This window comes from Rhineura floridana, chromosome 21, assembly GCF_030035675.1.
Source record: "Rhineura floridana isolate rRhiFlo1 chromosome 21, rRhiFlo1.hap2, whole genome shotgun sequence".
NCBI lineage: Eukaryota > Metazoa > Chordata > Lepidosauria > Squamata > Rhineuridae > Rhineura > Rhineura floridana.
Genome location: NC_084500.1, coordinates 11,777,155 through 12,930,587, shown reverse-complemented (window position 1 = coordinate 12,930,587; position 1,153,433 = coordinate 11,777,155). Strand labels below are relative to the sequence as shown.

General features: G+C 44.4%; 7 protein-coding genes, 2 long non-coding RNA genes and 1 pseudogene across 55 annotated transcripts; 6 read left to right on the top strand and 4 right to left on the bottom strand.

Moving 5' to 3' along the window:
- Positions 1-64,170: 64,170 nt before the first annotated feature.
- Positions 64,171-92,447, bottom strand: HEATR6 (HEAT repeat containing 6). Its single transcript, XM_061605037.1, has 20 exons — positions 92,188-92,447; positions 90,635-90,742; positions 89,233-89,373; positions 88,347-88,462; positions 88,143-88,257; positions 86,908-87,009; positions 85,574-85,711; positions 83,620-83,900; positions 82,885-83,062; positions 81,963-82,169; positions 80,798-80,897; positions 78,388-78,743; positions 77,914-78,036; positions 77,084-77,170; positions 76,054-76,188; positions 74,419-74,541; positions 71,647-71,771; positions 70,072-70,168; positions 67,742-67,946; positions 64,171-66,365 (listed from the first exon to the last, which is right to left on the bottom strand). The coding sequence occupies exons 1-20, from the start codon at positions 92,416-92,418 to the stop codon at positions 65,812-65,814; spliced, it is 3,522 nt and encodes a 1,173-aa protein (XP_061461021.1). The 5' UTR covers positions 92,419-92,447; the 3' UTR covers positions 64,171-65,811.
- Positions 92,448-97,584: 5,137 nt separating this feature from the next.
- On the bottom strand, positions 97,585-97,703 carry LOC133374521 (5S ribosomal RNA; annotated as a pseudogene).
- Positions 97,704-112,271: 14,568 nt separating this feature from the next.
- Positions 112,272-125,475, bottom strand: DYNLL2 (dynein light chain LC8-type 2). The gene is made up of 3 exons (XM_061604789.1): positions 125,187-125,475; positions 115,740-115,878; positions 112,272-112,782 (listed from the first exon to the last, which is right to left on the bottom strand). The coding sequence occupies exons 2-3, from the start codon at positions 115,869-115,871 to the stop codon at positions 112,645-112,647; spliced, it is 270 nt and encodes an 89-aa protein (XP_061460773.1). The 5' UTR covers positions 115,872-115,878; positions 125,187-125,475; the 3' UTR covers positions 112,272-112,644.
- A 71,469-nt stretch (positions 125,476-196,944) lies between these two features.
- On the top strand, positions 196,945-209,791 carry SRSF1 (serine and arginine rich splicing factor 1). 4 transcript variants are annotated; one of them, XR_009759841.1, is made up of 5 exons: positions 197,025-197,551; positions 201,837-202,021; positions 202,557-202,729; positions 203,001-204,883; positions 208,472-209,791. XR_009759841.1 is itself a non-coding variant. In XM_061604873.1 (4 exons), the coding sequence occupies exons 1-4, from the start codon at positions 197,358-197,360 to the stop codon at positions 203,645-203,647; spliced, it is 591 nt and encodes a 196-aa protein (XP_061460857.1). In that variant the 5' UTR covers positions 196,945-197,357; the 3' UTR covers positions 203,648-205,048. The 4 variants fall into 4 exon arrangements, 1 of the variants encoding a protein (XP_061460857.1); XR_009759840.1 differs by having other exon boundaries at positions 203,001-205,400; XR_009759842.1 differs by lacking the exon at positions 208,472-209,791 and having other exon boundaries at positions 203,001-203,728; positions 204,546-205,048.
- A 28,177-nt stretch (positions 209,792-237,968) lies between these two features.
- Positions 237,969-266,175, top strand: VEZF1 (vascular endothelial zinc finger 1). 3 transcript variants are annotated; one of them, XM_061604850.1, is made up of 9 exons: positions 237,969-238,204; positions 250,199-250,896; positions 251,531-251,594; positions 254,303-254,486; positions 256,246-256,287; positions 258,447-258,587; positions 262,127-262,165; positions 263,078-263,122; positions 263,760-266,175. In XM_061604850.1, the coding sequence occupies exons 1-9, from the start codon at positions 238,172-238,174 to the stop codon at positions 264,185-264,187; spliced, it is 1,674 nt and encodes a 557-aa protein (XP_061460834.1). In that variant the 5' UTR covers positions 237,969-238,171; the 3' UTR covers positions 264,188-266,175. The 3 variants fall into 3 exon arrangements, with proteins under 3 accessions (XP_061460834.1, XP_061460833.1, XP_061460835.1); XM_061604849.1 differs by having other exon boundaries at positions 250,199-250,917; XM_061604851.1 differs by lacking the exon at positions 263,078-263,122 and having other exon boundaries at positions 250,199-250,917.
- LOC133374225 (uncharacterized) lies at positions 241,818-244,986 on the top strand. Its single transcript, XR_009759839.1, has 3 exons — positions 241,818-242,950; positions 244,108-244,249; positions 244,908-244,986. It is a non-coding gene; the product is annotated as an uncharacterized LOC133374225 (long non-coding RNA).
- Positions 266,176-279,774: 13,599 nt separating the features above from the next.
- On the top strand, positions 279,775-360,787 carry CUEDC1 (CUE domain containing 1). Of its 10 annotated transcripts, none has more exons than XR_009759855.1 (14): positions 280,004-280,194; positions 305,376-305,491; positions 324,887-324,995; positions 332,731-333,369; positions 338,271-338,398; positions 340,915-341,041; positions 343,011-343,194; positions 343,880-343,963; positions 347,161-347,250; positions 348,183-348,276; positions 350,869-350,927; positions 351,925-351,988; positions 354,988-355,065; positions 359,762-360,786. XR_009759855.1 is itself a non-coding variant. In XM_061604988.1 (13 exons), the coding sequence occupies exons 4-13, from the start codon at positions 333,079-333,081 to the stop codon at positions 354,992-354,994; spliced, it is 1,128 nt and encodes a 375-aa protein (XP_061460972.1). In that variant the 5' UTR covers positions 279,775-279,976; positions 305,376-305,491; positions 324,887-324,995; positions 332,731-333,078; the 3' UTR covers positions 354,995-360,787. The 10 variants fall into 10 exon arrangements, 8 of the variants coding, with proteins under 8 accessions (XP_061460972.1, XP_061460973.1, XP_061460977.1 ...); XR_009759854.1 differs by having other exon boundaries at positions 280,005-280,194; positions 354,988-359,900; positions 360,239-360,787; XM_061604988.1 differs by lacking the exon at positions 280,004-280,194 and adding an exon at positions 279,775-279,976 and having other exon boundaries at positions 354,988-360,787.
- A 12,467-nt stretch (positions 360,788-373,254) lies between these two features.
- Positions 373,255-380,143, top strand: MRPS23 (mitochondrial ribosomal protein S23). Of its 2 annotated transcripts, none has more exons than XM_061605032.1 (5): positions 373,255-373,395; positions 375,899-376,075; positions 377,943-378,020; positions 378,118-378,241; positions 379,711-380,143. In XM_061605032.1, exons 1-5 carry the CDS (start codon positions 373,352-373,354, stop codon positions 379,861-379,863), a joined length of 576 nt encoding a protein of 191 aa, XP_061461016.1. In that variant the 5' UTR covers positions 373,255-373,351; the 3' UTR covers positions 379,864-380,143. The 2 variants fall into 2 exon arrangements, with proteins under 2 accessions (XP_061461016.1, XP_061461014.1); XM_061605030.1 differs by lacking the exon at positions 373,255-373,395 and adding an exon at positions 373,728-373,835.
- An 8,786-nt stretch (positions 380,144-388,929) lies between these two features.
- On the top strand, positions 388,930-553,967 carry LOC133374382 (uncharacterized). 2 transcript variants are annotated; one of them, XR_009759880.1, is made up of 3 exons: positions 388,930-389,111; positions 549,529-549,604; positions 553,751-553,967. It is a non-coding gene; the product is annotated as an uncharacterized LOC133374382 (long non-coding RNA). The 2 variants fall into 2 exon arrangements; XR_009759879.1 differs by lacking the exon at positions 388,930-389,111 and adding an exon at positions 502,334-502,485.
- Positions 549,845-1,150,549, bottom strand: MSI2 (musashi RNA binding protein 2). Of its 31 annotated transcripts, XM_061605200.1 has the most exons (20): positions 1,150,492-1,150,549; positions 1,117,032-1,117,163; positions 1,084,809-1,084,888; positions 1,080,771-1,080,834; positions 1,080,287-1,080,327; positions 1,079,677-1,079,758; positions 1,078,920-1,079,004; positions 1,074,588-1,074,629; positions 922,249-922,341; positions 794,036-794,084; positions 688,626-688,708; positions 662,888-663,002; positions 647,288-647,362; positions 618,479-618,517; positions 609,696-609,719; positions 607,553-607,672; positions 580,322-580,498; positions 562,040-562,248; positions 559,490-559,567; positions 549,845-555,222 (listed from the first exon to the last, which is right to left on the bottom strand). In XM_061605200.1, exons 4-19 carry the CDS (start codon positions 1,080,830-1,080,832, stop codon positions 559,526-559,528), a joined length of 1,338 nt encoding a protein of 445 aa, XP_061461184.1. In that variant the 5' UTR covers positions 1,080,833-1,080,834; positions 1,084,809-1,084,888; positions 1,117,032-1,117,163; positions 1,150,492-1,150,549; the 3' UTR covers positions 549,845-555,222; positions 559,490-559,525. The 31 variants fall into 31 exon arrangements, 29 of the variants coding, with proteins under 29 accessions (XP_061461184.1, XP_061461185.1, XP_061461186.1 ...); XM_061605201.1 differs by lacking the exons at positions 1,117,032-1,117,163; positions 1,150,492-1,150,549 and adding an exon at positions 1,092,392-1,092,406; XM_061605202.1 differs by lacking the exons at positions 1,084,809-1,084,888; positions 1,117,032-1,117,163; positions 1,150,492-1,150,549 and adding an exon at positions 1,081,319-1,081,337.
- Positions 1,150,550-1,153,433: the final 2,884 nt, after the last annotated feature.

Sequence of the window (1,153,433 nt, the reverse complement as noted above, 5' to 3'; positions counted from 1 at the left end):
GCTAATATCCCCATTCCTTGATATCACACTGGCCGCTATTCAGAATTTCTTTACTAAAGAGCACACACTATTTTATAGTGTTATTTCCATGAATTGAGACTATTAAATACATTCTAACTGGGGACAAAACAGTTTAAAAATTAATGATCTGTGTATTAAATAAAATTAAACTTAAATGCTTCAACTGTCACCTCAGACCAAATGTCAACGCCCCCCAATGAACCCAAACGCCCCCTAAAGTTTGTAGTCACACCGACGCCCCCCTGAAAGGCTGTAACGCCCCCCAGGGGGGTGCTACCGCCCACATTGGGAATCGCTGATCTAGCTCAATGTTGTCTGGCAGTTGAGACTGGTGGCTCCATGGCAGCAGGGCAGTACATACGCTCTGAGTTTTAGTCTGAACTTTCAAGAAACTGCCCAAGGTGCCGAACCTATTTTGGGATTAGGTTTCAGCATCTTGGACAGATCATTGAAAATTCAGACTAAAACCCGGAGTGGATTCACTGCCCCACTGACACTGGAGCCACCAGCCTCCACTGTTAACTGGTAGCAGTTCTCCAGGATCTCTCCCAGCCCTACCTGAAGATGCCGGGGATCTGAGGACCTTCTGCATGCAAAGGAGTTCTGGATTTTCTGCTGTCTGAGAAAACAGGAAACACAAGCACAGGAGGAAAATGACTGGGTGACAATGTCATGTGGGTGCCTTGTAAAAAGTGAGTGAACAATGTAAGGCAATCTATATAAAACGTTGAAACCATTTCCCTGATTGTGAATTTCCAGTATCTCCAGGTAGGGCTGGGAATGTGCCCTGTCTGAAACCCAGGAGAGCTGCTGCCAATCAGTGTAGACAATACTGAACTAGATAGACCAATGTGTCTAACTCAGGGTAGAAACACGTTTAGTGTTGTGCGTCTCCACCTTTGTTTTCCGAAAACAGGGGCACACGACGCTAGTCAAACTCTGCCCCTTTTTACTCCAAAACATGGTATGTCAGCACAAGTGCATTTTTAAAAAATTCAGCTTCAGACAGATTTCACAACTGATTGGTAGATCAACCCAATGCCCCTCCAGGTGTGGCCAATGGAAACACTTTGCTGTAGGCTCAGGAAGAGACAGTGATTGGCCCAACACTTTGCTGTGGGTGGTCCTGAAAGGTCTGAAGTCAGCAGTGGGGAGGGGAGATCTGTCCAGCCAAGGGCAGAGATGCTTCGAAATGCAACCAGAAAAACCGTTCTCATTGCTTTTTAAGCCACTAGTGTGCCCACAGCCTCATTGTAAGGCAGTTTCCCATCTTCCTGTTTAATCCAGATCTTCAGACCCTTGACGATTTGAATCAATTTTTAGGTGAACGACCATTAATATATTTTGACAATAATGCACATGGTCATTTATAGGGGGAGTTCCCCATAAAACCATTAAGTCCAGAGTCTGGAATTACCCATCCGCAACCACTGGGTATAGTAAAAAGGCTGTGTACTGCGCTTGTAGCACAAAAAACATGGTTATTTTCTCAATCCAGGATCATTCATGCTCATTCTCAAAATGCTGCTTTTAATACAGATTGGTTCTAGGTCCTGCCATGGATCCTGCCAGTGGTGACTGAGATTTTGGTGTACTCCCACCCACAACATCACTGGGTTGATGTGGAAAGGATACACTACCCCCCATATTGCCAGGACCGCCTCCCATCTGTTTTAATATTTCAAATGGAAACGCTGTGGTGCAGCAGAATCAATCTGCAATCAGCTTTTACTTTCAGGATGAAACCAATTTCTCAAGAAGCACTTTCTAGGTGCAAAAAAAATATGCAATAGATCTGAACTGTGCATGGACTACGTAGAAACAACAAGTCCTCTTCTCTAGGGACTCTAGAATGAAATGTCATGTGTACATAGGCTCACTCCAGAATTCCTGCTTCCCTGTACCCCTTGCAAGTAAGGTTCTCAATGGGGATCAGCTCCTTCAAAAAAATATACAAGGGTGTTTCTTTGGGGGGGGGATTCATTCTGAACTCAAAAGAGCAATTCAAAAGCTCACACTAGTTTCCATCTAGGGTGCTTCCAACCTGTCGCTATTTTCAGGTGAGATTCAATCCCATACCAACAAACTGAGATCGTGCAATTATAGTTGATGGAGGGGGGGAGGTCTTTCGCAATGAACCCACTTCCCCCCCAAGATCGGACTTTTTTGCGATGAACAAAGTGACGGGGAGCATGCTCTGGAAAATGGGGGATAGCGTTTGCTTTGACGCAACGTCGTCTAGCCTCCCCACAAACAAATCAGGACAAACGCCCATTAAACAGGTCATCTGCAAGGAAAGAAAGAAAACAAGGGTTCTCTTTCACAATTTTTTTTTGAATGCCTCAGTGCGTCCAACAAGCTGCATTCTGACCTCTTGGCTGTGGGTGAGAGGTGTTTTTTCACAAACAGGGCCATTAAAACATCCACAGAATTCTCAATCCTTTGGCTACGGATAACGTTCCATCCCCTCAGCCTCTCCAACCTGTGAGAGTACGAACACACACACGAGTGATGTCTTGTAAGCCAACTCCTTTACCTGTGTTCCATCTCCACCTTTACTAAATATGACTTGTATTTGATCCCTGGCCTTTTAGCTGATGGGGAAGCTGTGGTTTTTTGAATTGTTTGGTTTAAAAAGAAAGAAAGAAAGAAACCGGCATGAAAGAAGTCGCTTGCTTGCTTATTTATTTATTTGCCTCTGGGCTCAGCCAACAGGCATTGCTGGGAGTCATTTCCACTTGCATTAAGGACGTCCTAGTCCTAATATTTACCGTCTGAATTGCTGGAGTAGGTGCTGGCTGGTGGGCATCCAGGGAACAAGCTGTCCCTTTGCGAAGGCAGGAAGGGAGCTGGCACTGAGGACCTTTTCTTGGGCAAGGTCTTCAAGAGGCGGCTGGACAGCCACCTCTCCGGGATGCTTTAAGTTGGATTCCTGCATTGAGTAGGGGGTTGGACTCGATGGCCTTAGAGGGCCCTTCCAACTGTGTTATTCTATGATTCTATGACAAGGGGTGGGTGGGGAGTAGGGATGGGTGAGAATTTCGATACAGTTCGCATTCTAAGCAGAATTTATCAAATTCGCACTTTCGGAATCAGTATGAGACCTGAAACACAGCCATCAATCAAAATTCGCATTGATAAGAATTTTGTGAAGCAGTTCGCCAACTAAACAATATTTACAAAAATGCATATATGAGGGGCAAGTGTGCATAAAAGTGAATATATGAGTGAAAATAACAGGCAAAAATGCATTAGATAACGAGAAGTGGCTTGGAAAAAATGTGTACCTTTGTTAAAACTGCGTACAAAAATGTGTTTATTAGGAGAAATCTGCACTAAAACGTTGGAGAATTTTCATGAGGATTTTTTTTAAAAAAAAATGCAAATTGATGCAGAAATGGGGAGAACTGAATTTAACATTGGAAGAATGAGAAACTGAGAGAACCAGAACAGGCAGATCTTTCCATCCCTAGTGAGGAGTTAAGACTGCAATCTTCTAACCAGTGTCAGCTAATGGCTCCGTATCAGTGGGGCAGTGGAATCTGCTCTGGGGTTTTGTCCAACTATTCAAAGAGCTGTCCACCTTGGACAGCCCCTTGAAAGTTCGGACTAAAACCCGGAATGGATTCCACTGACCCACTGACATGGAACCACCAGCCACCCCTTCTTTTATCTGTTATTTTTAGCATTACTGATTTTGAGTTGTATGCCATCTCATCCCTGGAACAAGCACCATGTGGTTGAGAGGCCTCGCTTCTGAGCTTTTGTTGCAACGTACTTTCTCCTCAAAAGCAGGAACCTAGGAAGCTGCCTTTGGTCCATCTAGTTCAGTGCTGTTTACACTGACTGGCAGCAGCTCTCCAGGGCTTCAAGGAAAGAGAGCCTCTCCCAGCCCTACCTGAAGATGCCGGGGAGTGAACCTGGGACCTTCTGCTCTACCTGCTGACCTAGGCCTTTTGACCTGAAAATAGATTGAAATCTGGCTCTGAATACAGGGCTGAATTAGATAGTAAGATAGGAAGCTGCCTTATACCAAGTTAGCTACATTGGTCTGTCAGGTTCAGTATTGTCTACACTGACTGGCAGCAGCTCTCCAGGGTCTCAGACAGAGGATACTCCCAGCCCTACCTGGAGATGCTGGGAACTGAATCTGGGCGTTCTGCATGCAAAGCAGATGCTCTGCCACTAGCAACAGTCTTTCCCCTGCGCTAAGCATCTTTTTTGCACTGGTGCTCCAACCGTGGTAGTGCCACGTTGATGTTGTCCAGAGCAAAAGTTCATGGATAAGTTCTTATAACACTTTCATTGTTAGGTTTTCTACCCACTGGTAGCTTGAAGACTGCAATGTATGCATTGTAATATATTGGAATTTTTCTTACTTTCTCCCTCACCCCCAAACCTGGAAAATAAGTTCATCATCATCACAGTTTATTTGTATGCCACCTTTCCATAGGAATCTATGCTCAAGGCGGCTCACACCATGAAAAACAGTTACATAATTCAATCAGTTGCAAAACAAAATTCAAATAGTCAAACAGTAAGTTAAAGAAAACATCTCATTAAGAAATATATAATAATAAGTTCAGGGTTGAAGTTGGGTCTGTAACATGCAATGTGGAACTGTGTTACAAATCTATGTTCCCAGTGTCATTACGATATCTTGTCGTTCAACACAGATATTGGCCTGGTTCGCACATAAACCTAAGCCATGGTTTATCTGAATGTCTGAATCTAGCCCAGCAGACTAACCATGGCTTGTTGTAAGAACATAAGAAGAGCCTGCTGGATCCTATCTAGTCCAGCATCCTGTTCTCATAGTAGCCAGCCAGATGCCCCGATGGGATGTCCATAAGCAGGACGTGAACACAAGAGCGCTCTCCCATCCAGTGCTTTCCAGCAACTGGTATTAATCAGAAGCATACTGCTTCTGGACATGAAGGTTGAACATAGCCATCATGGTTAGTAGCCACAGATAGCCTTCTCCTCCATGAATTGATCTAATCCTCTTTCAAGCCATTCAGGTTTGTGGCCATCACAGCCTCTTGTGGGAGCGAATTCCATAGTTTAACTACGTGCTGTGTGAAGAAGTACTTACTTTTGTCTGTCCTGAATCTTCCCACATTCAGCTTCATTGGATGTCCGTGAGTTCTGGTGTTATGAGAGAGGGAGAAAAAACATTCCTGTATCCACTTTCTCCATGCCGTGCCTAATTTTAAACACTTCTATCATGTTACTTCTTATTCATCTTTTATCTAAATGAAAAAGCCCCAAATGCAGCAGCCTTTCTTCACAGGGCGTTGCTCCATCCCCTTGATCATCCTGGTTGCTCTTTTCTGAACATTTATTCTGGGAAGGTTTTCTGGCAAGAATTTGTGCTGTGAAACCATGGTTTGTTGCTGGTTCACAAACTGTGACTTGTTGGTTTGGTGTTATGTTAGTAGCCTCACTTAACCATTGTTTGTTTGGCCACCCCACCCCAGGCTCTGGTCAAGCATCAAAGGCAAAAGAGCAGCTGGGAACCAAACCATGCATGCAGATGGTTTCTGGGATTGTTTTATTCTGTTTTTAGCTCTTGGGTTTGCCTTGCTTTTGTTTTGCTTATTGGTTGCTTTACAATCGTTTTATATGTTGTGTGAATCAATTTTATTCACACTTTCAGACACTTTTGAGGAAGAGCAGTGGGGAATTTTTTAAAATAAATAAATAAAAAGAGAGGGGGGAAAGCTCTGCTGTGCACTTACTATACCACATTATAAAAGCATTCATTCACGTCACGTTCCAAACAAAAAGGAATTTTTTAGCATCACTCATTTAAAAAAATCATCTGCTGGGATTTCCTATAAAGTCTCTCAACTGTTACCTTAAAATGCTGGGCCATTTTTAATAAGCCTGATCTTTAACGTCAGTCCTCTTGCTTGGGCACATTTTCACAGCATACACACCCATCATACCAAGGGCTGTGGGAAGCGCTGCAACAATCTATTCTTCCGGAGACGCAGTGTAACGTCTTCCAAATGCGCCTTTCAAGTTGCAGGTGTAGAACAAATTCTTAAGTGATCAAAGATTCCCAGTGCCTCCTTCATCGCCCACAGGTTGTGCTTTTCTTTTGGCAGAGGTAAAACTGGTGGAGGCTGGTCTTTTAGGGCACTGTTCTGCAACCGTGGCTCCCCGGATGTTGTTGGACTACAACTCCCATCATCACCAAACAGCATGTTCAATGGTCAGGAATGATGAGAGTTGTAGTCCATCGATGTCTGGGGACCCAAGGTTGAAGAACAATGTATTAGGGCACATGGAGCACCGCCCCACCAATCTCAGTCTGCTCAGCCAGCCCCCACCTGCCTACCTTCTTACTTGCAACCAGTCCAAGGGGCGGCACTGTCTGCCACTTTCCTCCATCTCCAGTGTTGCCCTTGTAGAACGCTGCAGGGATGAGGGTGAGGACAAAACTAGAATGACTCCACATCTGGTAGTCAGAGGTAGGGATGGGTGACTCTGTCAGTTTTGGTTTCTCTCTCTTTCTCATTTTTCCAGGATTCTTACGTTCACCTCTCCACATTTCCACATCAGTTTGTGAATTTTTTTAAAGTCCTCCTGAAAATTCATCGGCATTTGAATGCAAATTTCTCCTAATGTACACATTTTTCTATGCAATTTTGCCTAATATACCCTTTTTTGCAGAGCCATTTCCCCCAATTTAATGCATTTTTGTATGTTCTTATCACTAATATATGCATGTATATGCACACACTACCCTAGTATATGCACTTTTGTACACATTATGTGGCTGCACTGTAAAATTCAAAGAAGTGTGAATTTTGAAGAATGGCTATGTTTTAGCTCCAGAGTTGTTTCGGAAAAGGCGAATTAGGTAGCTTTGCCTTTAAATGCAAACTGAATCAAATTTCTTCCCCATCCCTACTCAGAGGTACAGTGCTCCTGAACATGGCGATTCCATTTCTGCTGCTAACTATCTCTAGACCAATCCTCCACAAGTTGGCCTAGTCCAGGGGTTCTCAAACGGTGGTCTGTGGACCACCAGTGTGCCACGAGCTTCATTTGGGTGGTCTACAATGTGTCTCTGAAGAACAACGGGCCCAGCACATTAACTATTTATATTGATTTTAATTGTATTTGCATTGCTTCTTTTCGTGGACTATTTGCTAGTATGTTTTATCGTTTTCAATGGAATTCAAATTGTAACACAATAACACGCAACATAAGGAGGACAAGAAGCGATAAAAATTCAATTAAAAATGATACCGTATCTGTCTGGGGGGTGACTGGTTGGCAGAGGCTAATGAAGAGTCTGTTGTGATTATTTCCTTCTTTCCTTCTTCAAGCTCCTTCCTCTCCTGCTTTTCCCTTCCCTTCCTCCATGGTGCACATGCTTCGAAACATTTGGGCAGAGCTTGGAAAAGTTACTTTTTTTGAACTACAACTCCCATCAGTCCAACCCAGTGGCCATGCTGGCTGGGGGCTGATGGGAATTGTAGTTCAAAAAAAGTAACTTTTCCAAGCTCTGCATTTGGGGAAAAGTTTCAGAGCTGAGCTCTTTCTTTTTTATCTCTCTCTCTCTGTGGTTTCTAGTCCGCACCCAATTTTGTGGGGGGGGGTAGGGATGCAAGTGAGCTTATGGGCTCCACCTACCCAACTCTACCCCCCTTTTTTCTTTTCTTTTTTTGCCATGTCAACAGACAAGGCAAAAAAGAAGAAGAAGCTATAGTGCAGCAACATAGCCAAGTTTCCTGGGTTGGCAGGGACAGGGTTGTGGGGAGAAATAAAGGGCTTGTCCATACAACTGTATAATCTGCAGTGTTATAGCTTTGTATCCTCATTAATTCACCGTCGTCCTTATGATGTTGCAAGCTGGTACAGATTTTCGCAGTCACAAATACCACCAAAAAGCTAATACGCTGTCCTAAACTGATAACCAATCGCATTAACGTCTGTGCACTTGGACACAATGCTGCAGACTTTCCTGCAGTAAGCAGTCCATGGGCGTTCCTCTGTCATATGCCAAGCCCCCTGTCTCCTTCCCACACTATCGCACCTCCAAAAACCTGAACTGGCATGAGAATTAAAAGAAAATATATATTTCTGCGCTCTTCTGAAAAACGTGTGAAAAGCAAACGACCGTTATGGACCAATCACTGAAAAGGGGTGGGTTAGGGGAGCGGCCAACCCTAAAGAAATTTAGACCAAAAATTTTTTTTTTCACAAATATGGATGCTTGATAATCGGGTTTTCCCAATAATCCGACCACAAAAAGGACATGTGTGGATCTCAACGTCACCAACCGAATATGGAAAACGTGGATTTTGTGGTTAGGTATAGATGGGCCCAAAGAGAATTTACAAAAAGCAGAGAACACTGCTGGCCTTAAAAAGAAAAAAAAAGGAGAGGAAAAGAAAAGGAAATTAATGTTTAACCGGTAGTATAGTGGCAAATGCAGAAGTGCAGGGTCCCTTCATGATAGTTGCAGCCATGCCCCTTCCTCCCCCCCCTTGTTTTTTGCTGCTGGGTTGAGAATGAGATCCTTGTTATTGTCTTTTTCCACAGGAAGATATCTCTAGGAGCAAATAAGCATGAAAGGGGAGAGTGTTAGCTACTGAGAAGAGTCTTCTCAGTGGCTGACTCACCTTCTTTCGTTCTGATTGGCTCCAATCAACAGGAAAGGGCAAGCATGTTGGAAGACTCTTCTCAGTGGCTAACACACTCCCCTTTTGTGTTGATTGGCTTATAGGATGCTACAGACATAGGGACCCTGCTGGGACTCTGCTCCCAAAAAAAGTAAGGAGTCTAAGACCCCTCCGAGTTCCCAGACAACTACACCACTGCATTTAATTAAGGAAATACGCAAACTCTGTAGGTCATGGGATGGTGACTGTGGATTTTTCTGATTCCAAATAAAAATGGAGTGAAAAACAAACCAAATTCACACAGCATCTAGCATACCGCATTACAATTGCTACAACCGGCAGGGGAAAAAATCATTACAGCTGCAATCCATTACACACTTACTTGGGAGTAGGGATGGGTGAGAATTTCGATTCAGTTCGCATTTCAAGCAGAATTTATCAAATTCGCCCTTTCCGAAACAATATGAGAACCAAAACACAACCATCCTTTGAAATTTGCATTTATTAGAATTTTGGGATGTTGTTCACCAACTAAACAATATTTATAAAATGCATTTATTAGGGGAAACTGAATATATGAGTAAAACTAACATGCAAAAAGGCATAATGTGAGTAAAAATGAGTAAAAATATGAGTAAAAATAACATGCAAAAAGGCATAATGTGATGAGATATGGCTTGCATTGTCAAAACTGCCTACAAAACTGTTTATTTGGAGAAATTCACACTAATATGGTGGAAAATTTTCATGAGGATTTTTGCTGCCGAAATGTGGAGAACTGAATTTAACGTTAGAAAAGTGAGAAACTGAGAGAACCGAAATAGACAGATCTTTCCATCCATACCTGGGAGTCCCATTGAACCCAATGGAGCTTAATTCTGAGTAGATGTATTGGGATGCAGCCTTAGTGATCCTTCAAGATCCTCAGCAATTTTCATGTGGTCAATGCGGAGCAAATGGAGTCTAGATGAGCGATGAAGCAAGATAGGAGACGGCTTGAGCGGAGTTGGAGACGAACTCCTGACGAATGCAATTATGCGCTGGTTTGTGCTTCTACCAAGCGGTATGTAGGAGCGGTGAGGGCGGCGAAGAAACAACATTTCGCCGCCACTATTAAGTCATCTCTCTCCCGCCCAGCGGAGCTTTTTAGAGTTGTCTGAGGGCTACTCCATCCTGGCCCACAGGACATGGCAGATACATCGGTAGCCCGCTGTAATGAGTTTGCTGAGCACTTCCAGCATAAGATCTTATGCATTCGTCGGGACCTAGATTCCCATTTTATGACAGTCAGTCCTAATGAGGTGTCTGGAGCACAGTCTAGTCATGTTTTGTTGGATGAGTTTGAGTCGGTTCAGTTTGAGGACGTGGACAAGGTGCTTGGACAGGTACGTGCAACCACTTCGGTACTTGATCCTTGCCCTCCTGGCTTATAAAAACTAGCAAGGATGGAACAGCTGGCTGGGCCAAGGAAGTGATAAATGCCTCTTTACGAGAGGGAGTGGTCCCTGGCTGTCTGAAAGAAGCGGCGGTGAAACCACTCCTGAAAAAACCTTCCTTGGACCCAGAGGACTTTAACAACTATAGACCAGTGGCAAATGTTCCATTCTTGGGCAAGGTCTTGGAACGAGTGGTTGCTGACCAGCTCCAGGCGCTATTGGATGAAACCGATTATCTAGATCCGTTTCAGACCTGGTTTTGGCACTGAGACGGCCTTGGTCGCCCTGTGTGATGACCTTTGTCGGGAGAGAGACAGAGGGAGTGTAACTCTGTTGATTCTCCTTGATCTCTCAGCGGCTCTTGATACCATCGACCATGGTATCCTTCTGGAGAGACTTGCGGAGTTGGGTGTTGGAGGCACTGCTTGGCAGTGGTTCCGCTCCTACTTGGCAGGCCGTCTCCAGAAGATAGTGCTTGGGGAACATTGCTCGACCCCGTGGGTTCTCCAATATGGGGTCCCGCAGGGTTCGGTCTTGTCTCCCATGCTTTTTAATATCTATATGAAGCCATTGGGTGCGGTCATCCGGAGTTTTGGAGTGTGTTGTCTTCCGTACGCTGATGACACGCAGCTCTACTTCTCCTTTTCATCTTCTTCAGGTGACGCGGTCGATGTGCTGAACCGTTGTCTGGACGCGACAATGGACTGGATGAGAACTAACAAACTGAGACTTAATCCTGATAAGACTGAGATGCTGCTGGTGGATGGTTTCTCTGGTCAGATGGTGGATACATACCCTGTCCTGGACAGGGTTACACTCCCCCTAAAGGATCAGGTTCGTAGTTTGGGAGTCGTTTTAGACTCTTCCCTATCACTTGAGGCCCATGTAGCCTCGGTGGCACGGAATGCGTTCTACCAACTTCGGTTGGTAGCCCAGCTACGTCCCTATCTGAGTAAGGAGGACCTTACATCAGTGGTTCATGCTCTGGTAACCTCACGTTTGGACTACTGCAACGCGCTCTACGTAGGGCTACCTCTGAAGACGGTTCGGAAGCTACAGCTAGTGCAAAATACGGCGGCCAGACTGCTAACAAGAACTAAGCAGTCTGAGCATATAACACCTGTTCTGGCTCGCTTGCACAGGCTTCCAATGTGCTACCGGGCCAGATTCAAAGTGTTGGTACTAACCTATAAAGCCTTATACGGCGCGGGACCACGATACCTGCAGGAACGCCTCTCCCATTATGAACCGGCTCGTACACTATGGTCTACTACGAAGGCCCTCCTCCGGGTCCCGACCCATAGGGAGGCCCGGAGGGTAGTAACAAGATCTAGGGCCTTCTCAGTGGTGGCCCCCGAATTGTGGAATAGTCTCCCCGAGGAGGTACGCCTGGCGCCGACACTATTATCTTTTCGGCGCCAGGTTAAAACCTTTCTCTTCTCTGAGGCATTTGAATCTAAGTTATTTATGTAAATGTTGTAATTTTTATTTTAGATGATGTACTTTATATTTGTTATATTGATCTTGTAATTTTATTATTGTATATGTTTCTATGTTTGCCGCCCAGAGAGCTGTTTGCTAGTCGGGCGGGATATAAGCTGAATAAAATAAATAAATAAATAAATAATAGTTCAACATGAGCAGCCACTGGACACATCCACATCTTGCAGCAATGATTTTTTTCAGTTAACGTTATGCTCTGGGGGGAAAATGAGTCCTTTTCACCACCATCAGCCTTGCTCTGTGATCTGTTGCAACTTCTAGAATTATAAAGGAGGGGCCTGCTTCATAAAAGCAGGAGGGAGGCACATCTAGGGAAAAAATAGCTTTTTGGCTGCCCCAATAATTGATGTCTTTCAAGCACTTTGCAAACAAATCCTGGATTTTCTTTGTCCAGGTGGTAAACAGCAGCCACTTTGAAGTTTCCCTCCTCTCTTTTGGAAAGCAAAGAGGAAGAAAAACACCTTCAGACTCAGCTGTCAGTTTCCCCAAAGTTTATTTTAAAAGACATCAACAGGCATGAATCCGAAGCCTATAACAATATATCTGTATTTGCTGAGTAAAACTGCTGCAGGAATTGATTAATATTGGAACACACGAAGCTGCCCATTACCCAGTCAGAGAACACTGATCCATCTAGCTTTATAATGTCCGCACTGACTGGTAGCAGCTCTCCAGGGTTTCAGGCAGGTGTCTTCTCCAAGCTCTACCGGGAGATGCCAGAGACTGAACCTGGGACCATAGGCATGCAAGACAAGAGGCTCTGCCACTGAGCTACGGCTTTCCCCCAAACTTGGGTGCAAATTAATAACTGAAGGAGGTGCAACAGGACAGATGTTACCTATAGCCAGCCGCCCTCAACCTTCTTTCAAACAAATAAATACAGCGACGCGTGTAAATATTAAGGACCCCTTCAGACTGGAAGAGTTTTTTGCAGGTGTATTCTGCAATGTGTCATTGACACAATAATACTGCAGTAGCAGTGGGTTTACACTGGACTGTCCGCACAGCCATTCCGCTTTATTGGCTGTTCCGCGATGCTTCCCCAAACGTTACAACATTATCGCTGTCTGGAGAGCAGTTATATGCAATCTTGCTTTCACTGCTGTTTGCATCTGCAAACATTTTGACGGCAGACATACTACTTTGTTTCCAATCACTGCACGTTCCCGGGCTGCCTGCTGAAATCCTGTAACTTTCCATACCACAAATGTTGTTGTTTCATCCCGCTTTTGTTGGGCTCTACCCTCCACATAGCGATAACGTGGTAGCACTAAGGAAGCATCATGGAACAAGTAATGAAGTGGACAGGTCCACTATAAAATCATCACTAATGTACTCTTATCGCTTGAGTGACATGTTGCAGAATGCACCTTAGTCAGCAATAGACCAATCCTCCAGATGTTCATCTCACATTTCCTTGGGCCTCAGGTTTGGTGGCTGGAGACAGCATTGCCTCAAGAGCCAGTGCGTAAGGGAAATGCGTCTTCGACAACACTGCCCTCCCAAAACCTCTTCTTTCTGGCTTGATACTTGCACAAAACACATGTACTTTGGACAGAGGTCCTGCTCCATTGAGCACTCATCCAATGGCTTTTTTGGTTAATATTTAAGAAGGAATCCAAGGAAAAGGTAAAGCGGTTGAAAAGATGCTTCTGGCTTTTCTTGGAGAACAAACTCTTAAGTTTTCATTCTATTTTTGTTTTAATTTTTCATCCTCAAAATTCTTTCTCCTTAAGAAAACCCCCAAACATTACATTGCAGTATACCTGTAGCTCGAATAGTTGCAATGTTCAGACACGACAGTGGATGGTCTGTGATCAGATCTTCTGCTCCTTTTCAAAGAGTTTAGTAATAGTCACAGAGCCCCAAATCTGATCATCCCTCCAGCTATTATTAGCCTGGGCAAGGGAAAAAGCATAAGTCACCTTTAGTAGAAGAAACATATCCACGGCTACTCAACATAACAAGGGAGACTGGCAACAAAATGTTGCCAAGTGGAGTACTCTTGTTCACTATGCTTGCCCGCCAGCCAGCCATGCCCTCCTTCACAATACTCCATTCCATTACCCCCCCGCCAGCCCATTTCATGCTTCACATACAACATTGCCAGCATTCTATGGCTAGTGAGCTCGGTTATTCCTCATTGACCTGTTTTGGAGAAGGGCCACAGGTCAGTGGCAGAGAGTCCAAAGTCCCCGGTTCAGTCCCTGGCTTCTGCAGGTAGGGGTGGGGAAAGACTCCTGTCTGAAAACCTGGAGACGGTTAGGGTTTTACTTGATATACGGCAGCTTCCTGTGTTCCTGCATTGGAGGAGAAAGCACACCCTGAGACAGTCTGAAAAGTGAGGCTTCTCAGCCGTTGAGCTTTTGCTAGGGATGAGATGATGTACAAATCAACAGTAGTGCAGTGGCAAGTTCAGAAGTGCAGGGTCCCTTCATGATAGTCAAAGCCACAATCCCTTTTTTTGCTGCTGGGTTGAGAATGAGATTTTTGCCTTCTCCCACAACAACCCTAGGAGCCAATCAGCATGAAAGGGGAGAGCGTTAGCTACTGAGAAGAGTCCTCTCAGTGACTGGCTCACCTTTTCACTCCAATTGGCTCCAATCAGCAGGAAAGGACGATTAAACTTAATAACATAAGAACATAAGAAGAGCCTGCTGGATCAGGCCAGTGGCCCATCTAGTCCAGCATCCTGTTCTCACAGTGGCCAACCAGGTGCCTGGGGGAAGCCTGCAAGCAGGACCCGAGTGCAAGAACACTCTCCCCTCCTGAGGCTTCCGGCAACTGGTTTTCAGAAGCATGCTGCCTCTGACTAGGGTGGCAGAGCACAGCCATCACGGCTAGTAGCCATTGATAGCCCTGTCCTCCATGAATTTGTCTAATCTTCTTTTAAAGCCATCCAAGCCGGTGGCCATTATTGCATCTTGTGGGAGCAAATTCCATAGTTTAACTATGCTCTGAGTAAAGAAGTATTTCCTTTTGTCTGTCCTGAATCTTCCAACATTCAGCTTCTTTGAATGTCCACGAGTTCTAGTATTATGAGGAAGAACTTTTCTCTATCCACTTTCTCAATGCCATGCATAATTTTATACACTTCTATCATGTCTCCTCTGACCCGCCTTCTCTCTAAACTGAAAAGCCCCAAATGCTGCAACCTTTCCTCGTAAGGGAGTCGCTCCATCCCCTTGATCATTCTGGTTGCCCTCTTCTGAACCTTTTCCAACTCTAGAATATCCTTTTTGAGATGAGGCGACCAGAACTGTACACAGTATTCCAAATGCGGCCGCACCATAGATTTATACAACGGCATTATGATATCAGCTGTTTTATTTTCAATACCTTTCCTAATTATCGCTAGCATGGAATTTGCCTTTTTCACAGCTGCCGCACACTGGGTCGACATTTTCATCATGCTGTCCACTACAACCCCGAGGTCTCTCTCCTGGTCTGTCACCGCCAGTTCAGACCCCATGAGCATATATGTGAAATTCAGATTTTTTGCTCCAATATGCATAATTTTACACTTGTTTATATTGAATTGCATTTGCCATTTTTCTGCCCATTCACTCAGTTTGGAGAGGTCTTTTTGGAGCTCTTCGCAATCCCTTTTTGTTTTAACAACCCTGAACAATTTAGTGTCGTCAGCAAACTTGGCCACTTCACTGCTCACTCCTAATTCTAGGTCATTAATGAACAAGTTGAAAAGTACAGGTCCCAATACCGATCCTTGAGGGACTCCACTTTCTACAGCCCTCCATTGGGAGAACTGTCCGTTTATTCCTACTCTCTGCTTTCTGCTTCTTAACCAATTCCTTATCCACAAGAGGACCTCTCTTCTTATTCCATGACTGCTAAGCTTCCTCAGAAGTCTTTGGTGAGGTACCTTGTCGAAAGCTTTTTGAAAGTCTAAGTACACTATGTCCACTGGATCACCTCTATCTATATGCTTGTTGACACTCTCAAAGAATTCTAATAGGTTACTGAGACAGGACTTTCCCTTGCAGAAGCCATGCTGGCTCTGCTTCAGCAAGGCTTGTTCTTCTATGTGCTTAGTTAATCTAGCTTTAATAATACTTTCTACCAGTTTTCCAGGGACAGAGGTTAAGCTAACTGGCCTGTAATTTCCGGGATCCCCTCTGGATCCCTTTGTGAAGATTGGCGTTACATTTGCCACTTTCCAGTCCTCAGGCACGGAGGAGGACCCGAGGGACAAGTTACATATTTTAGTTAGCAGATCAGCAATTTCACATCTGAGTTCTTTGAGAACTCTCGGGTGGATGCCATCCGGGCCCGGTGATTTGTCAGTCCATTAAGCCTAGAACTTATTATTATTATTTATTATTATTTATTAAATTTATATACCGCCCGACTAGCGATAGCTCTCTGGGCGGTGAACATAAAATAGTATAAAAATACAATGAATAACAAAATAATATTAAAATACAATCAACAATACAATAAACATTATTAAAATTAGATCAATGTAACTTAAAATGCTTCAGAGAATAGGAAGGTTTTGACCTGGCGCCGGAAGGAAAGCAGAGTCGGCGCCAGGCGTACTTCCTCAGGGAGACTGTTCCATAGTTCGGGGGCCACCACTGAGAAGGCCCTAGATCTTGTCATCACCCTCCGGGCCTCCCTGTGAGTTGGAACCCGGAGGAGGGCCTTCGTAGCAGAACGTAGTGCACGGGCCGGTTCATATCGGAAGAGGCGTTCCGCAAGGTATCGTGGTCCCGCACCGTATAAGGCTTTATAGGTTAATACCAACACTTTGAATCTAGCCCGGAAACATATTGGCAACCAGTGCAAGCTGGCCAGAACAGGTGTTATATGCTCGGACCGCTTGGTCCTTGTCAGCAATTTGGCCGCCGCATTTTGCACTAGTTGTAGCTTCCGAACTGTCTTCAAAGGTAGCCCTACGTAAAGCGCATTACAGTAATCCAAACATGAGGTTACCAGAGCATGTACCACTGATGTAAGGTCCTCTTTACTCAAATAGGGACGTAGCTGGGCTACCAACCGAAGTTGGTAAAACGCATTCCTAACCACCGAGGCTACTTGAGCCTCAAGTGAGAGGGAAGAGTCTAAAAAGACTCCCAGACTACGAACCCGGTCCTTTAGGGGGAGTGTAACCCCGTCCAGGACAGGGTATATATCCACCATCCGATCAGAGAACCCGTCCACCAACAGCATCTCAGTCTTGTCTGGATTGAGCTTCAGTTTGTTAACTCTCATCCAGTCCATTGTCGAGGCCAGGCAACGGTTCAGCAAATCGACAGCCTCACCTGAAGAAGATGAAAAGGAGAAGTAGAGCTGCGTGTCATCAGCATACTGATGACAACGCACTCCAAAACTCCTGATGACCTCTCCCAACGGCTTCATGTAGATATTAAAAAGCAGGGGGGACAAAACTGACCCCTGCGGGACCCCATATTGGAGAGCCCGCGGTGTCGAGCAATGTTCCCCAAGCACTACCTTCTGGAGACGACCCGCCAAGTAGGAGCGGAACCACTGCCAAGCAGTACCTCCAACTCCCAACTCCGCGAGCCTCTCCAGAAGGATACCATGGTCGATGGTATCAAAAGCCGCTGAGAGATCAAGGAGAATCAACAGAGTTACACTCCCTCTGTCTCTTTCCCGACATAGGTCATCGTACAGGGCGACCAAGGCTGTCTCAGTGCCAAAACCGGGCCTAAAACCCGATTGAAATGGATCTAGATAATCAGTTTCATCCAATAGCGCCTGGAGCTGGCCAGCAACCACCCGTTCCAAGACCTTGCCCAGGAATGGAACATTCGCCACTGGCCTGTAGCTGTTAAAATTGTCTGGGTCCAAGGAAGGCTTTTTCAGGAGTGGTCTCACCACTGCCTCTTTCAGACAGCCCGGGACCACTCCCTCTCGTAAAGAGGCATTTATCACTTCCTTGGCCCAGCTACCTGTTCCATTCCTGCTAGTTTTTATCAGCCAGGAGGGGCAAGGATCCAGTACCGAAGTGGTTGCACGTACCTGTCCAAGCACCTTGTCCACGTCCTCGAGTTGAACCAACTGAAGCTCATCCAACAAAACAGGACAAGACTGTGCTCCGGACACCTCGCTAGGATCTACTGCTATAACTTGAGAGTCTAGGTCCCGGCGGATACATGAGATCTTATTCTGGAAGTGATCGGCAAACTGATTACAGCGGGCCTCCGATGATTCCACCCTGTCCGGAGGATTTGAATGGAGAAGCCCCCGGACAACTCGAAAGAGCTCCGCTGGGCGGCAAAGAGATGATTTAATAGTGGCAGCAAAATGATGTTTTTTAGCTGCCTTCACTGCTCCTACATAGAGCTTAGTCGAAGCACTAACCAGCGCATAATTGTATCCGTCGGGAGTTCGTCTCCATTTCCGCTCAAGCCTCCTCCTATCTTGCTTCATCGCTCTCAGCTCCGGAGTATACCATGGAGCTGTATGAGCTCTACACAGGAGAGGGCGTGCAGGAGCGATCGTGTTTACAGCCCGGGTCATCTCCGTATTCCACAGAGCGACCAGGGCTTCAGCAGGAGCGCCAGTCCTATCAGCCGGAAAATCCCCCAGAGCCCTTTGAAAACCTTCAGGATCCATTAGTCTCCGGGGGCGGACCATTTTAATAAGTCCCCCACCCTTGCAGAGGGAAGAGGTTACTGAAAGTCTAAACTTCAGCAAGCAGTGGTCTGTCCATGACAAAGGGAGTGTTGTAAAACTCCCCACATCCAGATCACTTTCCCCATGCTCAGTAGCAAAAACAAGGTCTAGAGTGTGCCCCGATACATGTGTTGGACCACTAACATATTGAGACAGCCCCATGGCTGTCATGGAAGCCATGAAGTCCTGAGCCGCGCCAGACAAAATGGTCTCGGCATGAATGTTGAAATCCCCCAGTACTATTAGTCTGGGGGACCTCAACAATATATCCGAGACCACTTCCGCCAGCTCAGTTAGGGAAGCCATTGGGCAGCAAGGTGGGCGGTACACCAAAAGGATTCCCAGCCTGTCCCTCTGGCCCAACACAAGGTGTAAACACTCCAGGCCAGTAACTGAATGAACATGGTGCTTGGTGAGTGAGATGGAACTCTTATAGACAACAGCAACCCCACCTCCCCGACCCTCAGATCTACCATGATGCTGGACCAGGTACCCCGGTGGGCAGAGCTGAGAGAGACCAACTCCTCCCTGCTCACCCACCCAGGTCTCGGTTATACATGCCAGATCGGCTGCCTCATCCACAATCAAATCGTGGACGAGGGAGGTTTTATTATATACCGATCTGGCATTTAATAACAGCAACTGGAGATCTGAGAGTTGGCTGATAGGACTACCAACGACCTTGCGGGTGTGGGAAGGACCGGAACAAGGCACAGCCACAACATGTCTGGACCGCGTTCCCCTTACCTGGCACGTCCTTCTCACAGCGCCATACCTTCCTTTGCCCGTCACTACGGCAATTGGGGCCCCCTCAAGTCTCCCCGCCTGATGGATAAAACTCTCTCTGAAGCACATAATACAACTAAAATATACAACAATTAAACGTATAAAAACAGCTATATATACAGCCATATATACAGCATATAAACAAACATACATTCATATAATCAGGCACCCATTCATCTCAAATTGCATCAACACACCAACAAAAAGTAAAGAAAAAGAAAAAGAAAGGAGCAGCACAGCAGCAGCAGCCTCTCCTTCCCTTGGGGCGATGCTTTCTTTCTCCTGCAGGGCCTGGGTCTCCCAGGCCACCTCAGCCAGCCGGCTTATGTATCCCTCCAAAGAGGGACGGGTGGTAAGAATCAGTCCTGGCTGGCTGGGTACCTGGGGCCTGGTCCTGCCAGGCAGAAGTCCCTCTGGGAAGGGTGGTGGAGGTGGTGGTCCCGCAGGAGCAGCAGCACAGCAGCAGCAGCCTCTCCTTCCCTTGGGGCGATGCTTTCTTCCTCCTGCAGGGCCTGCGTCTTCCTCTCTCGTTACCACTATTTGTCTCAGTTCCTCAGAATCCCTTCCTGTAAATGTTAGTTCAGGTTCAGGGATCTGCCCTATATCTTCCACTGTGAAGACAGATGCAAAGAATTCATTTAGCTTCTCTGCAATCTCCTTATCGTTCTTTAGTACACCTTTGACTCCCTTATCATCCAAGGGTCCAGTTGCCTCCCTAGATGGTCTCCTGCTTTGAATGTATTTATAGAATTTTTTGTTGTTGGTTTTTATGTTCTTAGCAATGTGCTCCTCAAATTCTTTTTTTAGCATCCCTTATTGTCTTCTTGCATTTCTTTTGCCAGAGTTTGTGTTCCTTTTTATTTTCTTCATTTGGACAAGACTTCCATTTTCTGAAGGAAGACTTTTTGCCTCTAAGAGCTTCCTTGACTTTGCTCGTTAACCATGCTGGCATCTTCTTGGCCCTGGCGGTACCTTTTCTGATCTGCAGTATGCACTCCAGTTGAGCTTCTAATAGAGTGTTTTTAAACAACTTCCAAGCATTTTCAAGTGATGTGACCCTCTGGACTTTGTTTTTCAGCTTTCTTTTTACCAATCCCCTCATTTTTGTGAATTTTCCTCTTTTGAAGTCAAATGTGACCGTGTTGGATTTTCTTGGCAATTGGCCATTGACATGAATGTTTAATTTAATAGCACTGTGGTCACTGCTCCCAATCGGTTCAACAACACTTACATCTCGCACCAGGTCCCGGTCCCCACTGAGGATTAAGTCCAGGGTTGCCGTCCCTCTGGTCGGTTCCATGACCAACTGATCTAGGGAATAGTCATTTAGAATATCTAGAAACTTTGCTTCTTTGTCATGACTGGAACACATATGCGACCAGTCTATGTCCGGGTAGTTGAAGTCACCCATTACTACCACATTCCCTAGTTTGGATGCTTCCTCAATTTCATATCTCATCTCAAGGTCTCCCTGAGCATTTTGATCAGGGGGACGATAGATCGTTCCCAGTATTAAGTCCCTCCTGGGGCATGGTATCACCACCCACAACGATTCTGTGGAGGAGTCTGCCTCTTTTGGGGTTTCGAGCTTGCTGGATTCAATGCCTTCTTTCACGTATAGAGCGACTCCGCCACCAACACGTCCTTCCCTGTCCTTCCGATATAGTTTATATCCAGGGATAACCGTATCCCACTGGTTTTCTCCATTCCACCAGGTCTCCGTTATGCTCACTAGATCAATGCTCTCCTCTAAGACCAAGCACTCCAGTTCTCCCATCTTGTACATAATTGTACAACCTGAATTTGCCTATATGTGATTGAATCCCACCCAAAATAGCAACAGTACAGAAGTTTAATTTCCAGATTCTGTGGAGGACTTGTTAGAAGACTCTTCTCAGTGGCTGATGCACTCCCCTTTCGTGCCGATTGGCTAGTAGGATGCTGGAGGAACAGGGACCCTGCTCCCAAACAAGTAAGGGGGTCTAAGCCTCTCCGACACCCTTGAAGACTATATCCCGCAAATGAATAATAATAAAAATAGCAGATAAAAGACAGGATCAGGCCAAAGGGGGCCCATCTAGTCCAGCATCCTGGTCTCACGGGGCTCAACTGGATGCCTCTTCTGTGAAGCCCACGGGCAGGACCTGAGCGCAAGAGCACTCTCCTCTCCCATGGTTTCGAGCGACTGGTATTCAGAAGCATGGTGTCTCCTCCAGGAAAAGCAGAAAGGAACATAAAGTGGTGTGGCACCACCCTCACCTGGTGCATTATGGATTTTTGAGGGGATATTTACTGAGAAATTTTGTGGGTCCCATAGGAGGTACTACCGGGCACAGTGGCAGCCGCAAGCATCATGTTCACGATCCCTGCTTCACATAATTACCACTAGTGCCTTTTTTTGGGGACTGTATTCATTGGTATGGAGCACCAGCACAACTTTTTTGGCTGGCACCCGCTGCACTTTTACCAAGATATGAGTACTGGCTAGGGCCGGAGGAGAAATTCGATTCAGTTTGCGTTTAAAGCCGAATATATCAAATGTGCACATTCTGAAACAATATGTGAACCGAAACACAGCCATCCTTCGAAATTCACACTTACCCAAATTTTATTCTTCAACCAAGCAATGCTTACAAAAATGCATATATTGGGGGGGAAAGGAAAAGGTAAAGGTGTCCCTGCACTTGTAGCGCGAGTCGTTTCCGACTCTTAGGGTGACGTCTTGCGACGTTTACTAGGCAGACCATATATATGGGGTGGGATTGCCAGTTCCGTCCCCGGCCTTTCTTTACCCCCCAGCATATGCCGGGTACTCATTTTACCGACCACAGATGGATGGAAGGCTGAGTGGACCTCGACCCCTTTTACCGGAGATTTGACTTCCTCCTTCCGTTGGAATCGAATTCCAGCCGTGAGCAGAGCTTCGGCTGTGTTACCGCCGCAAAATGAATATACTGGTGAAAATGCCATACAAAAATGCATAGTATTAGAATAAACTGCTTCCAAAAATGTGTACGTTAGTCAAAACTGCGTACAAGAATGTATTTATCAGGAGACATTTGCACTAAATGCTAAAGAATATTCATGAGGATTATATTTAATCGCAAATTGCTGCAGAAAAGTGGAGAACCAAATTCAAGATTAGAAAAAGGAGGAACTTAAGAGAACCAAAATTAACGGATCATTCCATCCCGAGTATTGGCACCTCATTTTACGGGGTGGGGGTGGGGAGGAACTAATCACCATCCAGTGCCATACACCTGGAAGCAGAACATAAAGAAGGTGGGCTCCTACTGCGAGGAAGGGCGGGATATACATTTAATAAATAAATAAATAAATATCTCTGGAAATGTGTACCCTATCCCCTAATGTCTCTTTTCCCAGACCCTTTCATTTCCCCCCCTATCTCCTGAACACCAGATGAGTTGGTGATAGGTGTGTAACTCTTTCCTCACCGGCAAGGGTGTAGTCATCCAGGGTCTTGGGCTGTGTGTGTCTTAGACCCCTTACTTTTTTAGGAGCAGGGTCCCTATGTCTCCAGCATCCTATGAGCCAATCAGTATGAAAGGGGAGTGTGTTAGCCACTAAGATGAATCTTCTAACATGATTCCTTGTCCTTTCCTGCTGTTCGGAGCCAATCAGAGTGAAAGGAGGTGAATCAGTCACTGAGAAGACTCTTCTCAATAGCTAACACTCTCCCCTTTGATGCTTATTGGCTGCTAGGAATGTCTCTTGTTGTGGCAGAAGGCATTAATAAGGATCTCATTCTCAACCCAGTAGCAAAAAAGAGGCGGTGATGGTTGCAGCTCTCATGAAGGGGCCCTGCACTTCTGGATTTGCCACTACACTCCAGTTCACCGCTTTGTTTTACCCCTCGGAATTGGCAGCCCAAACTGCCACAGTGTTCCATGTCTGTGTTTTCAAGTGTAATTACACGTCAGATCTCTGCCCAGGCAATTCTGACCAAGAAAATGGCAGACAGGGAAGGGGTTAAGCAGATAGGGAAGCACTCTCTCCCATTATCACTCTCCCATTCAAAACCATACCACCTGAAGTTATTTTTCATTTAAAATCAGAGGTGGGGCAGAACCCGTCATCATGAGGACACACCCTGCACGTAGGCGGATAACGTGGGTGGCTTTTGCCCCTGACCCCCCATGAAAGGCTGTTCCTGGCTTCAACTGTTGAGATAACCTGCAGAGTCAGGAACCAGCTCCGCAGTGCCAGCCTTCATTTCAAAACACAGGAAATGAGTAATGGCATAGCTGCTGGGAGCAGAATCAAGATGCGGTGACCTTCAGACCCCGAAAGGGCCCATTTCGACAGGTTGAATAAATTGAGCTTGGCAGAAGCAGGCGATACTGAAAGGTTCTGTTGGAGGCGGGGGTGGAAAAGGCCACATTCGAACCAGACGCCCTTCGAGAGGGCAGTTCAGAACAGACAACAAACACCCTGACTTGTGAGCTGACCAAGGCGAGCTTCGGGCCTGAAACAAGACGTGCGGAAACCTTGTAACGCAGCTTGAAAGCCAGCCGCACACCTCAGACTGAAGCCCCTCGGACTCGCACGCAGTGGCGTGTCTCTCACCTGTAAACCTTGGAGAGCCGCTGCCAGTCAGCGTTCTCTAAGCTTAGCCTCCTTCCTGACATGCTAATTCTCTATGTGCAAGGATTGATTTGTTTGCTTATGTCCGTGTGTCCTCTTTGCAGAGCAGGGGAAAGCACTTGGACAGCTTTGAAAGACGATTAGGCAAATTCATGGAGAAGACCGCTATCGATGGCTACTACTAGCCACGACGGCTACGTTTTCCCTCCACTGTTGGAGGCAGTATGCCACTGATTACCTTTGATACTGCTTGCAACACAAATCAAGAAAGGAATTTGAAAAGGGGGGACCTGGAGTGGGGAACTCCCCACCCCCCACTTGGGCCCTTACGGCCTCACTCATTGACCTTAAGCCACACCAGTTCACGGGATGATGGGGCATGTTTGGAACACCGTTAAAGTATGGGGGGGATTATATTTCTTTGTACAGTGAAAAAAGCGGGAAAGAGAAAAATCAATTCATTTGAAATGTGGTGTTGGAGGAGAGCGTTGCAGGTACCATGGACCACGGAAAAGACAAATAAAGCAGGTATGGGAAGCCTTTGGCCCTCCAGATGTTGCTTAATGACAACTCCCATCACCATTGGCCATGCCTGTTGGGGCTTATGGGAGTTGCTGTTCAGCAACATCTGGAGGGTCACAGGTTCCCCACCCTGCCATAAGTTAATGGCAATGCAATACATCTACCAATCACCATGATCCCGCTTGCAAATGCTCCAAGGCCTGGTTGGAAAGACAGCGAAGGTTCCAACTTGGCCTTTTAATTTGCATGTATTTAACATGGCACTTCATTTAACTTCAAAGTTGATAATGAGGACACTGAACTTTTCAAGGATTATCAATACCTCAGCACAGTCAATAACCGAAATGGAGACAATAGTCAAGAAATCAGAAGAAGGCTAGGACTGGGGAGGGCAGCTATGAGAGAACTAGAAAAGGTCCTCAAATGCAAAGATGTATCACTGAAGTCAGGATCATTCAGACCATGGTATTCCCAATCTCTATGAATGGATGTGAAAGTTGGGCACTGAAAAAAGCGGATAAGAGAAAAATCAACTCATTTTAAATGTGGTGTTGTAGGAGAGCATTGCAGGTACCATGGACCACAAAAAAGACAAATAATTGGGTGTTAGAACAAATTAAACCAGAACTTTCAGTAGAAGCTAAAATGATGAAACTGAGGTTATACTACTTTGGACACATCATGAGAAGACCTGATTCACTAGGAAAGACAATAATGCTGGGAAAAACAGAAAGGAGTAGAAAAAGAGGAAGGCCAAACAAGAGATGGATTGATTGCATCAAGGAAGCCACAGACTTGACAAGATCTGAACAGGGTGGTTTATAACAGATGCTATTGGAGGTCGTTGATTGATTTATAGGGCCGCCATAAGTCAAAAGGCACATAACAACAACAATATATGAGGGGACAGGGAACAACATCAGGTGAAAGGGCCGTGGCTCAGTGGCAGAGCATCAGCTTTGCATGCAGAAGGGTCCCACGTTCAATCCCCAACGGCATCTTCTGCCTGAAACCCTGGGGAGCCACCGTCAGTCTGCACAGACAGCACAAAGCTAGACAGACCAATGGGCTGACTCAATGTAAGGCGGCTTCTTAAGTTCCTACCGGGTGGTTGCAAGGCAATAACTCCCCACATGAGGAGTGGCCGCTAGGCAACTGCTCTGAAGTGCGACTCCCCATCACAAAATACCTACTATGATTGCTGGCCTGGAGCATTTCAACCTAAGCAGCTCCGAGAAGCAGTAGTGGCCACGGAGCCTCCCCCCACCCTTGTTGTAAGTAGTGGACCATGAAGCGCAATGCTTAGAGAAACAAATAGGAGAGGTTTCTCCCCCCCCCCCACAGGCAAGTCTCCTAGCTCCAACTCTACGCTGGAGGACTCAGCAGACAGTACAGGCCTCCAATTCAGGCTGATGGCCACAGGGCGGAGAGTTTTCAGAGGCAGGAAACAAAGCCTGCGCTTGCAGTGCAGGCGCACAGCATTGAAAGGGCAGGATGTTCGCTTTTGCCTTGCCAACTGCGTGTGTTCCATCTGCTGGCCCAGTGTGATGGACCCCAATTTGGCATGCCTAGTAACCACTCCCTGTATTTTGGGTCTTGATCCTGTTTAGGAATCAGTCGATCCATCAGTCTTGTAGACTAGGCTCCTGTTAATACGATGTCCATCATGCAAATTCCGATTACGATTATTCCAAATGTGGCCATTTTAGTTTCTTTCCATGTCTCATTTTTCCAGTCTTAAGTTCAAGTCTCCACATTTCCACATCAGTCTGCAATTTTCTTTTCAAAGTCCTCATGAAAATTCTTCAGCATTTTAAAGCAACTTTCACCTAATACACACATTTTTGCATGCAATTTTGACTAATATAAACATTTTTGCAAAAAAAATTCCCCATACGCAATGCATTTCATACGTTCTTTTCACTAATCTGTGCCTTTAGATGCATACTTTATCTTAGTGTATGCATTTGTGCATTAGTGCTTTAGTATAGAGACAAATTCAGAAGTGCTGGGTCCCTTCATGAGCCATGCCCCTCCCCCCTTCTTTGCTGCTGGACTGAAAATGAGATCCTTGTTAATGTCTGCTCACACAGCAACATGCCCTAGGAGCCAACCAGTATGAAAGGGAAGAGTGTTGGCTACTGAAAGGAGTCTTCTCAGTGGCTGACTCATCTCCTTTCACTCTGATTGGCTCCAAACAGCAGGAAAGGACAAGGAAGTACATTAGAAGACTCTTCTCAGTGGCTAACACACTCCCCTTTCATGCTGACTGGGCTGTAGGATGCTGGAGACATAAGACACTCCCCAAAGACCCTGGATAACTACACCCCTACATTTGGGTACATGTTATGAGGCTGGAGAACTCCATTTCAAAATAAAGATCAGTGAGAAGTTTGGAGTATGGCTGTGTTTCAGGGTGAAAGGAGTAAGTTTATCTCTCATTCCTGTTGGATGGTTTTGGGATGAGAGGCACATTGTGCACCCTCAGGTAGTTTGGGATGCTGTTAAAACGTGCATGCACCCACACATATACCCATGTTCATCCATATTCAACATCTTTTCCCACAAGACATAAAGCTGCGGCCCTTGATCCAGCAAGTGACCCTTCCTAAAGGCAAAATTGGTTGTTTGGAGTCCTAATTTGATTGTCTTCTCTTTCCCAAGAAGGCCTTGGGTTGCCTAGTGGGGGAGGCACAGTCAAAACTGCCCGCTTTCTCAAGCACGGTTCCTACTGGACGGTGCGTCAACCTTTTTTTTTTTCGGCAGAGAGAACTCAATCTGGGGGAGAGCGTCGGCGGAGGCAGTCTCCCAGAACCCAACAGGTGCAGAATAATCTCGAGTCGTCAACTGGTGGGGTGGGGGAGCTGCAGGGTGACTTCGGCTCCTAGGCTGAAGCCTAAGGCTTCGAAACTCTGACAGGGGTCTCTAGGAAGCCCGGCTGTTCAAAATAAAGATTTTTTAAAAAAATTGAAACACACATACACAAGAAAAGTAGAATGAAAGAGAAGAAGGGCAGAGCAATAAATAAATATATTTTTTTAAAAAATCAAAGAAAATTGGCCGAGCCAATGGCCCGTGACAGAGCCGGCCTCAGCGATGGTAGTGTGTGACTTTGATTCTCCTATCATGAGCCTCCTGAATTAAAAATGCAGGCAATTACTTGCATGGCTTCCCTCCGATGAGGGCTAGGCCCGGGCCTCATTAATGCAAGAGCACAGAGGAAAGTCGTTAGGCCTTGTGAAATGGAATGTTTCTCTGAGAACAGTTCCGCTTGAGGGGGGGATTTAAAAAAAGAGAGAGAGAGAGAGAAAGTCCAGAAAAGAAAGAGGGGTGGTGAGAGCGAAAAAAAGTTAAATTTCACACGTTTCTGAGCAGAGCAAGAGTGACAGAGTCAGCCAGTCACGCAGGGGGCCTAGATGATACCGTCACTTGCTAAAGCCTGGGCCAGGCCAGGCCGAAGCAACGGACAACCAAAAGTTAAAATGGTACGCCTCTTCCTAGACTGCTCCCACCTTGCCCAGCCAAAGGCAGTTTGACTCACGCTTAGGAAAATATGATTTCTCTTAAGCTGTTAACTGGATCTCGCCAGAGCGCAAAGGAACAGCCGCCCACGGGACCGTCATAGGCTGACCACCTCGTATCACTGAGCTGGAAGGTCAATGCCGTTCCTGGTGGTAAGTTTCACACCTGTTCCCATGTCCGACAAACGCATTGTGGCTGCAAAGCAAGGGGTCATTAAACACACCCATTTATAATATTTAAATGAAAAGACAGATAGAATTTGTTTATTTCAGCATTTCACCAAATCATATGAGCTTCCTAAATCAGGAGTTCCCAGACTATGGTCTGTGGACCACCAGTGGTCCACGAGCTTCATTCAGGTGGTCCGCAGCATAACCATGTTAAACATTCATACTGGTTTTTATTTCTTATTTTATTTCATTATTATTTTGTTGTATTACAATTTGAATTCTATGGAGTGCAAATTGTAATACGATAAAATACAATGTAAGAAACAAAAGAGGCAATAATATACAACTAGAAATCGTGCAGCATCATGGCAAAACTGTTACAGCCGATGGGAAAATCATTAAGTGGTCCGCCAAGGCCATCAGCAATTTTCAAGTGGTCCGTAGGGAACCACCGTCCTAAATGAAGGACCCTGGCTCACTAGTAGAGCGTGCCCTTTGTATGCAGAAGGTCCCGGGTTCAATCTCCGGCATCTCCAGGTGCAGCTGAGAAAGACTCCCTGCCAGAAACCCTGGAGAGCTACTGCCAGTCAGTGTGAGCAATACTGAGCTAGATGGACCATTGGTCTGACTCTGTGTAAAGCAGGTTCCTATGTTGGCTTAACAAAGGAGCAGTGACGAAGACCCTAAACATAGGTCTGGATGATAACAGTGAGGGTTTTTGTTTTTCTTGTAAGCCACCTTGAGGGCCTTTTGGCCATAAGGTGGGGTATAAACAAACTATAACAACAACAACAACAACAACTCTGGGTTTCAGAAATACTCCCCAGGACAGGTGATGTAGCCAGGGCTGTTGGGAGGCATGCATACTGAAGTTTACAGCCCAGCAATAGCTAGGCCATATTTTGCAATCTCCTGGAGAAGAGAAGACTGAGGGGAGATATGATAACATTCTTCAAGTACATGAAAGGTTGTCACATAGAGGAGGGCTGGGATCTCTTCTTGATCATCCCAGAGTGCAGGACACGGAATAATGGGCTCAAGTTGCAGAAAGCCACATTTCGACTAGACATCAGGAAAAACTTCCTAACTGTTAGAGCCATACGACAATGGAACCAATGACCTAGAGAGATAGTGGGCTCTCCGACACTGGGGGCATGCAAGAGGCAGTGGGACAGCCATCTGTCGGGAATGCTTTGATTTGGATTCCTGCATTGAGCAGGGGGTTGGACTTGATGGCCTTATAGGCCCCTTCCAACTCTACTATTCTATGATTCTATGCTTCCTCAGCATTCAGTGCTAACTAAGCATGCTCAGTCCACCTTGTGCTGTTTGAAGGGAATCTGCCCCCCCCCATATTTTTTTCTATTTCTAAGAATATGAGAAGAGCCCTGCTGGATCAGGCCAGTGGCCCGGCCCATCTGGCCCAGCATCCTGTTCTCACAGTGGCCAACCAGATGCTCCAATGGGAAGCCTACAAGCAGGGCCTGAGTCGTAAGAGCACTTTCCCTTCCTGCAGTCTCCCACAACTGGTATCTGGACGCATTCTGCCTCCACCTATGGAAGCAGAGCATAGCCATTATGGCTACTAGCCACTGATAATAACCTTGTCACGAATTAGTATTTTAAAGCCATCCAAGTTGGTGGCCATCCTTGCCTCTTGTGGGTGCACAATCCATAGTTTAAGTATGCACTGTGTGAAGGACTTTCTTTTGTCTGGCCAGAGTCTTCCAATGTTCGGCTTCATTGGATGTCCCTGAGTTCTAGTATTATTGGGGGGGGGGACTTCTACAAACCTTGAGGGTGCTATTAGTATATTTGATAATTACATTTTTAACATGCCTTCCAAGTGCTCAGGGTGGCATACACACACACATACACTCGGAGTCTTGTGGCACATTTAAGACTAACAGATTTATGGCGGCATAAGCTTCTGTGGCTAAAGATTCCACTGGTGTCCACAAAATTGTATGAGGATTTAATGGGGAATTAGGACATCTGTGGTCCTCCATGTGCTGTTGAACCACAACTCTCATAATCTCTGACCACTGGCCAGGTCTGATAGGAGTTGGGGGGCAAGCCATCAACAACTGGAGGGCCGCAGGTTCCCCATTCCTGTTTAGATTCAAAAGAGGACAGGGTGCTTGTACCTTTAACAATTGTATAGACAAAGGAATTTCAGCAGGTATAACTTGTCATGCAACCACACACACAACATATGCCTCTTCAGCCTATTTTTATCCTCCCAACAACCCTGTGAGGTAGGTTAGGCTACAAACGGGTGATCGGCTCAGAGACATCTAGAGATGGTTGAAAGTGGATTTTTACTAGGAAGAGGTTCCTGGTGGTACAAGCTATTCGACAGTGGAACAGACTGTCTCGGAAGGTGGTGGACACGGAAAGAGGCTTTTAAGCAGAGGCTGGATGGCCACTTATCAGGGATGTTGTAAAAGCAGATTTCCTGCATTGGGGGTTAGACTAGATGACCTTTGAGGCACTTTCCAACTCTTTGATTCTACCGTGTAAGGCACCATACACCTGGACATAGCATGCAGTGATTTTATCCAACTTTCTCCTGCAGTGCTAGAGTAACAGCAGCAGACTCTATTGACTGCATATGCACCATACATTTAAAGCATGTTTACAGCACATGACCTCACCCAAAGAATCCTGGGAACTGTAGGTTATTAAGGGTGCTGGGAAATGTAGCTCTGTTATGCGTAAACTACAGATCCCAGGATTCGGGGGGGCAAACGCCATGTGCTTTAAATGTATGGTGTTTACACAGCCACAAACCTCACTATTTGTGCCTGTTTTTTCCTTTTTCTCACAGCCACTTTTTTTTCCAGAGGCAGAGCCAACTAGCAACTCCCAGACCGAAGCTGGCTTCTGTATCATTTTTTGGGGAGCTCAATATATATATCTTTGAACCACCGCCGGGAGGACAAGGGAGTCAGATTCATCCCAGAAACACATTCACTCGTAACTGCCTCCTCCGCATTGGCAAGTGAGGCTCTTCTGACATCCCATCAATCAAGCCAGCTCAGAAATAGGCTAGGAGAGAAAATACCACCAAACAGGTTGGAAAGGTGGGGCGGCGGGGGGAAGATCAGAAGGGATGGTGCACTTGGAGGTTCGCTTAGCGCTATGCTTAATGATTGTCTGATCACAGGGGATCTTCAGAGAAAACGAATGGAGGCCTCCGCACTAGTTTCCTTTTAACCAATGGAGGCTGGTCCATAAGGGTACATGAGGGGCTGCCCCACCAAACTCAGTCTACCTCCAGCCAGCCCTAGGGTTGCCAGGTCAGAAGCATCCCCAAACCTGAGATTTCAGGGCAAGGGCTCTAGTGATGTCAGGGGGGTGGGCCTAAGTGATGTCACAGGGGCAGGCCCTAGTGAAGCATGATGCATTAAGCATCAATCACAGTTGCTTGGAGAGTACAATTAAAAAAAATAAATCTGATTGGAAATTAAGCTAGACATCTTAGCTAAAAGATGGAGCCTGGGTAGGGAACATTTAATCTAGTTTACTTGCTTTTGGCAAGAAGGGTTTAAGTGCCTTCAGGCCAGGCCAGTCACCAGAAGGCCATTGTAGGAAGAAATGAGCCTAGTGTTGTGGAGGTGTTAGATGGGAGCATTTGGGAGTAAAGATGGATGCTCCTGAAAGCTGCAATTCTAAAAACACTTACCAAGGGACTAAGCCCCACAGAACTCAACAGGACTTACTTCTGAGTAGATATAGTTTGGATTTGCTGTTGGTAAAGCTTGACTAGGGATCTTGACTAGGGTTGGCTGTCCGCTGCCTGGAATGCCCTTTCTGTACCTTTAAACATGGCTGCTCCAAACTTCTTTACAGAATTGACCCTTCACTTCAGAAAGCGGTTTGAGAAAAGAGTAAGAGTAAGACGATTCTCTACCCTTTCTGTCTACCCTGTGGGCTGCTATAAACTCACTTTGACAGCCAACCCAATTCCAGTGAATAATAATTGACAGAGAGAAAACACACATGGTTTGGTCTACCTTCACAGGCAGCAGCTTGGGAACAACAACTGCAGCCACACTTCCAAATATGTGAATTCTCTTTTACCACTATTGGGCAAAAAACAAACTGCCATACAACCAACAAGGTGCATCATCAATGGGTTTTAGGGGGTTGAGCTGAGCACATTCAACCGCTGCTGTTGCTTCTATGGATGTAAATGTTAAAGGTAAATGAAATGCAAACAGAAAAGCAAAAACAAAAGGCAGTGATGCTTTCCTAAACGCAGTACCATACCAACCACAATAAGATTCCTAGGAGTAAGGCAGACAACTCAGCATCCCACAACCAGTCAGGATTCGTAACTGAAAACCAAAACTAAAAAAATCCCAGCAGCCAGTCAGTTAATGCAGAATGATGCGGCACAATTGCTGACATGAGTGAGATCCTATCAGCACATAATACCTCTGCTCTGAAATCTGCACTGGTTGTCGATTTGCTACCTAGCCAAGCTGTGCTTTCCATGTTATGGGTGCCACATAGTGCTTGTTCCGCTCTTGTAAGAAATCAGTCCTGTAAAGTGGCAGCACCTACGCTTTGGAACTCCCTGCCTACTGACATTAGGTAGACGCCTCTTTTCAGCACCTGCTAAAATCATTTTTGTTTAGGCAAGCCTATCCAGGCATGTAGAAACTATTGTGTTTTTAAATCTGTTTTTAACTAATTGTTGGTTTTATTATTTTGAATGTTTTTAAATACCAGTCTTTAACTGTTTTTGCCAATATTTATTGTTTTAATTCTTTCTGTAAACCGCTTTGAGATTTTTTACAATAAAGTGGCATATAAATGTTGTAAATAAAACACATAAATAAAATTTAGAGTCACTGTGGCCCTTGAGTCTCTTCCCACTTTTAGGAACAAAGGAATCTGCCTTATACTGAATCAGGCCATTTGGTACCACATAGCTCAGTACTGATTACATGGACTAGCATTGGCTCTCCAGGATTTCAGGCAATAGTCTTTTCCAGAAATTGAATTCTGGATCTTTGCATGTAAAGCATATGCCCTACCAATGAGCTACAACCCTTACCGTGTTTAAAAAGGTATTTTTTAAAATTGTTCTTTTCAGTTCACTCTTGAATGCACATCATACCTAGGGCAGATCCACACCGTTCATTTAAAGCACATTCAACACGCACACAGAATCATGGGAACTGTAGTTTGTTAAGGGTAGTGAGAACTATAACTGTGAGGGGGAAACGACACTTCCCAAGATGCTTTAGGGGAAGTCATGTGCTTTAAACGCGAGATGGATGTGCTTTAAATGTATTGTGTGGATCTACTTAATAAATTTTGCCTGCATGTAAATTGTTTTAATTAATTTTTCAAACAGAAATGAGCTATAAAGTGTAGTGTGTGACCATGGGCTACTCACCAACTCTCAGCCTATCTGCCCCTCAAGATGAAAACAATGGAGAACCATGACCACCCCAAGGAAGAAGGGCACACTTAAAATGTAGAAGAAGTATTGTACAACCACAGTGTGAAATCAGATACTTATTGGGACACAGTATGAAGAAATATTTATATTAAGCATGGCTATCAAATATGTTTATTATTTACACAACCTGTAAAGATATTTATAGTGCAATTCTATATTTGTTTACTCAGAAGCAAGTCCCAATGTATTCAATAGGGCTTACTCAACCAGGGAAGTGTCCAGAGAACTGCAGCCTCAAGTGATAAGGAACTTGTTCTTTTAACAAGCCTTTTAAAGTTGAGACCTTATCCCAGTTTGTGTCTGTCGAAATTGCTTTTTAATATGTTTTTAAACCTTTTCTTTTTTTAAAAAAAAATATGTTTTAAAATCTTTTAAAAATGTTTTTAAAGATGTTTTAATATATTTCAAAGTCTGCTTTTATTATTTTTAATTTTTAAAGTGTTTTTAGTGCTTTCGTTTGCTGCCCTGGGCTCCTACTGGTAGGAAGGGCGGGATATAAATAAATAATACATAAATAATACATAAATAAACTTCATTCACCCAACCCAAAATTCAGAATCATGCCACTTTAAGCTGTTTTGCAACTGTTTATACTTGTTCTATGGTTATTGGATTTTAATGGGGATTTATTTCTTATTGTGAGCTGCCTTGGTTTCCAATCACAAACCCTACCTCACAGGGTTGTTAGAAGACTACACACACACACACACACACACACACACACACACACACAGAGAGGTATAAAAATACACCCCATATAATAATTTATTGTCAAACCAGTTGGTCATTGCAGAACATTAAAACAAAATCAGTATTAGTTTCCTACATAATAAAAGCTGTGATACCTAAGAGAGCCCTGCCTAATTGCTTTAAAAATAGGATTGGAGGGAGAAAGATTTACAGCACAAACACAATTCTTTGCTATGTTCACTCAAAAGTCCCATTAATTTACAGCACAATCCTAACCATGTCTATTCAAAAGTAAATCCTATTGAATTCAATGGGGTTTACTCCAGGTACTTGGGATTAGGATTGCTTTACTCCCAGAAAAGAAAGTATTGGATTAAATACTTTCATATTGCAAAGGTTTTCAAAGAACTGACCTCTTCAACAGTCCAGGGTGTGACTTTTGCATACAAGAGAGAAAAAAAACTGAAAGCCATATACTTACTTATTCAAACTGAAAATCTCATAACCACCATTTTCTGATGTTGCAATGAGGTCTAGGCCTGCCAGGGTCAACAAATCACAAGCCTGGCTTCACTTATTGGCTACGATCCTGAAAGGGCGGGGTTAGAGTTATGAGCTGCTATAACAGATCTGTTAAACAGATTTAACAGTCGTGAGGGGGTGGCTGACATTTTGGTGTATATCACAGGAACCAGACCACCTAGAAGCTTAATTTTTTAAAAAAACTGAAGCTGAGAATCCGGAGATTAAGGTGAGTCATCCGGAGTCCCAGAGGGAACCCCCAAAAGCCGGAGTATCCGGCTGAAAACTGGACACCTGGTAACCCTGGCCAGCCCCCACCTGCCTGCCTTCATACTTACAACCAGTCTGAAGGGTGGGCACTGGCTGCCAGCTTCCTCCTCCGCCTAAGTCTCAGAGTTGCCCCTTGTAGAACTCAACAGGGAGGACAAAACTAGGTTTATGTGGCTCCACGTCATTAGACACCCTAATCCAGGGATTCCCAAACTTTTTTGCCCCATGGACTACCATGAGAGCTGGACAGGGGGAGTGTGTCCCTGTTGGTTCTACTGGACCTCTCAGTGGCTTTTGATACCATCGACCATGGTATCCTTCTGAGCCACCTTGCCGGGATGGGACTTGGGGGCACTGTGTTGCGGTGGCTCGGCTCCTTCCTGGAGGGACGAACCCAGAAGGTGGTGCTGGGGGATTCCTGTTTGACTCCTTGGCCGTTGATGTATGGGGTCCCTTAGGGCTCAGTTTTGTCCCCCATGTTATTTAACATCTACATGAAACCGCTGGGTGAGGTTGTCCGGGGGTTTGGCGTTCGGTGTCATCAGTATGCGGATGACACCCAACTCTATTTCTCCTTTCCACCTAAAGCCAAGGAAGCTGTCCTGGTCCTGAACCGGTGCCTGGCATCAGTAATGGACTGGATGAGGGCGAACAAATTGAAATTAAATCCAGACAAGACAGAGGTGCTCCTGGTTAGTCGAAAGGCAAATCAGGGAATAGGGATTCAGCCTGTGCTGGATGGGGTTACACTCCCCCTGAAGACGCAGGTTCGCAGTTTGGGTGTGCTGCTGGACTCAGCTTTGAACTTGGAGGCCCAGGTCTCTGCAGTGGCCAGGAGTGCTTTTGCCCAGCTAAGACTGGTGTGCCAGCTGCGCCCGTTCCTGGAGACGCCTGATTTGACTACAGTGATGCATGCCTTAGTTACATCCTGTTTAGATTACTGTAACGCGCTCTGTGTGGGGCTGCCTTTGAAGACTGTTCGGAAACATAAACTGGTACAAAGAGCTGCAGCCAGAGTGCTAACTGGGGCTGGTTACAGGGACCATACAACCCCCTTGTTACAACAGCTCCACTGGCTGCCAGTTTGCTTCTGGTCACAATTCAAAGTGCTGGTTTTGACCTATAAAGCTCTATACGGCCTAGGTCCAGGCTATTTGTCAGACTGTATCTCCCCATATGAGCCTGCCCGGGCATTGAGATCCTCAGGAGAGGCCCTGCTCTCAGTCCCAACACCTTCGCAAGCGCGATTGGTGGGGACGCGAGATAGGGCCTTCTCGGTGGCTGCCCCCAGGTTCTGGAACTCTCTTCCTAGGGAAGCACGAATGGCTCCTTCCTTGCTATCCTTCCATCGGCAGGCAAAGACTTTTTTATTCTGACAGGCTTTTGGACTAGAAGATGTTTAAGATAGGGCCTCATAAGGTCTGTTGTATTGTTCTATGGTCCTATTCTTAATGTTTTAAATTGTCTTAGTATCTTAAGTGTATGTTTCATGGTTTTAATGTCACGAATAGTTTAATTCTATTTTAATTGTATATTTTTGTACGTTTTTTTACCTATGTGTAGTTTTTATTTGTAAGCTGCCCTGAGTTCCAGTTTTGGAAAACAGGCAGGGTAGAAATAAAGATTTATTATTATTATTATTATTATTATTATTATTATTATTACTACTACTACCACCTGAAAATTGCTGAGGGTCTTGGTGGATCACTTAATGATTTTTTTCCCTGCCTGTTGTAGCAATCACCTGTTCTGGATGCTGCAATTTAAGAAGGATGCAGACAAACTGGAACGGGTTCAGAGGAGGGCAACGAGTATGATCAGGGGACTGGAAACAAAGCCTTATGAGGAGAGACTGAAGGAACTGGGCACGTTTGGCCTTGAGAAAAGACAGAGGGGAGATAGGATAGCACTCTTCAGGTCTTTGAAAGGTTGTCATACAGAGGAGGGCCAGGATCTCTTCTCGATCGTCCCAGAGTGCAGGACATGGAAAAATGGGCTCAAGTTACAGGAAGCCAGATTTCGAATGAGCATCAGGAAAAAAATCCTAACTGTTAGAGCGGTACTCCCATGGAACCAATCACTGAGGGAGGTGGTGGGCTCTCCAACACTGGAGGCCTTCAAGAGACAGCTGGACAGCCACCTGCCAGGGATACTTTAAGATGCATTGAGCAAGGGATTGGACTCGATGGCCTTATAGGCCCCTTCCAACTCGATGATTCTACAATTCTATGAATTGTAATGTGCCGTGCTAGATGCTGTATGATTTTTTTACTGGATTTTTTATTCCTGCGTTTACTAATTAGATTGTATTTTACAGTATTACCATTTGCATCCTAAAGACGTCAGACTATAATACCATAAAAAGCAACATAAGAAACAAAAGAAGCAATAAAGATACAACCAAAAATCAATATGAATATTTAAGATGGACATGCCATGGACCACCTGAAGGAAGCTCACAGACCAGCGGTGGCCCAGAGACTACAGTTTGGGAACCCCTGCTGTAATCCCAAGCCATTTGGACCAATTAATTGATAAAATGTTGCAACCGGAGATTACACAAACACTCACTATATTATAACAGGAAGTAACTATTCAATAAAACAAGGAAAACTCTTGCTTGTCCCTTTCTTTTAATTTCGCTGGCAAATGGGTGCACTGCCCTCCCAAAGCTGTGCTCTCCCCCCCCCCAGATTTTTTAAAAATTGACTTTTTAATTTATGACATGACAGGCAATGACAGCCTCTATTTAAAGAATGACAGCCTATTTTAAGAACAGGAGCAATTTAAGAATAGGACCCTCTGAAAAATTCAGTGAATAAGGCATGGTGACTGCACAACAAAAACCACTTCTGGAAGAGCCCCCAAAACTCTGCTCACTCAAGATTTTCCCTGACTTGAGGGTGGATTTTCCATTATTTATTTATTTAATTAATTAATTTCATTTATAAACCGCCCATAGCCAATGGCTCCCTGGGCGGTGTACAACATACATTATAATACAATAAGTCAGCACAAATCACAAAATAGAGAATACAGATACATAATAACACAAACAATATTTAAGATAACTAAAGCATTAAGACTGCTTTTTAATATCTACATGAAGCCGTTGGGAGAGATCATCAGGAGTTTTGGAGTGCGTTGTCATCAGAATGCTGATGACACGCAGCTCTACTTCTCCTTTTCATCTTCTTCAGGTGAGGCTGTCGATTTGCTGAACCGTTGCCTGGCCGCGACAATGGACTGGATGAGAGTTAACAAACTGAAGCTCAATCCAGACAAGACTGAGATGCTGTTGGTGGACGGGTTCTCTGATCGGATGGTGGATATATACCCTGTCCTGGACGGGGTTACACTCCCCCTAAAGGACCAGGTTCGTAGTCTGGGAGTCTTTTTAGACTCTTCCCTCTCACTTGAGGCTCAAGTAGCCTCGGTGGTTAGGAATGCGTTTTACCAACTTCGGTTGGTAGCCCAGCTACGTCCCTATTTGAGTAAAGAGGACCTTACATCAGTGGTACATGCTCTGGTAACCTCACGTTTGGATTACTGTAATGCGCTTTACGTAGGGCTACATTTGAAGACAGTTCGGAAGCTACAACTAGTGCAAAATGCGGCGGCCAGATTGCTGACAAGGACCAAGCGGTCCGAGCATATAACACCTGTTCTGGCCAGCTTGTACTGGTTGCCAATATGTTTCCGGGCTAGATTCAAAGTGTTGGTATTAACCTATAAAGCCTTATACGGTGCGGCACCACGATACCTTGCGGAACGCCTCTTCCGATATGAACCGGCCCGTGCACTACGTTCTGCTACGAAGGCCCTCCTCCGGGTTCCAACTCACAGGGAAGCCCGGAGGATGATGACAAGATCTAGGGCCTTCTCAGTGGTGGCCCCCGAACTATGGAACAGTCTCCCCGAGGAAGTACGCCTGGCGCCGACTCTGCTCTCCTTCCGGCGCCAGGTCAAAACCTTCCTATTCTCTGAAGCATTTTAAGTTACACTGATTTACTTTTAAAAATGTTTATTGTATTGGATTGTTGATTGTATTTTAGTATTATTTTGTTATTCATTGTATTTTTATGCTATTTTATGTTCACCGCCCAGAGAGCTATTGCTAGTCGGGCGGTATATAAATTTAATAAATAAATAAATAAAATTAAAATACATAACAGTATATTAAAATGTATTAAAATGCATTTAAAATGCCTGGGAGAATTGGAAGGTTTTAGCCTGGCGCCGAAAGGATAACAACGTAGGCGCCAGGCGTACCTCCTCGGGGAGACTGTTCCACAATTATCACAACCATCCTATAATTACTTAAGTGATCCTGGGGAAAAACAGCCTGAATGACCCTTGAAGAGTTAAATATTAGAACTTTGCATTGTGGGCTAGAGTTAGACTCTACCACTGGGACTTTCCTTTCCTTTGCTTTTTAGTTTCAGTTTCAGTTGTGTTCTCCACCCAGCCAGCAATAAAGGAGCATGTTTGTTTGCCTGTAGTAAGAAAGAGTTTACTTATTCTGCAGTTATTATAATGAGTAGAGCAGGATTGGGTGCTTATTGCTAAAGGGTGACATAAAGAGATAACTTAAAGTGATCTGAAAAAATGCCTACCCTGAGTTACTCTTTTAAAGCACTCACTATACTCAGAATAATAGTAGCAATTTTTTCTTATTTTCCTTGAGTACTTGATGGCAGAGGATGAAAATAGCCCTAGAGAAATAGGCTATAACTCAGGCCTAAATTCTGATTTTCCCAATATGTGCAGCTTAGCACGATGCCTTTTCAGGGTTTCTGGACAGAAAAATCAACCCAGCAACCAATAAAAAAGAAATCCAATTGCTTTCCACAGTTAAACTTCCAATTGCTTAGTTAGTCTTTTATATGCCAGTTAAAAAAATTCCCTTGATTGTCCAACAGAAAGGAAAATCTAAAGGTCAGGAACAAGTCTAGAAGGAGGGACTCACAGGGAGGTGTTAACAAACAAGTTTGTTTTTCAGGTGGAATCTAAAATTGACTGAAGAGACACACTTACTGTTCTGCCAGGTTCAGCGCATCTCCATCTCTCTTTCCTGAAAACGGGCACACGATGCTAGTCAAACCCTGCCTCTTTTTTCTCTAAAATCTGGTGGGATCAGCTTAGGTGCAGGTTTTTGTTTTAATTTGCTTCAGACAGATTTCATAACTGATCAGCAAAGCAACCTGTTGCTCCTTTAGATATGGCCAATGGAACCGCTTTGCTGTAGGCGACTTGTGTGCTCACAGCCTGCGATAGCTAGCAGCATCAAAGCCAAGCTCAGGAACTCACTGTCATTACTACAGTAGTTCAGTTCATGAAGAATCAGAACACAGGGACAGACCAGGGGTGAAAGGGGACTGCAGCTATTGGCAAAGTCAACCTTTCGCATCTGGTCTTCCTGGTGCTCTCTCAAAAAAGAGTAAGACAATTTAACAGATTGAACGTCATTAGTGTAAGTTAACACACACTCTGGATGGAGGAGGAGGAGGAGTGAGGGAGAAGGTCACTGCCTTTCCCTTCCTCTGGCCTGGCCATCACGTCCTTTCCACCAGTGAGTGGGGTGGGGGATTGGCTGGTGCTATGTGGCTCTCACCCCTCAAAAACCCCACCTAACAAGGACGGCTGGCTATAGGGCTGCTGGGGTGAGCTAGAAATCGACCATTCAGGAGAGGGGACAGAGCCATGGTTCAGTGATAGGGCAACTGCTTTGCATGCAGAAGGCCCAGGTTCAATCCCCAGCATCTCCAGCTAGGGCTGGGAGAAACTCGTTGTCTGAAATCCTGGACAGCTGCTGCCAGTCGGTGTAGACAGTACTGAGCTAGATGGACCAATGGGCTGACTCAGTATAAGGCAGCTTCCTGTGCGCTATATTCCTAAGGCAGCTGTCTCCAGAACAGGTCCAAAGACTTCCAGTTTGAGCTTAGGGAGCTCCTCCCAGCAGGTCTTAAGAAGTGAACATTCCAAGACAGAAATTGGGACATGCTGCCACCTAGTGTTTACATGGAGTCACCACAGGAGATATTTTCTCATTTTAACCTAGTATACGGATGGGGACCCTTTGGTGGCCTTCTGTTGCTGGGCATCAGCCCCAGCATGGCCAATGGTCAGGGATGATGGGAGCTGGAGTCTAGCAACATCTGGAAGGCCACCAAAGGTCATCCCTGATCTGGTGTTTTTCACGTTTTTAAAACAAGGGGGACCTGCAACGCAACACTGCAACGTGGAATGCTCCCATTCATTATTATTATTATTACGACAACTACTACTACATTTATATCCCACCTTTCCTCCAAAGAGCTCAAAGTGGTGCACAAACTCCCCCTCCTGATTTTATCACAAAAACCCTGTGAAGTAGGTTAGGCTGAGAGACAGCGACTGGCTAAAGGTCACCAGGTAGATTTCATGGCCGAGCGGGGATGTGAACCCCAGCCTCCCAGATCCAAGTCCAACACTCTAACCACTACACCACACTGGATGCCAGCCAGTCATGCCCTCATACTGTTTTCCAGGATACTCCTCCCCAATTTTTCCTCCCTCCCGCCCTCCCCCTATAGTCCATCAGCATTCTGTGACCACTGAGAATCCTCAGCCATCATTGGCTGGTTTGGAGGGGGGCTGTCCCTCTTTTTGTTTTTCTTAAATATTTGTTCCTACTTCTGCACGACATGATGTTCCCCTGAATATAAAGTTAGTCACTCTGAAAATAAGTTTGCTATTAGTAGATGAGGCGGATGGATCATGATTATTATACTCAGCACTGACACTATTAATGTCAAGTGTCCAAATGCATATTTTTTCCCAGTAATCATTATGCCAATCCTGTAAGATAGCCCAGTAAGATTGTCCCTATATTTTTGGGTGGGATGGGGGACGGGGGGCAGCTGATGAGGAGGCAATAGTGGCTTGCCTAAGCCAAGGGTTCCTTCAGCTTTTGTTGGGACTAAAACTCCCATCATCCCTGTCCATTCATTCATTCATTCATTCATTCATTTATTGTCTATCCTGCCCTTCCTCGCAGGACGGGCAGAGGGTGGCAAACAGACAATAAAACACAAAAAAAATCTATAAAACATACTAAAAACAAACCATCTTTTTTTACAAAATCCTTAAAAACAAACCATCTTTAAAAACATCTTTAAAAGAGGATCAGACAGATTCATGATGGATAAGGCTATCAGGGGCTACTAGCCATGATGGCTATGATCTCTCCATTTCGGTTCTCTCAGTTTCTCATTTTTCCAATCTCAAATTCAGTTCTCCAGATTTCTGCAGCAACTTATACTTTTAAAACGAATAAAATCCTGATGAAAATTCTCCAGCATTTTAGTATGAATTTCTCCTAATAAACACATTTTTGTAGACAGTTTTGACTAACGTACACATTGTTGCAAGCAATTTCTCATCACACAAGGAGCTTTTGTATGTTATTTTCACTCATATATTAATTTTTATGCACGCTTTCCCCTAACATACGCATTTTTCTAAACATTGTTTAGTTGGTGAACTGCACTGCAAAATTCAAATAAGTGTGAATTTCAAAGGATGGCTATGTTTCGATTCTCTTATTGTTTTGGCAAGTGCAAATTTGATGGATTTGGCTTGAAATGCAAACTGTAATTTCTCACCCATTCCCCAGTTGTAACAGAACGCCACCTATCCCATTGATACTGGCATCTGCACTCACCAATATTGATTGATTGATTGTACTTATATACCACCCCATAGCCAAAGCTCTCTGGGCGGTTTACAGTTTATATTGGCTTGTTTGGGTGGTAAAATTTCAAGAAAGGGCAGCTGAGATAATTTCCTTCACCCTGTTAAAAGCAGGGTCTTGCTCAGGTTCCCCACAACCAGGCTATATCTTTTTTCAGTAACTCATTCAAAGTCTTTAATACTGTAGATACATTTGGCAAATTTACCATCCCTACTATGCACCTAGGTTCTGCAACATTGTTAGGTGGTTCCAGGTTTCTAATAGCTTGTACCTTGTCTGGATTTAGACTTACTTCACCCTTGCTTATTATCTGTTCCAAGAATTCAGTTTGATGAAGGTGGAAACTGCATTTGCCTTTATTAACCTTGAACCCTGCCCTGCTAATTTTACTCAGGACTTCTTTAGGGGTTTTGTCATGTTCCTGATGCATTGATCCAAATATTAGATCATCATCCATAAAGACTATGTACTTGTCAATGTCCTTTAGAAGCTTGGTCGTTTTCCTTTGGAAGATCTCAGAAACACTAGTGATCCAAAGGGTAATCTTTTGAAGCAGAATCTTCCAAACAGTGTTATGAACGTCGTCAGGTTGGCACTCCATTCTGTTAGAGGAATTTGCCAGAATCCACTAAATGCATCTAATTTAGAGAAGAAATCTGTGCCTGCTATCTTTGGGAGAAAATCCTCAAGAGCAGGGAGGATGAACTTTTCATTAACCACTGCTTTGTTCAGTCTTTGTAAATTAAATCCACACAGATTCTGATCTGTCTGTTCTTTTTAATCACAGGCACCATAAGGTGCACACCATGCGGTTGGTTCCATAATTTTCTCTATTACACCTGCTTCTCTTTAACTCAGATTCTACTTCGTGGAGGAACCAGTATTCTACATGATAAATGTACACTATATGGTTTAGCATTAGCTTTTAAAATAATATCAACAGAATCTCCATTTAGGAGTCCAAGATCTCCAAACACTCCCTGAATATGATCTGTTTTCCTTCCTAGGCCCATCTTGGCATCTATGCTGTAGCTGAGGAGATTATCCACCTTTGGATCTGTAATCACAAACACATCAAGATGGAAGCTGTTGCCCTTATATAATGTTTCTGCCGAGAATTGTCCTAAACAGGTCAAGGGACCTCCAGGGCTGTTTTAATGTGATGCCAGCAAGTTTCAATTTAGGAGTTGGATTAAGGAGAAAATAGGTTCCTTCTGATTTTATTATCACATCTGTGCCTGAATCAATTTTAAAGTCTATGGGCATGCCACCAGTCTTTAATTTTACTTGCCATACTGGGTCTACATCCTCACAAGCAATAGATCCTAGAAAAAGTGGATCTGGATTAACATGTGTTACTTCTCTTACTGTCTTTGTGTGGCAAACTGTGGCAAAGTGTCCTAGTTCCTTATAAATGCGGCATTAGGCACCTTTGGCTGGACAGCCCCCGCCCTTGGGCTGTGATTTCTCCCACATCTTGTACATCTAAACTGTGAAAAGCCTGGATTTGTCTGGGGCTTATTCTGAGCTGCTTGTGAGAGTTTCCTAGCAGTGCCTTTTGTGGGTGGGTGGATTTTTCCTGTTAGGATTCTGTTTACTGGAGACCTCCCCTGGATTGCTTTCAAGTGGTTTCTGCTCCCTATTCTGATTTTTGACCCTTTCAGAATGCCTTGCCATTTCATTGCAGTGTGGAGGGTTAAATCTGTTTGCGTTCACAGTCTCTGAGGGTCCATTGTCCAGGACACCTATCATCGCTCTATCTCTGATTGGCTCTCCCTTTTTGTCTCCAAAATCACAGTTTTCTGCCATTTTCTCATACAAAGGATTCCACTGACTCGGACCAGGGCTTTCAGCGTTCTGGTGGAAACAGGCCCTCTCATAAACTACATTATGTTTGGGAATAAAACGCTCATCACATTTGACCAGTACCATTCCATAATCATCCCTATGATTCTTCTCAGTAAAGGTGAAGGATCTGAAGATATGATCAGGTTCCTTTCCCATAAATGAGAGAACCCCAAACTTCTCCAGTCTCCTTGTGGAGCTTTGTTGCAAACGTGGAAAACAAGCCAATCTTTCTTTCCAATCTGGCCATTCTGAAGGTCTCTTGAAGTTGAAGCTTTCTGGGGCCGAATGAAAACTGTGCCATGGCAAGCAATTCTTGTAAGGTTGAAGGCATACACTTCTGATAACCATTGTCAGGTTATTTCAGAAAGAGATAACCAGGCCTCCCATTGGATGCCGAACAGAACAACTTTATTGCTAGAACAGTCTAGAAGAGCAGCCTAGCTGACTGCCCAAGATTGGACACAGCGCCACTACATGTGCCTAGGGTAGCACATCAGTTAACTCAACATCACACTCTGCAACACCTCCATGGAAGCCATTTGCCATGCTGGCTGGGGCTGATGGGAGTTTTTATTTATTTGTTTATTGTTGTTGTTGTTATGTGCCTTCAAGACAATTACGACTTATGGCGACCCTATGAATCAGTGACCTTCAAGAGCATCTGTCACGAAATTAAATTTATTTGTAGTTTTTCTTCACCAAAGTGAACTCAAAGCGACTTAACAATCAATGAAAAGATTTAAACCAATCTAAAAAAAAACTTTTAAAAAACCTGTTGCAGTGTGAAATTAGTTTTTGTGTAGTTGAGCATATGGGGTTTAATAATGAGGTAGGAAGTTTCCAAAAAAGAAATTGACGAGAAAAAGAAATGGAAAATGAAGACAAATACTGATTCCCTTCAAATCTTCATAACCTTATACCACTAGTCAGTGCTTTTTTGGTAAAATAAAAAATAAGGAATGAGGTGCCGGTACTTGTATCTTGATAAAAGTGCCATGGGTGCCAGTTCAAAATAGCTGGCACTGGGAGCAAACAAAGAGGTGCTGGTATTCCATACTGGTGAGCAAGGATATAGTCGTGCAGGGTCTCAGGGGGTCTTAGACCCTTTACTTTTTTTGGAGTAGGGTCCCAGCAGGGTCCCTACATCTCCAGCAGCCTATGAGACAATCAGCATGAAAGGGGAGTGTGTTAGGCACTGAGAAGAGTCTTCAAACATGCTTCCTTGACCTTTCCTGTTGACTGGAGACAGTCAGAGTGAAAGGAGGTGAGTCAGCCAGTGAGCAGACTCCTAGGGATGTCTATTGTAGGAGAAGGCATTAACAAGGATCTCATTCCCAACTCAGCATCAAAAAAAGGGGAGGGGTGTGGCTGTGACTGTGACTAACATGAGGGGACCCTGCACTTCTGAATTTGCCACTACACTATTGCTGGTGAGTACTGTCACTAAAAGAAACAACCCCGCCAATGGACTAATTACTTGACAGTTTGGGGACAGGCAGTGTGCTGGCTGCTTGTGCCGTAGGGAAAAAAAGCTCAGAATAAACCCTGCAAGACATATAGAAGGCAGTGGAACAGCCCACTGCCTAAAAGAGAGTACAACATCAAAAGCCCTCCAACGACATCTGGAAAGCACCAGATTACCCAGCCTTTTTTGAAGGCATTTTCTCTCTCTTTCGCTGCTGCACTACTTTTATACTTACATTGTTGTTGTTATGTGCCTTCAAGTCGATTACGACTTATGGCGACCCTCTGAATCAGCGGCCTCCAAGAGCATCTGTCATGAACCACCCTGTTCAGATCTTGTAAGTTCCGGTCTGTGGCTTCCTTGATGGAATCAATCCATCTCTTGTTTGGCCTTCCTCTTTTTCTACTCCCTTCTTTCCTAGTGAATCACGTCTTCTCATTATGTGTTCAAAGTATGATAACCTCAGTTTCATCATTTTAGCTTCTAATGAGAGTTCTGGTTTAATTTGTTCTAACACCCAATTATTTGTCTTTTTTGCAGTCCATGGTATGTGCAAAGCTCTCCTCCAACACCACATTTCAAATGAGTTTATTTTTCTCTTATCCACTTTTTTCCCTGCCCAACTTTCACATCCATACATAGAGATCGGGAATACCATGGTCTGAATGATCCTGACTTTAGTGATACATCTTGGCATTTGAGGACCTTTTCTAGTTCTCTCATAGCTGCCCTCCCCAGTCCTAGCCTTCTTCTGATTTCTTGACGATTGTCTCCATTTTGGTTAATGACTGTGCCAAGGTATTGATAATCCTTGACAAGCTCAATGTCCTCATGGTCATCTTCAAAGTTACATAAATCTTCTGTTGTCATTACTTTAGTCTTCTTGATGTTCAGCTGTAGTCCTGCTTTTGTGCTTTCCTTTTTATTTTTCATCAGCATTTGTTTCCAATCATTACCGGTTTCTGCTAGTATTATGGTATTGTCTCCATATCTTAAATTATTGATATTTCTCCCTCCAATTTTCACACCTCCTTCATGTTGGTCCAATCCCGCTTTCCGTATGATATGTTCTGCATATAGATTAAACAAACAGGGTGATGAAATACACCCCTGTCTCACACCCTTTCCGATTGGGAACCAATCAGTTTTTCCATATTCTGTCCCTACAGTAGCCTCTTGTGCAGAGTATAGGTTGCACAGCAGATGCTTTGGCACCCCCACATCATATATATTTTAAAATGGAAGTGAGCTTTCAAAAATGTAATCTCCCTACCTGCCCCTGAAGTGCAACAGCCCATTACATTCAGGCCTCTACCACAGGGTTGGGAAACATTGGTGGGCCACCAGCGTTTGCTGGACTCCAACTCCCATCGGCCCCAGACAGCATTTTTTGCCAGCCTAGGAAGCATTTCTTAAACCCTGATTGGCTTCTAGCCATGATTCCTGATTGTCTAGGCCAGGGTTGGCTAAACAGTGGTTTTCCAATTGTTGTTGGACTCCAACTCCCAATTGTTGTTGGACTCCAACTCCCATCAGTCCCAACCAACATGGTCAATGGTCAGGGAAAATGGGAGCTGCAGCCCAGCAACATCTGGAAGGCCACAGGTTCCTCAGCTCTGCTCTACCATCTCATTCTACCTCATCTGAAATTGTGGCAAATCTTAGCAGCAGCTGAGTAGGAATTTGCAACATCTTTGCAGTTTGGGAAAGGACTGCAACTCAGTGGCAGAGCACCTGCTTTGCATGCAGAAGGTCCCAGGTTCAATCTCCAGCATCTCCAGGTAGGGCTGGGAAAGACCTGAAATCTGGGAGAGTTGCTGCCAGTTAGTGTAGACAGTAATGGGCTAGATGGACCAATGGTCTGACTCTGGGTAAGGCAGCTTCCTATGTGAACTGGTTACTTGCCCTTATCTAAATTGGAACTCCAGATTAGATAATACTATTAAATCCTTGTTTTATCTGTCTAAGCCAGCTTCCCTCCACCCACCCCTGGCTCAGACAGGTAATGGAGCAGGGTGTCGCTCACCCAAGCCGCCACTCCCTTGATAAAAAGCTGCAATCAGGAGCTGGCATAACTTCAAAAGCAGGCCCAGTCGGAGCACCACAGCAGCTTAGATGGGAGATGGCGGGTGTTTGATGTCCTCTTGAGAGGTTGGTCAGATCTGGGCTGAAGCCCAGATTGTGGAGGGTGTTTGTGGTTTTCTTTTTGTAACCAGAAACACCCACGCTGGCTCACACATTCTTAGCTGAAATGCAATTAAATCCTCCTAGGAACAATTGTGTGTGTGTGTGTGTGTGTGTGTGAGTGTGTGTGTGTGTGTGAGAGAGAGAGAGAGAGAGAGAGAGAGCGCACTAGGGACAGAAGAATCTGGTAATTTCCATTTCTCTAAGTTTCTCATTATTCCAATCTTAAAGACTATTCTCCACATTTCTGCAGCAATTTGATTTTTTTTTATAAACATGGAAATCCATCAGCATTTTAATGCAAATTCCTCCTGATAAATGCAGTTTTGGCTAAAGTACATTTTTTGTGAAGCAATTTCCCCTAATATAATGCATTTTGTATGTTATTTTCAGAAATACAATCATCCGCACACCCACTTTCCCAATATATGTGTAGTTTTGTAAACACTGGTTGGAGAACTGTGTCACAAAATTCAATTAAGTGCAAATGTCAAAGGATGGTTGTGTTTCTGTTCTCATATTGTTTCAGAATGGGCAAATTTGACAGGTTGGTCTTTAAAGGTGCACTGAATTTAGCTTCTCTTTCATCCCACATCAGCACAGCCTCCTTCCCCATCCGATCTTAAAAACCTACACGCATAAGAGTTACCTTGCAATTAAATCAAGTAAACAGCAACATGATCAAGTGCAGATATTGTTGCATATTTAAGATTCAGTGTGGGGAACCTTTGGCCCTCCAGATGTTGCTGAACGACAACTCCCATCATCCCTGGCCATTAGCCTTGTTTGCTGAGGTTGATGGGAGTTGTAGTTCAGCAACATTTGGAGGGCCCAAACATGCCGACTCCTACATTAGATGAAGTAGACTCTAGTCCTCAAAAGAGCATATGCCTTCATAAATGTAAGTCTTCAAGGCACCACAAGACTCTTTACTGTTTTGCTGTCAGTGGCTGACACAGCTCACTTGGTACTGAGCCCGCAGGCTAACACAACAAAGCACACTCAGTCGTTGAATACAGCTGGCAGAGGAGGGGGACAGAATAAAAAACAGAGATATGGCACCATGGCAAGCACTCCGAGAAACTCAAGCATTGAAAACACACCAGTGGAAGGGTCATCCAGACAGCTGTCAGGCAGTAAAGCCAGAATGGGGAACATCTGTGGCCCACCAGATGTGGCTGGCCTCCAGCTCCCATTAGCCTCGGCTAGCATGGCCAGTGGTCAGGGATGATGGGAGATGGAGCCCAACTACATATGAAGGGCCACAGGTTAACCTCCCCAGCGGTAAAGAGATCCAGTGGGAGGGAATGGCCAAAAGGAGAAAGGATATAGGCTTAGCATGTAATTTGGGGCTTGGGAAGGACAGGGACACGAGTGCAAGACCTTCCAGAGCCACCATGAGATTACAAGAAGAATTGTTTGTGTGTGTGTGTGTATTGCAGCTGAGTGCAGAAATAACTAGTCATAAAATCATAGGGTCATCAAATAGTCAAGTTGGAAGGGGCCTATAAAGCCATCAAGTCCAACCCCCCGCTCAATGCAGGAATCCAAATCAAAGTACTCCCGACAGATGGCTGTCCAGCTGCCTCTTGAAGGCCTCCAGTGTCGGAGAGCCCACTACCTCTCTAGGTCGTTGGTTCCGTTGTCATATGGCTCTAACAGTTAGGAAGTTAGTCTGCGCTCAGTAGTTGAAAAAATAAAGAAACCTAGGGTTTAGTACTACAAAGTCATACATGCTGAAGCAGCCATGCAGCTTCCACTCAGGGAGCCATTACTAACTGAGAACAAAGACAGGAACAGAAGGGAGGAAGGGGAGGAGCAAAGTCCACAAAAACAACAAACATCTTAAGAGGAATCAGAAGAGGGAAGAATAGATTGCCTTTGTCTGTTCCCCCCCACACACACACACTGGTTCAGATTACTTGTAACATGTATTGGTGCTTTACTCCCACCAAGAATAAAGCCATGTCTAGAGGGAGCAGGAGGAAGGCAATGGTAAACCACCTCTGAATACCGCTTACCATGACAACCTTATTCATAGGGTTGCCATAAGTCGGAATCGACTTGAAGGCAGTCCACACACCACAGAGGGAGCAGGACAACTCATGGTGATAGATGTTTAATACTGGAAAGGAGACACAGCTCACGTGTAGAGCACTTGGCTTACACTCAGAAGGTCCCAGGATCAATACCCATTTAAAAGTTTCTGACTAACAGTTCTGGGGTAACCAAACTAGGGAAAAGGCCAGGGGCTGATTCCTTAGACAGCCACTGCCAATCAAAACAGCCAACGCACAGCTAAATGGACCTAAATGGTCTGCCGTAATACAAGATGGTTTCATATAGACTGGTGACTTAGCTACTGTGGTATTGAGGCAGGGCAGGGACACAGAAGTGAGCCAAGATCAGAAAAAGTGGCAATGCCTCCTCACACACAGGGCAAAGGGTCAACATTTCCCGTGATGATGTAAAAGAGGTAGCCCAGCCTACTTTCCGAAGTGTTTCCTATTGCTGGACAAGGAAGGAGATAATGTCCAATGTCTAAAAGCCAAACACTAAAAAAGTTTGAGTTCCAGGGGAGGATTTGGGAGGACATCACATTCTTTACGTGAAACAGAGAGATAAGTGTCACATCCACACCATATGTTTAAAGCACATAGCTTCTTCCAAAGAATCCTGGAAACTGTAGCCTGTAAAGGGTGCTGCCAATTGTAGCTCTGTGAGTGACAAACTACAGTTCCCGGGATTCTTCGGAGTAAACCAAGTGCTTTAAATGTATGGCGTGGATGTGAGCTGAGAAAGAGAGAGACAAAAGAAGTACCTTGGGAAAAACGTAGAGCTTTGGTTTGTCAAAAGAACTAAGTAAGTATCACCAATGTCAAGCGATATGGGTAAGTGCTACAACATAATCCCATTCATCCTTACAAGACAGAAGTTAAATCCTATCCCAAGCAAGCTAACACACTCAGAAGGAAGCCAGAAAAAACAAAGACTGAAGGAGGCTGCCTAGAGTATCTCTGAATGATTCACTGGTCTGGCTCCACCTCCTTCCAATCAAACTCTGTGGGGTTTTAAGAGATTGGCTGAGAGTTGTATCCAATGGTGGGTTTGCATTAACGGGAAGTGCTTCCACTCCTGCAGGGAAAGGACACTTGATTTTCACCAATCACTCCTCACTCGGCCAGCTGCCTGTACCACATCCCATATTGTTCCAGAGGGTTCCCAAACCTCAGGAGGAGTTTTTGGGATGGCACGCAGGCCCGGTATAGGTAGGAAGGATCCACAAACATCAGGATTCCACACTTGCACAAGTGGAAGTGTTTTCTGTTGATGCAAAGCTACTGCTCGGTGCAAGTCTGCATCTTGAGATTTGGGGAATAATTCAATCTCCCTTGGTTTAGAGATGTGGTAGAATTAACCAGCCTGAAAAGGAAGCTGTCTGATCTGTCCCTCCATAAGTCACTGTTCTGAACAATCCAATTAGGATGCACATCCAAAATAAAGAGGTGGAAACATGATAGAGGTGTACAAAATAAAATCACACCTGGTGTGGAGACATTTCATTGATTGATGTGATTTGTTAGTCACTTGTTACCCAAAGGTCTCCAAGTAACTTACAACACTGTTAAAAACACAAATAAATATATCATACTGTGGTGTAGCAGTTAAGAGTGTTGGACCAGGACCTGGAAGACCAGGGTTCAAATCCCCATTCAACCATGAAGTTTGCTGGGTGACCTTGGGCCAGTCACTGCCTCTCAGCCTTACCTTATAGGGTTGTTGTGAGAATAACATGGAGAGGGAGGAGAACCATTTATACCACCTTGACCTCCTTGGAGAAAAGGTGGGATATAAATGTAATATAATAATTATTTTAATTTATAACAACAAAAAGCAACACCCCCCCTAACCGCCACAGGAAGCTTGGACAGCACATCAATAACAAAGAGTATCATCTTAAGTCTGTCAAAAGCTGCAAAAACATCAATGAAGGTGCCAGGCAGACCCCACTGAGGAGCACATTCCACAGATAGGGAGCCACAACTAAAAAGGCCCTCTTTCTCGGAGGGGCAATCTGGAAAAGGGCCTCAGGCAAAGTAGAGATCTCATAATTCTAAGATATGGCGCCATCCAATAATGAAGCTAAATGATGGAAGATTCAGGACAGACCCAAAGGAAGTACTCCTTCACACAGCACATTTGCTAGCCAACCACAAAGTGGCCACCAACTTAGGCTGCAAATGGAGATGAGACAAATTCTAATGGAGAATGAGGCCATCAGTGACTACTAGCGATGAAGGCTCCATAGAACCTCCAGGTTCAGAAGTAGTCTATGTCCAATACTGGCCATTAGGGAACAACATGGGAGAGGGCTATTGTGCTCATTTCCTGCATGTGGCATCTGGATGACCACTCTGAGAAGCAGGAGAATGCTAGACTAGACAGGCCTCTCGCCTGACCCAGCAGGGGTCTTCTAATGTTCTTACATGTAAGTGAGTGTGTGTGTCCAGTGGGGGTGGATAACTCTTACACACTTTCAACATGAATATTTTGTTCAAGTAGCGGAGTGAAGCGTGCCTCCTGATTTCAATTCAGAGAAAAGTATGTTCCTATTTAGGAAACCCCAATTTGATCAAAAGGTGAAGAAAATGGTTGCACATATAGATATGGACGCTCTGCCAGCTGTCTGCATGATAGAAGCCTTTCCCCGCCTTCCTGCTGGCCCACACTGAGCACCCCTGAAGATGACAGATTGGATAAAGTCAGTTTACAATCATTCTATCTGCTTGCTCAGGTCAACAAAAGGAAGCAAGTTATATTGCGAAGGCTTAACTAATCTTGTAAATACGTGATCCCAAGTAAGTACCTTCAGCTCATTGTTTCTGGGTCACCCGGTTTGAAGATTGCTACCATGATGACCCATGGGGTTCTGCAATCTGCCTCTTATAAAGATGTCCCTTCCTGAATTATTCCCAGAGGCTCATCTTGTCCGAGATCCTGTTTCTCACAGTGACCCAACAAGGGCCGGCACTAGCTCGCTACGGGCCCTCGGGCACTAGCCCGCCGTGGGCCTACACCTCCCCTCTGTGTCTGTGTTAACATGTGTGCGCCATGTAAACTTGCACTTAAACACGCCCAGCTGTGCCACCCAACACACCTGGCGAAGCAACCGGGTATATTTAAACACCCAGTGGCTGTGTGGATGTGCAGGGGTGCTGTTGGCTTGAAGAGTGAAACTCCTGCTCCGCAATCTGCACAACTATCCGGTCATGGCCCGCAACCTGATATTGGTGGGGATTGCGGAGCAGGGGCTCCACCCTCCCAGCTGCAGGGGCCCTTGGCCAGCCTCAGGGCCCTTGGCCAGCGCCCAACCTGGCCCTCTGTTGGTGCCGGGCCTGGGCCCACCTAAGTATTTCTTTATTACATTGATATCCCACCTTTCCTCCAAGGAGCTCAAAGTGGTGTACAAACATGGTTCTCCTCCCTTCCCATTTTACCCTCACAATAACCCTGTGAGATAGGTTAGGCTGAGAGATAGCAACTGGTCCAAAGTCACCCAGTGAGCTTCATGGCTGAGTGGGGAACAAACCCTGGTCTCACAGGTCACAGTAGGCCAACACTTGAACCATTAGATGCTGTTGAGAAGCCCACAAGCTGGCCATGAAGGGAACAGCCCTCTCCCTTTGGTTCACCAGCAACCATTGTTCAGAAACTTGTTGCCTCTGATTTTGGGAGGTCTTCATGGATGATCAATAGCCACAGTGGCTACAGTCTACCTCCCACTCTTACAGGTAGAATGCTTTTGAATACCTGTTGCTGGAAAGCACAGGAGGGGAGTTGCTGTTGCACTAAGATCCTACTTACAGGCTTCCTGTAGGGGCTGTAGTGGTTGCTGTGAGAACAGGATGCTGGACTAGATGGGCCTTCAACCTGATCCAGCAGGGCTCTTCTTATGAGGTATAATGCATATAGGAATCATGACTAGTACTCACGGATGGATCTCTTCTCCATGAATTTATCATATCACAAAACCATCTAAGCTACTAGTCCTCACCACATCCTGTAGCAGCAAATTCTAGAAATTAGTGACGTGCTATGTATTTAAATGAACATAAGAAGAGCTCTGCTGGATCAGGCCAATGGCCCAGCTAGTCCAGCCAGATGCCCCACTGGAAAGCCCACAAGCAGGACCTATACGCAACAGCACTCTCCCCACCTGCAATTCCCAGCAACTGATATTCAGAAGCATGCTGCCTCTGACCATGGAGAAAGAGCACAGCTGTTGTGGCTAGTAGCCTTCTCCTCTATGAGTTTGTCTAGACCTCGTTTAAAGCCACCTCGCGAGAGCAAATGGCATAGATTTAACTGTGCACTGTGGGAAGACTTTTCTTTTGTCTGTCCTGAATTTTCCAGCATTCAGCTTTGTTTGCATGCAACACAACCCAAATGTGCTGATTCCTGAAGAGAAAGTCGCGCGCACACACTTTGCTTCTCCCTTGGCTTTTAAGCTCGGCGTCACGGCTAAGCCAAACTTTGGCTGAGCGTGGCATTCAAAACCAGGGATCATGGTTAAGGTCTCTCCTCCTTAACCACAACCGGTAGCCAAAGTTTGATCTCCGGTTACGGTTTATGATTTAAGGAAGAGAGACCTTAACCACCCTCCCGGGCTCGAATGACGTGCTAAGGCAAATCTTGGCTCTGTTGCCATCTTGTACTACTGAGATAAAAAGGAGTAAAGTATGTAAACGCCTCTCTAGAAGCCAGCACATGCTGGGCTTCTCAGCATGCCCTGCCCTCGTTGCGCTGTTTTCAGGAGGTGGGGTTTGCTCCCCTAGAATTTCTAAAAACAGTTACAGATAAAAGCAGTCTTCCATCCAGTGACCTCTGGGTTGCCAGAAACAATCTCCCTTCAGCCTTCAGATGCCTGGCGAAACAGGAATGTTTTTAAATTCCTCCTGAAAGTCAGTGGTGAGGGAGACAGACGCACCTCACTGAGAAGGGCATTCCACAAAAATGAGGAGTCAACACTGAAAAGGCCTCATCACAGGTCACCACCAAGGACAGCCGCCAGTGATGGCACCACCGCCACAGCCTCACCTGCCAATCATATGGCCCAAGGTCTGCCAGAGAACAGCTGGTTAGCTGGAACCCTGAACAGGAGCACTCCTGTTGGGTGATGAGAATACATTGCCACAGTTTGGGGCAGACTCCACTTGTTTCATTGATTTGAAAGTGGCTGCAGATTTTAAAGGAACGTAAGAAGCCATCTTATAGCAAGTCAGATCATTTGTCCACCTTGTTCATCCCCGGGTAAAAGCACAACAGAGGAGAGGCCCTTGAAAACTGGAATACAGGAAGCGGCCTTATAGAGTCAGACCACTGAATTGTCTAGCTCAAACTTATCAGCACAGTTTTAAAGTTGGAGAAGGATTAAACAAAGGCAACAGATGATCATGCCGTTTGGAGCATGTTTATAATGTACGTTCAGAATCATTGTGCTTCATGCCATTGTTCATGTCAGGTGACATCACTGACCGGTGAGCCTGACCCTGTTCTCACACTCTTTATTTTTAATCTTTATCTTTTTGTCTTTTTACTATCACGCCCCTATATATGTCTGTATATATATGCATATTGTATTTTATGTATTTCAATTGTACTTTATGTATTTCAGCTTACTGTAACGTCTTGTGTTTTTATGGTGTATGATTTTATTATGCACGTGTGCAACTTTTTTGTAAGCCCCCCCTGAGTGCCCTATCGTAGGGTAGAAGGGCAGGATAGAAATATTTTTAAATAAATAAATAAATGTCAGCCGCCTTTTTTAAACTTTGGGACAGTGATTAACATTGACATGTAAAACAGAACAGGAAAAAGAGCTGCTCATTGAGTGTCTAATTCTCAAGTCTATCCAGGTGAGCTTGGGGCTGCGGAGGGGGCGTGTTACTGTACTTGTTCTCTGCTGATAGGTATTGGATTGTCGTGGATTGTATGCTCATTGTGTTACCTGCTTGCACTGGATATCAGCGATGAGCCCATACAGAGCATATGGAAAACAAAGATCATGAACACAGACCGGCAGGGGCTCTCCAGGGTTCCGGGAGGAGACACTCTCAGCCCTACCTCGAGATACCGGGGATTGAACCTGGGACCTTCTGCATGCAAAGCAGGTGCTCAGTCACCAAGCTACAGTCCTTCCCCAATTCCCCAAACGGCTTCGTTTCCGATCAGTGTATATCCCGTGGCTTCCTACTGAAATCTTGCAACTTTTCATGCCAGAAACATTCCAGGGTGGTGGTGGTGCCCACTTTTGCTGTGCTTTGGTGCAAGCATGCCCCTCTAGACCAGCCTTTCCCAACCAGTGTGCCTCCAGATGTTGTTGGACCACAACTCCCATAAGCCTCAGCCAGCACTGCCAATGGTCAGGAAGATGGGAGTTGTGATCCAACAACATCTGGAGGCACACTGGTTGGGAAAGACTGCTCTAGACAGCAACAAAACAATAATATTGAAGAAGCATTGCAGGACCACTAAGAAAGCAGAATGACGTGTGGACAGTCCAGTACAAACCCACCACTAATTCACTATGATCACAGAATACACCCACAAAAATAAACACCAGTCTGGAGGGACTTTCCAAGAGGCTCCTGGCACCTTAGAGGAACACATTCATGATCGTATCATGAGCTTCTGCAGACTACCAAACCAATTCATCTATAGCCCACCAAGTTAGGGCCCTTCCACAGCTTGTTGAAGGATCTCTCACAGACATAGGAAGCCTCCATTTGAAATGGCCACCTCCTGACAAGAGGAGCCCTCCACTCCCACCGTCAAGCAAGCAAGCAAGCAAGAGGGAAGACAATTAAAGCCAACAGTCAGTCAAGGATGAAAGTACAGAGAACTTTCCACATGCTGAGCTCAGCGGATTCCCAGCGGTGCCCCGTGCAGCTCGGACTTTGGACTTCCCCCCCCCCCAAAAAAAATTCTCCATGGCCAATGACAACTCTGCAGTGCCAAAAAAGAAAGAAAAAGCTGTGTACCAGAGTTTGCTCGACCCAAGATTAACTCTGTGTTTGTTTGTAGCTCTGCAAGTTTGACAACAAACCCTTTAAAATTGGGGATTATTATTTTTTTATCTGTCAAAGGGTCACTTGTAGGATTTCCAGGATGTTGAAGGATCTTTATCATTGGGGGGAGGGGGTAGAAGAAGAGAAGGAATAGGGAATGAATAGATTCCTGCGTGCCTCCCTCTTATCCTATTATTGCTATCTTTTCCCAAAGCCATGCTGGGGTCACTTAAGCGCCACCCAGGACTTGGTGGATGGCTATTAGAGGGAACCAAAATACCATCCTAATCTAAATTCTCACAGGTGATGAGACTCTCTGAAGGCTGCTTGGAACATTTAGGATAAACAAGGCTTCCTTGGATTAACCCACATTGGGCGGCACGCAAAGTCCAGCTCCTTCCTCAGGGTCTACAACTTAATTTTTTTAAAAAGGAGAAATGTTTCTTAGAGGTGCTGGAAAGACAGCTTGTCGTTATACTAGCCCAACGCATTTCATCTTGAATGAGCTTGAATTATTCAGGGGCTCATGTGCAAAAATGGAACACCGCATAGGAAGCAGCCTTCTACTGAGTCAGCCCCATTGGCCTATCTAGATCAGTACTGTCAACACTGACTGGCAGCAACTCTCCAGGGTTTCAGGCAGGAGCTTCTCCCTGCCTTACTTGGGGACTGAACCGGGGACCTTCTGCAAGCATGGCAAATGTTCTTCCCACTGAGCCACGCTTTCACTTTCTGAACCACATGCAATCTTAGGCTGCATGAACAGAAGCACTTGTTTTTTATCAACCCTAGGACTTTGGATGCCTTCAGAGTGTCACTTTTTTGCAAGAGATTCAAGCACATCTACTTTGCACGCAGAAGGTTTCAGGTTCAATCCCCGGCATCTCCAAGTAGGGCTGGGTAAGATCCCTGCCTGAAAGCCTGGAGAGTTGCTACCAGCCAGTGTAGACAGTACTGAGCCAAGGCGCCTTGTTATCCATGTTATGCTCGGTTGAGGCGGTTTAAGTGGACTGAAGCATTCCATCATCCTAGGGCAGGTGCGGGTAACCCGCCCCCCTCCAGATGTTGCTGCACTACAACTCCCATCATCCCTGGCCATCCTTGCTGGAGGTATTTAAGCAAACGCGATGACCATCCACCGGAGACGCTGCATTTGCAGGTTCCTGCTCTGAGTATGGGTGTGAACTAGATGACCTCCAACGACTCTTCTATTAAAGGCACCTAGCGGTGCAAAGCCATGCCATTTCACACACTGCGGTGAGATGTTCTGAACACTATCGAACCTAGACTGCAAGGCAACTGTGCTTAACTACTTTTCACTTTTCTTTTGGTAAAAGCAGAACCGAGGCAGCTGCCTTCTATTAGGTCAGGCATTTTAAATGTTGTTGTATGTTGTATGTTCTAAATGTTTTTTAGATTGTTTTAAGTTGTTTTTAAAGGTTTGACATATGTTTTTATTTTATTTTAAATTATACCCTTTTAATATTTTGGTGTTTGGCACCATGGGCTCCCTTTTGCCCTTAAGATCAGAGCACAAATTTAGTATTTATTTATTAAATGTACAGCCACCCTTCCTCCCAAAAGGAGCCCAGAGCAGCAAACAAAAACACTAAAAGCACTTTAAAACAACTTATAAACAAAAGACTTTAAAACAAAACATCTTTAAAAACTTCTTTAAAAAACAACTTTTAAAACATCTGAAAAAGCAGTTCCACCCGAGACGTACATTGGGATAAGGTCTCAACTTGAAAAGCTTGTTGAAAGAGGAAGGTCTTTAATAGGCGCCGAAAAGATAACAGAGATGGCGCCTGTCTAATATTTAAGGGGAGGGAATTACAAAGGGGAGGTGCCACCACACTAAACATCCGCTTCCAGTGGACCTCCTGATAAGATGGTAACTGCAGGAGGCCCTCACCTGCAGAGCACAGTGATCGACTGAGTATATAAGGGGTAAGATGATCTTTCAGGTATCCTGGTCCCAAGCGGCATCAGGGTTTGTACACCAAAACTAGAACCTTTTATTTATTAATAAATTTCCAAGTTCACCTCGGCCGGGAAATGGGGAACCCCAGGCCAGGGGCCAAAAGTGCCCCCCAAACCTTTCTAGCTGGCCCATCAGGCTTTCCGCAGGTCACACACCCCACCCCTCTCCCCCGGCCACACCCCTCCCTGGCCTTGCTCCACACCCTCCTTGAGTGGTTTTGCCTGTCTAGAAGGTCTGCTTGAATGGTGATTAATGCCTCTTGCTTACCAGGTGGAGAGGTGGATGTAGAAACCCAAGGCAGGATGCAGCCCACTAACAAATCCATTTCCCCACCCATTTTGCCTCTGGCCCCCATAAGGTTGTTCAGGTGGAAATGCGGCCCTCAGGTTGAAAAAGGTACCCCACCTCTTCCAATCTAGGGCAGGATTGTCTCCTCTGACTTGCAGCAACTCTCTCCCGGGTCTCAAACAGAGGTCTTATCCCCTAACCTCTTCCCCAAACCCTGCCCCTGTCAGGGCTTGATCCTGGACCCATCTGCAAGCAAGGCTTACACTCTGCCACTGAGCTACTAACTAAAGCTACTAAACAGAGGTTAAGAGAGCACACGGTTTTTACAAGGCAACCTGGGAACGGAAATCAAAGTTTAGCAAACTTTTAAAAATAGCCACCTTAACCCTTCAAACTGTGAAAGGCATCCTAGTCGGGAAAAGTCAAGAAAAGAACAATCTCTCCCCTTTTCTGATCAGAAAATGGCACGCTGACCTCTATGGGTCACGTAGCTGTAAAAGTGGGTTGTATAACTTGAAGCTGCAACTTGAGCTTTGGACTTCTGATTGCTTGAGGCTTCGTAGGGGGGGCGGGCATGCCCTTTTCTTGAGCAGGACAAGAGGACAGAAGTTCTGCTCTGTGGCCAGTTTCAACTTTTGCCTTCAAAAGCTTTTGCAGAAGAGCCTCCGATATCTAAGCCGAAAGATCACTACCTGCCAAAGGGCACTCTCGGTTCACACCAGGGGTGGCACCACAAGAATATATCGGAGGGAGTCACAGAAGGGGCACAATGCACATTTTTTTTAGTGGAATGTGCTCTTGTCCCACCTTTGAGAGTTCAGAAAAAAAGAAAGTAGGGTGCGTTTCACGTTCCCACTTCCATCCTTAACATAAGAGAGGGTGGAGATGGCAAATCTGTGGGCCTGGAAATGAATGACTTCTGACCACAGGTGAAGACACACATTTCGTTGCTTTGTACCCCCCGCCCCCCAAAAAAGTCCACACACATAGAAAGCTGGCATGTCAGGGTAAAGACATGGCTAGAGCCCTTTTCCTGGAATCTCATTTCATGTCTGTGGATCTCCACCTGCAGTCTGAAACTGCACAGACACAGATTTGTGAGAACTAGGCCTAAGTCAAGGGTGGGGAACTGTTTTCAGCCTGAAGGCAACTTTCCCTGCTCGGCAGCCTTTTGGACTGCCTCTGCCAGTCAGAGTGAACAACATGGAGCTAGATGGTATAAGGCCGCTTCCTAGGTTCCTATTTAATTCGGTCCTTGATCCAGAGGCATGGGGACTAGAATCTAACTACTGCTAGAATAAAACTCCCATCTCCGATCTTTGGGGTTGAGGCTGGGGCTGATGGGAGAGTCCAGTAAGTTCCCTGTCCTTTGTTTAGAAGATGCCCTTTTGCAATGCAGAAGAGTGCCTCACGGGCAGGTTTCTATGCGGATTCTCCCAAATGTAGAAGATTCAAAAGCCACTGCTCTACCCAACAAATAAAAACCTAGCTTAAAGCCTCCACACTGAGCTTCCAAAGAAGCCAAACAGCTGTTTGGATGTCCCACGTCATTTTCTAGGCAACAATAAATCATTCTTCCAGCAGGTAAGCTAAGCGGCTCACCTTGAAACAATTCACAGGAAATGCAGTGTAAAAAAGGCCTGGCTTGCAAACAGCACAAGGCAAGCAGCTCAATAAAAGCAGGCAAGAAAGAAACAACACCTCCGCATTGTAAAAGGCTGCTAAAGCCCATTCCCACTGGGAAAAAAGAGGGGGAGACCGCTGGGCATCCGCCATCCGTGCAACACAGCTTAAAAATCTACTTGAGAATTCCGCTTTTACACTTGCGTTTGGAAATGCAAACAAGCTGCTAGTCCTGAAGACTGCTGGAGCCAAGTCTGAGAAACAGTGCATCGTGTGAAGGTTTGGTACTCAGAAGGGCCCTTTGGAATTCCTCTGCTGGACGGGGCTTTCCTCCTGAATTGCTCTCGGCCTTGCACGGCAATTGCCTTTCCTACGCTTACCTTCATCTGGCACCAGCACAACAGCACGGAGAAGGCCGGGTAGGAAAGGATCCGCAGTGCACACATGGATGTGGCTACAACAAAAACCAGAACTCCAGGGTGGGTTTTTCAAAAAGTAGAAATAAACCCTGCCTGTAATTTTTGTTAGACTTCCCAAAAGAATCTCTCCCAATATAGGATCGTATCTTTGCCAGTATATCTCAGGGCATGACCCATTCTGGCTGGGGTTGACTACAGCTGTAGTGGGAAACGTTTAGACTCCAGAGAGTACCTGGTTGGCAAAGGCTGTAATGGATCAACAGCAGAAGCAAAGTGTCCGTTGCCTTCGGCTAGCAGACAAAGCGCTTCCTTGAAGAAGCAGGGTGAGCCCAGCAAAGCAGTGGCTAAACATGCTTATAAACAGAAGCATATTCCAAAGCAAAGTTGTCACCACAGTGAACACGAGGAGCTGCCTTATACGGAATCAGATCACTGGGTCTATCTAGTTCAGTATTGTCCGCACTGACTGGCAGCAGCTCTCTGTGGTTTCAGGCAGGAGTTCTCTCCCAGCCATACCTGGAGATGCTGCCAGGGATGGAACTTGGGCTCTTTTGCTCTACCGCTGAGCTACGGCCACTAGCTCAAACCACTGCACACAAGAGACTGACAAAAACATATTTTACAGGTATGCTTCCAAAAAGGGCTGGCCTGGCCAGCCACAATAAAATCCCATTTCAAAAAAGGCTCGGAAGATTCTTAAGGGCCATACAAACTGTCCCCCCAAACAATAACTTTTTCAGCAGAGGTGAACATGCCATGCATGCATAACTATAAACAGAAGCCGGCATGCTAACTTGGCAACACTTTTTCAAGTTAGGAGATAGAGCAGTGGCTCCCAACCTTTATGAGTATGGGACCCTCTTTTTAAGCTGAAACAATTATGCGCCCCCCCATGCTAATTGTAATTTTAGCCTCTGTTAATTGAAAAAACGGTGCACAGTAAAATCACATCTCCAAATATTCCTTGCCATAAAAGCTCCCTGCAGACAGGGAGGTGTTGCTTTCTTTTCTTAATGCAAAGTTTCAGTCGAGTTGGTATCCCCCTCCCCTCCACACAGTCTGAAGATATACAGTCCTGCCTCCCAATACCAATGGATACAGTGTTGGACTAAGATCCAGGTTCAAATCCCCACCTAGCCACGAAGCCCACTGGGTGACCTTAGGCCAGACACTGTCTCTCAGCCTGACCTATCTCACAGGGTTGGTGAAAAATGGAAAGGGGGGGGGAGAAACCATGTGTATCACCTTGAGCAACTTGGAGGAAAGGTGGGATAAAAATGCACTAATATTAAATAAATAAATATATTTCAGCTGTAGTATGTGGACCCCAGCCTCAGCCAACCAGCTGAGCTATAATAATAATGATAACAATAAAGCAGCAGCAATGTAGTAGTGATGGGGATGCTAGATTGTGAAGACAAAAGGGACTGAGGAGAGGGGTTAGTGCTTTTAGGCCTTGGGATGGTCATCAGGGGTGATGACTTAAGTCAGTGTGCACTTGGGGAATGAGAGTGGAGCAGAAGACTGATCAGCACGCACACATAGACACACCTGCCCCTCCTGCAAGCGTCTGCAGGTGTGCATGAATTTGGGCATGTGGGAGGGGGAAAGCCCTCAACTGCGACAGCATCTTGCAGAGAGAGATGGGGGGCAGAGTGTAGGTGGAAGAAAGGGGGACACTGGCACATGCACACAGCCTCAGAGATGGGGGGAGAGCAAGTCCTGAGCTTCCTCACTGCTCCTTGGCTCCGTCTGAGCCGAAGGCGAGATCTGGGCAGCCTCGCAAATAAGAATAATTTTTAAAAGGAGGTAGCAGCAAAGCAGGAGCCAAGAAAGGCAGGCAGGCTGGCTGCAAGGAAGGGGGAAAGCAGCCTTTCCTTGCAGCCTTGCTTCTTTTGCTTCATGAAAAGCTCACTCCTAAGTAAGGGCGTCATCAGAAGCAGCACCACGAGGAGATGGGGGTCGGCGATAGTAAACCCCTCTTCTTCCTGGTAGCTCCACCCTCAGCCTCCTTTGGCATCTGCCACGTGTTTTATAGGCAGTTATCTGCCCTTGGCGTGCCTGAAAGACGCCCTGGCGCTTCTGCAAAAGACCTTTCCTCTCATTCGGAGCAAAGGGGAGGTGTCGTCTGCTGCGGCAGTGGGGGGCAGACAGTGTTCAGGGAGTGAAGACTTGTTTTAAAAAAATAAACAAATAATTTATTTCTTTACTGCTTGCGGGCCCCTCTGGATTACTTCACGTCATGCCCCCCAAGTGGGGAACTACTGAGAAAGAGCAAGTGAGGCAATTTAGAGAAACCAGAATTGTTAAAAAAAAAAAAAGTTGTGTGTCATACAATTTTCCTTCTGGCTTAGATGTTGGGAATTGTGGGGTGGGGACGTTGCATTGTTAGGCTGTTTACCTGGACCTATCTGCTCTACTCCCAGAACAAGCAGCAGGGGTTAATCAATACAGACACTATTAGATAACAAATAATTCATTCTGGCAAAATGGAAATCACACAAGGTCCCCTTAAGGGCAAATCTGCAATATATAAATTATGGTAGTTCTAAACGATAAAGAAGAGGAAGAAAGCTTAAAATGGATGTATTTTGGCTCAGTTCAAAGATCACACACCCAACCACGGCTTGTGCCAATCTTAGTTTAGAACACAAACTATAGCCAGAGCATTGAAAACATTCAACAGACAAGCAATAGTTTCTGTTTCACAAGTTTACTTCAAATCCATAGTCCTGGAGGAGAAGAGCCAGCAGTAATTTTGTTAATTCATTCCAAACCATAGTTAAGCTTCAAATCAAATCTTTATTGTTACGGTCAATGACCAGCATAAAATATAGACATAAAACTCTCATTTGAGATTATCCTAATATACAGAAGAATAAAATGCAATAAAATGGGGTTAAGAAATACAAGATAAACTGACCCTAGCCATTTTGTAACCCTTTTTCCCCCCCTTTGGAATTTTATAATTGCATGTTTTAATAGTTAAGCTTCTCTAAACCATGATTTGGTGTGATGACTGAACAGAGTCATAATTTATCCATCCCAATTGCTAGAAAATTCTGAAAGTGGAACACTTTCCCTACAATTCCTTAGCACCAAGCAGGGCTGTGGAGTCGGAGTCGGAAGCAATTTTGGGTGGAGTCAGAGTCAGTAGAAATGTACTGACTCCGGCTTCAAAATAAATTTTGATTGACAATTTTTTAAAAATATAAATTCAAAATGTCAAAGAAGCTTCCCATGAAGTCAGCTGTAGTTGAGCATTTCACCATAACTCAAGATGGAAAACATTTTGTGTGTCAGTGCGTGACACAGGACCCAGATGAAGACAAATGCTGTGATGCCAAGATCAGCGCATATTCAGGCAGCGATAAAAATGCTCCTATGAGAGCTTCCAATTTAAAAAGACATTTACAGCCCTTTCCAGGGCTGTGGAGTTGGATGCAATTTTGGGTGGAGTCGGAGTCAGACAGTAGAAAAATAGAGGAGTCGGAGTCGAAGGTTTGGCGTAGCGACTCCACAGCCCTGACACCAAGAACACAAACATCTGTCTTATGATAAGATTCAAATAGTGAGGAAATTGATGGGGGTGCGATGGAACTGACGGCTCCCCAACTAGCCTCAGTCTATTTCTCACTGTGACAAGCAGGAATGTCGACCTGGAAATGGGTCAAGCCACGTCCATGACACGATGGGAGTTAGAGGAGGGCCCCCTTTCACACACTTTCTTAATCCTCAGATTGGGAGAGGAGGGATTATTTTGTTCATTCACTTCTTTATATGAATGTATTTATTAAATTTATTAATTGCCCTGCATCCCAGGCACTGTAAGTGTCAATTTAAAAATCACAAACATCCAATAAATTAAGATAACTGCATCAACATATGAGGGAAGGAAAAAAGTAAGGCTATAAATAACAATCATTTATTTAAGCAGGGGACCCATTTATTTTTCATTGGAACTGAGTGGTGACTTATTAGAGAATCTTACTTACCAGGCACTTTATTTGATTTGAATCTGCGTTGAGCATTTAATTTCCCTTTGTATTGGTCGTATTGGAAACTTAATTTTTTTCTTCTCTCTGTTTTATTAACGCCTATATCTCGCACTATTGTGTACCCCACTTGGGAAAGAGTTCTTTGTAACCTGAAAGTCTGCCTGTGATATGTTTAAAAAAATCACTTGCTGGAGCACGGAAAAGGACTTGACCTTACTCGCCCCATACTGCTGCTGTTGCTGCTTCCAAGGGGCCCAAACAGCAAGGACTAAGTCCTCCATGGGAAGGCTTAAGGCAATTTAATGCTGCCAATGGCCAACTGCTTTTCGGGACACCCTCCGATACGCCCTCTGCTTATGCCACCTCCCTTAAGCTTCTGTAAGTCCTGCAGCACCATGGTGGGTTTTCAAGATGTCTTCAAGATAAGCTACTGTCCCTCTTTTCATCGGGCACCCTTCTGACAGCTCTTCAACACTCCGCACATGTTCAACAGCCCTTTCCAAGCTTCTGTCTCTTTCGGAAAAATTCTCACCTATCCCTACTTCCTCATCCGCAACTCCCGATTTCAAATACTGCAACATGTAGGCCCCAATTACTTCCCCATGTTCGGCCACTGCCTTCCTGACGGCCAGCAGGTCCGCCTCGTCCACCAGACTCAGCAGATGAAGCAGAGCATGGCAGAGCTGTGTCCGTAGGCTGGCACTGTATTTAAACTCCAGAAAGTCTTCCGCCTCCTCGCTCTTCCGCAAGGCGACCACCAAGGCGCTCCATATCTGGGAGAACTGCTCGGGCGTCCCGTAGCACTTCCTTTCGGCCGGCACGGAAAGGGCTGCAGCCGATTTGATACGGACTTTGAAGTTCTTGCAGGACTTGACCACAGAGGAAAGGGCACTATAGGCTTGGCCAGTCCAAGCGGCTTCTCCTAAAAAGAATTCAAACCAAAAAACAAATAAAGGTCAGGAGTCAGGAAATTGGTTTCTGAGATTCCACAGGCATAATCTGTCAAATATCTAAAACAGCCACTGACAGGTGGATAGTTTGGGAGCTCGTCCACACTCTGCTCTCTTTGCTTAGAGCACAGGATTGCTGCAACACAGGTCTAGCTATTGTTGCTAGATAAATGATAGTTGCACGGGCTGCCCATCAGTGACTGGGCCACGTTCAGGGAGCTGCTGGGAATAAAGCCCTGAACAACTTGGGACCAGGCCACCTGAAAGTTTGCCTGCCCCTGTATAGACCTGCAAGATCACTCAGATCACCTGGGGAAATTCAACTTGTGGCACCTCGCCCTACAGCATATCATTGTGCAATGACCTGAAAATGGGCATTTTCTGCTGTTGCCCCTGTACTGTGGACTGCCCTCCCCTCTGCCACACATGAAGCAGCAACCATCAGTTGCTTCAGACGTCATGTGGAGACTCCTCTTTTTGATCAGGCTTTCCCCTGACCCAGAAGATTGGATCCCAATTTGGGTGTATAAATCCCCTGAATCTGTTTGCTTTTATAGGGTTTATATTTTAAAGTTATGTTTTTGTGTTAATGGATGATGTTTTTATAGTGTACACTGCTTAATTTTTTAGAATATTTAGAATTGGGTGTTAGAACAAATTAAACCAGAACTATCACTAGAAGCTAAAATGATGAAACTGAGGTTATAATACTTTGGACATATCATGAGAAGACCTGATTCACTAGAGAAGACAATAATGCTGGGAAAAACAGAAGGGAGTAGAAAAAGAGGAAGGCCAAACAAGAGATGGATTGATTCCATAAAGGAAGCCACAGACCTGAACTTACAAGATCTGAACAGGGTGGTTTATGCTGTTGGAGGTCACTGATTCACAGGGACACCATAAGTCGTAATCGACTTGAAGGCACGTAACAACAGAATATTAAGCCATTTAAAAGTGCTTTTAAATAAAACAGAAGATAAACAAATGGGAGTCCAGAAGCAGTATGCCATGGAGTGCAAGCTGTTGGGTGGGAACAATGGGGAGGGGTTCCTTTTAGAAATATTGTGTCCATGCCCGGCCAATAAGCTTCCTGGAGGCATCCAACTGTCCACTCTGGAAACAAGACGGACCCTCAGCATGATCCAACAGGGCGCTTCTCGTGTCCTTACACCATACTGCCGATGCTCAGCAAACACTCTGACCAGGTGCCTTGAAGAGATGGGGATTTTGATGTACACTCGAGGGGCACACTATCCTTTGCCTCATGTTCGCACACTTGCTTGGAATCAAGCGATGCAGGAGTCAAACGAGGCACAAAAACAGCAAACTGTTATTTTGCACTCACCCAGCAGCAAGGCAGGATTTTTAAAGACGTTCCCGAGTGCGTAACAGGCATTCCAGCGGACTTTCATAGTTGTTTCACTCTGCACTGTAGAGATCAAGGCGTGTACAGACTCCTCAATGGGTTGGCTGAACCTGGGATTTGCAATGTGGGAGGGCTGCAAAAAGTGAAGGAGGTTTCCTAGGGCACGGACAGCGTTGCTTTTCACCTGGAAAAGAGAGGTTTTGAAATTCCAGCATATACAGGGAAAGTGCTGTTGTCATTGCCTTCAATGATTTGCCTAGGCTGTTAAGATCAGCCTTGTTCTCTGTGCCATTGTGTTGGGCCTTTAGATGACTGAGCACAAGAGATGGGGCCTTCTTGGTGGTGGCGCTGCTGCAGCTCTGGAATACCCATCCTCCAAAGATCTATCAGGCTACCTCTGTGGCTTCTTTTCACTGTGATCTGAAAATGGGTTTTCCCACCCAACAGGCTTTAACGTTTAACTTTTTACTGCTGCTTATAGTTTACAAACTGCTATTTTTTAGTTCATTTGGAATCGTGTTTTTAATGTGTCTTGCTTTCTTATATGCATTTGTCTCTCACATTGCAAAGCCACAATGAACGCCTAGGAGTTGGAGTACAAATAACAAGTTACACCCTGATCTAGTGTGTCAAGTTGGTTTGGAAGACAGCTTGCTTCCATGTTTCTTAGAAAAGAGAAAGGCAGCTGGAAAAAATTCTGGATGCGTTCAGATGTCACAGGAAGCCACAAAGTAGCATTTTATTATTGTTTAGCCATTATGTGCATGCAGCCCTAGCACTCCTACTTCCCTCCTAGTAGAGCAGGAAAACAAGCCATGAGTGGCTGGCTTAGCATTGCAACCAAACCAGCGTGTGTGGTTTCTTCCTCCCAAATGAGCCACTATCTGAAGCCAAGGTTTGTCCTCTGCTTCCCAGAGGGAAGCTCTGGGGTTCAAACAAACTACTCTTCGCGGCTTCCCATTATGTCTGAACATGGCAGTATCTCAAGTTCATGTAAAGCAGGTGTAAGGAAACGTTGGCCCTCTAGATGTTGCTGAACTGCAACTCCCATCCCCAGAAATCATGGCCAATGATGATGGGAGTTGCAGGCATTGCTGAACTACAAGACCAGAGGTTCCCCACCCCTTGTCTCAAGGGAGCAATAGGGTCATCAATACCAGGTTGCTCCTGCAACCCCCTCATCATAGCCTGTTTTGTTTTATTCTCCTCTCACACACACACGTTCCAAAATTCTATACAACTGTGTCCTACACTGGCCACCATAAAACCTTATTCAAGAAGTCTCTGTTAGGCTACAGACCCATTGCACAGAAATCTGTGCTCTGTCCATTGAGATTTCGTGGCTAGAATATCAGACTTAAGGTTGGGAAGACCCAGGCTCAAATCGCAATTTAGCCCCAAAACTTATGGGAACAGCCACTTTGAATCCAACCTACCCATAGCGTTATTGAGACTATATAAGAGGATTTTTTTTAAAAATAGCCGTGTTTGATTGCTGCAACAAAATAAGACTTATAGCACCTTAAAGACTAACACATTTTATTAAAGTATGTTTTCATGAACTACAGTCCAGTTTACCTCTGACTCACCAAAATCTCTTAAACATCTGGATGCATCTGACAAAGCGACTCTTAACTCACAAAAGCTTATGCCACAAATAAATTTGTTTTTAAGGTGCCACAAGACTTGCGAGAAAAGATGGAAAACAGAGAAACCACAAAACCTGCCCCCTTGTGGCACGATGTCATGTGCAGAAGACAAAGAAGTGCAGCAACAAGGCGCAAATTCCCCTGAAAAGGGCCAACCTGGGGCTTACCTACACAGTGGTTGCTTGCTCTCAGTCTGGCACTGTAAAATCCAAGCTAGAGATGGGATTCTACCACGCAGCCTGTTTCCAAGCCAGCCCTGCACTCCATCTAGATGGAATGACAACTGCAGGTCCGCTTTCCATGCAAACGTCTCACTGCACCAACAAGCCAGACCACCTGTAACTCTGACATCACTCTCCTCTACAGATACGGTCAATCTAACTCACCCCTTTTCTGGTGGTTAAGTGGATACTCCAGGGTGTCTATATAACTTCCCAAGTTTTGGCCACCAACTCTGGAATTCTCAGCACTCCCAGTATTTCAAAGCATGTCCAAATTGTAAAGCAACCAAGTTGCATGCTTTAACTTGGATTCCTGCCTTGAGCAGGGGGATGGCCTTGGCCTTATAAGACCCTTCCAACTCTACTATTCTATACTACAAGAGTTATACAAAAGCATACAGCATCACCAAACACACACAGGGATCTTCTATATACATACCTTGTCTTTGTCCTTTGATGCATCAGTTGCCAACTGCAGCATTTTCAGAAGCAGTAGGTCTGAGAATTCATCCTGGAAACTCTGCCCCATTAACTCCCTGCTTCCCCAAAACAAGGGGGGGGGATCAGAAGCGGGGAAGGGGGGAATCAGAATTAGCTCAACTATGGCAAGATATATACAGGTGAGTGTTCACCTGAGTAAAAGACAACACTCAAAACCATTTTAAGTTAGCAGAAAGCATCTTTGGATTGGGCACTTCGAATTGTGGGAGGGGAATCAATGCTTACATCCTCTTCCATATCAAAAACCTCTCCATGTGCAGAAAGCTAGCATGTCTGGGATAAGGCTAAGCTACAACACTTCTCCAAACACTAGCTTTCCAAATGTAAGGAACTCTTTGGCAGGCAAGTCAGGGGTGAGGAACGCCACACATGCAGTCTGAAGCAGCGGAGCGCAGGATGGGCTGGGTATTCAGGAGTATCCAGGCATTAAGGAAGAAGCAGTCAAGGCCCATTGGAAGAAATCCTCCCTTTTCAATTGTACATCTGCTTGGAAAAGGGAAGGGGCTGGCTGGGAGAGTTGGCAGGAGCTCCATACAAGGGCTTAGCTCATGTTGGGCGTCATTTCAACTCTAAGTGTCCCCATTACTGCTTGCAACATGCTTAAATGTCAAGGGTCTATATTATGTTTTTTTTCTTATGCTTACGTTTTAAAATACGTTGCAAGTCTTTTAGAGACATTTTGCTGTAACAAGCGTTCATTAAAAAATACAAATCCACAATTCTTTGTTTTCAGTGAAAGGATAAAGAGGCAGTGACCCAATTTATTACGCATGCCTCAACTTCACGATTTTAAAAAAATGTATTGGATTTTGAAATGCAGACATTTATTCGACAGAAGCTTATGACCATAAACTTTAGTTCAGGTTTTATTTAGAAGTGAGGGACTGAACTGGGGGGGAGGGGGGGAGAGAAAGAAAAAAAGAGATACAACATTTCTTTAATGTAAGGCATCTCTTAATAGCCCTCCTATATGCTTCTACTTAGTTCCTTTTCAAAACGTTTAAAAAATGATAGCTGATGAGCTGAAATGCAGTCCCAAAATTCAAATTCCTTGTGAACATACTCCTCCCCCCGCAAAAAAACCTCACACACACAAAGCATCTCACGAAACAAAAGACTGGTATTAAAGACTAGGCTGTTTTGCTAAAGGCAGGTAGTCGACGTTTCAATGCCACTGGGCCAAGAGTATATGAATGTGACTGTGTAGTAAGATCCACTCATCTCTGGGTCCGACCACTAAAGGCAAGGCAGGCAACGCCCTGAGAGGACAGGGCCTTGACTGTGGTGGCACCACAGCTTTAGAACTCTCCCCCAAGGGATGTTGTCTCTTCGTGGAGCCAAGGAAAATATTCTTGCTTTCCCAAACATCTTTTAAAAAAAACTTTAATTTTATGTGATCGAGTTGCTGTTTTGCTAGTTGTTATTAACTTATTATTGGTCTATTTTTTAATTGGAACTTGTGTTGAAGATGTCAAAAACAATACAAAACAAAGCAAAAAACGTTGCTACCTACATGTTGATGATCAGAGTGTCCGTCAGGTTGCCCAAGGACCAGGCTGCTTTGGCACGGACGTTTGGAGAACGGTCACAGAGGGAATTCAGGATCGCATTGGCTGTGTCGGCAACAAACATCACATCCTAAGGACAGATACTGGTTGTTACTATTTTTTCGTGTTGATTTCACACTCTTCACCAAAACCCATTCATCTGGCCGATTTTATACATCGCAAGGGATTTGGTGGCAGTGACTATTTGGACGTTGTTGGACTAAAACCCTCATAAGCTCCAGCCAGCATGCTAATTAATCATCAGGGATTACGGGAGCTGCAGTAGTCCACCAACACCTGGGAATCCAGAGCTTAGGAAGGCTGATCTAGTCCAGCATTCTCTCTCCAACAGCAGCCAGTGAGATTTCAGGAAGCCTGCAAAGGCAGAAAGGCACCGTTCCTCCTCTGTTTATCTTCAGCACTGGGAAGGTAAACTGCTTCTGGATATGGGAGTTCTATTTAGCCATCCTGACATAGCCACTGATGGATGCACCTGCTACAAAAATTGTCTTAGTCTGGTCACCTGTGTTCCACCAGGCTCCTCGTTGGCCTTCCTCTACACAGAACCAACACTGTATTACATTTTACCCAAGACGCCCCATCATCTTGATTGACCACTAATTACCGACGGGTTGCAGGAGGCGCCCAAATTTCACTGGTCTCCTGACACTGCTCCAAGGGCCTCTGAGTACATTTTCATCTAATTGGCGCTCTAGCTACTTAGAATCAAGTGCAATTACTCCAAACTGCTAATCTTATCCTTGCACTAATCAAACCCTATCATTAAATTAATTGCTTCTCTGTACTCCCTGGTGACCTCGCCACTCTAATCTGCTCTTCAGTGTCACGCACCATTTATCTTTTTCTTGCCGTTGCTAATTTTCCTTTTTGAGAAAAGATTTTAGCTTCAGGCATTAGGGTGTACAGCTTAGCAGTGTTCTTTTACAGAGCACTGCGCTTACTAAAGAACGGAGCAAGCTGCCTTGAACTGAGTCAGACTCAATAGTCCATTTAGCTCAGCACTGTCTACACTGACTGGCAGCGGCTCTCCAGGATTTCAGACAGGGAGCTACTCCCAGCCCTACTAAAGATGCTGGGGATTGAACCTGGGACCTTCTGCATGCAAGGTAGATGCTCTGCCACTGAGCTACGACCCTGAGCTCACTTGCAATCACAGATTTGAGGTTTGAACAGAAATATTGATCTCAAGCTGGGCTTAAGAGAATCCCCAAAGGCAGCCAAATAGGTTGCAATATATGGGAGGCATTCAAAATCTCCAGCTCCCACCCACTGGAGAAGATGGGTATTTATCCACGGCTCAATTAGGGTGATGTCTAACTAGAAGCCCCAGAAACTCGCTTCAGTCCTACACTGAAGGTGGTTAAGATTTAAAAGGTCCAAGATTTGAAAAGGCTGAAGACATTGCTGCCAAAGTGACAGAATTTGTACTTCTGTGTGATGGAAGACAGAAAACAGAGAAAGTTTTGAGAGCCTTGGGACTCCATTTCTTATACAAGTCAGAAAATCGGCATGGACATTAATGCCCATGTAACTTTTTCACTGCATTAAGAACCACAAAATGTTACAAAATTGGCAGTAGCAGGGGTGACAGATTTATAATTAGTGTACATGTATTTTGTATGTGCTGCTATTTAAAAGACGCACGGTGGATAGTTGTGTATGCTCATAGTTGAAAAGTGAAAAACTACTAACTTACGATATGATTTAAGATCTACACTGGTCAATTGTGCAGCAAAGTATGAGGCTGGAACAACGGCACGTGGCTCCATGAGCTATACTGCTATAATTTGGTTGATAAGATGCCTTAGAATTTATGGGTGGAAGGCAGGTATAAATAAGAAGAGGTCTGAGGGATGAGACCAAATATCCATCCAGGCCAGTTTCCTGCTTCCCACAGCAGCTAACCAGGTGCCTCCAATAAGCCGACCATGCCAGAAAATGAAGGAAATAAATCCTCTTCTCTTGATGCCAACCAGGAAGTAGCATTTAGTGGCTTACTGCCTTCCAAGACAGGGGTCTACATCATCTTCCTTGCTAACAGCCTTTGGATAACCCTCTTCTGCTGCATGAATTTGCCTAATCCCTTTTATAGCCATCAAAACCATCACCACATCTTGTGGCAGTGAATTCCTGGAAGGATAAGGCTATCAGCGGCTACTAGCCCACAATGGCTGTGTTCTAGAGACACTATGCCTCTGAACAACAGTTGCTGGGAACTATAGGAGGGGAGAGTTGCTGCTTCATTCACGTCCTGCTTGTGAGCTTCCCATTAGGGCATCTAGCTGCCCACTGCAAGAATAGGGTACCAGACTTGCGATTGTTGATGCTGAGATGTATTGCTGTTTGCTGTCAGCCACTTTGGGCACAATTTTTGTGGAAAGGCGACTTACAGGTAAGATGATGATGGACTAGACGAGGCTTTGGCCTGATTTAGCTACAGGGCTCTTCTTATGTTCCATACATTTTTATTTGCATGCTGTGCAAACCACCACTTTTCTTGTCTGTTTTGGATTTTGCTGGGTGACCCCAAGTTTAAGAGCCTAGCAACCTATGTTTCTGTGGTTTCCTCTCCATCAAAAAAGCAGGATATGATTTTTTTTTACCCAATTAGTAACTTTCGCAAGCTTGTTTACAAGGGTTACAACGACCCAACAAGAAACGGGAAGAGACAGAGGGCAAAAACAAAAAAGAAGAAAGGAGACAGAGCAAGGGATGACCTGCTGGAGACACGGGAAGACAACGTAGACCCCAAGTGCACGGGCGGCGGCAGCTTTCACCAGCGGATTCTCGCTGTGGTTGAGCCCAAGAAGAATCGTGATGCAGAGGATTTGTCTGTCGTCCTGCTTGTCAGCAAAATGAGAGAAGTCATCTGTCAAACGTTGTTCAGCCAAACTCGTTTTGTTAAAAAGATTTCAACCCAGTGTTAAAATAGTTTTAAGTTAAAACCACCAGAAAAACACGGACGCCGAAAGGGGTGAAGGTACTGCCTAGAGATTTCAAACAATGTCACAGCGAGCCTCCCTTAGAGTGACAGGATCTAGCATTACTCACTATACTAAACAGCGATGGGGGAGTGGGGGAGAAGAAGCCAGCAGCTACAAGCTGTCCTGGCCAGCAATTACAGCTTCTGGATCATTGCAATCCAACAGGATATGGATCAACAGGCAGGACCAAAGAGAGCCATAGTTTGCCATGATGCCTGAATTAAGCCGTCAGACAGGAAAGGCATCACGGTAAACCACACTTACGGAAGCTTAACTGTGGGTCAGTGCGATATACCGTGGCTTGCAAACAGGTGGCAAATCAGAATGAGGAACTTTAGCTTGAAGTGGTTTTGCAAACCCATGGTTTGTACCAATCAGGGTTTGGGACGATGTCCACACTGACAACAGCGATGGCCACTGCTATGCCTCTAAAGAGTGCTGCTCTATGCGGAGGTGCATGAATTTATGCAGTCGAGTACTGAGAAGATGTGGGGAGGAGGAGACATACAAGGAGCTCTGAACTGTTAATTGCCAGTTGCTGGTTTGGAAGCTCAAAACACGCTTGGCATGAAGCCTGAACCAAGCTGGCATGCAGGGATCGGGGCAAAAGTCAGATCGCTAGGCAAATACAGCCTGCCATGCATTACAAATCTTCTCAGCTGCCCCCACCACCACGAGGGATCCAGTCAAAGCGCCAACAATGAGAGATTAGAGCCCAGAACTCAGAGGGCTGCATCCCACCAGGGAAACAGCAGAAGTGGCAGGAAAGAAGACTGAGGGCACCAACATGCCAGGATATGATTGTCCAAATTCCCCCATTACCTTTTATCTGGACTAATCACAAACAAGCAGGTCAAGAGGAGATGCAAGTGTAAAACATTTGGGTTTCAATTGTAATGTTAAGGTTCTACTTTTGCTTTGAGGAAGAAAAATAGATTGTGGGGAGGCAACACAGAGTGCAAATTCTACTATAATTACAACCCATGCTCTTCCTCCAAGAGGCACAGGGTGGCGTGCAAAGGCCAGGGGCCAAATGAGTGGCTTCGGCCAGATAGGCGGCCTAAAAATTAAATTATTATTATTATTATTAAATAACTCTCTGTCTGGCCCCTGGGATCTCTCTGCAGGCCACACCCCTCACTGTCCTTGATTAACACCCTCATTGAGCGTTTTTGCCAAGCTGGAATCTGTATGTGGACCCTGATAACACTTCTTTCAACCCTGGATGGAGGGATGTGCGAGTGTGTGTAGAAACTAGCCTACTGTACCAAGGTAAAGTTTACATGCATTGCTCCACCCGCTTTTTGCCTCTGGCCCAATCTTTCATTCCCAATGAAAGAGTAAGACATAACTTAGTAACGTGCTTACTGGCAAACCACTGAAAGCTTCTGGTAAAATGGAAGACAGAGCATTGCAAGTGCTAGTCTGAAGTGTTGGATGTTGGGAGTTTTGGAGTGCACCCGGTAAGGGTCCATTCAGCATCCTGGTCCAGAATGTTACAACCTACAAGAAGGGCAAGAGACTTGTTGCAGTAATACTCATCACAGAATCATCAAGATGGAAGAGATCACCTAGTTCAGTGGTTCCCAAACTTCTTCCCCCACAGACCATTAGAAAAACAATCAATCCCTCTTCCCAGGGAACTCTGGGAATTGTAGCTCTGTGGGGGGAATAGACATATCCTAACAACTCTCAGCACTCTTAATAAACTACAGATCTCAAGATTCTTTGGAGGAGCAACTATGACTGTTTAAAGTGATATACATATTAAATATTAGACAGGGACCATCTCTATTATCTTTTCGGTACACACTGAAGACCTTCCTCTTTCAACAAGCCTTTTAAGTACAGACCTCATCCCAGTCTGCATCTGCGTTGGAACTGCTTTTTAAGATGTCTTTAAAGCTTTTTTTAAAAAGATGTTTAAGATGTTTTATTTTAACATGTTTTATTTTGCTTTTAAGATATTTTAAAGTGCTTTTAGTGTTTTTGTTTGCAGCCCTGGGCTCCTTCTATGAGAAAAGGTGGGATTTAAATTTAATAAATAAATGTATAGTGTAGATAGGGCCCACATTAAGTAAAAAAGTTATAAAAAACAGTGAGTAGTACACATAAAAAAGTCCTAGACATGCCTTCTGGAGCAGCAGAGAACAGGTCTGTTCCATCTGTCTGTTCCACCCAATATATGAAGACAAACATCACATCTCTCCTGTTTCGTCTCTAGGTTAAGCATACCTAGTTCTCTTTTTTCAAGCATTCCTCACGGGACTTGGCTTCCAGATTCCTTGCCATCCATTTATTGCTTAACAAGGGGCCTGCATTCAGACAGGATTTCAAGAAAAGGGGCTTGGAAAATGGACACTACCACATGCACACACACACATATATATACACATACCAGGTCGACAGGCACCCGCTGATCTGGAGCAACAGCCTGATCTGGCTTGCGTTGCTGGATTATACCTACACCAAGCTCATCCAGCAGCTGACAAAAAAAGAAAAATGAACAAGCCGAAATCAATTCACAAGCGTATGAGACATCATGAGGAAGCAGATCATTTTTTTACTGATCCGTTCTCTCTTTACCCCAGTTTGTCACAACAGAAATATATCTGTAGTGTGCTTTAATTGTTGTTTTTAAAGTTACACTGTAAGCTGCTTTTTGCTTACTGCAGGGCACCCCACCTATGTAACCCCTCCCCAGGATGGCTTGCCTGGCACCCACACTGTTATAAATGCCAGATGAAGGCCGTTTTGCTTCTCCCAGGCCTCTTAATTACAATGAGCAGAGTTAGCTCATGCTTTTAAAGGCTTGCACCAAGGAATTCCCCCTGCTGGTTTTTTGTGTTTTAGCTGCTGCACTTATGCTGGGTTTTTTTTTTTTTTTTGGCTGTTTCTGTCATTATTGTATTTTTGGCACTGTTTACATGTTGGGTTTGTTTTTAAATGGGTTTGTAAACTGCCCAAAGAGCTGTGCTACAGACAGTATATGGATGGTATTCAATGCTAGTCCTACTCAAAGCAGACTCATTGACTTTAATAGACATGACTAACTTGTGTTCTTCCATTTCAATGGGTCTGCTCCAAAGAGGACTCAGTTGAATACAACCATATGAAGGTTACAAATAAAATAAACGTAGCCTAAAATGTTCCCCCAACCCCACAAAGTCTAAACACGTTATTTTTATGATATACACCATGCATTGCACAAACTCTGAAAGCTCTTACTTTTGCCCCATGGAGTTGGATAGACAGATCTGTTTCCTCCATGCATTTACAAGCCACTTCGCCAAGCTCCAGCAAGTAGCTTTGGGAGAGTGAGAAATACCCCTTGACAAGTAATGCTAAGACCTGTAATAGATAAGATTGGGGAAGAGGGGAGAGAGAGAAAAGTGTTTTTAAGTGTTTCCAGAATGCTTTTCTTTCTTTCTTGTTGCTCGGTTATTTTCGCTGATATGTTTGGCGTCCCAGGCTCCTTTGGGACGAAGGGTGGGATAGAAGTTCTCCAGAGGTGGGGAACTTTCAGCCCATGGGCAAAATTTGGCCTGTAAGGCTATTTTTCCCAAACCACGCTCACCCATCAGCTGACGTAACCTATGACATCATCTGATGGGCAGCAAGACAGGGTGAAATCCTGCGTTGATTGCATGCACCTCTTCCCAGCAGGAAGGGGCTTGCATGGAACCCTCTGCTAAAACATACCTGTAAGGACTCTAGCCGAATTGGAGATGGCTCATATATGCTAGCAGTAGCCTGGCAGCCAGCGTCGCTATCGGAGCAGCAGTCTTCCCTGGGCAGCACAACCAGAGAGATGCAGAGATGAAGGAGCCAGCAGGGCTCTGCTGGTACATTCTCCACAGGAAGGGGTGGCTCCCCTTGGGCTTCTTTGCGCCATCCTGATGCACTAGAACACACACCTAGACGTGGTGCAGCAGATCCACCACCGCTGAGCCCTAAAGAGCTGGGCTGACGCAGAAGGAGGTGAACCTCTGGCAAAGGAGCTTGAGCTGATACGATGGCTCCTAGCAGCGTGAGGCTTAACACGCGAACGTTAACATCTAGTAGGAAGAACACAGAACACCCGTGAAGGAGCTACGGTCAAGCCCAAGGTCAGCCTGTTGCACACCACCGCCTGCGTAAGAAACTTGTGTAACAAGTATAACAGCATAAGACAGCTGGTCTAGCACAGTGGGGAGGAGAGCCTGGCTGGGAGTCCAGAGTCTGTGAGTTCAAATCCCCGCTCATGTCTCCTGGGTGTCAAGGGCCAGCTAAAGATCACCCCCACAGGGAGTGGCTCAGGGATGATGTGCCCTCCCACCTGTGCAACCGTGGGCCAGCTGCAGAGTCCCAAGGAGCCCAGTTGCCCCCCAGCCAGGGCTGTAAGTCGGTATGTTAAACCTTCAACTCCGACTCCTCTATTTTTCTACTGTTCGACTCCTTCATAAATGGCAAATGTATATTAATGTATTAATATTAATAAATTACTATTACTATTAAAATATTAATTTTATTTTGAAGTCGGAGTCAGTACATTTCTACCGACTCCGACTCCACCCAAAATTGCTTCCGACTCAGGACTCCACGACTCCGACTCCACAGCCCTGCCCGCAGCTGGCAGTTGCGGACAAGGAAGGGGCTGGCTTGTGCAGCTGCGGCAAGCTGAGCAGGCCCTAGCCAGCTGGGGAGGACTAGCCTCAGAGGGAGGCAATGGTAAACCCCTCTGAATCCCGCTTACAATGAAATCCCTATTCGTAGGGTCGCCATTAGTCGGGTTCGACTTGAAGGCAGCCCGTTTCCATTTTCAATGCACTGACCCTGACGGCTATGTTTCACCTCCAATGTTGGAGGCAGTAGGTTTCCGAATGCCGGTTGCCAGACACCGCAGGAGGGGAGAGGTGCTGTTTGCACTCAGGTCCTCCTTGCGGGCTTCTTGCTGGGGCCTCTGGTTGGCCCGGGAGAAGAGGATGCTGGACTAAGTAGGCCGCTGGACTGATCCAGCAGCCAGGCTCTCCTTATATTCTTAAAAGGGCCTTATAGAGGCAAAACATCTGGCAGCAACTGGCTGAGCTGCCCTAAAGCCACCGAGGGGCAGAGCAAGGAGAAGAAATCCCCCCGCCTTGCCGACAGCCACTGGCCAAGCTGCTGCAATTCTGGAGAAAGCACAGGGAAGGAAAACCACAAGCAAGTGCTTGCAAAGGCAGTTTCCCAAGAAGGGAAGCGGAGTAGAGAAAAGGAAGACCGGAAAGATGGAGGGGAAGAGCCGAAGGAAACCTGGCAGAACAGCCAGAAGTCGCACAGGGGAAGAAGGCAGGTGTTTATACGTTGGGGCCCCACCTGCACTATACATTTCAAGCAGCATCATACCCCTTTAAACATCCATAGCTTCTCTCCCAAAGAATCCTGGGAACTGTAGTTTGTAAAGGGTCCTGAGAGTTGTTAGGAGACTCCCTATTCCTCTCACAGAGCTGCAATTCCCCGAGTGCTTTAAAAATCAATCCCTCTTCCCAGGGAAGTCTGGGAATTGTAGCTCTGGGAAGGGAATGGGGGCCTCCTAACAGCAACCTTCACAAACTACCCTTCCCGGCAGAAGCCACGACTGTTTGAAATGGTATAAGAGTGTTTAAAGTATATAGTGCAGATAGGGCTTGGGTTGAAATGGCCAGCCAAGATACTTGGCTATAGGTCATGCAAGTCTGAGTTACTTTGTTCAAAATTCACCATTTGCTTAAATTAGGAGACATCTTCTATGGAGATTGCTAAAAAAACAAGAACATTGCTACCTTACATGTGTTGTTTACTGTGATGTTATGGCAAGTTTTTAAATGCAGAGATCAGCAATGAGAAGCCCCAGGGTCAAGCCTGCCCCCTTGCAGAGTACTAGGCAGCCCCCTCTTGCCAACCTAAATGTGTGTGGAGCTACCCTAGTTTGCTGAGCAAAAGTTTTTGATGCTGTCCTCTGGTGCTTCCCACAGCAAATGCAATGTGCAGTGTTGGGTTTCATGCCATAATGTGGCAGTTTCTCAAAACAAAATGTGAGAAATTAGGTGAAAATTAGCTGGAAAATTGCAGCACAAATACACACATACACAGGAGAACTCAAAACTCGTCATACCTTTGTGTCTAATGTATGGCTTTATCTGGTGCCATACTCTAGTCAGCAGTCCAGGCTTTAAACGGCTGTATGGTGCATTCAATACCAGATTGGCAAGGCACTGCCGACATGCAAGGGAAAAAAATCAGAAGGTGTTTAGCTCCTCTTAGCAAAGCCACAAAGCTGGACATGCAACTCTCTTATATATACCATTGATGTTTCTTGCATTGCAGAATATACAGAGGGATTGTCCTCAGCAAGGACTAGTAGTACAAATAGAATTTGCTTTGTATGAGTCCTTATTTCTGATATTAGTCCTTATTTCCAATAGGCACTTTGCTAAATGCATTCTGCTGATCTCATGAGGGAGAAAACACACACAATTCCACCCCAAAACACTGTTGGTTTTGTAACAATGGTGTCAGCTGCCACTAGCTGAATTCCTTTTAAAAGATTCATTTCAATCGATTAATTCTGCTGCCCATTCATTCCACTTGTACTTTCCAATGTATTGTCTTTACACTTTCTCCTCCTTTCTTCCTCCCCCCCTTCTGTGACCAATTTATTTCCATTTCATCTTTCCAAATTTTCTATGCCCCTCCCTTTACTTGTATCATACTCTATGACCTTTTAAGAGTGGGCATTAGATATTTTACTGTATGCCACAGAGCTGCTCGTTGATTTTTTTTATATCCAGTCCTTCCTCCAAGGGCTCAGGACGGCACACAATCCTCTTCCCATTTTATCTTCATGTGTTTTTGAAGTCGGGTAGAGAGAGAGAGAGAGGGAGAGAGGGAGAGGGAGAGAGAGAGGGGGGGGGGAGGGAGGGAGGGAGAGAGAGGGGGGGGAGAGAGAGAGAGAGAGAGAGGGAGAGAGAGAGAGAGAGGGAGAGAGGGAGAGAGGGAGAGAGGGAGAGAGAGAGAGAGAGGGAGAGAGAGAGAGAGAGAGAGAGAGAGAGAGAGAGAGAGAGAGAGAGAGAGAGAGAGAGAGAGGAGGGAGGGAGGGAGAGAGAGAGAGAGAGAGAGAGAGAGAGAGAGAGAGAGAGAGAAATTGGCCTAAGGTCACTCAGAGAACTCCATGGCTGATATATGAACCCGAGTCCAACACTGTAACCAAGGGATGGGAAATTTGTAGCAAACTAGTAACGATGGCAACATAAAAGGAATTTCTCCAGACAAAAGCTTACCTTGATTATCTGGGTGAGTGTTTGGGAAGAGGATTCAGCCACCAGGGCCAGCAGCAGACAGCGATGGAGCTCTCGGATGCTGCACGCAATGGTAACCGAGAAGGGCGTGAACGCTCTCTTGTGATCGTGCGCGTCTTCGGCAATGGAAAGGAACTGCTTGGAGCCTTCCAAGATGGCAGAAAGAACTTGAAGAGCACAGGCCCGTGTCTGAAACAGAAAGAGGTTTTTCTTTTATGGGGAAGGGTCATAGCACAGACTCTGCAAGCAGACAGCTCCAGGTTTGATCCCTGCCATGCCTAGTCTGGAGGATTAGGGAGGGGACAATGGGAAAACCCTCTGCCTTGAGACCCTGGAAAGCCACAGCCAGCCAGAAGCAGACAATACTGGGCTACACCGACAAACAGTTTGGCTTGGTATAAGGCAGCTTCTTACAAATAAGAAAACTTCTTATATACCACTTAATTGCCAAAAAGGCTTCTAAGCAGTATAGAAGTATAAATTCCACACAATGATTCAAATACACAACAAAAGAATCCCATCCATGTATTAAAAGCCATAATCAAAATACACAACAACACAAGCTGTATGAATGAAACCAGTTAAGAAAACCCCATTAAAACTATTAGATCAGGAAGTCCAAGTTCAGGGGAATGCTTGCCTGAACAGGTGTGTCTCCAAGAGCGGGCAGAATGCCAATACTGATGGGGGGCCTCTTGCATTTCCACAGGGAGGCCATTCCGCAGCACTGGGGGCCATCAATGAAAAAGCCCTGCTCTGTGCTACCACGAAGCAAAGGCCCTACCACCAGAGCACATCCAAACAGGTATTAAAGGGATAACAGACTGGCACTCTGACAACAACCACTGTGCTCAACCAAGGTTTAAATAATGAGAGTTCTCACCACGAGCAGTGAATCTCTTACCTTCGGAGAAGGATCTTTTAAAGCAATAGTCATCAAGGACACCGACTGCGGGCTTCCTATTCCTGGCACATCAGGAACAAATGCTGACCAGTAACCGTAAAGGATTTTCTTCTCCATCGATTTCACAGTGGAAAGGAAGCAAGTTAAAGCCCCCTGGCGAACTTTAGCTTGGAAGGACCTTGCACAAAACGAGAGGAGGATTATTACATAGCAGCACTGGCCAAATAATGGATTTAACACCTTGGATGAAAACATTTGTGTTGCCACCTTGGCACATTGAAAAAAACTTGGAAAAATCCAGTTCAATCTGGCAACCACTTCTAGAAATGTATGCCACATTAATACCTTGCACGACTATCCAAAAGGCATCAGGGACTCTCTCTCTTCTCTTCCTATACATGTTTAAAAAGGGGGGTTGAGGGTAGGGAGGATGAAGCTACAGGTGAAATTAAAGGAAGTTTTACAGGGCAGTACACAACTAAGTAATTGTATGAGCAGAATGACTTCCACTTGCACAATGGGACTTCCCCCTCCACGCTGTCCCCAAATCTGGGAGAGAAGAGGACAAATCCTTGCACTGACAGAACACTTGCCTTACAGAGAATACACTGTACAGTTTTCACTTTTAAAGATCTACCTCTATGCATAAAACTAATGCCAGATACAACTCAAGAAATGTGGAAGATTAAACGAGCAGCGTGCAGATGAATAGGCTTGGGCTTTCTTTGTCATCACCTCGTTTTACTCTGCATTCCACCTTCAGCATCAGAATACTCTGAGTCACTGCTGCCGATTCTCTTCCAGCCAAGAGCGTGCGGAGGTAGATGGTCCTTCACAAATGACCTGTGTGAATCGCTGGAAGTCCGATTCCAGGCGTCCGAATTAGGATCTTGCTGCACATCTCCACGCAACGTCTGTTTCTCTACTTCGCCCCCTCCATCACCTTCTTGGGATCCTTTTAGTTCTTCTCCAAGCATCCCCTTCTTCGGCTTTCCTTTGGGCTTTTTTCTCCTGCTCTAATTTTTTTTTTAGAGGGGTGGAGGGAGAAGATAAATTCTCAAAGTTTATACACATGCAGGCTTGTTAAATCACTTTTTTAAGCAATCCTACAGTTGTGCTTTTAAACGTTGAAATAGAAGTAATTTACATCAGCAGTTACAGTTCTACATCAGCGCAACCTAACCTTTTTTGGCACAATCTGAGTCCCTCCTAATTTATAAGCCCTAAACAGCTTGATTCCTGAATGCCCAAGAAAGCTTCTTGCTAACAATGCCATTCATATACAAAATGTGATCACTTGTGAGGTATGTAAATAGTGCTTTCTCTGAGTGCTCGAAGTGCTTAAGAATGCTTAATACTTTTGTTCATTAATCCTGACAACCCTGCAAGGTAGGCTGGCAGCATTATCTCCATGCATTTTAAAAAAAATAGAATGCAGTCTCCAGCAGCCACCACATATATTTAAGTCCAGCAACAATCTGCCATGCAGAGTCTGTTCTCAGAGGCAGACAGAATTTGCAAGAAATAGCTGGCTACCAAAGTCAGTCTAAATCTGTTAACCACTACCCCTAATTACAGATGAGGGACTGTCACCAAGAGAAAGTGTTTTGGCAGAGCTCAACCTGAGCAGTCATAACTGAGGTGCCAAGTGAATCAGGGACCTCTAGCCCACAGCTTATGCTGTTAGACATCTATACCAGGGCTGTGGAGTCGGTATGCCAGACCTTTGACTCCAACTCCTCTATTTTTCTACTGTCCGGCTCCGACTCCTTCATAAATGGCAAATGTATACTAACTAGTAATAACAAATTTACTGTAGTAAAATGGTAGCACAAGGCATTTCATCACCACCACGTGAATAGCTTGGAAAAGTTACCTTTTTGAACAACTTCCACGAGCCCAATCCCTGGGGCTGATGGGAGTTGTAGTTCAAAAAAGTAACTTTTCCAGGCTCTGGATTCACGTGGTGGTGGTGATGAAATGCCTTGTGCTACCATTTCACTACAGTAAATTTATTATTACTAGTTAATATACAGTTGCCATTTATGAAGGAGTCGGAATCGGTACATTTCTACCGACTCCGACTCCACCCAAAATTGCTCCCAACTCTGACTCCACGACTTTGACTCCGACTCCACAGCCCTGATCTATACACTCTGTTTACAAGAAAGGTTGCTGCAAGCAAGCCAAAGTTTTCTTAAAAAGTAAAAGCCAGTCTCTTCTCACTTCCTTCAAATCCCTCCTCAGGACCCACCTTTTCTGCGGAACCTTTGTCCTAACTTCCTAATTTCCAGGCCCTACTGTATCTCAATCTGCAGCTAAAGTTCAGCATCTGTGCTGAAACAATTGCATATTCCATCCCTGTTTATCTGCCTCCTCTTTCCTTGTGCTCTGTAATGCAACATGCATGCCAATGGTGCCAATGATTCTAGAGAAGCATACAAACCAGAGGGGTTCAGGGCATGAAGTCTCACTATTAATTTTTCCCCATTATAGTCAGTCCGTTAACCCTTCCCATCAGCAGTTGCACTGTGCTCTTGCCCAAGGATTCCATGTTCTTAAAACATGCCAAGGCAAAGTCCAGCAAGTATATGCAAAATGTGCGTCCACACAAAATGGCACAAGAATAGTTTGAACTATTCTTAAATGCAAGATATACACCAATGAAAGATCAACACAACACGCTTACCCCAGACTGCTTAACATTGCTCAGGTCTGATTTCTCCTGTTTGACCAGCGACCTGCTGTCATATTGAGGAAGCAATGCTGGGTATAGGATGGCTGGCATTTCTATGTTCAGTCCGGGAAGCCCATGGAACATGCACTTCTAAAAATCACCAGCCACACACACATCAGAGTTATATTATTTGGAAACATCAAGGCAATATTCAGTAGGTCCCATCTTTTCAGTGGCCCTAGAAAACAGCTCCTCCTTCAAGGAAAATTTTAGGCATCTCCAAATTCTTAATTCTCTTGCTAAACATTCCAAGATTCATTCAGGCTCCCCTTACCATACATTTGAAACCATCATCTTTGTTACTCTAGAATTCCTTGCTATGGTTTTTAAAGCATCTCAACCAAAACTATCCATACCAACTCACTAATGCACACATAGGCCAAGTTGGAACATCAAAATAAACCATGGTTTATCATAATGGGAATAATATGAAATTCCACCAGGTCTCACACGCTCCCTCCCTCTCCACCTCTAGCACAACCATAAAGAGATCATAAGCTCTTGCTTCCATTTTAGATTAGCTGTAGTTTGGTTGAACCTTAGACTGTGGCTAATATTAACTATCATTTATTAAAATAAGTTGGATTCTTAACCCATGGTTTTAAATTAGCTTATTTCAAACAATCACAGATTTAGCACAGATTGCTGGTTCAAATGACACAATCCATAGTTTAAAAAACTGAAGTGAAAGTTTCCAAATTCTTCTGTGCAGCTGCACTAGAGGAGACAGGGGAGCATTCAAGTCCAGAGAGAGACTAGGCTCATTTCTGTCCCAATAAACCAGACTTCCCCAATTTGGTACGAGCCAGGTGATGTTGGACTAAAACTCCCAATACTCCCCCCAACCTACTGGCCATGCTGGCTGGGGCTGATGGGAACTATAGTCTAACACATCTGGACAGCACCCACATCTGGGAAGTCCTGCTCACTATGGTTTATTGCAGGAGTGGGGAACCATGGGCCCTCCAGATGCTGCTGAACTACAACTCCCATCAGCCCCAGCAAGCATGAACAATCGCCAGAGACGATGGGAGTTGTACTGGAGGGCCAAAGGTTCCCCATACCAGATTTATCATGACGGCCAAACTCAGGCATAGAACTCTAGTTCTACAAAGTGAAGGTGTTTCAAAAGCAGGCTGCAAGGAGGGAGGAGGGGGTACAGGAAGTTAAAAGGCACACTATTGCAAAGACAAGTCTTCCCAGTGCAGTTGATGGGTACCATCACAGCCAGAAAGTCTGACTTCCTCCATGAGAGAAGGCTAGGACTTCTGATTTAAATAAGTCACCTTTAACACAGCAAGAAGGGAACCAAGCTGATCGGTCTGTGTCAACTTCATCTTTCCACCATTTAAGAGTGACTGGATACCTTTCATGGCATTCTGTAACAACTGGAGAAAAAACACCAACCAAGTTAGCTACTTGGCCTATCAACTTGGCATTCTCTGAAGTCACAACACTGTAGCACATGATATAATTAGCATTAAGCACTTAAGCGTTTAAATTCCATACGCAAAGTTTTCCCAAAACGAACAGAAGTCAGGAGGGTTCTACAATATCACACCCAACTCTAGTCACAAGCTCAGCATGTGGTTTGGGCCAAATAAGAATCTTTGACTTATGAAAGAGCACTGCACATTAAATCAACTTCAAAATGTTATCAGATTGTTCCAACAGCAAGATCTGTGACATTAAAACATATGAAGAGCTGGCCTGCTAATTACAAGTTCCAAGCAAACTCCTAGGAGGGGGAAATATAACCCAGCTGCAGGCCACATGCTTTCCACTGTGGTCCCAGTTTCAACCACTTGCTGTTCCAGTTAAGGGATTTCCTGTACAACGGGCAAGGAAAAGACCTCTCTCTCAGAGACCCTGGAGCACCTTGCTCAAAACACAATGGCAAGAAAGGTAGGCATGCTCTTTCTTCCTTCAGTTGACTGCTATTTAAAGCAGGCACAGCGAACCCTTTTCATAGAAGCACAGGATGCCGTATACCAAGGCAGACCGCTGGTCCATCTAGCTCAGTAACGTCTACACTGACTGGTAGTGGCTCTCCAGGGTTTCAAACCAAGGTCCCTCCCACACTACCTGGAACGCCGAAAACTGAACCTGAGTCCTTCTGCATGCAAAGCAGCTGCTCAACTGCCAAGCTACTCTAGCCCTTCTCATCATGGCTAACCTTCTGGGGGCTGCATGCCAGAGGTGGGTGGGGCCAAAACAAAAATTGGGCATGGAGGGCCAGATGTGAGGCATGTACACAACACAGCACACAGCACACCCCTGCACACATGTAGACTCTCACCCTGCCCTGCTCTCAAGCAATTAGGCTTTGGGGGGGGGAAGCATTTTATTCAGTTGTGGGAAGAGCCTCATTACCGAAGGCCACCTTTCCATTTACAAACGAGAAAAGCATCTCTGCCGAGCTGCCTTGAGGAAATCTTTACTCGCCACAAGTGATCAGGGAAGTTCCTGCCTACAAGCCTGTCTCAGTCCTCATCCCCGAAAGGGCCACCCTTATACTTACCATGCAAAAGGTGATGTCATCCACCCAAGAACCTTTAGGAGACTGTAACACGCTGAGGAAAGTCTGAAAGCAGAGCTCTCTGTAAGGCTCCTCCAGATATGGTTGCCCAGGTATGCTTAAACACAAGCAGTTAAACCCAAATTAAGGTAGGAAAGAAAATCCATCGCAGAAAAAAAGTCACCACCACAGTAGCTGCATCCATACCTGAGGCAGATGTTTGCCATGCCAAGCACTGCAGCCCTCTTGAGCTCAGCGTCAGTCTGAGCTGGACTGCTGAGTTGTACCAGAAGTCCATTTCCCCCCAGCAAAGCCGGGAGATACTAAAAAATTATAACAGAGTTTTTTAAACAAATTAAGTTAAATACATTTTTAACAATCAAATTGGCTAATTATCTCATTGTTTCATAAAGCCTAACAGTGTTTCTACAAAACTAATATCCAGGTGCATGCAAGATAAATACATAATAGTGCTGGGGGGGCAGCGTGGCATCCTCAGACATCCCTCTTAGCGACAGCTAAGGCCCCTGCCATTCCCAATTCAATCCAGGTGGGGGCCGGGTTCACCAGTGTGTTCCCTGTGGGGAACACACTAGCGAAGCAGACCCCTCCCCACCATCCCTATGGGTCAACTTTGACAGGTGGGTGGGACTGCCCACCTATCCATCACCTCAGTGGTGGCTGATGCCCATCGGGCCTGGTGGGGCAGAAGGCAGGGAGCCCGACAGTAGGTGGCGCCAGAGCCAACTAATTCTGGTTTTGTCCCAACCATCCTCCCCGCTGAGTTCTACAAAGGCAACACTGAGACTAAGGAGGAGGAGGAAGAAACTGACAGACAGCGCTAACTCCTCGGCTGGCTGTAAGCAAGAAGATAAACAGGGGGGGGGCTGGCTGAGGGCAGGTCGAGCTTGATAGGGTAGTGTCCCACTTGCCCTAATGGGCCAGCCTTCATGGAGTCACCCAACGTCATCATAAAGCCAGACAACTGACAGGTAAGTGCCCACATGTCAAAAGCTGGCCAGCAGGGTAGAGGGGTGTGAGATAAAGATCCGACTCATGGGACAAAAAGGTTCCCCACCTGTTCTAAACCCACCTTTTGGCACTTGGATCCATTGTTGTAGACGGAAGCTGCCAAGGCCTGCAGAATTTCAACATGTGTCCAAGTGCTGCACTGTTTCAGCGCAGAGATAAAATAAGGCAGAAGGTATTTCAGACTCTCCTCATCAACTATAACCTTTAATTGTAGAAAGAAATAGGATTAAGAAAAAGATGTCCACAGAGTCTCATCACTGGGGAAGACAGTGCAACAGTTCCCTGGGCAAACACCGACACAATCAGCGCCGCTTCACTAACCATCATTTCCTAATCAAATGTGCATTCACATTTATGGACTATAGAGCAAAATACGGGCATGCTAGCTGCCCAGTCCAAGTATACATGCAGAGAGAGAGAAAAGTCTGCTACGCCTACAAGGTATATGTGGTTTTTGCAAGTGTAACATATGCACTTTTTCTTATAATGTATGAGGGTAGCCACAGCGGGAAGGGTTTGTGTCTGAGGAAGTTGATGGACTTGTATCAAATCAACACTGTGGAAAACCAGTGCTGCTCCGGAGACAACTAATGTTTTGAAAACCACTTTGAGCTTGTTCATTTCTCTACCGCGAAGAGGTACTTGGAAACACAGAACATAAGGAGAGCTCTGCTGGATCAGGCCAAAGGCCCATCTAGTCCAGCAGTTCAGACCCCATTAGCATATATACGAAGTTAGGATTTTCTCCTCAATGTGCATCACTCTATACTTGCTTACGAAACTATCTCATACCAGATCAGATTACTTGCCTATTTAGCCCAATACTTTCTGTTCTGACTGGCTGCTCTCGAGGAAGACTTTCCCAACACCCGTTCATGATCCTTTTAACCACATATGCTAGAGACTGAACCTACAACCTTTTGCGGGCAAAGCATTTGCTCTACCACTGAATTATGGCCCCATGCCACTTCAGAGAACTCGAAATTTTGCAAGAGCGACAGTAGCAGCCATTCAGCTCTGTAGTCCCCGAGACAGGCAAGCAAAAGTATGTGGAAAGATTAGGCAGGCGCCGTCTTTTCGGTGCCTTTTGAAGACTTTCCTCTTTCAACAAGCCTTTAAAGTTGAGACCTATCCCAGTCTGCGTCTGTGTCAGAATTGCTTTTTAATATGTTTTTTTTAATATGTTTTTAACCCTTTTAAAAAATGTTTTTAAAGCTTTTTTAATGTTTTTAATGTTGTTTTGTTTTAATGTATTTTAAGGTCTGCTTTATGATGTTTTAAAGTGTTTTTAGCGTTTCTGTTTGCCGCCTTAGGCTCCTGCTGGGAGGAAGGCCGGGATATAAATCATATAATTAATTAATTAATCAATTAATTAATTAATATTGTGCAAACACACACGCACAAACTTACAGCCTCAATCTAAATGCTGGATCAGAAAGGAGATAGAAAAAATATTTTCTTACCGGGAATCGGTTAAGCAATTGATGAATTAGCTGGCAAACTTTATTGACAAGATGCTCTTGATTAAGGGGAACTAGTTTACAAGCTTGGACGAGTATTTCACAAACATCCTACCAAGTAAAAAGAAAAAAAAAAAGAGAGTGGTTAAAGGATGCAGAACACATAGTCCTTGTGATGTGATCTTAAAGACCCAGTGCCATTTGGCCTAGGGAATTGCCTCAAAGCATTTCAGGTCAGGTTTCCCCGTGTCTTGCCACTCTCTCCCATCCTTCCCTTCTCTCATATTATATCTCCTCATGCTTTTCACTCACGATCTACTTATACATCACACAGTCTTAGGGGCTGTGGAAAAATCCCTCACCAGTTTGATCTTCCCACTGTTGGTGCAGGCTGCTTGACGCAGCCTCACAGAAGAGTATGGTGGGAGAATTTAAATGGCAGGAAGCTTCCAGGGCTGGGTTGCTGCCACCATAAGGCTGAGGCAGGTACCCAAGGACATCAAACGCTGCTCCCATCCCGTTTATTCATATAGGATTGTCAACGTACATCGTCCTTTCACATCAAATGGAAGATCATGTCCCTTCCCTGTTGTAGAAATAGGAACGAAGGGGACAACAGAAGGAGGGAATTTTACATCCCCCAATTTCCCACCCCTCACCCCTTCTCACCGCTGCCTGCCCACCCCAGTCTTTTCTCCCCACACAATCTTGGCCCTTACTTCCTATGCTGCTCTCACTTTATTTATTTTGAGACATTACCCAGCTTTTCTTCAAGGAGCTCTAGACACTGTACACGTTTCTTAACACACACACCCCATATACACACACTGTCTTTTTATCCTCACAACAACCCCGTGAGGTAAATTAGGCTGAGAGGCAGCATGGGTAGCCCAAGCTCACCCAGTGAGCTTCTTGGCAGGGTGAGGATTTATTATTTATTTGTTACATTTCTAGCTCACTTTTCCTCCCATGGAGCTCAAGGCAGCATACATGCGTCACACACACCATTTTACCTTGACAACCTTGCAAGGTAGACTAGGATAAGAGAGCAAGCGACTAGCCCACGATCAACCACCCAGTATGTGTCATGGCTCAGCGAGGATTTGAACCCAAATCTCCCCAGTTTTAAACTCTAACCTTTGTATCACACTGCTTCTCACTTCCTCCTTCCTTCTCCTTTTTCCACACTGCTTGGGAATCTCCCAACTCTCACATTTCTACTGCATTCGGGAGAATTCTTCCCCCTCTCCTCCATATTCCACGCCTGACATACACACATTTTATCCTCACAATAACCCTGCGAGGTAGGCTAAGTTGAGGTTGCAAATATCCCAAGATAAGTCACCCAGCGAGCTTCATGGCTCAGAGGGGATTTGAACCCAGGTATCCGAGGTCCTAGCAGTCCAACACTCTGACCACTACACGACACCGCCTGTCACTTCCTCCCTTCTTTCCCAAACTACTCAAGAATCTCCCGGCTCCCGCATTTCTACACACTCGTCCCTCCCACCATCTCTACACACACTCTTCCTTCTTTCACTCCTTGGCCTGCTGACCTCGGGCCTCGTGCCCCCGGGCGCCGCTCCCCCAGGGCCGCAGGTCTCGGAGATGAGCTGATCGAAGAGCAGGTGGAGCTCGGTGCGGCGCCCGCTCTCGCCTCCAGGGACCTGGCTGGCGTCGGGCCTGTGCCGTAGAGCGCTAAGCCGGGCGAGGTACCGCTGCAAAAAAGGTTCGGATTCGAGCGGTGGAATTTCTTCTCTTCTAACCGTTAAGGCCTCAGCCGCCATTTTACCAGCTCGGCTGCCCGTCGCCCTGGCAACGGGACCGCGCGGCCGGAAGTTCCGCTAAAGAATTGAACGCCGCCATTAGCCATGCTTGAGTCGCTGAGGGTGGCCGCTCTAGGTTTCAGCATCTCTGTGATAAAAAAACCCCTCCCGCTCTACTATTGGAAGTTGCTTTCAATTGTCTTCTCTTGGCAAGCGCTGGACCTCCTCCTAGAGCGCCCCCTAGGCTAGGTTCATATCTAGCTAGCTGTTGAGAGGTTCTGTCAATAAAACACATTTGAAGCACATGGCTACCCCCAACGGATCGTGGGAACTGTAGTTTGTTAAGGTTGCTGGGAATTGTAGCTGGGGAGTAAACTACAGTTCCCAGAGTTGTTTAGGGAAGGCAGATGCTTTAAATGTATGGCGTGGCTGTGACCATAGTAACACTTGTGCATAAATATATATAAATATCTCAGAGATATTAAATTCTTATAGCAAAATATTTTGCGTTCACCTTTTGTCAACTGCTGTGCTGTGAGGCTCTGTTACAGCCTTTCCCATCCAGTGTGCCTCCAGATGTTGTTGGACCACAACTCCCATCAGCCTCAGCCAGCTTTGCCAATGGTCAGGAAAGATGGGAATTGTGGTCCAACAACATCTGGAGGCACACTGGTTGGGAAAGGCTGCTCTATTACAATCAAGAGGAATACAGTATACATTTTGTTAAATAAATAAATAATCCAAAGCAACCTTTCCCAAAGAGCTGCTTGATGCTTTAAAAATCATGGATTGTAATCCAGCATTGGTCATCCTCAGTGTAGAACCACTGAAATTATTTATTTATTATTATTTATTTATTACATTTATATACCACCTTTCTTCCAAGGAGCTCAAAGTGGTGTACGTGGTTCTCTCCTCTCCATTTTATCCTCACAACAACCCTGTGAGGTAGGTTAGGCTGAGAGACAGTGACTGGCCCAAGGTCATCCAGTGAGCTTCATGGCTGAGTGGGGACAGGAACCCTGCGACTCCCAGGTCATAGTCCGACACTCTAACCATTACACCACACTGACTAACATTGATCCATTAATTTCAATGGGTCTATTCTGAACAGAACTTAGTTGGATATGACCCCATCTATATAAAGGCTAACAGAGATATTACATTCTTATACATGTTCACGGAAGCCACACAGCTTCACAGAGAAGGGGGTGGGATTTTTAAAGCATCGGACAGCACTTCAGACAAGTTTGTTCTTGATCGTGGCAGGATGCAGTTAATCACTATAACATATTTATTACAGTGACTGTAATGGGTGTCTGGCGACCATTGGATCCAGTGGGGCGGAAGGCAGGGAGACCAACAGTAGGTGGCGCCAGAGCCACTGACAGGCAGAGCCATCTCGTTCTAGTTTTGTCCCATCTTCCTCCTCCCTGCTGAATTCTACAACAGGTAACACCAAGACTGTAAGTATGTACACAGTAGCAGCTTAAAACTCAGGGAGGTTATTTCCCCCCTCTGCGTTTCCAGATGCATTTGTACATTGCTGTACACATCAGAAACGGGGCGGGGATGTCTCTCCTGACACACCTTGAAAATGGAAATGGACTGCCTTCAAGTCGATTCCGACTTATGGCGACCCTTTGAATAGCGTTTTCATGGTAAGCAGTATTCAGAGGTGGCTTACCATTGCCTTCCTCTGAGGCTGAGAGGCAGTGGCTGGCCCAAGGTCACCCAGTGAGCTTCATGGCTGTGTGGGGATTCAAACCCTGGTCTCCCAGGTTGTAGTCCAACATCTTAACCGCTACACCACACTGGCTCTCTTACACACATTACCTATGTACTACATGCCCACAGTTTCACTGTTGCCTTTGTAGAACTCAGGAGGGAGGAGGATGGGGGCAAAACTAGATTCAGGTGGCTCTGCCTGTCATTGGCTCTGGCGCCAGCTACTGCTGGCATCTGTGACCTCCGCCCCATCTGTCCCAATGGGCACCAGCCACCACTGATTCAGCCTATAAGCAAGCCCAAGCACTTGCAACAGCTACATATTGTTCGCTGGGGTTGATGAAAGTTGTAGCTCAAAACATCTGGAGGGCACCTGGTTGGCAAAGGCTAATGTAGAGGCTCAAACATATGATAACCGTCAATCCTTCTTTCAAGCGCCTCAATCTGCATAACACATTATATGCATTTAATAGCCTCGAAATTTGGAACATAAGCTTCCATTTTTGGGGGGGAGGGGGGAATGCTGTGAATTTCAAATTAACCACCCCATTTCATCCACTGTCCTTCTGCTTAGCCTTCAATTATTCTCTGCTACATTAAATATTTTGTTATTCCACTATTGCCCCTTAAATTGTCTCCCCGCCCTTTCCCCCCCGTTCCTTGTGTTTACCTCCACCCCTTACACTCCACATTAGGCACCAGTCAATGAGTGTGCCGCTAGAGAAAGCAAAATGCTGGGTATATAAAATGGATTTGCAACCATCTATTTGCCTAAAAGCTGCAATTTTGCCTTCACAATGCGGTATTACTGATCATTCTCTTTTGCATAATGTGCAGCCTCTCAATGTTATGCTACAGCTGCGTGAGCTTTAAATACAGTGGCCACGATCCTGCCAAACTGAAGTCCTTTCCTCACACAGAGACGCCACACATACATCCCTTTGACTCCAAGGAAAGGCTTGCACTCAGGTTTGAGTCTCTTCCTCTGAAATCAGTAGAGATTAGAAAGTGCTCCCCATTGGCTGGATTGGCTCCCTGCTTTCAAAAACAGTGACAGAAATGCCATCTAGCCCCTTTCATTCTGTTTATGATGATTATTATTCAAAATTTGACAAAGAAAAAAGAAAAACAGGAAAACCGAAAGTGAACGAGAGGAGGGGAAAAAAATATAATCTCCCGTGAAGGATACAATAACCATCAATACTTTTTATTTAAATCAGTGGTTCTTAACCTTTTTTGGGTCACAGACCCCTTTGAGAATCTGATGAATGAACCCCAATAAATAATTAAATAAATGTAATTAAATGTATTGCATTAGAAATTTATTTTATTTTGCGCGGGTTACAGAAGCCCAACTGACCTCAACCAGAAGTCGGGCATTAAGTGTTGCCAGTTAAATACTCTTCTAGCAGAGGTTTGGCAGCCATCCTCACTTGTGACTTTGAGGTGTCTCTCGAAGACTTTTTTGTGCTAACAGGCCTCTGCAGCTATTTAGAATGACTCTCTTTTTTGCACAGTGTTTTGTATTGCTTTTGCATGTTTTGATGTTGCTGTTCATCACCCTAAGTTTTGCAAGAGGGCGGTATAGAAATACCTTTATAAATAAATAAAAATAAAATCAGAAATATGATCAAACGTAGCAAGGGCAGTGGTGTTCTTAAAAAAAAGAAAAGGTGTGCTCCTGATTTATCCAGAAGGTGTCACTAATCCACTACAGTACTCTTCCTGTCTTCACTGTCACTTTCAGGTGACTGGATGCAAAAGAGAGCAGGTCTCATGCACCTTTAATAGTTGTACAGGAGAGGGAATTTCAGCAGCAGTGGCTCCATGCAGGTGGGGTAGTAGAATCTGCTCCAGGTTTTAATCCAAACTTTCAAGGAGCTCTTTGAAAGTTCGGACTAAAACCCAGAGTAAATTCCACTGCCCCACTGACATGGAGCCTGTTCAGCAGCATGGCAAGCAACCACTGCTGAAATTTCCTCTTCAACACGCCCAATTAAAAATACAGTAAGAGCCCTGATGGATCAGGCCACGGGTCCATCTAGTCCAGCATCCTGTTCTCACAGTGGCCAACCAGATGCCCCAATGGGAAGCTGCAAGCAGGACCTGTGTGCAAGAGCAACTCTCCCCATTTGCGATTCCCAGCAACTGGTATTCCAAGGCAACAGTGGAGGCAGTACCTAGCCATTGTGGCTAGCAGCGAATTGATAGCCTTTGTTTGCCTGTGTTGTTTACTTGAAAAAAGTAAAACTACACTCTGCTTCTTCAGAGGTATTTACCCTGATTCAAATTAGCTTTTGCTGTTCTTGCAAAAGTATCCATATGTTATTCTTCCTAATCTTTCCCTTGGTGTGTAGCTTGAGTACATTCAACATTTTATTCTACAATCAGTGGAGACTGAGTACTTGTTTTTTTCTGCATAGCCCATGCACAATCTAGATCTATCGCATACTTTTGTCCCAGAAAAATGACTTATTGAGAAACTGGTTTCATTCCAAAATGAAAAGCCCATTGCAGATTAATTCTGCATTACCCCACAGTTTGTCCCCTTGAAAACAGATTAAAACAGATATAGGCAGTCCAGGCAGTGGGGAGAGTGGTGTATTTTGGGCATGTGCTAAGATTGCAATCACCATTTCTTTCTTCATTAACCTGGGGGCATGTGCAGAGAGGAAAAGGCGTAGATACACCAGTCAAGGGGAGGGTTTTCAACTGCAAATCAAGTAACCACACACTCCATTATGGACGGCAGGATCTAGAATCAATCTAGATTGAAAGCAGCATGTTGAAGATGAGCAGAAATGATTCTGGACTGAGAAAAACAACACTTTCGTGCTACAAGTGAGTTCGTGTGTGAGCACCCTGTGTTCTGCTATGCAGAGGGGATGCAGGTCCCGAGGTGCTACTTTGGCCAGGAAGGCAGGAAATATGCAAACAAAGTAAAATAACTTAATATGCCACTTTCAAAGGAAAGGAGCTCTCCAGGGCAAGGAAGGCTTCTTGCTGCAGGGGTACCTCAATCGCACGACGGAGGCCTTGCTCATGAATGTACACCTCTAGGCCCCGTTGCACAGCAAAACAATAACCGAAAAGGTAATTGCCAATTTAAAACGCAAGGCTCCCACACAAGCACGAAGGCTGTGATTTACTACATTGAGTCACACTGCTGGGAAATCGTGCAAAAGGCTTTGTTGAATAAACAGTCCCTTTTCCTACTCATTCATAAGTTACCTGCCCTAATGCGAAGATTCGGGGGGGGGGGTTGCGTGGTCGTAGTATAGAGCAGTGTTTCTCAACCTCTGGGTCAAGAAACCCATGCAAGTGCGGGCTTTATTTTGTTTGTTATATGCCTTCAAGCTGATTACAACTTATGGCGACCCTATGAATCTTTTGTTGATATATTCATTGGGTGTTCATGGTAAGAGGTATTCAGAGGTGAGTTACCATTGCCTTCCTCTAAGCCTACGGCACCCGGTATTCCCAGGCGGTCTCCCATCCAAGTACTAACCAGGCCTGACCCTGCTTAGCTTCCAAGATCAGACGAGATCGGGCGAGTTCAGGGTAGTATGGCCATGCGGGGTCTATACATAAACGCAAAATAATTATTGCTTTGAATCCTTAACTATTTTAAATTTTAAATTGTGTTTTAAATTGTTTTTAAAAGATGTGTTTTTAAAATTTGTATATTTGTTTTTAGTTACTGTAAACCGCCCAGAGAGCATCGGCTATGGGGCGGTATATAAGTACAATAAATAAATAAATAAATAAACCGGTATGATTAACTTGGTAATTGCTATAAATATTTCAACAAATCCCACATTAATAGGGGCATTAGGTAAATTTTTGCTTGGATGCTTCATGTAATGGTTTTAAAATACGCAAACTTGCATGAAACTGATGGCTGCCAAAGACCTAAAATTCATGTGACAATAAATCAGGGGTCGCCAACCTTGTTGGACTGGAGGGCACATTTCAAATTTTGAGAGACTGCTGGGGGCACCAGTCACACAATGGCTGCCATGGGCGGGGGGCGTGTCATAGCACAAAATTAGAGAATAGTCATGGTGAAGCTTTTCCCCTAATTGTATTTTCATACTAGAAAAGTCTTGGTCTGTTGAATTTCTGCCTGCCATACAGCTGTTAAAATCACAGGAACCCTGTTTTTTCCCTTAATGCCGATCCTAAACCAAACCCCAGGCTGCCGTCCTGTACCCACTTACCTGGAAGTAAGCCCCATTAGACACAAAATGACTTACTTATGAATAGACGTGTATACCAATAGCTCCTGCAAAACAGGAAACATGCCTAAGCCTCTTTGCAAAGTTTTCACATTTGCCTTTTCAGGGGAGGGGGGATTCTTTAACATTCATTCACACTTATTATGTAGTAGTATTTACGGAAAATAACTTCTAGGCACAACCTGATCTCGGGCAAACCCAGCACAGGAAAGATGCCTCCTGGTTGCTAGGGGAAAAGGAAGGGCAAAATACAGAGATTCCAAGGACTACAAAATGAGTCAGAAATAGAAAAAAGTGCATTAAAGAGGATTGCCTGGTGTCCAAACAACTCACATATGAATCACAGCTCTGACTTCCCTCATTGGCCAATAACACTGACAGGCAGGAGCAGCCAGGCTGGCTAATTTCTCAGAAATCGCTTAGAAGGGTACCTGCACATTTTGCTCCACAACGTACCTTCTAGGAGGGATAGAGACTTACTTAAAAAAAAAAAAAGCTCCGAGTCTGGGAGCCCTGCTTGGGACACCAATGAAGGCCTTCAAGAGCAACTGGGCGCCCACAGGTGATGGGTTGGCAACCCCTGCAATGAATTGAAAGGTCACCATACCAAGTAAATTTGGGGGTTGCCATACCAGAAAGGGTGGGAACCGCTACTATAGAGCAAATCCTTTGCAGGGGAAACATCCCAGGTTTAATCTCTGACATCTTTAGTTAAAAGGATCCGGTTGCAGAGGATATGGGGGGGAAACTGGTGTAAGACAGATTCCTGTAACATGAAAACAGCGATGGGGCAAACTGAAGGAAGTGGTGATTGTGCTCTTGGTGCATGCCCACCTACAATGTCATTGGGCAGGTATGGCTACCCCCCCCCCATTATCCGGACTACCTGTATCTCTTTCCTTGTTCTTCAAATGGACACACTGCAGGGCAATGCAGAATAAATCTGCAATCAACTTTTATTTTCAGAATGAAACCAGTTTCTCAAGGAGCGCTTTTCAGGGAGAAGAAACGTGCAACAGAGCTAGAATGTGTATGGACTATGTAGAAAAAACAAGTACTCAGTCTCCATTGATTCTAGAATACAATGTTGTGCCGCTGCCTCTCAGTCTATGCTACCTCACAGGGTTGTTGTTGAGGGGATCACTTTTCTCCAGCAGCTGAGCTGGATGGCTCCTTCATGGTACCCACCATTTTGTTTTTTCCAGAATTTTATTTCCCCAGAAAATAAATGGATATTCCAGAAATTAAAAATGGGGGAGGGGGAAATCTCACCTGCTATATATTGATGGTGTCAGGTACACCTTTGTGGGGAGGGAATTCCACAACCTAGGAGCTGCCACACAGAATGCCCTCTCCCGGGCCACCATCACCCAAAACCTCTGAGGGCCGGGGTACTATCAAAAAGATTCCCCTCTGCTGATCTCAACACCCGAGAGGGTTTGTAAGGAACGAGGCAGTCTTTCAGATATTTAATCAGCATTTTGGGCTTTCTGATTCTTCCATCTCTCTGGTTGGCCTTGTATTTTCACTGCTAGAAATCCTCAGCAAATAGTATAATGATCTCCAGTTACTAAGGGTGGCTTTTTTGAGAAAGAGAGAGAGAGAGAGAGAGAGAGAGAGAGAGAGAGAGAGAGAGAGAGTCTCAGATTTTGCAATTGCAGGGTAAGGATTGCTCACATCATGCAAATGCCTCTGGTTCTGTGGCGGACTTCAAAGGGCCTATTTGTCATTAAAAACCACACCATTCAAAGGAAAACATGTGCAAATCAGAGCACAGCAGTTGTCCGGGAGGCAAAATAGGTCTCTCTCTCTCTCTCCCCCCATTACTCGATAAAATTTTCATTCATTTTAACAATGCCTCCCAGGCCTTGTTGGCAAAGCATGTCACCGTTGCTATTAATGAAGGGATATCTTGGAGCCAGGATGGGGTGGGGCAGGCAGAGATGGATCATGATCACAACAAAGTGCTTGTGTGGCTGCATTAGTGAAGATCGTGGGAGGCAGTGGGGCGGAGGGAGGAGCAATGCTTCCTGGGATCGAATTCAAAACTGGAGAGCCACTACCAGTGACTCAGTGCAGGCCAGGGTAGGCATTGTGGGGCTGTCCAGATGTTGCTGGACTACCACTCCCATCATCCCTGACCATTGGCCATGCATTCATCATCTGAGGCCCTTCTTCATGTGCCCCCTCCACAGAAGGCTTGGAGGGTGGCAACATGAGAACAGGCCTTTTCAGTGGTGGCCCCCCTGCTGTGAAATGCTCTCCCCAGGGAGGCACGCCTGATGCCTTCTCTGTCCATCTTTAGGCACCAGGCAAAGACCTTCCTCTTCCCTCAGGCCTTTGTTATTCAGCTGTTTTAGTCTTTTTTCTTTGGGTTTTAAATGTTGTATATTGTATGTTTTTAACATGTGTTATAAGTCACCTAGCGACCACTGTGTATGAGGCAACTAACTAACTAACTAACTAACTAACTAACTAACTAACTAACTAGATAGATAGATAGATAGATAGATAGATAGATAGATAGATAGATAGATAGATAGATAGATAGATAGATAGATAGATAGATAGATAGATAGATAGATAGATAGATAGATAGATAGATAGATAGACAGACAGATAAGAGGGACTGACAGGCTTTGAAGTCCAATGAAATCTGGTGGGCACTGTGTTGGCTACCCCTGGGGTAGACAATACTGAGTCACTGCCAGTCAGAGTAGGTAAGAATGGGATGGAAGGATAAATCTTCTTGCCTGGTATAAGGCAGCTTCCTATGTTGCTATGTAGCTCAGTGGCAGAGCACCTGCCTTGCATGGAGAAGGTCCCAGGTTCAGTCCATCGCATCTCCGAGCAAGGCTGGGAGAGACTCCGTTCCTGAAACCCTGGACAGCCACTACCAGTCAGGGTAGGCAATACTGGGCCAGATGGACCAATGGGTCTGACTCTGTATAAGGCAGCTTCCTATGTCCTATGCAAGCTTCCTTGCAGATTATGGGGAGCATTTTGCCCTCCAGATGTTGCTAAACGTCAACTCTCATGGCTATGCTTGGTGGCACTGATGGGAGTTGTAGTTTGCAACAACTGGAGGGCCAACATTTCCCCATCCCTGCTCTATGCCTATGTTAGAGCATATGGCTCTCTTCCCTCCCCTCTCCCTTTGTATCCTCACAACCACCCTGTGATGTAGGTTAGCTGAACCTTAGTGACTGGCCCAAGGTCACCCAGTGAGCTTCACGGCTGAATGCTGATTTGAACCTGGATCTCCCTGCTCCTATACCGACACACTAACCCAGAACTGGGAAACCGCCTGTCCGTGTGACAGTTTTGGCCCCCTAGGCAGTCCAAGTTGGCCTGTGAGGCCATTTCCCCCAAACATGTCCACCCGCCTATCAGCTGACATCACCCCTTGAGACATCATCTGATGGGCAGGAGAGCAGGGTTAAATCCTGCATTGGGGTAAAATCCCAGCAGGGAACAGCAGCATACAGCCAAAGCGGCAGGAATTTGCATGGGGAAAAAATGAAGGAAAAAAACCCTTCCTTTTATCAGCACCTTGGAAAGTGCTTTGCAGTCCTGACTTTGGGACTTCAAAACAGCTGGCCCCTGACGTCCTTGTGACTGACAAATTCTCCTGTCAAGTTGGACCCACAAGGCTAATCTTGATCAGGATGTGGCCTGTGGAGCCAAAAATGGTTGTCCACCCTGTTCTCACCATTACACCAAATTGTTACATAGACATTAGTCTCTCAGCCCCAACAAGAAGGCTTTCATAGCCCTACCTGTTAAGGAGAGCCAATGATGAGCCTGGATGGGTGGGGCCAGTCTAGGGCCCGAAAACATTTCACTGTCCAAGAAAAGGGTCCAGCATGTAGTTCTGGTGCCTCCACATTGCTAGCCAATTAAATGGAAGCACTTGGTTACAAGGTTACCTGCCTTTTTTTGGAATCTCCTGGGTGGGAGCTATGGGCCCTGTTATGAGGAGCTCCTGCCGGACGAAATTGACCCCAGCACCACTGACTTCCAGATTTCTCTCCGATCATTTTCTAGGGATGGGTGAATTTGTCCATTTCACTTTGTCATCATTTTTCATTTTTCTAGTCATAGGGTTGTAGCCAACTGAGTCCAACTTAGAGTAGACCCATTTACATTAGCAGACCTATGTTAGCCATCCCCATTCATTTTGATGGGTCTACTTTGAGTCTGATTAACGTCAAATACAACTCTCTAGTAATTGTCCACATTTCCACAACAATCTGTGGTTTCATCATGAAGATTAATCAACCCTTGAGTAGGAAGGTCTCCTAATATATACGTTTGCATGCATTTTTCCTCAATATACACATTTTTGCAAAGCAATTTCCCCAAATGTAATGCATTTTTTAATGTTATTTTCAGTTTATACATGCATTTATATGCACACTTTAGTATGTGCATTTAGTACACATTCCTTGGCTAGAGAACTGCACTGCAAAATTCAGAGGTGTGAATTATGAAAGTTGGCTGTATTTCCATCCACAGGGTGTTGTTGTTTTTTAAAGCCCTAATTAACTAGGTTCACTTTTAAATGCAAACTTAATCTAATTTCTCCCCCAAACCACAACATTTTCTGTGTCAAGGCAGCAAGTTACTGGAGATCCACATTGGAAGCAGACCCAACGCACATTTAAAGTACATGATTTCTCCCAAAGACTCCTGGCAACTGTGCTTTTCCCCTCACAGAGGGAAAAACCAGCTGTACTTTTAATAACCTACAGTTCCCATGATTCTTTGGGGGAAGTCATGTGCTCTAAATGCGCATTGGATGTGCTGTAAATATATGGTGTGGACCTCCTTGGGTCCCTTGCAGTGTGAGGTCTCATTCTGCCTGAAGGCCTCATTGCACCACACACAGAAAGGAGAACGATCAGCAAGCCAAAAATAAAATGGAAATAAATGTTACTTAGTTGCCATGGTACAGGTGATCATGACCAGCTTGAAATGTTTACTCTCCCAGCAGAGCAGCCTAGATGACTAATTTAGAGTCTTTATGGGATGCTTAAGGGCAGGTGTAGGCAACATGGTGTCCTCCGAATGTTGTTGGACTACAACTCCCAACAGGCCTGTCTGTTAGCCATGCTGGTTGGGGCTGATGGGAGTTGTAGTTCAACAGCATCTGGGAAGTTAAACCTCTCACCTCTGCTAATTTATCCAAGGAACTAGCTGAAGATTGTGAGCTATGCACACGGTTTCCGTATGGCTCCAAAACACCGCTTCAAATACCCTGCAAGAAACAGGAGACAACTAAATTTGCTTTTTCTAACCTGCAAACCAGCAGGCGACACAAAGTTGTGATATTCCCCCCCATAAACATACACGCAACACACACACACACACGAAATCTAAGCAATTTAGCTTCAGATCTCTGGCACCCAACTGGATAAAGAACCCTCACCGTTTTTCACTCTCCGCACATACTAAAAAATCTGAAATAATCATGGCAATTAGAGATAATTACAGTTATTTTGAAATAGGAATTTGAGTTGGATTCCGACTCAGCATCAAAGAGATGGAGGGCAAAGGGAGAAGGAGGAAGAAACCCTAGGGGAGTAGCCCCCATTTATCATGCAAACTGCTCACTCCTTTCTTTGATGATTTGCCAAATCTTCCTAGGATTGTCTGTATAAATTACTGGATGCGAGACAATCGCATCAGAAGCTGGTTGCCTGCTGTTGCTTAGCATAGCATACGGGTTTATTCTGGAGGAAAGGAAAAAAAACCAGGCAGAACCGAGACAGTCAGCTTGGATAAAAAATGCAGAGTCACAGAATGGTGCCTGCCGCCTGCCCTCACAGCTGCACACACCTTGCATTAATGTGTTATTTACTAATGGGGGGGGAGAGAAGCAAGAGATTTAACATATGCTTGCTTTACACTAAAGCAATAGGAAGGGCTGCGTGCTCAGTGTACACACACACAATATGTCGCACCAAGATCTAGATCTGCACTGCAATTAATGAGTGCCACGGTGTGTTTGTTATATGCCTTCAAGTCAGTTACGACTTACGGCAACCCAGTGAATCAGCGACCTTGTCTCGGGAGAGGAGGGGAGTGATCTGAAAATTGGGGGTACATCCATCACCCCCTTGTCATGGTCAGATCACTACTTGGTGAGGGTGGACTTGTTGGTGCCACAAACCCTCCGTGGGGGTGGAGGACCCATTAGGATGGTCCGCCCCAGATGTCTGATGGATCCAGATGGATCCCTGAATGTGCTTGGGGATTCTTTGGAGCATGCACACGGGCACTCGGTTGAGACACTGGTGGAGGGGTGGAATGCTGCACTCACCAGGGCATTAGACCGGGTGGCTCCGAAACGCCGTTTTCCCCTGAATAGAGCTCAGACAGCACCGTGGTATACTCCATGGTTGCAAACTCTGAGGTGGGAGGTGAGACGGCTAGAGCGCCTGTGGCAGAAATCTCGCTCTGACGACGATCGGACACGGGTTAGAGCGGCTGCAGCAGCCCACCATGTGGCGATATTGCATCTGCACAGTGCTGTCCCAGGAGGCTGTTCCAAGTGGTCCGGAGCCTGGTCAGTCCAGTTGCCCCAGAACCGATGGAACATGCTAAGGCCTCCTGTGATGAGTTTGCAAAGCACTTTACGGAGAAAATTGATTGTATTAAGAGTGCTATTCCGTGTGCTGTGGACACAGTGAGCGAGCCAGAGGCGGCCAGTGGTGCTCTGGTGGTGTGGGATTGATTCCAGCTTCTTCATTCTGATGAAGTGGACAAGGTGCTTTCAACCTTAAAGCCAGCCACTTACTTACTCGACCCTTGCCCGTCGTGGCTCATTATGAGCTGCAAGGACAGACTGGGCGAGGGGATCAAGATGGTGGTAAATATGTCTCTGGAAGAGGGAGTAATGCCATCAGCTCTCAAGGAGGCAGTAATAAAACCAGTTCTAAAGAAGCCCTCCTTGGATCCCCAAGATCTGAACAAGTTTTGCCCAGTCTCAAATTTGCCATTCCTGGAAAGGCGGTTGAGCGGGTGGTGGCGAAGCAGTTGCAAGTGCATTTGGAGGAAGCGGATTATCTGGATCCATTTCAATCAGGCTTCAGGCCTGGACATGGGACTGAAATGGCCTTGGTCGCCTGGGTGGATGATATGAGGAGGGCGTTGGATAGGGGCGAATGCACCTTCCTTGTCCTCCTGGATCTCTCAGCAGCTTTTGACACCGTTGACCACGGTATCCTTCTGGACCGCCTGAAGAGGTTAGGCATACGGGGCACTGTATTGCAGTGGTTCCGTTCCTTCCTCTCTGGTAGGTACCAGAGAGTGGCATTGGGGGATGAGGTTTCGGATCCTTGCCCTCTCACTTGTGGGGTGCCACAGGGCTCCATCCTTTCCCCAATGCTGTTCAACATCTATATAAAGCCGCTGGGGGCTATCATCAGAAGATTTGGGCTGCAGTGTCACCAGTATGCGGATGACACGCAGCTCTGTCTCTCATTCGAATCTTCACTGAGGTTGGCTGTAGAAACCCTGTCCAAGTGCCTGGAGTCGGTGAGTGGCTGGATAGGAAGGAATAAGCTGAAGCTGAACCCTGACAGAACCGAGGTACTGTTTGTGGGAGACAAGGGAAGGTTGGGGGATGTTGACCTGGTGCTCAATGGGGTACAACTGCCCCTGAAAGACCAGGTCCGCAGCCTGGGGGTCATTCTTCACTCCCAGCTGTCCATGGAGGCTCAGGTCTCGGCTGTGAGCCAGGCGGCGCTGTATCAACTCCATCTGATACAGAGGCTGCGCCCCTACCTTCCCAACCATCTGCTCCCATCTGTGGTACACGCCCTGGTCTCCTCTCGCCTAGACTACTGTAATGCACTCTACGTGGGGTTACCCTTGAAAACGGTCCGGAAGCTGCAACTGGGGCAGAATGCGGCGGCTCGCCTGATTAAAGGCAGCCGCCGGCGAGATCACATCACTCCAGGGCTGAAGGAGTTGCACTGGTTACCGGTTGTTTTTCGGGCCTAATTCAAGGTGTTGGTTTAAAACCCTATACGGTTTCGGCCCAGTCTATCTGAAGGAGCGCCTCCAACATCACCAGGGATGCCGCTCAACAAGATCAGCCTCAAAAGGCCTTCTCTCTATCCCACCAGTTAAAACAGCTAGACTGGTGAGAACTAGGGAGAGGGCTTTTTCAATTGTGGCCCACACTTTCTGGAATTCCCTCCCAAATGATCTCTGCCGTGCCCCCTCTATGATGAGCTTCTGCCGGGCCTTGAAGACCTGGCTCTTCAGGCAGGCTTTTGGGGTGGGTTAGGTTTTATTATTATTGTTGAGATTTTAATGTTTTAATGTATTTGTATGTTTTTATTTTGTACGTCGCCCAGAGTGGCTGGACAGCCAGCCAGATGGGCAACTAATAAATTTAATAAATAAAATAAATAAAATAAATAAATGTGTGGTAAACCACCCTGTTCAGATCTTGTAAGTTAGGTCTGTGGCTTCCTTTATGGAGTCAAACCATCTCTTGTTTGGCCTTCCTCTTTTTCTACTCCCTTCTGTTTTTCCCAGCATTATGGTCTTTTCTAGTGAATCATGTCTCCTCATTATGTGTCCAAAGTATGATAACCTCAGTTTTATCATTTTGGCTTCTAGTGATAGTTGTGGTTTAATTTGTTCTAACACCCAATTATTTGTCTTTTTCGCAGTCCATGGTATCCGCAAAGCTCTCCTCCAACACCACATTTCAAAGGAGTTGATTTTTCTCTTATCTGCTTTTTTCACTGTCCAACTTTCACATCCATACATAGAGATCAGGAATACCATGGTCTGAATGATCTTAACTTTAGTATTCAGTGATACATCTTGGCATTTGATGACCTTCTGTAGTTCTCTCATAGCTGCCCTCCCCAGTCCTAGCCTTCTTCTGATTTCTTGACTATTGTCTCCATTTCGGTTATTGACTGTGCCGAGGTATTGGTAATCCTTGACAAGTTCAATGTCCTCATTATCAACTTTGAAGTTACATGAAGTGCCATGTTAAATGCATGCAAATTAAAAGGCCAAGTTGGAACCTGTGCTGTCTTTCCAACCAGTCCTTGGAGCATTCACAAGCGGGATCATGGTGATTGGTAGATTTATTGCATTGCCATTAACTTATGGCAGGGTGGGGAACCTGTGACCCTCCAGATGTTGCTGAACAGCAACTCCCATAAGCCCCAACAGGCATGGCCAATGGCCAATGGTGATGGGAGTTGTCATTCAGCAGCATCTGGAGGGCCAAAGGGTCCCCATACCTGTTTTAAAGCATGGGTGGGTAACCTGTGACCTTCCAGATGTTGCTGAACTCCCATCAGCCCCTGCTACTGGAGCCAGTGGTCAGGGATGATGGGAACTGTAGTTCAACTAGATCTGGAGGTCCACAGGTTCCTCACCCTGCCCTAGCGATGGGGAACATCTGTGGCCTTCTAGATGTTGTTGGACTCCATCTCCCATCACCCTCAGCCAGCAGGGTCAGTAGTCAGGGATGATGGGAACTGTACTCCAACAATGTCTGGAGGGCCACTCGAGTTCAACACTCTTAAATGTCATTGCAGGGACCAGGCTGGCATCAGTAACTCCGATGCGAGCCAAAAATGACTCCTTGTGCGAGAACTCCTCCAGGCAGCCTTTCTATTCCACTTTCACCATGGTTTGTGTCCACGATGCTATCGGGGCAGTCATATGTGATCCCCGTTTCTATTGTTTGCCCTGGAATAAGTTTTGTAGCAGCCACATTGTCTTATTTCCAATCAGTGCATGGCCAGTGACTTCCTGCTGAAATCCCATCACTTTTTACACCACACGTTTTCTGGTTTATTCCTGTGTCACTTTTGTGGTGCCCTCTGGGCAGCTATAATGTGGTAGCCTTGGGGGTGCGTTGCAGAACAAATGGAAGCAGAATAAATCCACAACTAGCGCACTACGATTGCCTTAAGAACACGTTGCAGAACATACCCACAATTAAACACCCGTCTGGAGGGGCCCTGAGTGAGCCTCATCTGGTGTTTTCTTAAAGGATTGTGTCTTATGTAATGTTAGCGCTGGGAATCTTTTCAGCTCTTTGTGGTTTCGATTTTGTGCGTGTGTGGTTTCATAACCTCCATTATTCAGCTAGGGCATTGTTTTGGCCTATATAATTATACCTTGATTATCCTGGATGTGTCTTAAGAGGCTCTAGTCCAGAATTATTTGCCGTTTTAACTGTCTATACATTTGATCAAGGACATTGCAGGCAGTTGGGTTCATCGGTGTAAGATTTTTTTCACAGTCCTTTTTAAAAAGAAGCAATTTTACATGCAGTGTTGGCTGCGTTCACATTTAAAGCACTTTTGGGGGCGGGGAGAATCCTGGAAACTGTCATTTATCCCTCACAGAGCTACCACTCCCAGCACCCTTAACGAACAACCGTTCCCAGGATTCCTTGGGGGAAGCCATTTGCTTTAAATGTACCAGCCAAAAATGTGTATGCTGCACTGATGTCATTTAGACAGTGATGGGTTGCATTCTCTCCTTTATTTTGCACCTTGTTACATTTGCTCATTGTACTATTCATTTATTTTATTTGAAGGAAAGCATCCAGTTACCAATTTAATTTTGCACTGGTTGAGACAATGCCCCAAGCAAGGCTTCCAAAGAGTTGATTCGGCAGCAGAGAAGCTTCACTAGCCTCCTTTTTTGGTGAAAAACCATAGCTCAAACAGAGATGCTTTGAACGCAGAAGATGCCTGGTTCAGACCCTCACATCTCTAGTATAAAAGGATCACGAAGCACAGGATTGGGAAACCTTTAGCACTGTTTTTTTTTGCTGTAACTACAACTCCCATCAGCCCCAGCAAGTATGGGCAATGGCTAGGGATGATGGGAGTTGTAGTTCAGCAACACCTGGAGGGCTAAAGTCTTCCCACACCTAACATAGTAGATGATGGGTGGGGGAAAAAAACCCTCCTCTGCCCAAGATCCTGGAAAGCCACTGCCACAGTCAACATCAGGCTAACTGATTAGATATTCCAACCTGGTAGTGAATGGCGGGCTTCCTGTGCTGCTGAGAGGCTAGCTTTCTACATGCAGGGAATCTTAATTTATATTGAGAATTCAACCATGTAAGCTCCCTTCTCCCCTGCAGTCTGAAGCAGTAGAGCTCAGACAGATTAACCGCAAAGAGGCAGAGGGCCATCTCATCAGGGAGCCAAGTGTGTCCATCTTGTGCCTGCTATCCGTGCTGCACTTCTGCATCCAATTCTCTTTCTCACAATTAGTAGCAAGCTTTCTGATTCAGCTAAAGTCTAACAGTTTAACTTACAAAGGTTTTATTTTAATTAGAGTGTTGTACGAGAAAGGTTCATTTAATAATTCTTTGTTAAGGCCTTTGGCTACACACTATAAACTTATTCGATTCAGCTAAAGTATTGGGAAAAGACTGTAGCTCAATGGTAGAGCATCTGCCTTGCATGCAGAAGGTCCCAAGTTCAACCCCCAGTATCTCCAGGCATGGCTGGGAGAGACTCCTGTCTGAAACGCCTGGAGAGCCCAGCCCTGGGCTAGATAAATTTTAAAGCTACAATTCCCAGCACCCTCAGCCAACTACAGTTCCCCCAATTCTTTGGGGGGGGCGTGAACAAGCTTCCAATATATGACGTGTATGCAGCCTGTATATGTCTCTTTTGCAGGCATGAAACCACCCCATAATCCCTTGCACTCAAGGCTCTTGACCCCACTCCCAAGCACGAAAAAAATAACCAAACCGGACACTGTTCTTAAATGTGTCAATTCCTTGGTTTTGTTCTTTAATGTTTTTGAAAAATAAAACGGCTTTATTTTGAGCAACCACCATTTGGAAACGAATTTTTCTTTTCCCGCTCCATGAAATGGGAACATACTCGCAGTGAAGACTCATGCACAGAAAGAAGAGAGGGAAATAAGCATCCTTCTTTGTGGAGAGCAGAGTTCTCCACACACATGAACAGTGAAGCACCCCCGTTTAATCCCTGTTCCTCCCCCCCCATAAGATGGGAGACATCCACCAACATCAAATACAACAACTGCAGCGGGGGTTGTAGGTGGAGGGAGAGAGTTACAATTCTGTATGAAGCTTTTAGGCATACTTTGGATTTTTGCACAGAAACAAGAATGCTGGTTCTTCAGAAACAGACAGTTCATATAGTCTAACCTTTCCCCAACTTTTGGGTCCCCAGGTGTTGTTGTTGGACTACAACTCCCATCAACCCCAGCCAGTATAGCCAACGGATAGGGATGATGGGAACTGTAGTCCAGCAACATCTGAGGGCCCAACAGTGAGTTAAGGCTGGTCTAGTGTATTCATGGCATGCTTCCTTTCCCACCAAATCAAAGAAATACAAAAGCACAGATAAACACTGATGTCTTTACGATCTGAGCTCTGGAGTCAGTTCTATCCCTCCCCCAACGGCCTGTCTCCTTACTTCTCATCCCGTAGGACTTTTTGGAAGGACCACTTTTTCCTCTCTCCCCCCCCCCCGGCACCCAATTTGCAGGCTCTCAATTGCAAAAAGCAACCAGATGTTTTGCTAAAACCATCACTGCCATTCAAGGAATGTCCCGGGGGGGGGGGAATGGGGGGAGAGGGGGAAGTAACAGGACATCGTTGCACTAGAACAGGTTCAGAGGAGGGCAATGAGGATGATCAGGGGACTGGAGACCAAGCCCCACAAGGAAAGAACTGGGTATGTCTAGCCTTGAGAAAAGAAGACCGAGGGGAGATATGATAGCACTGGTCAAGTACTTGAAAGGTTGTCACACAGAGGAGGGCCAGCATCTCTTCTTGATTGTCCCAGAGTGCAGGACAAGGAATAATGGGCTCAAGTTGCAGGAAGCCAGATTTTGACTAAACATCAGAAAAAACTTCCTAACTGTTAGAGCGGTACGACATTGGAACCAGTTATCCAAGAAGGTAGGGGGGCTCTCCAACACCGGCGGCAGCTGGACAGCCACCTGTCAGGTATGCTTTAAATTGGATTCCTGCACTGAGTCCAACTGAGTTGGACTTGATGGCCTCATAAGCCTCTTCCAAATCTACTATATGATAGAACCGAAGTCACACAATCTGCTTCTGAAGCCCCACCTAAACATGCTGAGAAGAGACAGGGGACACATAAAGCTCTTGGGCATCTGCCTCTAGAGGTCATCAATCCTCAAACCTGGTGCCCCCCCCCAAGATGGGTTGGACCGCAACTCCCATCAGCCCCAGCAGCATACAGCTGGGATCGATGGTAGCCCAACCCATTTGGAAGGCATCAGGTTGGAGGCCGGCAGACCCGCAGGCAATTGTCTCTGGTAAATAAAAAGAGTCTGACTACAAACAGCACCATGAAGCCACTGATTTTCAACAGGACCTTCCCACGTAACAGGTGACTGGAAGCGAGCTGTCAATAAGGCAACGTTGACTCAAACAGGGATGCGAAGAGGCCTGATTACAATTAGCTTGCATCATGCGTACACGTGCCAGGACCATCTGCCCAGACAAGACTCCAGCACAGAGGGGCAAAGCGGCTCCTTTTGAAGATTTATTGGGGGTGGTGGGGAGGTGGAGGCAGGTTGCAAGAAGGTCTTTGGGACCAGGATTAACTCATTTGAGAAATGCAACAATGTGATGCTTTAATTCTATTTTCAACCTGAATGCCAGCTTTGTTCCCCATTTGCAGTGGGATAATGGGCATTTTGGAGAGAGAGTTTAGGACCAAGACAAGATTTCATACAGGGGACCTTCTAACCACCCTGCTCTTTTATAGCAAAGGAGGACAGTATAGTCTTTGGGACCAGAAGTCTGGCAAGAGTTTTGTTTTAAAAAGAATTGGGTGCCTCATTTCAAGAAAGATTCGGTGAAGGAGTTTAAAAACCAAAGGATTGCTGTTGTGGAATTTTAGATATTACTTTTATTTCAATTCTCCTTCCCACTTAAAGGCCATTGCTGAAGCTTTTTTTTTTTTTAATACAGTTCTCCTAGTGCAAAAGGACAAAAAAAATTAATAAGCAGAAACCAAAAACAAGGAACAAGGAATAAAGGAACAAGACACTGCCTTTCTTCCCCCAGGCAACAAAGAAAACAAAACAGAATTGTAGGTGTTTTTACTGCAACATATACACATTAAATATAGTATACAGTCCCATGCAGCGGTGCAACCATGGTTTAAGGAATCCTGGGCCCCCGCCTTCAGTGCACTACAGTCCGTATTCCTCGCTTGCCGCCGCCATCATCCCATCCCCCCCGCCGTCTGCCCGCCTCCTAGCCCGACTTGAAGAGGAGAATTGCAACCTGGCCCAAGTAGAAATAGATGAAATGCTTCGTCTCGTGCGTTACGTAGCTGCCAAAATTCCTGCCTACGATGCAGTGCCAAGTGGGGTTGTATTTCTTGTCAAATTCCTGAAGCGGGAGGTTGGGGGGGGAGGGAAATGAGAGTTATTGAAATAAAACAGCATCAAAAGGAGACAGAGCACTTTGTTTTTACAGAGTTCCATTCAGACAGGTCTCCATCCCAAGGAGATTGCAATCTAATTGCGTGCAATGGGAGACACAAGGCAGGGGTGAATGTGGGAAAAGGCCACCCAAATTCAGAACTGCAGGGTCCCTTCATGTTAGTCATAGCCATGCCCCTCCCCATTTTTTGCTGAAGGGTTGAGAATGAGATCCTTGTTAATGACTTCTCCCACAACAGACATCCCTAGGAGCCAATTAGCATGAAAGGGGAAAGTGTTAACTACTGAGAAGACTCTTCTCAGTGGCTGACTCATCTTCTTTCACTCTCATTAGCTCCAATCAGCAATGAAGGTCAAGGAAGCAGTGGCTAAGACACTCCCCTTTCATGCTGATTGGCTCACAGGATGCTGGAGACACAGGGACCCATCTCCCAAAAAAGTAAAGGGTATAAGACACACACACCCAGACCCTGTACGACTACAACCCTGCCACCCACACAAACAGACACACCTCCCACCCACCCACCGGGCCATGTGGTGTTTTCTCCCCTCCCATTGAAACGTAGCACCATCATCCACCCAACTTTATAACAGCTGCCCAGAGGGAGGTCAGCACTGCAGAGTCAGGCTAGCAAGAAGCCCTCAGCCACTGCCTGACCTGGCCAGCTGCTGGCACCAGTCTTGTGTTCATACACCCCTACTTCTAGGCAATCCCCTCATCATTCCTTAAGCAGGGGTAGCTGGCTGCAGTTGTTGCTGTGGGATCAAATGCAGTTCTGGAGTCTGGCATATTTCAGGGCTGGCTCAAAGGCATTTTGACAGCCCAAACCACTATATAAAAAAGTTGCATCCCATAATCCTTTGCAATTTTGCAAAGAATGCTGGGGGTGCGGCAGCATCCATTACATACAGCTCAGGTTACACATGGTTTTGTCAGTATCTCCCAAAAATACTTGAGAATCAGTGATGATTTCAAGAGTAGAGGCATAAACAGTTCTGGACACTGCACTTTAAGAAGGATGCAGACAAACTGGAATAGGTTCAGAGAAGGGCAACAAGGACAATCGGGACTGGAAACAAAGCCCTATGAGGAGAGACTGATAGAACTGGGCATGTTTGCCTTTCAGAAGAGAAGACTATAGGGCAATACGATAGCGCTCTTCAAGTATTTGAAAGGTTGCCACACAGAAGAGGGCCAGGATCTCTTTTCAATCATCCCAGAGTGCAGGACATGGAATAACAGGCTCAAAGTTACAGGAAGCCAGATTTCAGCTGAACATCAGGAAAAACCTCCTAACTGTTACAGCAGTTCAACAATGGAACCAACAACCTAGGGAGGTGGTGGGCTCTCGAACAATGGAGACATTCAAGATGCCACTGGAGGAACGTCAGGTACGCTTTAAGTTGATTCCTGCACGGAGCAGGAATTTGGACTTGATGGCCTTATAAGGCCCCTTCCGACTCTACTATGCTATGATTAAAAAATGCGTTATACTCAAGTGTATTGTGCAAACAGAGCCTTGATCTCCATGGGGGGGTAGGAGCTTGGGCACCCACGCCTTGCAAAAATGAACAAACAAGCATCCATGTATGGGAACAAAGAAGGGGATGACTGTAGCTCAGTGGCTATAGCATCTGTTTTACATGCAAAAGTTCCCAGGTTCATCCATTGGCATCTCCAGCTGGGCTGGAAGAGACCACTGTCTAGAACTCTGGAGAGCACCTGCCAGTCAGTGCAGACAATAATGAACTAAATGGACCAATTATCTGACTGTATAAGGCAGCTTTCTATGTTTCCAGGTAAACAAGGGCAGAGAGCCAATGAGTAATGGGCCGCTCTTTAGGCTATGATAGTGCACTGCAATATTTTATTTTCTATCAATATTTTCTATCATTTCATGTAAACCACTTAGGAGATGTTGTTAAGGAAAATATAATTCTCGTCAAATGATAAACACGTTAACTTTTTTGTAAGACCCCAAGAGCTTGTCCGCTGGATCAGGCTGAAGGCCTATCTAGTCCAGCAACCTGTTCTCACAGTGGCCAGTCAGTTGCCTCAATGGGAAGCCCCAAAGGAGGACCCGATCGCAAGAGCACTCGTCTCTCCTGCAGGTCCCACCAACGGGTATTTAGAGGGCTGTGGCCTCCGAAGCTGGAGTCAGAACTTAACTATCATGGCTGGTAACATTAGCAGAGTCCACATAAGAACACAGGAGCAGCCCTGCTGGATCAAGCCAGTGGCCCGTCTAGTCCAGGATCCTGTTCTCATGCAGTAGCTAACTAGATGCCCCAATGGGACGCCCAAAAGCAGGACCTGAGTGCAACAGCTGTCTCCCCACTTATGATTTGTTTTTAATTGTTGTAAACTGCTCAGACAGCTTCAGCTATGGGGTGGTATATAAATGCAATAAATAAGTAAGTTCTTTGGATAGTGTTTTCCAGCAGGAAGGCAGCCTAGCGAGACTTGAAATAAATGAAAATGGGATCATACGCATCCATTCAGGATAGCTCGTGATAGGACGTGAATGAATAAAACTGGACTATTTTAATCAATTCAACACTCTACTATACAATATATTAAACATCCTTCAATTTAAGGTGTGCAGAATAATGGGTGATCAACGGCATAAGCAGCTCCATGGTCCATAATAGGTTCAGAGGCACCAGTTGCCAGGGTGGATGCAGGGAGCGAAGAGCAAAGGAGGGTTGCATGCCCCGGCTGCTTCCCAGAACCACTGTGGGACAATGGGACGCTGGACCGGGCACACAAGCAGAGAGGAGCAGCAAAGGAGGGCTGACGTTTCCCAGAAGCATCTAGCTCGCCACCACAAAATATGTGATTAGACAAAGCCCTGGTCCGACCCATTTCCCCTGCTCCCTGAGCTTTGAGACAGCCCCCCATACCTTTTTGATGTATGCCGCAATGTCCTTCTCAATGTTGTACTTCTCCATGGCCTGCGTGGCACAATCTACAGCATCCTGCTGCATGTCCTCGGACATGTCCGCATTCTTGATCACCGCCTTTCGGTCAGACATGATGGCCCTGCGGGGAGGGAGCAGAGATGAAAGGCCAAGTCACAGAGGAAACCCTGCCGCGGGCCCACTTCCAAGAGCGCACACGCACAACACCCCCCGCCACCAAGCTTGCCATTCAGCCATCGTGCCGTCAACACCCTGGGCTGTACAGCTCTAGCTGTTCCAGAAGAGAGCAGGAAATCAAGCTATTACACAGCTAGCAGATTTTATTTCTTTTTTTTGCCACAGTCCTATGAATGTTTGTGGATGTATATCAAGCCCAGAAGCCACTACTGCCAAACACACAGGCAGCCTTCCCTACAGCAGTGGCTAGGGCCCATTTGGGCCTAGCAGGGCAAAAGGCAGGCAGCCCAAACAGTAAGGGGTGCCACAGCCACTGACAGGCAAGAGCCAACTATTTCTGGTGTCTCCTTGCCAAGTTCTGCAAGGGCAACACTAAGACTTATTATTAATTGGATTTATATTCCACCCTTCCCTCCAAAGGAGCCCAGGGTAGCAAACATATCAACAAAATCAACTGAACAAGAAGAAAAAGAAAAGCATTATTTCACTAGTGATCTTCAGGTCACTAGGAAAAGTCCCTTTCAGCCATCCATGATGAAGCTGACAGTCAGTGTCACCCCTTGGACTAGTTTTACAAAAGCAAGGGGGGGGCTGGCTGAAGGCCGAGAACATTGGTGTAGCAGAGTCCCATTCTAGTGGACCAGCCTCCACTGCTTCTCCACCCACTTAAAAAAAACAAGCCTCCAAATGTTACTAGTCCACAAGAAAAGTACACACTACTTTGTAAGGCAGTATGCCAAACGGTGCACCGCTTTTAGTTTAAGAAGATCTTTTAAAGTGTTTTGCATTGCTTTAAATGTGCCGTTTTGTTTACTGTATTTGTGATTTTTGATAATACTGTGAACGACTCAGAGGCTTCTTTTGAAGTATGCAGCGGTATACAAATGAAATAAATAAATGAACTCCCCTCCATTTTATTCAGTCCAAACAGACAAAACAGTGTAACCAAGCCGGCCGCCATCTGTGACTGGGACCAGATCAGCATTCACATGTTCTGGAATTGCCAGACCTGCAATATTTCCGCCCAGGAGGAAAGGACCGCAGCTCAGCAATTCAGCACCTGCTTTGCATGCAGAAGCTCCCAGGTTCAATCCCCAATGGGATCTCCAGGTAGGGCTGGGAATGTCCTCTGCCTGAAACCCTGGAGAGCTGCTGCCAGTCAGTGTAGATGGTAGCAATCGACATGGGCCTAACTCCTCCTAAGGTAGCTTCCTAGGGTCCTAAGAGGCTTTTGGATAGGCCTAGACTTAGGTCCAGTTTATATGGCCAGCATAAGTCAAGTTGTAAAGATGTCCCCGGACTGCACCGTTTCAAGGCGCAGGCAAGGGTTGGCATGTCTGACAGCTGCCCTCTGGAGGAGAAGCAGCAATGCCCTTCATTCCGGTGCACCCAGAGAACTAGCATGATAAGGGCACGGTTTTGCAGGGTAGAAGCAAAAGGAAGACCAGAACGCAACATCCCAAAGTAGCAACCAGAGGTGGTCAGGTGCCAGGGCTCGAACCTGGGACCTTCTGCATGCAAAGTGCTCTACTGCTGAAGTTAACAGCCATGACTAATTTAGGTTCACCAAATTCAATTGGTCTTCTGTGAGTAGGAGTTAGTTGACTACAACCCCTGAAGTGCAAGAGTCCAGCAAAAGCCCATCGCTTATGAACTTCTGCATCTTTGAACCAGCTTAAATACTAAGGCCCCCATCTGCACTGTAATTTTAAAGCAGTATGATACCACTGTACACCATCATGGCTTCCCCTAAGGAAGCCTGGGAACTGTAACTTGTTCAGGGTGCCAAGTGTTAGGAGATCACGATATAAAGAGCAGCTTAACTATCAATCCCCAAAGTACATTTAGCCACTCCTTTACCTACTGGCAATTATTAATATTTTCATTTATGAATTGCCTCCTGTGAAGCATCTCACAGCAACTTCACGATACAATGAAAAAACAATTTCATATAGAACAGTTAAAACAAAACAATTTAAAATCCAATACAACTCCCAACTGGGGTTAAAAAAAAAACACTCCACTTAGAAGGCTTGTTGAACGAGGAAAATCTTCAACAGGTGCCGCAACGACAACAGAGACAGCACCCTTCTCATACATGATGGGAGGGCGTTCCAAAGGACACACAATAAACGCCTGTTCCCCATATCATATGGAATGTAGCTCCTGATACGATGGTATCTGCAGGATGCCCTCTCCTGCAGAGCAAAGTGACCCACTGTGTATTATTTCTTTGGTACCCTGTTCTTCTGCCAAAAAAGGCTCCTGGAGTGGCTTACATAGGATCAATGAAAACAAGACAGTTCCTTGCCTGCTGGCTTACAATCAAGAAAACATGACACACAAGGAAAAAGGGGCAGGGAGGGAAGAGGAAAAAAAAGCAAACTCAGGTAGCTATTCTTAAATAGTAGTTCTTATAATGACTAGTGGTCATAGAAACAGTTCAGGGGCAGAAGGTGCCCGATGGAGCCGGTCTTTCAGTCGAGTTGATGGAGTGAGCCTGCATCTCATCTCTCTCACTGAGGCAGCCTGGTGGAATGGGTGTGTATAAGGGGTCAGATAATCTTTTAGGTATTCTGGTTGCAAGCCGTATAGGGCTCCGTGCACCTGAACTACCACCTGGAACTTAGCTTGGTATTGTTCTGAACACAGCTTATGCCGGGTGCAGGGAACCTTTGGCCCTCCAGACGTTGCTGGACGACAACGCTCACTGCAAGCACAGCCAATGGCCAGGGCTGATCGTTCGGCAACATCTGGAAGGCAAATTGCCCCCCACACCTCACTTACACCTTCAAAGCTCTCGCCCCTTCCACCCATATTTCTGTCCTCTTACATTTGCAGCAACGCCTTGTAGTGACCCTCACTCATCCAGCGCCACCGCTACCTGCAAGTATCCTCAGACCTCCTGCTCCTTCAAATGGCTCCACCCTTTCTCCTTCGCTGTCCATTTATGCCTGCAACGGCCTCACAACACACCTGCACAATGTCACCTCTTCCTTTCCCATCTCCTCCATCAAAACCCACTTTCTCCATTGGCACAATCCTCTGGGCTCCCAATACTTGCCGTAACAGAGCCTTATGCACATGTAACTGAAAACGTAGGAAGTCGACTTATGCCAAGTCAGACCACTGTTCCTTGTAGCTCAGTACTGACTACCCTGACTGGCAGCAGCTCTCCAGAGTTTTAAGAAGGAGTCTCTTCCTGCCCTACCTGGAGATGCCGGGGATTGAACCTGGGACCTTCTGCATACAAAGCTGGCGCTCTATCGCTGAGCTAAAAATAAATCTCGTAAAAATAAATCAAGATTCCAGTCCTCATGGTTCTGAGTAAAGGAGTAATTTACATAGGAAGTTGCCTTTACTGAGTCAGAGTGTTGTCCAATCTAGCTCAATATCACCTACTTTTACTGGCAACAGCTATCTAGGGTTCCAGACAGGGGCTTCTCCTTGCCCTTCATTGAGTTGCCAGGGTCTGATCCTGGGACCTTTTGCCTAGATGCTCTACCACTGAACCTTAGCCCTTCCACTGACTGACCTCACCTCCATTTCCTTCTAGATTAGTAAGCTCCTCAGGACAGAGACCTCTCATTTGGTTCTTTGCAAAGCACATACAACAGAAACAGCACGGCATAAACAGGACCTATCATCTCCCCCTCCTCCCCACATCCAAGGGCTGAAGACCAGCATTTGTGTGCAGGGCTCCACCATCAAGTTGCCAAAAGCTGTAATTCCAAAGGCTTTTCATGCCCACACTCATTCATGCCACTGCCACCTACTTAAATAGCTGGGTCATACATGAGCTTGTTCTTAAATGGCAGTTTAAGGGCATCACTAGCCATTTACCCACAGACTTTCACAGCGGGGGCAGACTTCCCTACTCAGCTGCCTTAACCACAAATGCTGCTGAACCACAAAAGATTTGATTCACGGATGCCGTTGCTCCAAGGAAGCCATGAGGTCAGTTTCTCTCTAGGCATGTTCATGTTACAAATACAAAAAAAAAAAAAAGATTTTTAAGGCTGCTTTACCACATCACACACCTCCCAAATGGCAACCTTTAGGAATTTTAGAGATCACCTAACGGTAAATTCATGGTATGTTCATAATTAAGTCCCAGGAGCTGAGAGTAAGTTAGAAACCATAACTGTTAAGCCAGGCATATGAAATAAGTTACTAGTCCACATGATGTATATATGCCTGTCTGCCTGCCCATAGCATATTAGATCATTTGTAACACACCACATGCTGGTCACAATAGCTTCTGTGCCTTCTCACCCGCAACCACTTCTCCTCAGCATGGGCAAGCAGATAATACTGTCAATGGCTGCTAGCCACAATGACTATGTTCTACCTTTGCTATACCAGTTGCAGGCCTGCTTTCGGGCTTCCCACAGGCATCCGTTTGGTCACTGTGAAACCAGGATGTTGGCCCAGATGGGCCACTGACCTGACCCAAAAGGGCTCCTCTGCTGTTCTTATAATATTTCAAGCACGTGCTAAACAGCTTTCCAACTAGGCTTAAGTTCATAGCGCACTAGGAGATCCCCGGCAGCTCTGGGAAAGCTAGGGCATGAAAACTAACTTGCTTTTTGCAGCATGGGGCAGGCCCCTCCGGCACACATGCAAGCAAGGATCAAGCCCCAAAGTTTACTCAGCAGCCGCCACCCCAATTTCCCCACACGGTAGAAATTAAGCTGACTTCCTCCTCCCCACAGACCCTATCCTTCCGGAATGGATTTAAGCCCTCCCAGCCCCCTAAAGCATTAATGAGCGCCCCCAAAGGAATCCCAAACACTGCTGCAGAGTGCAAGGCATGCTGGAGTTAACAACACCCCTAATCCTAAACGTTTTTAATTGTGACTGCATTGTGGAATGTTTTTAAGTGTTCCTAGAACGCTTTTCTCTCTTTCTTGGTGCTCGGTTGTTTTCGTTGATGTGTTTGACGTCCCAGGCTCCTTTGGGACGAAGGGCGGGATATAAATTCAATGAATAATCCTTCCCAGAACTACGGTTCATGTGAATCTCTTGAGGAGGAAGCCTCCAGCTTGCACACATCCTTGAACGCCCTTTGAGTGCCTGGATGGAGAGGGGTGCGTGAGCATGTGAAGAAACCAGTTTATGAAGCAAAGGGAACATTCGCATTCGGTGCTCTGTCCACTTTTCCGTCTGGCACTGGCGCACGGCTCCCAGAAAGGAATGCGGCCCTCGGTCTGCCAGAGGCTCCCTACCCTTGCTCCAGAAGGAAGCCATTAACAGTCAAATCCAGTTTTGGAAGGGGCCGTAGCTCAGTGGTAGAGCACCCGTTTTGCAGGCAGAAGGTCCCAGCTTCAAACCCTTCAATTAAAAGAACCAGGCAGGAGGTGATGGGGAATGGACCGCTGCTGCCAGTCAGAGCAGGCAATACTGATAGATATAACAGCAGTCTAACCTGCTATACAACAGCTTCCAGTACAGTATTCTCAGCAGATATGGCTGGGTATTAAGTCAACCATGATGAACGTACCAAATAAGAAGGGAAAATGGGCAAAGTATGGCTGGGTTAGCTAAGCTGGCGGCATGGATATAAATTGACACACACCCCACCCCCAAAACTCTATTGAAGAGTCACTGCGCAATCTATCAAGGGGTGGGCGAGAAGGGAATCTATTTTAGTCAGCTGCTCATCCAGCCTCTTACACCACCATCCCACTTGAGTTTGCTTTCACCTCCTCCCTCCCCATTCCTTTTCCTCACGTTCCGTGTCTTTTCAGACTGCGAGCCTGAAGACAGGGACCATCTTAACACCTGATTTCTGTAAGCCACTCCGAGAGCCCTGCTGGGTACAAGGCAGGATATGAATGCCAAAAACAAATATTCAAAAGGAGAGGGGGTTGTTTTGTTTGGAAGTTGCACTGAAGGAGCAGCTTTGTTACATAATAGCCCATGGCCAAGAAGGTTACAATTATCCAAACCTTCACCTCTGCCACCACTATCCCGCCACAGTTCAAAGACAATCCTTTGCATTCCTCTACATTAAAAACAAACATTATTGCCATTAGAGAGCTGCTACATTCCCTGGAAATGCAACAAAAGGAGAACTCGCACTAAGCTTCCCATCACCACTTCACAGGAAAAAAACCCTTGGAAGGGTCTCCAAGGGTCGCTATAACCCTAAACCAAGTGTGGGTAATCATCGACCCTCTAGATCAGCCTTTCCCAACCAGCGCGCCTCCAGATGTTGTTGAACCACAACTCCCATCTTCCTGACCATTGGCAATGCTGACTGAGGCTGATGAGAGTTGTGGTCCAACAACATCTGGAGGCACACTGGTTGGGAAAGGCTGCTCTAGATGCTACTGAACTACAACTCCCATCATCCCTGGCCATTGGACCATGCCTACTGGAGCTGATGGGAGTTGTAGTTCAGCAACATCTGGAAGACTCAAACGTTCCCCACACTATGGTTTCAGACGGGAGATCCTCCCAGCCCTAACCGGGAGATACCCAGGACCTTTTGCACACCAAGCTGGTGCTCTACTCACTGAGCTACACCCCCCTCCCCTAAAAGCTATGCCTGTGGGAAAGTTAAAGCACTGTCCTTGGGGATCGTTCTTGCGGTAAAGCCAGGGATGTCTCCAAAACAGGCCGAAGGGCCAAATTCTCTAACCGGCCAATGTCCTGAGGTCACACAGCTTCCATCCATGCTCTGTTCCACTTGAACTCAACACCAAACTTATCAGTCCCACAGCTACGATGCACTAAAAACAAGAGAGGTATTCACCGTTTCCTTCTCAGCCTGGCAGCCTGCCCCTCTGTAAAATATTTACGGCGCAAATAGAAAGAAATGCACAAAAGAAAAGATCTTATATTGGGCCACGTGCGCAGAGGGCCTTGCTGCTGGCTGCAACGGCATGTGGCTCAGGACCCCAGGTAGGGCTGGGAATATTGCCTGGCCTGAAACCCTGCTGCCAGTCAGTGCTGTCAATCCCAAGGCAGATGGTCTGACTCGGCCAGCAGCTTCTCACATTTTGTGCAACGTCCAGTCCCTCTGCCCTTAATGGCTGTCATCAGTTTCAGAGCCAGGAAAATAATTCAATCATTTGTGTGGCATATGGCTGGGGGGGGGGGAGAGAGAGAGAAGGGGCGGGGCCTTGGGCTTCACTGACACCTCTCCCGTCAAAGAAAAGCTCTGCCACCTCCAGCAGACCTGGCCCTCCCCTCACTGAGAATGCAACAGGGTGGGCAGAGCCACTGTCGCCTGCTGCCCCCTCTTCCAGAACTTACAAGGCATCTCTCTGCACACGCCTTCCCGTTGTCTCCATGCTCAGCTAGTCCCAACAGCCACAAGCTAGACAGTAAGTGGCAGACTGCAAACCTGGATCAGGGGAGGGACGCAGCTCAGTGGCAGAGCATCTACTTTGCATGCAGAAGGTCCAATGTCCGGCATCTCCAGATAGGGCTAGGGGGTGGGGAGGGCAACCCACCTGAAACCCTAATCGAGCCACTGCCAGTCAGTGTTAATGATACTGAGCTAGATGGCCCAACTCGTGAACCCAGATACAAAAGAAAAGGTTTATGCGCAGCTTTCACCTACCCAGCCAACACACACACACGCAAATATACCATAAAAGGCTTGTTTAGAACAGCCATTTAAAAACCGGTCCATTTTACACTTGCTGAAAGAGGGCTAATTGCCACCTCTCAGCCTACCCTACCTCAAAGGGTTGGTGTGCAAAGATAAAATGGGGGAGTGGAGGGAGGGGAAGAACCATATATGCCACCTTGAGGTCATCGGGAGGAAAAGCGGAATGGAAAACATAATAAATAAACGAACCGCCCCTTGAACAAGGATCGCTTTCCTCAGAAGGGCATTCTTCCTTACTACAGGGCTATTGCAACTTCTTCAGCAGTGGGGTGTTTCCCTTTGAGTCAGCCATGGGGGGGGCATAGAACGGCTTGTAGAGTAAGGCAACACACACAGAGCGGATTGGATCCTGCCCGAAAGCAGCTCCACCTGCAGGTCTAAAGGTGGCAACAGCCTTGCCGGCTAGAAACAGGCCTTGGCAATAGCCAAATAAAAAGGACACCCTTCGTAGTCCTTACTCTAGAAGGATCCATGCTCAACCTCATGATCAATTTCCTCCCAGGGAAATCACTGGATCGCACAAAGGCAAGGTGAACGGGCAGCGCCAACAGGACCCAGGCAGTTCTGCTGCAACACTCCGCTCCCAGGAAGGACTATCAAAAGCAGATTTTTTTAAAAGGTTCCTCTCCCATTCTGCACAGAGCAGAGGCAACCTCAGGGACTACCCTTCCTAGATCTGAACCTGCCCTTTGGAAGAGTTTCTTTTATTACTAGTGTGTGTGGGGGTATAATTCTCCAACTCCTTGCTGGAAGGGAATCCCTAACTAAGGACCAGCAATTTCCTCTTTTAAAAAGGAGGCATCCTATAAAGAATCTCTAGCCCAATTTCAGGCTTGACCTTGTTGGGGGGGGTGAGAGGACGAGTAGAAATATGTAATAGATCTGAATTGCTATTAAGGGGGTAGGGGAAGAGAAGAATAGAGGACTAGCCCCTTATTTCCAAATGAAACCTTCAAGAGTAGCTGAATGTCTGTAAACAGGGCAACCCCCCCCAACACACACACACACACAAGTACTGCAGAGGTAAGCAAGGAAGCCAAGTGGATGGGCACAGTTCACAAACACCATTTCTTTCGGGGGGGGGGTTAACACAAAGAGGTGGAACCACAGATCCCCTCCTACCAAGTCTGGAAGGAAGAAAAAATATATAGATTCTACGTTTAGTAACAACCAGAACCACCCCCACCCCTTTTTAGGGGAAAAATCATCCTGGCTTGCAACCCTATACACACGCTTACCTGTAGATTAAGAAGTCTCAAGTGAACCCAACGGGCCTTTCCGTACGCAAGGAAGGAGCTTACTTCCGAGTAGACATGCAGGAGATCGCGCAGGGGGCAAAAGGCAAGGGGCGTGGACATGCATATAGATATGGGGAAGAAAAGAGGGGCCACCAGCCTCTCATCACCGTCACTTCCAATGGTCAAAATTCCTCGCTGATCGCCCAACTATTTGAGCATCCTCCACCCTCCCCAAAAAACCAACTCCCCTCCGCCAACCCGGCAGAAACTCAACCAGCTCGAAGGCAATCCTGCAGATCGGTGCAATGCAACCAAAAGAACAATGATACCCATGAAGAATAAGAATGCACCAATCTGCAAAAAAAAAGCACACCCAACCCGGCCACTTACCTTCACAGTGTTAGGCACAGCCTTCGATATTTATTATGGGGGGGAGAGAAAACAATGCGGGGCGCGCTCTTATTCCCCCCGTTTATCCCTTCCTCCGCCGGTGGCAAGCCCACGTCGCTGAAGCGTCCCTGGCCCCCAGTGCCCGGGCTACGTTCGCGTCCTGGCGCGGCGCAGAGAGCGGGCGATGCTGCTTCGGCGGCGCTCGCTTCTTCCTCGGCGTAGCAATAGCAATAGTAGTAGTAGCAGGAGCAGCAGCGCCGGCGCCCTCCGCTCTTTCCCCCCAGCGAGCCTCCTCTGGCGGGCTGCCCCGTCCCCCCCTCGGCTGAAATAGGCGCCCCTCCCCTTGCAGCAGCTCGACCGCGCCGCGCCTCCATTGGCTGCCGCAGCGCCTCGGCCCACGGCGGCGGAGCGTTCTCCCCTCGCTGTTCTCGGCCTACATCTTGTTTCATCCCATAATGCCACGAGGAAATTGCAGAAGCAATTTTTGTTGGGGGGGGAGAAAGAGAGAGAATTGGGGTGGGGCTGGAGTGGCGTGGCTTGCTTTTTTTTTGTTTGCCAATGAATGAGCAGAGGGGAAAAGGGGGAATTAATTTTCCTCCTACAAACGTGCGTTAGGATGGGCGTTTGTCCTTTCCCTCTGGTCCTTGGACAGCTGCATCACCGCCAGGCAGAATTGCAACAGGTGTAGCTTTTAGTTCCCATCATCGCCGCATCGGCTCCAGGCCTGGGGGCGGGGAAGCGTCACCTGTTGCATTGCTGCCTTTGCGGATTTGTGGCAAGAGCCCTGGAAAGAAGAAAGGGGGGGAGATAAGATAACATAAAAGGGAGGGTAGGAAGGAGCAGCCTGATATCTTTAGGGCTAGAGAGGCTACAATCCGATATCTACTTACATGGGAGGAAGCCCAATTGCAAGTGGGGCTTACTTCCAAGTAGACAGGTACAGGATTGCACTGGCTGGATGTTATTTGCAGTAAATAATATTGTGTGAAAAGGAGGGCTTGTTTGGAGCAAAAAATAAGAAGAAATGTATTCCCTACACACTGTATTTGTACAGTTCTGTCTGAAACAGATTTTTAAAGAAAGGCCAGCATCTTTTGACTCCACTATGAAAATATCAGGATGCAAACTATTAATAAATGTTTGTTTTTGAAAAGTTAAGATAGGTTGATTTTTGCCACCCACCCACCCCCAATGTAATGAACTGAGGTTGGGGAACCTTTTTCAACCTGTCCCGGGGGCCACATTCCCTCACGGGAAGGTTGTGAGGGCCACATGCCCGTGAGAGGCAGGGCCAGAAGCAAAAACGAGTAAAACCATAGCCAGGATCCTGAGCTTTGTACGGTAGGCTGTTTCTGCCACACAACAGTCTCTCTTTCACTCACACAAGGAGAATGCTGAGCAGCACCAGTGAGGGTCAGTATGGTTGGAAGAGAGGGGGCGTGGCCTTGGCAGGGGGCACAGCCTAGGGAGCAGGGTGTGGTGGTGCAGGATCTTACGGGGTCTTAGACCCCTTACATTTTTGGGAGCAGGGTTCCAGCGTCTCCATCATCCTATGAGCCAATCAGTGTGAAAGGGGAACATGTTAGCCACTAAGAAGAATCTTCTAATGTGCTTCCTTGTCCTTTGCTGCTGATTGGAGCCAATCAGAGTGGAAAGAGGTGAGTCAGCTGAGAGGACTCTCTTCAGTAGCTAATACTCTCCCCTTTCATGCTTATTGGCTCCTGGGGACATCTGTTGTTGTGGGAGAAGGTATTAACAGGGATCTCATTCTCAACCCAGCCTCAAAAAAGGGATTGTGGCTTTGACTATCATGAAGGGACCCTGCACTTCTGAATTTGCCACTACGCTACTGCTAGAGGGGGTCCCAAGGGCCAAAGAAAGAGCCTCACAAGGCCACATGCATCCTCCAGGCCGGAGGTTCCCCACCCCCGGTCTACAGAGATCGGGAAACAGAGGGACAAATTAGTTGCCCTGTCTGCTGAGGATCAGAAACATGTTCAAGCCCCCATCGTTAAACATTGGGGGGGGGAATACTTTCTGTATGAACATTTCGTTGCTGCATAATAGTCACAGCCACACCAAACAGTTAAACGCATGGCTTCCCCCAAAGAATCCTGGGAACTGTAGTTTGTTAAGGGTGCTGGGGCTTGTAGCTCTGTGAGGGTTAAACTACAGTTCCCAGGATTTGAGCGGGGGTGGGGGGGAGTCGTGTGTTTTAAATGTGCAGCGTGGATGTAACCAATGTTGCTTAGGTTCCAAGCCCATGAAGATTTGTAGTGCAGAAAGGTACAAAGAGGGGAGAGTTTTGCAAGGTGCCGCTTCTCCCAGTACATGACAACACTGAGTTGACAAGAAAAGGGGAGGTGCCAAGAACAGGACACCCTCTGAAACACCCCCCCCTAGCAATGGAAGAAACGAAACTGAAGAGCACAACCGAAGCGTGTCTTCTCAGAAGCCCCATTGCGCTCCAGTGGGGCTTACTCTTGGGGACTGCAGTCCAAGGAGGCTGTAAGGCAGGGGTGGCCAACCTGTGGCCCACCAGCTGTCATTGGACTACATCCCTCGCTGCTGGCTGTGCTTGCTAGTGCTGATGGGAACTGGGGGCTGCAGCGCAGTGGTAGAGCCTCTGCCTGAAACCCTGGAGAGCGGCTGCCAGTCAGTGTAGACAGTACTGAGCTAGATGGACCAATGGTCTAGCTTGGTACATGGCCACTTCCTGTGCCCCCAGCCATCCCTGCTGGATCCCCGTCCGGAGAGGTCCAAGACTGTGTTCTCTCACGCAAGCGCCAGTGCTATTATTAAAAGAGGGCCCAGGAGAAATGAAAGAGGATACGAAAGAAGACAAAACGTTAAATTTACTACACAACATCTCTATAAATATATTTACGCAACACCTGAGCTTCACTGACTCGCTCATTAACAAAGGTGTCAGAATTGCTAAGGTGCTTCCCCAACACACAGGAGAGCACATGCCATCTAATTCATCATATTCTTTCGCGGGGGGGGGGCAGAGGCTGAAGAAGGAATGAAACAAGATGTGAAGGCACAATTGGGATGGAAGGTTGGGCTGCAGAACCCCTTTCACTACGAGAGAGAGAGCAGAATTTATAATGAACACTTCTTTATCTTGGACAAGCCATGCGTGCATGCAGTGTGGGCCTGAGTCATTTTGCCACCTGAGGCAGAGCAACAAATGATCCTCCCCAACCTCTAAGTCATGAGGAATGGTCACAATGGGGAAACATTGCAGAACAGCTAATAAACGGAATGATGTGCAGATGGTCCAGTGTGAATGCATCAGTAACGCACCTTTATGGTTGGGTCAGTGACGTGTTGCAGGATACGCCCACCTCCCCCTGCCAAAAAAAACACAAAAACCCAGGTTAGGAGGGGCCCTCTGTCTTCTGGGCAAAGTGGGTTTCCTGCACAAGAGCTCCAAATCAGCGTTAATTGTGCAACCTGAATTTGCTGGTACGTGATCAAATCCCACCTGAAAACAGCGACAGTCTGGACATCCCCACTATGCTAAGCATAAAAGAGCTGGAATTGCCTGTCAGTCATTGAAAAGGACATTTGAATGCCAAACCCCCTCCACGGCCTTTGGTTCCAGTTATCAATTATTATTTTAATTTAGTTCGACAGATTATATACCACTTAATCACAATTGCTTCTAAGCAGTGCACAATCAGCTTCACAAATACAACAGAGATTTGTTGTTGTTACATGCCTTCAAGTCAATTTCGACTTATGGCGACCCTATGAATCAGCGACCTCCAAGAGCATCTGTTATAAACCACTCTGTTCAGATCTTGTAAGTTCAGGTCTGTGGCTTCCTTTATGGAGTCAATCCATCTTTTGTTTGGCCTTCCTCTTTTTCTACTCCCTTCTGTTTTCCCCAGCATTACTGTCTTTTCTAGTGAGTCGTGTCTTCTCATTATGTGTCCAAACATAACATAATGAGGTGTCCAAAGTATGATAACTTCAGTTTCATCATTTTAGCTTCAAGTTATAGTTCTCATTTAATTTGTTCTAACACCCACTTATTTGTCTTTTTTGCAGTCCATGATATCCGCAAAGCTCTCCTCCAACACCACATTTCAAATGAATTGATTTTTCTCTTATCCGCTTTTTTCACTGTCCAACTCTCACATCTATACATAGAGATCAGGAATACCATGGTCTGAATGATCCTGACTTCAGTGATACATCTTTGCATTTGAGGAACTTTTCTACTTCTCTCATAGCTACCCTCCACAGTCCTAGTCTTCTTCTGATTTCTTGACTATTGTCTCCACAACAACAGAGATAAAACCAGCTAAGAACCAACTATAAAAATCAGATATGACTAAATGCCTGCTGAAGTGAAAAGGTCTTCACTAGGCACCGCAGGTTCGACAGAGAGGGGGCCCATCCGATCTTAGCTACTATACTGAATGCACAACTCCCGGTGGATACAAGTCATGAATATCCAAGTCATGGGTGACCACATACAGTGACTTCCCCAAAGACCTCAGGGTCCGAGCAGGGATATAAGGAGTCAGGTGGTCCTTAAGGTATCCTGGACTCAAGTTGTTAAGTGTCTTGTAAATTAATACAGGAGCCTTGAACCTGGCTTGGTAGCATATAAACAGCCAGTGCAAGCTTTTGAGCACTGGAGTTATGGGCTGGCGACAGTCTGTTCCCATCAACCATCTAACGCAGTGGTCCCCAAATTTTGTTTTCCCCATGGACCACTTGAAAATTTCTGATGGACCACTTAATTATTTTTTCTCCCTTTTGTAGCAATGGTCATGCGCTGTGCTAGATGCCGTATGACTTTTTAACGTTGCATTTCTATTGCCTCTTTTATTTCTTATATTATATTGCATTCATAGGATGCAAATTGTCATACAGTAGAACACAAAACGAGAAATACAAGAAGCAATAAAGGTACAATTACAAATCAAGGTGAATATTTCATGCGAACGTGCCACGGACTGCCTGAACGAAGCTCATGGACCACTAGTGGTCCATGGGCCACAGTTCGGGAACCTCTGGCCTAAGCACAGCATGTTGCACCAGCTGGAGTTTCTGAACCAGGCCGAAGGGTAGACCCACACAGGGCGCATAGCAATAATCATGTCCTGAGGTTACCAATGCATGAATTGCTGTGGCCAGGTTATCCCTGCCCAGGAATGGCCGTAGTTGGCGCCCCAGACACAGCTGTGAGGCACTTCTTTATATTCCCTAGAGAAGAGAGAAGCTCCTCCTTCAAACGCATCAGGCAAATGGCCAATTAAAGAATCCTTCATTTGTGCCTGTACCTCTCTCTCTTTGCCAGGCGACCCAATGCAAAGGAGTCACTTTTCCGGCTCCTCTGTCTGAAACGTCGTTCACAGACGAACAGATCAGCAGGGAAGTCTCACTTTTCAGATCCTATTCTGAGCTTCAGGAGAGTGAGTCAGTTGCCAGTGAAGTCCCTGTGTGTCCAGATTGTCCATCAGTTTAATTGGCCGTCTGGAAGGTGTTTCGTCCAGAACTGCGGGCAAGCCCATACTTTCTTTTTAACTTAACTCACTGCCGGTATTATTCTCTGTGTGACGGATTATTGGAGAGCTGGATCAGCTGCTATGCAGAGTAACCCACAGAGCAGGAATGATCAGAGACAGCATGCTTCTGAAGTCCAGTTGCTGGGAACTGCGGGAGGGGAGAGTGCTCTTGCACTTAGTTTCTGCTTGCGGGTTTCCTGTCAGGGCATCTGGTTGGCCACTATGAGAACAGGAGGCTGGACTTGATGGGCCTTTGGCCTGACCCAGTAGGGCTTCTTCAGTCCTTATGGGATCCCGAGCACATTCGACGGGACAATTACCTAAGATTTCCATGTTGTGTTCCTAAGAATTTTGAGGGTTTGGGAATTTAAAAAAAAATGAAATGCAAGTGCAATGGGCCGCAGTAAGAAGTACCTGAAGCAAATTAAACAGCTGATATTCCTGAAGACGATACGCTTCTAGGGGAAAGAGAAATACAGATGAGACTCCAAACGGTCTACTGTTTCAGTGCTCCGAATAAACTATCCAGCTGAGTATTTTTCCAGCACCTAATAAAATATGAATCAATAAATACTTAAAAGCCAAATAAAGGAAATAAAAACTTGATCAAAAAACGGCCAATGGCCCATCTAGCCCAGCATCCTGTTCTCACTGCGGCAAACTAGATGCCCCAATGGGAATCCCGCAAGCAGGACTGGAGTGCAAGATCACTTTCCCCTCCTGCAGTTTCCAGCAACTGGTATTAGGAAACGTAACATCTCCAGCTATGGAGGCAAAGCACAGCTATCAGGGGTAGTAGACATTGATAGCCTTATCCTCCATGAATTTGTCTAATCCTCTTTTAAAGCCCAGAGTTGGTGGCCATCACTGCCTCTTGTGGGAGCAAATCCCAGAGTTGAACTATGCGCTGCTGCATGAAGAAATATGTTCCTTTGTCTGCCTTGAATCTTCCAACATTCAGCTTCATTGGATGGCACCTGGAAGACTAGGGTTCAAATCCCCACTCAGCCACAAAGCTTGCTGGGTGACCTTGGCCCAGTCACCATCTCTTAGCCTAACCTACCTCGAAGGGTTGCTGCGAGGATAAAATGAAAGGAGGAAAGAGAACCCTGTACACCACCTTGAGTTCCTTGGAGGAAAGGTGGGATATAAATGTAATAAATAAATAATAGTCCTACGAGACAGGGAGAAAAATTTGCTCTGTCTGTTGACTGTCAGGCTTATGCAGGCAATTAAGAAGATGTCTTTTTGCAATAGTTGACCTTTGTTTTTATTGTATTTTTAATGTTGTTATTGTAGGGTGGTGGTTGTTTTTTAAAACTTGTAAACCGCTTTGATGTTTTTCACGAAATAGTGGTATACCAGTATATAAATAAATAAATTCAGTCAAGTTTTTATTTCTCTCTAACAACGTTTAGAAGATTCAACATATACACCACATCCCAAATTCAGATCATGCAATATCTCTTTGGTGGTGGCAAGTCCAATGGCAGCTGGTGGCTGCATCTCAGTGGGGCAGTGGAATCCACTCCAAGTTTTAGTCTAAACAGCTTCCCTGACATGGACCCATCAGTCACCACTGGGCAAATCTCTTTACATCCAGGTATGGCTGATTCAGTTGGCAAATAGGTCTTCCTTTCTCTTTTGTCTTTTTGACACCTGTGGTTTATATTGACACAATACACAACAGGATCAAATGTCAGACTGTATCCTGTCATTTCCCCTGATGCTATCCAGGAGTGCCTCCCAACATCTTTTGATATTCAAAAAGAGAAAAAAGAAAAATGGTGCACTATCTGCTCTTGTTGTTACATGCCTTCAAGTCAATTTCGACTTATGGCGACCCTATGAATCAGCGACCTCCAAGAGCATCTGTCCTGAACCACCCTGTTCAGATCTTGTAAGTTCAGGTCTGTGGCTTCCTTTACAGAATCAATCCATCTCTTGTTTGGCCTTCCTCTTTTTCTACTCCCTTCTGTTTTCCCCCAGCATTATTGCCTTTTCTAGTGAACCATGTCTTCTCATGATGTGTCCAAAGTAGGATAACCTCATTTTAGCTTCTAGTGATAGTTCTGGTCTAATTTGTTCTAACACCCAGTTATTTGTCTTTTTCGTGGTCCATGGTATCTGCAAAGCTCTCCCCCAACACCACATTTCAAATGAGTTGATTTTTCTCTTATCTGCTTTTTTCACTGACCAACTTTCACATCTATACTTGAAAAGGGAAAAGGACTGCCTTCAAGTCGATCCCAACTTATGGCAACCCTATGAATAGGGATTTCATGGTAAGCGGTATTCAGAGGGGGTTTACCATTGCCTCCTTCTGAGGCTAGTCCTCCCCAGCTGGCTAGGGCCTGGTCAGCTTGCCGCAGCTGCACAAGCCAGCCCCTTCCTTGTCCGCAACTGCCAGCTGGAGGGCAACTGGGCTCCTTGGGACTATGCAGCTTGCCCACGGCTGCACAGGGGGCAGGGCACGTAACCCCTGAGCAGAGCTTGGAAAAGTTACTTTTTTGAACTACAACTCCCATCAGCCCAATCCAGTGGCTATGCTGGCTGGGGCTGATGGGAGTTGTAGTTCAAAAAAGTAACTTTTCCAAGCTCTGTCCCTGAGCCACTCCCTGTGGGGGTGATCTTTAGCTGGCCTTTGACACCCAGGAGACATGAGCGGGGATTTGAACTCGCAGACTCTGGACTCCCAGCCCAGCTCTCCTCCCCACTGTGCTATACCAGCTGTCCTCACATTCATACCTAGAGATCGGGAATACCATGGTCTGAATGATCCTGACTTTAGTGATATATCTTTGCATTTGAGGACCTTTTCTAGTTCACTTGTAGCTGCCCTCCCCAGTCCTAGCCTTCTTCTGATTTCTTGACGATTGTCTCCATTTTGGTTAATGACTGTGCCAAGGTATTGATAATCCTTGACAAGTTCAATGTCCTTGTTGTCAACTTTAAAGTTACATAAATCTTCTGTTGTCATTAGTCTTCTTGACGTTCAGCTGTAGTCCTGCTTTTGTGCTTTCCTCTTTAACTTTCATCAGCATTCGTTTCAAATCATTACTGGTTTCTGCTAGTAGTATGGTATCATCTGCATATCTTAGGCGGACCTTCAGGCCCGGGAGCCAAATGTGGCCCACAGGCCTCTCTATCTGGCCCTTGGAACTCTCTACAGGTGACACACCCTCTTTCCATAGCCCTCCCTGGCCTTGTTTCACACCCAATATATTTCGCTGGAATGCATCCCTGAACTGTGATAATGCTTTTTGTTTGTTTGGATAGGAAGTGGGATGCAGATCAGGTGTGGGAAAACCTTTGGCTCTCCAGATGTTGCTGAACCCTACCAGTTCAGTCTGCTGCAAAGTGATCTCAAGCAGTGTGTGTGGAGGGAAAGATTCACAAGGTGGTTCAAAGGTCTGCCATTGGAAACCTTATGCCTGACAACAGATGATCTGGTTGTATACTAATGTGTGAACAACCAATGCCCTGGTGTATGCACCACACAGGCTTCCAGAAGACAAAGGAAGGCAAGGAGCAGTGGAAAAAGTCAGAAGCTGAGCGCAGCTTCAAATTTCTAAATGAGTCTGAGTTTTCAGATCATTCCTTGTGTCTCATCCAAAGCTTGTTGTAAAATCCTTACTGTATGGTACTAACTTTACTTCTCCCTTGACTTGCTTAAATATATATACTTATATACCAACAAGAGAGCCAGTGTGGTGTAGTGGTTAAGGTGCTGGACTACGACCTGGGAGACCAGAGTTCGAATCCCCACACAGCCAGGCCAGTCACTGTCTCTCAGCCTCATGAAAACCCTATTCATAGGATCGCCATAAGTCAGAATTGACTTGAAGGCAGTACATTTACATATTTATATACTAACATTCTTGGGGATCATCTTAAAAACTGGTTAAATCAAATTTGGGGTTCATTTTTTTCTCCCCTCCTGAACTCTTTAGCGGTTTACATGGTAAATATCTGAAAACCCATTACAGATTAACTGCCAGCTATCCTGGGCTGGAAAGCTAAAACTTTTGCAAATTAAATCAACATTATGATGAAGGAACCTCTTCAAGAGTAGGCTTACTTCATGCAGATTATGCTTGCATGCCAGTATTAAAGGAACTGACATGTCTTGCATTCCCTCCGTCTAAAACAAACTGCTGTTGATTTCCTTATTAGCTGAATTTCTTCTGCTTTTTTGATAAACATGAAGCCATCTACTTTCCCCGTTCATCCAATTTTGTGTGTGTGTGTTTGTGCGTGTGCTATAAAGATGCTACAGAGAACAGACATGGGTGAGTGTGGCCTTACGGAAAATTAAACATTTCTTCTGCCAACCTGGATGGGAATGTCTGATAAACTGTGGCATGCCTTTAAAGCGTCAGTCTCCAGGGCAGTGCTAATTCTGTTTACAGTTGCATTAGCACCAGGGAATTCACAACACCATATCCTTCTGAATATGATCAGGAAAAATAAATTCTTGCCCGGGATTATAGGTGCCCATAGCCGTTGGATCATTAGCCATACGGAACAAATACCCACAAATACGGTTCCGGCCCAGTTTATCTAAAGGAACGCCTCCAGCATCACCAGTTATGCCGCCCGACAAGATCAGCCACACAAGACCTTCTCTCGGTCCCATCAGTCAAAACAGCTAGGCTGGTGCGGACCAGAGAGAGGGCCTTCTCGGTCGTGGCCCCCGCCCTCTGGAATTCCCTCCCTTTCGATCTTCGCCATGCCCCCTCCCTGACAGGTTTCCGCTGGGCCTTGAAGACCTGGCTGTTCAGGCAGGCCTATGGGATTTCTGGGATGGGTTAGCTTTTAATGCTGTTTAGTTTAATTATTGAATGTGGTTTTCTGGTTTTATATTGTATTTTATTGTGTCAGTGTACGTCGCCTAGAGTGACCGTTAATTCGGCCAGATAGGCGACTCATAAATAAAATTTTATTATTATTATTACTGCTCTTTTCCTCCTGACAAAGGCATCTCAAATGAAATACATATCTTGGAAGGAAGGCAAGAGTGACATTGGAAACCCCACAAGATATGTAGTGATCAATGAGATCTACAAACGTTGCACAGAGCCCAGCCAAAAACATAAAAACCCCTGCATTGAACAGAGGGTCCAGCTAGATGACCTCCAATATCCCTTCCAACTCTAACATCCTGTGATTCTATTATTTCAGCAGGAGAGTTGCGCAGTCCTGTATCGTTGGCTAGATCATGCACTCTCTTTAAACACACACACACATGAATGTCTTACATGGGGGTGAGGGGTGAGGAACAGAGCTGGAGTTTATCTAAACACATAAACAAATCAATGGCATCAGCACTGAGCTGCTCTGGCTGCTGTATTCTACAAGAGCTGTGTGCAAATGGACTCTCAAAATTCTTCACCCCATTTGCAGCAGGGGGCGTTTCTCTAGGGAGAGGAGAGCTTCTCCAACAGTTTCTTCACAGTTCCACCATTAGCAGTGGCAGTAACATAGCATCTATCGCTGCCCCCCCCCCCGACTGACTCTGTGCATGCAGGGGATTCAATCACACATGGGCAAGTTCAGGTTGCTCAATTCAAGTTGATAGGAAGATCCTGTGCCGCAAGTGATGAGAACATGCGCCTGAAAGTGTGGGAGAACACTTGCTTGAGGCAATGGCGGCCCCATCTGCACGATACATTTAAAGCAGTCTCATACTACTTTAAACAGTCATGGCTTCCCTCCCCGCCCAAAGAATCCTGGGAACTGTAGCTTGGTAAGGAGAGTTATCAGGAGACCCCTATTCCCCTCCCAGAGCTGCAATTCCCAGAGTTCCTTGGGAAAAGGAATTATTTAAATCATTCTGGGAATTGTAGCCTAAGCAGCAACCTGTTCTTTCAGCAAGACTCCAATTCACATCTAAGAGGCCACAACTTTTTTATTTTCACAAACGAAAGGCCTCTCCAGTTGTCCTTTTTATTTGTACATGGATGATGATTTACACTCATGGCACTATTTGGGGCAGTTATACACAATCCCACTTTCAACGCTGTGCCTGCAAACGTTTCAGGGCAGACAGACTGTTTCTATTATTATTATTATTATTATTATTATTATTATTAAATATCCTACCCTTCCTCCCAGTAGGAGACCAATTATTTCCAATCACTGCATGTCCCGTAGCTTCCTGCTGAAATCCTGTAATTTTTATACCACAAATGTTTTTTTCAGGGGGGGTTGTCCCACTTCTGTTGTGCTATAGGGCATGAGTGCCCCTACAGACAGCAATAATGCAACCGAATTGGGGAAGCATTGCAGAACAACTAATCACGCAGAATGATGTGTGGACGGTCCACAATAAATCCGCCACTAATGCGCTATTGTTGCCTCAATAGCATGTTGCAGAATATACCCACCAAAAAATCGACCAGTCTGGAGAGATCTCAAAACACTCAACAGGTTAGAAATTCCATTTAGAGCTACCCAGAAGCGTTCGCACTCTGTGTTGATTCCATCTCTCTTAATAAAAGCATTGTTTCTCCAACCATCTCTCTCACACACGCATACACGTTTTGCTTCTGGGCTTATGAGTGTTCAGTCTTCAGAGGCAACAGGAATGCTGTTAAGGGGAGTAACTTTGTGAGTCCTTGAGTTCAGTCCTCGACAGAGTGCAGCTAGTGAAATTTGGCACAACAATAAAGAGGGTGGGGGCCAAAAAAGAAAAGAAAAACCTACCCACTTTGCCGTATGAGCACAAAAGCCATCTTTTTCAAGGACTGTCTGGAACACCAGTGATTGCCATCAGCTTTGCAGTCTGATCTTCAGCCACTTCATGTGTTGACATTATGATGCCTATGCAATCTGGAAGAAGCACAGAACAGAGAGATGATTCTCTGTTTCCTTATCAAGAGGGCCTGCGCCAGGGCTTTGGGGCTCTTGGCAGAATGCCATCCAAGGCTCCCCTCTTACCTGGGCATCTGCATGTTGCAATTGCAGCCCATCACCTGTATTTCTTCAGCCCATCAGCTGGAGATGCATTATGGGTAAAAAAAAAGGTGATAGCCATATTTTTTTGTGGAAGCCACCATTGTTTTTAATTGTACCCACAGTGCATCAGATTCAGACAGGGGTGTAGCTATCCAGGGTCTCAGGGGGTCTTACACCCATTACTTTTTTGGGAACAGGGTCCCAGCAGGGTCCCTGTGTCTCCAGCATCCTGTGAGTCAATCAGCATGAAAGGGGAGTGTCTTAGCCACTGAGAAAAATCTTCTAACATGCTTCCTTGACCTCTCCTGATGATTGGAGCCAATCAGAGTAAAAGAAGAGTGAGTCAGCCACTGAGAAGACTCTTCTCAGTAGCTAACACTCTCCCCTTTCATGCTTATTGGCTCCTAAGGATGTGTAATGTGGGAGAAAGCATTAATAAGGATCTCATTCTCAACCCGGCAACAACAAGGGGGAGGGGGCGTGTGTGATGCGTCCTTCCCTGGCTCTCCCTGTCAGGTTCCTACCTGCGCGTGGTTACTGCCTGTCTCTAGGCACCACCAGGGACTCCACCAGTCCGGACCGCACTCTCTTATGGTTTACCTATCCGCTCTAGCACAGATCTCAACAGATCCCCCTGCTAGGCAACCACCAGTAACGTCCCAATACTAGTATTCCCAGAGACTCTGAATACTGGTATTGTTATTCTCTTCACCGCTGCCACCATTTGTTACAGTTCCCCTTCAGCCTTGGTCATTACCTTACCCTCCCTTCTGGTCTGTGAAACCCCAGCCAAGGATCAGGCCTTTGGTAAACCAAATTAAGTATTTATTACAGATAACAAAGCTAACAAGATTAACAGGATTTCTTCTTAAGGCACATAAGCATATGGTTTTACTCAATACTAATCCAAACTCCACCTCCCTTCTTCTTCACTCTCTCCTGACAAACAACTCTCTCAAACCCCACCAAGCAATCCACTCTTTCTCTTCTCCCCCAGATTCCACTCTCACTCTTCCTTTTATACATGCAGCCATTTTAAACACTCAGCCAATCATCTCGCATTCTACTGCCCATTCACTCCACTTACCATGTATCTTCTAAAACAACAACACTTACCATATATACATTAATATAGGAACATCACAGCGTGGCTATGACTAACATGAAGGGATCCTGTACTTCTGAATTTGCCATTATACTACTGGATTCATAACTTCCGGAGTATTGCTTTTTGGGAAAATAAAAATGCTGGCTGTAATCGCAAGAGCTGAGGGCCCTTGAGCAGGGGGCCCGGGCAACACAAGTGGGGTCTGTGACCCTGGGCCTGTTTATAAAGGTGAATGTTGGACAATATGGAAAAAGGCAGAACTCTTGGGTCGTTTGAAAGCAGTGCAGGCTGGTCCATTAGGGCGAATAGAGCTCTGCCCCATCAACTTTTGCCTGCCCTTAGCCTGCCCCGTCCTTCCTCTCTTCTTGCTTACATCCAGTCCACGGGGGTTGGCATTAGACATCAGCTTCCTCCTCCTTCTCAGTGTTGCCCTTCTAGAACTCATTGGGAGGAAGATGGAGACAAAACTGGAATTAGTTGGCTCCACCTGTCATTGGCTCTGGCTTCACCTACTGTTGGTCTCTCTGCCTTCCGCACCGCCAGTCCCAATGGGCACCAGTCACCAACTGTTTGAAAGAAGCCCAAAAAGCCTTCTTGCTATGGTGCAGAATCACCTATTAGAGCCCAGGGAATAAACAGCAAGACCTTAGCCAGAAAATATGGAGTAAAGGTTTTTTTGGTGGCGACCGGATCATTGCAAAAACAGCAAGAACATAAATACAGGCAGACTGGTGAGTTTAATTGCATTAATGAAATAAAAATGCACAACAGAAATCAAATGAATATTTATGAACACGTTGGGATCCTATTGCGCTGCAGCCAACTCAGAAGGGACAGGAAGGGGGGAGGCATGAGTTTCAGGCACCTCCGCAGCCAGAAGAAGCAGAGTTGGGGATTGTTGTGTCTGAGCAGGATCGTGCGGGAGGGGGGCAGCCTGCTCTCCAGCCAGTTCCCACGAGTAACGCCCTTTCCGAGGAGCCGAGCGCACCGCCCCCAGTTGATGCAGAGGACTTGTGGGGGGAAGCTTCAGAGACAGTGCCAGCTCCTCCTTTACCAAGCAGTTCCCAGGAGGATTCCAGTGTGGCACCGTCCCATGACCTCGAGCCTGTTGCTCGGGAGCAGGTGTCTTCAGATGAGCTGTTGGATGCGCGTCCCGTCTCCTCGTTCCCGTCACCGCGAGAAACGGACAGGGCAAAGACAGGAATTATGAAGGAGTCAGAGATTACGTTCAGAAAATTTCCTATATAAGCCTGCCGCTCCCAGTGGGGGGTCGTTGAGTCAACTTCCTTCACACGCTGCAGAGCATGTCTAGAGTATAGTTAGGGACTTTAGTGAGTTAGTGTAGGGTTTCCTATGAAGCATAATGCCTTTGATGTATCCATTACTCTAATAAAACGAGATTTACTTGCACACACACTCCAGCCTCATTCTTTCGGCTCTGAACGGGACAGATCCCCCTGAGTTCAATGGGGCTTACTTCCAGGGGAGAGTGCATAAGAACTGAAGCCTTCACTTTGTAATTTTTTTAAAGAGCCTAGAGTTTGTCAGTTACCATGGGGCCTTTGCACTGATTGGCTAGAAGAGCCTTCCAACCCGGTGCCCTCCAAATGTTTTGTACTACAACTCCAATCAGCTCCAGCCAGTGTGCTGGGCATATGGAGGGCACCCGATTGGTAAAGGCTTGTGGAGACTCTCCACTGTCCTCTTCAACCCTTCCAGGATTTCAAGCGTGGGAATGTAATGCAAGACACAACTGAGCTGCATCTCAAAATACCCAGTCTTATAAATTAAATAAATGAATAGGCAGGGAAGGGATAGGATCAAAGTGCCACAGGGTCAGAAAAAATGACCCTTTAGAGCGGTGAGTGGTTGAACCACACTCTCATCAGTATTCTTCCTAACTACAACCAAAACTTTCAGTCAAAGAGAGATGCTTTTTTTTTTTTTTTGGAAGAGGACAACCAGAGGAGTTTGAAGCTGTGTTAGAAACACCCGGAGAGAGGAAAGGAGGCTGACAAAGTGAACATCTGATGGCAGGCATCTTTGCTGGTCCTGTCTGGAGATGTCAGGGCTTGAACCTGGGAGCATGCAAAACAGATGCTCTGCCATGGATCTATGCCCCTGTAAGACGCTTTAAGGCACCTGAATGCAAAAATGCAACTATATTATTATTATTATTATTATTATTATTATTATTATTATTAGGTGCTCAGAGACACGTTACCAAATTCTTCCAAGCTACAGAGGAAGTGGATTGGACTGTGAAAGACCAACCCAAATTGTGTTTGCATTTTGACCAATTTGTAGGGCAGTACAATATCTCAGAGAGGAGGTCAGGCTTCCTGCACCCCTGGTGCATTCACTATAGCTGCCCAATTTCCCTGCTTTTAAAAGTTTGATAGAAATATCTGTTGGCTATAGGTACGTTCTTAAACCGCAAGGTTTTTTGCCTATTAGTGAATTATTATTATTACTTCAGCTGCTTGGTTGTACGCAGAGAGAAGGGAAGTGAAAGAATAGCACAGTATATTCTCTCCATCTCTTCCTCCATATTTTCAATTCATACTTTAAGAGTAAAGTGAGGATTCTCCAGTCTGTTAGTGACTGCCTGTTCAATTAATGTGGAGTTCAAAGATGTGAAAGAAAGCACCTTGTTTTGCATTTCAGTGCCATCAATTAGCTCCTTTTTAAATCTAAAAGGTGAAGATATGGGAAACTCCATGCAGCCTGGCAAAGGCTTGCAAGGGCTAAGGGTTTACACCAGACATATGAGGTTCAGAGAGCTGGTGACGGTGGAGCTTAGCTCGCTGCTGGATAACGTGATTTATTTTCTGGGAAGTTATGCGACATCACATCAATTGTCGCCCACATTTCCCAGTGCATTTTCCTATTTAATTTTCCCCTCAATTTTCCAAATGGTCACAACAAAACATAGCTTTCACAACGTAACAAATTTATAGTCAATACAATCAGAATTAAAACAAAACCCGTAAGAATTTGTAAGCCTATGTCATTTTCATTCCCCTTTTAAAGTACTGTATATAAAGAATAAGGATATATTTTGTCTTGAATCTTGTTGTTCCAAAACATGATATATAAAGACCACCATTCTGCGTCTGTGTTAGAATTGCTTTTAATATGTCTTTTAATATCTTTAACCCTTTTTTTAAAAGATGTTTTTAAAGTTTTTTTTAATGTTTTTAACGTTGTTTTGTTTTAATGTATTTTAAGGTCTTTTTATGATGTTTTAGAGTGTTTTTAGTGTTTCTGTTTACTGCCCTGGGCTCCTGCTGGAAGGAAGGAAGGGGTATAAATAAAATAATAAATAAATAAATAAATAAATTTTACAAATCTATTTACTTGTCCGTTTCCCCCCCTTCTATAACTTTCCTTAGCACAAAAAGTCCCAGGGTGGGGGCGTGGGTTGAAATCCAAGCCTCACTGCAAAGGAAGATCACAGCCAATCCAAGCCAGAGTTGAAGTCAGTACTCATAAGCTGGTTGCTGGTGACTTCAAGCCCTTGATTGGAAACTCCAGAGTACAGCTGATCCCAGCGGAGTTTGAAGTCACCGCCAACCCGCCGATTGGAGCTCCCAGGTCGAACCAATCCCAATGGGCCTTGCATATGGCACCACATTTAAAAGGCGTGGCTTGGGGAAAATGGCCTCGTGGGTCAAATCAGAACCATGCCTAATGAGGCATGTGGGGCAGAGGTTCCCCACTGCTGATCTAACACCTCGCTACCACTCTCTGTCCCCTAGCATCTGCCACCTGAAGCAGCCACCTCACATTGCCAGCTGAGTCACTCAAACTAGCAAAAACGTGTGTGGATCAAACAGATGGACAAAGAGGATGCTTCTCTTCTTCCTCCCTGCCATGAACAACTTGCTGCTCATCTCAGTGACGGCAGTCAGTTTCAACAGCTCCAGTCCATGGTGGGCCCCAGCTGATGCGTGGGCCCTGGCATATGCCCAACTCTGCTGGCCACTGACACCATTCCTGCCTATTCAAAGGAAAACTTCCTTTTTGTCCTTGTGCGCATATGTTGAAATGCCCTCCAGTGAACTAGCAGAAAGCCTTTCTGGTAGATTCATCTGGAAGAGAGTGCGTCTCCTTTTCAACAAGCCCTTCAACTTACTCCTGTAAGCAATCTTATTTTCTTGGCTGCCATATATAAAACAGAGAGCAGGCAATAATAGCTGGGTTGTGTGAGCAAAGTGGATGGCACTTAGCGCTGAAGAAGTTGCTTCCCCCTAAGGGTGCATTTGCACTAGTTTGTTCCCAGAGACTGCTTAATACACTTAGAGACAGTGCAGTGTATTTGTGCATAGAGTATTCAAACTTGCACTGAAGGGAAGATAACTGGGTGATGTTGGGCTCATCACAATCTCTCAGACTGACCTTCTTTGCAGAGTTGTTCCGAGGGTACTGGGATAAGATTCCATGCACGCCAGGAGTGGGCAACATTTTTGTCCGCTATTTTCATTCATATATGCCTTTTAATGCCCATGTTGCATTTGTGTACACATCTCTTGGCTGGAGAAGTTCATTGCAAAATCCAGAGAACTGCAAATTTCAAAGGATGGCAGTGTTTCCGTTCGCACAGTGTTTTGGAAAGTGCAATTTCAGTAGAGAGTACTCTTGCATTCAAGTACTGCTTGCAGGCTTCCTTTGGGCAACTGGTTGGCCACTGTGAGAACAGGATGCTAGACTAGACGGGCTGATCCAGCATGCTCTTCTTACATTCTTAACACACACCATTTTTCAATCAAGATTTTATTTGATTTATTTTACTTTATATATTTATAATGATATTTTATGAAATGAAATGAATCCTTATTGCTCAGAGCCATAGGCTACCACAATTAAACACATGTAAAAGGAAAATACATATTAAAATACAAGTCATATTTCAAGAAAGCACAGTTCAACAACATACAGTAAAAGAAGAGCAATACATTTCAAATAAAATCTCCTCTCCTGAGCGAAAGATACCCTCACCCACCCCATCTCTTCATGTATAAATACTACAATCACAATAGCGCTGGGGCACATCCCACTCACTACACAAGGTGTTTTTGGTATCTAACTCTTACTTTTTTATGAGGTTCTTATATCTACCTCCAGCCACAGCCTGAATCGAAATGGTGGCTGCAAAGAGTCTGCCTTTGCGGGAGCCGTTGGAATTCATGTCAGGGCTGCAGAGGAAGACTCTGACCCTTGCTTCCCAGTGATGCATTTCCAACAAAAATCATCCAGGAACTGACGGTCTTGAGAGTGTGTGTGCCACATCGCTTCCTGAGCTCCTAAGCTACCCCAGTGCCCTCAGGTGCAATGGAGGATATTGTCCCCATCAGAGTAAGGTCACATCTACACCATGCATTTGAAGCACATGGTTTCCTGAAAAGAATCCTGGGAACTGTAGTTTATACCACACAGAGCTACAATTCCCAGCACCTATTATTATTATTATGCTATCTTCTCCTTTGCTGCAGGCAGAAGGTACAGGGGGAATTGTCTTTAAGACCATACCTTGAGGAAACAGATAAGTCTCCACCTCCCTGGATGCCACAATCTTGATCCTGATCCTCACACACACACACACCACCGTTGCTATTTGAACCAAAAACAGAATATAACTAAACAGAATGAAGTATTTCTGAGTAAATATACATAGAGATGCGCTGTGAGTCCCAGGTAAGCTCACACAGGGATAGGCTGCTTGCTTTAGCTCGGTTTTGGTTCTCCTCAACAGGATGGCTAAATAATAAGTAAGAACTGTTTCTAAATACTTTCTTTTCTGTGGTTCCCCTGCAACTTTTGTTTTGCATACCAAAAATAAAAGAACCTTCCAATATTAAATAACTCTTGAGTCTTATTAATATGTATCCAGGTCACATGCTTTGTGTGATAGAAAGAGACTTGTAGTGTGCTCTCTCATGCCAGAGCGATAAATAAAAAGCATCCAGCTCTGATGGGTCTGGAATGCAGGCATGCTCAGATCTGGTAAGAGAGGGGAGTAACTCTCGGAGAAGCATACTGCAACGACAGCAGCAAGGACTGGTGGGAGAAGCTCGTTCAGATAAGATGTAGTTCCTGGTGACGCTTTGGAGAAAATGAGGAGCAGCTGTGGCATTCCAGGCAACCCACATGGTAACTGTCTGGATAATGATCAGCAACTACATGGGCCTGTCTAGGACAGATCATGGGGGTGAAGGGCCAAGCCTTAACTGTTGCCCACACACGGGTGGCTAACCTTCAGGCTTTTAGTGCTAGTGAGGAAATATACAGAGTGCTTCTGAAGACTGAAAGCGCCAGACTGTCATTGAGCAGAAACAGCTGAGCCGCAACAAAATGTTGCAGCATGGAGTGATGCCTGTTCAGGATTCTGGTCACTCCATTCTCTCCTTTTCTATTTCACATACACACACCCTGCAACAGTCAGCCAGCATTCCATGCCCACTGAACGTGCTCAGACCCCATTGCCTGCTTTACAGCTTTCCTGTGCTTCTGAAAACCGTGGGCTTCATAGGAACATGCTTTATACCAGGTTAGACCATCGACCCATCTAGCTCAGTACCGTCTACACTGACTGGCAGCGGCTCTCCATGTCCTGGCTCAACCCCTCGAAATCAGACTCAGGATCACTGATGTGCTGTTCTCCATTGTTTTTAACTTTACTCTAGAGTGGTACATAGTTCAGGTTACAGATTACACAGGTCTCTAGGTCTCTACATGGCACGGCTACTCAAGCCAAGATGATGTCTCAACAATGTGACACGCCCCCCCCCCCAGGACCACATGAATAGACTTCCAGCGGGCTCACTACTTGCGTGGGAACTGGGCCAACAAACGGGCAGCCTTGCGGACGGATGGGTGAGCGGGCTCAGTCTGCTCACACCTGTGCAGCTCCTGGTGCATCCTTGGCAATGGGAGGAGAAGCCTTGACCAGTCCTTCTCCAGTCTTCTCCTCCTCCGGCCGCAACTCTGACTCCTCCCACCCTCAGGACAGAGCAGGGGGCATCTCTGGAGACAGAGCAGGGTCAGAAGGCACAGCGATAGGAAACTCGCCATTGGCCGCCATCTCATCTAGCGCAGGCGGCACCTCAGGGGCAGGGCTTTCACTGGCCAGACTAGTGAAGTTTCAGCCCTCTCTCATTGACAACCACTGGGCCCCTCACCCAGATCCCAGTCCTCCTCCTCTCCACTTTGCCAGGAGTGCTCAACAGAGCACATGACATGCCATGGTTTTCAGGCAGGAGTCTCCCGCAGCCCTACCTGGAGATGCCAGGGATTGAACTCGAGACCTCCTGCATGCAAAACAGAGGCTCTGCCACTGAGCTATGGCCCTTCCCCAAAGCTTGTTGATACCTCAGTCTTGTGGATGGGGGGAGCTGTTTTGGTGACATAAGTAGCGGCAACCACAGCCCAAAGATCACAAAGAGAGGGACTGATCCTCACCAGCTGAACTCCTTCAGGAATGAGCAAACCGTGCCAGTTTTAAACTCTCCACGTTTCCACATCCGTTTGCAGTAGTGCAATGGCAAATTCAGAAAGGCAGGGTCCCTTCATGATAGTCATAGCCACACACCCTCCCCCATTTTTGCTGCTGGGCTGAGAATGAGATCATTCTTAATGCCTTCTCCCACAACAACAGATGTCCCTAGGAGCCAATAAGCATGAAAAGGGAGAGTGTTAATTACTGAGAAGAGTCTTCTTGGTGGCTGACTAATTTCCTTTCATTCTGACTGGCTCCAATCAGCAGGTAAGAATAAGGAAGCATGTTAGAAGACTCTTCTAAGTGGCTAACACAATCCCCCTTCATGTTGACTGGCTCATAGGATGCTGGAGATACAGGGACCCTGTTGAGACCCTGCTCCCAAAGAAATAGGGGGTTAAGACCCCTCCAGACCCCAGAAGACTACACACCTGTCTGTTTGTGATTTTTCTTTAAAAGTCCTCATGAAGATTCATCAGCATTGTAGTGGGAATGTCTAATGTACACTCTTGCGTGCAATTTTGCCTTATACATTTTTGCAGAGCCATTTTCCCATATAAAATGCTGCATTTTTGTATGTTATTTTCATTCATATATGAACTTTTACGAACACTTTTTGTATGTATTATTTGGCCAGGAAACAGCACTGCACAATTCAGAGAAGTGCAAATTTCAAAGGATGGCTGGGTTTTGGTTCTCATGTGGTTTTGGGAAGTGCAAATTAGGTAGTTTTGCCTTTAAATGCAAACCAAATTGAATTTCTCCCCCAGTCCCTGATTACCTGTGCCTGCAAGGGAAGAAGACCATCACCGCCCAGGGAGGAAGAGCCATCTGCCTGCTTGTGCTGTTGCTGCTTGGCCAACTTCTCTGCTCTCTCCTTCTTGGGCTCCTGCTCTGCATGTAGGCACCTTGCAGGACCAGGCTCCAGGTACTCAGCCAGCTGTGCCTGATACTGTTCCACCTGTCCCTTCTCTGGAGGGGATATATAAGCCGGCTGGCTGAGGGGGCTTGGGAGATCCAGTGCCTGCAAGGGAAGAGGACCATCACCGCCCAGGGAGGGAGAGCCATCTGCCTGCTTTGCTGCTGCTTGGCCAACATCTCTGCTCTCTCCTTCTTGGGCTCCTGCTCTGCACGTGGGCACCTTGCAGGACCAGGCCCCAGGTGGCGCTTTTCCCGGGAAGAAGAACGGTTTGAGAGCTGTGTTGGTGCGCATGGAGCACGGGACTGTGGTTGTTGTGTAGACCTGAATGGAATGAGTGGATGTTTGTATGACTGTATGTTGTGAGTGTGTGTGTATTTTTATTTTATTTTATTTTATTATGTGCCTGGGTGGGAGGATAGGGTATTGGGAGGGGGGACCAGAGGGGGCCCCTGTTAGCGTAGTGACGGGTAATGGGAGGTATGGCGTTGTGAGGAGGACATGCCGGTTGAGGGGAACTCGGCCCAGACAATTGGTGGCTGTACCGTGTTCCGGTCCTCCCCACATCCACAGGATTGCTGGTAGTTCTATCAGCCAACTCTCGGATCTCCAGTTGCTGCTTCTTAATGCCAGATCGGTAAATAATAAAGCTTCCCTCATCCATGATTTAATTGTGGATGAGGCGGCCGATCTGGCGTTTATTACTGAGACATGGGTGAGGGATCTGGGAGGCATTAATCTCTCCCAGCTGTGCCCACCTGGGTACTCGGTTCAGCATCTGGGTAGATCCGAGGGTCGGGGAGGGGGAATCGCTGTGGTCTATAGAAGTTCCATCCCTCTCATTAGGCACCCTATCCAGGTAGCTAATGGTCTGGAGTGTCTCCATATTACGTTGGGTCAGCGAGACAGACTGGGAATACTGTTGGTGTACCGTCCACCCTGCTGCCCAACAGCCTCCCTAACTGAGCTGACGGAGGTGGTCTCGGGTTTGGTGTTGCGATCCCCCAAATTTATGGTATTGGGGGATCTCAACATTCATGCCGAGACCGCTTTGTCTGGGGCGGCTCAGGACTTCATGGCCTCCATGACAGCCATGGGGCTGTCTCAATTTGTTACTGGCCCTACGCATATTTCGGGGCACACTCTAGACTTAATTTTTGCTACTGGAGCAGGGGATGGTGATCTGGGAGTGAGGGATTTTACATCTATTCCTCTGTCATGGACAGATCATCGCCTATTTAGGTGTAGGCTCACAATGTTTTCTCCCCTCTGCAAGGATGGAGGACCAATTAAGATGGTCCGCCCCCGGAGACTAATGAATCCTGAAGGTTTTCAGAAGGCTCTGGGGAGTTTTCCGGCTGATAAAACTGACGCTCCTGTCGAAACCCTGGTCAATCTGTGGAATACGGAAATGACCCGGGCAGTTGACACGATCGCCCCGGTGCGCCCTCTCCTCTGCAGAGCTCAATTGGCTCCGCGGTTTACCCCGGAGCTAGGAGTGATGAAGCAAGAAAGGAGACGGCTTGAGTGCAAATGGAGACGAACTCCCGACGGCTGTGGTCTTGCACTTGTGAAGATCTCTACCAAGCTCTATGTGAAGGCGGTGAGGGCAGCGAAGAAGCAGTACTTTGCTGCCTCCATTCAGTCATCTTCTAACCGCCCAGCGGAACTTTATAAGGTTGTTCGGGGACTTTTACACTCTGGTCCTCAGAACGCAATAATACCATCAATAGCCCGCTGTAATGAGTTTGCGAGACACTTCCAAGATAAGATCACAAACATCCACCGGGACCTTGACTCCAATATTGTAGCAGTTGAGCCTAATGAGGTGTCCGGAGCACAGTCCTGTCCTGTTTTATTGGATGAATTTCAGTTGGTTCAGCTCGAGGACGTGGACAAGGTGCTTGGACAGGTGCGGGCGACCACTTCTGCTCTGGATCCTTGCCCCTCATGGCTAATAAAAGCTAGCAGGAACGGAACAGCCGGATGGGCCAAGGAGGTGATCAATGCCTCTTTACGAGAGGGAGTGGTACCACCCTGCCTGAAACAGGCGGTGGTGAGACCGCTCCTAAAGAAACCCTCCTTGGACCCTGAAAATCTTGACAACTATAGACCGGTAGCAAATGTTCCGTTCCTGGGCAAGGTTTTAGAGCGTGTGGTCGCTCACCAGCTCCAGGCTCTCTTGGATGAAACTGATTATCTGGATCCATGTCAATCGGGCTTTCGGCCGGGGTTTGGTACAGAAACAGCCTTGGTCGCCCTGTATGATGACCTCTGTCGGGAGAAAGACAGAGGGAGTGTAACTCTGTTGGTTCTCCTTGATCTCTCAGCGGCTTTTGATACCATCGACCATGGTATCCTTCTGGGGCGACTTGCGGACTTGGGAGTTGGAGGCACTGCTTGGCAGTGGCTGTGCTCCTACCTCAAGAATCGTCTCCAGAAGGTGGTGCTTGGGGAGCATTACTTGAGTCCCTGGGTACTCCAATATGGGGTCCCACAGGGTTCAGTTCTGTCCCCCATGCTCTTTAATATCTATATGAAGCCGCTGGGCGAGGTCATTAGGAGATTTGGAGTGCGTTTCCAGCAATATGCTGATGATACGCAGCTCTACTTCTCCTTTTCATCTTCTTCAGGTGAGGCTGTTAATGTACTAAACCACTGCCTGGCCGCGATAATGGACTGGATGAGAGCTAATAAACTGAGACTCAATCCTGACAAGACTGAGATGCTGTTGGTGTGGGGGCTCTCTGCCCAGATGGTTGATGTCCGACCTACCCTAGATGGGGTTACACTCCCCCTAAAGGAGCAGGTCCGTAGTTTGGGGGTCTTATTAGATCCGCTCCTGTCACTGGAGGCTCAAGTAGCCTCGGTGGCACGGAATGCGTTCTACCAGCTTCGGCTGGTAGCCCAACTACGACCCTATCTGGATAAGGAGAACCTTGCCACAGTTATCCATGCTCTGGTAACCTCTAGATTGGACTACTGTAATGCACTCTATGTAGGGTTACCTCTGAAGACGGTTCGGAAACTTCAGCTGGTGCAGAATGCTGCGGCCAGAGTTCTTACTGGGACAAAAAAAATTGATCATATAACACCTGTCCTGGCCCAGCTGCACTGGCTACCAATATGTTTTCGGGCCAGATTCAAAGTGTTGGTTCTTACCTATAAAGCCCTTAACGGCATCGGACCGCAATACCTGGCGGAACGCCTCTTCCGCTATGTACCTACCCGGTCGCTGCGCTCGACGTCGAAGGCCCTTCTCCGTGTCCCAACGCATAGGGAGGCACGGAGAACGATAACTAGAGCTAGGGCCTTCTCAGTGGTGGCCCCCGAACTATGGAACGCCCTCCCTGATGAGATACGCCTGGCGCCTTCTTTGTTATCTTTTCGGCGCCAGGTAAAGACCTACCTCTTCGCCCAGGCATTTTAAAAATTTAAAAATTTGAATTTAAAATTGAAATTTTTTAATTATGTTTTATTGTGTATTGTATTTACATCCACTTGTATTTTAACCTGTTTTATTATGCTGTACACCGCCCTGGGAGCTTATTGCTATAGGGCGGTCTAAAAATGTAATAAAATAAAAATAAAAAAATAAAATACCTTTGGCGAAGGCGCAGGAGCCCTATCAGAAGAAAACATGGCAACCCTTCTTCATTCTGACCCATCACTGGTTTCACAATAATATTTTCCTGACAATTTCCCTCTCATGCAGCATTCCCCCCCGCCCCCACACCCTAACAAATGTCACCCACTTCCTATTCCCCAACAGCTTACAGATGTTAAAAGAATGAATTATGGGATGGAGCCGCTCCAGCAGAGCAATTACAGGAAGCCTTATTAACTCAGCAGGAGTTGTCTCAGAACTTTGACGGTAATTTATGACAAGTGACTCCCTCACAACATAAACACGTCCAACAATCTTAAGGAAAAGGGACTGAGAAAAAATAACAATATTGCATTGGCTGGCTTTTGTCTCCGTCAAAATTTCAAAGCAACCTTCCATTTGAAATTAAGCAGCTTACTGTGAGTAGAATCCTAGAACAGTAGAGTTGGAAGGGGCCTATAAGGTCATCAAGTCCAACCCCGGCTCAATGCAGGAATCCAACTTAAAGCATCCCCGATAGGGATATGTGGTGCCCAGCCGGCATCCTCCCCCTTTGCTTTGCACCGTCCCAGGAGTCAATTCCCACCCCAGGGAAATTGATCCTGGCAAAATATCCTTCTCTGCCAAGGTTGTGCACGCTCACAACAACCTGACAGGGTAGACACCGCCACCACCCCTTGCTGGTTAGCCACTCTGAGCCCAGGGGAAGCTCAGAGCCCAGAACTTGCCAAGAGCTCTAAGGGCAAGAGCCAAGGAAACACTCCTTGCCCAGAACCTCAGGCAAAACACCCCAACTTACACTGTAGCTGTGGTCAATGGTTAGGACTGGTTTAGAACTGACCTTCTCATGGAATGAACACACACTGGTAACAGTTAGGAAGTTTTTCCTGATGTTCAGCAGAAATCTGGCTTCGTGTAACTTGAGCCCATTACTCTGTGTCCTGGGGAGGGGTTGCAGCTCCCCACCCCATCCTCTGCTTTGGAAGCCATATAAGAAGTCGCTGCTGGAGAGGGACGGTGAGGAACACCATGGGAAGGGGGTGTCTAGGACCAAAGTGAAGCCATCAAACTCCCTTCTTAGTTTTGCTAGCGCCGGGAAGCGTCATGTTGCCTGCCAAGAGATGCAATGTTGTGACGCTTATAGTATTGAAAGGGGTGAGGGTTTCTTTGTTCTGTTTGCTGTCCTGTTGCTGTCTTGTACTTGTTATTGTGAAATTGTTCTTGCAGTTGTTGATTGTGAGATGCGTTGCTATCCTCTGCGTTGTAAGCCACTTTGAGCACATGTTTGCGTGTGGAGAAACAGCATACAAACAAAATTATGATGATGATAAAGGTCACATCCGCATCATACATTCAACGCACATTTAAAGTGCATAGTGTTGCATTCAAAGTAGTGCTAAGTAGCCCCTTGGGCCAGCAGAACAACTTCCGTTTGTGCAACAGTGCTCTTCTTCCCCCTCCTCCCTCTGTGCACCCCCTAAATCTGTTCTGGGGGTTCCTCCAACACTCCAGAGCATATCTGGGGAGGGGGGTATGCATGGGGTAGGAGGGGGATAGTCCCATTGTGCAAGCAGAAATCGTTCCACTTGCACAATTTTTTAGTTGAATTCCATTCATGGCTTTCCACCAAAGAATCCTGGGAACTGTAGTTTACCACCACACAGAGCTATAATTCCCAGCACCCTTAACAAACCACAGGTTCCAGGATTCTTTGGGGGAGGCCATTTGCTTTAAATGTGCATTAAATGTTATTTAACTGTGGAGGTGGCCATACATAGATTTCCTTCCCACTAACCCAAAAGGGTTAGGATGGATGAGTACTAATTCTATCTTTGTAACACCAGTTGTTTCTGCATGTAAGGCCCATTAGCGCTGCTGAGGCATCGCTTTTCTTAGCAGTCAGCCAACATTTCTGATAGAAGCAGAATTTCTTTGAGCAGACTTTCTGGAATTTCCAGTCAGCTGCACGTGAACTTCTGAAAAGTGATTCCACACAATAATTCAATACTATGTGCTTGTCCTCATAGGTAAGATGCCTCTGTGATGTTAACTTAGAAGAAAGTCCCATTCAGCAAAGCTCCCCTGCAACTTTAATCAGAAGCTTATTCTTTCCCAAAGGACCCAAGTTCAGTCCCTAGTGAAAAGAATGTTGGTTGCCCCTTGTCATTTTATCCCCACAATAACCCGGTGAGGTAAGCTAGGTTGAGATCGGCCCAAGATTACCCAGTGAGTTTTGTGACTAAGTGGGGATTTTTCAACCTGGCATAATCCAACATTCTGACCACCATTCATACTGTCTGTTCCTAAGGCAGATTCCCATGACAAGAATATGTCATAGCTTTAAGTTGTGGCTCCGTTTGTAGATTGCTCTTGCCAGTGAGGTCTGCCTGGTACCATCATTAACATCCTTTTAGCACCAGGTGAAAAACTCCTATCTTGTCCTAGGCATTGGACAGAGTACAATTATTTTGTCGTTCAATAATTACATGTTTTGCTGCTGAGGTTTTTGCTTCTGTTTTTGGGGTCTGTTTATAGCTTACTAGAGGCCTTGTTCCCAGCACTGTTCAGGAATTCTAAGAAATCAAGAAGAAAAATTTTGCTATTTTGAAATCAGTGGTTAAAACCTGTGCACTTTTGAAAGGTTCATTTCGCCATCCTGATTCAAAATGGCATCCAACTGTATCCAACCAATAGGCAAAAACCTGCTCCTTGTTTTTAGGAACCATCAGGCAAAATTTGGTTACAGTATCTTAAGAGGGGCCCAAATGCTTTATGCTCTTAAAAGTTTATAAGTTGCATGGAGACGCCTTATAAGGAGAGTACCTGTTATGCGGCATCCATGTGCATTTTATATACATATATAAAAATTCCCAGAAAAAATGACTTGAGAACGGTGGCATTCCATCCATCTCAGTTCTACTCAGCATAAACCCACTGAAATTACTGGACTCAAGTCAGCCATGCCCATTAAGTTCAATGGGTCTACTCTGAGGATGACTAACAATGGATATCCCCCTCCCATAGTTCTTTGCGGAATTTGACATTGGGTGAGTTCTACTCAGAGTAGATCCATTGAACCCGAGTTAGCCATGCCCAAGTTCAATGGGTCTACTCTCTGAGTATGACTAAGGCTGGATGCAACCCAATGTTTTTGCTCCGTCACCAGACCTGCCAGAACAATGCAGCAAAATGTTGCACAGACTGAGAACATCTCAGCAAAGCAAATCTCAGTATCCTTCTCAACCCAGAGCAGGAAAAACAGGCATGGCGAGTGGGTAAGCAACAGAGCTACAGTCTAAAACCAGCCCCTGAGGCAATATCTGGAAACTTTTGGGTTTCTGTGCTGTGCTCGGCCACTCCCTGAGAACACTGTGGGAAAGGGCTGCATTATAATCAATGCACAGCCTCCTTCATAGATAGAGTTCTCATTTGTCAGTGAGTAATTTCATTATGAAGCGGGGGTAATGGTGCAACCAGCCTTTTGTGAGAAGGAGATTCATAAAATTGGAACCCATTAGATGGGTGTTGTGAGCCAGTCCTCCAATAAAAGGATGACCAGGCGCCCTCCAGACTGGTGGGTACTCTTCGGGCAGGCGTGTTGTGCAACATGTCATTGACGCAATAAAGGGCATTAGTGGCAGATTTATAGTGGACCATCCACACACTGTTCCGCTTTGTTAACTGTTCTGCAATGCTTCCGCTATGTTACCAGATTATTGCTATCTGGAGGGGCAACCCTTGCATTATGCACAAAAAAAGCAGGACAAAGACAGTTAAAATCCCGGAACACTTGTGGCATGAAAAGTTAGAGAATTTCAGCCAGAAGCCCTGGGGTATGCACTGATCAGAAACAAAGGAGGATGTCCACCCCAAACAATAAAAAGGGTGTCTGGCAAAGCCCTATGTCCAGTTTTTAATTGAGCATTCATTCCAATTTATTTACCAGACAATTATGCAACGATAAGCATTCATCCCAATTCGCTTCCGCATCTTCCCATTCACCATTCATCCATCCCACACCTTTCAGTGCATTTCCTTGTCGCTTTCCAACCAGACATGCTATTCTCCAAGATACTCAATTCCGTTTGCCCTACCCCCAGTTTTCCATCCTCTCAACGGACACTCAGGGTTCAGTGGCCAGTGAGCATGCTCAGTCCTCGTTCGGCTGCTGGGGGAGGCAGTGGAGGTTGGTCCTTTGGGGCCAGTGGGGCGCTGCCCCACCAACCTCAGTCTGCCCCAACCTGCCTGCCTTCTTACTTACAACCAGTTCCGGGGATGGCACTATCTGTCAGCTTCCTCCTCCTTAGTCTCAGTGAGGAGGATGTGGGCAAAACTAGAATAACTTGGCTCCGCCTGTTATTGGCTCTGGCTCCGCCTACTGTTGGGGCTCCCTGCCCTCCGCCCCACCAGTCCCAATGGGAACCAACCACAACTTTGGGGTTCTCCCAGGGCATGGTGATACTACACTCTTGTTTTCAGGTGACCTTGTTTTGGCTGCAATCCCTTTAGCACTCAGCAGCTGAGTTCACTATTAGAGGGAATTATTACAAAGGCACCAGCATTCTCTACTGCTCTCTCCCCTGCAGCTGTTTTCCAGGATCTCAGGCAATGCTTTCCCAACATCAGCTACTTGCTCCTTGTAAGAGGAGATGCCAAGGGCTGAACCTTAGACCTTCTGCATTACAAACAGGGTTGGGGGAGAAATTAAATTTAGTTCACATTTAAAGGCAAACCTACCTAATTTGCACTTTCCAAAGTAATATGTGAACTGAAACACAGCCAACACTTCTCCAAATTTGGCAATGCATTTTTCCAGCCAAGTAAAGCATACAAAAAGTCACAATTAATTTATTTATGGCATTTAGGCACAATTTTTTGTGAAATTTATTTTTATTTAGTAAAGCATGAATAACACATCATGTAGATAATTTTTTTAAAAAAACTTCACATGTCCAGTTTGAGACACAGCAATAAATTCCATTGATAACGTACTGAGATTAAACACCAGGCTGTTTACTTATATTCTAAGCCTTATGTTTCAAAGCATTATAAACCAATAGTTTTTTTCTGGTATCAACTTTAAGCTTGTACAGTATTAAATAAAATTATGTCACCTTAATGTAAAATGGTTGCATCTCTATTTTTTTCTTTAACTCTAATGTAATGAGTTAGTCCAGCCATTACAGCAAATTCCGTCAAATTTTTCTGCCCATTATTTTATTGTTGGAGTACAAAAAGCCTTAAATTAGGGTAAAGTTGTAGATAAAAATGCATACATTAGTGAAAATAACATACAAAAATGCATTATTTTTGAGAAAATGGCTTTGCAAAAATGTGTATATTACACAAAATTGCATACATATCGGGAGAAATTTGCTGATGAAAAATAAAAGCCCTCAACATTAGAAGAGTGGATTTTAAAGGTCTGGGATGCGGTTTATGTAGTGAAATTAACCAGTATGGTAAGGGTAAGAGAGGGCAGGCGATTAAACAACATTTTCATTGAAAAATGGAGCATGTATATGTCATGTATTGGTGCAACAAAATTCAAGAAAATGTAGTATCACATAGATTCTTGGGTCCACTGTAAATGGAGAAAGAATGTATTTCATACTGTTAAGTTCCATTGTATACTTCTGATATCTAACAGGAATCATTTTAAAAAATAAAGGAAAGTAAATCACAAACAGATGAGGAAATGTTAACTGAACTTAAAACTTAACTGAAAAATGAGAAACAGAGAAGAACCAGAACTGACAGATTCCCTCATCCCTAATTGCAAAGCATGCGCTACAGCAGGGGTTCCCAAGCTGTGGTCTGCGGACTGCCAGTGGCCCATGAGCTTCATTCAGCTGGCCGTGGCATGGCAGCAGATTTGTAGCCAACGACAGGAAACGGCACATACATCGCATTAAAGATTCAGATTGATTTTTAATTATATTTCCCACTGCTTCTTTTCATTCTTATATTCCATTTCATTGTATTATTTATTTATTGTACTTATATACCGCCCCAATTACAATTTGAATTCTAAGGAATAAAATAAAGGAGTAAGGAATATAAAGAATAAAAGCAGCAAGAAGAACACAATTAAACAAGCAAACATGTAGCCCAGTACATTACAATTACTACAACAGGCAGAAAATTGGCTAAGTGGTCCACTAAGACCCTTAGCAATTTTCAAGTAGTCCATGGGGAGGGGGCAGTTTGAGAACCGTTGAGTTATAGTACCGAGCTATGGCCATCCCTTAGGACCACAGCAGCACCTCTTGAAAATGAACCTGAGATGTCACTGCTGGACTCTCATTTCCAGGAGAGTGTAGGCAGCTACAGGGCCTGTCTGCTTACGCCAACCTCCAAATGACCTTGCTACGTGATGAGTGCTAGGAGTTAGAAACACACAGGGTGTGATGAGGGACGGTGGGGTGGGGGGAGAGACATTAAATTCTGTTGGCATTTAAAGGTGAATCTATCGTTGTTGTTATGTGCCTTAAAGTCAATTGCAACTGACGGTGACCCTATGAATCAGCCACCTCCAAGAGCATCTGTCGTGAACCACCCTGTTCAGATCTTGTAAGTTCTGGTCTGTGGCTTCCTTTATGGAATCAATCGTACTGATAGGCAATACTGGAGGCCTTCAAGAGGCAGCTGGACAGCCATCTGTCGGGAATGCTTTGATTTGGATTCCTGCGCTGAGCAGGGGGTTGGACTTGATGGCCTTATAGGCCCCTTCCAACTCTACTGTTCTGTGATTCTATGATCAAATTCGCACTTTCCAAAATGACAAGTGAACTGAAACACAGGTAACCTTTGAAATTCAGACTTACCCGAATTTTGTGGTGCAGTTCTCCAGCCAAATGTAGGAACATGGGAAGCTGCCTTACACTAAGTCACGCCAGTGGTCCATCTAGTCCAGTACTGCCTACACTGACTGGCAGCAGTTCTCCAGGGTTTCAAGCAGGAATCTGTCCTGGAAATGCTGGGGATTGAACTTGGGAGCTTCTGCATCCAAGGCAGATGTTCTACCACTGAGCTACAGCCTGTTTACAAAAATTATTATTATTATTATTATTATTATTATTATGTCACTTTTTTCATATGTGATCCAAAACAACTGACATTAAAACCAGTTAAAACAAATGCAATCAATAAAACCCCAAAAATACATCTATACACTAACAGCAGCTAAAAACAGAAACAAATACATCAATAAAAACCTAAACAAACACATCACTACAAATAAAGGACAGGCCTTCAGGTCCCATCCCACTGAAAGAGGCCACTGATAGCTGAGACTCCACACATTAAGAGCCAAAAGCCCTGGGTAAGGAGAATAGTCTTTGTCTGGTGCCCAAAAATAGATAAATATGGTGCTAGGTGTGCCTCCCTGGAGACAGCATTCCGAAAATGCGTATGTCAGGGGAAAGTGTGCATAAAAATGAATATATTCGTGAAAATAACATGCAAAAATGCATTAGATTAGGGGAAACTGCAAAAAAATGTGTGCATTGATCAAAACTGCATACAAAAATGTGTTTATTAGGAGAAATTTGCGCTAAAATGCTGATCAAATCTCATTAGCTTTTTTTTTTTAATAAAATTAGTAAATTTCTGTAGAAAAGTGGGGAACTGAATTTAAGACTGGAAAAATGAAAAACCATGAGAACCGAAACGGAGAGATCCTTGCATGTCTAGGTGTGATGGGATGGTGGCAGCTTCAAAGCTTTGGTGAACTATATGTGATAACTTGGGGCGTGCCGAGCTCCCCCATGCCCCACCTCATCAGCAGGATCACACTCCTTTGGATCTTGAGGCACGTTCACACTGTGGAGCCACCAGAAACAAACAGTTGGCAATTCATCCATAAAAGATGTCAACCTGGTCAGCTGAATAATAACTCAATTGCAGGCATCTTGGTATCAAGTCATAAAAACCAGGCTTGGGAAAAAAAATCTGAGCCCTTTTGCATCTTGAACAAAAGCATAGGGGTGTAGTCAGCTACAGAGCCAGCATGGTGTAGTGGTTAGAGTGTTGGACTGGGACCCGGAAGGCCAGGGTTCAAATCCCCAGTCGGGCATGAAGCTCAGGTGACTTTGGGTGACTGTCTCTCAGCCTAACCTACCTCACAGGATTGTTGTGAGAATGAAATCAGGAGAGGGAGAACCAAGGTTTGTTTGCTATCCTGGAGGAAAAATTAAAATGCAAGAATAAAATAATGAAATATAAAATAACTTAGTCCTGCTCAGAGTAGACCCACTGAAACGAATGAACCTAAGTTGGTCATGTCTATTAACTTCAGTGGGTCTATTTTGAGTAGGACTAGCATTGAATATTTGTGGACAGAGCTAAACTGGGACACCAGGGTTCAAATCCCCGCTCAACCAGGCAGTTCAATGGGCAAAGCTGGGCTAGCTAGGATCTCACAGCCTGATCTACCCCACAGGGGGGTTGTGTGGATAAACTCCCATTAACTCCACCTTGGAGGAAGAGCAGGGCACACAGACTAATGAACTAACAGTCTACTTCCAAGGCTTGCTTCATGCATGCTGCCACATGCCTCAGTGCTTACTCCTAGTACACATGCATAGTAGGAGTCCCAGGTGGAAATTCCTTTCTCCAGGTTTTTTAAAACACACACACATTCTTTTCATTGCACACTGTCAGGGATGGGCCATGAGTAGCAGTCAGAGGGGAGCCAGAAATCAGGAGCTGTGGGATGAAACCAGTAGCAAGGACTGAAGGGCAAGCCAGGAGGCAGGATCCAGGAGCTAGCCACAAGCTAGAAGCCAGAACTGAAGGGCAAGCCAGGAGGCAGGATCCACTCCAGCAACAACAATCGGCATTCACTGTTGTTGTTGCTTCCAGTCTGCAAATGATGCGTAACTGAAATGAATGAGCTGGAAGAATGTAATGACGACATAATTTATCTAGTTAATTATGCAAGTTATGTACTTACAGTGGACAGTGAGACGAGTAATGTCACTTTTTTGGCAGAAGACAAACTGCCGTGGAACAGAAACAGCGCTGTGTGTGAAAAATACAGGGCAGAACGGGAAACGATGCCTCCTTACATCCCTACTCATCCCTTTGCTCAAGAGGCTGCAATTCCAGCCATGCAAAAGTGAGAGGTTTCTACACACAAACACCTTCATCAAAGCAAGCAGGAGACATTGTTCAAAGACATATTGCAGCCACGCAAAAGCGCTCATGAAGGTGTTGAGAAGGGCCAAATAATGGTATGGCTTGGGCAGAGTCCCAAGGGCTGGACAGAAAGGTCTGGCTCTGAAGGGCTACATTTGGCCTACCTACTCCTGGTCTACAAAAAACAGTGGAATGTTTGGGAATGTCCTTCAGCTAACATCAAGTGTGGGGAACCTCCTGTGGTTCTCCAGAAGTTGCTGAGCTACAACTCCCATCATCTCTGCCCATTAGCCATGCTTGTTGATGCTGATGGGAGTTGTAGTTCCGCAACATCTGGAGGGCCAACACTTCCCCACATCTGAGCTTCAATATCTCCTGAGAAGTCTCCCTGTCGGAATCCCTTCCCACGGCTTCGCTCCGCCTTGACTTGTGGAACCTGACTCAGAATAGGGTGGCGATGTTGCTTGGGGCTGATTGATGGTTTAAACATCTCTCATCTGCTTAATGAGGAGCTTGTGTGCGAAGGCAGGCTCCAACTGTTACAAACAAGCCCTGCAATTAAAAAATAAATAAAAAGAAGTTGTCCACTTTGCTGTTCTCCTTAGTCTAAAGCAGAGCTGAGAACCTTTTCCAGCCCTTTTTCACCCTTCCTTGGTAGCCTTCCGAGGGCTTCATGCTCACAGTGGACAGGGCCGGAGGCAAAAAGCAGGCGGAGCAATGGCTTTGACCCTTATCTTTGTAGATGAAGCTACATTTCAGCTACATAAAAGCAGGGATGTAGTTGTCCAGGGTCTTGTGGGGTCTTAGACCCCTTACCTTTTCAGGAGCAGGGTCTCAGCGGAGTCCCTATGCAGCGGTGTAGTCATGCAGGGCCTCAGGGGGTCTTATACCCTTTACTTTTTTGGGAACAGGGTCCCTATGTCTCCAGTATCCTGTGAGCCAATCAGCGTGAAAGGGGAGTGTGTTAGCCACTGAGAAGAGTCTTCTAGCATGCTTCCTTGCCCTTTCCTGCAGATTGGAGCCAGAGTGAAAGGAGGCGAGTCAAACACTGAGAAGACTCTTCTCAGTAGTTAACACTCTCCTCTTTTATGCTTATTGATTCCTAGGCATTATCAAGGATCTCATTCTCAACCCCTAGCAAAAAACAACAACGGGGAGAGGACATGGCTGTGATTAACATAAAGGGAGCCTGCACTTCTGGATTTGCCACTACAGTACTGCATAAAAGTCAGAGCTTCCTCTGACACACATACACATATCCAGGCAAACAAGCCATTCGCACCATTCAAGGACCCATTCCAGCCAGGCAAAAGCACTCAAGGAAGGTGTGCCCTGGGCAGAGCCCTGAGGGCCAGACAGAAGTGTCTGGAGGGCCACATCCAGCCCCTGCGTTCCCCAACCCCTGGTCTACAGTGTTGTGCTGATGGTGGATGCGATTACTGACACTCAAATGAGCATCTCTCTGTTCTCCCTAGATACCAGATCCAGAGCCGCCGCCTCCTCTCCTGGAGCTGCTTTGTTCCTGTTTCCAAACTGGCAGGTCTTTGCAGCTGCTACTAGCAACACCTCGCAGGGGATGGAAGCAACAGCAAGCAAAAAAACAAAATGGGGAAAAAAACCAAAACATATGAGACGCTGGTTCACGCCAGCAGTAGGGAGGGCCGGCATGGGAGTTTGTTGTGGCAAGTGGGATCGCCTGTGCTTTCACTGACAAATTGGGGGACTGAATCTCCAGCTCAAGATGAAAATGTGTCAGGCTCTTGATGGAGGTGCTTGGCGGAAACACTGGGCTGGACAGAGAACGCTGTCTATTTGGGACAGCTTCACTGTTTTAAAATTGCTTGCAAAACACCTCCTTGTCCCCTTCGAGGAACTATTCCTCCTGCGACTGTGGGCGTTGAGAAGACAATTAAATATTAGACAGGCGCCATCTCTGTTATCTTTTCAGTGCCTATTGAAGACCTTCCTCTTTCAACAAGCCTTTTAAGTTGAGACCTTATCCTCTTCTGCATCTTTACTGGAATTGTTTTAAAGATGTTTTTAAATCTTTTTTTAAAAAAAACACAATATGTTTTTAACTTTTTTTTAAAAGATGTTTTGAAAGCTTTTTAAAAAATGTTTTTAAAGATGTTTTGTTTTAATGTACTTTAAAGTCTCTTTTTATGATGTTTTAAAGTGGTTTTAGTGCTCTTGTTTGCCGCCCTGGGCTCCTGCTGGAGGAAGGGCGGGGTATAAATCAAATAAATAAATTAACAGGACATCTCTGCCTCTGCAAGAGAAACAAGAAGACCAGGCATGGCCTCACCAGATCAAGCACTGGTTTTCAACCTAGAACGCGGTTAGAGAACCTCAGGCCCAGAGGCCAAATGCGGCCCTTCCGGCCACCCTATCTGGCCCTCGAAACCCTCCCTAGACCACACCCCTCCCTGACCCTGCTTTGCACCCTCTTTTTAACCTAGCTGGGATGCATCCTTGATTTTTGATAAATGTCGCTTGCTTGCGTGGAAAGAAGATAGAGAGGAGCGGGCAAGCGTGTTCGGAAACTAGCCTATCTGTGCAAAGGTCAATTTTATATCCATTGATCCACCCCCTTTTCCCTCTGGCCCTGCCCTCCTCTGGCAAGTGGCCCTCAGAAGGTTGCTCAGGGGGGAACGCAGCCCTCGGGTTGAAAAAGGTTCCCTGCCACCCCTGATGTAAACTGTGGTGTCAACAACTAAGCTGTGGTCTCTCCCCCTTACCCCACATATAATGCGTGTGCATGAACATAGGAAGCCATTTTAACCAAATCAGACCATTTGCTCATCTAGGCCGGTATAACACTACGGAGGTGGTCCATTAGGGCAAATGGGGCAAATTAGGGAACTAGGGCATCTGGGTGCCCCACCAACCTTAGTCTGTCCTTAGCCAGCCCCCACTTGCCTATCTTCTTAATTTCAACAGGTCCAAGGGATGGCACTCACTGCCAGCTTCCTCTTCCTAGGATTAGTGGGCTCTGCTCTCTCATTGGCTCCGGCTGCACCTGATTGGGCTCCCTGCCTTCCGCCCCACCTGTCACGAGCCCTGTGGAGAACTCTTGCAGGGGTTGGGGGAATGATGCCATGGGAGATCTCAGTAGCCTGCTGAGCGACAGCCCTGCTCCTGAGGTGCAGGCTGCTGCAGACAAGGCGGAGTTGACAATCGACAACCCGCCCAACCTGCCTCCTGACCTGACCCACCTCCTGCTGTAGATGTGTCTGAGGAACAGGAGGGCTTGGGGGCGCAGCCCAGGAGTGAACTGGCTGAGGTGTCTCCACCACCATTGCCAAGGACGGCATGGAAAGACTGAGCCCGCTCTCCAGCTCACTTGTAGGGGTGCCCAGTTCCATGCCCAGTCTCTGCACGAGAGACAGTTTCTGTGCAAGTAGCGTGCCCACCCCGATCCTACTTAAGGGGTCCTTCGGTGCGTGCCAAATTGTTGCGACAACCTCTTCTCTCGAGGAGCCATGCCGTAATGCCTTGTAGAGACCTGTGTGGCCTGTGGTGTGATCTATGTACCACTCGCAGGTTAACTTTCACATTAAAGGTAACAGAGATCCCGGGTCTGATTCCAAACGGGGTAGCCAGGACACCACCAGTCCCAAATGGGCACCAGCCACCAGAACCAGTATTACCTGCTTGTCAGGGCTGGTCTTCACTGGTCTGAAGTGAGTCAGGACCAAAGAGCAGTCTTAATGGAAAACACAGCAGAACAAGCCAGGAATAAGTCAAAAAAAGCAGTCAAGGTCAGAAACACAAGACATGGTAGCGGTAGTCCTTGCTGCTCAAGCACCACCCAGACAGGAAGCCCTCTTATTCTTCTTCCTGCCCAGGAGTCAATGGCCAGCCTGGGTCCAGAAGGTTCTTTCCCAAGAGGCTGGAGTTATGTAGCTTACCACTTGGGGGCAGAAGTCAGGAATTCCTGTCATTGGTAGCAGTTCTCCAAGGCATCTAGGAGTGCTACCTGATCACATTTAAACTGGGGGGTGAACCAGTCCCGCAGACAAGGGAGTCATACTGTCATGTTCTGGTCTAATGCCGGATCCTGTAGGACAGTGCCAGGAGTTACAGGACCACGAACAACTCCAAATGAGCAACTTGCTCCAACCAAGGCTGAGAGCAAACTGAGCCCTTTTAAGCCTTTGGCCCCAGAGTAAATCTCCCAAGACTCTGTCCCCTTGTGGGTCGCTTCTGATTCTTAAAAGGCCAACACTCTGGCCAGAAGACGGGCACTCCTCCTACTTTCCATAGCCTCCCTCCTGGTATGCTTCCTGCACTACTGGGCCAGTGACATACGCCAGGAGGCCTTTGGCTCCTCGGGCTCAGGGGAAGGTGCCCCTGAGGGTCCTGGCTGTAGCTCTTGGGGTATGGGAGGTTCTTCTGCTGGGTAGGTTGAGTGGTCTTCTGGTCCCTAGCAGTAGGCTCAGAGCCCGGAACCTGGCCTGGCTCATTGTCCAGCTCCTTAGCTGGAGACCTTGCAGCTTCCGACGCTCAGTCCTGATAGCTCTTGGAGTGTGGGATCGTAACACCTTTATTGTTCTGAGCTGCCCCAAGAGTTATATTCTGTTTTACTTATTGTACTTCTATTTCTGCTGAAAGGTGGCCTATCAAACAATCAATCAGTCAATCAATCAATCAATCAATCAAATGCCTAGCAAAAAGGAAGAAAACAATTATATTATTACTATTACTATTGGTGTTGTTATTTAGTTTTTTTTCAAAAAGAAAACCCAAAGTGACTTACATTAAAAACCAATCTAAAAACAAGAATAAAAGCAGCCTGAAATACTAATGAAATACATAAAAACAAGATCCATTTTCTCCTCACCTGACTAAAAACAAATAGAAAATTAAACTCCAAAGGCCTGGGTGAATAAAAATGTTTTTACCTAGTGCCTAAAAGCAGGCAATGATGGCGGCAGGCGTGCCATCAATATATTCAAAATATTAAAAAAGGTAGGATAAATAATTAAGCATATTAATCCACCTTTTTTTGGGACAGAAATTTGGATAGCTTCATTATAGAATGGGGGGAACCTTTTTCTCAGTCAAGAGCATCATTCTCTCAAGGGTAACCTGTTCATGGCAGAAAACCAGGGTGGGCAGGGTCAGAGCCAGTGGTGGGTGGGGCCAATGTCAGTAATGGGCGGGGCCAACACCAAAAGTCTCCCTCCCTCTCTCTCTCTCTCTTGCTGCCACCCCCCTGTCTCTCTTTGCCATCCACTTCTCCATTTATTTCTCCTTCTTGCTACCAGCATTCCCTTAGGCTGAAGGCTGCATGAACTTGCGCTGTGGCCCTGAGGACACAGGTTCCCCACCCCTGTTATTCAGAAGGCATTTTTGGTGGTCGTGAAAAAAATGGAAATGTCCTGCCTTCACGTCGATTCTGACTTATGGCGACCTTATGAATAGGGTTTTCATGAGGCTGAGAGGCAGTGACTGGCCCAAGGTCACCCAGTGAGCTTCATGGCTGTGTGTGGATTCAAACCCTGGTCTCTCAGGTCGTAGGTCAACACCTTAACCACTACACCACACTCTCTCTGGTGTCTCGGGGTTTGTCCAGAGAGCAGCTCCCCCAGAGTTCAGTATTATGCAAAAGGAGAGGCCGGTGTGGGGGGGGAGGACACCAGAAGAAAGATGTACCAAACTGCGTGAGAGTTTTGCGCAATGATTGTTCTTTCAGCTTGTGCCAAAACTGCTATTGTACCCATGTGGCTTGTGGCTGTTAAGTATGCTGAATCAGCTTGCCTGACACTCCAAAAGCACTCCATCTGGAAGCAGCTCTGTACAGCGAGAGAAGACTGCGCTGTCTCCGGAGCGAAAGGGAACCCAAAGAATGATTTTGGTTTTTTGCATGGCTTAGAAGGGGTAGGGGTCGGAGAGAAATTCTACTTAGTTCACATTTAAAGGTGAACCTACCAAATTCACCCTTTCCGAAACGGAACTGAACATAGTCATCCTTTGAAATTCGCACTCTCCAAATTTTGCAATAGAGTTCTATTGTGTACACAAGTCATTAGTACAAGATGCTGTACACTTGGGTAAAGTTTGCACATACATGCATACATTTGTGAAAATAACATACAAAAATGCATGATACTGGGGGAAATTGTTTTGCAAAAATGTGCCTGTTTGGCAAAAATTGCATACAAAATGTGCATTAACAGGAGAAATTTGCAGTAAAATGGTGATGAATTTTCATGAAATTTTGAAAAACAATAATCACAGACTAAGGTATAAATGTGGAGAACTGAACTTAAGATTGGAAAGCTGAGAAACGGAGAGAAACTGGACATTTGCCCATCCCTCGGAAGAGGCAGTAGGGCCACACCTCTGGGGCAGAGGGAACAAGGGCTCCTGGGAAGGAGAAATGGTATGGAAAGATATTAAGGAGCTTCCTTTATGTTGAATGGGAAAATGTAAAAAAAACAACCCCGTTTAAAACAGGAAAATCAGTTGAAAGCCCTCAGGTCCTGTGCATGTTAATGCATGCAGTCATTTTGAACATGAAAGTAGAATTGATAGATTAATAGAGCAGGCCATGTACACAAGTCCTAGACAAAAGAAGCTGTACCTCCCAAAATTCTCCCTTCCTATTCAAAATTCTACTACTCAGCTGCTTGATTGGCCGCAGGTTCAGAACAGCCACACAAACAAAAAAGCATTTCTTCACACAATGTAATTACTAGCTGGTGGAATTTGCCAACCATGAAAAATGGTAGGCAGAAGGAAGAAATTCAATTCAGTTCTCACTTAAAGCTGAATAACAACAACAATAATAAAAATAGTGATCCCAGATATAGATGACATGCTAAGCCAAACCTTGGCTGAGCTGCTGTGCCGCGCCAACCTATAAAGGCCTTGATAGGAACAAAGTGACTGTGATCTCCTCCTCAGGCGCCGGCATATTGGTCCGAAGCCATAATTTGGCTCAATGTGATATGCAAATGCAGCCATTGTATAGATCTGGTTGCAGTCACTCACATCTGCACCCTTTCTTGCAGAATGACAACAGATGGCTGAATCTGTCCATTTTGATTTCTCTGTTTCTCATTTTTCCAATCTTAAGTACAGTCCTCCACATTTTCACATCAGTGTGGATTTCTCCTAATATACACAAGAGACCTTCCTCCAAAAACAGGTCCAGAATGGACGCAGTCTGGGAAAAATCTCTACTTAAAAGTCTTGTTGAAAGATAACCATATGGGATTTTTCCAAGACTGCATCCATATTGGAACCGCTTTTGGGTGTTCTCTTTTTTTCCCTTGTGGGTTTCCCTTCCAGGCTCCTTCAAAAGAAAGAGGGGGATATAAATTTAATAAGTAATAATAATAATTTGCCATTCTGCCAAATATACACACTTTTCCAGTGCAAATTTCCCTAGGATAATGCATTTTTGTTATTTCACAAATATACGTATTGTTATGATCACTTTACCCTAGCGTATTTTTTGTGTGTGTGTGCCCATTACTGGGCCGGAGGACTGCACTGCAGATTTGGAGGTATGTGACATTCGAAGGCCAGCTGTGTTTCAGTTCGCATATTGTTTCAGAAAGATTCGTCTTTAATTGCGAACAGAATTGAATTTCTCCCTCGTCTCTAACAGGGACACAAGCCACAAAGGACAGATAGGTCGTGGTGGGGAACACATTCTGAATCCAGCCAGAAAGCCATTTCAATAAATCAGCTTCTTCTTTAGGCTTGGCTTAATCCTTTGCTGCAGATAAGTTAGCACATGCACTGGTCTAGGCAAAACTGATTTATTTATTAAAAGTTAGTTGGATTCCTCCCACCTCTTGCCACATAAACAGAGGCGCTATTCAGTCAATGCTCGAACTGAATGCCATATGCTGATGCTATTGTCAGGGTGCTGACTATCATGTTGCCCAGTGTTTTGTTTTGTTTTTCCTGCTGACAATTAAGCTATAGGAGTCAAGCAAAAAAGACCAAGCAGCCCTTAACAAGAAGTAGTGGGAGGCACCCAATATGCTATTTTCATGCCGCTGATGTCCAGCTCTGTGTTTGTGCTTGCGGGGGTAGACGCAAGACTTAAAAAGCGAGGTGGTGTCACAACCCACCTAGGAAGCTGCCTTATACTGAGTCAGACCATTGGCCCATCTAGCTCAGTATTGTCTGCGCTGATTGGCAGCGGCTTTCCAGGGTTTCAGACCAGGGCTGCGTACACATCAGACATTTAAAGCACATGACTTCCCTCAAAGAATCCTGGGAACTGTAGTTTACTTATCACAGAGCTACAATTCCCAGCACCCTTAAAAAAAATTACAGTTCCCAGGATTATTTGGGGGTGGTCCTGTGCTTTAAATGTATGGGGTGTGGAGACACCAGGGGTTGATCCTGGGACTTTTTGTGTTCAGTGCAGATGCTCTGCCACTGAGCCCTTCCCCTTAATCCAGGCCCCATTTCCATCATATATTTAAAGCACTATTAATCCACTTTAAACAGTCGTAGGAACTGTAGTTTGTTAAGGATGCTGAGAGTTGTTTAGAGACCCCTATTCCCCTCAGAGCTACAATTCCCGAGTTCCCAGGGAAGGAGGGCTGATTGTTAAACCACCTGGGAACTGTAGCTCTGTGAGGGGAATGGGGGTCTCCAAACAATTCTCAGCATCCTTAACAAACTACAGTTCCCAGGATTCATTGGGGGAAGCCACGACTATTGAAGTGTTTATTACAGCGTTTCAAATGCATAGTGTGGATGTGGCCAAAGTTGGTTTTTTTAAAGAATATTTTTATTTAGGTTTGCAAAACATAACAGAAGAGAACAGAACAGAAACACAGTTAAACCCCTTCCCTCCTTTCTCCCCTAGAATGGGTACAGAGTGGCCGTTTGATCAATTACATCACCCCAGAGCTGTTCCTGAGTTGACGGATGATGCATACAGGTTATGAAAGTGTACTGGCCAAAGTTCTTCTTAAATATTAATGTATTATGTGCAAGCCTGGATGTGCCAGTCAAAATTCCAGCAGCTATATTCTGTACTATTTGAGACTTTCAATTCATTGTCAGTTGCAAACTCAAGGTTAACACATTACATTAAACCAGCCAGCACCAGAAACACCATTGGTTGGAGCAAAAGGTGGAAGTAAGGGGGGGAAGGGGGAGGGAGAGGGAGGGAGAGAGAGAGAGCAGTTCAAGGATACGATGAGGGGGAAACACAACCAAATCTTGTGTTTCTAATTCAGTTATACAATTTCTCAAAATAGCTGGCCCCTTCAGTGGAGACTGCTGGTTCCAGTGTCAGAGGGGCAGTGAATCCGTTCCAGGTTTTAGTCTGAACTTTAAAGGAGCTGTCCAAGGTGCTGACAAAAACCCGAAACAGATTTGTGCCCCCACTGACATCAGAGCCACCAGCCTCCACTGGGCTCCTTGCTCTTCAGCATCCAAAATTGGGTTTATCCTACAAAAGGTACTGCAGTCTCTCACTCCAGTCCATCATCTGATGCTTATTAAGTTCATACAGTAGTTAAACCAGGCGCTTCACATTTAAGCATGTGCTATCCGTAGCTGCAGCCAACTCTGGGCCAGAACAGAGAAGGAAAACACATCCACTTAGGAAACCGGTGTAGGGTGGATGATTTTTCCAGGACATTGGCTCCACCTGATCATTCCCGGATGTTACTAAATCTACGAAAGAGGACTTATCAACTTTCAATTCTCTGCTTAATCAATTTACTTTGCTTTCTATAGCCACCTTTCCCGCTATTTATGATAGCCAGACTGTGAGTGCCCTTGCACAAGAAAACAAAACTACACACAAGAGGAAGGTATAAGCAAGCATGGAGGAACTCCAAGGTTTGCAGAAGCAGAAACAAACCTTGGTGGGGACCTGAACAGAACTTGGAAAAGTTACTTTTTTGAACTACAACTCCCATCAGCCCCAGCCAGCATGACCACTGGATTGGGCTGATGGGAGTTGTAGTTCAAAAAAGTAACTTTTCCAAGCTCTGGACCTGAAATAGTCCAATGAGAACTGAGCATACTCAGTGGCTACAGAATGCTGACTCTTGACGGGGGAGGAACCAGATTTGTGGATGGAATGGAGGCCAAGGCCACCACCAGCTTGCAGTGGGCCTTTGGGCACCTGACTACAGGGGCCCTCAGCAGCGACGGCAGCACAGCCACCACCCCTGAGGACTTAAATAGGCCCAGCCACGTCAGTGGATTAGCACACTGCGTGCACACACTTGCCATCGCCCAAGGTGGTGTGAAGTGTTGATGCCCCTGCTGCCATTTTGGGTGATGGCAAGCATGTGCACACAGTGTGCTGATGTGGCACTGCAGCGCTGCAGGGGTTGCCTGGCAGGGGGGCTGCCACTCCGCGATCTGCTCCAACATTGAGTTGTGGGGCACAGCCTCCGTGACTTGATGCTAGCACGGATCGCAGAGCAGGAGCTACACCTGCCAAGCCCCAGCAGCAGGGGCCCCTCTGGCTCCCTCTAGGCACCGGGCCTAAATGGAGCAGGTGGAATCCTGAACAGCAGCACTTCACGCTGCAACATTCTGTTATTATTATTGTTGCTTTTATGTTATTCTTTGTCTGAGGCATAATTTTCCTAATAATCTTCTTTTCACTCTCTCTTTCTCAAAGTGAAAATGCTAATCAATATGAACATTTTTAAAACACTAGCACGGCTGGCGGTTGTGGTAGGGAAGCTCATAATATATATATATATATATATATATAATGAGCCTGATTCCAGGCAACTGGTCATTTATTAGCAAGCCAAATTCATGATCCACTCACATAGTCATTAAATATGCTCCAATTGTCCCTTTTACTAGGGACAACTGCTATATTCTTGTACCTGTCATGGGTAAATTACTACCCCTAGTTTTGCCTTTAGGGGGGATGCAGGCGGTGGTTCTCTGACAGTTCAATCTCAGAGTGGATGAGTGAATGCATTTGATCACTAGTGTGCACACATGCAAATGCATGCACACAAACGCTTAGGGTGCCATACAGTGCACAGTATGTTTTTTTGCACACTGCAGTGTGGCTGAGGTTATATTTTGAACTTTTGATGATACATGCCAGGAAACGCTGGATCTATGCGCAGCTCCCCCATGTGGCGAATCTTTGAGCTTCAGGTGACATTCTCAGTGAAATACCTTCAGGTTCACTCACCCAGGCTAGCCACTGGATTCTCTTGGACAGGAAGAAGTAGGTAAGAGGTCTCCCTAAGCTGAGGTGTGCTCCTTTATTCTTTGGGACTTATTGGACCTGATGGCTTGCTTTGCTCGTGGGAAGTCCTGACTGTGCTCTGGCAGGCTTGCGCCTTCATCCAACCTCAGGTGTGGGGAACCTTTGGCCCTCCAGAGGCTGCTGAATGACTATTACTTCCAACTTCCCTGGCCAATGGCTGGGGCTGATGGGAGTTGTAGTTCAGCAAACTCTGGAGGGCCAAAGGTTCTCGATGTTGCCTCTAATTGCCATTTGATCAGTTAAGAGTTTTAGTAAATTATCAGCATTCAGCTTAGCGTAGCTTGCTCTGTGCAGCGTGGGTGTGATTTTACCAGAGAGAGCTCTGAATCACTGAGACTTGGACTTGGTTTCAAAATAAGAAAAGACTCCTTTATTAATAGAAATAAATACTGGATAAAAAGGTGCTGTTTCTATCTAGCTAACTAAGCTGGAAGCTGCAGTGAGCATGCTTGGACATTGTTCCCCATACTAGAGGAGAGGAGACAAAGAGAACATGGCTCCTTCTCCTCCGGTGGTCAGAAGAGAAGAGAGAAACAGGAAGGTGAGCCAGAGGTGAGAACAGCTCCCAGAGATATATCAGTTTACATGGAACGAAGACAGACAGAAGAGGTGAGTACAGGTCAGTGACAGTCTAGCCAGCTAGGAGGACTATCTCTCTGTTTCTCTCTCTCCAAATAGGAGTTGCTCTTGTCACACTTCTAACACCCCACACCTGAGGTAGAAGGTGATAAGGAAGGACTCTCTTTTTGCCTGAGATCAGACAGATCTTGGCTGAGTGGACAAACAGCCTGGCCTGTTATAAGGCAGCTTCCTAGGGGTGTCAGTCCAGAAACACCGAGGGATCACATCGCATCTTCCCTCACCAACCAGCTGCCGAGGCTTCAGCAGACACAGGAGCACTATGTATCATGGGGTATCACAGGATTGGCTCTCAAGACTCATGGGAACAGGAGCATTGTGGTCCACAAAGCAGGGGTGGGGAGCCTGTGCTTTCCCCCCCCCAGTTGATAGCACCCTTCAAAGACTTGAAAGCTTGTCACACAGAGGAGGGCCAGGATCTCTTCTGGATCATCCCAGAGTGCAGGATATGGAATAACGGGCTCAACATTACAGAAAGCCAGATTTCGTCTGAACAAGAGGAAAAACTTCCTGTTAGAGTGGTACAACAATGGAACCAATTACTTAGGGATGTGGTGGGCTCTCCAACACTGGAGGCATTAAAGAGACAGCTGGACAGCCACCTGTCAGGAATGCTTTAATTTGGATTCCTGCATTGAGCATTGTCATACCGCTTGGTTTGGAAGTTTTCCCTGATGTTCAGTTGAAATCTGGCTTCCTGTCACTTAAGCCCATTATTCCATGTCCTGTACTCTGGGACAACCGAGAAGAGATCCTAGCCCTCCTCTGTGTGGCAACCTTTCAATTACTTGCAAAGTGCTATCCTATTTCCCCTCAGCCTTCTCTTCTCAAGGCTAAACATGCCCAGTTCTTTCATCTGGAGGGCCATAAATGTTCCTCATCCTACCCCATTCTACCAAATTCTTCCCCATTCTACCAAATATTCAAATGATGCAAACCAAACCAGGCACACAGTTGTTAACTACCTTTCGTTGCTAGCTTCATCTTTTTCTTCATTTCTTTGGCATCTCATTTGTCTGATGTTTTGAAATAACCCTGGTTAAGAATTCCTTTTTTCCTTCCTGCTCACAATCATTCAAACAGTAATTCTTGGCATTCATTGTAGTTCTTATTCTGGAACTGTGGAATATATAAGCAGGTTTTGAAATGGCTCCCTACATGGAAGACAACTTGTAAAACTGCGGAGCGTTCTCTGCTGCCCTCTAGAGTGGAGTTCCTGTGCCACACAGCTATAATAAGAAGCACTGAAAGAATAAATAATAGATGTAGTATGATTCAGAATCAAAAGGCTGGAAAGGCTCCAAGCTTCTGTGGGCCTTTGGGCAAGAGGTTTGCTTCCAAAGAGAAACTATGTACAAGTGAGAAGATGTACTTCAAAGGAAGATTCTATGCTTTGCAAGCAGAAGGTCCTAGGTTCAATCCTTGATAGGGATGGAAAGATCTGTCAATTTCGGTTCTCTCAGTTTCTCACTTTTATAATGTTTAAATTCAGTTCTCTACATTTTTGCAGCAATTTACAATTTTTTTAAAATCCTCATGAAAATTCTCCACAATTTTAGTGCAAATTTCTCCAAATAAACACATTTTTGTAGGCAGTTTTGACAAGTACACATTTTTGCAAGCCATTTCTCATCACGTTATGCCTTTTTGCATGTTATTTTTACTCATATATTCATTTTTATGCATACTCTCCCCTCATATATGCATTTTTGTACATATTGTTTAGTTGGCGAACTGCATCCCAAAATTCTAATAAATGTGAATTTCGAAGGATGGCTGTGTTTCAGTTCTCATATTGTTTCAGAAAGTGCAAATTTGATAAATTCTCCTTGAAATGCGAACAGATTAGAAATTCTCACCCATCCCTAATCCTTGGCATCTTTAGCATTATTTTATACAGTTCTACCATGTCTCCTCTTTCTCTAAACTAAAAAGCCTCAAATGTTGCAACCTTTCCTCACAGGGGATTTGCTTGATCATAAGAATAGACCTGTTGGACCAGGCCAAAGGCCCATCTAAACCGCCCAGAGAGCTTTGGCTATGGGGCGGTATATAAATGTAATAATAAATAAATAAATAAATAAATCTAGTCCAGCATCCTGTTCTCACAGTGGCCAACCAGATACCCCCATGGGAAGCTTGCAAGTAGGACCTGAGTGCAAAGAGCATTCTCCCTCTTCTGCAGTTTCCAGCAATTGGTACTTAGAAGCATACTGCCTCTGCTGTGGAGACTGACACAAACATGTTGGGGGGGAGGGGCAGAGCAAATGTCAGCTGCCCAAGGATGCCACATGTTGACACCGGGCTCTGATAACATTGAACATGTGAGTTCAAAACATGCCATTGCAGTGCTCATTCTCATGTGGATAAATTCATGAAAGGAAAATTATATATATATTCATATATGTATATATCGTTAGCAACTACGATATCCTGGTGCAGAGACACACCGTTGTGCTGGTTCCAGTGCAACTCCACCTCTTTTCTGAAAACAGGAGTGCACAACGTTACTCAAACCCAACCCCATTTTACTGTAAAGCCTGGTGGGTCAGCTCGAGTGCATTTTTTTAAAATTCAGCTTCAGGCAGATTTCACAAATGATTGGTAACCCGTTTGCTTTTCTGCAGGCTCAGGCACTGATTGGCCCAACACTTTGCTGTGGGCTGTAAGGGTCTGAAGTCAGCAGTGGGGAAGGGAGGTGTGGCTGGCCAAGAGCAGAGTCGCTTCAAAACACAGCCAGAAAAACCATTCTGGCTGCTTTTGAAGTGACTCGTGTGCCCACAGCTTCTGATTCATTTGGCTGGCCATTGTGTGAAACCAGCATGCTGGGCTTGGTGGCATGATCTGGCTGAGGTCTGAGGTTCTTATTTTCTTCTACTCCTTGCAGCCCTTGGTGTACCTTCCCTGCTGCTCTTTTGTGCATCCAGACAACAGTGGAGAGGACAGAATAAAAGTGAACACCAGTGATGCAGCCTTCTATGGCGAGGATTCTCCTCCCAGGATGCAACTGAGGCTCCATTATGGAACAGGGCTACCTTCACGCCACTGGGCACTTCCACACACACACACACAGAGAGAGAGAGAGAGAGAGAGAGAGAGAGAGAGAGAGAGAGAGAGAGAGAGAGAGAGAGAGAGCTTCAAGTTGAGATGGGGAGACATTCAGTTTTGTTTGCATTAAAAGGTGAACCTACCCTAATTCACACTTTCCAAAAGAATGAGTAAACTGAAATGCAGCCATCCTTCAAAATTGGCACTTTTCTGAATTTTTCAGGGCAGTTCTCCAGCCAATGAATGTGGAAAAGAATGCATATACTAGGGTAAAGTTTGCATACAAATGCATATATTAGTAACAAAAACCAGCTTGTATGCACTTTTACTTGGAGCAGACCCACAGAAATTCAGTTGGTCATGTCCATTAATTTCAGTGGGTCTGCTCAGAGTATGACTAACACTGTGACTGGATACAACCCAACATGAAACAAATTGCACTATATTAGGAGGAACTGCTTTGCAAAAATGTTAATATTAGGCAAAATTACACACAAAAATGTTAATGTTAGGAGAAATTTGTACTAGAATGGTGATAAACTTTCATGAGGATTTTTGAAAAATAAATTCACAGATTGCTGCAGAAATGTGGAGAGCTGAATTTAAGGCTGGAAAAATGAAAAACAGAAATCAAAATTGACAGATTTGTGTGTTCCTAGTCAAGAGCCCTTAAAAATGGAATGTTGCCAACACTCCTTTTATCCCTCATAATCCATTTTACCATCTGGGATGCTGCATTACTCATAAGGAGATCATAAGCCCATGTATGGGAGTAACTGTGTAGGACAGATACATTGTGGCTATGTGATCCCTGATTGGGAGACTGTGTAGCCATCAAGGGCTCCCTCTTTTCTTTTTTTATACTGATGAGAAGGACAGCAAACAGGAGTTGAAGAGGTGAGGTTTTAAGCTGTTGGATCTTAACACATTCTGGATTTCCCAAAACTCCCTATTCCGTGCCAAACATTTTGTGTAGAAAAATTCAGCACACAGCCCTGCATACCAGCACAGTGTGGTAGTAGCCCACTGCACAGATGATGCCTTACCATGTGCAATTTTAAGCAGCAGCCACATGGTGGCTCCATCATGATGGCGCACCAGCCCTATGAAAAGACAAGAAAGAACAAGGCAAGGTTAGGTTTATTTCTTTATTATATTTATACCCTGCTTTTCATCATAGAAACCCAAGGCGGCTTACATATGGTTCCCAGGCAATCTCCCATCCAGGCACTGACCAGATCTGACCCTGCTTAGCTTCAGCAGAGAGCAGGCCTCATGTGCCTCCAGACCATAGCCTAGGTTCAAGGAAGAACAAGCAAACAATTAATATGAATTGAAAAAGAAAAGAAAGTTTTGGTGGAAATCAAAGAGAGAGCCAGCTGAGCAGCACCCAGGACAAAGTGACATCATGAATGACAGAGAATCAGGATCCTTACAAGACTACTAAATAAACTTGGCTGCATCTCTTTAGAGAGAGCCTAAGTTCTTAAAGGATTGCTGCTGTTCAAAAGCTAGGTACTAAAAAAAAGAGAGAAAACCTTACTAAATGACCTTGGGCAGGAATGGAGAACCTTTTCCAGCCTGAGAGCCACATTCCCCCATGGACAATCTTCTGGGGGCCACACTGCAGTGGTAAGTGGGGCCAGAGACAAAAGTGGGTGGAGCAGTGGATGCGACACTTACTTTTCTATAGGAGGCTACATTTCAACTGCACAAAAGTCAGAGGGTTCTATACACACACACACTCACTCACTCTCTCCCATCTCCATCCAGGCCAGCAAGAAAGCATTATTACAGTTCAGGGACACACCTCCGCCTGGCAAAAGCATTTGAAGAGGGTACAGGTGATGGAGTGTGGTCTGGGGTCAGGGGTGTGCTCTGGAGAGAGTCCCAAAGGCTAGACAGGGAGGACTGGAGGGCAAACTGGAAAAATGGAGGCTGTGGGCGCTAACTGCTATGGTACAGAACCTACGGTTTATTTAAAACAGAGGGGAGGAACCTGCAGCCCAGGAGCCAAATGTGGCCCTCAAGGCCACTCTTTGTGGCCCTTGGAACTTTTCCTGGCCACACCCTTCTCCCCAGGCCACATCTGCCACTGGCCCTCCTCTGCACCCTCCTTGAGTGTTTTTGCGTGGCTGGAATGTGTCCTTCAACTCTGGTCATGCCTCTCACTTGCCAGGATGGAGGGTAGAGAGAGAAGTGTGATGCCCCTGTATTTTTATGACTGTAAATATGGTAAGTGCAGGTTTATTAAGGTATATATGGTAAGTGGATTGAGTTAGGGGGGAGTACATGGGTTAGAATGCTGGAGAATACTGTATGATGATTGGCTGAGCGTTTGAGTGGCTGGAGGTATAAATGAGAGGATGACAGTTGGTTCTGGGTTCTGTTTTGTGGGGGAGTTGTTGGCGAGTATGGATTGGAGTTGGTTGTGGGTTGGATTATATTTGGCTGGTATTTAGGCAGAATACATATGACTGGAAACATAAAGAGTGACACTATATGAAACCATACGCTTGTTAAACATTCCTAAAGTAATCTTGTTATTTCCTAGTGTTATCAAATAAATACTTTTATTGGTTTACCAAAAGCCTGATCCTTGGCTGGGGATACACAGACCAGAAGGGAGGGCAGGGTAATTACCAAGGCTGGAGGGAAACTGTATATCTAATGGTGGCAGCGGTGAAGGAAGAAAGTGTAACATCGTCAAGTATCCAGAGCAACCCAGGATTGTATGCTTTATAGACAAAGATACAGGGGGGTTGTGGACAGCAAGGGCACCCAGACACAAAGTAACAAGCCATAGGGAGACTAAGGCAAAGTCTCTAGCAGCATTGTTTACAGGGAGTGACTGGTGGTGCTGCCTAGCAATGGGATCTTGTGAGATCTGTGCTAGGGTGAGCTAAAGAAAAATAAAAACTATGTTTCTCCCTGCTGGTAGCCACAGGTGGGAGCCTGACAGGTGGTGCCAGGGGTGGAACATTACAAAGGGCCCTTTTAATTTTGTGATTATGTATTTACACGGTTATGTGTTATGTATTTATACAGCTGATATTTACAGGTGAAATTTACATTTGTTGCTCCACCCATTTTTGCCTCTGGCCCTACCTACCACTGGTGTGTGGCCCTTGGAAAGTTGCCCAGAAGGGAATGTGGCCCTTGAGCAAAACGTTTCTTCACCCAATTCAGACTATGCATCTCCCGGGCTCATCCATTCTCCCTGTCCTTTCAGTGGAGAAGGTGGAATCCCCCAGTCATATGACTCAGAGGATCTGGGGGGAAATTGGCTTCAGGGGATGCCCTTCTCTCTTTTAGGGCCTAGGATGAAGGGAAATACTGGAACAGACTAGGCCCCTTCACTGTAGAGGCTTTGATTATCGGAGGCAGGGCTAGCCACAGACTGAGCTACAACTCTATTTACAATGCAAGTCATATCCACCCCATACATTTAAAACACATGGCTCCCCCAAAGAATCCTGGGAATTGCATGTTACCCCTTTACAGAGCTACGATTCACAGCACCCTTAGAAAACTACAGGTCCAAGGGTTAAGAACATAAGAACATAAGAAGAGCCTGCTGGATCAGGCCAGTGGCCCATCTAGTCCAGCATCCTGTTCTCACAGTGGCCTACCAGGTGCCTGGGGGAAGCCCGCAAGCAGGACCCGAGTGCAAGAACACTCTCCCCTCCTGAGGCTTCCGGCATCTGGTTTTCAGAAGCATGCTGCCTCTGACTAGGGTGGCAGAGCACAGCCATCATGGCTAGTAGCCATTGATAACCCTGTCCTCCATGAATTTGTCTAATCTTCTTTTAAAGCCATCCAAGCTGGTGGCCATTACTGCATCTTGTGGAAGCAAATTCCATAGTTTAACTATGCGCTGAGTAAAGAAGTACTTCCTTTTGTCTGTCCTGAATCTTCCAACATTCAGCTTCTTTGAATGTCCACGAGTTCTAGTATTATGAGAGAGGGAGAAGAACTTTTCTCTATCCACTTTCTCAATGCCATGCATAATTTTATACACTTCTATCATGTCTCCTCTGACCCGCCTTTTCTCTAAACTAAAAAGTCCCAAATGCTGCAACCTTTCCTCGTAAGGGAGTCGCTCCATCCCCTTGTTCTTTGGGGGAAGCCATATGCTTACTATGTGCTTTAAATGTATGATGTGGATGTGGCCTTAGTCTAGGTTTGCTTCTTACTAAAGCAACATGTGAGACTCAGCTTCACATGGAACTATCCAGGGCACTTCCTGCTTTGCTTGACTTTGCCTTCATGGATTTTGGCCTCTGCTTGGCTTTGCCTTACTGGAAACTGATCTCTGATCCAGTGCCTTATCTGAACCTTGCTGATGTTGCCTTACTGGGACTTGCCCTTGCTTGCTTGGCTTTGCCTTATTTGTTTGGACTCTACCTTATCTGAACCTAGCTGATATTGCCTTGCCGGAACTTGCCCTTGCTTGACTTTGCCTGGCTTCCCTTGTTGGAAAGCTAAATTCGCACCTAGCGCAAATGCATCCTGCTTGAGCAAGCACCCCATCTGTCTGAGGCCGCCACCTGGAGCAGCATATAAACCTGACTTTGTTTTTGCAAACACATCTGCGTTGCAAGCATGGAATCATAGGTTGATGTTACATAACATTGCACACTGACGAAGAGATGGAAGGACGTTCATTAAATTGTTGAAAGGGAATTTTGCACCAGGAAAACAGTGGTATTGCCACAATCCTAATTACCACCAACAGTCAGCATGCTGGCTTTTTCTCCTCCCCATTTTCCTTTTGCATGGTTAAAAGGGCACCATTTCCCCATAGCCCTGAGCCCTTCAGCACAACATCAATAAGTTCAATCATTCTTTCAACTGTGTTTTGAATCGTCCTGCTAACTAGGCCATCCTGTTGCAGTTCCTTGGTGTCCAAATCTTTTAATCTGAATTTAATAACAAACAGCTCCTGGCCTATGGTGTATGGTGCTGTGAAATCTCCTCATAGGAATTGTTTCTTGCTCTCTGTTATTCCAGAGTAGTGGGAGCACTTTCTGCAGATTCAGTTCCTTTGTGAGGAAACATAATTGGAATTTTTAAAGGTGTTTTGTAATCTCTTCATTTACAAATATACATCTTGTGCAAGGAGCAAGGAGGAGTCAGAATCTAGGCAGGTAGTGTCTTTAAAGCAAGGATTTTTTAATATGCAGTTGGATTCAAAATGTGGAGTTGGAATTTTTGTGTGTGTGTAGTTGGAAAGCTGATAATGTGCAGTTTGAATAATGGGGGTGGGGTGGGGAATTAAGGCACGTGACATGTGTTTTTTAAGAACTTAAATGACAAGCAATGCCAGGCTACATAAATTAGAGACTGAGCTCTGTTTCCATACAAACTGCCCAAACCATATTTATTATTTATTTATTAGATTTACATCCCACCCTTCCTCCCTGTAGGAGCCAAGGGTGGCATATGAAAACATATGAAAACCTTCTCTTCATCACCTTCATCTCTGGGCAGGTAATGTTTTGTGGCATCCTTGTGAATATACCCTTAAAGTACTCCTTTCCTGTTAAGTTACTGAGCTAAGGCAGATTCATTAATGAATCGTCACTGTTTAATAGGTAAGAACTACTTATTTCTCTAGAATAAAGCTAGTGCAAAACACGGCGGCCAGATTGATAACGAGGACCAAGCGGTCTGAACACATAATACCTGTTCTGGCTCACTTGCACTGGCTACCAATACGCTTCCGGGCCAGATTCAAAGTGTTGGTTTTAACCTATAAAGCCTTATACGGCACGGGACCACAATACCTGCTGGATCGCCTCTCCCGATACAAATCTGCCCATACACTGCATTCTACATCGAAGGCCCTCCTCCGAGTTTCGACTCACAGAGAGGCTCGGAGGGTGGTAACAAGAACTAGGGCCTTCTCAGTGGTGGCCCCCGAACTGTGGAATAGTCTTCCCGATGAGGTGCGCTTGGCGCCAACATTGCTATCTTTTCGGCGCCAAGTTAAAACCTTCCTCTTTTCTTTTTTTTTTTTACAATAATTTTTATTCAAATTTTCATAAAAGATACAAAACAAAATCATAAAACATTCATAGACAAAAAACAAAACAAAACAAAAATGATTAAACAAAAAAATAAAATGTTGACTTCCCATTTGTCGCAGATCAAATCAGTTATAGGTCTACAATATATAACAATCCTGTCTCTTAAATTATATTATAAAATCACTTTCCTCCAGTAGTTATCTTAATTAATCATCAAATCTCATAAACATTACTTTATTCTTTCCACAAAAAGTCAAAGAGAGGTTTCAATTCTTTAAGAAATATATCTATCAATTTTTCTCCAAATAAACATGTCGATTAATCCATCTCGTTAATAATAATAATAATCTTATTGTCATAACCATAGTCCAAATAAACATATCGATTAATCCATCTCATCAAAATCTGTTAGGTCCAATAATTTCAATAGCCATTATTCCATTATCCCTATTAATTCCATCTTCCATCTTCAATAGTCCTGTTAAGTCCAGTAATTTCAGTGTCCAATCTTCCATTATCAGTATTCCATAATAATCTTGCTGTCGTAGCCATAGTCATATAATAAGAGTCTGATGGGAATTTATCCCAAATATTTTCTTGCCATCAATTCTGAATAAGTTGCTGAAATATTGTTGTAAAGTCATATCTCTGTTCTTCTTTTTTGCAAAATGCACTGGCTCATCTCTTGAGAGTTTTTCCATTGTCACATGGCTGCTGTTAATTCCATAGATTTTCTCTATATCAAGCTCCATCACGTCATTCCAGTCCAGAAGATTATCCAAGCCATTGATAACTTTATCTCTAATATCTTCATTAATTTCTTCAGAGATAACGTTAAATTCCAAACAGTAGATTTTATTTCTAATATCCATAAACTCCAGATCTTTTTCCAATTCCACATTTGTTCCAATCTCCAGGGCTTGTATCTTCCCTTTATTTTTTCTTTTCTCATCTCTGATCTCCTTCTCCTCTCTCACAGGATCCCCTATTTCTTTAAGCTCCTGCGTCATTTTGCTCAGTTCAATTTTCAACTCCTTACTGCCCTGTCGCAGGGTTTGTTTCGTTATCTCAATCTCATCCATTATTTTCTGAAACATAATTACTTCCAGATTCTCAGCCACTTTCTTGATTGCCATTTTTTAAAACCACGAAAACAAAGCAAAACAAAAATAAAGAAGAACCACTTCTTATTTCAGCAACAATTGGGTTAATATTCCAGGCTTGATGACATCACAGTATAAACAGAGCAGCCTGCCTTATCTCTCTATGTTCAAGAATACAAAACAAATTTAGTTCCCAGCATCAAAACAGTTAGCGGCGTCGTGAAGAAGCAGATTCGTCAAAATAAAATAGACCAAAAAGAGAATAGTCCCAGACAATATAATGTTCCTCGGAATAGAAATCCCTCTTCTGTGTATATCTTTAGAATGCACTTCCAGGACAGCTTTTTGCAATAGAAACAGAGATAAGCTGTTAATTTCGTGAATAACAGAGAAGAGTTATAACTCACCCAGAAGCTCTTTAAAGCTGATTAAATTGACAAATCTCTTTTTGCTGCAACAATTTAAACCAAGTAAAAAAAATAATAGAAAGAAGGGTGCTTGCCTGTTAGTCTGTTTTCTCTTTGAAGAAAAGATAAACGTATCGCATTAAACAGATAGAGCTTGTTCGGAAGTCCGTCCGGCATTGCTGGCTGGACCTTTTCTCATAAATTAATGAAATCCAGTCCTCCCAACAAAAACAGGCTTTTGAGGTTGATCTCTACGTTTCTCCCTGCCTGGGAGAAATTTCATCAGTCAAAATAAAAATGTTCTGACTGATTTATATCTGAATAAGCTTCTTTTGAGGCGGGAGCCCGTCTCAAAAGCAGGCACAAGCGAAGTCACCCTTCCCGGAAGTCAAAACCTTCCTCTTTTCTATGGCATTTTAATCTAACTTTAAATTTGTTTTAAGTCTGCTGTAACTGATTTTAGATTTCTTATTCTTTTATATGTTCTGTTGTATCATATTATGGAATTTTATTGTATATATTTGTATTCTTTGTTGTACACCGCCCAGAGAGCTATGCTAGTGGGGCGGTATAAAAATCTAACAAATAAATAAATAAATAAATAGAAAAATTTCCACTGATACAGGGCATAAGCAAGGAGCAAAGCATGCTAAGTGTTTGTTTGTTCAGCTTTTTCTTTTCTTTTTTTTAGTGTGGGATGCCTGATGGGGCATTTGTGCAGCTGGAAAACCTGCTTTAAAAAACAACACCTGCTCTAAAGCAGTATCAGTTCCTGAAAAATAACAGCATGGATTCCCCCCCCTTCCATGGTTGCTTCTTGCTAGCCAACTGCAAAATTTCAGACCTCTCTTTTGCTTGGACACTCAAACTATTTCCTTCACCACCAACCCTGGACAGGTGGAGTGTGTACAGTGGCTAGTAGCCACCAGCAATCAAAAACCATTAAGCAATAATTTACACAGCCCCTCACATTCCCCTGAGGAAGACACAGAGGAGGAGGAAATACAGGCTGCTCCACTCATGGACTGACCCTCAGAACATCCCCTTGGGCCCTCCTGCCTGGCCTGAGGACATAGTTTTCTTGCATTGGCCAGACTTGGAAGAGTAAGCCCTCAGTAACATCCCCACCATTTACACAGCATAGAAGTCAGCCCTGCAGAATCTGACAAGAGACCTTTAAGTTAGCGCATCCAGCTTCTCAAGGAGATGGGAACCAAATGCAGTAGTATAGGCCTTGCTAGCTTACATAAGGCCTCAGATAGCCCCAGCTCTTGGCTAAGACAACATACTTCAAAGCTCAGCAAGCTATGGCCCATTGGGAGCTGTCCAGGGTCCTGGCCTGTTAGAGACTTGCCTTGATTTTGCATGACCTGGCTCATCCTGGACTATGAGAGAGCCAAATGTCTCATTACCTTAAAAAGGATTCACATTACAACCTGCTTGGTCCTCCCCTTCAGTGCTAACACAGGTCTCTTTCTCTCACTGAGTAAGGGCAGCTGCTGGTAATGGAATCTGCTCAATGGGAAAGGGGGCATTTGGCTCACTCTGTAGTGTACCAAGTAGTGATTCTCAAAAGACAGCTCCCAGATTTCAGCACCTTACCTCCTGTAACACATTGCTCAGTGTTAACTTGACAACTGCTAAACACTGCCCCACCTGGTAAGTGGCATACTTGCAGCTTTTCAAGGAAGAACCTTCCAATCCTCGCCTGGCTCCACCCACTAGGCTGGTCCCTGGATCCTCCAGGGCAGGAAGGAGTATATAAGGACTTCCTTTTCCAGCTCAGCCTTGTTTGAGCAATAAGTTCTGCATGAGTTCTAGTTTGTCTTGCATTTTTGGTCTTGCACTCTAATTTGTCCTCTGATTCTAATTGCTCTGCCATCTTGACACTTAGCACTTTCTCCAACTCTGCCACCTGGTTACCCTCAGATTGTGATTGCACTTGGGTCTTGACTGCTGACTCTTTCCAGACTGATACCCATGGCCTAGAACAACTGGCACAACCACAGACCTGGCAGACTGTGCCCTGGGCTTTGAGGGTGACACCTAGGCTACAGTAGCAGCCCTCACCTAGATGGATATTCAATCAGTTGACCCCAAGGTCCAATTTCTATCCACCTGGCCTTATAAAATAGCCCTTGCTACAGAACCTACTTCTCAGAGTGATTTGCCTCACCAGATAAGACTGGTGAAGTGCCTGCTTCCTTCTCTTTGCAAGCTGCCTGTCTTGGACTATCTTCAGCCTCCACCCTTCCTGTCATGGGGAACGGCCACAGCTCAGTGGTAGAAGCATCTGCTTTGCATGCGGAAGGTCCCAAGTTCAGCCCCCGCTATTTCCAGGTAAGGTAGGGAGAGAACACTGCCTGAAACCCTGGAGAACCACTGCCACTCAGTGTAGACAATACTGAGCTAAATGCACCAGTGGTCTGGCTCAGCATAAGGTTGTTTTCCATCTTACCTGGCCCTGGCCCTACAGACCACTCAGGGCCGGCACCAGACTGTAGAAGGCCCTTGGGCACCAGACTGCAGTGGGCCCTCGGCCGTGGCGGCATAGCACACTAGCATGCTAATGCAGCAACTTGGGAAATGGCTTGGACGGGCCTATTTTAAGCCCATGCCAGTGGGGGGAAGGGTGTTGCCTGGGAGGGTGGCTCCCACTCTGCGATCCATGCCAGCATTGTGTTGCGGGGTGCATGGTCCATGACCCGATGTTGGCATGGATCATGGAGTGGGACCTACATCTATCCACCCCCAGCAGCAGGGGCCCCTCTCAGCCACAGGGGCCCTTGGCCAGTGCTGCCCTCTGGCACTGGGCCTGAGACCACTGGTTGTTGACTCTGCAGTTTGCCTTCTCACTTTTGGCTCCTTGGGACTGATGATGAGTACTCCCTGCACACCCTGAAACATGACTTCTTGGGGTCCTGACACTGCTGGCCCTGACAAAATCTAGTGAATGAAAAGTTTACTCAGAAAGCAGGATTTTGATGAGGACAAAAAGCCAGGATGTTCTTCAAGAGCATTGAAGAGAAGCTATCTTCAAGAGCATCTGCAAAAATATTTCTAGTTGGAGGTCAAGGTCTATGAATTGCTACTATAGGACAGCCTTTCTCTCTTGAGATATAGAACAGAAGGATCATTTGCTTCGTACCAATACAACGTGCATGATTGGTGGCACTGATTTCAGCTTGCCAGCTTGCTTTGATTTCCTCAACACTGTTCACTTGCAGGATTCATCAAACACAGATGGCTCAATGCTATTCTGAAATGGAAGCTCTTCAAGGAGTTTTAAATACTAGCTGGCAGCCTTGCTTCTCTGCTAATTTCTGGGTATCAGGGATGGGATGGGGGGGGGAAGGGTTTATAGTGAGCAAAGGGGAAAGTTCATAGTCAGGACCCAAAAGCAAGGACAAAACAAGAGGCAGAAGCCAGGAGAAAACCAGAAGCGTGGGCTAAACTTAAAAGGACAAAGCAGGACTGAAGGGCAGCCAAGAATATAGGAACATATTGGCACTCAGGAAGACACTGGGTTGTACCCAAGTATACTTGTTCTGCTGGCAAAATGTTTTGCACCAACAGAGTGTTGTTGCACAAGAGAATATCTAAGCACATTGCTGGTAACTTTGTTGCAAAACAGATTTTGCACAATCTGTTGTGCAACGAGTTTCCGCTAGCACAACTGTTGTGTTGGATTCCTCTGTTGCACTACATTAAAATGCAGCTGTCCCCTAGCACAAAAGCCCTTGCGCTAGTGCACAGAGAGCCATATCCAACTAACAACTCCCATCAGTGCAAGGATTTATGCTTGCTCAGCAGAACTTCCCCCCATCTCCTACCCCCACTCTCCCTCAATCTCACCTCTGGAAGGTTGAGGAAACCTCTAAAACAGTCAGGGGACAGAGGCGGGATGTTCCCTTGTGCAATCATAAATTCTCGTGCTGATGAGACATGTTATTTAGTGCTACACGCGATACAACCCAGAGAACATTGGATCTTACCATTGTTGCTCAAGAAAGGCTTAACTGGAACAGGAAGCCATCTTATACTCCTTCCACCCATCAGCCTGCCTGTCTAGGATTTAAGGACCCCCTTCATCCATATGAACCTGCCTGGATTTTAAGATCAGCATCAGACCAACTCTCTGGTTCTTCATTAGCTATGAAAGGTGCCTTCAGACTGTCACTATTTTGCAGGAAGGATGCAAGCATGTACCAGAAATTTGGATTCAAGTAATTGAAGTGGATTAAAGTACTCTGATGTCCTAGCAAAGCAGGATGAATGCTCAAATAAACAGGTTTTCTGGAAGAGCTTGAAGTTGCACATGACCATGGGAAGTTGCCTTTATACTGAATCAGAGCATTGGTCCATCTAGCTTAGTACTGTCTACACTAATTGGCAGCAGCTCTTCACAGTTTCAGGCAGGGAGCCTTTCCTAGACCTGTTAGTTTGGTTCCTATTGGTGTTTGCTAGGCCTGCATATGGCAGTCTTGGTAAGTGAATGCACAGAATAGAGCAGCCATGATGAATCAAGGTGGAAGACACTTTGACCCTGTCTATGCCATTTCTGAAAGCTGCTTGGATTTCTGAAAGCATTGTCACTGCTGCCAGCCAGAAGAATGTACATCACACAGCTGAAGACATAACAAAAGTGAAAGCATATTTTTGCAGACCAAAACTGGGTCAAATGTGATGCATGGAAAATTACTGATACAAGAGTCTCAGTTGCTCCTCGTTGTCCCCCTCCCAGATGGATTATGGTAATTCAGAGTCTACATATTATGGGGGTCCACACACACTCACTGAAATTAATGTAAATTTATTGGATAGTTCCAACCTCCTCATCCAGTTTGCTGATTGCTATAAAAGATATATTCAAATTTTGGGTTAGTTCTTCTTGGGGTGGGGGAATTGCCTTTGGATTATTTTTTCTTCTTTCTTGCTGCTCTCTGCTCTACCCTGCTTCCGCATGCTTTGCTCAGCTGAAGGCTTCAGGCCTATCCACTCACAGGAAACAACAACTTTCTTTAATATTCTAGGAAACATAGAATTAAAATACACAAGTAGACTGGAGGGAGTTAGTGGGAAATGTTTGCTTTGTCAGTGCTACCTTTAATTGGAATTTTAATGTTACTGATTCATATTTTTAGTCATGTAGTTCATCTTATCATTAACCAATAGTTGGCTTATGCACACATAGTACTTTAAACTACCGTATATTCCGGCGTATAAGACGACTGGGCGTATAAGACGACCCCCAACTTTTCCAGTTAAAATATAGAGTTTGGGATATACTCGCCGTATGACTACCCCTGCTTATGACATGCATGTACTTAGCAGGAAAACTGTCACTTATAAACTTATAAATATTAATATTTGGATTGTCCAGTTGTTTTGTTTTTGTGCCTAGGAATTACCACCAAAAACTGGGGAAAGATGTGAGAAATCTTTTTTTTTAAAGCAACATTAAATGCCTAGACTCTAGTTTCCAACACTATGGAGTATTTATTGATTGATTAAGAGAATTTATATCCTGCCCTTTTGCTGTTAAAAACAGAGCTCAGCACAGCTTACAAATATAGTAAAAACAATAAAAATACACAATCAGAGAAAAACAAGCCAAAATGTTAGGAAAAGGAGTCTTTCACACCACATGCTCAGTTCTAAATACTGTTGCAGCAAGTTTTACAAGTTCCTCCAGTATTCCACTGGTGCAGGCACTCAGACATTCAAAGTACTGTATGTTTCTTAGGTTTTATAAAAGCAGAGCTTTGCTTAACTCAAAATTTCTTCTCCCTTTCATAACCACATCTACACAGGTTCCACCTCCATACTCAAAATGAAACTGAGCCTGGAAGTGTACAACAACCCCACACATACCTTGCTAATTCGATTATCAATAATAATAATAATAAACTTTAATTTATAGGCCGCCTATCTGGCCAATGGCCACTCTAGGCGGCTTACAGTAAAATATGATAAAATACAATAAATAAGATATAGTCAATACATTACATACAAGTTCAGTATAATAAATTATCAGCATTTCAATACAAGGCTAATTTACCCTAGAAGTCTCAGAGGTTGTAAAGACCTGGTTAAAGAGCCAAGTCTTCAGGCCCCGGCGAAATATTTCTAGGGAAGGGGCATGTCGAAGATCTATTGGGAGGGAGTTCCAGATCGAGGGGGCCGCCACAGAGAAAGCTCTCTCCCGAGTCTTCACCAACCTAGCCACTTTAGTTGGCGGGACTGAGAGCAGGTCCTGTGTGGCAGATCTCGTAGGGCGGCACAATTTATGACGGTGGAGGCGCTCCGTCAGATATACTGGGCCCAAACCGTATAGGGCTTTAAAGGTTAATACCAACACCTTGAATTGAGCCCGGAAAATAACTGGAAGCCAGTGGAGATTGTAAAGCATTGGAGTAATATGATCGTATTGGCGGCTATTCATGAGTAAACGAGCCGCCGTATTTTGTACCAGCTGTATTTCCGGACTGTTTTCAAGGGTAGCCCCACGTAGAGCGCATTGCAGTAGTCTAAACGAGAGGTGACCAGAGCGTGCACTACAAGTGGGAGCTGGTGAACAGGAAGATAGGGTTGCAGCCTTCGAACGAGACGCAGTTGACCCCAAGCTGCTCGGCACACCGATGAAACTTGGGCCTCCATAGACAGCTCGGAATCAAGAATCACCCCAAGACTGCGGACCTGATTTTTCAGGGGCAATTGTACCCCATTAAATATCAGGTCGATGTCTCCCAATCTTCCCTTGTCTCCCACGAGCAGTACTTCAGTTTTATCAGGATTCAGCTTTAGCCTGTTTCTTCCCATCCATCCACTCACAGATTCCAGGCACTTGGACATGGTTTCCACAGCCGACTCTGGTGAGGACTTAAATGAGAGGTAGAGCTGAGTGTCATCCGCATATTGGTGACACTGCAGCCCAAACCTCCTGATGATGGTTCCCAGCGGTTTTACATAAATGTTAAATAGCATGGGAGAAAGGATAGAACCCTGTGGCACACCGCAATTGAGGGGCCAAGGGTCTGAAACCTCATCTCCCAATGCTACTTGCTGTTGTCTACCGGAGAGAAAGGAACGGAACCAGTGTAATACTGTGCCTCCTATTCCTAATCCCTCCAGACGATCCAGCAAGATACCGTGGTCGACAGTATCGAAAGCCGCTGAGAGATCCAGGAGGACAAGAAATGTGAGTTCTCCCCTATCATGCCCTCCTCATATCATCCACCAGAGCGACCAAGGCTGTTTCTGTTCCACGTCCAGTCCTGAAGCCTGATTGGTATGGATCTAGATAATCCGTTTCATCCAAATGCGCTGACAACTGATTGGCCACCACTCGCTCAATGACCTTGCCCAGAAATGGTAAATTTGAAATTGGGCGAAAGTTGTTTAAATCTTGGGGATCCAAGGAGGACTTTTTCAGAATTGGTCTTATAACTGCCTTCTTGAGGGCTAATGGCAATACACCCTCATTCAAGGATGCATTTACCACCGCCTTGATCCCATCGCCCAATTTCTCTTTACAGCTCATCAAGAGCCATGACGGGCAAGGATCAAAGAGACAGGTGGTAGGTTTCACAGTTGACAGTACCTTGTCCACATCCTCAGAAGGAAGAGGCCGAAACCGATCCCATTGGATCACATTATGACTGGTCAACTCCGGTCCACTATCTGCATTCAAGGTATGCGGAATCGAGCTTCTTAGATGCCAGGATGTCTGTCTTATCGACTACCCTCCTGCTCCCCCCCCCCCCACACACCGGGCATCATGAAAGACCCAGTCCTGGGCTCAGAAAGAAAATAAATATCTGGTCCTCTTCAAAGTATTGATAAGCCTCTTGTTTTAATTGAAATAATAATTATAAATTCTTGTTCTTATCACTAATGGGAGTTAATTATCTTGCATATGCTGCTGTTGCTTCTATGGCTGTAACGGAGTGAGGTTAAAGATAAGTGAAATGCAAATAGGAAAAAAAACACAGAAGGCAGTAACACTTTCCTAAATGTAATACCATACCAACCACAACAAGATTCCTATAAGGCAAAAAACTAAGCATCTCACAACCAGTCAGGATTCCTAACCAAAAACCAAAAATATGATAAATGAAGAAATATTTATATAAGCATAACTATCAAATATATTTATTATTTACACAAACTGTAAAGATATTTATAGTGCAATCCTAAATTTATTTATTCAGAAGCAAGTCCCAGCGTATTCAATGGGGCTTACTCAAACAGGGACAGAAATGCAACCTCAAGTGATAAGCAACTTCATTCACACAACCCAAAATTCCGAATCATGCCACTTTACACTGTTTTGCAACTGTTTATACTTGTTTTTATGGTTATTGGATTTTAAATGGCTTTATTTCTTGTTGTGAGCTGCCTTGGTTTCCAACCCTACCTCACAGGGGTGTTGGAAAGACTCCATACACACACGCACACACTGCAGATGTATAAATACATACAGCCCATATAATAGTTTATTGTCAAACCAATTGGTCATTGCAGAAAAATCAGTATTAGTTTTTTAAAAATCAGTATTAGTTTCCTACAGAATAAAAACTGCAATACCTAAGTAAGCCCTGCCTACTTGCTTTAAAATAGGACTGGGGGGGCAGAAAGAGAACACAAACACAATTCTTTTTTACATTCACTCCAGTCCCATTGATTTTCAGCACATTCATAATCATGTCTACTCAAAAGTAATTCCTACTGAATTCAATAGGATTTACTCTGGATTAGCACTGTTTTTACCCCCAAAAGCAACTATTGGGAAGGTTTTCAAAACACTGCCCAGGATCTGACTCCTACACACAACCGGGGCAAAAACTGAAATGTATATACCTACCCAATTTATGAGATTTTCAGATAAACAGGAGGGGAAACCACCATTTTCTGGCCTCGCAATGAGGTTTTGCAGACACTGCCACCAAACAAACACTTCACTGATTGGCTAAAATCCTGAACGGGCGGGGTTAAAGCTACGAAGTGCTATACAGTAGTTTAAAAAAAGATTTAACTGGGGGGGGTGCCTGACATTTTTATATATATCTCGAGAACCGCACCACCTAGAAACTTAATTTTTTTTAAAATGAAAGCTGAGAATCCGGGCCACCTAAGGGGCTAGCCGGGCGCCGGGTGGCATGCTTAGAATCCGGGTAAAACCCAGCTATCCAGGCAATATGGTAACCCTAATAAGACGACACCCGGCATATAAGACGACCCCCGACTTTGGAGAAGATTTTCCAGGGTTAAAAAGTCGTCTTATACGCGGAATATACGGTACTGTCTAAATTGTTTAATATAACTTTGTCTGGCGCGGATCAGGACTTCATGGCTTCCATGACAGCCATGGGGCTGTCTCAATATGTTAGTGGTCCAACACATGTATTGGGGCACACTCTAGACCATGTTTTTGCTACTGAGCATGGGGAAAGTGATCTGGATGTGGGGAGTTTTACAACACTCCCTTTGTCATGGACAGACCACTGCTTGCTGAAGTTTAGACTTTCAGTAACCTCTTCCCTCTGCAAGGTTGGGGGACCTATTAAAATGGTCCGCCCCCGGAGACTAATGGATCCTGAAGGTTTTCAAAGGGCTCTGGGGGATTTTCCGGCTGATAGGACTGGCGCTCCTGCTGAAGCCCTAGTCGCTCTGTGGAATACGGAGATGACCCGGGCTGTAAACACGATCGCTCCTGCACGCCCTCTCCTGTGTAGAGCTCATACAGCTCCATGGTATACTCCGGAGCTGAGAGCGATGAAGCAAGATAGGAGGAGGCTTGAGCGGAAATGGAGACGAACTCCCGACGGATACAATTATGTGCCGGTTAGTGCTTCGACTAAGCTCTATGTAGGAGCAGTGAAGGCAGCTAAAAAACATCATTTTGCTGCCACTATTAAATCATCTCTTTGCCGCCCAGCGGAGCTCTTTCGAGTTGTCCGGGGGCTTCTCCATTCAAACCCTCCGGACACGGTGGAATCATTGGAGGCCCGCTGTAATCAGTTTGCCGATCACTTCCAGAATAAGATCTCATGTATCCGCCAGGACCTAGACTCTCAAGTTATAGCAGTAGATCCTAGTGAGATGTCCGGAGCACAGTCTTGTCCTGTTTTGTTGGATGAGCTTCAGTTGGTTCAACTCGAGGACGTGGACAAGGTGCTTGGACAGGTACGTGCAACCACTTCGGTACTGGATCCTTCTATGTGAAGGCGGTGAGGGCAGCGAAGAAGCAGTACTTTGCTGCCTCCATTCAGTCATCTTCTAACCGCCCAGCGGAACTTTATAAGGTTGTTCGGGGACTTTTACACTCTGGTCCTCAGAACGCAATAATACCATCAATAGCCCGCTGTAATGAGTTTGCGAGACACTTCCAAGATAAGATCACAAACATCCGCCGGGACCTTGACTCCAATATTGTAGCAGTTGAGCCTAATGAGGTGTCCGGAGCACAGTCTTGTCCTGTTTTGTTGGATGAGCTTCAGTTGGTTCAACTCGAGGACGTGGACAAGGTGCTTGGACAGGTATGTGCAACCACTTCGGTACTGGATCCTTGCCCCTCCTGGCTGATAAAAACTAGTAGGAATGGAACAGGTAGCTGGGCCAAGGAAGTGATAAATGCCTCTTTACGAGAGGGAGTGGTCCCGGGCTGTCTGAAAGAGGCAGTGGTGAGACCACTCCTGAAAAAGCCTTCCTTGGACCCAGACAATTTTAACAGCTACAGGCCAGTGGCGAATGTTCCATTCCTGGGCAAGGTCTTGGAACGGGTGGTTGCTGGCCAGCTCCAGGCGCTATTGGATGAAACCGATTATCTAGATCAATTTCAATTGGGTTTTAGGCCCAGTTTTGGCACTGAGACAGCCTTGGTCGCCCTGTACGATGACCTATGTCGGGAAAGAGACAGAGGGAGTGTAGCTCTGTTGATTCTCCTTGATCTCTCAGCGGCTTTTGATACCATCGACCATGGTATCCTTCTGGAGAGGCTCGCGGAGTTGGGAGTTGGAGGTACTGCTTGGCAGTGGTTCCGCTCCTACTTGGCGGGTCGTCTCCGGAAGGTAGTGCTTGGGGAACATTGCTCGACACCGCGGGCTCTCCAATATGGGGTCCCGCAGGGGTCAGTTTTGTCCCCCCTGCTTTTTAATATCTACATGAAGCCGTTGGGAGAGGTCATCAGGAGTTTTGGAGTGCGTTGTCATCAGTATGCTGATGACACGCAGCTCTACTTCTCCTTTTCATCTTCTTCAGGTGAGGCTGTCGATTTGCTGAACCGTTGCCTGGCCGCGACAATGGACTGGATGAGAGTTAACAAACTGAAGCTCAATCCAGACAAGACTGAGATGCTGTTGGTGGACGGGTTCTCTGATTGGATGGTGGATATATACCCTGTCCTGGACGGGGTTACACTCCCCCTAAAGGACCGGGTTCGTAGTCTGGGAGTCTTTTTAGACTCTTCCCTCTCACTTGAGGCTCAAGTAGCCTCGGTGGTTAGGAATGCGTTTTACCAACTTCGGTTGGTAGCCCAGCTACGTCCCTATTTGAGTAAAGAGGACCTTACATCAGTGGTACATGCTCTGGTAACCTCACGTTTGGATTACTGTAATGCGCTTTACGTAGGGCTACCTTTGAAGACAGTCTGGAAGCTACAACTAGTGCAAAATGCGGCGGCCAGATTGCTGACAAGGACCAAGCGGTCCGAGCATATAACACCTGTTCTGGCCAGCTTGCACTGGTTGCCAATATGTTTCCGGGCTAGATTCAAAGTGTTGGTATTAACCTATAAAGCTTTATACGGTGCGGGACCACGATACTTTGTGGAACGCCTCTTCCGATATGAACCGGCCCGTGCACTACGTTCTGCTACGAAGGCCCTCCTCCGGGTTCCAACTCACAGGGAGGCCCGGAGGGTGATGACAAGATCTAGGGCCTTCTCAGTGGTGGCCCCCGAACTATGGAACAGTCTCCCCGAGGAAGTACGCCTGGCGCCGACTCTGCTCTCCTTCCGGCGCCAGGTCAAAACCTTCCTATTCTCTGAAGCATTTTAAGTTACACTGATTTACTTTTAAAAATGTTTATTGTATTGGATTGTTGATTGTATTTTAGTATTATTTTGTTATTCATTGTATTTTTATGCTATTTTATGTTCACTGCCCAGAGAGCTATTGCTAGTCGGGCGGTATATAAATTTAATAAATAATAATAATAATAATATGTTATCATTCATATAAAACCATTAAGCTTTGCAAAAATATATCTTAGTTCTTTAAGATATTGTTTAAATTACTTTCATATTATCTTTGTTTTTAAGTTCCATTCTATCAGTTCCATAATACTGAAATATTTTTATTACATTTCTGAGCTTTGTATAATAAATCTGTGTATTTGTTTCAGTTAGTTTTGAGTCTGTGGTTTTTGTTTTGCTCCCTATTCAACTGAGTTGCTACATAGCAAACTGAGCCAGGATCCAGTGCAGGTTGACACATAAGCTGGAATTTGGCATGGTGTGCATGGACCTTGATTAGATCTCCTGACTAACAAGTCCTACCTGGAGATGCTGGTCACTGAGCCTGGAACCTTTTACATGCAAAGCAGATGCTCTGCCACTGAGCTGGTCGTTCCCCTAGGACTGGAAAATAGAAGTGACACACATTTGGCCTCTGCCATTGACCAGGGAACAAAAGGACCATCGGGAGGTTGCACCTGCTGCATTAGGACAAAGGGAAGGCAAGCCTCATCACATCCATAGGTCTGGATCCATTGCAGGGAGTTTTGCTCCTATTCTCCCCACTTCCAGTTGTCCTGTGACTGGAGATCAGAAGATGGTTTATCCATCAACCAGAAGACCAATGGCTGCTAGGCTGTGTGTGCATGAGTTGAGTTTTGTAGTATTATTTGCTCCTTGCAAGTCACCTTGAGAATAATTTGATTTAAGGGCAGGGTATAGATGTTCAAAATAATAAGGAAGTATTCCCTTTGGTGGGTACTAGGGATAGTGTTGTATCAGTGGTGAGTAGCACCAGTTGCTGAATTTTCTCCCTGTAGAGGTCCAACAAGCTTCCCTCCCTTACGAGACGGTGTTTGAAAATCTCCACTGTCTGAGGCAATATGTCTCTGAATACTAGCTGCTGGGAATCACAGTTGGAGGGAGCGCTGCTGCATTCAGATCCTGTTTGCAGGCTTCTATAGGCACTATGAGAACAGAATGTTCTGCTAGATGGGCCTTTGACCTGATCCACTAAAGCTGGATCTTAAAACATTTTTATTCTGGAAGATGCTTTATGATTGATTGTGAGGTTTTTACTGTGTGCTGCTGCTTTTGAACGCTGTATTCATTCCAGAGGGGAAATATATAATAATTTCTCTCCAGCCAGAACATTATTTTGGGCAATGACTTCATTTGCACCTGATAATGCTCTCCGGTTTACACTTTGCTGTTGTTTACTATGTCATGATAAATTGTGTGGATGTAATTTTTTTTAATGCCATGTGTTTGTGGCGCTTATCTGTTTTTTAATATTGTATTTCATTGTTGTATAGGTTTCTTTTAATGGAAGCAGCGTGGGACAATTAGTTTGAACTTATAAATTAAAAGGAATAAATAGTATACATTTGATACATGTATACTGATGTTATGTAAATTAAATAATAATATACCCTAGGGCACAAAACAGACCAAAGTTAAATGTCCTATGGCAAGTGGGTATTAATTAATTATTTAACTTTACTATTACATTTATATCCTACCTTTCTTCCAAGGGGTTCAAGGTGGCATAGATGATTCTCCTCATCCGCCTTTTTATGCTCACAAGGTAGGTTAGACAGAGATATTGTGACTGGTCCACAACTCCCATGATCCCTGACCATTGGCTATGTTGGCTGTAGGTGATGGGAGCCCCATAACATCTGGAAGGGCAGCAGGCTGGGGGAGGTTGAAAGCCTGCAGTTTACCACAAAATCCCTGCAGTGTGAGGGAACTAGTCAATCCAAACACGAGTTTTTAGTCATTCACACGTTACATTTGTGGTGTACAATTTCAAAATCCAGGGGTATATTTAGAAAGAGGAAGGAAAGTAATATGTCCACTGTCCCTCAGTTTTAAATCTACAATTTATCCTTCTATGCCTATTTTTTTAAGTCAGGAGCTACGCTGGGGCGGGTTTCGTTTTGTCTTCGCTCTTCTCCAGCCCTGAAGCCTATTGGACAAACGCTTGAACCGCTGTGCATTGTGGGAATATTCCTCTCCTTGGCGCCAAGGCTTTCTTGCGCGTGATGCATTGTGGGAGACCATTCCCTCCTCCTTCTCTTGTGCCGGATCTTCTTCATGTGGACTTTTAGCGGGTTCGTGCCGCTCGAGGGCTAACGGAAGTGCCCTAGAGCCTCTTTGAACCCGTCGTGATTCTTCCCACTCCTCTCCCCCCATACGTACATGGCGGTCTCTACCTCTTCTGCTAATCTTTCTTCATTGTTTCCCCTCACAGTGAAAAAAAACTGGGACTACATTCTAATCCAGTTTCTGCGCGAGCGAGGACGGCGCATGCGCCTTTTGAAGGCGGAGGTGGCAACTAAACTTTTCGAGCTCCTCGCCAATCCACCACCCATCTGAGATGTGACGTCAGACGGCGCGCGAGGGATGCTTGCGCAGGGCAGATCCTTGCGCAGGGCAGGTAGGGCCGCGTGAGACGGGCGCCATTTTGTGGCAGCTGTAGGAGTAAAGAGGAGGTGCTGCTTGCTGCCGTTTCCACCTTCCTTGCCGCGCCTCTCACGCCTTTTTCTTCTCTCTCCTTTTTTTAAAAATAAACATTTCCATTTCTTTTAATTATTTTCTCCTTCCCTTCCTCCCGAGCTCCTTCCCTTTTTTTGGTGGTGGTTGCTGTTTGTTTTTTCTCACGCGCTCCGACCACCCAACCGCAGCCATTGCCGACCTCGCCATGTCTGGAGGCGGCGTGATCCGCGGCCCGGCCGGGAACAACGACTGCCGCATCTACGTGGGCAACCTGCCGCCGGACATCCGCACCAAGGACATCGAGGACGTCTTCTACAAGTACGGCGCCATCCGGGACATCGACCTCAAGAACCGCCGCGGGGGGCCGCCGTTCGCCTTCGTCGAGTTCGAGGACCCCAGGTGAGCGGGCGGGCTGGGAAGGGCGCGGGGGACCCGGCTGCAAGCAGGGCCCCTAAGTTAGAAACGTTGTGTCGTCTCCAGCTAATTTCTACTCGCAGTCGGCCAACTGAAAGCAACGGGCCCTAAGCTAAGCGCGGTCCCGTTCATTTCAGCGAGTTGTGTCCCGTTAAAGCGTACTCAGGGTGGACCCATTGAAGTCAGCGGGTCGCTAAATTCCCTATCTCTCATTGGCTTCGCCCGTGGGTTGGATCCAGCTAAACCTACTCAAGAGTAGGCGCAGTGGAATTAAAAGAACCTAAGTTAGCCGTCTCATTAATTTCAGTGGGTTGGAGCCAGCAACGCCCTACTCGGAGTAGACCCGTTGAAAAGTTCCCCGTCTCCTGTTGATTTCAGTGGGTTGGATCCACTTAAGCCCTACTCAGGATAGACCCGTTGGAGTAAAAATAATTTAAGTTAGTCACATGTACTAACTTCAGTGGGTCTTCTTTGAGTAGGACTAGCACTGACTGTCACCCAGTGGGTCTAACTCTGAGTAGGGGTACCGCTGGGGCAACTCACAAGTTAGAAACGTTGGGTTGTCAGCTCGGAGTAGACCTGTTGAAATCGAGAGACTTAAGTTAGTTGGGTCCATTAATTTTAGTGTGCTTGAGTTAGAAGCAAACCAAAATTAGAAATGTTGGGGCTGTGACATAAAAATTAAGCATTCTAGTGCAAATTTCACCTCTTAACATACACATTTTTCTCTGCAGTTTTGCCTCGTACATGCGTTTTTGCAAAACCATTTACCCTAATACAAATCATTTTTTGAAGTTCAGTTGATATCCAGCCAAGGTCTACTAGAAGTAGACCTATTACTAGCGGACCTAAGTTAGCCTTGTCCATTAATTTCAATGGGTCTGATTCTGAGTAGGGCTAACATCAGATACAAGCCCATAGATAGAAACGTTGGGTTGTATCAAGTGAAGTTTTACACAAGGTAGATACATTGAAATCAACAGACCTAAGTCCATGTCTCTGTTTTGTAAGGCTGCACCCTGTTTTGCATGTTTGTATCTTTGAATTTCTGTTTTATTTGTTTTTATGTGTGTTTTTATACTGCTCTTTTATTGGATTTAGGTTGTGTTTTTATTTCATTCATTCATTCATTCATTCTATTTCTATGCCGCCTTTTGGCCGAAGGCCCTCAAGGCGGCTCACAAAAAAATAAAATAAACACAAATACAAAATACACATCAGAAAAGAATACAGTGCACAGAAATTCAAACAACAAAACATTAACATTGTTTAAAAAACAAGGTTCTTTACAGGCCTGGAGATAATCTGTCCTTAAGATGTAGCACTGCCACTCCAGGAATTTTAGTCCTCAAACATTGAGCAGCTGTTGTAAAGGATTTGCTCACTAACACCATCTGATTCTTGCCCGAAATCATCGTCCGTAGACTTGAAGTAGAACTTGTAGTTGGGCCGGTTGATTTAATGTTTTGAATGATATATTTGTTTTTAGACTATAAACTACTTAGGAAATTTGTGACATACGCAACTTATAAATGCTTTTAAATAAATAAACAAGTTAATTGTGTATTATTTTCAATGGATCTACCCTGAATAAAACTTAGTTGGGATACAACTCAGGGGGTCTTGAGTATACTTAATATTGGGCACAACCTGGTACTTCGTTGTGCTTGCATAAAGAGTAGAGTCCTAAATCACATCTCGTCAAAAGTACTACTGAATTCAGTGGGGCCTATACCCAGATAAGTGGGGTTAGACCTTATATGTTGTGTGTATTTTTGCCCCACCTTTAAGTGCAACTGGTGTCATGGTGGTTTACAAATCCAAAGGTTCTTACCTGTTTTCCTCTTTTGTCCTCACAACAACCCTGCAGTGTAGATTAGGCAAAGAGAAAAAGAGACTGGCCTGAAGACTACAAGGGTTTGAGGAGACTGGGGGAGGAGGGATTAATAGCAAGCAGACATGTAGTTAGAAGTATAATCTATTTAAGATTTTTTTCCTTTTCTATCCTGCCCTTCAGTTCAAGTGTTTTTAGGGTGGCTAACAAATTCAAAGTTTCTCCCACATGCCCTTTTTATTCTCACAGCAACTCTGTTTGATAAAGAGAGCGTGAGTAGCCAAGGCCACTTGGTGAACTTCATGGGTTGAGGGGCCATGAACCATTTTTTCACAGCAGCCCTGCAAGGGGTTAGAGATAGTGACTGGCTCTCAAGATCCTTCGGCTAGTCACAAGGTCTCAGGTTGACCTACCTCTCAGGGTGTTTGTAAAGAGGAAATGGTTTGTATCCCTATACAACCCTATGAAGCTCCCTGGGTGCTGCCTCAGTCTGGCCTGCCTCACAGGGTTGTGAGCATAAAGCAGGAGGCAGAGAATTGTACACACTGTGTTAAGATTCTTGCAGCTAAAGGAGGAATTAAAACTTGGCAATATGCAGCCCAAATAAAGCTTAACTATGCATTCACAGGATTTGATACTTATTTTTATTGTCACTTCAGGAAAGGGAGGTGGGTTACAGATACTAAATGAAACAAAAATTGAAAGATCAGATCCCATGAATGCTTGCTTTAAAGTATGTTCTCCTAAGTCGGTTATCTTTAAGACTTTCTGCCCCAGGATTCGTGTTGAACTTCCAAGCTTTTAGTGGATGTTGTGTTTTGCTTTGCCCCTTCCCCCCCCTGATGTTAAATAACAATTTTTAAAAAAAGACTTAGAAAAGATTTTATGAGTTTACATCAAATACCATCACAATTATCTCGATTGCTAGCCACCTTGAAGCTTCTGCTGAAATGCAGGGTAGATTTTTACAACAAAATAAAGTTAACTACAATGTAATGTGGGGAGCCTGGAAAATCCCTGAGAGTGATACAAGCCCTGGGTCATGGCCTAGGCAGACAGCACATTGTACATCTCTTAAGATTCAGGAGCATAATTACACAGCATTTACCCCTACGTGGAATCCCATAACCCAAACCATTCTTAACAAACACCAAACAAAGCCATACAGCATAGTCGTTTATGTAAAGTTACTTAGAAAAGTCACTGAGATCTGATCTCTACATTGTCCAGAGGGCAGTGGAAAATTTTGGACTGCAGTATTTTATACTACATCTTGAGCTATCATTTTTTAGTGCTCTCCCACATAAAAAGCTTCATCCATGTAGTAAACCTGAAGTTTAGAGTAACTACCTTCCTGAGATGCTACATTACTATATGCAGTTACTATAAACCGGCCACCCTGAAGTCTAAAGTGATAACAGCTTGGAATTATTTCAGATTATTCTGCATATGTAGGACTGTTGAGTTCAGTTCTCTTGTAAATGTTACCTAGGGTTGCAGACCTTAAAAAGTTCTTTTCATGCCTTTTGTACTGTTCTGCCTTTTAAAAGAACAAGCATGTGCATATAAATTATATGGCAATTAAGTAATTCTAAGTGTAAATGTAGCAGACAGTGACTGGTATCCAGCTAAATCATTGTGTGCATGGAATGGCCTCCGTGAGTGCCGCAGAACTTCACTTCCCTCTTTGCCCCTTGCAAGGTTCCCCAAACTGCTGTGGGGGGTTCCCAACCCTCCAGAGCAGATTTGGTGGCCATGGAGGGGAAGTTCTGTGGTGCTCATGGAGGTAGTTTCATGCGCATAGTGAGTTAGTTGGATAGAACCCGATAGTTTCACTTTGTAACTTTGTTACTGACTTAAAGGAAGTATTTGTTTTATATACAGATAGCATCCTTTTAAGTCATTAACAAGATTTTAGTTCCTATGCTTTTCTCTTGGTCTGATTCTCTGATGCAATTATAAAAGGCTCGTGCAATGCATAAATTCAAGTACTTCCTTTATTTTGATTTCACCCAGCCTTCTCTCTAGCTTTTTATATACTGCATGCATCTAGCCAGGGATCCCTTGTACAAGTTGCCTCCTCTTTCCACCTATGTTTTCTCCCCCTTCCATCACCCCCCCAATAACCTGTGGGTCAAATTCCATGCTTGACTTGGTAGAGTTGTATTACTTGTTTCCTAGCCTGCAAATCTAGTGCTGCACCATCCCAACAATTGCGCTTAGGTGAGAAGGTCTATCAGTCAAGATAGTGTTGTTTTCCCCTTCTAAGCACAGTTTCTATGGGATAGTGAGCTGTAGGTAAAATAGGTGTACTTCTAGTGCTATTGACGTAAGTCGAGGGGCACTGCCATGCTGCCTGGAAGCAAAAGGTATGTGCTGCCAGTTTTTGGGAGCCTTTGATCTGCCTCAGTGTGGTTCTTTTTTTTATTCTTCCAGGGATGCAGAGGATGCAGTCTATGGACGGGATGGATATGATTACGATGGGTACCGTCTGCGGGTGGAGTTTCCTCGAAGTGGCCGGGGCACTGGCAGGGGAGGAGGAGGCGGTGGAGGTGGTGGGGCCCCAAGGGGCAGATATGGACCCCCATCCCGGCGATCAGAGTATAGAGTGATGGTATCAGGTATGTTACTTTTGCACTTGAGATAAACAACTTTGTTTGTTCAGTTACAGCTTAAATGATTACTTGATCATCTTGGAAGAACATAGAATTGTTGGGGGGGTATGTGCATCTGTTGTATGTAAGCTGGATCAAGTGTATTCATGCCTGCAACTTTGGGCAGGTGTCTCTTGTGAGTACTCAGAATTTAGCATCCTACAAGGCTTAGCTTTCTCTTTTTAAAAAGTGTTTTGGTGTCTTAAAAATTCAAAAGGAGGTTTGCAATGGGTAGGTGGGGCCTTCTACTGCCTTTTTTTACCACGATAAGTCTTTACTCCAAGAATTCTAAAACGTCTGAAATCAAGATGTATGTAAAACTATATATGCATGTGCTTAATAATTTGTTGCAAACATCATGCTGCAGAATTTGTATATCTGCTTGCGACCCTCCCCTCCATATACGCTCGGTATCATGTTGAGTAGGTGAAGTTCTGGAAGGCATCCGTCTCTGCTTAGTAGCATTTTACTGGAAATAACTTGCAACCTGTCTCTTGTTCAGGATTACCTCCCAGTGGAAGCTGGCAGGATTTAAAGGATCACATGCGTGAAGCAGGTGATGTATGTTATGCTGATGTTTACCGAGATGGAACTGGTGTCGTGGAGTTTGTACGGAAAGAAGACATGACCTATGCAGTGCGAAAACTGGATAACACTAAGTTTAGATCTCATGAGGTAGGTTTTTCCTCTTAATGTTTTGACCAGAATTGGATGCACAGGGTTACAATTGGATACAATAGGATTAAAGGTAAGGAGGCGCAATCTCTGTTTGCAGCATTAACAAATGCAGAAAACTAGTTGGGTCATCCCATGTTAAGATAGCGTGTAGGGAGATGTGATGCGACTCCTCTAGGTTCTTGTAAAAAGATCTTCAATCTGTCAGCATGCCTGCAAAAACAGCTCAAAAGCGTAGACCTTTCAATCGAAAGTTGTGTCTATTTGATAGGGAGAAACTGCCTACATCCGTGTTAAAGTTGATGGCCCAAGAAGTCCAAGTTATGGAAGATCTCGCTCTCGCAGCCGTAGTCGTAGCAGAAGCCGTAGCCGAAGCAACAGCAGAAGTCGCAGTTACTCCCCGAGAAGAAGCAGAGGATCTCCACGCTACTCTCCCCGTCACAGCAGATCACGTTCCCGTACATAAATGATCTTTAATGGTGCTCCTTTTTGTAGAAAACCCCTCCATGTTGTATGAGTTTTCCTTTACTCAGTACAGTCTTTCTTTTTTTAAAAAAAAAATTCAAGCTGTTTTACTCAAAATTGGCTAAAGTGTTGAATTGCATTCATGTATAATAGCCCTAGTGAGTATTTGCTCCTTAAACATCAACATTCCCTCACATCTTTGATAAATTGTATTTTAACATGTCCTAGGCAGGGTTCTCTCTAGTTAGTCAGTTTGCTGCCCATATTCTTTTCCAATATGGTATTGCTGTATAAAATGTCTTTGTTAAGCTGTGGTTTCTACAAGCTGGGGATGCTGGGAATATTTGGGGTTTAACTTGTCTCTTCTGGGGGAGCTTACATTTTTATCTTGCCTTTTCGTGTGTCTTTCTGTAGACATATCTGAAGAGATGGATTAAGAATGCTTTGGATTAAAGGATTTTGGAGCACATGTCAATCATTTTAGGATTGTCAAAAGGAGGATTGAGGAGGATCAGATCAATAATGGAGGCAATGGTATGACTCCAAGTGCTATTGTCACAGATTAAATTGGCAGTATTGACCTTATACTGAAACTGTCTGAGTATGCAACACCTGTTCTCCATTGTTCCAGACAAGTTTTAGTTAGTCTTAGTCTTCTAACTTCCATGATGCAATCATGGCTAAATGTACCCATGTAACTCCTCCAGTCTCTGGGGGCGGGAGGTGTACTGAGTGACTGCAATGTATCAGTTGATTACAGGTGCTAAGGATTAGTGCACTTGTAAAATGCAGGTTGTTTCAAACCTGTAAGTATAATCTCAATACTGCTAAAATCTGCATGTCCTCTGTGTGACTGATATAGCATTGCTGTTTCATCTTAAAGTAACAGAATGAAAGTTATAGGAGGGGGGTTTAAAATGGGGGTGATTCCTTTTAAGTCCACCTCTTCCCCTTCAGAATTGACTCACATTAGTTAAGTTTGTTGCCTTCCAGACAGTACAATAATGAGCTTTTAGTTTAGATATGCAGCAGGGTAGATAGCTTTAGCAGTGAGTTTTTGCAACTTTCATAAATACTTTTTTCAACCACCAAACCTGTAAAGCGCCATAGAGGAATTGATATGTTGCATTTTCAGTTACCCTGTGTAAATACTAGAATGTTTCCTCCAAATAATTAACATTGTTAAAATCTGAGCTTCACAATTCAAAAGCTTGTTTTGGGGAATTGATAGTTATCGATGCCCATCTTTATTATTCAGTGGCAGACATAACTTATCATTCTCCAGAATCCTATTTTTCATTACGGTCTCTAACTTTTTGCCTCCTCTTTTTTGGTTTTGCTGGTTATAAAGGTTTGGATTGGAGAGGGCTCACTGGATCCCAATCCTTGGAGCTGGATCATTGGATTCAAATCATAATGTGGATAGGATAGGGAGGATCAATTGCAAGGATTCATGGAGCGGGATCAGATTACCAGGAACATAGGAGTGGATTCCTGCCCCAACCAAACCGCACTCGTGTGGATTTTTATTCAACTCAATTGGCTATTCCAAAGATTTTTCCTATTTTTGACGATTGGAGCCCTTAAGATGCACGATGGAGTTTTCATTTTTTGGTAAAAGGAGCAAAGCAAGGACCTGGAGAGGTACGCTGGAGCATTCTCCTTGGAAGGATTCAGCACGAGTAGATGGTAAATGTTAAAGGGGAAAAGGGGGGTTTGTTTAAAAACGTTAAACCAATAAGTCATTTATCTAAATTTAAAAGACAAAAAAAAATTGGAGTCTTAAGATTAAGTAGGTTTTCAATTGGCTATTGCCTTTTTTCTTTTGACAAAATAAAATTTTATAAAAAAGTGCATGGTGGTTCTGTTGTATTAAATAATGCCCTCTTACATTGTCTTGTACCATGATGAATTCAGCTTTTAAGCTCCTCTGTCTTTGGCCTGAGAACTGAAGTAAGACTGACTGGGCCCAAATGGGTACTCCATGGCCCTTTCATTTGCATTGGATCACTCAGTAGCCCTGTGGGAACAGTGTGGTGAGCCATGAAGAGGGTTGAGATTGGCCCCTCTTGGAAGTTGAGCATCCTGGACCCTGCACGGTCATGCATCTGGAGTTCACAGCAAAATACTCTGCTCTATAGTGTGATGTAAAGCAGTGTTCAAGGGCTCTCACAACTATTGGTGAGTGCAGATTGTGGATAACAAGGTAAGAGCATCGGACTTCTGTATGGAGCAAGACTAGTTGATCAAGCCAATGCTTTAGGATCATGTAAATAGTCCTTGAAATGTGAACTGCCTGTGGGTAACCCATTGTTCCATTGCCTAACATTGAAATCTGAAAGACTGCACATGTGGATTAAAAGTTAATCACATGAGAGGAGGATCCTGAAAGATAATGGCAATCTTTGCCAAGGCCACCCCAATGAACCCTGGCCTCCCAGGTCTAACACTGTCTACACTGGTGCTTAGAACAGTAGGAGATCTAGCCTATCCCTGAGCAAACCAGAGACTTGATCTTGCAGGCCTATGGCCCTGCCCCTCAAAAGTACTGTGAGCCACACTTTACTGACCATTAAGCCAGTCTGGCACCAGGTATCGTGGGCTGCTCCACGCCATGTTAGACAGCACATCTCACCACTGAAATGTCTTGCCTGCGGGTAAGGTGGTAAGATGATAATATTCCCCACCCACATGAACGGACGCTGGGGTATTGCAAGCTGGCAGCTATAAAAGTTGGACAGCTAGTTGATACGAGTAGAAGAGAGATTGTGTATGCAGTTATGTTAACCACACGATCTCATGTTTCTGCTAACGCAGAAGTAATGAGAATGTGCTTATGGCTGTCCAGTACTTAATGAGTCAGCTGCTATAAAGCTGTGTGCTTTAACATAAATTAGCTGCAAACTAAGGAAAATGGCAAAGTCTCCCACCTAATAGGCTACATTGTGATAAAAAGGATGTTTAAGATAGAACAAGCTCCAGCGGAGTTCTGAGGGTACAAGCAAGTTCTTTGGCCATCCATCATATGCCGTTTCCTCTCAGCCAGCATATCCTAGGGGCCATGGAGGAACAGTGGCTCCTTTGTGTGGCCCTTCACTTTTTTATTGTGTAGTCCATTGGGTGAGGTTTTGGGTTTTGAAAGGATCGGTCCAGATCTCTCAGCCATGAAGTTCACTGGCTTATCTCTAGCCAGTCAGTATCCCCTAAACTTTTTTACAGGAGTGGTGGGGAGGGAGTGTGCCCGCCCCACTTGCCATCCTTAGGTTGCTGCCTTTACTCTGATGCTGGAAAGGCCCTATTAAAAGTTGAGGTGTTAACCATTTGAAATGCATCACAACTGCTTGAAGTTGCAGGCTTTTAAAATGTCTCCTGGTAAAGGCCCTTCCTACCATTTACTCGCTAATGTGGAGCACTGAGCTTCAGAAATGTAAACTAAAAATACTCTGACTGCTGCTTAACGAGGCTTCATGCCTTAGCGAGGTAAATAAGATTCTAACAATAAAGATCTGTGCTTGTTAAATAACAGCTAAAGCAGTGCAAGCAAGGTAACAGTGCCTTACATGTGATGAAAAGGCCAAATATCCATAGTAGGAAAGAAATGTCAGGCCTGTAGTTAACTTGTGATTTGCTTTCGTATAATAAAACACCTGGGTCTTCGCTTGAGGCTAAAGATTGTCAGCCTCATAAGGTTTCCGGTGCTGGATGAAACACCCTAGAGTGTGACACCTGCTGCATAATAATGGAAATTACAGCCTTCAATAATTGGCCTGTGATCAAGTTACTTGGTGGAAAACAAAGTAATATCTACTGTGGTGGAGAAAAGCCTCCCTGGCTTCTCTGAGCCATTACTAGATCTACTTGTCATTATTCATTACTAGAGAAACACTCCCTACACTTTTTCCTCAAAGTGCTACTTTGAAGCCAAAAAAAAAAGTTAATGCTACTTAACATATTTACAGTTGGGATTGGCAGTTGAAGGCCTCATGGCCTCTAAAGGACAGGATCTGTGGCCTCCCTCCTGTGGTTTGTTGGACTACAACTCCCTGGATGGGGCTGATGAGAACTGGACTCCATCAGATGGAGGGCACCATGTTGGCCCTTTCTGGTTTAGGCAATACAACTGTGCTCACTTGATTGTTTAAACTAGCCAACTGGGATATGCATTTCCTAACTAAATAGAGCATGTGTTTTGAGTAGGAGGGTAAACTTCCCTGGATCCAACATCCACTCCAGAAACTTGTTTTGCAGCAGGGGCCCAGTTGTCGGCAGCAATAATTGGTTGGTAGCCATGAGAGCGTTTTTATTTACATAGAATAGAAAGCAGGGGTGCCCTTTGGTTGTGTCCAGCACTGCTTTTCCTACTTGTGCAACAGGCTTCCACAACAGAGCTTTCCCTTCCATCTCAGTCTGTTTACATCCTCAAAATCTACTCTGGAGGACTCTCCAGAGCAAAAGTGCTTTTTCGGTGGTCCTGGCTCATGCAATACAATTCAAAAAGTTAATAGACTCTTGCCTTAATGTATGTGAAGCTCTACAGGCCTTTGCAGTATCTTGCAGAAACTGTTGGCAGTATATCTGTAGTCTGACAAAAGTTTGGCTGCAGCAGTGCAATGTGATTGGTGCTGGGGAGGGGAATGGATCATTTGGTTGCTTTAGCTTGGAGGGACAGAGTGCGGTAACATTGCAGTGGAGAGGTTTTAACAGGCTTGTAAATAAATCCATTAAACCGGCTGTTGGTGGACTGCAACTCCTATCACCCCTCAGCGTTGCCCATGCAGTCTGTGACTGATGGAAGCTGTAGTCCAACAACTAGAAGGCTACAGGTTCCCCACCCCTGCATGAAACTTTAACATCTACAGTTGGGCAATACTTTACTAGGACTGGCAAAAAGTGACAAGCTTTCAAGTTCTCCAGGACTCTTCATCAGGCAGGTGCTTAGCATCTTGTCTGGAGAACTGAAAAGCTTCATTTTCTTGGGTCCTGATAAATGTATAACCCAACTGGTAGAGAGTTTTTTATGGGCCAATGTGGCTACCTATTTTTAAGGACAATTAAACATTAGTGTGTAATTGGCATTTTTGAGTTAAATTATGTGCACTAGAGCTAAATAGACTGCTGGAATGCACACTTTTTTAAAAAAGTATTGCTTATTGGTAATCTGTTGTGACGGTCTCCCACTTACTGCTCAGAATACTTAGAAAAATAAATCAGTAAAACCAGGAAATAAAACATGAACTCTCTGGCTGCAATTAGTTTGCATATCATTTCTGTTAACAGATGACTGAGGCATGCAGACTTGGACCCCTGCTGGTGGATGATTTGCACTTGGAGCCAGGAGAGGATTCCTTGAGGCTTGCCTGTCCAAAAGACAACCCTTTTCTCCTTGAATGTTTTCATGCCCTTGCAGAACAGTTCAGCCGTGCAAAGGAGAGGAGGCTACCCGTTTTTTGTTTGCTGGATCACAGCCTGGCAAGCTTTAGTGTAATAGAATGTCTTCACCATCACTACCATTGCATTTCCAAGAGACCACATTCACCAAGCGGGGGGGAGAGAGTATTTAGGGATTGCCGCGATTGAGGACTGTTGACTCCTGCTGGATGCAAGATTCCTCTCAAAATGGGATGGGCGTGGATTGGCCTTGTTCTGCTTCCCAGTAATTATTAATCAAATGTAGTCAACGTTAACATTTTTCTGGAGACCTCAAGTTGTTAACTGCTACCAGTGTTTTTGCACAAGGCCTTTTTTTTTGTTCAGGAGCTAGCTGGATCGCCAGTGGGCAAGTGCAGTAACTATAGAGACAACTCAAGATCCCTGAGCGCCCAGGCACTGCAGTATACACAGACCCAACTAAGTACAACCTTGTGTTCATTAAACATATGCATCCTAACACACACACACACACACACCTTTGTCATAGTCTCTATCCTCAAAATAACAAACCAAAGGAAGCGGTCCCATAATAAAGCACATACACAGTTCAAACCGCAAACAACATAGTGTGATGTAATTGCCGAAAACTAAGCGATACTTTAGGAGAGTCAAGCTTGGCTGCCATCCATCATAATAGTTTCTGAAGAAGATGGGAATGGAAATGCATTCTGGAGTTTTCATCAATTAGTTAACTACTGTTTTATTGAACTGATACACACCTGGGCAGTTTATTCCTGTTTGTGTACAGATTTTATGTTGGTGGTTTAACTTTTAGTGAGTTTTGGATTGTTCTGTGTTTATTCATTCCTATTGATATACAGGCCTGTTGCTGTTTACTGTATACAATTGCATCACATCATGTTATATTTGTGGTTTGATCTGTATGTGTACTTTATCAACTTGTTATTTCAGTCATCTATTGGTCTGTGACTTGGTCATTCTGCTCATACTTTTTCTGTCCTCTGCAGTTTGAGCAAGAGAAGGAGAGCTAAGCACATTACTGCTCTTACTGAAAACACATACTTGGTCTGAATTCACACACATAATGTGGCCGATGTAGGGCTTGAATACAAGATTTTGAAAATCCAAGTCCAGTTTTTGTTTTTCTGTGCCACTTGGAAATTGTGTGATTTAAAAACTGATAAAACTTGAATTTATTTCCATGACTATTATACTTGTGGGTCTATTCATTTCCTTTAGAGCTCTGGGTCCTGAAGCCTAGAAATGTATGGTTTTAACATAAGTTTTTAAAGAGTCTCATAAAGGTTGGTAGGAAGCACCAGAATTCCAGGGCATCATGACAAAAACAAGGACCAAATGCCTCCTCTTCTTCCCCCAACTGTGTTCATAACATTTCTGAAATCAGTCCATTGAAAATTGCATGTGCTTAGCATTAAGCAAAAATGTTTTTGAATCGCTACAGCATTTCACAGACTTGGAAAAGTGGTGTTCTAAAACAGCTCTTCATGAGCTGTGCTGTCTGCCTAGTGAGGTTGAAGTTCACATTCCAATTGTATCACTTCACCCTTTGGGCAGTTTTTCGCTTTTTGCAAGCCATGGCTCTTTGCAAAGTTGAGCAATGGCTTCATTCCAGCGGCTCGGATGTGTTTACTGGGTTGACGCACACATGCACTGGGTTCTAGGCCAGTTTAATAGCTGGACTAGAAATTGAAAGTTGCAAGATGGGACACTTTAAGGCTGAAAAGTTGTAACTCTTGCACCCTTGAATTCTGTCGCCAAGATCCAGAGAACACAGCCAGTTCCTTGTACCCCAAGCAAACTTCATTTCTTAACGCCTCTTGAATGGTGCATGTTGAAACCACTTTTAGAATGGAGAGAGGTGTTTTTAAGGGTGGGGGAGGGGGACAGGAGATGTATCAAAGTAAAAAAGTATGCTAGACTTGTACAGATTTCTCAAAACCAATAGTACCTACTTTCTCTGGAAAGGTTTTGGTTCCCATTCCTTGGGATGAGCCAAATCCAAGAGTGCCAGTCAATTGAAGGGCTGTTTCTCTGACCCTCAGGCTCTCAGCAGTTCTGGAGCTTCCCTAGGGATGGACAGATCCATCTACTTGCAGTCTGTCACTTGCATGTTTGCTTAAAATGCTTTTGATACTTTTTTTTTTGCTGAGGGCTGTGTTGCAACATTTGTTTAAGGTGTTTATATACAGCTCGGTCATTAGCATTTCTAAGCACTGTACATAAAAATAAACCATATAGAGAATAAAACAAACCATAAAACTGAATGTTGAGAGAAGTTTATTAATGCTCCCCTATGTTTAACACAAAAAATCATTTGCAAATGGAGCATTTTCCAAATGTGCCTGCTCTGCTGTGAACCTTTCTTGATGTGCTAGCTTTTTCACTTGCAGGGAAGTTTTAGGGGAGGGAGTATTTGAAAAGTCAGTTCCTGCCTGTGTCTACAGACAAGGTAAGGTCTCCTACAGGAGCAGAGCAGAACTATCTCCTATTGCCATGGTCTTAGGCCTCTGTAACTTGATGTAGGGGCTGGTTTTGTGGGTTATCTTGAACATCAGCCAGAAGGTAAGAGCCTGCAATAGGCTGTATTGCTGTCTGTTGGGGGTCAGAGAAAGCCACTCCTCCACTCCCTTGGGGGCATGACATCCCCAGATAATTTCCAGCACACCCAAACACACCCAGCAGGTTCAGTACTGATGCTTCCCCTGAGCTCCCCTTTAGCCAGCAATCTTCGCATCAGGGGGCTGGGTCTGCCATTTAAATTTCCTACAAAGATCCTCCAGGGCACTGTGGGAATTGTAAAAAAATTGCTCCATTGGATTGCTGTTCACACTGCAAGATAAGCCCAGGGGATGCACTGATTTGGCAGGGTGGACGCTTGGTTGTCAGCCCTTTCGAACTTTGAGCAAACTGCGTGTACATATACCAATATGTCTATACATTTTGTGTGGATTTTAGCAGTAAACTGCCTATGGTTCTTCGCTGAAAAGCAGAGGATAAATAATATATGTGACTATTTGCTCATATTCTTCCTCTTTCCTACTATGTGCTGCCTGCAGCGTTGGAGGCAGTATGCTGCTCAATACCAGTTGCTGGGAACCGCAGGAGGGGAGAGTGCTCTTGCGCTGAGGTCCTCCTTGCGGCCTTCCCAGAAGAGGCTTCTGGTTGGCCTCTGTGAGAAGACAGTGCTGGAGTAGATGGGCCACTGGCCTGATCCACCAAGCAGGCTCTTGGTTTCTTACTCTGCAGTGAAAATTTTAATAGTAATCTCTCCCGGGCAGTGATCTGCCTGTGTCTGAGAATCATTCTGGCACCATCTGTGTAAATATTTTGTTTATATCCCACCCTTCCTCCCAGCAGGAGCCCAGGGCAGCAAACAAAAACACTAAAAACACTAAAAACACTAAAACATACATATATGCTATGAATTAAAGTTGCTGCCCTTTAGACTGAAGCCTAGGTTTTTAAACAGGCTAGTTATTGCCCATATTCCTTCCCCTGCCATTGTCCTTTCATAAGTCACTCTATTTAGACTTCCAAATTTCCAAACAGCCTCAATTCTTCTTTTAGAGCGTCCTACGCGTTGTGCTTGCTGCTGACGCTGGTAGCTCCTTTTGAGCTTTGCTTGGGGGCTTCGTTTTTTCTTCCCAAGAACCCTTCGGGCATTTGCAAAGCACGCAGATCAGAAGGCCATCATGTTTTGGACTGAGATGGGCTGCCACCCCTGCCTAACTGGCGAGGGCGTGCTCAGTGCACTGTGAAAAGCACTGCCAGTGGGTGGCAAGAAATAAACATTGAAAGCCCATGACTTCAGTGTATCTGTAGGGGTCGCAGCTGGTGGCATCTCTGAACGAAGGGACTGTTCTCACCTTGCTTCCAACCAGCTTCCACGAGAGGCAGGGAATTCTGAATCCCCCCCCTCTGTGGCATGGGTGATTGGATCACTGAGTTGCGCCTTTTTGGAGAGACACAGCAGACTACGTGGCCATCTGCCAGGACTCCAGGCTAGCTGGAATATAAACATTTAAACCAAGTTTATATTGAAAATCCAAAACAGAGGGAGAGCTGAGAAGCACACCCATACGTGTAAAAAGGCAGGTCTAACAACTCGCCCCACTAAAAGAGGCCACAAATACCTAACGCCCTCCAGAGCAGCAGTTCTTTTGCCATGGGCCACTTGACAATCGCTGAATGTCTTGGCAGACTACTTGAGCATTTCTCTGCCTCTTGTAATAAATTGTAGTGCCCGGTGCCTAAAAGCAGTGATGGTGCCAGACGTGTCTTCCCTGGGGAGAGCGTTCCACAATGGGGCGGCCACCAGTGCAAGGGCCCATTATCAGGTCAACACTCTCTGTACCTGCCTTAGAAGGGGGCACACCATGACAGGCTTGAGATCACCAACGCAGGCTCCCGTTCGGTTCATTTGGGGGAGAGGCGATCCTTTAGGCATTGGGGTCCTGAGCCATGTAAATATTTCAATATCAAATCACTTTGAACTGAGCCCGGAAACGAATTGGTAGGCATTGCAGTTGTTCCTGAATTGGTTTCATATACTCAGACCATCGTGACCCAGTCAGCAATCTGAATTCTGCACCATCTCCAGTTTCCAAAACGTCTACAAAGGCAGCCCCACATATAATGCATTGCAGTAATCTAGCTTAGACGTTACCAGAACATAAGACAAGAGAAGTTAGACTGTCCCTGTCTAGATAAGGGCCACCACTTGAAGATGATGGAAGGCACTCTGCACCACGGAGGCCGCTTGAGCCTCAAGCAACAGGAATGGATCCAGAAGGGCCCCCCAGGCTATGTACCTGCTCCTTTGCCTGTTAGGAACATAACTACCTAATCCAGAACTGACTGGCAGTGGCTGTCTGGCATCTCATGGAGGGCCATTTCTCATCCGGTGCTACACTCTCCTTAAGCCGAGATCTCTGGGACCTCTCTGCAAAGCATATGCTTTGCCATTGACCTCCTCATAGCTGCGTCTGGAGGCCAGTTTGCAGGGATGTAAGCTGAAGACAGGGAGTAGGACAGGTGTTTTGGAACACCTTATCCTTTAAAAATCAGACGCCCCCAGCCCCTCTTTGAGGCCCCGTCTACACTATACATTTAAAGCACAGCCAGTGTTATTTAGTGGTTAGAGTGTCAGACCACAAACTAGGAGACCAGGGTTCAAGTCCCCACTCGGCCATGAAGCTCACTGGGTGGTCTTGGGCCAGTCACTGTCTCTCAGACTAACCCACCTCACAGGGTTGTTGTGAGGATAAAATCGAAAGGGGGAGTACGGTGTTTGTACGCCTCCTTGAGCTCCTTGGAGGGAAGGTGGGATATAAATGTATTGATAGATTTTTTAAAATACCCAAACAGTTGTGGCTTCAGTGCAAAGCATGAAGGGGGAGAGTTGTTAGGAGAATCCCAGAGTTACAATTCCCATAGTGGCTTATTGATCAATTACTTCTCCCAGGGATCTCTAAGAAATGTAGCTCTGTGAAGGGAACAGGTCTCCTAACAATTCCCAGCACCCATTCCAAACTACAATTCCCAGAATTCTTGGGGAGGACCATGGCTGTTTAAAGTGGTATAATATTTATATTTAAATATATACTGCAGATGGGGGCACTTGATTAGGGCAGATATGCAACTGTCACTTCTAGTCTGGCTTTAAATTTAAAGCAGTTTTATTTAATACCAAACTTACAAAAAGAAGTGTCTGATTGTTTTACTAGAGGTTTTTTTTTCTTGACTGTGTGTGTGTGTGTGTGTGTGTGTGTTCAAGTCAATTACGGCAACCTCCAATAGCATCTGTTGTAAGCCACCCTGTTCAGATCTTGTAAGATCAGGTCTGTGGCTTCCTTTATGGAATCAAGCCATCTCTTGTTTAGTCTTCCTCTTTTTCTACTCCCTTCTGTTTTTCCCAGCATTATTGTCTTTTCTAGTGAATTGTGTCTTCTCATGATGTGTCCAAAGTATGATAACCTCAGTTTCATCATTTTAGCTTCTAGTGATAGTTCTGATTTAATTTGTTCTAAGACCCAATTATTTGTCTTTTTCGCAGTCCATGGTATCCGCAAAGCTCTCCTCCAACACCACATTTCAAATGACTAGATGCATGCAATAAAATTTTGTGCAGAAATAAAGCTGCCTGTTCCAGGTTTATTTCTGCAAAATCTTCAACTGAGATTGTTGGCAGGAAAATAGGAAGCAGCAGTTTCCTCGAGTTGCTGTAGCGATGGTGGGCCAAGCATGTGCCTAATTAAGACATTGGTCACATATATCATCTTCCTATTGGCAAAGCAAGTTGGGCTGCAATCCTGTTTCTACATACCTGGGAGCAAGCCCCACTGAACCTAATGGAACTTACTTCTGAGTAGACATATACAGCATGGCGTTGATGGGGAGGATTTTTTTTTTACATAACTGTGGCTTGGAAGTGCCATCTAGTGGGAGAAACCGGTAATGCAGTTGGGGTTCTCAACCTACAATCAGATGCCTGGTACCATTTCTTTGACTGCTTTGATGCAATTAAAGCACAGGTTAATAAGGTGAACACAGCTCAGAGATAACATTTTCTAAATTATGCAAGTCGTTTGCGAACTTAACTTAGAAATCCAAGGTGAAGGGGCACTGTGTTTGTTTGGTTTTTAAACTATATTCTCCAGAGCTTGGAAAAGTTACTTTTTTGAACTACAACTCCCATCAGCCCAATCCAGTGGCCATGCTTCTAGTTCAAAAAAGTAACTTTTGCAAGCTCCGATATTCTCAGGGATGCCAACATTCTTAGGAAACTTCCCCAGTGTTCAACACTGGAGAGCAAACTTCACTGACAGAACATCCTCGTTCCAACAGCGGCCATTCAGATGGCCCTGGGAAGCCCACAAGCCAGGGGTGATGCCAACAGCTGCACCCCAGCAACACCTCACTGTCTACTAGCACTCTAGTGGACCACTCTTGGGAACATAACTACGGCGCTCAGTCAATTCAAAGAGAGTTACAGGAAAGCCCAGCAGACCGAGCCAGCAGGCTCTGTGAAATAAGTGTGGCCTCTGTAAGATGTCCCAGAATCCTCTGCGAATGTTTATTATTGCATTTATATCCTTTCCTTCAAGGTGGCATACATGATTCCCCTTCCCTGTTTCATCCTCACAGCAACCCTGTGAGGTAGTTTAGGCTGAGACACAGTGACTGGCCCAAGGTCACCCAGTGAGCATAATAGCTGAGCAGGGATTTGAACCCTTGTCTCCCAGGTCCCAGTCCAACACTCTAAACACCACACCATGCACATTTCCTCAAGGGCGAAAGTTAGAAAACCACAAAAGGGGTGTGCAATGCTACCGCCACAGGAAACATGTGCAACTGCTACATAGAATGAAGGCTGTGTACACAGCACACATTTAATGCACATGGCTTCCCCCAAAGGATCCCCGGAACTGCAGTTTGTTAAGGGTGCTGGGAACTGTAGTTCTGTGAGGGGCAAACTACAGTTCTCAGGATTCTCTGGGGGCAGCCAGGCAGATTAAATGTATGATGTATATGCATGCAGTCTACAAGGAAGCAAACCTATTCAGCTCCATGAGACTTACTTATGAGTAAACAAGCTTAGGATGGTTGTGTAAGTGTCTTACTTGCTAGGGAGAGAGCATCTGAAATATATAAATCAGGTGTGGGGAGCCTTTGGCCCTGCAGATGTTGCTGAACTACAACTCCCATCAGTTCCGGCAAGCATGGCCAATGGCCAGGGATGATGGGAGTTATAGCTCAGCAAGATCTGCAGGGCCACAAGTTCCCTGCATCTGATATAAACCACGCATGGACAATTATGAAAGGATGGGATGCCAAGTTTTATGCACACACTTGCAGAATTGTCAGTTTTGAAGGAAATTCCATGTTATGTATTTATTTATTTCCCTTATGTCCTGTCTTTCTCTCCAAGAAGCTCAAGGCAGTGTACAAGGTTCCATCACCACCCCTCTCACAGATAAGGCTGCAAGAAACTGACAGGTCACCCAGGCCACATTCACACTGTGTATTTATTCCACGATTATTCCACTTTAAACCATAATTGCTTCCCCCAAAGAATCCTGGGAAGTGTAGTTGGTGAAGGGCTCTAAGAGTTGTTAGGAGGCCTCCTTTTCCCCTCATAGAGCTACAATTGGCAGATTGTAACCATCAGTCCCTCTTCCCAGAAAACTATGGGAACTTCTGTAAGGGGAACAAGAGGTCTCCTAACAGTTCTCAGCATCCTTCACAAACTATTCTTCCCAGGATTTTTTTGGGGAAGCCATGACTGTTTAAAGTGCAATAATGGTGGGATACATATTTTATTTATTATTTGATTTATATCCCACCCTTCCTCCGAGCAGGAGCCCAGGGCAGTAAATATATGGTCTGAATGTGAGTTTCAAGGCTGAAGTGGGGATTTGAACCCAGATCTCCCAGTCTGCTCTTCTGCTCTTTTGTATGTTCCTTTGATGGCATTAGTAACCTACAATTCTAGAAGTGGGGCCTGCAAAAGAATATTGCAGTGTGGAGTATTTTTGATCAGGGGTCAAGCCAGTCAGGCCCTCTTCTAGGATACTCCATTGTACGTACACTCTAATTATCTTTTTCACACACCCCCCAACAGACACTCAGCGTTCTTTGACCACTGGAAATGCTCAGTTGTCACTGGGCTGGTTTTGAGGAATGTTGCCCTATTTATTTCTTCCCCTAAATATTTCTGCCTTCTGCAAATCATGACAGTATTGTTACATGTTTTCCATAAAACACTCCCCCATGCAGTAAGAAATCAGAGGGGGTAGAATTACTGCTTTAAAAAAAATAGAGATAACTGGAGTCGGGCTGTTTTTGTAATAGTAGCTTAATGTACAGATATACAAGCTGAGCTTATTGGAAGCAAATATATTCCTACATGCAGGTAGCACGGCTGGTAGTCCTGCTCTGAGTAGCTCACAGCTGTGGACATGTTTCCCTCTCCCCTTCATCTTCACAACACCCCTGTGAGTAGGGTTGCCAGGTTCTTGGCCTGAGACTGATCCTGTATCTTTAGGAGGAGAGAAAGTCAGCCAAGTGCAGGTGTTCTTGCAACTCTGTAATGAGAAAAACCACAAGGTGGAATTCTCCTTTCCCGCTGCACAACTTTCAAAAATACAGAAGACTGTGACGCCCTTCCCTGGCTCTCCCTCTCAGGTTCCTACCTGCTCGTGGCTACTGCCTGTCACTAGGCACCACCAGGGACTCCACCAGTCCGGACTGTCCTTTTTTATGGTTTCTCTCTCCGCTCTAGCACAGACCTCACCAGATCCCTCTGCTAGGCAGCACCACCAGTCACGTTCTACAACCAATGTTCCCAGAGACCTTGCCTGAGTCTCTCTATCCGGTTACATTCGTGACTGCGTGCCTATGCTGTTCCCAACCCCCTTGTATCAATGCAGATAACTCATAACTCGGGGTTGCTCTGGATACTTATAATGTTATCTTCTCCTCTTCACCGCTGCCACCATTTGTTACTGTTTCCCTTCAGCCTTGGTTATTACCTTACCCTCCCTTCTGGTCTGTGAAACCCCAGCCAAGGATCAGGCCTTCGGTAAACCAAAATAGTATTTATTAAATAACATTAATAACAAGATAACTTTGATAATGATCTACAAGCTTATGGTTTCATCTATTACTGTGATATTTGACTTATTACTAATCCGAACTCCACCTCCCTCTTTCTCCACACTCTCCTGACATACATCAACTCACACCCACCTCCAAACTCCACCAAAACAACCCACTCACGTCCACCCAGATTCAACTGTCATCCTTCCATTTATACTCTCAGCCATCCAAACACTCAGCCAATCATCCAGCATTCTACTGCTCATTTACTCCCCCCTCCTCTTTCATTCCACTTACCATGTATCTTCTATACAAACAGCACTTACCATATATACATTAATACAGGAACATCACAAAGACCTCTTGGTTGCCAGGCCCGGCCTCCAAGAGGTCTTCTGTATCTTTAAAAGTTGTGGAGTGGAGAGGGAAAATTCCACCTTGTGGTTTTTCCCATTACAGAGTTGCAAGAACACCTGCACTTGGCTGACCTTCTCTTCTCCTAAAGATGCAGGATCAGCCTCAGGCCATGGACCTGGCAACCCTACCTGTGAGGAAGGTTAAATTGAGAGATAGCCACTGGCCCGTTTTGGACTACATCTCCCAACAGCCGCAGCACATGAGGTTTTTATTTGAAAAATAAACCCCTATACCATGTATATAGTAGGCTGCCTTACAACTGTGGAAGCTTGTTATAATACGTCTCACTGTACCGCGGCTTTGGATATACCATGGGCATGGTGACGTCCCCTGAGTAAAATACTGCATACAGTACAGCGGTTTTCATTATAATGCGGAAGCCCTATAACAAGGGTGCATCCTTGTCCCCTGCATTATTACAAGCTTTCGCTGTACTGAATGTAACCATTGGTCCATCTAGCTCAGTATTGTCTATATCGCCCACTGGGGTTTCGGACAAGGAGCCTCTACCATTCCCACCTGCAGGTGCCGGGGATTGAACCTAGAACCTTGTGCATGCAAAGCTGATACTCTGCCACTGAGCTACAGCCCTTAGGCGCCTTCCTATGGCCCACAGATGAGGCCTTCGACAGCAGCGAGCCTTGTGTGTGCCAACTACCATTTATTTGCTTGTGTCCAATGAAAGAGGCTGGAGATTGAAAAAGGCTGTTTGATAGACTGCCTGAAGAGTCTTTCATGCTCTCCCCACCCCCGGTTCATAGTTTGGGGCAGCGTGCAACTGCACAGGCAGCCCCCATTGTCTGGCAGCTGCTGTTGCTGCTGCTGCAAGAAGGGTTTCTTGTTACCAGCGGAATTTTAGCCATCCCTTCTAAGCTTCGCCTGGCCTTTTGATGTGCCTGTGAATCTCGGCCTTTGTCCTCTTTGACTCCTGGGGCCCTCCTTCTCATAATAAATATTTCCTTGCCTTCCCATTATACTTTCGGAGATTCTTGTTGCAGAGAAGCAAAAATGAACTGGTGTGGCCTGTTTGGTCTCCGTCCTTATTTCTTGCACATGTGCACCCATACACATTGCGCGGCCGTACATAAACACAGAAGTAGCTGTACCATGAGACCATGCAAATCCAGTTTTTAAACCCCATCAAGGTTGGCAGGTGACAGATCTGTAGCAGGAGACAGGCATATCTGATCTACGGGGCACAATCATGTAAATATAACACATTATTTTGTTTTATGATACATATAATAAAATAATGTGTTACATCTACATGATTGTATGTATACGTTTGTGCATGTATATATATACTGATTTTCCTTACATTTTGATAAATTATAGGTCAACTTGTTTTTAACTTCACATTTTACAGGTATTTTTAAAATATTAATATTTTATAAGGTGTAATGCAAACCTCTTAGAGTTCTTTGATTAATAAGGGGTATATATATTCTTTATTTACTTAATTTGATGATTTAGTGGTATATAAATCCCACTGTCCCTGCTAGATATGAGTATAGAATTCTTCATAGCAGGAATAGACCAAGTATTTCTATGTAGTATTTCTATCTACATTTGCTGAATCTTGAAAAGAAAAGAAAAAGAAATGGCAAAAAATAACTCCAGTTATTAATTTGTACAATATTTTCTTTCTTTCTTTTTGTTGGATGGAACTATGTGCAATACTGCAATACTCAGAGCTTGGAAAAGTGACTTTTTTGAACTACAACTCCCATCAGCCCCAGCCAGCATGGCCACTGGATTGGGCTGATGGGAGTTGTAGTTCAAAAAAAGCAACTTTTCCAAGTTCTGGCAATACTACATTTGTGATGCACGTTTTGCAATGGGAAAGAGCTATAGCTCAGTGGCAGAGCATCTGCCTTGCATGCAGAAGGTCCCTAGCCCAATCCTGGTGTCTCCATGGAGGGCTGGGAGAGACTTCCTGTCTGAAACCCTGAAGAGCTGCTGCCAGTCAGAGTACACAACACTAAGCTTGATGGGCCAATGGACTGACTCTGTACAAGGCAGCTTCCTATGTTCCCAAGATCAGGACCAAGCACTGATGCAGCTAGGTCTTGACCTCAGAGCCAAAGTCCAGGGCCCCACATCCCAAGGGGCCACCCAAAAATCAGCAAGTGATGGGGCTATCAGCAACCTGACCCAGTGTCAGCACTTGAGCCAGTATGATGCTGGTTGCCATGGCAACCTTTCTTCTTAAAGCCCTTTTTATAGGCAGGGGACAGGCACGTACCTGGGCAGGTACACGGTTACAGATGCTCATTTTATAATTTTTTACTTTACAGATCTACTTTTTATGTTTGCTTACAGCTAGGGTTGCTAGGCTTTCACCTGGAGATTCCAGTTTTTTTGAATACTTTTGATGAGTCACCCCAATCTCCAGACTCTCAGCTTTTTATTATTGTTATTATTAAGTTCCTAGGTGGTCTGATTCAAGAGATATACACCAAAATGTCAGCTGCCACACACACACCCCAGCAACTTCTGTTAAATGAGCTAATAGCTGGCTGCTTACATCCCAACCCTTTCAGGTTTTTAGCCAATAAGTGAAATCAGGGTTGTGACTGACAAGGGATTTGTTGACCGCCAGGCAACAGCTAGAACCTGTTGCAAGTCCTGAAAATAACTTCCTTTTCCTGCTTATTTGCACTTCATGAGTTGAATAAGTTTACAGCTTTCAGCAGCACCAAGAGCGCCTTTTTGTGTGTGTGTGCAGTGCACGATTATCGAGCAGAAGATCTAGAACAAGATCACAGCAGGATCTTGGTAGGCATGCACAGTAAACAATTTCAGTTATGATTATAATAAAAGTGTACATGCAGTTTTTTAATTACTTGCAAAAATAGCATACATTTTATCTTTCAAATATTTTTGAACAGAATTTTTAAAAGTGTACATAGACCTTACAGTGTCGTACTTTACAATGTTATACTTTTCTAATCTGAAGGAGTCAAACAAGTTTAAATTTTCCTGGGTTGGTGAAGAGGGCAGTTTGTCTAATTCATAGCCTGTTTTGTAAACCTTACCAATATGAAGATTTAATCCTGTACAGTGCTCACTTTTCTGTGAGTAAAGTTGCAATGCTAATCCCACATACCTGGGAGTAAACCCCATGTAATTAAATAGGACTTACTTTTGAGTAGATATGGTTAGTATTGTGCTGTAAATCAATGGGACTTGAGTGAACATAGCAAAGGATTGTGTTGTAAATCTTTATTTCCCCCTCCAATCTTATTTTTAAAGCAATTAGGCAGGGCTTACTTAGGTGTCACTGCTTTTATCTGGTAGGTAACTAATACTGATTTTTTTTTAAATGTTCTGCAATTACCAACTTGTTTTGACAACAAACTATTATATGATATATATGCATGTTTACATGTCCAGTGTGTGTGTATATGGAGTCTTTCCAACAACCCTGTGAGGTAGGGTTGCCAACTAGAAAGCAAGGCAGCTCACCACAAGAAATAAATCAATTTAAAATCCAACAACCATAAAAACTATTATTTAAAAAAGTTACAAAACAGCTTAAAGTGGCATGATTCTGAATTTTGGGTTGGGTGAGCGAAGTTCCTTATTACTTGAGGTTGCAGTCCTGTACACACTTCCCTGTTTGAGTAAGCCCCACTGAATACATTGGGACTTGTTTTTTAGCAAGCATGCATAAGATTGCACTATAAATATCTTTACAGGTTGTGTAAATAATAAACACCTTTGACAGTCATGCTTATATAAATGTTTCTTCATACTATGTCTCTATAAGTATCTGATTTCACACTATGATTGTACATTATTATTTCCTCTACATTGTTAGTGTGCCCTTCTTCCTTGGGGGGGGTCATGGTCCCCCTCTGCTGTTTTCACTCTGAGGGGTAAATTAGGTGGAGAGGTGGTGAGTAGCCCACTCAGTAAACTATGTAGCTAATTTCCATTTTTTAAAAATAATTGAAATGATTTACATGCAGGCAAAGTTTATGAAATAGATCCACACAATACTTTTAAAGCACATCCAACTCGCATTTAAAGCACATGACTTCCTCCAAAGAGTCCTGGGAAGTGTCATTTGTGAAGGGTGCTGAGAGCTGCTAGGAGGCTCCTGTTCTGCTAGGAGACTTCTTACAGAGCTACTTTTGTGAGAGTGGTTTACCAGTCAGTCCCTATTCCCAAGGAACTCTGGGAATAGTAACTCTGGAAGGGGAAGAGGGGTCTCCTTGCAGCTCTCAGCACCCTTCACAAACTACACTTCCCAGGATTCTTTTGGGAAAGGCATACATGATTAAAATGGAATAACTGTGGAATAAATGTTTGGTGCGGATGTGGTCACAGACTTGCATGACCTGGACAAAGATCTCTCTTGCCAATTTAAAATAACAATTAGTGCTAAACTTTGAAACAAAATTGAATTTGTCCTTCCCCCACACCTCCTAGCTGCAATGCTGGCAGTGCTTTCCCCAAAAGATCAAAGTTTCACACAGATTAATTGGGGATGTGGTGGGCGGATGGAAACATTAACTGGAGGTGCGAGACTGTTTATGGGAAGACAGAAACAAGGTGAGGTGTTTGTGTGATTTATGACTCAGCAACCAAGGACTTCCCAAGCATGCCTCCGCACTTTCTCCTAGGATGACTCAGCACAAAACACCAGTTTCATAAGCCAAGTTGTTAGCATTTATTTAAAGAGGATGTTGAGGAACAGTGCTTTGTTGTCAGACAAGTCAAGGCTTATTTAAGTTATATTCTGCTTGCTCCTTTCCTATGGGCACATTTACGTTATAGACTCGGAGCCAATCTGGAAGAGATAGCCTTCCTGCCATTAGCAATTGCATGGATGACTTTTTAAAAAAGTAATGCCTCCTCTAGATAACATGTTCATTGCGCATGCGTCCTGATTTGCTTACACAGAGGTTAGAGTGTATCCAGTCTTTATTGAACATACATTCTGATTTGTTTGTGGAGCGGTGATACAGTCTTTGGCCTGCATTCATTCTGATTTGCTTGCGGGATGTTGACACATATATCATTCATCAACGTTCATAATTCGTTCATCTCACACTTTTCAATGCATTTTCCCATAATTTTTCTGATTAATCTAGAGGCCAGCTGTATGCCTGTTGGCAATGGAGAGTTTGTCTTCTGAGATGTCTTCTTGGATAGTATAGGATATTTTCTAGCTTGGTCACCTTATCCTGACCCTGTCTGTTTTTTTCCAAAATGGCCGCAAATCTACAAAGTGGCCGATATGCTTCCTTGCTTCATAAATCATATTTTCCCCCCAGAAACTGTTTATTTTAGGAAGACAATTATTATCATGAACTTTGTTCCTAAGAACATGTTGAACAATTTCATTCCTAACGCTTATTGGCCAAAACTCAACAGTGTAGAAGGAAAATGCAATTTTATGAATAGTGTCAAATTTGCCCCTAGTTCCTAGAGTCAGAAATAAAATTTTATTATTATTATTATTATTATTATTATTATTATTATTATTATTATTATTATTATTATTATCAAAGGAAGTAAAATGTTGCTGAAGGAGAAGCCACTTTATTTGTTACTGAATACAGTTATTACCACAACATACATTAGGCCTAAACCTAATGTAAATGGAAATGTAGATTGTGATGGCTATTGTTATTTAACTCTTGTAAATAGTGTTTTGTAAATCGTATTGCTTTATTGTTTTATTGATGTATTATTATATTGTATTTTGATATTTGTGTCTTCTGTAAGCCGCCTTGAGGGCCTTGGGCCGAAAGGTGGGATATTATTATTATTATTATTATTATTATTATTATTATTATTAACACCAGTTACGTGGATTTTGGCAAACATCGCCACACCCACAAATGCAAAATCTGGACCAAAAAATTATGTTAGCACGACATTTGCAAACAGTGGCTGCTGCACATATCTTGCATGTGCAAGGAATCAGGAAAGTTTTAGGAAGATATGGATAGGAGTCAACCATTCACCTTCTTCCTTTGTGAAGCCCTGCAAGCCTCGCTATCTGGTCCTTGAGGCTTTCTAAAGGCTACACTCTCTTTGAGTGTTTTTTGCTTGTGTGGAATATATTTTGGAACTCTGATGATGCCTCTTGTTTGTATGGATGGAAGACAGAGGGGGAGGCGTGTGAGTCTGTCTCAAAACTAATCTGCTGTATGAAGGTAAAATATGCTGTACTCAGTATTGCCTTTGGTCCTGCCCGTCACTGGAATGTAGTCCTTGGAAGGGTATCCAGAAGGGAATGTGGCCTTTGAGCTGCAGAAAGTTGGGTCTTCAAGACTGCAGCCTAAGACTGCAATGACATAGACACTTTATTGGGATTAATCCCCATTGAATTTGCGATAAACTGCCGGTGGGATTGCTACCAGGAAACTGCCTATGGAATTGCAGCTTGGGGCTACAGTCCTCTGCACCAGGTGTGGGAAAACTTTGGATCTCCAGCTGCTGCTGAACCATAACTCCCATCAACTCAGCAAGCCAGGCCAATGGAAAAGGATGATGGGAGCTGTAGTTCAGCAACATCTGGAGGGCCAAAGTTTCCCCACAGCTGCTGTACACAGATGCATACATGCATTGCATGAGTCCAATGGGACTTCTGAGGTGACATGCCTAGGATTGTGCTGTTAAGACTCTGACCCTAAAACATGCCTGAAACTCAGGGATGGGGAATCTGTGCTCCTCCAGACTAGGAATGGCAAAAAAAGAAAATAAAAAGAAAATAAAAAATAAAAATATTCAGTTTGCATTTAAAGCTGAATCTATCAAATCTGCACTTTCCACTATGAGAACCAAAAACACTATAAACCTTTGAAATTCGCGTTTATCAAAATTTTGCAATGCAGTTCTCCACCCAAATAACTTTTACAGAAATTCATACATTAGGAGAAAGTGTTCATAAAAATGAATATTAGTGAAAATAACATACAAAAACACATTATCTTAGGATAAATTGCTTGCAAAAATGTGTACATTGGACAAAATCACATACAAAAATGTGTTTATTGGATAAATTTGTGCTAAAAATGCTGATGAATTTTCAAGAGAATTAAAAAAATGGCAAATAGCTGCAGCAATGAGGAGAACTGAGTTTAAGGTTGGGAAAATGAGAAACTGAGAGAACTGAAATGGTCAGATCTTTCCATTCCTACTCCAGATATCGTGAGATTAAAATTCCCATCAATCCTGGCCATTGACCTGACAAGAATTGGATTCCAACAACATCTGGACAGCAACAGGTTCTCCATCCATATATATAATCTGTGTGGGTTTGTAAAAGAGAGTACCAACACATTTTTAAATTTCCTTTTTAAATCAAACTTGAACATCTGTGTCTAATCAACGGCCTGGTTTCTTCCCCCTGCTGCTGATGTGGCTTTTAACACGTCTCGATTTCTGAATTTCATCCAGGTGGTGTTACGGAATTTTATTTTGTTTTTGCGGCTGGCCTCCTTTCTCGCCTGCGTTTCCCGGGTATTTGTTTTTAACTACTAGCTGAAGCAAGCATGAAAAGAAGTTTAGGAACAGCAGGGTACCCAACTGGCCCAACAAATACACACACGCACCATATGTAGGCCAGAAAGGTGAATTCAACTATGAAATGAGACAGGGTGTGTAGGTGGAAATGCCGAGAGATCCTCTGCAGGGATCAATAGCCACCAACTTCCCACCCTTTGGAGTTGTGGCTGTGTAACCTTCAGTGTCAGCTCATTGTAGCTGCAATCAGTTCCTCCCTTTTATTTTCAGTGAAAGTAGCACAGCCCTGGTGGAATTGCAAGCAAGGAGCTTCAGTTTAATGGTGCATCTCTTTCTTAAAGTAGCAACATCAGCATCTTTCCTTCTTTTATTTTTTTTTCCCCTGGGGGGTATGGGAATGTGGATCTGAATGTGGGCCTGTTCTGGGGTGGGGGGGACAGAAGAAAGGAAGGCACAGTCTCAGTCGACAGGCAGGAATATATGTCAGTCTCCTCCTGTTTTTTTGTGTTCTTTTTTCGGCTCTGCAGTGCAATTTCAACGTGGATTTTGCAGCTTTTGTTTGAGACTCTGCTTTCCCCCTCCCTCCCTCAGAACTGAAGCTGGTACACTGCGGTCATAGGAAAGATGGTATTGGCGAATACAGATTTGGCTCGATGGAGGGGAAACCTTTCGAGAAGAGTTGCTGAAAGGCATCCACGGTGCAACAGAAAGAAGCAAATGAAGAATGGCAAGCTTTGCAGATGAGTTGCTTGTTGCTGCTGCCTGAAGAAGGACCGGAGCTCAGTGGCAGAGCAGCAGGTCCAAGGTTCGATCCCTGGCATCTCCAGGAAGGGTTAGGAAAGACCGTCCTGTATGGCACCCTCCAGAGCCACTGCCAGTAAGGGCGGAAAATCCTGAGCTTGATGGACTGATGGTCTGACTCAGTATCAAGCAACTTTCTAAGACAGCTCCCAAAGGCAAAATTAGATGGATTTGATGGTTAGGATTGCCACTTTTTTATTCCCTCTGCTCCTATGTCTTTAACAGTGGTGTGACTTGCACAATGTTAGCAGGCAAAGCTTTTCCTAGCATGGGATCTATATTGTTGTTGTGACATTCATTAATAATGTATTATTATTATTTATTAAATTTCTATCCCACCCTGCCTCCCAAAGGGAGACAAGGTGATGTGAGAAATCTTTGCCTGCTTAATTTCTGCATGCCACTTTTGTGTTCAAGACTCAGGAGCAGAAAAGAAGAGAGGTGGCAACCCTAGACATTCCTTAAAGCATTCATGATTCCTATAGAGTTAAATATGAATCTATTTCCTCCACCACCCCACATGCAGGACTTCACCATGGAATATATGTAGAATTAAGGTTGCCATGGTTTTTTTTCTTGCTCTGCTTCCCATGCCTTTCTTTTGCAATAAACAAACAAAAAATTGTTGCCTTATATATTTATTTATGCCAGAATGTTAAGGTGATTTTGAATAAAAACAGCCAATATACATCAATAAGAAGTAACAGGTTATATCCAATGGACCAGTTATATTCAGAGCAGAGCCCATTAAATTAGTAGATCTTGAATATTTATTTATTTATTAGATTTATATCCTGCCCTTTCTCCCAGTAGGAGCCCAGGGCCTGAGCAACACCTTAAGTTGAGATTTTAAGCAGAACTTGGAAAAGTTACTTTTTTGAACTACAACTCCCATCAGCCCCAGCCAGCATGGCCACTGGATTGGGCTGATGGGAGTTATAAGTTAAAAAAAGTAACTTTTCCAAGCTCTGGTTTTAAGGATCCATTTTGAATAGGACTAACATTGGATACAAGCCAATAAATATAAAAACACACACAGGCCACAACAAGCCAAACCACTCAAAAAACCCAAAGCTACCACAGTAGCAATCCAAGCCTTCTGAAATATTTTCACTTCCAATCTTCTATTTCACAATAGATACTCCAGTATGCAATAAGAGAGCCAGTTCCCCCTGCTCCCTGTTCAAACTGGGCTCCTTGACCCATCCATATGTTCTGTGTAGATTGTTGGTAAGTTTATCCGTTTTTTGCCGTTTCCAGCAAGTCAATCCCTGGCTCCAGGTGTGGAGACCCTTTGGGCCCTCCAGATGTTGCTGAATGATAACTTCCATCAGCCCCGGCAAGCATAGCCAATAGCTGGGGATGATGAGAGTTGTCCTTCAGCAACATCTGAAGGGCCAAAGGTTCCCCACATCTGCTCTAGAAGTTTGGCAATCTCTTCCTCAATATAAAAATGGTAAAGGTGTCCCCGCACTTGTAGTGTGAGTCGTTTCTGACTCTTAGGGTGACATCTTGTGACATTTACTAGGCAGACCGTATATATGGGGTGGGATTCCCAGTTCTGTCCCTGGCCTTTCTTTACCCCCCAGCATATGCCAGGTACTAATTTTACCGAGCACGAATGGATCAAAGGCTGAGTGGACCTCGACCCCTTTTACCGGAGATTCAACTTCCTCCTTTTGTTGGAATCGAACTCCTGCCGTGAGCAGAACTTTGGCTGCATTACCACCGCTTACCACTATGTGCCTGAGCTATATTATAGCATCATAGTTAACAGATGCATTTCTCTTTCAACTCCTGTTAGCTATCTCCCCCCTGCCCAGTAATTGCTCCTAATTTGTAACAGAATATTGGAACCTGCAATAGTAAATATCTGTCTTTCAGGAGCACAAAGACAGGCGTAACTGTCAGGCTGCAATCACACTTGCTTGGGACTAAGTGCCATTGAACTCAGTGAGAGTTTCTTCTGAGTAAACATGCACAGGGGTAGAGCAGGAAGAGTTCAGCTTGAATTAGTCTGGCTGATTCCTCCTCTCTGTCTTTAATTGCTTCCTGGCAGATGGAAATAATCAGCATTACAGTTTGTGTGTGTGTGTAGTTTCACCTACTATATGTGTTTCTAAGAGCTCACTGACAAAGGGTTGCCAACCGGCCAGCAAAAAGTGGCCTGGCCTGACCTGCTCCTGTGCCTTTAACAGAGATTTGACTTGCAGCGATCAGCAGAAGCTTTTTTGGGGGGTGTAGCTTATCACCTGTTAATTAACTGCTGATTGAACTGCAATTAAAGAAGCAGCTACATTTAAAAGCTAGCAATCATATGTTAAAGCCAGGGGGAAAAAAAAGTTTGGCAGTCAGTCACAAACGAAGCAAACATAACAGTGAGCCAGTTGCTGGCACTCCATTAGAGATTAAAGCTGTTGGCCTTAATAAGTTCCTGGGGCTAGGAAATTCTACCGCCAGAAAATACAGGTAGAAGCCTAGAGGATCAGAGTTCAGATGCCTGTTGGGTCATGACTAGGGATGGATGAGAATTTTGATTCAGTTCACATTTCAAGCAGAATCCATCAAATTTGCAATTTCCAAAACAATATGAGAACCGAAACACAGCCATCCTTCCAAATTTGCATTTATTAGGATTTTGGGATGCAGTTTGCCAACTAAATAACATGTACAAAAATGCATATAGTAGGAGAAAGTGTGCATAAAAAAGGAATACATGAGTGAAAATAACATGCAAAAAGGGATTAAATAATGATAAATGGCTTGCAAAAATGTACTTTTGTCAAAACTGCCTACAAAAATGTGTTTATTTGGAGAAAGTTGCACTAAAATAGTGGAGAATTTTCATGAGGATTTAAAAAAAATATTGCAGATCACTGTAGAAATGTAGAGAACTGAATTTAACATTGGAAAAATGAGAAACTGAGAGAACCACAACAGACAGATTTTTCCATGCCTAGTCATGACCCCTTTAAGGAAAACTCCAGGAAAGCCAAGCAAGAAACCTATCACAGCTGGGGGGGGGAGGAGTCAGGTAGCTGGTGCCCGCCCGTTCCTGTTGCAAGGTATAAAGCCAATCCATGCTTTTCCTGGAGCTGTTTGTCATGTTGGAGGTTTAAACTAAGGATGTGCAGGGTGCTTGGTGTTTGTTGTTATGTGTCTTCAAGTTGATCACGACTTATGGTGACCCCATGAATCAACGATCTCCAAGAGCATCTGCCATGAACCACCCTGCTCATACCTTGTAAGTTCAGGTCTGTGGCTTCCTTTATGGAATCAATCCATCTCTTGTTTGGTCTTCCTCTTTTTCTACTCCCTTCTTCTCCCCCCAGTATTATTGTCTTTTCTAGTGAATCATGTCTTCTTAGTATGTGTCCAAAGTATGATAACCTCAGTTTCATCATTTTAGCTTCTAGTGATAGTTTAATTTGTTCTAACACCCAATTATTTATCTTTTTTTACAGTCCATGGTATGCACAAAGCTCTCCTCCAACACCACATTCCAAATGGGTTTATTTTTCTCTTATCCGTTTTTTTCAGTGCCCAACTTTCACATCCATTCATAGAGATTGGGAATACCATGGTCTGAATGATCCTGACTTTAGTGTTCAGTGATGCATCTTTGCATTTGAGGATCTTTTCTAGTTCTCTCATAGCTGTCCTCCCCAGTCGTAGCCTTCTTCTAATTTCTTGACTATTGTCTCCATTTTGGTTAATGACTGTGCCGAGGTATTGATAATCCTTCACAAGTTCAATGTCCTCGTCTGCTTGGTGTACTGATGACTTATTCTCCAGCTGTAAACTGTAATGTGAAGAGTTAGGACAAGTGTCTTAATTTCTGTATGTTTTTTAAAAAAAGAGATAAGGTTACCTAAACATTGGTGTTAAGCCAATCTTGAGTGTGATCTGTATAAATCGGGGACTGGGAATGTTTTATGTTTTGTTTCTTCAATTTTTGCCTCACTTTTTCTTCAAGGAATTCAAGGTGGCATACATGGTTCTTCCCTCCCCATTTGATCTTCACAACAACCCTGTGAAGTAGGTTAGACAAAGAGGCAGTAACTGGTCACCCAGTTACCTTCATGGCTGAGAGGGGATTTGAACCATAGCCTCCCAGGTCATAGTCCAACACTGTAATGTTACACCGCACTGGTCCTCTAAGTATTGTTGGACTACAACTTTTTTCAGCCCCTACCAGCATAGCTAATGTCAGGGATTATGGGAGTCTTATGTCATGCAGAATGAGTTACTCTATAGCTGCAAGCTCTCATAGCTAAATGGAGCTTCCAGGTTCAGGGACAGTATACCATAAGGTGGAGGCAAGCAATTAGAAGAGGTGTGTGGCTTTTACATCCTGTTTGTGGGCTTCCTGAAAGGATCTGGTTAGCCACTGTGGGAAATGGGACCGTTGGTCTTATCCAGTAGGGCTCTTAAGTTTAAAGTACATTATACATGTATATATTGGAGCAAGAAGGGTTGCTTTTGGTCTGTTCTGCTAGTTGTGGGAAGGAGCAATAACTATGCATTGACTGCTTTGGTTTCTGAGGTTTTCTTGATCATTCAACAGGTTTATTAACCTAGCTTTCCCGCCTATTAGGGGCTTAAAAATAAGCCTTTAAGAATATAGAAGTTTGTTGACTTCAGGGGCGGGTGGTGCCCATTGGGACTGGTGGAGCGGAAGGCAAGGAGCCCAACAGTAGATGGAAATGGAGCCAATGACAGGCGGAGCCAACTGATTATAGTTTTGTCCCCATCCTCCTCCCTGCTGGGGGAGAGACAGCGCTAAGAAGGAGGAAGCTGGCAGGCAGTGCCACCCCTGGACTGGTTGTTAGTAAGAAGGCAGGCAGGTGGAGGCTGGCCAGGGGTAGACTGAAGTTGATGGGCACTGCCCCTAACGGACCAGCCTCCACTGACTGAACTTCATTTCTGTGTTTGTGCCATCTCATTGTGGAATGGTGTAATACACATCATGTAGCTTCCAGATAGGGATAGGTGACTGGACGGCTTTTGTCGCTGCAACAAACAATGCAGGAGGCTGCTTTGTTGCTTGGGTAGAGTGGGTGAAACTTATCTATCCAGCTGTTACTGAGGGGACTGAGTGTGTTATTCCAAAGCTTGTGAACTTGCTTGGGAGTTAAGGTTCTTTTTTTGGGGGGGGGACAAGCAAGGACATCTTCAAACAAATGGCTTTTATTGTTTGGTCCACAAATGACTCATATAATCGGTGTAGGATGAGGCAAAGCTGCTGATTTTTGTTGTGGGCTAGTAACTTTGGCGGGCTTGTTTGCAAGGCTGTGTTATTTCGCTCTTTCATATGGGCCCGTGGGGTGTCCTTCTACAACGTAGGCAATCGGAGGGGCAGAGGTAGTGGCTGCATCGTCCTCCAGATGTTATTGGACTTCCCACTCCCATCAGCCCCAGGCAGATAGCCAATAGGTAGGGATGATGGAAGCTGTAGTCCCCATGCCTAACGTGGGTCTCTGTGTCATTAATTCTTCCTGATTTTAAAGGTTTGGCATAGACGAACCCCCCTTTTGGCACTGGACAAAGATGGCGACGTGTTTTTCTCAATGTTTTTTCAAGATGTTTTTAAGATGTTTTGTTTTTCATATGTTTCAAAAGTCTTTTGTTTTCAAGATGCTTTAAAGTGCTTTTAATGTTTTTGTTTGCCGCCCTGGGCTCCTTTGGGGAGGAAGCGTGGGATATAAAATAAATAAATGCACTTTTTAAACCGTGGGCATCCAGCAATGGTGGCAAGTGAGCATGCACAACTGTTTTATAGTGTGCATTTTAAAAACCTAGGAGACTGAGAAGCATTAGCCTAAAGAGTAGGGCTGTCGTATTTTGTCAAGCCGTTTATCAGTTAAATGCTACATGATAAATTTATAAGCCCCCCATGCCCTGCTTAATAGTCCAGCAGACTTAAAAACAACAACACACACCTAGCAATCCTCTGTTCATCATTTCTTCAAATAAGGAACTTGTGTGGTAAGCAGTGGATGCTGGTCCACTCCGCTAACCTCAGTCTGCCCTTAGCCAGGCCCTATCTGCTTGCCTCCTCACTTACAAGTCCAGGCGGTGGTGCTGACTCCTCCCCCGTCTCAAGGTTTGTTGTAGGACTCAGCGAGGAGGCAAAATTAACATTAGTTGGCTCTGGCTCTGCCCGTCATTGACTCTGTTGGACTCCCTGCTTTCTACCTTCCCAGTCCCAACTGGCACCAGCCACTGCTGATGGTGAAAGTCAAAATGGGGCCACTGAGAAGGGAGAAGGATGTGTGGCAACCAGGGGTGTAGTTGTCTAGGATCTCAGAGGGTCTTAGACCCTTTACTTTTTGGTGAGCAGGGTCTCGCCAGGGTCCCTGTGCCTCCAGCATCCCATGAGCCAAGTAGCATGAAAGGGGAGTGTGTTAGCCACTGAGAAGCATCTTCTCGCATGCTTCTTTGTCCTTTCCTGCTGATTGGAGCCAATTAGAGTGAAAGGAGGTGAGCCAGCCACTGAGAAGACTCTCTTCAGTAGCTAACACTCTCCTTTCATGCTGATTGACTCCTAGGGATGTCTGTTGTTGTGGGAGAAGGCATGCACGAGGATCTCATTCTCAACCCAGTAGGAAAAAGAAAGGGTAGTGGCGGCTTTGATTAGCATGAAGGGACCCTACAGTTCTGAATTTGCCACTACACTACTGGTGGCAGCATGCTCAGGGGATCTTGACATTTGTATTGGGGAGAACCTAAGCGGGCAAAAAACAGCCCAATGAGGACTGAGTGAGCTTGGTAGCCACAGAATATGCAGGAAAAAAAGGAACCGGGGAAAGGGGGTGGGAGTAGAATGCTCTACTATGGCCAGCTAGAAATCTGAAGAGGAACACACTGTTTAGAAGGGAGGGTACACTGCAACATTTTGTTGCCGGTCCAACTTTCTTCCAGTATAGGTATTTACAAAAACGGGGGGTGGCAGGCACCATTTTAGACAGGCGGGAGGAAGTCTTCTCCATTGTTGCACGGGAGGGAATTGCACATTCAGGGTCTTGTGTGTTGTGTGACCCACTTGTGGATCTGAAACCAAGAGTGTAGTGGCAAATTCAAAGTGTGGGGTCCCTTCATGATAGCCACAGCCACGCCCCCTTCTTTTGCTGCTGGGTTGAGAATGAGGTCCTCCTTCTTCGACACCTTCTCCCACAATAACAGATGTCCCAAGGAGCCAATTGGCATGAAAGGGGAGAGTGTTAGTTACTGGAAAAAGTATTCTCCGTGGCTGACTCGCCATCTTTCATTCTCCAATCAGCAGGAAAGGACAAGGAAGCATGTTAGAAGACTCTTTTCAGTAGCTAACACACAGCCCTTTTCTGCTGATTGGCTCATATGATGCTGGAGACATAGGGACCCTGCTGGAACCTTGCTCCCAAGAAAGTATGGGATCTAAGACCTCCCCTGAGAGCCTGGATGACTACACCCATCTAAAACAATCAGATGTTGCTGGACTCCTAATTCCCATGCTTTCCGACTGTTGGCCTTGCTGATTGCGACTGATGGGGCCTGGAGTCTGGCAACATCTGGAGAGCCCCAGGCTCCCCATACGTAATCCAAAATAGGAGTTAGCAACTATTCACTTGCCAGTTTATGCAGATCCAGTAACTGGATAGCCAACAGATTCATAAATGCTGAGACTCAATGAGATACCAGTCACACGAACAAAGGAGTGGTGAAAACCTGGGCCAGTTTGCTACCCTCCTAGGCGGAAATTGCCACCCTGGGCTCCTGCTGGGAGGAAGGGCGGGAAATCAGTCAATCAATCGGAAAGGAGAAGGGTGTAGTGCTCCAGACAGATTCTGCATAGAAAAAGGGCTAGGCTGTTGTGAATAGGGATGGGAGAATAAACCAGGCACAAGACCCAGTGTCCTTCCAGATGTTGGGCTCCAGCCAGCATGGCCGATGGTCAGGAATAGTGGGAGTTGTGGTCCTCCAGATGTTGTCTGAATACAGGTTCTCCATCTCTGGGGAAAAGGAGCTGTGAATATAGAAAGCTGCCTTAGACTATTGGTCCATCTAGCTCAGTAATGTCTACACTGACTGGCAGCAGCTCTCCAGGGTTTCAGGCAGGGGATCTCTCTCACCCTACGTGGAGATTATGGGCGCTGAACTTGGGGCCTTCTGCACGCAAAGCAGGTGCTCTACCGCTGAGCTCTGGCCCCACAACATAATGCTTTTACACACAGGAACCTAGAAAGCTGCCTTATGCTGAGTCAGACCACTGGTCCATCTAGCTCAGTACTGTCTGCGCTGACTGGCAGTGGCTGTCCAGGGGTTTCAGACAGGTGACATTCCCCAGCCCTAGTTGGAGATGTCGGATATTGAACCTGGGACCTTCTGCATGCAAAACAGATGCTGTACCACTGAGCCACGGCCAGCTTCTCTGTGGATGTGAATGTTTTTATCCACTAATGTAGTGCAGAGGCTAAAATGCCTAGCTATGAATTGGGAAGTAATCCTCCACTTGAATGTTGCCTCCACTGTGAAATCCTATGGTATGCCTCAGATTCCCCCATCTGCAATATCGAGTTAACAATGCTGGCCTCCCTTGCAGGGTTGCTGTAGGGATTATCATGCGATAATGTGAAATACTTTGAAGCCGTCCAAAAGTGCTATATGAAATGCTCAGCGTTTTGAATCATCCTAATATTAAAACAGGTGGACCCAGAGCCACTTGCTGGATGTAAATGAGACTGCAGGCAGCTGGAGGCTGGCTAAGGGCAACTGAGGCTGGTTTGGCAGTGCCCCACTTGCCCAAACGGAGCAGCTTCTACTGACTGGCTGATATGAAGGGCTTGCTTTGAGTGGATTCAGTGGCTTCCGCTGTGGGGCAAATCTGTATCTTTCAACCACACAGTGAAATCCAGTATTATATCTGTTTCCTGTATTTCTGGGCTATTACAAAGAGATGTAGGCCTTTCTCAGGAGAACAGGCAACTTGCACTTAACTTTCAAGTGGGTTTTGATTGACTGAACCAAGGTTTCCCGGCGAGGGGGATGAATATGCATAGTAGGGTTGCCAGGTATTCTAGAATGCCCCAGTGGCATTGCTTTTTACCACTTTGTATACTCAATAAAGTACTGTGGATACTGTGGCAGAACCTTTCACAGGCAACAGCCTTGATCCTATGTATGGCTGGAGAATAGGTGCAGATATGAGTAGAGAACTGATCAAATTCGGAAAGCAAAAACTATAGGAATACAACAAAATCCTTTGGTTGAGGTAATGGAATTCATATGCTGGATGCTATATATCAGTGATCCTCAAACTTCCCCCCCCCATAGGCCACCTGAAAATTGCTGAAGGTGTTAGTGGACCACTTAATTATATTTCTGCCTGTTGTATCAATTGCAGTGCACTGTGCTAGGTGCTATCTGATTTTTAATTGTATTTTTAGAGACATCCTGCGGATCACCTGGATGAAGCTTGCGGACCACTGGTGGTCCATGGACCAGTTTGGGAACCCCTGTTATTTAAGACAATTAACAGTTAAAAAACAAAACAATATGCAGTTGCTTATTAATAACTGGGTGCCATAAATCTCGAGTTGTTTTCTAAATGTGGCATAATCCTAAACATCTTTACTTGGTAGTCATTTGCATTAACGTTACTCGGATTTACTTCCAAGTTCAGTTAGGATTGGATTGCAGCCTTCCATTGCAATCCTATGCAAGTTTGGGAGTATGCTTTTAATGGTTGTTTCTGTTTTTTTGCTGAAGAGAAGGCAGGATATACGTATCTTGAAAAATAAATTGGACTTGCTTTGGAGTAAACACACACAGGATTCTGCTGTTGATCTGGCAAACTGGTATTTCAGATTTGAATAAGGAATCGCCACATTATGAAAGAAATATGTACCAGCTAGCTTTAAGTGTTACTGGGTTAGCTGAGGTTTAAGCCCAAGTGCTTTATACTGCAATCCTATGCTTATTCAGAAGTCACACAAATGTTTTAAGTGGAGTTTACTCCCACGTAAATCATTTTAGGATTGTACAGCCTTCAATACTGAAAATGGCATTTATCCTTGTGCAGGGCTGTTACGTTTAGAATTTTAGGATGATTCCTGGCTTGGAGTGGAATAAAGTTACAATGCGCCTCTTATTATTTGTGGATTTTGTCAGTGGCTTTAAAATGTTTCGTTGTCACAGTTCTGCTTACTGCCTTAACTGTGGTTTTTAAAGTTGGCCTGTAAGTCTGTTAAATAAAATAAATCAGATTGTGGGTGGGTTTTTTTTTGTAGGTCTTTCACTTCGGGAAGATTTCTCCCTATTAAACAATTGCTATATAAGTGCAGGTCTCTCAGAGAAATCTTCCCAAAGACGTATCTCTCTCTCTGTAACAGATTTTGTGCATTAAATACTTTGCAGGGAGAAGGGAATTCCTTCCCCAGATGCTATTTTTGACAGGAATCCCCCCTCCCTCTTTTCACCCTCACAGGATACTCTCTATTTTTGAAAAGTGAGGCGTGGGTGGATGGGGAGAGAGAGGGCGGTGAGGACAGCCGCGGTGACCAGCCCCGGCCTTCACCCTCTACCCTCTCTCTCCTCCATCTTCTCAGAGCTTAAAAAAGGCTCGAGCGCTTCTCCCCCCCTCCGTCTCCCTCCCCTCCGTTCAGCAGCCTGAGGAGAGCGGGCCGTCCCATTCCGCGCCTCCGCGGGGGCGTCCCTCTAGCTCCCCTCGCCGCCACCCCTTCCCCTCGGCTCCCCTTTTCCTCTTCCCTCCCCTCTCCGCCCCTCAGCCTTCCGCGGGGTGTCAAGCCAGCGGAGGAGGGGCTCGCGCTCCTTCCAGCCTCCCTCCTTTCCCTGCCTCCCCACCGAACCCCCCCTCTGTGAGGCGGTGGTACGGCCCGGGGGTTAGCGGAAGCGCGGCCGCTGTGGCGCTGCCATGTTGAGGAGCCTCCGCCTCCTCCCTCCTCCGTCGCCGCCGCAGCCGCAGCCCCAGCCGCCGCCGCCGCCGCTTGTGCTTTGTTGTCGGCTCCATGTAGTTGGGGGCCCGCGGGAGGGAGGGAGGGAGGAGGAGGGGAGGGGGGCGGGCGGGGGAGAAACTGAGAGAGAGGCAGGAAGAGCGAGCGAGCGAGCGGGCGCTGTGAGGAGACGCTAAAAGACCAGGCCGCCGGGCCTGAGGGGAGAGAGAGAGAGACAGACACCATTTGTATCTGTATAGAAGACACTATTTTTATTTAATTTTTTTCTCTCAATATAACCCTCCATATTCTCGGCCGCCGCTTCCAAGCCATGGAGGCCAATTGGACCGCGTTCCTCTTTCAGGTGAGAGGGAGGGACGGGGGGGAGGAGGAGGGGGGTTAAAAAAAAACCGGCCAGACCTTGATTTCTTTCTACCCACCGACCCACCCCCCTTTTGAAAAACATACAACCGAGGTTGTCCCCGCCTCTGCGCCCCCCCTCCGCGCGCTGGGTTTTCTCCCCCCCCAAAAAAAGCACAACACTTAACCCACCCCGCTAGGCCCTTGGCTCGCTCTTGTCAGGCGGAGCGGCGGCGGCCCCCCTCCCAGTAGCAAAAAAAGAGGGGGTGGAATAGCGGGAGGGAGGAGAGAAGGAGAATGTAACTGGCCTCGCGCGCGCTCTTTCTCTCTCTACAGCGCTGTGGGAGGCCGGCTATAGCGCGGTCACTCTCCCTCCTCTGCTCTTTTCCTCTCTTTTCTTCTCTTCGCTAACCGGTTCCACCCCCTACCCCCAGGAAACAGCCGCTTGCATCCCGAAGCAGCAGCCTTCCCTCCCGCAAAAAAATAACACACCACCCCACGCTTAAAAAAGTATTTTGTGTAGCTGGGTTTCCTCCCTCCTTTACCTTCTATAGCTGGGTTTTTCTTCTGAAAATCGGAGGAAATCGTGATCTTTTATTATTATTTTTTTGGAAGGATGGGAGTTGGGGTTCCCTCCCCCCCCCCTTTCTTTTTGCAGTTCAGGTTGGTCAAATGTCTGGGGCTACTTTTTTAAAAAAAAATTGAACAAACTGTTCTGGATATATCTGTATATTCTACACTTTTTGATTCATCTGTGTTGCTTTTTGGATCTTGTGCTCAAATATTGGTGGTCACTTCTTAAAGAGAAGAAATATGTTGCACTTCTTGACTTGGCTGTGTTTTTCTTTCTCACCCACCCAAGTTTTTTTTCTGCTGCTGCATTTTTTAAAATGCTGCCTCCGTTCTTTTTAATGTTCTAATTATTTACGATTTTAATTAATCTCTCCATTTCTGGAGACTGCTTGCACATCCCTCTCCCCACCGCCACATTTTCTGCTGCTGCATTCTTTTGAGGTCCCCCCAAGTTCTTTAGGACTCTTAACTAATCTGTCTCCCTCCTCCAGGAGATCCTCTACACTCTTCTGTGCTCCTTCCCTTGCCACCACATTTTCTGCTGCATTCTTTATTAAAACCTCTCTCCAGTTATTTAGGACTTTTAACGAATTGCCTACTATGAGAGTCTGTATGCTCTACTTTTCCCCCCAACTTTTTTGCATTTTTGCCTCTCCCACCCAGTGTTTAATTGGGAATCTCGCATTATTTTTCTCCTCTCCCCTGCACTGCAAAATGAGATTTTCTGCACACTTCACTCACTTCAATCTCCTCTCCATCTTGTGTTCTCGAGCTGCTTATTTCTCTCCCTCCAATACTGCTGCTGCTGTATTCCCTCCCTGTTTTGTTTGAGACTCCTTAAGTATCCCTCCCATGCCCCCCCCATTCTCTGCACATTTTACTCTCCAATCTGGTAATGTTTGGTCTGAATTGTTTCTCCTGCTCCCAAATACTTCTGCCTTTTATTAAATATTAGTGTCTCTGACCCCTAGCTGCATTTCTCTTGCTTGCCTTTGTGTTTTCTTTGGTGTTTTAATTGCAGTTATTGCCTGTCGTTACTACCATAATCTGCACTCTCCCTTTAGTCTTTAAAGTGCCATAGGATCTTGTGTGTGGGTGTTCAGTAACTAACAGGGCTACCCTGGAATTTCATACTTTCTAAGTTGCTGCAACTTTGGCTGCCCTTCTCCTGGCATGTTACTCTTGACTGTTCTATTTTTTTCAAACATCTTATTGGTGTTGTCTGTTTTACTGATTTTTCATTTTCCTTCTTGCAAATGACTGACTCCCCCCTTGTTTTTGCATATAGAATTCTGCTTTTCTCCCCTTCTTTCCTCTCTTCTGTTGTCTTCAATTTTTGAACTGTACCACTCATTTTATTTCCTAAACAATTATACTCTTCCACCTTTCATAAGTTTGTTCTCCCATTTTCACCTCATTTTGCTTGTCCTTATATTTTTTCTCCTTATTTGTTGCCCTCCTAAGATGACTTTGTATTTTCTTTCTGTTCCCTTTGTTTTCTTTCTTTCTCAGTTCATACCATGACCTTCTTTTAGCATATTTTTTCTGCATTTATCACTTTCTCCAGTTAACTCTGTTTCCTATCCCTTCTTTGTAATGATGTGTATTCGCATGCTTCATTTCCTCTTCTCATTCTCCAAAAAATTTGTCACTTTCTCTCCTCAGTGCTCTTTTGTTCTGCTCTCCTACTTAAAACTACTATTCTCTTCTCCCATTTTTCTATTTTCTCTCTGCTACTCTGTCACATAAAAGCTTTCTACTCCCTGCTCCCCCTCCGGGGGCTTTTACCACTTTTCTGTTAGGAAAGTAGCCCTCTGTCTTTTGATTTCTTTTTTGTAACCGGTTTTTTGCTTGGAAATTAAATCAGCTTGAAGAAGTCTTAAGGACAGATGATATTTTAATTTTGATGTCCCACCTTCTTTATTGGGCTATAGGTCAGGAATCCCCTTACTTGCATGAAAAAGTGGCCTGCTTTGAGGAGAGAGCATGTTAACATAGTTGGAATTTGTTGACTTAACAAGAAAATGTTGGAACAAACCATCTGTGGGTGGTGGTGGGGAGAATATATTCAGGTTCCTAACCAATTTACTAGTCTGGAGCTTGATTTCAAAAAATACTTGCCCAAGAGAATTTTTCCAGGGATTGCTCTCAACAAATCAGACCCTGAGTGAGTAACAACCATGTATTCTCTTAAGCAGCTCCCTGTGCTAAACCCATTTGAAAAACAAAAGTCCCATTAAGAGCTATTTTTTTAAAAGATGCTAGAATATAATGTAAAAAATGATGCCATATAGCTTGCAACTTGAGTCACTTGGAAGCATTAATCTTCTGTAAGGAATGCAGCATGCTAGGCTACTTCCTAAATCTACAATCCAAGAGAGAACCTAAATTACAAACTATCCCCCCCTTTTTTTTTTAGCTTGGAAAAAGTAAACTAATTGCAATACCTCTTCTCCTCCCTCTTTCTTGAAGGTAAAATAATCCTCTCTGCAAATTACAAGCCTGCGACATTTGCCTGTTGAGCCTTCTGTTCTCTTTAAAATACAAAGCATGATTCCAGTTTGAAAACATGAAGCGAAGGAATAAATCTGAGGCCAATGCACTGCAGTCTTTCTCTTCTAAAGGAAAATAGTCACCCAAGTAAAAAGATGAGTCACTCTCTTAGGTGCCCAGTCTCTGGAAGCAGGCTTTAAAAAACCTCTTGAAAACAAAATCTGTTTGAGCCAGTGATAATTAATAGAGTTCTTGTGTGACTTTTATCTTTATATACAAGGAATAAAATGTTTTACCATAGGCAGATTCCAGCAATTATATGTCTGCAATCCACTCAAGGGTTTAATTATTTTCCCTGTTTTGAGATTTGAACATTGTTACATTTCTTAGTGAAGTATGGGCTAGAGGTCATTTTTCCTTCTCCTTGTCCACCTCTACTCCCTCGATATCTTTTCTTAATAGCCATTTGAAGGAAAGATTATTGTGAAAATAGACTTTAGGACTTTAATGGCTGACTCACAGTTATGTTTCTACTTCACATGGCTTTAGTCAAAAATTTTTTTACTAAAGAAATGTATACAGTATTTCAGCAAGGGAGTAAAAATTAATCTCTTGAATCAAACCTCATAAAAAGATATGAACGGCTATTTGTATGCAGGATGGATTTTTGCCACCTCTTCAAGGTTATTGATCTCTTTCTTGTGTTGAAAAGTGTCTTGCTCTGAAGCAAAGTGGAGCTTTTAAGCCTGAGTAACTTGTCTACACACCTGAGCTGATGTATATGTTAAAACAGATATTTTTTTTGCCCTGAAAGTGCACATTGCATGTTTAATATTAGGAAAAAGATAATCCATGTAATAGCACAACCAAGGTATGATTCACTTATGCTAATTGGTTGCTCTGACATCAAGGCTTCAGTGCAAAAAAATCTTTGCCTCTGGCAATGGAAGTTCACAGTGCCAAATCCTTCCACCCTGGGTCATGAAACTGTGTTCTCTTTTTATCACAGAAATCACAGTGATAGAAAGGAAACCCAGAGCTATCGATTTGAATGCCAGGCTATACAAAACCAGCCTGCAAGTGAATGAAAATGACTTAACAAAATATAGTCAGATGCTGTTTCATTCTTCATGTCCTCATTTATCTCCTGATCCCTTTTTAGAAGGCTTTAATGCAAGGGATCAGTGGGAATCCCAGTAACATTGCTTATGGCAGAAAGTGACACTTATTTAGCAATTTTAGCAAACTAACAAGTCAAGGTGCCTGGGTCTTAATGTACATATCTTTGTGCAAATTACTTTTACAGCAGAAAGCTTCATAAATACATAGAGTTCGACATTCTAATAGCTGTGTTGGTTTTGTGTTGACAAGAATGAACCTAACCTCCCCAAGGCTTGCACACTCCCCTCTTCTTTGGGGTGTGTGTGTGTGTGTGCGCGTGTGCAAGAGATAGGAAGCGTCCATTTCAATTTCAGATTAACCACAGTTCAGTGTATTGTCCGAACCCTAAACTGTGGTTAATCTTTCCTGTGATTAGAGAAAAATGCCAGCTGCTTAACTATGTTTTGAAGTTAGATTGTTCCACATAATTTTAAGTTTTTCCAGATTTCAGATAACATGGCAAGTTGCAGTTAATAAAAAAAGGAAGCAAAAGTTTACAAATGTCTTCTCACAGTTGTACCAGGTATGTGTGTGCAAGGCCAGGGGGAGGCCAGGCTTGTTCTCATGATGCTAAATTATGGTTTCATTGGGTCCAAACCAGCCCGAAGTATATCATAACCTCACAAAGTTTAATGGCTCTCTTAGGCTTAAAAAGACTTAAAAGTCTGGCTTGATTGAATCTTGTCTGAAGAATTTATGTGCTGTTTTGATCTGTCCTTAAAATTGTGATTTTAGGTTAGGGGCCTTGAGCCAAATCTTTTTCTTCCATTATTTTCTTTGGCAGCTAAGTTACCAGCGTAGGTGGAAGAAGGGCATGGAAACTGATGTAGGTGTGCTAATTATCGATAGGCTATTTTGAAGGGAGGTGGTTGTGGTTGTGACCCTCTGGTGATAACTGCTAGCAGGCTGCTTTCTTTTAGGTTATCTGTGCATTACATTAAAATAGGTAAAAGCTCTATATGAAGACACTACATAGTGTCTACAAGATACATTAATGTAAATACTTTTGTGTAGAGGCTACTGGGAAATACTTATACTGTAAAAGGGTTGAAGGCTGCCTAAGTTGGCTTTCTAGTATTGCATCTTTGGCTGCATTTGTTTTCTTGGCCACAAAGAGCGATCAGTTTTAGGGAAAGGACACTATTCTTAAAGGCATATTAGTTGAAATCCTGATGGAAAGTGAAGCTATGTGTTGGGTTCATGGTCTGATAATTTAGCCTTCCATCCCTGCTATAAAATTACATGTGGGTTTGAAATGCAGGCTATGCTTACAGACTCTAGTCTGGGGCAAAAAAGGTTCTGTACAACAAGTACAAAATTGGGCACTTGGCAAAGTACCTATTATAGGAAAGTACCTCCCACTCTGCGAAAGACAAAACAGATACATTAATCCTTCTCTCCCATCTCCAGTGAGCAATTGGTTTAGTGGTGGTGGGAATAATGTTTCAGCTGATTTTTGGTCTTTGTAAGACATGGGATGTCTGGTAGAAGGGTGCAGAGGGAAGCTGAAGAACTTGAACAGTCATGTTTTTGCTTTTGGAGGGATGCTTTACTGATAGTGAATTAGTGCTTATACTATTCATGCTTTGCTGATTTTATTGTTGAATTGTTGCTGGGTGGATTTTGTTAGTTTATTGAATTTTAATATTTTAATTTGGTTTATTATTTTATGTCATCTAGAGAAATGTTTTTATTAGGTGACAAATAAAAGTTAAAACAAGCGTGATAGCAACAGCCAACTTCATAATAATGGTGGGTTGAACTGTCCTGAGCCCACCTTTTCAACTAAGAATCCAGTGAAGAGCTCTGCAAGGGCGGAAAGGTATTTGCTTCCATTCTTGCTGAAACTGGCAGAAGAGCTACTTAATTTTCAAACCTGTTAGTTAATATGTGCAGATGGAGTAGAGGATGGCAGAAAGATGGGGTGGGAAGCTGAAGAAGTTGTGCACTCACATTGTCAGTTCTTGTGCTTTTCTTGGTGAGGTTAAACAGTAATGGGGCTTTGGAGGTGGAGCAATATTATGTGGGTCCAGGGCCGGCACCAAAGGTCGGCCAGGTGGGGCCCTGGCTGAGGGCCCTGTGGCCCACAGGGGCCCCTGAAGGGCCCCTTGTTAGGGTGGGGGAGTAGTGCTCCCCTTCTGCGATCCATGGCAGGGAGCTGCCTTCCTGCTCACCCGCCCCCATCGCCCTCTTGCTTGCCTGCCCCCCATCCCCCTGCCCACTTGGTAGGTAGGTGGGGCGTGCATGTGTGCCAGGGCCCAGGGCAGGCTGGTGCCAGCCCTGTGTGGGTTACCAGTTGGCCATTCCTTGTAAGATGTGGGCTAGTTGGCTTAAGTCAGACTATCCAAGTGAAAATACTTGGTTGAAATTGTGTGGCTTATAAGAGGGTTGCGTGCTGCAAACTGGGTCTGGGTTACAAAGAACTGTGTTACTAGTTTCATGAGCTCTGTGTGTGTTTATACTTTGTTTTCTTCTGACAGAAGCCTTCCACGCTGCCTGACAAACTGCTTTCGAAACAGGTGCTTCAGAACCAGACTGTGCTGTGCAGAGAGCCCAGTTTTCACAAGGCTAGTGCAAGCCCAATCTGGCCTGGATTTACTTACTCAGCCTATACCTTGCAAGCTATTTCCAGTAGCAGACATTTGTGAAATGCCTCGTTTTCCATTCATGTATTTGATATAATGATTGCTGTCTCTAGACAGGAATTGTAGAAAGAGGAATGAGACTTGATTGTAACTAGTAGCAATGTACACAGTGCTTCTTTCAAAACATGGCTGTTTAAAAGGGCTTCATTAAGGCCTATTGATGTCTTCAAATTAAGAACCATTTCACTCGGGAATCTCTAGATTCTGATTCAGACTAAAAGCAGCCCATGTGATTAATTTTGCTTAAACCCAAGTATAGGAAAGCATATACAGTGAAGCACATATAACTTGTAAGGAAATGAGCCTAAAATGTTTGGTATTTTTTCCCCATATAGACAGAATTTAATTCAGCTGTATTGGTAACAATTAATTTCGCCAGATGAAGAGAGCCTATAGGGTCTGATGCCAGTGGGAGGGGGAGTGCAGGCATGTTGTTCCTCGCTGAGAAATAACATCGTGTGTACAGTTGCATTTCTCCCCAGTCATTCGGGGTCATCTTGTACTGTGGCATGTTTAAAGGAGTTTGTGCTTGAATCCTCTGTCCTGGCCCATAAGGTTAGGTCTGTTAATCATTTTAAAGACTTTTTGTTAATTGAAAAGCTTACTACTGCTTTGAGTTATTGAGGTTGCCAAATCTTGCATAGTTCCCCTAATATGCCCCCCAAATATTTTCAAGTTCTTAAGCAGTATCATGCTATACTTAGGCAACCATGTACATGGGATCTGTTTTGTTTTTGTGCTGGGCAAGTGAATTTCAAAACTAGGGTGCAGCCAGCATCTGTTCTCACCTGTCCCTTGCTTTATTGCCCTGTCTGATACAGTGCCCTGAAATAGAGCCACACGCTCCTCAATCTCAGGATAACATGTAGCTGAAAAGTTGCTCATCTCAAAATACTCCACTTGTTCCCTTGTGACCTCATCTTATTTTTTTAATATTGCAAGTTGAAAAATCCCAACCAATTGTCATGCCCTCTCCTACCTTTGCTCAATGGCATCCTCCTCTATAAGAGTATATAGTGATCTGGTTCAACTATATTATTCCCCTTGTCTTGAGCCAAGCTTGTTTTCTTCTCCATTGCATGCAGGTGATATGGCCTCCAGGCCTTAGGCTCATTATGGCTTCAGAAGTAAAGTCCCTTGAGTTATCCCCAGATCCTCCATATTTGCTGATTTAAAATCTTTTCCCCAAGGAGTTGCTGACAGAATAAGAAGTATGTATCTTACTTTCACCTGTCTTCAGCCTGGAATGCCTTAGTCATTGTGTCACTAAATATACATATATATGTCAGAAGGTGTGAGTTCCAAAATACATGTTCTATATGTTTAGTTCCAGTATGGGCAAGCTATTACAAGTACTTGATTGAATTGACCGCCACCTTGCCTGGCTAGCTGTAAGCTGGCTGATGGGTGGCTTTCAAGAGCAGCCTTCCTGCGGACTGGCTGGTGTTGACAGTTGTGTTATTCCCTTGTAATATATCCACAATCTAATAGAGCAGACTGGGCATTATAATTATATTTGTAACTTGTAGTTAACCAAATAGGCTGTCATTAAGATAGGGATCATGCAATATGTTGAGCAGCATGGCATACACCCAGTCATTAGCTGCAAGAATTGCACCCCTCGGGAATTAAAAAAAAAGCTTTGCTAGAACATGCACCTCGCTACGTTTGTCTGATGAGTGAGCGCCTGTATTTAGAAAGCAAGTGGCTTGTCTTCCATTTGGGGAAATTGCTGTGGGTGAGATTATATAATTCTGGTGGCCATTGCCTCACTTCTTATGTTGCTATTGTGTTTGTAGTAGAGAATAATAGCCTTCTTAAAAAAAAGGTGGAGAGCTCAGTGGTTTAGTTTTCGAGGTGATGTGGATATTTAAGTTGGCGAACAGGCTGCTTTGAAGAACCCATTTGTGAATGCTCCCACTTGTGAAAACAGGCATATGGTGCAGTGGTATTCAGACTTCATAGAGGTTTCTCAGTTGGAGGACCAGTAAATAGTAAACAAGTTTCCCTGAAAGATACTTGTCCCCTCTTACTGATATTCCCCCTGTAAGGTGCAGCCTCGGAGGATCATTGGATAGAGATGGACAGAAGGTAGACTGGTAGATTTGTGAGTGATTTGAAGTAGATCGCCAAAGATTTCTGACTCTTGATTTTTCAACAATGGCAACAAAATACCCCCCCCCTTATATTGCTGAAATGAAGAAAGCTTGGAGTGGAGGGGATTTTTATGAGGAAGGAGTATGAGCTATGTTCAATTCTAGTATTAAGAACAATTTTTTGGGCTTAGAATTACAAAATTAAAAAAACAGGTTTAGAATAAAAAATAGGTTTAGAATTAAAAAAATTAATTAAAAGCTTATGTCTTCTGCACTTGCCTCCAGTTGGAGTATTTTGGGATTTTAGTAATAAATAAATAAATGGTCCCACATGTCTGAAGTCTCTCCACCTGTGTTTTAGGTGTGTGCTTGTTTCATGCATGGTAAGTAATGGTCTGATTGGCCTGTTCAGGGATAATAAAACAAGGTGCTGCCTTATGGCCCAGTTCTGTCTGCTCTGACTCGCAGCTGGTTTCCAGAGTTTTGGCAAATGTCTTTCCCAGTTCCAGCTCCCCAAGATCTTTTAACTGGTGATGCCAGGGATTGAACCTGAGACCTGAAACACAAAGCATGTGCTCTGCCACTCACTTGGTCTCCTTTCTGTGTGGATCCATGCAAATTGCACTTGAGAACATGCTTCAGAGTTTTGTGCAACCCATAGCCATTTTTCAGCAGTTAAGTCAAATGGAAAAGTTCCTCTGAAGCTAGGTTGCATGGAAAACCAGTTTGCTAATACATTCTTGTGTACAGTTGGCCTGTGTGACTACATACAGGGCTCAGCTTTCTCTTGCAAGGTGCTGCATATTTTTACCATCAGAAATGTTAATTTAGTCCTTTCAAGTCAGTCTGATGTTAACGGGTACTGCAAGTAGAAAACACCTGCTGGGAATGAAAGGGTTGGTATTAACTTCCTCTCCTATGGGGAAGGCTCCGGTGCTTCAGATGTTACATGGACAAATACTCCACTTTTCAGGCAAGATTGGCTCCTAAGTGGCTTACAGTTAAAATCCATACAAAATCCACTCCTAGTTGATAGTGTACAAAGATGTGGCTTTGGGCTGAACACAAGTACAGAGGACATTTGTATAAGTAAAAGATGAAGAGGGCCAAACATTCCTTATTCTTGGCCTGTTGGCCAGCTGACCAACATTCTGATCCCAGTAGCTACTGTGTGAGTGGCTTTCTAAATGCAACATGTGCTAGGAGTTTGGTACAAAGATGTTTTGAAAGAATTTGAGATTTTGGCATTCACAATATTTTGGCAAATGTTCCATTAGTTAATCTAAAGTATGAGATTAATGTACACTACAGTATACAGTACACAACTTTGTCTCTAAGCTGCAAAATATACAGTAGCACTAGAGAATTGGAGAGAAGTACAGGCCTAACTGTAGCTGGGTTTGCAGGCCCGGTAACTATCCATGGTTTATCTTCTAGCTTTCCACCAAACCAGGGAGTTTGATGCTGATAGCTATTTAAAGAGGATACAGTAAACTAGGCAACCAGTACTTAAACCACAGTCTTCCTTCATTAGCCCAGGGGTGGGAAACCTGTGGTTGCTGGCCTAATCAGGCCTACCAGGCCATTGTGTCCAAGCCACACCCACCTGCCAATCACCTGACATCATATATATGAGCAGATAAAAAGGCAGCAGAAGGGGCTTCTAAAGAACTGCCAGTCAGATGGTCGTTGCCACACCAGAAACCCCAAATGCAGTGCTTCTGAAGTTCTGCTGATTGGCAGGGTGTCATAGGTGCTGCATAACTGATTTCTGAAGCAGTAACTATCAGCTGATTGGTAGGACTTCAAAGCACAGCACAGGGCTCTTTGCAAGCCCCTTACAAAGAGCCCTGCGTGGTGCTTTGAAGTCACCAAATGTGGAAATGGACTGCCTTCAAGTCGATCCCGACTTATGGCTACTCTATGAATAGGGTTTTCATGGTAAGCAGCATTCAGAAGTGGTTTACCATTGCCTCCCTCTGAAGCTAGTCCTCCCCAGCTGGCTAGGGCCTGCTCAGCTTGCCACAACTGCACAAGCCCGCCCCTTCTTAACTATTTGCTCATCATCTGTGCTTCAGAGTGTTGCAGCACCTGATGTCATTGTGGTGTCAGGTGATTGATAGATGGAGAGTCCTGCCCACCTATCAGATTTGGTGCATGAGTAGATGAGACAAGGATCTGGTCTGCTGGCTGGATCCAGTTCTCCACTTCCCATTAGCAAGTTTCCAGTTCTTCAAATCAGTGTAAAGAAGACTTTCTGAACAACTTTCTTCACCTCCTTCCTAAAAATAGGTAAGAATGAGTTCTGGCGGGCCTTCTGGGGGAGGTAATTTGATAAAAAGTGCAACAAACTGCTGGCTGGTTATACATGAGAACAATTTTCATTTGTTAAAACATGTTTCTTACTCTGAACAATGAAAAAATCTGACAGTACATTGACTGAAGACTTGAAAATGAAACAACTTTAGGCAGGTCTTAGGTAAAACTTTGATGCCTTACGAAATGGCTAGTCTCTTGCTGGCTACTATTTATGTTGCTCAGTCTCCATAGCTTGCACTTGTTTCTGCCTCCCTAATACTTGGGTTTTTTTGGGGGGAAGCAGGAATAGTGTGGGGGGAGGGAATTAAAAACGTGAATATTGGTGGTAATAGAATAACTTGGCAAAGTAAAATATGTACAAATTTGCTTTCAGTATTCTTAGTGTGCATCTTGAATCTTTTAGTGTGTGTTGTGTATGCACGCATAGTCCTACACATTAAATTCTATTTGAATATTAGGAGCTAGCTGCCTCTCCTTTCGAGTGAAGGAAAGCACCTCTATATCAAAATAAACCCTATTTGAGTAGGTCATTTTTTTGGTAAACTGTTTTGAGGTTTTGTTAACAATCAAGTGGTATATAAATTTTGCTAAATAAAATTAAAATGTGTCAAATCTGCATCTCTATTCTCAGCAGATTTCTGAGCAGTCTCCCCTTATCAAAGCTAAATAGTACATTTGTGAGTTATGAAATGTGAATGTTTTTGTTTATAGGCACATGAAGCATCGCATCACCAACAGCAAGCAGCGCAGAACAGTTTGCTTCCTCTCCTAAGCTCTGCCGTTGAGCCCCCTGACCAGAAACCAATTTTACCCTTACCGATAACACAAAAACCTCAGCCCCCACCAGAAACGCTAAAAGATACCATTGTCGGGATTAAAAAGGAGAAACCGAAAACTTCCTTTGTGTGCACGTACTGCAGCAAGGCCTTCAGGGACAGCTACCATTTGAGGCGTCATGAGTCCTGCCACACAGGGATAAAGTTAGTGTCACGGCCAAAGAAAGCTCCTGCCACGATGGTGCCCCTAATCTCGACCATCGCAGGTGACAACAACCGGTCAACGCTGGTTTCGACCATTGCAGGTATCCTGTCGACTGTCACTACGTCTTCCTCCGCCACCAACCCAAGCAGCAGTGCTGGTGCCACAGCCATGCCAGTGACGCAGACTGCAAAGAAGCCTAGCAAGCCTGTCAAAAAGAATCATGCCTGTGAGATGTGTGGCAAGGCCTTCCGTGACGTCTACCACCTCAACCGGCACAAGCTGTCCCACTCGGACGAGAAACCTTTTGAGTGCCCAATTTGCAACCAGCGTTTCAAAAGGAAGGACCGTATGACCTATCATGTGAGGTCTCATGAGGGTGGCATCACCAAACCTTACACCTGTGGTGTTTGTGGAAAAGGCTTTTCGAGGTACCATGTAGAAAATCCCAGGCGAGCTCAAGTATTGGATTTTCATTCCGTGTTCGCGTGGGGGGTGGGGGTGGGAAGGGGCTGTGAAGAGAGTGAGTGTGGGAGGCTGGGCCGGGGGGGGGGGATGACCCACCCTTCTTAGAAGGTGGGTCTCTAATTCTGAACCTAAAGCAGTTTTGCATGTGATGGGAGGTACTGCCTGTGGTCTTAAACCAGACATTAATTTATTGTTAGTCTGCATTGGACCTTGCATGAGCAGGCTCTGGACAGAGATCTTAAAAACTCCACTTTTATGGGGAGCGGGGAAAAGTGCTTATTTAGTCTCTTGTTGTATTTGCATGATCTGCAGTTCTAAGTAAATGGCTAGTAGATCTTCTGTCTCTTTAAAAAAATAATATCAGTGGGAATGTTAGGGAAAACTTTAAATTTTCAGGGCAGACCTGCAGATAGTCACTGGTAAGCTTGAACTATATGGCATCTTTGAGGGGTTTAGTAAGGATGATGCTTTTAGTTTGGGAAGTGTGGGATTATATTTGGGTGGTTAATTGAAGGATGTTGGGTTTTATGGATGATCAGTACTGTGTTATGTGTAACAATGTGTTCTCTGTGTCCCTACTTTTTTCTTTCTATGCAGGCCTGATCACTTAAGTTGTCATGTCAAACATGTTCATTCCACAGAGAGGCCCTTCAAATGCCAAGTAAGGATTTTGGTGATCTATAGAGCTTATAACTTGTTGAGCTGTTAGCTGTCAGCAAAAGTGCGTCACGCTAGAGTTTGGATTCAGAAATCATAAGGATTCCTTGAATTGAAACTGTCAGGGCCTGAGAACCAAATTGGGTCCCTTTCTGGCTTCTTGGAATCTCCCATATAGACTGCATCAGTAGGGCCTCGTCTTGCTTAAAGAAGTCTTGGACCTTATCTCTATGAGGCCGCATTGGCCAAGTGTCAAAACAGCCCAGAAGACTTTTATAGGGTAAGAACATAAGAATAGCCTGCTGCATCAGGCCAGTGGCCTGCCTAATCCAAGCATCCTGTTCTCCCAGTGACCAGCCATGGGAAAAGCATGAGGGGCAGAGAAGCTCCCTCTTCCAGTAGCAACTTCCTTGAGCAGGGCTCTCTTCAGATTTTTTGCTGGCCTTGGTAGCCAGCCAGAAGATGTTCAGAGAGGCAGGGTCAAGCCACTGCCATTATACTGTGCTTTGTATGCACTTGGCATGGTGCTGAAGGGCACTGTGAGGTCAAGGAGGATCTCTCCCCACTGCTTCAAGCTCCAGAGGAGAACATGGGTCAATAAACTTGCCAGAGCAGGGATACTTACTGTCACAAGAGAATCTGTGGAACCTTGTTCGTGAGGTTACTGTGCATGGGTTGCAACCATTCTAGTGTTCTACAAACACATATGTGGGTGTGGGATTATAACTGTCAGTGTAAGCTGCTTAGATATCTTTTGTTCTTTGAAATACGAATGCTGTTAATACATAAATTAATACATAAGTTAATAAGTGAATAAAATGTATAGCTATGTGCATTTTCATTAAGTGGAGGTACATGCATAAGACATTCTGTTGGATAGCATGAATATATTTTTCCTCTGTGTTTGAGCAAGATTATATATATGAATTACTTGAGCGTCTCATTTTGCTATCTTAAACTGCCTAACTTCACTCTTTACCTACATCTCTAGGAGAATAGAAAACGTTTTCCGCTGTTAGACCATATCTAGTCTTAGTTCAGTAAGCATATTGTCAGGCATTTCTGGCAAATGCTGTATTCAGCAAACAAATTATGGCCTCGGTGCTGAAGACCGGTTCTTGTGATAAAAGCTAAAGTTAGGATATAAAGACAGACTTTCAAGGCAAATACATGTTTGCAAGTAAAAATATCCTACAGGTGACTGATTAAGGAAGCTTTTGTAAACTGAAAAAGAGTTGCGCTCTTTTTTCCACATCAAGGTTGTCAGTGTGCCATAAATGACAACCTGTATGCATGCGTAGGCAGGCTAGCACTTCTTTTTGTGTGGCCTAATAACTTGTCAACTAATTTATGAGGCTGAACTTAAAGGCAAGCACAAAATAACTTGGGTGCTTGAACAGTTGACTCTGTTCTTCTGTTTAGTTTTATCTATGCATGACTGAGCTTGTTCCCAGTGACTCAACTATGGCCTGCTAGTGCTTTGAATTAAAAGGAATGACTCTTCATTCTTTGTGTTCATTTTTTTGTCTGATTTTTATTTAACTAAATATAAATGAGCAATAGAAAAATCTTTGATCAAGAGTGTTAGCAGGAAACTATAAGAGACCACCTGTGTGTGTGTTTTCCTAGCATATATAGCCCTTTGTCAACAAAAGTTCCACTTTTGTCCTTATCTCTATGATAGGAGAGTGCCGTTTTACATTTGAATAATGGATCCATCAATTTGAAGGTTGGAAGAAGAGTTAAGGCTCCCTGTTCATATTATTTCAGAATATGTAAAAATGGTCTTTATCTGCTGTATTGTCATACTGCATGACTAATTCTGGTTTATCCAGCTGCAAATGTGTACTTCAGGAAAACAAAGGGGGAATGATGACTAGGCATGTTAGGCCTGGTAGAGGTGGTAAAATGGTTCACATACCACTTTGCATAGTTGAGTGCTGTTCCACACACATTCTGTGCAGATGGAAATCTAGCATATCAGAGAGAAGGATTCTAGCCCACATTGCAAAATATATTTTTGCATGCAGGAAGATTCAATCACAATATTCTCTCCTGGTGTACTCCATTCCCCCGCAGTCTAAAGTTGTACAGCCTAAAAACATGTATACCATTTTACTTTCCATTTGAACAAATTAGGTGTTGGATCCCTTTTACAAATCTTCTAATTAATGTGACTACTGTGGGGGAAGCAGCCATACATACTAGCTGGGTTACAAATCAAGTAGGTTAACTGTGTGCACTTATAGGGAGCAATACTGGTATGTTTTAATTGAGAACGTATGCACCTGCTGGATGAGGCAAGTGGTCCATCTAGTCCATCCTGTTTTCACAGTGGCCAACCAGATACCCCAATGGGAACCCGGCAACCAGGACATAAGCACAAGAGCACCCTCCCCTCCTGCAGTTTCCAGCAACTGGCATTCAATGGCATATTGCCTCCAACTGTGGAGCCAGAGCATAGCCATTGTAGCTGGTAGCCATTGACAGCTTTATTCTCCATGAATTTGTCTAATCTTTTAAAGCCATTGGAGCTGGTGGGCCATCACTGCCTCCTGTAGGAATGCACAAGTCAGAAGGGTTTGGAACAAAACCCCATTAAGTTCCTTCTTTGGCATGTGAGGTTTAAGAACTTATGCATTGGCAACTTAATAATAATATACGAAATATTTAAAACTATCTGCCTTAAACCTTCTGGTTCCTTCTGTGTAGACCTGCACAGCAGCCTTTGCCACCAAAGACAGGCTGCGGACACATGTGGTGCGCCATGAAGGGAAGGTGTCGTGTAACATCTGTGGTAAACTTCTGAGCGCAGCATACATTACCAGCCACTTAAAGACTCATGGGCAAAGCCAAAGTATCAACTGTAATACCTGTAAGCAAGGCATCAATAAAAGTAGGTGGACCCATTTTTTTTAACAAAGCCTTTCAGTGTTGTCTTTACCATCAGAAGTATGTAGTTATCATGTGTGGCATGTTTAAAGTGTAAAAGACACGATGCAGCTTTCATAATAAATAGCATAGACTTGCAACCAAGACTTGTAAGGATAAGAATTTCTGTATCAGTCTGGAGGTTTTTACTGATTTTTGTTTTCTTACCACGACGACCGATCTGAAACTTTGCCAGGCTCTGAGTGCAGGATGCAGGGCCTTAATCCAAAGCCCTTTTGAAGTTGGTGGAAGGCATCCCATTGATTTCAGCAAGCTTTGAATTACTGCTTCAGTGTTCTTGGCTTGCTGGAGCTGATGACTAAACAAATAAAAAAATGCACTTACGCACTTTTTGGGGGGCAGTGAAGATAAATCTTGAGTTGTTGCCGCTGAAATGCCTGGTCAGTTTAGAAGGTGCAGATAATGAGGAAGCTCCCCCGCCAAATGTATATTTAAGGCTGGGATGTTCAGTGGGTCCTAAAGGAGTGAAGTGCCCAGCGGCTTACTTCAGCCCCCCTTTGAAGGATCTCCATAGCACTTACAAAAAGCCTTTTGAACTTTTCTCCATGTACTCCATGTAGAATCCTGAAAGCACATAACTAGCTATGGGAGGCAAAATAGAAATTTCTTGGCTCTAATTGTTCACTGTAGAGCAATTTTCAATAGTTTTGTCAAAATCTGCAAAACCCAAGCAGTAAATTTATAAATAGCTATAACCTATGGCGAGCAAAGATCATCCCTTAATGAGCAGACAGGTGTTTTTATTAGTGTTCTCTAGATCAATTACGAGATTTGACCTATATACATAGCAGAGTGAGATAGTAGTAGAGCTCTGAAGTGGTAGAATGGATTGGACCACCTCCGGCTGCAGGTGAAGGGCACCCTTCTTCAATGCTTGTGTGATTAAAAATAGCCACCCTTCAAGAAGAAAATGAACACAGCAAGGAGCAGACTGCGGTAGATCTATCTCCCTGATGTCCTGTGGGATGGGGCTATTTGCAGAGAAATTTTTATTTGGGAGTGCAAAAAAAGCAATCTTCCACCCTTCTAAATGTGGTAAGCCCAGTCTATCACTTCATTCTTTTGCAAGTGTAGATGAGACATTAATATTTATTTATTAGACTTATATCCCACCCAGTAGGAGCCCAGTAATAATACATGTGGGCTAGTTTTATTAGTGTGGAGATCTAAGCACTAATAAGCCTACAGAATAAGTGAGCTTCCTAGTGAAGTGAAGGAAAATATGTGTGTTGTTGCCCAGTCTTCTCAAATACTAAGAGAATGGGAGTCTGTATGTTGTGTTTTCAGAGGTCTGAGAGAAGGGTTTCAGCATTGCCCTTCTTCATAATTCCTGCCCTGCCCCAGGACCTTCAAATGGGTTGCTTCAGAATATATATTTATTGTACCATTGCAACAACCCAGTGAGGATAGATTAGCCTGAAATAGCTAGTGGTCAGCTTCATGGCTTGGTAGGGTCTTGAGCCAAAGTTTCCTATCTCTGGACTGTAGTCTCTACCCACTGCACAGGCTCTGTTGCTCTGCGCCTGTGTAACAACCCTCCTTTGCCTATGTATCTCCCATTATTTTCCTTTCTCTGTCAGTCGCTCACCCCTCCCCGTATTGTGTGTAAAAAAAAAAAAGTATTCTAGCTTTTTCAGTGGAGATAAATGGTGTGTTGTGTAAATTATGCAAAGTTGCTTCATCTGCATTCCTCTTAATTGCAGAATTTGGGTTTTTCAAGCAAGAAAATCTACAACTCCCTGCTTGTGAGTAGTAATGGTCTAAAATTGATGTCTTTAGCATATTAGACTGGAAATGTTTGCAAGAATTGATAGCTTGTCCTTAGTAAGATACTAAGTTTTCCATTAAGTGATAATGGCCTGCTTTGCATGAAATGGTATGCCACAGTTAAACTATGGCTTACTAGAGATGAGCAACCACTGCTCAAATCATGCCTGCCCTCCTTCCCTTTGTCATGCCAGGAGGACACAAATCAAGTGCCAGCTTACCGATGGGTGCATACAGCACCCATGGTTTGTTACTCTCCAGACAAGTCACAAAAACAAGCCAAAAAAGTTGTTGCTTTTTCTTGTTTGCTTGGAGAGAAACAAACCATGGTTGCTGATGTGCATGTAACGCTAAATGGGTGCTTGATTTGTTCCCTTCTGGACTGGCAAAAGAGGGGGCAGGTAATATTGGAGCAGCATGCACTAGCACACTTGCTCATTTCCAGTATGCTGTAGTTGTTTAACTCTTGCTTGCTGTTACGTGCAAACCAGGCCACTGAGTACAAGCCATGATGGCAGAAGCTTCCAGTTTCCCCCCTATAAATCATTCCATGTAGCTTTTCCCACCTCTGCTCTAAACTATCTTGCAGTGCAGTTAGGCCACCTTCACTTGGATTTCCCACATAAGTGAGACGTAGGCCTGATGCACTTTATACTAGAAATGTGGGGACTCAACACAACAGAATGCGCATACATCTAGAAAGAGGTTTCTGCACATAGACAGGTAGCAGACAGAAGGTTAGGTTAGAAACCTTGTTCCTCACATTCTAGTTTTCTGTGTGAGAAGTGTTTTTTTTTCCTTTGGAGGAATATGTACCTTTAGTGTGAAGTGTTAGAGCGCAACTATAGATTAACAACTTTGGTGAGAACAAAGTTCTGGTTATGCCTTAAACTGTTAAGACAGCGTGTGTGTGCCTGCTAGTAAACAGTACACCACGCTAGTCCAAGGTTTCTGAAGAACCAAACCCTACCTTCTAATACTCTTTAGTTACCCATAGGTATTCTTAGGGTAGGAGACTAATGGATTTTTCACTGATTGCTTTGTTAGTAGAGTCTGATTCTAAATGTTTGCATGAACTGTTGCTTAATAAATCAAGATTAATGCAGTAGTTCTCAAACATTTAGAACAGAACTCACTTCTGAGCTTGCTTTTTATTGTGCGGCATGAATTTGTGTCCACAATATGTGGTGGTGTAGAGAGTGGGTTGAATTGTCAGCCTTCATGTTCCAGCATCCTGTGAGGATATGTGGATTGGAGAAAGTAGATGTTAAACATTGCTTTAGCAGGAACTTACTCTCTTGCCTGGCAGAAGTGCTGCTGTTGGCACTGACCCTCAAGGGCATGGACTTGGACTGTTCTTCCATAGGTGCTCCTTGTAGAGTTCCCACTCAGGGTCTTGTGGGAGACAAGAAACCCCAAGCAGCTGTATTCCAACAGCAAAAACTCACTCTCAGACCAGTGTGTGGGGATGCAACCTGACGCTACCCTCCATTATTTCAAAAACCTAAGCATCGATAGACTCGATAAACCTAGGAGGGAAAGGGTGTGATATTTTACATGCCTTTTATATACAACAGGAATGGAGAACCTTTCTAGCCTGGTGGACCAGATTGTTATCTGCCCCACCCCTCACAGGCCACATTTGACAGATGGGAGGTGCTTCCCAGCAATCGCCTCACATCCCAATGGCATCAGGTGACCATTTTGCCCACCAGGGTCTTCAGAAGCCGTTTCAAAGCGCTGTTTTGCAGAGCCCTGGGGCTTTGTCAGCACAGCAGATTGGCAGTACCTGTAAACGCTTTTGGCTGAGCCCTACCTGCTGTCATAGGATGTCAGGTGTAAGGCTGGTGGGTGTGGGTTGGCCAAAAAGGCCTTGTGGCTGAATGGGAACTGGAGGGTCAAATTAGATCCACAGGTTCTCCATCCCTGACATACTGCATTTGAAATGCTATTCCAACACACATAACCCCTTTAGTTCAAAATCCTGATAATTTTGGGAAAATGCTAATACAAAACCCAATTTCCCAAAGAGTCACCAACCTTGCATTTCAGCTTCAGCAAATTCTTCATTTTGGTGAGGGGGAAACTCTTTAATTTCCATCTGTATATATGTCTCTTTTTAAAATATTTGGAATAGCATGCATGAATGAAGAGAGCAACAACCAGAAGCAGCAGCAACAGCAGCAGCAGCAGCCACACCAGCATGTCACAAACTGGCCTGGAAAACAGGTAGAGACCCTGAGATTATGGGAAGAAGCTGTTAAAGCAAGGAAGAAAGGTAAAAATCTATGGCCTTGGAAAACTTTGAATGGGTGCTCTTGCTCATGTAAATGTGACTTGTATTCTGGGCAAGGAACATGGAGTAAATTCACGCTGATATATGTGTAATGGCAGCAGCAGTCAATCTGCCATTTCCAGTCAGACTCACCATACATCTTTACTTCTTAATCACCACAAGCAATTGCCCAATTATGAGAGCCAGGCTGGGAGGCGTTAGTCCTATTATGTGTTAGCAAGTTGCCTGTCGGCGTGGTCTGCTGCTTAAGCCAAAAGTGTGAGTTCTTGCTGCAGTGTTGAAAGTTGGAGAATTCTAACAGAGGATTCTCAGCAACTTTGGAAAGCCATGGAAGTTAAACTAGTATAAAACTGCAGTGTAGCTATCTAAGATGGCTAGAAGCCTTTGACCACCTCGGTTTCTTGATCTGGTCTCCAATCCTATCCCACTTGCCTTTTACTCCCCCCATGTCTTGCAGTTGTACGAAGTGGACTTGACATTTTATTAACTTTTTTTGCAGCTTGCTTGTGTGCTTAGTTAGAAAACAACAAAAGGTGGAATGTCTGCCTCTTGCCAGGATGACTGCTAGCCCTGTTGTAGTCTGAAGCTGTCCACTTAGCCCTTTGAAGGTCGCTAGGTCTTAACTCTTATATAGAGTTAAAAGCACACAAGTAAGCCAAGGAGATGTTGGCTAGCTCTGTTGGAAGATAATGATATAACTCATCTCATAAAAGTCCAACTTACTCATTCTTCCCATCTCTTCTACCTGGTACCCACTCTGTTCTAGATATTAATAGTATAAGAAGTACACACTTCTTTCTATCCTGTTCCTTGTGGCTGGTTCCATACAAGGAAGCTGCAATTTTATTATTGCAGCTACTTTTGCAAAGGGAGAGCCAGTATGGTGTAGTGGTTAGTGTTGGATTGGGACCTAGAAGACCAGGGTTCAAATCCCCACTCGGCCATAAAGCTCACTGGGTGATCTTGGGCCAGTCACTGTCTCACAGCCTAACCTACCTCAGAGAGTTGTTGTGAGGATAAAATTGGGAGGGGGAGAACCATGTTTGTATGCCACCTTGGGGTCCTTGGAGGAAAGATGGAATATGAAAGAAATAAAGGTATCTAATGCAGTGAAAATCAGTGCCAGATCAATTTTTTTCTTTGTTAAAATGAGGGTAATAGTGGCCTGGCTTGCATATATATAAAAAGTTATGGTTTATTAAACCATGATTTCTTGGATTGTCTGATCCCTGCCCAGCATAGTTCGTTTACTGCCAACAAGCTGTAATCTGAACCCATAGTTTATTGGCTTTCAAAGCTTGGTTTGTTTTGATTGTGACATGGCATTAGGTGCAAACCCAGTACCCTGCTTTAAGCCTACCACAGAAGCTTGCCAAGCTACAGAGACATAAGGCAAGATTTGCTAGAAAACAAAACAAACTCTGGAGAAACAAGCCATGGTATGTTAGATTGTCTGTGGAACAACTTGTGGTTTGTTAAACCATAGTTCAGTGTTTTGTGCGAATCAGGCCAGTATTATACGTATATTTTGTCAAATGAATGGAATCTACAGAACAGCCCTTAGTTTTGTGGTCCATTTTGATACTTTGTTGATCAATGTACTTCATTAAAGAAAATTATTGTAGTAGAAGTCTTGTGGATAATGATCATGCGGTGGGTTCTAGTTTTTATTAGGTTTCATGAGTGTATTGTTTGGGATGTTTGTGTTGTACACCAAGGAAATCCTGAAGTTAGAGCAAACTATCCAGGTGTTCTGAGATCCTCAGGGGGAAGAATGTGCCAGTAGAAGCATCAGGCACACTCTAGATTCTGCCTGTGCTTCCTTTTGATTTCTCTGAAAAAGCTGAGATGTCTTGGGACACTAAATCCTGCATGAGATAACTGCATGAATCCCACTCTTTCTTGGGTAACCCTATAGCAATATTTAATACATCCACAGATTTATAATCCTCCTGCTCTTCCTCCAAGAGCAGCATATATGGTTTTGCCCAAATGTGACTTACCCAAAGATAATCTACTCAGCTGTATGGCTGAGTGGGGATTAGGATTCCCTAATCCAAATCCAGGTTGCTTTAAGTACTATCCTGGCATATTGTAAATGCACAGAGTCCTTAGATCCCAGAGTTTCCCTTCTTCCCAAATAAGGATGTGTTGTGATAAATCCCAGTTCTTCAGTAGCTGATTTGACATCGTTTAGGCCCAACACACCTCTTCTGCTTTCCCTTCTCTTGGTGCTTGTGGCAGCTGCTGGCCTCTCAGTCCCTCATCGCCTTGTTTTATTATGAAACTGCGCATGCACACAGTGGTTTCCAGAGGTCCTGCAGAGGGGGATGACTGGTCTTAGAGTTGTAGTTAGGTGAGGACCTGTGGAATGCTGAACTTGCCAGAGGGTGCAAAGACCGAGCAGGGTGAGGAGTTCCCACAGCCTGGGAAGAGGGAAAGATCTGGTGCCTAAGTGAAAGCTGTGCCTGCAATCCGACGAGTGGCTGGCCTTCTTGAACAAGAAGCAAAAGGTGTTAGATGTCCCTCAAGGAAATTTTAACCTTCAGCGGACACTGTTGAAGAGGGAGTTCTCCCACATGCTATAGATCAAACATCTATGTACCTCTAAAGTGCAAGAAGAAGAGACATCAAGAAAAGAAACTATAGTCAAAGGATTTTGCTTGCTAACTGGAAGAAAAGTGGAGAAAGCTTGCATGAGGAGAACAGTCGGAGGGTGAGTGGGAAGTGCAGAGTACATTCACTTGCGCAAGGGGCACAGGTTGCACTCCACTGAGACATGGGACCCACTGGCTCTGCTGCAGAAACACCAGGCACAGTGGCAAAGCAGAGGAAGATCTGAGTTCAGGTCTTGGCTGGCAGGATGCTCATCCCAGGATGCCAGGAAGCTCAGATGCCCTACTTTCGTTTGCATCCGGTCCAGGAATCTCTTTTGCCTCGGGTGCTCCTTAACTCAACCCCTCCTTTCCCCTTGTGATGCAAGTCAGAGTGGTGCACACTGGATTCCTGGCATCTGTTTCAACAGTTACTGCACAGGAGCAATATTGTGCATGCACAGTATCCTAAGGAACGTGATGGTCAAGACTGGGGCACTGGCAGCTTCCATATGCAGTAGGTGGCAGACCAGGACACAATGAGAGGTTGTAGGTCTGTGGAAAATGCCATGCTTTGTAAGTAGCAGGTGTGATTCAGTCCCTAGCATCTTCAGTTTAAAAAAAACCTAACAAGATTGCTGAGCTCAGAAAGACTCTTTCCCTGAAGCCTTGTCGCTACTAGTCAGAGTAGGTAATATTGGGATAGATGAACAGCTGGTGGTCTTACATTATAAGATCTGATCTGTTCCACAGTTTGAGAGCCTATGTTGCCGGGGAACACTTGGGACTTGGCTTGACCTGCCAGTTTTATGCCTGTCTGCAAATACAGCCAGTTTGGTTTTTTGAGAGAGAGTAGGGAAAACTAGAGAAATGTCATTGAATGGCTTAATTGCAACACCTTTCCTCCACCTCCAATTTTGATTGCAGAAAGTCAACAGACTCTGAGGCCAACTTCAGTCAAGCAAGGTAGGGTCAGATACATTTATATAGCTTGTATGGTAAGACCCTGGCTCTCTTAAAGACTCCCCCTTTGAAATGTTGGCATAACAGCATTACAGTTCCACATATGTGGGTTATAAGATGGCAGCCTCCAGACTATGAGAAATAACACAAGCTGCTTGTCACTGAAAACCAAAAACAAAACATGGCATCCTGGGGAGTTGTATACAGGCTAGAACACAGTCTACCCATCTACCTTTTGACCCTGCCGTGCTGTGAAGTCTTCTCTTAGTCCCTCCTCTCCAGATGTGCAGTATGAGGCACAACTTTGCTTGTCTGTTGTACAACAGAGCAATGGCATGGCACAGCCAAGACCTAATGCGAGTTCTGCCTGAAAGGAATTCTGGTTATATGGTTTGATGCACTTGCAAGTGTACAAACAGCTTTATGCCTTGGCTTCATGCCTGAAGTGTGCCTAGGTTTCCAAGAGCTGCTAGCCATTTGTTTTCATGCCATAACTGTGGTGATGTTAGTCCATCTGCTTTCTCCCCCCCCCCTTTGTGTGCAGGAGAGTATACTTTGGCTAGCCAGCAGGTGGTGCTCATTTATCAGAGGGATCTAACTCTACCATGTCCTCTTCCTGCTGTTTCTCCCCCATGCTGTTAGCCCCGAGGTCCTTTTGGTGTATGGTGTAAGCCTAACCCTTTCTCAAATCTTAAAAGAAATGCTGGTGTGTAGCTTTTAGCCAACCTGAAAGCTGAGTGACCAATGGGGTTTGATGCACACATCTTATGGACTGGGGTGTTTTAATAATTTAGTAAGAAACTATACTTACTAAATTATTCCACCATTTCTGATTTAAATTGATCTTAAGCAGGTAAATAGTGAAACCAGCTTTATGTATTGGTCCCTAATAATGACTTTTTAAAACCTTCACAGAATGTCAGTACAACTTTGAGAAGGCTATAGAGTACGTACCATTCGGTATGTACACTCTCCTCTACTTATAATGTTCCTCATGAGAGGATTTTCTGCTAATACTGTGCTGTTTTTATGAACAAATCCCCCTTTTATATTAAAAAAAGCTTTCCAGGAAATGTCTTAAATTCAGATGAATTGCATGATTGAAGTTACTGTAGGCTGTAGAATTATAGTATTTCATGACCGTATTACTGAGTAGATGCTGTTTGAGGGGACTTGCTGTTGTAGAGAGAATGAGAATATTTAGCTTGACTTTTTTAAAAAAAAAAATCTAATGGTTTTGCCAGGTTTCCAGGAAACCTGAGAATAGATGCAGGTTGATGGTTAATTTATTGGCCTGGAATCCCTCTATAGCCATTGGCTGAGCTGCTGTGATATGATCAAAACATTCTCACTGCTCAGGAGTAAACTGTCAGCAAAGAGGGCCTAGAGACAGAAGGGGCCATGTATTGTGGTGGGAAGGGATGCATAGAGATGGAGGGCTGGCTTTGCAAGAGTGCAGGTAGGAACCCACAAAAATTTGCAGTAAGGTTTGTTCTAAGTACTGTCGTGCCAGTGGTTCAAAGTCTTCTCTGGGTGTCTTTGATTTTTATTCTCAAACACAACATTTGGTCTCTCTTTATATCTCTTTGTTTTTTAGAAGCTGCTAACCTGTGCCAAACATCCACTGCTGCCACTACGCCTGTGACTCTTTCTACTCCCTTCAATATAACCTCCTCAGTGGCGTCTGGGACTATCACCAACCCAGTCACAGTGGCTGCTGCAATGAACATGAGGAGCCCAGTCAATGTATCGAGCGCAGTTAACATCTCCAGCCCGATGAGCCTAGGCCACCCTGTTACTATTACCAGTCCATTGTCTATGACGTCTCCGTTAACACTCACCACACCTGTTAATTTACCAACTTCAGTAACTGCTCCAGTGAACATAGCACATCCGGTCACTATAACCTCACCCATGAACCTCCCGACGCCAATGACGTTAGCTGGTCCATTAAATATAGCGATGAGGCCAGTGGAGAGCATGCCTTTCCTTCCACAGGCATTGCCAACCTCTCCCCCATGGTAAACAAACAAACAAAAACTCACAACAGTATTAAAAAGGAACGAAAAGGAAGTCCTTACCAGCAATTACCTTTTTGTTTTGTTTGTTCTAATTAACGGCGGTGATGAAACCAGACTAATTCAGCTGGGGCAAAAAAAATCATGCACCGTTTTTATTTTAAACCCAATTATAGAATTTCTGTTTAGTTGGCTGGCTGTTTATCTATATTATTGGGCCATGTTGTTTCCTTCAACCTGGCCATGTTGTTGGAAGAGGAGCTGATAAGAGTTCAATCCAGTCTGTGTTTTTTTGTAAAACATCAGCATTGCTGATAGCCCTGGAAATTACGAATGAAGAAACGGTTTTAATCTAATGAAGAAACAGTTTTAATCCAAACACTAGAAGGCTCAAAGTAAGGCCCTTTTTAATTATCATAGGGTGGAGATGGATCACTTTAACTTGCCAGTTCTGTGTCCCTCCGGTTCAGAAAGTAGTCTAGTAGTGTTGTTTTTTTAACTAAATGCATTACGTGGTCCTATTTCTTTTCTTTTTTAAAAAAAATGCATTTTGAGTAATTATGCATTTTACCTTTTGGGAATATGATAATTTCAGGCCAAATTCCCTATGGGAAAAGTGATACCAGCTCTGATATGCAAAGCATATGGTAACTTATCATTCTACCTTCAACATATAAATAACAATGGGGATTGTGACCTGATATTTGGAGATGTAAATACTACGTGACATATTACCCTAAGGGAAATATAACATCATAGTCAACATATTAAAAAGGAAAAAAACTTTAATGTTTGGCAAGGAATAGCCATGGCTGGTGAAGAGGATTTGAAACCTTTGTGAACATGGTCTCTGGTCAAAACCCAGTTGGGACTCTTTCTGAAGAGCAAACAGTGGGCTTTGGAACAATTGCTTTAAGCCAGAAGACTGGAGGTGCTGGGGTATGACATACGCATGCCCCCATTCTCTCAGTCGGAACCTGCTGATGTGACAAGGAAAGCAGATGTTGTTCACTAGAAGTTTTTTGTCTTATATTATAAAACGGTATACAGTTTTTATTCTAACCACTAACTAGTTAGGATACCCCTTCAGGACAAGCCAAGAGTGCATCTTGTTTTCTGTTTTTGTTTTTTAAAAAAATTCTTCCCTCTTCCTTAATCAAGTGTTGTGCAGATCTTTTCAACTTTGTAAATATTTGCAGGACCCCCCCCCATCATTTTTACTTTTAGTTAATTGTGCTAACCCATAGTTATCAATTTGCGGGGGGTTCACCGTAACTGTCTGACCTATCCAGCGAAGGAGAAATACCCCTCTCCCCATGGTCATTTTTTTACAAAAAAAATATATACAGATACACATTCTTTATTTCTTTCAACTTTTTAAAATCTGTACATAAAAAGTTGGATGGAAATTGTAGGGAAAAGGTTACTGTTTTAGGCTATCATGTCAACAGTCACTTTTTTTCATCTTTTTTTTTTTAAGACCTACCCTATAAGAAAGATGTAAAAGCCAGAAATCAGAAGAGCAGAGAGGTGGCTTTTGTTTAGAATGAGGGTGATGACAAAAGTAGCTATCAATATTTTGATTTTTAATGGGATGCCGGCAAGCCTGAGAGGGTTAAGTCCACTGTTTTTGTGTTAATATCCATCGTGTCAGTGTAAAAGCAACATACTCCGTACTTTTGAGGCAAATGTCTGGCATCAGAAGGAGGATGCCCAGATTATGTGAAAACGGTTCTAGGGGCTTGGACTACATAGTAAAAAAAATGGGGGGAAATAATAGAATTTAGTGTAAAATAATTTTATAAATGACCTTTTGTACCTTAGGACATCAAATTGTACAACTTTTGTATATATAAAAGCTTAGAAACTTCCTGTGTAGCAAAAAGAACACATTCCTACACTTTTAATGTATATGTTTGTTATAATGTCATGTAAACATATGCCCCATGTTTGTGCCTTTTAATTAGTTTGTCTCAATAAACAGAAATGTAGAGACCTTGTCGTTATGTGTGCATTACCGGATAATAATTGTTTACATCCTTTTTTGCCAAGATCAGGCGCCTGAAGTAACTTTCAACAATCGCCATCATTACCATTGCCATTGCTACTACTATTATTACTACCTGCCTTTCCCTAAGCAGGGAGGGTGCTATTGCACTCAGATCCTGCTTGCAGGCTTCGTATTGAGGCATCTGCTCGGCTGCTGTCAGAACAGGATGCTGGACTAGATGCCTTTGGCCTGATTCAGAAAGCTCTTTTTATGTTCTTATGTCTCAGGGAGGGTCACAGCCATGTATAATACATTATTAAAAATAGTTTAAAAGAAATTGCAATCCATTACAAAGGTACAGCATCTTAGGGCTACCTAATGGTGCCTAGCAGTCTGGTGAAAATGCTTATGAAAATGCTTTCAAAGTTCTACTCCAGGTACATCCATTGAAATTAATGGACCTCGGTTGGTAATGTCCATTAACTTCAATGGGGCTACTCTGAGTAGGACTGACATTGGATACAACTCAAAAAAGGCAGAATGTAACTATTGGCTTGGATCCTTCAAAGATGCCCTTCCACTAGGGAGAAGGCCTTTCCCTTCATTGAAGGGAACTGTTTTCTACTTAGCAGAGTAATGTAAAGCTTTGCACAAGCTCTTTTCATGAACATTCCTCCCAAACTTCCTTTGCAACAACCTGTGTTACTCCTTATTCAGTTTTTCTCCTAATGCTATATAATCCCCAATATGTAATGGCTCTGCATGGGGGAGGTAAGTTGTGCAAGAGCTAGCAGAGGACGAGTTCATGCCACAATGCAAATATGTTTTCTCCTTCCACTCAACTGTCGTTTGCATCCAAGCCATTGATTTGATATGGCCAGTTTGAAAAGGTATTAGTCAGAAAGTCACAGTTGCTTGAACAGTTCATATTTGTAAAAGAAAATGGGTCCAGCATTGGAGACCAGTCACGTGTAGGTGTTGCTGGTGGAGGGTGTTAGCAAGAGCCTATGATACTGATTGGAGGTAATTAATGAACATGTAGAAGCTCATCTCATGGCATATAGGGCCCAACGAGGTAGATGTCTTTGACTTAATGAATTATGCATGAAATGCAGCAGTGTAGTGTTCCTCCAAACGTAACAATTTGCACCACTTAGGTATCCAATATAGTTTTTGTGAGTGTAACTAATAATGCCCACTGCCTGTATCTTACAAGCTCAACAGCAGTTACTTGCGTAGCCTCTGGGTTGGCAATACTGTTGTCTCTTTGTGTTGGATAGTGTCTGATAGTTCTTGCTTCTGAGGTAATAGAATTGCCCCCACCCTCGGGCATTTTGGGTGGAGGCAAGTTCACTTGCCATGTAGAGGTCCAGCATCTGGATGACTGCGTGGCTACATCAAACTTGCTGCTATGATGACCTCAGACTTTCCAAATAAGTCCCAAGTTCGCTAGGCTGTGATCTCTTTCCTGACAGGCCACTTATACTTGTTTGGGGCACATAGATGACAGAAAATGACATGATCCTCACAGAAGCTGGTCACCTTGGGGGGCAATCCTTGTTTTCTGTTGCTCTAGATAGAATGAATGGAAATTGCAAGCTGGACAGAACTGGAGCCAGTGTGCTGTCATGTGAGAGCTCTTTTCAGATGTCTGAACTGATACTTTGGAGAGAGTGTTCCCCTCAGTTGCTTCAATTTAAGCTCCCCCATCTTTAAGGGACTATGATACCACTTTAAACAGGCATGAAATCATGGGAGCTGTAGTTTGTTAAGGGTGCTGAGAATGGTTAGGAGACCCCTCACAGGGCTACAATTCCTAGCACTCTTAAAAATAAAAAATAAAAATAGTTTCCAGGATTCTTGGGGAGTGGAGCCATGATGGTTAAAGTAGCAGAAGAATGCTTTAAAGGTATGGTGTGGATGTGACCCTGCTTTGGGTGGCGGTGGTGTGTGTGTGGGGGAACACTTCCAAACACTTCTCTCTGGTCTTGTCCTGATTTAGCCTGCCTGTGGTTTTGGTGAAATTTAGGGGTGGAGGTAGTCTCTCAGTTAAGCTGGACCGAGGCCATTTTGGGGTTTCTAGTTGATGGCTATCGCCTTGAATTTAACCTAGGAAGCTCATCTTTATATTTGAAATCACATGCATCTTCCACGTCTATAGGTGCAATTGAAATACCTGTTGCTTGGTTAGTAAATTTAATTTTTTAGTACTATTTACTGATAATTTTAAGTTTATACAAGAAAATGAGGGAAAGTATTTTGTGTCAAAACTGGATGCAATCTGCTGTCATGGAGACTACGATTAGCCAGCCTGGGTAGTTGAGTGCCAACACTTAAAATGAGGTCGTTGAAACAGGAGTCTGCAGGCTCAGGTGAATCCCGTGAAATGCAAACATACAAAATAATGAGAAAAGGCAGCATGTTCAGTGGCTTCCAGGAGTTATAGTTGGAAAAGAATACAATAGAAAATGAGGAAGATTGGGGCGGGTGGGCGGAGAGAGATAGAATACATTGGCCTGCTCTGAGGCGTTGACAGCGAAGGTGGGGAGCCTTTTTTGCTCAGAAGGCCAGATCTATATCTTCCCTCCACCATTGCTCTGTGGGCCAGCTTTGACAGGTGGGTGGGGCCACCACCTGTCAATCATCTGATATCATGATACCAGACAATAGGTGGGTGATCCCTCCCTGGTTCAAAGTTGGCCCACAGGATACAATGGGGGTGATGGTGGCTCTCTCCATCAGCATGTTCCCAAGAGGGAACATACTGCCAAAACAGCACCTGGCAGAATGGACCTCCCTGCTCACCATCTGATGAGCGGACACCAGTCCTGCTCCCTACAGAGGTCTGCTTTGCCAGAAGGCTTCCCACAGGGAACGCCCTGGCCATCAGCACCCAGCAAGATCCACCCCTGCCCATCAACAGGCATCACCCAGTGATATCAGCTGATTGACAGGTGGGCGTGGTTTGGGATAAATGCCCTTGTGGGCCAAACTGAGCCCCTGTCGGGCCAAGAGTGGCTTGTGGCCCAGAGGATCCCCTGCTTTATAGTTTATAATCTCAAATAGGGGGAGGCTGGCTGGCAATCTGAACAGGAATGCTTCTGTTACAGGCTGGGGGTGCACTGCAGCATTTTATTTCAGGCCCTGCTCATCTGATCCAAAACTCTTTTGTTAATAATCCTGTTGATAACTGCCTTTTCCCATTCTCTATTTTGCATGTTAAGTTCTGTTGGCTATCTGTTTTACTACTGTTATATCAAGCTTCCTGCTTACTCTGTGACCTGTGGTTTAAAACAAGACTGGGTGATCAATATTTTAAGCAATAATTTACTCGTTCTTCAGAGCCAGTTTGAGATGATGCAAGTCATTGGTACTTAACTAATAGAAAGGTAGGTTCCTTTTCTGCCTGATTGTAAAAGTGCATTTTGCCCTTCCTTTTGGAGTAAAAAGGGTTGAAAGCTGGGCAAAACTGAAAAAGGCAGAATTTGAAATATTCTGTATGTCAGAGGGAAAGTAACGTCTACACAAATCCAAAAGGATGGGTGACTGGATCAGTGAAAACATTTTTAAGTAATTAAAGTGGATCGCAAGCTAACTATGATTCATATGAATAACAGTGAAAAAAACACCAAAGGAAGTATGTTTTGGGAGTTTGACAGTCATATCCTAAAGGTTAGTAATAGTTATTTATTTTAGTTCCAGACCTTAGTTGCATTTTCCAGTTACTAAAGCTTTGTTAATTAATCCTGGAGATAGTATAACCGCTACTGCAGACACTTGGCTTTTCTTTGGACAGTTTTGTTTGTCTAACAGTGTAATGCTCTGAATACATATCCAGAAGTATGAGTCACTGTAGCATGGTGTTTAACATGTATTTAGGGTTGCAGCCTTATTGGAGTTTGTTGAATTGACTGCCAGCCATACCAGCGTGGCCACTTACACATCAACAGATGCTCCACCTCAATCACTGAGATCTGAGACCTTTAGTAAAGATCAAGCCTTTAGGGTGGCAGGCCCTGCCCTTTGGAACTCCCCACCAGTAGAGACTCACCAGGAATCATACCTCTCTCCTTTTAAAAACAGCGTTTTTCAAATAGGCCTTGGGAACGTGACATTTTCTCACCAACCAGTTTTTATGAATATCTTGTTTTTAGCTGATGTTATTGTAATATTGTGTTTTTCCTGCTGTATGCCGCCTTGTTACATTTCCTATGAAAGTGCGGTTTATAAATATTTAAATAAATACATGGAAATGCATCACACCCATAAAAAGAGGGCAAGAAGAAGTATTTATCTAAAAGATCGCAAATTCTAATTTAAATGTGTGAATGCAAACTTTGGATAATGATCATGTAAGTAGGAATAGAATACATCTCCACACGACTGGGGTAGACTGTGTTGATTTTGCCTTGAGGTATGAGCTGTTGGTGGGGCATCTTCGAGGCCCCTCCAGGTCTGTTTTCTGATGGTTATCTATCTTTTAAGACAGCCTGTCAAATAGAATATTGTTCTCCTGTAAAATAGGGCACTAAGCCATACAAATGTATCCCACTAATTAACAGGATAGGGTGCATCTCCATACCAAAAGAGGGCCTTTTCTTTGGAATTTGCCTGATGCCCTCATAGTTATCATTTAGATGTGGGGTGGGGTGGAAATGGACTGCCTTCAAGTCCATTCCAACTTATGGTGACCCTTTGAATAGGGTTTTCATGGTAAGCGGTATTCAGAGGTGGTTTACCACCGTCTTCCCCTGAGGTTGAGAGGCAGTGACTGGCCCAAGGTCACCCAGTGAGCTTCATGGCTGTGTGGGGATTTGAACCCTGGTTTCCCAGGTCATAATCCAACACACTAGCCACTAAACTACACTACAGAGAGCTTCAGCTATGGGGCAGTATACAATTGTAATAAATAAATAAATACACTCATAAAGCTTTTGTTGCTGTAACTTGTGGTCTTGGGTTTTTCAGAAGTCCTGGAAGAAGCATCTGGCTAGAACACTCAACAGAAGCACTTCATGCTGCAACAACGTCTTGCCACAAATTACACTAGTGGATCTACCAAATATTTATTTACTTTAAAACTGTATATATTGCCCTTTGTCAGAAGACCACGGGGTGGTTTACAAGATGGACCATAACAAGATGTCAATCCATAGCATAAAATCCATACAATACAAATTCAAACAGGTATAGAGATGCAATTCATAATAATCAGCAATACATAACAATAAATACATAAAACAACATAATTAACATATTGGATGGTATTACATGCTGGACCCATTTAAATTAACCTAAATTAGGATGCAATCCGTGTCTACTCAGAAGCAAGCTCCTGGGTTCAGTGGGGCTTACTCCCAGGTAAGTGTGTATTGGATTGCAGCCTAAAATCATGTTCATTAACTTCAATGGGCCTACTCTGAGTTTTGTAACACAAGTTCTTGCCTCTCTAGCTAACAAAGGTTGGAAGTGTTTGGATGCACCCTCAGTTTGATGGGGCTTGCATGGGAAAGAGTAGATAGAAAATGGAAACTTTAAGCTTCCTAGACTGTCTTTCTGACCTAACTTGTGCTGCTTCCCTTCAAGGGTGTAAACTGATTGTTTGACCTCCTTTCCTGCTCCTGTCTTCTTCTTCTTTGTCCCACCTTAGGGGAGGAGAAATCTTTCCTATGTCTCTCTCCCCTTCACAGGTAAAAGAACAAGCATGCATGGCTCTTTGCATCTCCACCTTTAGCTAGCTAGAACTAGAATCTCTCCTGTCCATGATGCATTTCTTGTAATAAATGCAATCTTTCTTGTTTTCCTAAACCCAAAGTCTCAGTGTGATTATAAACAGGGCCAAGTGTGCTCCTTCAGCTGGGATCCTGTTACAGTTCAGCTTCTGCCAAGCCTTCAATCCTAAATGCTAAATGAGATCAGCAGCAAGATATCTAAAGTATAGAAACAGTAGACAAGTTCATACACTTCTCTCTGCACAAAACTAGCTTTTAATCCCCCCCAACAGCAATATCCTGCGTATTCCACGCAATATTTCAGCAAACTAGATGCTTGTGTAGGAGAATTTTCCAGTGGCTTGTGCCCCAAACCTAGATGCCTTCTGCAAGTTGCTGCAAAATATTTGGCGTTGGACAGGGAGATAACTGTCTAGCATTTTCAAATGCAAATAGAGTTGTTGAGAGTGCATCTTCCCTGGAGTGATTTCCAATTTAATCAGAGTTCCTCTACAGGAAAAACTGGTAAATCTATTTCCCCCCCGGGGTGATGCTTAAACCAATATTTGCTTTTCTTTTTTGTATTGTCTGTACCTGTTCATTCCACGGAGAACTAGTAATGCGATGCATTATACAAGGAGCTGCTTTTGAAGTCAGTTTGGAAACTGCAGCTAATGAAGAACTCAGCAGCCAGATTGTTGACGAAGGTTGGAGGTCTGATATAACTCCGATCCTGGTCTGACTGCACTGGCTGCCAGTTAGTTCCCAGGCTCAATTCGAAATGCTGGTTTTGACCTATAAAGCTGTATGTGGCTAAGGACCCCAATACCTTAGGGACCATCTCTCCCCACATGAATCTACCTGGACCTTGCATTCATCATCTGAGGCCCTTCTCTGTGTGGCCTGTCCAGGAGAGATATGGGTGGCAACACGAGACAGGGCCTTTTCAGTGGTGGCTCCCCAACTGTGGAATGCTCTCCCCAGAGAGGTCCACCTGGCACCATCTCTGTCAATCTCTAGGCACCACATGAAGAAGTTTTTATTCACTCAGGCATCTTGCTCTTAATTATTGCTCAGTTTTTTGTTGGGTGGAATCAGATGTGTCCTTTTTACGTTATTATTAGGTGAGCACCTTTATTAATAATCTGATGTATTTTAAATGTTGTATTAGATGCTTTTAAAAATGGTAAGTTGCTTTGAGAAAACTTTTTGTAGTAAACAACATATAAATATAATTTTTTTGGGTTGCATGCAAGATTATGATTTATTATGTTATTTTAGGTTATACTAATGTTTAAGATTTAAAAAATGTTTTGTATTGTCTTAAATGTGTAATTTGGTTTTTATGATGTTTAATGTTAAATGTTAAGATGTTAACATTTATGATTGTTTCTTTAAAATGTTTTGCATTGTTCAAAATGTAATTTTGTTTGGGTTTTTTTTACAACATTGTAAACAGCTTCTTTTCAAGTATGAAGTGATATACAAATTAATTAAATAATAAGTTTTATTCAGGGCAGACTCACTGAAATTAATGTTTGGAAGGGCCATAGCTTAGTCATAGAGCATCTACCTTGCATGCAGGAGGTTCCGAATTCAATCCCTGGCATCTTCAGGTAGAGCTGGTAGAAAGTCCTGCATGAATGAAACCCTGGAGAGCTGAATACTGAACTAGATGGGCCAATGATCTGATTCAGTGTAAGGCAGCTTCCTGTGTCCCTCTGAGTTTCTCATGCCTATTATTCTCAATAGGTCTACTCTGAGTAGGTAGCATTTTATACAACCTATATACAACTCGTTTGAAATGTGGTGTTGGAGGAGAGCTTTGCACATACCATGGACTGCGAAAAAGACAAATAATTGGGTGTTAGAACAAATTAAACCAGAACTGTCACTAGAAGCTAAAATGATGAAACTGAGGTTATCCTACTTTGGACACATCATGAGAAGACCTGATTCACTAGAAAAGACAATAATGCTGGGAAAAATGGAAGGGAGTAGAAAAAGAGGAAGGCCAAACAAGAGATGGATTGATTCCATAAAGGAAGCCACAGACCTGAACTTACAAGATCTGAACAGGGTGGTTCATGACAGATGCTCTTGGAGGTCGCTGATTCATGGGGTCGCCATAAGTCGTAGTCGACTTGAAGGCACATAACAACAATTTCAATTTCTTATCCGCCCTTTGCCGTAAGGTCCCGGAGTGAGTGACAGCAATTTAAAAATACAATATTAAAGTCAGTTTAAAACTTTAATGACTTCAACTAGCCCACACATTTCTGATTTCAGTTGGTTCTCATGTGTTAACAAAATTGAACTCAGTGAGACTTACTTCTAGGACCCTGAAAATCAAAACACCCTGAAAATCCAGTGACTTTTGGACAACCTCAGTTTTTAAAAAACACACACGGAAGGATAGTGGTTGAATCCTTAATCCCATGCCAAATGCTTTTTTCTCAAGAACAGGAGGGAAGGGAACACTTAATTAGGGAGTGTGGCTTTTGATCTAGATATCAAACTGGGTTAGCCACTAAAAAAAAAGTGAGCCTAGGATAAACTAAACAGGGTTCTCTTCCCCAAAACAATTCAAATTGCAAAGCTCTTCTGGGAGGAAACAGAGGGTTAACGCACGTTGTTAAATAATAGTAACTGAAGTCTTTTTGGCTGAAGAGATGGCACTCTACTTATAGATGCTACCCTGCCAAGTGTGCTAAAAATATCAGCACAGGTGACACAATAGGGCTCTGCCTGTCTAGGACAGGGGCTGCCTTGTGATCGAGGCCTGACTAATGAATCCCCAATTTACCTTATATGGGGCCAGACCATTGATGTTTCAAGCTTTATAAGTCAGCTTCCTATGTCCCTGAAATGGTACCTGCCAGGTGTGATTTTTTTTGGGGGGGGGAGGAGGAGGTGAACCGTAGCTTTGCGGTAGTAAAGTAGCTGTCTTGCATGCAGAAGACTCGCCATCTAAAGCCCTGGAGAACCAGTCAGTGTTGCTGGTAGGCAGGTGTTTCAGGCTGGCTAGATGTACTGCCATTCTATCAGGGATTGCATTGTGGTTTTGTTGTTGTTGTCAACGTTGGTGTCAAATGTGTGGGGAACCTCAGGGCCGGTAGATAAATGTGGCCCTTTAGGCCTTTCCTTCTGGCCCTTGGAACTGTCTCCAGGCCACACACCCTCCACTAGCCACATCCTCTCTGCCAGGCCACGCCCCTCAGCAGCCTTGCGGCACACCTTGGAATGTTGCTGCCTAGGCCGAGATGCATCTTTGAACTCTGAAAATGCCTCTTGCTTGCTTGGATGGAGATGGGTGTGTGAGCGTCACTGTGGAAACGGGCCTACTGTACAAAAGTAAACATTTGCATCCATTGCTTTGCTTACTTTTGTCTCTGGCCCTGCCTACCACTGGCATGCGGCCCTCAGTAAGTTGCCCGGAAAGCAAAGTGGCCCTTCGGATGAAAAAGGTTTCCTGGCCCTGGTGTGGAAAAGGAGCTTTCAAATCCAAGGTAACAACGATAATAATATCCTGGGAGCTTATCAGTGAATTGTCATTTCCTCAGGAATTTATTCCAAAAGCTTGGTATAGGAATATAGTATGTGCATCCTATACAGTAGGGCCCTGCTTTTCGGCGGCCCACTTTTTGGTGTTCTGCTAATATGGCGGCTTTCAATTAGAGTAAGGACCCACTCATATGGCGCTTGTTCCGCTTTTATGGCGTTTGTCGGGCGCCACTTTATTGATGGAGTTGGTTTCGCTTTTCAGTGGGGGTCTGGAACGTAACCCGCCGTATGAGTGGGGCCCTACTGTACTTTCAATATCTCCCCCCTCCCCGGCTGACAAGAGCTGGTCCAGTCTCTGGGTGGAATTCTGAGATGGTGGGTAGCCTCCCTGCTTATTATAAGGGGTGGGAAGGGCCGTAGCTCAGTGGTAGAGCATCTGCTTCGCATGCAGAAGTTCCCAAGGTTAATCCTCGGCATCTCCAGGTAGGACTGGGAATGTCCCCTGCCTGAAATCCCAGAGAGCTGCTGCCAGTCAGAGTAGACAACATCGAGGCTAGATGGACCAAAGGCCTGACTCATTACAAGCCAGTTTCCTAACAGAATTGTTATCTTGGGGGAATCTCAGTATTTTAATCTCCTACTTGTTAAAAAAAAATAGAAAATGAGTTCTCAGGGTGTTTTTTTTAATTTTAAAAGACTATACACAAACCGCATTACTACAGCAGAGTCCAAAACACTTCAGACTTGTAAAATTTCATTTCATTTCAATATATTCCTCTTCCAGGCATTTTAACAGCATTTGAATAACATGTTTTTAACTTGCTTATCGGTTTTAATGGTTTAAATTTGTATGCTTGTTTTTAATGTTCTTAATTGTTGTAAACGGCCCAGAGAGGTTTGGCTACGGGGCGGTATATTAAATATTTATTTATTTATTTATTTATTGGGGTCACTTAATACAGATGTGGAAGGAATCACACATTGATCTATAATGTGTTGGGTCAGGTACCTTATACCATGTGTGTTTGTGTGTCTGTGTGACAGAGAATTACCTTCTTGGGTTATAATAATAATAATAATATATTTAATTTATGTGTCGCCTATCTGGCCTATGGCCACTCTAGGCGACGTACATGTAAACAGTTGAACACAATACAATAAAACATAATGATACAATAATACAACAGCAAAAGCAAAACTAGACAAGTTCCAACCCGTCTTATCTCTTTGCACAAGGGGGGGGGAAGAATTAAGGGTGTGGGCAAACACCACCACCCCCGCCAAATTTGGGTTAAGAATTAAACGATCTGTGTACATACCATACATTTAAAGCACATTTCACTTCCCGCAAAGAATCCTGGGAACTGTACTTTGTTAAATCACCAGGTCCAAATGGGATCCACCTGAGAGGTCTCCGTCATGGCCCCGTCAGAGGACTCCTCAGATGAGGACGACTCAGGAGTAACAGCAGCAGACCCAGGAGCAGCAGGAGACACGGAGGAGCCTCCAGCTCCTTCTGCCCCTCAGCTGCAGAGCACCCCAGGGACAGCAGAGGCCCTGCAGCCAGACACAGACAGTGAACAGGATACTCCCCCCTCACCTGCAGAACGTAGACAGCAGAAGGTCAGGCAGAAGAGAGGCAGGCCTGTCTCCTTAAGGCCCAAACGCTGAGGGCTCACACCTGCTGTCCATCCTGCTCTTTATAAGGCACACCTTGGCTGCAACTTGTTGCTGACTGCAACGTCAGGCGTGGCTTTGTGTAGACCTAGTTTCCCTGCAGCATCTCTTTGACTGACCTCCTTGGCAATTGATCCCGGACCTCCACTGACCTCGCTTCTGGACTTCTGACTCGGCAAGTACGCTTCGGATAGGCCTGGCAGATTTACAACCCGACTGCTGGCTAAGGACTTTCCTTCCCTGCCAAAGACCCAGGCATTTCCAGCCCCCCCCCAGACACTGCTGATGCAGTGTAGAGCTGACAGTCTCAAAGAACTAAAATGTGAGATTGCTGATCTTCTAACAAAAATATGTAACTTGTCCCTCAGGCCCACCTCCATACCTGAGGACTGGAAAGTGGCCAATGTTAACGCCAATCTTTAAAAAGGGATCCGGGGGATCCCTGAAATTCCAGGCCAGTTAGCTTAACGTCTGTCTTGGGAAAACTGGTAGAAAGTATTATTAAAGTCAAATTAGCCAAGCATGGCTTCTGCAAGGGAAAGTCCTGTCTCACTTAAAATTCTTTGAGAGCGTCAACAAGCATATAGATGGAGGTGGACCAGTGGGCATAGTGTGCCTAGACTTTCAAAAAGTTTTGGTCAAGGTACCTCACCAAAGACTTCTGTGTAAGCTTAGCAGTCATGGAATAAGAGGAAAGGTCCTCTTGTGGATCAGTAATTGGTTAAGAAGCAGAAAGCAGAGAGTAGGAATAAACGGACAGTTCTCCCAATGGAGGGCTGTAGAAAGTGGAGTCCCTCAAGGATCGGTATTGGGATTTGTGCTTTTCAACTTGTTCATAAATGATCTAGAGTTAGGAGTGAGCCATGAGGTGACCAATTTGCTGATGATACTAAATTGTTCAGGGTTATTAATACAAAAAGGACCTCTCCAAACTGAGTGAATGGGCAGTAAAATGGCAATTAAATTCAATGTAAACAAGTGTAAAGTTATGCATATTGGAGCAAAAAAGTTAATTTCACATATACGCTCGTGGGGTCTGAGGAACAAGACCTTGGGGTTGTAGTGGATAGCTCGATGAAGATGTCCACCCAGTGTGCGCAACTGTGAAAAGGCAAATTCCATGCTAGGGATCATTAGGAAAGGTACTGAGAGTAAAACTGCTGATATCATAATGCCATTGTACAAATCTATGGTGCGGCCGCATTTGGAATACTGTGTACAGTTCTGGTCATCCCACCTCAAAAAGGATACTGTAGAGTTGGAAAAGGTTCAGAAAAGCATTGAGCAGGGGGTTGGACTTGATGGCATTATAGGTCCCTTCCAACTCTACTATTCTATGAAAGGTCAACCAAAATAATCAAGGGGATGGAATGACTCCCCTGTAAGGACAGGTTGCATCATTTGGGGCTTTTAAGTTTAGAGAAAAGGCGAGTCAGAAGTGACATGATGGAAGTGTACAAAATTATGCATGGCACAGAGAAAGTGGATAGAGAAAAGTTTTTCTCCCTCTCTCATAACACTAGAATTTGTGGACATTCAGCAAAGCTGAATGTTGGAAGATTGAAGACAGACAAAAAAAAGGACTTTTTCACACAGTGTACAGTTAGGCTGTGGAATTTGCTCCCACAGGAGGCAGTGCTGGCCACCAACTTTGAGGGCCTAAAAGAGGATTAGACCAATTCATCAAGGGTAAGGCTATCAGTGGCTACTAGCCATGATGGCTGTGCTTTGTAGAGCTGTTTGCACTCAGGTCCTGCTTGACCCACAGGCAATTGACTGGCCACTGTGAGAACAGGATGCTGCACTAGATGAGCCACTGGTCCGATCCAGCAGGCTGTTCTTATGTTAAGGGTGCTGGGAATTATCACTTTGTGAGGGGTAAACTCTGGTGTAGTCTTCTGGGGTCACTAGGGGTCATAGACCCTTGCTTTTTTTGGGAGCAGGGTGCAGTTAAGGTCCCTATGTACAAACCAATCAGCATGGAAGGGGAGTGTGTTAGCCACTGAACAGAGTCTTCTCACTTGGCAAACAACATGCTTCCTTGTCCTTTCCTTTCATGCTGACTGGAGCCAATCAGTCCCTGAGAAGACTCTTCTGAGTAGCTAACAGATGCCTCCACTTTCATGCTGATTGGCTCCCAGGGTAAATGAGACGTCACCTTCATGGCAAAGTACTCTGGTCTCCCAAATCCTAGTCCCACACCTGGCTTCATTTCAGAATTCTTAAAATCAAAACTTTCCTGGTGAAGTTTAGGCCCCTGAGAGAGAGATTTGGGGGAAGGGAAGCTTAGATGCTCAGCAGTTTTATCCTGGTTCTATAACTGCAATTTCACAAGAGGTGGTGAATCTTGGGGACCTGTCAGTGCAGGGGCGTGGTGTGATCATGAAGTTGCCACTACACTACTGGCGTAATTCCCAGGATTCTTTGGTAGGGAAATATGCTTTAAATGATGCGGAATCCACGAAGCCCTAGCCCAGGCTGGGAGCTAGCCCAGCTCCTTTGTACGTCCCTCCTCTTTCTCTCTTCTCCCCCCCCTTCTCTACATACTCCGGTCCCCCTTTCCTCCTAAATCCGTGCCTCTTGCAGGCCGGTGGCCATCCCTACGACGAGGGGCTGCTGCTGCTGGTGTTTGCAACACAGCCGCATTTCAAGCAACCGGCCGCTAGGGTGGGAGGGAAGAGTGTGGGGAGGAAGAGAGCTTTGCCTGCCCTTACGTTTCCCTCCTGTGTTTGGAAGGGATCAGTGATCCGGGAGGGCGAGCGTTCAAGCCCGCAGCCACTGCCATTAATAATAACAACAATAATAAAAACAAATAAATTAACATTAAAGGACCGCCTTTTCCAGTCACCGATCTACCCCCGGCCTGCCTCTCAGGACTCGGCTCCGGAGGAGGAAAAACTGCGAGGGAACCAACGTAGGTAGATCGCGGGTGGTGGGGGCATAGGGGAGGGGTCGGCGGCAGCAGCAAGAGGAGGAGGCGGTGGCTCCTTGCGACGCCCAGCGCGTTTTTACCAGTCAAGTCTTCTGCCAGCCGAGCCGAGCTATATCCTCCCCTCCCTCCACCAGCAGCCCGCCTGGCTGGTCCGGAGCATGCCGCGCGTCTGCCCGCCGAGCTCGCCTGCCCCGGCGCGGGTAAGCCTTTGGAGCGTCGGGCAGGGCTGGGGTGAGGGCGGGGAGCCTCTTGGAACGTTGAGGGACGGGATTGTTGCTACTTCGGCGGAACTGCCGGTTCCCTTTGATGGGCGCCGAACGTTCCATCGACCTCCGGGAAGGGGGGGAAGGAGGCAGGGAAGGAAAATCGCCCGTCTGCCACCCACCGGCCGCCGCCAGCCCGGATTCCGACGCTCGTTGCAGCTGATCTTTTTCCTCTACCCCATTTCCCCTCCCCTCCAGAGCGGCCTGTTTAAGCCTCTGCCTCTTCCCTCCGTCCCCCGTTGCTCCTCGGGCCCTGTCTATTTTAGCAGGCGCCTTCTCGGCTTTGCTGGCTGTCTGCCCTCCTAGAAGGACCTGGGACGGGAGATCCCCGTTCCCTTCACTTTCTTCTCTTCCAAGGGATCATTTCTTCTCCCGCAGTCCCCATTCCAAATAAAAGAGAGGGGTGTGTGGTTTGGGGGGCGCAGATAGAGCGTCTAGTCCAGTTTTCAGGGTGTGTGTGTGTTGTGTGTGTATGCCTTTCAGGCATATCAGCTGTGATTTGGGAGGAGAGATTGGCTAGCAAGCATGGCTGATGTTAGGAGCGAATGAAGGAAGAGGGTTTTTTTTGGAGGGGGGTCGGTCTGTTTCTTTTTTGACACCTGCCTTTCCAAGTTTACTTGATTCTGTTTGCGGGTGGTGTGTGTGCTTTGGATAGGGTTGGGACCAACAGAATGTTCTCCCCGCCCTGGATTATTTAGGAGAGCGGTATAGAAATTGCCCCTAGAATTTTATTCATTCTCTCTCCCTCCCTTAGGCTGCAATCCAAGCCAGGCGGAAGCGCCGTTGGGTTCAGTGGGACTTCCTCCCACGCAAGTGTGTATTGGATTGCAGCTTTGCTCTTCTCCCAGCTCCTGGCCCAAACCCAATTTCCCATCCCCATTTCACACACGTTTGCAGGGGTCCACTTTTTGCTCCCAAATTTGTTTCAAGCTCAGAATAATAGTAATCATAATAGTGATGTTGATGTTTGTTTATTTATTTATTTGCCTCTTAATTGCAAAAGTGGGTTCTAAGCGCTTTACAAGTATAAAACTAATTACAAATACACACACACTGTTACACATAGCTAACAATACACAGTAAAACAGTTATAAGCACCTGCATTTAAAATGTGCAATAAACCAAGCCCATTCACGCAGGGCAACAATTCAGAATCCAAACAGCAATTAAAACAATGAGATATAGTGATGGTAAGAAGTGTTTGCATTGTGCCTGAGTGTTCAGGTGCATCCTTACAACTTCCCTGTTGGGTATGCCTGTATTATTATCTGCATATAGCAGGTGGGATAACCAAGCCTGGGAGATAATGGCATTTTTAAGGCCACATGGTTCTCAGGAGAAAGGAGAAATGAACTGATTTGACTCTGGCTAATAGCCACTATGTAGTGCCAGTGCTTACTTTAAAAAAAAGAGAGAAAATGAGTTTTGAAAGCCACCTTGGCAGGATTTATATCCTGAAAGGCAAGATAGAAATAACTGCAATAAATAAATTTCAACGAATGCCAAAGGGACGTAGTTTTGGTGTGTTTGTTCGTTCCTTACTTTATTTTTATCGTTGCTGTTGTTTTAATTTATTACCCGCCCTTCACCCTAAGGTCTCAGGGCGGCTTCCAGCAATTTAAAATAACAATATTTTGAATGCACCTATGTGGTTCCATTTCTGAAATCTGTCTCTGCCTTGTTATAGATGCATTGCTGAAGAAGGAGAGGGTAAATCTTGTTCGTTTGTTTGTTACAACCTGGGCCATAGGCCATTGCATATACAATAGGGAAGGTCTCTTAGGAAGGGGGTGGATTTCTTAAGAAAGTACAGAACTCCTCTACCTTTGTGGCAGCCAAAGCCCAGACGAGTGTTTTCTCAAAGGCTGGAATGACAATAAAACAAATAGAAATCTTGCCATTTGGGATCCACCAGACTCCATTGAGCTCTTGGGCTAAAGTTGGAAGCCACTGGACGTTCAACAACAGTTAATGCTAATCAAAAAACAAAGATGTAACTTAAGCTTCTTAAAACCGATGCCGTATATATCGGACCTCACAATTCCGAAATATCGGAAGGCATTTACTAGAATGCGATTTAATGTCCTACCCTCATCGTTGTTAGATGGAAGATGTCTAGTCAGAGGCAGCATGCTTCTGAAAACCAGTTGCCGGAAGCCTCAGGAGGGGAGAGTGTTCTTGCACTCGGGTCCTGCTTGCGGGCTTCCCCCAGGCACCTGGTTGGCCACTGTGAGAACAGGATGCTGGACTAGATGGGCCACTGGCCTGATCCAGCAGGCTCTTCTTATGTTCTTATGTTCTTAAGATATAATAATACCCCCTGTCAGGAGCGTCTCTGCCCATGTGGATCCGGAGAAATTGAGACGAATGCACACGTTTTATTCCGCTGTCCATTCTATCACTCCCAAAGATCATATATAATTCTTCCTCTCATAGACTCCAGATCGCCCAGATCAGAAGCCCTTTGGCTAAATTACCTATTAGACGATCACTTACCTGAACGCACTTGGGCTGTGGCCAAGTATTCCTTAGCTGTAATAAATCAAAGAAAAGATATTCAAAATAAATCTGTCTAGTTTTAAATTTTATAAGATTTTAAAAGAATAATGATTTTATGATAAAGATATTAATAGTTAATTAAATGTGCTTGTCGTGTTATTAAGAACAATAAGTTTGCTCGAAGAAACTTACCTTTTATAAGATCATCCAATTTTATTTTAATTTTGTTAATAATTACTGCTGATAAATGATACATGTATATTCATTTATATTGTATTATGTTAGTTTAAATATATTTTGCTATGATTGGTCTTGGGACCGTAATAAAGGATGATGATGATGCCACTGGACTGTCAAGTTGGTTTGCGAGTTCCTGGACGGTACTGTTATGATTTAAAAGATGGTCTGAATCACTCTCTGCCAATCAGACTTTTGCACCCCAGCTGAGCATTGATGCTGTTGTCTGGCAGATAAAATGGCACATGCAGTTAGCAATACTAGCATTTGATAGACTGAGATGATGTTGCCTGTTATTCATATGCTGACAAAGCTTCCTGTGATGGTTTTGTTTTTATGGTATGATATGAAGTAAACCTTTGGGTAACAAGTGACTAATAAGAACATAAGAACATAAGAAGAGCCTGTTGGATCAGGCCAGTGGCCCATCTAGTCCAGCATCCTGTTCTCACAGTGGCCAACCAGGTGCCTGGGGGAAGCCCGCAAGCAGGACCCGAGTGCAAGAACACTCTCCCCTCCTGAGGCTTCCGGCAACTGGTTTTCAGAAGCATGCTGCCTCTGACTAGGGTGGCAGAGCACAGCCATCACGGCTAGTAGCCATTGATAGCCCTGTCCTCCATGAATTGGTCTAATCTTCTTTTAAAGCCATCCAAGCTGGTGGCCATTACTGCATCTTGTGGGAGCAAATTCCATAGTTTAACTATGCGCTGAGTAAAGAAGTACTTCCTTTTGTCTGTCCTGAATCTTCCAACATTCAGCTTCTTTGAATGTCCACAAGTTCTGGTATTATGAGAGAGGGAGAACAATAAAAATAATAGCAGTGCATGGGAACTAAATGCAGGAATTGCATTTCCGGGAGAAGGGTGAGACCTTGTTTCCGAGAAGAATGTTCCTTCTCTTCGCTTTTTGATAGGTTCAAATGTTGCCTGGGAGTTTTCATTGTAACTGTTGTCACAGTGTTTTATGCTATTGACTTGTTGGTTGTTGCTGATGAGATGCCCATCAAAGGATGTTTGCAATATTCTTGGAGTTTTCAAACGTGCAAGTAACGCCAGTGGCAGAGATGGGTAGATCGGTCCATTGGCTGCTGAAGTCAGAATGCTCCTCAGCTTGGCCCTGAGAGAGCCATTTCCTTATTCCTGCTCTTTGTGGAATAGGGCAGACCCGTGGGTCTGATGCCCTCAACTTCTTCTGTTTGGGCTGGTGAAGCATTTAGAAAGAGCAAGTTGATAGGCTCACTTGTGGATATCTGAAACATATTCTTCTCCTCCTCCTCCTCCTCCTCCTCTTGATCCCGGTGCAGAAAATGTGTTTCTATGTTCCTTTTCACTCCCAGTGAAAGTCGTGGAATGAATTTGTGGCAGAGGCTGGATTCAGTTTTGGGACTCCTAGATTTGAAGTTCAGCTGGCTTCATGCTGTTGTGTTAAGTAAAATGTTAAAACCAGCAGTTTGTTTTGGATGGTTTGAGGGCTGAAATGGTGTTGAAGAGCCAATGGAGGCTGGTCCATAAGGGCAAATGGTGTGTTGCCCCACCAACCTCAGCCTGCTCTCAGTCAACCCCTGCTTGCCTGCTTTCTTACTTACAGCTAGTCTTGCCCTTGTAGAACCAGCAGGGAGGTGGACAGAGAGAAAACCAGTTAGCTGGCCGTGCCTGCCATTGGCTCTGGCTCACCTGCTATTTGGGCTCCCTGTCTTCCGCCCTACCGGTCCCAAATGGACACCACCAGCCACCAATGGGAAGAGGCATGGGCAGAACTTCCTGTTAGATGGAAAGAAGGATTCTGTCCCCACAGAGAATCCCCACAGAAGCCTTTCTGTTGGTTTATAATTTCTGCCTCCAGATTCTTGAGACTGTGTTTCCAAGCACCTGTACATTTGGGGGGTGGGCAGGGGGACTGGAAAATATCTTACAAAACAATGAGATGGCACTGATTTCATTTACAGAACATATTAACCCCCCTAGCTATCATAAAACACTGTTAGAGTAGAACAGAGGCAGCTAGCAAAAGGGGGAAAAAAACCTGCACACGTTTAGAGCATAGTTTAACAGCCATAAGGTCTAGCAGCTTGTTAAGTTCTTTTTTCAAAAATGAAAGCTATAGCCATCATTTCTGGCCCTGGCCAAACATCACCGTCCACCTAGGGCTTCTCCGACAGAGGGCGCAAGGAATCAAAATCTTTCAGTAAGTGTTCTCTTTTCACTCACTGCTCTTCAGTATGGGCCAAAATTGTCCATCCTGCCAATGCATGATAAAAAGTTCTGTTCAGTTTGAACATTTGCACCCTGCTGCATGTAATGAAATTGGTTCTAAGGAAGAGAAGAGATTCTTACCAAGGTTTAAAAACAGACTTTTCCAGTTTGGTCCCATCCAGATGAAGCTGGACTACAAGTCCCATCAACCCTGACCATTGGCTATGCTGGCTGGGCTGGAAGGAGTTTTAGTGTAATATCATCTGGAGGCACATGGATGGTTTAAAGACCTGTTTTTGGATAAACTTCAAGTTAAATTGCCAAATTAAATTTCCAAAAAGCAGCATGTTTTAAGACCCTTTGTTGTGGTTACTTTGAAAAACCCCATAATTATCATGATACAATCGGTTAGAACACGCAGCAGGTTAGAACACACACCTATTTTTTATTTTTGCCTTTTGGCAAGCATAGAGGCCCATTTAATAGTTTATAGCAGTAGCTGATTTGTGTGACTCGGGCTGTGATCCTGTGTATGTTTTCCTGAGAACAGGCCCCAACACTGAACGCGGGGAGACTTCACTTCTAAGTGAACATGCCTAGAATTGGGTTCTAGCTCTGAAGCACCACCTGTGAGCTGGCCTGAGATACAGGTGCTACAGAGGTGTGGTATGGAAGCCAGGTAGCATGATAGATGGATGGACTATGTCTCTGGATTTGATTCCTGTATCCTCAGTGTCTCATAGCATGTCAAACTTAATTTGGAAACTGTTGCTGACAGCCTGGATCACAGATGTCTGTTTTCCAAAATGATGTGGTTTGCTTTCCTTTGTTAATAAGAAATATACATTCTTTGGGCTGACAGCACTCTCTGCTTTGGACTAACGTCTGCAAATGTTTCCAACTCAGAAATTCTCTTTACATTAAAGGTGAAGAGAAGTATTTTTTGCAGGTACAAAGGGCATTTAATACTGCAGTAAAAGAGCATCTAACACTGCAGTAATATATAAATTTGAAGATCGCTTATGGCAGCCCTCCAGATGTGTTGATGAAGGCTGACCTAAGGGGTGTGTGTGTTTATGTGCAGCAGAAAACTACCTCCATTCCACTTCCTGAATCTTATCCGCCTCCTCAGATTTTGTTTTCCTTTTGGTCACTTTAATCTTGGGTGCTACAAAGTTTTTAGACTGCTGTACCATTGGCTGTTAAAAGAATCAAGATGAACTTTGCAAGAACTGAACTGCTGGATCTATCCATAGAACACCTTGCAAGAGCTTATCTGCTTGTTGAGTGAATTACAGAGGAGACCTACATTTTAATCTTTGCAAGCATGCACATTTTAAATCTTAAACTCCGGGTACAACAAGGTGAGGATGCAAAGAAAAGGGCTAACAGTTCCATCTGTTCAACGGAGCTTTGACACTGAGGCTGTAATCCTATGCACACCTTCCTGAGAGTGCTATGTGTGACAGTGGGACGTACTTCTAAGTAGACATGCATAACATTGTGCACTGTGCGTTTCTTAGGCTGAAACCCTGTGTTTAAATCACTTTGGAAACAGGAAGTTTCAAAAACAGATTGTGGTACGAGATGAAAGGTGAATCCACTGTTCTAAATGGGAGTCAGAGTCAGAAAGTCCACTGGGTACATCAGTGTCACACTCCATATTTTGATAGTGACTGTCTGTGTGTTAAATGTCAAATGGCTGGGCTAAATGCTACCCAGGGAAGGAATGAGATACGTGTGTTACATATCAAAGGTATTGCTGTCTCATAATTCGGGACAACTTATCATAAAATCATAGAACTGTCGAGTTGGAAGGAGCCTATTAGGCCATCGAGTCCAACCCCCTGCTCAATGCAGGAAGCCAAATTAAAGCATCCCTGACAGGTGGCTGTCCAGCTGTCTCTTGAAGGCCTCCAGTGATGGAGAGCCCGCCACCTCCCTAGGTCATTGGTTCCATTGTTGTAACGCTCTAACAGTTAGGAAGTTTTCCCTGATGTTCAGTTGAAATCTGGCTTCCTGTCACTTGAGCCTATTATTCCGTGTCCTGCACTCTGGGACGATCGAGAAGAGATCCTGGTCCTCCCCTGTGTGGCAACCTTTCAAGTACTGGAAGAGTGCTATCCTATCTACCCTCAGTCTTCTCTTCTCCGGGCTAAACATGCCCAGTTCCTTCAGTCTCTCCTCATAGGGCTTTGTTTCCAGTCCTGATCATCCCCGTTGCCCTTCTGCCTCTTGAGGGTTCTCTTTCAGGAAGTGGATTCCCACCCACCCCCTCCGGCTCCTCTGTCCCTCTCATCTGCTGCCAATAATTTCACACCAAAAGCCCTCCAACCCCTTACCAAGAAAAGTCAAATTAATCTGTCCTTGGCACAACCTATTCCTGCACCAAATATTATTGCTTTAAACCAGCCTTTCCCAACCAGTGTGCCTCCAGATGTTGTTGGACCACAATTCCCATCTTTCCTGACCATTGGCAATGCTGGCTGAGGCTGATTGGAGTTGTGGACCAACAACATCTGGAGGCACACTGGTTGGGAAAGGCTGCTTTAAACATTCGAGGCTGGTCCATCAGGGCGAAGGAGTCACTGCCCCACCAACCTCAGTTTTCCCTCAGCCAGACCCCATCTGCCTGCTTTCTTACTGAGAATTAGTATCTGTGTGTGTGTGTGTGTGTGTGTGTTTGTGTGTGTGTGTGAGGGAGAGGGAGAGGGAGGGAGAAGAGGGGCACTGGTCGGCAACTTTCTCCTCCTCAATCTCAGTGTTGCCCTTACAGAACTCAGCAGGGAAGAGGATGGGGGCAGGATAGTCATAATAACAATTATTATAATATAATTATAATATATTATTATAATATAACAATTGTATCCCTTCCTTTCCTCCTTTACTGGCTGACCTGTGGGAGAATCACTATTTGGAAAAGGCCCCGCAAGTAGGAATGATTGGGCAAACCACATGATAAATCCAGATCCATCAAAAGGTTATAAATATATTCTCAGGAGTAGATAGGTCATTATATTATGCTTTGTTACAACCGCAAACTGTGCATGTAGTGATAAAAGTGACTCGTATATTGTATGTATATTGACCACTGAAGAAGACCCATTTAGGGTAGAAACGCATTTGGCCCACTAAGTATTTGTTTGTTGCATTTGGTTTGTCACAAAATTATTGGCTACATTAGTTGGCATTACGATATATTCCATATATATGTCAATAACATTTGAGTTTTTAAGATATTTGATCTTATTTATTTGCATTCTCCCTGTATCGTTATATATACATAAGCATTAATTGTTTGAGATTAAAGTTGGATATTTTCATTTATTTTATTAACTTTGATTTTTTTTTTGTATCCCTGGATACTCAAACCCAATTCTGTATTGCTATATATTTCTGTAGGCTGGGTTTATTCTTCCTTGTTCTTTCATCTCTGTGAGTGGGAATTTGAACCTTTGCCACTATGCCGCATTGGCGCTCCGCTTGTCATTGGCCCTGGCTCCACTTACTGTTGGGCTCCCTGCCTTCTGCCCCACCAGTCCCAATGTTGTGAGCATCTTTTCTCCCCCCCCCCCATTCCCGTAGAGGGGTGTGTGTGTGTACATTGTGTGGCAAAATACTTTTCTCACACTCCCAATCAGACCAGCATTCTTCAGGAAGACAGAAGCTGCCAAACTTGTTCTAGGAATCTCTGGACTGAACGTTCCAGAGATAACACGTGTGTGTGTGTTTAACAGGCTGGCTTGTAATGTGGTGATATAGGGATGGTAGCCAAAATAATCTGATCTTGGCGGTGGTAGCCAGGGACTCCAAGCCAGCAACCTCATGGCCTGTGTGAGGCTGGGGTCTAGCTCCATCAACTATTTGGGACTGGATATTATAATTATTACCTTTTCTCCAAGGAGCTCACGGTGGTATACATGGTTCTTTCCCTCCTTTTAATCCCAACAATCCTGATGTGGAAATGTGGAGAACGGAACTTTTTAAGACTGGAAAAATGAGATACTGAAATGGACAGATTCACCCATGCCTAGGTTAGGCTGAATGAGGATCAACCCAGTGTCAACTAATGGGTTTCATGGCCAGATGTTCTGGACTACAACTCCCATTATCCTTTGTTGTCTGATAGGAGTTGGAGGCCAACAGCCTCTGGAGAGTCGCCATTCAGAGCTCAGAGGTGATTATCTCAGCACATCTGATTACATAAGCAAAGTCTGTGCACAGTAATGGGCTTGGAGCATCGTTGGGGCAGAGGACTGAGGTAGCTGATTGTTGGTTGGTACTTTCCTCATCTTTTTGTTTTAAAACCAGGCAGGGTGAAATACTAAGACAAAGATACAGCTGACAAGATTCAGTGAAAAAACCAATTTAGGGAGCAATTTGGATTGCATGGGAAATGTGTTTTTATCCTCTCTGCAGCTCATGAAGCTGAGCAAACACAGACGCAGTAATTTCTCCAAGGCCACATCTGTGTGCCTTCTAGAAATGCTGCTCTTGAGTATTTGCAGTCTTTTCCGCTGAACACCTTTTGCGGCCTGATCCTTATTGCAATGGCCTGGGAACTAATGTCCTAAATCCAAAATAAATTAAAAGGTGTTCCTTCATTTACCACAACACAATCACTTCCTCCTCTTGCCTCTAAACCCTGGACTGACTATTAGTTTCCTGGCTTGGGTTGGAGGGAGTTGTTATACTCTTGTTCTTTCACCATCTCAAATCTCTCTTGCAAGATTTTTAATTTAAAACCCAATTAGCGGAGCACGCAGTTGGAAAGTGGCTGCTTTCATTGTTGATGCCTGCGGAAGGTGTTTTGCAGTGGGCCTTTTTGTATCAGGAACGGATTTGGGAGTGGTGACCATGTTTCTGAGTCTTCTAAACAATGATTGGTTTGGCTGCCAGGCTGTCACAGAGGGACCGAGCAATCAGAAGGCTTCTATTGGTTGTGGTGCTCACATCCTGAAAGAAGGGGTGGGACAAGTTGAACGGGATAGGGAACCTGTGGCTCTCCAGATGTTGCTAGACTCCAACTCCCATCACCTCTGACCACTGGCCATGCTGGCTAGGGGGCTACCATCTGGAGGGCCACAGGTAGCCCATCCCTGGCCTAAGGAACTGTAGTGGCCCTGGGTGTCCTCTGGAAAAGCCATCCTCCTTTCCTTAACCTGGGCTTCACTAGGTAGGCCAAATTAAATGGCTTTGTAGTTGTGCCCCAACTTTAGCCCACTGAATTGCTAGCTGTTGAATTACCAGATTTGTAGGACTGTTTAAACATTTTAGAAGGACAGAGATACTTGGGGTTCCAACCTATGCAGCTCTTTCAGTCATAGGGACAGAGTAAGCTGCTTTATATTGAGTCAGACCATTGCTCCATCCAACTCAGTATAGTCTACACTGACTGGCAGGGGCTGTCCAGGTTTTCTGGCAAGGGATATTCCCAGCCCTGCCTGGAGATGCTGGGGATTGAACCTGGGGCGTTCTGCATGCAAAACAGATGCTCTGCCACTGAGCTGCGTGGATGATCATCTGCCTGTTGTGTGGATTTCTGGCTGTACCTCAGATGTGATAGAGCACCTGCTTTGCACGCAGAAGGTCCCAGGTTCAATCACCAGCATCTCCAGGCAGGGCTGAGAGAGACTCCTGCCTTGAAACCCTGGAGAGCTGCCAGTCAGTGTTGACAGTACTGAGCTAGATGGAGCAATGGGTCTGACTCGGTATAAGGCAGTTTCCTCTGTTATTGACCTAGACTGGGGGAAGCACCATCACATCCTTCGCTTCAGGCAGCGAAATATCTCGCACTGGCCCTGATAACCAGCTGGTTCTTTGGCTGCTTGCGTTTCTCAAAATGTCAAGGCAGGCGGGCTTTGTTTGCTTTAAAGATATTTTGTTATTAAAATGTTTCTAAAGATGGTGTTAGTGTTTTATCACTTGTTTGCTGCCCTGGGCTCCCTTTGGGAAGAAGGGTGGGATATAAATTTAATAATAATAATAGGCTCGGCTCAGCAGAAATATATTATTGTGCTAGAATCCCCATTTACAAAGGCTTTGTATTCCTTTTAGGAAGATGGTGGAGCTGGCTGGGCTGCACATTTTTGAAAAATTCAAGCCAGTTCCTTGCTGTGAGGTATCTCTCTGGCAGGTGGGAGGAAAGCAGGAAATAGGAATGATATTCAACCGAAAATAATATTTCTCTGGGTGCTTTTGCAATGGCCCCACAGTTAATTAGGTTGTGTGTGTGTGAGTCACTCTCAATTCATCCTTTAATTAGGATAGGTTGCCAGCTCTCTGTGTGTGTTGGAGTTGTTGTAGTGTAATGATTTAACTGCAGCTGTTCCTGGAACTGTGTTTTTAATCTGTGGGTTTTTTTCGCATTGTATGTTTAATGTAGTTCTCATTTTTGTAAGCCCCACTGGATACTTATTTGTAGAAGAGCAGGGTGGTGATGATGATGATTATACAGCGGAAGCTAGTTATAAACCCTCTCACTGTACCGTGATTTCTGATATACCGCTTGTATGACCATGTCCCCCAAAGAAAATATCTCTGGCTGTAACCTTTTCATTATAATGTGGAACCCCTATAAGGCTGGTGCATCCTTTGTCTTCTGACCCCTGTGTTAGAATGAGCTTCCACTGAATAGCCAAGAGACTGAACTACAGTAGGGCCCCACTCATACGGCAGGTTGGGTTCCAGATCCCCGTGGAAAAGCGAAAACCTCTGAAAAGCGGATCAGCTGTAGTGCGGGGGTCTGGAACCTAACCCTCTGATTACGCCAGAAGAGGAGATCAGCTGTAGCGCGCTATAGCTGATCTTCCCCTCCTCCAGCTTGATCAGCTCCAGCGCAGGAGTCTGATCGTGCCAGAAGAGGAGGGGATCAGCTGTAGCGCTCTACAGCTGATCTTCCCCTCCTCTGGTGAGATCAGCTGGAGCGCGGGGAGCTCCAGCCCCTCCTCCAGCTGATCGCCCCACTGGTGCTGTATTAACAGGGCACTGAGAAGCGGGGTCTACTGTACAAGTCAGGGGATCCCCAGTTTGAATTTTGCCCCTACATGAATTTTCTAGGTGAACATAAGAGTCTAGCAGGGTTGGTTATATGCTCTTTGGAGGTCCTAGGTTCAAATAACTTTATTTACTTGCTTGAAAAAAAATGTACTGCCTTCAAGTCAATTCCGACTTATGGCAACCCTATGAATAGGGTTTTCACGAGGCTGAGAGGCAGTGACTGGCCCAGGTCACCCAGTGAGCTTCATGGCTATGTGGAGATTCGAACCCTGGTCCCCCAGGTCATAGTCCAACACCTTAACCACTACTTATTTGCTTACTGTGTTCATATCCCACCTTTCTTCCAATGAGCTCAAGGTGATATATATGGTTCCCTTCCCTCCCCATTTTATCCTCACAACAACCCTGTGTGGTAGGTTAGTCTGAGAGACGGGTGACTGTCCCAAGGCCACCCAGTGAGCTTCATGGCTGAGCAGAGATTTGACCACCCAGATCCTAGTCTAACCGCTACACTCTACTATTCAAGCATGTACTGAAATACGTGGTAAGGATGCACATGGTTCTGAAATTCAAAAGGTCATCCGGAATGGTGCATTTTACCTTTTAAAGTGGCTGCTGTCTTTTCCTGTTTGCTGGGATCATTATCCAAGAGCTTTCTGCTGATGCTCTGCCTTTGGAGACTTGGCAGATGGGTGATTGAAGGGGGTGGCGGAGAGAGACGGAGTGGTGGCACCCTGATGAGGGAATGCTCTCCCCAGGAAGGCCTGCCTGGCACCTACATTGATGTCATTTTAGCCCTATTCTGGGGAACCTGCAGTCCTGCAGATGTTGGTGAACTACCGTTTCCATCTGCCCCAGCCAGTATTGGCAATGATCGGGGTAAGAGGACTTGCAGTCCTGCTACGGATTCTCCACCCATGACTTAGCCATACGCCAGCGGTGCGGAACCTCTGGTTCATGGACCAATCTTAGTCTTCCAGGGAGTCCAGTTGGCCCACAAGGCTATTTTACCCTAACCACACCTAACTCCCCATCAGCTGACATCACTTGTGATGCCATCTGATCTGCAGGCCTTCTCAAGTAGCATTTATCCTTTTTAAAGAAGTTGAAGGGAGAGTTGTTGCTGTGCATCCTTGAGTTTTTAATCTGCTGTTCTGCTGCAACTTCGTTGTTGTTGTTTTCCTTTTTTTTTTGTCCTTGTATTTTTCTTGCTAACAAGGGTGCAAATGTTGAAAGGGCAATTTCAGCCGTGGTGCTTGGCACCGCTCTCTCTGCCTTGCACCATAGAAATGGTTTGCTGCTTTGGCTTGATCTATGCCCGTGCTGTGGAATTTGTTTCATGTAAAACAGGCCTGCCTTATTTTCCCAGCTGCAAGCTCCAGCATGCAGCCGTTGCAAACAACACACTTGGCGTGCCTTAGTTGAAGGCAAACTGGACTGCCTTTTGAGTGCAGAGGGTTTGCTCGGTCTAGCCTTTGCCAGTGTGCAGATGCAGACTTTTTCAGTGGTGTGTGTGCACATACACACACACACCCCCACTCTGACCCAAGTGGAACTTTTCTTTTATTCAACAAAATTTACATACTGCTTGATTGTAAAAAAACAAACACAACCTAAGTGATTTACACAAAACTTTAGCATTATCAATAAAAATAGTTACAAACAAGTAATTAAAAACATTTTTTAAAAAGCTATCAAAATAGCCGTGCGCTAGAAAGAGATTAAAATGCATCAACATGTATGTGTCTGGCTAAGCCTTGCCTAAAGAGAAATGTTTCAAGCAGGTGCCACAAATAATACAGCAAAGGTGCCTGCAGCTGCTAAGAATGGCTGAATACTTTCTCAGGCTCTGATAGGCTCCCGTCCTGGTCTTCTGATTGGCTAGAAGCTACACATGCATTTTCTAGGTCAGGGATAGGGAACCTGTGGCTTTCCAGATGTTGCTGAACTGCAACTCTCATCCCAAGCAGCATGGGCATTGCTTAGGGATTATGGGAGTTGTAGTCCAGCTATAGCTGGAGGGCCACCGATTCCTCCGTCCCTGGTTCAAATTCCTCTCTGTCCTAAATCAGGTCTACCCCAGTCCTAAATATTTAGGCTGCCTTTGACTTCTGCTTTCCATCTTTCTCTCTGATGAGCTAGTTTTCTCTCCTTCTCCATACCCACCATCCAGATTCCCTGTGCATAGAAAATGAGCATGTTTCTGTGCATAGGGAAACACCAAGAGAACAACAATTTAATATCATGAAGGCGCTTGGTAAAAAAAGCTGATGAACACAGAGCAGCCATTCCTTGAGTGGAAGTACTCTTTCTGGCTGACCTATCTCCCCAGAGTTTGGGAAGGCCGGAAGGCTGGAACTTGACATTCTGGCTTTGTTCTTCTTTCAGTGGCAGCGCTTCTGCTTTGCCAGTAGAAGGTCCCAGATTCAATATTGAACTAGATGGGCTAACGGTCTGAATCAGTGTAAGGCAGTTTTCTGTGTTTCTATTTAAAGCAGCCCTTAATTCAGAACCATGAGGACTGGAATCTTGCTTTATGTGTCAAGGAAGAGCTGCAGCTCAGTGTGTAGAGAACCTGCTTTGCATGCAGAAGGTCCCAGCAGGGCTGGAACAGAGACCCTGGTCTGAAATCCTGTAGAGCTGCTGCCAGTCAGTGTAGCCAATACTGAGGTAGACAGACAGGGGTGTAGTTGTGCAGGGTCTGGGGGGTGGGTCTTAGACCCTTTACTTTTTAGGGGAGCAGGGTCCTAGCAGGGTCCCTATGTCTCCAGCAGCCTATAAGCCAATCAGTATGAAAGGAGAGTGTGTTAGCCACTGAGAAGAGTCTCCTAAAATGCTTCCTTGTCCTTTCCTGCTGATTGGAGCCAATCAGGGTGAAAGGAGGTGAGTCAAACACTGAGAAGACTCAGTGTTAACACTCTCCTCTTTCATGCTTATTGGTACCTAGGCATTAGCAAGGATCTCATTCTCAACCGCACAGCAAAAAAAGTAGAGAGGAGGCATAGCTGCACTTCTGAATTTGCCACTACACTACTGCAGATGGACCAAGAGCCTGACCCAGTATAAACCAGCTTCCTGGCTACTATAATCTTTCTTGAGATCTAGGTTCCCCAACTGTGACCCACAAGCTTCATTCAGGTGGTCCGTGGCATCTCCGTATTAAATATCCCTATTGTTTTTTAATTGTATTTTATTGCTTCTTTCATTTCTTATCTTGTGTTTTATGGTGTTACAGTTTGAGTTCTGTGGATTATGAATTGTAATACAAGAAAAATACAGTGAAAAATCATGCAGCTTCGAGCACACTGCGTTACAATCACTGTAAGAGGCAAGACCCTCAGCAGTTTTCAAGTGGCTCGGGGGGGGGGAAATTTGGGAACCCTTGGTTGAGACAGTTGCTCAGATCAAATCCTTTATTTGCATTAGCCACAAGCCATTGCAACTGGAATATACAAAAACAATACAAAGCAGATATATAACTTAATCAAATTATCCTACTAAAATGCTAGCATTTTATGTAGGATGCCGGCGGATAGAATTGATATATCCAAAACCCATCATTGTGAGAGAAATGGACGATTAAAACTATCAACAACAAAAAACCTGTATCAGATTAAAACTCAAGGTACCATTGTACATCTTGTTCTAATTGTTACGTATCTTCAAGTCGATTACGACTTATGGCGACCCTATGAATCAGTGACCTCCAATAGCATCTGTTATAAACCACTCTGTTCAGATCTTGTAAGTTCAGGTCTGTGGCTTCCTTTAAGGAATCAATCCATCTCTTGTTTGGTCTTCCTCTTTTTCTACTCCCTTCTGTTTTCCCCAGCATTATTGTCTTTTCTAGTGAATCATATCTTCTCATTATGTGTCCAAAGTATGATAACTTTAGTTTCATCATTTTAGCTCAAGTTATAGTTCTGGTTTAATTTGTTCTAACACCCAATTATTTGTCTTTTTCGCAGTCCATGGTATCTGCAAAGCTCTCCTCCAACACCAAATTTCAAATGAGTTGATTTTTCTCTTATCCGCCTTTTTCACTGTCCAACTTTCACATCCATACATAGAAATCGGGAATACCATGGTCTGAATGATCCTGACTTTAGTGATACATCTTTGCATTTGAGGACCTTTTCTAGTTCTCTCATAGCTGCCCTCCCCAGTTGTAGCCGTCTTCCGATTTCTTGACTATTGTCTCCATTTTAGTTAATGAGTATGCCGAGGTATTGATAATCCTTGACAAGTTCAGTGTCCTCATTGTCAACTTTAAAGTTACATAAATCTTCTGTTGTCATTACTTTAAGTCTTCTTGAGTTGTTCTAATAGCACCTGCCAAAAACTTCGCAGACATTTCTGTCACCCTCTGCTCTTGGCCTGCAAGGAGAAAAACCACACAGAAGTTAGTTGAACGCCCTGGGAAAGATGACAGCAGCGGGGTCGTCAGCTCACTTCTCAAATCTCTATAGAAAGAGCGGAACAGCATTACATGGGCTACTGTTTCAACACTACCATCTCTGCATGGGCATACACGATTTTGCAGTGGGATTCTTACAAGACACCCTTCTAATATAGCTGGCCATAGTATATTCAATCTTGCTCTAGTAAAAGCTCTTCTATATTTAAAGATTATTAGATTTTTGTAAATAGGGTGCCGGTGAGTTAAGATAACTAAGCGGGAAGCTGTATATACCATGGGCGGAATTTTCTTATAGCAGCCAAACTGCTTCGCTGTTCAATGTCGTAGAGGCACTGTTTAATTAGAACTCTTGTGTTACTAGCCCCTGAGGTTAGTAATTGCAGAGAAAGTTGCTCCTTTACCCCTCCCCGCTTTTTTGTAACATAAAAATTCCTCCCACCCCTCATGACAATAGAGTCTGCTTGACCCACTGGCTCAGCCTGTCCCTCCCTCCCCCCTTCAGTTTCTAAGCTGCCTCCCTTTCTAGCGCTGGACCAGCTGCTGTGGAGGATGACTAGATAATTCATGGCAGCAGCTGCTATCATGAAAATCCTGGGCAACCAGAGATCACTGCTTGCACAATCCCATTCGGTGGTAACCTTGTCAGCTGCGGTCCTGCGGGGACGGCCTTTGCGCTTGTGTGACAGCACTGCTCTCCTATAGCACTGCTGTTGCCAGACAGCTTGTTGCTTTCTTTGGTACATACCTCAGATGGGCCAGGCAGGCATTGAGCCAAAATTGCATCTCAGTTGTTTCCCTTCTGCCTTGCCTCAGGCAGCCAGCATGCCAGGGATCAGCCAGCAGTAAAATCTGGTCTGTCTTTTAAGCACAATCCAGGTTACTAAAGCAATTCTTAAAAGGCTGGTATTGCCTTTGTAGAAAGCCACCGGCTCCCAGCAGTGCTTAGAGATAAAGGCCACATCTGCACCACACATTTAAAGCACTATGATGCCACTTTAGTGGTCATTGCTTCCCCCAAAGAATGCTGGGAACTTGTTAAGGGTGCTGAGAGTTGTTAGGCGGGACACACACACCCCGTTTCCCCTGTCACAGAGCTAGAGTTCCCAGAATTCCCTGGGAAGAGGGATTGATTGTTAAACCACTATAGGAAATGTAGCTCTGTGAGGGGAATTGTTGTTATATGCCTTCAAGTTGATTATGACTTACAGCAACCCTATGGATCAATGACCTTCAAGAGCATCTGTTATAAACCACCCTGTTCAGATCTTGTAAGTTCAGGTCTGTGGTTTCCTTTATGGAATCAATCCATATGGAATAGGGGTTGCTTAATGTTTTGAGACGGTTCCTGCTTGGCAACGTGCAAATGGAAAATTAAAAACTGGTGACTGTCTTGGCCTTCGATGAAACCTCATGATGCTTCATCACTGCACACTGACAAATACGCAGGATGCTTTTGGAAATGGGGAAAGAATGAGTCTTAAGAATGTGGCGTTTGTCTGGCAACCGAGGAAGGCAAACAGGATGTACAGTACTAGGAGACCAAAAGGGCGTTATCTTTGGATTTGTCATCCACATTCAGCTCCTGGGTTTGGGGTGGCTACCACTATCCCCCACCACCATCACTTCACAGATACTAAATCTAGCATTTCTGAACATTCAATATACTACTATTATTGAGATATGCAGCATTGTGTGTGTTTTAAACTATTGCTCACAATTTCTCAAAGCTAGCTGTTTCACATCTTGCCAGACTGTTCGAACACAAAGAGCCTTTCTGGATCGGACCAAAGGCCCATCTAGTCCAGCATCCTGTTTTCACAATGGCCAACCGGACGCCCCAGTGGGAAGCCCACAAACAGAACTTGAGTGCAAGAGCAACTCTCCTCACTTGCAGTCCCTGCTATTTAAGGTATTTAAATTGGTATTTAGAAGCATACTGCCTTGGACAGTGGAAGGGGAACATAGCCATCATGGCAGGTAGCCACTGATAGCCTTCCTTTCCATGAACTTGACTAATGCTCTTTTAAAGCCATCCAAGTTGGTGGCCATCACTTCCTCTTGTGGGAGCAAATTCCATCGTTTAACTATGCCCCGTATGAGGAAGCTATTTCTTTTGTCTGTCCTGAATGTTCTTTTGCTTGTCCCACAGACTGCAACATTTATTTTATTTCTATCTGGTATTTATCTGCTGCCTTTCAAGGCAAGTCCCTACCCAGGTAGCCTACACGCATGAGTAAATCCCCAAAAGTACACCTATCTATTAGAAAGTGATATCTTTCTAATGGCCAAACTAAAACAGCAATCTGAAACACTCTAGGGGTCAGCATAGCAGATCGGATAAAGCTATTTGAAACAGACAGTTTAAATCGGCCTTCCTCAACTGGGTGACCTCTAGAAGTTGCTGAACTCTACCTCCCACCTTTCCTGACTGTTGGCCATGCTGGCTGGGGCTGATGAGAGCTGAGTCCAACAACATCTAGAGGGCACCAGACTGAGGAATGCTGGTTTCAGCAATTAAAGTCCCCAGCCCAGCATGTGAATTAAAAGCAGACTGAAACAGTTTTTTTCAAGCCTACTTAAAAGGTGGTAAAGAAAGAGCCAGAGGTATATATCCTTTGGAAGGAAGTTCCACAAATAAGCATGGGTTTATTTTGCTCTAAAACAGGTGTGAGGAACCTCTGGTCTGCCAGACGTTGCTGAACTACAACTCCCATCAGCCCCAGCAAGCATGGCCAAAAACCAGGGATGATGGGAGTTGTGGTTCAGCAACATCAGGAGAGCCACAGGTTCCCCACACCTATTCTAGCTGCTAGCTGTTCAATGCGTTGTCAGGGATGGGGAACCTTTTCCAGCGCAAGGGCCGCGTTCACTCGTCAGCAACTGTCCAGGGGCTGCAGGCCAATGGTGAGAGTGGCCAGAGGCAAAATGTAGGTGGAGCAATGGATGTGACTCTTACCTTACCTACACACAGAGAGAGCCATGCACATCTGTCTCTCTGTTCTCCATCCGTGTAAGCAAGGGGCATTATCACCATTCAAGGACACATTTCAGCCTGGCAAAAGCACCGGAGAAGGGTACAGAACAATCCTGATGAGAGTGGCATGGCCTAGGAAGAGTCTTGAGGGACGGACACAGTGACCTGGAGGGCTGTGTTTGGCTCCCCTCTCCTGCATTAAGCAAAGGGATCTGGCGGCATTCTGTTTCATCACAGCAGTCTCCTAGCAGCTGTCTGTTTCCCTGGTTTGAGAATCAGGTCTTCTCTGATGTTGAGACGGCTGTTGAGACCAGATGCAGCTGCTGAAGCTGGAGAAGCAGTAGTTTGTGACTCCTGGTTCCACCCTTTTGGTGTCTGCCGTGGACTTGATTAGGCGCAAGGTAGTAGAGCCCAGTGTGATCAGAGGAGGTAAGTCCATAGTCAGCTGTACAATCCATGACATGATCCTTACATTCTGTCTGCTGCAAACATGTCCAATCATCTTGGGAGTGAGGAGAAGCAGTTCTATAACGTCTGTGCATGCCTTTTTACTCGTTATTTTGCACTCTGGGATGTTGCCTGTCTTAGAGATGGGGGGGGTAGGTGGAAGATGCTAGACCCGGTATGGGGAGCTTTTGGCCTTCTAGACGTTGCTGATCTACAACTCCCATCATTCACTTTGAATCCCAGATTCAAAGTGTTGGTTCTTACCTATAAAGCCCTTAACGGCATCGGACCGCAATACCTGGTGGAACGCCTCTCCCGCTATGTACCTACCCGCTCGACGTCGAAGGCCCTTCTCCGTGTTCCAACGCATAGGGAGGCACGGAGAACGATAACTAGAGCTAGGGCCTTCTCAGTGGTGGCCCCCGAACTATGGAACGCCCTCCCTGATGAGATACGCCTGGCGCCTTCTTTGTTATCTTTTCGGCGCCAGGTAAAGACCTACCTCTTCGCCCAGGTATTTTAAAAATTTTAAAATTTGAATTTAAAATTGAAATTTTTTAATTATGTTTTATTGTGTGTTGTATTTACATCCACTTGTATTTTAACCTGTTTTATTATGCTGTACACCGCCCTGGGAGCTTATTGCTATAGGGCGATCTAAAAATGTAATAAAATAAAATAAAATAAAATAAATCATCCCTGACTATTGGCCAGACTTGTTGTGGCTGATGGGAATTGTAGTTCAGGGCCAAAGGTTCCCCATACCTAGACTAAACTGTGCTTAGGGATGGGTGAATAGCAATTTTGCTTTCTCTCCGATTCTTGTTTTTCCAGTCTTAAGTTCAGTTCCCCACATTTCCATATCAGTTTGTGTGTTGGTTTTTTTAAGAACTCACGAAAATTAATCAGCATTTTCGTGTGGGTTTCTCTTAATCTATACGTTTTTGTAAGCAATTTTGCCTAATGTACACATTTTTTGCAAAGCAGTTTTCCTTAAGATAATGCATTTTTGTCTGGTTTTTTTTTCAAAATTCATGCATTTTTAAGGACACTTTACCCCAGTATTTTCATTTTTGTACACATTACTTGGCTGGAGAATGGCACTGCAAAATTTGGAGGAGTGCACATTTTGAAGGATAGCTGCATTTCAGTTCTCATATAGTTTCAGAATTAGGTAGGTTTGCCTTTAAATGTGAACTGAAACACATTTCTCCTCCATCCTTAAAACTGCTGCTGCTGCTACTACTAGCAATAAGAACACTTCAAGAACAAGTGAAATCTGCAACAAAAAGTTGCAGTGTGGAGTGCTTCTGAACACTGTTCTAGCTACTCTGTTCTCCCCTTCTGGTTTCCTGTTCTCCCTAAAAAATGCTCAGTCAGCATGCTTTGCCCACTACTAAGCTGTTTTTTTTGAGGTGTGTGTGTGTCTTTGGAGCTTTTTCCTAAAGTTTTTTTTGTACTTCTGCAAACACCCTTGGGGTTCCCCTGAGCCTGCTGACACCTGGTGTTTGGATGAGTGCTGTTTTGGCTATGAAAAGATTGGCACTCACAGCCGGAGCATTGGAAATAGAGGGAAGGATGTTGTTGCAGTTGGTGTGAACTGTTGAATCTAGACTTTTGGGATGGCGGGTTCAAATGAATACCTATAGCGATCTGTTGTGTTTGATCCCAAAATACAATCAATCATTCTTTAAAAAAATAAAAATGAAAAACCCAAGCATGTCGATGTCATACAATCATTCTGATGATGCTTTTATTGGGCAGCATCCACCTTTTGTATAATTCATGCTCTTGTTAACCTCCCAGCACTATTAAAGTTTAGCATGCAATTCATCTTGGTTGTTGGTGGAAAAAAACTATCATTGCTTGATAAAAAAAAACCTGTAGTTGGCATTTTTCACTCTCTGATGCCCTTTGCTGTGGCACCTGATAAATTTTTGGCCAAGCCCTTTTTTTAAAAAAAAGCAAGCATAGAAGGGAGATCTTGTTTTAGGCATCAAGTCTCAGCTTGTGTCCATCATGGATGGCTGAATATTGCCATTTTGGTTTTTCTCATTTTTCCACATCAGTTTGCAATTTTTTAAAAAAGTCCTCATGAAAAGTTTTTAGCATTCTACTACAAATTTCTCCCAATACACACATTTTTGTGTGCGCTTTTGCCTAAAATACTCATTTTTGCAAAGCAGTTTCCCATAACGTAATCGATGTTTACATGTTATTTTCACTAATTACGCATTTTTATGAGCCCTTTAGTATATGCATTTTTGTATATGCTACTTGGCCAGACAATTGCATTGCCAGATTCAGGGAAGTGTGCAAGTTAAGTAGGTTCACCTTTAAATGCAATCTGTATCTAATTTCTCCCTCGTGCATAGTGCCCTTTGGGACTGGTGGGGCGGAAGGCAGGGAGCCCAAACAGCAGGTGGAGCCAGTGCCAATGAGAGGCGGAGCCAGCTAAGTCTAGTCCCTATCCTCCACCCTGCTGAATTCTACAAGGGCTTGTAAGTACAAAGTCAGGCAGGTAGGGGCTGACTGACAGCAGACTGAAGTTGGTGGGGCAACACCTCATTTGCGCTTATGGGCCAGCCTCCACTGCCAGGCATATCCCTTCTGTCATCTTCAGAGCTTTAATTCAAGCAAGTTACAGTGCTGCCCCTTTAATTAATGGTTCCTTTGCAGACAGCTGGTATGATTCTGCCCCTTTTAACTCCCTTCTGCCTCTCATTTGCATAGGGCTTAGTCAGTGACCTAGCATTCTTCCTCTGAGAAATGAAGGGATTCCTACTTCCCCTTATGGCATGTGTGGCACTCTAGGTAAGAAGATCTCTTTTTATTGACTTGATTTATTTGGTCAGTAAAAGAGTAGGATGTAGGCTTTTGAGTTACACAAAGCTCTTTATCAGGTGGCATTCTGTAGAACATCAGCAGCTTGCATGCTCCCTTTAGTAACCCACATTACTTTGCTTTAGAGATCTCCTTTAAAAAAATTGTGTGTCGTGTTCTGTGGGACAAAAGGAACAATGACTATCTGTCCCACATAGCAAAAATTACTGCTGGATAATGAAATATCTTAATGGTGTTATAGGATGTTCAGTAGAATAACATTCCCTTCTGTATTCTGGAAATGTCTAATTCTGGAAAATTCTTACTCTGCATTTCCAAATGCAAATCATTATTTATTTTATTTATTTATTTTGTTACATTTATATACCGCCCATAGCAAGTAGCTCTCAGGGCGGTAAACAGAATAGGATAAAATACATACATCATAATAATAAAATCACAAAACATATAAGACACAATGAAAACAAAATACAATTAAACAAAATCTAAGATGATAAAAAGGATTAGTATTACAAGATTAAAAAGATAAAAAGATTAAAATGATTAAAATGCCTGGGAGCATAAGAAGGTCTTTACCTGGCGCCGGAAAGATAATAATGTAGGCACCAGGTGTACCTCTTCGGGGAGGCTATTCCACAACTCGGGGGCAAATGTGGGCTGCATCATTTGCATAGTTTTATTCTGAGCCATATATTTGCATTCTTGCAGAATTCTGACATTGGGGGGATGTCAATCCATGATAGAAGATCTGGAGCAGGGAAGAGCTGGGGCTGTTTATTTTAAACCTGTTTGACTGCTTGAAGTCAGTGGATCCTATCAGTTTATTATTATTGTTGTTGTTGCTGCTGCTGCTATTATTGTTATTATTTACTACATTTGTATCCCTCTTTTCCTCAAGGAGCTCAAGGTGGCGTGCATATTTCTCCTCCCTCTCCTTTTTATCCTCACAACAACCCTGTGAGGTAGGTTAGGCTGAGAGACAGCAACTGGCCCCAGGTCACCCAGTTATCTTCATGGCTGACTGGGGATTCAGACCCTGGTCTCCTAGGTCCTAGTCCAACACTCTAACCACAACACCACACTGGCTGTTGCCAGTTTATGTGTGTTATTCAATCCTTTCTTGATGCCTCTGGACAGCCTTTGAAGTCATACAGTGCTCTACAGTGGCTGGGTGCGAGGGAACACTCTCCAACATTTCAGTTTTATTTACCCATTCTTCTATTGGGAGTCATAAAAAGAGCCCTGCGGATCAGGTGAAAGGCCCACCTCGTCCAGCATCCTGTTCTCCTGGTGGCCAGCCAGATGCCCCAAAGGGAAACCCACAAGCAGGACCTGAGTGTGACGCCACTCTCTTTGCCTGCAATTCAGAGGCCTGCCACCTTCAGCCTAGTTGCTTGAACTTGTGTTATACTGACCTATGCCAAGCATGCAGTTTTAAGGTGCTGGGGAGGCATTTCTCAGAACTAGAGTTCCCCATGGTCAAGGTTCGCCACCTTGGTAGCATTACATCCACAGTGACCTTGGCTGTCTGGGCTTCGAGGGGGTTAGCATAGGCTAAAATACCAGCCTTCCTGAACATTCCATCAGCTGACTCTGAGAGCCAATCCCAGGCCACCATGGCTACCATGGATACTGCAGCTATTTTTACACCAGGGATGGGAAACCTTTTTCAGCATGAGGGCCACTTTCCTTTCTGGGCAGTCTTCTGAGGGCCGCACGCCATGTGGTGGGTGGTCCCAGAGGCAAAAGTGGGTGGAGCAATGAATGCAGATTTTACCTTTGTACATTTGGCTAGTTTCTGCACGCTCACACCCTCTCGATATGCTCCATCTAGACGAGCAAAAGCCATCTTCGGGGTTCAGGGCTGTGTTCTAACCAGGCAAAAACACTTGGGGTGTGACACAGGGTCAGTGGGGTGTGTGGTTTGAGGAGGACTCTGATGGCCAGATTTGACCCCTGGCTCTCAGTTTCCCCATCCCTGCATATCAGGCAATGAGGAAAAAGGCAGAATCACCTTTCATCCTATAGGATATGGTTGAGTACGACATGTCCTTAGGATCCTTGGACTTGATGATCTTGAAGACCCCATTCAGGGTCCTGTTGTGTGATCCAAAGCTCATTTAGGAATTGGCCCTTTAGTGTTGTGACACCTACCCGTTGGAATTCCTCCCTGTTAAATATTAGACAGTGGGTGCCGTCTCTGCTGGGTTTTTTTGGTGCCTATTGCAGACCTCCTTCCCTCATGGCTTTTGAGTAGAGATCTTTCCCAGTCTGCATCTGTATTGGAATTGTTTTTAAGATGTTTGGTTTTTGTTGTTTTATCGCTTGTTGTTTGCTGCCCTGGCCTTCTTTGGAAGACAGGGTGGAATATAAATTTAATAAACGGGGGGGGAAAGTATGCGGCAGTGATTCCCATTGAGCTTAGGGGGACACTGTTTCCTAATAAGTGATTTTTTAAAAAATTAGGTCTGCAGCCTGAAATGCACCCCCCTTTCTTCTCTTTCAGTACTGTTATCTCTGAAGAACGGGCCTTCACACCAGCTTGAATAGAAAGCAACCTGCAAGCAGGCATCTTTCCAAGTGGATTCCTAAGGGATGCCAGCCAGCCAGCGCTAATTGAAGGTAATTGCCTCATCAATATTTATAATCCCTATTCTCTTCCCCCCCCCTCCAGTCCCAAACATTGAAATGATGATCTGGTTATGCCAACAAACCAGTATGGGCTTTGGGGCTTTGAGCCTAGCGGCATCATTGCTACCTATTGGTTTCTGAACAATGCAGAGCACTTGATGCTGCTTATAGAAAATAAACAAAAACAGCAACTCAGCAAAGTCCCAGCAGTCTCCAGGTTTGTGATTTAGTTGTTGGGGAGACCTGGCTAGCTCTCATTTTGGCCTAAACATGGGCAATTCACCATCAGCTGTCCTGTAGGAATGATTCTAGGACCACATCTGCACCATCCATTTAAAGCACCATGATACCACTTTCAGTTATGGCTTCCCCAAAGAATCCTGGGAACTGGAGACCTTCCCCCCCCCTTTTCACCTATACATTTCTGGTTTTGTAGAACTACTGTCTCCCCCCCCCCAATTATGAATTGGGCATGTTATGATTGCTGGGCATGAGTTTCGTGGCTGTTTTTTAAAAATAGAGTTTTGATTGTTTGTGGTTGATACTGTAGATTTATTTCTCCAAGAAATTTCTCCAAGAAGGTGAAGATAGCAAACCTGCTTCTCCTTCGCCTTATTTTGTCTTCATAACAACCCTATGAGGTAGGTGAGGCTGAGAGACTGTGAATGGCCCAAGGTTGCCCAGTGAGCTTCATGAGTTGAGTGGGAATTTGAACCTGGGTCTCCTGCCTTATGTAATATGTAACCCACCTTAGAAGAGCATCACTCAGCATGTAAATGTTTTAAAATGGCATTCAGTGCTAGTCCTACTTAGCGTGGACCCACTGAAGTTAATAGACATGACAAATTTAGGTTCATTAATTTCAGTGGGTCTACTCTGAGTAGGATTTAGTTGAATATAACTTGTAGATGTAGTTAAATAGAGGTACATTAAATAATTAGGAGCTCCAGCCCAGCTCTGCTATGACACAACTCCTGCTTCCCTTAGATACATGCCTGTGACTTGGCATAAGGTGTAGGGATGGTGTTGGCCGGTGCCGGTTGGAAAGCATTGTGTCAACCTAACAGGCCGGTATTTATTCAAGTTCATTCTTTGTCTGCTAGCTGCTGCTTTTACCGATTTGTTTCCCCCCTCTCAAATAATATTAATATTGATACTTTAAAGGAAATGTTTTGAAAGGGAATATCAATAAATGAAAGAAAATACCAATAAAATTACTGTTCTTCGTATCAATATTTTAGAGGTGGATTTTTTTAAAAAAAATTTTTTTTGAAAACAGCCACAGACATTTGCTGCGTAAAAATCCGATCCCCAACAATAAAGAATAAGTAAGTTAATGGAAAATTTGGTACCAAATGCAAATGGGGCGGAATTCTAGCACATCCCTGTAAGGTAGCATCCTGTTACCTGGTTGTGTCTTTACCGGCGTTCATGTTGCCTGTCTCCCTGCAACTTCCTCCTGCCAGCCAGGATGAGGCCCTCCAACATCATAGTGAGATTGCTGATGGGGCAGCTGGCCAAGTGGGCGCAGTTGGACGGGATGCTCCAGCATTAGCTAGCAGCTGTTGCATGGGCCGAAAAAAGAGATGGGCGCACCCATTAAACAACAATAGTTGAAGGTGATGAAACTTGACCTGGAGCGCAAGACTATGATACACTCTGGCTTCCTGTAATATCTCAACACTGGTGTGTTTGTCAGAAAGAAATGATCAGTGGGAGGTTACTGGCTGTCCTATGCCTAGAGAAACAGGGTGTTTAGTTCCCTCTCTCTTTTTGTTTTATTTGAATTAATTTAAGCTGCATACTCTCAGCCTTGATGATCAGTGTGGTGGGGTAAGGAGGGGAAGACAGGAGATTTGGAGCTTGTTAGAACATGGGACTTGACTCTATAAAACCAGCTTAATTTTCCAGTCGGCTTTGCCAGGGCAAATTGACGGTCTGCTGAGGAAGGGAAACGGATCCTTTCCTCCTCTCACACAGCTGCATGCTTCCAAAAGACGGATCTGTAGCTGTTGCAGTGGCTTGGTATTTTGGCTGTCTCGGGGGGGGGGTTGATGTATTGAATAAACCCTGTCTCTTTTAAGAGTGGTCCCCTTAGGAGTCGTTTCTGTTTTCAAGATAGCAGGACGATCGTTTATTACATATGCCTTTTTTGAAGACCTGATTCACTCTTGTCAGAGCTGACCTAGGCTATACATTTAAGGCAGTATCACACCAGTTGAAACAGTCATGGCTTCTCTCCCAAAGGAAACTGGGAACTGTAGTTTGTTAATGGTGTGGAGAGTTGTTAGAAGACTCCTGTTACTCTCACAGAGCTACAATTCCCACAGTGGTTTAACCATCAGTCCCTCTTCCCAGGGAACCTTGAAAACCTCCCAGACCTGTCTGTTGTGTCTAAATGTGATCTAAGTCTCAATCATGACTTAAAAAAACAACCTGCTATGACTTGGAAGATGTGATATGTTAATGTGTGAAGTTCCTTTCCCTTGCTCATAGGTAATCGCAGCTACCCTCTGGGATTTGTGGGGCATGATTTCAGGGGGGAGAGTGTGGCTTCAACACGGACCTGAGTCCTGGCAACCAACTTTTACTGTGCTTTGCCATCTATCAAAAGAGGAGTGGTGCTAGAATCATGTTGTCAGGCGCAGGGCTGTGGAGTTGGAGTCGTGGAGTTGGAGTCGGAAGCAATTTTGAGTGGAGTCAGAGTCGGTAGAAATGTACCGACTCTGACTCCGGCTTCAAAATAAATTTTGATTGACAATTTTTTTAAAATATAAATTCAGAATGTCAAAGAAGCTTCCCATGAAGTCAGCTGTAGTTGAGCATTTCACCATAACTCAAGATGGAAAACATTTCGTGTGTCACTGTATCACACAGGACCCAGATGAAGACAAATGCTGTGATGCCAAGATCAGCGCATATTCAGGCAGCGATAAAAATGCTCCTATGAGCTCCTACAGATCCTCCGTGGCGCAGAGTGGTAAGCAGCGGTAACGCAGCCGAAGCTCTGCTCACGGCCGGAGTTCGATTCCAACGGAAGAAGGAAGTCGAATCTCCTGTAAAAGGGGTCGAGGTCCACTCAGCCTTCCATCCATCCGTGGTTGGTAAAATGAGTACCCGGCATATGCTGGGGGGTAAAGAAAGGCCGGGGAAGGAACTGGCAAACCCACCCCATATACACGGTCTGCCTTGTAAATGTCGCAAGACGTCACCCTAAGAGTTGGAAACGACTCGCACTATAAGTGCGGGGACACCTTTACCTTTTATGAGAGCTTCCAATTTAAAAAGACATTTACAGCCCTTTCCAGGGCTGTGGAGTTGGAAGCAATTTTGGGTGGAATCGGAGTCGGACAGTAGAAAAATAGTCGGAGTCGAAGGTTTGACGTACCGACTCCATAGCCCTGGTCAGGCGATAGGCAACCTCAGGCCCAGGGGCCAAATGCAGCCCTCCAGGCCTCTCCAGTGGCCCGAAGACTCCCCAAGCCACACCCCTACTTTGCACCCTCCTTGAATATTTTTGCCTAGCTATACTGTGTCCTTAACTCTGAAAAGGCTTCTTGTTTGCTTGGATGAAGGACAGAGAAGGGTGTGTGTGAGTGTATGTGTCTAGAAACAAGTTCTGCTGTACAAAGGTGCAGATTCACAATGGTTGCTCTGCCCATTTTTGCCTCTTGTCCTGGCCACTGCTGGCTTGTGGCCCCGGAAGATTGCCTAGAAGTGACTAGGCCATTCTGATGCTGTCAGCTGATAATCGGAAGGTGTAATTCTACCATTGTGGATAGCGGGTTTGTCACCAGCTGTTCAGCAGTTCTGGAAACAGCCCCACTGGAATGTGAAATGTCTATCCATGGTGGGCTTAATCCAATTAACATCTGTACTGATTTTATTTAATGCATGTATATCCTGCCTCAAGACCCGTGGCTTCAGTTGCAGCTCATAGCCCCAAAACCAAAACATGTTTAAACATCCAAACAGGCCGATAAAGTACGGATGTATTTGCTGCCCCATCCACGGATGGCAAAAGTGGGGAGGGTCGTCAGTTTTTCTGAGGGGGATTTGACAAAAAGATTCCTGGGTAGGGGCTAACTATTTGTGTTAGTGGGTTCTCTTAGTTTAGTTTTTACACTGGTGCAGCAGAGCTTTCCTGGATGCCTGCTGGCCATCTCCCTGTTTCTCAAATTCCCTTGGAATGTTACCACATACTGCCATAGTGTTGACCTGAGGGGGCTTTTTTGAGGGGGGAGGGAGAAACGACGGCCCTAATGTGGCTGCCATATTTTTTCCTCTGAAACCATTTTTCAAAGCAGCACTACCTCAGAGTCAGTGTGGTGAAGTGGTTAGAGTGCTGGACTATGATCCGGGAGACCAGGGTTCAAATCTCCACTCGTAGAATGGCCATGGACCCCTCACTGCCTCTCAGCCTAACTTACCTCACAGGGTTGTTGTGAGGCTAAAATGGAGAAGGGGAGAACTATGTATGCCACTCTGAGCTCCTTGGAGGAAAGACAGGATATAAATACAATAATAAATGAAATAAATAAGTGACAGAGACAAAGTGAGTGGCCCACCTCAGGCACCTTTCAGAGTCCCCTTAAAAGACAGCAATTTGTCAAATCATCTTGGCTTGTATCTAACGAAGTCTGTCTCAGGGTAGACATGCTAAAAGGAATGGACCTAAGTTAGCCATGTCCATTAATTTCAATTGGGGCTACTCTGAGCAGGACAAACATTTGATGCAACCCACTGGAGGCTTGTCTATTGGGGTCTGTTGGCCCCACCAACCTCTTTCTGCCCTCAGCCAGCCCCCAACTGCCTGCCCTCCTGTTTACAACCAGTCTGAGGGGTTGTGCTGCCTTTCATTTTCCTCCTCCTTAGCCTCAATATGGCCCTTTTAAAGCTCAATACGGAGGAGGATGGGGGCAAAATTAGTGTTTGTTGGCTCTGCTTCTCACTGGCTGACGCTTCATTGACAGTTGGGCTCCCTGCCTCCTGCCCTATCTGTCTCCATGGGCACCAGCCACCGCTGCTACAACCCATCGCTTATTTTGCCTTTAGCGCTGTGGAGGGTGCCATTTTGGATTCTTTGCCTTAGGCACCAAAATGACATAGGACCATTTCTGGCTCCACCCCCAACCCGCAATGCTTTCTTTCAGCTTCTCCCCTGGATAAGTCCAGGAGCTGCTGGCTTCAGCTGGTAGCAATACAGAGTGAATATTGTTTATTATTACTATTAGCCAGCAAATGTAAGACCTAAATGTCCTGCCTCACCACAAGTGGGTCCAGTCGTCTGAATTAAGCAGTCGCAGCTTTCTGTGTGCGTAATGAACAGCTTTAAATCTTTCCCTCAGACCTTAATGGGCACAACCCTGTCCTGCTTAAATAATTTACAGTGCCCATAAGTGAGAGGCTTTCTTTCTCCCTCCCCTGCTCTTTTCAAATGGCGCCCATTTTGTTTCCATAGAAACCCACGCAGTCTTTCTGCTTTTGCCTCGCCTCTGGCAAATCAATGGAGAGTTTCTTTCCCTTTTCCTACACCCCCCCTCCTGCTTTGTAAGGCCTTCCACGGAGGCCTTGGAAGGGGAGGGAGAGATATCAAAGGCACCGTATCCTTTTGCGCTCTGTGGGATAACTTTTCTGGTGTATAGCTGGGGCGTCTGAGCAGCGAATGATCCCCTGCCATGATTAAGTAGCGCCAGCTTTGGTTGCACATTATCATATACCCCACCCGCCCTAGTACTTCTGGTGAACTGCTGTCAGCTGAGAAGAAGCAAAAATGCATAGATCCTTGAAGGACCCTGAGGTACAGGCACAACGGGGTAGGCAAGCTCCTCTCTACAGTGTATATGGATGGCACTGTATAAAGCTGGGTGTGTTGCTTTTCTGATTTGTGAGAAATTCCAGAGTCAGAGCTATAGGGTCCCGTTTCCTCGGTACGAAAGCACTCTGTGATGATTTATTGTATCCTTAGGGAGCATAGGAAGAGTTGGTCCATTGAACCATCTGGCTTGTTATTGTCTCCTGTGCATCTCTCTAGGGTTTCAGACAGGAGCCTTTCCCAATTCCCACAAGGGATTGAACCGGGGACCTTTTGCATGCAAAGCATGTGCGCTGCTACTGAGTTGTGCTGGCCTGATTGGAAGCCAGCAGGCGCCTTAAAATAGGCAGGAAAACAATTGTTTCTGCATCATTGGATTTCTCAGAGAGCAACAGTGTGCCCCCATCCCCACACGCTCAGCAGCTCAGGCTGCTTCTGGCTCAGTTAAACTCGCGGGTCTTCTCCAGGTTCAAAACTGTATCAAGAAGCATTGCAGACCCTTCCTTGTAAATGCTCTGGCTGGGTGTCTCATTCCAAAGGCAAGGGGGAGAAATTCCTTGGCCATCGAGGAACATGAGGGTGCTTCTGTTAGGTCTCTGCCCACTTGTTAGTTTAGCAGGGAAAGCTATAAAGCAAAAGGTCCATTCACAATAAGATACCTACCCTCAGAACAACGTGAAAGCAAGAGCCTCCCATTCTAACCCTTCTCATCTTGTTGTTTTGCTGTGCAAGTCGATGGGAAGCCCAGGAAACTCCCTAACGTTTCTCCAGGCTTGAGAAGAGCTTGAAGTGGAAGTTTAGTGTGAACCAGTACAGGATAGTGGTTAGAGCGTTGGAGAAGAGGTGGAGAGACCCAGGTTCAAATGCCCATTCAGCCATGGAGTTCAGAGGGTAATCTTGGGCCAGTTGCCACCTCTCAGCCTAACCTACCTCACAGGGTTGTTTTGAAGAGCAAATGGGAGAGAACCGTGTAGGCTGCCTTGAAACTCCTTGGACAATATAAATGTAATAATTAAAAATGAGGAATCGCCCTTCTCACTTGGTGAGCACAAAGTTTGGCTGGCAAGCTTTTTGCCTCAGGCAGGCAAATGTTTCAGGGCAGCCCTCGGGATGCTTCTTCTAAGATATTTACTACATTTTATTTATTTATCTGTTTACTTCATTTGCATCTCACTTTTCCTCCCAGGAGCTCAAGGTAGTGGGCATGATTCTTCCCACCGCTTCCACATCTTCTCTCAACAACTCTATTAGGTAGGTTAGGCTGAGAGACAGGATTTGAGCCCAGTGTTTGACTGAGTGGGGATTTGAACCTTGGTCTCCCAGGTCCTAGTCCAACAACTCTTAACCAGAACCCCACACCGGCGTTTCAGGAAATTATTAGCTCCCAAAGTGGCTTGCCTGGCTTGAAAATGGAAATGGACTGCTTTCAAGTTGATCCCGACTTATGGCGACCCTATGAAGAGGGTTTTCATGGTAAGCGGTATTCAGAGTGGGTTTACCATTGCCTCCCTCTGAAGCTGAGAGGCAGTGACTGGCCCAAGGTCACCCAGTGAGCTTCATGGCTGTGTGGGGATTCGAACCCTGGTCTCCCAGGTCGTAGTCCAACACCGTAACCACTACACCACTCTGGCTTAACCAACCAAAAATGCAAGACTCGTAATGGAAAGGAAATGTAAGGAAAAGGCAGCAGAAAGGGAGATTGATTTTTATATATAAAAATCCAAAAATGCCCATTCTCTACCATATCTAACCAGTCCAAGAAGCAACCCAAAGGACTTTATTTTGGAGGCAGTTCCATTTTCCCCCTCAGTTTTCAGTTGTGGCTGCCGAACTATGGAATGGTCTTCCTGATGAGGTGCGCCTGGCGCCGACGCTGCTATCTTTTTGGCGCCAGGTGAAAACCTTTTTATACTCCCAGGCATTTTTATACTCCCAGGCATTAATTTTAGCATTATTTTGTATTTTGACGTTGTTTGCTTCTTGTATTGTTTGTCTGTTTTTGGTTTTTGATTCATTGTACTTATTGTATTTATATATTGTACTTGTTTTTATTTTATGTACACCGCCCAGAGAGCCTTCGGGCTTAGGGCGGTATATAAATTAAATTAAATAAATAAATAAAATAAATCCCTGTTTGTGGTGGAGGTGCTTCCAATTGTGCCGGACTGAGCAGAGCAGAGAGCAGAGTTCTGCTCTGGGTGTGATGGCAGTGGTGCCTTGAGCTCTACCCGGAAGGTAAGCGGAATATGATCCTTCGATCCTTTCGTTCTTTGAGGAATTTTAAGTGTGAGCAGGATATTGGCCATATACCCCCTGAACTGTGGATGCAATCTCACCTGTTTTATTGGATGATTTTTCTCCCCATGAGTATTTTAATGGTCTTTTTGGACAAAGGGGGAAAAATGCCTTGCATAAGTAATGATTCATATTTATCCTGCTTTTCAGACTATCGTCTCCCAAAGTGACTCCCATCGATGATGATTATAAAAAGAGACACAGGCTTAAAACTAAAAAAATGAATAGGGTTTTCATGGTAAGCATTATTCAGAGGTGGTTTACCATTGCCTCCCTCTGGGGCTAGTCCTCCCCAGCTGGCTAGGGCCTGCTCAGCTTGCCACAGCTGCACAAGCCAGCCCTTTCCTTGTCCGCAACTGCCTGCTGGGGGGCAACTGGGCTCCTTGGGACTATGCATAGAGAGGCGTTTTACCCAGTATGAGTCAGGCTGATCTCCCTTTGCTTGCTTGAATAGGAATGGCTGGTGCTTGTTCCTTTGGATGATGGATGGGGACAGAAAGTCCCCCTTTCTCCTTCTTTCTGCAGTCCCAAGCCAGGCAAGTGTTCTTTCCGTGTAGGAGCTGAGGTGATCCCTATAGGTGCTGCTCCTTCTTTGGACGCAGGGGGAGCAGCCTGCTAGTGGGCTGTGCAGTCCCAGGTAGACATGAGTGCACATGTCAATTTCAGGATCTCTGTTTCTAATTTTTCCAATCTTTTATTGGTTCTCCCCATTGCTGCAACATTCTAAAGGTTTTTTTAATCCTAACAAAAATTTGTCAGCGTTGGAGTGCAAATTTCTCCTAATAAACTCATTCTTGTATGCTGTTTGGCTGAGCTACACATTTTTGCAAGCAATTTCCCCTGATACAATGCATTCTTGCGTGCTCTTTTCACTGAGATATGCATTTTTGTACACATGGGTTGGAGAACTGGATTGCAAGGTTCAGGGAAGTGCGAATTTCAAAGGATGGCTGTGTTTTGGTTCACCTGTTGAGGTTCGAGAAGTATGAATTAAAAGTTTCTCATTAAAATGGAGACAGAATTGAATTTCTCCCCCATCCCTTTGAACCTATTTTGTAGGTTCTTGTAATAAAATAATTTGCCATGTTGCAAAAAAGCAGCCATTGCCCTATGAATAGGGTACAGATGTTTAATCATTCAGGGAGCTTTCAATTAATCAGTCAGATGAACTGTTTGCCTTTTGTAAATTGCGTTTAAATATATATATCAGCCTCTGTATGTTTCTTTTCCCCCTTCAGTATCCTGTGACTAACACATTACTGTTCCATACTGAACGTTAAGCTTCCTATAGTTCTAAATTAAGCCTATATTAATGAGAAAAGTGGAGGGACTTAATTGAAAAACGCTGTGGCTTGAGGCCTGCTCTCCATATTTGCGTGGCAAAGTAATCTGACCTCAGGAGGTTGACATTCCTGAAATAGCTGAGGGAATTCAAACATGAAATGAAATTTCCAGGGAGGGAGGACAACAGGAACAAGCTGAAACTCTAACCCTCATAGGATTGGAAGATAATTTAAAAAAAAACAGACATTTTACGTTATCGCTCGGGATAGAAGGAACTGTCAGTTTTGTTCCCTCAGTTTCTTCTTTTTTCCAATCTTAAATTCAGTTCTCTACATTTCTGCAGCAATTTGGGATTTTTTTTTTAAACTCATGAAAATTCTTCAGAGTTTTAGTGTGAATTTCTCCTGATAAACACATTTTTTGTATGCAGGTTTGACTAAGGTACATTTTTTTTGCAGGCAATTTCTTCTCAAATACACATTTTTGTCAGCTTGCTTTGGTTGGAGAACTGCTTTGCAAAATTTGGAGGTGTGCAAGTTTTGAAGGATGGGGACGGTTGTGTTTTGGTTCTCCTATTGTTTGGGAAAGCGCGAATTTGATAGATTCAGCTGTCCATGTAACTGAATTGAGTTTTTCCCCCATCCTTCATTATGGCTTGAGAGATGAGCAAATGAGGTGGCACAACAGAGACTCAACCAGTGGGGAGCTTACAAGATTACTATATTCTCCAGTAACGGAAAGAGACAGCTTCAAACCCCTGACCAGCTGTGAAGATAGCTGGGTGCCCTTAGGAACAGTTGCTATCTCTTGGTTTAGCCTACCTCACAGGGTTGTTGTGAGGATACCGTTTGCAGGGAGAGGGGTCTGTTGCACTTAGGCGCCACCAATGGCCAGGAGGAGGTGCTGCATCTTCCTTATGCGGCCACTGTCAGGTGACCCAAAGGGCCAATGGGGCTATACACAAAGCCTCGAGGCTCAGGGCTAGCTCCTCAGTCTGAGCCATTGCCCACTTGGTCAAGCTCTTCTCTCACTGTCTGGTACCTTCTTGCCAGTGTTGCTGTCTGCTTGGCCAGTGCCGGCCTGGATTTGCCTCCCCCGGTTCCTTCTGCATGGCAACACCCAGCCTTCTTCTGGCAGCCTGACTTGAAAGCAGCTGGGCCTCCAGGCTGCTTTCAGCCGTGGCACAGCTTGAGAATCTCCGCTTTCATTCAAAACATGAAACAAGCTGCCAGCCCTTGTGGTTAAGTAGAGAACTCAACTGGCACTTCAGCTTATTTGCTGAAGGCTCCAGGCCCAAAGGGAGATTGAGAACGGGGCTTATTGATTGTGCTGATTTCTTCCCCGCTTTTTAGTGCACATTCTCACAAGGCAGCTTAGAATAAAACTGTTGCAAGGTTCATGAAAGAAGTGTATAGAATTATGCATGGCATAATCCACATCTTCTATTTTTCTACCCCGTCTGCCCAGCTATTTTCACGATCCAACCATTGGCCCCGTCCCTCTTTTTAAAAAATCTTTTAGCATTCATTTATACCTTCCTTTATAAGCAAAAACAAAAACAAGTCCTCAGTGTGGCTCCATTAATCTCTTTCTTGAACTAGAGGGCTGGGAAACTAATCAGTATGTGTGTAGTGGGATTGATTAACAAATCATTAGCAAAGGATTTTGTGCCAAATATTAGAGCAGTGTTCTTCAACCTTGGGTCCCCAGATGTTGTTGGACTACAACTCCCATCAACCCCAGCAAGCTTAGCTAATGGCCAAGGTTGATGGGAGTTGTAGTCCAATATCTGGGAACCCAAGGTTTTCATTTGTCAAGGTTGAAGAACAGAGGCTAGGAAGAGGACCCACAACAGAAGAATGGGAAAATGAAGTTTGGCCAACACACTGCCTTAGCCAGATGTCTTAACTGCATTGATGAACCGCCTTTCTCCCAAAATACTCATGGTGGGTTTTTTGGGTTTAGAATAAGAGCTTTTGATTTAAGAGGAGCAGCAAGGCTTCCACTCCTTTGCTTAATGTAGCTTCATAATGATCAGGTGGCATGGGGAGGAGGCAAAATGGCGGTCTGTGCCAGCTGATCCAATGGAGGGGGCCTCACTGTCTCACCAACCCCTCTTATACAGCCAGGAAAAACAGCTAGTGATAGAGAAGAGTTATAGCTGGGCTAGAGGAGGTAACACTGGAATGATGTTAATGGAAATTAGCAATCGGATTATGGAAATGTGGAACACAATGATCTGTAAACATAGATCACATATATGATCTATTATCATTTGATGCTTCATGTAGATTTTTTTTTTAAAGAAGCATGATGTCGTTTAAAAACCTAACAACTACTCCAGTGGCCTGCAATGCTCTCTAGAACAGTATTTAGGTACACTGTATGTTTATTTCTTTAACTGCCCAGCAGGTGGCACCACTATATTCCTTAACTCTGCTTTTAAAGCACACACTAGTTTCTCAGGGTTGTAGCCAACTAAATTTTACTCAGAGTAGACCCATTGAAATTATGTACCTAAGTTAGTCCTACCCTTCGGTTTCAGTGGCTCTACTCTGAGTTGGACTAACATTGGATATAACCCTCATTACAGGAGGAGAGGAGTGGCCCTTAAGCAAAATGTATTGAATTCTTGTCGCTTCTGGTCTTGGTTGTGTTTTGTAAATCTGCTGAGTTTGTTTGTTATTTATTAAATTTATATCCTGCCTTTCCTCCCAAAAGAGCCCAAGATGGGAAACAATATGCAATAAAACAATAAAAACATCTTAAAAACAATTCCAGTATAGATCCATGGCATTAAAGCACCTTTTCACATTTTTGCCTGCCTTTCAGAGGGAAAGCAAACTCTTTGTAGAAGTTTATAGGCTGTAAGGTTCACAAATTCTGGCTGGCTTGGTGGCCAGGCAACATTTCTGGTTGCCATCCATTCTGCACCTCCCTTGGTTCAGGGATAGGACAAGGGTAGTGGTGACAGCCACAAATTTCAGTTGATTACCGAGACGTTTTGCTGTTTGAGAATTCAAAGAAAAGCCCCCCTCCCGGGATCACTTCTCTGTGTCTTGGGGTAGGCACTTGCCAGCATAAAAGATGAGATCGCCACTGGCGAGTGCGTCTGTGGTCTCTTGTGCTAGGGTTATTGAGGATTTCCAAAATGTCTTTGCATTGGCGTAGCTTGAGCGGAACACGTGGGAGGCTTTATTGGCCCGATGAAAACTTGTATGAGTGCCAAAAGATGTGAATGAGCGATTACACGGCTGTGTGTGGGAAAAGCATGTGTTTGAAGGGGCCAGTAAGAGGTATTCATGGACAAATTGCAGAAGGGCACAATATGGTTTTGATCCATTTTGAAAAACGGGAGCTGGTGCCTGCTAGGTTTTTTAGGGCCATCTGTGTAATGATGAGGACGATCATTGTCTAGGAACTGTTCTGTATTATCTGGGGGGTGGGGGGTGGAGGGAACGACATGGAAATGGTGAACACCTAAAGATTTCCAGCAGGAGGCGGGGTAGGGGGTTTAATCTTGAAATAACGTCTGGCGATCAACCAGGTTGCTATGCTTTCAGGGTAGGAAAAGGCAACAGGAGCTGACAGCTGTGTTACAGCTGCAATACTGCTCAGATTGGCCTCCGTGCTCAGAGACAGCATACTTCTGAGCACCAGATGCGAGGGCAAGCAACGAGACGTATCTGGGTGGCTCCTGTTGCAAAATAGAAATCCTGGACTGGATGGGACCTTTGGGCCAGAGAGAGCCTGTAAAACAGAGGTAGGGATCTCCGGGGCTGAATGTGGCCCTCCAGGCCTCTCTGTCTGGCCCTTGGAGCTCTCACCAGGCCTCACCCCTCACTAACCCTGAGTGTTTTTTGCCTGGCTGGAGTGTGCCTCCTACTTGCCTGATGTGTGTAGAAAGTTGCCCACTGTAGAAAGGTACCATTTACGTTCCTTGCTTTGCCCATTTCCCCCTCTGGCCCTGCATGCCACTGGCAGGTGGCCCTGGATGGTTTTCCAGAAGGGAAAGTGGCCCTTGGGCTGAAATAGGTTGCCCAGCCCAGGTATCAAACTTGCTGCTAGTTGGTGCTGAACTAAGATGAACCGCCCTCCAGTCAATATATTAATTAGGAAAAGAACGGGAGGTGCTGCCTGCATTGCATTCTGTCACCTAGGTTGATGTTCTTTGACCTTGGGTCCCCAGATGTTGCTGGACTTCAACTCCCATCATCCCTTGCCAGTTTAGCCAATGGTTGAGGTGATGGGAGTTTTAGTCCAAAAGACTAAAGTAATGACAGCAGAAGATTTATGTAACTTTAAAGTTGACAATGAGGACATTGAACTTGTCAAGGATTATCAATACCTTGGCACAGTCATTAATCAAAGTGGAGACAATAGTCAAGAAATCAGAAGAAGGCTACGACTGGGGAGGACAGCTATGAGAAAACTAGAAAAGGTCCTCAAATGCAAAGAGGTTAGGACTGGGGAGAGCAGCTATGAGAGAACTAGAAAAGGTCCTCAAATGCAAAGATGTATCACTGAACACTGAAGTCAGGATCATTCAGACCATGGTATTCCCAATCTCTATGTATGGATGTGAACGTTGGACAGTGGAAAAAGCGGATAAGAGAAAAATCAACTCATTTGAAATGTGGTGTTGGAGGAGAGCTTTGCTCATACCATGGACTGCAAAAAAGACAAATAATTGGGTGTTAGAACAAATTAAACCAGAACTATAACTTGAGCTAAAATGATGAAACTGAGGTTATCATACTTTGGACACATAATGAGAAGATAGGATTCACTAGAAAAGACAATGATGCTGGGAAAAACAGAAGGGAGTAGAAAAAGAGGAAGGCCAAACAAGAGATGGATTGATTCCATAAAGGAAGCCACAGACCTGAACTTACAAGATCTGAACAGGGTGGTTCAGGACAGATGCTCTTGGAGGTCGCTGATTCATAGGGTCGCCATAAGTCGTAATCGACTTGAAGGCACATCACCACCACCACCACAACATCTGGGAATCCAAGGTTCTTTGCTTCCACTTTCATCTTCCCTACTCAGTGGCATCCCAAGTCTGTGCCAGCTCCAGCCCAGTTCCCTGTTGTCAGGGATCCTTCTTTGTCGGTTGGCCCCTTGCAGTCTTCAGTCCCCTTGAAGCAGGAAGGAATGCATAACTGGCCTGCAGGCCTTCTGGTTTAAGCTGCCTAGTGCCTGGCAGAGCACTAAAGGGCCACTGATCAGGCGGAGTGCATGGTTTGCATACATGGCACCCCACGTTCAATCCCCAGTGATTCCAGTTAGAGGAGCTTGGGTAGTAGAACTGGGAAAGGGTCCTTGCCTAAGACCCCAGAGAGCCGTTGCCAGCTACAGCAGACTTCAGAACATGAAGCTGCCGTAGGACGACTTGTATCCAGTGCAGTGCTAAGTAAATCGTGCCATTAACACAAGGATTTATGCTGGTGCAGTGGAACTCTCTCTGTTTGTACTCCCCCCGTGTCCCCTAAATCTGTTCTAGGGGTTCCCCCAACTCTGTGGAGCAGATTTGGACAGGGTGCCCATGGGGGGAGGAGGGGGGAGTGCTGGCGCACAAACGTAAATCCTCGCACTAAGGGAATGAGTGCAGTGGATACCGCCCTCTGAGACGGACGATTGGCCCATCTCTTGTAGAGATATTGGGGATTGAACCCCGGACTGTCTGCGGGCAAGCCAGATGTTCTGCCACTGAGCTACAACCAAGGCTAGATGGAACAAGGGCCTGACTCTGTCTAAAGTAGCCTGGAAACATTCAGATGGGATTTCTCTCTCCCCAAAGCTTTTTCTTTCTTTGGCTACATCCACACCAGACATTTAAAGCACTACTCTACCACTTTAAACAGTCATGGCTTCCCCAAAAGAATCCTGGGAACTGTGCGGAGACAGTTAGGAGACCTTTGTTCTCATCACAAAACTGGAATTCCCAGAGTTCCCTGGGAAGAGGGTCCGATTATTAAACTACTATAGGAATCATAGCTGTGTGAGGGGAAGAGGGGTCTCTTAATGTTTGGGGACAGTTCCTGCTTGGTAATGTGCAAACAAAAAATTAAAAACTGGCCTTGGCCTTCGAAGAAATCCCATGGTGCTTCATCACCACCCACTGACAAATACGCAGAAGTCTTTTGGAAATGGTCAGCTCTCAGCACCCATCACAAACTACAGTTCTCAGGATTCTTTCGGGGAAACCATGACTGCTGAAAGTGGCATGGCACTGCTTTAAATGTAGACTGCAGCTGTGGCCTTTCTTTTTTCATTCTAAATTGTAGCGGAGAGGCTGAACCCCTCTCTTTTGAGTTAAGACGTCCTTCTGATACCGCCAGGAAGATGCGTCTCTTCCCAGAGGCATGTAAAATGCGAATAGTGCCAAGGAAAGGTGTTCGTGTGAATGAGCACTCAGTGGGATGCAGAAGAAATAGTGGAGGATTGGTTGGCTCCTTGGTGAGCCTGTAATAACCCGCTCCTTGGCACCTTGGAGATGTTCACTTAATTGAATTCAATCTGCCGTCGGATTAATGTCCCTTTGCTGGCTTGTTAATGAGGCTGGTACTAAAGCTTTCTTGGCTTCTTCCCCAGTTTGCAACGGCAAAGCTCTGGAGATTGACATGGAAATGTTCAATTTGCCTGGACTTTTCCTGGCAATCCAATCAGAAGGCAAAACGTTCACCAGGCGGAAAAACATTGAGTCTGTAGAGAGGCAGCCATCTTGAAACAACAAAGAGTTGTTTTTTTAAAAGGGCCCCTCCAGACATCTTTTTTTTGGTGTGCATTCATGATGATTTGTGCTCATGATGGTATCAGGGTGGTTATACACCATCCCGCTTTCAATCCCGCCTGCAAAAGTTTCAGGGCAGACCTGCTGCTTGATTTCCAATTGGTGCATGTCCCATAATTTCCTGTAGAAATGCTGTAACTTGTTGTGCCACAAGAGAGCCAGTGTGGCGTAGTGGTTAGTGTTCGACTACGACCTGGGAGACCAGGGTTCGAATCCCCACGCAGCCATGAAGCTCACTGGGTGACCTTGGGCCAGTCACTGCCTCTCAGCCTAATAGGAAGGCAATGGTAAAACCCCCTCTGAATACTGCTTACCATGAAAACCCTCTTCATAGGGTCGCCATAAGTCGGGATCGACTTGAAGGCAGTCCATTTCCATTTTTTTGTGCCACAAATGCTATGGTGTTGCCTGATCCCTGAGCCAGGAGGATTCTGTTGTAGAGCATCCTGGCTGGAACTTCCTGTGGTTCCTTTTTTCTGGTCAAAAGGTCCTTGTGCTTAACCTACAAGGCTCCCCCATTTAAGCCCTACTGAGAGGAACGTCCCTATGGATTCTGCCCCATGGGGCAGGTCTGTCTGTGCAGTAGAGATGTGCTAGAATTCTGCCCAAAATTCAGATTTGGTCCTGAATTTTCCATTAATTTGTTAATTCTCAATGGCTGAGGATTGGATTTTAATGTAGCAAATTTCCATGGCTATTTTTTAAAACACGCTTTAAAAAAAAATCTGCCTTTAAAACATTGATTGTAAGAATGATAATTTATTGATGTTTCCTTTTAAAATATTGATATTTCCTTCAAAATATTAATATTTTAAAAGTAAATATCGATATTTCCTTCAAAATACTGATATTTCCTTCAAAAATATTAGTATTCATACTGATATTTTTTCCAAGCGGAAAAAACCACAGATCAGTAAAAGCAGTGGCCAGCGGCTACAGAACAAACTCGAATTGATGCCAGCCTGTTAGATCGATGGAATGTTTTTGAATTGGCACCAGCCAATGGATCCCATCTCTACTGTGCAGCCTTTAACAGCACCCGGAATCTTGATAGCTGAGTCATCGTGAGGTAATACCAACTGTCCCAACAACTTGGGAATCCTCCTGGTTAGTGCATAGGGAAGCAGCAAGGCAATTGTGGTGGCTGCTCATGTTGTCCCCTAGGCTCGCAGAGTGCAGAATCCTGGTGTGTATTTTCCGTTAGGAGCGTGTGAGCGGGGAGGGAAGGCTTGCTGTGGTTTACAGGGCTCCAGCAAACCCTGCGATCTGCGGATTGCGTTTCTGCAGAGCTATCTTCCATTGCATTCCACGTTTCTGGCGGCATCATAAAGCTACTGCATTATTTTAACCTTAAGACGTGCTGTTGTTTCAGACAGGGCGTCTTTCCTTGTTTTATCTAGAAGTGCCAGGGATTGAACCTGGGACTGTCTGCATGCAAAACAGATGCTCTATGGTTGAGCTGTGGCTAGAGATGTGAAGGCCTGGGGGAAAACCGGAAAAAATGGTGAAAAATATTTCTCCCCTGTTCTTTTCTGAATTTTTCTTCTCCTCCCCCCTACAATCCCCCCCCTGAAAAAACTTTTCTGTTTTTTTTTTGCCAGGCCTTCACAGCTCTAGTTACGGCCCTTTCCCAAACAAACAAAAATAATGTCATGGTTTGGCTGTTAGTTACTGTTAATTTAACTAGGCTTAACTGTTCCCAAATCTTATAGAGTTTGAGGGAACCTCAAAGGTCATTTAGTGCAACCCCCTATCCGAGCAAAATAACTACTACTATAGCATCTCTAGGTGGCCATTCAGCCTTTGCTTCAAAATCACCCTCAAAGAAGAGTTCACCATCCAAAGCAGTTCCACTGTCAAACAGTTCGTAGTTTGGGAGTCGTTTTAGACTCTTCCCTCTCACTTGAGGCTCATGTAGCCTCGGTGGCACGGAATGCGTTCTACCAACTTTGGTTGGTAGCCCAACTACGAACTAGCCCTATTTGAGTAAGGAGGACCTCACATCAGTGGTACATGCTCTGGTAACCTCGCGTTTGGACTACTGCAACGCGCTCTACGTAGGGCTACCTTTGAAGACAGTTCGGAAGCTTCAGCTAGTGCAAAATGCGGTGGCCAGATTGCTAACAAGGACCAAGCGGTCCGAGCATATAACACCTGTTCTGGTTTGCCTGCACTGGCTTCCAATATGCTTCCGGGCCAGATTCAAAGTGTTGGTATTAACCTATAAAGCCTTATACGGAGCGGGACCACGATACCTGTTGGATCGCCTCTCCCGATATGAACCCGCCCGTACACTACGGTCTACTACGAAGGCCCTCCTCCGGGTTCCGACTCATAGGGAGGCCCGGAGGGTGGCGACAAGATCTAGGGCCTTCTCAGTGGTGGCCCCCGAACTGTGGAATAGTCTCCCTGAGGAGGTGCGCTTGGCGCCGACATTATTATCTTTCCGGTGCCAAGTTAAAACCTTCCTCTTCTCCGAGGCATTTTAATTTAAGTTAATTTAATTTTAATTTTAAATGTGTTGTAATCTGATTTTAGATTTTGTACTTTTTATATGCTCTGTTGTATTACTGTGTAATTTTATCGTATTTTTTGTTGTTCACCGCCCAGAGAGCTATTGCTAGTTGGGCGGTATATAAGTTTAATAAATAATAAATAAACTTCCTCACACTATGAATTATTTTCTCATGTTTTACCTAAATCCTTGCCCGTGCCATTTCAACGTCGAGTCAGGTTGTCATTGAGCTGTTCCACGTTTCTTTGCCTTCCACTTTACCTTCTAGAACTCCATTAGTAACGTTCTAGTTCCTGCCAACGCATAACAAAACGTGGTCCCTTTTATTTCCTAAGCATAATAGGTCTGACATAATTGGGAGGGCATATTACTGGACCCAATCATTGTGCTTGGAATACCTTACTATTCACGTTGTTCACCGGTCTCTGGACTGTAAGCGTTGTCCTGCAACACCTCACAGAAGATGCTCATTACATGTGGTAGTACCTAAATGCAGGGTAGGTTTCCCGCAATGTAAAATAGCAAACGTGCCGTGAATTTCCACTGAAAGGTGGCAGAAAAGCTTTGCCTAAAATGCCAACCCTTGTTTTGTATTTTTGACAATTCACTCTCCCTACAAAGCGCCCTCCCTTTCAATAGTCTAAGGAACGACAGAGCGCTAATGCCAGCATTTTTTTACAGGTTGCTATGGTTTTTTCCTCTCCGTCTGAACAGGTGATGAAAGAATCTTCCTCTCTTTCTTGGAATCACTGGAGGATGGGATGGTAACGTGGGCCTGTGAATTGTCCCGGTAAGACCTCTGTGTATTCAAAACAGTTCAGCTGAAAGTATAAGCTTTTTCTCTCTACAAATATGGGGAATTTGGGGTATATTGGGAAAGGGCCATAGTTCAGTGGGTAGAGCATTTGCCTTGCATGCAGAAGGTCCCAGATTCAATCTCCAGGTAGGGCTGGGAGAGAACCATAACTGAAAGCCTGGAGAGCCGCTGCCAGTCCGTGTCGACAGTACTGAGCTAGATGGTCTGCCTTGGTATAAAGCAGCTTCCTGTGATCCTATACATAGTTTCCTAAATGGAGCGAAAGATTACTGTACCTTTTGGTTGTAAGAAAAAAGCTGTGTTAATATTATATGAATAAAATAATGCAGATAAATAGTTAATAACTATTCATTAACTTGTATTGGCATATGTTCTGTTCCCACTCCTTCAATGCCAAGTTCTCTTTTAATTTATTGTACTACTGGTCTCCAACTTTCCAGTCTTTCTTTATAATTTCCATTTTTGCTAACGTTATTGTCAGTTTGACAATTGCCATATGTTCCCATAAGTTTCTAACTAATTCTTTCTTTCTTGAGTTCCAGCTGCTATTCCATGTTTTTGCAAACCTGATCTTTGCTACTGTTAGAATATACAGTACTTGAATATGACAATTTATTGTAGATCAGGTGTGGGGAACCTTTGACTCTCCAGATGTTGCTGAACTACAACTCCCATCAACCCCAGCAAGCACACATAGCCAATGGCCAGGGTTGTTGAGGGTTGCAGGTTCAGCAACATCTGAAGGTTCCCTGCACTTGACTCAGAGTGCTTGTATTATTCAACAAGCACAGTAGTGTAGTCTCAGTTCATATATTTCATTTAAGATTGAAATTACCATATTCTAAAACCCCTTACTTGCTGAAGGTAAAGGTTTTCAAGCCTTGTTCCCTAAAACCCCAGGGCTTGAATGCATCAATGGTGCTGGGCAAAATGTTTCAATTAGAGAAATCTACCTTTCCTAGAATCGTAAGAAGACAAGATGAGCCCTGCGGGATCAGACCAAAGATCCATCTAGTCCAGCACCAGTTCCCCTGTTTTGGAGAAGAGTCATAGCTGAGTGTAGGGCAACTTCTTTGCATGCAAACTGTTCCAGGTTCAGTCCCCTGCATCTCCATGTAAGGTTGGGAAAGGCTGCCTGCCTGCAGCCCTGGAGCACCCTGCTAGACACTGTAGACAAAACCGAGCTAGATCGACCAGCAGTCTGACTTAGTATAAGGCAGTTGCCTCTCTTTCCACGGTGCCCCACAAAATGCTTCCACGGAACCCTCAAGGAGGACACGAAGGCTGCAGAATTCAGTTGCAAGAACTCTGCCTGGTATGGGCCGGTGGAGCATATTACTCTGATTCTTAAAAGAATTTACAATGGCTGCCCATTTGCTTCCAGTGCTGGTGCTTCCCTTTAAAGAATGGATGGGGAACCTGCGGACCTCCAGATGTTGCTGGACTCCAGCTCCCATCACCCCTGACCCCACTGGCCAGGCTCGCTGGGGCTGATGGGAGCTGGAGTCCAGCAACATCTGGAGGTCCGCAGGTTCCCCATTCCTGCTTTGAAGCCCTAAACAACTTGGGACCCAGATACCTGAAGGAGTACCTCCTCCCATAGGAATGCCTTCCTCCATGTCCAACTGTTTGCTAAAGGGGTAACAGTTGTATAGAGGGCAGGGCCTTTTCTGTGGTGGTGCCCTGACTTTGGAGTACCCTCACTAGAGAGGGCCGACTGGTGTGGGCATTACAGTGCTTCCCGTACCAGAGTAAGATTTTCTTGTTTGCTGAGGCATGTTAAAGGTAGTTTCCATTTGTCTTCAGTTTGTTTGTTTTTTGTTGCTTTTAGCTGTTGCCTTTTAGTTGTTTTATGATGGGTTATGTTTTGCTTCAAGTATATTTTGTTGTTGATCACTGCCCCAGGGTCTGTTTGGCTGAAGGGCAGTTTAGAACAATTTAAAATAAACTCATAAATAGAAAAGGCAAGAGACCTCTCCTGCTGTAGCTCCCCCAAAATGGAAATTAAAGTTAGAGTGCCTCTGTACATGAAGGTTCCATTTAGCCATCGTACCCAGTAGCGGTCTATAGACATTTTCTTCATGAATTTGTCTATTCCCATTTTAAATTTGGCAAAGCCACCACATCCTATGGCAGCAAACTCTATAAATTAAATATGTGGAGGAACGCTTATTTTTGTCTGTCCTAAAGCTACTGCGTGCCAACCTTTTGTGTAACCTCAAGTTCTAGTGAAGTAGAAAAGGGAGAAGCAGAACATAATACTCTCCCTCCTGTTTTGAAGCCATACATGATTTCATAAACCTCTCATCCTCCCCCTTCAGTCGGCTCTTTTCCTTGAATAAACAGCCCTAAACCAGCCTTTGCCAACCTGGTGCCCTCCAGTCAGTGCTGGTGGGAGTCATGCAAAGCATCTGTAGGGCACCAGGTTGGCAAAGCCTGCCCTAAATGCTTTGGCCTTTCCTCATTGGGACGGTCTTCCCATCCTATGATAGTTTTGGTGGCATCTTAGCTCTGGGTTCAATGGCTAGTCAAGAAACTAGGGTGAAGGGCCGTAGCTCAGTAGTTGGAACACCTTGCGCTGCATGTAGAAGGTCCCAAGTTCAGTCCCTGGCATCTCCTGGAAGAGACTCCCGTCTGAAGTCCTGGAGTATAGACAGCTTGATGGACCAACGATCTCCCTCAGTATAAAGCAGCTTCCTCTGTTCCAAAACTGAAGAAACAGATGACAGGACATCTTCACACAGCAGATAGTTAAGTGACGGAAATCCCTCCCAGAGGAGGCCCCCAACTTGGAGGACTTTAAAAGGGGATGAGAACAAATTCATGGGGGAAAAGTCTATCAGTGGCTACTCGCCACGATGGCTGTGCTCTGCCTCCACATTCAGAGGCAGTATGTTTCTGAATACCAGTGCTGGAAACTGCAGGGGAGCCGTGAGTGCTTTTGTGCTCAGGTCCTGCGTGCGGGTTTCCAACGGCCGCCTGGTTGGCTGCTGGGAGAGCAGGATACTGCACTATTGGCCTGATCCAGCAGGGGTCTTCTCATGTTCTTATATTGAGCTAAGGCCCTTCCTCTGATTCATCCTGCATTCATCCTGGTTCTCAGAGCTCCATGTGAGAGCAATTGCTTTGCGCATGCAGAAGCTCCCAGGCTCAGTCCTCAGCATCTCTCGCTAAAATGATCAGGTAGCAGTTGTTGAGAAAGACCTCTGTCCAAGACTCTGGAGAGCTGCTGCCAGTCAGAGCAGACAGTACTGGGCAAGATGAATACAAATGCTCTGACCTGGCATAAGGCCATTTCCATGTTCCAAGTCTGGTCAGGTCAGAGGATTTAAAGGGCTTCTTCCTGAAATCCCATTGCCCCTGATGTCACCTGACAATCACTGACTTAGCAAGCTGCAAGCCAGCTACATGGGTGGCACCCGAGGACAGTGAATCGTAGGCAAGTGGCTCCCTCTTCTGGTGAAATGCCATGGTGGCACGAAGAGTACATAAGAACATAACAGCAACCCTGCTGGATGAGGCCAGTGGCCCACCTAGTCCAGCATCCTGTTCACGCAGTGGCCAATCAGAGGCCCATGGGAGGCCCGTAAGCAGGACCTGAGCGCAAGAGCACTCTCCCCTCCAGTTGTTTCCAGCAACTGGTACTCAGAAGCATACTGTCTCCAACAGTAGAGGTAGAACATAGCTATCATGTCTAGTAGCTGCTGGAAGCCTTCTCCATGAATTTGTCTAATAGTCTTTTCCAGCCATCCAAGTTGGTGGCCATCATTGCCTCCTGTGAGAACCAATTCCATAGTTTAACTGCACTGTGTGAAGACGTCCTTTCTTTTGTCAGTCCCGAATCTTCCAACATTCAGCTTAAGTAGATGTCCATGAGTTATGAGAGAGGCAGAAGAACTCTTCTCTATCCACTTTCTCCACACCATGCATTAGTTTATCCACCTTGGTCATGTTCCCTCTTACGTGGGTTTTCTCTAAACTGAAAAAAGCCCCCAATGCTGCATCCTTTCCTCACAGGGGAGTTGCTCCAGCCTCTTGATAATTTGGGCTGCCCTTTTCTGAACCTTTTCCAGCTCTGCAGTATTCTTTTTGAGGTGAGGCTGTGCTTGGCTTTTTATGGGTCTGCCAGAGTCCCCTTTTTTGTGCCAAGGCATGTACCTGGGCCACCATTGCTTGAGATGCAATGGTGACTGGTGCCCGTGGGGACTAGTAGGGTGGAAGGCAGAGAGACCAGCAGTAGAGGAGCCAGAGCCAATGACAGGCAGAGTCGAGTTATTCCAGGGCAGACTGAGGTGGTAGAGCAGTGTCCCATTTGCCCGAATGACCCAGCCTCCACTGCCAATATAGAAGAGTTTGAAGCACAAACCTTGTACTAGAACAGAAGAATATGTGAAGCGAAGAGGCGGGGAGGATCCCTGAAGAGCAGAGGATGCTGCCACACAGCCATTGCTCCGTGGCAAATATCCCCGCTTACTTCACGTCTCCCATTAGGTTTCTAAGAATAACCCAGAGTGTTTAAAAGGCTGCAGTTTTATCGCTAACATGAATTGGCAAGCGCAAGAACAGAACGTCTATGCATAATACAAGTGTGTGATCAGAGACGAGTTAACGCATGGGTAAACTTTGTGGCTGATTGCTTTGCCTAATGGTGTTAGATCTGCCTGTGTTCTTGTCTTGCTAAGAGGTTCTAATGACATTTCTTTTCCTATGTGTTTTTTTTAAATTAAGTTTAAATATGGTTCTATTATCTCATTGGGTTTTGAAATCTTCCGCCTGCCACTTAATGGAAATTAGTTAATACGATGGGCCCCCAAATTCATTCCTGGTGTAATTTCATCCATCAGCGGAGTCTGTACCAGAAATAAGTGGTACTTTCTTTTCAAAAGGCAACGCTAATCATAGAATTTGTGGTTCTTTTTACTTTCTTACAGATTTTAGGTATTAAACCCCCCCACTATGGGTTGTATCCAGCGTTGTGACTCATGGGGTTGTATCCAACTAAGTTCTCAGAGTAGAGACACTGAGATTAATGGACCTATGTGAGGCATATCCATTAATTTCAGTGGGTCTAACTAAGGCTAAGGTCCCATCTGCACTATACGTTTAAAGCAGCACCATTCCACTTTAAACAGGCAGACCTTTTCCCAAAAAATCTTGGGAAGTATAGTTTGTGCAGGGTACTGAGGGTTGTGAGGAGACCCTTATTCCCCTCACAGAGCTGCAATTCCCAGAATGGCTTCACAATCAATCCCTCTTCCCAGGGAACTCTGGGAATTGTATCTCTGGGAGGGGAATAGGGGTCACCGTTTTTCAACTCATCTTTTTGTGTTTCTTTCCATTTATTTTTAATCTACTTTCTATATTGTTTGTTTTTACCAGCAAAATAAACATAACCAACATGTCCATAGATATGCTTAAGGAGTCATTTAACTTTCTTGCTATACAGCTGAGCAGAATGATTTTTTTTTTAATTTAAAAAAGGAGAAGTGTGTTTATGGTGCCGTCATCCTTTTTGATATCTTTGCTTTTGATGCTGTAAAAATCCATTTCATGGTTGCTGGTTTTTTAATCACATTTATATTCAGGGTTGCCAACCCCTAATTTCAAAAGTAATGGCCCCCTTGGACAAGCCAGGCAACAAAGCCAACACGAAACCTCCTTCTCCCATAATACTAGACTTCGGGATTATCCAATGAAGCAATGCTGGCTATGCTCTGCCTCCACGTCGGAGGCAGTATGTTTCTGAATACCAGTTTTCTACTCCCTTCTGTTTTTCCCAGCATTATTGCCTTTTCTAGTGAATCATGTCTTCTCATGATGCGTCCAAGTATGATAACCTCAGTTTCATCATTTTAGCTTCTAGTGACAGTTCTGGTTTAATTTGTTCTAACACCCAATTATTTGTCTTTTTCGCAGTCCATGGTATGCGCAAAGCTCTCCTCCAGCACCACATTTCAAAGGAGTTGATTTTTCTCTCATCCGCTTTTTTCACTGTCCAACTTTCACATCCATACATAGAGATTGGGAATACCATGGTCTGAATGATCCTGACTTTAGCGTTCAGTGATACATCTTTGCATTTGAGGACCTTTTCTAGTTCTCTCATAGCTGCCCTCCCCAGTCCTAGCCTTCTTCTGATTTCTTGACTATTGTCTCCATTTTGGTTAATGACTGTGCTAAGGTATTGGTAATCCTTGACAAATTCAATGTCCTTGTTGTCAACTTTAAAGTTATACATAAATCTTCTGTTGTCATTACTTTAGTATTCTTGACGTTCAGCTGTAGTCCTGCTTTTGTACTTTCCTCTTTAACTTTCATCAGCATTTGTTTCAATTATTGCTAGTTTCTGCCAGCAGTATGGTATCGTCTGCATATCATAAATTCTTGATATTTCTCCCTCCAATTTTCACACCTTCTTCATCTTGGTCCAAACCCACTTTCCATATGATATGTTCTGCATATAGATTAGGGTGATGAAATACACCTCTGTCTCACACCATTTCCAATTGGGAACCAGTTGGTTTCTCCATATTCTGTCCTTATACCATCTTGTCCACAGTATAGATTGTGCATCAGGACAATCAGATGCGGTGGCACCCCCATTTCTTTAAAGCATTCCATAGTTTTTCATGATCTACACAATCAAAGGCTTTGCTGTAATCTGTAATGCACAGGGTGATTTTCTTCTGAAATTCCTTGGTCTGTTCCATTATCCAATGGATGTTTGCAATATGATCTCTGGTACCTCTTCCCTTTCTAAATCCAGATTGGACATCTGGCATTTCTCACTCTGTATATGGTAAGTGCCTTTGTTGTAAAATCTTGAGCATTACTGTACTTGCATGAGATATTAAGGCAATCGTTCGATCATTACTGCATTCCCTGGGATCCCCTTTCTTTGGAATTGGGATATATATTGAATGCTTCCAGTCTGTGGGCCGTTGAGTTGAGCTATATATTATGAACATATGCTCTACCTCCACTGTTGGAGACAGCATGCTTCTGAATACCAGTTGCTGGAAACCGCAGGAGGAGAGAGCATTCTTGCGCTCAAGTCCTGCTTGTGGGCTTTCTATAGACATCTGGTTGGCCACTGTGAGAACAGGAGGCTGGACTAGATCCAGCAGGGCACTTTTTATGTTCCTATGATTCAGGGCAGGCAGAAGAAGTTATTTCTTCACACAGCTCATAGTTGTGGAGTTCGCTTTCACAGGAGGCGGTAATGACCACCAGTTTGGATGGCTTTATAAGGGGGTTAGACAAATTCCTAGAGGATACGGCTATCAATGGCTACCCGCCACAATGGTTATGTTCCCACTCCGCCATCGGAGACAGCATCCCTCTGAATAGAACTTGCTGGGAATCACAGGTGGGGAGAGGTGCTCTTGCACCTGCTTGCGGGCTTCTCAAGGACATCTATTTGGCCAATGTGTGAACAGGATGCTCGACTAGAAGGGCCACTGACCTGATCAACAGGGCTCTTCTTATGTTCTTAAATTACCTGGATTGATTTACCAGACATGAAACTCATTGGGGACAAGGCTCTCAGATTTGCTTAGAGGATTTCCACCCCCAAACTCGGTTCAAATTCTGACAAACTTCACAAAGTTTTTTCAGGGGATGCGAGGGTGAGGGAAGCTTTTTAAATCTTCTATCTCTGTGGTTACATTTCTTACACCTTTTTTTTAATGTTTGTGTTTTCTTTCAGTCAAACATGCTTCTGAGACTTTGGACACCGTCATCTTTGTGAGGGCATTTCCCTGGACTGCCTCCTGTGGTAGATTCACCCTGGGTGGAAACTTTCCAGGCATATTCAGCTTTGTCACGCTTTGGCATTTCCGATGTCCCTCCATTTTGTTGTGGATTACCGGCCAGGGGTGCTGCGTGATGGCGACGTAACTTCTTGACGACAAGACTGGAAGGTGGATTGTGTACCTCACCTTTTCTTCCTCCTGGCCTGGGGGATTTGTACAGTTAGTCAATTTTCTTTCCTTTTTTCTACCTCAAAAGCTGGTTTGAGTTAAGTCTAAACATTTTCCAAAAACACTTATCAAAAATGACAAGTCTGTTCCGACGGAGCAGCAGCAATGGCAGCTCGAGGAACAGTTCCTCTGCCCAGGAACTCAACAACAGCCGCCCTGCCAGGCAAGTCCGGCGGCTGGAGTTTAACCAGGCGATGGAGGATTTCAAGACAATGTTCCCCAACATGGATTACGACATCATTGAATGTGTTTTGAGAGCAAACAACGGCGCAGTGGATGCCACCATTGACCAGTTGTTGCAGATGAACTTAGACGGCAGTGGGTATGATGACAGCTCGGATTCAGATGACAGTATTCCTCCTGAGGTAAACTTATTCCTCCTGAGGTAAACTCCTGAGGTAATCTTCACCATGTTGCGGGATGGGCTGGCTCCAGCTATGATTATGCCATCCACCACACCGCACCCTCTCGTGGACTCCTCCTTATGCTAGCAGGCCATGCACTGCATGAGCTTACGCAGGATGGTGGTGCTTCTCCAGTCAGTGCTGGGTGACAACCATTTTAATTGCCCATAATACCCCCAGTGTAGCATCACTCTGGGGCATTGTGGGAAATTAAAATGGCAGTTGCCGGGGAGGGGGGGAATCAAAGAAGGGTGTCAAGGCTGGTGTGGGTATGTCTTAAGAACTTCTCAAAGATGTGTGGTGACACCAGGCCTGGGTGGTTGCTAGCTACTGTTGCAGAGATTACTTGTTTTTCTTGTGTGGAAAAATTAAGCCAGAAGGAATTCTTTTTTCTTTGTGTAAGGGGCCAAAATCTGGATTTAGGATGCTCAACTACATATAGTGGAGGATGTTCCATTAGGGCAAATAGGACATTGCCCCACCAGTCTGTCCTCAGCCAGCCCCCACCCACCTGCCTCCTTAGTTAGAATGAGTTGGCCCTGGCTGTCAGCTTCCTCTTTCTCAGTCTCAGTGTTGCCCCTTGTACAACTCAGCAGGGAGGAGGTTGGGGACAAAACTGGAATGAATTGGCTCTGCCTATCGTGGTTGTGGTAGCAGGTGTCATTGGCTCTGCCTCCACCTACTGTTGGCGTCCTGCCTTATGCCCGGCCAGTCCCAACGGACACCAGTCACCATGTAGTGACATTTGTGTGTGTGTGGCAGTTCACGTATCATTCGTCCATGCTGAGCAGCAAGGATGAGTGCGAGTCAACCCCCCGATAGTCCATTGTGAGGCAGGGCTGGAAATGGTTCCACATTGTTAGATGTCAGCACTTAATTTCTAGGCATCAGCCTTGCTGAACTTGCATTTAAAAAAAAATTATATAACTATGACTATTGAATGACAGCTCAGTGGTGAAACACATCATTTGCAGGCAGCTGAAGGTCCCAGATCAATCCCAGGTGAACAGATCTTGTATACCAGGATATCTCCCTCGGACCTTGGAAAGATGCTGCCAATCAGAATAGACTGTACATATAAAGCAGGTTTGTCTGAACTGGGGCTTGATTACTCAGTCTCACACCTCACCTTCCTGCCTTTTATACCCCAAACCAAAGAAGTAACCACCATTTTAGACAGCAGGAGTTCTGCCTCTGTGTCACCTGTGGTGGTTAGTGCCTGGCTGGGACAACCACACCCAACACCACCTTCTGTATTGTGGTATTGTGGCTGGGCTCTGAGCTCCTATGGCAGGTATGGGGAACCTTTCTCCCTCCAGAAGTTGCTGAACTACCACTCCCATCAGCCCCAGCAAGCCTGGACAGTGGCCAGGGATGATGGGAGTGGTAGTTCAGCAACATCTGATGGGCCCAAAGTTTTCTCGAAGCTTTCCTATGGAAATGGGCAATGGTTGTGGTACCTCTAAAGCAGGGATGGAGAACCTTTGGCCCTACAGATGTTGCTGAATGACAATAATGATCATTCCTGGCCATTGGCCATGCTGGCTGGGGCTGATGGGAGTTGTCGCTCAGCAACATCTGAAGGGCCAAAGGTTCCCCACTCTTGCTTGGAAGCAAGAGATGTGGCAGGATCACAATCTGAAAACATCAACCCAGAACCTTGAACTAGGCTAGTTGGGAGGGACCCGTCGCTTAAGCAAGTTGCAGAAGCCTTCTGAAGGCTGGCTAGCCTAGTCCTGCTGTTGGCCCTGCCCCCTTCATAGTAGAGCACCTGCTCTGCATGCAGAAGGCTCCAGGTTCTGCCCCTGGGAGAGCCCGCCGTCTGAAGCCCTGGAAAGCCTCTGCCAGTCAGCGTAGACCAGGGGTGGGGAACCTTTGGCTGTCCAGATGTTGCTGAATGACAACGCCCATCATCCCTGACCATTGGCTATGCTTGCTTAGGGCTGATGGGAGTCGTTCAGCAACATCTGGAGGGTTAAAGGTTCCTCATCACTTGCTCTGCCTGGTAACACATACAGTTCAGGTTATGTAAATGTCAGTTGCTTTTTCTGAAAAAAAGAACTGATGACTATTGGATGATGATTATTTTTTTTATGCTAATGCTGTCAGTTTATGAAAGTCAGTTTTCTTGATTTACCAGTGTTCTTGTCTGTAAGTAGCATAGGGTACAGTCTTGCTTGTGTTTTTTTTAAAGGAGGTCAGTGGGTTTTGATTAACTAACGCTCATTACGTGCTTTGAACACTACTTAAGGCTCTGATGTGGTTTTAAGCTGTTGGGCGCAAGATGAATTCCCTCCCTACAGAAGTGCACCTGGCACCTTCACTGCGTTGTTTCCATCATGTGCCGATGACGCACCTCTTTACCCTGGCCTGCCTTCTGCCTGTAAATTGTTTTAAAATGTTTTTCGTATTGAATTTTAAATTTTTGTAAAATGCCCCAGGACCTGATGGTGAAGGGCAGGTAATCATCATCATCATCATCATCTTAAGCAGACATACATTTTAAGAGACGTTTAAGGGTCACTACTGTCTCCGCCTCATTAAAGAATAAATAAATAAATATTTTATTTATGTATTTATTTCATGAGGCGGAGACAGTAGTGACCTTTATATGTCTCTTAAAAATGTATGTTTTCCTAAGTTTTCCTGGACTCTGACTCTTAATTTTTAATTCTGTGTTTTGCACACTGCTCAGTTTCACCTGTGATCTGTTTTTTACCTAGCTTTTAGGCAATTGTGTTAAATGTGACCGTTTTGCACTTTGATTGTTTTTATATAAACCGCATGGAAGTTTTTAATACATATAGCAGTATATGTTTTAAATAAATAATAAACAAACTAGTGCCCTTCCCTGAAGCTTTGGACTACAACTCCCATCAGCCCTGAGTGGCACAGAAGGATTCTATGCGTGCTTACAGTTTTGGGCTTTTCTGTTAACGAACGAGGAGCACAAGAGTACGTGGCATTAAAGGATCGCTTTCCCCCTCCACCCCCTTACGTTGACCTTAAAAATGGTGAAAGAAAAACCCAGGTGGAAAAGCTTTCCAATGCAAAAAAGAAAAGGAAAATACAGAGAGGTCTCTCTCTCTCTCTCTCTCTCTCTCTCTGTGTGTGTGTGTGTGTGTGTGTGAGAGAGAGAGAGAGAGAGAGAGGGGGGGGGGACGATGACAACAGAAGCGGCCATGGTGAGATTAAGCTAAAGGCCTTGCATACTTTGAAAGCAGCTCTGACAAGGGCAGGCTGTCTGTTTTGCTTGGTTAAAAGGACAACTGCAAGCTGGTTTCATGTTGCATGCCTGTCACCAACGATTTATGGCTTTGCAAACATCCTGGCTACATGATAGCGCAAGTCCCCAGGCTCCAACACCACTGGGATCCAGTGGGGAGGGCACCCGTATTTTATTGTTTGCACTAGCAGTGGGAATTATAGCGGGTGGCATCCCGTCTTGGGGTGACTTAAGGCCAAATTGCTGGTCAGAGGACTCGCAGTTGATCAAGGGGCCTACTCAGCGTGGGACCCTTCCAAGCTGAATTCAGCCCACTGGCTGGGCATGGTGAGGCCTACCAAGGGCGATGTCACCCTAATTGCGGTGTCTGTTCAGGTTTGCAAAAACAGGGGAGCTTGTTAAGCACCTGGCAGGCCACGAAACGTGGCCAGTGGGATGCGTTTCGCTGGGTGACATCCTAAGCTGTGCAGCCTCCTGGCATCTTCAGGGTAAGGGGCATCTCCAGCTGATGAAGAGAGACACTCCTGTCTGAAATCCTGAAGAGCTGCTGCCAGCCATTTGTAGACTCGGGGTGGGGAAGAATTTGAATTCTATTGGAATTTGAATTGCAATGCAGCAAAATACAATATCTAAGAAATAAAAGAGAGGCGATGAAAATACAGTTAAAAAAACCCATGCTGCAACTAGCGCAGCTGATTACAATGGCTACAACAGGCAGAAAAATCATTAAGTGGGCTGCCTAGACCCTCAGCAATTTTTGAGTGGTTTAGGGGAATAAAAGTTTGGGAACCACTGTCTTACAGAAGCACCAGTGGGTTTTTTAAACAACAAAAAAAAGTTAAAAGCTGGCTCCCTTTAGTAGAAGTGAGGAAGCCACAACCATGAGTCCTCAGTAGGGATTTATTTAGTTATTATATGTATATCCCACCTTTCTTCCAAGGAGCTCAAGGTGGCATGCAAACATGGTGCTCCCTCTCCCCTTTTTAGCCTCACAACAACCCTGTGAGGTAGGTTAAGCTGAGAGGCAGTGACTGGCCCAAGGGCACCCAGTGAGCTTCATGGCTAAGCAGGGATTTGAACCCTGGTCTCCCAGGTCCCTGTCTGACACTCTAACCGCTACACCACAGTGGATGTCGGAGAGTTTCTTCGGAAACAGAAATGAGAGTGGAAACTGCCACAATGTGCATGTTCGTCTGAGGTGAGGAACAGAAATCCCGCCAGTGAACATGAGTGGTATTTGCTAATTACTCGTGCTTGTTTTGGCCATAGCTGATAGTGAGACAAATAATGTAGGTTTTAGCAGAAGCCAAATTATACCAAAATGGAAACAGCCCTGATTGCACTGAACACAGGCTGGGATGGAAATCCCTGCCTCCTTACATCCCTTGTCCTCAGTATTTCTGCATTTGTTGGATCTCTGTAATGTGTGAAGCAATTCTAAATTAATTGTAATTCCTTCTACGTCTTATCTTTTGTATTACTGTGTTTTAACTATTTTGCCGTTTTATTGATAGTATATATATTTTATTTTAATGTGTCTATGACTGCATAACAATAAACTAATTCCAAATTCTGTCTGCGTCTTCCCCCCAACCTCTCTCTCTCTCTCTCACACACACACACACACTTGATTCAGGTCTTGGAACGGACTCTAGAACCAGACAGTTCAGATGAAGAGCCACCTCCAGTTTACTCTCCCCCCTCCTACGATATGCACGTGTTTGACAGACAGTATCCTCAGGCTCCCCCGACACCCCCCCCCAGGTAAGCAGCGACTCTTACTGGGAGTTCACAAAGCTCCAATGCTTTTGTCTAGCTTAATTATTATTTGCGCAAGGTGCCTGCCTGGGACACAGAGTACATGAGCTGCCCATATGTTACTAGGTCAGGTTCAAGATGCTTGTATTCATTGACAAGGCACTTCACAACCTGGGTGCAGGATATCTTTAGGACCACCTCATCTTTTACATCCCTACCCGATCACCAAGATCTTTGGGAGAGTGTTTGTTGCTGGTCCTCAACTACTAGAAGCTGTGCATTCAATGTTGTCGGCCTGTTGCTTTCCCGAGGGGAGGAAAATCTTGCAGTGCGAGGACTCTGTGTGTGTGTGTGTGTAACAGTAAGTGTAGGAGAGCAGGGTTGGCTATTAGGAATTTCCTCTCCAGCTGGAATTCACAGGCCCTTTGAAGCCACTGCCCATCTCCAGGTCAAAACAAGCTCCTAGCACCCTAACAGAATCTCTGCATGTAGGGGCTCTCCTGCGCTGTGTGGAGGCAGCTGCCGTTTGTATCTAGGGGTGATGGAGAAATCCGAGGAAAAGGAAAAAAGAGGCAGAAATTGCTGTAGTTTGTGTGTTTGTGGTCAGGAACTGAAATCAGTCAAGCAAACGCAATGGGTATTTGTTCACACCATTGTTGCTTTTAAGTACACACACAATATGTAATGAATAACCTTTTTTTACACGTCGCTGTGACATTTCCTCCACATTGAAATGAATGAATCTTACACTAAAAAAGCAAGCAGTGAGACAAATAATGTAGTATTTGGCAGAAACTGAACTGCAGAGGAACAGGAACATCTCTCATTGTGATGAAAACACAGTTGGAACAGAAACCACAGCTTTCTTACATCCTGAGATCTGGGACGTTGTGAGGGGGAGGGGGGAAGCATGGAAGCGGCACAATTTTCGGATGCAAACAGCGGGGATGAGGTGCAAGTCCCAATTCGAGGAGGGATGAGCTCAAAGAGCAAGTCTTGCTTCAAATTAGGATCTCTCCACTGATTTGACTGGGGGTGTTGCATTGTAGAGCCCCCGTCCCTGCTTCAAATGCTCATCCCTTACCTTAGTTCTTTAAAATCAGGTTTTCCTCTCTGGAATGCAAGTCCTAATGAAGACACCGACCTGCGTATGCATTCGTCATTTCCTCTTCATAAATCCCCACTGACTTTTATGCTCTGCTGAAGGAGCCAGGAAGGCAAATTCCCAGGTTTGAGACACTTGGGTTATTAGCAGCTCCAAGCCAAGATCTGAAATATGCCAGCCCCTGGATCCTTGCACTCTTTCCTCATTTCCCTCGCCCCCTCTCTCCTCCTTTGGCTTTGAGCCCTTTTCCATGAGGCCTCCCTTGCGTGTGCCAATTAAGGGAATCTAGGCTGCTTTCTTCTGTCTCTTAAAATCCTGGCAGAGAAGAGAGCTCAGCTCTTGGTGGGTGTTCTTGGCTGCCGGTCTCTGCCTTCAAGTTCCTTGGGATTCTTTTCCTCTCTTGTGTGGAGATTCTCCTTCCACAAAGAACCAGGCTCCCCAGGACTGGTGGTGCCACCCACCTGCCCCTGGGTGCATTCTGCAACATGCCATTGACACAAGAATAGCCAGTGGAGGCCAGCCCATTAGGGCCAATGGGGCGCTGCCCACAAATCTCAGCCTGCACTCACTTGCCTACCTCCTTACTTGCAACCAGTCTAGGGAGTAGCACTTGCTGTCACCTTCCTCCTCTGTAGACTCACTGTTGCCCTTATGGAACTCAGTGAGGAGGAAGACAAAACTAGAATTAGTTGTCTCCCTGTCCTTGGCTCTGCCTCCACGTATTCTTAGCTCCTCTGCCTACCAGGCCCAATGGGCACCCACCTCTGCTGATAATAGTCCACTAGTGGTGGATTTATTCTGGACCGCCCGCACGTCATTCCGCTTTAGCTGTTGTGTAGCACTTCCCCAACGTTGTTGCGTTATTGCCATCTGGAGGGGCACTCTCCTGCCGGAGCGCAACAGAGGTGGGACAACGCCTCACCCAGGACGTTTGCTGTTTAAAAGTTAACAGGCTTTCAGCAGGAAGTTACGGACCGTGCCCTAATGGGGTGGTTAAAAAAACAGCTTGCAATCCCTCCAGACATCCTTTTTACTGCACATTCATGAGGATTTGTGCTCATGACAGTACTGGGACAGTTATATTTGATTTCTGCCCTGATTGAGAGTACAAATATTTCAAATAAATAAGCAAAACTGCTGATATTGAAGAACAACATTTGAAAGTTCCTTAGACTTAGATATTTCAGTAAGGTGCCTTGCAGATGTTGTTAGACTCCAGCTCCCATTGGCCCTAGCCAGGGCAGCCAGTGGTCAGGGATGATGGGAGTTGTGGTCCATCATCTCTGGAGGGCACCACATTCACTACCCCTGATTTAAGCTAACATAAAAGCATCCCTTCCTTTTCCGGGACTAAAAATGCCTACCTGATTTTAAAGCTTCACCTTAAACTGCCTTCCCCCCCCCCTTGGTCCCACAGGAACGATATTCAGAATTCTAGCGGCTCACAGGCACAAAGACGGTACAGGAATTGGAATCCACCATTGCTGGGCAACCTTCCCGATGACTTCCTTCGCATCTTACCCCAGCAAATGGAAAAGGTGCAGGTGAGAGAAGTTGACGTTTTGTGTGCTGGCTATGCGTTTAAGTATTGACAAACCCTTGGCCTTTCAGGGCATTAGTGGTTTGGGGTTTTTGTTGTCGTTGTTGTTGATTTTATTGTTGTTGATTTTGAAATACACTTCTGCTGTTCTCAATTTGTTTGTAGGCCCTAATAGGTCAGGGGCCACCCCCAACCCATAGAAAGGCTTCCAGGTAATTCTTCTTCACTGATCTCAGCAGCTAGGAATTTTTGCTGCTTCCTACAGACCTCCTTCAATTCTCTCCCCTTCTGCCTTTATCCTGCCTTGCTTCACCCTTGTCCCACCAGGCGCCGGGCCAGACAGTGTCATGCCGCTTGTCCCAGGGGTTCATCTTTTTGCCTTTTTGGGTTAGGACTATGCTAGACATCCAGATCCAGTGGCAGATGCCACTCTTAAAATGTAGGTTCCCACCAAACACCTAAAAATCATAAGCGGAGGAGAGAATCGTATGATTTGGAGGAGAGATGTAGTGGAAGAGGGAATTGTTGAGTTGTGGCCCCATGCCAGATCCCACTGAGAAAGTGAGCAAGGCTACAGAGGCAAAGCAGAGTCGAAGGTTGCAGGATCACAGAGAGTTCTGAGTGAGCTACTTGCTTCAATGGAAGGTTGCAGATGGAGGCCTTTTCAGCCTCTGATTCCAGACTCCATCCAGTCTCCTGTCTCCCCTGTAGAAAGCATCAGAGCCTTAAAGGGACAACCCTCTGGCTTGAAGACAGACACTCCTCCTCCGTACCACAGCCTTCCTACTGGTGTGCTCCCTGCGCCGCTAGACTGAGGATGTGTAGCAGGAGGCATCTGGTTCTTCCAGCTCCTGGGAAGGTACCCATGAGGGTCTTACAGGCCCTGGTGGTCTGGGAGGTTCCTCTGGGGGGCTCCTGTCCAACAGCCTCAGCTGCAGTGGTCTCCTTATCTTCAGCCCTGAATCTGACCTGGCTCTCCATCTGGTGCCCCTGTACCCTCTGACTCTGTGTCTGGATCACTACTGGATTCAGGGATCACGGTACCAATGGTGTTTTACCCTGTTTCCTGCATTCCTCTCCCCCAGCTTATTTTCCCCACCTGGAAGAAAATCACCTGGGGTGAGAAGAGTGCAGGGGAGAAATGGTGGCTGGTTGTGGGGAAAAGTTAAAACACTCCTTCCCTTTCCATGACACCTTCCCCACCAAATCACATACTCCCAGTCCTCTTTTTAGAGTTGGTGAAGAGCTACGTTTGTCCACTGAACAACTAGTTTGGTTCTTACACAGATGGAAAAATTAAGCACATCCTTGGGGTCTTGTGGGTTTGAATCCTCAGAGAGACATTATTGTTTTTTTTGTGTGTATGTGTGTACCTCTTTTTTTTAAAAAAAAGTTTGAATGCTGCAAATACGTGTTTGCAAATCATATAATTGCATTCATCAGGGGCCTGTGCTTGACTGAGGGCACCCCCAGACTGATGGTTTATTGCGGGTATATTCTGTTGCATGTTATTGACATAATCATTAGCGCATTAGTGGTGGATTTGTTCTACTTCAGTTTGTTCGGTGATGCTTCTTTGAGGCTACCACATTATTAGTGTCCGGAGGGGCTTATATAGTGTAGCAGAAGCTGGACAAAAATAAAATGGAACATTTGTGGCATAAAAAGTGATGGGATTCCAGCAGAAAGTTATGGGATGTGCACTGATTGGAAGTGAAGCAATGTGACCGCCCCAAAACATTTGCAGGCACAAACAGTATTGAAAGGGGGATCGTGTGCGACTGCCCTGATACCATCATGAGTACCAACCGTCATGAATACAGAATAAAAAGGGTGTCTGGAGGGGCTCTGGGGCTCTGCTGAGTGTTACAATGGCAGATCTTCCTGGGTTTGCTGCCCTGAAACAAGTGAAGCTGCTCCTGTCGAAAGTACCTAAATATTTCCTCTCTCTTTATAACAAACACCTTCTCTAGAGTTCGCAAAGCTGCCCTCAAAAAACACCAAGCCCGGGAAACCAGAGGGCCCAAGGGGTGTTGGACCAGGAGAGGAAGTGGAAGCAGTATTTGGAGGATGAGCGGATTGCGCTTTTCCTGCAGAACGAGGAGTTCATGAAGGAGCTACAGAGGAACCGGGATTTCCTCCTTGCCCTTGAAAGAGGTAACAAGGGGGTGCTATTTTTCTTTTTTGCTCCTCTTAGAGAGAGGAATTTCTCCTTTTATTTGGGAGAGCTGTTTAGAAGGGTAACTAATGTAACAAAACCACCAGTGGTGGCTGGGGGCTCCATGTCAGTGGGGCAGTGGAATCCACTCCGGGTTTTAGTCCAAACTTTCAAGGAGCTGTCCAAGCACAGTTTGGACTAAAGCCCAACGCTCTGCAGTTTAGGAACCCTTTTTTAAAATATGTTTTTAAAGCTTTTTTTCTTTAAAAATTTTTTTTAACGTCGTTTTGTTTTAATGTATTTTAAGGTCTGTTTTTATGATGTTTTAAAGTGTTTTTAGCACTTCTGTTTGCCTCCCTGGGCTTCTGCTGGGAGGAAGGGCGGTATATAGATAGAATAAATAAATAAACATCGGGAGCTGCCTTCTACGAGGTCAGAATCTCTGGCCTCCAGACCTAGCTGCGCCCACTAGGCTTCCCCATTCAGCCAAGCCTCAATCGTCTGCCCTGCACCTCATGCCATGTAGAAAGATGGGGCTGGGCCAAAAGATGGATTGTAGGCACTGCCATTTAGCTGGTCGGCAGCACCAGGCCACAGCAGCGACAAGTGCCAAATCCTGACCATTGGGCCAGTTGTTTGTGGGACTCGTAAATGTCCTTTCTTTTTCTTTTTACCGCCATCTAGATCGATTGAAGTACGAGTCAAAGAAATCTAAGATGAACAGCGTTGCCCTCGCTAATGATGTCACTTTCACCTCTGTAATATCAGGTATGTCGTGTAACTTTGCTTCTCTCCTTTAGCCAACTCCAGGGAGGCATTGCTCTCTGTTTTTGTTCCTTTTGTTCTGTTTCAAGGGCCGTAGCTCAGTGACAGAGCATCTGCTTTGCGTGCAGAAAGTCCCCGGTGATCCCTGGCATCTCCAGGTAGGGCTAGGAGAGACTCCTGCCTGAAACCTTGAAGAGCCGCTGGTAGTCCGTGTAGGATACGCAGAGCTAGATGACAGTATCGTGACACTTTAAACAGTCATAGAATAGTAGAGTTGGGAGGGGCCTATAACACCATCGAGTCCATCCCCCTGCTCAGTGCAGGAATCCAAATTAAAACATACCCCAAAGAATCCTGGGAACTGTCGTGGGTTCGGGGTGCTGAGAGCTGTTAGGAGACCCCCGTTCCCCTTTGTGGCCAGGTAGGAATTTGGATCTGGGTCTCCCCAGACCTAGTCTGACACTTCAATGGCTAAGCTGTGCTGGCACTATAGTAGGTCTTGGGACATTTGGAGGAGATGGTTGGTGTGGAGCCGTCCGCAGCCTCTGGCGTGTGCTTTCAATCCCTGTCCTGTACATTTGCAAGGCAATGTTCATAAATAGAAGCCCCCTTTTGCTTTTGATTGCTGGATCAGGGCTTAGACGATCTTCCCTGCTGCATCTGGTCCAAATCCGCCCCCCCTTTTCTGTACTCATGTGGAATGGATTTGTTGTTGTTATATGCCTTCAAGTCGATTATGACTTATGGCGACCCTATGACCTCCAGTAGCATCTGTTATAAACCACCCAGTTCAGATCTTATAAGTTCAGGTCTGTGGCCTCCTTTATGGAGTCAATCCATCTTTTGTTTGGCCTTCCTCTTTTTCTACTCCCTTCTGTTTTCCCCAGTATTATTGTCTTTTCTAGTGAATCATGTCTTCTCATGATGTGTCCAAAGTAGGATAACCTCAGTTTCATCATTTTAGCTTCTAGTGACAACCTGATCCAGTCCCCAGTCATAATAAAGGCAGAATCCTCCTTCCTTTTAGCCTTTGAACACAGGGAGATATCGCCTCGCTGGCAGATCAAGCAAATAACCCTGCTTAGCCTTAGCTACGAAGCTGAGCGGCAGCCTCAGAGGAGGGCATTAGGGCTGCTGTCTGTCGATGTCACATTAAAACCACAGAAGAGGCTGGGCCAAATGGAAGGTTTGCTGAGGGGCTGTTTTGACTCAGGGTGTTAACCGTGCAATGGATGCTTTGCTGTAGGCAGTGGTGGCTGGTCCATTTGGGCAAAAGGGGCACTGCCCCACCAGCTTCGGTCTGCTCTCAGCCAGCCCCCACCAGCCTGCCTTTGTATTTACAACCAGCATGGGAGGGGGTGGCCCTGCCTGTCGGCTTCCTCTTCCTTAATCTCAGCGTTGCCCCTTGTAGAACTCAGCAGGGAAGAGGACAGGGACAAAACTAGAATTCCTGGGCTCAGCCTGCCATTAGCTCTGGCTCCACCTATGGAGTTTGGGCTCCCTCCATTCCGCCCCACCAGTCCCGATAGGCACCAGCCACTACTGGCTGCAGTGCATGTTGAAAGCACTGGGAAGTAACTCAGGCTGTGTAAGATGCTTGGGGAGCGCTGGATGCATCCCACCCTCAGATCCACTCAAGAGCCAAGTTTGGTGCTAGATGCAGAAGGTAGAGTTCTGCAACTCTTTCCCTTTAGGTTTTTCTTTTAAAGCAAGTTCCTAATCCTCAAAGCTGCAAAAGTTGCACCGCCTGATGTGGAGATAAATGGGCAAGGATAATTTTGTCCCTCATGCTATCAGAATATGGGCTCATCCAGCGAAACTAATTGGCAATTGATTCAGGACAGACAAAAAGAAAAGTGCTTGGTGGATGTATATGAATGCACATGATTTAGATGTTTATGTAATAAACATAAATAATATATGATACTTGTGTAACTGTAATAACATTCTTGTATTTTCCTTATACCTTAAGTCAGTTTAACAATGGTGGCTGGCAGTAGTGCAGCGGCAAATTCGGAAGTGCAGGGTCCCTTCATGAGTCGCTTGCTTACTCTCCGTCATCATCTCACACTTCTTCCTGCGTGTGCCTTCTGCCACAACAGCAGACGTCCCTTGAAGCCAATCAGCATGAAAGGGGAGCAAGTTAGCTACTGAGAAGAGTCTTCTCAGCAGCTGACTCACCTTGTTTCACTCTGATTGGCTCCAATCAGCAGGAAACAACAAGGAAGTATGTCAGAAGACTCTTGTCAGTGGCAAACACACTCCCCTTTCACAATGATTAGCTCATAGGATGCTGGAGATATAGGGACCCTGCAGGGGAACCCTGCTCCCAAAAAAGTAAAGGGTCTAAGACACCGTGAGACCCTGGATGACTGCACCTCTGGGGGCTGGGAGGGTGGAAGGTAGGGAGGCCAACAGTTGGCAGAGCCGGAGCCAGTGACAGGCTGAAGGCAAGGCCAATGATAGGTGGAGCCATAGCCAATGACGGGCAGAGCCAACTACTTCTAGTTTTGTCTCCATCCTCCTCCCTGATGAGTTCTAGAAGGGCAACATTGAGACAAAGGAGGGGGAAGCTGACATCCAGCACCACCCCCTTGACAGGATGTAAATATGAAGGGAAGAAGAAGGGGGCTAGCTTAGGGCAGACAAAAGTTGATGGCATAGAGCCCCAATTCACCAGCCTCCACTGTAGTTTAATTTCATTCATTCATTCATTCATTCATTCATTCAATCATAACACAAATTTTGCATTTTCTTTATACAGTCTTACCTTAAGTCAATTTTTCCCAGTAATCTGATCTTTTTTAAAAGGATAATTTTAACCTTGGTGGGCTTTTTTAAACTCTTATTTTGAATTGTGGATGAGACCACCCCAGAGTGGGTGAGCTCTGTTGAATTCCCAGTGGTCTGGCATCTGGACTCCAGGGCTATCTGCACCATGCTAAAGATTCATCTCTGGGCAGGTCCATGCCGTACATTTAAAGCACATGTCTTCCCCTGAAGAATCATGGGAACTGTAGTTTGTTAAGGGAGCTGAGAAGTTGTAACCCTGTTCTGGAAAAATCAGTCACAGTTTCCAGAATTCTCTGGGAGAAGTCATGTGCTTTAAATGTGTGTTGGGTGTGCTTTAAACATGCATTGTGGATCTGCCCTCTGTTTCCTCGGCTCCTTGTTAATCGCTGGTTTGTTCTGCCTTCCAGATGATGTAGCTCGCTCCTTAACTGGCGTGGCCAGTGGTGCTGTCTCCGAAGATGCCTTATTCAGGGACAAATTAAAACACATGGGAAAATGTGAGTTGTGTCATGGTGGATGGCAGGATTGAATCTGGAGCTGTGGTGGGTTTCTTCCCAGCTGCCAAGTTTCCCCCCACCCCGTGTGAATGTATGGATGAACACTGCACTAGACCCCTTAATTATTTTGGTGCTGATGATACAGAACTCTTAATGTCTGCCTGCTACTGGTTGTTTTTTTGGGGGGGGAGGGGAGCATGGAGTGCATTTGATCCTTGTAGTATGCTATGTGGGTAAGGAGCTTTTGCCAGCACAGAAGTGTGACCAGGTTAGGCTATATCGCAGGTGTGGGGAACCTCTGGCCCTCCAGATGTTGCTGAACAACAACTCCCATCATCCCCACCCATTGGCCATGCTTGCTAGGGCTGATGGGAGTTATAGCACCTCTCTACCCTGGCCTTTGACACTCGCGATGTGTGTTTTCAGGACCCAATCTATCCCAGTGACTATAATTTGTTTTTACTATGTTTAATATAAATTTTAAATTGTTGTAACCCACCCTGGGACCTTCTGGTGGAGGGTGGGTAATAAAATAATCTGTATTATAATTATCATTGCTGTTATTTCAGCAGCAGCTGGAGGGCCAAAGATTCTCCACACCTGGGCTATCGGATCTGTTTCCCTCGCTCTCCGTGCTTGGCCCTAGGGTGGATTGGAGATATATGCCTTTTCCAGGGGCTCTTCCCCACTCTTCTTATTCTGTAGTTAGGAATGTGTATGCTTCTGCAAAGTGCAGAAGGCTGGGTGCAGAATCCAGCGTCCTGAGAAGACCACCGTTTAAGCAAGTTTCTAGTCCTTAAAGGCTAACCCTAATTTCAAAAGCCAGAGTGAGCAGGATTTTCAGTTCTCCTTGATATAACAATCCTTGGAAATAAGACATAGATGTGTCCTCCTTTTCCTTAAAAACACCCCTGTTTCCCTCCCCCTTTCAGCTACACGCAAGAAACTCTTTGAACTTGCCAAGGCTTTCTCAGAGAAGACCAAAATGAGGAAGTCGAAAAGAAAACAGCTGTTGAAGCATCAGGTGTATCCTTCGATGTGAGGCCTTGTTACTGACCCTGGACAGTGCATAATGCCCTGCTGTTGGTCTCCCAACCTGGAGAGGGTTGCTCAGGTGGCTCTCTTAATGGTTTATCAGCCAAGCAATATTTTGCTGAAACACAGCTGGCTTTCCATACCAGCCCAAGGCCAGCCAGTGAGTTTCGGGTTTGAGCAGGGAGTTGAACTTCAGGGCCCTTTTCTCCTTCCTCAGTACACTAGCCCCTTGCTTGAGCCACTTCACTTGTTGACGTCCACTGTGCTGTGTTGACCTTCAGGACCTCAGCTGATGTCTTTAGTAAGGCATGTAATAGACAGACATTTACTATACTCTTTGTTTGCTTTACTCCTCCTCCTCCTCAGTTGTTGATTATGTGGTTGGTGCCCTCTGGGACTGGCAAGGCGGGAGGCGGGGAGACCAACAGCAGGTGGAACAAGAGCCAATGATAGACGGAGCCAGCTAATTCTTACTTTGTGCCTAAACTCCTTCCTGCTGAGGACTGCTAGGGCACCACTGAGACTAAGGAGGAGGAGGCTGACAGCCAGGACCAGCCCTGGATTGGTTGTAAGAAGGTAGGCACGTGGGAGTCGGCTGAGTTGGATGGGGCAGTGCCCCATTGCCCTAATGGACCAGCTTCCATTGAGTATTTCAAGTGGGACCTGAAACTACACATTGCCACGTGGAGTGCTCCTGTTTGGAATGCAAACCGACTACGCTCTTTTCCAGGATACTCCATTCAGGAGGCAGTGATGGCCCACCAACACGGCTGGCTTTAAAAGAGAATTAGACAAATTCATGAAGGCTATCAGTGGCTACTAGCGATGGTGGTTATGCTCTATGTCCGCTGTTGGATGCAGTAAGCCTCTGAATGCCAGTTGCTGGGAATCAAAAGTGAGAAAGAGTTGCTGTTGTGCTCAGGTCCTCCTTGCGGGCTTCCCACAGGCATCTGGTTGGCCTGGACTAGATGGGCTACTGGCCTGATCCAGCAGCACTTATGTTCTTATTCCATTTCCCTTCCTACCTAGTTTTCCATCCTCACCTCCTACAACAAAAAAAAACAGTCTATATTTCATAGCACACTCAGTCCTCATTGGAATGTTTTTGGGGTCCATTCCCCCCCAATAAGGTTTTTGTACTAATGCAAACCTTGAGGTTCCCACAGTCCAGCCGATACCTTCCTCTTGTGCATGAATGGTACTATTTTGGATTCATAAGGACTGGCACTCAAAGATCCCCATTAGTATACATGATTTTAAATTTAATTTTTGCTGGAGGTAGGCTGGGATCTCTCCGTAGATCTCCAAGTAATTGGCAGTAGATCAGCAAGAGTTTCTTGCTACCAATTGCTTTAACCGCAACAACTACCACAAGTTTTTCTTTTTTTCTTAAATAGGGCTTGAAGTGGGGGTAGGGATGTCAGAGATTTCTGATGAAAGCAGAAGCAGCAGAAATTGCTGATGTTCACTTATTCTTCCACTGTCTGGCATGGAAATCAATCCAGCTATTATAATCTGTGTTTCCTGCTGATACTGCTTTCAGTCTGCAAATGAAACATAACTCCACAGTCACTTAAGGACGCACTGTTAAAGACCTCACCTTGGAAGACAATCTTACTCAGCCACGAGTGATCGCCAATGAATGAATAACTAATTACATCCCCCCCCCCAATTTGCACTGGAATGGATGGGATGGAATAACATCATGACAACATAATTTATGTAAGTTATGCGATCAAATAAATAAGTTACGTAATTTTCCCAGAGCAGACAGCGAGACGAATAACATAGTTTTGGGTGGGAAACGAACTTCAGTGGAATGGAAATAGCGCTGCATGCTATGAACATGGAGCAGAACAGAAAATGATGCCTTCTTACATAGGTGGGAGGTACCAGGAATTGATTTTTGTGCACAATGGGACTATGAGTTTAGTTCTGGGACTACATTCCTGGGCTGTGCATATGCTCAGAGGCACCCTGGTACATAATTCTAAGTCTGTGCCCACCTCTGTGAGCTGCTGTTTTGCACCTGACTCTGGTAGATGGACCTCAGCACTTAGGGTTGATGCACTTAATAACTAGCTGCCTCATACCCAAATAACTAGCAATGTTTCTTGGGAATTCTGAGAAGCGCAAAAACAAACAAAAAGTGCAGTTTTGAAATCAGTGGTGCGAAATCAGTGCACTTTTGAGAGATTCAGTCTGCCTTCTGGATTCAAAATGGCATTCAGCTGTATCCAAATGTAGACAAAAACGATCATGCAAGATTTTATTATGACATCAAGAGGTGTCCAAATTCATCGAGATCAAACAACTTTTCAAAATATATAGTAGATGATGATATGCTGTGACTTGCAAATCCTTCCCTGAATCCCAGATTCATGGGGCCCAGCTAGGTTTGCAGATCACTAGGGGAAAGGCACTCTGCACCTAAACAAAAGAACCCTTGATTTGGCGTGACATCTCCCAGGGTTGAGCTATGGCCACTAAAATCAAAGTTCTGGAGTTCAGCTGAGGTGGGGCCTGACTTAGATTATGCCCTCAACACACCATCAATTTCCTTCTCCTTAACTGCAAGCCCAGAATGGGAACAGCAGCTTCGACAGCTAATCTTCTTGACGACGTTGAAGGACATTCATGCGGTAAGATGATAGTCCTGTTTCCAACATGATCACTACCTTCTGAGTTGGCCCCAGCTACTCCCAATGTACTGACTGCTTGCGATCCCAGCTCATAAGCCTACTGCTTTTGCTGCTTGGGCTCCAGTCTTTTCTTGTTTTACTGATTAAAACCTTTTCTTCATTCACTAAAAAGTGTCCTTGATTAATCCAGTCAGCACTAAAACAGCAACACCCAAGCAAAGTGTTTTCGGTTCAGTTTCTTAGAAAAACCACCGGTGGTAGGTGCCACCTTGGAAGTGGCATTCCTGGGCCCGGAGGTATATAAAATTATGAATGGTGTGGAATTGTGGATAGGGAGAAGTGTTTCTCCTTTTCTCATAATCCTAGAACTCAGGACCATACAACGAAGCTGAATGTTGAAAGATTCAGGCCAGGTGAAAGGAAGTACTTCTTCATACAATGCATAGTTAAACAGTGAAATTTGCTTCCACAAGATGTGATGGCTACTAACATGGACGACTTTAAAAAAATTAGACACATTTGTGGAGCATAAGGCTATCAGTGGCTACTAGCCACAATGGCTGTGTTCATCCGCTATTGTCGGAGCCAGTATGCCTCTAAATACCAGGTGCTGGGAATCGCAGGAGAGGACAGTTGTCCTTGTGCTCAGGTCCTGCTTGGGGGCTTCCCACTGGGACATCTGGTTGGCCATTGTGAGAACAAAATGCTGGACTGGATGAGGCTTTGGCTATACCACGATGATGCTATCAGATCCAGACAAAGCCACGAGCACATAAGTTACAATGGCCGGTCCTTTATTGACGAAGAATTCTGCATAACTCAAAAACATGGCATACCTCCACCAATGGAGGCTGGTCTAATTGGAAGGCCACCACCCCATTGATAGTGCCCTCTCTCATGGTGTGGGGCCCATGTGACAACAGCTCCACATAACTGCTGAGTGGGTGGTTTTGTGGCCACAGGTTTCGGTATTCACCTGTCTGACTCTGCCTTTCAGATGAAGACAGCCAAGCAAGAAGACGACAATTGCACGCGGAAGAGGAAGCATCGAAAGAAGCACAGTAAGGTGAAGAGTATTTTGAGGTTGGGGTTAGAGCTGTCGCTCAGTGGTTAGAGCATCTGCTTTGCATGCAGAAGGTCCCGGGTTCAGTCCCCAGGCACCCCTGGCAGGGCTGGGAAGGATTCCCTGTTGGAAACTCCGGACAGCTACTGCCAGTCAGTGTGAACAGTACTGAGCCAGATGGACCGTTGGCTTGACTCGGTGTAAGGCAGTTTCCTATATTCCTCTTCAAGGATTTTCCTTGCCCATGCAGTATTTTTGCCTTGAGTTCAGTATTGGATGTTTCATTTAAAAAAGAAAACCACAGGTATTTTGAGTGAGTAGGGTTTTTCTTTTTAACTGACCCTACCCACGTGATCCGCTAATATCTCCCACCTGATGTTATAGTTTAGTTTACTCTTTATAGTTTGCTTTTCTCTTGGAACAATAACCAAAGGAGCTTACAATACAAATGGAGTATACCACAGGAAAACAAATATGTCAATTTGAACAAGAATTAACATGCATTAAAAAAAGGCATCAGAACTGAAGCTCAGGCCAAAAAAGTCATAAAAAACAGTAGGTCACTAAACAGCTAGCTCGAACAAAAAGGCCTTAAGCCACCGTCGAAATAGGGAACCTGGCAAATATTCACTCAAGGGAGTTCCACAGTTGTGGCACAACCACCAGGAAGGCCCTGTGTTTTTGCCTCCAAATCTCAAAGGGTTACACTCCCTCTGAAGACGCAGGTTTGCAGTTTGGGTGTGCTCCTGGACTCAGCTTTAAATTTGGAGGCCCAGGTTTCTGCGGTGGCCAGGAGTGCTTTTGCACAATTAAGATTAGTGCGCCAACTGCGCCTGTTCCTTGAGCCGTCTGATCTGGCCACGGTGACACATGCCTTAGTTACATCCCGTTTAGATTACTGTAACGTGCTCTACATGGGGCTGCCTCTGAAGACTGTTCGGAAACTTCCGTTGGTGCAACGTGCTGCAGCCAGAATGTTAACTGGGGCTGGTTACAGGGACCATACGACTCCCCTGTTACAAAAGCTCCACTGGTTGCCACTCTGTTTCCGGACACAATTCAAAGTGCTGGTGATGACCTATAAAGCCCTATACGGCTTAGGTCCAGGCTATCTGTCAGACCGTATCTCCCTATATGAGCCTGCCCGGGCCCTGAGATCCTCAGGAGAGGCCCTTCTCTCAATACCTACGTCCTCACAAGCACAACTAGTGGGGACGCGAGATAGGGCCTTTTCGGTGGCTGCCCCGAGGCTTTGGAATTCCCTTCCTAGGGAGGCAAGAATGGCCCCCTCCTTGCAGTCCTTCCGTCGGCAAGCAAAGACTTTTTTATTCCAACAAGCCTTTGGAACTAAAGGTTGTTAAGGACAGGGCTTGAAGGGTGCCGCATTGCTATTAATTGTATTATTTTAAACTGAGTTTGAATTATTTTAACTGTGTGTATGAATGGTTTTAATACTGTAAATAGTTGAATTCTGTTTTAATCTAGGCTTTTGTATGTTTTTAATTATATGTGTGCTTTTATCTGGAAGCCGCCGTGAGTTTCAGTTTTGGAAAAAGGGCGGGGTAAAAATAATTATAATAAATAAATAAATAATAATAGTAAAAGGCCAGGCAGGCTCGTGTGGGGAACAGGTTGTCATTGCCTTCGATTTTAGCCTTTGTTTGTTTCATTTATATCCCACCTTTCCTTCGAGAAGCTCAAGTTGATGTACCTGGTTCTCCCCTCCCATTTGATTCTTACAAGAACCCTGCACTGTAGGTTAGGCAGAGAGGCAGTGACTGGCCCCAAGGCCACCCAGTGAGCTTCATGGCCAAATGGGGATTTGAATCCTGGTCTTTCCAGGTCCTGCTCCAACATTCTAACCACTATACCGCGCTGTCTCTTATGCCGTAGCTGTTAAGAGAAGAGGGACTGGGCGCTTCAAGGACAAACCAGGCTGTATGTGCCTTTCAGTCTGGATGCCTTGCCTCTCCTTCTCCTTTGCTCTTGATCTGTGCCTAGTCTCATCTCCATTGATCATGTCATCCAGCTGCGATGAGGGTAAAACAGGTGAATAGTCAACGCTGTGTGTACTTCTTGCTAAAGAAAATTAAAATGCTCAGATTTGGGAGGCCCACCTGCTGGGGTGCGGACCTCAGCAGGTGCCCAGTGATGTAGATAACTGATGCTGGCCCTGGGCCCCTTTTTCAGCATAAGACAGCTTTAAAATATACCTTTGGTCAGAGCTAAAAAAACCAACCAAACAAGACTGGTTTCAATTCCAGTTTTTGGATGACTGAACATCCTGCATAAAACAGGCAAGGCTCAGTTTTCCTAAAGGCCCCTCCAGGTGTCCTTTTTATTGCGCATTCATGATGGCTTGTGCTCGTTAGGCTATCTGTGCAGTCACATGCAATCCCGCTTTCAAAACCGTTCGCAAAGGTTTTGGGGAGCTCTTTTATTTCCATGTCCTATAACTTTGTACTGAAATCCCATAACTTTTTACACCGCAGATGTTCTGGGTTTTTTTTGTCCTGCTTTTGTTGCACTATACAGCCCCTCTGGACAGCAGTAATGTGGTAGCATCGCAGAACAAGAGAACGCAGAATAAATCCACCACTAATGCACAATGATTGTGTCTAGAACATGTTACAGAATACACCTGCGATAAAAGCACCCGTCTGGAGGGGGCCCCCAGCCAAGGATTTCCCATCTGTGGTCTGTGGATCACAAATGGTCTGTTCAGGTGGTCCGTGGCATGCCCACATTAAGGGTTCGTAATGATTTTTAACTGTATTTTTATTGCTTCTTTTACAATACATAAGAAATAAGACGCAATAAAAATGCAATTAAAAATCATACAGCACCTAGCGCAGTGCGTTACAATTGCCACAAAGAGCAGAAAAACCATTAAGTGGTCCACCAAGATCCTCAGCAGTTTTCAAGTGGTCCATGGGGGAAAAAAGGTTTGGGAACCACTGCTCTAAGCACTGACACCCACTCTCCTTTTTCTTCTAGATCCTGAGCTGGCAATTTCCCCCCCCCAAAAAAGACAAATAAGGGTCAGAATTTGAAGATGGCTGAGAAGAAGAATGGGTACGTGCTTCGGCCCTGCCCTGAAGTGGTTGGAATGCTCCCTAAAGTCTAAGCATTTCATAATGCCAGGCACGTGGTCTTTTCTTATCAGGGGGTTTGAAAACAATTACAGGTGTGTGTGTAGGGGTTCCATCTCCAATCTGAAGAATCCAGCCCAAAAAGAGGAAAGAAAGAGCGATAAAAATTTAAGTGCTGGCCTGAATTTTTGTTTTCTACGTCAAAATATTTTCAGCGGGAGAATGAATTTCCAGATTTTTAAGGATGGGTCGTGGACCTTTCTCTTTCTTTCTTACACCTTGCTGTTCAGATGGATGAATGGAAGGGAGGGGAGTGACATTGCCTTTCAAAAGTGGTTTCCGGCATAGTGCTGTTATCTCTTTAACTAATGGATGACCTTTCTCCAGGTACAGGATGGCCTCAAAAGTTCTGTTGTAATGTTGATTATTATCATTATATAATTCTTGCTGCTAATAGAAAATAAGCTCAAATCAAAATATCTGATTGTCCATAGTCAGGATATTATGAACTTCTCATCCAGAATACAAGAGTTTCTGCCAATTTCTACTGCAACCAGAAACGCCTCATGATGGATTAATCCCCTGCGACGGCCTTCGATTATTATTTTTGTTTTTAAGTGGACTCTAAATCAGTGCCCTCCCAACTAGAAACTGCTTTCTCTTTATTGCTCCAGTGTGGTCCCTGTTCCAACTATGTGTTCCTTGTATTGCTGAAAAATGGAAAATAGGAATATTGGTGTAACGGATTATATTCTATCCCTTGGTGTGTCTGTGAATAAGGTCCCCTTTATGTGATTGGTGCGAGAACCCTGCCCCGTGGCCTTGTCACTTGTCGCTGAGGTAATGTTTGAAAGCTTGGACCCTGGTGATAATTGAGCAGGAAGGAAGCCTGCAACTGGTCCTGCCCGCATTGGGCCGGGCTTTCAAATATTACCTCAGTATTGTATGATAAAACCATGAGCGAAGGGACCCTTCACCGTAGGGTCCTGCAGGGACAAAAGGGGGCTGCCTTTGGATCCTCTGATATAGTGGTGTCCATTGGGGCTGGCGGGGCGGATGTCAGGGAGCCCAACAGTAGGTGGCGCCAGAGCCAATGGCAGGAACAGCCAACTAGTTCTGGATTTGTCCCCCCTCCCCCTCCCTGCTGATGTACAAAGGCAACCCTGAGTCAGAGAAGGAGGAAGATGACAGGCAGTACCACCCTGTGGATTGGATGTAAGTAGGAAGGCAGGCTGGTGGGGGCTCCCTGAGGGCAGGCTGAAGTTGCCCTAATGGACCAGTTCCATGGTCTGACTCTGCATCTGGCCTGTGCCATTCAAAAGTGACATTGACAATACAGATCTTTAAGACCTGGCTCTTTAAAAAAAAAAGTGGCTCTCAAAAGTGTTATCAGGAGCAGAGCTCCTTTGGGGAGTCCGTTGCTTTTAATCACACATGGCGAGAGCTCAACAAGGCTTTAGCAAGCGGCGGGGAGTTGGGAAGAAACCAAAAAACCCTGAATGAAGGTTTGTCTCTTCGCCAGGTCGGCCAAAGTGACGTCAGTGTGCCTGTGACAAAAACTTCAGCCTCTTGGACTCAGCAGGGCTGTTTTGTACGAGATCCAAGTTTCCAGGCCATTTTGGAGAATTACATGTGTGTGTTGGAGGGGACGATACCGCTTAAAAGAAAAACAAACCCAAACACGAGAGGCCGCCAGACAGTAACTCCTCCCTTTTTTGGAGGGGTCAATAAGGGGGAGGCAGAGACACACAGATCCTCCGGATAGGACCCACCAGCCACCCCTCCCTCACCCACCGCCCTGGTTGAGAGTGAGTGTCTACTAGTTGCCAAGGAGAAAGCTGGAGGGTGGCCATTGGAAATAAACAGCCAGAGAAGTAGAAAAGCCTTCAAACCTCCTCCCCCTCTCTTAGTTCCTAGCTGAATAACCAACTGGCTGTTCCTCCTGTCCCATGTATAGCTGTTCTCTCTCTCTCTTTCTCTGAATGCTTGGAAGGGACTCAAGTTCTGGAATAGGTTCTGCTGCTTTGAACATTCCAGTGTTTCGTGGCCGCTTGGCTGCCTTAACTTTTTAAACTTTCCATGATTCTTTTCCCCAAGAGGTGCAAAGAGAAGCCCAGGATTAAACCCCGCTGCCTTAGGCCTGCAGAGCGATAGCACGGCAGCAGAGGCTGCCCCTTTAGGGCGGATGGAGCAGTGCCCCACCAACCTCAGTCTGCCCTTAGCCAGCCCCCACCTGCCTGCTGTAACGAAGAATTGGACTAAGAGGTGGCAAAGTCCTGTCAGCCTCCTCCTTCATGTCGGCGTCATCCCTGCTAGAACTTACCAGAGAGGAGGACACAGACAAAACTGGAATTAACTGGCTCTGCCCGTGATTGGCTCTGGCTGCACCTGCTGTTTGGGTGCCCTGTCTTCCGCCCTACCAGTCCCCATGGGCACTAGCTGCAATAGCAGCGTGGTTATGGAAAGGCGCTTAGTAGAGAAGGGGCAGCTTTGTGGGAATTGTGAAGGGGATGAGGGCCTGCCAAGGGCAACTGTCCTTCCTCAGGATGCAATGCGTGCTGTATCTTTACTCCTCTAGCATTCAGTGCTTCAGAAACGGATGCGGGCAGCCCACCCTGAGAAATGAGGAAATAGGCCCTCCTGCTTTGAGGGAAATGACTAAGGGAGAGGAAAACAAAATAAGTTGTAGCCGCAGTTGGTGGTGTAGGGTTGCTGCAGTTTCCCCCCCATCAGACTTTCTGTGCCTTTAACATTCTAGCTGGCAACTCCTTGGGGAGGGCCGTAGCTCAGTGGCAGAGCTTCTGCTTTGCATGCAGAAGGTCCCAAGTTCAAGCCCGGCATCTCCAGGTAGGGCTGGGAAAGAAAGACTCCCTGCCTGACACCCGAAAGAGCCGCTGCCAGTCAGTGTTGACAACTCTGAGCTAGATGGACCAATGGTCCGACTTGGTGTAAAGCAGGTTCCTGTGATCCTAGTTTTGCAGGATGGCTATTTGCAAGTGGAATGGAGGGGTAGGGTGGGCCAGGGTCCCATATACTGCGACCCCAAAATGGGCTGACGCAAAGTCTCATGGCCGTAACTCCCTACAGATGCCCTTTTTGACTCTGGGTTGGCTATTAGAGGCAGGTGATGCGTCTCAGGCAGGAGCGGGGATCCGGCCTGTGGGCTTCTGGTTGCTGATCCTCACTAACCTCTTCCAGCCTGTTCCTCCAGCTCTTGCTTCATTGCCAGCTTTGCGGCTCCATCCGGCCTTCCTCAGCTCCACCCGCAGTCCCTTGAGGAGCCACGTTTTGAGCTGTTCCTTCTGCCACTGTCACTTCCTTGGCTTTTCATCCTCCCTTGTTTTGCTTTATTTTTTACCTTTCAAAACGAGTGAGGGACCTCAGGCCTGGGGGCTGCATGCAGCCCTTAAATCCTCTCGGTCTGGCCCTTTGGGACTGTCCCTGGGCCACCCCCCTCCCTAGCCTTGCTTTCCACCCTCTTTGACTTGTATTTTCCTGGCTGGAATGTGTCCTCGAACTCTGGCGATGCGTCTTGCTTGCCCTGGGCGGAGGAGAGGGGGGTGTAAATGTGTGTAGGAACTCCCTCCCATTCGATCTTCGCCATGCCCCTTCCCTGGATACATTCCGCCGGGCCTTAAAAACTTGGCTCTTTGGACAGGCCTTTAGGATTTCCGGGGAGGGCTAACTTTTTTGGGATACTTATTATCTATTGATTGCCCTAACTGATCTCATGCTGCTGTGATTAATGACTTCATTGTATTTTATCTACATTGTATTGTATTTTACTGAATTTTAGTTTGTACGTCGCCTAGAGTGGCTTCGGCCAGATAGGCGACACAAAAATTAAATTTTATTATTATTATTATTATTATTACTGTACAAAGGCAACATTTGCGCTCATGGCTTCACCCGCTATTTGCATGCAAGCCCAGGAAAGTTGCCCAGGAGGGAATGCGGCCCTCAGATTAAAAGCAAGCCTCACCCCTGTTTTAAAGTAAATGCCGGATGCCCCTTGCTGTGATTAATTGGTCATTTCAGCAAACAAATGGGAATCTGGGTACATTTGTTCAGCTTGCATGAGTCCCTGAAAACCGAAGGAATCCACACAGATGTTTAGAGGCTGGAAAAGGAATTACTCAGAGACCCCTCCTGGCTGTTTCAGTACTGCAGCCTTCAAGGGTACATCCACAGTATTTGGGTTGTAGTTCCGTGTAGCACTCCGTGAACGTTCTGTCAGCGCAAGGATTTTTGCTTGTGCAATTGAACGTTCTGCCCCTAACTCTGTTCTAGGGGTTCCCCCAACTCTCCAGAGCCAATTTGGGGAGGGTGCAGGTCATGTGCGGGGTGGGAGGGGATCCTACTGTACAAACAAATCCTTCTGCTGATGGGGTGCATTAGTTGAATACCGCTTTGTCTCTTATCTCCTCGCCAACTGACCTGTTTGTTGAGACTTCATCCTGATTTGCTTTCATAAATATATAGTTATAGGATGGGGGGGGGGAAGGCTGGTCTGAGTGATGTCTTTGGCTCCCCTCCAGGCCTGTAATTCTGTAACTGTAAGGTTGGGATCTGTAATGGAAAGAACCTTTAATCCCATTAATCGTTCGTTCACCCCACACTTTTCAGTGCATTTCCCCATCAGTGTCCTAACTGCAAAAAGTCTCTTTCGTTTTTTAAAGTGGATTTTCTGCGCCTGGATAACGGAGCGCTTTAATCCAACCTTGATTGCACGAACCCACGTCTCTGGTCAAAGCTTGGATCCGATCCTCCTGCAAATTCTTGACAGTCTGGAGGCAAATCCGAGGCCTGCATACTTCTGTAAGTGAGAGGAAGAAGGTGGGCAGTGGACCGGTCCGCGGGTGGAGTGGGGGCAGGGGTAAGCATAGCCAAATCCTCCTTTGCAGCTAGCAGAGAGGTCCCCTTAAGTGGTTTCCCAGATTGGTGTGGCGACGGCGGTAAGGGAGTTGTGCCAAGCTTCCCATCTGGTTGGCCACTGTTGAGAGCAGGAGGTTGGACTAGATGGGCCATTGGCCTGATCCAGCAGGACTCTTGACTTTCTCATATTTCCTAGGAGTTCCTTAGAAGGAGAGGAGCTGTTGTTACCGAGAGAAGCTCCCGTACAGATAAAAGCACATTTCTTTTTCAATGTCCAACAGAACTGATTTGAACCTGGATCTCTTGGTTCTTCAGGTAGCAACATCACTGGCCTTTAAGCCTTGCTGAAGCTGCTTCATCCTGCTAGGAATCTCGCCGATGTGAGAGACAGAATTCCTTGCTGTCCCTTTTATAACAGCCTGCCCGCAAGGCCAGGTAGATGAAAAGTCATTGCTAAGTTTGGAAAGTGTTTGTGGACAGGCCCCAAAACAGATGTTTTGTATTCATGCAGCTGGGCCGATCCCATTCAGACATATGGACCAACTTGAGCCCCCAGGGCATATCCCAGAAGAACAGGGGAGAAGGTATCATTTTTTCAAATCTAGTGTAAATGCATTTCAGGGGCCTCCATGCAGAGTTCCAAAACTAAGCTCTTTCTCCTACAAAACGATATACAATCTCCAATAATGTTTGTATTGCTTTCTCTAAAAAAGAACAAGTTTTTTTTAACAAAAGAAACAAACCAACAACAACAAAAAAAGAGACTTCTGTGACGTTTGAGTGTGTTTCTATTTTAGAATTTATTTCCTTACATGTTTTTTTCTTAAAGATGTTTAATAGTAATTCACATAATAAAGTCATGTTGTACTCTCGTAAAGCTTGTGCTTGGTGATTCGCCACGGTGGTTTGTTTATTTCTGTGATTTTGTATTTATTTATTAGTAGCTTTTTCCCATAAAGGTGAACTCGGAGCAACTTGCAAACGCTAAAAAACAAGGGTGACAGTAACCCAAAATGCTCACTAATAATATATGCAAAAGTGCAGATCCAAGTCAGCCTCACCCCACTAAAAAAACAGGGAGAAATTTCCCTGGGGGAATAAAAATGCTTGTTGACTGGTGCCTACAAATTGATAGCAATAGGGCCAGGTGTGCCTCCCTGGGGAGAACATTACACAAGCAGGGAGTCACTGCAGAGGAAGCCTGGTCTCGCATTGCCGCTTTCTGCACCCTCCTCAGAGGAGGCACATGAAGAAGGGCCTCAGAAGAGGAACACAGGGGCCGGGGTGGTTCATGTGGGGAGAGGCGGTCCTTGAGGTATTGGGGTCCTGAGATTTATTGTTGTGCCACGAATATGAGTCTGTCGCTTGGCAGATGGCAGCCTGCATTGCCCTCAGATATTCTAGAGGGGCCAACGGTGGATTTGCAGCTGAATGCTTTGCTTGAAACTAGTTGAATGCTGGATCAATCTGCCATAACACACACAAGAAGAGTCTTGCAGCCCATTAAAGACTAGTGGATTGGTTTGCTGCAGAAACTTTCGAGGACTAGATCCCTCTTTGTCAAATATATGAAGGCTTGGCAGAACCAAAAGGGCAGGGGGCATAAAATCCAGTGAGCTACAATATGTAACATTTCTATGTACGGCTCAACCGTGTAGGAGACGAGCGCAGTGATCATTCACAACAGCATTAATTGGCAATGACACAATCTTACTAGCTTTGCTAAATTAAATTTAACACCTGTTGTGTGGGAGAGAACCTTGGCCTCAATCAACAGAATCAAACTTTCTGATAACATTTCAGTTTGGCAGTTTCACACTGGAATCTCCCTTTGTTGCTGAAGGAATGACAAAGCACATGAGATGATTTAGCACATGGGACATTATGTACCACCTATGTGCATAGGAGTTTTAAGCTGTTTTTAATAATGTATTTTCTATTGCCTGCCCTCAGACCCTCTGGTGAAGGACAGATACTGATGATGTGCTCTGGCCAAGAAGAAAGTGGTGGTTTAGGGTGCTTCAGGATGGGGTTTTTTTTGGCAATGGTGCCGCACATCCCCACAATTTATTTATTTATTGCAGTGTTGTGATGTCCATACTTTTTTTTTACATTTAATCCAGGTTTTCATTTACCATGGAAAATCTGGTAAGTAAAAAATAACCCTAATACATCTGCAGTCACTGCTGGTATGGAAGCTCATTCATCTATTTTAGTGTGCGGTGCACTGTATTTGAATTGTATATTGTTTGGGGATTTTTTTTATTTCTTGTGTTGCTTTTTTTGAGTTTTGCTTGGTATATTGTTTTGATTTTTCATTTTGTATTGTGATCTTTATCTTGTATATGTTTTTGAGATTTTTTTCTTTTTTGTAAGTCGCTTTGAGTGTCATTCTGGAAAAAATTACTTATTATTATTGTTATACAGTCTCTGAGGATGTAACTTTGGTGCCTGTTTGTCCAATTAAAATGGATTCTTTTCAACTTGTTGGCCTGCTCCACGAGCTAGAGGGAGCCCCAGCTGATGAAGCGTCAAGGCCCCAGCTGACAAAGCGTCAAGGCCCCAGCTGACAAAGCGTCAAGGCCCCAGCTGACAAAGCGTCAAGGCGAGTTAAGCAGCAGAGCGAGTTCGGCAGCAGGGCGAGGAGGCCAGGGCCCCCCACTCTGCCCTTCTGTTCCCTGACCTCAACTAAACCACAGTCTCCAACCTATTGACGTAATAAACCTCAAACAAAACTATGCAGGTAAGAAGCCAGCAGGCATGTGGGGGCTTTCCAGTGTTTTGCACAGCCTGCAGCATGTACGACTATCTGCCTGTTGGACAGCAGTCGTGGGTGTGCTCTCGGTGCAATGAGCTCCTGGCTCTCCGGGAACGACTTCATTTCCTTGAGGCCAAGGTGGCAGACCTGCAAAAGCTGAGAGAGGCAGAGAGGTGTGTGGAGGAGGCCTTCAGGGACGTTATAGCTGTGTCCCACTCCAGCGATGATAGCTCTCCTGCTATCATGGAGAACGATGGTCTCAGGGAAGGAGAGCATCCAGCTGAGGAAGAGGGAAACGATCCCTTAGAAGGGACCCATTCCTTGGGGGATGAGCAGCTATCCTCTCGTGCCGAGGATATATCTCCAGGGGGTGGAGGGATCCTTGTAGTGGGTGATTCGATCATTAGGAACATAGACAGTGGGGTGTGTGATGGGCGTGTAGACCGCAAGGTGTTTTGCCTGCCTGGTGTGAAGGTTGCGGATATCGCCCGTCGTTTAGATAGTTTGGTAGACAGTGCTGGGGAGGAGTCAGTGGTCGTGGTGCACGTTGGCACCAACGACATGGGGAAATGCAGCCGTGAGGTCCTGGAAGCAAAATTTAGGTTGCTAGGTAGGATGCTGAAAGCCAGGACCTCCAAGGTGGCTTTCTCTGAAATGCTAGCGGTTCCACGCGCGGGACCAGCCAGACAGGCCCAGCTTTGCAGTCTCAATGTGTGGATGAGACGATGGTGTCAGGTGGAAGGGTTTAGATTTGTTAGGCACTGGGGAACATTTTGGGACAAGCCGGGCCTGTACAAAAGGGACGGGCTCCACTTGAACCAGAATGGAACCAGACTGCTGGCACTTAAAATTAAAAAGGTAGCAGAGCAGCTTTTAAACTGACTGAGGGGGGAAACCCGACAGGAGCTGAGAAAGGTCCGGTTCGGAATAAACCTCCCCCCTGGGATAAAAACCAAAGAAATGATGAAATTTTAAAAGGGGTAGGCCTAGAAGTAGGCATTGTGAGAGCAGGGGCACAGGATATAAATTCAGAAGAGCAAAATTACCACAGGCCAAACCACAAGTGCCAAAGACACTTGAAGAGAGACACTGCTTACAAGTGCCTGTACGCTAATGGTAGGAGCCTGCGAACCAAGATGGGAGAACTGGAGTGCTTGGTCTTAGAGGAGAGCATTGATATAGTGAGCATAACGGAGACCTGGTGGAATGGAGAAAACCAGTGGGATACGGTTATCCCTGGATATAAACTATATCGGAAGGACAGGGAAGGACGTATTGGTGGCGGAGTCGCTCTATACGTGAAAGAAGGCATTGAATCCAGCAAGCTCGAAACCCCCAAAGAGGCAGACTCCTCCACAGAATCGTTGTGGGTGGTGATACCATGCCCCAGGAGGGACTTAATACTGGGAACGATCTATCGTCCCCCTGATCAAAATGCTCAGGGAGACCTTGAGATGAGATATGAAATTGAGGAAGCATCCAAACTAGGGAATGTGGTAGTAATGGGTGACTTCAACTACCCGGACATAGACTGGCCGCATATGTGTTCCAGTCATGACAAAGAAGCAAAGTTTCTAGATATTCTAAATGACTATTCCCTAGACCAGTTGGTCATGGAACCAACCAGAGGGAGGGCAACCCTGGACTTAATCCTCAGTGGGGACCGGGACCTGGTGCGAGATGTAAGTGTTGTTGAACCGATTGGGAGCACTGACCACAGTGCTATTAAATTAAACATACATGTAACTGGCCAATTGCCACGAAAATCCAACACGGTCACATTTGACTTCAAAAGAGGAAACTTCACAAAAATGAGGGGATTGGTCAAAAGAAAGCTGAAAAACAAAGTCCAGAGGGTCACATCACTCGAAAATGCTTGGAAGTTGTTTAAAAACACTATATTAGAAGTTCAACTGGAGTGCATACCGCAGATCAGAAAAGGTACCGCCAGGGCCAAGAAGATGCCAGCATGGTTAACGAGCAAAGTCAAGGAAGCTCTTAGAGGCAAAAAGTCTTCCTTCAGAAAATGGAAGTCTTGTCCGAATGAAGAAAATAAAAAAGAACACAAACTCTGGCAAAAGAAATGCAAGAAGACAATAAGGGATGCTAAAAAAGAATTTGAGGAGCACATTGCTAAGAACATAAAAACCAACAACAAAAAATTCTATAAATACATTCAAAGCAGGAGAAAATCTAGGGAGGCGATTGGACCCTTGGATGATAAGGGAGTCAAAGGCGTACTAAAGAACAATAAGGAGATTGCAGAGAAGCTATATGAATTCTTTGCATCTGTCTTCACAGTGGAAGATATAGGGCAGATCCCTGAACCTGAACTAACATTTGCAGGAAGGGATTCTGAGGAACTGAGACAAATAGTGGTAACGAGAGAGGAAGTTCTAAGTTTAATGGACAATATAAAAACTGACAAATCACCGGGCCCGGATGGCATCCACCCGAGAGTTCTCAAAGATCTCAAATGTGAAATTGCTGATCTGCTAACTAAAATATGTAACTTGTCCCTCGGTTCCTCCTCTGTGCCTGAGGACTGGAAAGTGGCAAATGTAACGCCAATCTTCAAAAAGGGATCCAGAGGGGATCCCGGAAATTACAGGCCAGTTAGCTTAACTTCTGCCCCTGGAAAACTGGTAGAAAGTATGATTAAAGCTAGATTAACTAAGCATATAGAAGAACAAGCCTTGCTGAAGCAGAGCCAGCATGGCTTCTGCAAGGGAAAGTCCTCAGTAACCTATTAGAATTCTTTGAGAGTGTCAACAAGCATATAGATAGAGGTGATCCAGTGGACATAGTGTACTTAGACTTTCAAAAAGCGTTTGACAAGGTACCTCACCAAAGACTTCTGAGGAAGCTTAGCAGTCATGGAATAAGAGGAGAGGTCCTCTTGTGGATAAGGAATTGGTTAAGAAGCAGAAAGCAGAGAGTAGGAATAAACGGCCAGTTCTCCCAGTGGAGGGCTGTAGAAAGTGGAGTCCCTCAAGGATCGGTATTGGGACCTGTACTTTTCAACTTGTTCATTAATGACCTAGAATTAGGAGTGAGCAGTGAAGTGGCCAAGTTTGCTGACGACACTAAATTGTTCAGGGTTGTTAAAACAAAAAGGGATTGTGAAGAGCTCCAAAAAGATCTCTCCAAACTGAGTGAATGGGCGGAAAAATGGCAAATGCAATTCAATATAAACAAGTGTAAAATTATGCATATTGGAGCAAAAAATCTTAATTTCACATATACGCTTATGGGGTCTGAACTGGCAGCGACCGACCAGGAGAGAGACCTCGGGGTTGTAGTGGACAGCACGATGAAAATGTCAACCCAGTGTGCGGCAGCTGTGAAAAAGGCAAATTCCATGCTAGCGATAATTAGGAAAGGTATTGAAAATAAAACAGCCGATATCATAATGCCGTTGTATAAATCTATTGTGCGGCCACATTTGGAATACTGTGTACAGTTCTGGTCGCCTCATCTCAAAAAGGATATGATAGAGTTGGAAAAGGTTCAGAAGAGGGCAACCAGAATGATCAAGGGGATGGAGCGACTCCCTTACGAGGAAAGGTTGCAGCATTTGGGGCTTTTTAGTTTAGAGAAAAGGCGGGTCAGAGGAGACATGATAGAAGTGTATAAAATTATGCATGGCATTGAGAAAGTGGATAGAGAAAAGTTCTTCTCCCTCTCTCATAATACTAGAACTCGTGGACATTCAAAGAAGCTGAATGTTGGAAGATTCAGGACAGACAAAAGGAAGTACTTCTTTACTCAGCGCATAGTTAAACTATGGAATTTGCTCCCACAAGATGCAATAATGGCCACCAGCTTGGACGGCTTTAAAAGAAGATTAGACAAATTCATGGAGGACAGGGCTATCAATGGCTACTAGCCGTGATGGCTGTGCTCTGCCACCCTAGTCAGAGGCAGCATGCTTCTGAAAACCAGTTGCCGGAAGCCTCAGGAGGGGAGAGTATTCTTGCACTCGGGTCCTGCTTGCGGGCTTCCCCCAGGCACCTGGTTGGCCACTGTGAGAACAGGATGCTGTACTAGATGGGCCACTGGCCTGATCCAGCAGGCTCTTCTTATGTTCTTATGTTACCTGAGGATGTGGACAAGATCCTTGGAGCGGCGTGTGCCACCACGTGTGTACTGGACCCTTGCCCTTCCTGGCTCATTAGAAGTACCAGAGGGGGACTGGTCGATTGGGTCAGGGGAGTAGTTAATGCCTCTCTACAACAAGGCAGAATTCCATCATGCTTAAAGGAGGCAGTTATAAGACCACTGCTGAAAAAGCCCTCTCTGGATCCCTCTTTACTAGGTAACAGGGGGAATGTGTCTCTGCTGGTTCTACTGGACCTCTCAGTGGCTTTCGATACCATCAATCATGGTATTCTTCTGGGCGGCCTTGCCGAGATGGGACTTGGGGGCACTGTGTTACAGTGGCACCAATGCTTCCTGGAGGACTGAACCCAGAAGGTGGTACTGGGGGACTCCTGCTCGACCCCTTGGCCATTGACCTATGGGGTCCCTCAGGGTTCCGTTTTGTCCCCCATGTTATTCAACATCTACATGAAACCGCTGGGAGAGGTTGTCCGGGGTTTTGGGGTTCGGTGCCATCAGTATGCTGATGACACTCAACTCTATTTCTCTTTTCCACCTGAAGCCAAGGAAGCCGTACAGGTCCTAAACCAGTGTCTGGCATCAGTGATGGACTGGATGAGGGCAAACAAGTTGAGATTAAATCCTGACAAAACAGAGGTATTCCTGGTCAGTCGGAGGGCAGATCAGGGAATAGGGATTCAACCGGTGCTGGATGGGGTCGCACTCCCCCTGAAGTCTCAGGTTCGCAGTTTGGGTGTACTCCTGGACTCAGCTTTGAATTTGGAGGCCCAGATTGCTGCTGTATCCAGGAGCGCATTTGCCCAATTAAAACTGGTGCGCCAGCTGCGCCCGTTCCTGGAGCTACCTGATCTGACTAGGGTGATGCATGCCTTGGTTACATCCCGCTTAGACTACTGTAACGCGCTCTACGTGGGGCTGCCTTTGAAGACTGTTTGGAAACTTAAATTGGTACAAAGAGCTGCAGCCAGAGTGCTAACCGGGGCTGGTTACAGGGACCATACAACTCCCCTGTTACAACAGCTCCACTGGCTGCCAATTTGTTTCCGGTCACAATTCAAAGTGCTGGTTTTGACCTACAAAGCCCTATACGGCTCAGGTCCAGACTATTTGACAGATCGTATCTCCCTACATGAACCTGTCTGGGATTTGAGATCTTCAGGTGAGGCCCTTCTTGTGTTCCCCACACCTTCGCAAGCACATATGACGCGGACACGAGATAGGGCCTTTTCGGTGGCCGCCCCTAGGCTGTGGAACTCCCTTCCGAGTGATGTGCGATCAGCTCCCTCCTTGCCGTCTTTCCGGCGACAAGTAAAGACTTTTATTTCAATGGGCATTTGGGATAGAGAACGACCAGGATTAAGTGTCATAGGTTTGGTTATTATATGATTTTATTATTTTAAATTGTCCGCTGTTTTTAACCTATATTTTACGGTTTTAATTTTTCTCATAGTTTAATTCTTTTTTTAATAATATACTCTGTATGTTTTAATGGTGTTGTTTTTAGTTGTAAGCCGCTCTGAGTCCTATTGGAAAAAGGGCGCGGTAGAAATAAAGTTTATTATTGTTATTGTTGTTGTTATTATTAATAATAATGATAATATAATAATAATAATAATAATTGTGTGTGGAGGAGCAGTTTGCCATGTGCGAGGTGACATTTCAATGGTGGTCTCACCACACCCTTCCTTCTGTTCGCTGCTTACCTGAGCACAACATAGTTGCCGTTATGTTTCCAGTAACCTTCACAGTCCTAAAGGAAATTGCTTCACTGCTTGCCACACGCCTGGTTCAGAGAAGACATTCTCTCAAGATCTCCACAAATTGCACTACATACCTTGGCTATTTTCTTTCTTTTTTTTAAAAAAAGTAATCTGGAGGTCTTGCCCAACACTTTTTTTATCACTCTTGTGCAAGACTTTGGTATTAAAAATAATTTAATAATTTGCCCATTATGAAGCACAATTACTGTCTGGATAAGGCTGAGAACATTTGCTGTTGCACACTTCCTGGGGATCTTTTGTTTTTTTGAAAGCTATGTGAACACATGAAGAAATAGCTGTAGCCATGATTCCCAATCTACAATCATCAGCAGCATCTAGAATTCCTAGGTGCTGTATCAAAATTATAGAAGCCCAAAACAGACCTTGCCCTTAAAAGTAGTGACGTAATTGGGAGGAAAAGAGTTTTATTGTGCAGTCTGAAGTGAGTCTGAAGGCCCACTGTGCTCATTACACCCTTGGTTGAAATCCTAACACATTTGCCAGAGCAAGGATGTGGATTGCTGCACGACAACGTCTATCATTTCTGACCGTTGGCCATGCCAGCTGGGGCTAATGTGTGTTAGAATGTTTTAAATTGTGACTGTGTTTTAAAATGTTTTTAACTGTATTTAGGATGTTTTCCTTTTTGTTGTTAAATTGTTTTGTTGATGTGTTTACCGCCCTGGATTCCTCTGGAAGGAAAGGCAGGATATAAATTCAAATAACTATTATCAGTCAACAACATCTGGAAAGGCTCCAGGCTCCCCATCCCTGGCCATTGAACACAGTGGGATTTACTCCTGAGAAAACATGCTTAAGATTGCACTGTAAAAGAATGTATAGAATGAGCCCTCCTCCATTCCTAAGGGTGGGTTGAAGAGGGATTCAGGCATCCTTTTTAGATTCAGAATGAGGTCTTTGCATTGGCTCATCTGTAATTAGAACAGTAGGGATCTCTAAATCTAGCAAATCGGTATTTTTAGGCTGTCTCTCATCTATAATTCCTGGAAATATTGAAGGTATGAGAAGACTGTTTGCTTGTTCCAGTAACCTTGGTGTAGGTGTTTCAGCACATTAATCACAGGGGATGGTGGTTATGTGGGTGAATACAAGAAGCATACTGTGAAATGTTACATCTGGTGACATCTGGTGGACACATCTAGCAAGCTCTGTTAACCTTCAGGGAAATATGGGAAAACACACAGAGAGACAGACAGAGTGAGCTAAGCCTCACGGTTTCCCAGGTTGCATACAAACATATGATTTGAGTAGTCAAGTCACTACTGAAGCATACTTCCTGTGCTGGGTTCAGATGAAATATTTTCTCACCAGGACCAGGCTTGGGAAAACCAATTTTGCAAATTTGCAGCAGAAACCAGCTTTGCACAGCACTGATTGGCTGGAACCTGTAATGTTACAAATCCACCACCTGCTCCTCATTCCTGGTGTGGTTTTGCAACACTTTCAAAAGCAATCTCCTGCTTTAATTACAAAAACAAAAATGTGCACCAAAACCTAAAGGAACAAATTAATAAAGTGTCAAACATGGACTGGAGAGATCCACTGTTCAGTTCCCCACTCAGGCTGAGTACACACCATATGTTCAGGAGCGTTAGCCCCTTAGGGAAGCCTCTGCCACCATCTTGGTTGATAGCAGGCATGACTGGGCCCTTGGGCACCAGCCCAGTCCAACCCCCCATACAGGCAGTGCAGGGCTAATAAGGCCGCCCACGCATCCCACCTAACTCTCCTGTCCCTGTTAATGACATGTGCACTGTGCACGCGTGCCTGTCATCAGCCAAGATGGCTTCGGGCATTAGCCCCTTAGGGAAGCCTCTGCCACCATCTTGGTTGGTAGCAGGCATGTGCATGTTGGGTGTGTGTGAGGGCTTATTGAAGCCCACACTGACTCTACTGGGGGCCCCTGGGAGCTCCCTCTCCACTATCCATGGCAAGGTCGGGAGCCAACACTGCCACAGATCGTGGAATAGGAGCACTTACCCTCGGCCAGGGCCCAACGTGGCTGCCCTCAAAGAATCCTGGGAACTGTAGTTTGTTAAGAATCTTCAAAGAATACCCGGCCCTGCATATTTTGAAAGCACATGGCTTCCCTCAAAGAATCCTGGGGACTGTAGTTTGTTAAGGGCGCTGGGAACTGTAGATTTGTGAAGATTAAACTACAGCTGCTGGGATTCTTTGGAGGAAGCTATGTGCTTTCAATGTATAGTGTGTGCATGCAGCCTAAGTCATAAAAGCTGTGTCATTCTGGGCATTTGCTATCCTTCTGCCTAACCTACCTCATAGGGTTGTTGTGAGGATAAAATTGGGGGACTATGAACTCCTTGGAGGAAGAGTGGGATAATTAATAAGATCCAAAATAAAACTTGGCTAGAGCCCCTGCTGTGCTAGCCTTCTGGTGGTATGTGGAGACCTTCCTCTTCAGACAGGCTTTCATCCTGTTGAGGTAATTTGCTTGTGTGGCTGATTTTTAGTCTCTTAGCTGCTGCTTTTTAACCTGTTATTGTGATATCTGTTTATTTTCAAAGACATAAGCTAAGTAAGGAGCCAAGCAGGTAGTGTGAAGCCCATGAAAGCGGCATCAGTCCTCCAAAGCATGGTAAGGGAAACATCTGGCCTGGAGGCCAAATGTAGACCCCTGGGCCCCTCTCTTTGGCCCTTGGACGGCAGAAAGGGGTGTGTGTTGGAACTGGCCTACCCTACACATTTATGACTGATGCTCTGCTCACTCTTGCCTCTGGCCCTGCCCACTACTGTCATGTGGCCCTTAGGAGGTTGCCCAGAAGGCAATGTGGCCCTCCGGATGCAAAAAGATTCCCCACCCCTCCTCTGAAGTGAGCATGACCCAGAAGTGAGAGGCTGACATCTGGAGAAAGTTTCAATAGTGCTTTTCAGTATGAGTTTCAAAGTGGTATACGATATAACAGCTGGTTGCAATGGTCAAAAATCCAAAGTGTCGTAACATATCTTTCAACAATGAAACTGCACTGCAATGAACAGCAACAAGGGCTCTTCCCAGCCCACGGTCTCTCACTAGCCTTGCTCCATGCCCTCCTCGTGTGTCCTTGAATTGTGATGATGCCTCTTGCTTCCCTGGACAGAGAGAGGTGTGTAGAAACCACTGACTTTTGTGTGGCTGAAATGTAGCCTACTGTACAAAGTTAAGATCCATTGCCTTTGGCCCCAGCCCCCACTGGCATACGGCCCACGAGGGAATGCGGCTCCCAGGCTGAAAAGGTTTCCCTACCCCTAAAGCAATCAGCAGGTCTTGGGAGGTCCCCCTTTGCCCCCAGCTGCAAAACTCCCATCTTCCTTCCTCATTGCCTATGTTGCAGTTGTGAAACTCCTCCCCCGCCCTCCAGTGTTCAGCTCAAGCAGTTGGGGTGTATCCAGACGCTTGTAACGACCAGCCAGCCAAAGCCAGCAATGTTCACTTATGCGTTTTTAAAGCAGTTTGATCCCCCCCTCTAGAAAAAAGTGTTCAACAAGAAGCCAAGAGGGGGAAAAGCTACCTCATTTCTTGACATCAGTAACAATGTCTTCCTGTGACAAGATAATTGCCACAAAGTGCACATCTATTTATGTTCTTCTGGGGGAAACAAAGCTGACAGAAGCCTAATGGAGCCTTTCAGGTTAGGGAAGCCATCTGGACTCTCCGGCTTGGCCATATGGTCTGAGCTTAAGGACTTTAATTTGTGTTAAGTTGCAAGGCATCCAGAGCGTCTGTCCTCGCCTACTCAGATGCATTTCCTTCCTAACGGGAAGAGTTAGGATTTGCCAGGATCGCTGGTCTCTCTCATTTTTGTGCTTTGGAAATAAGTAACTGGAGTACACTGTAGGGCCCTATAGAACCTATTCAGATGCCCCTCTTCTGCCCCCAAAGGGTGAAATGTACAAGAGGAAGAGATGTGCATCTGTATAGACTGTGTACACACCATACATTTAAAACACATTATTGTCCCCCAAAGAATTCTGGGAACTGTAGCTTACTCTTCACAGAGCTACAATTCCCAGCCCCCTTAACAAACTACAGTTCCCAGGATTCTTGGGGGACAGTCATGTGCTTTCAATGTATGGTGTGTACACGTTAAAATCTCTCCTTCTGCCTGTTCATCTACATGTACATCTCATTGCATTGTATTTTAACTTTTGTATTGTAATCATAATATGCATTTCCTAGGCATGTGTACAAAGGGAGAAAGGAAGCAGGATCGTGGAGATAGTTTGTTCATATATTCCCCTGAACTTGAACTTCCTGATCTAACTCTTTTAATTGCTGGGTTTGTTTTATTGTAAACTTTAATTATGGATGGATTTTGTAATTGATTTAATACTTGCAAACTACTTTGGAGTCATGAATGTATATACATTAAATAAATAAATAAATAAGATAACCAGACCAAAACACGAAGATAAAACAGGCTGTCTAGTGCAATGGGTTTAGGAGCCTCAGAAGGAAAACCTCCCCCCCACCCCATCTGCAGTGGAAAAATGGACTATGCTGTAGCCAGGAAATGCCTTCCTCAGCCAGCTACCGCTCTTCCATCGATTGCTTCTGCCTGTCCTCGCTAATCCATACTTTTTCTGTTTCCGCGTGCAACTGTTATCGCTTGGCTACGACTCGCTCGTGTCTAGCAGTCATCTCGCGAGGCTTCGTGCTTTCACTTCCTGATGCTGCGGTTGCTAGGGCCTGCGGAGGGTTGCTAAGAGAGGCCTAGTTTAGGCTCGAAGGCGCTATGGCGGGGAGTAGGTTGGAGAAGTTGGGCAGCGTCTTCAGCCGGTGAGTTCTCCGTTTCGTGATTTGGGGCGTGGGTCATGAGGAGGGGCTGTCGCGATTGCAGACGGGGACGAGGGAAAATGTAATGAAGGGAAGGGTGTGGATGTCTTGACGAAACGTTGGTTTCTGGGTTTGATGCGAGGTGCGATATGAGAACATAAAAATAACCCTCCTGGTTTTAAAGTAAAGGAAAGGTCTCTCTGGCTCAGAAGTGGAGAATCTGTGGCTCTCCAGATGATGCTGGACTCCCCATCATCCCTGGCTGATGGCAATGCTGGCCGGGGCTGATGGGAGTTGGAGTTCCAACAGCAGCTGAAGAGCCACAGCTGTTCCTCACTCCTGATCTAGTCCAAAATCCTGGTCTCCACAGTGCCCAGCCTCATGCTTCCAGGAAGCCCACAAGCAGAGAACGAACGCAGCAACTGTGTCCTCTCAGCCAACAGGTATTCTAAGGTAGACTGCCCCTGCACCATGGAGGTTCTGTTCCAAATTATCATAGCTAATGAGGATGACAGGATCAGGTCACATGACTCACTAGTCTAGGGACTTGCATCCCACAGTGGCCGAATAGAGCCCTCTGGGATACCCACTAACAAGGGGAAGGGCCGCAGCTCAGTAGAGTACCTGCCTTGAATGCAGAAGGTCCCAATTCAATCCCCACCATTTCCAGGCAGGGCTGGGAGAGACTCCTGCCTGAAAACCTGGAGAGCTCCTGCCAGTCAGTGTTGACAATATTGGCAGTGTTGCCACCCTAGGCTCCTTTTAGGAGGAAGATCGGTACAAAAATTTAATTAATTAATAATTCTGCGCTTGCTGGACCAATGGTCTGACTCAGTATAAGAGGGCTCCCTGACTCAGTATAAGGCAGGAAAGTAACAATGCCCCTCTGTAACTTGCTCTCCAGCAGCTGGTATTTAGAGTTGTAGTGCCTCTGTACATGGAGGTTTTATCACCATCCCCTTCATGAATTTGTCAAATCTCTCTTTAGTTGCCATCACTGCATATTCAAATTATTTATAGCCTGCTGTCTAACTATTATTATTTATATTCTGCCATTCAGTCTATTCTGTTTCTGGGATGGCTTGCACAGTTTTAACGAAACAGCAAAATATAAAAGTAAAATAAGACCAATAATTCTAAAACCATAAAAGATCTAACAGCATAACAGTTCTGTTTGGAAATCAGGAATGTCCCAGGGGCTCTGGCCTTCCACTTCTCACTTCCCTCATCCATATAACTTAACTTCCCTCCCTGTGCCCATCTATGGTTTGCACAAACTATAGTTCAGGGATGGGGTACCTGTGACCCCCAGGAAAAACTGGGCACCACTGACATACAGAGGGCCGCCAGTTCTCCATCCTTGCTGTAGTTTGAAACTTTACATCTGCATTGATGCTAACGATGGTTAAGACTAATCAGGTGGCCCCAAACCATGGCTTAACCATAATTTGTGCCAATGCAGACATATCCCTTTAACGCAGGGGTGGGGAACCCGTGGCCCTCCAGAGCTTTTTGGTCTCTGACTCCCATCATCCTTGGCCGTGCTTCCTGGGGCTGATGGGAGCTGTGGGAGGCCAGCAACGACTAGAGGGCCACAGGTCCCACTTCCTGCATGAAGCTTTGATAAAGCAAACCATAGAGGGGAGAAATTCTGCCTAGGGATCAAAGAAGGTAAGGAGCAGCGCACAGGCCTAGGGCATTGCCATGTCACCTCCACACTAGAGAGAGCAAATAGTATGAGAGAGGAATTGAGGGGCTGTGATCCAGTCAATGCAAGCCTCCAACTGCTCTCTTGGTTTTTCTTCTTGCGTAGCAGTTTACCCTGCCTGTTGCATGTTGGTGAGGCGGGAGATCAAAATGAAAAACAGAACTGTGTGTGTGTGCCAAAAGGCATTCACTTGGACATGTCAAACGTGCAGAAAGCAAATAGTTTGTGCTTGGTGTAATTAGCACAAATAGGTATCATTCCCAGCAGAAACGCCCCCCCCGGTGTTTTCAGAAAAGGGCTTCTCTCTGCCCCAATTAGACTGATTTTTTCTCTCCATCCTCTGACTTCTCTGTAGGCAGAGGGGATGAGAAGAAGTTCAGGACGAGATTGCCATCTTATGTGGCGACTCTTTGTTTGGGAGATCGTTTTTTTAGAGGCGAGATGGGCAACCTCTGACCGTAGGCCTCATTTCATGGGGGTGGTAAGCAGGGTAGGAAGAGGGGCGGCACACCCACCTTTGGCTTTACCTCTACCCGCTGCCGGTGCCCCCCCCCAACAGATTACTTCCAAGTAAATACAGACCTTCATGGGGGGGAAAAAGAGCGCTCATCCTCTGTTTTAGTGGATATCCTAACTTTATTTTTGGCTGACATTGGGTATTTATTTATTTATTTAAAATATTTCTATCCCACCCTTCTACCCTGTAATAGGGCACTCAGGGCGGCTTACAAAAATAAAATCAAACACGTACATAATAAAATGGTAAAAAATAAAATCACTTTTTGACTCCCTTCCCAGCACACGGAACCTGCTGCGGTCTGGGGTGATGTCTGAAGCCAAGAAACCAATCTGGTATGACGTTTATGTCGCTTTCCCTCCGCTGAGGGAGCCTCTTTATCGGGAGCTTCGTCCGCAATATGGCAAGGTTGAAGAAGCGGTTCCCCCCATCCTGTACCAGGAGGATGAGATCAGAGCGTGAGTTTATTTATTTATAGAATTTAGATCCTGCCCTTCCTCCCAAAGGGAATCCCTCCCCTGCCCCCCTCATAATATTAGTACTTTGGGGGCTGGGGGTGGCAATCACCCAATGGGCAGTAGTTTCAGGACAATCAAAAGGAAGCCCTTCTTTATACCAACCCATAGGAATCTCTTGCCTTGAGATGTGGCAATGGCAGCTGTAAAAAGGGTCTTGAACGAATCCTTGTTGGCGGGGAGTTTTATCAGCGGCTGTTAACAATGGCAATCCCCATTCCAAGGCACTATGCTGCTAGGAACAGAGGAAGCTGCCTTATACAGACCCTTGCTCCACCAGTATTTTCTACACTGGCTGGCAGCGGCTCTCCGGGGTTTCTGGCAGAAGGTTCTCTTAGCTCTACCTGGAGATGTCTACCTCTACCTGCAACCTTCTGCATGCAAAGCGAATGCTTTTCCCACTGAGCTACAGCCCTTGCCCCTGAATACTAGTTACTGTGGAGGAGCCATGGGGGAGCCCTTCAGGCTCTGTTTCGGGCTTTCCTGAGGCATCTGATTGCCCGGAATGCTGGGCTAGATGGCCCTTTGTTCTGCTCCAACCGGTATATTCTTGGGCAGATCTCCTCAGTCAAGTATGTGCTTTGGTTCCCAGCAGTTAAAGACCTGGAGGTGGCTTCAGTTTGCCTGGGCAAAATAGGCCAGCCTCTTAGCAAAGGGGATTGTTTGCCAGATTGTATTGTAGCTGCTTGGTTAAATTGATAGTTTTGGAGAAAAGAAGAGGTACTGTAATTAAAATGGATCGGAAGGGACCGTAGCTCAGTGGCAGAGCACCTGCTTTGCATGCAGATGGTGCCAAGTCCAACCCCTGTCAATTTCCCAGGTAAAGGAATTGGGGATTGCGTGGGCTGAAAGGCCTTTACCAGAGACCCAGGAAAGCGGCTGCCACTTTGGAGGAGACATGATGGAGAAATTGTCTGACTTACTGTATGGTAGTTTCCTGAGTTCCCAAAAATTGGAATGCGAGGAGCAGTAAAAGACAGCTCTTCTCTCGCTGATTTTCCCACTGCCACCTTTTAATTCTGAGGAAATCACTGGTTGCTTGCCTGCCCAGTTATGTTAGGAAATGGTTAGGAGGGCCAGCATCTCAAAAACATTTGGCCCTTATGGATGAGCTTGAGGTCTTGAGTAAATGCCTGGCATGTAAACAGAAATGCCCTCGGGAATTTCAAGTATCCCTTGGAATATAAATATGTTGTCTGGTTGCTTGTTATCTTGAGCCTGAGCCTGCACTCTGGAAATGAAAACAGATTTGTTTAGACCTTCATCCCAAATGCTTGGACTAGCCAGCAATACTTTTCCTTGCGTAAACCATGTTCATGCTGCAGATTTATATACACACCTGCACAGTTCATCTAGATCTGTGTCACCAAAAGCCAGCCAGCCAGCCAGCCAGCCAGCCAAAAGGTTGTCCCGTACTGGCCAAAAAATAACCATTGGTTGGCCTGCAGGCGAGACAGTTTCATAACTTGAGAATGCTTTCTGTGGACACACATAGGACTGGGGATTCTAATCTGAGGTAGCCATGGTGGAAATTGAAGTGGGGGTGGGCGAGTCTTTATTTTTAGTAGATCTGCAATAGTATTAGCTCTGGCTCCACCCACTGCCTGTATTTAAGACCCTGTACAATGTGGCGTTTGACAGAGGAAGTGTGCATGATTGACTACAACCCTACTAGTTCAGATCCTGAAGTGGGGGGGGGAAAACCCAAGAAACTGTCTTGGTCTCCATGTTAGTGGTTCTAAATACATACTGACGATATTGTCTTCATACAGATCGGTCCCAAACTGAAATTTCTTATGTTGTTGATTAGGAAATTTTACAAAGCTTACGGAAACGGCCCAAGACCCCTTGAACTGTCCAGACTAAACTTTAAATCCCCCTGCCAAAGGTAAGTTTGACACGAGGGTTCTAATGGAGGGGGAGGAGATGTTGATTTCCACCTCTTGATGCTGTGTTCGGCTGCTCACGGCTGTCTTGGTTGTCAGGTTTGTTGAAAAATGCATGGCACTGCAAAAGCAGGGAGAAATGGATGGCGACAAACTGTTTGAAGAAACAGGGAAAGCGCTCTTGGCCGACGGACTTGTCTTACGCAGAAAAGGAGCCGAGAGTGTAAGTATTATAAAGAGTTGCTCTGTAGCAGGGGTGGGGAACCTCAGGCCCGGGGCCCAAATGTGGCCCTCCAGGCCTTTCTATCTGGCCCTTGGAATTCTTGCCAGGCCACTCCTCCTCTCCCCAAGCCACAACATAGTGCTTTTGGATATGAGATTGCAAAGTGGTATACAGTATAACCGTTGATTGTAACAATCAAAACCATAAAATACCAACAATTACACCACAGTGCAATAAACAGCAGCAAGATCTGTGATGCTCTTTTTGCTGAAGGTGCTAACCCTTGCCCATCACAAGATTTATTTATGAAGATTATTTGTATACCGTTCTTTGCACAGGGTGGTTTACAATAAACACAAGTTGATAAGAACACGTAACATCCATACAAATAACACAGTCCATTAAAAAAATCACAACAAAAAACTGAATGACAATTGCTGATAGCATCAGTCGGGTCTCTCTCCCAAATTCCCTTTGAAAAAGATGCATCTTGACCAACCACCTAAAGCTCTAACGAGATGAGGCCAGATGCACCTCAGTAGGGAGAGAGTTCCATGTGCGAAGAGCTGCCATCGGAAAGGCCCTTCCCTGGGTCTTTTCAAGCATGCTTTAACCTCACACCATATACCTCAGGCTCTGTAGGGACAGCCAGGAGGCCTGATCTGCTGATATTCGGTAAATAACTGCATGTGTCCTTAAAGAAAGAAAGAAAGAAATGGCGCACTAGTAGGATTGCGCTCAGCCAGGCACGCTTCCTCTACCTTCCTTCCCACCCACCATCAACCTTCATGAGTAAGTCCTGCGATTGGACAGAGGCACCCATAAGTTTACAGAGATGGCACCTGTGGCACAGTTGTTATCCAAGGGGGCTGTGTACCCCAGAGGAGACCCTTTGGGGGATAGGGTGGAGTAGGGCCTGATGCCCCAGAGTTTCACTCTTAAGTTGGCCTGTGTATGTACGGCCAAACTAGATAAGGCCCCACTCAAAAACACAGCAGTTGTTTGAAGGGCTTTAAAAAAGTAAATGGAAGATGTGTGTGTGTTTGGGGGTGGGGGGAGGCTGATCTGGATCAGGACCCTGGTAGGGAGAGGTCAACCTCTTGTCCCCTGCTGCGTTCCTAGTCCAGATCTTCCATTGGTACAAATAGGAGCTTTTCCTTCCAGTGCAAATAGGACCCAATATGGATCAGGACCACAGCAGAAGACAAAGGGTTAAAAAAGGGTCCTGATCTGGACTGGGTTCCCACATGGTGTCCTTCTAAAAATGCTGTCCTTGCATTGGCTAACTGGGTGAATGGCATCTTGTCTAGTTTGGTCCTAATCTGCCTGCCTGTAGGGGCGTGGGAGAGAATTGCTTGAGTGACCTCTGGCGCTTCAGCAACCGTAGTTAAGGGACTAGAGCTGCCAGCTTCGGCTTCGACAGTCCCAACCTCAGTTTTACTGCCTCTGTGTTGTTCATCTGCTTGCAGGCAGCCCAGCAGGCTTCTCTGGAAGTCAGACGCAAGGATCCGGTGTTAGAAAAGCGACTCCAAAGTGTGCTGCAGGAGATGCAGGACAACATGCAGGAGGAGCAGAAGCCTGGACCCCCAGAAGCACCAGAGAAAGGCCCGTCACCATCCTAAAGGGCTATGCATTTTTCAGCCTTCCTTGGAAGCCAGAGTTATGTGCCACTGAGTGTCTGGCCAGGGGCACACGACTAGCCAGACGGAGAAACTCTTGCCAAACCATTCTGGTTGGCAGTTTTCCGTTCACCTCATGTTTCTCTATGTTATAAGCATAACAATAACTTAGTCTAATTGTGACTTGCTTTGGAATGGGGGTGGCAGTGACAGGGGGCAATCCTGCATGCAGGAGTGCCTGACTAAAATGATGGGTTTCATAATTAAAAAACCTCCTTCAGAAGTGTGTCTTGCTATGGATGTTCCAGTTTTCAGTTATGCAGGAGGTGAACCGCTTGTGGAGTGGTCTGATCGCTGAGACTGCAATCCTGTACACTTACTAGGGTGTGAGTCCCATTGGACTTTTGAGTAGGTAGGATTGCATTATGAATAGAGGTCAATCTGAGGGTTGTTTGCATCCTGTGCTTCTTTTCGATTTCTCTCTCTCTCTCTCTCATAAAGAGAGCGCAATTATGACATCTAATATAGGCAAAACTGATGGTTCTATATGGGCAGAGTGATACAGTGGAGGACCCCCAGTCTAAATCCCCACTTAGTAGGTGACCTTAAGCCATTTGCAATCTCTTGGGGCTAGCCTGTTGTGAGGATGAAGTATAGCAAACCCAAGAGCGCAGGACATGGAATAATGGGCTCAAGTCGCAGGAAGCCACATTAAGGCTGAACATCAGGAAAAACTTCCTAACTGTTAGAGCCGTACGACAACGGAACCCATGACCTAGGGAGGTGGTGGGCTCTCCAAAACTGGAGGCCTTCAAGAGGCAGCTGGACAGCCACCTGTCGGGTATGCTTTAAGTTGGATTCCTGCATTGAGCCGGGGTTGGACTTGATAGCCTTGTAGGCCTCTTCCAACTCTATGATTCTATGACAATAACTTGTAATTCTGGCTGAACTGGCAGCACTCAGCAGATGTAATTTGGCGCTGAGATGGGGAACATCAGAAGATCCCTGCAGCTAGATCAGGCCAAAGGCCTATCTAAACCCACACCCTGTTCTCACAGTGGCCAACCAAATGCATCTCTGGCAGGGATTCTTAACCTGTGGTCCATGGATCCCTAGGGGGTGCGTCATTCCATTTCCAATGCAATAAAATAAATTGTATTTAATGTATGGGGGTCCATAGCTTTCATCAGATTCTAAAAAGGGACCGCAACCCAAAAAAGGTTTAAGGACCACTGCCCTGTGGGAAGCTTGCAAGCAGGACCTGAGCACAACAGCAACTCTCCCCACCTGTGCTTCCCGGCAACTGGTACTGAGAGGCACACTGCCTTTGGCAGTGGATATAGAACATAGCCATTGTGGCTAGTAGCCACTGAGAGCCTTCTCTGTGGATTTGTCTGATCCACAGGACCAAATAATTGCTGGAGGTTTCCATGGGAGGCCAGTCCTGTTTCTCTGTCCTTGTAGCCTGTGGCTCAGACTGACATCTTTATGCCTCAAGCACACCTAACTAAATTAAGGCTGTAATCCTCTGCATGCTTACCTGGGAGTCAGCCCCATTTGGACCTATGGGGGCCTCAACTCTCCCTTTCCATTTTAAGACTGGGGGCTTGTACTGTCTTTTCCCCCTGCTTCTGTGTTTTCGCTTAACCATCCAGCCTGATGAGGGCTTCTATGAAACTCAAAACAACTTTCTTCATTTCTTTGACTTGTTAGTTGGTTCTGATCAAGGAATTGCCCAGTTGTGGATTATGGGGGAAGGGGAACGTTTTAACTAATCGGCCAACCTGCCCAACTTGTCAGCAAAGATATAACAAATGATGGCACCTCCCTGCTGTCTTTTTAAACCTGATTGCTAAACGGTAAATGTTTGCTGTGCCTCAGGGAAATATGTTGACGTAGCAAACCTTCGGTGAAAGGGGATCTTGTGGAGCAGCTACTGTGAGTCATCTTGATTTGTACATGGTACCCAGATGGTGGAATTTGGAAAATGCTTGCTGTCCTCATCTCTTTCTCCAGTGTTTGGACTATTGGGAATGCTGCTAACTCAACTCTTGTTCCAACATCAAAAGTGACTTGAAGGAAGAGTCCCAAGGTAGTCGGCTCGTTCAAGATTGGACCTGTCGCCTTGGCTGCCGGTTTGATGATTGCGGTTTGGCTTGACACGGTGCCACCTCTCTCTCCCTCGACAGAAGCCGCAGCCGCTGGGCCTGCTGGCGGAAGGGAGAGAGAGGCTTGATGGTGTTCTGTGCAGCTAGTAATGTGGTCCAATTAACTGGGAAGATTTGAAATGCCTAAGTGAGCACTGAATGAGCTGGCAGAGGTCAGGCCTTGCTGCTGATGAGGGAGGTTTGTTGGCTCTTCTGTGTCAACAGAGATGGGAAAACAGTTGCTTATTTTTTTCTTCTCCTTTAATTTTAAAGGCAGCTTTCAGAATTAGAAATAGCTTTTTGGAATCCAAGCGCCTTGTTGGCTGACCTCATTCCCAAAGAACACATTAGTGGAATAGTAGCCAGCAGGCAACCTCAGTCTCTCAATTTCCTCCAGCTGGCAGGGAAGAGGGGGGGCAGTCTTTGGGGGTTCACCTTTTTTGAATACACCATGTGACTTGCAAGCATCTCACTTTAAGAAAGAAACAGCTTGGAAGGAAACTCCATGTGTCTAATCCTGCCTGTCTGTTGGGTGAGTCCTTTGTACTCGGGGGCTCTGTCATTCTGGGTGACCTTACAGGAGCTGCAGTATTTTTTAATTAAAAGGCTGTAAGGAAAACCCCCCAAGGAGACCTATTTACTTATTTATCAAGCATTTCCCTTCCAGCTGTTAGCAAAAGGTCACCAGCTTCAGCTGATGCTTTAGGAGCATGTGTGCTTTTTGAAATTCCTTCCCCTCCTTTTTTTTTTTTTTTAACTTAGATGAAAAAGATGCTCGATCAGTCACTCTTAACCTTGGGTGTGTATTTTTTAAAAAATGTGTAACATTCCCTGCCAATAACGGATGTTGACTTTTAGGACGCTGCGTTTGCTGAACATGCAGGGACAGAGGTGGGGGGAGTGTGGGTGGTGTTGGTTTCCGCAATATTTGCGGTTAGCGATTATGGCCAATAATGAGATATTGATTGGTTTGCAAATGTCACTGCTAGAAGGACAGGAGCAGCGGAAACTGGCGGTGCTGGTTTTGCGTCTGTCCACTTGGTGGTGCTGTAGGGTTTTCTTGATAGTCTGATTTCTCTGTTTTATTTACCTATCTTTACAGGTAGCAATATCCTTCTTTCCCCCAGAACTACACAGCCCCCATGCTAGTTTTCTTAAAAGTTCTTCCTTTTAGAACCCTACAGTTTTTAAAGATCCTGAAGTACATCCCTGTATTGTTAAATCCTGCCTTTTTAACATGCATATTTGAGATGACTGACATAAAATCAAATACAGTAAAAGTCTTGCACCTACCTAGGTGCCTTTATGGCTTATATATGCAATATATATTGTTGCCAGAGGTGAGAAATGTGAGTTGCCCGCCTTCTGTCGCTTCCCAGGAATGTAGAACCCACCCCAGGTCTTCTGCACTGACACTATTGGAATGAATGTGCTAGCATTCTGCAGCACAGGTTTTCTTGGTTCAACCGCACAGGTCCCGTTTTGTTGACTAAAGTTTGATACACATCCTAGTGATCTTGTTCTCTACGTGGTTGGAGTGCTTCCATGTTTAAAAGCAAACACGCATAGGGCTGTAGTTCAGTGGCAGAGCTCCTGTTTTGCAAGCAGAAGGTCCCAGGTTCAATTCCCAGCATCTCTAGGTATGGCTGGGAAAAGACTCCTGCCTGGAATCCTGGACAGCTACTACTGGCCTGTGTAGGCAATACTGAGCTAGATGGACTGTGTTGGCCTGAGTCAATGTAAGGCAGCTTCCTGTATTCCTAGAAGCTCTGCTGTCCTGATTTAGTTTGGCTCTGAACTTCAGGAACTGGAGGTGGCGGAGGCAAGAAGAGCACAGTTCAAGCCGCTGTGGTTAGGGTGTTGCACTAAGACTCAAGAGTTCAAGATCCCAAACCCTACTCATAGCCCACTTGGGTGGACCTTGGGGCCTGTCAACGGAGTGGGGAGAGCCAGGGGACTCTGCCTTGACCTCCTTAGAGGAAAGGCAGGATATAAGGGTGTTAAATAATAACTGAAAATCTGTTCATGACTTTAGGACAGGGGTGTGGAACCTTTTTTTAGCCTAAGGGCCACGTTCCCTTCTGGACAGACTTCTGAGGGCCGCAAGCTGGGGTGGGCGGGGCCAGAGGCAAAAAGCGGGCAGAGTGATGAGTACACATTTTTGTGTTTGTATAGTAGGCCAAAGAGCCAGTGTGGTATAGTGGTTAAGGTGCTGGACTACGACCTGGGAGACCAGGGTTCGAATCCCCACACAGCCATGAAGCTCACTGGGTGGCCCTGGGCCAGTCACTGCCTCTCAGCCTCAGAGGAAGGCAATGGTGAACCACCTCTGAATACCGCTTACTATGAAAACCTGGTTCATAGGGTCACTGTAAGTCGGAATTGACTTGAAGGCAGTCCATTTCCATTTTTTTCATTGTTGGCCAGCTTTTGCATAGACGTGCACTCCCCTCTCTGCCCTCCATCCGGAGGTATTATCAAGGACACATTTCAGCCAGGCAAAAACAGCCAAGGAGGGCGTGAAGAGGGCCAGTAGGAAGCATGGCTCGAAAGGAGGTGTGGCCTGGAGAAAGCCCCGCGGGCCACGTAGAGAGTCTTGGAGGGTTGCATTTGGCTGGCCATGGGGAGACCACCTGAGAATAGGGATGGGTGAGAATGTCAATTCAGCATTCGAGCAGAATTGATCAAATTTGCAATTTCCGAAGCAATATGAGCCGAAACACAGCCAACTTTCAAAATTCGCATTTATTAGAATTTTGGGAGGCAGTTCGCCAACTAAACAACATTTACAAAAATGCATATATCAGGGGAAAGTGTGCCTAAAAATGAATACATGTGTGAAAATAACAGGCAAAAAGGCACAAAGTGTTGAGAAATGGCTTGCAAAAATGTGTCCCTTTGTCAAAACTGCCTACAAACGTGTTTATTTGGAGACATTTGCACTAAAATGGTGGTGAATTTTCATGAGGATTTAAAAAAAAAAAATCTGCAGATTGCTGCAGAAATGTAGAGGACTGAATTTATGAGCGATCTGAACCAGACAGCTCTTTCCATCCCTACCTGAGAATAATTCATTCTGCGGCTTTTGGGCCTGCCCAGCCTGTCATGTGCATCTGCCGCCTAGTACGGAATCCAGTGTTGTGCAAGACACTGCAACTCTCTTTATTCAAGCTGAATACTGTGCACAGCAGCAAACAAGCAGAAGTGCTTGGCCATGGTCTAGACCAGCCTTCGCCAACCTTGTGCCCTTCAGATATTTTGGACTACAACTGGTCATGCTGGCTGGGGCTGAAGGGAGTTGTAGTCTAAAACCTCGGAAGGTTGGCCTACGTCAAGCCCAGGGAACTTGTGGCCCTCCTGCTGTTGCTGGATTCCAGTTCCCATTGTCCCCGACTGTTAGGCTGACTGGTGATGGGAGTCTAACAACATCTGGAGGGTTACAGATGTTCCTTATCCCCATGTATGTGTTGGTGCATACAGGGGTCCATCCCCCCAGCTTCGTGTGCTGAGGTGGTTGTGCGAGAAGCAGCTTTTATGATGCTTCACATTGTAAATTCTGGCCTGCCGTTACATTGGATAATGAGATCCTTCATCGGAAAAACCATTTAAGTAAAAACAACAGGCCCTCTCTTGGGATCTGTAATGGGAAGGGAGCTTAATATACTATGTAATGAGAGGGTCTATCTTAATCTTGCACGAAAGGAGCTGAAATCTCTGTGTATGTGTGTGTGTGTGTGTGTGTGTGAATTCACTTAAAATTTCCAATTGAATGCTCATGGCGTTATGGAGGCAAGGAAAAGGTCTGCCTCATTTGGGGCATAAAGGAAGCTTTCCATCCAGGAAGGCGACTATAGTTAATGAGCAAAGCTGGGCTTTGTCTGTGTTCTGCACCCCATTATGTGAGCACCCAGTTGACCTTCGTGGGCTGAATTGCTGGCGATCTCCTTCCTGAAAGCTAACCAAAAGGGATAGAGATCACATGCCCCACGCCGGGCTTCTGGCAAACTTCATCAGAACACGTTGTGAGGCAGCGGAGCTAACAGTCAGTGCCAAGAGGTCAGCTTCTTGTTTCCACCCCAGGCCTTGAGGCACAATGGAGCTTTCAAATAACATCCTCTCATTTTAACACTTGAGATCAGGAATGAACTCTGTCGCTTCCCTTCCGCTGCCTCCCCAAATGACATTTGGTTGATCCTGTCTCCCAAATTTCTGATTGCTGAGGCACACTTCACTCAACAGATTTAACTGCTTTCAGATGGGGCTTTCTTGCCATGTTTCTGTGTGTTGCTGAACTGGTTATGCCTCCTGAGCAGAAACCAGAGCAGTGACAAGCTGGGAAACAGTGGGCAGTCTCCTCTGAAAACAGTTAATACTATTGTGCCTCTACAAGGGGGACAGTTCAGTTATTAAACTGCTGAGACAAAGCAGAATTAGTTGTCAATGCTGAGATGAAGCAGAATTGTCACAGGAGGGAGCCTAAGTCAGAGCAGTGAGTCATACAGAGATGCGACAGGCAGTCTTCTGAGACCGGGCAATTTTGTTTTGTTTTTGCATGGAAACTAATGGATCATTTAATCCTGAACAGCACAATCTACACATAAGAGGAAAAGTATCAGCAGGCTTTGGAAAACTCCCCCCTCCCATTTTTCAACTCCCCAGGAGCTGAGGTATCTGCACAACATCCCATTAATGACTAAGTGGCCACAGACTGCTGACTTGGGGGAGAAACAGAAAAATGAGAGGGGAATGGGACAGAATGGAGTATTCTAGAAGATGACATGGTTGCCTGGGATCCTGAATAGGAACAGTCAACACTGCAACATTTTGTTGTAGGTTGTCATCCCTGATACAGAAATACACCACATCCCCCTGTGGTGAGGCTGATTAAGAAGAAGCCACAGCAATGAGTCACACAGAGATGCACTGGGAAACCTCCTCCATGAGTTGATGGATTGGGCTCATTGAAGCCTTTAATTATTTTAGTAATTTCCTGCAACACGTTCTCTCTCCTGTTGCATAGTATGTATGCTCTCTCTCTCTCATCAACTAATTCTGTTAGGAGTTGGGTCACAATTTAAAATATTTGATGTGAGACTGAATTTGAGGCTAACAGAAGCTCTAATTAAAGAGAGGGGAAGATGTTCTATAGGCTTCTGTTTTATTGTGAAAAGATTTCTGGCCGTGTTCTTCAACAGCTTTAACAGCCACCAGATATTTGTCTGGGGTAAGTTACCTAATAGGTCATTAGGGGATACAGACATTAATTGGAATAATTTACACTTTTCTCCTCTAGGAGACCATGGCATTTAGTAAAATAGTACATTTGTGTGTGCGCATGCCTGTTTAGTCAATTAAAAATCTTGCTTGCTTAAAAAGCCTCTGATTAATCAAGAAAGCACCAGTTTTTTCAAATAATTGTTTTTGTAAGTACTTATAAATCCATAGGTGGCAGGTGCCTTCTAAAAAGGGACATTCCTGCTTTTCTACTCACACAGGAGGAACCATCTCTCCTGAGAATGTGTGCAGTTTTAATAGTTTAGAACATACAATTAAATCAGCTAAGTGCTCTTGAATTGAGCAACAGTGTGTGTGTATATATACATAAATGTATGTGTGTGTGTATAAAACAGGCCTGCAACGAACCTGATGTGGAGTACTCTCTGCCAAACATTTACCATAGCCCCTGATGAAGGCCTGCAGATAACAGGCTGAAACGTGTTGGGTTTTATCTACAATAAAAGTTCCTATTTTCCAGCATCTTGTTCTTTGACCCCTTTTTTGATTTCTCTTTTGGATGCTAGCCACCCTCTGCTTATTGTACTCTCTGCCAGCCAATCCCTCTTCCAAATATTCCATTCTATTCCCCTCTGTCTTTCCCAGTCCCAGTCCCAGTCCCCATTCTGTGCTTGGTTGCCATTGGCCTGTGTTGGGATCCCCCCCCCCCAATTTTTTAAATATTTCTTCAAACCTCAGGGCTTCTTCAGGCCTGCTGCTACCAATTGATGTGGAGTTGTTTTAGCTACAGGGATCCACACTTCGTATGTTGGACTTGAGTGGGAAGGCCTGAATTCAAATCCTCAACATCCCCAGAGTTTACTCTCAACTTAATCTACCCAATAGGGTTGTTATGAGGCTAAAAGGCGGCGGCAGGGGGGGGGGCTTGGATGAAGATCAAAATAAAACTCTGATAAATACATTTTTAAAAATAGGGAGTGTTCCCCACACGTTCCCCACATTAAGAGTATGGGATTCCAGAGCAGAGGATGGTATTTACTGTGCACACCCCATACATTGAAAGCACATGACTTCCCCCAAATAATCCTGTGAACTGTACTATGTTAAGGGTGCTGGGAAGCGTCCCTCTTGAAGGGTAAACTACAGTTCCCAGGATGCTTGTGGAGGATGTGCTATATATGTAGGGTCTGCATGTAGCCAGAAAGATGTTAGCTCAGGGGTCATCAACTGTTTGGGGCCAGTGGACAGATTTGGTCATAAAATGGCTTTTTATCACCGTGTGACAGCACAAAATGGCTGCTGAAGGGGCTTCACGCATAGAGGGGTGCATCCAATTTTTCTGAACCCCCAACCCCACCAAACCTATAGTCTCTCCTCTGTTCCCGATACTCCTGTTCAATGAAATTACTCTTATTTATAGACTCCCTGGGATTATTTCTGTTCCTCTCCTGTGCTGGCCAGTCACCTCTGGATAGCAGAGCCAATCACATTCATCTCTAGGTCCCAAGAGTAAAAAATAAAAATGAAACAACAAACTAAAAACCCTTCCAGTAGGGGTCTGGTTTAGTGTGGGGTGCTTGGCCCTTTTAATCCTCCATTTCATCCCACTTTACCCCTGTCGTTATACACTAGCCAATCACAGGTCCTTTAGCATACGTTGAAAATAGCATAGGGTTTGGGTGGGCTTATGGAGCTCCACCCTCACCAATCAAATGCAAGCATTTGCAATCTGGGCCTGTTGCTCTTCTCCCAGGTTGTGCTGATTCTTCCCTCCTGTTTTATGTTTTGTTCTGATTTTGGGCGGGAGACCAACTGAAGCGCCCGGAAGCATGGCCCTTTCTTCAGGCAGCCAGCAGCATCTACCACTCGGTGAGTTCCTCCTGGTGTTTTATGTTATTATTTAAAGGAATGGCAGTGGTAGATTCAGAGCGTGAAGTAATTAGTTACAAAAAAAAGAATGACTTGCAATTTATTACTTTTTGGAGGAATGAGTGGGTAATTTCTATACATTTTGACCGTAATATGAGTAATTTTATTACTTTTTAGGAGTTTGTAATGTCTCCAGCATTACCTTTGGGTGTTATGGGGTGGGGGGTACTAGGGGAAGTCTTCTGCTCCTCTGATTCACGGATGAAAATCATGTGCCTCAAACTGGGCTTCTAGGCCGCGTCGCTCTTGTGCTCTGGGGGTGGGAGGTGGAGAGTGAGATGGGGGTGGAGTGGAGAAACCAATTGCTTAAAAAAATGGACGGTGGTGGAGTGGAGGGAGAAAGGAGCCGGCGGGCGAGGATGTGGATGAAGGAGGAGAAGGAGGCAGCAGCAGAATGGAGATGAAGAACTGTGGAGGTGAGAGACCACGTGTGTGTGTGTTAATACTGTGTTTGCACGTGGAGTGCGAAGTGGCTACCTTGCAGTGTTTCAACTTTTTTGCACCCCAGGGGAAAATGTTTACTTGGGGGGGTGCCTTAGTTGGTGGCAGGGCGGGTCTGGGGAGTGGCTGAGTGAGAGGGATGACGCTTGCTGGCTGGGTGTGTGTATGTGTGTGGGGGGGTGCACTTGATATGATGCACGAAGATCTGAGCGGCGGCCTCTGCCTCCCTCCCTGCCTCCTTTATCAGCGGAGAGTCCACTGCTATCTTATGGATGAAAAGAATTATTCTGGTACCTCTGTATGTGTGTGTTTATTTTTAATGTTGTTTTAGGCTACTTAGGTGTGCAACAGCCAAGGCCAGCGCCTTGTAGGCACTCAGGGTTTTTTAAAAAAAAGTAATTTAACTGTAATTGTAGTGATTACTGTTGAGGAACAGTAAAACAATCGGTTCCTTTCAATTGTAATGGTAATTTTTTTTCTTTTTGGGGCCATGTAACAATAATTGTAATTTATTCCTTTTTAAAAGTGATATTCCAAGCTCTGGATAGACTATCCCGACGGGGAGAAATCCCTTTCCAAATTGCTTTTCTTGTACAGAACTGCTCTGATGTTACAATCCCAAGTTGAAGAAGTGGGAGTGTTGGAATGGGGACCTTTTGGCTCTCCAGACATTGTTGAACTACAACTCCCATCAGCCCCAGCAAGCATGGCCAATGGGCAGGGATGGTCAGAGTTGTTGTTTCCCATATATGGCGTAAGAGCCAGGGTAGTGTAGTGGTTAGAGTGGCAGCCTAGGACCTGGTAGACCAGGGTTCAAATCCCCACTCAGCTATGAAGCTGACTGGGTGACCATGGTGCCTGTCACTGTCTCTCAGCCTGATTTACCTCAGGGTTGTTGTGAGGATAAAATGAGAAGAACGATAACCATGTATACCACCTTGAGCTCCTTGGAGGAAAGACTGGATGTAAATGCAATAAAATAAATAGCATCAAGTAAAACAATGGCATTAATGTATTCTTTTATAAGCATCAATGGTGATGCAATGTCGTAGCTCTTTTACCTGCCAAAGAATGTTGCCAAGAAGTTGCAAGTTCTGATACTTTTTTTGGAGGAAGGTTAACCTGATTTTGCTCTACCATTCCTCCCTGCTCCTCCCCATGTGCAGTGGTCTGTAAACTATGGCTGCAGATGCACCATACCTTTAAAACACATTCCTCTCCCTCCCCTCAAAAAGAATATGGGAACTGTGGTTTGTTAAGGGTGATGGGAATTGTGAGAAGGAAACTACAGTTCCCAGGTTTCTTTTTTCTAGGGGAGGGGAGAATGTGCTTTGAATGTGCTTTAAAAATATGGTGTGTATGCAGCCTATGTATTTATGTGATTGTTCTTGTCAGTGGCACTGGTGGCTCCCATGTCAGTAGGGCAGTGGACAGCTCCTTGAAAGTTTGTACGAAAACTTGGAGTGGATTCCACTGCCCCACTGGCATGGAAGCCACCAGCCACCACTGATGCTTATGATAATGCTCTTGAATGCATAGAGCTAGTATTGTGTTTGGGTTTTGTTTATATACAAGGTGAAAGGCACCTTGGCTCTGCTGACCCTTGGCTGCCTGCATGCCCCACCGGGTCCAGTGGACACTGTCCGCCACTGTGGACACTGTCCGCCACTGTGGACAGGGGAACTCATCTTTGCTGCATGTGGTTTCTTAGCAAAGTTTAGATTGTTCGTAGAGACTCAAAAAGGACTCTTCACCATTCAGCACTAGGCCAAGAGGAACCATCTCAAAACTTCCAGGCAAATAGACAAGTAATGAGGAAGATGACCAACTTCGCAGTGAGATGCCAGTTGCTGTTCTATACCACTTAAATTCAGAAAGATTTGCTTAGCTAAGAGACCTAGCCTTCTTGGAGGAGGAGGAGGAGGAGGAGGAGGAGGCCTTGGATAGGTTTTCGCACCCTTTGAACTGGTTATGCAGCCATCAATTCAACAGCTGTTGGGCAAACTGCCAAGTGGATGCCTGGTCATTTTGCATTTGTATGCTGGCAAAGTGCATGCAACAGTTGAAAGAGTGAGAGAGAGTGCTCTCTGAGGACTCTGATTGTGGAATGTAGTTTCTCCAAGAGTTTTCTTTCCGTACCTGTGGAGAATGAAAGAATTGTTCATTCCGATAGATGGTAATTGTCTTTAAAAAAATAGTGCACACATAGCACATGCACACTAATTCCTACACACAGCTTATGTGGGCAGTTTGTTTAATGTAGGTGTGGGGAACCTGTAGCCCTCTGGAGATTGTTGGACTACAGCTCCCATCACCTTTGACTATTGGCCATGCTGATCAGGGCTGATGGGAGATGGAGTCCAGCAGCATCTAGAGCGTATCGGGTTCCCCATTCCTGGCCCTGATCCAGGCCTCCAGCACATGCGGTGCATCCTCTAAAAATAGTCTCTGCAAATTTAATCAATTCTTCAAATAAGAGTAATGCAATGGATCATCTGTTTGTTTGTTTATTTTTATTGCATGTGTATTTCAATGCACCAGAAGCTGCTGATTGGGCTCACGTGCACATAATGTGTTGTATTCAACTAAGTTCTACTCAGAGTACCCCCATTAAAATGAATGGACCTTGGTCATGTTACACTTTACGTCACCCCATTGCCTGCTTTTTAATAAATTGTGTTGAGGTGCCTTTTAAAAACAGATGTGCTGCTGTCATATGTTGTTTGGTCCCAAGGGTTGGAAGATGGTTTGTAGCCAATGCTAGTCTTACTCAGAGTAGACCTACTGGAGTGTGTGTGGGAAGAACCTCAACCCCTCTCCCTCCCTGCATTTCCTCCTCCCAAACTGGTTTGCCCCAGTCATTTTCTTCCCATTGTGGGTAATGTCTGGGCTGGTGTTGGGAACTCACCTTACAGAAAGGTCAGCCAGAGGTCTCCTACCTTTGGGGTCTCTGGGTGCATTTGCAAAAAGGAAAAAACTGTCGTAGGCACCCTCCCCACAACCCAGCACAACCTCTTTTGTTGGCTGTAGCTCATGCAGAAGGCCCCAGGTTCAATCTCTGGCATATCCAGGTATGACTGGTACCGAATGCCTGTCTGAATTGTAAATTCATTGGACTACAACTCCCATAATCCCCAGCCAGTTGGGCGTTGTAGTCAAACAACATCTGGGGACCCAAGTCTGAAGAAAACTGTCTTGGAAGGACATCTGTATTTTCAGTAACAATATTTATATACCACCCAAAATATCAAAGATGGTGTTAATATAGTTAATCAGTGGTGGCTTTGGCGCATTGGAATTGGTGGGGCGGAAGGCACGGAGCCCAACAGCAGGTGGAGCCAGAGCCAATGAGAGGCAGAGCCAAGTCATTCTAGCTTTGTCCTTGTCCTTCTCTCTGCTGTTGTTCAAGGGCAACACAGACTGAAGAGGAAGAAGCCCACAACCAGTGCCACCCTCTGAAGGCAGGCAGGAGAGGGCTGTCTGAGGTCAGCCTGAGGTTGGTGGGGCAGATCCCCAGTTGCCCTTATAGACCAGTCTCCAATATACTTAATATAGCAGTTATATTTCCCATCATCCCTGGCAATAGATGGAGCCTTGAAAACTTTTTTTAAAAATTCAGGCAGTGTTGTAATTTTCTTTCATTTAAGGATGTTGTGTCTTACTCTGGGTCAAACGGTAGCTCATTAAAACGACGGTGACAGAAGTGTGGAATGTTGAGAGATATTCATTTTGTTGTTATTTTTATTATTTTTTTAAAAAAAAGGCTTCCCTAATGGAGTTTGGTGGCTCACAAACGTTTAGCACAGGGCTGGCTTCAACTCTCGCAAGCTGTACCTTAGTGCACGCTGAGCTGTATGTTAAACACTGGGGTAGGTTTGTGGGTTTTTTTGAAAAACAGTCTCTTCAGGTAAAACTTCCTCAGTCGGGGGAAACGGGGAGGGGACAAGCAGGAGCACAACTCTGTGTGGATTCTCCCCCCCCCCCACTTTTGTGCCCACGCCATGTTGGAACAAACATTTGGGAGGTGATCTGCAGGAGTTTCTTGGTTTGCCTTGTCCCCCCTGTGCTGCTGCCGCTACGCATACTGCTAGCTCATTCTGCTGTGCGCTAATGCTATTATCCTCCCGAAATTAAATATCAGGCCCAAACCTATAATGTTTCACAGGGTGGGAATTGGGGTTATATATTCCTGGGTAGAAGCTACCTTCTATTTCAGTCATAGCATTTAATTATGATTGGTATGTTAGTGCCCACCAGAGCATAACAAATTGTCATTATGTTATTCTGCTGAGTCTAATTTAATTGGCAAGTTGTCACAAAAGCAATTATCTGTCATTTATTTTGTTGCCATAACCACATCTTGGAGAGCACCTGCGGTCTGTGATGAGGAAAAAAAAGACTCCCCAGTCCCCCCCCAGCCTGGATTCCTTCCATTTTCTCCAACATAAAAGACGTGGTTTCCTCTCTGCCGTTTTTCATTTTGGGTTTAAAACTTTGCTTCTTGTACCAGAAGATGGAGAACCTTTGCAGCACAAAGGGAATAGTGTTGAAGGAAAACAGGAAATTGGGGAATGACCTAGTGGTGGGGGAAATGGCCTCCAACAACAATCTGATCAATCAGCATCCTATACCTCTCCCTTCCTTCCCATTCGCTTTGCGGTTTTATTTACTGAAAATGAATATCGCCTGCCTTTCTACTTTATGCCCATGGAACCTCCCAAAGATAAAGCAAGTGACAACAATTTAAAGTGCCTCTCTGCACAACAGCTCTAAAAATGCAATGGCCACAATGATTCAAAGAGCCATTCATAGCGTGTGCACTCTGGGACTCTTTCTTCCGACCACCCAGAGCTTTTCCCAAGGGCTGGCGTGGTACAGAGAGGGGCAGCTAGAGACATCTACAGAAGTGCTTCCCGTTTGACACGGGGTTTCTGGATCCCAGCGCTAACACTAACCTATCAAAAACCAGCAAAAGCCAAGCAAAACTCAGTTTTACATTTATCCTTCCACTTTGTACATTGTGATCCACAATTGGTTTGCAATGTGTTTGGAAGCTGGAAGCAGAAAGACTGAGAGAGAAGGAAGGGGGAGAGGAGGAGGTATCTACCTGATGTCATGGGTGGGGAACCTGTGGCCCTTCAGATGTTGCTGGACTCCAATTCCTATCAGCCCCAGCCAACATGGTCAGGGGTCAGGCATGATGGGAATTGTAGTCCAGTAACATCTGGAGAGCCATAGTTTGCCCACCTCTCTATATACATTTTTGTACATGTTGTTTGGTTAGAGAACTGCATCACAAAATTTGGAGAAGGACACATTTTGAAGGATAGCTATGTTTCAGTTTCCATATTGGTTTCAGAAGTGCAAATTAGGTAGCTTGTCATTACAATGCAAACAAAATTGAATTGACCTGGCCACAGGGGGTAGCCTCAGGGTATCCTTGAAAGGTGGCCAGCACCAGGCTACCTGGACCACTCATTCTCCAAGCATCAAAGCCCTGGAAAAAGAGCTATTGGGGTGTCTCATGACTTACTAACAGGGGAGATTCTATCATGGACTGATATCATGAGCAATACCAACTCCTTTTCTTCAAGTTCAGCTCTGCCGTTCTTGGTACCAGGATCCTTCCCAGGGATAGTTGCTGCAGCCTAAGGACTTGGACAAAGTACTTGGCCAGATTTATAATAATAATAAAAAATAATAAAATTTTATTTGTTAGTCGCCCATCTGTCTGACTTAACAGACACTCTGGGCGACTTACACAATATAAAACACAATTTAAAACATATTCATACAACAGTAAACCACCTGTTAGTAATAGCCTAACCCACCCCAGAAATCCCATAGGCCTGCCTGAATAACAAGGTCTTTAAGGCTCGGCGAAAAGCCATCAGGGAGGACGCATGTCGAAGGTCAAAAGGAAGCAAGTTCCAGAGGGTGGGGGCCACGACCGAGAAGGCCCTCTCTCTGGTCCGCACCAGCCTAGCTGTTTTCACTGGTGGGACCGAGAGAAGGTCTTGTGAGGCCGAACTTGTTTGGCGGCATATTTGGTGATACTGGAGGCATTCCTTCAGACAACCTGGGCCGAAACCGTTTAGGGATTTAAAGGTTAATACCAACACCTTGAATTGGGCCCGGTATACAACTGGCAACCAGTTGTGTACCGGTTGTGCAACTACTTGTGTCTTAGACGCTTGCTCCTCATGGCTGATAAAATCTAATAAATAATATCAGCGAGAGACACCAGGGGATCAGTCCAAGACTGCCATACTTGATCAGTCCATGGTTCATAGGCTACATAGGGGAAATAAGCACAAACATCAAGCCCGAACTGAGGACAGACAAGTAAAATGCAGCTACTCATGATTTATTAACCTTTGATACAGGATCATCTCCCAACTCTACTTGCCCTTACTGGGCAGTGCAGTTACAGCTTCCAGCTCCCATCAGCCCCAGCCAGCATGGTCAATGGTCAGGGATGATGGGAACTGTAATCCAACCTCTGAAGGATACCACATTGCCTATCCTTGCCCTAGACATTTTTTCTGAAGGCTGGGATCAAGCTATTTTAAATAAATAAATATAGAAATGTATTTCAATGTCACCCAACTAATCTGTTAAAAGGTGATTTAATTGACTGAACATTAAAAAGAACTGCTAAAAAAACTGGTGATAAAGAACATAAAAAACGGCAGCATCAGTGGAGGCACCACACATCCTCTGAGAGCCAAACTGGAGGTGGTAGAAGCAGCCATGTTTGTTCATGCTCCCGCCCTGTTCACATAAAAAGCAAATGTTGGGGTAGTAGCTCATTCTTACATCAAATGGTACATTTCCCTGCCTTAAATGTTTCACTGTGCCATGGATATTTCTCTCAGTCATGATCCAGTATCAGAAGTGAGCCAGTCTGTGGATAAAAGTTTCTGAATCCACAGAGTGTGAAGAAATAAAGTTGGGGAATAAAACCCATCACCTGTGGGTGCCATTTGATGAAAATGTATCCACCCTTATTTATTTTATTATTTGATTTATATCCCGCCCTTCCTCCCAGTAGGAGCCCGGGGTGGCAAACAAAGGCACTAAAAACACTTTAAAACATCATTAAAAACAGACTTTAAAACATATTAAAACAAAACATCTTTAAAAAGATGTTAAAGTAAAAGATCTTTAAAAACGTCTTTTTTAAAAAAAGCTTTAAAAACATTAAAAAGCAATTCCAACACAGATGCAGACTGGGATAAAGTCTCTACTAAGGTCTCTAAAGAGGAAGGTCTTCAGTAGGCACCAAAAAGATGACAGAGATGGTGCCTGTCTAATATTTAAGGGGAGGGAGCTTGAAATAGTCGGTGCCACTACACTAAAGGTCTGCTTCCTGTGTTGTATGGAATAGACCTCCTAATAAGGTGGTACCTGCAGGAGGCCTTAACCTGCAGAGCGCAGTGATCGACTGGGTATATAAGGGATAAGACAGTCTTTCGGGTATCGTGGTCCCAAGCTGTAAAGGGCTTTGTAGACCAAAACTAGAGCCTTGAACTTAGCCCTGTAGCTAATAGGTAGCCAGTGCAATGTTTTCAGCAGTGGGGTGACATGTTGGCCTTCACACCGTTCTTCATATTGAACAGGGTAGACTTGTGAACAAACATGGCTGCCACCATGCTGTCAAGCTCAGAACAGCTGAGGAAAACACAATGGCTTTCGCAGAATGTTCAGTGTTATTGCTGAGGTAATACTTGAGTGGGGTAGACTGTTTGTTTGTCCACATAACATGGCTGCTGCCGTCATGTCAAGCTTAGATTAAAATGTCGGAGGAAAACATAACGACTTTAGTAGCACATTTAAAATTACCACTGCTGAAGTAACCTTTAACAGGCTTTGGGTGGGTATATGGGGTTGAACTGGGGAAAGAGTCGCCATACACAGAGCTCCTCTCTGCCCTCAGCCTTTTCCCTGTGGAAAAGATGGTTGAGGTTCGCTGACAGAATGTTTTGTGCGAGCAATTTGGAAGAGAAAGGGGGATCTCAGCCCTGATTGTAATGGCTTGGATGGAAATTAAAGCTGATCTCCAAGCTCTTCAGAAGAGCTCCCATCTTCCCGATGGGCTCTGATTCTGCATTACTGAAAGGGCTTGGTGGTTATGCTGTGCAAATGAGAAATAATTCCACCAAAGCCAGAATGGCTGCTTTTTTTTTTCCTGTGGACCTTGCTCCTAGCATAGTTAAATAAATGTGCAGCGGTGCCTCTTTCCAGCCTACATGACAGATTACTGAAGCCTTAATTGCTTCCTCCCACCTCCACGTTTGGGCAAATTATCCAGTGCTTGTGTGGCCAGCCCAAGAGATGGCCAGAAATGACCCCAGGGAAGTCTGTAAATCAGAAGTGATGCATTGAATAGGGTAGAACATAGCCAGTGTGGCTAGTAGCCATTATAGCCTTATCCACCATGATTCTGTCTACTTGTGGGAGTGAATTCCACAGAGTCCTTTCTTTTGTCTGTCCCAAATCTTCCAACATTCGGCTTCATTGGATGTCCCTGAATTTTAGTGTTATGAGAAAAGGAGGAAAAACATTTCTCTGTCCACTTTCTGTATGAGAAAAGTCAGCAACCTTTTTGGACCAATGGGCACATTGAATTTTGAGAGAGTTCTGAGGGTGCCTATTGTGATATGGCTGGCATGCGGGGCCATGGCATAACACAAAATTAGATAAAGTATCATCATTGGTGCTTCTTCCCGCCTCTTCTGTCCTGGACAACCTCATGTTCACTATGTATTTATTTATATCCTGCTGTTCCTCCCAGAAAGAGCCCAGGGTGACAGACAAAAAAACACTAAAAGCACTTTAAAACATGTAAAAAACAACAGATTTTAAAACATATTAAAACAAAACATCTTTAAAAACATTTAAGAAAAAACAACTTTAAAAAACAATTCCAGCACAGACGCAGACTGGGATAAGGTTTGTTGAAAGAGGAAGGACTTCAGCAGGCAACAAAAAGATAACGGAGATGGTGTCTGTCTAATATTTAAGGGGAGGGAATTCCAAATGGTAGGTGCCACAACGCTAAGGCCACATCCACACCAGGCATTTATTCCACTATTATTCCACTTTAAACAGCCATGGCTTCCCCCAGAGAATCCTAGGAAGTGTAGTTTTTGTAGGATGCTGAGAGTTAGTAGACTCATATTCCTCCAACAGAGCAACAATTCCCAGAGTGGTTTAACAGTCAACCCCTCTTCCCAGAGAATTCTGGGAACTGAAGGTCTGTGAGGGGACAACTCTCAGCACCTTTCATAAACTACACTTCCCAGGATTCTTTGGGGGTAGCCATTACTGTTTAAAGTGGATGTCTTGTGTGGATGTGGCCTAAAGGTCTGCTTACTATGGGAAGTCAGCTATGTCCTGCTGGTCCTGTTTGTGGAGATTCAGCTGCCAAAGGTACAAGAACCCTGCTTTCCCCAATGCCAACCATAAACCAAAACCTACACTGCCATCCTGTACCCACTCTACTTACTCATTGGCTAAAAACACTGACAGGCTGGAGTAGCCAGGCTTGTTCATTTCACAGAAATCACTTAGAATGGTACCTGCACATTTTGCTTCATAACCTTCTTTCTAGAAAGCCTAGAAACATACTTTCTTAAAAAATTAAAGCTCAGAGTCTGAGGCCCCTGCTTGTGGCACCAGTGAAGGTTGGAGACCCCCACTCTGACCTTGCATTCCAAAATAAATCATCATCCCCTTTTGGGGGTCATGTGAGGTATCTTCTGTCTGCAGCCGATTTCATTGAAACATCACTCCCTGGATTCCAAAAAAGTTAAATGTTGGGAGTGCTATGCCGTTTGTGTTTTGAAAGGCAAAGAAATAAGCTGTTTCGACAGCTTATTGGGGGCTTGCCTCTTCAGCTTCCTGAAGTGGTAATGATACAGTGCTTCAAAATGTAACGGGAATTCTGGGAGATTTTGAACAGATTACCAAATTGTTTCCTTGCACTGACTAGCCTTGTTTTGATTTTTGCATATATGCAAAAAATGTCTTGTTTTGATTACAGCCTGTGTTCTTATTCCTAAACCTTTCAATTCTCTAGCTTCTCTTTGCATTACTTTGCATTATTAAGGATTCTAACTTCAATAAATGTTGTACAAAGACATTTAGAATAACATCACACCTTTCCAACCTCCTTCCAATTATTAAAGAAATCGTGATAAGTAGTGGTTGGCTTTGCGTTGGGTGTGTGTGAGAGGGTAAAAAATCCCTAGCCTTCCACCTTCTTTTTTTCTCATTACTTCAAATTTGATTATTTTCTAAACCAAGGAAATTGCCTAAGACCACGATTTATTCATCAGACACGCATCGAGGTGATGTGATTCTGAATCACAAGCCAGGCAGGGGCACCAAATCAGTATAATTCATTCTTCTCCTTCAGACACCAGCCCTCCTGCTGTAAAATCTGCACAGTGCTATCCCTGCAGAGAAGCTTAATTGTTTCACCTGGGGGGGGGGGGGAAGGAAGAGCTATTTTCCTGTCCCTTTTTATGCAGGAACGCTCACTTTCAGATGATCATGTGCTCCTCTGACTGCCTTTATTAGTTAGCCCAAACTCTCTGAGTCTAGTCTATTTGCATTGCAGTTTTAAAATATTAGGAAGTTAGCTTCTACTAGTCTCACTCATTCACATGTCTTTTTTTACCGTGCATTCATGATGATTTGTGTATCGGGGCGGTTATATGCAACCCCACTTTCAATACTGTTTTGTGCCTGCCAAAGTTTCAAGGCAGACATACTGCTTTGTTTCCGATAGGCCAATGTCACATTGCTTCTGGCTAAAATCCTGCAGCTTTTCATACCACAAATGTTCTGGGGAAACAGTTTGTCCTGCTTTTATTGTGCTATAGTGCAAGAATGCCCCTCTAGATGGCAATAATGCGGTAACATTGGGAAAGCATCACAGAACGAATCGAGCAGAATGATGTGTGCATGGTCCAGTATACACACACAAAACAACCCACCAGTCTGGAAGGGCCCAGTATTACTGTAGTGGTTTCTACATAGGGTTCCCTTTAAATACAGTTTGGAAACTTCAAGTAAGTACAAAATGCAGCCTTCACAATGTGAGTAGTGGACGGATAGCCTGCTCACAAATGTCATCATAATTGCCTGTACGCTATGTACCAGAAGCAAACTCATTCTCTGAGTGTGGATCCTTAAGTAACCAAAACAGCAGCATCCTCCACACGCAAGAGGGAGATAGCAGCAGAAGCTCTCTGTCTCTGTCTCTGTCTGTCTGTCTGTCTCTCTCTCTCTCTCTCGAAAAACAATCTGAACAGCCCAATGAAGACTGAGCATGCTCACTGGCAGCTGAAGGCTGACTGAGTGTTAGGATGCGGACTAATTGGGGATGTGGGTAGAGAAGGGAAATGGATCTTAAGAAGGACGGAAAAACATGAGAGCCAGTGTGGCGTAGTGGTTAGTGTGTTGGACTACGACCTGGGAGACCGGGGTTCGAATCCCCACACAGCCATGAAGCTCACTGGGTGACCTTGGGCCAGTCACTGCCTCTCAGCCTCAGAGGAAGGCAATGGTAAACCCCCTCTGAATACCGCTTACCCTGAAAACCCTGTTGATAGGGGAGCAGCCTGAGGGCTGAGGTAGGTACGTTGGTCTTACATGTTCCAGCTAGGGATGGGACAGAAGCTGTAGTGTAGCCAGACAATTTTCTTTGGGTGGGCAGAGACAAAAATGGGGGGGGGGGCAGAAGGGTTGGGGCATCGGTCTCTACAAAAGATTTTTTTGGGGGGGAGTTTTCTTAGGTAATGACAAAAATAAACCCCAATTTATGTATTTTAATAAGGATGATTTGTGATATTTACAAAAAAAAAATCAAATTAAAATACATTTTCCACATGCAAAATAGTTATGTAAACTAAACAGTGACTAGGAAGTAAATGTATATTCTGCAGGTCATCCTACTATAATGATCTGAACTGTTAATAAAGTCTAATGTGCAGTGATTTCTCTGCAAGCTTTCAGAGGACCTGTTCACTTGAAATTCCTTTAAATACGTTACTTTCAAAAGCTACGATTACTAAATGTGCTGCCTGAAGACAGCAGAAGAAGCCAATGTAGCTTCACAAAAAGCTTAGAGATGAACTGAAAGCAAAAAAGGACACATACAGGAAGTGGAAGGAAGGCCAGACCACAAAGGAAGAATCCAGACCGGTAGCACAGCATCGCAGGGATGGTGTCAGGAAGGCTAAAACTGAGAATGAGCTTAGCAAGAGATGCCAAAAGCAACAAAAAAGCATTTTTCAGGTTCATCCATAATAGACAGAGAAAATAAATGGCTGTACAGTTACTCAGTAACAATGGCAAAATGATACCACACGACAAAGAAAAGGCAGAAGTGCTCAATTCCTACTTTGGGTCAGTCTTCTCCCAAAAGAGGGTCTATGACCCTCCTGGGAAATGTGAAGTTGAAGGGGCAGGATTGGAGCTTGAGATTGATAGACAAATGGTCAAGGAATACCTAATCACTTTGAACAAATTCAAATCTGCAGGCCCAATGAACTGCATCCTAGAGCATAGAAGGAACTGGCTAAAGAACTCTTGGAACCACTGTCCATTACCTTTGTGAAATCGTGGAGGATGGGTGAAGTGATGGATGACTGGAGGAGGCTAATGTTGTTCCTGTCTTCAAAAAGGGCAAAAAGGAGGAACCTGGGAACTACAGACCAGTCAGCCTGACATCAATCCCTGGGAAATTCTGGAGTGGATTATAAAGTGGTCAGTCTGTAAGCACTTTGAAAATAATGATAATAACCTTATCTCATTTTTTGGTCAGGTAACCTCCTCGATGGACTGTGGGAATGCTGCAAACATAATATATCTTGACTTCAGCAATGCTTTTAACAAAGAGCCTCATGATATTCTGATTAGCAAGCTATCTAAATGTGGGCTGGATGGAACAACTTTCATGTGGAACCACAGTTGGCTACAGAATTGTACTCGGAAAGAGTGGTTATTAATGGTTCCTTCTCAAACTGGAGGGTGGTACCACAGGGCTTGGTCCTGGGCCCAGTGCTGTTCAATGTTTTTATTAATGACTTAGATGAGGAGGTGCAGGGAATGCTTATCAAATTTGCAGATGATACAAAATTGGTTTGGGATAGCTAATTACTTGGAGGGCAGAAACAAAACTGAGATTGATCTTGATAGGCTAGAGCATTGGGCTGAAAACAACAGAATGAAAGTTAACAGGGATAAGTGCAAAGTTCTACACCTAGGAAAAAGAAACCAAATGCACAGTTATAAGATGGGGGATACCTGGCTCAGCAATACTACATGTGAGAAGGATCTTGGAATTGTTCTTGATCACAAGCTGAATGTGAGCCAACAGTGCGATGTGGCTTCAAAAAAATCAAATGCTATTTTTGGCTGCATTAACAGAAGTATAGTTTCCAAATCGTGTGAAGTACCCGTGCCCTCTATTCAGCACTGGTTAGGCTTCATCTTGAGTAGTCCGTCCAGTTCTGGACACCACACTTTAAGAAGGATGTGCACAAGAAGGTTCAGAGGAAGGCTATGAGGATAATCAGGGGACTGGAAACAAAGCCCTGTGAGGAGAGACAGAAAGAACTGAGCATGTTTAGCCTTGAGAAGAGAAGACTGAGGGGAGATATGATAGCATTCTTCAAGTCCTTGAAAGGTTGCCACACAGAGGAGGGCCAGGATCTCTTTTCGATTGTCCCAAAATACAGGTCATAGAATAATGGGCTCAAGTGACAGGAAGCCAGATTTCGACTGAGCATCAGGAAAAACTTCCTAACTGTTAGAGCAGTATGACAATGGGACCTAGGGAGGTGGTGGGCTCTCCAACACTGGAGGCATTCAAGAGGCAGCTGGAGAGCTATCTGTCAGGTATGCTTTAATTTGGATTCCTGCATTGAGCAGGGGGCTGGACTCGATGGCCTTATAGGCCCCTCCCAACTCTGCTATTCTGATTCTGTAAAGTTTGTTTTTCTCTGAACAACTGAACACCTGTATGGTCCCTACACATGTGTCAAAGTTGAGAATGACTTTTCACACATAGCTGCAGGTGAGTCCTGCAGCATACAAAGTGTACATGTGTGGAGAGGCTTCCTTGTACAGGTTCAATGCTTTAGTAAGCTCGTGAACTGTGAGTTCATTTCTCCTGAGGCAGCTGCTTCCCGGAACTAACCACCCTGGTCTCCTTTGCCACACCAGGAAAGCAATTAAGAGAAGTTTCACTTTAAAAATTAAACTAATACCTATAAATATCACTTTTCACAAGGAAATGCTTAACAGCATGTCACATAGGAACTATACATCTCTCTGAACTACAGGTGCTAGAATCAACTGTGCAAGCACACAATCTCTGTTCTGCAGAAAGGCCCTGGGCCAGCCAGCTAACACTGCTTCTGATGGCTTTACAAACAAATCTCCCACACCCTATTTTGGTAGTACATAAGTTTGCATGAGAAAAGTGAAATAAGGTGCATGATTATTTTTCAACCTTTTTAACAAAGTAAGGATGAAATGCCTCCCCAGACACTCACACACAATATTCCAGCTGCCCAATATCTGGGCTAAGTTAGTAAGGTCTCATTAGGCTTCCTGGGCTGGCGCTCACTCACCTCTGTGCTTCTTCTCAGGTCCTGCCCTGGGCTAGGCTAGGCTGCTGCACAGTCTAGTCCCAAAAGCCTAGGCACACCCACCAGATGCACTAACAACACCCACAACCTCCAGTGGCTGCCTGAGCACTACAGGGGAGGAGGAGATGCTCTGCAGTGCATCACAACATTGTCCTTTCCTGCCTTTTCTTCCTCCAGTTGCAAACTCTTAGGTTTTCCAATGCCCTCCTGCATCCATTAAGACTTGTGTTCACTTCATTCACACTTTTAACTCCTGTATTTACAGTGTTTGCATTCCCTTGGTAACTTTGCCCTGCCCCTCTCTTTGGATGCCTAAACTGCATTTCTAAAAGCTCAAGTGAAGTTTTAAGTTACTGCAATTGTAGAAATTTGGGGCCTGAAGGGAAATTGTGTTTGTGGGGGCCAGAATTATCATTTGGGGGGCAATGCCCTCATTTGCCCCCTCCATTGCTACTACACACCTGGAGAGAAGTTGATTCAGTTCAAATTTAAAGCCAAATCCATAAAATTCACAATTTGCAAAGCAATATGAGAATCAAAACACAGCCATCCTTCGAAATTCGCACATATCCAAATTTTGTGATGCAGTCCTCCAACCAAATAGTGTTTACAAAAATGCATGTATTCAGGAAAAGCGTGCATAAAATTGATATATTAGTGAAAATACATTATAGTAGAAGAAAGTGCTTGCAAAAATGTGTATATTATTCAAAACTGATACAAAAATGTATTTATTGGGATATAAAATGCTAGGGAATTCTCATGAGGATTTTTAAAAAAAATCATAGTATTTCAGGGACAAGGGCTAGGGGATGGGAGCTGTTCCTGGTTAAATAACAACAAAAAGGAATGTATGGAACACTTAGGTGGGTAAATAATAAAGGTGGGAAAGAAATTCAGTTTTGTTTGCGGTTAATTGTGAGCCTACCTAACTTGCACTTCTCTAAATAATGTGCAAACTGAAACACAGCTATGTTTCAAAATGCACCATTCTCCAAATTTTGCTATGTAGTTCTCCAGGAAAACTGCATTGCAACTATGTACATTAGGGGAAAGTGCATAAAAATGTATGCATTCATGAAAATAACATACAAAAATGCATTTTATTAGGGGAAATGGCTTGCAAAAAACCTTAGGGGAAAATACAAAAATAGGATAAGTGCTAATGAATTTTCACAAGAATTTTCTTTTTTATAGAAAAAATGCAGAATGCTGAACAATAGCAGCCATGAGAAATACAAGAGAGGGTGTGGAGGGGGCGAGAGGCAGGAGTGCAAGGCAGGCAGGCAGGTTGATCATAGGGAAGAGCTTTTCCCATGTCCTGTAATTTGCCTTGACAGGTCGATTCTATTGTTGCTGAGATGGAAAAAAAAAGATTATGAGAGACGCATTTGCTGCTGTTGCGATCATCTCCCTCTGCTCCCCATCCCCAGATTAGTCTTCTGTTTAATGTGATAAATAATAAAACAAAGAAATAAATCACAGAACGTAGCTCATCACAGAGTCAGCTCTGTGGGAATCCTGCCCTAACTTGGATAATATTGTCAATCACGCACAAGTATACTAAATATATATTTTCACATACAGTTTACAGCAGCCTGGATTGACTGGACTGCAGAGCAGAGCAATTGTAATCAGATTCCTTCTAAGCTTAGATACAATCACTTAACTTCAGTTGTGGTCATAGTTACAATCAAAATGGTTTCAAGTGGCAAGATGATGGATTCTAAGCCATGACTGTGATAGGGAGCGGCACGTAGGTCTAGGCTGCCTTCCATCTAGGAAAAGATGGAAGGACCACAGGGAAAATGCAGGGTGACAATGACTGGATGATCACAGTGCGTGGATACCCCAAGCTCCTTCAGATGCGGGAAGGGCTGTAGCTCATTGGTGGAGCATCTGTCTTGCATGCAGAAGGTCCTAAGCTCAATCCTTGGAATCTCCAGGCTTCTGGACGGCCACTGCCAGCTGATGCAGACCGTATTGAGCTAGGTGGACCAATGGCCTAAGGCAGTATGAGGCATCCTCCTGTGTTCCTATGACTTGTTTATTCAGCACTAGCAGCCTTGTACCTGGTGTTGCTTGGGAATTCTAAGAAACAAAACAAGAGGGGGCTGTTTTGAAATCAGTGGATAAAATTCATGCAGTTTTGAAAGATTCAGTCCACCATCTTGATTCAAAATAGCATCCAATTGTATCCAAACATAGACAAAAACCTGCTTCTTGATCTCAGGAGCCATTGTACAAAAATGTCTTAAGAGGTATCCAAATGTATACAAACAGCTTTCCAAATACCAACAAACAACTTTTTGAAATACATACTAGATTCATCCTGATTTGCTTGCATAAAGCTTATATGATGGTTAGACCATGTCTGGTCTTTACTGAGCCTTTGCTCTGAATTGTTTGTTTATTTGTTTATTACATTTATATACCGCCCCATAGCCGAAGCTCTCTGGGCGGTTACAGCTTTCTTGTTGTTGTTTATGGGGCAGTTATATGAAAGTTCGTCCTGCATTCATCCAGATTAGCTTGCGGAGTGTTGATACGTCTTCCCGTTAATCATTCGTTCATCCCACACTGTTTCAATGCATTTTCCTGTCGTTTTCCAAACTGAAAAAAGTCAGCTGTTTTTATTTAAAAAGTGGCCAGTTATGCCAAGGCAACAGAGCACTTTAATCCACTTTAAATATACAAACCTAAAGTTCTGGTTGTTGGAAGTGATGGGATGCAACTCAACTTGCTGGTGGGTTTGCATAGAGTTAAAGTAGAGAGAGAGGAACCCCCAAGCTTCCTAGACTGCCTTTCTGACCTAACCTGTGCTTCAGGTTCTAGACCAGTACTCTTAGGGTCATTTACCTCATTTCCTGACTCCTTTTTTCTTAGTCCCACCTTTCCTTTGTCTCTTTCTCTGCTGGGATCAAAGGAGCAAGCATGGATTCTTGCATCTCCAACTTAGTTGGAACTAGGAACTCTTGTCTATCCAAATAAGTATTTCCTATAAGAAAGTAAGCATTCTCATTTTCTGTAACTAAAGTCTCAGAGTGACTGAAACCAAAGGGAAGGCTACTCACACAGCATTCAGTATACAGCCACCTTCCAAGCTGTGTGTACTAACTCTGCTGAGTTAATCCAGAACTGGTGCGTCGCTGAGTCCCTCCTGCAAAATACTGATAGCAGGGAGGCAGCCCTCGTAAAATGTGAGTGAACAAAGCATGGGAATTCCATACCAATGCCTAGTGTGGAAGCACAAATGTTGGAAGATAAAGTCGGGAATGCAGCCTCTAAAATATTGATATTCAGAATGATAATTGTATCTGTTTCCTTTCAAGTTATTGATAAGAATATCTGTATTTTTTCTGAGAAAAAAAATGGATTGGTAAAAGCAGCGACTAGCAGCCAAAGGATGAACTTGAATCAATACTAGCCTGTTAGGTCAATGGAATGCTTTTGAAGCGGCACTGGCCAACATATCGCTTCCCTAGCAGTGACATCATGTTGGGTTCTCCATGAAAACTGTGTGAAGAAGTTATCTCTAAGCTAGCAAAAATGTCTAGTGTGGAAGCAGCCTTTAAAATAAACAAAAAGAAAGAAACCACTTTCCTTTGTAGCAGATGAAAGCTGAAAACTAGCTAGTACAGAACATTCTCTCTCACGCTCCCTCCGGCCTTCTTGAAAAAGGATTACAGGTGTCCTGGGATAAGGTTCAGCAAGGATGACATGAGCTAATGTTGCTGTAACCAAGGCTCTTGTTAGACAATGGATTCTTTCTCCATTTCTCTGTTTGCAGCGTCCTCTGGATGACTCAGTCCCTAGTCATCTAGGGCTTTGGGGAAGCTGAGCATCTGACACTGGGTGTGATGGGAAATGGCCCGATGGGAAGAAGCTGGATCCGAGGTTTTGAGTCCTGTCAAATAATCAGAGGTGAAATGTACTTGAGATAGACAATGAAGTAGGTATATTTCAAAAGTAAACAAAGGTTAAGGTTTTATTTTAAAAATGTATACCCTGCATTTTATTTGCGCCTCAAAGTGGCTTATAAAGAAAAAAAATAAAACATAACAACATACAAAATTTAAAACATAGATGAAAACATCAGAAAATAAGAACATTAAAGCAGGATTCATGGTGCAAAGGCCTGAAATGAAACTGACATTTTGCAGGGATGGTGTCTTTCTGGTTTCTTCCAGGAGGGAGATCTAAGAGAATCTAGGAACCTGCCTTCTGCTGAGTCAGACCATTGGTCCATGTAGCTCAGCGTTGTCTACACAGACTGGCAGCAGGTTCCCAGGACTTCAGAAAGGATTCCTCCCAGCACTACCTAGAGACACTGGAGACAGAACCAGGCACCTTTATCATGCCAAACAGATGCTCTACCTCTCAGCTATGACTTTTCCGTTCTTGTGCCCATTTATGCTGAAGGCACGATTCCTTGTTTTAATTTGAGTTGTGCTTTTGTATCCAACATTGGTCATACTCAGAGGGGGACTGTTGAAATTAAGGAAGATGACTAACATAGGTCTATTCATTTCAGTAAGACTACTCTGAGTAGCACTTAGTTGTATGCAACCACATGTAGTACACACTGGGAGCTGGTGCAGAATGATTAAGAAATTAAAATTGAAATATACAATGAAGCTGGCACATTTTGAAAACAACCTTAAACAAGTAAAAACATAGTTTAAGGGATTTTATATATGTGTGTACTGTTTTTGAAACCTGTTAAAATGTTTAATTTAAATATATATAAATTATATATATATATTTAAATTAAATGTTTTTAACAGGGTTTGAAAACAGTACAACGAAGGTGACTGCCTGTTATCAATGAATAGGTCTTAAAAGATCAATTTCTCACAAGTGTGGAATGGACATCGTTACCAGGCAAACTGTTCTTTGCAGGATTGGCTACACCAGGGCTACACCAGGGCCATTGCCATTGGACAGCTCCTATCATCCTTAGCTATTGGCCATGCTCAGTGGCCACATAATGCTGATTGACTGTTGGGGGATGGGGGATGGAATGGAGTATCCTGAGCAGAAGTGTTCCACGCTGCAACATTTAGTTGCAGGTCCCACTTTCCTTTCGTAAAAGCTATCTAAATTATTGGCCATCTTGTATTAATAAATCCTACAAGTTTAATGTATGTGTTGGTTGAAGAAGTATTTCCTTTGTCAGTCCTGAATCAACTACCAAACAGCTTTATTAGGTGATCCCGAATTTAGGTATTACGGGAGACTGAGAAAAAGAAAAAATATTCTTGATTCTCTGTATACCATCCATAAGTGTGAGGGGGGAATCAAGATCCCATTTGTTCATTGCTAGGGATGTCAGAGAATTCTGATGGGAGTAGAAATTGGCAATGTTCCCTTATTTGTCCCATGTCCAGAATGGAAATCAATCCAGTGAATACAGTTGGTATTCGCTGTTATGGTGTTCAGTTCGCAAACAATATATAGTGATATGTAATTGATAGCTGTTCCCCCCCCCCCAGTTTGCATTGTGTTTCCTGTACATTAAAATAAGTGGTGTGGATGTAATAGTTTGCCACAGTGGACAGCAAGACAAATAATGCAGTTTTGGCGAGAAGATGAACTGCAGCAGAACAGAAACAGTGCAGTGGACACGGGGTGGAACAGAAATCGATGGCTTCTTACATCCCTGTCTGTGGCACTTCTTTTTAGCACATTTTAACCTCTGATTCACTCTGTTAAAATGTGTTAAGAAATGGGAGGGTGAGTTGAATTGAGTTGGTATCCCAAAGCAAACAGATCGTGTATGAACAGCCTCGCTGAAAAAAGAACTGTGAAGAATGGAAGGGCCAAAAGTTGAGAGCTCACAGTACAAATCTGAAGCAAAACAAAAACATTTTTTGGCTTCAGAGCAATTATTAATCAAGCTGGGAGATAATGGGTGCTTTAAAAAAACCAAAATTGGCATGTAATATTGTGATTTTCTTAGAGACATGAAAGGTCACTCACTGTTTTAAAACAAATTTTCGTCATAAAAATCATTCTACTTAAAAGTAGGTGCTATGCCTCTATGTGTGGGCTCTGGCTAGGGTTGTATCAGCACAGCTCAGAAGCCTATTGAGCAAGTGACTCACCTTCAGGCAATGCTTGAATAATTGGGAGGTTTGCATTGTAGTACTGGGGAAAAGCTGAGGCAAAAGACAATGTGGAAGGGAGATGCAATACCTCTCATCAATTTCCCAGGCCTCCTCTGACCATGATATCATACCAACAATTTTTCTGCACCCTTTGGTATGATGGATCTTGTTCACTCCCTAGGGAAGGGGCTTAGCTGAGTGGCAGAGCATCTGCTTTGGATGCAGAAGGTCCCAGCTTCAGTCCCCGGCATCTCCATACAGATGGAGAACTCTTGTCTGAAACCCTTGAGACCTTCTGACAGTCAGTGTGTAGACCAGGGACCCCCACCTGTTTTGGGCATGGGGCACTACAAAATAGCCATTTCACAGAATAAAAAACGGCAATGTTCAGAACCCCCAACCTCCAAACAGGTAAAGCATCCACCACCTCCACCCTAAAAACCCAAATACAAGAGATGAAAAGAAGGAGAAAACACTCCCTCAAAGAACAGGCACACCCCACAGCCAAACAACCAAGCCCCTTCATTTAAGAAATGAATGTAAAAGAAATGGCAGGGAAGGGAGCCTTGGCGGGTGCCACAGATCTGAGGATGCAACGATGCCACAGCCACCACATTCAGGACCCTCAAAACTGAGCTAGATGAACTAGTGGTCTAACTGGGGAAGGGTTGTGGTTCAGCAGTAGGGCAGTCCCAGGTTCAACCACAGGTAGGGCTGGGGAAAAGGCCCCTGCCTGATGGATGGAGTGAAAGGCAAAGCCGGGATCTATCAGGACCTGAGAGCAGAAAGATGGCACGGACGCCAGAGCTGTCAAGCCATGGCTGGTATCCATCCATGGTCTATTTAGCTCAGTATTGCCTACACTGACTGGCAGGGGCTGTCAAGGGTTTCAGCCAGGGAGTCTCTCCCAGCCCTGCCTAGAGATGCCAGGGATTGAACCCAGGACCTTCTCCATGCAAAGCAGTTGCTCTACCGCTGAGCTATACTTATTTCTCGTTCTCAGGGAAGAGGGAAAATCTATACAACTGGCTATTAGCAGTTCCTCTAGGGCAGCTGTAGCCAATGTGGTGCCCTCCAGGTGTTGTTAGATTCAGCTTTCATCAGCCCCAACCAGCATAGCCAATGGTCGGGGTGATGGAGTTTCTGTTCATTTGTTTCAGCTTTTTATATACCATTTGACACTGAAGTTTCTAAGTGGTGCACAACAGGATTATCAAAAACATACAGGGGACAAAAGCAATTAAAATTAACCATGAACTCACAAAGCTTACTTAAAAAAAACATCCTGAAATTAAAAGGTCTTTGGTAAGCACCTGAAGTTCATCTGGGAGGGGCCTGTCTAATCTCAGCGGTGAGAGAGTCTCACAGAATTGGGCCTGCAATACTGAATGCCCGGTTCTTGGTGACTATGGAGCTGTGTATCTGAGTCGTGGGGGACTAGCATAGAGAGTACCCTGAAGATCTCAGAGATTGGGCAGGGATAGAAGGAATCAGGCAGTCCTTCAGGTATCTTGGACTCAAACTGTGAAGGGCCTTGTAAATCTTGAACTTGGCCTGGTAACATATGAGCAGCCAGTGCAAGCTTTTCAGCACTGTCGTTATGAGCTGGTAGTAGTCTGTCCCGACCAACAGTCTAGCTGCAGCATTTTGCACAAGCTGGAGCTTCCAGACCAAGCTCAAGGGTAGTCTCACACAGAGCACATTGCAATAATCGAGTCTTGAGGTTACCAATGCATGAATTACTGTAGCCAGGCTGTCTCCTTCCAAGAATAGCTGTAGGTGGGTATACCAGCTGTGGCTGGTAAAGAGGCAGTCCTGGTCACACCTGAGCCTCGAGTGGCAGAGATGGACCCAAGAGCACTATGAACCTGTTCTTTCAGAGGGAGTGCAACCCCATCCAAAACAGGCAACTGGCCAATGTCCTGGAGACGTTGTCCAGCAACATCTGGAGAGCACCGCATGGGGTACCCCTGCTCTAAGACCTTTGCACATTGTCTGTTTCCCCACCTCGAACAGAGAGCACATTTCTTGTGTGTATGTGTTGCATGGGTTATCTAATAAATCAACTCCTTTAGCCATATTTTGAGCCAGTGTGGTGTAGTGGTTAAGGCGTTGGACTAGGACCTGGGAGACCAGGGTTTGAATCCCCACATAGCCATGAAGCTCACTGGGTGACCTTGGGCCAGTCACTGCCTCTTAGCCTCATGAAAACCCTATTCGTAGGGTCAATTCATAGGGAATTGACTTGAAGGCAGTACATTTACATTTAGCCGTATTTCAGAATGTGTACCAGCAGAGGGTGCTATGCTCACAATTTTAGCAGGTCAGAGAAACTAGAGGAATAGTAAATATGCTTGGTGTTCAGGGGATGGTGATACGAAAATGTAAATAACAAGACAACTTTATTCTACCACAGTTTTTTTAATATTATTGTTATTAATATTTTCTTGCTCCCAAGCCAGCTGCCTTGGATTGTGATGATATTGGGAATGACAGCTAAGATTTCTTTTTTCCACCCGGCATGACAGAAGCTTATTTCAAATTTCTGTAATCCTTAGACAGGGAAGGTGTCCTTCTGTTGTTGACCTCTGCTTGAAGGCTCAAGGAGAAAAACATAAGTGTCGGCCAAATCTAGGGAGGGCTAGGCAACATGGCAGGCCTTAAGAGAGAGAATGCCACATTTCTGGAGGCTTCAAGTCCCAAAGCAATCAAGAAGATGCCATTTTGTGCCATTTTGTTTCTTGTTTGTAACTTCAAGTGCTGGAGCTAAAAGCCCCAGGGCAGAATGAGGCCAAGTCCAGGCAAAAATGAAAAGCAAATCTGTGAAGAGACAAGTTGTGGGCAGTTGCTAAGTAACCTCCACATGTGTGTCTACACCACATGTGTGTCTACTGCCGTTTGCATCATCCCTGGCAACTGGTCATGCTGTTTGGGGCTGATGGGAGTTAGAGTTCAACAACACTGGAGGGTCACAGGTTCTCCACCCTGCCCATCCCAGCTCCCTTATACAGAAATGCACATCACCCTTATTTTATTTAGTTTATTTATTTATTATTTAATTTGTATCCCGCCCTTCCTCCCAGCAGGAGCCCAGGGTGGCAAACGAAGCGCTAAAAATACTTTAAAACATCATAAAAACAGATCTTTAAATACATTAAAACAAAACAGTGTTAAAAAAACAACTTTAAGAAAGGGTTAAAACATTATTAAAAACATATTAAGCAATTCTAACACAGACACAGACTGAGATAGATCTCAACCTAAAAGGCTTGTTGAAAGAGGAAAGTCTTCAAAAGGCGCCGAAAGATAGCAGAGATGGCGCCTGCCTAGTATTCAAAGGGAATATTATCCTACCCACCCTTATCCTACCCACAGTGTCCATTCCAGGTTTTGGCGAGATGTCCTATGTGCGTGCGTGTGAGCGAGAGAGTGTGAGAGTGAGTGAGTGAGTGATGTCCCCTGACTGAGTAGGCCACACCACCACCTCCTTACCACTGCCATCTCTACCTATTTGCTTGCTATCTCCTTCTGGGCCCAATATGCTCTCAGTTTCCCAGAGGGAGCGTTGAAGGCAAACAGAGGGTGTTGCACCATCCCCTACCTCTTGTGTGGTGACACCGTGAAAGTGCCAGACTAGGACCTGGGAGGACAGAGTTCAAATCCCCAGTTGGCCTTGAAGCAAACGCTGTGACCTTGGGGGGGGGGCACTGTCTCTCAGACTCACCTACCTCACAGGGGAAGTTGTGAGGAAAAATTGGGAAGGGGAGGAGGAATAGATAGAGAGATGGTTGCATGCTTGGAGCAGGCAGGTGAACAGGCAGCGACTGACAGCAAGGAACATGAACTGCTTTAGGGCCAAGGAACTTCAGGGGTCAGCAGAGCCCCTTCCTCAACAAGGGTTGTGGTCCTTGGCAAGTGCCCCATGATGCTGATGGTCCCGGATCCCGGCCTGGCGTATCCAGCTGTGAAGTTGGCAGGGCGAAGGGAAGGAGATGGCTGGCCGTTCTTGCATAAGCACACAATACTTAAAGACTCCCTTTCTGTGACTGAGTTCAGGTGCTAACTCATTTGTTGTCCTGTGGTGATGCACTCTCTCTCCCCTCCCTCACCCCGGCACCAAGGGCAGATTGGCCAGAAAAGGAAAACAGAAGGGACAATTGATCCAGGGGGCGATAGCGTCGCTTCGCACAGCATCCTGGAACTGTTCAAGGGCAAACTCCTAGGGAAGAGATGTTCTATTAATCATCTCTCAAATGATCATTTAATGCAAAATGAGAAACTATCTTTCTGTGTCATGGGTGGCATCTTACCGTCCTAACCGCAGTGACAGGGGATGTAGGTGGAATGAAGGTAGAGCGTCTCTTGCTAGGCTGAAGTACAGTGAGAATCAAAACTACCTGACTGTAAACAAAGAGAAAGGGAGCGAGTGAAGAACTTCACAGTTCCACACTAGCTTGACTCCAAATGTGAGAGACTCTCCAGGAGGCAAATGTCTTTGTAATAGAGGATGTTTGCAGGTGGCTGGCAATGGAACGGTGCTGAGTCTGTGTCAGGAGGGCTACGTACTTTGAAGGAGAAGGTGAAATATATAGCATTATGCAGGGTGTTTTGCTGGTGTCTTGTCAAAAAAGAAAAAAGATACAGAAGCATGCTTTTCTGTGTGTTTTCCACTACTGTTCTCTTAGCAACAATGTTTAGGTGAGGTAGCAAAGATTCTGTATGCAAACTGTTGTTGTTGTTGTTATAATGCTAGTGAAGTAAGGAAGATTGTGTATGTAAATTAGTTTCATTTATGTATTTATTTATTTTACATTCTGCCCTTCCTCCTGAAGGAGCCCAGTGTGGCAAACACATCAGCAAAGCAGTTTAACAACAAAAAGAAAAGCATTCTAAAACAGTTATAAACACTTCAAAAACGTAGAGTTTAAAATATTATCATCATCATCACCCATCCTTACCCTAAGGTCACAGGGTGGGTCACAACCAATTAAAAGGCAACATTAAAAACAGTTTAAAGCAAATTACAATCACAAGTACAGGATAGGTCCTAGGTGTCAAAGACTAGGGTAAAAAGATACATCTTCAACATAGGATGAAAACTATTTTGTGAAGGTGCCAGGCGCACCTCCCTCTGTGGGGAGGGAGTTCCACAATGTAGGGGCTACCACAAAAAATGCCCTCTTCTGGGCCATCAGCCCCGAATTTCTGAGGGTCGTGGAACTACCAAGGGGGCTACCTCTGCTGATCTTAAGACCTAAGAACATCTGTAGGGAAGGAGCTGGTCTATCAGATATGCACAAATATGCAAGTCTGTGGATTCAGGGAAGCCATATCAATGCATATATTACCAAAAATAACCTACAAAAGCTCATTACATTAGATGAAATTGCTTTGCAAAAATGTATATACTGGGAGAAATCCACACTAAAATGCTGATAAATTTTCACGAGGGCTTTTTAAAACAGAAAATTCGCAAACTGATGTGGATATATAGGGAACTGAACTTCAGATGAAAAACAGAGAAACCAAAATTCATGGATTCACCCATCCCTAGTTACTGGCCTGGAGAAGAGAAGACTTGAGGGGAGATATTATTGCACTCTTCAAGTACTTGAAAGGTTGCCACACAGAGGAGGGCCAGGATCTTTTTTTGATCGTCCCAGAGTGCAGGACACGGAATAATGGGCTCAAGTTGCAGGAAGCCAGTTTTCAACTGAACATCAGGAAAAACTTCCTAACTATTAGAGTGATATGAGAATGGAACCAATGACCTAGGGAGATGGTGGGCTCTCCAACACTGGAAGCCTTCAAGAGGCAGCTGGACAGCCACCTGTCAGGGATACTTTAAGTTGGATTCCTGCATGCAGCCTTTCCCAACTAGTGGGACACTAGATGTTGTTGGACCACAACTCCCATCATCCTCAGCCAGGAAAGATGGGAATTGTGGTCCAAAAACATCTGGAGGCACACTGGTTGGGAAATGCTGGTCTAACCTCTCGACTGGACATGGTCTAACCTCTGTGTAAGCTTTGTGTGAGCAAATCAGGATGAATGCTGAATAATTAGGTCATCTGACTCTGGAGGACCCCTTAGCAAATCTCTTCCATCTTTTCCAAGAGGGGTATTTAGACAGTGTGCAGTGATGTATCGGACCAGTGAACATAACACTACTCACTACACCTTTAATACTGCATTTTTTTGGCTGATGACATCTTATCACCATTTTTATTTATTGTTTACCCAGTGTTTTAATTAGCTCTAAAATATTTCCAGCTTTATTTTTTTTAAATTAAAATATTCACACAATGGTGTTTAAATGACAGAGTGCTGCTGTGCTAATTTTAAGAAGCCACTATATCCCCTGCACCTTTTCCAGTTGCCATTTTAACAAAGTGCATATTTCCCATCTCGTCCTGATTTGCTTTACAACACTTTGTCCTGTTTAAGAATATTTTCACCCCTCTGGAAAGTAATTGGGAAATAGCACTTAAAATAATAAGTGCTTTTATTGCACATTAAATAATTGATTACATATTAATGTTCCAAAAAAATGCTTGCTCTTTTGAATTGGAATTTATCCTTCCCTCTCCATTATATGGGGGTTCAGGTGACCCCCTCCCAATTAAAATAATGTGTGAGGAAGGTTGCAGGGTTGTGCAGACTAACCTTACCAGCCCCCCTCCAACATGTTCTGAACATGCCAGAAAGGGGCTCTACATGGAAGCTAATGTATTCACACAGAGCTCCTCCATGTGAGGGGGATCCTGGCCCAGTCAGGATCCACCTCGTGTAAGATGCACATTGATGGAACATACATTCCCTTCTGACATGCTCCAAATCTTCAGGCAGTGCCACAACCTCCCTCACATGAAGGAGGGTCACCAGAACCCCACCACCCCTATTGTCACACCCACTGGGTTGGATGGAACATAGCAGGATGTACATACAGAAATGGCACAATACCTCCAGAAGTGTGGAAAGATAAGTGCAATTCTGCAGAAGATGCACCTTTTTACCCTGGCCTTTGCCACTTGAGATATACAGTGTGGAGGCTGGGCAAATGGGGCACTGCCCTTTCAGCCTCAGTCTGCTCTCAGCCAGGCTCGACCTGCCTGCCTGCCTTCTTTGTTACATCTGGTACAGGAGATGTAACCAGCTTCCTCCTCCTCAGTTTCATTGTTGCCTTTATTAAACTCAACAGGGAGGAGAATGGAGAGAAAACTTGAATTAGTGGGCTCTGTCTGTCATTGGCTCTTCCCCCACTTACTGTTTGAGGTCCTTGCCTTCAGCCCTCAATGGGCACCATATAATTTAGGACCCACTCTAGATGTGATTGTAATTTGTTTTAAGCTGCTTTTAATGTATTTTACATTGTTGTGAACTGCCCTGGGACCTTGTGGTGAAGGGTGGGTGGTAACAATAATAATAGTCTTCGTCTCCTCCTTCTCCTCCTCCTCCTTCTCCTACTCCTACATCTGGGCCATATTTTGGCTCCCTGGGTGCTACTTTTGGACCCCCCTATTGGTAATGAAAGAGCAAAAGGAGGGTGTGAAGGAATAACTGACATCTGTTGATGGAGCACATTTTGGAAGATGGGAGCTTACTAGGGTGGGAATGAGCCCTATGAGGAGAGACTGGAAGAACCGGGCATGTTTAGCCTGGAGAAAAGAAGACTGAGGGGAGATATGACAGCACTCTTCAATTACATGAAAGGTGGTCACATAGAGGAGGACTGGGATCTCTTCTCGATCGTCCCAGAGTGCAGGACACGGAATAATGGGCTCAAGTAGGAGGAAGCCAGATTTTGATTGGACATCAAGAAAAACGTCCTAACTGTTAGAGCCATACGACAATGGAACCGATGACCTAGAGAGGACCTTTAGTGTGGTGGCACCTACCCTGTGGAATTCCCTCCCCTTAAATATTAGGCAGGTGCCATCTCTGTTATCTTTTCGGTGCCTTTTGAAGACTTTCCTCTTCCAACAAGCCTTTTAAGTTGAGACCTATCCCAGTCTGCATCTGTGTTAGAATTGCTTTTAATATATCTTTTAATATCTTTAACCCTTTTTTAAAAAGATAGTTTAAAAGTTTTTTTTTATGTTTTTAATGTTGTTTTGTTTTAATGTATTTTAAGGTCTTTTTATGATGTTTTAAAGTGTTTTTAGTGTTTCTGTTTGCCGCCCTGGGCTCCTGCTGGAAGGGAGGGCGGGGTATAAATAAAATAATAAATAAAATAATAAATAGTGGGCTCTCTGACACTGGAGGCCTTCAAGAGGCAGCTGGACAGCCATCTATTGGGAGTGCTTTGATTTGGATTCCTTCATTGAGCAGGGGGCTGGACTTGATGGCCTTATAGGCCCCTTCCAATGCTACTATCCCATGATTCTATGAATGGAGCTCAGTGGCATGTAGTGAAGGCAGAGGATGGTGATCAAGCTCCACTCTCTGATCCGCAAGGCTTTCCCTCCCCAAACTCAAAGGGCCCTGGAAAGTCCAGGGATTATACTTGAGACCTTCTGCACGCAGAGCATGTGCTCTACCATCAAGCTGTGGCACCTCCAAAGTCAGGGACATGAGAACCTTCCTGGGACCTTCAATGCTGCCTGCAGAGCGGGTGCTCTACCACTGAGCTTTTGCCCCTCCATAAAGACATTGGGATGCTGCTGCCAGTCAGAGTAGTCCATTCGGGGTTTGGCCTCACATGGCTTCATGGATCCATCCGCAGGCAGCAAAAATAACTCTTATCCTTGAAGCACAGAGTTGCTGGACTTTAGGCAACGCGCTCAGAGGCCACGACGAATCTTCCGCTTGGAAGTTTTTGCCTTCGCCTTGAACGCCTTGAACGCTGTCCTATCAAAATAATCTGTGGATTACCACCAGTTGAGTTTATCAGCAGCAGAGATAGTGTAGGTGTTTTTCCGGTGGTACAGCGGGAAGAGGAGATAAGGGGAAGGAGGAGAGCAGGCGGAAAACTTGATGGAGTGACTAAGATAAATTTAGTGTGCTACGGGAAATCGAAATGGGAAATAAAGATCTCCAAGAACAGAAATATTTCAAAAGACAGAGAACTTGGGCACAGGCCTGAGCCGTTCCAAGCCCCGATTTCCCCAACAAGCTGATCCTTAAATCAATCTATCAACCTAGCCAGACAGAATATTATAAAGCTAACAGAATGGAAGAAAAATTGAAATGGAAGCAAGGCATTCTATGAAAATGACAGAATCCCAGAAATCTCCATTATAATTAAGAAAAGATTTTCACCTTTGCCTGTCATTCACGCACCACATAGTTAAACGATGGAATTCACACCCTCAGGAGGCAGTGATGGGAGCCAGCTCGGATGGCTTTAAGAGAGGAACAGACAAGTTCATGGAGGAGAAGGCTGTCACTGGCTACTAGCCATGATGGCTGCGTTCACCTCCACTGTCGGAGGCAGTATGCTTCTGGATGCCAGTTTCTAGAAACTGCAGGAAGGGAGAGTGCTGCTGCATTCAGGACCCGCTTGCAGGCTTCCCATAGGCATGTGGCTTCCCATAGGCATGTGGCTGAGAACAGGACACTTGACTAGATGGGCCATTAGCCTCTTCTTATGTGCTTATGTTCCTGTTTCTCCACATCTGCTGCACCCTCCTCTAAGCATATCAATATTGTTAGCATCACCCCACTTTCTTTGAGCAGTAAGAAGTTCCAAGGGTGCAGCAGCACTTTCCTAGGGTTGGTTTCCTTTGGAAAGAGGTCACTGAAGGCTTATTGCCATTTTGTAATATTTCTGTCTGTTTGCAAATATACAGCTTGAGCATAGGTGGAGGCACAGCAGGAGAAGCCAATGTGGTGCCCTGCAGATGACGATGGACTGCAACTGCCATCAAGCCCCAGCCAGCATGGGCAAAGGTCAGGGATGATGGGAGTTGTAGCTCAGCAACATCTGGAGGACACCATGCTGGCTACATCTGGCTTAAACACTCACAACAGACAGCCGACATCCATAACTCCCACATCAGATTGCTCACAAAGTCCAAACTTTGCACTTTCCGTCTTCATCTCTTCCTCAAGCTTCAGTTTGCCCCCTTTGTTTCATTTGACAACACTTGCGATTGCCCAGTTATGGAACATCTGGTTTGCATGCAGAAGGTCCCTGGTTCAATCCCTGGTATCTGAACATAGGGCTGGGAGTGTGCCCTGTCTGAAACCTTGGAGAGTCACTGTAGACAACTCTGAGCTAGATGAAGCAACTGTCTCTCAATGCAAGGCAGCTACTGAAGTTCCAATGTTGTTGGCATCAAAATGTCAGCATCAGACTGTTAGTATCAAAGTTTCCCCATTTAATCCAGATTTACCCTTTCCACCCAAAACCCAATAAAAGACAAACTGTTGCCGACTGTTGTCTGCAGTATCTGAATGCCTTGTTTGCAATATTAAGCCCTGATCCGGAAACACCCTAAGGCTGTCATCTTAGACACACTTCCTTTCGCGTAAATCCTATTAGTTGGGATTCAAAGAGCTAATTTTTCCCCAGCTGTATCCCCCTTTTCTAGTAGAACGTATCATAAAATGCGCTGAAAGCAATTTTCCAGGTCCCTCTGAGGGAGGCTTGGAGGGTGGTGATAATGGACAGGGCCTTGTCAGTTGTGGCTCCCCATCTGTGGAATGAGCTCCCCACTGAGGTTTGCCTGGTGCCTTTGCAGACATCATTTTGGTGCCATTTTCCCCACAGGCCTTTGATGGACTGAGTTCATTCTGTTTTATTGTTAGTGTGCTTCCAAAGCTTCCTGTGGCTGATATGGGGAGGGTATAATAATAATAATAATAATAATAATAATAATGCCAAAAGCACTTTGTTATGAAGTTGCCTTTGGTCTCATAGACTTAATTGGGGGTGGAATCCTAGCTATTGAATGTAGTGGGACTTACTTCCAAGTAAATAGGCATAGGATTTGGACATTCTCAGAATTCACCTTAAGAAGTATGAATACCAGGTGCTGGGGAGGAGGGCAGGCAGCGAGGGAGGACTGTTGTCTTTACACCCTGCTTGTAAGCTGTGTAGAGGCATCTGATTGGCCACTTTCTGAAACAATATGAGAACCGAAACACAGCCATGCGTTGCGATGCAGTTCACCAACCAGTGTTTACAAAAATGAATATATTTCGGGAAAGTGTGCATCGAAATATATGAGTGAAAATAACATGCAAAAATGCATCATATGATGGGAAATGGTTTGCAAAAATGTGTACATGAGTCAAAACTCCCTACAAAAATGTGCTTATTGGGAGAGATGCACACTAAAACGCTGGAGAATTTTCATGAGGATTATTTAAAATAAAAATGCAAATTGCTGCAGAAATGTGGAGAAATGAAGTTAAGATTGGAAAAATGAGAACATGAGAGAACCGAATCCGTCTGATCTTTTCATCCCTAGTTCTTAGGAAGGATACCAACAGCCATTAATCATGATAGCCTGGATTGAAATCCCCATGTACGGAGGCAGCGTACCTGGTGAATACCAGTTGTGGAGCAGCTAGCAGTGTGGAAGGGCTTGTTGCACTTGTGCCGTGCTTACGGCTGACCATCCACTGTTGGAAGCAGAATGCTAGACTAAGATCCTTGGTCTGGTCTGGCAAAACACTTCATTTGTTGTACCTTAACTGTGCAGAGAATCAAACGGATACTGTCTTGCTTTGCATATTTCATACACACTGACTGGCCATGGGGATTGTAGTACAAAGGAGAAGAAAGTAAAATGGTAAAGAAGATAAAAGGTAGATCACGCAAGACTGAGCTCAGACGACTTTTGGCTTTAGAGAATTGAAATTTCAGAGCAGTTTCAACCTGTTATAACGATGGTACGACTCTGGCTGGAGGGCATAGGATTATGTGTGCGTGCGTGTGTACCACGTTTGTATAATTTCCATCAACAAAGCATTAACGAGGTTGGACAAGGCAGGATATATTCCTAAGAGCCATCTGCTGCTGAATAGATCAGCTTGAGTTTCACACTGTGCTAATTGTGACGACGTTTGCAAACTCTCCGTCAGAGCCTGCTTTTCATTGTTTAAAATGTCCTCTCGTAATATCCCATTTCTCCGCAACATAGCCTTAAAGCATCGTTCATCACTGGACTTTTCAGTCAGTGATATTCTAGATCAGGTATAGCCAATGTGATGCCCTCCAGGTGCTTGTTGGATTGTGGCTCTCATCAGCTCCAGCCAGCATGGCCCATGGTTAAGGATGATGGAAGTTGTAATCCAACAACATCTGGAGGGCGCCATGTTGGCTACCCCTGTCCTAGATTTGAGTTCTTGATCTTAAAAGGAGGGAATGACCAGAACGGAGAGCTAGAAAACCTCTTAGAATGCCTCACACCATGACAAGCTATTGGACCATCTAGCCAGTGGCGGCTGGTGGCTGCATGTCAGTGGAGCCCCCTCTGATCCGGAGCAGATTCCACTGCCCCACTGACATGGAGCCACCAGTTGCCACTGCATCTAACTCGGTATTGTTGGCTCTGACTGGCAGCAGCTTTACAGGGTCTCAAGCAAAGTACAGTCATCCCCATCAAATGCTGCCTGATCCTTAAACGAGAGATGTTGGAATTGATCCTGGAATTGATTTCTAGATGCAAAGCATGTGCTCTGCCACTGATCTATGGCCCCTAGCTTCCCTTAGCCTTTTACAGACTGAGGATGCTTTACACATGAAAGAAATAGTGAGCATACCATTTGTGTTCACTGTGGCTCAGTAGCAGAGCCACCTTACCCAAGGGACAGGAATGTGGTCCAACAACTCCTGGGGACCCAAGGTTGGGGAACGCTGGGCTAAAGCAAGTCTGGGGAACCTTTGGCCCTCCAGAGGTTGCTGATCTACAATTCCCATCATTCCAGGCCATTGGCCATGCTTTCTGGGCTGACGGGAGTTCTAGGTCCAGCAACATTGGGAGGGCAAAAGGTTCCCCACATCTCAGCTAAATGGTCAAATAGCCTGACCCAGTATAAAGTAGCTTCCTATGTTCCTAGAGATGATGGCTATGTTCTACCTTCACCGTCGGAGGCCAGCCGCTGGGAATCATAAGTTGGGAGAGAGCTGTTGTGGTCAGATCCTCCTTGCTTCCCATGAGTATCTGGCTGGCTACTGGGAGAACAGGATGCTGAACTAGATGGGCCACTGGCCTGATTCAGCAGGGCTTTTGTTTGGTTCTTAAGACCCATATTTTTATTTTATTTATTAACTGCATGGATCATGCACGTACACTTGTCAGGGAGCTGATGTTTCCTCTGGCTTCCTGCACCACATCTTCGTAGTGAGAGAAGATGAAAAGGAGAAGAAAAGCCAAGTATTTTCTCTCTCTCACACGTTATCAGGAGGATTGCAGGCTCTTGCAGTATACACCTGCTAATTTCGTTCATACGTGAAGCAGCTCTTAAGGCAAGAGATGAATGAGATTTCAATCTGAGAGCTGAAGGCAGTCGAGAAAGATGGCTAGCTGCTTGCGCTGAGCACCCATTCATCCCAGTGTTGGAGTCTGGTAAACAAGTTTTTCAGAATCGGATTATCACTGCCAGTCCATGTTTTTGGTAGATGCTTCCATACCCTGTAGACAAAATATTATGGCTTAGTGAAAGAAGTGATTCATGTGGTAGATGTTAATAACACTCAGACTTTTTACACAGCAGGGTTTTTTTTAATTGTTCATAGTGTTTCACTTACAACAGGTTCTCAGACCTTTCTCCCCCTCCCAAGGCATGGCCCACTTGAGATGGTTGAAAATTACTGAGGTCCCACCAGTTACAAAATGGTAGACCCAGTTAAAAATGGCGACAGATGCAGAGTTTGGCATAATCAGCTAACTGTTACCGACAACTCTTTTTAGTGATATCTAATCCATCTTTCGGAAATTGCTGAATATTTGGCCACAGTGTTTCCCTTGTAGCAAGAAGTTCCATAGCTCAGCTTTCTTCAAGTTAAGTACAGATATTTGCTCTGGAGGTATTGTGGCCCAGCCTCTCCATTTTTGGCAGAATTTACTGATCCAGAGTCAGGCATGAAGTTCACGGCCTTCCCCTATTCTTTCTCCCCAGCATCTGGAACTCAGTGGTATACTGCTTCTGCATATGGAGGTTCCATTTAGCTATCATAGTTAATACATGCTTAATACACCTATCCTTCATTGACTTTTCTGATTTAATTTCTAGCAGCCAGCACTACATGTTGTGGCAGTAAATTTGACAAGTGTGAAGCACTTCCTGTTGGCTGTCCTGAACCTTAATGTACTATAAATAGTTTATAGTTCACACTACAAATCAAGCAAATTTTTGAGCTTCTGCCACACAGCTGTATAAAAACTGGAAAAAAAATGCCCCTAGCAAGCTTGGAGTCTAAATAAGTTATTGGAAAGTGGATGCTATTAAGCACTGCCTTGTGGGGTTTTTTTTCCTGCTTGCTTCCATCACGTTGGAGGCAATCTTGGCTCTAGCCTGTCGGAAGATTGCCTTGTCCGTTCCAATGATCTTTAACTGCCCTTTTTCATGGCAAAAATCACAAACGCTTTTCTCTTTGTCCGGTTGCATTTCTGGTCGCTTCCCATTTCTTTGCTTTCCAATCCCAGGACTCTGGGCCAGTCACATCCCATCAGGATTTTTCTACATTTTGCCATCTCCCCGCCCTCTTTTTTATTTTTGGTTGCCATCTGCTTTTGCAATGACTTCAACCTCTAGAAGTTTTGTCACAATGATAACCAAAAGTTATTGGGGGAATTTGGGGGTGCTACTGATGTTTTGGGGCTTACTGCTGTGTGCATATGGAGGTTTTTACTTGCCAGAGACGTATCGGTAATCCAAGATTCTGTAAATGGAACAAGGGCAGTATTTGGATATCCTGCTCTTATTGTCTCTTGCCACCCATTCCCGTCTCCAGTTCATCCCAGATTTCCCGGAGATATATATGACCATTTTGTGTGTGTGTGTGTGTTCCTTCGGCTGAACCTTGGGCTCCTCCAGACGACCTGTTTAATCACCGTTCGTCCTTATTTGCTTGCACAAAGCTTATGCGGTGGTTAGACTGTGTCTGGTCTTCATTGGGCATTTGCTCTTATTTGTTTACGGGGCGGTTTAATGGCAACAAGCATCCTTCCTGATTTGCTTGCTCAGTTAGTTCTTCCTGTTAACTATTGGCTCCTCTCATGCTTTTCACTGTCACTTTCCTAACTGTAAAACGCAATTTTTTAAAAAAATGAATTTGTTGTGCCAGGGTTACAGCACTTTAATTGCACAAACCTAAATGTCCAGTTAGAGATGTGAAGGCCCAGAAAAAACTGGAAAAAAACATGAAAAACCAGTGTTCTCCCCCCATTAAAAAAATGGGGGGCAAACCCTTTCCCCAAAAAATTTCTCCATTTTTTCAACAAGTCTTCACATCTCTATTTCCAGCATATGCTTGAATCCCTCCTGCAAAATAGTGACAGTCTGGACAAGGCACCCCTAACCTAAGGCTCCCTTTCCTTGACTATGTACCTGCTGCATAAGCAGAAAGTGAGGAACAGCCTAGTCCTGTCAGTTTGGGAGGAATCGGTTGCTTTTTCAGGTGGCTATCTACGTGCCCAGTGAAACACCTAATTTACAGCGCTCTTCATTTTATTTGATAAGCCCAGAGGTTGGCCCTCCCCGCTGTAGGCTTCCAATGCTCTTTGCGGCCTTACTGAAGCAATCTATTTTGCCTTTTTCTCTCTCGCTCTTCCTCCCTCCCTCCCCAAGCCCACTCTCTGTGTGCATACAGCAGCTAAATAAAAAAAGCATGTAATAGAGATAGTTGGATTGTCAGGTTTCATAAAGTAGCCCGGGAATCTACAAAGCAGCCTTCCTTTGCCAGCCTCGCTCTTTCTCCCGTAACTGAACTAACAAGATGTCTCAAGGATATTCCGGTTAAGTGGTTGCAACGTGAGCAATCAGCAAGAGGGAGGGTTGGGTTGCCAGGGGGTGGGGGTTGTGGCGTGCTTTTCTCAAGGGAGAGGAGACTCTGGGGTTTGTGCAATTTGGCATCAGGTGAGGCTTTGCAGCCTCAGTGGAGCAGGCGGACGGAGCACCAAGGTGGAAATGAAGGGGATCCTTGGCATCACTTAAATTTGGAACTCTTATTTACTTTCTTTCTTTACATTTACCACATTGGAGGAGGGTCTAGGTCACCTTGGGGATATTTCAGACCCTGTTTCTGCATTCTCAGCTTTCATTGAGAAGGAGGGAAATGTAAGGGCTCCTCCAGATGACCTTTTATTTGCTTGCACGAAGTTTACACAGTGGTTAGATTATATCTAGTCTTTATTGAGCATTTCTTCTGATTTGCTTGTGGGATGTTTATACGTCTTCCCATTACTCATTTGTTCATCCCACACTTTTCAATACGTTTCCCTGTCACTTTCCTAACTGTAAAACCCCACTTTTTAAAAGGTGCATTTCATGTGGAAGGCCCTGGTGACAGAGCTCTTTAATCCACTTTAATAGCGCAAACCTAACGTTCTGGTGTGCATGTGAATCTCCTACAAAATACTGAGAGTCTAGAGGTGATGTAAGCCTCTGTGCTTCTTAGAAGGGAAAGCATGCAGGCAGAATTATACCCAATGACTGGAAATGGAGGAGACATTTGATTCAGTTAGCATTTAAAGTTGAATAAATCAAATTTGCACTTTTCGTAATCATTTGAGAACTGGAACACAGTCATCCTTTGAAATTCACACTTACCCGAATTTTGCAATGCAATTTTCCAACCAAACTGTGTTCACAAAAATGCACATATTAGGAGAAAGTGTGCATAAAAATAAATATATTATTGAAAATAACGTACCAAAATGCATTGTATTAGGAGAAATTGCCTGCAAAAATGTGTACATTAGTCAAAACTGCACACAAAAAGAATTTTCACGAGGATTAAAAAAAATTTGCAAATTGCTGCATAAATGTGGAGAACTGAATTTAAGATTGGAAAAATGAGAAATTGAGAGGACCAAAAGTGACGGATCCTTCCATCCCTACCAGTGATTCGTTAAGAAGCAGGCCAGTTAAATAATCTTACACATTTTAGTCTGCCTGCATTTATATTCTGGATATTCTGCAACAATACCCCCCACCGCTTGGCACTAAATAATGTTAATGTTAATAATTATTAATAACAACAGCAGCAACAACAACCATTGCCCGCCCTTTACCAATGGGTCCCAGGGCGGGTTACAAAATCTAAAATACAATATTAAAAAGAATTAAAACATATTTAAGGCACAAGAATAGGGTGGGCTCTGAAAACATACATCTCAGGAACAGAAGGCCAGAGTAAAGAGGTGAACCTTTAGCATTCTCCGAAAACTGTACAGTGAAGGTGCCAGGTACACCTCTGTAAGGAGGGAATTCCACAACTTAGGGGCCGCCACAGACAAGGCTCTATCCTGGGTCACCATTCCTCAAACTTCTGAGGTGGGTGGAACTACCAAGAAGGCCCCCTCTGCTGATCTTAACACCAAAGAGGGTTTGTAGGGAAAGGAGATGGTCTCTGAGATATTTGGGGCCTAAGTCATTTAAGGCTTTAGTGTGAACACCTTACATTGACCCTGGAAACGAACTGGCAACCAGTGCAGCTGTTTTAGAGCAAGGGTTATACGAGATCTAAAGGGAACCCCAGCCAGTAATCTAGCCACTTCATTTTGGACCAGTTGAAGTTTCCAAGTCATCTCCAAGTCAGCCCCACTTGTCCTCAACCTTTCCTCCTAGGGTAGCAAATCAGGGTTTATTCCATTCCCCACCCCACATATGAATGGTTAAGCTGAGAATGAGTAACTAACCTAGCGTGTCAGTGAATTTTAAGTTGAGACCTATCCCAGTCTGTGTCTATGTTAGAATTGCTTTTAATATGTCTTTTAATATGTTTAACCCTTTTTAAAAAAAAGATGTTTTTAAATGTTTTTTTAAATGTTTTTAACGTTGTTTTGTTTTAATGTATTTTAAGGTCTTTTCATGATGTTTTAAAGTGTTTTTAGTGTTTCTGTTTGCCGCCCTGGGCTCCTGCTGGAAGGAAGGGCGGGGTATAAATAAAATAATATAAAAAATGTAAATGTACTGCCTTCAAGTCGATTCTGACTTATGGCAACCCTGTGAATAGGGTTTTCATGAGGCTGAGAGGCAGTGACTGGCCCAAGGTCACCCAGTGAGCTTCATGGCTATATGGGGATTTGAACCCTGGTCTCCCAGGCCATAGTCCAACACCTTAACCACTACACCACACTGGCTCTCTAAAATAAATAAATAAATAAATAAATAAATAAATTTCATTGCTGTGCAAGGATTTAAACTCCAAAATAGTTCATTTTCTCAGTAGATCCTTACAAAACCTCTGCAGAGTTGATCATTATTTTTATCAGAGTAGCCCTGCAGGACTGGATCAAAGGTGCATCCAGTTCACCACCTCTTCCTAAAGTGGCCAGTCAGATGCCACTGGGAAGCCCACCAGCAGGGCATGAAGGCACTAGCCCTCTCTCAGTGTTGGCTGCCAGCAACTGGCATTTCAATGGCATACTGCTTCTGAACCTTGGGGTTTCCATTTAGCCAATGAGAGATCCATCCTCTGATCCCCTTTTAAAGCTCTCTCATTCACACCATACATTTTTGCCACTATTATTTTATTTATTTATTCTATTTCTGTGCTCCTTTTCAACACAAACGTGCCCAAAGTGGCTCACAACACAAAAGAAAAAATGCCTATCAATATAACATGACAATAACAGTCTGACTATTCAAACACAATGTAACAATCCAAACAAAGAATTCATTTTGATAACCTAAACATTATAACATTTAAAATACACTATAAAATACACTGTCAGACATGCAAATTCCACTTTATTCCACTTTGGTGTCCCCCAAGGAATTCTGGGAAGTGTAGTTTGTGAAGGGCCTCTTCCCCTCACAGAGCTACAGTTCCCAGAGAGGTTTAATCAATATGTTTATTGCTTATTTCTAGGGCTGGTGCCAGGCATGACTGGGCCCTTGGGCACCTGTGATGCCTGCCCCCCTGCCCCATCTACCTCTCTGTTGGTCCTTAGGAAGGATGCCCTGCGTGCTGTGCACATATGGCTACCATCAACAAATATGGCAGTGGGGACTTTCCTAAGTGGCTCATGCCCCTGCCTCCATCTTGGTTGATGGCACACATGCACATTATGCTATGCGCATACACACCTGCCATCAACCAAGATGGCAGTAGGCGCATTAGCCCCTTAGAGAAGCTTCCATCACCATCTTGGTTGATGGCAGGTATGCAAGCACAGCATGCACAGCATTCATGGCAACAGGAAAGGTAAGTGGGGTTTGCGGACGGGTGTTACAGGCCTACGCAGTCTGTATGGGGGGGGCTGGGAGTTGCCTCTTTGTGATCTGTGGCAGGGTTGGGAGTTGCTGCTGCGGATTGCAGAATGGGAGTGCTACCCTCCTACACTCAGGAGGAGCCCTTCAGGGGCCCCTCTGGGCTGTATGGGCTCTCAGCCAGGGCTCAACCTGGCTGCCCTCTGGCACCAGCCCTGCTTCATCTGAAGACCATTGCAGGACAGAACCGAATATGAAACATTAAGACATTAAAAGTATTTCATACAATGTCAAAAATCACAATGAAGATTAATAAACAAAATATGACTAGCCTTAAAATAAATGGAGCTTTACTTTTAAAACAGGTAAACATTGCTATAACAGGAAATAAAATAAAATTCAACATTTAATATCATGTCAGAGAGCATTTTATGCACTCATATCTGCAAATCTCTATGACACTTTACAGAAATGAAATCTAAGAAATTTTCCCTGCATCTAGCAGCCCTCATCACAACAGCAGCGACCCTCCGGATCACATACTGATTTGTTGTTTGTAACAGCCGAGTTTCTCTTTCACACCTCAATATTTCATTTTCTTTAGGAAAGGCTGCAAGTAGAATGGTTTAACAGTCAATCTCTCTTCCCAGAGAACTCTGGAAATTGTAGTTCTTTGTGGGGAATACAGGGTCACCTAACAACTCTCAGCACCCTTCACAAACTACACTTCCCAGGATTCTTTGGGGGAAGCTATGACTGTTTAAAGTGGAATAATAGCAGAATAAATGTATGCTGTGAATGTGCCCTAAGGCCCGATCTGCACTATACATTAAAAGCAGTATCTTGCCACTTTAAAGAATAATGGTCTTCCTCACAAAGAATCCCAGGAACTGTAGTTTGTGAAGTGTGCTGAGAGTTGTTAGGAGACCCCATTCTCACTGAGCTACAATTCCTAGAGTTCCCTAGGAAGATGGATTGGTTGTTAAACCACTCTGGGGCCTGAGACAGTGACCGTTATCACATTTTGTGTCAGTGAATTCCATAAACCAGTTATGCGCTGCATGAAGAAATGCTTCTTTTATGTGTCCTGAATGTAATGCTCATCAGTTTCACTGGATGGCCCTGAGATAGAGTGGGATCGCTATCAACTTTCTCCACTGCATGCATAAATTCTATAATGAATGGGATCTCTGAGTGAGGATCCTGATGTTGCTAAAACAGAACCAACCACGTAAAAGAGGAAGGTATCGTCAGGTTTGGGGAGACCCCAGGGTTGCAGAAGTAAAATCTTTAGGGAGGAAAAGTTTAAAGACTAAACTAAACTAAAACATTTCAATGAGTATGGGAGCAAATCTTTAGGGGTGGAACCGAAAGGGGGGGCAATAGAAAAACATCCTAATAAGCATGCTCAGAGGCCCCAGAATGCTGACTGACTCTTGCAGGGAGGGAAATGGAAAACCCAGGTGCAGGAATGGAATGGAGCATCCTGGAAGAGGGCATGGCTGGCTGGAATGCTGAACAGAAGTATTCAACACCGCAACATTTTGTGGCATATCCTACCTGTATCCCTGTATATCAGATAGACCTGCTGAGACTGAGAGCAGGTTGGTTTAACACCACGTAGCAAATGTTACTGATGCTGATGTTTTAAATAGGCTATTAACCACCTTGAGTGGGTTTTTTTTTAAAAGGACAGGCAGGGCATAAAATATATGGAATAAATAATCTAATAATACTGAGTTCATGGCAGAGACAAATTTGTGGGTACTCCCTGGTCCACAGCATGTAAGAGTGTGCCAAATTACTCTCTGGTTGTCCTGTTTAAAAGCACAGTGAGGACACTTTTTGCTACTGAAAGACAAAAGTCACGGGCAGCCATTAGTGGCCTTCATCTACCACAGAGATGCATCAACTGAGATGAATATCCCTTTACACTTTTTTGCTCCACTGGAGGGGGATAGAACAAAACAGAAGAAGAAGAAAATTGAGGGAAAACATCGATATTCTCCATCTCCTAAAACCCGGCAAGTTGCCTTTTGACACTCCATCTTCACAAAGCCTCTGCTCTCTGAAGATTAATTGATGTAGACCACTCGGCCTGTTTCTAAATCCCCTTTGAGCCACCATTTAAAAACCTCCTCTTTTTTTAAAATAAAGTCGCCAAGGCTCTTTCCCCCATCCTTTAAAAAAAGAAACAGATTCTCAAATGATTGTCCGGCTTGACAAATTGGATTCTGAAAGCTGATTCTTGAAAGAAAAGGCCGCAGGTTTGACAAGACAAGAAACAGCTCATCCTCTGAGGCAGGAGGATAAATAAATTTTGAAAAAAGAAAGAAAAGAAATCCCATTCTTCCACTCTTGTGCTACTCAATGGGACTTCCCCCACCACATCGTTTCTCACTGATAAGATTATCTTCTCTATGATAGGCGGCAGAGCAGGACAATGGAGACCTAAAGCAAGCTGTAGGTTTGATAGCCTCCTGATTAATAGAACTGTCCAATGAGGACCTCAGCATCTGGGAAGAATGATTAATGATATTTTATGTGACCTTAGACCCCTCCCTCTTCCCCAGGAAACATTGGGAAGAGGCGGGCGATAGTAGATGGTAAATTCTCTCGGTCTGACAACTGAGATTTGTGCCTGGCCTCCTTTTGTGTGTCAGAAATGGCACACTGGTAGGATGCAGTCCTTTTTCTGCAAAAATCAATACCTTCTTTGCCAATCCCTTTACCGAGATCTGCACTTGGTCATACTTGTTCAAAAAAGGCGGACTTTTTCAATAAAGAGATACACTTCTCCAACCCACCCCCGTCCCCTGTGTGCGAAACACATCAACGCCAGGCTCTCAAATTCACTTGCCATCATCTGGGACAGGACCACCTCACAAGCATCCACAAAGTTAAGGAGAAGTCAGATGCAACATGTAGAAAGCAGCAGGGCTCACCTGGAAGAGCCCTAACTGCATTTAGTCCAAACAGACCCATTCCTTTCTGAGATCAAGCTCTGAAAACAACAGCTGTGCAGCTTTGCAGTAAAAGCTAGCTGTGCAAAGCGCTGGGTGCTATCGCCAAATTCTCCAAGCAATTCTGCTCTTTGATTTGATTTATGCTTCTTTTCCAACAACCAGTCCCTTCTTGCTTGCTTTGAAATACTTACATATCACTTTACTATTTTAAAACTCCTTAGCTGAGCTAGCTTGCTCAGATTAACAAGTATAAGGAAGACGTAAATAACACTCAGGGCCGTGAACATCTGCTTTGCATGAAGAAGGCCTGAGGTTTGAATGCCTGGCATCTCCAGGTAGAGCTGGGAGAGAACACAGTCTGAATCCATGCAGAGCTACTGCCAGTCTGTGTAGGCAATACTGAGCTAGATGGATTAATGGTCTGGCTCAGTATAAGTCAGCATCCTATGTTCCTATGTGTCCCATCTTCCTATCAATAATATATCTGTGTCAGCATAATATCAAAAGCACAATATAGCATCAATGCAAAAACAATTCAAACATTGTTGAATGAAAACAACAACACCATAATTCACAAAACCAACAGTAATGCAAACAATTCTGATTTTAAAAGCCTAAGAACCACTGATTAGATCAGTGATTCCCAAACCATTTTTCCCTTGGACCAACTGAAAATTGCAGATGGTCTTGGCAAACCACTTAATCTTTATTTTTTGACTGTTGTAGCAATTTTAATGCACGGTACTTGATGCTGAATAATTTTTAATTGCATTTTATTGCTTCTTTCGTTTCTTATATTGCATTTTATTGTGTTGCAGTTTGCCTTCTATAGTATTCAAATTGTAATACAATAAAATACAGTTGAAAATCAATATTAATATTTAATGCAGACATGCCGCAGACCACCTGAAAGTTAGCTGCAGTTAAACCTCATTGAAATCAATGGAACTTTGTCATTAGTAAATTTGCACACTGATTTCAGTAGGAATAAGTGTTACTTACTCAAATCTGGATCCAACCCAATGAATCAGCAGTGTAATAATACAAATAGTCTAAATGCAATACCACAAAATGTAAAGTGCAAATCTGTGTAAATATAGAGGAGGAAAACTAAGATATGAGGACATACCTAGAACCGACCCCTTAATTGGCAAGTCTTCTCTCCCAGATAGTCTGAAACAATAGTCTGATGTTTCAGCTGCCGTGTTGCACAAGAAAAATCTTCTGCCCTCATTCTACTGAAGCGTCACGCAAAGGCTAATGCCATCTAGACAGAGGTGGGCAGACTTCAAGCCTCAGAGCTCAACTTTGTTTTTCCTTTCAACCCCTACATCCACCAGGTAGAGCCAGGCACATAATTTATTTATTAATTTATTTCAACAGTGTATATGCCGCTAAAATTACAGTCATCTCTAACTGGTGCACAAGGCCTGCTTGCACTATATATTTAAAGCAGTATCATGCCACTTTAGTCATGGTTTCCCTCAAAGAATCCTGGAAGTGTAGTTTGTTAAGGGTGATGAGAGTTGTTAGGAAACTCTACTGACAAAACTACAATGCCCCTGAAAGAGCTACAGTTCCCAAAGTTCCCTGAGAAGAGGGAGTGATTAACCACTCTGGGAAAGTTTGTTTCCTTTTCTCAATAAAGAGAATTTTCCATGGTGGTTGTAGCCAGTATGGAGAACAAGTCTTATGAGGAAAGGTTGAAGGAACTTGGCATGTTCAGTCTGGTGAAGAGAAGGCTGAGGGGTGACATGATTGCACTCTAAGTACCTGAAGGGCTGTCACATAGAGGAGGGTACAGATTTGTTCTCTGCTGCCTCAGAGGGTAGGACTAGGTCTAATTGTTTTAAGTTGCAGGAGCGTAGATTCAGATTGGACATTAGAAGGAACTTCTTGACAGTAAGGGCAGTTTGGCAATGGAACCGACTGCCTCGGGAGGTGGTGGGATCCCCTTCGCTGGATGTCTTCAAGCAGAGGCTGGACAGCTATCTGTGGGAGATGCTCTAGCTGTGGATTTCCTGCTATGAGCAGGGGGTTGGACTCGATGGCCTACAAGGCCCCTTCCAGCTCTATGATTCTATGAGTTGCAGAACCATTAAGCCATTTTAAACATACATATGTGCACGAGTGTGCGTGTGTGCACCCCCCCAAACCATACTCTGATTTTGGTTTTTGCATCCAAAGCTTCACTGAGGAAGATGCTGATACAGATCTTCTAATGCAGAAGATGCTTGTGAACTTGCTGTGACTTTTTCCTTTGCTTTTTTCTCTTTTGAATTGCAAATAGCACTTCAGGTTTGGGAATGAGTCATTTGCTGGCTTGTTAGGCAACGTAATAGAAGGCAAGGTTGAAGGAACTACAAGGAGGTTTCACTGCTCTTGCTGATCTCCAGGAGTTTACTGGGCTGTTCTGTAGAGCTGGCTCTGCAGAAGCCCTTCATCCCTGTAGAGGAGGAGCAGTCCATTTCTGTGCTGGGCAGCGTGATGAGGGACTTCTCTCCTGCCTAGGGACAAAGGGCTGGCAACCTTGAGTGGTGCTGTAGTGGTATATTCTGACAGGTAGAAGCTCTTCATTGCAACATCCATAGCCATGTCCCCAAGGAGAACCCCAAAATGCAGCGGTGTTGGTCCATTATTATTGTATACATAGAAGGAGGGAACACAGTATTTATTTATATGCTGTTTGTTTGTTACATTTATACCCTGCCTTTCTTTCACTATGGAACCCAAGGCGGCATACATGTGGTTCCCAGGCAGTCACCCATTCCGGCAGTGACCGGACCCAGACCTGCCTAGCTTCAGCAAGGTGGTGGCCTCACATGCCTTCAGACCATAGCCTGGGACCAGTACATAGCATAATAACCAGTTTATTTGGAATTCACTCCTACAAGAGACAGTGATGGCACCAACTTGGATGGCTTTGAAAGAGGATTAGACAAATTAATGGAGGATAAGGCTAGCAATGGCTACCAGCCACAATGGCTGTGCTCTACTTCCACTGTTGGAGGCACTATGCCTCTGAATGCCTTTGCTAGGAATGACGGATGAGGAGACTGTTGCGCTCAGGCCCTGCTTCTGGGCTTCCGATAGGCATCTAGTTGGCCACTGTGAGAACAGGATGCTGGACCAGATGGGCCACTGGCCTGATCTCCTTGGGTTTCTCTTACCCTTTGCTGCGGCTCTGCCCTTAGGACTTACTTAAGCAGGTGCCTCCCAAGACTCTAGTGCTGAGTCAACTCTCCCCTCAGGCCGCAGAGACAGCTTAGGTAGAATAGCTAGGGAAAGTAGCGAACCAGGGTAGACAGGTTTATGAAGCACACCACTTTGGATGTGACCACCACATTAATAAAGTGAGAAACAGAATGCCCTTCGTTTGGTTACTTCATCTCGGGGTTGGACACAGAGGCAGAGAAGGATGGAGGGTTTAGACAATGTACTCAAGCAAGGGATGAGTTGCTTAGACTGAGGAGTAATCTTTGAGGCTTTATAGGGCCTGCTGGGCTAGGATTGGCCCTTGGAATCAGCTGACAGAATGTTCTGTCAGGCTGATACTGCAGCCTAGATGGCGCCCTTGTTGTATAGACCTCAGTCTGCCAGGGCTGAAGTGATTATTTATTACATTTATATCCCATCTTTCCTCCAAGGAGCCTGTGACGATCCCACCTTTGGCTCCACCTGTCAGGTTCCCACTTGCTTGTGGCTACCGCCTTTCAGTAGGCACCACCTCAGGACACCACCAGTCAGGATCGTCGTTTTTATTTTTTCTCACTCCGCTCTAGCACAGATCTCTCAAGATCCCACTGCTAGGCAGCACCACCAGCCACTCCCTGTAAACAATACTGCTAGAGACTTCACCTTAGTCTCCGTATGGCTTGTTACATTGTGTGTGGGTGCCCTTGCTGTCCACAACCCCCCTGTATCTTTGTCTATAAAGCATGCAATCCTGGGTTGCTCTGGATACTTGACGATGTTACACTTTCTTCCTTCACCGCTGCCACCATTAGATACAGTTTCCCTGCAGCCTTGGTAACTACCCTGCCCTCCCTTCTGGTCTGTATATCCCCAGCCAAGGATCAGGCTTTTGGTAAACCAATAAAAGTATTTATTTGATAACACTAGGAAATAACAAGATTACTTTAGGAATGTTTAACAAGTGTACGGTTTCCTGTAGTGTCACTCTTATGTTTCCAGTTATATATATTCTGTCCAAATATCAGCCTAATAGAATCCAAACCTCCCTCAGAACTCTGTCAACTCAATCCCAACTGCCTCCCACTTCAACTCCTTTCCAGTCACTCTCCTCTCAACTTCCCCCCAACCAACCTCCCATTTATCCCTTCAGCCATTCAAATACTCAGCCAATCAACATCCAACATTCTCCCGCATTCTAGCCCATGTACTCCTCCCTCTTATTCAATTCACTTGCCATATATCCCTATATAAACCTGCACTTACCATATTTACACTTTTTAACATATAAGGACATCACAGAGCCCAAGGTGGTGTACATGGTTTCTCCCTATGTTATCCTCACAACAGCCCTATGAGGTAGGTTAGGCTGGGAGGCAGTGACTGCCCCAAGGTCATCCAGTGAGCTTCATGGCTGAGTGGGGTTCCAAAGCCCGGACTCCCAGGTCCAATGCCCTAATCACTATATGGCACTCCTGGGAGCCAGACTGCCCCAATATGAGACCCCCACCCCACCCCCTATGCCTTACAGCTCCTCAGTCCGGACACTGTCTTCTGTCAGTGCTTCTTTCCTCTTTCCCCAGCCTTGGATGATCTCAACCTTCCACTTTGCAAACAGCCTGGAGGTATTAACAGAATCATATTTTTAAATAAAGCATTGCGTAAGTAAGATATTGTTTCACTGAAACCAGTCCTTTGTTACTAGCCACTCTGAGAATCTAAATGTGAACTAACTCCCACAGGTCCATGCATTTCTAGATTCCTCACACCCCCTTATTCTTCTCCTTAAGGATTTATGTGGTATCACGATGAATCACTTGTCTAGAATACAACATCCCTCTCACAGATTACTGCTGTCAGCAGATGAACACGGTCACTCAGAAAATCTATTTATGAAACTCTAATGCCATCCCCAGATGCTGCTTGTGGTCACAAGCACTGCATGAAAAAACCAAATGAAAACATTGCATTTTAAAAAACAGGTTTTGCTTCAAATTTGCTCGGACAAACTGCTCAGAGATGTATTAATTAGGGGAGTTGAGGGTTGTTGTTTTTTTAAATCCTAGCATGATACAAGCAGATGCTTTTGGTTCCCATTTAGCGATACAGTCTGAGGAGCCAGCAGTACCCAGTTTGCTGTCATGGTTAAAACTCCTGCAATCCTAGTCCCTGTGATATTGACAAGGAGAGATGCTTGTTTCTCTGAAGGTCACCTGGCTGTTCCCAAACAGCTGTTCAGCTTTGCATGACCTCAGAAATGTTCTGAAATAAGAGGTCTCACTCCTGATTTGCACATAACCGGAGGCTTCTTCAACTTGATGTCTGGTAATGAAGCCTTTGTTGGCTCTGCTGTGCTGTATGGAAGAACACTGAGTTGACCATATGGCTGGGGAATATTGGAAGCTACAATCGTGACGCAGTGCTAATTAACTGGTATCTTTATCTGCCCTGTCTGCGTTATTTTAAACCATGAAAGCCCTTTAATTTTTTTAAAATATTAAGCTCTTATTAAATTGCCACTGCAAACACAATCGGTGACAAAACTAACCCTAATGAAAACACAACCAAAGATCACGTACCCTCCTGTCTGCTCTCTTCTCAGTTTTGTGTAGTCAGCAAGCAAACCCACCGTGGCTTAAAAGTCAAAAGAACTGCCAAGATTGCTTGGCATGGCTGTTTCTTCTGTTCGGGTGTTGGTTTTTCGACGGTAATCTGGCTGGTTCAACAGGAAAGGGAGCAATCGCACTTTGAAGGCCTACAAGGCACATGTATATGAAGTTTATAGCTAGCCAGTGGGAAACAATCCAAGATTTGTCCTTGAATCTCTGCTATAACTCTTTGTGGAATATAGGGATGGGGTTCGCTGCCTAGTTCCAATCTGTTTGTATTCTGATAGTCTGTCGTTTGATCCTGATCCGCCCTGCTTTTGTTCCCACTCTCTTTGGCACTTGCCAATTCGATCAGCTGTTTGTTGGTTTGCGAAAAAAATTGCGCAATTTTTTATGTGAATGCCTATGTAAATGATCACAGTGTTTCATGTGGTTTATTTTTTCCTATTTATCACACCTACACACTGTTATGAATGCATCAACTTAGAGGAAATTATGAAGATAATTACTTAAAATGTGGGGGGAATTTTGAAAAAAAAAATCTGTCCCGATTACAGCTGCAGCCAGCCGCAAGAAATCAGTGCTAGTCCGAAAAGATAGTGGACTGTTGAATTCAGTCGGAACCCAGTACTAAGTCTGATTTAGCAGATATTCTCCCCCATCCCTAGTGGAATATAGCAATAATGGAGAAAACTGCCCATAAAATGAAACTGGCTCAAGATCAAGGATCACCCACTTCTTTTTATGCAATTTGGCACTCCTTTATTGACTACACTGTGAATCTGGATTTTACTGCAATTCCAGCTTGGCATATCTGGCAACCCAGCTGATTGTAATTTCTGCTTTAGATTGGTTTTGTTCTTTGTGGAAGTCAATCTATCTCTCTGTACATGCTGTCTGAGGTTGTTACACATGCTCATGTTTTTGGTTTCTCTGTTTGGTTTGTTTGTTTTTGATGTTTTTATTATTCTGCATGGAAAATCAGGGTAAATGGCTGATAAGAGCAAATGCAACAAAATGTTATTTAAAAAAGGCACAAATATATGAAGATTCAGAGTAGCATTTTAGTCTCACAACAGCACTGTTGAAAGTGTAGTGTGATGGTTATAGCCACAGACAATGGAGTAGAGACACACTTGCGGTTGTGCTGGCTTCAGCGCGTCTCTACCTCCATTTACTGAATCCAGGGACACACGGTATTAGTAACACTCTGCCACCTTTTACTCCACAACTCCAGAAGTTGCAGCTCAAGTGCATTTTACCTTGAAGTCAGCTTCCCACAGATTTCAAAACTGATTCAACCCCGTTGCCGTGCCAGGTGAGTCTAATGAAAACGCTTTGCTTTAGGCTCAGCAGTGATTGGCACACTCAAACACAGTGATTGGCCCAACACTTTGCTGTGGGCGGTCCTAATCAGCAGTGAGGAAGGGAAATGTGTCCAGCCATGGGCAAATATGTTTGAAACCGCGGCCAGACAAAATGGTCCCACTGCTTTTGAAACCACTAGTGTGCATGTAGCCAAAGACCGTAAAGCTAAAATCCCTGAATGGTTTTGGGGATGGGCACTATCCCCAACCTACCTGTGAGGATTAAGAAAACATAGCAAGAGAGCCATATACACCACCCTGAACTCCTTGTAGGAAGGGTAGGATTAAAATGTATTTGTAGCCCTTGGAGATCCAAGCGGAATGCTCTCCAATTTGAGAGATGCATTCCAAGATTGCAATTCACAAAGAGATTTAGTGGGTGTGTCTTGAGCTGTGAAACCAGGCCTCTGCCACATAAGGATGGGGGACAGGAATTTGATTCAGTTTGCAGTTAAAGCCAAATCTATTGAGTGCACAGTTTACGAAACAATAGGAGAACCAAAACACAGTCATCCTTCAAAATGTGCACTGATCCAAATTTTGTGATGCAGTTCTCCAACCAATGTTTACAAAGAATGAATATACTATTGAAAAATGCATTATATTAGGAAAGAATATGTACATTTGGCAAACGATGCACAAAAATGTGTTTATAAGGAGAAATTTGCACTAAAATGCTGATGAATTTCCATGAAGATTAAAAAAAATCACAAATTGCTGCAGAAATGTGGAGAACTGAATTTAAGATTGGAAAAATGGGAAACTGAGAGGACCAAAATAGATGGATCTTTCCATCCCTTGTTGTTGTTGCTATGTCCCTTCAAGTCAATGACGGCTTATGGCGACCCTTTGAATCAGCAACCTCCAATAACATCTGACATGAACCACCCTGTTCAGATCTTGTAAGTTTAGGCCTGTGGCTTCCTTTATGGAATCAATCCATCTCTTGTTTGGCCTTCCTCAGGAATACCATGGTCTGAATGATCCTGATTTTAGTGTTCAGTGATGCATCTTTGCATTTGAGGTTCTTTCATAGCTGCTCTCCCCAGTCCTAGCCACCTTCTGCTTTCTTGACTATTGTCTCCATTTTGTTTAATGACTGCCAAGGTATTGATAATCCTTGACAAGTTCAATGTCCTTGTTATCAACTCCAAAGTTACATAAATCTTCTGTTGTCATTACTTTAGTCTTCTTGACGTTCAGCCGTACTTCTTTTGTGCTTTCCTCTTTAACTTTCATCAGCATTCATTTCAATCATCACTGGTTTCTGCTAGTAGTATGGTATCATCTGCATATCTTAAATTTTTGATATTTCTCCCTCCAATTTTCACACTTCCTTCATCTTGGTCCAATCCTGCTTTTTGTATGATATGTTCTGCATATAGATTAAACAAATGGGATGATAAAATATAACCGTCTCACACCCTTTCTGATTGGGAACCAATCGGTTTCTTCATATTCTGCCCTTATAGTATCCTCTTGTCCAGAGTATAGGTTCTGCATCAGAACAATCAGAACAATGGCATCCCCATTTCTTTTAAAACATTCCATAGTTTTTCATGATCTACACAATCGAAGGCTTTGCTGTAATCTATAAAGCACAGGGTGATTTCCTTCTGAAATTCCTTGGTCCATTCTATTATCCAACATACTTTTGCGACATGATCTCTGGTGCCTCTTCCCTTTCTAAATGCAGCTTGGACATCTGGCATTTCTCGCTCCATATATGGTAAGAGCCTTTGTTGTAGAATCTTGAGCATTACTTTAGTTGTGTGGGATATTAAGGCAATAGTTTAATAATTACTGCATTCCCCAGCGTCCTCTTTCTTTGTAATTGGGATGTATATGAAACGCTTCCAGTCTGTGGGCCATTGTTTAGTTTTCCATATTTGTTGACAAAATTTTGTCAAAATTTGGACAGATTCAGTCAGCTTGTAGCAACTCTGTTCCTGGTGATTTGTTTCTTCCACGTATTTTAAGAGCAGCTTTCACCTCACATTCTAAAATTTCTGGTTCTTCATCATACGGCTCCTCCATGAATGAATCTGCCATCCTCACATCTCTTTTATAGAGTTCTTCAGTGTATTGCTTCCATCTTCCTTTTATTTCATCTCGGTCAGTCAGTGTGTTCCCCGGTTGATTACTCTTGGTTTAAATTTCCCTTTCATTTCTCTAATCTTTTGGAATAGGGCTCTTGTTCTACCCTTTTTGTTGTCCTCTTCTATTTCTATACCATAACTATTGTAATAGTTCTCTTTGTCCCTACATACTAGTCGCTGTATTGTTGCGTTTAGGGTTCTGACCGTGTTTCTATCTCCTTTTGCTTTTGCTTTCCTTCTCTCTTTAGCTATTTTAAGAGTTTCTTCAGTCATCCATTGAGGTCTTTCTCTCTCCGTCCCTTAGTGCCAAGTAATCCTGAAAACATGGCTGTTTGGTTTTTTTGTTGGTTTTTTTTGTTTTTTGTATCAAAGACCACATAATTCACTCTTGACAACCTGATAGGAGGGCCGTTGGCTTCTGTTGAGCTACAAGGCAGTTCAACATGATGTTCCTTGGTATAACATTGTAGGCACTCCGGGCTAAGAAAAGGGTTATATAAAAAACCTCCAGTTCTGTTCTATTATCTGCTGTCATTATGATGTCAAGACCGTTGGCTTCCAGAAGTGCCTGACATAGAGAAGGGGATGGCAAATCAGAATGGAAAGTTTTGGCACAATCATGTCTCTTTTGCCTCCTCCTTCTTCCCCCTGGTGCAAATCAGGGCTAGCTGTGAGCTCATCAGAATGAACTCCACTGGGAAGAATCCAGCTCTGAAGTGTCTGTGTACTCAAGTCTAAGTTCGCCTCTCGGCAGTGCTCCCTATCTGTGCTGCCCATACTTTGTGGCCTCCCCATTCCAGCCTTCCTTACATCTTCCCCTGGAGTGATTTCCAGTTGTGCCTAACTCAGCTGCAGACGTACAGGGGGTAAAAGGCACAAAAATGAGAATGGGCGTCATATACAGCTGGGTGGGGAACCTCAGGCCCTGGGTTGAATGCAGCCCTATATTGGGCCCGCAGAACTAGTGGCAGCCGATGCCCACTGGGAATGGTGGGGCGGAAATCTGAGAGGCCAACAGTAGGTGGAGCCAGAGCCAATGACAGGCAGAGCCCTGGCATTCTCATTTCATTCCCATCCTCCTCCCTGGTAGGTTGTGCAAGGGCAGGTCTGAGACCACATACGCACTAGACATTTATTCCACTTTAAACAGTCAAGGCTTCCCCCCCAAGAATCCTGGAAAATGCAGTTTGTGAAGAGTGCTGAGAGTTGTTAGGAGACCTTTATTCCTCTCACAGAGCTCCAGTTCCCAGAATTCTCTTCTTCTTGTGGCAGAGTACTAGACATTGCGATTTTGTGGATCAAACAATTTGCTAGTCTTCAGTCCGTTGTGCGGTGAGGGGGGGGCGAGGGTTCCCAGGTTTGTAGTATTAACTTTCCAGCTACCTAGGTAGCCTGAAGAGATCCATTTAGTTTGGCCTGGAGTTTAGGCTCACGATGGAAAAGTATTCCAGCAATAGGGTTCCGATTGTGAAATTCAGCACTGTCTCTAGTGTATGTGTGTGTGTGTTCCATTTTTTCCCATTGGGGGGAACTGGAAAAAAAACCCAGGTCCCCCCCACCCCCCGAAATTTTCCATTTTTCCCCTGGGCCTTCATATCTCTAACCAAAGTACATTGTGCTTCTTAAATCAGAAGTGGTTGGGCATAGGACATTTGAGCATGGACAATCCTGCAATCCTGTGAAGCAGCGACACGTTTGTTACGCATAATATTCCATTGGCTTTCTGCATATGCTCGTGCACCCAACATGCATATGACCTACAGCTTTGCACCAGTGGCCCTTTGCACCAGTGGCCACCCAACTCTACTATTATATGATTCTATGATTAAAACTAGCACACACAAGGAGCAATAGGACTGCTTTGTTGTATTTCTGGTTTCTTTGTTGCCCTTATGCTTTATTTCTTTGGGGTTGTGCTACTTGGAGTAGATCCATTGAAATTAATGGACCTAAGTTAGTCATGCCTATTAACTTCAATGGGTCGACTTTGAGTTGACTTTAGCATTGAATACCACCCGTGGCCTCCAAATAAAATTAGTTGATAGCTTTGCAAAAAAGGTAAAATAAGAGCACCCACAATTTTCAAATGTGACCAGTAATGTAGTGGCAAATTCAGAAGTGCTGCGCCCCTTTATGTTAATCACAGCTGCGTCCCTCCCTCCTTTTTTGCTGTGGGATTGAGAATGAGATCCTTGTTAATGTCTTCTTCCACAACAACAGACATTCCTAGGAGCCAATAAGCACGAAAAATGAGAGTGTTGGCTACTGAGAAGAGTCTTCTCACTAGCTGATGCACCTCCTTTCACTCTGATTGGCTCCAATCAGCAGGAATGAACAAGGAAGAAAGTGAGAAGACTCTTCTCAGTGGCTAACACACTTCCCTTTCATGCTTGCTGGCTTGTAGGATGCTGGAGACATAGGAACCCTGCTGTGACCCTGCTTCCAAAACAGTAAGAGACCCAGAGACCCTGGATGTCTACATCCCTGAATGTGACTATGGCTCCCACAAGGACATCTTCCTCATATTAATTAATAGGGGTGTCTTTCTTCCTGACTGATAAATACCAATCTTTAAACTTGTAATTCTTGGGGGGGTGTTACTGATCCAGTGACCCCTCCTGAGATTTCTCCCACCCTTCAAAGGCTGTTTCATGATTAGCACTGTGAAGACTACTCTGTGCTATCAAATGAGAGAGGTGTGTGTTTGTGTGTGTACAAGGAGGTGTGTGTATGGGTGTGTGTGTGTGTGAGAAAGACTATAGGGGTTGAGCTGGAGGCATAAAGGCAAATGCCAGTTTGAGAATCTGAAAGAAAACTAGGCCAGGAGGGAAATGCAGGCAATTCTTTCCAAAAGGGATGCTACAAGTGGCTTTGATATGGATATGTTCACTACCTTGAAGAGACACGGCTCCAGAGGAACTCTTTATCAGTGTCAAATTATGACAAATGACATTGGAGGGAAAGTCATAGGGGCCACTGAACATTGTCGCTGCAGAAACACCTTTGAAATTACACAGGTTTTTTTCCCCCAAACTGCGCTGTGCCTTGAGGGGATACTTCCCCTCCTTCATTCTTCTTCTTCTCCGACCCCATTTCAGTATTAATTAATCAGAAGGAATAAAGGGTTGTCTTCTGTTCTGTTCATATTTTCTCCTCCTCCTCCTTTTTTAAGCTGAAAGGAAATGGGGGTTGGGAGGGGAAGAAATGCAAAAATGGAGCACTCAGGGAAGATAACGCCAGCCGGCTCCTTGGGCGCGTACAGAAAGACGTTATTTGCCTCTCTTGACAAGACAAATTGCAAAATTTGTGACCTGCTGTCTCGTCTGGCAGGATGGGCTTGGCAAATGCAGAAATGTAAAATAAGCAGCAATTATGGGAAGACAATAAGAGTCAGAAGAATTTCTTTTTTGTTTCTTTCTCTTTTGGCAGCAGTTTATGTGAAGTAACCTTAGCTCAGGGCGCCTCCAGATTGTCATGGTTTTGCAGGAGGGGTTCAAGCCCATATCGGAAGTTTAGGTTTGCACATTTAAAGTGGATTCAAGGGCTCTGTCACCCTAGCCCTGTAAAACCACTTTAAAAAAAGAATTGGACTTTTTGCCATTTGGAAGTTGACAGGGCAAATGCATGGAAAAGTGTGGCATGGACGAATGACTAATGGGGAGGAGGTATAAACATCCCACAAGGACACCAGGATGAATGCAGGATGAGTTTTTAGGATTTTGGGGGTCGGGAGTGGGGACATTCAAAAACAGTGCAATAAAGACTGAGCATACTTAGTGGTCATGGAATGCCAAGTGACTGTTTTGAAACAGAAAACCAGGGGTAGGGGGAATGAAATGGAGTATCTGGGAAAAGGGAATGGCCAGCTCAAACTCTGAAACAAGAGTTCCACACTGCAATATTTTGTTGCAGTGGGTCCTGCTTGTTATATCTTCTAAAGAGGGATGGGGCTGTTTTTCTGTTGAGGGCTGCATTCTTCCTGGGTAATCTTTTGGGGGCTGCATGCCAGTGGTGGGCACGGCCAGAGCCAAATGTGGGTGATGCCATCCCTTTCTCCCCCTTTCCCTCTCCTTCTCTCTCTCTTGACACCTCCTCTGCCCCCCCTTCAAGTAAATGAACTGGACTTGGATCCCACATTAGAGAGGATTCTGAGTAGGGACGGGTGAATCTGTCAGTTTTGGTTTCTTTCTGTTTCTCATTTTCTCACTCTGCAGTTCAGTTCTCTACACTTCCACATTAGTTTTTGATATTTTTTTAAATGTCCTCACGAAAATTGATTTGCATTTTAGTGCAAATTTATACATTTTTATGTGCAAATGTATGCAATTTTCCAAAGCAATTTCCCCTAATATAATGCTTTTCGAATGCTTGTGTCACATACATGCATTTATATGCACACTTTGGCCTAGTATATGCATTTTTGTAGACATTCCTTGACCACAGAACTGTGTTGCAAAAATTCAGAGAAGTGCAAATTTCAACGGATAACTATTTCTATTTCTGTGTTGTTTACAAAGTGTGAATTGGCTAAGTCCACCTTTAAATGTGAACTGAATCAAATCCCCCCATGCCTAATTCTGAGGGCACGTTTAGGGTTATAGAAGTCCTGTGGCAGGCACTCAGCATCTCCTCAGGAGACACCACTCTGGACAACGTTCTCGGTATCTGGTAAGTTTGGAAACCACCCATCTACAGTATACCAAGAAAAATCTCTTAATGTCTTCTCTCTAGTCTGTTTTTTAATGTTTTCTAACAGCTCCCTTGAATCCGTGTCTATATAAAGGTTGAATTACACGGTTCTTTGACTCTTTACTAGAAATTGCTCTGTATTACCTTCTCTATATAATCTGTTTCATTCCCCCCCCTGCCAGTATTCTGCCATATCTCAGAAAGGAATATCTATAACTGTCAAGAAGCACAATTTTTCCCCCTATCAGGAGACCGTGGTGTCGCTGGCTCCTAATAAAGTTGCCCTCTCTTCAGCTATGGGGCAGTAATCTGAAATCAAAGCATCACCAAAAGTGAGGTTGGAGGGATGTCTTCTGCATAGGTTTTCTTAAGACACACATACACACAAACACGAGTTGGAAATGAGATGGAATAGAGACTGAAGATGGTTTATCAACTTGTTATATTTCTGATTTGACCTTCTGCCTTCATCTCCGATAGAATTCCTGCTCGTTCAGTATGAAAGGTTTCCAGCTGAATTTGCACGGCTCCTCTGTTCACAAGATCACACTGTTCTTACCTGGTGTAATTCACCTGGAAGAAGTACCACCCTGTTTGCTCTCCTCCTAAGCAACAATTAAGATTTTCAGCCACACTCTATCTACATCAGCCAGAAGATAGATTAGGTGGGATCTTCTGATCTGCTAATAGTTCTCTGGGTGATTTGTAGTAGATCACCAAAGGTTTCTGACTCTCAGTAGTTTAACAGCAGGAAGTAAGGCCACATCAGCCCCATACATTTAGGCTCACATCATACGTTTATTGCATTACTGCTGTACTTTAACCAGTCATGGTTTTCCCCAAAGAATCCTGGGAAGTATAGTTTGTGAAGGATGCTGAGAGGAGACCCCAATTCTCCTCACAGAGCTACAATTCCCAGTATGGTTTAACAGTCAACCCCTCTTCCCAGAGGCCACTGGGAATTGTAACTCTGTGAGGGGATTAGGGGGCTCCTAATCGCTCTCAGCATCCTTCACAAACTAGGGGAAGCCATGACTGTTTAAAGTGGAATAATAGTGAGTAAATGTATGGTGTGAATGTGGCCTTAAAACGCTAGTTTAATAGTTACAGCTTTCCCCCAGGAATCCTGGGAACTGTAGTTTGTTAAGGAGCACCTAGGAGACCCTCTGTTCCTTTCACAGAGCTACAGTTCCCAGAGTTCTCTGGGAAGAAGGATTGATTGTTAAACTACTCTGGAGAATTGTAGCTCTGTGAGGGGAAAAGAGGGTCTCTTAACAACTCTTAGCACCCTTAACAAACTACAGGTCCCAGGATTCTTTGGGGGAAGCCATAACTGTTCAAGTGGTATTAATAGTGCTTTAAATGTATAGCATGTGGCCCAACAATTGCCAGTAAAAATTGGCATGCTCCATGCACTGATTTATGGCCGGCAGGCTGCCAGGTTTTTACTTCTGAGCCTCTCCAGGACAGGGGAAACAGACCCTTGAAGCCGTGTCTCCCCAGTCTAAAATTCCACCCTCCCTACACCACACAGAGAAACAATCCATGCCCAACACAGTGAGCAAGTATGTACGTTATTTTACCGCTTGGCGTTACGGCAAGGCGCGAGTCCTGATCTCACTTTCCCCTTAGTGTGCAGAACGATCAGTCAAAACAGAATTCAGTGGACAGAACAGGAACATAATTGCTCAGACTCATGGATACAATCATCTGTGGGGTGGGGACATTTCTGTTTTATGGCACTGATGTCACTAGGATGCTATATTTAGGGACTTTATGTACTTTACCAGAAAGAAATGAAACAATCCCCGTCCCTCAGCAAAACTTTATTTAGAAGCATTTAGTCACACTCTTGGTTTCAAAATACTGTATGCTGATGACTCCAAAACCTATTTTATTTTATTATTTATTTAAATCACCACCACCCCACTCTTCAGCCAAAAAGGCTCCCAGAGTGAAAGCTTACATGAGATAAATAACAAATGTCTATCTCTGCTCAAAGGTTTACAGTCCAAAAGGGCATAGCACAAAAGGAAAAGAGGATGTGGAGGAAAGAGGAAGGGAAAAGCAAACTCAGACTCCCAATTCTTCAAGGTCTGATAATGACAAGGTGGGATGAAAACAGTTCAGGGAGAGGAGGAGAAGCCAGTGGAAAGGCCCCACTTCCCACCTCTGTCTCTCTCTCTTGCAGCCTACAGGGGTGGTAGACACTCTGTTACGAGAGATCTTCAGGCAGAGGCTGGATAATCATCCACTGGGGATGCTCTTGCTGTCATTGCTCCTCTGATATAAGCCTTTGGCTCTGCTGCTCTGTACTACACCAGACCATTAGTCTACCTGGCCTGCATTGCCTACTCCAAGGCCTCAGGTTTCATTTATTCATTCATTAGATTTAGAAGGCCTCAGGTTGCTCCTTGTGGGGAAGCCACCAGGTTTATAGGAGGGTAAAGACTTCCCTCCTGATCGCATGACTCTGCCCGCTGAGACGGTCCATTGGCTCTCTTCAAGGGCTCTTAAGGCTTCCTGTTCAGGATCTAGGCAAAAAAACACACAAGCAAGTTAACATGGTGACAATTTCTTCCTGCCAGGGGCATTGCTCAGACACTCATATGGTTAACCAAAGATGGGCCCAGAGACTGAATGTGGCCCTCTATCTGGCCCTCTCCCCAGCCAGGCCACTTTCCCCCAAAGCACACTGGCCCTGATCTGTGCCCTCCTTGAGTGTTTTTGCCTGGCTGGATTGTGCCCTTGAGCCATAGCAATGCCTCTTGCTGGATGAAGAGAGGTATGTGAGGGTCAAGACACCTCTGACTTTTACAGGGCTGGGATGTAGCCTAATGTAGAGAGGTTTGCGTCACAGCCATTGCTCCCCGCACATTTGCCCTTGGGCCCCTCCCATTGCAGGCATGTGGCCCCCATAAGGTTGCCTACAAGGGAATGTGGCCCTTGGGACAAAACGGTTCCCTGCTCCTGTGGTAGAGCATATGGAAGCAGAGCGTGGCTCAACACCCCTATCTGAAACCTGCAGAGCTGCCGCCGCCATTCATGGTTGACGATACTGAACTAGATGGACCAGTGGTCTGATTTGGTATAAGGCAGCTTCCTAGATTCCAGTCTGGGTTCTGTGATCCGTTTGGGCTAATTGGGGCACAAAGTAACATGCTTCATGGGCCACCTGTTGCCAAAAGGCTGAACAGCAAACTGAGGGGGGGGCAGAGAGAGAGAGACTCATTTTCTTCTGGGAAGCCTCCTGAGGGCCACATGCCAGTGGTGGTGGGCGGGGCCAGAGGCAAAAGTGGGCGGAGCAATGAATATAAATTTGACCTTTGGACAGTAGGCTGGTTTCTACACACGCCTCCCCTCTAGCCTCTATCCAGACAAGCAGGAGGTATTATCAAGGACACATTTTAGCCAGGCAACACAATCCTCAGCGTGTGTAAGAGGTTATGGCCTGGAGAGGTGACCCGAGGGTAGGAATGGGGAAGAGATTTGACTCAGTTTGCCTTTACAGGTGAACATGCCTAATTCACCCTTTCTGAAACAATTTGCAAACTGAAACACTGCCACCCTTTGAAATTCATCGTTCTCCGAATTTTGCAAAGCAGTTCTCCGGCAAAGTAATGGGTTAAAAAATGTATATAGTGAAGTAAAGTGTGCGTAAAGATGCAGATATTAGTGAAAGTAGCATGCACAGATGCATTGTATTAGGCCAGCCTTTCCCAACTAGTGGGCCACCAGATGTTGTTGGACCACAACTCCCATCAGCCTCAGCCAGCATTGCCAATGGTCAGGAAAGATGGGAATTGTGGTCCAACAACATCTGGTGGCCCACTAGTTGGGAAAAGCTGTATTAGGCTCTACAATTAAGTGTGTATATTTGGCAAATTTGCATGAAAATGTGCATATTTGGAGAAATTTGCACTAAAACGCTGAAGAATTTTCATGAGGACTAAAAACTTGCAAACTGATGCAGAGACCTGAACTTAAGAATGCAAAAAGGAGAAACTAAAGAGAAACCAAAATTGACAGATTCACCCATCCCTGAGTAAACATGTTTGATCCTGTTTTATAAATGTTGGATGACCATTAATATTATCCGAGAACATGAAAAGAAAAAGAATGTCACAGTGAGCATAGAATTATAAACTCTGTTGTAATGCTTCAATGTGCTGGAAAAGAAGGGGCCCCAGACTAGCTATACTTGAGGTAACCCACAGTCTCTGTCAGGGGTTCCCAAACTGTGGTCCATGGACCACCAGTGGCCTGCAAACTTCGTGCAGGTAGTTTGCGGGATGGATTCTTGGTCAAAGATGGGAAACGGTGCGTCCATCACTTTGAATATTCATATTGATTTTTAATTGAGGGCTGGCTGAGGGCCAGACAGAGTAGCTTGGAGAACCACAATCCACCCCCCTGGGCTGATGTTCCCTACCCCTGGATGACAGTGCTCTCTTCCCAGGATCCTGACATTGCTGTGTCAGACACACACATTAAAAAAAAAGTTCTCACTTTCTGAAAATGCCAAGGATTGACTCTTGCAGAGAAGGGAGCTGTGGGGATTATAGCCTTTTCAGGCAGAAGCAAAAACTCCACATTATGATCTCCCACCAACAAGGCAGAAGAATTGCTTAGCGCAATACACAGGGGTATTAGGAGGACTAATGGAATGAAATGAAAGCAAAAGAGCATTTTGGCTTATGTAGTCTTGTGGAATTCGTGGTGGGAAGGAGAATTAGGCTGCCAAGTGGCCTCCTCAGAAGAACCATGGAAGAATACAACCCAATGATCTTTTCAGCAGACATATCAGAACAGCAAGCCTGTTGCAATAGTTTCATTCTTGCGGAGAAGTAGGAAGAGTAGAAATTGAAACCAACACAATTAACATACCAACAACTTGTAAGAAAAACCCTTCATGCTACACAAAACCACAACACTAGAAAAAGGCTCCTCTCTAAATGTGATAATTTGAGGACGTACTGTTTGCCAAAGTCAAGTTATTGTTTGCAGTTTTACTTAACCTGGCATATGTCATGGGAACAATTCTGTCATTTGCTTATTTCACTCTGAGGTCATAATCTCACAGCTGAAAGCCACTTACCACCCACAATCAGCCTAGGAGGATTTCAGGAGGAGTCATGGGGATTGTGGATCCTGGAGAGCTTCATTCTTCCTGTCTATGAACTGCCTTTAAGACCTAGATGGAAACCTCAGGAAATGTTGAGCTTGTTGGGAAGGAGGCAGGAACGCCGGCTCAAGAAGGCCCTTCAGAGTCTCCTCTGTCTGGCCAAGCAGTCTTGACCAGCCCTACTCAAAGCACGGCATGCCTCCTTTCCACCTTGACTTCTGCCATCCATAGCCAGCATGCCGTGGATTTGGGGAAGCTGCATCAGGAACTGAAGAACATCCAGGAGGACACGAAAAGCTTCCAGAACAAAGTCGCAGGCATCTTGTTGCAGCTGGAGAGCACTCTTGGCTACTTGACGGAGGTGGTGACCAGACTTGAAACCAGGACCCGGGTTGTAGAACAGAAGCTGAGGGACGAAGAGAACAGAGGCACGGCACGGAACAAAGTCCTTGCCTTCCTCCTGCCCAGGGAGAATGAGCTCCGCAAAAAGTGTGTGGTTCTAGAACAGATGTTTTTCAAGAAGCATACCTGGCTGGAAGGAATGGTCCGAAAATGGGCTAAGGAATGGAGAAGCCCAGCTGGGTTGCAACTCACAATGAGAGAGAGAGAGAACAGAAATGTTGCCCCCTAAACTCCTGAGTTCTGGAGACCAAACTTTAAGAGGGGCTTTATGAAGGAGAGGGAAAAGAGAGGGGCAAAATGATGAAAAATAATCATAATAAAACATAGAGACTGGCATCCTAGACTGGCATTGTAACACGCTGGAGTAATCCTGTTAGTTTGGGGGCTAATTAACCAGTTATCCATTTCCTAATTTATTTGTTTTTTTAAAGGCACAAGGAGAGATTCCAACTCAGGCAAGAAGTAGCTTATTTAGTTTAAGCAGTTATATACACCTTTTTAGGTATATAGCCTCTCGAAGTGTTTTACTAATTGTTTAGGGAAGGGGGGAAAGGAATGAAACATTATTTTATAAACATTAATGTGGTATAACAGCATAGGATTGCAGCACACCAAACATCCTGAAAAGCTGGATGAATAAAATTCTTCACCTGGTGCCAGAGATAACAGAGATGGCACCAGGCAAGCTTCCCTGGGGAGAGAATTGCAGAGGCAGGGTGCCTATCCCAGCTGACTCCTGTTAATTTGGGGATTCAATCAGTGTTGGTGCTTACCCGGCCAATTCCCAGCCAATGCATCGCTGTTAATTGGGTTCTCTAATCACATTTGCTCATTAGCAACCCAGTGGGATAAAGACTAAAGCATGGGCACATCCACACCACACATTTAAAGCACATGGCATCTCCCAAAGAATCCCAGAAACTGCAGCTTGTTAAGGGTGCTGGGAATTGTTGCTCTGTGAGGAGTAAACTATAGTTACCAGTAGGGACAGAGGAGCAATCTGATTCAGTTCAGATTCAAAGGCAAATCTATCAAATTAGCACTGTCTGAAATAATATGAGAACCAAAACATAGCCATCTTTTGAAATTTGCACTTATCCAAATTATGCAATGCGGTTCTCCAACCAACCAATTTTTTTACAAAGATACATTTATTAAGGGAAAATGTGTTTAAATTAATGAAAATAACATACAAAATGCATTATATTTGGGGAAATTCCTTGCCAAAAAAGTGGACATTAATTAAAACTGCATGCAAAAATCTATTTATTTGGAAAAATTCACACTAAAATGTTGATGAACTTCTATGAAGATTTTAAAAAATTGCAAATTGCTGCAGAAATTTAGAGAACTGAATTAAGATTGGAAAAATGAGAAATGGAAATAACCAAAATTGACAGATCTTTCTATCCCTAGTTACCAGGAGTTTTGAGGGAACTATGTGCTTTAAATGTATAGGGTGGATATAACGCATTACCAGTTATAAAAGCCTACAGGCTCAAGAGTGTAAACTGAAACACATCAATTGGTTTACAGGTGTACAGTTCTTCATTTACGGCATATATAATCATATCTCCATATGGAAGCAAATGGCATTGTGAATTTTGGAGAAAACAAAGCACCTTTAAAGCAATGTAACATAATACTTGGAGAAAATATAGTTTAAAATGGCATAAGAATAGGATTATAATTGTATTAGCCAATCAATCGATCAATCAATCAATCAATCAATCAATCACTGTTTGTTATTTCCTATTCTAATTGAAGATTTAGCCTTCCTCCAGTCTGTCTAGCTGTGACACAGAATTTCTAAGTTCAGTAGCATCATAGTGTTTTGGAATAGAGTTCATAGTTACCCACCCAGGGCTGTGAGCCAGGATCTTGCAACCTTCAGCTGGGTGAAATTATGTGAAACAGATATAGAGAGATAGCAGGTAGAGGGGGAGAAAAAGATTCTTTGGATACTATTTACATTGATCAGCAGTTGGACTAGTAGGATAGAATTTCCCATCTTTTATGTACATTTCATTACTTACGTAGGGAAACAAGACATAGACTAGTGGTTCCCAACTCCCACCCCCCTGACCACTTGAAAATTGCAAGGGTCTTTGCATACCACTTCATGATTTTTCTGCCTCTTGTAGCAATTGTAGTTCCATAGAATACAAATTGTAATAGAATAAAATGCAATATAAGAAATAAAAGCAGCAATACAAATACAATTAAAAATCAATATGAATAGTCATTGTGATGGGAGTGCCATTTCCCATCTTCAACCACAAATCCACAGAGACCTGAATGAAGTTTGCAGGACACTGGTGGTCCACAGACCACAGTTTGGGAACCTCTGACAGAGACTGTGGATTACCACAAGTATGGCTGGTCTGGGACCCCTGCTTTTCTAACACATTCCTTTGAAACATTCCAACAACGTATATAATTCTATGCTCATTGTGACACTCTTTTTTCTTTTCATGTTCTCGGATTATATTAATGATTGTACAACATTTATAAAACAGAACCAGACGTATTTACTCAGGGATAGCTGTCAGTTTAGGTTTCTCTTAGTTTCTCATTTTTGCAATCTTAAGTTCATTTCTCCATCATTTTGTGATTGTTTTACACAAAATGAAAACTCATAAGCATTTTAGTGCAAATTTCTCCCAACAGACCTGTTTTTGTATGCAGTGTGCCTACTATACACATTTTTGCAAACCAATTTCCTGTACTGTAGGATACTTTTGTATGTTATTTTCATTAATGTATGCATTCTTATAGACCCTTTGTCCTATAATATGCATTTTTGTACACATTCCTAACTTGGTTGGAGAACTGCATTGCACATTTTGGGGAAGTGCAAATTTTGAAGGACAACAGACAAACTGGAACGGGTTCAGAGGAGTGCAACAAAGATGATCAGGGGACTGGAAACAAAGCCCTATGAGGAGAGACTGAAAGAACTGGGCATGTTTAGCCTGGAGAAGGGAAGACTGAGGGGAGATATGATAGCACTCTTCAAGTACATGAAAGGTTGTCACATAGAGGAGGGCCGAGATCTCTTCTTGATCGTCCCAGAGTGAGGGACATGGGATAATGTGCTCAAGTTGCAGGAAGCCAGATTTCAGCTGAACATCAGGAAAAACTTCCTAATTGTTAGAGCCATACGACAATGGAACCAATGACCTAGAGATATTTTGCTGATACTATTAAGTCATCACTCTCCCGCCCAGCGGAGCTCTTTAAAATTGTGCGAGGGCTTTTACATTCTGGCCCTCGGGATATTATAGATTCATCTGTAGCCCGCTGTGATGAGTTTGCCGAGCACTTCCAAGATAAGATCGCATGCATTCGCCGGGACTTAGACTCCAATATTATAGCAGTTGGACCTAATGAAGTATCCAGATCACGGTCTTGTCCTCATTTATTGGATGAGTTGCAGCTTGAGGATGTTGACAGGATCCTTGGACTGGTGCGGGCGACCACGTCTGTACTGGATCCTTGCCCCTCTTGGCTGGTGAAAGCTGGCAGGACCGGAATCGCCGGCTGGGCCAAGGAGGTAATAAATGCCTCTTTAAGAGAGGGAGTGGTCCCTGACTGCCTAAAAGAGGCGGTGGTGAGACCACTCCTGAAGAAACCCTCCTTGGACCCAGACAACTTGAACAACTATAGACCTGTGGCGAATGTTCCGTTCCTGGGCAAGATCCTGGAGCGGGTGGTTGCCGGCCAGCTCCAGGGGCTCATGGATGACACTGATTATCTTGATCCATTTCAATCCGGTTTTAGGCCCGGTTTTGGCACTGAAACAGCCTTGGTCGCCCTGTATGATGACCTCTGTCGGGAGAGGGACAGGGGGAGTGTGACTCTGTTGATTCTCCTTGATCTCTCAGCTGCTTTTGATACCATCGACCATGGTATCCTTCTGGGAAGACTCACGGAGTTGGGAGTTGGGGGTACTGCTTGGCAGTGGCTCCGCTCCTACTTGGTGGGTCGTCACCAGAAGAAGGTAGTGCTTGGGGAACATTGCTCGACACCCTGGACTCTCCATTGTGGAGTCCCGCAGGGATCAGTACTGTCCCCCAAGCTTTTTAACATCTACATGCAGCCGCTGGGTGTGGTCATCAGGAGTTTTGGGGTGCGTTGTCATCAGTACGCTGATGACACGCAACTCTATTTCTCCTTTTCATCCTCTTCAGGTGAGGCTGTTAACGTGCTAAACCGTTGCCTGGCCGCGATAATGGACTGGATGGGGGCTAACAAACTGAAGCTCAATCCTGACAAGACCGAGATGCTGTTGGTGAGTGCCTTCACTGCCCAGATGGAGGATGTTCATCCTGTTCTTGATGGGGTTACACTCCCCTTGAAGGAACAGGTTCGTAGCTTGGGAGTTCTTTTCGATCCTTCCTTGTCTCTCGAGACCCAGGTGGCCTCGGTGGCACGGAATGCTTTCTACCATCTTCGACTGGTAGCCCAGCTACGTCCCTATCTGGACAGTGACGACCTCGCCTCAGTTGTTCACGCTCTGGTAACTTCTAGGCTGGACTACTGCAATGCGCTCTACGTTGGGCTGCCCTTGAAGATAGTTTGGAAACTACAGCTAGTCCAGAATGCAGCGGCCAGATTACTGACGCGGACCAGAAGGTCTGCTCATATAACACCTGTTCTGGCTCGTCTGCACTGGCTTCCTATTTGTTTCCGGGCTAAATTCAAAGTGCTGGTTTTGACCTATAAAGCCCTACACGGCATGGGACTGCAATACCTGGTGGAACGCCTCTCCCAATATGAACCTACCCGTACACTGCGCTCAACATCTAAGGCCCTCCTCCGGGTGCCATCCCATCGAGAAGCCCGGAGGGTTGTGACTAGAACTAGGGCCTTTTCAGTAGTGGCCCCCAAACTGTGGAATAGTCTCTCCGATGAGGTACGCCTGGCACCGATGCTGCTATCCTTTCGGCGCCAGGTGAAAACCTTTTTATACTCCCAGGCATTTTAAAGTGTATTTTAAATTATTATTTATTTATTTATTTATTTATTTCATTTTTAAACCGCCCATAGCGAATAGCTCTCTGGGCGGTGAACAAAACAAGATTAAAATACAATATTACAATAAAATTACAATAAAATCAGCAACAAGTTAAACGAAAAAAAAATTAAATGAAACACATTGAACATTAAAATGCCTGGGAGTATAGCCAGGTCTTAACCTGGTGCCTAAAAGAAAGTACCGAAGGCGCCAGGCGTATCTCCACAAGTAGGCTGTTCGGGGGCCACTACAGAAAAGGCCCTAGATCTAATAACAATCCTCCGGGCATCCTGATGAGTTGGTACCCGGAGGAGGGCCTTGGATATTGAACGATAAATTGTATTTTATAGTGTATTTTATCAGTATTTTCATTATTGTTGTATTTTGATGTTGTTGGTTCTTTGTTATTGTTTGTTTTGATCTTTGATTTTGTTATACTTATTGTATTTATATATTGTGCTTGTTTTATCTTTTATGTACACCGCCCAGAGAGCCTTTTTGGCTTAGGGCGGTATATAAATAAAATAAATAAATAAATAGTGGGCTCTCTGACACTGGAGGCATTCAAGAGGCAGCTGGACAGCCATCTGTCGGGAATGCTTTGATTTGGATTCCTGCACTGCACAGGGGGTTGGACTCTACTATTCTGTGATTCTACCTCCACTGTCGGAGGCGATGTGCCTCTGAATACCAGTGGCTGGAAATTGCAACTATGGGGAGTGTTGTTGTGTTCAGGCCTTGCTTGAGGGCTTCCCTTCAGTATCTGGCCATAGTGTGAACAGGATGCTGGACTGGATGGGTGTTTGGCCTGCTCCAGCAGGTCTCTTCTTATGTTCTTATAAATAGCATCATCCGGGGGGGGGTATTATTGGGATTGCAGCAGGTGGGGAAGAGGATTTAACCCTTTTCTCTCTGCTGCAGTCCTGAGGATATTCTATCCTGTGAAGGTGCTATTTACATTAGGAGGACACACACACCCCTTTGGTGCCAGAAAAAGCAGTTTCTGGGGCTTATGCAAAGCTAATATTTATATAACATTGGTAGCTGTAAATAATTGATAACAATAACTTAGAATTTACTTTTGCTGTTTCTTAAGAGTTAATTAACTCAGCTTTAATGAGGACATTGAACTTGTCAGTGATTATCAGTACCTTGGCACCGTCATTAACCAAAATGGAGACAATAGTCAAGAAATCAGAAGAAGGCTAGGACTGGGGAGGGTAGTATGATAGAACTAGAAAAGCTCCTTAAATGCAAAGATGTATCACTGAAAATTAAAGTCAGGATTTCTGATTTCCATGTATGGATGTGAAAGTTGGACAGTGAAAAAAGTGGATAAGAGAAAAATCAACTCATTTGAAATGTGGTGTTGGTGGAGAGCTTTGCACATACAGTGGACTGCAAAAAAGACAAATAATTGGGTGTTAGAACAAATTAAACCAGAACTATCACTAGAAGCTAAAATGATGAAACTGAGGTTATCATACTTTGGACACGTAATGAGAAGACAAAATTCACTAGAAAAGACCATAATGCTGGGAAAAACAGAAAGGAGTAGAAAAAGTGGAAGGCCAAACAAGAGATGGATTGATTCCATAAAGGAAGCCACAGACCTGAACTTACAAGATCTGAACAGGGTGGTTCATGACAGATGCTCTTGGAGGTCACTGATTCATAGGGTCACCATAAGTCGTGATCGACTTGAAGACACATAACAACAAAACTCAGCTTTTGTGTGTGTGCTATTTGCATAAATTTCTCTTTGTTCTGTTGAATTAATGTTTTAAATGTGTGATCAAAGTTTGACCATTTTTAATTACTGGTTAATTTAACCGTGTTTGCTGTTATTCAACTAGCCGAATGAGCAGCTTGTGCATTTGATGGCCCAGCACAGCTTTGAACTTTGCTGTCTGACATTCAGACCTAAAATACTATAGCCCCCAAGTCTCTGAACCTCTAGCCCTCCTTCTCTCACCTAATTCACATAAGAGCCCTAAATAGAGCCTCAGTGTTGTAGGAAGCCTCTAGGTGACTGTAAAAGCTATTGGTTCTGACAGCTGCTGTGGTCTCTTGCAGGAGAGCCCATCTGCAGCTCTTTCTCAGTGCCACTGACCACATGCCAGCTTGCTCAACATCCTTAGGGCAGTGTCCAGTTTCTTTTTGCAGTAGCAAAAAAGATCAAGAGGGTGAGCCTTGGCTCTTGGGCGGAAACACTGAGAAAAGGCTAGAAGGAGATCCTCCTCCAGGCGACTGTAACAGCACTTGGAATTTCCTTCCTACCATACAGAAGCTCTATTTGGGTCTGTTGTGTGAACCAGGTCACAAAGGAAAGGAATTCTCACAACTGACTACTACTACAGTCAACTGGAGCCTGCAAAACAGATGTACTAGCGTGCAAATTTATAAAGCTCCCTTCCTTGATCCCCTTGAATCAATTTTAGCTCACTACAGATGAATAGCCCAGCCATTCTTATTTCCAGTGGCATGTGATCTAACTTCCCCGGCTTAACAGCATCTCTCTGAATGTAATGTGGGTATGCTAAACATACCGTACTAAGGCTCCTCTCGGGCTTATCAATATTTAATATGGAATTTACAAAGATTGACTCCGGGATGCATTTAAAATTGGAGCATTAGCTGCAGGTGGCCATTTCTGAAACACAGCCAAAGCAGTTTGATTATTTAGTGAGGTGGCATTTTGTAAATTTTAAGTCTTATGCAGGGCTATGGGGCCTTCCACAGCGAGTGCACATTCCTAAATGTGTTGACTTTTCCATTGTTTGTGTGTTGTTTGTTCTGGTATAAAGCCAGGATGGATGATTAATTTTTTATCTGACATGTACGATTAGCCTTCCTGAACTCCTTTGCAGTTGTTTTGTTTTCTTTTAAACTGGCTGACGGGCAGAGTAGTGTCCGTGTCAGGTAAGGAGGTGGATGCGGCTTGTGTGGAAAGGGTTGGGGAAAGATTCCAGATTTATTGGCAAGTGTTGTATTGTGGTTCTCAAAGCGTGAGGTGGGCCTCTTTTAGGAGAAACAGGGAAAAGTTGCTGGGGAAGGTAGGAACAGAGTTGACTGCAGGTTAGGAATGGGCGAGACCCTCGATTCAGTGCACATTTCAAACCAAATGTATCAAATTTGCACTTTCTGAAACAATATGAGAACTGAAACTCAGCCATCCTTCAAAATTCGCACTCATTTGAATTTTGCAATGCAGTTCGCCAACCAAACAATGTTTACAAAAATGCTTATTTTAGGGGAAAGTGTATATAAAAAGGAATATATGAGTGAAAATAATGTACAAAATGCATTATATGATGAGAAATTGCTTGCAAAAATGTGTACATCAGTAAAAACTACCTACTGTGTTTATTAGGAGAAATTCACACTAAAATGCTGGAGAATTTTCATGAGGATTTTTTTAAAGTTGCAAACTGCTGTAGAAATGTGGAGAACTGAATTTAAAATGGGAAAAATTAGGAACAAAGAGAACCCAAGCTGACAGACGTTTCCATCCCTACTCCAGGGCTGATGGGGCCTCACCAAGATGGGCTGCCTTCTCCATTGGTCCTTCTGTGACCACCATTTAATATTTCTCACAGCACCCTGGAGCCCCTGACATGCCAGCACCGAGTGACACTGCATCAGATGCTCTAAAGCAGTTGTGGGGAACCCTCGGCTCTCCAGATGTTGCTGAACCACAACTCACATCATCCCTGCCCATTGTCATGCTTGCTAGGGCTGATGGGAGTTGGGAGTTCAGCAACATCTGAAGGGCCAAAAGTTCACCACACCTGCTGTAAGGAATTTTGGGAAATATAAAATTATGGGTGGCTCCCAGATCCAGCTGCCCACTATGAGGAACCCATGCCTATGTGAGCAGTAGGCTGTGATGGGGTACTCTAGTGGCTGCCTGAGCACGCTGGGTGCTGCCAATAGTCCTGGGTGCAAGACTCTTAGGAGAGGATTTTCACTGTCGCTTTGCTCTGCTTTACATTCCACTCTTCCTGAACTCTGACTTAACTAGGAGAATTTTGAAGACGGTTGGCCAGAGTCAAATTTTGCAAATGTATACGTGATGCATATTGGAGGAACTTGGAACAGTTTATTCCACAGTGAGGCAGGGAGCCCAAACAGTAAGTGGATCTAGAGCCTATTACAGGTGGAGACAACTCATTCTAATTTTGTCCCCATCCTCCTCCCACCTGAGTTCTACAAAGGCATCTCTGAGACTGAGGAGGAGGAAGCTGATGGCCAGGGCGGCCCACCTCGATTGTTTGCAAGTGGGAACATAGGCATGTGGGAGGCTGGCTAAGGGCAGACTGATGTTGATAGGGTGGTGTCCCTAACGGACTAGCCTCTACGGCCGTGAAAGATCCCTGTCTGGGACCTGAAGTTCTGCACCGCCAGTCGGATATTACAGAGCAAGACAGACTAGTGGTCTTCTGACTCAGCTTAAAGGCAGCTGTGAAAGAGTTGCTGGAATTTGTAGGGGAGATGTAGCTCCTCCACTGGAGTATCTGGTTTTGCGTGCGGAAGGTCCTGGGTCCAGTCCCTGATATCTTAAGTTAAAAGGATCAGGTGGCAAGTGATAGGACACCGTTCTTCAACCTTTGGTCCCCAGATGTTGTTGGACTCCAACTCCCATCATCCCCAGACAGCATGGTCAGTGGTCAGGGATGATGGGAGTTGTCATTTGTCAACATCTGGGGGGGGGATACAAGCTTGAAGAACGCTGTTCAGATAGGAAAGGCCCAAGGATGCCGTGGAGGGGGGGAGGGGCCATCCACCAGAGGATCAGGGTAATTGATAGCCTCTTCTTGCTGTGGGAAGCAAATGAGGTGATGATACTGAGGCTTTAATCGTTGTTTGTTATAGATTAGCATGGAGGAAGTCAGAGAATGGGAGTCAGATAATTCAGTGACTGAGTATTTCTTTTCACCAAAAATCCTAGTTCATGCTAGCAGTTTTAACACTTCTTAGCAGGATGATTTGCATTTCTAATTAAGAGTTTAAGTTTACATTTCAGCTGGCTAAAGATCTTTTGTTAAAGCTCAAGATGTTTTATAGGATGAACCTAGCTGGTTGGATAGAAGCACTCCTGATTTCAGTGGAGCTTAATCCCAGGTAACTTTGCATAGGATTGCAGTCATGCTGAACCTAATTAAAAGGGTATTATGGTATGCATTGCTGCTCTTTGGTGTGGCTAACGGAGCTGTCATGATGAGGTCTTTATCAGCTGCTGCCTGTCTAAAACCCTGGAGAGCTGCTGCCAGTCAGAGTAGACAATATTGAGCTAGATGGACACATAGTCTGACACAGTTGTTTGTATGCATGTAAAACATTTATGTAGCACTGTCAAGATTTCCTGGCTGGTTTATAATGAAGGCAGCATCCTATGCTTCAGCTATAATATGTTGCTAAGAACATGTAGAATAAGCCCAATTCAGGTCTACCTGCGACATTCTGGTAAACCATGGCTTATCGGGCCATGAATGAGAGTTGTATGTCCACATGCTCCCTTTTCTCATATGCCTTCTTAATTCAATACTTCCAGGGTTTCTTAAAATACATTATGTGTAAACCTGGAAACTGTAACTACAATCCTGTCTTGCAACCAGGATTGAACTGGCATACAATCATGCTTTCTAGCTGGAACTTGAACCACAGTTTCTTGGTTCAGAATCAGATATCATGAGAATGGGAAGAAACCCTGGAAGTATTGAATTAAGGTGTGCAAGAAAAGAGTGTGGGCACAACAGTCATTCTTGGTCCAATAAAACAGGGCTGTGGAACTTGTGCATGTCTAGATGACAACTGCCACTATCCATGATCATTGGCCATGCTGGCTGGGTTTGATGGGAGTTGGAGTCCAACAATATTTGTAGGGCCGCAGGTTTTCCCACTCCTGTAACAAGCCATGGTTTATTGAACTGAGATAATTGTGTCTGACCTTGGCCCTAGAATTGAAAGCAGAAATAAGGAAATATAGTTTTGTGGGGTTTTATTTTTTGCTTCCTTTCTTGCTTCTACTCTAGCATCCCTTTCTGTTCTGGCCACCATGCTGCCAGGTTTCCCCAGTTATAAGGACTCAGCCTAAAATTAAAAACTGGGGTGTTTCAGGTTTTGAAGAGGCATTGTGAGTGCCTCGGAGGCTGCCTGCGGGCTGCGTGTTGCCCATCACAACTCTTAACAGATCCATCATTTTGTATAATTCCATTTTCTTTGTTCCGATTGATTGGTCTTGGAGTGCATTGATCGGCCTTGAGCTCTGTAGCAGACTAATTTGGGTTAATGTTGATTATAAGAGGAGCTGATGGCTGGCTGTCGGGGGGGGGGGCTGGCTCCTGTGGCCGTGCAAAACTCTGCTTGTGGTTACGTTGAAGGAAAAGTTGTGTTAGTGAGCGTAGTTTTTAAAAAAATGGCAAGCCCATCCGTTCCTGTCATTTGTATTGCTCCAAATAAACCAATAAATACTGACTCAAATTTCCCTTGACTACTGCATTTCTTTCAGGTGAGGAAATTATCTTATTTTCCCAAGTTTAAATATAATTATGCCACTAAGCTATTCTTTCCTCTTTAGTGTAATTATACAGATTAAAGGCTACTCATTTCCTGTACAGAGAGAGAGCACAACATATGGCAACAATGGAGCTTTTCATAAATTATATGTACTTTTTCTCCCCCCAAATATATTGAAAGCCAGGCTGAAACAAACTGCCTATAATGGAGAACAAGCAGTCTTCCCTCACAAGAAAACAAAGCAAACTCATCTCATGACAGGTGTAATTTTGACAGAAACCTGCTTCATGAATATGGAATGCCAATTAGATGTTTTATTTAAAACTCGGATGCCCTTAGGGGGAAATCCCAGCCCCCGCTTAATTTATTTTCCTAAACATAACCAGGTTCAGCGTGACAGTATATTTGAATGATTTGCCTGCCCTGCTTGGAGGGGTGTCTGGACCACAAATGCTGTCAGGTCAGGTGAGACCTGAGTGCAGAGGCAACAGTTCTTGCAAAAAGATTCCTCCAGGGACACCCCACGCCAAAAACAAGAAGCCTGCAGTGTGGGGTGCAACAGCTTGTGTTGGCCTTGCCACATGGGCGACTGAACTGCTCATAAGAATGTAAGCAGAGCCCTGCTGGATCAGGCCAGTGGCCCATCTAGTGAGGGATGGAAAGATCTGTCTGGTTTTGGCCCTCTCGGTTTCGCATTTTTATAATCTTAAATTTGGTTCTTCTCATTTCTGCACCTATTTGCCGCTTTGTTTTTTAATCCTCATGAAAATTCTTCGGCATTTTAGTGTGACTTTCTCCTAATAAATACATTTTGGATGCAGTTTGGCCTGATGTACAGATTTTTGCAGGCAATTTTTCCTAATATGATGAATTTTTTGGTATGATATTTTCATTTTCTGCACACTGTCCCCTAATATATGCATTTTTGTAAACATTGTTCGGTTGGAGAACTGCAGTGCCAAATTCAGAGGAGCGCGAATTTTGAAGGTTCTCGTTTTGTTTTGGAAAGTGTGAATTTGATAAATTTGGCTTTCAATGCAAACCGAATTTGTTTCCCTTCCCTGTGTCTAGCCCAGCATCCTGTTCTCACGGTGGCCAGCAGGGTGTCCCAGTGGGAAGCCCACAGGCAAGACCTGAGTGCAAGAGCACTCTTCCCCACCTGGGATTCCCAGCAACTGGGATTCAGAAGCATACTCTCTCCGACAGTAGAGGTAGGATGGTGTCCCGTTCAGAGCGGGATCCACGAGACTGAGACACAAATCTTGTTTTATTAAAGTAATGGATACATCAAAAGCAGTGCGCTTCATAAGAATCTCTATGCTAGCTCACTAGAATTCCCTAACTACACTCTAGTCATGCCCTGCAGCGTGTGAAAAAAGTTGACTCAGCAGCTTAAACTGGAAAGCTGCAGTCTATTGCAATCTCTGACTCCTGCACACATCCGACCTCTGTCCTGTCCGCTTCTCGCGGCGGCGCGAGCGGGGTGACGGGGGTGTGCCTCCAGCGGCTCATCCGAAAGAGCAGGCTCCTTAGTAACAGGCTCTAAGTCAGGGGGTGGAGACGCACTTGGAGGCTCCCTTGAGCCGCTCAGTGACGAGGGAGTTAACGCACGCTCAGAGGCAACCTCCGACTGCTCCTCTGATCTGTCTGGGGGTGGCGCGCTCTCTTCTCCAGATATCGCACCATCCGTGGGAAATGGCCCGACTCCAATCTCACTCTCCCAGCCAACGTCTTGTTGAGACTCTACCACTCTTGTGTCTTCCGCGCCTCCTGACAGCTGGGGAGTCTGAAGCTCATGTCTTCCCTCTCCCGCAAGCCCTCTTGGGTGAGCAGAGGCTCAACACATGGAACCATCAGACGTGGGCCTTAGGTTTAAAAGTGTGAGAACCCCTGGACTAGATGACCTTTAAGGTCACTTCAACTCTAGGATTCTAAGAAGCTGGATCCTCCCCACCCCAAACCCCTCTTTTGATAACACTGAATTGGTTTCTTATCTTTATTTGATAATCTCTCTCTCCCTCTCTCTCTTTCTCTGTGCGTATCGCATTAAGCCTAACCTCTACTTCCATACATCAGTGTCGCTACCAATTGACCAAGCAATTCAGCCTTTTAAACTACCTCCTTCCCCACGGTGATGGGCATCTGCTACAAGCCCAGGAAGCATTTTGTGGGAGTGGCCTCTTTCAAGGGGAGTAATTTCTATGCCTACGAAAACCATTCCTTCCAATAATTTGACCGTGCAGATTGGGGCAAAGTGCAGTCTGAGCCGTGCTCAGCACCAACCAATGTCAGAAGTGTTCTGGATGGGTGAAGAGAACATGCTGTCTTCTCATCATAACGGGGACTGGGGTAATGTCAAGAGGTATTAAATAAACTAGGCTAGGGTTTGCTTTTCCAAAGAGCCTCTCTCGTGGGACACATCTGTCTGCAGCACAACAGGCTAACCTCTCCATTCTGACATGCTTTTTTTGGCAAGTGCTGCTTATGCTACAAGCTCAATGGTTTTGGCAGGTCTAGAAAAGAGAGTCAAGTACATAAGCTTGCCTACTGCTAACCCCCCCCCCAAACGCCCTGTATATTTCTCTTTTTTTAGAGCCATGGAGGGGATGGACTAGCCCTTTTCCTTTTTTGCAGATGCCGTAGCAAAACACCCTCCCCAGGCCTCATAATGGCCAGTGTGCTGAGGTGCAGCTGCCTCCCCAGCAGCAGCATCACTGGCGCACTGAGACAGGGGAGTTGCACCAGTGAAAGTGCTCGGTTGGATCTGCACTGGCCCAGCCTTGCCCCAGCCCCTGGTCAGGTACGCTGCAGCCATGCCAGAATTGGGAGGGTGGTTCCACCCCTCCACACCAGCCGCTATTGAACCCTGCTCTCTCTGCCTGGTAGACATACCCGAAGAGGCATAGGCTTCTGTGCATTTTCCAGGAACATAGTTGTCCCGGTCAACCCTGTTGGATTTATTTATTTATTTATTACATTTGTATTCCACCCCATAGTCGAAGCTCTCTAGGCAGTTTATTACAATTAAAACATTAAAAACAAATATACAAATTTAAAAACACATTTTTAAAAAACAATTTAAAAACACATGCAAAAAGGCCTGGGAGAAGAGTAAAGTCTTAACCTGGCACCGAAAATATAACAGTGTTGGCGCCAGGCGCACCTCGTCATAAAAGTCATTCCATAATTTGGGGGCTACCACTGAGAAGGCCCTCTCCCTTGTTGCCAGACTCCCAGCTTCTCCCGGAGGAGGGCCTTGGATGTGGAGAGTAGTGTACGGGTGGGTTCATATTGGGAGAGGCGTTCCATTAGGTATTGTGGTCCTAAGCAGTGTAAGGCTTTATAGGTTAAACCAGCACCTTGAATTGAGCTCAGAAACATACAGGCAGCCAATGCAAGCGGGCCAGAATCGGTTTTATCTGTTTGAACCGTCTGGTCCCTGTCACTGGTGTTTTTTTCTCCATTATGTTTCATGTGAAGTCTCAGCTTAGTGTCATGTCTCCATCGGATGAGTCCTTGGAGGCGGGCAAGGAGGAGTGGCGTGCCACAGCAGACCCAGCAGAGGGAACCAACAGAATCCTGAAAGATACAGCTCCAGACTTCCTGCTGCTAGAAAATGTTCAGGACACGCTGGAGCCCCCCAGTCAGACTCGGGGAGTGAACAAGAGGCTTCTGTGTCCCTTGCAGAGCAAAGACTCCAGCAAGTAACGGAGCAACGCAGGAGTTCTGGCCATGTAAGCGCCTGGGAGCCGGAGGATTTATTGCAATCACCTGCACCAAGGACTGGAGTTTAAAAGGCAGGGAGAGGCCTCTTGCCTCTGCTGGAAGCAACGGAAGACACTAGCGTTGGACCTTCAGCAGCCTCGCCTGTGACCTGGACCTTTTCAAGTGTTTTGGATCCTGGACTGCCTCGCTGGACTATTTTGAGTCCTTGACTGCCTAACCACACTTTGCTTGCTGAACCCAATTGGTATTGTTGCTCAGAACAAACCCCCAGATCTTCCCTCCCTTTCCCTCATTATCCCCAAGCCTCAGCAGATTTACAACCCAGCCACTGCCTGGCCAGCTGCCGTCTAATTGTTTTACTGCACGCACATCAATCACCACTGTGCAGCAGCCGGCAGAGACCAACACTTGGAGCATTTCATAGATCACCTTACAGGTTACACAGAACTCTGCATCTCTACACAGCATAACTAGGCATGATTACTCAAGCTAAGACAAGCAATTAGACAAGCCCCTTGAAACCGTTTAAATAGGCTCGGGGTGGGCGTTCTATTTGCGTGGGGAAGGTTTCTCTGAATGGGACTGGGCTAACAATCTGGTATTGATCCCCAAGATTTAAACAACTTTCGCCCAGTCTCCAATTTACCGTTCTTGGGCAAGGTAATTGAGCGTGTGGTGGCAAAGCAGCTATAGACACACTTGGAGGAAGCAGATTATTTAGATCCTTTCCAGTCGGGCTTCAGGACTGGGCACGGAACTGAAACAGCCTTGGTCGCTCTGGTGGATGATATGAGGAGGGCGTTGGATAGGGGAGAACATACCTTCCTCGTTCTCCTGGACCTCTCAGCGGCTTTCGATACCGTCGACCACGGTATCCTGTTGAGTCGCCTGGAGGGACTGGGAATAGGAGGCACTGTTTTACAGTGGTTCCGTTCCTATCTCTCCGGTAGATATCAACGGGTAGTGTTGGGGGATGAGATTTCAGACCCTTGGCCCCTCAACTGTGGTGTGCCACAGGGTTCTATCCTCTCTCCCATGCTATTTAACATTTATATGAAACCGCTGGGAGCCATCATCAGGAGTTTTGGGCTGCAGTGTCACCAATATGCGGATGACACGCAGCTCTATCTCTCATTTAAATCTTCACCAGAGTTGGCTGTGGATACCTTGTCCAAGTGCCTGGAGTCCGTAAGTGGATGGATGGGAGAGAACAGGCTGAAGCTGAACCCCGATAAGACTGAGGTATTACTAGTAGGGGACAAGGGAAGGTTGGGTGATTTTGACCTGATACTTAATGGGGTGAGTTTGCCCCTGAAGGACCAGGTCCGCAGTCTCGGGGTCATCTTGGACTCCCAGCTGTCTATGGAGGCTCAGGTTTCTGCAGTGAGCCGGGCAGCTTGGTACCAACTTCATCTAGTACAGAGGCTGCGACCCTATCTTCCCATACATCTGCTCCCACGAGTGATACATGCCCTGATCTCCTCTCGATTAGACTACTGTAATGCGCTCTACGTGGGGTTACCCTTGAAGACGGTCCGGAAACTCCAGCTGGTACAAAACGCGGCGGCACGCTTAATAAAGTAGACCCGCCGCCGCGATCATATCACCCCAGTGTTGATTGAATTACACTGGTTGCCAGTTGTATACCGGGCCCAATTCAAGGTGTTGGTTTTAACCTTTAAAACTCTATACGGTTCCGGCCCAGTTTATCTGAAGGAGCGCCTCCAGTATCACCAAATATGCCGCCAAACAAGATCAGCCTCACAGGACCTTCTCTCGGTCCCACCGACTAAGACAGCTAGGTTGGTGCGGACCAGGGAGAGGGCCTTTTCGATCGTGGCCCCCACCCTCTGGAACTTACTTCCCTTTGACCTTCGGCATGCCCCCTCCCTACTGACTTTTCGCCGAGCCTTGAAGACCTGGCTCTTCAGGCAGGCCTATGGGATCTCTGGGGTGGGTTAGGTTTTACATATTAATGTAAGATGGTCTTCAGATGAGATGTTATGATATTAATAATGTGATGATTATGTATATGAGTAGATTGTATTTTATATTGTATTTTATATTGTAAGTCGCCCAGAGTGTCCGTTCAGTCGGACAGATGGGCGTCTGCTAAATAAAATTTTATTATTATTATTATTATTATTATTCCTACGAACAGGCTTAAAAGCTGGTGCTATCTGTAAATTGGTATAAATGAGCAGAGATCGTCAACGGTCTGAGATACGTGTGTGCTAGTGTGTGCGTGTACCTAAGTGGCAGGCTTTTACCCTCCATTAGGATCACTGAGACTTAAGACTTAGTAAAATAAGAAAAGCTACTTTCTTTATAGAAATACGGAGTAGATAGTAAAGGCATATCTAGTTCTAACTAACTAACTTAGTTGGAGGTACAACACTCAGACACGGGAGCTGCCCTCATGGCTCAGGAGAGAGCGCAAAGACAAAGGTGTCTCCTCTGTCTCGCACAGTCGAAGAAGAGAAGAAGGGAAGGGCGGAAGGAGGAGGGGCAGATAAGCTTCCCTAAGCATACCAGTCTGCGATGGAAGGAAATCCATCAGAGCATCACAGGCAAAGGTAGTCAAGCCCAGCCATCTGGAGGACCCCAACTCTATCTCCCTTCTGGAACATAAGCAAAAGAGCAAAGCAGGAGTTGCTCTTGCCCCACTTCCAGCAGTGAGCACCTCTGCATCTGTCTGCCTGTCCTTGGCGTGGGAGTACTTCATCCTCCTTAGACACCGCCTCTGGTTGAGTTTCTGACACCTCCTTAAGAGGAGGCATGAACGGTGGCAGCTTGGGCAACAAGAGAGGGCTGAGGGGAGGAAAAGGGACTGGCTCATTGTTTCTTCAGTTGTAGTGGGAACGACGGTGGAGCTCTTCCTGTCAAAAGTGCTGAAGCCTTCTCCCATTTCAGACCCCTCCTGCTGCAACCCACTGGGCTCCTCCCCAGAATCCCAGACTTTCTCCTCCTCCTCTTGATCACTCCAGGAACGCTCCGTGGGGCCCATGACAAGATTGCACATTTCATTCCAGAGCTCGTATGGTATAGTGATGAGCTCTCCAATATTAGGACTGGTTCAACTCTTTACACAGCCTAGAAGCTCACTGGGTGACGTTGAGATAATTCTTTCTCAGCTTGATCTACCTTGCAGAGGTGTCATGAGGATCAAATGGTTGGTGGGGACAGAAGATGGACTGGAACTCACTGGGTGACCTTGAGACCATCCTTCTTTATCAGCTGGACCTATCTTGCAGGGGTATTGTTAGGATCAACTCCATGCTTCCAAGACTGTCTTTCTGACCTAACTAACCTGTGCTGACCTTTCTTCAGGAGCTAGACTGATACTCTTTGGATTGCTGACCTCATTTCCTGCTCCTCTGTTCTTCAGAGAGGAGACATTGTTCCTTTGTCTCTCCTGCAGAAGTGAAAGAACAAGCATGGCTCTTTGCATCTCCAGCTTTAGTTAGCTAGAACTAGGATCTTTTCTATCCAGTATGTGTTATCTACAATAAATGTAAGCTTTCTTGATTTCCTAAACCCAGAGTCTCAGTGTGATTATATCCAGGATAAAGTGTGCTCTTTGAGCCAGTGTGGCATAGTGGTTAGAGTGTTGAACTACAACCTGGGAGACCAGGGTTCAAATCCCCATATAGCCATGAAGCTCACTGAGTGACCTTGGGCCAGTCGCTGCCTCTCAGCCTCAGAGGAAGGCAATGGTAAACCCCCTCTGAATACCACTTGCCATGAAATCCCTATTCACAGAGTCACCATAAATCGAGATCGACTTGAAGGCAGTCTATAAGATAAGATTCAAACCAGGATTCATATATAGTACAGCTCTGATATCGCTGCTTTTCTGCTGTACTGCTAACATTATGCACCCCTCTCACGTTCCTTGGAGCAAGGGTGGGATAAAAATGTAATTAATAAATATTCTCTAGTCTCCTCTGGCAGTCTGGAACATATCTGCTAGAATCCTTCAGGGTGGGACCAAGTGCTTCCTCTCATCCTTAGTGGGAAAATAGAAGTTGTGATCTGTTAACGTAAGTCAATCTGGTCATGTATAGTTTATACTTAAAACATGAACAGGCCCTATATAAGGTTAAGGTCTGAACTGCTGATTGCTGAAGCAACAGCCCTCATGCCCACTCCCTGACTTGGGGGAAATTGACACAGATGCCTAGTCTCCTGGCCCCCTGGATCAAGGCCATCTCAGGCAGAAACCTTTGTGCAAGTAAGCCCTAATAGCATCTACAAAGTGGATGCTTGTATCTTACCTTCTCTTTCCGTTTATCCCTTCCAGACGTTATTCTCAGATGCTGCAGTTTATGATGGGTTGGGAATATTCTTAGATACCTTCGCTTGGTGGCATCCTTTGGTTTATGTGGTCCAATTTGTATGGAAGTGGTGTGAAGTTTAGAAATTGGTAGAGATCCAAGCCTGGCTCTGTCCTGCTAGGGGGGTGCTCCTCTCCAGCAGTTGTGAATTTGGAGAATGGTAAATGCTGCAAAGGAACAATCTTGAACTTGTGTTAGGAGGTGTGAGAACCAGTGTTGGCTGCCCGATGTGATGAACCACTGAACTGCCGCCACCTTAAGGAAGAACCTTCCAGACTGTCCTGGGTCCTGTCCCAAGACACAATAACAGAGGTTATTTACTTGAAAGTAAGAGAGAAAGTTTTATTCCAGCAAGCAACACTATAATAATAATAATAATAATAATAATAATAATAATAATAATAATAATAAATGATGATAATGATGATGTATATCCTGGCCTTCCTCCCGGTAGGAGCCCAAGGCAGCAAACAAAAACGCTAAAATCACTCTAAAACATCTTAAAAACAGACTTTAAGATATATTTAAACAAAAAATATTTAAAAACGTGTTAAAACAAAACATCTTTAGAAACATCTTTAAAAAAAAGCTTTAAAAACATCTTAAAAAGCAATTCCAGCACAGATCCAGTCTGGAATAAGATCTCTCCTTAAAAAGCTTGTTGAAAGAGGAAGGTCTTCAGTAGGCACTGAAAAGACAAAAGAGATGGCGCCTGTCTAATATTTAAGTGGGCTGAATTCCACAGGCTAAGTGCCGCCACACTAAAGGTCTGTTTCCTATGTTGTGCGGAACAGTCCTCCTGATAAGATGGCATCTGCAGGAGGCCCTCACCTGCAGAGAGCAGTAATTGACTGGGTAGATAAAGGATAAGATGGTCTTTCAGGTATCCTGGCCCCAAGCTGTATACACCAAAACCAAGTTCAGTAGCAGACACAGGATACAGGGAACCCAGTACAAAAGTTCTAGAACTGGGCCACGAGTTCAGGATTAGACAGAAGCAACAAAGATGTCCTGACTAGTTGTCATGCCCCTTCCACCAAGCTTTCAGGGGCCAGTTGGGGTGCGCTTACTCACAAGACTGTCTCCTGTTACGGGAATGTGTGCTTACAGACACGCACTTCTCTGAGGCTGGTGCATCTGTTCCCATTGATGTAGGCGCCATCTTGTTCTCAGAGATGGGACTGTGTCCTGTCTCCTGGGCTTCAGGTCCGCTCCTGTCTCCTGCATAGCCACCCCCTCTCAGCTGATCAGATTTCTCCCCACTTCCCAATGAGGCTTTCCGGTCCGCATGAGGGGCAAAGGGGAGAGCTGGCAAGTCTGCTTCTTCTTCTCTAACAACTGGAGTCAAAGGGGTAGAACCTCTGCCCTCCATCCCAGATTGCCATGACTCAACCGCATCCTCTCTTTCCTCCTCCTCTCCCTCTGAGAAAGTCTGAGACTGCCACTGCAGGCCAGACCTTGATGGAACCATGGGGCTCATGACGCAGGCTGATTTTGCCCACCCAGGCTGACCACCGGATCTTTCTGAGGAGGAAAGAGCATAAAGGCCTTCTTTTCCGGGCTGATGCCTGCTTGAGCAACAAGGTCTTCCTGATCTTTGGGGTGCTCCTTGGTCCTCCTGACTCCTAGCGTTATTTATTTTTGAAAGCATTTATATACTGCTTAATAGTTCAAGAATCTTTAAATGGTGTTCAAAAATCTAAAAAATCTTCCGTCCTGCTGATGATTAGCTGGTCCATAGGGGCAAAAGGGGCTGCCTTGGGCACCTTTGGGAGGAAAGGAAGGATATAAATTGAATTAATAATAATAGAAAGTGACATTGCCTCACCAATAACTTCCGCCACTCTGTATAACCCTTCACTCTCTGCTCTGTCTGACTTCCTACTTGGAGTCTGCATCACTGTAGCTTGGCTACAATCCTATGCATTTTACTGAGAAGCAAATCCCACGGTTTTCAGAGGTGCTTACTTTCATGTGCGTGTGCCTAGGATTGCAGGCAGGATGCCCCGCCAGCCCCATTGGTCTCCAGGCGGCACTAATCCTGCATCCTCGCTCATCAGTGATGGCTGATGGCTCCATGTCAGTGGAACAGTAGAATCTGCTGTAGGTTTAAGTCTGAACTTTCAAGGAGTTTGGACTAAAACTGGAGGTGGATTCCACTGCCCCACTGATGTGGAGCCACCAGCCACCATGGTTGCTCATCTTTCTGGCTTGACTTGGTCTCTGGTCCCTTCTCCTGCGTGCACACACATTTCATCCGAAGATAAAATGCTTTATAAATCCTAGTGGTACGTAATACTGATTTCTTCTTGTTAAACATCCCCCAGGCTCCTGTGGGATGCTCTTGGAAACGAGATACAGCAATCTTGGCGAGATTATTCTTCCGCGCTTAAAACGTTAAGCAAAGAGAAATGTTCCGTGCAACACTGTATATAAAGAGAGCCAGGATTAGATTTCGATTTGCTCCCTGTGTGATGAAGTGCCTACCCTGTTTTTTTGTCTTTAAAATCGGATTTCCCACAGATCCCCCTGCGAGATAGCAGGATATCTGATGAAAGCACCAGAAGGGTTTGTTGTGACAAACGTAGCGGAATGTACAGACCAGATGCAGAACCTGGCTTCCTTTCCCAACTTCCATGCTGGCCCTAGACTTAGTGGTGCCCTGGGCAAATAGCGTGTTTGGTGCCTCCCTACGTTTGTTCCATCTTTTCACATACCACCTTTTCCTATGATTACATTTGTTGCTCATTTCACGATTTTGATGTACAATTTGCATGCATAATTTATCCCTGTCATATAAGGTGATAAATTCACACACATGGATACGATCACAGTGGCTTGCATGCATACGCTGTACCCGCTCTATTTTTTCTGATGGAGGGGGCGCTTCCAGTCTGTTGTTATTTTGTGGGTGGGATTCAGGTTGCGCAATTAAAAGTGGGCTTGGAGTAGCACATCTGTGCTAGTTGGGGCAGATGGGAGTTGCCAGGCACCAGGTTGGCAATGGGTGGCTTACAGTATCCTCAAGGGGGGCATGGCTAGCTGGCTGGAGCCCTGAACAGGAGGCAGGCCCGACTTTTAATGATGATATATCTTATTGATTTGTTTTATGCCTGCTTGTTTTATGCACCATCTTATAAGAAAAGTATTTATTTAAATAGAAAGAATACACCTAAAAATGTGGATGTGTCCAGTGTTTGCTTGCAGTCACCTGTGTCATACAGATTCATGGTTGGGGATGTGGTTGGCTGGCTCTGGTAGACTTGAGTTTGCCCTGCACAATCGCATGTGTAAAATGATCTTGAGACTGCAATCCTATCCTCACCTGGAAACAGGGAGAACTCAGGCAAAAACAGAAATGGGAGCAGAAATTGCCAGTGTTCACTTATTCGTCCTATGTCCAGAACATGATGTTTTCTCTCTTGTTGTTGCTTTCAGTCCGCAAGTTATGCTAATTAATTATGTTCTCCCCCCCAACACATTTGCATTGTGTTTCCTTTGCATGAATGGGGTGGAACAATGTAATGACAATGTCATTTACATTGTTTATTAATTTGTAAATATTATTAATTTAGAGCAGAATCCAACTTGTATTTATACTGGGCTGGGGGAAGTTGGACGTGGCGGACCCCTGGCTGAGCTGGCAGGCTCCCGGTGCTGCTCTGTCAGCAGAAGCTCAGCTGGGGTTTGTCAGGGAAGCCCAGCCTGGTGGGTGGAGAGCCAGTGGAAGGCCTGAAAATGGTGTGTTTTGGGGGCATGGTGGAGGAGGAACCAGGGGGACTTTCGCAACATCCTCACATTTGAAGGCTCCCATGGGTCCTGATTCAAGTAAAATTTTCTAGCCTTTTTCTGTGCAAATGCACCAATTATTGAGGAAGAATCTAGCTTCTGTGCAGTGTCACCGTTGATATTAAGCACGGTGAGACCATTCAGGCCCTCTTGTCCCACAGATGAATGGTGATAGTTCCTTACTTGCTTTAATACATTGAAGGTGTATTCACCTGAAGCCACTGACGCAGGGAATCACACAAAATATGCAGTGCAATTGTGATATTAGGAAACGCCCCCGAGAGCCCATTTATGTCTATTAAGAAATCTCATCTCTTATTTGCTTAAATGTGCAACTGTGATCTGAGTGTTCATGTGTCACATTGGGGTCCGATGCACATAAAAACAAGTTGCAAAACTACTGAAATGCCAAAAAATTATGTGTCTAAATTGGTTAGGCAATGGGCTTACTCCAAGTAGGACTAACATTGGATGCAATCCTCTTTTCCCCCCAATTCTGTTTGTAAGTCATCTAGGCTGTAATCATAACCCCACTTACCTGGTAATAAGCCCCTTTGATCGATTGATAGTACATTTATATCCCACCTTTCCTGAAGGAGCTCAGAGTGGCATCCATAGTTCTCCCCTTCCCAATTTTATCCTCACAACAGCCCTGTGAAGTAGGGTAAGCTGAGAGACAGGGACTGGCCCAAGGTCACCCACTGAACTTTGTTGCCAAATGGGGATTTGAACCCTGGTCTCCCACTACACCACACTGGCTCTCAATTCAGTAGGACTTACTTCTGAGTAGACATGGTTAGGATTGCAGTTCTAGAGTGTATTTCTTTATTAGGTGAGTAATAATAGGGGTGCATAATATATATAGTGTTTTTATTACATTACCTTTTCTGATCCTTCAAGAATAGCATGGCTTAAAAATATAAATAAACCAAATATTAGAGGGTTGGTGTCTTCTACAATTATTCTGCCATCGGGGGCATGTCTTAAGCATTGCTCTGGAGTGCTATCAATTTCAGCAGATGCATTGCTTCTACAAACCCCCAGAGAATTGCATTTCTGTGCCTTATGCATATTTCCTGTTGATGCTTTTTTTTAAAGCCCCCCCCTCCAAAAAAAATCCCAGCAACAACCCCTTTCCAACACCACTGGAGACCTTTTCTCAAAAACCTGAACACTTCATAGTTGAGTGGCTAATTTGGATAATATCCTTCGCCGGTAGAAACTTGCTCCGCTCCCCTGCCGCCTTTCCGTGCGGCGTTACTTTCACTCCGATAAATGTGCTTGCAGCTGCGTGTGGCGGGGAAAGGCATTGATCTACTGTGGCCGGTTACTTTAATCCGAGGTATTGCATTCCCCCCGTGGAGATTTCCCCCCAAGGCTGCCTCCATTACCCACTCCTGACAGCTGAATGTGACAGCTTGAATTACCTCGGCAGCACGATCGAAATGGCGACTCTCTCTCTCTCTCTCTCTTGCCCGTTGCCCAGCCGCCACCCCCCGCGCGCACCCCCAGTTTGTCTCGTTTCTAATTAAGCAGTAATGTCTCCTGTCTGGATTGCTAAATGTCCAGGGCCGGAGACAGAGCCTGCGAGGAAACGTTAGCAACAGAAACAAGCGGAATAAGTTCCTTTTGCCTAACCTTCCTTCCCTCTCTCTCTCTCCAAACCTGGCGGTATTATTGATCTCCAGGACACAGAGGCCTGTGAAAGAGTCAAACCTGCCCCCGGGGCACCGCTCGCTGGCTTCCATCGGAGTGTACACCTTATCTCTCTCACATGCGCATACAAAAGCGGGGAGAAGAAATGTGCTATTTGGTCACATTCTCCACTGGCCCCGCTATGCTCAAAGAGTGCGCCTGACATTTTGACCTCACAGGCACATAAGAGAGCTGCCTTCTGCTGCACCAGGCCCTTGGCCCATCCAATTCCTGTATTGCTTACGGCAGCCTTCCCCAAGCTGGTGCCCTCCAGACATTTTGGACTACACCCTGCATTGGCCCCAGCATCGTACGGCCCTAACTGGTTGGGGTTGTAATCCAAAACATTGGCAAAGACTGGTCCCGCACTGACTGGCAGCAGTTCTCCAGGATTTTCAGCATGGGCCTCTTTTCCAGCCCTTCTTAGAGACTGAGCTAACCTTCTGAGCGCAAAAGGAGGCACTCTGCCATTGAGCAATGGTCCCTCTCTGAAAATGCTGCCAACTCTTTACCTGGGAATCTAGGATGCTGCTGCCTCATTCTTCTGAGCCAGATCATTAGTCTGTGGAGCTCAGTACTGTCCACACTGGCTGGCAGCGGCTCCCTAGCACTTCAAGCGGGATCTTTCCCACCCTACCTGAAAATGCAGAGGACTGAACCTGAAACTCGTTGCATGCAAAACAGGTGCTCTACCCCACTGATCCACAGCCCTTCCCCTTGGTTATTAAGGAAGCTACATGCTTTGGGGAAGGACTCCAGCCCAAACAGAGAGATCTTTCTGCACCCTCTTCTTTCTTTCTCTTTCTTTGAGTGTGTCTCTTTGTGTAGGTTGTAAACCACAGTGCTCCGACGTAGTTTCTGGCCTCTGCAAATGAAAGAGAGCACTAGATGCATGTGTGTGAAGTCATACAGAGCTTGTGGTTGGAAAAGAGGTGGGAGATAGTTGTTGCTTTTATTTTCTGATTGCTGCAAGCAGTTTGAAAGAGAGATTTGCTAGTTGTAGTTCGTTCCCTTCTCGGCGTTTTGCCTCTGGTTTGACAGGTTTTTATGTTCAAAGAATCCTGATGAACCTGCTTGATCAGATGGGTCAGTGGAATAAAAGACATAGCACTAAGTACAGTACACTTTAGGTCTGGGGGCTCCGGATGGATCAGCATAAATCGTTCCCAAATCCTTTAAATCTGCTCTGGAGCAATCCAGAGAATCGATTCCCAGCACACTCCTTCTGATTCGGAGACCTTTGCCATCTTTTTTCCGATGCTCTCTTTTCCAATACTCCTTGAAGGCATGGGTAGCTAGGGCTCTCCAGATTAGGGATGGAGGAGAAATTCAATTCAGTTCACATTTAAACCCAAATTTATCAAATCCACACTTTCTGAAACAACATGAGAACCAAAACACAGCCATCCTTCAAAATTTGCACATCTGAATTTTGCGATGCAGTTCTCCAACTAAGCAGTGTTTGCAAAAATGCATATATTGGGGGAAAGTGTGCATAAAAATGAATAAACTAGTGAAAATATACAAAAATGCATTATGTTAGGAGAAACTGCTTGCAAAAATGTGTACATTACACAAAACTGCATACAAAAATGGGTTTAGTACAGGAGTGTAGGAATCTGGGGTCTCAGGGGATCTTGGACCCCTTACTCTTTTGGGAGTAGGGTCCCAGCAGGATCCCTATCTCTCCAGCATCCTACGAACCACACAGCATGAAAGGAGAGTGTGTTAGCCACTGGGAAGAGTCATCCAATATGCTTTCTTGTCCTTTCCTGCTGATTGGAGCCAATCGGAGTGAAAGGAGGTGATTTCGCTACTGAGAAGACTCTTCTTAGTAGCAAACACTCTTCTCTTTCATGCTTTTTGACTCCTAGGGATGTCTGTTGTTGTTATAGAAGGCATTAACAAGGATCTCAATCCTAACCCAGCAGCAAAAGGGGGGGAGGGGCTGTGGCTGTAACTATCATGGAGGGACCCTGCACTTCTGAATTTGCCTCTACACTACTGGTTTAGTAGAAGAAATTCTCACCAAAATGCTTGAGAATTTTCATGAGGATTTTTAAAAAAGAAATATGAACATCGCTGCAGAAATGTGAAGAACCGAATTTAAGACTGGAAAAAATGAGAAACTGTGAGAACCAAAACTGATGGATCCTTCCATGCTTGCTGCGGATGTTGCTGGACTCCAGCTCCCAGCTAGCATGGCCAATGGTCAGAGCTGAAAGAAGTTGGAGTCCAACACCATCTAGAGGGCCACAGGTTAGCCACCATTGCTCTAAGGGCCAAACTAGTTATCCCCTCAGGAGACCCAATGAGGGACTATTATTAATTGTTATTTTGTATTTATATATTTCTGTTCATAAAAGAATGCAGAACAGCTTATGAAAATCCACAACAGATTTCCTGGTGTGTCTAGTTTAGTCCTAAGAAGGGCTTGCACAGATGATGATAGGGATGTCAGAGATTTCTGACGAAAACACGAACGGGAGCAGAAATTGCCGATGTTTGCTTATTCGTCCCATGTCCAGGTGATCCAGCAAATACAGTTGGTGTTCAATGTTGTTGCTTTCTGTGCACAAACAATATGTAACTTATTACACCCCCCATGTGCATTTTCTTTGCATTGAAATGAATTGGGTGGAATAATGTAATGTATTTAATTAATTACATAAATTGCATAATATTGCCACTGGTGGACAGCAAGATGAATGTAGTTTTTGGCGAAAGACTAACTGCAGTGGAACAGAAACATTGCTGCATGTGACAAAAATAGGGCGTAATGGAAAACGATGCCTTCTGGCATCCCTAGATGATGGTGATTATCTTTATATCCCACTTTTCTTCCAAGGAACTCAAGGCACTGGCTACAAGCACTCATGAAAATTTATCAGCATTTTAGTGGGAATTTCTGCTAATATACCCATTTATTATGGAATTGCCTAACACACACACTGAGGCAAAGAAGTTTTCCCGAACACAATGTATGTTTGTATGTTATTTCCACGAATGTATGCATTTTTACGCACCCTTGACCCTGGCATGTGCATTTCTGTATACATTGCTTGGCTTGCAAACTGCACGGCAAAATGCAGAAAAGTGCCAATTTTGAAGGTTGATTGTGTTTCAGCTTGCATATTGTTTGGGAAGTGTGAATTAGCTAAGCTTGCGCTTAAATGCGAACTGAATTGAATTTGTCCCCTGTGCCTACTTGGATGCACTCTATGCCTGTAGGCAGGACTGTGGAGTCGGAGTCGGGAGCAATTTTGGGTGGAGTCGGTAGCAATGTTCTGACTCCGACTCCTTCATAAATGGCAAATGTATATTAACTAGTAATAACAATTTTACTGTAGTAAAATGGTAGCACAAGGCATTTCATCGCCACCACGTGAATCCAGAGCTTGGAAAAGTTACTTTTTTGAACTACAACTCCCACGAGCCCAATCCCTGTTGTAGTTTAAAAAAGTAACTTTTCCAAGCTCTGGATTCACATGGTGGCGATGAAATGCCTTGTGCTACCATTTTACTACGGTAAAATTGTTATTACTAGTTAATATACATTTGCCATTTACGAAGGAGTCGGAGTCGAAAGTCTGGCGTACCGACTCCACAGGCCTGCCTGTAGGACCTGCTCAGATGGCTCAATGTGCAGCCAGCAGGTATCATGGTGTGCTTAACTGGGGATGGGTCTGACACATGTGCACAGGCTGGAAGTGACACTGAATGAATGGCCAGCCTCCAGCTTCTCTGCCATGCACCTTTGTATATTGGCGCACTGACACGTTATTTCGCTGTCCCGTTGTTCTAATGAATGTCATTCGCAAACCTGCCAAATCTGAGGTGGCTTCTGAATGTCATTTATAAGCCAAGGAGAGGGGGGGGGGAAATCCGGGCATTTTCTGCTTTGATCCTTTTAGTTCAGATCTCCTGAGTAGCTGTCAACACCATTTTCTCCTGTATTTCCCTCCTGCCTTTTGTATAATCCTTGCTGTCTTCCATGTGGTCAGCCTCTGGTTGTTCAAAATGCATTTTTAATAGTATTAAGGGGGGGAGGAAATAAACCCCCAACAACGCTAAAGAAATTGAATGCTGTTGGTAAGCATTGAGAAGAGAAGATGGTTTTTAATCTCACTTACAATGTTGCTTATGCACAGTAATGAGATTGCAAATAACAGCGGCATGCACTGTTATGTATCACAGCAAATTCCGCTCTGTGCTTTCCCTCTGCAAATAGTCTTGGGGGGTGGCGAGGAGCTGGCTGCCAGGGTGTGTTTGTGAGTGAGTGAGGTTGTTTTTGTGGCTTTATTTTGCAAACAAAAGAAATTGAGCATGTAGGTCAAGACTGTACGTCTTTGGGTTGGATAGCGCAAGGCAACCAAATGATCAGGCCTAATTGTGAATATATTTCCTGTTCCTCTCCTGGTCATGCTCCTTCTTCCTCTGTTTCTTCTCTTTGATGTTTGCTGCAGTTATATTTGGGTATCTTTCAAAGATCGGACAAAAGCTTGTCTGCACACAGGAAGCCCCCCCAACCTCAGTTTGTCTTGTGGTTTCAAAATCGGCCACAAGAGATCCCCAAGTGTTAGCCGGTCATCTGCTGCTGTTAGCCTTAGGGCTACAAAGCCAGCTGAAAATAAGAAGCCCTCTTGAGCTGCAGAGGACATTGCAAGGTTAAATTAGATTCCTTCCTCCTAAAAAAAGGTTGCATTATCTTTCCTTTTGGTTCAGCTGTACAATGTGCACAGTCACAAACAGCAGGCTGCATCTGAAATGCAAAGTGTGTTAACTGTGTTAGGTGAGGTTTTCTCAGGAGGTAGTGGCTGGATAGTTGGATTAGGGCCTGGGAGACCAGGATTCAAATCCCCACTTGGCCGTGAAGCTCATTGGGTGGCCTTGGGCCGTCCACTGTCTCTCAGGGTAACCTTCCTCACAGGGTTGTTGTGAATGGGGAGAGAGAGAGATGCCACCTCAAGGTCCTTGGAGGAAAGATGTGATACAAAGGTAATAATAAACAAATAATACTTGATTCTCGTGTGAAAAATCCTTCAGTCCTTCCTGTCCTTACTCAGGGCTTGTGGATGCTAACTAGTCCCCAAAGCTGCGAGGGACTGTATAGTTCAGTGGTTAAGTGGATGCTTTGCATGCAGAAGGTCCAAGGTTCAATCCCTTGCACCTCCAGTTGTTTTTTTAAAACTAAGCCATGGAGAAGACCTCTCTGAATGAGACCCTGGAGAGCTGCTGCCGGTCAGAGTAGGCAGTACTGGACTATTATTTATTTATTTATTTATACATGCATACATACCCCGCCTTTTGGCCCAAGGCCCTCAAGGTGGCTTACAAAAGACACAAATATCAAAATACAATATAAGAATACATCAGTAAAACAATAAATCAAGACAATAAAGCAATACGATTTACAAAACACAATTTACAAGAGTTAAATAACAATAACCATCACAATCTACATTTCCAACTTAACACTTGCAGCGCTAAAATGGGCCCCAAGGTACTGTCTAAAAGCACGTAAGTCCATCAGTCCACTAACTAGCTGGAACTAAGCAGGCCTGGGTATGTCAGGCCTGGATGGATATCTGCAAAGAAACCTCACGTACGCTGCCTGGAGTCCCATGATGGAAGAAGGCTTGGTGCCTACAGGAGGCGCTTCCCGGTAGCTAACTCGCTCCTTGAAGCGGCTCAGGAAGGCAAAAGTTAGATTAGTCCTGGAGGAACACGCAGGCAAGGCTCCTGAAGAAACAGACCTGCTGCTGTTGCTGTTGCCGCCACCGCCTCCTCCTTCACCAAGCTGGCGCAGCCGCCGCCGCCGCCGCCACCGGCCCGCCTGCGTGCTTGAGGCCGAACCGAGGCCGCTGTGGGACCGGCATGAGGAAAGGGTGTGCTGCGCAGGGCAGAGCTTTACCCTGCAGTATGTCCAGGTGAAGATGGGCTATATGGGCAAATAGCCTGACCCTGGTATAAGGCAGCTTCCTCTGCTTCTGGTGTACTGCTATGCCCTGATTATGGGAGATAATATTAGCTTGTCATAACTATTAGCTTCACAGACTAAACTTGATCAGGTGATCCAGAGAGCCAATACACTGGCCTTATATAACAGCTGCTTGAAGCTTGGCATCCCAGTCTGACCGGCTTGTTGGATTGCAGGGATGGGCAACCTTTTTCAGCCCAAGGGCTGCATCCCTTCTGAGTAATGTTCCAAGGGCCGCCTACTAGTGCTGGGCGGCGCCTGAGGCAGAAGCGGACAGAGCAATTCATGTAAATTTTGCCTTTACATTCCTCTCTGTCCTCCATCCAGACAAGGAAGAGTAGAAATACATTTATTATTATTATTATTATTATTATTATTATTACTACTACTACTACTACTTGCTACTTGCTGCTACTACTACTACTACTACTTGCTACTTGCTACTTGCTGCTACTACTACTACTACTACTACTACTACTACTACTTGCTACTTGCTGCTACTACTACTACTACTACTACTACTTGCTACTTGCTGCTACTACTACTACTACTTGCTACTTGCTGCTACTACTACTACTACTACTACTACTACTACTACTTGCTGCTACTACTACTACTACTACTACTACTACTTGCTCTTCACCACAAAGTCCCAGGGCGGGTTACAGCAATTTAAAATAATCCTTAAAAACAATTTAAAGATGGCTTTAAGCATTCTAGCTGGGCAAAAACACTTAGGGGCGCAAAGCAGGGCTGGTGAGGGTGTGGCCATCCTGATGGCCAGATAGAGAGGGCTGGAGGGCCACATTCAGCCCCTAGCCCTGAAGTTCCACACCCCAAAGTTGCTTTGCCTATTCTTCTGCCTTCCAGTCTGCCAGCCTGTAGATCAGGCCTGCACGGTTTACATCACCTACTTCTGGCCCCTGTGACTGTTCTTTCTGGAAATGGACTTGTCCCTGTCCTGGACGGCATCTCTGGCACCTGATTCTGACAACCATTACTACTGCAGACCCTTGCCCTAAAACAAGCGTGGAGAGAAGACACTGGCCCCTCCAGATGTTGCAGACCTGCATCTCCCTTCATCTCTGCCCATTGGCCATGCTTGCTGGTGTTGATGGGAGTTGTAGTGCTGCAATATCTGGAGGGCCAAAGGCTCACCAGATCTACCCCAAGACCTGGGACTTTGTTGGCTGGGTTCTTGTGGGCCTTGCATTGCTGCTGGGTTGCAAAACATTTTGCCCTGTATTGAATGTTGACAATTTCCTTAGGTGGGCCAGGAAAGTCATGCTCAGCATTGCAAGGACTTGAGTCTCTGGGAGGTGGGAAGGAGCTGCTGTTGTCCCGTAGGCTCTTTGGGGTCAAAACAATATCAAAAAGACTTTCTGTCAGCTGCTTCTCTAATGCATTGGGCCTTCTTTTCCTTCCGTTGTTCGACCTTCAGGCGACAGACTGTAACTAAATATCAACAGGGGACACAGAGGCCTGTTCTGGATAGAACTCTTTCAGACAGAAAACAGTTACAGCTTTGGTGACCAAGTGACGACAGCATGGATGGGCTTTAATGGGCTTCATGCACTGTGGTTGGACCCCGATGGACTTCGAGGTTCTTGTTGTCAGGGGTGGGAAAGCACATATTTTAAAACATCTGGGCCAAAGGTTGAAGAGAGAGAAAACAGCAACCACAAAATTTACCACCAGAACCTGGATGACTGGTGCAAAAATGAAGCTCACCTGTGGGGGCTCAGCTCTACAAACGGTGCATCATGTCTCTACACAGCAGGGGTGGAGAGCCGCTTTCTTTCTTTCTTTCTTTCTTTCTTTCTTCTTTCTTTCTTTCTTTCTTTCTTTCTTTCTTTCTTTCTTTCTTTCTTTCTTTCTTTCTTTCTTTCTTTCTTTCTTTCTTTCTTTCTTAAATTTATATTCCGCCCTGAAGGAGCCCAGGGCAACAAAGAAGTGATAAAACAAAAACAAAACCCCTTAAAAACAATTGCATTACAAATTCAGACTGGGATAAAACTCTCTACGTAAAAAGATTGTTGAAAGAGGAACATAAGAACATAAGAAGAGCCTGCTGGATCAGGCCAGTGGCCCATCTAGTCCAGCATCCTGTTCTCACAGTGGCCAACCAGGTGCCTGGGGGAAGCCCGCAAGCAGGACCCGAGTGCAAGAACACTCTCCCCTCCTGAGGCTTCCGGCAACTGGTTTTCAGAAGCATGCTGCCTCTGACTAGGGTGGCACAGCACAGCCATCACGGCTAGTAGCCATTGATAGCCCTGTCTTCCATGAGTTTGTCTAATCTTCTTTTAAAGCCATCCAAGCTGGTGGCCATTACTGCATCTTGTGGGAGCAAATTCCATAGTTTAACTATGCGCTGAGTAAAGAAGTACTTCCTTTTGTCTGTCCTGAATCTTCCAACATTCAGCTTCTTTGAATGTCCACGAGTTCTAGTATTATGAGAGAGGGAGAAGAACTTTTCTCTATCCACTTTCTCAATGCCATGCATAATTTTATACATTTCTATCATGTCTCCTCTGACCCGCCTTTTCTCTAAACTAAAAAGCCCCAAATGCTGCAACCTTTCCTCGTAAGGGAGTCTCTCCATCCCCTTGATCATTCTGGTTGCCCTCTTCTGAACCTTTTCCAACTCTATAATATCCTTTTTGAGATGAGGCGACCAGAACTGTACACAGTATTCCAAATGCGGCCGCACAATAGATTTATACAACGGCATTATGATATCGGCTGTTTTATTTTCAATACCTTTCCTAATTATCGCTAGCATGGAATTTGCCTTTTTCACAGCTACCGCACACTGGGTCGACATTTTCATCGTGCTGTCCACTACAACCCCGAGGTCTCTCTCCTGGTCGGTCACCGCCAGTTCAGACCCCATGAGCGTATATGTGAAATTCAGATTTTTTGCTCCAATATGCATAATTTTACACTTGTTTATATTGAATTGCATTTGCCATTTTTCCGCCCATTCACTCAGTTTGGAGAGGTCTTTTTGGAGCTCTTCGCAATCCCTTTTTGTTTTAACAACCCTGAACAATTTAGTCTCATCAGCAAACTTGGCCACTTCACTGCTCACTCCTAATTCTAGGTCATTAATGAACAAGTTGAAAAGTACAGGTCCCAATACCGATCCTTGAGGGACTCCACTTTTTACAGCCCTCCATTGGGAGAACTGGCCGTTTATTCCTACTCTCTGCTTTCTGCTTCTTAACCAATTCCTTATCCACAAGAGGACCTCTCCTCTTATTCCATGACTGCTAAGCTTCCTCAGAAGTCTTTGGTGAGGTACCTTGTCAAACGCTTTTTGAAAGTCTAAGTACACTATGTCCACTGGATCACCTCTATCTATATGCTTGTTGACACTCTCAAAGAATTCTAATAGGTTACTGAGACAGGACTTTCCCTTGCAGAAGCCATGCTTGCTCTGCTTCAGCAAGGCTTGTTCTTCTATGTGCTTAGTTAATTTATTATTTATTTATTTCATTTCATTTATAAACCGCGCATAGCTAATAGCTCTCTGGGCAGTGTACAACAGAGTTAAAATACAATGTTACAATAAAATCAATAACAAGTATCAGCAAAATTTAAGCTAAAACATTAAACAAAAACATTAAAATGCCTGGGAGCATAGCCAGGTCTTAACCTGGCGCCTAAAGGAAAGTACTGTAGGCGCCAGGTGGATCTCTTCAGGTAGGCTGTTCCACAATCGGGGGCCACTACAGAAAAGGCCCTAGATCTAGTAACAATCCTCCGGGCATCTAGATGGGTTGGTACCCGGAGGAGGGCCTTAGATACTGAATGAAGCGCATGGGTAGGTTCATGGCGGGAGAGGCGTTCCACAAGATATTGCGGTCCCACGCCGTGTAAGGCTTTATAGGTCAACACCAGCACCTTGAATCTGGCTCGGAAACAAATAGGTAGCCAGTGCAAATGGGCCAGGACAGGTGTTATATGCGCGGACCGATCGGTCCTCATCAACAACCTGGCTGCCGCGTTTTGCACTAGCTGAAGTTTCCGGACTGTCTTCAAGGGCAGCCCTACGTAGAGCGCATTACAGTAATCCAATCTAGAAGTTACCAGAGCATGAACAACTGAGGCGAGATCATCACTGTCCAGATAAGAGCGTAGTTGGGCTACTAAACGAAGATGGTAAAACGCATTCCGTGCCACCGAGGCTACTTGAGCCTCAAGCGACAAGGAAGGGTCAAAAAGGACCCCCAAACTACGAACCTGTTCCTTCAAGGGGAACAATAATAATACTTTAATAATACTTTCTACCAGTTTTCCAGGGACAGAAGTTAAGCTAACTGGCCTGTAATTTCCGGGATCCCCTCTGGATCCCTTTTTGAAGATTGGCGTTACATTTGCCACTTTCCAGTCCTCAGGCACGGAGGAGGACCCGAGGGACAAGTTACATATTTTAGTTAGCAGATCAGCAATTTCACATCTGAGTTCTTTGAGAACTCTTGGGTGGATGCCATCCGGGCCTGGTGATTTGTCAGTTTTTATATTGTCCATTAAGCCTAGAACTTCCTCTCTCGTTACCACTATTTGTCTCAGTTACTCAGAATCCCTTCCTGCAAATGTTAGTTCAGGTTCAGGGATCTGCCCTATATCTTCCACTGTGAAGACAGATGCAAAGAATTCATTTAGCTTCTCTGCAATCTCATCGTTCTTTAGTACAACTTTGACTCCCTTATCATCCAAGGGTCCAATCGCCTTCCTAGATGGTCTCCTGCTTTGAATGTATTTATAGAATTTTTTGTTGTTGGTTTTTATGTTCTTAGCAATGTGCTCCTCAAATTCTTTTTTAGCATCCCTTATTGTCTTCTTGCATTTCTTTTGCCAGAGTTTGTGTTCCTTTTTATTTTCTTCATTTGGACAAGACTTCCATTTTCTGAAGGAAGACTTTTTGCCTCTAAGAGCTTCCTTGACTTTGTTCGTTAACCATGCTGGCATCTTCTTGGCCCTGGCAGTACCTTTTCTGATCTGCGGTATGCACTCCAGTTGAACTTCTAATATAGTGTTTTTAAACAACTTCCAAGCATTTTCGAGTGATGTGACCCTCTGGACTTTGTTTTTCAGCTTTCTCTTTACCAATCCCCTCATTTTTGTGAAGTTTCCTCTTTGGAAGTCAAATGTGACCGTGTTGGATTTTCTTGGCAATTGGCCATTGACATGTATGTTCAATTTAATAGCACTGTGGTCAGTGCTCCCAATCGGTTCAACAACACTTACATCTCGCACCAGGTCCTGGTCCCCACTGAGGATTAAGTCCAGGGTTGCCGTCCCTCTGGTCGGTTCCATGACCAACTGGTCTAGGGAATAGTCATTTAGAATATCTAGAAACTTTGCTTCTTTGTCATGACTGGAACACATATGCGGCCAGTCTATGTCCGGGTAGTTGAAGTCACCCATTACTACCACATTTCCTAGTTTGGATGCTTCCTCAATTTCATATCTCATCTCAAGGTCTCCCTGAGCATTTTGATCAGGGGGACGATAGATCGTTCCCAGTATTAAGTCCCTCTTGGGGCATGGTATCACCACCCACAACGATTCTGTGGAGGAGTCTGCCTCTTTGGGGGTTTCGAGCTTGCTGGATTCAATGCCTTCTTTCATGTATAGAGCGACTCCGCCACCAATACGTCCTTCCCTGTCCTTCCGATATAGTTTATATCCAGGGATAACCGTATCCCACTGGTTTTCTCCATTCCACCAGGTCTCCGTTATGCTCACTAGATCAATGCTCTCCTCTAAGACCAAGCACTCCAGTTCTCCCATCTTGGTTCGGAGGCTGCTAGCATTAGCATACAGGCACTTGTAAGCAGTGTCTCTCTTCAAGTGTCTTTGGCACTTGTGGTTTGGCCTGTGGTAATTTTGCTCTTCTGAATTTATATCCTGTGCCCCTGCTCTCACAATGCCTACTTCTAGGCCTACCCCTTTTAAAATTTCATCATTTCTTTGGTTTTTATCCCAGGGGGGAGGTTTATTCCGAACCGGACCTTCCTCAGCTCCTGTCGGGTTTCCCCCCTCAGTCAGTTTAAAAGCTGCTCTGCTACCTTTTTAATTTTAAGTGCCAGCAGTCTGGTTCCATTCTGGTTCAAGTGGAGCCCGTCCCTTTTGTACAGGCCCGGCTTGTCCCAAAATGTTCCCCAGTGCCTAACAAATCCAAACCCTTCCACCCGACACCATCGTCTCATCCACGCATTGAGACTGCAAAGCTGGGCCTGTCTGGCTGGTCCTGCGCATGGAACCGGTAGCATTTCAGAGAAAGCCACCTTGGAGGTCCTGGCTTTCAGCATCCTACCTAGCAACCTAAATTTTGCTTCCAGGACCTCACAGCTGCATTTCCCCATGTCGTTGGTGCCAACGTGCACCACGACCACTGACTCCTCCCCAGCACTGTCTACCAAACTATCTAAACGACGGGCGATATCCGCAACCTTCGCACCAGGCAGGCAAAACACCTTGCGGTCTACACGCCCATCACACAGCCCACTGTCTATGTTCCTAATGATCGAATCACCCACTACAAGGATCCCTCCACCCCCTGGAGATATATCCTCGGCATGAGAGGATAGCTGCTCATCCCCCAAGGAATGGGTCCCTTCTAAGGGATCGTTTCCCTGTTCCTCAGCTGGATGCTCTCCTTCCCCGAGACCATCGTTCTCCATGATAGCAGGATACATACAGGGAGAGAGTCAGCTCAGTCCTTGCTAAAAAGGGCAGCTTTAGCCTTCCTGAAACACAACCACAAGCTCTGTTTCCCTAGGTTAAAGAAAGGTCAGGCTGTTCTGGGTGGGAAATCAACAAACAAAAAAGACTTGCCTGGAAGTAGCAGCCCCTTGCTTAGATTAAAAGCAGCCAAAAGCTTAAACAGCCCCGCCCCTCGCTCAGGAAGGAAGCCTGCCTTCCTGCCTTCAAAGGAAGGAAGCCTGAGATAATCCTAAAGAGTTAAGCCCCAGCTGACAAAGCGTCAAGGCGAGTTAAGCAGCAGAGCGAGTTCGGCAGCAGGGCGAGGAGGCCAGGGCCCCCCACTCTGCCCGTCTGTTCCATAACTTCAACTAAACTGCAGTCTCCAACCCATTGACGTAATAAACCTTAAACAAAACTATGCAGGTAAGAAGCCAGCAGGGGTGTGGGGGCTTTCCAGTGTTTTGCACTGCCTGCAGCATGTACGACTATCTGCCTGTTGGACAGCAGTCAATGAGCTCCTGGCTCTCCGGGAACGACTTCATTTCCTTGAGGCCAAGGTGGTGGACCTGGAAAAGCTGAGAGAGGCAGAGAGGTGTGTGGAGGAGGCCTTCAGGGACGTTATAGCTGTGTCCCACTCCAACGATGATAGGAAGGTCTTTAGTAGGTGCTGAGAAGACAACAGAGACAGCGCCTTAGTGGGAGAGAATTCCAAATGGTAGGTGCCACCACACTAAAGGCCTAATTCATAGACTGTGCAGAACAGACCTCCTGACAAGATCTCTCTCTCTCTTTCTCTCTCCCTCTCTCCCCCCTCCCCCTCCCCCTCCCTCCCTCTCTTGTGTGTATGAACAGACCAGTGGATTAGTTTTGCCATAGTTGTTAGAAATGGCCATAAAGCCACCTCAAGTGGTAAAGTTTGAGTGGTGAAAGTAAGAGTGTTTGAGCAATTTGATATTTGAGAATCTGGTATGAACTAACCTGATCTGCACCTCTTTCGATCAGCCTTCACCAACCTGGGGCTGTCCAGCTGTTTTGGACTACAACTCTCATCGGCTGGCTACTGTTAATGGTCCTGCCTTGGTCTGGGAGCCGTCGTATATCAGGGCAATCCAGAAATGCGGGGTCTTCAGGAGAAGTGCAGCGAGGTTGCCTAAGAGTTGGCATGGTCCAATAGCAGGGTTGTCGTGAGGCAAAGCTGAAGTCAAACCCTGTGGAGCTGTCCAAAGCTAGACATGATCCCAGTAGCAAGGTTTTAGCGGGGTCAGTAGCACGTGATCCGCTAGGGGAGGAAGCAGGAACTAGAAGCTGTTCTGCACAGAACCACAGGCCTGTGTTGGTCCAGCAATTAACAGTCTTCTACTGAGAGCTTATGTAGTATGGGAATGGGCTCAGTAGTGGAGCATCAGGGCCCCAAGTCCAATCCATGGCATCTTCAGGTAGGCCTGGGAGAGACTCCTGCCTGAAACCCTGGACTATTTATTTTGATAGCTAATTTGCAACTGACCTGTGCTGGCAACACCCATCTTCTTATGATATCTGCATGTCTGGGATCCTGCATAACACAAAGATGTAATTCTGAAGGGGGTGAGGGGACTTAATGTTTGTCTGCAAAGCTGTGTAACATCATGTGGATTCATAAAACTATGTCCCAACCAAAATAGTGCTTCATGCTGTAACACAGGGGCCATCAGGGTGGCACCAGGGTGCCCAACAGCACCTCCTATGGTTTTGATAAATATCCCTTTAAAAATCCATAATGCAAGAGAGGCTGTTTGCTCTTCTTGCTCGGTTCCTGTTTTACACTGGCTTAAGGCAGATCCGCACAATATATTTAAAGCACATCCAACACACCCTTAGAGCACATGACTTCCCCCAAAGAATCATAGGAAGAGTAGTTTGTTAAGGTTGCTGGGAATTTCTAGTTCTGTGAGGGGGAGACCACAGTTCCCAGGATTCTTTGGGGGAGGTTGTGTGATTTAAATGTGCATTGGGGAGGTTATGGCAGGTTATTCAGATCCTTAAGAAGGGCTGCTTCCATTCAGAGCAGACAATACATGGGCAAATAATCTGATCTGATGATGAAGCAGTGTCCCATGTGGACAAGCCCCACCCTTATGAGGCAACAGTGACCAACAGAATGTTGGGGCAGCCAATCAAGAGCTCATGTTAACAGAAATGTCACAGTGGTGGCAGTTGGAAATAACTGTTGGGCTGAAAAAGTGGTGCCAGGCAAGGAGGGTGACACTAGAGTCAGCACAGCTCAGACAAACAGTGTACAAGCGGAAAATGGCGAAAGAAAACAGGAATGTGGGAAAAGGGGAAGATGATAGTTGAAGGGGAATCAGAAATGAAGAGAACAAAGGTGAGCAGATCTGTCGAAACTTAGGCAAGAGATGGCAAAAGCTAAGCAAACAAGTCACTACGATAGTAGGTTTCTAAACACAGCATTGAGGGAAGGCTTCGTGGCAAGTTCAGACATGGAGCCGAATCGCAGATTGCACTAACCTTAGTTTAGAACCCAGACCATGGTTTTGAGTTTCCAAACATTCAGACAGCACATGGTTTGGAACAGCGTTTCTGCTTTTCTCATCTGCCTAGCAGTGGCTTCTGAAGGCAGAGAAAGGGGTGCTAACTATGGTTTGTCAGTTCAGACCTACTGCTAAACTCTACCTCACTTCAAACCATGTTTTTGGATTCTGGTTTGCTGGCCACTTGCAAAGCATAGTTAAAGCTTCCGCAACCATAGTTTGGTGTGATCTGAATTGTGTCATGTCAGAGTGACTAAGCTAGAGACACATGATCATACAGGCTTCAAGCTGCTGAAGAAAATCTGTCTCCTGCCTGAATAAAGTCACATCTGCACTATACATTTCAAGCACTATGGTACCAGTTTAAACAATCGTGGCTTCCCCTAAAGAATCATGGGAACTGTAGTTTGTTAAGGGTGCTGAGAACTGGTAGGAGACCCCTGTTCCCCTTGCAGAGCTATAATCCCCAGAGTTCCCTGGAAAGAGCAATTGATTGTTAAATCACTATGAATTTTAGTTCTGTGAGGGGAAATCGAGATTTCCTAACAACTCTCAGCACCCTAACAAACGACTTTTCCCAGGATGCTTTCGGGGAAGCCATAACTGGTATAAGATTGTTTTAAATGACGGTTGTGGATATGAGCTCAATCTTTACAGGTCCTCAGCAAGGAGGTTTTAGAAGGGCCAAGAAGAGAAGGGCAGAAACCACCAGAGTGGTGGTGATGGGGAAAAGAGCCAGGAATAAATGTGAAGGCTGAGAGAGAAAAACCTCAGCAAAAGCAGCAATGGAATTTAGGCAACAGATGGCTGGCAAAGATGGATGCCGACTCCTTGGTGTGACCCACTATATATTGTGGAATGGTTTCACAATGTCCCTAAACTTTTGAAGTGGGAAAGAAGGATTGTGTGGTAGATTGCTGCCTCAGCGGTTACTGTGGCAAAGAGCTGAATCGGGAAGTAGGCCTGGCAATGACTAATGAGGGAAGAGAAGGTATATAAATGATGCGTTTTGGGTTCTTTTTTATTTTACATCACCGTGTCTTGGGCGGTAACTGCCTCTGTTTTCTGCGCACTCTTTATCTACTGGAGGAAAGTCACTTGGCCGAAATATCTGATGGGCTTAGTCATTCAGTCTGGATTGATGCCCTATTGGCTGCAATCCATATTGTGGTTGTAGAGAATTGGGGTCTGGGATCCTCCATTTCAGAACGTTCTGTGCAGGATGAGGGAAATTTTGATTGGGGTCAGTCCAAACGTAAGCCACATTTGCACCTTACATTTAAAGCAGTCTTATACCACTTTGAACAGACATGGCTTCCCCTAAGAATCTTGGGAATTGTAGTTTGTTAAGGATGATTACGACTTATGGCGACCCTATGAATCAGCTACCTCCAATACCATCTGTTATAAACAGGGCTGTGGAGTCGGTACGCCAAACTCCGACTCCTCTATTTTTCTACTGTCCGACTCCACCCAAAATTGCTTCCGACTCCACAGCCCTGGAAAGGGCTGTGAATGTCTTTTTAAATTGGAAGCTTTCATAGGAGCATTTTTATCGCTGCCTGAATATGCGCTGATCTTGGCATCACAGCATTTGTCTTCATCTGGGTCCTGTGTCATACACTGACACACAATCACTTTCCGTGCCTGGTACTTGCCGGGCAAAGGGGCGAGTTTGAGGCCACAGCCAAAGCTCAGGCTGCCATCAAGAGGGTGTGTGTGTGCACGCAGCACCGGTGCGACACGCAGAAAGGAGGCGGGGTGGCTGAAGGCCATTTAAGGCCACTCCACCAGCCTCCCGCCCTCCTTTGAATTTTGGCGGCGAGGCTTTTTGGTGCGGCAAGGCCTGCAGCGCGGTGAGGCCTTCCAGCGCCGGCAACTGCTGCGAGGCTCCCGGCTTGGCAGCCTTGAGGCCTTCTGACTGCAGGAGGCCTGGCGGCGGCGAGGCCTTCTGAGAGCGTGTGTGGCGCCTTCAGCACACATGGAGCTTTCCCTGGCCTTTCCTTAGGCCAGGCCTTTGCGTGCAGCGGCGGCGATCCCTCATCTTCTTGGGAGAGGCGCAGTAGCAGCGGCTGCGAGGCGCAGCGGCGAGGCACGGCAGCGACCCTGGGAGTGGCACAGCACGCACTCAGGCCAGGACATTTAAATTTGTTTTTGTGAGCTCTTGCTGGGGGGGGGGAGGCTAGCGCTAAGGGACGGTCAAGCTGGCCTCAGGCCCCCACCGCAGAATAGTAGCACAGGTAAAGCTGGGGTGATGGTAACATAGGTAAAGCCTGGGTGGTAGCTGCACAGGTAAAGCCTGGGCGGTAGCAGCGCAGGTAAAGCCTGGGTGGTAGCTGCACAGGTAAAGCCTGGGCGGTAGCAGCGCAGGTAAAGCCTGGGCGGTAGCTGCACAGGTAAAGCCTGGGTGGTAGCTGCGCAGGTAAAGCCTGGGCTGTAGCTGCACAGGTAAAGCCTGGGCGGTAGCTGCGCAGGTAAAGCCTGGGCGGTACTAGCGCAGGTAAAGCCTGGGCGGTAGCTGCGCAGGTAAAGCCTGGGCGGTAGCTGCGCAGGTAAAGCCTGCGTGGTAGCAGCGCAGGTAAAGCCTGGGCGGTAGTAGCGCAGGTAAAGCCTGGGCGGTAGCTGCACAGGTAAAGCCTGGGTGGTAGTAGCGCAGGTAAAGCCTGGGCGGTAGTAGCGCAGGTAAAGCCTGCGTGGTAGCAGCGCAGGTAAAGCCTGGGCGGTAGCTGCACAGGTAAAGCCTGGGCGGTAGCTGCGCAGGTAAAGCCTGGGCTGTAGCTGCACAGGTAAAGCCTGGGCGGTAGCTGCGCAGGTAAAGCCTGGGCGGTACTAGCGCAGGTAAAGCCTGGGCGGTAGCTGCGCAGGTAAAGCCTGGGCGGTAGCTGCACAGGTAAAGCCTGGGTGGTAGCTGCGCGGGTAAAGCCTGGGCGGTAGCTGCACGGGTAAAGCCTGGGCGGTAGCTGCACGGGTAAAGCCTGGGCGGTAGCTGCGCAGGTAAAGCCTGGGCGGTACTAGCACAGGTAAAGCCTGGGCGGTAGCTGCGCAGGTAAAGCCTGGGCCGTAGCTGCATGGGTAAAGCCTGGGCGGTAGCTGCACGGGTAAAGCCTGGGCGGTAGCTGCGCAGGTAAAGCCTGGGCGGTACTAGCGCAGGTAAAGCCTGGGCGGTAGCTGCGCAGGTAAAGCCTGGGCCGTAGCTGCATGGGTAAAGCCTGGGCGGTAGCTGCACGGGTAAAGCCTGGGCGGTAGCTGCGCAGGTAAAGCCTGGGCGGTAGCTGCGCAGGTAAAGCCTGGGCGGTAGTAGCGCAGGTAAAGCCTGGGCGGTAGCTGCATGGGTAAAGCCTGCGTGGTAGCAGCGCAGGTAAAGCCTGGGCCGTAGGAGCGCAGGTACAGCCGGGTGGTGTGTGTGTTTTTGGTGCACTGAGTGGGGCAGCTACATGAAGGGGAATTTTATCCTACCTAAATGTCCCTTGTGTATGTCTCAAGGATGTACCTGTACAAGGATGTACCTTGTACCAGCTTGCAGATGCCTCAACAGTGGGACAGAGCCAACGCACTTCATGTGCTGTTATTGCTAGGATTATTTTACCATTTACAGGGATCTCGGACCCTGGAGATGGAGGATTGTAGCTCAGTAACAGATCGCTTGCTTTGCATGCAGAGGGTTCCCAGGTTCAGCCCTCAGTGCCTCCAGTTAGGGCCAGGAGATACTTCTATTGGGGTCCCCTTTCCCATTACAGAAAGTGAAATAGGAATAGACTCCTCTTCTTGATACTGAAGTGTATTTTTAGTTTAAATTAAATGTTACTTTTCATTTACCAATTACCCAGAGAGGTAATGGGCTATTGGACAGCCATCTGTGGGGATGTTTTTATTAAGGGATGTACTGAGAAGGCCATTCCTCTTCCACACTGTTTTTGCAAAGCAGGAAAGTTCAGAGAGGGGCAAAATTTGCCTGCACTCCCGCACCCTCCTGCTGCCCGTGGCCGCTACTTGTTTTTGCAGAATACCCTAAAGATGCTCTGTCATAACGTAGCGGCCATTTGGATGGGAGCAATGCTATGTAATTACAAAGAGCAGAGGCTTTTTGAGGAGGGCGGATGGCAGCTGGAGATAGAAAGGAGGCTGCAGGAGCCAGTAGGGATCCCAGTTAATGCTGCAACCTCACCTCCAAAAATACCTCAACTCCAAAAATGCAAAGGGAACTCATCCCCTCTTTTTCACTGAAGCTTCTCCTCCCCAAATACGTTCTTCAAAACCCAGGTAAAAATATACGAACCTTTCCATCAGTTAAGTCCCATACACCTCAGTCCTAAAACCCATTTAATCTGCGATATTCTGAGTAACCATACATAGGATTCTGCTGTATGTGTGCAATCACATGCACCCTCCAGTGGGAAGAGGTAACGATATACTCAGGGGGATTTTCTCATAAGTAAGTATGCATAGAATTGGTCCAATTCATATTTTTCTGAGTAAATTATTTAAACATAATGGAATTCTTTTCAGCAATCATGTGCAGGCTGCACATTTGCTTGCATCTTCTCTTTAGCTAGTTTACAAACTGGTCTGTGGATAAGGTGGCCACCTTTTTTACAGGCCAGTAGTCCTGTGCTTTTAAGAGTCATTTCATCTGCAGACATTAGAAGATGACATTGCTCAACTCCATGCCATCTAATAATTGCTGAATACGAACCTGCAATTAAAGGCACAACAACAGGCTGGAAGGATATGTGGGGCCAGGGCCCCTCAAAGGAGTGGGAAGCAGCCCCCAGCAGAGGCTGCTCAAGAAAAGTGTCCCTTCCCAGCTAAGCTCGAGGTGCTATGGACCTTGCTTGCAGACTGCCCAGTTATGAGGAGACTTGTTTTATTAGGCAGGTTTTTCTTCATTATGCATTTTTTCCAGATCCTATACTGTGGCCCCTGGCTTGCCCTTATGGCCAGCAAACTTAAATCAGTCTTAGGTATAGACGCACTGGTCCAGAGGAGAATTGATAAAGACATACAGTTGGGCAGGGTTATTGGCCCCTTCCCATCATCCCCTACCTCTGCTCTCACAATGCCCCCCCCATATAGTGCCCAAAGTGGCAGTGGGCGAAGTCTACCTGATTCACCATCCATCATACAAGTGGGGTCAGTCAGTGATGGCTTCATACCAGATAGTCTATGCACAGTGCACTACACTTCATTCAATATAGTGCGCTCCTGTGGCAGAGATGCCTTATGGGCAAGTGTGGCAGCTAATCTGCCGGCATTGCCAGCTGTTACACACGGTGGATTTTGAGCTGCTGAGTTTTGCCTTTTAGGTCAACTATGCAGCAGAGCATTACCTATGGGCTGCTATATTCTTGCATGGAGCACTTCAGCCTCTTCTTGGAAGGGACAGCCAGGAGACGAGAGGCCTCAGAAGCGGTGGGGCACTATTTTCATGATTTACAGTTCTCGGGTAGGGCAGACTTTGGGTGCATGTTAGCACCTGATGGCACAGTTTATAGTGTAGCTATGAACTGGGGGGTTCTTTTGGCAGCTGGGAAAATGGAGGATCCTGCCCCAGTGTTCACCTTCCAGGGTATTAAGATTGACTTTTGGACCCAGGGCTGCAGGCTACCCTGGAAAAGCTTGAACTGTCGCAGATCAAGATCCTGGAGTTTTCAGGGGCTGGGGAAGGTGTTTGCTTTCTGCCCTTCAGGTGTTGGGGGCCTTCTGCGGTGGGGTTTATGGTGCCATAACAGGGATTTCACAGCCTTACCACAGGTTCAGGGTTTTGGCTGCCTTATGCGCCAACCTGCGGTGTGGCCCCCTCCTTTCCTGCGGCGCGTCAATGGTGTTTCAGTTAGAGGAAGGACTGACTCTGCTAGTCCCATACCACATACTGGGAGATGGGGGAGGGGAGTCAGAGATGGCCATATGCCTATCTGCTGCCCCAGCATGCTCACCAGCTATCAGAGGGCAGGAGGGGATTCCTGGGAGTTAGGGGCTGGCAGGGGCTATGCAAAGTGTGGCCTATTCCTATGAATCACATCCTGGAATTCATCACGGATGGTAGGAGTAAAGCTTGTCTGTCAGTGTGTCGCTAGGGAGGCTGGCAGGGGGCCTTTGGGACCATTCAGACAGCTTGGGATATGTCATGCGCTGGCCAGCTGGCCCATGCACACCCCCATACCCCTTATCCTCATCATCCGTGTTCACCTGACCCGCCAGGGATTGTTGATCAGGGAGGTGCCCTGTGACCATCATGCTTCAAAGCTCAGCAGTTGCATGCAGCGGCCCTCGCACTGAATTTTGGAGCCTTCCGGATGGGGGGCGGGGGTGTTTGGGTCCAGGTCAGACTTCCCTACGAGCCATCCTGTGGTCCGAAGTTTGTTTCCAGGCAGACCAGGGGTACAAGAGTCACTCCATTATTTTATCCTGCCCCATGAGGGCGTCATAGTGTTTTTGGCCTGAAGCTACAGGCCTAGTGCCTGATATTCAGGGGGAGGGATCTTCCCTCATAAAGTTTCAGTCTAGTGTCGCAGTGCCTGGGAGCAGACCCATGTGGGTTTTGGGGACATGCTTCTCCGGAATTGGGGTTCCCTACCCGGCAGCGGAATTGCCTACCTGGGACGGTCTATTTGGTTTTGTATATGCAGGTGCAGGCCGTCAGGAGGTGGAAGTAGGGGGCGCATGAATACATTCACCCCTGGGGCAAGTCTGAAGGTCTGGGACCCAACTGTTCACGATTGTTTCTGTTTTTGGCAGGTTGCTGGACGGGGATGGAGCAGATGCGCAGCCTACTCTGCAGCCATGGCATGATCTTATAGGCTGGCCTTGGGGCTGCAAACGCACATTGGTTCACAGCTGGGCCTCTGATGGTGGGCCACGGTTTGGTGGCTGGGTCGACAGAGTATGCGCTGGGATGGTCTCCTACCCATGTTCTTCCAGCAGGGTTCAGGGTGGAAGGTTCTGCAGGTGGTGGTCATTCCCCTGGGTGGGAATGACCTTGGTTACTGAAGGGCAAGGCCCTCAGTGGCAGGCATGTGAGGACATGCAGTTGAGGCCACGATAGCCTCTGGTCGTCTGCTGTGGTTGGACATGGAGGGTAAGGCCTTCAGTGGCAGGCATGTGAGGACATGCAGTTGAGGCCACGGTAGCCTCTGGTTGTCTGCTGTGGTCAGACAGGGAGGGCAAGGCCCTCAGTGGCAGGCATGTGAGGACATGCAGTTGAGGCCACGGTAGCCTCAGGTCGTCTGCTGTGGTCAGACAGGGAGGGCAAGGCCCTCAGTGGCAGGCATGTGAGGACATGCAGTTGAGGCCACGATAGCCTCTGGTCGTCTGCTGTGGTTGGACATGGAGGGCAAGGCCTTCAGTGGCAGGCATGTGAGGACATGCAGTTGAGGCCACGGTAGCCTCTGGTCGTCTGCTGTGGTTGGACATGGAGGGCAAGGCCTTCAGTGGCAGGCATGTGAGGACATGCAGTTGAGGCCACGGTAGCCTCTGGTTGTCTGCTGTGGTCAGACAGGGAGGGCAAGGCCCTCAGTGGCAGGCATGTGAGGACATGCAGTTGAGGCCACGGTAGCCTCAGGTCGTCTGCTGTGGTCAGACAGGGAGGGCAAGGCCCTCAGTGGCAGGCATGTGAGGACATGCAGTTGAGGCCACGGTAGCCTCAGGTCGTCTGCTGTGGTCAGACAGGGAGGGCAAGGCCCTCAGTGGCAGGCATGTGAGGACATGCAGTTGAGGCCACGGTAGCCTCAGGTCGTCTGCTGTGGTCAGACATGGAGGGCAAGGCCCTCAGTGGCAGGCATGTGAGGACATACAGTTGAGGCCATGGTAGCCCCAGGTCGTCTGCTGTGGTCAGACATGGAGGGCAAGGCCCTCAGTGGCAGGCATGTGCGGACATGCAGTTGGTGAGGCAATGATGGCATCTTCCTTATGGACCTGCAGAGGGGTCTGCACGAGGTTCTTATTGGATGTGGGGTAAAGGGAGACTAAGCAGAGGCTTGTCCCCCTTTTGTGGCAAAGAAGTGTGGGAAAAGGTTAAAAGGGAAAGGGCAGCTAGGTGACACCTTTAGGCACCTTTGGGGGTGATAGGCGGTTCGGAGGCCTGCAGCTCAGGGCAAACGTGCCTCATCCGCTCGGAGTTTCAGGGCTCCGGGGGGTGGTGATGCGGGTTGGACCCCCTACACATCTTCAGGGTGTGGCCTGAACCGGGGTCTGGCACAGGGCAGCCCCGGGCTCAGGCAAGGTTTGGTCGCCCTATGGCTGCAAGCAGGCTTTCCCTGGATCATCAGAATGCTCCCGCACTTGATTTCCCCTCTGCAGGTTCATTATTCTAATTGATTCTGTTTAATAAAGTGGCCCATGATTTAACCCAATGGATGGTGTTTGTGTTTTATTTCGGCAATAGGCCGCAAAATGTTTTCCATCTTGAGTTATGGTGAAATGCTCAACTACAGCTGACTTCATGGGAAGCTTCTTTGACATTTTGAATTTATATTTTAAAAAATTTGTCAATCAAAATTTATTTTGAAGTCGGAGTCGGTACATTTCTACCGACTCCGACTCCACCCAAAATTGCGTCCGACTCCACAGCCCTGGTTATAAACCATCCTGTTCAGATCTTGTAAGTTCAGGTCTGTGGTTTTCTTTATGGAATCAATCCATCTCTTGTTTGGTCTTCCTCTTTTTCTACTCCCTTCTGTTTTTCCCCAGTATTATTGTTTCTTCTAGTGAATCCTGTCTTCTCATTATGCCAGTTAAAACAAATAAATCCTAAAAACGCATCTATACATTAAAACCAGTTAAAGACAAACATAACCACCACCAACAAAAATGCATCAGTACAAAATAAAGGACAGGCCCACTAAAAGAGGCCACCAGTAGCTAAGGTCCCATAGGGCCAACAGTCTGGGTAAAGAGGAAAGGCTTTGCTTGGTGCCCAGAAATAAAGATAGCACCAGGTGTGTCTCCCTGGGGAGATCATTCCACAAGCAGGGGGACACCACTGGAAAGGCCTGTTCTCATGTTGCCACCCTTCAAATCTTCCCTGGAGGGGGCACACAAAGAAGGGCCTCAGATGACAACTGCAGGGTCTGGGTCAGCTGCAATTTCCAAACTGTCTTCAAAGGCAGCCCCACGTATAATACATTGCAGTAGTCAAACCTAGAGGTTACCAGAGTGTAGTTGGTTACCAGAGTGTAGTTGGGGCCTCAGCTACACAGAGTGGAGACTTCACTCTCCAACTTGTTTCTAGCAGTCTTCTCAAATCAGCCAATGAACTCTTTTCAACTCCTAGCCAATATCACTATGACCAGGGCCCCCTCCACAGAAGACACATAAGCACCAGCGTGTGATATATTAGTATTTTACTAGGGCAGCTGGTCTCCCACAAGTGGCAGTTTTGCCTCCCCTTCAACCCCCCTTTTGTCAGGCCTCATGCACAACATGCATTTTAAAGCATTTACTACTTGAAATAGTCATGGCTTCCCCAAAAGCATCTGGGAACTGTAGTTTGTTAAGGGTGATGAAAGTTGTTAGGAGAACCCCTATCCCCCCCCTCACGGAGCTATAATTTCTAGAATGGTTTAACAACTCCTCTTCCCAGGGAAGTCTGGGAACTGTAGCTCTGTGAGGGGAAGAGGGGGTCTCCTAACAGCTCTCAGCACCCTTAACAAACTACAGTTCCCAGGGTTGGGGGAACCATGGCTATTTAAAGCGGTATCAGAGTGCTTTAAAAGTATGGTGCGGATGTGGCCTCAGTGGAGCCAACTAGGCAGTAGAATTTTACATGGAGGAGCGCAGCACATTAAATTAGGAGAGGAGGTTGGGTGGGCCAATCACAGTGCAGGCTGTGAGCATGGGCAGTGTTGCAAGTTCTCACAACAAGCCGGGCAGCCATTTTGTTGCAGTAGAGTTTGGCTGCAGGGCTGATGTTGCCTCTTGCTTGCTTAGTTTTTGAGAACTATCCACATCAGAGAGAGTGGGGGAGAGAGAGACTGTGTGTGGGCTGTGGTGTGAGATCCCGCAGATAGGGTGAGTATCCTCATGACTTTAAAAAAAAGTTACTTGATTTGAGCGAGGGGAAATTGTGGCCTAGGTGGTAGGACGGGCTCATGCCTTGCAATGGGGTTTTCCTCTCTTTGGATGGGGCAGAGGAAGGCAGGAGAATTGTGACTGTTCACCCCCACCCCCCTTCCTTCCTTGGGAAGCTAGGCTTATGTTATTTAAAGGGGGGACTTTGCATGTGGGGGTGGGTGGGCAGAAGTGCCATTTCCGGTTGTGAAAAAAGGAGATTATATTTTAAAGTGCAATCCTTACCATTTCTTCTCAGAAGTAAGCCCTATTGAATTCAGTGGGGCTTGCTCCTGGGTTAGTGAGGTTGGGATTCCAGCCTTTGTTGTGAAGACTTGCTGGATGGGAGCTGTGAAAATCAGGGCTGGATTTTTTTAAATAGAGGGAGCCTGTGTTTAGGCTAAAACACTGTCATCCCTTCCTCTTCTCCTCCCTCCTTCCTTTCTCACAACCTTGGATGTCTACTTGAAGAGTATTGTGTGCCTCTTGAAGAATATAAATGTAAGTTTAATCTTTAAAAAGAATTGTGCTAGGACTGACTAGGGTTAGTCAGCTGTAATGAAAACATTGCATTTTACACATGCTCAGGGGCTCTCTTACTGCATTAAATCCCACCTTTGTTTCAAGGGGCTTTTGGGTAGTTCCTTATAGCAACAACACCAACACATTGAACAGGGATTAGAACCCAGCCCCTCTCTTCCATAATGACCCTCAAAACGTAACTTATCACATTAGTATGTTGTCCTTCCCACAAAGGAATGTGGGGTAACAGTACAGGAAGCTCTCTTATCTTATCCTCACAACAACCCTTTGAGGTAGATTAGGCTGAGGCACAATGACGCACAAAAACCTCACACTGAAACGATTTAAGATTAACAGTGCAACCCTAAACAATCTACAGCGATGTAATCCCATTGGGTTCAGTGGTACTTCCTGCCATGTAAATTGATATAGGATTTGGATATCCTTTTTTTGTGGCCTTGGTGTTGCATTTTAGAGTGTAAGCTATTCAGGGCAGGGACCTCTCATGTTGTGCAACGCTGTACATGTCTTCTCAGAAGTTAATACCCCTGAATTCAGGGAGAGTTACTTCCATTTAAGTGGGGCTAGGATCCTGTAGTCTGCAAAATTTTACAATAAATAATATGACATGATGCAGTCATCATTTAAGCACTTTTACAAACCACATTTTTCAGTGAGAAAGTATATGCTTAATTCCACTGAAACCAGTGAGCCTTCAAAACAGAGGTAGCTAACTTGTGGCCCTCCAGCAGTTGCTGAACTACAACTCCCATAATTCCTGTGCAGTGATCATCCTGGCTGGGACTCATGAGAGTGACAGCTTGTCCATGCCTCCCCAACTTCCTTGCCCTGCTGGGTCCAGGGGCCACCAACCACCGATGCTAGGAAGAGCCAGTTCTCTAGGCTCTGAATAGAGGTGTACGTGTGTGTGTGTAGAAACTAGCCTGCTGTACAAAGGTAATGATCTGCCCACTTTTAGCTCTGGCCCTTCCCACCACTGGCATGTGGCCCCCAGAAGCTTGTCCAGAAGGGAATGCGGCCTTTGGCCTGAAAAAGCTTCCCCACGCCTGCTTTATGATGGTGGTTCCCAAACTTCCCCCCCAGAGACCACTTGAATATTGCTGAGGGTTTTGGCGGACCACTTTTCTGCCTGTTTTAACAATTGTAATGAGCTATGCTAGACATTACGATTTTTAATTGAATCAAGATGAAACGTCTTAGTTCTAGCCTTCCATTAACTTTGCTGAAAATTGTCTCCACTTCTTTCAAGTGCCTCCGCCTCCATCATTTCCGGTTGACCCCGCCCACTTTCCAGGCAGACCACCAGTGTTAAGAATGACAGAGGAGCTCTTTTCCCTGGCTCTCACAGCCACTGCTCCTACTGTTCTTCACAGACATACTGCGGGCCACCTGCATAAAGGACATCTGCGAGCCATAGTTTGAGAACCCCTGCTCTGGGAGAAAGCAGGCTTCAGTGTGTCCCCCCTGATGGCTGCAGATCAGCGCCTCTTCAGAAAATAGCTTGGTTGCCCTGAGCATAACTGTATAACCTTGCCATACGATAAGTAAAATTGTTTGCTGAAAGAATTGTTCACTTCTTCCTGTTCATGTATGTGTAGAGGCCGTTGCCTGACTTCAGTGAGATGCTAGGAAAGCCAGACTTCGAAGAGTCCCTTATCTGATTGCAGGGCCCTCTCGTGCGTCAGAGCGCTTGGTTTTATAATTGTGGCTCACTTGTTAATCTTTTCAGAGCCAATATCTGCAAGGTGCTGCAAATAAGCAGTATTTCGCGTTAATTGAAGGTCAAGTGTCTCTGTGGAATATGTGAAGATTGTAGATGGATCAGTGATGGGCTCTTGAAGCCATCTAGATAGCTCAGGAGCATTAATAGTTCCTCTTCCTCCCTCCCTGGAAAATACAAAACACTTCACAGCGTCTCTTTTGATGTATCCCTTGTGTTTTATTACAATAATCCCTCCCTCCACCTCCACAAAAAAGCCCTCCAGAATTTCTCATGCCGTATTTACTTTACCTGGGCCTAAATTTAACTCGCTTAAGAAATACTTAAGCCAGTCTTTTCCAACTTTGTGCCCGCCAAGTGTTTTGTACTTTGACTCCCCAAAGGCATGCTGCTGGGGCTGACAGGAATGTTAGTACAAAGCATCTGGACGGTACCAGGTTGGGAAAGGCTGGCTTAAGTCAATTCAAACCAGTGGGTTTAAGCATGCCTAACAATGTTGGATTTAGTCCTTGTAGTGGATTTGTGGGAGTTCCCCTGGGAATTACTCTAGTGACAGCCCTGCAAGAATTAATTACATTATTATTAATAATAGGGGCTTGTATCCAATGCTAGCTCAACTCAGAGTAGATATGGTGAAATTACAGAAATCGATTTTTTCCAGTACTCTTGAATAGAACTAGCATTAGATACAATCCAGGATTCTTACACAGAACTGTATTTGAGGATTCTTTCCTCATGGTCTGTGTGCCACACACTTTCTTCAGCCTGCATTTGAAAACTACTGACAATTCCTAGCAAGTACTTAAATTTCAAAATCAAGGGGAATAAAGCCATAGGTCCAGTTTGCACATCATAGTAAACCACAGCTTGCTATTATCACAGAGATAGCTCATGTTTTGGTCCTCCCTTAGCCTGAGCTGGAGCAACAAACCATGATCCCTGGCTTGGCATTACATCCAAACTAACTACAATCCCAGTGTGGACATAATGCTGAGCGAGAAACCATAGTTTGTTGTTCCTGAGCATGCTACACAAGGACCAAAGTGGAATCCATCTGTGTGTTCACTTGAATTGGAACAAAATTCTTAAAATCACACTGCATGTGTTAATTGGCTTATCAAAGTCAGGACATCTGGGTTGTCAACTCTGTGTGTGTGAACAATCTCCCTTGTGCATAATGTAATTATCACTATCTGTACCTTTCTGCATTTCCTTTCCTTTTGACCTCACTGTTTTATGATCCCCCACCCACCCACCATGCATGCACCTGCAACTCAGGATTACACACCATACATCTGATGGACTTCAATCCACAAAAGCTTATGTAATAAATGTGCTAGTATTTAGGTACCTCAAAAATCTTGTCATTTTCCCATTAACTACAGTTTACCATGGCATGGAAACATAGCCATTGTGGTGTAGTAGTTGGAGTGTCAGATCAGGACTGGGAAGATCCAGGTTCAAGTCACGGTTCAGTCATGGAGCTCATTAGGTGACCTTGGACCAGTCACTCCTCAGCTTAATCTGCTAATGCTCTTAAAGGCTGGCAGGTGCAAGGCAAGCCCATACAAATCAGGACCCTAGACAGTTCCCAGTAAGCTTTGCTGGATGTTGTCTTAGCAAAAGTTTAGAGCAGATGTGGGGAACCTATGGCCCTCCAGATGTTGCTGGACTGCAACTCCCATCAGCCCAGCAAAGCATTCAGTAACATCTGGAGGGCCAAAGGTTCCTTACACCTAATTTAGAGTCAGCCACCCCTCTTCTTGCAGAGCTTGTTTGCACTATTTAAAGGTCCTGTAGCCTGTTCTCCAGTCACATGCTCTTGCATGGTGGTGGAATGGGAGAGGCTGCAGGGAAATCCTTCTTCTTGGACTCTGAGGATAGTGGTGTCGAAGGAGGTGCTTAGGGCTGCTCCTTGAGTAGGGTGACTGATGTGTCATATGAATTGGAGTTGTCCTCAGGGCAACATGGGGTCCTGAGGCAGGGGACATGACAGAGTCCACCTTACAGGGTTGTTGTGAGGCTAAAATTAGGGAGGGGGAGGAGAAAGCAATGTATACCACCCTGGAGCAGTTGGAGGGTGAAGTATTAAAGGGTATGTTTATAGTTTTAATGCAGGCGGTTTCTGCTCCTAAATGTTGTGTGCTGCCTTGTTGTATCAGATTAAACCATGATGCAGTTAAAAAGATGGATGCCACCTACATACTAGATGCTCAAACACTGTCAACTAATAAGTGTTCAAATGGCAGGTAGATGGCTCAACCCTGCTAGTGATGTCACAGGCACTGTCCAATTTATGCCCTTGATACATGTGCCACTGGATTTCAGATGGTGCTCACAACTGTACTGGATGTGCTGGCTGGCTCTGACAGGACTCAGGAAGTTGGGGTGAGGCAGGAGAGGTTATGAATATGTATTGATGGGGGTGTCTTGGACAAATTTAATGTGCTTGATTGCAGCAAGATCTGGTGCACATGGTGGCTTTGGGAGAATTGCTTTCTTTTAGGGACAAAATCTTGTCATTTGAATGTTTCATGTTACCTTAAGGAAAGATGTCTGAACACTCTCATGCTCTCACCCCCCATGTGGTGTGTGTGTATATATATAGTATCTGTATATGGGATTTTCATCCTATTCTTCAAAGAGACTTCCCCAGGATGGCCCTTTCTTACACAAATGTTTATCTCCCACCATGTCTAGTTCAAGACAATTTGCAAAACAAAAATATACAAAGATTACATACAATAATAAAACCCAGCAATTAGAAGCTTTAAAACATCACAATAAGAAGTGTCATATAAAACATAATGAAAAGCCAGATTTTTAAAAAGAGCTAAAAAAAGACATTGCGTATCATTTATATGAAAGTCTATTAATAAATAGCTATGGTAGGCAAGCAATAAAATCCCACATCACCTTCCTGAATAGGAAAGTCTTAATGCAGCAGCAGAAGGCCCACAAGGAAGGCACAAGATGGATCTTCCTAGCTAGAGAGTTCCACAGTCTGGGTGTGGCAGCAACAGAGATGGACCCCTCTCCCTTATCTGAACCAAATGTGGGTTTGGAACCAACAAGGCGGCCTCTGTTGATGATCTCGATAAGATTAGATGAGGGGAGGTGATCTGTCGGGTAGATGAGTAACAGCTGTACTTTTCTTACCCATGTACCACCATCCCCACCCCACAAATTAACTTCTGACAATGGAAAGGCCATATGTTTATAAAGGAAGCTAGTTCAATCCACAGCTAGACCCCATCTCCTGCATGCCCCCAGCAGTCCTTGAACAGGAGAGAGTGTCATCCCATTAATTCCAAGTTGCAAAAATACTGGTGATGGTTGCAAAGCTGGACTCTGTGCGAAATGTTTTTGGGGACGCAAAACGCAATGGGGCCAGCTCAGACGTGAAGAGGATTATTTGTGTGAAGTGGTCTTGCTGTTCTTTTTGTACTGCGAAAATGCCAGCAACCGTAACGTGATTATCGAGGAATATGATGCACTGAAGGAAAAGTGAGAGAGAAGGGAAAAGGTGGTGGAGAGAAATGCCACTTAAGTCGCAAAGTGCTTTTCAGCCTGAACAATCCAAATGAAAAAATAATTGCACTCCCATTTTTTCTTCTTCTTCAGCCTTTCTTATCAACGACTTTATCACTTTTTTGGTTTTATTTTACACATTATTTAGACTTTCTTGTAATCCCCCGCTATTTTACCGTTGACACCTCCTTAATACCTTGTCTAACGCCTCTGACACTTCTCGTGCATGCTTGTGCCCTCCTATAATAGAGCTTTGGAAAAGGGGGAAAGAGTCTGAGGGGGGTAGGGGGTGGCTAGGGGGAGAAAAGCACAGGGGAATGATTTGCTGCTCAGGCTGTGTGAATAATATAAAGATTGAGAAGAGAGAGTGGTGTTGGTGAACTCTTCCTTGTCCGGGTGAACTTTGCCGTCTCGGGCAATGTCCATTTGTGGTTCAGCTGCCGCCTGTAAGTTTGAAGATTAGGAAGAAGCGGGAGAGGATTTATTATGTGCAAGAAACTGCTCACTATATGGAACCAAACCAGATTCATCCCACTGTCACAGGCGTGCACTGCCCATCACCATCCTCTGCCCCATTGGCAGGGTTCTCCCTTTTCTCAGTCCCTGTCAGCCTTGGCGGGTTTTGAATGCCAAGTATATTGTGTTTCCTCCACAAATCATTTCTTCCTGTTTTTCCAATGGCTTTGCAGCTCCCGGTTTTTCCCAAAGCCAAGATGTGCTTCCGTCTCGACTTCATATGTTGCAAAGAACACACCGTGCTAGCTGTCTGAGACCTAGGCTTCCTCTGATGGTGTCCTCTCCTTATGTTCCTATAAGAGGAACGTTTAGGGCTTGTTTCTCACAGTGACTATCCAGATGGGAGCCCATAAGCAGGGCATGAAGGCAACAGCCAGCTTCTGAACATGGAGGATCCATGTAGCCCTTCTGGCTAAGGTGGTGGTGGGGAGGAGAGGGCTGTTGTGCTGAGGCCGTGTGGGTCCCCCAGGGGGCCTCTGGTTGGCAAGAACAGGATGCTGCACTAGATGGCCCACTGGCCTGATCCAGCAGGGCTGCCCTTATGACTTCATACCCTTCCCTATGAAGCTGAATGGCTGAGGATTCAGGATGGCCAAGAGAAAGTTCTTCACATAGTGCGTAGTTGAACTGTGGAATTTGCTATCTCAGCATGTGGTGATGGCTACTAGCTTGAATTCCTTGAAGGGGAATTGGACAAATTCATGGAGGATACAGTTGTCAATAGTCACAATCACAATGTTTTGCCTCAGTATCGGAGGCAGTGTGCTTCTGAATCCGAGTTGCTTGGATCATAAGTGGGAGAGTGCTGCTGTTGTGCTCATGGGCTTGCTTTCGTGCTTCTCAGAGGCATCTGGTGGGCTGCTGTGAGAACAGGGTGTTGGATTGGATGAGCCAGCAGGGCTCTTCTGAGGTTCTTATATCCATTAAGATGACCTCATCCAGTGGCGTTGGCTGTGGGGAGTGCCCCAAGCCCCATCTGTAAGCATCTGTGCTTATGTGTTGCCCTGCTCACTTAGAGTCACTCAGGAGACATTTTGTGGCAGTTCAGAAATTGTCTGTTTTCATCTACAAAGCCACACACCTAGATACCTGATTGCATCAGAAGATATTTGCAAACCTCTAATTCACAGCCTCCCTCCGTTGCCTCCATTCCTCTGAAGTTGGCTTTGGGGAAAACATTCTCTCTGTGTGTTCTCTCTCTGTGTGTGTGTGTGTGTCTCTCTCTCTCTGTGTGTGTGATTAAAGCAATCTACCCATATAACGCTACAGGGTGAGGTATTGCTTGGCCTTGTAAGTGACACAGGCCTTCCTGCTGTATATACCTGGATCTAATTTCCCATTAAATAAACTATATCCCTAAAGTGGGGCTCGGTGGCGGCTTTATTGTAAGTATACTACATGCTAATTCAAGCAAATAAATTTGCCCTGACTGAGGAGCAGAAGCGATTAATAAACGCTGAAGATCACTTGGCTGCCCCGATGAGTTTCTTCAAGATAGTGGAGTATATTTGGGGAAAGCATTTAGATGAGGGCTCCCCCCTTTTTTTAATAGGCTTTAATTATTAGTGACACTGCGCAAACGGCTTCGTACGACTGGAATACCAACTACTTAACTTGCTGACCTTATTATTCAAATAAACACTTTTTATTATAGCAGTGTGGCTCGTTCGTCAACACATCAAACCAGCTGCCACAGCAGTGGATTTCAATGTCCCCGCTGCGTCAGCAGAGAGCATACGGACTTCATTAAGAATCAAATGGCGGCCTTAAAAGCATCCCTGCCCCCGACTTTAGCTTTAATTTAAGCGCTATTGTGTGTTGCTGTATGCTCTTAAAGGGGCCTAAACAGCCCTTGCCTTCCTGTCAAGAAGGGCATGTCTGCATTTCCTTCTTTAGCATCTTAGTGGTAGCGCAAGAGCCTGCCCCTCTCTCCCAATGCAGGAATGGTGTGATTTGGCCAAGGTCCACAATGACAGCGCTCTGCAGCGCGCACAGATCTGGCGAACCTGACAATTCCTTCTTGCGTGGACCGGCTGTTGCCTTTTCATTGCCCAGTGCAGAGGTGGGGCATCTTTTTCAGCCTGAGGGCCACAGTCCCTTGTGGCAACCTTCCAGGGGGGTTGCATGCCACTTGTGGGTGGGGCCAAAGGCAAAAACGAGCAGGCAACAGATGTGACTCTTAACTTTGTATAATAGGCTACAATCCAGTCCATCGAAACCAGGGGCTTTGCAACACATATAATAAATAATAATAATAATAAATTTAATTTCTGTGTCGCCTATCTGGCCAACGGCCACTCTAGGCGACGTACAAGTAGGCAATTAAAACACAATGCAAAAAATACAATAATACAATATAAACAATGCAGCAGCGAGAACAATACTAATACAGGGTACGAGGCATTCCAATCATAGCGATTAACCCTCCCCGGAAATCCCAAAGGCCTGTTGAAAGAGCCAGGTCTTTAAGGCTTTACGGAATACATTTAGGGAAGAGGCGTGCCGGAGATCTTGTGGGAGGCATGATCACAGTTCCAGGACACAAAGCACTTGGGGTGGTGATGGTGAGGCCAGATGGGCCTTGAAGACCCCCTAGGGAAGTTGGTCCAGCCCCCTGTAATTTTGGTTGCCCTTTTTTCTACGCCTTTTCAGATTCAGCATTATTATTATTGAAATGTGGCAACCACCTGCTTTCGGTACCTTTCAGTAGAAGATATAAATGATTAGTAATAATAATTATTTTTCGGAAGCCTGGAGAGAGGCATTTTTCCCCAAAGAGGTTTGAAAAAGGGGTCGCTGTTTGTAATTGCATAAATAATCATCCCACTTTTGCTTGTGGTCAAACAGGTCTGCCCCTCTTTTTTATTGTTTCAAACACCTTTCAATCACATTTGATCACAGGTGGGACTTTAGGACAAAAACAGCATATTTATTTTTGATTTTATTGACAGCATTTGTATGCTGCTCCTTAACATAAAATTCTCTGAGCAACTTATAATAAATAAAAAAAGCAATTTAAATACAAAATAAAACCATAAAATCAAAAATAACATGGAATGCAACACTAAACCAAAGACACAGACACAGTTAAAATACAGATTTAAAAACTGAGAAGCCCAGACTGCATCAGTTATTTAAAAGGCATGGGTGAACAGAAGGGTCTTCACCTGGACCCCAAAAGGCCGCAAAGTTGGGCCGTGGTGAAAAGAAGTAAAGGTGCCCATCCTGGGAAGCAAAGCCTCTTTCAGATGGCTTTCACTTGTCTTTGTCTGCCCTTGGCTAGTCTGTCTCTTTCCCCTCAGCATCTGGTTGGCTGCTGCTTTATCCTGTAGCCAGAAGGCAAATGTCTCCAAGATGGTACCGGTCATAATTGTTGGGCGCAGACTTCCAAGCACAGATGCTGAAATTCCTTTTAAATGTTAGCATTGCCAGATCTCAGGGGACTGACCTAAAGTTTCAGGCTTTTAGCTTCTTCCTTCTTGAGGTCTTCAGCAGAAGGACTAAAATGTCAGGGTCAGGGGACAGGAGCCAGGATTCTGGGCTATTTTCTGCTTGGCTTGAGGGATCTTTTTGCCATGAACAGATCAGCTACTTTTCAGTCCGTGTCAGTTTCGCTTGTGTTCATCCATCCATGCATCCCATTTCTGCATTAATTTTAAAAATCCAAATGGAAGTTTGTATTTTAATATATATTTTGCTACAGCATTACTTTGGGAGAAAGGGCAGGGATATAAATTTAATAATGAATAAATAAATAAACAAACATGGCATTTAAATGCATATTTTAGCTCATTTCTAAACATATTTTACGCTAATATATGCTTATACATTTTTACACATTTTGATGGAACTGAGAACTGTCTTGCAAAATTTGTAGAAGTGTAAAATCTTGTTCTGGTCCATTTATTACGGAAGAGCAAATGTATGAACTCGCGTTTTCTCAGTTTAATCAGGCTCCACCTTTAGCCATTGGGCACACCCTAATCCCCACTGCGGTGCCATAAAGCTCCGCCCTGTTTGCAGCAAGTTTCAAGAAAGAACGCTTTCAATCTGGGGGTCTGAAACTCTGGATAGAGACACACTTACTGTTCTGCTGGTTCCAGTGCATCTCCACCTCTCTTTTCTGAAAACGGGGGCACAAGATGCTAGTCAAACCTTGCCCCTTTTTACTGTAAAACCTGGTGGGAGTAGCTTGAGTGCGTTTTTTTAAAAAATTAAGTTTTAAACAGACTTCGCAACTGATTGGCAGATCATTCTGTTCCCCCTCCAGGTGTGACCAATGGAAATGCTTTGCTGTAGGTGACTAGTGTGCTCAGGGCCTCTGACTCTTTTAATGCTGCACTTGGATCGTATGCAGGAATCTTCAACCCCTTTCTTGTCTTGAGCTTTGGCTTGGATCAAAGGTGGTTTCTCCTTCTCTGTCTAGTATAATCCTCTTCTCCCTCCCTCCCACTTTTTTTTTTAAAGTAATACCTTACAGGAGAACATGCAAAAAAATAAAATAAAATAAAAATCCACCGTTAAATTTCTGCCTCTGCTGAAGCAGTGAATCAAATCAATTCTCCCTTTCTTCTTTTTGATTCCCTGAGCTTTTACATTTTCAACCCTGTCACAGAAGAACGGGGCTGGAGAAGCAATCCCTTTTGTATTCCTATTGACTCAATTATTTTGCCTCTTGATTTTCTATGAATCAGAGCAGAATGGCAGGCTGATTGCTAATGGGCCACGTATTGTTAAAAGCTATGTGTTTTGAAGGCGCTAAGTAGAATATCTTTTTTTTTCTCTTTTTAAAAAAGAACTAGGGCTGCATTGGGGTTTTATTTTGATTGATACAAACCATAGCGGACAAGGAAGGATATGCAAGATGAGCTTTTAACCATTGACTGGGAGAAATAGATGCGTCTGTGTCGTAAGCTGGTCTTGCAATGAAAGGTCATGCTTTATCATTTCCTGTTGGTGTGCTACATCGCTGGCCATACTTTTTCTTTGACCCACTTGTACTAATAGACTCGGTCATGTGATACCCAGAAGAGCCAATGAGATTAATCTCCTGTGTGCTTTGATCGATAGAGGCCTGGCACAAGGCACTCTGTTGATGCTGCATTTATACAGTGTCATTGAGGATCAGTATTGACAGTTGAATAGGGTTCTCAGCATCACAGAGCGAGCTGCTTGTCACAGTTTTTTTTTTATAACTCAAACAGCTGCTCCTTGGACAAAGGAACCTGGCTTTAGCATCATTTGAATGTTAAAATACAGGAATGCTATCCTCCAGTCTTTCTAAATGCTGCTTTGGTGGGAAGTTACCTTGTTCTGATTGGGTGCCTTGCAGGGTGCAAGTTGTGATGGCGTGCGCAACAGAAGATCATGGACCACTTGCAACTCCCAAAGCACCTTGTCTAAGCTGTGAACTCTGGCTAAGTAAAACAAAACAAAAGAAAACACCTCATTTTTTTCTGAAATACTCTGTATGTTTCTAGTCCTTATAGTAGCAGAGCTGATCTTGAAAATGTGATGGTAAAACTATAAAACATGGAAAGTAAAGAGAACCATACAGAGGGTTGTATCCTACTCAGAGTAGACCCATTGAAATTGGTGAGCATGGCTAACGTAGGTTCATTAACTTCAATGGGTGTACTTTGCGTAGAATTAAAATGGGATATAATGGGCCCAGAATTACTGGAATGTTCTCTGACTGATGAGTCTTCTGGTTGTAGCTTGCTGGCTAGGAGTGCTTAATTCCTTAAAAAAAGAGGAGGCACTGGGATTTTCATCTAAGTGGGAGATATGCAATCACTCCTGTAAGCCTTTCTTTTGAATTCTGTGGGGAATGGGAAAGCCCTCTGCTTATGCTCAGATGCCCTCTGTATTTTTATTACTGAACTGTTATTTCTGCTCAAGAGCTCTGTGCTCTGACTAACTGTGGGCTAATCATTTATTGCTGTGCCTTGGTGTTCCTCAGCTATACGCATTTTTGTACATGTCATTTGGTTGGAGAACAACATCTTAAAATTCAGAGAAGCATGAATTTCAAAGGACAGCTGTGTCAGAAAGAGCAAATTAAATAGGTTGGCATAAAAATCTGAATTGAACTGAATTTGTCCCCCATTCCTTGTGTCCTGCTCTGGAAGCTGTATTTTGCACTAGCTTCAGCTTCTGATCCAGGTGCAAGGGTAACCCCATTATCATCATATTATAGTAGTCTACTTGTGAGGTTACCAGTTAATTGCAAGCTGCATAGCTATTGCATAAGTGGCTCAGAGGGGGAAGTGCCCCCTAAAAAGTAGTTCACCCTCTGCTCCCATTGGACTCTGGACTCCTAAGATTACCTGCAGGAAAATCAGTTTTCATGTACAAAATATAACTGAAATATAAACTGGACATTAAAACATTAAGGCTGAAATCCTAAGCATCAGAATCAATGTTTTCTTTCTGAAGAGGGAGAATGTCAAAGTAAAACATATTGCTGTTTCTGTTCAGAAATCTAATGTTGGACAAAGCCCCCCCCCCCAAGTGCACTTGGACTCCTCTGCCCCACACTCCGGACCACTATTTTTTTTTGTAGTACTGTTGCTGGGTTGTTGGTGAAACCTAAAAGGAGAAGGGGGCAGGCAGTAGCTGGCCCAGGCTGGTTATTATGATATATATCTGTCAATTAATGAGAATATTTTGCATCACGTGATGCTGCCAGGCGGTGTTTTTGCACAGTGTGGCACCCATAGCTGATTGCGATTGTATGTTGTTCTGGTTATTAATACACAGGGCAAAATTGATAGGATCCAGTCTGTATCGGTTAGCCTCAGCTTTGAGTGTCCATTCTGTCTGCCACACTGACATTTTAGTGGCTTTTTGTCAGCATAAATCAGGGCCTCATCGTTATTTTGACATCACCTTTCGAGGATTACAGACTCAATGGAGGCAGTGCATAAATCTCTCCGGTCATCGCTGTGGGATGTTATAAACCTCGGCAGTAATATATTTTCCTGCATAAGCCACATGTGGGCTCCTGGCTGTCCTGCCGGCGTAGGCAAAGGACGTTATCATTCAAACAGAGCTGGAAGGGAGAGTAGCAATAGGAGGGGCCGTGTCTCAGTGGTAGAGCATTTGCCTTGCGTGCAGAAGGTCCCAGGTTCAGCCCCCAGCATCTCCAGGCAGGGCTAGGAGTAAGGATGGGGGTTGATTAAGTTTGCATTTAAAGGCTAATCTATCAAATCCACACTTTCCGAAACAATATGAGAACGGAAACGCAGCCATTCTTTGAAATTTATGCTGATCTGAATTTTGTGATGCAGTCCTCCCAAGCAAAGCAAAAAATGTTTACCAAAAAATACATATACGAGGGGGAAGTATTAGTCAAATATATTAATTTTGACTAATATATCAACTAGTCAAAATAACATACAAAAATGTATAATTATAGGGGAAATTGCTTGCAAAAATGTGTACCTTAGTCAAAACTGCACACACAAATGTGTCTATTAGGAGAACACACTAAAACGCTGTCAAATTTTCATGAGGATTTAAAAAAACACCATGAATTGCTGCAGGAATGTGGAGAACTGAATTTATGGATTGGAAGATTGAGAAACTGTGATAGCCAAAAGTGACAGATCTTCCATCCTTAGTTGGGAGAGACGCTAGTCTGAAAACCTGGAGAGCTGCTGCCAGTCAGTGTAGACTATGTTGAGCTAGATGGTCCAGTGGTCTGACGATATTAGGCAGCTTCCTATGTTCCACTAGCTTAGATGTTTTTAAGAATAAACCAGTAAGCCTATCAAACACTATTAGTTACGTAAGCCGAATGGAGCCTCCATCTTTAGAGACAGCATGCCTCTGAATACCAGATGCTGAGGTGGGCTGTTGCCTGCATGCCCTGCTGCTGGCATCACCTCTGGCTCTCTCACACACTATTGCTACCCAGATAATAGAGAAGAGACTGAAGGCTGCAAAAACAGAGACTAGATTGTGGGCCGTAAAAGCTGGCCTCAGCCTAATCTGTGCCTAGCTGTGCTCTGAGCTTTTCAAGAGCAGAACAGGAGAGGCTGGTCTGTTAGGGCAGATTGGGCACTGCCCCATGGGCCTCAGTCTGCCCTCAGCCAGTCCCCATCTGCATACCTTCCTGCTTATATCCAGTCCAGGAGGTTGGTCCTGTCTGTCAGCTTCCTCCTCTTTGGTCTCCGCATTGCCCTTACGGGACTCAGCAGGGAGGAGGAGGAGGAGGATGGGGACAGAACTAGAGTCAGTTGTCTCCACCTGTCATTGGCTCTGGCTCCACCTACTCTTTGGGCTCCCTGCCTTCCGCCCTACCAGTCCCAGTGGGCACTGTCCACATTATAATAAAAGGTTGCAGCATCTTTCTCCCTCCTATCCAGCCTGGTCAGTTCCTAGATGGAGAAAAAAGCAGCCTTTGCCGTGGCTAGCTTGCAGAGACTACCAGGGCAGTCTTGGACCAAGGAGATATCAAAGTGCATGGCACTTTGCCATGGCATGAGAGTCCAGGTCCCTGCCCCGAGAAGCTTACAATTTAAAATTCAACACAGGGGGAAAAATGGAGTGGAGAGAAATAGAAGTGGGGGAGTTTAAAAGTGGGGGAAACATAAGATAGTTTACAGGCTTAGATGCAGAAGGGCAGCCTTCCCTAACCTGGTGCCTTCTGAATGTTTTGGACCATGTCTCCATCAGCCCCACAGTCAGCCAAAACCTCTGGAGGGCATCAGGCCATGGGATGCAGGAGCCCTTGGGAAGGAAGGGCCTGTGTCAAAGGGCAGTTCCAGACATAAGGGACAGGAAAGAAGGAGGGGTGTCGGAGGCAGGAGGAGATGTACCTGTAGGCTAGGGATGGGTGAGAAGTTCGATTCCGCTCGCATTTCCAGCCGAATCTATCAAAGGTGCACTTTCCAAAACAATGCGAGAAGTGGAACGCAGCCATCCTTTGAAATTCACACTTCTTCTAATTTTGCAGTGCAGTTTGCCAATCAGACTATGATTTGAAAAGTGCATGTTAGGAGAAAGTGTGCATAAAAATGAAAATATGAATGAAAGTAACAAGAACCTGCTTGCAAAAATGTGTACATCAGTCAAATGTGCCTACAATAATGTGTTTATTAGGAGAAATTCACACTAAAATGCTGGAGAATTTTCATGAGGAATTTTTAAAAAATCACAAATTGCTGCAGATATGTGGAGAACTGAATTTAAGACTGGGAAAATGAGAAACTGAGAGAAATGAAATTGACAGATCTTTTGGTCTCTACTGTAGACTAAGCCTACAGTGTGTGTGTGGGGGGGGGGGCTGGAATACTAATGGCTCCATTAAAATGTGAGGGAGCTCTTCAGTGCACCCCTCTGTCCAAGCCTGGCCCTGTGCTATGGGTGTGGCAGTTGTAGACCTATGTTTTGTCTTTTTAAAATGCCAAACTCAGCAGCCTTGCAACACATCTGAAGTGTAAGTAAAACAGAAAATGCCTTTGAAAGATCTTTGGGATTCATTTTCGGTACCCGGTGGCACGTTGAGGTCCTGAGGTCAGGGTTAGCATTCCCATCTCCTTTTCCTGGAAATGTCCTGCCTTGATTCAGCTGTGAGGGGCACATCCTCATTTGAGTCACCATTTTTCTTGACAAATACACAGAAGCAGTGATCATGAAAGGATCTGGTCCTTGGTTCAGGGGTTTAGTTTGCTAGTTTTCCTCTTCATCTCTCTTTGAAAGGCCAAAGAGGTGAAATCTTTGGCCCCCTCTAAAATATTTTCTACTGTCCTTCTCTGAAAGCTTCTAAAGGTGGTCCAGCTTCTCTTCTGCAGTGTCTTTTGGGGAGGTGTGTCCCAGCCAGTGCTGTCTGCTCATACTTTTAACTTTTACATTATTTTACATCTTTGCAGACTCACTGCAAAGTAAGCACAGGGATCCCAATGGCTTTTGCAAAGAGCAATTGCTCTGTAATCCTCATCCTGTCGGCACGGGTATTTTCCCAGTGGAGAAAAAAATATATAACTTCAGAACTGGCCACTGTGGCTGCAACCCTAAGACCAGGTGGGAGGGTGTTTGTGTGTTCAAAACCCACATGTGGTTCAACCACCAAATCCTATGCCCTGCGCGGCTTGAACTGTCCATTTCCAAGTATTATATATTTTTAAAAAAAACTTTTTGAAATAGAGCTTTGGAGCATGTCAGGGAACTAGGGAACTTTGGTTCCTTCAGATCGATCCCCCCCTTCAAGTTCCTGGTCCTCCTGTGGCTTGCCCCCCAAACTGCTCCAACATGCCTCCTTGTGGGTTGTATCAATATTGACACTCTGGCATTGGATCTTCCTTCCTGATACTGGAGAAGGGCCGTAGCTCAGTGACAGAGCACCTGCTTTGCATGCAGAAGGTCCTAGGTTCGCTCCTTGGCATCTCCAGATAGGACTGGGAGAGACTTCTGTCTGAAATTCTGGAGAGCCGCTGTCAGCTGGTGTGGACAGTTCCGGGGTAGATGAATCAATATAAGGCAGCTTTCAGTGCATCTATGAGGAAAATGGACTGCCTTCAAGTGGATCCTGCTTTATGGCGACCCTATGACTAGGGATTTCATGGTCAGCGGTATTCAGAGGGGGTTTACCATTGCCTCCCTGTGAGGCTAGTCCTCCCCAGCTGGCTAGGGCCTGCTCAGCTTGCCGCAGCTGCACAAGCCAGCCCCTTCCTTGTCGGCAACTGCCAGCTGGGGGGCATCTGGGCTCCTTGGGACTACACACAGGTGGCAGGGCACGTAACCCCTGAGCCACTCACTGTGGGGGTGATCTTTAGCTGGCCCTTGACACCCAGGAGACACGAGTGGGGATTTGAACTCACAGACTCTGGACTCTCAGCCAGGCTCTCCTCCCTACTTTGCTGATTGTTCCTGTGGTTCCTGAGAGGCCCTCCTAGCAGCTATCGGATTACCCCCTGTAAGGGATTATCTTTCGTCTACTTGAAAAACAAAACAGTTTTGCTGAGGCAAAGAAATTGATCTTTGGACAGGAAAAATAAAACACTGTTTCTAAAATGCTGCTTGTACCTAAAAGCGGCATTAGCGCAAACGACATGGGGTGTCTGTCCTGCACCTGGCTCGGAGGCCATGTGAGGGAGGGTGCCCAGCAAACTGTTTTGCCAGGCCTCATTTACGGCTTTACAGTCATTTGGATCCTTGGTGCCACAAAGGTGGCGGTGTGGCCAGGAGGCATATCAGGAGCCTCGTCGAGCCGACAGTTTGGGGAAGGATTTGATCTCTTTTGAGCAGCCAGCGGAAGGCCGCTGCCAGGGAAATGGGACAAGTCGCCAGCCCCAGGGGTCACCTGATTGAATCCCTAAGCCAGGTTAAGTACCTCCCAAATCGCGTGAGCACTTAGCGAAGGCCAGCCTAGACATCCTAATTAGCTTTGAGCGCAGAGCCAAATGGAAGACCACGGGCGAGTTTAGCCTCTGTCAAAACAGGCGCCAATGCATTAACTTAAAGAGAGAGGGAGAGAACAAAAATGGTCTCATTTGATCCAGTTTGCAAACTATAGACATCCTTTCTCTTCTCCCCCCCCTCCCAGTCTGTAAATTACAGTATAAGAGAGAGCTGCACTTCTGTCTCCGTTTTCCATCTGGGGAGCTGCCTTCTGTAGTGTCCTTGCAGGGCTGGTTATTAAATAGTTCTTGAGGAGGAGAAGGAAGAGAGTCTCTAAACCTGGTCATGTTTTCTCTCTCACTGTGGTGAGCTTGAGTTAAGTATGAGCAGGGGATTATCTTCTGAAGAGCAAAACTGCTATAGTTTTATCATTACAGCAAGTCCCCTTCACCCTCCCTCCCACTATAGGTAAGAATGTTTTGGGAGTGGGGTACACTGGGAGGGACCTCTTCTTTCCCTCTTATTCAGACCGAGAGTGTGCATAAGTTGATGTAATGGGAACTGGATATTCTTAGGGCTCAAGTCAATCTATCATGATGACATGCTCTGCAGGGGGAAAGAGCATACGAGGGAATCAAATGTTGAGTGGCACAATTTTTCTCCTTTAGGGATCCACTAGGTATTTTTTTTAATTAGCACAGTAATTATGGCTTAATTCCAAAACTTGAAAACTCTCTGCATTTATAACAGTTGCAGAATTTCCAGGATGCTTCTCCCCTGCCCCTTTCCCACTTTTGCCCTATAATTTGGACTAAAACCTGGATCGAATTCCACTGCCCCACTGACATGGAGCCACCAGCCACTACTGCACCTAACCATGGTTACATGTTATGCCTGGACAGAACTGTGGTTGTGTGAACTGTGGTTTAGGGAAACAAGTCAGAATCATTAACCACACTTTGAAGTTTGTTTACCTAAATTTACCTAAACCAGGTGTTGGAAACCTGTGTCCCTCCATATGTTGTTAGACTTAACTTCCATCGGTTGCAGCCAGTATGGCCAGTGTTCAAAGATGATGGGAATTGTAGACCAGCAATATCTGGAGGGCCACAGGGCTCCCCACCCCTATCCTAGGCTAAACCATAGTTAACACTAACCACATTCTCAGCTCTAAACTATAGTTAACATTTTAACCACAGTTTTTGGTTCAGGCATAGCGTACAACCATCTTTGCTACTGACTTTCAGGCATCTCTAGAAGGCCTTTGTATTCTGACAGGCCTATAAGGTTGTTTACATTTGCTCAATTAGTCGGTGAATATTTTGTATGGTGTTGTTGTACATGTACAGACTGTTGTCTGCCACCTTGATATTTTATGAGTTGGTGGTATATAAATATTTTCATAAACAAACAAACCATGGTGAATTGAAAATGGACATTAACACTTCTGATCCCTTCCTCTTGACCTCACAACAAAAAAGGAGAGGTCAGGAGGAAGCACACAATCCTGAGGCTCATTAAACCATAGTTTAGCATTACGTGCAAACCAGGCCTGTATACCACATCAGCTATTGAATGAGCCCTTGCCTTGCTGATTATAAAGAGGGCAGTAAGCTGCATAGTAAAGACTGCCATCCATGAAAAAAGGATAGCTGGGTTGCAATTTCTATACACTCATCAGTTGTTGCAGGTTTGTCTTCGACAGTTCTGCTAGCTCAGATTTCCATGCAGAAGCCGATACATGTTTTTTCTTTTAAAAAACTGATTATTAAAAATGCTTGCACGATCTGCATCTGAAGCATATTCCTCATATTCCTATCCCACCAACTCTCCTTGAAATCGTATCAGCTGTAACTTTCTCTTGTTAGTGTGTATGAAAGCCACCAACTTCTCCTACGGTTCTCACAATCATTCTGATACTTTCTAGTCCTCATGGTTGTGATGATGTGATTGAAAGCATACAATGGCCCTTATCCATGTGATCTTTATTTCTCCAAGTCAAGGTTGGGGTGATTGCATGGAGTGGACCCAGAAATGAAATAGGTGTGCTGGGAGGGTGCTCTTTCTTCTCCCACCGTATGTAGCAGGGCTGTGGAGTCGGAGTCGTGGAGTCGGAGTTGGAGTCGGAAGCAGTTCTGGGTGGAGTCGGAGTCGGAATCGGTAGAAATGTACCAACGCCAACTTCAAAATAAAATTAATATTTTGGTATTAATTTTAATTTTAATATTAATATTAATAAATTAATATTAATAAATTAATATACATTTGCCATTTATGAAAGAGTCGGAGTTGAAGGTTTGATGTACTGATTCCACAGCCCTAGTATGTAGACTCTGTACACTCTAGTCCAGGGCATGGGGAATATCTGTAGTCCTCCATAATATTGCTGGACTCCAACTCCCATCAGCCCCAGCCAACGTGGCCAATGGTCAGAGGTGTTGGGAGTTATAGTTTGGCAACACTGGGAGGACCACAAGTTTTCCATCTCTGATGTAAGGGCTTTCTTTTCTCCTGAGGGGACACAAATGGTCCTCTTGACTATAGACAGGACCAGTTTTGGTAGGGTGGTCTCCAATGATTCAATATTTGGATCGGCCTAGATGGCAACTAAGTTGTACTCAGAGTAGACTCACTGAAATGGATAGGCCTAACTTAGTCATGTCCATTAATATGTATGGGTCTGCTCTGAGTAGGAGCAACATTGGACACAGCTCAATGTATATTCTGACAATGGCTTTAAATCCACTTAGATTGTACCATGGCCATCTGAGTTTGTTAGCTAATCTGTTTTTGTTTAAGATGTGTTATGTTGTTTTGCTAAAATGCAAATCAGGTCAATGTTATATTGTAGAAAAACTAAAGGACCAATCAGAAATGTATTTTTTAAAATGTCTTGTGTTTTTATTTGATGCTCATTTTTTAAAAAAATTATTAGGGTGAGACCAGAAAGGGGTGGACCGATGGAAGACGAGGGTTTTTCATTCTCTTGCTGTTTTCTTAAATTCCAAGGGACTCAACGAGCCAAAAATCTTCAGAGGTGAGGGAATAAACATGGCCCCACTTCTTTTCCCCTCCTATTCTAACTGGGGAAAGTGTGTTCCTGTGTTGTGTGAGCCAGGTGCTGCCTCCTCCTTCCCTCTGTGGCAAGGAAGGCCCATTTCCAAGGCAAGCTAAGTCCCAAGATGGTGTTCATTGTCCTCTCAATGGCAGGGAAGAAACCTCCCCCCCCCCATGTGTCATGGTAAAAGCCAGCTATTCTTCACTCTCCTGCACTTCTGGTCTCGCGAGTGGGGCACTGAAGAGGCACAAGCCGAACGGCAAGATGATTTTTCTCCATGTGGAACAAGCCCCCTCCACTCACATTTCTGGGGGAGGCATATCCCTGTGCTGCAAGCCACGTGACAAAATGGCTTCTCCTCTCCCTTTTGTGGCAAGGAACATAGCAGTCTCGGTTTAAAATTGCAGGCAGACTTCCTTTCCCTTCCCTGACCTGAGCAGGGAAGGAGCAGGCCAAGAAGGCCATTGGTTGGCTGGACTCGCTCACTTCAGAAGCAGCCTCAAAATGGCATCCGGGAGCAACCCATGGAAGGCCAGGTAGCAGGGCACGAGGTGTCAGTAGTTCCCTAAAAGGGTTCCACAAGGCCTCTCCTGGTTACTGCCTTTTTGTTTTACCTCAATGTCGTTGCTGGAAGAGTGGTATAACAAAATGCTGTGGTACAACAACAAAAAATATGATAAACAGTGAGGCCTTCCTGGTGTTAAGCAGGCTTTTTATTTCAAATCCGTTCGAATGCGTTATTATGATTCCATTTATATTTATTTAATTTATACTAATTCTTTAGCCAAACTTCTTAAATGGGTCTTGTATTCTGTGTTTTTGTTTTTGGAACTGTTACCTGCCCTAATGTCCATCCGAGTTAGAAACTGAAATGAATGAACACATTAATAATAATCATTTAGGCAGCAGGCAAAATCTTTTCTATGCTTTCAAGACTTTAAGCCTTTTTTGTCATTTTCATCCTATACTGTTCTATTCTTTTGTTGTTGTTGTTGTTGTATTATTATTAGTAGTAGTAGTCTATTCCTTGTATTTTAAACTGCTCTGTGATTATTTTTTATGAATAATGGTATATAAACCACCATGGTGGTGGTAGTCTTTTGTGCTATCCTTCAGTATTATTATCCAGGTATTAACAGATTTGGGAGGTGGGTGGTTCTGAGCCTGGGAAATAATGGCTTGCTGAAGGCCACCTCATTGACTTTATGGTTGCAGCTAGAGACAGATCATATTTAGACGTTTTGTTAAACCGTGATTGAGAGTTACAAGGATGAACTTTGTTTCCTCCTGGGCTTGCACTCTCCCTCCCTCCTCCTCTGCTATGTCTGTTAGGAGTAGATTGGAAGCTTTCACTACTGCTTTTAAATTAACAGACGTTTTGGTTAACTATGGTTAGTGGAAACAAGCCACATTCATAAACTATGGTTTGAACTTGGCTTGTTTCCACTAACCATAGTTGAGATTAAACACAGTTTATCCAGCTTTGGCTGACATGGCAATGTGTGGTTAATCAAAAGCAGTAGCAAAAGTTTTTAAACCCCCATTTAATATAGTGCAACAGTAGGCCTTTCAACAAGTTCACTTGAGTGTGTGGTAGGTGGGGGAGGGGGAGCAGAAGTGCAAAAACACAACATCCCCAACTGTGCATGGAGAACCTGTGTGGTGCATCTAGTCTCTGCTCAGCTGAATGCCAGAGGAGGGGGGCTCAGGGATAACGGGTGCAATCCCATGACCCCCTCCACGCATTCAGTCTCAGCATGACTGCTGTCTGAATAAGACTAAGGGGACATGAGAAATAGGGAGTGAAATCTCTCAAATCACCATTTAAAAAGCGAGATTTGGGCTGCTAGCTTATAGTTCGACCTCCAAGCCACCAAACCTCGCAGCTTCTTAGTTACCTTGATCTGGTTTGGTGAGGAGTTACTCCTGCACTGGGGCTGGCCCCACGTGTGCCAAGCGGAAGCCACATGGAAGCCAATGAGTCTTTGTTCTAGCCTGTCTGGCTGAACCATTTGGCATGTTGATTTCGACTAAATTTGATTGCATACACTGGTACAGGAGGGCTCTTTAGGTGTTGCTCACTGCTGTGTTTTAAATTGGAGGACAAGAAAAGATTGAATGCTTGTCTGAAATCAAGGCACTGAGGTGCCCCAAAGTGACTGCTGAGATAATGACCCCAAATTAGCCAGATACTATACACACAAACACTAAAACTTCCTACATTATGGGGAAATTGGGAGGGAGGTGAGGGACTTGGAGGGAGAAGCAGCTTATTATACCCTCAGCATTAATGAACATTTCTCTTGTGGCAAGAAGCACAGAGCAGTCTGGCTTCCTGGTATATCTCTAAAGTTATTAATTTTGCTACTGGTGTCATTTTCCATTTACGAAACAATGAAGCAAAGGATTTAATTATGCAGGCTTAAAAATAGAAGGTGTATTTTGCAGTCCTGGGGATTCAAGACATGCATATAAACAAAGGCTGTAGGTTTTTGCATCGAGGGCTGTGGCGGTGGCAGCCCAGGAAGCAAGCGTAGCAGCCAGGTGAAATTAGCCTCTCTCTCTCTGTCTCCCCATAAATCTCTAGGAAATTCAAACAGCCATTAATGTTTGTAGACATTTTAAGCGATGATTTCATAATCGCACCAATCTATCTGTGGCTTTGCTATAGATGAGGGTCGTTTGGTTTAATGTACGCTTCAGTCTTCATTGCCTTTTAACTAGTTTTTAATCAGTAATTATTGCCAAGCTGGAATGGTATGTGCCGTCCTTCCTGCCCGTTCCCCGGAAGAGTGCCAGTCAATATGTCATGTCAATTAGCCCGCCGTGCGTGGGCTGGCCGGAAGCGCCGGATCTCTCACTAGCGAGGGCAGCTGGATAACTAGCCTGTCTGTCTGATCATCGCTGGGGGGTGGGGTGGGGAATCTCTCGTCCCCCTCCACTCCCATTTGCAATTTTCCCCAGGCGTGTCAGGGCAGGAAAGGCCAGGACAGCTAAGTTGTGTAAATTAAAGGAAGACTGATGTCTCTGAGTTTGCTTGCAACCAAATCAATTAGAAAATGGACCAAGATTCCCACTTCAGTTGAGACAAGTTAGTTTGGATGATAATCTGGGCTGCTCTCTAGTGTTACTTTTTGAAAGCCCAGGCAGATCATGCATTGGTGACTTGTGCATTCATAGTGTTCACTTCATACACACACACACCCAAACCCCCTGTAGTTAATCTCTCAAAGAGCTACAGTTCCCAGCACCATTTACAAACTATAATTTCCAGGATTCTTTTAGTTTTTGGGGGTGCTTTAAAAGTGAGAAGGCTGATAGGTGCATTTACTATTTGTTTGATTGGTTGTACATCAGATGCATGTGCATAAGTGGCCATGTTACCCTCCTCCTTGCTATGCTGCAAGTATGCCCTTTCATATTTTAGTTGTGTCCTAATCTTCCCACATTCTTCTTCTGTGGGATTAGTTTTTGTCATGTTTTTTTTTACCTCTGTGGCTTACTGCTGTACCTGCTGCTACCATTTTGATTGCCCTTTGCTTTTAACTTACACTATACTGTCAGTATAAGTGAAAGCATTTTTCACTTGAGCACTATTGCATTTTAATGCAAGATTTCTCCAACTTAAATAATTACACTGCTTCACCTAGGGTTTCCAGGTCAGAAGCATCCCAAAAGCTCAGATTTCAGGGGTGGGCCCTAGTGATGTCACAGGGGTGGGCCCAAATGATGTCACCGGGGCAGGCCCAAGTGATGTCTTTAAGCATGATGCAATAAGCATCAACCACAGTTGCTTGGAGCATATAGTTCAAACAAAAACATTTCTCTGATTGGAAATTAAGATAGAAATCTTAGCTAAAAGATAGAGCCTGGGTAGGGAACATTTAATCTAGTTTACTTCCTTTCGGCAAAAAGGCAGAGCTTGGAAAAGTTACCTTTTTTGAACTACAACTCCCATCAGCCCAATCCAGTGGCCATGCTGACTGGGGCTGACGGGAGTTGTAGTTCAAAAAAAGTAACTTTTCCAAGCTCTGCAAAAAGGGTTTAAGTGCCTTCAGGCCAGGCCAGACCAGAAGGCCATTGTAAGAAGAAAGGAGCCTAGTGTTGTTAGATGGCAGCATTCAGAAGTAAAGTTGGATGCCCCTGAAGGCTGCAATTCTAAACACACTTACTAAACCTCATAGAATTCAATAGGACTTACTTCTGAGTAGATATGGTTTGGATTGTGCTGTTGGTAAAGTTTGACTAGGGATCCTCTGCAAAGGGAGTGAGGTTAAAGGCAAATGAAATGCAAACAGAAAAAGAAAAACAAAAGACAGTGATTTCCTAAATGCAAAACCATACCAACCACAACAAGATTCCTATGAGTAAGGCAGAAAACTCAGCATCCCACAACCAGTCAGAATTCCTAACCAAAAACCAAAACTAAAAAAATCCTGGCAGCCAGTCAGCCAAGGTCACAGAAATCCCCATGCAGCACAACCTGACTAGGGGGCTGCAGTTAGTGCAGAATGCTGTGCCAGAATTGCTGACAAGAGTGAGACGCTATCAGCGCATAATACCTCTGTACTGGTTGCCGATTTGCTGCCAGGCCAAGTTCAAGGTGTGCTTTCCGTGTTATGGGTGCCACACAGTACTTGTTCTGCTCTTGTAAGAAATCAGTCCTTTAGTGTGGCAGCACCTACACTTTGGAACTCCCTGCCTATTGACATTAGGCAGACACCTTCATCGTACTCTTTTCAGCACCTGCTAAAAACATTTTTGTTTAGGCAAGCCTACCCCAGGCAGGTAGAAGCTATTGTGTTTTTATCTGTTTTTAACTCATAGTTGGTTTTATTATTTCAGATGTTTTTAAATACCTGTCTTTAACTGTTTTTGCCAATTTTATTGTTTTAATTCCTTCTGTTAGCTGCTTTGATATTTTTTACAATAAAGTGGTATATAAATGTTGTAAATAAAACACATAAAATACATTTTAGAGTCACTGTGGCCCTTGTGTCTCTTTCCACTTTTAGGAACAAAGGAATCTACTTTATAATGACTTGGACTATTTTGATACCATCTAGCTCAGTACTGATCACATGGACTAGCATTGTTTCTGCAGGATTCCAGCAATAGTCTACAGCCCTTTCCCTGTTTAAAACAGTATATTTTAAAATTGTTCTTTTCAGTTCACTAATGAATGCATAGCATACTAGGGCAGATCCACACCATTCATTTAAAGCACATTCAACATACATTTGAAGCACATGAATCCCATCACAGAATTATGGGAACTGTAGTTTGTTAAGAGTGATGGGAACTATAACTGTGAGGGGGAAACTACACTTCCCAGGATTTTTGAGAGGAAGTCATGTGCTTTAACTGCGAGTTGGATGTGCTTTAAATGTATTGTGTGGATCTACTTAATAAACTTTGCCCTGTAAATCGTTTTAATTAATTTTTTAAAATGGAAATACGCTATAAAGTTTACTGGGTGACTATGGGTTACCCACCATCGCTCAGCCTAATCTGCCCCTCAGGATGAAAACATCAGAGGGAGACCATGACCCCCCAAAGGAAGAAGGGCACACTTAAAATGTAGAGGTAGTAATAATGTACAACCATAATGTGAAATCAAATACTTACTGGGACATAGTATGAAGAAATATTTATATAAAAGAATGACTGCGAAAGATTCCTAGACCACTGGAAATCTATCATGTAAACATAATTGGGGACTTGAGGTGAACTGCACAAGATCACCCAGTAAAATGGGTGTCTGAGCTTGGTCTCTCTAGCCAGTCTAACAGTCCATCTGCTGCATTATTTTGGCTGCTGTTGGATAATCCTGCCTTATTATAAAAGAATACCTAAAATTTAGGCTTGCTAGTAAATAAAGGGCTGGGCTTTTTCTTCTTCTTCTTCCCATGGATAGACAGGTGAAGAGTATTAATGGGCATAATTTTCCAAGGATAAGCATGATAGCTCATTACGGAAAAGCAGATGTTGCACCAAGTTGAGTTATGCATTATGAAAGCAAAGGGTTGACGGGGGAAGTGGAGAACAGAAGCAACATTTCTCCAGAGTACTGATTTTGTCTTGAGTGTGGCAAGGATTTGTTATGCCAGAATTCGTCTCAGCCTTCCCACAGATCTGCAGTATTGGGGTATAAGCTTTGGCTTAACCTTATGGGGTTGTTCGAAGGTTTACTGCGATAATGTACATGTGAAGTGCCTCATACAGAATTGGATCATAGGTTCATCTTGTCCAACCTCATCTAGTCTGATGGGCATCCACACTCCAAGGTCTTCAGCAGAGCATGGTCTTTTCCTAGCTTTCTGCCAAAGATCCTTTTAACTTGCATCCTGCATGGGGTGATGGTGCAGAGTGGACTGTACTGATATAGCTACATCCTGTGGCCAAGGGACAGGTCTAATGCTGCTCAGTACTTTTCAGCCACCATATTATATTGATGGCTGAGGTGACGTTGAGGTTGTGATGGTCAAACTACTTGGATGGCTTTGAAAGAGGCTAAACCAAATCACAGAGGGCAAGGCTAACAGTGGCTGCTAGCTGTGATGGCTATGTTCTGTCTTCATTGTCGGAGGCCTGAACACAGGTTGAATTCCAGTTGCTGGGAATTGTAGGTGGGGATAGTGCTGCTGCTTTTAGGTCCTGCTTGCATGCTTCCCATTGGGACATCTGGATGGCCACTGTGAGAACAGGATGCTGGACTATTTATTTATTTATTTCATTTCATTAAACTTATAGACCGCCCCATAGCCGAAGCTCTCTGGGCGGTTTACAAGAACAAGAACAGCATCAGAAATACAAAATACATATGACAATATAAAACATTAAAATTTAAAAACGTTAAGATTAAAACAGTTCCAACATATACTAACTAATTAAAATGCCTGGGTGAAGAGGAAAGTTTTAACCTGGCGCCGAAAAGATAGTAATGTTGGCGCCAGGCGTATTTCCTCAGGGTGGTTGTTCCACAGTTCGGGGGCCACCACTGAAAAAGCCCTTTTTCGTGTTGCTGCTCTCCGAGCTTCCCTATGGGTAGGCACTCGGAGGAGGGTCTTCGTTGATGAGCGGAGTGTACGGGCAGGTTCATATCGGGGGAGGCGTTCCAACAGGTATTGTGGTCCTGTGCCGTGTAGGGCTTTGTAGGTTAGAACCAGCACTTTGAACCGGGCCCGGAAACGTATAGGCAGCCAATGCAAGCAGGTCAGAACAGGTGTTATATGGTTGGACCGTCTGGTCCCCGTTAACAGTCTGGCTGCTGCATTCTGCACAAGCTGCAGTTTCCGAACCGTCTTCAAAGGCAGCCCCACGTAGAGTGCATTGCAGTAATCTAGTTTCGAGGTTACCAGCGCATGAACTACTGAAGTGAGGTTCTCCTTGTCCAGATAGGGGCGTAGTTGGGCCACCAGCCGGAGTTGGTAAAAAGCAACTGAGCCTCGAGTGACAGGGATGATTCCAGAAGGACTCCCAAACTACTAACCTGCTCCTTCAGGGGGAGTGCAACCCCATCCAGAACAGGTCGAACATCCACCACCCACCAGCAGCATCTCAGTCTTGTCTGGATTAAGCCTCAGTTTGTTAGCTCTCATCCAGTCCAGTGTCGCAGCCAGGCATCGGTTCAGCACGTCGACAGACTCACCTGAACAAGATGAAAAGGAGAAATAGAGCTGCGTGTCATCAGCATACTGATGGCAATGCACTCCAAAGCTCCTGATGACCGCACCCAGCGGCTTCATATAGATATTAAAGAGCATGGGGGACAGAACTGACCCCTGCGGAACTCCATCCTGGAGGTCCCAGGGTGCCGAGCAATGCTCCCCAAGCACTACCCTCTGGAGATGGCCCGCCAAGTAGGAGCGGAACCACTGCCAAGCAGTACCGCCTACTCCTAGATCAGTGAGTTGTCCCAGAAGGATACCATGGTTAATGGTATCGAAAGCCGCTGAGAGGTCAAGGAGGATCAGCAGGGTCACACTCCCCCTGTCTGTCTCCCGACAAAGGTCATCGTACAGGGCGACCAAGGCTGTCTCTGTGCCAAAACCGGGTCTAAAGCCCGACTGAAATGGATCCAGATAATCAGTTTCATCCAAGAGTGTCTGGAGCTGGCTGGCAACCACTCGTTCCAGGACCTTGCCCAAGAATGGGACATTAGCTACCGGCCTATAATTGTTAAAATTTTCTGGGTCCAGGGACGGTTTCTTCAGAAGTGGTCTTACTGCCACCTCTTTCAGGTGGCCGGGGACCATTCCCTCAAGCAATGAGGCATTAATCACTTCCCTGGCCCAGCCAGCTGTTCCGGTCCTGCTAGCTTTTATTAGCCAAGAAGGGCAAGGATCCAACCTAGAAGTGGTTGCACGCACCAGTCCAAGCACCTTGTCAACATCCTCAAGCTGTACCAACTGAAACTCATCCAAGGAATCGGGACAAGGCTGTGCTCTGGACACCTCATTCGATTCAACTGCTATAACATTGGAGTCCAAGTCCTGGCGGATGCAAGAGATTTTGTCCTGGAAGTGCCTAGCAAATTCATTGCAGAGTGCCTGAGATGACTCCACCATGTCCGTAGGGCCAGAATGCAGTAGCCCTTGGACAATTTTAAAAAGCTCCGCTGGATGGCAGATAGATGATTTAATAGTGGCAGCAAAATATTGCTTTTTTGCTGCCCTCACTGCCCCTAAATACAACTTAGTATAGGCACTTACCAGTGCATGATTGCATCCATCAGGAGTTCGCCCCCATCTGCACTCAAGCCGTCTCCTATGCTGTTTCATCGCTCTCAGCTCCAAAGTATACCATGGAGCTGCATGAACTCTACACAGGAGAGGGTGCACAGGGGCGATCATGTCAACTGCCCGGGTCATTTCTGCATTCCACAGTTCCACCAGGGCTTCGACAGGAGCGCCAGCCTTATCAGCCGGAAAACTCCCCAGAGCCCTCTGAAAATCCTCAGGAATCATTAGTCTCTGGGGGCGGACCATCTTAATGGATCCCCCACCCTTGCAGAGGGGAGAGGTCGCAGTAAGACTAGATGGACCACTGGCCTGATCCAGCAGCCAGGCTCTTCTTATACTCTTATAACTGTTCCTGCGATGCTTACTAGGTTGTGCTGGTGTGTGGCTGAACCTGTGGCAGCACAAAGGGCCTTTAAGATTGCTCAGGTCTCTCCTTAAATATCAATGTTCAGCAGACTAGCAATTGTTTCACTCTCAGTGTCTGCAGTGATTTGCTGTGGCCTCTAGTGGAGGGGCAGGGTGGTGCCAAACAGGCTCCTCCTCTTGCCCTGACTCCCTGTTCAGGGCAGGACTGTACGGAAAGTTTTGCCAACCTGGTGTCCTCCTGTGGTTTTGGACTACAACTCCGGTTAAATTGTTTTTTGAGTTTTAAAATTTGTATATTTGTTTTTAATGTTTTTAATTGCTGTAAACTGCCCAGACAGCTTCGGCTGTGGGGCAGTATATAAATGGAATGAATGAATGAATGAATGAATGAATGAATAAGCTGGAGGGCGCCAGATTGGCGAAGGCTGCTCCAGGGGGTGTCTCCTTGGCAGGGCCAGATTTGAAGGGGCTCTTGCCAAGGTACCCTCTGTGCCTCCTCCTATGTCAGTGGTGGCAGCAGAAAGTGCTCTGGGTTAGAGCCGGAAAGCTGGTGGGGCGCCACTTAAATTTCCCTCAGTGCCTTGGAGCAATACCACATACCTGTTTTGCAATGTCACCTGCTCTTTTTCTTCTGATTGCACAGTGACACTGTCCATCTCCTACTATGAACCCATTTCCTGGCTCTCCTACTGGTAATGGGGCTTCTCCCCCCCCCCCGGTCCATCCTACCCCTCTCTGTCCATTTCTGTGTCATTTCTTCCTAATTCATTGGCAGAGCCAAGATTCAATCTGTGGTCTTCACAGTTTGTACTCTTAGCCACTGTGCAATATCAAAAGACTGTGGGTATGTTGCATCTATGTATATTGCACATACAATATGCAGAATATTGCATCTGCATTTTAAAGTGTTTTATTTTGGTAATTTACTTTTTTATTATCCCCTCGGAGCCAGTGAGTTAGAGAGCGTCCTTATGGTGCTATTGCCACAATATCCTGGAAACAAAGTCTGCGAGGATCTGACACAGACAGCTTTGCGACATAAAAAGGGATCTGTTTACAGCACTGTGTCTAACAACACAAGAGGAAAGTCTCCTTCTGGCCTTTACAGATGGCTTTCCTTTCACACAGTAGCAAATTTACAAGATGCCATGGAAAATGCACCACGCTTTAAAAAGGCAAATTAACAGCAGCCTCTGTGCTTTAGGTTGGCAGACCAAGGTGTTGTTTTGCAAAGGGGAAAACAGGCTGGAATACCTTCCAGAATTGACCATTACACAGAGAACTGCAGGGCTGAAGGGAAAGGGGAGGGATTGAGCCAACAATTTGGCACCTCTGCATTCCTTCCTTCTCAAAAGCTTGCATGGGGCTTTCAGAAACATATCTGTGGGCTAATGGAATGTGGGTATTTGTGTGTGTCTCCTATTTGGACTATCTGTATGACTGAATGTGGCTGCACCACGCACTCCGTACATTTAACACCCCCCACCCCTGCAAAGAATCTTGGGAACTGTAGTCTATGAGGGTGCTGGGAATGGTAGCTCTGTGCGGGGTAAACTACACTTCCCAAGGTTTTTTTGGGGGGGTGCATGGGGAGGAAACATGATTTAAATTTATGGTGTGTGCACTGCTCCAGTGTGTCCTGTTGGGGAGGTTATTGGATACTCCAGGCAACATTCTCTGCAAAACTGCTGTTGCGTAGTGGTCAAGAGACTGAACTATGATTGGGGAAATCTCACCTGTCACAAACTCACCAGAGGGCTTAGGGAAGCCATTTTCTGTCCACCTTGGCACCCCATCTGCATAATTGGAATAATAACACTGACCTACCTTCCAGGGTTGTTGTACACAGCACCACTGTGGTGTTGTGGCTAGAGTGTTGGACTAGGACCTCAGAGACCTCACTCAACCATGAAGCTCACTGGGTGGCCTTAGGCCAGTCACTCAGTCTCAGCTTACTCTACCTCACAGGATTGTTGTGGGGATTAAATGAGGAGGAGAACAACCATGTACTCCTTGAGGTCTTTGGGGGAAACAAATAAATAAGGATTTGCACCAGAGAATGCCAGCGAAATGCTTTGAGCACTGGAAAGCTCCATATAAGTGCTAATTACTCATAATGGGCAAATGGCCTCAGTTTGAGGGTGGCAGTGGGAACATAACCTCACACAGTGGCGGAGAGAATGGGTATGTTAAAGGTTATAAAGAGCCTGAGGAGAGCTCCTGGATCTCCCCACTGCCAGGTTTGTTCTGAATCTTTAGTTGCCTGCCCCAATGCAAGGGACACTGTTGATGCTTAATGGGGAGTCTTTCTGATGCTGAGGGCCTTAGGCTCCCCCCCCCCCACCTCTAGATTGTGTGTTTGTGGAAAAGCTGATTCTGACTGTTTTATGAGGATAGATGACAACACGACAAAGCATCCGCAAGTGGATTCATGGCATCATATCAAGGGTGTGTGTGTCTGTCTAGCCCAGCAGCTGTTGCTAGAAGAGAGAAAAAAAGCAAACAAAGCCAAGGCCTCTTGGAAACTTGCCCCCCCCCTCAGTAAAAAGCTTGAATAAGTGCTTCCTTTTCAAGAGAGGCTGCCCCAGAAATTGCCTCCCAGAGAGCAATTTTTCATGTAGGACTGTAAAAGCTTTTGTTTCCTTGGCAGTGAAAGGAACTGTGGTAGGAAACAGACTCAAGTGTCAGACAACACTTCGGGGAGGGAGCTTGACCCAGTGGGGGCTCTGAATTCAAACTCCACTTTGCAGGAAGCAAAGCGTCTGGGAACGACCCCTTTCTGCAGCTTTTTAAAAAAATGAGGACGAGTCCTAGTGCATCCTATATATAGATAGACTAAAGAAGCCAAAACTGGCATAATAAAAATGTATTGTAAGCAAATTCAGGGAGGAGAGGTATCTATTGGGCCTCCATAGTCAAAGGCAGTATACCATGCAGTACTAGATGTTAATAGAATCATAGAATAGTAGCTTTGGAAGGGGCCTATAAGGCCATTGGGTCCAACCCCCGACTCAATGCAGGAATCCAAATTAAAGCATCCCCAACAGGCAGCTATCCATCTGCCTCTTGAATGCCTCTGATGTTGGAGAGCCCACCACCTCCCTAGGTTATTGGTTCCATTCTCATACTGCTCTAACAGTTAGGTAGTTTTTCCTGATGTTTAGTTGAAATCTGGCTTCCTGTAACTTGAGCCCGTTATTCTATATCCTGCACGCTGGAATGACTGAGAAGAGATCCTGGCCCTCCTCTGTGTGGCAACCTTTTTGCAGAATGCTATCATATCTCCCTTCAGTCTTCTCTTTTCAAGCCTAAACATGCCCAGTTCTTTCAGTTTCTCCTCATAGGGCTTTGTTCTAGTCCCCTGATCATTCTTGTTGCCCTCTTCTGGACCAGTTTGTCAGCATCCTTCTTAAAGTGCGGTGTCCAGAACTGGATGCAGTACTCAAGACGCTTCATCTAGTACTTCATGTGATTTGGAAACTACTTCCATTAATGCAGCCTAAAATAGCATTTGACTTTTTTGCAGCCACATCACACTGTTGGCTCATATTCAGCATGTGATCAACAACAATTCCAAGATCCTTCTCACATGTAATATTGCTGAGCCAAGTATCCCCCATCTTATAACTGTGCCTTTGTTTTCCTTTCCCTAGGTGTAGAATTTTGCATTTGTCCCTGTCAAATTTCATCCTGTTGTTTTCAACCCAGTGCTCCAGCGCATCAAGATCACTTCAAATTTTGTTTCTGTTTTCCAGGGTATTAGCTATCCCTCCCAATTTTGTATCATCTGCAAATCTGATAAGCATTCCCTGCACCGCCTCATCCAAGTCACTAATAAAAATCTTGAAGGTCACTGAGCCCAGGACCGAGCCTTGTGGCACCCTGCTCATTACCTCCCCCCCATTTTGAGAAGAAACCACTGATGCTGGGGGCTCCGCAATGAGGAGAGGGTTATTTTTATCATGCAAGTGGGCATGGAATGCCCCCCCCCAAATGCTAGATTCCATCTCTGGTGACCTTTAGATGGGCAGTTAAGACTTTTAACCTCTGAAGGTTGCTGTGTCAAACAGACACTGCTATCCTGTGTTTCATTGTCATGTTGCTTTATGGTAGTTTTAGTGATTTTTAATGTCTAAACCTTCTGTTGCTTCATAAGACGCTTTGAAGAATGCTACATATGCAGGGTGGATAGAATAAAATAGATTTTTTTAAAATAAACAAAGTGGCAGTGAGGCCTGTGGTGTGACCCACCTTAGGACAGGATGCAATCCTCTTGTGGGTCCCAACACATCTGTTGGAGACCAGGGCTCAGGTGGTTTAAATGGGCTGGTGAGCCCCAGTGATCAGACCTTGTCTCTTCAGGCTGGCTCCAGTACTTCTGCTTTCCAGCTGTGTTTGTGTCCTGCCCATGTCCTCTACTCTTTCCAGTCACTTGTGGCCTGGTGATGGGTGTTCAGAGTGCTTTGATCCCCGAATTTGTTCCGAGGATAAGACAGCCTTTACTTACCAGCGTCTGCTATATTTTTGCTGGGAGACCAAGATTTCTCATACAGCCCAGTCCCAGGTATGGTTTACACAGTAGTGACTACAGATTGGTGGTTGTGGTGATTTGATTCTGCTTGCATTGAAAAGTGAACCTACTTACAATATGGAAACCAAAATGCTGCCATCTTTCAAAATTCACACTTCTCCCAGTTTTGCAGTGCAGTTCTCCAGTCAAGTATGTGTACAAAAAAATGTATATACTAGGATAAAGTGCACATAAAAACACATGTTCATGAAGATGACATACAAAAATGCATTGGGGAAAGTTTGTTTGCAAAAATGTGTATGCAATATGCTGATGAATATCTATGAGGATGCTGTTTTCCTTTTTAAAATGGCAAACTGAAGTGGAAATGTGGAGAACAAAATTTAAGATTGGGATAATGAGAAACTGAGAGAAACTGTTGGGAATCGCCCATCCCTAGTAGTGACATTTTGCTCATTGCCTTACTCCCGCTTTAAAATATAGCAGAGGACCACAGCCTTTATTATCAGCAGCCCTTACCTTGACTGAACAGGCTTGCTTTGTCAGCTTGGTGCTCAACTACAACTCCTGTCAGCCCCAGACAGCATGGTGGGAGTTGTAGTCCAACAACATCTGGAAGGCACCAGATTGGCAAAGGTGGCTTCAAGTTCAACGTTCTGGCTTTGCTGTACAGCTTGGGACCAGGATACCTGAAAGATCATCTTACCTCTTATACACCTAGTCGATACCATCTTATGCTGTACAACATAGGAAGCAGACCTTTAATGTACTGGCACTTCCCCTTTGGAAATCCCTCCCCTTAGTATTAGACAGGAACCATCTCTGTTACCGTTTGGGCACCTACTGAAGACCTTCCTCTTTCAACAAGCCTTTAAGTAGAGACCTTATCCCAGTCTGCGTCTGTGTTGGAATTGCTTTTTAATATGTTTTTAATGCTTTTTTTAAAAAAAAAAAGTTTTTAGAATGTTTTGCTTTAATGTTTCAAAAGATGTTATGTTTTAATATGATTTTAAATATATTTTCTTTTAATATGTTTTAAACTCTTGTTTTTAAGATATTTTAGAGTACTTTTAGTTTTTTTATTTGCTGCTTTAGGATCCTTTTGGGAGGAAGGGTACGATATAAATTAATGAAATAAATAATAATAAGTAGTTATGCTTAAGACTGTCACATGATTGTATCAGGTGGTGGTGGTTGTAACAAGCTGTAGCTCTTTTTGGCTCTTAACCCTCATGCAGACTTGTGGGTCACTTTTTGGCCCCAGGTACACTTTTCATTGTGTCATTTACACATAAGTAGACCTACAGGAATGTCCTCCTAGAACATTGTCACAAATTTTAATCTGTACAGCGTCCCCAAATTTCAGACACTTACCATTTACCAGTTTCTTTCTGGAAACAAAAATGCCAGTGAGGGCCAAAATACCCCAGCAAAAAGCCCTGGGGGCAAAATTCTGGCTTTTATTGTGTAAATTTATTTATTTATTTATTATTTGATTTATATCCCGCCCTTCCTCCCAGCAGGGAGTAAATGTGTAATTTACACATGAGTAGACCTAGAGGGTCATCCTTCTAGGAGATTGTCACAAACTGTCACCTGTACAATATCCCCAAATTTCAGCCAGTTACCAGCTACCGTTTTCATTCTGGAAGAACAAATAACCCACAGGGGTCCAAAAATACCAGTTTACTTAATATGTATAGAGAAGGGGCCGACATATACTGCTCAGAAAAATTCTAAGTGTTTTTTGGCTCAAGGTGTTTTGGCAGAGTCAAGCACACTTGTGGTGACCAAAAAAATAAAAAAGTAAAAAGATCTCTGGGGGACAAAGTGACCTCGTCCTTCCATTGGAAATCGCATTGGGGTCCAAATATACCCCAAAGTCAGCCAGTGTGATTTTTTTTGCTGAGGCTGCATGAGGGTTAAGTGGGGAAGGTTGATCTTTGGACTCAGGAGTGAGGGGGAGGCACGTTCTTAAACAGAGTTGCCTCCAACATTTCTTCATCTGAATTTCCCCTCAGACCTTGGCACGTTGTATTGGGAATCCTTATTGGTTCATTTTTTAAAAAATTTCCACAGTTTTGCACCCGGTTTGCCCCAGATATCATCTCTTTAAGTTCCTCCATGATTTTCTCCTTCTCTTAATAAAATGCCCATGTATGTTGATAAAAACCCTGGCAAAAAAACCCTAAACAAACCATCTTGGTGTGTATCATCTGTATGATTGCCTCAAGAGTCCTTCTTTTAACTGTATTTTTTATTTCATTCCCCAGTGTCTAGGAGGGCGTGTATGCTTGATGCATTTACACATCCAGTCACAGCAAGGTTGCTGTACCTTTCATTGATAAAATGGTGCAAACGCAAACATAAAAAGCTTAGGAGCAGTGCCTTATACTAAATCAGACCCATTGGCTCATTCAGCTTAGTATTGTCTGCACTGACTGGCAGTGGCTCTTCTGGAGATGCCGGGGATTGAACCTGGGACCCTCTGCATGTAAGGTAGGTTCTCTACCACTGAGCTACAGCCCTTCCCTATAAGGGACGATGAGGATGCAACTGCCCACCCCATCCCCTTGGTTCAAATATTGGCTAGCAAGCCACATGATCCAATTCCAGGCTCGATTTTAGTCGTTCTCCTCAGTAAGCCATATCTACAGAGGAGGGGAAATCCTCTCATCCCTAATTTTGACCCAGAGCTTATTTTTCTGCAGTTTAATTTGAGCTCTGAAGGAAATTATGTGACCCTTTTAAGTCTCTTCTACACACAGCATAGTACGTTAAGGACGATGCACATTTCCACTTGGAAATATAAAGAGCTCCACCAGACCATGTATGAGAAGTGGAAGTCTTATGAAAGATAGGCTCTGGGCCCCTCCAGATGTCCTTTTCATTGCGCAGTCGTGATGATTTGTGTTCATGATGGGGCAGGTATAAATGATCCACTTTGAGTACTGTTTGCGCCTGCAAATGGTTTTGAGGCGGACATGCTGCTTTGCTTCCAATCAGTGCACGTCCTGTACCGTCCTGCTGAAATTCTTAAGTTGTCCCGCTTTTGTGGCACTGTAGGGCAAGAGTGCTCCTCAAGTCGGCAATAATGTGATAACATGCAAAAAACCAGCAGTCTGGAGGGTCCCTTTATCTTTAGGTGGTTGCACACCAGGGGAAGCACAGGTCCCCAATGGCTGCAGTGGTGGAGTGCCTGCCTTGAATGTGGAAGGCGCCAGGTTCAATCCCCAGCATATGCAGTTAAAATAATCTCAGATAGCCGGTGATGGGAAAGGTCTCTCTGTCTAAGATCTTGGGGTGGTTCTGGCAGTCAGAGAAGACAACGCTGGGTTAAGTGGACAGATGCTGTGAGCATTTGCCTTTTTTGCAGCCACATGCCACTGTTGGCTCATATTCAGCATGTGATCAACAATTCCAAGCAGTTTCCAGTATTTACCTATGAATTTGGGGAAATGGTTTGGGACCAACTGACCAAGCCTGAAATGTGTGAATGCACCTGCAAGTGCCAGTTCAAAATTCTGGACTGCCCTGATCAAATAGTTGGAAATAAAAGCTTGTTGTTTAGAGGAGAGAGCCGCCTCATGGCTTGACCCATGCAGTGTGGTGTAGTGGTTAAGGTGTTGGACTACGACCTGGGAGACCAGGGTTTGAATCCCCTCACGACCATAAAGTTCACTGGGTGACCTTGGGCCAGTCCCTGCCTCTCAGCCTCAGAGGGAGGCAATGGTGAACCCCCTCTGAATACCGCTTACCATGAAAACCCTCTTCATAGGGTCGCCATAAGTCGGGATCAACTTGAAGGCAGTCCATTATTTAGAAGAAGTGGAAGAGTAGATTCGCTCTGACCATGTTTGTTTACCGTGCTTGTAGGAGTCAATTGTTGGTTAGGCCATTAGAGAAGGCAGTGATTTGATTTTCTCCATATGTGTAAGCTTTTTGGGGAAGAAGGGAGTAGAATTGAAAAGTATCTATTTTTTAAAAAACTAAAATGAAAGATCCTTCGGGTAATAATCAGCCTGAATTACAGCTTTTAAAATTAATGCCGTGCAAGGGCGGCAAGTATAATGTGTGCATTTTTAATCTGTGCATTTTTTCCTCCCCCCTGTAATCAATACGCTGTATAACGAATGATCTTTAATAAGCACACTCTGTTTTATTATTTTTATTAATAATAAGGAGGCCCTTGAAAATATCCAGGAAAGGAGGCACTTAAGTTCATAATTAATAAATGCTGGTTTCGGTTTCCACTGCCAAACAGCTACCATGAGTGGGCTTGATAGGGGAGAGATATATTTATTCCAACAGCAGAGGCAACTCTGTGTGTGTGTGTGTGTGTGTGTGTGTGTGTGAGAGAGCTGCAGATTAACAAGGAAGTGTAGCAGAAACTATTTAACACACTTAATGCAGTTGGAGATAATTTCTTTTGTTCTCCAGTTAGGAAACATGAGGCAAGACGGTGAGCTCAGCAATAATTCAGTAACGAGGGACGTCTTTGCTGGGGTTGGGTAATTTTTCTACCTAAAAGAAAACTTTTTAAAAGTTGATTTCAATTTTTTCCTCCTACTGTATTCCTCTCTGGGTGGGAACTATATTATCTTTTCCCTAGACAAAAACATTAACAAGTACACGAGTCCAGTGCTGTTGTCTTGTCTTATGTGTGTTTGAGACCCTACCTGCTTAGTTCCAACCACAAATCACTAGCTGAAAAATGGAATTTTTTCTTACCTTAGATAGGGCTGGAGGACATTCCTGAGTAGGGATGACTCCTCCTACTGGCCTTGACAGGCAGGGTCTTTTAATCTGTTTGCCTCCTCTCCACGGGGAGGAGTCTTCCTGCCCTCCAGACCGAGCTGTCAGAGCAAAGACATCGCCGTTGTCCATTCCAAGGGACCTTGAGCGCTTACAAACAACTGGGAATAGAGAAAAACAGGAACACACAAAACGAAGAACACAGCCTAAGATGTGGCCCACAGAGAAAACTAAACATTGTGTGACAATGTATGACACTGGCAGAAGCCCTAAGCCCCAACCCCCCTGCTCCAGAAGGTCACTTCAGAGGAAGGAGAGATGGTGGAATGTCCTCCAGCCCTATCTACAAATTGAAATTCACGGTTTTAAAAAAATCTGCTTTTGCTAGATAGGGCTGGAGGACATTCCTTAGTAGGGATATAGCAGAGCAGTGAACAGCCCTTAGGGAGGGCTTCCTCTGGCCCATTCTAGTGCTGCAGCACCTTCTGGAGCCCCTTCCTACCAAATACAGCGTCAGCTGAGGAGTATGAATATCTTTTGTGGCGCTTGATGAAAGTGGGTGGAGAGGCCCAGCTGGCCGCCCTACAAATACCTGCGATGGCAAAACCACCCTTGAACGCTGCTGAGGCAGCTGCCCATCTTAGAGAATGAGCCATAGCCTGGTGGGCGGCTCCTCGCCCAAGGCTTGATAGGCCTGCACAATGGCTGCCCTTAACCAGCTGAATGGTTAACCTTTTGAGGGCCCCGAGAAAGCCACGAACAGGGCCTCAGAACGCCGAAATTCCAGCGTACGATCCAACTACAAAATGAAGAGCCCTCCAAAGAATGCCATCTACACTCTTGAGCGCAAGAAGGTGCAGGAGAGAAAGAAGGCAAGGCCACTTCCTGGGACCTATGGAAAACAGAATTCATCTTAGGCAAAAAGGCTGGATCCGGCCATAGAATCTTGGTGAAACACGCATAGCTGTGGATCCAAAGACAATTCCCCCAACTCCGAAACCCGGCGCACTGATGTAATGGAAACCATTTTAAAGGTGAGAAAATGAAGTGGAGAGTTGGCTAGAGGTTCAAATGGAGAACTAGTTAACGCAGATAGAACCCAATTTAGGTTCCACGTGGGAAATCTGCATACTCTCTGAGGAGACACTAGTGCAACCTCCTTTAGAAAGCATTTATGCAAAGGATGGGATGACATGGAGGGACACCCCCCCAGCTGGAAAAAATGCTGCTAAGTGCTGCAGCTTGGCGTTTCAAAGTGACTGCATTCAAGTCCTTATCCAAACCCTACTGAAGGAACCACAGCATGTCTCGTACCTTTCTGGAAAGTGGGTTAATTGAATTCTTAGAGTACCATGACAGAAACACCCGTCAGGTTGAAGACTACATTTTGTTCGTTGAGTGATGCCTGAAGGCCAAGAGCGTTTCCAAAACCTTCCCCGAAAATCCCAAGTCCATCAGCCATTGCCACTCAGCCTCTAAGCCAGCCTTTCCCAACCAGTGTGCCTCCAGATGTTGTTGGATCACAACTCCCATCAGCCTCAGCCAGCATTGCCAATTGTAAGGAAAGATGGGAGTTGTGGTCCAACAACATCTGGAGGCACACTGGTTGGGAAAGGCTGCTCTAAGCTGTCAGGTGGAAGAGTTCTGGCTGAGGATGGCATACTGGTGCCTGGAGAAGAAGATCCGTTTGTATTGGTGGTTGCCATGGTTCCCTCATTGACAGGTTCACCAGGTCTGGGAGCCATGTTGTCTACCCTTGGAACTTTGTGGAAAAGCCAGAAATTTAGCCTGGTTTCCAGATTATCTTTCTTTCTTTCTTTCAACAGCTAAAAAACAATAAGCCCACGACAATAATTTCCACATAGGTCCATGTTAAGCACCTGTCACCAATGTGTGTGTTCTGTGGGACCAGGCTGTGGTGCTCAGCTCCACCTGCACTTTTCCACATGCTGCCGCTTGTGTGATTGACTGCTGGGTGGGTGTCAGTGGCTCCTCCTCCCAACTCGCCCCCCAGTTACTGTTGCGCTGAAGAAGGCAGATCATCCTGCAGCTTTGAGGGCTGCGCTCCCGGTTGCTCCCCTGGGAGGCTGCACCACCTGATGTGCTCCCCCTTCACCCCCCCTGTGAAAAACCAATTTGGAGAGGGCATTTTTTTATTCAACAAAAGGTGCAAAAATTCTTCAGAGGGGAAATGCTGCAGAACTGGAAGTTTGCTGTCCTGCCTACAGCTGAACTAATCGAAAGCAGGCTTTGGATAATTTTGCATCCTACTTTTGCTGTTGTGGCAAACTCTGCTTCACAGCTATTAGCCAAAAGAGAGAGCGAGAGGAGAGAATTCTCCCTGCTCCCTTCCTCCAACAAATCCCCCCCCAGCTCAGGTTCCACAGCAAGAGCAGTTCAAAAAGCAGTTCAAAGCCATTGTAATCCACCATAAATGTTTATGGCATCAGGAAAGGGTCATAATTGCCTTTCTTTCTTATCGAAGATAATTTGACAGGAGAAGGAAATCTTGACTCCTGGTTCTGGTTTTATTTTGAGAAGTTGCAAGGGGAAAGAGAACTTATTTTTGATTATTTTGGTAGCGGCAGGGGGGGGGAGTGGTATAGTGTCTGTCATAATAATAAAAAAAATCATTTGTTGACGGCACAGGCTCACAAGCATATTTTTAGCTGACATATCGGAGGCCGTTGGGCATTTTGCAAATGCATAACCCAACATGTAGCACACTCATAATTCACTAATGTTTGCTGAATGACAGGGTTAAGTGGCTGTAATTCCCAGCCTTCCACCACTCTAATGTATTTCAGACCGGCTCTCTTCTCCTCCTGGATGGAAGTCAAATTGTTGCCTGCCTGCCTAGATATAGCAAGCAGCCTTCCACCGTGAATAACCCCGCTTCCTAAATGATTTTCATTTGTTTTGCTAATCTAATTTTTCCCTCGGTACCTCACTAATCATCAGTCCCATTAAGGCTGTGATGGGTTGACTGCTTTCCAAAGACAAGGCGATCCCACAGTCAGCAGGGGCACTGACCTTCAACCGCAGACGTTCCCGAATGCTGCTGAGGTCTCTTTGTGAGCAACGTGGCTGCTCTTAGGGGGAAGAGACCCTTGTGGAGTCAGAGCCCACTCCCTCCCCCGGTTCCCTTTTCCAACTTAGTCACCCTCAAAGCTGAAACTGGGAGCTTGATTATTTTTAAAATGTGACGTTCCAACTTGTCTGAAGGGGTTTGGATCCTGTACCCTCCTATATGAGCACATGATTTGGGATGGATGAATCTGTGCATTTCAGTTCGGCCTGTTTCTCATTTTTGCAATCTTAAGTTCTCACTTCTTCAGCCATATGTAGGATTTTTTAAAGAAAAAAATCTCATGAAAATCTATCAGCATCTTAGTGAGAATTTCTACTAATAAACATTTTTGTATGTAATTTTGTCTTGTATACAAAGCAGATTTCTCTAATACAATTCTTTTTCATTTTTTTCATTTTTATGCACACTTTTCCTCCTGCTATATGTGCTTTTGTACACATTATGCGGCTGGAGAACTGCAACACAAAATTTGGAAAAGTGTGATTTTCAAAGGTTGGTGATATTTCAGGTTGTGTGTTGTTTCTGACACTGCAAATTTGGTAGGTTCGCCTAGGAAACTGAATTTGATTCAGACTGAATCAAATTTCTCCCCCATCCCTCGGGGCGTGGGAACTTCAGGTACTCTGTTGTAGTTGTGCATGGAGAAGACCAGAAGATGTCTTCTACCAGGGCAGACTGTCCATCTAGAATAGCATTGGGCTTATGCACTCTGAGTCTTCAGGGTCTCAAGCAGAAGGTTCTTCATATCACCTGCTACCTAATTCCTTTTTTTCAAAACTGGGATTGAATCTAGGGAGACCTTCTGCATGCAAAGCGTCCCCATGCAGCTGTAAGCCTCCCAGAAAACGGTGGCCCTTCCTCCCCCCTTCCTTCTTCAGTCCACACTTCACTACACTGCAGAAGACTGTCTGTCTGCTTGCTGTACACCAGGGTGGGCAAAAGTTCAATCAGGATCTACTGATACGTTGCTGGATGATCTGCTGTAAGGGTTTTGGCTTCCAGTTGTTTACGATGAATGGCAACAACAGATTCCCGCTCCCTCCCCCCAAATCAGGGCATTGGTTGGGATCCTTACCCATAGTAACTGGAACAGAAGGTAATTGGGACCTCCACCCGCTGACATTGTTTTGAACCAGGCTCTGTTTGGTGTGTCTTAGAGTTTTTGGGGGCGGAAAGAAAGTAGGTCCTGCTGCGTTTAAAGGATCACTAATTCTTCAGGGCCCGTTTCTTCTTTTCATAATGCTTCAAACTGAACTTATCAATGGATATTACCTGACTTGTGGTAGTTTTTGTTTGGTCCCGTCCCCCCCGCCTGCCACTTGATTGCAGCGATTATGGCTGTTGCCCTGGCAGGCATATATGGTCTTTTCTGAAGGTTGTATATAGCACCCGGCGTCCATCTACATAAACAGTACATAAGTAGTAAGCAAGCCCATTATAAGTATCTTGATTCAGGATTGCTCTTGGGACATGAATGCGCCTTGGTCATCCTGAAGGATAACCCTTGGGAGAGAAATGTAGGATGAAGTGTAATCTTGTTAATTTTTGTTGATCTCTCAGCAGCTTTTGATACCACTGACCATGGTTTCCTCCTGGACTGTCTCCATGAGTTGTGGGTGGGTGCTCCTACTTTACAAGGTCAGTTTCAGAGAATAGCATTAGGTGACTGTGCCTCTACCTCCCATCCTGGCCACAAGGCATGATTTTGTCCTCAATGCTATTTAACATGTATATGAAGCTGTCAGGGTCAGGCATTAGGAGTTTTGGAGCCACTACTGTGCTCTTGACACCCAGCTCTTTTTCTCTGTAACATCTGAATCAGGAGAGGTTGTGCATGTCCTAAATCAGTGCCTGCATTGGATGAGGTCCAATATTCAACAAATGAATCCTGACAAGATGGAGACCTTAAGGACGAACAGTTCCTAGATCTGGGAAGTAGGCTGTGACCTTGATGGAATTGCAGTTTGAAGGTCCAGCACTGTCACTGGACGCCCAGGTGACCTCAGTAGCTATTAGCACCGATTACCAACCTTGGCTGGTTCATCATCTGCAACCGTTCCTGGACAGTGATAGCTTTGCCACAGTGGTCTGTACATTGGTAACCTCATTTGTAGATTACTGTAATGTACTTTATGCTGGGCTACCCTAGTGTCTGATTTGGAAGCTGCAAAATGCAGCTAGGGTACTAGTGGGGGCCCAGCTTTGCACTTATTACACCAGTTTTTAAAGGTCTGCACCAGCTGCCTAGTAACTACTGAGCTAGGTCCAAGGTTGTGTTGTTGACATGGAAAGCCTCAAGCAACTTGGAATGCAGGGTACCTAGCAAACAACCCCCCCCCCACTACAGACCAAGTGAGTGGTGAGATGGGCTGAGAAACGTTTGGTGGTCATTTTGCAGCTAGTGGATTGTCACTTGGTGACAACATGGAAGGGGTCTTCTTGGTGGTGGCACCAACCCTTTGGAATGCCCCCCGCTTCGAGAGGCAAAGAGCAGTATCCAGCTTTAAAGGCTCTCAAAGCCTTTTTTTTCTTTTTGTATTGCTCAGTTTTAATTGTTTTTATTTAGTTTTTATACAGTTTTGTTTGATTGCTGTATTTTTATATGCGTTTATATGGATTTTTATTATATTTTGTAAACAGCTTAGAGATTCCTTTTTATATTAAGTGACACGGAAATTTTATTAATAACTAAATAAAGATGGAGCAGTGGAGAAAGCGTGGGGAGTGTCTCTTGCCTGTTATCAGTCCATCAGTCAAGGTGGAGCTGTATCCCCAAGAACCCCAGCTCTGAAGAAGACCCAGCGCACTGGGTGGGTGGAGGCTGTTCCACCCCCCATAGGCACCTCAATGTTTTTACCCTCTTTTTTCAAAGTTCTTTTCAACTTCCCCTTGCAGCATTTGTAGACCTACTGGTCTCATGTTGGCATTTAGCCTTAGGTGGAGTTTAACCACTGCCATCTTTGGCCTTAGAAAGACAATGAGCATGGCCCAGCAATGGTTAAGCACTATGAAGGCCATTGATTTCAGTCAGAAAGCTAAGCAAGGGCTTACATCTCTCCTGTTGAAGTCAATGCAACTTGGAAATGTTTAGTTCGTTTGATTGTACCAAATATGCATGTTTTGTTGTTGTTGATGTAATTTTTTTATGGAAACCACTTTGAGGTCTGCATGACATAAATGTCAAATCATTTAAATACTTTAAAAAAAATTATTATTGGGGGGGGGTTTTCCATTGCTGTGCCTCTCGCGCAATGGATAACCAGTAGGATGTCAAAGGCAGTAAACCTCTGAACACCGTTTGCTTGAGACCCAGTTCTGGAGGACTTGGCTTACTACATACTTGAGTGTTGGTTATATACCAGCATTAGAGAAAGTTACTTAGAGCCTTTCCTAAATAAATGAAATATTGAAGTGTAAAAGGGAAGCTGGGCTTTCTGTTACAAACAAGAAATCAGTATGTGTTCCAGATGATCACCGCTTTTGCAGGGAAAAGTTACTGAATTCTATCTCTGTAAAGTGTCATAGAGATTCAGAGATATGAGCGCAGAAAATGCTCTGACATATTAAATGTTATTTTACTTTGTTATAGCAATGTTTACCTGTTTTGCAAGTTCCATTTTATTTTATCATATGTTATCTATATTTAATCTAAACAATCATATATTTCATCAATTTTAATTATGATTTTTGACATTGTATATAAGTATTTTAATGTCTTAATGCTTTGTATACCATTCTGTTCTGCAATGGCCTTTGGACTAAGCAATAAACGTATTGCTAGTGAATACCAGTTGTGTTAACAGTACGGGAGAGTGCTGTTGCACTGAGCCCCTGCTTGTAGACTTCCCAGAGGCATCTGGCTGGCCCCTGTGAGAAGAGGGTGCTGGACTAGAGGGGCCTTGGCCTCAGCCAGCAGGGCTCTCCTGCTGTCCTTATGCCACTGGTGCCCCTTTGCCCCCCAGACCTGTTGTATCCTACCCTCTTAGTTTCAGGAATTAATTGTTGCACATTGGTCCAGGTAGCCACCAGTTGCTCTCTATATAGTGACTGCAGGGGATTTACAGCGGCATAACAGCAGCCTGCCTTACATGGGGCAAGGTGCAGATCATGGTAAATTGGTAATCCCAGACCTCCTATAAAACCCTGTGATGAGTACAGGGCTGTAGTGACATTCTGCCTAAATGCGGGGCTGACACAATTTCTGATATTCCTCATGCTGCCCACATTTTCTTCTTTGCTAAAAGAGGCTTCACTATTCATTTTTGGGTCCTGAAGCCCGTCTGTGTATTTGTGCCGTAAAGAACTGCCCTTGCAGGGCAGACTATTCTCCATAGGTTGAACTCCAGAGACCATCAGGTCCTCATCCTATTCTCTCTTCAGGCAGCTCCAATATTCTTTGTCCAGTTTCCTTTTTTTTTAAAAAAAAATAGTGAGCCTTTTTGATTCAAGACACTTCAGGAGGTGTTAGTTGCTAGAGAGCCATTTGTGCAACCTTTCTTGAGTCCCCTTGGTTTTAAAATAAACATTTTTTTCAATACCTAAGGCAATTGTGTTAGGTGCTAAAAAAAAAAAAGTGCCCTACCAGCCACTGATGGCACTTCTCAGAATTATTAAACACCTTTGCTTAGCCAAAAGCATCATGGTCAAGTGGATACCAGTCAGTGAGGACATGATAAATGTGATGCTTTGGTTTTATGATGTGACTCCATTTGCACCCACCTGAGGGAGACAAGAAAAATACCCATGAATACCCGGGGGTATGATGTCACACACCCCCTCTGAAGTCTTAACTTTCCTTTTCAGAGTTCTGATGCACTGGAGACAGGGGCACTTAAAAGAATGGAGCACCCAGTTATCAAGGAGAGAACTTTAGTGCCAGGTAGGCTTATGTCTCCTCCCTAGCAGATGTGGAAATGCGTAGAACACTTTGTCTGCTGTAACAGAGTAATTAAGAAATGATGATTGACTAAGCAGAGCATATGGGAACCTTTCTGAGATGAATGCAAGTAAGGGAAGTGGAAAAATAGACATTAACAGTTAGGTGTCAAGTGGTGGATGCAAATGACACGCCATACAAAGCATTTCAAAACAGATTTTTTTTTTATTTTTTTTTTCTGAGACAAACACATTGATTTTCTGGACCACAGTAGAGGATGGAAACCTTTCACAAACTTATTTATTTGAAAATACAAATATAAAATTATACTTTCCACATCTGTGATGTGAGAGACCCCCATCCATGTAGTATATTTTACAACAGGGCTTCAGAAAGCCATACACAGAGACCTGAAAGATGCTTGATACACGTATATATATATATGTATGTATATATATATTTATATATGTATATAAAAAGTCACTACCAAAGTTCGCATCAGTTCATACTAAAATATAAAAGGAAGGGGCTAGGCCTGGCCACTGTGTCATTGTTGATTAAGTACATTTAGAACCACCTGAAAATGCTGAGACCTTTGCATTGGATTACTGATGGAATTCAAAACGTGTACAACATATACAGTGAGATTATTTGCTATCACTAGAATCAGTATGACACGCACATCCCACACGTGGTGGTGGTGGCGGCATATGTACAAACACAGGTGTTATATAGCACGGGTGACTTTTTTCTGTTTTTGTCTGAAACAAAATTCTGTCAAGACAATACATTCTGATTGTTTGGTAACTGGCAACCAGATCACTTTGATTTAGAACTTTTATTTTTTGGTAATTTTTTTTATTACAGTATCAAAGTATTGCTTAGCTTGCAGAATCTCATGTAGTGCTCACACACGGTGAGAAATGGGTTGGAATTAGATTCTGCACACTTTATGAAACTCTACAGTGTATTGATGCAGATTTTTTGGGAATCTGCCAGTGTGTCTAAGGCCCCCTGTCACTCAAAACATAGTTAGTCTAGCTTCAGTTTGCTTTTCCAACCATTTTGCTTTTCAGGAAAACAAAAACCCAAAACAAAAAGGAAACCTTTTTCAAAACAAATACACCCAAGAGTAAAAAATAAGTAGTTAGTGTTTTTTTTTTGTAAACAATTTCATATGCAATATATATATTATTACACAACCATGGCTGACCTTCAAGGAAAACAGTAGTAAAACTATATTGCTTTAGTCTTGTTTTATGTTGCATTGAATTGGATGACAAATGAAACAGGATGGTTTGGTGGCTGGAATCCCTAGCCCTCATTCACACTCAAGATTGAAAGAACCGTACAGGGTTAATAGCCGGGTGGCGAGGAGAATTTTTTTTAAAAAAAGTCTGTACACCTTTCAGGTCATTATTATTTACCAACAGTTTGCCCAATGATTCAACTAGCCTAGCCAGATGTGTAACATTCATCAGCTTGTGTATATACTGCTGTACAAGGGGGGGAAAATTACAGCCACAGAGCCATGCTACCTTAAAGTCCAAGCTACAAATTCAAATTCAAATGAACATTATGTAGAATAGGAAACCAACCAACAGAAAAGGGACAGATTGCTCTTCATTTTAATCAAGATTGGATGGGGGGTGTCCCATTTCACCACTACCACCTTTGGTGGGAGGAGAAACAGGGAAGGTGACTGAAAATCTCCAAAATCCTGTGAGTGAAATTCTGGCGCTCTGTTCAAGTCAGTAGCAAAAAAGAAAAGTGTGCCAGGATTTCATGCCAAGTTCTTTCCAAACTTGTAGACTAATTTTGACATCCAGCATCATGGAAACAAGCAGAGAATTTCCTGGATTCTAGATTTCAAAAGATTGCTTTTATAAAAAAAGAAATTTTGAGGCACAAAAGCAGCATTTTCCAATGCTCTCTACGGAGGTGTGTAAAGAATCCACCACTCTACATGAGTGGTGCTTTTATCAATCCCTGTTTACACCATTCAGCTTCAACATTTTGGTTTTTGCTAACTCCAAGGCAATGTTTGGAAGGGGAAGTTTGGAACAAAATGACGAGATGCTGAGGATGGCGCCTTTCGCCTGCTCTCCTTGACTAAAATAAAGATGCAGCTGAACCTTCTGTGCTAAAATTATTTTTTTAAAACAAACAGATCAACCCAAATCATTTAAAACAGATTTCTAGATGAGTGAGGGAACTAAAATGAACCTTAGCCTAGGAAGCCACTTCAGAAACATACCAGGTTCCACACAAGTTGTGCTCTGGGCCGCGGGGGCTTTTCAAAAGGGTTAGAAACATCTAAAACATACTCACACAGGTTATCAATTTTTTTCTTCTGAGCATTCTTTTTTTAAAAAAATATTTTTCTCTTAGTAAAATCGTTTTATTATACCATGCCTCCCTCTTTTTTGTTTTAAAAAATAAATTAAAAAAATCCAGTTTTGCATATCTAGCATTAGCATTTAAGGTAGTATGGCACACCCTCTTTGTAAAAGTCAAAGGGTGGGGGGATCTACAAAATGCCGCAGGAGTGTTGCCAGCATTTCTCTCTCTCCCTCTCTTTTCTTAAACCTTGTGAGACCTTTGGTTAGTTGAAACCACATGAGATCAGCAGAAACGGAAACAAACAAAAAGTAGATGTTTTAAGTTAAAGCACAAAACACAACACAAAACCTGCCCCAAATCATTCGCTTTTCTTTTTGTCTTAAATAAGAGAAAGTTCTATCCTTACTGGTCCTAAATCTGAATAACTACATCTATGTATTTAACCTTAATTACGATACAACTACCAATATGTACTAGAAGAGGAAGAAAGAGAAGAAAAGAGAAGGGGCGTGGGAGCGGGTAGGGGGGTGTTTGTCACTACACTAGCATCAGGACAGCACTCTTACAGGATACTCAGTTTTATACATTATTAACATACGACAATGATCAACCAAGAATCTGCTATGAGGTGACAGGGAATGAATGACAAGGAGGAACACATGGTAGCATACAGTACAGGCACATGCCCCCCCCCCCCGGAACTCCTCACAGGAAAGCGCCATCAAAATGGATGGGAGCTGTGCAGAGCCTCCGGGAGTGAGAACTCTACATCTTTTGAAAGGAACTTTCAGAGAAGACATTCCTGATAGATTATACTCTGATGTCATCTATATTGATTAAAGAGCAATAAAAAGAAATTCCCTGACTCTTTTTTTTTTTAAACACACTTGACTCTCAGGGAATTTGGTTTGCAGTTAATCACTTTTTATTCATTCATTTATTTATTTACTATTATTTAGTGTACTACTTGATCAAGTCTCAATAATTTTAAAAAGCATCCAGCACTCTGGCTTTTCAACCTGGTTGTTTTTTGAAATAAGAAAATAATAATGATAAAAAACACCCTAAGACATTATACAACAACCCAAAATAAAATCAACAACGAACAAAAAAATCCCATGATTTTTTCTGTTGTTGTTTACTTTAAAAACAAGACCCCCTCCCCGGCTGAGGATTCCCCATCCTCCTCCTCACGGTGCCTTGGTGAGTGTTCAAAGATGCCTTGCTCTAACTTGTCTATTGAACAACTACGTTAGCCTACTTGTTAGTAAAGTTTTACAAAAATAGGAGTGCAGCAGCTTTTTTTTCTCTCTTAACAAATGTCGCATTCAGTGTCTTATTCTGGCTGTACCTAGAGTACCAAATTTATAAACGTAACAATTTAAAAAAATATTAATAAAACCTGTCGATATTAATGTTTAAAAAAAAGAATATATCCACACTATAGTTATGCTTGTAATAATCACCTACTGTGTTGTACTTCGAGTTGCTGTTGCCGGCCTATTTGACCCATATTAAAAAAATTAAATTAAAAAATATCCTTCATAAGTCTCCTCCCCAGCAGAGGACCATATATATAACAGCCAAACATTAAACATGTGCAAATTGGAAATTGTCAGTTTTTCCCTACCAGTCACAGTGCAATGATGTTTTTATACATTATTTTTTTTTCAAATCTGTTTTCATCTACAATAAATTAAAATCTTCTCTTGCGTCTAGGGTGATAAACTTATAGCACTGAGGTATTCAGAACATTTTTTTAAAAAAACAGAACAAAACTTTGCTTTTCCTAATCTGTTAATATAGGAAAGGATGGATAAAAAGGTGAGAAGATGCAAGCTTCATCTAACCCCCCTGCCCACAGCTTGCGAGCTTCCAAGACGGCTCTCGCTTGGTCAGAGCACTGCGGAGATGTCAGGGTGGCTGAAATGGATGGACAATCAGGTGATCTAAAGAATGGTTAAAAAAAGTGTGCTTGAAACTTTAAATACCTTCTTAAATATTAAAATTGTAGCTTTTTCAATCTTGGGAAAAGCAGTTTTTTAACTTAAAGATGTAACTAGACTGTTACTTTATAAGCTGTGCACAGTTGTCTAGTTAATATGCTGGTATGACGCTAGTACAGTTATAAGGTCTAACACCTACAGAGCAAGTGAAACAGTGTTGATCTAACTGCAATGGGCCAGCTCTGGCAGTTGATCTCAAAAGTTTAAAAATGTTAGGGCTCAATCCATCAGAAGCCTTGCCCTCCTTGCATGTGCTGGCAAAATGAATAGGAGAGTTCCTTGCCTCTGTGCACCTATTCCATCTACATCAAAGCATTTGCAGAAGAGAAGCTTCCAGTAGATTGTGGGCCCCTAATCTTTACCTTTTTCTTCCATTCAGTACAGAAACTGCCTTAGTCTGACTCCATCACAAAAATATTAAGCATTTCTCTTTTTTAATAGTTTATATGTAAGTTAATGGAATTGTATTTACAGTATTATTTTTTCAGAATTCACAATTTCAAAAAACCTTATACCGCCTCTTTTTCCAACAACAACAAAAAATGCACTTATAGAAAAAGGACACACAAAAAACGTTGTGGCCCTTGCCTTATTGCCGAAAATAGATATAATTAGGTTAACTAATAAAAATAACTGCTAGAGATCTTGCTACTGAGCCAGCCTCCCATTCCCTATACAGCATAAATAGAACATTTCTGCTCACTTGTCTTGCTTGCTCTACTTCTAAATTCAGTGTGTGCTCCACCTGAAAAACGTTTTTAGCTTCAGAATTGGTACCAGTCAACTGTGAATCATGTTACCATTTCAGCTTCTTTTAAGCGACAAATTCACATAAAACAAAATAAAAGGGGTGGGGAGGGGGTTATTAAAAGCAAAACAAAGAAACCCTTAATATATAAACAGTTATACTGTGGTTAGGCTTTTCCTAAATACACAAAGTAGTAGTAGATCTACGTGACTACAAGCCTATGTTAAAATACTACAAAAAAAGTGATTAAAATAGATTTCAAAGGGGGGAAAACATCAAGAAAAATAATAAAATGAACAAAATGGATTATATATATATACACATTTTTATATAAAAGCTGTTGTTCTATATAGTACAGCAGGTTCATGAGATGATATTTTGGAAAACCCAAGTCCGCTGAATGCCACCTCCAGTTTGCGTGGGTTATTGGTGATGATGTAATGCTCAAAGTCTGATGATGTATCACCTAAACATGGAACCATTCAGAAACTTCGCCCTGTCTTGCCTGGACATCCAGATATACTCTACAGCGGATTTAAAAAAAAGGGGGGGGGGAAGAGAGAGAGAATGAGAATTGATACAACTTATCCAACCTTTCAGAGACACATTCCTACTTCTAGGGGGCTTTTTACTGGTGTTAGGAAGTCACACCATGTGGCTATAGGTTGTATGTGGTATACCTACGATGTTCTTTGTTCCCAATGGGGGGAAATGCATTTGCATGTTATATCCAGAGCAGTGGATTAAGAGTATCATGGTAACTCAAATCCAGCAACTAGGAAAGTGGAATTCTGCAGCTTTCATAAATTATGCAAATATGTCTCATGCTTGCAGAATTAATTCTGCTTCTGCTCTTCACATGAAGCTGTTCTAGAGTGCACGAGCCCCTTCCTCCTCTGACCACCAGAAAGCTTGTTCAGTCTCCCCACCCCAGCTTTTGAGAAGTTGCCAGGCATTGCTTCCAAATATATTTTCACCGCTGTTAAGGTTAACATTTAATTTTAAAAGAAAGCTGAAATTCTTGGAGAACCTGATTTCTGTGGCTAATATCATATTCTGCAGCCTTTTGCTACTATTATTACTTACTTCATTTATCAGTTGCTTTTTGCAGACAAAAAAGTCTCAAAGCGACTTGACAAAAAAATAAAATACAGCACATAAAACCGACTTAAAACCAGATTAAAACAAAAACAAAAACACTGATAGTACAAAGTACATAAAATGCTCCGTGAATAATATTTTTTTATAAGGACCAATTCCTACCCACCCAATTAAAAGATAAGCACCACCATAGGAGGCAACATTAATTAACCAAAGGCCTGGGTAAAAAAAAAGGTCTTGGCTTCAGGGGTATCTTCCTAGAGATAGCATTCCACAGGCAGGGGGCCACCACTGAAAAGGTCTGTTCTTGTGTGGCCATTGTAGTGACTTCACAGAATACACCCCCCCCCCAGTTTATTATTCATGTGGTAACTGCAGCCATCGGGTAAATGGGATAATCTCAGTCAACCCAGTTCCTCTTGCCCACTTAGGCAAATGACTTTCTAGTGATGGAAAATGCATAGAGGCCAGAATTAATGGTAACTGACATGTAGCAGTCTGAATGTGAATTATCTTTAAAACAGAAGCAGTCAGGGAACCAGTGCTCCAACAAGGGACTCTCTGCTTCCGGGCGCATACCACTACTTAAAGCTAAGAAAATGACCAAGAATTCTTCCTGGGGCTGTACGTATGCAAAAGGTCCCAAGTTCCATCTCCAGGTAAGGCTGGAAGAGAACATGGTCTGAAGCCCTGAAAAGTGGCTGTCAGCCAGCTTGGGCTGCACTGAGCCGGATGTGTCTGCCTCGGTATAAGGCAGCTTCTGATGTTCCCAGTGCCGCCACCTTTCCAAGGTCCTGTTGAGCCACACGGCTCCTCACAATTAAGATTCTGGATTAAACCCGTCATGCGTCATATTTTTAGATGTAGGAGTGACTTGGGAGGGAAGAGAACTTTGGTATCTCATAGTGCAATTCACAAAACTGCTCCACAGACGCCGAGGAGTGCATGAGCAGAGACGGCTGGCAAGGAAGGCGTGCACAGGCACTTGGTGGGGGTACCTGGGCTGCTAAACCATGGTTTATCAACTAGGGTGGGGTCTTTAGGTTTGAACCAGGACACTGTAAGATGTAAATGGACTTCACTTCTGAAGCTAAATGGACAGATGCTTCTTTGGTAACTCCATTTTAATTTGTGCAGGCTTCTGCAGCAATGGGCAAAACCAAAGGGTGTGATATGAATTTGGAAAAGAGCTGAACGAGTGGCATGTAAGTAGGTGACATGGTGGAATTAAGGGTCTTAAAGAATGCTTAAACAGCTACACTATAATTGCAATAACAACTTGGATATGGAAGTATTCACTATTTGAATCCCACCAGTACTTGATTTTTAATTTTTTTTAGTGGCTGCAGCAGATATCATTAGTGTGGATCAGCATAACTAAGAAAAGCAGCCTCTCTCAAAATAAACCTCTTATCTCAATCCATCCAGCTCTGCTGCTTCATTCGCTTCAACTGGCCTAGCCAGCCTGGTGACAAGAATGGACACCCTCCCACACATACACCTTACAGCAGGCCTCACATATCAAGATGTCCCCTGGAGGACCTCTCATAGCAAAGTCCTGCGCATAAGACAGCAAAAGTCATTTGTGCCAAAGCCCCATTGAAAACAGAATGAAACCAAAGTCACACTGACTTCAATAGGAGCTAGCCATGACTACCTTTTTGCTGGTTTGCACCCGCTCTGCTACGAGGCTTTGGATCTGTTTCACAACAAGCTCTCCCTCTGGAAACCCCTAGGTAGCCTTATGGGAGACTATCAAACACGATAAGGGCAGTTGATGGAAGCTACACAGCGGCAGGGCATAGCGGATGGCCCTTCTGAGTTTCTTTCCTCCTCAGTTTTCTTTTTTTATAAAGACAGACTTGAAACGCATTCTGAGGCAGGAAATCCCTGGTTCATATCTGAGTTCAGCTATGAACTGACCCAAGCCACCTCAGCCTCATCTGCTAAAGATGCAGTATGGGACTAACTACCTTGCAGGGCTGGGGTGAGGACTACTGACATAATATATGTGAAGCACTTGGGTGTACTCTAATGCTAAATACAATAATCATAATAATAATATGCTGGGGACCACATGGCTCAACGTGCTCTAAATGGGTTCTTGCCTCGTGTATGGTTGCCATGGTGGTTACGGCTGTAGCGAGGGTGGCAGGAGGTTAAGCGGCTTTTTAGCTCTTTATGCCATGTTTTGTTTTGTGAGTAACAAGACTATAACTGGGCCTGCTTTGCTATTCGTCATGTGAGACCAAATTGGTTCTCTCTTACTCGACCTCACTGCCAATCCCTGGGGTCATACTCCATAGGAACCGAGGAAGCTGCCTTACACTGCCAAGCCATTGCTCTGTCCAGCTCAGCATTGCCTACGCTGGCTGGCAGCCGCTCTCCAGGGTTTCAGGGAGGGGACACACCTTTCTGGCTTGGGGTGCTGTTGGGGATGGACCCTGGGCCTTTCTGCATGCCAAGCAGATGCTCTGCTCTCTCACCGAGTTAGGGCCCCTCCCAGCAGCATGGACTAAACATTCATACAGAATTGATGTATTTGGTACCTCTCTCCCATCATGGAACTCAAGAGAGCATTTCGGGGTTTCTCAGGCACTGACTAAATCAGACCCACTTAGCTTCAGCAAGTTTTTTTTCTTTTTTCAAATTTGTGCCCTCAGACCATGTCCTGAGTGTTAAGGAGCAAATCAGCTTTCATGAAGCGAGCTTGACTGTAAGGTGGCACACAAAGATTGCATTCCTACAACACCTGCCTGGTAAGAGAGAATCAAGGAGCATTGTTATGTATTTTGTAGGGGCAGGGAACAGATGCAACCTGAACAGCTTAACATCCTTTAGAGCCTTTTAAAAAACTTGTTTGTTCATGGCCAGCAAACATCAGGTGACTTATACCTATATTCATACCTCTGACATTCATAAATCCTGCCACAAGTAGCATGCCAAATTCGCCAAATTCCCCTAATTTCAGCAATTATTAATTTAATTCCATGCATTGATTTAGAATTCATGCGATTAGCAGCAAAACACAGCATTTACCACATTTAGCTATATAGGTATATAACCTGGTCATGGGCTGTTTATTAGGAGTTGTTTTACTGTTTAGACTAAATATTTATAGTTGGAAATATGCAAAAGACCCCACACAGTAGGGTGAAAACTAAGAAATCAGTTGAAAAGATAGGAAACAGGCAGGGACTCCCAGATAGGACATTAGTAAAAGCACCTTTCAGAAGTGTAGTGCTTTATTGCATGAAAACCAGAACTAAGTGCTGTGCCAAATACTGTAGCACAATAATTACTGTTAGTACCTTCACAGCAACTACTGCAAATTAAAATAATTCATTTTCACAAGTCTCTAGTCCACATTAATGGTACTTTTTAACAAGGTTTTGCTCCCAGAAGGTTGAGGCCTCCTTATCACTTCCCTTGGTATTTAAGTAATCAAAATGATTGCATAAAAATGATATAAATGTAAACATATTTTACAAAATTAGCTCAGGATCCCTTTGTAGTTTCCATCCCAGAAAACTGATTTTTAAAAATGAAATAAAATATAAAAAACATTAGAAGAAAAAAAATGACTTATAGACAAGTAGAAAGAATAGGGTAAGAATGTAAACTATATATATATAAATGGCAAAAGATAAGGGACATGGTAGAAAATACAAACACTATATACTGGAATACCTCCAAGTGAGATGGCAACCAACCCTGTGTAACGTTTCAATGGTATCCATTTGTAAAAGCCGTTGCAATCAAAGGCCCCTAAAATTGTACAATTGTTAATGTCATCAGTGTGATACATGGGAAGAGTTGGTGATTTTTATTTATTTTTTTGCATGAATTTATCAAAAGTCTCAAGTGTGTGGTGCCAGCATGAATATTTAGAAAAGCTGCCATCTATCCTGCTAACATCTCTGTGGATTCAATTCTAGGGATTCTTTTCTTAAAAGTAAATTTGGAATAGCGTTTCTTAAGCTGCTGTTAGTAAATGGATGGTGTGAAATATCTTAAAAAGGCAGCTATTTTCTGCAGAATGTTATTGAACGAGAAATTAAAGAGCCAGCTGGGTGCAGGTTCACACAAAATAATTTAAAAGGCCACATTAGTGCAGACAAAGCACAATGTTGAGTGCTGTATTATTCTTTGGAAACCAAGCCACTGCAAAGGTCAACAGCACACATGCTTTCAAGAACAACCTGATCTGTTTCTTTAGGCAAAAAATGGAAATTAGGGATGTTATAAATTGGTGATAGATGGCAGTTTAGACTGATGTAGGACTTAACAAAATAATATGCATTTCACCGTTCAGCTGATCCAAAGAGAGTTGCAAGTTACTCAGCTGACATTGCGAGGGGAGTGGAATTATACAAAAATATATCCCAGTGTTAACTTTATTTTTTTTAATGCAGTAAAATAATTTACACTGTGATACTTTGTCTGCACTTTTCGTGTTGTTAATTAGGATATATCTATAGATATATTAAAATGGTAGGAATCTTCCACATTTGGCTAAAAAAAATTGGTTAACTGGCCACCACCAGTGTCAGACGTTCATGCTAACACTGACAATTGAACACAGCAGAATTGGGATGAGGGGAACATTGCATGCACATTTGTTAAGCAAAATTTCCACTCCCAAATTAGTAATTTTCCGCTTCCAAATTACTAATCACACCACATTAATACTAAAACAACTTGTACTTGCTTGAAAAAAAAATATGTTGAAAACTTGCTATCATTTTTGCAGATGATCAAATTAAAAGCAACAACTTCACTTCCTTATAAATGGATTCACATTACCATCTCAACCACCACCACCCAATACATTTTCCAGCTTCTAAAGACATATTTGATCATAACTGAACACAAAATACTGGTGCATATGGACATCTTGCCTCAGGATGAGGAAAAGAGTCCCTTGGTGGAGGGAAATTTTCTAATCTGGTTATGTGAATCCATACTCCATGGCTACTACAGTACAACTTTCTATGCTAAATGTTGCCATTAGCACTTAATTTCTAGCCCAGCTAAGATTTAAAAACACATTGAATTTGAACATTGCAGTTATAGGCCATTTTAAAGTAACAGGAGTGCTCCTGCAAAATCGTTCCTGTGTTTATTCATGCATCTCCTTTTGACAAAGGCACAGGTACGCCGAGCTTCTCCCAGATTCTTGGGAGCATGAACAGAGCTTATAAACCTTTCTAAGGCCACATTCCACCATTATTCCACTTTAAACAGTCATGGATTCTCCCAAAGAATCCTGGGAAGGATAGTTCGTGAAGGGTGCTGAAAGCTGTTCGAGGACTCCTCAGAGAGCAACAATTCCTAAGAGTTTTCTGGAAGGAGCTCTGTGAGGGGAATAGGGGTCTTCTAACAGCTCTCAGCACACTTCACAAACTACACTTCCCATGATTCTTTGGGGGAAGCCACGACTGTTTAAAGTGGAATAACAGTGAAATAAATGTTTGGTGTGAATGTGGCCTAAGGTATCTTTTGGATATAGAAGTGCAGGAGTACTTGGGTGACTTAAAATCAGCTCAATTTGTTAGTTCTGGCTTGTATTCTGAAGAAAACGTAAGGCCTCCTCTGGAAATTAAGCACTCCGGTCATTGCAGGATTGTGGCATTCATTCTCTTTCAGCTGCTTGAGTGGGAGCACTAAAGTATCCCACTTGGGTAAGATTACTGTAGAGAGATCGTACAGGTTTTCTTAAATAGAAGAACACACACCTTGCTGGAAAAAATGTTTCGTGTGCTATGTATCAGTAGAAATATCTCCCCCCCTTTACAGAAATAAATACATGGTGAAACCTCTGCTAAATGGATCAGCAGCTGATGTATATCTGAACTAGGGGAGCACAACGCATGTCTGGTATCTGGCAAAAGATCTGACTATAAGGTCTGTCTGAAGGCGGTTTTATTGTACTTTGCAAGGCAAGAGTAACAGTTTGCTGTTACTACTATAAAAAACAAATGGGATGCTTCAGTTATATGGGCTCCATAGAGGATACTGGGGCAGAGGAAGAGATTCAATTTAGGTTCTAATTCACATGGCAGGCAGGAGTCTTGGAGCGTGTGGTTTTGAAGGCCTATTAGTAAATGGAGTAGTAGGTTATGCAGAAGAGCATCTCCTGACAGCCAGAGGGGGAGCTGCACACTGCCGACTAACGCCACTCATTTCAGACCCCAAGACGCTAAGAGAAGAAACGGGAACATGAAAAAAACTACTTACAGCAATTCCATGCCCAAAGCCGGAGCCAGGCTGGGGGCTGGCAGCACTTATGTAGTTACCAACACCGGAGTCTTGACTGGCTGTACCGTAGAGGTCTGCAACGGGACCCGGGCTGTTTGCCCCTGGAAATCCACCGGGTCGGGCCGGGTTGGAGCCTGCCGGGGAAGCGGGTGCGCCAAAATTCGGTTGAGCACTGTAGCTATTCAAGACTGGTGTGCAGAGAATAAAGCTGGGTATGAGGCCGGAAGCCAAGCATGCACAGTTATTACAAAGCCAAACACTCAAAAGAAAAAAAACAAACAGCCTAGGTCCAACTTCTAACACGTAACCAAGGCCATGCGATAGGAGAGCAAGTACTCAATAATAGTCAGCCCATACTACTAAGAAGCTTGGAGCTCCAAATATATAGAAATATGTATAAAGAGAGAAGGAAAAAAATCATTCAACACACTACTGCAACCAGAGACTGTAGGTGCTCAGTTCCACCAAATTATCACAAAAATATATATTTTCCAACATCTGATTTGATGCTCATGCAGTAGTAAAACGAGTTTTCTAGATCTGGGCACGTCGAGACAGCATTCACATCCCATGCAAACTACAAAGGAACTAGTTTTAGACTACACATTGTGTTAATATTGATATTAAACATTGATAAGCAAAGAAAGAAAACCGTTTTTTGGATCCACTGAAAACTTTCAGATGAAATATAGACATATCTATCCTGCCCGCCCACCCACTTTTAGTTCTCAAGATACATGAAGATTGGGAGGTTTGAAATGTTTTTCTTTAAATAAAACAAAGAAACAAACAAACAAATGATATGCAATGGAACATTTGGGAGTGTTTTAGGTACTAGAGGAGGTTGTTTGCTTTTCCTCCCCCTCTTAATTTATAGTAATGAGTGCCTGCCTCCATCTCCAACACTATTCTTTGGGTGCTACCAAAATACATGAAGAAATAAATAGCTAGAAGCAGAAATAATCCTGTAAGGCTAGTTCCGTCCATTGGAAGCCCCATGGCATCTCTTTTTTATGATATGGTAGAAGTGAAACTAGCAGATTTGGAGGAGGAGGAAGACTCAACCAAAGATGGTTTGCTACAGAGAGAGAACTGTCAGCTTTAGCCTGTGAGACCATCCACCTTTCTTCCCGACCATATTAAGACAAGCAGTGCTATTTCTCCAGCTGATCGTTCTTGACCTTTCAAATTCTATTGCTTAATTATGCTGAACAAGATGCTCTCAAATTGCTCCCACTATAATGCAAACCCAGAAACTTATGTTCTAGCAAGGCTGTTATGAAATAAACCTGTGCTGTTATTGGTCTGTTTGCAATGCCTAGAGATGTTTGAGTTCTAAAGTAATTGGTGGAAGTCTTTGAAAAATGCTTGTAAAGAAAGAAGGAAATACAAAAAAACCCACACATGGGCCCTCTGACAACTACAAAACACCATTCCCCATATATGCCTATGCAAAGTGAAATGGCAGCGTGCAACATTGTGCCCAGCCTTTCCACAGCTTTGAATTTTTCAGTTCAATAAAGATGCAAGCTTGCAAATTTCCCCAGAGGTCAACATGCCATGTTGCCTGGAGGTATAGTTGGGAATCCTACCTCATCCGCTTCCCGAAGTATACTGTTGGTGAGTAATACGTCCCTTGGCATTTCACATTAGTTTCTGTCTGCAGCTTGCAAGACTCACAACAACACTTTTGAGTTAAACAGTTGCTTAGAGAAACTAAACAACACTTCTTGGAAATGAGGGGAATCTTTCTAGCTTTAACAAACACCCGTTTTTAAAAAAGACTGAAAAATTACACGTTACAGACGTGGTACACCTTGAGGAACGGAACTCTGGAAAGTCCTAAAATAAAGGCTAGTCCATAAATGTGCAACCACTCCTGGAATGTTCCAGTTGGGCAACAAATGGTACAGCAGTGCAGTTGGGACAGCTGACGTGCCACCCATAGCAAAATCGTTTTAAATACGAACCTAGTAGAGACAAAATGACAAGTGTTGGGGAGTGTTGTGCAGCAGTATTGCTTGTGTTTGGCAGAGGGAAAGGGGATCACAATTGGCTTGGGGTGGGGGAGAAAGACCTAGCAAAGTAACCACATTTGCAGTGGCAAAACAAAGCAAAAAAATATTAACGATTAAATGTCAGGCTAACATTTGGCATTCTCACTCATGGAGAAAAACATCCAGCTGAAAAACATTCAGAGGCTCTTTATTAACTTGCTCAAGCAGACTTTTCTTTTCCGGTTCAGTAAAGTGGATACAGGCCTTGCTGACAGCTCACCGGAAAGCCTCGGTTACCCAGGCAAATAAATGCTTCAGCTTCTGAAGTGAGTGACGCACAGAGCCTCCATGTAGAAGCTGCTTTAAATCACACCATATGGAGGCTGCCTCGGTGTCAGTTAGGGGTGGCTGTTCTGATAACATGAGGAAACGCAGCACGATGAGTAGCTCCAAAGGCAGTTCAAAATGGCTACCACACGGGCCCTTGCTGTGCAGCTGCCCAGATAGTGAAGCGGTCTATTTCAAAGAAGCACAAGGACTTTGGAGGGGGATGAAGGGGCGGGATATAATTATTTTTAGTTGCCTCACTGTGGTGTGGCAAAGGAACTGCTGAGTAATGACTCAGGAATTATTTGCTAGTTACCAAAGCAAGTGCAATTCTGAAAAACAGTTCCAACACCAAAACCATAGACAACCTTCTCAGTTGATGGAACACAGGGCCCATGTGTTATTTTGGCTTCTCTATCTCCGCTCAGGCTTGTTGATAGGTATAGGTGAACCTATCTTTGGGGGCCAGAGCTCCGAGGTATGATTGCCACACCAGTCAATTGGCCAGTCATATATGGCAACTTGACCACCTATTCTTTAATCATGGTCAAGATCATGTCAGCAACTCAGCTTCCACTGGATTTACACAATCTCTTCAAAATGACATCCACCATCTGCAACCATCATAACTAGGAAGAGCATATCTGCTGTGCTACTAACAAAGAGCTAAATAAGCTCACTCACTCTGCCAGGGGAATTCTAGAAGATACTGATAGGAAAAAATCATAGTTAATGGGAATAGCAATTGCAAAACAGATGATTTGCAAAAATCGTGAGGGCATGTATCAGATTCCAGAGTCTGGGGGCTTTTTATTTCTGTGTTCAGTTTTCTTTTCCCTGCCCATCCCATTTTTGGCCTAATTATTTTAGATTGTAAATGTTTAAGGAACAAGAACAAGCCTTCATAGTGCTACTGCACACCTTCAGATATACTCACTCAGCCCTCCAAGCAGCCTTGCAACCAACTGTTGAGAATTCACTACAAGATGTTGAAAAGTCCCCTTTCATAGTTGTGAAACACACACACACACACACAAGTGATACATTAGAATTTGGTTGTGAAGTCTGAACAAAGAATGTTGTCTATACAAAGTCAAGGGTAATTTCCCATTGTTTGAACATCATTTTGATAGTTCACTGTGATCACAGATTTGACTACAGGAAAACTGCACAGCACAAAAGCACACCCACTGGGATATTATCTTGTAAATGCACTAGAGGAATATAAGATGTCTCATCTCCTTTGTTCACAACCTACTAAATGAGTTGTAAAAACTTCAGAGGAGCACTTGGGGACGCTGTTATAGAGCTGATGGTTTGCAGTAGACCCAATGCATTAGAGAAGACAGGTCTTGGAACTGCCACAGAGACCAAACACCATGCAGAGACTGGCTTTTCATCAAAATGTGCTGCTAAATACACTTCTCCAATATGAGCACCCTAATCCCTCTAAGACTTCAGAAATACTGCAAGTTAGATGTGAAATAATCTCAAATAAGGAAGGTAGCGATCTGATATGCTTATTTAAGATTTGTTTCTAAAATACACAAGAAGAGAGAGGAAAATGAGAAAATGCACCAACATTTAAAGCTCAACACCTGGTTTAAATTGAACCACAAAAAGTAGAAGCCAACCAGAGCTGCTGGTTTTTTGTAATAAGGTCCAGGAGGCTTTGCAACTGAGGTGAAGTTGGGAGCACAGAGAGAGATGCAAGTGTGTTTCTCCAAGTTTGGCCTGTCATTAAGATGCAGTCTGGGTGAATTTGATCAGCAAGCAATGGAACTCAAAATGTCCCCTTGCTTATTCACCACACTCCTTTGACCAGATGCAACGACAATGACTGATGAGGCCTCTTAGTTGGCTCATGGTATTCATTCTGGCACAGTTACCTCATTGGTATCTGGAGAGTGTGTCTTGCATCACTGACCCTTCACATCACTGTTGCCTGAAAAGCTGCAAATCCAATGTATAGGCCCTTACAAAGAAAATGCTTCTGCACATACAACTTTGTGGCACTAAAACAGCAGCTTATACAGCTATATGTTGCATATCCTGTGATTTCTTTTGTCTTTTAATCTGAGCCCAAGGGGAAGGGGGGGAGAGAAGCATTTCCAGCCAAAGCTCTGTACAAGGTTCTTCCACCTCATTCTTCTCCAAACTATGCGGAAAAGTCAACCATTGGGGGGCAGCATGTCTCAGGTCCAAGACAGCATGAGATAATGCTATATTCAAAGCATTATTGGTTTGCAGCGCTGGTTGACATTCCAGTCTTTGCAGCAATCCTTAAGCCAGTCCAAGCCTACTGTTTCTCCAGGAATTGATTGACTCTCTTAAAATTCAGAATTGAGCATGTGTCCATTCTTCTTTGGGACCATGAAGAAGATAGAGAAGATGCCCTGTTCCTTGGAAGAAACCAGTTTAATTGTATTGATTTGAAGATGCTGAAAACCACTGCACAACCTTGTCCCTGGGGACTGCTTGGAATTCCAGTCCATCACCTTCTTGCACTGTCTCTTGCCAGACATTGGAGATGTGTAGCAGCTGCCCCCTCACCATGTCTGGGGCCATCTGGAGGATGATGACTTCTTTGCATTGCATGGGTTATCTGGTCTGGACTTGGGTCTATGTTTGGAGGGCCGTTGCCATCTGTACTTGGGAGTTTCCAGGAAAGCAACCTGAGGGGAGAGCTACTCTGAAGGAGCAAAAAGCTGTGCTTGTTTAAAGAGACACTTCATCTCTTTTTTTCTGGGTAGTGGGCATAGCCTTTTGATCCTTGATCTTGACCAACACTATGTCCAGGGGGTCGCCAAACAACTGTCTGCCTGAGAAAGGCATCCCCGCCAGGATGGTCTTGGATTTGGAATTGACTGCCCAGTTCTGGAACCATAGAGTCCTTCTTGCCACAATGTCACTTACTTACAGCATTTATACTCCACCCTTTAGCCAAAAACGCTCGGAGTGGCTTACAAAAGACAGTTCTAATATCGTCCCTGCACTCAGGCTCGCAATCTAAAAAGACATCATATGAGGAAAAAATAATTGGAGTGAGGAGGAAAAAGCAACTTCAAGCACAAGTTCTTAAAAGTTACAGCTGATATGAGTGGAGGCTCTGGCTGTCTTGCTTTGACTGTCTTGCTGTCATGGCTTTTGTTCCCCATTGCAGGGTGTCCAGGAAGACGTCTGCCATGGAGTCCGAGGCCACAGAGATTTCTTGTAGCATCTTAAGTCTCTCATTGTCCAACTGGATATTCTTTTGAAGACTGTCCCATATTAGAGTGTAAAGTGATGCATGTTGGGGCAAAAAATCTTAATTTCACATATACATTCATGGGGTCTGAACTAGCAGTGCTTGACCAGGAACAAAACCTTGGGGTTGTAGTGGATAGCTTGATGAAGATGTTGACCCAGTATGTGGCCACTGTGAAAAAAGCAAATTTCAGGCTAGGGATCATTAGGAAAGGTATTGAAAATAAAACTGCCGATATCATAACGCTGTTATACAAATCTAGGGTGCAACCACATTTGGAATGCTGTGTACAGTTCTGCTTGCCTCAGCTCAAAAATGGTATTGTAGATTTGGAAAAGGTTCCAAAAAGAGCAAGCAAAATGATCAAGGGGATGGAGCAATTCCCTATGAGGAAAGGTTGCAGCATTTGAGGCTTTTTAGTTTAGAGAAAAGGCGGGTCAGAGGTGACATGATAAAAGTTTATAAAATTATGCATGGTATGGAGACAATGGATAGAGAGGTAAGTTTTTCTCCCTCTCGCAACACTAGAACTCATGAACATCCAATGAAGCTGAATGCTGGAAGATTCTAGACAGATAAAAGGAAGTACTTCTTTGCGCAGCACATAGTGAAACTATGAGACTCACTCCCAGAGCAATGTGGAGGGCTTTAAAAGAGAATTAGACAAATTAATGGGAGAAAAGGCTATTAGCCTTGTTGGCTATGCTCTGCCTACAGTCAGAGACAGTATGCTTCTGAATACCAGTTGCTCGAAACCATAGGAAAGAGTGCTCTTGTGCTCAGGTCCTGTTTGCAGGTTTCCTACAGGCATCTGGTTGGCCACTGTGAGAACAGGATGCTGGACTAGATGGGCCACTGGCCTGACCGAGCAGGACTCATGTTTTTATGTACTATGGAGCAGGGCAAGGAGGCCTCTATTTGACAACTGTATTAAGTCTGCTGGCCACTTGTACACATCTGACATCAGTAGGCTTTTGAGGAGAGAGCTGTGATGGGGTATTGACCTTGGGACCAGTCATGTTCTTCACATCGTCTTGTAGTCTGTAAAATCTGTCACAACGGTGGTTCAATTTGGACTTGACCTTGAAGATTATGTCCTCCAAACTTATTGGCATTGGCATAGCTTGGGCTGTGGGTGGAGTGGATGGGGAAAATTCAGCTGAGTCTCACAACCTGGCCTCTTGTCCTAATGGTTGAGATTCTCTCCCCACTGAGTCGGCTGCATGGAGTCCAGGGCCCTGGTTATCAGGGTATTGAAGGCTTCATGCTGGAATTGCATCTCCAGGGCATGCCAGTCTTTGGGTCTCTGTCCTTCAGAGACCTACCCCTCCTCCCTGTTCTCTGGTTAGACTCGCTATGTGAAGGTGAAATGGAACTATACGCAGAGGCCAGGTGCTCCTGAGGCAAAATCTTTTCCAGCACTGCATTATGGTGCTTGCTGGCCAGAATTGGGGGTTGCACTCTTGAGGGAGTCCCTCTGTCTTTTGCCACCCCTTGGAGATTAGCTTTGTCTAGGGTTCCTTCCTCCCCTTCCCACCACAGGACATTCCTACAGGAGGAGGAAAAGCAGAGCTTGCTGGAATAGGAGGCAGAGCAGGACTTGGAACAGGATCTGTACCTTCTGCTCTGATCCCTGCTGCAGCACCTAGAATAGGCGTAACAGTAGTGATGTTCTCTCCTATAACAGCTCTCCTTGCAGGGACTGCGAGGGGAGCTATGCTTGTGCTTCTGGGCCTTTGTCCCCCTCCTGTGCTTTCTGCAATGCTTCTTGATGGTGACTACATCAGATTCCAGAGAGGCTTTTATCCCCCAAGGATGAAGGAGGAGGAGGAGAAAGGGGTAGACGAGTGTTTCCTGCCTTCCTAGAACTAGACCCCCAGCATGGGATAACTATCTGGCACACTGGGGGACAGTGAGGAGGAAATGAGGCACACCTCCTGGGGGAGGGGGGAGAAATGAGATACACCTCATATGGGACAGAGATGGCTTTGGTCACCTTGGTGGATGACCTACGCAGAGAACTGGACAGGGGGAGTGTGTCTCTGCTGGTTCTACTGGACCTCTCAGCAGCTTTCGATACCATTGATCATGGTATCCTTCTGGGCGGCCTTGCCGAGTTGGGACTTGGGGGCACTGTGTTACAGTGGCACCAATTCTTCCTGGAGGACTGAACCCAGGTGGTGGTACTGGGGGACTCCTGCTCGACCCCTTGGCCATTGACCTATGGGGTCCCTCAGGGTTCCGTTTTGTCCCCCATGTTATTCAACATCTACATGAAACCACTGGGAGAGGTTGTCCGGGGTTTGGGGTTCGGTGCCATCAGTATGCTGATGACACTCAACTATTTCTCTTTTCCACCTGAAGCCAAGGAAGCCGTACAGGCCCTAAACCAGTGTCTGGCATCAGTGATGGACTGGATGAGGGCAAACAAGTTGAGATTAAATCCAGACAAAACAGAGGTATTCCTGGTCAGTCGGAGGGCAGATCAGGGAATAGGGATTCAACCGGTGCTGGATGGGGTCGCATTCCCCCTGAAGTCTCAGGTTCGCAGTTTGGGTGTACTCCTGGACTCAGCTTTGAATTTGGAGGCCCAGATTGCTGCTGTATCCAGGAGCGCATTTGCCCAATTAAAACTGGTGTGCCAGCTGCGCCCGTTCCTGGAGCTACCTGATCTGACTTGGTTACATCCCGCTTAGACTACTGTAACGCGCTCTACGTGGGGCTGCCTTTGAAGACTGTTCGGAAACTTAAATTGGTACAAAGAGCTGCAGCCAGAGTGCTAACCGGGGCTGGTTACAGGGACCATACAACTCCCCTGTTACAACAGCTCCACTGGCTGCCAATTTGTTTCCGGTCACAATTCAAAGTGCTGGTTTTGACCTACAAAGCCCTATACAGCTCAGGTCCAGACTATTTGACAGATCGTATCTCCCTACATGAACCCGTCCGGGATTTGAGATCTTCAGGTGAGGCCCTTCTTGTGTTCCCCACACCTTCGCAAGCACATATGACGCGGACACGAGATAGGGCCTTTTCGGTGGCCGCCCCTAGGCTGTGGAACTCCCTTCCGAGTGAGGTGCGATCAGCTCCCTCCTTGCCGTCTTTCCGGCGACAAGTAAAGACTGTTTTATTTCAACGGGCATTTGGGATAGAGAACAACCAGGATTAAGTGTCATAGGTTTGGTGATTATATGATTTTATTATTTTAAATTGTCCGCTGTTTTTAACCTATATTTTATGGTTTTAATTTTTCTCATAGTTTAATTCTTTTTTTAATAATATACTCTGTATGTTTAATGGTGTTGTTTTTAGTTGTAAGCCGCTCTGAGTCCTATTGGAAAAAGGGCGGGGTAGAAATAAAGATTATTATTATTATTATTATAAAATTATTATTATTATTATTATTATTATTATTATTGGGCTTGACAAGCTGGGGGGACACCAAGATGAGTAAGAAGTTACTAAGAAGCTCCAAGAGAGGAGGGTAGATGCTTTAATAATTTAACTTACAGTTCACTAGAGATAGAGGAGTAATACATTTAAAATGGATTTATACATGGAATTTGGCAGTTCCAACCTCACTGAGCTTTGCCCACATCAGACCATCTGTTGCATTGAGTGCTGGCTGATGTCTGAGTTGCTTGTGCATTGGTTTTCTAACATGCAAAATTATATGCAAAATATACCTATAATAATGCCTATAAAACAAAAGTTGTCCTAATTTTTGGTGGAACCAGTAAAAAAAACCCTTATTGTCAGGACCAAGGAGCAAGACAGGAATGAGAAACATTTGGTGCGGATAAGCATAACATTGAGATTTTCAGAAAATTCCATCCCTAAAGATAATCTCATGGGTTGATATTTATGAATCCTATTTTTAATACTATTTTCTATGGATGGCCATTGCACAATGTGTTCTTTTCTTCCCCTTAATTTTCAGGCTGTCCATTATCTTTTGCAAATGAGCAATTTGAATGGTAACATCCTTACCATTCAGCTTGAGATGAAAACATGATCTCTGCACTTGAAAGCTCTGGAATAAGTCAATTCCATTTCGCGGTCATGAAGTTTTATAAAGTACGGGGCAAAACAATATTTTTGAAACAAGTAAAAACAAAAATGCACAAACAAAAAGTGATGGATTACTATTTTGGGCTCTTTTTAAATTGGAGTCATGCAGGTTGATGACTGCAATGGGAGGGGAAATATAGTGGTAAAAGCAGCTGCAATCTTCAGGTTTATTGGACAGTGGATCTAACCTTCCTGTCAAAGCCAGCCTGCAGCTGTCAAATGAGTCTCCAGTGAGAAACTAATAAAGTAGTAAAAGTCTGTTTCCCACCTTTCCCTTCAGAAGACAAAACTAGGCCACAACAGGAATGAGTGTGGGAAGCTCTGACGCCACATTGTGTGCCCATTAACCTAGATTACGCACAGAGGTCCAACAAGTTCACATTCAATTAGGAGCTAAAAATAATGATGCGGCTTGCAATCATGCACTTTATGTCACAAGCTCAGTCCTTCTGGCTGGTTAATAGAGAGAACAAGATGAATGCAAGTCAGCAATAATGCATTGTTCAAAAACATTTTTTTAAAAAAGAAGCCTCTCCAATTTAAAACACACCTCCTTGGGATTTCAGGGAAAGTGATGTATCCAAGCTATGGAAAACAACAGCATCATGTTGGCTGGGTCTCCAATGACCAATTGTGCTGCATTAGGTTGCCATAATTTAAGACAGAGGTGGAAAAAAATAGGAGTAAGAGGTTCAAAGAGATGGAAAAGTTTTAAGATGTAAGAGAAGAAACTGAAGGAACGTGGTTTATATTGAACCCAGAGAAAATATGATTTAGGGGAGGCATGGCAAATATTGGGGATGCCATGAGAGAAGCTAGTCCCAGAATCATTTAAGGCCATTTTCACACATTACATAGAGGCAAATCTGAGTCTGTTACTGAACACAGATGATCGCTGTACCTGAATAGTGTGTTTGCTGCACTTTCACATTACATTTTTAGTTGTACACCTAAGGAATGTAGCAGGTGCATTGGCCCTGAGAAATGGCAACAGATTTAGCATGCAGCAATATAAGATTCACCTGAGATTACCATCTTTTACATCAGAGGAAAAACAGTGACTGCTAATTTAATAGGTACATTTATTTAACCAAGAAAAAATGGAAATTTCCCTTACCAGGAATTTCTTTTTAAAGGTGCATGAGGATGATTCCCCCCTACTGGTCTTGACAGGCAGGGTCTCCTAAACCCTTTCGCCTCTCTCTTGGTAACCCTCCAGACTGAGCTATTGGAGGGGTCACTCCTGGACCCCCGCAACAAAGAACACCAGCTGACTTTGTCTGGACTGAAAGAGCTGTACCTCATACATTGCAAAGAACTGAGAATAGAGACATGGAAAAAACACAAAAAATGCCACAAGTGAGCACATGAGGGCACATACAAAATCTAAGTATCATGTAGAAATGCGAGGCACTGGCAGAAATCCTACATCCCCAACCCCACACTCCAGAAAGTAACTTCAGAGGATGAAGAAGTGAACAGAATGTTCTCCATCCTTGCTTTAAAATAGAAATTCACAGAAATGTAAATGTCCATTTTTGCCAGATAGGGATGGAGGACATACCTGCATAGGGGTATAGCACAGCAGTATTCACATTCCTCTGTAGGCTCAAAGGGAGGACCAGTTAGGGCCAAAAACAACCCAATTAAGGTTCCAGGTGGGAAACTTGTGCATCACTTGAGGTGAAACCAGAGCATTTATAAATAGGGTACACAGACAAGACTGGGTCTCCTAGGCTAGAAAGGGTGTTACTAAGAACAGATGCCAGACATTTTATAGTGGCGGCACTCAACCAAACCATCCTGCAGAAACTCTAACAGGTCCTGAACATTTCATGACAGAATCGATCTGAGCCTTGGTGCACCAGGTGAAGTTGTAGCATGCGCCCTATTAACGAAGGGACGATGAGAGGTAAACAATGCCTCAAGGGCCTTAACAGAAAACTCGATTTCCATCAACCAGAATCACTCAGCCTCCAAGCTGTTAAGTGGAAGACCTCTAGTTGAAGATTTAGCACTGGACCTGAACTGGAATCTGCCATAGCTCCCCCCGAGATATGTTTGCAAGTTCTGGGAACCAAGGTTGCTGGGGCCAAAACGGCTCTGACTTTAGGGATCAAATCCTCTGGAGAGTGCAGTGGATGAGGCTGAATGGGGGAAACACATACAGAAGTTGCTGTGGCCACTCTGTCTTGAAGACATCCGTGCCGAAAGTGAGAGGACTCTGTGTCTGAGAAATAAAAAGTTTCAGTTGAGTGTTCTCTGAACTTGTGAACAGATCCCGGTCCCGTGCTGAAAACCCTTGGATTTAGCTGCCATTGTGCCTCCTTGATGACCGACTCATCCAATTGGCCACAATATTGCTCGTCTAGTGAGATGTTTGGCTTTCAGGGAAGACTGGTGTTGCTTGACCCATAAGAACAAGGAGTCCGCTTTGGAGATAAAGGTCTGCCACTTGAGCTGCCAGTTGTTCACATATGCTTTGCTGACAAATCAGCACATGTGCACCCTTAATATCTGAAGCGATGGCCTTCAGAGCCAGTCAAATGGTTCTCAGTTTGAGCATGTTGATGCTGAGCTCCATTTCCTCCTCCAACCACGTCCCTTGGGCATATGTTGCCCAGCGTGGGCTCACCAACCAAAGAGGCTTGCAGCTGTAGTCAAAATGACTCTTTGAGGGTCCTCCAGGCTGACCCCCGTAGTCGGCCGATGAGGGACGAGCCACCACTTGACTTCTGATTTCAGATGAACAGACACCATCCACTCCCAAACTCTGCTTCTGAATACTATGGTCGTGAAAGGGCAGAAGTATCTGCTGAAGCACCCTTAAATGATACTAAGACCAGAGAACCATGTTGTATACTGAAACCATGAAGCCCTGAAGTCGCACCAAATTCATTAGGTCTGTTCTGTTCACCGAAATCACCTGTGTGAGTAACTAAGTTTTGCAACATGTTCTGGTGTCGGATTCATGCAAAACAGACACATGTACAGTTGGGCTCCCAGGTGTGTATTAAGGGCAGAGTGGAGGGAATCCTTAATTTCTGCAGAAATGAATCCCTTCACCCATAACATGAACTTAGGAAATTCTCAGTGATAAAGAAAAGAACCATGAGCCTCTGGGAGAAATGGAGTACTTAACCCTCCACTAATCAGATTGGGAGCAGGTGAAGACTACCCTGCAATTCTCCTGGAACTCCCTGAAATGGAGTTATTGGCATCTGACAGGTCACCCATGTGACTGTTGTCACGGCAGGAGCCCAACAAGGCAGCAGGAGAAGCCACCAGGCAAAAATAGCAGTGTCCCTGAACACCAGAGAAAAGCGCAGGAAACTGTACCAACATGCCATTCAGACCCCCTACAACAATACAGGAAAAACCACTGAACTTCTCTGTCTCCAATGATGACTGGATTACGGAGCAGGATGGGAGGAACCGGGTGGCGGCAACCCCGCTAAGCAGGAGAGGTGCAGCAAGCGTGGCTGTCACAGAGCAGTCAGGAGAGCTGTGGCAAAAAAATGGTGCCCCTGCCCAATCTAATGAAGGGGGGCAGTGCCAAGCTCGGTATCCGTCCAGCCGCCAAAAGTGGTCTCCTCACGCCCACCGAGACAAGCCCGCAAATGTTCCTTCTCTCCAAAACCTGCAGTCCGACAAAGGTTGAGGCGGGTAAGAAAAACACTGACTACACTCAGGAGAGGAGAGCGAAGGAAAAATGGATTGGAAGGGCTTGAGAAGGAGAAGGTGCGACCACTGGGGCAGTTGATTAGGGAAACACAGCACACGAGTACACAGAAATGAAAGCAATAGGGGGAAAGGAGGAAAACGGGGGGGATCACCAAAGCTAAAAGAGGCTGAGGAGAAAAAACTAGACAGGCAAGGTTGGTCTGGAAGGCAGGATGACTTCTCCCCCTGCAGAGGAGGTGAAAAGATCTGGAAGACCCTGCCTCCAAGACTGGCAAGGGGAGTCATCCTCATCTAGGAATGTCCTCCATCCCTTTTAGGGAGTACTAAAATGTGGTAATGAGACAACTGGTAACTGCAAGCTGTTTTTTTTTAAAATGTGTTTCATATCTCGCCTTTCTGTCAAGGAGCTGATATGTGACAAAACTCTGCTGTCTTGCCCCTCTATTTTACCTATCCTAGCACTGCATGCAATTCCCACCAAAGCCTGCAAATTTATGTTAAAGAGTAGAATGTCTGGAAGGAAGATGGAGTGCCAATTTCCCCCAATGATAGTCATCTTCCTACACACTAGGGGGTCCATCACCTTCCCCCTCAGGTCCCAAAAGGTTAACCCCGTTTCCTGCAGTACATGACTTGAACTTTAATTGGTCCAAGGGAGCCCCTCAAACCCACAGGCCCTTTAAAATGAAGCTGGGCCATGCAGTCCTGCCCAGAGTTTGCCCTTCATTACATCAAGGTCCATGACGTTGCTCACCAACCATCAGGAAAGCCTGCAACATTCAAGCGGCTGTACACCCAAAGAGACCGGGCTATTTTGTAAGTGGATAGCTTACGGTTAGGTAGTTAGCTGAGCTAAAGAGCTCTTTTTTTCAAGATTCTGCTTGCCCCCCTTGTCCTTCTCCTTTATCTTATCTTCTTAATAAATGTTACATAAATTGGACAGTCGGGTCTGTGTGCTTGGCGGCCAAACTCTCACGGTATTCGGGCACCCCATGTGTTGAGACCATTGGGGTCCATGCGCCAGTATATTTTAAAGGACCAGAGAGTAGTGGGATCTTGGGGGAGGTGAGCCAGTTCTTTTCCCCTTGGGAAAGGCTAAGGGAATGGGTGGCTATCTTGGGGGGCCCTACTTTATTGTTGAGTCTGAGAGCTCCAGACTTCCCTCCTGTCTGGGAGCTGTAGAGAGGGACATGGAGGGTGGTGGCAGTTTGGAACCAACTGGCAAGCTCTGCAGGGCAGGTAAGAGCAGTTGGGAAGGAAGGGCATAAGGCAGCTTTCTCTCTGTCCTCTCCCTTTTGTTACAACGATATTGTCCTGCTCCATTATTATCCTCACAACAACCCTGTAAGGTTGATTAGGCAGAGAGATAGTGATAACTGGCCTACAGTCGTTGTCCAACACTCTAACCACTGCACCATACTGGGTCTTGCTTTTTGTGAAAGCAAAAATGATCCCCAAAGAGATTCCATGGGAAGATGAGGTGAAAAGAAGTAACTCCCTTGTGGGCAATAGGTATTAGAGAGCTTGGTGGTAGGAGCTTTGGATGAGAAAAGGTGACTAAAAGGAAAGCTGTTGCCAAGGTGACTCACTCCATGTCCCCTCAGCTCCATAGCCATCAGTTGTCTGCTCTTTCTGCCCATTGGGTACATAATTACTCCAAGTCCTAATCCCTCCTTTTCTTTCCTCCTTCCTTCATTGTGCAGTATAAAATCTGACCAGGGAGGGAGAGGCATCCGATTTAAATTCTCCCTGCTTTCCCCTCCCGTGGATCTGGTATCCTTCACATTCAGCATCCTCATTCTATGTAGGTGTGACCTCCTGTAGTTTCCCACAATACAATCAAACTAGATAACATTTCCAAACGTTATTAGGGATAGAATTATTTCAGTATGTGTGTTAAAAGTTAACACATTTCTCCAAACTTACAGATTTTAAATATTATTTCATTAGCAATTAGAGTAGACCTTTTTGGTACTATAATGTGTAAGATAATGTGTGGGGTTTGTTTGTTTTTTAATCAGAAAAGTGGCTTTTTCCCAAAGGGTAAGATGGGTAAGTTGCAACTAAGGCTCCAATCCTAGCTCCCCTTACTTGGAAGGAAGCCCCATGGATCTCAATGGGACTTACCTTTAAGTATACATTCTAGGATTGCATACTGCAGCATAAATGTTGATCCTTGCAGGAATCAGTAAGCCACTCACACTTGGGTAGCTCTGCAAACTTTATTGGGAGTTTTTCAAAATAAGGATTTTACAAATGTTGAGGCTGGGGTCCAAAGAACTACTTCAGGAGCTCAGGCATTCCTAGTGGATCAGCACCAGACTCTCTCTACCCCAGCTCACTCGCTATAACAAAATGCTTTTGAAAACTCCCTCATGTTCAAATATAGCTTTCCATGTGCAAAGAGAGGTAAAGTCAGTGAGGAGGGGGAGGTTTGCATTTTGAGAAATCTACGTCTCTAGCCTTTTTATTGGTGGAGACACAAGGGAAAGCACATAAGCAGAATTCTACCCAATTGCTCACTACGCTGTAATGTGATTACATAGCTTTAAACATAAAAGGCCATCTGCATGTATGCTCTGCAATGATCCCTCATCCCCTTTGGGCCCCCTCACCATAACATTTCAAGCTGTGGACCTGGTTCAAAGCCCCCCTGAGTGCCCACAAACTAGTTACACCACAGATTTGGATCTTGGTCTGAGAGTTCCTACCAGCTAGTTTTAAACAATTGCATCTAAAACAGTTTTCTTTTAGCTCAGCCTTGGCACTGGTCAGTTTTTAGTTTATTATTGGCTAAATTAACATATGCAAACAAGAAACAGGGCTCTCTGTATTGTGGTGTCTTTTATCTCCCTACTGCATTTTTGGAAGCAAAGGCAAGGAGTCCAAATGGTGAGATCTTAAGGCACCCTTCCTCAGGCTGGTGCCCTCCAGATGTTTTGGACTACAGCTCCCATCAGCCCCAGCTATTATGGTTGTGCTGGCTGGGACTGGTGGGAGCTGTGGGGAAGGCTGCCTTGAGGTGAGCCCATAACGCAATTCTGCCAGTGGAGCTGACAAGGGAATGCTAAGGCTGGCTTATCAGGGACTTTGTCCTATGACTGGCTTGTTAACATAAAGCCTGCATGCAAATTAATCCAGTGCTAGACAAGAAAGGTCACTGCTGGAAGATAAGCTCTCTTTTGATAAAATGGGGAGGGATTCCCAGTCATAATTCATTATGACATGTACCTTAGCATATGGTGCATTATACTGAGGTGGATTCAGAAAGCGAGAGGGAAATTCTGGCTTCCTGCTTCAAGGCAAAAGCGCTTCAGCAATTTTACAAGACTGTCCAAAAATCGACCCAATGTGCAGGTATTTAGGCTAAATAGTTAGGTAGGATTTTTCCAGGGGAGGGGAGAGTTGATGACTGACTCAGTCTGGTGGTGAATTTTACATGAGAATACATTTAGAGACTATCACATTTCTATGAAGAACAATAAGACTTTCCTCCTCTCCTTTAAAAGCCAAGTATGAAATTTCACACCTGATGTAAACCAGCGTTTCATAGCCAGTGCTCACTTTACAAGGAGTGTACAAATTGCAAATCCGTGTTTGCCAAAGTCATCCTCTGTTTTGATTAATATTCAAAAACATCTTTAAAAATAGGTGCGAAGGGGTCCTAAGCAGACTCAGTTTCAAGACAGATATCACATAGTATCATAGATATGTTAAAAATATCCAAGTCATAAATACATGTATAGAATCCTTGCAGGAAATAATGGCCAGTTTTGAACACTAAGCTGTAGTTTAGTGCTACTTTTAAGGAGCCTCGGGCTTGTCTGGTCTCTCCTTCCCCTCTCCTCCTCTGTTATGGCCACGAAAAGCAGATCAAAAGCATTTTCAACTACCCGCAGTTTGTTGTTTCATCCAAGCCAAGAACTGCAATTAGTTTCAACAATGGTTTTATTCAAACAAGCCAAGACCAGAAAACACAGGTTGATCTTGGCCTGTTTGGACAAACCACAGATAAACCTAACCACAGTTTCCAGTTCAGATGAAATGATAAATTATAGCTCATCAAATCTCTAAAACAAATTTCTGTTTGGAAGCAAAATAAAAGATTCTCAGAAGGGCTCAGAGAGATTCTCTCTCTCTCACTCACACACACACACACACACCTTTTTCTTGCCCCCATCTCCTTTTGGCTTAGCATCCAATCCAATCTGGAGAACTCAAAAGCTTGCTCACTGTTTTGTGGCATTTTGGCTAGTCCTAATAAACGTATTGCCTGACTGTGGATTTTGTTTCAAAAAACAAAAACCCAACCATTTATCAATTAAATGTATATCCTGCCTCTCCATAGGCACACTCAAGACATTGTACCAGTGCACAGACATTTCTAAGTGTCAAAACACCTAGCCAGTAATAATTATCAAGAGAATATTTTCCTTATGCAGTCTGAAAACTTCCACATCAAAATGTATGGGGTACCCTGAAAAAGTCAACACCAATTATTTGGGTCCTCTAATTTGCCTTCTAAGAGTACAGCTAAATTTTCATCCACACCCCACTGAAGAGTAAAGCTATACTCTGAAATACACTTTCTAGTGAGTAAGCTCCATGTGGGACTCACTGCCAAGAAAATATAAGATTGCCTTGCCCATCTATCTGCTACTTCCCTCTTTGCTGTCATGCCTCTACAACAGACTTTCATTGACATTTTATCATGGATCAGACCCTGGAAGAAAACAGTGCCCTTCACAACTACAGCAAAGTCGATAAAAATTCTAGAGCTGAGTAAAAGGATGGAGTGAAGTTTGGGTTGCCAACTGTGAAGTGGCATTGCATGCAAACCTCTTTCTGTGCATCATTAAATATGTGATGCAAATATCATTTTTCTTTTCTTTTTTTCCTTTTTGTTTCCCCAAAGGAAAGAAATTCTATACAAACCTGGGCTTTTAAATTGATCCGGGCTGGGAAGGTGGTGGAGGGGGGAGTTACTCGCTGAAGCAGGGTGCTCGCTACGAAGCATCTGAGCCACCCGAGGCCCCATGGAACCATAGTCCGCATACGATAATGGAGCCCGTTGGTCACCGGGCGGAGAATAGAAACCGTAATCAGGGATCCCTGGAGATACAGTGACTCTATCATTGTGGATAGTGGATTGGTTCTTATCTTCAGTATTAAATTGAACTTTTTAAATAGTTACATATAATGGAAACTTAAGAGCAAAAAAAAATAGAATTCTGAGGAGCAAAATGGACCATGGTTTGATCAGACATGCTCCAGAGTCCTTACTCAAACTTGTAGGTACAGAGGAATTGAGCCTGGATTTTAAGATAAATTCACCATCTGATTTACTAGATGTTCTTTTCCGAAACAGGCACCACAACAGAAGTATGAGGGGGGAAACAGTGCCCCACTGATTAAAATAACAAGAAATACAATACATACTGAGAAGTGTAAAGAAAAGCCAAAGCAAGCTGACTGGAGCTAACCTTGCAAAGGCTACATGGGTTTATCCACATGAGCTTCCATTCCCCAAAAGTCATTAAAAAGCAAAGTAATCCCCAATCACCAGTGGTATGCAAAATGTATATAAATTGTGTGCGTGTGTGCATTTATATAATATAGGATGTATGTGTGCGTAAATATTCACACAAAAGTGTGTTCATACAGCAATGTGTGCACAGTGCACACAGAGGTTCTCAGCTTTATTGGGAAATATTCCCTTCCCTCACTTTATCTTACCTGGATTTTCCTGAAATAGTGGATCCTCCAAGACCCCCCCTTTTAGTTACGCATTGTGCAAGTATTGCAGTTTGTGTCATTTTCAAAAACCCCAACCACAAAAATTAAAATCCACAGGGCCCCAAATCAATCAAGGCTCACACCATTTGTAGATGTCAGGTGAGCCCTATTGCGTTGGTCTGGGTCCCAGAAAGAAGTAAAATAAGAAGAGTTGATTTCTATTAAAACTCCTCATAATCCCCAGACTGAGAATTCCTACAAGTAACAAATTAAGAGGTAAATATCACAAATGGTTGATCTACTCCATGTTTATCCTAGTTAGAAAGTCACCAGAATCTTGACCAAAATGGTGAGTAAACTTTGCAGTTTGTTGGGATTTGGGATGTTTAGCTTATTCTTGTTAAAAGGACAGCAATCTCAAATAGGTTGGTGTAAAAATATCTTTGCATACATTTTTAAAAAACCAAGCTATGCATTTATTCTCTCAAGCTGAGCAGATTGGAGATACATTTTAATATCTGTGGTAAACAAGAAGGAAAAAAGGTACAGGCTGATGCCAGCAAAGGATGCCCTCCTCCCCTGCATCAGGAAGTCTTGCACTCTTCCACATTCATAATTGCCTTCCAACTAAAGGCAAGAACAGGTCTGAACTTGCAAGAGAGAAAAGATGAAGTTAAATAAAACACAAAGATTTATTTCATTTTTTACATTCAACATCAACTGTATCACCAAAACAGATCACTCTGTTATGAAAACAGAGAGCCTCCAGATGGTGAATCCAGGAAAGAATTGAATGGGGGAAAATAAATAACTTGCAGGAAATTACTTTTCTGCTCCAACTTCCTTGAATCTCTACACATCAAGTTTTGTGGTAGTTTCTTTCTTATTCGATTGCAGCACAAAACACCTGTATTTCCATGCCAACTAATTCCCTTCAGTGCAGTCTTTTCTTCCTTGCAGGACTGACAAGCCCTAGTCTTCAACTGTTTCTTTCCCCAACCGCACTAGCCATTGGGAAGTGACCTCAAATCTGTTTGTAGGCCACTTTCTGCAGGATCATGCAGTAACCTGGGGAATTCCTGCCCTAGTGGATGTAAATAATTGGTCTCTATTGAGGGGCTGTCCACATCAGTGGCCTACTTTCACGGGCCTCCAGGGGACACTTAACAAATGGGTGTTCAGAATGATTGCAGCAGCATGTGCAAACCCTCCTTGATTAAGGGGACTTCTCAGAAGAACAGCTGTACAAATATAGCCTGAGATTCCGCTGTATCTTGTTAACTGTGCCTAGCCATGGACCATAGTGCTGGAAAGTGAACCAGACCCCACGAGCCACTGCCAGAGGCCAAAGCAAAACTTCAGGAGGACTCCAAAGGCTGGAACGCTCTCCGATTGAAAGGTCTCACTGACAACCACCTGTCAACACAGCACCCAGCCTCTCTTTCTCTCCCCTCTCTTGCCATAAGCAGCCACATGCAATTTGGCAGCCGTTTCCACCATCAGTGTTTATGATAATAACTGTGCGTGCTTGAAAGCAGCAGGAAATTTTCAATATAACTATCATTAAGACAAAACGCTTTAAATCAAAGCCATTACTGCTACTGAGAGTTAAAGCTCACAAAATTAGGCCACTTTTTATCTTTATGAAAAATTCATAGAACAAGCTGCCAAACATCATTTTCCTGCTCGAGAGAGTAAATGATATAATAATATTTAATGCTGCCGATACAGATGAAAGTGGAGGCAGAAGCTGCATGTAGTAATGTGTACATCAGGGAGACGCTGCCGAACAAGGAGCTCCGATGCTCAGTGCATGTAGTGCTAGGCAGACAAGCAAATGGGAAGCCAACTTTCATACTTCAGAAACCAGTGGCTGCTCTTTGTTGCCATTTAAGGTTGGTTGCTGCTGGAGGTCCATCACACAAAACTGGAGCTAACTTTGCCCCAAAGTGTGCTTCAGAACTATAAGGATGGAAGAACCCAACAACAACATTACCCGGTGATATTCTGTAGAGTGCACTGCCACAAATACGTTTTCCCAACTTCCCAAAGTGATCTGACAACTTAGCTCATCTATGAGCTACGAGTTCTAAAAAGAGGACAAGCTCAAGGGATGTATTTAAAACATTTATATCCTGCCTTTCCAAAAAGTTCAAGGAGCTAATGGGGGGGGGGAGTAAAAAAAGTTAGATTAAAAAATACAGTGAAGATGCAATAACAACTGAAATATTGTTACTGATAAGAAATACAGCAGCAAAAAATAGATAAAACCAGAAGAATAGCAGTCAAACAAAGTTCATTAAAATCAGTAACAACCAAAAGCCTTGTCTTAAAAGAAAGGTCCTCACACTGCAGGGAAGGAGCGAGGTGGATCTCTCTGGACAGGAAATTCTGGGTGCGCCACTGAAAAGGCAGCCATAAACGGTGGTTTTGGAGGGCCTCTGTTGATGATCTTAAACCCCAATCTTTGCTGGCCTATAAGCAGCAATATGGAGTAAATATCACTCGTGCAACACAGGAGCTCCTTGGAGGGACAGGTGAGATAAAATGCAATCAACAGAAAATAAACAGGAATAATCATCGTATGTTGCTGTGTGCATTAACTTGAACAAAATATGGGGAAAGGAGTCTACGAGTCAGGACTACTGTAAGTCAAATTCAGTTAGGCATGCAGAAATGTTTTCTCCTTGCTCTGAGATGAAACTGAACAATAAAGATGCTCTAGGATCTGGATGAACCAGCTCAGAGCACCCCTGCACTTTCTTGCTGCTGGTCTCCTTCAGCTTTGCAAGACCAGCAAAAACATATTCTCACATTTTCTTTTTGGAAGGTGGGGCAGCTAGTATATTTTCTTTAACATTCCTCGGGGGGGGAGTGCTGGAAGTTCAGGTCCTGAGCTACTGCAGTGGAGCAAAGAGAAGATCACAAAAGTATACTCCGCTACACAAGTGAGTGTCTATGAAAAGTATGCAATGCCTCCTGGGTGGTTAAGTGGAAAGACACCTAACACTCTGTTTCTCGAACTGGTCTTTCCTTCCCTCAGCTGCATTTACCACCTGTCATTGCAAGCAAAAACACAAAGGCCCTTTGGAACTGCCCTTCAGTTGGCTGCTTGTGTCTTTGGCTGTTTGAGGTTAGCTTCTCCCATTACTTAAAAGATGCATGTAGAATTATCTTGCATTCAGTTCTCTGAAGCAGAGTGGGCAGAGGGTAGACAGTGACCATTGGCCAAATTCTGGTTGTTGCCTGCTGGTTGCTTGGATTCTTCCAAAGAATGATAGATTGAGTGGAGCTTCATCTTACCCAGTAAGACTCTTCTAAGTTCTTAGGAGAGAGTTCACTGGATTGCTTAGCAAACATTAGCTATGCCTTATCTGGAAAGAAATGCAAGCATGCACACTCATTTTGTAAATTTTGCACATACTAGTCACCCATAGATAAAAAAAGAAGATGATCAGACTGGACCAGACCAAAGTCAGCTCATCCCAATGGAGAAGTATGTACCGATGCTGGTTTTCAGTGTGCTATATTCCTTTCATGCTCTCTAATGTAAAACGTACAGAGATGCTCATATAGCATCACATGCTTTACAAACACTAGAGGCAGCTGTATGGCCAGGCTTGTTACAAACTCTTTCCACCACTATCTGGAATTATCCAGTGTTGAATTAAATGCTGCTATGAGCTAAAAGTCACAACAGAGAAAAATCAGCAGACTAAGGAAAGCAGACTGCTGCACTAAGGGCAAGAGGTGGCCCCCTTCTGTCCCAAGACGGGCTCAGCCAGTTGGTATCCAGATGAGCGGAGAAGGGTCCTCACTTTTTCAATTTTACATTTTAAGAAAGGAGGCATATACATTAGGGGCCTTGGAGGTTACAATCTGTCCCTTCCTACTACTATAGGCTACTACAAGTTGCAGGGCAGGGGTGAGGATCCTTTGGCCTTCCAGATGTTGTGCTGGACTCTGTTGAGCCCCAGCCATGTTCATAGATTATAGGAGTTGTAGTCCAGTAACACTGGGGGCAAGGGCACATGTTCCCCATCCCTGCTATAGGACCACTGCAGGATACAAATCCTTAAATCTGCAGATCAATTCCTGAAAGCTAAAGTGGTCACTGGAATCATGAGAGACTTATGTTACAGAGGAGCTTTGATAAGCAAGCTTTCAAGAACTTTACCGAAGGTTTCCCTTATTGCAGACCCAGAAAGTATGTGCCATATTTTTTTCTTAACACCCACCGCGAATACTGGTCGCAAACACCCAGAAGAGTCCCACAATTCACTTAACAATGCAAATGGACTGCCTTCAAGTCAATCCCAACTTATGGCATCCCTATGAAGAGGGTTTTCATGGTAAGTGCTATTCAGAGGGGATTTCCCATTGCCTCCCTCTGAGGCTAGTCCTCCCCAGCTGGCTAGGGCCTGCTCAGCTTGCCACAGCTGCACAAGCCAGCCCCTTCCTTGTCTGCAACTGCCAGCTGGGGGGCAACTGGGCTCCTTGGGACTAGGCAGCTTGCCCACGGCTGCACAGGTGGCAGGGCACATCACCCCTGAGCCACTCCCTGTGGGGGTCATCTTTAGCTGGCCCTTGACACCCAGGAGACACGAGTGGGGATTTGAACTCACAGACTCTGGACTCCCAGGCAGGCACCATTTCTTATATTTTAAGCTGGTTTCCAAGACAGACACACAAGGTTCACCCATCCTGGAAGATACTGTTGGGAATAAAGCACCAACACATGTTACATGTGACCTGAACCAGTAGGAGGGGGGGGCAATAAACAGAAAGGCAATCTATTCTTTCAAGGACAGACAAAAGGAAGTACTTCTTTACTCAGTGCATAGTTAAACTATGGAATTTGCTCCCACAAGATGCAGTAATGGCCACCAGCTTGGGTGGCTTTAAAAGAAGATTAGACAAATTCATGGAGGACGGGGCTATCAATGGCTACTAGCTTGATGGCTGTGCTCTGCCACCCTAGTCAGAGGCAGCATGCTTCTGAAAACCAGTTGCCGGAAGCCTCAGGAGGGGAGAGTGTTCTTGCACTTGGGTCCTGCTTGCGGACTTCCCCCAGGCACCTGGTTGGCCACTGTGAGAACAGGATGCTGGACTAGATGGGCCACTGGCCTGATCCAGCAGGCTCTTCTTATGTTCTTAACTACCAGTCTTAACAGGCCACTTATTTTTGAACTCTGCTGCAATATATGTCTACCAAAAAGTCTAACAGATACAAACTAAACCTTACTTAACCTAAAGATAGTCTGAATTTTCTTTATTTTATTCTCGCCTTTCTTCAATAAAACTCAAGGAGATTTGCGTAGGGTTCCCAATCAGTCTCCCAGGCAGGCACTAATGAGACCCAAACTCGTTTAGCTTCAGCAAGGTTGCTGCATCATGTGCCTTCAGATCGTAGGCTTGGTTGAAATTTGCATTCGGGACTCTGCTTACACAATCTGTCATGTAACTGCCCAATCAGGCCAGCTCTTCAGGTCACACTGCAGAAAGCCTTTTCTTAAGTGGAAGTCTCAGAGTCTTTGAAAGCAAATTGTATGGGTTGTTAAATGGCTAAGAACACATTTCTGTAGATTTGGTGATGCTTTCAAATCCTACAAAGTCATGAACTGTGCTGACCCGCTGACCTCAAGAATTCCTAAGCTTAAGATGAAAGCCTTGATGGTGATTATGGCAGGATGCTTCTGAATTCTCTGCTACAACATATCAAAGTAGATAATAGCAGTCATCCTTTCTGACCAGAAGGACTGCAAATCTGTTAGTTGCAAGATGAAGAAAATCTAAATGTGATGATAAAATAATATCCCATTAGATAAGCTTTCCTCCCTAAACATAATCAAGCTAAAACCCTGTCTCCCCTAAGTATCTGTTGATGCCCTTGTTCATACCATAGGCCTCTGCAATTGGTAAAAGAGATTCCCAAAGAATTCCCAAGTATCAGACAAGTACAGCTTCATGGGACACTGTGTGCCACTTCCCAATCGGAACATACTCTTCTAAGGTATTCCACCTCTTCTTTGGAAATAGATGTGCTCATCTCTGGGTTGTTTATTTTTATAACAATATGTGCTAAACAGCAGCAGGGCAGGGCATCTAAGCAACTTGGAGAAAACTGGGTACATTCTTCAGCTCTTTTCATATTGCCTTCCCTTAAAGGAATCCTTTTTCTGTTGATGGCTACATTCTTTTGGGGGTAAGCTGTGGAGGCTGCACACTGGGGGTGGGCAGAACCAAAACCAACCCATTTTCCCTCCTCTTTCTGCCACCCCTTCTCTCTCCCTCTTTCACCCTGCCTGGAGGGCTGTCAGGGAAGCATAGATCACTCTTGTCAGTGGTCTGCACTGACTGACTACCTGCAAAGGTTTTTTTTTTGTCTTCCCCTTTCATCCCTCCATCTGTCTCAGGTTTCCCCCCAGGTTCTCTCCCCCCAGCCCTCCATCTCTTTCTTTGAGCTTCCCCCTCAAGCATGATGTGAGGTCAAGGGATGCATGCCACTAGGCTGATCGGGCAGCAGGTCACTCACCCCTGCCTTAGAGGAGGCATCCGTCATGCTGGAAGAGCCTGTAAACTTCTATGGTCTTAAATCTCTCATCTGCTACACAGTGATGGTCTCAGGACTTTGGGGCAGAAAAGTGGAGTTCCACTTAACAGAATGGTCACAACATGCAGCAGGTTTGGCTTACTCCATTTTGAAATTAAAAATGTTTTTCAAAATTGCTACCAAAAGAGGCATGTTTCTAAGTCCAGAGCCTAAAATTATCTAAACACACCACTGGTGTCACATCAGTGATGTTGATCTAAATATCTAGGAAATAGTACAGGTGTCCTTGTACAAAATGAAGCCCACCTGTATTTTAGAGTCTGTAGAAAACATTAGAACATTCCTCTGCAAACTTTGGAACATATTGATTACTTCAGGTAACATAACTGGGTAAATAATCACAAGGGAGGTGAAATACAATTCAGAGAGCCATCATGCAGCTGGATTCATGATACAGCTCAAAAGATATTTGGATACGTTTGGAGAAGCTAAATTCCCATGGCATGAAAAAAAATATCTGTGATCTCCCAGCTTTAGCATCATGTTTTGTGGAACATGAATGCAAGCCAGTGACAGCTAAGCAAGATCAAATCCCACTGTAATCAATGCAACTCAGAGGTTCAGTGGATGTAGCAGAAATGCCATACATCTATTGCTGCATAATATGGTTAGAAAGGGAGAAAGAAGAGATGTTATTAGCTGCATTTGCAGAAGAAGAGCAGGAACAAGAGGATGTGGGATATATGGGGTCCAGGAATGGAGGAACATTGGCAAAAGCTGGATCTAGAATCATGGAATACCCACAGAGGACAGCTTGAAAATATGGCTGTGCCTCGTGACCAATCTCTACAAAAGATGATGCATCAGAGAGTTTCACACAGATTACATGATGATGAACTGTGGAAATGGCCACAAATATTCTAATTGCAGGCTGACCCAGCCCTATCTATAGTGGCCTACAAATGTTTGCTCTGAGGTCAGAATGAGGAATCAGGAGAGCAGGAAGAAGTTGATTGAAAACCATGGCCTGTCTAATGTGCATCACTGAGCTTGGATTGGTATTATTCTCAAGATAACTTGTCAAGATAATGATACAGAGCATTTACTATTCCCAATGCTATGCTGAGGACAAGGCAATTGTAGCGTAAAGAGGGTATGAGAAAAATGCTCTTTTGCAATGTCAGATTGGGGTATAAGACCACCTTCGTTAAATCCAGTAAAACAGTGATAGGCTGACGCATTTTGATGTCACCTTTCCAAATCCATATTAGAAACAATTGCATCTTTCATAGCTGTTTTAGTTGAGTTTAAACTTCGCATTGACAAAGGTTTGTCAACAAGTGATTGGGGACACGTTAACAAATACTTGACACACAGCAATGTAAAAAAAAAACCCCTACAAAATAAAATCCCGGACACAGAGGCAAAAAAATACATTTCTCATCTCAGCTGTGATGTTTCATGAGCAATCAATATTTATAGCTTAATCAAAATCTCCCATATTGTGAATTAAACACAGTGTCATTCCCAGACGGGGCCAGCGCAAGGCCGTGCAAAGCTTCTCCAAGAGAAACGGCAATCAGGGAACCAGTTCTTGCAGCATTTGACAAAAGAGTTTCCACTTGAGGGGCTCATCTTTAATCATTACAAAAGCACAGAAGTTTAATCCATTTTTGATGTAAGTGCTAATAGCTCTGTGTCCTTGAAGTTCAAAGTGGTCTTCGTGCATGTCACTAATTAGCCAAGCAAGCAGCCAGTCCGCTCCCTCTCATGCTTCTAATTAGATCTTTAACAACAAACAAATGTCGACCTTTCAAATGTTGTGCTACATTTTTCTCCTTTGTTACAATAGTTTTGGAGGGCAGCAGATGCCATGCTTTGACATCTTGACCAGAGGGGGGGGGCAGGCCGAGGTAAGACAACCACCATGGATGACTATAGAGGCTGGAGATTGCACGGCAACTTATCAGCTGGTCAGCCATTTTGCTGCTTGGCATAGGAGGAAGCCAGAATGCCAAAACATGAATATATTAACACTACTGGAAGCTGGTGCAGCATAGCGGGTAAGAGCAGAAACAAGCAGCTGGAAGTCCACTAAAGAAGACTGGTCCCGTCTGCAGCAAATGCGAAACAGGACCTTTTGTCATTTGTAACACATGGTTTTCCTCTTTGCTGGCCCTTTTGACATCCCCTTCAATCCTTAGTTACGTGTAGCTGTTCACCTCCAGCAATGAAAAGCGGTGATTTGCTGTTTGTGTTCTCACCACAGTGCTGTTTGTATCCTCAGGCTGCTCATACACTCCCTTCAAGCCACAAGACACCAAGTGCTCCTTATCACATGCCTGAATTTGAGAGCAGCCTAGACTCCATATAACTCTTCCAACAAGTAAAAGAGGAGAAAGGGATATTCAGAATATTCACCTGCTGGAAAAGTTAACATCTTACCTGATCAGCAGCAAGTCACTGAAAGCAGTAAGCAGCACAAAGAGGCTCTACAATCTTTAACATAACTTGATCAAGTCAAGAATGAGCTGGCATGCAATCGTATATAGCATTGGTAAAAAGTGTGAAGTGGATTTCTGGAAGAAGGCAAAGAGAGGTGGGGGGAGAGGCCCAAACTGCTCCCAAGGAGTGTCTTCATTTGGTCAGTAGCCAGCAGAATATAGTATGTCGGTATACTCTGGGCCTTTGCAGGGTTGATTACTGCTGCCAGAGTTCACAAAACAATTTGCCATTTTATACATATCTGGGATCCCTCCTATGAAGTCTTTGAAGGCCAACTGTCTCATTTTCCTTGACCCGGTTTGCCTGCTGAGCTGAAGGCAAGAGAGGGCCCTACCAGGTAAGTGCCTGTCTATCACTCAGAAAGGCTCAGAACATTCTGCTATTGCCTTGAGAACGCTCATTATGATGAGGTTTCAGAATCTTCACATAGAGGATGTTCTTATGCTCCAGCATGGAGTCACAGTCACAAGGATGACACAGACAGAGAGAGAGAACAGAGCAAGGAGGGTGAAGTGAGGAAGCTGTGGAAAGGGCTGCTTAGGGTAGGCCGCTGCTTTTTTCATGTTACCTCCAAGATGTCCTGTATGGTGCTTTCCATATTAACTAGAAGCCTGCAGCCAAATCACTGCCTAGTTAGTTCAAACCAATATGTGAAATTCAGCTCTCCCCACTGCTGCCCCCCCCATTACCCTCATAGAGTTGCCAACCAAGTGACAGCAGAAGTCACAACTGGCAGAATCTTCTGTCAGGACCTAGAACGGACGCAGCCTCCCTCTACCCTCAGGGATCCCACAGTCCCCAGCCCTCCATGTCTTCCTTGCACACCCATTTCCTTGTTCTCTGTGCCTCCTTTTTTGAACTCCCCCTCTCCTCAGGCTGCACTTTGCTGTCCATGGCCTATTTTGTCCCATTTCTTTGTCATCTCCCTCTCTCTCTCCCCCCTACCCTCTCCACTGCTTACAGCCCTTCCTTCTCAACTTTAAAAGCTATTAGGTTCTCAATTCTTTGCCAACTCTACCCCCTCTCTCTTGTTCCCCATCTATCTTTCCTTCAGGTTTATCTTTCTCCATTCATTGTTGTCTCTGCAGCTTTCTTCAGCATCCTCAGTCTCCCTACATCTTGGGACCAATTTCCTATTCTCATCCCTGCCCCCCTCCCTGCCCAAATAAAGGCTTTAAGCTTGGCCAGACTGGCAACTATCACTTCACAGAAGCTGGACTGCAAACTGTGTATCCTGACCAGCTGAAAAAAGTCTGTACTACATTAGGTCAAGCAGTCAATGAACTGATTTGCATCTTGGTTTGATCTTTGTTTACAACTTTGATCGAGGTTTACAACTCATTATTTGACAGGAGATAAGCCATGAGCTTGGGTTTAGACAACAAGCTAAACCGATCCATAGCTTGGCCCACAGCAGTGCACCAGCAGGACCAGAGGCGGAACAAAGCAGCCTGCAATCTCCTTTCTGGGAACCCCCATGCACATTTTTGTATGGCCATGGTCTCCCTTAGTGTTATATGCCAAGTGAGCAACTGTCTTGCCAACCACAAGTGCATTACGGTAAAAATAATGACCATCACCTTTGGCAAGAATCTGATTGGGAATGGAGCAAATGACTATGAAGATGATTATATTGTAGCAGGCCCTACCGGGCCCAAGTTAGACTCAGAATTATATGTGCAAAATGTGCACAATGTCAGAGGCTTTAGCTTGCATTCTAAAAATTTATTTATTTATTTATTAAATGTATATCCTGCCCTTCTTCCCATTGCACTGGGCAATTCTTTATCCTCAATCATTGCAGTTTCTGGGATCTAACTCAGACAACTTCATACATCTGATGTCCAGCTCTGTTCCTAACTCCAGCTATGATCCAATTAAAAGTAATAGAATAAAAAATCTCTTCCAAATTGTTTGGCTTTTTTTTATCATAACTTCACTGACTTTTTCACTCCCTCTTTAGCTTTTTACTGCTACCTTTTTACCATTGGCAACCAGATTTGCATTAATTGTTTACCACAGCCTGGACAGGCCTTTTATTAATATTAATGAGTGACTAGGAAGAAAGGGACCTTTTATTTTTAGCCTACTCTAATTGCGTAGTAATCATTCATCTACAAAACAAATGAGCTGAACGCCATTGCTATGGCAACTGAAACTCTGGCCTCCCACTATAACACATTAACAGGCTATTGTTCCTGTTAATTTTAAATTGAGGCCTTTTGTGCAGCAACAGACACAAGAAAGAGGTAAATTAAAATAAAACCAGGACTTTGTTTTGCCTTACATTTAACTCACAATGGCCATTGTCAGGGTGTGTCTTTAAGAGGAAAGCCGCTCGTGGAAATTTACTATGCTTCACTAGATAATATTTATTGGGATATTTATATACTGCTTTTCAACAGGAAGTTCTAAAAGGGTTTTACACAGCAACAGTTTGAAAACATTATTTTAAATAACTGAGTTTCTACAATCGTTTTATGGCTCTTCTAAGATAAGCATTTGCAATGGGGGATGGTCATACTGACTTCCCTTACTAGGCTGTTGTAATCCACTGAGTTAAAAGTATGTGAAGTGCTTTGAGCACTTAAAATGTGGAATGTAAGCATCAAGATTTTTTAAAATTGTAAACTGGCCAAATACACTATCTAATATGTTATCAAGCAATTATGGGAAAGGCTACTAATCAGAGGAAAATGGCAAACTGATATTTTTTGCCCACCTTCTGTGTGGCAGCGCCTCACAGCAAGCAAGAGCCAATTTGAAGGAGTTTTTGGAGATGTTTTGGTACTTTTGTGCTAGGTATTGCATATGTAGGTTGTTATTCTTTGCTGTGGACAGAATGGCAATAAATAAAATCTAATCTAATCACTAGCATGTGTGAGGACAATGTTTGGACCCATAAACAACCAATGATCCTGGAAGAAGCAAGCAGAAAGATGACAAATGAGGGTATCGTGGCTCCCAGCATAAGAAGGAAAGAGAGATTATTAGTGACTCTAATTTAAAGCTCTTGGATTGCTGGGCTAATGTGAAAAATCCAAGGAAAATGGTGAGCTATCAGTCATATATTCAGATGGGCGACTGTTTCATGCACAGATGACTGCGCTCTGCAAAGATGAAGCGTAAGAAATTAATAATTGTGCATGTAAAACTTTTTAGATGTGTAAAGAGCTTTCAAATCTTCATCCATGTCATCCTTACAGCATATCCATGAGGTAAGGTATCCTTGTTTTCATCCAAAGGAAACTGAGGCTGAGAGATAACAACTTGCCACCTCACGAGCCTATTTAAATAAGTACCTGACTCTCTCTCTCTCTCTGAAAGATTCAGGGCAGCTTAACTGCGATTCCCAAGTGGTCTCCAGTCTTACAAGGTCTGGCCTGCTTAGCTTTAACTTGTATGAGTTCAGGCATTCTCTTGGTGTTGAGCCCAGGGGTGATGGACCCAGCCTCCTTCCCAAGGAAGGAGGGGGAAGGCATGAGTTTCAGAAGCTTCAGCCATTAGGGAGCATGGACGACCCAGCTGTTGTTGAGTCTAACCCCGACCTTGGGAAAGAGAGCGAGTCGCCTGCCCCGCCAGTTCCCATAGCTGGTCCTGCCCCTCAATGGGACAGTGCTCAGCCCCCCAGCACTCCCACGGGACTGTTGGGGGATGCTCCTGAGAGAGCAGACACTCCTCCTTCACCAAGCAGTATCTTAGAAATGCCCTCCGCTTCCCCGCCCTCCGCTCTCCCGCCTGCTGATCAGGAACCTGTGCTTTCCGATGAGCCCTTGGAGGCTCGCCCCCCCCCCCACGACATCGGGAGAAGCGGACAGGGCAGAAGGGGGCGTGTGTGCGACAGAGTGAGAGGTTACGCCCCAAGACCTCTCCTATTTGAGGCTACCGCACCCGGAAGTGGGCGCTGAGTCAACTTTCCTCACAAGTTGCAGAGCATGTCTAGAGTGGTTAGGGATTGTAGTGAGTTATCATAGGGGTTTCTATGAGGCGCACAGCATTTGATGTATCCATTACTTTAATAAAACAAGAATTGATTGCACCCTCGTCTCCGACTGGTGGTTCTCGCTCTGAACTGGACACTTGGTTGATTCCTCAATGGCCTGGTAGGGATTTGAACACAAGTCTTTTGAAGTCTGGATCCAGCACTTGCTCACCATCGTTTTCTTTCTGTCCATATCTGACAAAGTGCCTGAATAGCTGTTAGATTACCAGAGCCCTCTTGGGACTACTATAATGGAAAATAGATAATAATTGTAGGAAGGGGAAAATGAAGACCTCACTTTGTTCCATCAGGAAAAAATTGAGTTACATGAAGTGCCTGTTCCAGGGCTTGCCAAGAGTGGAGTAAAATTCATTCATGAAATAAAAGGACCTTGTAGTGTCCCCTTTTCCCTGAACACATGATTAGTCTGTTTGGATCACAGGACTGTTCAGGAGGATGTGGAGTGTGTGAAATGAGGCACCCTGCAAGTCAGAGTGAGTTCCATGGAAGACTGTTTGCCCATTGAAAATAATTCCACTGATTGAGAAGACCATTAAAAGTTAGTGACTACATTCATTAAAGATTAACTTATATTGTACTTGTCTGCTCTCCTGAGCTGGTCACTAATTGCACTGGAGATGATTTATCAAGTGCCCTGGATTTTCTATTACAAAATAAGTGATTAAAAGCTGAAATATTTTACACACAATAGAATCAAGTAAAATGACTGCAGCTGGGGTCAGAACTTGGCCGCAATGATGTCTGACAATTACAAATGTACAGAAATCCTCATTGTGCTCTGTAGGAGAGTTGGTGCTTCAAGGAGAGAGAAAATTCTGTCCATGATCAAAGAAGACAAACGGATGTGGTGCAGATGGCCTTCTCAGAATATGCTCACAGGTATCTAACTACTGTCATGAATCTTTTTCTTCCCAGATGAACCTTGCTCAATGAGCACCTCCAGATGCTGAATGGAAATCATTCTGCTTACAGTTATTTTTGAAAAATAATCTAGGAAAGCATTACTAGTAGAAAAGTAACAGTGCATACAACAGGAAGAAGGAAGCCTGCATCACTAGGAATTCCTACTGATTCTCTGCCTTCTTAGGAGAACCTGCAACAGCCTAGTGATGACACATGTTGCAATGTATTTTTCTACACTGACATGTTGTCAGGGGTCACAGTGCCTTGCCACGACGCTTTTAAAAAAGGAATGATTGAGGAATGGGATCCATGAATTATTACACCCACGCAGTTCATCTATGGTGTTTAAATAATTTCAAGCAAGCAAGAAGTTGGCCAAAGCTCACTTCAGGAGCAGAATATGGGAAGCTGACTTATACCAAGTCCATCTAGCTCAGGAGTGTGTAGGCTGATTGGTAGAGGTTCTCCAGGGTTTCATACTGCATCTACCTGGGATTTAACCTGGGACCTTCTGCATCCAATGCATGTGTTCTATCAATGAGGTACATCCCTTCCTATTCGTGCTGTATGAGCAAGAGAGGAGCCCCAGCTGACAAAGCAGCAAGGCAATAAGTGAGCTTGGCAGCAGGGCAAGAAGACCTCTCCCCCATTTTTATCTATGAAGTCTCAAGTTCCCAAGCAAATAAACTCAGTAAGCAACAATAACAGGTATACAGTAGGGTCCCACTTTTCAGCAGCCCGCTAATACAGCGGCTTTCAATTAGAGTAAGGCCCCACTCATACGGCACTTGTTCCACTTTTACGGTGTTTTCCGGGCGTTGGGCGCCATTCTATTGAATGAGTTCCGCTTTTTGGCGGGTTTCGCTTTTAGGCAGGGTATGGACGTAACCTGCCGTATGAGTGGGGCCCTACTGTATAAGTAGAAAGCTAGCAGGAGTTTGGGAGCTGCCCAGTGAACTGCAGTAAGAGTCACATGTATGGCTATCTGCCTGCAAGACCATTGTTGTGCAATGAGCTCTTGGTCCTCGGGGAACAAGCTTGTTTCTCTGAGGCCAAGTTGTCTGACCTGAAGAAGCTCCAAGAGACAGACACCTCAGTGGGTGAGGCCTTCAGGGATGCGGTGGTAGTGTCCCACTCCCAGGATGACAGCTCCCCTGCTGTCATGGAAAGTGAGAGTCTCAGAAAAGGGAAATGATCCCTTAGAAGGGGGATGGGTAAAGGGGGCTCCTGATTGTGGCTGATTAGATAATTAGAAACATAAATAGTTGGGTTTGTGACAGACATACAGACTGCAAGGTGACTCACTTGCCTGGTGCAAAGACTGTGGATGCCACACATTGTCTAGACAGCCTGGTAAATAATGCCATGGAGGAGTAAGTGGTCATGGTGCATGTTGGCATCAGTGCTGTGGGGAAATGCAGTCCTGGAAGCAACATTTAGGTTGATAGGTAGAAGGCTGAAAGCCAGACCCTTCAAGGTGACTCAGACTGTTCCACGTACAGGGCCAGCTAGACAGGCAGAGCTGAGGAATTTCAATATGGGGATGAGACAGTGGCATCAGGCGGAGGGGCTTTGGATTTGTTAGGTACTGAGGGATGTTTTGAAACAAGCTGGGTCTGTACAAAAGAGACAAGCTCCACTTGAACCAGGGTGAAACCAGACAGCTGGGGCTTAAAATAAAAAAAAAGTTGGCAGCCTAGCTTTTTAACTGATCACTGTGGAAATAATAATAATAATAATTCAATTTGTGGGTCGCCTATCTGGCCAATGGCCACTCTAGGCGACGTACAATTTAACAACAATACATTACATCATAATAAAATACATCATAAAATACAATATAACAATAAAACAGTTCCAGTACAGAGTAGTAGGCTATTGGTCGTAAAAATTTAACCCTCCCCATAAGTCCCAAAGGCCTGTCTGAAGAGCCAGGTCTTCAAAGCTTGGCGGAATACATTCAGGGAAGGGGCCTGTCGAAGGTCATACGGGAGGGAGTTCCAGAGAGTGGGGGCCGCCACTGAAAATGCCCTCTCTCTCGTCCCCGCCAACCTAGCTGTTTTCGTTGGCGGGACTGAGAGAAGGTCCTGTGTGGCTGATCTTGTCGGGCGGCATGGTTGGTGGCGCTGGAGGCGCTCCATCAGATAAACTGGGCCGAGACCGTATAGGGATTTAAAGGTTAATACCAACACCTTGAATTGGGCCCGGAAAATAACTGGGAGCCAGTGTAGGTCGAACAACACTGGGGTGATGTGTTCCCGGCGGCGACAGTTTGTAAGCAGTCGAGCCGCAGCATTCTGTATAAGTTGTAATTTCCGGACCGTTTTCAAGGGTAACCCCACGTACAGCGCATTACAGTAATCCAACTGAGAGGTGACCAGGGCATGTACCACCAGTGGGAGCTGATGAGCAGGAAGGTAGGGCTGCAGTCTACGAATGAGGTTTAATTGATACCAAGCTGCCCGGCTCACTGCCGAAATCTGAGCCTCCATGGACAGCTTGGAATCAAGAACAACCCCAAGGCTGCAGACCTGGTCCTTCAGGGGCAATTTCACCCCATCGAACACCAGGTCAACATCTCCCAACCTTCCCTTGTCTCCCACGAGTAGCACCTCAGTCTTATCAGGTTGACAGGGTTGAGGACTGTCCAGAGGGTGAAAAATTTTCAGATTGTCCAAATGGGGCCAGGTAGAACTGGGCAATGAAAGTGCAGGGAGACTAGGTAGCCATTCAAAGATGCTAAAGTGCTACAGGAAAAAACAGGCATGCCAGAGACATCTGGAGAGAGTTGCTGTGTATAGGTGTTTATATGCCAGGGCTAGAAGCCTCTGAGCCAAGATGGGACAGCTGGAATAGTTGGTTTCAAAGGAGAGCATAGATACAGTGGGCACAACAGAAACCTGGTGGAATGAAGAGAACCAGTGGGTTGACTGGGCAACCTCCCTGGTAGTCTGTGGGAATGCTGTGGACATAATATATCTCGACTTCAGCAAAGCTTTTGACAAAGTGCCCCATGATATTCCAATTAGCAAGCTAACTAAATGTGGGCTGGATGGAACAACTATCAGGTGGATCCACAGTTGGCTCCAGAATCGTACTCAAAGAGTGCTTTTCAATGGTTCCTTCTCAAAGTGGGGAGAGGTAACGAGCAGGGTACCGCAGGGCTCGGTCCTTGGCCCAGTGCTCTTCAAGATTTTTGTTAATGTTGTGGATAAGGAGGTGCAGGGAATGCTTATTAAATTTGCAGATGATACAAAATTGGGAGGGATAGCTAATACCCTGCAAGACAGGTACAAAATTCAAAGGGACCTTGATAGGCTGGAGCATTGGGCTGGAAACAACAGAATGAAATTTAGCAGGGATAAGTTCAAAGTTCTACACCTAGGAAAAGGAAACCAAATGCACAGATATAAGATGGGGGATACTTGGCTCAGCCATACTACATGCAAGAAGGATCTCACGATTGTTGATGGTCATAAGCTGATTATGAGCCAACAGTGCAATGTGTCTGCAAAAAAGGCAAATGCTATCGTAGGCTGCATTAACAGAAGTATAGTTTCTAAATCGCATGAAGTACTAGTTCCCCTGTATTCGGCACTGGTTAGGCCTCATCTTCAGTACTGTGTCAAGTTCTAGACACCGCACTTTTAAAAAAGATGCAGTCAAACTGGAACAGGTTCAGAGGAGGACAGTGAGGATGATCAAGGGACTGGAAACAAAGCCCTATGAAGAGAAACTTAAAGAACTGGGCATGTTTAGCCTTGAGAAGACTGAGGGGAAATATGATAGCACTCCTCAAGTACTTGAAAGGTTGCCACACAGAGGAGGGCCAGGATCGCTTCTTGATCATACCAGAGTGCAGAACATGGAATAACAGGCTCAAGTTGCAGGAAGCCAGAACATCAGGAAAAACTTCCTAACTGTTACAGCGGTATGACAACAGACCCAGGTAGGTAGGGAGGTGATGGGCTCTCCATCACTGGAGGCATTCAAGAGGCAGCTGGACAGCTGCCTGTTGGGGATGCTTTAAATTGGATTCCTGCATTGAGCAGGGGATTGGACTCGATGGCCTTAGAGGCCCCTTCCAGCTCCATGATTCTATGATTTACCTGAGGATAATGGATTACATTCCTGACAGGGATGATGCCTCCTACTTGAAGGAACAGGCAGGGTCCACTAAAGCCTTTTGCTCCTCTCCAAGGGGAGGAGTCATCCCTCTCACCAGACGGACCCTGCCTGTGGTAGATGATGGTTGGGTCCTCTTGTTCTCTCTTGAGTATTTGCCTCTTCTTGGCCTTGTGCCTTTCCTACCATCTATTTTCAGAACCTGTTTTTTTTTTTTTAACTATGCTTTCTCCTCTCCCCCTTAGGTGTTACTGTTATACTGAGTGTAATTTTTTTTACCTCAGTACATACTACTTTTGCTTTGTGTGTGACTGCATGTGTGTTTTGTGTATTTTTATTCTCTTCCCTCTGTTGTCCCCTTGTGGTCTGGGGGGGCATGTCAGGTCATTGCAAGGGGTGTTTTACCTTCATTAGAGTTCCCTGGAGGGGGGAGCTCTTATCCCGGTTCCTGAAGGGCAAGGAGCTTGGGGGGTCCCACAATAAACATCAAGTGGGACCGCCATTTTGTTTGAGCTGACCTCGCCTGCCCCAACTGCGTTTGAGCATACCAAATCCCTGCAGGATCGCTTGATTTCAGTTCCTGAAGGGCATGGAGAATGGCAAGTCCCTCAAAGAGCCTAACGACGAGGGAGTGCCGTTTCTATTTGATCAGCAAGGACAGGAGAGGTGATACTTGGTGTGGTGTTGCTCTTTATGTTAAAGAGTCTGACTCGGTATATGGTAGCTTTATATGTTCATAGGATATAGGCAGAGAAGCAGCCAAAGCGGGATGGAGCTTTGTGAAAGACACATGGAAGGGATGCCCGCTGCTTGGGAGAAGCAAACATTGCAACTCTCTTCAAGCTCCCAGATTTCACACTCAAGGGTTCAGTGCTCTCTTTGAGAGCTGCATAAACAATGAACCGTAACCAGCAGCTTATCTCCCATGTAGCTTTTTCGAAGCACTTTCCAGCTGTTAGCTGTCACAACATTGTTTCAAACCACTAGGCTTCAACTGGTGGGGAAAGAGCCGCGACTGCAGGGATGGAGAATCTGTGGCCCTTCAGATGTTGTTGGTCTCTAGTTCACATCTGTCCCACCCAGCATGGCCAACAAGTTAAGGGTGGTGGAAGCTGAAGTCGAACAACATCTGGATGGCCACAGGTTCCCCATCCCTGCGGTACTGGATTGCAGCCTGACCTAAGGTTGGATTGCACGTACAGCAGTACTTCCACATAAAAGGCTAAAAGGTAGAGCCCAGATCTCAAAAGGGTTACACTTTTAAGGGATGTAACTTTAGGGTTATCAAGATCAAAAGAATGGAGGAAACCACATATATATGGCAGATGTGGGACTGGAACCCAGACTGTACAAGCCTTGACTTAGCATTCGGTCTACTGTACTGGATAACCCTCCTGCTCTGAACAGCCATTCCAGTCGCATCCTGCTGGTCGGGCAAATAGAAGCATTTATTGATACACACTCTTTTCACCACACTGCAGAGTGAAAATTAGTAGGTTCATTAGGATACTTTTAAGATTTTCCATTGTATCAGCTCTGTAGAGCTCCAGTTGTTGTACTTATTGGCTGTTTCAGAGGAACAAGACAGTTGAAACCCACCTGCTTTTCTCCATGTGGCACTTGTTAACATTCTGATGTTTGAGACTACATGACTTGGATTAAATGTTATGTACTTTTTTAGTGTGAAATAACATTTTTTCAAAAGCATCTAAGGGTTGTACCTAGGCCTACATCTTGGACTGTAAAGAAAATCCAAGTGGCTATTCTAAACTGTGTCAACATGTCATTGCAGATTCCCCCATCATCATTCTGTGTACACAAGCCAACTGTTACACGCATCCTGTTTTTTTTTTCTTTTTATGACTGCAATTTGCAAATAAGAGAGGTGCTTAATGGCAAGACTAAATATTTGAAAGTGCTGGAATTAAGCATACGATGTGGATTGCTACTTCTCATGCAATTTTCCACTTCGCTAACTTTTAGATATGTTACCCATCTAATTTTCCTGCTTCACACATTAAACAGTGGGCTCCATTTCTCGTAGTGGATTACTACTTAAGAGACAAGTTATATATTCATGCCTCCAGTGCATAAGATTTATAATTCTATGAGAGCAATAATGGAAGTCGCACACCTTCAATAAAGGAATGGTATGTACTTGTCATCTTGGCCAACAAAATTTGGAGGGGGGGTGTCAGTGTGTTTTATGGTGTGTTAGAAGAGACTGATACTCATTCTTAATCACACAATGAAACAATATTTAAGGTATGCTATTTCTTTCAGTAACATATGCTCAGTTAAGTGCTTGGATTTAACAGTTTATACTGAGCATGCTCAATAAATTGAACACACTCCAAACCAGCAATGCATCTTCAGGCAAGATGTCGAACTGGATAGGAGGGGAACAGTGAGGTACACAAGCTACTCTCAGCAGGATATGTGCTGACAAAACAGTAGCAGCCACAAACCAAATGTAATGTGGCATTCAGAACTTGAATTACCAGCTGCCAGCCCTACCCACCGCTGCTCATTTGGAAAACAATTCTGAGAAGCTGAGTACAAAAAACTAGGTTCAAAAAAAGAGAAACAAATTGGGGGGGGGGACAAGCAAAAGACGGTTTGCTGGCTCAGTGATGAAGATGATGAGCCTTGCCTAGGGAAGACCTAAAATTGAAAGTTCATGAAATGTTCAGCCATACTTGAGGAAAAAAATATTCTCCTAAAACTCGGCAATGTGGGAATGAATACAAATAGTGGCAAGTGCTGGGTTTGTGGCATAGCCAAATTTGCATTTTAGGCTCTAAAACCAATTCCCTTGTGCCTCAGCATAGTCTGACAATTAGTCATTGTACATCCTCTCCATGACTTAGGTCTCCAGTGGGTGGCTTTCCTGCTCTGCCGGCCTGGCTTAAGGTCTCCAAAGGGGATTTGGAACGCTAATGTAGAATATTAAGAAGGTTAATGTTCTGTAGGAAGCCATGAACGTACAATGCTTGTTGAAATTAAACTGGGCCTCAAACCTTAAAACACTTATATATGAGTAACTCCCATTGATATAAGTGGGAACTACTCACAAGTAAGTGTATTTAGAATTAAAACAAGGGTCTATTTTTCTTTTACAATGGTCAATTGCCTAACACCGCCAGAGCACTGAAGGCCCTTGCAGAATGACATGCCATGGCTGAATTTGGTAGGCCCAAGTTTGGGAGCTAATGGACATTATTGTACTACGCATTCAGGTGTTTTAGCATTGCTTTATACAGGCAGGCCTACTCTTCCAATCATACCGCAACTACACTTTGCCTGCCATGCTCTTTCGAGCTGACAATAACCTATAATATCAACTCAACAATGCATGTTCTACAACTACGTCTACTGCTACCAGTTACGACTACTACAAGTGCATGCATTTAGTTCAGTCCCACAGATACATAACACTCTAAGAACAGGCAAGGGGAGATGTGAGATGTTTCACGAACAACAAGTGTTTTGTTTCATTAAGTAAGGGAAAGTAATTAAGAAACCAAAAGAGAGAAAGTGTACTGAAATAAACAAAAATAAACAATATTTTAAAAAAAGAGAAAGAGAGAGACACATTTTGTCAAGAGTTGGATATGAGTCGTTTCTTAAACCGTTTCATCTGAACAAGCAAAAAAACATGCAACCAGCTGCTACTAACAAGAAGCTGGACACAGAGAGAGGATTAATAGGTGTGGACAAACCTTCCTGCTGAGCGTGCTCAGAAGAGTGTTTGAGAGGAGTGCACGTCCCAGTGTAAGAGAGGCCGGAAAGAATGCCTCAGAGACACCCTCTCTCACAGCAGCCCCAACCAAGCAAGAGAGAAAACAACAAGAACATAACTGCTCACACTCACCATCAAGGTCAGTCGCTCATGTTATGAGATTGGTTATAGCTGGCAAGTATAAAGGGCAGTAAGGATCTGTGGGTCTGAGAAATAGGAACGTGACGCTGGCCAAGGTCTTAGTGGGGAGCAAGAACGGGCTCTGTTTTGTTGTAGGGCTTTACAGCTTCATTCTTAGCACAGTCACTTAAAGAGGATCAAGCAAGTAGACTTTGGTACCTTCCCACAGGCCAGGCAACAGAATCTCTGGCTGCCTCATTTTCCAGCCATGAGGGAGGAAACATTCCCAGGGCTCAAGCCTTAGAACTATTTGGTAAATACACTTACTTGCCAAATTTGATCATCCTTTCTTAAAAAAAAATAAATCAAATTACCCCCTACCCCTGACTTCACCTTTGCCCAAGTGAAGCAAAGAAGCAAACAGCATGTTCCGGAAAGGGTGGCATCGGCCCAACCCAGCCAGCAGAAGCGGGAGGTGTCCTGTTCATGGAATGGACACTCCTGGCCTTCCTCCACACACCCAAGTAAAGTGTGAGGTGGGTGCTCTTTGCAGGGGCCTATATGCATGATGGCCCCATGGAGGAAGAACTGTGGGGCCAGCGCACAGACAGACCTCTATGGGGACGTACTCCAGATCAGAACAAAAATGTGATATTGATAGCAAAACCTGTATTGGAGGAGTTTGTTAAAAAAGCAGACTGTCATGCCAATGTGATTCAGGTCCTGATTCGTCAAAAACAACATCAAGGATAAGTGAAATGTCATCAAGGCACAGGCCTCGCTTATATGAAGAGTTGGAATTTCCTCATCAATAGTGTGATTTTAATCAGGTTTGGCTAAAGTACCACACACATGGGCACTCCCCATAATAGTTACCAGGCAGGGCCTTTTTGGTGGCAGGGCCTCAACTGTAGAACTCCCTCCCAAGGAAGATGAGATTGCCCACTTTTACAATCTCATTTGGAGGAGGGGAGGCGGTCAATATATATATTTTTCCCTTGCCAAGCTTTTAGTTAACGTTGTGGCCTGTTGTTAACTGGTTTCACTTGTTTTATCTTGACATGTTTTTATGCTCGCCAGTTTAAATTGTAAAGGTTTTTCATTCTTGTAAAAAGCCTCAGGGCCTTTGGTTAAGACTAAAAGGTGGTATATAAATATTTTTTATAAATATTAATGAATAAATACGGAGCTCCCGACTCCCACATTAATTATGGAATGCTCATGTCTCCTCACCAAAATTAAAGCATGGGTCCTCCTTGGTCCATTGAGGGAGTCATCTGGTCCATTGAGGGAGTCATTAGTGGAGTATTCCCCACCGCATGCACAAGGCACTAAAGTGGGGAGTGGAGCAGAATTCTCTGCAGCCAGCAGCCAGGCTTATGCAGAGTGGTTCAGATTCCATCTAAAGATCCATGAACACACTAAGAGTGTGTATTCTAATTCTGCAGTTGTGGGGCCTATCTACCACTTTTCCTCATACTCGAGGATGCAGAAACTCCCTACCCTCAACAATCTCTTCAGGAGTGAGAGATCAATAAATACTCAATTGAAGGGAGGTCTTACCATTTGGACATTAAACTTTCATGCATCTTAAAACACAGATGTGTCTTGGCTTCAGCAGTTGCTTAAGTGATCTCACATGTGTGCCCTGAGCTATACAAAATATTGAAGCCAACTGCTTCCATTTGTCACCCCTACCTCCTGTAATGAATCAGGCCTGAGTGCCATTAACATGAAGCTGACTCCATTGCTGCTAAATAACACTTCACTATCAACGCTGGGTCCCTTTGATGGAAATGGCTGCAAATGGAACACTGTCCCTCAGCCAAAGAAGCTCCCTTTTAAATGGAAATCACTTCTGCACATCAACCCACACTTTCCTTGAGAGCGTACCAGGGTGGATCTGCATGTGCAGAGATTTTTTTGAAAATACAGAAGTCATATTACAGGGCACCATACTGCTCTTTAAACTTGCCATGCATGTTGGTGTTAAGTTTAGGGTTAGAAATATTTTTGTATCACAAAGTTAATCTGTTCTTCTTAAAAAACAAATTTCATTTTTTTTTTAAAAAAGCATCAAATGATATCAAGCAGAGAAATTGGCTGACACTCAGTTCAGCTGTGATGGACACTCTGATTAAAATGGGACAACAATGATGATCAATGTTAATCTGGCAGAACCCTCATCCTTTCTATGGGAAAATTGATCACTATTTAAAAGGAATCTGGGACCGAATGAGGGCAAAGCATGGGAAGGGACGTGAAGAGCTGTCAATTCTTCCTCAAATAATATATGAAATCCATTTTCAGAAAAGGGTATACAATTTTTTAAAAAGGAAAAGAAAAAATAATATTCCCATAGCCATCTTTTAGCAAGCCAACCTTTGGACTTCCCCTACATACCACAACATTAAACTGTTACGGATTAATCCTTTGTAGCTCCGCAAGCAGTGCCAGTTTGCATGGAACGGAGTTCTCCAAACATCCCACTTTGGACCCTAAAAGAATCCAGTCTTTCCCCCGCCCCCAAAGTCTACTGGGGGGTGTTACTGCTTGGTAGCGCTTCCCGCTTAGGGGATCTTTTGTTTTGGCATCAGTGTGAAGAGGCCTAGCTAATGAGCGTAGAAGTTTCACGCCAATGAACAAGCATCATGAGAGAGCTGAATAAAACAGTTACCACCAAGTGGCTTGCTCCATGTCTCAACATGTACAATCTGGCTGGGGAATTTGAGCCCAATAATGATGTCTCCAATTGTCATTGTTTCCCCACACCCGCCCCAATCCAATAACCCAGTTAATATTAGCAAGAACAAACGGTCGGATAAACGCACAAGACAGTACACAGAGATGAGCAAGCAAGATAGATTGGGGAGCAATTAAACCCACTGAAAGCAGCAGTCTACCCTTTGTCCTTGCTTTGTATTTAGGGTTCAGAATTGCTTCAAGCACAACCAATAGTATCGGCCAACAAGCAAATACAGCAAAAAAGAGGCACTGGTAAGTCTTAACAGCCCACTCATGATTTGAATCAAATCTCAATTATGCCAAAGGGCTAGTTTCATTTCCCCCTAAATTGGTATGCTAGGCTAAGGTAACAACTTAACTGCCTCCCCTAGCACATGGGGCACTGGGTGGAAGGAAGTGGAGCTAGGTGGGCACACAAAGAGTTAACATTTGTCTTGAAACATGAGGCACAGTTTGCAGCAGGTAACAAAAAATGAAATACCCAAGCTCAAAGAGCAAATATTTTTTAAAAAGGTGTCTGGAAAAGTTATGCTCTCCAGAGAGCCATTCCAATTTATGCCTGGGTAGTAGTCACTGATTTAGGATGCAGGTTGAAACTACAACTGACTTCAAACTATGGTGCAATTTAGACATCATGCCCTGTTATGATTTCAGAACCTTGGAATGAGCTTCCAAACATACAAGCAGACCATAGAGCTGCTTATCTGCTATCTTCCACCACTCAGCTTTGTAAATCTATCAGATCATTCCTATCACCATTGGGTCATAGCTTCTGAAGGTGGAGTGATGGCTATGAGTATCACACCAAACCACTATTAGCCCAAATCACAGTTTGTAAACCAAATTCCATCCATGGTATCTGATTCTGGCATGTTGGCCAATTGCAAATTATGGTTCTGTTAATTCAAACATCACACCAAAACCATGGTTAAGCATCCCTAATCATAGTTTGGTGTGATGTCTGAACTGAGAAGCAACCAGGGAGAACTATTTTCCCTGGCATCCTTTCATATGCACATTGCAGTGGAATTCTGGGTACAGCTGACCTCACTTGCCACCTGAAAATGACAAGAGGGAGGACAAAGCCACACTGCTTGCCCTACTCTGTACAATGCTAGACATGCCCACATTGGCCAGATCTGGAGGGCCGTAGTTTTAAGGGGCAGAGAAACACACTGTATCATGAATGAACTAAAATTATTAAATAGTTGAAAAAAATAACTGATTTGTAGGAGGGTGGTCATGGTACCCTCCATAGATCAATTTTGATACAGTATCCCTAAATTCCATCATTTGGAATCCTTGCCGATTTTAATGGATTTGTGGATTCTTGCTTTGGGCTGGACTGCCTCCGAGAGTAGCTTACACACTACAGTCATTCCAAACATAAAAGTCTGGAGATGTAGCCTGCTGCTCTAACAGCTGAGGGGGGCTGGGGGGGGATGACTGCATTGTTAGCCCAGCACAAACTGTGGGGAAATGAAAATTTATGTTGTCCTTGACATTCTTCTTTTAAATAAAAGGTCTACCCCATAGTTCTGCTGCAGGGTAGACCTTTTTATTAGGTGGCTCTGCAAGACCTCCGAGTCTTACAGCCTATCCTCTGCTCTGCGTCTCATGGCCTCTGCTTGTCGTATTTAGTTTTGTTTGGTGCCCCCCCCCAGTTCAGTGCAAGGAAAGTCAGAGAAAGTGATGGACAGCTGCAGCCACATAGAATACCGACAGAGCTTTTACCTGGCCCTGCGTTCTGAAGGTATGCCATGTAGCTGCCTCTTCCACGGCCCCCCCTACCTGATCCTCTTGCTGCTGCCACTGCCGCCGCTGCTACTGGTCCGTAGGCTGCTGCTGGGAAACCTGGCCGTGGGGAAAAATAAAAAGGGGTAAGAGGAACAATGCAACGGACAGCCAGCGTTCGCAAGAGGACAGGCAGGTGAAGGGCCGGTGTGAGCAGGCACAACTCTGTGTGTGACTACAGAAAGTCTTTGGGGGAGGGCCATGTGGGTGGTTCTTGGGAGTTAAAGCGTGTTGATGCCACTCCCCTCCTCCTTACAACTTGGGAAACAATGGAGAAATTCAGGACCAAGTTGGAGAATGGCAGCAGAATGTCCCTCACCCCACCCCACTGCTTAAAGGCAGAAGTTTGTGTTCTTTCTTATATTGTGTGAAAAATCAAAACCAAATTGTGAGTGGATTTTTTTCTTGAAACGGCACAAAACAAAACTCCTAGGTCGAGCCAGAAGCCGGGTAGCAAGCCTTAACTCCAGGCTGGGAAGGGATGAGGATGGCAGGGGAGGGAGCAAGCCGCAACCTCGGCCAAGCAGTGCACCCTTTTCCTCTCCCAACAGGCCCAGTGTGACCCTGGCCCCTGCTTAAAAAACCCCCGTTTTCTGGAACTCTGACGTTTGTGTGTGGTGGGGCACCCTTTTAATCGTCCACAATTCTCTGGACTGGAACTGTGAGAGGAGCATTGTGGGGAACAAAAATAGAAAGCCCGCCCCCAGACCCAGCCGCCTGGTGCTCCTTAGAGCGATGCTGCTGCGTGCTGTAAGCCTACTGGGTAAGCCTACCAGGGGACCATTGGGGGACCACTGATGATGGGGAGGGGCTGGAGGCACTTTGCTGAGGGTCCCCTCAAACCTAGAGCCAGCCCAGTGCCCTGCTTATACGTCAACAAGGGAGACACATAAATAAGCAAACATGGCTGCCTCAATCACATTTTGTTTGCCTCTCAGAGACATGGCAGGTGAACAAGGTGAAAGGTTGTGAGGAAGGCAGTTGCCCAGGCTTAGGGTCTTTGTCAAGTGTATGGGCAGGACCACTTGGGGTTGCAAAATAGGGATCAGCCTACATTGAGGAGAAGGGGGAGCTTTCAAAAAGCAACAAGGAACTGACAACCAAAGATGTCCTGGGCTGCGGAGATGATTTGCTGGCCTATGTCAAATTTTCACTAGGCCTGCTGATGAAGTTCACTGAGCTTGGCGCCAGAAAGAAACTTCAGGGACTCCTTAAAACCCACCTCAGATGAGGGGCAAGCTTTAAAACTGCCCCCCCTCCAGCTCATCTCTGGTTTGGATGAGAATCTGAGGTGGCTTCTCCCCGGCCTATTCCCGCCAGCCATCCCAAAATACACTCTTCCCTCCCTTCTGCTGAAGCTGTGGCAATGGCAGGAAGGGCACAGGCCAAGGACAGGGGGGTCCCCTCCCATCCCCACTCGCTCTTTTATCTGGTTTCTGACATTCTGGTCGCAGGTGAGCAGAGGAGATGTAATTGTCTTGCACCTCCCCAGATTTGATCTAATGGTGCAGCTTTGGTTAAAATAAGGGCAGCAGCTCTTTGGAGAACTACATCTCGCATCCCCCATGGCCTGGCTCATTGTTAGTCGATGGGTTGCTTTGCTTTCACTGCAGCTTGTTTGGGGAGATGGGGGGGGACAGACGGGGTGATAATTTCTCAGAGCCCTTGGAGTGCCTCAGAAAAGTTACTCGGCCTCTTCTATCCCCCCCCCCCCCGGCCTCCAAAAGAACTTGGGTAATTTCCACGTTAATTCGAGGTGAGCTTTGGAGAGCTCTAATTTGTATTGCCAATTCTGGTTGTGATGACAAGAGAAAGGAGGCACTCTTAGCCAGTGATCAGCTAAGCAACCATATGGAGGCCAGAGGCAAAAACAAAAACAAAAAGAGGCTTGGGAAAGCAGAAGGAAATGTCAGAGAGAGAGAGAAAGAGAAAGATCCAAAGAACTCAGCCAACTACAAGCCCGCTAACTCTAGTTCTATCACCGTAGCTACATGTATTGCTACCAGGGAAAGAAATGAACAACAGAAGTGATAGGCTAAAGTGTCTCTAAACTACTGTAAAATATCAATTAAGAGAGACATACTTGCATTTAAGTATGGTAATAGGGCTGTTGGGGAAAAAAGAATATTCCAGGTAAATAAATGCAGAGCTACCTCTATCCTTGGAGCCCGTCCCCCATTCACACAACATTTGCTCAAAGACCGCTAATCCCACACTCATTAAATGTAGAGGTTAATTGGCGTGCTCTTCAATAGTGGTGCCGAATGGTTACCAAGATTGCAGCGGCTGGGTGGGGAAGAAAGAGAAGCTGCTTGCAGAGATGAGGCCAAAGCAGGCGCAGAGCCTAAAACACTTTCAGCATGTCAGCACTGACTGCTGGCTAACTGGGCATGGGGCTCACCTGTCTAACACACCAGCTCTCAGAAGCTGCCAGCGCCCCAGATCTAGCCACTATGTTTTCTTATGATATTTGTGAAAGGTATCAGGACGAGGCACCAGCAGCCATCTTGAACAACAAGGGATGGGAGTCAAGGACAATGGGAGTGCAAGAGGCAGGGAGGTTTGTCCAGGTGTGTACTGAAAGGCAGGGATGTATAGCAACTTGACAGATTGCTTTCTGAACGGAATGATGGCAAGCTAAAGGAAGAAGGCCTTGGAGGAGATTTGTCCCTTGTCCTTTCCAACAAAGCCTTGATCAGTCACAGCACTAAGATACCACCTCAACAGCGTGCCTATACAATAGCTCTGCCTCTGGGTCGCCATGATGCCATTTGGGTCATGTAGCATGGCCAAAGATGGATGGGGGAACTGACTTTTGAGAATAACCCAGAGCAAAACAGTTCCTCGCTCAAGAGGGTGCACACACATCCCAGGATTCCATTCCGATCCTGCAAGGGTCCCCTGAGTGGAGTTCACATCTCAGACTGCATTTATTGAGTTCTTGCTTATTTGAAAATCTGCCTTTCCTCCAAACATTTCAGAACAGCAAGCACAGGTCTTCTCCTACCCCAAATATATCCTCACAACAACCCTGTGAGGTAGGCTAGTCTGAGATACAAAAACTTTGCCCAAAGTCTCCTAGGTTCATGGCAATTTGAACCCAGGTCTCTCTTATCTGTCTATTGCCCTCTAATACTTGACTTTACACACAGTTTTGTGCATACTTAACAACACAGTGCTCCAAATGAGTTGCTTGTGCAGTTGGCGTCCTCTTTCAGTCCTCACTAGGAAACAAACTGCTTTTATGAAAAAAAACCCCACTATATAGCACCCATTTAACAACAGACAAAGTTCTCCAGAAACGCTTCTTTCACTGGTTATTTCCTAGCATGATAACATCACCTGTAATTCACATCTCTTTCTCCAATGAAGTAGAGTGAATGTGAACAACCAAATCTACATCCACCACTGGATAATTGAGCTCTGGATGCTCTAACAAGTCATCAGTGTAGCCATCAGGATTTGTGGAATTCTGAAACTGTCATCCAAGTTTAATACGAAATACAGGGAAGGCCTTCCAAAATCAGGAGTGTCTGTCTTGGTAGCACATTTATTAAATGCTGCTTAAGAACCAGGAAAGTGTTATGTGTTTATAGAAAGGCAAGGCATTATATGGTGCATGCAGGGGTGGTAGATGTGGTGTCCTCCAGATGTTTTGGGCTGCTACTCCCATCATCAGTTCATGGTGTGCTAGTGTACAAAGCCTTAAATGATTTGGGACCCAAGTACATGAAAGAGCAATTTAATCAGTACCATCTGACCTAAAATTTGCAATCTGGGGGAGAGGCCCAACTTATGGTCCCATCAGTAGGAATGCCGTGAAGAACAGGGACCCAAGATAAGGCATTCTCAGTTGGAGCACCCTGGCTATGAAACTCCCTCCCAAGGAAAACCAGACTGTTCCCCTCTTTACCCAACTCTTTATTCTTTAGACAATGACTATTTTGGCTAATAGTTTCATGAAGTTTTTACACTGCTGGGTTTAACTGCTGTCTGCAATATGTTATAGTGTTCCTTGGAATTGTTTCTATGTAAATATTTTTGTGAGCTGCCTCAAGCTCCGTTTGGGGAGGAAGGGCAGGTTATATACTTTAATCATAAAAAAATATAACCCCAACCATTGGCCATGCTGGCTAGGGCTGATGAGAGTTGTAGCCCACAACATCCAAACAGCACCATGTTGACTCCCCTTGCGGCACAGGATGAAAGAATATAACTACGACGAGATCAGAGACCAAGCTCAGGGATCAAGCTCTAGTGTGCTAGTCTACTGCTGTCCCAAGTTCAGCTACTTGCCTTTACTTGGGGGTGGGAAGACCCCTGCAGGCCACTCTCAGGGTGATTTCAGGTGTTTCTTTTTTACACATAGATTTTATGAACCCCTGTTGATAAAAAGGCATGTTTCAACGTACAACTGGAACTGTCAGTTACGGGAGCGGGGGTGACATAGCAAGAAAAGACGCAATTTGACTCAAAACTTGGATGTTACTTTCTTTTTCATTATGCATTTTGGACAAGTGTGAGAAAAAATGGCCACAAAGGTGAAAGCCGCTATCCCATGTCAACAGCATCTGTAAGGCCATAGGGTCCCAATCCTTGTTCTAAGCCCCCCACCCCAACTACTAATGCACGACACAGCCAGATTTTCCAGGCTGTTGGACATAATAAGGGGGGAGGGCAGACACCTAGGCACGAGATTCAAGGGCTAGTGTTTTTTGTTAACCATTTGTGGCTCATGACACATTCCACATGTCTCGCTGGGGTCTCAAATTTCCCAGGCACTCAAAATGCCCTGGAAAAATACAGAGTCCTGGAAAATCTTCTCCAGATAGGATATCCATCGCTGTTGTGGGTTCCACATATCACAGAACCCTATTGGATATACTGTATTTATTTGAATGTAACAGGCCTCAGCCATGATCTCCCTGTTTGTTACACGTCGGTGTTCAGGGCTGGTAATCTGGAGAATGTGATGAGCAGCCCCAAAGCAGCCCAGCCTGTGCCTGAACAAGAAGCTGTGGGGTGAGCCCAGAGGACACCCGCCGTCCTCTTGAGGCCCATGAACCCTGCTGAGAGCTGGCATTGTAGGAGCAGAGCTGCCAGAAAGAACAGAACAGACAGAAAACAGCTCCTTTCTCTGGCAAGCTCTTGCGGCAGTGCAGTGAATCAGGCCTTGGTGTCCTCCTGTCGGGATCCCTGGTTTGAGACACCTGGTGCCCCACAACGGGGGCTGAAGCTGAGAGAAGAGTAGCTTGTCTAAATTGGCCTGGTAAGTTCAGCACTGAATGGCCATTTTCACAGGGCTTGACTGAGGGATATCAGATTTACATTGTATAAAAGGAGAGCAGGTGAAAGCATTTGGTTGGGGTTTTTTTTGAAGAGGGTCAGTAGCCCCCGCTCAAAATGCTTTTCTCACAGCTAAGCACATCACCCCTATCAGTGAAAAATAGTAAAAAAGAGAGCCATGAAACAAGAGGGATAGCCTGTGGAGAGGTAAACTGTCCATGTGTTTATGGGAGGATCCTGCACTCTTCACCATCATTGTCGTTTGTGCTGCTAAAAAGGAACCCTTCTCCTTGCTTCTATGCAATCCAGGCAGATCCATGTCTAAATGCTGCTGGTGTCACTTCTGGAGGAAGCAACACAGAGCCAATCCTGCTCAAGAACTTCTCCCGTACAGATCTTGTGCTGTGCCAGCTTATTAAAATTTGAAGGAGGACAGCTGAAACACCAGTGCAACTGGGTGTATTATCCAAAGGCCCAAACACTCCTGTCCCTGCCGAAAGAGATCTCTCAGGCTCTTTTGTGTGCCTTCCACTTCTGACTGCCTAGAGAAAAACAAGACACCAGAGCCATTCAAAAGCACTAAAGTGGATTTAGGCATTCCAATTAGCGGATATTTTACAATTAATGTTTTGAATGGGCTCCAGCACCCCCCAAGAAAGCCCCCAGGATTCTGATCAATTTCATGCTGCCTTTGTTTGTTAGCGAGAGCTAAAGCCCACATTTAGAGTTCAATTTTTCACAGATAATGTCCCTCTTCCCCCCCCCTTCCAGCATCAATAGATTCCCTAACTACTGCAGCAGCCACGTTAGGGAGGAGGACGCATCTGGTTTTGGCGACGGTGCCCTGAGGTCCCAATTTAGCGAGCAGCTCTCTACTAGAGCAAGAGTTTTCTCCAACACACAAACAGCAGCATAAGAGGAGGAGGGAGGAAAAAGACACATGCCGTCTTCAGGACAGTTGCTATATTATATATTATATTATATTATATTATATTATATTATTAATTCACTTCTGGCCTCACATTAAATTTCATAGGTTTTAAATCACTTTGAACAGCCTGATACACGTTGGTTTGTTTTAATAAAAACGGTAATAATTTCTTTTTTGAAATTATTTTTTAAAACTATGGATCATTTAAAAACATAAGAAGGTGCCTTATACCAGACGGATTTGTCCATCGAGCCCATTACGGTCGACTCTTTAGTGTAAGTAGCTTCCCAGGGTCTCAGGCAATGACTTTCTCATTGCCTGCTATCTGGTCCTTTTTAACTGGAGGCATCAGAGACTAAAAGTGGGAAATTTCTGAGCACAAAGCAGGTGCTCTGCTACTTGCCATGACCCAGAGACCAGGCACTGTGTGATGGACTCAGAGGACAACAAGGCTCCAGCTCCATCCTTGAGGGGAGAACTACCAGGTTCGTCTTGAGGACACCTGCACCCGGCAGACTGGAGAATACAGTTCTCCACCCCACCCCCCAATTCAGAGGAGTCATCTCCCATGGTATCATTATCTCCCTGGCCTCACAGGAGCTAAAATCTGCAGTTTCAAACAAACACACAAGTATCCCATTGAAACCAAAGAGGCTGAATGTGCTGAACTTTGCCTACATTTTTTTTGGTGCTCACAGAGCTGAAGTTGGGGGGGGGGATGACTTGCAAGCCATCTAAGTCCAACCTGCTGCTGGAGATGGAAAATCCAGAGGTACAGCATCCCCAACAGATGGCTGGCCAGCCTCTGCTTGAAAACCTCCCATGAGGGAAAGCCCACCACCCTTCTAGATTGTGATGTATCTTTGTATCAGCTCCCCCCACCCCTGAATTTAATCATTCCTTTCTTTTAAAAGCCCAGACAAATAGGGAATAAAAGCAGTAGATCCTGGCCCTAAAAAGCCAAAACCACCTGTAAGGCATTAAACCTTACATTGAGAACATAATGGCAAACAGGGATTAAATACGATGACAAAGGTTTCATTCAGACAGAGCCTCAGGAGGAAAAATGGAAAGAGCAAATCAGTTTATGCATGCCCAATTTAAGTGCCAAGTCTGTGGCTTAGTTAGGATTGCCCTTTAGTGACCAATAGGTGTGACGCGAATTAAGCAAAGTGGAATGTGATGCACAGAGGTCACAGCATAAGCTCTTTCATAGGTGTCACATGAAAAGAAACCAGAAGAGACGATGTTCTTTTTCACAATCTGAAAGTTAATCTAAAGGGAGATGCACAAGGATGGAGAAAGCTGCAACATTACCATTGATTTTATCCTTTGAAATAACACTTATTTTTCCCCTTTGCAGTATATGTAGTCTTTTAAACTTCAGCCAATGGCTGGGTTTATATAATACCCAGATTGAAAAATTGTAAAGCCAAGAATTCACGTTGCCTGTTGGCTGAACAGAGAGAAAGAAAGCAAAAGAAAATTCTGATATTTTTCAAATAAAGTTACCAGTCCCTTTGATCAGCCCAGAAAAAAAGTTAAGAGGCTCCCAGCTGTTACTGCAAATAGACCCTCCCTTTCATGATCCCTTTTCATCAGGCTGACTGAAAAAAGCAAAAGGAAGAAATGTCTGGGGCGTAATATCATTATGAGCAATTTACTTTAAAAACTTGTATATTGATTTACAATCCTTGGGTGAACATGAAATACCACTGCTGTTTTCTTTCTCCCCCAAATCAGTAATCTGCACAGCTCCAGGAGAGTTGTAAATTTCTTTGGATGCAATATTAAAACTGCCATGGCAAGAGTTATAACTAACAGGGCTTGGTGATGTATACATTCTCCACAGAAGTTACCCATACTGGTGATGGACTACAAGGACTGCGGCGGTGGTTTAATAGATGGAACACTTGCCTCTTTCATCTCAACTATCATCTGCTGAGATAGAAGCAGTTGCTCGTATGGTACAGAAGGAAATCCAAGGCCAGGAAGGCATAAATGTGATCAAGACTCTCCAGAGAATTCATTGTTGACCTACAATTTAAACTTGATTTTCTCAGGTTCTACTGCAAACATCCTGCTGGAACAGCTTCACTATGGAGTGGTACAGTCATGTAAATGAATGAATGAAATCCTCCCCACTGGGTCAGAGCAGGACCAGGTATGCTCAGATATTAATCGGGTAACCTCCCTTGTAGACTGTGGGAATGCTGTGGACATAATGTATCACGACTTCAGCAAAGCTTTTGACAAAGTGCCCCATGATATTCTGATTAGCAAGCTAGCTAAATGTGGGCTGGATGGAACGACTATCAGGTGGATTCACAGTTGGCTCCAGAATCGTACTTAAAGAGTGCTTATCAATGGTTCCTTCTCAAACTGGGCAAAAGTAACGAGTGGGGTACCACAGGGCTCCGTACTGGGCCCAGTGCTCTTCAACATTTTTATTAACGACTTGGATGAGGAGGTACAAAGCATGCTTATCAAATTTGCAGATGATACAAAATTGGGGGGCATAGCTAATACCTTGGAAGACAGAAACAAAATTCAAAGGGACCTTGATAGGCTGGAGCATTAGGCTGAAAACAACAGAATGAAATTCAACAGGGATAAATGCAAAGTTCTGCACTTAGGAAAAAGAAACCAAATGCACAGTTATAAAATGAGGGATACTTGGCTCAGCAATACGACATGTGAGAAGGATCTTGGAATTGTCATTGATCACAAGCTAAATATGAGCCAACAGTGTGATATGGCTGCAAAAAAGGCAAATGCTATATTAGGCTGCATTAACAGAAGTATAGTTTCCAAATCGCGAGGAGTATTAGTTCCCCTCTATTCAGCACTGGTTAGGCCTCATCTTGAATACTGCATGCAGTTCTGGTCTCCGCACTTCAAGGAGGATGCAGACAAACTGGAACAGGTTCAGAGGAGGGCAACAAGGATGATCAGGGGACTGGAAACATAGCCCTATGAGGAGAGACTGAAAGAACTGGGCATGTTTAGCCTTGAGAAGAGAAGACTGAGGGGAGATATGATAGCACTCTTCAAGTACATGAAAGGTTGTCATACAGAGGAGAGCCGGGATCTCTTCTCAATCGTCCCAGAGTGCAGGACACAGAACAATGGGCTCAAGTTGCAGGAAGTGAGATTTCGACTGGACATCAGGAAAAACTTCCTAACTGTTAGAGCCATACGACAATGGAACCAATGACCTAGAGAGGTAGTCACCTCTCCGACAATGGAAACATTCAAGAGGCAGCTGGACAGCCATCTGTCGGGAATGCTTTGATTTGGATTCCTGCATTGAGCAGGGGGTTGGACTTGATGGCCTTATAGGCCCCTTCCAACCCTACTATTCTATGATTCTTTGATTGTTGCCTACAACTCCGATCAGCCCAATGTGCTGGCTGGGGCTGATGGGAGTTGTCATTGAAAACATCTGGAGGGCACCAGGTGGGGGAAAGCTGCACTAGAGAGAGAGAACATCGGCATGGTCTGTATTCTGGTAATCGGACATACTCACGCCTGAGCTCTATCAAAAATGGCCTGCAGATAGTTCTTCATCTGGCCCTCGAGCTAAAAAAGGTCCCGTACTCCTGGGTTTAAGGCTTTAAAGGTCAAACCCAGCAGTTTCCACTGACCCAAGGAGCCAACTAGAAGTTCATGAACTTGCTTCAAAATTGGCATCAGACATTTTCTGAGGGCCGCGCCAGTCAACATTGACGGTGAAATACTGAACCAATTTGCAATTTCCAACAAGTTTTCAAAGGTTGTCCCACATTAAGCACATTGCAGTAATCCAATCTGGATGTCACCAAAGAATTATCACCAACGAAAGCCTGCGCTATCAGTCAGTGTACTACTGAGGCATCCAACATAGGAACGTAGGAAGCTGGTTTACACTGAGTCAGTCCACTGGTCTATCCAACTCCGTATTGTCTACACTGACTGGCAGCAGCTGTCCAGAATTTCCAACCTCTGCCTGGAGGTGCAGGGATTGAAAGCACTCTACCAGTGAGCTACGGCTCTTCCACAAAGAGCAATGCCAAATCCAAAGCATGTCTAAGCTGAAAACCACAGTCTTTAGGAAACATTCAACTCTGTCCAAAAGAGACTATATTCCTCCGGCATCAACCAGATTCCCAGCCAACAATACTTCTGTCTATTCAAAAATTGTTCAAACCCCCCCCCTCTAATCAACCACTGACAAGGCACCTATTTAGAACTCCCACTGCCTTCCCCGGATTAGAAGGAGAGACAGAACTGGACATGACTGTTCTACTGGTTACACTGCATTCCAGACATTGCATGTCTGGACGATCTCACCCACCAATTTCATGAAATGTTAAGTATCATGATGGGACTTGTAGTTTTGCTCTGCAGCTGCCTGTTGCAGATGCACCCTAAGACAAGCCTGACTTTTGTCACAACCAGATGTTGCCAGTGGAAATCTTCCTAGCACCTTGGTGAGTCTTTGCTCCAGTACCCATTGACAAGAAAGTACACAAAGCCAGGGATGTTTTATAGAAATTATGAAAAGCCCAACAGATCTGCCCACAGTTGCATTAAGAGAGACAGAATTCCACCAGAAAGTTCAGTGCAGGGAAAGTTTTTTAAAAAACTTTTAAGCATAATGAACTTGCCTGGGTAACTGGGTTTGATTGAAGATCCCACGGTAAGCACTAAAAATCCATAGAATCAAATATAGGTGTTAACTGGGAAGTACAGCAAGCTATAAACTAATTTAAGAAAATTTTAACGACCTCTAAATTTAATCCATTTTTCCCTTTCGCTCTCTCTCCAAAGAAGTAGTTTAACCCTATGTTTTAAAATGCCAAACAGAGGTAGACAAACAGGACACCTCTCCTGGCAATCGACTTTTGTTGTGCTTCGGATGGGTTAATCCTATTAACATTTTTAACATCTGCCCAAGAGTGCTTTATTTTGACAGCCACATTAAGTGCTTCCCTTTGTCTTTAAACTGTGTTTTAGATCAAGATTATTAAAATATATTTCACCAGGTCAGGAAATTAGTGCATTTCAGGCTCAGTAGCAGCATGCATAATGAGGCTGTCATTAAAGAGCTGACTACGGTATGCCAGGCACAGGTGCTGACAGGAACAGTGGCCTCAAAAGAAGGGAGTATATAAGAAAGAATTCCTTGGGGTCTGGTTTGGGGTTTTATAACCTCCACAGCCTTTTCTCTTATTGTTCCACTCTCTCGCTGGCAGACGGCCCTTGGGATGCAAGGGGCTAGAAGCCGTTGTCCTTTTGAGGACAGAAAACGGACCTGGGAAGTTGTATGGAAGTTCAGATGATGAAGGCCTGTAGCCAAAGATGTTGTAGTGAGGGAGCCGAAGGGGTGGAAAATCAACCCACAACCGCCAGAACATAAATAACACAGGTAGCCTAATATTATTTAATGGCATTGCTTTGTGGTGAGCAGCAGGCTTTTCCGTACATTTCTACTAGCCAAAGATTTACTATTTCAAGTGAAACGTGAACATTCAGGGAAGGGCCTATGACTGGGCAGCAGCTTAGGAGCATGCTAACAAGTGTAGGCCAGGCCTAGGAGCTCACGCCACACTAGGCGTATACGAGTGTGAGACCCGCACTTGTTGGCCTGTACTCCTCTCTCTCACACACACAGACACTCTTGCAAAGCTATTCCATAAGCCAGGGATGGGGAACAGTTTGTTGGACTACATCCCTGGTCGCTAGCCATGCTGGCTGGGGCTGATGGAACTAAAGCCCAACAATGTCTGGAGGGCCACAGGTTCCCCACCACTGTCATAAACATTACTAGCACACTGGCTCACAACTACCTCACAATTTAATTTTTCTTTTAAAAAGCACTTTAATCCAGAGCCTGTTCCAAATTAAACCTGTCATGCTCTTGCTGGTATGATCACAAGCACGAAAACACTCTCTGCAGCCCCTCCACGCCTGGGTAACTTTGGGAAAGGATATGAAGGAGACAGCAGGGAAGACAGTAGGTGGGGCTGATGGGGGAAGGGGCAAAATGAATAGGCCCAGACTTTCATACACCCTTCTTGAGTCTTGCATTACCTTGGTAAGACCTTCCCTCTCCCCCACCCCACCAAAGTATCCAGTCAGCTTTACCCCTACATAACTAGATAACTCTCAGAGGCTGCCTAGGGCAGCACTTGCAATCTGAGCATGGTTGGTGCATATTACTTTGCAGCGCTGGAGCAACAGGATGATGTACTGATATCAGTCAGTACCACCGGGAAAGCTAGATTTCCCAGTGCTCCTGGTCCCTGGCTTGCAGCCATGGCAGCATGTCAGGTGCCAGAAGGAACTCCCTCCCTTTATTCTACCACAGCTGGAGCAAAAAGGAAGAGAAGTGGGTGAATGGGTTACGGAAGTGGGCCTTAAATTCTTCTTTGGCTCAGATTTTAATCCAAACTGAAAAGGAAGTTTTGGGTGGTGACCTCATATTTGCCAAATGCCAATATGAGCCAGGAAATACAAAATTCAGTAACATCTCAAATGTCTAGGAGATTTTCTGATGTGAGCTGCAGGTCACCACAATACCCTTAGAATCAGATGAGAGCTAGACATTGCAATGGATGTGCAGCCGCTGCAAAGAACATCAGCCCCACATCTCCCCCTGCTCTCCTTTCTGATTGTTGCACTGGGCAATCAATGAGAGGAAGTGGGGTGGGTGCAGAAACCAGACTGAGTTCATGTTACTCATTTTGTATTAACAGATGGTTTGGGGGCAAACACCTAGTTCTGGCCAGAGACAACTGAAGGAGATAACCTAGGACACACAACCAATAAGAGAAGTTTGATGCTAACTAGGCAGATTTAAGGCCTAGAACAGCCAAGCATCGTAGGCCAATGTCTGCCACACAACTGATTTAGTGCAGAGAATAAGGTATTTTACTATCCCCTTTTTATTTCATGATAGCCCTTTATATTATGAGCATTTAATGAGGTTGCATTCATGGCTGCAAGAAGTTTCCTATCAGGCTGCCAGTCAGCTTTAAAGCCCTGGCAGAAAACACTTGTAAAGCCCTTATTACCACCAATGCCAGGCATTTAGGGAAAGCTAAACAAGCACTTACATGGTTAGCTGAAGAAAAGCATAGAAAACTAATCAGGAACAGTAAAGGAGGCATTGCTCAGGGTTGATCAAGTCTCATTTGAAATCACTCATTTAGTTCTTCTACCACTACAGTAAAGCATGCTTTAACCAACATTCACATTTATCTAAACATTTAAGATGTCCCCCCCCCCCAAGTCTTTTGAGGGCATTGTGGGGAGTTAAGCCGGTGGCTTCATCGGACTCTGTTGCCCCTGTCTGAAAAGTCCAAAGCATCTGCAGCTCCAATTCCCGAATCCCTCTCCTGCGGGTCTTGGTTCAGCAGCTCCCGCTGATGGAATGCCAGAGTGGCTCCCCAAGGTCCAGGTAGGCATGTCCCATTGGTTGAACTGGTAGGTTTTGGCTCCCCCTTGTGAGGTGATCTGAATGTCTCTCTCCACTGTGCCTACTCTGGCAGCTTGCCCTGAGGCAAGGCCATGTGAATCTTATGGCTTATACAAGGAGAGGTCGACTGTTAGCTCCCCAGGACTCTCAATCTGAAAACTGGGGAGGGGAGAGGTACTTCAGGCCCCACAGTGGGGGGCTTTGGGGTGGCCATGGTTTCCCCTCAATCTTGTCACCACGTGTATAAAGGGTGGTTGGGATAATGGGGAGGGGACTCCTCCCTTCGGAAAGAACCTAGTGGTGAGCCTTGGGCTCCCCAGCCCAACCTTTCCTTCTCCATCGGTGGTCTCCCTTGAGTTCAGGGCTATTCATGCCTGTTTCATGCTCCTGCTCCTCATTAGGGCTCCAGCATGTCAGCTGAGCTCGTGCCTGCTTGCCAGGGTGGCGTGCAAGAGAGCTTCATGTTGCTTACTGTTGGCTGTGGGTGGGGCCTCTCATCTGCAATCTAGCACTGCTCCCGATGAGCCCAGCTGACATGTGGCCACCTCGGCTCCCAGCGGGGACAAGCGCAGCTGCCTTAAGGGAGCCTGTGATGATCCTGTATTAGTGTAAATAGGGTAAGTGCTGTTTGTTTAGAAGATACATGGTAAGTGGAGTGAAAGAGGAGGGGGAGTGAATGGGCAGTAGAATGCTGGATGATTGGCTGAATGTTTAAAATGGCTGACAGTATAAATCTGTCAGGTAAATCTGGGTGGATGTGGTGTGGACATGTGTGTACGCTGGTGGACTTGAGAGGGTTGTTTTGGTGGGTTTCGAGAGGAGATTGTGTGGAGAGCTGGTGGATGTGAGGAGAGGGTGGAGTTCGGATTAATACTAAGACCAGTACCTCAGGAATAGATGTAACCATATGCTTATGTGCCTTATGAAGAAATCTTGTTAATCTTGTTCTCTGTGTTATTTAATAAATACTTAATTTGGTTTACCAAAGGCCTGATCCTTGGCTGGGGTTTCACAGACCAGAAGGGAGGGTGAGGTAAATAACCAAGGCTGAAGAGTGACAAATGGTGGCAGCGGGTGAAGGGAAGAATATACCACCACAAGTATTCAGAGCAAACCAGAATTATAAGCAGTCTGAGTAAATCAAAGGGATTGGGACAGCTTAAGCACGCAGTCACAGAGGTAACCTAATTGAGGGAGACTCAGGCAGAGTCTCTGGGACTACTGGTTATAGGACGTGACTGGTGGTGCTGCCTAGCAGGGGGATCTGTTGAGATCTGTGCTAGAGCGGGGAGAGAAACCATATAAAAGGACAGTCCGGACTGGTGGAGTCCCTGGTGGTGCCTAGTGACAGGCAGTAGCCACGCGCAGGTAGGAACCTGACAGGGAGAGCCAGGGAAGGGCGTCACAGAGCCATCAGGGCTGAAATGGCTAGGAAGGAGGCCAACTCTTGGAGGTTCCCTACAAAGTACTAGAGATTTGCTGCCTTTTGGTTTTAAAATTAAAGTTCAAAACTCAGGAGAGGGATTTGGAATTTCCCTGTGGGGTCTGGGCGCCAACTACTCACACCCTCATGGTTATGACAGCGGTGACTTATGCAACTTCAGTAGGGCAACCAGACCTCTTTCTGGATCAACATTTTCCACAGCCCAAGCTTTTAATAATGTTGCTGTCAAACTTTGGAAGTAACTGGTTAAAAATCTGTTCAACCTGGTATACAACTTTCCAATTCAAATGCTGGCAAATGTGCCTGGGTTAATCAAGGGCATTTCAGGACAGCCTGTGATAATATGAAATTATTTCCTTGGCAAGGGAAGGGGGGAGAGGGAGACATTCAGATGTATTTATTTATAAGTGTCTTTAATTTTTATTCATGAATGACTGGCTGAGTGGGGAAGTCTTATCATCACAAGGCTCAGAAGAAACAGACTTCTTCCAAGCAGACTGCAGAGAGCTATGAAAAGTGCTGCTTGTGAAGGATACTGATTATACAGACTGCAAAAGGACTGGGGAAGATCCTCCTGTTTCAAACCCAGGAAAACTGCTGCCTGACAGTGTAGACGATACAGAGCAGTATGGACCAATGCTCTAACTTGGTATAAAGCAGTGTCCTGTGCTCCTATGATGTACATGTTGCATGGAGGCAAGGTCTGGGTCAGACTCCCCTGGGAAACCAGCCTAATCTATCCTGCATAGTGGAGTTTAGGATGGAGGTGATGTGGATTGGAGGTTCTCTGGTCCAGAAATTGGATAGATGGTATGTTCCGGATGGAGTCACACTCTCCGGTTTGTAGTCCCGGAGTGCTCTTGGAGCCATCTCTTGTCACTGGAAGCCCAAGTGGCTTCTGTGCAAGGAGTGCTTACTATCAGCTACGGCTGTTCCTGGATGGAGAGAGTCTTGCCACTGAGATACCACACCCTAGTAACCTCCTGACAGGATTACTGTAAAGTGCTCTATGTAGGGCCACCCTTGAAGATAATTTGGAAGCTGCAACACATCCAGAATGCAGCTGCTAGATTGCTGATGAACACAACCAGGCAGGATCACATAACATTAGTCCTGAAGAACCTGCACTGGTTGTCTATATGCTTTTGAACCCAATTCAAGCTGTTAACAGACAAATAATAAAGCCTTTAGTCTAACAGCCCCAACACTTTTCTCTCTATCAACCTGTCTGCGTATTAAGATTAGATGGAGGCTTTTCTTGTGGCCAGGGAAAGTGCACAGCATGATGGTTCAAGAAAGGGCCTTTGGGGATGTGTCTGGTGTTTAACTGGCACCGATACTCAAGTGAGTCCAAGATGGATCTTTTTTTTCCCCTCCAGGCTTTTGGAGGAGGTTAAGTAATGGGGCCAGTCGCTATTTGTGTGCTCATCTGTTACTATTAGTATTGTATATTGTACTATGAATGGTTTTGGGTGGTCATGTAAGTTTATATTATTATATAGTGTAAGTTTGGTATTCTGCGGTAACCAGCCCTGGTATGATAAAGGGCAGGTTTACACATTTAAATAAATAAATAAAATAAACCAGCTGTTTCTCCACCCACTGCCCCAGTTCATGAGATGCAAACATCCTCTGAATGCCCACCACATTCCATTTTCACAAACAGAAACAAAGTTTTTGAACTGCTTAAAGAACAAGAGGGGGGCGAAAGTGTGTGTGTTGTGTGTGGAGGGCACCCAGGCTGTGCCATTTCATTTCACACTGATGGAAATTAAAATGGAAGGGTCTGACGAATGATAATTAAACTCACTCTGGCTGATTTAATATGCACATTGGGGAAAAATGTTTTATGCCATGCAGATGTTGCCAGCGCATTTTGGGTAAACAAAGGGGGGACAGAGCTGGAAGGATTAGGTCAGAATTGGAACAGCCAGGCATGAGCTGGAAAAAGAGGGGTGGGGAAGAGTTTAAGTGCTGCAGAGGTGAAGCAAACTGCCATTGTTTGCTAACCAAAGAAAGGGCTGCAGGCCACAGGGGACGTTCTCCTGCACAAGCTAAGATCCCTGAAATCGACAGGGCTGTGCTCTCCTGCTACTCCCATGCATTTCGGTGATGCTTGTGTAGGAGACCCTTGTTGCTGCATATGCACAGCTGTAGAAGATTCAGGCACCTTTCCCTAAGGTACAGTTTCTGGTTTTGTGGGAAGTGTATCATCCCAACTGTCAAGAAGCACAATTTTGTCCCTGGGAAAAAGTGACTCTCCCCACAGTTGGCAAATCTAACCTCAGACCACCAAGCCCAGATGTTTCTGGGAAGCCCGCAAGCATGGCACTAAGGCATTAGCTGTTTGTGCCCAGAACCTGTGACTAAACAGGAAGGATCCATGAAGCTATGATTGCTAATAGGTGCACAGACCGACCGACCATCCACTCATTTGTCTCATTTCTCTTTTAAAGTCATCTAAGCTAGTGGCCAATGCCACTGCTTGCATCACTGAATTCCCTAAGGCAACAATGCATTGTGTGAACCAAGTCTTTGCTTGTGTCTGTCCTGAATGAATCTTCTAGTGTTATGAGACAGGGAGAATGTGTAGTTTACACTAGAGAGGTCGCAAATACTGTCCAATTGATAACTGTGCAATAAACATTCAATCTGTATTCTAAGTAAAAATAAATACCACATATACAGGTAGTTCTGGTTATCTCACCTCAAAAAGATATAACAGAGCTGGCAAAGGCCAACCAAAATGATCAAAGGACTGGAGTGCCATGGAAGCCTATAGTAGCCTTCCCTAACCTGGTGTCATCCAGATGTTGCTGGACTACAATTCCCATCAGGCCCAGCCAGCAGGGCTAATGGCCAGCTATGATAGTAATTGTAGCCCTACAACATCTGGAGAAGACTGGGCATCTGAGGCTTTTTAGCTTAGGGGGGAAAAAAGACCAAAAATGTATAAGAAGACAGACGTTGATATTTATACGTGAAGAGATATACATTTTTCCTCTTCTATTCCTATGCCATTTTGTCAACATACAATTTCCCCCTCCATTTTGTGATTTTTCAATAAAAATCTTTAAAGGCCAAACTCTTCCTTGTTCCATTGCTCAAGTGCAGGAGCGCACATGTAGCCCTTTCAAACAAAAGGAAGATTATCCATTCCCCTCACCCCTGTCCAAAAAGCATGCCGGGGGGGGGTAACTTGCACCACAGTGCAGGGCCATTGCTAGTGCTATTACTTTTTTCATTATCTGAAAGGGTCTCATTCTCCCAAAGTTTAACAGAAGCAAGGCCACTGTTCACCCAAACTATGACCTTTAAAAGAAATGTGTTCAAGGTGGTTTTTGTCTTGTGAATTTTAATTCTTCACCTGTGTGGTAGCTGCATCTTTCAAACATTTTGGGCTGAGATTTCATTTTGCTGGCATGGAATCCAGAGCTCATGTTAGTGAAAATGCATATTTTACCTATTTGGCAATACACCCCTCTACATGGTGGGGAACATGACACAAACATGACACAAACCGAAAGGAGCACAAAATTGTATCCGTGAATCCACCTGAACACGTTTCCTTTCCATTTTTGCTCAGTGCCTTTCACTCAGATGAAAGCTACATTTGTAGCTTTGCTGAGTTAAAAAGACTCCCCCTCCCCCCCAGATTTCAAGCTCCGTTTTCAAAATGTATTTGTTGGATAAAATGATGGTGGTGCCACTGGGGTGCCACTCAGTTGTGAGTCTTGACCCACCAGCTGAACACCAAAGCAATGGAGAATTCTCTCTGCCACGTACCATACCTGTTTCTTGTATTCAATAATAATAATAATAATAATAATAATAATAATAATAATTGATGATGATGCAGGAAGAAGGATCTGAAAATCTAATCTGAACTGCACTCTGGTACATTTCAGGTTTCTATGAACTCTGCAACTTTCACCTACTTCTCAGAGTTGATTGAATTTTTGGGGCCCTACACAAGGTTGAATACAGCCAGACCAGGATGTAACAATTCCATGCCATCATCCTTTCAATTTACTCATTTTATGTCTGTGCACATACACATACACACATCCCAAACAACACACAGGTCTAGCTGGGCCAAACTTCGGGCACACTTCATGAGCTAAGAAAAACAGGCATCTTAATGTGACTCTGAAGTGATTAATACATTTCCGTTACCTTTAGGATTGAACACTGTAAATCAATGTGATCCACTCATTCAGTGGCAAAGGTCACAAAGAAAACCTGTCGTAAGGTGGAAGAAGGCCTCAGCGATGTTGCATTTATATTCTGTCAAGTCATTAATGTGATTTGCAATTTTTTTTAAAGACAGATGGCAAACTGCCGTGAATGGACAAATTTCATTCATTTTACAGCTGGAAATTACCACCACCACCACCACATGTTAAAAAACAAACCCAGTAACACATGGAAGTCAACCTTTCAAAAATCTTGAAGGGAAGAGGAAACCAAAAGATCTTGGACAAAAATTGATCTGTCTTTCCTTTTAAGTATTTCTTTGTTTGTGAATTCAGTGGGCCTTTTGTCATCCAACTCTTTAAAACAGGGATGGCTAACCCATAGCCCACAGGCCATATCTGGCCCCAAGAGATTCTTTGTGGCTCCCAAGATCTTCCAAATGAGTCTTCTTCCCCCACCTGACTGCTCCCATAGGTCCCCTGTTGTGATTCTGTGACACCAAAAGCTTTTATGTGGCTCTCCAGGGTCCCCCTTTCCCATTCATCCATTTAAATATGTCCATTTTAAAGGATAAAATAATCAAAACCTTTTTGTTTACTGACTGCTCCCAAACTGTTGCAAAAAGTCCTTTTGTAGGACCCCTAAGATCCCCCACCAAATTTGTCCCATGTTTTATTTTGTCTTTATTTTTAAGCAAAAAAAAAATGTTTTACTGACCACTCCTGCCCTCCTGTGATGCCAAAAGGTTTTTGTGACACCCCCAACTGTCTTTAAACCAAACAAATTTAAACATGTTTTTTGACCACATCCACTTTGACATGTGACGCAGAGAGGGTTGACCATGGGTCAATGTGCCCCTCGGTCCAAAGAAGCTAGTTACTCCTACTCTAAAATATTCCTGTGCCCATGAAGATTAGAAACATATTTTTGTTTTAGATGAAAAGCTGTGATAGTCAGGGGTCACCATGGCCCATCTCTATATTGTCATACTGAAGCAGATATGGATCACCAATAATCTTCGTATTCCCATTTCCTTTTATATTTTCAATTAAATATCTTGAACTGAAATGCAACCTGCAATCTGCAACAGAACATTCAAGCACACGGGGAAAAGGGTGTCATGCTTTTTACTACTTACAGTATGTATTCTTTTATTGCATTTTTATTGGTACTGGTTATTTGGTGCAACAGAACTGAAAGAGCAAGCTAAGAGAGCAGAAACACAGCTTGTCTATTGGAGCAATTTATTATCATTTTTCTACCTTGGTTATTTACAGGGATTTTTTTTTCCAAAAAAGAAAAGAACAGAAAAGCACTGATGAACTACTTACAAAATAAACCAAAGGAATTTTTAAAAAATCATACAACAGTTAAAATATCTGTAAAAGCATGCATTCTAAGACAAGATCACAAATGCAAAGCAAACCATAGTGGGGGGGGGGAAACAACCCCCAAACAATAAATTAAAAAGGCCATACAGGTTTTAAAAGCCGTAGCTTGCCAAAAAAAGAGAAAAAGATAAAACATAAAAGAAAACCAAAGTTATTACATCAAGCACCATCAGTAAACGAACAGCACAACTCCGACTGCAGTAACTTGGACATTTTAAACAAGTGAATTAAACAAATATTTTAAAATGCATCATAGTCCTACTGTAAGCATGCAGCCAATTTCTCACAAACATAGAAAATTAGTAGAAGGGCTTATTTCCTTTGTTGCATTTTAAAAACAGGAGTGTCCCCAATCTTGTCCTACAGCTAGAAAGTCAGCTCTTCTAGATGTCTTTGGCACACTGCACAAGTGCAAGGGCAATCTGAGGCATCTGCGCAGCATGAACGTCTAAAAGCCACAGAGCAGAGACACTGCGGCCTAGCTTCTCAAAGAGGTGCTCAACTCATGTCTGGACTACATGCAGCAGCAGCTCACAAAACAGAATGCTCCCATCTGAGCACATAGAAAACTAGCATTTCAGGGAGAAGCTAGACTAGAACCCTTCTTTCAGATATCTAGATTTCTATATGCAGGCAATGCTTTTATGTAGAAGATTCCATCATGGGGGCCCCAACCTGTGGTCTGAAGGTGGCACAGCCCAGGCACAGTGACCACCCACCGCAAGGAGAAACTAGGCCTCAGCCAACTCAGTTTAGTTTGCCAAACTGGCTGCCAGTAGTCCACTCAATTAAGCATGGGTAGGGCTGGGCTACCACTTACCAGGAAGTACATGTCATGATGATATCACAACATGGGGAAGCGCGCCTATGTGTTACAGGAAAGAACTGGCTTCCGGGATTCTGGGACATTTGGCAGCAGCTCAATGTGCAATCAAAATGTGCAATCAGACCAATGATGAGTCCTGTCATCTGTGACTTCATTGGCAAGGTGGCTTCACATTTAAGAGGGGGCACAATTGGGTTCTCTAAGCAGAGCTCTTGGCTGGTTATTTGGACCAGTCTCCAATGCTTTTGTGAAGGTGGGGAGCAGGTCACAACGTACTGGCCACTGGAAGATCCATCCAAAACCAAAATAAACCTTCAAGGGCATGGGAGGGGGACTGATCATTACACAGTTGCCAGCGACTTGGATTAATTTTAATGAAGACTGGAACATGCATCTGAGATAATTATTGTCTAACAGCCATTAACAACCACCATTCTGAATGTTGGCAGCTGATACTTGCTGTTGAAGCTCAGATGTGAGGATAGCAATAAGTGCCAGTCAAAATGTCCTCCCAGACTTTTCAAGATGGGTCAAATGGCACATTTCAATGAAGACAAGTGAATTATCCCTAAAAGTTTGTGAGAAATTGTAACGCCATCACCCACAGCCCACCCCAGTGTGCGAGTTACATTCCACGTGGGCATTAAAAAATAAACTCATACAAGCAGAGGAAATAAAAATAAGATGGCAAAATAAAAAAACAGGAAAAAAAGATATGGAGATTTTCTCTTTTTTTAAAAAAATAGTCCAGTCAGTCAAAGGAGCCAGTAAGAGCAGCATTTTTTTTCCAGTGGAGAGTGATATTAATGTATGGACCACCCAGGCTTTTTCTCTCTCTCATTAGTACTGCAGTAAACCCCGATTAATTTGTTATGCATCTTTAAGAACTAGTTGATAAAAATTATGTCTTGTGAAATCGGCAAATAGTCTGCAAAGTGAAATAAGAACAGAAATTAATAGATTAAACTGTAAAGATAAATTCCACAACTTTTTTTTTAAGGGAAACAGGATAGTGAAAATTTTGACTGGTTTCAAAAAAGCGTAACGACCTATTAAAGCCTGCAAGTTCAGGTGGGCGTGGGGGTGGGGAGAGAATGACACTGGGTGAGAAAAACTACAAGTGCAGCCTGATCCTATGCCAGTTTAGCCAGTAGAAGGTCCCTCCGAGTACAGTGGGACTTGCTCCCAAGTTGTACAGATTAGGGTACCTTAGATGCCAAAGTGTGCAACATTTTTCTCCAGCTTCCCAGCGAGGCCAACCTTTTTTCATGAATTACTGAACAGATTACATAGTTGATATATTATTTATACTACATATTAAATGTGTATACCACTTTCTGACATTTTTTTACAAAGCAGTTCACAATTAAAGCAATAAAAGCGCAATACAGAATAGCAATTCATCACACAGCATTTTTTAAAAAAATCAGGGAAAGTGACACATTCCAGAAAGGAGAGTTGAACAAGTAAGGCTTACGATTGGGGCAAGAAGAATCACTTTTTTAAAAAGAGATGATGATGATGATTAAATTTTGCTTGCCTCCGAAAGGCAGAGAGGGGAGGGTGGACAGGTGACACTCCCTGGGCACAAAGGGTGTTCCATAGCTATGGTGCCACCACCTGAAAGGCTCTGGATTTTGGAGGCACTCTTCATATCTCAGACGGGAGGGGTATTTGTAAGAAGGCCACCTCCTCTGATCTTGATACATGGGATTAGATGGGGTAGGTACTCCTTTAAGTACAGTAGGGCCCCGCTTTTCGGCGTTCAGCTAATGCAGCGGCTTTCAATTATGAGTAAGGCCCCACTCATACGGCACTTGCTCTGCTTTTATGGCATTTTTCGGGTGTTGGGCACCATTTTATTGACAGAGTTCCGCCTTTTGGTGGGTTTCGCTTTTAGGCAGGGGTCTGGAACATAACCCGCCGTATGAGTGGGGCCCTACTGTAACTAGGACCTACACCAAATAAAGGTTTAAAGGTCAAGGCCAGCATCTTCAGATATGCCTGAAAGCCAACTCGTAGCCACCAGAACACTCCCTCTGCCTATCTGCCAATGAAGGGCGCTCACTATTACATGGGCAAGGCTATTTCTGCCACAAAGCCAGGCCTGAAAACAAATTAAATGTACCCAGGTAATAATCAAGTCCCTTGGAAGAGAACTTGGAGATGACCAATCATCCTGTCACCTTCCCCAATAAGGGAAGATTAGAGACGCCTTTCTGGAAATTGGGAGGCACTAGAGACCACCCTTCCCTTCAAAGAAGTGTCCCTATAAGCCTGACAGTTTCAGATCACCCTTAACAGTGAGCTAATGTCAACCATTGAGGGAGAAGAATCCAGAGCACAAGCAGTTGGTCCGACAGCTCCAAAGACCTTTTCCACATCCTCAGTAAAGAAAACTCATCCAAGTGATAAGAAGCAGACTACAACCCGAGGTAGAAACTGACATCCCAGAAAAGCCCACACTGGCATGAATGCCAGCATTTTATCCAAAAAGTATTTAGCAAACATGCCACACAGCGACATCATAAAGAAAGCAAAATGGCTGCAGCGAAAATGTAAAACAAAACCCCTAAAACATCTTCCTCTCTCCTCAAATAATGAAAACAAACACGCATAATGGAACAGGTGGATTGTGGCACTGTTTCACCTGACAAGAGTAAATATCACATTACCATGCGGTGTCAACTGGCATTTTATTTGCTTAAAAAGCAAAAAGCAAAAAGCAAATTTGAAAGAGAGCAGCTAGAAACAAGCCTGCTGATACCAGAATATAAAAAAAATAATGGCAGCGATGCGTCCTTTGCGGTGGTAACTTAACAGAAGACTATTTCATTATTTTAATGCAAGGGAGACTATTATTTTCTTGATGTAAGCTGACTTAGTTTAGCTCAGATTTGAGAACTGCACTATATTTGGGTTCAGTACCTGCCTGCACTGTGACGTGCACCTCTGACACATCATAAGGAAGGTTTAAGAAAAGCCACATCTAATGAACCCCAGGCTTTTGGGATATGTACCAGAATGTGTATCCTAATAATAATTTACTTGGACAGACCCAATCCTGGCTGGAATGGGCTGAGGAGGTTCTTGGTTCCACTCTCCTTTAGCCTAGTATCTGCTCAGAATGGGCATGTGGACATCAATCTGGAACTGCTCTAAAGTATTATAGTAAACGACCGGGCAGGGTCATATCTCAAACCCACCAACAAGAATCCTCCTCCTTTTCTGCTTATGAGGTTTAGGATGTGTGGAAGCCAGAAGGTTCTCCAACATGCAGAGGCCTACTTGCAGACAGACAGCCAAAATGTGTGCTCACCAAAATGACTCCAACCCCTACCCTGCAGGTGTGCATGTCTTGCCTGAGACCATGTAGATTTTTGAAGGAACTCCCAGCACCATGGGGTGACTATGGGAATGACCCCCTGGCTTCTCCCCAGATCCAAGTAAGCAGGAGCTCATGCAAGTTGTGCGCAGCTTCACACTGGAAATGGGGAGGGATGCTCACTGCAGCAACCATGGTGGGTGCATTTGCAGACCCCTGTCAATGTGGCCAGTAGGAATGGGCCTGCCCAGAGGAGAAGAGAATGAGATGTCTCTGAGAGAAGATTTCATTACAGGTCTGAGAATTTCTGCAGATGTTAAATAAAAACAGCAGGGCTGGAAATATATAATCATGGAATTGTAGAGTTGGAAGGGACCTTTAAGGCCATTGAGTCCAATCCCGTTCAATGCAGGAATCCAACTTAAAGTATACCTGACAGGTGGCTGTCCAGCTGCCCCTTTCATGCCTTCAGTGCTGGAGAAACCACCACCTCCCAAGGTCATTGGTTTCATTGCTGTACTGCTCTAACAGTTAGGAAGTTTGTCCTGATGTTCAGCCAAAATCTAGCTTCCTGCAACTTGAGCCTATCATTCCATGTCCTGGACTCTGGGATGATCGAGAAGAGATCCTGGCCCTCCTCTGTGTGACAAACTTTCAAGTACTTGAAGAGCGCTATCCTATCTCCCCTCAGTCTTGTCTTCTCAAGGCTACACATGCCCAGTTCTTTCAGTCTCTCCCCACAGGGCTTTGTTTCCAGTCCCTTGATCATCCTCATTGTCCTCCTCTGAACCTGTTCCAGTTTGTCGGCATCCTTCTTAAAGTGCAGTGTCTAGAACTGGGCACAATAGTGACGATGAGGCCTAACCAGTGCCGAATAGAGGGGAACTAGTACTTCACACGATTTTGAAACTATACTTCTGTTAATGCAACCTAAAACAGCATTTGCCTTTTTTGCAGCCACATTGCACTATTGTCACACTGTTCAGCTTGTGATCAACAACCATCCCAAGATCCTTCTCGCATGTATTGCTGAGCCAAGTATCCCCCACCTTATAACTGTGAACTTGGTTCTACTTTTTCCTAGGTGTAGAACTTTGCATTCATCCCTGTTAAATTTCATTCTGTTTTTTTCAGTCCAATGCTCCAGCCTATCAATATCCCTTTGAATTTTGAATTCCTTTTGAATTTTCCAAGGTATTAGCTATCCCTTCCAATTTTGTATCATCTGTAAATCTGATAAGCATTCCATGTACCTCCTCATCCAAGTCATTAATAAAAATGTTGAAGAGCACTGGGCTCAAGACCAAGCCCTGCGGCACCTCGCTCATTACCTCCCCCCAGTTTGAGAAAGAACCATTGATAAGCACTCTTTGACTATGGTTGTGTGGCCAACTGTGGATCCACCTGATAGTTGTTCCATCCAGGCCACATTTATGACTTTTTAAAGCTATGAATTAATAAATAAATTTAACCCAGCCAGGGCACGATGGCCAAAGCAGCTAAGGCTCTTCTCGGCTTATCCTGCTCTGTAAGGGAGAGTTTGGAACTAGATTTATGTGGTGATTCTCTGCCAAGACGAGGCAATATTTTCCATGAGTCCACCAATGGAAACGTCGTCAAACTAAATTAGATTACTGAATCTGGGTTGTCTGGTTAGAGACTTGGAAGGACTTCTTGGAGGGATAGAATTCTAGACTTCTACAACATAACATGGACAGAAGGTAGATCAGCATCCAGTTGTAGCTCATTGGATGATTTGCAACAGAATAGCAAGGAGCTCTCGCTCCAAATTGTTTTAACAATAGCAACAAAAATGTTTTTTTTCACCTAAAACACAATGCTTAAATGGAGTGGATTTTTGTTTGAAAATAACAGAGGGTTGCAATTTTATGGGCAGAACTGGTGACTGATTTAGTTCAGAACTGGGGTGGCTTCAAGCTTGTCAGATCTATATTGGCTTTTGCTAGCCCCCTGACACCTACCAGCCAGAGCCAGGTATAAAAGACCATGTAGTTAGAATTAAAAAGAACAGGGAGCCTCCGAACACATTCTGAGCCTACTCATTTGTTTTTACTACCAGTACTGAACCAAAATGAGCTTTCAGAATTTTTTAGGCTAATGTACATTCACTCTGTGTCCTCTTCAATGTACTATAAAGGCTCCAGCAAGAGGACAACAGCATACAGAAGTGATACAAGTGAACGTAGTGTTTTTAAGGATGCATTGTGGTCATACAGCACCTCTTATCTGTGTTCAAACTGAGCATCACCTCAACTGGATCTGGTGCTGAACATTTCTGAATGCTAGGGGATTGCACATTTATGCAACATGTGCTCCCAGATTAAATAAGCTTTCTATTTTAAGGCTGACCCCCAAGTAAACTAGGAGGGGATTGCAGTTATCTTTATACTGCATTCAATTAGCTACAAATAGGGATGAATGGGTTCACCTATTTCTGGGACAGATAATCTATTTCTGGTGTCACTTCTAAACATGTTCCTTCTTAAATCCATTCCATTGTTTCTGCATCAGTCTGTGAATTTTTTAAAAAATGCACAAAAAAATTCCCATTGTTTTTAAAATAAATTTATCTGTTGATTAAAAAAAATTGTGAGGAGAATTTTGTGTGTTTCCCCTCCCAAAATATGCATTTTAATATGCATTTTGGTACCTTTTTAAAGCCAACAACTGTGTTGTGAAATTTGGGAGAAATGCAAAAAACAAAGAATAACTGTGTTCTGACTGGTGTTATTAGTCTGGGAAGTGCAATTCAGGTCGGCTCACTTACAAATGGGGACCGAACCGGATCCTTGAGCATCCGTAGCTGCAAGGCTTATTGTAACTAATAGCTAAGCCTGTGTGACTGAAATAAACACATATTCTACCCGTTTACTCCGTCTTCAGTTCCTTTCCCTTCACTTGTCTATTTCAGATGGTAAGCTCCTACAATGAAAATATCAGTCACCTTAGTCTCTGTAAAATGCCAGGTCCACAATTGCTGCTAAAATGCGAACAACGAACACACCATTTCTTGGTGGCTGGCAGAAGACAAAAGAAACTGCCAAGAATAAAGAAAATGTACACACAAAACCTAAGAGTCGGTGCTCTGAGTGAAGAAAACGTACAGCAGTGCCCACCTGCCGCCCACCTAGCCTGGGCCCCACTAGTTGGCAGTGGTGTCATTTAAACTGGCAGCATCCGATCCATGGCAGCACCTATGAATGTTAGGTAAAGTCTGACTATGATCAACATCCCCCAGAGGAGAGTGTCTCAGTTTTTGCTTTTTTTCACCTGTGCTTGATAGGATGACAGACTTGGTCTGGCCTCAGCATGAAGAACACCAGGCCTTTTTCCCCCTCCAGGACTAGTATATTTGGCCACTATTTTGGCTGCAGCAGTGTCAAACTGCATGTACAACCCAAGCAAAGGATCAGTCAGGTTAATTGCCACAATGTATGGATTCCTGACTGTCTGCGGTAGGCTAGAGGGCCAAGCTCCCATCAGTGAGAGTTTCAATTTCACAGTAAACACACCACTGGGTCACATTCAGCAGCTGATGCCGACAGCCACAAGGACTAGAACAGAAATGTTTAAGTTTTGTTATTGCAAGCTGAGGAATCATCTTAGTGATTAACAACAACAAAACTATAGGGAAATCTTTTATGCTTCTGCTAGTGTAAGAGTATGCAAGCTTTTAAAAACACACTGAACTCTTGGTCAGACAGAACAAAAAGGTAAATAGTTTTCAGCAACACAGAGAAGCGAAGTTACTTATTAACATAAACAGACAAATAAATCAGGTGTGTGTGTGGAGGGGGGTTTAATGGAAACAGAAGATTATAAGAAATGGATAAACTATTTGGGCTTCCACTTTGAAAGTGCCTTAACACCTCACCTTTCACCTAGTTTGCCCCCCACACATCTACATGTTGCCTGTACCCTACATTCGACATAAGATGATTCAAAGGTTGGTGATGTTAACTGACTTGCCACAAGGCCACACAAGAGTTTTAAAGTGGGAGCAGAAGGGGAGCTCTAATCCCCCTGCTATTATTATTATTATTATTATTATTATTATTATTTAGTAATAATAACTTCTATCCTGCCCTTCCTCCCAGAAGATAAAACATTTTACAAACACATTTTTAAAAATCTTTTTGTTGTTGTTATGTGCCTTCAAGTTGACTACGAGTTATGGCGACCCTATGAATCAGTGACCTCCAACAGCATCTGTTATAAACCACTCTGTTCAGATCTTGTAAGTTCAGGTCTGTGGCTTCCTTTATGGAATCAACCCATCTCTTCTTTGGTCTTCCTCTTTTTCTACTCCCTTCTGTTTTTCCCAGCATTGTCTTTTCTAGTGAATCATGTCTTCTCATTATGTGTCCAAAGTATGATAACTTTAGTTTCATCATTTTAGCTCAAGTTATAGTTCTGGTTTAATTTGTTCTAACACCCAATTATTTGTCTTTTTCGCAGTCCATGGTATCTGCAAAGCTCTCCTCCAACACCACATTTCAAATGAGTTGATTTTTCTCTTATCCGCTATTTTCACTGTCCAACTTTCACATCCATACATAGAGATCGGGAATACCATGGTCTGAATGATCCTGACTTCAGTGTTCAGTGATACATCTTTGCATTTGAGGACCTTTTCTAGTTCTCTCATAGCTGCTCTCCCCAGTCCTAACCTTCTTCTGATTTCTTGACTATTGTCTCCATTTTGGTTAATGATTGTGCCGAGGTATTGATAATCCTTGACAAGTTCAATGTCCTCGTCAACTTTAAAGTTACATAAATCTTCTGTTGTCATTACTTTAGTCTTTTTGACGTTCAGCTGTAATCCTGCTTTTGCGCTTTCCTCTTTAACTTTCATCAGCATTCGTTTCAAATCATTACTGGTTTCTGCTAAGAGGATGGTATCGTCTGCATATCTTAAATTATTGATATTTCTCCCTCCAGTTTTCACACCTCCTTCATCTTGGTCCAATCCCGCTTTCCGTATGATATGTTCTGCGTACAGATTAAACAAATAGAGTGATAAAATACACCCCTGTCTCACACCCTTTCTGATGGGGAACCAATCATTTCTCCATATACTGTCCTTACAGTAGCCTCTTGTGCAGAGTATAGGTTGCGCATCAGGAAAATTAGATGCTGTGGTACCCCCGTTTCTTTTAAAGCATTCCATAGTTTTTCATGATTTACACAGTCAAAGGCTTTGCTGTAATCTATAAAGCAGAGGGTGATTTTCTTCTGAAATTCCTTGCTCCATTCCATTATCCAATGTATGTTTGGCATATGATCTCTTGTACCTCTTCCCTTTCTAAATCCAGCTTGGACATCTGGCATTTCTTGCTCCATATATGGTAAGAGCCTTTGTTGTAGAATCTTGAGCATTACTTTACTTGTATGGGATATTAAGGCCTCTCTTTTATAGAGTTCTTCAGTATATTGCTTCCATCTTCCTTTTATTTCATCTTGGTCAGTCAGTGTGTTCCCCTGTTGATTATTCAACATCCCTACTCTTGATTTAAATTTCCCTTTCATTTCTCTAATCTTTTGGAAAAGGGCTCTTGTTCTTCTCTTTTTGTTGTCCTCTTCTATTCTATACCATAACTATTGTAATAGTTTTCTTTGTCCTTACATACCAGTCACTGTATTGTTGCATTTAGGGTTCTGACCGTGTTTCTATCTCCTTTTGCTTTTGCTTTCCTTCTCTCTTTAACCATTTTAAGAGTTTCTTCAGTCATCCATTGAGGTCTTTCTTTTTAACTAGAGGTATTATCTTTTTGCATTCTTCCCTGATCATGTCTCTGACTTCATAGTTCTTCTGGTTCTCTGTCAGCTAAGTTTAAAGCCTCAAATCAGTTCCTTATTTGATCTTTATATTCCTCTTGGATGTTATTTAAATTGTATTTTGGCATTATGATTGCTTTGTCCTTCTTTAGCTTTACTCTGATTTTTAATACGACCAGTTCATGATCTGTACTACAGTCTGCTCCTGGTCTTGTTTTTGCAGAAAGTATGGAACTTCTCCATCTTCTCCTTGCCCTTCTTGGCTAATAAAAGCTAGCAGGGATGGAACAGTCGGCTGGGCCAGGGAGGTGATTAATGCCTCTCTGCGAGAGGGGGTGGTCCCTGGCTGCCTGAAAGAGGCAGTAGTGAGACCACTCCTGAAGAGACCTTCCCTGGACCCAGAAAATTTTAATAACTATAGGCCGGTAGCAAATGTTCCATTCCTGGGCAAGGTCCTGGAACGAGTGGTTGCGGGCCAGCTCTAGACACTCTTATTTATTTATTTATTTATTTCATTCCATTTCTATACCGCCCTTAGCCAATGGCTCTCTGGGCGGTTCACAGCAAGGAATAAAATACAATACAGTAAAATAAAAATCAGATAAAATCACTAAAAACATACAACATTGAGCATTTAACAACTTAATATAGAATAACTTAACAATAAACAGTAAACAGTAAAATGCCTGGGAGAATAAAAAGGTTATAATGTAAACTAAGAAATTTTTCTCTCACGAGAAACACCACCGTCACTCGCGAAACGTCAACACGCTATGAGAGACTATCTTGGGAATTATATTCTGAACAATGGTGAAAAGGGGGAATGGAGCAAAAAAGGTTGAGAACCAGACCGATTATCTGGATCCATTTCAGTTGGGTTTCAGGCCTGGTTTTGGCACAGAAACAGCCTTGGTCGCCCTGTATGATGACCTTTGTCGGGAGAGAGACAGGGGGAGTGTGACTCTGCTGATTCTCCTTGATCTCTCAGCGGCTTTCGATACCATCAACCATGGTATCCTTCTGGGGAGACTGGCTGAGTTGGGAGTGGGAGGTACTGCATTGCAGTGGTTCCGCTCCTACTTGGCAGGTCGCCTCCAGAAGGTGGTGCTTGGGGAACATTGCTCGGCACCCTGGACTCTCCAGTATGGGGTTCCGCAGGGGTCAGTTCTGTCCCCCATGCTGTTCAACATCTACATGAAACTGTTGGGTGCGGTCATCTGGAGCTTTGGAGTGCGTTGCATCAGTATGCTGATGACACGCAGCTCTATTTCTCCTTTTCATCTTCTTCAGGTGAGGCTGTCAATGTGCTGAACCAGTGCCTGGCTGCAACAATGGACTGGATGAGGGCTAATAAACTGAGGCTCAATCCAGACAAGACTGAGATGCTGCTAGTGGGTGGTTCTTCTGATGAGATGGTGGATGTCCAACCTGTCCTGGATGGGGTTGCACTCCCCCTGAAAGAGCAGGTTCGTAGCTTGGGGGTTCTCCTAGAATCATCTCTGTCACTTGAGGCTCAGGTACCCTCGGTGGCACAGAGTGCCTTCTACCAACTTCGGTTGGTGGCCCAACTACGTCCCTATCTGGACAGGGATAACCTGGCTTCAGTTGTCTATGCTCTGGTAACCTCCAAATTAGATTACTGCAATGCATTCTACATGGGGCTGCCTTTGAAGATGGTTCGGAAACTGCAGCTTGTGCAAAATGCAGCGGCCAGATTGGTAACAGGGACCAGATGGTCCAAACATATAAAACCGATTCTGGCCCGCTTGCACTGGCTGCCTGTATGTTTCCGAGCTCGATTCAAGTGCTGGTTTTGACCTATAAAGCCTTACACGGCTTGGGACCACAATACCTGATGGAACGCCTCTCCCGATACAAACCCACCCGTACACTATGTTCAAGATCAAAGGCCCTCCTCCGGGTGTCTACTCCAAGGGAAGCTGGGAGTCTGGCAACAAGGGAAAGGGCCTTCTCAGTGGTGGCCCCCAAATTATGGAATGACTTTAGTGACGAGGTGCGCCTGGCGCCAACACTGTTATCCTTTGGGTGCCAGGTCAAGACTTTCCTCTTCTCCCAGGCATTTTAGCATGTGTTTTATACTGTTTAAATTTTTAAATTGTGTTTTAAATTGTTTTTATAAGATCTGTTTTAAATTGTATTTGTTTTAATGTTTTTAGTTACTGTAAACCGCCCAGAGAGCTTCGGCTATGGGGCGGTATACAAGTATAATAAAATAAATAAATAAATAAATCTTCTGCTACCAGTTATATAATCAATTTGATTCCTATATTGACCATTTGGTGATGTCCACATGTACAGTCATCTTTTGGGTTGCTCAAAAAATGTGTTTGCAAGAAACAAATTATTGGCTCCACAGAATTCAATAAGTTTTTTTCCTGCTTCATTTCTGTCTCCTAAGCCCCATTTCCCCACAATTCCTAATTGTCCCCCATGATTATCAGCACATCTTGTTTTGGTGTGTGATCAATTTCTCCCTGTACTTCTGCGTAAAATCTCTCCAATTCCTCTTCTTCTGTGTTTGCTGTTGGAGCATAGAGTTGGATGATGGTTATGCTAATAGGTTTCCCGTTTAATCTCATTGATATTACTCACTCAGACCTTGTGTTGTAGCTCCTAACTGCTTTTGCTACATCACTTCTCACTATTAAAGCAACCCCGTTTCTTCTTATTTTCTCATTTGCTGCATAAAATATTTTGTAGTTGCCTGATTGGAAATGTCCCATTCCCATCCATTTTAATTCACTCATGCCAAGTATTGTAATGTTGATACGTTCCATTTCTTGCTTGACAATTTCTAACTTTCCCTGGTTCATGCTTCTCACATTCCATGTTCCTATTGTGTGCGTCGTACAACTCTCCTTTCGCATCTGTGCGCATCAGCCTCTGGGCTTCCTTTCAGCTTTGACCCAGCTGCGTCATTAGTCACAGCACTACTCATTCTTGTCCTCTGTTCTTCCCCAGTAGCTCGGTGAGTGCCTTCTGACCTGGGGGGGTCTCATCTTCCAGAACTATCTCGTGTTGCATTTTGGATACTCTGTTCATAGGGTTTTCGTGGTAAGAGATATTCAGAGGTGGTTTACCATTCCCTTCCTCTGAGTTTGGATGCATCTTAGTCTGATGTCTCAGCTTTGACCATTCCACCTTGGGTGCCCCTGCTAGGAGTCTAGCCTCTTGGTCTAGACTCCTGACGGCATTGCTCTCAGCTTCTTCAACACTCTCAAACCCTCTCACCACGTTCGAGTGTGCATCCTAGAGGGGTAAAAATCTTTAAAACATCTTAAAAAGCAATCCCAAGATAAACACAGACTGGGATAAGGTCTCTGTTTAAAAGACGTTGAAAGAGGAAGGTCTTCGGTAGTACCTGAACCATCATTGCCTTTGCTACTGCATTGTAATGTACTGAAAATATACATAATGAGTGTGTGGCACTTCACAGAATATTCAGCTTTGCAACTGGCTCAATCACAATGTGCAAGGCTCAGGGAAACAGTTTCTATGGCTCAGGCACCACTGCTCAGGGGTAGAAGAAATGTTTTGCACCCATAAAGTCCTAGAAACAACCCCCAGCCTCTCCAGCTTCTCTGATGGAGGCCTTGGATAGCCACTGCCAGTCAGTAGACAATACTGGGTCACTTCCAGACAACCTGCCCATTGAGCATTTTATCCTGATCAGTTTGCACAACGTTTGTAGGGAGGTTAGATAACACCGGCTGTTTATTCAGCATTGTTCCGATTTGTTGGTGGGGAGGTTGTACAATGTTGGGTCAAGCAACTGTCATCCCAAAGTTTGCAGCGCATGTTCCCACCCCTTTCCTTAATGCAAAATGTCCAATTGGGGGGGAGGGGGGAAGTGAGTGTGTTGCACAAGAGTGCTAAATCAACTTTAATAGTACAACTGGCACGTGACCGAATAGCGACTGGAAGCATGCTTGGGCTCCAGAGACAAGTGATCTGCCTCATTATAAAGCCCTCTTCATGCATTCTACATCAGTTTTAATCAAACAGAGTTTCCTATTTACATCTCAACACTTCCATCTGGATGGCCCTTTATCACATGTACCAGAATGATTCTTTTGTTATAAATACAGCAGCTGACCATTGTATCCATGATATCAGTGAGAGTTAGTTATCTGCCCAACTAGAAGCTAAACAGACAGGGATTCACCCCACTGTCATGTCTGTCTGCTGTTGCACTTGCACAGCAATGAATGTCAACGAGACTGCTACTTAAAACACTCCTCATAAACATCAAGGCTAACTGAGATAAAACCAATCCTATGGCACAAGGAATGAGGCTAAAACTTGGGAAAAGGTGCAAATGAGGGCTAAGGTAATGCGTTTGGGAAATGTAAAACTCTCGCTCTCAGATTGACCCTGGAGAGGAAGCATTTGCCAGGGGAGCAAATCTACTGCCAGAGTCTATAACCCCACTGCGACTCCCCCCAGCTGCTTTGGTGGTTCCAAACTTGTTTCCAAATGAGAGCTTACTTGTAGAAACATACATGTGGAATCCCAGGCAGGGTGGGGGGTGGGGAGGAAGCAACCAGGAGAAGCTCAATGAAAGAAAAAAAAGAGGACAAAGAAAGGATGCCCCACGTCACTTTGCTACTAAAAACTGCCCAAAACCAGTGTTTATATACATGAAAGAGAAGTGCACAGGCACATAAATTCATGCATCTTAACACTAAGGCAATGTGTCAGAGCTTGGAAGAAATTAGTAACAAAAACGAATTACTTGGAATTTATTACTTTGTTTGAGGAACAACTGGGTAATTTCTTTACATTTTGACTGTAATAGAACAAGTAATTTTATTACTTTTGAGGAGTAATTGTTAGGTTTCCAGCATTACTTTGGGGTGTTGCTGGGAGGGGGGAGCAGAGGAAGTCTGTTCCTCTGATTCATGGATGAAAATAATGTGCCTCAAACTGGGCTTCTGCACAGCATTGCTCTTCCCTTGTGCTCTGGGGGTGTTTAGGAGGCAACGAGGGAGGAGGTGGAGAGCAAGACAAGGGTGGAGTAGGGAAAAGAATTGTTAAAAAAATGGACAGTGGTGGAGAAGAATGGAGTGGAGGGAGAAAGGAGCCAGAGGGCAAGGACATGGATGAAGAAGGAGGCAGCAGAGGAATGGAGATAAAGAACTGTGGAGGAGACGACGGCGTGTGTGTGTGTGTGTGTGTGTGTGTGTGTGTGTGTGTGTGTGTGTGTGTGTGTGTGTGTGTGTGTGTGTGTGTGTGTGTGTGTGTGTGTGTGTGTGTGAGAGAGAGAGAGAGAGAGAGAGAGAGAGAGAGAGAGAGAGAGAGAGAGAGAGAGAGAGAGAGAGAGAGAGAGAATACTGTGTTTGCTCTTGGTGTGAAAAGCAGCCTCTGCCACCCTTGCTGCCTATTCTGATGCATTTGCAGTGTTTAAACTTTTTTGCACCCCAGGGGAAAATGTTTGCTTACGTGGGTGTGCCTTAGTTCATGGTAGGGCAGGGCCTGGGAGGTGTCTGAGTGAGAGAGATGATGCTTGATAGGTGAGAGTGTTTTTTTTGTGTGTGTGTGGGTTGCAAAGTTCTGAGCAGTGGCCTCTGCCTCCCTCCCCACCTCCCTTACCAGTGGAGAGACCATCACTGCTACTTTATGGATAAAAAGAATTATTCTACTCCCTCTGTGTGTGTGTTTATTTTTAATGTTGTTTTAGGTTATTTAGGAGTGCAGCCACCAAGGCCAGCACCTTGCAGGCACTCCAGGTTTTTTTTAAAAAAAACCTTAAGTGTAATTGTAGTGATTACTTTTGAGTAACAGTAAAGCAATCAATTCCTGTCAGAACAATTGCAACTGTAATGCTAATTTATTCCTTTTGGGGCCATGTAACAGGAATTGTAATTTATTCCTTTTTAACACTAAGCTTCCAAGCTCTGAAGTGTGTAGGATACAACTGTTCATTCTGAACCACTGTTCACACTTTAGAGAACAATGTGTTTTCTGGAGTATCTTTCTCTAACCAAATAAACACCCTCTTTGATCTTTCCTCAGCGATGGAGAAGCAATTGCTGGTTAAATTAACACAGATGCAATAGGTGGAGAAGCACCTTCAGCAATGTAGAAAAATGGAGGAAGGGCTTAGTGTGAGGATAGGGGTGTAATAAGCACAAAAGATTTTCCTTATTTCAGTGCAACAGCATGCTCCTCTCTTGTGATTCCCAACAACAGGTGCTCAGAGGCTTCTTGCCTCCAACAATGGAGAAAGAACATATCCATTGTGGCTAGTAGCCACTGATGGCCTTATCCTCCATGTCTAATCCCCTTTTAAAGTCACCTAAGTTGGTCACCATCACTGCCTCTTGCGGGAGTGAACGCCATAGCAAGTAAGTCCTTTCTTCTGTCTGTCCTGAATCTTCCAACATTCAGCTTCCTCGGATAACCCCAAGTTCCAATATTACGAGAGAGGGAGAAAAACTTCTCCCCATCCACTTTCTTCACACCATGCACAATTTCATATACCTCTGTCATATCCCCTCTTACTCTCTTTTTCCCTAAGCTAAAAAGCCCCAACTGTTGCATGCTTTCCTCACAAGAGAATTGCTCCACCCCGTTGATCACTTTTCTTTCCCTTTTCTGAACATTTTCCAGTTCTACAATATTCGTTTTGAAGCGAGGTGATTGGAACTGTACACAGAATTCCAAGTGTGGTCACTCCATCGTTTTTTTTATAATGGATTATGATATTGGCAGTTTCATTTTCAGTTATAGTGCAAAAGCGGGTATATGTATCTAAATCTGCAAAGTATAATTCCAATTCCAATGAATAAAGAATGTTAAACTTTAATTTCATCAAACCAGTTATATATATATGTAAAAATACAAAAACAAAACAAAAATATATCAGATGAATAAAAATGTCTAAAATATCATTATTGTAAACATACATGCAGAATTATATCAAAACATCATCTGATATGTTTTTGTTTTTTGTATTTTTATGTATGTATGTATGTGTATATGTATATGTGTGTATATATAATTGGTTTGATAAGATTAAAGTCAAATCCTTTATTCATCTACACTAGCATTATACTTTGTAGGTTTTGCTCTGTAATTCATCTTTTGAGGTCTGGGTTCATATTTCATTGTTCTTTTATCTACTTTTATTTTCAATCCCTGTCCTAATTATCCTACCATAGAATTCACCTTTTTCACTGCACACTGGTTGAGATCGTGATCAAGCCACCCACTATGACCCCAAGATCTCATTCCTGGTCAGTCATTGCCAGTTCAGACCCCATGAGCATATATGTGAAATTTATAATATTCCCCCCTCACCTCAATGTGTATCACTTTACACTTGCTTACACTGAATTGCATTTGTCTTTTTATTGCCCATTCACCCAGTTTGGAGAGATTCTTTTGGAACTCCTCACAATCCCTTTTGTTTTACATGCCCTGATCAACCGGGGGGGGGGGAAGGGACCTTTCCTTCAGTGCCATTTCCCCCTTTGAATATCACCCCTTTCCCAGCTCTGATTTCTCCTGTTAGGAGAAAAAGACCTGATCACGAATCCCGATCATTTCATCTAGTTCGGGCCTTAAAAGTGTTTGGGCAAGAGATGGAAATAAAGGCGGAACTGGTGCAACATTTGTAAACATTCGTAACAATGAATGTGACAGTGGGTAAAATCTAAAACCCTCTAAGAGTCTCAACCAGCCTTAATCTGTAAGAATAAAATAAAAGTTTGAGGAAAATATTCCCAACTCTGTAGAATTCAGGAATGATTAACCAAATAAACTTGTCAACTAATGGAGAGGCATTTATTGTGATGCAGATAATCCTAGATAGTTTTTAAGGTTGCACTTGTTTCCTCAAGGTCTAAAATATTTCTAACATAAGGGCTGATTTTCTTTCTGTTCTGACCAATTTGTTTTTAAATAAAGATGCCTAAATGTGGGTTTCTTAATTAACCCAAGAAAGTCTGTTTTCCCATCATTTCCCTTGTATGCAATTACAGGATGCAGGGCAAGGTGGCGTAACTTCACACTTGTGACATGCATGAATAAACTTAACATGCAACACTACAGTTTCCTTGCAGTGGTCTCCAGGTGGGCCTTTGTTATTAGCAAGCAGAAAGCTCACCAGTCAGAAATTGGCTTCACAGCCCACCCCAGAAATCCTGAGGTGAAAAAAAGAAACACACACATACACAAGACACACTGAACACTTTCTGGCATCTCCAATTTAAGCTTGAAGCGTTGCTGGCATAAAACAAAATACAGGGCATTTGGTTTCAGGGACTGCCTGTTGATAGTGGCAGAGACAAAATGGAAGAGGCTGCTCATTATCGGCAGGAGGGGATGTTTAAAAGCCAGCCAGCCGACCATTTCAAAACCTCAGGAGTTCACAAAGTGATGACTAGTGGTATTAAACGTGGACTGAGCAGAGATCGCTAAATGCAACAGATCTGACAGCTGCACAAAAAGGAAGCAAAGGGGAAGAGAAACAAACAAGAGAGAAGCATTAGGATGAACCCTCGTCTCTGCAAAGAGTGGCGGAGAGAGCGAGAGCCTTGTGTGTAGCACTACCAACTTCAGCCTCAACTTCAGGAGGAGGATCACATATTTTACACAGAGAGAAGTAAAAGAGCCAATACTTTTTGTTGTTTTTAAAGAATTCTGTTTACAAATAACCAGTACCAATTAAAACCCAAAATGATTTCAGTTCTGTGTGTGTGTTCTCCCCTTTCAGCAAACTTTGATTTAGAAAATCAAACCGGAAAGAAAACACCTCCTTGAGTGTTACCTGAAAATGGGTGAAACGTGTCTTCACAAAAGGTCCTCTTTTTAGAGACACCCCCCCTTTTTGTCTCAGTTGAATTATGGACAATTGTAGTGCAATCTTATGTATGTTTTACTCAGAGGTAAGTTCCACTGTGTTACTCCCTAATAGGATGCGCTTCAGATTGCAGTCTTAATTGCCTTTCCCCCTTTTGCTTGATTATACATATACAAGTTTCACATACCTGGAAACTGATAACTGTAACTGGGGGCAAATCCAGGGTATCCTCGGCCATAGGTTGCAACAAAATTCGGGTAACCTTGAATACAGAAGTATTTGAAAAGAGAGAGAAAAAAACGAGATTTAAATGTTTGCTCTTAAACAACCTATGAACAATTACACCAAAGACAGGTGAAGAAGAAATTTGAGTTGTCTCCAATGCTAGTCCTACTCAGAGTAGACCTACTGAAAATAATGGACATGACTAACTTGGGCTCTTTAATTTCAGTGGGTCTATTCTTGAGTAAAATTTGGCTAGATATGGCCCATTGACTTTTGTACAAACCATTATGATTTACTCCTGTATAAAATTAATACCAAGTAAATGCCTTGTATTTATATGTGATGCCAGTGTGCTCAAAATGCTTCACATATATCTGAATAATCCTTACAACAATCTTGGTAGGCCCATACTATATTTTATCACAGTACTCATATTGCAAATGGGAGATGGAGAGCGATACATTGCCACTTTAACAGCAACAAAAGTTTCATCAACATCCTGACTCCTCCCAAGAAACATGTGGAGACTAGTGTCCTTTTTTTGATCATTTCTTCTCTCTTCATGTCTGAGGCCTGCTACTCATAATTAAAATGGATTCCAGTAGTTCAAGGCCAAGGACTGTGCCTACGTTTCTCAGCTGGGAAGAGTAAATGCCAAACGCTTAGGCTAAGCACATAACACAGGTTTGCTCTGACATTTGGAGAGCTTACAACAAATGTACTTTGCTTCAGAACTATTGACAGTTGGAGATTAAGGTACTAGTAATGCTTCATCCCAAGAGTGTGAAGGACAACTGTTAACACATCCAAGAGTCAGAGGCAGCATGATCAAGGAGCTGGGAAGATCAAGAGATTTTAATTTTATAGGATGCCAATATTCAACCAAGGGACCCCAATTAGAGTTCATGAAGCACAGGAGAAGCATCTGCAACATCTCAAAGTTATCTCCTACTTTGTTGATTTTTTTAAGAGCGAGATTAAACATGACAAGAAAAACTTGGGGTTCTGGTGCATCCTTCACAGAACCCATGCAAGGGACACACAAAGAGGAGAATCTACAAAGAACCCTCTCTCCAGTTGTTTTTAATTGGTTTGGAGCCTGGTAAGGAGAATAGTTGATGGGAAGCACTTGTTCTGTGTGCATCAAAAGTGCAGCAGGCAGTCACAAGAGACAGGGACTTTCCGGCCCTGGTACTGACACCCAAGGAGGTCTGCCTGGTTCCATCACTGCCCACCTTCTTGAAGGCAAAGAAAATATGGCTGCCTTATTCAGCATTTGGGACGTGTCTGGGACGCAATTAGTTTAATTATACCTACCTGGATCCAAGTAAGCCTGCCTGGACCTTAAGATCAGCCACAGGGGCCTGCTTAGAACAGTGGCCAGCAGCACAATCAGGCTGGCAGGAATACAAGACAGGGCCTTTGGGGTGGTCACCCCTCATCTATGGAGCTCCCTCTCCATTTGGCCCCCTCCCTATTTCCTTTTAGACAGCCCATACAACATTCTTATTCCAATCCACCTTTAGTTAGTAAAGCTGAGGTGGTCTTGATTTATTATTTCTGTCAATTCAGCTGTGCATGTCTCTGTCATTAATGACTTTCAGGGGGAATTTGAAAACATTCCTGTTTACCTAGGCACTTGATGGCTGAAGGGGACTCTTCCTAGCAACCTGAAGATCACTGTGTTTTAGAATGGTTTTAACTGCAATTGTGCTTGCAATGTTTTTAACTTTTTTTAGAATGCTTTTCTTTTTCCTGTTAAATTGTTTTGTTTGTTGGCTGCCCTGGGTTCCTTCAGGAGGAAGGGCTGGATATAAATTCAGTAAAAACAGATTATAAAAATAGAGTATCTTGAACTGGTGATCCTGTGCTGTTTATTATGATGGTTTGTCATTGCCCCATTAGCTTTTAAATTCCACCCACACCTTTAAAAAAAATACCGTATATTCCGGCGTATAAGATGACTGGGCGTAAAAGACGACCCCCAACTTTTCCAGTTAAAATATAGAGTTTGGGATATACTCGCCGTATAAGACTACCCCTGCTTATGACATGCAGGTACTTAGCAGGAAAACTGTCACTTATAAACATAAGGCTGTTTGTCATCAAACATGTAAACATAAAAGCCACCCTTTTGCCTCTCTTCGCCCTGTTCCACGTGCAGGCTTGTCGTAGCTGAAAAGCATCAACGAGGCGCAATCCCCTCAACTTTTGTCCGGGCCCTTCCGCGCAGATCAGATCATCTACGCCGCTCTGAGGCGTAGCAGAGATGAAAGCCCAAGGCTCCGATGTAGCTTCAGTCCGGGGGCATGTGCTGTCCTGAGGCATTGGATGGTTGGAAGGGGCAGGGGAGAGCCGGGATATAGCAGGAGCGAAGTGAAGCCGCGTCTCCTGCGTGTCGCTGCTGTGAGAGTTGGGACTGAGTAAGGAGTCCAAGCCAAAGCAATGTGTCTTTGTTTATATAGGCCGGCCGGCTAGCTGCGGCGCGCTCAGAGCCTGTCCCCGTCCCTGTCGCTTGTAACTGAAGGAGGCTCCTGAGTGCGTGCTTGCTCTCCCTCTCCCTCCACGCCGCGTGTCATTTATGCGAGAGGAGCCGTAGAGGCCTCTTCATACAGCGGCTGGATGCGAGACGTCAATAGTGACGCCATGGGAGCCTGACGCTACTGCCCCCTGCCCCCTGCCCTCCCCGCCGGGTGTCTGTGCGTGTATACACACATGTGTGTGTGTATACACACCAGCCCTAGCCTGCACGTTTGTTTGCAGAAAGGCACGCCGGCAATAGTCCAGCAATGCCCACTCTTGCGAAATAACTACCGTATATTCCGGCGTATAAGACGACTGGGCGTATAAGACGACCCCCAACTTTTGAGAAGATTTTCCTGGGTTAAAAAGTCATCTTATACGCCGGAATATACGGTACTTGCAATTTTATTGATTGGATATTGATGATTCTGTGGCTTTTGTCATGAGCCTGGTGAACTCTTGGCAAAGCGGCTCCAACATCAAGGAGGACTGGGATCCAGGGGAGAGGCCCAGTGGTTTGCAGGAGGGACCCGATGAATAAGGGTGGGATCCAAGGGAAGGTGCCAGGAGTCTGCAAGGGGGAGCTGGAAAGTTGGGGGTAGGGCTCAGTGATCTGATGTACGATGACCTGCCCCTGAGCAGCAGGCTGTCTTAGACCCATCCTGCCTCCACATGCTCCTGTCCCACCCACTCCACAATCTGCCTTCTTCTGGAGATCTGCTGAGTGAGTGGCAGCAGAGAGTGGAGGCAGAGCTGCTGGATGAGCTGGTTGAGACATCCCCGCCTCCGTCACCAAGGATGCGTTGCTGGATGTACAGCCATGAACAGGTTGAGCCCATTATACAGCCTACCCATAGGAATGCCCATGTGCTTGCCTAGTCCCAATCCGAGAGACAATGCTTGCTCAAGTAGAGTGCCTGCCCCAATCCTACTTAAGAGGGTTTCGGGTGTGTATGTCCAATTGTTGAAACAACTTCTATGCTTGAGTAGCCATGCCTAGAGATGCCTGACTGACACTTAGACTACTGTGTAACCTGCAGTTTGCTGTATGAACCATGCCCGCTTGAAGTTGTTCTTCCTCTGCTTTCAAAGGAAACGAAAAAGGCAAGTGTTCCTGTGTCTGACACTGCAGGGGTCGGCCAGGACAGTTTTACTGCAGTATTCTTTGTCCGCTTGTGATTTTTTTGTTGTTGCTGTTATTCTTTTCATTGATTTATTCTCTGTAGCTTAATTTTTATGCAACATTTGTATTTTATAATTGGATTCTATTTTAATATTATTTACTTTAAGCTGCGCAGAGGACTCAGGTTATGCTGTGACATTTAAAGATAATAAATACATGCGTTCTGAACTGCTTTGAGATGTGCTTTTGATTGTAATGTGTGCTGTTATTCTTGATAGAATTTGTATAAACCTGAGCTCAGCAGAGGTGGCTTGCAAAGCCACTGCAGGGAATCATGCAGGGATGCCATGGGCAGCCTCCTTTCAGAGTAACTCTCGTTACGTCTTTGCATTAGGAGTGAATGGATCTTTCTATCACACCTGATATAAATGGCTTGCCCCTGACACAGGCTAATTGAAAGAACCAATGCCAGAACAGAGAATCATGCAGAGAGACAGTGAGCAGTAGCACCTCTTTGGTGGAGGCTTTGGCCTCATAGGAATGTGCATTTCTCAAGGCACACTAGCAGTTATGGCAGACAGTGTGGGAACTTCTAGCCTAGCACAACACACACCCTTTTTTAAGATGAAGGTAGCCAACCTCTGTTCTTATAGAGATTGAGGATTTAAGGCAAAAGTGTATTTTATCAAGGATCTAATCCAGATCCACTGGTATCTTTCCATTGATTTTAACTGGAATCGACCTGAGTGCACTACTGCCTAAAGTAATTTTTTGTTCTTTTGCCGAAGGTTCACCTCTCCAATTGCACTTATTTTTACAAAGCTATTGCACTGCAGTGCAACATGCTCAATTATTTTGCCAACATAGCATGTCCCCTGTTTCAGATGAGATTTAGACGTCCATATTGTTTGCTATTAATCATCATTTAGAGGTGGAACATTAAACGCTTGGATGAATTTTGATTACTAATTATGAAGGGATGGATCTGAGCATGCAAAGCAAAACAGTGATGGCCAAACAAGGCGCTCTAGCTTTACATGCATGCAAACGCCCCACTTATCTCCTTAACATGCATTTCACAATGTAATCCTGCCAGAAATTCATTGGGTCATTCAGAGGTAAGTTTTGCAAACCATTTCTCTTAGAATAATGACACAGTACTGATAAACGCATTACCGACCAAGGCACCAGCACCCACCAGGACTGAAAAATCCACACCAAAGTGCCATTTCAAAATCAGATACTATTTTGCTCCTTAATATGGGCTCACTTCGGGGTCAATGGAGTGATGAGTTTGTCACCCTGAATTTGAGGCGTTCGTTTCCAAAAAGGAATGGCTGGACCACAGAACAATATAGTCATTAGTCATATAGCCAAAGGAAAGGAATGGCACAGCCAAGTTGCACTCTAAGAACAGTCCATGGGCAGATTCACATGCTTAATTTCCCAAGCACCAAACTGCTCCTGTAGGTGATCCCCATGCAAATATAATGTACAAATGTGGGATGCATATCGACAGCATATGCTCCAACCACTCTTGTTTATGTGGGTCAGCGTCTGATTTTTGGTACCTGTCTCTAGCCAAGGTCCCTTTTTTTACTTTGTGAAATATCATGTCAAACTTTAATTAATGTGAGTTCTTAGAGTTGGCATTCACTAAGGTTCAGCTCCCACCACAAGCTCTCTAGAATGAAATCTCTTAGTTGTTCGCATGCAGCTACATCTTGTCTCTAATGCAGGTGCATGTACTTGAATGTTAAAGAGCTTTATAGAACATAGCCTGCCATTTTACAAGCCTTGATAAATAACTGTAGGACAATTATATTTTTCTAATGTGTCTTTTAACACAAAGAACTAACTAAGAGCCTTCTGGCTTTGAAAACAATGCAGGACAAATTATTGTACAGTAAATACAGCAGATGGAGCACAGCTATAATGCGGTGGAGAGGGGGCACCTTAGGCAGCAATCCGTGGTGTAAAAAGTGGGGTGCTGCACGCCTATCCCTATTTTCAGAAGTGAAATGTTGCAGAATACAGCATGGCTCCTCTTCCTCTCAACTCTCCAGGGCTGGATCCTGTGTGAAGGTTGTCATGGAGGGGAAACGCATTCAGGGTACATTCTCCCAGTCATTTCTCAGCATGTTTGAACTTAATGCTGATTGACTTTTCCAGTGTACAGATGTCAAACTGGCCTTCCAAAGGGTTTGTAATGTGTACAGGTCATGGCTCAGCGGGACGCCTGGGTCCTCCAGGTCACTTTTTATGGCATTGTCAACATATGCAGAGCCAGTTAGGACTTGTGATATGCACATATACTGGTGTGAGGAGGGCAACGCAACCACATGGGCAAAGCAATTGTAAGAATTGCACCCAAGCCCAAACTAGATGCTACATGCAGATGTGTAATGTCATCCTTTTCAGATAGGAAAATACACTTCTGGAGGGGAAATCTGGATTGGAGGAATGGTAGGACAGGGGGTGTTAACTCTTTTGCTGATCCAAAGTGCCTTTTCCTCCTGTGGAGGAAAACTCATGTTTTCCCTCAACACACATCTGGAACTCTGCAGAAGCAGAAAGCCACAGGCGGTGGTGATGGTGAGAATCTGGAAACAGCAGGTGAGGATCAGTGTTCTTGGGTCCTGATCACCTCTCTACAAGTGGCTTTTCTTTCTTAAAAGGGGTCACAGAACCAATGCCTGGTTTGGTCCTCACACGTTGAGCATGTGATGTTAATCAGACCCTGAATGTCAGATCCTATCTGAAAAGGGGATCAGGAATACTTCATCTGTTATGAGCCTTTAGATGGGAAGGTAATCAGAGGAAGAACGGCAGGCCAGACTACAAAACTTCCTTTGATTTCAAAGCAATAGAGAGCCAGAGGTTTGAAACCAATCAACCAGGATTACCAAACACAGTAAGGACACCTGTGCCACTCTCCCCCCACCCCTGTAGCCCCCTGCTCCCCCACCTCCTTGAAACTGCATCACTTCCAACAACAAAGACAAAATATACAGCTGACTGGATAGTGGTTCTCATCCATATATCCCATCACAGAACATTTCTCGAGGTCAGGCAGATGAAATCATAAATTTATAATACAACATTACTTCAATTTTCCTCATCATTTGCCGCTGCGATGCCCAGCTCTGCTCTAACGAGTCAGAGCCTGATCCGCACGGGGGGAAATTGGCTGGCTGAATATCAATAGCACATTAACACCATGCCCATGTGGATGCTTCATCAAGCCAAATTATGGGCAGGCCGGCCGATCCGCCATTTCCCATTTAGCCACCATTCTCGCCTTGCAGTGGGTACTGAGCAATTTATTTGCTTCAGTACTTCTGGCGAATGATCAATCTTGCAGTAATTATCTCTTGTCACTAAACTGAAAAATCAAGGCTTTGCCTCAATTACCTCCCTTGAAGAGAGAACTTCCTATCCACAAAAGTAGAGGCCTAAATCAACAATCAAACATGCTTTTCACAACACAACTTCTTCCCACTCTTTCTCTTTTGCTCAGAGACAGCAACACTGGGGTAACCCTGCTCTTCAGTCTGCAGCAAAGGGTCTAGAGTCAGCTGTGGCAAAATAGAAACACTGCAGATTTTTAGGCTAGTGTGGGCATGTGACCACGGCTGGCAATAATCCCTAGAACACAAGCGCCACTGAAATGCTGAGTCTTGTGATACCACACAAGTTTACTGTGAGGTTTTACACGAGACTTGTGCCATTTGCAGTGCTAAACCCTAAGAGAGCAAGAAATCAGAACGTCTGCTTTGCACACAGAAGCTCCCAGGTTAAATCCCTGGCATCTCTAGGAAGGGCTGGGAATGTCTCCTGCCTGAAACCTTGGCCACTGCCAGTCAGTGTAGACTGTACTGAGCCAGATGGACCCTGGTCTGATTCAGTATAAGGCATCTTCCCAGGTTCTTAAGAAGCCTCTCAGACTGCCCACTAGAACAAGCTCAACATAGAGCATTGTGGGAAACTAAAATAGAAGCTTCCAGCCCATGGCTGATGCCTGCCACTGCTGCCAACAGGTAAGCCTGCTGGGGGGACCACCCACAACAGAAGATGGCCAGGGGTCATTTTGCCTAGGGTCCCCTCAAACCTGGAGCTGGCCTTGTAACTAATAATACGGCAGTAGCTGAAAAACAACCCCGAGGGAAACTCGGGGAAAATGCTGGGAAGCGTCCCAAAGTTACGGATTGCTTAGCATTAAAAAGGGGGAGGAGGGAACTATGTTCCCAAAATGTTGGCTTGATGCCCAAGGGGATAGCGTGAGGAATCCATTTCTGAGACGAGAGTAACTCCCACTTGCTCCCTTGCTCACAGAGAGGAGCATCTTTACAGGCATTAAAACATGATGGCTACAATTGCCTAGCAAGAATGAGTGGCTGTGCAAGTGCCACACCGATGCAGCCAGCAATCTCGTCACAAGTGCTGGTGACTGCGTTCTTGCACTGCCTGATTCACACTGGCCTTTCCCTGTGGGGTTGTGGACCAGTGTGGCCTCGGGATAACTCTGGGCTGCTCGTATGGAGAAGTCTGCTGCTCTCTCAGCACTGCGCAAGGGCGCTGCAAGGCTCAAAAGCTATCCCAACCCCATTGCCACCTCTTTCAAGAGGCTGTGCCTCTTGCTCAATGGGGGCAAGGGGAGAGAGAACAAGCAGCTTTGGAAAGACTTCCTGGCTCTAATGTTGCCCCCCTGTGGCAACCCTCCCAGGAAGGCTTTTCACAGCTGGATGCTTCCTTACACTTTACTAAGTGAATGGCTGCCAGAGCTCTGAGTGTGAATGTGAGTATTCAACAGTTGGCTCCGGAAAACCAACTCTTCCCTCCATTTGCCTTCTCCTTCAGATAAGAATGCAGCTACACTGCCAAGAGCACCAGCTCCGTTTTGTCAAGGAAAGAATAATTTGCTTGTATCGATTTTGAAATCAAGGATCGGAAGCCTGACATGTTCAGACCCTTTCAAACTTAGCAGCTGAGTTAGTTTACCTTTCAATTTGCTGCAAGCTTTATTCCCAGAGTAGGAAGACTTGCAGCCTGAGCCTATGCACTGTTTACTTGGCAGAAAGTCCCATTAATCTCAATGAGAATTATTCCCTAGTATGTGTGCATAAGACTACAGCCTTAATTGCTAAGGAAACACAATTTATCTTGAGTCATAATAGCTGATACACGATTCACATGACCACTGTACCCATTATAAGGGTGACTTTGGTCAGTGGTAGAGATGGATGCAAAAGCCATTCTTTCACTATTCTGCTTAATTTATGTGATACCATAAATTTGCACCACCCTCATGACAAGATGGTATAGTTCACACCCTTTAAGGTTGCCCAGGGAGGAGCCTTTGTGCTGGGGGAAATGACCAGCTGAATTGTCCTTGGGGTTGCAGCAACACCGAGATTCATGTGCAACAGGTTGAGTTCCCAGGCTAGTGAAACCTCACCACTTCCACCCATCTATTCGGAAGAAAAACCCGCTGTCTTGTGACCTTCCAAAAATGAAATCTCAGGTGTCATTTCTTGCATTGTGCAGAAGCAAAACTGGGTTTGCAACATTTTTAGGTGCACCCTTCAAACGTGTTTTAAGTGAAACTCAAGAGTATACTTTACATCAGGTGTGTGGTACTTGCAGCCCTCCAGATGCTGTTGAACTACAACATCCATCATCCCTGGCCACTAGCCATGCTTGCTGGGGCTGATGGGAGTTGCAGTTCAGCAACAGGGCCAAAGGTTTCCCACATTTGCTTTACATGCCTGAGCACCCCCTCCTCCCCACCATGTTAATACTGTAAACTATATGCCTGAAGTAAGACAAAGAAGGGGAAATATTTCTGTCCTTCTCCACCTCTCACCTTTGTCTTGGCCCAAGCCGCCTTTCTGTTTCTTGTTCTGCAAGAATGTCAACTGGAAATAACACTGAAAGCTCAGGTGTGGGTGCCGGAGGTGACTTCTCATGGCACCTGAAGGCATCAGACTCTTGGTGTCCCTGTGCTAAGGTCTCCTTTCCTTCGCTCTTTCCTAAGGAGCATCTTCCACTACAAGAATGACTTTCTTTGAAGGGCACAAGCCTCTTTTATGCATGAACGCTGCCCAGCTAGATTGAACGTGTGCACTATTGCAGAGCCATGAGTCTGGCTCCTGCAGCAATATTAAAAAGTCAGTCAGAGACTTCCTGGAATTAAGATGTGCACATCAGGTAGTATTTCAGTGGTCCGGAGATATAAATTTTACTTTTTGTAGCCTGGGAAGGAAGGGAACTGGTGAGTTAGAAGCTCCAGGCAAAACATTTTAAAAGATGATCACAGCTACGTAGTCTGCCGCTGCCTGGGGGTCAACAAAAGAAAGAAAACAAAGTTTTGGATCCACAAGGGGTGGCATATCAGAAGCCACATACTCAAAAAACCGCCTTGAGAATGGGATGGGGGTCCATTGCTCAAAGGGAAAAAAAAGTCCTCCATCTCTAGTTAGGGTTTTCTCTTCTTGAGGGATTAACTAAAGTGAACTTTTCTTTTGTTGCACTACAGCCCCACAGGTCCAGGCTATGGTCTGAAGGCACATGAGGCCACCACCTTGCAGAAGCTAAGCAAGTCTGTTCAGTGCCTGGACAGTTGACTGCCTGGGAACCACATGTATGCCACCTTTGATTCTATGATGAAATAAAAGTGGGGTATAAATCTAAGAAATAAATATATACAGCCTCCACAGATGACATTTCAACAAGTTAGGGCTCTGGGTAGTGGGAAGTCAACATTCATGCATTTCCCATCTGATTAAACAACAGTACACTGTTCAAAAGCAAGCACATCCACACCTGCACACTGCTACATCCATTCTGTACTAAAACAGTCTTCTATGGACAGCTGATAGATCAGAATGCGATGTTTGTACAACTGTGATCTCTCTGAACCTGAGCCCAGATCCTTCAGGCACTAACTCAAATCTTAATGGCCCAGACTTCCTTCCGCCACGTTTTTTTGCCCGGGGGGGGGGCGACTTCTGTGAAAATGGAAAGTATTTTGCCATTCTTCATCCAAGTTGCTGAAACAAAGCACTGGCACAAGGCTCCAGGGCTAGTCCATCAAACCCAGCTGGGGGAAGCTCCCAACTGAGCAAATGCTCAGGCAGCCTCCTTTTATATATTATACGTTGGAGGTTGCCAGTTCATTGCCTGCAGGTTCTATGGCACCCGCAAAGGCCTTCATTGGCATGCCTGCCAGGCAGTCCAGAACCTGAGCTTTCATTTTTTAAAAACAACAACTGTCTCTGGCATCCATAGAAAGAAAGTTATGGAGCAAAATGTGCAGATACCCTTCTAAGCAATTTCCGTAAAATTAGCCAGCCTGGCTGCTCCTGCCTGTCAGTGTTATTGGCCAATGAGGGAAGTCAGAGCTGTGACTGACTGATAAGTGAGTTGTTTCATCACCAGGCAATAGGAATCCTTGCAGTCCTAATACATTTATGTATTTTAATGTTTTGTGATTTTGTTTACAATTTTATTACGTACGTGTTTGATTTTATTTTTGTAAGCTGCCCTGAGTGCCCTATTACAGGGTAGAAGGGCAGGATAGAAATATTTTAAATAAATAATAAATAAAGAGCTGCAGTTTTTAATGCACTTTTCCTGCTTCTGCCTTTTTTCCCTAGTCCTTGGAATCTCCATAGTTTGTCCTTCTTTTTTCCCTAGCAACCAGGATGCATCTTTCCTGTGCTCACCTGAGATCAGGTAGTGCCAAGAAATTATTTTCTGCAAATACTACTACACAGTAAGTGTGAATAAATGTTAAAGAATCCCCTTCCCCGCCCAAGAGGCAAATGTGAAAACTTTGCAAAGAGGCTTAGGCATGCCTCCTGCTTTGCAGGGGCTAAAGACCAGGGACTCATTCAGAATTCACTGTATAGAACTTAGAGCACAATGGCATGCTCATGTCTGCTCAAAAATAAGTCTCTTTGTGGGTAGAGGATGGCAGTCTAGTCTTTGGTTTAGGGTTGACACTGAGAGAAGATATGGTTCTTGTACTTTTAACAGCTGTATGACATGCAGAAAATCAACAGGTCAAGCCTTTTCTAATATGGAAATACAATTAAAGGATAAGCTTCATCATGACTACTCTCTAATTTTGTGTTGTGCCATGCCCCCAAGGCTGCCATTTTGTGACTGGTGCCCCTGGCACCTTCTCAAAATTTGAAATGTGCCATCTGGTCCAAAAAGGTTGGCGACCCCTGCTATATGTCAATCTTCCACCGCCCATGTGGGTCACAAGCAGGGCTGCTGAGTACCAACCCCATCCTTTTAACCGAAGTTCCTCCACCACCCTACTAAGGCAACTTCCAACTCAATGTTTGCGTCAACAGTCTAGGTTTCGGAATGACTCCCAAAGTAGCAGAGCAGGAAAAACGCTCACTCAGAATGGGTCACTAAGGTTATTTCTGGAAAAGCAATCCCAGAAACTGAATCTGATTTTAAATTCAACTTCAGGTTAAGAACTGACCAAACTATATGGCCTCCACCCCTCACCAGCATCTGAGAAAGGTGATCTCCAAACTTGAAGACGGCTTTCAAGGGTATGAAAAATAAAAATCCTTTGTTTCATTCTTCTAGAATTAGCAATGGAATTCTGTAACTAACGGGTCTTTGGGATCCTGGCTACATTTCAGGCCACATCACAATCTCCCTATGCTAATTTTGCTTGATGTGTTAATGACACCCTTCTTCTGTTCATGGGTGGGATTTCACTGCTGTGCATCTGACGGGCAAGGAATGGAAGATTTTGATTGCACGCTGAGAATCCGCTGACAGCCATCGACCTTGAAGCTGACTTGTTGGAGGCAACTAGGGATATGTATACGTAATGGACCAGACAGGCTCAGTACTTATCTGCTGCAACTTGGCTGCTTCGTAATGATGCCACTACAACAACAACCAAGAGCTCGGAAAGGGGGCAGAGGGGGCCAGAGAAGAACTGGAGCAGATAGTTAAGCATCTGGCCTTCTTCATGAATCAATCATTCATTCCAAGCAAGTCAGGATGATTTAGAATCGAATAAGATCACATTAGGAGTCACCCTGCAAAAACCAGTGGAACAGAACCAATTTGGATCTCTTAATGAATCCATGCACTCTACAGGCACTAACAGGCACCTGTGTGGCAAGAGACGGTTTGCCAAAACCCATACATGTCACTTTCTTTCAACCGAGGAGGTGCCAGCCTGCAGCTCCCATAATCAACTCCATTTTAATGTGTAAAATAATCCAAGAGCTAACCCAAATGCAACTGAATCATAAATATGCCTCAGGGTTAAACTCTTCTTTCTGATAAACATTGGTGAGCCTGGCTTTGAACATCCTTCCCAGCTCCCTGGAGGGTGGATTGATTTAAGGTGATTTAAACTGATAATGAAAAAAATCAGCAAGAAAAAGGGCAATTTAAATAATTGATTAGATCATATATTTCCTCAACAGTGGTGCAAATTTGACCATTAAACCAAATTCAGCCTTATCGCTGCTTGTGAAAATTCTAGATCATGTCTTTTGTAATAGATGACATTTCAAATGGGCAAACTGAGATCTGTGGGGCTAGCTATATAGGAAGAACAGGATGCGTGTGTAACACTTGCAAGTGATCTCCCAGTATCAGGGGTGGGAAACATAAGCTGAGACCTATCCCAGTCTGCGTCTGCGTTAGAATTGCTTGTTAATATGTGGGTTTTTTAATAATATGTTTTAACCCTTTTAAAAAAATGTTTTTAACGTTTTGTTTTAATGTATTTTAAGGTCTGTTTTTATGATGTTTTAAAGTGTTTTTAGCATTTCTGTTTGCCGCCCTGGGCTCCTGCTGGGAGGAAAGGCGGGATATAAATCAAATAATAAATAAAAATTAAAATAAATAAAAAACATATATTTTGAACAATTATCTGAAGGGCAGGACTACAATGTAGCCATTTTGCTAGTGATATCTAATATCAAGGGGTTTACTGTACACAGTAGCTCTTCAGGAAGAAACAGAGCTTGGCAAAAGTCTAATAGCTCAGTGGGGATTTTCAAGCAGAGGTTGGAAAGCCATCTGCTGGTGATGCTCAAACTCTTCATTTCCTGCATTGGAGCTGTGGGTTGAACTAGATGATCTACAAGACTCCCTCCAACTCTATGAAACAATGAGATACAACCTCTCCACGGTAGCAGACCTGAGGCTCAGTCCCTGGCATCTCCTGGTAGCAATGATGAGAAGACTCTGCTTGTCATAATGTGCTAGATTAGGTGTAGGGGACTGTTGGCCCTCCAGCTGTTGCTGAACCTGTAGGTTCAGCAACATCTGGAGGGCCAAAGGTTGCCAAACCTATGCTAGAGGGGCAATTGGTCTGGAAGGTTGATAAGCTTATCCCACTCTTTCACAAGGAGACAGCCACACTAACCACACATGTGGGAAGGACTGGAAATGGCAGAACAGACACATCCAGAGGAAAAGGCTACTGTAAGGAAGGAAGCGTCTTTTGGATAAGGTGATCAAGGACCAGTAATTTCCCAGCAGTTGTGGAAGGATAGGCCCAAGATTGGCTAGAGCCCCTTTCTGGGGCTGGCAGCAGTACTTGCCAAGCACTACCTTTATGATACAGTGGAGGCTAATGCCTATTGGGACTGTTTATTTATTTATTTATTATTTATTTATTTATTTATTACACTTATACCCCACCTTTCTTTTCATGATAGAAACCCAAGGCGGCTTACATATGGTTCCCAGGCGGTCTCCCATCCAGGCACTGACCAGACCTGACCCTGCTTAGCTTCAGCAGGGAGCTGGCCTCATGCGCCTTCAGACCATAGCCTGGGACTGTTGGGGTGGAAAACAGCGAGGCCAACAGTAGGTGCAGCCCGAGCCACTGACAGACAGAGCCAACTAATTCTCCATTTGTTTCCATCCTCCTCCCTGCTGAGTTCTACAAGGGCAACCTTGAGACAAAGGAGGTGGAGGAGGCTGACAGACAGTCTTACCTCCTGGACTGTTTATAAGTCAAAAGGCAGGCAGGTGGGGCCTGGCTGAGATTGGTAGGGCAACACCTCATTTGCCCTAGTGAACCAACCTCCCCTGCAATGATATGAAGCAAAGAGGGGAAAAGAGAATTAGCTGAACATTTTTTTGGGAGGGGGGATAGCGGTGAAGAATAAGCATCTCAGCTGGGTAGATGTCCCTCATCCAATTTTTAATATATGTTTAAAATCAAACAGTTGTCAGGTAATATAGGAAGAACAGCTAAGCAGAAACAAATGAGAGCCAATTATAACTAAGATGACCTGCCACGCAAATAGAGTTTCACCATTAAATACCATTTATCCCATTTAATTAGTACTTTCTAGACACAATGGTCTAGGCTCAAATACCATCCTCTCTCCTTAGAACTCCTAATTATTGCTACAACCAGGCTATTACGTTTCGCGCTGAGCTTCCTCCATCTTCTGTGCCATTTAAAGCCATGAAGATTTTTAATTATCTATGCTGAACTGTCAAAGATACCTTTACAAATGTGTGACTCAACTCTTGGGGTGGGGGGGGAAGAGGAGGAGGAAAAAGAATGTTTTAAGCATAATTTTGATTTTGTGAATGTGAGTAGAAAGGCCTGTTGGAAACATCCATTTAAATGAAAATTTTGGTATTTCAGAGCATGTACGTGTATGTGATTGTCTTTTAAACACAGAAAGGAGGATTGAGCCTCCATTGACCACACTGTTGTACCTTGCATGAGTCAGGCAAGTTTTGAACCTCTGAATCTTGGAATAGGTACAAAATACACAGATATATTCTTGCTCATTGGTCATCTATTGTGCACAAGTTTAGGCACCTCCGTGCTTTCGAATATGTGAAGAAAATATAGACACATTCTTGCCAGTTGCTCATCTATGGCACACTTACCCAACATTCCCATCCCCAGCATAAAAGCATCCATGGTATATGGCAATCCACGAGCCCTTCCTCTTGTCCCTGGCGGAAACATCACTTCTTTAGGCTGTGCTTTCTTACATTCCACCTATTAAGCAGAAACATGTACAAATAAGATGCAAATGAATTCATGTAAAATGTCAAATGCTGAACCGATCTGGTTAAGTTGTGGGGGAGGGGAGTTATTTTTAGCATTCCTCATCTGTAAAATGTGAACTTTAAAAATAGGCCAGCAGTGTCAAGTGATTTTCAAAGAGTAAATATGTGTAATATAACTTCCAAACGCATATAGTAAAAACCCAGCTAAGGCAAAGAGAACACGAACCTAGGTCAAACAGCTAAGAAGCTATAACCCAGAAGGAAGGCTGCACTGACTTTTAGGGCATCGTAAGGATTGTTTCCTTTTAAAATAAACATGCAGCTATTGCTCTTGTGTTGTGTAAGAGCCAGGCATATTTCCACCTGGTAGCAGAAGTCCAACTGCTATTAAGTTTCTCATTTCTAATGCCATATGGAAGGTGATGGCAACAGACTCTTGCTGAAAGTACCTGTGACATCAATAAACAAGTGCTACAACAACACCTTTGAGGACTATGTTAGTTAGAATTCTTTGCTGGATGAGCGCTCTGCTGCTTAAGTACTCAGAAGCATGAGTGCTCATGTAGACATATAAAGCAAAACACAGCAGACCACCAGCAAGGCTACTTTATCTCCCCACACATATATCTGGCAGCAGCAACATCCTACTGTCTCTTTGTGTTGTTTTGATTGATTAGTTCTTCCTTTCAAAATACTTTGCTGTTAAGGAGACGTCAAAGGCTAATTTGCCAACACAACCTATTGCAAGCCATTAAGTAGTAACCACCTATAGGCAAATATTAACAACAGTTTTATTTTGCATGGGAAGAATATGTCTGCAGAGGAGCGAAGTCTGTACAATGTACCAACAAAGGGTTATTCCTGCTACCTTTGGAAGCTTAATACCATTTTCATCACATTATAAATTTCTGGCTATTAATAACCTTTGAAGAGTGCGTAAGGCCAAGCATGACCAAGAGAAAATGGCAGGGCACAAGGCTGAAGTGAGAACTGTTTCTAGTTGCCTGTACCTGGTGGGATGCTGGGAAGGTAAAGGTGTTTCAGTGTGAGCCAGGGGAATTGGCTAGGAGCAGTGAAGCGTGCAGGCAATTAGGTGCAAACTGGAAAATTTGGAGAGCACAATCCCAGGCTTGCCACCACATGTGGAAGAGAGACAGATTGGAAAATGTCTCAATCCCCCCCCCCGCCTTTTCATTTAACTCCCCCTCTTCTCTTAGCCATTTGGGACCAAATTAGGCAATATGTGAAATGCACGATTGCATTTCATGTCTCTGGTTTGTTACACAGCAGGCATGAGGGAGGGGGAATGATTCGGGCCGCCACATAAGACAGTTTAAGGGAGCTTTTCATTAGGGTTACAGTGGAAGGGAGCAGCTAAGCCCCCTCCTAGCAGACTCAATCCTGAGTGTTGCCTTCCCTAGCAGGGCTGCTATTTACCCACCCTCCCTCCGCACACAAATACAAAATTTAATCATGCATTTCACATATTTTCTACTTTGACCCCCAGTAACAAATAGACGGCCGAAATACATAACTGCCTTTAGTTCCTTCTATGTTGTCCTGAAGGACATTAAGTGCAAAGCTTAACATAATATTTTCTGCATAAACAACCCCATTCCCCATCCAGTCCCTAATATTTGAACTGAAAGGTGCTAGGATTCACATCTGGTTGCAACCTTCATCCTTTGATGCAGAAGTTCTTTGTTTTGCAGGGTGGCATTCTGTGGTGGAAGAAAGGCCGTTTGTACCTGTCCTGAGCCAATTCTCCCTTCTCAACAGCTGAAAGATTCTACTAGAACTGTTCCTTGAAAAGGGACAGGTAGAGCTGTGAGGATCCTGCTTACTTCTGTTCTCTGCTTGGGCACAATGGAATATATAATAATCAGGATCACAATTGTGGGCCTATTAAGCAAGGAGCAACTTAATGCAACAGGTTGATCGATTCTGGTCTGTATCCCAGCCAAACGCATAGAATGGAAGCAAGGTCAGAGGGATGGGCCCTTGAAGTGCGTTAGATCAGCACCCTACCAATGAAACACACGCACGCCCCCACTCAAATGAAGCAGGTGGCTAGTGCTTTATGCCTCAGCTCTATAAGAATACAAGAGCAGGCCTGCTGGATCAGACCAATGGAAAATCTTGTCCAGCATTCTGTTTCCCCAGTGGCCAAGAAGGAATCCCACAACTCTCTCCTGTTACTTGCCCCCAGACATCCAGCATTCAGAGGTAGACTACCTCTGAACACAGAGGTTCTATCCCTAATTATCCTGACAAAAAAGAACAAAGGAACTGCCTTGCTGGATCAGATATTCAAGGTCATCAAAGGTTTCTTTATTACATAGCATGTATTTAGTGCCCATCATAACAACGAACAGGATGTGTGTATGTGCCAGTATGTTACAGAGAGCCCGGGGGGGGGGACTCGTTATTTGCTGTCAGTGGGGCCACCCACTCATCAGGGGAAAGTGGGTAGGTTTTGCTCCCTAAGAGATGTGCTTTACTTCCCCCTGTAAAGAGTGGATTGCAGCCATTTAATTATATGGGAGAAAGTAGAGGAGCCCCCTCAGGGACAACACTGGACTGAGGCTAAACTTGCTCCCCCTCAACATCTGAGGCAATGGATAGGTTTTACCCCCACACACACACTTTGTCACTGATTGCAGCCTGTTTACTTTGTCCCATACAATTCAATGCAAGTCACAGAACAGGAAACCAGCCTCAATCTGCATGCCTGCACCTGTTCATCTGCATAATCCCACCCTGGGTTCGCTTTCAAAGAAAACAAGTGAGACCTGCAACAACTGTTGCAGTGTGGTGTGCTCCTGTTCAGGATCTCAGTTAGCCATGCTTTTTCATCCACCCCCCCCCCCGATCCAACAACATAGACTACATACAAACCATAGATTCAAAGCACATTTTTCTCCAAAAGAATCCTGGGAACTGAAGTTTTTTAAGGGTGCTGAGAATTGTAGCCCTGTGACAGTTAAGCTATGGGTCCCAGGATTTTTTGGGGTGTGTGTGAGAAGAATATGCTTTGTAGGTATTTTCCATGTATGGTGTTCACACAGGCAGACACTCAACATTCTGTGGCTACTAGGCCTGTTCAGTCCTCCTTAGGCTGCTTTTGGGGAGGGGCTGTTGCTCCTTAAGGTTTCCCCCTAAATATTTTCCTGCTTCTGCCGGCCTTGGGTTCCTACCAGAGCTTGGAAAAGTTACTTTTTTGAACTACAGCTCCCATTAGCCCAATCCAGTGGCCATGCTGGCTGGGCCTGATGGGAGTGTAGTTCAAAAAAGTAACTTTTCCAAGCTCTGGTTCCTACGAACATGCTGGTAACTCCCCCTGGTTTCTCAGTAATGCCATTTTGGCTACAAAGTCCTCATAACACAGCACCTGAGTTCACTTTTTAATATAATATTTTTGTAAGCCCTGTACACGTCACGCTGCAGTTTCCTTGGCCACAGACAGTGGCACTTTGAACTACAGCATGACCCAGCCGTGCTGGGCTCAAGGCCAGGGTGGGTGAAAGAAGGCAGAGGTGCAGCTGTTCTGGGCTCAAGGCTGGGGGGGGGAAGGAAGGTGAGCAAATGGGTAGCAATGGGCGGCAACCAAGGCAACTGCAGAGCCACATCAAGGGAGGCCTTGGCATCGCTATTGCGAGGCGTCTCTTTCCTCCAGGTGGGGAGGAGAAAGGAGCATGGGGGAGAGTGGGGGAGGGGAAGGCACCTTAGCAAGCAGGGGGGAGGGTGGTCTTGGCAACCGGGGAAGGGGAAGGGGAGGTGCCTTTACAACTTGGGGAGGGGGCTAGGTGCCTTGGTAACCTGTGGGAAGGAAAAGAGGGAGGTGCCTTGGTGACCTGGAGGAGGGGTTGGCATGCAAAGTGCAAATAGTGCAGGGGCAGAGCCCCAACTGTGCATATGCACACACACGATAAATGCTCCTGGACTTCTTACCATTGGCCAAAAACATCCAAATTCACCAATATCTCAAGGATCTCTTTTCTTGCAGAGATTGCTTTTGCTTTTTAGCACTATATGAGAAGCACTGTCTGCGTGTGAACTTTGCCACCGGAGTGAGGAAGGAAAGGTGGGCGGTTCTTTGGAGGTGCAAAACAGGTAATTACACGAGACAGAGCTGACAATGTAGGATAATGCTGCTAACTGGCTCTATTTCTAATAGCCCTATCAGTAACAGTGTATCCATTGTCTTATGGTAACCAACCGCCTGTTCCTAGGCAACCTGATCAGCGAAAATTTCAGGTTTGTACAATTTTCATTTAGGTAACATAAAGGTTAACTGACTGTAAATCGGAGTATTTTAAACAAAACCACCCACTCCCTCTCTCCCCCCCCCCCCAACTCCATGCTACAAAACCTCACGGCATATCTTATTTATTCAGCTTGCAATATTTCATGGAGCAAAAAAGCTTCCATTCTGCAGACAAAGTTGTCAAAACACTAGTTTCTCACCAACCACTCTGCCAGAAACCTTTCTATGTCAGAAAGAAACACCTCTGAAAGCTCCACCGAAGGCCATGTTCTGCCAGGCTATATGAGAGACCACCTGGGAACAGTATGTAAGCCACCTTGGGTTTCAGTCATGACAAGAAAGGCTGGGTAAAAATGTAATAAATAAATAAATAAATAAGGTAACATGCAGGCAAGTTTACTTTGCTGGATGGGAAGAGGAAACAGCTGAAGGGAATATAAGGGTTGGGAAAAATATTTTAATGTTTTTATTTATTTATTTATTTAAATACAGGAGTGTCCCTGCTGGATTGAGTGCCAAAGGTCCACCGAGTTGAAGGGCCACTGGGAGGTTGCACTCCTTGTTCCTAGGATGAACATCGCAACGTGGTAAAGACCAGCATTGCCCTGTTGGTCAGATAGAGAAGGAGCAACTGCAAGGAACTTGCTTCCTCTCCATTCCCTGCCAGAAAGGCCACTCAGATCCAGTGGCCTGTTGCCCCAGAGACTTCAGAACCTGAAGGGAGGTTGCATGCTGGTCTCCATCACCAGCTAGGAGACCTAGGGGTACTGGGAGCCTACAAGGGATAGCTCAACCTGGCTCCATCCATCAGCTGGTGGTGTGGCTACCTCAATGCTTGCATCATGTCCACTAGATTGTGTATCTGTGGGGAGGGGGTGTTTTATGTTTTAATAACTGCACAGTGCTTGGAATGTTTTAGGTGGTTAATAAGCCACCCTGGGCTCCTGCAGGGAAGAAGGGTGGGATATAAATTAAATAATAAATAAAATAAAATAAAAAGGTATTTTAATGCTGCTGCTGCTGCTGTGGCCAGCACCCTGATTCTAACAGTGGCAACCTACAAGCAATGCCAAAAGAGACAAAGCTCCCTCGCTTCCCTGTTGGCCCCCACAGCAAGCGATGTTTGGTGGCATAGCACATCTCAGAGCACTGGAGATCCACTCAGCTGTTAAAGACAGGGCCATCCCCTGTCGATAGGAGCACTGGAACATGCAGGACGAGGTAAGGGCAGGAAAACATAGACAGTCTCATTGTGGTGCAGTGGTCAGAGTGTCAGATATCAACTGGGCTCAAATATGCACTCAGCCAGGAAACTCATTCTCTCTTTCAGTCTAGCCAACCTCACAAAGTCATTGTGAGGATGGCAAAAAGGGGGAAAGGAAAAAAGATGAGGGGACAATTTGTTACAGAAGTCCCCCCCCCAGCATGCGTGCCCTGTGCCATCCCCAAATCTGCTCCAGAGGGTCGGAGGAACCCCCAGAACAGATTTAGGGGTGGGGGGAGGATAGTGGGAGAATGTTCTGTTCTGCCAACAGAACAATCTTCTTAACACTGCATTGAATACAACATGTTGTTTCTATGAGGATGCTCCAGGGCATTTTGTGTGTGAATGGAAGTGCCACAACAATATGGTAGCCCTCACTATATCCTTCAGCAATGCCCTGGACTGATGCAGCATCCAGAGCACAGAATAACAGCATGGCAGCTGAGTTTCAACCGCTTGAGCCCAATCCTTCCTAGTGTTTGGGGCCCAAGGGCGGGCAGGCATCAGCACAATGGGAAGCTGCCCATGTGTGCTGCGTGTGGACACCAAACTCGACCAATTCCAAGCTGTCTATACCCTCTCTGGAAAGTGGAAGCTAAACTTTTCCAAAACTTGCTTTCTGTTTTAAAGAGGGATATTTAACAGTACCCAGACAAATTTGTTTTCTTCAAAGCAAATTATACTGGAGTGATCAGCAGAGATGTACCCATTCACTCCTGAGCTGTATTCCTGTACACCCACCCATTGCTTGCACGTCATGGGCTCATTAGTGACATCTAATGAGTGCAGCTTGAGGAAGTTGACAAGGTGCTTGGACTGGTGCGTGCGACCACTTCTGTACTGGATCCTTGCCCCTCTTGGCTGGTAAAAGCTAGCAGGAATGGAACAGCCGGCTGGGCCAGGGAAGTGATAAATGCCTCTTTACGAGAGGGAGTGGTCCCCAGCTGCCTGAAAGAGGCGGCGGTGAGACCACTTCTGAAGAAGTCTTCCTTGGACCCGGAAAACTTGAATAACTATAGGCCGGTAGCGAATGTTCCATTCCTGGGCAAGGTCTCAGAGCGGGTGGTTGCTAGCCAGCTCCAAACACTCTTGGATGAAACCGATTATCTAGATCCATTTCAATCCGGTTTCAGGCCCGGTTTTGGTACAGAGACAGCCTTGGTCGCCCTGTATGATGACCTATGTCGGGAGAGGGACGGGGGGAGTGTAACTCTGTTGATTCTCCTTGATCTCTCAGCGGCTTTTGATACCATCGACCATGGTATCCTTCTGGAGAGACTTATGGAGTTGGGAGTTGGAGGTACCACTTGGCAGTGGCTTCGCTCCTACTTGGTGGGTCGGCTCCAGAAGGTAGTGCTTGGGGAGCATTGCTCGATTCCATGGGTTCTCCAGTATGGGGTCCCGCAGGGGTCAGTTCTGTCCTCCATGCTTTTTAACATCTACATGAAGCTGCTGGGGGCGGTCATCAGGAGTTTTGGAGTGCGTAGTCATCAGTATGCTGATGACACGCAACTCTACTTCTCCTTTTCATCTTCTTCAGGTGAGGCTGTCAATGTACTAAACCATTGCCTGGCCGCGATAATGGACTGGATGAGAGCTAATAAACTGAGACTCAATCCTGACAAGACTGAGATGCTGTTAGTGAGGGGCTTCTCTGATCAGATGGTGGATACTCAACCTGTTCTGGACGGGGTTACACTCCCCCTGAAGGAGCAGGTTCGTAGTCTGGGAGTTCTTTTAGATCCTTCATTGTCACTTGAGGCCCAGGTAGCCTCGGTGGCACGAAGTGCGTTCTACCAACTTCGGTTGGTAGCCCAGCTACGTCCCTATCTGGGCAGTGACGACCTCGCCTCAGTTATCCATGCTCTGGTAACCTCAAGATTGGACTACTGCAATGCGCTTTACGTAGGGCTGCCTTTGAAGACGGTTCGGAAACTGCAACTAGTGCAAAACGCAGCGGCTCGACTGTTAACAAGGACCAAACAATCAGAACATATAACACCTGTTCTGGCCCGTTTGCACTGGTTGCCTATTCGTTTCTGGGCAAGATTCAAAGTGTTGGTTTTGACCTATAAAGCCCTACACGGCGCGGGTCCGCAATACCTGGTGGAACGCCTCTCCCGATATGAACCTACCTGTACACTGCGTGCAACATCGAAGGCCCTCCTCCGGGTACCGACTAATAAAGAGGCCCGGAGGATGACAACAAGAAATGGGGCCTTCTCAGTGGTGGCCCCCGAACTATGGAATAGTCTCCCCGACGAGGTGCGCCTAGCGCCAACATTGTTATCCTTTCGGCGCCAGGTTAAAACCTTCCTCTTTTCCCAGGCATTTTAACATATTTTAGCATACTTAGCACATTCTGGTATTCTAAATTTAAATTGTGTAATATGTTTATAGCTCTGGGGAATTTTTGTGGTATATTTGTATTTACTATGTGATTTTATTATATTACTGTATTTTTATATTTATGTTGTACACCGCCCAGAGAGCCGTTGGCTGTGGGAGGTATAGAAATTGAATAAAATAAATAAATAAATAAATAAATAAATAAATCTCATAGCCATTTCTATTTCAGGTCATTCGGACTAATATAAGAATGACCACGTTGGCTTATATGCATAATTAAATGTTTTTAAAGCTTTTTAAAAAAAAATATTTTAAAAGCTATTTTGTTTTGGTGTATTTTAGGGTCTGTTTTTATGATGTTTTGTTGTGTTTTCAGCGCTTCTGTTTGCCGCCCTGGGCTCCTGCTAGGAGGAAGGGCAGGATATAAATCAAGTAATAAATAAAAATAAATATTTAATAATAATTAAAAGTGACAACGACGTTTGGATTAGTGCTTTTAAAATAATACGCTCCACTATGAGCTTCTGCAACCACAAAACAAGCTGTCTCTCAGATGAAGCCACCTCACAGGTTGTTGTGAGTATAAAAAGGGGGAGGAACAAACATACAGTACACCACTTTGATGAAAGATGGCATATAAATGTAATAATAAATAAAATAAAAAATTCTGTCTGGCAAATCTAGCTTGCATTCAAGAAGTAGGATTGGAATCTTGGAGCTGAAATGCCTCTGATCTGTCAAGCTCGCACTGCAGTACAGGCAATCCTCTTTGTGCTCTGCAAGTCTGAGCCTGGATGGGTCACATTTAAGAATGGGACATGATTAAACACTCCCCCCCATGTAGATTTGAAAGCACTTTAATAATGCATGGGTATACATCATTGGCATCTCTTTTAATCTAACTGAAGACTGAGGCCCTGAGGCAGGAAGTGACTTGCCCAAGAGGTGGAACTGAGACAGGAAGTGACTTGCCCAAGAAGTGGAACTTCCACAACTTGTTTTTATTACTATTATTAAGATCATTTTTATTTTGTGATATGTAAACAAGCCAAAATTATTACATAAACAACATAAACAGACACAAATTAAACCATATCCATGTATAGCTCAATAACATATCATAAGCACTGATATCGCCATCCATGACATATCTCCTGAGATCTTATCATACCTAATCTGTCCATCTATTACTTCACTGTTAGGCTCATAGGAACAAAAATCTTTCCAATCTTACATTACCACGCCGGTATTCCAAAACTCTGGAAAGTGGTTCCACCTATTAGCAAAATCTGTAACCCCTCATGTTTCCTCCCTTATTACTACTTCTGTCAATTTATCCATTACCACTAATTCCAAGCATTTTGTCAAAAATTCTCACTCCGTAGGGGTCAGCTGACAAGTCTAGTTCCTTGCCCAATCCAGTTTTGCAGCCATCATCGTAATAGTAACAAGAGACTTCAGATTCAATGTTACATTCAATTCACTAATTCACTAATACAAAAAAAAAACCTTGCTGTTTAAGAGTGTACCTATAGCCCACAGATACTGCTATAAACAGCAGGGAAATTGGGCAGGTATAGTGAATGCACCAGGGGAGCAGGAGACCTGGTCTGGGTGTGGCCCCCTGATCAAGCAAGCCCAGCAGCTGCAAGTCTGGCATTTAGGATACTGACAGCTGGTTCTTACTGAGCATGCCCGACATTATCATTCAGTTCAATTTATTAAATTAATTAAAAATCAGCCAGGCATTTTTTAAACTTTTAAACTCCAGAAGATGAAGGTCAGAGTATGGGGCAAGGTCAGTAACAGGATTACAGGTACTCTGTGAACATGGCTGATTTTGAATTAATTTCAACAAATTATGAGAACTCTGACAGAAAAAAGTCCAAAAGGGGTCTGGGTTTTTTTCCTCTCTTTTTAGACTTTGAACTCTATTCTCTCTGACTCTTTTGTGTATCGTCATGAAAATTTACAGGGTTGTTAAGCAAGCGTAAGTTTTGTAAGGTTTTGTTTTGAAATGAGCTTACGGGAAGCATCAGAATGGCATGGTGGTATTTTCAATTTAACATTGCGGAATGTGAAAAATCCATGCTGGCTATAGTATACAGCCACTCTTGTGGCTGCATAATTATGTACTACTACTACTACCATTATTATTTCCAACTGACACCAGTCTGCACTTCCTATTCCTCCACTGAGTCCTCTGAGCTGCTTCTCACTCACGTTATTCTCCTGGTGCAGGTGGCTTCAGATTGCAGGCACAGCTCTGTACTGCATCCAGAGATGTACTGCCCTTATCTCTACAGGGTCTCTTATCAGCACAGGCCAAGTCACACAGAAGGGGGGGGCTTCTTTCCTCTGGTGGCCCAGCCTGGACTGCCTCTTCATGTAAGGAAAGAGCAAGATATGGGCTGGAGAACAAGAAAGGAACAAGGTTGGGCCCAGAAAATTGGATCTATCTCCCCTCTTCTGCTTTTTGCCTAGTCTTGTTTTTTGGTCACACTGAAATGCAACCAGAAAATGGGTGCTTCCAGGCAGAGGTTTTATTGTGGAATTGGTGCTATTCATACGCAAAAGTTTTTACACTGTCCATATGATGTTGTCATCACAGTGCCAGTCCATACTTATTTTTACATTTAAATTTTGATTTCCTTTTACCACAGAAAATTCGTTCAGAAAAAGCAACCTCTTATACATCCGCAGTCACTACTAGTATGGAGGCTCTTTAGTGCCTTTTTGGGGGTGGGGAGTTTGTCATGTGTGGTGACATCTTTCAGAGGTCTCTATCACCTTACCCCCATTTCTCTTTGCTCCCGAGCATAACCGAGCTACTTTATGTCTCGAGGCCCCCAAAATATGAGTGTGCCTATTTCCATCAACTGCTGCATGCTGACGGCAAGTTGGGATTTCAACAACACAGTTCAGAGGAGCTACTCTGTCAAGATCTCAACACATGCGGGGATTACTTTGCAGATTGTAATCACAGTACTTGTAACAGGCCTTAAAAAAATTATACAGAGATTTTTTGTAGCTATATGTCAGTCTTGTGCAAGATCTCTGTATTAATTAAAGAATGGAAATAAGAAACATGATAACTAAGGCTGGTAATGTTTGCTCTTGTGTACTAGTTAATTAAAAAAAATCAGATGCATGGCCACAGGTACAGGTCTCAGTTTTGAACATAAAATAGCCTTGGAAATTCAGCCCACAGCTTAATGCCTACGAAGGCAATGATCATTTAAAAGAGCAGAGTCTACTTTGTGTGGGGCACAAATGCCAGTCCAGTTATAACGAGCATTTTGTTTGCAGTGAGACATGTCTCAGTTTGGCTATCCCACCCATCATTTCCAAAATTTTAAATTTCCTTTGTCATGTGGAATATTCTTCTGCTTTAAAAGTTCCTTTGTTGGGTGGATTTAAGCCGAGAGCCACAATTGGAATGTAGCTGAAATGTTATGTTTTTGTTTAAGTCTGGGAGTAGAAATTCATGTTACACTGGAACATTGTCCAGCAAAGATTCAGCATCCAACTCTCAGCTGAAAGAAAAGGAAACCTACATTGCAGCCAGAGTTGCAAAAAGAACTCCATAGTTAGATTTAGATTTATATGCCACTTTGCAATAGAAAAATTCTCAAGACAGCTTGACTCTCATCAGACAGTTCAGTAAAACAGAATTGTGTGTCAGGAACTGCCCATGGCTCTGTGCCTGGCTGGCCTTTGAGTTGAGCAACATGCCTTCAGGGCAGAATTCCAGGTGCTAATGGTGGCTTGTAAAATTCATGTGGTGAAGACTACCACCTCCTTCATAGCCCAGCTAAAGTAACCTTTTCATCGTGTCCTTGATGCTTCAAATCTGAAGAGCAGGCACATGCTTGCTCGTAGGTTTTGGAACCTTCTTGCCCTGAAGGTCAGCAGAAGACCAAGCTTGAACATTTTTTGGAGACAGCACTAACACATTTATTTGAGCAGAAATATTTTAGCAGTAGATTTTTTTAAACAAAAAATCAGGCTGCAGCATATAATTTATAAATGGATATGCTTAGTTAATTAAAAACATTTTGACTGACTAAAAAGGTGCACTGATTAATAAAACAGCATATTATTTATTTTTTAAAATTATCTTCAATGTAAGTACTTATAAAAATTGAAGAATGCAAAAATGTCATCTTAGAACTGGCATTTCTTCCTGGGTGAGAAAGGGAGTGCCTCTTCCCAGATATGTACTGCGACAACAAAGGAAGTATGCTTTTTAAGAATATTTTTCATATGAAAATTTATACAGCTTTAATTTATATAAATTTATGCAGGTTCACCCAATCAATTGCCTACAACTCATACTGTTAAATGACTGAGATTTCATTAACTGGGCAACAACCTTAATAAAATACATGATATGGTTTATGGAGCTCCATTTTCTTTTGCATTACCAGGAGCAACCCAGAGCCTGCAGAAGCAAATATAAAATAATAATGCATGAAATGCAGACTATTCTGTATTTGCTAACAGATGCAAAGGGAGTCATTCCTATGCCAGGGAGCACAAGGAAAAATCATAAGCCGGGCAGGTACATCCTGTACCAAAACATTCTGCCACAATGAAATCCACATATTGTAATGAAAATTATGCAAAATTAATTGTTTTTGCATTATTGGGGCTGACTTACAATAATGGGGCTTGCTGAGGGATCCGTTTGTTTTGTGTTGTTAACACTCACTTCTCCAACATAGGTCTCCTTTGCTTTCTGACACTTCATACGCTATTCATGCATTTTGGAAAAATCTCTCTACAGTTGTGTGCTAGAAACTTGCCATTTTAATGTTTTTTAAAACGACAGTGGAGATTCTCAAGAACCTAAATTTCAGCACTTGGGAAAATCAGCCCAGTGTTATCTCTATGGTTGCTTTAACTCTCATGGTGCATCTCCAAGTGAGACATGATTGGTGGTTGCAGAAAGTCACTGCCTTGGAGAAGTGCACTGCAATTCTGAGCATAGTTACTCAGAAGTAAATCCTATTACAACCTCCAGCTGCTACCCGGTTCTCCCATACATACACTTTCAACACACTGGCTACATGTGTCTGGTTGTAGTCAAATGTTCTGTGTTGTGGCTGGTGCTCTAGTGCTTTCTTCATATTTATCACCCCATTATCATTTCCTACAGCTCACTTTATTTAACCATGTTGCATAGTTAAAAACATTCAGTTATAATGTGATGATTAACCAAGATAAAACGTTTATGGGAAGTGGACTATATTACTCCTAATAAGGCACCTCCAAACAGCTGCGTTCCACATTGGTTACCATCTCCTACATTGTGGGGGGTAGGGGTGGGGAGAGAACTCCATACAGGCTTCACTTCTGTACAAGGCCAAAACTATTACTCATGCTTGGCAATGCCAGCGGAGAGCCCTAAGCAAACTCAATGGAAGCTACATAGAATTGGGACAAAATGTTGCAGTATGAGTGTTCCAGCCAATCAGGCATTCCCTTTGCTAGGATACTCCATTCCATTCCCCTCCCCCCAACAGCCTGTCAACATTCAATGGTTACTGGGCATACCCAGTCCTCAGTGGGCTGTTCTGGGGGCATTGGCCCTTTTAGGGATTTTTTCCTGAATAATGTTTGCAGTTCTGCAATCTCAGTATTTACCTGCGCATAATGATAACTTCCTACAGTGTACAGGTGCTGCTGTTTGTATATGTACCTAATCAATCATTCAATCAATCACACTCAGATAATCAGTTAAAGCCCTAATCCATATTCCTCCTCTATGAGAGGTGGGGGTGGCCAGTTATGCATTGCCAAAAACAGGATCTGCACCACAAACAAAACAGAACGAGCATTGAATGCCACCCTGATTTGCATATTGGGATTTATATACGTAGATGCAAATTTAGGAATAACAACTATAATATACATGGAAATACAGTAGGGCCCCACTCATACGGCGGGTTACGTTCCGGACCTCTGCTGAAAAGCAGAACTCATTGAATAGAATGGCGCGCAACGCCTGAAAGCCGCCGTAAAAGCGGAACAAGCGCCGTATGAGGAGGGCTTTAGTGTAATTGTGTCTAATTGAGACCACCGCATTAGCGAAGCGCCGTAAAGCGAAGCGCCGTAAAGTGGGGCCCTACTCTACAATGTATTTTACCAAAGTAGGGAAGGCAACAGGTGACTTGTGTGCCTCTTCAGTCTCCAGACCAGGTGCTGTTCACTGCTGTTGGGCAATTTCAAGGACACCCCTCCGGCTTGCCCGTGTATGGTTCCTTATCTTTAGAACCAGACCTAGACTGGATTGCCCTCAAATAAAGGTCACTCTCAAACAGAGGACTGCCCTCTGTAGAGTAGGACACACAGCCACGCTAGACAGGACCTTTCTGTGCCTGGCTGGGCACATGCTGATGATTTCTGTTCAAGTTTTGTTTGTCTGTTAGTATTTTATTTCTTTTACTCTGGTTGTGTTTTCGTTGCTGTTGATAATGCTTGCAGATGATGTTATTAAGCTTTTTTATTTTTATGCCACTTTCTGGACCTGCCTGCATCAAAACAGTAAGATGAAAAGTATCTTAAACAGAGAAAGAATGAAAGCAAAGAGCCTTCAAGTCCTGAAAACCATTTCCCAAAAGTTTTATATTACAGGTTCTGCTATTTATACCTTTATCTGATTAACAAAAATGTTTTGGGAAGGACGCACACACACACACCACTCAAGGACATGAGCCCAGCGTTGCCACCTTGTGAATTTCTGGGTCAGCTGGTCCCAGGCTATGGTCTGAAGGCACATGAGGCCAGTTCCCTACACAAGCTAAGGAGGGTCAGGTCTGATGAGTGCCTGGATGGGAGACTGCCTGGGAACCATATGTAAGCCGCCTTGGGTTTCTATCATGAAAAGAAAGGCAGGGTATAAATTTAATAAATAAATAAATAAATAGTGGCAGCAGCTCCCTACTAGTATCCACCAGCATCAGTAGGATCCATCTGAGGAGGGGCTTTAGGTCAATTGTACAGCACGTATTTTGCATGCAAACACTCTCCAGTTCAATCCCCAGCACTTCCCGATAGGGGTGAGGAAGGATCACTGTCTGAAACTTGGACAGCCACTACCGGCTAGTTAGTGTACACAGGACTGAGCTAGACAGAGCAATGGTCTGTCTCAGTACAAAACAAGGCAGCTTCCCATGTTCCATCTGGGGAGTTCCTGGTTCATCAGGAACTGCCAAAAGCATTCCTGGGTCCCTACGTGAGCAACTTCAGAAAATCAGATGTAGAAATGCAGAGAAAAGTGGCAGGAGTGGGACGTTGCCTGTTTCCTTCCTTCGGCCACCCCCCCCCACCTGCAAACTATAAGTTTCTAAGAGAACAAACCCTGAAAAGACGGCATCTGCAGCACGCCATAAGCCATTGATTACTCTTCCCTTTCTCGTTACGTGCATCTGGCTGACATTGGCGGCCCTGCTGCTGAATTCCGCCCATCCAAATATGCTGAGAACTGGGGGTGGCCAGGGAGGTCTGAGTGCTAAGGATTTGGAGGCAAGAGGGATCCTGGAGCAAAAGGAGTGAAGGGAAGTGGCAGGCGGAGAGGAGGAGCAGGGCTAGAGGGGAGGAGTGTGGACAAAGCAGGAGTGCAAAGGCTGAGGGAGGTTGAGGCAAAAGTCCGGGTGGGCTGCAATCCCTCCCCCCCACAATTCTCCCCAAAACACTGGCTTACTTATGCCAGTCCATATCCATATGTACCAAGGGTTTTTTTTGGGGGGGGGGATAGTACCGAGAGAAGGATTTCCAGTGTGCCCTGATGCCTTGGTGGCCAATAGACCAACCAAGCGCAAGTAGCAATGACAGCTAAAATAGACCCTCCAGGTTCAGAAACAGTATATCTGAACACAACTACCTGAGGGCAGTTAAGGAGGGCCATCTCCTGCCTGTGAGTCTACAGGATGCATTTGGCTGGCCACTGTGGAAGCAAGATGCTGGACCAGATGGACTTCCACTGGGGCTCTTCCAATGTTCCTAGGTATTTCGCATCACCTTCTGGCATCTTCAGTGGGAAATAATATACACAAAAAAGCTTCACGTTCCAAAGAGCGCCTCAGCAACTGAGCGTGTGATGTTGGCGGGAAGGGATGCAGAGAGGCAAAGCTAACCTGAGAAGAAACAATCAGAAGGAAACGCTCTGTGGCTTTGCAGGCTCCCACCTGTATTAACCTGCTGCCTTTTACTACTGTCCTGAATGATTCTGCAGGAAAAGTCTCCCCCTTCTCTGTGCATGCAAAGAACGCACACTGTTTCTATTTTTGAAACACCTCCGTTTTGTAGGTAGGTTATTTTTAGGGTGGCTGTTGTGTTGCCTTTGATGCCTGGCAAGAATCTTTTTTCCCTCACACAACCAACCGTGGGTTTCACATTCAATGCCTCACGCCTGCATTTGCTTGCCACTTTCATGCCGCCTGTTTAATACACCATTTGACATTCCAGCTTTATAATGGCAACAAAAGTGGCACAGAGCCTCTAAAATTAGCTCCTCGGTGAAAAGGAGGCCAGAAATAGGTCCGCCAACACAGTAGCTGAATTTGACTCTTTCTCTCTCTCCCCCCCCCACAACTCATCAGGGAATAATAAATATCTCGGAAACAGTGAGAGAGATTTCAGAATGATGAGCCTCTACCTAGAAGTCTAAACAGGGAAGTGTCCACTGAGGATACATTTTTTAGTTGACATGACTGCTGAGCATTCTTGTCAGTGACAGAGAATTGTCTGGGTACTGCCTCTGGATAGCTGTGCCAGCTTCTCTTCCCACATGCTGGGTTCAGGCGTTGCTTATGGGCTGAGCAATCCATCTACAGGCACTCTTCCTGCAGGGATGAGTCGCCCCCCATGCCTGGATCACACACCTTGACCTCTCGGAGGCAGATACTGAGATGAGTCTTCCACGGGTAGGAGGGAAAGGGAGCGATTCTTGTCACATGAGGCCTGCGGATGTACAGCACCCTTACTGAAGTTGCACAGGCAGCAGGGCATGCCTCAGACTTGTGTGTGCCCCCTCCATGTGCAGAAAGTTTAGCATCAGCCAGAACATATAAAAAACCAGTCAGACAGTAAAAAAAAAAAATCCTTAACTTCCATAACGGCTGGCATAGGTAGCTAGCAAAAGCCATGGTAAACGAAAAAGGTATCATTATACACCAGAATTGCACCACTGCTGGTGCATGTGTTACTTCCAGGGAGAGACCAATTCGGAGAGTGAGCACCACTACAGAGAAGGCTCCCTTCCTGATTAATTGCAGATGGACAACTGCAGGCCATGGCACAACCAGAAAGGCCTCTGTAAATTAACCTGGTGACTGGGCAGGTCTAAATGGGAGGCGGTGATCCTCAGTAACCTAGTCCCAAGTTAAGGGTAGCCAACATGGTGCTCTCCAGCTGCTGTGGACTACAACTCTCACAATTCCTGACCACTGGTGTTGTTCAATTCAATTCTTTATTATACAGTCATAGACCCATTTTAAAAGAAGATACAACAACAGAATACAATAAAATATTTTAAAAGGATTTAAATTTTTCAAATTTGTCATGAACCAGTTTTTTACGTGTAGATTGGGCTATAAACAAAAATTTTGCAACTTGTTCAGTTTTATCTTTAAGATTATCTGATAGAAGATATTTTATTTTCCATTCTATAGATCTACCAGGGAAGCCATCGATAAGAGGCACAATAAATTTTCACTGGTGTTGTTCACTGGGACTGATGGGAGGTGCAGTCTTAGGGGTTAATACCAAAACCTTAAACCTGGCACAGCAGCAAATCTTGTATACATAAAGTCCAGCCATACAATACATTAGTGCCTTTTATGGTAAATGGATCACCTGTACATGCACAGGTCCCAGATCATATAGAAGGTGCTATGCACAGTGGGGAAGGGCACCTAAATTCAAGGCTTGCGCCTAATAATCCACCTAAATGCTGCAGCTATGCATAGGCTGGTCCATAATGTGTGCTAAATATGAACACCCTACGCTGAGACTCTCTCTCCAGAGTTCCTGCATCCCTGCACGTTCTCATGCCTAAGACAGAACCTTAGGTAAGAGAATTACATACAGGGAGGACTTTGTCAAATCACCCCTAGCTGAAATTGTGCTAATTAACCATGCCAGAGAGCAGTGCTTTTCAAGCTTGCTTCTCCAACATGCTGAATTCCATGATTTTTCACATGGCAATTTCCCATGTGAAATCGAGATGCTACAGTGGTTCATACCATGCTAGGAAAAGGTGTAATAGATAGGTGCCAGGCTTTAAACATTTTGTTGCCTATCTGCCTAAAGAAGATGCCATAAGCTGCTCTCCTGTTTCCAATTTGCCCAAGAAATGAGAAATATGGTCATGAAGCCAGAAAACAGAGATACAAAGGTGGCTGGTTGCTAAAGAGTGGCCAGAACTCAGTTCTTATGCATCACATGCTTTGCCTTAATAGGAAAACACAACAGGAATAGCCAGACAACATGACTTCCACCCTGAACCCAAATGAACATGCTTTGAAGCTGGGTAGATCTATGTCCAACTCAATTATATCCAAAATGGAAGCAGTCATGCATTCTAGGGTACAGTGTGGCTACACATGCTCAGAATGCTGGCTATGCATGCATCACTGCATTCAGCATAACCATCACCATGATTCCTTAATTACCCTTGGTTTATTGGATCTTGTCAATCCAAAATGGAGGGGGGGGGGGAATAGGCCAGGGCAATTTTACTGTGTCTGTGTGCCGATGCTGGCATGACTGTTGGCAGCTGAATCTAGTGTATTCCTACTAGCGATGCTGCAAGGGAACTCACTGCGTTGAGATGTGGCAACAGTCACCAGCTTAGATGGCTCCTTTATTTATTAAATTTCTATCCCGCCCTTCCTCCTAAAGTTGCTAGAGTAGCACATTGGCAAAACAATGAAATTAAAAATAAACTAAAACCATACCTTAAACATTTAAAACTTTAAGAATATGTAAAACATTTCAAAACAGTCACACACCCTCCCAGCTAATAATTTTAAGGGTTCTGGGAACAGTATCTTTCAGCTATCAAATGCCTGGTTGAACAGGAATATTGTAAAAGTCCTCCTTAATATTAATAAGGAAAACAGACATGCCTCACCAGGGAGGGCCTTCCTCAAACGAGGAACTGCCCCTGAGAAGGCCCTGTCACAAGTCAATGCCTATTGGGCAGCACCCAGTGGCACCACTACCAACAGGCCTCCCCTGCTAATCATAGGGCCTGCAATGGTTGATGCTGGGGGAGGACCTCTTTTAAGCACTTGGGTTCCAAGCCTTTCAGGGTTTTCCATGCTGGTACTAGCACCTTGTAGCCTGTAGTGCACTGGTAGCCAGTGCAATGCTTTTAGGGCAATGCGATAGAACAAAAATGTCTGCAGGTGTTCATCCAGCAACAAGAATAAAAAGGATGAATCCTATCTCACCCGAGTAAAGGATGAACACCACAAAGAGGCCACAAATCATATTGCAGACCAAATTAAAGACCAAAAGCCTGAGCAACACAGGAATGTCTTCACCTGGCGCCTAAAAGCTGACAATGCTGGCGCCAGGCTTGTTTCCCTTGGGACAACATTCCACAGAGAGCCTCTAAATTAGGATCCAGCAAATCCATGGAGGAAGAGAGGTATCAATGGCTAGTAGTCATAATGACCATATGGAGCCTACAGATTCAGAGGCAGAATGCCACTGCATAGCAGCTTCTGGGCTGAAACATGTCCTACTTGTGAGCTTCCTGGAGGCATCAGGTTGTCCACTGCGAGGAACAGGATACTGGACTAGGAAGGCTTCATCCAGGTCCTCCCCCACCTCTTCTAGTATACTGGGCAACCCCCACTGATTGGGATGGGGAGGGAGTTGACTCACAGTGAGATTGATGGTTAGAACAGGCTTAACACTTGCCGCCCTGGGCTCCTTCTGGGAGGAAGGGCAGGATATAAATAAAATAAATAAATAAACAAACAAACAAACAAATAAATAAATAAAATAACACTTTGATGGGCTTTTTATTCATTTTTAGCCAGTTGCACTGCAGAGAACGAGGTATTGAGGAAGGTCTGGTGTCAATGACTAGGTTTATACAACGGGGAGAAAGCCTTTGGAAATGAACCCCAGGAGTAAACTCCTTGGTCTAATTTTGATTGTAAATCTTCAAGAGAGGAAAACATTTCCACTACTTCAAGGAATGCTGCCTCCCCCCCCCCACTCACCCAACAGAGCAGGAAAACTGCACCCTATTGGCTGGCTACTGCTTCTTTGCATGTGCTAACTCATTTCACTGTATGCAAATTAAATCTCTACCAATTGATAAAAGTGGAGGCTAAGCCAAGGAGGAGGGAAAACAGCAGTGGGGCAGAAAGAAACAGTCAGGCTGCAGATGGTGACCCTTTTCCCTGCCCCAAGACATTAATCCCCAACGTGCACTCATTTGGATGCACATTTGTTAGAAAGTCTGCAACAGCTGTGACATTTACCCAAAAGGAACAGATCAGTTTAAGTGTCTCTGGCTACAGGTAGCTTCTCGTGTCATTTTCTGCCAGGCCGCACAGAAGCCAACATCTTTCACAATATCATCTTCCCAGCCCAGAAATTCACATCCCATTACCCAGCTCTCCAAGGACTAGCCTCCATAGAAGCAGAGCTAAGAAAACAATGAAGAGCGTGCAACAGAATCCCAAGCCTTGGAACAGTTAAAGCCTTCTGTGGGGCATCTCCAGCTATGATGGCACAATAGACTTTTGTCACATCAGCCGCATGGTAGCCTCCAATACAGACAAACATGACAGGCAGAACTGTTGTGGCTCCTTACAAAGGAAGACACATGGCTGCTTTAATCTGGGCCTTTTACAGCACCTTAAGCTGAAAGAGAGTGAGGTGCTTCTTTGCTCCCTACGTGAGCCTAGGTGAGCATTATGACCTGTTGGAGGGCTCTTCTCTGTCTCTCAATATCAGAGGTAGGACTGGCTAGGACAGGGGAGGGTCTTCTCTGTGGCCACACTTAGGATGCTGAATAGCCTGCCCAGGGATGCCCACCTAGATGGGTTTGTTGCCACCTCAGTGGAGTCCTTATTCTATCAAAAGGCATTTGGAATACTTCAAAAGGCATTTGCCACCCCAGGCTCCTTTGAAAGGAAGGACAAGAATACAAATTCAATAAATTAATAAAGGAAGTATCAGGTTGAGGATGTTTCTGCTTCCTGACAATTTTGTGACGTGTGATGTGCTCTCCCTGTCTCCATTTAAATGGCTTAGTTTTAACATTTCGTTTGTTTGTTGATCAGCCATCTTTAAAGTTTTATATCATAAGCCACTGCAAGTGTTTAAAACAAAGCAGAACAGAAAAGCAGGATCTAAATTCTCCTACTATGCACACATGGCTTTTGTTCCAGTTTGGCCCCTCTAGTTGCACAGCTTTTGCAGGTTTTGGAAGCAACACATAAACCTGCCCAAACTTCTTTACCAGAGGCAAAAGTGCGATGAATGGACACATCACCAACAGTAAGGCCTTTCTGAAAAAAGACACACACCACAGTGCCTATTCCAGCCCTACCTTGCAAGCTCTGTAACATCCCTGAATTCAACCCAAAGTTTCCCCTGTTAACTCTTTCCACAGTGTCCGTATTTGAACAGATTATTCCCACTAATAAATGTGCTAGATAAAGAATTTGGGTATTCTTGCAGCAGAACCGGGGCATTTTTTCTTTTTTAAAAGCAGGCTATCATAACAAAAGAGAAGTAAGAAGAAGACAATAATAATAATAATAATAATAATACAGGGTATGTGTTCTTATCCACACTAGTGGCTCAGGGCCACCTGTGCAGCCGTGGGCAAGCTGCATAGTCCAGTTGCCCCCCAGCTGGCAGTTGCGGACAAGGAAGGGGCTGGCTTGTGCAGCTGTGGCAAGCTGAGCAGGCCCTAGCCAGCTGGGGAGGGCTAGCCTCAGAGGGAGGCAATGGTAAACCCCCTCTGAATACCGCTGACCATGAAATCCCTAGTCATAGGGTAGCCATAAGTCGGGATCAACTTGAAGGTAGGGGTAAAAAAAAGTCTTATTGGAGGTTATAGGGGGAAATGTAGTCTGCAGCATGAAAATATAAATGAAAGAACCCGTCAGTCATCCAGGAAGAGTAGCTCAAGCTCAACCCATGAACGTAAATGGAAGCAGAGCTTCCGGATCACCTCCTTTTGCAGCCACCCATTTAAAGTCCAGCGTTGACATCTCAACACAGAGCATAAAAGAGGACCTGTCATTTTCATTTCAGATGCATATTGTGCAGAGAGGAACAATGTGAGGGATATTATTTCAGAGCCCTGGGAAAAATTAGCAAGTCAAATATTGAATCAGCCTCTAGCATATGCTAAGGAGATTGCTTTGATCTTATCCAGCCTAAAAGCCCCATTATTGAATTTAAAGTCTATGAACACATATCAGACCAATGTATAAAGCCTACCTGAATACGAGTTTGAGAAGCAGAAAATGTTTTGACAAAAAGGGAGGGGAAGAATATTTTAGCTGAAAATATCGGTTACTGCATTGATTAAAATGCAGGTACCCTTTTCTGGATTTGTTTCCCTTAATAATCCAAGCCAAATGACTCATGAAAGAACAGCCCATTTTGAAGACAGAATCAGAGAGATGTAACAATATTTTTTTAAAAAAGTCTTCTCCCTAATCCAGGAGAGAAAGAAACATTTTAGGAAGCAGAACACAAAGTATGAACTAACAAGGCAGAGAGTTGGGTGGGAAACTTCAGCCTCTCAGGGATTACAACTATATTTATGTCTATCCCACCTTTCCTCCCAGGTGCAATGGACAATAGCCCTATGAGGTAGATTAGGCCAAGAGATAAAGACTCATTCAAGGTCATCCAGTGAGCTTTGTATCTAACTGCAGGATTCAAACCCAGGTCTCTCAGGTCGAAGTACAACACTGTTGCCCAGCCTTCCTCAATCTTGTGCCCTCTAGATGTTTTGGACTATAACTCCCATCAAACCTAGTTGGTCCCAGGCTATGGTCGGAAGGCGCATGCAGTTGTTTTCCAAACAAGTGGTCTGACTGTCCCCAAGTCTGTTTACAGAAAATCATGCATGAGCTCCAGAAATCTTCAGGAAGCACATGTGAAATTACATATCTGAATGCTCCCTTAAGTATAACACACACACACACACACACACACACACACACACACACACACACACACACACACACACACACACACACACACACACACACACACACACACACACACACACACACACACACACACACACACACACACACACACACACACACACACACACACACACACACACACACACACACACACACACACACACACACACACACACACACACACACACACACACACACACACACACACACACACACACACACACAAAAAAAAAAAAGCCAAAATGTTAGGGATAAGTCCTAAATAAAATCCTTCTCTCCAACATATTGGTTTCCAAATATGGAGGAATCTTATTTACATGTGGGATTGTTCCAGCACATGAAACGTGGAGTGGTCAGTGGGGAGGGGTGCAGCCATGGATCTGGCCTACTGGCAGGGGTGTCACTGCCACATACTGGGACAGTGGGGGTGGTAGGGAAGGGTGGCAGTGAGGTTGAGGCAGTTCAGGCATTGCACCCAAAATGACTTTGGGGCTGTCCTGTCCCACCCCCTCACCACTCCAGGATATTTTCATTATCTTTATCATTGAATTTATATCCTGCCCTTCCCCATGAAGCCACCCAGGACATAATAGTGACATAGCTGCTGGGAAGCCAGGTCTATGACAACGTGCTGCCCTGCCAGCCACTTTGCATACAACACAGCCTGTATCTGAAAAGTCACAATCTTTGGGGTATGGGTTTTTTTGTTCATTTGAAGCAGCTTTTAGTTTCATCAGAGAAGGTCCAATTCTTTGCTACCCAATTATAGAAGATGCACTAAGGCATCTGAGAAACCCAAATTTAGAGGGGCATCTTATACATTTCTGCTCAGAAGCAAGCCCCACTGAATTCAAACAGATAACTGTGTATTGCTGGGATCCCCAGTGTGGCACCATAGGCACTTTCAGGCACCTGTCAAAGCCCCTAGCCCTTCAGTTTTTAAAAGTGATTTTTTAAGGAGCCTGTTTTAGGCAGGGTGTGTGTGTGGGGGGGGCAGTTGTGATTTTGGGGGGATGGGGGGTCTGAACATCACCAGTTATTCTTCTGTGTAATTGGTATTGCTTGGTGCTCACAACAGTTTCTCAAGATTTACAAATGTACCCCAGGTCCCAAAAGGATGGGGATCTTTGGTGCATAGCATGGAAATTATATCTGAGAAATATGAGGGTGCTTGATTCTATGACCATCCCTTAATAAACAGGGGGAAACATACACTCAGGTATATTGGTACCTCTCTATGCCAGATTTGGCACAAGTTATCTTATCCAGCTGTGTTGGCAGAATATTTATTTCATTTTGTAGACTTGCCCTATCCCAAGAATTCAATGCTGCTGTGTTAGACAGGTCACGTCATAGACACCATTGTCAGCTTCACCAGACCTAAGCAGCAACTGCTCCCCTGGAAGCTTTAAAGTTCACAGGACAGCAGTGCCCTAGAGCCGAACAAGCACTGTTTATACCACATGGTCTTCTGTATGTCACAGAAGAAAATAGGAACAGCCTTGTGTACGTATACCAGTTCTCACACCCGTGGACTGCTGCCTGAGGGTCCATGCCTTCTACTATTACTTGTTGCTGAGTTCTTCCACCCACTGATACTTTTTTCCAGCCTTTCCCAACCTCTGGATAAGCAGATGTTGTTGGACTACAATTCCTATCATTCCTGACCTTTGGCCGTGCTGGCTGGGGCTGATGGGAGTTGTAGTCCAACAACCCTGGGCTCCTACTGGAAGGACGGCATATAAATCTAACAAACAAACAAGCAAGCAAGCAAACAACAAACAAACATCTGGGAAGGAGGCTACCTTATACTAGGTCAGATTACCCATTTAGCCCAGTGCTCTCTATTCTGGTGGCAGTTCCCCAGGGTCCAGGCAGAGGAACTTTCCCATCACTAGTTACCTGATCCATTTTTAAAACTAGAATGCTGGGGACTGGACCTCGGGTCTCCTCCACACAAAGCAGGTGCTCTGCCACTGAGCTATGATTCCTTTTTATAGCTATTTATTCCTCAATAGGCTCCTCTGGGCTGACTTCTCAATGAAGGCATGTTCATTATGTTGACTTTCTTTTTTTAAAAAAAACTATGTAAAATGTTTAATCTCACAGTGATGTCGGTTGCATTTTATTGTAGAGGAACTGCCACTCAAACACATTCATCATTTGCTCTCTGGAAAGAGAGTTTTGGAAGGGTAGAAGAGAAGCCACCGCACACCACTAGTAACATTTTTCCAAAAAGGCACTCCTCCAGCATCTCTCCAAAAGGCAAAACAGCAATCAGGGTTTATCAGGGATCTCTGCCAGAGAAACAAGAGATTCCTCCTGGTATACAGGGGCAGTTGGAGCCCAGTGTATTTCTGTGCAGGCCACAGTGAAAGTGAAAGTTTCTTTAGAGACACCATTGATTCATGAATAAATGTCACAACATCCCCCTGAAGGACAACTGACAGACACCCCACCATGCCCATGAGAAAGAGAGAAAGATCTTCCTTAAGAACTGACATACCTGCTGGGAAAACTTACCATTTTATTATTGATTTCATGGAAATGGATTTCACAGACTTTTTCCACCACATCTTCATTCTCAAAAGTTACAAAGCCAAACCCTGTTTTGAAAAGAGAGAAAGAAATATTAATTGTGATAAAAGACGTTTCCCTGCCCTTTGGTTGCCTGCAAAACAAATTACTTTAAGACACCTTGATTATATCACCACACAACCTTGTATTCACAAATCAATGTGTGTTTTGTGAAACCTTTAAAGGAAAACTCTTTAATATGGATTAAATCAACAGGGGGTTCCTAGAGTTGAAAGTAAGGGCTGTGTCTGTATTTTTCCTCCACGTTCTTTCTACAAATTTAAATAGACAAGTTATTTTTCCAGAAAAGGATAGATCAAACATGAAATAAAAAGAACATGAATCTCTGTTGCACAAGGTAGCTTCTGAGTAATGATTTTCCTATAGCCTTTTCCACCTGTCCATGAAGCCCTATTGGTTTCAGGTACAGTTAACCCGGATGGGACTTTTCCTATTATGGATGTCTCATTAAGCAGCAAGGGGCAGGTGGGAAAGGGTCAGTAGTACAAAAGGAATAATCATGAATCATCAGTCGCACACTGCCAGTAAGAGGGCGAACGCGTCAATGCTTTTGCAAACACATTGCGGTTTGGAGCAAGAACTTTTGCCTCCAAGAAAACAACAAGAAGAAAAAAAAACCCAGCAGCTGGCCTGTTACTGATCATTTAAAAGAGACCAGCTTTGCTCTCCCCAGAAAGCGCCAGTATAATAAGCAGTCCTTGGATCTCGGCAGGTCCCAGGCTGTCCTTTCCGCTCATTGCGGCAGTTCAGCCCTATGGGTCAGCCAAAATCCAGAGGTGGTTATTTGTCTCTTTTCTTCCTGAATTATTTCCTCTAATACCTCATCAGGATATCCTGAGGCCTTGAAGGAACTATGAAAGTTGCAGGCCTCTCATCTGATCACTCATCTGTTCTGCACTGCCACTTCAAACGCAGCTTCTGAATCAGGCTGGTTTAAGGTTGTTTGATGCCTGCTGTCTGCCCGTCAGCTATACGCTGTGTTTACCCTGTCAGGCCTTTGCTATCCCAGGCAAAACCAAGCTGAAGGTTTTTGGCAGCAGGCTCCAGCGCTGCATAATAATTCTCACACATATTTCTCTTCGGGGGAGCGGCGAGGGGAGGGAGCGGAATCTACCGTCATGTTTCTGGCAATTGCTCTATGGACGAATAAATATAGAAAGCCATTAAAATAAAGGGACAGCTCCCCGAGAGAACCTATAGAACAGAACTCATTTCCCAAAATAGTGACACAAGAGATTTGGCAGCTTCTAAGAGGATAGAAATTCAACACACACAACAGACACAGAAGGCTTTGCTCCACACAGTAATCGCAAGCTCAGGAAATAAAACTCAGGCGACGGTGACACGATCCACGTAATCCGTGCTACACACACAAGCCAGCTACATGTGGCAAAGTAAACAAGTTCATATTCGTGGAACCTGTGGGTGGGATTTGGAAGGGAGGCATGTGGATTTATGGCACTGACCAACTGTCCCTTTGCCATTTGTAAACCTCAGTGCTCTTGTTTATGTGGGGAGACTGTAGGGCCTTGTTAGTTCTAAGGAAGCTGACACTGTCTGCGGCCAATTGCCTCCAAATCACAAGAAAGGGCCTAAAAGAGTCAGTGACATTCAGTGGGTAGAGGAGGAGAAGACGTAGGCCTGGGAGATCTAGTTGTGAATGGTTAACTTTGCTTTTAGGATCATCCAGACTCATTTTCTACAGGGGCCAACTAGATGCCTCTGGGAAGCCCACAAGCATGGTGTGAAAGCAAGAGCCTTCCCGTGCTGCTCCCCAGCAACTGAGCAGTGAGGAACTTTGGCCAACTTGTGGCTTCTCGCCCTGAATTCCCCACTTGTAAGTACAAACGTTCATGATGTGCATTAGGAAGATACTGCAAGGACATCTACAAAGGCTGTAAACTTTTTGCACGCTAATGTTGCAATTCTAAGCAAGCTTGCTAAGGAATAAATCCCACTGAACAAACTGGAATTTATTTCCGATTTAACAGATTCAGGATTGCCTTGTAAGTTGGGTTTGAACACAGCCATTTGTCTAGTCACCTGAAAGGCTCTTCTTCCAGCAAAACTCTTGTAAATTGGGAGAGGGCTAGTTCTGTTTTTCTTTTTAGCCCACCGATGGTCCACTAAATACTGTAATAGTTATGCCTCGACAAGCAGGCACCTAAGAGTAAAATAAAACGTAACTGGGCTGGTACTTTTGCAAACTTATTTGTAGTATAATGCTACTCCCTACTTAGAAATCTGCCAACCTCTTTCTTCTGGCTTTAATAGCCAGGGTTGGTCCACTGTAACTGTTGAGTCCAGAGGCCTAGGACTCTTAGAAGAAGAACGTGGACCTCCCACCTGTGAGAAATACACTCATATACCTGCCAATGCTTTTTCCCCTTAGGAGGAAACCATAGCAATATTTCCATGATGTACATTCATTCACAAACAGCAACAATCACCACACCAACTCCCTCCCTCTCCTCACACCTATCTGCATGATTACAATGCCCAGCACTATCTGACAAGCAGCTGCTACAGCAAACGCAAATGGGAGTCTCCCTAGCAACCAGTATGCCCTCATTTCAGACAAAGCTACTCATCTGTGCTTTGACCAGTTCAGTAGTTCAGTTCAGCGCTTTGACCAGTTCAGTAGAAATAATGTGCTCTGTACTACTGCCATTCAGAACGGTACGAGGTGGATGGTGGTGGGGGACGACAACCCAAAGTAAGTTCAATATCTGCATCAGGAATCCAGTTTCAGGCTGACACACAATGGGAACTCCTGGAGTTGGGATGCACAAAGGGTTGGGAAGCGAGGGTAGTGGGTTTGTAGTTTTAGAAAGGTATGCTTTGTATTTAAAACAGATTTTTGATACTACAGGGAAATTCCATGTTAGGGATCATTAGGAAAGGTATTGAAAATAAAACAGCCGATATCATCATGCCGTTGTATAAATCTATGGTGCGGCCGCGTTTGGAATACTGTGTACAGTTCTGGTCGCCTCATCTCAAAAAGGATATTCTAGAGTTGGAAAAGGTTCAGAAGAGGGCAACCAGAATGATCAAGGGGATGGAGCGACTCCCTTACGAGGAAAGGTTGCAGCATTTGGGGCTTTTTAGTTTAGAGAAAAGGCGGGTCAGAGGAGACATGATAGAAGTGTATAAAATTATGCATGGCATGGAGAAAGTGGATAGAGAAAAGTTCTTCTCCCTCTCTCATAATACTCGTGGACATTCAAAGAAGCTGAATGTTGGAAGATTCAGGACAGACAAAAGGAAGTACTTCTTTACTCAGCGCATAGCTAAACTATGGAATTTACTCCCACAAGATGCAGTAATGGCCACCAGCTTGGATGGCTTTAAAAGAAGATTTGACAAATTCATGGAGGACAGGGCTATCAATGGCTACTAGCCGTGATGGCTGTGCTCTGCCACCCTAGTCAGAGGCAGCATGCTTCTGAAAACCAGTTGCCGGAAGCCTCAGGAGGGGAGGCTTCCCCCAGGCACCCGGTTGGCCACTGTGAGAACAGGTCGCTGGACTAGATGGGCCACTGGCCTGATCCAGCAGGCTCTTCTTATGTTCTTATGTATGCAACTTCTGAAACTGTGTTCAAAAAAGGAAGTCTTTGAATGTGATCAGTGGTCTTCACACTCTGGGAATACGTTGCGTGGCTCTCTTACTTGAGCCACCCGAATGGCTTTACTAATTCCATCTTTGATTTACAAAGACATCTGCTTGTAGTATATTGTAATCTAGATATTAGGGGTTAATATATTTGAAATGACTCAGTGTTCAAATTATAGAGGGGGAGAGAAGATACTGTGGCCCTTAATAAAAAGTCCCCAACTTCTCCCAATGTTAGCCAACTCATGCCCCTCCCCCAGAGCCTTCTAAAAACAGTAGCTCTGGCAAAACATAAAAGGTAAAGGGGCCTGTAATTCAAGGATGAGAATGGATATGGTTTATGGCTAGGAGATTTGCACCAGTGCAAGAACTTGGACTGAGCAGCCACTGAGGCTGTTCCAATCCCCACACCTGCAGTATGTTCCCAACTTTGCTCCAAATGGGCTGTTCCCATTTGGCACCATCCCCCTTCCTCAACCTGCACAGATTTTGTTGGACTTCTGTGATCTGCTTGACTAACTATGACGTTCCTGAAATTAGGGGACTGTAGCAAGTTAAGTCATCATTGGTGTGATTAGAACTGCAGACCACAGGGACTCTTGCTTTTTGCCCAGGCCTAGGAAAGTCCACTTCTGCAAGTCATTAATTGCTTGATTGCCAGAAACATCTTCATCGTTAGTAACTCATTAGCAAATAATGTAGTGGAGGATTTCCATTTGGATCCCAGCCCCCAGCTGCCAGTAATGAGAAGCGAAAAGGCATTTATAGGAGATTAGCAGCAACCATGCCTAACAAAGCCAGAAAGCCTGCCACAATAATAAATGCTACCAAACTTCCGCATTGACTGGCCCCTTTTCCCTTTTTCTCAAACCTAAAAATATAACTTCTTTGGAGATGTTAGCAGCCTGATTCAAGACAGATACAGATCTCACTCTATTCAAGGATGACAAGAAAAGCATGACCAAAAAGACAGATGGACACTCATCTCAGCTTTTTAAAGATTGGCACCATTTCAAACATATCTGGCTGCAAAATGGAACTTGATCTCATCAAAAGATCTTTACTTATGGGCTTGAAGAAGAGCCGAGGCTCAAAACAAACATATCCAGCTCTTTATGTTTTGCATGTTAAGCCTGTGCCTTATCAGAGACAATGCCCCACGGTTTAGGTTTGGGATGGGGAACCTGTAGCCCTCCGGATGCCGCTGGCCTACAGTGCCCATCCTCTCTGACCACTGGCCATGCTGGCTGGGGCTGATGGGAGTTGGAGTCCAACAGCATGAGGAGGACCACAGGTTCTCTATCCCTGGTTCAGGTGGTCGTGAATGAGATGCAGCTCATTCTCTCCTCTCCTTCTTTGCACATGAGGGAGTGTTTGTTCTGTTGGTTAAAATATTCTGAGCAAAAACAGAACTTGTGAGAACATAGACTGCTAAATTCTGCCCCTAAAATATAACTTATTGTAGGCTACACAGCATGTGTGACGCTCTTGGCTACTCACCCATAGTACTGAACAATCTGTCTCTATGAATAAAATGCAACTTAACAGTCTCAAAGGCTACACAAAGATCTCTTTCTGTTTCTATTTGTGGCAGCCCTTTAGGTAAATGGAAGACACAGTTTCTCCCCCCTCAATAGAACAGAACAAGCTTGCTACACTTCAAAATGAAGAAGCATAAAAATTATTAAAAAGGAAAGCAGACCGTGGGAAAAATAGATGGGCTTTGATGCTGGTGTTTCAAACACCAACACATCTAGCAACACAGATCCAAAGTTTAGCACAGTTGGCAGCCTGCTTCTGAAAGGCTACATGCAGCTATTAGGCAAGATGTGAGCGCAAGGAATTGCTTTGGTAGTTCAGAGTAAAGGTCCCACATCCTCTTTCCAACGGTGGTGACCGTGAGCTAGATGCTTTTAGGAAGCTCCTCAGCAGAAAATATTGGCCACCGTTTGCCCACCCCCTCACATCTGGCAATCCATGGCATATTGCCTCTGAGTATGGAGGCTCCATAAAGTGCCAGATGTATGAATTGGCCCATTCAAGGGAGATGAGGTTGAGCAACACCTGGAGGACCACAGGTTCCCCATCATGAACCTAAGCAATGGGGCATTGCCTGATAATGTGGTTGGCCACTGTGAGAACTGGATAGTGGGCTAGATGGACCTTTGGCCTTATCCAGCAAGGCTTTTTTCATATTCTCAGGTTCCACATGCAAAAAAAAATCATGTAATTAAGGAGCAGGTTTTCTTTTTCTTTTTCGTTCTTGGCTCTGCTACAGTCCCATTCCTTAGGCTCTTCTTCCCGACCCCATCCTCCTCTGCACCCAAGGCCTATATTTGTGGCTCATGCAGGAGAACTTTCTGGTAATCTAGCTATCAAGAACACTTAACCTGAAATGCAGATCTATAAAAATTCCATGAAGGATCAGTTGATCCAAGAAACTCACATCTCCCTGTATTGAGAATGCCAAGCAATTGCATCATTTCCCCCCTAAAACTCAGAACGTCTACATAGATAGTTTAATCTGAAAAGAATAATCATAATCCAGGCTGTGCTTAAACAGAAAAGAAAAGGTGTGTGTGGGGGGGAAGGGAGATATGTCCAAATACAATGTATGCCAAAAAAAAACCCCAACCCAATCCCCCAAAAACATATTTCTTCTCCATGCCCCATTAGTTAAGGTAATGAATACACACGCATTTTTAAATTACTTCAAGTCTTAGAAATCTTTCTGGATTAAACAGACAATTGTTTCCTATGAGTGGTACAAAGAGTCAACAACAAAAAAACCCCATTCCACTGAAAGTGTATGAGAAAGATTAACACAAAACAAAAGAGGCTGTTTAAAATGGTGACATAAATAGGAATCTGGTTGTCAAGGAGTGTGCATTTTTAAAACGAAATTATACTGCATCCTCCTGAATGAAGCTATTATTGGAAGCTAACAAGCTCTATTTAAGAGATAAGCGGTTAACAGAGTCAAACAGGGCAGCCCCCTCCCTCTTTATTCAAATGAATAAAAACTGCATACATATTTGAATAATCTTTTTCAAGGGAAAAATAAAAGGGAAAAGGGGGAGAGAAGAGAAAAAAGGGAAGAATGACTAGGGTGAAGACAGAGACAAAAAGCTCCTAAAGCGCAGTGATTTGAGCCAAGTGGAATCACTGAAGGAGACACAGGCAGAAGTATGCGGTCTGGAGGTTTAAAAAAATGAAAGAAGCAAATATAAGCAAAAAACAATTTTGGAAATATATAAAAAGTCATCTCATTCAGAGGCCAATCAATAGCCCCTGAGGGACACTGAAACTCAGTGAATCATCCAGGAAATTGACTGATATACTCTGCACTATTCTAGCTGTTTATATTGCTTTATGATCCAAAGGAATTCGGCATCGACCCCATTATCAGATCAAGTGCATGGCAACCTTCAGAGTCCTCCTTTTAAAGGAGGATGAATGTAGGCCCAGGATGGGAACTAAAGTCCTCAAAGCAATTACTCCAGAGTCATCTATACTCCAATGTAGCACCCCAGACCAGTGATGACATACAGCCCCCCCCTCTCACACACACCTGATTTGTTCACTCAGACTGCAATCCTAGGCGCCTAGAAGTAAGCTTCACTGTACACAATGAGACTCACTTCTGACTAAACATGCACCGGATTGCCCTATGAGATGCACACTGCCCACATTTTGGGCCCAGAATTAGGATGATGACATGCTTTTAATTGATGAGCTGCTGGTTGGTAAAATATAACAATAACACCAAAAAATTGCAGCCATTGTGGAATTGGGTAAGGAGCAACCCTTACATCAAAATTAGGACTGAACCACAGAGGACTTCCCAGATATTCAGTATCCTAATGCCACATACTCATATAGATCACTTCCCCTCCAGGTGGAGACAGAATGTGGAGCAGCACTGCAGAGCTTCAGCAGCAACAAGGCAAGGTGTTACACGACTCACAAGAAGCAACCCCCGGGGAAGAACCAAGTTCATAGCAGGCAGCACATGAAACTAGAACATTACATAGAAAGAGGCAAGTCTGGTCCATTCTGAGGCCAGTGCATCACAGATTGCAGGCAGAGCTTGGTATAAAAAGCTGATGAGCAGGCACAGAGCTTCTAAGCCTGCCCCTTCTGCAGAATCCAAAGGCAATGTGGGTGGAGCTGCAGGTATCAGAGCATAACGTGGGGGGGGGAAACACTCCTTGCATGCCTCCATTGACAAGTCTTCCGGAGGTTGACAAAATACTAGGAACTGAAGGCAGTCCTACAGGATCTGACCCAAGGCTCCTCAAGCCCAGCACCCTGCTTCTCATGGTGGCCAGCCAGGTGCCCCTGACAAGCCAGCACAGAGGGCATGAAGGCAACAGCCCTTTCTGTCGTTGCTCCACACTGCCTCTGGAGATGCCTTAAAAAACACTGTGAGACCTATCCTCCCCCTCCTCCTCCATGAATTTGTCCAATCCCTTTCAAAACCACCAAAATGATGGTGCAGTTGCTAAAGCCCAGTGCTTTCTTGGTAACAAAAAATGAGGTGCCAGCACTCAAACCTTGATAAAAACATCGTGGGTTCAAGCACAAAATGGTTGCCATGGGTAGCTAAAAAGAAGTGGCAGTACTCGGCACAGTGAGTACCATCACAAAAAAGGCACTGCTAAGGCCTATTAGTTATAGTCTTACGGTGCTCAGCCTTTTCACACAGAAAGTTGGGGAGGGGAGATGAAGTTAACACTACCCACATCATGCCATAAAACAGGGCTGGCTTACTTTTTTTGGCCTGAGGGCCACATTCACCCTTGGTCAACCCACTGAGGCCACATGCCATTGGTCACTGTGGCCACCCCACACTTCTACACAGCACACAGCCCCTCCTCCTCCTCAGCTGATCCGAGCAGATCACCTGGGGGGATTAATGTCCCTTCCCCACTTATCAAATAATTAGTGTGATGACTTAGGAGGGGGAGATATGGTTCAGAGCATGAGGCTGTGTCATTCCACCCCACACACCTTTTTCTTGCTGCCACCAAAATCAGTGATGCTGAAGGGCCAGGAAAAAAACGCTCGGGGACCTGGATCAGGCCTCTTGGCCAGGAGATTACCATCCCTGTTAGAAGTCTGTTGCTTTTCAGTGTGGTTAAAAGGATTCCTTCTTGATCATGCACTGTTTTCACCAGAAAAACAACACATTTGGTAGGAGAACATTATCCACATAGTGGAGATCACACATGTTCAGTGGGATCCATCAACATCCATGTGCCCATCTGAAATGCCAAGTTGGTCCAGCTTTCTCTGAAAACGGTTTACACACATCTGCGCTATTTCCTTTGTACTGAAAAAGCTGGTGCTTCTGAATGCCCGATCCCATCACACCCTCCAGCCACCTTGACAGCCCCAGAGAGTTAGAAGAGTCTCCCTAGTCAAATTAGAGCTCAGAGGCCTACCAGTAAGAGAAATACTGTTGAGGGCAAATGACTGAAACCATACATGATTAAAACAATTAAAGAAATTGGTAGAAGCCATAAATAAAGTTAACAAGCCACGCCAAAGGCACCAAGCACCAACTGCTTGGAAATAGTATGCTTCTGCATGCTGAGTTTTGGTGGGCTTCTTTCCTTTCTTTCTCAAAGACAGCTATATTTCATGCTTGCACTGACTGCTGGAGAGGCCCCATATTAGATTAGCTGAAATATGGCTGGAATGATACCACAGCTATGAAATACCGTGGCAAGTGGTTTGAACCTGGTGAGATTAATCTGTGTACACACTGATAATTGAACCACACATACCGAGGTCTGTTTAGCTGTGCAGACACAGACATCGGCAGCTAAAAGGCTAAGCAAGATGTGACATGGGAGATCACCATTTTTTTAAAGAAGTATTAACAGTGTTTTAAAATATATAAATACTGTAAAAAAGCATTTGAAGTATTTAAATACTTTAACAAGTGTTTAAATCAGCCTGGTGCCCTCCAGATGTTTTGAACAACAATTTCCCAGCTGGCTGGGGGCTGATGGGAATTGGAGTCCAAAAAATCCAGAAGGCACCAGGATTGATGAAAGCGATTTGAAGTAGTTTCAAAGCATCACTAGCAGAATTGGGGGGGGGGGGCATGAATCAAATCTGAAAAGTGGTGTGAGTTGAATACTCCCCCTTCCTTGCCATTTCCCTGATTAAAATGCCTTCCGGCTGCTATTTGCCCCACTGGCCAAACACAGTGGTACCCATATGATACTTGCATGTTTCATCCTGTGGGGCAAATAGTAGCTTCATGGAGGAAAGGGAGATTTTGATCAGGAAAATGGTACAAGGGGAAAGAGTTTGCTGTGGTCCCAATTTGAATCCTTCCTCCCACTCCAGCTGATATTAATTCTGAGAAAATGTCTACTTTCAGTTAGGCCCTAAGTTACAACTGTTCAATGGTGACATATATTCTGAAGATATTCAGAAACCCAAATAACAACACCAGTGCTCCCACTAACTGTCCTAAATAGCTTTCAAATGACAGTGAAAAATTCCCTGGTATTGTGTAAGCATTTCTACATAAAACAACACAAACAAATTATCCCAAAATGCAGTACTGTATTGAATTAACCTGGTCCTCTAGACAATCAATCAATCAATCAATCAATCAATCAAATGCATGTATGTATATCATATTTCCATAACAGAACCATGATCAATGCAATTTACAGCAAACAACAATAACAGCAATAATAATAATTCACTTATTAACTACCATTCAATGTAAGATAACAGAAAAGAAGGTGCCACATTCCAGAGCTACTGCAGCAACTGCCCTCTAGCGACATGGATAATTCTTCCTACATAAATACGCTAAATAGACAATTTGCTCCCCTGAGCTCTGAAATATATGAGTGGGGAACCTTTTCTAGTTTTGACCTATAAAGCCTTACATGGCTCAGGACCCCAATACCTCAAGGACTGCCTCTCCCTATATGTAACAACCCGGACCCTGCATTTAGCATCAGAGGCCCTTCTTTGTGTCCCCACTACAAAGGAGGAGCAGAGTGGCAACACGAGAACGGGTGTTCTCAGTTGTGCCCCCCCCCCCGTTTGTGGAACACTCTTCCCAGGGAGGTACACCTGGCGCCGTCATGATCCATCTTTAGGCACCAGGCAAAAACATTTCTCTTCTCCCAGGCATTTGCTTCTTAACTCTGGAAGGCTTTTGGGGGGGCTTCTGTTTTATAGCCTTCCTAAGAAGGGTTGCTCCACCACCTTATGTACTGTTGTTTTTTTTACTTTATAGATATTAATATTTCACTTTTACTTTTTATTAATTGTAAATTGATTTGAGTGCACATATTTGTGTAGAAAAAACTAAAAAATCAAATCAAATCAAAAAATATTTCTGCCCAAGAGTTACGTTCCCTTGGATCATGGCGGCCACATGCGTGGTCAGAGGCAAAAGCTGATGGAACAACAGATGCGACTTTTGTCTTTGTATAGCAGGCTACCTACATTCCTGCCATACAAAAGCCAAGGTTTCTACATAAACACACACACCTACGACTCTCCATCCTGGCAAGCAAGAGACCTTATCACAGTTCAAGCAGACATTCTAGCTAGGCAAAACTACGCAAGGAAAGTGACAAATAGGTCCAGGGCGGGTGCTGCATGGGGAGAGGGTCTCTGGCCTAGGGAAGAGTCCCAAGGGCCGGCTAGATAGGCCTGGGGTGCCATATTCAGCCTCCGGGCTTCAGGCCCCCCAGCCTTCTAGAAATATGTCAAACCGTACTGCCTCTTAACATATGTAGAGCATCCTCCTTCGGTGTTAAGCAACCATGGTTATTGTTATCCAAGGCGTGGAGGTAGACTGATCAGTGGAGAAGGACTTCCAAGGAAATGGCAAAAAAGTTTGTATAGTTTAAACATTTGAATAGCACTTTCTAAATATCTGATTATTGAGACATAATCTGGGAGATTGGAGCCACACTTCACTTCACTTCACTTCACCAAAAAACAGAATCTCGGCTTCCAGACTTGAAACTGCAGAATAGCCCAGTTAATTAGGGATGCATGACTCCATTTGCCTGCCATGCGTTGGGGTGGGGTGGGGTCATGCCAGCTTTTTCAGGGTGTGGGAGCAAATTTCAACAGCAGGAGGCATAAAACTCAATGGCACTCCTTCCAGCTGCCATTTTTTCCTTTTCTAGAATGCCCTACTCTTTCCTCAGCAGAATGCCCTTCATATCATATACTATTATGATGTATAGGATAATAGCTCTAATTCCAGTGGTTTTTACTATTCCAAGTAAACATTTAACCTTTTATTTATTTATTTAATATCTCGCCCTTCCTCCCAGAAGGAGCCCAGGGCAGCAATCAAAAACAATAAAAACACTCTATAATATCTTAAAAACAAAAGACTTTAAAACATATTAAAACATATATTAAAACAAAACTTTTTTTAAAAAAAGGGCATCCTTATTTTGTCCCTTTACTCAGTTTTAGATATATATAGCATGTATCCATTTGCTAAAAACTGGTTAAAATTTTAATATTTCAAATAAAAAAGTCTATCAAAGTAGACTGCATACCATGCACATACCATGGACTGCGAAAAAGACAAATAATTGGGTGTTAGAAAAAAATTAAACCAGAACTGTCACTAGAAGCTAAAATGATGAAACTGAGGTTATCCTACTTTGGACACATCATGAGAAGACCTGATTCACTACAAAAGACAATAATGCTGGGAAAAAACAGTAGAAAAAGAGGAAGACCAAACAAGAGATGGATTGATTCCATCAAGGAAGCCACAGACCTGAACTTACAAGATCTGAACAGGGTGGTTCATGACAGATGCTACTGGAGGTCACTGATTCACAGGGACGCCATAAGTCGTAATCGACTTGAAGGCACATAACAACAATTCAAAGTAGGTGTCATTATACCCACTGGGTACCCTGGTTCAGATCAGGAGTGGGAGGCACTTGAGCAAGAGGATTCTCATAGGGAGGAAGGGGGAAATCAGACAAAAGAGCAGAGCCTTGTTGACAAACCTTCCCCCCCCATGCCCTAGAGGCTGCCTCGCCCGCAGAGGAGAGGGGGCCATTAGAGACTGTGGAGGCTGTTTTCTCACTGAAGGATGAGGAGGTGGGCCTTGCAATGTCTCCCAGCCAGAGGCAGCATATCAAGAAAGGAGGAGACTCATCTCCCTAAGTGGAGGGTTCACCTTCAGGTCAGGAATTCCTGTAAAGACAGAGATTCTCCCAAGTAGCTGGGCATTCTCTGTCTCTGCTTAAATTTATGTTTAGCAAGGAGACAGGGAAACTTGTTGGAACAACTTCACAGTTCCCATTAAGTCTTTGTCACTGATCTTGGACACCTGAACCTTAGCCCTGATTCTGAACCGGACTTATTGCCACTACCCCTTTCCCTTCTAAGAGTATCTGGACTATATTCTGCTCTTTCCACAACACTGAGCTGGTACTGTTAAGTCTGCAATAATAAAGTATTTTACTTACAAGTGCACCTTTTGTAGTTTTGGGGCAAAAGGCAAGGAGGGCTTTATGCAATCCTTAGCATCTGGTTTATTATTCATTTATTATTTATGTATTAGATTTATATCCCGCCCTTCCTCCCAGTAGAAGCACCGATTGCATTTCTTACCACTTCTTACTCTGAGGGCTCATCCAGACGACTGTATAATATGTGACATGACCGCTTTGTGATCTCATTATTTTTCGGTCGTGCTGATGACGTCGTGCGCAAAAGTGCGTTTTCGCGCGGTTAAATCCACTTTGGCAGACCGGCAGAAAATGCGATTATCTTTGCATATGGGAAAGAGCGGGAAAGGAGTGGGAAAAGGGGCAAGTGAGGACTCTCGGATGACAGAGCAGATATGGAAAACCTGCTCCATTTGGATAAGCCCTGAGAATCTTGGGAACAGATTATCTCCAGGAGAAGCAAGAAGCAGCTCCGCTGTTTTATGAAGCCTGGCTACAGATTGCAAGGGAGTAGGTGACAACACAGCTGGAAGACATGGAATATCCTCCTCTCACGACTACAGAGTTCCTTTTTGGGTGATGTGTGTGGAGAAGATGGTGTGCACTGCGCTGAACAACCAAACAGGAATGAACTGAACAAATTAATCCTGCCGGTGAAGTTGCTGTTGAAGCTGGTGCATCATTCCTACGCAGCCAAGTTGATTAAGGAACATCAGGACCTCCCGAGTGTTTTTCTCAGGACAATGGGAGGAGGGTTAATTCTCCCCACCTCCTCTGGTCCTGACACTGCTTGGCCCCCTGCAACCACCCTGGGCTTCTCTGGGAGGAAGGGCAAGTCAGAAATTTAAACAACAACGACGACATAGCAACCAGTTTGTGTGGTCATTCTGATACAGTTGTACCTTCCACTTTTCTGGTGTAGTGGTTAAGGTGATGGACTACGACCTGGGAGACCAGGGTTCGAATCCCCACATAGCCATGAAGCTCACCTTGGGCCAGTCACTGCCTCTCAGCCTCAAAAGGAGGCAATGGTAAACCCCCTCTGAATACCACTTACCATGAAAACCCTATTCATACAGCCACCATAAGTCGGGATCGACTTGAAGGCAGTCTATTTCCATTTTCCACTTCCTTCTCTCTTTACATTGTTTCTTGTCTGTTTCTTGTTCACCTCTTGCATTACTTTGTTACAGAAAAAAACTGTTGGACATTTCTAAAAGTATGAATAGCAACCAAGTTTCCCTGCCGTTACCTACTACCTTGTAGAGCCTGGCCATGCAGAGCAACGGACATGTGAAGTGGCGCTGAGGCCCAACAAGACTGGCCAGTGGTCCCAGGCACTACTCTAGAATAGTTCCCAGAATCCTCTGCCACCACACTGAGGTGGACCTTAACCCAGGTGCAGCTGCATCTTGGGCTCTTCCTCAAACCAGCTGGGAAGATTTCCCCCTACAAACCTGTTGTGAACTTCCAAATTGCTTGCCTTCAACAGCCTTCTTGCCAACATCATTATAATCGTATTTTTCTCTGTGTCTAAGGAGTGGGTGGGTAAAAGCATCTACATATTCCAACTTCTCCTCCCTAATAACAATGCAACATGTAGGATTATTATTATTATTATTATTATTATTATTATTATTATTATTGTTGTTGTTGTTGTTGTTGTTGTTATTTTATGCAGCTTGAAAGCCTCAGCTGCTAGATAGCTTACTAAGTAATGTTTCCCCTCCTGATTATGGGGGAATGTGTGAATAAAGCAGAGCCATATTGATTCACACCAATCTATGCATCGACTGTGCGAAAGCCGCTTGCAATTCCCAGCAGCACTAGAAAGCTTTGCAACGGGGGAAGGATATGACCAGGCAAGTTGAGAAAATAAATTAAAAGAGTGTCAACTTTTCTTGTTGCTTCCCTAGTTATTAATGGATGGAACGGGGGCTCGTTTATCAAGGAAAGGAAAAATTAATTGACGCTGGCTTTAATATTATTATGCCCAGCTTGTCTGGTCACATTTCTTCATATTTTTTAAAGGCTTTTTATTGCAGTTTACAGCAGCCAGCTGCCAAAGCTAGCAGTGTAAACAAGAAAGCAGGTGCATGAATAATGGGGCGGCAGAAAGAGAGGGTTACTTTCCTGTGTAAGCGCAACTAACTTAAGTGCAAGCAAAGGAAGAGACAAAGTAAATACAGACTTGGAAAAGATCACCTGGCAAGAAATCATACGAAAGGGCATGACAACAGGGGAACAATATTTCTTCATTATCCAGCTCAGAACTGCAGAAAGAGGTTTAGGGAAGTGGTGGTGATGGGGTAATGCACATCCTTTTAATCACATGAGGTAATTTGTGTTTGCTAAAGCCCCAACCAACAACTCATTTCTCACAGAGGCCACACTTTCAGCTGAGCAAGATCTTAAAGACTAGCAACCTTGCCTTTGTCCACTGACCCCCTATAATATGTAACAGGGAATTAAGGAATAACACTGTTCGATCTGGATACTGGGCATCGAGGCACTGTATGTGTTGGAGGGAGGGGGCTATGGCCAGAAGATGCTCAATGCCATTGTCCCCCCCTCACCAAAAAAGTACTTTCATTTTTTTAAAGGAGTCTCGAGGCAGGAATCCGTAGCCTTTTTGGTGACGGGGGTAGGGGACAGGACGGCACTTTATCAGTGACCCTTTCTGGAGGGAGCCCTACCTGGAAGCACATGCCTAAGACAGACGGTAGTATCTGAAAGGTATATTCCTACTGTGAACAAAATTTCATCCCTAAATTGTCTCAGCTGAAGGAGGGAGAGGGGGGAAAAAGAACCTACCTGCGGGAAAAGCTAGAAAATACCAACCTCATTTAATTCTAAAGCTCTCTAGCACTGAGCCTGCGAATGACACTTGTCAAGGGAGAAGATTAGCTCGCAGATGCTTTTTGGCAAGCACACAAGGGTGTCTGGAGGGAGGGGGAGGAAAAAACACATTCCTCCTGTTTCTCTAGACAGACACAGGTATGACTGCCACTAAGATGTGTGACTGCGCAGTCCAGGCCACAAGAGCAAGCTCTCAAAAACTAGAATCGGCAGACAAGTGCCTCGGAGTGAGAACTTCACAAAAAGGTGCTAGCATTTCAATACAAACACAGCGGGAAGGCAGAGAGCTGAGGTCAGTCACGCAGCTGGATAAAAGGGCAACAATATTCTCTGGCTTTTTCTCCTTTTTCTTTGGTTCCAATTCTCTTCCTCCTCTCCTGGATGGCATTTGCAAGAAAGCTCATTCAAAGGTGTGAGGGAGGAGGAGTGTGTGGGCGTGGAAGGCCCACACAGAGCAGGAGAAACACTTCAGCAACTTTGACAAAGCTAAACAATCCCATCCTGCTAGGACTCAAGCTCAAATTCTTGCAAGGCATGGAATGGAGGTGGGTCCCTGCTTCCTTGAGATTTTTGTTTTAAACATTTTTCAAATTCAGCTGTCCAAAGCCAGAATCCTAAATTCATATTGAGATAATGAGGTAACAGCAGCCTGCTTTTCCAAATTCTTGAGATGTCAGTCCAAAATAGCCAGTATGGTGTAGTGGTTAGTGTGCTGGATTAGGACCTGGGAGACCAGGGTTCGAATCCCCACTCAGGCGTGAACTCACTGGGTGACCTTGGGCCAGTCACTGTCTCTCAACCTAACCTACCTCACAGGTTTGTTGTGGGGGTTAAATGAGGAGGGGGAGAACCATGTATGCCACCTTGAGCTCCTTGGAGAAAAGGTGAAATATAAATGAAATAAATATCTAAATAAACTCTATGATGCTTTGGCAGATAAGAGCGGTCTTAAGGAAGCTCCCATGCCACAAATGAGATTGAAGGTGAATCCTGCTAAGACAGAGACACTGTACCTAAGTGGTTCCCAGGTCCAAAAATTAGGGAGTTGGCCTGTCCTAGGTAGGGCTGCACTTCCTCTGAAGAAACAGTTATGCAGGTAGGTGTTCTCTTGGAACCCTCTTTATCCATTGAGGCCTAGGTGATCTCTATGGTGAAGAGCATCTATCAACAGCTTTGGCTGGGTTGTCAACTGTGCCCTTTCCTGGACAGGGATAATTTCGCCATTGTGACATATGTGTTGGTAACCTCATGTCTGGACTAATGTAATGCACTCTATGTGGGGCTCCCTTGAAGCTGGTCCAGAGGCAAGCTGGTGCAGAATGGCACAGCCTGGGTGGTAAGTGGCACTCCTTGCCAGACACATATCACACTGATGCTAAGGGATCTGCACTGGCTGCCTACTAGTCACCAGCTGAGTTTTAGGGTTCTGCTACTAACATTAAAAGCCCTTAATAACTTTGGACCAGGTTGTCTGAAAAATGTCTTCTGCTCCATTGCCATGGCCTAATGATTATCGGTTTGTGGTAACATGGAGGTGGGCTTTTTCACTGGTAGCCTCTGTGTTGTGGAATGCCCTCCCTGTTGAAATGAAAGAGGATCCATCTTCACTGGCATTCTGCCAGCTCCTGAAGACACACCTGTTTACACAAGCATTCCTCTGCACCTGAACTTCTGATTTTATTAACTGGTTTGATTGATTGTTTTTAACTGTCTTAATTGTCACATTTTAACTGGTTTGTTTTACTGTATATTTTAAAGATGAATGTTTTAACTGAAACGTAATTTTGTATTTTAACTATGTATGTATTTTATAATTGATTCATATTGTAAAACAGTTAGAAGCTATATGGGCATATAATGTACATGTGCTACCCTACTTTGATTATTATCCTTTCTTGATTTATGCTGCTGCATAAGTATCCCAAAGAAACCTTGTTTGGTGTAGTGGTTAGACTGCTGGACTTGGAGCTGGGAAACCAGGGTTCAAATCCCCACTTAGCCATGAAACTCACTGGGTGAGTTGGGCCAGTCACAGCCTAACCTACCTCACAGGTTTGTTGTGAAAATAAAGGGAAGAACTGTGTATATCACTTTTATCTCCTTGGAGGAAATGTGGGATAGAAATGCAATAAATAAATAAAATAAGTCCCCCTCCCCATTACAGTAAGCTTAAAAACAAAGACTTAAAACTTAAAGCACAGGACACACATTTTAAAAAATGACTGTATGCAAAGGCCACTAAAACAAAAAAAGATGCTAGGAACTTGGCAGAGGGACTACACAATGGTTTTCACTCTGAACTCCTGTATGCTTCTGGGTGTGTGCTCAGTGCAATGAGCTTCTTGTTCTAAAGTGGCAGCGGGGGAGGGGACAGACCTCTGCCCTGTGGGCCAAATTTGACCACCCAGTATGAGTCCCAATTTAGCCCATGAGACCAGTTCCCCAAACCATGCCCACTTCCCCACATCTGACATCAAATCTGATGTGTGTCCTGCTCACAGGTGATGGATTCAGACTGAGGTGAGGTGATGTCTTTTTCTCTTTTTATTAAAGTTATAGATACATCCAAAGCGGTGCGCTTCCTATACACGTCTACTCTGACACACTGCTTTCCCTAACTAGCCTAGCTAAGCAGTCTCTGCAGCATTTGGGGAGAGCTGACTCAGCATTTGTGCCTTGGGAGACACTGGCTTAAGTAGGAAAGGTTTTGGCTCGTAGATGGCAGCTGCACCTGAGTTCCACCCTCTGAAAGTCTCTCTTCTCGTGCCTCCTCACACAGGGCGGGGGGGGGAGTCCCAGATGACCCATCTGACAGCGGGGCTTTGCTAGGTCACAGTGCGGTCTCTGGAAGCAGGATGCTGATTGGCTGGGAAGCGTTTGAAGTGCCTGGCGGGGATTCCTGCCCGGCAGTAGATGGTGTGAGTAGAGAGTCGCTTCCCAACTGCTCGGGCGTTGGACTTGCAGACAGGGCAGGAGCTTCCTCGGTGGAAGTGCCGGGCAGGGGAGTTTGGGGACTGCCAGAACCCTCCCCGCTCGTCTCCTTCCCTTCAGCTCCCCAAGGAGCCTCGCCCTCATCTGACTCCCCTTCCTGATCTAACTCTCCCTTCTCCTGAGACACAACCATGTGAACTGTGAGGCAACCAGAGATGTGACTGGATTCCCCTGGGAAATTCAGCCATGCAACTAATCCCTGTAGAAAACAGGGTTGAATTCACTGTCCGTCAGCTGATGAGTGGCAACTTCAACCCTGCTGGATCGGCTGTGTGACCAATTTCTCCGTGGAGGACTTGGGCTGCACAGATAATCCCTGCAGAAAGCAGCTTTGCCAGCCCTGTGCTTGGCGCTTTGATGAGCATGGGGCTGGCAAAGCCCCTCGCTGCTGTGGTTCCTATGTATCTGGCGACTAGCTGGCTGTTGGGCACTTGGGAAACACTGCACAAGAGACTTTGACAAGTGGGTGGGACAACCCACCTGTCACCTCATGTCATAATATTAAGCTTCTGAAGAGGTCTGAAACATTTAGGCAATCAACCAATTATGAATCTTTTGCTAAATTGAAAGGGTGCCCCCAATTCTATGCAGTAGTGGGAAGACAACAGTAGAGTGTAGTGAACTACTGAGCATGGGTTCCATCCAATGTTAGTCATACTTAAAACAGGCTCATTGGAATTAATGGACACAACTAACTTAAACCCATTAATTTTTATAGATCTACAACCCTGTTGGTCAGGATTTGCATCCCTTTGCCATATATTCATCCATATTTTATTTGAAACTGAATACTTGTTCAATAACCTCCTGACTTGGATGGCCCAAGTTTGACTCTGCAAGCTAGCACTGACCTGTTAAGGAAAGCGTACAGGATGCTGGAAGTTGGAGGTAGCACAAAGTGCACTAGATCCGTTTGCCTGCTTTAAACTGTAGTCACCATTTGCTGAAGAATACCCTTACTCTAGGGGTGGTGAAACTGCCGGCAGAGAACCGGAACATTTCCTGGAAAGGCACTCAAACGGGTCCCATTGACCAAATTAATTAAACCAGTGGGGAAAGAGCCTTCTCACCTTTTGAACTGTGTTTTAATTTACAGATAATTTGAGCAAGAAACATACTCCTCCCACATTGACCAAAAGCATGCTAATTAATCCAGAGTATTTGCTAATTGTCCTCTGAGTCAGTGCTCAGATTACAGGGGAGCCACAGAGAGGTGCGAAGCCTTTAACGGTTATGATGCCCCCCCTTAGAAGTCTCCTGGGGAGCCATGACTCAGCTAAAATAGGGGGAGTTTGGAGGTGGGGCCTGTGAATTTTCTTAAAGCCTGACCTACCCTTTCCACCATAATGCAAGTGCTGGTCTGAGTTGACCAATGTCACCTATTCACTCATATATGTAATGCTGATGGTGTCATGGGTCAAAGCTGATGTGTTTATTCTAAACCTAGATACAAGCTGGTGCAGAAACAAATTTGGCAACTATATTTATGGATGCACATTTATAGGTATAGATGTAAATATAGGCCAGCTTTCAGAGGGAAAGCCATCCTGTTAGCAAATGTTAAAAAAATTAGGTTGGGGAGGGGGAAGGGGGGGAGAAAAGGCATGAGTTTCAAGGGCCAGGGCAAAAGATCCACGACTCCACCCTCCTGTGTCACCCTCTAACAAGGCCACATTTCCTAGGGCTAATGAACTCCCAGGCTACGGTTCCCCAGACTTAGTGGGCTTGGGTTACTGGACTCTGTTTTGACCTTCTGCACATCTGCATTTCTAACGGACAGCCACACAAAACAAAATGCCATGCAACACGCCCTCCAAAGCTTTGGTCACACCCTTGTCTTTAACTCCCCTGCTCCATCTAAACTAAAAGTCCTCAGCCCATGTCTTGAGCCACAGCTCAGTAGCCGAGCATCTGCCTTCCATGCATAAGGTCCTAAATGCCATGCCTGCCATCTCCAGGTACAGCTGTGACAGACGCCTCCCTGAAACCTTGGAGAGCCACAGCCAGTCAGTGCGTAGACAATATTGAACCAGATCGACCAATGGTCTGACTCGGTATAAGGCAGCTTCCTATGTTCCTATGGAAGGTTCAGAAGGATGCAGGAACATTTCCTCCCACACCTTTAGCCCTTTGACAAAATTAGGGCCTGGACTGCAGCTCTCCATTTCTGTACCCAGAGAGGGAGGGAGGGAGGGTGGGGAGGGCAAAGCCACCCACCCTGGGAAAACTGCTGTCAATTCTCCACAGTTTATTACCAAATTCTAAAATATTACATTTTTTATTGTGGCCAAATTCACTTCATTGCATTTGACAATACAGATAATCACATACCATATGCTCCAGTGTTTTGAAAGCGATGTATGTTGACAGCAGTTTTTATTCATGATGCATAATTCTATTCACAGCTAAGCAAAGAGGCAATGAAGCACCCAGGGTAGGATTTTTTTAATTTTTATTTTTTTCTAGTGGCTTAATAACAGATTACAATATAGCAAGTAGATGACACTTCACTTTCAGTCTAAATGGGAAATGTATTTTGGCTGAAAAGAAGGGCTTATCAGGGGGATACTCACAAACACATTTCTAATGACTTTTGGCTATTGTATCCTGGCTTCTGAAACCTAATATTGAAAACAAAAGGATAGGGCACCATCCAATCCATGCTTTAATCTTATGGGTGCATGACCTCCTGACTAGCACACTGAGCTATTAAGATGTTTGAAATGGGCCCAGCTGAGGTAAAACGGCAATATTCAGAGTTCTAAGTTAATGGCTTTAAGCTAGCAATATGAAGTGAAGAGCAGTTGTGTGGTCACAGAAACACACCTTTTCTATCCATAATAGCTCCTTGATGCAGGAGTGGGGGACCTTTGGCCCTCCAAATGTTGCTGAATGACAACTCCTATCAGCATGGCTAATGACCAGAGATGATGGGAGCTGCATGAGGATTTCAATATTGATCATGAGCTGCATGAGGATGACCATTTCTTTTCTTTGTCTTCAATATTCTGGTTTAATCTTTGTTTTGGTGCTCCACCCTAAATTTTCACTTATTAGAAAACGATACCAACATTAAGCAAATCAAGCTGTAGCTACTTTGCTCATACGATTGGCAAACCATGACTAAAACACACAATGGGTTAGTGTTATGTGCAAATGCAGCCTCTGTAAACACAAGGGACATGTAGATCATTTAGCAGCTCTGTGTGAGGTGACAATTCAACAGGTGAAGCGTTCCCAATCAATATATTGTAATGCTGGGGAAACCTGCATCTGGTTGAAGTTTTCCTTGACATACGACTGTTAAAGGCACAGAAGCTCCAACAGAGGATGTCAGCAACTTTAAGTATCTTGCAGGGGTCCCTTTAGTCCACAGAAATAAGAATTACTTTTCTTGGAAAACAACATGTCCCAGCAGCAGGAGGCTCTCCTGCTCAAAACAAGTCCCGGCCCACCTATTCATATACCATCTTGGCATATTAACATCCCAAGTGATATTTTGAGTGAAATGAAATGCATTACTCTTTCAGCAGCAATGCAAGGGGGAGACCTATGAAGCTATTTTCTTCTTTTCAGGGGGAAAAATATACCCTGAACCAGGACTTTCTGTAACCAAAGGATGGATGATTTACACTTTATCCCAGGGCTTTAAAGTGTCCCTCTTAGAACAATCAAGGCCATTTCATGCTTCTCTTAAGCTTTTTCATTTGCTACAGAGATTTGCTCAGAACAACTGTAAGCCTATTAGATTATGTTACATTTGGCAGGGGAAAGCATCTAAAGCAAGGGAAAAAACCCTATACTACTCCATCAGAAATGCTTGTGCTTTATTTTTGGCGTGCTTTTAATGCTCGTGGCTCAGCATAACTCAGGGTCTTAACCCAGAACATCCTTGGATAAAACGGGGGGGGGGGTGCTCATTTTTTCCCAACCAGACAAAACAAAATACAATAAAAATAAAAATGGGGGATATCTGATCAAAGCTGTAGAAGACAGAAGAGATATAATAAATGATGGGGGCAACTTATCCCTGGGTCTTGGTGCTGGTGTGAAAAGGCTTTTGACCAGTTCTGATGATGCAAAATGCATGATATTCCAGTAATGGCTTAACAATTAAATGTTTCCTTACAAAGTTGATGCCGTCTGCCAATGTGAGGAGAAGCCCCTGCCCTCTAATACCTTGCACTTTGGTATTGCTAGAGTATATGACATTAACATCTTATATTATCTGGGCCTGGTGCTCGGTAACACACTTTCAGGACTTTGGAGGGGGGTGCTATTCTCTTGTAGCCACTACTGACCTTGGAAGACACCCAAACATTGACAAGAGAACTGGAGAGAGGGCATTTGACATTGCTCTGCTGCTGCCCTCCCCAGTGCCTAATGCCTTTTTGGAAACACAATTACAGGGAAAGCTTCACCATGAGGACTCTCTAATTTTGCCTTATGCCATGCCCCCCATGGCAGTCTTTTGTGACTCGTACCCCCATCACTCTTTCCAAATTTAAAATGTGCTCCCTGGTTCAAAAAAACTGGCAACCCCTGTTTTAGGTTTTAAATTGTTGCCTCGATTCACTACATAAAACTGCTTTGAGAACATTTTGCTGGAAAGGGATATATAACCATTTCAAATGAATGAATGAATACACTGGCATAATAGAAACGGATGGGGAAGGAAACACAGTCAATTAAAATTTTTTTTAATGTAGTAACAACTCCAAGAGAGAAATTTCCAGGACAGAGAGGGAAGCAGGTGAAATCCACCTCAGTATCTGCTATCACTGGATTAGCCCCTCTCTACCACAGAGTCTTTTAATTGCTGACAGCCTGTGGGAAGAATCCTGATGGCTTTTTATACTCTGATATTGTTTGTTATGGGTTTTGAAAAATGTAGTTCAGTATTTCTTGTAATATTTTTATCTTTAAAGAGTGGGATATGAATCATTGTAATAAATAATAAAATAAAATACACTCACTGGGTGAACTTGGGCCAGTCACTTACTCTCAGCCTCACTGATCTCATAGGGCTGCTCTGAGGATAAAATGGGGTGGCATGGGGTGAGGAGAAGAGCAGAGCTTCTTGGGGGAAAAGTGAGGAATCAATGTGAATACATTAATATCAACACAATGATTATAACAGAAACCCCACCATTCCTTCTCTCTCTTAAAAAATGTAAATGTACTGCCTTCAAGTCGATTCCGACTTATGGCGACCCTATGAATAGGGTTTTCATGAGGCTGAGAGGCAGTGACTGGCCCAAGGTCACCCAGTGAGCTTCATGGCTATGTGAGGATTTGAACCCTGGTCTCCCAGGTTGCAGTCCAACACCTTAACTACTACACCACACTGGCTCTGGCTCTCTCTCACCCCAGATTATGCTTTGATGGCAGTAAGCAGCTAAGGTTTACACCCTAAACCTACTGATATTTGTTGCATTGTAGAGGCTGCTGCTGTCGAGGGAGAAGCATTCTGGTGATAGATGGAAAGAATATCCTGGTCAAACTTCAGAGCCATAATCCAGGAGTTGATCCTCAAAAATAACCATCAAGGGTCTTCCTTTCCTCACTGGTCTTTCTCTCCTCCAGCTCATTTTGCTTTCTTAACGCCAGATCCTTGCTCAGTTCCAGCTCCAGCTGCCTCAGAACCATCACATAGAAGGCTGGCTCAATTCAATTCCTCTCCCTCTCATTGACTAAAAAGAATGCCAGTTTAGAGCATCCAAAAGTGGATTACACTTAGTACTGCTTTCACTAAGGTGGTCAGTCTCAGGGCTCTTCTTACTTCAGACTGCAGGTGGGTGCTCATTTATTCATTCAATTTTATTCATGGAATGGATGTATATCCTGCCTTTCAATGTGAACGCACACACTGAACGTACAAGGATGTAGCCCCCAACCACTTTCCCTTGAGGGATTGTGGCCCTAATGTCTCCAAAAAGCTGTCACCCCTGTTCTAGGGAGAGAATTCCACAGGTGCCCCCACAGACAAGCCCTTTCCAGGAGACACCCACCTGACTCACCTGAAGGCAGGAGGTACACAAAGAAGGGCCTTTGAAGATGATCTCAGCTAACAGGAAGGTTTATGTGGGGGCAGGCAGCTCCAGGCTGTTTAAGGGCTCTAAAGGCCAGAACCAGCATTTCGAATGATGCTTGGAGCCAGTGGACATAAAACAATTTTCTCTACATTGAAAACTGGCAGGCCAAAGAAAGAAAAAGGAGGTGGGTAAGAGCAGACAGAGGTAAAAATTCTGGCTTATATTTAGAGCCCATCTAGACAGCTTTTTCTTTTTGAGTTTCGTCTTTTCTTGAGGTATCTAATGCACAGAGCTATCGATATAATGCAATTCAGCATATTTTCCATGTGATGCATTACAAATGTCCATCTTACAAGAGAAAGTAAGAGGCGCTAAAAGCTACAGAATTCAGTCAAGGCCCTGAGTAATAGCACAGGTAAGTAACTGAACAGAAGATGTTGGCTTAATTATTAAAGTTTTCATCTCTCATTTTAACGTATAACAAAAAAATCATTACATAACTTTGCCTTAGTTGCCCCTCCCAACAAAGGTGCAAATAAAAATTATTTTTTTTACAATTCTTATGGAAGATGTTTGGACTCTTTTTGGATGGGGCGAGGGAAGAGGATTCTACAATTATAGGGCAAACACACTTGAAGTGTCTCTCTCGCTGCAAAATTCAAGGGAGTACCACATTGAACACCTACAATAGTTCCACTCAAACTGAACTCGCACTTAAGTGCTACGGCAGTCCTCTAGATTGAGGTCATCCACCCTGGAGTCTTGTCCTTTTCTTTGTTGAATCTATTGCTTTATATATATCTGTGAAACACTGATGCAACAAGCTAGAAAAGCCAATGGTATTTCCCTCCATCAACCCCCTTCCCCCACAGATCACAGCTTTGCCTCAAAGCGAAACACACAACCAGCAAGCAGCCAAAACCTAACAGCAAAATGACATAGTATAATCACCGTGGGCTAATCTGGCACAAGATGGTGCAAATGTGCAATTGCTTGTTCAAGCTGCTCCAGATTTCTTGAAAGGTACCAATCAGCGACAGATCCTTTCTCGTGAAAGATGGAGGCACAGCACACGCCCAACAGGACTCTATGTCTCAATTAAGTTGTAAAGGCCTGTCCCAGGGGTCTTTATTAGTCCAGTAATGATCACTTAGAGAAGGTTACAGTCCTAAGCCAAGGGCACCGAATTCTATTAGCCGACTTGTTAAAAGCTGCCAAGCAAGTCATTATTTCTATAACCACTTTCTTCACCTTTAACGATGGCCCTTTTAAGCCTTTGTTCTTGATGTAAATGACTACAATTCACAAAAGCTTGGAGAAGAATGGGAGAAACACCCTTCAGCAGCCACAGGAGTGGCTGGGTACAGCTCTTCCGCCATCACGAAGATGATTCATGAAGTACAAGTTACATAAGAACGTAAGAAGAGTCCTGCTGAATCAGGCCAATGGCCCATCTGGTCAAGCATCCTGTCCTCATCGTGGCCCACCAGATGCCTATGAGAAGCTCACAAGCAGGCGTAAGTTCAGCAGTGTTCTCCTCCTCATGTTCCTCAGCAACTGGTATCCAGGGCATACTGCCTCTGCGGCTAGAGGTAATATTGCCCATCATGACTAGTAGCCATTGATAGTCTTATCCTCCATGAATTTGCCTAATCCCCTTTTAAAGGTACACAAGTTGGTGGCCATCAGTACACTTTGCGGCAGTCAGTTCAACAGTGTAGCTATATGCTGTGTGAAGAAGTGTTTCCTAAATCTCCTCCCATTCAGCTTCATTGGATGACCCCAGGTTCTAATATTAAGACATACAGAGAGAAACTTCTCTCTATCCATTTTCTTCACACTGTGCGTAATCTTTTACACCTTTACCATGCCCCCCCCATTCCTTGTCTTTTTTTTCTAAACTAAAAAGCCCCTTTTCTCCTATGGGAATTGCTCCAAACCCTGGATCATTTCTGGTTGCTCTTTTCTGCAGTTACCCCAATGGGGGTGTAAGAGGGATCTGATTCTGACATGCCATGATGCTTTGGCATTTGGGTGGGTGGAGAGAAGCGGTATAGGGATCTTGAACATTAAAATAAATAAAATACAGAAAAATTAGCCACCAAGGTGCATATGTTTTTACCAGCATGGAACTTGCAAACTATATCACAGTCAAGATCATTTAAGGATGGTCACTTCTGCTTCAATTTCATTCATAAGTCTGTTCTATCCCATTTCTGCAAAAATCTGACCTTTCTAAAAAAAAATCTGCAAGAAAATTCTTATTTAAATACATACTTAAATACTAGTTTATCACAAACTATTATTTAGATACAAATAATGTATGCATTTTTAATGGTTCCCTTCATGAACCATACAAATCCAGAACACATTTACAACCTTAGGAACAATTCATTTTAAACTCCTCTTTCTTGAAATCATGATGTCGTTAAACTGGGCAATGATTTTATTCTCTCTCTCTCTCTCTCTCTCTCTCTCTCTCTCTCTCTCTCACTCACTCACTCACTCACACACACACATATGATTCCTGGTTGATACAAATTCATAAGATCTTGGGATAGGAATAGCTTCCATTTTTACCAATACAATGTTTGCTAAAAGGCAAGGCAACCCTGAAGGTCAGACTATGGATGTATATCAGATAGCAGGACAACATGGCAAGTAGCTGCGTATCTAAAATCTCTACTTTTTATTATTTTATTAATCAATCACCTAGTTGACCTTGCTATCTGTTGGACATGAAATCTTGCAACTTGCAAAAAGGTTGTTGTACTCTTCATCTTCAGCCTATGGATGCTGCAGTGAAATATGGGTGACATAGCAATAGTGCAATGGAGGAATGTGGACCTGGTCCATAACGTATATGACTGTCTTTTGTATAAAGCCTTCTGAGAAACACTAGTGTGTCAAACTAGGGGTGTGTGCTTGGTCAAAATGGCTCTACAGCTAGCAAAATGTAAACTGATTTTCTAGCTGAAAGACCACAATAAGATGGTGACCTAGAAAAGTAGCATTTTTTTCCATTGGGTGCAGCTAAGATATTGTCACAAATTGTGAATAATGAGCTATCAGACTGCAGTGGTAACAATCATAACTGAAGGTTTTAATCTGTTGCTGATTGTTAGTGGACTATATTGTGGACTTGTCGTGATATAGTTTGACATACTGAAAAGCTTTTTTTTTTTGCTGAGCAGTAAAGAAATATTAAAATTTAGATATCTCTACCTCACAACCTCTTTCCAATTCACAAGGTACAGATTATTCCACTGAAAACATAAATTGAAGAGAGAGGGAGAGAGACGCAGTATGCTCATTTATCTATTTAGCCTTTTATGTTAATTAATACTCTAAATCAACTTACTCAATACGGTTTAAAACAATGCATGTAAAACAAAACTCTACTGAGACCACCCACACTGCACCACCCCCAGCAGAACAGGCTGTACCCCAACTGCAGAATTCCCTTGCCGCTGGCATGGGACTCAGAAAGGCAATTTTAAAATGTAGTTACAAGAAAAACATTTTTCACACATTTTTCTTTGTTACCACTTTCCGTTTTCTGCCCAATCACAGGTATGCTAAAGTCCTAGATTTCTCCACTGGGCAACTCTCACTTCTATCCCAGGGCAGGGGCAGGGGGAAAAAAAGCTTCAAAAGGAATAGCTTCTTTGGCAATTAAACTGTATCTTTAGAATTTATTGCACTGGATATTGATGCTTCAGTTATATGCTAATTCTAGCTGTTACTTCCTTTGCAGACTACAACAGAAGGTGGGACCGTTGTTGTTGTGATTAACTGCATTTATATCCCACCTTTTCTCCAAGAAGCTCAAGGTGGTGTATACATGGTTCTTCCCCTACTCATTGAATCCCCACAACCCTGTGAGGTAGGATAGGCTGAGAGGCAGTGACTGGCCCAAGATCACCCAGCGAGCTTTATGGCTGAGTGGGGATTTGAACCCTGGTCTCCCAGGTCCTAGTCCAACACTCTACCTTCCATATCACACTGGCTCTCAAATGTGAAAAGGTGCCCAAAATGTGTCCCAAAATATGTCCAACTGAGCCATTTTGGTATTTTGGAGAACTGCAGAGTCCCACACACAATGACAACCCTATTGTTGAAAGATGTTTGGCTGAAGATATGGCACACACAACGGTATTAATTCAGCAAAAAAGGTATCTTATTTTCTAAATTATTTGCTCCAGTTTCCAATGAGCACCAAAGCATACCTAATACTGAAATATATTTTCCAGTGCACCCATTGATAGTAGAATACCAGCTTTCTTGCTTTGGCACCTTGTATAATATTTTTGCTAATGTCTTCATTCTGAAATTTAAAGTATTTTGAGAGCTAGGTTTAAGCATCACACAGAAAGGAACTGCGGTTGGTAGCATTTAAAAGGAAGGAAAGTATTTTCAGGAGAATACACATTTGGAAGATAATCTATTTTCTTGAATGAAGTGTGCAAGATGGAGGTGGCTTGCTTGTTCCTTATGGAGGTGGCTTGCTTGTTTCCCCCCTATAATGAGCTGCTCTTCTGTTAATGCAGCCTTGCTGTTAGTTACTTGATTGAGGTAAGGGAAAACCTAATGTCACTTTGCACATAGGTATACCTGTAAGATATCTTAGGTGTATACCTATAAAATAATATTTCACAAATCTGGCTACCTCACATACCATACAGGTAGACTTGCCAGAGAACTGTAACTCTCTGTTGAATGTTTTTTTAACTGTAAACTGGGGTTTGCCTGTGCATAATGTGTGAAACATTCTTTAGATACTTGCAGCCATGAAGACCTGTACAATTTCCCTATGTAGCAGATTAATTTTGGGACTGCTCTGAGAGGCTCACGGAAAGCAAGCGTACCTATTCCCATTCAACATATGTCGGAAGCCACGTGTGCTTACTACTAGAGGGAAGACGTGGTCGCAAGAAAAGGGGTGTGTGGAGATAGAGGACTGAACATGGTGTTCTTGGATAACAACTGGTCGAAGCAGCTGTACTCCACAGTAGCCCAGCATGGCCATATTATGAATGACACACACAAGCTGCCAGGCTTGGGACTCATAACTGTCAAGGTACAATATGGCGGCCTGCCAGGCCCAGAGCTTTCACATTCACTATGCCAGAACATACACACACAATTTAATTGCATTATAATTTCAAAAGTGCTTTTCAAACTGGAAAAAAGGCATTTACTGATTAACCAGTGAAGAGCAAAATTGTTTATGAAATTGAATACAAAAAGCTACAGAAATGTAATTGGATCATTCTAGCACCTAATTTTCAAGCCATTTCCCCACTTATTTAATCACGAGACACAAAGGGAGCGAGTGAATTGACTTCATACTAATTAGATTACTCCCTGCGATACTTATGGCCCATATTCCAACTGGTTGATAGCAACGTTTAAAAATTAAACAAAAATAGGGGGAAATGACAACAGCTTGTCTGTGGGATCCACTTATTTCCAAATTGGCTCCTAGTCTGTGGGAACGTCATGAACTGGCTGCCAAAGGAGACCCTCATAAACTTTAGTTCTTCACTTCAAAAACAGGCCTGGTAATGGCATGTGAGAGCCAAATAGCACCTGAGAGAACAGTTATGGGATCCTACAGGCCCAACTTACACAAAAAGGAGAATTAGAAATATTATGCATAATAGCAATGCCTAACGAGTCTCAGTAGAATCAAGGTTATCAGTACATGGCAGCCAATATCCACTTTGTCAAACACACTAATTAGGGCAGAAAATTATTCCTAAAGGCACAGTCCACTGGGAAGTTCTCCTACAAAAAGATCTACTGAACAGAAGATGGCGCCCATTCATTTCCATGAGTCACACGAAGGGGAAGATCCCAATTGTGCCCATTGCTATTAATTAAAACTGGCAAAAAGAAGCACGCTGCACAAAAGCTGGCTTTCAGTTGGAATCCAGTTTAAAAAGTAAACAGGTTTGATTTGATGGCTATAACTCTTCAGTAGCAATCCTGATTATCCAGATTCACTCTGCAATGCCAAAGCAATGACAAGTAAACAGAAATTCCATCTAACCACACTTCTGGTTAATATTTATTAACTGCCTTTTTGAACAATTCATTTGCTCAAGATGACTTGCAATAAAACATCAACTGGCAGCAATAAAACACAAAACTCAAAATAAAAATAAGCAGGACAGGGCAATAAAAGTGTGTTAATAAACCAAAATGTTAGCCTGCATCTCAGGTGTTTTCTTTCTCTTGGCAACTGAAATGAATGAGATTTCACTTACTTCCAGAAGGGGACCTGAGCTGGCAGACTTTGGGAAGATGCCTTAAATTAGTACTCAGAAGGGTCCCAGCCTCTCAGTTAAAGCAAGGATGGCGTCCCTGGAGGCCCACTGGATGCTGTTGCTCTACAACTCCCACCGTCCTTGGCTGTTGGCCATGCGGGATGCAGTCCAACCACATCCAGAGGGCCACAGGTTCTCAATTCCTAAATTAAAGATCTCATGGGAGGGAAGGGCACTCCTTTCCCTATGGAGATCTCAAAGAGCTGCTACAAATCAGAACAGACAATACTGAGTTACTTACTCATGTGGCTTGACTGGAACCAATTGTATTTAGTTCCTCCTCTCCTCCTAGCCACAATAACTATGTTCTGCCTCCACTCTCGGAGGCAGTATGCCTCGGAATACCAGTGGCTAGGAAATACAAGTGAGGAGACGGCTGTTGTGCTCTGGTCCTGTTTGTACGATTCCCATGGAGATCTGGTTGGCCACTGTGAGAACAGAATGCTGAACTAGATGGGCTTTCAGCTTGATCCAGCAGCCAGGCTCTTCTGATGCGCAGAACTGTCTCCCTTAGTAGCCATTCCTACTTGGTCATAAAACATGGCTGTAACTTTGTGAAGAATTACTGCCTGAATTTGCCTGAAATGTAGAAACAGAGGAAGTTGCCTTATACTGATCCGGATGCTTGGTCCATCTAGCTGAGCATTGTCCACTCTAACTGGCTGCCCGGTATGTGTGTGTGGATGCGTGCGTGCATGTGCGTGCATGTGAATAGCCATGTCTGACCCAGGCATTGCACTTGGCACCAGTGGCCACGGCCTGCTGCTTGGCTAGCCTTGCTGAATCCTGCCCACCTGGTGAGGCTCTCCAGCTCCTCCCTTCCTAGACCGAGGCAGGGTGGGAAGAGGCTGAGGTTCCCGCTGGCACTACTGCCGCTAAAGCAGTGGCAAAAGAAGGGAAAAGAAAGCAGTTAGGGAAGAGGCCACTGCTTTAGCAACGAAAAATAAGACCGGGAGAAGGGGATGATGGCCTGCTGCCGCCATTAAGAGGAGGGTGGGGTGGCAGACGCAGATGAAGGCAATGGGAGGGCACCCAGTGTGATTTGCCCTGGGCCCCACACTCTCCTAGGGATGACCCTTGCTGACTGGCAGCAGAAGACCAGGATTTCAGAGAGCAATTTTTCCAGCCCAACCTGGAGATGTGGGGACTGGACCTGGGAGTTTCTGTATTTAAAGCACATGCTCTTCCACTGAGCAAGGGCTCTCATCCTTGTTTTCCTATTCTCACCCTTTTCCTTTTCGATTCATGCGTATTAAATGGTACATCATTGTGCTAGCACTGACCTGCCCCTCCTCTGCAAGGAGCAGCCACACACACCGTGACTTTGAGGGGGGAATTCCATATCTCCTATACCACAATATTCTATTAGACTCAGTGTGAATCATCATAAAGCCACAAGAATATATAGAGACATGACATGCTCTGTTTGGTCTCAAGGAGGCCCTGCACCATGTTATATCTGAATATATCTGAATAACTTTTGTTGTTGTTGTCTTTATTTGTCACCCCACCCACAGTTAGTGTTTTAACATTGGCCTTAACATTATCTTCATCACTGTTATTTTTAATATTACTGGAAGCCACTTTGGAAATTTGGTACTCTCCTCCCAAATGATACATAAAAACTTTCCTCCCCAATCCCATTTTATCATCTTCTGTCTCATTCCTCACCTTCCTACTTTTCTATCTGAAAACAGAAGGCTGGATTTGTAATAATAATTCTGCAATAAGGACATACCTTCCTGATAGTTTTGTACCACTCAAAAGGGACAAGATAGTTTCAAAACTTGTACATTTTGTTCTAATATGAGACATAATTATTCTACATTTCTATTATAGATAATGAAAAACCTTTAGAAACCACTGATTGCAGGGAGGGGGAATAACAACAGGAAAGTGGGGTGTAAATTCTTTAATTTGATGTTTGTTGTTGTTATGTGCGACTTATGGTGACCCTATGAATCAGTGACCTCCAAGAGCATCTGTCATGAACCACCCTGTTCAGATCTTGTAAGTTCAGGTCTGTGGCTTCCTTTCTGGAATCAATCCATCTCTTGTTTGGCCTTCCTCTTTTTCTACTTCCTTCTGTTTTTCCAAGCATTATTATCTTTTCTAGTGAATCATGTCTTCTCATTATATGTCCAAAGTATGATAATTTGATGTAATTAAATAAAAAACCCAAAATATACAAAGCATAATGTAAAAGTTCTCCATGACACTAATTCTAAACCAGTAGGCAACCATTTTGGTGACAGCTGATGCTGGAAGGGAATCTGGCCAAGCTCCTCCCACCACACCAGCTGACACATTCCCAAGGACGGCTCTCTTGCAAAGAAAAATTCCATTGCTCTTTGAAGGCAAGCCAAGATCTCCCAAATGTGCCCAAGTGTGTCTCTACCTGGCACAATCTGCTCACAGCTTCTGTAGCTCATTTGAAATTTTATTAGGTGCAACATAATTGATTACATAATCAAACGAAGAATGTACATTATCAAGATATTGTAGCACTTCATGGGACATTTAATCACCCTGGCTGGCATCGTGCCAAAATGAATTAGCCTCCACTAGAGCTCAAGCACATTTATGAAAAAGAAATGGACTGCCTTCAAGTCTATTCCGACTTATGGCGTCCCTATGAAGAGGGTTTTCATGGTAAGAGGTATTCAGAGGGGGTTTACCATTGCCTTCCTCTGAGGCTGACAGGCAGTGACTGGCCCAAGGTCACTCAGTGGTCTCCTAGGATGTAGTCCAACACCTTAACCACTACACGACACTAGTCTTTAGTCCTCAATATTTGTTTCCACTTTAAGGAAGGAACTTGCTCGTACAAAAGGGTTCTCCAATTCATCATGAAGTTTCTCTGCTACTTAGGCTGCTATATTCTCCAAAAAAAAATTGATAGATAGATTAGACACACCATTAAATTGCTGGGTTACAACTAAGCTAGGGATAAAGAATCAAAACCCTGTGCATGTTGCTAGACTCCAGCTCCTATCATCCCTAGCCATCGGCAATGCTGGCTGGACTGATGACAGTTGGACTCCAGCATCATCTGGACAGCCACCACAGGTTCCCCGCCCCTGAACTAAGCAGTACTGTTGAAAAAAACATGGTAGTTTTTCAGTTAATGCCACCTTGGGTATGCCTTGACACAAAAATGAGGGAAATAAATATTACAACAATACTTCATGCTGCATTGCAACTATAGAGTCCCCAAAGGAGTTTATAAACATTGTATCCAACATTAGTCATATTCAGAGTAGACCCAAGTTAGTCATGTCCATCATTTTCAGTGGGTTTACTCTGAGTATGACTAACACAGGTACAGCCCATCAAAAACAACAGTATACATCATGCTACACATCAATTAGAAGTAAAAACAAACTTGAAGATCAGTGTGAAAACCAACTATCAAAAGGCAGAGCAGAAAAGTTTTACCCTGCCTTTGGAAAGATAATAAATACAAAGATAACCACATCTCCTGAGATAGGGTGTCGCAAAGTTCCAAAGCTGTAACGAAGTCAACCTTGCTTCTTGTGGAGCCTATATGTGACGTCATCTTTAGCATTAGAAGATTTCAATTGCTGGGGGTGGGGGAGTGGCTCATTCAGGGGGTGGCATTCCTGGGATCATCAGGACCCAGGCCGTTCAGATATAGGTGGTGCAAAAGGTCCGCCTGCTAAGTTGGACACTGATTCACACACACATATTACCAGCACTGAAAGAATTGCACTGGTTGCCATTTTCCTACCAAGGTAAGCTTAAAGTGCTGCTGCTGATTTGTAAAACCCTACACAGCTTGGGACTAGGTTATCTGAAAGATTGCCTCTCCCTGTATAGCTCTACCCACCCACCACAGTAATCAGAATAAGCCCTCTTTGCCATCCTGTGTCCTGCAGATCTCTCTCTGTGGTAGCATCTACCTTGTGGAACAATCTCCTCCAAGCAGCAGTGATCTTTTGTCAGCTGGTAAAAACTTAACTGTTTCACTTCAGCCCTTTTGGACCTTTGACATACTATACCACTTATTATTGTTCCATAGACATAGCAGATGTAAAAGTTTATACTATCATGACGGTTAACGTGTTTTAGTGGATTGTCTTAAGCTATTGTGCTGTATACTGCTTTGGTCACTTCTGGTTTAAAAGGAAATATATACATTATTTAAATAAATAAATAGCTTTAAAGTTTCAAAGCAATACTGACGGTCATATAAAGGCCAAGAACAACTGTAAAAATAATAATAGCTTCATATCCAGGCAATCCAAATCCTGCACTAGGGAAAGTTGAATTCTGCAACCTGTATAAATTATGCATATGAGCCAAATCTGGGTAATTCCTCTTTATGTCACAAAACATATTCCTCAGTTATTATCAATTTGCCAAATTTATTCTGGATTTGCTTATCTGGTGAGGGGTAGAGAACTATATGCATGGCAGTGACATCATAAGAACCCTTAGCTCTTCTTTTTCTGTGATTTCAGCTGACAACGCATTCCCAGACATAGAAACTTACTTTAAAAAAAAAAAAAAAATTAGGTAGGAAAGAAAAGATTTTCAGGAAGATTAAATCTGCGCCCAGTTCCATGTTTTATACTTTGATGAAGCTTCTACAGAATCATAGTATGCAACGAGTAACAGAAATTGAACCACAGATATCAGCATCTTGGGACATGCCAAATGCACCCATTTATTTTACAGATGCTGCAGCTAAGCGTTCCACTGGGGCACATTGGATCTTAGAACTGCCCCTGATATGCTCCCATCTAGATTAGGCCATGAAGCCTTCCTGCCCAAACCACAAGGCCCCTCTCAGGCCCTGCAACAGCCAATTCCATCAATTAGGAGACAACATGCAAGACATACCATCAACATACAATGCAAGAAAGCACAAGCCACTTTCTGGGGGTGGTTTTTATCATCCAGATTGTAGCAAAGAGGAGGAGAAAGGGGTACTTTGCATCAAACACAGCACTGACTGTTTACCAAGGCTTAGCCAGGGAAGAATACCCAGAGCATTCCCAGCCCACCCCCAAACTCTGAAATTATTTAATTCTCAGCACCAGACTCCACTGAGGCGATCAACAGCTGCAGGACACAGCATAAGAGCAATGACGTGTCTGCAGCGCTGACTTCGCATGGGGGAAATTTCTCAACAGCTGAGGCTTAGTGTTCAAGGTGACTCCTAAGTGACTGGTTGGTGAGGGAAGAATCAGGGTGGATATTGAAGGAGAAATTCATGCGTCCTAATCATGGAGAAATCCATGTGTCCTTGCAATCACAGCGACAAATGAGAAAACACAGCTATGAACTGCGGCATTTGGCCACTTTGAAGAGCATGTGTAGTTACAGAGTGTCCACAGAGGCCTCGTCTTCCTGAATCAGATCAACTGCTGCCTTAGTTTAGGTTCTCGGACAGGGCTAAGAGGTGGGGCTGCATATCCGGCAAGTGCTTCAAAGAAACAAACAGAGAATCAGCCAGTCACTCAGAACCACCTGAAACTTCAGGAAGCCTGCTTGTTGCCAATTTCAAGTATCACACATATGTGTGTACCGATGAATTCTTAACTCCAGAAATATTTCCCTCCCATTTCAGTGGTTCTCAAACTTTTTTCCCCATGGACCACTTGAAAATTGCTGAGGATCTTGCCAGACCACTTAATTATATTTCTGCATGTTGTAGCAATTGTAATGCACAGTGCTAGATGCTGTGGGACTTTTTAATTGTATTTGTATTGCTGCTTTTATCTCTTATACTGTATTACAATTTGAATTCCATAAAACTAAGTGTTCTTCACAAACCTGTACCACCTGAATGAAGTTTGCGGACCACCACAGTTTGGGGGGCCCTGCCCTAGTTCTGTCAAACTTCTTAGCTATTGAAGCGTTCCCATTTAATTGCCTAATTGTTTTGATAGGATAAAGAGTTTTGTTTCACTGTATGCTGCTTCAAAGGCGGGACACTGTGAAAGGAGACATGCTGAGGTTCCTTTCAGACCTGATCTTTTTTTTTGGGGGGGGGGGAACTCTGACCTCCCTCTCACTCTGCATGGCAGTCATTACAGGGAAGCCATAAGGAACGGAAAGCTCAGCAGTCCACAAAGCAGGTCCTATAAAATCACTTACTATGGTCAAGAGAAGTGTGAGCAAAAAAATGACCCACCTGAACTTGGGCTATAATAATTCCATTTATTCTGTAATAACTCTTCCCCCTTCAGGATTTTGCTTCAGGCAGCATCCCATAATCACAGCAACTATATTAGGCAGACAACAGCTGCCCGATACTTAAGATAAACTGGCATATAACATTAATGTGGGAAAAAGATAATCTCTGTACAGTCAACGGTTTTGTCTGAGGGTAGGACATCTAGGAAATGAATGACCAATGTTTTGTGAAGCTATAAAAGAAATGATTGGTTGTGATTAGGTCTTTTTGAGGTTGAAAACAGATATTTGCTATGGCTTTCCACAGGCTGAGAGAACATAACTTGATAGATCTGCTCTGTATCACACACCTGTGCAGCATCTGTCCACTGTACCACAAAATTAGCCTGGCTCAAGGTTAAGCATGGGATGGTGAAGTGGGGAGTGAGCAGCCAGTATGGACAGCAAAATCCCCAACTCATTTTCTGTTTCCAAAGTTCAGCATGGCCCATAGTTTAAAAAGAAAAAAAAATGATTCCAGTATTTCTTAGACATTATAGATGTAAATTGTGGAAGGGCTTGGGACAATGGTAAAGTGTTTGATTGCATGCACAGTTATTCATAGTTTTATCTTCCCGTGTAACCTTAACTTTGGGCTTCCAAGGTCTGGGACATTTATGCACTAGGCAGATTCAGATGCTTCTTAGCCCAGTAGCAGGGGCTGGGGGAGAATGGCATCTGGCAGGCTTGTGATCCAGACATGGAGACGCCAACTGTATGAACTAATGTTCCCACACATGTGCATGCATCCAGGTAGCTGCTGCAATTTGTATAATCACAGCTGCTCAAAAGGCTCCAGTGATTGTGAAGATCACAGCAGCCATGTGCCATTCTCCCTCCCTCACACCTGCACACCCATGAAAGTGCCAGTTCATACAACTGGCATCTCCATCCAACTGAGTCAATTGCCAGCAACATGTCCTTCTCTGTGCAAAGATGTGGAGGCCAAGAAGAGTCTGGAATGGGCCTCCTGGTTGCCTCCATCTTAGAAAGGCATCATATGGGATGGAAAACCTTTGCAAAAGGTCATTTAAACTCTCTCTTGCTTCTGCTTTATTTATGGCTGTTCCTGGTTGCCCATGGTCTTTTGCAGTCAACACACAAAGGAAGAAAAGAGAGCCTTGACACACACAATATTTTTGAATATTTGGCATGGAATCAGCTACACAGTATTGCAAATACCAACAGAGACCCATGTGCAGTATGTTGTATCTGAATGGGAATTCAACAAACTCCACAAGTAAAATCATAGCCTTGGCCACTCACTCACTCATGCACTCAGAGCAAACATACAAACATTCCACCCTTTGTTTCTGATCCATATTTTCAAAGGAAAACAGCTGTTGAGGAATGAACCTCTCATATAACATCAGATTTGGTGTGTCTGCTTTAATGTTCAAGACCACAGGCGGAGAGGAGAGGGGAGGAGAGGAGAGGAGGAGGAGGAGGGCATCAATTCCTCAAATGCATATCAAAGCAAAGACCAGCAAATGAGAAGTTCTATTAAGATAATAATGTTTTACATATATCCTTAAGAGCTCAGATTGGAAAATGGGGAGTACAGGGTTGGGGGAAGCAAGTCAATTACAGAAACACCCATTTACAAACCCCATGTCATATTGTCAAAAGGAAAGAAAAATCTCCTGCAGCTTTAACTGATAACGGATGCCTTCCAGGCACACCCAACAGGTATTAAAAGAAGAGCAACTGGTTGTACACAAAAAACCTGGAAATTGTACACATGGACTTCTGTTCCCAGTGGCACATGGAGGGCAGTCCTCTCCTCGGGAGGATGGAGAATCTTCTTTTCCTCCACAGCAGGGGAGAGGCCATCCCCCCTCCCAGACCATCCAGCACAGCAAGAAGAACCCCTCCCACCTTGACGATGCCTTTATGAACTAATTATCCAGTAACAATGCCCCCCCTTTAAAACAGGGAAAGTACAAACAGTGAACTAAACAAGGAACTGTAACCTCCAGGGAAACAGATATACACAAGCATTGGTCTCACATAGGATAAATGGAAGAAGCTGCCATAGAGGTTCCTGTCTAACCCCATTATGTAGGACAGAGGAAGAAGTCACTACAAACTCCACGGACTCTCCTTGCTCTAAACTCACCTGCTGATCCCAGGAGAAGGGTGGGCATCCTGCCCTTCATGTACCACTGGAAACAGAAATTCACACAAAGAAATTTTCATTTTACCCGGTAGCCCATGGAGGGCAGAATGTCAAACAGCAGCTCCTCTTTGTGGGTGGGTTCCCAGAGAAACCAGCCATGTCTTAAGGACCTTCTGCAGAACACAGTACCCAAAGGCTGCGTCCATCTAAGAGAAGATATCAGTTTTGTAATGTTTGGCAAAGGGATGCAGGGATGCCCAGATGGCTGCCCTACAAATCTCAGAAGTAGGAAAATTGCCTTTACATGCTGCTGATGTGGAAGCCTCCCCACCTCCAGAAGGGAATGATCTGTCAGACTCCCAGGCAGAGATTTCCCCAGGGCCAGGTCAGCCTTCACAATCCCTTCTTTCAGCCATCGCGAAGCTCTGGAAACCAGGGCCGTCATGGCCAGTATGATGCCAACAGAACAACTTCTGCTCTCAATCTGTGAATCTGCTGGACCATTTGTGGCAGCAGAGAGAAGGGTGGGAATGCGTACAAAAGACCCCTTGGCTATTCAGCTGACAGGCTAGGGCTCTTGAGACAGGAAAACATGACATGAAACTGAAACCTGGGCATTGTCCTCTGACACAAAAAGGTTGAGAACCAGCACCCCAACTCACTGGGTGATCTGGTAAAAAACCTGAAGATGCAGTTGCCACTCTGCATCAGACATCGCCGTCCTGCTGAGCCTGTCTGCTGTCATTTCCCCCACCACCACCCTGGCCAAGTAATGAACTTGAATGGAGAGAAGGTGTGACTCCACCCTGCTGAACAGAGCTCAAGCTTCCATGGTGAGGGCTGTTAATCGTACTCCCCCATGGCAATTGATGTACATTTTGAAAGATAAAGGAGAGGTGATAGCACTTTGCAGGGAATTCAAGCTGCAGGCAGCATCCTTTAGAGTTTCACTGGCCACCTCAGTCTTTGCTAGTGCATCCGTGCTATGGGTGGTGTAACTGGCAGAGAGATGACATCCCCAAGCAAGTTAAAGATGGATTCAAGAAGATTGCTTACACTTCTGCCTTCCAGACAGACTCAGCCCTAGATGCACCAGAGCTATTGTCCTCCAGAAAAGAGGTGTTTGTCTTCCTCCATACCTAGATGACATTGTGGTTCAAAGTCTTTTATTGCACACTTGTGTAAGGGAAACCACTCTGACCTGTCTTCAGTACTTGGGGTTCATTGTGAATGAGGAGAATAACTTACTGATTCCATAGCAGACTCTCACTCACCTGGGGGTCCAGCTCAGTACAAGTCTCGTCTGCATGTCCTTTACATCAGAGAGAGGAGAGAAGATCACTAGCGCTGTACTGCAAGTACAGTCAACCATTCAGATGGAGTTGTTGTTACTGGTGCACCTTCAGGGCCTCCTTATCTCTGCCTATGATCTGATTCACTGGGCTGAATTCCATTCCCACAGTCTTCAACTTCCCCTGTTGCCCTTCCAGGACCAGAGAGTGGCTTGGTGGCGGCTTTTTCTTCCTATTCCCAGCCATCTGAAGTGGGAGCTGCTGTGGTGGTTGTCTTCTTGGAGGCTCACAGATGGGGTGAGCTGCACTGTCTGGTGCTGACCATGGACGCAAGCCTTTATGGCTAGGGGTCACATCTCAGTAGCAGAGTGGTGCAGGGGAAATGCACAATGAAGAAGTTGCAGCTGAGCATCAATGTCTTGGAGCTCTGTACAATCCACCTGGGGCTGCAGGCCTTGGTGTCACAGGTTGTCACCTGCTTGGGCACACCGACAACATTTCTGTGAAAGCATATGTGAACAAGGAAGGAGGGACTTGGTCGGTGGCTCTGATCTCCAAGGCCATCAATCTTCTTCACTGGGCAAAGTTCAACCTGCTCTCTCTGAAGCCCAAACATCTGGCAGGTCTGCAGATTGACTGAGTTGGACTGCCATAAAGAAGACAGAATGGCAGTTGAATCTGTGGGTGTTCTGGGTAATAGTGGGCTGCTTTGGCAGACCAAAAGAGGATTTGTTCGCATCATCAGAGAACATTCAGCTACCAATTTTCCTGTCTCACCTTCTGTACCCAGCTGCCTGGGGGATGGATGCACTGCAAGTAGTCTGGCCATCAGAACTACTCTATGCCTTTTCTCCCTTCAGCCCGATTAACAGACCTTGCAGAGGATCATCCAGAAGGGGGAAATGATCCTGGTGGCTCCTCACTGGCCCTGGAGACTGTGGTTTCCTGATTTGATCCATGTCAGTGGGAGCCATGGTGTCTACCAGTCTGTCTGGACCTGTTGCTTCAGGGATCAATTTTCTATCCCAGGCCAGATCTCTTCCAGCTGACAGCCTGGTGGCTCTGGCTGACCCAGTTGGGGTTCTCAGGTAATGTCTTGGACACCTTGCTATCTTCCAGGCAGGCTTCCACAAATAGGGTATATTGAACCACCTGAAAGGCCTTTTTGGCATGGTGTTAGAGGGAAAAAGTGGATCCATTGTCTTGGAAGGTATCCAACTTCCTTGGTTTTTGAAGGATGAGATGTGCAAAGGTTTGAGCGCCAGTACTATTAAACGACAGGCAGCTGCACTTAGTATATTCTCTAGTTTGAGAGGTGAAGTCCTATCACCCCATCCTCTTTATAAAAGTTTCATTAAGGGGCATCTCTCATTTCCCATCAGGTGGTTCATCAGTTTCCCACCTGTAACCTTAACTGGGTTCTGTCTGCCTTGACTAGTGCTCCCTTTGAACCTAAGGCCACCTGTCCCTAGAATATACTTACCCTTAAAACAGTTTTCCTTGTTGCAGTCACATCTGCTAGGTTAGTTTCGGAAATGGGGGTCCTATCAGATGACCCTCAGTTGTGTGTTTTCTACCAAGACAAGGTTGTCCTGCATTCTGACCGATCCTTTTTAATCAAAGGTAAATTCAATTTTCCATAGGTCCCAGGAAATTGTCCTTCCACATTTTGTACAAATCCTTCCTGTTCCCATGAAATACACTGCCATTCACTTGATGTGAAGTGTGTTTGGCAGTTTTATTCAGATCGGAAGCTGGAGTTCCGCCATTCGGAATCACTGTTTGTGCCTTTTTGGGTCCTTCTAAAGGAAAGGAGGTCTCCTTCTCTTCCATTTCTTGCTGGCTGCATTCAGCAATTTCTCAGGCCTATTCTGTCTTGGCCAAGGAGCCTCTGGATGGCCTCAAGGAACATTCTGTTATGGGGACTGTGGCTTCTGCTGCCTTCAAACAGAACTTTCCGGTGTCGGATAAGAACATAAGAACATAAGAAGAGCCTGCTGGATCAGGCCAGTGGCCCATCTAGTCCAGCATCCTGTTCTCACAGTGGCCAACCAGGATATTTGTAGGGCCACCACGTGGGCTACACTGCACACTTTTGTCAAACACTGCAAGACAGTTTTTCATCAGCTGATGACCATTTGGCAGGAAGGTGCTACAGAGGATCATTCAACAGTAGGTTGGGGGCAGAAGACGTCCACCCAGGCAAGAGGGAACTGCTCTGATACATCTCTGTAGAGAATGTCCTCCACTGCCAACAGGCCACCTCTCCCGGCTGATATGTGTCTGATCCTCTGTTGCTTTGAGGGCAGGGGGTGGTTCTTAGGGCTTCTGCCTTTACCCTGTATTAGCATACGAAGGCTATCTTGTTCCATTGCTCTATCTTTTCTACATGTTTATGCATTAATTGATTGTTTCACTTTTCTCCTGTGAGTCTACGTTTTTTTCCCTGAGATTCTTTTTTATTTTACTGTCTGTGTGGGGTCAAGGCGTCATTTTTGCTCTGCCAGTCGAACTGGAGGGTGGGACGACTTCTCCTCCTGGAGAGGAGGCAAAGAATTCTGGACCCTGCCTATCAGTCCAGTGGGAGCAAACAGAAAACTCAGGCATCTGTGTTGGGGCGACAATCTGTTTGGAACTGGAATGTATGCAAATACAATCGAATCGGAGATGTTCCTGCCATCTGTGTAGCAGACAGAATCCATCTCCACAGCTTAAAACTAACAATGCTCATCTGCTTATTCTACTGAACAAAGCCAGCACCCTGTTCTCCCCCCCCAGTTATGTCTATATCAAAAACAGAGAGAACTAAAGGCCCCTGTGATCATTTTCAAAGGTCTTTTTGTCACAGCAGTGAGGGTATGCTTCCAACAGGAAGAGCTTGCCTTTCTCTTTCTTTCATGATGGCATTGCATAAAGATGAAACCTTCCGATGAGGAATATCTCAGCCCTTGTCTTTCAAAAGGAGCCACATCAGCACTACTGCCAAACTATGCCCAGGTGTGCATCACATGGGTACTTTTCAGCACAAAAATTCACCCTGAGAAGATAAACTCATTGTTGATTCAGCATATCAAAAGGTAGTCACATGAATCCGCCTGAAATATTAATAGAAACCCCTATACTGTTATTAAAATGTGCTTCTTTGTTGCTCTTGGTTCCAAGTTTCCCCTTGACAATAAAATAAAATAAATCCTTCTCTGTGCCCACCTACGTATTAACATCATTATGAGCTTCATCCCCAGGGCACTTCCCTTCATGTCACCACCACCCCTCTCTTTAACAACAATAGCCAGACTTCCTTGCCCAGGTGTAATAGCCACTAATGATTTAATCAGTCCAAGAAGTAGTCAGGCGGCAACCAACGCCTTTCCTCATTTCCAAGGAAGCTGCTGATCAGATACAATTTGATGGCCTTAAGTTTCTTCTGATCCATGCCTATTAAAAGGCTGATAAAGAATGGGAATGGTCAAAGCTTCCTCCTACCTGCATTATGGGATGCAAGTAAGATGGGATAAATGTAATGATAAAAACAAGTTAGGTCACTACAGTTCACAGTGACCTGGTTTGGAATAAGAATTTGTCCAGCTTGTTATGCTTGGCTGTATTACAAATGGAGTGTCAGTTCTTCCGAACATCTTCTAGGCTCAGAATGTAAAATAAGATTCTGGAACATGCACTGTTAGCAATCTGGCTGGCAAGGCTGCTCTGTAGGAGTATTCACGGAAGTTTTTTAATATCAATTCCTTAATCTCATTGAAATTCTCATTGATTGCTATGAACAACATGACCTGACCACTGGACACAGGAGCCTTTTATTTGTTAGATATTTTCTCTGTATTGGATCATTTCTCTTGATTATTTCTTGCAAGTGTGCAATATGGTTGCTGCCCTCTTGTCTGGATCCAATATGCTCTCTTGTTCTTGGGCATGTTTGCTTTTAGCATGGGAGGGGGTTCAGTTCCCAAGCAGCTCTTGGCCTTGAATGATGCTGGGCACTACAATTTCAATAAGGTAATAAGGCAAGGGATGTGATTGGCACCATCAGCACACAATACAACATTACTCCAGGAGGGAACTCTTAAGAAAAGGATGTGCTTCCCACCCACTCCAAACACTCACCTAGAAATGAGGGGAGTTTGACCATCACTAATAAAAAACCTTACTATGCACCAACCTTACCTTGGTGCCTTTTAAGTCTGGTTTTTTTTCCAATCACTGCAGATTTGCTCTTCAGTCCACGGATAAGAAATTACACTTTGGGGAAAAACAAGGTAGCCGTACCATTGATTCAAACTAGGGGTGTTCAAATGGACACCTTGTACATCCAGTCAGTTGGTAATGCTGTTGCACTGACCCGATTTGAACCTGATCCCATTGTCTTTTCCTAAGCTGAATTGTGCTGTAAGGCCCAGAGATGCTTCCTGCTGCTTCAGCTTTCTGTCTTATACGAAGGCCACAGATACGACAGGTTCATCCTGCCACAATCTCACAGCAGACAGGAAGCTAACCAATTTGTTCCTCCTTTGATCAACTGCACTATTACCCAACTGAGATGACTACAGCAAACTGAACACAGCTAAATCAACCCAATTATCATGAGGTCGGCAAAGGGTAACAGAGGGTGCAGACAAAAGGCTAGGGCAGGCATAACACTGTTGACTGCTTAAGTGTGGTTAAGCTGTCAGGATTGTTAATGTCTTCCTCTGTTGACAGGAGTATGTTGGACATCAACACCACAATCTTTTGGGCAACTGCCTTACCCCCGTGAGTCTCCAGGCCTGCTTGCATGTCTCTGTGCAGCAGGGGATAGTAGGGTGGGACATTTTCCAGAACAAAACTTTATCCAGAAAATGTCCCACTTCTAATTTTTCCAAGGAAGAATTTTGAGTTTTATTTATCAATGACATTTATATACCATTCGTTCCATAAAGCCACCCGTGATTCACAAAACAAGTACATGAAAAAACAGAGCATATGTCAAAACTATATTAATATAACCAAGATAAAACAGTTTTAGACATGCATTGAGTCATACAATTAATTAGCAACATAATTAATGAGTACAATATAAATCAAACTGTGGCAGCTGAAATGATACAATAATGTGGTCAAATCTAAAATCAAAGTTGTAATTCAACCTTTTCCCCCCAGGTGCATCTCCACAGGAAGCACATTTTTTTCCTTATCAGATATTTCTGTTAGGAACATAGGAAGCTGCCTCATATTGAGCCAGACCACTGGTCGATCTAGTTCAGTGTTGCCTACACCACTGTTCCTCAGCCTTAGGTCCCCAGATGTTTTTGGCCTACAACTCCCATCATCCTCGGCCATTGGCTAAGCTGGCTGGGGTTGATGGGAGTTGTAGTCCAACAACAGCTGGGGCCCAAGGTTGAAGAACAGTGGCACCCACTGGCAATGGCTCTCTGGGTTTTCAGGCAGAGGACAGTCACAGTCCTACCTGAGATGCCAGGGATTAAACTGGTGACCTTCTGAATGCAAAGCAGATGCTCTGCCACTGAGCTAGGGTCTTTCCCCTGAAAAGCTAATCTACTTTTCGCTACTGGGGAGAAATTTCAGACGTGTATATAGCTTATCAAATTAATATAATGCAACGGCACTAGAAATGGAAAGGCCCAGGGAAAACCCCCAGAAAATTTGGAGGCAGGGGAAACAGAATGATGTGTGGTATCCCCCCCCCATTTTTCAGGAAAACAAAAAAAGACTTAGGAAAAAGAAGAAAAGTGGGTGGGGGCGGGTTTTTACATTTTTCTGGTTTTTGTTCCAGGCCTTCACATCCCTAGATGGCAGAGGCTGCAGCCTGCACTGTGAGAGGGAAGGAAGGCAAGAAAACCAGCCAAACTAACCCCCCCTTCTTGTTGCCTTCCATGTTACCACCATGTGGACATCTTTATTTGATTTTTCTTGCTGCCTCCAACATTCTGGACTTTAATTCCTTACTGAGAAACTCAATTTAGCTGTAACTCTGCACATGCCCCGAGACTGTACATGTAATTTGGTTTTGCTCTGAGCAATGAGAGTATCATTGTGCCAGGCAGGGAAAGTCCCTATTGTGTGACAATGCCAGCACATGCCGTCATAAGCAGGAGGTTGTACCATGCTCCAACTAATTCCAGAATCCAGTACCACATCTGATGCAAACACCACCTTCTACTCACCAAGTAATCTTCCACTGGATGTAAATGAGACGTAGCCCACAAGCATACCGCACACTAATTAAATTAAGTATCTTTTTGTATTTCCTGAAAAAAGTCCAAGCCAGTCCCCCTTCAGCAAGGACAAGGGCACATTGCTAACAGACTGTATTCCTTTTCACACTCCTGGTGAACTTCCAAAGTTCACCCCTTCTTCAGCAAAGGCAAGAGCACCTTGCTAAAAATGGACTGAACGGAAATGTCCCTGTGGTTGGGCTTTCAGTCTGTGGCATATTCAATTAACTCAATTCAGGACGTCTCAGGAACTCTCCACCTGTGCCTTTTGTTACAAACTATAAGCCTGGACCCCTTTGTGGGGGGAAAAAACCCCTTCACATTCAGGGAGAGGCTGTATTAGAATTATTCCCTACAACTGGGTGCACAAGTTTGTTCAGTCTTCTGTTCCATGCCACACTGATTCAGCTTGTTGAGACATTTCCCAGGAGGCTTAACCACACCACTCTTTTCTAAGACACGCTGCCCCTGTGGGCTTTTCTTTCTTTCTTTCTTTCTTTCTTTCTTTCTTTCTTTCTTTCTTTCTTTCTTTCTTTCTTTCTTTTTTCTTTCTTTCTTAGGCTACAACTAGACCCCTTCCTTTCCAGCATCATTCCTCTATTTCCTAGCCTCCAGGTCATGTTTGTTATTTTCTTTTTTGAACTAGTCAGGAACTTAGCAGGGTTCAAAGAACCCAAAGAGGGAATTGGACTTTAGCTCAAGGGCTGCCTTATCTGCCATCCCATCACTACTTTAACCTTCCTGTGAACTTTGGACCCTCCTATGCAGGAGAATCTCTAAAGGAAAAGTAACCATTTTACAACCAAAATCTTTACAACTAAAAACCAAAACACAAAATGGCTTAAAGTCCTATTTGTGATACATTTTCCAATTCAACATTTTCTGGAAAACTTTCATCACTAATCAGAAGTCATGTCCCATGCTTCCGTGGGATCAACTATCTAGAGCAGAGATGGGGAACCTCTGGCTTTCCAGATGTTGTTTAACTTCAGCTCCCATCATCCCTGACCATTAGCCACAATGGTTAGGGCTGATGGGAGTTGGAGTCCAACCACATCTGAATGGCCACAATTGCCCCATCCCTGATCTAGAATTATAAGCGAGCATTTTAAAAGGTAATCCTCCTGCCCCAAAGCCCACAGAAATGATACTTTCCTTTGAACCCAATAATACTGGACGTATCTATTGAAATTGAGGATCACAAAGTTTTCATGTCGATTCTGCTTTAACAAACTCCCCATTCAACTTTTATTGATTATCTTCAAGAAAAGCCCAAGGTTAAAGAACAGCATATCAAGCTAAAGAAACCAGCGATCACCTGCAGGGAAGCAGAAAGAGAAGTGAACAAATTATGAGTGCACACGATGCTATCCTCCTGGAGTGTTTTCACAGCCTTCTGGATACTATCTGCTCAGGCTCAAATCTTTGCCTCTGCACTTCCCAGCACCCCAAACCTGGAAAGAGCCCGTAAAACACCATTTTCACTCACAGCAGAAGACATCACACACTCCCTTTCAGATACATATGAATGTGAAAATGCAACTCCCCATAGAGACTGCGACAAAGGGTCATTAGATCTCAGGTTTTGAAGCCTCCTTCTCAGAGTCTCAATGGGAAGTAATTCAATCTCTGGGTGTAGAGCAAGAAGCCAAAGGAGGGTTTCTTTTGATCAGAAACTGAAGGGAGAGGGCTTTTGGGGGTGAGAAAATCTTTACACCCAGAGTGACTTGTGGGAGCACTCCCCTGCAAAATCTGGACTGCATGGTCTTGATCACTAGGTAGCTCACAGTATGTGTGTGTCTTAATAACGAAGTCTTATTAACTTCAGTGGGTCTACTCTGAGTAGGACTAGCACTGAATGCCACCCAAAGTTGGGTTAAGCCCCTTAGGAAGTTCAGTTATAGTTTATTTGTTTCAAACCACAAGTCAACACACCTTAGGAGGTACAATATCAGCATTTTCCCCATGTACAAGCACTCCAGTTTCAGTGGACAGGCAAGTGTATTGCCTAAGGAATTTTGCAATCAGACTTGCCATGCCTCCAAACCCAACACCCGATTCCAGGTCCCATGCTGGTGCTCTATCCATTATATCTGGAAGACCTGTCATTAATTGCATTACAAAGTTCAGTACTATCCAACGCTCAATGCCGTCCAACGATCTGTGTCACTTTAAATACTGTGATTCTCCCCAACGGAACATGATGGACAGCTAATAAGAAGGCAAGCCAAAATGCTGAATGGGGGTAATTATGTGGTGGTTCAATAGGCTGAGACCACAACCGCGTTGATCTTCTACTGTGAAATGTAAGCATGCCCTTTCCCCTCAGCTCTTATTTAAATATTGCTCTGTCTCCCATAGCCTTGCACTGGAAGGATATTGCTTGGCGCACTCCTCATAAGACTGCATAATTATGAATAATGCCTCATTTTAACAAAATAAATTACCGAGCATCCTAGAAAAGTCGGCTAATTTTGACATACTTCAGGAATTTTATTAAAATGCCAAATGAAATGAGGCTCCTTCTTTCCCTGAAAGGCTGATCTTTGCTGTTCTTTTTCATTGCTTGCTAGTCTAATGTTTGAAAAAGGGAGGCAGCAGGGGTTCAGTGGAAGAGGATACAGGGGGCAAATGGGTCACCTGATGACAACTCCAACCTGAATTTTAAAAATGCTTTAGAGAGATGGCACAGGACTTTAGCTTTTAACATATTTAAGACCCCTGAACAGGATAACAGTTCTCTCAATGGCTGTTGGCCACATTAGCAAAACAGAACCTCCATGTTCAGAAGGAGTATACCTCTGGATGTTTTGTCTTGGTGTAGTCTGGTTTGCTGTTTTGGTGCAAGACTACCATTTTAAAAACCAGACTGAGAGCTCTTCACACATGTACGTGTGACTGAAATTTCTCTTAGCTCCTTGGTGGTTTCCTGAATCTTAAAGGAGCTGGAGTTGACAATGCAGTGCAATAGGGAGTTTCTGCTGCAGAGTTCCTACAAAATGCCTCTGTATTAAACACAGCTTTGTAAGTCTCTCTGGGAGCCTTTTTGGCTGAAGAGTGGGGTAAAAATGCTTCCACAGTGTGGGAAGGGGGCTTCAAATCCATCCTGAATTCCACTTTAAGAGGACTTTGGTGGCAACTCTGGTCTAAACATTCCTTTTTATAAACTGAGTGCAAGATGGCTCGCCCAACTGTATCAGTTGAAGTAGTCTATGGGAAAGCATTTTAATTACTTTTAAACACTTTGAAGATGTTGGAGGGTGGGGTGGGGGAATAATCGGTAACTGTAATTACTTATTGGTGGTAAAGCCTTTGAAAGCCATCTAAAGGGGTTTGAAGTACCTTAACTTGAATGCAACCCTGCTGGGTGAGCTGGAGGAAGTAAATCCAATCGCCCCACCTTTTGTCTGCCTCCAAGGTTTAGATTACAACAAATTGGTAGCAGGGTGCAATTTGAGGGCAGTGTTCTTAATAGCTTGTGCAGTCCACCCCCTTGGTCCTCAAAGAAGGACAAAAATATCAAACCAATATATTTTAAGTGACATGAATCCACTGATAGCTTGCTGTGAATCCATGTCATAACAGCTCACGGTGCCTCCCAACCCTTTTCTCTCGCCTTGCATATATCAATTAGTTCCCTATCTTTATTTACATTTGTGAGAATCGCTAAGCATCCACAAATTTTTGTGAAGGCCTCTAGAGAGATCATTTAGAAGCTGCGAAAAGCAATGATCTTGTAGGCTGGCAAAGTTCTTGCCACCATAGCAGCCAAAAACAGCCCCAGCCACTCCACTGCACCCCTAAAAAGCTACCACCCCCTTATGGATGTTAGGGTGGAAGTACCCATTACACAGGCCTGTCACCAAAAACAACTAATCCATTTTCTACTGTTTTAAGAAAACATATTGCACATGCACACCCACAAGCACTTTTTAAAAGATGGCATAAGTGAAGCCTGCAATAAAATGTTGCAGCATGTCCCTACTTTTGAAGATGAGTGCTGCTGTTCAGGGCTCCAGCCAGCCAGCACAGGAGCCTTGGAGTGCTGGCCAGGCCTCAGTATTTCATAGTTATGTAGCAGGTAGGCAGGGATTCTGCAGAGTAGAACAGGAAAAAGATTCCCTTATCCTCTCCTTTCTCCTGAAACATCCCCATATAGTGCAGGGAGGAGAGTTTCAGAACCCCAGTCCTTGTGTCCGGATACTTACCACTAGCTGTTAGGACCTTGAGCAGGGTGATCCCTCCTCCCTCTCCCACATTCTGTTCATTCTGGAAGCTCACAGGTGCTTGTTAGGTGTGTGTGGTTTGATATTTTCTTAGTCTTAAGTATATTTTATACTTCAGCAAAGCAGCTTGTAACATTCTGAATGCTGAAAGAAATTTACCCAGGGTCATTTGGATGAACGTGAACTGAACGGTGAACCAAACTAGTTCGCTTTGTAGAAGGATGAATGTGAACTGCAATTAGTTCCTTTTTGGACATGCTAAATTAGACCTAGAACTAGTGCCTTTTAAAAATGAACTTTCAAAGCGCTGACAAATATGGACATTAATTTTCCAGGAACAACAGAAACCAGAAAATACAGCATGTGAGAGAGCTCAAATGCCAAGAAACTAGGCCCAACTCCTTCTCACTATCGCAGGCCTCGCCCCCTTTTGGAAGTAGCTGTCTCCTTCAATATCCAAATACACTGCGATACTTCTTCCTCCAAGGTGGCTGATGTAAAAACTGTGGAGATTTTCAAAGAAAGTTTTCAAGCCATCAATCAAGACTGGCCCGAGGCAACTGCCTCACTCTGCTACTTTGACCACCCTGCTCTCTTGAGATAAACAGGGGACTTTTTACAATTATCTTTTGCCCACAAGCAATACCAAAAGGGGAGCGGGAAGCAAATCTTTCTACCAGTCAATAATGGAAACTTTCAATAGATCACAAAGAGAGATATTTTCAGTATGTTTCAAATCAAGTTCAGAAAGGCAGCTGGTGAACAGGACAGGGGAGGGAGTCACCTACCTGGAGTCTTTTGCACTTTTGAAAAGGGGTGCTAATTTTCACAACTTAAAAAGGAAACATCTGACTTCTTTCAAAAAAAGAAGAAGATATTTAAAGCTCATCCATTGCGCCCCTCCACAAAATCACTCACTCCAGGTTAAGGTGCTGACTGAGTTCAATGATGTCCGTTTTACTACTGAGATGACTGGTCAACTCAGGGGTAAGCGCTTTGAGTACTTGAGCCAAAGTTATCTGTGTGTGTGTGTGTGCTTTTATTAGGCTGTTACCTCAGAATGTGCAGGCCATGACACCAAGCCAAGTTGCTTCTTCACACCCGTACTTTTCTCAGGCAGCGCCTCCCACACCACATGAGGTGAAAAAGTGGCTTTGAGATTGCCAGAGCATAGTAGCTGCTCAGAAAAGCAACTGGCCCAGGGCTTTCCCTGGCCAAATACTGGTAACTAGTTCTGCCGCTCCAGGCAACTCACAGGTACTGTCCCCTCCAAATGTTCTGTCTAGCCTAGTACTGTCTATCCCATGTGGGAACAACTCTCCAAGGTCTGCGACAAACATACTCAGAAAAGCTCCTCAGAATGCAATGGAAGCAGCGAAGTAAACCCTCTTGGCTACCTTCGCTGCTGTGCAATAGGCACATATATGCACTCTGGTGCAAGTCCTGTCATTTGTGCTCCAGTCCTTGCCCAGACTCCTTTTTCCTTTCCCAACTCTGCTACTTGGGATCCTTTTAACAAGAAATGCTGGGGACTGAACCCAGGGCTTTCTGAATGCAAAGTGTACACTCTAACACTGAGCTATGGCTTCTAAAGCAGGGCAGTGTTTTATACCTACATATTGGAGATATTCTGTGGGGAGGCTGAAATACTGGCTTATTTGAAGCCACGCACCTCATTTGTTGACATTCAAGCCAGGGACTACCAGCTTATATCTCATGCTCTTAACCATCGTCGGTGGCCATGAGGGAGGGAGTCTCTTCCACAGTGCTCTTATGCCTCTAGAATGCATTACCAGCTGGTGTCGGTCAGGCCCTATCATTACAGGCATTTAGAAATGCCTTAAGACCCACTTGTTTTGCTGGCTTTTTGCTTGAGTTAGGTTTTATTGAGCTGTTGTTGGCTCTTGGTTGCAATTATGTATTGGATTTTACTATTCTGCAAGTTGAATGCCTGCGTTATTCTTACTGCCGGCTTTTTCATTTTGTGATGCTTATGACGGTATTGCATATTATTCTGGAAGCCACCTTGAGAAGGTTCTTACCCTAAAAGGTAGCTTAAAAGTATTTTGAATAAGTAAAAATAAAATAAGGACTGTGACACATCAGCAGGACTGGGGTGTGTGTGTGTGTGACAAACTAGGATGACCAGGAGTGCTGGTGGTGGAAATGTGCTCTAGGCACTTCTCTCTCCCACCCTACTTTTTAAAATAAGGAAGCTAGTTGGCACTTTCTCCACCTGTAAAGTACAAAAAAAGGGTGAATATATAAATTCACTTAACTGGACATTTTTATGGTTTATTAGGTATCTTCAGTTCAAGCAGCTACTCCCCCCTCCCTCAAAGGCATAAGCTGCATCTTGCAACTTCAACATGTATCAGGGCCCAGAATATCTGCCTTCTGCTCACCCAAAGTGAAGGCAGTTTCCAGCATAAGCAAGACAACTGGCCTTATTTGCAATATCTAATGTACCGGAACAGGCATGAAATGAGGTACATTGGGTGGCCATGTCAAGAATGGATTCTCAGAAATAAGCCCTCCACCCCCTTCACCCAGCCCCGATGCGGCAATCACCATGCCACAGAGGTTAATATGAATGTGGAACAATTTTGCCTCCTTCCCTCTATAAACAAGCAGGGGCAAGAATTGCACTTTGGCAATAAAATAAAATAAAACTGAAGACAAAAAACTGTCACTCTCAGTGCTGATCTGCAATTCAGAAAAAGAGCAACCAGCTGTTTTCTGGGCAGAACATGGCAGCATCCTTCATCTCAATGCAAGGATGAAGGGTGAGTGGGATATCCACTAACCTCCCCTCCTACCTTCTCATTTTTCTTCTCTCAACTTACACAGGCCAATGACGCATCCTTCCAGCAAGCTAGTCAACTGGGATAGTCATTCTTATTAACCACCACACCTGCGCTCAACAGCAAGGGATAGCAAGAGAAGAGGCACAGAAGCATGTCTGTTTAAAGGGGAGAAGGGAGGGAGAGAAGATCCAATTTAACCTCTAGCAGATTCCCTGTCTTCTGGTTACCTACTGCGCTTCCATAACTCAAACTGGCTTTTGTGGTAGTCCTATCCCAGGGCATACATACAGGCTTCTGGTTTCTCTCCGCAATGCCCCCCCTTCCTTAACCTCATCTCCTACTGTGCAATATAATGCAAGTCTTAGACTTCTCTGTAGATAATTTGCTGCTCAAGGCCGACATTAGCAATGCCTGTCTCTCAGCTAATCAGCAGGCAATTAGCTAGGAGAATTCAGGATGGTGCATGAGATGGAGAGTAAATCTGTAGACGCTAAATTATCATTTCACAGTGATAATACTGCAGTCTCTTCCTCTCCCCCCCCCAAATTCCCCTCCTTTCACTTTACTTCCAGCAATGAAAGCATTCAAACTACACATGCAGGGTTTTGCTTAATCCAATATCAAATTCATCACTAAATGTGAGAACTAAATTGTATTAATGGAACAAACAATTATTTTGGAACGTACAAACTGCTCTCTTATTTGAATGAACCATCAAAAGCAGTGGGGAGAAAAATGGCTTAATACTTGGGTGTTTATTCCCTTGAAATTCATTTTAAGTTGTTGCTGAATATTGTGAAGTTTTAATTAGCTCTCACACCAGTTCTTTCCTGCTACCTTTTTTAAACAACTGACTGCAGGCAGGGGAAGCACACTGTGGCATTGGAATGTGGCATATGACAGAAAGCAAGGGAAAATAATGAATCCACATTTACAGATTAGGTTAACTTAAATTCTGCAGAAGCGAGGCAGTTTTTTATGACCAATTAGGGATGCAACCCTATGCACACATGGGAGAAAAATCCCATTTAATACAGTGGGATTTACTCACTGAGGAAACACGTATAGGATTGCATTACACAAGATGTTCAGCAATTGACAGCCAAAATCCTAAACATCAAAAAGGCATACTGTTAGGTAAGTGTGCATGGGAGTGCAGCCTTAACCAAATTCTCTAGTAATTTAAAGTATGCTGTAGAAACTATATAGAATGGGGAAGCTGTCTGTGCATAGCCCCCTTTCCCCCTCCAAAAGCTGGGCTTGCTACTTTTAACAATGAAAAAGAACAAGTCAAGGAAGGAAATACCATTTTTCTTCTTCTTCAGAGGTAATGCACTTTTTAAAAGGAAGGAAAAATATACAGATATCAACAGAACATCGTGATTACATAATCTCATAATTACAAAGATCAGAGGTCCCCAACAACTTAGAACAGGGGTGGGGAACCTTTTTGGCTCCAGATGCTTATCAGGATCTGCCTCACAGGCCAAAATTGACAAAACTGCCCACCTGTCAAAATCCCTTGTGCTTCCCTTTTAAGTCCCTGAGATCGGGGCTTAAAAGGAAACGGGGGAGACTTGCAAAAGCTGTTTCCAAGTCTCCCCATGCCTCCTTTTAAGTCCCTGAGATGGAGGATTTAAAGAGGGAGGAGGAAGAGACTTACAAGTCAGAGAGTTAAAAGGAAGGTGCAGAGAGACTTGGAAGAGACTTTTGCAAAAAGGAGCACAGGAACTCCCTTAAAGCCTTTGGAAAAGCCTCTTTGAAGCAGCTCACATGCGCAAACTGCTTCAAAGAGCACCTCTGCACAGGGCTTTAATCCCCACTCAGATGATGAGCAGGGATTAAATTCTGCTGCTTTGGCTCTGAAATCTTGTTCCACGCTGGGAACAGGATTGCACAGCCAAGGGAGGATTATACCCTGACCTCCCACCCATCAGCTGACATCACTAGTGGGGAAAATGCCATTGGAAGCCAAATTGGACCCCCGGGTGGGCTCTGACTGGTCTAGAGGCCGGACCATCCCCATCCCTGAGTTAGAATCAACAAGGTACAAGGTATATTATTAGATAAATTCTATTCAGGATTACCTCAGGCCAGTTTTTCCTTTACTCAAATATCTCACGTATCCTTGATGACATTCAGCCTCCACCCACATTATCCCACAGAAATATACACCAGGGTTGTCACTGCATTAAGAATTCTTTGCTGATTAATCATATTAATTTTGGTCAATGAATTGACTGATTGAAATGGCATAAAAGTGTGTATTAAACAAATTTAACAGGTTTTGGGGGTGGAAAAGATAAATGCATACTGTCTGAATTCAAATGTGGAAAATATAAGATCAGAATGAATTAATATAATTACAGTTTTGAAGCAAAAAACATAAGCTACATTTTTATATGAAGTGTGTATTGTTTGTGCACACTGCAGCTCTTAGAAGAGGAATTCTCTTCTTATGTGTGAGGGGAAGGAGGATGCCTCTTAAGGTGCCTGCCACCAGCAGTTTTTATAAATACTTGTATTAACAATACATTATATTTTATTATTTTTAAAACTGCCAGATTAATCAGGGTACCTTTTTAGTCTATCAAAAAGGGTTTTAGTTATTAGTGTTATTGTTGTTATTTGTTTGTTACCCAAAGGTCTCCAAGCAACTTACAACACTGTTAAAAACACAACTATACTACACCATAAAAACAAACAGGCAAACAAACAAAAATCATCACACACACACACCCAAACAGCCACAATACACTTTGTCATTACTCTAATAACAAACAATATCAGCTTGGTCCATCAAAAGCCTGGGGGCAAAGAAACTAAGTCTTCACCTGGCACTAAATAGATGTCAATCAAGGCACTAGGCAGACTTCACTGGGGACAGCATTCACAGACAGGGAGCCAAAATTGAAAAGGCCCTCTCCCTTATCATCACCCTCCAAGCCTCCCTCAGAGGGGGGACCTGGAAAAGAGCCTTAGAAGAAGATATAAGAGGAAGAGATTTGTTAATCTAACTGATTAATCACTTAAAGATTGCAGCTGTAATATATAACACAGCTTCTGTTCTGCCCAAGTATGTGTTGCTAAACAATTGGGAGAGAAAGACAAGAGTGCAAGGTGCAAATAATTAGGCAATGCAATACTGAGACAGTTTTGGAGTTAGATATTTTGTTACCAAATACTACAAAGGCATTGTCTAGATTGAATCTGTCCATTCTTGTTCATATCCTAGGATTCCTGTATTGAGCCGGGGGCTGGACTTGATGGCCTTATAGACCCCTTCCAACTCTACTATTCTATGATTCTATGATATCAGCATTGTACTTTCCCAAGTCAAACCTGGGATTAGTGGGAAAGCCCATGAGAGTGATAGGCTGAAACCAAACAGGATATTTCCCAAACCTGATTTTACCTGTCAATTGCTGTTTCTTAACAAAAACAAAGTGCACAATGTTATGAACTATGAAGTCACATTAAACTTGGAACTGGATAATGATTTATGAAATCCCTAAACTTTATAGGCCTCTTCCAATTCTAATATTCTATGATTCTATGGCCCCAAATCTATGTGCTGGTTTTGAGCTATCAACCTTAAATAGTCTGGGTATCTCAGAGAGTGCCTCTTGCTGCAGGATCCTCCCCAGATTCAAAAGCAGCCAGTCAGGCACTGCTTCACTTTCCAACATACTTGGAAATCAGATCTCCTTCCTGTAGAAGCAGGGTTTTTTTCAGCTGCTGTCCTGGAGAGGTCTAGAAGTTCTACAACCAAGTGGCAAGTCTTGGGATCACTGCGGAGAAGGCCCTGCCCTGGGCAGTCTCCAAGGGTACCCCAAACAGTGGAGGGGTTAAAGCAGGGCCTCCAAAGGTAGGTTCATATGGAAGGAAGCTGCCCTTCAGAAAAAAAAATTCCCCTTACGGGAATGTGGAAGAAATGATATGTAGCACCTGCTTCATAGAAAAGAGAGAGAATTCTTTCCCTAAGCAGCCAGCACTCACAGAAATGGATGTGCCATTTTCTCTGAACTGTCCCACATTCATGCACACATTCCACAAAAGACAGGACAAGGAAGACTTGTTAGGTAGCAAGGCACAGGCCAGGCAATCAAACAAGTATATAACAGGTTGAGACTACAAATCACAGAGAATCTAGAGAACTCCTTTTTGAAATGAGAACTCTCAGCCTCACCGTATAAATGCTGCCATCTTCTAATCCAGGACATGCCAATTCTGAGGTGCCTCCAGCCAATACTCTCCAAAATTTAATAAGGATATATGTTTGATATTAGGTGGAGAAAGGAACCATACAACTGCAGTAAAAATACCAGGTCACCTAGACAGTTTGTTTCAGGCTCCATGCAGCAAAAATATTGGCACCGAGACCAGTATGCACCAGAAGAGACTGGGGGTCTCTGCTCAGTCAGTACAAACAACCAGCTGGGCAAAACAGCTCAGCAAAGATACAGTGTGCCAGGCATTCCAGTGCAGGCCTCTGATTGCCAGGGCTGGCCCTGTCATGCAGCAGGGTGAAGTGACCTGCCTCAGGTGGCACCACGGGGGTGGTGGTGGTGGAAAAGCTGAAGGCAGGAATTAGTGTCTGAACAGAACAGCAGGTGCAGTTCCATTAACTCTGCTCAACTAGATCTCCCTTGAAACCTGGGGGATGGGAATATATTAACAATGCTGGAAGTCTCAATGCTATCATTCCCAACACTCCACAGTGGAAGGTATGCCACCCCCTGCTAAATCAGCATCAGCGTGCTCGCACTACTTTGTTCAACAATACCCACAAGGACCCACTGTCTGTTAAATGAGCAAAGCCGAATCCTCATCTAACAAAAACAATGCCCAGTGGATTTCCCACTGGAGGACCATGATTCATGCTCCCAATTAATTTTGTTACATTTTTGTAGCTCTTTCCAAAAACTATGAATTACTAACAAAGTACAGAATAAAAGGAAATGCAACTACATTTAAATCCACAGTAATATGAAACAGTGAAGGAAGGAACTACAGAAGATTCAACCCTTGCCCAAAACCTTGGTGAAATGTCTCACAACCCTTCTGAAAGGCCAACAACAAAGAAACTTTCCTTAAACTTTTCCAGGAGGAGGTCCCAACATTTGGAAGCACAGCCCCTAGTTGCTGTCCAAACCTGTCATACAGATGGTTCTGTCTGATTGCCTCAGGGGACTGCATGGCAGATCCAACAACAGAAACAAAATTTGTCCACTCAAGCCTTTCTAAAGTCACATTCAGAGTTCACGTCAATCATCATAGGCACAGAGTGGCCTTTTGCAAACACCAAAGCCGTGGATGCACTTGGCTTAACCAAAAGCCAGGAACTATACTCTGTAAGCCTGGACGCCATCTACTGGTACTTTCCTTTTCTGACATACCTTTAAAAGTAAAGACTGAGGACATCTTTATGTCTGAAAGCTGGGGATTTATGTTTTTTGACTACGCTGAATTATGTAGGGAACGTCTATATCAGAATCTGAATGAGAGCACATAGCGATCTGGACACCTAATTTTAACGAGCAGGAGGGCATGTATCCTTAAAGATACACCTACAACCTGCCCCCCAATTTTTATCTTGGACTCTCCAAGGTGCTTGCTCAGCATACCATTTTATTCTCACTGCAACACTGTGAGGAAAGTTACACTGGCCCAAGGTCATTAAGTGACCTTCATGTTTAAGGGGGCTTTGAACCTGGGTCTCCCTGGTCCTGGTCTGATATGATACTACACACTCACTTTATTAACTTCTGCCTGTCTGAAATTTATTCCTCTGGGCGTGGGATCTCCCTTGCTAGAAAACAGCGGGTGCGGAACTCCTACGAGAACAACAAAAAAAGTTAAAATCAGAATGTGCAAAGCACAGATCAGTGATATCACAGGAATATAGCTCTTGTGAAAGGAGTCAGTGTTGGAATGTACCTTAACCAGCTGCTCCAGACCAGAATAAAGCATCCGCACTTGACACTTGCCAAATGTTTTCTTGAGTTCTTCAATTGTGTGGATGTGAATGGGCCAGCAGATGGAACAAGAACATTTGAAATAGTTGCATGGAGCATGTACATAGGTAAATTCATCTGACCATCACCACATTTAATTTGGCCACTGGAAACTACCCCCACATTAATAAAACTTTAAGGGTGCATCCACTAGATCAGGGGTGAGCAGAAAGCAAATCACGGTCTATCAGTGAATTTCTGGTGAACCACCTTGGTGGTTGCTTGGATTCTTGCTTAGAACAATGGACAATGGATCTTGGTTTGATTCAGCAAGGTGCAAGTTATATCCGTATTTTGGATAATGTGATATAGATGAATTATGCCTTATAATTGTTAAGAGATCCCTTTGTAAATTTAGCACACTGGTAGGCTATGAGGATTCTAGTTTTTAAAAAATGGGGGGAGGAAACTACACTACTCTTGAACAACTCTAATCTCTTCTTTACGGTAAGGGGCTGCAGCTTAGTGCTTGTCATGCAAAAGGTCTTAGGATCAGTCTCCGGTATCTCCAGCTAAAAGGGCCAGGTAAGTGGTAATGGGGAAGTATTTATGAAAGGCTGGCCAGCTTACCCCTGACATCAGAAAAACAAAAAATTATAAGGTTCTTCTGAAGCACGTCTCTATGATACATTAGAGGAAGTGCAAAGTCAGTGTCCTACCCTTTCCTATAAAACACACACACACACACACACAGAGAGAGAGAGAGAGAGAGAGAGAGACGTTTGTTTAGAAAGCATATTTGTGCTCAGGAAAGTATGGAAAAGGGAGTTCACAGCCAATGGCCCTGCCCCCGGGCATCTCCACATTTTGCTGAACCTGTACACACAGCCTACAAACACACACCCAGAAATTAAACACAAGGAGGTCAGGGTCAACACCAGCAGACACAATCCCTCTCACCCCCTCAACACATTCACTGAATGCAAATAACAACAACAACAACAACATTTTACACACATACAACTCATGGCAATGGACAAGACACATTAAAATTAAAAAAAAAAAACAGTTAAACACAACACAGGAAAAAAACCAGCAGATAAACGTTAAAACAATGCAAAGCAGACACCTATGGCCAAGACCTATTCCTCCACCTAGGAAAGCCTGTTGGAACAAAAAGGTCTTCAATTGTTTCCAGAAATGCATCTCCTGAACAAGGTTGGAGGATCACAAGAAGACATCTGCAATAATTTCAGTTGCCACAGTTTCACTCTTTAATTCTCATTTTATGTGTTGTGATGAGCGGTTACAGCTGAACAATAAAGAGGCTGACTGACAAGAGAAGAGCAGATCGCTCCGAATGCCTTAAGCATGTGAGCTAAGCCACGCACAAGACAGGAAGTGGGCAGCAAAGTTCTCAGCCACCCCGGGTGTCACGAGGAGGGAGGACGTCTTCCAAAGGCCAAGCATGGTGGCGGGTTTGGGTACAAAGCAGGGCTCAGTGTCTCTAAGAAGCAAGCTTTACTGGATATATCCCAGCATCCAAACATAGCAAAAAGTGCTGTTCCAAGGGAGGGCAGCCCAGGGCACAATTTACTACCTCTAAGAGGACTAATTTTAATATTGAACGAACGAACAAACGAACACACACATACACAAAGAGAGGCTTTTAAAAACACAAGTAGCTTGCAGTTGATAGCACACTACACAGCAACTCTTTATTTCACATCACCCCAGTGGACTAAGCTGTCCCCACCCATAGTTTCTCCTAGACAAGTTAATAAGATGGAAGGCTCCCTCGAGGCCCGGAGCCAGTGAACATTATCACTTGGAAGCAAGGCAGAAATACTGACATGTCGGAAATGACTCCAAACCTATTAATTACCCTTTCTTCCCTGGCACATCTTTGAGAGAAAGCTTGACAAATTGAAAGGCAGGCTAGATCAGTCTCTCCTGCCCCCTTCCCACGCTAACGAAGGCAAGATCTCCCCCTTCCACTTTATTATCAATTAATCCATTGAAAATTATCTAAGCACAAGGCTTTTTTAAAGTGATGGACACAGATGGTCTTTGCTCCCACATTAACATTTTTTATAGGTAACAAGCCAATACATATCAACAATAAAGCAGTACACACCTATTTATACAGCATGGTGAATTCGTTTTTTAAAAAAATACTTTGGAAATAAATGCAATCAATAAAAATAAATTAGTCTTGGCTTCTTTTCATCTGAAGTGTAGACAGGCAAGTGTGCACAAGTTTCCTATTAATTTTAGATAACGAACTCTTGCTCCTGAATCTGTCCTCCATAACTCACTCACAAATTCATATTTGCACTCCACACACACTGTTTCTTAGAAAAAGACTCCCTGTATCCATAGCTATGGCAGGGATGGAGTCATAGCTCAGTGGTAGAGCGCCGGCTTTGCATGCAGAAGATCCCCAGGTTCAACCCCTGGCATCTCCAGGTAGGACTGGAAAGACTGGAGCATCTGAAACCCTGGAGAGTCACTGCAGAAAGTCAGCATAGACAATACTGAGCCAGATGGCCCAATCATCTGAGTCAGTACAAGGCAGCTTCCTATGTCCCTTTCCACAGAAGTGAGTGAAAGCCTGGGCTGAAATGTTACTGACTGCAATGTTAGCCTTCTTATTCAAATAGGCATCTAGCAGCCAGGGATAATCTGGAAATTTTCTCTCTCTCTCTCTCACACACACACACACACAAATATATACCATGGCAATTTGGGGGAAGCTGTTTTGGTGCCATTTCAAGGGCAATCATTCAATGGGCACAGAGGGGAGGCACTCTGGGGAACGACAGGATGATGGCAGCTGATGCTGAGGCCACCAACAGAGTCGGCAGTTTTAAAAATGTTATCAAAGAAAGAAGGGGGGAAATAAGAAGCCTCCTCCTACATACATTCCCACACTCTCGTGCAAGGGAAATTCAGCTTCACTCTGCAAAGATGGCTGCTATTCTGTGATGGGGCCACTGAACACCGTTATCCAGCCTGTGAGTCATTTGGCTTGACCCATGCAGATCTAATCATTCATGTCCCATGTTACATTTTAAGATGTCTCTCTGTCAAACTTTAAAAATAGTCAAAGAAGCTTGGCCTATGCATAAACCAAAACACCAACTTTCTAGGTGGAAATGCACTCTGAGCCCCTTTCACCCATTTCTGACAGATATGTATAAATGCCAGATTTCCCTAGTAATTTTTTATTGGCAATCACTTGTGACCGAGTATGATTGTCTTCCAAAATATAGTCTTTAACAATGGATCCGTCTGGATCTGGATCCACTGCCAATGTACCAGACCATGACTGGGGCTTCTGGATTTCACAGTCCTGCCCCAGTCACCATTTGCCAATCACCATGGGACTTTTGTTATAGAAGATGCCTGTGTGTGAATTTGTTTTATGTGGGAAGATTGGTGCACCACAATCAACACACAATCTTGACAGAAAAAGGCTTTGATCGAATGGCATGGGTACCATGACGATTGGAAGTCCTTTATCTGCTGCAGCCTTCATCCGCCTTCACAGCCATTGTAACATACACATTGTTATCCTCCGCCTGTTCTGCCGTTGAGGACTTTCTTGGATCGTTCTTTGGTTCCTCTCCCTTGACCTTACCACCATGGGTGACCCTGCTGGGAGTACATGACTCCCGACGGCATCACTCACAGGGTTCACTGGAACATGCAAGCCCACTCCCCACTACAAGGTGACGATTACCTAGTAATTAGGATGCCTTGAGCTACATTTGCATCAAATTTCAGCTAGGTCACCCAGTAGCACCCTAACACTTGAAAACCTTCTCAAGGGAAGGTTTACTTTCAACTGTCAGATTAATAGGAAATGCTACTGTCCTGAATCTCCCTCCTCTCCCGATATTGATTAAATGTCTTCCTCTCCTCCCTCCCCATTGAAATGGAGAACATTCCTCTTTGTAATACTTCGTCTTGTCTTGGTATGGCATCAAAATAATTAAGGCAACATTTCCAAAGTTCTCGATAAGCGAACAACACTTTTTTGTGAATTTAGGTACACTTCAATTTCCTTTTAGGGGTGTATAAGAGTAAGAATGACTTCCTCTCATAGGAACTTACTCCCTGTTGTTCTCAGAGTTCCTGTTCTGGGCATTCCCCCTGGATGGAAGGAGGCAAACTCAGAGAAGGAGTTCATGCAGAGAGCAGGAATGGTTGCCTGTCTGTATTCAAAGTGCCACAATGATCCAATCACACCCAATGCAGAGATGGAATGGAATTCACCATTCTCAGTGGGGGCTGACTGGAAGCAGGCCAGATCAGGGAATCAAACAGAGATGCAATAAATAGTCAGCCTCTTTTGTAAGCTGCATGTGTGTGATTTGGATTATTCAGTCACATTCAGTACAGAACTATCCAGCATCAGTGGAGTCCAAATGGAAGAAGACAACGCCAGAACAGCAGGTCATGAAGAGAAACCATGGGAAAGCTCCTCGGATGAGTGTGCCTTGGGCCCACCCAGTAGCAGCAGCAGAAAAAAATATTAAGAGGACACAGAAGGGCAAATGCTTCTTTCTGAGCAGGGGAAGGCTTTGTCCCACATGTTAGATTTCAAAGAGGGAAATAACAATATATTTCACTTTAATAGCATCATCTAAAACATATTTTCCCTGAAATAAGTCCTATTGATTTTGATGGACTTAACCTTTCAAGGAAGCATATTTTAGGGCTGCAGCCTTATTTTAATTTCCACTTTATGATTCAATCACAATTTGTATGTGAAAGGTACATTTTCTTTAAGTAACCACACTGAGCCCAGCAAAAGGCTGCCAGGGGTGGGAAGAAAGTTACTTGCTTGTCCCTCCTGGTGCCACTTGTGGGCTCAGTAGAGTCTTTAATATTATTTATTGTTTTCTCGCAGCACGGAGTATGGGAATTCCTATTTTAGGGTCACTAAAAACCCAGCAATAAAAAACAAAAACAGCATTGCACCTCATTCTAACCTCTTCCCTGCATCTCCAGCACAGAAATCTCACTGATATAATTGATCCTAATTACCTGAGCCAAAGATTTAAATGCAGCCCTCCTGGCTGCGCAGCTTCTCGCTAAAGGCTTTATGAAAAGGCTATCGTATAAATAAATGATTGGATTCCCTATTCAACTTCTCTTCAGATCTGACAGCCTTAATTTTGATGCAAAGTAGCCCCTGGCACTTTATAGAAGAAGTCACTACTGCCTACTATGGCTTTATATTAAAGGTGAATTTGATGATATCTGGTGTTCCGTTAGGCTTTAAAAAAACTAAAACTCCAGGTAACTATCAATAAATTGATTGTTCTTTTTTTTATTAGTGGGTCTGTAATGAAAGAGAATCTCACAGATTCACACACACACACACACACACACACACACACACACACACACATATGAATATACACACACAAATCTTCAGCAGCACTTATCAAAACCCATCCCTGCAGCCTATCAATTAGGATTACAATAACCCCACTCCCCAGCTGCCTTGGCTATTAGCATTTTGATTGAATGTCTGTTGAAAAGTGACTGGAAACAGAAGATTGTGCTCGGAAAGTAATGTCACTTTATTCGCTTTCATTGAAGCTTGTCTAGTTGTCTCCAAGCCCAACTCAAAAGAGACAAGACAGTTCCAAAAAGCAGCATTTTTTTTTTTTGATGGTGGATTATTTATCCCCCCCCCCAAGGTAGGAGAGATTGGTTTATGGTAGGGGCACAAATGCTATTAAAGCACTTGACAGTAGAGGTTCTGCTTGAAACCGGAATTGACTCAGGATGAGCTCATCCAAATGCTCAGCTGTCACACAAAAGGCACAGAGGAGGAAAGTGTTCCTCACCCACCACCATCACCACCTCCAGGCAACAAAAATGCTAACCCCAAGAGCAGCCCTGGGCAAGCGACCTTCCAAGAGACACAGTACTAGCAAGCTGCTATCGGTGTTCCACACAGTGCCAGCTCTGGACAAGCAGTGAACCGTCTTAACGTGAAAGAGACAGAGTGGGCAAACTTGAGAATCCTCAGACCACACACTCCAACTGTCCCTGTTTACCAGGGCCAGCCTCCATTTTCTGATCCCAGTCCCTGGAGAAATCACTTTTGCCTTTTTAGGGGATGACTTGTGAACATTGTGTTAGCATGAGACACTAGAGTTGCAATTGTTCAGAACTTTCCCAAAGGTCCCTAGAAGTTAAATCTCAGAGTCGGTGGGTGGGATGAATTTTGTCTCTAATTGAAATGCATGATAAACGGACACTTATGCAGTATGCATCTCGCCATTTCACATCTTGGGGGGCTATTTTTTTTATGACATATGGGTATGGGACATTTTATTTTCTGGTGTATCTTTCACCTAAAGAGCATAGAGTGCAGAATGGCAGCACCATTGGAGCAGAGGATCCTTTGCTGGTCTAGGAACAGCCTCAGGCAAGCACAAAACACCCATACCTTATTTCCTGCATGATCAAAACTAGCTGTTTCCTAGCTATACTAAAGCCATCTTGAAGGAAGGCTGATTTGTAGCTGCATTAGGCGAGAGAGTAGCCACATCCTCCCTTGCTGAGAGTCAGAGTGGGAAAGTAGTTAAAATGCCGGAAGATTTGAGACAGGGAAGACCAGGCTCAAATTTCCATTCAGTCATGAAGATCAATAGGTGATCCTGGGCCAGTCACTATCTCTCCACCAAACCTCACAGTGCAAGGATAAAATGGTGGTGGCTGTGGTAGGAATCATATACATGCTACTGGAACTCCTTGGAGGAAAGGTGGTATATAAATGTAACAAATAAATATATACCATGAATTGCAGAATCTATCCTACAATAAACATGGCCTGCAATTTTACCAATATTCCTACCACTGATGCTATCTCATTAAAATGAGCATGCAAACACTGACATCTCCCCCCCAAATACCCAAGAGATACCTGAAAGATTGTCAGTCAATCACTGTGCTCTACAGGTGAGGGCCCCCTGCAGATACCATCTCATCAGGAGGTCCATTATGCACAGCATAGGAAGTGGACCTTTAGTATTGTGGCACAGACACTTTGGAATTCTCACCCCCCCAAAAAAAAAGACATGTGCCATAACTGTTGTGTTTTTGGCACCTATTGAAGATCTTCCTCTTTAAACAAGCCTTTTAAGTAGATACCTTATCCCAGTCTGGATCTGTATTGCAATGGTTGCAATACAACAACAACAACTCAGCAATAACAATACCCAGCAACAACTCCTTTGGCAGTCAGCCAAGAGTTTATAATGGTATCAGGTAGCACATTCTCATATATATATAAGCATTTATCAAAGATTTAAGGGGAAAGATAAGAAAAGCACAGTAAATCGTCACAGAAGGAAACAGTGTATAAGTGCATAGTATTTTACAAATGAAAACACTTACCAAAAATCAGACAGTGAAAATATAAAAAACTCTGTGTGTGTGTGTGTGTGTGTGTGTGTGTGTGTGTGTGTGTGTGAGAGAGAGAGAGAGAGAGAGAGAGAGAGAGAGAGAGAGAGAGAGAGAGAGCTCATGAAGATGTAAACCACACACACACAGTTTCCTCAGTGAAATAAGTTTTGTAGGTATTTTAAAATGATACAACACTCTCCATAGCCTGTTTGTGAAAGAGAAAAGTGGGTTGGATGTACATACCACATACATCATACCTTTTTCCAGTCACTGTCAATTGTATGGATAATATGTGTGCATATACATACATACATATATATTATTATTATTAACTTTATTTATACCCTGCCATTTTTCCAAATTGGAACTCACGGCGGCTTCCAGATAAAAGACACATACAATTAAAAACCTATCAAAAATAAAAGCATATAATACATAAATGAATAAGTATAAACAAATATAATTAAAAAATGAACTCTAGTTTAAAATAGCATTAAACTGTTGCTAATAATTAAAAACCATAATCATAAAATCAGAATAATTAAAAAATAAACTGGCAAGAACAATATAACATCCTTTGGGGCCTATCCTTGGCCGCCTTCGGAATCAAAGGCTTGCTGAAATAAGAAAGTTTTTAACTGTCGGCGAAAGGACTGCAGGGAAGGGGTCATTCTTATCTCCCTAGGGAGGGAATTCCAAAGCCTAGGGGCCACCACCGAGAAGGCCCTATCTCGTATTCCCACTAGTTGTACTTGTGCAGATGTAGGTATTGAAAGAAGGGCCTCTCCTGAAGATCTCAGGGTCTGGGCAGGCACATAGAGGGCGATGCGATCTGACAAATATATATATATATATACACACACACACACACACACACACACAAACACACACATAATTGACCAATGTAACACTTGTAAGCTTCCTTACATAATATTCTGTGTTTTAGCTAATATTATTTGAACTACAATTAACATTAAACTATTTGTTAACTGGATTGATCTTCTTTACAAAAGTCTATCATGAAGTATGCCACAGGTAGTTTACATATTTCCTTTTTATTGTGTTTTAAAGATGTGACCAACATAATGGTTTTGCAACCTGCATAATTTATTTGTAACAGACAACTGTGTTCTCTAAAAGTATGAATCAAAAAATAAATTCCATTGGCAGCAATATACATAAATAGCTAATGTTTCATGGGCAAGTGGCAAACCTATGGTAATATTTAATGGAAACTGTGGAAAAAAGTTTTTCTGGCAAATTACCTGTGACCAATGTAACATCACAATTCAATGACAGACACCCACAAATAATGCCTCCAAAAGCAAGACACTGTACATATGTCACTTTACTATGCATTCACAAGTTGCAGGTTGGCATGAAGTCCCTGTGGGAAGGTGTGAAGCCCATTTTATTTATTTTTTATTTATTAGGCTTATATCCCGCCTGACTAGCGATAGCTCTCTGGGCGGTGAACAGCAGAAAAATACAATAAATACAATAAGAAAAACAATACAGTGCAAAAATCCAATAAGTTATAATAAGTTAAAAAGTACAGTTAAAATGCTTTGGGAAAGAGGAAGGTTTTAACTTGGCGCCGAAAAGATGACAATGTCGGCGCCAAGCAGACCTCCTCGGGGAGACTATTCCACAATTCGGGGGCCACCACTGAGAAGGCCCTAGATCTTGTCACAACCCTCCGGGCCTCAGTGTGAGTTGGAACCCGGAGGAGGGCCTTCATAGCAGAACGTAGTGTACGGGCCGGTTCATAGCGGGAGAGACGTTCCGACAAGTATCGTGGTCCCGCGCCGTACAGGGCTTTATAAGTTAGTACCAGCACTTTGAATCTGGCCCGGAAGCATATTGGTAGCCAGTGCAAGCGGGCCAGAACAGGTGTTATATGCTTGGACCGTTTGGTTCTTGTCAACAGTCTGGCCGCCGCATTTTGCACTAGCTGTAGCTTCCGGACTGTCTTCAGAGGCAGCCCAACGTAGAGCGCATTGCAGTAATCCAAACGTGAGGTTACCAGAGCATGTACAACTGATGTAAGGTCCTCCTTACTCAGATACGGGCGTAGCTGGGCTACCAACCGAAGTTGGTAGAATGCATTCCGAGCCACCGAGGCTACTTGAGCCTCAAGTGAAAGGGAAGAGTCTAGAACGACTCCCAAGGGAATTCACACTTAGCTGTGGCAACACCCTAATTATTTGTTTCTTTTCAACCCAACATTTATCATAATTTGTGGGGAAGGCAAATGTCACAGAAGTCCTCTTTTTTAGGAAGAGGATTTAATATTAATGATCATCAAATAAATATTCAGAACAAATTGTCACCTGTCTCAAACTCAACAAGAACAAAGTTGCCAACTCACACCTCAATGGATGTTTCTGCTTCTGTGCTTTCTTTCAGAATAATCGTATTTCTCATAAGGGTATTATTCCCTGTATTTGTGGTGTTTATTTTAAATCAAGTGAAAAATTAATTGGTGTTCAAGACTTGCCTTCAACCTTCTACAGGGTTGTACTGTTCTCTGATGCAAGGCAACAGACCTTCAGCTCCTGAGGTGAATTTTTGTATCTCCAGTTGACCCCTTCTGGGAGTTGCTGACCCATTGCCCGTAGGTGCTAGAGCGCCATAAAGGCCCAGCAGGAAGCCCAGAATCTGAGCTTTAATTTTTTTTAAAAGTAAGTCTCTAGCCCTCTTAGAAAGAAAGTTATTGAGCATAATGTGAATGTATCTCCTAAGTGATTTATGTGAAATGAGCCAGGCTGGCTGCTCCTGCCTATCAGTATTAGCCACAAGTGAAGTCAGAGCTGTGATTCATAAGTGAGTTATTTGGACATCAGGCAATAAGGATCCCTGGGCTCCTAAATAGCTGCTGCTTTGCCTTCCCTTTTAGTGCACTTGTCCTATGCCTTTTTTTTTTTAAGTCTTTGGAATCCTAATAGCTCGTCCTCCTTTTTTCTCTAGCAGCCAGGATGAATCTTTCCTGTGCTGGGCTCATCTAAGATCAGGTAATTCCTAGAAATTATGTGAAAACTTTGCACAGATTAGGGTTGGCACTGGGGAAAAACAAGATTCTTGTGCCTTTAACAGGTGTATGCCAGGCAGACATTCAACAGATCAAGCCTTTTCTAGTATGGAAATACATTTATGGGGGAAGCTTCAGCATGACTACTCTCTAATTTTGTGTTATGGGAGCCATTTTGTGTTATGCCACACACCCATCCATGGCAGTCATTTTGTGACTGGTTTCTCTCAAAATTAGAAATCTGCCCTCTGATCCAGAAAGGTTGGCGTCCCCTCACCCTACCTTTTCAGCATAGCTAAGGAGAGCCAATCAGGACAGGCTTGCCTCCTTGGTGCATCAGAAAGGAAGCTAGTAGAAACTTCTACATGCTTTAAGAAAGTGGGTGGGGGTCTAGTGGAGAAATATATGTTCTACATTTTTGTAAACCACCTAGGTTGAAGCTTACTAATAATTAACCTAAAAGGTTAGCAAATTATTAAATATATTAACACATAATATTATCTTTCTTCTAAAAGCAATAACATACGTCCTCTGCCTTTGTTTGACTTGTTTTTTAGATTGTAAGCTTCTTGATTTTAGTATTTTAAATTGTCCGCTGTTTTTAACCTATATTTTATGGTTTTAATTTTTCTCATAGTTTAATTCTTTTTTAATAATATACTCTGCATGTTTTAATGGTGTTGTTTTTAGTTGTAAGCCACTCTGAGTCCTATTGGAAAAAGGGCGGGGTAGAAATAAAGTTGTTTATTGTTATTATTATTATTATTATTATTATTATTGAAGGCAGGGATCTATCTCTTTCTGTTAAAACCCTGTAAGGTACCCTACATTGATAGTATGGTACAAATAATATGCCTAATCATTATTAGATTTAGCAGGGAAAGAATTATGACAGTCCTAAAAAGGGATTTAAATTACACACATGACAACATATTTATGCTATGCAAGTTGCTCATTGTCATGTTCCGTCGGTCACAAGAACTGTTGCATGGAAAACACATTTCAGTTAACATCTCATCACATTTTTAATGCTTACAAATGTGAAGAAGAGAATAAAGTTAAAACAGATAGATTTTTATTTTAATTTGTTGAGGGAAAGAAGTATATTTTTCTGTGACCAACATAACACGCTCAACCAGCACAAAGTTTATTGTCCTAAGCTCATCTGATTTTGTTCCTAACATAAAATTTATTCTCAGTTTACCAAATGAGAAAGCAAAACTATTAATACAATAAAGGATCATTAACCTATTGTCTATTTTCTTGGAGAAGCCTATAACTGAAGATAGGGGAAAAGAACAGAGAAATTCTGAGTCACCCTGCATGCCATGATTCTGGTTGTTTTACTCATGTGTAAAAGGCCAATTTGAAAAACTTTTGCCAGAAAATAAAACTTTGGAAAATTATCTTTAAAATTAAATGGAACATGTTAACTATATATGAAAATGAATAATGGGCCTGTTATTTTGATATTTTCATGGAATTACCCATTTATATATACTGTATACAGACTCTTAAAATGGTTAAAGAAAGAAGGTAAGCAAAAGCAAAAGGAGATAGCAACACGGTCAGAACCCTAAATGCAGTAATACAGCGACTAGTACGTAGGGACAAAGAGAACTATTACAATAGTTATTGTATAGAAATAGAAAAGGACAACAAAAAAGGTAGAACAAGGGCCCTATTCCAAAAGATTAGAGAAATGAAAGGGAAATTTAAACCAAGAGTAATCAACCGGGGAACACACTGACTGACCGAGATGAAATAAAAGGAAGATGGAAGCAATACACTGAAGAACTCTATAAAAGAGATGACAGGATGACAGATTCATTCACGGAGGAACCATATGATGAACAACCAGAAATTTTAGAATGTGAGGTGAAAGCTGCTCTTAAAATACTTAGAAGAAACAAATCACCAGGAACAGATGGCATACCAATAGAGTTGCTACAAGCTACTGAGACTGAATCTGTCCAAATTCTGACAAAAAATTGTCAGCAAATATGGAAAACTAAACAATGGCCCACAGACTGGAAGCGTTCAATATACATCCCAATTCCAAAGAAAGGGGATCCCAGGGAATGCAGTAATGATCAAACCAGAGCTTGGAAAAGTTACCTATTTTGAACTACAACTCCCATCAGCCCAATCCTGTGGCCATGCTGGCAGGGGCTGATGGGAGTTGTAGTTCAAAAAGGTAACTTTTCCAAGCTCTGGATCAAACTATTGCCTTAATATCCCATGCAAGTAAAGTAATGCTCAAGATTCTACAACAAAGGCTCTTACCATATATGGAGCGAGAAATGCCAGACGTCTAAGCTGGATTTAGAAAAGAAAGCGGTACCCGAGATCATATCACAAGCATATGTTGGATAATGGAACAGACCAAGGAATCTCAGAAGAAAATCACCCTGTGCTTTATAGATTACAGCAAAACCTCTTTGATCGTGTAGATCATGAAAAACGATGGAATGCTTTAAAAGAAATGGGGGTGCCACAGCATCTGATTGTCCAGATGCGCAACCTATACTCTGGACAAGAGGCTACTATAAGGACAGAATATGGAGAAACCGATTGGTTCCCAATCGGAAAGGGTGTGAAACAGGGGTGTATTTCATCATCCTATTTGTTTAATCTATATTGGACCAAGATGAAGGAGGTGTGAAAATTGGAGGGAAAAATATCAATAATTTAAGAACGTAGCAGAAACCAGTAATGATTTGAAACAAATGTTGTTAAAAGTTAAAGAGGAAAGCACAAAAGCAGGACTACAGCTGAATGTCAAGAAGACTAAAGTAATGACAACTGAAGATTTATATAACTTCAAAGTTGACAATGAGGACATTGAACTTGTCAAGGATTATGAATACCTTGGCACAGTCATTAACCAAAATGGAGACAATGGTCAAGAAATTAGAAGGCTATGACTGGGGACAGAAGCTATGAGAGAACTAGAAAAGGTCCTCAAATGCAAAGATGTATCACTGAAGTCAGGATCATTCAGACCATGGTATTCCTGATTTCTATGTATGGATGTGAAAGTTGGACAGTGAAAAAAGAGGATAAGAGAAATATAAACTCGTTTGAAATGTGGTGTTGGAGGAGAGCTTTGTGCATACCATGGACTGCAAAAAATAATAATTGGGTATTAGAACAAATTAAACCAGAACTATCATTAGAAGCTAAAATGATGAAACTGAGGTTATCATACTTTGGGCACATGTGAAGACATGATTCACTAGAAAAGACAATAATGCTGGGGAAAACAGAAGGGAGTAGAAAAAGAGGAAGGCCAAGCAAGAGATGGATTGATTCCATAAAGGAAGCCACAGACCTGAACTTACAAGATCTTAATAGGATGGTTTATAACAGATGCTATTGGAGGCAGCTGATTCATAGGGTCGCCATAAGTCGTAATCGACTTGAAGGCACATAACAGCAACAATATATACAGACACACACATAATATTATACCAGTTATACATATATCTCTGGAAATGTTTATACTAACTACAATGGAAAGCAACAGACTTTTTCCCACTGAGCTGATGTGAAAAAATGGACAGAAACATTTAACATGATAGTAAAGCAAAAGGAAACTGGGTCTAAGGTGTTCAAAGCAGAATCTTGCACTCCAACTCTTGTGTACAACTACTTCAGACTTGGCCCACACAAAAGGTGGCATCCAAAGCAAGTTGGTGAACTCTCCCAGACAGACTTGGAGCATGTGCTCAGAAAACCATACGATCAAACTCAGAAAATACCTTGCCTTAGTCAACTATGACATGCTTGTCCCATTGATTACAAAGAAGCTTCAACAGGCCCCACTTCCCCTGAATTGAGAAGTTATGAACATGGTGGAACTTTGTTTTGTTCCTCTTTCATATTTGTATCCTAAACCTCCTCCGAGTAGCTCAGGGCAGCATATACAGGTGTTGCCCATTTCACCCTCATAACATACCTATGAGATAGGCAAAGGTGAGAATGAATGTGACTTGGCCAAGGCCACCCTGATTCAACACACTGATCATAAGACCACACTGGTTCTCAATTAGACTTCCTGAGGAGTTCTTCCATTAAACTGCCATTCTGTAGAAATGGGCCAGGTTGGTGTCTTCCTCACCATGTCATCATATAACAGCACAAGCCTAACTAATGCATATTACCACTTACTCAAACATCTGATTGATTTGGATACTGTGTCAATGATCACTGCATAAAGCAAACACAACATATTTCAGGTTCCTACACCCATAGTTCTCTCTTTCTCTCTCATCTGTCCTTATAGGACAATCCTTGTAATAGCCTTCTGTAGTAAATACTGACGGCAATTTCCACTTGGCTGACACATACACCAGGTCTAGTCAGCCTACATAAGGCTTCAGTTGGCTCTAGCTCCCTGAAAAGACAACATCTCTGGTAACTGCCTATACACATGCCCACCATAGCACTGTGGTGTTTTGTTTACTGGACTGTGCTATGGCAACTACCTTTCCTGACTTCATCTTGGCCTACATAGAGTAGGGCAAAGGGATGGGTATAGTGGGTAAGCAAAACAGGTAATGACTGGCCAACCATCCCGATTCATAGGTGGGGAGCCTTTGGCCTTCCAGATGTTGCTGAACTACAACTCCCATCAGCTCCAGCAAGTATGGCCAATGCTCAAGGATGATAGGAATTATTATTTATTATTTATTTATTTATTTATTACATTTATATACCACCCCATAGCCAAAGCTCTCTGGGCGGTTTACAGCAATTAAAAATATTAGAAACAATATACAAATTTTAAAACACACACAAAAAAATTAAAAACAATTTAAAAACAATTTAAAAACGCATGATAAAATGCCTGGGAGAAGAGGAAAGTCTTGACCTGGTGCTGAAAAGATAAGTGTTGGCACCAGGTGCACCTCATCATAAAGGTCATTCCATAATTTGGGGGCCACCACTGAGAAAGCCCTCTTCCCTTGTTGCCATCCTCCCAGCTTTCCTCGGAATAGGCACCTGGAGGAGGGCCTTGGATGTTGAGCGTAGTGTACCGGTGCGTTCACGCCACGGTGCGAGTTGTTCGCCCGCAAACTCCCCCCAGGAACTGCTAAAAGGTTTTACCTGACGCCACACTCTGCGCCCCCCAGTCCCGTCCCCGGGTTCAGCTCGCTCATCCCGCCCCCCTCCCATCACGAACCCTTGCCCCTTCCCAGAATCCCCCAGGGCCCTGCCCACCCTTCTTCCGCTTCGGAAGCCTGACCTGGGCCTTGAGACGAAGGAGAACCGTGGCGCTCTTCCTGCCCCGGAGCCTCGCCTTGGCGGGAACGGCCTCACTCACCGCCTGCCCGCGTTCGCGCCTCTACCACAAGGAAAGAAAGAGACGGCAGCGGAACCTCCACAACAACCGCCTCAGACACTGCCGTCGCCTCACGCAAGCGGTCGAGGCGCGCCGAGAGAAGGGGGTAAAAAGTGCGTCACACTTGCTGAGGAATTGTAGTTCAGCAACATCTGGAGAATCAAAGGTTCCCCACACCTGCCTTAATCTTTTACAAGGCTGGTATAAACATGTGTCATTATGAATACAGGTATATCACATTTCCATAAACAACTCTCTTGCCCAAACTGAGGAAGAAATCCACAAAAAGACAAGCAGTAACAGGATAATTGGCAGAAACTGAGAAGCAAACTGAAGCTACCATATTGTTTTCTGGCACAAAAGGCCATTTGTTGTACCAAGACAAAAGAATTGTACATTACTTCGTGCTGGAAAGACATCTAGAAAAATGCTTGTTAAACAGCACAATCCTAATGCATGTTTATGCTGCTCAATGAGGTTTACTCCTGGGTAACTGTGCATAGGGTTGTCACCTTAAAGTGTGATGTTTCTGTCTGCCCACCCTCAGCATTTTGGGCGATTGACCCTTTTAAAACAGTGGTGCTGTTTTTTAAAAGGCTCACAGGCAGAAAATGGGGACAAGAAAAGAGGCAGGCTGACAAACGTGAAACTCCTTTGGCTGGGCAGGGCAAGTAGCAGCTGCACCAAGATGACGAGAGCAGCTATGGGTCTGAAAGCAGTCGTTCTACGAAGAAATGGATTTGATAAATAATAAAACAGTGGTATTAGTAACAGCTGTGTTGCGCATCAGATGCAACAACTGCAGGTCATCATTTGGAAAAAAATTACATGTCTGCCAGCATACAAGCATGCATGTTACATGAAGGTGCATGATATATATAGTGTGCACAGACAACATCTTGCATATATGTAGCAGGATAGAACTGCATGGATTGTTTGGTCCTGAAAATCCCATACCTAAAAGCAAGATTCTTACACGTTTTTGCCTGAGGTTCCATAAGAATGTTATACTAGGTAGGCAAAATGGTTTCCTGGTCTCTCCCCCAACCCACCCCAGATGAAAATGTATGTTTCTATAATGGCAACTCACAGAATGACTCCTGTATAAAACAAATGTGCCGACATAATCACATGCAGCCCTGGTCAGTAGCTTTTTCTCCAACCTGAATCACATTTTGACCTGAGCAACATCAGAGGACAAGCAAGCCTGGCTCCATCCACTAACTCACCTCTGCTGCAATTCAAGACGCAGGTGAAGGGCATCCTCTAATGCAACAGAAACTTTGGCAGACTCCTTCCTTAGACCCTTAGCTGGCTGCCGGCCCTTTACACCAGCATCTTGAGGTTTACAGATGGGAGTGAGCAGCTGAAGTCCAAAAGGGGAGAACCTCTGTTGTGCTTCATGTTTGAGAAGAGTGGGTTATAGTCCCCTTCGCTGTGTTTCATTTATGGAGAGAGGCTGAGGTACACAATTGTGAGGGTAGGTTGCTGGAGAAAGTGTATTTATATCCTTGGGGTACTGTGAACCAAACCAGAAGCCTTTAGGAGTTGCCCTTTGCATGCATGTGCGCACACACAAACGTGCCATCCTGCCATTGCTCTGCGCATATCCATACTTCTCTGTCAGGACCAGAAAAGAAACGGATATATCTGTAATATTGAACCGTCAGGATATGGAACTCATGTCAATACAAATTAATCTATCTAATCGGGCATGGGGGAGAGGGGATCGTATTGTGAACAGAAATAATATGGGTAGCTATAAACTTAATTGACATGAGAGTGAGAGGGGAACAACAGATATTGCCTCCCCCCATTCTTGCTTCATAAGGTGGGGCCCAGCCATGGAACTGCTCCAGAAAGAGACAGCCTTATCTTATATAGGGGAACAGAGTATTATTTCTCCTGCAGGATGAAAAACATTGTAGGAAGATGCAAAGATGACCAAGTTACATGCCAATCAGTGCTGTATGCTTGGGCATTGTTCTTCAATGGGAAGGTCAGGATCCCAATCATACACATGTGGACTTCAAGCGGAGGAGCAGAGGATGTCACACACACACACACACACACACACACACACACACAATATATATATATATTTAAAAAACCAAGCAACTCCCTGCAAATAGAAAACAAGCACAGCAGGCAATGGGGCTGGGCTAGAATCCCCTCCATGTGATACTTTTCTATTTGCAGGAGGTGTGGTTTCTGTCAATGTAGGGGACATTAAAAATGGTATCTCCCCTCACCTAACAGTCTGAAGTGGTACCGTCTGTTCTACCACCTCGGGACTGTCTCACCTCATTCTGCTGCTTGTGTAGATAAAACATATTTTGTAGATGCTTCAATTTATGTTGTATCGGCGGATTCAAAATTGTGTTGTTGTGAATATAATCTTAGCTTGATAGTATTTATTCTGCATTAAAACGTATGTCAGGTTAATGCATTCTAGGACAGTATAGCCTGGAATTCTGCACAAAAAGCCCAAAATTAGCTGGGAATTCTTTTTAAAAATATTTTATCTTGTTCTTCTAACAGTCCTCTTTGGGAACAGAGGATGAGACACAACTAATTGCCCAAGGTCTTTCTGCGAGACCTTGGCTGCCTGACCAGGAATTTGAACCAACCAATCTATTTTTTGCCCTATCCATAGTTTTCCCCAAGGATTAGAAACTCTCCTGTAAGAAATAAATAAATGAAAGCTGAGATTTTATTGTTACATTTATTGCCCGCCCTTCACCAGAAGGTGCCAGGGCGGGCTACAGAAATTTAAAATACAGTCTTAAAAATAGTTAAAACACATTATGTTCCCAAGAATAGGGTGAGTCCTAAAAACATACCTCTGAAGTGCAAAAGACCAGGGCAAATAGGTGTGTACTTGGCATTCGCCAAAGACTGTACAAAGGTGGCAGACGCACATCTGTAGGGAGAGAATTCCACACCTTCAGGGCTGCCACAGGGAAAGCTCTCTCCCAGGTCACCATCCCTGGAACCTCTGAGAACTGCAGAACTACCAAGAACCCCCCCCCCGCTGACCCCAACACCTGAGACAGTCTGTAAGGAAGGAGACGGACTCTAAGATATTTGGGGCCTGTCATTTAGGACTTTAAACACTAATATGAGCACTCTGACTTGGACCCAGAAATGAACTGTTTTAGAACAGGGGTTATATGAGTTCTGAAGGGAACCCCAGTTATCTGGCTGCTGCGCTTTGGACCAGTTGAAATTTTCGAGTTATCTTTAAGGACAGCTCCACATACAGCGCATTGCAACAATCCACTCTGGAGGTTATCAGAGCACGGAGTACTGTTGCCAAGTCATCTCTGTCCAAAAGGGGCCAGAGCTGGCAAACCAGCCTGAGCTGGAAATAGGCACTCCTAGTCACCAAGGCCACCTGAGCCTCCAGTGACAATGTTCGATCCAGGAGTACCCCCAAGCTACAAACTTGCTCCTTCCAGGGGAGTGCAACCTCATCCGGAACAGGCGGTCTTCCCATCTCCTAGACTTGAGAACTTGGAACATGTAACACCTTTGTCTTTTCAATTTGTTGGCCCACACCCGGCCCGTCACTGTCTAGCACCTTCACTGCCTCTCCTGTTTCAGATGGATCAGAGATAGAGCTAAGTGTCATCTACATATTGGTGACACTTCACTCCAAAACGCCTGACAACTGCTCCCACTGGCTTCATATTGAATAGCACTGGGAACAAGATGGAACCCAACAGACACCACAGGAAAGTTCCCATGGAGTCGAACAGAAGCCTCCCTAACTACTTTCTGGAAACATGCCTGGAGGTAGGAGCAGAACTGCTGAAGCACAGTGCTCCGAATCCCAACCTCCCTGAGCCACTCCAAAAGGATACCATGGTTAATGGTATCAAAAGCTGCTGAGAGATCAAGAAGAATGAGCAGGGTTGCAATCCCTCACTCTCACTCTCACCAAATGTCATCAACCAAGGCAGTTTCAGTGCCATGATCAGGTCTGAAGCCAGACTGAAATAGATCCAGATATTCAGTCTCTTCCAAGCATGCCTGAAGTTAGACCACCACTACCTTCTCGAGCACTTTGCCTAAAAAAGGGATACTTGCCACTGGATGATAGCTATTTAATACTTCTGGGTCCAAATTCTTGCACTCAGGTCCTGCTTGCGGGCTTCCCCCAGGCACCTGGTTGGCCACTGTGAGAACAGGATGTTGGACTAGATGGGCCACTGGCCTGATCCAGCAGGCTCTTCTTATGTTCTTAAGGAGGTCTTCTTAAGGAGAGGAAGCACCACAGCCTCCTTCAAGGTGGACGGTACTCTACCTTCCTCCAGTGAAGCATTAATTACTCTGTGAACCCCCCCAGTAACCCCCCATGGCTAGATCTAAGAAGCCTAGATGGGCAAGGGGCAAATGATCAGTTTGTCCACATCCTTAGGCCACAATAATCAAAACTGATCCAGCACACATGGGACAGAAAGTGCACTGGATGCCTCCACTGGACTTGCTCCAACTGTGGCATCCAATTTGGTCTGAATCTGAGCAATTCTGTCCCTAAAGTGCCTCCCAAAGTTGTTACAGCAGGCTATAGAGGGTGTCAGAACAAAGTTCTCTTGGCCAGATTATAAGCCCTTTCATTACTTGGAAAAGCTCTGTTGGGTGGCTCCTTGCGGATGCAATGGTGGCAAAGAAACACCTGACCCACACAGAGTCAACTAAGTTCAGTGCTACGCAGTGATTAAACTATGTAATGACACTATCCATACAACCTCAAACACAAAATCCAGTTGTTACCCTGGGAACTGGAAGTCACCTTGGCACTCTAGTGAACTGCGTGTGATGAAACAGGAGGGTAGATGGCTAGAGCTCAGGTGGCATAAATCTTGGTCTGAACCTGACCAAGCATGTGCAAGATCACATTATCGTGTCTACTACGTAGCAGTGGAGGCAGCAAAGAAAGATACATACTCTGTCCATCATTGGTCTTTTTTAACAATTTTTTTTAAAAGGTGTTCAAACAAGAAACCACACCCTTCTACTGGCTAGCTACAAAAAATGTGCTTTGAGGTCTGAGCATGCTCGGAATGGCCTTCAGGGCAGCCATACTAGGCCTATACTGAGACTGTTAGTTAGTTCTCATGATAACAGATAGAGTAAGAGCCTTCCCAGCCTAGACTTTTCACATGGTTTTTCTGCCTAGAGGCACATGGCCATAGCTCTTTGACATAGCTATATTTTGGAGTAGGACTGGCTGCATACTGCAGAGACCTGATTGACCAGAGAACAGTAGATCGACAGAAATGTTTGCAGAGCTTACCTGAGTTCAAATAGAAGTATAAAATGTGTGTGAGATAGGAAAGAGTGTTAGCTTTGAGATTTTTGGGGGGGAAGGGGTTAAAAAATTGCTTGACATTTTCCTTGGGAATGTCCCAGTGGACCAGCCTCCACTGACTGCAGTCACATCCCCCATGAAGCGTAAAGAAGTAGTCTTTGTCATGGAAGGCTCTAGAGGACACCCCACTCAGGAAGCTATTAAATAACTTTTATTGTCTCTCTTAAACAACAACAGGAAGTAGGCTTTCTATAATATCTATTTTTTTACTTTATCATTTACTTATTTTGTGAATGGGGGAGGAGGATTTAGAGGAGAAATGGATGGCTTCTCTGTGCTTTGCAACTTTCATCACTTGTGTGTTGTTAGAACTGTAGAGTTTGTCTCTAGGTTTGAGAGAAATGTGAAAGTTTTGCATTCCTGTTTTTCTTGAGGTTTAAAAAATACTGTCATAAGCCCTTGGAGAACTCTTGGCATAGCAGCTCTGAAGAAGAGGAGGACTGGGATTCAAGGGAGGGACCCAGTGGTCTGTGGGGGGGGGGAATGATGCCAGATGTAGTCTGCGATTGACAGCCCCAACCCTGAGGTGCAAGCTGCCATGGATGAGGCAGAATGGTCAGATGACACCCTGTCTGCCCAGCCTCCTGACCCGCCTCTTGTCGCAGATGTGTCTGAGGAACAGCAGGAGGTCTCAAAGGCATAGCCTGGGAGTGAACTGGCCAAGGCACCTCTGCCTCCATTGCCTGGACAGGCGCAAACAGATTGAGCCCTCTCTGCAGCCTACTTGTAGGAAAGCCCGGTTGCTTGCCCAGGCCCGGTATGAGACAGTTTCTGTGCAAGTAGTCTGCTCGCCCTGATCCTCCTTAAGGGGTCCTTAGGGGCATGTCCAATTGTTGCAACATCTTCGCTCTAGTACCCATGCCTAGTAGAGACCCAGATACCTATGTGACTTGTAGTGTAATCTAAGTACTGCTCTAAGTACTTTTTTTATTAAGGAAACAGAGTTATCCCAATCTTATTCCAAAGGGCACATCCAGGACAAATGCTCTGTTTGCTTGTGGGTTGTATTTAAGTTTGGACTGCGTGTGTGTGTGTGTGTTTTAGGTTTGAGAGAAGTATGGACGTTTTCCATTCCTGTTTTTGTTCAGGTTGAAAAAATGCTGTGTGTTTGGCTACTGTGAGAACAGGATATTGAACTGGATGGGCCTTTGGTCTGATCCAACAGGCTCTTCTACTGTGGTGATTATAAGATGTACTGTTTATCACCTTATTAAACACAAATAGAAGTTCCTCACTGGTGAGACAGGTGCACTCTATGGATGATCATGCCATTTATTTCTGAGGCTTATAGTTTCTAATCATGTCTCCTCTGCTCAAGTCTCTGAGAGGAGGCTATGTTTGTGAGGAGGCGTTGCTGGTGGCAATAGTTAAATCCCTTAGGCTGCATCACACTTTGGGTAGAATATTGCCTGCACATTTTCTTTCTCAGTAAGCCAACTGGCAAGAGCCTCCTTGTCTTTATACCTTTAAAATATAAGTACACCAGAGGATCTGGGGACTTAACTTAAAAATCCTTCTCTCTGTCCCTGGCTGATTGTGTTATGTTGGGTTCATTACTCGGGCATCCTTTCAAAGGGATAGCTAACTAGCCATGGCTTACAGCAGAAATGAAACAACACTCAAGTAGCACTTTCGAGGCTCACAAATATATTATTCCAGAAGCTTTCATAGATTACCGAGAATGATCTGATGAAATGGACTTTAGCCCCCAAAAGCTTATACCACAATAAATTTGTTGGTCTTTAATGTGCTAGTACTGTTATTTTGTTGTTTTGCTGAAATTGCACTATGACTGGCTTTACAGGGTTGTTGTGAGGATAAAAAGACTATAAAACACTTTAGCAAACTTAAAATGTTATTACAAAAAGTAGGATGGTGTAGAGAATGGTTCAGAGGTGAACTCAGTGTGCAGAGGCTTTATGTCGTATGAGATCATGGATTACACCCTGCCTGCACATCCTACCCAGGCAAGCTTGTCCTAGCAGACAGCCACACACTAGATTTTCCAAAGAACAACATATAAAGTCCAATATTTGTAGGCCTTAATATCCTGGTTGTTCCAGATTCTTTTTTCTTTGATTTTTAGGCTAAGCTTTTTCCATGATTCCAAACCTGGGTACCTTCCTCCAATTCAAAATTGGAGGCTGGCAGGTTAGAGAGAATTTTTAAAAAATTGTTTATTATTTATTTATCAGTTTTATGTTTACATCCATTTCACCTTTCCCCCAAGAAGCTCAAAGTGGCATTCATGGGTTTCATTTTCCCTGTGAGGTAGGTTAGACTGAGAAATTGGCCAAAGGTCACACAATGAGTTTCATGGCTGACTTTAACCCTGATTGCCCAGGTCCTAGCCCACTTAATATCCCTCTACCTTATTCCACATTCTGGGGGGGAAATGTAGAAGTTAATAAGCTGGGGGAGGAGAATAATATTTTCCCTGTAGGTCTGGAAATTTAAGGAGTCACTTGTTAAGAGTCCTGTTTGGCACCTTTGAAAAATGGAAATGGACTGCCTTCAAGTCGATTCCGACTTATGGGCGACCCTATGAATAGGGTTTTCATGGTAAGCGGTATGCAGAGGGGTTTACCATTGCCTTCCTCTGAGGCTAAGAGGCAGTGACTGGCCCAAGGTCACCCAGTGAGCTTCATGGCTGTGTGGGGATTCAAAACCTGGTCTCCCAGGTCGTAGTCAAACACTCTAACCACTATGCCACACTGGCTGGCTGTGGCACCTTTAAGATTAACCAATTCAGGCTGCAACCCTATACATGGAATTCAATGGGGCTTATGTCTGAGCAATGTACACATTAAACGCATACTTGAAATTATGACACTTAAGTGCTAAGTATAAATAAAACTGCATTGTTTAAGTGTCCACTGTCTCTTTGCTGATCTGCTAACTAAAATATGTAACTTGTCCCTTGGGTCCTCCTCCGTGCCTGAGGACTGGAAAGTGGCAAATGTAACGCCAATCTTCAAAAAGGGATCCAGAGGGGATCCCGGAAATTACAGGCCAGTTAGCTTAACTTCTGTCCCTGGAAAACTGGTAGAAAGTATTATTAAAGCTAGATTAACTAAGCACATAGAAGAACAAGCCTTGCTGAAGCAGAGCCAGCATGGCTTCTGCAAGGGAAAGTCCTGTCTCAGTAACCTATTAGAATTCTTTGAGAGTGTCAACAAGCATATAGATAGAGGTGATCCAGTGGACATAGTGTACTTAGACTTTCAAAAAGCGTTTGACAAGGTACCTCACCAAAGGCTTCTGAGGAAGCTTAGCAGTCATGGAATAAGAGGAGAGGTCCTCTTGTGGATAAGGAATTGGTTAAGAAGCAGAAAGCAGAGAGTAGGAATAAACGGACAGTTCTCCCAATGGAGGGCTGTAGAAAGTGGAGTCCCTCAAGGATCGGTATTGGGACCTGTACTTTTCAACTTGTTCATTAATGACCTAGAATTAGGAGTGAGCAGTGAAGTGGCCAAGTTTGCTGACGACACTAAATTGTTCAGAGTTGTTAAAACAAAAAGGGATTGCGAAGAGCTCCAAAAAGACCTCTCCAAACTGAGTGAATGGGCAGAAAAATGGCAAATGCAATTCAATATAAACAAGTGTAAAATGATGCATATTGGAGCAAAAAATCTTAATTTCACATATACGCTCATGGGGTCTGAACTGGCAGTGACCGACCAGGAGAGAGACCTCGGGGTTGTAGTGGACAGCACGATGAAAATGTCGACCCAGTGTGCGGCAGCTGTGAAAAAGGCAAATTCCATGCTAGCGATAATTAGGAAAGGTATTGAAAATAAAACACCCGATATCATAATGCCGTTGTATAAATCTATGGTGTGGCCGCATTTGGAATACTGTGTACAGTTCTGGTCGCCTCATCTCAAAAAGGATATTATAGAGTTGGAAAAGGTTCAGAAGAGGGCAACCAGAATGATCAAGGGGATGGAGAGACTCCCTTACGAGGAAAGGTTGCAGCATTTGGGGCTTTTTAGTTTAGAGAAAAGGCGGGTCAGAGGAGACATGATAGAAGTGTATAAAATTATGCATGGCACTGAGAAAGTGGATAGAGAAAAGTTCTTCTCCCTCTCTCATAATACTAGAACTCGTGGACATTCAAAGAAGCTGAATGTTGGAAGATTCAGGACAGACAAAAGGAAGTACTTCTTTACTCAGCGCATAGTTAAACTATGGAATTTGCTCCCACAAGATGCAGTAATGGCCACCAGCTTGGATGGCTTTAAAAGAAGATTAGACAAATTCATGGAGGACAGGGCTATCAATGGCTACTAGCTGTGATGGCTGTGCTCTGCCACCCTAGTCAGAGGCAGCATGCTTCTGAAAACCAGTTGCTGGAAGCCTCAGGAGGGGAGAGTGTTCTTACACTCTGGTCCTGCTTGCGGGCTTCCCCCAGGCACCTGGTTGGCCACTGTGAGAACAGGATGCTGGACTAGATGGGCCACTGGCCTGATCCAGCAGGCTCTTCTTATGTTCTTATGTTCTTATGTTCTTTACAAAGGAGGAGGATAGGGGGAAAACAGAACAGTTGGGGGCTGCACAACTTTTCTCCCAGCAGAGAAGCAACTGTGACAGCAGGGACCCTTTCTGAACCAGAGTAAGACACTTTTCCGTTTAGGTAGGTGTTAATTTTTTGTAAAATTATAATACTTAAGTAACTTTGCAAGGGAGGAAGATGGGAAGAAAACCAGAACAACTTTGCCACACCCCTAGGACCACCACTGTCCATGACCCTGTGACCTCCTTGCAGCTCCACCAAGTGGAGTGGGCACCAGCTGCCACTGACTGCAGGCACCTTGATTTCAAGATCCACTGCACTAAGGAGGGCAGTTTTCTAGAAAATTAAGTATACAGAAGCAAGTTGGGGAAGAAGCCCAGCCCATTTTTAAAGGAACAGAATATATCAGCTGAGCCTAGCCCATTCCATGCTGCAACAACATATTTATAGCTAGGGGATTCAGTTACCCATTAATCTCTTTGGAACCTGCCCTACAAAAGAATCCAGAAACTACAGGGCCATTACGTCTGGTATGTTTTAATAAACATGGGAAAAAAATCTGGCAGGGCTGGGAAAGGGGACAGGATAGCAAACCACGGGTGGGAGCAGGTTTACTCATCTATTTGCAGCCCAAAGATGATGTATTAAACTAAGTGGGGGAGGGGAATGAAGGCATGACTCATCAGCAGCCTGACTTAAGGCTAGTGCAGATAAAGCCTCTCTTAATGATGCAACTGGCTGCTTTTTAAAGTAGTTATTTTTAGAGGGTTGAGGTGGCTGGTCAGGGAGGAATCAACACAAAGAAGACATTAAACCCATTGTTAACTGAGAGCCAGCATTCTTTCATGTTTCTTTTGGAAAGTAGCAAAACTATGTCATCACTCACTCTAGGACTCTGTGCACCTCTGTAGAGACAGAAGAACTTTTTTTTAAAAAAGGTACTTCTAAAGTACATATCTGGAAACAGAAATAAGTCAGATTTTAATCTGCAGCCTTCAAAGCCTCCCATTCATGATTCGATAGCTTGAGCTAAAGAAGCAAGCACTGGCCTTTCCCAATTCAACTCTTGCTGAATCCCATATTAATTTTTGAAACATTCAGCAGTATCAGGAAAGTAATACATAAAATAAATGTACATATCTCTGCTCACTATCTGCATTTCTAATACTGACTGAGGAGAAGAGGATCTCAAACTTTGTCGCAGGAGTCTCCCTAAGAGAGAAGAAAAATGCAATCTTTCTATGGAAGCCACTGAAAGCCACGCTTCCGTGGGGCCGTTACATCCTGGATAATTGCAAGGCAGCGGCAGCAGCAGCCAGCAGTGTGGCAAAATTGTGAGAGAGCCAGCATGGGGTAGCAGCTGGTGGGCTTTATCTCATGGGAGACCGGGGTTCAAATCCCCACTTGGCCATGGAGCTGACTGGGTGAGCTTGCGTCAGTCATTGCTTCTCAGCCTAACCTACCTCACAAAAGGCTTGAGAGGATAAAATGGAGAGCAGGAGAACCACGTGCATCACCTTGAGCTCCTTGGAGGAAAGGCTGAACAGAAATAAGTAATAAATAAATAAATGTAATAAAATCAGCGAGGATGTACAGCACAGAAACTAAAGCTGTCTATACTATCCTTTGCCAGATATTTTGGACTATATGCTTGCTGGGGCTGATGGGAGTTGTAGTCCAAAACATCTGGAGGGCACCAGGTTGGCAAAGGCTAGTCTACACAGTGGTGGCAGCCCATGAGGAGAGCAGTTCTCACATGTTATGGCCCAATTTGTTAAGCAGTGCTCTTACGAGGAAGCGTCTCCAATGGCTTCCACCATGAATTCCACCATGAGCTCATGCTGGGAGGAAGGGCAGGATATAAATCAAATAATAAATAAACAAACAAACAAATAAATAAATAAATAGTGAGCAGCAACATCTAGTTCAAGGAAGGAGATGTCCCTGTTGCTTCATGGTCAAGGAAGTCAACAAAAGGCTTCGATTCTCTCTCAAAGCTTCCTTTAAAAAAAAGAAGTGGTGGCAGATTCACCGCATCTGCTTGCAGAACATAAATACTAGTCGGCTTTCTTTTTACCAAACCCATTAAAAACCACACTCAGAAATGACAACGTAGAACAAATTGTTCAGTATGTTAAAATATTGTATGTAACATTTTCCTCGATGCTGGAGGGGATCTGCCTGTTTTCTCAAGGCTGCCTGCTGATTTATTACACTTGGCATATTTAATACCATTCACTGCATTAAATCTGTCTATGTAAATGTTGTATTTTGTTCTTTCCCTTCGTGTGCACTTGGATTTCTACCAATTAATGTTTTGAAACCGTCCCACATGACTTGAAAATACAACCTGATAATATCTCCACTTTTGCAGTTTTGAGATGGTACAGACAGCAATAACGCTCCATGAATTAATTCATAACAGAGAGGAAGGGGGAGGGATATCCCAGTTTGAATATAGAGTACACCACAGGATATTCTTCATATGCAGGACCCCCCAAAAATCACTAGGATCGTGACATACAGTAATTTCTGATAAACTTCTAACAGTAACGTGAGGCTGCCAGATAATGGAAGCTGCAACTCTTTGTACCTTAAGCAATGAGACCCTTACAGCTTATCCTTTAGATTAGAGAACACTTGGAAGAGGTTACATTAAAGTTGTGTCTGGAGAGCACTTTTTATTTAACATTAAGTGCAAAATGACAAAGACTTCCAATACAGGTAAAGACCCAGTGTGCGGCAGCTGTGAAAAAGGCAAATTCCATGCTAGCGATAATTAGGAAAGGTATTGAAAATAAAACACCCGATATCATAATGCCATTGTATAAATCTATGGTGCGGCCGCATTTGGAATACTGTGTACAGTTCTGGCCGCCTCATCTCAAAAAGGATATTATAGAGTTGGAAAAGGTTCAGAAGAGGGCAACCAGAATGATCAAGGGGATGGAGAGACTCCCTTACGAGGAAAGGTTGCAGCATTTGGGGCTTTTTAGTTTAGAGAAAAGGTGAGTCAGAGGAGACATGATAGAAGTGTATAAAATTATGCATGGCATTGAGAAAGTGGATAGAGAAAAGTTCTTCTCCCTCTCTCATAATACCAGAACTTGTGGACATTCAAAGAAGCTGAATGTTGGAAGATTCAGAACAGACAAAAGGAAGTACTTCTTTACTCAGCGCATAGTTAAACTATGGAATTTGCTTCCACAAGACGCAGTGATGGCCACCAGCTTGGATGGCTTTAAAAGAAGATTAGACAAATTCATGGAGGACAGGGCTATCAATGGCTACTAGCCATGATGGCTGTGCTCTGCCACCCTAGTCAGAGGCAGCATGCTTCTGAAAACCAGTTGCTGGAAGCCTCAGGAGGGGAGAGTGTTCTTGCACTCTGGTCCTGCTTGCGGGCTTCCCCCAGGCACCTGGTTGGCCACTGTGAGAACAGGATGCTGGACTAGATGGGCCACTGGCCTGATCCAGCAGGCTCTTCTTATGTTCTTATGACAGGTTTACTCACTCCGCCTTCAGAAAAATAAAATGTTTCTGTATTGTTTCTTTTCCCTGGCTGCCTTCTGGAGATTATTGTTCGGCTCTTGCCTCCAGCTTTCTGGAACTGATTTTCTATCATTACTGATCTAAAATTAAGCATTAAGGTATTACACGTACCACGCAAAAAGATGGACAATTATTATGCACCCCAGGTAGCAATGCACAGCACAGGAAGGATGAGGTCAACTGAGTGGAATCGCCAAAGGTGTTCACCAATCCTTCAGTTTAGTGTTCGATGTGCTTACACCAAGAGATTCTTTCAGTGACCCAGGAAAACACAGAGAAGTGAACTAAGCGGATAATGGTTTACAACAACTTTAGTACCAAAGAAGTAGTTATAGTGGTGGCCTCATTTGCATGTTACTTGAAACCACAGTTAAAACTAAACTATGACTTAAAGGTGAACACACCATGCTGGTGCATGCTGCTAAAATGAAGGGTGTTTTCTCTTCCTCATCTGACAACATTTGAAGGGCACCACATCTGTTTTTTAAACTTAAGTTTAAAAACTCCATTAAGTTTAAAATTACTCACAGTGCCACCCAGGATGAAATCACAGGAAGTGCATGGCAACTATGAAACTGAACAAATATTGGGAACTCTTCACAAGATGATTTCAGCATGCAGTTTATATTTCTGCACCATTTATATTTCTGTACGAGCAGCACACTTGCTCTCTGAAAGCCACACGGCTTGTGAGGCAGATGTGGGGAAGTGCAGGTGATCCTACCATGGTGGGCAGCTCAATTAAACTGTTGACCCAGCATGCTGCAGCTGTGAAAAAGGGCAGATTCCACGCCACAGATTGTTAGGAAAAGGATTGATAATGAAACAGGCAGATTAATGCTGTTATACAAATCTATGGTGCAACCACACCTGGCAATATTGTATATTGCTCAGGTTGCCCCATCTCAAAAAGGATATTGTAGAGTTTGGAAAGGTGCAGAAGATGACAATAAAAATGATCAGGGGATGGAACATCTTCCCTGCATAGAAAGACTACAACAACTGGGGCTTTTTGGTTGGGGGGGATGGCAACTGGGATGGGACACGATGAAAACCTACAAAATTATACCTGCTGTGGAGAAAGTGGTGAATTTTTTTTCTCCTTTTCTCAAAATACTAGAACTCGGGGTCCCTCCAAGAAAACGGGTTGGGAGAAGATTCAGAACAGATAAAACAAGGTCTTCTTTACACACTATGAAAGTAATTTATAAAATGTATTGCCAAAAGATGTGGCAATGGCCAGTATCTTATATGGTTTTTTAAAGCATTTAGACAAATTCTGAACATCAGAAGAGTCCTGCTGGATCAGGTCTGTGGCCCATCTCTAGTCCATCATCCTGTTCTTACAGTGGTCAACCAGATGCCCTAATGGTAAGCCAGCAAGCAGGATAATTAATGTAGGATAAAGCTATCAACTTCTACCATTTGGAGATTGTAATGGCTATATGGGGCCTTCTCATTCAGAGGCAGCATGCCAATGAATATCAGCTGCTGGGGAGCAACAACGGGAAAGGGCTCTTGCTTCCATGCTTGTGGGCTTCCTAAAGCCACCTGGTTGGTCACTGTGTGAAACAGGATGCTGAACTAGATGGACTTTTGGTCTGATCCAGCCCAGGTCTTAATTTCTTATTTTCCATTCACAGGGCAAGGAGTAACATAGAATGCCAAAGGCTGACCTGATATTGTGCAGGGTACTATCTGTACAATGGGGAACGACCAACCCCTCCCTCCATGAAACAGATGATGCTAACGATGACAGTTGAACAAGATGCTCATAAGGGAAAGGATATAAAAATAAAGATGGACCAAAAGGTCTAATGGGAGGCCGTCATGATGGCTACTCTAGCCCAGGTGGTATCAAAGAAACTGAAATGAGAGAGGGCTTCAAGTCCTTGATGAATCCTTGCTTAATTTCCTCTCTTAATTTCCAATTAAATAACATTAATGAAAAGCACCAGGTTCCTCAACCCTGATGGAAAATGAATTAAATCGTGAATTAGATGGGGAGGGGAGTGCGAAACATCAGCTTCACCCTGCAGCTTGTGCAACCAGTGGACACTATTCATATGAGAGAGAAGGGAGTTTTATGTCACTTTTAACACTGCCATTTCTGGTCTGGAAATGAAGCTGCTCCCTGTGGATCTACAGATCTCACCTCTCTGTTGCAGGCCAACTGCGGTATATACATAAGCATATTGTTGGACAAGGGCATTTATGATTACAGCCATTAAGCACCACACACATTAGAAATTCTTAACTACACCACTACTTTATAATTAATCTTTGTACAGTACTTAAGAGTGCATGCAAATATGTCTTGTGGCATAACCACAAGCTAAGCTCTATAAACACACAAAGAATTTATAGTGTATCAAATCTTGCAATATGAAGGAACCTCAGCAGCCTGTGCTGGGGCAGAAGCACTTCCAGCCGTATTCTCACTTTTATTTTAAAATGACATTTTATGAAAGTATTTTTGAAGGGGGATGCATCTACAATACTTTTGCATGTACTATTTTTGTATGCAGGTACTATCAGAACACATACTGAGAGTTGTACAACTCCATTTGGTCATTCATGGCCCTTCTCTGTCGACATCAGGTGTGGGGAACCTTTGGGCCCTCCAGATGTCACTGAATTACAACTCCCATGGGCCCTAGCAAGCATGGCCAATGGCCAGGGATGATGGGTGTAGTAGTCTTGCGACATCTGGAGGACCCAAGGTTCCCCACACCTGGTCTACATACATCCCTTTATCTTCATAAAGGGCCACAGCTCAGTGCCAGAACATCTGCTTTGTACACAGGAGGTCCCTGGTTTGATCCCTGGCGTCTCCAGGTAAGGCTGGGAGAGACCTCTGCCTGAAACCTGGGAGAGCTGCTGCTCACCGGTGTAGAAAATACTGAGCTAGACGGACCGCTGGTCTGACTCAGTATAAGGCAACTTCCTATGCTCCTATCATCGCATGGATATTGCCTGCGTACAGCTCTTTGGAGGAAGGTCAAGGTACAAAAATTATAAAATTCAATGTAACGGGTAAAAGGAATTAAGGGTCATTTAAAGGTATGTGCAAGACCTGGGATTTAGCAGCAGAAACTGGAAGGCAAGAACTCAGCCCCAAGAAACTAGAGGCTATTGCCAAATTAGGCAATGGAACTGCCACTTTGAAATCCATTTGTTGGTAAACTTTCGCAGGATCATTCTTTTTTTAAAAAAACTTGCATTACTTTGTTTTGCTTGAGCCAGACAGCAATAAACAAACAAAGGCAGCAATTCTTAATCATCTTTATATAGTGTAGATAAAAACGTCAATTAGAATTTCAGAGGTCGGCTGCAGAAGTGAATTCTTGGCATCCATACAGAACAATGAAAGGCTATTTTTCTCCTTAGAAAAACATTATCCTGAGCCGGAGCTTCGACAATATCTCCCCAACAACATCATTCCTGTCTCCTTCAATAAACAGAGTGATTACACCAATTGGCCATACCTAGACAATTACTTTTATTTATCAAGATTTGCTGGGAGCCAAATTCTTCGTCTTCCTTTAAAAGCGGAATCCAAATAAAGGAAGGGAAGAAATGATTATGTGCGGGTGGGGGGATAAGACTGCTGAGGGGTTACACGCTTAGTCCCCAAACTCCCTTTTAAGGTATTTGGGACACTCCATATATCCCCCAACCAGATGAACAAGTGGAATCAGGGCTTGTCTGAACAAGCGTGGTTCCTAGCTTGCTTAAAGAATGACTGTTGAGAGTGAGCAGAAGGTTGGCAGCAGATGGTCAGTAATAGGTTCCTGGGTGAGAGAGGAGGGGAGCAGGGCAGAAACAGAGGGTGGTATCCAGCACACTGCAAGCAGAAAGGAACTTTGCCTTTCAGGTGAAATACTGAAGTGGTGACCCTTGCAAACCCAGCTGGATCCTGTAGTTCTTTCATCCACTGCTTTTTCTTCTTATCCAAACTATGTGTTAGGCTGCACAGCAGAGAAAAACCTATACCTACGTCACACTCCCACTCTCAGGCACACCACCCCATCCTCTCACCCCTTTTTCCAGTGTGGTCTCAGGTGCACACCCTTTCTTTCCTTCCTTGTCTCTCAAGGCCAAGGGCTTCTGCAGCTTTCTCACCCATGTCTCACTGTACAGCTTTCGCCATATGCTAAAGGTGCATCTCTTCACCCTGGCTTTTAATGCTTGGGAGATATATATTTTAGGACGCTCTCCTGTTCTGAATGGAATTTGTTTTAAACTGTTTATAATATTGTTGTGACCCACCCTGGGATCTCCTGCTGAAGGGCTGGTAATAAATTCAACAACAACAACAACAATGTCCAATCCATGACCTGGGACCACCAGCCCTTAAATCAGCCTGATCATGTCCCTCAGCCATCAAGATCCTGCTGCCTGATCCTTCCTGCAGCATCAAGACCTCTACCTTACTTTGTCCCCTACTATTCCAGCTTTTTGGTCCAGATTTCAGCTTGCTCCTTGAACCTGCCTCCTCGTTTTCATCTTGCCTACTGGCTTCATCCCACAGCTCCTGATTCCTGGTTCCACTTGGAGCGAGAACTCCTTCATGCTGCCTCTGACCTTCGTAGGTGCCCTAGCACTGGGGCCTGGGCAACAGCTGGGCCTTGCCGGTCTCCGGAACCAGCCTTGCTCACCTGCTTGGCATGCTCAGCAGGAGCCAGTCTACCTTTTGGAGCTCTCTAACCTAATGAAGTTAGGAGGAAATCATCTTGAGAGATCCTTTCCAGCCTGCAAGATCAATAACTACTGCTGAGTTTAAGATTTTATCTAGGAGGCTGCAAGGATAACAAAATAAAACTCCCCCCTTCCAATTACTTAATCCTTTCAAGACTGATCCTGTTATTTTTAAAAGGGTCTCAATCAACTTTTTACAGAGAGTCAAGAGAACTCTCTTAACACCCTATTTAACCCCACCCCAAACCACCGACTCTTTGGGAAGGAGGATTATAAAAGGAAAAGTAGCCTATGAACACTTTATTACACTCTTCCAGAGAATTACCAGCCTGCCTACCCTCATGTTCCTTATTGTCAGATGGCTGTTTGTCTGGTGGGCCTTGTAAGTTCCTCACCCAGAAGGAATCATTATTTGCACCAGGTGAGTGGGCAGCTACTAGGTTAAACTGTACTTATCAACAGAGCTAAATGCTACCCTTAACTCCCAAATTACAGAGGGCACAATCTAGCAGGCAGTTCTTCTGTCAAGCCCCAATGAACTAAAAAAGACTTGTGCAGGCAAACTGACTGGTGGATTGTGCCCAAAGTCAATGCAACTTTTTTAGCTCCTGCCTGAAACCCTGGAGAGCCATCATGCCAGACGGTGTCAACAGCCTTGTGCTAGATGGACCAATGGTCTGTCTCAGTATAAGGCAGCTTCCTATGCACAACTAGGGCAGAATGCACAGCAAAGGCAACATCTGGAACATTCCCTTCCATCCTATTCTTCCTTTCACGTGAAGGCAGCATGTAGAATTTCACATCTACAATAAGCAGAAATGTGTTTTGCATCAACCGATTCCATCCTTGTCTTGGCTAAAGCTGCTCTGACTAAGAAAGTTTTTGACAATCCACCACTTTTTAGCTTGCCTTTCCTCCAAGGAGCTCAGAGTTGCACATATGCATGATGCCACCTTTAATCCTCATAGCAACCCAGCATGAGAGCCTATGGTGGACCCAAAGTCACCCCATGAGCTTTATGGGTGACTGGAATTTGGACCAGGGTCTCCCCAGTCTAAGTCGAAACCTCTAACCACTATATATTAGGGGCAGAGAACCTTTTTTGGCCCAAGGGTCGCATGCCTGGATGTGGCTGCAGACACACTAACACATCTGCAGCACGTGCACACACTTCCCTCCCCAACTGTGACCCTTCAAAATGAGGAGTGGTGTTGACAACAGGAGGGAGGATTGCAGTGCATAGGGAGGGGAGAGTTAACTCTTCCCTTCCCCAGCTGTGACCCACCCCCTCAAAAACAGCCTGATGCACCACTATTACACTCCCAAAGAAGGCTGTTTCCAAGTCTAATTGCAAGGCGGGGGGGGGGAGGAGATGCAGCAGGCCAGATGGGAACCCCCCACAGGCAGAATCCAGCCTACAGGCTGACAGTTCCTCGCCCTTGCACTGTAACACATGGCTTCCCATTTAAATAGGGGCAGGGAAGAGCATGTTCATTGCATGTGAGCAGACAACTTGGCCTGGAGTGGCTGAGATACTTGCAATGGCAACACGGAACTGGGTTCCATCTTTTATGGAGCTCTGGTGAAATCCAACAGGAATTAAAAGCCCTGCTGGTGGGAGAGCAATGCAACATTCCTCAGGGCTGCCTATTAACAGAAGCAGCATTAAGCCACCTGAAGCATGTTTCAGGAGTAGGCATGCAAAAAGACTTAGGGAAGCTTACCAAAGCTGATGGGCTAAGCCTAAGACAGACTCCTCAGGTCCCTCTTCTGCGAAGAGATGGTTTTTACACCACCAGTCAAAGGTGCTGTAGACCAGACTGAGGCACTGAAGCCTGGCTCAATAACCCAGAAGGCATGTCAGGGGCAGGGCAAGGTGGGACAGGCCTATGTTTGCACCTAAGGGGGCCAAAGTAAAGGAGGAGCCAGAATACACACACATACAAGCAAAGCCCGACACACCACACTGACAAAAATAGGTTTCATTAATAGCAGTGTAGAAAAATAGCATTGGCCTGCGTGTATGGAAGCAGAGACAGTGCAACTGAATAAGAGTAACTGTATGCACTAAAGTTTATTGTATAAACTGTCTCCACAAAACGAGTGGACTACTCTCCCCCCCTCCCCAACAGATGCCATGGATCCAAATTTAGAATACGCCTCCTCTCCAAGCCCTGGACAAAAGGAACATGTCTGTGGCAGGCATCCCCAAGGGCTTGTCCTTTTCACGAATCTTGACAGGGCCAGCATATTTGTCCCTGTTGATAGGGCACTGTGGATCCGAACTGGTTCCCCAGGCAACACTTCGATAAAGGGGCCGTGTCTCCAGAGGTCTCCTGCAAAAGCTAGTAAAGCACACTCCTTGCTGGATCCTCAGAGGGATGAGCCTAGTTTAACCACCAGGCCCTGTTACACAGACATGGCTGGGCCTGCTCCTTACAAGCAGTTCCAGCCCCACTGAATTCTTAGCATCTCCTGAACAACTTGCCCTAATTTCTTTGGATCTTTCACATGCAGCTCACGCAAAGATGCTCAATGTGCAGGGAGCCACTGCTGAGACCCATCGTAAACTGAGACTATAAACAGAGCCAATAAAAGTCCTTCAAATCCATGCCTACTTTGCTTCCAGGGAAAGGGGCTTTTTTGCCAGTTTACCTTAGAGGTGTCTGCCGAAGTCAAAAGTGTCCTCTGCAGATGCAGCCTTAATCGGTAGTCGTTAACTCTGCACCAGATAAGATAAACGGAAAGATGTTTTGACAGGAGAATCTGTCCTCTGAGGACTTGTCACTCACGCTGGCACCTGATAACACCAGGTTTCCAAAACACCATATTCCACCGTTCTCTAGATCATATTTGCTCTTAGGATTAAACACAAAGCACAACGTTTACATGCTTCTCCTCATCAAAGGGGGGGGGGGTTGGGGTAGTGTAACAGCAGCACAAGTGGAATATGCTGCCTTCATGTGTATACAAAAAAGGAACATCCTCAAAATCACCTTGAAATCAGTATATAAAAATGGCAGTGACTGACTTGCTGCCGGCGGGGAGGGGGGGAGGAAGAGACTGCATCTGAGGAAGTGCATAGTGCTTACAAGCCTTTCCAGAAAGACTTTTGAACTTGCTGTCCCAGAGACTGGCCTGGCCAACCGCCTTACTTCCAATCACATGGTGGGAGCAAAGGATCTCAGAATAAGGAAAAATAAGACAGGAAACATTGGTATCGCCAACTTTGTGCAGATCCTAACCTAATAGGCCCTGGAAGTTATGAGCTGAAGATGGGGAGACAAATAGGGTTCCATCAGGCTGGCCGGGAAGGGAGAGAGGGATTGGAAGAAGCAGAGAACCAGCAGCCACGGCAAAGGCGACGGCTCTTAGCCACTTGTTTTCTGCATTTTGTGCTTCTGCAAGATACTGTGAAAGCTGCATCTGGAATCTGGCACACAGTGTCCAAATTATCAGGAAGGGGAGTAAACGAGATGTAACAATGGAAAACCTGCCTACTGACACAGCATGGGAAAGTGGCTACTGAGCAATTTCCCTGTCCATTCACTCCCCCCCCCTTTCAAAAATCAAAACAACAACACTTTTTTGCAGCCGTTTTTCTCTTGGGGAAGCTCAGACAAGAAGCAACCCCTGCCTGAAAGGGTAGGGGAACTGCTGGGGAATGAGGATTGTGGGGGGAGCAGGGGCAGAGACCCAGTTCAGCACCCTCTCCCAGCTGCCATGGTGTGCTTTCAAACTGGCTCCACCTCCGCCTCCTAGCATATTATCAGGAACTGCATTCTGATGCATGGATCAATGCCACCAAACTGTCCAGTTTCTGCACAGGTATACAAGCTAAGTAAATATCCACAGGACGGGCTGATCCCAGAATCTGCAATTCTTTGTCACAAAAGTCTTTGCTGCCCTGGGCTCCTGCTGGAAGGAAGGGTGGGGTATCAATAAATAAATAAATAAAATATGCCCACTCCTGACCTTACCTGTTCTCAATCATCAAAACAGCAACACAACTGGCAGTGATCACAGCATGACCATACTTTATCGTTTGTATTGTATCTAATTTGCAATGCAATTCAATAATCCTTATCTAGTTTTGTCCTTGTGGAATGCACACAAAGGTATTTAAATTCTAGCCGCTCCAGGAGACGTATAGAAGCGATCGCAACTGACCCACAAACACCTCAATGCAGTCTGGAATTAATTTTTAAAACAAATCGCTACCAACCATCTTCTGTTATTATAGTTCAATTCTAAAACTTTGGGATATACTTCTCCTGTAGCACACTTTCTAGTGTGTATCCATCTTCTCTTCCACCAGCATGAGACCCTCTTAAATCCACTCCTTCTCTTTCTCTCTCTCACACACTCTGTAAGTTGCACACTATGCACAGCTACATCTGCTTCAATCTCTTCTTTCCCTCCTTCCCTCGCTTCTCTCTGACACATCTTTTCATAGCTTGCCTTCAACTGCCTCCTAACCCATTGCTCTTGTTTTAATCACCTCTAAGTTCCATTTCCTCTTTTTCCATTTCATCTTGTAGACTAGAGCATTACACTTACAACAACCCTATGAGGTAGCTTACTATTAGTCTCATTTTACAGACAAAAAAAGGAGCTGAAATGTACACATCTGACACACACACACACACACACACACACACACACACACACACAGACAGACAGACAGACAGACAGACAGACAGAGAGAGAGAGAGAGAGAGAATAATGAGCTGGCTGAGTTCTCTGGCCCCATCCAACAGCTCCAATTCTGCCATGAAGATGGGAAGTGAGGTAAGGCTCTCCTCCCACCAGCTGTCTGTCATTGTAGGAAATGGGATTTGGCTGCCATCCTTATGAGAAATTTCCTGGACTTGTAATAGACCCTGGTTTTACTCAAAAACTTTAAACTTTTGTCTGGCAGAATCCCTAAACAAATTCTCTACACACATTACTCCAAGAAGCTGACACATTGGTGGATTATGAGACAATCAGATCAGCCATGGGCAAAATGCCCTCCTCTTCCCAGAGCACAAACACACACGGGCCTAAGCAGTCCAGTGCTTGAGAGGCTGACGGCACGGCTCTCAGGAGTTCTGTTTCCAATTGGGAGCAGAAACCACAAGCCATGTCTAAAAGTTGTGTGTGTATATATGTGGCTTACATCTACATTATACCAAGAGAGACTACCTATTGAAACAATGCATCTCTTAGACCCACTTCTCACTCAGGTAGAGTAAATCTAAGCTATATGGAATGTATCCTTTAGGCCACATAATTAAATGCTCCTGGAAACTAGAAAATAACAAGGAAAAATATTTGCACACAGAAATCTAGCTGCTCAGGGAGAAGGCCAGGATACTTACGATGCAAAATTCCGGGGGGGGGGGAGAGAGAGAGAGAACGTGTATAGGAATATTCCATTTATGTGAGTTCCTACCTGCAAGTCTGAATTGGTGCAGCCCAGATGCAGGTTTGCCCCACCTCAATGAAAATCAGGCCCTCTGAGCCAAAACAAGGTTGAAAGATCAAGAGCGCATCATACCCCCTTCCCCTAACTTCAAGCTGTCCATCCAGGAGATTGTATTCAAATAGGTCTCTCCTTCTCTGCCCTCTCCCAAAACGCACCATAATGAGAACTGCTTCCGCTCCAAAATGCAGAACAGAGATGACACTCAGGTTACAATGCAATCTGATCACTGGGAGGCCTGGTGTAAACTGATGCTCTCCTGGTCAAGTAACTGGCCACCATGGGCTGTGCCTGAGCTGTGCTGTATAGAAAGCCAAAGTGGCAACACTGCAATGACCGCAAGGTACAATGCGCAGGTAAGCTAAAGACCATGTAGCTCAATTATCTGGTCTCTCTGGAAGCGCTTATGTACTCTTCCTCTCCACTTACAGACACATCAGTCGCAAACCGGGTGAGACCTGGGGCATGATGAGTCATTAGGAAGATTCCTGAGATTCTGAACAAGGGCAGTTTCTTTCCCAAATTTTTTTTAACCTTCATCTGACATAGTGGCCACACAGCCACAAATCCACAATGTGTTTAACAGTGGCCAAGCCTGAGAGGACAGCTGACCAGCCATACCTTTGTGCGCCCCACAGCAGGCCACTGAGCATTAGCTGCACATCGACGTGCAGCCAAATAGTGGGATCTATGCAACAGGCCTTTCCCAAAGTTGATTCGGTATTAATACACATCAGATTCTCCATATCATATGGTCCTTGCTTTTTTTAAAAAAGTGTGATCTGCAATTCAGGGGCTTTGCTGCTGGCAAGCCAGAAACATCAGCACCATGTGGTGCAAACACAGTTTAACTGAAGAGAACTACACTGATAAAAGTGTTGGGATGGGAAGTTCAGAGGTAGTATTCCCTGGGGACACTCTCTCTCTCTCTCTCACACACACACACACACCGTTTCCGATCACATGTGATCATTTCTGATGAGTGTGATGTTCCTGCTTATAGTGTAAATATGGTAAGTGCTGTTTATATAGAAGACATATGGTAAGTGGAGTGAAAGAGGAGGGGGGAGTACATGAGCAGTAGAATGCTGGATGATTGGCTGAGCGTTTGAATGGCTGGGAGTATAAATAGAAGAATGACAGTTGAATCTGGGTGGATGTTGGGAGTGTGGAGAAAGAGGTGTTTGAGGGTGGAGGTCAGGAGTGTGGAGAAAGAGGGAGTTGGAGTTCTGATTAATAATAAGTCAAGTACAAAACAGGAATAGATGAAAGCATACGCTTGTGAAACATTCTAAAACTAATCTTGTTATTTCTGATATTTAATAAATACTTATTTGGTTTACCAAAGGCCTGATCCTTGGCTGGGGGATATACATACCAGAAGGGAGGGCAAGGTAATTACCAAGGCTGAAGAGAAACAGTATCTAATGGTGGCAGCGGTGAAGGGAGGAATAATAACAATTCAAGTATCCAGAGCAACCCAGAGTTGTATGCGTTATCTATAAAGATACAAGGGGGTTGGGAACAGCATAAGCACGCAGTCACAAAAGTAACCAGCTAGAGAGAGACTCAGGCAAAGTCTCTGGGAGTATTGGTTATAGGACATGACTGGTGGTGCTGCCTAGCAGGGGGATCTAGTGAGATCTGTGCTAGAGCGGAGTGAGAAACCATATAAAGGACGGTCCGGACTGGTGGTATCCCTGGTGATGCCTAGTGAAAGGCAGTAGCCACAAGCAGGTGGGAACCTGACAGGGAGAACCAGGGGAGGACATCACAATGAGCACCACAGAAGCATCAGTGACTTCTGGCACAATTCATTGGTTTTACACATGGAGTGCCTAATGTTATAAACAATTAAATGGGACTATAGAGGTACAGGTGCCAAAGGCACAATTTCCTTCATTTTATTTATATGCATGTCTCAAAGAGGACTGCCCTGATGCTAATATCATTGTCATACTTACTACAGGGTATCAGAAACTACACACATTACTTTTTCTTTACTATTTAATCTTGAATATATCTTGTCAGTAAGTCATTCAGCCTTCCTGGGAATCATTCTTCCCCCCACCAAGAAATCTAGAGTCTAAAGGAGTGCTTCTGATGAAGTTTCTCGTTTCCTGGGTCTTTAGTGCCCTCGTTCTCAAATGCTTCTGTAGAAATGTAGGAGCGTCAGATATTGCAGGGCTTGGACAGGAAGGGTTAGGGTTCAGGCCACTAGGTCTGTGCACCACTGAGCTGCTGATTGAAGGATGGAACTATAGGCCACTCTACCTAGGAACTTGAAATAGCCACCCATGTTCCTCCTAGCTTGGCAAGTTAGGTGATGCTGGAGGGCCAGTCATGTGCCTCTCAGGGACACAAACACTCAGTCCCTTCAATCTTGGCAACTCTTCATTGGGGAGGCCACCTGGTCCAGCCTTTATGTGCCTCCATACTTTTGACTCCCAGCCTGCCTTCAGGACACCTGCCTCTGAGACACCTGCCCACCCTCAAAATGATACAAGAGAGAGAGGAATCAGCTTGCTGTGTTCCTTTCTTCCCTTAACTTACATGGAACCCCTTCAAAAGAAAAGGGAAGGAGCAAAATGATGTGGGCAGGTGGAGTGGGGAGGAAAGACGTTGCCACATTAATGCTCAGTGCTGCCAATCATTTGGGACTCTGGTTGCTCAACCAATCAATATAGATTCTGGGAGGGAGTCAGGACAAAGACTCCCAAGGAAAGCCTGCCTCCTACATCCCTAACAACTAGGACAGCTGTTCCCAGGCAGGCTGCAGCTTGTCTGCAGCTCAGCTGCCAGGAAGTCCAGTGTGAAGGAGCCATGGCCTACTTTCATCTATAGCACCCTTCACAATCTTTAGCAGAGGGTGAAACCTGAAGCTCCAACAAGGGGAGGGGAGAGAGGGGGTCACTGAGAGGAACTGATTCTGCTCACACCAGCAAAGCTGCAGGTGAGGAAAAAGTGCCATCAAGACGTTACTTCTTGTGCCATCAAGACGTTAGTGTAGTCTGCCTCAGGGACATTAATTAAATCCTTTTGGGAGGGAGAAATCACTTCCCTTAACAAGAAAAATCAAGCCCTAGAAACTGACATGAAAGCACCTTTACTGTTTTCCATTCTAAAACTTGTCACCTTTATGCTGCCTGCGCGGAACCGCACACTGAGACCACGCAAGGACTGTTTGGCTGCTTCCCTGTTGAATATCTCCTAATTAGGTCTTTGCAAGCTGACATGCTTTCAGATTTCAAGAAGAAATAAAAGAACCCAAACACTAACTGGATTCAAGTGTGAGAAATGTTGCAAGCAGGAGCAGGAATGGGGAAGGTGTACCTGTTCAAGCACTGATGATTCGATAACACACAAGAGATAAAGCACTGGCCAGACTTCTTCAGCAGGGTCAACTGAACCCCCCTAAAGACTCTATTATTATTATTATTATTATTATTATTATTATTATTATTATTATTTGATTTATATCCCGCCCTTCCTCCCAGCAGAAGCCCAGGGTGGCAAACAAAAGCACTAAAACCACTTTAAAACATAATAAAAACAGACCTTAAAATACATTAAAACAAAACAACTTTAAAAACATTTTTAAAAAGCTTTAAAGACATCTTTTAAAAAAGGGTTAAAATATTGTTTTTTAAAAAAGGTTTTAAAAAATATTAAAAAGCAATTCCAACACAGACGCAGACTGGGATAAGACTCAACTTAAAAGGCTTGTTGAAAGAGGAAAGTCTTCAAAAGGCGCCGAAAGATAGCAGAGATGGCGCCTGTCTAATAATTTAAGGGGAGGGAATTCCACAGGGTAGGTGCCGCCACACTAAAGGTCCGTTTCCTATGTTGTGCAGAACGAACCTCCTGATAAGATGATATCTGCAGGAGGCTCTCACCTGCAGAGCGCAGTGATCGACAGGGTATGCAAGGGATAAGATGGTCTTTCAGGTATCCTGGTTCCAAGCTGTATAGGGCTTTGTACACCAAAACTAGAACCTTGAACTTGGCCCGGTAGCAAATGGGCAGCCAGTGCAATTATTTCAGCAGCGGGGTGACATGTTGGTGATGCCCTGCTCCAGTGAGCAGTCTTGCCGCCGCATTTTGCACCAGCTGCAACTTCCAGACCAACTTCAAGGGCAGCCCCACATAGAGCACATTACAGTAATCCAGCCTGGAGGTTACCAGTGCGTGGACAACAGTGGTCAGGCTATCTCGGTCCAGAAATGGCTGCAGCTGTCTTACCAGCCAAAGCTGGTAAAAGGCACTCCTAGCCATGGAGGTCACCAGGGCCTCTAGTGACAAAGATGGATCCAGGAGCACCCCCAGTTCCATTGAAGCTCAGGATGGCTTCAGACTTCAAAGTCATTCAGTGCTCCCCATATCATCCTCCCTCCAACAGATTATAAACCCTTCATTATCTGTCCACAGCTCAATAATGTCCAGTTGTTGGAAACCAACCGCTGTGGACAGACACAGCTTCTCTGGCCAGCCTGCTATAATGCTGGGCACTGTCACAAGGGCCCAGAAGCAGAGATTAAATCCTGTATGCATCAGAGATACCAGGTGTGTAACATGGACCGATCTCAGTGCAAATATGTTGTGGACCTTGGGCTCACCATAGAGAGAGACCACCACAACAGAAAGAACTAGACCTCTCAAGCCCTCCCCATTATGGCATTTACTCTCATTCTCAAAAACAAAGGACCCACCTTGCTTGCTTTCATTTCCTTTGCAAAATTCTTGTGTAGCATATGCCTATGTGGAATGCCTCAGTGAGGTAGTCAGGCCACACAGCTTTCAAGCAAAGGTCTGCACGTTTCCAGAAAGGGGATATGAGTGGACAGAGGTCCCCAGTGCACAGGCGGTCTAGGGGCACAATGAGGATTTGTCTTGGGCTCCCTTCCCCCTTTTCCCCAGCCACCTACTGGGGCTCAAAATGACAGCAACCATCTGGACAGCTGAATAGGGACTGACTATGAAGTGAGGAGAATGAGTTGGGAACTGATAACAAATGGTGACACCAGAGACTGTTGGGGAAAAAGAGGCATGCAACCTCTCACAGCTACATGAACATTTTGGAGGTAATATTGCCCATCTCTGCTATAAACAAAAGCGGGCAAAAAAAACCCCAAGACTTTCCTTCGTCTCTGCTCAAATTGCCAGTTTGAGGTTTTATAGTCTCCATAGTATGGTTTTTTAAAATAGCCCCCTGCATTCCCATGAGGATGAGCAATACATACACCATGCCAATGAAGTTTACATCACAGTTTCTCAACCCTGCCAGCAGTCAAAATGGGTGAGAGACTAGAGAGAGGGTTAATATGCTAACATTTAGAACAACCTTGGCCGTGGCTTCTTCCACAGTAGGCAGCGTCGCAGAGAAGGCCACGTAACCTAAGCAACCGTTCTCTCACTTTTCATGCTTGCCCAAATCCTAACCCAAAGGCCTTAAACAGGAACATATTGGACATGACTCAAACGTCTAACTTCAAAAAAGCTCTTGCAACAACAGAAGCCAAATATTGTAACTGTGGGATAACAGCCACTGAAACAGAAAGATTCACAACTCACAGCTAGATTGGTGTTTCCCTGACTATGGAGAGGGGACAGTCAATGCACTCTTGGCGTTTGGGGAATCCAACTACTAATCTTATCCTTTGACCCAGAAAGTCACTCACTGTGCACAACACACTCTTCATTAAACCACAGAACATCCACCCAAAGTGAAAAAGTGACATCAGACCTTGGGAACATTTCCCCCCTTACCTCTGTGTCTGTTGGTGGTCTTGTCAAACATAAGCATGGCGTCCTCTACCTGCAAGACACAAGAAGGCGTCTGGTTTAAACGTCTTTAAAGCCAATCTTCAAAGAAGATCCCTAGAGTTACATTTGGAAGTAGCTGAGCATAACTAAAGTCTCTTTTCCTCTACGTGACATCAGAAATGTATACATCTATGGATGGATACACACACTTTTGATTCCAAACAAAAAGCAGAGCACTTATAGGTAATGGCATCGTCAAGCAGTGCATATTACTATATCTTAATGTAGATAATACCACATCCATTGTTATTAGCAGTATATGTGAATTCTGGATGGTTTAACGTCTTGATCAGAAGGGGCAATGGTTGTTATGACTCTATATTAATTGACTATATTTTTGCAAATTTGTCCTACAATTATATACATGCGTATCTTCATTATTTCATTCCATTTGTATCCCAGCTACATACTGAGACTCAAGGTGACAGCAGCAGAAGCTGGAGGATCCCCAAAACAGGAAACCTCTGGGGGTTCAGCACTGACATGGGTTTTTTCCATTAGACCTGGACAGTTCAGGTACAGTGGGTTAGGGTGATCCAGCCCTATCAGCTTCATAACTGGGATCCAAACTGAGTTCCAATTTAAAACAAAAAGGCTTCTGCTATGCCAGGATCACTCCCTGAGAGTAGGAAGAAGTCCACCTCGCCTCGGAGAGTGGTGAGCTGTCCAACTGTGCCTACCTCAGGGGGATTGTTGCAGGAAGAGAAGGAAACGCAAACAACTACACCCATTAGAAAACCAAACCCCTCACTAAAACTGATACTGCATACAGCATTGCCCTGCTCAAAAGCCTCTTTGTCCAAAAAGCCTCTCCTGAAATCGAAGCTTCCCCCCATTCCCCAGCCCCCTCCCCAATCTACTGAGACAGCTGGGGGAAAGGCAGGAGTCATGCCCACAGAGCAGGGAAGGGAGATCCATCTGAAAATGTAAAGCCCAGACCTTCCTTGAGCAAAGCCACTGAACCATAAGAGGTTCCAACAGGGTGTCCAAGGCAGAAACCTGATCAGCCACAAAGGTATTCAAAAGGCCCTTTGAAAAGCCACAGGAGATTGTGGGAAGGGGGAGGGAGAGGTTGCATGTGCATTGGTTCTGGCATTTCCACTTCAGAGAAGAGAAGGGTCTTGACTGACTAAATGTATCCAAGTGTGACAAAAAAAATGGCTTTTAAGTTCTGTCATTATTTGCATGATTTATTCCACCTACATTAAATTTGCACAGCCACACCTAGGTTCAACACTTTTGCAGAGAAAGAAAGCAGTGCTCTGAATTCTTATCAAACACATCATTCATTCCCCCATCACCCCCCCCACAACTATCACCATGTGCTGTCGCTGCAGAGTGTTCAAGACATTTTATTGTCATAAGGCTGTGCCCTTAAAAGGAATAACCAAAGGACCTTGTCTGGAAGTGATGCAAGTCAAAATAATAGTCTTAACCAAAAGGAGATTTAATAAAGTTTTTTTTTAAAGGCTGGCAATAAAGAAAACCCTATAGAATGGATGTAATGTTTTATTTAGCTCTGTAGATCTGTAACAACTTTGTTTGATCATCATCAGTACTTGAACGGCTCAGAAAATTGTGCACTTTGGGCCCTCAAAACATTTTATCATCTGCATTTAAAGTAGATACAAGTCTTTAAAAAGATTGGGTGAGGGTGGATTAGCGCCTTTCTTGACCTTCATCCACAAAGTACCTTTGCGTATAAAGCAACTCAGCAGTGACTGACTGTTGTAAAAAGTGAGTGTAGCAATGTTGTATTGTTGCCAGCTAATTTTGCAATCATGTTTTTAAAATACTCAGTTGCATCTCCTGGCCCCAGTGCAATTCAGCTGAAGTGTGTATTGGACTTACACTGTAACCAGGCTCAGATGTGGTTTTTGCCTCGCTACCTCTTTTTTTAAAAAAATACTTGTTTTATTGTATTCAAGATTTATCATTGAACAAGGCAACCAAAGATCCTTGCATTTTTATAAAGAGAAGGCCAAGGTTCTTTGACTGAGATATAATCTCTGTGCCACAGTGACACAGCCTAGTCTACCCATGCAGCCAAATGAGGGGGGTTAAATCCTTAGGTGGGAAAGTGAATCATACCACCACAGTCTTTCTCTGTGTGTGTGTGTGTGTGCACAAGTGTGCATGTTGCACTCCTTCACATTAACCAAAATCCCTCTGCAAGGAAAAAAAAACCCTAGCACATCAAAGAGAAAAATCACCCCACTCCTTGTTGTGTCAAGTTTTCTACTTGCAGAAGTTTTTAACACAGAAGAGCTTTGAAAAACAGGACACCCCCCTACAGTCTTAAAAGGTACAGTCCACTATACCATATGCAAGAAGATTCTGCCACCTCATCCTGATGCAGAGGTAGACCAGATTCAAGCCACCCTTCCAGAGGATTGCACCTGCATCTTTATTTGGTGTGCTTCAATCTACTTTGTGACACTATGCAATCTGTGCTGGCAATCACACTGGTTGTGTGCTTCAGGGGAGGAGGAACTGGAGTTTGGTTGCCTCCCCTGCCACCTGTCCCGATGACAGATGAGTTCGGGGGGGGGCGTGGGTTCAGCTAACATTAACTGATGAACGTGGATGCAACTTGTCAGTCATGATGGCAAAAAGTTTCAGCAAGTTCCTGACATCTCAGAAGGTGGATGTTCTGAAGCCTCTTTGTTCCCAGAGTGCCTTCAAGCTACTTTTGTAACTAGGGTAACAAACAGCAAGGCACTCCGTAGATAAGGGAGCTGCTCTTTGTCTAAAGGGAAAAGCACCACACTCTGTGATGCAGAGTCATCTCCACATTAGCTGTAACCCTAGGCGACAGTGCTGCAAAGCCAGCTGGCATGTAACCTGCCCCCCCCAAAAAAACTTCATTCTTCCTGGGCAACAGGTTAACAAAAAGTGTAACGCATGCATTTGCAAGAGGAAGTTATGATGGGGGAGATCGTCCAGTGCCTTAGCTAGTGATGTATTCCTTACTCTCTCTACCAGAAACATAATCTAATTTTGTTTGATGGGCTAGGGCCAGAGTTGGATCGAAGGTAGATCACTGGACGATTTGTAGGATTTGTAGGGTTTTCACTTCCAACTGGTTTCAATTTAATAATGGCATCAAGAAGAAGTCTCTCCCCCCACATCCCACTGTAAATTAGATTCCCTGATCTACTGATCAGATGTCGATTGGTACTTGTACATGCAGGTCATCTCAGTGTACGGCTTGTGGGGTACAGTAAGCACCCCCACCTCAAACCACCATTTTGCATCTGGTTCTAGTTGGTGTTATTCAGGGTTCTAATAAAAAATAAAGAAGTGAATCCCATAAGCCTGAAGTCTGCCCATATGTAGATAAGACAGTACATTAGACAATGCTGTGCCTGGGCCTCTGTTATAGGAAAACCATAAACACAACCACAGTGCAATCCAAATCCTTCACAGACATGGGGTTACTGGTTGTGGATCCCTTCTATGAGCGATCTCATAGGAGGATTACACCCTTTGAACAATCTCAGTCTATGTCTGTCGTAGCACAAACACAAAAGTCTGCTATGTATCGAGTAGGCACTGATATACATTCCACCACTCATAATATACACAAGGTGTGGGGAACCTTTGGCCCTCCAGATGTTGCTGAACTACAACTCCATCATCCCTGGCCATTGGCCATGCTTGCTGGGGCTGATAGGAGTTATGGTTCAGAAACATCTGGAGGGCCAAAGGTTTACCATTCCTGATATTATTTATTATTGAATTAATATTCTGTCCTTCCTCTCGAAGGAAGCCAGGGCAGCAAACATCAACAAAGTACTTTTTTTAAAAAAGCATTCTAGAAACAGTTAAAAAATTCTAAAATCAATTTGCATTGGCATGCGGCCACCTGCAAGATCTGTGTTTTGGGGGGGGGCATCGGATCTGAGCCTACACTGTGCTGTGATGTGCTGTGATATGATGTGATGTGGAGGGACAGAGGGCTGTGCTGTCCCCTCAAAACAAGCATGATCTGACATGGGATGGTTCATGCTTACAGTATGGTATATAAACCATTGTAATAATAAACAAACAAACCTACACATGGCTATAGTCACAAGTTCAACTTGAAATCCTAACCACAGTGTGTGGAAGTATAGAAGCAAGGTCCACTGAAATCATCGGGGCTCATTTTCAAATAGATATGTTTAGGATTGAGGCTCTTAAAACAGTCCCCCAGGGAACTCATATGGTTTTTTACCCCCCACCCCCCAAACACACTTTTATTTTCACAAGAACCCTATGAAGAAGGTTAAAGAGGTATAGTGACTGGCACAATGTGATAAAGGGAGCTTCATAGTTGAACAAGGATCTGAACTCAGTTCTCTCTGATTCTAATATGACACCTCAACCATTTCTTCACACTGGCCCCCCATTAACACACAATAAGGCACAAGGCCTATGGTGCTTTGGAATTTCTGGGAGATTGATCCGTGAATGATCTTGCCATGGGGTGCGGAATTGGATTAATTACCTACCATCTCTTTCCAGAGCTATGACCTGTTTTACAGGGACAAACTTGTTCTCATTCTTTCTTTTCTAGGACACTGTAACCTCTCTGCAGTGGACATTCTCCCTTATATGAAGAGAGTGGGGTGGGTGCCTGGATTCCTCTGCAATTCCCAGCATGCAGTGCATGGTATACAATGTTCAAGGATGCTCAAGGACGCCCCCTCAGGCTGAGGAAATGAACGTCTGAGCATTCACACTGAGGAGCAACTGCAAGAGTTGTGACATTTCTGTTTAACTCAGACTGATGGTAGTGGAGAAATAAACAGGAAGTTTGGATCAGACTCTGAAAACCGCCAAGTAAAAAATAGGTGCAGAGAGCGCGCGAGAGAGCTAAGATTCAAAATACAGGGTGGAGCTGAACAAAGTTCTCTGGAGTAGAGCTTTTTGTCTGTACCAAGCAGTAGATGATACCCCTGGATTTTTTAAAGCTAGGATGCTCTTTCAAGCCATGCCTAATTGGTTATCTTTTTTGTTTTGTTTCCTAAGGTCAGAACATTTTATCTCTGCCTCAGCGCTTCCTAAGTTGGCCCCACCCCGGGTGATTTTTTTTTGTAGGGCACCCATTGTCACAGAAGAATAGCCTCTTTCCTTTGCAGCCAAGTGACACAATGGCACTACTCAATACCCCCTGAACAGATAAAGTGCAGCAAGGAAAGAGAAATTCTATAAACGCCTCTGCAAAAATAAAACATATAAGATGATAGGAAGGAGTGGGTTCTTAGGAGAGATTTTTTAAAATAACATGCACACGCACACTGCAAGGTGAAGGGAGTGAGGGTTAGAAAGGTCTCTGATCCATCAAGACACAAGCTGCTTGTGCCATTCCAACAAGGCCGGGAAAGTCTGACTACCTGGCAGGAAAACCAGAGGTTAAGCAAACTAATCTCTCTTGTTCCCCCATCCAGAATGGCCCACAAAGCACTAATAAAACTCTAGCAAGATTTGGAAGCAATTTGCAAATTATACTCCAAAAGTTAATCCTGTTTGCCTTGGTTTAGATTCATTTCAAAAAGTGTGTAACCAAGGTGTGCAAATGTGTGCCTTTAGGTGAAGTAACATTTAATGGGCCACCTTCATTGCTCAGAACAACACAATAAAAAGGGGAAAAAACAAGGGACATAAAAGCAAATTATCTGATAAGATCAGACCATCTGTCTAGTCAAGCATTTTGCTTCCCACAGTGGCAAACCAGATGCCTCTTGGAATTCCACAAGTAGGACATGAAGGCAATACCCTTCCTCAGTTGAATGCCTCCAGCCACCTGCTACTCTAAGGTTCCATTCCTACCTATTATGGTTAATCAGAACTGAACCCTATTAGATCAGACCTACTGGCCAATTTTAGCCAGTATCCTGCATCCCACAATGATCAAGCTTCTCTTTATTTATTAAATGTATATCCCGCTCTGCCTCCCCAATACAATAAAAACATCTTTAAAACAACTCCAATATAGATGTGGAAGAGGATAAGGTCTCCACTTAAAAGGCTTTTTGGAAGAGGAAAGTCTTCCGTTAGTGCCAAAAAGGCAACGGAGATGTTGCCCACCGTCTAATATTTAACAGGAGCGTAGATGCCAGGAAGCCCACGCACAGAACAAAAAAACAGCCTTCTTTTCCCATTGCTCACTAGTAACTGGTATTCAGAGGCAGACTGCCCCTAAACATGGAGACTGCATTTCACTATTATGACTAGTAGCCTTTGCTAGACCTCCATGAATTTGTTCAACATTAATGCCGTCAAAGCCAGACACACATGAAGGCATTTAAATGTTTACGGCTATAGTGGCCAGTCACCTGAGACACTTGGCTGTTCAACTCATTTAAATGAAAACTGGACCTGCCCGGAAGAGGGCAGGGCCTACAGCCAGTGCTTTGCCCAGGGTTCTGACAGGATTCCCATGAATGTGACTCTACTGCATCTTCTCTATGCAAAGCCACTAAGAGGTGCCACAATTGTAGTCTGCCTTCCTGGGAGCTCAGAGCCCAGGAGGAGCTGGACAAGGCAGGGCACACTTAGCCTGAAAAGGAAAAAGAATTCAACACTATTGGGATTTGGCCCTCCTCCCTCTCTAGTTCTATTTGGGTCCCACAAAACTCACACAAAGTCTGTGACTCGCCCTGTGGCCCGATAACAACTACATAGTCCCCCGCCTTCAGAAATCCCACCTGGTATTTTAAAACGCAGCAGCTGAGGACAAGGTCACTAGGTTACCCAGAGCCAGGTCCCATGCCACTAGGGTGGGCATCAAAGCTCCGAAACAGAGCAATCAGTGCTGTCCAAATATTCCCATCATAATCTCATGAGGGTGCCCCCATGGTTTGCACCAGAAGGCAAGAAGGCTAGCACCAATGCTGAGCCGAGCCTTGCCCACCGCTTGCAGACCGGGGAGGTTCCTCAGACTGAGCCACCCTGGGGGGCTGCCTTGTCTGCCTCTACACCTGACCCTCCAGACACACCCCCTCTTCCTTGACACTGAACAGAGGCTGAGAAATAATAGTAGAAGCAGCACAGTTGGCCTTTGGGAGATTCATCTCTAGCTTTCCTGATGTAAGCGCTACCATGTGTGCTTTTCAAACTTCTACCCTCTGCTTCGTCAGTAGTACTGGAGACAGAGCTCAGTCACAGCTGATCTTTACATTTTCAAAGGGAAATCAGCTATTGCCTCTTCCTCTCAGTAACCCTTGGTCCAATCTTACATCTTTTTTATATCAAGCCTGCTCAAACCGAACAGCTCCTCTACTCCATCTTCTGGCTCTTGCAAACTTCAGATGGGGAGAAAGATTAGGCTCTCCTCAAACAAATTTCTCATCCTCCCCCTCATTTCTTGGTTTGCTTTATTTTCTGCTGAACTTGCAGCCTGATGAAGAGTTTTGACAACTTATTTGCGAATCCACTTCTTTGTGCCTTTTTAGCTTGTCCAAATAAAGGCACCCCGTTGTTGCTTTGGAACTATTTCTCCTGTCGGACCAACACTACTTGCATTTTTTTGTCCAGCAAGGGGAAGACGCAAGTGCTCCTCAGGGATGGCCCAGATGCTCTACGGGCAGGTCTCGCCATCCTGCTCCCTTGAGCATCACGTTGAAGCTTTTTTGCTGAACAAAATAAAAGCATTTAGTAATGCAAAATGGGCTTCTTTGTAAAAGGCAAAGTACAACCAAAAACAGTTATCCCCACATGGCTCAATGTGGCAGCTCACAAAAACTTATTAATCCAAATTAATTAAAAGCATCAAGTAAGAGGGCATTACTAAATGTTCTCACAGTCTCAGCAGTTTGAAATTGGGCAGGGAGGGGTGGTGGTGGTGGGAGAGTAAAGTGCCATTTGCAGCAAAATTAACACCAGTAACAAATTTAAGAATGAATAAATATGCCTCTTTTTCCCAGTCCTCAATTCCCATTTCCTCTCTCTGATCAAATATAATTTTCTCTCTGACAGAAACCAAGAAACAGGCTTGGATGTATTTAATGTTTACTTCTTAAGGCAATTTTATAAAAGGAAGGGGGTTACTACTCTATCTTTGATCAGTACTGCTCCGGGAGAAAAAGAGGGATTTTATGGTTAAGGTGTTGGACTACGACCTGGGAGACCAGGGTTCGGATCCCCACACAGCCATGAAGCTCACTGGGCGACCTTGGACCAGTCACTGCCTCTTAGCCTCAGAGGAAGGCAATGGTAAACCCCCTCTGAATACCGCTTACCTAAAAACACTATTCATAGGGTCGCCCATAAGTCAGAATCGACTTGAAGGCAGTCCATTTCCCATACTTTCCATGAATGCCTGTTCTTGAGGAAGAGAGGAGGGTTGTCACTACCCTTTGGGATATCTGCTTCCATTAGCTATGAGGCAGGGCAAGCAACTCCTTGTGAGGAGTCCTCTTCCAGCTTCCACTGCCAGGTAGCAGGGCATCAGTGAGGCTCCTTAAAGGGCTGATGGTCTTGAACCAGGAGTGATTTGGCTTCTGCATTTTTTAAGAACAGCAATATTGTTTTAAAAATGTAGTTGATACCTCTCCATACATCTCCCCCATGATATGTCCTAGATTGGAATGGCCCATTCAGTACATTGGGGAAAGGGGCTGTTGCTGAAGGTCTTTCCAAGCACCACCACACCCTCTAACAATCTCAAGAAGCAGTCAGCTAAGAACATGGAGAGCTGCTTTATACTGGGGCGGATCATTGGTCCATCTAGCCCAGAACTGTTGACAGTAATGCCAGTGGCCTTTCTCAGCCCTACCTGAAGATGCCAGGGATTACACCTGGGACTTTTTGCATGTGAAACATGTGCTCACCCACTGAGCTATAGCCCTCCTAACTCTCAGGGAACCTTTGAAAAAGAGGAAAGGAGGTGAGAAAGACCTCATAGCCTGCTCCAGCTGGACTGTCCCCTTCTCCTCACAGGGCCATCTTTCAAGCTGTTCTGTGAGAAAGATCCTGATTACTTTTATAGGTTTATATTGTTTGTCGTCTTTAACATGTTTCTGATGTTCCTTGTAAGCCTTCCCAGAAGGATTTGTCTTCTGAAAGGGGAGATTATAAATAACTGTAACAAATAAAGAAGTATTTGCAATGCTACCTGATATTAAGGATTTTTGTGCACTATAGAGAACTCTTCCAGTTTGCAAGCAGGGGATTCAGGAGCGATGCAGACTTGCTCAAGGCTTTCCTCAAGAACCAACAACTTGAGCTGGGATTCAAGTAAGTTCCCTGACTCCCTGTGTTAATGCTCTGAACCAGGTATGGAGAACCTTTAGTGTGGAGAACCAGCCCTACAGTAGCCTTCCTGTAGTCCAGTCCAGTTGCTGGACTACAACTCCCAACATTTCTAACTATTGGCCATGCTGGCTGCCGGGGCTGCTATGAGTCTAACAGCTTCTGGAGGGCCACGGGTTCACTAGTCCTACTCTAAACAATGGTTCACGCAAGTTCCTAAAAGCTGCACAGCTCAGCAATCTGGGGCCAGCACCAACACAAGCCTCACAGCAGCTATGTGCATTGCTCTAAGGCTGCGCTATCATCTGTCATTAAACCATACATTTTAAATAAGGTGCAAGAAAATGGTCTGCAGTGTAGCCATTTGAAAGGGTGCCGAGGACCTAAAGCAGAAGAGCTCACAGCACTTCAGCATTTGGTGTGTGTCTAAGCACATCCAACTGAAATGGAGCAAGCAGACACGACTAGGCCTTTTATGCTCATATCCTGGCCCAGCAACGTGAACAGATAGTTGGGGTGGGGAAATTGTCATTGAGCACGTTCAGCAGGATGGTTAGGGGGGAAAGGTGGTAGTTGAGTTAATGGACAGAGAGAAAGAGCCGTGATGGGCAATTACTCGAGCAGAGAGTCAAGAGCACCATCAGCCACTTATTGCTGGGAGCCAGGGGCGTGGGAGAGGGAGAGAGGGAGACAACTGTGTCTTCTGACAGATGTCATACAGAAGCAGCATTTGATGTTAGCGCACTGATCTGCGCTCCCCTTGACTAGCAACTGCTGCTCTTAAAACCCCCTATTACGATTTGCTGTCACTTGCCACCTCAACAGATGGCTGATTTGGAGAGAACAGTTTCAGCGGGGTTCTGTAGGCTTCTCCCTTCTTCCAGTTATTTTAGACTTAATGTTCGGGGGGGGGCTCTTCATATGGTTTCAAAATGTGGTAAAACCAGCCCTGCTGGCCCCAAGTCCTGCCCTGACCATATCATTTCCCACTATCTTTCACTCCCAACATCAGTGATCAAGCAACTCAGCAGCTAACTGCATTTTTTGTTTACATGTAATACAGTATTATTCTTTACAGTACACATTTTATGGAGAATGGGCCTAACGCATGCACGCGCACACGAGAGCAAGCGAGAGATCAAAGCAGAACAGAAGAAAGCTAAGACAGTGGTTTCCATACTCCCCCCCCCACAGACCACTTGAAAATTGCTGAGGGTCTCGGCAGACTGATGAATGATTTTTCTGCCTATTGTAGCAATTGCTATACACTGTGCTAGATGCTGTATTATTTTTAATTGTATTTTCTGCTGCTTATATATTTTTATTGTATTATAATTTGAATTCCATAGAATTGAGATTGTAATACAATAAAATGCAATAGCATTTGCGCAGGGGGTTGGACTTGATGGCCTTACAGGCCCCTTCCAACTCTACTATTCTATAATTCTATGAAATAAAAGAAGAAATAGAAAATACAATTAAATATCTATATGAATAGCTAATATGACGGACATGCTGTCTCCTGTCTTCAGCCACAAATCTACAGACACACCATGTGGACCACTTGAATGAAGCTCATGGCCTGTGGTCGGACCACAGTTTGGGAACCCCTCAGCTAAGGTTTAAAGTTATTTTATGAAATATTAATACAATTGCTTCATTAGTGCATGACTTAATCCCTAAGCTTGATCATGCCTTTAAGCTTTCATTCCGTGGGCAGAATCATGGAGAGTTAACTTGTTATTAAGTAATTGGTCAGAGTATTGCCTGCATAATTTTCCTTATACTTCCATGAGCTATCTCTGATTAAGAGAACCAGCCTTATTTGTGGTGTGTATAATAATAATAATAATAATAAATTTAATTTCTTCGTCACCTATCTGGCCGATGGCCACTCTAGGCGACTTACAAAATTGTTAAAAAATATAATTGATAAAATACAATAATACAATATAAAAACAATACATCTGCAGCAACAATATTAAAACAGGGCAGGAGGCATTACAATTATAACAATTAACCCTCCCCGGATACCCCGAAGGCCTGCTGAAAGAGCCAGGTCTTTAAGGCTTTCCGAAACACATTTAGGGAAGAGGCGTGCCGGAGATCTTGTGGGAGGGAGTTTCAAAGAGTGGGGGCCGCCACTGAGAATGTAGCTATCTCTATATGACATCCATGTAGCTATCTCTATATGACATCCATGCTTCTTCAATTAAAAAAGACAACCATGGCATTTCTTTAATAAAATAAAATAAAATAAAATAAAATAAAATAAAATAAAATTGTAGCCCACTTTCATCCTGGGAGCTTTGTTCAATTGCATAACTGAGAGGCATGTTCAGTTAGGAGAAGGGGGTGGGACCTGTTGAGTTGCCAAACACCAATTAGCAGAGCATCAACAGTGAAAGATTACGGAATGCAAAGTGGATGGTGACCTGTCCTTGCATGAGTATCATTTATTAACTTTAAGGAATCTCTAGACTGCCTTTCAATTAACATTTCCAGGGTGGTTTCCAATATAATATTTTTTAAAAACAAACAAACAAACAACCAGCTCTCTCTCTCTCTCTCTCTCACTCACACACAAAGTGGTCTCTAGTCCCACCTTCCTTGAGTGGAAACTATGACAGCAGAGCTAGTTTTCAAGTTTATAGTACAGGCATACCCCTCAGAGTCTTTGCCCGAGAAACACCTGCCATTTAGTGTAACATTCACCATTCAATCGCACTCCCAATTAATGAATGTTGACCAAGGTGATAATTGTACAGATCTATCTTGGGCTCTGTGGAATCAACGAGCTTATTACTACTGAATCAAGGAGCCTGTCAATAAGCTAATCTTTTCAAATACGTAGGGAACACATAGTGACAGCCGTGAAATAAGGTACGGGGGGGGGGAGAAACACCACAAAGCAAACTCTCCACAGCCTCTATTAAAGCTCAGTGCTGAACCATCAGGATGCCAGACTTCATTGCTCTTTGGGTGGGGGACAGCCAAGCAGCTGGAGGAATCTGGCTTGATTGATCAGTGGGGTGAAACTTGCCTATTCTGAACCACGCAGGAGCCCAAACATGTGGGTACTCTGCAAGTGTCCAAAGCTCAACGTACATCTGCCAAATGTGTGAAGCAGTAGCTTTGCTGGGTTACCAGTGAGACAATGTTCAATCCACTGCCATCTAATTCAGCAGGAAAAAAACCAAAATATCCATACTGAAACAATGAAAAGGTAATTGGAAAAATTCCACCTCAAAAGAATGAAAAGATGAGGAAGAGATGAGATCAGGTGTGGCCCTCCAGATGATGTTAAACAACTCCATCTTCTTGGGAACTGCCAAACTCAAGAGGTTATTTTCAGGCATGAGTGCCTAAAAGTGGGATGCCCTGAGTAGACTGATCACTACCTGAGCGCCCTAAGAGTGAAAAATCTCTTGGCTGTTTAATTTAAACTGACATATTGCCTGATCTTGCCCAGAGGAGATGAGCAAAGTACATTTTATATGACAGTTGCTCTGAACTCCCACATCCAAAAAAGTGTGGAAAGAACAAGACGATTTTTAGACCAACCCAAAACCACAAAGCAGCGCACAAGTTTGCAACAGTCTGAAGATGATGTGCTTTGCAGACTTAAATATGTTTGCACCTGATGACAAACAAGAGCTCAGGTTGCAGCAAGGCATACTGGGGCCAAAAAGCATGCATTAGGAACAGCTGACCTGACCAGAAAAAGGTTTGCATGCCACCTGTCCTAGGATTCGATATTAATTTTGGCACTACTGCAAGGAGCTGTTGAAGATCACTTCTGTTTTGACCATCACTTATTTGGCTTAGCTCACTTTGTTTGTCGATTAAAAAGCTACAAGGGGATTTAACAGTGTGATCTCCCTGCCCCCTCCCCAAATAGTTTGAAATTTTAGGCTAAGTCCAAGAACAAGAATGAGATCCAATGACCCAGATACGTGCTGCATTGTAAGTATGCCCAACCTCCCCTGCTCTTTCCGCTCCCTCACTCTGGAACCATACCGGGCACTGTTGGCTTAATTCCTCCGATTATTTATACACATTGCACAACTCATACAATATTTTGCTTTCTGAAGCAGAAAAAAACCTCTTAGCTACTCGTAAACTGTCAGGTGCCATTATTTTAAATACCCAAGTGAAAATCTAAGAGCCAGCAGATTTAGTATTTTCTTCTGTATAAATTAACCAAGACAATTGCATGTTGCAAAGCCAGGCTATTGGGGGGGGGGCAGATAACACCCCTTTGAATTAACCCTTTCAGTCAGATTATAGTGGGACAGAACCAAAAGTATTTTAACTGGACTGCCACCTCTTTGGAAATCCAAGATGACCCCCTCAGGGCATCTTTTCTTTTCCTCCAGATAATGAAGAGAAACCACTGACTACTTATTCAAAATGGTGCAGTCTTTTAACAGTGTGGACCATGGCTGTTCTGGCTTCTGCAAGTACTTTTTGGGGGCAGGATGGAGTGCTTTCTTCTGTGCCAGCTACTTGTTATTAATTGGCTGGTCAGAGAAGTTGGGGCCAAGTCACTAGCCATGTCTCATTAGGGCTACTTAAGCCTGGGCATGTACCAAATTCGGAACGTAACAGCCAAACAGTTGTGTTGAGGCATAGTTTTGAAAGCTCATAGTAGCTGACTTCACTGGCTCCTGTCCACAGTGACCCAAGTAGGCATATCTGAAGAGGTATTAAACCTCAAGGGTTGCCTAAACTGCAGACTACTCCATGTGGAGTCTCTAAACCAGGACCTCCTGGTAACATTTGAAAAGAGCATTCACTGCCACAAAATAGGACAACAATCACTGGCTTAAATGGCTTTATAAGAGGATTAAAGAAATTCACAGAGGAAGTTGATTAGGTTGTTATTATAATGTGGAACCTCCATGTTCAGAGACAGTATGCCTCTAAATACCAGTTGTTGGGGTGCAACAACAGGAGAGGGCTACAGTCTTCCCAGACGGCTTCTGGTTGGGCCACTGCAGAAAGCACGATAGTGGCCTAGATGGATCTCTGGTCTGATGCACCAAGATTTGTGTTCTGTTGCTTTATGAGATGTAACAAGAGCACTCTGGAATCTCTTCCAAAACAACTCAAATTTTAAAACATTTACTTATTTGGGAATGGGTTGGCCTTACTTTTCCCTGACTGATCTTTTCTTAGAATGTACCAGATGTTATCTTGTTTGAGGGCATTTTGGAGGTAGGTGAAAGTCATTGGTGGGAACCACTATTCAGTGGCAGCCACCTTTCCCCCCCACCCAAGATCAGAACATTTTTAATTCATGGCAATTCCAGCCACCTTACCAAGACATCCTAGGGTTGGACTATAAGTACCTCCTCCATACGGCTTATACACATATCAGAAACATAGTTGCAGAGTATAATTCCACCCATGGCTTCTATGTCTGTTAATCAATCTGGCAATGGAATGGGCAGAGTAGTTCATTATACTTTAGAGATCCTGGTCCAAGACAAAATTAGCATGCCACAAAATCCATCACTTCACAGGAGGAGGCCACCCTTCCCGTTCCCAATGAACAGACTCATATAGGTGAAGAAGAAGATACAGAAGTCCCATTAAAAGAAAGCAATGCCAACCTGTTTTGATAAAAGATTTTATTTCGTACTCTGCGGGATGGAATGCATTATATAAACTTGCTACTTTCGCCAACGCATTCCTCAAAACGGAGGATGGACATGCTTTGGCAACACTGGGGGGGCTGAATCTGGGGAACTGTGACAAAGAAAAAGGTGCACTGTCTTTTGGCTGCATACTAAGGAAGCCAGAGGTGGTTGTGGCCTTGAGTTCAGCAGGTAGCATTGCTTTAGTGCCACTTTGGACTCCTCTCAGCACAGCAGGCTACAGCTCATTTTATTTTGCGTGGCCTTCTCTGTGAAATGCTTCTGATGCAAGCCTGCCAAGATAGCCCTTTTCTTGCCTCTAGAAGGCAGAGGATAGCCTCCAACCCCAAAAGCCTGGTGAGGTACAGAGTGGGGCATCTATTCATGCTGTTCTTATTAGTGCCTCTATGTTTTACATACCACCTTGGGTGCCCCTGCTAGGAGTCTTGCCTCTTGGTCTAGACTCCTGACGACATTGCTCTCAGCTTCAACACTCTCAAACCTCCTCACCATGTTAAGGTGTGCATCCTAGAGGGGGATGTAAAACATAGAGGCACTAAAGTAATGACAACAGAAGGTTTATGTAACTTTAAAGTTGACAACGAGGACATTGAACTTGTCAAGGATTATCAATACCTCGGCACAATCATTAACCAAAGTAGAGACAATAGTCAAGAAATCAGAAGACGGCTAGGACTGGGGAGAGCAGCTATGAGAGAACTAGAAAAGGTCCTCAAATGCAAACATGTATCACTGAACACTAAACTCAGGAACATTCAGACCATGGTATTCCCAATCTCTATGTATGGATGTGAAAGTGGCTAGAAGTGACTTTTACCAGCTTGGGCTGGTGAGACAGCTGCGGCCGTTTCTGGACCAGGATAGCCTGACCACTGTTGTCCATGCACTGGTAACCTCCAGGCTGGATTACTGTAATGCGCTCTATGTGGGGCTGCCCTTGAGGTTGGTCCGGAAGCTGCAGCTGGTGCAAAATGCGGCGGCAAGACTGCTCACTGGAGCAGGGTATCACCAACATGTCACCCCGCTGCTGAAATAATTGCACTGGCTGCCCATTTGCTACCGGGCCAAGTTCAAGGTTCTAGTTTTGGTGTACAAAGCCCTATACAGCTTGGGACCAGGATACCTGAAAGACCATCTTATCCCTTGTATACCCTGTCGATCACTGCGCTCTGCAGGTGAGGGCCTCCTGCAGATATCATCTTATCAGGAGGTCCATTCTGCACAACATAGGAAAAGGACCTTTAGTGTGGCGGCACCTACCCTGTGGAATTCCCTCCCTTTGAATATTAGGCAGGCGCCATCTCTGCTATCTTTTCAGCACCTTTTGAAGACTCCTCTTTCAACAAGCCTTTTAAGTTGAGTCTTATCCCAGTCTGCATCTGTGTCACAATTGTGTTTTTTTAATAATGTTTTTAACCCTTTTTACGGTTTTTTAAAAATGTTTTTAATGCTGTTTTGTTTTAATGTATTTTAATATCTGTCTTATGATGTTTTAAAGCGTTTTAGTGCATTGTTTGCTGGGAGGAAGGGCAGGATACAAATTAAATAAATAAATAAATAAAATAAATAAAGTTGGATAGTGAAAAAAGGGGATAAGAGAAAAATCAACTCCTTTGAAATGTGGTGTTGGGGGAGAGCTTTGTGGATACCATGGACTGCAAAAAAGACAAATAATTGAGTGTCAGAACAAATTAAACCAGAACTATCATTAGAAGCTAAAATGATGAAACTGAGGTTATCATACTTTGGACACAATGAGAAGATGTGATTCACTAGAAAAGACAATAATGCTGGGAAAACAGAAGGGAGCAGAAAAAGAGGAAGGCCAAACAAGAGATGGATTGATTCCATAAAGGAAGCCACAGACCTGAACTTACAAGATCTGAACAGGGTGGTTCATGACAGATGATACTGGAGGCCGCTGATTCATAGGGTTGCCATACTTCGTAATTGACTTGAAGGCACATAACAACAACATGTTTTACATGGACCAAAAATCCATCTAGTGCAGCATCCTGCAGTATCCCGCAGTGTTCCCCTGGGAAGCCCACAAGAGGAGCATGAAGGCAACGGCCCTTCTTCTGTTCAGAATCTCCTGCCAATCCATTTCAGTGGATGGCCACAAGACCCAGTATTATGAAGAGCAATTGTTTTAATGCTAACATGCATAGGCTGGATCCATCCTCCATCACGGTTCTGTGCAACTAGTCCCACATGCTCATCATGCTTCTCAAATAGCAACCCTATGTCACACAGCAACCTACTTTTAAAACTGCTCCAGTTGCTTGTTACCTGGGACTGCAGAGCTGAAGGGTGGCACACTGTGGCCTCTGCCACTGGCCAGGAGACCTAAAACCACTGGAAGGCCACACACACACACACACTGCCAGGAAGAACATTGTGCAAAGGGGAAGACCAACCTAGCTCCAACCATCAGCTGGTGAAGCTGCAGCTTCCCAATGCTTGCTTTGTATTATGTCCGTTAGACTGTAACTCTATGAGGAGGAGGAGTTTTATATTTTAATACTTTATATAGCGCTTAGAACATTTTAGGTGTTTTATAGCTGTTAAATAGTAATACTCCAGCATCTTTATTCCAACAGTGGCAACCAGATGGGAAAGCCTACAAGCAAATACGAAAGAATGCTAGAATAATAGCTAGCTGGATACTTTGAAAAAGGGGAAAGCATTTTTACTCTCATATCTCACATGTGAATATACAAAGCATTCTTTTACAGAGCCAGACCACTTGTCCATCCAGCCCAGTATTGTCTCCACAGACTGGCAACAGATCTGCAAGGTCTTTCCCAGTTTGCAGCTCAAGGTCTTTTTTTTCAACCGGAAATGCAAGGGACTGAAACTGGGACATTGTACATGCCAAGCTTAACGCTCTGCCACTGATCTGTACCTCCACCCACACACCCCAAAACGGGGATGCCACACACAGCCACCTGCATATCAGCCATCCACCTGCCATGTAGCCAAGACCAACTTCTGTTCCCCACCAGTTTTGCATTCCTTCAGCATAAGCTACTGCAGCATGTTTCAACGTAAGCATTCACAACTATTGAAGCAGTGTATAACCTCCAGTGCTGTCAGATTAACACTGATTAAACATCTTACCATGCTGCAATTCAAATTATCAGAATCACAAACATATTTGGCTTGAAAGGTAAGTCCCAAATCCACCGCAATGAATGGGTTTTGAAGGAACCTACTGATTTACAAGGGGGAATTTATTTATTTTAATTGAACTTTGTTTTTGCTGAGATGTTAGGCCCACTTCAATTACAGTTAGCACCCCCCCCGACATGCAACAAAAATATAACGATGATTACTGCTGCTTGGAAACGACTGTGGCTACCACACTTTGTAGAGACAGCCTTTTCAGTGCAAACAGACCCATCAGCACAGGTGGATATATATCAGTGCCAAGCTCAGGAGGCTGTGCAACAGAAGGGCTCTGAGCCCACTTCCGAAACAGAGCACTCTCTCCAAAAACAAAATCTGGAGGATGTTAAACAGCCATCAGTGTCAATATGGCTTTCTTCACAACATAAAACTGACAGAATGTCATGCAAAGTACTACTTCCCTCTAATCTTAGCCAAAATGTGACAGCTTTATGTAAATAAAATATTGCTGAATTATTCTACTGAACAGGCAGGGAGGGGGAGGGAGAGAAAAGAGCCTGGCAGCATTCCTTACCAATAACCTACAGAAAAAATTTCTTCTGGGTTCTGCAAAGGACAACGGAACTTAACTTCTAAACTTATGTAAAGAATTCTGGTTCACCATCAGCTCCAAACCCAAATCATGAGTCTCTTGCAAGCTTATTCTTTCCTGGGGGGAGAAGGAAAAGACACAGCAGTGCCTTCCTGTCTGCTTTGTCCAGATGGCCAGTGCACCAGCCAGGCAGAAGCGATGACTCTCCATTAGGGTTGCCAACCAACGAGGAAAACAGAAAACAAAAAATAGCTTAGCCATTTTCTTGACCCGTTGCCAGACTTTTTCCTTAAAGTATTCCTGATACATAGGAGGTTTCTAAAAAGCCACAGAGCTCAGATGCTTCTTTCTTGCCTGCTTTCATATTTCTTTCTACAATCATGAGGGCTAGAACTTAAACAAAAGTTTAGGAAGTTAGCAGTGTCCTTTTCATCTAGTCAAATGAAACGTGGGTGCACACTAAGGAGCCAGGTTATAAAGCTCAGCACCAGAGTGCACTTTCACATGCTGCTGCATGAGAGGCTGCAGAACCTGCATGCCCATCTGCCACCCATAGGTTCTATGCAGAACATGGTGCCTTGGCAGTGGCAGCTGTGGGGTCTACTCTTGCACTCACATTGGTATGCAGCTCCTTCAACTCCTTCTCCCAAATCTAAGCAGAGGCTCATCCCACTGAATCAGAAAGCTTTTGCTATCTTCTCTCTGCTATAGCTCACCAGGCCACATGCCACAACAAATACCAGATTTTTTTTTTTAAAAAAAATCTAGTTGGCAGCTCTTGTGCTTACCCAGTTCCCTTACTGTGTTGAACAAGGGTTAGCAAAGAATGTGGACAGGTAAACCCCAAGAAGCTGGTGCACTTCCCTCCCACTTCCACAGCCCTTTTCACATCTCTTAGTTAGACTTTTTTCTCATCCTTATTCAGCTTTGATTCTGGTCTCATTTTGGCTAAATTCCTTTCTTAACCATGAAGACTAGGAAAGTTTGTTGGCATGAAGGCAGAGGTTCTCAGGATTTTTGTCTGTCAAGTATATTGGCCTAACTCTGCATCTAAAGTGGTGGAGGTCGTGGGGAGGGAATGTCCTGTGCCACAATAAGTCTGTGCAAATGAGGAATACAGTGTTGCAGAGACAAAACCAAAAGACAAACAGACTGGTCTAAATCAGCCTCAAGCAGTTCTGTGGGATCATATGAACTTCCTGGTGTGCCTATGTGAACGCTCTGTGCCAACACCATAAAGAAATAAAAGACCAATTTCCTTGTGAAGTCGGGGGTTGCTTCCTTAGCCCCTTGGAGCACTGTAATTTAATTCCCAGCGACACACTGGGTGTACGGCTGTTGAGGTTACACTGCTGATTAGGGAGGAGGGCAGTGTCAAAATGCTAGCCGTATATTCATACCCACTTTTTACAAGCTGCAAGCTTGGGAGCGGTTCTGCCATGGAGAACATTCCTGCATTGCCTTGGCAAGGGGGCCACACTCCCTATCTTCCTGGATCACACAGCACAGCACAGGCAAGTAGAGAGAATCATCCAACTGCATCAGAAATTGGATGGCACTCCCAGCCTTCTTGTGCTGTGCTAGGAAGGCGTAGCAGCATCAGCTTTCTTCTCCTGCCTTGCTGGAAGCAGCCACAGTAAAAGTGAACTGAAGACAGGTTTGGGGAAGGATGTTGGGGAAAGGGGGTGCCTCACATACCCCCAAATACCAAGTCAGTATCTTGGCTCAGCTCTCAAGACACAAAATCCTGAATGGGAAGGCAAGCATGTCAGGGAGAGATTTGTGCCTCCCCCTTAGGGACTGCCCATATGTGCATGCACAGCGACATACAGACATGTACATGCACACCTTGTACTCCACCCTTTGGGAACCCAGACTCTGTTAACAGCCTGCTTCTACCTGGTGTTCTCCAGATGCTTAGGACTACAGCTCTCGTTAGCCCCAGCAAGCATGTTCCTGGGAGATGTAATCCAAAACATCTGAACAACACCAGTTTGAAGAAGGCTGCTCTATAGCATTCTTAGCATAACAGCTGGTCTGGGTTTGGTCCAGCTGCTCAGTATTAAGAGATGGCTGTGGACAGGGGGGAACAAAGAGTTGATCCTTGGACCAGAAGCTCTGATGACACCACCACAGAGATGCTGGAGGGAGGATTGCTCCTTCAGCATTTTGAAAAAACCAGGTGCAAAGCAGCTTGCGTTTTTATTTTCATGCAACATTAGCCATTGTCAGCAGGAATAATTCTTTTTCCTTTCACGGGACTTGCGTGCAGATTAAAAGTACGACGACTCAGAGTTCCAACCTATTTTCTTTTCCAAACAATACTGAAAATGTATATTAAACACACATATACCTACAAACGGAATTCCTTGATATTAACAGTTATTTTGGGTGAGGGGTGGAGAGAACAGGTTAATCTCCAAAACCTTTTGTCCAATCTTCTCTGCTCAGCAACAAGAGACCTGTCTCAGTCTAAAAATATTCTATAATTAATTGCAGCCTGGTCTTTATCCAAATGCCTTGCCATGAGGTCAGGATGTTGGCTCCCCTAGTCAAAAAAGGACACTGCTCTGTGCAGCAAAAAGACCTATAACCAGGGCCGGCCCCAGCCTGCCCCAGGCCCCAGCACCTGCATGCATGCATGCAGCCAGGCACGCATTCCAGGTATGTGGCTCCTGCCTGTTCCACCTACTTCTCTCCTGTCTGCTGCTGCTGCACGTGCAGGGCTGCCATCAACCAAGATGGCAGCAGAGGCTTCTCTAAGGGGCTGATACCCCTGCTGCCATCTTGGTTGATGGCGCACATGCCTGCTCTCAACCAAGATGGTGGTAGGTGCATCAGGCCCTTAAAGAAGCCTCCGTCATCATCTTGGTTGATGGCAGCCCTGCATGGGCAGCAGCAGCAGCAGACAAAAGAGAGGTAGGTGGAGCAAGCGAACGGGCGGGTGGCCTGGAAACTCCCTCTGTGCAATCTGCAGCAGGGACCCTGCCACAGATCACAGAAGGGGAGCGTTACTCCCCCCCTAACAAGGGGTCACTGTGGGCCCCAGGGCCCTCAGCCAGGGCCCAACCTGGCCGCCCTTTGGCACCGGCCCTGCCTACAACACTTACATTTGCACGGTTAAAAAAAAAGTTATACACACACAAGCTGCACCAAATGTCATGAAATTTAATTACTCAGAACATACCCTAACTAGTCGTTGCCTATAAGCTAAATGTGAGAAGCAGAACTGGATAACATTAAGCTAGGCAGACGGTCAGAGGTCCTAATTCTTATTTTGGTTTCATTTTCAAAGAGCACACATCTGTTCTTCCTCACCAATTGCTAAATGGATCTGCACATACACTGCGCCAAAGCAAAATGGAAATCCAAGTTCTGTATCAGAACAAACTCTGCAAATGAAGATAATGTACAGGTGTTTAACTTTACAGGAGTTTTTCCTTTTCTAATTGGCATGTACTGAGGAGTGGGAGAAACTATGTGAAGATGGAGAGGCTGAAGAGGAGGGGGCCAAGGACATCAAGAAGCCTCGCAAGGCACTGAAGCTCTGCCCCCGCCCTATGGGAGCTGTAATTGGCTCCTCCTAGTTTTTAATCAGATGTTTCTAAGATTTTTATGGCAGCTGCAAGAGCTGAAAGGCTTACAAAAATAAAACCCAGCATCCAAGGTGGTTCTGTGAATGCAGAGAAATATACACAAGCCGTTGTCAACAAAGCACCTTGGAAACATCCCTTTTAGACAGAAGTTAACATGTCTATGCAATACCAAAAGTACAACTCAAAGGCATATTTTGCATTCACATGGCCAAGTGTCACAACAGTACTGACTGACAACTGCAATACAAATCACAGTGCAGGAGAGAGAATGTCTAACACAAGTGCCAATGTAATTTTTTTTTCTTTTTAGGCACATTTTAATACATGGGGTAAAGCAGAATTTATATATGTATATATAACTAACATGACTAACTTAGGTCAATTAATTTAATGTGTCTACTCTCAGTAGAACTTAGTTGGATACAACCGCATAACTTTCCAAACTTATTAGGAGTTGGGTACCAAACAAAACAGCTTTTACCTTCGTAGGCTGGAAATGTGGCCATATAAGATGCCAAGTGTTTTTCCTTTACCTTCAATAATGTGCTCTGAGTTACTCTAAGTACTAGTATGTCTGGCCTATTTTTACTGGCTCCATGTTCAGCATGGATCTAAGAAAGCTTTTTCAAATATTGCCAAATGTTTTGAGTCAGTTTACACGCCCGTATGATGACGACCATTCTAATAAACAACTTCTGCCCCAGGAAGTCTGAAGGGCGCAACATCCACAGACACAGAGCCAGATGACAAGCTCCCCGTTGACCTCTCCAAGAAGAGGATCAGTGCAACCAGACTCCAAACTTGGAGGAGGTGGAAGAGAGAGCTCTTGCACGTTTTAGCGTAAGAGGATATACCAGCTTAGCATTCACCCAAGGCTGTTCACTTTCCTCCAGGACCTCCTAGGGAAGGATCAAGAGTGCACAGCTTCACGCTTGTGCACTGCCCCTTTACATTTTTGCAATTTCACGTGAGGGGGTGGTTGGTTCTGGAAATTATCTGATCCTGCTTGGTGTCTGTGCATGCACATTTGGGGAAACAGAAGGGCTCAGTGGAACTCTGGACTTTGGTGGATCATCTCCTGCTATTCCTAGAAACTCTGCCAGGTTCTGTGGTGCACATCCTGCGAGTCCTCTTAGCCCAGCGCCAGCAAGACACCAACCACATATTGCCAAATTAACATTTCCGTTACCCTAGAAACACACTGTCATTACACGGTATGACTTTGGGCAGACTTTCACCTTTCTCCCCTGAGGGAGACTGTAAGCCAGGTGAAACACCACTCTGAACAAACACTCCAGGTCTCCTTCATGGAAGTACTGCAAGAGTGTCGCTGTTTGTGCAGCACTTGGGCGCTCCTCAAGGGAAGTGTGCAAAACACGTCCAACCTTTACAAAGAAAGGGGGGGGGGGACACCTTCCTTTTCTCTTCTGTCAGCAATGCAGCAGACAGCCAGAAGCAAATGTGCCCCAAGATTAGATGAGAAAGTCACAAGGGAAAAATAAATGGCAGATTCCTCCACTTTCTTTCTTACAGACAAAAATATATGTATGTGGGTACCTTTATGCAAATAATGAGACGGGGAAGGGGAGAGATTTTTATAACATAAATAATTTGGAATTTTGATTGGCAACATTGGTACAGAAACATCAAAGTAGGATGATAATGCAGTCCCTAGAAGTCTATCATGTATGTATTTTTTTAATTAACACATTTTTGTCCCACTTTTCACCTGAAAGAGGCTTCTGGAACAGCTAACAAACATCAGTGATAATAATATCTAAAAAACATGAAACCAAAGGAAAAGGGATTGGAGGGGAGGAGGAAAACCGCAAGCCCTGGCAATAGTTCACAGTTACAAAGTTCTTGTAATGACCAGGTGGAATGAAATGATTCTGTGTTCTTAAGCCCCAGTGAAATCAGGGTATTTAAAAGCACACATGTAAACTAGGCACTTGGAATAGAACTATTAGGATGCAAAATAGATGTCTGTAACTTGCATAGTGAGTCCACCCCAGAAGAACTTTCAACATGCTTTGTTCAGAATCACAAAAAACTCAGTCCATCTGTGCACAGACCTGATTAGCTAGTGTTTATGACATCATGAATCCAGCTCTCACCAGAAAAGTTTTTGAATGTCTTTTTAAAAAATAATTATTATTAAATCAGTTCAAATTAACTTAATTGCACAAAATTACAAGTGGTGTTTCAAACTTTTTTCTAAAGGTGGGGAAAGAGGCAAACCTGAAGCTTAAATCAGCACTTGACTTGGTGGCAAGTATATTGTCATTTTAAGCGAGAAGGTAGGGACTTGTGTGTGTGTATCACATGGAGAAAAAAATCCACTCCAGCTCCTTTTATTAGGCACATCTGTATGCATCCTCATATAAACATGGTCAAGATAACTGTCCCTTCGTATCAGTCTGCACACCTGATCAATATAATACCACTTTGTGCTGTGGCAAAAAATAAAACTCACTGAGTTCCAATATTTAAGGGGATGGAACTTTGAAAGAAGTGGTAGGTGCAACAGAACAATATAATCATCACCTTGCCCATTCTATCGCTCTGTTGCTCAAATATCCTGATCAACTCAGCCCCCTGAAGACTCTGTATCTCAAGCACAGTACCAGACAGCATAGGACCATTTGCTTGCTGAGGTGGTCAACCTCTGCTTGGGCTGTACCATTTCAGATGGGGGGGGGGCTCATATGACAGAATGTTCCTACATATAAAGCACATAACGCCAGGACCCTGCACTGACCCTGGAAAAGCCCTGAGACTTCAAGGTAGTTTCTGAGCATCTGAGGTTTAGCGCAGTGAGAATGAACTCCCACCCCTCTACTCAGCTATAAAGGAGGGCAGGGGCTTAGCCTCCACACACTGTTGTTCTGGATCTCAAGCTCAGCATAACGTGTGAAGACCCTGTTCTCCTTCCTCTGGAGGGGGAGGACAAAGCCATCAGGGTTCGAATCCCCACACAGCCATGAAGCGCACTGGGTGGCCTTGGGCCAGTCACTGCCTCTCAGCCTCATGAAAACCCTATTCCGAGGGTCGCCAGAAGTCGGAATCGACTTGAAGGCAGGACACATTCACATTCACCAAGTTGAGTCAAGATTTGTTGACACATGTGCATAGATTTACCACCTCAAATAACAATAACAATTGGAGGGAGGGGGAGAGAGGTAGTTACACCAACTCCTTGGAATATCTGGGAGTAGAAAATCAAGACTCTGCCTTCTGGGTCCATCAAGGCACGCAAAAGTTCTGGGTCAGAAAAGAAAGTGTACCACAACCACACCAAGGAAGTGTTCTTCTAATATGGAGGTCTTTTCATACTGCTAAAAGCTAAAAATGTGAGGTCATTAACATAGTGGTGCCAGTGAATAACAAGAATGCCACAGCCACACTGCAGAAGGGCTGCAGGCTACTCTCAGCTGCATGGGCCATTTATTCAAGCACAGTTGTGGTGCTAGGGAGACAAGGAGATGAACAAGATAAAGAGAGAGGCTAACGTGACACTGAAGCAACAGAAAAAAGAGGATGCACAGATGGACTGAAATTTTGGGGATCAATATGTATGTGGACTATACAATTTAAAATCAGTCTCACCAACTGGAAGAGATGGAGCACAATACCTAGGAATTATTATTAATTCTATTATTATTTAATGTGTGAGTAACTTCCCACAAAAATCTAGAAGTGACTTACAATTTTTTTAAAAATATGTTGCCAAATACAATGCTAAAAACTTACACAATACTGATGAAAAGGGTAGTCAAACACACACAACCAGCTCCTGCAACATAGACTTGGCACTCCAGACATGGAGCCCTGTACTGGAAAGGCCTGGGACTGCTGCCTGAGGCTCTACACAGAGAAGGGCTTCCAAAGATAACCTCAGGGTTTGACTTAGGGTTACATGCAAATCCCCTTGATATCTGGATTTTAAAGGATATTTATTGTTCGATACAGCACTGTTTTAGATTTCATGTTTTTATACTGACACAACAGAAGTCTAGGATTTAACAGAGGAGTAGCCAACCCCCAAAATATGGGGACCTGACTGGGCTCCTAAAGCCAATTTTTCTGGCCTCCAAGACCCCACTGATTTTGGTGGTTGGCCCAGGGCAAATAAGGCCCTCAGACAAAAAAAGGTTAGCCACCTCTGATTTAACAACCTTGCAGCATCTCATGGTTTCCTAAACTAACAGTGTTACACATCTGAATATGACGCTCTTGCGTTACTAAATTACTACAAGTGAGTGTTCACTCCTCATTCCAGGGAACTACATGCAGTCCAAGCATGTCACCCCCAGTCACTAAAGATCCGCACATTCAGCTCAACTAGCACACCAAAAGGAATGTAACTGTGGCCTGGGCTGGGCACTGTTATTTAGTTCAGGTAAATTAAAAAGGTGGCAGAGCAGCTTTTAAACTGACTGAGGGGGGAAACCCGACAGGAGCTGAGAAAGGTCCGGTTCGGAATAAACCTCCCCCTGGGATAAAAACCAAAGAAATGATGAAATTTTAAAAGGGGTAGGCCTAGAAGTAGGCATTGTGAGAGCAGGGGCACAGGATATAAATTCAGAAGAGCAAAATTACCACAGGCCTAACCACAAGTGCCAAAGACACTTGAAGAGAGACACTGCTTACAAGTGCCTGTACGCTAATGCTAGGAGCCTGCGAACCAAGATGGGAGAACTGGAGTGCTTGGTCTTAGAGGAGAGCATTGATATAGTGAGCATAACGGAGACCTGGTGGAATGGAGAAAACCAGTGGGATACGGTTATCCCTGGATATAAACTATATCGGAAGGACAGGGAAGGACGTATTGGTGGCGGAGTCGCTCTATACGTGAAAGAAGGCATTGAATCCAGCAAGCTCGAAACCCCCAAAGAGGCAGACTCCTCCACAGAATCGTTGTGGGTGGTGATACCATGCCCCAGGAGGGACTTAATACTGGGAACGATCTATCGTCCCCCTGATCAAAATGCTCAGGGAGACCTTGAGATGAGATATGAAATTGAGGAAGCATCCAAACTAGGAAATGTGGTAGTAATGGGTGACTTCAACTACCCGGACATAGACTGGCTGCATATGTGTTCCAGTCATGACAAAGAAGCAAAGTTTCTAGATATTCTAAATGACTATTCCCTAGACCAGTTGGTCATGGAACCGACCAGAGGGATGGCAACCCTGGACTTAATCCTCAGTGGGGACCGGGACCTGGTGCAAGATGTAAATGTTGTTGAACCGATTGGGAGCAGTGACCACAGTGCTATTAAATTAAACATACATGTAAATGGCCAATTGCCAAGAAAATCCAACACGGTCACATTTGACTTCAGAAGAGGAAACTTCACAAAAATGAGGGGATTGGTAAAAAGAAAGCTGAAAAACAAAGTCCAGAGGGTCACATCACTCGAAAATGCTTGGAAGTTGTTTAAAAACACTATATTAGAAGCTCAACTGGAGTGCATACCGCAGATCAGAAAAGGTACCGCCAGGGCCAAGAAGATGCCAGCATGGTTAACGAGCAAAGTCAAGGAAGCTCTTAGAGGCAAAAAGTCTTCCTTCAAAAAATGGAAGTCTTGTCCGAATGAAGAAAATAAAAAAGAACACAAACTCTGGCAAAAGAAATGCAAGAAGACAATAAGGGATGCTAAAAAAGAATTTGAGGAGCACATTGCTAAGAACATAAAAACCAACAACAAAAAATTCTATAAATACATTCAAAGCAGGAGACCATCTAGGGAGACGATTGGACCCTTGGATGATAAGGGAGTAAAAGGTGTACTAAAGAACGATAAGGAGATTGCAGAGAAGCTAAATGAATTCTTTGCATCTGTCTTCACAGTGGAAGATATAGGGCAGATCCCTGAACCTGAACTAACATTTACAGGAAGGGATTCTGAGGAACTGAGACAAGTAGTGGTAACGAGAGAGGAAGTTCTAAGCTTAATGGACAATATAAAAACTGACAAATCACCGGGCCCGGATGGCATCCACCCGAGAGTTCTCAAAGAACTCAAATGTGAAATCGCTGATCTGCTAACTAAAATATGTAACTTGTCCCTTGGGTCCTCCTCCGTGCCTGAGGACTGGAAAGTGGCAAATGTAACGCCAATCTTCAAAAAGGGATCCAGAGGGGATCCCGGAAATTACAGGCCAGTTAGCTTAACTTCTGTCCCTGGAAAACTGGTAGAAAGTATTATTAAAGCTAGATTAACTAAGCACATAGAAGAACAAGCTTGCTGAAGCAGAGCCAGCATGGCTTCTGCAAGGGAAAGTCCTGTCTCAGTAACCTATTAGAATTCTTTGAGAGTGTCAACAAGCATATAGATAGAGGTGATCCAGTGGACATAGTGTACTTAGACTTTCAAAAAGCGTTTGACAAGGTACCTCACCAAAGGCTTCTGAGGAAGCTTAGCAGTCATGGAATAAGAGGAGAGGTCCTCTTGTGGATAAGGAATTGGTTAAGAAGCAGAAAGCAGAGAGTAGGAATAAACGGACAGTTCTCCCAATGGAGGGCTGTAGAAAGTGGAGTCCCTCAAGGATCGGTATTGGGACCTGTACTTTTCAACTTGTTCATTAATGACCTAGAATTAGGAGTGAGCAGTGAAGTGGCCAAGTTTGCTGATGACACTAAATTGTTCAGGGTTGTTAAAACAAAAAGGGATTGCGAAGAGCTCCAAAAAGACCTCTCCAAACTGAGTGAATGGGCAGAAAAATGGCAAATGCAATTCAATATAAACAAGTGTAAAATTATGCATATTGGAGCAAAAAATCTGAATTGCACATATACGCTCATGGGGTCTGAACTGGCGGTGACTGACCAGGAGAGAGACCTCGGGGTTGTAGTGGACAGCACGATGAAAATGTCGACCCAGTGTGCGGCAGCTGTGAAAAAGGCAAATTCCATGCTAGCGATAATTAGGAAAGGTATTGAAAATAAAACACCCGATATCATAATGCCATTGTATAAATCTATGGTGCGGCCGCATTTGGAATACTGTGTACAGTTCTGGTCGCCTCATCTCAAAAAGGATATTATAGAGTTGGAAAAGGTTCAGAAGAGGGCAACCAGAATGATCAAGGGGATGGAGAGACTCCCTTACGAGGAAAGGTTGCAGCATTTGGGGCTTTTTAGTTTAGAGAAAAGGCAGGTCAGAGGAGACATGATAGAAGTGTATAAAATTATGCATGGCATTGAGAAAGTGGATAGAGAAAAGTTCTTCTCCCTCTCTCATAATACTAGAACTCGTGGACATTCAAAGAAGCTGGATGTTGGAAGATTCAGGACAGACAAAAGGAAGTACTTCTTTACTCAGCGCATAGTTAAACTATGGAATTTGCTCCCACAAGATGCAGTAATGGCCACCAGCTTGGATGGCTTTAAAAGAAGATTAGACAAATTCATGGAGGACAGGGCTATCAATGGCTACTAGCTGTGATGGCTGTGCTGTGCCACCCTAGTCAGAGGCAGCATGCTTCTGAAAACCAGTTGCCGGAAGCCTCAGGAGGGGAGAGTGTTCTTGCACTCTGGTCCTGCTTGCGGGCTTCCCCCAGGCACCTGGTTGGCCACTGTGAGAACAGGATGCTGGACTAGATGGGCCACTGGCCTGATCCAGCAGGCTCTTCTTATGTTCTTAGGTACTCTGAGCCCGAGGGAGAGGGAGGAGGGGCACAGCAGGAGCTGAAGGGGTTTTAACCACTGGCCACTCTCATGGGATTCCCAAGACAAAAACAAAACTTTTGAAGATAATTATTTGAACAAGCTTACATGGTCTCCTGACAGAGAGGTGGAACAAATTTTCCCCCCGCTTGCCCAAACACCACTGGGATCCCACAGCCTGCACTGTTCAACATGCCGCTCACAAATCAGGTTGCATTGCTAAGGATAGAGATGTGAAGGCCTGGGGAAAAAACCAGGAAAATTGGGGGGAAATGTAGTCCCCTGCAAAAAAAAACCTGGGGGGAGAGGGAAAAGGGGGGGTCCTGAATTTTTCCAGTTTTTCCTGGCCTTCACATCTCTAGCTAAGCATCTCAGCTAAGCAGCAAAGAATGGATGAGGCTTTGCCAATCTACAGCTGGGGGAAAGTTAACTGCACCCACACCACTTCCATCATAATACAATACTGAGAGAGAGAGAGAGAGAGCGCACACACCAGTCTATAAGACAAAGAGTTACAGATCTCTCTTATAAGCCATCATGTAGTCACAGCCCTAAAGACAGTTCGGAAATTACAACTGGTACAGAATGCGGCGGCACGGCTGATTAAGAACGGCCGCCGCCGGGATCATATCACTTCAGTGCTAGAAGACCTACACTGGTTACCAGTTGTCTACCGAGCCCAATTCAAGGTGTTGGTGTTAACCTTTAAAGCCCTACACGGTTTCGGCCCAGTTTATCTAAAGGAGCGCCTCCAGCATCACCAAATATGCCGCCTGACAAGATCAGCCTCACAAGACCTTCTCTCGGTCCCACCAGTGAAAACAGCTAGGCTGCTGCGGACCAGAGAGAGGGCATTCTCGATTGTGGCCCCCACCCTCTGGAACTCTCTCCCATGTGATCTTCGCCATGCCCCCTCCCTGGTAGGTTTTCACCAAGGATTAAAAATGTGGCTGTTTCAGCGGGCATACAGGATTCCTAGGTAATTTTAGTTTATAACGTACAGATGTGGGTGGGTTGATTATTTGAAGACTGATGTTGGAACTGTATTTATATGTTGTATCTTATTTTAATCTATGTACGCCGCCTAGAGTGGCCGTTCATTCGGCCAGATAGGCGGCCTAAAAATAAAATTTTATTATTATTATTATTAAAGACACAGAGTAGCACAAAGTCAATAAGGTCTATTACAAAAGGAAATACACCGGCTGAAGAAGCAAAAGCTTCATGAGAGTAGGACAGAAGCAGGTAAGCATATCTGATCCGGACACATCCTGTGCAGCATTAACAGGATTGAGTTGAAAGACTTTCCCACTGCCCTTTTGTAAATACCCGCTGAGTAAGTGTGAACATAACACAAGTATTACATTACTCTGGTTCCTGATGCATGAAGGTCTTTTTTTTTTAAACACACAAAGTTGTGTCAGAAAAATAGTATATATTAAAAAATGAACAGTTGCCATAGCCAGTTTCACAGAAAGGCTCAGGTGCAAAATAAGAGTGCCATTTATGAGGAGAGAGAAATTTATCTAGGTTTCCCACAGCTGGAAAGAAAAGGAGGTTAGTTATATTTCTTGTCTGATCCCCCCACAGACTGACTTGCATATTAAAATCTTTGTTTTCCACCTGAGCCAGTCTAGAAACCAAGACCAGCTCAAGGGTTTATCAAAACAAGCTGGGGCACACCCAAAACATTCAAATCATGAGCATTATATTTTTGTAGTCAGAAGTATATTTACATAGGATTGTAGTGCTCTAATGAGGGCAGTCTGGAGGCATGCAATACAGCAACCTTGCTGAAAATAAGCAGGCTTGGATCTGGTTAGTGCCTGGATGGGAAACAGCCTAGTAGCCCCACATACACTGCCTTAGGTCCAACAATGAAAGAAATGTGGGGCATAAACATAATAAAAAAATCACAAATTTAAAAACAAAAAGGGGAATCTTGATAATCAAAAATCAGCTAAGGAAAGGTTGCCTTCACTCATTTATTTATTTATTGTATTTATATACCGCCCCATAGCCGAAGCTCTCTGGGTGGTTTACAGTAACTAAAAACATTAAAACAAATATACAGATTTAAAACACATCTTTTAAAAACAATTTAAAACACAATGAGTTTTAAGGAATTTTCAAAACAGATAACTGTACAATGTTGTGTGTGTACCTGATTTATTTATTGCACTGGCTGCCAATTAACTTCATGGCGCTGGTAGTAGTGTACAAAGCCCTATACAGCTTGGCATCAAGATAAAAAGATTGCCTCATCCCCTACATACCCAGCTAAGCACAGAATTCTGCCCGAGTAGGCATTCTGCAGAGAGCATCCTATCAGAAGGTCCATTCCGCATGATGTCAGAATTGGGCCATTAGCATGGTGCCACCTACCCTTTGGAACCCTGTCCCATCGCATATCAGACAGGCACCTTCTCTGTTGTCTTTTTGGCACCTGCTAAAGATGCTCCTCTTTCAACAAGACTTCTAAATGACAAGCCTTCTAAACGGAGATCTTTATCCCAGTTGGTCCCTGACTTGCATTTGAGCTGATTTTATATATGTGCTGCTGTTGTTTAAATTGTCTTTATGTATGTAATTTTTTAAACTGTTTTTATATATGTTTTATATATTTATACTGGATATCAGGTTACCTCATGGGAAGCCATTTATAAGTAAAATCATCATCATCATCATCTATCCTGAAGGGGGAGGGAATGTCACACTTCTGAATAGGCATGCTATTAATTTGAGCCACTCCTCCCCAGAAGGTACAGGACTTGCCTGACACAGGCAGCTGCGTAGGGCAGCACTATGCTTCAGTCGAAGGAAGAGGTTAAAAAGGCTAGCTCTTCTCTGTGTGGGTTTCTCCTGCTCCAAATGGTCAGGAAAACACTGAGGGCCTAATGCTTTGGAGGGTGGCGACTCTGTTGCGGTGGGAACACAGGCAGCCCCAGGAGGACGCTGTAGGGAGGAGGCAAGCACTGCCCTGAAAAGTATCCCCCCCCCCAACCACAATGCTGGTCCTCTGAAATAAAGGTACTTTTCATTCACAGATTATAACTGAATCACAGGAAATTAAAATAAGCCTCTAACCCTAAGCATATTTCCCTGAAAGGGAATTCCATTAAGATCATGAGGACTTGTTTCAGAGAAAATATCCTGAGGAAAAAGTGAAAATAAAAAGTGAAATTATTGTTATTTCTCTTTTCAAAATCTAACATGTGAGACAAGCCTCAACAACCAAAATGCACTTTGCTCCTTCAGTTTCCCCAACCCTAATATTTGTTTCTGGTCACTGAGGAAAAGGAGGGGGTCATAAAATGAAATCCTTCTGTCCCACCCCCCAAGTCTTACTCAATTTTAGCCAAATCACCCCCCAGTCTTCTAAAAACAGTAGTTAAGGTTTTATCCCAAAATCCCTCTACCAAAAGACATGCCCACCACATGTGGACAAACCTACCAGTCCCTTGTTGCCACCTCCAAAATCAACATGACCAAAAAAAGACATCACAAAAACTCTTATTACTTGCAGTTTTGGCTATTTTTCCAAAGAACTTGCAGTCTACACTGCATAAAGACTTTATTTTACACTCTTTAGCGTCAGCAAGAGCAATAACTGCAACCTATTAAAAAGTTCAGTGGACATATCCGTCAAAACTTGGTTTCGCAGGCTTATTAATGGACAAGTTTATCTGCCACATGAAGGTTGTTCGAGGCCATGCAAAACCTGAAACATTTTGTGCCATACAGTCAATCGTACATGTCACTCATACATCCCAGACCCAAGCCCCTCTAGATCACTATAAGGTTTTGCTGACCTACTAGGTGAAAATAATTATAGCTGGAAGGTTTTGTGGTTCTGTACTCTAAGCATCCTAGCTAAATTGGTTGTGTTTGAATGTTTTAATTGGTTTCATGCCCACTGAATTATAAAAATAAAAAAGTCTACAACTAAAAGGGATGCGACAAAAAGTACGAGATGAGCTTCCTTCTGCCCCTGCTGAGCAACTCGCAAGAGAACAAGTGGGCCTTTGAATTGGGTATAAGGTGTAAGCTGGAACTGTGGTTCCTTGTGCCGTATGGGGGAAAGGGAGTGAGAGCCAAGGACCTCCAGCAGAGGTTGGACATGTGTGGGGGTCACTCAACACTGCCCCAAAAATTACTCATAAGGAAGTTTCACACCTTGTAACACCCAGGAATCATTAGGCAAACCTTTAAATGTTAATTAACAGAATGGCCTCTGCCCAGGTGTCACTGGCTTTTGAAGAAAGACTTGGAGATTTCTGATCTTATTGGCGGGCAAATTGAGTTTTTACACGTCAGCAGTAAAAGAGCTTATTGTTTTGACAGATAATTTGCTCGTCATTTGAAAATGCAAAAAGGCAGTACACTTTGGCTATTTTTTAATTACCCTTCACCAGCACTGGAGTAATACAGAAGTCTTCATGGTATTTAGATTTCTCTCTCTCTCTCTCTCAATGGAAGGACTGTAGCCACGAGAAGTTATTTTTATTTGAAATTTGACACCCTGAGTTTCCTGTAACCATTTACGTCAGTGATGACCTTCGAAAGTCAGGGCCAGCAATTGTTATTACTTTTGGCATATCTTTACTAAGAGGCATTAACCCCACAGTATTATTGTCAGGGAGGTTTCCTGAAAACTGAAGAAGGTTATTAGGGAAGATTGAGGGAAAGGCATGGAGCAGGCACCAATCCACTCTGTTTTGCATGCACATGATCATCCCCAAATAGATCCAGCTGTGCTGAACACCAGAAAGCAAACATATGTTTAGAGCAGTGCATTTTCCTGAAGTTTCTACCAGACATGTTTTGATGCTCTTCCACTGACAATTGCCAGCATTGCCGCATGTAGCAACAAGAGCAAAAGACATTATGGAACACAGAAATGGGCATGGTTGGAACACGGCAGGGATATATAACTGGGACAGGGACAAAAATGTGCCCCAAACTGCACAGTAAACATTGCGACCAGCAGGTAACACAGCAGGAATTGATTTTCTCTCCTTACTTTGCATGTCATGTGGCTGTTGTCAGTTCAGGGTGAAGACAGACGTAACATTTTTACAAGTGCAACAGAAGCTGACTACAGACAGCACCGACTGACTGGCGCCTGCAATGTCACTGACAAGCCTCCCAAGTAATTCCCAGAGCAGTTCTGCACTTTCAAACAAAGTAATGATTATGATTAAGGAGAGGCATGAATGGATCACCAGATAAACATAGATATGGTGCTTTAAGAAATAAAAAGGCAAACAGCCCATCTAAAACATAGGGGTTATAGTATGTCTGTCTTCTCTCTTAGGCTGAGCTATACATTTTTTAAAAAACTGCATCAGACAAATCTGACATATCTACGATACCTCACATGTAAGTAGCCCTTTATAGTGTTTCAGAAGGCTTCAAATCTGTTATCAAGAGTTATCCTTACAATAACTCTTTAAGGGAAGCAAGCGGTTGGCCCCATTTTGAAGCCACAGGGATAATAGCTTACCAAAATCTCCTTGTGGGTTCATAACTGAACTGGAATTTGAACTAGGCCAGCGGTTCCCAAACTTTTCCCCCCATGGACCACTTGAAAATTGTTGAGGGTCCTGGTGAATCACTTAGCTATTTTTCTGCCTGTTGTAGCAATTGTAATGTGCTGGGCTATACGCTGTATGATTTTAAATTGCATGAATTGGGAGGGGGGGTGCTTCCCAGTTTATAGTTTATCCTTTCAGCCACAATGATATACCACTATACAACTTTGCTATCTAAGTAGCCAAACCATTTCACAATTCAGTCTCATTCATCTTGATAATGCGACACTAGCTGTTTAAGAGCACTGCTTTTTTTTTAACCCCAACATTATATATTGTAGTTTTGTGATTTAATTCTGTTTTAGTACTTTTGTACAGCACCCAAAGAGCAAAAAGCTACTGGGCATTTAATAAATGTAGTAAACAAGTAAGTAAGTAAATGTATTCTGTGTCGTCCAAGTGTAAAGATAGCCAGGCTGCACCCAGGGTCCACCTTCCTGTACCATTCTCCACCCAGTCTTCACACCGGAGCATACATTTTGCCAAAAGGAACCTAGGATTGTGTTGCCTCCTACTCTTCCCCACCCCCACAAGGCCCCTGTGCCTTTTTAAGGTGGAGTGGGTAAGATGTGTGGCCCCTCCACATGTTGTTGGACTCCAGCTCTCATCATCCTTGGCAACTGGCCATGCTGGCTTGGACTGGCAGGAGTTGGGAGTCCAACAACATCTGAGTGCCACAGGTTCCCCATCCTTGCTTTAAGGCTTAAGCTGGGTACAGCTGCTCTTAAGAAAGTGTCTACACGTGGTGATTTCAAAAATCACCACGTGTACAGGCATCCTGAAAAAAGACATCTTCTGCTCAGGTGGTGATTCTCCCTGCATGCTGTCCATGTGGAGCTGATCGTGGGGACAGCCTAAACCTTGTTCTAGGAGCAGCAGCAGCAGCAGCCAATCAGAAATGGGCTCAAGGAAACGTCAGTTGCCGGAGCCACGGAGCCACGGAGCGGGAAAAAAAGAATAAAGCGAAAATGGAGGGAAGGGCAGGGAAGGGAGACCAGCCTGAAGCAACGAATGAGCTTGAGGGAAGGAAAGAGGCAAGAAAACGGGGGGGGGGGGGGGGAGAGCTTTGAAGGACTCACTGCAAGTTTAAAAAGTCTACTCAGAGGTAAGTCCCATTGAGTGCAGTGCTTCTGTGTGCTGGCAATGAGTGAGTTTGAGGAAAGGACAGAGGAAAAAAAATGGAGAGAGCTTTGCAGGATTCACATTTGAATTTTATAAAGTCTACCTCAGAAGTAAATCCCACTGAGTTCAGTGGGGCTTACTCCCAGGTAAGTGGAGCAGAGCTTCTGTGTGCTAGCAATAAGCCTGAGGGGGAAGGAAGCAGGCAAAATGTCTACTCAGAAGTAATCCCACTGAGTTCAGTGGGGCTTACTCCCAGGTAAATGGAGTGACTAAAAATGTGAGAGAGACTTGTCAGGAAGCTAGAGCTAGGTTTAAAAAATAAATTTGTTTTACAAACTTAAATGGAGTTTAAGCCTCTTGTGGGCTCAGACAAGTGGAATCCGCTATTTTGAGAGAAGGGCAGAAGGAAGGAGCAATCAGAAAGCTAGTGAAGAGAGAGAAAGGGGAGAGATTCTGAGGGATCGCACTGCAATTCTAAAAATGTCTACTCAGAAGTAAGTTTCACTTAGTTCAATGGGGCTTACTCACAGGTAAGTGGAGTTAGGATTGCCTAAAAAAAGCAAGTTTTGTGTCAGGGAAGCTAGAGCTAGGCAAGGACTGTTTACATTGTTAAAGTGCAATCCTAACCCCATGCCTACTCTAGAAGTAAATCCCCATTCAGTTTGGTGGGACTTACTCCCCTGGTAAGAAGCATTAGGATTCCAGCCCCTTAAAAGAAACAGCTGGGGGGGCAGAGAAAGGGAGGGAAGTTTTGCCTATGTGTCTGCTCACAGTCCAGTCCAGTCCTAGCCATGTTTACCCAGAAGTAAGTTCCACTGAGTTTAATGGGACTTACTCCTGAAGTGAATGTGAATATGAAATTACAGCCTTTAACTTCTAAATTCAATCCTTTCCTTAAATACTAAGTGATTTATCAATAAATATTATAAAATTTATAATGTCAAATGTTCAGTGTGTCATCATGTGACTCTTATTGTTGCTTGTTACGCGTAGTACACCTACTATTCAGGATAGTGCCACAAATAGATTCCAAAACTTGCTCCAACTCTCCCTGTGCAGGTAATGAATAATAGCTGCTATCACAACTACAATGATAAAATAACTTAATGGCTAGGTAACACATTGCTAAGAAATGATAGTTATCAATAAATAATAGAAATTTTGGGTAATAGCTATCCCTTGTATCTTAACAACATAATCCCAAGCAGGTTTATCGAAAGTAACTTTCACAGTTCAATGGAGCTTACTCTCAAGTAATTGTGCAAAGGATTGTAGCCTTAATCTTATTTAATGCCTTATTTCCTTTACGTCTCAACTTTCTTGCAAAGAGCTCAGTGTGGAATATGTAGTCCTGCACTCTCTCAAATATATCCTCAGAACAGCCCTATGAGGTAGTTTAGGCTGAGAAGGTGCCTAGCCCAGAAGTCACCCGAGTGAGTTTCATGGCTGAATTAGGGTTTGAATCCAGGTCTCCCAGGCCCTAGTCCAGTACTCTTATCACTATACCACACTGGCTTTTGCAGAACTTGTACACTACAGTACCTCTATAATTCCAATATACATTACCCACTATACTTCTCTTCCTTGGTCTTTAAAACCTATTGAAATCAATGGTAAGGTAAATTCTGTTGTGTGCTTTCTATTTCCTCCCTAAAGGTCAAGAAAGAGAAATGTAGCCAAGACTCTTCCAATAATTTGATGGACATAGGTCAAGCAGAGATACATGGGGGGGGAGAATGGCAGTGGCACAGCGATGGCAAGGTTGGGGGTACTTTGGTGGAATGCAGCACAAGCTTGCAGGTGTGTGCCCACGTGCTGCAGGATGGTGGTGCCACCAGCCCTGAACTTGCAGGCACCTTGTCTCATTCAGTGAGTGGCAATGTTGCCATTACTGAGAGAGCACTGCTATTGCAGAGTCTGGGATCCACCCTGCGTTTTCCTAGAACCTCAAGAACCACCAACTGCAGCCAGCTGCAAAAGACATACGTCTAGTATGAAAGAATATGATATCTGAGAAGCTGCTGAGCACAGGGTTATCAGAACTGAGATTGAGCTCACAGTCTTTCCACACATAGATCTATTCCTACTTTCCACAAGTATTCTTAATTTCAGTTGTCAAATTTCCAAACGGATGTGTGTCCTTATGTTGCTATTGTTAAACAACTGGAAGCCAGAAGCGCTTGCCAATTAACTACAAATCTCCCAGGGATCTACCAATAGATTACAGTCTATCTTCTGGCCATCCCTGCACTAAATCATTTGTATGGGCACAGACCTACCTTGCAGGGTTGTTGCAGCATGGTTCAAAGGAGTGCTTGCAAGAATGAAACTGCAATAGCAGAGGTAAGACTCTTCAAAACATTGCCAAAGAAGGCATTCTCAAAAAAGCAATGTCACCTTTCTACTGTGTATCCAGAAATTGAGAAGAAAAAAATTGTGGATTTGCTCATCTCTCTGCAGCTCTTTTCTATGTCAGCGTCGTGCATCAAAATTAGACACACCTGATGGTCAAACACATGATAATGGCTGCCTCCATTAGAAACTGATAGCTGCATCACATGGTTTTATGGTAACACAAACCTGCCTTGTAGGGTTGTAATGTTTTTGATTATTTATTTATTTATTATTTGATTTATATCCTGCCCTTCCAGCAGGAGCCCAGGGTGGCAAATACTCTGGTTCGGATGGTTAGACTTCATGGTTAGACTAGATCAGGATCTAATACTCTAGATCAGGATGGTTAGACTTCAGGTTTTTTGTACTGATTTTTTATTATTATTACGAAAACCCAAGATCCACCAACCAGAGCAAGCCACAAAATATATGCACTTAAGAGTTAAATCATTCTTAGCCCAGGAATTTGTTTGGAGTTCCAAAATTGAACTGAGCTCACAGTATTTCCACACAAAAATCCACTCAGATTACCCCCCACTTTCTTCATTTCAGCAGTATAATGGTGGGGTGGTCATTTTCTTGTTTTCATTGTGAAACAGGAGTCTGAAATCCTCACTGATCTTCTGTGAGTCATCCTGAGATACACCAATACATTTTGATCTACGTTCTACCCACCCTGCATTTAAAGTGCTATCCAAAAGCTAAATATTATGACATAGATCAGTGGTTCCCAACCTGGGGTGTGTGAAGTAATCCGGAAGGGGCTGCGAACAGTAAAGAAATTAATTATTAACTTTTTTAAAAAGTCTTCACTCCCTGGGCACTGTCTGCTCCCCACTGCCACTGCAGATGACACCTCCTCCTTCCTGCAAATGAGAAGGGAGGAGCTTTGCTGAAGTGCTAGAGCATCTTTCAGGCTCACCAAAGGCAGGCATCTGCCTCTAAAATACATGGCAGACACCCAAGGAGGCTGAGGTGGAGCTACCAGAAAGAAGGGGGAATTACTACCACTGACTGCCGTCTCCTCACACTACCACTACTGATGACATCCTTACTCAGAACAAGAGTGCTTTTTGTGAAGCACAAAGAAGCAAGGCTGCAAGGAAAGGCCGCTTTCCCCCTTCCTTCCTGGCAGCCAAGCTGCCTTTCTGGAGGGAGGAGGTCTCAAAAAGTTTTGAGCTTATAAAGGGGGTCCCGTACTCATAAAGGTTGAGAACCACTGACATAGATCATAGAAAAAAGATACTGATGATCACTTTTTGATACTGAGCTACAAACATGTCTACTGAAAAACCACAGCCCAGAGCTTTCCTGTTTCCCAAATACCAGGAAAGGCTTTCCAGGGGACAGAGTATGTTACAGTGGGAGCAGTAGGCTGGAAAGCCCAACTTGTTAAATAATTTCCCCCACATTTATATTTTGAGTGTAGTTTTTGTGTATTAAAACGCATGATATCCTCAAGAAAGAATCAGGTGTACCATGTTGGAAGAATAGTTTCAGTTTATAATCTTTTAAGCAGCTTGTTTTTGTTGCAGCCCCCTCAAAATATTTTCATATATAAATATTCAATATATTTAGGTCTGCACTTTCACACATTTATCTATGAGTAAGTCCTATTGATCTCTATAGGACTGTATAGACATGTATAGAATTGTCCATGAAAGCCTACATCAAAAAACCATACATACTCTAATAACAGGCAATGAAAAATGCAATATTTTAATAACTATAATTATGATAGTTACAGGTGAGTATTTTCTTTTTAAAAGTTGGGGTTTTGATTTTAAAAACTTAAGTGCAGGAAAAATGAAAAGAGTAAAACTACATTCCTGTTTCTGCCAACACTCTTTCTACTGAATGCACCCCTTGACAGGAAACAGTTTCAGGAAGTATAACAAACCCAACATGCCTTGCCTTGTTGCCAGTAAAAGGGAATTGCTTCAATGGCGCATTTAATAAGTGTCATTGAAGCTATTTTCTTTCCCTGGCAGCAAATGTGTATATAATAGACTGTACACTCGTTGAATGTTACATGTGAATAACTGTACGAGTGTACAGCCCAACTACTTGTGTACCCAGGTACACAGACTGTACACTCGTTGCCTGTAACGTGTGAACAGGGCCTAAAAGTAATGCACATTACCACCTAAAGAAGCCCTCCCCCCCAAAAAAGCCCACAATTAAGCTCACAGTCTACATTACCTAACAGTATCACTATTTGCAAAGAGATTAAGGGGAAACATGGATTCCGTGCCCGATCCTATTAACATGTGCCTGGGCAAGCCTAAGCATGTTTACTCCAAGGCAAGCCCTACTTCTATGCTCCATGGAGCCAACCTTCAGGTAAGTGGGTGCATTGCAGAGCTGGTTCGAGTCAGCTGTTTTGCCCAGGTTGCCAAGTTTCAAGATATCAGGGGATCTCGCCCTGCCCTGTGTGCATCTGCTCATCCCGGAGTCCGACATCTTAAGTAGGCCGGGTTGTTCACTTTGAAAAACTGAAAACCGCCATCATCGTTTGTTTCCTCTTCCTGCTTGGCAACAGGCTGCTGGCTAGCTGGAAAGGGGAGCAGCTCCTGGCAGCCTCTCACTTCTTCTCCCCCTCTTCTTGGAGCCAAAGAGACCTGCCTCCCCCAAATAACAGAACAGCGACCCCACCCAACTCAGGACCAATATACCACTGCATGGCAGTGCAGTGTGTCATGCAGTGTTGAGTGTGAACCAGTCTAGTTAAAATTAATCAGTTTAGGGTTCAGGCATTACATTAAGACCAGCAGTGTTTGAACTAAAATGGAAATGGAAGCATAGGGTCTCTGAGGGGAGCATGTGAGGCCAAGGTTCGCTGTGGCTTGTCCTTGTAATTTTGACTAAACCATGGTTTAGCATTACATGCAAATGCAGCATAGCTGTGTATCATTTAATTTGACATTATTCAATTCTAAAATTAGTCTTATTCAAATGTGAATAATTTGAATGAACCCCCTTTCTGGGGCACTAGCCACTACCTGAGGGTGCTACATGCTGACTTTGAGTTCGTCTCAGCCCACTAACTTATGTTGCCCACAGAATGTATACATATCTGTCTGGATCCAAACATCTGCACTAGTTTTGCATGTACAAGGGCTTTTCAGACATGTTTCTCAAATAGCAAGACCCCATGTCACGAAGGAAGCAACCTTGGCAGCTGAGGGAAGGACCTCAGTGTTAAGGAAAATGAAAATGAAAAAAGTCCAAGCATCAATCGTCAGAAACTGACAAGCTGTCCACTTCCTTGGGGTGGGGAGCAAAGAAATTGTTCCCTTGACTTCACTTATAATATTGAAGGAACACAAGATATAATAATTAAGCCCTGATCTCAGTGGATCGTTCACAACGATAATTCCACCTTTGTAATGCAAGCTTCAAATAAGCCCCCTTTGTTCTGTCTTAGAACGCAGATTCTAGTATCATTCAAGTATATTAACTGGAGCCTATTACTGTCACATAGAAATGCTCCCTGAGCCATAGCAAAGAACTCCCCAGACAAAACTTTATGTCATGTTAATCCAAGCTTTAATAACTAGAAGAATATATGTAACTGTATTCTAATTGCGCTTTGTGCTTCTGCATACAAAAACCTTCTCAAAGATATAAAAAAATGGCATAGGCAGCTTCCTTCAAACAGAACACATTAAACGAATATATTTAGGTGTTTAGGAGTCTTAGTCTCAGAGGAAGGCAATGGTAAACCAACCCTATTCAAAGGGTCGCCATAAGTCGGAATCGACTGGAAGGCAGTCCATTTCCATTTCCATATTTAATTCTAGAGCACTGGCTATAAAATCTTATACATATATACTCCACCCAAAATTGCTCCCGACTCTGACTCCACGACTCTGACTCCACAGCCCTGCCAACTGTCATTGTTTTATCGCTGGTTTTAATTGTATTTTATTAATTTTATAAATGTTATTGTTATGTTTGTTTTACGTAAACTGTTTTTGGGGGTTGCACGTGATGAAAGGTGGTATACAAGAACTCCAAATAAATTTAAGATGCTACTCACAGAATTAGTGCCATTGCACGCTTGTAATTTTGGTGTGGCATCAACAAATGCCGCTGCACTCAGTGGTTCCGTATTGAAATCCAATATTTTATGATGTATGGGTATAATAGTCAGTCAGAAGACAAAAATGGATTCACCAAACCTATTGTAAGTTTACAACAAACCCAGTACACCCCAGACTGCCTAAGCATCTTCCAGTGATAAAAGAACTTGTACCAGCCACAATTTGCCATTTTAAACCAATTATTAGAAGCACAAGACAACACTCTGTGTGGTGAATTGAACAGCCAAGGACTAAGTTAAAAAAAAAAAGTTCCCTTCTTTGGAAAACCAGCATGTCTGGAAGGAGAGACTAGGTTATAAACTTTCTCTCTGACGTGAGTTTTCTATATGCAGGTCCTTTTTCTTCTTTCTTTTTCGTATGAATCGTTCAGTTGTGTGAGCATTCCTCTGCATTCTGAAGTATTGCAGCCCCAAGCCATAGGATTGTCCGATTTCAGTCAGAACTAACCTGGGGGCAGGGAGGCAAGTTCATTTAGCAATAGAATGCCACTGCTGTTGCACCTTTGCAGTGAAGAGGTGAAGCTACCAGTACACTTGAAGCCCAACAAAAAATACAGCTTGTCTGTATTAAGAATGATTCAGGGTCAGAATGCACATGTTTTTCACCTGCTCAAAATTAGCTTCTTTTATACCCATGAACTGAATTGCTGTTTTCCCAATGTACTTCTTGGCTGTTTTGAACCCATCCACTGAGATTAGGTTAAATGTTTTAACATAAACAAACTTTTCTATCCTCTCACTCCCGAGCCCAGAGGGTATTCCTAATGCATTAATGCCATTAAGCAACCAGCTAATGAAAATAAATATTTTACATTATTTACTCATTACTGATTTATGCCAGTTAATCACAATAAAGGCTCATTTTGAAATGTCATGTAAAATGGTCTCCATATTTTAGCTAAAGAAGACTGACAACTCAACTAACCCTTCCCATTCTTCCTTATGAAATCCTCTGCAGCAAGGCAAAGTGACTTGTTAAAGCAACCAAAATTACTATCAGTGGCAAAATATCCATTTCTGCCTTCATGTATGAGCTTGATGCCATTTAAACCTACAAAAGTAATATTGGTTTTACAGTTCAAAAAACAAAAATAAAACACCCGATCGAGTCAGTCACTCCAGGAAACGGCCCCATAAACATTGTTCTTGAGGGACAGTTAAAGAGACACAATTTATTTATGGATCAATCTCTGGGAGATGTTATTTGTTCAAAACGAAGCAACTTGTTAAGTTTTACAGGCTTGTGAAAAGCAGAGCTGGTGCGTGAATGGAAGCTTTTCCACACAGCTCTATCCAAGCGATATGCCCTAAATTGTTCCTGTCCTGGATAGGCTATGCCTCTACCTTTCATGAAAGGAACTTAAAATGCTTTTTATGTTCCATGTGAGGGTTATTCAAGCCAGTTTGGTATCGTGATCAGAGCATCATGTTAAGCTCAAAATGGGCAACATGGACTCAGTCATCATCTCTCAATCTAACCTACTTCATAGGGTGAATAAAAAGTCTAAATAAAAATTATTAACATTTTCTCACCCACAGAAATCCCACCTTTACCTTTTGTCCAACAACCACCTGGCCACCATTAATTACTTTTAAAATCACCTCTATTAACAAGAACTTAAAAACTCATGTCCATGGGGACATTTTAACAGAAGTGCCATATTTCTAGGGATTACCATTTTAATCTTGTACAGTCCATTTCCTCTGTCACAGGACTGAAGTTACACACATTCACAAGTTCGAGAAAATGGCTAGATATACAGTTAAAATGTTCTAAGCATTTCCTCAGAAAGCACCCCTAAGCAGCACTATCGGTTAAATTCCGAAGGCCGGTGATTTTTAAATGATGTCTCAGGGAACCCCTGGAAATCTTGGAAGCTTAGAAAGGAACCTCACTCAATAAGAAGGGAAGTAACCGTGGACCAGCTTCCCAGATAGATGGCTCGCCTACCATTACCCATCTTCCCCTACAACACGCGGGCGCAGGGGTGTTTTGGTGCCTGCAGGATCAACAGGATTGCTGTCCTGTCCACAGGCCCAAGACATTCTGCTGCAAAGGACAAGATGGCGCCCCTGTCCCTCACATCCCACATACTGAAGGACTGGCAGAAGTTGGATCTTACTTCAGCACTGGTGATTGGAAAGCATCCTGTGCCACAAGCTGCAAGGCACATAGCTCTGTCCCCCAACGCGCCCCCCAGGCATCTGCTGCTCAAGGCAGCCGCCTCACTCTGCCTGAAGAGAGGGCCAGCCCTACCTGTGTGCCCACATGGACTGGCGGCACATGCGACTAGAGCAGTGCTTCTCAAACTGGGACCCTCAGCCCACTTTCAGGCGGGCCCCACCATTTGCTGCTCATCTCCCTGCCACGCTACAGCCTTTTGGCCAGTCTGGTGTCTGTAGCGGCGGCAGCTCCCTCCCAGGCACAGCACATGGTTTGAGGGGTAAGCCAAAGAAAGAAAGGAAGGAAGGAAGGAAGGAAGGAAGGAAGGAAGGAAGGAAAGAAAGAAAGAAAGGAAAGAAAGAAAGGAAAGAAAGAAAGGAAAGGAGGAAGGAAAGGAGGAAGGAAAGGAGGAAGGAAAGGAGGAAAGGAGGAAAGGAGGAAAGGAGGAAAGGAGGAAAGGAGGAAGGAAGGAAGGAAGGAAGGAAGGATGGATGGATGGATGGATGGATGGATGGATGGATGGATGGATGGATGGATGGATGGATGGATGGATGGATGGGTGGGTGGGTGGGTGGGTGGGTGGTTGGATGGTAGGTACGTAGGTAGGTAGGTAGGTAGGTAGGTAGGTAAACACTTTAAAACATCATAAAAAGACCTTAAAATACATTAAAACAAAGCAACGTTAAAAACATTTTAAAAAAAACTTAAAAACATCTTTTTAAAAAAGGTTAAAGATATTAAAACACATATTAAAAGCAATTCTAACACAGATGCAGACTGGGATAGGTCTCAACTTAAAAGGCTTGTTGAAAGTCTTCAAAAGGCACCAAAAAGATAACAGAGATGGCGCCTGCCTAATATTCAAAGGGAGGGAGTTCCACAGGGTAGGTGCCGCCACACTAAAGGTCCGTTTCCTATATTGTGCAGAATGAACCTCCTGATAAGATGGTATCTGCAGGAGGCCCTCACCTGCAGAGCGCAGTGATCTGCTGGGTATATAAGGGTAAGACGGTCTTTCGGGTATCCTGGTCCCAAGCTGTATAGGGCTTTGTATGCCAAAACTAGAACTTTGAACTTGGCCCGGTAGCAAATGGGCAGCCAGCGCAGTTCTTTGAGCAGCGGGGTGACATGTTGGCGATATCCTGCCCCAGTGAGCAGTCTCACCGCTGCATTTTGCACTAGCTGCAGCTATGGACCAACCTCAAGGGCAGGCCCACATAGAGCGCATTACAGTAATCCAGCCTGGAGGTTACCAGTGCATGGACAACAGTGGTCAGGCTATCCCGATCCAGAAACGGCTGCAGCTGTCTTATCAGCCGAAGCTGGTAAAAGGGACTTCTAGCCACAAAGGCCACCTGGGCCTCTAGTGACAAAGATAGATCCAGGAGCACCCCCAGACTACAGACTTTTTGACTTAGCCTCTGAACTAGAAAAAAAAAATTCTGTAAGTACCATTTCTGTACTTAGCTTGAGGAAAGCTGAACTATGGAACTCCCTGCCGTAAGGAAATTACAAAGAGTTCAGCAATTTCTAAGGAAAAATTATATACCACAAAGTAATGAGGTCAGAATTTGCTAGCAGATTATGCCAAACTCCACCTTGGCTTGAAAACAATTTAATGACCACTGCAGGTTAAAGAGAATCAACCTGCAGCCTATCCTAGCAAACAGCTGAGATGCTACAATCAGTTGACGTTTTCCGAGGGCAGTCCCACACAGTGCATTACAGTAGTCAATCTGTGATGAACGTCAAAATCATTTCCCGTGTGCAGACGTGCAGCTCAGGTTTTGGGGGGCTGCTGAACAAGATGCCCTCAGGACCCATTTCCTCCTTGCTTCTGTCACTAACGCCAATTAGCTTGCCCCTTTCTCTGGGCACACTTTTCACCATTGCCTAGTGGGAGAGGGCAAGATGAATGGAAGCTGCTGCTCTTTTTCCTGGCTCCTGTCCCTGCTTGCTTGCTTGGAGAGGGCAGGCAGACAGTGCTAGCGAGGAGGAGGAGGAGGAGCAGGGTGCCAGTCGTGGGACTCCTGCTGGCTGTGGCAGCAGGTGCCTGACAATGCCAACTTCTGATGCCAGGCCTGCTGGAGATCCATGGTACACATGTTCCTCAGAAGTCAAACAGACAGGTAGGAAGCTTGACTCTAAAGGGAAGTGAGAACTGACTAGGTGCTGCAGCCCGATTCTGGGGTGATGTGGACATAAATAGTAATTACCCTAGAATAAAGGTAAACGTTACAAGCTCCTCTGCATTTAGCAGACAAAGCATAGCTGCCACAATCCATACTAAGGAAAAGTCACACAGAGGCAAAACATTACATTCCCATTTTGTTTCTTGGCCTCTTTGTGTTTTATATAAAATATGCAGACATTCTCAAGCTGCAAGTTAAGAACCTGGGGGTGGGGTGGGAGCTGTAAAGATCAAACACATATGCTTTGGGTGTCAGGAAATTTCAAAAAACAGCTCCTTAAACCCTCCAGACTCTAATTACAGAGAATCTTCAGACTACTTCCTGCAGTAAATCCAATCATAAAATAAGAACACATCTTCCTGGAGATAGGTTTTGTTTATTGGCAGGAGCCAACTTTATACAAAAGCAAATTTCACCAGATTTGTTTAGACACATGCACACAAAAGCCAGACTTAAACAGAGTAAGCCAGAGGGGGGGGGGAGGAGTTTCCTGCATCACAAAGACCAAGAACTATGTTCTATGACATCAACACCCAAACAGAAGAGAACGTGTGGACACATCTGCTGGCCAAGAGGTAATGGAAGCATTAACTAACTACAGTTACTCGTCTTCTTCAAGCTGGGGGGGGGGGGGAGGAAATGTAAAACTGAGACTAACATCAAAGGAACAGAGGAATCTGCTTTCTACCAGGTCGTACTATTTGTCCATGCAGCCTACTCTGGCTGGCAGAGGCTTCCCAGGGTCTCAGGTACAGAAGGGCGTTTCCCATCACCTGGTACCTGATCCTTTCAAATATACCACCATACAAATATATGGTAAAATATGATGGTGTAGTTTCCCAAATGCATGTTTGGGCTCAAGGTGGGTCTGGATCTGAAAAGTGGGAGGGAGGGAGGGAGGGAGGGAGGGAGGGAGGGAGGGAGGGAGGGAGGGAGGGAGGGTGTGTGTGTGTGTGTGTGTGTGTGTGTGTGTGTGTGTGTGTGTGTGTGTGTGTGTGTGTGTGTGTGTGTGTGTGTGTGTGTGTGTGAGAGAGAGAGAGAGAGAGAGAGAGAGAGAGAGAGAGAGAGAGAGAGAGAGAGAGGAGAGAGAGAGAGAGAGAGAGAGAGAGAGAGAGAGAGAGAGAGAGTTCTTAGGGCTTCAGCAAATACCTAGAGGAAAATTATTTTCCACAGGGCTCATTCTTGGCCTTCTCCCCTCCACCAATATAAAGAGTAAACCATTCTGCTTTCCCTGTATGTTTTCCCAATCTCAGTAGCTTTCTCTCTTTTCTCTGAAAGACAATGAGAAGCAGGCACCAATACAGGTATTATAAATATATACTGGCTGGAGGGGCAGTGGTCCCCTGCTCACTCCGCTCACTGTTCCTGTTCCACACCCTACTTGAGTGTTTTGGTCAGGATGGAATGTGTCCTTTAACTGGGATAATGACTTTTACTTGCCTGGATTGACGATGGGGAAGGGTGTGTGTGTGTAGACACTTCTGGATTTTGCATGGCTGGCATATAGCTTACTGGTCAGAGGTACATCTGTTTGCTTTACCCACTTTTGCTTATGGATGTGCCCACAACTGGCCCCCTGGAAGATTGCCTTGTGAGGGAATGTGGCCCTTGGGCTAGAAAAGGTGCTCCACCTCTACAACGAGAGTGTTAAAGCCTTTTTCTCACCAAGAAGTACAAAACTGCAGCCCCTGCTATTTAGCTCTTATGTCCCAACCAAGTCTCAGGATGTCGGGCAATTTTACGAGCGGTCAGGCCTGTTGAACCTCACATCAAGAGAGTGAGAGACTGAGAATCACAGCCGGCCTTTCCTCATAGCGGCACACTGCAGGTGAAGACCTGTTGTAGAGAACAGGTGACCTTTCAGGGAAAGTCCAGACCATCATGACTATTTTCTCTTGCTCCCTCCTTTGGGTGGAAGGGCAGCATAAATAAACAAACAACTTCCAAAGGAACCCCCGATTTGAGCTTGAGATTTCTGCTTTTGATTCTTGAACTGGAAGGTCTTAATAAAATTATCTCCTTTGCAATTTTATTTCTACAGGACCTACCACAGCAAGCCCACTACCCACTACCCATTACCTGCACTGGGGCTTATTTATTAAACTCAAAGAGAAAACATGGAGTGAAAGAAAAGAGGGCACACCCTGAATCTGGGGCCTCATTTTCATGTTGCCTTTTGCTATTTTTACTATGCCAGTGGTAAATTTGAATGAATAATATGTTTGATCCCTTGCCATGTCAAAGAAAAATCTACCAGGTTTCACCATGCAAAGATGCCTGCAAACCAAAACACCACACATTTCTGTGGCAAAGTCACCTTGTGGAGACTTCATGAACCGAAATATAATGAAATGTAATATGAGCATTACGCAGTAGGGAGCTCTAGTCTGCTGTAATACTAAACACTTTCAAAGATGCTGAGATGCATAAATCTAAAATGACCTTTGAATTAAATATTAAATTCAAACAATAGATTTGGAGCAGTTGACTATTAGCAGACCATAAAGGCCAAAAAAATGTAAAACATTTGGGAAATTGTTGTTGTTGTTATGTGCCTTCAAGTCGATTACGACTTATGGCGACCCTATGAATCAGTGACCTCCAAAAGCATCTGTCATGATCTGTTCAGATCTTGTAAGTTCAGGTCTGTGGATTCCTTTATGGATCAATCCATCTCGTTTGGCCTTCCTCTTTTTCTACTCCCTTCTGTTTTTCCCAGCATTATTGTCTTCTCTAGTGATTTATTTATTTATTTTTGTCATGTCTTCTCATGATGTGTCCAAAGTATGATAAGTTCAGTTTCATCATTTTAGTTTCTAGTGACAGTTCTGGTTTAATTTGTTCTAACACCCAATTATTTGTCTTTTTCGCAGTCCATGGTATGCGCAAAAATCTCCTCCAACACCACATTTCAAAGGATTAGATTTTTCTCTTATCCGCTTTTTTCAGTGCCCAACTTTCACATCCATTCATAGAGATTGGGAATATCATGGTCTGAATGATCCTGACTTTAGCGTTCAGTGATACATCTTTGCATTTGATGACCTTTTCTAGTTCTCTCATAGCTGCCCTCCCCAGTCCTAGCCTTCTTCTGATTGTCTCCATTGTGGTTAATGACTGTGCCGAGGTATTGATAATCGTTGACAAGTTCAGTGTCCTCATTATCAACTTTAAAGTTACATAAATCTTCTGTTGTCATTACTTTGGTCTTCTTGATGTTCAGCTGTAGTCTTTAACTTTCATCAGCATTTGTTTCAGATCATTACTGGTTTCTGCTAGTAGTATGGTATCATCTGCATATTTTAAATTATTGATATTTCTCCCTCCAATTTTCACACTTCCTTCATCTTGGTCCAATCCTGCTTTCCATCTGATATGTTCTGTGTATAAACAAATAGGGTGATAAAATACACCCCTGTCTCGCACCCTTTCCAACTGGGAACCAGTCCGTTTCTCCATATTCTGTCCTTATAGTAGCCTCTTGTCCAGAGTACAGGTTGTGCATCAGGACAATCAGATGCTGTGGCACCCCCATTTCTTTTAAAGCATTCCATCATTTTTCATTATCTACAGTCAAAGGCTTTGCTGTAATCTATAGAGCATAGGGTGATTTTCTTCTGAAATTCCTTGCTCCATTCCATTAACCAACGTATGTTTGCGATACAATCTCTGGTGCTTCTTCCCTTTCTAAATCCAGCTTGGACGTCTGGCATTTCTCGCTTCATATATGGCAAGAGCCTTTGTTGTAGAATCTTGAGCATTACTTTACTTGCATGGGATATTAAGGCAATAGTTCGATAATTACTGCATTCTCTGGGATCCCCTTTCTTTGGAATTGGGATGTATATGGAACGCTTCCAGTCTGTGGGCCATTGTTTAGTTTTCCATATTTCTTGACAGATTTTTGTCAAAATTTGGACAGATTCAGTCTCAGTAGCTTGTAGCAGCTCTATTGGTTCCTGGTGATATGTTTCTTCCAAGTATTTTAAGAGCAGCTTTCACTTCACATTCTAAAATTTCTGGTTCTTCATCATATGGTTCCTCCATGAATAAATCTGTCATCCTGGCATCTCTTTTACAGAGTTCTTCAGTGTATTGCTTCCATCTTCCTTTTATTTCATCTTGGTCAGTCAGTGTGTTCCCCTGTTGATTATTCAACATCCCTACTCTTGGTTTAAATTTCCCTTTCATTTCTCTAATCTTTTGGAAAGGGCTCTTGTTCTTCCCTTTTTGTTGTCCTCTTCTATTTCTATACAATGACTATTGTAATAGTTCTCTTTGTCCCTACGTACTAGTTGCTGTATTGTTGCATTTAGGGTTCTGACCATGTTTCTATCTCCTCTTGCTTTTGCTTTCCTTCTTCTCATTTGAGAAATGCCTATCCTAAAAAATGTTATTTTCATGCATTGTGTTTGTATTCAGCTCTACTCCTGAGGAACTGGTTGATGTACAGGTTGGAGGAAGAATGCTTCTTAGTATCAGTTGCTCTAAACCACAGGAGGGGAGTGCTCTTGTGCTCAGATACTGCCTGCAGGCTTCCTACTGGGGCATCTGGCTGGCCACTGTGAGAACAGGATGCTAGATTAAATAGCCCACTGGCCAATTCCAGCAGGGGTCTTCTTATGTTTGTAGGTTGGGATATTAGGTTGTGACTTGTCCAAAGTCAACCAGTGAGCTTCAGTAGCCGAGCACACATTTGAACCCAGGACTGTCTCCTTGAAGTCAGATGTCAGACTCTATAACCACCATATAACACTGACATTATAACTCAAGTTCTTTGCTTTTCCAGGATGTTCCCACAAACATCATCCTGCTTCTTGTTCCTGGTTTCTATCTGCGCAGATATACATATATATATATATATATATATATATATATACTGTGTTGCATCTATGCACATTGTAAAACTGTAAAGAATTTTAGCCAAGCTTTCTGTTGGTACTCCCCTGCAGGGGTGGAGGACCTATTGAGACTTTTGGAATCTGAGGTATTCCTGTATGTTCTGAGGGGTTTTCTGGCTGATACGGTAGATGTGCCTGTCAAAGTTCTAGTCTCATTGTGGAATGATGAGATGCATAGGGCCATTAACATTATCATTTGTAAGTGCCCTTGCAAAACTTGCTAAACATGAAAAGCTGTCTTGCAATTCTGGGCAGCTGCAAAGGTGCTCCTGGATCCAGCTCTGTCATTTAAGGCCCAGGGAGACTCAGTGGTTGGAGGACATGTTTCCAGCTATAGATGGTTTGTCAGCTATGTGCCTTCCGGGAGAGGCATGGCCTGGAAACAGTGATCCATGCTCTGGTTGATTGGCAGAGCTGAGAGAGAACTCACGTTACAGCGATTCTGGGCCCAATTCAAGGACTTGTCTTTGACATATAAAGCCCTTAATGGCATGGGTTCTAAATACCTGAAAGATTGCCTTCTCCTTTGCAGACCAGCAAGTGTACCAATTACGATTGGTAGATGAGACCTTGTTGGTGATTATGCTGCCCTCAGAGGTTCATGGGATAGTAGCATGAACAGGCTTACTCAGTGGTGGCCCCCAGACTCTGAACTCCCTGCCTCTGTCTGTACACTTAGCCCCAACTTTGGGGATATTCAGAAGACAGGGAAATATATACCTTTTTACCCAGGCTTTTGGAACCATTTGATTACTCTTAATGATTTTACTGGTTGTGCTGTTATTTTAGTGATTGATTATTTATATATATCATATTTTTCTGCCCTTTGGTAAAGGGCAGGTAATAAATGTAATTAATCATTAACTAACAGCATGAACTAGAAACATTCACTGTCTGAGGCTACAAGCCCACATATTTCAGGAGTGAATAACGTGTTCAGAACTGAAGTCTGCTTAAGAAATCAGAGGTAGGGGGGTCACACTAAACGTGGATGTTTTAATTGCACATACTTTGCATTTTATATGCAGTTTGCACAGAACCCAACAGATGCAAAATTACTGTGAGCAGATGTCCTGCACTTATTCTTACAATGCTCTGAAATTGTTTCCAACCAGCCCAAATGTGAAAAACATGAACTGAATAATACAGATGTAGACTTCCTCACTCCTGTTCCAAGCAGTTATTATAAAAGTTCCACTATAATAAACAGAACATTCTTTCCATAGAGTGCATTCTGGATAAGAGACTTAGAAAAGCCTAAGTGGGGAAACCTCTCATCGTGAGGTGAGGCCTGGATCAATTAACAAGAAATATAAAGAGTCTCACCTTCTCTTTGCTTAGCTCCTTGATTGCAATTTTTATAGAATATTATTGAACCTGTGGCTACATTTCTATAGTGTTAGAAATTTATTTAAAAGAAAAATTCAACCTATCGGGATTCAAGAATATAACAGATCATAGGTGGTCTGCTTTATAGCTGAAAACTACTGCAGAGTTTGCTTCCTACTTCAAATGAGGAGGGATATGGTGGGTGGAATATACGTACGTACGTACACACACACCCACACCCACACCCACACACACCCACACCCACACCCACACCCACACCCACCCCCCCCACCCACCCACCCACCCACCCACCCACCCACCCACACACACACACACACACACACACACACACACACAGGGTTGGGTAACCTGATCCTCACTACACTGCATCCGGCTGAATGCATCTCTAAAAACTGTGGACAGACTCCATCAGTCCTCAGCATTTGGAAAGATTTGATGCAACCTGTGTTACATGCCCAGGAAATTCCAGACAATTGACTTCCATCAATTCCCTTTAAAATACATTGCATCCTGACTTGGAAAACAGGAGTTTCTCTCCCATACATATGCACACACTTACTTCTCTTTTGTGCAAGACAGAACAGTAAACTTCCAGCGGAAGTGCTTCACTTCAGTCTTGACAGCACCCCCACCCAGAGCTTGGAAAAGTTACTTTTTTGAACTACAACTCCCATCAGCCCCAGCCAGCATGGCCACTGGATTGGGCTGATGGGCGTTGTAGTTCAAAAAAGTAACTTTTCCAAGCTCTGCCCCCACCCCGTTTGACCCAAACTTCTACCCATTTCTGCTTACACCAAGGGAAATGCTAGGATCAAACTCTCCTTCCAAGGGGGACTTGCCTAACTCCTTATTAGTTCTTTCTCGGTTGCTTGCCAAGTTTTCAGAACACCTCCATGCAAGCACAAGTAGAAAATCCAACTTGCAACATACCTTAAAACTTGTAGAGAACAGCAATACGGAAATAACTAAAGCAGGGGTAAAACAACAAGGAGAGGCATCCCATAATAAGTTGCGATAAATCAATACAAGGCACACAGAATGCAACAAAGCAAAGGTCCCAGATTTTATCTTCATTGTTTTTAGATTTTTAATGTCTAGGTATTGTATGCCTATTTTGTACGTCGCCCAGAGTGGCTGGACAGCCAGCCAGATGGACGACAAATACATTCAATAAATAAAATAAATAAAATTATCTAGGAAGATAATTGAGAGTTAATGAGGTGTATGACTGGAAAGCCCTGGGTTCAAATCATTGATCCATCAAGCTGGACACAGGACTCAAGATGAGGCCTAACCAGTGCTGAATAGAGAGGAACCAACACTTCACGTAATTTGGAAACTATACTTCTGTTAATGCAGTCTATATTGCTGAATAGGTCTGTATACTTCTGTACGGGTCTTTCCACTGACCCCACTCCACCCCCAAGGGGCAATCAGGCAGATGGGCATAGGGAAAAGGTTCATTACAGTGGGGATGGCCCATCTGAAGAATGTCCTTCCTCAATCAGAAAAGGAAGCATCAGCCCTTGTGTCATTCAAAAGGCAAGCTCAGAGGTACCTGCTTGCCAAGGCTTTTAATGGATCTAAGTATTTTTACAAAACATAACATCTTATGGCTCTTATTTTTAACAGATAGGTATATTTTAAAGTTGCCTTTGCTTCTCCCTTTAAGCTTTAGATTAAAGATTATAATAACTTATTGTCCTCACATTTTATCATTGATGAAAATGGTCATGAACAGTTTGCACAAAAGCCAGCATTGGCACATTTCCTCTCATTCTTTTTCTTTTTTCAATTATTTTTGTATGCTATTTTGAACATGATGTTAATAGAATAGTAAATGTTTTAAATAAATACATACATAAATAACTCTCTCCTCCCTCCCCCACAAAACATCTAAGACAAAATATGTATGCTTGCAGACAGCTAATTTTATATATACACAAGGTGCTCAGAAATAATTAAGCAATTCATGAACACTAACACAACGAGTTAAGTTTTCAGATGACTCTTCCCTCTGCCCCTCCTCCTCCTCTTGTGGCTTCAGTGAAGAAACACCACTATGACACTGCACACAAATGCATTTCAAGTCTGAACTGTGAGATTTTTGGTCCACTTCCAAATAAATGTTAGCTGGTGGTGTGAAACATCTCTTTCAATTCTCTGCAGTGGATCTCCCTGGACAACACCAGATAAAGAGGCAATTTATCATTCAGCTGAAGGTTGTGTGTAATGCATTATCTGTCTTCCATGAGGATCGGCACATTTTGTGCAAGCCCTCTGTTTCTGCAGAATGACCTACAGTCCTCCATTTTGAGACGCCATGGCAACACAAAATTAACACAAGGAGAGGACTCTTAGGCAAATGCATTTATTGACCACACAAAATCTTGCAATTCATAATTCTATTATTCTCCATATCCTCTCAAGTTCTTTGTATATATAAGAAAGTGGCAATCACAGAGGTCAACACTGAGGGGACGGCCCTGTGAGTATAAAATATGCTAATAAATTAGAGATTGATGTAGTTATAGCATTCACCAAGCATCGCTTCCCATTAGGGCTTCCTTTTAAAGAAAAAGCAGTTTCAAATAGATTGTGGGGAAAGGTTCTTTTTTTAAAAAAAAACCTCTTAAAATTTGATGCTGCTTTTCCCCTTCAGGACAGCTCAAAAGCATACTACTAGCAGTGAATGGACAAATGGCCCAAATGGAGGAGGGGTTCAAACACTGGATGTGTAGAAGTTACCCTTCTCGGATCCCTTTTGGCTTCTCTGAGCTGATCCAGAAGAGATCTGATTCCAGGCCACAGCAATTCCCAGGAGCTCTTCCTTCTTCCCTCCACCACTTCCTCACATTTAGCAAGGCAAGGAGGTGCATGGCAGGGAGGGTTCCCAGGGACTGCCATTGGGGGGGGGGATTTCAGGTGACATCAGACGCTTGGCAGAGTCCAGGGGCCTCCCTGATTCAAAATGGACCCACTTAAAACTGATTTGATTTTGGACATCTGGCAGGCATTCTCCAAATTAATCTGTTTTAAAAACACATCTGTTCCAAAGTATACATTCGGGGGTGAGGGGAACGTGTCCGTAATTAGTAGAAACTGCAATTAAAACCATCCAGTGTCCAGTGACTGAACTATTTCTCTTGTCCTCAGAAGAAGTCTGCTTGCTCTCACAAATCAATCAAGAAGAACTTGAGTTGCATTCAAAAGCATTTTTGTGGAAGAAGTATCACCATCTCTGATATACCAACCATCACTTTGAAATCTCCAAAGAAGCATTGCAAGAAATGAATGAGAAAAGGGGAGACTGGAGGAGGGTGAGCTAAACATACCCTATACATTCAGTGATAACAGTGAGTGTGAAATGCATTTCAACAGGCTCCTCCAATGCCTATCGACTTGCACATCGTCACTCAGACTCAATTTAAAGGATATTTATAAAGACAATACACTGAAAGATTTCTTTTCAGACTTATTTATTTTTGTAGAAAGGTTTAGATTACTTGTGTCATATGCTCTTCACCAAAACGGATATTCTTCATTCAATATATATTGGTGGCTGCAGATTAGTTTCAGCAATGCCCATGGGTTACAGCTGCTCCAGGGAGGGAAGTGATGCCAGCACTAACCATCAATGCTCAAAAAATAATTTGGTTCAGTGTTTTCAAAAGAAACTGACTTAGTTCTACTGGACCTGGGTTCTCTGTGCTTTCCCCTCTGCAGTCACCCTTATTTGCCATCTGTATGGAGCACAACTTTAGGGGTGGAACCTGCATACGTGTACACGCACAAACATATACACACACAATTGGTATTTCAGTCAACAGTTAAACACAGACCATCAACCAGTTCTCCATTCCATTTCTTTAATCTGGTATAGACAACATCGGAGGATCAGGTCCCCTGCCCCAGCTTTTTGTGCTAAGGTCCAAGTAAGACCTCAGAGGAAGAATGAGGTCACCTTACTGAAGCTAAGCAGGTCTGGGTCTGGTCAGTTTCTGGATGGGTGACTGCCTAGAAACCACTTATATGCCAACTTGGGCTCCATGATAGAAGAAAGGAATTATATAAAATGAAATACATTTCAAAGGCCTTTTTACTACAAGCCCCTTCTCCCAGATCCAAAGAAGCCACATCCTTGGAGGATTCAAATCCCAAAGTAGGAGATGTACTTGCTTGTCTCCCTGGGAACTACCTCTTTTAAGGGATGGAGACTAGTTTCAAAAGGGTTAGCTTTGGTCTGGGAGATGCCAGGGCTTCAGGGTGCGGCTAACAGTATTGTGCTAAGACAGCCAGCGTGGTGTAGTGGTTAGAGTGTTGGACTAGGGCCTTGGAGAGTGGGTTTGAATCCCCACTCAGCGATGAAGCTCACTGGGTGACCTTGGGGTGTCACTGCCTCTCAGCCTAACCTACCTCACAGGGTTGTTGTGGGGTTTAAATGAGGAGGGGAGAACCATGTACAACACCTTGAGCTCCTTGGAGAAAGGGAACAATATTTATTTAAATGCAATAAATATACAAGCAAATAAAATTAAAGACAAGGTTTTTCAAGTTTTATTAAATCTCCCTCCCCCACTCCCCAGTTTACTAAATCTAATCTAGAAAGATTGTTGGGAAAGCTCACCAAGTCAGCTCACATGCCCTGCATTCTCTTGGGACACTTCCTCCCCAGACTGCTAGATTCAACATATGCAGATTCTCCAACTCCCTGTGCCATGCCACCTGCAGCCTAAGAAAGGCCTAATACTAGTCAGGGACTCATTATGCCATTTGTCCTTTCTCAGGAATCTTTACAGAGGCACAGCTCTCGCTTTTGGAAAGTCAAAGTGACCTGTTGCCAAAAAGGCATGCAGAGTTGTTGACTTCTCCCTCTTGCGCCCCATGCCGTACTCAGGAACAGCAATCCACAAAAGCCCATAGCAACAGGTGTCGCTGCAGAACTCTTGATCCAGCCTTGTGGTTTATAGGAGGCCCACATCAAGAACCTGCTTGCCCGTCCCCTTACCTTCACAAGCTGGACGATCCTCAACTGGTCATGTTATCACCTGGGCCATGAGGCTCCTGTCAAGTCTCACTTAGAAACCAGAGCTAGCCTTCTCCAGTTAGCTTCTAATTGTGCCTGGAACGCCAGAGCAGGACATGCAGGACTTGTGGGAATGACGTGTCTCTTTAACAAGGTCTTGAGCACTCATAGCAGGGGAGGTACAGATTTGAAATAAAAATAGCAAAACACACAAACAAAAATCCAACATAGTCCTCAGCATCAACAAATTAAATGAAAATATATAGCTCACTTATTCAAAGGCAGACTGTTGGTCCAATTCACTTGTGTTGTCTCCTCTGACTGGCAGCAGTTCTTCAATCTTGCCACCCGAGAACCTTTAACTGGAGATACCGGGGACTGAACCTGGGCCCTTCTGCACACAAAGCACGTGCTCTACCACTAAGCTCATTGCTCCCCCTTTCGGCAAGGACATCAGTCGCTCACATATCCCACTGGTTCAAATGGTTGAAAGATGCAATCTTTAGCATGCCTACTTTGAATGCAGTCTTTGGATCTGAAATTAACCTAAAAGATCTATTTTAATTCCATTCTGTCTTAAATTATTTCCAAGTCCAAACTCGTAAGCTAACTTAACTGCCACTCCATCCTCTTCATAAAATCACAGTATTTGCACCCAAGGAGCAAGGAGTCAAGTCTGGAAGTGCTTCGTCAAAGCTATTGTTATCATTGCAATAACAGCCTTTTCGACACTGTTGAAAACTAATGGTTAGGAAATACAATTGGCAGCTGACAACTCCAGCTTTCCCCTTTTCTTCTGTACTCATTTTTTTCTCCACAGAGACCCAATCTCTCTCCCCCTCTTTTTTCTCTCTCCAGAGATGCACATTTTCAACTCTGATGTAAAGTCAACGGTGCCAAGGCCATACAGAAAAATGTGCTTTAAAGCTTGTGCAGTAAATCCATGGCAGTGTGCAGCAGTCATTTGGTTTTGTGTTACCTCCAGAATTACAGATGGTCACAAAAAACAACCCTTTGCAGGAAGAGTTTCAAACTGCACTGACTTCACATCACTTTGTCACCTTCTCTAAACAGGAAAGTTTGTCAGACTCTGAAGGCTGAAGCCACTGATCCATTCCCTCATTTATTGTACACAGTTTCTGTGGCTTTTTGAGATGCAGCCCAGCACTGTCTAACAGCTGTCATCTTAATGCTTTGTATATTTGAAACAATGAAGGAGGAGAGGAAGAAGAAGAAATAGCCTGCTGGTGCTTTTATAATTCCGTCATCTAAGATTACCAAGATCCCCTTTCAGTGCTGGTGGTCAGATTCACAGCAGCAGCTTGACCTACATATGCTGCTGGCGTTCAAACGTCTGTGGGATGAGGAGCCTTTTAGACTCAGCAGGCCAGTTTGCTATCTTTCCCAACCCCCACAGGTCAACTCTGACATGTGGGCAAGACATCAGGCAACTGACAGGTGGGTTGTCTCACCCACCTGCCAAATGTCCCTTGCACAGTGCTTCAAAAGCCAGCTGGTGCTTGGGAACTGCAACGCCAGAGCTTTGCAAGCCCTACGGCCAGCATGAAAACTGGTTGAAGCTTCCTGCAAGGACCCCTGGAAAATAAAGTTTGGCAAGGAAGTTGAAAATTCTGTTAAAGATTTGTAGACCCATTCCTAACTAGTCTTCCACTCCACACTGCCCAAAACCTGTTGCCTAAAACCTTCTAGCAGTAGGGGGCCACCAGGTCTCCAAGATGGACGGAGGAATTGCTTGTCTTCTTCCTAAATCAGTAGCACAAAGCACTGCTCTTCCCCTAATCCCCCTAATCTTGAGTAGGCAAGGAGTCAGCTTTGTCCTCCATGATGCCCAGCAAGGATGTCACATAGGGCTTTGGCTGGTTTCAGCTGATAATCTTCAGGAGGAAGGGCAGGATATAAATTTAATAACTAAATAAGTAATAAATATTTTACGTGTGCAAGCCTTCAATGCTTTTCAGCTACATTTGCCCTTTGGAGGGAGATAAATTACGACAGTAGCCCAGAGAAAAGGTGGTCCTTATTCCAGGGCTGCTAAACAAAATAAAGAAGAAACTAGGTGGACAGAACGAAGTGATTCCAGTTTAACTGCTTGTGTATTTGATCAAAGCTACTTTCAAAGCAGACACACACAAAGCAACAGATACATTAGAAGGAAACTCATTCCTGATCAGCAGTGTCAAGCACTCAAGAGCAGACTGTCTTTGTTTGCAGTCAGTTTTTCTACCAGCCTGCCAGACTGTGAATCCATTAACAATCAGTTGTGTCTGTGGGAAAATACACATCTCTGGTAAAGGGAGGGGGAAAGAAAGAAAGAAAATAGTTTAAGGCCAAATACATGTTATCTTAGAGATTTGAATTCCATATTTACGTAACAGGCGTCAAAATAAACACTTGCTGATAAGCCTCTTTTTGGGGGGGGGGGAGACATTGTATTAAAGAGAAAGGAAGAGAATATGATAGGCTACTGAGTGAGTTTTATGACTATACTGGAATTTTTTCCATACCAAATGCTAACCCTCTCTAGACCAGTGAAAGTCAGCTGTCGTATCTCTGGGCCCCATATGGACCCCAAAACAATTGCTGTTTTTGTTAAACTATATCTACGTTAGGCCATCCAGCAACATTGAACCTGGGACCTTCTGAATGCAAAGCATGTCTTCTACTAAGGGCTACAAAGACATTCCTTTTTTATTCTCCTTGAAATAGTGGCCTCCTCTGCAAATAATGATAAGCCTTGGTTAAGCACGCTGCCCAATCTCTCCTGCCCTGGTGCCTTGGCTTGCCTTTAATTCTGAACCCAGGATTGTCCTGCGGCAGAGCCCCAAGGGGCGAGGCAGGCCACTCATCACAGCACCAAGGATAGCTCAATTGGAAGTAAACTGAGCCCCTTGAGGCTCTGCCTCCAGCCCACCTCTCCTACATTCCATCCCCTTGTTGAAAACTAGAGACTTTTAAAGGGCTAACCCAGCCTTTCCCAACCAGTGTGCCTCCCGATGTTGTTGGACCACAACTCCCATCAGCCTCAGCCAGCATTGCCAACGGTCAGGAAGATGGGAGTTGTGGTCCAACAACATCTGGAGGCATACTGGCTGGGAAGGCTGGGCTAATCCTCTGGCCTAAAGATTGGCACTTCTGTATTGCACAGCCTCTGTGAGCCACTGGGCTGTTGAGGTACTGTGGGAAGCACTTGGTTCTTCAAGCCTGGGGAAGGCACAGCAAAGATTCTGGCCTTGGGTCTATGGACCCTCGTGCTGGGGGATCTCGTTCAGAGGGTTCCTGCCTGATGCCTCAGGTGTCAGTGGGCTCCTGATCAACAGCATGAGGCTCAGAGCCAGAAACCTGGTTTGGCTCCTTTGCTGGTGGCACTGTAGCTTCCAACTGTGTCCTGGTCACTGCTGGACTCCAGGGTCATGACAAGGATTATGATTTGTTTCTCCTGAAAAAATTATGGTAATGGTTTGTCAGGGAGGGGGGGAAAGCCACAAAACCAGGTCCAGGCATACCAGCAAACCAAGGCTTCATGGCTTGTACGTCTGCTTGCACCTTGAGAAGAGTGAGGTAGGAGCAGTCAGAAAGTGTACACTGGCATGCTGTTTGAACCCAATAAGCCGTTAGCCATGGATTTTCATTGTGTGAGAACAGGCCTATCACTATGCTGTCAAAAGAGGGAATAGCAAATGGGACCTGCAACAAAATGTTGCAGTATGGAGTGCTCTTGCTCTGGGTTCCAGTGAGGCAGACAGCCAAGCCCTCTTCTAGGATACTCCATTCTATTCCCTCTCCCCCCACCCCCGGATTTCCAGTTTCCCCTCCTAAGAGTTAGTTAACTGTTGTAGCCAAAATTGCACTTTGAGGAACCTCAAGGTTTGAAGAACTACAAAAAATACCCTACAGGGATAGGAAATCCTTCTGAGTGGCCATGGAATGCTGACCAAATTGGGGTTTTGGGGGGGAGAAGTGTGGAGAGAGGGGAAATGGAAAGGAATGGAATATCCTGAACAGGAGCACTCCAGTGTTTCATTGCAGGCCCCAGTTGTCACAACTATCCATGATTTTTAGCACATGCTAAATGAATTCATACGAAGCTGCTTCAGATACTCAGCATTCCCTTTAGAGGACTTTGTTTACTTCACACCTTTCAACCCAAAATAACCTCCCCGGCCTGGAAGACAGACTTTGTTTTTAATCCTGGCTCCGTCTCCCACTTCCAAAAGTGCCCCATCTCCTCTCTTTAATAAGTCACTTTGACTTTCTACACATCCACCTGGTCTTGTATATTTTGGTGTCAACCTTGTTCAGGCAGAGACCATCTCTGCTTCTCTCTCCTGCACTTTTTTTCAAGGGGTCTGTTTCTGACTACTTTGGAACATACAAACACTGGTATGGGGGGGATTTGAAGGCAATAGAGATCGACAGGCGTGGGAACAGAGAGCAAAATGCCTGGGGGAGCAGCATTTACAAAAGCAAATGATGATTTTGGAGCTTACAACTCAGGACAGAGTCAATGCTTGTATTGCAAAATCCACAGAGGTCACAAGTATATATCCGCATTCTGTTGTTGCTGTAGTAACTACTACTGCTGCTGCTACCACCACCACCACCACCTTTATGTCCCATGTTTCCTCCAAGCAGCTGAAGGGGGTGTAGATGGTTCTCCCGCTCCCCATTTTATCCTCACAACAGCTCTATGAGGTAGGTTAGGCTGACAACAGTGACTAACCCAGGATCACCCAGTGAGCTTCATGTGCGAGTCCAACATTTTCACCGTTAGACCCTGCTAGCTCTATATGGCATCAGCAGCTGGTTTCTACCTTCAAAAACAGTGTTAACAAAGAGCTCAGTAGATTTCTAACTCTGCACCCCTCCATGATTTGGAGCAGCCAGCAGCTGAAGCTCCCTAGAGTATGCAGCAGCTGGCCCTTTCTCCCTCCACTTAATTTATCTTTTTAAAATTAAATAAATATTTGTAAAACAAGTTCCCAAAATACTCAGGAAATTAAGGGTTTGTTTTGAATACTAACAGTAGCCACAAATTGTGCCTTTTATAAAGGACTACAAGTATAAAAAAGAATTATGCCATTAAGATGATTTTATTCCTGGACTCACCACAACTTTCACGAGGAGAGAGCATCCTAGAGACCTCATGACCCCCAAACCAAGGCAACTGACTTAAGGTAACCAGACAAGTGGGGACCAGAAGCCCAGCAGGGGCTGTATCAGTTCAAACGCAGGCCAATTACTCCTTAACATGCCTTGAGCCTCCCCTCTGTATGCATAATTGTCCCAGTTACATTTCCCCAGCATAAGGTAAAGAGGGGTAGTGTCTCTCCATTACTGCAGCACTGTGATCATAACACAGAACTGATGGAACATCTCCAGACCTCTAATCTCTTATAAGAACACAGCCTGCCCACTATAGAACTTGGTTATCTAAGGGGAGATGGGAAGAGCATAGAAATGAGCCAAGATCTTATATCTCATATCTCAACTGGTAGCAGACGAAGGGTTCAGTCTGGGCCCTTAACCTTGCCCCATGGACCTCCTTGGGATGCGTCTCAACCTGAGACACAAACAAAAGTCATAGTCTCACCTCCTTCATGTTATGAACAGCATACAGCTCCCCTCATGATGCAAAAGGCCCTTTAAAACCTTCCACCCCCAGCAAGAACAGCAAGGGAGGCTCTGTCAGATTTTTTCATACAACTCAGCTGCTGACTCTAAGCTATAGCAGACAAATGGAGCAAGTGGCTGAGAAATCATACTGGAAGCAAGGGCTTAAAGAGCCCTTTGCACATGTCTCGCGTTGGAGCAGTTCGGTGGGAAGAGCCAATGTTGTTGTCCCTTCAGCCCTTGCTCAATTCTAAACATAGTTCCTGCTAAAAAATAAGTTGCCAACAAGAGAGAGAGAGAGTGCAAGTGCACGTGTGTGTAGAGGACTTCCTGTGTGTTCATGGAGCCTTTTAAACTGAAGGAAACCTATTAGCCCCTAAGCCACACGAACCTTTTAAGTTAAATCATGTTTCATAGAATCGCAGAGTTGGAAGGGGCCTATAAGGCCATCAAGTCCAACCCCCTGCTCAATGCAGGGATCCCACTTACAGCATACCCGACAGGTGGGTTTGCTTTCTGTTTGTTTTGCCTCTTTTGCATTTTGTGAGTTTGGATAAAGGAACTGTGAATATAATGCTGTCATTATGTTGCTATTTTTTCTACTAAAATGAATTGTTGATAGGAGTTGAGCGTTATTGTATTAATTACTGAAATTAATAAAATCACAGATTACTCCGTTCGATTACTTATTCATTTTTGTAACAAACGTGATTGTTATGGAATGTTTTGGGGAGTGATACTATTGTTGATACATTTTTGAACCACTTTGACTGCAGAAAAAAGAGTATAAAAACAAACTTCATGTGACTTCACTGGGCTACAAGATGTGAGAATCAAGCTAAACTGGTAGTCATTAATTGAAGATAAAGATCACTTACTTCCATATGAAAGGATGCTGGCTAGATGTCCTTGGAATCATAGAATAGTAGAGTTGGAAAGGGCCTATAAAGCCATCAAGTCAAACCCTGATCAATGCAGGAATCCAACTTAAAGCATCCCTGACAGGTGGCTGTCCAGCTGTCCCTTGAATGCCTCCAGTGTTGGAGAGCCCACCACCTCCCTAAATAATTGGCTCCATTGTCACACCACTCTAACAGTTAGGAAGTTTTTCTTTGACCTCTGACATACCTTCCAGCTGTAAATTCTATGCACCTGCCCAGGTGTTAAGATTTGGCCTGAGGTCTGTTCTTCTCCAGTGCCTCCACCTTCTGAGGTGAAAATGGAGGTGACTGGGACAGGGGCTTTTTAGTGGCAGGAATTCTCCATTTGTGCAATGCCTTCCACATGGCACTTAACGTTGCTTAATTTTCAGCAATTAGATGGAGACCTCTTCTTTGCCGTAGCTCTGTAATAAATAGTGAGTCTGATTTCACTCCTGTTACAATTAGCAGATTTGGTCTCCTACCTTGTTTAATATGCTGTATTGTAATTTTAAGCTGCTTTTTAATATTCTTAAATTGATTTTTATTATCATATTTATTTATTTTATCATCATTTTATTATCATATTCATTTATTTTATTTTCATATTCATATTTATATTATATTAAAATTATGATTGATTTTTAAATGTTCACCCCTCTGACAACTTTAAAATTTCATAAATTAAAAAAAAGAGGACTCCCACTCTGTTTCCTTGCACTGGTTCCTTTAGCATTTCCTGTGACCCAGCAACCATATTTCCCAGGAAGAAGCTAATTTACAACAAAGATGGGGAAAATGTACCCCTTCAAATGTTGTTGGACTCAAACTCCCATTAGCCCCAGCCAGCATGGTCAGGAATGATGGGAGTTGAAGTCCAGCAACTTCTGGAGGGAGACAGCTTCCCCACCTCTGATTTACAGTAATGAATAAACCGACCCGGCTGAACAACAGAATGCTTTACAAAGATTCTGAGAGTGGCTAGCTGGTTGGGCTATGGGTTGCTGTTTCCCCTAGACAAAGATACCACTGGCTCACAAGTCTGTAGGGCACTGTACTCAAGGTTTAAGACAGAATCTTTGGGTACTGTAATGCAATCTTTCTTAAGCCACGTTTGTATATCCCCTACCAGTCGTGAGTGATAACCAGCGAACTGCAACGTTTTCCTTGTGCTTCTAGTTTACACCATGTAATTGGAGCCATGACAGCAAAACCCAGACGTCTTTAAGCAAAGGGGAGAGGGAAGTACATACACAAACCCTTCCCAGAACTCTAGCTCAAAAAGCTGAGCACTTTGAAAGACAACAGAAACAATTGTGCTGCAGCAGCGCCTCCGCGCAGGGGTCCTTAGATGCAGCAAATGTAAAGTGTCTTTGATGTGCTGCACCACGGAGACAGAGAGGAGGTGGCAGATAGCATTGTGCTGGTAGTCTGTAGATACAAGACTTTGACTCACTTTCTTCTTTTGAACAATTTCATTTCGTTCATGTACAACTTTCTGAGGGGCTGGGAAAACACAAGTTGTCAGCTCAAAGAGAATGCCTGGATTTTCTTTAACAATATTAGCATTTTTTTTAAACGTGTAAATTAGAAGAAGCTATTCAAGAGCTAGTTAGGAATGTGAAGACATAGTGCTCTCTGCCCGTTCTCTAACATCGTTTTTCTCTTCACTGCAGCCTAATAGGGCTTCCAATTCTGGTACCTGGGGCTCGGGTTCTGGAGCAGAGAGCTCAGTAATGTTAGGATTGACTGGAATGCACCACAAGAGCCTTCTGTTCACCTAACATCAGCTTTTCCTGTGACTAACCATGGTTAGTAGTCAGCTCACATGCATACACACATGAAGAGCTAATTGTGATAAAATAAGGAGAGGGAGAGAGGTGCTTTGGTGGATCCCCCCCCCCTCAGCTCTGAAATTCTGTCCATCAACCATCCTATGCTTCTGGCCTGTTTTGCTGGGACAGACCTTTGGGGCACTTGAAGCCTTGGCCTTTGGCCTATGGCAGGAGTAACCCATGTGATGCCCTCCAGATTGTTTGGACTCCAAACTCTATCATCTCTGTCCATTGGCCTTGCTGACTCGGCTGGTAGGAGCCGACAAAATCTGGAGGGAACCATGCTGGCTACCCCTGGCCTATGACATCCTGCAGGGCCCAATCTTGCCCCCTGCTTATTTAGCATGTGCATAAAACTGCTAGGAATGATCTCCCAGGCATTTGATGAAGTGAGATAAGTTAGCTGATGGCATATTTGATGGGAATGTCCTCGCAGCTAAAATTTTTGTTGTGCTTTTTAGTGGGTTTCTTTATGAGTGATTGAAACAGTTTCATTGGAAAGTATTGTTTTTATTTTATGCTATGCCTCTTTGGCTCTTAACCTTTTTAGGTTGCTGAAAGGCTTGCCTGCAGTAAGCAACAAAGAAGTCAAATAATATCTAGACATTGTCATCAATATGTAGATGAGGCTTTGGAAATGTCTGAATTCAGCGATTGACTGGATATCTGGAAATAAGTTGCAGTTAAATCTGGACAAGACAAAGGTACACTTAGTCAGTCTACTGACTGAGACAATGTGTCCGCCTTTCCTGAATGGAGCTGCATTCCCCTGTTAAAAAATGCAGTTTTCCCGCTTGGGAGCGCTCCTGAACCGGGCTTGCTGCTGGATTCTCAGGTAGCCAGCTGTGGTCATGAGTCCTTTTGCATTGCCAGTGGTCACTCATGCACTCATCTGGAGGGTACCACACTGACTACCCCTGCTGTAGTGTAACACAATATACGCTGGTCTGCCTTTGAAAACTATTTGGGAACTTCATTTAGTGCAGAATGCTGCCCCTAAAATCTTGACAGGTGTTGAACTTCAGGATCTTGTTACTCCTTTGCAAAACCAGCTGCATGAGCCGCTGGTTCATTTCCAGGTGCAATTCAAGATGTTCGTTATTATCTTCAAAGCCCTTAACTAAGTACCTTAAAGGATCTAAACCAAGTTACCTTTTTTAAAAAAAGCCTCTTTCTATGTAAGTCTGCTTGCTTCCAGAAATCATCTACCAAGGTTGGTGGTGATATATGTGCAAGAGGGCCTTTTTTGTAGCAGCACCTTTCACATATCCCATAAGGTTAAATTATCTCCTCCTTTGCTGGTATCATTTGAAAAGTTATTTTACCATCAAGTTGTTAAAAGCATGCTCTCTTCACAGAAGAGACATTGAGAGACCAGGAGGAATGCCTCTTTTTAGAAGTCACCCTGGGCTCACTCATTTTTTAAAAATTAATTTTATTCCTGTTTATCATATTTTTAGCAAGCAGCCACCAAACAATTTCAATTTAAAAGGTCATTTAACCATTTAGATTTATATTAGGCATTAAACTGGAGAATAAGATTGTACACACAAAAAGACAGACTTATGTAGAAAAGTAAAATACAATTTAAAAAAATGAAACACAAAAGTTAGGAAACTCATTTCCTGACCTTTGCATGGCATAAGCAAAGAGACAGATTCATTTTTATAACCTTTTTGGAAATAAATATATTTTATGTATGTGGATCTATGTTCAGAATTCCATTTATCGTCCAACAATTAAATTGTTTCAATATTTACACTGCCTTAGGCTGCCAAGTTTGGAGCTAGAGTAATGCAATAGTTATTTAAAAGAAAAATAGGGGGGAAAGAAACAAGAAGGAAAAAGAGCTCCCAACGGCCCCTGGGCGGAAGTGCCCAATGTCAGGAAGCATTTGTTTTTATTTCCTTTGCCGCCAAATGAATTTTACTCGTGGCAGTGGTTTCAAGTTGGACTGAATCCATACAGAAGCTAACCAGAAGCATTTGTTACTTAAATAAATGCCTCTGCTGGGAACAAGCTATATATAAAGAGGAAACTTCCTTTCTTAACAGCCATATGCTATGCAGCCAGCATGCTATTTACTGCTTTTTAAAAAAAACCTGAAGGCTCGTGAGTAGTTTTAGGTTCCCATTAAAAAGCATTTCTCTCTCTCTCTCTCTCTCACTCACTCTCACTCACTCTCACTCACTCTCACTCACTCTCACTCACTCTCTCTCTCTCTCTCTCTCTCACTCACTCTCACTCACTCTCACTCACTCTCACTCACTCTCACTCACTCTCACTCACTCTCTCTCTCTCACTCTCTCTCACTCACTCTCTCTCTCTCACTCTCTCTCTCTCACTCTCTCTCACTCACTCTCTCTCTCTCACTCACTCACTCTCTCTCTCTCTCTCACTCTCTCTCTCTCTCTCTCTCTCTCTCTCTCTCTCACTCACTCACTCACTCACTCACTCACTCACTCACTCACTCACTCTCACTCACTCTCTCTCTCTCACTCACTCTCACTCACTCTCACTCACTCTCACTCACTCTCACTCACTCTCACTCACTCTCACTCACTCTCACTCACTCTCACTCACTCTCACTCACTCTCACTCACTCTCACTCACTCTCACTCTCTCACTCACTCTCACTCACTCTCACTCTCACTCACTCTCACTCACTCTCACTCACTCTCTCTCACTCTCACTCACTCTCTCTCACTCTCTCTCACTCACTCACACTCACTCTCACTCTCACTCACTCTCACTCACTCTCACTCACTCTCTCTCAACTCACTCTCACTCACTCTCACTCACTCTCACTCACTCTCTCACAAGAGTTGCATTTGGATATTTTTATCAAGATGCTAAAAATTCAAGTCAGGATCACAGCTCCCTGCAGAGTTTAAAAGAAAGCTTTTCACATCACACATTCAGGGAACGGAGGGGAGGGGAGATGCATGCCTGGAATAGCTTTGGGGCTCCACTTTTCCCCTTCCTCCTGAACCCTTTGGCACTACCCCTTAACTATGTTGTAGCTAAGCCCAACTACATGAAACTACAATAACTACAATAATCACACAGTCTTCCCCTGTTCTACCCTTATAATTTCTACAGTTAAAAGTAGTTATTGGCATCGCTGTCTCGGATAACATGTATAGTAAAAGTCTGCTGAATCATGTCAAGAATGCAGGCTGAAGCTGGGCTCCAAACTGGGAGACCAGGGTTCGAATCCCCACACAGCCGTGAAGCTGACTGGGTGACCTTGGGCCAGTCCCTGCCTCTCAGCCTCAGAGCAAGGCAATGGTAACCCCCCTCTGAATACCGCTTACCATGAAAGTCCTATTCGTAGGGTTGCCTGAGTCTGGATCTACATGAAGGCAGTCCACAGGCAGCCTCCCCAACAGATCAACTAGATTTCTTGCTTCAAAGTAACTGTTTGGGTTTGTTATTGTCCTTAAAAACATTGAGAAGGAGGGGGGTAAGAGGTGCATTCTGGGAATGAGTTCTCAGTTTCAGCCTCAGTGTGCAAGATCCAGATTAATCCCCTCTTGGAGCAGCTGTGCAAAATGAAGGTTTAAACTTCAGATGCCACGTCGGCAGGGGTTAAATTAAGAGATTACTAATCTGGTGATCAGGTGAACAAGACCTTGCACAAGGTGACCATTGCAGCCAGACACAGGCAACTGCCTCCATCATTACCTCAGAACCTAGCAAATTTAATTCCCAGGGTTTAACCCTTTCCTCTCACAGTTCTTCTTTATGAAAATGTGGACAAATGAAGCGGCATGGCCTCCATGGTACTCATTTGCTCTGCACCCCTTTGTTATCTGCAGCTAAATGTAATGGAAAAAAATTGACTGTTTGCTTGCCGCAATAGGGCATGACTCTGTTTACACAGAAATAATAGCTAAACAGTGATGGATTCTAAATCTTCGTTATGGCAAAAGATTTGAAAGAGTAAAGCGGTTAGGAAACATAATTAGTTCTCTCGTTTGGGTTTTTAACACGTTTGATGGAACGATGTGGCCCTCTTCGCTACTGGTTTCCTTTATAGGGGTAATTGGTTTAAAATGTGCAACCCTTAAACCTGCATAAGAATATGTGAAGAAGGCCCATTCTTTGCCATTAATCCTAAAGGTCTGGAAAGCCCCTGGAGATGCATTTCCCAAATGCTGTTGGACTACCTCATCACAGAAATAATAAATACTGATATAAAGGTAGGTGTCAGTAGGATAAATATATAAGCTCACTGGGTGACCTTGGGCCAGTCACTACCTCTCAGCCTAACCTACCTCACAGGGTTGTCGTGGGGATTAAATGAGGAGGGGGAGAACCATGTTTGTACACCATCTTGAAGAAAAGGTGGGATATAAATGCAATAAATAAACAAACAAACAAATACTGCTGCTTGGATTTGGAGGGCTGAAAACAACCAACAAACCCTGTCCATTCACTGCTACATACCTACAGACTAATGGCAGCAGCTATGGCTGTGCTGGATTTTCATCCAGAACATTTTTCAAGCAAAATGGAATGGAGGAGTTTCACAATGGTAAATCACACTACAACAGAGCCAGTCAGATTTAGCTACATGATATTAGAGGAAGGGCAATGCTTCTTGCATACAATGGGGGAATATCATTGCCCATGGAAACCCAAACCATTGTCAAAGGGGGGAAGGTGTCTTATAAAGCGTGTGACAGTTAATTTTTGAATGAAACATTTCCTACCCCTGGTTTTTTCCTCTGCCCTATCTGAAGCTATCAGTGTCCTCCATTTATAGAAAAAATCTAGAGGCATTTCCATTAGATTATATAAGATGCCAATAGAAAGATACTTTGCCTTTGCTGCACTTCCCCACCCCTGTCCTTGCCATGTCAATCTTCTAAAATTTGTAATTGATATTTTTGCCCTCAAAAGGAGCTTGCATCAAAACCAAATCAGGATTCTTCTTGTTTGTTGAGTTTACTTCAGGTGTTCTTGTGTGATGAGTGTTTTGTGTTATCAAAATGCAATAAAAACATATTTGCAAAAAACAAACAAACAGTAGCTTGCATCACACATATTTAAATCTACCATTACAAATCCATTTAAATTAAGAACAACTGACCAGAGGAATGAATTCAACTGCCCAATATAACACTAACTCTCAAAAGCCCGACACAAGAGGACAGCCTTAGCTGATTCTGTAAAAACTACAAAAATGCTTCTGGCATACTGCTCCCCAAACCTGCTAGTCTCAAACAACCATCTTCACCCCACCTGAAAGGAATACACTACACACAAGCTACTGTTTTTTGAAGACAAAACAGAAAAATATGCCCAGACTGGTATCATCTGAGCCCTAGCAATTCAAGCTTATTGCATCATTAAGGCTGGACTGGAAACCCTGGGATTCATTAACTGGAAAAAATTCAAAAAGAGGAGGAAATCTTTAAAAAACAAACCAAAGAGCCCTCCCTGTAATGGGAAAATGCTGACTATTAAGGACCTTGTGGGATGCTTGCAAATATTTTAAAGGGGGGAGCAAGCCCAAGGAAAAGGCCAGGGAAGGCTGGGAAAGGGAAGAGGGCAATGGGCTGCTGTGTCTTTTCTAAAGAGAACTCTTTCTTTTTCCCGCTCTCCCTTAAATCCCTTTCAGGCAACTTCTAAATTATTTAGCCGTGGCTGATTTTTAATTTATTTTTTTATTGGGGAAGATAGCAGGAGCCCAGGAGCTGGCAAGGGAAGAAGCCTGCTGGTGACATTTGCGCTATCTCTGCGGCATACTCTGAAAAAGCCCAAGTGCGCCTGTTTGAAAATCGCACCATCTCTGGCAACAATGGGCCACTGGCTCCCCACATTGCTTTAGGTCATATTTACATACAAAAGCACAGCTACTGTGCAGCTATTGTGCTACAAAGTTTTCATTTGTGACCCATGGTGGGCTTGGGAGAGGAGAGGTCACTGGCAAGTGTACAGAACCAACTGAGACCCCATTAATTTTTCAGGATTTCTCAGACTTTGGCCTTTTCAAACTTGGCAGGGGGGGTGGAAGAAAGGGGGAAATCTAGTTATGAGTCTGTCTGTCTCTCTCCCCCCTCCCTCAGCAGTTCAAACTGTTTTTTGTCACAATACAGAAATGAACAGAGCTTACTCTGAACTTACCATGTTCCCTAATTAGGAAAAAAAATAGATTCAGTTTGAAATAAGCGACGTCTTTCTAGAGAAGAAAGTGAACAGGCTCCAGACACACTGGCATTGCTCTGAAGTTTCTCTCTCTGTGCCCCAATTTCTGGAAATGTATTCCAGTTGTAAACCATTAGGTGCCAATTTTGCAAATCAATCTTACGATTCAGAAGCACCAAGCACGTTTTCTGCCTAATAGACTCTGAAAATCTTTTGCCAATGCACAGCTGAGCAAATGTTATCTAAAAACATTTTTATAAATCTCCAGCTCTTCTTTCACTTCACTGCTTTTAAAAGGAGTCCAGCCAGAGAGAACATACCCCAGGTGCTGCAGGAAGGAGAGGTAACCATTCGGAAGGGGACAATCCTCCCCTCAAAGCAATGTGCTGTGTGTGGGGGGGTCATGTGGTACCATGTTGGCTGGAGCAGCCTTCCCTTATCTAAAAGCTACTTATTCCTGCCATCCGTCATCACAGGAGTTATACACTGCAGCCTCCTTCCTGCTTGGAAGAGAACAGCCCTGAAAACTATGCCCGTTGGCAAAGCCTGAGAATGGCCGACAAGGGGCGGGAAACTCATTTGTCCTGTGACTTTTTATGAAGCATCTGGGAGATGCAGATTAAGTGAAGATCATTTCCTTTTCACTGGGCCAACTCTAGCTGTTTAAAGATGTTCAGCAAGCTTCTGAGCCACAGATGGCTCTTCATCCGGCCTAGGGGTTATGAGCATGAGAACAATAAAATCAGATTTCATTTGTTATACACAGACTATAATTGAGTAACAGCGAAAAGTTTTTTGGAGCAGCCAAGAGAGATGCCAACAAAACTTGATAGCAAACATAATTCCGTCTTGAAGCCTTGCCTGGAAAATGTGCTTGCACAAATAAGCAATCTTGTAGAAGGTGTGTAAAAAGCTGTAGCTGCCCTCCCACCCGTTAAACTTCCCAGTATTTTCCAAGGCTGGCCCATTCACTTCAGTGTTGCAGACGGCTTTGCACACATCATACATACAAAGCATGTCCCTCATTTTGAGATGAACAGAGCAGCCTCTGGACACATGGAATTGTGGGCATGCATCACATGTACCATAATGTACTGGATACCAATTCGTTTCTGGGCTCAATTCAAAGTGCTGGTTTTGACCTATGAAGACTCATATGGCTCAGGAGCCAAATACCTCAAGGGCTGCCTCTTCCTACATGTACCAACCCAGATCCTGCTGGTGCTCAGCACAAGTGGCCCTTCTTCATATGCCCCCTCTGAAATAGGAGCAGAGAGTGAAAAGATGAGAACAGGCCTTCTCAGTGGCGGCCTCCTCTTTGCAGAACACTCTCCCTAGGGAGGTACACCTGGCACCATCATTATCCATCTTTAGGTGCCAGGCAAAACTTTTCTCTTCTCCCAGGCATTTGCTTCTTAACTTTGGAGGGCTTCTGTCATGTAGCCTTCCTAAGAAGGGTTGCTCCACTGCCTTATATACTTTTTTCAAAACTATATATACATAGCTGGCAGTTGATATATGTTGGCAGCTGATGAAGGCAGAAGCTGAAACGTTTTGTTAATATAATAAAAACCTCTGTTTGGTTAATCACAATTACGTTTATATATATAAACAGTTTAGAAAGCAGTTCAGAATATATTACTTTTATTTTTTATTAACAAATATATTTGTACCCTGCTCTTATTTAATGTGGGACTCCCAGCAGTTTCCTATCCAAAGAGCTGATTAGGTCCACACATATGTTTATAATTCAGCAGTATGGCAAAGTCCAGACCATTCTCTTGAGGAGAAACACAAGTGCATTTGTCACCTGAAGACAAACAAAAAAACAATACTTTTCAAGCACAGACAGTTCAAATATTCAGCTGAGAGGTGTTGCAAGGAGTAACCAAGAGATGAGATCTAATGGAATATATGAAAATGCCACTTAAGTGAGTTCCATCCCTGACTGCATCCCTAAGGTTTGTGGCATCTATTCCTGAGTAACTGTTATCTCTCCCAAGACATCAGGTCACAGCTCCTCTGTCTCCACAGCAAGGTCTTGCATATTCTTAGCAAATTATCCCTAACTGAGATTGGTTTATAGCTACCTTAAGTCAAATGCAACAATTTCCTTTTGATATTACAGTCCAGGGGTACAAAGGAGTATGTGAACAGCCCCAGATTCCTGTGTGACCTTGAGAAGGTCACTTTGTTCCATTCTGCTCCTACAAAAGGGAGAGAGCTGCCCAGTCTCACAGGGCAGTGAGAAAGAACTAAATGCTGCCGGAGAGGCATTCAAATGCTATGGAAATAGGGGCCAGATTAAAGTCTAAAGGAAGAGAGATAGCAAATGAAGTCTTTTCTCTGCCACTCACACCTTTTTGTTGGCTCCTTGCTTTAAAATTGCACCTTAAGGCAATACTGTGTGTGCATCAGAGAGCAATTTGGGCTTCTTTTGTCAAGTTAAGCCACTGTGGTTTTTATTGAAGGGCCATGAAAGGAATAAGCAGCCATACGGTCTTACATTTGCTCTTGCGCAAATGAAAAGGTTGAATGCTTTTGTGAAGAAAGCTCCAAGAGCAGAGGCTGAAAACTCTAAACCAAGTTTCATAATCAAGGACTAAACCCTCAAGATGGGAGAAATATTTGGGGTTATGTTAATGCCATTAGATTTACTGTATGTTTTAAAAACATTGTGCCCTTGTTCTGAAAAACACTGCCCACTCTTCTGAAATCACACAATACCCCCTTGACTTAGTTCATCCTCAGACTCCACTCATATTAGGAGCTAACAGAAATGGCCAAGCCAGAAGCAAAGCAGCGATGACAGGTAGGCCACAGCTCCCCATCTTCCTATGTAAACAAGGGGCAACCTCCCTTAACTAGAACTTGATGCTTCTCTAGGAAACGCCACCTCAGGGTTCACCACTGCCTCCAAGACCCCCCAGGGGTCATGGGGGGGGGAGGCAATGGCACTAGAGCTTTCTCAACATCCTAAAAAGCCTTACCAGCCTCTTTAGCAGAATTAATCTTTCATCAGTCAGCACTTTGTTTTTTTATGTACTTATTAAAATCTAAGACACTGAGCCACTGACCCCCGTAATTTTTCAATTGTTTAAACCACAAAGACTGGCTTGGCTAATTAAGACTGAACAGCTGTTGGAAGTGACCTTGCGATCAGCAAAAAAATTGTGATGAAACACTGCCTATCTAACCAAGATCTGAAGAGAGAATTCCTCCCCCCCCCTTTAAAATAAGTTTGGAAGTTAATTACACAGAATCTCTCAGAGGATTATACGTGAGCAAACAATTTTGAGAGCCAAATGAATGATAGCCCCAAGTAACCTGTGCAAAAAACTTTGGCCAATTTCTCCTTCCTTACAGCTGGAGCTACTGTTGCCATCTCAATTCAGAATATGTTACCTTGTACTCAGTAAAGAAGAAACTAATCACAGCAGATGGAAAAAACCTGGTTTAAAACCATGTAAACAGGCCCAAAAGAAACCCTGACTATTTGGGGAGTTAGTGTCCAATTCATTTCACATTAGAGTTTAAAGAAATTCAAATAAAAACAGGGCCTTGAGGAAGACCAAGTGAAATTGAAACACACCACCTGCCTTGTAATAAACATTGCTATAGCAGGCCCACAGTCACAAGGCCTCTCTGGTCTCAAACAGGCTTTTAGAAATGGGGCGCTCTCTGTTCCAATTTGGGCAAAAGATGTGAAACTTCAAACAGGACATGATGTACTTTGGGCAATTTTTTTACATAATTAAGGATTTTTTTTCTCTGTGGAAGCCACTCATCATTAATGTGTCCACTAACTTTACTACAGTCACAGGCTATTCCCTCCCCCCTCCAAAAGGCCGCCTAATCTATTCCGCCCCCTCTAGTCATGACCACCCAAGTTTTAGACTCCTGGCTTACAGACTGTTGCAGGAAAACCTAAACATACACACACTTGAGCTTTTTAAACATGGTTCATGATTCAAACTGGCTCTTATCACCATACACTTTCATCAGAGAAATGAATGTATTAAGAATAAACCATTTCATGGCACTTTCAGGAGTTCAGAATGTTTCACATCTATTACCTTGCTGTAGTTCTTACAAAAGACCTGCAAAGTAGACTAGTGACATTGCTCCCATACTTCAAATGAGGATTGAGGCTAAGAGAGACTATCTCTTGACATTGTGGTGGAGTTAGAATAGGGATTTTCTTGTTTGTACAACGCAGCCTCATCCTATGCATATTTACTCAGAAGTAAGCCACACTATTCAGAATGGGGTTTAACTGAGCATAGGACTACCACAGCCTCTTAGTCACTATGCTACACCAGCTAAGATTCTTGTAAGGCTTTGATCATATGCATACTTGGGAAAAAGCTCCACCGAAATCAGTAGCACTGTAAGAAATTATAAAGAACATATAAGACACACACCTCCTTTGATGGTAGTGATCCCATACTGTACGTCTAGTTTATTTATTAAATTTATATTCCATCCTCCCTCCCAGTAGGAGCCCAGGGCAGTCAGACTTTCCCTCCCAGTTGCTAATCTTACCTCCCATTCCTTTTTCCTTTCCAAAAAAAGCAGGGAGTCACTTGACCTGGGCCTTCTGTTGCCACAGTATCTTGCTGGAACACAACTCCAGCCACTTACGTCAGCATAATTAAAGTCACCTGGGTGAGGTACACCTTCTCTCTGCCCCTTCCAAAAGTATCAGGTAGAAAGCCAATACTATTTCTACCTTGATCCTAAGAAGTTAGCAACAAATAAATGTGTCAAAATGGTAACAACTGATTGTTGCATTGGAACAAAACCGCAAAGTCTTGGTCTCAGGATATGGTCTGAAGGCCCAAGAGGTCACCTCCTTCCTGAAGCTAAACAGGTATGGGTCTGGTCAGTGCATGGATGAGTGACTGCGTGGAAACCACAAGTACGCCACCTTGAATTCTGTGATAGAAGAAAGGCAGGATAAATTAATAGTGATGCATGTCTGCTGAATCCTTTGCAAAATGTTGCCATTTTCAACTTTCCCTAAATCAAATCAACAAGCGGGGGGGGGATGTTGAAATCCTACTGGCGTATATAAGGAAGCAACCATAGTTACCTAAAACCCAAACAACTGCACTCTGCTACCTGGGCAACTGGGTATCTACAAAAGGAGTTCTCTGGGCTACACAATTATCCCCATGACAAAATTACTCTGCCTAACAGGATGGATGGCTCACTCTTTTCAGGAAAACCAGCCTATGAGACAATTTGTTGGAACTACAGGTAGCCGCACCTCTCACTAAATGTCATTCATTTCAAAACTGAGGAGAGACACACCATACAGTTTCTTAAGAATGCAAAAAGCAGAGAAGAATAAAACTGAAGAATTAGCAACAAGTAATCTTCTCTGTGCCTTTATTTATCATATTTTTATCCAGCCTTTTTTTCCTTAATGTAACTGAAGGCAACATGCACAGGATTTGCAGTCTCCCACCCACCCAGGCACTGGCCAGACCCAAAACTTAACTTTAGTAATATGGCTGCATCCAGGTCTTTCAGACCATGTCCTGCAACAGACATAACAGGATATTGTAGGTTATTTGTGCTTGAGGCCTCTAAACATCTCTGGAAAGGACCGACAAATGCTTAGTTCTAACACATCTGCCTGTGAATTGGCAGCAGGCAATTTCTTTGGCATAGCAAACTTCATCAGGAATTATTGTCATGACATATGCAAATCTAATTCCAACTAGGTCAATTAAGGAAGTTTTTATTTTAAATGAAAGTTGAGATATCTAGCATTTTTTTAAAAAAAAAAGCCTCTGAGAGGATACAATGTGCCCTCCTGTAAAAGGTCTGCCAAACATGCATGCACATGGGAGAACCAGTGAGAATGTTACAACACTGCTTTGCTTACTACTTATATAAAAGAATCCCAAGTCGCATTTTTAAACACATTGGGTTGTATCCAATGTTAGCCCTACTCAGAGCAGACCCACTGAAAATGACAAACCTAAGTTAGTCATGTCTATTAACTTCTATGGATCTAACTCTTGAGTAGAACTAGCACGGAACACAACCCAGAGAACCAATCCTGGACCAAAAGCCTGTCAAGCCTGAACAGCTGATTAAATGCACAGACAAGCGTGTGCAAGTGAACACAAGAAAGAGACGGCAAACTAATATGACAAGTAGTGTTTTACATGTGCCCTTCTGAACTTCTACCCTATTCAGTCTTTGCCTCCTGCAATTCCCCCCCCCCCCAGTTTTGCACAGGCAGATTTTTTTCATTTTGGAGAATAGCAATAAAGCATTAAACAATTAACACACAGCCACATAGGGGAGCTGTGGCAATTCTTTATGCTGCCATTCTCATACGTGTAGAAGCACATTTTTTTACATTAAGCCAAACTACGGCTTTGCATGAATGACCAAACAAACCATGAGTTTTAACTAAGCTTTGCTCTTGGCTTACTCCTTGTGGTTTGTTTGGAGTGAGTCAAACCATGAACCCATGAGTTTGGACAGAGTGGGCAGTATTCAATGCTAGTCCTACTCAGAGTACACCCTTTGAAATTAATAGACATGACTGCCTTGGATTCATTCATTTCAGTAGGCCCACTTTGAGTAAGACTTAGCTGACTACAACCCAATGCTAAGTCAACCATGGCTTTGCTCCGAGTAGCACAGCAGCAGCAGGAGCCAGGGAGGAGCAAAGCAGCTGCAAATTTTTCACTATGCAACAGGACACTAAGCCATAGTTTGGCTTAGCATTATGTGTGAACAAGGCCTAAGAATGTGTTTTGGAAGTACTATAAACAAGACTGTAAAGAGCAGAAAAGAAAGGGTTGAGGTGGGATTCAGATAAAGATAAAATATTTTCGAACACAACAGACGTGTTATTCGCAACTGTCAGACATGCAAAATGAGCACAGGGGAAAACTGAAGAAGCATTTTGACTTGGAAAGGAGAGGAGGATGAGAGAGCAGCTGCACAGGAAGTGGTAAGCATGGTGTGTATGTATGTGCTTGCAGTTTAAAAGATTCCATAATTTGCAAGTGATTGTTTCAGATCTTCCTTTAAGTCAGCGCCTGTCTCCAGCTGAAGAGGGCAGATGCTTATTGTAATCCACACACAGAAGGCACACCTTGATTCAACGCTTTCCCTGCACCTCCCAAGGGAGCTCTAATTATCCCACTCCTGGCAAAAGTAGTGCCCAATAAGAGGTTAATGGGATTATAACTCATGGCACCGACAACACGGCAGCCATGCCAACCTAATGGGTTTCTCCAAGGGCCTATGCACTGTTTTCTTAATCTGCGAATGGAAAGTGAGCCGTAGGAGGCAACAATGGCGGAACTGGAATGAAAACTATTTTAATGCTGTGTTGCAAATATGTTTTTAATTTAGAGCTAGAATGCCAGTGAGCACCTGACTGGAGAATTAGGGGGAGGATTCAGGCAGAAAAAAAACACAGCTGCCCAGAAGCTAATTTATAAGGAAAATCAACAACCACTCTGCAGCAATGACAAATCTGGGCAAACAAGCCCAGCTAGCACCAGCACCAAGGCTGGACAGCTGCCCAGGTCAAGTGGATGTTCAAAGGGTCCAACAAGCCATGGCCTTGACCCAGAACAATCCCTAATCTATCCTCTCAGTAGCTCTTTGGCACATGGAAGACCTGTAAGAGGGTGAAATACAGACCACAGAAGTGATAGAAATTGTGTCACTGGGGAAGCGCCAGGTCTGTTGTCCAGGAGGTCAAGACCCACTGAAGGTCTCTTGACTTGAGACACAAGCAGATGCTAGGTGGCTGAAAAGGATCCTGGCTGTGCGAGATGCTCCACAGGATATGGGATAGTGATTAACATGAGGAATAAGTGAGGTTGCGTAGGGGTCACCCTTTAGAGAGGTGCAAGTCTTTAAAATCAGAGGTGAAAGATTTGGGAAGCCTATAGTTATAAGCCAATGCTACCCACAGGAATGGGGTGCCATCAACTCTTGTTTCTGCTGCCCATGGCAGCCATTTTGAGCTGGCACCACAGCACTTCTATCAAGATATGAGTACCAGCAACTCATTATTTACCAAAAAAACAGGCTATCGATAGCAATGGTCTTAGGAGAATGTGGTCAAACAGGCTTCAGGCTTTTACTGACAATGGAATTGAAATGCAAGTATCCCTAACAGGAAGCCCAGTAATGAAGGTAAAAATTGGACAGGTCAATTGTTGAACTATTTGTTTGATTTGTATTATCTGTTTCAAACTGAATATTAAATAAATGAATAAAGAAAGAAAGAATTGGATAGGTCTAGGATAGATATTGTTAGCCAGGCAGGAAGTTCTTTCCAGGACAGCATTTCCCAGAGTTTGCATCTTTCAGGCCTTCTGCCTCTTAATCTCCTTCAGCTTTGCTGTTGCTGGCTTCCATCATGACCGCTCTGAATTGGATCAAGGAATGACCGTACACATGACCATCTCAGCCATACAACACTAATTTCTATTAATGTGCTTAGAAGCAGCCAAACAGTCCCTCAGCCAAGATAGGAGAATCAGAATACTTACTACAGAAAGTAGGTTCTATGAAGCCAACTCGATGAAAGTATGTCCCAACCTAGCACCAATCCGAGATCCAAAGCTCAAATGTGTAATTACCTTTACGTCAGCTTTCCCCAACCTGCATTATTTGGACTCCAAGTCCCATCAGCCTCATCATAAGGCCATGCTAACTGGGGCTAATGGGAGTTGTAGTCTGAAACATTTAGAAGGCACTGGGTAGATGATTCCCAGTTTCTCTCAAAGACCACTGAGCCCAAGAGCACAAGCATCTATAGAACCAATGGCACAAGCCTGTGTGCTAAATATGCCTGATAACAGACACCCTGCTTTGGGGAGCAGGCAAAAAAAAAAGGGCAAACACCAATACTTCTGGAATGTACATAAATCTGCTTCCAAAAGGCTAGAGATGGTTCTGTGATTAACACAAAGGCCAGACCGATGCCACTGTGCACATCCCTGCTCTGAGAACAGGAGGAGTGGCTTAATGGTCGACACAAGGGCTGGCCTATCATCATTGTGCAAATCAAGTTTCTGCTGCAAAAAAGAAAATAATTTTTCCCCTGACCTCAAACCGGAGACAGTTGTATGTGTGCCCCAAACATGGTGAGTATCATGCATAGTTGGCTCAGTGCTGAAAATATATACATTTTTAAGGGTAAAAAGTCAGCATAATAAAACTTTAAAAGAAAAGTGCCAGAATATTTAAGCAGCTAATTCTGCCGGTACTTGAAATACAAGATCAAAACATCCCATCTGAAAGGAAGGGTGGGAGAGAGACAAGCACATGTGGCCTGTGAGAAGCAAAGGTCTGAGGAAGAGGAGGGAACAGACTTTGTCCCCAAGGGGGGAAAACCCTCCACCTGCTTCGGTTTTCATGTGCATCAGTATACCGCCTAGCCTAGCTTTGATTTGATTTGTCAAAATAGATATTTCTGAAAATACACAACCGTCTTCCATTCTTGTTTCGAACTCAGTTTAATCCTATTTTTTGAAGTTCTATTTATAAGTTTGTTTGTTTTTAAAAAACACTCTTAACATGACAGCTTCACCATAAAAAGATGAAGAGCAACACTCTTTTCTAAATTCTTAGAAACTCCAGTGAGATTGTCTGAAGGGCTTTTAACGTCGTGCATTCCATCCAGCTCCATCCAATATGCACTTATGAGAAAGTAAAGAGGGAATCCGTTGCATCTCAACTCTTGGGGGGAGGGGGAGTGGCAATTCCATAGCAAGAACTACCTTTGCTCAAAGTTTCAATTAACTGCTACCAGCAACTTGACGGGGAATTTGCAAATGCTGGTGATTGATGGGCAGGTAATAAAATACATTTATCTGTGTGGGCATGCCTTTTTGACTGTACTGTATTTCTTAAACCAAGGAAGGAAGGGGGTAACCCATCCAACAACAAGGGCCACATCAGAAATCTATCAGGCGCTGTAGGGCTGCAGCTAATTTGCATATTTTCAATTTGTGTACAATTTGCATATGGAGAATGGGGGGGGGAGGAAGACACCACCAATCTCGCCCTGATACTTTAGGGCAGATTGGGATGAGGGGAGGAAGAGAGAGAAATGTCATTTATCTGGAAGAGGAGGCTGAAGTTCACATCAGAGCAGGGTATATTATACATATTGGATACAAAATGGAATTGAAATATTGAGCAGGCACATAGATTTTGCTTTTTAAAGCACAAAGCAAGAGGACAAGAAGTATTCTTTTATTAACCTCCCACCTGCATTCTACCTACATCCTGAGTTTAGAATATTTTGTATCTGTGTAGGTTGATGGATATTTTTTAAAGGATGAGGCCAAACTGGCATGAGTTGAAGATGGGTCATCCAAGTAAGAAGATGAGGACTGCAGGCTAAAGATGCAGAGCTCTCTTTGTGCTAAGGCTCAAGCCCAGCATGCTTTCAATGCCAGGGCTCAATCCTGGAACATATAAAATAGAAACAGGTGCAGCGTGCATTTTGCTCACCACTCAATAGCTACAGTGGGGCTTCAGGGTTAGGCCAAAGGCCGCCAAGCCAGGGAACAGCGAAGGTTGATCCTGTGTCCTACTTAATGGAAGACAGTCCTCTATTTGAAGGGCTGTGTTTGGCCAAGTCCAGTTTAAAGATAAAGACCATAAGAAGGGGGAGCAAGAAGGGGCCTTGAAGGTGCTAATCAGGAGACTGAACCCAGCACTGAACCCAGGACACCTGGTCACAGTTTTCTCCAGTCTCACTGTGGTGCAAAGTATTCCATTTCTGTTCAAATGACAGCAATTATTTCTATATGTGTGTCTCCTGATATAAATAAGCACGGGCAAATTGCTACCCTAAAATGATACATAAGGACAATCCTATGGGAGGGGTTCCTCACAGACTCAAAACCCACGTCTCTTTTCCTAGAATTAAGCACTGTGCCAGTCAGGCTACATCTGGATTTTGCTAGTGGCATGTGCAAGAGCACTCACACACATACACACAAAATCAACCCTCTAGTTCCAATCTAGTTTCCATTAAAATGGCACTTTAGGGCACAACTCCCAAGAGTAATTTAGAGACTTTGGAACCCAAATCTCACTAGAAATTAATAAGACATATACTCAAGATCATTTAATGTGGATTAGTTATCCCCTTAACACCTTTTAATGATCAAGCACTATCCACAATCAGAGTGATTAAAGGGTAGATTTTTCCCTACCACCACCTTTTCAACACAAGAGCAAAACTGTAACTAATTCCTTTCAAAATTGTGGGCACAGAACCAAGTTTCTCCAGATTAATTAACAAAGTGCACAAGGACGTGATCTTGCATGTGTGGAGGACATTTTACACATGGGCCTTGAAAGTCTAAGCTGCTTTTTAAATGCTATATTCTTCCTGTATGGGTCTAGGTTTCTAAACCTGTTTAAGCAATGACAAAAGCTTATTTTCTCATCTAGCTTTAACAAGGCCTCTGTGTTTTCTTTCCTCCTGTGCTGTAAGTCCCCTACATAAGATCAATCAGCCAGAGTTGACCAAGAAGGGGGGGTGGGGATCTGGGGGGAACCTGCCGACCTAAGAGGTGCTCTTCATTTTGCAGACAATGAAAAAGGCAAGGTTTTTGTCCCTAGAAAGTTCACACAAAGTCATACATCACACTGGCTGGCATGTTTACTCCTGAAGCCTCTAAAATGCAGCAGCTGGTCTCAAAGGGCTTCAGAAACTAGGAGCCAACAAGGAATTTTTCATTAACAACTCAGAGCAGAAATCAATGTTCCCCCAGTGTCATGTTATTTCAAGGAGTTGGGGAGGGGGAGGAAGAGAGTTGAGAAATGCACAATGCCTGTGGCTTCTTGCCAAACTATCCCACACACTCACGGCCTCCTTTTCTTTTCATATCATGAATGATTTTCCCCCAAAGCTTTTAATTGTCCCTAATAAATTACCAGTGGAGGCAGAGGAAGCAAAAGCAAGAACTCCCCCCTCCCCCAACTTATTCATTAAGTTTGCACCATTTCTTGTTAGCAAAGCAAAGCCTCCACCTGACCTGAAAGAGATAACCAGGAGGGCTAAGGCCAAGACAAATCACAGATAACAGTCCTAAAAACCAATGATCCAGGCCAATGATCCATTGATGCATGCTGGCGATATTTACTCTTACAGCCTCTTCTCCTGCAGAGAATACCTCTGGCCTCGGGCAATATTCCACAAACAGCAGTGCCCCAATCCAGCAGCACAGTGTTTGGGAAGCTGCAGAACCATAATGGAGCGATCCACATTGACAATCACCCATTTACCTCCCAAAACCGATGCTTAAATTAAAACTGTGGGAGAGTCAAAGGCCAAACAGCATTTCTATACAAAAGGACGTGAGAACCAGAGTCCTTTTCGTAAAACTGGGGTAGGATCTGATGGAACAGAAGAGTAATGAATAGGAAACTAGTGATCATGAATTCCTGAGGGCAGAATAGTCTGCAGAGCCTAAAGACAGGTTCCTGGGTCTCCAGTGGAAAGGTAGAGGGCCTGTTACTACTGAGTATCCTGTTACTGCTGGAACCCAGCGTGGGAGCCCTCCACACTGCAAAAAAATGTTGCAGGTTCCACTTACATGGCTTTCTCAAGTTGGGGGGGAAGAGAGCACCACAGAGACCTCACATTTAAAAACCCTCATACATGTAGAGAAAGATGCCTGCCCCGGAGCTTTTACCAGACCAGTCCAGACAGCCTCTATTGCAAGTAAGCAAACTACTGCATCCTCAGTGCAAATTTAGGGGGCATCTGTAGCCTGATAACAAAGCAACCAAGGATAAAGGTACAATGCAGTCACTGAATTGAGCATTAGTCAATCCTACACTTGGATAACATGACACTTGTTGCATGTTAATATATGCAGCCTCCACTCTCTAAACTGCTTATGAAGACTGTAATTTTCTCCACTAAAAACACTGTCTAATGGCACCACCCCCATTCTAATTATAGGCGGCTCTCTTATGCATTATAATCTTTACACAATTAAGCCCACTTAAAAGAGCAACTGATTGAATACCCCTCCAAAAATTAAAGTGTTCAGGGAGCATGAAGGTTGTGATGGGAAATGACAAAAGACTCAGAAAACTGGAAATTAGGGCATTTCACCCCTTACATTTATATATCAATGGGCTGGAAAAGCAGCATCAACTTCCAAACTCCAGCGATCAACAATTCCTCCACCCCTTACGGTTTCCATAATGTAAAATTACATCCCTTCTGAGAACTGTGTGTAGAAAGGTGATCAAGTCCTTCACACTCTGTACATTATATTAAAAAAAGCTGTCTGGTTTCATGTCAAATGGAAACTTTCTCTATGGAGTGTTTCAGCGGTTTAATTTATTTATTTATTGCATTTCTATACCGCCCCATAGCCGAAGCTCTCTGGGCGGTTTACAGTAACTAAAAACATTAAAACAAATATACAGATTTAAAACACATCTTTTAAAAACAATTTAAAACCACATGCTAAAATGCCTGGGAGAAGAGGAAAGTCTTGACCTGGCGCTGAAGGGATAACGGTGTTGGCGCGAGGCGCACCTCGTCAAAAACATCATTCCATAATTTGGGGGCCACCACTGAGAAGGCCCTCTCCCTTGTTGCCAGCCTCCCAGCTTCCCTCGGAGTAGGCACCCGGAGGAGGGCTTTGGATGTTGAGCATAGTGTACGGGTGGGTTCCTATTGGGAAATATTGTTTTTTTGCTGCCCTCACTGCCCCTAAATACAGCTTACCACAGGCACTCACCAGTGTATAACTGCATCCACTAGGAGTTCGTCTCCACCTGCACTGAAGCCGTCTCCTATATTGTTTCATCGCTCTCAGCTCTGGGGTATACCATGGAGCCGTATGAGCTCTACACAGGAAGAGGGCGCTCAGGAGCAATCATGTCAACCGGCCAGGTCATTTCTGTATTCCACAGTTCAACCAGGGTTTCAACAGGAACGCCAGCCCTATCAGCTGAAAAACTCCCCAGAGCCCTTTGGAAACCATCCGGATCCATTAGTCTCTGGGGGTGGACCAACTTAATAGGTCCCCTACCCTTGCAGAGGGGAAAAGCCACTGTAAGTCTAAACTTCAGCAAGCACTGATCTGTCCATGACAGAGGAACTGATGTAAGGCCCCCCACATTCAGATCACCAACTCCATGTCCAGTTGCAAAAACCAAATCTAGAGTATGCCCTGCTACAAGTGTTGGGCCAATGTCATATTGGGACAGTCCCATGGTTGTCATGGAGACCATGAAATCCTGAGCCGCCCCAGATAAAGTGGCCTTGGCATGGATGTTGACATCCCCCAGAACCAACAGTCTGGGGGATCCCAACAGTCAGGCCTGTCCTTAGCATGTGCAGGGCCCAGGGCAAAAGCATAGTTGCCCCCCCACACACATTCTTTCTCTCTTTCAAACCTCCCGCCCAGAATAAGACAGCAAGCACTGCCTGTAAATGTGCTGCACAGCTGATGAGCGGGCGGCAGGCAGCACAAGGAAGCCACTCAGGCAGGGGATTCAAACCTCCCGCCTAAAATTAGCTAGATAAGTGCTGCACACTCACCCGCTTCACAGCTGATGAGTGGAGAGGGGAAAAACTGCTCAGCCACGCAGCCAAAGAGTGGGAGATTCCCCAAGAGCAGGAAGTGGCTGGCAAGACTGTACGGCTGAAGAGAAAAAACCTGCCACAGCCCAGCTTCTCATCACCAAGCGCAGGATCCCCCAAAGTGCGAGGCCCAGGGCAACTGCCCCGCTTCCTGGTGCCTAGGGGCGGCTCTGCCAACAGTACACCCGAGACCACCTCCGTCAGCTCAGCTAGCGAGTCTGTTGGGCAGCAGGGTGGGTGGTACACAAACAGAATCCCCAGTCTGTCCCGCTGACCCAACATAAGGTGCAAACACTCCAGACCAGTAGTCACATGGACAGGGTGCTTGCAGAGGGAGATGGAGCTCCTATAGACCATAGCAACCTCCCCCTCCCCAACCCTCAGGTCTAACCTGAAGCTGAACCAGGTACCCTGGCGGGCATAGCTGGGAGAGACTGAGTGAGTCCTTGCAAAGTGAGTCCTTGCAATTAAGCACAACACTGGCAGATATATAGGCCGGAAAGGGTTGGAATTGATCCACTTCCATAAACACTTTTATCCTGAAAACATAACAAAGCCTTTCAATTTTTGTAGGGCTCACCTGTTGCATTACTAAGCTCCCCAAAAACAACAGCAGGAAACCAAGGAACACAGCTTTTTCTGAGGTAGCTGTTCCTATCCATAGGCGATATTTGCAGCATCTCTGAAAAGTTTTACACAGTTTTACACAGTGGTAAGGCCAGAAAAAGAGATGAATCACCAAAGAAAAAAAAAGGGGAGGGACACAGATTCACATAAAATTTTATTAGGTGTAGACTACATTTCACCATCACAGGGAAGACTGTGACCAGGCGACCTATGGGCCTGCTCAGTCTCCTGCCTGGGGGCTAAGTGCTGATGGGCAGTTTCAAAGCCCCTCCTGCTCCCCCCCCTTTTTCCCCATCTTTAAACCGGAGTTGGACCAGGCAGCCCCTGTACAGAGGACTGTCGTCTGTAAAGTAGGACACATAGGCACTCCACACAGGTGAGAATTCAAATATTACTCCTGCAGCTAAACCATACAGATCACAAACAAAATAACCACCAACTTGCTGTTATGTGCCTTCAAGTCGATCTCGACTTATGGCGACCCTGTGAATTAGCAACCTCCAAGAGCATCTGTCATGAACCACCCTGTTCAGATCTTGTAAGTTCAGTCTGTGGCTTCCTTTATGGAGTCAATCCATCTCATTTGGTCTTCCAACCACAAACTACCCCTGTGGAAATTCTGAATATTAGAATGATAGGGCTTTTTCCAGTGACAGCCCTAGGAATTAAAAAAGGTTCTGAAGGAATACAGTCTTGGTGAAGACAAGCACGAATGAGGCAGCCCCCCCTTTTGTGCAAGTGCCACCCACTATGCCGTGTTTGCCACACCTCCTATCTGCTCCATCCATAACAGCTCCTCCCCCCCATATCAGCTAAAGGGAATCCCCATGTTCAGCAATAATATACTCCTGAGTACCAGATGCCAGAGACATACAACAAGGAAGGCGCTTGCCTTAGAAAACTTCCCAAGGGCATTTGCCTGGCCAAGACTGAAAATAGAAGGCCAGACAAAAGGCAGACTTGGCCATGCGGCAAATTAGGTGGAGTGAATTACAGGACTACAACTCCCATCATTCCTACCCTTGGCCATGTTGCCTGGGGTTGATAAGAAAGGGGAGCCCAACAACATCCAGAGGCTCACAGGTTCCCCATCTCTGGTCTGGTCCAGCAGCTATTCGAATCTTCTGAAAGCCAAATCCGTGTATCTGTGCCAGATGTACTGACAATAATTTCTCTCTTTACAAATACATCTCCATTCTAGATTCTGCCCCATTAAAAAATAATTTCCCCTGCCTCAAAATCATTTTTTTCTTCTAGACTCCCCACAAATAATTTCCCCTTTTCAAACATTCATCTTCTGCCAGATTCACCCCTTCACACAAAAAAAAAAACCCAAGCTGTAAAATACCACCTGTAAATTTCCAAAGTCATATATATTTAAAAATCACCACCAAAGGGAGGCGGTGTGTCTATTTCTCTCTCACACATCATCAGCTCATCACTCTTTGTAGCTCAATCCAAAACTCGTATGTCCCTCCACCTCCAGGTTAATGAAGATTTAAGATAAGGGACATTTCTTTTCCCACGAGCAGCCACTACAACAATGAGCCTCTCCTACCTATCCCTGCCACTCTGCCACTCATCAGAACACAGAAGGTGCCAGCAGGATGCTCCAACATTGCCTGGAGGGGCAGGCAGGGAACAAACCCTGTTTGCACACTTCTGGCACTAGTGCCTAGATTCTGAAAAACCTGCCTATCCACAGGCCTTGTGCAGCACTGTTGCAGCCTGGCTTATTTTATTTGTTTAAGATACTGCATGTGCAAGACATCCCTGAAGCATACTTCATTTATTTATGTTCCACAAAATGTGCCATGCCAGTAATGCATGATTGAATTATTTTATTACAGTACAAAATCATAGATCTGTAAAAGGGACAGAAAGGGGTAATGAAAATAATCAAGAGTCTGGATCATCTTCTCTACAAGGAAAGGCTACAGCATTTAGGGATCCTTAGTTGAGGGGAAAAAATCCTACAGCATTTAGGGATCCTTAGTTGAGGGGAAAAAATCCTAGCGCCATGTCGGCAGAGGTTTATAAAATTACACATGGTGTGGAGAAAGTGGATAGAGGGATTTTTTCTCCCTCTCTTGTGATATTCAATGAAATTGATTGGTTGTAGATTCAGGACAAATCAAAGAGTGCTTCTTCACATTTATTAGTATTTCTAAACCACCGTGGCGCAGAGTGGTAAGCGGCCGAAGCTCTGCTCACAGCCGGAGTTCAATTCCAACGGAAGGAGGAAGTCGAATCTCCAGTAAAAGGGGTTGAGGTCCACTCAGCCTTCCACCCATCTGTGGTCGGTAAAATGAGTACCCGGCATATGCTGGGGGGTAAAGAAAGGCCGGGGAAGGAACTGGCAATCCCACCCCATATATACGGTCTGCCTAGTAAACGTCGCAAGACGTCACCCTAAGAGTCGGAAACAACTCGCACTACAAGTGCGGGGACACCTTTACCTTTTTCTAAACCACCAACACATTAAAAAAAATATCACGGCGGTGCACAATAGAACCATTACAACATGACAAAATTATAAAAATCATAAAATACAGAACAAATGACCAACATGATACATAGTTTATGCACAGCATTTGCTGCCACATGATGTGGTGTCCGTGGCCATACACTTAGATGGCTTTGAAAAGTGGTTAGGCAAATTCATGGAGAAAAAGAGGCCCACCAATAACTATTTATCACGGCTATGCGAAGCCTCCTGATTTTGAGGCAGTTTGACTTCAAGTACCAGTTGCTGGAGGCAACAGCAGGTGAGCACTGTTACTTTCATCTCCTGCTTGCGGACTTCCCAGAGGCATCTGGTGCAGCAAGTAGGATGCTGGACCAGAAGAGACGCATCAAGTCTCTTCTTAGCACACATGTTTTTCCTTAATAGTTTTTACCTTTTGGTATTTGGTGCACTGGGCACCCTATATAAGTCACCTCTCTCCTCCACCTAATATAGTTAACCAAAGGAAAATTCCCATTGCTTTCTGATCCACTATACACACAGCACTTTCCCCAGGCTTCTGTATCACCTACTCCCTCTGGGGTTCTCTCTCACACACTCACTTTCCCCTTTGTTTCTTAACTGATATTTTGGGGGTACATTAAATCAGAACCTTCTTGGGTTGCTCCAAGAGGGCGTCTCAAAACAACCCAAGGCAGCTGCCTTAAAGGCTCATTGGGCAATATCAACAGCTGCTGCTATTGGACACATGGCTTCATCCAAAAAGCAAAAGGGCAGAAACTTGCTGAAGATGGCTCTTCCCTTCTTCAGAAAGCTTCTGAGAAGGTGAATCAGCAAAACTTTGTTGAACATTAAAAGAGAAAGATGGTTTGTTTTCACCTCTTCGCTTGGAATCTTACAAACAGCTTTAAAAAGTTAACATTGCACTTGTGGCAAAGGCTAGGATAGCTTCTGATTACCTCAGTTCCCTGAGCTGGAGAGACGTCTAAATCTTTAGTTGGCCGTGCTTCTTACCTTTTACAAGGTCTTTCTTGTTTCATCTGCTCAGATAAAGACATCTCACAGTCAATTTAGGCAGACCGTTCAAGCACTTCTGGCTTCAAAGTGGCTAAATACATTCTTCCTGCATTACTTTCCTAGAAAGCTGAAAGTTTTATTTTCCAACAGATGGTGACCCTGAAAAGTTTGGGGTCCCCAAAGTAAAGACAGTGTGGAAGTTTAGGGGGTAAAGCCAATTCCAAGAATTTCACAAACAATAAAAGGTTAACAACCAATTGTAATGAGGGAATACAGTAGGGGCCCGGTTTACAGTGCTTTGCTTTACTAGGCTTTGCTAATGCGGCGGTCTCGATTAGACGCAATTAGACTAAAGCCCCACTCATACGCCGCTTGTTCCGCTTTTACAGCAGTTTTCAGGCATCGCACGCCATTCTATTCAATGAGTTCCGCTTTTCAGCAGTTTTCGCTTTTCAGTGGGGGTCCGGAACGTAACCTGCCGTATGAGTGGGGCCCTACTGTACAGGAGGACTGGGAGGGCTTGGAGTTATTCATACAGCAAGGGAGAGCAGAAAGCAGAAGTCCATCAGAGGACTACCTCATGGTGCCCAAAGTGCCCCCCTGCCAAATCCCCTCCTCCACTACCAAATTTTGCATGTAAATCATTCTCCCCTCCACAGTCCAAACATGGCTGGAGATTATGCAATTATGATAGGAAGCATGGCAGGAGAGCTAATCCATGACAGAGAGTGAGAGCATGGCTCACAAGCTCAGGCCCCATTCACCACTAGTTCTGGCCACACCCTCTGGCACACGACTGTCACCAATCTGTCACCATATGTGACCCTCAGGGATAAAAAGACCTTGGTCTTGTGCCTACCCGTTTTTGGGTTCTTGCAATAATGTCTGCCCCATGAACCTCAGTCTGATTCAGCTGGGTATTTCTTATGTGCGTAACAGTTCTAGTTTCATGGAAGAAAGGGAAGATAGAAATGCAATAAACTGATAAAATATTAGTTCCTCCCACACAAAGCCTCACTCGGGCTCCTTGCTCCCTGGCCAAATGCTTGCTGGAGATGCAGCAGCAGCCTTCGTAAAGAATGGACTATAGCATCCCATCTCTCATCCAGACCTCAGGCAAGAGGAACACTACGGTCCTTGCAGAGCTACAGGGCTTAACCAAGACACTATGTTAAGGCATATGTGGCAGGGCAGGAAGGCAAAGACTGCAGAACTGTAGCCAACACGTGAAAGGACAAGGAGACTGATCTATGTGAAGCAGAATGGGGTGGCAGTATGAAAAAGGGGCTTCCCCCCCCTTTTAAAAAACACCCTACCTCCCTGTATGTATGTACGTATGTACTGCCTTCAAGTCGATTTTGACTTATGGCGACCCTACGAATAGGGTTTTCATGAGGCTGAGAGGCAGTGATTGGCGTCTCCCAGGTCCTAGTCCAACGCCTTAACCACTACACCACACTGGCTCTCTACCTCACTGTACTAGGAGAAAAAACACATGAAAGGACTAGAACCTCTTTCTCTGATGTACTACCTTTTGGCATTTTGTTGTTGCTTTTTTTGTGGGAAATTGGGAGAGGGAGCATTCAAAAGTGGCATCCCCAACTGCTGCCTAAATTGGTGCAGCCCACTCTGTCACCTTACGATTTCACCTCTCTCTCCTCTACCTACAAGACTTGGGCCATGGGCAGAACAACCTTTGGCCTGATCCTGAAAGACAGTTCTTAAAGCAGATTCTTCCAAACCCAACTGCTGATGCGAGACCTTAGCAAGGCGGCGAGCATCACACAACAAAACAAATGACAAGATGAAGCTTCTCATTAAAAACAAACTTTTGCATACATTAATTTGATCTCATGCCTGTTTTGCATAACATTCACTTCTCCTGCCTTTTCACCTCCTTTCTGCTGTTGTTTAATTGTGAGCAAAACAAACCAGGTCTCTGATGTTACCTGCTGTCTCTAAATTGGAAGATTTGCCTGGAAGAGGCATGTGGCAATTAAACAAGTGTTTATATTACACCTTGTTCTAGCTGACAGCAACAGAGCAGGAAGGCCACCCACGCACTTGCTGGGCATTTCAGCATCACACGCCATAAGGAGGAGTAGCGGGAGGGGGAGAATGAGCAAGAAGCTAAGCACAAGCCTTTGACTGGACAGGAACCAGGAGTCCTCTTCTGCCGGTGTTGCTCCGAGGTAAATCTACATAGGGTGGGAGAGAGAGGACCTACAAGCTCATCGTGCCAATCTTAACAGTAAAAGAAGTAACCATTATGCTAAGTACTTTATACAGCAGGGCCTGGACAAATTTAGATCTTTGCTGGGTCATTATCTAACTCAATGAGTGTACCCGCCATATATACATACATATGCACACACCCTTCCCTCATATATATTTTTGTCTCACCAACATTCTGTGAACCACATTCAACTGATATATGAGGAAAAGTAACTTGCTGAGACTTGAGCAGGAATCTGAATCAGGGTTCAACACATCCACGTTGTGTCTACAGCACCACCCTGGCCTGGTTCTCCACACTGAGTGACCAAGATAACAGCTGACACCCTGTTCCATCACATCCTGGAGCTGTAAAAGCTGGGTCTAGTTGCACTAGTCCAATTTGGGAACCTGAATCAATTGCCCAGGCTCCAAAACAGGGCCGATAAAAGGAACAAAGTGAGTTTGGCCTCTCCTAAAGGTTCATGGACTCTGATGAAGCCCAACAATGCTGTGGGCACTCAAAGGGGGCAAGGGACCTCCATGCTTGCTCCATCCCCTTCTGTTGCAGCTTGTCCCCTCCACGTTACCTCTTCTTGGGTGGCTCTGTGGAGAGACGGGGAAGTGTGGGAGCCTCTAGAGCCTGGCACCCTCCTAATAAAGTCACTGGGCCTAGTAGGCTTCCTCCCGCCCCTCCCAACACAGATGGACCCTGCTATTCTCCAGCTCCAGTGAGTTGTGCAAAGCTGGGTGTGTGTGTGATGAGGGGTCTCATCCATGCCTGGGGCATGCTTATAGGCCTTTATGTACTCTTGATGAGTACAGTGGGGGCAGCATGGGTCTAGGGCCCTCCTGATCCTAAATTAATCCAATGAAAACAGATTATTTTTTCAGATGTCTTCCTAATCAATCATGGTGTTTGTTTTTTAAAATTAATTTTGGACTGGGAGAAGTAAATACTGCTCATCTCTACGTGAGGCTACATACATACTAAAGAGTTACTTCTACTTAAGAAACCCTAATGTACCTTTATTCTTGTTCCATTCATACTGGAAATAAGATAAGCTGAGAGGAGAGCAGGAGAAACCTGAGGTGGGGTATTTTCAGGACCTAAATGGACCTGCCTTTTTTACCGTTTTAGTGAGCAGGAAGATATAATCCTCTTTTAAAAAAGTAGAATCAGTAATGCTACTCCTCAGCTGATTGTTCACATAGATGAGAGTTGTCGTCCAGCAACATCTGGAGGGGTACAGGTCAGGCAGTGGCCCCTGCAAGGTCATGGGGCTCAGTGAGTACACAAAATGATGCCACCCTGGGGTTCCTCTATTGCAGTGGTTCCCAACCTGGGGGCTGGGACCCCCAGGGGCCCTGCGAAGTAATCCAGAGGGGGCCGTGAACAGTAAAGAACTGAATTATTTTATTTTTTTAAAGACACTGTCTGATTTCCACTGGCGCTGCAGATGACACCACTCCCTTGCTCCAAACGAGAGGGGAGGCCTTTTGCTGAAGTGCCAAAGCTTCTTTCAGGCGCACTAAGGGCAGGCATGCTGCCTATAAAATACATGGCAGATGCCAAAGGAGGCTGAGGGTGGAGCTACCAGGAAGAAGAGGGGATTACTATCACTGATTCCTGTCTCCTTGCACTGCCGCTACTGGCACCCTTACTTAGAATGAGAGGAGGGGGCTTTTTGTGAAGCAAAAAGAAGCAAGCCTGCAAAGAAAGGCTGCTTTCCCCCTTCCTTCCTGGCAGCCAGCCTGCCTCCCTGGGGGGAGGGGGTCACAAAAAAAATTCAGCTTATAAAGGGGGTCCCGTGCTCATAAAGGTTGGGAACCACTGCAGTCTATTGCTTACTGGAGTTTCTCTTAGCATCACCTAGAGAACAGTTATGGCCTGTTTAGAAAACAGTGGAGAATTCTGAGACATCCTCCGATGACTTTACTGCATGAAACTCTTCTTGGGACAAAAGGGAAGCAATACACGCCTGCATAGAATCATACAGTTGGAAGGGGCCTATAAGGCCAGCAAATCCAACCCACATGTATGTGATTGCATGCATGAACACTACAGAATTAAGGCAGCGATTCACAAATATTCCTATACAAAGGTATTTCTGCCTTTGTTCGTGTAGAGATGTCTAAGATCAATAGACACATTACCAAGTAACGTCCAGAGGGGTAGCCATATTAGTCTTCCAAAGCAAAACCAACAAAGAGTCTTGTGACACCTTATACCATAATAAATTTGTTAGGTCTTTAAAGCATCACAGGATTCTTTGCTCTTTGTATTTCCAAGCAAGAAAGTATACCCAAAGACAGCATACACAGTAAGATTTAAAAAAAAACAAAAAAAAACAACACCCCAACTGCCATTCATCATTGGCGATCACTCGTGGCAGAGCAAGATTGTCTTCCAAGATAAGGTCTTATTGACCACCCATGTGCTGGTCCATGACAAGGGGCTTCCGGATTTCACAGTCCTGCCCCTGTCGCCATTCGCCGATTGCCATGGGATGTTTGGTTTGGTTGGAAGACGTCTGTGTGTGAATTTGTTTTATGTGGGGAGATCGGCACACAACGATCAACACACAATCTTGACAGAAAAAGGCTTTGATCCAATGGCATGGATACCACGACAACTGGAAGTCTTTTATCTGCTGCAGCTTTCATCTGCCTTCACAGCCGTTGTAACATACATATTGTTATCCTCCGCCTGTTCTGCCGTTGAGGACATTCTTGGATCGTTCCTTGTCTGGTTCCTCTCCCTTGACCTTACCGCCATGGGTGACCCTGCTGGAAGTACATGACTCCTGACGGCATCGCTCACAGGGTTCATTGAAACACGCAAGCCCACTCCCCACTACAAGGTGACAATCCAGCGAGGGGACCCCAACTACAGACTATATAAAAGCCAACCCCTCTCATCAAGGAGGCAGTCATAAAGCCCATCCTGAAAAAGTCCTCCTTGGATCCCCAAGAGTTGAATAACTTTTGCCCAGTCTCTAATTTACCATTTCTGGGCAAGGTGATTGAGTGAGTGGTGGCTAAACAGTTACAGACACACTTGGATGAAGCAGATTATTTAGATCCATTCCAATCGGGTTTCAGGAGTGGACATGGAACGGAAACAGCCTTGGTTGCCCTGGTGGATGATATGAGGAGGGCGTTGGATAGGGGAGAATTCACCTTCCTCGTCCTCCTGGATCTCTCAGCGGCTTTCGATACCACTGACCACGGTATCCTTTTAGATCACCTGGAGGGATTAGGAATAGGGGGCACTGTTTTACGGTGGCTCCGTTCCTATCTCTCAGACAGGCACCAACGGGTGGCATTGGGGGATGAGGTTTCAGACCCTTGGCCTCTCAATTGTGGAGTGCCACAGGGCTCTATCCTCTCCCCCATGCTATTCAACATCTATGTAAAGCCGCTGAGGGTCATATCAGGAGATTTGGGCTGCGATGCCACCAATATGCGGATGACACTCAGCTCTATCTCTCGTTTAAGTCCTCACCAGAGTTGGTAGTGGACACCATTTCCAAGTGCCTGGAATCCGTAAGTGAATGGATGGGAAGGAATAGGCTGAAACTAAATCCCGACAAGACCGAGGTGTTGCTCGTGGGAGACAGGGGCAGGTTGGGGGATATAGACCTGGTGTTCAATGGGGTAAAATTGCCCCTAAAAGACCAGGTCCGCAGCCTCGGGGTCATTCTTGACTCCCAGCTGTCCATGGAGGCTCAGGTCTCGGCAGTGAGCCGGGCAGCTTGGTATCAATTACATCTGATAAGGAGACTGCAACCCTACCTTCCTGCACATCTGCTCCCACGGGTGATACATGCTCTGGTCTTCTCCCGCTTAGACTACTGTAATGCGCTCTACATGGGGTTACCCCTGAAAACGGTCCAGAAATTGCAACTGATACAGAATGCGGCGGCACGTTTGATTAAGAACAGCCGTCGCCGTGATCATATCACTCCGGTGTTAGTAGATCTACACTGGCTACCAGTTGTTTACCGGGCCCAATTCAAGGTGTTGGTGTTGACCTTCAAAGCCCTATATGGTTTCGGCCCAGTTTATCTGAACGAGCGCCTCCAGCATCACCAATTATGCCGCCTGACGAGATCAGCCACACAAGACCTTCTCTCGGTCCCACCAGTTAAGATAGCGAGGCTGGTACGGACCAGAGAGAGGGCATTTTTGATTGTGGCCCCTACCCTCTGGAATTCCCTTCCTTTTGATCTTCACCATGCCCCTTCCCTGATAGGTTTCCGCCGGGCCTTGAAGACCTGGCTGTTCAGGCAGGCCTATGGGATCTCTGGGGTAGGTTGCTTTTAATACTGGTACATTAATTACTGTTTTGGTCTTCATTGGTTTTTATTGTATTTACTATGTAAATGTACGTCGCCTAGAGTGAACGTTAATTCGGCCAGATAGGCGACTCATAAATAAAATTTTATTTATTTATTATTTATCAATATAAAATAGTTACATTTTCTAGACAGCCAAAACTCATCTAAGGTAACCAGTTCAATGCCATATGCACAGCAATTAAAGAGGGTGTAGTTTAGCAAGCCTGAGATCTAAGGCAGGATTCTGTGTTAGCTCTCAAACAACACAGCACATCCACCTGGATGCAAACAGGAAAGGATCCATATTTCTTTCTGGCTAAGGTTATGTGGAAGGGTAATCTTCCTTTCATTATGTATAATTATCATCATTATAGGCAACTTGAAAGAAATTCAACCATTGTAGTTATTTACAACTGCACATATGGGGCTGATGGTTATGGCAGGCTACCAAATTCACCGTAAAGCTGGCCAAGTTTGCTTTATTAATTCACATTGCTCCTCTATTATACATGCCTTTCAGAATTAGGCAGGCTTCTAAAAGCTCATCAGATCAGGGTGATTACAGCAATCTCAAAGCTGAAACCCTGCACTAGCCTGCCCAACACTGCCAGGAGGGGTCGTGAGGAGAGAGAGGAAATGCCTCTAAAAGAAAGAGACTAGAGGTGAAAGGGGCTGGACTAGAGGGCAAGGGGAGTAGGTTGGCTATCCACACAGCTGCCTCTCCAGGCCTTCCAACATTAAGAGATCTTATTGGAGTGTTTACTGTACATAAATATTGCACAGCAGAGACTCCTCAAGCAACAGTTTGAAGCTTGAATCACTCTGCTGGTCAGATACATATTTTGGGTGTGTTATAACCATGTTTAAAAGTAGAAAATTGTTTGCATAAACCTGTTCCATGTATCTGGGTATCACCAGTTCCAGATAAAAAACATGCAACCTCACGGTATGAGCATGAAAGCTGGTTTCCGGGGCCACGTCAATTCCAGCTTTAACAATGACCTTGTGGAGACACTGCGGTCAAGTCACTTTCCTTCTCTTTGCTCAGGTATCTCTAACTATACAATGAAGGCAGTGACTGTGGCCTTTACTGTCAAGCACTGTGACGCAGACACATAAAAAGACAGACATGTTTCACTGCATACATCAGGGAAACTTTTTCATTTTTAATGACTTTCTTAAAACTGTTGGTCAACCCACTACTCAAGAGTTCTACCTCCCAATGCAGCAGTCACAGGCTGTTACATCTCCAACTCTGTCAATATGGTACCAACCTCCTGCACTGTGACCACTGCCAGAGCTTGATAAGGGGAGTGTGGCCACGTGGCATTCTGCAAACACTTTCATCACCTTTTGGACCCCCTAAAAATAAAATCAGTTGAAGAGGGGGGTGCTCTTTGTAGCATTTGAGGTATTTGCAAAAAAAACCCCCTTCCCCTATTTTCACTCAGCCCTAAATGTCTCCCAGGCTCAGCTCTGAACCCCTGTATACCTGCCAAGTGCTGGGTTTACTGGACTGGCTAAGAGCAGCTTGACCTCTTAATGATCAGAGGTACCAAGCTAAGCTTCTTCAGCCCTGACAGCCGCAGAAAGAAGATCCAACACATTGGACTGCTCACTTGAAAGGGATGCAATGCCTCACAAGGTTGCTACGAGGACAAAGCCATTTTTTATATATAAAAAGACCTTACATGCAATTTAAATGCTTTCCGCCAAGCAGAGTCTATCTAACACAAAAGTAAACAATTAAATAATGGGAATTTTGACTTGGCTGAACCCTTTCCATGGAACTTGAATGAGTATCTTTCAAGTGATATTTATAAAGTGTGGAAACCTTTCAATATTTTCACCTTAAAGCCCTCACCTATAGAAAGGGACAGGAGGCTCTCTCCTTGGGAACAACTCAAAGGACTCTATAGGCCCCAGTGGGAGAGGAACCTTTGCTTCAAAAGGCATTTCAAGCATTTCAGAGCTTTGATTAATAAGCTTTCCCCTCCAGCAAAGAACGTTGTTGCCTGCTATCAGTGTTCCTCGGGATATTGCCATGTTTGTTTTGTCTGCACAAGAATTTTTTTTTTAAAAAGAACTAAAGTTAACCAAAGGAGGGATGGGGAGGGAAAGATGGGGGGGCAGGGCGGGCAGAGACAGAATCTCTCAGACACATTTATAAACCAAACTGTTTACTCACTAAGTTGTCTTGACCTTCTCTCTTGCCCCCATCCCACTCCTTCCAGTTCCAAGCAACAGAAATTAAATTGATTCGGTCTATCAAGGCTCTGCATCTAAGTGATTAAAATTCAGCTACCGGGGGGGGGCGGGAAGGGGGAGGCCTCGCTTATGCTGCAACTGAGAAATTCAAGTCCTTGTCACCGAATGTGATCCCTACCTGCAGTGGAGAAGGGACAAAGGGGGGGGATGTATAAAACACACCTTGCCATTGTGAGTTTTATCACAAGCATCATCTTTTCACTAAGACAGGGGGGAAGGTTGTTTGCTACAGAGGTTAGTGGCTCTTGGCACAGGTGACATAGAAGGAGTGGAGAGCTTTAAACAGAGAACTACTGCTACATTAAAGTCATTCAATTGGGAGGAAGTAAAGATTTCACCCTTACTGGGAGATTCAAATGTCCGTCTCCCCCTTACACCCAGACAAGGTCATCATTGCCCAGGCATAGTCCCAGCCTAAACAGGAAGTCTTTATAACCCTTCCTATTTAGGAAAGCCAGCCGCGAGTCTGGGTGAACAGAGACAAACAGGTACACTTAACTGTCTAGGGAAATGTTCCAGTCTGTTGCTATGGTGGCTCACTATGCAGCTGACCTGGGCACACAGAGCCAGAGCCTCCCAGTTCAGGCCCAAACAACTCCTGAAATGAACTTACTACACTGAAGCTTGTTTCTGCTGTCATTTGAAGAACTCTCTTGCTTATGATGTCTCCCAAAAGAACATTTCTAGCAATTTAGCTTTAAAAGAGCCGATTTGCTAGACAAATCACAATGGTTCTCTTTTGCACTAGCCTCAACTCCTCTGCAAGTTAACTGATATAAGGTCATTAACAATAGGCAAACGTTTTGCTTGCAAGACCTTGTGAAGGTCCAATGAAGTGTACATCTCCCTGCATGCCACACAGTCATTCAGCAAATCTCTGACACATCACACAGTAGACTAGGGGAAAAAATGGAAGCAAGGTACTGCTTGTGAATGCACCCTGAGAATCCTGCAGCAGAAAAAGCATCTGTTTCTCACCAAGACAATGGTAGTGGTGGAAGAACACCACCTTCCCATCAAGATAAATCAGTCAGCAATAGCACCTTTGCCTGTTCTAGAGTGATCATCTGTTTTTTGGCCCCCATCCAGTTAATTACCAAACTCAGAGACCAGTTTAGCACTTCTGCTGCCTCATCTGATGTAAGTGAAAAAGAGGTTGGGAGATGTGTATGCCATCAGCATATAGCTGACACCAAACCCTGGATGATCTCACTCAGTGGTTTCATGTAGCTGTTAGGGGGGCAATACAGAACTCTGCAGGACTCCATATATGCCAAGGAGCCAATTGTAGACCCTCAGAACTGCCTTCTGGAACTGGCCACAAAGTAGGGATGGGGCCACTGCAAAGCCTAATGCAGACAATTTATAATGCAGATAGGCCAACAAAACTATAATCATAGTGGATAATATCAAAAGCCACTGAGAGTTACAGGAAAATCAAGAGGCTCTCTCAGACTCTCCACCCCCCCACTATCTTTTACAATCCATAGATATATTAATAATGAGAAAGACTAGCGCAGTGAAGTGACATTAACTTACATCATAATCCAAGAGACATAAGAAAAACAAAGAGGGACTTGAGTTCTGCCTGTTCCAGATGGGAGTCATAGACACAACACTCCAGAGGGTCAGATTCACTTTTTGGGCCTTTAATAGTTTCATTCCCTCTGAAATTGGTTTTCTGATATTTTTATATGCCATTCCTATTTATTGATGACTAGAGGAAGGCAAATTTTTTGTGTACAGTTTTGTGTTATTTTTATTGTATTTTTAATGTTCACCGGCCAGAGAGCTGTTGCTAGTCGGGCGGTATATAAGCTTAATTAAATAAATAAATAAAATAAATAAATAGTCAGCCTGACAGCAATCCCTGGGAAAATTCTGGTGCAGATTATAAAACAGTCAGCCTGAAAGCACCTTGAAAGCAATGTAGTGATTCCTAGAAACCAACATGGATTTATCAAGAACAAATCCTGCCAGACTAATCTTATCTCATTTTTGATTGAGTAATCTCCCTGGTAGACTGTGGGAATGCTGTGGACATAATATATCTCGACTTCAGCAAAGCTTTTGACCAAGGGCCCCATGATACTATGCATTAGCAAGCTAGCTAAATGTGGACTGGATGGAACAACTATCAAGTAGATCCACAGTTGGCTACAGAATTGTACTCAAAGAGTGTCTATCAATGGTTTCTTCTCAAACTGGGGGGAGGAAATGAGCAGGGTACTGCAGAGCTCAGTCCTGGGCCCAGTGCTCTTCAATATTTTTATTAAAGACTTGGATGAGGAGGTGAAGGAAATGCTTATCAAATTTGCAGATGATACAAAATTGGGAGGGATAGCTAATACCTTGGAAGACCGAAACAAAATTCAAATTGATCTTGGTAGGCTGGAGCACTGGGGTGAAAAACAACAGAATGAAATTTAACAGGGATAAGTGCAAAGTTCTACACTTAGAAAAAGGATATCAAATGCATAGTTATAAGATGGGGGATACTTGGCTCAGCAACGCGAGAAGGATCTTAGGATTGTTGTTGATCACAAGCTGAATATGACCCAACAGTGTGATGTGGCTGCAAAAAAAGGCAAACGCTATTTTAGTCTCCATTAACAGAAGTATTGTTTCCAAATCACATGAAATATTGGTTGCCCTCTATTCGGCACTGGTTACGCCTCATCTTGAGTACTGCGTCCAGTTCTGGATACCACACTTTAAGAAGGATGCAGACAAACTGAAACAGGTTCAGAGGAGGGCAGCAAGGATGATCAGGGGACTGGAAACAAAGCCCTATGAGGAGAGTCTGAAAGAACTGGGCATGTTTAGCCTGGAGAAGAGAAGACTGAGAGAAATATGATAGCATTCTTCAAGTACTTGAAAGGCTGCCACACAGAGGAAGGCCGGGATCTCTTCTTGATGGTCCCAGAGTACAGGACATGGAATAATAGGCTCAAGTTACAGGAAGCCAGATTTTGACTGACCATCAGGAAAAGCTTCCTAACTGTTAGAGCGGTATGACAATGGAACTAATTACCTAGGGAGGTGGTGGGCTGTCTTAACACTGCAGGCATTCAAGAGGCAGCTGGACAGCCACCTGTCAGGTATGCTTTAAAATTTGGGTTTGATGATCTTATAGGTCCCTTTCAACTCGATGATTCCATGTTTTTGGAGCTTTAACATTGTGGTGCTTTTATGAATATTATTTTTACAACATGCTGTAAGCTATTGTTGGGGAAAATGTTTTTGAAGAGCAGGATACATATTTTATAACAGATCAACAAATACATTGTATGTATGTTCATATGCACACACACCACTTAGACACTAACATATACAAACAGACTATTAAAAAAAAAAACAGCCTGAAAACAGTTCAGATCTTGCAGAAGGCTGTTTCCTACATTTCTGGCACTGCAAATGTTTTGACCTGACCTGACCTGACCTGACCTCACCCAACTGCATCAAAAGAACCTCAATGAAGTAGGCCATTCCTCACAGAAGAGAGTAAAGTCAATGGGAAGTGGAGAGAATAAAGAACTGCCTTCCACACACCACAGTTGACATAGAAATCTTTCTAAAAAATTTCTTCTGTAATCATTTTAGCAGATATAAAATGCTGCAGTAAACAAAAGTACACTTTCTCTAGGATAACCTCCAAATCCAACCAACAAAAGTCAAATATGCATGCGGGGGGGTGCTAAAGTGACAAGACTTGTTCTGCCAAAAGTGGCTTTAAATGACCCACTACACAGCAGAAAACAGATAGGGAGGAATTTCTTCAATTAACGCTTCCCAAACCAATACGTGAACTCAATTTGCACTTTTCCAAATTTTGTGATGTAGTTCTCCAGCTACAAAATGTGTACAAGAAGGCGTAAGGGTATGTCAAAACATGCACATCCATGAAAGCAATGCCAAAAAAATGCATTACATACAGGGGAATTGCTTTCAAAAACCGCGCATATTGCAGGAGAAATGCAAGATGCCAAAATTAACAGATTTGTCTGTCTCTAGAACAGATTTAAATGCACTCATTTAAAAAGGCATGGAGATTCGCCTATCAATATAACTAAAGAGGTGGTATACCATTTAACGTATTTAATTCCACACATGCCTGCTTTCCATAATCAGATTTCTATCCTGGGGCCATAGTCTGAAGGTACAAGATGAAGCTAAGCAGATCTGGATCTGATCAGTGCTACGATGGGCTTGGTCCTGGGCCCAGTGCTCTTCAACATTTTCATTAATGACTTGGAAGAGGAGGTGCAGGGAATGCTTATCAAATTTGCAGATGATACAAAATTGGGAGGGGTAGCTAATACCTTGGAAGACAGAAATAACATTCAAAGGGATCTTGATAGGCTGGACCATTGGGCTAAAAACAACAAAATGAAATTTAACAGGGATAAGTGCAAAGTTCTACATCTAGGAAAACGAAACCAAATGCACAGTTATAAGATGGGGGATACTTGGCTCAGCAATACGATATGTGAGAAGGATCTTGGGATTGTTGTTGACCACAAGCTGAATATAAGCCAACTGTGTGATGTGGCTGCAAAAAAGGCAAATGCTATTTTTGGCTGCATTAGCAGAAGTATAGTTTCCAAATCGCATTAAGTATTAGTTCCCCTCTAGTTGGCACTGGGCATGCCTCATATTGAGTACTGCGTCCAGTTCTGGATACCACACTTTAAGAAGGATGCAGACAAACTGGAACGGATTCAAAGGAGGGCAACAAGGATGAACAGGGGACTAGAAACAAAGCCCTATGAGGACAGAAACTGGGCATGTTGGCTTCTAGTAATCACTAGCCTTGAGAAGAGGAGACCGACACGAGATAGGATAGCACTGTTCAAGTACTTGAAAGGTTGCCACACAGAGGGGGACCAGGATCTCTCCTTGATCATTTCACGGTGCAGGGCACGGAATAAAGGGCTCAAGTTACAGGAAGCCAGATTTCAACTGAACATCAGGGAAAACTTCCTAACTGTTAGAGCAGTATGAGAATGGAACCAATGACCTAGGGAGGTGGTAGGCTCTCCAACAATGGAAGAATTCAAGATGCAGCTGGACAGCCACTTGTTGGGTATGCTTTAATTTGGATTCCTGCATTGAGCAGGGGGGGTTGGACTCGATGGCCTTAGAGGCCCCTCCCAACTCTGCGATTCTATGATAATGAAATAATAAAGAAATTATTTAGCATGCCAAAAAGCCATAAGAAAGCAGAATAAAAAGCAACATGTGCTAACAGGCAGCCTTGATGCTTACTAGAGCAAATCTCAGTTTTGATCTTTATTTTAAAACATCTCAGTACGCTTCTGAGACTTGAAGCCATTTTATAACATTCAGTAGAATCAAATGGAAAAACTACTCCAGAACTATATGATTTCAGATTGAGGGTAGTAATTGAGTAGTTCTCTGAGGCAAAAGTATTTCCATAATTAAAAACAAAAACATTGTGTCAGGGAGAAGGCCAGGCTGAATCTTCTCAATATGATAGCTTTGCACGTGAAAGACCGTCCTTTGTTTTTTTTCAAGACTGGGAAACAAACATGCAAAGGCCCACCTACAGCATGATGTAATACCGTTTTGGAAACACTCTACAACAGCCATCGTATGAACTGTGTTGCGCTGTAGCAAAGGATCCAGGGCCATAATTCCAAAGGTTCTTGTTTAAAAGGAACAGCTTTGCAAGTGTGAGAACAATACATTGGTAAGAACATACAGTACTGTAGTGGTTACGGGGTTGCACTGCGACCTGGGAGACCAGGGTTCGAATCCCCACATGGCCATGAAGCTCACTGGGTGACCTTGGGCCAGTCCCTGCCTCTCAGCCTCATGAAAACCCTTTTCATAGGATCGCCATATGTCGGAATCGACTTGAAGGCAGTACACACAGATCAGCACCACTTTGGTGTAGCTCTCATCGCCAACAGCAGCTACTTGTTATTTATTCGTGGTTATGGCCAAGTTACTTTCTCCAGAGATAAGATGCTACAGAGAAAAAGAGGATCTACCATTTGGGCACCCTTACAGTCCCACAGGCTGAAGGCAGTGTACAACACCATACATTTAAAGCACATGAATTCCCCAAAGAATGCTGGAAACTGTAGTTTAGTAAGGGTGCTGGGAATTGTAGCTCTGTGAGGGGTAAATGACACTTCCCAGGATTCTTTTTGAGGGCATGTGCTTTAAATATGCTTTAAATATATGGTGTGCAATTTACTGTCACATTGCTTAAAAGGATATGCTGTTCATAATCATAAAATTATAAAAGACACAATGGCATATATCCCAGGGAAACTTGATTATTCTGTCATTGCACCAACAAGCCAGAGTACAAAACAAAAACGTCTTAAAAGATACACAATCAAATGGTTCAAATTAACTTAGGCTAATATTCTTGGTTTAAAATTACCCAACAGTTCAAGAAATATATGTCACATTGGTTCATACTCAGACAGTGTGCTGAAATGGTAAAGTGCTATATAAGTAGCGTTGTTATTGCAAGCAGCCTGCTGAGGATGTCTGCTACATTTACCATCAGGGTGGTGGTGGGGACAGATCTAAACAGTCTGTTCAGAGGTCCAAGTGCACTCTAATGGTTTCCAAATATTCTCCCAATTACACACAGATGGTGTGAGATCTGAAGTTCCTCCCCACCCCCTTCATCAAAGCCTCTTAGAGAAATAAAAAAGGTTAAAAGAGAGGGAATGAGGGGGAGAGGACTTTAACCCATTCCATTCCTGAAACACAGGCTTTTTGGGAAAGTGCATGGCGTGCTAGCTGATTGTACAGAACTCCAAGAAAAGGATGTAAGCACCGTACTCTGGCCAGGAACAAACAGCCTCTTGAGCTACAGGACCACAAGCATAGCTTTGTCTGATATTCTATTAATCAAAAATTCAGGTTTTGCTATCAGCTTGAATACAAAATAATCAGCCTTTTTTCCCTTGGCAAAAGCTTCCCCTCCCTTTTTTTGGGACAGCTTCAAAAACAAAAAGGAAAAAAGGGATTAATCTCCCTTTTATGAGCTCCAACTAGACTAGACACCAGTGGCCAATAAATGACCTACAGCCAACCCCTTTTAGTAGCTGGCGTTTTTATTATTACTATTTTCAGGAGACTGCATCTTACCAAAGACAAAAGTGCTTTGGTTCCACCTCAAAGACCAGCTGCTTGCAGAAATAATATTTGTGCATATATGACTAAACAGAAGCATTGTTTTCCTCCCAGTAGATAATACCGTACCAGTAATGCTAAGCTGTTTCTGAAGGTCTTCTGGGGAGGCGGGAAATCCATGACCTTCAAATATTCTCAGGTAAGAGAAACAATAGTCAGTAACCTCAAAGCATTTAGCTAACAGTGCAACAACAAATTATTTTCTCAGGAACCTCATCAATGTTAAAAGCAGCTAAAGAATAATTCATACTGGTCTTGGGATATATTTACATGAGTTCATATCCCACCTTTCCTGAAAGAAGCTCAAGGCAGCATAAGCCCCCCCCATCCCAAAATCTTTTTGTTTTCAAAACAACCTCGTGAAGTAGATCAGATGGAGCATTAGTGACTGGCGTAAGGTCATCCAGTGGGTTTCACGACTGGGTAGGGTCCTAGTCTGACATGGAAACCACCGTACCACACTGGTTCATGCATGTTGAATCGACACAGCATTTGGCACTAAAATGTTTAAGATGATCCAAAATATGCCAGGGGAGTTTGATTAGTTGCACACAAGAAAGTCATCACTAAATGTTAAAAGCTAGATGCAAAAAGATCCACACACAAAGCATTTACTGTGTGTGTGTGCATGCACGCCAATTTCAGCTCCTAACAACAGCCCTGGGCACATGACGGAATGCTGTTCCAGAGAGTCCACCAATCTGGGAGGGGGTGTTGCTGCTGAGAGACGAAGGGACTAAAAAGACCCTTTGGGTACCCAGCCTTTGGATCCTGGCCCATTCTTCAAGTGAAAAATACACATGTGCAGACGCACCCTTAGGCAGAGATACAATTGAAAATGGGAGCCAAGAGGGCTGACTCAAGACATTTTGGAGCTTGAGCCAGAAAAATCCAAACACCTTCCCCAGCCCCTCTCACTAACTAGCACAACGTCCTTATCCACTGGAACGTTCTCCTGAACAAGCCCTATTGAAATTAAATGCTCTCCTACATAGCTCTTGTTCACTTCAAGGGGGACTTGGGGAAAATATATTTCCTAGTGGATTTGCTCTCAAGGCTCAGATGTGTCTGTTTTCTCCCATCTCCTGCCATTGATGGTATTTCAAACCTGCTGCCCCACATTGCCCCTAGGCTGCTTAGACACGATTCTCCTCTCCTGCCCCAAGAATCCCATGAACGGTGGAGCTAAAATTCCCAGCACCCTTATCAAATTACGATTCCCAGGAATCTTAGTGGGGGAGACGTGCTGCAAATGTATGGTGCCTATGCAGCCCTAGTTACTGAAGCCTCAGGGTGCCAATGGAAATGTAGAAGCTCTTACGTAGAAAGAAGCCTGTCAATGTAGTTGGAACTTGCTAGAGCCTTATGCCAAAGGCAGTTCTTGCGGCCAAATAACCAGCGCATTTATGAATTAGGAAGCATCCCATCAAAAGAGCCAATTCTTTATTCCTCTCCTACAATCTGGGAATGTGCACAGTGGCGAGAAGTTTAGCTGTCACAGCCGAGAAACACAGGCTGCTCTTGAAATAATTTTTTTTTAAAAGAAAACAAAATAGCAAGACAAATTTTCAGTTGAAGCGTTACTGGTGCGATAGACTATTCTGTGGACATCACAGTTCTAAGATTTCAGGGAGAAATAGAAAGGTTGATTTTTCCATTACAAGGGCAGAAAGCATGCGAGCATGAGAGAAAATTTAGAACATTAATGAGAGCAAAAGGAATTATATCACCTCTCACTGTTACTGATATATTTAAGATTAGGGCAGTAAGGATGGTTTCATTATACTTAACTGATGGAAACAAAAACAAGAGTCTCCTAATAATAGTCGAGCCGCAGGAAAGGTAAAAAGAGATGAATGAAAAGAGCATTCAAAAGAATTGATGTGGGCCCCATGAAATTCCCTCTGTGGAGAGACCACCAGCATCCTGAGGAATGCACGACCTTCAATACAAGTGTCACAAGGTCACCTTGGTGGTGGGAACGTTCTTCCTGGAAAGGAGCAACATCTGACAACATCACAGGCATGACTGATAGTAAGAAACTCACAGCGTTAGAAGACAAGGTCAAATTCCAGAGTGTCATAAACTGACCCCCCCCCAAAAAAGTGACCACCTGGTTTGCATTGCTACACTTTGTATCTACAATGGCACATTTAATCTCTCACTGCTCCCCCCCACACACACACACCTTTGACACAATCAATTTCTCGGGAGCCAGTCAAGCAGGAGGGGCCAGTGGAGACCCACTGGAGTAAACGAATCCAGATTTTATGAACTGCTGGCAGCCAAGCTCCCGCAGTACAGCCTATTATTAGCTCACTTGCCTTACGTGGAAGGGGTTTCTTAAGTTGCAGAGAGAAATAAATGGGCAAATCTAATGCTAGAGTTAAAGCGGGTCTCCCAAGTGCACAGAGCAGTAATCCATAATAAGATGCAAAGAGAAGAAATGATATATACACTAGATTTCCTAAAATTTAACCATTCTTCCCCCGCTTTGGTTAAAACATGAAATTTTTCAAGTAACAGGGAGTGATTTTCTCTCTGTGAAATTCTTGATCTCAAAACAAAACAAAGAAAAATAAAACCAAACAAATCTTCTGCCTAAACTGCTTAATCCATGTCCCAATCATACGTAAATCAAGAAAAGATTCAAACTGTAATGCTTGGTACAGGCATGTAACTATGCCAGACAGAAATTAGTTGCCATTTGTTTTAAGTGGCAACAGGCATAAAAATATAAAAACATCACACACTTTCTCACAAATTAAAAGGTAGATTTAGATGAACGGTTGGGGGGATGACATGACCTTCTGGAATGCTCTGACACATCAGAACCGATTCTCAGGAATAGTGTCTTTCCTGTCCCAACATCTTCACTCAGTTTCAGGTCTTCCTCAGTCTTGTTTCCCAGCCACTCCGTCACCGCCAGTCAAGATGTAGATGGGAGATATGACAGAGGTGGCCTTTTCCAGTGCGGTGCCTAAATTAAGGAACAGCATCCAAAAGGAGGTGTGTCGGCCCCTTTGCTCATTTAGTTTTAAGTTCTTTTATTCTGGTGAACATTCTTTAACGAGAGCCACTACACCATGCGTTTTTATTTACTGTTCCTGGAGTGTTTTATTGCGCTTTTTCATGGCGACTATGAATTTATTCCTGCTTTTTTTTAGAACTGTGTGTAAGATTGTGTTTCTTTTAAATTATTTTCATTCCATGCACCACCTTGGGTATGCTTTTGGAATAAAAAGGTGGGGTATATAAATACCAACAGAAATAAATTATACATACATAACTTGTATACACTCATGTCCAGTGATCACATCTATGGGACTTGCTCTCTCAAATACTGCATTGTGTCTCATCGAAAGCATCAAAGGAACTGATCTGGAAACATCTTGCCTACAATCAATAGCACAGTCACTTGCTCGGAGGCAGGAAGAAAACTGTATGGAAATGGACTGCCTTCAAATCGATCCCGACTTATGGCGACCCTATGAATAGAGTTTTCATGGTCAGCGGTATTCAGAGGGGGTTTACCATTGCCTCCCTCTGAAGCTAGTCCTCCCCAGCTGGCTAGGGCCTGCTCAGTTTGCCGCAGCTGCACAAGCCAGCCCCTTCCTTGTCCGCAATTGCCAGCTGGGGCACAGACGTCTCCCAGGTTGTAGTCCAACACTCTAACCACCAAACTGCTGGCAGCTAAATGCTAGCAGTCAACCTTCCTGATTAATATACTCTTAAAGAAAATCTTTGGCTATTCAGGAATAGGAGACAAAGGAAGCCATGGGCAACTCTTAAAGCCTGACTTTGTTAAAATGATAGATCCAAAACATCACCACAGTGTTATTTTCACACAGTATGTGGAGATATCAAAGCACGTTCAGCATGACAGTCAAAAGACTGCAACCACTATGACCAACTGCAAATACAATGCTGCCCAGGGTTAAGTTACGATGCCATGGGGCTGTTCACTCCCTCAGTCCTTTCTTCTTGAAGGTAAATTCTCTCCAACCCCCTCTTCCTATTGCCATCTCAGAGCATTGTTAATCCTGGTTAAAACAAAGCTGGGAATGCTCTAAAACCAGGTTCTGAATAGGGCTGTCACCCGTTCAAAGAAATCTTAGCTAATTAATAGACTACAATGCATTACAAATTTATCAATTAACTAAAAAAACTGTTGCAAGCAAAAGGCACCCAGTTTTAGTCAATGCATGCATCATAGCAGGCACTGCTTAAGAGGAGGCATTCCCTCCTGAGAGAAGGGAGAATGCTTTTTCAAATATGGCAGTTGCTGTCTCCTGGTTTATTTTGTTAACCACAGTGACGTGTGTGTGTGTGTGTATATAGCATTTTATGCATTTTAATTGTATTTTAATTTACTTTAATGTTTTTGTGTTCTTTATTGTATATGTATATGTGCAATTTTATTGTAAGCTGCCCTGAGTGCCCTATTGTAGGGTAGAAGGGCGGGATAGAAATATTTTGTTTTGTATTAGATAGGGTTAGCAACTGTCAAGTGCAATAATGAACTCAAGAGTGGTGTATGTCACATGGATAACAACCTCCCAGAGGCCGCTGCATATGTCATTTAACCTTATGGGCAAAATCTTACTAGCAGCAATTCCTTTGCTTGCCATGCAGATCATGGTAGCCAACAGATGCTCTTTTGTTTTCCACACACTCACTTGTCAGTGCTTTGCTCACTTTTAAGAAGAAACAAGCAGGGTGACACCTGGATCTCAACATCCCACTGTGTTAGTGGGAAAACACCAAGGAAGTTGGTCACTTTCCAAGAACACATGCCTCTGTGCAGAGCAGCTAAGCTCGCCTCCCCTTGCAGAGGGTTACTTTACCTGGTAAACAATGCATCTATAAATATATCCACAAACACAGGGACACTTCTGCTAGTTCATGTTTGCATTATCACCAACCATCTCCTGGGAGTGTTGGGCCAAAGAAGCAACCAGCTGGTGCACCACAGTGATTGCCCCTTCAGGAGAAGCATATAATAAAACCTGAAACCTGCAATATGAACAATGAACATACTTGTCCTTTTGGTTTATTCATCAGAATAATTATCAGCAACAGACATTCAGAGCAGCACATTCTTTATGATGGGCATTAACATTTAGCCAGTCTCCATAATTATAATGCTGCAAGCTTAAAAGGAGGTGCACCGGCCTCCCCAATTAAGCCAATGCGACTCAGAAAAAAACTCATGCTCTCTACGAGAAGGACATCATAATTATTCCCAGGGAGGACTTACCTTAGTGTAAATGGTTAAGAGAGTGAGGTCAGAAGCAACCAAATCTCACATGATTATTGTTACTCTCTGGACAGCTTTTCAGCAAGCCACTCTCTCTCGGACTCAGCCCACCATCTTTAAAATGCAAGAGCAACAGTCTTCCTTCCAGGGTTGTTGTAAGGATTACTGAGATAATGTGAAACACCTAGGCGTTGTGCAGACACACATATTTGACAGAAACGGAGCAACCATATTTCATTTAAACATACAGAGGCTATTTGTTCTCTTCTTTAAGATCAGTAACGGAAGCCTTTCCCCATGTACGCCCTTCATCTGAAATGAGGCAGGTTTCAACATCAGAGAGGGCACTGTCAGCCAGGACACTTAAGTTAAAGAAAATCCTCCCCAAAGAAACCTGTGGGGCACCTACACTGCCATTTTTAAGTGCTGGGGGGGGCACACTTTTATTCACACAGACATTTATCTTTTTGTTTCCTATATTGGTATGTTTCATATTTTATCTGCTGACAGTATTTTGTTTGTGATGTGCACGTTATTGCTATGCTTTTATATTGTCAGAAACCGCCATGAAATCTGGTAAGATTAAAGCCGATATATAAATATTTTCAATAAATAATTAAAACTCCTCTTCCTACAGCTGACTACAGAGATGGACCTACACTCGACCACACTGATTGAGGCTTTGGGGGATTTGTGAGAGGCCATGCAGAAATAGGAAGGCCAGCGGGAATGGCCCATGGCATGCAATTCTCCCTCCCAGATGTATTACAATGCAGAAATGGTGTCACCAGCTCTTTGGATCAATATCTATTTATGGACCAAGAAATTACATGTATGGCGACCTTGCCATCAGTGACACATTCTTCAGCCGCTTCTGAGTCACTTGAGGCCCATAAACAAGCTTCCAAAAATAGGTCCAGTTTACTAGAGTCAAAATCCAGACATTTAAACAAAAAGCCTGCATTCAAATGGGGGGGGGGAGATTAGAATCTCTCAAAACTAAGATCTGAAAGTGAAGTGATGTTGCTAGATAACAGGGCCTATTAGGGGGCACCAAATTGCTATCCCAGTTTTCATACAATCTAAAACAAAACAAAACAACTTCTGGTGTTATTAAGAGAGCAGCGTGTGTTCTTTATAACCATTACCAACATCACAAATAGCCCTCTTGTCCTAAGGATGATGCCAGAGCACCCTTTGTGATTCACAGGTTGCAGAAATATACACACATATAACCATGGGTCATAAGGATCATTCACAGGAGGAGCTGGAAGTAATTGCTTAGAAAGTGGTGTTAAACAAAGGGTTGAAACCACAGAATTGCTGAAGAGGGAACATTAAAAATGTCAGCATGGATGAAAGACATTCACCAGTGCTTACTGTCAAGAAACCAGCTACTGGCCTACAGATGTCTTAAAGGGTGTCTGGCTAACGGGATCAATATTTCCGTTTTTGAATTAAATTATACCTCGGAAGTCAACAATACAACAGAAAAGCACAGAAATGGAATAAGTTCAAACTATTCTTTTATAGTAATAGTCTCCAGTTGAGCATAATCACCAAAGCTGCAAGTGATAAGATTGCCAAAACTAAGCAAACATCTGTGAGATGAATTCATCTCCAAGGGGAAGCCAACAGCTTGTTATCATTAAGGAGGCGATGCTCTCTCTGCATCTGAACTGCAGGCCCCCTTGTTACAGCTTTTGGAGAGGCAATTGCACCAGATGTTGCCAGCTGTCTTCAGATGGACAACGGGCACCTGCTGTGGAGGGTGGGGAACTTAAGTGTTCATTGCCCTTTGTTTGGGGTCCATTCTGGAAAGCATAAAAGTAGTTGACCCTCTGTACAATCGGAAAAGAGTGTGCACATGCAGAAAATTAAGTGCCTTCCACTGCTCAAAGTAAAGTATTCTGCTTATCCTTACTAGGTTTTGGGTTTTTTTAAATAGGCAATAGGATTCAATCTTAGGAGATGAGACACACACACCCTTCCGAGTGAAGAATTTTTTCTTGGCTTATCAAGGGAAGCTGAAACAGCTGATACTTCCCAGATGCTGTCTCGACAGAGGAGGAAGCTCCAAATTACTTAAAGCTACACTTTAAGTGAAATCTGGTTAAACCTGGCTTCTGTAGCTTAGGTTATTGTGTAAACTACCACTTACACTGTCAATACTATAGAAATTATCATCAGCACTTTAGGTGTGCAAAACCCTCCTTCCCCCTGCAGATGTTTAACTCAACGAGGAACCCCCAAATTTTGCTTCACATTCTGCCTAAGGAGAATTTCCAATGGTCTCCCTAGTTTAAGTCAGTAGGGATGCCTGCACAAATCCCAATAAAGACCCTTTTGTGTTTCTGATTCAAGGAAGGTTTCCCAGTGGATCATGCCCACTGTGATCTCATCAGCAGTTGCAACAAGACAGTCAACAGCAAAGGAGAACAAGTCTTTTTCACTTTATATTGTGTACCTCTAAACAGAAAGAAGGGAAAGAAGCTTAACCCTTAAGCAGATTCTGTTGCATGCCATTGAGAAAATTTAGTGTTCGCCTCTGGCAAGGAATACAACCCCATCAGCTTCGGCTCATCCCAAGTTCAAAGGGTTTACAAGGTCTATTTTGAAATAAACATCATGTTTGACATAAAATCATGATCTTCACAGTGCTAGTGCAGCTTTGAAATCAAAGCTCTGCTAGCAGGAATAGATTTTTCACCTCTCTGTTATTGTTTCACCTGTAGAACCTTCTTTTCAAACATCAGTGCAGACTGTAAAATAACCTATTGCAAATCTGCAGCTTGTGAAAGCAGAAAATGTGACATATTTTAAATAACCACAAGGCAAACAACTTTCAAGCTAAACCTCTAGGATCTTTGACTAGTTATCTGAAGATGCCAACACAATCCCAGATAGATGTATCTAATTACAGCATCCAGAGATGTTGGAGCACATCTACACAACAGTGTAGTTTAGCAATAAGAACTCTGAAACCAGCCGGTTCATCATCAAGCAGGCTACCACCACTGACTGCCTAGATCAGGGGTGGGAAACAAGAGCCCTGGAGGTGCTTCTTAGAACAAAAAAAGTCAGTTATCCTTCTACAAAGAACATGTTTACCTCCCTTAACCGTGTTAAATGCATGCTGTAACCATACCGCACTGTTGGTCACATGACTATGTACTTCCCAGACTTGTTTCAGATTAAGAGAACGCTAATCCTCCCTCTGCTTAGATTACTTCGATTGGTTTTCTAGCTGAGCTGCTTTGTCCTTGTCCCCATTTCAGCAGACCAATTTTATCAGCATACAAATAGTTAATCAAATTGTAGCCCTACATTAATTTCTCTCTTTTATTTTTTAGATTCATTTCTCTATTGATATTAAGACAGACAGTAATAGTGTCAGGTCCGGAAATGGGGAGGGGGGCTTGTGCAGGGGTCCCTTAGTGCACCCCCCCCCGAGTGGGACCCCGTTAGCCACTATTATTGCGGCTCATTCACTCCCTCCCTTCCTCTGGCTCACCACTGCCCAGAAAGAGAGGTTGCTGCTGCTTTTCTTTGCACATGCTCAGAGGCGAAGGAGGAAGAGCCACAGCTCAGTGGCAGAGCACCTACTCTCCAAGCAGAAGATCCAAGTTCAATCCCCAATGGCATTTCCAGGGAGGGCTGGGAAAGACCCTGCCTCAAACCCTGGAGAGCCACTGCCCGTCAGTATGTAGACAAGACTGAGCTGGCTGGACCAACAGTCTGACTCAGTATAAGGCAGTTTCCTACAGGAGGAGGAACAGGGCATGGGGGCTCAGCACTGGAACTCCTACTCTGGGCTTCAACAGGCTCCTGACAATGCCAATCCCTGGCATGACCTCTGGCAGATAAGCATTAACCTTGTGGAAAATAGGATATTTGTTACCTTGCATTAAAAAAGAAAGAGTATTTACAACTTACGCTCCTTTGTTTACTAGGTAAAAACAAAATGCACTGGAAAAATATTTCAGAAAAAGCCAGTCTTCTATTAATAAATTTATACAAGTTGAGAGCCATGTACATTTGCACGAGTGTTGGTGTATACTATCATTTATTTATTTATTTATTTATTTATTTTATATCCTGCCCTTCCTCCCAGAAGGAGCCCAGGGTGGCATTCTCTCTCTCCTCCATTCACGCTAAATTGTGTGCAGTCCATAAGAACAGCCCCTCTCCAACAATTGACCAGTATCATAACGTATCATAACATAACACAATATTCCCCCTTCTCTGCCGAGTCCCCATCCAGCTCAAATTCTATCTGTTCCTAAGCCCTGGGTGCTGACAGCTTTTTTTTTTTTAAAAAAGTCCGAGATGGAATGTTAATAAACATTCCATCTAGCCAATGGTTAAGGAGGCCTCTCTTCAAATCAACTGAAGCCAGAGCTCTTCATAGCCAGAAGAAGAACTCAAGCATTGCAGACTGAATTGACCTCATTCGCCACCCCCAAATTTACCTATATTGTTAGGTAACTTTGTCAAACCCACTACTTTTCCTGCAAATCTACATATTCAGGGATAAATTGGATGCTCTTCCATCTCCCAATGAGCAATGTTAAATGTCCAGGTGAATTCAGACACGGGGAGGGGGGCACAGGAAAGGCTTGCATCACAGCAAAACTGCTGGCAGCTTAGGTTTTCTTGGCTGCTGGTGCCTTTCTTGTCTGGCAGATCTTTGGAAGAAAACCCAGTAACCAGGACTGGAGGCTTCAGTGTTAGCTGAGCTTGGTTTTGCTTCTACAAACCCTCATGGGGCGGTGTGTGCTGCTGTGACATCTCCTAAGTGTCTTATCATAAAGCCAGAGAAGAGACAGAGACATAAAAATGCAACCCATACTCGAAAGGGGGAATGGAATTTGTGAGAGGCTGGCTGGTTCCCCAAAATGGAGCAATGTGGCTGATGCACAACATCCTAGATCCACCAGAGAGGAGATAATGTTCGCAATTGCCTAAAAAGCCTTCCAGCCTCAGACAATAGCATTGGCTGTATATACAAAGGCACTTGAACAGGTCATAAGTGACCGATTTACAGCCATTTGCTTGCATGTAGGAAAAAGTGTCATTATAACCATTTCCCGCAATATAGTGCTTTTTCTTCACACCCTTCTACTTGCAGCCAAGGAACATTCAGCTCTCATAGATATTTTAAATGTTTCCCTGCTCTTCTGAGTATTCAGACCCAAAACGGTCTGCTTAAAAACAACAACAATAAAGCGAAACAGTAACAAGCACTTTACTCAGGATGTTAACATTTTTTCTGTAAGGTGACAACATTTTGTTGCATTATCCCACGAAATACATTATTTGACAAGTCTCTCCCTTTCCCCTCGCTCTTCAGGAAAAAAACCTATTTGCGTTTTTCATGAAATTCAAAAAAGGATTTTATTCTAGTGCCTGGAGAAGCACTAAAACTGGGTGAGTGGGTGGGGAGAAAGCCAAACATCTGACTGAGGAGAAGAAGTGCGACTCCTTATGTCCTCCATGGCCCATTTGCAGAAGACTCTCTACGTCTCTCTGCCATCCAGCACATCAAGGAAGCTGCTGCGTTTTCTAGAGCTATTGTGGGGGTCAAATGAGCTTCCTTTGGTTCTGGTTGAAGTTCAGCTTGGTCTTCTGATTGGCAAGATACCCTCTATGGCATCTCAGCCTCTGGCCACCTTGTGGGCCACAAGCCAGCTTATTTTTGCCGGAGTGACTTGTGTGAAGTTTAGGGCTGGACGAGGCAAAGGGCAGTCTGTAAACAGGAGGAATGGGTTTCAATGTTACTCAGACCAATGGGGGGGTTAAGGTGTGTCACAGGATATGATCTGTAAGGAGGCACCCTTGATTAGTCTCCCCAAAAAGTTCCTTCCTTTTAGTCTGTGTTATGTAGTGGGAAACAGGCTGAGTGCCTGCCTGGCATCTTTGGAGTCACTGTTTCAACATCCACAACTGATTCCACTCCTGTCACACAGGACTCTCACTCATCCTTTCTGAAGTCTTCCTGCTTCTACATTTGCCTGCACTACATACTATAAAACAGGGTCCTGACTTCTGCTTGGCTAAAGTTTGTCTACGTTTCAAAACAGGCTGGATCCACCAACTATGGTTAGGCTGCTACTCTTCGGCACATTCTTAAGTGTGTTCCCATATCCCAGGATGCCTCTTGGCTACTCCATTTGGGCTAAGGAGGTCCATGGAGGAAGGATAAGAATTTGGGAGGTGATGGCAGGATTGCCTTAAAAGCCATTCCTTAAGGGTCATGTGTAAATATTGCCATCTAAAGTCTACTGGCATAACTGTGTTTCAAAACAGGCTGCTTTTCAAAGATAACTGGACAATTTACATCCAGACTCAAAGGAGATGCAAGCATTTGTCTAAGGCCAGCTTCTGTAGGCACTGCAGAGACTAGCAACAGCCATGCAAAATAGCACCAAATGTATTTTCTTTATTGCATATTAAAATCTTTTGGGGGCTCTGGTTATTACATATTCAGATTAAGTCAAGACCTGACTTTCTATTACTCTGAATGCAACTAATTTACAAATATAGTATCCTGAAATGCGGCACAGAAAATTGTAACTGGCTAACAAAAACTCCAAATTTTAAAAAATGATTTCTGAATAGAGGAGCAGTTCAAAAAAGCTTCGGTCTACTCTACTGACTAAAAAAATCTACATTTCAATGTGTAGCAGAGGAAACGTACCAGCCTAGCTGTGTGCCCAAGCTAGAATAAATAACCCTTCACTGCTGCAAGGATCACAACCCTTCTTACCCAACCGGCATCAAGCGGAAGCCAAGGTTCGGAGGGTGCACTGCCAAATCCCCCTGAAATGAACCCGTGGAGAGAATGCCTTCTTTTCTCATGCTAACCATCCTATTATAATGACATCTTCAGAGGCCCTTGGGGCCTCGGGGAAAAATAAACCTTTGGAGTGTTTAATACTCCAATGGATCGTTAACTTGTTCACACCCAGGGATCCATGCCAAAAGAGGCAGAGATCTCCTGTCTGGATGGGATATTTCCACAGCTGTCAAAAGAGAAGGACTGAAAAAAGCAACTGATAGTGTGACTTCTATCATTCTTTTGGGACATTGCTCAGCACCCAGGGTCCCTGTAGATTGTTGCATACAATTTAAAAAACACGCACAAAACACATTTGCTGAGTTAAACAGGCCACTACTGGCTTCTTACTTTTTATTCAAAATGTGTGATGTATTGAAAATATTAACAAGAGACTAGTACATCTTTATTTTCTTTGGTGCTTGCAGCATGCCTGGCATTCACTCTACTATTCTTGCAACATAAAACCCAAGCTATGTTCAGGCACACCTAAAGCAACAGCAAGGATTCAGTCCTTCCTTACTCTTTGCTTCTCAGCTACTTAGATTCAGAGCACCCAGGAAGGACCTAAGACAGGAATGGGGAACCTCAGGCCCAGGGATCCATCTGGCCCTTGGAACTCTTCCCATGCCACACTCCTCACTGGCTCTGCTTTGTACTCTGAGTGTTTTTCGCCTAGTTAGAATGTGTCCTTGAACTCTGATCATGCCTCTTCTTGGTCACAATGCAAGGGGGGAGCAGGATGTAGAAACTAGGCTTTTGCCCAAAGGTAAAATGTACCTTCCTTGCCCAGCCCATTTTTGCCTCTGGCCCAGCCCATCACTAGCATATGGTCCTTGGAAATTTGCCCAGAAGGGAATGTGGCCCTTGGGCTGAAAAAGGTTCCCCACACCCATCCCAAGGAGACAAAGTTTGTTTGACTTCCCTGGGAGTAGGCTCACACAGCTACTTCTCCGAACAGCAACGGCCGTCTCTTGTATTTATTTATTTATTTATTGTATTTATATATCGCCCCATAGCTGAAGCTCTCTGGTCGGTTTACAGTAACTAAAAACATTAAAACAAATATACAGATTTAAAACACATCTTTTAAAAACAATTTAAAACACAATTAAAAAAATTAAAACAATTTAAAAACACATGCTAAAATGCCTGGGAGAAGAGGAAAGTCTTGACCTGGCGCCGAAAATATAACAGTGTTGGAGCCAGGTTCACCTCATTAGATAGATCATTCCATAATTTGGGGGCCACCACTGAGAAGGCCCTCTCCCTTGTTGCCAGCCTCCGAGCTTCCCTCGGAGTAGGCACCCAGAGGAGGGCCTTCGATGTTGAGCGTAACGTATGGGTGGGTTTGGAGTGTACGGGTGGGTATTCACTTCAGCCATAATGTGCTTACTTCCCTTTTGCACTGTTGCATAGGCACTCCATTCCTCTCTGCTGTAAAGGAAATGAGTAGCTATCCAATGCTTCTTTGCACCCAGTAAGAAAAAATAAAACAAAATAAAGAGGTTTCTGTCTTTGAAAATAACATTCTACCAAAATATTTCTACCTAGGGGGACAGTAGTAATTATACTCTACTCACAAAAAGCAATAGTGTTTTAAGCATAGAATTTCAAGGGTATAGAAAAATGGTGCCAATGTGACAGAGTATCAAACTACTGGAGAGGACTGGGTTCAAATTCCCCACTCAGCCACAAAACTCACTTTGGACAAATCACTCCACTAACCTAACTTACAGTGTTGTGAGAACAAAATGGGGTACATCACCAAAATCTACTTAAAGGAATAACATTGTATTCAGTATAATGAATTAATGCTGAGCCACTTGACGGCCAAGCACTCTTCTACCCCACAGTGTAGCACATTTTAACTGGGTGCTAAACTGCCACCTTCAATCTCTCACTTTGGCGATAGAAAGTGGAGGTGGGGGGAGGAGGAGGAGGAGGAGGGAGAAGAGACACAGAAAGCCTCGACTTGCTTGAGGATTGTTTAAAAAGAAGACAAGCACATAGGAAACTTGCCATGTCTAGCTTGGCAACTTATTAAGGGAAATGCCTGAAGTCTAAGAATGAGACACAAGTCCATAATGAGTCTTTTAATGACTCTTAAAAGATTTTTGATCTTTTAAGAAAGATAGTGTGGCATAGGTCATGTGTTTAAGGGTTTCTGCACACAGAGAACAGAAAAGTGCATTGCTGTACTAAACTGGCCTGAGACACATATCACTATTTCTTAGTCACTGAATCCACAAAGTTCAAGCAGCTTCAACAAACCTTTTACATTCCCACTGTCTTGCTTACATATGGTGAAAAATAATACTTTAAGCCTTGTAATTCAGAAGACTGCAGCTGCAAAAGCTGAAGGCAGCCCTTCTCTAAGATGATTCTGCGTGAGGGGAGCAACAAACAAACAGTTCAACAGCCCTGGAACAGGCACTTTTAACATGCCTAGTGTGCAACGGCTTGATCTTTCTATGCCCAAAATGGCATGTCTGACCTAAATATCCTAGTATAGCATCTCAGTGCTTGAAATCAGCTAACATCCAAGTACTTTTAAGATGAAAAGTAGCTTAGAAGTGAAAAAAGAGTTAACATTTCACAAAGAAGGCTGCATCTTGAACAAACTCAGAAGGACATGGGAAACAGGGCAGCTGAGGTATATAAAGGCCTGATTGTAGCAGCCCACTGGATTGGAAATGACTCGTAAGCCTAATGAAACAAAACTTTTGGCAGTAAAACAGAATGAAAGGAATGAGACAATAAAAAGACGAGAACAAAGGGAGCAGAGTTGTTTCAGCTTAGCAAAATAAGCTCACTTTGTTGTTGGGAAAAGCCAAAGCCGATTATGATAAACCAGTGACTAAGCACAAGTCTTCCCAACTAATTACACAGCTCACCATATAAAGTTTAAATTGCAAGTCTCCAGAATAAGGACTGAGTTACTTTCACAGGAATTCTGGAAATCAAGTAGTACCTACAAAGCAGGGGGGCGGGGAGACATCAATCCCTTTTATTAGTAACAGCTTACAGCTTCAAAAGATACAGAACATTTGTGTCATAAGATATTTTAACTGTAAGCTTTAATCAAATTTTGAGAGGCTGGAGACTTTTTCATTGATGCATACTTTCACTCCCACACACATGTAAAAGCTGAAGGAGGTGCAGATGGGGCCACATGAAAGTGGGCTCTTGGGGTGGTAGCCCCTTGTCTATGGAATGCTCTCCCCAGGGAGACATGCCCGGTGCCATCCTTGACAGTGTTTAGGCGCCAGGCTACAGCTTTTTTATTATTTGGTTAATGCTACCTTCTACATTGGTGCTCATTTTTTTAGTGGAGTGGGTAGGGCTTGGTCCTTATTAACACTGCTGGATGAACATTTTATGGATTTTGTATCATCATTTTAATTTTTTATCATTTTAATTGTTTTAATGCACTGTATCCTATTTTGTCATGTTGCTTTGAGGCTTTTTTATTGTATAAAGCAACTGATACACAAAATAAATAAATATGTATACAGTAGGGCCCCACTCATACAACGTGTTACATTCCAGACCCTGGCCTAAAAAGAAAACCCGCTGAAAAGTGGAACTCCGTCAATAAAATGGTGCCCGACGCCCAACAAACTCCGTAAAAGCGAAACAAGCGCCGTATGAGTGGGGCCTTACTCCAATTGAAAACTGCCATATTAGCGGAATGCCAAAAAGCGGGGCCCTACTGTATATGCAATTTTAAAGTGTTTTGGTATGGTCTAGCTGAAATATAGAGGTAAAAGTGGGAAAGCCAGAGGACAATCAGACATTCTCAGATTTGTCCCCTGATCTTCTCAAAGATTCTCTGCACAATCTTGGCTTATCAGAAACTTCAAATCTCAAAGAAACTGAGTGATTCTATAAAAGTTCATAGAATTACTCCAGTTACTTTATCAATATGGAAGGTTAACTGCATTTCAGTTTCATATGAGTTTCACTTCCAAACTGGAAGGACCTCAGGAGCAAAAGGGACTTACAAGAAAAAAATTATATTGACATAGGTCTTAAGAGGAAGACCTTGCATTCCATGTCAATAAAAAGAGAAGGACTTAAGAGGACCCAATCAAAAAGTCACAATCCAGCTGATTTCAACAAGACAGGCTGAATAGAGCCACAGACAGAACCTGTAAGAGGGTTCCATACAGTCAGCAGATATACTCTCTTTATATTCAAATAGTGTTGGTTTGTATTTATACTCCATTTCATTCCCCCCTCATTCTGTTTGGGGGGTCCCCTTTAGGGTTCCCCCTTGAATAAAAAAGCATCCTTGAAGGGATGATGACAATGTTAATAGCTGAATAGCCTTTTCTCTGTTCATATTATGGCTGAGGACCTTTGCGCATCATAAAGGGAAAGTTATTAAATACAGCTGAAATTGTGAACTTCCGGACACTCCAGAGAGAGGAAGAATATCACTCCCAGCAATTTTGGGGTTTTAGTAGGGGTGCAACATGACATGGACAAATCTGTATTGCTAATCAATTTAAAACACTTCTGATCAACTAAAAGAGATGCTGCCTAGTCTTAAAAAAAGTCTAATGTATTACACATCTACTTCTAAAAATGGCAGGTGACAAACACCATCTGAAAAGATGCATTCTCCTTTCTCTGTCATGGGAGGGATGTCTCTTCTCACATGATGCTTACTACAACATGTGTGCATTGTCTAAAAACAAAGATGATCCAGAACTATTGTTTTTACTGACACACAAACCTAAACTAATCAGTCCTGATAAATTAAAACTCATACAACTTATCAACTGAAATTTCTGTAATCAAGTGACAGCCCTGCTTTTTATTACAACACTGCACACTGCACTGAAAACTGAGATTTTGAAAAGGTCTATTGTCTTGAGATGTGTTCAGTTTTTAGGGTGGCAATACAAAGCAAGTGGGCTTTTCTTAAAAGGGCCTTCTAAGACATGCATACAGAGAAATCTCAAAGAGGCACCAAAACCCACTAAAACGCTTGGATGATCTCAGCCTGGTTGTCTATTTTTCAAACTCAGCATGAAGCCACCAGATGGCAAAACAAAAATGATTCCTCAAGGGTGCATGTGAGAAACAGGGAAACATGCATGCAGCAAAACTGTTATTAACTTCAAAACTAGATGGAGGAGTTTGGCAGATTTGACAATAACTAGGGAAGAAACATTCAGACGCTGCCATAATCCTTTAATAAAGGGCTCAGCAGGCTGTAAACATCATCTTGCCGGAATCGAAGATTATCATTGAAAAATAAAATGAATGGTTTTGCAAAACAACTATCAATCTGGCAAAATAACTATTTAAACGTTCACTCACCACAAAGGAAGGTGTACACAAAACAAGATTCTAAAGGCTACTCTAAAAAATACAGGATGCAATTTCTGGAAGCTTGCCCATGAAAAACTATAGCGAGATGGATGACAGATGCACAAGTGCAGTCTGGAAGCCTTCTAGGGCAGGGGCACCTTTGATGTAATTTGTATAGCACCTAGCTTACTAACTGACACACTGAAGAAATAGAATGATACGGGCATTAAAAATAGTGATGATCCCCTCCTCCCCTTGGGTAGGCCCCACTGAAACCAGAGCTGGCCTATAACTTTTTAGTTACATGAAGCTATAAATCTACAAATCTACAAGAACATCACCTTATCACTCATTAACATAGACCACAATCTATCACTAGTCCTCTAGCATAAACACAGACTAATTTATAATAAGCCGTGCAAAAGCATGATAGCTGGACTTTCACAAGACTGGCACAAGAGAACTTCACCCCATGGCTCAGAGCCTCTTGCTTGGCTGCCCTTAACAGCACTCAAAATCCACCATCTCCAGGAAGCATGGTGATGCAACCTCTGACTGAAACAAGTGGGAGCTGCAGACACAGCAACAGATTCTTCTCCTCTTGTTTAATCAAAGATGTTAAAATTGATCTGGCTTCAAGATACTGCCATATTCTTTTATAAGCAGCTACTGAAGGACCAAAAATAAAGAACAGTATAACCTTTATGGGCTTATCAGATGAACTGGAGGTCTGTTGAGTAACATCACTAAAATGGAAGAAATATTTGATTTCTCTGAGGATCATCTTATCCCACATCAGGTTGCTAGGATGTGTGTGTTATTTGGAAGTGGCATGTAATATCTATAATAACTATAAAACACACACACACAAAGTGAAATATCACTTGAAACAAAGCTAAAGAAAGAAATTCAGTTGTAAATATAATACATAAAAGTCAAGCATACCAAAAGAGTAATTTGCAGCTACAAGCAACTATAAGTGGTCTGCACGGCCACCCATTCCACATTTATCTAAGCGAGACAGTTTCTGAGGGCTACAAGATTGCTGTAAGCAACATATTACCTCCTGTTTGTGTGCACATTTGGAGGTCTGAGGAGCAGACTGTGACTGAACTGGCTCCACATAAGATGCAACAACAGGTTATAAAAATCACAGAGCTGGTACCAAAACCAGCAGCCTCTCCCTATTATTTAATAATAATAATAATAATAATAATAATAATAATAATAATAATAATAATAATAATAATAATAATAATAATAGATTATGATGATGATGATAATGATGATGATGATGATAATAATATTTCTCATATGTGACCCAAAGCAGCTGATATTAAAACCAGTTAAAACAAACAAACACACATTAATACATTAACATCAATAAAAACCTAAAAAAACCCATCAATATAAATGATCGACAGGTCTGCAGGTCCCATCCCATTAAAAGAGACCACCAACAGCTGAGACCCTACACTTTATAAGAGTCAAAAGCCTGAGTAAAGAGGAAAGTCTTTGCCTGGCACCTAAAAATATATCCTGATGGCACCAGGTGTGCCTCCCTGGGGAGAGCGTTCCACAAGCAGGGGTTCGTTCTTGTGTTGTCACTCTCCAAAACTCCAGTGGAAGGGGTCTATGAAGAAGGGCCTCAGATTATGATCATAGGGTCTGGTTCATATGGGGAGAGGTGGTGCTTGGGGTATTTAGTAAAAAGGCTCACTATATGCGAGTGCCATCATGCTGTCCATTTCCCTGCCCCTGATCCATATCATTGCTGCCATTAATAAGAGCAGAGGAAAGGATTGTTGTTGTTGTTGTTGATGATGATGATGATACCAGGATGATATCAGGATATGGAGTAACCTTTCCTACAGGTTATGGAGAGGGAGAGGAAGTCTTCAACACAGGGTTTCTTCTTGGCAGCAAGTCCTATACATGCTGTGCTACCCACAGATGTCATACGCTGCCCAAACAGTTCTTATGACCCAACTCGTGTAAAGCCTACAAAAGAAACCTGATCAGCTACATTGTGGGGAGTACCTGTGGCCCTTTCACAAAAAGTACTATACTGACTTTCATAAGACCCTGTATTAGAGGAGATGTCTATCATCTCTCTCTCACACACACACTTTACTAGAAAAGGGAATCTTCAGTTAATTCTTCCACAAAGGCTTCTCTAACATGTGTGCTATGACATTCCAGAGACCTTCCCTGAACCGTTTAAAATGAAAGCAAACATTAATGCACAATTCATTCACTCACTCACTCTTTTACATACATACTTTACTACTAAAAAGCCCCCATTATCTTCCACATCTTAAATTAGACAAAATAAAAAGTGCATCAGTGTGCCTGGTGTGGGAATAATGTATTGCTAAATGACATGCTAGTCTGATAGCTGACATAAAGATCATTACTTTACTAATAGCGTGATGCTCTTCAGGAACACATTGAAACTGGCATTTGTTGATTTAGTTACTGATAAAACAAAATTTACCATCATAAAACTTCCTTTCCATATATATTCCCACACAAAAGTTCAGGGTACAAAGGCACAAGGCATACAGACAGAAGGCACATAGAGCTATACAGGAAAGGTTCGCCTGCACAGTGGCCCACAGCTGTGGTTTGTATTCAGGGCCCAAAAAGCCATAGTAAAAAGAATTCAGAGTAAGTTGGGTTAACCCATGCTGGAGCTTACCTTGCCAAACTGTTCAAAGTATTGCTTTACATCTTCCACTACTGTATTAGCTGATAATCCACCTACAAATATTTTCTTTGTTCTTGTGACCATCTGTAAGATATTAGAAAAGAAAAAAGAGCATTACCCCAGATTTTTTTTTAAACATGCCTGTCATAGACATAGTTTTCAGATGCTATCCCTTAATCCAGTTAAGGAAAATCTCTCTCCCCATGAAAAGGAATGTACATTCAATTCAATTATACAAAGTACTGCTGTTTGGTTAAAGACTGCTTTGATGGCCAGGTTTAGGCATTCACCAACCCCAGAGCCCACTGGGTATTTTCTTTTAATAAGCATTTTCATTTTGAGCAGCTTTCCCCCCCAACCATCCTTCCCTCAACCTTCATAAAAAAACCAGAAATAAGTTGTAGCCAAGCATCATACAGTTCTTGCAGCCTGACCACTGTTGCCTCAAAAGAAGTCCACACACACACACACACACACAGAGGTTTCCTCCAATGAATTCCATAAATGAAAAACAAATCAACATTTGTTTACCAGCCGTCCACCAGTCCACCAAGTTGCTCAGGATGGGTATGTAATCTTCCAATTTTTGGATACCTGGGGCACTTTTTTCTGGATTAAGCCTGGAGAACACACTTCTCTCAAAATAAATATATTCTAAATGTTTTTAAAACACATAAACCCCACCTTTTGGCCTAAGAAAGTCCCAAAGCCAGCTGATAACAATCATTAGGCTACAAATTCACAGTTTATCAAATCAGGTCTCAGAGCGATAAGATTTCTGGATAGCACAATTCATATTGCCTCCCAGCATATCCACTCTCCCTTTTTTATCTAGTCAGCCCAGTTCAGGGATGGGACTGTACATTCTGGGCAATGGGAACGCTTCTAGGATTCCCTCATACATGTCAGATGTAACACAAGATGCCTCCAAGGGAACGGAAGAGCAATGCTGCAGAGGCTTCCCTGCTCCAAAAAGGGGTATGGGATGACAGACACATCCAGTATGGGAGGGATGCGGAACCTGTGGCCCTCCAGAAGCTGCTGGACTCCCATCAGCCTCAGCCAGCACAGCCAATGGCCAGGAATGATGGGAGCCATAGTCCAACAACATCCAGACTGGGCCACAGGCTCCACATCCCAGCAAAATGATTTAATTTTTCAACATGCACTTCAAGCCCTCTTTGTCACACTGGTGTGCCTCAGTGCACACCCTGGGAATTATCTGCATGAACGCCCTCATTTTATTCCTGCAACAACTATGAAGTATGTTAGCATATGGCCAGTGAGCTTCTTGGCTGAACAGGAATTTGAACTCAGTCCATACTGATACTCAAGCTACTATAACTCACTAGCTCAGACAATGGGCTGGTCTATGCATGCAGTAAAATGAGGCAGTAATGAGGTTGTAAAATGAGCTATGCCATTTCAGACTACAGGCAGGAGAATTACAATTCTGAATATGCCACATTGCCAGGGGGGTTCCCAGCATTTAGAAAACTAACACAGCAAGGCTTAGCAACTTTCTCCCATTCAAACACAGCATATGCATGCAACCATGCTGCTCCACCTCAGGCACCTTCACTACACAACTTTTGATGTACGCTGAAGATGCACTTCTTGACCCCAGCCTTTGACACTTGACAATCGATATTTTTTTAGAATCCACCCTATTCTTGTGATTATTCCCCTGCATGTGCTGACCAGGCCAAAGATGAAAAAGGGGCAGTAGCTAAGCCTCCCAACTTCAGCTCCCACCAGGACAACAGTAAGGTACCTCCATAGGCCTGAGACCACAAACTCTAAAGTAGTCAGAGTAATCCAAGCTGCTGCATAAATCCAAACCAACTGAGGCGGCCCAGAACATGGCCTATAAGATGGACAATGATAGGCAGACATATTTTCAACAGGTCTAAGGGAGGAAACTGCTTCTTAGGTATGAAAGCCTATACAAACGCTGATACAACTTTATATTTTGTTTATTACATTTATATCCCTCTTTTCTTCCAAGGAATTCAAGGTGGTGCACATGGTTCCCCCCTCCCCATTTTCTCTTCACAACAACCCTGCCAGATAGATTAGGCTGAGAGACAGCGAGTGGCCCATGGTCATCCAGTGAGCTTCATGGCCGAGCGAGGATTCAAACCCTGGTCTCCTGGGTCCTAGGTCCAACACTCTGACCACAATGGGATGGTCTATGCATGCAGCTGGACTCCCCAACTCCCATCAGCCTCAGCCAGCATGGCCAATGGCCAGGGATGATGGGAACTGTAGTCTAACAACATCTGGACTGGGCCACAGGCTCCCCATCCCAGAAAAGAGAGGGTGCATTAAGCTACGTTAAAAAGATATTGTGAGGAAAAACTCTCTGAACCCAATTATCTCTCATTCTCTCCGTCTTTTGGATGTAATGGGAGACAAAAAACAAATGAAAAGTGAGGTAAAATATCTTTTGAGGAATAGTTGTGGGGGGGAAAAACACTTTTAGAGACAGTCCTCTATCATGCTTTTCATGTAATGGTTAAAGAGAAACCGAAGGGAGCAATTTCCCAGCCCCAAGGCACTCAGTAGCACAACGTTTCCCAGGCCAAGGACAGGGATTGCATGGCTCTTCTGAGCAATCAGCATTTCCAAAATCCTGCTTTACACAAGCGCAGATCCCAAACATACGAGGCCACAGAAAGCTGGAGAAAGTATAATAAGCAGGTTGGAAAGGACAATAAGGAATTTGCCCCAAATCACACACGACTTGCACTGAAATCTTAACAGGTGTCCAAAACAACCTGGGGGGGGGGGCTTTTGGCCACGGCAGCAAATGTGTTGTGACTTACACTGCATGCAGGAGCATTCTGTTACTCTGAGGATCAATTAAAAACTAATTTTAGTGAGATCGTCTCGTGTGCTGCTTAGGCAGCTCAGAGTGGGAGGCATTCAAGAGGAGAAGCAACAAGGGGAAAATTATGCTTTGGCTGCGAACAGAGCCGCTGGAAGACATTAGCTACCACAGGAGCTTGCAAACCTCCCTTAGCCTTAGTTCAGCTGAGGATGCTGCTCAGTTTGAAGAGTCAGAACGGAGGATGCAGGGCTAGGAACAAGCCCCCTGCCCCAACCCCTCAGTCCTGCACATAAGAGCTTTCTGCTGTGCAATGTGGAGCCCCTAGCCACCTTCTGGTCTTCCAGTCAGCATGAGGAAGAGGCCACAACATGCCCTGCCACAGTCACACCCTGACACCACATTTGTGAGGAACCAGAGGATGGCGGTTTGGGTGGGCTCTGACTCCAAGATGAAGGTGCAACATTCTTCCTTCGCTTGTGAACACCAGACAGCCCCTTGGGAGGGACCATGCCTCAGCTGCAGAGCACATGCTTTGCATGCAGAAGGCTGCAGGTTCAAATCCCTAGTGTGCCCAGTTAAATGATCTCAGCTATCGCCAATGATGGAAAAGGCATCTGTATTGCTGGCATACTGTGCAGTTCATGACGCCTCCCGTTAAAAAGGGATCAGGTAGCAGGGGATGTGGAAGACCTCCGCCTGAGGCCCTGGAAAGCTGATGCCTCTTGGACTCAGCAGCATCCTGGACTAGATGGACGCACAGCTTGACCCGGTAGAGCAGCTGCCTAAGCTCATCTAGCCCGCTACTCTGCTCTGTCTTGCTACCTGAGATCCTAAGTAAGAGGCAACATGACAGAAGTGGATAATATTATGCATGGCAAGGAGAAAGCGGATGGAGATTCTCGTAACGCCAGAACTCAGGAACATCCAATGAAGCTGAATGCTGGAAGTTTCAAGACTGACAAAAGAAACACACGGTGAATAGCTGAACTACGGAATTTGCTCCCACAGGAGGCAATGATGGCCACCACCTTGGATGGCTTTAAAAGAGGATTAGGCAAATTCATGGAGGAGGCTATCTTGAGCTTCTAGCTATGAAGGTGATGTGTTCCCTCCACTGTTGGAGGCAGTATCCCTCTCAATACCAGCTGCTGGAAACCACAGGAAGGGGGAGTGTTGTTGTGTTCAGGTCCTGCTTGTGGCCTTCCATGTGCATCTGGTTGGCCACTGTGAGCAGGATGCTGGGCTAGATGGGCAGCTGGCCTGAACCAGCAAGGCTCTTCATATGTTCTTATCCTTGTAACGGGAAACGCCAGAGATGAAATCTGGCATCTCCTGCATGCAAAGCATGTGCCTTGCTCACTGAGCTACAATCTCTTCACTCGCTGCCAAGTCACCACAATTTACAAGGAACTCAAAGCTTCTACCCTGGAAACAGCCAGCTAGCTACTTGAAGACGTTAGACAAGAGACACACACCCCCTCCCTGGGCATGCCAAAGTGTTTCAACTTTTTAAAAGTTCACTCTAAGACACCAGTTCACCTTCTGAGATAGAGATGACAGCTGAAAGTGGTAAGATAAAAGGAACTGCCCACAGCAAAAACAATCAGTTCCTTTCGTCCCAAGTGGCATCTCTGATCAAAGAAGTCTTTGCAACACTATAAAAACTTGCAACACATGTTTGCAACAGACAATAGCTCAGCCTTGCATTTGATCATGACGAAGATTAATTTTGGTCAAAGACCAGCAAATGTAAAATAGAAAGCATCAGAAATGCAGTATACAGAAAGCAGAAACAAAAAACCCTGCAGCTCTGATAATAATATACACACACATCAGGATAAAAAATAATAAAACATTAAAATGATCATATTAGCATCCCACTCCGAAAAGCAACAGCAATTTGCCCAGTGGCCAGACAAATTCCATAAAGGCAAGTGAGTGGGCTGGTAGAGGATGGACAGGACTCTCCATGCCTCCTCCACCAGCCTACTTGGTTGCCCATGCTAGCCGCAGAGGAAGGAAAGCCCCTGCCTCTGTGACCAGCACAGAAACCAAGCTGGCTCATGGGGGAGGGACAGATTGCTCCATCCCTCCAACATCAGTCTGCTTGCTAGAACATTTCTTTCCTAGCCTGGCCTGCTGCTGATAGGCTGTGGATATGGGAGGGCCCCCTTCTTTCACCGCAAGCACGGAACTGCAGACTATTAATCTTTTAGCAAGATAACAATAATAGTAGTTATTATTATTTGCAGGCCGGGAACTTCTGTGGGCTTACTTACAATGGCTGGGCCAGGCACATACCATAAGCAATGATGGTTCTAATTCACCACCTTCAGCTTTCGGAGAAAACAACACTACCCTCTCTCCATGGCTCTAAAAGCCCAGGGATGGGGCAAGTGGTTGCTGACCCACGATAACTGCCTACAAGAAGTCCAATGATTTCTTCTGTTTTTCTTGAACCTACTGCAGCATTAAGTACCCATGCATTTTGCTTTTATCATAATATCAGAAATGCAATCTGAGTAACTAAAAACAAGAATGGCAATTCCTAGGTTGGATTTCCTGTCACCAGGTACCACAGGACAGAGACTATGGGAAAAAGTTCCACTCTTGACAGAACCATGCTAGCATGAAAACCAAGAACTGAGGATAAATTATGGTCTGGGTATGCAAAGATCTCTGTGCCTGATTGTACTTGGGCAGACATTCCCAATCTCAGGAGCTGCAAGGACTAGACCTACAAAGCCACGCCTCTGTGGATGGCTACCTGTGTGATGAGCCTCCAGAGCGACAGGATGCAGCATCTCCCTGGGCGCTCAAGAGTTTCCCGGAAAGGGAGTGACTCCACCCACTCCAAGTGTCCCTCGGCTCTCCTCGCCTTAAACGGCTATAAACGCTTCCTGTTTAAGGCTAGTCCTTGCCTGGGCAGCAACAGCCTTTCTGGCTGACTCCTGGCTTGGCATTCTGGCTCCGTCCCCTGGCACTTGGCTCCATCTGGTCTATGGCCCAGCTCTGATTCACAAGTTCAAAACGCACATTCTCCCCCTCCTAGATGGAGTCTTCACGGATGCATTTTTTCAACACATTCCTATTTAACCAACCTTGCAATTAAGGGTGGTAGTCAATGCTAGTCCTACTCAGAGTAGACCCACTGAACCTAACAGACTTGACTTACTTAGGTTTATTCATTTCAATGGGTGTACTCTGAGCAGGACTTGGAGTACTTACATTACCAAATCTAGAAAGTTTACCAGTCCAAAAAGAAAGGAAGGAAGCATATATTGGTTCACATTTGTAGCATTTAAATGGTCTCAGCTGCGGGAGGGAAGAGGAGAGGAAATGAAGACTTTTTTCTCCAGGCTGTAAGACTTTTCCTGCTTGTCTGAAGGAATTTTTTACTTTCCACAGGAGGCCAGGCAAGGGGCTATTTACTAGTCTAACTTAAATACAAACAGCAATTGGGCACCCCTTGTGTATATTTTAAAGGGGAAAGTGTGCAAAACATACCCTTCATACTTGACAAAGCAAGTGGCTTACTTTCCACTGAGATGCACACCTGAGTAACCAGAAAAGGCATGTCAGAAATGGCAGATTCCGAACTAGTTCTGACCTCGCACACAAACTGTGTTCTATGAGAGGCAGAAAGAACAGAGCTCCAAGCTTTAATTGATTAGATTAATCAAAGGGAAACCTATTTAACAGAGTAAAAAGGCATCCCTGATTAAACTGGGTGACAATTTTTTTCAAAAAAAGATTATTCATTTTAATATAAATATTAATTAAACCTCCAAATGGCAGGCAGCATCTTAGAAGAGGCATTCTTCATTCCCTCTCACACAAGAGGGAATGCCTCTCTTAGAATGGCACTTGCTGGGCTGCATGTACCAGCTAAAAATATGCTTCCCTCTCCTCTTAAGATGAGTATTTGTTTTATTACATTTATTAATTGTTTTTCTACATACATATGCACACTCAAGCAACTTACAGTTAATAAAAAATAAAAATAAAAATACAGTAAAAGATTAAAAATATATTAAAAGTTAAAAACAAACAATACATAAGGCAGTGGACCAACCATCCTTAGGAAGGCTACACAACAGAAGCCCTCCAAAAGCCTTTGAAAGTTCAGGAGCAAATGCCTGGGAAAACAAATATTTTTGCCTGGCACCTAAAGATGGACAGTGACAGCACCAGGCACACCTTCCTGAGAAGAGCGTTCCACAAACGGTGGCCTACAACGGTGGCCTACAAACATTCTTGTGTTGCCACTCTTCATACCTCCTTAGGAGAGGGCACACAAAAAAGGGCCACTGATGCTGAGCACAGGGTCCAGGTTGGTACATATGGGGAGGTGCGGTCCATGAGGCATTGGGGTCCGAGCCATATAAAACTTTATAGGCCAAAACCAGCACTTTGAACTGAGCCCAGAAACTAATTGGTAGCCAGTGCAGTTGCGCCAGAATTGGTGTTATGCGTTTACTGTCTTATTTATTTATTTATTACATTTTTATACTGCCCCATAGCCGAAGCTCTCTGGCCGGTTTACAACATAAAAAATCAATATAAATTCTACATAATAAGAAAAACAATAGTTAACATTTTAAGTAAACATAACTAAACAATAAATCTCTAAACAATATACATAACATGAGAACAAAATGAATCATATACAAAACAAAAAGAAATAATATAACAATTATAAAAATATATCTAAACATTTCCATGAATGTTACACTAAAAGCATATAAGCAATATCTTATTCTTGGCATCACCTCTTTTGTCTTCATCATAAGGATGTCATAGAGGTCTAGTGTTCTCTAATTTCCCATTGTCTTATCCCCGTAAGTAAAATTGTCTTATCCCCGTAAGCAGTTTGGCTGCTGAATTCTGCACCAGCTCAGTTTCCAAATTGTCTTCCAAGGGAGCCCCACGTATAACACATTACCGTAATCTAACTTAGAAGTTGCCAGAGTGTAACTGATTAATTTAATTAAGTAACTATTTTTTGAATTGGATTACAGTCCTAGTTGTTAAGCCAACATCAGTTAAGCTCCAAACACACTCTCTGTACATCAGAGGTTCTTAAACTGTGGTCCATGAATCACCAGTGGTCCACAAGCTTCATTTAGGTAGCCCATGGCATGTTGGTAAAGGTACAATTAAAAATCATACAGCATCTAGCACAGTGCATTATAACTGCTACAACAGGCAGAAAAATTATTAAGTGGCCTGCCAACAAGTCCCTCAGCAATTTTCAAGTGGTCCGGGGGGGGGGAAGCTTGGAGCCCCCATAATCACATTCCCTTCCAGAACTACATACCCAAAGAGAGAAAGAAGAGCCACAACAGAGGGAAGAAAGAGATGTATTTATCAGAAAGTTTCTGACATACTGAGATGGCCTGGAAGACAATTGCTTATTAAGAGGAAGTTATAAGCTCCAGGCATGTATAAATAAAGACAAGAAGCCCAGACACAAACAATTTTGCAAAAAACAAGAAAGTTGTAACAGTCAGTTCCACAATATACTATTCAGACCTGGTCAGCAATGTAGTGGTAAATTCAGAAGTGCAGGATCCCTTCATGATAGTCACAACCATGCCCCTCCCATCCCTTTGTTTTGTTTTGCTGTTGGATTCAGAATGAAATCCTTGTTAATGCCTTCTTCCACAACAACAGGCTTCCCTGGGAGCCAATCAGCATGAAATAAGAGAGTATTAGCTCTGTGGCACAGAGTGGTAAGCGGTGGTAACGCAGTCGAAGCTCTGCTCACGGCCAGAGTTCGATTCCAACGGAAGGAGGAAGTCGAATCTCCAGTAAAAGGGGTCAGGTCCACTCAGCTTCCTATCCATCTGTGGTCAGTAAAATGAGTACCCGGCATACGCTGGGGGGTAAAGAAAGGCCGGGGAAGGAACTGGCAATCCCACCCCATATATATGGTCTGCCTAGTAAACGTCGCAAGACGGCACCATAAGAGTCGGAAACGACTTGCACTATAAGTGCGGGGACACCTTTACCTTCTTTAGCTACTGAGAAGAGTCTTCTCAGTGGCTGACTCACCTCCTTTCACACACTGATTGGTTCCAATCAGCAGGAAAGGACAAGGAAGCATGCTAGAAGGTTCTTCTCAGTGGCTAATATGCTCCCTTTTCATGCTGATTAGCTTGTAGGATGCTGGAGACACAGGGACCCTGCTGGGACTCTGCTGCCAAAAAAGGAAAGTGTCTAAGACCCCCCGAGTCTCTGGATGACTATGCCCCTGGTGGTGGAAGAAGGAGCTGAAGGCTGTTGGCTGAACTGTCCCATGTCTTCTGGCATGAGTGGAAAGAACTGGATGCTAATCCTTCCCTACCAAAACACAGGCACACACCCTGAGGGAGTGATGCAAACAACCACTTTCCTAATAGTAAGGGTGCTGCTCCTTTAATGGCAAAATGCCCCAACCTCCGCTGAGTTTGAATGACACTAGGGGTGGGGTGGGGGTTTGGGGGGAGCAGAAAATCCACCAGCTGTGCCAAGCACATCAGGAAAACAGTGGCCACAGGACCGGCGATGCCCCAGCTGGAAAGAAGGGATATTAATTTCTGCTATCACCAGAGCTTATTGTAAGCCAGGATTCCAAATTTATGCTATACTATAAGCTGATATTCTTTGGAAATGAAACTAATTTCCACAGAAATCTACCTCCTGTCTGCATGAGGGGAAGAATGCAGAGGGCAGAGCATGCAAGCCCAATGCTCACCACAGCTGGTCCATGATTTAGTGTTATGTGTGAACACGGCCAATGCCTCTAAGTATGTGCAAAGAGCCTTTAAAAAAAACAGTGCCAGAGCCTCTGTGCACCTAGGATTAATGGGAAAGGCTACTGGTTCAGCCGACATAGGCTTCTGAGAAGCAACAAGCCCCAGAACCTTCTCACAAACCAAATACTGCTTCTACCTCTAATATCTGAAAAATAAATACCAAATTGGGAATGCCAACAGGTACCACTGGACAGATGGGGATAGAATTGCACATTTGGATGTAGCCATGGTCAAAAACCTTTTATATCTGCAGTGTGCTTGGACCTTCCCCCCCCCCAAAGAATCTCAGACTGAGCATGGAACAAATTAAACAGCAGTCCAATTTCAAACGCTATTGAAAGTTGGCTCGAGTCTATGTACTCCCCCTTCCAAAACTCCTAGCCTAACCATCTTTCAGTGACTTAATTCACTCTCTTTCAAATAAAATCACCCTAAAACTGAGCAGCATTAAAATTCAATTATTCCTCTCCTGGCTGCAATCCATGGCTCTACAATTGAAGTCCGAGCATATATTTTGCTGTAGAAAATTGTCATTTACAAATAAGAACTGGCTGAAGCAGCCTTGTAACTAAAGCATTTGCAGGCCTGTCAGGGGCCTTTTGCATGCAAGTGTTTGATTTAATATGGGGCCAAGCACTTCATGTCATATGGAGAAGAGGGGAAGGGGGGGAAACGGAGGGAAGAGGCAATTATTCTGAGGGATTTTTTTTAAAATGCAATGATAAATTTGATATGCAATGTCTCAAAAAAAAAGAGAAGGGGACAAGGAAGAAAAGCGACTTTTCAGAAACTGAGAAGGAAGGTAAAATGGAGGGGGAAGGATCACTTTGCTTCAGTGACTTTGGTCAAAGAAATATTGGTAATGACAAGGAAACACACAGCAACAACATTTTAATGCTTGGAGATGCATTGTGAGGGAGGAAATTGTTTTGGAAAGCAGCTCTTTGGTGCAAAAAATAAAGCACAAAATTAAGTCTCACTGTGGCAATCTATGTTTTCCTGAAAAGACAGTCCAATTGCTTCGTTACACATGCTCCCCTCCATGAGGGAATACAAGTCATTTGTTGCCTTAGCAATTCTTTCTGCCATGACAGGCTTAAGCAGACGTCAGCACCCTACTTCTCTCAGGAGTGCAAACCACTGCCACCACGCAACGCCACATGCCACCAAGTGGCGCCACAAACCCAAACAGTCAGGGCATCATTTCAGCCTTTTTGACTTTACCAGAGGTTGTGAATCAGAGATAAGAAGGTGTTTTGAAGGGTGAGGGAGGCAAGCCAGGATGCAAGTGAGTTTTAAAAAATGTGTAAACGAGGTCAATACATGAAACTGCTTCCTTTCACTCCAGCCTTAATCATTAGGAAATTTTTTTGGTATTTATTTATACCCCACCTTTTCCCCAAAGAGCTCAAGGTGGCGTTCATTGTTCTCCCTCCTCATTCCGTCCTCACAACAACCCTGTAAAGTAGGTTAGGTTGACTGACTGTGACTGGCCAAAGGACACCGACTAACCTTCATGGTTCAGTGGGGATTTGAACCCTGGTCTCCCAGGTCCAAGTCCAACACTCTAACCACTATGCCACACTGGCTTATTGGGGCAATGTGCTTATTAGGATGGCCACTTATGCTCCCCCTCCCCAAAAGGAGGGGTCAGATTTGCATGACATTTTTCATTATTATACGTATAAATGCACATTTAGGATTAAAATTTAGAGTTAAGCACTGTAATTAAAATAATACGATACCTTTTATCAGAGCAGGAAATAATGTAATGAGGGGCTAACCTCTGGTGAGCAACTCTGAGGCCCCTGCTCTTCCTTGCTATGGTTTTTTGTCATTAAACCCTTCAAAGTGAAGACACCTTCGAGTAGAAGAGTGTCCTCTGTAAAGTAGGACACATGCCCACCCTAGAGCCTATTAAAAACTTGTCACCATTACCCTTTTCCTGTCAACAGATGCCATGAAGACATTTTTGCTGCCCCAACAGGCCCACCCCATTCCACCCCGCTCTGCCAACGAGGGCCATTCAGAGAGGAACTACTGCCTTCAACTTCAACCTCATGGTGCTGCAAGGAAGGCCCAGCCTTGTCAAAGACACAAATCATTGGCTGCTGATAAGCATCTACACCAGGAAAGGGAAGATGTTGCTTGGCTACAACTCCCATCAGCCCTGACCATTGGCCATGCTGGCTGCTGGGGTGCATGGGAGTTGGAGTCCAACAACATCTGGAGTGGCCACAGTTTCCCCACGCCTGCTCTACACAGAGTGTGTGACATCACAATGGACTAAATATTTTTATTTATTTATTTATTTTAAAACTTACAGTCACAGACCCGTAATACAGAAAGAAAGTCCAAAATAAAACAACACTTTTAATACAATTATGATTTTTGAGTCTGTCTGTTCCTGACCGATTGAGCTATGAAAAGAAACTTTGCAACATGCTCTGTTATGAGTTTATCTTTATCTAACAAAAGGTGCCAAGCTATCCATTTTGAGGATCTTTCAGAAAAATTTATAATAAGTGGAACGATAAGTTTAGTCCTGGCTTCACTATATAGTTCACATTCAAGGAGTACATGTTCAACAGTTTCTGGAAGATTAGAATTACATATACAAAAACGAGACTCTATAGGACTGCCTTGAAAACGGCCCGTTAAATAAAAGGAAGGTAAACAATTAAACCTTGCTCGGGAAAACAAGAATCTATAATGAGGGAACGTTAATTCTTCCAAATATGAGGCTTGGGATGGAAAAAGAAAAGTTAAATCCAAAAAAAGAAGGGAAGAAGAAGTTTTGGCCTTTGATAATGAATATTGTCGATCTAAGTCTGCTATTCTTTGGGTAATAATAGAATTGGCTTTCATAAAATCCCGTGAGGACAATAGATCGTGCGACAGGCCTAGGCGGTTTAGCTTTTCATTAAAAATTTTGGACCAAGAGCATTTGAAAGGATCCTCCCATATTAAATTCAGGAATCCCAGGGAGTAACCAAAATAAGCCATTTTGGTCCAAACTGTAAATGCTTGTGACCATGCTATACATTCTACCGAATTTATACCCACTTCAGGACGGAGTCCAGCTGGAGAGGCACATCTAGGCAGACCAAATATAGCCCGCAAGTACCCTGAAAGAACCGCTTCAATTTTCCCATTAAAGTTTGTTATCCAGATTGGAGTGCCATACAATAGTTGAGGTAATATTTTGAGTTTGAAAATTTTCATAGTGGCAGGAATATATTGCCCTCCCTTAGTATAAAAAAATCTGATAGAGGCTTTAGAGGTGTTGTGTGCTGCGTTAATTGCGGACTTAATATGAGATGACCAGGAGAGGGAAGAACAAAATATAACTCCTAAATATTTAAATTTTTTAACCTGGTCAATCGTTTGACCTTTTATTAACCAACGTTTCTTTGGATGTTTATTTGGGAAGACCATTATTTTTGACTTATTATAATTAATAGAGAGAGAATTTTCATTACAATAGGTCATGAAGATGTTAATAAGTCGCTTGAGTCCAATTTCCGAAAAGGACATTAGGACCGTGTCGTCCACATAGAGCAGTAGGGGGCAACTCACTTCTGCTATTTTGGGTGAGTGAAGATTTTTGGCAGTGCATTTAGAGCTCAGATCGTTAAGAGGTTGAAAAGAGCAGGGGCTAGGACACAGCCTTGACGGACTCCAATATTTGTTGGTATAGGGTTTGACAAGCTTTCGCTTGACCCAGATCGCACCCTAAGGGAGGTACCATGATAAAGTTGGCTAATTAGGAATAGAAGGCGCTTATCAATTGTGGTTTTATTTAATTTAGCCCAAAGTAGGTCTCTTGGAATGGAATCAAAAGTTGTTTTGAGGTCCATGAAAGCGACAAAAAGACCTCTCTTAAAGCCGCTAGAATATTTTTCGGCTAAATATCTTAAAACTAAACAGTGATCGTTAGTAGATCTGTTTTTGCAAAAACCTGCCTGTTCCTGTCCTAAAATTTCTTCTTGCTCTAACCAGGATTGTAGTCTATTATTTAGAAGACTCGCATAGGTCTTACCCACTACAGAAAGAAGGCTAATAGGCCTATAGTTTGTTGGATCTGTTCTGTCACCTTTTTTATGAATCGGAATAATGGTTGCCTCAAGCCAGGATGTAGGGATAATTCCCGTCAAATTTATCTTGGTAAAAAGAGATGTGAGAAGAGGCGCCCACCATTGAATGTTAGATTTTAATATTTCCGATATAATCTCATCAGTCCCTGGGGCTTTACCTCTTTTGAGCTTTCTAATCAAAAGAACAACCTCCGCTTGTTCAATCGAGGGCCAAACAGGTAGCATGTTAAGGTTGAACAGCGGCGAGGACCTATGTGAATTTCCATTGGTTGTTGCAAAATGAGTGGAAAAATGTTGTTCCCAAATCTCAGAGGAAATAGGGCATTTTAGGGGAGCTATAGATCCCAGGGCGTTGGTAACTATTGCCCAGAAGAGTTTGGAATCATTGATTTGAGAGGCCTTTATCAGGGACTTCCAATTTTCCTGCAACGCTACAGTTTTCTTATAAGCTATTAGTTTTTTGTAATCTTTTTTTACTATATAAAAATCAGGAGGGAGACAGCTTGCCCCAGATTTCCTATAATTGTTATAAGATTGTCTTAGTTTCTGTTTTAGATCATTACATTCCTTGTCAAACCATTTAGGATATGCCGATTTTTCTGAACGGCAAGGACGGAAGGATGGTTTTAGGAATTTCACTAGGTCAGAAGTTAATGCAAAGTATTCCAATATTGACTCCATAATTGAGTTTGATTCGATTATGTTTGTCCTGTATTTAAGGGCCTTTTGAGAAGTTAAGAAATTTTCCAATTTTAGAGAAGTACGTTCATTCCAATGAACCCTCCTGCATTGGATAGCAGTTTTGGCAGTATCATGTGCAGATTTTAGAGGGAGGCGGGAAATTTTACAGTTACCTGGCAGGGGAGACACCTTGATCATGGACTAAATAAATGAAACACCCCTGTTTTAAGGCATCCATCATCATCGGACTTCTTAGTTGCTTGTTACCCAAAGGTCTCCAAGTGACTTACAACACATTAAAAACATACATAAATACTACCATAAAAACAGAACAAACCAACCCCATAAAAGCACCAGGAAGCATGTCAGCACACTGATAAAGCAAGATAACCTCAGTCTATCAAAGGCCGGAAGTAAGTCTTTACCTGGCGTTGAAAGGATGTCAACAAAGGCACCAGGCGGACCTCGCCAGGGAGAGCCTTCCACAGACAGGAAGCCATAGAGAAAGGGGAAGCACATACAATCTCCCATTCATTAAGGAAGGTTAGATGAAGTTGCAGCAGCAGCAGCAGCAGAGTGTTGAATAAAATCAGGAGAGGTTTAAAGTCTCCAAGAAGTGTTACCTGCTTTATGGGGAGTCTCAACGCTGCTCTACCCAAAGACCACACAACTTCAAACCACTGAATTAATGGCCCAGTATTAGTAAGCTGGGACACACAACACTGAGCCTATTTAAATATTGGTATGTCTTTTGGTTTGTTTGGTTTTTAAGAAGAGGACCTAAACTATGTTGTCTCATACTTGGGAGGCACAAGTGAGAACTACATGGCAGTGTCGAGAGCTCCTGTTCAAGGTTCTAGTGAGACAGTCATTTCCTCTTCTATATCCAGAGGGCCACAGATTCCCCAATGCTGGTCTACGAAGACTGGAAGCGGCTCTCCAGAGTTTCTGACATGGGCGTTTTCCAGCCCTACCTAGTAATACCAGGGATTGCACCCAGCACCTTCTGCATGCAAAGCACATGCTCTACCACTGAGCTATGGCCCTATCCCCATTGCTAACCCATATCGCCCTCTCACCCACCAGCTTCTGACACTTGAGCTCAACTCTCTCATCTCGCCTGGCAGTTGGGAACTTACTAACTGACAGAATTTTGAAGTCAGTGTTCCAGGTTGCCCCTAGCAACCCACTATGCAGAGAACAATACAATCAGACAGCTGGAATAGGGCTGGAGTCCAAGCCCCTCAAATCTGAAGGCAGGATCCCGTTCGCATTAAACATCACAGCCACAGCACAAATCAATCGGACTATATATGTTACCACCTTCTCAGGTGTGAGGAAGCAGGGCCTAGCCCAAAGCTGCATTCCCATTGATAAAGACAAAACAATCTAGCTCCCACTGAGCCTGTGGCCACATCCACACCAGACATTTATACCACTTTAAACAGTCTTGGCTTCCCTCAAAGAATCCTGGGAAGTGTAGTTTGTGAAGGGTGCTGACAGTTGCTAGGAGAGGCCCTCACAGAGCTACAATCCTCAGAAGTCTATGGAATTCTATGGAATTCAAATTATAATACCACAAAATGCAAGATAAGGAAGAGAAGCAATAAAAATACAATTAAATATCAATATTGATATTTAATGTGATGGATGTGCTATCTCCCATCTTCAACCACAAAGCCACAGCCACGCTGTAGACCACCTGAATGAAATTCACACACCACCGATGGTCTGCAGACCACAGTTTGGGAACCCCTGTAGAACACACACTTGTCAGGATTCAAGGAGACAAAAAAGCCAGTTGTGAAATATTATTTTTATACTACCAAATAAATATCTAAAACAATATTATTTTTATACAGCTTTTCTGTTACAAAAGACACACAAAGTGGCTTACGAGGTTCACTTCAGACCCGCTGAAGTAAAAAACGGTATGTGGGAAGCTGAAAACGATGAGGACTGCTACTTTGAGAACTGTATTCAATTCAGCAGCAGTGTACCAAATACAAGCAAGAAAAGTTTTCAGCCTTCTCACTAGTTTGAGTTGGCAGAAACAAACCTAAAACATCTTCAATTTTAGTAGCCAGAAGAGGAAATTAAACCTCAGCAAAAATAGGTATCTCTCACTTTCTGCACTTCACAAAACTGAGCCAACCATCCTTACCTTGGTTCCTGCCTAGAGTCACTTTCAAACTAGACTTTGAGTTTGCCTCCCAAAAGGGGGAGAGGGTTTAAGGAGGGATCTCAAGAAGATTCCCTGAAGGACACAAGGCTGGAAAAGTTGGGGTGCTTCTGGTGCCTCAACTCCGCTAATCATGACATTTACCTGGCCTTCTCTTCGCAGGCACTTCAGTTTGACAGGGCTTGTCTGGAGAACTAAAAAGGTGTAAAGTGTTTTAATCTGCATCACAAATTGCCAAAATTAATGTAAACTTCAGAGGAAACTAATTAGACCTAAAGCTAATCTCCCCCCCCCCCCCGTGCCTTCCCTTCATGCAGATCATAAATATACAGAGAGAGAGAGAGATTAGTGGAAAGTATTCTGCCTCATACACTTAATCTCCACTTTTGACATTTCATCATTCACGGGTGCTTGTGTCTTCTAAACACATTTATAAGCGACAAGAGAGGAAGTGAGCAGAAATCACCATCTGCATATGCACAAAGTTACATTTCATACTCCACTGTGCTCTGCATTCAGAATACAACCTTACATCTGATTAAAACACAACTTGCCTAATGGGAAAAGTGAACTTGTAACTGAATTACCAATGCTCTCACAGTAGAATACCAAAGACAGAGGAATGGGGATTTCTAATGTCTGGAACTCCTTTACCTTGCCAGCAAGATTCAAAAACTCACTTAATGGTGGACACTATTTAAAAGAAGAAGTACCTACAGCTGATTATTTGTTTGTTTATTGTATTTCTACCCCACTCTTCAGCCAAAAAGGTTCCCAGAGTGGCTTATATGCAATAAAACAGTCCCTGCCTGCAGACTTACAATCTAAACGACAGGACACACAAGGAGAAAGGGGAGGGGGGGAAGAGGGAAAAAACCAAACTCAGGCAGGAATTCGTAAATAAATTTCAACAGATAACTCTTCCATCCATTCTCCAAATACTATGCAGACCCCACTAAAATCAAAATGTCCAGCCCTGGTTGAAAGCAACAATAACTGCTACCTTTAAAGCTGCTTTATTTCTATCTAGTATCACTGTGCTCAAACATGTTGTTAGAACCAGAACAGACTTCAAGCAAAGTGCTCTTGATGTAAGTCAGGTGTAGGGAATTTTTAGCCTTCCAGGTGTTGCTGATATACAACACCCATAATCTCTGGCCATTGGCCATGCTTGCTGGGTCTGATGGGAGTTGTAGTTCAGCAACATCAGGAGGCCCAAAGGTTCCCAACTCCTGATGTAGAAAAAAAGTGCATCAAAGCTTCACTGCCTGCACCTAGGCAAGAACTTGGGGATCAATACTTTTATTAAAATGGACATGCTGTCACCTCACAAGACAGCAAAACATTTCTGGCCTCTGCTAAACATGTCTTTTTCCCTGACTGCCCAAGTCACCTCACTGCTTAGGATACTGAGGCCCCATCCACATTATACATTTAAAGCAGTATTGAAAAAATGAAATGGACTGTCTTCAAGTCAATCCCAACTTATGGCGACCCTATGAAGAGGGTTTTCATGGTAAGCAGTATTCAGAGGGGGGTTTACCATTGCCTCCCTCTGAAGCTAGTCCTCCCCAGCTGGCTAGGGCTGGCTCAGCTTGCCACTGCTGCACAAGCCCGCCCCTTCCTTGTCTGCAACTGCCAACTGGGGGGCAACTGGGCTCCTTGGGACTATGCAGCTTGCCCACGGCTGCACAGGTGGCAGGCCACGTAACCCCTGAGCCACTCCCTGTTGGGGTGATCTTTAGCTGGCTCTTGACACCCAGGAGACATGAGCGGGGATTTGAACTCACAGACTCTGGACTCCCAGCCAGGCTCTCCTCCCCACTGTGCTATACCAGCTATGCGGCTTTAAATGGTTGTAGCTTCCCCCAAAGAACCATGGGAACTGTAGTTTGTTAAGGGTGCTCCACATTGTTAAGAGACCCCTATTCTCCTCAGAGGTACAACTCCCAGGGCGGTTTATCAATTAATCCCTCTTCACAGAGAATTCTGGGAATTGTAGCCTTTTTCTCACTCTCCATCTCCATTTTGAGCTTCCAGTTGCTCCCTGCACAGCTCTCCACCTTCTCGTGCCGAAGTGCATTTCCTCCTGTGTATTACCTTAACACCCACCTTCTGCTTTCGGCAGCTGTTGGGATTCTCTACTGGTGGCCCTGTGTACTTATTCTCCTAAGGTTATACCCAAGTAAGTTTTACTCATAGCAGACCCAATGAAATCAATGGGCCTAAGTCAGTCATATCCACAAAGAATTTAAGAAGAGCCTTCTGGATCAGGCCAGTGGCCTATCTAGTCCAGCATCCTGTTCCCACAGTGGCCAACTCGATGCCTGTGGAAAACCCACAAGCAGGACCCGAGAACAAACAACACTCTCCCCTCCTGTGGCTTCCAGCAATTGGTATTTGGAAGCAGTGCATATCCACTATGGCTAGTAGCCATTGATAGCCTTGTCCTCCATGAACTTGTCTAATCCTCTTCTAAAGCCCTCAAAGTTGGTGGCCATCACTGCCTCTTGTGGGAGCAAATTCCACAGCTTAACCATGCTATGTGAACATTTTCTTTTGTCTGTCCTCAATCTTCTAACATTCAGCTTTATTGGATGTCCAAGAGTTCTAGTGTTATGAGAGAGGGAGAAAAAGTTTTCTCTATCTACTTTCTCTTTGCCATGCATAATTTTATACACCTCTATCATGTCAGCTCTGACTCACCTTTTCTCTAGACTAAAAAGCCCTAAATACTGCAACCTTTTCTCATAGGGGAGTTGCTCCATCCCCTTGATCATTTTGGTTGCCCTTTTCTGAACCTGAAATTAATTTCAATGGGTCTACTCTGAACAGAACTAGGACTGGACACAACCTTTCAACTCCCTTTTCTATAATCTCTGGCCATGTTGCTCTCCATGCCTGGCTATCCCTCAAGTTGCTCCTTCCAAATCAGTCCTGTTGCCCCTTGCAGAATTCAGCAGGGAGGAGATGGGGGCAAAACTAGATTTGATTGGCTCCCCTTGTCATTGGCTCTGGCTCCACCTACATGGGCCTCCCCGACTTCTGCCCCACCAGGCGCCACAAGAAGCAAGGAGGCCTAACAATAGGTGGAGCCAAAGCCAATGACAGGCAGAGGCAAACCCATAAGAGGTATGGCCAGCTCATTCTCTTCCCTGCTGAGTTTTGGAAGGGCAATGCTAGACTGATTGTAAATAAGAAGGGAGGCAGCAGGTGGCGGCTGGCTGGCAACAGACTAAAGTTTGAGGGGCTGCTCCCCATTTCCCCAAATGGACCAGCCTCCACTTCTGGACTAGATGGTCCAATGCAGCCTGTCATGGATCAAACGTTAGTATGTTCACCCTATTCCTAACACATTTACTTCTCAAACAAAAGCCCTGGCGACCTGCACAGTGCAGCAACTGGGCACATTAAACACCCAGCTGTTTCTAATCATCAAAACAGCAAAGACCAACTAGGGTTTCATAATGGCCTTGTCCAATCAATGCTGCTTAAGAATCTAGACCTTGTTCTACTAAGACTGAAAAACTTCAGAAGGACGAGAGGGGAGAGAAATAACAACGTTTAAAGCAATTTTCTTCCCTGCCAAACTACTCCAGATGATTTCTCAAAAAAAAAAAAAAATCCCAACCCTGAACAAATGGAAAAACTTTAACCCTTAGCCTTGATTAATTTCATCTACATAATACAGATGCTTGCAGCAATCAGCCACTGATGAGCGAGTCTTCCCTTAATCGCCCGAGAGAAGCCAATGTCTGTGCAACACTCCAATTGGTTTTTTCCACAAATATGAGCTTTTAATCTGAAGAGACCCCGACAAGCACTCAAAAAGGGCCCAAAGATGCAGGTTACACACACACGCACGCACACACATTTTGTTATTATCACAGTTTCTCATAAACAGGCTTAGCCAGAACATGTTCCTCTCTCTGTTTGCCATCCAGAAAGACCAATCAGGGTTTGGCCATACCTAGAAGACCTCGAACCTGAGATCTCCTTGAAGGGGGAAAAGTGGGGACACCTCACCTCCCACTGAACCCAAGCACTGCCTGTGACCCCAAGGAACCTATCGTTCCCACAGAGCCGTCAGACCCCAATGTTCAAGCTGCAGCTCTGGAGGACTTCCATGTCAGTTGCCTGGGCTCTGGGTCAGATCCCAGAAAGCCAAGCAATTCAGGGCTGCTGGAAAAGTGCCCAGGTAGCCTAGTCTTAGGAGACTACTCAGGAGAAGGGAAAAGCCTATGGCAAGTGCCTGCTTTGATCATGGTCCAAGCTGAGAGCCAGGGAGGAGCAGAGCCTCCAACTCTTAGATAGGCTCTCGGTCTGAGCCAAGGTCACTGTTAAGGCAACCTTTCCCTTGGGTGATTGGGCAAGCTCCAAGTTCCTGTCCATGGCCAGCCAGGAGCCAGGTTCATTCCCACTACCTCTCCAGAACAGGAGGAAATGGGAAATATCCAAGACCTGAATATGGAAAGCAGAGCAGAGAACAACAGCCAAATCACGGTTTGTGCTTAATTGTAGTTTAGGCTCCAAACAACAGTTAGTGTTCCAAGCATACAGATAAGCCATGATTTGTAAGCATCACCAAACAGCATCCTCGAACAGCCAATATACCACAGTCCTCAAAGGACTGTACCATGTGCTTTTTCTAACCATTTGAATCAGATTAGTAATATACACTGTTGTTTCAATGGGGCAGGTTTTTCTTCCTGCACACTTGGAAACATGTCCCCATAAATCCTCCCAGCAAGGAAGTTTGGTTTTCATAGAAGGGGGATGGCAAGAAAGAAAGGGGGGGGGGAGTGATGGCAGTTGAAATACCACCAGTCAAAACAGCCCTCAAGTTCTACAGCAACATAACTAAACGTGTAAATGTTACAGATGTTATATAGCTACCAACATTGCTTCCGTTTAGATTTTTTAAAAAAATAAACAAACAAACCCTGCAAGAAATATTCCCCCACTGCTGGAAACCTTGCTAACAGGTCCTTTGGAGCAATTGTTTATTGAAGCACAGACACAGCCAGGGAAAAGCAAGCAACCTCCAAGCAAAGGCTTCAAGGGCTTATTTTTCAGCTTTATGCCTGTCAAAAAGAGAACCGACAGACCCCCGTTTCTCCAGGGCTGGTCAATTTTAAACAGCCTGCATTGGAGGTAGAAAGCAGCATGAACTTCACACTGCTACCCCTGCCACAAAGGTATTAATCTGACATACAGAAAATAAGTCAAAGCCCTGCCTTGCACCATCAACAGGCCAAAGGACTCTAGCGAACAGGGAAGGGGAACTAACACATCTTGGCTGCGTGGGCCAGGCATTTGGGCCTAGCTGTCCACAACCAGGGCTGATGCTCTCTCTTCCAAGTGTCATCCTTCTAGGCTGGCCCTTGGTTTCAATGTGGCTCTTCAAGTCCTAAATGACTTTGCGGCCCGGGTACCTTAAGGAGTATGTACTTTCTTCCATATCAATCTACCCATAGCCTTAGAGACCAGCTGAGGCCCTTCTGTACACAGCAGTCACATCCACACCATGCATTTAAATCACTGTTATGCCACTTTAACAGTCATGGGGGATCCTGGGAACTGTAGTTTGTTAAGCATGCTGGGAACTGTAGCTCCGTAAGGTCAGCACTCTTAACAAACTACAGTTCCCAGGGTTTTTTTCGGGACACCAATGACTGTTAAAGTGGTATGATAGTGCTCTAAATGTAATGTGTAAAATTATTATTATTATTGCTACTGCTGCTGCTACTATTTACTGATTTATATACTGCTTACATGCCGAAATAGCTTCTAAGCTGTTGACAAGCATAAAATCAATTTTAAAAAATCCATACATAATTAAAATATACATTAAAGCAATACCATCAAAATATTAAACATACATACTTGATGTGACCAGTATCCCAAGTATGGCCACAAACAACATAGATTTCAATAAAAAGTATTACAACACTCACAGTTGGAGCTCTTTCCTAATGGTCCCTAACATGGGATTCACCTTTCTGAAAACTGTCTGTTTATTCCTACTCTCTGCTTCCTATTTTTTAACCAGTTGCTGATCTGTAAGAAGATTCACCCTCTGAAACCATGAGTGCTACGTTTGCTCAGAAGCCTTTGGTGCAGGACTTTATCCAAAGCCTTTTTAATAGACTAATAAACTGTCGTATTAAAATAAGTAGATCTGTTTATTTTTCCTAGCTATGAGGAAGTGGCTCATGGGAGGAGGGCATTAATCAGGCTGTGTTTTTTTTAAAAAAACTATTTCTTTAGGTCCGTATGGCTCGCAGTTACCTATTGAAGGACTTCAGAAATATGAACTTCAAAGATATACACTGGTCTTTAGTTAGGAAGATGCCTTATAACGAGTTCAGATCATTGGTCCATCTAGCTCAGTATTGTCTACACTGACCAGCAGCAGTTCTCCAGGGTTTCAGGAAGGGGTTTCTCCCGGGGATTGAACCTGGGACTTTCTGCTTGGAGAGCAGATGCTCTGCCACTGAGCCGTGGCCCTTCCTCCTCCTCTTCCTCCTCCTCCTTGCATTGTTTGGCTGGCTTCCCAACAGGAGGGTCACTACTAGGCGGCAGGGATGTCGACACACAGGCACAGCGGCAGGGGCATGGATTTGGCTCCACTGCTGCGCCCACAATACGCCAACTTCCCTTCCACTTCACCCCTCCCCATCTTGATAACTGGCAGCAAGCCCAGCGTTAGGCAGTCAGGTAAGCAAAGCTGCTCCCACCGAGCCCTTACACCAAGTTTCCCCATTACACCTGAGCGGCTCTCTCTTTGAAGCACGCATCAGCCTGCATGCTCAGCTTTCCTTTCAGAGCCTATTAAGGGAGCCTCCCAAAGCTGGAAGATTTATTGCTCCGTACTATAACTGCTGCACACCGCTTTGTTTGTTAATTGCGATTAGCTTTGCCTGCAGAAAGAGTAGGCGTCTAATAAATCAGTTATCTCCAGGAAGAATTGATTTTAAAAGTTGTTAGCATTGTAAACTGAAGTACTTGGTAACAGCACACAGTTAAAAAAAAAAGTCCAAGCCTTCTGTTTATATGCTCGTATGAGACAATTGCCCCCCCCCCTTTCAGTTTTAAAAGGCTGTTGCTAACCCAGGCATCTTCTGGAGACAAGTGATGAAAATGAAAAGCTTCCCCACCCAACCCTCACCCCATATTATTGCTTTAGCTCATTTGTAGAACTCAGTTTTATTGTTGTGCCATTAAAAATGACAGAATTTGGAAGAAGTTTGCCAACTATCAGAATGAAAAAAATAAACAAATCTCGCACTGATCATTAATATTCTGCACAGTAAAAGCTAGCTCGAATTTCAGCTGGGTAAGAGGCGAATGGATGCTCTCACCCACAACAGAGTAGTATGCACATAACAATAAACCATAGTTCATTTATCTAAACCAACGTTTGTATGTCTGAACCTGAATCAGCTCACTAACCAAGATATGTTTGGTGTCAACAAAAATAGGTTATAAAACACAGTTTAAAGTTGTTTGCGAATCTCATCTCCAACCTGCCTAGTTATTCTCACAGATCAGGGGTAGCCAATGTGGTGCCCTCCATATGTTGTTGGACTCCAACTCCCATCATCCCTAGCAACTGGCCATGCTGGCTGAGGCTGGTTGGAGTTGGAATTCAACAATATCTGGAGGGCACCATAGAATCATAGAATAGTAGAGTTGGAAGGGGCCTATGAGGCCATCAAGTCCAACCCCCAGCTCAATGCAGGAATCGAAATTAAAGCACCCGACAGGTGCCTGTCCAGTTCCCTCTTGAAGGCTTCCAGTGTTGGAGAGCCAACCACCTCCCCAGGTAACTGGTTCCATTGTCATACCGCTCTAACAGTCAGGAAGTTTTTTTCCAATGTTCAGCCTAAATCTGGCTTCCTGTCACTTGAGCCCATTATTCCGTGCCATACACTCTGGGATGATCGAGAAGAGATTGTGGCCATCCCTTGTATGACCACCTTTGAAGTACTTGAAGAGTGCTATCCTACCTGCCCTCAGTCTTTTCCCAAGGCTAAACATGCCCCGTTCTTCCAGTCTCTTCTCATAGGGCTTTGTTTCCGGGCCCTGATCATCCTTGTTGTCCCCCTCTGAACCTCTTCCAATTTGTTTGCATCCTTCTTAAAGCGTGGTGTCCAGAACTGGATGAGGCCTAACCAATCCCAAATAGGCTACCTCTGCCATAGAGACAAGTATGTAAAGGGAGGAGTTCTATCTGAATTTAAAATTCACCCCCATCTTGGAGGCTCAAAGAAAATTAGCAACATTTATCAAATACAGTATAATGCTCTAAATAAGATTGCACATTAGCTCCAGTTATTTCCCAGCATCCTGGGAAATACGCATTACTTCCCAATTTAAATGGAACCCTTGCAATAGCCCTGCACTTTTAAAAGTTTTACTTTTCAAATGTGTAAGGGAAATATTTACCTAGACAAACCTCTCCTGCTTATGGATTACTATGTAAGTCACTGCCCTGGGCATAATTCCTATTTGGAAAGAGAAAAATCAAAACCAGTGACTCATACAGAGAGACAGTAGCCTCTCCTTCAAGTGGGTAATTCAGGAGCACCTGAACAATCCAATCACACAGGGGTGCAGAGATGCAGCAGAGTTCAACCAACCCCAATAGGGGAGATACTGCAGGTGAATCATGCTGAGTTGGATTGATTTTCCTTGAGTACCTGATGGGCTCAAGATCATCACATCGCTCTCTGGGGCTCCAGCCCCTTAACAGAGCCAGCCACGCCAGTGACACCTATTCTGGGACCTTCCACACCCTCATTTAAATTTCCTACAATGCCCCCAAACACAGCATCACTCTGGGCCCTCATGGGAAATTTAAACGGCAGCTCCAAATCACCCAGCCCTCATGGCTGTGCTGCTACCTACCTCTAGCCTAGGCCCACCAATGTTGGAGGGAACTGACCAGAGTATTGTGCCAAGGTCCTCCACATACCTATAGTCAGTACTGCCAACTGAATCAAGTTCGAAAGGTTTTAGGCTAGCGGCATCTATCTCCCTGTGTGAAATGCCTGCAGTTCCCTCCTTTAACCGACGACCCTGGTGGCACAAGCAACAGAGTACCAGTGCCCAGGTTTGAATCCCACTGTGCCCTACCACACAATAAGGATAGATCAGCCCATGTCCAGTCCAAGCTTGGCATGCGTTCATTAATCAGTCTATCCTGTCCTGTTTCTATATTAATGTGGGTTTTTTTTAAAAAAAAGCACATTTAAATACATACTTTCTCTCAAAAATACACATTTCAAAATGAATTATTTCCCAAAATATACATTTTGTTATATTTTTTGAGCCAAGAACCGCATCAGAAGCTTCAGAGAAGAGTGAATTCACAAAGATCAAATTCCTCAAACTTCCCTACACCACCCCCAAACACGGTCTGACTGACCTTTCAAATCTTCTACAGTTAACACTCTCCTCTTCTGGCTGATGTCTACCAACAGCCTACCTTCTTCCCCAAGTAGAAACACACCTTACTTCTCTCTGCCTTTCAGTAAGAGCCTTGAGGTCTCTGAGATGGCCCACATACTTCACTATGCCCCAGACCTTTGAGCCTGAAGGGTCAGTTATGAGAGGTTACCCTGGTGATAATGATTGCACTGTGAATGTATCACAGTTGCAATTATGAGTCAGCCCACATGCATCAGGTCAGGTGAACATGGATCATCAGTGTGTGTCTAAAGACTAGAGGATCTCTTAGACCAGGTGTGGGGAACCATTGGCCCTCCAAATGCTGCTGAGCATGAACAATGACCAGGGTTGATGTTCTATTTCAGCAACATCTGGGAAGGCCAAAAAGTCCCCACGCTCATCTTAGGCCGACTGCCTCACTAGTCCATTCTGAATTATTGTCATGTCTATATCCCCCTCTTCCCCCATTTCACCCCCTCCTCCACTCAAGTTGAATGCTCTACCACAGAGCATTGAAACATAAGGGGTGGCATTCAATGCTGCTCCTACTTAAGAGTAGGCCCATTGAAATTAATAGACATGACTAACTTAGTTTTATTAATTTCAATAGGTCTACTCTGAGCAGGACTAGGTTGAATACAACATAATGGCCAAAATGTCTTATGCAATCCTTTGGGATGCCTGATGCAGCTTGAAGCAATGACAGGCCTTGAATTGTGACAATGCCTTTCTTACCAGGATGAAAGTATGTGTAGAAACTTCTGGCTTTTGCATGGCGGGAACGTAGCCTGCTGTAAAAAAATAAGGCCCCATTTGAAGCACTATTATACCACTCTGAACAGCCATGGCTTCCCCCAAAGCATCCTGGGAGCTGTCATTTGTGAAGGGTGCGGAGTGTTCTTAGCAGACACCTATTTCCCTCCCAGAGCTACAGTTCCCACAGTTCCCTATAAGCTCAGAAGAGGCTGCTGCGCCATGCGCATCTAACACGTGCTGGCATCCTGCTGAACCCAGGAGGAATCGGAAAGGGAAGTTGGCACGGAGGAGTGGATTAAAAGTCAATTGCTGTTGCACTGCTGGGTCTCGCTACCACTCTCCCGTACCCAGAGCTATTAAACCTGCAGCGCTCCAGGAGCCGCTGAGTGGTGTCACTTCAGTCTTTCGCCTGAAATCACACCTCATCCTTTAAGGATGTCAGTTGCACAGTCCACGCATCTCCACTCACCCAACTAACCAAAGCCACGCAAGCTGGGAGATGTGGGGGGGTTGTCCCGTTCCACGCAGCAGAGGCTTCCTGAGACAGGGGGGCATGGCACGACCTGCCTGTAACTCCTCTGTGTCACCAGTCCCTCATAGCCCTGAGGCTGAAGCAGCTGAAACCCCAGCAGCCCTGCTGCAGGCATGAAGCACTTTGCTACTAGGAAAAACACAAATCGCCATAAGACATGGCATCACCATCACCCTATTTGATCTCTCACTCGTCCTTCACAATAAGGTCCCACCGTCAAAATTAAAAACCATTTTTTAAAAAATCACAGGGTGGGTCCTGAAAAACGTACAAAGGCCAGGACAAAGAGGCGTATCTTCACATACGACGGAAAACTATATAATGAAGACCCTGAGCATGTCTCTATGGGGAGGGAAACTCCACAGCCTAGGAGCTGCTGCAGAGAATGCCCTCTGCCTGGGCAACACAACCACCCCTACTCCTGAACTTCTGAGAGCAGTGGAACTACCAAGAGGGCCCCCTCTACTTATCCTAACCCCCAAGAGGGCCTGTAGGGAAGGAGGAGGTCTTTCAGGTGTTCGGGGCCCAAGCAGATTGCCAATTATGAGCCCTGGAGGGACCCAGCTGACATAGGATCAGGGCCCACTGCAGATCCAGCAACAGGGCAGACATGGCCTCCTGGGTGAATCTCGCCATTTTATATGTAATGCAGTCCACATCAAAGTTTCGCCCCATGTTTAGGTGAGCATTGCAATCCACATACGAAATATTACCTCTATTTCCAGCATCCAGGCTATGAGTGCCACTCCTTAGGCAGCCAAAACGGCACCACCCATGCACACAAGACAGGAGGTGGAGGAAACCCTAAGCCGATGGGAACCTCAAAACAGCCCACTGAGGACCGAGAAGTGCTCATTGGCCACAGAATACTGGCTGACACTGATGGGGAGACGGGAATGGAAACCTATGACGGAGGGGGAATGCTATGAAGTATCACAGGAGAAGTATGGCCGACTCCCTGCAATAGTGGGCAGGCGCATTGCACAGCACTCAGCCTGGCGCAGGAGCAAAGCAGCCGCAGGCTCCTCTCTGGGAACAACCTGCATGCTCCTGGGGTCTCATCAAGCCAAAGGGTGTCTCAGCACGTTCTGCGAACCAGCCAGGCCAGTGTGTTTATAGAACAGAGTACTGTTTTTATGCAGCGGTGCAGTTAGGTATGCCAATTGCTGGAAACTGCCAGAGGGGAGAGTGCTCTTGCTTTCAGGTCCTGCTTGCGGGTCTCCCAGAAGAGGCATCTGGTCACTGCAAGAACGCAATGCTGGACTAGAGGACACTGCCCTGATCCAGGAGGCTCTTCTTCTATTCTTAGGCAATGTTCGGCTCTGGACTTCATTTAATGGTTTTACACGACACACCTCTTCTTTAAATGATAATGTGTTTTGCTTCTTACTTCAAAATGGGCTAAGCTAGTCCTGCTGCATATGAGGGCCCTTCTGTTCATTCTGGCTATACTTGCGCTATAGATTTAAAGCAGTATCATACTGCTTTGAATAGTTATGGCTTTCCCCCAAAGAATCCTGGGAACTGTAGTTAGGGTGCTGAGAATTGTTAAGGAGACCCCTCTTCCCCCTCAATGCGATACAATTCCCAGAGTTCCCGGAAGAGGGACTGATTGCAAAACACTCTGGGAATTGTAGGGAGTTTCCTAAGAACTTTCAGCACCCTTAACAAACTACAGCTCCCAGCGTTCTTTGGGGGAAAGCCATGATTGTTTCAAGTGGTATCACAGTGCTTCAAATGCATAGCATTGAAGATGCATGGGTCCTGGGAATCTCCCCCCCCCCCGCAAAAAAAAGCTGTGCCCTGATGACAACACTGCTTTTTGTATCTACAGGCAGAGAGTTAAAACTTCATACAGACCCCAGAGAAATAACTAGAAGACGACATCATCTTCTGCTTGCACTAGAACTGATCGTTTAGCATGCAGAGCACAAGCGTGTGTCAGAAGTGCACACCACATCCAAATGAGTTTTTGATACGTTACCAGAAATAGCTAATAAGGGGAGAGGAGGAACAAACAGACCCACACCAACCTTTAGCACAACTACCCTCCTCTCCTGCCAATCCTCTTAGCCTCATTTGAGACAAATGGTCTGTCTTCAATTAGGCCCAACGCCTCTCAGCCTTCCAAAAAAACCACAAAAGAAGCTTTTTATTCTACCCAAAGTTTACCTAATAAGCACATACTTTGCAAAAGAGCAGGGCGGTGTTTGGGATTTGTTTCGTTTTTGAAACAACAACCACCCACAAGAGAAAAGAGGATACCTGGCCAAGGACAGGAGCAGGGCTGGAAAAGGCAGTATGTATGGTTTTGCCTTAGTTCACCACAAGCAGCTGATGCAATAGTAAACCTGTTTCTGTACTGTACCACTTCAGGCTCAAGGCAGGGGAAACTCCCTGGACACAGGTCAGGAAAGAAGAGTTCTGGCCTAGCTTGCTCCCTGATGTGCTAGCTTTGTACATGCAGGGACACCCAAAAAGGAGTCTTGCAGCAATTCAAAGACTAACAGGTTTATTTATTGGGGCCTCCACTTTCATTGACTAGCGCCCACCAAATGTAGTTGATACATTTATTACACCCCATCTTTCTTCAAGGACCTGAAGGTAGCATTCATGTACACACACACACACACACACACACACACACACACACACACACACACACACACACGCACACACATGCACACACACACACACCCTCTCTCTCTCGCTCGCTCTCGCTCTTTATTTGTCCTTCCAATATCCCAGTAAGGTAGGTTAGAGAGTGACTGGCTCAAGGTCACCCAGTGAGCTTTGTAGCTGAGTGAGATTTGAACCTGGGTCTGTCTGGTTCAAATCTGGTCTGTCTAGTCTCACTACACCACACGAGCTCTGACTTGTACAAAGGTTTAAACTCATTTGGAGAGGGTGTGTACAGACAGACTGACATGGGTACAGAGAAAAAAACTGCAAACAGTGAGGGCAAGGGTATGGGTAACCCTATGCAGGAAAAACATTCAGTCATGCAATCTCCTCCTCCCCCAAGCACACACTCTCTCTTCTGTTTTCTATTTACATTTTTATCCCATTTTTCCTGCAAGAGATCTGGATACCTTAACACAGGGCTTCTCCTCCATTATTTTCACGACAACCCTATAAAGCAGATCAGGCTGAGAGGCCACAATTGGCCCCAGATCACCCAAGTTAGCTTGGCATCGAGTGGAGATTTGAACCCAGGTCTCCCTCACCGAAGTTCAGTACTCCAACTAGGGATGTTGGAGAATCCCAACAAAGAGAAAAGGAAGTGGAAAGTTCATGTGTGTGTCTGTGGTCAGGAACAGAAATCAGTCAGACACAAACAATACGTAATTACTTTTTTTTAACATTGTTTTGATATTTTTGTTATATTGAAATGAATGTAAGTTACATAAGTTACATAAATAGTTATGTAACATGTTGAATAGTGGACAGTGAAATGAGTAACACCGTATTAGGCAGAAACCCAATCACAGCAGAACGGAAACAGTGCTGATGGGCACAACGGAAATCCAGACTGTCAAAAGGAAATGGCTCTTTTTACACCCCTAGCCCTCCTCCACCCTAATAAAGCAGAGTCCCTGATTACGCCAAGGCCTCTGCTTACAATCCAAGCAAATGCAAGCAGAGCCCCCATAAAGGCCTTCCCCTGGCAACACAGGAAAGGCCAGGGACTGAGCAGGGGGGAAGGATGCATGTGAGGACGTACTTGGGAAGCAGGGCTTGCATCCACGCCCTTGCAACCATCCACACTTTGGCACTCATGTGCTTGAGTAAATGCCTGAACGTGCCCAAAGGCTTTCAGTGGTACAAGCTGTCCAGCTGCAGTGTTAGTGTTTCACCTACTGTCTGTGGCCACATCTGCACCTTACATTTAAAGCAGTATCATATCACTTGCCTTCCTCCAAAGAAAGATCCCTCGGAAGAGGGGCTGATTGTTAAATCACTCTGGGAACCATAGCTCTGTGAGGGGGAACAGGGATCTCCTACCAGCTCTCAGCACCCTTAAACTACAGTTCTCAGGATTCTTTGGGGGAAGCCATGCCTATTTAAAGAGGTATGGACTGCCTTCAAGTCGATCCCAACTTATGGCGACCCTATAATAGGATTTTCACGGTAAGGGGTATTCAGAGGGGGTTTCCCATTGCCTCCCTCTGAGGCTGAGAGGCAGTGACTGGCCCAAGGTCACCCAGTGAGCTCCATGGCTGTGTGGGGATTCGAACCCTGGTCTCCCAGGTTGTAGTCCAACACTCTAATTACTACACCACGCTGGCACTCTTAAAGCTGTATAGTAGTGCTTTAAATGTATGTTGCAGATGTGACCTGTGTGAACAAGGCCTCTAACCTACCTGTCAAGTGATATTTTATCACTAAAAGCAGAAATGTTGCCAAACTTTAAAAGCACATACTCCACAGAGGTTTACTGCAGGATGCACTTTTCCAAGCAGCACAGCAAGTGCTCCTTATCAACCAGCCACAGTAAAGAAACAGGATCATTGCCTTATTAAAAAAAAAATTTAAATGCAGAGAAATAACTTCTTCCGACAGCGTGACAGCTGACATTCTAAACTGAAAAAGCTATTTGCCAAGAATTATCAAGCCTGGCTTCTCTCTCTCTCTGATAGATGACAGAGGAAAGAACAACAAAGGCCACACACATATCATAAATCACAACTTTTATTGAATGCCTAGCCACATAATAGCAACAGTCAAACTGAATAAAGACGCTTTTCAGGGCTCATCTGTACAGGGGGAAGGAGGGGGGAAGAAAAAGGTAAAGCTAAAAGTATTAGAAAAGGTCCAAAACCCTGGTTCTAGCATCTAAAATACAAACAAAACACAACCATAAATCTTGGAAGGAACAGATATTGACTACTGTGCCCATTATTAAAATTTATTTAGAGTAGCCATCTTTTGGACTACAACTCCCATCTAAAACATCAAGAATTCACCAGGCTGGCAAAGCCTGGTTTAGGTAGGCTGCTTACACACCATATATTTCCCTCCCCCAAGAATCTTGGGAACTGTAGTTTACCCATCACAGAGCTGCAATTTCCAGCACCCTTAACAAACTACAGTTCCCTTGTTGTTTACATTTCCAACATACATTAGAAACATTACTATACATTTTTGACAACTTTTCTGGAGTCATGTACCAACGATACATCATTTTATAAAAATTTTCTTTAAGATTATAGCATAATGTAAATTTCAAACCTTTTTTCCACATATTTTCCCATTGATCCATTTGTATATTATAACCATTCTTGGGGGAGGGGAAAATGTGCTTTAAATGTGTGTGTACAGCCTTAGAGTATTAAAATGCTCAAGAATGCACACAAATGTAGTGATTTGTATATTTAAAATGTTAAATACATTATAACATTTCAACAAATGAGTTAAGGTCCCCTGGGTCATAAAAAGCTTTCAGTCTGCTTTAGGATATTCAGTAAAGTGATTTGCATCTTCTATATTTGCTAATCTCAGGCCACTTTTGAGAAAAGCCAAGTTTCAAGCCCTTGTGGTTCCAAGAGTTTAATGTTGTGCTGCTCAGTATGTCAATGCTCTAGTGGGGTTATTAGAAAAACTAAGAATAATATACTGAACCTGACACTAAGAAAGCTAAAATAAAACTAACAGAAGATGAAAAATATACTAATAGATGCAAAGAGGGGGAAACCTCCACAGGCAACATTTTGTTTAAGAGAAAATGTAGATACAGAGAGCATGCAGCAGCTGTATACATAACATTTGGCCTTTTGTCTGCTTTGGCAATTGTTTTAAAAGTGCATGCCGGTTTTCTACACCTCAACTGCAACAGGGAATGGAGCCTTGTAGTGGAGTGGCTTAAAGCCTGTACAGCCGTCGCATTCCTGGTTCAAATTTCACTTCTATCCTGAGCTCAGCAGATGGCCTTAGGCACAGCATTATTCTCTCAGCCTCAATGCCTCTGCTGTTGTCATGCTGACCTATTTCACAGGATGGTTATATAAGGATCGCCAAAGCTGGGGCAGGGAACCTGTGGCCCTCCTGATATTGCTGAGATTTTAGCTCTTACCATCCCCAAGCAATTATCATGCTGGCTGTGGCTGATGCGAGTTGTGAGTCCAGCAACATCTGGAGTGTTACAGGTTGTCCATCCTTGGCTAAGACAGACATCACGCCAAACCATGACTTATGCTAACCATAGCTTAGAGCCCAGATGATGGGAGGGAGCTTCCTCTCTGTAGGCATTCTCTCTTGCACAATTAAGGGGAGAGTGCGGAAGCATTCTTCCTGATACCACTTCTCCTTCACATCACCATCACTGCTCTCACAACCTTCCATGTGTTGTTGACTGAAAGTCTGTAGCACCTAGGACTCACCTAGGCTTCCTGTAAAATTTAAACTCCAGATGATCCATCGCAGATGGATGGTAATCACATAAGGGGAAGAACGTCTCAACAGGGCTTCGTACAAAAAGCAAACTCCAATTTTTGAGCCGCATGCCTGCTTTTGTTTGCCATTCTCAGCTTCCTAAATTCATTCCTGTTCTCACTGTGCAGCAGCCTCTGAATGCAGTGTGACAGCCTTAACTATGGACTGCCAAATCAGACCTTAAGCTAACTAGGGTGTAACATGGAAAAGCCATTGTTACTACAAAGCCATAGTTTGGAGAAATCCTGGTTAGCGCAAAAATTGGGGTGGGTAGGGAATACTGAATGGAGTATCTGGAATCCTGAAACAGGAGCACTGCACACTGCAACATTTTGTTGTGGGTCAGACTTGTAAAACCTCAGTCTTTACCAATAGGACTCAATAGGTCAGCTCAGGTCACCAATATCTGGACAGCAGATACTTACAAAGGTCCAGCCATCAATGAATGGCCGCCTATGGCTGCAGATAAACATACTAAATGGTATTCTGCATTTCCATAGTGCCTTTCATCTAAGCAGTTCAAAAGAATCTTGGCACTTTGATTTCCAGAGAATAAAGAGCCAAAATGCATTTGTTTTCATTCTTCCCCAGTAACACAGAGAGCTTCTAATAAGAACTCTCCCAGAAGATAAACCCAAGGACGACAGAGGCACAGGGGGAGAAAATGCAACAGAAAAAAATAATAATTATCAGGAAATTTCCCCAAATATTTATTGCACAGTCTTCTGGATATGCAAGGGGATGGCTGAGATTTAAGAACTGTCACAACCCTTCTCACTGCCTGCTCTGATGAGATCCCTGTTGGATCACACAAAAGTCCCATCTAATTCCAAATCCCGCTCCCCAAAGGGCCCATCAAGATGCTTCAAGGCAAAGGGGAAGGGCCGTAACACAAGTTCCAGGTTCAATCTCCAATGGCATCTCCCGGTAGGGCAGGGAGAAAACCCTTCTTGAAACCCTGGAAAGCCACTGCCAATCAGTGTAGGCTATACTGAGCTGGGTTGACCAATAGTTTGATTCAGCAGAAGGCCGCCTCCTATGTCCCTAAGCATCCTGGCAGGGCATGAAGGCAAGACCACTTCCCAGCTGGTATTCCTCAGCAACCGATTTTCAGAGGTACCCTCCATATAGCTATCATAGCTAATACCCATCGACAGATATCTTCTCCTCCATGGATTTGCCTAACCTCCTTTTAATGTCTTCTAAGCCTTCCATAACCTGGTGCCCTCCAGAAGTTTTGAACTACAACTCCCATCATCCCCTGCCAGCATCACAGCCACAGCCACATCATACATTTAAAGCACTCTTATTACACTTTACGCTTCCCTTCCAAAGAACCCCGGGAACTGTAGCTTGTTAAGGGTGCTGGGAGTTGTACATCCTTGAGGGGTCTCCTCACAACTCTCAGGAACCTTAACAAACTACAGTTCCCAGGATTCTTGGCCATAACTGTTAAAGTGATATAAGAGTGCTTTAAATGTATGCAGTGGATGTGACCCACATCTTTTTGCAGCAAATTCCATAAATTGTCAGGTCTGGATTAAATATGTGAGAGTCTCAAGCTAATAGGAGGCAATGGCCTAAGTCAATGGTTCCCAAACCTTTCCCCCATGGATCACATGAAAACTGCTGGGAGTCTTGGCAGACCATAATGATTTTGTAGCAATCGTAATTCCATAGAATTCAAATTGTAATATAAAATACAATATATTTGGGCTCCTGCTGGGAGGAAGGGCAGGATATAAATCAAATAATAAATAAATAAATGTAAGAAATGAAAGCAATAAAAATACAATTCAAAATCAGTATGAACATTTAATACAATGGAAGCGCCATCTACCATCTTCAACCACAAAGCCATGGCCACGCCACAGACCACCAGACTGAAGCTCACGGATTACTGGTTGTCCTCGGACCACAGTTTGGGAACCCCTGGCCTAAGTTGTATGCATTATATATCGCACAAAATAAATAAATAATAAAGGCAAACAAACTAAAATGTAAAAAAGTATTAAAATCAAAGAGAAAAATCAAACTTATTTCTTCTTTTCCTGGCTTTGGCTGTAGCAAAGCGATGAATCATGCCATTCCTCCAAATGACTCAAAATGGATGGATTTCCCTTCAAACAAGAAGATAAGGCTGAGAGGGAATGGCTCAAGTGCACCCACTGAACTTTCTGGCTCAGCTGAGGGTACAGCCTTATTAGCCTAATGGTTAATCCAGCGCTGTGCACCAGGGCTGTGGAGTCAGTACACCAAACCCTCGACTCCGACTCCTCTATTTTTCTACTGTCCGACTCAGACTCAGACTCCACCCAAAATTGCTTCCAACTCCACAACCCTGGAAAGGGCTGTAAATGTCTTTTTAAATTGCAAGTTCTGATAGGAGCATTTTTATCACTGCCTGAATATGCGCTGATCTTGGCATCACAGCATTTGTCTTCATCTGGGTCCTGAGTCATACCCTGACACACAAAATGTTTTCCATCTTGAGTTATGGTGAAATGCTCAACTACAGCTGACTTCATGGGAAGCTTCTTTGACATTTTGAATTTATATTTTTAAAAAATTGTCAATCAAAATTTATTTTGAAGCCGGACTTGGAGTCGGTACATTTCTACCGACTCTGACTCCACCCAAAATTGCTTCCAACTCTGACTCCATGACTCCGACTCCACAGCCCTGCTGTGCACTGTGTGAAGCAGTGGCTTTCTTTTGTCACCTGAATCCTCACTGGATGACTCCAAGTTCATGAGAGAGATGGGGGAAACCTTCTCTGTCTACACCATGCAGTTTTACAAACGTCTATTACGTTCTCCAGTCACAGCACAATCCTATCTATGCTTGTATATTCAGAAGTAATCCCATCCAGTCCAATGAGACTTACTCTCAGGGAAGGCGGTCTTGCTTGAAGGTGACCCAGCTTCATTTCTGCCCTCTTCCTAGCTTTATATATCAAGACTGTGTCAAAAATGATTTACAATATACTTTTTTGAGATGGGGCAACCAGAACTGTACACAGTATTCCAAACATGGCTGCCCCATGGATTTCTACAAGGGTGTTAAAATACTGGTAGTATCATGGAAGCTTTCATTTTTCTGATGTCACAAAGAGGTTTTCTGGCCTTTGCTTTGGGCTTACAAAGCTTTTCAGATTTTAGAAACTGAATTTCATGGTCCATAAGCAACATATGCAAACTCCAAGCCTCGCCTTGGATGTCAGTACTCCACGCACTTTTTTTTAGAATGACATCTTGTGCATGAACCTTTGATGAGGAAAACAGATACTCCACGCTTACGTATGCAGGGAGTTGTTGTTTTTTACAGTGAATGCCCAAAATCTGATGAATGTTGACATTCCCACGTGAATGCTGACAATTCCAGATGGATTCTGAAATTAGACATATTTCCTCACTTTTCAGAATATACCAGTGAATGTTTTGACAGTGACATTTAGGTGACAACATCTGATTTTTTCTCCCCAGACATTTACATGTGAATGTCAACAGTGACTGGATTTTGGACTCATACATGTACAAGCCTATAGTCTCTCTCTCTCTCTCTCTCTCTCTCTCTCTCTCTCTCTCTCTCTCACACACACACACACACACACACACACACACACACAGAGTAAGACAGGATAGACAGGACAGAGAAAAGTCGATTAGATCCATAGGTGATCCTTTTTCATCATATAAATCACATAATTTTAAAGGAAGACGAGAAATGAATACCTATCTTCTGAGAAAAAGGTGATACCAATAAAGGTTATTGAAAAATTGGGCTATATTACAAATGACAAACCTTACGAACTATGCCAGAAAAAGGAAAGGAAAACAAGCCGTGAAGGCTGGTCCATCAGGGCGACTGGGACACTGCCCCACCGACGTCACTCTGCCCTCATCCAGCTCCCACCAAACTGCCTTCTTACTTACAACCAGTCCAAGGGGTAACACTGCCTCTCCCCTCCCTCCTCTTCAGTCTCAATGCTGCCCTGCTCAGAAGGGGAGGAGGAGGAGGGGGACAAAACTGGGATTATATGGCTTCACCTGTCATTGCCTCTGGCTCCACCTACTGTTGAATGCCCCACCTTCTGCTCCACCAGTCCCAGTGGGCACCAGCCACCACTGAAAACAAGATGGTGACGGATCTGTGAGGAAACAGAGCATGTTTGTTATGTTCTGGAATTTGAAAGTGCAGGGTCGCTTACAGCCATGTCCGTTCTTAGTTATATTAAGAGCATTGTGGCAGACATTATTTAATGGAGTATGGTTGATTTCATTGACAGACGGAGGGATGACTGAGCATTTGGTATGAGCGGAAAAGGTGGCCCCGCGCCAAGAATTAACTAAGACAGGAGAGGTCACTCTCCCTCCCTCTCCTCCCCTCCCATGAAAAGAAAAAGAAGAAAAAGACTATCCTGGCTTCAGGTTTTCAGTCCATACTTTGCACTCTTTGCACCAGAATTAAAAGGCACTTCTTGAAATATGAGGACAATACCATTCTCCCACTCACGGTGTCCAGCAACTGGTGTTCAGAGCCATGCATGGGCCTCCAATTTAGCCATCATGATTAATAGCCAAGACTTTAATCCACTTCTCAAAAAGATATCAGAGCACCCAGGTCCCTTTCAATGCAGCTTTGTTGTTGTTGCAATGTGCCTTCAAGTCAATTACGACTTATGGCGACCCTATGAATCAGTGACCTCCAATAGCATCTGTCATGAACCACCCTGTTCAGATCTTGTAAGTTCAGGTCTGTGGCTTCCTTTATGGAGTCAATCCATCTCTTGTTTGGCCTTCCTCTTTTTCTACTCCCTTCCGTTTTTCCCAGCATTATTGTCTTTTCTAGTGAATCATGTCTTCTCATGATGTGTCCAAATTATGATAACCTCAGTTTCATCATTTTAGCTTCTAGTGACAGTTCTGGTTTAATTAGTATTAATTATTTGTCTTTTTTTTCCGCAGTCCATGGTATCCGCAAAGCTCTTCTCCAACACCACATTTCAAATAAGTTGATTTTTCTCTTATCCTCTTTTTTCACTTCCCAACTTTCACATCCATACACAGAGATCGGGAATACCATGGTCTGAATGATCCTGATTTTAGTGTTCAGTGATATATCTTTGCATTTGAGGACCTTTTCTAGCAGCAGACACAGGCAATTCTGTAGACTGCCCCAAGCAAAGAAAATAAAAATAAATGGGGGGGGGGGACATGGCATAACACAGCACTACCATTCAAGCCACTCAACTCCCTTCTGTCTAAAATAATTGGGGGGGGGGAGATAACTGGTCTCCACCCAACTCCCACTCCTCAAAATTTCACGGCCACCAAAACGACCATCCTTCATGCCCCAGACAACCACTGCATTTCAATCTGCCCCAGTTTTTTTCCTCTAACATCAGAATTGGGTAAAAATACAACCCATATTTTCATATCCTGCCAAGTGGCACCTACAGTATCCGTCACCCTCAAGAACGCCACTATTCAAGCAGCCGCAAAACAGGCAGGTTCCCTGCAAAGCTGAATTCCCACGGTAGTGCCAGGCACATCCTCAGATATCACCAGGCAGGCTCTGCGGGTAAACAGAAAAGAAGAGATGCACTTCCCAGGGGCTACTCCAATTCAGTGCTGGGGAAAACTGTTCCTTGCTACTCAAAAGTTTTCTGCTGTTATCATCATGCGGCTCAGACTGGCTGTTAGGGAAAGTGCAATGCCATACCCATTACAAAAGAAAAATCCCCCACTAAGGAAGCTTTGGCACCCAAAACACTACCACAGAAACCTCATCGGCGAGCCCCATCTGCTCTTGCTGTTAATCTAGCCGGAAAACCAGGCTCTCTTACCTTTCAAGATACCCTCACAGGTTGCTCTCAAAATACCTGCGTCATCACACAGCCACTGTTCAGGGTTTCTCTCTCTCTCTCTCTCTCTCTCTCTCTCTCTCTCTCTCTCTCTCTCTCTCACACACACACACACACACACACACACACACACACACACACACACACACACGGGAACAGGCAGTAGTAACAGCAGCACCAGCAACAAAAGATAATGCACCCCCCCCTTAAGTGGCTCTTTTCTCTTGTTTCATTTTGCATGGAGAGATAATAAAACACAGGAGAATGTGAGGCCTAAGCAGAGACATTCTACTAAACCTGTTAAACCACCAACACCTCCATTGCAAGGTTTTTCAAGGAGGCATTATCAGCTCTTCAATCTTCCAATTTTTCTACTGGTTTGTTTATGCCAAATTCAAGCATGTCTGTGTTCACCAAGCATGCAATCATAGATTCAGTGGGTATTTTATTATTTTGAATGAAAACACAGGAAGTGGGGGGGAGAGAGAAAGAGAGAGAGCTTTTAAAAAACATTTAAAATGCTGCGTCACTCTTTCTGTACAGATATATGTATAAAGGCCTGTTACTAGAATGTACTTTTTTTGCATTCCCAGGCTCCGAAAACAAGCCAGGAGTTTAGCTCAGCCAGAGCTAACTCAATCTGACAGCTATAGCACTGATGCCTGCCAGCCTTGATTGACTGGTTGGATATATTTAGACCTGCAGGAGGGAAGGAAGGAAGAAAAATGGGGAGGGGGGGAGAGAGAAAGAACGAGGCGGCCACTGTTATGTTACTGAATAATAAAAAAAAATTATACAAAGGATATTGCTAGCAGTGGTAAAGTATAAAAAAGCAAGCACTATTGAAGACATGTTCCTCTAACAGGATCATCTCACACACAGACAACACACACACAGCCACTCAATAACTACACACCACAGACAGTTATGCATTTGCAATTTTACATTGGGGAGAGAGCAGCTTGCCGGAAGGGCGCCTTCTTTGTATGCGGATGGTCATCGGCTCAGTGCCCAAAATATATTATGAAGATCTTGGGAAATATCCCTGTTCCAAGGCCCTGGAGAACAGCTGCCAGTCAGAGGAGATCCTCTTGAGCCAAATGGACCAACAATCGGACGCAGAAGACGACATCATCCACTTCGGTAGTTTTTGGCTCCAGATTTAAAGGCAGCATTATACATGTCGATCTGTAGCTCTGTGGAACGTCACATGCGTTGCCCACAGAAAGGCCCCAAGTTCAATCCTTGGCATCCCCAGTAAAAAAATATCTCTGGCAGCATGGTGGGAAAAGATCCCTAGAGACCTGCAGCCAGAAAGAGCCCTGCTGGATTAGACATAGGGCCCATGTAGGCCAGCAGCCCATTTATCACAGCGGCCAACCAAACGCCTCTGGGAAGCCCAGAAACAGGGAGTGTTGGCAATAGACACACACACCTCTAATAGCAAATGCTATTCAGATGCATACAGTAATTCCTCAGTAAACAAAGTATGTCCATTCCTGGACATTACTTCTTCAACAGAAACTTTGGTACCAGAGGTAAGAATAACATGGAAATAATAGGGACAGGTTCCTACACCACAAAAAAAAAAACAGCAGTTCAACGTATTTCTGCAAACTTTTTATTCAAAACTGACAATATGCATGTCTGAAATGAAATAACCAGGTCAGATAAGCCATGCATACAGACCACATGAAGCAGGGCTGGCGCCAGGCATACCTGGGCCCGCGGCGCCATACCCATCCCCTCCAATACAAGCGATGCGGGGCTAATAAACCCACCTGCACATCCCACCTACATTTATCATCTCTGTAAATAACATGCGCGTATGCCTGCCATCAACCAAGATGGAAGCGGGGTGTCAGCCCCTTAGGGAAGCCTCCACCGCCATCTTGGTTGATGGCAAGGGTATTCACAGGGATGAGAGAGGTAGGTGGCGTGTGTGGGTTTCTTGAAGCCCGCATTGACTGTATAGGGGTGAGGTACCCGGGAGCTCCCTCCCTGCGATCCATGGCAGGGTCGAGATCCGACACTGCCGCGCACTGCAGAACGGGAGCAGTACCCTCCTACACCTGGCACTGGCCCTGTCTTGAAGGCTTCTTCCAAAATGCATCCAGGGATACATTTTTCATAGAGCATCTTGCTGTGGCAATCTAAAGCTTTGAGCACAGTTCTCCTTTCCGTACACAACAAAGGTAAGGGGCAGCCGCCACCACCATCCTGTGCTTGGTCTCTTTCTCACTCTCTCTCTGCCATCGTCTCTTTCACTTAAGCAAACACATCTGCAATAAACAGTGTTTGCCAGGCACCCGAAGCACGGTTTACGGAAGAGGCGCCTGCGCCACATGGCAAGGAGTGCCATTCCAGCCATGTAGGAGAGAGTTGCATGCAGCAGCCACAATCCAGTAGATAAGGAGCCACATTCTATGTCAGAGTGTGTGCCCCTCCCATGCCCCATGCAACCAAAAAAATACTTTTGTTAAAAGGAACTTCTTCCCTGGAGCATTTGTTAACTGATATATTACTGTACTGCCTACAGGGGAGGAATGGGGATCCTGTAGCCCTCCAGATATTGCTGGACCACAACTCTCATTCTCCCTGACGACTGGCTGCAGCTGATGGGAGTTGGAGTCCAACAACATCCGAAGGGCAACAGGTCCCCCTGTGGGAGGCTCTCCCCAGAGAGGTCTGCCTGGCGCCTTTGTTGACATCTTTTCAGCGCCAGGTAAAGACATATTTTTTTCACAGACTTTCAATAGGCTGAGATGATGTTGTAGCTGTTATGGGGGTCATTTTGTTCCATTTTTAAGGTATAATGTATTTGTTTTTTAAAAAGGGTTGCAAGCCACTTAGACACCTTCAAGTAACAAGGGACTAACAAGTCTAAGTGGTTATATTATTATTATTATTAGTAGTAGTAGTAGTAGTAGTAGTAGTAGTAGCAGCAGCAGCAGCAGCAGCAGCAGCAGCAGCAGCAGCAGCAGCAGCAGCAGCAGCAGCAACAATAATCAATCAATTAATATATATATATATATATATATAATATTAATATGTAATATTAATAATATATAATATTAATATATTAATAATATATTTCACATTATTAAATAACAACAACAACAACAACAACAACAACAATAATAATAATAATACCCTTGCTCTACATCAGTGGTTCTTAACCTTTTTTGGCTCACTGACCCCTTTGAGAATCTGATGAAAGCTATGGTCCCCCATAAATAAATAGATACAATTCATACGATCGCATTGGAAATTGTCTTTTTTGTGCACGGTTCACAGACCACCTGGATCCTATCCATGGATCCCGTTAAGGGTACATGAACCTCATGTTAAGAACCTCTGGTCTAGAACAGTGGTCTAAAATATCTTGCAAGGCACAGAAACCTTTATAAAGTTGCCAACTTGCTCTTGTGGATCAGAACACGGTCATATCACAGCTACATCATCCCACTGACTTGCAGAACATCATTGTTGCCTGCTCTGGTAACCTAATGGCATATACTGAATTAAGAATAAAATGTGTAAGGGTCATTCATAAAGTACGCTACACATCATGGAGGAAGTGGGAGTGAGCAATGTTATGACAACTAGTGACAAGGGAGGAGGAGACGGCACAGGATGAATGAAATGTGATGATCGCTTTCCCAGCACAATAATTTAAAAGCATTGTTAGAAAGTACAATTCCTTGTGCGCTCTTTCTGTCTGCCCCCCTTTTTTCACTTGACCTCCCATTTAGCTTAATCTTTGCTTGCTTTACTCCCATCAGCTTTGCCTGCTGCCCTTTGGTCCTGACTATGCCTGCAACTTTTTGCTTTCCTCTGTTCCCAGGCCTTCCACACTCCCCCACACTGAGAGTCTAATTTGTCCCTGCATAATCTCTCTCCCCCCACATACGCTCTTTTCTCCCTGCCTCATGGAGTCTTGTAAAAATATAAATATATGTGTGTTACTCATTTTTACTGAACCAGCTATGTCTGTCAGTAAAAAATAAAAAGGCATTTCCGGCGCACCTTGAACAGGCATTCCAAATGTGTGTTGGGCATGTGGGGGGGCACTATGGGGCAAGGGGAAACATATGGAAGGGATGTAAATAGCATTGCATACACACCATACCCTTAAAGCATCCCCCCAAGGAGTGATGGGAACAGCAGTTTACCCCCTCACAGAGGTCCAATTTCCAGCACCCTTAACAAACTGCAGTTCCCAGGAGTCTCTGTAGTGGGGGAGGAGCATAAGAATCGCCTGCTGGATTGGGCCACAGGCCCATCTAGTCCAGCATCCTGTTCTGACAGTGGCCGACCAGATGTCTGTGGGAAACCCACAAGCAGGACCCGAGTGCAAGAACAGTCTCCCCTCCTGCAGTACCCAGCAAGTGGAATTTAGAGGCATGTTGTCTCTGAACATGGAGGCAGAGCATAGCCATAATGGCTAATAGCCACTGACAGCCTTATCCTCCATGAATTTGCCTGATCCTCCTTTAAAGCCATCCAAGTTGGTGGCCATCCTGTTTCCCATTGGAGCAAATTCCATAGTTAGGGCAAACGGGGCAGTGCCCCACCAGTCTGCCTTCAGCCAGCATCCCACCTGCCTGCCTGCTCACTTATAACAACCTGCCCAGGAGGTGGCCTTGCCTGTCAGCTCCCTCCCCTCCTTAGTGTGTTACCCTTGTGGAACTCAGCAGGGAGGAGGATGGGGACAAAACTAGCATTGGTTGGCTCCACATTTTATTGGCTCAGGCTCCACCTATTGTTTGGCCTCTCTCTGCCTTCCGCCCTACCAGTCCCAACAGGCACCAGCCACGACCACTGACAAAAAAAGATGAGAATTCTATAAGGCAAGAACCCTGGGATCGTCAGAGATCCTTCCATCATCATAATCAGCAGCAGCAGATTTGTTTTCATTATGTAGTATTTGTTATCATTAACACCAATATCAGTACTACTAAATGCCACTACTAATATTTATATCCCGTTTTGAAGAAAACCAAGACAGCTAACAACAAAACAAGAACAGCCATAGCTCAGTGGCAGAGCATCTGCCTTGCATGCAGAAGGTCCCAGGGTCAAGGTCCCAGGGTCAATCCCCCGGCATCTCCAGGTAGGGCTGGGAGAGAAAGAGAGCCCTGTCTGAAACTCTGGAGTGCTGCTGCCAGTCAGTGTCAACAATACTGAGGTATATGGACGAATTAGATTAGTGTGACTAGGTATAAAGCAGCTTCCTAACAATGGCGGCTCCTCCATCAACAAAACAACAACACTATCAAATGAAACAAAAAACTCCTTTAAACCCAACATATCACTGTAACCCAAATATGCAAAGCATTGAAGAAAGCGTAGCAGGAAGATCAGCTTACAGGGGAAGGACCGCAGCCCAGTGGTAGAGCATCTGCCTTGCATGCAGAAGGTCTCAAGTTCAATTCCCAGCATCTCCAGGTAGGGCTGGGTGGGAATCCTGACTGAAAACCTGGAGAGCTGTGCCAGTCAGTGTAGACAATACTGAGCTAAATGGACAAGGGTCTGACTTGGTATAAGGCAGCTTCCTATGTTTACCACATTCCCCAAAGCTTTTCTAAACATCCAGGCTTTCACCATACTGCGAAAACCGAGCAACAAAGAAGTGTCCTTGCAAATCCAATAACACCGATGCCACCAGCAAAACGTACATACACACTTCTTGTATCCATCCTCCGAACTTCAGACAGCAGGAGGACATGGAGCAGAACCTTCAACACTGACCCAAGCTTGTGAAAAGATACACACAGGAAGTGCACATGGATTCCCCATTCAAAGGAATGGATTGGTAGGTTGCTAAGTGAAGTGTCCCCCAGTAGGAGTAAGTAGGAGGCAGCCACTCACTCATCCCGAGTGGTACATGTGGATCAGGGCCCAAGTTTTGATCCAACGCTTCTGCAAATATTTTCCCCAAGACAGACGACGTCTTAAGATAAAAGATTTCGAAGAAAACAACACACCGCCTTAACACATACACCAAGAACCTTAATTTATCAATTAGACAACATCTGCAGATTGTGCTCCTTGAAATAATTGTCGAATCTGACAATGCACTGAGGCTTTTAGAAAGTTTCAGCCAGCTTTGCTTCCATTTAATTAAATTTCTGCACTTAACTTTGATTGCGCTGAAAGCACTGCTGCTTTGCCCAGATTGAGTTCCTTCGTCACCTGCTGTGTTCGAACTAGCCATGTTTCCACAGTTATGGCAAAAATTATGTCTGGTTTTTCCCCTTCCCCTAAGAAAACAGGCTTGCCTTCACCTCTAACCCACATCTCTTCATAAAAATCTTATGGTGGAGCAACAATGCAAAATACTGGGCTGTACCTCAGTGGCACAGCACATGCTTTGCATGAAGAAGGTCATCGTTTCAGTCCTTGGCAGCCCATGGTGTACCAAGTGCAGTATGGCCTCGATATACCCCACCTGGGTTTGCAGCCCCAAACAAGCAGCAAAAACAGGAGTCTTTGTCAAGTCCTTGGCCGGCCGTCACACGTAGCTTAGGACCAGAGGAAGCTGCCTTAAAGCAAGTCAAACCATTGGTCCATCCAGCTCTGCATCGTAACCAGCAGGGGCTCCCCAGCGTTTCAGGAAGCAAATATCCCCAGCCCTACCTGGAAATGCCAGGGATTGAACCCCGAGACCTTCTGCATGCAGGGCAGAAGAAGCTCTACCACTGAGCTACGGCTCTTCCCATAGTGCTGGCTTGCTGTGTCAGAACTAGCACCACTCTGAATTAGTCTATGGCAGCCCTTTAGGAAGCACATGTGACATTTTAAAGAGTGGTAGGGGAGAGCTTGACACCAGCAACACTGCCTCCAAAAATTTCTGGGGAAAGAAAACTGGATCTGCAGGTTTTCAAGATGGATCAGCTTGAACCAGTGAAAAAGTTGGCTGGATGGATGCTTATTGGCCAACACCCCTGGCATCACCAACACACTTCTCTCTTGCCGCCCTGGGCTCCTGCCAGGAGGAAGGGCGGGATATAAATCAAATAATAAATAAACAATAAATAAATACCTCCAGCCTGCTCTAATCTCTAGAGCAATTATGCAAGTATTTAAATGGTTACAAATGGTTGTATTTTGCTCCAAGATACAGCATAAATGTATTTATTTTTATGATTTTTTTTTCAACTGCTGACCCCATCATTTTTGTAATGGCTTTGTTCTGTTTTGGCGAAATGGTAACTTCTATTAAATTCTAAGCCACACTGAGTGGTATATATTCAGATTAGAAGGTGAAGTGCCAACACTCAAATAAAAGAATGAATGAATGAATAAAATAGAAGCACATGTGTCACTTTAATAATAAAAAAGACGAATGGCAGTAGGAAGGGCTGTAGCTCAGGGGCAGAGCATCTGCTTTGCGTGCAGAGGTCCCAGGTTCAATCCCCAATGGCATCTCCAGGTACAGAGACCTGTAGGTACACCTACAGAGCATCTGCCGGTGTTGACAGTACTGAGCTAGATGGACCAGTGGTCTGATAAGGCAGTTTCCTATGCTTCTCAAAAAGAGTGAAACACAGCTGAGGACTGGCACACCACTTTGGAAAAGGGGGATTTCTCAGTGCTTCATTGTGGAACTTGGGAGCACACCTGTTTGTAACCCAAGTTTGCAAAGCTGAGTTCACACCAGGGGTGAAGAATCCACAGCGATTATCCTTTGAATTCTACATCTCCGTTCACCCTTAGTCACTCGTGGGATAAACATTCGTCCAGGATACAGAAGCAATGAAAGTCAGTGGGCTGCTGAACTATGTTGTATTCATCTGCAAAGTTCACTGAAGAAAACCACGGCATGCCCTGAAGCAAATACAGTGAATGTGCAGAATATTATATCAGTGTAGTTACTTCTTAAAAATAAGCGATAAAAAACAGTTCACCACTGACAGTAGCGTTAGCAAAGTCACTTAAATAATGCAGCTGGAGTTCAGAGAAAAAGGTCCTGATAACACTTTACTGAGCAAAACGAACAAAAGCAGTGTATAATTTGAGGAGAAAGGAACAGAGAGGTTTTGTGTTTCTAAGAACTGGCCTTGTACAAAGCAGGGAGGCATACAACCAAACATACAGAGGAAAACTCCCTCACACAGCCAATCAGGGCACATGCTGCTTCAGCAAAGATCATGCCTCTCTGCCTGGTTGCTAAGCAACATCTCCAGCTGACCCTCTCTTGGCTAGTTGACATGAACACTGGCAGAATTAACCCTTAAATTACAAACTGAATGATCCCTGCTGTGGCAAAATCATAGAAAGTTTATTGCTGAGGTAGGTAAACCTCTCCAAAGCCAGTAATATGTTTATGCAAGTTTCTAAAAAATAAAGTATGTATTCTAGCCGTTCAGGTACAGGATGGCTTCTTCTTCTGTCATACAGCACAAAATGCATTTACAATCATACAGAACAAAACAAAATCTGCAACGCTCTCCAAGGAAGCATGATTTGAGCATAACAAGGTTGAAACATTGAGGAAAGAAAAAAATATTAATGTGGACCATGCCCATGGCCAGGGGAGGCTGGCCCATTAGGGCAAATGGTGGCACTGCCCCACCAAACTCAGCCAGCCCCCAGATGCTTGACTTTCTACTTACAAGCAGTCCAGGCGGGTGGCACTGCCTGTCAGATTCCTTCTCTTCCTCCATCTCAGAGTTTCCATTACAGAATTCCTCAGCAGGGAGAAGGACCACAAAACCAGAATTAGTCTGCTCTGTCTGTCATTGGCTCTGGCTCCACCTCCTGTTGGGCTCCCTGCATTCCACCCCACCAGTCCCAGGGGTCACCAGCCCCCATGGCCTGTGGCCTGTATTTCCCAAAGTTAATCCCTGCTGAATATGAGCCAACAGTGTGATGTGGCTGCAAAAAAGGCAAATGCTATATTAGGCTGCATTAACAGAAGTATAGTTTCCAAATCATGTGAAGTACTAGTTCCCCTCTATTCAGCACTGGTTAGGCCTCATTTTGAATACTGCGTCCAGTTCTGGTCTCCGCACTTCAAGAAGGATGCAGACAAACTGGAATGGGTTCAGAGGAGGGCAACAAAGATGATCAGGGGACTGGAAACAAAGCCCTATGAGGTGAGACTGAAAGAACTGGGCATGTTTAGCCTGGAGAAGAGAAGACTGAGGGGAGATATGATAGCACTCTTCAAGTACATGAAAGGTTGTCACATAGAGGAGGGCCGGGATCTCTTCTCGGTCGTCCCAGAGTGCAGGACACGGAATAATGGGCTCAAGTTGCAGGAAGCCAGATTTCGACTGGACATCAGGAAAAGCTTCCTAACTGTTAGAGCCATACGACAATGGAACCAATGACCTCGAGAGGTAGTGGGCTCTCTGACACTGGAGAGATTCAAGAGGCAGCTGGACAGCCATCTGTCGGGAATGCTTTGATTTGAATTCCTGCATTGAGCAGGGGGTTGGACTTGATGGCCTTATAGGCCTCTTCCAACTCTACTATTCTATGATTCTATGAATCCCTTCTCTCCTGCAAAACTATTATTAGCCACGGAGAGAGAAGATGGAAGGGGTACCCATGCTGATTTCATTTACCCATCCCTCCTCCACATCACTGGCTGCTGCTAGTGGGGAAAACACATGGCATCATGATATTAGGGCACAGGGCAAATTGTGCTACATATTATGGAGGGATGACAGATTAAACAACAGGGACTTGTTTCTTATAAACACAGGTGTATAAAATGTTGCTGAACAACAACTCCCATCGGCCCCAGCAAGCATGCCCAATGGCCATGGGTGATAGATGCTGGAGTTCGGAAACATCTGGAGGGGCAAAGGTTCCCCCACACCTGTCATAGCATGCAGCTCTATCTTGACTCACTCTCTAGCGCATGGGTTCTTTCTTTCCTCTTCTCTCTCACACATATTTAGGAGGCTTGCTCTGCTAGCCTTTTGTAGTAAAGCATAATGTATCGCAACTAAGCCAGAGGTCACTAACCTTTTTGGGCCCATGGGCACATTTGCAAACTGGACCAACTGTCGTGGGCAGTGCATGCCCACATGTGCGCGCACACACACCCAAGCACATGTATGTGCTCTACCACTGAACCATGGCCTTTCCCTTAAATCTAAATGGGTGGCGTATATATATCACCCTATATATCTATAGATGGCTCTAATAGGAAATTAGACAAGCTCATGGAGGAGGAGAATTATTTGCAGGCTAAATGGAACATCCATGTTGTGAGGCAGTATAACCTGGAATACCAGGTACTGATGCATTTTTGGCCTACTTCTGGGCTGTTTGGAGGCATCCAGCTGACCACTGTAGCAAACCGGATGCTGGACTATGGCTACGTACAGACACCCCAAGCATTTAAAGCACATGACTTTCACCCAAAGAATCCTGGGGACTGTAGTTTATAAAGCAACACTTCCCAGGACCCTTAACAAACTACAGTTCTCAGGATTCTTTGGGAGGAATTTGTGTGCTTTAAATGCCTGGCACATACACAGCCTACATGGACCTTTTGGTTGATCCAGCAGAGAGGAGGAAGAGGATTGTGGTTTTTTTGTTTTGCTTCTGTACAAGGTGAGGCCAAAAATTCAAGCACTGCAAGAGACAGCCACAGGTGTGTGAAGGATCAATGCAGAGCCCAAACAAAGACAAGACCCAATCAGGATGAGAGCTCTGTCTCTCGCCATCCCCAGTGAATAAAGTTCAGGCCTACAATGAACAGCGTATCCTGTTCTTGCCCTAGATGCCCCACTGTTCTTAGCCCTCAATGGCAGAACTGCCACTCTCACAGAAGGGGTCAATTATATTACAAGAAGGAGAAGCAACAGAGACAGGCACTTGTCTTGACTTTCAAGCCTGCCCTAAATTAATTTTTAATACGGAACAGAATCTCACATTCGCTTCTCTCCATAGTCTAAAAAATTTCTCCTTTATGCTGCAGCAATAAAGGGGAATATTTAAAAATTAAACGGAGCTGAGGGAGGAGGGGTGGAAACTATGCAAGAATATTTTTCATTTCCACATGACTAGATATTTTAAATGCTTTTTTTAAAAAAAAGTGCTCTCAGAATAGCAGGAAGGAGAGGAAGGGGTTAAATACGGTGGTATTTTATAGGGGAATACAACCCCTTTCAGTCTAGTAAACTATAAGGCTCCCAATTCCAGTACAGCTCAAAATGTCTAATGCTGGACATAGACGTCCAAGTCTGCAAGTCATCCACTCTTCTGCAGAGGTACTTGATCAGCCTCCAATGCAAGATGTAGGAGTAAAATCAAGTTAATGGATTGCATCCAATGTAGCGCCTAAGTTAAAGTCACTTTGCTGCATACTTGTTCTACTGGCGAGATGTTTTGCACCAGTGAAACACTGATGCACAAGAGAATGCTTAAGGAGGTGTGGTTTTTTGTAGAATAGTCTACACAATCTGTTGCACAACGAGTTTCTGCTAATACAACTGTTGTGTTGGATCCCTCTGTTGCGCTACCTTAAAACTCACCCATCCGCTAGCACAAGGGCATTTGTGCTAGTGGACAAAGAACAGTGAATACAAACTAATATTTCTGCCAGTCTATTCATTCGGAATGTTAAATATAAAAGGCAGTGTTTGCACATCACAGTAAACCGTGCTTAATGGAACATCCCTTAATTAATCAAACAGTGGTTTGAAAGAGAGAGTGCGGAAGGAGAAGTTGCCTGTTGTCCTACCCCTGTGATGAGTCAGGGCTCTTCAGTCTGACAGCAAGAGTGGTTCTAAGCCCTACTCCCTGGTGTAAGTGTGTGCTGCGATGCTCTGAAGAATGCACAGGAGAGCTTAGTACAGAATTGCCATTTTGCCTAGCAAGTGTCAGTTCTAGCAAGCAGATCACAAGACACTAAGTGTCATCAAGCTTTCTGAGTAGCACTCATCCTTAAGAGTGACTCATAGAACCTGGGGCTATGCCACCACCTCCCCCAAATAATCCTGGGAGCTGTAGTTTGTAAAGGGTGCTGAGAGTCAATAGGAGACCCTTATTCCCATCATCGGGCTACAATTCCCAGAGTTCCTTGAGAAAAGTGATTGATTGTGAAACCATTCTGGGAACTGTAGCTCCATGAGGAGAATAGGGTTCTCCTGACAACTCTCAGCACTCGAAACAAACTATCCTTCCCAGGATGCTTTGGGAAAAGCCATGATTGTTTAATGTGAGATGCTGCTGCTTGAAATGCAGATGGGGCCCTAATTTCATCAGGCCACTGGGGCCTCACAGGTTAATGAGCAAACCTCCCAAACACCACTGCCCCTCATTCGGCTGTCTGTCGGAAACCCTTCTCCCAAATTGTCCAATCCTGCATTTCTTCATAAGCGGCCAATAAAAGTGAAGCACCCTTTTGTTAATGGGCGTCCTCCAATGCGGCTTTGAGGAAGGTGGCAGCGTTAATAACGGCCCTTCTATACAAGTCCAACACCGACACTGCCATCTGCAGCCATCACTGCAGAGCCCAGAATTAATGCGACAAGCTCTTCTTTCCTTCGGCGGTCTGATTTCATTTTTATGCCTGTTTCTTAACGGTCCATTATTACAAGGACGAGTTTCACAGGACGGCATGCTCACTTACCAAAATTAAAGGAAGGACACCAGGAAGTCAGGCCAAACTGTGACATCTTAATTTTTTACAATTATAAATCGGCTAGCTTATTCTTTCATTATTTTCCCCTCAAGAGGTTGAAATCTATTTCATTCATTTTCATTATGTTTAGTAAATTTGTCTAAATGAGCATCCTTAAGTGAACAGGGCACCACAATGCAGGACCACACCGCCCTCAGAAGTGTGAGGGGTGATGGCCTGGGAGAGGGCATTTTCTGTGGTGGCTCCTAGGTTCTAGAATTCCTCTCTCCACAGAGGTGCATCTGCCACCTGCCTTATACAGCCTTCTCTGTATGCTAAAGGCACACCTTGGCCTCTGACACCTGAGATATGTGTTTTCAGGAATCCCCCCCCATTCCAATGACTGTAATTTGTTTAAACTGTTTTTAATATTGAATTTTACATTGTTGTAACCTGCTCCAGGAACTTATGGTAAAGGCTGGGTAATAAATTTAGCAACAACTTTAAAAAAAAAATCTCCTGGACGGGTGTTTGCAGAAAGCAAAATAAAAACCCACATCCTCAGTTGCCTACACTCTAGTCTATACAAAACAAAGGTGTGCTGCTTTGCCTTTGTGAAAGAACTTCAGCTAACCAAAGCAGCACTCATCTACAGTGCTGTATCTGGGACACAGAACAAATGCTAGTAAATATGACTCAGCCTTTTAAGATCCACTTAGATATGAAGAGTTTAAGGGTGGGGGAGCCACTGTGTCAGAAAAGACCTCACAAATTCATCCGGTTTAGCTTTTTTTACTCTAAAGCAGGTGTGGGGGAATCTTTTTCAGCCCAAGGGCTGGAACAACATCTGGCCCATGATCCACGGACCATTTGTAGCAGGTGGGAGGGGATCAATCACCTGACATTATTGTATAGCATTTGGGGCTTTTTAGTTTAGAGAAAAGGCAAGTAAGAGGTGACATGATATTAATGTATAAAATTAGGCATGACACAGAGAAAGTTGATAAATTAGTTTTTCACCTCTCAACACTAGAACTCGTGGACATCCGATGAAGCTGAATGTTGGACAATTCAGGACAGACAAAATAAAGTACTTCTTTACACAGTGCGTGGTTAAAATATGGACTTTGCACCCACAGGAGGCAGCGAGGGACGCCAGCTTGGATGGCTTTAAAAGAGGATTAGACAAATTCATGGCGAAGGCTGTCAGTGGCTACTAGCCATCACGGCTCTGCTCTGCTTTTCCATAGTTGGAGGGAGGATGCTTCTGAATACAACTTGGGGAAACCACAGGAGAGGAAGTGCTCTCACTTTCAGGTCCTGCTTGGGGCTTCCCTTGAGCAACTGGTTGGCCACTGCGAGACCAGGATGCTGGACTAGATGGGCCACTAGCCCAATACAGCAAGCTCTTCTGATGTTCTTATATATATATCCCGCCCTTCCTCCCAATAGGAGCCCAGGAATAATCCACTTGCCAAAGAACAACTAAGAACTCACTTTCAACCCCTGATTATTCCTTCACAGCCACATCTTTACCTGCCCCATACCTGAAACCACATATGATCACAGGTGGGCGTGATTGGGGGGGGAGAAACTACCTCATACTAGCAACTTTATGAGCCGAATAAGGTCATTGGGCCAGATGTCTCCCCCATTCCTGCTCTAAAGAAGAACACCATATACTGAAGTCACCCCTGTCAAATGTATGCCCTTCCCTCATATAAGCCTTTAAGCAGGATCACCTAACCTCTCCTGGGACACCCATTCTTAAGGTGAAGAATTGCCCCTATTGTTTAAACATCTAGGTCTACCTTAAAGTTTCAAACCCATTACAAGCCTTAAGTTCTCCAGGGACAAGCAAAGGTCTTTCCCATTACATTAACATGTTAGCTGAGCCTTTTAACTGGGGAGATGCCAGGGATTGAATTGTGGGGCTGTTGCATGCATAATATACAGTAAACGCATACAACACTGTCAGGGCAGACTGGTGAAATTCAGGCATCAAAAAGGGAAGCTTCTCTCCATCCTCGAGCCTGGAAAACTCAGATCTTCAACTTTCACCTTTTTGCATCTTGGTTTTGTTACTTATTCCAATGAAGGCACCAATTAGCTCAAATCTGTCAACATCCAAATTCAGGAAAGGATGCACCACATACAGGAGTAGACATTACCAGAATGAACAAGAGTAGAGAGACCACCACATTAGAGTTTAAGTAAAGGATGTTATGGGCTGAGCCCCTGCTTCAAAATGGTCAAGAACATAAGAAGAGGCTGCTGGATCAGGCCAATGGCCCATCCGGTCCAGCCTCCTGTTCTTACAATGGCCAACTAGATGCCTCTGGGAAGCCTGCAAGCAAGACCTGAGCGCAAGTGCACTCTCCCCTCCTGTAGTTTCCCGTGGTGGCAGAACATAGCCTCTGGTCATGGTTGTTTCCATGATATTGTGAATATCAAACAACTAGCCAATCTCGACTGCCTTTAACCATGTCTTTGTTCTTGTTCAGCTGATATAGCACAGTGGGGAGGAGAGCCTGGCTGGGAGTCCAGAGTCTGTGAGTTCAAATCCCTGCTCGTGTCTCCTGGGTGTAAAGGGCCAGCTAAAGATCACCCCCACAGGGAGTGGCTCAGGGGTTACGTGCCCTGCCACCTGTGCAGCCGTGGGCATGCTGCATAGTCCCAAGGAGCCCAGTTGCCCCCCAGCTGGCAGTTGCAGACAAGGAAGGGGCTGGCTTGTGCAGCTGTGGCAAGCTGACCAGGCCCTAGCCAGCTGGGGAGGACTAGCCTCAAAGGGAGGCAATGCTAAACCCCCTCTGAATACCACTTACCATGAAAACCCTATTCATAGGGTAGCCATAAGTCGGGATCGACTTGAAGGCAGTCCATTTCCATTTTCCATTTTGTTCTTGACAGAAGTAGCCTTTACAATCTTCCCTTTGTCCTAAGGAGGTTCTTCAAAGACAACAGTCTTACAATAAAGTTCCTTCAATGGTTCCAAACATTCTCCATTTTCACAATGAAAGCTCCCTTCATAAGCAATCCCATCCTACCTTTTGATATCTTTTCATTTTTGCAGGCAGGATACCCACAGAGCAATTGTCTTAGCTACCATGCTTTATTCTACCTATTGGCACATCAAAGCTAGTTCCCTCAAATTGCTAGGTAGGATTTATACATAGGGCTGGTAGCTTAGAGCTGTCTGTTATCTTCAATCAGCTGAAATTGGGCTGACTACGTTATCACTCTCTAAATGACATGATGCCACTTACCAGGGCAATATTCTCCAACCAAATAAATTCAAAGGGACACTCCAGTGTGAAATTACTGCTCACCTAGGACTCAACTGAGTCCTAAGGTTTCTCTTCCATGAAAGGGGGGAAATTTAGCACAGCAAAGGAATCAAGAATGTGTGACTGCCAATTACAATTACTGTTGGCAACGGTGTTTGTTACATGCATTTGAACTTTGCACAGAATGTCACAGCGTACCCACTTGCATTTTAAAGAAAAATATGCAAATAAACTACAAATGATTATAAAAAAGAAAATAGAGAAACTGAGCATATTAAAAATGCAAAAGTTAAAATTGCTAGGAGAAATTAAGAATCAACATTTCCTACAACTGTAACAATTTTAAAAAATCTAAATCAAGTTTCACCACGCAGTATTAACTCCTGTCACTTGTTATATAAACAGCTACAGGAGACCACACTTCATTAAATTTTGTGTAGAACTTCAATAAATAGTGATTTTAAAACAAGCACAAATATCTTTCCTCCTTTTGGGAAGCATTTCTTTTCCACATGTTCCAACATCTAGCAAAGACTACTTCTGCTACCATAATAGTACATCATACTAGTTTCCTGAAATAACACCTTTCACAAAATTCAGCAAATAAATTTTTGGGTTGAACGGTTGTTGAGCATTACGCATTTCTTAAATACTACTAGCTTTGACATCTTGCACCAAGAGCTAGAGTAGCAGGATAGGACATGTCTGAGTGTTTTAAGAGTGTGCTCACATTAATCTTAGTTTAAATTTGGTTTTATTCTATTTTGTTAAAAGGGTGGTATTCAATGCTAGTTCAACTCAGAGCAGACCCGTGGAAGTTAACAGGCATTATTAACTTAGGTCCATTAATTTCAGTGCATCTACTCTGAGTAGGACTTAGTTGAATATAACCCAATGACTTTTTGCACCCACTGTTCCCCTCAGAGTGCGTGTGCATGCGTGTGAAAAACAGCCAGACAGAATCTGCCAACTAAAGATAAAACTTCATGCAGCCAGTTGAGTAGGTTCCAGCCCGTAACAGCTTATGCCACAACAAATATGTGGTTCTGTAAAGGACTACAGCAACCTTCATTTTCATTACCCAAGCAACCTCAGTGTTGTAACTAAATGCTAAAATGTAAATGTACTGCCTTCAAGTTGATTCAGACTTAGGGTTTTCATGAGGCTGAGAGGCAGTGACTGGCCCAAGGTCACCCAGCGAGCTTCATGGCTGTGTGGGGATTCGAACCCTGGTCTCCCAGGTCGTAGTCCAGCACCTTAACCACTACGCCACACTGGCTCTGACTAAATGCTACTGGCCTTACAGGAAGTCAAGCTCTTTGTGCCTATGCACGTTTCATTGCCTGCTCCAAGCTTGAACAACTCAGCTGTGGTGGTTAACCTGTGCCCACCCCTAGATATTGTTGGACTACAATTCTCATCATCCCCGACCAGTCGCCATGCTGGCTTCAGCTGTTGGGAGTCGCAGTACAGCTACACCTTGAGGGCCACAGATTAGCCATCCCTGACTTAGAGCAAGTAGTTGAACTTAATAGCACGTATGATAGGTGTCCCCCTCCCCAGATTCATTTCAGCCTCTAGTTAATTGTTAGCATGCAGTTTCGTGTGTTAAATGTTTGCTAGACTGGGTGGCATCTGGAACACAGGAAGGTGCCTTATATGAAGACAGAGTTTTGGGCCATCTTGATCAATAATCTGACTCCATATAAGGAACCTCTGGGCCCTTCAGATGTTGCTGAGCTACAACTCCCATCAGCCCCAACAAGCATAGCTGATGGCCAAGTATGATGAGCAGTTGTAGTTCAGCTATATCTGGAGGGCCAACAGTTCCCCACATCTGATCTAGACTGACAGTGGCTCTCCAGATTTTTAGGCAGAGATTTTTCCCAGCCCTATCTAGAGATGCCTGGGACTGAACCAGGGATATTCTGCACACAACGCCTACACTCTACTACCACTGAGCTGGATTGGGAGCACACGACACAGCCTGGAGATGTCAGGGACTGAAGCTTGTACTGTTACCACTGCGCTCCAGCCTGTCCCCTACCTTGAGATGACAAAAACTGAATGGCTAATTCTGACCTAGATTGTTTATTTCTATCCTGTGTCAAGGCAGATCAAGAACATAAAGGAGAGCCCTGCTGGAAGAGGCCAAAGCCCCACACAGCATCCTCTTCTCATAGTGGGCAACCAGACACTTCTCCAGACAATGCCCAGACTCAGGCTTGCTTTGCTTCCGCAGGATTGCTGCATCAGGTGTGTTTAAGCCATGCCTGGGACTGATCGTTTCCCATGCCTAAGTTCCCTGCTAGAAATGAGGCGTGTTCCCTCACTAGGACCCGGTTCCATAAATACCTAGTTTAAAAAACATACGCAGAGGAGAAGGACAGAAACTAACCAAACATCAATTATGATTTTTATATAGAATATGGGGGTTGAAGAGAGAAGCCAAGGAGGCATATGCTATTCAGAATATTTTTGGGGGGGGGGAGTTGAGAGAAGAAACCAGATCTTCTTAGCCTCCCACAGTGGTGGCAGCCAGAGGCAGATGAAATGACTTTCTGCATCTCTTTCAGCGTCGCCAGAGCAGGCCTCGCTTCATCCTGAACGGAGGGCACTGCAGTTGGGCATCCTCTCTTGACAAGCTCCTCTCCAAAGAATAAAAGCAGCTTGCTTGCTGTGTCCGCCAATTAGCTTAGAGACATGGGGAATAAATATTTAAGAGGACTCCTTTCTTCCCCAGAGCTGCCTGAATCTGCTTTCCTCTCCTCCAGCTTTCCTGACAGAACCCTCCCAGTGGTTGCTGGCAAGGTTTAAACAGTTGTGCACGAATCAATGGGATCAGAAGCGCAAACAAGGGAACAAATCCTACCCTGTCCCACTGTTTCTTATAAACTAGAGCAGCAAGATGGGAAGAGATGTGGCAGAAATCTGTTAATCTTTCCTGCTAGGCATTTTTAAAGTGATTTATAGACCCCTATTTTCTTTCTCTCACTCTTCCAAGTCTCCATTTAGCACAAAGCCCATATAATGATGGCGAAGGTCTGAGCTGCTTCCACCGCGACACTGCATATTGGCAATTCTTAATACAACAACGCTGATGCTTGACAAGTACTTCCGTACCTTGCAGCGATGGCCTTAATCTCACTCTCAGTTATTGCTCTCAATGGTATTTAACTATAATAGCGTTGACCACGATGAGCTTATTTGAAATTATCGTGGAGATGGCTGGCACTTCAGTAGGATCTGTGCAGCAATTCGCCATTAATTACTGCACTGTTATTTTTAAGTGTTAGCCATAAACCAGGCTGCTACTGCTGCTACATTTGCATTCAGAAGACACAAAAAGAAAAAAGAAAGACTAAGAAAAAGATGTAGAGAGGTAAATGAGAAATAAATTGGAACAGAAGCTAAGTGCCGCTTCCAACTTTAATGTTCCCCAATTAGTTTATGATCTGGAGGTAAAGCATTTAAGCTCGAGGTCATGATCCCTCCTTCCTCCCCTCCTCACGCTCTGCAAGGACTATGAATATATTTTCTCTAATTTCTTACACTTTCATTTAAAAGGAAAATACCAAGAGGGATAAAAATGTGGCCTCTGGGACAGGGCTGTGGAGTCGGAGTCGTGGAGTCGGAAGCAATTTTGGGTGGAGTCAGAGTCGGTAGAAATGTACCGACTCCAAGTCCGGCTTCAAAATAAATTTTGATTGACAAATTTTAAAAAATATAAATTCAAAATGTCAAAGAAGCTTCCCATGAAGTCAGCTGTAGTTGAGCATTTCACCATAACTCAAGATGGAAAACATTTTGTGTGTCACGGTATCACACAGGACCCAGATGAAGACAAATGCTGCGATGCCAAGATCAGCGCATATTCAGGCAGCGATAAAAATGCTCCTATGAGAGCTTCCAATTTAAAAAGACATTCACAGCCCTTTCCAGGGCTGTGAAGTTGGATGCAATTTTGGGTGGAGTTGAAGTCGGAGTCGAAAGTTTGGCATACCGACTCCACAGCCCTGCTCTGGGATCCATGAAGCCTGCAGTTACCTTTTTGCAGCCTGTATAGAGTTGGGACGTCCTCTTCTCCTAGGACTACGCAGAGACAGTCGTAACTAGGCAATATTTATGTTGGGTTTAACATGAGGAGATATTTAGTATGGATCTTGGTCTTATGCAAAGTTGTGCACTTCATCTCCAGATAAAAGAGACATCTAGCATAGAGGCAGCCAAGGCATCTCCCAGTTTCAGATACTCTCCTCTTCCCATGGAGAAGTATACAAGAGTGACGGCGAGAGCCCAAAACGTTAAACGTGCCATAGCTCAGTGGTGGAGCATCTGCTTTGCATGCAGAAGGTCCCAGGTTCGATCCCCAGCATCTGCAGGTAAGGCTGGGAATGTTCCCTGCCCCAAACTCTGGCGAGTCACCAGCACAGACCAGTGTTCTTCAACCTTGAGTCCCCAGATATTGAGGGACTACAAGCTGGAACAAGCTGGAGGGCAACAAGGATGATCAGGGGACTGGAAACAAAGCCCTACAAAGAGAGACTGAAAGAACTCGGCATCTTTAACGGTGAGAAGAGAAGACTGAGGGACAGTGTGATAGCACTGGTCAAGTACTTGAAAGGTTGCCACACAGAGGAAGGCCAGGATAGAACAGTAGAACTGGAAAGGGCCTATAAGGCCATCAGGTGAAACCCTTCTCAATGCAGGAATCCAACTTAAAGCAGACCCAACAGGTGGCCGTCCAGCTGCCTCTTGAAGGCTTCCAGTGTCAGAGAGCCCACCACCTCTCTCGGTCATTGGTTTCATTGTTGTCCCGCTCTAACAGTTAGGAAGTTTTTCCTGATGTTCAGCTGAAATCTGGCTTCCTGTAACTTGAGCCCATCATTCCGTGTCCTGCACTCTGGGACGATCGAGAAGAGATCCTGGCCCTCCTCTATGTGACAACCTTTCTAGTACCTGGAGAGTGCTATCACATCTCCCCTCAATCTTCTCTTCTCAAGGCTAAACGTGCCCACTAAAAGGCATTAAAAAATTAGACCATTAGAACACAGGTCACAGCAGTACCCTTAAATGAGAGAGAGAAGCAGCCCAGATTCTCCAAGGAACGAATAGCCGTCTTTAGCTCAACAACAGCCCCCCAGTGAACCACAAACTTGTCATTAGCAACATGTCTGGATGACGATTACAGTCTTAAAAGCCATCACCAGAAGCTAAGCAGTTCCATATAATTAATTTACAATTTCAGGACCAAATCTGGATAGTTTCTACACAGGCAGACTCCAGAGGAAAAGGGAATCTGGAGCGGAGCATGAGAGGGGGTGGGAGAATGTATACAATTGGTCATTCCAACAAACATCAGCTTAGGGCAGATGCAAAAAGAGAGAAAAATAAATTCATAGGCTGGATCCAATGTGACCCATTGATATTAATGAACACAACTCACTTAGGTCCATTAATTTCAATGGATCTACTCTTGAGTAAAACTCCACTGGATATTGCCTGATGTTTCCAAGCCCTGTCTGAACAACTGTGAGTTTTCAACAGATGTCAAAACAGAAGGCAGGGATGATTCCTGCTGAGCCTCTACTGGCAGGGAGTTCCACAGGTGTTTGTTTATTTAAATATTTTTGCTTTGCATACAGAAGGTCCCAGTTTCAATCCACAGCCTCCTCAGGTACAGCCAGCAAAGACTCCTGCCTAAACTCCTGGAGCGCTGCTTCTAACACCACCCTCAGTCTTTCCCATTCCAGTTCACCTGCACCACTGCCAACAGCAAACAGCCTAAGAAAGGTTGGGGGAGGGGAGAGTGATGGGAAGCAAGTCCGCCCAGTCTTCACTGTATGGCAGGGACAGGGAGCCTCTGGACCATGGGCCAAATTAAGCTCACCAGGAATCCTAATTTGGCCGGCAAAGTTGTTTTCCCGCAGCTATACTCAGCTGCCCCACTTCATATGACATGGGGATCTATTATAGGATGGAATTTTGATTAGGACAATGTCATGCAGATGCTGTGCAAACATTTGCATGTATGAGCATAAGGCCAGGTGTAGGGTGAGTAAAGCTGTGGCTGCAGAGGAACAACTGAATGTCCTCCTGAATGTTCCTCTGCTAGCAGGGCTTGCTTTCAGCAGTTTTAAAATTTGTTGTCCACTCAAAGAGATCCCAATCAGAGCTCCCGAGTACAGCCGATCCCTGCAGAAAGCAGGCCTTGCATTTAAATTTAAATTCAGTGCCGAAAGCAAGTCCTGCTTTCAGTATGCATCTGTGCATTCAAGCCAGGGCTGCAAAAGAAAAATAAATGTAGGTGCTGCTATTAAAAATGGCAGAAGAAGCTTCTGCTTTGCTCTTTTGTACAAACTTCTGATAGTTGAGATACACTCCCACCCCACTCCACCCCCTGAACAAAAAATCCACAACTTGAATTCTCATTTGCACGCAAGACACCCCTTTTTTGGGCAAACAACAGGAAATCAGAGATCTTGCATCCTTGCTAGTTATCTAAGCATGCCCTCCTCATTGTACCCTCAGTCAAGTTTTACCAGCCACCACTAGGAACTGCTGCCATGTTGTCCAGTTGAGGAGAAGAGCTGCTGGCAGAAAGGTAGCGTCTGAACCTTTCAGAGTTTCTGTTGCTGCATCCCACCCTGCAGGTACTTAAGTGTACAGCTTGGCTGGGGGTAGGAGCCAAAGGTCGAGAGCCCAATGTCCTGAGGCTTTCAGTTGTGGATGGGAAAGCAGCAGGCAAGTAGGGAAAGCCCATGTGATTGGGGGCATTGAAAAACCTCCTCCCAACTGCTGCATAGCAGCTGCTCACAAATGAATGGCTCCAATGTGGCTTGGAGAAATGATTATAAAGGTCCTTGAAGCCACACTGAATCCTCACATATTTTCATAGGAGAGTACAAAGGGTCATGCGCCTTGTACAGTGACCTTTTGAACATACCTGGCCACCCTGCTCTTAATAACCATTGCAGCAGGCCTTGCATGTGGTGGAGGCTAGACCAGCTTTTTCATGTGGGGGGGTTGCAGTGTCCAGGTATGCTTAGTGGTTGGGTCAGGGCAAAGTCTCTCTCTTCCTGCCTTATATATGGCCTTTAACGAGTTCTAAATTAAAACAAAATCTTGGAGGATAGGGGTCAGGCAGACAGGGAAATATCCAAAATAATTGGATCACACAGCAACATTTTATTAAGTTCTTAACCTAATCCTTATAAGACTGTAAAATAATAGTCACTTTTGTAAATTAAAAAAGGGTTTTTTAAACAATAGGCTTCTATATTACCTACATTCATCTCTAACAAGTGAATAGGTTGCAATCCTATACACAGTTATCTGGAAGCGCCCCGCAAGAAAGCAGCCCTGCAGTGTTGGTTAGCTGGAGGGAAGATGATGGTCCCAAGGTCATCTAGGGAGCTGAGCAGGAACTTGAACCTGGGGCTCCCCAGTACTTTCGATTTAACTAATAACTTCTTCAGATTGGAACCCTGGGCTCTCCCTGCTTTTAATTAACAATATTATGATAATGTTATTTGTTATTTAATTTAATTTTTGTAAATTATATTGTTTTTATTGTGTTTTTATTGTATTTTATACCTGTGTATTTTTCTTTGTAAGCTGCCTTGAGGGCCTTTGGCTGAAAGGCGGGGTATAAATGAAATTTAATAATAATAATAATAATAATAATAATAATAATAATAATAATAATAATAATAATCCTGTAAATTTAATGATCAACATTTAAATTGGAATAATTTATCCATTTTACACACACACGCACAGACACAGACACACAGACGTATATATCCCAAATCAAAATTGTGCAGTTATGGGTTCTAACTAGTGGGGCTGCACTTCAAAAATGACTTTAGCATCTCATCGATATCACCAAGGTAATTTTATACAGGAGCTTAATGATTCACTCTTTTGTACAGACTTCTGATAGCTGAGGCAAACTTTCCTTCCCACCCCTGAATAATTTTTTTTTAAAAAAGTAAACATGCTTCATACTTATACCAAAAATGCTTTATTTTTAAAGTGTAAAGAATGAGAACTATCTGACTTCAGTAGTCTCTTGCCTGTGTCTCTGCATGAGTTACTGTTCTACCTCCTGTGAAGGCGGGTAATTCTGCAGAATCTCAGCCCCCAAAGTAATTGAATGATCCAACTCAACAGTGCAGAATTACTCCCCCAGCCCCATGGAGACCTGGTAGGAGGCAACAAAGCTAGAGTAATGGATCATGCAGAGGCACACCAGCAGCCTCCTCTGTGAGTGGATGCTTTGGACTCTCGGGAGTCTTGCACTATGTAGCATTCACTCCCCCCCAACAGCTTTATTACTGTGTTCTGGCAGAAAGTCTGGGAATGACTGCTTGAATGAAACCTCCAGCTCTGTCATTAATTCACTAAGTGGCCTCAAGTAAGGCATCATCCTCAAATCCTTCCCACTGGCAATATGGGGGTGTTTTAAACTCTTTTTAATGGTGTCTTTTGTGTTGTTGTGACTCACCCTGGGACCTATTAGCAAAGGGTGGGTAATCAATAATAATAACAACAACAACAACAACAACAACAATAATAATAATAATAATATCTTACCTTACAGGATTGTTGTGAGACAACTTGCATGAAGTACTTTGGACACGTAAAATGCTACTATATGTGCAGAATAAGTCAGACCCACAGACTAATTGCAGCTCCTCCCCACCCCCCATCCCCATCTAGTTTTGTCTCATAGAATTATAGAGTTGGAAGGGGCCTATAAGGCCATAAAGTCCAACCCCCTGCTCAGTTCCCTGGGGAAAATTCCAAATAAGTTTGTGGGAACGCCCAAGTCCATCAAAATGGGAGTCAGGGTGGGAGAGTGCCTGAACGGCTAAGAGTGCATTGCTTCTCCTCTCCTGGGATTCAGAGGTGTGCAGTGAAGTTGGCTGGCACCTGTTTTTCCAGGCGGCTACAGCCAAGCACACCTCGGGGGCCCAGAGTGGTGTGCTCAGCATGCAAAACTGCTGGGAGAGGAAAAGGCACATGCGCTTATGCTGCCAAATTCGGCAAGGACAGAGGGAAGGAAATACAGCAGTAGGCTAGAGAAAAAAGGGGAGACAGATATAGGGTTGCAGAGAGCTCTATGGAGTGGGGGAGAGAAAGGGTGGTAACAACGATAGAGTGCAGAAAGACTTATGGTGGTACAGAGACATATGGGTGGAGAAACAAAAAAGAAGAAGATGCAATGGTGCATAGAGCGAGGGTTCCCAAACCGTGGTCCACCGACCACTTACTTAGGTAGTCCACAGCACATCTGTAAAAATACAGTTAAAAAGCCATGCAGCATCTAGCACAGCACATTACAATTGCTACACAACAGGCAGAAAAATCATTAAGAGGTCTGCCAAGACCCTCAACCATTTTCAAGTGGTCCGTGGGGAAAAAACTTTGGGAACCGCTGGCATAGAGAGAACACAGGGCTTCTGCCTTATTTCACAGAGCAAAGCACTTGTCCATCTAACCATGTGCTGCCTGCTCTGACTGGTAGCAACACTCTAGGGTTCTCAGTCAAAGAAAATCTGCTTGCTATCACCTGTTACCCAATCCTTTTAAAAGGGAGGAGGATTGAACCCAGGATCTTTGCATGCAAAGGAGGTGGCTCTACCACTGAGCTACGGTCCTCTCCTCCCCGACAGCAGAAGAGATGCTAAGGAGCACAAAGAGGAAAAAAACAGGCAGAGTTAGCACAGAGGGGCTCCAAACAGAGGCCTGTGATGGTGCCGAGAAGGAAGAAAGCACAAGCTACAGGGTGCAGAGAAGGGGGAAAAGGATGTTAAAAGATGGCTTATTTGGGGGGGGAGAGTTTGTTTGCCAGTTAACACTGCAACACAGGTCTTCTGAATAAAAATATTATAAAAAGCATCCCTTTGAGTGCTTTTGAGTTGTTCACCCTCAGTATTAAGCATTAAGTGCTCATCAGGCATTCCTCAATGGGCTTTTATGGCATTGCTTGCAAAGCCTCTAGTGTTATGGTTCTGACCCTTAAAACACAACACAACAAAACACACACACACACACACACACAATGCAGCTCAGGCTTGTCGTTCTTTAAAAGATTACAGACTGGGAGGGGGGGACACCCAGGGCCGGGCTCACCGTTCCTTTTTAAAGTACCTTTCAAAGTGGGGAGAAGTGGTGACAGTTTCAAGTACTGACAATATGCATTCAGCTGGGAAGAACAAGAAAAGAAAGTTGAGTGAGGAGTGACTCTGCCTTCAGCTGCCCATTTTCTCTTGGTTAAATGGGGAGGGTACAAGATGCCCATGTCCCAATGAGGTGTTGTGCCAACATCCCTTGGGGAACCACATCAAATATAATTTTCAAACCAATTAGCGGGGGGAGGAGTATGCAAACCAACGCAATGCCTTCCTCATTCTAATTGCTAGGGCATCCCATTCAATTCCTAATGAGAGCCGAGACAAAGGCAGTGTATGCATTAGGGTCTCCTTCAAGAATCCTTTTTCTTTTTAGCAAACAGATCCTCTTTTGTTCTGGTTAAGCACCAATTACTCCCCTACTCTCTAACATGCAAATCAGCTGAAAAAAATAGGGCAGGGTGGTGCCTGATCCTGAGCCCTCTGCAAGTTTCTGAATGATTTGGGGTGGGGTGGGGAAAATATTTGGGGGGGGTGCAAAAGAAAGAAAGAAAGAAAAGCAACCCTCTAGGGGTTTTCAATTCCAAGGACTTTGTACTCTGATAAAGCTCTTTTCAAAGAGCTTTTTGTATTATCTACAGCAGTTCCCACAAGGAGGGATTTTTGTCATTATCCAGAGAGAGAGAGAGAGAGAGAGAGAGAGAGAGAGAGAGAGAAGGTGTACAATATAAGCAAGAGAAGCCAGAAGTAGCTAACAAAGCTGTTTACATGTAGCGCCGATCACAGTAGGGACATAACAACTTGGAACATTATGAAAACTATTGTACCTAGGGAAATAGCTAGAGCCGGGGGGGGGGGGGAGAGAAGAGGGGGAGATGGAACCAGAGCCCAGATTTACAATGTGTTCCTTTGTGCAAGTTGGAGAGCATTCATGAGCGAAGCCGCATTGACAGCCCTGGGAAGTCCAGCATTCGAGACTTTTCAAGTGGCACACAACCTGGGTTAACAACTCTCCCATTCACCACCTATGTGAAGGGACCCGCCTTCCCTCCTGGGCACACAGCCACCCTTCACCCCGCCCCAAAATAACATAACAGCAGCCCTGCTGGGCCAGGCCCAAAAAAGGCTCATCTCGTCAAATCCAGCGTCCTGTTCTCAGAGCGGCCAACCAGATGCCCCAATAGGAAGTCTACAGGCAGGGCGCCAGCACAACAGCATTCTCCCCACTTGCGGTTCCCAGCAACTGGGATTCACAGGCATGCTGCTTCGGATACTGGAGATGGCATGCATTGCTGTCATGGCTAATAGCCACATCCTCCATGACTTTATTTATTTAACCCTGTGCATCTGAGAACAGGGACCGTGTTAGTGCTGATTTTTGAAAGCCACTCTGAGAGCCTTTCTGTCTGGCTAACGGACAAATGCGGTAATAAATAAATAAATAAATAAATAAATAAATAAATATTCCTGTTAAGAAGCCATCGAGTTCATACTGGGCCCTGCACCTGCAATTCCATATCGGATGTGAAGCAGCGGAAGGGCCACAAGTTGAACAGGAGGCTGCACATGCTTTGCACGCAGAAGGCCCCAGGTTCAATCCCCAAAGGCAGGTCTACCTGAAACCCTGGAGAGCCACTGCCAGGTGAGTGTAGACCTGGGATGAGGAACCTGAAGCCCTCTCGATGCTGTAATAGGACTGCAGCTCCCATTAATCCTGTTCATGACCATACTGGCTGGGGCTAATGGGAGCCAAGCAACATCTGGAACAACCGCACAGTTCTCCATCCCTGTTTCACAGCAACCACGCTGCTGAGGGAATCTACTCATCAGCCTTCAATTTGGTCCCAAACTGAGGCCAATCCATTGATCCCCTACTGATGAGGTTTGTCCTTAATAGGCATGACCGTGCATTCCTACAAACAAACATCCACAAAACTAGTTGACCACCTTTGTGTCTCCCCACACCTGTTAGAGAGTGGACTTATTTTAATTAATTTTGACTCTTTCTCCACCCACTGGGATTGATTTTCCAAGTCACCTGGTGTTTTACAGGAAGTGCCCCAGTCACTGCTAACCCATCTGTATCAGTCCATAGGAGTGAATGTGTGGCCCATGGGAATCTGGTTTCTACTCTAGAAGGCGATCAGAAACCCTTCTATGATTCTACTACACAACATGCACCAGGTGTGGGGAACCTTTGTCCCTTTAGATGTTGCTGAACCGCTACTCCCATCTTCCCTGGCCATTTTCCATGATTGCTGGGGCTGATGAGAGTTGTAGTTCAACAACATGTCAAAGGTTCCTCACACTCAATATAAAGGAGCAGCCATCTATCCAGAAGAGGATTGTGGCATTTCCCAATCAGCCCTTGAATTGTTAATCTTCAATATATCTAGATGTATCTAAATGTAGATTTAACTTCCGATCAAGGCTAACCACACTGCATTCTCCAAGTACAGACACAGCCAAAAAGAGAGAGAGAGAAATAAGTACAGCCAATTCATCTTTTCTGCCAAGCATTAAATTATAGCTCATGTGCCTTTCAAAAGTTCCTTACTCTGTTTTGCTGGCCCTTTTAATATATTTCTGATTTATGCCGGCTTGAAGAGGTTTCAATGCAGCTAAGGAGAAGAAAGCGTTCTTGTAATTCCAGATTCTGGCTGGCTTTAAAGAGACACCAAAAATGTAATAAATCTGAAATGTCATGCTACTACTGTGTCATGTGCTAGCGGAGAGGGTTTCTGCATACTCGCACAGGCTGAAAACCTGATCAGAACTCTTCTACATATGCACACAAAGAGCATTTAAAAGCAGTATGGAACAAGATTTCAGCGTGTTCCCTTCCATGGCAACAACAACATAAATACGAACGCTTTGCCATCCCTGATCTCTAACGCTTCAGCTACCACTCTGCAGACGAAAGAAAACTCAGCAATGTACACAAAGCCAGAGGGTGAACAAGTGCAAGCCCATTCATACCCACCAAAACAGAGACAGTCCACAAAGCAGGTAAAAACAAAGTAATTTGGGGCTTTTTAGTTTGGAGAAAAGGCGAGTAAGAGGCAACATGACAGAAGCGTGCAAAATTATGGAGATGGCATGGATAGAGAGAAATTCTTCTCCCTCTTTCATAACACTAGAACTCAGGAGATATCCAGTGAAACTGAATGTTGGAAGATTCAGGACAGACAAAAGAAAGGACTTCTTCACGCAACGTACAGTTAAACTGTGGAATACGTTCCCACAGGAGGCAGTGTTGGCCACCAACTTGGATGACTTTAAAAGAGGATTAGACAAATTCATGGAGGATAAGGCTAGCAATGGCTACTAACCCTACAGATTATGTTCCACCTCCACAGTTGGAGGTAGTATGCCACTGAATACCAGTTGCTGGGAACTGCAAGTGGGAAGAGTGTCGTTGCACTCAGGTCCTGCTTGCATGCTTCCCAAGAGCATCTGGTTATGTGAGAACAGGATGCTGGACTAGATGGGCTGCTAGCCTAAAGCACAGGTTGAAGAATCAGCACACCCGAAACATATGCTAATATCCAATGGACTGCAGACTTAGGCTCTACGTGGATATGAACCTTCAAAGAGACTTCAGAAACTGCAACTAGTCCTGAACACAGGAACAATTGTGCTGGTGGGCACTTGTTTACACAGGATCAGATTACACAATCCTGCAAGGGTTGCATTGGTTACCCATTTGTTTCCTGGCACAAAGTGTTAGCTTTAAACTCATACTTGTGTTAGGTCCAGAATACCTTAGGAATCCCCTCCTGCTCATGCCCATAGATTCGATGGACAGGCCCTTCTCTATGTCCTCGTCTATGGTGGAGGCTCAGCTGATGAGGACTCGAGAAAACAGCCTCTTTGTGGCCATACCTAAGTTGTGAAACTCAGCTTAAGCAATTCAGTGTAGGCAAGTGTAAAGTGATGCACATTTGGGCAAAAAAATCCTTCCTTCCCCCATAAATGAGCAGGGGTCTGAACTGGCAGCGACTAACAAGGAATAAGACCTTGGGGTTGCAGTGGATAGCTCAATGAAGGTGTTGACCCAGCGTGCGGCAGCTGTGAAAAAGGCAAGTTCCATGTTAGGGGATTTGTACATCAACAACAAAACCTTAAAATTTGGTTTAATTATTCAGAGTTTTTTCAACACTGCTAATAGTTTTGCCAATGATTCTACTCAAGTAAATGTCGGAACATGGCCATACAAAGTACAAGATTCCTCTACAAGATTTGCTGCAGCCCTTCAAAGAGATGATTTCAGCAGCCAGCTGGGGCTTTCAGACAGGGCAAGCCAGACAGCCAAGTCCCCTTTTGCAGCTCTCACTGACAGGCACCACCAACTCTGGCTGCCGGTGTTGGCTTATTCACCTGCCAATTACATCCTTCATTTCTCTCACACTCCAGTTCCCCCAGATGTGGTGAAAAGTCCCTCTTCTCACTACCACGCGAGTCTCCAAGTCCTCTCTGCAAGACAAGAATGCCTTAGAAGCAGTTGTGCCTGACTACCCTCACAACACACCTCATTTGGGTCAAAGTGATGAGGGATGAAAGAATCTCTAGCTTCAGAGAAGGCTGGAAACTGAAGAGAAATTTAGTAATAAAAACCAGAGGGAAAAAAAGCAAAAAAAAAGTCAGCTAAGCCCAGAACACACATCAATAATAGTTTGGTTAACTGCAAAGAAACAGACAGCTCCCAAAATTCCTTTTTTCTACAGCAAGCAAGGGTTCCACACAAACTTTTCCACCTCAGGAGAAATATTATTAACTAAAATTAATGTTAATCTATAGTAACATTTATAATAGTGTCTTTGTGAGACTGCTTCTAGAAATGTTTCAGCTGGAAAGCACCTAATTGATTTATAATAATTTTTTTTAAAGGGGGCAATGAAGCATTCAGTCCTTTGTATTCACTACTGTTGGATTCACCATTTACATACCATCCTCTGTTTCCTTTAAAGTTATTTGGGGGATTTGTCACTTCCACACCCTCTCATAACACCTCTTTTTACCCTGTTTGCTCCAGCCAGATACTGTCAAAAGAAACACTTTAAATCAGTGACAGATCTGGCTTAAACTTGTGGCCATCCAGATGTTGCTGCACTTCAACTCCCATCATCCCTGACCATTGGCCAAGTTGGCTGGTGCAGATGGGATTTGGAGCTCAATGACATCTGGAGGGTCAGAGATGTTCCCCATCCCTGCTTCAAAGGGGGGCAGGAATCAAAGACATCTCTAAAAGCATTCATCCAAGTAGTATGAGAGGAGTGGGGAACCTTTGGCCCTCCAGATGTTGATGAATTGCAACTCCCATCATACTTGGTCATTGGCCATGCCTGTTGGAGCTGATGGGACTTGTAGTTCAGCTAAATCTGGAGGGCTAAAGGTTCCCCACACCTGCTGTATGAGAATACAGATCAATAAAAAGACTATTTGTTTCCTTCAGCAAGCAAGTGGCAATGTGGTACACTGGACAGAGTGACAGATTTGTACCAGGTAGACCTGGGTTCAAAATCCTCATTCAGCAATAAAGCTCACAGTGTGGCCTGGGGTCCGCCTTCCCCAACTTAGTGCCCTCCAGATGTTGTTGAACAACAACTCCCATCAACCGCAACCAGCAATTCAGAGATGACGAGAGCTGCAGTCCAGCAACATTGGGAAGGTACCATTTTGGAGAAGTCTGCCTTAGACAGACCAGACTCTCTCTCGGTTTTGATTTCCTGACAGGAAAAAAGTGAGATAAACACCACATACTCCACCTTGTGGGTTTGCATCATACAAAAGTGGGTTACATCATACAAACACAATCAAATCAAGTTCAACAGACAGTTGACAAAAAAACCCCTGATGTTCAGGAATGGCCATTTTTCCTAACTCTGTGTTAACAGTTTTTCCACTTTAGAAATACAGGAAGAGGCCTTATCCCAGGTCAGACTCTTTGCCTAGCCCAGTATTGTCTTCTCTGAGAATGAGTGAAGCTCTAGGCAGAAGTATCTCTTTACTACCTTATTCATTTAACTGGAGATGCAAGTAATGAGATGCAGCTCAGTGGTAGAGCGCCTTGCCTTGCATGCAGAAGAGCCCAAGTTCAATCCCCAGAATCTCTAGGTAGGGCTTGGAATGTTCCCTGCCTGGAACGCTGGAGAGCCACTGCCAGTCAGTGTAGACCACTGGTTTTCAACCATGGGGTCCCAGATGCTGCTGGACTACAGCTCCCATCATCCCTGACCACTGACCACACTGTCTGGGGATGGTGAGAGATGTAGTCCAACAACATTTGTGTACCCAAGGTTAAGGAACAATGGCGTAGAAAATACTGAGCTAGATGGTCCAATGGTCTAACTCAGAATAAGGTGGCTTCTTATGTCCCATGTGCACGACCACTGAGTTATGGTTCATGAAACTCCAGTGCAGCTGTTACTCATATGTGTTGATATGTTTGTGCTGTGGTGTCATTTAGGATACACAGTGCATTCTAGACAGAAGAGTAGTTTACTGTACATCCAAAGACAGCCTACATGTAGGTAATTTGTCACATGGATTCCATTAATTCAAACTCATAGATATCATCCTACACCGGTATTACTGGGTTATCATCAAAGATTAAAAATCTTGGGTCAGCCACTGCGCAAGCGGATCGTGAAAGTTGAAAAAACAACAAATGCTTTACTTCCTTTTCATTTCAGTGGCTGTATCCCCTTCACCTGGACAGCCATCGGGGGAGAGGTGTGACACCAATTCTTGTCCACTAGCCTTAGGAAGCTCCAGTATACAAAGAGAGGCCATTGGGTACATCTAGCTTAGCACTGTCTACACTAACTAGCAGCAAGATCTACCCAGAGATGCCAGGGACTGACCCTGGAACCTTCTGCATGCAATGCAGGTACTCTGCCACTGTGCTATGACCCATCCAAGGTCATTCCACCAGGTCACTAAGTTTCTTGAATGCACCTGAATTTGCTTCTTTTCCTTTCCCCCCCTTCCCATCTCTTTTTTTTGGGGGGGGGAGGGAGGTTGTCCTGTTTATTAGTCTGTGAACCATTCTAGTAAGGACTCAACTGAGTATATCACTTAGCAGAATTTTGAAATGTCAGATGAGCAGTAAGAATAGTAAATGGCTGCCTTCTTGACTGCATAGCTCTGCTTCCCAACACCAAAGAAGCCCCACCGTTCTCCAACAAGCTTGCAGAATGGGGAAAAGCTTGCAGGAACACAAGGGTGGCATGTCATTGCACTCAAATTGCTCAGCCCAGGCTATAGAGAAGAGAAGGAAGCCCTGAAGAAAGTTGTGTGCCTCCAATTTTATATAGTTAAAATAAGGATATTGTGCAGTCTTTGCAAATTCTAACAGGTGGAGGGGCAGCCTCCCCTTGTAGTATATGGCTACCTCCAGCCTGAAGACTTGGTGCTTTAGAGGCATCCCTGTTCCATGTCCCTTGTGCCTCATCTCTTGACAGTAGCAGGAACTGGGACTTCTCTTACGTGGCACCCAGGTTAGTGAATGCCTCAACACAAATATCTATTTGGCTCCTATCTATATATGTATGCCTTTTGAAATCTTTTTTTTTTTAATTGTATGGATGCAGAGCATATTTTGTATGGAGTATATTTCAATAATATAATCTTGCCTTAATATGGTGGCTGCTTGCTGTTCTTTTGCCTGTTATTTAGGTTAAATTTAATATGTAAACCCTGCTTTTCTATCAAAATACTCAAAACAGTTTACAGAGGAAAAAACAGCATAAAATACTAAAATTGCAATATTAAATATAACAATATAATGCATATCAAAAATGTTATATATTATTGATATATATCTAACATAATTATATATTAGTATACTATACTATTATGTTATAATATAATAATTATATATGTTTCTTATAAACGCCTGGCAGTCACTTTCTTGTACTTGCAAGCTGCCTTGGGGGCTCTATTATAGATCCAAAAGGTGGGATGGAAACGCCGAAATGAATACAGGCTCGACTTGTCTGTCTGTGGCAGCTGGAGTCTTGCACCTGCTCTCCACTTGTGGCATATTGCTAGACTGCGCAGACAGAACAATGAGAAAGGAGGGATGCAGAGAAGGGGAAATGAAGAATTAAACTACCATCAGAGGAGGAAAAGGAACAGCAGAAAACAGTATCTTCGTTAAAATCTTTTAAAAGCTTGGGAGGGTTCAAGACCCGCATAACTTTTCAAAGTGATGTGAAAGTTAAACAACAACAACAACAAAAAGTTGGCTAAGAACCCAGAAACTGGGAACCAAGTGGTGGGATTTCCTTTTGTTGTTGTTGTTCAACTGAACTTTTATATATGAATGTCAGAAGCTTAACGCAGGGATGCCCATTTCAGAGAAAGGGAAGAGATTGCCAGGAAGGCAAGAGTCACAAGATTCAAAAGTCCTCAGATAGGGATGAGCTCATCTCTCAATTTTCTCTCAGTTTCTTATTTTTCCAATCTTTGGTTTGTCCCATTCACCCATTAGTTTATGTGAAAAATCCATACACATTATTGTACCGATTTCACCTAATATATATGTTTTTGAATAGATATGTGCATTTTTCGTTGGAGAACTGCAGCATAAAACGTTTTGCTTCATGTATCAGTTCGAGAAATGCAGAGGGTTGCATTAGGTATATTTGCACTGCAATGCAAACTGAACAAATTTCTCCAACATCCATACTCTTCAATATCTACAGGAAACAGGAAGCGAAATAGGCTTTTAGTTTGATCCAGCAGGGCTTTTAAGTTCTTAAACTGAGGGGGCAGGGGACAATGTATTTTAAGTGCATCTCTTGTGGTTACTTCTCTCTCTCAGCCACCTAAATGTAGGTGGCTTCTGGAAAAATAATCACATGTAGACTGAGACTTGAGGCTGGGGAAAGACAAACACCAACACACAATATACTTACACCCCAAATTCAATCTAACTAGAGGGCTCCCCTGGCCAACACCTTGAGACTAAACTCTGGTGCTGACATTTACACCTAGCTTTCCCAAATAGCAAAAGGGGCTCTACAGTTCTGTCTGAGCTGTACCACTTACAGGCTGCAGGTGGGGACTCACAAGATGCAATCCCCCACCCACCCACAAAAAAACCATTTTCTACACATAGAAAGATAGCATGTCAGGAAGAACACCAGGCTAGTGTCCTTCTCCATGACATACTAAGGTTTTATGTGCAGGGATTTTTTTTTTAATGGAGTATTGTAGCATGGGAGCCCCTGTCTAAAATCTGGAGTGGTATACTCCATGCATGTGTGACCATCTCAGCTGATTCTACAACAACTAGGCCCTAGTAAGCAGGTGTCACCCAAGTTAATATCCCTTCATCAACCCTGGCATCACATGAGGAGAGCAGATACTTCCATTCGTACTGTAACAAAACTTTCTTTTCATATACCTGTATTGCAGTCCTGAAATGTTTACCAGAACGGGAAAAAAATAAATTCCACTGATCAATCCCTTGCATTAATCATTATACCAAATGGCAGGACACTATGTTGGAACAGTCAGCGGTGAGCATTTTATTTACAGTGTATGCTTCCTGCAGAGCCTACTGCCTCCAAGGAACTGGAAACTCTTTGCATCCAGCCCTCTGAAGTTATTATTCAACAACAAACGAGCACTATATTTAGAACATTTTCCATGCAGCACCCGTCTCCAAGGGCCATCAAGCCAGGAGGCCTTCAAAGGTTAAATGAGTCTATCGGACATATACACAGGCACACATACTTTTTCCAAAATGCAACCTATGTTTCAGCATCATCTGTAATAGTCCATTTTCAAAATGCTTTTACTAGGGAACAAAATGCACCTGCCTTAACACCTTCCAGCATCAACTTCACAGTATCTACGTATTTTAAAAGAGCTTCAACAAGAGAAGAGAGGAGGGCTGTGCCTGCTAGATTTCTGCTAGATGGCCATATAGATGTTTTGCATGTTTCCCATTCATAGGTGGCAGGAGAGGAAGGGCACGCCCCCACCCCACCCTGACAAGTAGCTCCCCATCACATTGCTGAACTCCAGAGCTGTGAACCAGAATAGTGATCGTAAATCTCATTCTGCCAACTGCCTCCACCAGAAATCCTGACATTAACCTTCCCCACTTTACCAGAGTTGTACATCACTGAGAATTTATTTATACAGGGCTCTCAATGGGCACAGCACTTTACAGGGTACAAGAGCTCAGAGGTTGTATCCAATTCTACACCCATTAAAAATAATGGACATGAGTAACTTGGGTCCAATAATTTCAGCAGGTCTACTCTGAGTAATATATGACTGGATTCAACCCCCAGGTGTCTGCCCCAATGAGCTTACAATCTGGAGTGAGGAAGAAGTCTCTGACTTTGTGCTGAGCATCAGTGACAGACCCCACCCTTCTAGGAGAGACAACAGGGGACTTCTGCATCATAATAAAAAGGGGGGCATTGTGAACAGAAATAAGGATGGAGGGAAGCTCAGATTAAAACTTTCATGCAGATCCAGCAAAAAAATCACTCTGGTTGCCTTTGGGGTATATTTGGACCCCAATGAGATTTACAATGGAAGGATGGGGTCACTTTGTCCCCCAGAGACCTTTGGGGGGGTCACCACAAATGCACTTGACCCTAACAAAGCACCTTGAGCCAAAAAACACTTATTCAGAGGTGGTTGAATTTTTCTAAACAGTACACAACACAATTTCTGGGGCATTTTTGGACCCCTGTGGATTATTTTTTCTTCCAGAATGAAAATGGCTAGTAGTAACTGGCTGAAATTTGGGGACATTGTACAGGTGATGGTTTGTGACAATGTCCTAGAAGGACGACCCTCTAGGTCTACTCATGTGTCAATTACATAATAAAAGCCAGAATTTTGCCCCCAGGGCTTTTTGCTGGAGTATTTTTGGCCCTAACTGGCATTTTTTTTTCTAGAAATAAACTGGTAAATGGTAACTGGCTGAAATTTGGGGACGCTGTACAGATTAAAATTTGTGATAATGTTCTAGAAGGACATTCCTGTAGGTCTACTTATGTGTAAATGGCACAATGAAAAGCGCACCTGGGACTGACAAGTATCCCACAAGTCTACATGAATGTTAAAAGCTACATGAATGTTAAAAATGAATAAAATAACCCTCCTATAAAATGTCAAAAGCTCCCTCACTATGCAGTGTATGTTTTAATTAGGGGATATCTCTTGAAAAAGCACTAAGGCCAGTTAGACCCCAATTCACAAGAACAAGGATGAAACAGTTCACATCCAAGGTGTTGGGATCTAACTAACTCCAACATGATAAAAACTCCCATTTGACAACACAATAGCTACTTTATGTTCTTGCAGCAGTTAAGGTGAGGAATTAACCATTCAGTATTTATTATTATTGTAGAGTTGCTCTTCCAACTCTACTGTTTTTATGATTTTATGATCATCGTCCACAATGTTTTGAGTTGAAGGAAAATTGCCTCAGCAAAATGTTCAGGGTCTGTAAAACCTCCTAGGAATTCAACACTGGGAGGAAATTACAAGCCTATGCCATCCCTTAAGCGTTGTATCCTTTTGCTATAAAACAACAATCCATAATACCATGTCATGATTTTTGTACATGAATTTGTCAAATATGCCTCTCTCTGTGTGTGTGTGAGGGGGAGAGAGAAACTGCAACTTAATTGGAGTCTACCTGACCCCAATACCAGCTTTAGTAAAGTGCTTTTTCCAAGTGCAGGAGGGTTAATAACAAACAGGCCAAGAAATTATTGGAAACCTTATCTTTCCCTGATGTTACACCAGCGCTTTGAAGGATTTTCAGTACTGGGAAAATATTGTTTTGATAAAGCAGCCGTGCCCAAGGCCAGCGATGGCCTTGCCTCAACCCATTCTCAGGGAATATTTAGCACTTTTAACCACCCCTTTAGGGCCTTTTGCATCATGATTGGCCAAGCTTGGATATTCCAGAAGTGTCACAAGGCCTGGAAGCAAGAGCATTTACACGCTGCATGTCATTTTCATTGCCACAATGGAGCCTATTCTGTTTGGGAGCGCGGGGGGTAGGGGGGAGGATGAGACATTTATTATTTCAAACACACAGCAAACTGGCTGAACTACGGAAAAGAGCCTCACGTGCATAATTAAGCTGCATTACAACTGGCTGAGCTGCTTTTAATGACCTGCATATTACATTATACTCCCTGAGCTCCCAGCACCCTTGTTAGGGAACAGAAGGTGGGAGAGGGAAAGGAATATTAGACGACAGGCCAATAATGACGTTCTGGCCGGGGAGGAGAAACATGCCCACTGCAAAGAAGAGTGAGGGTGGTTATGGCAAACAAATTTGCTGTCCTCCCAAAACTTCTGCCACTGGCCAGCAAGGAAAGGGTGGGGCACCCAGGGATTAAAGCCTTTCCATACATCACCATATGTCATTCTTTTGGCCAGGACTCCGATGGTGGGGAAACTTAAGATTGCTCTTAAGAAATCTCCACCCCCACTGTACCCCTCCACATCTAAGACAAAGTGGGAACATTAAAGGAATACAATCTTTCATATCAGAAGAGAGATGCAAACCTTTAGCAATTCAGACTGCATCTAGACAGCAGGCTGCAGCTCTTAGATCAATGATTCACCATTGCTTTTTTATTCAATTATTTAAATTTTATTTTAAGACACATTTCTATCCTGCTTTTTGACCCACACACAGGTCCAAAAAGGAGGCTTACAACAGCAGTGAAACACCCTGGACTGGCGTCAAAGGTCGTCATAGTTGAGCACCTGCAGAGGGTCCACACACCAGCAAAGGAGCTCACGGACAAAAGCCTCCTGAGGGAGCCACTGAGGGCTTGCCCAAGGACCCTCCAAAGCCCAAGACTGATGCTGCCAACATCATTAACAACAGCAGCTAATAAAAGCAGATTACAACAATACATGTAAACACACAAGTCACAGCAGTTAAGGAAGCAACGCTCAGTAGATACCAAACAACTTTTGAAATAAAGTTCTCTATAAATCAAGCCTAAAAATGTGACACAAACCTGACCATTGGCCATGCTAGCTGGAGCTGATTGGAGTTGTGGTCCACACTGGCTTCCCCCTAGTGTAAGACAAGCCTCCCTGGATTGCAGGTTCCAACCCTTGGTGCAGCTACTGAAAAGGCCCTGTCCCATATCATCATCCTGATGGAGGGGGACCACAAAGCAAGGCTTCCCAAGTTCACTTGAGTTTACAGGTAGATTGATACAGGAAGTGGTGGCATATCAGGTCCCCTTTTGCTATTCGTTGACTGTTTTTTTGGGCTTAGCACAAGCGTCCTTGCCACTTTACGTTTACAGGTACTGCCTTTTTGCTTTTGGTCCACTATATCTGTAGCACTCGCGTATTTAATATACACCGAAGGTCCATGTGCCCTGTTAAGAGAAGTCTTTCTCTTTTTTTCCAGTTCTTTTCGGTATGTGTGTTTGATGAAATACATCAAGATGAACTATACTTCTATACGTATTTTGCATTTCTATACATATTGAACTGTTGTAGCCTATGGCTCTAAGCGATAAAGGTTTATTCAACAACATACTTCCTCAATGGTTTTCAAATCACTGGGAAGCTTAGTAGTGCCAGACAAACTTCCCTGAAAGACATCTTACCTATGACTATCAATCCCTCCCTGCTACTACCCCAACTATTCAAAAATGCAAGGTTAGGTGAGGTGTAGGGTGGTCATATGTCCTGCTTTACAGACAGCAACCCTTCCCAGCCTGAGCACTCAAATGCCCTCAGCTGGTGGAGAGCCTTGGAGAAGGCCCGGTGGGTGGATCTGGTGTCCCGCCTCACACGATTACTGTTGTGTAACTGTTCTGAAGAGGGTGATCTCTCCTCCAAAAGGGCCCCCCAAACTGGGTTGCAATGCCCATGCAACTTCTCCCCCGCGGGGAAGTGGGGACGGTGCAGCAATTCAAAATGGTCACGTGAACTGAGCTTCCACGTCAGCCCATGCAAGCATGTGGACAATGGTGGCTGCTGCCCACTAGGATTGGCAGGGCAGAAAGCAGGGAGACCAACAGCAGATGCAGCCGCAGCCAATGAGAGGCAGAGCCAGCTAATTCTGGTTTTGTCCCCATCCTCCTCCCCGCTGAGTTCTACAAGAGCAACACTGGGACTACAGAGGAGGAAGCAGACAGACAGCCGGTGCTGCCACCCTCTGGATGGGTTGTAACTAAGAAGGCGGGCAGGCAGGAGCAGACTGAGGTTGGTGGGGCAGTGCCCCACCTGCCCTAACAGAGCAGCCTTCTGCACTGCATGTGAGGACGTTTCCCCTTTTCTGTTATGTCCTTCCAGTGTTTACAGTAGTGTCTCCCAGAACACTGCCAGGCTGGGCATTTCCGCAGAGTGCTCAAAAAAAAAAAAAGAGTTTTGGAAGGAGAAAAAAATAGGGAGAAAAAATACAACAGAACGTCCCCGCCAGCACACCCACAGAATGAGTGACTAATATTAGATGAGGCATAAGTTATAACTAAGTCTTTTACTGACAAACCTGACAGCTCCTTGACATGCGGGGCCCCAGAGGCAGCTGGTCAACAAGATGAGAAATCTGGGTTTAAGTTAATAAGTCCCAGCTGGCATCCTGATTTCTTAAAAGGGTCGGGAGCAGGGTGGGGCACGGGGCAGCATTTGTCTGGCATTTTAGATTTCCTTTGATCAAGGGACCAGTTAAACAAGTTCTGCTTCACCCTTTTCCCTAAAAATGAGCAGCGTGATGGTGGGAGACAGCTTTGTATGCAATCCACACTGATGAGAAAGGGTTCTTTGCGCTGTCAAAGGCTGATGGCCTGGAAAACTAGGAGGCCGCGTCACGGCTAGATAACAACTGGCAGTGCGGGAGGAGGAGGAGGAGGGAGTTGGGGAGCAATTCCGGATGCAGACATATCTAGCTTGGAAAGTCAGCTGCATGCCAGCCAAGCTGTTTGCAGTTTTGGAAACCGGAGAGCAGGGCTTTAACACAGCAATACAGGGTTCTCTTTCCCTGGGTGCAGAGAGGTCTGGGATTTGGGGAGGGAAGCAAAAAAAAATAAAACTAGTTTCTTTAAACCACCCCCCCAAAAAAATTAAACCTTGCAAACGCCAACTAAAAATATTCCCAATATAAGCAGATTTGGGTTGGTTTGTTTTTAAAAATGGAAAACATAGAAACACATGGGTTAACTGTGACATCAAGCTTTAACCTATCCCTTACCTAGATACACACACAGAGAGAGTGTGCAACACTAAAAAGAAAATAAAACCAGTTCCGAACTCCTGTCACACTTCATTAGAGTTAGCTCAAAGACAATGAGCAGGCATCACCCTAATGACAACAGCCTGGTCAAGGAGGCTGCGTGTACAGCTAGCCTCCTCTTAGTGGGAGAGAGAGAGAGAAAGCTTGGACCAGACTGGGAGTGGGGGGAAAGAACAAGAATCAAAGTCTGGAGGAAGTACTTTGAGGATCATTAACCTGGAATGTAGCCAAGTGACAAACAGGACACTGGAGCAGCCCCCATCTTTGAAAGTGCATTAGAATAGCTCTCACCTGGAACAGTCCCCCAAATTCTAGCCGTTCCTGCAGGGTAGCCTATCAATTCCTTAAAATCAACATGGAGTAGGAGGAGGGAAAAAGCAACCAAAAGTGTTTTGGGGGAGAAATATATTTTATTTATTTGCAGTATTTTCATGCAGCCTTTCAAGACTATGGGTTGTATTCAACTAAGTCCTAGTCAGAGTAGCCCACTGAAATTAATGAACCTCAGTTAGTCGCATCCATTGATTACAATGGGTCTACGCTGAGTAGGACTAGCATTGAATACCACCCATTAATCTTCCCAAGGTTGCTTGCATTAATAGGAAATACAATTTTAAATAAATCCAAAACAATTAAATTCAATAGTCACCAACAAAAAGCTCACCAGCTGCATAAACAATAAACCTTCAATATATTATACAATAAATATTATGTATTAGGGCAGCAATGTTTAGATCCATTTGATTAACCTATTAATATTTACAGATTAGTCTGGGCCACTGGTTACCTCTTCTAAGACATTGCCTGCACTGTAAAAAACACCACCAGAATATGCTTTCTTTAAAACTATTTTTTCTCATGTACTAATTTACGCAGCATGAATAGATCCATTACAATTGATAGTTTGTGCAGTCTTCGTATGCAATCTGAAGCCCAACTGAACTCAAAGGGACTTCCTCCTGAGTAGGCACATATAGGATCGCACTGTAAGTCAACAAAGGCTGTAGTCCTAAACTTACTTTCTGGGAACGAAGCCCCACTGGACGCAGTGGAACCTACTATCCTCTGTATATGTACTTGGAGGTAAGATTTCTTTGACGACCCTAACATACAGGACCATAATAGAACAGCACGAGACCCCATGGATAAAACATTTGCAAAAGGGAAGACAGAGTAGACCCTTTCTTATGCTACCTGTGAAAAGGACTCTCAAAAACAAGGAAGAATTGGACTTTCAGCCCTCACACTTATTAATCTGAACTGGGTATATCCTTAAAATAGTTTGATTCACACTTTTTATTTCACTGTAAAGCAGTATGTTAGAACATAAGAGCCCTGCTGGATCAAACCAAGGGCCCATCTAGTCCAGATTCCTGTTTCCCACAGAGGCCAATCAGATGCCTCCAGGAAGCCCTCAAGGAGGGCTGAAAGGCAACAGCCCTCCCTGTTTGTCTCCAGCTACTGTCCACAGAGGTTCCATTTAGCCATCATGTTTAAAATCTGATAACAGTATAAAAGACAGGTTTGTGTCTGTTTTCAAAGCAAGAGTTAAATCAGGAAAGTTTGCCATATCCTTGGTAACAAACTGATTTGCCAATGGAGTTCTGGAAAGCCAGAAAATGGAGGGGATGGGGAATCCTCCTTTCCTAAGGGGTTTTAACCAAGATTTAGACTGCAAAAACATAACGTTGCCTAGGTCCTCTTGCCGCCTACCTACCTATCACACCACAATAACCCAACTGCTCCCTCCCAGCTAGCACTTGCTATTCACATCTGTTCACATCTGCTCTCTCTTGCAAAGGTGCCGATCAGAGACCGGTGAGCTCAGGCAAGATAAAAGCAGGTTTTGCCACATCTAAGAAGGAAAAACAAAACCTCCCTTCCTTTGTCCAGTCTAGGATCAGAGATCAGACACAGGGCTCCTGCGGGATTGCTATTATCTCAAGTAATGAAAGGATATTTCCATAACTAATATTTAGGAAGAGGCACTTGAGCATCAGGAGATTACAAGAGCCGAGAGCCGCTTTTGATCTTCCCATTTTAGCCTCCTCTCCCCACACCCCTCCAAGCAGAAAATTGGCAAAAATCACTTTTGTTGGTGGATTAAAAGCTGTAAGAACTGTGAGAGCTGCAGTCTGGGAACAAGTTAGACTGAGCATACCCAACATTAAGGCATGAATGGACTCTTTAGTAAGTACAGCGTCAACTGAAACTCTAGACTCATGAGGGCTTGAATTCTGAAACAATTTAGAAAGTTGCATTTCACCTAACAGAAAGCAAATGCTTTCTCACTGAGTCTAATGCTTAAGCTGCACTCTTCTGAAAAAGCTGCATACAAGCAGAATTTTACTTATTTGATCCTACTGTATCCTGGGTATGTCCAGGCACAAACATGGGAGTTAATGCAACTTCAAAATACTCTTCACTGAATGGGGTCAGCCACCTTGGAGAAATCAGGAAGGATGAACAACTGTAATCTTTATTCTGGTACACAGAAATAGGCCCCATCTACACTATACATTTCAAGCAGATCATACCACTTTAAACAGTCATAGCTTCCCCCAAAGAATCTTGGAATCTATTCTCTTGAGTCAATCTCCTACTCCCTGGAAACTCTGGATACTTTCCAAAGCGGTTTTAAAGCAGCTTAACAAACTACAGTTCTCAGAATTCTTTGGGGGAAGCCATGTGCGTTGTGCTTTGAACGTATGGTGTGAGTGTGACCTGTGTCAAGCTTGACATTCCCCATAATTGCCAGCCAGATGACTATGGGAAGCCAACAAACAGGACACAAGCACAAGAACCTCTCCTACTGTTGTTCCCCAGCAACTGGTATTCAGAGACATACTACCTCTGGTCCTGAAGGCAGCATAGCCATCATGAGTAGGAGGCGGGTCAAGTAGCTTCCTGTTACAACACGGAAGTTATGGAATTGGATGCTGGAAAAACCCCACCATGGAATCACCCATAATTGGGGAATAGACCATACCTCAGTGGTAGAACATCTGCCTTGCACGCGGAAGGTCCCATGTTCAATCCCTGGTGACTCCAGTTAGGAAAAGCAAAAGCTCCTGCCTGAAACCCAGAAGAGCTGTTGCCAGACAGCATACACAATACTGAGCTTGATGGGCCAATGGCAGAGCGTGGAAATTTTACGTTTTTGAACTACAACTCCCATCAGCCCAATCCAGTGGCCATGCTGGCTGGGGCTGATGGGAGTTGTAGTTTAAAAAAGTAACTTTTCCAAGCTCTGGCCAATGGTCTGATTTAGTATAAGGCAGCTTCACTGTGTGCCTAACCTCTGACCAGGCTGGAGTGTATCCTACTGTATGAAGGTATGAGTCACATCCGTTCCGGTGACCACTTTGGAGGGCCATAGCTCAGTGGTAGGGGATCTGTTTTGCATGCAGAAAGTCCCTGGTTCAATCCCTGGCATCTCCAGATAGGGCTGGGAGAGATACCTCTGTATCCCTGGAGAGACGCTGCATATCAGTGTAGACAATACTGAGCTAAATGGACCAATGCTCTGACTCAGTATAAGGCAGCTTTCTTTGTTCTTAATCTGCTCCCCATTCTAATATTTGGAAAAATTGAGTGGTGAGGATAGAGCTTTTAGCAGACATCACTAAAAGGTTTATCATTTTAAGCTTCTCTCCATTTCCATGAAGGCCAGAAACTTGATCCCTAAATGTGAAAAGCTCATATTCTCAGCAATCTTGGGAGGGAAGGATCACTCACTTTGCAGGTTACCATGGCAGAAGCCAATTTCCATGATTGGTAGCATGATTGCAACGATGCAGTAAATTAGTGTCTCCATTTATGGACATTTCCATAACCAAATGAGCCAAGACAGGAAGCTTGTCTTCAACTACAACAACAACAACAACATCATCACCATGGCTTCCAAAGATGATGAGAGGTAGGCAATAAACAAATAAATAATAGAAATGCATGAAAGACATATTGTCAGGGAACTCCAGATGTTGCCTGAATGTATTACACAAGCGCACAATGCTGACACAGGTACTCTCAATGCCTGACGTGCTGGTAAATGAAGTGTAAGAGACAAATTGATCCAGATTCCTTGTCTTCCTCCTGTGACAATTCAGTAAACATTAGGAAAATTTACATCTCACAAACATCACTATCTGAATTTTAACTAGACCAGGTGTTTCACTGTGGTGAAGTGGCTTCTTTGCAGGCATGAATGCGTCATCTGAGCTGAGATCAGGGCCACATGTGGGGGTTGGTGGAGGCGGCTCCCCTTGTAGGGGAGGCTCACAGTCTCAAGGAGCCTTCCCAGATTTTTCTCTTCTAGCACCAAAATATCAGGAGAGCAAAACGTTGGGTTTCTTCTTCTGTGATTGTTATGTAGGCAACATGGAAAGGAATAGCCCAGCAGGAGTTGCAGCAATCCTCATACATCTCCACTTTGAAAGCAAATGGTGGGTGAAAAAATTACAATTCCCATGTGACCACAGAGCAGCATTCACAGGACTTTTTAAAAAATTGGCATCTCTAATAACTGCAGGGATTGCCTGAGTGTGTAAGTACAAATAATGTATGAAACTAGGAAAACGTTGCAAGCAGCCCTGCCTGAAGTCTCCCAGCTACTCCCCTCAGAAAAGGGTCTCCTACAAACATGAGTACATGTGCAACCATTTACGCATTCTGAGCAAGCTTGAGTCCAGGTTTGAGGGGGCCTTTGGCAAAATGCACTCTGGTGCCACTCTGAGCCAGCCCTGACTAGCCGAAGGCTACCATTCTTGATTCCCCACAATGCCCTAGAGCAACACTATATTAGGGGCACTGTGGGAGATTTAAATGGCCCTGCCAGCTGCCCAACATATTGAAAGAGTGGCTCAAGGCATTTGTCAGCCGTGGATCCTGCCAAGATATTGGGGCCCTGGCAGTTGGTGACAGGCCTGCCTCTGAGCCAGGCCAATGGAATCTGCCCAAGTTCTTACGATCTCTCAGACTCACTGCTCTATGACCAGAAATCAGAGCTTTATAAAATTACATATAGAGGGGGCAGAGAAGCTTTTCTCCATTTCCTTAACACTAGAACCTGAGATATCTCATCCAACAAAGCTGAAAGCTGGGAGATTCAGAACAGACAGTGTTTCTTTACACAGTTCACAAAACTGTATTTTTTTTTCATTTTTATTTGTTTCATTTATAAACCGCCCATAGCAAGTAGCTCTCTGGGCGGTGTACAAAAAGGTTAAAATACAAAAATAACACAGTAAAATCAGATTACAAATGATAACACAAGCAACAAAACAAAATAATATATTAAACAAAATATAAAAGTTTAAAAGTTATGAACATTAAACATTAAAATGCCTGGGAGCATAGCCAGGTCTTAACCTGGCGCCGGAATGATAGTAACGTAGGCGCCAGGCGTACCTCTTCGGGGAGGCTGTTCCACAATTCGGGGGCCACTACAGAAAAGGCCCTAGATCGAGTAACTGTCCTCCGGGCTTCTCAGTGAGTTGGTACCCGGAGGAGGGCCTTAGATGCTGAGCGAAGTGACCGGGTAGGTTCGTAGCGGGAGAGGCGTTCCACAAGGTATTGCGGTCCCACGCCATATAAGGCTTTATAGGTCAAAACCAGCACCTTGAATCTGGCATGTAAACAGATAGGTAGCCAGTGCAAATGGGCCAGAACAGGTGTTATATGCGCGGACCGGCTGGTCCTCGTCAATAGTCTGGCTGCTGCGTTTTGCACTAGCTGAAGTTTCCGAACTGTCTTCAAGGGCAGCCCTACGTAGAGCGCATTACAGTAATCCAATCTAGAAGTTACCAGAGCATGAACAACTGAGGCGAGGTCGTCCCTGTCCAGATAGGGGCGTAGCTGGGCTACCAGCCGAAGGTGGTAGAACGCGTTCCGTGCCACCGAGGCCACTTGAGCCTCGAGAGACAAGGAAGGATCGAAAAGAACCCCCAAACTACGAACCTGTTCCTTCAAGGGGAGTGTAACCCCATCTAGAACAGGATAAACATCCACTATCTGGGCAGGGAAGGCACTCACCAACAGTGTCTCAGTCTTGTTTGGATTGAGTCTCAGTTTATTAGCTCTCATCCAGTCCGTTATCGCGGTCAGGCAACGGTTCAGCACATCAACAGCCTCATCTGAAGAAGATGAAAAGGAGAAATAGAGCTGCGTGTCATCAGCATACTGATGACAACGCACTCCAAAACTCCTGATGACCGCACCCAGAGGCTGCATGTAGATGTTAAAAAGCATGGGGGACAAAACCGATCCCTGAGGGACTCCACAATGGAGAGTCCAGGGTGTCGAGCAATGTTCCCCAAGTACTACCTTCTGGCGACGATCCGCCAAGTAGGAGCGGAGCCACTGCCAGGCAGTGCCCCCAACTCCCAACTCCGCGAGTCTCCCCAGAAGGATACCATGGTCGATGGTATCAAACGCTGCTGAGAGATCAAGGAGAATCAACAGAGTCACACTCCCTCTGTCCCTCTCCCGACAAAGGTCATCATACAGGGCGACCAAGGCTGTTTCAGTGCCAAAACCGGGCCTAAAACCAGATTGAAACGGATCCAGATAATCGGTTTCATCCAAGAGCACCTGGAGCTGGCCGGCAACCACCCGCTCCAAAACCTTGCCCAAAAAGGGGACATTCGCCACCGGTCTATAATTGTTCAAGTTATCTGGGTCCAAGGAAGGTTTCTTTAACAGAGGTCTCACTACTGCCTCCTTGAGGCTACTAGGGACTACTCCCTCCCTCAAGGAGGCATTTATCACTTCCTTGGCCCAGCCGGTGGTACCAGTCCTGCTAGCCTTCACTAGCCAAGATGGACAAGGATCCAGAGCAGACGTGGTCGCCTGGACCATTCCAAGCACCTTGTCCACTTCCTCAAGCTGCACCAACTGAAACTCATCCAATAATGAAGGGCAAGACCACGTTCTGGACACTTCAATGGATTCATCTGTCATAACATCAGAGTCTAAGTCCCTACGGATGCATGCGATTTTATTTTGGAAGTGCCCCGCAATGTCGTTGCAGTGGGCTTCAGATGTTTCAATGGTATCTTGAGGACCAGAATGTAAGAGTCCTCGTACAACCCTAAAAAGCTCCGCTGGACGGCAAAGAGATGTCCTAATAGAGGAAGCAAAATAAGACTTTTTCGCCGCCCTTACCGCTTTTATATACAGCTTAGTGGAGGCACTTACCAAAGCATAACTGCATCCGTCTGGAGTTCGTCTCCATCTGCACTCCAGCCTCCTTCTCTCTTGCTTCATCACTCTCAGCTCCAGGGTATACCACGGAGCTGTATGAGCTCTACACCGAAGAGGGCGCGCGGGAGCGATCGTGTCAATAGCCCGGGCCATCTCCGTATTCCACAGTTCGACCAGGGCCTCAACAGGAGCGCCAGTGCTATCAGCTGGAAAAACTCCCAGAGCCTTCTGAAAACCCACAGGATCCATAAGCCTCCGGGGGCGGACCAACTTAATAGGTCCCCCACCTTTGCAGAGGGAAAGGGTCGCCGTGAGTCTAAAGCTCAGCAAGCGGTGATCTGTCCATGACAATGGAGTAGATGAAAAACACCCCAATTCGCTATCGTAAGATGGAGTGCTGGCTGCCAACTTGGATGGTTTAAAAGAGGGATTAGAGAAATGTATGGATAATAAGACTTATCAATGTATTGTTATTATTAATTACCTGTCCTTCACCATAAGGTTCCAGGGTATATCACAACAAATTAAAATATAATCATCGTTGTTGTTTATTATTATTATTATTATTATTATTATTATTATTATTATTTGAGTAAAGAGGACCTTACATCAGTGGTACATGCTCTGGTAACCTCACGTTTGGATTACTGTAATGCGCTTTACGTAGGGCTACCTTTGAAGACAGTTCGGAAGCTACAACTAGTGCAAAATGCGGCGGCCAGATTGCTGACAAGGACCAAGCGGTCCGAGCATATAACACCTGTTCTGGCCAGCTTGCACTGGTTGCCAATATGTTTCCGGGCTAGATTCAAAGTGTTGGTATTAACCTATAAAGCCTTATACGGTGCGGGACCACGATACCTTGCGGAACGCCTCTTCCTATATGAACCGGCCCGTGCACTACGTTCTGCTACGAAGGCCCTCCTCCGGGTTCCAACTCATAGGGAGGCCCGGAGGGTGATGACAAGATCTAGGGCCTTCTCAGTGGTGGCCCCCGAACTATGGAACAGTCTCCCCGAGGAAGTACGCCTGGCGCCGACTCTGCTCTCCTTCCGGCGCCAGGTCAAAACCTTCCTATTCTCTGAAGCATTTTAAGTTACACTGATTTACTTTTAAAAATGTTTATTGTATTGGATTGTTGATTGTATTTTAGTATTATTTTGTTATTCATTGTATTTTTATGCTATTTTATGTTCACCGCCCAGAGAGCTATTGCTAGTCGGGCGGTATATAAATTTAATAAATAATAATAATAATAATTATTATTATTATTATTATAGTTTTAATTTGGATTCCTGCATTGAGCAGAGGGTTGGACTCGATGGCCTTATAGGCCCCTTCCAACTTTATGATTCTATTACTATTATTACTATTATTACTACTACTAATACTTATTATTATTATTATTATTAAAAGTTATATCCCGCCCTTCCTCCCAGAAGGAGCCCATTTACAACTAATTACAATCACAAGAACAGGGTGGGTCCTAAAACAATATACATCTGAATTGTCAAGGACCAGGGTAAAAAGGTTCATCTTCAACATATGACAAAAACTGGATAGTAAAGGTGCCAGATGCACTTGTGTGGGGAGGGAGTTCCACAACTTAGGGGCTGCCACAGAGAACGTCCTTTCCCACGCCACACAGCCTTTGAGGGTGGTGGAACTACCAAGAGAGTCCTCTTTGCTGATCTTACCACCCATTAGGGTCTACAGGGCTACTAGTTATGATAGCTAGAGGCAGCAGGCCCCTGAATACCAATTTCTGGGAGCAAGTCACCCCCCCGGGCTCCTTTGGAGGAAGGTGCAGGATACAAATTCAATAGATAAATAAACAGCAGGAGAGGATGATTATTGTCCCCTTGTCCTCCTTGTGGGCTTTGTAGAGGCTTCTGGTTGGCTAAGTCTGGCAAATAGAATGCAAGACCAAACAGGCCTTTGGTCTGATCCAGCAGGGCTCTTCTTACATTCTTAATACCCTTTAATTCAATATGATAATTCACTAGGGCCTTCTCATGCATGCAAATCAAGGACTGTTCTGCCTGCATTTAACATGGATCTGTGGTGGTTTGAAATTCTTTCAGCCCTTAGCTGACCTGCAAAGTTGACACCAAAAACATCTGGAAATGTGTAGGTGCCGACAGACAAGCACTTCTGTTCAGTTCTCGTTGCACCTCTTTGAAGTGTGACAGTGTTTAACTTTTGAAGTAAGAGGCCCTGGGGCTCCTGTCTATCTTGAAGTCACACCCTCTGCCCTGAAAGTTAACCCTAATCTCATTTGTGTGGGGGCTGGTTGCAATTAGTGGCAAGGAAAGGCACTCTGCTACATCCTCTCCAAATCAAGGGAACACATTCAACCATCCTTTAGTACTGCTAAACAGCTTCCCCTCTACCATGATCAAGCCTCTCAACTGAAACTTTAGTTTGATGCATTAAGCTCTGCTGAACTCTGTACTTGGCTACACGCCAGGATGTGGGGGGGGGGGGAAGTGTGGTGGTGAAGAGGAGACTGGGCAATTCAAATCACCTAGCACAGAGATGGGGAACCTGCGACCCTCCAGAGGTTGTTGAACTACAGCTCCCATCGTGACCCTTGACCATGTGGGCTGGGCCTAACAGGAGTTGAAGTCCAACAACCTCGGGAGGGCTGCAGGTTCCCTCACCCCTAACCTGGGAGGTCTCAACCAGGAACTGCAGTTTGGTAGGCCTCAGGAGAAGGGCTGTAACTTGTAACTGTAAGTTGTAGAGCACATGCCTTGCATGTTGAGGTGTCAGATTCAATTCTCAGCAACCCCGGGCAAAGCCTGAAAAGACTCCTGCCTGAAACCCTGGAGAGCCTCTGCTAGTCACTGCAGATCAGGAGTTCTGTGGCATGTCTGTGAAGAACATCAGCTATGATTGGTGGGCACAGTGGCTGCTCCGCCATTCTTAAAACACGAAAGAGAGAGTGAGGTACAAAGAGGAATGGAGAGGCTTAGCAGCCAAGTTCATGGGAGGCTAGAATTAAGAAGTTTAATCTTGATTTATGGAATTCAAATTGTAATACAATAAAATATAACATATAATAAATAAAAGAAGCAATAACGAGAGAGAGAGAGAGAGAGAGAGAGAGAGAGAGAGAGAGAGAGAGAGAGAGAGAGAATATAGATACAGCATCTATCACAACTGAGTACAACTGCTACAATAGGCAGAAAAGTCATTAAGTGGAATGCCACAACCCTCAGCAAATTTCAAGTGGTCCGTGTGTATGTGTGTGTTGGGGAACCACTAGTGTAGACAACACATAGCTGGAAGGACCAATGGTCAGTATAAATGGTCAGCTTGCTATGGACATTAGCGGTTTTCAAGAACTTTCCACATTTGGGAAAGTCTTGCTATGTAAGCTCATTTGCCACCAAACCTCAGTGCATGATACAGGATTCTGGATCACATTCCATCCCTGCTGCCCTGCTTCAACTAAAAGTGCAACCTAGAACATACTCAGCATGCTCCTGCAGCCACTCCTTGCAAAGGAATATCGGCACCGAGGGACAAGTCTGCCTTTTTTTTTTTATTCCACCAACCATGAAATGCTGACTTTTGTCCAAGTTGATGAACCAGCATGCAGGAAAGTACGAGGATCAACGAAGAAATGCTCTGCACCCAAACAGATGCTCACATGGTGCAATTTGTACCCAATATGTGTTGGAACATGTCAATAAAATATTTATGGTTATAATGTGCCTCATTCCCAACTGTTGTGATTTGCTCTTGGCAAGAGGTTAATGCAATCCCGTCAGCATCCTGCAAAATCCTTAGGATAATTTGCAGGAAACCAGCTGTAACTGGAGAATGGTTAGTTAACTCAGCAAAAAGCATTTTAAAATGGGCAGTTTTACTCGATAACATTAAGCCGCATTTGTACAGGACATGGGATACATGGAAAGCCCTGGCCTATATAAGCTTTCCATGCATGCCTGCTCATGCTGAAATGCAGTTCCCACATGCATTGGCCCATTAGTGCATTAGCACTCTAGCACTCCAGTCAGTGAGACATATGTGCACACGTGTCTACTACTGCTCAGCCAACATTACATGCAGACGGACCGCTGCATTTAAATGTGAACATATAAAAACTGCTATTTCCCAAATCGGACCTTTTTGCTTCACACAGCCCCAAGAGCGCTCTACCATGTACTATTCTTGAACATGGCTGATCAGCTCTTAGAGCAGGACTGCACAACAGCCAGCCTGTTTGGGCTGCCCACAAAGGGCCAGCAGCACCCTCAGGCAACTGTTAACTCAGCCCTCCCTGACTCTCCAAGCTCAGCAACCTGCATCAGGAGCCTTAAGAACATAAATAGCATCCTTTTCTCACAGTGGCCAGCCAGATGCGCCAATGGGAAGCCCACAAGCAGGGCCAGATTGCAAAAGCACTCTCCCCACTTGTGATTTTCAGCAGCTGGTATCCGGAGGCATACTGCCTCCGACAGTGGAGGAAGAACATAAATCACTGTGGCTAGTAGGCATTGATAACCTCCTCCATTAATCTGTCTCTAAGCCATTCAGGTTGGTAGCCATCACTGCCTCTTGTGGGGATTTTTAACTGGAGATGCCAGGGACTGAACCTGGTATCTTCCATATGCAAAGCATGTGGTCTACTACTCAGCTATGGTCACTCCCCATGGACTGGCACTGGAAATGGATGTGCCAAGGAGCCACTTAGCATATCTATGATTACTCTGAACCAAATTAGGCCCCCTCGGCACATTAAAAATTAAAAAGAACATGGTACCTCCCATGTGCAGTTGCTATTCCCTGCTAATGGTTGCCCTAGGCCAGGGATGGCCATTTGGCAACCTGCATCAAGACCTTTGAGGAAATTTAATCTGGCTCTTAGCAGCCCCACCAACAAATTTCAAATAAAAGTATGATTAAAGAGCACAGAAACACTTGTCCTAGCAAGGAAAAGAGAGTTTTCATACATTAACGCTGCATTTCTCTTTCGTATTTTGTATGAGACTTATAGGTAACATGTAAATATTTACATTCCACGCTGCGCGTGAGCACTGTTTGCTCTCTATAACCGCTGCTATAAAAACATGAGAAGTTGCCTTCCGTAGGTCCATTGAGCCCAAAATTGTCACAAGGAACAGCCAACATACAGTCCCACCAACTTCTGGAGAGCACAACTACAGCTCCCAGGGACTCTGAAGGCACACAAGGCCACCATGTTGCTGAAGCTAAGCAGGGTTTAGGTCTGGTTAGGGCCTGGATGGGTGAAGGCTTGGAAACCACATTGATAGGCAAATAAGTCTATAAAGGTAAAGGTGTCCCCGCACTTATAGTGTGAGTCGTTTCCGACTCTTAGGGTGACGTCTTGCAACGTTTACTAGGCAGACCGTATATATGGGGTGGGTTTGCCAGTTCCTTCCCCGGCCTTTCTTTACCCCCCAGCATATGCCGGGTACTCATTTTACCGACCACAGATGGATGGAAGGCTGAGTGGACCTCGACCCCTTTTACCGGAGATTCGACTTCCTCCTTCCGTTGGAATCGAACTCCGGCCGTGAGCAGAGCTTCGGCTGCGTTACCACCGCTTACCACTCTGCGCCACGGAGGGTCTTAATAAGTCTATGCAGTTGTTTAAAACCTTCCTTGCACAGCCAGTCATTTTAACTATTGTTCTATACTGCTTTTAAATGCTTTATGTTGCTGTACACCACCTTGACGTTTTGCAAGAGGGCGGTATAAAAAATACTAAAATAAATGCCACCTTGAGCCCCAAAATGGAACAAATCTGAGATTTAATTAAGAAAATTAATGAATAAACGGATATAATCCCTGAGCATTGGCCATAATGGCTGGGGAGGATGGGAGTTGTAGTCCAAGAACATTTGGAAGGAACTGAGTTGGCTACCCCTGTCTGACTGTCAGTAATTCTACAAACCCTGTAACCTGCAACAACAGGATCCTGGGACATATCAAGGACTAAACCAGGGACTGTATGTATGAAAACTGCCTGCTCTACTGCTGAACTATGACCCATCTAGCTCAGTATTGTCTTCTCTGACTGGCAGTAGCTTCTCCAGGGTTTCAGGTAGACCTCTCATTAAAGTGTACTACTAAAGATCCTTTTAATTGGAAATGCCACTAACGGGATCTGGGACTTTCTTCATGCAGAGCATGTGCTCCATCATTGACCTATGTCCTTTGTTAAGTGGAGAGACAACTTTATTGTGGAGTCTGACTGCATTTACCCATACATTTGATGGCTGAAGGGGACCTTGTTCCTGGCAACCTGAAGATCACTGATGAAATAACGTTTAACTGTGACTGTGTTTTAGAATGTTTTTAACTGTTTTAGAATGCTTTTCTTTTTCTGGCATTAATAACAACAACAATAAATTTTAAAAAGTCCTTTGTTCAAGTAAAAAGACAGTTCCAGCCCACACAGCCAGTGTTTGGCAAACAGCCTCCCTTGCCCTCCCAAGGACAGAGATCCCTGCCATAGGTGGGCCACCAAATGCGGATCAATGGTGAGTTCCTGGCTTAAATTCTAGAGCAGACAAATCTACTTGTATCTTGGTGATATTCATTTAAACATATACTAATACAGAAAAGCCCCTGTGAAGTTAGCTGCCAGCCCTGTAAAACACAGACAGAAATCAAATTGTTTACAACCACTGCGGAACCTGATCAGAAACTGGGGAAATATTAGCCGGCAGGCAGCTCACACCAATTAAAATGTATTTTCACTCTTTTTAAAAGTGCTACAATACTGGGGGGCAGGCAGAAGCAAGAAGTATTTATCTTCCAGCACCTAGCACTGAATATGGAGAGCATGCACAGCAGAGGAGTCAGTGGGGAAATCAACTGTTACCCTACAGCAAAAGGTTACCTCAAAACATTGAAATCTGGAAAAGCTACTTAAATTTTTTTATGTTTTTAATTGTAAACCGCCCAGAGAGCTTCGGCTATGGGGTGGTATACAAATGCAATAAATAAATAAATGAATAAATGAATAAATAAATAAAAATTACTGAAGTGGGATATGAAAGTGGGTGCACAGGTAATTTCTCAAGGGGGGGGGTCCAAGGAGTTACTAAGCATCAGCACTGGGGAGGGCAGAGGCCTGATCTAAAGGGAGAATTAAACCCTTAATACATCCATCTAGGACACAGCAAACAAGTTTGAGTCTTAATTAGGAAACCAAACACTCCGCCATTATACCAGGATGGGGAACCTGTGGCCATCCAGATGTTGCTGGATTCCTCAACTCCCATCAGCCTCAGCCAGCATCAGGGATAACGGGAGTTTTAGTCTAACAATATTTGTAGGGCCACAAGTTCCCCAACCCTGAATTACACAGCTATAACAAAAGGAAAGGAAAATATACAAAAGGCAGAAAGCCTAAGGCCTGCCTATGTTGGGGAAAAGTTGAGTTATCAACCTCAACACTTCCTCTGTGCATTAATCTAGTGGGTCCTACCTTAAAGTTACAGCATTATTCCGATTGGAGGAGAGTTCAATTAAGATTAAACAACAGGGCAATCCCAGAAGTGGGGCTTCAGTGAATATCGGCTACCCAAGGTCCAACTGGTCCTCGGATAGCTTTAAAAGAGGATTAGGCAAATGCATGGAGGATAATGGTGACTAACCCTGATGGCTACATTCTACTTCCACTGTCAGAGGCAATATGCTTCTGAATACCAGTTGCTGGAAACCACAGGAGGGGAGAGTGCTCTTGCACTGTCCTGGTTCTGCTTGTGGCCTTCCCGCTGGGCCATCTGATTGGACACTGTGACAACAGGATGCTGGGCCACTGGTCTGATTACGTTCTCGTGGCCCTAAATCTCTGGATGAATGCCTGCCTAGGATAGTGTTTTTTCAGAGGTCAGCGCTCCTATTTGCAACAGGAAGTGGGAATTGACTCCCCTTCCTAGCACTGCAGTACTGCATTTGCATCCACTGCTCAGCACAACCAAGGAAGGCGGCTGGATGGAGGACCTGATATCCTCGGGAAGGAAGGACCAGACAACAAGCAAAGGATGCTGGCACACGAGGGCACAATGAGGCCACCTGTAATGTAGAAGCTTTTGAAACAACAGCTCTTCAGGACTTGGGGGCTACGGCTTATTGAGAGGTGAAAGGACAGACCAAGAACATCTGCCCCTGTTTACAGCTCCCTGTGATGGAGGTATAGGTTTAGCCCCCCTGAATCTTCAATCTTCTGGAAGCTTTGCCATGCACGCACACCTCAGCTCATTTGCAAGGAAAATTTCAACAATGTCATATAAGAAAAGGTCAACAATGCCTGCATACACGTCATACTTTTAAAGTACCTTCGAAGCACCCCCCCCAAAAGAATCCTGGGAACTGTAGCTTGTTAAGGGTGCTGGGAATTTTAGCTCTGTGAGGGGTAATAATACATCTCCCAGGATTTGGGAGAAATGGGATAAAGTGCTTTGAATGCACTTTAAAGCTCTGGTATGTATGTAGCCAAAGCCTGGATGGACCAGAACAAAAGTAAAGTCAGGCAAAAAGGAAGTCAGCCTCAGGCTCAGGAACCTTGACATAAAATTGGGATAGAATTAGAAGTTCTGGTGGCGAGTGGGCACCCTAATAAGGGCTATTGTGAGTATCAAATAGAGAGAGGAAGACCCTTGTATGCCATCTTGAGCTCTTTGGAGGAAAGGTGGAATATAAATGCAAAGAAAGAAAGAAAGAAAGAAAGAAAGAAAGAAAGAAAGAAAGAAAGAAAGAAAGAAAGAAAGAAAGAAAGAAAGAAAGAAAGAAAGAAATGTTACTGCCAGCCCATCAATGTTTTACTGTTCCAAATGGCAAAACCGAGTTATGTCAGCTAATTAATATTCTTAAGACTTGATCGCTTCCAGATTCTGGGAGTCTCCGTCCATCACTCCACTAGATCAGCACATGGCTCTGCCACATAATCATACTCTTCCTCACTGCAAACCTCTTCAAAACTTTTTTTTTAAGGCTGGCAAGCCTATTCAGTTAAAAAAAAAAGATGAGCCAGTCATTTTTACAATTAATTCTGTATTGTTTTCATGGTGTTTTGCGCTTTTTGCACTTGTGTATTTCATTGAAGGCCGCCCTGATATTTTATAAAAGCACCTCTTTACCTGGCCTTTGACCTCTGATGTATAATTTTAGGAACCACCTTATTTTTTATGAATTTAAGTTGTTTTTAAGGATGTATTTTAGACTGCTGTAACCTGCCCTAGGCCTCGGGGTAAAGTGCAGATTACAAATTAATAATTATAACAACAATGGTCTATAAATATTTTATTAATAAACAAACACCAGTTATTTTGTTTGTTTGGACATATTTCAAGTTTACCTGTGTGTTCTCCAGAACTGAAAGGTAGGGTACTAAATGTGTCAAATAAAATAAATACCTGCCAAAGTCTGTCCTGATCACACACTCAATTTGTCAAAATTGATATCCGTCTGTGATCCATCAGGTCCCATCCTTTCCAGTTATAGCTCCACTCCTTGGCCAGGTTTCTGCAGTGAGCCGGGCAGCTTGGTACCAACTTCATCTAGTACAGAGGCTGCGACCCTATCTTCCCATACATCTGCTCCCACGAGTGATACATGCCCTGATCTCCTCTCGATTAGACAACTGTAATGCGCTCTACGTGGGGTTACCCTTGAAGATGGTCCGGAAACTCCAGCTGGTACAAAACGCGGCGGCACGCTTAATAAAGCAGACCCGCCGCCGCGATCATATCACCCCAGTGTTGATTGAATTACACTGGTTGCCAGTTGTATACCGGGCCCAATTCAAGGTGTTGGTTTTAACCTTTAAAACTCTATACGGTTCCGGCCCAGTTTATCTGAAGGAGCGCCTCCAGTATCACCAAATATGCCGCCAAACAAGATCAGCCTCACAGGACCTTCTCTCGGTCCCACCGACTAAGACAGCTAGGTTGGTGCGGACCAGGGAGAGGGCTTTTTCGATCGTGGCCCCCACCCTCTGGAACTTACTTCCCTTTGACCTTCGGCATGCCCCCTCCCTACTGACTTTTCGCCGAGCCTTGAAGACCTGGCTCTTCAGGCAGGCCTATGGGATCTCTGGGGGGGATTAGGTTTTACATTGTATTAATGTAAGATGGTCTTCAGATGAGATGTTATGATATTAATAATGTGATGATTATGTATATGAGTAGATAGTATTTTATATTGTATTTTATATTGTAAGTCGCCCAGAGTGTCCGTTCAGTCGGACAGATGGGCGTCTGCTAAATAAAATTTTATTTTATTATTATTGAAAAGCCACAGGGCCGAGCAGGATGGGTGCCAGCATCTCTATGCTCAAGGACATTTAGGGTTGTGCCCAATGCTAGTCCTACTCAGAGTAGACCCATTGAAGTTAAACGACATGACTAGTTTAGGGTCATTAATTTCCATGGGTCTTCTCTGAGCAGGACTTACTTGAATAGCCTTTGGACCCCTGCAATTTCACTTAGGGTTGCTCTCTTTACCATGCACTTTGCCAAAGACCACAAGTAATTTACTGTACACATCTCATCTGACTACCATGCAAAAATTTGCCATAGGCACCTTGCTATCTGCAATGGGGGGGAGGAAAGAGAGAGGAGACTTTTATACTTATCGTGTGTCAAACACACACTGCTTAATTATTCCCCCATAGCCAACACAACTTCAATTAGACTGCAGAAAGTCTTTCTGAGAAAGCCCAAGTCTGTCCTATTTGCCAAGCCCTCCGGTGGGACCTCGAGAAGCCTGCCTCCGTTGCCAAGCAGGATCTCTCCCTGAAGATTAATTTATTAACTCCGCCAGAGAGGCTGTTTGTTTAGGGGAGCCTGAAAGAGCCTCCAGGTGAGGAGGCTCTTACGGGAGGATAAAAGAAAGACGCAGGCTTCGCAACAATCAGAGTTTAACACCACATGCATAGACAGGGCCTCTCCCACAGGGACCTATGGCAGCCTTCAAAAATAAAATACAATTGGAATCAACTTGCACACACACCAAGATCAAATGCAAAAGCCATTTCAAGTGGCTTACGCATTCCAGCCATTTAATTACCTGCAGTGTCCTGGTCAATGATGGAGGAAGCAAACATGCCACTCATTGGGTCAGAGGGGATGCTTTCGTGTTTGCAGGAAGTGCAGAACCCTCTTTGCATGATTCCTTCTTTGGCAAAAAAAAAGAGCCTTCTGTCCCTGAAACCTACAGCAACACATCACTTCCACATTTGTTTTCTGTGCTAGTCCAATACACCCCTCTCCCTTCTGTAAACAGCCCAATTCAAAGTGCTGGTTATGACCTATAAAGCTCTTTACAGCTCAGGACCCCAATATTTTCTGGAACGCCCCTCCTGATATGAACCCTTAGGTCTTCTTCCGAGACCCTTTTCCAGGTTCCCCCCTCTGAGGGAGACTGGGACGGTGGAGACAAGGGAGAGGGCCTTTTCAGTTGTGGCTCCCCATCTGTGGAATGAGCTCCCCAGTGAGATCTGCCTTCACTGACATCTTTTTGGTGCCAGATAAAGACTTAACTTTTCCCCCAGGAATCTAATAGACTGAGATGGTATTATTTTGTATTAGCGTGCTGCCAAAGCTTTCTGTGGCTGTACAGGGGTGGTTGTTATTGTCTTATTTTTTGTTTTAATTGTATGGTATATTTACTTTTGTTTTTAACAGTGTTGTAAGTCGCTTGGAGACCTTTGGGTAACAAGCCACTAATACATCTAATAAAAAATGCTAATATTATAGTAACATGACATCAGCATGAATTTTGTTTAGCACTGCTAGAAAAAATCCCCTCCCCCCTTTTACTCCAAGTTAATACATTGATTTTAGGAGCACAGGAAGCAGCCTTGCAACAAATCAAATCGTTGGTTCATCTAGTTCAGCATTGTCTACACTGACTGGCAGCAGCTCTCCAGGATTTTCAGGCAGGAGTCTCTCTCAGCCCTACTTGGGAAATGTCGTGGATTGAACCCGGGGCCTTCTGCATGCAAAGCAGGCGCTCTACCACTGAGCTCTGGCCCTTCCCCACAACATAATGCCTGTATACACAGGAACCTAGGAAGCTGAGTCAGACCATTGGTCCATCTAACTCAGTACTGTCTGCACTGACTGGCAGTGTCTGTCCAGGGTTTCAGGCAGGAAGCCTCTCCCAGCCCTACCCGGAGATTCAGGGGATTGAAGCTGGAGCCTTCTGCATGCAAGCAGATGATTTACCACTGAGCTGTGGTCCTTCCCCATTGTAGGGAATATTTAGGGAATAAAAAGCTACTTGCCTTAATGTTTGTTTCCCCAGCAGAACATGTGCAACCTCTAAATGGAGGAGAAGAGGCAAGAAAAATAATGTGCCCACTAATAAGCCATTCTCAATTCAAAAGAAATTATTGTCTCTAGACTCAGAAGCTCTGCAAGATTCGGCACTTTGATGCACATCCAACCTAGATATGATTTATGAACTCAGGAGGCGTTGAAGGACTGGTGTGGTAGATGTCTCTCTATAATTTTTTCTGCTTCCTTCACATCTTTGCTGAGGCAAAGATGCCTCTTTCTCACCTAGCACACTGTGGAAATTGTGTATCAGGTGCTGTCAAAGGGGGCAGACCTGCTGATTTGCAGAAGGAGTTTCTGTCCATCACTTCATCTTAACGAGGAAGCAGAATCCACGAATTGTCAAGCACCAGATTTCTTGGGAGTCCTCTCCCTCAGATATATTTTGGAGGTGGACCTAGAGCCATCTGAGCCAGTCCAATTTGAAATGGATCCATTTCAGTAATTATTGCCCCATGAAACCCTCCCCCCCCCCAGCTCACATGATTCCAGACTTGCTGGGAGGGTCCCAAAGTTTACCCACAACAGGCTCAGAAACCAGCATGTTGCCAAGAGCACATATAGCAACATCATAAAGAGCTGGCACGGCCTTTGCACACTGCTGCACATGCCCATGGCAATATTCAAGGCCTCATTCCAAATGCCCTGCTCAGGATGGCTTACAACAACAACAAATTTGTACCATAAACAGACACTTGAAAGTCTCACAAGAACAAGAAAGGTTTAACCAGCTGGTGCTTCAGAACTATTGCCTGTGATATTATTCACACTATCCTGGGAGCAAAACCTACTGAAGACAGTGAGACTGACTTCAGCGGCAACATGCATGGTATTGCACAGAATATTTTTACTCATATGCAGATGTGAATAGACTGTAAGTTGTCTGATTAATCAAGCAAATTGGACAGCAACACTAAGTATTAGTACTGCAAAAATGTGTATCTGGCACAGTTAACATAAAAAGCAGAGCAGGGTTTTAAATTTAGGAATAAGTTTTAAGGCACTAATTTTGGGCGGGGGGGGGAGAATCCATGGAATTACAGAAGAAGAACACAGACAACATCTAACACCACACACTTAATTCTTCCTCTATATTTAAACGCAAGTTCTTCTCAGTCATATACTATTAACTTCTCCAATTTATTACCAGACTGAGGGAAACAAATTAACTTTCATGAAAATGCAACGGGAAAAAAGAAAATAAACTGAAGCATTCAGTCAGCAGACAACTTTGATGAGTATCCAGGACAAAGAGAGGAGGGGGGGGAACTCCAAACCGGAATATTAGAAGAAATTAAAACTGTCCTAAACTTCTTGAGAGACAGAATTGCACCTGTATGAGTTCAGCATCAACTATGGAAGCAAAATAAGCAGCCATCCAGTTTGGAATAAAATCCATGGTGATATAGAAACTAGAATTTTATATAAATGTCCACATTGGGGAAGTTTGCTTTGACCAAGCTTGACCATGATCTCAGGAAGAAGGTCTTCCCATCAACTTTAACTGAGGATGTCAGAGGTTGAGCCTGGAGGCTTTGGCATGCAAAAGCATGTGTTCTACCACTACACCGTGACTCCTCCCTTTATTTCTAGGCCAGCTGCCCTTTCCGATCCATTCACCATTAGGCCCACTCTTTCTCTTGGTTGCTTTGCTCACCCAAACCCCTTTGACTTCACTTTCTCAGAGTGCTTCTCTTTGCCATGGTTCGTGGTGCAACATATCATCAGCCGGCCTAGACCAGCATTCTTTGTAACCCCTCCTACTAAAGGCCACTTCACAAAGCCACGTGCAAGTGCTCTTTTGGGGAGGCTGGCCAGCTCTACCAGGATGCAGCATAATTTTCACATCTTTCACATTTCAAATCGAGTCACTAACAGTTCTCATCCACTCTAAAAGCCACTCTTGAATATTTTATTATTGGGGGTTATGTCTGTTCAATAGTCTGCTAAGATACACATTTCCCTTTCAACAACTAGGAGGCTATCAAGCTCCGAGGCACATGCAGGCATACTGACAAATCCCCCAAATGTTCATTCATCTTCTCTCTGCGCTTCCTACTAAGGTCTAACCAGCTCCTTATTTCCACCCAATTACTGAGCTGATGGGTTACTTCAGAGATGAAGAACTGGGTCTCCTTATACAACCTTCAGCATCTCTCTTCTCTGAAGTAAAGTCACTACCCTGCCTGACTCATATCCCAAGGCAGATCACATTTATAACCATGCAGTATTTTCTTCTCTACTTTTCAACCACTCTTTAGAAGACAGTCATGAAAATTACACTCACTGGATGCTGGACAGATGTGACCCAGAACATCCTGTTTGCGTTTGAAGTGTGTGTTTGCTGCTGGTCCCCTTCCTTACCTTTCAAACACTGACTATCAAGTTGTTGTTGTTATTTATTAATCACCTTTTACATATATGTCCCAAGGTTATGTACAAAATATAATAAAAACAGCTGAAAATACAGTACCAAAACCAGCACAAAAAACAACAGACAATGGACACCCACGGCAGAGAGCTAGGAAAGCTTGCCGGAACAAAAATGTCTTCAATTTTTTTCTGGAAAGTACAGATAGTGGGCACCTGTCAAGCTTCCTTATGCCAGAAGCCCATCAACAGCATAGTTCCCAAAAGGGCTTCAGCAAACCAGCCCTATAATTGGAAAGTTTGCTTATTTAAAGTATTTGTACCCAGCCCTTTAGCCAAAAAAGGATTCCAGGGCACCATCCAAAACTCAGAAGAAAGATAGTTCCTGTCTTCAGGTTTACAATCTAAAAAGACACGACACACAAGGAAAAAAGGATGTGAGGGAGGAAAGGAAAAGCAAGGTCAGGCTTTAGTTCTTACAGTTATAATTCTTAACACATAGGATTCTGGCGGACTAGTAGAGCAACCCCTCCCTGGAAAGACTCCCCCCCATCAGATCCCGGAATAGGCCAGGTGACAATATCCAGGCCAGGAGGACAGGGCTGCTCTTTCCACACAGTTCTTTCCTCAGACAGCTGACTTGATGGCAACCGGAATCCTCAGAAGGAGGAGATTTGATGGAGTTGCCTTGATGTCAGTGGCAGGTTGGGTTATTCTGGCCTTGGCAAGCAGCCATTCCTCTGGAAGTCCTCCCCTGCCATGATCAGAACTTTGAACAGAACAAGTGACAGTGGCCTCATTCACATGTCACATTAAATCAGCAGTGAGGAACTTCTGCCCCGCAGGTCTGATTAGGCCCACCAGGTCAGTTGGCCGTGTTCACCTGCCATCACCTGAGGTCAGGAGTAGGACAGGCAAGCCCATACTTTTAAAGTGTTTTTCTAAAAAAAACAAAAAACAGAAAGTCGACTCCAGTTTCTTCCTTTATAGCCACAAACAGCTAGGCTGGTGAGGACCAGAGAGAGGGCATTCTCGGTTGTGGCTCCCACTCTCTGGAACTCTCTTCCCTTCGATCTCTGACATGCCTCCTCCCTGATGGGCTTTCGCCGAGCCTTAAAGACCTGGCTATTCAGGCAGGCCTACAGAATCCTCGGGGTGGGTGAGTATTAATAATGTATTAATTGATGTTTCAGACTACCTTTGTGTCTTTTAATTATATTTTATTGTGTTGTTGTAAGTCACCTAGAGTGTCCGTTGATTCGGACAGATAGGTGACTAACAAATAAAATTTATTATTATTATTATTATTATTATTACAGCTTGAATTTGGCGCCACTTTCTGTCACCCTGCACAGTGAGAGAAAAAGGCACCAAATTTAGACTTAAGCTTGAAGTGACGGCAGGTGCTTAACCGATGGGCAGCCTTGCCCACCTGACAAAGTGGCTGCAGAGGGCTAGCCACTTCTGGATCTGGCTCTCCAGCCAAGTTGACTTCCTCATTCCTGCTTCAAACCATAGTTAAACTAAACTAAACTATGGTTTAAAGTCAGCACTCTGGTGTAACACTGCTGAAACAACGGTCGCTCTGCTCCTCCTCCACTCCTGCTGTTGCCCTGCTGGGAGCTTAGTCAAGGTCTAGCTTAGTGTTGTGTCCAGACCCAAGCTCAAAGTTTATTTCTCCCAAACAAACCACAAGTGGTAAGCCAATGACAAACCTTGGTTAAATGATGGCTTAAAGTGATGGTGTGAGCCAAACCAATGTGTGGGCCAGGATGACACTGCCACACAGTTCTTCCCTGAAACAGCCAACATGATGTCAGTCAGCATTGCAGCTTCTCGTCATTCGACAGAGGAAAAAAGAAAGCCAAGAAAGGGAAGATATTCTTTTAAGTCCTGGGCGATTCACACCAGCCACTGCATTAGCAGCTTATCTCCCACCCCCCAGGTCACATGAAGAGTATCACTGAATCTATAAATTGCCAAGAATCAGGGCTAGAATCAAGGGCATTGAGTAACGGCCAGTGCCTGAAGTATCTACCCACAACCAGTTTAGCCTTCAATGCTTCTGTAGTGGTGAGGAAGAATCCAATAACCATCTTCCAACTGGGCTTTCCCCCAAGCACTCTATAAGGAATGCATTGGGTTGCAGCCGCATTTTACTCAGAGTAGATCCAATGAAATTAATGGACCTATGTTAGTAATTAATTTCAATGGGTCTACTCTGAGTAGGACTAACACTGGATACAACCTATTATCTACAACAGAGATGGGGAACTTTTTTCAGGCCAAGGGCCACATTCCCTTGTGGGCAGTCTTCCAGAGGCCACATGCCAGGGGTGGGTTGGTCCAGAGGCAAAAGTGGATGTAGCAATGGATGAGACTCTTATCTTGGTACAGTAGGCTACATTTTAGCCATGCCAGAGCCAGAGGTTTCTATACCCCTGGCTCTCCAATCCAGGCAAGGAATGGGCAAACTTACACCTCAAGGGCACATTCCAGCCAGGCAAGAGTACTCAAGGAAGATATAGAGCAATGCTGGCGAGAGACATGGCTGGGAAGAGTCCCACAGACAGAGGCCACATTCAACCCACAGGCCAAATTACCTCTCCAAATTAGAACTATTGGACTTGTGAAAATCCACTATGGCCAATCATGAAGCCATTACAGCGACCAAGATCGCATGGGCAGCTTAATTCTGAACACAGAATGAACACTAAAAAGGCACAGCCTGTGAATTACATCCAGAAAAACATGGCACTTTCGGGGACAGGATAACCCCATTTAATCAAACCAAAAGAAAGAAAGAGAAAGAAAAGAAATGTCAAAAGTGGTAGAGAGATCAATAATATCCTGCACAGGCTGGCATTTGGAAATGTTTTCCCCAAAGCTACCCAACTGCAAGGTGCTCCTCCACAGAGTTCAACCCAGGAAACCAGACACGAACTCAGAGGGCCCAGTGCCAGTTCCCATGTCATAATCCATTTACGATGCAAAGGTCATCAAGCAAGCACAGACAGCGCTGCACACAAAGAAACCCCCCTCTAATCCTCCAGTGGCAAACATGTCCATAATTCTTTCTCTCTCCCCAAAGCACGGTATCCCTGGAGGCTTCTGCCAAAAACTGCTAAAGCCCAAAACCGGAAGTCCTGGCTGTGACTAACTGAAACGCTGTACACCAATGCAAACACAAAGTCAAAATTTACGACATCAGTCAGTGCCTGGACTCCTGCCCAGTGTTAGAAATAAAAAAAGGTCAAACGGATATTTGATTTGTGTCAGTAATGCCCAAACCTTAAAACATCCTCCGCTCAGATACGTCACATGACAAACAACATTAAAAAAACCTAACCAAAAGTAGTTTTGAGTCTGAAATTGATGTGTTTATTCGCCAGATATCTGCAAAAAAAGGGGGGGAAAGAAATCTGCCGCCCCTTCAACAGCATTTCTAGGATGGTTTATAAAAATACATAGCAATCAATCAATAAAAATCATACCACCACAAGGGCGGGGAAACCACAGTCATAAAACAAGGATTAATACAGTAGTTAAGGCCAGGGAAAAGAAAACGCCTGTTGCCTAGTGCCAAAAAGGTATCAAGATAGGGACAGTGGGGCTGGTGCCCATTGGGACTGGCAGGGCAGAAGGCAGGGAGTCCAACAGTAGACAAAGACAGAGCCAATGACAAACGGAGCCCATTAATTATAGTTTTAACCTCATGCTCCTCCATGCTGAGTTCTGCAAAGGTAACACTGAGACAAAGGTGGAAGATGACAGGTGGCGTCACGCCGTCCTTCTTCTTCTTCGGTTTAATGGAGAATCAAAGCCCCTTTTACCGCCACCTACTGGCAACAGGACCATGACTCTTGGCCATAAAATCTCCTACACCGCACCCCAGAGGTTCTTGTCCCAAAGGACAGCTCCCACTGACAAGGTCTATAAGCTCCAAATGTTCAAACCTAGGAAGAAGAGACTCTCTGCATTCCACAGACCATGAACAGCCCCACAGAAGTATCACTCCCTGCACTTGTAAACAGAAAAGCAGGCAGGTGGAGGCTGGCTTAGAGCAGGCTGAGGTTGGTAGGGAAGTGCCCCATTAGCCCTAATGGACCAGCCTACACTGGGTAGGAACATAGGAAACTACCCTATACCAACTTAGTCCATGTAGCTCAATTCTGTCTTTGCAGAGTGGCAGCAGCTCTCCAGGGTTTCAGACAGGAGCCTTTCCCTGCCCTACCTCAACTGAACCTGGAACTATCTGCATGTAAAGCACGTGTGCTAACGCTGACGGGAATTCCACAAACGGGACAAAACAACCAAGAAGCCTTCTCCCCTGGTGCCATCCACTCTCGGCCTCAGATGGAAGGGGTCCCGAGGAGGATGGGTTCTGACACAGGAGTTGGGGTGCAGAAAAGTGGACCGGCCACATGTACCCACAGAAATGCCCAAAGGAGGAAACAAAAGGAATATTGATGGACATATCTCACGGTTGGCCAAATAGATTTCCATTTGTTGTGGGGGTGGAGAGAAAGCATGTTTAAAAATTTGTTAGTCAGCCATGTGAACCTTTACTTCAGCCTCCACAAAATAATAATAGCAATAGCAGCAAAGTTATCACAGAGCCATCTTCCCCTGTTACAAGGAGGAAAAAGGCGTTCACTCTGCATCCTAATTAGCTGGGAAGAAAAGTAGTGTGTATCAAACCATCTCTGCCAACTGATAGGAAATATCCACCATACAGAACAGTATTTTACTAGTCATTTTCCCTAAATAAATTTCAACTAAAAGTGTCTTTTGTCTTGCAATGCAACATTAACTTCATTTAAAGAGGGGGAAAGTTCTAAACAGCAATGCCTGAACAAGCCTTCTGCAAAACATCAAAACTTGCTTCTCCCATTTGAAGGTCTAGAATCTAGATAGTGATAACCCCTTTTCTTTTGTGCACTGTAACAGCAAGCAGTTTCCTAGTGACAACTTAGACCTAGTTCAGGAAGGTGAAACACTAGTTGGACCTGCTTTACCAAACCAGTTCTCTTGCAAAACATAAAAGCTGACTTTGGAGCATCAGATACCTACTCTCCATCAATCCAAAATCTGTCTTTATATGATTACATTCTTCACTTCTTCCTTCCCACTCTGCACATAGTTTTCACTCTACTGGCACCTTCTTACTTTGCAAATAGAAGATTCACTGCTCTACCGATATTCATATTCTCTCTCTCATTCATATATATATCATACTGAGGTGTCAAAGAGCAGAGGGCAATGGATTCCATTTGTGGTAGATTTACATCCAGCATCTCCTATCACCGAGCAATCAGGGAGAGCTACCCATTGCTGGCAAACTCTGAACATCTTGCTAGAGCCATCAGCAGGCCTCCTGTTGTAGCATTTCACCAACCTCCTAATCTGCGCAGACTGTTGGTGAGAGCTGTGCTTAAGCCACCTATCACCAATCCAGGGTCTCATCCTTGTCACTCCAAACGCTGTACCACCTGTGTGTACCTCAGGGAGACAGCTACTTTTACAAGCACTAGGACAGGCAGGACATATTACATCAAACAGAACATCACCTCCAGGTCCTGCAATATAGTTTACATCATCGAGTGCAAAAGACCAGGATGTCATATTCAATACATAACAAAGACCACAACTGATCTACGCACGCACTTCAGGAACCACAAGTTGGCAATTTTGACCAAAAAAAGGGGAGCAACCAGTTGCAAAGCATTTTAACTTCAAGGGTCACAGCCTGTTGGACTTTTCCATTACAGCGATAGAGATGTCAGCAGATCCAGCAGCACTGACTAAAGGGGAGAACTTTTGGATTTACTCTCTGGACACATTGGCACCACATGGCCTGAACCTGGAGGACAGTACCACCAGTACTTAGCTTCTGCAAATGAAGCCCCTCTGAGCATTCCATCCTCAAAGCTCTATAACTGCCACCTTGGTAACAGCATTTGTAGGTTGGCAGCTGATGAAGGCGGAAGCTGAAACGTTTTGTTAATATAATAAAAACCTCTCTTTGGTTAATCACAATTATGTTCATATATATTTTTAGGTGATTAACGGAATCCTTATAGGGATCCAGAGCAAGCTTGAGTGAAGTTCTGTTTGTTGCTTTCAAAACTGTCTTTTATATATATATATATCAATAGAACAGTGAATCTAGAACAGTGAACATATATATATGCATCTGCCTCACCTCGCTGCATTTTTAATCATAATCTGAAACCACACTTTTAAATAATTGTTCTACCAAGTTAAGATATTTTGCGTTTCCCCCTTCAAGAAAGAGATTTGTTCCTCCACCTATCTTTATGCCTATCAAATTGTGAACCTGCAGCCCTCTTTTCAATTTTTGTACATCTTAAATCAGGGATGGGTAACTTGTAGCCCTCCAGATGCTGTTGGACTCCAACTCCCACCAGCCCCAGACAGCAGGGCCAATTGTCAAGGGTGGCAATAGTTGTAGTCCAGCAACTGACTGCATTAATCCTACCATACTGGAAAGCTCCGAGTACACTGAAAAGATCTGGAGGGCACCAGGTTCCCCCTCTTTGTCTCCAACGCTACAGAAATAATATCATCATTGGCAGAACAGAAGTTATGAGGGTTACTAGTTTAAAGGAACATTTGTGGGTAGGGCTGCCATATTTAAAAATTGATTGATCAGTTAGATATTTGATTAAAAAAAACTTTTGACAGACTAAGAAGATGACCCTGATTAATTGGGCAGCAGATTTTCTCACACCAGCATGAGGCAGAAGAGAGAATGTGTCTTTTAAGATGGTGTCTCGTGTAATATTTGTGTACCATTAAAAAACCAAAGTATGCCTTTTGCTTCAAACTACTGGTTTTACTCACACATCTACACAAATTTAAGTTTCTTAATTTACTGACTACACCTCCCACTATTAGTCTGCTTAATCAGACAACTGCCCTATTTCAGACACTTGAATGTTATTGTTTTGTTTTCTTGGCCTGATAGCACCAAATATTTCTATATCAGTCTTTCCTCTGGAGCAGAACTGACAGCCTGCAGGCCACATGTGGCCCATGGGGGCCTCTCCATTCAGCCCACAGCATCTCCACCCCATGTAGTTGTTAGGCTTGAAAACAGCCTCATATTGGGAGCCAGCGGTAGACTCCTTTCAAGCTTAAATGCCACATGGTGGGTATTTTCAGGGGTGGTCACAACCAGGGAGGGAAGGGTAAACCCACCCCATACACTGCAACTGCCCTCTGCCAAAAATGCCCCTCCCATGCAACATTTAGTCTTGAAAACAGCCTTCTATTGGAGCCCATAGAAGGCTGTTTTCCAACCCAACTGCTGTGCAAAGGGGGTATTTCAGGGGAAGGGGTTGCAACACATGAGGAGAGTTGACCCTCCCAGTAAGAGATCAAGACTCTTTTCCAGGACAATTCCTATTTAAGATGCCCCTCTCTCCAACCCCCTAAGGTCAATGCCACACAAATATTAGAATTCTTGCGCCCTCTTGATTTGATTTTCCATAGCTAACTCTGCCTTTAAGTCTCAACACTGCACAGATGGGACAGCCAGGAACACAACACGATAAAGCAAGCTGTTTTATCGAAGCTGCCATTACACAATGCTCCAGAGAGGGCATAACTAGCAGCAAAATATTAAATCGGACTTTGTTATGGCATGCATCGACTCAAAAGTGGCATTATGTTCACAGGGAAGCCATACATCTTTCTCCCCCTCTTGAATATGCTAAAGGCTGTGTAGCATGCTTATTTCATTAAAATCCTATTAAGGAATTAGAAGCTGTTGTGCTGCAGAGAGAAGGGTATCTCTACTAGTTTTAAAAAGCCTTATGTTTATACATACAGGGGCAAGTGGTTTAATTAAATGTGCATTAAATCAAATACAATTTGCTACAATAGGTGGCTATTAATCTCCAGGTTATTTATTACTTGGGCTTTATTAGTATTAGGAGACCTTCCAACATACAAGGAGGGTGGGTCCGTACAACCCTCACTTACCCCACTGCTCAGAGCTTTTCAGTGTGGTAGGATCAATGCAAAACTATATCACTTGTAAGCAGCTCACCAGACAACAAATGTTATGTCTGGAAAAGGGTTAGGCCAGTGTTTCCCAATCTGTGGGTCGTGAAGCTTGTGGCACGTGGATTGCTGGGTTTATAAGAAAACCCAAAATAATTATTGCTTGCAATCCTTAACTGGTATGATGAATATCTCTTGCAATGTTTTGTTTTGTTGGCATATTATAGCAAACAAAAATGTGAATAACTTTGCAAATATTATACATATCTCAACCAATCCCACATTAATAGGGGTGTTACATAAATTTTTACTTGGATGGTAACAGTTACAAAAAGGCAAACTTTCAGTTAAAATGCATGAAACCAATGGCTGCTGAAGACCCAAGGTCCAAAATTCATGGGACAATAAATTGATGGCTCACCACACCAAGTAAATCTGGACTTGTGGGTCGCCATACCAAAAAAGGTTGGGAACCACTGCTATAGACAGCTGCAGTCAGTAAACTAGGAACCCATGTTCACTAACTTTTGGGGTCTTCCAGCATATAGCTATGATTAGCCTTGATCTTGAGTGAGACCTGCACCCAGCTGAAGCGATATGCTTCTGAGTTAACTTTAGGAGGCCTCGCATTTAATTAATGCTCCCAACAAAGAGTACCTCCCCAAAGTAACAATGAGTTAGGTTTCCTCCTCTGGAGGGAGAGATCCTGTGAATCTTGCTGGATCCAGGACAAACCAATAACTCATTAGGACTAGATTAGACAAAAGTAGAACCTGAACTCAGAGAATTGGGCCTGTTTTTAACACTCAGAAACCCCAAACACCTGCCTATTACTGAAACAAAAGATCTTACCCTCAGCTTCTTCCTACAATGTCACCAGCCGTGCCTAGATAGCACACACAGCTTCCTCAGTTGGGCTGAGTGTGGTTTCCTTTCGTCTGCTAAGAATGTAAATAAAGCCCCGCTAGATCATTCTAAAGGCCCATCTAGTCCAGCATCTTATTCTCACAGCGGCCAACTGGATGCCCCAAAGGGAAGCCCACAAGGAGGACATGAGTGCAATTGCCCTCTCCCCTCACCTCCTCAGTGATTCCCATTGACTGGTATTCAGAGCCCTATTGCCTTTGGTACTGGAGGTAATATAGTCATCATACAGCCCTATATAGCTTCAACCAGGATATCTGAAAGATCGTCCTACCCCTTATATAGCCAGTCAATCACTGCGCTCTGCGAGTGAGGGCCTCCTGCAGATACCACCTCATTAGGAGGTCTGTTTCACACAACATAGGAAGCAGACCTTTAGTGTCGTGGCACCTACCCCTTGTGGAATTCCTTCCCCTTACATATTAGACCGGCGCCACCTCTGTTATTTTTTTGGATCCTACTGAAGACCTTCCTCTTTCAGCAAGACTTTTAAGTAGAGACCTTATCCCAGTCTGCATCTGTGCTGGAATTGTTTTTAGATTTTTTTTAAAAAAGCTGTTTTAAAGACTTATTTTTGAAGATGTTTTAAATATGTTTTGTTTTAAATATGCTTTTAGTGTTTTTGTTTGATGCCCTGGGATCCTTCTGGGAGATAGGGCAGGATATAAATTTAATAAATCATCATAATCATCATCATGACTAGTAGTTCATTTGAAGTGCTGTCCGAGTCTGGTTTAAAGAAAGACCCGACTGACCTAAACTGGAAGACGGGCATTCACTGTTGCCAGTCCCCTGCTGTGGAACACTCTTCCAGCAGAGGTTTGGCAGGTCCCTTCGCTTCTAACTTTCAGGCATCTCTTGAAGACTGTTTTGAGCTAACAGACCTACCAGTGATAATGATTTTCCTTCTTTTTGGCGCTGCATAAGTGGTGAATCATATTTGTCACACCCTATCCATGGGACGCACAAACAGTCTTTTATGCTGTTAAGTCCTGGAAAGTTTGCTTTGATCACATTCAAATCAAGGAGCTGTCCAGGAGAAAAAGGTGATGCTCCACCACCTCTCAGGCCCAAGTCCAGTGATTCTCAAACGGTGCGCCCAGGCACACTGGTGTGCCCTAAGAGGTGGCTAGGTGTGCCTCAAATATTATGAAAGTATATTTTAAAAATGAGAAGAAACCCATTTGTATAGGGTAAGTAATAGTTTTCTATAGTTTAAGTTATTTTTATTCAAAACTTTAAAATATATTAATATATTTTTAATTTTGTACACGAAGTGCGCCAGAAAATGTTTATATGTTTTACAGTGCACCGCAAACCAAAAAAGTTTGAAAGCCACGGCCCAAGTCAAACATAAGAGGCCTGCTTCTGGGAAGCCCACAAGCAAGGCATTAAGAAAATCGCCCTCTCCAATTGTTCCACATCAAATTATATTCGGGGACCTGAATATCATGGCTAATAAACCACTCCTCCTCCACAAGCTTATCTAACTACTGAGTGTAGCAAAATATTAGCATGACAGCACAGCACCTGCCATTGCCATAGTCCCTGGTATGCTGACACAGCATGCACAGAGAAAGCACCACTATTTAAACAAGATACATGGTATTTATTTATTTATTATATTTATACTCCATCTTTCCTCCAAGGAGCTCAAGGCAGCATACAAACATGGTTCTACCCCACCTGATCTTATCCTCATAACAACCCTGTGAGGTAGGTTAGGCTGAGACATAGTGACTGGCCCAAGGTTCATCCAGTGAGCTTCATGGCTGAATGGGGATTTGAACACTGGTCTCTCAGGTCCCACTCCGACACTCTAACTACTATACCACACTGGATCTTGACATGGTATGAGGGATGCCCCACAGGTAAACAAGCTTTGTCCTATATGCACAGCATTACATTCATAATACAGCCTCAGACATATGTGCCTCGTGAAAGAAAAACAGAAGGGCATGCAAACATGAGAGCATTGCGCAAAATCAGATATATAGGTTCTACATTAAAAGCGCACGCACGCACATGCTCACATACACTCACAGAAGGTGTGATATTGCACAAGATTGTGTGTGCCATCCTCGGTCCTTCTCCCACATGGATCATGCTGTCTGTAAACAATTCCCTGCCACGTAGATGAACAGGAGGATCAGCACAGGATGTGCCCCAGGTGCAGTGTGGCTCAGAAGGAGCAGGTGTGCTGAATGAGCACAGAGCGCCAACAAGGAAGGTCCCAAGTGCTTTCAGCTCACACTCTGGCCCTATGCTGCCCCAATTTGGGAGGTGGAGTTTGAGGGTAGAAGTATCAAGTCCTATCCAAAACTGTAACTTAAGGGGTCAGGGGGAATCCTTGTGCATTAGACAGAAAGATTTTTTTCTTTTCTTTTCTTTTTTTGCAACTTATTCCTTTGATCCAGTTACAGCTTAATTTTTAAAAGAAGCAAACAGTAGTGAGATCAGAAATTTTTAAAAACTGTGCATAAACAAGCTACTAGATAGAGCAGCAGGTTACAAGCTGGCACAGTAGAGGAGTCAGATCAGCAGAGAACTACTTGGCCACAAGATGCTGGCATCTAATTCTGGACTTCCTGCTGCTTCGCTGCATGTAAAAATCAAATGGCAGTGCCTTCCAAATACAGGCAATTGTGGCAAAATAAGACACTCACATGGATCACACAGGTGACTGGGTAAACTGTTGGTACACCATTTCCTCCCATACCGCAGACATACAGGTGACAAGTTAGGCACATTTGGCTAACAGGAGCACAGACAACAGTGAACCTGCAAGTCTGCCCACCAGTTTGAATGCCTTCCGGTCCAGTGTTCAAATTACATGGGAGCTTACAGAGGGCCTGGCTCCCTGAGTTACTGCTTTCAGAAGGCTGGGGGAGGGGGGATGAAATTGGGAAGAGATAGAGTTTCAGTAAGTGCTCTCCCAACTTTCCTGACTCCAGACCCCTTCAGTTCCAGCACTGGCTTTTTCGCTTTAATGTACATTTCTAGCCCATTTGCAGACACAGACTTAAAAAATATGAATGGAAACTTAAACAACAAAAACCCTAATATCATGATTGAAAAATGTAATTCTCAAATATTGAGGGGGATCTTCTTCACATTTTAAGCAGCTAAGCTCACCCCCTTCTAAGAATACTGTAGCATTACTGTTACAAGTGTCGTATTCATGGGATGCAATATGAGTATATGCAAATTATGTTTACTGCATCATGCAACTAAAAATGTAAGCTAGTCATGGGACCTCCAGTTCAGAAAGGATTTCTGTTTGTGCTAATTAAGCTGCCACCCTCTCCTTTGCCTCTTAAACCTTCCAGATTTTCTCCATTCCTGCACATGTATTTAAAAAACCCCTACAGATCCTCAAAAAACACAAATACGAGCATTTCCAGAAGTTGAAAGGCTTAGCAAGTGCTCCCTTTCAACTTTGAAGTTCCCAAATTTCGCAGGACTCAAAAGCAGCTGTTAATTCTCTGGCCTGCAAGGGGGGAGGGACCCAGGATGTTCTATTTCTGCCGCACCTGCCAACAATGGCAGAGTCATACCAAGGGTCAGAGGGACGGTTTCTCAGTGCTGCTCCACTGGCACCACAACAACTGTTTCAAAAAACAGGATTTGAAATCCAAAGGATGTTTTCAGCAACAGCTCTTCCCCTGCCTCCTCCAAGCAGAATCTCTGCTTCCAACACAGCCATGCGCATGTGAGGAATAGCAGGAAGCTTTTGGAAGAAGGAAAAAACCCTCACAAATAAAAAAGGCACACTTCTCTCTCAGAAAGCCCTTCTCTCCCCTTTCTATAAAATGCTTATATGGCAACAGAACAAAACAGCACCGGTGAATTCACCGTTGTCTATATATGCTAAATGAAGATTTTCAAGCTGGATTGCAACTCACACACACGCAAATATATCCATAAACACATCCAAACAAGAAACTAGCTGTCCCTTAACTCAGTACATCAAGAACAGATCTCAGAAAGAAAAGTTGTGTGTGTGTATGGGCACGTGCGCGTGTTTTTTTTAAATCAGCAAGGTCAGAAGTGTTATGGGCTAGATTGGAAAACGCTGGCACCGGATAGGATAAAATGTCTACGCCTCCATTGCTTCAGGAAGCCTCAATGCCAAACCTGAAAGAGATTATGTAACCTAAGCTGCCCAGTGATCATCTGTTCCTCCTGCTTTGTTTTAAAGTGGCAGTGTGGCTAGCAACCAATTCCAAGCATAAGGCCGGCTCCCAGTGGAATACAACTCCACTCCTGTCCTGCAACTCATTAGCAGGTTATATATCTAACATTTTAAAACTTATCCCAAAACCTACCTATCTCTCTCCACATCATATTGTAATCACATGCACGAATTAAAAAGAAATGATGCACATTTTTAAATGGTGACTGTCAGGCAGTCAGCCTGTTAAACCTACTTCAGTGCTCTTCCTACAGAAATACAGGCATTGCCCTGGTGTGCATGTAACCTGGTGTGCATGTAACAATAAACCATGATTTGGTGTTATATGCACAGGCAGAAAGGAGCCTGAGCAAAGGCGCATACGTTCCTCTCTCCTGGGAGAAGGAGGTCACTTAGGTTTCAGTTCACTAATCCTGGCTTGTCGTGTCATACACATGGAGATTGTGGTTTAGAACAAGCTCTGGTTAGTTAAACAGGCCAGCTTCATAACTCGTGGTTTGAAGGTGGCTGGTTTTGAAATGAATTAGAAAGTAACAGGGAGTGCAAGAACCCAAGGCTTTGCTTAGGTCCCTTCCTGTTCATGCACATATTGCCAAACCATGGCTTAGCAAAGGAGTTGCCCATGGAAGCCACTGTGCCCACTAGTATCTCCAGTCTCCTTTGCCAAAGTCTCCGTAAATATTTTCTCATAAATCCACAATGTATGAGAGACTGTTTGCTCTTCCTGCTCAGTTCCTGTTTCCATTGGCTTGGCCTCTCCTTCATGCCCCCTCAGCTGCCATTTTATGTCATGCCACACCCCCGCAGCCCCCATTTCCCCATTTTGTGAGTGGCACCCACAGCAGTTAAATTCCAACTGGCCCAAAACAGTTGGCAACCTCTGGCTGAGTGTTATGTGTGAACTTAGCCAGTGTATATCTCTCAAGACAGTTATATAACCACGCTAAGCAGCTCTGGTATTCTTCATAAGAATTCCAGGATGAGATACAAATATAGTAAAAGAACACAACAAACAGTAAGCCGGACAATTTCTCAATGGCCTTGTATCTGGGACCAACAAAAACCTGTATAAATGAATGAGGTTTTGGTGCCTCCTGAAAATGTAATAGAGTGGCACCTGCCTTGTTTCAGTGGAGAGACGATTCCACATTCCGGAAACTGCAGCTTGTACAAAATGCAGCGGCCAGATTGATAACAGGGACTAGGCGTTCCGATCATATAACACTGATCCTGGCTCGCTTGCATTGGCTGCCTATATGTTTCCAGGCCAGGTTCAAATTGCTGGTTTTAACCTATAAAGCCTTATACGGCGCGGGACCACAATACCTGGGGGAACGCCTTCCCCGATATGAACCTACCCGTACACTACGCTCTACCTCGAAGACCCTCCTCCGGGTACCTACCCATAGGGAAGCTCGGAGGGTGGCAACAAGAAAAAGGGCCTTCTCAGTGGTGGCCCCCGAATTATGGAACAATCTCCCTGATGAGGTACGCCTGGCGCCAACATTACTATCTTTTCAGCACCAGGTTAAAACTTTCCTCTTTTCCCAGGCATTTTAGCATTTTAGTATGTGTTGAAAACTGTCCTGATTCTTCTGGAGAATTTTTATAATTTTAAAGTTTTAAAAGTTTTTAAATTTGTTTATATGTGGCTTATTGTATTTTTAATGTTTGGTTGTTGTACACCGCCCAGAAAGCTTCGGCTATAGAAATTTAATAAATAAATAAAATAAATAAATAAATAAAATAAATAAATAAATAAATATATTGCATATAAAATTAAGTACAAGGAAGGCAGAGAAATTGAGGGCCAAAATACATTTGTCACATGCTTAAGCAAGTATGTACAACCTGGCCGCTTTTATTTTGGAGAAAACACAGAATCAGGCCCTGATCCACAATGCACTTCTGTCCCAGATTGGAGCTTTTCTACTGAACATTGCCTCTTATCTGGTGGCTGTTTGCACCCAAAAAGGTGCTGTTTACTGCAAACAGCACAGCCAGGTCCCCTGAAAAGTTCAAATGTTGTCTTTGCCATGAATTCGGAAAGACCACAATCCTAGCCAACCTTCCCTGGGAGAAAGCCCCACTGAATACAGTGGGACTAGTTTCCACATACCAGATTTTGCTGAGGATGACCTTTCAGACTCAGATTCCTGTATGCAATATGAGGGTATTATTAATATTATTGACAATGACGATGACAACCTCCTTACATGATTATGATTATAATAATAATAGCAGCAGCCTCGTTACAGGGTTGTTGTGTGTGAAACACTTTTGACACCCTCAAAGCATAGCACTAATGCTAGATATTATTACCAGACTGAACCTTTATATTAAGCAGGGGGGGTCCTTGCAAAAGAATTTTAAAATAATGAGAACATATTGCCTGGCTAGTCCAAAACTGATACAAACCTGAGACAGACCCTAAGGAATTTTTAAGTCATCTCACTCTTTCCCTCCCTCCCCAAGAGTCTCAACTTTCAAGCCTTGCCTTTCATTTTGGCGGGAAAGGTCGGCTGGTATAATAGCCCCTTTTTGATGGAGGCCAAAAAATGTAGCAGTTGCTACCTCAAAGAAATGAGAGCTTTAAAGGGGAAGAAAATGCTATCTCTCCCCCCCTCCCCTTCGGAGACCACAAAACTGGCAAATTCTCCCTTAATTCTTAGCAGAACAGCAGAAAACAAGAGCCCTCTCAGTGTGAGGCGGGCAGCAAAGACTTGATTATCAGCAATTAGCAAATCGATAGTTCCCAGAAACACTGATTTAGGCCAGCAGGCCTAATTAGCTACACTCAAGGAAAAAAGAGAAGGGCAAACACTACAAAGAGGCAGAGCCCGTTTCCAAAGCAAGGGAGAAAGCAAAGACTCCACCTTTCCAAAACAGGAGTTGAAGAATTTCAATTTTCCACCAACGCAGGATCCATTCGATCCCGTTTCTACCACACAAGCCTTATTGGAGTGCGAGGGAAGAGTATCCCAATTTTTCCCCATGGGAGAAGGCACTAAACACCTCTTTGACAGCAAAAAGGAAATTCCTTCTTGATTTATCAAATGAATGAATGAAACTTTTTTACTGTTCAAAGCCACTACCCATCACAATATAAATACAGCAAGCAAGCAATTATTTTAATTCATCTTGATTTGTTTTATTTCCTTAATTTCTACCATGAATGTACTTCACATAATTCTTAACAGCTCTCAATAAAATTCATGTGCTATTTTTTTTAAAAAAAGTTCAATATATTCTATATGAGCAGTATAAAGGTAACCTAAGATAAAGGACGAAACTACCCTGCTGAAAACTCAGACACAGACTAGCACTGACATAATAGCACATTCCAAGCATTCAAAAGCCATTGATGTAGCAGTTGCTGAGATGATGCGCAACAGGCCTGTCAGGTAGACCAGCAGATCATTCCAATGCCAAAGATCAGGAAGGGGAGGCTTTAAGAGGCTGCCCAGTAGATGGCTGAAAAGAGGTTTGAAAAGCAGGTATTTTGAGACTCTCAGCCAGCTCTTTGTAAAGCTAAGAAGGCTAGGAACAACAAGGCCCTCTCAAAAAAAAAAAGAGTTCACCAAAGGGGGGGGGGAGCCATTAAGTCATCATACACAATACAGGACAGGAATAGTGTTGAGTTTGCAAATACAAGCTGTTGCAAGCATGGCATCTGCACTTGGCACCCTCAGGCCAAATTTGGACCCAAGAGTGCAGCTGATGTCAGCACACCTTTAAATTAAAAAAAAAATAGAGGTCAGACTGAGCACCTGAAGCTATTGCCATTTTAATTCTTCCACAACAACCTCAGGGTCCTACTCCAAGCGCAGCATCACTCTGTAGCAGGTGTGGGGGAATCTTTTGACCTCCAGATGTTGCTGAATTACAACTCCCAGCGTCCCCGGCCATTGGCCATGCTTGCTGGAGCTGACGGGAATTGCAGTTCAGTAACTTCAGGAGAGCCCAAAGGTTCCCCCACACGTGCTCCTCTCAGCCACCTCCCCCCACCAGTCTCTGCTGCCAAGTTAAGTTTGGCGGGGAGGTGCCAAGGGACTAACAGGTGCTATCTTGCCCAGGGCACCATCAAACCTGGCGCTGGCTTTAAATGGACCAAGGCATGTGTGACTATTGACTCATTCTTCCTAGGCCACAATCCTAATCACACTAGGGAACCAAAAATGGAACAAAAACATGTTAAGAATCACTTTGTTGGGGGGTAGAGAGAGAGAAACAGTTCTAACTGAAAATGTGGATGGACACAAACACAGCAACCAGCCAGAACTGTGTACACCTTTTCCTTGTGCAACGGGAAAATCGTTTTCATTCTGTGTGGCTGCCTCTTTGAAATTATTACAGGAATTTTAGCACACATTTTATATTTATAGTTTGCTAATCCATTCACTTCCAGAAGCATTACTGCACACATACGCGCACACACACAAGTCCAACCCACTTATTTTAAAAAGCAGTTAAGCTTTTTTTTAATCCATCAGGAAGTCAGAGAAGTATTTTGATCTGAATATTGCTTCTTACAAACATTAGAAACAGAGTCACTAGCTCAATTCAGACATCATGACAAACCATGGTTTGTGCTAACCATAGCTTAAAAGGTTGAGGAAATCTGTGGCCCTCCAGATGCATCTCCAAACATTGGAGAAGTGTATGGGAGTTGAAATCTGGAGGGCACAGGTTCCCCATCCCTGGATTAGAACATAAATCACAGCATGAAAGCCCAAACTAACAGCTGCCAAACCTTGGTTTGGAGTTGTTTCCCTGCTTCTGTTTTCTATCCAACACCACTACCATCCCAAGATAAAAGCAAGGGTCACAATTCAGGTATCCCGCCAAATCCTAATTCAGGGGTCCGCGAGCTTCATTCAGGTGGTCTGCAGCATGTTTGGATGAAAGACACATACTTATTTTTAATTGTATTTTTATTTTTTCTATAGCATTTTATTGTATTACAACTTGAATTCAATGAAATGCCAATTGTAGTACAATATCAAATAAGAAACAAAAGCAGCAATTAAAATACAGTTAAAAATCATACAGCATCTAGCACAGAACATTAGAATTTCTACGACATCATAAAGTGGTCCGCCAAGCCCCTCGGCAATATTAAAGTGGTCCGGGGGGGGGGGAAGAAGCGTAGGATCCACTGCCCAAGTCAGTGGTTTGGCCACGATGACTAAATTGAGAGAAAATGAGATCCTAGACCCAGGCTCCAATAGCTATTACCTGATAAGCCTGCCTACCTATTGATCCCTGTCCTCACAACCAAGACCCCTTGCTCTGAACATCTGCATGCTTATTTAACATCTCTCTGGTGAATTTGGGTCCAGTCCTCTTGACACCACATTAGCTTGTTCCACTGTAAAGTCATGAGAGCTTTTATTTGTTGGAAGCCCACATTGCAAACAAATTACAAACTGCTACGTATAGAAACCGAAAAGGGAGGAGCTCAACAACGCCCCCACCTGTACTATATATTTAAAGCAGTGTTATACCACTTGGAACAGTCATGGCTTCCCCCAAAGAATCTGGGAATCTAGTTTGTTAAGGGTGCTGAGAGTTAAGAGACCCCCTATTCCTCTCACAAACCTACAATTCCCAGTGGTTTAACAACCAATCCCTCTTGCCAGGGAACTCTGGGAATTGTAGTTCTGTGAGGGACATCCTTGACAAACTACAGTTCCCAGGATTCTTTGGGGGAAGCCATAACTGTTTAAAGTAGCATGATACCACTCTGAATGTATAGCACAGAGGGTACCTAGGTCTCTTTTCTTAATGCTGTGGAGAAGGTAATCTCTAGTACCCAAAAGGGTATTGAGACCATGACACTATGGCAGCATGGGGGGAGGGGGGTGTATTTCTGACTCTGAATGCCCACTAACAACTTAAAAAGTGACTGGCTGCATCCATCTCCCCGTCCCCCCCAAAAATAAAAGGCCCCTACTCATTTCAGTATAGCTGCTGCTCCCTGTAACTGCAACAGGAGTGAGGGTGGGGAGGGGAGTACAATTTTGAGCTGCTTTTCATCTCTATGGTGACAAAAAGCTACGTGGAAACAAATAAGAGCCCCTTTCTAGTGTCGTGGTTAAGGTGTTGGACTACAACCTGGGAGACCAGGGTTCGAATCCCCACATAGCCATGAAGCTCACTGGGCGACCTGGGGCCAGTCACTTCCTCTCAGCCTCAGAGGAAGGCAATGGTGAACTCCCTCTGAATACCGCTTACCATGAAAACCCTATTCAAAGGGTCGCCATAAGTCGGGAGCGACTTGAAGGCAGTCCATTTCCATTTCTTACTCGACAGGTTTCTCATTTTCAGTGACTGCCTTTTACTTTTTTTTTTTAATTAAGCAGGGAAGGCTGAATAGTTTTGTGAGCAAAAGGAGTAACGAGGAGAGGAAACATTTGTTGCCATTTTATTACTTTGAATGCCCTCCCCACTCCCCTTTGAAGGTTACCTTAGAGAATTTTAGACAGGAGGAGGAGGAGATTGCCTGATAAAGACATTGTTTTAAAGTTTTAAATTGTGTTTTAAATTGTTTTTAAAAATATGTGTTTTAAATTGTATATTTGTTTTAAAGTTTTTGGTTGCTGTAAACCGCCCAGAGAGCTTCGGCTATGGGGCGGTATACAAGTGCAATAAATAAATAAATACATTTCTAAAAAAGCAAGTGCCAAAGAGCATCAAGGACATAGATGCCCACAAAGTTCAGCGATCAGAGCATCTGCTTTGCATGCAGAAGGACCCAGGTTCAATCCGCAGCATCTCCAGGTAGGGTTGGGGAAGGCCCTTGGTAGACAATACACAGCTAGAGAGACCAATGGTCTGAGTCGATATGAGGCAGCCTCCTATGTTCCTATCACCGCAAAAAAAAAGTTAAGACAATTTGGTCCCCCTAACTCCCATGGTGACCCCTACAAAAAAAATAGAGGGGGTGGGGAGTTCACAAAAAGGGCAAATTAAATTTTGGAGAGGGAGTTTTGTGAAATTTCTGAAAGAGAAACAACAGTATGTTTCACGTTAATGCTCCCATCTAGGCATATTTCCTCTGAAGGAAATCTTATTGATTTTGATGGAGTTACCCTTTCATGGAAGCATATTTAGGACTGCAGCTTTATTTTAATGCCTGGCTTACAATTCAGTTATAATTTGCAGAAAAGAGTCCCCTTCTTGATACTTTGGGGGGGGGGTTACAAGCATGCTTCTATTTTCATATGTGGAACCACCACACCATCACCACCAAAGCATCCAAGGCAGGTGTGGAGAAACGGTGGCCTTCCTGATGTTGCTGAACTCCAACTCCCATCATCCCTGGCCTTGCCAGCTGGGGCTAATAAGACTTCAACAACATCCAGAGGGCCACCGGTTCCCCATCCCTGCTCTAAAACTGGGGAGTGGATGTTTTCTGGCATCATCCCACCAGATCTCCGTCAGGCCCCTCTGATGAAGCCAGAAGCTGCAGGTTGTCTAGCTGCCTAGGTGGGGAGATAATTGTCATCCCAACAACCACAACATCTAGCGCAACCTGAGCTTGGTTGCAACAGAACACACGTCAAATGATGAGAAGGGTTATTCTCTCCTAGGGTCACCACAGAACCTTTTAAAAGCAACAGCTGGAATAGCCCCACCAACAGAAACTTCTAAAGCCTTGGGGAGCAGACATTTTCCACTATCACCTCCACGTCTCCAATGCCTTTAAAAATAATGTAACTTCTATTATATATAAACTTATCTGATTGTCATCTGTCTTGAAGGCTTGCTATCAAGCAGAAAGTCAGGTTATAAATATTTTAAATAATGTTGGAGGGTAAGTTTTGCATAGCAGTATCTGTCAATGAATCTTGGGGTGTTGCAGAGGATTTTGGGGGGCACACACAGCTCAGTGGAAGGCCAGGCTTGTTGGACAATAGAATGGTGAGCCAGGCATATGTCCTAAAGCACTTCCAGCATTGTTAATGGTGGATATGGTGCCTTGAAAGGTGCTTACCAATAGGTACAGATCCTTCTTAAAGAATCCGTGGTAGCTTCCCAGGCAAGCTCAGGAGACTGTTCAAACACGATGGCTCTAACTCTAAACAAGCACACTGTCGAAGATGGCTATGTTTCCTCAAAGGCAAGCTGTCTTTTCAGCAATTCCCTAATGGTTCGGTTTAGGGAGGTGATGTTGCAAAGGACCTTGGAGGTTACTGAATCACAGCAACAGTAAACATCAGAGTAATTGCAGTGGCATTGCACTATCTCTTGCACGTGCACCATAATTCCTGGCTTGAGATATTAAATGACCAGTTATTTATTTACACAAAGTACTGTACTACAACCCTTTAGGCACTTGCTTTTCAGGATGGGGGGCTGGGAAGGTACAGACATACTTTATTTTGCATACTTACTAAAACAAAACATGAATTCTGAACTCAGAATTGTAAACTGTGATTACATTTCCATGTATCTCTTTTGTATAATTAACTCTGTTTTCAAGGTTCAGGCATGAAGAGTGAGGAACAAGCAGCAAGGATGGGTGTGTACGGTTTGAATGCAACACAGCACAGGAAATAGCACCCCATGAAGGGGAGGGAACAAAGTTCCCTATGCAACAAACTCTATATGCAATTTCATAGGAGCAGGTCCCATTTAACTCAATGGCGTTTACAGCATAATCCTATTCCTATCTACTCAGAAGTACATGATCTAAGCGTTCTTGGGTTTGTGAAGCTTCGGATACTGTCCACATGTCCCACTCTCCTCTCAAGAACCATGAGAGCTACCAATTTGCTTAAGGGAGGAAAAAACATCAATGCTAGTTACTTTAAACAGCAAGTTATCTCAGAACAGCTACCTTTGCAGTAAGTGCCAGGGTCTAAATTATGCTAGGAACTGAACAGTACATGTAAAGAAATATATATATATTCAAAAAATCTGCTGAAAGATTAGACTGGGATATAAAAACAACACTGGAATTAATCAGGAGTGGACAGGGTAGAAAATGTAACTGAGTTAGGGCAACAAAACATTTTGTATTTCAGACTACCTATACAGCTAGATATGGTACACTGTGCTCCGTAATGTCCCTTAATTGAGAAGTATTTCATCTGGCAACTCTAACACATTAAGGTACGTTTTTAAAAGGAGCCATTTTCAGTTTTCATCTTGCAGCTACAACACGGTATTGTTGTTGAGAGGCCAAGAGACCAGCTACGGACGCAGCTAATGCATCAAACAAGTGCTTTAGAGACCGTAAGAAACATTACGGCATATAAGCAATTCCAAAAACATCTTTAAACAGTGCATACACACACATTTTCAAAGGAGAAAATAAGCACAAGGAATATTTCCTTCCTTGATCAAGGAACTGCACACTAAAATATCCCAATTACAGAGCTTGGAAAAGTTACTTTTTTGAACTACAACTCCCATCAGCCCAATCCAGTGGCCACGCTGGCTAGGGCTGATGGGAGTTGTAGTTCAAAAAAGTAACTTTTCCAAGCTCTGCCCAATTAGTACATATCTGTCCAAATTCACTTAACATGCCCATTACAGCACGTGAATTCTCTTTCGCAGAAGTTGGAATCTCATCCAAGGTTCCGTCAATGTACTGAGGGAAGGGGGGGCATAGAATAAATCGAAAACGGCAAGGGGAAAAGGTCTGGAGCTACATGCAATACAGATAAGGGAGGAGGGAAGTGCTTACCCCCCAGACTTGTAGCTTGCCTTTTGGATACTTGAACTAAGAAAGGCACTTTTCACATAAAAAATTAGAACTGAATTGTGCACTTGTAATTAAAATAAAGCTGCAACCCTAAACATCTTTCCTCAAAATGTTAACTCCATCAAAACCAATAGGGCTTACTATAGAAGAAATATATTTAGGATGAGAGCATTAAAGTGAAACATACCAGTACTTCTTTTTCAGAAATCTAACATGTCAGACCAAGGTTGTTCCCCCTGCCTCTGCATTTTGCTCTTTCTGTGCCCTATTCTCACCCCACCCCCAAAAAACATTTTCCTGCCACCACCCTCCAGATCATGGTGAAATTACAAGTTGGGTTGAATGAGAGAGAAAAAACTGCCTCAACCACCTTGTGAGGCCGCAATCCTATGCACACTTACTTACGGGCAAGCCACACTGAACTAAGAGGGAATTACTTCCACGTAAACACACACAGGATAGGCCTCATGTTTCTAAAACTTTAAATTCTTTGCATTCATTTCATAGAATCCTAGAGTTGGAAGGAGCCTATAAGGCCATCAAGTCCAACCCCCTGCTCAATGCAGGAATCCATATTAAAGCATACCCAACAGATGGCTGTTCAGCTGCCTCTTGAATGCCACCAGTCTTAGACAGCCCACCACCTCCCTAAGTAATTGGTTCCATTCTCATACCACTCTAACACTTAGGATGTTTTTCCTAATGTTTGGTTGAAATCTGGCTTCCTGTCACTTGAGCCCATTATTCCATGTCCTGCACTCTGGGGCCATCGATAAGAGATCCTGGCCCTCCTCTGTGTGACAACTTTTCAAGTACTTGAAGAGTTCTCTCCTATCTCCCCTCAGTCTTCCCTTCTCAAGGCTAAACATGCCCAGTTCTTTCAGTCTCACCTCATAGGGCTTTTGTTTCCAGTCCCTTGATCATCCTCGTTGCCCTCCTCTGAACCTGTTCCAGTTTGTCTGCACCCTTCTTAAAATGTGGTGTCCGGAACAGGACACAGTACTCAAGACGAGGCCTAACCAGTGCCAAATAGAGGGGAACCAATACTTCACACGATTTGGAAACTATACTTCTGTTAATGCAGCCTAAAATAGCATTTGCCTTTTTTGCAGCCACATCACACTGTTGGCTCATATTCAGCTTGTGATCAACAACAATCCCAAGATCCTTCTCAAATGTAGCACTGCGAGCATTTACAGCTTTTCTTGCTGTGACTTAAGTTTGCGTTTTCAAGAAACCACAATAATTATTCCAACTCCTGAGTTACAAACCACATTCACATCACAGGGCAGATCTAAAACAGCAAGATCCCTTCAGTCAGCCCACTGGAGAGTAAGGCCCAGTTCCTACATGCAAGTGTCCACACAGGTGGGTGAATGTAAGACACCTACATGGGGGGTGAGGCAGGTGGAAGGAGATAAAGGACCAGACCTGTTTCCCCAGATGGTCCAAACCCCCAACTCCCATTTCATCCCCATTTATAAATGAATGGTTCAGAAGTCCACTCTTGGATACATTCAAGATTAGAACTGTACATTTGTTGTGATTACAGTTCTGAGAGGCAAAACTTCAGAAGGCCCATCGCTCGGTGGCAGAGCCCTGAAGGTTCTAGGTACAACCCCTGTCATCTCCAGTCAGGAATGACTCTAAGGCAAGGGTTCTTAACATGTGGTCCATGGCTCACTAGGGGATTCACAGATGGGCTTGGGGTCTGTGACCAAGAAAAAAAGGTTAAGAACCACTGCTAAGGGATGTTGGACCAATGGTCTGATAAAAGATTGTCTCATCCCTTATATGCCCAACCAATCACTGTCTTCTGCAGAAGAGGGCATCCTGCAGATATCATTCTATCAGGAGATCTGTTACACATGACATCGGGACAGGGCCTTTAATGTGATGGCACCTACCCTTTGGAACTCCCTCCCTATTAGATATTAGACAGGAACCATCACTACTTAGCCTTTTCAACGTCTGTTGGAGGGTGGTGGTTGTTTTTAATCCCAGCCAGTATCTGAATTCAACATTTTTAATACATGCAATTCTTCTTAATTATGTAATTCTTTTTTTTTTCAGTATACCATTGTTTTTGTATATGCAATGGTTTTAATTATTTTTATCTATAGAATTGTTTTGTCTGTTTTTTATCGTATTGTGGAAGTGCTTTGAGTTGCTTTACAGAAAGTGATTCAGAAAGGAAACAAATTAAAACAGATAAATAGATGTTGAGCAGCTTCATAGCCTGAAACATAGCAGTTTTATCTCCAAAGGCCTACCGCACACATACATCTGCCCACAAGAATTTGGGCCTTTGGCATGTATGGCTAGTAGACAGGCTCATTTGGAACAGGCAGTGCATGGAACAAGAGTTAGCCGGAGACACTGCTGCTCCGTAGGGATAGCCTGAAACATGGTAGGGAACTGCTCCCTCCCATCTGCAATAGCGTCCCTGAATGACTGGGGGGGCACGCAGGAGGGTAACATTAAAAAAGAAGAAAAGCCCCCTCCCAACCCTTTTCACCAAAGACACCCACCTTCAAGTTTCATGAACCTTCCATTCATTATTAGGAATTCCTACAGCATTTTTGCATTAAAAGAATGCTTCTTTCTGGGGAGGGTTAACTGCTATAACTGTAATGCCTCCTGCCCTCTTTTAATACTGTTGTTGCAGATTTATTGATTTTACACTGTTTTATATTGTATCACTGTATTTTATTAATTGTATTTTAATGATTTTGTACGTCGCCTAGAGTGGCCATTGGCCAGATAGGCGACACAGAAATTAAATTTATTTATATTTATTATTTATTCTCTGCAAGCTCCCAGTCAGTTTAAGATACCGACTGGAGTTTTGCAGAAAGGGGGAGCGAATACTGACAAGAGAATCGCCAGCTGGAGGCCACCCACCCAGTCCAAAGTGGGCTAGGAGTTGAAACAAGGTCACCCATGTTTCTCTCTCTGTGCTATCCAATGGACCACACTCTGGCTCGCCCCCTCCCCAAGTCAGGTTTAAAAGCAACTGAGGAGATGAAAACAAGATGCTATATGCTTAAAGTGGCAGGGGATATTAAAACATCAAATGAAATGGGAACACCCCCTTTCTTTTACGAGGTACTTATAGTCAAAAGGGTTGCTTTTAGTATTATTCCCCTCAAGCAAACAAACATTAAAAACATTTTTAAGGGACAAACGAGGATTGTTTTAAAAACAGACAGGAGACACCTTTTTTCCTCTGTGCAAATTTAAAAACATGCACATACAGAGAGTTTAATGCTTCAGGCCCGGTTATTCCCTTTTGTGAAACCTTTTTCCACGTACATATCTTCTTGAGGAAAGGAAATGGGGGGGGGAGAGAGAGAGCTTAGCCCCACAAAGGAGTATGAAATAAATTGCTTTAGTGAAGGTTAATAATATCCTGTCGCCGTAGTAAAAGACTCAATTACAAAACCTTCAGAAGAGCTCCCAAGGAACCCATCTGCCTGCAGTGACAGAGGCTTAAACAGGCAAAAAATACAGAAGATGGCTAAAGTGTTTCCCCAAACAAGAGGAGCTAGATGGGCAAGGGGTAAGGGCAAAGAATGGAAAGACTGCAAAAGAAAGCAAGACTGGAACCTGAGGACTCAAGGTAAAAGGACAGCAGGGGGCGGGGGGAATCCAGACACAGGAAAAACTATAAATCACTGGGACACACAATTCCCCATAATCTCAGCAAAGAATTATGGCCTAGGGAGACCAGCACTAATTTTAGTATCAGATTTATTATGCAGGAGGGAATGGGAACTAGCCAAGCCAGTCTCACTGCTCCGAATGGGCAGATCTAGATGAGGCTCCAACGAAAAGAAAGAAAAAAGGAAGAAAACACCTTTCAGCAGGGCAAAAGAAAGGCTACATGTCACTCTCTTCTTGGTGAGAACAGACCGGCCAATGTGCGTAGAGCAGGAATGGAAAACATACATAGCCCTCCAGCTATTGTTGGACTCCAGACAGCATCTTTCACCAGCCTGCAATGCACTTCTGAAACCCTGGTTGGCCTCCAGCCTTGCTTCCTGATTGTCTAGGACAGTTGGTGACTAAACCGTGGTCCTCCAAATGTGGTTGGACCCCAGCTCCCATCAGCCCTAGCCAGCAGGGTCAACAGTCAGGGATGATGGGAGTTGTAGTCCAACAACATCTGGAGACCCGTAGTTGAAGAAGAGTGATCTAAAGGATACCTGACTGGAGAAGGCTGGACTACTCCACAGGTCTTCAAGTAGGACTCACTACTACACATATATATTGGGGGGATATTGAGAAATGGCTCCCCAAATGCATGCTTGGGTTGAAGACCACCCGTCTAGGGTCTGGAAAGTTTGAAGACTACTTGTCTACTCTGACAGACAGCTGTTCTCCAGGTTTTGAGGCAGAGGCCTTTTCCAGCTCTGCCACTGGAGATCCTTTAGCTGGAGATACCAGGGACCTTCTGCATGCAGACCTAGGCAGCTGTTCATCATATGGTAAAAGTGTTTCTTGGCTGAACCCCTTGAGTGCACAGGTGGCGGATAGCACATTACAGTGTTCCTCGATCTGGGTAGGGGGAAAGATACTTACATGTAGAAAACTAGCACATGGGGGGAAATAATTCTCCATGTGCAAGCAAGCAAGCAAATAAATAAAACAGGAAGTCTTCATGCAAGCCCTCCATCTCCAACAGCCCAGAAAGTGGCACAGTCCAGATACAGTAGAATGTGAAGCACAGGAAATTGCCTTATACCAAGTGAGACCCACTGGTCCACCTGGCTCTAGCGCTGTCTGCTCCGACCGGCAACAGCTCTCCAAGATTTCAGGGCACAGGTCTCCTTTTAGCCCTGCTACTTGAGATCTTCCGGTTGGCCATGCAGCAGAGTGAACCTGGAACCCTCTGCACGCAAAGCATGTGCTCTCCCAAGTCCTGTATTTTACCATGGTGGGGCTACCACCACATATTTATGAAGAAGGCAAGCCTCCCCTGTAACAGGGCTAGCCCATGAAAGCTTATGCCGTAATTAATTTGCTACCCTTAAGGTGTCACAGGATTCTGCTTTTTGTGCTATAACAGCCATGTGGGCCTCGATGTGGGGAGGAAGCCAGAGACAGAGGGATATGGGGGGGCATAGCTCAGTGACAGAGTATCTGCCTTGCATGCAGAAGGTTCCAGGTTCAATCCCCAACAGCGTCTCCAGGTAGAGCTGGGAATATCCTGTCTGAAACCTTGGCAAGCCTCTGCCAGTCAGTGTAGACAATACTGAGCTAGATGGACCAATGGTCTGACTCAATATAAGGCAGCTCCCTGTGGTCCTATCGCTTGAGATTCATAGGCAAAAACAGCAACATGCAGAAATTTATGTTTTCTCGTGGCTTCAGGATTCAGGAGTTTTATCTTTCCATGTGCCTGCCCTCAGCCTGTTCCCACTTCAAGGGCATTTAACTGCCTCCATTTCCAATTATTCCCACTCAGATGGAGCCAAAAGGTACAAATGAGCAGGTGTTACGATGTTATCAGCTTCTTCCTACTTTTTTTTCCTTCTCCCTTTTAGGTTCCATCGAAGCAAATATAAAAACAAGACACCCACAACAAGAGGAGTTGCACCTGCCAAACAGTTTTAAGAACATTACGAAAGAGCAAAGGTTCCTTTGATCTTGCCTGTGTAAAAGGAGCTCACTCGGGCAAGCAAAGTCCCCATCCCAGGGTACAAAGCCTGTATAAAAGTGAGAAAGAGAAATGCAGATTCCTGCAACATGCATTAATGTAAATGACAGATTATTCAGAATACAAAATACATGCAGCAGCTGTCCAGTTAAGAGAAATGGCACTGGCATCAGCATCTGTTAGGCATCAGCCATTGGGCCAGGGCCAAATCCAGCCCTGAGGACTAGCAGGTGGACCCTACAGTTGCCCACCCAAAGATTAGAATGGGTAGTCTCTGGTCGTCTGTTTTACAGACTAGGGAAGAGGGAGAAAAAGAGACTAGCTCACTTTCTATTCCCTCCCCAGTGTGGCCCTCCTGTAAAAGGTAGATGTCAAGGATGTGCTCAAAACAGAAATGAGCTGTGAATGATAGGGCAATGCTCTGGAAACTGCAGCCCCTTCATCACAACCATGTTGGTGATGAGCAAAGCACTCTGTACATGCTCAGAGGCATTGCTATTTTGCTGGGGCCGACCCCTGGTATCCACAACATGTTTTGTTTTATTTATTTTGATCCTGCCCTTCCTCCAAATAGCTCTGGCTGGCAGGCACAGTTCCCCACCCCCACCCCAGCCTTTAACCTCACAACAACAGAGGAAGTTGCCTTATATCGAGGCAGACCATTCACTGGTCCATCAAGCTCCATATTGTCTACACTGACTAGCAGCGGCTCTCTGACATTTCAGACAAAGCATCTCTACCAGTCCTACCTGGAGATGCCACTTGGGACTGAACCTGCAAAGCAGATGGTCTACCACCGATTGACGGCCATTTCCAACACAGTGAGCTACGTTAGACGGGGGGGGGGGGAAGAGACAAGTTGGCTGAAGGACACCCAGTAAACTTTGCAGGTGAGCATGGATTTGAACTCTGGGCTCCTGCTGGGAGGAAGGGCAGGATATAAATCTAATAAACTCCAGTCTAAGTCCAGTGCTACAGCTGGAATACCATGCTGGCTGTCAAGTACTGGCTGAGCCTTAGTTCAAGATTTAGTCACAGCTTATTTGTTCCCGCTGGTATCACCTCCCAGACAGACTGGCCATGTATGCAACTGTCTAATTACCAAAACTGGCCTCCTTTATGAGCTGCCATTTTGTTTTATCTGAGCTGCATGTTTACAGCATTTTGCCCCCCTGTGGCCCGATGTTGGCAACTGTCCACCATTTATTTATAGAAGTATTTATATATCACCTTCTCACAAATCATCAGGGTTGCTACAGCATCATTAGAAAAACCTTTAAAAGCAATATGGAACAATTATTAAAAATCATTAAATTGGACTATTGTCAATATTTCGGGCTACTCAAGAAAAGTCTAAACAACTGATACAGCCCTACAACTGCAAAAGAAAAAAAAGTCTTCAAGAAATGCCTGAAAGTCGAAACAAGGATGCCTGCTGAATCTCTGCTGGAAGAGTGTTCCACAGAAGGGGACCGGCGACAATAAATGCCCAACTTCTGGTTGAGGACAGCTGGGCCTCTGCAACAACTCTGGACAACTAACAGCACTCCTTTGGATGATCTCAATGATCTGACTGGGATACAAGGGCTCAGGAAGATATTAAGGTATCCTAGACCCACGCTGTTCAGGGCTTGAACCTGGCCCAGTAGGATATGGTTAGCCAGTGCAGATGTTTTAGTGTCACATGCTGTCGACCACCTGCCCCCATCAGCAGTCTAGCCGCTGCATTCTGCATCGGCTGGAGCTTCCAGACCAGGCCCAAGAGCAGCCCAATATAAAGTGCATTGCGGTAATCCAAAGCAGGGCAGTAATCAATAAGTAGCTCATCTACTATTTTAGAATGTATGCCCCTCTTTTCCCTGTTAAAGTTTGGGGTCAACACCTGAAGGTCAAAAGTACATATTAGCTGCAAATATGTGCAATAAAGCCTGGTGATTTTATTATACATGAAAAGCAGCCTCAGGTAGCTATAACCTGAAGCAGACCAGAAACAGAGCTTTATTATAGTTAATACCCACCCATAACCTCGCATGGGGGGGGGGGAGAAGAAGAGAAGCAGCCCTTCCCCATGGCATTCCTCTGCTCAAAGTCACGGCCTCCAGAGGCTGCTTTTCTTTTTATTACGATTATGGACCGCCTTCAAGTCAATTCTGACTTATGGCGGCCCTACGAAGAGGGTTTTCACGGTAAGGGGTATTCCGAGGGGGTTTCCCATTGCCTCCCTCGGAGGTTGAGAGGCAGGGACTGGCCCAAGGTCACCCAGTGAGCTCCATGGCTGCGTGGGGATTCGAACCCTGGTCTCCCAAGGTCCTAGTCCAACACCTTAACTACTTTTTAAACTGCTTTTATTACCCAAATTTGTGAGTGAGGTGCTGCTTGCCGCAAGACCTTGACTTTTACAGACGAGCAACAATGATCACTTAGAGATTTTTAAAATGTTAAAAATATAAAAGCTTTTAAATAAATAAATGTTCCTCTAATATCTAGCCAGATGTATGAGCGGTCTTTCATGCTCTGCTGAACAGGCAAAAAATTTCATCCCTACAAACTACACCCTAGTGTGGCTTGTATGGCTTTTAGATATATAAACATTTTTATTTCAGACTCAGGCCTTTGGATTCTGAGGGATGAGAATGTTGGATTCAGCTATAGGGGAGGAGGGGGAGGAGGGGGAGGAGGGGGAGGAGGGGGAACCTCAAAGCTTCTCCATCAGCAATACTGAAGTACCTGCAACTTCTGGCTGAACTTGTGGACCTTCCATCCCTTTTCCTTTTGTGTCATGTCTTTTAGATTGTAAGCCTGAGGGCAGGGATTGTCTTACTGCTGAGATCTGAAAGCTGCTCTAGGAGCCTTTCTTGGCTGCAGAATGGGATAACAACACTTTAAATGTTTATTTAAACTCTTTTTTATTATTTAAAAAAAATCCAGTAAGCAATGTTTTATTGTAAGCTATAGGTTTCTGTATTAGTCAGGATTGCCTTTTGTCAAAAGCAAGCAAACTGAAGGGAGCTAGGCTGTACGTTCCACAGAGCCAAAGATGCATCTGCGCTAAGAAATAGGGACATTCTCAGCATTACTTTTCCTGGAACTTGTTGACTCTCATGAAAGAGTAAGGTCAGCCTGAAGTGGCCAGAGCTTCCCACTCCTTCGCTTGGCAAGGCCCCCACAACGGTTTCTAGCAGCAACTAGATACGAGATGCAGGCAATTCTTGAAGAATACACGCAGCGGAACATCAAGGACACTGCAAGGCTGCAGTTCAAGGTGATAGGCTAAAATGAGGAAGGTTTGAAAGACTCACACAGGGAAACTCAAGACATGCTGTGTAGATGTTCAGAATACAGCAGCTGTATTACTGACCAGAATATGTTGGTCGCACCGTATCTTGCTAGTTTGGAAACAGCTTCACTGACTTCCTGTGCATTTTCAGGCACAATCTGACACATTTTTAACATTGAAAGCCCTATACAGCTTGCAGCCATAGGACCTGAAAGGACTACAGGCTCCAACATGAGGACCCTGCCTGTACATTAAGATCATCAGAAGCTAAGGGCCCCCAAGCAAGCAGACATTTAAGTTGGTGGTGAACAGGGCAAGAGCCTTCTCTCCCCTTTCTGCAATGATCTCTTCAGATCCACTTGCCTAACAGCTAATGCTATGGGCGATAGGTGACAGGCAAAGATGTTTTTATCTGACTAGGCTGTTCCTGGTTCAGTTTTATGTTGTGGTCTATAGTTATTACCAATCTACTATTTGTTTCCCAGTTTTTAATATTTTATCATTATTTGTCCAATCCATCCAGAAACACAAATATAATACATAGCAAGCAAACAAGACACCATAAAATCAAAATATCCGAGCCATCAAATTCATTCAAAACACTGAAATTATGAAGATTAAACTTTAAAAATTCACAGGCAGAGTTTATTTGTGTACATGTGCATAAATGTAGTGCTATTTAATGGAAATTGCACGTAGGACCCCGATACACTTAAAAATAAGTTGACACAAGAGAATCCTATACTAGCTTGATTCTTTAACACTGATTTTTTTAAAACTGTGCTCTATGGCAGGGGTGGATAGAAAGTACTGAGGGATCGCCTGGTAGATCTCAGGGTTATTTGACAGAGTGGCAAGGGGCAAAAATCTCCAGTATTATTTTCCAAGGCTGTTAAACTAAGAAGAACCGGGGGGGGGTATACTTCTGTGTGTAAGAACTGCAGGCTCAGTTCTGTTATGGAAATTAAATTCATGAACTGAGCAGAGATGCCCAGTCCTTTCATTCTACAGCAGGTGTTGGGAACCTCTGGATATTGCTGAACTGCAATCCTATCATCCTTGAATTTTGGCCATGCTTGCTGGAGCTGTAGTTCAGCAACATCTGGAAGGTCAAAGGTTCCCCACAGGACTTCAGAGTTGCTGGACTTCATAGTTCTAGTAAAAAACAAAAACAAAAAGTAGATTCCATAAGCGTGAGGTCTGCCCACCCCTCTCCTGTGGACTCTGGGGTGTTTGAAAGCTTTCCAGGGCTTCTTCGTAAGAAGATCAGCAACCCTGGCCTTTGACAGTCAAGGTATTTTGTTTTGTGGGACCATCCTCTTTTGCTGAATTTATACTGTTATTTTTAAATAGAAACTTTTTATTTATTTTCTCTTTATAGATATCTTCCAAAAAATAAGGCAGCACATGTTGTTTTACATGTACAAGATACAAGAGCAATCAAATGTAAACAAAACCCAGAAAACAAAATCTCAAGGCATTTATCAAGTAAAAAAAATGTGATCCACGTGAGAAGCAAACAAGCAGTAGAAACACCCTAAAAGACAGCTACCATAGTCAACTGCGAGTTCAGATCTGCCAAGCCTCCAAGGATAGGTAATGCCCAAATGCATCATCTGAAGAATAATCAATCATCTGAGCACCAAATAAACGCATCATCTGAAGTATAATCAATAATTTAAGCACACAATTTGAGCACCAAACCATATAAAACACATCCGGTGTTTCTTGTCCTTGTCTCTGAGTTTCAGTTCATGGGCGAGTTTTTCCATTATAGCTGTGTTCCAAAGGGAATTATACCAGTGTTCTAAAGGAAGGTTGCTTGCTGTTTTCCAATGAAATGCAATCACTTATCTTGCTGCTAAGGTCACACAAATAATAAGTTCTTTAGAAAGTAGTTTTGCATGTTCATCATCAAAAACGTTCAGTAGGGGAAATAAGTATTCCTGGGAAATGTGTAGCATCTCATTATAAATCAGTGACCAAAATTCTTATACCTGCACACTCTCCCACCATAAATGAAAATAAGTCCCCATCTTGCCACAGCCTTTCCAACAAAGCGGGAGAGCAACTGAAATATACAGGAAATTTGAACAGGCATACAATACCAATGGTGCCCCAGTTTTAATGAATTTTCTCTTATATAACTAGAAACAGACCTAAAGGGATGTGAATCCCATAGCTTGTTCCAATCTCTAGGCTATATTTCAGAGGCCAAAGAATTTATACTGTACCATTTGGAACAGTTTCACTTGTTTTATAATCGTAATGGTTTTATCAGTTTTTACAACTGTATACTGCACTGTTGTAACGGGCGCATGGACCTTGCAAGTGAAGAGTGGTTTAAAAAATCTTATAAATTCAGTGGGAGGCAAGCTTCTCTGAAAGAAAAGCTTGCCCACTTCTACTGACCCTTCCCACAACACAGTCACAGGCAGAATTGTGGGAAACATTAGAGTATCCTCTGCAACACCAAGGGAAGTAGAGGCTAGTCGATTAGGGCGAGAGGGGCACTGCCCTACCAACCTCTGCTCTAAGCTGGTCCGAACTTACCTGCTTTTCTACTTACAATCAGAGCAGGGAGTGACACCATCTGTCAGCTTCCTCCTCTCTTTAATCTCAGTGCTGCCCTTGCAGAAGTCAGCAGGGAGGAGGACAAAACTAGGATTAATTGGCTCAGACTGTTATTGGCTCTGGCTCTGCCTATCATTGGCTCTAGCTCTACCTACTGTCGGGCTCCCTGCCTTCCGCCCCACCGGTTTCAATGGGCACCAGCCACCACTGGTCTAGGAGCTCCACAGCAAAAAAAGTTGGCATGGAAAGGTTCCCTGAGTGTGGAAAGTTTGAAAAGCACTGCCTTGGGGGCAAACTGATATGTGCACTGACATTGTTCAAGTGCCATCTCAAAAAAGGCACCAGAGAGAGGAGCTGCTTTCAACATGCCCCCAAATAAGATGTTTTTCAACAAAAAGATGGTTCACATCTGCAGCTGCAAGTCAGGGCCCTCGCACTGATCAGAAGTGCAGATAGCAGACCACACTCACTGTGCAGTTCTATGCACTGTCAGGAATAAGGAACTACCATCACTCACCATCCCAACAGAGTATATGTGCTTGCAGGGCCAGTGGGTAGTAACTAACTAAATCCTACTCTAAGGAGATCCCCCCTTGAAATTCATGAGCCTCTGTCAGTCACGTCCATTAATTTCAATGGATCTGCTCTGAGTAGGAATAATGTTGGATACAGAATTTCCACACACACCCCACACCACCACCAGACCCAATTTAACATACGTCAGAGCAGTAAATAGTTGTTACTAAGTTAAACACACTACAAACCCAAGAAAAGTTTGGACAGAAAGATGTATTTTCAAAACAGCGCCACCAGACATGTGCGACTGCAGTTCTTTGGGCTCTGGATATTTGCTGCTGTTTTGTCAGATCATATTAGCTTGAGAAGAAATGGAACTGTGGAATTCTTGGTTGAGAATACTTCCCACAGGCATATGGCCGGCCCCTGTGGGAAACCAGTTGGTGGACTAGATGGGCCTTTGTTCTCAACCAGCAAGGCTCTTATGTCCTTATGCAGGCATGGGGAACCTTTGGACCTCCAGATGTTGCTGGACTACCACGTCCATCAGCCCTAGCCGTGCTTACTGGGGCTAATGGGAGTTGTGGTTCAGCAACATCTTATTGATTGTAAGTTGCTTTGGGTTCACTCTTGTGAAAAAAGGCTAGTAATCCATTTAATAAATAAATATAAATAAGCACACATCTCTAGAGGACCAAAGTTTTCCCACACCTGTTCTTATGATAATATCCTTAGAAACAGCAAAAGTGAGGCTGCCCAGTCAACGACTAGCAGTGCTCTATCTGAGCAGGGCCCCAAGGGACACCAGGATTGCACAATGGGGGAAGAAAGGGTGGTGGATCAAGCCGTTGAGGCTGTCTCTCTTTGTCAGCATCTCAGGGCAACCTCATGTGACCAGTGATGGATTTGACACTAATCAAAAATTCTAATCAAAAAAATCTCCAAGGAAAAAAAAGCAGAGTCCACTGACATGTCATGGCACCAGTCCTCAAGATGACCTGGGGGGAAAGCGTTTGGCGCCATCTAGGAAAAAAAAGATGTAATGCTGCATACGAAGGCACTCAACACCCAGTTCCTGCTGTCTGTCACAGGACTACAGCCAAGACATTCACTTTAACAAAGATAAGGGATGAAATGGATTGACAGCAAAGGTTTGCAAACTCATTTTGTAATGACCTCCCTAAGTCAAGAAAAATAGCACACAATTTGGGCATCATAAAGGCACAAAGACAGCTCAACTAGCAGCGTTTACTGTTATCCTTGCCCAAGGGCAGAGAGAATTCCAAACAGGAAAAGTGCACTTTGAAGGAGCCTAAAAAAAGAAATGGGGTTTGTGTGTACACAAGCACAGGAGAGAGTAAGGGGCTTCCTCATAGGTTTCCTGCACTGTCCATCAAGACAAGCATGGGAAAGGGGTAGGTTGACATCACTCCATGATGAGGAATTTGGGTTTTCTCATCTCGGAAACTGGAGGTTTTTTGTTTTCCCACAGTCTTGCTTACTATGTTTTTACCCTACAGAATCACAGAATTAGAAGGAACCTTGGAGGTCATCTAGTCCAACCAGTTGCTCAATTAATCCAAACACGGCTGGGCTAAGATGCATTAAGGAAGGATTCATACTTCTTTGAATAACTTTAGTGCACCTCTTGAGTGGACACACGTTTCACTTTAAAGGCCATCTGGGGTTTGCTATTTTGGGGGATGGAGAGGGGCAGAAGAGGGAAGAGAAACCTACATCCACAGGAATGCCTAGAGGCTGGTTCAAGGTATTGGTTAGCAATGTTATTTTAAAAGCCACAGATTCAAGACTGAGAAGAACACTGAAGCGATAATTCACCTTTAAATGTGAACGAATCTTAACACGATCCAGGAGCAAGGTGCAAAACATGTCCTGTCTTGAATGGGGTTGTTCTCACAAGGACTCCCTGATACTTTTTAGGGAGCACTTCCAAAACATGAGAAGAGCCTTCGGTCGCTAATTACTTTCCCCTCCAGGGATGGCCCTCTGCCAGCTCACTTAGCCAACAAGAAAGCGTTAACATTCTTAAAAGTAGCAAAATGGTAGACAAAGAACCCAACATGCTGCCAAAACTAAAACTGACATATTGAAAGATGTGTGTGGAGTGGATCAAAAAAAACGCACAGCAAAGTGGCCGCTTTCATCCAACATGCAAGTTCGCCCTAACCACATTTACTGCACTACTGCAGAACTTGATTTGGGTATAATGAGCGTTGCCAGATTCAGCGATAGGCAGCCATGCTACTTTAAGTCAGGCTAATCGTTGCTCCCTCCTGCCGTGTGTGCCTATTACTATTAAGATAAACTGGGCACCAGGAAATGCGTTTTGCTATGGGCACCTGGGACAGTGCCCAACAGAACCCCTAAAAGTCCACTCTTCCTCTCCTCTTGGCATAAGGCAGCTTCCTATATTTCTGCAGTCGCTTTGATGTGAATAACTGATGGTGTTGAGTTCAGGTTCCCCCATGCTATTACAGCAACTCATTCTCTGCTCCCTGTCTATCTTCTTGCATGGAGTTAACATCGCTACGGGCCTGCATGTAAGAGAGGTAGATGGTGGATGATAATATGTAATGCAATCCTCTGCAGGTCTGCTTAGAAAGAGGTCCCACTGAGTTCAGTGGGACTTACCCCCAGGTGAGGATGCATAGGATTGCAGCCTTATACTCAGTCTTTTGCAAGGGGGTGTGGGGGGGGAGAAGCCATAATTAGTTGTCTCCAGTTGCTGTGATCCCCGGCTCCACCTACCATTAGCTGCCCTTTCCTCTTCCCCACAAGTCCCAATGGTCACCAGCTGCCATTGTATGGCACCCAAAAATGGAGAGCTAAAAAGGGAGTGTCAAGGGCAACACATCAAGTAGGTGATCAATTGCAGCCAATGCCCTTGAACTCAACACCCTGGCCAATTCCAACTCAAAGCAAAAGCAGAGAGCTCGCACACAGAGCGCATTCTCTGGGTATACAGCGGCTGCTCAAAAAATCTTGCAAGCGCTTCTGAGAAGCCGCTGTGCACCCATAGCGTGCGAGTGAGCGGTGTGTGAGAGAGATTTGAAGGGGAAAAGCCATAGCTTGGTGGTAGAGCATCTGCCTGGCGTGCAGAAGGTCCCGGGTTCAATCCCCCATGGCATCTCCAGGCAGGGCTGGGAAGGTCCCCTGTCTGAAATTCTAGAGAGCCACTGCTAGTCACTGTGGACAATACTGAGCTGGATAGACCAATGGCTTACTGAAAGGCAGCTTCCTTCTTCCCTGTGAGATTCTCTGCTGTTGTTTTATTTATTTATTTATGGTATTTTAATGTGCATAAGTGAAGGTGTTGAAATCAGGTACATCGCAGGGCTGGTGGTAGGGAGCCCGAGAACCACCTCCAAGAAGGGGACTCCCCTAGAGCCGCTGCCCGCTGGCCTGCTCCTGCTCATTGCCCTTCATCGCTGGATGCAGCAGCAGCCTCCCTCTGGGCAACGGTGCACACCAAGCCTGGGAGGCAAAAGGCCAGTGAATAAGCAGCTGTGTGTGCATGTGTGCGCACGCATGCACATGCCACAGCTCAGCAGCTGAGCATTTCCTTTGCGTGCAGAAGGTCCTGGGTTCAACCCCTGGCATCTCCAAGCAGAGCTGGGAGAGACTCCCTGCCCGAAACCCAGGAAAGCTGCTGCCAGCCGAGTGTAGACAACACTGGGGCTAGATGGACCAGTGGCCTGACTCTCAATAAGGAAGCTTCCTATGTTCCCATGAGCGAAAGGGCCTCCTGCCCAAGGAGGCCAAAAATATGAAATCCCGATGGTGTACTCAAGTTACACACAGAAGGCAGCCATCTTTGCACGTCCTTTTTGGAAAACCGAGGAGGACACCATTTGGCAAAACCTGAGCAGAGTGGAGTGTATAGATTTCATTAAGACATTCACAGTCGCTAATGGTGTACATCGCCTGCTGCCACACTGCTGGATTCAGTAGCTTGCACGCTACCTCAACTGCAACGTTGAGTGCCTGCAAACAGACGACAGAGGCTGAATCCTGCGTACCCCAATGGATGCAGACAGCCAGGCTGAGAGATGGCACATCGGTGTCAGCTGCTCCCACGGCTACCACCCATCCAGCACTTTTACACCCCTGCCCCTGAAAGTACCAGCAGAATGCCAGGATTTGTGAAGGCATCTAAACATTAGAAACACAAAACGCTTGATTCCACTCTCATTCGCCTAAGCTATATCTAAGGCACATGCTGCGTTACGCTATTTCCAGCCATCTCGGCTAAAAATAAGACCTGCGTTTTCTCAGTAATGCCGATTCTCAGCATATCAGGGGGCGGGAAAGGGAGAGGGGGAGAGAGAGAGAGAGAGAGAGAAGGAATCCAACAAGGCAACAGGCTAAAAAAAGAATCTATTATCATTAACTGGGCTGTCAGTGGCAGTGACAAATAAATGAATCTGATGGTTTTAGATCACTCATTAGCAGACCTACCCCCAGGCTGAAAAATGGCTGAGTGCTTAGTAGACAAGAGATGCTCCAGAAGTTGGGAAGCAGAGAAGGGATTCTTTTCTGTCCTACAGCAGCAAAAAGGCTAGCATGGAGGGAAATGAGTCTTTATCCAGCCCTCTTGGTGTACACTGATATCTTCCTTTTAAAGGGGAAAGAAATACAAACCCATTCTGAAAACAAAGGCAGGGAGTAGTAAAAAGATGCAAATCATCTGCCTGCTCTAATCTGGGCCATTAAGGTGACAAGAAGAAGAAGAATTAACCCTGATACATATTACCATCCTTAAGTTTATTTACATGTCCACTTTCTCCCTTTTCCAATGATACCAAAGACTCTTCCACCATAACAAATCAACCCTGTCTCTAAGAAATCTAACATGCATGAGTTGTATGTATTTATTGTTTCAAAAAAATCTACCCTGCCTTTTTCAAGTAACCGGGTGCCTAAAAGGACCTTTTGGCGCTGGGCAGATGTGTTCTGTGTTGGTGGAACCACCACCGAGAAGGCCTTCCCTCCAATAACCACCTGACAGACAGACAAAAGACAGAAGCACCTAAGAAGGGTCTCAAGATGATAATCACAGCAGGTACCTACAGGAGAAGGCAGCTATGTACAATGACCTGGTTTGCACATAACACTAAGATTAAGTCAAGGTAGCTTCTGATGAATTCCAGCTGCAGCCATCATGATAGATCAGGGAAGGGGAACCTTTGGCTCTCCAGAAGGTGCTGCACTACAATTCTCATCACCCCAAGAAAGCATAGCTAATGGCCAAATGTGATGGGAGTTGTACCTCAGCAACATCTGGTGGGCTAAAGGCTCCCCACATCTGTGATAGATGATCTGTGAAAATCAATTTCTGTTTAAAGCAGTGTTTCTCAACCAGGGGGCTGTGTGACGATATCGGGGGGAGGGGGCACGAGTGTTCCCAAAAATATGTACCATACAAGTAAAAACATTAACAATATTAAGTTATGATCAGAATATTAACTTATGTTCAGAAGGTGAGAGGATCATACACAGCTTATTATGTGATCTGCACGTCATTATGGGTGCAGAGTAGTTCAGCATTATTACGGGAGCCAGGTTCAAAGGGGTGTGTGGGATTTTTGTGTTAGCGAAAAGGGAATATGGGTTTTAAAAGAATTAGAAACACCAGCTTAAAGAGAAGAAAGAAAGGAGGCAGCACCCTTGCTCCTTTCTCTAAGAGGAAGAGGCCCAAGACTCTACAACCATTTTAGAAAAACGATTATCTTATGAGACTGGCAACATTCACCCAATTAGAGATGCATTTCCTCTGTTGGCTCAGAGTGTTGAACTCCTGTCCAAATGAAGAAATACCAATGCAACAGATTTGGTCTATGTTCTCACACATGCACATTATAACTAGAGCTCATTAAAGCTTTCCACGTTCACAAGACAACGGAAATGCTTTGGTAAAGAAGAGTTGCTCTCCAAAGGCTGTCAGGTTTCATTTCTTTGCATCATTGTCCAAGTAACTGCAGATACAAAATGATACCACAGGGTATCCCTCAACCCTCTGCCATTAGCCACAAGACCAAGAGTTTCTTGGAAGCACACTGCTCTAAGTTGTCTCACAGAGCAAAAGTAGTTTAGGCTGACCTGCTGAAAGCAAGCAACTGTGAAGACCCCAGCTTTGATTATTTTAAGGCACTGGCAGGGAACCTTTGGCCCTCCAGATGTTGCTGAACTACTACTCCCATCAGCCCTGGACTGCATGGCCAATGGCCAGGGATGATGGGAGTGGTAGTTCAGCAACATCTGGAAGGCCAAAGGCTCCCCACACCTGGGCTAGATGGACCAATGAACTGACTCAATTTGAGGCAACGTCATCTATCCATATGATCAAAGGATACCCAAGGTCAGTGATTCACAGTTGCTATTCTGAATCAGTAACCTGGCATTAAAAAAAAGGCAAATTGCCTTGCTTTTTCACTGCCTACTCTTGGCCACTAAGCCAAGTCATCCTCAGTCAAATTCTTAACTCCTATGTACGCCAGAGATGAAGATCCGTTGCTGACATTTACAGCCACTTGGCCCAAGGTGAACCAAAGGGGAATCAAGAAGCCCTAGCGACTCAGATATCTTTTTGCCACTTGCTTTGGCCTGCTATTTCCTGAGCCACAGAGACAAAACCTATGAACGAAGCTTATTAAAATGTTTACTCATGGATTAAATTTACATCCTTGCCTTTCTTCCAAGGAGCTCAAGGCAGTAGTCCTCTCCACATACCCCTCTCCATTTTATCCTCTCAACAACCCTATGAGTAGAGTGAAAGACAGCAACTGGCCCCTGGTCACTCAGTGAGCTTCATATCTGAGTGGGAATTTGTACCAAGGTCTTCCTCGTCCTCATCCAACACTGCAACCACTACATGATATTGAAGCTTATCCCCTATAGTTAATAAACAACAATTCACTTGGGTCAGAACTGGGAAACTATAATTAATGGTATTCAAGCACACCAGGACATTAAGCCAACTTTAAACCACAGCTTCGTATACTGGCTTGTTTGGAAGCCATTAACCGTCGTTTCCTGGTTTGGACGTAACAGAAATTAGAGTTTACTGAGACTTCCTAGCTTCTTTATTTGCCCACACAAAGAGAGGAACAAGGTGGCTGCATGAAAGACTCACTCAGATTAAGCTAAAATATGATTGTTCAAATGCAGCCAATCGGAATAGAAAAGCCATCATAAAATGTGAACATCAGAATTAATAAAATGTTGTCTAACAATAGCAAAACATTGGAAAGACCTAAAAGGTGCAACAGTAAAATATTGGTATCACAAGATCTGGTTCATTGCCTTTATGGAAAAACTAACATACAAACTAAGGGCTCCCAGTGGTATTTCTAAAACTGACAAATTTACCTCAATATGGTTTTCTTTTATCCAATATGTTAACAATAAAGAGCACAATCAAAATCCACCATCTTATTAAGCTAAAATTTGGAGCGACTAACATTAAACAAATTTAGAAAAAAAAATTCCCTTACCTGCTTCATCCACCATTGTTTCATCCACATCCCCTTATTCCTTAAGTAATGCCACCTGGTTGGGGGCGAGGGGAGTTGTTTGAGGGGCTTGTAATTAGTTGTATTGAAATTGACATTTGTGTAAAAGATGTACGTTCTCAATTAACTACAATGTGTGTATTACTCTCTTAGAAGAAACAACAAAAACGTCTGTTATATCATATTGTAAATTCTATTTGGAAAATCAATAAAACATTATATATATATATATAAAAGAATTAATAAAATGTCACAGAGTAAAAGACTGAAAAGCAACATCAGTGAATCAGCTGAAGTTCTAAATGTAGCATCACTAATAACCAAACGTCTGCTAGGAAAAAATGGGCCCTAAGTACATGTTGAAGCAGAACAAGAGAAGGAGCCTAGTGGACCTCCCCAGGGAGTGAGTTTTATATGCTGAAGAGGCCCCTTTTCTTTTGTTTTTCTAATAGGAGTGGGATACAGATCAGTGCCACTGAAGCCAGTCTTAAGGTTCGGGTAGTTTCATCTAGAAAAAAGCTGTTCTTAAGGTATCCTGGTCCTAGGCAATTAAAGGCTTTAAAGGATAAACACTAGCACTTTGAATTGAGCCCAGAAACAAACAGGTGACCAAATAAAGACAACACAAGATCACAGATCCCCCTTTAAAAACCTGGCAGCTATATTTTCAACCCTGTTCAGGCAGGCAGGCTAGTAACTTTTGTGGACTAATTTACAAGGCTGCACTAAACACAAAACAGATCCAGTCACACAACAAGTGAGATACACAATGCATAAGAAGAATGATTTCACACTTCATGAGGAGGCAAGCAATACTACAGATGAATGCAGCAAAGGCCTGAAAAATTTTAATAGCTGCCTTCTCAGAGAGTTAAAAAAAAAGCCTAGACAAGAATGGCAAATTTAGGGAGATTGCATCATTCCAATAAACCTCTCTCCTATACATTTTGTATCAACAGCTTTATTGGAATTTGCAGCAAAAACAAAAGCAGCCTTGAGCAGTGATGTAAGGAGGTAGCGATTTCTGTCCCATCCTGTGTTCGTCCCAATCAACGCTGTTTCCATTCTGCTATAGTTTGCCTTTCACCAAAAACAACACAGTTTGTCTCCCTACTCGCTATGGCCAAAATGAACATAATTACTGTATGGGTGGTATTCAATGCTAGTCCTAATCAGAACTGAACCAGTGAAGTTAGTAGGCATAACTAACTTAGGTTCATTAATTTCAATGGGTCTACCCTGGGTAGAACTTGGTTTAATACAACCCTATGTAATTAATTTCAATGGAGAGAAACACCAAAAACCATGCAGAATACCGCTCATATTCCCTTGTGTGATTTCCATACCTGACCTCAGACAAACACGTAAATTGCAGCAATTTCCACTCCCGTCTATTTCCATCCGAACTCTTAGAAACCCCTAGTCTTGGAGCACCTTAAAGGCTGGCTAAATTGTTACAGCATAAGCTTTAGTGTACTACAGCTCACTCCATCCAACTAAGCTTTATTGCAAAAACACATATACACCATACACACGCAAAACAGCAAACAACCTTGAGTTAAAGATCACTAGCACCCAAAGGAGGATGCTAACCTTCCAAGTCCTTAAAGGTCAAGGCTTTGCTCACGCCTGAAGAGGCATTTCATGAGTAACCCATTCCTGCAGATCCAACCATCAACTAGTTCAGCTGAACTTCTGCATTTTGAAAGCAAACATTAGCTGTTTAACTGTGAAAAATTAACTTTTCAGTTCAGAAGCCTCAGTCAGGCACAGCTGAGAAAGTCCGCACACATTTCTGGAGTGAGAAAGCAGAAAGGATCATAACGGCACAAACTTCCATGCACACTCTGCCTTGAAATGTTTTGTGTATATCTTGGATATCATTTTACACATCCTTTCCATTACAAGCCTCTTTTTAAAAAACACAACCCTTGCCAAATTAGAGTGGATTAATAGGGAGAAACATCCAAAACACAGGTGCAAGACAAAAATATGAGCTTTCCACCTGGTAGAATCACATGCTGAACACAGAAGCCAACATATGTTTTAACATTTTCATTGCACCTTTGAGACACTCACTAAGGGTGGGTGGAAAAAACAACCTCTAAATAAAGGGGATTTAGGTTGCTTGCATTAATGAGAAATTCTCATGTTACTAAAACTCTAGACCTTTGGATCCAGGAATAAAGAAGACATACTTGGCTACAGAGAAGCCGTTGAAGCAAAGACGTTTCAGTATTTTTTTTTATTAACACTGCAAAAGCTTTTGCAAACTATCTTGAAAAGTCAGAATAATTTTGATGAACTTCAGCAAATCAAGGCAACACAGGAAAGACAAACATTATAGATACTTTCATAAAGAGAACACTATGCTTGGTATATAAATGAAAAATTGCCAAGCTTTGAGAAAGGTGACTTTTTTCAAATTAATGGGCCTGAGACAGACATGTTCATTCATTTCAATGGGTCTACTCTGAGTATGTCTCATTGGATACAACCTTAGAAATCCAGTGTTGCAGCGCACGCCAGAGCAAAAACTCTACAATGCGAAAATGTTCAGGACTTGTAATCAATATTGAAGGAGGCCAGGAAAAAAGAACCAACCAATATTTCCAATATGCAGATGGGATTTTACATGGCAAAAAAGTCTAAAAACCAGTAGGGCAGTGGCAAATACAGAAGTGGGGGTCCCTTCATGATAGGTACCCCATGCCTCAATCATAGAACCATAGAATAGTAGAGTTGGAAGGGGCCTATAAGGCCATCAAGTCCAACCCCCTGCTCAATGCAGGAATCCAAATCAAAGCATTCCCGACAGATGGCTGTCCAGCTGCCTCTTGAAGGCCTTCAGTGTCAGTGCCACTACCTCTCTATGTAATTGGTTCCATTGTCGTATGGCTCTAACAGTTAGGAGGTTTTTCCTGATGCTCAGTCGAAATTTGGCTTCCTGCAACTTGAGCCCATTATTCCGTGTCCTGCACTCTGGGACGATCGAGAAGAGATCCCGGCCCTCCTCTATGTGACCACCTTTCATGTAATTGAAGAGTGCTATCATATCTCCCCTCAGTCTTCTCTTCTCCAGGCTAAACATGCCCAGTTCTTTCAGTCTCTCCTCATAGGGCTTTGTTTCCAGTCCCCTGTGCAAGCAAACTGGGATGAATGCTCAACAAACAGGTCAAGTGCAGCTAGACTCAGCCACAGAGCACTGTCATTGCAGCCAGATAATCCCACCAGGAGGCCCACCAGAGGACTCTTTGCTCTTCGTATGGGAGAAGACAGTCCTCTAGTCCTTACCAATTCCTGGGAATCACCAGTGGGGAGGAAGCTGTTGCGCTCAGGTCCTGTCTTTCCACAGGCATCTGACTGAGCACTTTGAGAACAGGATGCTGGACTGGATGGGCCGTTGGGCCATGTTCAGTTATGTTTAAGGTATCCAACAACTCTCAGCATCTTTAACAAGCCACAGTTCCCAGGATTCTTTGTGGGGGAAGCCATGACTGTTTAGTGGCATGCTGCCACTTTAAATGTATAGTGCAGGTGGAGCCTAGGTAGCATAGAATCATAGAACAGTAGAGTTGGAAGGGACCTATAAGGCCATCAAGTCCACCCCCCTGCGCAATGCAGGAATTCAAATCAAAGCATTCCCGATAGATGGCTGTCCAGCTCCCTCTTGAAAGCCTCCAGTGTCAGAGAGCCCACTACCTCTCTAGGTCATTGGTTCCATTGTCATATGGCTCTAACAGTTAGGAGGTTTTTCCTGATGTCCAGTCGAAATCTGGCTTCCTGCTACTTGAGCCCATTATTCCGTGTCCTGCAGTCTGGGACAATCGAGAAGAGATCCCAGCCCTCCTCTGTGTGACGACCTTTCATGTAATTGAAGAGTGCTATCATGTCTCCCCTCAGTCTTCTCTTCTCCAGGCTAAACATGCCCAGTTCTTTCAGTCTCTCCTTATAGGGCTTTGTTTCAAGTCCCTTGATCATCCTTGTTGCCCTCCTCTGAATCTGTTCCAGTTTGTCTGCATCCTTCTTGAAGTGCGGAGACCAGAACTGGACACAGTATTCAAGATGAGGCCTAACCAGTGCTGAATAGAGTGAATAGAGTGCTGAATCACAGCCACACTCCCTTTTCCACTTTCCCGCATCTGCTTTGCTCTCCGTGTCATCTCCAAGGCCACACTCCACTACCACAGACATCCCTAGGAACCAAACAGCATGAAAAGGGAGGCTGTGTGTTAGCTACTGAGAAGAGTCTTCTCAATGGCTCTCACCTCCTTTCACTCTGATTGGCTCCGATCAGCATGAAAGGACAAGGACTTTTCTCAGGGGCTAACACACTACGCTTTCACGCTGATTGGCTTGTACATAGGGACATGGCTGGGACCCTGCTTCGAAAAATGTAAGGGGTCTACAATCCCCTGTGAACCTGAACGACTATACCCCTGGTAAAAACAGAATTTCTCCTTGCAGGTTTTGCTCATCACAGCTTCTAATCATTGTAATGCTATAGAATGCAGAGATGCCTCTTAGAAAACACATATACAATGTGGCCTTGCAAAAACTTGTTGAATTGCTGAGGATAATTGTTTCTGGCCAAGCAGCTTGTCAAACGCATTAGCTCAGTTCATGACAAACCACAGTTATGGAAGCTTGAGAAGTCTGCCATGATCCCTGAACTGACAGACCATGGTTTGAAGCAGGTTTGCACCATCTTCGGTCTAGCACAACATCCGTATAAAAAAAAACTTATAAGTGTGGCCACTGTTCCACCCCAGAGGCTGCTTACACCATGAAGACAGCAGCTTACGAGACTAAGAACGCTAAAGCAGACAAGCCAGTAAACCATGGTTTTCCCATTACATTTGGAAGTTCAGGCCACAGATAGCTCACACCACAATTTGGTGGTGTGTCCAAGCTCTTTAGCACTTGCCAAAGGTTCCATATAAACTCTCATCTGCCTCTTCCCAATGCATTTTGGGGGGGGAGGCAGGAGGCTACAGTTTGGCATAATACCCGAAACTAAGACACTGCTTTAAGTTTCCCTGCAGAAAGTAAGCCAATAAAAGCAGAGGTGGCTTACAAATTTACTTGCCCTTCTGCCTTAGCAGCCCACACAACAGCTGTTCATTCCCAAGGAGCAGTTTGTTTTGTAGGGCCACAGAATGGGTCCTTCTCAGTTACTGGGTTGCACTAGTGGAATGCCCTCCATCGGCAGGCCCAACAAGCAGCTTCATTGCTGTCCTTGAGAAGGGCACTGCTAATCTATTTGCGAAGGCAACTTAAAAGCTGGAGACTATTTTGACCTCGGCCACTATTTTGTTAAGAAGCTACAATTTTTTTTACAACTTCTTGGAAAAGTTTTTATATTTTTACATAATTACCTACAGGACCGTACACACTGAAGAACAAGGAACTGGGCTTGCACGGCTCTTGGGTCATCCCACACACACACTGTTACCACTAAAAGTGTATTCATTAGTTTTAAAAGCTAACATCTTGGGGTGGGGGGCGAGGGGTGGGCCACTACTCCTGTTTCTAAAGAACTGCACACTGTTCTTCTCTGGATGTGCCCCTTTTATATGTTACTTTGCTGCTGTACAACACTGCCCTTGCACGCGGAATGCCATGCCACAAACAAGTGTTCCATCTGAAGAGTTTCCCCCAACCCAGTAGACACATTCTCCCTTCCTGGCTTGTGCCTGCAATATCACACTCAAAGGCATCCTTCCCATCAACAAATGGGCAGAACAATTTAAAAAGTCACTTCAAGAGAATTCAATATAAATCAGCGTTGGAAACAGCATGAATTTTAAAAAGAGGTTTTGCAGCTGGGATTCCTTCAAGTCGAAAGACCGGGGGGGGGGGGACACAGAGCAAAGCGAGTGGTAGCAAACAAACCAAATTCATTCATGGCTAGTTGTACTCATAAATTCTAAGAAAAGTAAGGCTCTGTATTTGCATTGGCCAGGCCAGCCCTATCACGGTACGTATGCCCATGCTAAGCACTTCATGCCTGTGCTGGACAACAGTTTCATTAACGGCATGCTCCCCTTCTCTAGCCAGACTGGGCACCACAAAGCTACCCCTATACCCTCTGCAGACAGAGACTGAGTCCACCTTCTCTCCTTCCAAGTAAACAAAGAAGGATGTAAGCTATGAGTTTCTGTCCAAGCAGAAGGAAGCAATTGGTCCCAACTGAAGGAACACTCAAGGGGAGGGGAGACGTGCCATTGGTGCTAGATGTTCCAGTCCTAGCTGAGAAGAACTATTTCACCTTACATTTAAGAAGAAAGAAAAACATCGCATACGCTGAAAGTATTTCCTCCACATTAAGAAGGCAAACACAGCAGCAGCAGCACGCTAACTAGCTACAGCCAATCCCAAACGCCGGCCTTACAAGCAGTCTCGGTGCTGAGTTTTGTTTCAGAGGTAGCCTTCAGACAAAAGCTCTTTTGAACATGACTGACATGTCCTTGCAAGCCACCGAATGCATTACAACAAGGCAGCCCTGAAGGGGAAAAAGAAAAATGAAGAACGGGTCGCTTATCCAATCAAACTTAAGGCTCTTTGTTTCAATGCGTCTTCCGCAGGCAATGCTCAGAAGAGTTCAGGCCTTCCAATACCAGCCAGAGGCTCGCTTGCTCAAAAAAAGAAAAACTTGCAAGCGAACTAGAACTTTTCAGAAAGTTATGCACTAGAAAAGGGTATGGTGGATGCGGAGGGTGGGGAACCACAAAACCAAGCAGGAGAGAACTGTCTCATACAGACACCAAAAGGAGAAGAACCACCCGAAGGAACAGAAAATCACTTTGCTTTGTCAATGTGTCACAGCTACTCAACATAGTTATAATTCTGCTATTAAGATGAGGGGTGTTCTCCACCAGACCCACAAGACGACAAGGAAATGGCTCTGTTAGAGTCAGGCCTTACTTCACACAAAGCAGCTCTCCAGTAGTTTTTGGGCACTTTATTCCAGCCTTAAAAGCCTTCATTGCAAATTCCGTCCATCCCTCTCTAGTTTGCAATCTGTGCTGCCCGGCAACAATTGGACTCTCAGCGTGCCTAAAAACCCCGTCATCAAGTTTTTCTTTCTTACCTTAGGCTGAGCTCGTCGAGGAAATGCAACTTTAGGGTCAATCTGTGGGGAGGGGGAGAGAAAAATGGAAAGCAACATAATTTGTGTGGTTTCCTCAGAGAGGGGGGGAAAGCAAAAACAAAGATTATGCTGAATGATTAATCCTTCATTTCTCAGGTATATTTGAGTCTTGCAGGAAACTAATGGGTGCAGAGGCTGGGGGGCCTGTCATATGGGGAGAAAGAATGAATAGAAAGGGCATGCGTTCTTTGAGCTATCAACAATAAAATTTGTAGTTTTCATTTTAATTAGAGGAAGGAATTCCGCGTTGCTAATTTGACCAACAAATCCTGGATGCCAGGCTCAATCTGCATATTCTGCAGATTGCTTGCATTGAAAAATATAAGTATTTTAGAAAAAGAGACTGCAATTTATAAACCAGTCTGATTTTCAATGCACACAATCTTCAGGCCATTCGTGTTTATTTTCTTTTGGATTCTTAAGGCCTCCACAGTTTAACAGAAGTATTTAAAAGAAAAAGAAAAAAACAGCAACTGCCAGTTTTTAATTATGTTTTTCAGCTGAAATGCCTGCAAGAAAATCTACACACACACACACACACACACACACACACACACTACATCCCCAATTTCACTTTTAGCAGGTCACCGTGAAGGACGCTAAATGTGAAAAAGCTTTTTTTTCAAAAAAAAAAACAGATCTTGAACATACAGTCATGAACGTCTGAGGCTAAATTTCTATGAAAAGAAAATACTTATTTACAGTAGTTTTTAAATCAGCTTTAAAAACCAAACAGAGCCAAAAGTTGATTTAATCCAATAACGCACTTTCCCCCCCAAAATACGAACATAAATAAATCAGCTGATAGAACTCCAAATCAAACTATAGAACTTTTTAAGGCTCAATCCTTAACAGACGATAGACTCCTGTCTTCCAACTCACTTACTAGGAAGCAAGTTCCACAGTGAATTAACTCCCCAGCAAATTTGTATAGCACCATGTTATCAGTCTCAAATCTACTTTGTTCCAGATACTGCCTGAAATATTTAGGAAGCACTTTGATATAATAAAAAATGGTATATATTCTTTTGTGTAACAAACTTGGGAAGACAGACGGGATTATAGAGAGGACAGAGACGTTTGTACTGACAGACCTTCTTATGAACTGCCTATGAAAAAATTAACCTTAGACGTGATAAGCATATTGCTGATATGAAGTACAGGTTTGTTTCTAGATTATTTTTTTATACCTCTGTTAACAGAGCATTGATTTGCTAACCAAGTTAATGGAATGTTAACGTCCATAGCACAATCCTATTTCCCACTGAGGTCAAGGGGCCTTGTCCCCAGGTAAGTGGGTATAGGATTACAGCCTTGAAAATAATTTTCACAACTCACTCACCATCTACTTCAATTGATTTACTCACAGCAAGCGGCTTGCATCACATTAAAGCCTAACTTCTGTTTGCAAACCGGGGCTGAGTCTCAAACAGAAACTTTTGCTTGGAGGACCAGCATCAGAATCACTTTCAGTAGATTAAGAAAGCACCTTTGCTCCTTGCATAGAACAGAGTATTTTCAATCTGCTTTCATCCAGCTTGTGCCCCTTAGTTGGCATGTGCTATCAGGCCTCTCCACTTAGGACAAAACTTTTTTTAAAAAAAGAAAAACTATATACCTGAGAAATGAGTGACCATCTACCACTGTAACAGTTCATGAAGCATGAAGAGAAAACTCATAAAATCCTTAATCTACAAAGCTAACCTTTTCATAGAGATTAACATGATCTACATATATTCAGCACTGGCTAGATACTTGTCTACCAGAGAAATACAACAGGTACAAATTTCCCATTGAGTGGTCCAAATGTTTGGGGACAGGAGTTAGAGAACAGATCTGCAATTATTACACCAACTCCCCCAAAAGTTCTCGTTATTGCCTTCAAAAAAGAGAGAAGAAAAACAAACCACTGTGAGCCACCAAATTCTAAAGCACAAGAAAGTTTAATCTCAAAAGGATGGATGTGCTTTGATTTCTCCAAACTGGAGATAATGCTTTAAAGGTCTCCCCTTATTGTTTTAGGCTGGCATGATCCACATGGCCAATCTATACCTGTTGCATATCCCTGTCAACTATTTAAAAGAACAGCCAACAGAAAAAAGGCTACTAAAAATAAAAATTAGTTAGTTAGATACAATGCTACTTACTGTATCTACAAGTCCTCTAGGAAATAACTAATAATAATAGTACTATTTCTGATATGAATGGCCATTACCTAAACCAAGCTTTTAACGTAACTGTAAACAAGAGAGGCGCCTTCCATGTCAATACCCAACCGAGCTGCTTCCTGTGCTGAACGTTGAAACAGAGTCAAATGCTATGCAGGACAAGAAACTATCAGAGGTCTAACAAGTCAACGGCTAAAAAGCGAAATCTCATCTTAGCTTTTTCTTGTAACTCTGGAGAAACACAGATTTCGGGGCAAGTATCCTAAGCCAGTTTAAGCATGCTTGAACAGCCTCAAGATCAAGTACATGCAATTTTGGTCTTGCTTACATCATAAAGAAAATGATGTGGGTATGCCTCAGCCAATTGCCTAGCACAATCCAGACACACACACACCCTACACAAAAGGGACTGTGACAACCAACCTTATGTACATGTAACACCAGCTGCTCATATACCTTGCTAGCATCATCTCTCCCTCCCCTTCAGCTGTCAATTTTAGACTGTCATCTCCTTGGGGACGAAGGCCTCTCTTTTTTTTGTTCCTCGGTAAAGTGTCACATACTTAATGGCACTGTATAAATAATAATAGCAATTAATACCCTCTTGGGATTAATGTTAGGTGGGAGGTAGCATACCTTCTTTGCACAACTAAGACACCACTTTTAAAGTGGCTGACAGCTTTTCGTTGCCTGGATTTTTACCTGAACTTTTTATTTATTTATATTTATATAAAGAAAGTCATAGATGTGGAGTCTATTTCTCAGGTACACAGCTGAATATTATGAACAGCTGCTACCACCACCACCACAAAAATAAATAAAATAATTAAGAAAAGTTTGAGCATAGCTGACATGCTCAGACAAGCCCAACAGACTTAGTACAAAAAAATTATTACAACTAAAAAAAATCCACCTACTCAATGGCAAGAGTATTACCAGAAATGGGGGGGGGACCCAGCTGGGTTCCTGATCTTCTGTAATTGATTTCTTTTAAAACAAAAACAGATCTCAATAACATTAGAACATATATTGCATTAAAGAAATAGATCCATATGTGCCCCATGTGCAAACTGGAATATGTACTGTTAATTTCAAAGAAAGCCACCCAGATTAAAATTAATGAACTTTATATATTTAATGGGTGTGCATCAGACAATAGTATCAATCAGTGTGTCTCTTCTCAAAAAAAAAAAGTGCCCCTACTCTATACAGAGAACCGCTAAAACAGAGGCGACCTTTCCCATGTGTTCTTTAACTATAAGTTTTTCATTAGTGATCTTTCAGCAAAATAAACAACGCACAAACTTCCCTTTCTGGTACCACAGACTTGATACAGTACTGGAAACCAGGGGGCAGGGGTGTTATGGCAAGAAGCCCTTGCACTCTTAAATTAAACTAGCATTCAACTCTTCAACCTGCGGTTAGTACAGGTACAATGGAATTATTGTGGAATACCATCAACAACTATTTTTTAAAATGACTACAATCCCAATGCATTTCTCCTTTGAGGGTAGCTTTCCTTACATATGAGTTTCAGAGCCTCAGAACAGACCTTCTTGGGTTTTAAAGAAAAGGGGGGATAACTTTCAAATAACTGGAAAGGCATTAAGGAGGGGTAAGGGGTTTTGAAGTTTTGTGATATCCAAGATTAACCTCAAAACTTTTCATTTATTTAAATCTGATCAAAAGTAACATATTTCTAGACATAAAAAAACTTAGTGATTTGTTTTGTTGCTGTATGTGAATGCATAAACTCCTGAAGCTGAGTAGGTCAAACTACAATTGGCAGAAGAGAAGTAAGTAGGCACTGGTTTAAAACTGACGTGTCTGGCAAGTTAGTTAACATTTTAAGAGGTTGCTTTTTAAAGTTACATAAAGCCTGAATGAACTTCCAGGCTCAGCAATAGCCTGGCATTACTTTTAGGAGTAAAGAAAGAAAAAAAGAAAAAAAGAATTAAACACCTTCAGCAGACTCAACAACAACAAAAAAAGGACACTGTCTCTTTAAATGAGCCTGTCACAGTCATAATATTGCAGGAAATAAAGGAGACATTAAACATGCACACTCACACAAACACCAATTCCATCACATCATATAACATACCGTCTTGGAATCTAATTCGTGATGGGGTTGCGCTAATACTTTATCTACGCTTGCTGGATCAGCAAATGTAACGAAACCAAACCCTCTGAAATGAGAGAAAAGAACAAGGGGGGAGGGAACAGTGTGAACTCAAAAGAAACAGCAAAAATATAAAGATACACAGTTTCATTCTCTTCTGCCATCTTTCAAAACATCATCCCTCCTTAAAATATATGCTAAGGTTCAGAGGAAGAGAAAAACTTATATACATTTCTAATTCTGTTAACCCCTTCTCTTCTATCCCTCCCCCCCCCCAAAAAAGACAGCTCTTTCCATTTCCAATCCATGCTTTATACAGAAGTAGAGATGTGGTGGGATGTGACCCTTCTTTATTTAAAAAAAATAAAGGAGCCTAAAACACTTTTTAAAAAAAGATTAAGACAAAACAAAACACCAAACAGTAGAAACAAGTTTCTCCAAGAGATATATATAATTTAAGAGGGCTCCCACCAGCAAAACACGTAAAACCAGCAGCAGCGCCAATCAACATTTATGAACAAGACATAGAACTACAAGTCAGAATTCAGAGTAGTCTAGAAGTTTTTTTAAAAAAGGAAAGAAAAGGATTTAAAGCCCAAGAAGTGATATATTATGTATTTTTAAAAAATTTACATTATGCAGACATTACATTTATACTTCCATAAAATACATGCACGCACACACACATGGAATATCAATAGGAAGAAAACTTTGATATAAAAGGCGAGGAGCGATTTACCTGGAGCGTTTTGTAGTCGGGTCTCGCATGACCATACATTCTCTAATATCTCCAAATTTACTAAAATAATCTCTAAGGTTGTCTGTGGGATGGAAAAGAGAGAGGAGGAGATGGGTATGGGGGGCAGGGAGAGGAAAACAAAAAATTAATACATTTTAAAAGCAAGCCAATCAGGAGGGAAAAAAAGAGCGACATTATTTTCTTTCAAAAGGAGATGGGGAAGAAGGATTCATTGGTAGCAGAATAAGGCTTCCTTTGCTTCCCCCCACCCTCCGCAGCCTGCCATCCCTTAAAAGTGCGCGCACGCAAATTTAAGGTCGAATAGAGGACTCGAGGAACAGATCAGTTATTTGGAGCAAATAAAATATCTCATCTCCTTAAACTTGGGCAAGGCAAAAAACATGTGTCTGTCTGTGCCTGTGTGCAAGAGTGTTGGAAAAGAGAAGGGGGGTTGCTGGGAGCCAGGAGGGGGGAAGAACCCAATGAAACTGACCTGGGATAATAACAAAGACCTATCAAAGAAGACAGGGCTGGAGGAATGAGGAAGATGGGAGCACCCCCCCATGCACACCTCCCCACACGGCGCACACACCCCCTCACCCCATCTTACCTGGTGATGTTTGCCAACTCAGGCCGCCAATAAACATTTTACTGGAAGAAGAAAACATAACAGAGTTAAGCACAGATGTCAGATCGGCCATTTTGACGTGTAACTTACAAAAGCTAAAAGGACGGGAGAGGTGGGAAGGGGGGCGGCTGTGAAGGGGGGGCGGCTGAGGGAAGAAGAGCGTGGTCTGGCGAGGAGGAGGAGGAGGAGAGGAAGAGGGAAGGGCCGTAAGCAGAGAACAGCGAGGGGGGCCGGATCAATGCAACCCCCCCCGAAGGTGAGTAACTCAGAGAGGAAAGCGAGCCTGTAAGAGCCGGCACCGGATCAGCCATTGGGCTTCTCTCTCTTTCAACCTCTATTCCCCCCCTTCACACACACCCACACTAACCCAGTTTTGTAAAAAGGACGGGGGGAGAGGAGGAGGAAGCGCTATAAAGTGGAAACGCGAAAGAAAAAAGAGAGAGGGGGAGGGGGCGATCCAACTTACCCAGGGTCGTGCTGAGAGTCATTGGGGCTCCCAGAAATCGCTTGGCTCCCATCTGCCTCCATGGCTGCAAGCGAGAAGACAATTCAGCCCCAGAGAGAGGGAGAGGGTGAAAGAGAGAGAAAAGGCTCCCCCACCGGGTAAGAAACCCCCCCCACTCTCCCCCTGGTTCTTTCGCTCTCCCACTCCCCTTTTTTGCCCCCCTCCTCCTCTTCTGATCACTTGTCTCTTCCTTATCTTTCTTTTCTTTCTCCCTCTCTCTTTTCTCCCCCTTCTTTCTTTCCCTCCCCTCTTTTTGCTACCGGTGAATATTACTGGTTGGAGGAGAGAGAGAAAGAGAGAGAGAGAAGCCGGGGAACCAGCCAGATCCTTTCACACGTGGGATCAGCTTAGCTTAGCTCAGCTCAAGCTCCTTTGCTTTCTCTCCCTCCCCCCCCTCCTCTTCCTCCTCCTCTCTCTCTCTCTCCCTTCCGCGCACGGCCATCCTCCCCTCCAGAGCCAGCCAGCCAGCCCTGCTCCCTCCCCACCACCCCTCCCTCCCCGGAACGCACGTGGGGCGGAGTTCTAGAACGTAGAGTAACCAATTCACGGGGACGTCACAATCCCCCCGCCGAGTCCCCGCCCCTTTCTTCTGCTGCCGCTGCTGCTTTGCCTAGCCCCGCCCCCCTCGCGGTCACGCACAAGAAGCCGGGCGAGGCGGCAAGATTCTGCCTGGCTTGACCACGACCTGGATCCCTCGGAGACATGCTCGCTCTGTGTGTGGGTAATATATATGTGTATATATAGACTGTGTGTGTGTGTGTAGGTATATATATTTATATATATATGTGTGTATATATATATATATACACACATGCGCGCACACACACTGGCTAAGCTAGACAATGCCTTGCCTGCCCTCTTTCCCCTGTGCAAGGAAGCTTAATTCCTGGGGAGGAGGGGATGGGCAGGGGTACCATCAAGGCTGGACTTGGAGACAGACGCTCAGCCAGGGTCCTATTCGGAGGAATGAGCAGGAGGTCTCCTCCCACTCCCAGCCCCAACATTATTTTTCAGTAATACAAATTAATACAATTAATTAATTAATACTAATTAAACCAGAACTATCACTAGAAGCTAAAATGATGAAACTGAGGTTATCATACTTTGGACACATCATGAGAAGACCTGATTCACTAGAAAAGACAATAATGCTGGGGAAAACAGAAGGGAGTAGAAAAAGAGGAAGGCCAAACAAGAGATGGATTGATTCCATAAAGGAAGCCACAGACCTGAACTTACAAGATCTGAACAGGGTGGTTCATGACAGATGCTCTTGGAGGTCACCGATTCATAGGGTCGCCATAAGTCATGGTTGACTTGGAGGCACATAACAATTCATGTTACCATCTTTTTTAAAAGGGCATAAGGCCATCCAGAAGTCTAAACCCGGGTTTCCCCAAGTGGTCACCCTATTCCTGTGATTGCAATTCGTTTTAATTGTTTTTAAATTTTGAATTTTAGACTGTTGTAACCTGCCCTGGGAACTGCTGGTGAAGGGTAGCCACTAATCTTCATAATAGTAATACTGACCCACCCTGGATTGGAGGGGGCTGTGCAGGGGGGTGAATAAAGATATGGGGGTCGAAAGGGGCCTAGGAGTGGAACTGAAGTTCATGGGGTACAGCATGAAGAATTTAATTAGGAACTGTGACAAAAATAAAGGGCATGGGCATGTACAGAGTGCCCTCCCTTTGCCAATGAGGAACCTCTGTATATAATAAAGAGGATTCCACAATACAACCGTATTATCAGAACATGCTGCTTTATTGTTTTACTCATTTATTTTTTACATTTTATAATTCCTAGTAATGGTGATGGATGATTAACAAGTGTTGATATTTCCTGGTTTTCATTCCATTTATATTCCTCAGAATTTGGCTTGGAGTCAGTGATCAGCAAGGGGGGCAATGAGCTCCAGCGTTTGGGAAACCCTGGTTTACCACGTAACTAGAGGTGTAGTCGTCCGGGGTCTCAGGGGGACTTGGACCCTTTACTTTTTCGGGAGCAGGGTCCCTATGTCTCTATAGCATCCTACAAGCCATTCAGCACGAAAAGGGAGTCTGTAAGTCACTAAGAAGACTCTTTTCAGTAGCTGACCCTCTCCCTTTTCATCCTTATTGGATCCTAGGACATCTGTCGTTGTGGGAGAAGGCACTAACAAGGAACTCATTCTCAACCCTGCAGCAAAAAAGGGGGATGGTGGGCTGTAACGATCAGGAAGGGACCCTGCACTTCTGAATTTGCTACTACACTACTGCAAGTAACCTGTCTCTCCAAGACAGACAGACAGACGGTGAAGATTCAGTGTGCACCCCTTAATATGAAGCTGCTGCCTTACAGCAGGCTGGCTTGTCTGTCTAGCTTAGTATCATGTACTCTGACTGGCAGTTGTCCGGAGTCTTGGCTCCATCTCACCTGCTGCTCCATCTCACCTGCTGCTCTGATCCTTTTTAAACTGGAGATGCCAGAGACTGAACCCAGGATCTGAATACCAAGCAGGGAAGCTCTACGACCAAGCTACAGACAGAGGTATCCTGCTTCTGACAAAGCCCACGAGGAGGGCATTAAAGCAGCAGCCCCACCTGCTGTTTGCTCCCCCCTCCTCCTGCTGCAACTGGTTTCCCATGGCAGGCTGCTTCTTAACATGGAGGTTCCATTCTAGCAATACCCCTTCTACATGGATTTGACCAATGAAACTAGTGGCCTCCAGGAGACATTATTATTGTTCCCGTTGTTATTTGAAAATTTAAGAATGAAAGGGAAGGGGGGAAAAGCAAAGAACAAAATAAAAAAATTAAAAGTACAAAAATAAGAAAGAAAAAGAATGCCTGAATACTAATAACCACCACCACCACAAGTTTACATTATGCATGCAATAATACCCTTCAACGTTACCAAACCCAGGACCCCCCTGTTAATAAACAACCATACTTTGGGACCCATCTTAAATTACTATTGTAAGGGACACAGGAATATAGTAAGCGGCCTTATACCGAGTCAAACCATTGGTCTATCTACCTCAGTATTGTCTACACTGACTGGCAGCAGCTCTCCAGGTTTTCAGGCAGGGAGTCTCTCCACATGCATCTTCTGCATGCAAGAGAGATGCTCTACCACCTTCCCTTCCTATACTGCAGGTGTGGGGAACCTTTGGCCCTCCAGATATTGCTGAACTACAACTCCCATCAGTCCCAGCAAGCATGGCCAATGGCCAGGGACGATGGGAACTATAGTTCAGTAATGTTAGGAGGGTCAAAGGTTCCCCACGCCTGCTACATTGCAGCCTTAGGCCTTAGAATTGAAAAAGGATCCTCTCAGCCCCAGTGCAAAATGAAGAGCCCAATCCTACTATGCATGTTTGCTCCAAGATTAATTCCACAAAGAAAGCCCTGTGAGGTTGTCCCATCAGAAGCCATTGCTTTCTGCATGAACCTAGCTGCTCCAAAAGCTGATCTGGGGTTAGGTATTTAGCCGCAAAGACAATTTATAGTGTCACTGTTACAATCATATTAACATGTGTTTTCTTTTTGGAAATCACCCATGATGTTAAGTAAATTTAAATAGTTAAACTGGCCTCTATAATTTTTTAATTATTTAACTAAATTTATATCCTGTTTTTCCTCGAAGGAGCTCAAGGCTCTCCCTGCCCCCTCAATTTTATTCTCACAACAACCCTGTGAGATAGGCAAGGCTGAGAGATGCACAAGGTCACCCAGTGAGCTTCATGGCCAAGTAAGGATTTGAACCTGGGTCTCCCCAGCCTTCATACAATACTCTTAACCATAACATCACACTGGCTATTACATCACTGGCTGGCCACCCGATAAGTCATATTTTGGTACAGAAAAGGGGGTCTTGGAGCATTGATGCTCATGACGGCATGTAACATGTGGTTTGCTCCTTAGCCACAGATCGGAGTTGGTCACTCAAAATGGAAGGAGGGATAGGACTGCAAAACAACAATACAAACACCAGCAAGAGATTTGTATTTCAGCTTACATCACTGGCAGCAACACATTCTGGGAAGGACAGTCTGAAGAAACATCCACCTCTCCTCATCCATATCGTCCCCAGTGCCCCTGGAACACATAAGAAAATCCCATTATGTCAATAGACTTCTCTGTGGTTACTGGCTTAAATATAATCCTATTGGCTGAAGTGGTTGGTAGCACTTTAAAAAAAATCAAAACAGTTAAACAAAAGTTTTTAAACCATTAAAAAAAGTCTCCCAAAAGGCCTGATCCCATATGCCACCCTATGGGACACTGATTTTATTCTCCACGGAGGTAATGTCACTTGCAGGTGATTCTGCAAATGAAGGAGACCTGAAAGAGACTCTCTGGGCTTTTAATCAGGATCCTACTTTCCATCTTTTCTTGAAAACGTAATTGTATACACCACCTTCTACAAAATAATAATACTTGCCAAGATGGGGAAAATTCACTTGAAATAAGCAATGTATGAGAGAGGCGGGAGTGGGTGTTTGTAACGTCTTCGACATGATGCCTTTTCAAGGTCAAGAGGGGATTCTTTTTTTAATCTGAATTTTCTCTCATATGTTAAGAACATACCTGTTCTTAAAGATGGTAACCTGTTTGTAGAAGCCTCCTGTGCAAACATTTTGGACAACTCCAGCTATTAGAAATGTCAGCATACATCTAGCGCGGCTGTTAAACACTATTAAAATAGTTTATCGATCATTCATTAAAGGAACAATTGAGAGTTTGTGGATGCAAGCCTAAAACACAATTAGTAGCTCTTACTTCTGGGTAATCATGCACAGGATTGCTCTGCAAACGGACCAAGGAAGAGGCTCAGGCCATGTTACGGCTGCTTGCTCTTTAGAGACCTTGAGGAGACATTGTGCCGCAGTCACTGTCTACAATACACGCTTTCTATTTTGGGGGTTCTTATGTAGTCAGATTATGACCAGTCCTGCTGCAATGGATATATGTACACTTTGTGCACCCGCCACAGGCAAGAGCCCTGCAGATCAGACACTTTCCCAATGTGGCCCCAAGGATGCTGGTCAGAAGATGAAACCACTCTGTTCCAGATGGATGCCTGACCTAGCATCCTATAATCCTCAAGGCCTAGGAATCCAGGTATTGTTGAAGGGCCAAGTGGGTGCCAGTGAGAAATATGAAGTATGGTCAACTGTTCACTGGGGAAGCTGGTCCTCCCCCTGTGCCTTCAGATTTCCAGCTTTTTGCCCACATGCAAGCAACCCACCTGCTTCTTGCCTGTCAATGTGCATACCTCTGGGGGTACCTGCCTGCTTTCACAGTGACCACTGGCAAAGGTACCTATCAGATGGCACCCACAATGTGTAGACTGCCTTCCCCTCTCAGTGCTTAAGGACATTTTTGAACTTTTAAAACTTTTTATTTTAACAGAAGTATATGGAAGCACAGGTTTACATATTTCCACATGCAAGACTCCCTCTCTTCAGTTCCGTGCCATATAAAATCATCTTTTTAACATTGAGCTTAGGAATGAAATTAATGAGCAAGCAATCAGGTCTAGTCAATGGACTTTTCACATTTGGATCTCACCAGAAGCTCCTGAAAACAGCTTACAATAAAAATAAATAGCAAACAGTGGAACATCCTTGATTCATAATTCAGTTTCTTAAGAGAGTACGGTATATACATGATGCAGAGGAGGTTTTAGGCATATTATACAAACAAGATTAAACAGTTTTCAGAATGAATACATTGAAGTGCTGAAATTGTGAAGAGGGTCAGGATTTATCCATGTTTCACTAAGGTGCCCATTTGTTCAAACATATTAACCCACAGTTCTTGAGTTATTCTTATGAATTACTGGTCAGAGATTAAACTGAGTCCCTTGCTTTGCTGTTAAATGTTTTGAAATAAGGTATTTATTAAGAAATCTTTTGGTCACAGTAAAATTTGAATGGGTTCAGTACTGGAAGCTTGTTTCTATCCCAACAACTATGGAAGATTTCCACAAGAAGGAATACAGTAAGGAAGGTGCCATTGGGAGAAGGCCCTGTGCCTTGTAGCCATCAGATTAGCCTCTGGTGGCAAAGGTATTTGCAGAGAGACCTTACTCAAAGATCTTAATACAAGGAACAATCATGGGAAAGCCACTGCAGATTTTTTAAGAAAACTGAGCGAACAATCTTTTTTCACGTGCAATAAGCCCCCACTATATTACTTCTGCATATTTATCAAACTCTTGATGTTGAATCAGGACTGATGCCATAGAAGAAAGAACTTGTTCATAATCCATAATTCTATACTCAGCCTTGGAGTTCAACCTGAACAACCCATGTTCAAATCCTAACTCAGCCATGGCTTCCAAAAGGTGGCCATGGTAATTTATCCTCTCAGCTATGAATAATATGCAAAACTGACTAAGGACGAAGGCCTGCTGATCTCAGCTGGGATTTAATTTTGAACAAACATGTTTAGGATTGGGCTGCAAGTCAAACAGCACCACACAGAAGCTCTTTCCAGTGTTTAACGAACAGGACAGAGAGAGAAGGAAAAAAATTAGAAGTGTTTTTACTCCACAATTTTTTTAATTATTATTATTTAAAATGTACATCCTGCCTTTCTTTAGAAAAAAAAGATTTCAAAGGGGCTAACAACTGGTAATTAAAACAATCATAAAAGCATTAAAAATGCGATGAACTACAGAAACAATTACCCAGTCAGAAAACCACAAAACCTACAGTAGGAAAGGCAATCTGCCATCTCTAAAAGCCAAGTCTTCATTGCACAATGAAAAGTTAGCAGCAGAACTGCAGTATTTAATTGATTAATTGGTAATTTTTTACAAAACACCTTTTGATGGACTATTTTTTAAAAACAGAAGCACTTATAAAAGCTACAAATGGCAAGTACCACCAAGAAAGATGCATTACTCCTTTTATTTATTTATTTTTTAAGGATTATGTAAAAGAGTCCAGGGCAGCAAACACGCAAGCTATAAAACATCTAAAACATTTCCAATACAGATGCTGACTGAGAAAGATCTCTACTTAAAAGGCTTGTTGGAAGAGGAAGGTCTTCAATAAGCACTAAAAAGACAACAGAGATAGTACCTGTTTAATATTTAACAGGAGAGAATTCCAAAGGGTCAGTGCCACTACACTAAAGGCCCTTTTGTCTTATATACAGGAATGAGTGTCTCTTCCAAGATATGACACAAGTGTGCATGATCTATGCTTCTTCCTTCAAAAGAATTGTTTACCCATCTGCAAATTTGATGGATAAATAGAATAAAACTCATATGATTAATCCTCAAATCCTCTGTTTGCTCTTTCAAGTTTATATTATTTATTTTATTTAAAATATTTGTGTACCACTTAACATTTGCATTTGTAAGCAGCATTACTTTGTATTTTTATACATATAGATAATGTAATATATTTCTTATGAATGCAGTTGGACAGGTTTACGGAAAAGTAGATATATGCTACAACACACACAAAAATTCTTTTTCTTAAATAAAAAACAAAATTAAAAACTTATATGATTAATCACTTAAAATGCTACAATCCAGTTGCAGCCTCAGTAAGAACATAACAGCAGTCAAGCTGGAACCAGCCAAGGGCCTATTTAGTCTAGCATCCTGTCTCCCACGGTTGCCAAACCAGATGCTTATGGGAAGCCCACAGAACCAGAAAATGACAACACCTTTCTCTTTCTGTAGTTCTCCAGAGACTGGTATTCAGAGGTATCTGCCTCTATTCCTGGATACATCATTGCGACTGGTAGCCACAATGGCCTTATCCTCCATGAGTTTGTCTAATCCCCTCGTAAGCAGTGATGGGGCAGGTTGGGGTATTCCACAACAATGTTGCCCCAACTGAAAAGGCCCCGTTTCTTGAACTCACACGCTAAACACAGGGTCCATTATGTTAATTTAAATGAGGGTACCTATGGGAAACAGCAACCTTTAACGGTAGTCAGGTTCCATTCCAAAATTCTCTGCCACCTGGGTGAGTACTATTAGGTACAGGCAAATGATCGGAGCATTTCTCCCCCCACAACAAGGATGACACAATGCAGGAGACCATAAGTTGTATCTCACTAAGTCCTACTCAGAGTAGGCCCATTGAAATTAATGATCTATATTATATCGTCATCACCATTAAATTTATTCCCCTCCACCAGTAGGTCCCAGGGCAGCTTGCAACCATGTCCATTAATTTCAACAGACCTACTTTGAGTAGGGCTAGGATTGGATGCAACCTCATGTCGACATGGGGGCAACAAAAGCTCTGCGATTATTCAGCCAAAGCATCAATATTTCAGGTCACTCAGTGATGACTGTTATCAGCCATCATTTTTATTTACAATAGGTTTCCTCAGCCTTTCCATCAAGCAGGAAATAAAGATAGCTTACAAAAATTAAAAATCAATACATACAAAATTAAGAAGAAAACCAAATTCCAATTCAATACAAATGACTAAACAAAAGCAGCAGCATGAAATATCTGTCACAGTCTTGAAAACCGCAAAACGATTTGGTAAATATATCAAACAGTTAATAAAACATACCCTACGCATGCAAAAGGCACAAATTCTTTTGCCGAAGAATGATATTATATATGAACACAAAAACCAGCCTTCTAGAGAGTCACACCATTGGCCAAGAACGCAAGACCCTGCTGGATCAGGCCAATGGCCCATCTAGTCCTATACCTTGTTCTCACAGTGGCCAACCAGATGCCTGTGGGAAGCCCACAAGCAGGACCTGAGTTCAACAGCAGTATCCCCCCACTTGCAATTCCCAGCAACTGGCATTCAGAGGCACACTGCCTCCAACAGTGGAAGGAAAACACAGCCTTTGTGGCTAGTAGTCACCGATAGCCTTGTCCTCCATGAATTTGTCTAACCCCTTTTTAAGTTGGTGGCCATCACTACCTCTCGTGGGAGTGAATTCCGTAGTTCAGCTATGTGCTGTGTGGTTTTTTTTGTCTGTCCTGAACCTTCTAACATTCAACTTCACTGAATGGCCCCGAGTTCTAATATGGTTAGAGAGGGAGAAAAATGTCTCCATTCACTTTCACCACACCATATATAACTTAATACACTTCAATTATGCCTTTTTGGCTTAGGGCGGTATATAAATTAAATAAAATAAATAAATAAATAAATCTCCCCCTTACAGAGCTTTTTTCTAAACGTTTAGCCCAAAATGTTGTAACCTTTCCTCACAGGGGAGTTGTCCCTTGATCATTTTGTTCGCCCTTTTCTGAACCTTTTCCATCTTTACAATATCCTTTGCGGTGAAGAGACTGGAACTGTACACAATATTCCAATTGTGATCTCACCATGTGTTCCAGAATCAGGTGTTGCATCAGTCCTGATACCTGGGATCCTTTCAGCTAAAGATGCCAAGGACTGAACCTAGGAACTTCTATGCGCAATGGATGCACTCTACCGCTGAGCTATGGACCTTTCCTTAACAGGAGCCATTGGGCTTAGATACTTCTCAGGAGCCAAGTGTGGCAATTGTGTCCTGCCCTTTATGGTGAGGAAGAGGGAGAAGCAACATGTGCCAGCAGAGGGAGGAGACCTCAAAGGTGCACAAAAACACACATAATATCAAGGCCCCACCTTAGGGTGAAAATTAAATTCATAGCTTGTCACTGCATGGCTTTTTTTGTTTGTGAAGCTTCCTACCCTATATCCTGGTGGTCCCAAGTGCCTTCAGAGCTCCAGTATATCTGTTATGTTCAGAGCCACCTGGTAAGCCCATTCCCCTTTCAAGGTTAGGACTCTTCTCATCAAGAGGCACACACTTACCAAATATGCCGCCTGACGAGAACTGCCTCACAAGACCTTCTCTCGGTCCCACCAGTTAAGACAGCTAGGCTGGTGCGGACCAGAGAGAGGGCATTCTCAGTTGTGGCCCCCACCCTCTGGAACTCTCTGCCATACGACCTTCACCATGCCCCCTCCCTGGTAGGTTTCCGCCAAGGATTGAAAACTTGGTTGTTTCAGCGGGCATACAAGTCTCCTAGATAATTTTAGTTTACAGTGTATAGATGTAGGTTGGTGGATTATAATTGTTTTATATGTTAAAACTGTATTATATGGTGTATTTTTAATTATGTACGCCGCCTAGAGTGGCCGTTCATTCGGCCAGATAGCGGCCTAAAAATAAAATTTTATTATTATTATTACTTAGGTTTGCTTATTTATACTCCTGCCACTCAGCCCCCCAATGAGGTATACCTACTCCAGGCTTTGCAACCCTTCTTCCTCTCTTCTCTGTTTCTTCCCTCCTTGGTTAGGCTTTCCATCTCTTTTTATTCAGCTGCAATCCCTCCTCTCTTTAATTCACCACAGGTAATGCTCATTACCCTTATTCCTGCTTCAGTCAGTATCTTCCTCCCATCTCCAGTTACCTTCACTTGCTTTTGCCTGTTTGCTACCTAGCTCTCTAGTTCATGCTCACTCACACATTCACACTCCTTTCCTGTCCTCCTGAGAGCCAGTGTGGTAAAGTGGTTAAGGTGCTGGACTACGACCTGGGAGACCAGGGTTCAAATCCCCACGCAGCCATGAAGCTCACTGGGTGACCTTGGTCCAGTCACTGCTTCTCAGCCTCAGAGGAAGGCAATGGTAAACCCCCTCTGAATACCACTTACCATGAAAACCCAATTCATAGGGTTGCCATAAGTCGGAATCGTCTTGATGGCAGTCCATTTTATTTTTTTTCCTGTCCTCCCTTCTCAGTGGCTGGCACCATTACATCAGGCATGGTGTCGGAGGCAGGATGCCTCTGGATAGCAGCTGCTGGGAATCACAAGTGAGGAAAGTTGTTGTTGCACTCAGGTCCTGCTTGTGGGCTTCCCATTGGGGCATCTGGTTGGCCACTGTGAGAACAGGATGCTGGACTAGATGGGCCACTGCCCTGATCCAGCAGGGCTCCTTATGTTTTTAAGAGACCAAGCCCCTAGAGAAGATAATCTGAAACTGGCATTCATATAGCCTTTCAGGGCCCTTTCAGGTCTCTCCTCTCCTCCCCACCCCCAATTGTGGGAGAGACTTGACTGCTTGACCTATACTGCTAACATTCTATAGTTCATTGATTTTTTTTTTAAAGTAGCAACAAATCTTTTCAATATTTAATGCTTCCCCCCACTTTTTTTTTTTTTTGCAATTTAAACTTGAAGGTATTCAAAAGCAGACTTTGAAACCTTGCTGCGATCTCTGCCATGCCTACAAACTCTAACTGGAAAAAGGTGTTCTTTCCATCCAAAACAATGTCAGATCAAATCGCAATGACATGTCTGTAGCTCAACCTTGCATATAAGCATACAGCGTTGGTTTTCAAACTGCATGTGCTGAACCCCAACGGGGCGACGATGACTCACCGCACTTCACTTTCGGACACATGAGTAACCCGTTGCTCCAACCTTTTCTCAGGCACTCTTTCCTTTTTGCCCACTCGCCTCTGCCACATTTCTCTCTCTCCAGTGGGAGGCTTTGTGGGAATTTATACATATTTATCGTATTAGAATGATTACATAAGGAAGCAAACAGGAACTGTCTAAAAGGAAGAGCTGTTGAATATGAATGCAAAGTACCTACCCAATGGCACAGGCTGTCGCTTCAGGCACTGCGGCCTACATTTTGCAGAAATATTCATTCATACCAAGTAAACAGTTTCACTGCTTGGAATGAGCCTCCTGCAAGAGAGAGGCGCTCCATGACAAAAAGCCAGTAATTAAATGTTTTCACATGAGGAAGATACCCATTCATTTTGTTATTGGTTTGATCTTAAAGGCACAATTTTGAATATATATATATATGCAAAATTTTGACCTTGTGGTTAGGAGTTTCCTCGGAACACTATAAATTGAAAGCGGGCCAGAATCAGTCCCAGTGAAACAATCTGCAGGACCTCAGAGCACTTCTCAGGCTCCCAAGGGACCTTTCAGTGCTTCAGAGATTAGAAGGAATATCCTCACAAGGGAATAGATTACTATTATCCATAATAAATGGAGCTTCCAGGTTCAGGGGCAGTGGACCTCTGAATACCAACTGCTGGATTGTAAACAGCAAGGAAGGGCTGTTGTCTTCCTGAAGGCATCTAGTTGGCCAGTGCTGGGAATCAGACTCTGAACTAGATGGACTCAGGAGAACAATTAGATAGTTCTAGGCTATGTACACACCATACATTTGAAGCTCCCCCCCAGCCAAAAAATCCTGGGAACTGTAGTTTACCTCTCACAGAGCTACATTTCCCAGCACCCTTAACAAACTATAGTTCTGGGAAGCGGGGAAATGTACTTTAATTTTCATCCAGCCTTATTTTATTTATTTATTTATTAGATTTATTAGTCGCCCATCTGGCTGGTTGTCCAGCCACTCTGGGCGACGTACAGAATAAAAACATACAAATACATTAAAACCTCCGCCTTAGACTCTGGATGAAATGGTCTTATAAGAGGGCAAGGTGGATTATCTCATTCAATGCAAGCCAGCCTTGCTGCATCTGGGGACCTTCCTGCTCTAAGTGGGGCCCTGGACTTCAGCCCCAAGTCCTATCCCGATGGCACCACTGGATGGACCCTTAGAATCAAATAATATATTCCCTGGTAAATTCTGTAATCAGATTCCCTCATAATTTTAACCTTAAAAGCAGGTATAGGGGTGGGTTAGGGTTAGAGCAGGACAGTGGCACTGTGGGAGGGCAGTTAGTCCTGCCCTAACTTCTCCCCACCACCACCAATGCCATTTCCCTCCTGAAGCTGCTTTTAGCACCCTCCCTTGGGTGAGGTAAATATTGTATGGTGATACATCTATATCGTCCTGATACAATTTGATGGAGTGGCTGACCAACCTCTACCTCATGGTTAGAGAATCTTTTCCAGTCCAAGTGCCACATTCCCCCCTGGCAATCTTCCAGGGGCCGCATGCCAGTAGTAGGCAGAGGCAGACGTGAGTGAAGCAACAAATGTAAATGTTACCTTTGTACAGCAGACTGGTATCTACACACAGTCCCCTCTTTCTATCCTCCATCCGGCCAGAGTCATTGTCATGTTACAGCCAGGCAAAAAACACTTACGGAGGGTGTGAAGCGGGGCCGGTAAGGGGTGTGGCCTGGGAAAAAGTCCAAGGGCCAGACAGAGGCTGGAGGGCCACATTCAGCCACCAAGCATGAGCTCTACTTGAAGATCTCCAGTGAAGGCCTAGCCCATTGCTTCTTTAGAGAACTGGTTTCTTTGGGGGCTGGCTTTTACCAAGTTTTTCCTAATGTTAAGTTAAACACAATTAAACTGATGGGCAGGCTGGAAAACAGAACAAACAAATAAAACTTCTACCCTCCTGTAACTTAAGCCCATTACATCTAGTCCTGCCTTCTGAAGCAGCAGAGAAGGGGCTCTGTGAGGGGAATAGGGGTCTCCTAACAAGTCCACATTCCTGTCTTGGCTCCTCCATAGTTCTCCACCATGTTGAACTGGCGCCAGCCCAGGATTCTCATTCTGTCTCTCACATGCACACATATCACCATGGTAATATAGCTGTCTTGTGCCCTCCCACTGGCTTTACCCACATCATCACATCATCAAAGTGGGACACGGCAGTTCTTCCACCAACTGTTTCAAGAGGGCAGCTAGTGCATTGTGGGTAGGGCCTCAGTTCCCTGGATGTTCAAGACCATCCCTCCCAGACAATTGTAGAGACATAAAAATGGCAGTAGGGGTGACCTGCAATAGAGCTAGCCTTCTTTCCAACAGGAAGTAGGGGTGCAAAGGAAGTGGGAGCACTGGAACGTTAGTGTAGTGGCACATTCAGAAGTGCAAGGCCCCTTCATGATAGTCACACCTTGCCCCCTCACAGCCACACCCCCTTCTCAGATTATACAATAAAATTAACTTTCATTCTCTTACTTTGCCTGGAGTACTTTCCCCAGGGCGTTCTTTAAAGGAATTGTTAGTAGGGTTGCCTGGTCAGAAGCATCCCAAAACCTGAGATTTTAGGGTGGGCCCAAGTGATGTCATGGGGCAGGCCCAAGTGATGTCATTAAGCATCAATCACAGTTGCTTGGAGCATACAATTAAAAAAAATATCTGACTGGAAATTAAGCTAGACATCTTAGCTAAAAGATGGAGCCTGGGTAGGGAACATTTAATCGAGCCTACTTGCTTTCGGCAAGAAGGGTTTCAGTGCCCTCAAGCCAGGCCAGGCACCAGAAGGCCATTGTAGGATGAAAGGAGCCTGGTGTTGTGGAGATGTTGGATGGGAGCACTCAGGAGTAAAGATGGATGCCCCTGAAGACTGCAATTCTAAACACACGTACTAGGGGACTAAGCCCCCATAGAACTCAACAGGACATACTTCTGAGTAGATATAGTTTGGATTGTGCTGTTGGTAACGCTTGACTAGGGATCCTCTGCAAAGACATCTATATCTAAGCAGGGTTGGCAACCCCCTGCCTGGAATGCCCTGCCCTTATCTTTTCATGTGACTGCTCCAAACTTCTTTACAGATTTGACCCTTCACTTCAGAAAGAGGTCTGAGAAATGAATAAGAGTAAGAAGATTCTCTACCCTTTCTGTCTGCATAGATGCCCTCATCCGTGCCCTGCGCCCAGCAGAAGCTCTGGGCCAGGCGGGACGCAGTGGCATCTCGTAGAGGACACCCTCCCCTTTCGTGGGGTATATGATTTGTCCTGTCCCAGAGCAGATTTTGGGGTGGGCACCCCCAGTTACTTACTTTTTTCTACATGTTTTTGTCCATTTTGATTTTGCATAGATGCCCTCATCCTTCCCCTGTGCCCAGCAGAAGCTCTGGGCCAGGCGGGACGCAGTGGCATCTCATAGAGGACACTTTCCTAGGGTATATGATTTGTTCTGTCCCAGAGCAGAGTTTGGGGTGGGGACCCCCAGTTACTTATTTTTTATGATTTTATGACATCATTATGTATTTATGATAATATCAGAAGCCTGATGATTTTGATTGCATAAATGTATTGTTATTCTTGATGGGGAGAGTCCCCCGATCACAGTGATATATCATACAGGGTACCCCAACATATATTTTGGGGTTCAGAGACATGTTAAGTTTGGTTGCTGTAGTTGTCAACTCTTCTTTTTTAGTGTTTTGAACTTTCAAGCAAATAAGGAACTGGGAACTAGGAACCAACTTCAGCGTCGTATCAGTTAAATAGATTAAACAGTCGCGGGAGGGCTGACATTTTGGTGTATATCTCGGGAACCAGACCACCTAGAAACTTAATTATTTTTTTTAATTGAAGCTGAGAGTCCGCAGATTAAGGGGTGCTAGTCAGAGAGGGCCCCAAAAAACCAGAGACTCCGGCCAAAATCCGGAGGTCTGGTAACTCTAATTGTTAGTGGGTGTCCATTTTTTTCATTCAAAATGCCTTACACATGGGAGCCTCTACCACGTACAAGCCCTGACATTTGGACTGAGGCAAAAGTGGTTCAAACAAGCAAGACAGACAGACAGACAGAGACTGAATACAGCCTTGCAAATGCATTTACACACGCTACTAACCTTGGAAAATTCTTACTAGCCTGTCCACTCACCAGTACGTATATGAATTTAAAAGCAAATTAAAATTAAAAACTGCTGCTTATGATCTACACCCTGCTGTAGCAAAATTAAAGAATGAAGATACAGAGAACCAGACATCACAGTATACAAGGAGAGTGATTTCATTAAGAAGCTTTTCAGAAAGCTTAAGAATTATTGTGTACTGTGCCTGTATATTCTACTGTTTCTATCCAATTTTGTGCCTCTAGTCAGTATTTCAAGGGCTTCCGATCTGAATTTGTGTTCTTGGTTCATTGATTAAATTTTATTTGTCCATTGGTGTCCACTGGGTGTCCAAAAACTAGGCTTGTGTGTCCATTTGGACACCCAACTATTACTTTAAAAATGTTTTGACTTTCCTTTAGTGATGCATTGCAGCTATCAATGCAGATCTCCATGTGTTGTCTTTCAGCTAGATCTGCTATTTTTTTGTGCATGTACATGGGCAAATGTACTAAGATGCTGTAAGGTAAAAAACTTCCTTTGCTGAGTTTCTCCTTCTCGGTTGCCATACTAAGACTGAAGGGGAGTGTGTTAGCTACTGAGAAGAGTCTTCTCAGTGGCTGACTTGCCTCCTTTCACTCTGATTGGCTCCAATCAGCAGGAAAGGACACTGAAGACATATGGACCCTACTGGGACCCTGCTCCCAAAAAAGTAAGGAGTTTTAAGACCCCCCTGGGATCCTGGATGACTACACCCCTACATTGGAAGTAGAACATGACCCAGTGTCACCTTTGCCCCTGGCCACTTGAGCTACTAGTCACAGAATTGTCTGCTTCTACAGGCTGCAATAATTAGGCTAGCATTATATGCATTTTACTAAAGAAAGCTCTGTTGCGATTTGCCAATTGGCTTCAGATATAGTAGGCACTCGGTTAGTACAACATTCTGTGGGTTTTCTGTTTTCCTGTGGAAATCACAGTATAAGCAGAGCCCTGTTATACTTTTAAAAATGTGTTCTGTAAATAAGTATAGTTGTAGTGCAATTCAGATCAGTGGCCAGGACTAATGAAGCTTCCTCTGATCTCTGGATCAGCACATGCAAATTCAGTATTAAGGCTGCAATCCTATACACACTTACTTGGGAGTAACTCCTGTTGAACTCAATGGGACTTACTTCTGAGTAGACATATACAAGATCACACTACTGAAAATAAAAACCGCAATTATAAATGTTCAAGGGTTGTATCCAATGCTAGTCCTATTCAAGAGCAGACCTATGGAAAATAATGGACACAATTAACTTAGGCCCATGAATTACAATGTGTCTACTATGAATAAAACTTAGTTTGATCCATCCCTAAGCTATTCCAGTTCTCCATTTTGGAGCCTGGAGGTTGGCTCCCCCAGAAGCACGGCCTTCTGTATTGTGGCACCCTAACAGATAGAATGCTATCCCAGGCACATCCACCTGGTGGTGCCTACGGTATCAGAAAGTGAAAACCTTTATTTCCCCATGCTTTTAGCAATGTTTAATGTCTGAAGCTGCCTGCACACACTACCCAGGTGGACAAAGTTGGGTCAGGCCAATCCCACCCGGGTTGTCCATTAAGGTTTCAGCGACACAAACCAGGTCAGCTGCCTCATCCATGATCAAAAGCATAGAGGATAGATGTTTTATTCTGGCTATAATGTATTGTTTCTTTTGATAATAAAATCATTTATCACCATCACCACCCGACCCCGGCTTGCTCCAGAGACTTTAACCATAGCTTGCCGGTTCAGGCTAAACAGTAAACTATAGTTAATGGAAGACTTCCTGGGGTGTTTGCTTGCTCAAAGGAAGGAGCGAAGGGGCTGCATGCCTGGCTGCAAGGCTCGTTCATATCTCACCTTATTAAGTCAAGATTTGATTATGTGAACACAGCCTGTCCATCTAGCCTAGCATTGTCTATTCTGATTGACAGCAGCTCAGTAAGGCCATGCGGAAGCCTTTGCCCAAGATCCTTTTCACTGGAGATACTGAGAACTGAACCTAGGAGGAGCGAAAGCACTTCAGTGAGTTTTGACCTCCCTTGCAAGCTGCTTTCATCATGATTTGCTGGATATGTTTTTATTTATTTGAAATGTCTTACAAGCTGCGTTTCTGCACCTTGTCCACTCAAGGTGGTTTACTGATTTAATCCCAATGCTGTTGATTTCTTACTTGATCCTATTGCTAATTGCTTTAATCCATTTGAATTGTTTTATTTGTAAGCCACCTTGAAGGGCGCTCTCTCTCGCTCTCTCGCTTTCTCTCTCTACAGAATATGCATTTCTTTACTAATAAATAAAAGCTTGTTTATTTTTGTGTCATTTTAGTGCTACTAAAATTAGTTATTTTTATACTAGTTCTAAAAATTAGTCTTTATATTTTTATTTATTACTATTATTTTAACATTTTTTAAAAAAAATCAGAAAAGATAATAGCAAAAAAAGTATAGCTATTCTGTGATAGATGCTCCTCAAAGTGATCTCACACTTGAGTTTAACCTTATAAAGGCAAGACCGTGAACTGATTTCACCACAGAACTGTGACATCAACCAGGGCAGAACGCATCCTCAGGATTAAACAATCAATTTTGTGCAGGTGGAGGCTACTGTCCTCTGTTGGACACTCTATGAAATAGCTCTTCTCTCCATTCTGTTCTTGTGTGCTGAAACAAGCTATTGCTGGCTTAATTCTTTTGCTAATTGAGAGCCTCTTTTTCATACACAGACAAATATACATCCAACAGCTCCATTTCTTCTAATCCTGACACCGGAGCTACCAAGCTAGAAGAAATAAAGAGGAAAAGAGGGCATAGCCATATAAATGTATGCTATGTAATAGAGCTGTATGTTTATATATACATACACACACACACACATACAAAAGAGCTTGTGTAAGGTACAGTCCCTGTGACGTCTGCTTCATCCCAAGCAAAAGTAGGTAGGGATGTCAGAGAATTCCAACAAAAACAGAAATGGGAGCAGAAATTGCCAATCTGCTTATTTGTCCATGTCTGGAATGGGAATCAGTCCAGCAAATTTGCTGTTATTGCTACTTTCAGTTTGCAAATGATAAGTAATTGATTATGTTTTCCCCCCATTTGCATTGTGTTTTCTTTGCACTGAAATGAATGAAGTGGAATAACATAATCCTGATGTTATTACATAATTCATTGTGTAAATTACATAATTTCACTACAGCGGAGAGCAAGATGAATAATGTAGTTTTCTGTGGAAGATGAACTGCAGGGGAACGGAAACAGTACTGCATGCAACAAACACAGGGTGGAATGGAAAAGCATGCCTTCTTACATCCCTAGTTGCTTTTTTCAATCATACAAGGACTGGCAGCAGTGGATGCAAACTGGCCATTCCTTCCCAGCTTTGCTCTGTTGCTTCCGATACTGCTGAGCCTGCTGTGTGGACCACTCTAACCAAATTCAGAGTCCCATTTTTCATTCACATGCTACATCAGAACCAATTCAACACTGGATGGAATGGAATGGAACAAATAGCACACAACCCCTGGTCCCTTGTGCATCCTGGTTATATGCAAGCTTACTCAGGTGTAAGCCTATTTGGCCTAATCCAGTGTGCTCTTCTTATGTTCTAGAACAGCAGCCTTATAAATTGTTCCAGGGTGTCTTCCTCCCCGACAATGCTGTCCGTGACCACCACCTAGCATAGGGGTGGGAGCTGAGCGAGGAAGAACAAAACCTGAGCCGAAGTGCTGGAACTTGGCAAGTGAACTAGACGTTAGAGAGCTGTTAACCCATCAAGAGTCCAGAGAAGACTTGAAACATCTATAACCCTCACTGCCACCTCCTAACTCTTTCCTGGCCATCTGCTGGGTCAATATTTACAGCCAGATCTTTTCCCTCCCCCCGAGTAGACCTCTGGCAATAGAACCTTCTGGCCGCTTCCTATGCTGGCTCCAGGCTTACCACAGGGTCCTCTGCCACTTTCACTCTTGAGGCCTGGGTGGCGAAGGTGGAGAATTAGGAATCAAGGCAAGGCTCAGGATGCCTTTAGAGCAACCTTCACCAACCTGGTACCCTCTGGATGTTTTGGACCACAACTCCCACCCGCCCCAGCCAGCCATGCTGGGGCAAATGAGAGTTGGACGACACCAGGTTGGCAAAGGCTGAGTTAGAGGGATGACCTGGGGGTCAATGAGTTGATATAGGCCCAGCGCCAGCAGGCAGCCAGGCTGGGCTCTGGCCAAGGGCCCCTGCAGCTGGGGCCGGGTGAGTGTAGCTCCTGCTCAGCAATCCACGCTAGCATCAGGTTGCAGAGCATGCATCAGTATGCCCCTGCCATGTGTGCACAGCATGCTATGCTGATGTGGCCGGGCCTCTTTGAGCCCCTGGTGGCAGTGGCACTAGTGCCATCATGTCGCTGCTGCTGCCACCTTCAAAAGCCTACTACAGTCTGGTGCCCTGGGTTGAGGTACTATAAGAACATAACGAATTTTAATTTATTGGATTTCTTAGTCGCCCATCTGGCTGGCCATCCAGCTACTCTGGGTGACGTACAAAATGAACAAAATAACATAAAATGACACACCAATACAATAACATTAAAATCTAAAAGCGATATTGATAAAATCTAACCCACCCCAAAGGCCTGCCTGAAGAGCCAGGTCTTCACAGCCCGGCGGAAACTCATTGTAGAGGGGGCCTGGCGGAGATCATTTGGAAGGGAGTTCCATAGGATGGGGGCCACAATTGAAAAAGCCCTCTCTCTAGTCCTCACCAGTCTAGCTGTTTTGACTGGTGGGATAGAGAGAAGGTCTTTTGAGGCCAATCTTGTTAGGCGGCATAGCTGATGATGCTGGAGGCGCTCCTTCAGATAGACTGGGCCAAAACCATATAGGGATTTAAAGGTCAAAACCAACACCTTGAATTGGGCCCGGCAAGCAACTGGTAGCAAGTGCAACTCTCTGAGCACTGGAGTTATGTGATCTCGCCAGAGCTTGGAAGATTACTTTTAAAAAGTAATAAATTACAGTTACAATTACATGGCTCAAAAAAGTAGTAATTACCGTTACAATTACAATTGCTCTGAAAGTAACTGATTACTTTACTATTCCTCCAGTGTAATCACTACAATTACATTTCAGTTACTTTAAAAAAATGCCTACAAGGTGCTGGCCTTGGCTGCTGCACATCTAAGTAGCCTAAAACTACATGAAAAATAAACAAACCCATACTGAGGTAGTAGAATAATTATTTTTATTCATAAGATAGCAATGGTGGTCTCTCCGCTGGTAAGGGTGGTGGGGAGGAAGGCTGAGGCCACTACTCAGATCTTCGCACATCAAACAAAATGCAACCCCCCCCTCAGCCAGCCAGCATAATCTCTCTCACTTAACCACCTCCTGGAACCTGCCCTGCTACCAACTGAGGGACGCTCACTCAAGCAAACATTTTCCCCTGAGATGCAAAAAAGTTAAAATACTGCAAATGCAGCACAGTAGCCAGAGAGGGTGGTGGAGGCCACTTTGTGTGCCAAGTGCAAACACAGTATTCACACATACACACACATACACACACACACGTTGTCATCTTTCACCTCCACAGTTCTTTATCTCCATTCTGCTGCTGCCTCCTTCTCCTCCTTTATCCATGTCCTTGACCTCTGGTTCCTTTTCCCCTCCACTCCATTCTTCACCACCACTATCTGTTTTTTTAAATAATTGTTTTCTCCACTCCACCCCGTCTCACTCTCCGCCTCCTCTCTCGTCGCCTGCTACCCATCCACAGAACATGAGAAAAGACCGACACTGCACAGAAGCCCAGTTTGAGGCACATGATTTTCATCCACAAATCAGAGGAGCAGAAGACTTCCCCTGCTCCCCCCAAGTAATGCCCAAAAGTAATTCTGGAAACGTTACAATTACTCCACAAAAGTAGTAAAATTACTCCTAGTTCTATTACAATCAAAATGTAAAGAAATTACCCACTCGTTACTCAAAAAAATAATGAATTACAAGTAATTCGTTACTTGTAACTAGTTACTTTCAAGCTCTGGATCTCGCGTTCTGAACCAGTTGCAGCTTCCGGACATAAGAACATAAGAAGAGCCTCCTGGATCAGGCCAGTGGCCCATCTAGTACAGCATCCTGGTGCCTGGGAGAAGCCCGCAAGCAGGACCCGAGTGCAAGAACACTCTCCCCTCCTGAGGCTTCCAGCAACTGGTTTTCAGAAGCATGCTGCCTCTGACTAGGGTGGCACAGCACAGCCATCATGGCTAGTAGCCATTGATAGCCCTGTCCTCCATGAATTTGTCTAATCTTCTTTTAAAGCCATCCAAGCTGGTGGCCATTACTGCATCTTGTGGGAGCAAATTCCATAGTTTAACTATGCGCTGAGTAAAGAAGTAGTTGCTTTTGTCTGTCCTGAATCTTCCAACATTCAGCTTCTTTGAATGTCCACGAGTTCTAGTGTTATGAGAGAGGGAGAAGAACTTTTCTCTATCCACTTTCTCAATGCCATGCATAATTTTATACACTTCTATCATGTCTCCTCTGACCCGCCTTTTCTCTAAACTAAAAAGCCCCAAATGCTGCAACCTTTCCTCGTAAGGGAGTCGCTCCATCCCCTTGATCATTCTGGTTGCCCTCTTCTGATAAAAGATTCTTCTGACAGAAGATATAGATTGGGGAAGGGCTGTAGCTCAGGGGTAGAGCATCTGCCTTGCATGCAGAAGGTCTCAGGTTCAATCCCTGGCTGGAAGAGACTCCTGCCTGAAACCCTGGAAAGCTGCTGCCAATCAGTGTTAACAATACTGAGCTAGGTGGAGCAATGGCCTGGCAGCTTCCTATGTTCCAGGGTGCTTTATTGTCCAAGTACTCCATTGCACTGAGGTTCTCCACAGGGTCCCATGCCTCTTCCTCAAGAGAAGGAATCTGCGGATCTGGGTCAAGCAGAATCCTGACACACGCATGGAGAAGGTACATAGAGTACTTTGGGAATCTGGAGATCATGCAAAACCAAAGAAGAGGCTATTGCTATGTTCGAAAAACTATCGCCACATTTGGAAACACACAAAAGTTTCCAAAAGTTGAGTAAGGAAGGGGGTCGTCAGGAGTGGATATAAAAAGAAATCATAAATTAAAACATATTGCCTGTCCTCAGTGTGTTCTTGTTGGTTGATGTTACGATATGTAGAGGCTGACATTATGTGAAAAAGAGTGATGTATCATCAGGATAGCATCGTTCTGAGGATGTATGATGCTAATACATCACCGGAGCGACGAGCTTTAATGATGTATGTCGCCAAAATGGCCCTGGCCAGGAAGAATGGGTCCAAGAGACTCTGTCCATTTCAATTTATAATCAGGGGGGGAAGGGAAATCAAAATTGATTGTCTCTTTCCTTTGTCAAAATTTCATTGATTAAGAAAAACGTGCAAGGATAGCCACCAGTGAGCGCAGGAGTTTCAATGCCTACAATGGATCTACACAACAACTGTTCCCTCCACACCCATCACCATAAGATTACCTTGCCCACTCACCCCAGGTTGAAGATACTTGTGCATCATGGTCTTGTGAAAGACAGAACAAGCATCAGTTGCAAGCCAGTATAAGTGTAGCAAACTCGAGTCTTACCTGATGAAGCGTTTTGCAAAACCTGAAAGCTTGCACAGTGTTATATAACATTTTGGATGGCTAATAAATGTATATCCCCAATATGGACTTTGGAATTGTTCTTATGAGCCAACAGGGCTATCTTTAAAAGGTTGCTCCTTATCTGCCCTTCTGCTAAAAATAATATATCTACATCTGTCTAGCTAACTGATACCTTTTTCACTGTCTTTGGTAAAGTTTGGTTTTCTGTCCATTATGTCATAATCCACACTGCATGTGTGTGTTTTTCCCAAAAGGAAGAAATTCCCCTCTTCATTTCACATCTTTTTATTATTATTATTATTATTATTATTATTATTATTTATTAGATTTATATCCCACCCTTCCTCCCAGCAGGAGCCCAGGGCAGCATCTTGATGTGTAACTTTGCCTTTTAAAACTTGTGGTGACTTCTGTCTGAACTCTTGCCTAGATGGGGAAGAATATGCTGGTGCCCAGTGGCTTAATTGTGTTTACATCTAAATTACTGCTACACATCTTCCCTTTCTGGAGACTGATCTTTTTTCTATTTAATCTCATAAAACAATATGAAAGAAATAAATCTTCATAAAAGTTGTGTGTGCTTTTTTTTTTTTTTTTTTGCTTTTTTCCCCCTTTTCCACAAAATGCAGCAAGGACTCTATCATAAAGTTGTTTTTGTCACAATCAAACTTAGAGGAAATGTCTTCATCATTCTGACTGAGCTGCCGAGTGCACACCAGAGCCTCACCGCTGGATCTCCACATGGTCTTCTCCCATTGCCCTGAGTTTCAACCCTGCTGCGGCCTCACACTGAACCAAACAGAGGTGCCATAAGGACAAGACTTCAGGGCACACATCCAGGGCCCACTCAGCAGGATAACCAGAGAAGCGCCCCCCAAAGCAGCAGGGCTAGCAGCCTATCGCATTTTGAAGTATATGAGGTAATACCAGAGCTTGGGAAAGTTACTTTTTTGAACTACAACTCCCATCAGCCCAATACAGTGGCCATACTGGCTGGGACTGATGGGAGTTGTAGTTCAAAAAAGTAACTTTTCCAAGTTCTGGGTAATACACAGATGGGTGTCCATGGGGCAATGGAAGCTGGTGACTCCGGTGTCAGTGGGGCAGTGAATCCGCTCCAAGTTTAGTCCCAACTTTCAAGGAGCTGTCCAAGGTACTTGAACAGTCAGACTAAAACCCAGAGCAGATTCACTGCCCCACTGACACCCGAGCCATGAGCCTCCACTGCCACGGGGGTAGCAGTTCCCCTTCCCTGGGGGTGAACCATAATCTCTAGTTCCCAGAGTTCTCTGGGAAGAGGGACTGACTGTTAAACCACTCTAGGAATTGTAGCTCTGTAAGGGGAAAGGGAGTCTTTGGGGGAAGCCGTGGCTATTTAAAGTGGAATAACAGTGGAATAAGTGTATGGTGTGAATGTGGCCCAACTGAGACTATTGGTCCATCTAGCTCAATAGTGCCTACACTGACTGGCAGGGGCTCTCCAGGGTTTCAGGCCTGGGGCTCTCCCATCCCTCCCTGGAGATGTCGCAGATAGAATCTGGGACCTTCTGCATGCAAAGCAGATCTCTGCCCTTGAGCTACAGCTGTTAAAAATAAAGCAAGGATCCAGTCCTCATGATTCTGAATTAAGGACTGGTTTAAATATGAACATAGGAAGCTGCTTTTGAGTCAGATTGTTGGCCCATTAGCTCAGTACTATCTACACTGACTGGTAGCGTCTGTGTAGGATTTCAGGCAGAGGTCTCTTCCAGCCCTACCTGGAGGTGCCGGGGACTGCATCTGAGTCCTTCTGCATGCAAAGCAGATGCCCCACCACTGAGCCAAAGTTGCAGCAACTGGCAACAATGGCAGCGAGGAAGGTGACTCACTGAGGGAAGGGACCCCACCAAGGCTGTCTCGCCCACAGCCTCCCTCCCAATAAACCCTAGAGCCAGCACCGCTTGGTCGCACCCTGCCCACTAAATGTGCTCTTGGAAGGTGCTAATTAAAGGATATACGCCAGGAAACCACTAATCTGTCCTATTTTAAAACAGCAAATGCATATTGAGCTGGTGTTTAGCTCTCCTAGGCACAATTGGCAGCTTGCAGGGAAGAATTGGCACATGGATCAAGGCAGTGTGTGCGTGTGTCTGTGTGTGTGTGTGTGGGGGGGGTTATGGTGCATATCCTTGGCATTCTTAAGATGTGAGACTAGATTAGACTTTTTGGGTGCTGTGAAGCTGGCACCCAGAGGGCCTAGAATCCCCCATGAATGAGGCAGCATTGCAGTGGGCCAACACGGAGGCTTTGTCTCAGCAGAGTTCTCATTGCTTATCTAATCTCCATTTTCCTAATGATGCGGGTAGAATTAAAGTATGGTGTTTTTATTCTAGTTACAAATGCATTTACTGGGCCCATTTCATCTGGAGTTACATAGTGCTGGCATTTAAAATAGATGCCTTGCTGTTGCATACACCCTTGTGTTTTGTGGACTCTTTGCATCCTTTTCCATTTTGTTTGAGCATGTCTCACCTGTGGGCGAAGGTACAAAAGGAAAAGAAAAGAAAGGACTGGGCCAGATTCCCACTGACAGATGGGGATGAGGTTTAACTTGGTTCCTTGTTCTCAGTTCTATATCCCCAGATAGAGCCTCAGGGCATCACGTGTTGGAGTGGTTCGTGCAAAAGCAACACTTTAGCCCAGAGAAAAGGCCAGTGCATCTTGAAGAGGACAGTCTCCTAGTCATAGAGGCGTAGGGTGGTCCAAACCTTATTATGGGGTGCAGAGGCACAGGAACTTCAGTTGCTTATTCAGGCTGCACATGCAGGTCTGGGTTGAATAAGGAACTCGGAATCAAGCTCAGCCTTATAGGAGCAACCACCACTTCATACAACTTCTCTGTGCATGGTAGGCTGCTTGTTTTGGAAGGTTTAAGTAATTATTCCCCCCCTCCATTCCATGCCGAAAAGTTCTGCAACCATATAAAATTGCATGTGCCTTCATGATAATCATTTTCTCACAACCCTTTATCACGTATGTTCCCTGCCACACATAAAGAGATTGTATGAATTGGGTGCCAGCCCAGGGAACCAATTTAAAAGGGGCTGCTGCTGTCTATGGATGTGTGCAATCTTTAAAATGATAGGGTTATCAATATTTGCTTCTGGCAGGGCTACTATGCCTTGGACAACTGCATAATAGGCCAAAAAACCAACAGGTAAAATTTTTCTCAGTGTGGACTAAAGGAGAAAGCTGAGCTTCTTGAGCTTCTTATGGAGCTGCTGAAGGCAAGAAGGTAAGACAAGCCCTGCTGGATGAGTCAAAAGGTTTCTCTAGTCCAGCTTCCTCTTTGTTCCACAGTGGCCAATCAGATACTATGGGAAGTCCACCAGCCAGGTAGCAAGGCACCAGCTCTCCCCTAAATTCACTGGTACTCAGAGGCATACTACATCTGAACCTGGAGATCCCTTATAGTCATCATGACTAGTGGCCAGCAATTGACCCATCCATTAATTTGTAATCTGTAGGCACAAGAACTTTTTCAGAAGAAAAAAAAATTGTTGCCATCTCCACTTGAAGAGTAGAAAGATTTGGGTGGTAGTTTAATATTCTGCAAGGTGAAATATGTCCCTGGGACTCAGGGGTAGGGAGCCTTTTTGCTCTATGGGATAGATCACAATGACATCAGGTATAAAGTGCTTTGAAGTCCCAAAGTCAGGATTTCAAAGCACCTTGCATGGCACTGCTATAAGGAAAGGGAGGGGGGGTTCCCTCCGTTTTAGCATCTGATTCCATTAAAATTCCTTCCTGAATCAGGAAGGGGGTTGCATCTGAATCCTCTGCTAAAACAAAGGAAAAAAACTTCCTTTTAGTAGGAGATCCTGATGCAAACCCCTGCTTGGTTAACTTGTGTTTCCCATCCATTGCCTTTCCCCTGCTTGATTTCATCAGTGTAATATATACCCATAGCAGTCTTAATTCTCTGAATGCCAGTTCTTATGTAGCCAAAGTGGCACTATCCATGCACAAGAAGGCAGTACCATCACCAGGTTCTGAAGAGTCCCAGGGTATGCAGAAGTATATATGCACGCACACACACGCACACACACTTAATATAAGGGAGGGGGGAAATTCCCAAAACAGCCCAATGAAAACGGAATGAGCTTAGTCACCATAGAATGCTGGCTGTTAGGGTTGGTGATCTGGAAAACTAGGCAGGAGAGGGAATAGAATTAAGTATCCTGAACAGCAGCACTCCACACTGCAATGCTTTGTTGCTGTTCCCACTGGTTTCATCTAAAGCACATCCTTGGACCTTCCATCCATAAGACAACACTCCCATAAGAGGCAGTGACAGTCACCAACTTGAGCAGCTTTAAAAAAAAATAGACAAAATTGTGGACAATAAGGCTCTCAATGGCTCCTAGCCATGATGGCAATGCTCTGGCTCCACGGTCGGAGGCAGGATGCTCCTGAATACCAATTGCTGGAAACCGCAGGAGGGGAGAGTTGCTCTTTCATTCAGGCCCTGCTTGTAGGCTTCCCTCTGGGGCATCTGGTTGGCCACTGTGAGAACAGGATGCTGGACTAGATGGGACCCCTTTGGCCTGATCTAGCAGCCAGGCTCTTCTGGTGTTCTTATCCCAGACTTGCACCCCAAAAGGCAATGAGGTCTTGACATTCGCTTAGTAGCATCACTTTTTCCCCCTTTCCAATTCCTACCAGAGCCCTAGGTAGAATCCCACATCTATGCACAGGTGCTAAAAGCATTGGCAGCACAGGGGCGGGATGATATCGCCTTTCCCCTGGAGTCACCCTTCTAATGACTACGGTGGTTTAAAGGTCATTTCTATGCACAAATCATATGGGGAGGGTAGACAGCATGGTTTGTCATCCTCACACCAGCATCCCCTCTATCTAAGCCGGCAGCCGTGAAATGGAAAGACATCAAGGGCCAGAGAAGTCTGCACCAGGTAGCTTCTGCCAAGAGTAAGTAGTTCTGTGCTATGATCCAATCAGAACAGACAAAACAGAACTAATCTCAAGGTGCAGAAAAGTATTATCTTTTGATTAATGATCAAGGCATTTCAGCCAGAACAGGCATTCTTAAGGGGCTTTTCTACAAGAAATGGGACAACAGTTGTTAAACCATACTTAAAACATTTAGAAACCTTAAAATTGCAAAAAGGGGAGAATGCTCTTGGGCTCAGGTCCTGCTTGCAGGCTTCCCATTGGGGCATCTGGTTGGCCACTGTGAGAACAGGATGCTGGACTAGATGGGCCACTGGCCTGATCCAGCAGCCAGGCTCTTCTTATGCTCTCAGCAGGGTGGGAGAGTTAAAGGATTGTTCTAGGAGGCCACAGTACATCCCCAGCTGGCATAATATTCCACTACAAACCAAATTTTATTTTATTTTGTAAAGCACTTTGAAGTTTTATTACAATCAAGCTGTATACAAATTTTGTGAAATAAATAGTTGGGATGTAAGGGGAAAACACTGGAAGTTTTCCATTACAGTGTAAAAGAGAAGCAAGGAAGGAAGGAAAAGAAGATGGTGCATGTGAGCACAATGTTTGTTCTCTCAGTCCAATAAAACACAGCCAGCACACCTGCTGAACCAAGACACTATGAATACTGTTGTTACGCGGATGAAGGGTGGTATTCAATGTTAGTCCTAACAAGTCTGAACAGACCCATTTAAATTAATGGGCATGGCCAATGTAGGTTCATTAATTTCAGAGGGTCTACTCTGAGTAAAACTTAGTTGGATGCAACCGAAAGCCCAACGCTGAATGGGAAGCCTTCACCCTCAGTTTGGCTGGTTGGGGGGGGGAGCCAACAGCAAGCTTAAGTGGGCAGAGTCCCCCCAGAAACCCTTGGACCTATGGCCTTGGTGGCCCTCCACAAAGGGCAACATCACTCATGGCCATGGGCTCCCAGTTCTAGTGACAGCAGCTCCTGACAACTCCACTGATTCCTGTAGATCAGGGTTCCGAAACCGTAGTCCATGGAGTGGTTCGTGAACTTCATTCAAGTGTTCCGTGGCATGTCTGCGGATTTGTGGTTGAAGATGGGAAACGGCACATCAGTCACATTAAATATTCAGATTGACTTCTAATTGTATTTTTATTGGTTCTTTTACTTATTATACAACGGTTCTTTGGGGGTAGCAGGGTGCTGCCCCACCAAACTTAAGTCTCCCTCAGCCAACTGCCACCTGCCTACCTCCTTACTTATAACCAGTTTGGGAGTGGCTCTGGCTGTCAGCCTACTCCTCCTTAGTCTCAGTGTTGCCTGTGATGTTCCTGTATTAATGTATATATGGTAAGTGCTGTTTGTATAGAAGATACATGGTAAGTGGAATGAAAGAGGAAGGGGGAGTAAATGAGCAGTAGAATGCTGGATGATTGGCTGAGTGTTTGAATGGCTGGGAGTATAAATGGAAGAATGACAGTTGAATCTGGGTGGAGAATCTGTGGTGAATCTGGGTGGACGTTGCTGGGTTGTTTGAGAAGTGTTTGGTGGTGTTTGGAGGTGGATGTCAGGAGCGTGTGGAGAAAGAGAGAGTGGGAGTTCTAGTTCATGATAAGTCAAGTATCACAGAAATAGATGAAACCATATGCTTAAGTACCATTAGAAAAGTAATCTTGTTATCTCTGTTATTTAATAAAAACTATATTTGGTTTACCAAAGGCCTGATCCTTGGCTGGGGTTTCACAGACCAGAAGGGAGGGTAAGGTAATGATCAAGGCTGAAGGGAAACAGTAACAAATGGTGGCAGCGGTGAAGAGGAGATTATAACATTCATAAGTATCTAGAGCAACCCTGAGTTATGAGTTATCTGCAGTGATACAAGGGGGTTGGGGACAGCTTAAGCACGCAGTCACAGAGGTAACCTGATTGAGAGAGACTCAGACAGAGTCTCTGGGGATACTGGTTATAGGACGTGACTGGTGGTGCTGCCTAGCAGGGGGATCTGGTGAGGTCTATGCTAGAGCGGAGAGAGAAACCATAAAAAAGGACAGTCCGGACTGGTGGAGTCCCTGGTGGTGCCTAGTGACAGGCAGTAGCCACGAGCAGGTAGGAACCCGACAGGGAGAGCCAGGGAAGGGCGTCACATTGCCCCTTGTAGAGCAGGGGGAAGGATGAGGGCAACATTAGAATGAGTTGGCTTTGCCTGTCATTGGCTCTGGCTCCACATACACTGCTGGGCTCCCTGACTTCCGCCCCGCCAGTTCCAATGGGCATCCACTGCCACCGTTATCATGTTGCATCTTCCATGGAATTCAAATTGCAACACAATACAGTAAAATATATAAGAAATAAAAAAGCAATAAAAGTACAATTAAAAATCATACAGCAAATAGCACAGCAAATTACAATTGCTGCAAAAGGCAGGAAAATAAGTAAGCGAGGGTCCACCAAGACCCTCAACAGTTTCCAGGTGGTCTGGGGTGTGTGTGGGGGAAATGGGAACCACTGCCGTAGATGAAGCCCTGTGCAGAGCATGGGTAACCCATTCCCAATGTGGGTCAGTTTCCAGGCATATTACCTCCTTCCCCTGCATGGTAGCGTTCCTTGTAATCACAATGCTGGATGTTCCAACATCACAGCCATCAACAGTGATTTCCCTCTCTGCACATTTTGCTGGTCGGGAGAACGCAACCAGCGCTGAGGATCAACAAACATAAAATCCACATGGAAGCATTTAATTAACAAAAGGAAAGTAAACAAAACCACTCAACTCTCCAAGGTCAGTCAATAAACACCAGCAATTATGAGTTGTCATTTGCATAGCAACAGCGGGAGAAGTCCTTCCTTGCATGCAGAACGCCTCCAGCTAAAGGGCCTGCCCTGAGGATCTTACCATGGAAGACCGCAGAGACAAGCAAACAATGAGACATCATCATTTTAACTTGCGAGGAAGTGGGAAGCCAGCAGCGTCTTAACAGTGCCCCAGGCCTTTAAATTAAAATTCTATGATAGTGCTTTGTCAGTGGCTTCACCCTGATGAGTCAGTCCTTTATGCTGTGAGCCACTGATGATATGGGTGCAATTTAAATTGATTAGGTGGCCATTTTACCAGAGCAAACCGCCCAACGTTATTGGCAGGCCAACTTGCCACAACCCAGCCCTTGTATGCTCCTCAGATTCTGACCTTGAGATGGATGAGTCTGTTTTAGGAACCTCTACCCCACGAGCGTGACTAAGGCACTTGGAGCAATTATCCCACAGGCAGGCTGCATCCCAGAAGCAAACAAATTAGACCTCTGTAATAGGGCATGGACCTGTCATGCGTTGATGAGGCTTGAACCAGGAGCCCTGGGGTTCAAGGCTGGGCTGCTAGTCTGGGAAGGGCATTAGGGTGTCCCACTCGGGATCCTGCTACAACAGCCCATGATCCTTGGCGTCACAATCCTCCCGTCCTGTGAAGTCAGGTAATGCTAAATGGCCAATCAAGTACTACTAAGAGATATAAAGGGTTGCACACCTGCTGGTTTCTTTCAGGTGAGGGGAGGTGGGCTCTACAGGTAGGAGGGTATTCTTCTATCTGTCATTGGAGGATTTTCTAATTTTTAAACTGAAAGCACGGCAGAGACAAGTTATTCTGCTCAGGGTTTTGACACCGTGCTCTTCAGAGTGGTTTATGCAAGGCTAGGAGGATTGATCCTGTTATATGGGATTGTTTGTGGTACATAGAAGGCAGAGAGCCTCTCCTCCATAGCTCTAGTGACTTCAGTCTTACAAATTTGTCTGTGGGGGCTGGCCTTTGGGTGAAGAACCTCTGGGGCTCAGTGCTGGAGGTATTATGGCAGTTTGTGAAAGCCACCGAGCTTTGTAAAAGTGAAGTAGGATAATACTGTGGCCACTAGGTGGCAGCAGTAGGGCCTTTTCTTGGCCTTGATATGTCATTAAACCGGAGGAGAAGATTTCCTTCAGTCTAGCCACCTCGTAGCTGGAGGAGGCCACCTGGTCCTCTGCAGGTTTCCTGTTTCCAGGCCATGCTGTCCCCAGCCTGAGCATCTCTGTCAGAGCTGAGCCATGGGCAGCTGTCAGGATGGATCCAGAAACCAGGAGTTCTGCTTGGTCAAGCCATGAGTCAGTGCCAAGGGATGAAGCCATGAGCCAGAGCCAAAGAACAACCCAGAACATACCAGAACCAGGAAGGCTGCTGTCGCTCAGGCAAAGTCCCAACCCGTTATGGCACTTCATGTCTAGGCGGGCTGAATGGCCAGCTGGGGGAGGGGGGGACAGGGAAAACCTAGAGTCTGAGAATACAGCATGGCTCAGGAACATGCTCCAGGCCACAGCCAGGCGGCTTGCCACGTGAGGCACCTCCACACGCAGCTGAGGATTCCTGGTTCTAGCCCTGGTGGCTAATTACATGCGCATTTATCTGAGGCACCTACATACTTACTGTAGGATTAACAGAGAGCGAGAACACCATGCTGTGAGAGGTAAAACATAATTAACTTGATTTTCCTACTTGCAATCTCTAACTACCCTGCTGTCTACTGGCCCTTGTGCTTATACAACCAACGCCACACCTGTCAGGACCTTGCTTCCCTTGTCAACGCAGCAGTCACACAAACCTGCTCATGTCCACTGTACATTCCTGCACAAGATGCAAGAAGATGACCTAAGGTCATTCAGAATCCATGAAGGGCAAGGCTCTAAGCCAGAGAAGCACAACCTGTGGCCCTCCAGATGCTGTTGGACTACAATTCCCATTATCCCTGGCCATTGGCCATGTTGGCTGGAGCTGGTGGGAGATGGAGGCCAACAACATCTGAAGAGGGACAAAGGCTGTCCATCACTGCTCTTTTCTGGTACTTAGTTGAGCCCCAAGTGATATTGGAGCAACATCTGTGCTCCTTGGGAGCTCTCCAAGTTCCTGAAAACCCTACCTATGACTCCCTGGTAACAGTAACCTGCTACCTGCCTGTTGTAAGATACAATCTAATGATTTGAACCCTCCTGTTTGTTACTTTAATTTCATAAACTTCATCCAGCACCAATGGTGGCCTCATCAAGGATGGTATGGAACAAGTGCAGGCCATCTTAGAAGTGCAATTGAGACAGGAGTTAGAGTGGTTTGGGCAAAAATTGTGGGGCTAGCAAATCTACTTTTCTTAATGTTGGTTGAGCCGGAAAAGCAAAACTTGAAATTATCTATTTTTAAACTCCATTACAAAAGGGATAATTGAGATGGAGTTTCATCAAGGAATTCACGCCAGGTTATATCCATACCATTCATTTCACCGGGCACGTAAAAAAAAAAAAAAAGACTGTCTGCAGGGAGAAAATAAATGCATCATGAAAGAAGCCACAGATTCTCAATGCCACGTACATCGCCCAGTCTGGGAGTACGAACACCATCCGTCTTTATTTTGGGGGTGTTCCAGCTTAGTTTTATCATCATAATGGATTGGAAGCAATGAAGTGAGCGGTATTAATTCAGGAAAAGAATTTGAGGGAAGCAGCTTCCTCTGGGCATATTCAGGGAAATTCTAGGTAGAACTGGATTGAAAGCTGCCTGTCCATTAAAAACTAGCTTGTCAAGGAAATCTCTCCAGGGATTTATTTAATTTACCTGCTTATATAGGGGAGTTATAGTAACATGCAACTTTCCTCCTGCATTCTGAAATGGTAAGGTCCTAGGAGGGCTGTATCATGTGCTTTTTCTGAATATGTGGCATGGCTCTGAGATGGTAGAACCGGAGATGAAGACGGGTGAGGATTAATGAGGGTACAGGGATGGGGAGGAATTAGGTTCAGTTCTCATGTAAAGGCAATCCTACTCAATTTGCAATTTCCAAACCAATGCATGAACCTAAACACAGCCATCCTTCAGAATTTGCCCTTCTCTGAATTTTGCAACGCAATTCTTCAGTCAAATAATAAATGCAAAAATGCATATACTAAGGTATTCGTGACAATAGCATTCAAAAATGCATTATATTAGGGGAAATTGCTTTGCAAGAATGTATATATTAGGCAAAATTGCATAAAATATGTATTTAGGATAAATTCACACTAAAATGCTTATGAATTTTCCCAAGGACTTAAAGAAAAAAACCACAAATTGATGGGCAAATGTGGCGAATGGAAGACTAGGCCTAAGACATGACCCTGATAAAAAAAAATCCTATCCTCCTATGAGCAATAGCTGAATATAAGGTTTATTTAAAACTTCTTTTTATCCTGCCTTTCCATCAAAGGAAGGGGGGAATCACCACAAAACTAAGGATAGAACCAAATTAAGATATCATTCAGAAACACGCAAGCAGTCAAAAAACATCAGCCACCCACAATTAAATAGGTTCTCTCGATTAAAGAGACACTGAATAGAGTCATATTATTAAAGCAGAAGGCAGGCCAACAGCCAGCCTGAAAAGTCCAGAGGAGGAGAACAAGTTTTCCTGTAATAATGTTGTTGTTTTTAAAAATAATAATAAAAAAGAGGTGACAGAAAAAAATTAGGGGAGCAGGCTCCCTAGCCCCTTCTGGCTGCAGGCCTGAGTCTGGGTTTGGGTGTGTTTAATAAGGTCAAGCTAAAGTATACCCATTGGGCTACTTCTGAAACCTGTGAACAAACTCAAAACATTTTCCAGAGGATAAAATCTCGCTTTCTTAGGGCTGATTCCCATTTCATATTTGTAGCATAAATGATTAAACATATGCTAGAAAATGTAACGTGCACAGAGAAGAAAAGCTTGGACTGAAAGACTGCTACGTATAACACACCAAGGAGGTTGAGAACAGTCGTGCAGTGGCAAATTCAGAAGGGCAGGGTCCCTTCATGACAATCACAACCACACACATACTTTTTTTTTGCTGCTGCTACTGCTGGCTTTGGGTGTAATACTTGTTAATGCCTTCTCTCACAACAAAAGAAGTCCCTAGGAACAATTAGCAGGATTGTGTTAGCTATTAAGAAGAGTCTTCTCAGTGGCTGATTCACCTCCTTTCACTCTGATTGGCTCCAATCAGCAGGAAAGGGCAAGGAAACGTGTTAGAAGACTCTTCTCAATAGCTAACACATGCCCCTTTCCTGCTGATTGGCTCGTAGGGTGCTGGACACAGAGAGATTCTACTGGGACCCTACTCCCAAAAAGGTAAGGGGTCAAAGACACCCCCCCCAAGACCCTGGATGACTACACCCGTGATTTAGAAGAACCTAGGAAGCTGCCTTATACCAAGTCAGACCCTTGGTCCATCTAGCTCAGTATTGTCTACACTGACTGGCAGCAGCTCTCCAGAGGTTTAAGCAGGGTTCCCTCCCAGCCCTAGTTGGAGAGGCCAGGGATTGAACCTGGGACCTTCTGCATGCAAAGCAGAGGCTCTGCTACTGAGGCCCGACGCTTCCCTGTAGCTTCCCAATAAATGAAGCAAATAAATACGTTCATATTGACCAAAGGCTTTCTGCTCACATGCACATGCCTTTCAAAAACGGGCCTTTGTGCATCCTGTAATGCACAACACGATGCTAAATATGACACCCAAAGGCAAAAATGAGTCCGCTTACGCATCTGAAGCTAACCCTGCCATGTCATGAGCCATGGATGGGTACCAGAGAAGGCTGGTCCATTAGGGCAAATGGGGCACTGTCCTACCAACCTCAATCTGCCCTCAGCCATCCCTCACCTGCCACCCTTCTCAACGTATAGTCCAAGGGATGGCTTCCTCCTCCTCCTTACAGCGTTGCCCTTGTGGAATTCATCAGGGGAGAGGATAGGGATGGAACTGTCATTGGCTTCCCTGCCTTCCGCCTTGCCAGTCCCCATGGCCACCAGCGAGTACTGGATGGGCCAGAACATCCCTGGAAAGAAACTTTTCTGGAGGAAACTATCTGGGTAGACCCAACGCACCCTGTGGCTCTTCTGTTGACCAGCCCTTGGTTCAGGTGAGTTTTTTGACACAAATAGAGTCGTGTTGCATCCAACTTTGGCGCCTCCATTATCTACACCAGCATGACCAATTGCTCAGAAAAATAATCATGGCATTTAATAAAATAAAAATACCCCCCCTGCCATTTTCCACGCAGCTCCTGGCTGTACTTCTCCTTAATAACAACACTCACCGAACATTTGTCAGGTGGAAACTGCAGCTGAGTGTGAGAGCAGGCAGGCAGGCAGGCAGGCAGGCAGCAGCTCTGAACTGAAGACCGGCGGGGACTCTGGAGACGCAGCGGCCAATCAATCTCAAGAACTTACTAAGTGAGAGATGGGATATAATGTAAGCCATTATTCCTTCCTTATGCATGAAAATGAATTATTCAGTAAAGATTTAGACTCCTTTTTATTACCGCGTTGAATTTATGCTGCACACAAACCATAAAGGCAGATTGGAAATGGCTTCTGCGCCTCCTCAATCGAGCCTGGAGCAGCCCTTACTCCTCCATTCTGCCTGGCCTTGTGGATTGTCAGGCTTCTCTACTGGGCCATCTCTGCCCATGCCATGAGCCAGCCTGCCCTGACTGGGGTACCTACTTGTCCAGTTTCCAATGGACTGCTGCCATTCTAACAACTCGTGCCTTACCCCTGGACCACTGAGCTCTCAGGAACAACTTTATATACCAGATCAGACCATTGGTCTGTCTAGCTCAGCATTGTCTACACTGACTGGCAGCAGCTCTTCAGGGTGTCAGAGAGATCCCCAGTCCTACCTGGAGATGTTGGGGATTGAAACTGGGACCTTCTGCATGCAAAGCAGATGCTCTGCAGACCTTCCCCTGAGTCAGTGGTGGCTGGTGTCCATTGGGGACTGGTATGGTGGAAGGCAGGGAGCCCCACAGTAGGTGGCACCAGAGCCAATGACAGGCAGAGCCAGCTAATCCTATGTTTGTCCCCATCCTCCTCCCTGCTAAATTCTACAAGGGCAGCACTGAGGCTGAGGAGGAGGGAGCAGACAGGAAATCCCATCCCTTGGACTGGTTTTAAGCAAGGAGATATAGACGGGTCGGGGTTGGCTTAGGGCAGGCTGTCAGTGGGGCAGTGTGCCATGTGCCTTAACGGATCAGCCTCCACTGGCTACAGACCTCTTATCTGACACATCTTCTCTGACACATTTCTAATATAGCATGGAGAAAACAGATTTCCCCCCCTCTCCCTCTCTTTAAATTCAGGGTCATTAAATGAAGTGGAATGAATGGTTGAGGATTTGGGGCAGACCAGAGGAAGTCCTCCTTCACATAGTGCATAGTTAGACTATGGAATTGGCTATATCAAGATGTGATGGTGGCATCAGCAGCAATTAACTTGGGCAGTTTTTCCTGTTGTCTCCAGTGCTAGACCCACTGAAAATAAACAATACTCGGGTCTATTAATTTTAATGGATCGACTGAGTATAACTAACCCTTAAAAGGAATTAGACAAATCCCTAGAGGATAAGGTTGTCAGTGGCTGCTAGTTATGATGGCAATGAACTACCTCCAGTATCAGGCAGTATACCTCTGAATTCCATTTGCTGAGATCAAGAGTGGAACCCACTCCATGAACCCACAGTCTGGGGGAGAAAGGGAGACAAGTGCCAGGTGACAGGTAGTGGCACAAGCCCAGAGGCATTTTGGGGAAACGGAAAGAAAGTGTGGCTGGAGCATCAGAGCAATATTTTGCAGTGCACACCGCCCAGCCACCCAAAGGGTTTTTAAAACAAACAAACCCCAAACAGGGCAGCAGTGGCAGGGAAGGGAAGTAGCTAAGTCATCCAAAGGCAAAATAAGCACCAAGGCAAGAACATAGTGGCAGTAAAGGGACAGAGCAGAGTGGCAAGAGGAAATGGGCTAACCAGAGCAGCCAAGGAGACCATGAACAGGATGGTGATGTTGCAAAGGGCACATAAAAAAAAACCTCAGTAAAACAAACAGAATGCATAACACAAACATATGACCATGTAAAATTAAATCATTTCAAAACTGCCGAACCCATCTGGGGCTTTACAGGTAATGATGGGGAAATTCAATTCAGTTGGCATTTAAAGGTGAACCTGCCTAATTCACACCTTTTGAAACAATAGGAGAATAAAAACACAGTGATCCTTTGAAATTCACACCTCAAGTTTTGCAATGCAGTTCTGCGGCCAAGTGGTGTGTACAAAAATGCATATACTAGTGTAAAGTGTATATAAAAATGCATGTATTAGTGAAAATAGCAAACAAAAATGCATTACATTCATGGGAAAAATGTACATTAGTCAAAACTGCATATAAAATGTTTATTTGGAGAAATTCATACTAAAATGTTCTCTGCAGAGATGCAGAGAACTGAATTTAAAATTGGAAAAATAAGAAACCAAAAAAAATGAAATTGCCAGATCTGTCCATTCCCTATTTACAGGCAAGCACCTTCACTAGAAAAGACAATCATGCTGGGAAAAACAGAAGGGAGTAGAAAAAGAGGAAGACCAAACAAGAGATGGATTGATTCCATAAAGGAAGCCACAGACGTAACTGTTTTTCCAACTGTTAGAGCCATACGACAACGGAACCAATGACGTAGAGAGGTAGTGGGCTCTCCGACACTGGAGGCATTCAAGAGGCAGCTGGACAGCTATCTGTCGGGAATGCTTTGATTTGGATTCCTGCATTGAGCAGGGGGTTGGACCTGATGGCGTTATAGGCCCCTTCCAACTCTACTATTCTATGATTCTATGACCTGAACTTACAAGATCTGAACAGGGTGGTTCATGACATGCTACTGGAGGTCGCTGATTGTAGGGTCGCCATAAGTCGTAATCAACTTGAAGGCATATAACAACAACCACCAGCAACTTGAATTTGGCTGGGAAGCAAATAGGCACCCAATGTAACAGAATCTATATAATGTCTGTACTGGTCAACCTTCTAGCAGATGCATTTTGAAGTTATTGAAGCTTCTGGGTCACTGTCAAAGGCAGCCCCACATACAACGCATTACAGTAACCCAAACACAAGGTTACCATTTAATTACTTTGCCACCATAGGGGCATGTTATGGTTGTTGTTGAATTAATGTTTTGCGAACATTATACGGCTATGGGGCGGTATACAAATGCAATCAATCAATCAATCAATCAACATGGAGTGAGCACAAAACTAAATTGTACGTTATAACCTTTCCACGGTTTAACTTTTAAAAGCACGGTATGTCGCTGCCCTTTCATCACTGTCATTTACAAACAGTTTAAAAGCATTTCTGGCTTTGCCTGAGAACAGACAAAAGTTTTGCCTTCACACCCCATTGGCACCAGGAGTGAAAAACTAAAAAGGAAAAAAAAGGAGAAAAGAATAGAGCAAACCCCAAAACTACCAGATGCACAGAGGAAAAACAGTGTTAAACTCCATTAATACTTAAATCTGGCATGATGGAAGTGAGGCAGCTCCTCAAGAACCGTTCCCAGGCTAAAAAGGGAACAGCTTGTCTGAGGATGTTAAGAAGCATCTAATCCCTTCCGCAGGTGGATGGAGGCCAAAGGGCCTGGATTATACTAGGAGACAGACATCGGGGAAGGATTGCCACTAGCTTCCCACTCCTAGATCCCTCTGCAGTTGCTAGTTCGGCAGTTTAGAAGGGAACAGTGTGGGAAGGAGAAAGACTCTGGGCCCGTCCAGGTGTCCTTTTTATTGTCCATTCATGGTTATTTGTGCTCATGATAGTGTCAGGGTGGTTATACATGATCCCACTTGCAATATACTGTTTGCACCTGCAAAAATTTCAGGGTGGACATACTGCTTCGTTTGCCATCGGTGCATGTCCCATAACTTCCTGACGAAATCCTGTAGCTTTATGTGCCATAAATGTTCCTGGGGTGTGTGTGTGTTGGTGTCCTGCTTTTGTTACACTATAGTGCACAGTGCCTCTCCAGAAAGCAATAATGTAGTAACATTAGCTGAATGCTGTGTGGATGGTGCAGTATAAATTCACCACTAATGCACTATTACTGCATTGTAGAATACAGCTGCAAAAAAAATCCCCGCCAGTCTGGTGGTCTCTCTCTGTTCTTGTTAAGGTACGTGTTCAATAACTAAATACAGGATGTGGAACTTTAAAAACATCAATTTTGCAAAGGAATTTGAATTTCAAGGTTTTGTTACAAGGTTGCATGTATGTGTCCCAATTCTTTGAGCAATGAGAGGTTTCAGGGGTTCCAGCCAGGGGTGTAGTCATCCAGGGTCTCAGACCCTTTACTTTTTTTGGAGCCAGGTCCCAGCAGGATACCTGTGTCTCCAGCATCCTAGGAGCCAATCAACATGAAAGGAGGAATGTGTGGAAAGAGTCTTCTGACATCCATCCTTGTCCTTTCTTGCTGATTGAAACCAATCAGCACAAAATGAGGTGAGTCAGCCACTGAGAAGACTCTTCTCAGTAGCTAACACACTCTCCTTTCATGCTGATTGGCTCCTACAGACATCTGTTGTTGTGGGAGAAGGCGTTAAGAAGGACAGAGAAGCAAAAGGCAACATTCAAACCTGGCCAGACTACTCTAGAATCTTAGAAGGTTATATAATCTTAAAGGGGGCATGGCTATGACTATCATGAAGGGACCCTGCACTTCTGAATTTGCCACTACACGACTGGTGCCAGCACATACCCTGGGGGTTGGTTTCTTTTTGAATTGGAGACTGAGGTCGCTTCCAAGTGACCTGTTTCTTGAGCATTCATCCCAGTTTGTTTGAGGGGAGATTAGACAAGCCCATATATTTATTGAGCATTCATCCTGATTTGTTTGCAGGGAAGTTAAAGAATGCTGCAACAAGCAAATATTATCCCATACTTTCCAATGCATTTTCCTATCACTTACCTTATAGCAAAAAGTCCGATCTTTTCAGGAAGGCGAGTTTGTTCCACAAGATCTCAAAATCAGCTTTAATTGTGTAACCTTTGCTGAGAGGCCTTTACAGCGGTTTCATTTTTATTTTTGATGAGCCAGTCACTTTAATGATTACCTGTATTTTTATTTTTATTTTTAAATGGTGTTTTGGGTTTCAGCATTATACACTGCCCTGATATTTTATGATATGGCAGCACAGAAACACCTTTATAAAATAAATAACCCTGAATTTGCTGGTATTTGGTTAAATCTCACCTGAAAATGGCAGCAGTCTGGAAGCACAGTGACTAGTATTTTGTGATATCTTTTACACATATATACTGTTTGAACACATCCTCTACATAATGCAAACAAGGCAAGTCCCAAACGCTCTGCTCCCCATCAGATTGTTAGGGGATCCATCAGCATCACATTCTTTACAAAGAGCAACTCAGTCCTCTTCATCCTTTTTCTGAGTCTCCCCCAAAATACAGGCTGCTTGCTTTCTCTCTTATATAGGTGCCTGACTCACCTCTCCCTCCCCCAGCTAATGGGGTAGCTGCAGTAATGCAGTCTCAGATTCAGACGTGCAGAGTCCCTTCCTGATAGTCACATCATGTCCCCTCACAGCCACAACCCCAGGATTCAGCATCTCTTGTGCAATTACAGAACTAGAATAAAACTGCTGTGTGTATAGACTTCCCTTCCCCACCATCTCTCTCTTGGGGACCTAACTGTTGCCAGAAACATTTTGTGTTTAAGAATTCTGAAATAAAGCCAAGTGTGGGACTAGGCTTTGGAAGACCAAAGACCATGAAGATCTATTACCCTGGGAGGCAATCAGCATGAAAGGGGAGGCATGTGTTAGCTAATGAGAAGAGTTTTCTCAGTGACCCACACACTTTTCATTCTGATTGATTCCAATCAGCATTAAAGGACAAGGAAGCACGTTGTTTGCCAAGTGAGAAGACTCTTATCAGTGGCTAACACACTCCCATTTCATGCTGATTAGCTTGTACATAGGGATCCTGCTCCCAAAAATGTAAGGGGTCTATGACCTCCCGCAACCCCGGACGACTATACCCTTGGGTAGCCATGGTGGAGAATAGGGATGAGCTATTTCTGTCCATCACTGTGTTCGGTCACTTTAGCTCCCATGGGACACATCAGCTGAACATTACAGGCTATGGTCAGTCTTTTGTCAACGCTTAAGAGGCACTACAATAGGGTAACTCACGCTCAAGCTCTATTGACAGAAAAGAAACACAAGAGTTGGAAAAGAACCAAGGGGTCATAAAGAACCAAGGGGTCATTCAGACCAGCCCCCCAGGTTACTACTACTACTATTGCAACTCATTGTTATTATTTACTCACCCTTTACCCTAAGGTCCCAGAGTGGGTTACAACAGTTGAAAATACATCATTAAAAATAACTTAAAATCACAACGTCACAAAATATAAGGTGGATCCTAAAAATATACCTCTCAGGTGTCAAAGGCATGTCAAAGGCATGTCAGGTGTAAAAAGGCATGTCTTCAGCATACATACAATTTCCCAGGTGTCTAAAACATCACTGCAGGAGGATTGTAGCCCAGCAGGTAAGGCATCTGCTTTTTCCCAAAAGCGCCAAGGTTGAATCGCCAGTATCTCCAGAGGTGAGGTTTATTTTTTTTTACCTTATTTTTTAAATGTATATCCCATCTTTCCTCCCAAAGGAGCCCAGAGTAGATTTGAGCCAGGCACTGTCCAATCTAGAGCTCAGTCTCTTGAGCCACCGTGCTACAGCAACCTCAAGTCGGGTAACTGCTCCGTTTAGCCCGCTGCTGTCTACTGTGGCTGGTAGGCACTGAAGGAGGAGCATTTCCAAGTCCCACTATTAGATTCTCACATGATTGGTCCATGGATCCCAGTATTCTCTACTCTGACTGGCAGTGGCTCTTTCCATGGTCTCAAACAGAAAGAGCTCTTAATCCCTGTCACCTTCTGCCTGACCTGGGTTTGAGCCTGGGACCTTCTGCATGGGAAGCAGGTGCCCTGCCATTGAGCTATTGGTCCCTTTGTTGTTGTTATGTGCCTTCAAGTCGATTACGACTTATGGCAACCCTGTTCAGATCTTGTAAGTTCAGGTCTGTGGCTTCCTTTATGGAATCAACCCATCTCTTGTTTGGTCTTCCTCTTTTTCCACTCCCGTTTTTCCCAGCATTATTGTCTTCTCTAGTGAATCATGTCTTCTCATCATGTGTCCAAAGTATGATAACCTCAGATTCAGCATTTTAGCTTCTAGTGACAGTTTTGGTTTAATTTGTTCTGACACCCAATTATTTGTCTTTTTTGCAGTCCATGGTATGCGCAAAGCTCTCCTCCAACACCACATTTCAAATGAGTTGATTTTTCTCTTATCCGCTTTTTTCAGTGTCCAACTTTCACATCCATACATAGAGATCAGGAATACCATGGTCTGAATGATCCTGACTTTAGTGTTCAGTGATGCATCTTTGCATTTGAGGACCTTTTCTGGTTCTCTCACAGCTGCCCTCCCTAGTCCTAGCCGCCTTCTGATTTCTTGACTATTGTCTCCATTTTTGTTAATGACTGTGCCAAGGTATTGATAATCCTTGACAGGTTCAATGTCCTCGTGGTCAACTTTAAAGCTACATAAATATTCTGTTGTCATTACTTTAGTCTTTTTGATGTTCAGATGTAGTCCTGCTTTTGTGCTTTCCTCTTTAACTTTCATCAGCATTTGTTTCAAATCATTACTGGTTTCTGCTAATAGTATGGTATTGTCTGCATATCTGAAGTTATTAATATTTCGCCCTCCAATTTTCACACCTCCTTCATCTTGATCCAATCCCGCTTTCCGTATGATATGTTCTGCATATAGTCTAAACAAATAGGGAGTTAAAATACACCCCTGTCTCACACCCTTTCCAACTGGGAACCATTCAGTTTTTCAATATTCTGTAGCCTCTTTTCCAGAGTATAGGTTGCGCATCAGGACAATCAGATGCTGTGGCACCCCCATTTCTTTTAAAGCATTCCATAGATTTTCATGATCTGCACAGGCAAAGGCTTTGTTGTAATCTATAAAGCACAGGGTGATTTTCTTCTGAAATTCCTTGCTCCATTCCATTATCTAACGTATGTTTGCAACGTGATCTCTGGTACCTCTTCCCTTTCTAAATCCAGCTTGGACATCTGGCATTTCTCGCTCCATATATGGCAAGAGCCTTTGTTGTAGAATCTTGAGCATTATTTTACTTGCATGGGATATTAAGGCAATAGTTCGATAATTACTGCACTCCTTTCTTTGGAATTGGGATGTGTATTGAACGTTTCCAGTCTGTGGGCCATCGTTGAGTTTTCCATATTTCTTGACAAATTTTTGTCAAGATTTGGACAGATTCAGTCTCAGTAGCTTGTAGCAACTCTATTGGTATGCCATCTGTTCCTGGTGATTTGTTTCTTCCAAGTATTTTAAGAGCAGCTTTCACCTCGCATTCTACAATTTCTGGTTCTTCACCATATGGTTCCTCCATGAATGAATCTGTCATCCTGGTATCTCTTTTATAGAGTTCTTCAGTGTATTGCTTCCATCTTCCTTTTATTTCATCTTGGTCGGTCAGTGTGTTCTCCTGTTGATTATTCAGCATCCCTACTCTTGCTTTAAATGTCCCTTTAATTTCTCTAATCTTTTGGAAAGGGCTCTTGTTCTACCCTTTTTGTTGTCCTCTTCTATTTCTATACCATAACTATTGTAATAGTTCTCTTTGTCCCTACGTACTAGTCACTGTATTGTTGCATTTAGGGTTCTGACCATGTTTCTATCTCCTTTTGTTTTTGCTTTCCTTCTCTCTTTAACCATTTTAAGAGTTTCTTCAATCAACCATTGAGGGCTTTCTCTCTTTTTAACTAGAGGTATGTCTTTTTGTATTCTTCCCTGATCATTTCTTTGACTTCACTCCATAGTTCTTCTGCTTATCTGTCAACTAAGTTTAAAGCCTCAAACCTGTTCCTTATTTGATCTTTATATTCTTCTGTGATTTTATAGGATACCTGTGTTTCAGTTCACATATTGTTTCAGAAAGTGTGAATTAGGTAGATTTGCCTTTAGTTGAGAAAGGAATTCAATTTCTCCCTTGTCCCTGCTTGCTGGCACTAGATAATTTAGACACTAGCTCCAGCTTTCATCTGTCTCCTCAATACCACTATTTCATGGTGGCCCCGAAGCAGGTCATGTCGCCCAACTGCATGGCAGGTCCAAGCTCCGCCAGGTGAACAGTTGTGAAAAAGGGCATAGGAACCCTGGGAGAAAGAGATCACAATGCAACTGGAGAGAAATATTGATCTGCATGTGTTTGCTATTCCTTAAAGATAAACATAACGGGTATTTGCAAGAGATTTGTATGTAGTATTAGCCGTAGAGAAGACCCCTAAAACCAAAGGACAAAACTAACTTAGGTCCATAAGTTTCCATGGATTTAATTCATGAGCACAACATATTTTAATCAGCAAAAAGGTTGCTTGTTCTCTCTCTCTCTATGAGAGGAAGATTTTGCAAAACTGGAAAAATGTAGGGATATTTGGCTGAGTTAAACTGAGCAGTCACCAGTACACTGAGCGCTTTGAAACAGTTAATTACTTCTTTTCAGCAGGGAAGCAAAAGTGTCCATCCGGAGTGACAAGGGCTTGCCATTTTGAGGTTGTGGAATCTGCAAGTCAAAGGTGGTGCTGAAATAGCTGCTCCCAGAAGAGTGATAAAGTAAATATATACACATATTTCTCATTTTAAGGGTGGAGGGAAGAAAACATGTTACAATGCAATAGGAAGCAGGTGGCCCAAGATTTTGTAGAAGGCCAGACTGCCAATCATTTTTATACTTTGGTCGTTTAAATTGCAATAATGTGCTGAAATGCAAAAATTGACTGGGCTGATGTGGCTTTGCTTTCTGCTATTAAAATACAAGTACCGGGAAGATGAACATTGTGTATTTTCTGATGCATCGCTGGGAGATGGAAAAGTGCTGGAGAAGGAATTTAAATGGAATGAAGAGAGATGCTGGGCATCGAGGGGGGGTGGGAATTGAGAGATAAGCTTCTGAAAATTTCAAGGACCAGATAACAAAATGTTACCTGCTTAGTAAAGTGAGTAACTGATGGCCACTCTGTTCATCAGGTGCACATTGCAGGTATTATCTTCTGCCTATTGGCCAATGAGAACCTCAGGCAGGGCCGGCCCTATCATTAGGTAGAGTGAGGTGCTGGTCCCACCATTAGGCAAAACAAAGTGGCCACCTCAGGCAGTTGATTTTGGGCATCATAAAAAAGGCAGCAAATTGTTATTTAATTAATTCATTATTGTTGCATATTTCCTGCCAGAGAGGGAAAGAGGCATCTCTGTGTGTTTTTCTACTTCAGGTGCTAAAATAACTACTATTAGGATGTTAGAGAATTCCGATGGAAACAGAAACAGGAGCGGAAATTGCTGACATTTGCTTATTGGACCCATGCCTGGAATAACGATCAATCCAGCAAATACGATTGGTATTTGCTATTGCTGCTGATGTCTCCAATACACAAACAATATGTAATAGATGACCTCCCCCCATATGCATTGTGTTTCTTTTATATTGAAATGAATGGTGTGAAATAATAAAATACAATTAACATAGCTTTTGTTGAAAGCTGAACTGCAGTGGAACAGAAACAGTACTGCGTGTGACGAACATGAGTTGAAATGAAAAACAATGCCTTCTTACATCTCTAGGTACTATGTACCTTGACTTTGGGATTTTTGTGATTCCAGTGTTACAGTTGTGGCAAGTATAAGCCAGAGCCTCATTCTGGAGTGATCTGGCAGGAGAACTTGAAACTCAAACACTTTACATTTTACATTTAGAAAAACAGGTAACTTCACTTCAATATATGATGACTTGAGAGTTCTGTGTGCCTTTCAATACACTACAGGAACATAGGAAGCTGCCTTATATCTCATCAAGCCATTTATCCATCTAGCTTAGTACTGTCTACCACTGACTGGCAGTGGCTCTCCAGGGCTTCGGAGTTCTCTCTCCCAGCCCTACCTGGAGATTGAACCTAGGACCTTCTTCATACAAGGCAGATGCTCCACTACTGAGCTACAGCCCTATCCCCACTTCCCAATGGTGTCCCTGCATGTAAACAGGATCTTCAGGTTGTAATCTGGCCACTTTTAAAATGTCCATAATGTTGGAAGTGGGGCAAGAGCAACTGCTGTTTTGGTTCTTTTGTTTGTATTCCAGAAGAAAGATAGAGTTAGGGCCCTCCAGCTAGCTAGGCTTGCCTACCTTTACCTGTGCTGTTCTCTACCTTCGTTCTCTAACTTCCTTCCATTGTAGACTGATATGCTCAGGGAAGCTTATCTGCCCCTCCTTCCTTTGTCTTCTTCTTCCACTGTCCAAGGAAAGAGGAGACACCTTTGTCTTTGCTCTCTCCTGAGCCATGAGGGCAAGACCCATGTCTGGGTGTTGCGCCTCCAACTTAGTTAGTTAGTTAGAACTAGGTATGCCTTTCCTATCTACTAAGTATTTCTATAAATAAAGTAGCTTTTCTTATTTTGCTAAGTCTTAAGTCTCAGTGATCTCAATGCAGGGGGAAAGCCTGCTACTTAGATAAATATACACACTGGCACACACGTATCTCAGACTGCTGACAATCTCTGCATATACAAATATCCATAACACGTAACCCTATGGTTCTATAGCAAGATTCTCATTTTTAGAAAATTGGGGGGTTTGGATCCCCATCGCCTGCTATTTATTTCCTCATCCTATGGCTACCCTCTTCTCTTCACGCAGTCCTGCAGGATGCTTCCAGGCAAACCAACACAACAGTGGGTAGAAAACCTTGGCCAAGTTCTCGTCCTGTAGTGCCCAGTGTGTTTCCATAAAGAGGTATTTTTCTCTCTGAATCAGGCAGCCATTATGCAGCTTGACAAGCACATAACTCTTTCTTGGATGAGTAGATGCCTTAATCTACGATTTTTACAGCCCTATTTATATATAAATATGCTTCCCTTCTAAAAAGATATACGTGTAACAAAAACACCAAATCTATTTCTTCATAAATGTGATACCCCTGATTAGGGGGTGAAAACATGATGTATGTAGGGATGGAGTTTTTCCCACCCCTGCTTTGTCTGAAAAACCATTGCATGATTCATTAATCCTCTCCTCTGTTCCCACCCAAAGCATGTCCCTGCTCTCTCCTCCCCCAGCCACCCCAACACTGCAACATATAAATAATAATTTCTCTATCATCCACTCCGGGTGTCAAAACTTCTCCAAAGTCATTCCAAGAACAGGCCTATCAAGAGAAGAGAGTTAGTTAAACACAAACATTTAAATCTGCAGCCTAAAATAACAACTTCCAAATTTTTGTCAAACTGGCAAGACAACAACAGTTTGGGGGATTAACAGATTCCATCATCTGTAACTTTATAGTCCTATTTGTGTATGCATAGATACATACATATATATACATATATACACACACACACACATATATTCAGGGTTGTAGTCAACTAAGTCCTACACGGAGTAGACACATTGAAATCAATGAACCAAAGCTAGTCACACCTATTAACTTCAATGGGTTTACTCTGAGTACGGCTAGCACAGAATACCACCCACAGTCTTACAAAATATCATCCTGAGTACTGCATCCAGTTCTGGACACTACACTTTAAGAAGGATGCAGACAAACTGGAATGGGTTCAAAGGAGGGCAACAAAGATAATCAGGGGACTGGAAACAAATAACTGGGCATGTTTAGCCTTGAGAAGACTGAGAGGAGGTATTATAGCACTCTCAGGTACTGGAAAGGTTGTCACACAGAGGAGGGCCAGGATCTCTTCTCGATCGTCCCAGAGTGCAGGATATGGAACAATGGGCTCAAGTCACAGGAAGCCGGATTTCAGCTGAGCATCAGGAAAAACTTCCTAACTGTTAGAGCTGTATGACAATGGAACCAATGACCTAGGGAGGTGGTGGGCTCGCCAACCCTGGAGACATTCAAGAGGCAGCTGGACAGTCTCCCTGCACTGAACAGGGGGTTGAACTCGATGGCCTTATAGGCCCCTTCCAATTTTATGATTCTGTGATTCTAAGTTTACAAACTCTTCACAATTGCATCACAAAATGACTTACAATTTTGTCCTAGTGATCCTTCCCATTCCCCATGTTTGTGTGTGCACAAACAAGAGGCATGTACACATTAGCAATTTAAAATGCAGTGAGGTGATTCTGTCCTCACTGTGTTCCAAGTTGCATCTGCACGTTGCTGAACACATCAGAGAGGGAGCAGGGATGTCTTCTCCTGACATGCATTACCTGTTTCCTTGCCCCGGCACCAGAGCTTAGAAAAGTTACTTTTTTGAACTACAACTCCCATCAGCCCCAGCCAGCATATGGCCACTGGATTGGGCTGATGGGAGTTGTAGTTCAAAAAAGTAACTTTTCCAAGCTCTGCCCGGCACCCTCCCCTGAACTCCTATTCATGAAGCTGTCATCTGCGCATGTGTAACAGCTGTCTCAAAGGTACATACCTGGCTTAACTGCAAAGTGACTGTGGCTTACGTTTTTTCCTGTGTACACAACCAAGCTCCAAGGCTATAATCCCAACCTTTGAAGAAAGCACCATTAAAGTCAGTGGGACTTATTTCCATGTAAATGGTTTTTAAGACATGATCTTGGCCCAGTCACCACTTCTCAGCCTAAATTATCTATCAGGGTTGTTGTGAGGATAACTGAGACACAGTGAGTTTTTTTTGGGAGGGAGAATCATGTGTACTGGCTAAGGTGGCTTCTTCTGCATCACCCAAAGAGACAGCCAAATAGGGGGCAGGTTTACAGAAAATTGGTGTATGCTACTTCAAGTGGCTAGATGCAAATTTAGAAATTATGACTAGAATTTGAATAGAAATACAGCTCTCACAGTTGTGGGGAAGACTATGACTGGTGTGGCTTCTCAGTCTGCTCTCTAGGTGCTAACTGCTGCAGTGCTGGCTGGAGCCCATTGGGACAGGTGGGGCGGAAGACAGGGAGCCCAGCAGTAGGTGGAGCTGGAGGCAGAGGCGGAGCCACTGACAGGCTTCCTGCTCCTCCCTGCTGAGTTCCACAAAGGCAGCACTGAAACTGAGGCCGAGGAGGAAGCCCCGGACTGGCAGTAGGGAAGGCAAGCAATGGGGGCTGGCTGAGGGCAAACTGAGGATGGTGGGGCAGTGCCTCCACTAATCAGCCTCCACTGATTAGTGTTGATGGATAACTTCAAGGCCCCTTCCTGCCCTTGTGATTCTTTGTCTTTAAACTGGACTTCTTTAAAATAGAGGATTGTCCTCTGTACGGACACATGGCCATCCTAATTCTAGCCTGGCCTAAACGTTTGTCCAATTTCACTCCAACATTTTGGGCTATGCTGTTTGTGCATTTTCTGTAACTTAACAGGTTGAATGTAGACCAGACAGCGGAACAGTTTGTTTTATGTTTAATGCATACTTGCACAGATAGTTGTGCTGTGCTAGTGGGGATATGCAGGTTGGTTCAGACTTCTGTGTTTTACATGGGGAGCATTAAAATCCCACTGTGGGTTCTCTCCAGCCACCGGTGCCCGGAGTTAGTCTGTCTCTGAACATGGAGCCTTCACATAACAACAGCTGCCATTAGCAGAGACTCGTAACATCAACGCTAGAGTGACATAAACTGTTTTCTTATGCTTTTGTATTGGAATGTTATGTTATTAATTTGGTATGTTTTAATTGATTTGATAGCTTGTTTTATGGTTACTTTAAATGTGATAATGTTTAGGTAATCAATTGGAGTTATTGTTGGGTTGTTATGTTTTGAAATGATTTGAAGCACTTGTTATGTTTTTGAATTGATTGCTATTGATGTCATTTGCATTTTTGTAAGCCACTTTGAGCATATTTGTATGGAAAAGTGGCATATAAATAATAATAATAATAATAATAATAATAATAATAATAAATAAAAAAAGAGAGACCCCCTTATACACTGAAAGCAGTATCATCCCACTTTAAACAGTCATGACTCCCCCCAAAGAATCCTGGGAACTGTAGTTTGTTTTATTTATTTATTATATTTATTAAATTTCTTAGTCGCCCATCTGGCCGGTTCTCCAGCCACTCTGGGTAACATACAAATTAGCATATCAGTGCAATAAACATTAGAATCTGAGCCAATAATGATAATAAAATCTATCTACACATCTAATAACATAGCAATCCAGTAAACATTAAAATCTACACCAATAATAATAATGAAATCTAATCCTTCCCAAAGGCCCGCTTGAAGAGCCAGGTCTTCACGGCCCGGTGGAAACTCATTATAGAGGGGGCAAGGCGGAGATAATTAGGGAGGGAGTTCCACAGGGTGGGGGCCACAACTGAAAAAGCCCCATCTCTAGTCCTCACCAATCTGGCTGTTTTCACTGATGGGATAGAGAGAAGGCTTTCTGAGGCTGATCTTGTTAGGCGGCATAACTGATGATGCTGGAGGCGCTCCTTCGGAGAGACTGGGCCAAGACCGTATAGGGATTTAAAGGTCAAAACCAACACCTTGAACTGGGCCCGGCAAGCCACTGGTAGCCAGTGTAGTTCTTTTAACACTGGATTTATGTGATCCCGCCAGCGGCTGCCTTTGATCAGGCGCACCGCCGCATTCTGTACCAGTTGCAATTTCCGGACCGTTTTCAAGGGTAGCCCCACGTAGAGCGCATTACAGTAGTCTAAGCGAGAGGAGACCAGGACATGTCCCACCGACGGGAGCAGATGATTGGGGAGGTAGGGGCGCAGCCTCCGTATCAGATGAAGTTGATACAATGCTACCCGGCTCACAGCCGAGACCTGAGCTTCCATGGACAGTTTGGAGTCAAGAATGACCCCGAGGCTGCGGACCTGGTCTTTCAGGGGCAATCGTACCCCATTAAGCACCAGGTTGAGATCCCCTAATCTTCCCTTGTCTCCCACGAACAATACCTCGGTTTTGTCAGGGTTCAGTTTCAGCTTATTCCTTCCCATCCAGCCACTCACCAACTCCAGGCACTTGGATAGGGTTTCTACAGCCGACCTTGGTGAAGATTTAAATGAGAGATAGAGCTGCGTGTCATCCGCATATTGGTGACACTGCAGCCCAAATCTCCTGATGATAGCCCCCAGTGGCTTTATATAGATGTTGAATGGCATCGGGGAGAGGATGGAACCCTGCGGCACCCCACAAGTGAGAGGCCAAGGGTCCGAAACCTCATCCCCCAATGCCACTCTTTGGTGCCTATCAGAGAGGAAGGAACGGAACCACTGCAGTACAGTGCCCCCTATGCCTAACCCCTCCAGGCGATCCAAAAGGATACCATGGTCAACGGTATCAAAAGCCGCTGACAGATCCAGGAGGACGAGGAAGGTGCATTCACCCCTATCCAACGCTCTCCTTATATCATCCACCAAGGTGACCAAGGCTGTTTCAGTCCCATGTCCAGGCCTGAAGCCAGACTGAAATGGATCCAGATAATCCACTTCCTCCAAGCGCGCTTGCAACTGCTTCGCTGCCACCCGCTCCACCGCCTTGCCCAATAATGGTAAATTTGATACTGGGCGAAAGTTATTCAAATCCTGGGGATCCAAGGAGGGCTTCTTTAAGATTGGTTTTATTACTGCCTCCTTGAGAGCTGATGGCATCACGCCCTCTTCCAAGGACGCGTTTACCACCACCTTGATCTCCTTGCCCAGTCTGTTCTTGCAGCTCATAATGAGCCACGATGGGCAAGGATCGAGTAGGCAGGTAGTTGGCCTTAAGGTTGAAAGCACCTTGTCCACTTCCTCAGAAGGGAGAAGCTGGAACCAATCCCACACTACTGGAAAACCATTGGCTGCCTCTGGCTCACTCGCTGTATCCACAGCATGCGGAATCGCACTCTTTAGACGATCGATTTTATCCACAAAGTGTTTTTATCGATTTTATCCGCAAAGTTATGGATGTTGAGAGTTGTCAGGAGACTTCTATTTCCCCTCACAGAGCTAAATCCCAATAGTGGTTTAACAATCAATCCCTCTTCCTAGGAAACTCTGGAAACTGAAGTTCAGTGAGGAGAATAGGGGTCTCCCAGCACCATTAACAAACTAAAGTTCCCAGAATTCTTTTGCGGAAGCCATGACTACTTAAAGTGGGATGATACAGATTTAAATGTATAGTGCAGATGGGGCCAATATCACCCACATGGATTCTACCATCTCTGGACTCTCCGTTCATACCCATTTCATTCAGTAGATTGTTAACTATGCAAAATACTCAAAAACACTGTGCAGCCTTTTGAAGGATGCTGAGGACTGAGATATTTAGAGAGGCCCAGTCTCTCCATATTTCAGATATATCGTGATGAGGGCCTAAGACAGGGAAAGGGAACCTGTGGCACTCCTCAATTTGTTGGGACTACAACTCCCATCATCCCTAACCACTGGCCATACTGGCTGGGACTGATGGGAACTGGAACCCAACAACATCTGGGGGGTAACATGTTGCCCACCCCTGGCCTAACATATCTGGGGGGGGGCACACTAACAAAAGCTTTCCATCAACTAAGGATGGGTGAGAAATCTGATTCAGTTTGCATTTAAAGCTGAATCTATTAAATTTGCACTTCCCAAAAAACAATATGAGAACTGAAAAACAGCCATCCCTAGCACTTATCCTAATTTTGCGATGCAGTTCTCCAACCAAATGCATTTATTAGGGGGGAAATATGCATAAAATGAATATATTGGTGAAAATAACATACAAAAATCCATTATATTGGGGGAAATTGTTTGAAAAAATGTGTACATTAGTCAAAACTGCATATAAAAGTGAGTTTATTAGTAGAAATTTGAACTAAAATGCTGAAGAATTTTATGAGGATTTTTTTAGAAATGGCAAATTGCTGCAGAAATGTAGAAAACTGAATTTAAGTTTGGACAAATGAGAAACTGGGAGAATTCAAATAGACAGACCCTTGCATCCCAGCCCTCTACAGTGCAGGCCAGATGGGGAGATGTTTCATCCAATGCAGCCCAAGGCCAAGGCAGTTTTCCTCATCTGCAGGTACTTATACTAGACTTTATAAAACATTTGCTTGCTGATAAAATATCAGAGGCTGAGAGTCCTCAAAGGAGCTACCTGAAATAAACTTCAGTGTAAAGTTCCTTGTCTTCTGTTTAGACAGTAAGTGAAGACTTTTATATTCCAGCTGGCTTTTAAGATATGATCTGTAGATCTTCTGAAACTATTTTTAATGGTTTAATTGCTGCTATTTTTATTGTTGGCCTGGATGCATTGTTTTTACATTTGTTTTGCTTGATGTACTTTGTATAGTTATTGTAAGGCACTGTGATTAATTTCTCTTATTATTTATACCCTGCTTTTCTGTTAAAGCAATCAGATAATTTTTAAAACTAACAGAAAGGGATTTCTCCCCCCTCCCACAAATTCACTTTGAGTTACTGCAAAATAAGAAAAGGGGGGCTACCAGGGACCTAAGAGGCCAGCAAGGAAGGAACATAATCAAGACAGAAAGGTTGCGAAAATTAACTTTTAAAAATGTTAATCCAGAAGAACAAAGGCTCCAGACAGTCTGAGATGAAATGAGAAAGATTCATTTTGACGATGCAGAGGACTCTCTCAGGCTTGCGCTGGTTTAGCTACAGGAGAGGCAGTGCCTCAATTTGATAAGCAGATGAGTGAAAAATTTGAATGCGAGGACAATGCTGATGGGGAAAATATCGAGGGGGATGGCAAGAGATGGGAACATGCAAGAAGCAGCTGTGCACAAGGAGGTACGCGTGAGGGGTTATGGAAAAGAGAAGGTCATTGTGATCCATGAACAGCCTCGGGGAAAAATAGTGGCTGTGAGAGAAAAGTGGAGGATAGCTGGGGAGACCAGATGTTTCTACGCCAAAACAATGATGGAACAGTAATTACAGAGAGATAGAGCATCCTTCAGATGCACGGGGGGGGGCAGTGGCCAGGAAGGGGGTGGAAAAAGAGATGCTTGTCTGGAGGCCCAGGATATAGTAAGCACATATCTCTGGCTTTTTATTGTTACACAGGCAATAGGCACACAGAGGGGAATGGATACTCCTGTACATAAAATGAAGACACAGAGCCACGCCAAACTGGTGGCTCTTTGCCGATGTATCCTGCAATATTTTTGCAGGTGTGTTCTTCAACATGTCATGGACACAGTTATAGTGCATCTGTGATTGATTTATACTGCACTTCAAGAAGGACGCAGACAAACTGGAATAGGTTCAGAGGAAGGCAACAAGGATGATCAGGGGACTGGAAACAAAGCCCTGTGAGGAGAGACTGAAAGAACTGGGCATGTTTAGCCTGGAGAAGAGAGGACTGAAGGGAGATAGGATAACATTCTTCAAATACATGAAAGGTTGTCACACACAGGAGGGCCAGGATCTATTCTCGATCGTCCCAGAGTGCAGGACACGGAATAATGGGCTCAAGTTGCAGGAAGCCAGATTTCGACTGGACATCAGGAAAAATTTGCTAACTGTTAGAGCCATACGACAATGGAACCAATGACCTAGAGAGGTAGTGGGCTCTCCGACACTGGAGGCCTTCAAGAGGCAGCTGGACAGCCATCTGTCGGGAGTGCTTTGATTTGGATTCCTGCATTGAGCAGGGGGTTGGACTTGATGGCCTTATAGGCCCCTTCCAACTCTACTATTCTGTGATTGTATGGACCATCTACCCATAATTATGGGCAATTCTGCTGTTTATTAGCTGTTGAGCAATGCTTCCCCAAGGGTACTGCATTATTGCTGTCCGGAGGGGCACTCTTGCGCTATCACACAACAAAAGCAGGACAAAACGAAACAGAACGTTTGAGTATGAAAAGTGACAGGATTTCAGCAGGACACCATGGGACATGCATGAAGCAACATGTCCTCTCTGAAACTTCTGCAGGTGCAAACAGTATAACCACCCCAATACCATCATCAGCAGAAGTCATCATTAGTGCAAAATAAAAAGAATGTCTGGAAGGGGACATAGTGGCATTTATCAGAATTACAACGAGGAAAAGGCCATGGGCCAGTCATAGTCTCCCAGCCTAACCTACTTCACAGGGCTGTTATGAAGATACAATGGGGGGGGGAGAGAACCATGTAAACCACCTTGGTCCTTGGGTGATTCTTTGGACCTGAGGCCTACACATTAAAAAATAAATTTAAAGGACCATGTAACAGAGGGATCCTGGTGTTTGACATAGGCTATTATTCCTCATCCTTTCACTGGAAAACGTAGTTGACGAGGGTTTCCTCATTGCAAGATGGGCACGCTAGAAGCTGGTTGTGTTGCTAACTGGAAGGAAAAGTGATGAAAACAGTTATTTTTGCCAGCATGAGGGAAGAAATGGTGATGGTGGGGCTGACCTCCATTTAAGACCTTTTTTCGCAGCAGAAACAAATATTTGCTTCTTCTGCTTAACCAAAAGGAACAGTTACCTTCATTAAAAGGTTTCCAAATATCCCCTCAACTGAGCTGCTGAAATATTTGTTTTAGCTTGGTTAATCGATTAAAAGCAGACAGAGTCTGCTTGGAGGGTGGAGGAAAAACCCTTTAATTGGTTGACAGATATAAAACAGAGCCAAGGAAAGGCTTTTTCTGCCCCCCAGGAATAGGGTTGGCCAAAGACATTCTGCTGCTGAGAGAAAGGACATGATTCCCTCATCTTCAGAAGCTGACCAGACTGATAGTGGAATCACATTCACACCATACATCTAAAGCAGTATTGTACCGAACCGTTCTGAACCGTCATGGCTTCCCACAAAGAATCCTGGGAAATGTAGTTTGTTAAGGGTGTTGAGAGTGGTTAAAAGACCCCTAATTCCCCTCACAGAGCTACAATTCCCAAGGTTCCTTGGGAAGAGGGATTGATCATTAAGAGAACTGTAGCTCTGTGAAGGGAATTGGAAGTCTCCTAACCAACAACGTCATGGCATGATTGTCACAGCCATGCCTCCACCCCCCTTTTGCTGCTGGGTAGAGAATAACATTCTTGTTAATGCCTTCTCCCATAACAGCAGACGTCCCAAAGAGCCAATTAGCATGAATGGGATGTGTGTTAGCCACTGAGAAGAGTCTTCCCAGTGGCTGACTCTCCTCCTTTTACTCTGATTGGCTCCAATCACTAGGAAAGGACAAAGAAGACTCTTCTCAGTGACTATCCCCCCCTTTCATACTGATTGACTTGTAGGATGCTGACGACATAGGGCCCCTGCTCCCAAAAAATAAGGGGTCTAAGACCTCTCGAGAACGTGGACGACTACGCCCCTGCTCCTAACAAGTTTCAGTGCCCTTAATAAACTATAACTCCTAGGATCCTTTTGGGGGAAGCCTTGACTGTTTAAAGTGATATCTTAGTGTGCTAAGCATGTAGTCCAGATGTGGCCTCACTTCAACACTGGTTGCTTTAAGAGCAGCAGTCTAGAGCGTAGTGACACAGTTCTGTACTCCAAGGCCTTGCATGAGGCATCATAAGCTGCATGAGGCTGCATGCTCTGCCCAAGAATGTAAAGGAACACTGAATTGCCCAAACACAGGCCCTCTCTTCATGTTGCCAGACTGCCTCATGGCACATGCTAACCAAGAACTCAGAAATCTCTGTCTGCTTCTTTTGTTCTTCTTTCCTTAAGAGATGCTAACTTTTAGATTTTTTACTTCCTTAGCTGACAAAATATAAATCAACCTAACCTGTACCTGTCATATCCCAAGAAAAAGTTTTTTTGTGATGCATTATGCCTTTAGAGCCTCAATAGTTTCCTTCCAAGTGGCATTTTTGTCAGTGTCAAAACAAAAATGCAAATGCGTGAAAACCCTGGCCTATGTCTAAGATATAAATAGGCTGGGATGGAACAGGGGGGAAAATAAAGACACTGTTTAATTTATCATTACTGTTATTCTTAAGGCATTTTGGAAGAACCCAAATGCACGTGTTTGTGTGTGTATGTATGTTTTTAAGCATAATTTCAACTGCGAAAAAATCCACATCTGTTACTTGATTATTGAGTAATATGGGCCACAATGCACTGGAAAGTACCCCAGTGCTAGTCTCACTGAAGAGTGCTTCTCATTGTGGCATCTGGTTGGCCACTGTGAGAACAGGATGCTGGACTAGATGGGCCACTGGCCTGATCCAGCAGGCTCTTTAATGTGCTTAGGTTGCATTCAGTTCATTTCATAGGGGTTTGCACTAAATAATTTGCCAACAGGTCATGCCCATGGGTAAGGCTAGAGTTCTGCCCAGTTCAGTTTTGGTACTGAAGTTTCCGTTAATTCACTTATCTTTTATTGAATTTTTATACGGTGGTTTTCCGCTGCTATTTTTTAAAACAGATCTTGCTCTGCCTCATGATAGGGATGCCTCTGAACAGAACTAGCTAAACTTCAGCAGTAAACAGAATGACAAGGTCATCCCAACAGCAGTTCTCCAAGTGCTGGTCTCACGAAGCCAAGAGCACCATACACGCACAAAAGGGCTGTATCAACAGGCATGGAGGAACCCCCAAATTTGCAGAAGTATAAAACATATTTAGAAAAAACACCGCAATAAGAACTAAGTGGCAATGGAATAGTGACTGACTATGGGGCAAGTAGGGAATTAGGGGAGAGAGGGAATGGAATGGAGTATCCCAAACAGGAGCACTCTACACTGCAACATTTTGTTGCAGGTCGCACTGGCAACATAACAACTTGGATTTAGCCACAATTAAGAATGGGAAGGGATTTGATACAGTTTTCATTTAAAGGTGAACCTACCTAATTTGCACTTTGCAAAACAATACACAAACCAAAACACAGCCATCTTTCAAACTTTGTACTTCTCCTAATTGTGCATTAAAATTCATATATTCATAAGAATAACATAGAAAAATGCATTATATTAGGGGAAAATGCTTTGCAAAAATAAGTATATTAGCAGAAATTCACACTAAAATGCTGGTAGAATTTTCATGAGGACTTTTAAAAAATGCAAACTAATGTGGAGAACTGAATTTAAGATTGGGAAAATGAGCAATTGAGAAAAACCAAAATTGACAGATTTGTTCATCATCGCATGCTTATGGTTAAGCATTAGCCTGAGTTGTCAGTGGGTTATTCAGTCTTAGAGTAATATTGAATTTATTACTGCAAGATGTTTGGAGGAGCCTACTGAAAGTAATTTTACGTCTGTTTAGATATCGCTGATATGTTTTGGAATTAATTGTCAAGGACTTCATTCTATTTTATCGTTTATTGTTGTTTTCATTGCAGGCTATTCTGATGTTGTTCTGAGCTCTTTTGGGCTGAGTTTAACATGGCAAATTGGCATGCAAAGAAAAGTAGTAGAAGAAGAAGAACCACCTATCTGGGTCAGAACAAAGGCCCACCTAGTCCAGCATATGGTTTCCCAAAGTATTATTTTTTATAATTATTGTTTGATTTTATATCCCAACCTTCCTCCTAAAGAAGACCCAGGTGGCAAACACATCAACAAATCAATTTTACAACAGCAGCAGCAGCATTCTAAAATAGTTTAAAACATTCCAAAAACAGCTACAGTTAAAAACATTCTAAAAGCAGTTACAGTTAAAAACATTGTTTCATCCCATTAGCCAACCAAATGCCTCCAAGAAGCCCACAAGCAGCACATGAAAGCAATGCACCTCTTCTAATATTATTCAAAGGCATACTGCCTCTGAACCAAGGAGCCCCATGTGGCTGCTTCACACGCACCTTGAGTGTTGTCGCCTGGCTGGAACTGTGCCCTTGAACTCTAATAATGCCACTTGCTTGCCAAGGTGGGAGAGAAATAAGTGTGTACAAACCAGCCTACTGTACAAAAGGTAAAATGTACATTAACTGCTGTGCTCACTTTTGCCTCTCACCACTGATATGTGGCCCCTGGAAGGTTGCCCAGAAGGAAATGCGGCCCTTGCCCTGAAAAAGGTTCCCCACCCCATTATATAGCCACTATGGCAAATAGCTGTTGATAGAGCAATTTAATGTATCCCATTCCAAAATCATCTAAGCCTGTGGTCACTCACATCTTGTGGCAATAAGTTCCATAAATCATGTGCTGAATAAAGAAGTACTTCCTCCTGCCAAACAGTTTAATTCAGGGGTGAGAAGCCTGTGGGCTTCCAGATTCTGTTGAACTTCAGCTTCCATGATCCCTGATCATGCTGGCTAGAGCTGATGGAAGTGGAGCCCAACAAGCCACAGGTTCCCCATCCCTGGTTTAAGTGGATAAAAAAAATTACCTGCACATAAATAAATACATCAATAATATAGAGTTAGTTGTGCTTCATTCTCAGCTCAAGGCAGTGTATGCGGGAATTATTCCATTTTATCCCCACAACAAACCTGTAAGGTAGGCTAGTCTATCCACTTCCATTCCATAACGGTTCTCAAAAGGTGCACAAAAGGATTTTGTTTTATTAACACCACAATTCTATGCATGTTTACTCAGAGATAAGTCCCACTGTGTTTGAACTCAGTTCTCAGGGAAGTGTGCACTAGATTTCAGAACTGGAGACTCTTCCTCAATAATAATTAGAAAACAAGTGTAGAACCCACTCATTATAAATGCACGTACCTTTAAAACATGAGCATGTCTCTTAGACCAAGATATTGTACGTGATCCATACAAAAGAGTCATATAAGGCCTTTAAGACAGAATGAAACTGCATTAAAAATTCCCAAAATAAAACCATTTGAGACTTATTCCCCTTTTATCCAGTCACAAATTTAAAACATTGAACTCCTCCTCCCTTAGTCTATAATCTCGGGGAAGGGTCAGAGCTCAGTGGTAGAGCAATGGTATCTCTAGGCAGCGCTGGGAGAGACTCGTCTGAAACCCCGAGAGCTGCTGCCAGTCAGTGTCAACAATACTGAGCTAGATGGACCATTGAGTCTGACTCAGTTCAACACATTTTCCTACGTTCCTGTGTTCTTAATCAAAAGCTACAACACAGAATATCATACCATACCATCTTCCTCTTTGCAACATGAAATGCTCTTTCCTGTATATTTTATAAAATTCTCATATAATGCATCTATTCTTTAAAAATGCATAGTAAACTTTATGTAAACCACTTTCTTCAGAGGAACTGCTTAAGCAGCCTTGCACACAGCTGAAACAAGCAAGGATCAAGCAGTTCCTGGCAATCCTGGCTTGTCTCAAGAAACTATTGTTTAAAAGTAACCAGCGTTCCTAGTACTGTACGGCTGTAATGAGAAATTCCGGTTATTTTAAACCAGGAACCGGATACTCCTAATCTCACAGCCACACCAGCAGGGAAGGGGGCGCAGCAGCACGCAAGCCAGAAGTTTGAACAAGCTCATTCATGTAACACTACAGACTATCACTACATCCCAACTAAATCACTTTCTGATATAGTCACCTGGGAGAGTGGAGCAACACAGCAAGATGCCTCCTGCAAAGTCTGGTGGTTTTGCGCAACTCCTCCTGTACTTGTTCTCTTTATAGAGCAACCACAGATAAATGTCCCTTTGTCCCCCCACCTCAGTATTGTCCACACTGAGCAGTGGCTCTTCAGGGTTTCAGGCAGATGATCTGCCACTGATCTGCAGCCCTTCCCGAGAGGAAACTTACGCAGAAAAACTAAAAGGCACATTTGCGTTTTGGTCCTATATAAAGAATGAGCACAGGTGTTGCTCAAAAAAGGAAAGTATGGAGAGAAAACAAACAGGGAATTAACACTATAGCTTCATGCTAGCACTCGTGTTTGATGCAGCGATATGTGAAACTGCCAAGATAAAAAGACGCACAACTTTAAGGTGGAAAACACTGTCGGCCAAAGACATTGTGTTCCCTGAACTGGAGCAAAAAAGTCCCCCACCCCAAATTCCAGCTGGGCCAACACTTTAAAAAGTCTTGCTGCACCTTTTCTACCTTCATCTGTCTCTATGTTGCCACGTGAAGCAGGTTGTTTCACTCTGCCACATGGCAGGACCAGCCCTGAAAGAAACGGCATGACTGCAATCTGCTCTATGTGGGGCTGCCCTTGAGGTTGGTCCAGAAGCGGCAGCTCATGTAAGTCGCAGTGGTGCAACTGCTCACTGGGGCAAGATATCACAAACATGTAACCCCGCTGCTGAAAGAACTGCACTGGCTGCCAATTAGCTACTGGGCTAAGTTCAAGGTTCTAGTTTTGGTGTACAAAGCCCTATACAGCTTGGGACCAGGATACCTGAAAGACTGTCTTACTTCTTCCGCAGATACCATCTTATCAGGAGGCCCGCCCTGCACAACATAGGAAGCAAACCTTTAGTGCAGTGGCACCTCCCCATGGGAATTCCCTCCCCTTAAATATTAGACACTTGTCATGCCTTTTTGGCACCTACTAAAGACCTTCCTCTTTCAACAAGCCTTTTAAGCAGAGACCTTTACCCTAGGCTGCATCTGTATTAAAATTGCTTTTTAAAATGCTTTGTTTGTAAGGCATTTTGTTTTTGAGATACGTAATGGGGTGAGGAACCACCTTGCTAAAATGGTAGTGACTGGAAAGACAGCATTTTTATTTAATCATCTTTAATAAGTGCTGTAGCTCCCTTTAAGTGCTGATGTGCAAGTGTTTTCATCAGGGATCAACAAATCTCAACTCACCTTGGTAGCCAAATGTTGGTGTCTCCATGACACTGCCCCTCTCCACCAGAGGAAAGGGACAAGGTCTTCTGACATTACACTGGACTCAAGACCCTGCACAATTGTGGGGGGTGGGGGGGAAGAGTCCCTGCCATCTTCAAGTGACCTTCTACAATGGAGGAAAGGGATGGGGGCATCTACCTTGCGCTGAACCTCACATGCTCAGAAAGCAGCCAGGCATCTCACAGCTTCCAAGTATCTTCAAGGCACAGTGCAGTGTTAGGGACAGCCCCTGCCAGTCTTCCATGATGTTGACGTCAGGCTGGAATGACGGAGTCTCCTCATGTTCATTCAGGGAAGAAAGGAAGGTGTGGGCAGTGCCTGATTCCATGCTCTCACCAAAGAAAGGAAGTGCTTGCCAGTGGCGAGGTGGTGAATGCAACTGCATACATCACCAGTGCAGAGTACCTGTACATCTTTTTTGTCTGCCCATAACAACTATTGGGTGTTGGCACCCATAGCACATTTATCAAGGTATGAGTACTGGTACCTCATTTCCCCCCCAGTGCTAATAAACTTTCCCCACTCAAAAGGTTATTTCCCCCTAAGAAATCTGGAACTATAGCTTACCTCTCACAGACCTACAGTTCCCAGCATCCTTAACAAACTTCAGTTCCAAGGATTCCTTGGGGGAAATAATGTGCTTCAAATGTAAGGTGCATACACAGCCAAAGTGCCTTTGAGTGGGGAACAGTGGAGAGGGCATCCACAACATGCAACAGCAGTCCACTGTTTGGTTATCTTTGACTTAGACTAAACCTCATGGCGACATTCTTTAGTAGCTTGTGCTACATCGCCATCTACTGGCACGTATCCGCCTGTGCCCATATCAATGCTTTTCTGAAAGAAAACGAAGCAGCCTTTTACAAAAACCTTCCATGTCTTGTCCACTTTTTTTTTTCTTCTCACATGGGTGACTTTTTCCATCAACCAAACAGACCAAAAAACCCATCATGGACATGAACCAAAACTTGATCCATCTCCCTTTTAGAGTTGCTTGGGACAAGAAAATGCCCAATGGAAGTATGTGCCTGAAAATCACATACACAGAGGGAGAGAGAGATATGAATCTATCAAATTCGCATTTTCTGAAACTGTATGAGAACCAAAACACAGCCTTCCTTCAAATTTATCTGAATTTTGCAATGTAGTTCTCCATTTACAAAACTGCTTATCTTGGGGGAAACCATGTATAAAAATGAGTATGTTAGTGAAAATAACGTGTTAGGAGAAATTGCTTGAAAAAATGTGTACATCAGTCAGAAATGTATACAGAAATGTGTTGATTAGGATAAATTCACACTAAAAATGCTAAAAAACATTCATGGTTTTTTTAAAATGCAAATTGCTGTAGAAACCTGGAGAACTGAACTTAAAACTGACAGATGCTTCCCTAGAGGTAGATGGTGTTGCTCGTCTCTGAATCTTGGGAGGATATTATAATGATTGGTGTTTGCACAAGCAACAGCCTGGACAGAATAGAAGAGAAAGCATTAGGTTGGACCCAACAATTGCACTCGGCATCCCACAGAAATATGTGTCATTAACAGTGACTCAAGTCCTACAAATTTTGAGTAGGTGCACATAGTCTGGATCCAACCTATTATTTTAAAACTTATACATGCACATATCACAGTAGACACTGGGTTATATACAACATTAGTCACATTGAAATTAATGGACATGGCTAACTTGTTCTATTATTTTCAATGGATCTACTCAGAGTAAAACATAGTTGAATGCAAGTCACTGTCTAAGAAGTGGCATTCCTCCTAGATGAGAGAAGGCATCCCCCACCCCCTAGATCCCCAACCATGGATTTTTAAACACTAACCTTTAAAGTCAATATTTTTAAAAAATAAGATCTGCTGTCTGATTAAAATCAAGGCCACCTTAAAAAAAAACCTAGTCACTATATTGATCAATCAAACCCTGCAGCTCTACTCATTTATTTCCTTATCTTTTTGCTATGTAGTTCAACTTTCTTATGATTTTCCCAATCTCTTATTTTTTAAGAAAAGTTATTTTATTGAGGAAAATGTGCACGTATGTGTGAGTATGGGCGGGATATACAGTAAACTGAATAAATAAATGTGTGTGTGCACGTGAAAGTCTATTAAAATGTTATATGAAAACCCGTGCGGCATTTGATCTGCAGTGGCTCTTTAATGCAGCCAAGTTGTTGCTCAGTGATGCACTCCTGCAACAATCCTGTGCTTGCCTCTGGAAGCGAGCCCCACTGAGTTAAATGAATTTTACTTCTCAGCTAGGGTGTGTAGAGTTGCAGCCTCATCCACTGATGAAACTGCATATGTGAACAAGCTTATAGAACAAGAGAGAATTGGTCCCCGCCTCATAGAAAGCTACTTTATACCCGTCAGACTGTTCGTCCATCTAGGCCAGTGGTGTCTACTCTGACTGGCAGCTCTCCAGGCTCTCAGGCAGAGAAGGGTCTTCCGCCATTCACCCGCTACCTGACCCGTTTAACTGGAGCACATCGGGTGGAAGGGATGGGGCACCTATGGCCCTCCAGATGTTGTTGGACTCCAGCTCCCATCAACCCCAGCCAGCATGGCCCAATGGTCAGAAGTAATGGGAATTATAGCCTAACAATGACTGGAGGACCACAGGTTCAGGAAGATAGAAAGCTGCCTCATACTGAGTCAGACCAATGGGTCCATCCAGCTCAGTACTGCTTGCACTGACTGGCAGTGGCTCTCCAGGGTTTGAGGCAGGGGTCTCTCCCAGCCCTACCTGGAGATGCTGTTGGGGATTGAACCTGGAACCTTCTACATGCAAAGAAGATGCTCAGCCGCTGAGCTATGTCCCTTCAAAAGTGATTAAAAAAGTGAGCCATCCTTAGTTATTTCACAGGGATAGAAAGATACTTCATCAATTACTTTAGACAACTGGTACCAAAAAAGAGAGCTTTATTTAGAACCATTTCTGAGAAACTTACTCATTATTTGTGTCCCTTAAGAGGACAAGGAGAATCTATGCAGCAGAGCAGAATTTCATGTTACATATGAATAACCAACCTTTTCAGTCTCTCATACCCTCTAAATAGCGATCTGTTTGGAGAAAGCGTAACAATTTGTACATTTAATTTAGCTTTGTCCTTCATTCATTCTGATCTCATCTGTTTCTCTCATTTGAATTCAGACATGTATGTGTTTGAAATTAATTATTTAAAAAACTGCAACTGAGAAAAAGGACAGGGAGATGTTGACAAGGCGAAGGGGTAGGGGCGAGTGTGGGGGAAACAAGCTTGCCTTTAAGAGGGAACAATTTGTCAGGAGGCAATGAGCAGATCTGCACACAAGCGGAAACAAACACATGCAGTTTGCAGACTTAGCACACTCTGAAACAGAGTCACCGATAGGAACACAGGAGGCTACCTTATATTGAGCCATTGGCGCATCTGGCTCCATATTGTCTATGCTAACTGGAAGCAGCCCTCCAGGATTTCTGACAGGAAGGTTCCCCCAGTCTTATCTAGAGATGCCAGGGATTGAACCTGGGACCTTCACTGCAGCAGGCCACAATACAATACAAACAAATGCATCCCGTTCTTCCTAGCCACGAGCTGCTCTGCAAGGGGAGAAAACACACAATTTCCAGCTGAATAAAGCTACCCAGACGTTGGTTATAAATTAGTCTTTGCAAGGAACCATGCTGATTTTACCGATAACTGTTACCTTTAAAAACAGGTTTCCTTTAAAAATTAAGGCATTTGGAAACACATCGTGTTTCTAACTCCTTTCTAGTTGATTGCATTCCTGAGGGCTTAGGCATGTTATCAGTTCTCCAACATATCACAGAGGAGAACACTCATTAGCACCCCTGTTTTTACACAAAGCATCACTGCTCACACAGGGCAACGGACACCCTTATGAGTTCATGAAAATACACAGCTCTCCATAAAAATGGTTTCTATGAGGTGCCATGGGCAGGGGTCAAAACATGGAACGGTTAGGCCTAGCTATCATAATGAAAATCGGTATGTATGTTCCAAGATAATTCAATGAATGAAACTCAAAAGCCATTGTTGAGGCTATAGGGTGGGGGGCAAGAAGGAAAGATGCAAACTAAATTGCAATGCCACACTTGAACGAAGACCTTATGAAGAACCTAAGAGCAGCCCTGTTGGATCAGGGCAGTGGCCCATCTAGTCCAGCATCCTGTTCTCACAGTGGCCAACCAGGTGCCCCAAGGGGAAAGCCCACAAACAGGGCCGAAGCACCACAGAACTTTCCCGACTTGCAGTTCCCAGCAACTGAAATCCAGACGCACAGCATCTCCAATAGTGGAGGTAGAACAGGCTTAGTAGCCACTGACACCCTTTCCTCTGTGAATTGGTCCAATCCTCTCTTAAAGCCATCCAAGCTGGTGACCATCACTGCCTCTTGTAGGAGTGAATTAAAGCATAATTTAACCAGGTGCGGTGTGGAATTCTCTCTTTTGTCTTCCAACAGGTTTTCTTGGTTTTAAGATCAACACTCTACTTGCACCCCACAAGGGAGCTTTCAGTAATCTGGGGAGCTGCTATTTGTTAAAGGTGCTGAGAGGTGTTAGGAGACCCCGTCCCACTCTAACAGAGCTACAGTTCCCAGAGTGGTTTAACAATCCGTCCCTCTCGTCCCAGGGAACTGTAGCTCTGGGAGGGGAATAGGGGTCTCCCAACAACTCTCAGCATCTTTAACAAGCCAGTTCCCAGGATTCTTTGTGGGGGAAGCCATGACTGTTTAGTGGCATGCTGCCACTTTAAATGTATACTGCAGTTGGAGCCTAGGTAGTATAGAATCATAGAACAGTAGAGTTGGAAGGGGCCTATAAGGCCATCCAGTCCAACACCCTGCACAATGCAGGAATTCAAATCAAAGCATTCCCGACAGATGGCTGTCCAGCTGCTTCTTGAAGGCCTCCAGTGTCGGAGAGCCCACTACCTCTCTAGGTAATTGGTTCCATTGTCGTATGGCTCTAACAGGAGGTTTTTCCTGGTTCTGGAGGGCTCTTGGGCAAGATCCCTTCCAGGGAGGCCTCCTGCCTCATGAGTCTACCTCCACACTGCCATTATCATCACCAGCTGTTGCCCTTGCACTTCCTCATAATTGCTACCACCTGCTTGCCACTAAGCAGTTGGAGTTGTGGCATCTCCTGCTTCGCGTTCTCATTGCCAGAGTGAGAGGCGGGTGAACAGGCTGCTTGTAACATTGCAGAGGGCCACCAGGTCTAGGGGGCTGTTGCCAGTGGGTCTCCTCCCTAGGGTGTGGACCCTGAATAGATGCTCAACCACCACCAGCCACCTTCCACATACGTATCTCAAGGCAACGCACAAAATATAGTAGAAGCACAGAAAATGGCAAATTAATTTAAAAACCCAAGTAGACACAGACCCATTCATCCAGCCAGGAAAGCCCGTCGGAACAAAAACATCCTCAGATGTTTCCGGGAAGTGCCGATAGCTGGGTGCCTATTGTACCTTGGCAGGGATACTGATCCACAGATCAGGGGCCGCCACCCTGAAAGCCCCGCTCTGAGTTACTGGGGGGCAGGCTTCTGGTGCCTTTGGGGCTGACAGAGGAAGGTCTCCCATGGACTGCAGCGAGCCACTGGGCATATAAGGGGCCCATGCTGACCCCCAACGCTGGCCCAGAAACTGAACCACCATGACATGACCACCCAGCCAAGCTGCCTCTCACACTCTCCCCTGGCCTCCAGGCCCAAAGCCCTGCCGCAGTAGGATCACTTCACCTTTAATGGAACCACCCTTCTCCTCCTCCCGCTTCTCCTTACCTGCTGCCTGTGCTGGCCTCTAAACGCAGAGGGAGGGAAAATGGCTGACAGGCAGCGTTTCCTGTCAGCTCTTGGGACCAGAATCCCCTTGGGCAGGGGCCAGGCTAGAGGGGAAGCTAGGAACTGGGCTGCTGTGAACTCATCAATCCCATGAGGGGAAGGTTCTGACTAGACTGCAAAAGGGAGCGTGTCAAGGGGTATTTTTGCCAACTTAACGTTTATCTGTATCTACCGGGTGTCCAAAACCTATGTGGTTGACTGGAGTCAAACAGAAGCAGTGGCCCACACCTATGCGTTTAAAGCAGGAGTATACCTCTTTATAAATGCAAGGCTTTCCCCAGAGAATCCTGGGAACTGTAGCTAGGAAAGGTGGTGAAAACGGCTAAGAGACCCCTCACAGAGCTACAATTCCCAGAGCAGGGGAACTCTGGGAATTGCAGCTCAGTGAGGGGAACAGAGGTCTCCTAACAACTCTCTGCACCCTCGACAAACTACAGTTCCCAAGATTCTTTTGAGAAAGCCATGACTGTTTAAAAAGGTGTGGCGCAAATGCAGCCTGTATTGGAGCACACTGAACCAGCAGAGTTCTGAACAGAGCCTGCTGAACCAGGCCTTCCTCCAGAACAGGAATTCTAGGCCTGAGAACTGGATTTTTGGACTAGAAGCTTCAAGCTTGATAGCCTCTCTCTAGGAACAGTCTGGAAGATCTCTTTCCAAGCTCTCTGCTGGGGTGGGGTTTTTAACTTCCAATTTGCCACACATCAACCAATCTTAGTAAGTTCAGACCAGTGGCGCTATCAGGGCCGGATTTGGGGGCAGAACCTCAGGGTCCCACTCCACACAATGAGCAGAAGGGCCCCCAAACGCAACACAGCATGACCATTGAGTCCAAAATTACAGAACTTTGATTGGGGGGGGGGGCTCTTTGAGAGTGGGAACAAGTGTACCTTCCCCACCCCACTGACACACGTGGGGCTTATGGAACACATTTCCCAGCATGCTCCAAATACCATATGTGGGAACCAACCTGCCTTCCATTGAAGCAGAAACTTTTCTGGGGGGAAAATCCTATTGCTTTTTACCTCCCTTAAGTTATCTCTCCCTCCCCCCAAAAAAAGGAAGTGAAGAGTAGCTACTCACAAGCAGCTTTTCCCTCTGGCTACGCCCCTGAACTCCCCAGAACAGAATAAACCAAATATTGCTTCTCACCAGAGTTGTAACGGAAGACTCTTGCACCAGCAAAGAGAAAACAGCTGCTCTTTGTGCAAGGAAATGATGGCAGCAGCATTAGCCCAGTCAGCTGAGGCTAAACCACACCCATCCACCAGCACAGTGGCTCATTGGCCAGTGCAAAACCCCCTGCTGCCCTTTCAACTCCCTGATTGGTCAGTGGCTTTCATAAGAATTCATCAAACACACCTGCCCATCTTTTCTATCTTTCCCCAAGCCATGGCCAAATTCAGGGGGGTGGGGTGGGGCTGCCCCCCCCCAAAGGAATGCATGAAATAAGGTACCACCAAAAAAAAGTCTTGTGGCATCTTAAAGACTTAAGTTTATTATGGCATAAACTTTCCTAGACTACAAAAAATACCACTCTGAGCATGTGGATTTTCACAACTCTCAGCAGAACACACACACAACATTTTGCAAATCTTAATAAATACTTTGAGCAAGTGCAGTTTCCCCTTTTAAACTCCTCATGGCCTTCCTTGCTGCCTGCCTTGGGCCATTCACCAACTCTCAGCCTAACCTACCTCACATGGCTGTTGCAAAGGTATAACATGGCTGCAAAAGGGGACTAAGCGCTTGTTACCCATAGGCATCAAATTTTGGTTCCTTTAACTAGAACAAGACATCTTTGCACCATAAAAAGCCATGCTTTTCTACACCCCCCCCCAAAATTAGTATGCCTGCAAGGCTTCAGCCAATCTCCATCTGGCCTGAGTATAGCATGTCTTGGATGCATAAATCCTACATGTTCAAATTGAGCTTACTCCCAGGTTCATGCTTGCAAGGGGGTTGATTTCCAAGAGGAGTTATCTTAGGCCTGCAGCCCCTGGGGGAGGTGGGGAACTGTGGAAAGCAAAGCAGTCTTGCTATCATTTTTCAAGTGAAAAAAAAATCAGTTCCATAGCAGCCCCAATTGAAAGCAGCAGGGCATGGAAAAGTGCTCTGTATGAGACCCTGCCAAACTGATGTCAGGCAGCAGATAACACCAGGCTAGATGTACAGGTAGGAAGCTGTCTTAGTGGGATGAATAGATGTTTGTGTGTTCCCCCTCCCACAACTGCAGTTTTTAATAGCCAAGTGAGTTGGCCTGCCAGGAGCTTTTGGGGAAGCCACACCCACTTGCCCTATATGACATCAGGTGTGGGCCAGGGAAGAGTAGGGCTTCAAAAGGAACAACCCGGGGCTTAAAGTGAGCTTCCGATTGCTCCTTTACTAGAGCAAGGTGCACTGCCAACCATCTGTCAGCTTATGGGTGTTGGGAGCACAATTTGCTCAAGAAGAAAACTGTTTCCATTAAACAGGAACTGCTTCTCCCTCCCAGCACAGTTGTTTAAACATCTGATTTTCAGAGGTTTATGGAACAGCACGGGGCTGCTGGCAAAGGGCTGCTTTCGACCAGCCCCATAATACACTTTGAAGACCCAACCATCAGGGCTTCAAAGCACAGTATCACTTGACATCACTATGTCAGGAGATTGACAGGTGGGCAGCCCCACCAACCTGTCAATTTGGCACACGACCCAAGGAAAGGTTCCCAGCTCCTGCTTTATGCCTTTAAAGTGAGGGTGAGGAACCTGTGTGGCCCTCCAGATGTTGTTCGACTACAACTCACATTATCCCTGGAAGTTGGCCAAGCTGGTTGAGGCTGATAGGAACTGGAACCCATCAACACGTACAGCCAGCTGCAGGTTTCCTGACCCACAGGAGTGGCAAATTTGTAGCTCTCCATATATTATTGTTTTCCAACACACATCAGGCCCAGCTAACATGGCCAGCAGTCAAGGACAATGGGCATCTGGAGGGCTCCAGGTTCACCATCCCTGTACTACAGGAGAGGGTGCCCTTTGCTCCCTTGCATCTGGCACGTCAATGCAATGTTGCTTTGTTATCAGACTGATGCAGGCCTGCATGGCCCCCAGCGGCACAACGGAACTTCTCGGCCATGTATTGTGGGTTTGCCAACATCCCTATTGTTCCACTCCCAGCAGGCAAGCTTAAGAAAACTATAGGCTCTGTTGCAACATGATACAAGCTGGCAGTTTTAGACCACCCATCCCCGGCAACAACTGGACATTGCTAAGAAACAGCCACAGACCAGCTGACACCAAGCATGTTTTAGCAACAGGATTTTATAAGTCGAAAACCGAGCACTCGTCCAGTGTTCTCACTGATAAAAAAACTCTATACAGCTGAAGTTTTGATGCTTGACCTTACATCAAAAATGCTAACAAGCTTTCAACACATTGCTGGTAATAGGTGAGAAGAGGGCAGACATCCCAAATCCTTGACGCTGTGCAGTTTTATGCAAGTTTGCATGCTCTTCGTTTGGTATAATCTTACCCCAGTTTCAGTATGTACGAGACTTAAGACATCCGCAGACAGTGCGAAAATGTTACTCAGCCATCTTGCTTGGTTGCCAGCGTACCCTTGCAGTCATGAGGGCTAGAAGCTTGAAATCAAGATTCTCAGGAAGCTGGATTCTGTGCCCAAGTATTGTTTTGGGTTTTTTGCATTTCCACGAGATACACAAACCTTGTTGCTGTTCCATTTGCCTCCAGAGCAGAAGGGTGAGATTGCAGCCATATTAAAAACTATTTCCCCCCAGTTACTCCAAACATTTATGCTGCAACAGAAGGGGCTGATAAGGTTTGCTAGATCTTCTGAACAAATTTAAGCAAATTCAACAGCTGAGCTTCCTTTGCACATGCTTAGGGCTGCATATCCAAAGTTAGTCCTACTCAGAGCAGACCTATTGAAATGGGTCTATTCTGAGAAGAACTTAGTTGACTACAACCAATTAACTTGTATTAAGGGAAGCTAATTCTGAAGCCCTTGTGAATCTGATCCTGAAATAAAAGACACCCATTTTGCAAAACCAAAATGCAGGGGTTGCATCCAGCTGCATTTTACTCAACTGAGAT

Coding starts and splice junctions, on each gene's coding strand:
- HEATR6 (XM_061605037.1), bottom strand. CDS start 92,418: ATGGCGGCTGAGGCCTTAACGGTTAGAAGAGAAGAAATTCCACCGCTC. Junction 87,010..88,142: donor ATGACATCACCTTTTGCATG/GTAAGTATAAGG, acceptor TTTTTTCTCCAG/TTGTTACAGAATGCCATGAA. Junction 83,063..83,619: donor GGAATGCAGAGTAAAACGAG/GTGATGACAAAG, acceptor GTTTTGTGCAAG/GTCCTTCCAAGCTAAAGTTC.
- DYNLL2 (XM_061604789.1), bottom strand. CDS start 115,871: ATGTCTGACCGAAAGGCGGTGATCAAGAATGCGGACATGTCCGAGGAC. Junction 112,783..115,739: donor TTGCGGCATACATCAAAAAG/GTATGGGGGGCT, acceptor CTCCCGCTTCAG/GAATTTGACAAGAAATACAA.
- SRSF1 (XM_061604873.1), top strand. CDS start 197,358: ATGTCTGGAGGCGGCGTGATCCGCGGCCCGGCCGGGAACAACGACTGC. Junction 197,552..201,836: donor GTCGAGTTCGAGGACCCCAG/GTGAGCGGGCGG, acceptor TTATTCTTCCAG/GGATGCAGAGGATGCAGTCT. Junction 202,730..203,608: donor CTAAGTTTAGATCTCATGAG/GTAGGTTTTTCC, acceptor GTCTTTCTGTAG/ACATATCTGAAGAGATGGAT.
- VEZF1 (XM_061604849.1), top strand. CDS start 238,172: ATGGAGGCCAATTGGACCGCGTTCCTCTTTCAG. Junction 250,918..251,530: donor TACCATGTAGAAAATCCCAG/GCGAGCTCAAGT, acceptor CTTTCTATGCAG/GCCTGATCACTTAAGTTGTC. Junction 256,288..258,446: donor AAATCTACAACTCCCTGCTT/GTGAGTAGTAAT, acceptor TATTTGGAATAG/CATGCATGAATGAAGAGAGC.
- CUEDC1 (XM_061604988.1), top strand. CDS start 333,079: ATGACAAGTCTGTTCCGACGGAGCAGCAGCAATGGCAGCTCGAGGAAC. Junction 333,370..338,270: donor ATGACAGTATTCCTCCTGAG/GTAAACTTATTC, acceptor CACTTGATTCAG/GTCTTGGAACGGACTCTAGA. Junction 347,251..348,182: donor ATTAAAACACATGGGAAAAT/GTGAGTTGTGTC, acceptor TCCCCCTTTCAG/CTACACGCAAGAAACTCTTT.
- MRPS23 (XM_061605030.1), top strand. CDS start 373,774: ATGCTTCCAGGAAGCCCACAAGCAGAGAACGAACGCAGCAACTGTGTC. Junction 373,836..375,898: donor TGTGTCCTCTCAGCCAACAG/GTATTCTAAGGT, acceptor CTCCCTTCCCAG/CACACGGAACCTGCTGCGGT. Junction 378,021..378,117: donor TTTAAATCCCCCTGCCAAAG/GTAAGTTTGACA, acceptor CTTGGTTGTCAG/GTTTGTTGAAAAATGCATGG.
- MSI2 (XM_061605200.1), bottom strand. CDS start 1,080,832: ATGGAGGCAGATGGGAGCCAAGCGATTTCTGGGAGCCCCAATGACTCT. Junction 618,518..647,287: donor TTACAGTTATCAGTTTCCAG/GTATGTGAAACT, acceptor ATGGATTTTTAG/TGCTTACCGTGGGATCTTCA. Junction 580,499..607,552: donor CCTTCAGAACGCAGGGCCAG/GTAAAAGCTCTG, acceptor CTGTATCTCCAG/GGATCCCTGATTACGGTTTC.